The sequence below is a fragment of the Schistocerca cancellata genome, chromosome 4 (assembly GCF_023864275.1).
Source record: "Schistocerca cancellata isolate TAMUIC-IGC-003103 chromosome 4, iqSchCanc2.1, whole genome shotgun sequence".
NCBI classification, from domain to species: domain Eukaryota; kingdom Metazoa; phylum Arthropoda; class Insecta; order Orthoptera; family Acrididae; genus Schistocerca; species Schistocerca cancellata.
Window position 1 is genome coordinate 239,376,230 of NC_064629.1, and position 859,447 is coordinate 240,235,676.

General features: G+C 43.2%; 2 protein-coding genes, 3 non-coding genes and 2 pseudogenes across 6 annotated transcripts; 4 read left to right on the forward strand and 3 right to left on the reverse strand.

The window, feature by feature from the left end:
• Positions 1 to 11,580: 11,580 nt before the first annotated feature.
• On the forward strand, positions 11,581 to 473,717 carry LOC126184040 (diacylglycerol kinase 1-like). The gene is made up of 5 exons (XM_049926397.1): positions 11,581 to 11,626; positions 108,621 to 108,727; positions 225,272 to 225,348; positions 321,870 to 322,004; positions 473,394 to 473,717. The coding sequence occupies exons 2-5, from the start codon at positions 108,649 to 108,651 to the stop codon at positions 473,715 to 473,717; spliced, it is 615 nt and encodes a 204-aa protein (XP_049782354.1). The 5' UTR covers positions 11,581 to 11,626; positions 108,621 to 108,648.
• Trnat-ugu (transfer RNA threonine (anticodon UGU)) lies at positions 167,115 to 167,188 on the reverse strand. The gene has a single exon. It is a non-coding gene; the product is annotated as a tRNA-Thr (tRNA).
• Trnap-ugg (transfer RNA proline (anticodon UGG)) lies at positions 241,318 to 241,401 on the reverse strand. The gene has a single exon. It is a non-coding gene; the product is annotated as a tRNA-Pro (tRNA).
• On the forward strand, positions 416,927 to 417,000 carry Trnat-ugu (transfer RNA threonine (anticodon UGU)). The gene has a single exon. It is a non-coding gene; the product is annotated as a tRNA-Thr (tRNA).
• LOC126184749 (diacylglycerol kinase 1-like) lies at positions 473,524 to 829,764 on the forward strand. 2 transcript variants are annotated; one of them, XM_049927288.1, is made up of 17 exons: positions 473,524 to 473,571; positions 504,155 to 504,322; positions 514,139 to 514,345; positions 514,480 to 514,529; positions 514,613 to 514,687; positions 516,326 to 516,445; positions 541,384 to 541,501; positions 549,162 to 549,367; positions 576,497 to 576,664; positions 626,735 to 627,016; positions 629,842 to 629,962; positions 633,784 to 633,908; positions 638,675 to 638,809; positions 638,946 to 639,101; positions 656,428 to 656,602; positions 797,793 to 797,974; positions 825,330 to 829,764. In XM_049927288.1, exons 2-17 carry the CDS (start codon positions 504,184 to 504,186, stop codon positions 825,417 to 825,419), a joined length of 2,349 nt encoding a protein of 782 aa, XP_049783245.1. In that variant the 5' UTR covers positions 473,524 to 473,571; positions 504,155 to 504,183; the 3' UTR covers positions 825,420 to 829,764. The 2 variants fall into 2 exon arrangements, with proteins under 2 accessions (XP_049783245.1, XP_049783246.1); XM_049927289.1 differs by lacking the exons at positions 797,793 to 797,974; positions 825,330 to 829,764 and adding an exon at positions 656,675 to 656,830.
• LOC126185842 (5S ribosomal RNA) lies at positions 680,520 to 680,637 on the forward strand (annotated as a pseudogene).
• LOC126186054 (5S ribosomal RNA) lies at positions 793,709 to 793,826 on the reverse strand (annotated as a pseudogene).
• Positions 829,765 to 859,447: the final 29,683 nt, after the last annotated feature.

Below are 859,447 nucleotides of genomic sequence, written 5' to 3' on the forward strand. Positions count from 1 at the left end.
TGTTGAACTATCACTTACTTCTGATACTATTCTAATGGTAAACAAAGCAGCATTTAATTTTTGAACAAGATCGTGAACATGGGCTTTTCATGACAGCTTATTATCTATCTCAACGTTAGGAACTTGAACTGTTCCGTCTCACTAATCATACGTCTATTCTTTGTAATCAAAATGTCAGTTTTTTGTCAATTGTGTGTTACAAATTATAAAAACTGACTTTTGCTGTGATTTAGCATGAACTTATTTCCTAAAAACCGTAGTAGCTAAGAGCGCAGTTTCGAATTTTTGCGCTTCAGGTTCAAATCCAGTTGTATACTCTTCTTGGCATTTCAAATCTTATTAAAAAAAAAAACAGATTTTAACATCGCAAGTATTATATAATATTGTACTGTTAACAGAAACTGGAAAAGAAAATCATATTAATTCTAGTATTTCTAATGTTGCTTTCATGTTTTACTTTTATACTGTAACAGAACCACTGCATTGCCTTGCGTGGCATATACCATACAATCATTCAAAGTGTAAGAACTTACAGCACCTCCAGCAAAGTGCGACGTCATACATGCCACAGTCACATTTTTAGTGTGCGTATCGTTAAGCAATGCAGCATCGTTAAGGTTACTAAACACCTCGCCATTGGGCGATAATTTCGCGGCAAACCAAACATATCAAAGCATTTTCTCGAAAGCTGGAGCCTGGCATCACTTCTAGTTGTGACTTCCCATTGCTGTGCGATGGGATCAGGGGCTTCTATAATGGAAGGATGTAATTCTTCACCTGTCAATAAAAGTATACGTCGTAGGTTTGACAGAATGTCATACACATTTTACTTTTAATGGCCACGCCAGTACTCCGATTTCATCGACAATCAGTCCATTGTGTAAGGAGGGCTATTTATACCCGTTCCAGGAGTCAGTAATGTACAGGGGTGGCTTCAGTTTTACGTAAGGTCACAAAACTTTGTCCAGAAACTGGTGATAGGTGTCTTTTGTGAGCTTTCCACATCTTGCAGCTGTTGCGTACACATTATGTTGCCGCTCCACTAACAGGTTTGCGACTTGTTGCATGCGAGGATCATTGCTACTAACTTCGTGGAAACAAACAAAAACTGTTGGTAACAGTTTTCCGGAAACTGGGCAGAGAAGGAGTGCACAAGCTCACAAGTACAAAACAGCTAACGCGATGGACGACCTAAATGGCAAGCGGGGCATCGACTCGAGATAAATATAGAATGATCGATTTGTGGGTGTTTGATCATATTATAGAGGCTAGAAACAGTGAATATGTAGTTGCTGCACGCACGTTGCGGCAGTGAGCGATCGCTGCAACAGCCTCATTGCTGTCAGAAAGTTTCGAATACAAACTCTTAAACACCTGGGGTGGAATCAGTCAAGGGGAAACGCAGAATTCCGCAGCGTCGTCAAATACGTTAGCACCAAAGACAAGCGTATGTTTTATGGATTTTGTGGGAACAGCAAATTTGTTTCAACATCAAACCTCCACTAAATTAATGAATTCAGTCCTGATTTCGTTATAAGTATGGATCAAATGGTTCAAATTGCTCTGAGCACTATGGGACTTAACTTCTAAGGTCATCAGCCCCCTAGAACTTAGAACTACTTAAACCTAACTAACCTAAGGACATCACACACATCCATGTCCGAGGCAGGATTCGAACCTGCGACCGTAGCGGTCGCGCGGTTCCAGACTGTAGCGCCTTTAACCGCTTGGCCACCCCGGCCGGCCAAGTATGGATCAAACACAATGTAAGTATCACATTTCTAGTAACAGAGCGTGATTATTTTGATGTGAGAACGTTACAGAAAAAGCTGTCGGCCAACTGAAACAAAGAAACCTATCACCAGTAAAGACTTACATTCACCCGTTGCAGAAGTGCCCTATTCTGACCGCGCAGCAAATAAACCCACAAGTAGAAGCCATGCAATTAATAGAATACACGCGGGTTTGAATTGTCGTCCTTCCGAATGCGGATCCAGTGTAGTTACCACTGTGCCACCTCTCTCGGTCCCCGCTTTCGAAAAATCACTTTGACGTGCTTGATTTACAGCGAGCATATCGCCAGATCTCGAGGTATTTGACAACATTTACGAGGTTGCTTTTCCTAGTAACACTCACACTAAAATTTTGTGAGTGTGGCGTATGTGCCTTCAGACGTTGCTTGTTGTGATATCAATTTTTCTACTTTGTATGCTTTAATGATATATATTACGCAGAGGAGATCATTGCTCTCTTGAAGTATAAAAGCAAAAGATCAATGCAAGAATTAAAATAATATATTTCATATTTTTTTCATTTTCAGTTACTGTTAATTACATACGGTTATATAAGATTTATGATGTTAAAATTTGTTTTAATAGGATTTAAAATGCTTACTTCTTTTGTCAATAATCCCATATATCTTGATGTCACAAGAAAGAAATATTGATATCTTTGATGTCACAACATAGCTGTTGTTGCACGACAACTAAAGAAAAAAATAAAGGTTTGATTTGAACATGGATCACAGAAATTCGAAACTCTGCGCTTAGCCACTATACTACCGATTAGCTTGGTTTAACACTGCCCACGCGAACTGATGGAGTAGCATAGGAAATTCGTCATTTTCTTGAAAACTATTGAGTATTGGCACCTAAAACTAAATAAGTGTGCCTTTATTTTTACCTTTCTTTCACCAAGCGAAGTTTCGAATGTGTCAGAGAGGGATCTACGGCGGGTTTCCGCTGCTAGCCGCCCTTTCCGATGAAACTGCTGAGAGTTCTGTGAAGACTGGAAGCGGTGTATGTTTCTGGTTCAGTAGTACGAATTCGGAACTTGTGACTAGGTAACTCACTGTTACAGACATGGAACTGATGATCTGTCTATCCTCGCATCGTGGGTGACGGCGAGAGTGGTGACGCTTATGAAAATTATTTCGTAGTACCAAGGAAAAGGGAGTTTGTCTGTGTCTGACTACAACTTTTTCCGATGCTGGTATAATGGCATTATGCTGTGAGATCGCATGATTATCGCCTTTTGACTGTGATGACTACAGCATAACCTCGAATTATCAAGTAAGTGCCTAAAACGATTCGACGAGATTTTCAGTGACACGTATTTGACATTTGTTAGCTGTGTAGGGGCGATTTCATAAACGGGAATACTTACGGAAGCAATTATGTAATTAATTTCATCAACCTCATTTCATTTAAACTGAAAAGCAAAACGTTATGACCACTGTCCACCGCAAAGCTGGATGTCACCTGGAGGCGTTGCGGGGACGTGACACGGCAACAAGAGCAAGTAAGTGGGGCAGACACGGACGGGGGATCGCCATAGCTAAAATATTGGCTGCAAATAGGGAAATGCATTGAGATAAGCCACTTTGACAGAGGGCAGATTATTGTTACGCAGAGCCTGTGAACGGTATCTCGAAAACTGCAAAGATGGTCGAATATTCACGTGCTACTGTCGTGAAGATCAACGGAAAGAGACAGTACAGTGAGACTACCACTAGACGCTAAGTGGTTGGACGTCCACGACTCTTCACAGAACGTGAGTTTCGGTGCCTTGTCTGCTCTGTAAAGGAGGCACAATGCTGGGGCAAGGGAGCTTCGCAGCAAACAACGTTACGTGTTCCCATGTTTACACAACGACACTGTCAACTACGATTTCAGTGGGCACGGGACCATCGGATTTCGACCGTCGATCAATGGAAACATGTGGGTCTCCGGTTGACTCCCTTTTTTTGCTACACTAGGTCAATGGTCGTCTCTACAAACGTCGAAATTCAGGTGAACGGCGCCGGCCGGAGTGGCCGTTCGGTTCTAGGCGCTGGAGCCGCGCGACCGCTACGGTCGCAGGTTAGAATCCTGCCTCGGGCATGGATGCGTGTGATGTCCTTAGGTTAGTTAGGTTTAGGTAGTTCTAAGTTCTAGGGGACTGATGACCTCAGATGTTAAGTCCCATAGCGCTTAGAGCCCTTTGAATCATTTGTTCCACAGTCAATTTTTTTTACACAGTTCAATCTAGCCACTGTCACAAATGATGATGATGAAATGATGAGGACGACACAAACACACAGTCCCCGGGCAGAGAAAAATCCCGAACCCGGGACCCCGTGATCCAGAGGCAGCAAAGCTAGGCACTAGACCACGAGCTGTGGACCCTGCCCAAGAGAAGTTTACTGGTGTCAAACATAGTCTTAATCTGAGGAAGAAATTCTGAGAATCTACATTTGTAGCACAGCTTTGTAGGCTCATGGAACAAAAAAAATTGTCACCTCAGTCGGCATGCACAGATGAAACATTAAGCCTTTCCAGAAGGCGCAGCGAACGAGTCACATGCTGAACTGACTCTATGTGCGCATAAGAAAGTAGCAATCACTGAGATATTTATGTTTCAAGCGGACATTGTACGTAAGAATGGGTAACTGTAAGGTCGTGACAGAGTCACAAAAATGACGTGACGACGTAGAGAAAAGGGGTAATCGTGTTTGGCCGTGTCCATTGCCATACAGTGTGTGAAGTTGCTGCATTTGTTGGTGTTTCGAAGCTGACTGTTAAACGTGTCTACAAGCAGTGATGTAACACACGTGGCCACGAAACACGACGTCAGAAGTGTGGTCCGAAAAAGATCCTGACTGAAAGGAAAGGGAGACACGTTTCATAGCTTATGAGTCAAAATCGCCTCCAAATCCCTAGAAACTGCTGCAGACAGTGAATGAAGCTCCATTCCCACCTGTTATGGAGAGAACATTACGACGAGAACTGCATGCACTGAACATTTGAAGTCGGTCACATCGAAAAAGGCCATCGCTCACACAGTCACATAAAGCTGTGCGTCTTTAATAAACTAGAAATCACTAGGTTCAAACAGAAGGTGAGTCTGTGATGTTTTGGGGGCTGTTTACCTTGCCATGAGTTGGGTCCACTTGCTGACTTGACCACTTATATAAACCAGCATGTTTATTTGAACTTTCTGAATGACCAGGTGCTGCCTTTCAGTCAACATATACATGATCAGTATGCTGTTGATACCCGTATTTTTCAAGGCGACAATAGCGAAGTTCATTGGGCTGAATGAATATGTGAGTGATTTTCTGAACACTCCCTCACCTTATTTAATATCGAGTGGCCTGCAAAATCACCTGACTTGAACCTCGTAGAAAACCTGTGGCACATGTTGAAACAACGGGTAAAACACCATCAGCACCCCGCAATTTGCTGGAAATGCGCAATATAATCCTCAGCGCCTTGCTTAACATGGATGCGACATACCTGCACAACCTCGTGGACACACTTCCTAACCGCATCCAAGCGGTTATTAAGCCCAGGGGTAGAAGAACAGGGTGTTAAACGATGCTTGTAATTATTTCAATGGGTGTGGCTAAAGTTTTGTCCGATGAGCTTATGGTAGTGTATCAAGGACAGTGGGAAAACCGGAACACAGGAGAATCGAAGTGTTTGAGATGTGGTGCAACAGAAGAATGTTGAAGGACAAGTGGACTAATAAGATAAGGAATGAGGAGGTTCTCCGCAGAATCGGCGAAGAAAGAACTTCTAGAAGACACTGACAGGAAGAAGGAACTGGGTAGCAAGGCATGTGTTAAAGCACCAAGGAATACCCTTCTTGGTACAAGAGGGATCCATAGAGACTAAAACTGTAGGGGAACACAGAGCTTGGAATACATCGAGGGAATAATTATGGACGTAGGGGCAAGTGCAGTTCTGAAATGAAAAGGATGGCACGAGAGAGGAATTCGTGACGGGTCGCATCAAACCAGTTAGTAGACTTATGATTCAGAATGAGTAAATAAATAAATAGACGGGCGTGATGCCACACTCGTGTCACGGGCTGCGGAGTCAATGAAAGCCACGACAGAAGTCACCATGCTGACAGTTTGTGGCGCCCCACATACTTTCTGTGTGGATATTTGTCTTGCTGCAAACAAGCTCATCTAGCAAGTTGTTTCGCATATCAGGAATAAAAACATTACACATCTGTGAGTGTGATTACTGTGAGCAGTTATGAAGTGCAAAGCTGTGTTTTATATGATAAGTTATCTAGAGGAAATCTTGTGTAAATCAGAGTACATTGTACAATGTAGACAACAGAATGAGGCAGTGCAGTTAAGACACTTACCTCAATTTCGAGGGGGGGGGGGGGGGAGGGGGGATGAAGTTTACTCTGTCCAGACATCCTGATTTAATTTTTCCATGTTTTCCTAAATTATTTCAGGCAAATGCCAGCGTGGTTCCTTCATCAAAGCCACGGAAAGCCACCTTGTAAGTAGGCTGTTTAGGTTTTTATGTTGGTAACGTCACGTAGCGCTGTGTATGAAAACCAGTGGCTGTGCTGTGTGCAGTCTGTAGCTGGTTGGCATTGTTGGAATATTCGCTATTGTAGTGTTGAGCAGTTGGATGTGAAGAGCGCGTAGCGTTGCACAGTTGGAGGTGAGCCGCCAGCAGTGATGGATGTGGGGAGAGAGATGGCAGAGTTTTCAGAGCGGACGATCTGGACGTGTGTCCGTCAGAAAAAGGAAATTTGTAAGACTGGATGTCATGAACTGATATATATATTATGACTTTTGAACACTATTAAGGTAAATACAATGATTGTTGTCTATCAAAATCTTTCATTTGCTAACTATGCCTATCAGTAGTTAGTGCCTTCAGTAGTTAGAATCCTTTATTTAGCTGGCAGTATTGGCGCTCGCTGTATTGCAGTAGTTAGAGTAACGAAGATTTTTGTGAGGTGATTCGTGAAAGGTATAGGTTATTGTTAGTCAGGGCCATTCTTTTGTAGGGATTATTGAAAGTCAGACTGCGTTGCACTAAAAATATTGTGTCAGTTTAGTGTTGATCAGAATAAGTAAAGAGAGAAATGTCTGAGTACGTTCAGTTCTGCTCAGCTGTTTGAAAATTAAATAACGTAAGGGGTTTACCAGCACAGTAATTCACTAATTTTTCTAGGGGGAAGTTTTAAGCTGCCTTATCCTCATAAATGCATACTTACATATTCTGTGCGTATGTGTATTTTCAGCTCTTTATTTTCAGTGTATTATGGTGACATTGTGAGATTATCCCTGGATGCATAGGTAAATTAATTAATTAATTAATTTTCTTTCTCAATTTTGAGTGACGGCCTAGTCAAAAATGCCTGTCCTCTCGGGCACATTCCATATGGAGCTATTGACTTCCTGCATGACTTTGAAAGTGACCCTCCTAAAACAATCGATTTCTTATTCGGATAACAGTCGTGGCATCCTGGCAAACGGGTGCAACAGTATCGTGGAGCGATAAACTGTGATATTGGCAACCCAAGTTGCAGCAGCTGTCGAATTCCGACACGTGTTGGTAGAAGTTTCTCCTTCTTATATGTACATCTACATCATAGTGCGCAAGCCACCTGACTGTGTGGTTGAAGGTGCATCTGGTACCACTAACCGATCCTTCTCTTCCCTATTCGACTTGTGAATGGAGCGGGGGAATAATGATTGTCGGTAAGCCACTGTATAAGCTCTAATTTCTCAAATTTTCTTGGTTCAAGTTCAAATGGCTCTGAGCACTATGGGACTTAACATCTGACGTCATCAGTCCCCTAGTTTTAGACCTACTTAAACCTAACTAACCTAAGGACATCACACACATCCATGCCCGAGGTAGGATTCGAACCTGCGACCGTAGCAGCAGCGCGGTTCCGGACTGAAGCGCCTAGAATCGCTCGGCTACAACGGCCGGCGAATTTTCTTGCCGCGGTCTTTACGCGAGATGTATGTGGGACGAAGTAACATGTTGTCTGACTCTTCTCGTAAGGCTCTCTCCCGAAATTCCTTTCCCCGTGTCGCACAGCGCCTCTCCTGTAACGTCTACCTCTAGAGTTTGTTGAGCATCTCTGTAACACTGTCGCGCCGACCAAACTATACCGTGACGTAAAACCGTGCTCTCCGGTGGGTTGTCTCTATCCCTTGTATCAGTCGTACCTGGTAAGGATCCCAGACTGACGAACAATACACACGAATCGGTCGAACAAACGCCTTGTAAGCCGCTTACTTCAAGGATGAGTTACATTTCCTTCAGACTATTCCTATGAATGTAAGTGATCATTCCACTTAAGGTCCCTCTGGATAGTTACTCCTGGATATTTCGTGGTAGATACTGTTTTCTGCAATTTTTCATCAACAGTACTGTTGTGAAGTGGTGGGTTTATTTTCCTATGTATGCACAATATGTTGCATTCATTCGTGTTCAGGGTCGACTGTCAGAGCCTGCACTATTCATTAATCCTCTGCAGGTCACTTTCTTTTCTTTCTTTTTTCTTTGGCTCTTAGCATTATCGGACTTAACATCTGTGGTCATCAGTCCCCTAGAACTTAGAACTACTTAAACCTAACTAACCTAAGGACATCACACGCATCAATGCCCGAGGCAGGATTCGAACCTGCGACAGTAGCGGTCGTGCGGTTCCAGACTGAAGCGCCTAGATCCGTTCGGCCACCTCGGCCGGCGCAGGCCACTCAGCAAATCGATACTGTCTTCAAAAAATGGTTCAAAAGGCTCTGAGCACTATGCGACTTAACTTCTGAGGTCATCAGTCGTCTAGAACTTAGAACTAATTAAACCTAACTAACCTAAGGACATCACACACATCCATGCCCGAGGCAGGATTCGAACCTGCGACCGTAGCGGTTGCTCGGCTCCGGACTGTATCGCCCAGAACCGCACGGCCACTCCGGCCGGCGATACTGTCTTCGGTGTGCTGATTTCTTATAGACAAATGCATCACCTGCGAGTAATCTTCAAGAGCTTTCATTGATTTCTGCTAACTCATTTATATACCCTGCATACCCTGGAAATTACTATAACAACTGTCGATTTTCTTCCTTTAATACCGAAATATTGAGTTCTATCTGCAAGGAGGTCTTGAATGTAGTCTCTAGTCGCAAATCTGGTCTCATATTGGTTAAGCTCGTAATTTTTCAATAAACATCAGTGCGGGACGATGTCAGATGCCTCCTGACGTCAAGGACACGGCATCAACCTGAGCACCGTTATCTACAATACTATGGAACTTATGGAGGAACTAAGAGTGTTGAGTTAAGCAAGATATCTGTTTGCGGAAGACGTATTGATTGTTATAAAGGAGATTTTTGTTCTCCAAAACCGTCATAATTATTGAGCCTTATTCTACAACAAACTGACTTCAGCGATGTAGCCTTGTACCTGTCCTACAACCCTTCTCGAAAATCAAAATAGCCTGCGCTTTTTTTCACTCGCTACTAACGTTTCGTTGCTCCAGGAATCTACACTAGACTACTGCTAGGAAACGATCAAGTTCTTTCATATAATCTTTGTAGAATCTGATAGCATCTCATCTAGACCTGATGCCTTTCCACTACTGACTGAAGCATGAAGCATATGAACCTCACACAATCTTCTCACAAACAGCATTCAAATACGATTTCTGAATAATAAACTCGATGAGTAATCTTTCTATTTTAGGTAATGCAAATGGATTTAATCCTGTCTACTTTGTTTGGCCAGCTAAACCGCACTCCTCTGCATATGAAACCATAAGGCCATTGTAGAGGATGAGGCAGCAGTCCACCGACGAACTTCCCGATGGTGCTCAGCGACAACATTAAAAAAAAAAAATGTTGAAATGTGTGTGAATTCCTAAGGGACCAAACTGCTTAGGTTATCGGTCCCTAGACTTACACACTACTTAATCTAACTTAAACTAACTTATGCTAACAACAACACACACACCCATGCCCGAAGGAGGACTCGAACCTCCGGCGGGAGGAGCCGCGCAGTCTGCGAAATGATGCCTCAAACCGCGCCGCAGCTACACATTCTGAGTATTTTGGTATAAGGGACCACGCTCTCCGACGGCTTGTTATAGAGTCATTACATTTTAGAAAATGTATTCGAAGGAGCAAATATGAACCACCTTCGGCTGTATGTTGGAATAACAGTGAAAGTTTGAGGTGGAGCGGGACTCGAACCAGGATCTCCCGCTTTACGCGAGCGTTCGCCGTAACCGCTTCGTCCATCGGAGCACGAATCACAGCCATACTCAAACTACCATATGTCGTCGTCCATGTGTCGCAATCTGCACTCTTATGTAACGTATGACGGACGTACAATCCTGGAAATGGAAAAAAGAACACATTGACACCGGTGTGTCAGACCCACCATACTTGCTCCGGACACTGCGAGAGGGCTGTACAAGCAATGATCACACGCACGGCACAGCGGACACACCAGGAACCGCGGTGTTGGCCGTCGAATGGCGCTAGCTGCGCAGCATTTGTGCACCGCCGCCGTCAGTGTCAGCCAGTTTGCCGTGGCATACGGAGCTCCATCGCAGTCTTTAACACTGGTAGCATGCCGCGACAGCGTGGACGTGAACCGTATGTGCAGTTGACGGACTTTGAGCGAGGGCGTATAGTGGGCATGCGGGAGGCCGGGTGGACATACCGCCGAATTGCTCAACACGTGGGGCGTGAGGTCTCCACAGTACATCGATGTTGTCGCCAGTGGTCGGCGGAAGGTGCACGTGCCCGTCGACCTGGGACCGGACCGCAGCGACGCACGGATGCACGCCAAGACCGTAGGATCCTACGCAGTGCCGTAGGGGACCGCACTGTTTTTTAAAAATTTTCATGTGCACAACAGACCAATATACAATGTGACATCGCCTCATACTAGGTTATCCTTCTCTCTCTCCACTGGATGATCACAGCAGTCATGTAAGGAATTTTCGATAAAAAAGATTCAAATGGCTCTGAGCACTATGGGACTTAACTTCTGAGGTCATCAGTCCCCTAGAACTCAGAACTACTGAAACCTAACTAACCTAAGGACATCACACACATCCATGCCCGAGGCAGGATTCGAACCTACGACCGTAGCGGTCGCGCGGTTCCAGACTGTAGCGCCTAGAACCTCTTGTCCACCCCGGCCGGCGAAATTTTGATACCTGTATACCCTTACATTAAATGTTTTTGTAATACCAGTACAGCTTGTTGATGAGGTATCACTTCGAAATGTGACGCTAAATAAATAATTTAGTAGTTAACACATTTTGGTAGCGGTATCTGGAAACCTATAATATTTTTGAAAAAGAATGAATGGTGAACATGGCTCCAATTTATTCTAAAGATTTGTCGGTGGAGTTCTGATTCCTTCTGCGCTTCGTACCAATTCGGCGTTCGTCGCGTGTCGCCTTGCTGGTGCTGCAATCTTAATGGCTAGCCATGTGGTGGGGGTTCACACGACGACTGAGAACGGTTCTTTTTCGGACTCCCTATATGCCAGCCAATCACGTCTCAGGAGAGGGCGGACGCGGTGCGGTGAGGTGACGGCGGGAATCGAAGCGCGGCGGCGCACAGCGTCCCGACCGGCCGAAGGTGTTCGTGTAGCTTCGGCGCCGGCCGAAAGGCGCCGACGGCGACGCTATAAAAGTCGGCGCGGAGTGTCGTCGGCGGCAGTCGGGCTGTGGCTTCCGTCGACGCCGCAGCAGCCGCAGCCGCTGACGCCCGACCGCCCGCCCGCCCGCCCGCCTGCCCGCCCGCCAGCCTGCCCGCCCCGCAACAGCGACGGCGCCGCCGCCGGGATGGCAGGTCACTAAACAAGCTTTACCATTCATCCTCACTAAAATAACGAATTTCTTGTATCCCACAGCTCTTACAGGAGGAACGAGGACTGCGGGCTTAATTATTTTCCATTACCTGCTCACAGTAGCTTACCACAACTTTTGCAGTATCCTCGCTACCGATGTAAACTCCTCTGCACTTTTAACACATTTATGAAAAACCACTGCATATCTTCCTATGTTTCCAGCTACATTCCGGTTTTTCGGTGGCACACAGTTGCTCAGAACTCTTAAGATCATGTTAATTCATTCGCTAAACAAACTTGCCGGTATACGTGATTAGTCATAAATAATGTAATAGATGAGATACTGAGCCGCCGAAAAACCGGAACTCTGGGCCTAACTTGATATGGCCAGAACGAATATCATAAACAGCGCCTGAAGCGCAGCCAGGCAACGAGGTATCGGCAAGTGTCAGACTTTACGTCTTCTGGCAAGTCGCCATAACGAAGAGTGACGCTTTCCAAAACGAGACCCACATGCGCCGAGGTTACACGCTCGAAACTCGCTGAAATTTTCCTAGCACCAGTCAGTACTGCTCGAATCAGTCAGATTCCTAATAGCTTGAGATTCTTCTTTCTCTTTTATTTTTTTCCTTTTCTTTCTTCAATTTTGAACACTTGCCGTGTTACGGTAAGAGAGATAGGGACGTCGCGTAATTTGCGTGATACCGAGCCGATGGAATGCTGAATTTTGATTTCCTGCGCCCCTCTCAGGCGGTTTTTTTGTACTTTTTTTGGGGATTCTAATTGATATGAGATGTTAGTGAACGCTGTATCCCTACAAAGCGTCGCTGCTACATTCTTATGGCGGATTGCCAGAAGATTGTAAGACTGACAGTTTTCTCGACATGAACGCTTCGAATGAAGTCGCGACTTTGGAAGCCGAGAGGTATTTCGGATAGCCTTTCTACATGTGGTCTACACGTTTTGAGTATCGGTAGACGCAAAGATAACTTTTTGAGTTCATCTATGTTTTTCATCTAGATGTGTGCAGTACCTGAAATATAACATTTATGATTGTTCTTACTCAAAGCTTGAAAGAAGATGGACTAACAGCTACCGGTATCACTCCGCCAGACAATTAATAATACTTGCTACATTTTCAGGAGCTTGAAGCCGACAGCAAAGATTCCTGTTGCGGTTTACCAGATGCCTGCTGTCGTCAACTGCTCGTCAGTATTTGAGAAATGTCTCTTTTACTCTCGAGGACAGACAGATTGATATTTTGTAAGACATTACTTTGAGTTCCGTTTATTGATACAAATATAAATCACACTCAAAACAGTAATTTTATATTTTCATATTTCACTGTTATTAATTACCATAGTTTTGCCAAATTCAAGTAAGCAGTCATGTAAAGATTTATATCTGTACAAACTCACTAAAAGGGAACAGATATATTTGTTATAACATGAAGTATTCCCAAAGCTATAAGATGAAAAAAGGTACAAAACATAGAGAAACGAACATTTAATATAAGTCTTCGTAGTCGGCATAACAGTGAAGCATTTATTAAATGAAGGAGGCATTTTTCCATTCAGCTGTAATTACCTAGACCTAATACAAGTTCTGTAGCTGCCTATCAAACAATCAAGAAGAGTACACGTTTGTGAACTCTGCACTGGCATTTTCATACTGTTTGCACCAGTTTTAGATAAATACTCGATAAAAGCTAAAAGAGGCAAAACATGTTCGATAACGAAAAAGATGTCTAAATAAACACAGCCTAAATGAAGAAATGCCGCCTTTATTTAAATTTAATGAGCTCACTTCCTTATCTGGAGGTGCTGTATTTTCTCAGCAAATTCTCGACTACTCTGTATATCTGCATATCATTCGTCATCGACGTAGGAAGCTAATGTTTCACTTGAAGAATAGAACTTCTGTATTTTCCTAACGAATAAAAAATTTTAGTAACACTATAAAAAAAATTATAGAAACGGTAAGAGATATGCTTGTAGTTCATTCAGCGGCGATGGAAAAAAAATAGCAGTGATCAAATCTCAGATTTCAGATCACTGTCCTGAAACTAATTTTAGTTTTATGTAAGCAGTTTCTAGTTGGATGATAGCCTGATGCCTATCTTTCGTAATTTATTTTTATGTACATGATATTGGTCGACTTGCACAAGAACAATCCATTACATTTTTGTCTCCCTGGAATAAACTGTTAATTTTAAGGGCTGACCAGATCATAGAAATTATGAAAAACTTACTTAAACTTTCCTTCAAACCGTCAATCATCTTCTGCAGACTTTTAAGTGATATAGTCAAAACTTTCTTTAATTCACTGACTAACCAAAACCTGGATAAACAGTAATAACATGCCATTTCTCTTGTTAAGTATTTTTCTGTGGTATATTTTTGACTCCAACTTATTAAATGCTGCCTGTAAAATAGTGACTTGATAAAACGTGTAATTTTTCTTAACTTAACACAAAGTAGTACTACGCATATTTCAAAGTACTACACACGCTTGCCACTATTACATTCACGAGACTTTACGTACGCTAAAAAGTAGAACTTTTACACCAGAAATATTATGTGCTGACTGCTAGAAGAATAATAAAAAGAAAAATTAGGGTGGGTTAGTAACTGAAGAAATAAGGAGATGTAATACTGTATCAATTTTTTTCAGATATAAACCCATGTAAGATGCTTCCTAACGGTGGTACATGTTCCCGGGGAAGCTTATAGATGGGGTACTTATCGATATGAAAGCTGCATCTGATTTTGTCCTATGGGGGTGCAGTGCCTGCGAGGGAGAAGTCAGGTATGGATTCTTGAAAAAATAAACAGATAAAAAAATAAATAAAAAAAGAAAAAGCGGAGAAAAACTTTCTTTTAGTGGAGAAAAATGATTGACGGATTATGCACTGTTTTTTATTTCTTTTAGACACAATCACACAATACGCTAATACTCGTTACTGGCTTGAGCATGCATTAACCATGTCCAGAATCCATACGACACAGGTGACATATGGCGAACAAAGTACACACAACTTCGATTAAATATGAGAAAGCATATCGTTCCCCATATGCCGACTTCTGGCATATAGTTTCTGAACATGGCTAGTATGTGGTTGAAAGAGGCTACGAATGTTGCCAAACTGTCGTGATAGTGTCTAAAAGAGGTAAAAAAATGTGTATAAGGTAAACATTTAAACTTTACAACGTTGAAGGACCCGCAATAACGGAGTAGTACGATAGACTGAGAATATGACTCAATTTGCTTCAAACAGCAATTAAATTATTATCAATTTTATTTTAATATGACAAATTCCAAGGCTTCTAGCCACATCATCAAGTACATCAGTTCACATTAACAGATTCCAACAAGCCAGTGCGAACGTAACACAGTAGCACTACTTACTGATTATGTGTTAACAACTTCCTTGATCTCATCCATTCTTGAGATTAATTAATGTCCTGATATTCAGTTCAAAAATATACATAAAACTTTGTTTTGCCGGGCGCTGTGGCCGAGCGGTTCTAGGCGCTAGAGTCTGGAACCGCGCGACCGCTACGGTCGTAGGTTCGAATCCTGCCTCGGGAATGGATGTGTGTGTTGTCCTTAGGTTAGTTAGGTTTAAGTATTTCTAAGTTCTAGGGGACTGATGACCTCAGATGTTAAGTCCCATACTGCTCAGAGCCATTTGAACCTTTCTGTTTTACATAGTCATAGGTAAGAAATATGTATTGAGTGATACTGTCAAATTTACGTATGTCAAGTATCATCTGATGCTGTTGACAATTAGTTTGTACCTTAAATTAGTAAACATTTACAATGAGAGTGGGTGCATGACTCTAGCGTCGTCGTGCGTCTTTGCGTCAGAAAAAAAGTCAAATCATATGTTTAAACTGAGTAACAGATTATTCTAAAATCCACATGAATGTAAAAGATGTCCCCACTGAACCTCTAAAATAACATTGTGGAGTCCAACTATTAAAGTGTATAAGGTTAAAACTTCTCGTAGACGAATAATTTTTCAAGATATGTTTAATGTAGAGTTTTTATCATCAAAATAATGTCCAGCAATACGGAGTACTCAGGTCCGATTTACAGGCGGAGAACATAAACATATGCTTCTCCTATCCATGAGGCTCACAACGAGTCTTAGTTCGAGCAAGCTGCGATCTTCCAATCATCATTGGCGGTTAAGAAAGGTTAATTCATGCTTCAAAATAACCATATACTTGCAGGCAATTACAGTTGCAAATAAAGAATGCCAGAGCAATTCTTTTTGCGCTGTTAAGTGCAACTTGACATTACTTTTCACCTACGCATATGTGTCAAACACATTTTTATCAACAATTTTTTTAATTGAAAATCTCGGCAAGCACAGTTGTTTTAAAATGGTTTACTTATCTAATTTAGCTGCAGTCTTGTAGTTCAGCTCGAAATTTTTTTCAGTCTCCAGAACGTTCGAGATATTACCAAAATCGAAAAAAATCAGTTTCTCATTCCACTGTTAAAAATCAAGTTTCAACTGTGTATATTATATTTTCACTTTACCATCTAGCTTTTACCCAAAATTCGTTATGACCTCTGGCATTTGGAAGAGTTCACATTTTCAGTTCAAACCATTCTCTCCACGAGCTCTGCACAAGCAGAGAACTCCTACTATACAAACTACTGCTTTACAGAGATGCGGCTGGCAATACTGGCGCGAAAACAAAGAAAATGGAAACAAATATTTATGATTGTGTTTTCACGTATTATAACTCGACTACCTTCGTCATTACAACTGCCTGTCTTAAATTCTGAATTCCGGTATAATAACAGCAGCAGTTCTAATTAAGCGCAGGGTGATTCAGCTGAGGTTGCTTGACGCAACCTGACCTTCAAAAACCACGCGCGAGATTTACATAGTCTCCCGCTCTCTACGCGTGAATTATTAGTCCTACAGAAAAATTAACAGGACCTTTCCGTAGGGAATATAATGTAGTTAAATTTTGTACTAGGGCACTTTTTCGACGGAGGCTACGGTTTTCGAGTTGTTGAAGAAAAAATTTCAAAAGTGACCTTCAAACGCACCCCGACGCTGATCCCTCAGCAGTCAGGATTTCTAATACGTTGTTCGTGTCCCTCCCTCCTACAATGCACAAAACTTTCTGACTACTTTGTCTATTGACTGGTCAATTACGCCACCAGCATAGTCGGCTATTTCGTTAGCATTATTAATTTAAACATACCCGCGGGGGTAATGAAAGAAAGACGACGTTTGTAAATGTTGCACTAAAACTCGTATGTTGGCAGTCCTATACAAACTCAGCTCTTACAAGCACAGTAGTTTCTCAGTAGAAGACCTGACAAATAAAACAATGTAATTATTTATTTTTTGCTGTTAAAATTCACAAACCTGTTCGGGAAAATTTACACAAACGTCAATTTTATCATTATTAAGTGCTCCACTAAGCCAGTGTCGTAGTAAGACCAGTCAATGAAGACCGAAATAAGTCGAATACGGAAAACAATTCGTGCGATAGCAAATTTCTGTACAGTGGTAGGGGGGAGTTCCATGTACCACATACTAGAAATCCTGATCAGCGAGGGCTGTGTGTAGGAATGAACGAGCGTTTCAAGGTAATTTTTGTACGTTTTTCTCGAATAAATCGGAAACTGTGACCGCTAGCGGAATCGTATCCCAGTACAAAATTTAATTACATTAAATTTCCTGCAAAAAAGTCTGTTAATCTTTTCTATAGGGCTAATAGTTTACGCGTAGCGACCGAGAGAATATGAAAATCTCGCGCTTGGTTTTTGAAGACCTGGTATAACATTGCAGGTTGCGTAAAGCAACGTCAGTGGGGAAGACTGAATCACACGGTAATTGATGTTACCAAAACAGATTAGTTCATTACTGTTATTTAAAAAATAACGAAAATGTGAACATATCTCAGTCGTATTGCTTTAGACAATGTTATTTCATTTATAAAATAAACCTTTGTTCAGATTTTCATACAGGTGAGTTAATTTTATTAAACCATGGCTGAAATACAGTGCAGGATCTATATCTTACATGTAATTTACAATTCAGTCGATATAAATCTGTCGGCAGCGGTGGCCGAGCGGTTCAGTCCGGAACCGCGCGACTGCTACGATTGCAGGTTCGAATCCTGCCTCGGGGATGAATGTGTGTGATATCCTTAGGTTAGTTGGTTTAAGTAGACTGATGACCTCAGATGTTAAGTCCCATAGTGCTCAGAGCCATTTTGATATAAATCTGCTATCTACGGCGTTAGAACATCGACACCCTACCCGACATTTGCGATACCCTGTAATTTCGACACTCTTTAGTATGAAACTTCTTGGAAGATTAAATCTGTGTGCCGGAACGGTACTCGAGTTCGAGTCTCGGTCCGGCACACAGTTCTAATCTGCCAGGAAGTTTCATATCAGCGCACACTCCGAAGCAGAGTGAAAATCTCATTCTGGAAACTCTTTAGTATACTACTCGATAAACTTATCTGTGTTACACATCGCAGATGGCAGCTGGCAAGTATTTTCACCGGCCCACACGTTGCTAAGGTTGTTTCTGGTTCTCTGCAGAAGTTTCGCTGGGAACCCTTTACACATCCTCTGTACGGTTCCGATCTCTCCCCATGCGATTTCCATATTTTTAGAGCCTGAAGAATGATATTCGGGGCCGTCGATTTTCTTTGGACGAAGAGACGCACGCCTGTGTACAATCATGGTTCCCCAGGCAATCTCAAATGTTTTTCCACGACGGCATTGACCATCTTGTCTCACTGTGGGATAAATCTATTAACAGTTGCGATGATTACTTTTGAAATAATAAAGAGTTTAATTACTTTTTTGCATCTGTTTCGTTTTCCTTTGACTGCCGTTTATGCAATGAAAAAACTTCAGAGTTTTTGTTCCTTCTCACTTCAGTTCCCTTTGTATATTCTCTCTGGTATTCATTACTACTTGCTGAATGCAATATTGAATAACATCGGGGGAAGTTTACAATACTGTCTCATTTCATTCTTAAAAACTGCTTTCCTTTCAAGTTTTTTGACTCGTGTAATTTCAGTCTGGTTTCTGTACAAGTCCTAAATAACCCTTCACTCACTGTGTTTTGTCCCTGCTACCTTCATAATTTCAAAGACTATAATGCAGCTGTCATTTTCAAAAGTTTTCACTAAACATAAAAATGCTGTAAACTGGGCTTGTCTATGTCTAACGTAAGTCATCGATTCAGTATAGCCGTGGTGGTCGCGCGGTTCTAGGCGCTTCAGTCCGGAACCGCGCGACTGCTACGGTCGCAGGTTCGAATCCTGCCTCTAGCATGGACGTGTGTGATGTCCTTAGGTTAGTTAGGTTTAAGTACTTCTAAGTTCTAGTGAACTGATGACCTCAGATTTTAAGTCCCATAGTGCTCAGAGCCATTTGAACCATTTGATTCAGCATAGCATCGCGTGATCCCGCATTTCTCCGGAGATGAAACTCATATTCTCTGAGGTCGGCTTCCATCAATTCTTCATTTTTCTGTAAATAAGTGGTGACAGTATTTTGCAATCATGGCTTACCAAACTGGTGATCAGGTAACGTTCACTCCTGTCAATACCTGCCTCGTTTGGAGTTAAAAGTATTAAATTCTTATCGAAGTCAGAGGGTATAACGGCTGTCTCATATATCTTTCTAACCATCGCCTCCGCCACGCCTTCCAACCCCCCTCCCCACTTAGTTCTACGACATGGCGTCAAACATGGAACACTGGATTCCCCGATACGAGTTTGTGCTCCATTCGTAATATTCCCTTCGTGGACGCAACGTTGCAACTTAACCTTCAACTCCATGTACACATATAGTCCTCAAGTCATTGTATGGTGTATGTAAATGGATACTTCCATTGATCTCAACGCACAATATTTATTGACAGTTAATTTCCATCGATAGTAACGTCTTCGTCCCAAAATAATGTTTTTTTTCATTTACTTCTTTCGCGGTATCAGAATCACTTCGTCTAGTACGCGTAACTGTGATGATACGTCTGTCACTAATTCCCGCGGAGTTTCAATATTTTCGGCTTCCTTCACATTACTCGTAGTCCATACACTGTCCTCAGTGGGCTGCTCATTCCATTCAACAACTCTTGTAATTCTTCCTTGCACAGAGGACAACTCATCAGCGATTCTCATAATTGACATTCTTTCATCCTGAATGTTAAAGTCAGTCAGAATATCATCTACCAGTTCATATGATGTGTCTACAATCTCTACAAGCTCACGAATCATAAAGCGAAAAGCCGGCCGGTGTGGCCGAGCGGTTCTAGGCGCCTCAGTCTGGAACCGCGCGACCGTTACGGTCGCAAGTTCGAATCCTGCCTCGGGCATGGATGTGTGTGATGTCCTTAAGTTAGTTATGTTTAAGTAGTTCTAAGTTCTAGGGGACTGATTACCTCAGATGTTAAGCCCCATAGTGCTCAGAGCCATTTGAACCACAAAGCGAAAGTCATCTCTGACGATACAATCCATTTTATCTAATATCCTCCAAAAGAAACAATAAGCCGCTCGGGACGTACCAGCTCGTACGATCTTATTGAGAGTAATTTGTACGGTCATTATCAGTCATTATCTGCCTTGGCTAAAATCCACATGTTTTAAAGAACAATGGTTTGTCACTGCACGATACGCGTCGATCCGTTCCTAGGAAACCTATTTCTTTGGTAACTTAAAATCATTACCGACAAACAGCTGGAGCTTGCACCTGTTTGTTGGTTTCTTCATCTACATCCATACTCCGCACGCCACCTGACGGTGTGTGGCGGAGGGTACCTTGAGTACCTCTATCGGTTCTCACTTCTATTCCAGTCTCGAATTGTTCGTGGAAAGAAGGATTGTCGGTATGCCTCTGTGTGGGCTCTAATCTCTCCGATTTTATCCTCATGGTCTCTTCGCGAGATATACGTAGGAGGGAGCAATATACTGCTTGACTCTTCGGTGAAGGTATGTTCTCGAAACTTTGACAAAAGCCCGTACCGAGCTACTGAGCGTCTCTCCTGCAGAGTCTTCCACTGGAGTTTATCTATCATCTCCGTAACGCTTTCGCGATTACTAAATGATCCTGTAACGAAGCGCGCTGCTCTCCGTTGGATCTTCTCTATGTCTTGTATCAACCCTATATGGTACGGATCCCACACTGCTGAGCAGTATTCAAGCAGTGGGCGAACAAGCGTACTGTAACCTACTTCCTTTGTTTTCGAATTGCATTTCCTTAGGATTCTTCCAATGAATCTCAGTCTGGCATCTGCTTTACCGACGATCAACATTATACGATCATTCCATTTTAAATCACTCCTAATGCGTACTCCCAGATAATTTATGGTATTAACTGCTTCCAGTTGCTGACCTGCTATTTTGTAGCTAAATGATAAAGGATCTATCTTTCTGTGTATTCGCAGCACATTACACTTGTCTACATTGAGATTCAATTGCCATTCCCTGCACCATGCGTCAATTCGCTGCAGATCCTCCTGCACTTCAGTACAATTTTCCATTGTTACAACCTCTCGATACACCACAGCATCATCTGCAAAAAGCCTCAGTGAACTTCCGATGTCATCCACCAGGTCATTTATGTATATTGTGAATAGCAACGGTCCTATGACACTCCCCTGCGGCACACCTGAAATCAGTCTTACTTCGGAAGACTTCTCTCCAATGAGAATGACATGCTGCGTCCTGTTATCTAGGAACTCCTCAATCCAATCACACAAAGTCGCTTTCTGTCATTTCGCAGAAATTTACCATGAAGCCAACCCCGATCAGGATTTCCGTGAAATGGATACACACAAGTATCACCACAACAGAAATCCACTCAGTGTCTATTGATTGAGTACGAGAGGTGGGCACCTGGTCGGATCAATCACATTTCTTGCTACACCAGGTCGACCGTCGTGTCCGGATACGCCGTCATCCAGACGACCGGCTGTTCGAAACACTCACCGCACTAAGGACGCAGCCCTGTGGCACCAGTATCATGCTATGGGGGACACCCATCTATGCTCGTGTGAGACTGTGGCCGTAAACGAAGGCACGACCGACTGTGAACTACGTGAACATTAACGGGAACCACCTGCATCACTTTGTGTTTGATGACTTCCCCGACGGCATCTTCCAGCAGGACACTGTCCGAGTCACAATGTCAGAACCGCGCTACGGCTGTTTGAGGAGCATGATAGTGGACTCACAATGATGTTTTGCCCACCAAATTCGCCTGATCTGAATCCGATGGAACACATCTTGAACTCCATCGGTTGTCAGCTTCGCGCCCATTAACCAATGTACCCGTAATCTGCGGGAATTACGCGACCAGTGCATAGGCATCTGGTGCCACATGCCTCCGGTAACCTACACGGACTTGTCGAATCCATGCGACGCAGAATCGCTGCTGTGTTGGGTTCCAAATGTGGAGCAACACGATATTAAGATGGTTTCTATAATGTTGGAGCTCATCTCAACTATATCCATATCTACATAACTACTCTGCAATTCACAATTAAGAGCCTCGCAGAGGACTCATCGAACAATCTTCGAGCTAATTCTCTGCCGTTCCACTCTCGAATAGCGAGCGAGAAATACGAACATTTACAACGAGAGATCCCCAGCGGTGAGATCGACTTTTTGAAACTATCTATACGCTGATGTAGGTGATGATCCCCAGCCATAAGACACCGCAGCCACTCACCCTGGTAGGCCCTCATTTGCGAGTAATTGACGAAATTAAACTCGGAAATGTTTCTTATGTGTGTGAAATCTTATGGGACTTAACTGCTAAGGTCATCAGTCCCTAAGCTTACACTATTTAACCTAAATTGTCCTACGGACAAACACACACACACCCATCCCCGAGGGAGGACTCGAACCTAACCTCCGCCGGGATCAGCCGCACAGTCCGTGACTGCAGCGCCTCAGACCGTTCGGCTAATCCCGCGCGGATCGGAAATAAGTGAGACACCTAATAGCATTATGAAAGTTACGTTACCTCGCCTGGTTGCATGGTATAATGGATAGGATAACACTTTCACAAGCAGGAGGTTGTGGGTTTGAATCTCGTCAGTTACACTAACATTTTTTTATTATTAAATTTTTTATCGAAATGACTTTGATCATCATTTTTATTCAATTAATTGATATAAATATAATTTTTTGATTCCATTCCTTTGTTACAAAATTTTAATCATCATATGAACTTTTTCATTTGTTTCACTTTTTCTTTATATCATACTTTTTCAAGTCGGAATTATTTGAATATGTATTTAATTATATTTATGTGTCATAATATTCAAGTACTTAAAAATTTCTATCCATTCGCTGAAAAACAAAAGATGAAATACTCTATATATTTGTACAATGGCGTGAAAAATATATTTTTATTACCAGATGCGTAACTTTTTGTACGGTGATCGTCATACAAGCATTTAAAACGTAACCTAAATACCTGTTGCACTATGGAAAAAATAACGCAGATGAAAATTTATGTCAAAGACGGTTTTTAAGTAAAACGAAATACAAGCAAAATGGGAACTAGATATCATCAACGTAATACGCTGGACGAAACAACAGAGTGCTAAAACAAAAGAAATTAAATCGAAATTGATACATAAAATTAATTAAAAACACATAGACAATGATTTCAAGAGGAGAAAGACTGATAGAAATAAAATTGTTAGCAAATGAAGAAGTTAATATTACGATTAAAATCATGTGACAAAGGAATGGAATCGAAAAATTATGTTTAAATCAATTAATTGAATAAACAAGATGACGAAAGTCGTTTCGATAAAGATTTAAAAACAAAAATACAACTTTCCTGCAGGTGGAGAGATTGGAACCATCTCCTACAGGTGAAGCTTTTATCCTAATCATTACACCACGCCAACAACTTAATATACCTTTAGTAACGCTAGTGAGCGTTACACAAAATTCTCATTTTTTTTTTTTCGTCAGTTATTCGCAAACGAGTGCCCTCAGGGTAAATGGCTGCAGTGTGTGATATCTGGGATCTTAACCGACATAACCGTGTAGACGGCTTCAAAAATCGATCGCACAGCTGGGGACCTCTCCTTGTTAGATATTTCCGTGCGAGCTCTGATTTCTCTTATTCTATTGTGACGATAATCCGTCCATATGAAGACGGGCACCAACAAAACATTTTCGCCTACGGAGGAGGAAGGTAGTGATTGAAAAACCATAATAAGGTCCTGCCGCAACAAAAACACGTTTGCTTTAATGACTGCCACCAGAACTCGTGTATCATATACATGGCACTCTCTCCAGTGTTTTGCGACAATATCAAACGAACTGCCCTTCTTTGGACTTTTTCGATGTCCTCCGTCAATCTTATCTAATGTGGATCCCACACCGTTCAGCAATATTCCAGAATAGGATGGACAAGCGTAGTGTAGGCAGTCTCTTTATTAGACCAATTGCATTTTCTGAGTTTTCGGCGAATAAATCGGAATATTTGGTTTAATTTACCCACAACAATATCTATTTGATGCAATTTAAGTTATTCGTAACTGTAATCTCTAAGTACTCAGTTGAATATACAGACTTCAGGCTTGTGTAATTTATCGCGTAACCGAAATTTAGTGGTTGCATTTCAGTATTCGTGTAGATGACTTCACAATTTTCATAATTTAATGTCAACTGCCACACTATACAGATATCTTGCCTAAATCGTTTTGAAATTTTTTTATCGTCTGATGACTTTACAAGACGGTAAACGACAGAATCATCTACAAACAAATCTAAGTGTGCTGTTCAGATTCTCTCCTAAATCATTTAGGCCTGTAACACTTCCTTGGGAAACGCCAGAAATTGCTTCTGTTTCACTCGATGACGTTTTGTCAGTTACCACGAACTATGATCTGTCTGACAGGAAGTCACGAATCCAGTGATATAACTGAGACGATACTCTGTAGCTACGCTTTTTCATTAGAAGTCACAGTCAGGCACGGTATCAAAAGCCTTCTGGAAATCTATAAATATGAAATCAACTTGACATCCCCTGTCGGTAGCATTCATTGCTGCTCCAGAATAAAGAATTAGTTGTGTTTCAAAAGGACGATATTTTCTGGATCCGTGTTGGCTAGTTGTCAATAAATGTTTTCTTCGAGATAATTCATACTGTTAGTAGTTAGTAATATAGGTCTGTAATTCAGCGGATTGCTCCTATTTCCTTTCTCGAGTATTGGTGTGACCTGTGCAACTTTCCAGACGTTAGGTATGGATCTTTCTACGAGTGAGTGGTTGTTGTATCTCAGGAGGCTTGCCGCATTTCCTTTCACCAAATAACGATGGGAACTGACGTGCTTATATACTTTTTCGGTCGTTAGTGTTCAAGAAGACTACAGCCAATTGAGTAAACGCTTCGTTCTTAAATGCGAAGTTACTGGATCGAAATTCGCTGTCGGTCATAACGGATTTGTTATGACTGTACGAATTATCAACATTTAATAAGTCATTTATTGTTTTCATAATAATTATCCTGAAAAAAAAATTTCGTAAAGAAATTGGAAATAACAAAACGATATACGAGGACTTTCAATCAAATCGGCAGTCATTTCATTTATATTATTGTGTCTACATTTGTGAGAAGTATAACGAGTAACCTATGGATCACTACAGAAATCAGCATGATAGTGATCGCAGGAACATTGAAAATGCCGAATTTTTGCGTGAGATTGGTTTTTTCATTGTGTCTTTTGCAAAACAAACTTGATTTACTTCCATACACTTTTCGGCCTTTACACAATTTTGTGATGTACCATCCAGGTCGAAGCATATCACTGAATCTTGTGCAGACAACTGAAGTTGTACGATTAATTGAATTTTTATGCAAACTTCTCTAGAAGCTATCTCTGTATTCCGTTCGATGATGTACGCGCAATTTTTATTGTTTTACAAGGTTCTTCGTCTGCCTCTAGAAATAAATCTCGCTAGGCTGTCGTAGCCGAATACATTTAGAAGGAATTACCTTAATACTGCACGTTGGAAAACTCCCTCGATTCTGAAAACTTTCGTCATGCGTATCGGGTTTCGTTTGCGCTTTCCGTGAACGCTAGAATCAAAGAAAATTACTCCTTTCCCATGTATGACTTCAAGACGTCGTTTAGACAGTTCTTGTAAAATGCTGTTGAGATATTTCCCGGACTTTGATGACATAAAGTTTCCTGTATTTGATCACGTAGTGATCAGCTGATTTTTTTAACTCTTGGTCTAAATGAGCCAGAGGTGTCTTTCAAACCTTTTTGCAGGATAAAGAGTACTAAAAGGATAAATTAATCATTAAATATTGGTAATGTGAACAGTCATATTAAATCTATTGCTATAATTACATCGGAATAAAAAATGTACCGGCAGCGATAGTCGCTCCAGAGACCTCGTGCTTATGAAACTATGCGCTTGGCGACAATTATTGAACTATATGAAAGAAACGTAAATTAGTTACATACTGCGGCGCGCACACACTTTATTCGACATATAAACGTTACTACAGATATTCGGATTTAGATTATGACATGTTCGATATGCCTGCCATCATTGGCGATGATGCAGCGCAGACGAATAGCGAAATTCTGCATGATCGAGTAAAGTGTCGGAACATTGATGTTCTCGATGACCTTCTGAATGTCTGTTTTTCAGCTCAGCAATGGTTTTAGAGTTATTTCTGTGCACCTTGTCTTTAATTTAGTCCCACAAAAAGGAGTCGAATGTGTTCAGATCCGGAGAATATGGCGGCCAATCAAGGCCCATGCCAGTGGCGTATGGATACCCCAGAGCCAGAATGCGGTCCCCAAAGTGCTCCTCCAGGACATCAAACACTCTCCTGTTTCGATGCGGTCGAGCTCCGTCTTCCATTAACCACATCTTGTCAAAATCAGGATCACTTTGGATAATGGAGATGAAATCATCTTCCAAAACCCTCACGTACAGTTCAGTAGCCACCGTGCCATCAATGAATATCGCACCGATTTTTCTGTGACTGGGCATAGCGCACCATATAGCCACTCGTTGAGGGTGAAGAGGCTTCTGGATTGCGAAAACGGATTCTATATCCCCCAAATTCACCAGTTTTGCTTATTGACGAACTCATCCAAATAAAAGTGGGCTTCGTCGCTAAACCAAACCATACAGCGCATACTAGTTCCCATCATGCTCCGCAGCCAACTGTGCAGTTTGAACATTCTAAACCAAATCGTTCAGAAGTTATGCAGATTTTATTTCATATTGTTCAATAATTGACACCCTGTAACTGTCATTACATTACATATACTTGAATTGTATTGTATTGTATGTTAACCGGGGTCCTAGAAATGACGGAGAAGCTCCGTCCCCGCCGCAACCGTAGTGGTCCACAACCCCACGACGACTACCTCCGCCGCCCTACACCGAACCACTCTCTTAGGGTTATTGCGCGGTTCGATTCCCGGTGGACCCCCAGGGAACGTATCACACCAGACGACTGTAACCCCTATGTTTGCGTGGTAGAGTAATGGTGGTGTACGCGTACGCGGAGAACTTGTTTGCGCAGCAATCGCCGACATAGTGTAGCTGAGGCGGAATAAGGGAACCAGCCCGCATTCGCGAGGCAGATGGAAAACCGCCTAAAAACTATCCATATACTGGCCAGCTCACCGGACCTCGACACAATACCGCCGGGTGGATTCGTACCGGGGACCAGGCGTTCCTTCCCAATCCGAAAAGCCGTGCGTTAGAGCGCACGGCTAACCGGGCGGGCTTACATATACTTAGAAATGGATTCCGATTATCACATTATTATGAACTGAAAGTTGCACCTTCCTGTTTGGTAATGTCGAAGTCCTAATCGTGCCCTGCACCATCTGTCAATATGAATCGAAGGGTGAGGATAAGTTCTTATGGTTCCTTGTTCGTTACCTGCTCGACATAGCTGTTCTGTGAATGCCTGAAAACCAGTGAAAATGACTGTAACGCGGAATGTGAGACGTACCTTAAAAAAACTTTTACTTTTCCTCGGTACTGCACAAGCTTGTGGTCCTTTTGCCACTTGGTCCCCAAACGTGAAAACTGTCAACGGCCGCAGGTTCGAATCCTGCCTCGGGCATGGATGTGTGTGATGTCCTTAGATTTGTTATGTTTAATTAGTTCTAAGTTCTAGGCGACTGATGACCTCAGAAGTTAAGTCGCATAGTCCTCAGAGCGATTTGAACCATATTTTTTCTGAATAGCTCAGTCAGTGGAGCATTGCCCCCGAAAGTCGAGAGCCCAAGTTCGAGTCTCAATACAGGAAATAGCAACACATAACAGTTCGAAACTTCCCAACAGATTGAAAAAGTGTGCCGAACGCACACGGCATTAATAGGCCACGAAGTTTCAAATCGGCACACAGTCCGCCGCGGAATGAAAATTCTTTCAGAAAACAGAAGAAGCTTTTTTTAAACTAGCATGGCGATCACCATCATAACGACGGCATGAAAGCAAAGCGGCTAGATGACGTTCACCGGTTTTGTGCGCAGTGAGTAACGCAAGATAATTAAATGGATTCTTCACAAACATGATACGCATTTACGCTGCTGCGCAAGTGTGCATAGTGCATCACAGGTACAACGTATACCAACAGAATCAAGTTCAGTGAAACGAAATGAATGGAGATGGAATCAATGAAATGCTATTACGTAAAACGGATTTTGCTGATACAATTCCGCAAGACTGTATTGGTTTTCTCCTCATAAATTTTGCTTGATTGAACTTAATTCAGCTGAAATTATCCCATAGCGTAATTTGGGAAAGTAATGACCAACCAAGTGAGGATACAAAGTGGGGGATGTTAAGGGGCTATGAGCTTTTTGATCCTTCCCGCCCCAACTAATTCAACTAATAGTGTTTGTATTTTAACGTATAATAGTTCACAAATTTTAGGTAGTTTTTGGAAAATACAGTGTCGTGAGAACAAAGAGTCCTAAAAATGGCAAGAAATTATAAAAAGCTAGGGACCCGCCCCGACTTCGCACGGGTCGCATTAAGTGTCTATGGCTAGACGATTTTAAATAAAGTGTTTCCACATTTCTTCCTCGTGAATTAGTCTGTTTATTAGTTAAAAACAAAATCCGTAAAGTACTTCTTGCGATTAGCCTTCACATATAGAGAGAAAATGGCGGAGGGAGACTAATTTAGCATATTTCAACCAATGCGCATGAATCCGACCTTTATCAAAGTCGAAAAAGTGATGGTACGCATTTCTCCTCCTTACACGAGGCATCACAACAACGTTTCACCAGGCAACGCCGGTCAACTGCTGTTTGTGTATGAGAAATCGGTTGGAAACTTTCCTCATGCCAGAACGTTGTAGGTGTCGCCACCGGCGCCATCTTTGTGTGAATTCTCTGAAAATCAAATCATTTGCATATCACAGCATCTTCTTCCTGTCGGTTAAATTTCCCGTCTGTAGCACGTCATCTTCGTGGTGCAGCAGTTTTAATGGCCAGTAGTGTAAATTCAGTATCTCAAGATTCACAGTGTCAAGAGTGTGCCGAGAATATCAAATTTCAGGCATTACCTCACAGTATGCCAACCCAGTGGCCGACGGCATTCACTTAACGACCGAGAGCAGTGGCGTTTACTTAGAGTTGTCGTTGCTAACAGACAAGCAACACTGGCTCAAATAACAGCAGAAATCAAAGTGGGACGTACGACGAACGTTTCCGTTCGGGCAGAGCGGTGAAATTTGGCGCTAGTGGGCTATGACAGCAGACTGACGCTAGTGCCTTTGCTAACAGCACGACACCGCTTGCTGCGCCTCTCCTGGGCTCGTGACCATATTGGTTGGACCCTAGACGACTGGAAAACCCTGGCCTGGTCAAATGAGTCTCGATTTTAGTTGGTAAGAGCTGATGGTAGGGTAGGAGTGTGATGCAGACCCCACGAAGCCGTGCACCTAAGTTGTCAACAAGGCACTGTGCAAGATGGTGGTGGCTCCATAATGGTGTGGGCTGTGTTTATATGGAATAACTGGGTCCTTTGGTCCAACTGAACCTATCATTGACAGTAAATGGTTATGTTCGGTTACTTGGGGACCACTTATAACCACTGATGAACGTCACGATCCCAAACGAAGATGCAAGTTTTTCTGATGCCATTGCGCCATGTCACTTGGCTACAGCGGTTCGTGATTGGTTTGAAGAACATTCTGGACAATTCGGTCGAATGATGTGGTCACCCAGGACGCGCTACATGAATTACGTCGAAACTTTTTGGGACATAATCGACAGGTCTGTTCGTGTACAACATCCTCCACCGGCAACACTTTCGCAATTATGGACGGCTACAGAGGCAGCACTGCTGAGTATTTCTGCAGGGCAGTTCCAATGACTCGTTGAGTCCATGCCCCGTCGAGCTGCTGCACTATGCCATGCAGAAGATGGTCCTACTCGATATTAGGATGTATCCCATGACTTTTGTTATTTACATCTACATCGTGGTATTGCGAGGGTTAATGATGTACGTACTGGTTCGGCGAAGTGTTGGAACCAATCCTTTCCTCTGATACGTAATGGTGCCTCCTCCAGTAATACGGCAGCTACTCTTGCAAGTCGAGCACACTGGCTACCTGTGTCTAGGAGCCAACAGTTAGGGCCCAAGCAAGTAGTGCACAATATCGACACACATGTTTACTCCAAATTGTCCGTGATTATGTCATATATCTGGTTTACGTCGGTTTTCATGCGGCCTTTCATTCGAGTTTAATTAATTAATGTCGTGTGACTAGGGCCTCCCGTCGGGTAGACCGTTCGCCGGGTGCAAGACTTTCGATTTGACGCCACTTCGGCGACTTGCAAGTCGATGGAGATGAAATGATTATAATTAGGGCAACACAACATCGAGTCCCTGAGCGAAGAAAATCTCAGACCCACAGGGAATCGAACCCGGGCCCTTAGGATTGATATTCTGTCGCGCTGACCACTCAGCTACCGGGAGCGGACATACATTCGACTCATGAGACTTCCTGAATAAACAGAACCCCATCCATAAACATAACTATTTCAGGAAACCGAGGGTTTTCGTTACTCTCCTGCTGTAACCAGAGTAGAAACTCAAGCCGATGTGGGTACTCATCCGGTCACAGGGTACTCTGGTAGGACGGAAAGGATGAAACTGTTATCCACGCCCACGCAACACATTCCGTATTAAACTATGGTGAACACCGAACTGAGCGGCAGTCACTCGTGTACTTGCCTCGGCTCTGTTGTCTAATCGTAACAGCACATCTTGAAAGACAGATGTACGTTCGGTCCGTGGTCTCCCAATGTTGGGACTGGATACCACAAACTACAGGTATTGCACAGTCGAACGTGGATTGCAATAATAGCGCGGTAATGCGGACATCTTCGTGCAGGGGAACGTTCGCGGTACATTCGCAGAGCTCTTTGACCATTTTCTTCCAGTGCACCGTAAAAAAAGATCATGTCTTAGAGTTTTTTCAGTGTGTAGTGCGACAGTCAAGGAGCAACGCAACATGCTGTTTCCTGGCTCAATAAGTACTTCAGGGCCTCACAACATTAGTTTCTTCAAATGAACTTCGGTGTAGCGATGTTTGAAGAAGTTAATTTTTGATTATTTCATTTGTCACGGGAATACATACGTACCATTATTGTTCACTCACTATGCGTTTCTATATCTGGCTGCTTAACAAACTATTTCTGTTATTGACTCCGTCGTAGTACCTGTCAGTTTGGGCAGTGAGTTTTTGAACAGCCTTTATAACTAAAGAAAGAAAACGGTGTGTAAAGTTTAAGTAAGATAAAAGGAGCAGCACATTCATAACATTGCCCGTATTTAGCAATGTACACGAAGAACCTCGTAACTTCGATACTCCACGTATCCGACAGACAGTTCTAGGCATCGGAAAAACGATTCCGGTTCAAATGGCTCTAAGCACTATGGGACTTAACATCTGACGTCATCAGTCCCCTAGACTTAGAATTACTTAAACTTAACTAACCTAAGGACATCACACACGTCCATGCCCGAGGCAGGATTCGAACCTGCGACCGTAGCAGCAGCGCGGTTCCAGACTGAAGCGCCTAGAAGCGCTCGGCCACAGCGGCCGGCAACGATTCCGGAAAATAGTAGAACGCAAAAGGCAAGTTTCTGTGTTGGTAATACTTACACTTTTTATATCTACCAACATATTGGAGCCACTGGATAGCAAGATTATTAGAGAAACATAAAGTTAAATGAGTCTTTAGTCTGCCACCGAAACTGAAAGCTCTTTTACGCTCAGTCCGAGATGATCTTGGTTGAAGGAGGTCTGATGTCTATAAGATTCCCAGTAGCTGCGGGACTTCATGTACTGGACAAACTTGTCGCACTGTGGGGGGACAGATCTCTCGAACGCCGACGACACACACGTCTGGACCACAAGTGAAATCTCCAGTGGCCGAGCATTGTCGCAGCACTGGACACAGTATGGAGTACAAGAACACCGAAATTCTCTCGTCGACGTCTTCGTACTGAGTGTTATTAAAGAAGCAGTGGAAATTCGCAGCTCGACTAAGCTGCTTAACAGAGACACAGGATACCAACTCAGCACGGCACGGTAAAGTCACAGCGATCACAAAGAAGAGGTTCAAATGGTTCAAATGGCTCCCGAGCACTATGGGACTTACCAGCTGTGGTCATCAGTCCCATAGAACTTAGAACTACTTAAACCTAACTAACCTGAGGACATCACACACATCCATGCCCGAGGCAGGATTCGAACCTGCGACCGTAGCAGTCGCGCGGTTCCGGACTGCGCGCCTAGAACCGCGAGACCACCGCGGCCGGCTCACAAAGAAGAACTATTGCTCTTAAAAGAGATGACGCTGTGGTGACGACGTACACTGACCAGCCAGAACATTATGACCACCGACCTATTATCGATATAAACCCGTCCAGGTGACAGCAGCGTCACCTGCCGGTGAATGTCTGCTGATCAGACACAAGCACGGTGCACGTAGTACCAGTGAGCGCGTTATCCGTGTGTAGAATGGGGAAGGCGCGCGATCTACACGAGTTTGACCGAAGGCAGATTCTGATGGCCCGGAGGCTCGGCACGAGCAATTCGGAAACTGCTCGACTTGTCGAGTGTTCGTGGAGTGCTGTGGTGAGTGTCTTCAACACGCAGCGAAATCAGTTTGAAACCACGTCCAGACGTCGTGGGGTTAGGCGGCCATCCATCATTTCAGATGTCGGACGTCATAAGCTGGGGAGCGTGATAGATCAGGACAGGTGGCGAACTGTGGCGGAACTAGCATCAGACTTTAATGCTGGGTAGAGTTCAAGTATTTCTGAACACACAGTGTACCGAACACTCCTAACGATGGGCTTCCACACCCGACGACCCATGCGTGTGCCAATGTTAACACCACGACATCGGCAACTACGAGTGAAATGGGCACGTGACGATAGGCACCGGACGTTGGTGCAGTGGCGAAGTATTGCGTGGTCTGATGAATCCCGACACCTGCTTCATAACGCCAATGGAAGGGCGTGAATCCGCTGTCTTCCAAGAGAACAACTCCTTGACAACTGTACTGCGGAACCGACACAAGCTCGCGGCGGCTCCATTATGCTCTGGGGATCATTCACGTGGGCATCTATGGGTCCAGTGGAACTCGTGCAAAGCACCCTGATGGCCAAGGAGTACAGTATACTGGTTGCAGACCACGTATACCCCTTCATGATGATCATGTTTCGCCCGCATCTCGTGGTCGTGCGGTAGGGTTCTCGCTTCCCACGCCCGGGTTCCCGGGTTCGATTCCCGGCGGGGTCAGGGATTTTCTCTGCCTCGTGATGGCTGGGTGTTGTGTGCTGTCCTTAGGTTAGTTAGGTTTAAGTAGTTCTAAGTTCCAGGGGACTGATGACCATAGATGTTAAGTCCCATAGTGCTCAGAGCCATTTGAACCATTTAATCATGTTTCTCGATAGCAGTGCCATTTGTCAACAAGGTATTGCAACATGTTACAAGGCCAGGAGTATGACTGAGTGGTTCGAGAAACAGTGGCGAGTTCCAATCTATGTGCTGGCCCCCAACTGGCCAGATCTGAACGCGATCGAATACATCTGATACGCGATAGAACGTGGCCTCAGACCTCATCGCTCCCCTACCCGGAATTTATGGGAAAGAAGTAACTTATTTCTGCAGATGTTGTGCCAGTTCCATCCAACGACCTACCAAGGCTTCATTGCTTCCATGCCACGATGCGGCTTCGCTGTTATCCGTGCCAACGGTGGCCATTCCGGCTCGTAGGTAGGTGGTCATAATGTTATGGCTCATCAGTGCAGATATTCAGTCGTCACCGGTGAGGATGGACACACTCCAGACAGGATACGTATTTCGGCAGGCGGCTCCCGTCAGAGGGTGCTGCGTATCTGCGCTTTTGGCGACCGAATTTGGCGCGTTCAGACCTGCGCAGTTTTTTCTCAGACTGTCATAAATAGGAGGCTTCGGCCACAGCCTCAATAGTGTGTTCGCCCCACCTGAAGACGTCGGTCAGACGAAATATTGTAGAAGTTTCACAAGAATATCCGACGTCTCGACCGAGAACCATGTTTACAACTAGTCCGTCGGGAGAGCCTCAAGTACCACATCGAATATTTGTGCTTGGTGACAGGAAGTGCACATTCCACTGCTGAAGTCTCTTGACATCGAAAGCCATCAGTATACACGTGAAAAAGGTGAGTAAAGGTTAATGAAACAACCGAAACTCGAAATGACTGTGATGAAGAAATTTTTCATAAAACTCTGTTAGTGAATATGGATGTTTTCCAACTGTTATCTGGATGGAATCCACACTCGGACTATTTAGCTATCTGTTTGAACTATTGGTTCAAAATGGCTCTGAGCACTATGGGACTTAACTGCTGAGGTCATCAGTCCCCTAGAACTTAGAACTGCTTAAACCTATCTAACCTAAGGCCATCACACACATCCATGCCCGAGGCAGGATTCGAACCTGCGACCGTAGCGGTCGCGCGGTTCCAGACTGTAGCACCTAGAACCGCTCGGCCACATCAGCCGGCCAATAATTATTGGAACTGGATTGTGTACCTAGGGGAGGGGATGCCCTTAAGGGAACTGGTGACATGTGACGGGCACGTATACAGTTGGGATGTTTGTGTTGTGCTGGGAATTCCTACCTCAGGCTGTTGGATCGGTTCCTGTCTACAGCTCGATAAAGGCTGTACCAGGAAGCGACAAAGAAAAGACCGAGGACACTATTACGGCGATGTTCTGTACTGGTTATCCATTCTGACGGCCCAACAGCGGAAAACCGGCCTCACACCAAAAAATTGGCATGATTTCCCGAGAACAGCATGAAAAAAAGAAGATACATAGTGACTGTTAGGGCCACTGCAGTTCCCGTCGCTCTGAGTAATGTTTAGTAGAGTCATAGGTAATCGTTGTTGGAAATCACTAAGAATTCTGCAATGAACAAAGAAACAATTGTATCCTGCCCCTTCTTGTACCCCTTCACCCATTGTGGAAGCCTATGGTTGTATTCTATAACTCTCATCAGCAAAACACTGTATTTTCCCTGGAAGAAGTTGGTTCAAATTCAAATGGATCTGAGCACTATGGGACTTAACATCGTAGGTCATCAGTCCCCTAGAACTTAGAACTACTTAAACCTAACTAACCTACGGACATCACACACATCCATGCCCGAGGCAGGAATCTAACCTGCGACCGTAGCAGTCGCGCGGTTCCGGACTAAAGCGCCTACAACCGCTCGGCCACCGCGGCCGGCGAAGAAGTTGGTAGCTGGCTTATTTATCACTTATCTAACATCACCAAATTCTCAATTCTCATTCCTTCCATCTGAATTCGGAATCTCTACAGTGTAAAGCTTCAGTCCCTCTTACTCTACTGTGGAAAACTATATATTTAAACCATGTAATCTACGTTAATGCTAGGTATCATGAGTGAGAGTGCGTCACACCACTTTGTCCAGTATGGAAAAGGTCAAGTTCGCTATCGCTACTCTGTTACGACCGCCATTGACTGATAACATCCTTTTGGACAAAATAAAGTAACACAAAAGGGAACACCCGCGTTCTCTCTACCAATATTGCTGCTTTAATACCCTGTCCCATGAGAGCAATTTAAACATTTCGCTTTTTTGCAGATCACACATGTCAATATCGCCTGTTAATCAAGCTAATGGCTAATTTTCGCTATGCACTCAACACGCTGTGTCAAATGTACTACTGCTGCAAATGTTACTGTGAACGCCACATGTTAGCAAATGATTCGAGCGAATAAAAGATAGGAAGTACGCCTCACCTATCGGAAGAGCATTACGAAAATTTACTCCAAAATACAAAGAACATATAAACAAAAGCGAAAACAATCTCCCCACATTTAGTGCGTACTTCGAGAGAATTGACACTTTACAGTAAACATAATCACTAATGTCTGCATTTTTAATAAAAGCGAAAAAGAAGCTACATGAATATCTTGGCTGAAATAGAAATCTAGACATATTTGAAAAACTGCTTATGACATCTTAAACGAACAAACAGAGCTCAAAAGTAAAAAAATTCATTGAGAACTGCTACAAAATTCTTATCGGTGACAAATATTACTGAGCAAAAGACGGTCCTAAATGTTACATACGATATAAATCGATTGTCCTGAAAGATGTAAATTTCATAGCATGCTATATCTCTGACACAAAAATCGATAACGTAAGAACCATTCACAAATAGGACAAAACAAAAGGAGGTCATATTTGAAAAACAACATTTGAAACCTTAAGACGTAAGTAAAAATATACAGCACAACCGAAAATTATACATTTTCGTGTACATAGATGTATGAACTGATAATAGCTGGATTTTATGTAGGTACCGCTTGAGAATAAGCCATCACTCGAAACCGTTAGCAGTAAATAAAATATAAAAAAGCAGCTGTGGTGGATTATTATTAGAATAGTATGCATTTCATACAAGTAAAAACAGTTCGATTACTTTTTTTCATTTTATGACAGACTTACTTCTACGAATTATATTCTATATGGTGTCACGTGTTAGACAAATTGATTGAACAGGTTGTAGGGAACCACCAAACACTGATTATTACAGGAATATGAACTATATATCCAGTATTTACCAAAACACAAATCTGAGAGACAAGGCGGTGTTTAGGATTCAGGTTGATCCTGTGGTTTGATCTCCCTAGCGTAAATTTTCTAATAACTAAGCCACAAAAATAGTGTTTTATCGTAGATTTTTAATTAAAACTAGTGACACAGTATTTGTTCATTATTTATTATTAATACAATTTACAATTTAATGAAACGCGAAGAGTAAAAAATGACACGAATTTCAGTAAGGTATCCAACTCGATTCATTAACACCATTAAGGACAACAATCCTTTGTATGAGAAACAATAAAAGTGACATTAACGTCAGTGCAAAATTCAGTATTTCAGTTCAAATGCAATAACTAGAAGCAAACGTGTTTCTTAGGCAAATGCAAGACAACAAAAGTAATGTAACAACCATCTCGTTTTACATGCATTCAATTCAGATTTACTTCCCAAAACAATCTGACTTAAAATTAAAGTTCCAAATAATCTTATTGGCTAATTGGCTTGCACCTATCTTCATACTTCTGAAGTTGTCAATAGTATACAATATTTTCGTAACTTAGTTCTCTTCAAACATCAGTTTCAGTTCTGAGCGGTCCTAAACTTTCCTGCTAAAACACTTACGGGGATCGCTGCATCTTGCTATGTCGTTATAACTCAGTAAGCTATCAGTAAGATGATATTTGTCTTACGACATCTTGTGAGCAGTATCTCCTTAACTACTAAAGGGTAGAAGCGTGGGGGAAGGCAGGTCGCCGAATTGTGTTGCACACTTTTTCTCATTGGTTGGTCTGAAAACTGAAAAGCAGCCGGCTATCGTCCACTCTTTTGACCCCACTACTTCACAATAAGCAACTACAGAGTCATTCACAAAGTTATACCGACTCTTTGCAGCGTGCCTTATGCATCACTGGCGACGCGATCTCCAAAAATGACTGGGGGTGGTTTTTTTTTTTCAGGGAGTGCGTTAACACTACATGGAATACAAATATGAGTTACTAATAACACTAATGCAGGAAATGCTGATTTTACATAAATCTCTGCACATTGTTTTACACTGCTAGAGTGGAAGCTAATGCTTCGTCATCCAGTACAGCAGCTGTAGCGTTCTTCCACGAAAGGCAACTTCCCTCACTGCGACTGGTGCTCGATTTTCAGTTTTCAGACAGGGTACACCTCCCCAGCATTTTCTGTACATTTCTCCTATGTGAGTAAACAAAATAACTTCACTGAGCTTGTGTTTATATAGTGGTGCTACTTTCAGTTTATTTACAATTATTAAGTGAGTTTTTATTTATTTATTGCTTATTTAGACAGCCCAGATTAAAGCCTTTAGGCCCTCTGTTACATCTGACCAGAAACCACACATACAAAAGATGTTACTTCCAAATAATAATAATTTATGTAAAATAGATTCCTATAAACACTGACCCGCCAGGATAGCCGAGAGCGCTAACGCGCTGCTTCCTGGACTCGGGTAGGCGCGCCGGCCCCGGATCGAATCCGCCCGGCGGATTAACGACGACGGCCGGTGTGCTGGACAGCCTGCATGTGGTTTTTAGGCTGTTTTCCACATCCTACTAGGTGAATACAGGGCTGGTCCCCACGTCCCGCCTCAGTTACACGACTCGCAGACATTTGACACACATTCACACTCTTTCACTATTTACACCAGTCGCAGACAGCTGAGGTACACTCATCCCGCCCGGGGGGTATGCGGTGGCGGCAGGAAGGGCATCCGGCCACCCCTTAAACATTAACCTTGCCAAATCCGTCCTTAACCCTGCCGACCCTGCGCAATGCGGGATAAAGGCAGTAGCGAAAGAAAGAAGATTCCTATAAACAATGGCTGAGAAGTGTTTAATTTGTAATTATCCAAATATTTGCAACTACACGAACCTTTTCCCCTGTTCAGCCTCTTTCAGTCTTGACTTGACTAATAGGGTGTGGGCACTGCCGGGCTCCCCTCAGCTCGCTCGCAGGTGGGCACAGCCAGTATAGACGACTCTCCAGGCGGTCCTATTTACACATCCTGCTCATGCGACAACCATATGGGCGTGCTCTTTCAAGATGGTGTCTAAAAAAGGTTCAAATGGCTCTGAGCACTATGGGACTCAACTGCTGTGGTCATAAGTCCCCTAGAACTTAGAACTACTTAAACTTAACTAACCTAAGGACATCACACACATCCATGCCCGAGGCAGGATTCGAACCTGCGACCGTAGCGGTCGTGCGGTTCCAGACTGTAGCGAAGATGGTGTCTAATAATTTGTCCAGTGTCCATTTGTACCTTTGGCCACACAGTGCTCGATGGCTTGCGGAATACAGACGTAGCTAGACTGTTCCTGTAAGAAAGCACAGTTCGAACACCCAGCTATTTTCGTTCTCATTGATAGACAACGCTTGATATTGCTCAGTTGTCATCTAGAGACATTGTTGGCAGTGGTAATCGCCAAAACGTGTTACAAATAATGGGAAACAGTTCAGTTATTGCGTAAAATTTACGACTGACGCATAATACCCATTAATCAGCCAGTACGTTATTAGTTGAACCGTTTGAGGAAAGTGGTTCATCTGCTGATATTAAGACATCAAAGCGACGTCTTACCGGTCGGTGAGCTGAAAATATTGTCACAGCGAACCAGAAGGTAGTACAAAGACCCAGGGTCTTGATTCACCGTCGACCACAAGGTCTGAAAATTTGAAGTAGCACCATGTACCGTTAAAAGGTTCATCTGAAGTAGCAACTGCTGACAACCGACCAGCTGCGAAGGCACAAATTCGCCGATTGCGTGTTGGGTATCTAAGGCGTCGGTCTCGTAAACTGATATCCGGCCAGGTGAGCGGTGTGCTGGCAACATGCCCCTCCATATCTACATCCAGTGACGCCTGTGGGCGACACGGCGGTCGGTCGGTTCCGTTGGCCTATTCGGGCGGAATGCAAACAAAACGAGAACAATTCTACATCCACTTCTACATAAATACTCCACAAGCCACAGTAAAGTGAGTGTTGGTGGTACATCGTACCAGTAGTATCTGTTTTATTTCCAATTCCATTCCCTAATAGAGCGACGGGTAAATAATCTCTTCACTGTCTGAATGCTTCTATAGGCGTCCTGATCTCTCCTGTCTTGTTCTCATGATCCGTATGTGAGAGATACGTTGGTATCATCGCAATGATCACACATTCATTTTCGAATACAAGTTCTCTAAATTAATCGAACTGGGTTTTACGAGAACTAAGTCGCCTTTCTTCCAAGGGGTCCCACTCAAGTTTCAGACATTTCCGTTACGTTTCATACGAGACATACCAATCTGTTACGATCTCTGAATTCTTTTGCCGTCTGTTCTCATGCATACATGATGTTGACCTACAACACTGGAACAGTATTCTAGAAATGGTCGCACTCACGTCTTCTATGCAATTTAGTTTACGGATTGAAAATTACCAGCCCGTTATAATAAATAGCACGTATAATTAGCATATTTAGTGCTTGCAAAATTAGATGCTAAGTATGCAAAATGTTCCTATATTGGATGCAAAACGCAATTAACACTATCAGTGAAGCAGTTAACAGACCTGGAAGAGGTCCAAATAAAGCTCAATGGAACCAGCTACTCCTCCTATAAAAACCTGTGAGCGTTTGACACTTGTTATCCTCTCTGTATTTGTTATATCTTTAAAAAAAGTGTTTGGCCACTGCACGCAGCGGATACTCGTCGCAATGAGGCAAAAACCCAAGAAATGCTGCTGGTTATATTTATTATTTACCGGTCACCTGACCATAGGGAAGTTATAGGATCTATGGGATCTCAAAATTTAAGTCGAATGGAAAATACAGCCGGCCAGAGTGGCTGAGCGGTTCTAGGCACTACAGTCTGGAACCGCGCTACCGCTACTGTCGCAGGTTCGAATCCTGCCTCGGGCATGGATGTGTGTGATTTCCTTAGGTTAGTTAGGTTTAAGTAGTTCTAAGTTCTAGGGGACTGGTGACCTCAGAAGTTAAGTCCCATAGTGCTCAGGGAACAACTGATAACGAATATACATAGCAGTTTGCTGAAAACTGTAGCAAAATAAAATTACTCTAATCCGAGCACTTCGTTCTTGGTCTTCCACTCTTATTGTTCCCTCTTGGCTCTTGTACAATTTACACTCCTATAAATAAGCGTTCAAGCAAGGCAAAGCTACCGTTATTGCGTTTCTGAATAGCAAACAGCGGATGCATGCGCAGTACGGCGACTGCAAATTTAAAACGGCTGCATTCTGAAACGGTATTCTCTTCGAAAACGACACTCGTAAAAATATTTCAACTTTTCACGTAAGTAACGTGTTTTACTTGACAATTAAAGTGGTGCACTCCTATTAGGACATCCTTTAGATGTGGATTACAGTGATGTTACTTGACGTTTCTCGAGAAGTTACCACAGTCATTCTCGAGGGCTAGACGTCGGTTCGCTCACCGAATTCCTTAGACGCGCCTCGTATTACCGCGTATATCTCTCGAATACACAGTAGGAACTACAATTGTTAGGGCTCTAACTCCGTAATTACGTAAGGGAGTGGAGAGCGTTGTGGAAATGGAGTGCGAGATGTGCACGGACAGCACCTCATCTCATCACAATACTTAATTAGCGCCAGCGAGAGAGTGGAATACGATATCGACCGCGGCCCACAGAAAGGCTGAAAGCGCCCTCGCCGCGGCCGCCGGCCCTGGCCGTCCAATCACGGCCTTCCTGAAAGACACGCACATTCCTTTCCGCCGCCGCCTTCTGATGTTCAAAACCCGCCGCCTGTTACGGGGCGCTGCCGCAGCGCAGAATCAGCTGCCGCAGCACACCCCGACTCGATCAGCTTTTTTTCTCTATTGTTGTTTCATCTCCCACTTCCCACACACCTTTCTTCAGCCAGATCGATTTAAAGTAGTAGTAGGTTTTCTTTGTCCGTGAGACACGTTTACAATGGTCTATATCTAAAACTACAGGGTATTTCACAACTCATGTTACACCCTTCTGGAAGTAGTAGAGGTGACTTAGTACATCAAGTTTTACATAGGAACCCGTGTCTGCAAATGTTACCCAAAGAGGCTACACAGTGTCAAAGTTATAGGTGCTGGAGCCTGTTAATGTATGAGGTCTATTCGAAAAGTAAGGTGCGATCCATCGCAAAATGGAAAACACTATGAAAATAAAAAATGTTTTATTTGCAACACTTAGCTACATCTTCCAGCTACTTTCTACATAGTCGCCGCTCCGATTTAGACATTTGTCGGTAGCGTTGTACCAACTTTCCAATACCCACGTCATAGAAGCAAGCCGCCTGTGTCTCCTGCCAATTCTCTAAGCTTGTCTACAGTTCGTTGTCTGTGCCAGAACGTTGTTTTCATAGCTAGCGATCCATGTGAGCAGAGATGAAACTCAGGGAGAGTCAATTACGGGCTCTGTTGTGGGTGATCAAATGCTTCCCATCAAAAACGCTGCAGGAGCATTTTCATTGCCCCTTCAGAGTGCGGCCGAGAATTGTGATACAGAAGGAAACGTATGGCAGTTATGTTATGTGGGCTGCTTGACATCAGGCGAAATGTCTCACCAGGCCCTCGCACTTGGCGGGAGACACTATTGTTCTAAGTATCATTACGTGCTCACTGTGCGCTCAGAACTGAAAAGAGCGACGTCGACGGGCATACTAGAGACACTTCCCAACATCTCTGTGAAAAGTTTGATCGGACTTTCACTGTGGTTTCCATTTCGCACCCCATCGGACCTTACTTTCCGAATAACTCAAAACTGGTTCAAATGGCTCTGAGCACTATGGGACTTAAGATCTGAAGTCAATCAGTCCACTATAACTTATAGCTACTTAAACCTAACTAACCTAAGGACATCACACACATCCATGCCCGAGGCAGGATTCGAACCTGCGACCGTAGTAGTCGCGCGGTTCGGGACTGAAGCGCCTAGAACGGCTCTGCAACCGCGGCCGGCTTTCCGAATAGCCCTCGTGCGTATATACAGGATGATTCCGGGATGATGTTACAGGGTGTCTAGGATGATGTATAAGGACAAATGAGTCAATTTGAGGCTAGGGTCCCGGTACCGGGAAAGAACGAATCGAAAGTTATAACTGGCAAGCGTTCTGATAGCTCTCACAGTAGAAGACATGTAGCCTACTGGTACTGTGCTTGCTAAGACTGCAGGGCAGGCAACTTCCAGAGGTGGTAGTATGGACAAAAACAAGAAAAAATGTCCCGTAAATATGGGCTCTGAAATGCATACTTCCTATGAGTACTTGTTCAATAGAGGAGAAGTGTTTCACAGTAGCAAAGATGAACAAATGCTCATAGCTCCTCAGGTATGCATTTTAGAGCCTTTGTTTACTGGACATTTTTTCTTGCTTAGGTCCATACTACCACTTCTGCAAGTTGCCCACTCAGCAATTTTAACAACGACAGTACCAGTAAATGTATTCTATTGTAAGATGTATCAGAACGGTTTTCGATTGTGACTTCCGATTCGTTCATTTCCGGTACAGGAACCCTACCTCAAATTGATACATTTATCCTTCCCCATCATCTTAGAAAGTTTGTAACATTATCGCACAATCACCCTGTATACATGTGCAGACGACGGCACCTTTAACTTTGACGCTCTGTAGAGTCGTTGCATGACGATTCCGGACATGGTTTCTTATGTAAAACTTGATCTACAAAAGCCCCTCTACAACCTCTGCAAGTGTGTAAGTGAGTTGTGAAACACCCTGCACGTACCCCGCAAGCCAAAATACAGTATATGGCGGTTGGTACACTGTGTCGCTACTGGTCGTTTCCTCTCCCATTCCAATAACAAATGGAGCGATATAAAAACGACTATCTATACAGAATGTAACAAATAGGTCTTGACGTACATGTGATACACGTAGAAAGAGAAGGTACCAGCATTACACGAAACATTTTCTTACACGAAATACACTACTGGCCACTAAAATTGCTACACCAAAAAGAAATGCAGATGATAAACGGGTATTCATCGGACAAAGATATTATACTGGAACTAACATGTGATTACATTTTCACGCAATTTGGGTGCATAGATCCTGAGAAATCAGTACCCAGAACAATCACCTCTGGCCGTAATAACGGCCTTGATACGCCTGGGCATTGAGTCAAGCAGAGCTCGGATGGCGTGTACAGGTACAGCTGCCCATGCAGCTTCAGTACGATATCACAGTTAATCAAGAGTAGTGACTGGCGTATTGTGACGAGCCACCTGCTCAGCCACCATTGACCAGACGTTTTCAATTAGTGAGAGATGCGGAGAATGTGCTGGCCAGGGCAGCAGTCGAACATTTTCTATATCCAGAAAGGCCCGTACAGGACCTGCTACATGCGGTCGTGCATGTAGGGTTTCGCAGGGATCGAATAAAGGGTAGAGCCACGGGTCGTAACACATCTGAAATGTAACTTCCACTGTTCAAAGTGCCGTCAATGCGAACAAGAGGTGACCGAGAAGTGTAACCAATGGCACCCCATACCATCACGCCGCGTGATACGCCAGTATGGCGATGACGAATACGCGCTTCCAATGTGCGTTCACCGCGATGTCGCCAAACACGGATGCGACCATCATGATGCTGTAAACAGAACCTGGATTCGTCCGAAAAAATGACGTTTCGCCTTTCGCGCACCCAGGTTCGTCGTTGAGTACACCATCACAGGCGCTCCTGTCAGTGATGCAGCGTCAAGGGTAACCGCAGCCACGGTCTCCGAGCTGATATTACATGCTGCTGCAAACGTCGTCGAACTATTCGTGCAGATGGTTGTCTTCCAAATGTCCCCATCTGTTGACTCAGAGATCGAGACGTGGCTGCACGATCCGTTACAGCCATACGGATAAGATGCCTGTCATCTCGACTGCTAGTGATACGAGGCCGTTGGGATCCAGCACGGCGTTCCGTATTACCCTCTTGAAGCCACCGATTCCATATTCTGCTAACAGTCATTGGATCTCGACCAACGCGAGCAGCAATGTTACGATACGATAAACCTCAATCGCGATAGGCTACAATCCGACCTTTATCAAAGTCGGAAACCTGATGGCACGCATTTCTCCTCCTTACACGAGGCATCACAACAACGTTTCACCAAGTAACGCCGGTCAACCGCAGTTTGTGTATGAGAAATCAGTTAGAAACTTTCCTCACGTCAGCACGTTGTAGGTGTCGCCATCGGCGCCAACCTTGTGTGAATGCTCTGAAAAGCTAATCATTTGCATATCACAGCATCTTCTGCCTGTCAGTTAAATTTCGCGTCTGTAGCATGTCATCTTCGTGATGTAGCAATTTTAATGGCCAGTAGTGTATGAAGGGATGCAGGTGGTTCGTAGCTGTTAGCATGTCTTCAATTACAACGACAGATCCCATACAAGCGCAGGAGAATGTCTCCCATAGCATAATACTGCTCCCACCAGCATGCGTCCGTGGCGCGCTGCATGTTTCGAGCTGCCGTTAAAAGCGATGACGGCGTTTGTGGAGACGACCATGGCTCTAGTGTAGGAAAAATGTGACTCATCCGGAGACCCGCCACGTTTCCATTGATCGACAGTCGAATCCTGTCGGTGTTGTGTCCACTACATTCGTTACTGACGCGGTCGTTGTATCAACATGTGAACACGTAGAGGTGGTCTGCTGCGGAGATCTAAGGTCGACAATGTACGATGAACGGTGTGCTCTTAAAGACTTACGCGTGCACTGGCATTATGCTCTTTCGGCAGAGATGCCACAGATCACCATCTGTCCTACTTTTACATAACAGACAAGCTTCCGAATCCAACGTTCTCTTAAGAATCGTGGACTTCCAACCATTTAGCAATTAGTGGTAGTTTCACTGTTCTCCTACCTCTTTCCCTAGACGCTCACGACAGCAGCACGTGAACATTCGACCAGCTTCGGTGTTTTCGAGGTACTCGTTCACAGGCGCTGCGTAATAATAACCTGCCTTTTGTCAAAGTCGCTTATCTCAATGAATTTCTCCATTTGCAGCCCATAAGTTTGCTAGGATCTCCTGTCCGTGTCTGCTCGGCTGCTTTTGTTACGGCTTTACGTGCTCGGAACGGCAATAGGCGGTATCCAATATCGCAGTGGGCAGTGTCTAACAATACCACCACATGCAAAGTTGGTTAGAAATCAGATTAATAATGTTGCTCACGCAGCACATGTTCGCTTTATCGGGCAACAACAAAGTTATCGACTGTGGATGCTATCGTCAGAATGGAAATAATGGAGTCACTGTACAAAAGTCATTAATTTTGGCACTTATCTTGAATGGATTCCCACGTAGATTTCGTCGAAGTTGTTATGGCTCATTTTGTTGACTCTAGGGTGATTCCATTTTGACTGCAAGAAGGTCCAGATCTGTATTTTAGCAATATTTGAAGACCTAACAAATGCGTTTTTCAGGAAATTCTTAATGATCAAACAATCCCAGATCAGAACAATGGTATGGTAGAAATAATTTTTGACTTGCTGTTCACGACCAAATGGTCCAAATGGTTCAAATGGCTCTGAGTGCTATGAGGCTTAACTTCTGAGGTCATCAGTCCCCTAGAACTTAGAACTACTTAAACCTAACTAACCTAAGGACATCACACACATCCATGCCCGAGGCAGGATTCGAACGTGCGACCGTAGCTGTCGCGCAGTTCCAGATTGTAGCACCTAGAACCGCTCGGCCACCTCGGCCGGCTGTTCACGATCCACATTTTTATTAAACTTCTTGTAAATTCACATATACTTCTTCTTAATTGTCACATCATCAAGATAATAGTTTTGTATCAGTCTTCATATATTTAATTTCCACTTCAACCAAACACAAGACTTGACAGTTCTTTTACAAAGCGAAATAACAACTTAACTTCTGCAAAGTGAAACAAAGACTGCTCTGTGCGCATTCGCGCCAAAACGGTTACAAGTAAGCCAAAGAGTATGAGAGTCTCACAGAAATGAATACACACAAGAACCATATCACTGTAATATATCGATATATCGGAGTACCTATACATTAATAAAACCAAATGTGAATATTGTCACACAAATATGTCTGTTACTTCGCAGAAAAGTAGCACGATATTACTGGTATCGAGAACTGGGGTTGGAATACCGTAATGGTCACGTAAATAAATAACTATTACAAGTGGTCATAATGTTTCGGCTCATCAGTGTATGTGCATCAAGCAACGGTCTTACCGCCGTGGATACACCGGTTCCCGTGAGATCACCGAAGTTAAGCGCTGTCGGGCGTGGCCGGCACTTGGAAGGGTGACCATCCAGCCGCCATGCGCTGTGGCCATTTTTCGGGGTGCACTTAGCCTCGTGATGCCAATTGAGGAGCTACTCGACCAAATAGTAGCGGCTTCGGTCAAAAAAAAACTATCATAACGACCGGGAGAGCAGTGTGCTGACCAAACGCCCCTCCTATCCGCATCCACAATGAGGATGACACGGCGGTCGGATGGTCCCGATGGGCCACTTGTGGCCTGAAGACGGAGTGCTAGTGTATGTGCATCTAATGTATGGCTCATCTTGAAACGGAAATGACCTGCGCTCTTCTCCAGTCGCTAAGTACCTACCGTTCCTCCAGCTATCAATGATAAACCACTGCTGGAAAGGGAGCAAGATCTATCGCGTCATTTCTGTACGGTTTTACAGGTATCTCAACTGACCCAGATGCCTTTCTACAGTTGAGCTACTTTAGATTCCGTACAGCCACGGATAACAGAAATCAGAATGGCGTGATCGGGATTTTGACGGTGAAGCAGTGGGGGTTAACGTTAATGGAGGCGGACTACCTGCACCGTGGCTGTCAATGGGAAGTGAAACACGAAACGGGCGCAACCGGATGCGTTGTTTCGCGGCGTGAGGCCCTGGCAGCTAGCCAGCCGCAGCCGGCAGCCGGACGGCTTGTTGACTTCACTGCTAAGGCGCCGCAAACAGAAACACTCCCTCCCCACGGTCCGCCGCATCCACAACTATTCCCGGACTCCGCAATATAGCCCGTTTGTGACTACTGCATTTTAATGTCAGAGCCGTACGCGGCATTTTCGATGGCTGGAACTGGGAAAAGCTCTAGCATCGTTTTTACCGAGTGTGCTAGAAAGACGATGTGCTTGCTGGAAATGAGGTAACTGTTTCATACTCCCCGCACTGCATTACGTCCTTCCTCCGCTCTGTCCCCTCCCATATTTCTTGCGCATAAGATTCACCAGCTATTGCATTTTTGTCGGTATACCATAGCAGTCTGCGTCTATACTCAATATACCGGGTGATCAAAAAGTCAGTATAAATTTGAAAACTGAATAAATCCCGGAAAAATGTAGATAGAGAGGTACAAATTGACACACATGCTTGGGATGACTTGGGGTTTTATTAGAACCAAAACAATACAAAAGTTCAAAAAACTTCCGACAGATGGCGCTTCATCTGATCAGAATAGCAATAATTAGCATAACAAAGTAAAACAAAGCAAAGATGATGTTCTTTACAGGAAATGGTCAATATGTCCACCATCAGTCCTCAACAATAGCTGTAGTCGAGGAATAATGTTGTGAACAACACTGTAAAGCATGTCCGGAGTTATGGTGAGGCATTGGCGTCGGATATTGTCTTTCAGCATCCCTAGAGATGTCGGTCGATCGCGATACACTTGCGACTTAAGGTAACCCCAAAGCCAATAATCGCAGGGTCTGGGGACCTGGGAGGCCAAGAATGACGAAAGTGGCGGCTGAGCACACGATCATCACCAAACGACGCGCGCAAGAGATCTTTCACGCGGCTAGCAATATGGGGTGGAGCGCCATCCTGCATTTTGGTTGTAATAAAATCCCATGTCATTCCAAGCATGTGTATCAATTTTTACCTCTCTATCTACATTATTCCGTGGTTTATTAAGTTTTCAAATTTATACTGACTTTTTGATCACCCAGTATGTTCTGCTTTGGTCTTTATATCAATGCGCTTCTAATCTTTGATTAGATAGTAATACAGGTGACTCTCGGTAATGCGAACTTCAGGTGACCTAACAAAATGTTAGAATGATTCAGAGTTACATTTAACGGAAGTTTGACTGATGAAGGCAGAATTAGGAAAAACTCAGCCTGAGAGTACATGTCTTAAATTCGAAAGCAGCGGCCAAACGTTTTCTGAAACGATATGTCTCAAAGTGAGAAATGGTCGTATAATTCTCTACCGTAATGCGACCTTACAGAGTAACCTTGGGATCCATGGAATACTACGGCATGGCTGTCCAAATCATCACCCAACCCCCGCAATGTTTCACTCTTGGCTGAAAGCAGTCTTTTTCGTAGGCTTGGAGCGTCGCACGACAGACGTAAGGGCGCTGTGTCCTTTTAGTTTTCGTCACAGTGCTCTTCAGCGACTACATGTCACGGTCACTTTCGTCTGCGTTGTGACGTAGCGGATGATGTTCCTCCACTTCCCCTCTATGCTGTATTGATCTTCAGTACGGCTCCTCTTGGGCCACCAAACACCTCTACTACCTAGGTTATGGAAGAACTCACCATCCGAGCACCAACAACTGGTCCACGTTCGGATTAGGTTAACATTGACACAATAAACTCACAAATAGAGAGAACACTGTTGTGGCAATGACTGACACTTGTAGTCTATTGAGGGCATTGCATAGGTGCGTTCGTGGTCAAATACAACAGCGCCATATGCACGTTTGCCTAGCATCTGCTGGGTCCGATGACCTCAGCAGTTTGGTCACCTAGGATCTTTCCACCACCTAGCATCTGCATTTATATTCGAGCATGCATTTCTCCTTGTGTTTAGACATTTTTGTGCACTCCTTCCACATAATACAACGTGTATAAATGTCAGAATATACATATAGACACCCAAAATATACATATAGACGTCCGCATCTACGTGGATGTCTATATGGTACGGTGTACAGCTCACAGCGTAGCGCTACCATTTGCCCCCCATTCATATTCAGTTTTCAGATGGTGTGGTCTTCAGTCGGAAGACTGGTTTGATACAGCTCTCCACATCAGACTATCCAATGCCAACCCTTTCTACATAGCTACAGCAACCTACTTACTGTGGTCAAGCTTTGGTCTCACTTTACATCCCCACTCCCCACCCTCGTCCTCCCTGTCCCCACCCTTCGTCTCATTCATAACCGCACATCCCTCCATTACCAAACCGACGATTCCTTTATGCTTAATGCCTCAGTTTACGTTCCGCCAACCGATCCCTTCTTTTAGTCAAGGTTTACCTTAACTTTATTTAGTCCTAATTAGATTTTCATTAATTACCCTACACATCCATCTAGTGCTCAACATTCCTCTGCAGCACCAAATTTCAAAGCTTGTATTCTCTTCCTGCCTGAACTTTTTATTGTTCTCATTTCACTTCCATACCAAACTAAACTCCAGATAAATACCTTCAGAAAAGACTTCGGAACACTAAAATTTATATTCAGGTTTAGAAGATTACTATTTTTTTTAGAAAAGCTTTTTATTATACTGTAGTGTGCATTTTATATTCTTTGTACTTCGCCCATCGTCAGTTACTTTCATACCCAGTTGATAAAACTCATCTACAACTTCTAGCGTTTTATTTCGTAATCTAATTCCCTTAACATCATCTGCTTTAGTTCTATTAATACTGTTTTACTGTGTTCCAAAACACTGCTCTTTGCTTTGCTTCACTTTGCTTTACATGTCGCAAGGGCCTTATGGATCAAACACCTGTTCTAGGAGCCCCTTCCATTTCTTTTTGTCCAGTGCACTCTTCGCACTCTTCGTACAGCTGGTGTTGATGTTCATCCTAGCCGTGTCTTTCTGGATGTTACTTACTTCTGGATCTTGTTCTTCCTCTTGATCCATGTGCTATTTTGCAGAATTCTATTTTAGGTAGTCTACTCTCCGTCGTTCTTGCTATATGGCCTGCTCAGTTGAACCTCTTCTTTAACGATTCGACGACGTTATCGTGCTTTTACAGCTCTCTTAATTCTTTATTTTCTTCTTATTTCATCATCCCATGTTATTTTCATCGTGTACAGGTCCAAATATTTTCCTTTGTACTTTTCTTTCGAATATTACCAATTTTTTCATCGTTAATGCTTCACATCAGTATAATGTTATCGGTATAATATTCCACTGATACAAGCTGATTTTGAAGATAGTGCTAAGTAACCTCCTCTTTAGACTTTAGATGAAACTAAATAGTGCTTTTCTTTTTTTTGCTATACGTGCATCTGTTTTTGAATCCATTTTACTGTTATTACCAAAACGGCTCCCTAAGTACTTGAAGCGGTGAATCCATCTCCAGCCAAAGGTGCATGAATCCTCATTTTCTTTCTCATGGCCGGCCGGTGTGACCGTGCGGTTATAGGCGCTTCAGTCTGGAACCGCGTGACCGCTACGGTCGAAGGTTCGAATCCTGCCTCGGGCATGGATGTGTGTGAGGTCCTTAGGTTAGTTGGGTTTAAGTGGTTCTAAGTTCTAGGGGACTGATGACCACAGATGTTACGTCCCATAGTGCTCAGAGCCATTTTTCTTTCTCATGTGCAGGTATTCTGTCTTTTCTTCATTTACACATAACCCTATTTACTAAACGGTTTTGTAATAGTTTTACGTCTTTCTGTTTTGGAACTGCTTGATATCGCTACATCATCTCCCTAGGCAAGTGCCGGTCGGTGTGGCCGAGCGGTTCAAGGCGCTTCAGTCTGGAACCAGGTGACTGCTACGGTCGCAGGTTCGAATCCTGCCTCGGGCATGGATGTGTGTGATGTCCTTAGGTTAGTTAGATTTAAGTAGTTCTAAGTTCTAGGGGACTGATGACCTCAGATGTTAAGTCCCATAGTTCTCAGAGCCATTTGAACCTTAGGCAAGTACAGTAATGTTTACTTCCTGCAGTTGGATTCCTTGTGGATTAGTTTTAGTAAATTATCTATTGATCTTCTCTAAGACGAGGTTAAATAAAATAGGTCTTCTTCGGATCAGAGCATTGTACACCTTAAACTTCTCAGTTTCTCCCAACGATGTCTTCACAAGCCATAAAGTTTCGTCTATACACGTTTTGGCTAACTTTGAGAGTACTTCTAATCCCTGAACTATATTTACGAATGTCTGTCGGTGTTTACTATCATAGGTCTTTTTGAAATCCAGAAATAAAATGCTGACATCTACACTGAACTCCCATGCTGTCTCAGTTATTTGTCTTAGAGCGAATAAATGTTCTAATATGGATCTGTTTCTGCGGAAACTGCATTAGTAGTCCGCAGTTAGTTCTTCAGTTATTAGCGTCAGCCTGTTTAATAGGTATATCGATAGGATTTTGTAAATGACATCCAATAAAGCAATTCCTCTGCAGTTAGTGTACACAAGTGGATCATTCTCCTTAAATATTACTTTCGCAAGTCCTTTGCCGTCTCTGACAGAATTACAATGTCGTCGGCAGTCCTGCTTAAGTAGTAATGAGATTTTCCTTCTTTGCTACTGAATTCATTAGTTCCTCGTGTTTCGGAAGAAATTTCCCATCTTCAGATAGCTGTTCTCAGAAATAGCGAATAAATAACAGTTGGGCACTCAAGAAAGACGCAATTACGATCTAGAAAACGCTCGCTTACCGTTAGGTGAAATATTTAGATTATTCACATGAATGTCTTGCCGGCATACGTCACCACTGACAATATTGGGAACCTATAATATAAGTATGTCCTTTGAAGAAACAATAATGTTCAAACTTTTAAGGAACTGCACTTTAAATTATTCATTTATGTAACGAAAAGCTAATAAAATAGAAATAGTTCTCATAATCATCGATGCATAAATCTGTAAATGTCCATATGAGCACGTTATGAGAATAATGTTTCCCTAAGTAGTACATATTTCTGGATCAAGAAAAGCACTCCGTTGACAAACGGCACACAGGATACATCTGACAGAGAGGTTAAAAAAATCTGTAGAGAATTGGCCGCAGCATATAACTTATCTAGTAGGCCTTCCTAAGCCCACTTTCTCCTAAACTGAAGACACAAACCAAGATTAAAGCCGTCCCTTCTTCATAACATACTGTAGCAGCAACCATCTCTGCATAATTAAACCAAAAAGTAAGTTCCGTTCGATTACACGAAATACGGAGACTAAAGATATGTCTTCCATTATAAGGAAGTTGTGAACCACTGCAGCCAACAATCAAGTGTTGGGTAATAATGAAATGTCACCTTCCATAATCAGACAAGATAACGCCTCCCGCTCCACGTAACTCATAACCTATTCACGGTAATAACCTATTTCATTTCCAAACACCTAGCATTCTGCTTCAATTGTTTCTACTACGTGTATTATCTCGCATAATAAGGCTGGCAGTAGCGATCCAAACAGATTGCTGGATGACTGGAAATGAAATAGGTGATCCCATCAAACACATCACAGTTTCAACCCTGGTGGGCTGCAGATGTCATAATACCCGGTCCAGTTTTCACCTCTCGTGAATTTTGTTACTCCTGAATGGTCTTTCGTAGTGTCTAAAATAAAATGTTTTCGGGTTTTGGACTAGTTTGCTAACAACAGGATAGTTCATCTGGAAGTATTGAACACTGTTCATCGATGCCAGGAAGTAGGTCGTCTCCTTCGGCCTTACATAACGACTTTACGTAAGTCCACTCGCAAAATAGCTCCCTATACCTTTTAACAGACAACTCACATTCAGACAATCAAGACTTTCTCAATCAAACGTCTTCACTTTTAGCAATATAGAGAAGAAAGTATCACTATTCGAGGAAATGACACTTGCCACCTTAGACGGAGAAGAAACTGGTAACTGCTGATGCCGTGTTCTTTCACTTCGGGAAGGTATTCGATACAGTTGTTCACTCTGAAGTATTGGACAAATGGTTCAAATGGCTCTGAGCACTATGGGACTTAACATTTATGGTCATCAGTCCCCGCCGTGAATCGAACCCGGGAACCCGGGCGTGGGAAGCGAGAACGCTACCGCACGACCACGATCTGCGGACAAGTATTGGACATGTTACGACCTTAGGAGTATCAGAATAGCTTTGTTGATTAATACAGGGCTTATTAGCAGATAGAACTCAACGAATCGTGCTTAGCCAGATAGGGTCTCATAAGAAAAACTAACTTGAGGGGTACACCAAGGGAAAGTTATAGGGCTGTTTGATATTGTGGATAAGGTTTGGAACTCTGTTGCGTATGGAAAACTAGCAGCGCTGGAAATGCAGCAAGACCAGCAGATGGCGGACGCTTGATGGAAGGACTAGCCTTTGAACATCAGCGTAAATAATATAAAGTATTCTGGATAAATATGTAGAAAGACCAATTCTTGTTCGAAGTTAATATTGGTAAAAAGTATCTTCAAACATTATTAACCGTAATGTAATTAGGATTATCCGTCAGGAGAAACCTTAAGTTCGTAGCACGTCTAAGTATAACTAACCTCTGTATCTGTACATTATAAAATATCTTCTCCTAAACTACAGTATCAGTTTCAGCCAAACCTAGTACACGTTTCACTTTCTATCTAAGAAGGAACAATGTGTGGGGAAGAACCACCTAACTTTCGAAGGGGTGGGGTTGAGAGTGGAAAACGAGCGTAACGCACAGCACAGAGTACATTCATCTGGTATTTAAAAATGAGAGCACTTAGCGGCTTTCAATAAACTTTACACATAATTTCAAACCACATCGAAGCTTTTCCCGCTGACGGGCCCCACGAAATGATGAAAGGAAAAAACGTTTATCGTATACCACATTTTCGCTGTTCCTGCATGGCGTTTGAATTTGTTGATTATTTACTACTAACTCTGTTCGCAACAAGTTTTGTAGTCAGTATCCACATATAGCACTGAAAGTGTCTGCAAAATTATATCACTGTACGACCCATTGTTCAGGAAAAAATGAAATGATCGTACGGCATTGTTGGCCGGGAGACCCGATGCGCGGTGTTCGGCCGCCGAAATTGCAAGTCCTTTTTAACTGACGCCACTTCGGCGACTTGCGAGTCAGTGAAGATGAAAGACACACAACACCCATACATCTCGAGGCAGAGAAAATCCCTGACCCCGCTGGGAATCGAACCCCGGACCCCATGCGCGGGAAACGAAAACGCTACCACAAGACCACGAGGAGATTTGACGTAATAAACACTCCACACCATGCATGACGTTTTGACTTATTATTTCTTCTAAATCTATTCGCGATATATTTTGTAGTCCATATCCACATATATGTACCACTGAATGCACCTGCGAAATTTTATTTCTGTACGATACATAGTTCAGGAGATATGACGTCATAAACACTGGGATGCGTCGGAAACAACGTTTTCTTAAAACGGAGCGCAAATTACCGACACTGTACTCATCCAGTGTTTGATAATGAATTCACTTAGTGACTTCCGAAAGACTTTAAACATAATTTCAAACCCTTTCAAAGCTCCGTCACTTACTCGCTCAATTTCAAATACTAACTCATTTGTTATGTAGTCACAGGTTCGAAACTGTTTTATACAGGGGAGTTCAATTCTTTACTGAACCTGGGATTTATTACTGGTTACTTACTGTCTGGAGAGAAGCACTGTGGGATTAAGAAATACTTACAGCCCACAAGGGTGGGAATGAAAAATAGGTGACGTTGAAGCATGACACAGAAACACATTTCAACCCAATTTGTTATGTATATGACTTACTATGAGAACAAAAATGACTGCAGTATTTGAGCAACTATATAGTTTCATCCAGAGATTCGGCGGAAAACAGACTTTGTTTACATTTAAAACTATTTCTTTTCCGAAAATTAACTTTAAAGCATACCACGCATGCAGTAACATCGCCTGAAAAATCGATGCTGACAGTTGATCACGATTTATGCTGTAAATCGTTATTGCGTCCGTGCCATTGCGCTAAGTCCGCACCGTTTCTAGAAGTTGATTGCAATTTTGAAGCCTCGAAATACAGTTTTCAATACGGCGATAAAAAATTTACATTTGATGGCTAGCGCATTGGTGTTCAGTTTGGCAGTAATACAGTACTTCAACCGTGCATGTCGGTTGACCCTCGTCATCTATAAACATCCTATCATACATAACAGTATTAGTATGTCCACGTCAGGAATTCACAGCCAGAGAAACCTTGCTATCAGCAGCTTATGGGTTTATAATAGTCTCAACATATGCTTTGTAAATTGAATCTGTCAATTTCCCACATTTGGAAAAAGTGAGGTGAACATTATTTAACTAGTGGGTTATATAGCTGACCTCTTATATACGGTGAGAACCAAATTATTCATTAGTATCTTACAAGCACAGGAAAAAACGGGGCAACAATTTTTCAGATGTTTTGCTCGAATATTCCGCCGTATACGTATGTGTTATTTTATATATGCTACCAACTGCGACAAGGGTTCGTTTTTCTCCCTTATGCGATAACGTGCATAGAGTGCTCGTCTTTGCAGCTGTCTTACTCATAATTATTTTTATACAACGAACCTAAAAATTTAAATTTTTCTCTAATCCAAGTAGTTTGAGAAATTTCCATAGTTTGTTATTAGTCCTTATTGATTTGTTTAGTTTATTTACCCTCCTATTACTACGAATTTCGATGAGGAATCACTAATAAAAACAGCTACCCAGCCAGGCATCTTGATCGCTTGCCACTGGCGCTTTAGTTGAGCAGCGCCTACCTTATGGGTACATAAGTGACAGTCGTATTAGTTTCTTTTATCCATTTACAGGAAAGTGCGCATTGATGGACCCAATTATCCATCGATGCCGTCAATTATGAGTCGATTGCGTGCCATGAACTTTAGGGACGATTTTCTCAAAAACGGAGGATTGTTGAGCCACGGCTCAAGCTACCTGTACACAAGATACCTACCAAATATGAGCCGAATCGGTTATCTGTGTCTCACGTTCTCACCTGGTAAGTATCAATGGCCGAAAGACGTGTCTGACGTAGCGGTAATAACCGTATACACAAACCTTCCTCGTGAAACAATCTATTAGCGAAAACCATGTCACTGTTTCTACAATAGTGGCTGAGATAAGCCTTCACATAAAGACAAAAATGCAACGGAGGACTTCAACTTATAATGTTTATTGATATGTATAGATTCCAGTCAAGTTTCGCTGCTCTGTGGAGCTGCAGCCGCTATATACTTCACTACTTTTCCTGCCACATACCGCATCATCTGTACCTTACCAGCTCATAGCTATCATCATTGCCACGAGACGTGGCCAAATGAAATATATAGAACATATAACGATACGTATACTACACGCTCCTCGTTACTGTACTTATGAACTAACTGAGTACCCGGCGTTGCCCATATGTTTATTTAATCGAATCTTCTATTAGTCCATCTCCTGCTTTGCCACTCTCTGAGCGGCTCCTCCATCCCCTCTCTGTGTCCATCCACTCTGCCCCCCTCTCTCTGTCCATCTCCTCCTGCACCTCTCTCTGTCATCTCCTCCTCACCCCTTCTGCTGTTCATTTCCTTCTTCATCCTCTCTGTGTCCATATCTTCCTTTTCCCATTCCCTGCCCATTTCCTCCTTATCCTCTCTCAGTCCACCTTTACCAACCCCCACTCCTTGTCCATCTCCTCCTCTTTCCTTTCTCTGTAGATTTCCCCTACCTTCTCTCTCTCTCCATCTTCTCCTCCCTCTATCTATGTCCATCCCCTCCTTCCCCATCTTGGACTACCCATCTCCTCCTTTCCCCTTCTCAGACCAGGTTATCACCCCCAACACGACAGGAAATTTCTGGTGCTTACCCCCACTGCATTTCTTTCCATATAGTAAGTAACATGTGTACTAAATGTGGTTGAACTCAATCGATGGGTTTAGGAACAGCATTTTGTGCATAGCTTTGCCCTTGCATGAACATGTCACATAAATTTCACATATATTTGACATGTTTCACATGTATTGACACCTGTATCTGTGTCGGATTTCGTCCTACTGCTTCGTTTCCAGGCAGCTGATGTTTATGACGTCATGTCTCCTGAACTGTCTGTCCTACAATGGTATAATTCTCAGGTACATACAGTGGGATATGTAGATACGGTCTGCGAAATGTGTTGTGAATAGAACTAGTAGTAATAAATTAAAAAGTCATGCATTTTGCTGCAGTTTTCTCACACATCTCAGTGTTTATGACGTCATATCTCCTAAACTATGTGTCGCACAATGATATAATTTTGCTGCTACATTCAGTGGTTAAGCGAGTGCTGGCTCCAAAATTTGTCACGAATGCTACAAGTAGTAGTAAAGAAGTAATAAATTACAACGGCATGCTTGATGCGACAGTTTTACTGCATAAACACCGAAAATAGAGTAAACGATAAACGTATTTCCTTTCATCATTTTGTGGGGGCTGTCAGCGAGAAAAACTTTCGTAAAGGTTTGAAATTACGTGAAAAGTTTGTTGTTAGTCTCAAATTTTTCTCATTCTCAAATACTGGGTGATTATATTCTGGCTATATGTGCGTCATGAGCTATGATATTTTTCACCGCCCCCCACCCCTTTTATAGGTAAGTAATTCTTATCTCCATAGCGATTCTTTCTAGACAGGAAGTGATATGTGTACTAAAGTTGGTTGAAGTAGTCCAGTGATTTAGGAGGAGATGTGGAACATACTTATATTTTTATAATATGTATGGATTATATGCACAAACTTATGTCGTGAATCAGTCTCCCTATTAGTATAAAACTTACCAAAATCCCTACAGTAGTTCCTCAGATTAGCTTTCACATAAAAACAGAAAAACGCTGCTCGGGAATTTAATTTAAGAATACAGCACCACTCTTTGCATTACGGTGATAGGCTTTCGATTTAATGCTGTTGAAATAAGGCTTGCTTTCGCATACTCGAATAAGCTTGTGCAGCAGTTTGTTTGTGCAAGCCTGCACACCCTCAAGCATATGAACTTTGCTATGCTTGCGCAAGCATGCCTGATTCAAAACCGATCGAGTGCCGCTTGGCAGTCCAAATGCTTATGTAAAATAAAGTTGTAGACAGCCAAGCACGCTTTCACCAAGGGCTTGACCATGCATACTTGTTAATCTTGCAGTTAAATGTGCGACCGCCTCAAGGCAGAGTTTTTCGTTGCGTGTCCGTCACGCTAGCTATAACCTTCCGATGACCGAGCCCTAAGCCGTACTTACCTGCAAGCCGCTGTATTTATTGAGCGTGTTGTCAGATATTTTTATCTGCTGTGTATCGCTTCTTTTATTACGCTATCCAAGAAACCTTTTGTCTGTTTCACGATCGATGTCTCGTCGATTGCAATTCGGTGTCCTTTTTCCACGACACGTTCTACTGTCGCTGACCTCTCAGGATACCAGAGGCAGAAACGTTTCACTTTTTCATTACGCGCTGTTCAATAGTGCGAACAGTATGTTTGACATAAAACTGTTGACATGAATTCAATATTTTGTATATTAGAGGCGTTCGTCTTTCACTAGCTTCATTAATCGAATTACTTAAATGACTTTGGAAGCAGAAAGCGTATTTGAGCAGTGTGTTGGGGTATTGGCTATTTTGTGATAATATTTGTGCACTAAAGGGGAACGCAATTTTGAACACGCTGAGAAGCAAACTTTTATAAAATACAGGTAGTGCTGCGATTGTTTTTACAATATGGTACATATTTTTTATGAAAGGAAAGCCAGATAAAAATAAAAAAATTGATTCAGTTCTGAAGATCGAGATTTTGCTCTGAAAGACATATACCTCCAATAAAAAGCAAAATGTGATTGATGGAGTTTTATTAACAAAAAATAAATCTACCATTCATGTTAACCTTGTGGAATCAAAATGAATTTGAAAATATTTTGAGACTTTAAATTTGTTTCTGCTTGTTTGTTACGAGGGTCGTCCAGAAAATAAATAACGTTTTGGCATAACTAAAAATGAGAAAGATGTCAACACTAAACTTTATTTACAAAGTTACGGTACCTTACTCTACTGTCAAGCCACTTATTGTAACATGGAATCAATTTTTGGACTCCCATGTTGTTTTCCTTTTCCGACAAAGTTCTGAGCCAGGATGTCACTGCTTGGTTGAGGTCTGAATCGTTTACGGAATGTTTTCCATACAAAAATTTCTTTAATTTCCGGAATAAGTGAGAATCACTTAGTGTCAAATCAGGGCTGTAAAGAGGAAGTCCAAAAATTTCCCGCTTAAGACGTTGACGTTCTTTCTGTGTTCGAGCTGATGCACGCATCAAAAACCCCTTTGGCGACAGTATTCCACGTCAATGAAATCTCGTTCATTTCACTATCACCCTAAACATTACTTATTTGCCTATAAATTTTGATAGGCATTTGTGCACTCACAAAACAAATCATTTTGCATTTGGCGGGATTTTTTAATGGGCGCCACTATTTCGAAAGGTTACAGGACAAAGAGGGGCGGTGGCTCGGCAACAAAATTCGGCTCACACTGAAATGGGGGAAGGTGCTAACTGGCAGGCTTGTCATCGCAGTGATGAAGTATCGGTGCTGTGTGTGGTACACAATCGCTCTTTACTTTCTGGATGAGCATATGTACCTTTCATAAGAAAGTGCTAATCAAAATAAACTGTAGACAACCATATGCACATAGGACAGGCGTTACAATCTGATTTAACAGTTGATGGACATAGATTTTTTTAAAAATGAAAGCGACTGGCCTGAACAGACGTAGCAGCAATATGTACATTTTGACTATGGAGTCCAAATTCAAAAAGTGAGAAACTCTAATATGTATTCCGCTCAAGAATTTGTGTGTGGAGTTCCTGTGAACATACCATGGATTATAGGCTACTATGCCCAACGTTAGTCCACTCTGTTCCCTGGAAATCAAGCGCCAGTCTGTTTCCCACATTGCGACTTCATCAGTGTGATTGGTGTTATTGGCGGCTTTCCAGGCGAATACAGGATTACAAGTGGAGCCAATGTTTCCTGAAATCACTTGCAGAATACAAAATATGATCACAACGAAAACAGTTGAGCGGAAGGTAGCTGAACATAAAACGATTTCATAGTTTGTGAAATCAGAACTACATCATTTTTCAAATCAAATTCGTCTGCCCTTTTCACTTTTATCTAATTTAATCTATAGGCTACCTGCTTTTTCAGTCAAGTTTCTCCACGTCTCTATTGTTTGCTTGCCAATATCGGTGAGCACGCACAGTAAATCTCTTTCCGTGCTCATCTGCGACTGTTCTGTATACAGGGTGTTACAAAAACGTACGGCCAAACTTTCAGGAAACATTCCTCACACACAAAGAAAGAAAATATGTTACGTGGACATGTGTAGGGAAACGCTTACTTTCCATGTTAGAGCTCATTTTATTACTTCTCTTCAAATCACATTAATCGTGGAATGGAAACACACAGCAACAGAACGTACCAGCGTGACTTCAAACACTTTGTTACAGGAAATATTCAAAATGTCCTCCGTTAGCGAGGATACATGCATCGACCCTCCATCGCCTGGAATCCCTGATGCGCTGATGCAGCCCTGGAGAATGGTGTATTTTATCACAGCCGTCCACAATACGAGCACGAAGAGTCTCTACATTTGGTATCGGGGTTGCGTAGACAAGAGCTTTCAAATGCCCCCATAAATGAAAGTCAAGAGGGTTGAGGACAGGAGAGCGTGGAGGCCATGGAATTGGTCCGCCTCTACCAATCCATCGGTCACCGAATCTGTTGTTGAGAAGCGTACGAACACTTCGACTGAAATGTGCAGGAGCTCCATCGTGCATGAACCACATGTTGTGTCGTACTTGTAAAGGCACATGTTCTAGCGGCACAGGTAGAGTATCCCGTATGAAATCATGATAACGTGGTCCATTGAGCGTAGGTGGAAGAACATGGGGCCCAATCAAGACATCACCAACAATGCCTGCCCAAACGTTCACAGAAAATCTGTGTTGATGACGTGATTGCACAATTGCGTGCGGATTCACGTCAGCCCACACATGTCGATTGTAAAAATTTACAATTTGATCACGTTGTAATGAAGTCTCATCTGAAAGAGAACATTTGCACTGAAATGAGGATTGACACATTGTTGGATGAACCATTCGCAGAAGTGTACCCGTGGAGGCCAGTCAGCTGCTGATAGTGCCTGCACACGCTGTACATGGTACGGAAACAACTGGTTCTCCCGTAGCACTCTCCATACAGTGACGTGGTCAACGTTACCTTGTACAGCAGCAATTTCTCTGACGCTGACATTAGGGTTATCGTCAACTGCACGACGAATTGCCTCGTCCATTGCAGGCGTCCTCGTCGTTCTAGGTCTTCCCCAGTCGCGAGTCATAGGCTGGAATGTACCGTGCTCCGTAAGACGCTGATCAATTGCTTCGAACGTCTTCCTGTCGGGACACCTTCGTTCTGGAAATCTGTCTCGATACAAACGTACCGCGCCACGGCTATTGCCCCATGCTAATCCATACATCAAATGGGCATCTGCCAACTCCGCATTTGTAAACATTGCACTGACTGCAAAACCACGTTCGTGATGAACACTAACCTGTTGATACTACGTACTGATGTGCTTGATGCTAGTACTGTAGAGCAATGAGTCGCATGTCAACACAAGCACCGAAGTCAACATTACCTTCCTTCAATTGGGCCAGCTGGCGGTGAATCGAAGTACAGCACATACTGCCGAAACTAAAATGAGCTCTAACAGGGAAATTAAGCGTTTCCGGACACATGTCCACATAACATCTTTTCTTTATTTGTGTGTGAGGAATGTTTCCTGAAAGTTTGGCCGTACCTTTTTGTAACACCCTGTATACACAGAAAAGACGCAGATGAGCACGGAAAGATAATATATATATATATATATATATATATATATATAGATGCCCATATGATATATATATATTATCTTTCCGTGCTCATCTGCGTCTTTTCTGTGTATACAGGGTGTTACAAAAAGGTACGGCCAAACTTTCAGGAAACATTCCTCACACACAAATAAAGAAAAGATGTTATGTGGACATGTGTCCGGAAACGCTTATATATATTGTGTGTGTGTGCGCGCGCGCGTGTGCAAGGGCGCGTTTTCGTTCTTGGACATCTAGGCCCCTTCCACTAATCTACCCCCTTCCTCAAATTCGTACGGACGTGCAGTCCCTAATTCATAGTTATCTCGCAAACGCAGAACACCCTTGATTAGCGCATTGTAGTAAGAAGCCGTATGGAGGTGACCTTGGCAGCGCTGCTGCGGACAGGCCAATTAGCTCGCTTTAACGATGGAATTGTGTATGCGCCATCCACGGTTGTTAAGGTACCGCTTCACAACCTCAGGCTAATCTTCGTACCGCGACCCTTCTACATCCTCATCGTCCAAAGCGCACAAATTAGGCTCGCATTCATAAGTGCATGATTCTTCTACCTGCTAAGAATATCGAATGCAGCCGTCTAGATTGTCAGAGATCTTTACAATATGACGTACTTAAATTATCCTGAGAACTTAAGATTTTTATAACTTTGTAACTACACCAGGTAATAACCGCTAGTTTTCGACATCTGACAAGATGTTTTCTTTTCTCATTCATACATTGAATGTGACCAACCCTATTGTCACGAAGAATGCCCAGTCGGTATTCAGTCTCCCTCCATTTAAAGTATTAGGTCTACGAGAGTAGCGTAGTTTTGTGCCGTAGTTATTTTGTATTTGAGACCCAAAATAAAATTGCCTGGTTACATAAAATCAGCACTATACTTTCTTTCGAAGGATGTTATTGCAGATTCGTCCGAAAGTTTCGAGAAAGTGAGGGCACAGTTTAGTTTATCTTTATCTAGTGAAAGTTCCGGTTAAAGTCTTTCCTAATATTAATTTGTTGTTTGGCGCGTTGCTATTAGAACCAGAAATATTATATCACTGCCCAGTACAGCAACTTAATTTCTCAAAATTCAAATTAATTTTTACTTTTGATTGTTTCCTGTCCCTGGTCACTTTTAGATAATCAAACGGCGCACTTTTCCCTAATACACTACCGGATCAAAAGTACCCAGACGCCTATTAGTGAACATTAATATGGGGTGTGTCCTCCATTCGTCTGTATGAGGCCTTTAACTCTGATGGGGACAATTCCACTTACGTGTGGAATTTAAATTTAAACACTGCGATGCAATGCTGGTGATATTGGTGATTCACATGTCGGATGCGGTATCAGAACTGTCAGAATTTTTGAGTTGCCAGCCGGCCGGAGTGGCCGTGTGGTTCTAGGCGCTACAGTGTGGAGCCGAGCGACCGCTCCGGTCGCAGGTTCGAATCCTGCCTCGGGCATGGATGTGTGTGATGTCCTTCGGTTAGTTAGGTTTAATTAGTTCTAAGTTCTAGGCGACTGATGACCTCAGAAGTTAAGTCGCATAGTGCTCAGAGCCATTTGAGTTGCCTGCGGAGGAATGGCAGCCTATTCTTCCTCAAGAGCCGAAACCAGCGTTTTCTCCGATACCATAACACCACCTCCTCTGCATTTCATTGTTGGCAGTACCCATATGGCAGATAACGTTCTCCGAGCATTCGTAAAACTCGAATCTTTCCATCGAATTGTCACAGGGTATAGCATGATTCATTACCCTAAACACTCGTTTCCCGTCATTCACTGTCCTGTAACGTCACTCTTTACATCACCTCAAGCGTCGCTTAGCACTGACTTGTGTAGCTAATGGGGAGCTACTCGACTTTCGAACCGCACTGTTTTAAACTCCCTACGCACAATCCTCGTACTAGCTGGATTTCTGGCAGTGCTTAGGAACTCTCGAGTAATTTTTTTCCCCTGATTTTATGCAATTTTTTTTTACAACCAACCTCCGCTATTCTTTATGGTCTCTTTGTACATGGGGCCTGCCATGGTTTAGATGTGGTTTTTCCTTGGCGTTTCCACTTCAGGATCACATCACCAACGGTCAACTTGGGTAGCTTCGGAAGGGTTGAAATGTTCCTGGTGCATCGGTTACTTATGTGACATCTGATGACTAGTGCACTTCGAAGTCACTGCGTTACCCATTCTGCTGTCACTACTTATCTACTGACAACACGACACTCCCCGCCTCCTTTAATAAAGGCGGGTATGTCTCTCGCGACATCTAGAGGATAATTTCGTATTACATAGGGGTGTCCTGATACTTTTCATCAGATAGTGTACACTGATGTTAGTTTATTCCGTTCAAGAATGATTACAGTACTGTTCCATAATTTCATTTCATCGAGGTCATGGAGAAAAGGAAGACTGTATACTGTGATAGTTTTTCGTATAATTTGCATTTCACTAACTTTTTTATACCCTGTATATTAAACTTCTGTTACAGGGCTGGCTAGAGGCGAAACTCAACATTATTGATGTACGGATGACCCCGTTTTACTGTAAGATGAGCCGAGTGCTAGATTGTTTCTGAACAATGTAGCAACAGCGGTTGACTGATGGTTTATCCATTCTCCTTTCGGACTGACCAGGTTTCGATTTGTCAGCGACAGAAAGAATTTCGCGGAATTTAACGAGAAATGTCGCCACTGCACTGTGGGCAATGGGTGGGCTGCTATAACACGGTTATCCTCTCTCATGACATCAAGACCACTTCATTGCGTTCGGTTTGTGTTGACGCCATCAGCTTTCATGTCATCTGTAAGGAAGAAACAACAGTCACAACTGGACCACCAATAAAACTATGCGCAAATGAACGGCACCATCGTTTTTCTCGAGCAATTCTCTGTCTGTGGGATAAGTTACCTGTCCCCCTTTCGTATTTGGAAGTTCCCAGTGGAATCAAGATAGCGTCTTCTAAAATGGCGGCCTTGTTGGTAACATAGCCTCACACCTTTCCCCCTCTCCTATCTCATACCACTTGATTTTAAATTGCTCCCTACAAATCTGACCTAAAACCATCGTCCCACTACTTTCCTTCCTTAATACTTACCCATCTCATGCCTTGCTGTAGAGAAAGACTTAACGGTATTTGTCGCCCTTTTGCACTGCTTTCCATGTTAGCACATATTAGGACACGAGATGCTATGGCCTGCATTTGATCCCAGCCCACGTATGTTGTAAAACAACAGCATCGAGAAAAGTGGCACTGGACTCACATTCGGGAGGACGACGGTTTGAATTCCTGTCGGGTCACCCACGTTTAGGTTTTACATGTTGTCCCTCAATCACATAAGACAAGTGCCGCGAGAAGGGCACGGCTGATCTCTTTCCCGTTTACTCCCCAGTCTGAGTTTGTGTTCCGTCTCTAATGCTCTCGTTGTAACACGATGTTAAACTCTCATCTTCCTTTCATTTGTAGAACAGCATACACGACGATTGGAAATAGGTGAAAAAGACCGAGTTTTGTTTCTCAGACGTTCAGGGCCTATCTGATGAACTGTGGGGATAGGAAAGAATTACGTAAATGCTGGAAGTAAGATGTCGGAAGATCAGTAACAGCTTCCGCCATTACTTCTCACCAATGACACAGAACTGGTGGAAACTGGAGTCGCAGAACGTACAGATATGGGTTTAATATCCCTCCAGTTGACGTTAGCAGTAGAGACGGAAGCCACAACAGTTAAGGCATCATCACACGAACCGTGTTTCTAATCGCCAAGCAAGCCATACGTGGTGTCTGTCGTGGATGCCGTGCACTCGTAGACGACATGATAAATCACACGGAACGTGCCCCCCATCGTGATTTGCAACCTGTGCGCTCTTCGGCGGCAGTCTGCGACATCTGGCACGTAAGTGCGCATTTTCTTTACGAACATGGACGCGCGTAAAATAGCTGACAATCTGTCTGCGATTGTCGAAGAAAAGTGCAGGAAATCATGAAGAAGTTCCTGGACTCGTCGATGGCCTGAATAATGAATAATGCTGTGCAACAATCTGGCATACATACTAGTAGAAGCTGATCATTAATTCAGTTGAAACTTCATATCATCTTCGGTTTTAAATCGAATACAGTATAGTGTCTAATATCAGTTTGCACGTTTATAATATCAATATTGTTGATGTTGCATTGACTATCTACACTCTGAAGCAGCGTACCTTACCACATGTAGTTCAAGATCGAAAATCATTTCGTAATTTCATTTGAATGGAAAAGGACACATATTTCGAAGCTACTTGCCATCATTGAAAAATATATTTACCAACATGATACAAATATGAGGCAGTCCATAAAATCAAGAATTTGTAATAAACATTTTACACGAAGTTTCTAAATAGCAAAAACTTTACTTAAATGTCGCGATTTCGAGAATCCTCAGTTTTCTGATGCTTTGAAACAGCTTATATTCATACCAAGAACTTGTGACGTAAGAATGGTATCGTATCTCACTGGCCATGTTCCTCTCCACGAGGCAAAAATCTGGTGTGACAGGTTCTTCACTAGTGAAATGTGGAATTCGCGCTATGGCGTCACCCGCTCCTATTGGTCCATGTCCCTCTACACGACGGCTTTAGAATGGGCTAGGGACCACCAGGGGGCGCGGCCACCGAGTCACGTGGTCTGTTCCACTGCTGGCAGCTGGTCAAGCGATCCGTCGTGGCACAGTCCAGAAAGCACACTGCGTGAGTAAACACGTGTTACGCCTAGCTGTTACTGGGATTTCGACCCTACTTTGAACATTGACTTTCTGGTTCATGTTTTTGGTGCTTCTGGCGTGGTCGACTCACAATCTTGGCTTTGTTCATCGACATGAATGTGTATCCGATGCGAATTCTTTAGTGACGACGAGTTCTTACCGTGCTGTGTTCACGGCATTGTGTTCGCCTTCGGTTCCTGCGTTATGGGCCCTAAGTCTACGGAACTGTGGCAGCAATAGCTGACACTCCAGCACACACAGTGGCAGCTCCAACAGCAACATCAGTCTGCTCTCATGAAGCTTGTGTCAAGGCAACAACCAGCACGTAAGTCCGAGGTCTCAGCTGTGTCAGCACTGACGTTCGCTCCCTTAGAAGAGGCTGCAGAGTGCTGGGACGTCTACCTCCGACGATCTGATTTGCACTGTCGGGTGTACGATATTTCTAGTGGAAGGAAACGTGATTGCCTCATTCCGGGAACGCGCTACTGCTACGGTCGCAGGCTCGAATCCTGGCTCGGACATGGATGTGTGTGCTGTCCTTAGGTTAGTTAGGTTTAAGTAGTTCTAAGTCTAGGGGACTGATGATCTCCGATGTTAAGTCACATAGTGCTTAGAGCTTTTTTTTTTTTGTAACGTGATTCACTTTTCTCTTCCAGTAGTCGTTTACACGAAGCGGTGCGGAAGTTGAAGCCACATTCGGGACCTAGTGACCTCTTTTTTGGTGCTCTCTGTGGTCTGTTAACTAACTATGGGCAGCAGACCCCCTTTTTTCCTGCCAGGCTGCCATTTGATCACTGTCATAAACAACATCGAAAATCCTACGCCAATTTTGCGACCGAATTGCAGGGTCTCGCACAAAAGTGCAGTTTTACGTGCCAGAACTTTTTTTTCAGTGTTTTATGAAACATACATAACGCACTGTCTAACACTTTTAAGTGGGTGTATTAAGACTGAACTCTGCCTTTAGTTCTACAGAAGTGGTTTATTAACGCGAGCACACTACCTAACAATTAAACAAAATTATACTATATGTGAATGATCGGCCTCTTAGCCTCTCTGGAATCCTCCCAGAGAGCTGCCCGTCGCTAGCCACGTGGAGGCGGGCCGCTACTACTAGAAGAAACCACTCCATTTATACCTCTCTTTTATTCCCTCCACCACCATACTGAGCTAACTACAACTACTAGCTACTACGAGTCAGAGACTTAAACAAACATTGTATTTACATATTTACAATTGCGCATTAGATCTGAAGCGCTTTTACCTTCTCCCAAGGCAGGCTCACTGGGCTTGAGATTTTGTTTACCAATTTTGCGAAGTTGCTGAACAATTCGCCATTCGTCAATATTTCACAGACATTCCTTGTTTGTAGAAGCTGTCTCTCAACTGAGACAGCCTGTTCGTATATTGGACACTCGAACACTGTGTGTTCCGACGATACTTCGTGGGCACCACAGTCACATTCCGGTGTTGGCCTTTTTCCTATTTTATGCAGGTACGTGGGATAGGGACCATGACCTGTAAGGAAGTGAACTAGGTCCTGTGCGGGCGTCATTATCTTGTTCTTTAGTCTTTCCCTTCCCGTGGTTAGAAACCTGTGGACTCTACGGCACGTTCTGGACCCATCCCATTCGTCCTGCCAAATGTCAAGCATTTTTTCTCTAATAGCTGTAACACTTATCCGACGACTGCCCATTATATTTTGCACCTTGTCGATGTTCTGTTTATGCAGCCAGTAGAAGGCTGCGTGCTGCCTTATTATCAGGTCCAGGTGCCAGAACTATAAAAAGTTTTGTATGCGGAATCGTTAATTAGAGATTTGATAGAGTGTCTTGCCTCTGATAGGGAGGTCACTGCTAAAGCTTTGGCCAAGTCCGAACCTAGTCTTCGTGAAGCGCTTAAAATTACTAAATCTTTCGAGGTTGCGTCAACACCTCAGCATGATTTTACAAGTTACATACATATTTCTCAGATCATTAGTCGCCGTCGTAACCAATGGTCATCGTCCTTTTGATTCTGCTTCCAATTCTCACCCCAAATGGTTCAAATGGCTCTGAGCACTATGGGACTCAACATCTGAGGTCATCAGTCTCCTAGACCTTATAACTAGTTAAACCTAACTAACATAAAGACATCACACACATCCATGCCCGAGGCAGGATTCGAACCTGCGACCGTAGCAATTCTCACCCCAGTTCACGGGCGTCCGGATCTCCGGCATCTCGTGAGAATTGAAGTACGTCACTCACTTTGCTCCCTGCTTAGCGTCGGGTGAAATTTCGCGTAATTCCAACAGGGCTGGTCAGAAACTCCCTCCTTAGCGTTGCATCGTTAGTTACGCTCGGCACAGGCACTACGGTCTTGTCCTGAGTGCGGCAAGAGGCATTCCAGAGGCCGCTGCCCGCATGGCGCTGCGGTGTGCTGCGCTTGCAGCAAGGGCTGTCGTGTGTCAACTGGAATACCGCCGGTCGCGTCCCCCGCTGCGGCAGCAGGACAACATTGCCGTCCACTCCATCACGGTTTCGGCGGCCGCAATTTCCCTGCCGCTACAGCCGCTCACTGTAGACTTTCCGCTATGCGGCCAGGCCATGGAATTCCAGATGGACACGGGCGCTATCGTATCCTTATGGTGAGATTCTCGTTGAGAGGCATGAGAAAGGGATGAACTTCAGAATTTTGTTAAATATAAGTGTTTTTTTGCAATGGTCGTTTTACTACTTTATTAGACATACATTCGTAAATGAATTTTTTCATTTCGTACCAATTTAAAAATGGCGGCTGCAGCCCTTGTCATCGTATGCATCTACTCCTGAAACCCACAAAAAAAAGGTAATTCTTAAATTAGAATGAATTTGGTGGACCATAACCATGGGGTATTGTAAAACACCTCAAAAAATGGTAGCTATTTTGAAAGACATGTTACTTTCTTGGCATATTTTGCTAATTTCAGAGGTTAAAAAGGAATTTAAAAATTCGAATGAAAAAGAAGCTCTCGCTAAGACGCCCTTAATTTAATTAACTTTTACTTTAAAAAAGTCAAATGAATCGGTTAATCTATCGAGTATCCAGAGCGCTTGCAGCGCTGAAAAATGTAAAAATGTTGTTTTGAGAAAACGCGTTTAAAGTTTGGAGTAACAAAGAAAAAAATATTTTAAATCTGACGGTTCGTCTGAGATCTCATGACCATAGAGGCATTCTTCTTCGCCCTCAGACATGATCGGGTTCACAATTCAGTGCTATTTTTTTCATTTCTGGCTCTTTTAACAAACTGAGACATTCCTTGCTCAGCAGAGGCCACGGGTTTGCTGTTACATTATCCTGCGCAGTTTTTGCTGTTCGTGTTTCTGTCAATTCCTAACACGTTGATGGCCTTAAGAATAAATGAATAATCTTCGTTAAATATGCTTGCAGGTATATGTGCTGCTATTTCAACAGTTTCCGCCCCACGAAGAAGATGTTTCAATGACCGTTTCCAAATGCACAGGTTGTAGCTCTTGTTGTTCAAAAAAATGGTTCAAATGGCTCTGAGCACTATGGGACTCAACTGCTGAGGTCATTAGTCCCCTAGAACTTAGAACTAGTTAAACCTAACTAACCTAAGGACATCACAAACATCCATGCCCGAGGCAGGATTCGAACCTGCGACCGTAGCGGTCTTGCGGTTCCAGACTGCAGCGCCTTTAACCGCACGGCCACTTCGGCCGGCAGCTCTTGTTGTCATCTTGCGTATTGGCACCGATGTATCTTTTAAGCAAATCATCATTGGACAGGAATTCGTATACTGCTAGAAACTTGCCTTGAGCTATTTAATCGAGCGCCTGCAGCTGACTATATTTCGGTCGGTGCACGGTTCCATTCAACACGCTGTAACTTCTCCAGTACTTTCAAAATCAAAAATTCTTTTGCAGAAATAATCTATATGCTTCAGGGATGCAAATTATGTAACAAGATCCATTTTTCCGGTCGGTCTGGACCAGGACATCCACTTAATGAACAACGAAACGTATTGCCGCCTCAGTTCGATTCCGCTTCAACGGGCTCGGCGCCGAGTCCTGTATTAACATTCATCTACAATTAAATCTACATGGATACTCTGCAAATCACACTTAACCGCCTGGCAGGGGATTCATCGAACTACTTTCTCAATAATTCTCTTCTATTCCACTCTCGAACAGCGCGTGGAAGAAACGAACACCTACATCTTTGCGTGCGAACTCTGATTTCCCCTATTTTATTGAAATGGCTTTAAGCACTATCAGACTTAACATCCGAGGTCATCAGTCCCCTGGACTCAGAACTACTTAAACCTAATTAAGCTAAGGACATCACAACATCCATGACCGAGGCAGGATTCGAACCTGCGACAGTAGCAGCAGCGCGGTTCCAGACTGAAGCGCCTAAAACAGCTCGGCCACAGCAGCCAGCCCTTATTTTATTATGACGATAGTTTCTCCCTGTGTACTTCGACGTCAACAAAATATTTCGCATTCGAAGGAGGAAGTTCGTGATTGAAATTTCGTGAGAAGATTCCGCCACAACGACAAACGCCTTTGTTTCAATGACATCTACCCCAAATCCTGTATCATGTCCGTAAAACTCTTTCCCCTATTTCTCGATAATACAAAACGTTCTGCTCTTATTTGAACTTTCTCGATTTACTCCGTTAATACTATCTGGTAAGGATCCCACACCGCGCAGCAGTACTCCAAACTAGGGCGGACAAGCGTAGTGTAGGCAGCGTCTTTAGTAGATCTTTTCGATCTTTTATGTGTTCTGCCGATAAATCGCAGTCTTTGATTCGCCTTCCCAAAAACATTATCTGTGTTCTTTTTAGTTTAAGTTGTTCGTAATTGTAATTCCTAGGTATTTACTAATAGTTGAATTTACGGGCTTTAGATTTGACTGATTTATCGTGTAACCTCAGTTTAACGAATTCGTTTTAGTACTCACGTGGATGACCTCACACTTTTCATTATTTAGGGTCAATTGCCAATTTTCGCACCATGCAAGTATCTTTTCTAAATAGTTTTGCAATCCGTTTTGATCTTCCAATGACTTTACTAGACGATAAACGTCATCATCATCTACAGACAACCTAAGACGGCTGCTCAAATTGTCTCCTAAATCATTTATATAGATAAGGGACATCAGAGGGCCTATAACACTACCGTGGGGAATGCCAGAAATCACTTCTGTTTTAGTCGACGACTTTTCGTCAATTACTACTAACTGCGACTTCTCTCACAGGAAATCACAGATCCAGTCGCATAACTGAGACGATATTCCATAAGCACGCAATTTGATTACTTGTGAGGTGTAGTGTTAAAGGCTTTCTGGAAATCTAGAAATACAAAATCAGTTTGAAATCTCTTGTCAATAGCACTCAACGCTTCGTGTGAGTAAAGGGCTAGTTGTGTTTCACAAGAACGATGTTTCCTAAATCCGTATTGGCTGTGTGTCAATAGACTGTTCTCTTCACAATGTTCAAACACAATATACGTTACAAAATCCTGTTGCATATCGACGTTAATGATATGGGCCTGTAATTTAGTTTATTACTCCTATTGCCTTTCTTGAATATTGATGTGGCCTGTGCCACTTACAAGCCTTTGTGTACGGATCTTTCGTTGGGCGAGCAATTGTATATGGCTTTTAAGTATGGAAGCCTTTATTAGTATTTGGTTTCACAGTAGAGGCCCAAGTTAATTTAGTGGCCGCCACAGTACCTTTTTTATTATCTTGACGCATTGTGCACGAAGTATAAGAAGATTTTTTAACTAATGTTCGGATGTGCCTGTTAGTTTACGGCTCATATTTCTCTCAAGCCTTCTGTAGTGCCTAAATTTTGCCGAGATCACCCACTTCTGTTTGCGGTTCGTGACACTTTTCAGGCTGAAATCGCACGGCTCCAGGACCAAGACGTTATTTCCCCAATTTCCGGCAGTCAATGGGCGACGCCTATTGCTATTTCCGCAAGTATCCGGATATCGGCACTCGCGTCAGAACCCGAGACAGAACAAATGAAGCCGCAAGGCGGAAGGATGGCCTGCGGAAGAGAACACATCATGCGGTAGTCGAACTAAACACGGCTGACTGTCGTGGACGGCGCACAGACGAGGAGTAGCCCAAAGCAAACTGTGCAACAGCGAGGTGGAAAGCGGGAACCTTCGCCATATCGATGTCAACAGGCGAAGAGAAAGAGAGAGAGACAATCCGAATCGTCATTAGAGAGAAACACAAAGTGCCAAGCGAGTTTGTTATCGAATATTCCGTAGCACAGCGATCATAGTAACCGACAATATCAGACGTGAGTGCAGACTGACTGACCGTTCGCTTGGGAGGGTGGGGGCGTATTTATACCGGCAGCTAGGAACGATATTAGCATATTATCCAGCGTATTCACGTGGTTCAAATGGCTCTGAGCACTATGGGACTCAACATCGTAGGTCATAAGTCCCCTAGAACTTAGAACTACTTAAACCTAACTAACCTAAGGACATCACACACACCCATGCCCGATGCAGGATTCGAACCTGCGACCGTAGCAGTCCCGCGGTTCCGGACTGCAGCGCCAGAACCGCACGGCCACCGCGGCCGGCGTATTCACGTGGCGAGACGGATGGTATGCTCACAATGCGAGCGCAGTAGGGATGTCGGTTGTCACTAAAACAACCAGTTGTCGGTTATATCAGATTTTTTTCAGCACCAGTTTGAATATGAAAACTGCAAAAAAATATCGGTTTTTGAAATAACCGGTTTCCCGTTTTTTATTCCTGGTATTTTCTGTAGTAGAAATCTAACGAAGAGTGAAAAAGCTCACTCTTTAAGTTTCAAGATACATAAAATCAAAATACTAAATTAAATAGGTAAAAAAAACTTTGACCGCCCACCATTCGTAACTTTTCATGAAAAGTGATGAGCGGCTGAATACTAATAAGAAGCACCAGTATTTTCGTATGATTCTAATTTTATAAAACTCTGTTCTAAATCATGTTGTAATCGAAAATGGTTCAAATGGCTCTGAGCACTATGGGACTTAACATCTGAGGTCATCAGTCCCCTAGACTTAGAACTAGTTAAACCTAACTAACCTAAGGACATCACACACATACATGCCAGGAACAGGATTCGAACCTGCTACCGTAGCAGCAGCGCGGTTCCGGACTGAAACGCCTAGTACCGCTCGACCACAGCTACCGGCTTGTAATCGAGGAATAGTGAATGGTAAATGGTGAAAACTGAAACTGGAGAACTCTGTTTTTCGTGTTAATTTGTCCGTTCTCAAGGGCTACAAGCAGATATTGGCATATTATGCACACACAGGAAATACATCAAATACTTCCAATCTTTATTGTAAACTACACTATGAATGAATTGTTAAGTTGTAAGTTTTCTGTAAATATTTTTAAATTACTGCTACCAGTCACAAACTTCGTTAACTATTGTATTACTCATTTATTTAGCGATATGTTTCGAGAGAATACCTCATCTCCAGGCCAAATGGCATTACAAAAACAATTTTACAATAAGGTCATACTGATGTTACATAGTCTTTTCATTATTGCTGTGATTATCCTGTGGAAGAACAGAAAACTTAGTAAGAGGCGATGTCACTTTGGAAGCTGGACTGATGTTTCCATGAAAATGTGTTGTAACGGTCACTCACTTTGTTCTTCTGTCGCGGCAGTCTCGTTGTGATGCGCTGAGGTGTTTCAATTTCCGTGGCTCCCTTGGCTTGGGGAGGGACTGTAGTTAAACCCTGTATATTCAGTAAAATTTCGTTATCTCTTATCATATCTTGGCGTTGTAATTTTAGTAGTCATCAGTGTAGATGATTTACCTCAGCTTCCTTTTTTACAGACTGGTGTGTGCTGTATTTTTTACCACGTACTGCCAAATGGAAGCTTGGAGCCGAAGCACGAGCTTCCTAGGAAAGCTCAGAGTGTTAGAGAGCTGCCAAAGTATCGTTAAGGTCGGGGTTTGATTCCCTTTCCGGAACAGAGACTGATTCACCCACTCCCACTCTCAGTAGGGTTACGTTTGCCCGGGCTGTTGAACATAAACCAGCACGAGGTCACAAGATCCGCCTGGCCAGTTGCGTTGTTTGCATGTATTGTGGGACGCAGCAACGAATTTCCAGTTTACAAATCCTTCACGTTCGCCTTGTAAAATTAGACTTAAAGGTTCTCCCTTGCGTCAGGGCGATGCTAATGCGCAAGCGCCACCGAGGCTTTCCCACTCTTATTTTAGAATAGTCGCTACTTGCTTCTGTCAGAGTTTTACGGGACAATTTGTCTGGAGCGATTCTAAAAGCCAGACGAAAAATGTATTACCTCTTCTTCCGCACCTATCCTACACAAAACCACCTCGTTCACTGTGATACACGTGACGCGGTAAGGAAAGTATCTAAGCAGAACCGGGACGAATAGGCTACAAGAGTTGAACGTCCATATCTTAGCAAAAAACGTGGTGGTCGATGGCTTGCCCGCGCGATAAAGCACTGTAGGCGATGATCTGTGGCGAATTTGATGAGAGAGTACAGTAATGGTTCAAAAAATGGTTCAAATGCCTCTAAGCACTATGGGACTCAACATCGGAGGTCATCAGTCTCTTAGACTTAGAACTACTTAAACCTAACTAACCTAAGGACATCACACACATCCATGCCCGAGGCAGGATTCGAACCTGCGACCGTAGTAGCAGCGCGGTTTAGGACTGAAGCGCCTAGAACCGCTCGCCTACAGCGACCGGCTACAGTAATGGTACAGTGTTTCGGAACAAGGAGCAGTTGGCACAGGATTGGATGAAAGCCGATTTTTATTACTCCGTTCGATGCTTGTGTCCGGATATATCATCATCCAGGCCGACGGCTGATCCAAATACACTGCGGTGATAAAAGTCATGGGACACCTTCTAATATCGTGACGGACCCTCTTTTGCCCCGCGTAGTGCAGCAGCTCGACGTGGCACGGACAAAGCAAGTCATTTGAAGTCCCCTGCAAAAATATTGAGCCATGCTGCCTCTATAGCCGTCCATAATTGCGAAAGTGTTGCCGGTGCGGGATTTCGTGACTGAACTGACCTCTCGATTATGGTCGATAAATGTTCGATGGTATTCAAATCGAGTGATCTGATTGGCCTAATCATTCTTTCAAACTGTCCAAAATGTTCTACCAACCAATCGCAAACATTTGTGGCCCGGTGAAAATTCCATTGTTGTTTGGGAATATGAAGTCCATGAATTGCTGCAAGTGGTCTGCAAGTAACCGAGCATAACTATTTTCTGTCAATGATCGATTCAGTTGGACCCTAGGACCCAGTCCACTGCATGTACACACAGCCCACAATATTATGGAGTCACCACCAGCATGAACAGTGTGTTGTTGACAACTTGTGTCCCCGGCTTTGTGGCGCATGCGCCAGACTCGGACCATACCATCAGCTCTTAAAAAGTGAAATCGGGACTCACCTGACCAGACCACAGTTTTCCACTTGTGTAGGGTCCAACCAAATGGTGTCCGCCTCCGGTAGCTGAGTGGTCATGCCCGGGTTCGATTCCCGGCGGGGTCAGGGATTTTCTCTGCCTCGTGATGACTGGGTGTTGTGTGCTGTCGTTAGGTTTAAGTAGTTCTAAGTTCTAGGGGCTCATGACCATAGATGTTAAGTCCCATAGTGCTCAGAGCCATTTGAGCCAGCTGAGTGGTCAGCGCGACAGACTGTCAATCGTAAGGGCCCAGGTTCGATTCCCGGCTGCGTCGGAGATTTTCTCCGCTGAGGGACTGGGTGTTGTGTTATCCTAATAATCATCATCATCATTTCATCCTCATCGACGCGCAAGTCACCGAAGTGGCGTCAAATGGGAAGACTTGCACCCGGCGAACGGTCTACCCGCCGGGTAGGCGCTACAGTCTGGAACCGTTCGACCGCTACGGTCGCAGGTTCGAATCCTGCCTCGGGCATGGATATGTGTGATGTCCTTAGGTTAGTTAGGTTCAAGTAGTTCTAAGTTCTAGAGGACTGATTACCTCTGAAGTTAAGTCCCATAGTGCTCAGAGCCATTTGAACCATTTTGAACGGTCTACCCGACGGGAGGCCTTAGTCACACGACGACCAAATGGTCACGAGCCCATGAGAGGCGCTGTAGGCGATGTATTGCTATTAGCAAAGACACTCGCGTCGGTCGTCTGCTACCAGAATCCATTAACGCCAGTTTTTGCCGTAGTGTCCTAACGGATACGTTCGTCGTATGCCCCACGTTGATTTCTGCGGTTATTCCAAGCAGCACTGCTTGTCTGCTAGCACTGACAATTCTACGTAAACGCCTGTGCTGTTGGTCGTTAGGTGAAGGCTATCGGCCACTGCGTTGGTCGTGGTGAGAGGTAATGCCTGAAATGTCGTATTGTCATCATCATCTCGACACTGTGGGTCTCGGAATATTGAATTCCCTAACGATTTCTGAAATGGAATGTCCTAGGCGTCTAGCTCCAACTACCTTTTCGTGTTGAAAGTCTGTTAATTCCCGTCGTGCGGCCATAATCACGTCGCAAACCGTTTCAACTGTATACAAATGACAGATCCACCAATGCACTGCTCTTTTATTCCCTGTATCCGTGATATCGCCATCTGTGTATGGCGTATCGCTATCTCATGACTTGTCCGCCGCTCGTGGTCTCGCGGTAGCGTTCTCGCTTCCCGAGCACGGGGTCCCGGGTTCGATTCCCGGCGGGGTCAGGGATTTTCACCTGCCTCGAGATGACTGGGTGTTTGTGTTGTCCTCATCATTTCATCATCATCCAGGACAGTGGCGAAATTGGACTGAGCAAAGATTGGGTACTTGTACGGGCGCTGATAACCACGCAGTTGAGCGCCCCACAAACCAAACATCATCATCTCTATCTCATGACTTTAGTCACTTCATTGCATGCATCACACCAGGGACGCAGGCTGGTAGGAACAGTATTATGCAATCACCTGGGCTTCCGCATAACCTATGATGGTTACTGAATGCCCCACGAGAGCTGTGGAATCGTGAAAATTATTGCGGATATCCTGCATCTCTTCATCTTTGATAACTTTCCCGGCGGCGATGGTATCTTCCAGTAGGTTAACTGTCCGTGTCACTAGAGCATAATCGGGTGATTTGAGTAGCATGATAATATTCTCACGTTGATACCTTGGCCACCAAAGACACCTGATTTGATCTCAACGGAAGACATCTGATACTCTTTCGGGCCCCAGCTATGCACTTACAAACTATCGGCCCGTAATTTACTAAAACTGTGTGACCTGTACGGGGATATATGGTGCCACACTTCTCCAGAAACCGACCAAAGACTTTCTGAATCAATGCTTCGCCAAACCGCAGACGTATTTGGATTCCGAGGATAGACCAACACACTCTTAAGTTGTCGGTTATATTGTTTTCGCTCATCATTGTGCTTGGTCTTTGTATTATCTGTTATTACTGTTGGTTTCGTATTTACTATTACTTTGAGTATTATATTATAGGTCATTTATTTTGATGAGAGTGCTGTGTGTAACCGTGCACGGCATGTGACTTAAGTTTTATACAACTTACGAGTATGATGTATCTACACTGCAGTTTAAAGTACTTCTACAAATTTATGGCTCGCAATTACAGTTTCGTGTTTACTTCTGTCCTGTATAACCTGATCTGGTTAAGTCTCTTTTTCACGGTAGTCTCTTTGAAAGTTAACCAACTTGTTCTTCTTAGCTCTCATTGACAAGGAAGATAAAAATTCTCTTGTTAACTTTATGATTGTATTCTGAGAATATTCCCATAAAATGGCAGTCGCCTCTTCATTAAGATATCGCGGATTTTCACAGAATTTTGGTTTTCCATTTTGCAGAATCCCAGCGTAGATGCTAGACCACTTTTTTCCTTACGAGTTTTATCCTGCTTTTTGCATAATTAATTTGCTCCCTGTCTCCACTGGTACGGGTTTCAGATGTACGTAATTCTTCAGGCTAAATTAGACTGTCGTATCTCTGTACCCTAGGATATTGATTTTTGGTTGCGTCTGTTCACAGTGATTCTATTGGCTTTCTGTCATTTTGAATTATATCTGTTACCTTAATCTGATTGTTTGGGTGATTCTTCCTGGCCGTATCATGTACGATGCTTCAGGTAAATTGCCGAGCTATCAAAACTTGACCAGAAACATATCTCGAAAATCTCACAGGAGTAAAGATCACGATGGGTGAATTGTAAATTTTCTTTTACTGTTTCGAAAAAGTCTGTAATTTATGTACCAAAAAATGCGTAGGAATGCGTCTACATGAAGCGCTATGATTTGAATTCGGGTGTATTTTAAAATAAGAAAAAATCTAGAATCCACCCGAGGCGGTCTATAATATTTTACATGTTCATTCCATTTACTTTTTCTTCATCCTGTTATTCGTCTTTCCAGGGCCTTACTTCCTTAACCAACACAAGACCGAAATGGGAAAAAGTGTTGCTCCTCGCATTTCCTCTTTCGCAATCATGCATTCAGAAATTTATATAGAAACGTAGATTTAGATCTGGTGTCACAAAATGTTCTTCTGATCAATTCTTTTATCTTTCTCCCTGTTGTTATATATCGGTGTAACTTTCGAATCTCTTTTCTTGTCTTCAGTACATACAATTTGAAATACAGGGTGTACATAAAGTGCGGGAACACTTTCAATTATTTATTGCATAAGAACCAAACATTGTACAGATATCATACATACGTTATTTTGAAGAGAAGCCCTGAAAGTTTTTTTTACAAACATTCGATATGCGAACCATGAGTGACCCGGCAGACGTCAATACGATAATCGAATTCTTGCCATACCCGTCCCAGCGTGGCACAGCGAATGTCTGTTTCAATTTCATTACAAGGTAAACTACTTCCAACAGTAACAAAGACGCCACCACAAACTGGAGATTAGATGGATAGATCTGTTAACTAAGGTGGAGGTGCTAAATCAATTTGGAGGGAAAAGAAATTTATGACACAACTTGACTAAAAGAAGGGACTGGGGGATGGGACAAATCTTGAGGCATCACAGAATCGTCATTTTGGTAGGAAGGGAAGTGTGGTGAGGTAAAAATTGTAGAGAGAGTCCAAGGTTTGACTACAATACGCAGGTTCAAGTGGATGTAGGTTACAGTAGTAGATCGCAGAGACGAAGACGCTTCCACGGATATAAAATAACGTAGAGAGCTAGATCAAAGCAGTATTCGGATTGACTACCACAATAACAGGAAAATAGTCACTCTCTTCATTGCTGATGTGACTGGCATGTACGTGGAAACATAGGATTTAATTTTTTGAACGAGCAAGGCAACCAGTCTGGAATCTGACCTCCCGAATCGCAATTGTTTTTATAGGTGATACGAAGTTAGTAATGTCCTTCGCTGGCACGTCCCCGGGAGGGAATTACTGTGCCTCGGGTTGCAGAACTTGCCTTCATTAGCGCCCAGCCAGTGACAGAAGTTCCTTACGCCGAGAACAGACTCTCACTCCGCGGCCTCGTCGGGAAAACAAACAAAATTGTTCCGATGGAGGGCCCAGCCTTCCGCCATCACACTCGCACCCCGAATGAAGCGGTGTGCATAAAAAGTTTCTCCATTCTGCGCCTCTGGGAAACTGGGGCAACTGGTGTTACGGTCGTTACGTGTTACTGGCCTGCCACTCTGTCGCGAGGATACCCACCGCTTGGCCCACTTTCAGCGAATCTGTAATGTTCTACCGGGGAATCGGGGAACTTTTGCGTGGGGAGTACCATCGTCGAAAGTTAAACTAAGGATCAACATTCCTCTTGTAACACTGCCGGTACTATTCTGTCCCTGTTTACTGGATGCCACGTCTAAAGTTTCTAGTAGCTAGCAAGGTCACGTGATGCTTCTCTAATTAATCCTCGCCGCTTAGCGCCATAAACCACTTATCGCCATCTCTCATTCCTTAATACAATGTTTACCGCTGAAGTCGCGGTGTCGTATATTTTCTTGTCACCTAAAGCGCGATATCCGTATCGTGGTTCTGTGACTTTTTGCGATTTTCAAACTATATACAAGAATAACTTTGGCTGAATAAGCGGCCATTCTACCATACTTAATAGAGAACAATTTTTATGTGTCATACATTTATTCAACCTTGCGTCTAGTCCTGAAGGTAGTTCAATAACTGGCATTACAAAATACACGTTATCTCCAAAATAACATACATATTTCTTCGAATTGATTTCACATGGAACTGTCTAATGTTGAGCAACTTAATTTATACTTTCAATACTTGTGGAGGCCCAAATAAGACCACATGATATTGTACGTGTCATACCTCCTTGGATCATTTCTCCATTATCATAAAACTGATATCCTTATAACTCTGAGCCGAACTTCTTGAATTTTCGTAAACTCTCGTGGGACGAGTGGTCTTACAATACGGCCACCACTTACACTGAAGAACCAAAGAAACCGGTAAACCTGCCTACTATTGTGTAGGGCCCCCACGAGCACGCAGAAGTGCCGCAACACGTCTGAAGTAGTGCTGGAGGGAATTGACACCATGAGTCCGTAAGAGTACGAGGGGGTGGAGATCTCTTCTCAACAGCACATTGCAAGGCATCCCAGATTGTTGTTGTTGTTGTTGTTGTTGTTGTTGTTGTTATTGTTGTGGACTTCAGTCCTGAGACCGGTTTGATGCAGCTCTCCATGCTACTCTATCCTGTGCAAGCTTCTTCATCTCCCAGTACCTACTGCAGCCTACATCCTTTTGAATCTGCTTAGTATATTCATCTCTTGGTCTCCCTCTGCGATTTTTACCCTCCACGCCGCCCTCCAGTACTAAATTGGTGATCCCTTAATGCCTCAGAACATGTCCTACCAACTGATCCCTTCTTCTAGTCAAGTTGTGCCACAAACTCCTCCCCAATTCTATTCAATACCTCCTCATTAGTTATGTGATCTACCCATCTAATCTTCAGAGTTCTTCTGTAGCACCACATTTCGAAAGCTTCTATTCTCTTCTTGTCTAAACTATTTATCGTCCACGTTTCACTTCCATACACGGCTACACTCCATACAAATCCCAGATATGCTCAATAATGTTCATGTCTGGGACGTTTGGTGGCCAGCGGAAGCGGTTAAAGTCACAGGAATGTTGCTGGAGCCACTCTGTAGGAATTCTGGACGTGTGGAGTGTCGCATTGTCCTGCTGGAATTGCCCAAGTCGGAATGCACAATGGACACGAATGGATTCAGGTGATCAGACGGGACGCTTACGTACGTGTCACCTGTCAGTCATATCTAGACGTATCAGGTGTCTCATATCACTCAAACTGCACACGGCCCACACCATTACAGAGCCTACACCAGCTTCAACAGTCCCCTGCTTACATGCAGGGTCTGTGGATTCATGAGGTTGTCTCCATTCCCTTACACGTCCATCGCACGATGCGATTTGAAACGAGACTCGTCCGACCAGGCAACATTTTTCCAGGCATGAACAATCCAATGTCGGTGTCGACGGGTCCAGGCGAGGCGTAAGGCTTTGTGTCGTGCAGTCATCAAGGGTACACGGCTGGGCCTTGAGCTGCGAAAGCACATATCGATGATGTTTCGTTGAATAGTTCGCACTCTAACACTTGTTGATGGCCCAGCATTGAAATGTGCAGCAATTTGCGGAAGGGTTTCATTTCTGTCACGTTGAACGATTCTCTTCTGTAGTCGTTGGTACCGTTCTTGCAGGAACTTTTCCTCACCGTGTCGATATCGGAGATTTTATGTTTTGCCGGATTCCTGATATTCATGGTACACTCGTGAAATGGTCATACGGGAAAATCCCCACTTCATCGCTACGTCGTAGATGCAGTTTCCCATCGCTCGTGCGCCGACTATAACACCACGTTCAAACTCGCTTAAATCTTGATAACGTGCCATTGTAGCAGCAGTAACCGATCTAACAACTGCACCATACACTTGTCTTATATAGGCGTTGCCGACCGCAGCGCCGTATTCTGAATGTTTACATATGTCTGTATTTGAATACGCATACCTATACCAGTTTCTTCCGCGCTTCAGCGTATTACAAACTGAATATTATTATGGGTTTATATAACACTGTCGAGTCTTTTTATGATTACTGAGACTTTTCCTGAGTGTTTGCTTTCTGAATTGATCGCCCGTTTAATGATGGCTATATTCATTTATGAGGTCAGCTGTTCGTAGGCTGAGGCTATTACAATGTGTGCAGTCTCACACGGGCTGTTCGTTACCCCAGCCATTGCTGCCTACTGCTACACAAGCAACGAAAGCTCGCCCTGCGCCCGACGTTTAAGTGACTCGTTTACTGGTGCTTAAGGCGCAATAATTTCGCAGTTGACGACATGTCTCAGTATCCATAATTTTTGTCATAATAAATGAAGAAACGCCGTCTGGATCAAAATTTCTTTTATTTGCGACCACAGTTTCCGATCTGCTCTACAGAACAGGTGGCGCAAGGTGTTGCTTGTCATTGTTATGAATGAATAACATAAAACCATGTTATTCATATTACTGCTGACAAACTGCTCCTCGCAGCGGCAGATCTGAGGATAATATTCAGGGCGGATCGAAACCGGTAGTTGTTTATAAAAGAAACTGTGATCCAGGCGTTGTTTTCTCATTCATCAGTGCAATAAATTTTAATGAAAATTTTTCTAAGGGACGTGTCGTCTCACATCCTTGTTCGTTTTACGAAAATAGTGAATTTTCTCGATTCTGATAAGTTTTGCCTGCCATTTACACACTGTTGCTGGTAGTTCTCTGAGAAGTGCTCTGCAGGAATTGGCTACATCTACATATGCTAAGGTGTTTGGCGGAGGGTACAACTAAATCTATCATTTCCCCTCTTCCCAGTTCCATTCGATAGTAGTATTTCTGAGCAACGATAGCTGACAAGCTTCCATAAGAGCTCTAATTTATTTTGTTTCCTCGTCATGGTCACTTCGCGACATACGTCTCTAAGAAAGTAGTATACTGGCCGACTGTTCTCCGAACGTACGCTCACTGGATTACAGCGGTGAACCTCCCCGTGATAAACAACCCCGGCCTTCCAGTGTCTGTATCTGCAGATCTTTGAGAACTTCTTAAACGCTCTCGCGTGTACTAATGATTCCGAGATGTAACTTACAGCTCTTCATTCGATATTCTCTCTCTCTCTCTTACGTACTACATGATCAATATAATGCAGACACCTATCAGCGGATATGGGATGTCTCCACCCTTCCCTTTTCTGACGGTGTGAACTCTGCTGAGGACACTTTCAGTGAGGTTTCTGGGTATCTGTGGATGAATGTCAGCCCGTCCTATAAGAGCCGAAACCAAAGAAGGCAGTAATGTTCGACTCTAGGGTCTGCAGCGAAGTCCGCGTTCTAACTTACTCCTTAGGTGTACCATTAGGTTCAGTTCAGGATTCTGGACAGATCAGTCCATTTCAGGAATGTTGTTTTCCACAAACCATTGCCTCACAGATGTTGCCTTACGACAGGGTCCATTGCCATGCTGTAAACTGTTCCTCTACTGCACTCTGTACACAATACAGAAAGTTTTATCCATATCCTTCCACATTTAGCGTTTTCTAAAGTGCAATGGGGGAACCAACCCCAGCCACTAATAACACCGAAACCATAATACCACCTCCTCAGTATTTCACCGGTGACACGAAACATAATGGGGCGTGGCGTACTCCATTGGACATCCACAGGGTACAGCTTGATTCACCACCCCATATCAGCCACCCACTGTCCAGTGGTGTCGTTTTTACACCACCTCGAGCGTCGCTAAGCGCTGACTAGAGATATTTGCGGTTTGTCAGAAGCTGCTCGAACACTATACCCCATTCATTTACAGTCACTACATACAGCCATTGTGCTGGCTGGAGTGCTGGTAGCAAATTTCAAACTTGCTACGGATCCCTTATATTGGTCACATGCGATTTTTAACACCCTTCTCAATGCTCTGCGGTCCCTGTCCGTAAGTACACGAGGTCTGCCTCGTCTTAAAATGGTTCAAATGGCACTGAGCACTATGGGACTTAACTTCTGAGGTCAGCAGTCCCCTAGAACTTAGAACTACTTAAACCTAACTAACCTAAGGACATCACACACATCTATGCCCGAGGCAAGATTCGACCCGCGGCCGTAGTGATCGCGCGGTTCCAGACTGTAGCGCCTAGAACCGCTCGGCCACTCCGGACGGCTGCCTGGTCTTAGTTTAACTGTGGTTGTTCCTTCGATTTTCCGCATCACAATGACATCAACAGTCCACAAGAGCAGTTTCAGAAGGGTTGAAATGTCCCTGATGGATTTATTACTTAGGTGACATTCAATAACTATCTCAGATTCAGAGTCGACGAAGTCTCCTGGCAGACCAAATCCGTTGTTACTGCTTCTCTACCCCCAAAACAATACTCCTCACTTCCTTTTATACTGGCGGATTCGCCTATTGTGACATCTAGTCATCAATTCCGCATTACACAGAGCTGTCCGGATACTTCTGAACAGGTAGCGTGTTAATCCCATCAGGTAATGGGCCCAGATAGATGAGCGATACTCAAGAATCGTTGAATGAGCTTTCTCAAAGCTACTTTTTTCGTGGATGAATTATATTTCTTTAAGATTCTTCTAATAAATCTCAGCCTGGGACCTACTTTTAGCCGAGCGGTCTAAGGGGCTGCAGTCATGGACAGTGCGGCTGTTTCCGGCGGAGGTTCGAGTTCTCCCTCGGGCGTGTGTGTGTGTGTGTGTGTGTGTGTGTGTGTGTGTGTGTGTGTGTGTGTGTGTGTGTTTGACCTTAGGCTAATTTAGGGTAGGTAGTGTGTAAGCTTAAGGACTGATGACCTTAGCAGTTAAGTCCCATAATATTTCACACACATTTGAACATTTTTTGACCTACTCTTCACACAATTAGCTTTATATGCCTTAGACTTGTCACGGTTTATACTGATTTTGGGCTATATCATAAGCAAAAGGTAAGGGATCACTTCGCTTACTTACTCGCAATACGTTCGATGATATTTACGTCCAGAGTCCACTGTAAGTCCCTGTGCCCTTCGTCGATCTTCCGTAGATCGTTCTACAATTCGCCACAGTCTGCTGGCGTCGATAGCTTTCAGACAACAGCATCGATTGCGAATACAGTCATGCAACTTCCGGCGTATCTACTCGATCTTTTATACATATTGTAAACAATAGCGATCCTGTAACACTCCTTTAGGTGCACTCCAGGATTTTCTTTTACATCTTTCGAATGCCGGCCACTGTGGCCGAGCGGCTCTAGGCGCTTCATTCCGGAACCGCGCTGCTGCTACGGTCGCAGGTTCGAATCCTGCCTCGGGCATGGATGTGTGTGATGTCCTTAAGTTAGATTTACGTAGTTCTAAGTCTAAGGGACTGATGACCGCAGATGGTAAGACCCATAGTACTCAGAGCCATTTGAACCATTTGAATATCTTTCGATTTCGTGCCATTAAGACTGCCGTACTGGGTTCAAAATGGTTCAGATGGCTCTGAGCACTATGCGAATTAACTTCTGAGGTCATCAGTCGCCTAGAACTTAGAACTAATTAAACCTAATTAACCTAAGGACATCACACACATCCATGCCCGAGGCAGGATTCGAACCTGCTACCGTAGCGGTCGCTCGGTTCCAGACTGTAGCGCCCAGAACCGCACGGCCACTCCGGCTGGCTGATAACGAAAGAGCAAGATGGATGGCGGTGATTCCTGTATGTCTTGTGTGAAGTACTGGCACGAAATGGGCCGGCCGAAGTGGCCGTGCGGTTAAAGGCGCTGCAGTCTGGAACCGCAAGACCGCTACGGTCGCAGGTTCGAATCCTGCCTCGGGCATGGATGTTTGTGATGTCCTTAGGTTAGTTAGGTTTAACTAGTTCTAAGTTCTAGGGGACTAATGACCTCAGCAGTTGAGTCCCATAGTGCTCAGAGCCATTTGAACCATTTTTTGGCACGAAATGAACTGAGGCGTTGTCGTGCAGATACAATATTTATTTATTTACTGCGTACACTGAGGTGTGAGGTGAGCTGCGTCGGATAGCCGCGTGGTCTGAGGCAGCTTGCCATGTTCGCGGAGCTACCCCCCTCGGAAGATCGAGTCCTCAATCGGGCATGAGTGTGTGTGTGTGTGTGTGTGTGTGTGTGTGTGTGTGTGTGTGTGTTGGCCTTTGCGTAAGTTAGTTTATGGTAGATTAAGCAGATGACCTCAGCAGTCTGGTCCCATAGGAATTTACCACAGCCGCGCGGGATTAGCCGAGCGGTCGGGGGCGCTGCAAAAATGGTTCAAATGGCTCTGAGCACTATGGGACTTAACATCTGAGGTCATCAGTCCCCTAGAACTTAGAACTACCTAAACCTAACTAACCTAAGGACATCACACACATCCATGCCCGAGGCAGGATTCGAACCTACGACCGTAGCAGTCGCGCGGCTGAGACGCTGCAGTCATGGACTGTGCGGCTGGTCCCGGCGGAGGTTCGAGTCCTCCCTCGGGCATGGGTGTGTGTGTTTGTCCTTAGGATAATTTAGGTTAAGTAATTATGATGAGCGTATGGCATTGGTGGCCGGGAGACCCCTCGCGGGGCGGTTCGGCCGCCGCTCCACAAGTTCTATAACGCCACTTGGGCGACTTGCGAGTGAATGAGGATGAAATGATGATGAAAGACACACAACACCCAGTCATCTAGAGGTAGAGAAAATCCCTGACCCTGCCGGGAATCGAATCCGGGACCCCGTGAGCGGGAAGCGACAACGCTACCGCAAGGCTACGAGCCGCGGACTTAGGTTAAGTAGTGTGTAAGCTTAGCGACTGATGACCTTAGCTGTTAAGTCCCATAAGATTCCACACACATTTGAACCTTTTGAATTTATCACAAATTTCCAAAAAAGTGGCAGGACACCACAAATATCGTGTTGCAACTCCTTTTGCACGGCGTAGTGCAGCATCTCGACGGGACATGGACTCAACAAGTCGTTGGAAGTCCCCTGCAGAAATACTGACCCATGCTACCTCTACAGCCGTCCATAATTGCGAAAGTGTTGCCGATGCAGGATTTTGTTCACGAAGAGACTCCTTCATTATATCCCATAAATGTTCGTTGCAATTCGCGTCGGGCGATGCGGGTGGCCATATCGTTCGTTCGAATTGTCCAGAATATTATTCAAACTAATTCCGAACAACTGTGGCCAGGTGGCATGGCGCATTGTCATCCAAAAAAAGTCATCTTTCTTTGGGATCATGAAGTCCATGAAAAGTTATAAATGGTGTCCAAGTAGCCGAACATAACCATTTCCAGTGAATGATCGGTTCAATTTGACCAGAGGATCCAGTCTGTTCCATGTATACACAGCCCACATAATTACGGAGCCACCGCCAGCTTGCACCGTGCCCAGTTGACAGCTTGGGTCTATGGCTTCGTGGGGTCTGCGCCACGCTCGAACACTACCATTACTTCTCAGCAACTGAAATCGGGACTCATTTAACCAGGCCACAGTTTTCCAGCCGTCTGGGGTCCAACCGATATGGTCACGAGCCCAAGAGAAAAACGTTGCAAGCGATGTCTCGTTGTTCGCAAAACCACTCAATTCGGTAGTCTGCTGCCATAGCCCATTAACGCAAAATTTCGCCGCACTGCGCTAACAGATACACTCGTCGTACATCCCACGTTGATTCCGCGATTACTTCACGCTATGTTGTTTGTCTTTTAGCAGTGGCAATTCTACGCAAACTCCGATGCTCTCGGTCGTTAACTGAAGGCCGACGGCCAGTGTATTGTCTGTGGTGAGAGGTAATGCCTGAAGTTTGGTATTCGTGGCATCCTCTTGACACTGTTTGGGTCGGAATATTGAATTCTCTAAATATTTAATGAATATTTCAATTTTATAGTGAATATAGAATGCAAATAAAAGGGAAAAACGATGTACAACATCGTACAAATGTTGATGCAAAGCTAACCACTGCCAAGACATCCTTCTTATTAGTTATATTCAGTAAAGAATTAAAAATATAAGAAGTGACAATGCCATTGTACGTTTCGTATTCACTAAATTAATTTTTAGACAGAAAATGGCTCTGAGCACTATGGGACTTAACATCTATGGTCGTCAGTCCCCTAGAACTTAGAACTACTTTAACCTAACTGACCTAAGGACATCACACAACACCCAGTCATCACGAGGCAGAGAAAATCCCTGACCCCGCCGGGAATCGAACCCGGGAACCCGGGCGTGGGAAGCGAGAACGCTACCGCACGACCACGAGATGCGGACGGGACTTAACTTCTAAGGTCATCAGTCCCCTAGAACTAGAACTACTTAAACCTAACTAACCTAAGGACATCACACACATCCATGCCCGAGGCAGGATTCGAACCTGCGACTGTAGAGGTCGCGGGGTTCCAGACTGTAGCTCCGGGAACCGCTCGGCCACCCCGGCCGGCAATTTTTAGACAACATAAATGGATTCTGTTATTGCAGAACATTCTATCTGTGTTATATGCATACATTGTTTCAACTGGTTTTAGATCTAAAAAAGAAATTAAGCAGCAGTATTGGAACAATTGTCTCAGAATATGTATTATCAGTTAAGTCAGTTTTGTCAGCAATTGTATAGTTTACATGAGGCCTTTTTTTGTGTTTACGAAAGCGCGTCTGCTGCTTTAGAAAGCTGATGTCATGGCGTTGACCTTCAGATGTCATAACTATGAAGGAAGTGAGAGAGGCCAGTCTGTAAATTTCGTTTGTCAGTGGCAGCACGCACAGTTCAGAGGCAGGCAAGCAGGCGGCCAATACCTGAGCGAGCGCTGGTGCGTGCGGTGCTCCTACGCAAAATGGTACTCAGTGACCTTTGCTAATGAAAGTGCATTGCCGGAAAAGTCTCACGGCAGGATCGTAATCGGAACTCCGCTGATTGGCGATGCGTGCCCTTCTCGATGAGTCAGTTACGTAGCGTGCCAGGGGACGGACCATGAAACAGATAGCTGGGCGCGTAACTGCCCACCTCTCTCAACGGCCGAACTTTTTGATTAATTTCTGAAATGTCGGATACTTGAAAATCCTTTAAAATTATCAGTACCGAATCTACTGCAACAATACGATGCTTTATTGAACTTCTCTATAGTAAATGAAAACCATAAAATTGCGAATTTTCTACCGTATTAAATCATTTAAATAACCTGTTTATGGCTTACAAAGCCATCACTAGCATATAACTAACTACCTTCATGAAAGAAGATACAGAACTGTTGAAAAGTTTCGTGTAAGTTATGACTGAGGAACGTAAGATGCAAACACAGAGTAAATGTCATCTTTGACAGTGCAGTAGTAAGTTAAAAAGTAAATAAAATAAATTTACAGGGATCAAATCGAAAAACACTGAAACTAAACGTAAAAAAAAAAAAGAAAACGGTGTGTGTGTGTGTGTGTGTGTGTGTGTGTGTGTGTGACGAGGGCGGTGGGGAGTCTCTCGGCCGGGGGGGGGTTTGGGGGGGATGAGGTCAACGTGAACAAAGAATTATATTTAACATAAGAAAAGATGTACATTTCGTAACACCATCAAAAGGTATAGCGTATGAAAGGGATCGTTTGATAGAACATAACCTGAGGCATCAAGGAATAGTCAGTCTGGTAATGGCAGGGAGTGTCCAGATGGTGGAAAAGGGGCGGGAGGGGATATACCTTGCCATGTATACAGTAAGCAGGTACAAATGGAAGTAGGATGCACTAGTTATTCAGAGATGAAAAGGATTCAACAGAGTAGCCTACTTCTACATGTATACTCTGCACTAGGCGCTCAGTCCGGAACCGCGCGACTGCTACGGTCGCAGGTTCGAATCCTGCCTCGGGCATGGATGTGTGTGATGTCCTTAGGTTAGTTAGGTTTAAGTAGTTCTAAGTTCTAGGGGACTGATGACCACAGATGTTAAGTCCCATAGTGCTCAGAGCCATTTGAACCATTTTATACTCTGCAAATCACTGTGAAGTGCATGGAAGACGATACGTCCCATTGCACAAGTTATTAGGGCTTTCTTGCATTCCATTCACGTGTGGATCGCATAAAGAATGATTGCTTGAATGCCTCTGCGCATGATGTCCTCGATTCCTGACTTAAAGTTGGTTCTCGAAACTTTCTAAACAGGTTTTCACTGGGTAGCTTGCCAGTTCAGTTCTTTCAGCACCTTCGTGACACTTCCCTGTGGGTGGAACATACCTGTGAACAATCGTGCACCTCTTTTTCATCTGTCGAATATCGCCTGTTAGTCTCATTTGGTATGGGTCTCTCACACTCCAGCAATATTCTAGAATGAATCGTGCAAGTGTTTTGTATGCAGTCTCATTTGTAGACTGAAGACATTTCCTTGGTATTCTACCAGTGAACCGCAGTCTACCATATGGTTTCCCTAGGACTGAGCCTATGTGATCATTCCACTTCATATCCCCACAAACAGCTACGTCTAGTTATTTGTATGAGTTAATTGATTCCAACTGTGACTCACTGATCTTATAGTCATAGGATGCTACGTGTTTCCGTTTTGAAAGCTGCAGAATTTTACATATCTGATCATTCAAAGCAAGTTTCCAATCATTTCTCTACTTTGAAATCTTAACGTATGATGGAATATTTGCGCAAATTCTTTCAGCAACACTTCGTTACGGATGACTATATCGTCTGCGACAAGTCTAAGATTAGCATTAATGTTGTCTGCGCGGAAAGTTACATCAAACCAGTATTCGTACTGAAGACCTCAACAAACGACAAACGTATTATAAGCGATCTCCTTTACAGATGCACCACCCTTTCCTAGAACGCTTCCAATGCTTCTAGGTCTTCCGTACGCCGTCACTAACACTGATTTTACGTATCTTCCCATTTCATATCGCTTCTTAGTGTTGCCTCACACTTAACGATTTGATGAGCTCAAGATTTTCGCCACATTTCTGATAACCAGATACTCTACATTATTTGTCTTTTTTATACGCAGTATCTTACATTTCTCCACATTTAGAGAGCTACCATTCATTACATCAAGTAGAAATTTAGTCCTAGCCTTTCTGCAATTCCTTACGCTTCTTCAAGGACAATTCTTTTTCTTGTAGTCAGCAGCATATCAGCGAATAATCTTATAGTTCCACTGTACCTGTCTGTTAAATCGTTTATATATGCTGAAAACACTAGAGGTTTCTGTAGAACTAGTGATCCATGCACAGCCTGCCATTAACATCAAAACCCAAAACACAAACTGCTGAATTGACAATAAAATCAATACAATGAAATGTATGCAGCTAAGGGTATTCATTTCATTGTATTGATTTAATTGTAAATTCATTCTAACGAGCTGCACGGTCACCGACGGTATCTGTTCTTTCGGACATGTCCAAAAGAACAGATATCATCTTCATATACAAACGGCTGAGTCTGAAATGGTGGCATGACCGGGAAGCATGGATTGCTCACGAATATCGTCGCATTCTGTTCAGCGAAAAACCATAGTTCAGTACTACCCTGGATGATTTGGCTGCTACGGTGGCGACCTGGTTAGACGTCCTATTCTCCAAATGCTCTTGAGGGCACAGTGGTTTCACCCCATGTTTCATGGCATGGGTGGCTATAGGGCATGACTCCAGGTGAGGGCTAGTAGAGATTCAGGGAATTCTGACCTCTCATGCGACACTATAGACTGATATTTTTCAAGTCGGCAATGCTCGTCCACACGTGGCACGTGTGTCGATGAACAGCATGCGTGTTGTCGAGATATTCCTGTAATCATCAAGATACCCAGATCTGTCTCCGACAGAACATATGTAAGATCAGCTCGGATGTCTCCTCCTTCCCAGTGCCAGTAGTCAGAATATGAATGACCCGTTACAACATTGACGGGCCAGCTCGCCACAGAAGAGGATACAACGGCATTATGACACCCTTCCCATCCGAACCAGTGTATGCAAGCAGGCTAACGGAGATACATTATCACACTGATAAGTGCGCTCATATTGCCAAGTTCTTTGCTAATAAAATTGCCTCTAATTTGTAATGAGTGTGATAAGACATTCTCTATTAATCCGTGAAGTTTCATTTCGCCTTTCTCTCTACTTATGCGTGCTTTTTTTCAAGCAGTGTATAGCCTATTGTCGCACTTGCGGTACGTGTCTGTGTGACATTTTAATGCTAGTAGCCAATGCTTCACTTGAGATCTCAAGTACGAGGGGCGTTTGAAAAGTCCGTGCAAAGTCCGAGAGATGGCACCACCGGCGCGTATCGAGGTCATGTTTGGAAAGAACGCACACCAAATTTCAGCCATATTGGTCTATTTCTTAGTGTTTGTCATTCGTGTCAATCAAGGAAGTCGAGTGATTGTCAAAAAATGGACGAAAAATAATTTCTTGTGGTGACGAAACATTACTTCATGAAAGGCAAAACGCCTCAGGAGACTAAAGAGAAGCTTGATAAACATTACGGTGACTCTGCACCTTCGATTAGAACAGTTTGTAAGTGGTTTCAAAATGTCGTATGTAAAGAGTATTTTATTTTAGATTGAAATGTAGGTGTCATTCCACAATTTAATATCATTTTATAGTTAGTAACTTCAAGGTCTGTCCGTTAGTTATTACTAGTGGCACTGACAACTGATGTCAACTTTCTCCAAGAGGAGTCTGCTGTGTTAACAACACATTATTTGACGAACTGCGCATATTTAAAGGTTTGGGTAATATAGTATGTATTTTATTGATTTATCTTGGATATCATGGCGTCTTATTACGTCAATGGCATGTTTGAGTAAAATGTAAGTGAAATAAAGTGAAGCCATTTTTGATCAGCCTGCCAATGTTCGAATTACAGGAGCTTTTTTGCGATGATAAAGCAGTATTATCACCGTTTCTTGCACTAGTCCTGAAACAGTCAATCTTGTTCTTCTCCATTCAGTGTAATAGGCTCATGTTGACGCAAAATCGGAAAGTATTTTCTTTTATAGTCTAGAATCACCTCGTGGAGGGTACGGGGTAGTTGGACAAGATACGAAGTACGACGATGTTTGGGAGGTAGGCTTAGACATCTGCCCCAATTCGACGTCCACTCTAGACGGAGATCACAGTTCATCCTGCATACTGTATACGCAAGAATTCTTGACGGGCTGCATCAAACCAGTTATGACAGACGACTGAAAAAAAAAAAGCTGCATACTGAGCACATGCTGCGTACCCCAAGCAGTCAAAGGCCGCGCGGAATGCTACCTACTTTCGGAGACGAATTAACTGTTACTTGTTTTGAGATAAAAATAATAGCACAGCTCAGGATTTTGTGCCACGACTGAGCATCATTTTTAAAGTATACATTTTGCCTCTTTGTTTTTGAGGTCTCTTTCCCGGAGACGAGTTTGTTACAAACAATATGGTGGTTGGGCCATCTTTTGTGTTTTTGTAAAGCAGTATTCGTACCCAACGCGTTTCGTTTAATTTAAAAGCATCATCAGTGGTCTGTATAACAATTGCGGTTTTGCTTACATGCAACGAGACCATGAACAGTTTTCACCATTAAAATAGCCTTTTAGTACTCTCATTTTTTTGTCTCCTTAAATTATTCCCCTGTGTTTTCCGCTACACGAGCAACAGTTTTTCAACACATTGTATTGCACTAGTCACGATATTTTCTCGTTTGCTTATTTTAGCGATATATGCACATTCACCTCGTTGCTACGTGTTGTGTCTGTTTCGATCGTGAGCAATGCGAACTTCTGTTTCGTTTTTGTGGCCGTGGAAGCATGTCCCTAGCAGGGGCGGCAGCGGGAGCTATGGGGAGGGGGGTTGGGAATGTGAAATGTGAAGGTAGGTGATGAGGGAGGCTCGAGGTGATATATGACCTAAGTTGTGCGTGTGTCTGGGGATGAGAGTGAGTACGTGTGTGCGTGTGTCCGTGTTAAATTATTTTACAGTACTCGAGTAGATCACTTCCATAAAATTGTATATATCTTTAACGTTTGAAGAACACATCCGGCGTAATTCTGCTTTTTACCGCATAGAGTTAAAATTGGCTTATTTACACGTTCTTACATCTAACCAGGCATTCTACTTATTTTACATTTATGTGTTTTAGTAGGCATGTTAAACTACATGTAGTACAAAAAGTGAAATAAACAATTAGAAAGGTACACTTGGAAAAATGCATACATATAGAGTTTATATTCGTAGATCATAAGCACTGTTATAATTATACATTAATGAAGAGACAGATTTTAGATAGGAGTGCTGGCAGCAGGGAGTATGAGGGAGACTCATGGTGAAGGAGGAGAAGAATAGAGAGACATGATGAAACATGATTAAGGAAATATAAAGGAAAAGAAGATTGCGTAGCTAATAGAGATAGATGAAGAGGAAGGCATCTCAGGAGCAAGATAGGAGACGCTAGCTTTGCTATTTGACAGATGAGAGGATTGGCCTTGTACATTAATTTTGTGGAGAACTTTATGAGGATGATAGTAGGAAATGCTTCAACTTCTTCTTAAAAGCAGCAGGAGATTGAATTTTGCGCAAGGTAAGGGGCAGTTTGTTCCAGAGGCGGACAGCGGCAACTGAGAAGGAGTTTGCAAAAGTTTTTGTTTTGTGAGTGGGCACAGTTCGGATACCAAATAAGAGTGACCTCGTGTTTCGATTATGATGGCATGACAGGTTTTTAATCTCTGAAGCAGGGTACTGGGGTGCTTGCGCGACGAGGAGTCGGTGAAGTAGACATAGAGTGTGGTAGTCACGCAATTTGTCCGGCCGCAGCCACCCTAGCTCGGAGTATGAAGCACTAACATGATCATATCGGCGAATGTTGCAGGTGAACGCACACAGGCATTCATGGTTAGCTCTAACCGTCTTTTGTTTTCACTACTCATGCCTTGTTGAATCACATCACAATAGTGGAGGTTCGGTAGAACGAGTGCTTGCACGAGCTGGCGTTTCAAGTCCTGTGGAAATATGTTCCGAAACTTTTTGAGAGCATAGAGACAAGCAGACGTCTTTCGGCACACTGCGACTGTATTCTCCGCCCAGTTGAGATGCTCATCCAAAGTTACACCCAAGTTCTTCACTGTTTTCTGATATGGTATTGGAGTACCGTCAAGCAGAATAGGAGGTAGCCGTTCGCGGAAATCTGAACTTATTAATTTCTGATGGGCTATTAAGATTACTTGCGCCTTTTTTGCATTTAGTTTAAGCTCCAGGTTTTTCGCCCATGTCACTACTGAAGACAGATCATCATTCATCTGAGCGATTGCAGTGTTTACATTTTCAGGTCTGACGCTTAGGTAGAGCTGGAGGTCGTCGGCATAGAAATGATATTTACAGGAGGACAGAACCGACGAAATATCGTTGACGTATAAAGAAAACAAAAGTGGTCCTAAGACTGATCCTTGTGGCACTCCCGAGGAAACATGTTTCCAGGAAGACTTTTCATTTACACAGAGAACACATTGCTGTCTGTCTTTTAAGAAGCTTTCAAACCATCTCATTGCACTATCAGAGAAATTAAGCTGTTGCATTTTTCTGAGCAATATGTCAAAGTTAACAGTGTCAAAAGCTTTGCTGAAGTCCAGTAGCGTCAATATTGTTGCCTTTCGATTGTCGATGGCATATTTCAGGTCATCAGTTACTTTAATTAGAGCAGTGTTTGTGCTGTGATGTTTACGGAAACCGGATTGAAATTTGTCATATAGGCTGAATTCATGCAAGTGTTCAGTGATTTGGTCATGAACATTATAGCTCTCTAACGCCACATCGAATAAACATCAACATCTCCAAAAGTATTTGGTTAATTTTGAAGAAACTTCGACACATGCTTTATGCACTGAAAACACTATATTTACCGAGCAAGCTTTTTTTAGCAACTCTGTAATGAGTGCACATCAGGCTCTGACTTTGCTGCTAAGCTCTCGGCGCAGACGGTGAACAAAGTGGTTGGCTGTGTATCTGAACACTAATGGCTGCTGGGAGAAAGCATTACTTGCTTCTCCACTAACTACTCATCTGTGTTTACCGGCAAATACATAGGAAAAGTAATTTACTTTGACCGTATCTCAAGGTCCATACAAAGGAAGGCACAAGTTTTACCATTGTAATACACGGTCCATCCACATTAATGTGACCAACGCCTATGTTCAGTTTCAACGTGCGATAACCGCCCATAGACGGCAGGTAGCAGCACTATCATTGGAGGGTATATAAAACAGGTCGGTGGGGCGCTGAAATCAAATGGTTCAAATGGCTCTGAGCACTATGGGAATTAACCTCTGAGGTCATCAGTCCCCTAGAACTTAGAACTACTTAAACCTAACTAACATAAGGACATGACACACATCCATGCCCGAGTCAGGATTCGAACGTGCGACCGTAGCGGTCGCGCGGTTCCAGACTGAAGCGCCTAGAACCGCTCGGCCACACCAGCCGGCTCGTGGCATTTCCTGGTCGATCTCGTCATTACTGAAGTCACAATAGATCAACACAAAGTTGCATCTATCCTTGAGGACCAGTCCACTCCTACACGCAGATTGTTTTTCCTCGGTATGAAGGCGTCTACAACTAGTACAATACAACGTGTCATACAGCTCCAGTGCACATGCGAAGAGCACCAGGACGAGTTTACCGTACTCCCCTGGCCACCAAACTCCCCGAATTTAAATAAATTCTAGAATCTGTTGGACCACCTCGATCGGGCTAATCATGCCATGGATCCACAATCGAGAAACCTTGCGCAGCTGACCACTGCACCATAGTCAACACGACTCCACATCCCTGTGGGTACCTCTCAGAACCTCACTGTTCTCTTCCTGCACGTCTCTGAGCTGTCCGCACTGGAAAGGTGGTTAATCAGGCTTTTCACAAGTGATCACATTCATGTGACTGTGCAGTGTACAACACACACACACACACACACACACACACACACACACACACACACACACACACAAAATTAACATTATGAAAGCTAATGAAAGCAACTACAGTTAATAATTTGTACTCGAGAAAAACAATTATCTGTTTGCCCAACAGAACTCAATCTAAAATTTGCCGTAAAGACGCTGAAAAATAGACAACATACAAAGAACAGATTTACAGAGGCATACCCAACATAGGTGGAGCGACATTTAAATCTGTGTACTTATCTATGGAAATGTTGGCAAAACAGTCCTTCCTGGAAGCTATAAATCTGATTACCACCTGCCTCACACAATAAACACAAACACCCCCTAGCAGAACATAATGAAGTATACGAATTGAAATGAAATGTAAGAGTTTTCCTCTTTTCATCATACGGAAATTAAGAAGTGCTCTGCAGACACTCTACAATAAGCACAACAAAACTTTTACCCTTTAACACGACGACAAATTCATAGCAGCTAATCATACTTACCAGACGAGATGCACACTAAACAACACCCAGGACAGCCTCACAGTTCCTCATACAAAACTAAAAGGAAGCAAATAGGCCTCTTAGGACAACTTTAAGTATTGTTTAAGCACGTGTACACAATTGCTCTGTCGTTGAGACACGTTATGGGTGGGCGTCAAAGCAAGAGTATGACGAATTCAGACACTCGCTTGTATATTCGTACTAGGTCAGGCTAGCCGAAACGAAAGTATAACAGACACAATATTAAACAGCAAACAGTTTACTTATGTTCTGTTATTTTATCACGAACTGGCTTTTGGCTTCTTATTACATCGTCAGTTTTCAACTGCAGGTCGTAAACGGAGATTACATGATGTGCGATTACGCGGATAATCCTTATACAGAAGACACGAAAACTAACAAAAACTGGTGACACGAAAGGCGTTTATAAAGGAATGTATTACTATTTCATCCCACTCAGAAATTGTTACATTTATCTAAAAATGAAAAATAAAGTTTTTTGTCGATATCCTCACATTTAACGGAAGATAAAAAATAAATCGCAGTTTATAATTGTAATCTAATAGTTGTATAACTGAAACTTAATTTAAGGTAGGGGTAACAGGAAACTGAGTTTGTTCATGTAATGGTAAACTTTTTCTGCGCCATGTGTTTGTTGACTTCACTTACCTCCAATAGGGTGATCTGTCTGCTTTTATCAACAGTTTTTAAAACTTCACAACCTGCGTGAAGTAGGTGGTTTCTTTTAAGAGATGTTTTGTAAAAGTTGAATCTCTCTCTCTCTCTCTCTCTCTCTCTCTCTCTCTCTCTAGCTTCCCTCACGTTCGGATAACTACCTGCCACACTTCTGAGTCTCTGACCAATATATACGTATCCAGAGAGCTTACATATGACTTTGTACACATCACAACGTGCCAAACATTGCAGTTTGCCTTTGCTGTTGAATAAAGTTTTTGACTAATTGATAATATTCTACTGAAAAAGATGCGTAAAATCATACTGATCTGGCCAGCAGGAAACAGTCTGTATTTAAAAACTTGATGAATCATACCATACGTTGACAAAATTTCAGAGAACATCGCAAAAAGTGAAGGTCTTGTAACTACAACCTTCTTTTTACAAACTCTCTCTGCCGTGTGGCGGCCTCGCTTTTGCGTGATACCTTAACGGGCCGACGTTATGTTGATGATATTCTTCAACCCAATGTCGGACCTTTCCCACATGGTCAACCATGGGCAATTTTCTAGCAAGATAATGCTCGTCCGCATAATGCTCAAGTTTCTCCAAACTTACTATGTTATCTTCAGACTCTTCATGGGCGAACTGCTCCTTACACTTGTCCCATATAGAGCATGCGTGGTATCAACCGAAACGCCAGATGCCGCCGTGTCACACTGTACATGATTTGGAGATGGTTGTTCAATGTGTGACTCACTCTGCGTCAGGACATCATCAGATGTCTAATCAACTTGAGGCCGGAATAGATTGCGGCATGTATTGCACCAAAAGGTGGGCCAACGCGTTACTGATGTTGCACTGTATTTGTCTACTTGTCCTCGCTCTATTTATTTGTCTTGATTTTGGGATGGTATCAAGTGAATCTCTCATCTGTATCATTATATATCAACTGCGTTTCGATCCGATGCTCCCCTATTGTTGTGCTATTTTCAGTGTTCCTGAGTGTTTTCCACCAACACTGATGAAAATGCGCTGCATTGTGTGGCGTTAAAAATAGGTGGCAAATAGAAACTCAGGAACGCACAAACTGCTTTCATTCCAAATCAAGTTCGTAGTTTCACTAGGAGGCGGCTATGGTGCTTCCTTTACAAGTAAAGCGAGACCATTGAGGCGCTTGGCTATAAGATGGTAGTGAGCTCATTAGGGGCGAATTAGCCTTGCGTGTCAGGGAGTAAGACTCGGAGATAGTGGCTTTGCGTGCCTCTCTGATAAGAAATAGCTCCTTTTCATGGCAACTGGTTTATGACTATCTTCCGCGTTCTTAAGTGAGCATAAAAGCAGTGGCTACCAAGTAATATAATGCTCAATTTCTTAAGCTACTCCCTTTTTAATGTTCGCATAAAATAATAGTTACAATTTAATGCAGCTGCAGACCTCCACATTTTCCATTTCATTATCTATCCAGTTATATCATACACTGATGAGCCAAAACATTACGGCCACCTGCTTAATAGCTTGTTTGTCCGTCTTTGGAACGAAATACATCACGATTCTGCGTGTCATGAATACCGCAGCGTGTTGCTAGGTTTCTGAAGGCATGTGGCATTAGATGTCTACACACAGGTCATTGTAATTCACGTAAATAACGGGCCGCTGATTTACGTACACGGTGATGGCACCCGATAGCGAACCAGATGGGATCCGAAGGATTTACATCAGGCGAATTTTGTCACCGAGACATTAACGTGAGTTCACTATAACGCTTCACAAACCACTGTAGCACGGTTCTGGCTCCGAGACACGGACAATTATACTGCTGAAAGACGACATCGGCGTCGGGGAAGACATCAAGCATGAACGGATGCAGGTGGTTCGCAGCTGCCAGCGTGACTTCGATTACCACCACAGGTCCCACGCAAGCGCAGGCGAATGCCTCCCATATCATAATACTGCTCCCACCAGCCGGCGTCCATGGCGCGCTGCATGTTTCAAGCCACCGTTCACCTTGATAAGAGAGTTCGTCGTGACGACCAGCGACCTAGCGTAGCAAAAATGTGGTACACCCGAAGGTCGAAGGTCAAATCCCGATGGTCCTGTGCCTACTGAAATCGTAACTCAGGATGTCGCTGGCTTAACATGTGAACACATGGGGGTGGTCTGCTGTGGAGCACCATATAATGTTGATTGTCGGTAAAGCAGATGCCAGACTGAGATTCATTGGAAGAATCCTAAGGAAATGCAATCCGAAAACAAAGGAAGTAGGTTACAGTACGCTTGTTCGCCCACTGCTTGAATACTGCTCAGCAGTGTGGGATCCGTACCAGATAGGGTTGATAGAAGATATAGAGAAGATCCAACGGAGAGCAGCGCGCTTCGTGACAGGATCATTTAGTAATCGCGAAAGCGTTACGGAGATGATAGATAAACTCCAGTGGAAGACTCTGCAGGAGAGACGCTCAGTAGCTCGGTACGGGCTTTTGTCAAAGTTTCGAGAACATACCTTCACCGAAGAGTCAAGCAGTATATTGCTCCCTATTACGTATATCTCGCGAAGAGACCATGAGGATAAAATCAGAGAGATTAGAGCCCACACAGAGGCATACCGACAATCCTTCTTTCCACGAACAATACGAGACTGGAATAGAAGGGAGAACCGATAGAGGTACTGAAGGTACCCTCCGCCACACACCGTCAGGTGGCTTGCGGAGTATGGATGTAGATGTAGATGTTCAATGATGTACGACGAACGTTGTGCTCCGAGACACTTGAGTGTGCACCACCATTTTGCTCTTTCGGCAGAGATGCCGCAGATCACCGTGTACCCTACTTTACAGACTAGACAAGCTTCCGAATCCCACGTCCTCTGAATAATCATGGACTTCCAACCATTTAGCGCCTAGTGGTAGTTTCACTGTCCTACTTATTTCTGTAGATGCTCACGACAGTAGCACGTGAAATTCGACCAGCTTCGCCGTTTCCGAGGTACTCGTTCACAGGCTCGTCGTAATAATAATAATAATAATAATAATCTGCCCATTGTCAAAGTCGCTTATCTCAATGGATTTCCCCATTTGCAGCCCATATCGAAATACCCTCAGACTTCAAGAAGAATATAATAATTCCAATCCCAAAGAAAGAGCCGGCCGGTGTGGCCGTGCGGTTAAAGGCGCTTCAGTCTGGAACCGCGTGACCGCTACGGTCGCAGGTTCGAATCCTGCCTCGGGCATGGATGTCTGTGATGTCCTTAGGTTAGTTAGGTTTAATTAGTTCTAAGTTCTAGGCGACTGATGACCTCAGAAGTTGAGTCGCATAGTGCTCAGAGCCAACCCAAAGAAAGGAGGTGTTGACAGATGTGAAAATTACCGAACAATCAGTTTAATAAGCCACAGCTGCAAAATACTAACACGAATTCTTTACAGACGAATGGAAAAACTGATAGAAGCCGACTTCGGGGAAGATCAGTTTGGATTCCGTAGAAATACTGGAACACGTGAGGCAATACTGACCTTACGACTTATTTTAGAAGAAAGATTAAGGAAAGGCAAACCTACGTTTCTAGCATTTGTAGACTTAGAGAAAGCTTTTGACAATGTTGATTGGAATACTCTATTTCAAATTCTAAAGGTGGCAGGGGGAAAATACAGGGAGCGAAAGGCTATTTACAATTTGTACAGAAACCAGATGGCAGTTATAAGAGTCGAGGGACATGAAAGGGAAGCAGTGGCTGGGAAGGGAGTAAGACAGGGTTGTAGCCTCTCCCCGATGGTATTCAATCTGTATATTGAGCAAGCAGTAAAGGAAACAAAAGAAAAATTCGGAGTAGGTATTAAAATCCATGGAGAAGAAATAAAAACTTTGAGGTTCGCCGATGACATTGTAATTCTGTCAGAGACAGCAAAGGACTTGGAAGAGCAGTTGAACGGAATGGATGGTGTCTTGAAGGGAGGATATAAGATGAACATCAACAAAAGCAAAACGAGGATAATGGAATGTAGTCGAATTAAGTCGGGTGCTGTTGAGGGTATTAGATTAGGAAATGAGACACTTAAAGTAGTAAAGGAGTTTTGCTATTTGGGGAGCAAAATAACTGATGATGGTCGAAGTAGAGAGGATATAAAATGTAGACTGGCAATGGCAAGGAAAGCGTTTCTGAAGAAGAGAAATTTGTTAACATCGAGTATAGATTTAAGTGTCAGGAAGTCGTTTCTGAAAGTATTTGTATGGAGTGTAGCCATGTATGGAAGTGAAACATGGACGGTAAATAGTTTGGACAAGAAGAGAATAGAAGCTTTCGAAATGTGGTGCTACAGAAGACTGCTGAAGATAAGATGGGTGGACCACATAACTAATGAGGAAGTATTGAATAGGATTGGGGAGAAGAGAGGTTTGTGGCACAACTTGACCAGAAGAAGGGATCGGTTGGTAGGACATGTTCTGAGGCATCAAGGGATCACCAATTTAGTATTGGAGGGCAGCGTGGAGGGTAAAAATCGTAGGGGGAGACCAAGAGATGAATACACTAAGCAGATTCAGAAGGATGTAGGTTGCAGTAGGTACTGGGAGATGAAGAAGCTTGCACAGGATAGAGTAGCATGGAGAGCTGCATCAAACCAGTCTCAGGACTGAAGACCACAACAACAACAACAACATCTTCGCTAGGGTGATACCCCGTCGCTGCCTGTTCCTCTTACACGCTTCTGTTGCCGCATCTTGTGGGTGAGCATAATGTTTTGGCTTATCAGTGTATAACACGATGGTTCTTCAAAATGAAAGTTACTCGTTATTCTGGCAGGTCAAGTAACTTTTACTGAATGCTGCACTATACTTCAAAGTGACACGGGGGCCCGAGGCAGTCAACTGGTGAGTAGCAAGGTGCCATAACGACAAGGTTCCACGAGGCAAAGAACTTGTGCGCAGTCACAACGAATACTGTGAAGCGCTGCCCTCGGAGTGGTTCAGACAAGGGCGCACCTTTTTTGGTGGGCAGTGAAGTGGCAGCAGTAGACCGCTGTTAGCTGTTGGGAGCTCGGGACATAAATGGCTCTCCGCGGGCAGAATGCCGACATACATACACGTCTGCGGAAGGGTACAACTGAGGCATCACTAGATGACGGACCGTGCAGACGTAAATTAGTGCCTCGGACTTGCGGGCATTCAAACAATGATGCATGAAATGGTGTTGGTGTGGCCCTCAACTACAAACCCTCAGACTCAGAGTTGAAATATTAAAAGTTTTGGCTGGTTTCGTTGCCTAGGGGCGGGGATATGTAGTTGCCGCATTACAAGCCAAATACTGCTGCGTCTGCAATATACAATAAGAATATACACATGAATCGAATGGTCGAAGGTTCCTATCACTCGGCAATCGCGAATGTAACATAGAAAGTTATAAATAAACGATTGCAATAAATAAAATCTGCAGGTACTATCTTAACGACTTTAAATGATGAGTACGATAGTAGAAGTACTTTTGAGAATGAGGTATATTTCTGTAAAACACTTAATGGTGTCGATGGTCCAGCAATTAAATAAAATATAAGTTGAATAACAAGAATACAAGAGATTCCTACTGCACGTAATTAGTTATGAATGACAACATAGCTCGCGAGATATTCACTTCTAAACGCATACTACGTTTTCACTGTAGAAACCTTGAAACCTCAGAAGTTCACAAGTCTGCACTCCGAAGTATTTCTATCTCTAGCAAGCACGTGCAAACCGTTCGACACTCGCAGTCTCTCTCGCGACTGTGCGTCCCTCGCGCTGTACTGTCCCAGCCTCCCCCGTGTTCAAATGGTTCAAATGGCTCTGAGCACTATGGGACTCAACTGCTGAGGTCATTAGTCCCCTAGAACTTAGAACTAGTTAAACCTAACTAACCTAAGGACTTCACAAACATCCATGCCCGAGGCAGGATTCGAACCTGCGACCGTAGCGGTCTTGCGGTTCCAGACTGCAGCGCCTTTAACCGCACGGCCACTTCGGCCGGCCCTCCCCCGTGTCCTCTCCCGTACTCTTCTCCCACTTCCATCCAGTCCCCCCACTCACGAGGGCTATGATTGGATAGAGCGCTCCCATCACGTCTTCAAGACAACGCACATTCACAAACATAATGAAACACATTCGAAATACTGGATTTACATTTAAATAACTTGAAATTAAATAAATATTCCTACGGCTGGACCATAAACATGCTCTAACATGCAGTATTAAATACATAAACATATTAAATAAACATATATCAAAGGAATAGCAAGGAAAAGCTGGCCAGTAGCCTAATGTCTCTGTGCTTTCTAAAACACAGTAAATATTTGACCAATTTCTTCATGAATAGTATATATCGGATATAAACAAAGCCATAGGTGACTAAATACAGGGTGGCGCACGAAATGTGTTACCATTTTGTTTTTGAATATAAACTTTACTGTCAATAAAATCTGAAAGGAACATATACTACAATGAAGAGCCGTCCATGGAGATCTGTTCTAACTCAGCACATGCTCAATATGTCCACCATTTCGTTTCCTAACTTCCTTCAAACGAACACTGAAGTTAGTGATTACCCTACGGCACATGTCTTCCGTAACTTCACTGCAAGCTTGAGGAATAAGTCTTCTGAGCTCCATTAAATCACGTGCACGTTTCGGGAAAATTTTTTCCTTTAGGTACCCCCAAAGAAAAAAGTCACATGGATTGAGGTCTGGACTATTGGGGGGGGGGGGGGGCAATTTTGTCCGTCATTGAAGCGACCTGGAAACCTGAGTGAAATGATCCGCATGTCGAAATGCTCGTGTAGAAACTCGAACACAGTGTTTGCAGTATGTGGCCTTGCTCCATCATGCATGAACCACTGCGTGTTGAAGGGCAAGGCAGTAGCAAGAAGCTGTGGAATGAAGCTATTGCGAAGCATGCTCCAATAACGCTCGCTGTTCACAGTTTCTTCAAACAAAAAGGATCCAAAAAGTCCGTAACTGGAAATTGCTGCCCACACTGTAATCCTCGGAGCATAATGTTGTCGTTCATGAAGCACTTGTGGGTTTTCAGTGGCCCAAAAGAGTATATTTTGTTTGTTAACCACACTGTCTAAATGAAAATGCGCCTCGTCTGAAAACCCAACGTTGTTGAGAGTTTCTTCCCTATCCTCCGCCCACTGAGCAAACAGTGGTCTCTGCTGCTTGTGTTGTTCAGTAAGCTTCTGTGCACAGGTCATCTTGTATTGGTACATATGGAGGTCAGTTTTAAGAATGCGTTGTACGGAGCGTCTGGATATTCCCAATTGCACTGCTGCCTTTCTACACGATTTCCCGGGACTTCTCTGTACAGCAACTCGTACCGCTTCAATATTCTCCGGCGAACAAACAGGCTTAGGCCGAGGTCGCTTCGCTTCCAACACTGTTCCTTCCTGTACAAATTCATCGTACAACCTGTGGATGATCTTCTTGCAAGGGACCTATCGTGTGTTAAACTGTTGTCGAAAACGCCTCTGAGTCACAACAAGGCTTCTCGTCTCATGAAAAAGTAACACAACTGCCGATCGTTGCTGTGTCGTCAGTCTTCCATTGTCAGCCATTGCTGCTTACTAGTTCAAATGGTTCAAATGGCTCTGCCCGCATCTCGTGGTAGTGCGGTAGCGTTCTCGCTTCCCACGCCCAGGTTCCCGGGTTCGATTCCCGGCGGGGTCAGGGATTTTCTCTGCCTCGTGATGGCTGGGTGTTGTGTGCTGTCCTTAGGTTAGTTAGGTTTAAGTAGTTCTAAGTTCTAGGGGACTGATGACCATAGATGTTAAGTCCCATAGTGCTCAGAGCCATTTGAACCATTTTAAATGGCTCTGAGCACTATGGGACTTAACATCTATGGTCATCAGTCCCCTAGAACTTAGAACTACTTAAACGTAACTAACCTAAGGACATCACACAAAGCCATGCCCGAGGCAGGATTCGCACCTGCGACCGTAGCAGACGCGCGGTTCCGGACTGAGCGCCTAGAACCGCTAGACCACCGCGGCCGGCCTGCTAGTCTCCTAGCGGCAGTACCATGAATTACACGTCATTTTCCAACTCATTTGTCTTTCCAAGCTCTGCTGGTACTGCTGTAGAGATCCCAGCGGGATATCTAATGTGCGTCGCAAATTGTGGAAGAACAATTGGTAACACATTTCGTGCGCCACCCTGTATATTTATAAACATGCTGCTACCGTTTTTTCGTGTAACTGTGGAGTACTTATGGCCTGACGTGATCGATAGTAATCGGTCACTTTGACCTCAAATAACTCGTGTACTATTCAAGTTACATGCCTGTAATTTATACCAGTTTAAGTTTACACTAATAGCTTTCTAAAGACACGACGATCGACGCAATCGCATGAAACGTTTAGATTTTGGAAATTCGTTGCTGGGTCTTAATTGTATAATTTAAAGTCAGATACTAGACTTTAAAGTAATAAAGATATTGAAAATCTGATTACACCATCAGAATCTTCATGCAAATAATGGCAACGCTTATGTTTCTTTTTAAGGTATCATGATTCCTCTGGCTATTATTATTTTCTACATGAGCTGTGAAATGTCTGCCACCATGGTTTCACAAAGTGCGCCATCTTTGGCACTCTCGGCATACAAGTCTCTTTCATCGACACTGCGTCACTATGGAATTCGCAGCCATGTGCTCGGGCTGGACCCCTCTTGCTTCCGCCAACGTCCGGCACCACGTGGTCGGCCTGCCGAGCGGTCCGCGCCCACCGAGCGGCCCATACGGCCACGCCAACTCCGAACATGGAACATTTCCAGGGCGCCACAACTCGTCCCTTACCTCACAGACTGCAGCGTCGATTGCTGTGACTTGTGACACTGGCACTCCTGGACGCTGTGGGGACTGCTGGCGGCTTGACTGTACACAGCACCTTGCCTCTTCTGTTTACAAATAACCTGTGTGAAGTAGGAGCCGTACCTGGTCTGCGAAACATACAAGTAAATGGGCTGGCCGAAACACAGAGGGGGCAGCACTACATACTCAACACCTGCAATTCCGTAACTTTATTTTCTTCCAGGCTATAATTAACATTTTATGAACGCCTGTGAGGGAGGCAAACGCTAATAATTTTTGTTATTTGTTTCAGAGCGGTCGCGTGGCGTTGAAGGCTCTATATGAGTCGGAAGGAGAAGGACCTGCAGTGGGAGAAACTCTCCCCTGCAGAGTTCCAGCAACTTCAAGATCTCCAGTCATGTAAGTACTTCGAAATTTTCAAGTTATCGGGATATAATTTACAGGCTGTCTATAAATTGTACTGATGCCAGGGTGCTGCTATATGAGTCGGACCTGAAAGAACTAAAATAACTTGAGACAGGGTTGCAGCCTGTCCTCTATGTTCTTTACTTTGCACACGGAAAAAGCAGTAATGGAAAAGAATAAGAAATTTGGAAAATGAATTAGTTTTCAGGAAGAAGAAACAAAATTTTCGAGGTTTACTGATAATCGAATTCTTTCGATTCCGCTACACAAAGAACTGTATCTACCAGGTTGGTGTGAGCCATTGGAGGCGGGCCGGTGTGGCCGTGCGGTTAAAGGCGCTTCAGTCTGGAACCGCGTGACCGCTACGGTCGCAGGTTCGAATCCTGCCTCGGGCATGGATGTGTGTGATGTCCTTAGGTTAGTTAGGTTTAATTAGTTCTAAGTTCTAGGCGACTGATGACCTCAGATGTTAAGTCGCATAGTGCTCAGAGCCATTTGAGCCATTGGAGTGTTAGATTCGAGTAAAATTTAGTTTCGTGTGACATGTGAGAATAGGAATCGCGCTCTGAGGGTTCCGTATAAACGCAATTATGTACAGGGTGATCATAATTAAACTTTCAAACCACTGGTCAGATTTTCGCCGAATTGCAACGGTATATTATCGGAGAAGGGGGAAAACGTATGGCAGACAAACAAATACTTACAAAGTGTAGCAACAGATAGTGGTCGACTACACTTGACAATGCCTAAGGTAGGCGTTTGACGTTAAACAATTCTGCTACTCAGTGTGAATGGGTGTACAGGTTGAAACGTCCCCTTTGAACAAATTATGCATATGAAATGTCCACTTAGAACAATTGTACAAGACTGTGCTTAACCTGACACACAATGTTTTTAGCGCAACGCAATCTGACTATCAAAAATCCCTGCAAAAGAATGGCCCTGACAAACATTAAACTATACCTTTCACAAATCACTTACCTCACAAAAATCTTCGTTGCTCGAACTACTGCAATACGGCGAGCGCCACTACTGCCAGCTAAATAAAAGATACAAACTACGGAAGGCACTAACTACTGATAGTCTTAGCAAATGAAAGATTCTAATAGAGAACAAACAATGTATTTACCTCAAGATTCATAATATATACAGCAGTTCATGACATTTTTCAAAACTCCGCCATCTCTCTCCCCACATCCACCACTGCTGGCGGCTCACCTCCAACTGCCCAACGCTATCTGCTGTTCACATCCAGCTATAGCAGTTCATGACAACAATGGCAGGCAACAATGCAAACTAGCCACATACTGCACACAGCACAGCCAGTGATTTTCATATAGAGTGCTATGTAACGTTGCCAATAAAAAACATAAACAGCAAACTTACATAAAGAAAACATAAACAGCCTACTTACATAGCCCCCATGCTCCCCACAAAAAATTTTACAAATGGTGTTGGGCACTGGCCAATACAGATTTGAAAAATTTTTTCATAATTACAATAACAAAGATATGTGTGTATTTAGTGTAGCTTTTGTTTATTGCTAGCGCGTAATTGTAGAGGGAATCTCCTTTGTAGTTGCAGTCTTTCATTGTTGTAATGTAAAACAGTTGTGGCATGCATGTAGATTTGCAACAAGTATTTCGCAGCTGCGCTTGTAATTAACTACATATTATTTTCAGTGCTATGTTAATGTGTTCTCTTGTTTTTGCTATTCAAGTTGTGCTTTTCTGTGTTGTCGTGTGAAATATTGTGACAATAATGGCGTGTGAAAAACGTAACACTAGGCTCCAAACTAAATTGAGAAATAATAGTGACGACGGACGTAGCTTATCAGCACCACTGGGTAGTGAATTAACTAATATTCAAAGTAGTAATTTGGTAACTGTGCATAGGGAAATGGAGCGGGCGTCAGACAATGGCGTAGGCAGTGAAACAGGTAGTGAACAGGGAAGCATTATCGATCGATCGGTCGGCAACAGCTCGCCTCAGGAATCCGAAATGACAGGACACAATTTTGCAAATACTGTAGATTCAGGTTTTGCGTCCTCACCGCTTTCTCAAATGAGTCAAGACACATTTCCTGCTTGTCAAAATGTGAATGTTGCTGGTGCAAATGCACTGCCGAAAAGCGTAGAGGAACAGATTCCAGACACTAATGCATTGTTATTACAATTAATGCAACAAATGGGACAAAATCTTCAAAAGTTAGACACAATGGAACAACACCAGAAACAAACACAGCAACAGTTACACACAATGGAACAAAATCAGAGACAAACACAGCAAAAGCTTCAAAAGTTAGACACCACACTTGAACAAACACGCGAAGATTTAACTACTGAATTACATAACATTGAATCAAAATGTCAAAAAGTCTGTAATGACGTAAAAACACAAATTTGTGAGCATTTTCAGCCTATTTTTTCGCGGCATGAAAATGCATTACAGAATCACGAAGCAGCCATAAAAGAGCTGCAAACTATTGTTCATGAAAATCACGACACTTTGCAAGCTAAAATTGACTCAGTTGCATCTACCGATTCGGTTACGCAACTGGCAAAAACTCAGGAAAACTTAAAGAACACAGTAGATTCGATTTCAACACAAATGGACACTCTGAAACTTGGTTCAGAAAAACACACTGAGGAAATGTGTTCACTATCGGAGAAAGTAGCTGAACTTTCGGATCAGGTCACTAACTTATCTACAAAGGTAGATGATGATCTGAATGACACAAGACCCGTAGCCTTCACTGACACAGAAGAGTATGAACAAATAAGAAAATTCAAACAAAATCAGAATCAAATTAATACGCAATACAAAAGAGAAATGCGGGAAGTACAAGATCAGCTGACACAGGTAATACAAGAATTACGTATTTCAGAGGACACTCGCGCCCCAATAAGGGAAGAGGGACATATAAATACGGAAAAGCCACAAAATAATAACACAGGGCATTTCGGTAATTATGAAAGGAATTGGCAAGGTGCACCGAATTTTGAGATGGAACCGCCGACACGACGTAACAATGAGCGATATGTGACTCGCCGACATGATGACTTTGACTATAAGCTGTTCATTACTACACGTAAATTCAAAACATTCAAGAATTCTGCCAACGACATTCATCCACAAGCGTGGCTCCATCAATTCTCTCATTGTTTTCCTCCCAACTGGTCATTAGAACACAGATTAGAATTTATGTGTGGCTACTTGGAGAATGAACCAGCTGTAAGAATGCGATCGGTCATTCACGATTGCCACAGTGAAGGAGAATTTTACCATGCCTTCCTCTCAGCATATTGGTCTCAAGCCACACAAGACCGCGTAAAACATAGCATCATAATGATGAAACACTTCGAGCAATCTGAATTTTCCAGTCTTGTGAAATATTTTGAAGACATGTTGCACAAGAATCAATACCTGTCAAACCCATACAGCCCCTCAGAACTCATCCGCATTTGCTTAATCAAATTACCTGAACACTTACGGCATATTATTTTAGCAGGACGTTGCAAAGACGACATTGAAGCTTTTCAGGGACTGTTACAAGAACTGGAAATTGACACAGACAGTCGCGGGATGCGAAAACCGGAAAACAATCACTACAGGGCACATCCGTCACAATTCCGTGACGACAGAAATAATAACTGGACACGACAAGTCTATTCTTACAACGCAAATCGTGACCAAAACAGACACCACCCGTATGACAACCGTTGGCAGAGTAGTAATAATTACAGGGAAAGATCACCTCTCCGCAGTAATGACTATCACAGAGACAATCAGAGAAACAGACAATATGGGAACCAAAATAATGATTATCAAGGGAGACAGAATAACTTTAGACGCAACGGTCCAGCGCGTAGTTACGATTCAGGCAGAAATTCTCCACCACGTGACCGACAAGAAAGAAACTATCGAACCTACCGACATGACGACAGACGATATGATCGTAACGACAGACCTGAATTGCATCAGAACTGGCGAGATTTAAATAGAGCAGAGCACTCTCGTCACGATGAATTTGTAGAAGTTAGGTCTCCAAATCCCAATAACGACGCGCGCCAACAAAGAGACAATAGGCGATGACTCACACCACTGGCAGCCACAAGACGTACTTATGAAACTGATGACGCAGCTGCCGTAGCTAGTAATTACGTAAAAATGGAAGACATTAGGGACATCTTACTCCAGGAACACGACGTAAAACATAACAACATTGCATATCCTGTGATTCATATTACTGTAAATGACGTAAAATTTACGGCAGTACTTGACTCTGGCAGTCCTATTTCAGTAATTAGTGAAACAGCTTTTAGCAAATGCAACAAAGCGAACGATTGCCCCACACTTCCGTTACGTAAGATTAAATTACAAGGTGCAATCTTTGGAAAAAGTGTAGATGTACGCCAACAAACCAACTTAGAATTCTTTTGTCAAAGCCACAGCTTCTCTATGAACTTCCTTATTGTTCCATTATTGTCGACGGAAATTATACTGGGAGTAGACTTTTTGAATGAATACAAAGCAATCTTAAGCTTTCACGATGCTGAAATAAGTTTAGAGAAAGAAGGTAAGTCAATAGCTTTGAAATTTGAAGACTGGCTCTCAAACCATGATGAGGAAATTAATCGGCTTTACCTTCTGTTAGATAACAGTTCGGAATTTTCTACGGAACTAGACACCAACAATCACTCTGCAAGTACTGAAAGGGATGATATCGACGGCATATTTGAAATTAATGAGTTAATTCAGACTAAAATTCAAACAATTGAGAATTGTAATGACACTGATAGGCAGGACCTTTTTGAGATTTTACAAGCACATTCCACAGTTTTTACTCACAAAACAGGAACAATCAAGGGATTTCAATACCAATTTCGTGTTCGTGAGCATACTAAATTTTGTGTTAGACCATACGTAATTCCGGCGCATTATAGGGACCGTGTTAGAACAGAAATACAATCTATGCTTGTCGAGGGCATTATTGAGCCTGCAGTAAGCTCATACAACAATCCATTACATGTTGTTGAGAAGAAAAATGGATCGATCAGGCTTGTTTTAGATTCGAGACAAGTCAATACTATCATTATTCCTGAAACAGACAGGCCGCAGACGATGGAAGAACTTCTTCAAAATTTTAATGGTGTAAAAGTGTTGTCTTCCATTGATCTCAGATCCAGCTTTTATCAGATCGAACTTCATCCAGAATGCAGAAAATACACAGCTTTCCTTTGTTTCGGCGTTTGTTATCAGTTTCGGAAACTTCCTTTTGGTTTGAACATTTCTTCGGCAGCATTCATTCGTGGGTTAAATTCCATATTACCTGAGTTCTTAAAACGTCACATCACTTTATATGTGGACGATATTCTAATAGCAGAAGCTTCATGGGAACAACATAACGGCATCCTCAACAGTTTGTTACGTATTTTTGCAGAATATGGAATCACAGTTAACTTGGAAAAGTCTGAATTCGGTAGGTCAAAGGTGAAGTTTTTGGGACATATTATTTCTTCTGAAGGCATTCAGCCGGATCCAGAAAAGTTAGAAGCAATCAGAGCCATTCCTGTTCCATCCACAAAAAGACAAGTCCGCAGTTTTCTAGGTCTCGTAAATTTTTACCGTCGTTTTCTGAATATGCAAATTCTAGTTACACCAAAACTTTGTTCTCTCACTGGAAAAAATACTATTTGGAACTGGGACGAACAAGCACAGTTGGAATTCAATTCTTTGAAAGAAGCGTTACTTCACGCGCCAATACTAGCTCATCCAGATCTGTCACAAGATTTCTGCCTTAGCACTGATTCTTCCAAAGTTGGTCTTGGTGCCCATTTATTTCAAGAAGCCATAGAAGATGACATTACTGTTCAGAAAACCATTGCTTTTGCTAGCCGAGTGCTAACAAAATCTGAAAAAAATTATTCCGTTACTGAATTAGAAGCTTTAGCTATCGTTTGGGCATTTAACAAATTCCGTTTCTTTCTTTCTGGTAAGCACGTAAAAGTATACAGTGATCATCGTGCATTACAATTTCTTATGTCTTCAAAATTAAATCATGATAGGTTAAAACGTTGGGCATTGTTTCTGCAAGAATTCCGCTTCACAATAGTCTACATTCCCGGCAAGGAGAACATTGTTGCGGACGCGCTGTCACGCGCACCGGCTGGGCTTGAGAAAAGTAACACAGAAGGCAACCTCGAGAAAAATTTCAGTATTCTTTACATTCAGAAAGTCGCCTTTGAAAACTTCATCACCACATCTTTAAAGGACATTGCTCATGAACAAGATAAAGATCCGATTTGGAAAGATATCAAAAGTAAATGGCATGAAAAGACACACACTCAGATTCGGCATTATTACCTGGTTAGAAACAACATACTCTTCAAACGCTGCACTGTTGATGACAAGCTATGGGTACTTTGCATTCCAGACGATTTTGTTAATAAGCTCATTTGGTACATTCATTTCAGCTACGCACATTTTGGCCCACGAAAATGTTATCATATTCTTCGAGCGACTTGTTATTTTAACAATATGGAAAAGAGAATTCGAAGAGTCTTGTCTATTTGTAAACTTTGTCAAAAGGCGAAACCATCTACTATCTCACATCGTGCTCCGTTATTTCCTATTATTCCTTCTAAATTAAAAGAATTTGCTGCTGTTGATCTCTTGGGACCCCTTGTCAGAACATCGAATGGATTTTCGTACGTTCTAGTCGCTGTTGAACTTACTTCAAAATTTGTTTCTTTCACTCCGTTACGTAAAGCCACTGGACGGTCTGTATCCAACGCCTTTGTTAAAAATTTTTTACGTGAAGTTGGACACGTTAGTAAAGTCATTTCAGATAACGGACCGCAATTCAGATCTGCTGTTTGGTCACGCATGCTTCGTAATCATAAAATCAAACCTGTTTTTATTTCATTGTATTCACCACATTGTAACCCGTCTGAACGGATTATGAAAGAAATCAATAAGCTTTGCAGACTTTATTGTCACAGAAAGCATCAGCATTGGGACAGATATTTACACTTATTTCAAAATGTGCTGAATGAAATGCCTCATGATTCCACTGCTTTACCACCTACTCTTGTACTGAAGAATGAAGAACCTCCGAACAGAATCAGAGAGCTTGTACCTTTCCCGAATACACGTAAACTTCGACACAAAGACATAATTGATTTGGCTCTAAAAAATATAAAATCTGCAGCAGACAAAAGGAGAAAACTACACGGTAAAGCAAATGCAAAGAAATTATATATTGGTCAGAAAGTTCTCATTAAAGCTCATTCATTGTCACATAAGAAGAAACACTTGAGTCACAAATTCTTTCTAGTTTACAATGGACCTTACAGAATCCGACGTATACCACATGATAATTGCGTTGAAGTTGAAACTCTGCGTACTAGGAAGAGTAAAGGTTTACACCACATTTCTCATGTAAAACCATTTATTGACAGATAATCTGCTTTTTAACTTAGTCTTTGCAATTTTCACTTCACGCTACTTGTACAATTTGTCACACTGAGAAACTGTTAACATGCAACATTTTGGTTTGCTTGAGAGTGGATTCAGGATTTGAAGTACTTTCTGTGAGATTCAAGATGACTTAGTATTTGGTTTCTTTGACAGCTACACGATTATATCACGATGTTACTAATGAGTGACAATTTACAATGTTGCTTTTGCGGTGTATCTGTTTTATATCTGCACAGTTTTTTCTGAATTCTTCTATAAAGTGAGACATGTTTTAGTGGTGACTTTTGTGCTATTGCTACAAGGAGACAGCCTTTTCCGTAGGACAACAATACGTTACAGCACAGTACTTTCCTCATCACGGCAATAAGCGTAATAACTAAGTTATCTATGCGCAAAGCATTTCACTTTGTTTATCATGAGGTAAATACATTGACTTCTGCAGAACTTAGCTTTCGGAGGACAATGACTACGACACTTCCCAGAGATTATCTTACAGCAAGACGCACATTTAGCGCTACAGGACACGTATTTAAGTGATTAATTTTGTACTTAAAACATTTATTTTTAAAGATTTTTGAATTACAAAGAAAGTTTTTCGTGATACATTTCATTCCATTGCTGTAATCTGTAACACCTGAGGGTATAATTACAATAAACCTCAGGGGGGTACACGCCTACTTTGTGTACCATGTGTTTGGCAAGCACAAGGAGCCCTAGCTAATATGGTATTTGCTTATACAACTTAACACATCGGTACCATATTTCTCTAACACATAAATTATACAGCTATCTGATCATTTAACAGAGAAACAAACATCCTTTTACTACGTCAGTGACACATGTTTACGCAATTACAGAGTTGGATTACTTCACACTTAAGAAATTGTACTTTGTCTGTACTTTGTGCACTGTTCATATTTTTTTGGTACCATTGTGATACTATGAGAGCTTTGAATGATGTATTTGGTAAGGGAGAATGATTTTAAAGTACGTTTGAGGCAGATGACACTACTGAAATAAGCAGAGAATATTTTTTATGGTTTGAAATTATTGCAGAAAGCTACGACTTTTTTGAGATTTGACTGAGGTGTTATGATGTTATTTTTACGACGACGATGTGTATTATGCTGTTGAGGTATGTTTATGTCAATAAGATGATGCTACCATATATGAGGAATGTGATTACGTGTTTATATGTATATGAATAATGAATAGAAGTTAGGGACTCTTGACTTGTGAAAAAGGATGTTGGAAACCAAGAATCGTACTTTAAGAGTTATGAAATGTGTGTGTAAATGCGTGAATGTATCACAATGCAAGCGAAAATATTTTGGACACTGTCATATCAATAGCATTTTGTTTCTACAGATTTGCAACGCTAATTCTTGACCTGTGAAATTTTGTATATGAGACTGTCACTGTAGCGAAAACTGCTGTCGTAAATGTTTCCGTAAGAAAGTTAAGTGACCACCTGCACATAATGCGACGTGGGCACCCAGGTGTGTCAGACACCTGGAGAACAAGCCTTTTCAGACGCTCAGGTAGAAAAGAAAGCCATTAGGGTGTGCCAGAGGCACAGGTGGAAGAGAAGGACAAAGAGAGGCCTATACACCTGTTTATGACATTCCTTTGTAGAGGGCATCGCTAATGTGACACGCTCGTTACTTGAAAACATATGATTTTTGTAATGCGTTGTGGGCACACAGCTGTGTCAAACACCTGGAGAATAAGCCATTAGGATGTGCCTTTCATCGCTAATGCGACACCCTCGTTACTTAAAAACATATGATTACTCGCACTTTGTGCTAATTACTGAAATGCTTATGAATTGATGGGAAATATTCGTACATCTGCACACCTGATTATGACAAGTGTCTTTTTACGAGAGTTGAGAGCAATTAACTTATGAAACGTCCCCTTTGAACAAATTATGCATATGAAATGTCCACTTAGAACAATTGTACAAGACTGTGCTTAACCTGACACACAATGTTTTTAGCGCAACGCAATCTGACTATCAAAAATCCCTGCAAAAGAATGGCCCTGACAAACATTAAACTATACCTTTCACAAATCACTTACCTCACAAAAATCTTCGTTGCTCGAACTACTGCAATACGGCGAGCGCCACTACTGCCAGCTAAATAAAAGATACAAACTACGGAAGGCACTAACTACTGATAGTCTTAGCAAATGAAAGATTCTAATAGAGAACAAACAATGTATTTACCTCAAGATTCATAATATATACAGCAGTTCATGACATTTTTCAAAACTCCGCCATCTCTCTCCCCACATCCACCACTGCTGGCGGCTCACCTCCAACTGCCCAACGCTATCTGCTGTTCACATCCAGCTATAGCAGTTCATGACAACAATGGCAGGCAACAATGCAAACTAGCCACATACTGCACACAGCACAGCCAGTGATTTTCATATAGAGTGCTATGTAACGTTGCCAATAAAAAACATAAACAGCAAACTTACATAAAGAAAACATAAACAGCCTACTTACAAGGTGTCATACTGTTAGTTACATAAGCCCATCCACCACGGCAATGTCATATCACTTCGGATGGGAAAAATCGGTTTTTAACTGTCCTGAGGCCAAAAAACGCATACATTCACCACTCACGTCTGTTTTTAATTGTCCTGAGGCAAAAAACAGCAATAAAACCATCATCATATCGGTTTTCAATTTTCCTGAATCCAAAAACCCCATGAAAAGCATCAATCACATCGGTTTTCCATTGTCCTTAGGCCAAAAACCGCATAAAAAGCACAATCAAAATCAAATCGGATTATTAATTTCAGTGTGACTGGCGCCAAACATATTCAATATTCTGTCCCACGTTTTCTACAACAAGTTGAAATCGAGAAACAGCATGATCTACAACTGATCGAAGTGTTTCCGGGGACAAGTTCAGAATGTGTTGCGCAATGTGTGCCTTGAGTGCAGCTAAGTTTGGAAGCGGAACACTGAGCACAACGTCTTTCAGATAGCCCCACAGCCAGAAGTCACACGGGTTAAGATCAGGTGATCGCGACGACCAGGCTGTAGGGAAATGGCGGCTGATAATTCTAGCATTTCCGAAATGGTGCTTCAGCAGCTGCTTAACTGGATTTTCAATGCGCGGAGTTGCGCCATATTGCACAAAAATGATCCCGTCCACGCATCCACGCTGTTGGAGAGCTGGAATGACGTGGTTGCGCAAAAGACACTCATAGCCCTTACCAGCGACGGTATAGGACCGGAAGCACCTGTCTCTTCCAAAAAATATTGCCCTATGATAAACGATGCCGTAAACCCGCACCATACAGTGATCTTTTGAGGATGAAGTGGTACTGGTTGATTTTCGTGTGGATTTTCCGTTGCCCATATTCGAAAATTCTTTGTATTGACATATCCTGTCAGATGGAAGTGGGCTTCGTCTGACCACAAACATCTTCCGCGGCTAATCATTGTCCACTTCCATGCGAGCAAGAAATTCTAAAGCAAAGGTCTCTCTTGCTGGCAGGTCAACAGGAAGCAACTCGTGCACATGGGTAATTTTGAATGGACAGCAAAGAAGGATGTTTCGTAAGATTTTACGCACCTTGATAACGGGTATGTCCCATGTTCGGGCAATTCTCCGCCCACTATACGTTTGCACACCCCCTCTCGTCTTCTCCTGCATTGCTGTGGCCACTGCTTTCACTGACGTCTTATCAATTCGTTTCCTCCCTCTACCAGGTTGCACACCAAAAGAACCTGTCTTTTCAAATTTGCGAATCATTCTCTCCAGACCAACGGCAGTCATCGAACCAACGCCTTTTTTAAACCCTTCAGTGTTCGGAACTTCTGCAGAGCGACGTGTGCACAGTCAACATTTCTGTAATACAGCTTTACAAGCAGAGCGCGATCTTGCATTGAGACAGTCATGGCGAACGTCGCAGACGCGAAAGGAGGAAAAGCCGTGTACCCGGCGTGTTTGTACCAACTTCAGTGGGTCGTGTGCATGACAGGTGTTTTCATTTACGTATTATGGAACATACAGCGCCATCTATTGATCAATTGTCACACTATTTTTTTCTTCTGCCATACATTTTCCCATTCCGCCGATAACATTCCGTTTCAATTTGATATCATTCTGACCAGTGGTGTTATTTCAACAGCGTTTTGAAAGTTGAACTTTAATTAGAATCACCCTGTATATAGATATTAGGGGCAGTCAAATGAAAGCCGGGTACAGACACGCATTAAGACATTTATCCCATTGGGAGACGAGACGAGACGATCAATTCCTATTGTGTGGAATGCAGTCGACCGTTGACGGATCCACAACCACATCCACTCTTGCACTTCCTTGGAGCGAAACCTACGTCCACGCATGTCTGTCTTCAGACCGCCAGAGATACGAAAATCGCATGGAGAAATTTGCGAGCTGTACGGAGGATATTGCAGTGTTTCCCACCCAAACTGCTGAAGCTTAGCCTTCGTCCGATTGGCACTGTGGGATCGGGCATTATTGTGCAACAGGGTGATTACGTCCTACAACATTCCCACAGCCAGAGGGCAAAAGGCAAAGCCAAGAGGAGAAACATCCCACATCTGTCTCACTCTAAACACCCAAAGCTTCTTCAGCTTCTCGCGGCGTAATGAATAGTCCATTAAATTTCGGGCATACAGTCGTTCAAATAAAATTTCCTCCATTGGTACTTCGGCCGCGTATCGTCCGGACATCCTCAGAGTGAGTCACAAGACTGACGACAAGATTTTTTTTTCATATTGTGTCCAAAGAGTGATCGCCTTTGGCGATTTTTTCTTCTGGAGTGGCAAGGTGCGAAAAATGGTTTCACTTTATTCTGTATTCGCTTGCAAAGGGGCTTGGGCTCTATGTGGATCCTTGAGTCCTTTATGGGTGTTGGTTCGGTAGTCGTACGAGTGATGGACAGTAATTACACAGAATAACTGAAGATAGCATCATCTTTGATGGTCCTGTGGGGGTGCAATAATGGCTCGAGGCACCTTGTATCTGTACCAATGTTGTGGTAGGCTGACGACAAGATGCCAATAGCGGCCTTATATGCACTTGATCTGAAGGAATCAGTTTGATACAGTTCCCCACAGTCGTTTAATGAACAAAGTAAGAGCATATGGACTATCAGACCAGTTGTGTGATTGCATTGAAGAGTTCCTAGATAACAGAACGTAGCATGTCATTCTCAATGGAGAGAAGTCTTCCGAAGTAAGAGTGATTTCAGGTGTGCCGCAAGGGAGTGTCGTAGGACCGTTGCTATTCAAAATATATATAAATGACCTGGTGGATGACATCGGAAGTTCACTGAGGCTTTTTGCGGATGATGCTGTATTATATCGAGAGGTTGTAACAATGGAAAATTGTACTGAAATACAGGAGGATCTGCAACGAATTGACGCATGGTGCAAGGAATGGCAACTGAATCTCAATGTAGACAAGTGTAATGTACTCCGAATACATAGAAAGAAAGATCCTTTATCATTTAGCTACAATATAGCAGGTCAGCAACTGGAAGCAGTTAATTCCATAAATTATTTGGGAGTAGGCATTAGGAGTGATTTAAAATGGAATGACCGTATAAAATTAATCGTCGGTAAAGCAGATGCCAGGCTGAGATTCATTGGAAGAATCCTAAGGAAATGCAATCCGAAAACAAAGGAAGTAGCTTACAGTACACTTGTTCGCCCACTGCTTGAATACTGCTCACCGGTGTGGGATCCGTACCAGGTAGGGTTGATAGAAGAGACAGAGAAGATCCAACGGAGAGCAGCGCGCTTAGTTACAAGATCATTTAGTAATCGCGAAAGCACTACGGAGATGATAAACTCCAATGGAAGACTCTGCAAGAGAGACGCTCAGTAGCTAGGTACGGGCTTTTGTTCAAGTTTCGAGAACATACCTTCACCGAGGAGTCAAGCAGTATATTGCTCCCACATACGTATATCTCGCGAAGAGACCATGAGGATAAAATCGAAGAGATTAGAGCCCACACAGAGGCATACCGAAAATCTTTCTTTCCACGAACAATACGAGACTGGAATAGAAGAGAGAACCGATAGAGGTACTCAAGGTACCATCCCCCACGCACCGTCAGGTGGCTTGCGGAGTATGGATGTAGATGTAGATCTAGAATTACTATCTTCTTCCCCATCACATACCTGCAGTCTACGTTTTACATTGAATGCTCTACGAATAGGTTGCGGAAAAAATCCATTCGCTTTAAAAATGCTCTTGAGGTCTGTGAGCTCTTCTTGCACATTATCTTTATCAGATATACGAGTACAATGCCCCCTATGCACTAAGGTCTTAAGGTCACCTATGGTCTGTGAAGGGTGATGCCAGCTACTGGCATGTAGATATAGATCTGTATGTGTTGGTTTCCTATATACAGCAATGTCCTAATGTGCCATCAACTTTACGACCAACGACAACATCCAAAAAGGGGAGGCAGCCGTCTTTTTCTATAGCCGCGCTTGGCATCTTGTCGTCAGTCTTGTGACTCACTCTGAGGATGGCCGGACGATACGCGGCCGAAATACCAGTGTAGTAAATTTTATTTGCGCGGCTGCATGCCCGAAATTTGATGAAATACCATAACTGTTCACACAAGTTTTAGGAAGGTCAAATCAAGACCTTATTCTTCGATCGTAGGGGCCCTCTGCTCGAGCGTGGTACCACAATCAGTGCGCAGCGCTACGAAAAAACTTTGCACGAACTGCGAAGTGCCATTAAGTCAAATCTCCCGGAGATGCTGTCTTAGGGAAGCATCCTGAGGCCCGATAAAGCCCGCCTTACACTGCTAATCGGAAGAAGACTACACTTCAGCGATTTGGTTGGGAAACACTGCAGCATCATCGGTACCGCAAATATCTATCACTCTGTAGTTTTCACATCGTTGGCGACCTGAAGAAAGACATCCGTGGACGTCGGTTTCAGTCGGACGTGGAAGTGCAAGACTGGATGCGGTTGTGGATCCGTCAGCTGTTCTAAGAAACAGAAAAAGTTCACCTCGTCTCCCAGTGGAATAAAAGCATTAACGCATGTGGCGATTATTTTTGAATGGAACCATTCCATGGTCCCGTTGTAGGTGTTCGGTTTTCATTTGACTGTCCCTCGTAATTCATCTATATATACAGGGTGTTACAAAAAGGTACGGCCAAACTTTCAGGAAACATTCCTCACACACAAAGAAAGAAAATATGTTATGTGGACATGTGTCCGGAAATGCTTAATTTCCATGTTAGAGCTCATTTTAGTTTCGTCACCTACGCTTCCACCTACGCTCAATGGAGCACGTTATCATGATTTCATATGGGATACTCTACCTGTGCTGCTAGAACATGTGCCTTTACAAGTACGACACGACATGTGGTTCATGCACGATGGATCTCCCGCACATTTCAGTCGAAGTGTTCGTACGCTTCTCAACAACAGATTCGGTGCCGATGGATTGGTAGAGGCGGACCAATTCCATGGCCTCCAAGCTCTTCTGACCTCAACGCTCTTGACTTTCATTTATGGGTTCATTTGAAAGCTCTTGTCTACGCAACCCCGGTACCAAATGTAGAGACTCTTCGTGCTCGTATTGTGGACGGCTGTGATACAATACGCCATTCTCCAGGGCTGCATCAGCGCATCAGGGATTCCATGCGACGGAGGGTGGATGCATGTATCCTCGCTGACAGAGGACATTTTGAACACTTCCTGTAACAAAGTGTTTGAAGTCACGCTGGTACGTTCTGTTGCTGTGTGTTTCCATTCCATGATTAATGTGGTTAGAAGATAAGTAATAAAATGAGCTCTAACATGGAAAGTAAGCGTTTGCGGACACATGTCGACATAACACATTTTCTTTCTTTGTGTGTGAGGAATGTTTCCTGAAAGTTTGGCCGTACCTTTTTGTAACACCCTGTATATTTTAATGAGTGAGTTTGGGAATATAAAAATATGTGATATAAATCTTTTGATTTCACTGACTTACAAGGCTAAGTTTTTGACTTTCAAGGGTCCATAGACCCTAGTATTTTAAATAAATTACAACTTGACACCTCTACCCGTTCCTGAGAAGAAAGGGTCTTAATACACAGAGGTGACGTAAGTCATGGGACACCTACTAATATCGTTCAAATGGTTCAAATGGCTCTGAGCACTATGGGACTCAACATCTTAGGTCATAAGTCCCCTAGAACTTAGAACTACTTAAACCTAACTAACCTAAGGACATCACACACACCCATGCCCGAGGCAGGATTCGAACCTGCGACCGTAGCAGTCCCGCGGTTCCGGACTGCAGCGCCAGAATCGCTAGACCACCGCGGCCGGCCGCTAATATCGTCTCGGACCTCTTTTTACCCAGAAACTCGACGTGGCATGACCTCAATAAGTCGTTGGTAGTCCCCTGCAGAAGTACTGAGCCACGCTGCCTCTATAGCGGACCATAATCGCGTAGATGTTGCCGGTGCAGGACGTGGCGTAAAAACTGACCTTTCGATTATGTCCCATAAATGTTCGACGGGTTTCATGACGAGCAATCTGAGTGGAATAGTCCAGAATGTTCTTTAAAAAGCAATGTCTGCACAGTAGATAGAATTGATAAAAAACGTGAGAGTGCTAAAAATTCAATTATTCACTCTGACGAAGGCCACGTGGTTCTCTGAAGGAAAACTGTGTTCGTAGTTTTACTGCTCGAAGATCAGTTTAAACCAATGAGCCATAGTAAAACAGATTTTCAGTTGAAAACTATAGGAAACAAAATGTGAAACTTCTCTCTGGTACTGCTAAGTGGTACTGGAGCGATCTCACCAAACCGTGATCTGCAGTCGCTGCTTACCAACAGTACAGCGTCCACGAACAAACGTACTCTGCCACTGCTTACCAAAAGGCCGTAAACCGTAGTGAACCGAATACGTTGGTGCAGAACTGACACAACACTGCGTGGATAACACGACACTCTAGCGCGAGCATTACAGAAAGTTGGGCTCTCTGCGGCCAAAGCTGGCTAACTTTGGCAAGCGCCTAGAAATGGAGCGAATACAAACTGAATTACCCGCGAATAGTAAACTAGTGCGCACAAGCTTTAAGCTCTGATTTAATCCTCTATTTACAGTGACCGAGTGCTCATCTTTTATGTACTTTTGAACCGAATAAATCAGCTATAGCGAAACATATAAATGAAACAGGACACAGTGTAACAACAGAGAACGATCTCAAAGTACTACATAATTTAGAAAAGAGCTGGAAAATGGACATCTTGGAAGATCCAAGGCCACATGCGGATTAACGAGATCCTGAATGAAATGACAGACTTCAAAAATTCACGTTTCTTTTCCAATTTCACTACAGTACTCCTAGAATAAAAGATACTTAACATAACAGTCGTTTGACTCTAGCCCCGCCAATAGCTTAAAAATATGTAAAATTAAATAGTTTATATCATGATGAGTTCAATAATATTGTAACAGGTGCTCAACTTGTAATATATTTCGTCAACCTACATCTGTAATACGATAACAAGACGTGCAGACGACACGTAAACATCTGACACCACATAGATCGACAAATCGATAGTATAATCGAAACCAGCTGTATTTCGACCGCCATCTTGTCCACTGCACTACAGAACTGTTTGTGATTGTGTTTCCAAGTTACTGCTATATTAGTGACAATTTGTGAACAGTGACCAAGAGAGCCACGGAAATGGATACACCGCAACACATCACAACGAGACTGCCACGCCAGAGGAACAAAGATGAACACAGCATTTACGAAAAGACTATGTAATTTCAGTACGACCTTATTGTAAAGTTGTTTTTGTAATGCCATTTAGCCTGAAGATGAGGTTCAACACTCGAAACATGTCACCAAATAATTAAGTAATACAATAGTTGACAAAGTTTGTGACTGGTAGCGGTAATTTAGAAAAAACCCTTTACATATTTTATGTACTTGTCAATCAGACATACGATTTCGATTAAATGACTGAGAGGTTGTTGATTACCCATGTGTGGAACTCTTTCACGTCGAAGCTAATTGACTACTTGCATACTACGTCATGAGCATCTGTCGAAACTAGCTGAAAGACGATGAAACATCCTGTAGATGGAAAGATGTTGGACGTCTACTCCTCATCACTGAAGACAAATGTCGAAGGCTTTCTCAGTCTGTAAAGTAGGAAAGATGTTGGACGTCTACTCCTCATCACTGAAGACAGATTTCGAAGGCTTTCTCAGTCTGTAAAGTTGGATAGGTGGCGATGTATGGCAGATCTGAGGACAGTGTACCGTTGTTGGTGGCACAAACGTTTCAGAACGCACTGTTGAGCGCACGTTGTTGAACATGGGATCGTGAAGCAGACTAACTCTACGTGTTCCATTGCTAACTCAACGACACTGTCAATTAAGATTTCAGTAGCGATGGCATCATCGAGACTGGACCGTTTATCAATGCAAATGTAATTACAGTAGAGCGTCGATTATCCGAAGTAATTGGGGAACATGGATGTTCGGAAAACTGGTTTGTTCGGATAACCGAACCAGCCGGTGCTCGCTTTAAAGTTCTAAGGCCCTCCAAGTTTTTCGTTGAACTGCATTGCCTTCTCACACAGAATGGGACCTGAGATAGGTTCTCCTTCCGATCTCTCTTGTGTAAACCACTTGCAAACAGCATCATCTATATCTGTGTTAGTGACGAGCTTCATAGTTTTACGGCTTGTTGATCCATCAGTAGAATCAAGCATAGCTATAAAATTTGCTATGCTCGTCTTTTGTTTTTTTATATCCGTAATTGTCGACTTCCCCACCTTGTACTCATTGGATAAAGTGGTTGCAAATTCACCTTCTTCTAACCTTCTTTAATAATCTCGTACTTGTCCCTCATAGAAAGGACAAAACGTTTACGTTTAAGCATTTTGTATCGTCAAGTTCACTTCTTCACGCAGCAGCACACAAGTGGTGGTAACAGAGAACAGAAGGTGACTGTTTGCACCGTGAGAAGCTCTTCGTGTGGGCGCCCAATCCTTCAAACTGCGCGGAGCGGCACGCCTCAACTCTTAACTGACGCAGCTGTTGCTGTGAACAGCTTTGATACCGCCGCTACTTCTACTGCCAGTGCCAAGCCGACAGAGGTGTGCCGATTGTTGAGACACAGCGACTGGCTGCTTGGCCGGTTAGCAGCGCCTTGTGAAGGCCCCATTAGAAGCAAAGTTTCGCCAGCGGTGGCCCAATGCGGCGACTAGTGTGGGAAACTTGGTTTGGGAGTAAGGGGTGTGATGGACGGCAGGGTGGGAGAGTAACAGGTGCGAGCGAGTACACAGTTCGGTTAAGCGGTCGTTCGGTTGACCGACGTTCGGATTATCGACGCTCTACTGTACCTAACAGACTGACTGATGGTTCTGTCCTGATACACACTCGAGTAGGCGAATGGCTGATCGAAACATACATCGTGCTCTGGATACGACTTTTAGGGGCAGTATCATGCTATTTTGGACACTCACCTCGGCTTCTAAAGGACCTGCGGTAGTAATCGAAAGTATCATGACAGCTGTGGACTACGTTATTGTTGATCGCCTGCATGTCTTAATGCTTGATGTCCTCCTCGACGGCCATGGCATCTTGCAGCAGGGTACCTGTCCGTCACAAGGTCAGAATGGTGCAACTTCTCTACACTAAAGATTGAGGTCGAAGGACCATCCAGTCTCTAAAGCAGGATAGGCGGCGATGTGAGGCAGATGTGATGATTGTGAAGTCACGTTTAAGTCTTGACAACCGAATTCGCCTGATCTGAAGCGGATGGAACACATCTGGGATGCTATCCACCAAATCATAATTTACTGGAATTGCGTAACCGGTGTGTAGACGTCTGGTGCGACATACTTCCAGAAATCTGCCTTGGACTCAGTAAAATCATGCACGTGGAACCGCTTATGTACTGCGATCAGGCAAAGAACTGATATGCTATTAAGCAGTTGGTGATAACGTTGGGCTCTCTTTTTTTCTGTAGCTGCCATCGTCTCTTTGAAATGACATAGTTTGATATGAAAGTTAAGACGTTATTGCCAAGTGGAGGAGTGAACCGGTGCTATGTAGCAAATACATTCATTTGAAGTAAGTAATTAATTAAAAGTGGCATATCCTTGTAGGGCCAATCCTTAATCGGCAGGTTAAAAATTGTAAATTTCCGAAGCAGGTAGTCATCTCAATAAACAGTCCCCCACTTCCACTTCCGTTCCATGAAGTGCAAATAGTTCAAATGGCACTGAGCACTATGGGACTTAACATCTGAGGTAAAATGGAAATGAGCGTTTGGCATCATTGGCCGGGAGGCCCCTTGAGGGGCAGGACCGGCCGCCCTGGTGGATGTCTTATTACATTCGACGCAACATTGAGCGACCTGCGAGCAGGATGGGGATGAAATGTTGATGAAGACAGCACAACACCCAGTCCCTGAGCGGAGAAAATCCCCGACCCAGCCGGGAATCGAACCCGGGCTCGTCGGACTGCAGTCCGTCACGCTAACCACTCAGCTAACGGGGCAGACAACATTTGAGGTCATCAGTCCCCTAGAACTTAGAACTACTTAAACCTAACTAACCTAAGGACATCACACACATCTATGCCCGAGGTAGGATTGGAGCATGCGACCATAGCGGTGTGGCGGTTCCAGAGTGAAGCGCCTAGAACCACTCGGCCACTGCGCCGGCTCTCATGAAGTGCAACATCGATAGAACTTTCAATTCAGTAAATCGTAACATGTATAACAGCAGGAAAACTGCCTTAAAAGTGTTGGAGTGGTAAAAATGGCGCCAGTTTTGGCCGTTAAGCGACGGGATACTCAAGAGTCCCGACAGCCTGGCACCAAGAGTTCCCATACACAATTCCGCTGCGTTCGGTACTAGTTGGCCACATATTGCCGAATATGGATGACGCTGGCTCTTGGCTTGGGCTATGGAACAGTCTACTGGGGCTCATTTGAGATTATCCCAGTTTGAGTTGGTAGTCGGTATTAGTTTCAATACACCCTTTGCCCACAGACAAATGACTACAATTTGATAAAAATTTGATGATTTATTCAAGAGGAAGAGCTTTACAAATTGAGCAACTCAGTAGCTCGTTCGTCCACCTCTGGCCGTTATGCAAACAATTATTCGGCTTGGAATTAATTTATACATCTACATCTACATCTACATCGTTACTCTGCAGTTCACACTTAAGTGCCTGGCAGAGGATTCATCAAACCATTTTCATACTACCTCTCTACCATTCCACTCTCGAATGGCGCGTGGGAAAAAGGAACACCTAAATCTTTCCGTTCGAGCTCTGATTTCTCTTATTTTATTATGATGACCATTTCTCCCTACGTAGGTGGGTGTCAACAAAAGAGAAAGTTGGTGACTGAAATTTCGTAAATAGATCTCGCTGTATAGAAAACCGCCTTTGTTTCAGTGACTGCCATCCCAACTCGCGTATCAAATCAGTGATACTCTCACCCCTATTGCGCGATAAAACGAAACGAGCTGCCCTTCTTTGCACGTTTTCGATGTCCTCCGTCAATCCTACCTGGTAAGGATCCCACACCGCGCAGCAATATTCCAGCAGAGAATGGACAAGTGTAATGTAGGCTGTCTCCTTAGTGGGTTTGTCACATTTTCTAAGTGTTCTGCCAACAAAGCGCAGTCTTTGTTTCGCCTTCCCCACAATATTATCTATGTGGTCTGTCTAATTTAAGTTGCTCGTAATTGTAATTCCTATGTATTTAGTCGAATTCACAGCCCTTAGATTTGTGCGATTTATCGTATACCCAAAATTTATCGGATTTCTTTTAGTACCCATGTGGATGACCTCACACTTTTCTTTGTTTAGTGCCAATTGCCACTTTTCGCACCATACAGAAATTCTCTCTAGATCATTTTGTAATTGGAATTGATCGTCTGATGATTTTAGTAGACGATAAATGACAACGTCGTCTGGAAACAATCTAAGGGGCTGCTCACATTATCACCCAGATCATTTATGTAAACCAGTAACAGCATGGTGCCTGTGATACTACCTTGCGGAACGACAGATATCACTTCTGTTCTACTCGATGATTTACCGTCTGTCACTACGAACTGTGACCTCTATGAGAGGAAATCACGAATCTAGTTGCTGGATGTCAACCTGAGGCCAAATTATGTCCAATTGGCACGTTACATCGTCAAAATCCCGAGCTGGTCGGAGGGCCCTGCCCATAATGTTCCGAACGTTCTAAATTGGGGGGATATCTGCCGACTCTCGCAGTGTGAGGGTGGGCATCATCGTGCTGAAATGTAAGCCCAGGATTGGTTGCCATGAACAGTAACAAAGCGGGACGTAGAATACTGCCAACGTACCGCTGTGCTTTAAGGGCGCCGCGGACGACAATCAAAGCGGTCTGGCTATGAAATGAAGTGGCACTCCAGAACATCACTCGTGGTTGTCCGACCGTGTGGCGGGAGACAGTCAGGTTGGTATCCCACCGCTCTCTGGTACATCTTCAGACACGTCTTCGCCAGTCATCGAGGCTCAATATCAAAGCATAACTCATCACTGAAGATAATTCTTCTCCACTCGATGAGGTTTCAGACGGAATGTGCCCGAGACCACTGCAAACGGGCTTGTTGGTGTACAGAGGTTTATGTTAATCGGAGCAAGATCACGGTGAGCTCAGCCACCTTTCTGTGAACCGCTTATTAATGTTTCCTGTGGTCACTGAAGCATCTGTTGCACTTCGAACCGATGATAATGATGGATGCGAGGCTCCATCCCCTCTTTGACGATTGCTCGGTAATCACGTTCTGTCATTTCTCTAGGTCGACTGTTTCTTGTCGCTGTTTTTGACCATGGTTCAGTTCCTGCCAACAGGGTCGAATAGTGGTTTCGCCCCTATTGAAATGCCTAGAGATTCACCGATTTCCCGAACAGGCTCCTTTGAGCCGAACTACACGTCCTGTCTCAAAAGGTGTCATTTTCGTATACTGTTCACGGGCCTGTCTGGTAGCCAGAGTTACTGTACAACTGAGTACATGGAATGAAATTCGCAGACTTTATGCATGGTATCGATGTGGGCGTGTCTACTATCCTTGCCGGCTGCGCGGTAAAATTGCGCAGCAGCGTCACACATTCTTTCACTGGCCGCCAAAGTTTACAGTTTTTCCGTCGATATTGAACAGGGTTCTGGCGGTTCAACGATGTACTTACTGCTAAACGCATAAATAAATTCCTTGTACTTTTATTTTCACTGGTGAATATATACTCTTGTGTGCGTTAAATCTTATAGGACCTAACTGCTAAGGTAATCAGTCCCTAAGCTTACACACTCCTTAACCTAAATTATCCTACGGAAAAAGACACACGCCCATGCCTGAGGGAGGACTCGAACCTCCGCCGGGACCAGCCATACAGTCCATGACTGCAGCGCCCTAGACCGCTCGGCTAATCCTGCGCGGCGAGTATATACTCTTATTGTGTTGAGTAATGACGGCAGGAAGGAGATCCCTTGTTCGTTGAAAGACACAGTAACAAGGAAATTTTCTATCAACAAAAAATCAAATGTTTCAAATGGCTCTGAGCACTATGGGACTTAACATCTGAGGACATCAGTCCCCTAGAACTTAGAACTACTTAAATCTAACTAACCTAAGGAAATCGCACACATCCATGCCCGAGGCAGGATTCGAACCTGCGACCGTTGCAGTCGCGCGGTTCCGGACTGAAATTTTGCCCTGTATGACCCACGTGTAGGGGGAATACAGCAGTTACGTAGCAGTATGCCACTCTTTCCGCGTGTGAGGTAAACTCAAGACTAACCTTACCAACGTAATGTACACAGAAGGATTGGTAGCGCCCCTACTCAGATATTTTTTCGTAGTTACTTACTTGTCCTCTGGCAATATCGCACACTCACGAGAAAGGCAGTAGTTTATATCGTGTTGTGGTAGGTTAGATGCCATTTCACACTTTGCCTGTGAGTTGTAGCTGACCGAGATTGACGCCATCCTCGCATAAGCGTTAGTTTTGAAAGCAAGATGGATGGGGGAGCTCGATTGTGATTGGTCCTGAGTGAAAGGGAAGGAAGTGATGACGCTGATCTGCAAAGCCAGCCAGAGAATTCTTCATGGGCGCCGGCATGTTATGACTGGTTTGCCATTATTACTGTGTGCATGAGGTCTGTCGCTGAATGTTTGATATAGTAGCAGTGTTTCTTCAGCCAGCAACCAGGTCAGTGGCATAAGAAATGATTAAATCTAAAAATAAGCCATAATTGCTGGATTTGCACAGTGCTCATGGTCACGGTCATACTCCACGATCTGGCGATGCAGGCGACTAACTTTTCGCTCTGGGTGGCTGGAGATACTGGTCAACTCTCTTAGAGTGTATTTTGCAGCGCTGTACTAAATAGGTAAATCTCAGAATTTTGCTATGACTTCATATATTTACTGTGACATCATTATTTCCAACAACTTGCTCGTTTTAAAATACACTCCTGGAAATTGAAATAAGAACACCGTGAATTCATTGTCCCAGGAAGGGGAAACTTTATTGACACATTCCTGGGGTCAGATACATCACATGATCACACTGACAGAACCACAGGCACATAGACACAGGCAACAGAGCATGCACAATGTCGGCACTAGTACAGTGTATATCTACCTTTCGCAGAAATGCAGGCTGCTATTCTCCCATGGAGACGATCGTAGAGATGCTGGATGTAGTCCTGTGGAACGGCTTGCCATGCCATTTCCACCTGGCGCCTCAGTTGGACCAGCGTTCGTGCTGGACGTGCAGACCGCGTGAGACGACGCTTCATCCAGTCCCAAACATGCTCAATGGGGGACAGATCCGGAGATCTTGCTGGCCAGGGTAGTTGACTTACACCTTCTAGAGCACGTTGGGTGGCACGGGATACATGCGGACGTGCATTGTCCTGTTGGAACAGCAAGTTCCCTTGCCGGTCTAGGAATGGTAGAACGATGGGTTCGATGACGGTTTGGATGTACCGTGCACTATTCAGTGTCCCCTCGACGATCACCAGTGGTGTACGGCCAGTGTAGGAGATCGCTCCCCACACCATGATGCCGGGTGTTGGCCCTGTGTGCCTCGGTCGTATGCAGTCCTGATTGTGGCGCTCACCTGCACGGCGCCAAACACGCATACGACCATCATTGGCACCAAGGCAGAAGCGACTCTCATCGCTGAAGACGACACGTCTCCATTCGTCCCTCCATTCACGCCTGTCGCGACACCACTGGAGGCGGGCTGGACGATGTTGGGGCGTGAGCGGAAGACGGCCTAACGGTGTGCGGGACCGTAGCCCAGCTTCATGGAGACGGTTGCGAATGGTCCTTGCCGATACCCCAGGAGCAACAGTGTCCCTAATTTGCTGGAAAGTGGCGGTGCGGTCCCCTACGGCACTGCGTAGGATCCTACTAGAGTCCTGCATGACCGAGTAAGCGAGCACAAAATACGAGATGGGGCGAGCACACCCTAACTGGATAGGCTGCCCGCACTAGTTCTAGTGACCGAGCATAGAAGCCGTGACCGAATACGCAGCATGCAACTTCAAACACGTTACACGTGTCATTATCCGTGTGAGACTGCAGCCAGTACGGGATTCTAATTTGTGGTCTCTCTCTCTCTCTCTCTCTCTCTCTCTCTCTCTCTCTCTCTCTGCAATCATGCAGTGCGAGGAAACCAGTGCAGTAAGACGTAAGATTGAAATCAATGTTTACACATTGAAGAGACGGGAAGGTCTAAAATGCCAAGTACGGAGCATATTTTTGGTGGTTGTAGACGAAAACAGTGCGTCTACTGGATACGTATCGTGCATAAACTGCTCCACATTATTGTGTTTCCAATCGTGAACCACTCTTTTAAGGAAACACAGTTGGAAGAAACCTCACAAAGATACAGCTCCTTCAGGAATACCGGCAGTAATAAAAAATAGTATTACAGCAAAGTGTGTCGCAATGTGTGCTAAAGATATGAGACCATTTAATGCTGTTTGCGGTGAAGGTTTCAGAGAACTAGGCCAAGAATTAATACATCTAGGTGCGCATTATGGAAAAGTTAACGTGGCAGATGTCATGCCACATCCCTCTACTATAAGCAGACATAAAAGAACAAGATGATGCAATACGAAACAGTATAATGCCTTCTGTTATTGCGGAAGTTATTAATAAAACATATGCTGCGATAGTTGATATCTACATCTACATCCATACTCCGCAAGCCACCAGACGGTGTGTGGCGGAGGGTACCTTTAGTACCTCTATCGGTTCTCCCTTCTATTCCAGTCTCGTATTGTTCGTGGAAAGAAGGATTGTCGGTATGTCTCTGTGTGGGCTCTAATATCTCTGATTTTATCCTCATGGTCTCTTCGCGAGATATACGTAGGAGGGAGCAATATACTGCTTGACTCTTCGGTGAAGGTATGTTCTCGAAACTTCAAGAAAAGCCCGTACCGAGCTACTGAGCGTCTCTCCTGCAGAGTCTTCCACTGGAGTTTATCTATCATCTCCGTAACGCTTTCGCGATTACTAAATGATCCTGTAACGAAGCGCGCTGCTCTCCGTTGGATCTTCTCTATCTCTTCTGTCAACCCTATCTGGTACGGATCCCACACTGCTGAGCAGTATTCAAGCAGTGGGCGAACAAGCGTACTGTAACCTACTTCCTTTGTTTTCGGATTGCTTTTCCTTAGGATTCTTCCAATGAATCTCAGTCTGGCATCTGCTTTACCGACGATTAATTTTATACGGTCATTCCATTTTAAATCACTCCTAATGCGTACTCCCAGATAATTTATGGTATTAACTGCTTCCAGTTGCTGACCTCCTATTTTGTAGCTAAATGATAAAGGATCTATCTTTCTGTATATTCGCAGCACATTACACTTGTCTACATTGAGATTCAATTGCCATTCCCTGCACCATGCGTCAATTCGCTGCAGATCCTCCTGCATTTCAGTACAATTTTCCATTGTTACAACCTCTCGGTACACCACAGCATCATCTGCAAAAAGCCTCAGTGAACTTCCGATGTCATCCACAAGGTCATTTATGTATATTGTGAATAGCAACGGTCCTATGACACTCCCCTGCGGCACACCTGAAATCACTCTTACTTCGGAAGACTTCTCTCCATTGAGAATAACATGCTGCGTCCTGTTATCTAGGAACTCCTCAATCCAATCACACAATTGGTCTGATAGTCCATATGCTCTTACTTTGTTCATTAAACGACTGTGGGGAACTGTATCGAACGCCTTGCGGAAGTCAAGAAACACGGCATCTACCTGTGAACCCGTGTCTATGGCCCTCTGAGTCTCGTGGACGAATAGCGCGAGCTGGGTTTCACATGACCGTCTTTTTCGAAACCCATGCTGGTTCCTACAGAGTAGATTTCTAGTCTCCAGAAAAGTCATTATACTCGAACACAATACGTGTTCCAAAATTCTGCAACTGATCGACGTTAGAGATATGTGGATTGATTCGCATAATCAGGTGCACTATTTGACGCTTACATCTCATTACATTAACACAGATTGGTCTCTTCTGATCAATGTTTTATTTACAACAAAATTCCCGGACGTTAGGAAGACGGGAGTCAATATTATAAAATAAAGTGCTCTATGAATTTAGCTGTGCAACGTACCCGTTCTTGGAAACGTTACTTTTGTATTAAAAGAAAGAGAGAGAGAGAGAGAGAGAGAGAGAGAGAGAGAGAAATAGAGAGAGAGACAGAGAGAGAGAGGGGCGTTGGATTTGTACAGTACAGAGCAGCGAGCCGTGGCGAGGCGATGTGAGACGTCAGCGGAGACCGGTCATGCTCGGTTATCCGCGTGTCCGGAATCCGGACAACAGACATGGCGCGAGTACGTGACCGAGCCGAGTCGTATGGGGCCGGACACGAGCGGCTCGGTCCCCCCGTCAACAGGCGAGCCGTGACCGGTCAATGCATCCGTGCGTCGCTGCGGTCCGGTCCCAGGTCGACGGGCACGTGCACCTTCCGCCGACCACTGGCGACAACATCGATGTACTGTGGAGACTAGAGATGGGGGATCCGCTCTTGAACTAATTCATAGAGTTCAATCTTTCAAAGGAGTGAACAATCAGTGATTCAGAAAAAAAGAACGGTAGCTCCAAACGTTTCCCACGGCAGAGAGAGAGAGAGAGAGAGAGAGAGAGAGAGAGACGGAGCATATCAGCAGCGCCTCTGCTGGTCACAGCACAGTGCACGCCACACAACACAGCCAGCGCCGGCCTCTGCCCTGCTTCTACCTTGGCTGCCTGCATTGTGCAGTGCCCCATTGGATTTTGTGTTCTGGCGCAGCGTAACTTCGCATCGCACTCTGTCGGCGATCGTTTCAGTCGCACGTCCTGCCCTCTGGGCAGTTGATGCGAGCAACAGGACAGAGAGCCACCTAGCGGATAACATAGGAACTACTTGCAAAAACCCGCTCGCAAGGGAACGAACTATTTGTCTCGGAGCGGGTGAGTTCACCGCTACCCCCTCCCTCGGAACTCGCCCGCTCAACGCTCGCCCCACCGTCTCGACTCTAGCCAGAGCGTCGAGCAAAGCGACTCAGGTGTCACTGTGGTCTCTGCGGTCTCAGCTCACGCAGTAAAACAGCTCGCGGCTCGACCTGCTCGACTCAGCGCCTCTGCATCGGAGTTCGTCCCCACTGGATATTGTTCTTCGTAGTAATGCCGCTATGTATATTACATTATTATGTTATGTATACATCAATTGTTTTTATTTTATTTTTATTTGTTTAAACTGATTAGATTAGGTTCCTGATGACTCCTCTTACTATAGGATTTTTATTATAGACACTCGAATTTACGCTTTAATTACGAGCGAACCGATAAACGTATCGCAAAATGTGATACACCAATATTTTCCTTGTTTTATTCTGCGTAAGGCTATATGCAGCACTTTCGTTTTACAGTCAAATTTATATTTTTTTTTTCTTATTCTGGTACGGATTTTGCGATTTTAGGCGTCTTCGAAAGGAAACGTTCACTTTAAAAATATATGGCTTGCGATGTATTTGTATGAGGTTAATGAAATTTTAATACGTTATAGCCAAATATATTGTTAATGTAAATCTCAAGTTACAACATTTTCCGATCACCCAAAAAACCACGATAGTGCAAAATAAATCAATAATCAAAAACTGTCATATCGTGGAAATTTCAATAAACAATACAAAATTCTTACTCATTATCTGTGTTACTTCAAAATAGGATCAAATAAGATCAAAATACAGGTATAGTACTGGAATAAACCAAGTTTAAAGGGCAATGTGCCTTCCATTTATTTTATATTGTAAATGAGTGGTGAGTCATGAAAAAGAGCTAATTCATTTCAGGGAGTGAACAGTTCTGATCCAATCTCTGAAAAGAACAGTTTTGCCCATCTCTAGTGGAGACCTCACGCCCCACGTGTTGAGCAATTCGGCGGTACGTCCACCCGGCCTCCCGCATGCCCACTATACGCCCTCGCTCAAAGTCCGTCAACTGCACATACGGTTCACGTCCACGCTGTCGCGGCATGCTACCAGTGTTAAAGACTGCGATGGAGCTCCGTATGCCACGGCAAACTGGCTGACACTGACGGCGGCGGTGCACAAATGCTGCGCAGCTAGCGCCATTCGACGGCCAACACCGCGGTTCCTGGTGTGTCCGCTGTGCCGTGCGTGTGATCATTGCTTGTGCAGCCCTCTCGCAGTGTCCGGAGCAAGTATGGTGGGTCTGACACACCGGTGTCAATGTGTTCTTTTTTCCATTTCCAGGAGTGTATAAACTGTAACATTACAGAAGAGTCATGTAATAGTGGCTTAATAATGTTTTATCTTTCGCAGTGTGGTATTTCTTATACATACAGTGTCTTAGGTTGGAAACCAGTAATACTGCAGCGCTTACTAAATTTGCTATGATGTCATTAATTTTGCGGAATATGGTGTGACGTCACTATTTCCACCAATAGGCGAATGTGTTCTTTTCTATCAATGCACTATGACATCACACACAGAGACTAGTAATGTATTACTGGCTTAGCAATAAATACTTTGGATACTTTTGAGCACATGCTGCATACCGATTGACTGAGAGCATCACGATGTCGATGTGGTGCGAGCAGTATGACGAAACTCACATAATTGGATAATTGAGGAAAATATGACAAATTTTGTGATTGGCTGAGAGCATCATGACAAGCACATCATGTGACACGGCGCGGTGTGATGTAACACTGACATACGACGCCGATGTGATGCCGAGAACAGTTGGGCGAAACTCAAGTAATCAGATAATGGTGAAAAATACGGATAATACTTAAACTTGTAGAAAATGTGGAAAAGTACTTTAAATGGTGTAAAATATGGAAAAATGTGAAAAAATGAGATTATTTACATATCTGCCCTGGTGGTCTCTGCTGGTGCCTTGAATGACGAAAAGCGGGTAATATCAAACTGAATATGTTGTTAACAAATTCCCTCACCCGAGTCCTCGAGTGACATGACGTAACGTAATTACGATTACGTTAATTTGTTATTTACAAATAGCCAGCCACTGATCTTTTCACAATGGTGCATAGCCCCAGAATGAAGCCATGAAGCCACTCATTCAAGCGCTCCAGTTATAGGAACAGAAGCTTGAAGGGGAAGCTTGAATCTTGTTCGTCCGTGAGGAAGGACAGGGATGGGTGAAAATGGGTTGGGTGACCCTGATGAAATACAGATAATTCCCTCGTGGGAAATGAGTAGTAGATGAAATGTGACAAAAATTGAACGTCGGCATTACAAGTGTTGGGTATTTGTCTCGTCTTATTCTTACAGTAGTGACAGTGACTCAAAGCGACAATGAGGTGCAAAATGAAGATAAACAGCTGATCAATAATACTGCATCAAAAGGGAGGATTGAAAATAAAGCATTTTACTTACGGTAAACTACAGTTGGAAGAATAGAAGATTAAATTTGTAGTATTCGAAGTGAGCTTAGATGACAGATACAGGTACGTCGTTCCACGCTTCTCCAAGTCTATGCTAAATTTCGTCAGTTGTGGCATGCGAGTCTCTTGGCAACCCATGACCAGATGTTTCCAGTGTATGTGAGATTTCGTGAAAGTGCTGGGAAGGGATAAAGTTCAACACATTGTATATTGAGATATGTCAGGACAGCACTTCAAACATACAGTTTGCACTGTCGTATTGAAAGATGTCGACACGGAGGCCTGAAATAAGGAACACAAGCGCCGAACTTAACACATCAAAAATGCAACAATGATAGGTGGTCGTGGTACCAAATGACGTTCAGTTCCATAACGCCAGATACAGAGCCTGTATGACAATGACGAATGCAATCTGGCAACGTTCGTTCCCCAGGAACCAGCATCCTGACTCAAGGTACTTAACGTGGCCGTACGATCCTATGCAGCCGAGCGAATAGTGCGTCAGTCCTCTCGGGCGCTAGTTGTCAGGGGCTGTTGACATTCTGCCAGCCGTTGTGACCGAGCGGTTCTAGGCGCTTCAGTCCTGAACCGCGCTGCTGCTACGGTCGCAGGTTCGAATCTTGCCTCGGGCATGGATGTGTGTGATGTCCTTAGGTTAGTTAGGTTTAAATAGTTCTAAGTCAAGGGGACTGATGACCTCAGATGTTAAGTCCCATAGTGCTCAGAGCTATTTGAACCATTTTTTCTAGACATTCTCCATTGCGTTAAAGTTGAAACGTCCCCTTAGAAAAATTTATACACGACTGTGCTTAAACTGACACACAATGGTTTTAGCGTAACGCAATCTGACTATCAAAGATCCCTGCAAAAGAATGACCCTGACTAACTTTAACCTATACCCTTCAGAAATCACTTACCTCACAAAAATCTTCGTTACTGGAACTACTGCAATACAGCGAGCGCCACTACTGCCAGCTAAATAAAAGATTCAAACTACTGAAGGCACTAACTACTGATAGGGATAGTTATCAAATGAAAGATTTTAGTAGAGAACAAACAATATATTTACCTTAATAGTCATAATATATATAGCAGTTCATGACAAATTACAAAACTTCGCCATCTCTCTCCCCACATCCACCACTGCTGGCGGCTCACCTCCAACTGCACAACGCTACGCGCTGTTCACATCCAGCTGCCGCTGCCCAACACTACAATGGCAGACAACAATGCAAACTAGCCACAGACTGCACACAGCACAGCCAGTGATTTTCATACAGAGCGCTACGTAACGTTGCCAATAAGAAAATATAAACAGCCTTCTTACATAGAGGAAACATAAACAGCCTACTTACAAAGTATGGTCCTCCTCAACCCACCGACACCCCGTTCACTTGAAGTCATGGGATCCCAGTTAACGCGAGCAACATTGCACGGAAAGAACAACTGCAGTCTCGATAGGAGATGCCTTGCCGTTGTCGATTTCTTGCTGGTAAATGTTTCTCCTTCCCAGACGAAGCACAATAAGATCTTCTTACAAAAAGCGACATTCAAACGCAATTTTTGAATGAGGAATCCGCTGCATAATCTTTCTTGTATACACAATGTAGGCGGTGTTACATCTACCTCCTTTGTGAGGTGCACTGAAAATTCAGGGTGTCTCAAAAGAAAGTTTGTATTTGAAGACCTCTCTGCGCATGCACAACACAACGTAAGGGAGTGGGGGGTTCGTTCATCGCTTGCTTGGCCTTTCTGGAATTCACTCGCCATGGAGCGCTTCTAGGTAGCAAACTGCGCTTTCTGTGTGCGAGTATTTTACAAAATCGGTGATTCGCCGACTGTAGCACGGAGGAAATTTTGTGGTGATTGTGCATAGTGCAATGAAAATTATGCTCCAAGTGTTCCCCTTTTCCGGAAAGGGATAAAAGCGTTTGAGGAGACCAGTTCAGCATTACCCAAACAGAAATCCCGGCCACAAAGGTCATCAAGAACGGACAAATATGTGCAAAGTGTAAATCGTTCTGCTTGTGTCTATCCTAACCTCTCAATTCGTAAGCGTGCAGGTTCTTTAAATATGCATAGATCATCACTGCACCTAATTCTGCAAAAAGATAACTGCACCCTTACAAAATCCGATTGGAGGGAGAATTAAAGCCTCAGGATGCCAGACATACTCTGCAGTTCGTTAATGATATGACTGACTGCCCTTCATTTAACAGCCGGCCGAAGTGGCCGAGCGGTTCTAGGCGCTACAGTTTGGAACCGCGCGACCGCTACGGTCGCAGGTTCGAATCCTGCCTCGGGCATGGATATGTGTGATGTCCTTAGGTTAGTTAGGTTTCAGTAGTTCTAAGTTCTAGGGGACTGATGACCTCAGAAGTTAAATCCCATAGTGCTCAGAGCCATTTGAACCATTTTTTTCATTTAACATCTTATTTTCTGGCAAGGCTCATTTTCACCAAAACGGTCATGTCAATAAGCAAAATTTACGCTACTGGAGTGTAGCGTATCCTAAACAGAAATATCAGAAACCCTTCCATTCGCCAAAAGTTACTGTAAAGGGTATGATGTCGGCTCGAAGAATAATTGGTCTGTACTTTTTCGTGGACGAGAGCGATCGTGTAGTTACAGCGAATTCGAAACGTTATGTGACGATGTTAAATGACTTTTGGTGCCTGAATTCCAAAACCTTCCTGGTTATAACCAAAGAACATTGTTTCAGCAAGACGGAGCCGCAGCACACACGTCCAGTGCGTCTATAAGGCGAGTTTGTCAAAATTTCCCTGACAGACTGATCTCCAGGAGCGGTGACATAAATTGGCACCCACGCAGTCCACGTTTGAGCCCCATGGATTTTTTGTTATGGGAATATGTAAAATCTAAAGTTTATGTCAATAATCCGACCTTCCTGGAGCGATTGAAAGAAAATATCCATAGCGAAGCGGCAGCCATCCGAGTGCCTATATACCGAACCGTCATGTAAAATTTTGTTGATTGTGTAAATGAGTGCCGCAAGTGTGCTGGATTGCATTTAAATTACAGTACTTTTAAAAAATAATTTCTTCACCTTTTTATTTCAATAATAAATAAAGATTTTGTCTAAAGACTTCAACCTCCATTTTATTTTGACACGTCAAATGCAAACTTTCTTTTGAGGCACTAATCATTTGTATATGCGAGCATGTCGTACACATCACACCTAGTTAACGTTTGGTTCACGCCGTATTCGTAATGCAGTAACATTAATGACCAGCATTGTACTAAGAAATGGGACGAAAATGTTAAATTGTAGCTGGGAAGGTGAATGGAAGAATCTGTTTTGTTGGGTTTGTTCTACGAAAGTGCTGCGTGTCTGTCAAGGACTACGCAAACAAGACGCTGTGGTGACAAATTCTGGAGCATTGCTCCAGCATTTGGTGTTCGTAAGGTTAGGTATCATTGCATTAAGCGGACGAAGACAAAGACGCTCTACTAGAATCGTAGAAGATCGATGTAGCCTCTAACAAAGTGTGACAGCGATGTTCCAGGATCTTAAATGGGAATCTTTGCACGAAATCACACGCTTTTCTAGTGATATCCGATTGGGTAAATTTAGAGAACTGGTATTCGAAGAAGTCTCTGCGACATTTCTCCTGTCGCCAACGTACGCTATATGATCAAGCGTATCCAGATACCTGTTAGTGTGCATTAATATGGGATGTGTCCACCCTTCGCTTATGACGGATAGAACTCGGCTGTAAACACTTTCAATGAAGTGTACTAATATCTGTGAAGGAATGGCAGCCGATACCTGAAAAGCTACTGATGTTGGAGACTCTGGTCGGGAACAAAGGCGACTTCCAAATCATCTCAGAGCTGTTCCATTGGGCATGAAAGTCCATTTCAGGTATATTATTCTCCACAAACCATTGCGTCAAAAAAATGTTCAAATGTGTACTCGAATTCCTACGGGACCAAGCTGCTGAGGTCATCGGTACCTAGACTTACGCAGTACTTAAACTAACTTATGTTGAGAACAAAAAACACACACACACACACACACACACACACACACACACACGGGAGGACTCGAACTTCTGGTGGGAGGGGCCGCGCAATCCGTGGCATGGCGCCTCAAACCATGCGGCCACTCCGCGCACCATTGCCTCTCCGACGCTGCCTTATGACGGGTGCTTTGTCATGCTGATACAGCTCCTACGCTGTCCACAGTACTCAACGCTGAAAATTTTGTTGATATCCTTCCACATTTAGCCCTACAACATGGGGCCCACACGCTAACCACAAAAAAACACCGCTATACCGCAACATCAACCTCTCTGTACTTCATTTGTTGTCACTATACATCATGGCATGGATGTTCTCCTGGAATTTGCCCAACTCCAACCCATCCATCATATTGCCACAGAGTACAGAGTTACTCATCACACCAAATCACTTATTTCTAGTCATCCAATGGACTGTGTGGTCGCTCTTTACACCACCTCAAGCGTCACTTGAGCGAGGGAGATGGCGCAGTGGTTAGCACAATGGACTTGCATTCGGGAGGACGGCGGTTCAAACCTGCATCCGGCCTTCATGATTTAGGTTTTCCGTGATTTCCGTAAATCGCTTCAGGTAAATGCCGGGGTGGCTCCTGTGGAAGGGCACGGCCGACTTCCTTCCCAAATCCGACGGGATCGATGACATTGCTGTTTGGTTCGCTCCCCGGAATCAGCCAACCAACCAATAAAGCGTCACTTACCACTGACCACAAAACGTGTGGCTTCAGAGGAGCTCCGTAACGTACCGCATTCATTTTGACTCTCTATGCAGTCTAGCTGGACTGTCGTATCACTTTCGGAATTTCAGAGTGAGTCCTTACCCTGATTTCACTCGATTTTGAACAACCACTCTCCGCAATGTTGTTTGACGGCCCCTGTCCGTAACTACATAAAGTTTGCATGGTCTCGGTTTAACTGTGGGTGTTTCTTCCCCTTTGACACTTCCCACTCATATCTCCAACAGCTGACTTGCACAACTTTAGGAGGCTTTCAATGTCTCTGACGGACATCTAGTGGCCCACGGTTTATACTGAGGGGGGGGGGGCTCCCACCTCTCGTGTCAACTAGTGGTCGATGCCGTGTTTCATAGGAGCGTTCATTACTTTTGGTGATTATGTGTGTTTCACGTACACACCATTTGAATAAGATTACAGAGTACAGGGCTCATCCAGAGGCTTACTTGCCGTCTTTTTAAACTCGTTCTGCACAGGAATGTGCGGCGTCGCAGTTCCTTCGGTCCCTTTATAACGAACCTGCACCTACCTGTGAACATTGTCTCAGTAGATCATCAGTAGGGAAGCCGAGCGAAACCTACTGTACTTCGACGTGAACCAGGCTGCAATTAAAGTCACTAATCTACGTTTCGGGAGAAAGTTGTCACACGAAATGAAAGGTTGGAAATTTTGTCCTTAATTAATATATTCTGAAACTTAGGTGAACAAGTATCACTGCCAAGCCCGTGCTAGTCTTAACACAGTCACTCACAATCCCTTTCACTCACGTTAGCAAGTTTATGGTTTTGCATTTCCCGAAAACGTAATAGCTACAAAAATACGAATTTTTGATGTTGAGAATGCTCGGCAAATATTAAGTCTGTCGGTACCTAATGCAGTCAGTCTTTTCTCGTCACAAAATTCACTTAAAAATTCCGAAATTTCTACACACCCATCGGAATAATTATGCCGTCACTTTACAACACTTATGATGTATGAAACACTGCTAGATCCGGCAACTTACCATTTCCATCTGAACTACTACTACTACACACGTCCGAACTGTTTCATGGCTAGGCTCCGACTCCTCTCTTCTCTACTAGCAGAGAAAGGCGCGCGAAGAATATTGCTTTACCCTTGGTCAGTTTACTCAACAGCCAATAGCAAAATAACATTCTCCTGCGTCAGTCCGCGCTTTTCATTCAGTAACCAATCGCAAAATAGTAAACCTAGCGACTACTGTTTTTACCGACCTAATTATCTAATATGCTGAAGTTTCGTTTATGCATAAAGTTATTTATACCTGAATTAACTTTCCTTTTACCATAAACTTACTTTACAAATCTATTCTACAAAAATCCCTTTGTCCACATCCATACTTCTTCGAAATGTTCCCGCACTAAATCCCACTACATAACTCGTTAAACAATTATCTTCATATTAACCTTAAACCACACTCACGCATCATTCATACTGCTAAAACACATTTATAACATTTTACATACACAAAAAGACATAATAACACTTTATGAAAATGCTAGAACAGTTTATGAAAAACATTCTATTACTTTAGTGCACTCTAGTGGGCACAATCGAAACTAAATCACAGTCCCCTATCCAATACTGTCCTCTGTCGGCTGATACATAAACTATGTGCGCGTTCAGTCTCGCGTCACCATCTGTCACTATCCAGCTCTGAGACACATCTCCCACTTATCCGCCTCCAAGGCAGGATCGGTATACGGCGCTACGCCCCAAATGGAACGGGATAGAATTTCGTTAATGTTGGTGCAAAGTATACACTCCTTCATGTGCTGTGCAGTGACTTGCAGATCACATATGTAACTTTATATGAGAAAATGTTTCATTTTGTTTCTATCGCACTTCCCTCAGTGACTTTCGGGGAAGTGTGCTCTTATTGTCAACAGATCAGTTCCTCTTCCACTGCCTTGATACGTAATCTGTTGCTACGTCGAAGAAAACTGCTTCTCAACTGACAACGGAATACCCACCGCCCTCTTTTACACTAGTGGGGACGCCTCTCGTGGCATCTAGTAACCACTTCCGCCTAAGACTGTTATTTCAGATACAGCAAGTTATTTTCGGTAAAAATGGACACTGCTTGTAGCGTACAGATTCTATCTGAACTGTACCGGCGGGTTCCCGGGTTCGATTCCCGGCGGGGTCAGGGGTTTTCTCTGCCTCGTGATGACTGAGTGTTGTGTGATGTCCTTAGGTTAGTTAGGTTTAAGTAGTTCTAAGTTATAGGGGACTGATGACCATAGATGTTAGGTCCCATAGTGCTCAGAGCCATTTGAACCATTTTCGAACTATACCGGCCGTGGCAAAAACACTGTCCCTTCCAACACAGTCTTACTTCACACACAAGTATGCGCCATCTCGTCACCCCAGGGAAAATGTGCCCTTAATTCGTCCTCGAGGTCTAGCGAAATATTGTCTATCGATCGGTCGCTAATGGGTCGTCCGTCCACGGGGCATTGAACACTACTCAGAATAGAAGTCTCCAAACACTGCTGACGACTCGCCTTCAGATATTTTCGTAACAGAGAATCAACGTGCTGCCTCAAGCGGAAGATAATGACCAGTTTCACATCTCATACAGTTTCGGGCCACGATCTTCCTGGATTCACGAGAATTAATACTTTTACTAAGTTCCTGTGTTACATGAAAAAAAGGTATTAAATAAAATGTGATCCTCTCTCCTTCGTCAATCGAGTGGAGAAACCGCAGTAATTTACTGTAAGTTGAGTAATAATTGTATTTTAGGCAAACAATTGTGACTACTAGAGACTTTATAGGGAAGTAATTGGATGCAAACAGTCAGCAAAAGAAATCTAAAGAGACACGCGAATATATTCCTTTTCTGCCTGAAAATTAAGGACTGTTGACATGCAAACTGTTTGTAAACAGAATAATGGCTACAATCACTGTAAATTATTATCTCTCTTTCAAAGAGTAGACGCATGAAAGTGAAACGTGTAGTATACCACATTTGTTCTTGAGGGACCGAAACGTCACATTTCTGACATGAAGTGCTATTCAAAATGCTGCCTGCCCGCTGTCCGCTACAATGTGTCTAATTGCCAGTCAAAAATGTAATTTCATGGCTCCTAAGCCACTGTCTTTTCTGATTAAAATGATGTAACACCCTGTTATGAAACAGGGGAAAACAAAAAGGAGATCATATCTTATTATTTTATCCCAAAGTATAGTTTAGCGATATTATGAAACGCTATTTAATATTCACTTTACAAGTGGTAGTATAATTCTTGCAATGGCCGGCCGGTGTGGCCGAGCGGTTGTAGGCGCTGCAGTCTGGAACCACGCGGCCGCTACGGTCGCAGGTTCGAATCCTGCCTCGGGCATGGATGTGTGTGATGTCATTAGGGTAGTTAGGTTTAAGTAGTTCTAAGTTCTGATGACCTCAGATGTTAAGTCCCATTGTGCTCAGAGCCATTTTTTGAATTCTTGAAATGGATGATGATGATGATGATGATGTTGGTTTGTGGGGCGCTCATCATCGTGGTCGTCAGCGCCCGGCAATGGGGGATAAACACATGTAGTCACTCACTGTTTTCGAACATAGTAAAATGTTTTTCTTGCAGCGACAAGGTAACACAAAAAAATTGAAACTGGGTTTACAAATAATTTTGGAATTTTTTCCTTGCGTCACAGGAGGGGTCTCTTCAGAGCTGAAAATGTTCCAAGCCGAGGTTTGCGCATAGGCTACAACCCACCGTAGCAACCACAGGGTTCTCGGATCAATCGAATTTACCCATCGCCCTTCCATCTGTGGGATAGTGCATCGTGCAATGGTGGCAGCCGCCTGTGCTCCCTACACTTCCTATCTCCTCCAAGCTCCAGTCAAATGGGGCAGGCTCCACAATCTATAAATTATATGTTTTTGGTATACAGCAACATCCCCTCCATAGCTTTCGTAGCCTATGCATAACCAAGTGCGGCGACGAGTGCCATTGCAAAGGTTCTGTATTCTTCAGTGAAGAATGTTCCATCTCCTATAATGAAAGAATACCTGAAGTAATTTAGCGTGTAAGTGGATTCTTATTGGTGGAGGAATTATTGTGATGCTTTCAAGTACAAAATATTGTGAAGATTATCCTTGGGATAATGAATTTTATGGTTGTGAATTTTACCTTGCTGTTGATTGATATTGTGTGTACTGTGAAAAAAAAAATCGCCGTGAGTACAGCAAAAAAACTATTAGTTTCTACATTAACATTTTGCCATCAACAAGACAGAACAAATTGTAAAATAAAGGCCGTATGGAATACGGTTTGTACATTTGCCCCTGATGTAAAACATTTAATTTGTTGTACCCAGCCGGCCGGGGTGGCCGAGCGGTTCTAGGCGCTACAGTCTGGAACCGCGCGACCGCTACGGTTGTAGGTTCGAATCCTGCCTCGAGCATGGATGTTTGTGATATCCTTAGGTTAGTTAGGTTTCAGTAGTTGTATTTTATTTTATTTTTTTTTTTTTGTACCCAACTTAACAGCAACGAGATCTGATGCCATCACCACGATTTTATTTTGAAAACACATGAAACACAGATATCTACACAGTCAAATTAACTCCATTTTTGCTTATACATTAAGAAAACATTTAATGACAGTACTGGAATGTTAAATGAACCTTAAATGAGCACAGGATTTGTTTCGTTCCGTGTAATACAAAAAAGGAAAAAAAAATTTTCTTGAGTAACCTATCATACGTTCGTTAACGGTTCATCTAAATATCACACGAAAGTCATAAACACGTGCTGTGAAGGTTACTTACTGTCGATAGTAAAATACAGTCGCAATAAGCACTCATGTTGCATATGATGAAATTTATCATGCAATAGTTTGGTAACATCAAGGAAAAGAAACAGGAAAAGGTATTGAAACATTTCAGTGTGTAGTAAGTAACAAGCACCATTGTAAATTGAATAAATTTCGCTGCAGATCTCTATGTATTTCGCGTGTTACTTTTTTCAGAGAGAAAACCCAATTTTGATGAAGTTCCGCTGGAACTGGTTTGAGTATAACCAGACATTTAGCATCTAGGCAGACTAGTAAACGTCATATTGTTTCATGCAGATGTGGACGAATAACGAACTGAGATTGATGTGTTGGCAATTGTGCCAACACCTTGTAGATAAAGGGGGCCGAAATGCACGCTATCTAACGCAGACGGGCGTGAAGTCTGGAACATGATACGTATGAATGCACTAAAGAAAAGTACGTAGCGTCTGTTTACTTAACTTTAATTCATCCTTGTGGTACATCGCTCTTGACTATACAAATGAGACTCTCTCCAGATATGGTCAATGTCGCCTTGCTAGGTCGTAGCCATGGACTTAGCTGAAGGCTATTCTAACTGTCTCTCGGCAAATGAGAGAAAGGCTTCGTCAGTGTATTCGCTGGCAAAGTCGTCGTACAACTGGGGCGAGTGCTAGTCCGTCTTTCTAGACCTGCCATGTGGTGGCGCTAGGTCTGCGATTACTGACAGTGGCGACACGCGGGTCCGACATGTACTAATGGACCGCGGCCGATTTAAAGCTACCACATAGCAAGTGTGGTGTCTGGCGGTGACACCACAGTGTATATGTGCCAGTCTGTTGTATGGAATCAGCGTAAACGTGGTCTCGGAATACCAGAAAGAAACCGTCGTGTTTGAACTTACCTATGACTGCACCGTGAATGAAGTTGCCCAGTATGGCGATGACGAATACACGGTTCCAATGTGCGTTCACCGCGATGTCACCAAACACGGATGTTACCATCATGATGCTACAAACAGAACCTGGATTCATCCGGAAAAAAAAAAACACGTTTTGCCATTCGTGCACCCAGGTTCGTCGTGGAGTACACCATCGCATGCGCTCCTGTCTGTGATGCAGCCATGGTCTCCGAGCTGATCGTCCATGTTGCCGCAAACGTCGTCGAACTGTCCGTGCAGATAGTTGTCTTGCAAACGTCCCTATCTGTTGACTCAGTGATGGAGACGTGCCTGCACGATCCGTTACAGTCATGCGGATAAGATGCCTGTCATCTCGACTGCTAGTGATACGAGGCCGTTGGGATCCAGCACGGCGTTCCGTATTACCCTGCTGAACCCACCGTTTCCATATTCTGTTAACAGTCATTGGATCTCGACCAACGCGAGCAGCAATGCCGCGATACGATATACCGCAATCGCGATATGCTAAAATCCGACCTTTATCAAAGTCGGAAACGTGATGGTACATATTTCTCCTCCTTACACAATGCATCGCAACAACGTTTCACCAGGCATCTTATCCGCATCGCATGGCTGTAACGGATCGTGCAGCCACGTCTCTATCCCTGAGTCAACAGATGGGGACGTTTCCAAGACAACAACAATCTGCACGAACAGTTCGACGACGTTTGCAGGAGCATGGACTATCGGCTCGGAGACCACGGCTGCGGATACCCTTGACGCTGCATCTCAGACAGGAGCGCTTGCGATGGTGTACTCCACGACGAACCTGGGTGCACGAATGGCAAAACGAGTTTTTTTCGGATGAATCCAGGTTCTGTTAACAGAATCATGATTGTCGCATCCGTGTTTGGCGACATCGCGGTGAACGTACATTGGAAGCGTGTATTCGTCAACGCCATACTGGCGTATCACCCGGCGTGATGGTATGGGGTGTCATTGGTTACACGTCTCGGTCACCTCTTGTTCGCACTGACCTCTCTTTGAACAGTCGACGTTACATTTCAGATGTGTTAGGACCCGTGGCTCTACCCTTCATTCGATCACGGTGAAACCCTACATTTCAGCAGGATAATTCACCACCGCATGTAGCAGGTCCTGTACGGGCCTTTCTGGATACAGAAAATATTAGACTGCTGCCCTGGCCAGCACATTCTCCAGATCTCTCACCAATTGAAAACTTCTGGTCAATGGTGGCCGAGCAACTGGCTAGTCACAATACGCCACCTGTACACGCCATCCAAGCTCTGTTTCACTCAATGCCCAGGCGTATCACTGCCGTTATTACGGCCAGAGGTGGTTGTTATGGGTACTGATTTCTCAGGATCTATGCGTCCAAATTGCGTGAAAATGTAATCACATGTCAGTCCTAGTATAATATATTTGTCCAATGAATACCCGTTTATCATCTGCATTTCTTCTTAGTGTAGCAGTTTTAATGGCCAGTAGTGTATTTTGGGTGGGCGAATGTTAGGATAATGTTACGTGCCATCGTGTGTAGTGCCAAGAGTGAGGTACGGAAGAGGTGTGTGACCCTATGGGAGTTTTTTCGTGGTTGTGGTGTGGATCCTTTATTGCACTTAGGTAAACGCTATATGCGGAAGGGTATGAACACACTTTAGAACATTGTGTATTGTATACAATAGAGGAACAGTTCGGAGAAGATAGCTGCTTGTATCTGCATCACAATGCACTCTATCATAAAGCGGAATCTGTGAAGCAATGGTTTGTGGACAATAACATTGCTGAAATGGACTGACCTTCCTAGAATCCCAACACGAACGTCGTGGAACGCCTTTCGGATGGGTTAGAGTGGCGACTTCACTCTCGACCCCAGCGTCAAACATCACTGTCTCCTCTCGTCTCGGCTTTTGAGGAAGAATGGGCTGTAATTCCCTCACAGACATTCAGAAACGTCACTGAAAGTTTCACGGAAGCTCGAAATTTAGTGCGGACGTCATTCGACAATGAAACATTGTCTCAAAATATGGTAGAAAACCTAAAGAGAGTCTGGTCGTATGTAAAGTACATCAGTGGCAAAAACTGTCAATACCGTCACTGCACAATAGCGACGGAAATGTTACCGATGATGGTGCCACTAAAGCGGAGTTACTAAATACTGTTTTCCGTAGTTCCTTCATGAAAGAAGACGAAGTAAATATTCCAGAATATGAAACCAGATCAGCTGTTAGCATCAGTGACATAAAAGTATATATGTTAGGTGTTGCGAAACAACTCAAATCACTTAAGAAAGGCAAGTCTTCCGGTCGAGATAGTATAGCAGTCAGGTTCCTTTCAGAGTATACAGACACAATAGTGCCTTTCTTAGCAATCATATACAACCGCTCACGTTCCTAAAGACTGGAAAGTAGCACAGGTCACACCAACATTCAAGAAAGGAAATAGGAGTAACCCATTGAATTACAGACCCATATCAAAATGGTTCAAATGGCTCTGAGCACTACGGGACTTAACTTCTGTGGTCATCAGTCCCCTAGAACGTAGAACTACTTAAACCTAACTAACCTAAGGACATCACACACATCCATGTCCGAGGCAGGATTCGAACCTGCGACCGTAGCAGTCCCGCGGTTCCAGACTGCGCGCCTAGAACCACTAGACCGCCGCGGCCGGCTAGACCCATATCACTAACCTCAATTTGCAGTAGGATTTTGGGGCATATACTGTACTCGAACAGTATAAATCACCTTGAAGAAAATGACTTATTGATACATAACATACATGGATTCAGAAAATATCGTTCTTGTGCTACTCTTTATTCTATGAAGTAATGCGTGCTGTCGACAACGGGTCTCAGATCGATTCCATATTCCTAGATTTCCAGAAGGCTTTTGATACCGTTCCTCACAAGCGACTATTAATCAAATTACGTGCATGTGGAGTATCGTCTCAGTTGTATGACTGGATTCGTGATTTCCTCTCAGAGAGGTCATGGTTCGTAGTGATAGACGGTAAATTATCGAGTAGAACAGAAGTGATATCAGCCGTTCCGCAAGGTAGTATATAGGCCGTCTGCTGTTCCTGATTTACATAAATGATCTAGGTGATAATCTGAGCAGCCCCCTTGGATTGTTTGCAGATGAAGCTGTAATTTTCCGTCTAGTAAAATCATCAGACGATCAATTACAATTACAAAATGATCTATAGAAAATATCTGTATGGTGCGAAAAGTGGCAATTGTCACTAAACAAAGAAAAGTGCGAGGTCATCCACATGGGTACTGAAATAAATCCGATAAATTTTGGGTTTACGATAAATCGCACAAATCTAAGGGTTGTCAATTCGATTAAATACGTGGGAATTACAATTACGAGCAACTTAAATTGGAAATACCACATGGATAATATTGTAGGGCTAAACAAAGACTGCACTTTGCTGGCAGAACACTTAGAAGATGCGACAAACCGACTAAGGAGACAGCCTACATTACACTTGTCCGTCCTCTGCTGGAATATTGCTGCGCAGTGTGGGATCCTTACCACGTAGGATTGACGGAGAGCATCGAAAACGTGCAAAGAAGGGCAGCTCGTTTCGTGTTATCGCGCAATAGGGGTGAGAGTGTCACTGATATGATACGCGAATTGGGGTGACAGTCACTGAAACAAAGGGGGTTTTCTTTGCGGCGAGATCTATTTACAAAATTTGAATCACCAACTTTCTCTTCCGAATGCGAAAATATTTTATTGACACCTACCTACGTAGAGAGAAATGATCATCATAATAAAATAAGAGAAATTAGAGCTCCAACGGAAAGATTTAGGTGTTCCTTTTTCCCACGTGCCATTCGAGAGTGGAATGGTAGATAAGTAGTATGAAAATGGTTTGATGAACCCTCGGCCAGGCACTTAAATGTGAACTGGAGAGTTACCATGTAGATGTAGATGTAGATGAAAGTGTACGCAGCAGAATTAAAGCCGTCATAGAGGCGACGGATGGGTACACCGCATTTAGGTGTCTGAATACTTCAGTCATGTGGTGTATCGACGACCGAGCGATTTTTCTGGTCTAGCGGTACCAAATTATATACACATACATTCCTCTCGAATCAGAATCAGTGGAAACCGTATCAAAATTCCTACAGTAGTTCCGTGGATTAGCATTCATTACAGACAGGAAAATGCAACAAGGGACTTTAATTTATAGGCTAATATGTATGGATAGTTTACATCTCTGGTGCGTATCTACATATGTGTCCATACTCCCTGCGTAACGTTATGATGTGTGGCGGAGGGAGCCCGCATCTCGTGGTCGTGCGGTAGCGTTCTCGCTTCCCACGCCCGGGTTCCCGGGTTCGATTCCCGGCGGGGTCAGGGATTTTCTCTGCCTCGTGATGGCTGGGTGTTGTGTGCTGTCCTTAGGTTAGTTAGGTTTAAGTAGTTCTAAGTTCTAGGGGACTTATGACCACAGCAGTTGAGTCCCATAGTGCTCAGAGCCATTTGAACCATTTTGTGGCGGAGGAAACTTCTGGCGCAACTGTCATGAATCCTTAACCCTGTTACATTAGAGATTGCCGCGACAGAATAGCGACTGTCAGGGAGCCTCCGTACCAGCTTTAATATCGCTGCTTTTCCCTTCATCATCTTTTCCTGAGTTGTATTTGCAGAGTAATATGTCGACGGACTCGTCTTGGAAAATATCCTCTTGGAATTTCAACAGTAAACTTCTCCGTGATACACAACACCGTCCTTGCAGCGTCTGACAATGTAGTTTGACGAATAACTCCGTAACGCTTTCGTGCATACTAGGCGACCCTGTGTCGGTACACGCCTGTATTCTTAGTAACCACCCTGTCTCATCTATTATTCGTACCTGCTAAGGGGCCACGAGTAGCTACTAATACTCATGAATCGCTCAAACAACAGGTTTTTAGGTCACTTGTATCTTGTATGAATTAATATAAGTGCGTCTGAGTCTTCATACGCCATTAATCCAAATTTCACCTCTTAAAGTTCATAGCGAAATATGTGGTTGGGAGAACTTGACATTCTACCACTAACTTGAGCTAAGCCAGGAACTTTCGTTTGGCAGCTGTGAGGAGGATGGGGTTAATATTCCCTTCCGTGTCGCAATACGAACTACATTAAGGATGTTGGGGTTCTTTTATTATAAATGGAATTATGCATCTCATTTGGTACGTCTAGATATCACAATAAATGCTACAGAATTCTTCTGTAACAGCTCATTTCTACAGCTTCAGTTCTCTTCTTGTCTGCACTGTTTATATGTCCACGTTTCACTTCGGTACAAGGCTACGCTTTAGACACCTGCCTTCGGAAAAGTCTTCCTAACATTTCAGTTTTTATTTGATGGTAACAAATTTCCCTTCTTCGGAAATTCCTGCCTTACTATTACCAGTATGCATTTTTTATCCACTGTACATAGACCACCATAACATATTTTGCTGCCCAAATAGTAGTGTTCAGCTACTACTTTTACAATCTCATTTCCCAATCTATTTGTCTCAAGATCACTTGATTTAATTCGACTACATTTCTTTAACCTTGTTTTACTTTTGTTGAAGTTTATCTTATTATCTGTTTTCAAGACACTACAACCTCGTTCAATTATTCTTCTATGTCCTTTGCCGTTTCTGACAGAATTACGACGGACGTTCAGAAAGTAAGTTTGGTCATTGATTTTGAAAGAGAAGATGGTACACCAGGTGACACAAACAAATGCCATATGATTCCACACTCATTTCTGGTTCAACGATGGCAGGAACTTCAGAGGAGGAGAAATGACGGAAGCACAGAGCGCTGAAGAAGAGAGAGTAGCAGCAGACCGGCTTGCCGAAGGTTGTTAAAGTACACATCACACTGGCAGACGTACGTCGTCGCCAATGGAACTACATGCTGTTACCCGGTTTGAATGGGCACGTGGGACAGGTGTGTTTGTTATCCGTGAACGCCTGCAGACCATGTATGGTGAAGAGGTCATGTCTTATGAAATGGCTGGTTGTTGATAGAACATGTTCAAAAAAGGATGGCAGTGTACGTAGGATGCAGTTCAAAGCGGGCGTCCGTCTACATCCACGAATGGAAAAACATTACTAGAGCAGGCTGTGCAACAATTCATTGCATTGTTGGGCATCGAGTTTTACCAGAGTGGTTTTTTCAAATTGACTGCACACTACGGCAAATTAAAGTTTCCGCGTTGAAAACAATAATGAAACTTACTTTCGAAACGTCCTTTGTACAATAACAGTGACAAACCTCAAAACTTTTATTTCTCCTTCCTGAACTTTAGTTCACTTTCCAGATTTCTCCTTTGTATTTACAGCTTGCTCAATGTATAGATTTAGAAAGTCTCATACAGAACTTAAGGCAATCAATAAACATACATCACTTGTATGGATACGTTTAATGTTCTCTTTAACCATAATTCTCTTTTAGTTATTTCGCGCGATTGTACAGCATTTCGGGTTATGGCACTATGTGTACCATGAGTATGTTCTTCACAGAAAAGCTAGTAAGTTTCAGTACCCCTGAAGCAAATGTACTCTTCTTCTTCAGGTGGGCGGCGACGTAATATGGTAATATGGTATAACCACACGCTGCTACTTCGTGGTATACAAATGCTACTTACCACATCTACATCTGCATGACTACTCTGCAGTTTGCACTGAAGTGTCTGGCAGGGGGTTCATCGAAGCACCTTCAGACTACTTCTACAACATTCCACTCTCGAAAAGTGAGCGGGAAGAACGAATACTTTCGTGCGAGATATGATTTCTCCTATGTTTTTAAACGATTATTTCTCCCTACGTAGGTGGACGACAGAAAAATACTATCGGATTCAGAAGAGGAAGTTGGCCTAATCTGTTATTGCTGCTTGTGGAGTTTCTAGATGTAATCAAGCACAGAAGCGCACTGCTGTATTGTAATTTTTTTTACTGTGTTAAATTTAAAACTACACGGAGATCCGATCTTACGAAGCAGAAAGTGGGAAGTTGAGTAGCTTCATTTAAAAACCGTTATGCCTTATGCAGTACTATCAACAAGCAAAAACTTCTTATATTCGGTGAAATAAAACAAGACAAAGGAGTTTATAACATGAAACTTCCTGGCAGATTAAAACTGTGCCGGACCGAGACTCGAACTCGGGTCCCGAGTTCGAGTCTCGGTCCGGCACACAGTTTTAATCTGCCAGGAAGTTTCATATCAGCGCACACTCCGCTGCAGAGTGAAAATCTCGTTCTGGAGAGTTTCAAAACATATAATCGTCTCCGACAATGATATTGTTTTCCGCGGTTTGTTCTTAAACTACGACGTTACTTTTCGGAAAATCTAAACTCTCGTGGAACAGTTTGTTTTACCGTTAATATTACTTGTGGGATAGTTCAGTAGAGTGGCTCCAGGTTCGATGTTCCCTATGATAGTTTTTACCAACGGTAACAATAGCTGACGTACGACCACTACAATTGAAGAAATCCAGATTTGTTAAAATTAATTTGTTTTCCATGCCTATTAAGTGTCAACTCTTAGTTTTATTTCTTGTAACTACCTTCATTCCTTAAAATAACGATGTATTTATGTGCGGGTGTCAGTTACAGAGGAACGCACTGCTGATCCTAAGGATTTGTTGCTGAGCAGTGTATCAGCACGTTTTTGAAACCGAAAATAGCGGAGCTTGCTAGGACGACAATAGGAAATTCAGGATCTTCTAAATTTTCAACAGGGTAGAGATCCCGAATTTTAGGATTCGTAACTATTTAAGTTCAGAAACCGATCGCATCTACAAAATCGGGCAATACAATTTCATTTTAAACAAATTTAGATTAGGTCGTTGGAAAGACTCTTTTAATCTGTACCGGACTGCAAATATTCGATTGCACTACATTAAGGTGACAAATGTCATGGGATAGCGATATGCATATATACAGATTCCGCTGTAAAAATCCATTGGTGGAGCTCTCATTTGTACTTATGTGATTCGTGTGAACAGGCTTACGACGTGATTATCTCCGCACGACTAGAATTAACAGGCTTTGAACGCGGAATAGTAATTCGAACTGGACGCATGGGACATTCCAGTTCGGAAGTGGTTAGGGAATCCAATATTCAGAGATCCACAATGTCATGAGTGTGTCGAGAATATCAAATTTCAGGCATTACCTCTCACCATGGACAACGAAGTAACCGATAGCTTCACTTAACGACCGAGATCAGTGGCGTTTGCGTAATTGTCAGCGCTAACATACAGGTAACAGTGCGTGAAATAACCGCTCAATGCGGGTCGTATGACTAACGTACCCGTTAGGACAATACGGCGAAACTTGGCGTCAGTGGGCTCTGGCAGCAGACGAATGACGCGAGTGCCTTTGCTAACACCACGACGTCGCCTGCAGCGCCTCTCCTGGGCTCGCAAACATATCGGTTGGACTTTAGACAATTGGAAAACTATGGCCTGGTCAGATTAGCCCGGATTTCTGTTGGTAGTATTTGATGACAGGTTACCAGTGTGGCACCCCACGACCCCATGGATCCAAATTGTCAACAAGGCACTGTGCAAGCTAGTGGTGGCTCCATAATGGTGTGGGTCCTCTGGTCCAACTGAACCGATCATTGACTATAAATGGTTATGTTTGGTTACTTGGAGACCATTTGCGGCCAGTCACGGACTTCATGTTCCCAAGCATCGATGGAATTTTCATAGACGGAATTTTCATGGATGACAATCGCCATGTCACTGGGCCACAGTTGTTCGAGACTGGTTTGAAGAACATTCTGGACCGTTCGGGAAAATAACCTGGCGACCTAGCGAACATTTGTGGGTGATAATGTAGAGGTCAGTTCGTGCATAATATTCTCCGCTGGCAACATTTTCGTAATTAAGGACGTCTATAGAGGCAGCAAGGCTTTGTATTTCTACAGAGAACTTCCAGCGACTCGTTGAGTTCACACCACGTCGAGCTGCAGCACTGTAGCAGGCAAAAGGAGGTCCGACAGGACATTAGGACTATCCCATTACTTGCGTCACCTCATTGTAAGTCTTCGATTGACAATAAATAAATAAGTAAATAAATATATTAGGTCGCTATGTGTGTAAGTTCCTCATGTTCGTCCTGTTCTTTTTGAACAGGAGTCTGCTTAAATACGCAGAGCCGTACATTCCGTAACTATAGAGAGATAAATTTCGACGATAGTACGAAGAATGTTGCATTTATCTTTCGCGTTAAGTGAAGAAGAAGTAGAATATTGTTCATCGGTAGACGTCTCTAGAGATCAAATCTGAATCTTACAGTTGTGGCCTAAAGCAATTTGCTGTCCGCTGTTGGATGAAGTCCTGCTACAGGTATCTCCCAACATTATCGTCTTCCGCTGCATTCTTCCATGGCGATCCTCAATTCTCTCCAATGGCGTCCACAGATATGACATAAAGTTCTCTTCATGGTGATTTCTTATCCTTGAAATTCAGCGAAGACTTGGTCCATATATCATGCAATTGGCTACAGGTTTCAAAAACCTGCATTGAATTTTCACGAGTGTCGTTATAACACTACTTCCCACTGTTGAATCGTAATTTACTGAACGACTTCCGGGTTAAAAGTCTGCTTGTCATACGTCTGTACTGGTAACACTACCTGACTATAACCTTTCATTTCTGACACTTTGGAATCTTCGTTTTGAAAACCCCTTTTCGTTTACGAAAAGCGCTCAAAGCCATTTTTACTCTTGTTCTTATTTCTTTTTTCCGTCTATCGAGTAATTGTCTCCAGATGTTCTAGTAATAAAAAAAAGTCATCAAATGCTTTTACCACTTCATGGTAATTTGTACAGTTTCCTTGTTCCGGAATAACGTAGAAACATTCTAGGCAATACCGACACTATGACTTAACTTAGAAGATGTGTTAAAGGAAGGCAGATCTATACTACATGAAATGTACTCGCAGTTGCGAATATGGACTACCATCAGCTGTATAATGGAATGACAACGAAAATGTGTGCCGAACAGGGACTCGAACCTGGATTTCTCGATTATTGCGATTGGTCGCATTATCATTTGGCTATCCGAGCACGACTCACGGCCAGGCCCAAACTTCCTGGAGTCGTCAACCATGGTCGCATGTCCGAAGGGACAGGCACCGCGGCGACTACAGCGGTCATGAAATACATGAAATGTATTCGCAGTTGCGAATATGGACTACCATCAGCTGTATAATGGAATGACGACACTGAAAATTTGTGTCTGACTGGGACTCGAAACCGGACGTCCCACTTATTGCGCTCGGTTCACTTACAATTTGGCTATTCAAGCACGACTCACGGCTAACCCCAGACTTTCACATGTTTTCAGCCATGTGTCTACACCATGTACTCGTACATCCACTATATAAATTGCCGCACAGAGGAGACTTTTTTTTTTTAATGTCGCTTGCTCGGTGTCGGCGGATAAGCATTACATTGTAATTCCGAATAACACAGGCACTGCAATATCGTATTCATCCGCCCCTGTACGGGTATATACATAATGGACGTACGAGTACAGGTTGCAGACACATGGTTGACGAAATACGGAACGTTGGGACTGGCCGTGAGTCGTGCCTGAATAGCAAAATAGTAAGGCGACCGCTCGCTATAAGCGGGAAATTCGTGAACGAGGTCCACTCCGCCGCAAATTTCCTTTGTTGTCATTCCATTATACAACTGACGGTAGTCCATATCCGCAACCACGAATACATTTAATGTATTCGCAGTTGCGAATACCTTCACGAAAAGAAATGCATGGTTTCCTTCCCTTCGAAGTGAAATTGAATAGCCCGAATGCGAGACTGTCATCAGGCGTTATTGTGGAAGCAGCGCACGTATGCGCTAAACAGCCAATGCCTCTGGTAGTGAGTGAGGTGTGAGGGGTACGTGAAAGCAGGCTTCGAACACGAGACCTCTTAGAGACGTCCAAAGACGTGATGAAGTCACCCTGGATGTGACCCCCTCGTGGTGGCTCCAGCTCTAGACCCGAAGTCATCACGTCTAGCAGCGGCACATACACCAATAGCTAGCGCATCGTAGACGTAGACAAAGTTAGTTGCCGGACTGTCTGTTGGCGTGGAGTATGTCTTGGCATCTTTGCATCGGTAGCAGTCGAAGACAGGATACACCAGTTACGAGTAGCGAGTGTTTGTAGTAGACTTGCTGAGTACCCAGCGTTGCCCCGGAATGTATTTATTCCAACTCTTTTACGCCATCTCCTCCTTCGCCCTCTCTCTGTCCATCTCCTCTGCTCCCTTCTCTGTCCGTTTTCTATCTCCTTCTGTCGCCTCTCTCTGTCCTCTTCCTGCACGCCCCACTGTCTTTCCACCTCCTCCAACCACGACTCTCAGTCCATCTCCTCTACCCCTATGTGTCTGCCCATCTTCGATCGCTTTTCTCTGTCCATTTCCTCTTCCCCATCTCTCTGTCCACCTCCTCCACCCCCACTCCCGGTCCATCTCCCCCTGCCCCACACTCTGTCCATCCACTACTCCGCCCTCTGTCTTTCCATCTGCTACTCAACCCTCTGTTCATCACCTTCTCCCCACTCTTTCTCTCTAGCTGCCGTTTCCCTCTCTGTCCATCTATTCCCCTCTATCCCTCTCATCTTCCTCCCTGGAAGCCCATCATCAAATACCTGCTGTATGACCAAAATCTCTACAAACTTTGTCAAATATCGAATTTGGCATTATTGTAAGCATAGCAGTGGCCATTCCTAATATCAAAGTTTAACTCCCTTGGAGTAGTAAAGAAAGAGTTCGGTTTAATGACTCGTACCTTCCCGGCATTCAGCTTAATTGATTTAAGGAAACTATGGAGAACCTAAAGCTGTATGACGTCATTTGAACCATGATTCTCCCAAATCTTAATACGAATCCAGTGCTCCAACCACTGCCCAACTTCACCCAGTTTAAGTGAGAAAGTATTTGCATAGTTGCGTACATCAAATTACGATCATTCACAACAATAAAATCATTTCGGATGTAAACTGATCGGACATAATATTAGACTCACCCTTCAAAAGAGCACACCAGTCGCTTCAGAGCGCTGTATGTGGTATAAAACTAGTACCATGCGATCATATGACCCGCCAGCGAGGGCAGAGCTAATAGTAGTGAAATGGTGTATGTTGTGTCTAGACAAGACAGTCTAGACACAAGGCGAGGAAGCCGAAAGGGCACGCTCTTAACTCACGCAGGCTTGCTCAGGTCTGAAACAGGATACGTAATGAATGCTATAAAGAAAAGTACGTAGCTGCTGGAATACTTAACTTTAATCCATCATTTGTATACAGCATTCTTGATGATACAAGTGAGACTCTCTCTAGAAATGGTTAATGGCGCCTTGCTAGGTCGTAGCCATGGACTTAGCTGAAGGCTATTCTAACTATCTCTTGGCAAATGAGAGAAAGGCTTCGTCAGTGTAGCCGCTAGCAAAATCGTCGTACAACTGGGGCGAGTGCTAGTACGTCTCTCTAGACCTGCCGTGTGGTGGCGCTCGGTCTGCGATCACTGACAGTGGCGACACGCGGGTCCGACATGTACTAATGGACCGCGGCCGATTTAAAGCTACCACCTAGCAAGTGTGGTGTCTGGCGGTGACACCACTGTGTATATGTTCCAGTCTGTTGTATGGAATCAGCGTAAACGTGGTCTCGGAATACCAGAAAGAAACCGTCGTGTTTGAACTTACCTATGACTGCACCGTGAATGAAGTTGCCCAATTTCTTGGTGCACCGACGAGGACTGTTGTGTCTACAAAGAATGGTGTACCACTCGTAGACATTTAACACGGAGTAAGAACTGTGGGCGTGAAAATATCCTACCTAACAGGGACCGCAGAAAAGTGTCACATCTTGTCAATGGCACCCGGTTTCAAACTAGTTAGAAATTGCTGCTGATAGTGAATACAAGACAATATCATCCAGTCTCAGAGCGAATATCGCGTAAGGAGTTGCGTCAAATGACATTTGATGTCATATAACCGGCTAAGGGGTATTGCTATCAGCAGCACATAAAGCTGCAAGCATAGCGTGCACGACACAACACAGAAACTGGATGGTAGCTTACAGGAGGACAATTGTGTTGTCTTCCCTGTCGCGACTGTCCATCTTTTTAAGCGATGGAATGAGTCGAGTGCCTATGCTACGTACAAATCCCTGGGTGTAGGAATCTTCGCGGTAACCAATAGAAGATACACTCCTGGAAATTGAAATAAGAACACCGTGAATTCATTGTCCCAGGAAGGGGAAACTTTATTGACACATTCCTGGGGGTCAGATACATCACATGATCACACTGACAGAACCACAGGCACATAGACACAGGCAACAGAGCATGCACAATGTCGGCACTAGTACAGTGTATATCCACCTTTCGCAGCAATGCAGGCTGCTATTCTCCCATGGAGACGATCGTAGAGATGCTGGATGTAGTCCTGTGGAGCGGCTTGCCATGCCATTTCCACCTGGCGCCTCAGTTGGACCAGCGTTCGTGCTGGACGTGCAGACCGCGTGAGACGACGCTTCATCCAGTCACAAACATGCTCAATGGGGGACAGATCCGGAGATCTTGCTGGCCAGGGTAATTGACTTACACCTTCTAGAGAACGTTGGGTGGCACGGGATACATGCGGACGTGCATTGTCCTGTTGGAACAGCAAGTTCCCTTACCGGTCTAGGAATGGTAGAACGATGGGTTCGATGACGGTATGGATGTACCGTGCACTATTCAGTGTCCCCTCGACGATCACCAGTGGTGTACGGCCAGTGTAGGAGATCGCTCCCCACACCATGATGCCGGGTGTTGGCCCTGTGTGCCTCGGTCGTATGCAGTCCTGATCGTGGCGCTCACCTGCACGGCGCCAAACACGCATACGACCATCATTGGCACCAAGGCAGAAGCGACTCTCATCGCTGAAGACGACACGTCTCCATTCGTCCCTCCATTCACGCCTGCGCGACACCACTAGAGGCGGGCTGCACGATGTTGGGGCGTGAGCGGAAGACGGCCTAACGGTGAGCGGGACCGTAGCCCAGCTTCATGGAGACGGTTGCGAATGGTCCTCGCCGATACCCCAGGAGCAACAGTGTCCCTAATTTGCTGGGAAGTGGCGGTGCGGTCCCCTACGGCACTGCGTAGGATCCTACGGTCTTGGCGTGCATCCGTGCGTCGCTGCGGTCCGGTCCCAGGTCGACGGGCACGTGCACCTTCCGCCGACCACTGGCGACAACATCGATGTACTGTGGAGACCTCACGCCCCACGTGTTGAGCAATTCGGCGGTACGTCCACCCGGCCTCCCGCATGCCCACTATACGCCCTCGCTCAACGTCCGTCAACTGCACATACGGTTCACGTCCACGCTGTCGCGGCATGCTACCAGTGTTAAAGACTGCGATGGAGCTCCGTATGCCACGGCAAACTGGCTGACACTGACGGCGGCGGTGCACAAATGCTGCGCAGCTAGCGCCATTCGACGGCCAACACCGCGGTTCCTGGTGTGTCCGCTGTGCCGTGCGTGTGATCATTGCTTGTACAGCCCTCTCGCAGTGTCCGGAGCAAGTATGGTGGGTCTGACACACCGGTGTCAATGTGTTCTTTTTTCCATTTCCAGGAGTGTACAAGCAAATCGGTGTCGTTCCTAGGTTTCGCAGGAAGCATGTCCTCAAAACCAGGAAGAATTTTGAACAGATTTGATACTAAAAGTGTATTCGATACGTCAGCTAAGGCCAGAGCGCTGATGATTTCAGTGATAGATGATTTGGGTTTGTGGAAGCATCTACAAAATTCTCTGCCGTTGTGCGAATGCCTATATCGGACAAACGATTCTTATTGTCCAGGATCGATGAGTGCAGCAGCATGGCCACACACGTTTATTTCAGCCAGAAAAATCTGCAGATACAGAACATTGTCGTACTGAAAGACATAAAATGTTGTACGATGAGACACAAGTTGTTGGCCCTGGGTCGCGCTTTTCGGACTTTGTAGTGACAGAAGCTATTTAAATCCGGCTTTCTGACTGTTTTTTTCATCCAACGAGGCGATCCATTTCCATTGATCCACGGCCCAACCCCGATGATCCCGGGCCCACTGCAATCATAATTGACGATTCCTTTGGACAAACATGGGAACACACATGGGTTGCCATCTGCGATGCCCCATTTTCAACAATGTGTACTGAAGATTGTGGCCCAAAACACTTGTGACTGCGCCGTCATTGCACTGTGGCGTCAGATCTGCCACAGATAGCCGCCTAGTCTGCTTCACCACGCGACATTCAATCTTACAATGGGCAGTGGTTATAATGTTCTAGCTAATCAGTGTAAAACGCCTGGCAGAACGTTGAAAGGTTCTAGGATTCCATAGCGTAATTTTGTTCAAAATGGTTCAAATGGTTCTGAGCACTATGGGACTTAACATTTGATGTCATCAGTCCCCTAGACTTAGAATTACTTAAACCTAACTAACCTAAGGACATCATACAGATCCATGCCCGAGGCAGGATTCGAACCTGCGACCGTAGCAGCAGCGCGGTTTTGGACTGAAGCGCCTAGAACCGCTCGGCCAAACCGGCCGGCTGAGTTGTTCAATTTGCAATTTACTTACCGTGTCAGTAATGTTAATAATTTACATTAGTGCCTATTTTCTGACATACAGACAACTGACTTCGGATATATGGCGGTGTTTTATATGTACTCAGTCAGGAATTATCGATTTCGTCTTGTGCGTGTAGTGCACTGCAGCTTGTAGAAATTGTAAATAAGTAAAATTAATCATTAACTGTTTGACATAAGCTGCTTCTTGGTAGTAGTTTCTTTTACCGGACTAGAAATGGTTCAAATGGCTCTGAGCACTATGGGACTAAACATCTATGGTCATCAGTCCCCTAGAACTTAGAACTACTTAAACCTAGCTAACCTAAGGACAGCACACAACACCCAGTGATCACGAGGCAGAGAAAATCCCTGACCCCGCCAGGAAGCGAGAACACTACCGCACGACCACGAGCTGCGGACTTTACCGGACTAGATTCGGAGGTTGTTCATCATCGCCGGTATATGCTTATAACCAAAGAGAGATATTCCTTATATTATGTTACTTATAGTGTATGTAGCAGTGTTTTATATATATGTGATTTTTCAATTAATTGTAATTTGTCTTGCCCTGTAGTGATGTTCTCTAGCGTGTGCCAAAGACAATATATCCTAACATGCATGTAATAATACAATTGTAAAAAGCTTTGTAATGATTGGCACATTCGTGGAACAGTCTATGTAAAGACTGAGTTGTTCTAGTCGTAACGAATCGTTACTATTTTTAACACCAGAATTCAAAGACATTACGTCGAAGTAGAGCTCCTCGCCCTATCCCTCGCCTTCCATCGACTCCCCCTACAACTACTGACCTCGTCCGTAGAAGCGACGCCTACATTCTACACCTGTAATTAAATTTATAAGTGATGTCATAACGGTCTCATTGTAAAGGTCCTACAAAATTGCGAGACTGATCGCTGCATTGAGAGCAGTCTCTGTTTGCGCGATTTAGTTGGTTACCACACTCTCTAACGGGGTGAGAAGATTATAATTATCTGTAGCAGCTGTGCAAAATCAATGCGTGAGACTCTCCTTCCTCTACCTTCTCATTTTATACGTAGATTGAATTCCTTGCCTAGACAGTGCATGAGCAGCTCTTGTTAATTTTACTATTGAATTTATAGTTTATAAACTCCGTAGATGTTTTCTTCTAGCCCCAGCTCTGAGACAGGCCGCGGCTGGGCGAGTTATTGGGAAGGAAGGACGTATCAGTTACGGGGGACACGACCCCACGACACAGAAGCGGCGCTGGCTGCGGCCATCCATGGGAAGCCCTCCGTGACAATAGCCACGAGTTGCTCATTAGGTGTAGGTGGCCCTACCCCACGTCGAAAACGGAAATCCTTTGGCGGCGCTTTGATGAGCTGCCAGACTACAATTAAGCATTCTGCGTATCCCCCAACAATGGCAGTATTCCATACAGCGTCGTCCGCTGGCTCCGGGAGAGCGCGTGGCAAAATACTTCTTTTTTGACCAGATAGGCAGTCCGACACATCTCGACTCAAATAATGGAAGGAGAAACTGTCTTTGAAGTTCCGAAGCTGGGTATTCTCTAGGAAAAGACTGAATTCCTGTGTCAAGCTGGTGCCCGTCTTTGGGCGTTGCAAACAAGCACTCTCGATCATTCATTATCGTTCTTCTCTCTCTGGTCTTACCTGGTAATTTTCCATTCGGGTTTTCTGGGTGTTGAGGTAAGACTTTCTGCTTCTCTCCACCCAATTGGACGGACAATATAAATTAAATTACAATGAAATGAACACCCTTAGCTGCTTACAGGCGTTGACAAACGTCAACGGGGACAGATGAAAATGTGTACCCCGACCGGGACTCGAACCCGGGCTCTCCTGCTTACATGGCAGACGCTCTATCCATCTGAGCCACCGAGGACACAAAGGATAGCGCGACTGCAGGGATTTATCTCTGGCACGCCTCCCGCGAAACCCACATTCTCAACATATTGTCCCACACTACATTTGTAGTGCCCCAGCCCATTATACTTATTACTCGCGGCGCGTTGCCGATTCCCGTAAGAGTTCGGGCACTGTTTGTGCATTCGCACAGAAGAAGAAGATGGTCAAGTGGCCGGTGAGCCTTAACTATATATGGTATCTGTTCTTTCGGACATGTCCGAAAGAACAAACACCATCTTAGTATATATACAATATAAATTAACATGGATGGGAGATCGATGACAGACTCTGTCATCAAATTTCCGCAGCATTTGTTCTTGCTACACCACTGGCCAGCGAATGAACATATACGTTTCTTAGGGAGAGCCAAATTGAAACTCAGACAGTACGTGGTAAAGGCCATTCGGTTTTTAGTTTCAGAAAAGGATGAACTTCGGGAAACTTTCTCTATTATTCAACATGATTTAGATATTAAAATTACTGACGCTGTTGAGTATTTTGGTAATATTAAACCTCTCAAAGTGGTTTTCCTGAAAATATTTTTATTGTTTTAAAAAATGAACCATAGTGTTATGTTTTAATGCTGTACGTCTGAGGACAAGCAAATATGGTACAAAATATGTTTTTGTGTTAATGAAATTAATATCCCCATCATTATTTTAAAAGTTTGGGGCTGGATTAACTAATCAAGTAAAAGACGACATCAGCTGTGGCTAATAAGGTAGTGCTCGGATCCCAGCGTCGGATTGGCTAAACATAACATTAATATATCAGAGCATGCATGATACGTATCTGAAACTTTTTCTTTTATACGTAATAGTTAAAGAAACTTGTGCCATCTAGTGTCTAGCTAGATAGACGCCGTCCTCAGAGCTTATAATCTCTGAGTCTGCCAGGAACAATGGAGGGTAAACCTCTCTGTAAAAAGTGCCCCAGTCGAATGCCTCAGATGTTCTCTGGCTGTGGTGTGCTCAAGACATGCTAAAAGAGCAGTCACTGTGTGAATAGGTTACATGTCTTCGACGTTTTCGTATATTATTTTTGTTTCAAGTGTAATGTATTTTATCTATTTTTATGTTTAAAAATTGTGTTCGTGCACACTCAGATAACCCGGAACATTGTAACCGCCCGCTTAATGACGAATTGGTTCAACTTGAGAATGCAGTAGCGATTCTTCGTGACATGGAGTCGACAAGTTCTTGGTATGTTTCCAGAGGTACTAGATGTATATGCACAGGTGACGCAATTCTTGTAAATTACAGGCTGGCTTTTTGTGGGCACACAGCCAGATGTGTTCCATCGAGTTCATATCAGGCGAATTCGATAGACAACACACGGAAATCAGTTCGTTATATGCTCCTCAAAGCAATGTATAATGATTCTGGGCTTGTGACACTGATAGGTATCATGTTGGAAGATGCCAAAGCCGTTGGAGAAAACGTCGAGCATGAAGTGATGAAGGCGGTCCGCAAAGGTCTTCACGTAGTCCTCGGCGGTCGTAGCAACTTCAATCACTATCTACAGATGAATAATTCTGTAGAACATTACTGCTTACAGCGACCTGCATTGGTAGGCGGTGCATGTTTATTCATCCAACGAAGCGACACATTTCCACTGATCCACGTCACAACGTCAATGATCCCGTGACCCCTGCAATCGTTAATGACGATGTCATTGGGCCAACATGGGAATACGTATGCACTGCCAGCTGCAGTCCCCATTTTCAACAATGTGTACTGAATGGTGTAATCCGAAACCATTGTGTCTGCGCTAGCACTGTACATTGGTGTCATATTTGCCACAGACTGTAACCTATCCTCCTTCACCAGACGGTATTCAATCTCGCAATGGACAGTGATCATAATGTTTCTGATTATTAGTGTAAAATGCCTGGAAGAGTGCAGCCGGCCGGTGTGGCCGTGCGGTTCTAGGCGCTTCAGTCTGGAACCGCGTGACCGCTACGGTCGCAGGTTCGAATCCTACCTCGGGCATGGATGTGTGTGATGTCCTTAGGTTAGTTAGGTTTAAAGTAGTTCTAAGTTCTAGGGGACTGATAACCTCAGAAGTTAAGACCCATAGTGCTCAGAGCCATTTGAACCATTTTGAACCTGGAAGAGTGCTGAAAGTTTTGGAACTGAAAGAACTAGGGTTCTACAGCTTGTTGCTATGAAATGATTGTCACATACCTGGAACATTCTTAATTCCCATGTGAGGCCTCAGTTGTATTGTTTATTACGAGCCATTCCAGTTTCTAACACCGAGATTCAGACTCCTTATATCGGGGTCGAGCTTCTGACCCCCCCCCCCCATTCTCGACACCCCCTCCATCCACTCCCCGTACGATCATAGAAGCGGAGTCTGTATTCTATCCCGACAATGAAATTCATATTGATCTCATGATGGTCTCATTGCAAGGGTCCTACTAAATTGCCAGATGGATTGCTGTATTGAGAGCAATCTCTATTTACGCGATTTAGTTGATTACCACACTCTCTAACTGTGCGAGAAGATTATAACTATCAGGAGCAGTTGCGCTGGATAAGTGCAAGAGTGTCTCTTTTTTTCCTACCCACTGATTTTGTGTATATGGCTACGAAGTCTTTCGCGACGTATTTCTTGAATAAAAATCTCTCGGTGTATAGATTATGTATAGATTGAGTTCCTTCCCTAGATAGAGTATGAGCAGCACTTGTTAATTTACAGCTTATAAACTCCGTAAATTTTGGCTCCTAGCCTCAACTCTGAGACTGATAAACGTTGGCGTAGATTCGAAGCAGCACGGAATATCTTGCCCGCATCGAACATCCGAGCTCAGTTTCACTCGATACACAACTGGGACACACGCTTTGACGCTGTCAGAGATGGAAGTTTTATGCACTAAATTTCGTGCCCTAAGAGCTCTAAAGCTCCGTCTAGTGGCCCTGTCGGGCCATTCAGTACCGACCGGCCGACGTGTCATCAACTAGAATGAGATTTTCACTCTGCAGCGGAGTGTGCGCTTCTGTAAAGTTTTGAAGGTAGGAGACGAGGTACTGGCAGAAGTGAAGCTGTGAGGACGGGGCGTGAGTCGTGCTTGGGTAGCTCAGTTGGTAGAGCACTTGCCCGCGAAAGGCAAAGGTCCGGAGTTCGAGTCTCGGTCGGGCACACAGTTTTAATCTGTTAGGAAGTTTCGTGTCATCCTCTGTCAGCGTCGTCATTCAGAAGCGTACAGAGAGTCGTGGGGTCAGCACAGAGCTTTTCCGGCGTTGATAGCTTCCCGGACACTGGAGTTCATACTTCACACTGAAGTAGCTCCTCAGTTGGCATCATAAGCCCGTTCCAGTCCTTCCACCAAGGAAGGATCCGTAACAGCGCATGGAATCGAACCTGGCATCCACGTTGACGACAGGAATAAGGTGGTAGACCATTTCGCAAGCTCCAAAATCACCTACAAATTTAAAACAGGGTCTTTTATCATACCTTATACGTTCAATAACTGAAATTTCGTTGTTGGCGGTGTTGCAGTTTCAGGTGTCAACAGTGTATATTTTCCTCCTCGTGGTATTCAATTATAGGAATAAAAACAATCCTGCCATATCTCTCCAGTAGTGGAGACAGATTTCTTGATTGCTTCTTGAGCTCCGACATAAAATGCCCTTCCACGATGTGTCTGAAAAAAAAAGCAATCCAGTCAAGGAACAAAGGAGGGAGGGCTTCTGTTCAGCGAGGTGGAGTGCGCAATATCAGGCTTCTACTCGGAAGCAGATTTGTTGGTAATACTATACCGCAGCCCTAAAAGCGATGGCTGCGCTCTTTGGTTCCCTAAAATTGCCTTCTCGTCTTACTTTGATGTAGAGGTTTATTCAGCTTACAGGGCGGAACTAATTTCTCTGTGTGTCGACAGTGCTTCCTGCCAACTACGTTCTTTTCTCGTAGTCTCCTAATGCTGTTTTCCTCAAACCCACCGGTTTCCTGTTACAGCAGATAATTGTTAACTAACTCGAATGTGTAAGCGAGTGCTAACTATTGTCTGCGCCATCGGGCTCTTACGATAGTCTGTTACGTGAGTAAAGCGGGAGTTCGCCTGGCTTCCCGTGTCCTGTGAGCATGCGTCCTTGACATTTCCGTTAGAGGTTAACTCGGCCGAACTGTCACCACGCAGAGTCAAATGAAGGTGCTATCTAGAATACATACTGCATATTTGACATTGATCCATGTCACAGATAGATTATTGCTATTGTTCCTGATTTGGTTTCCTTTTCTGTACTAATTAAATGTGTGTTACATTTTTAGACGTTGCTCCACAGTTGCAGCAGATTTCATGAAGTCATATTTAAAATCGCACCGAAAAATCCTTAGTGAATTTCTCTATTCCGGAACCCTATGGCTACTTTACATGGTCGCATTACTTCCAAGGCTTCGACATCTACATGATTACTCTGCAGTTCACATTTAAGTGCTTAGAAGAGGGTTCATCGAACCACAATAATACTATCTCGCTACCATTCCACTCCCGAACAGCGCGCGGGAAAAACGAACACCTAAACCTTTCTGTTCGAGCTCTGATTTCTCTTATTTTATTTTGATGATCATTCCTACCTATGTAGGTTGGGCTCAACAAAATATTTTCGCATTCGGAAGAGAAAGTTGGTTGGTTGGTTTTGGGGAAGGAGACCAGACAGCGTGGTCATCGGTCTCATCGGAGTAGGGAAGGATTGGGAAGGAAGTCGGCCGTGCCCTTTCAGAGGAACCATCCTGGCATTTGCCTGGAGTGATTTAGGGAAATCACGGAAAACCTAAATCAGGATGGCCGGACGCGGGATTGAACCGTCGTCCTCCCGAATGCGAGTCCAGTGTCTAACCACTGCGCCACCCCGCTCGGTAAAGAGAAAGTTGGTGACTGAAATTTCGTAAATAGATCTCGCCGTGACGAAAAACGTCTTTGCTTTAATGACTTCCATCTCAACTCGCGTATCATATCTGCCACACTCTCTCCCCTATTACGCGATAAAACAAAACGAGCTGCCCTTTTTTTTTGCACCCTTTCGATGTCCTCCGTCAATCCCACCTGGTAAAGATCCTACACCGCGCAGCAGTATTCTAACAGAGGACGAACGAGTGTAGTGTAAGCTGTCTCTTTAGTGGACTTGTTGCATCTTCTAAGTGTCCTGCCAATGAAACGCAACCTTTGGCTCGCCTTCCCCACAATATTATCTATGTGGTCTTTCCAACTGAAGTTGTTCGTAATTTTTACACCCAGGTACTTAGTTTAATTGACAGCCTTGAGAATTTTACTATTTATCGAGTAATCAAATTCCAACGGATTTCTTTTGGAACTCATGTGGATCACCTCACACTTTTCGTTATTTAGCGTCAACTGCCACCTGCCACACGATACAGGAATCTTTTCTAAATCGCTTTGCAACTGATACTGGTCTTCGGATGACCTTACTAGACGGTAAATTACAGCATCATCTGCGAACAACCTAAGAGAACTGCTCAGATTGTCACCCAGGTCATTTATATAGATCAGGAACAGCAGAGGTCCCAGGGCGCTTCCCTGGGGAACACCTGATATCACTTCAGTTTTACTCGATGATTTGCCGTCTATTACTACGAACTGCGACCTTCCTGACAGGAAATCACGAACCCAGTCGCACAACTGAGACGATACCCCATAGGCCCGCAGCTTGATTAGAAGTCGCTTGTGAGGAACGGTGTCAAAAGCTTTCCGGAAATCTAGAAATACGGAATCAACTTGAGATCCCCTGTCGATAGCGGCCATTACTTCGTGCGAATAAAGAGCTTGCTGCGTTGTACAAGAACGATGTTTTCTGAAACCATGCTGATTACGTATCAATCGATCGTTCCCTTCGAGGTGATTCATAATGTTTGAATACAGTATATGCTCCAAAACCCTACTGCAAACCGACGTCAATGATATAGGTCTGTAGTTCTATGGATTACTCCTACTACCCCTCTTAAACACTGGTGCGACCTGCGCAATTTTCCAATCTGTAGGCACAGATCTATCAGTGAGCGAGCGGTTGTATATGATTGCTAAGTAGGGAGCTATTGTATGAGCGTAATCTGAAAGGAAGCTAATCGGTATACAATCTGGACCTGAAGACTTGCCCGTATCAAGCGATTTGAGTTTCTTCGCAACCCCTAAGGTATCTACTTCTAAGAAACTCGTGCCGGCCGCGGTGGTCTAGCGGTTCTGGCACTGCAGTCGGGAACCGCGGGACTGCTGCGGTCGCAGGTTCGAATCCTGCCTCGGGCATGGGTGTGTGTGATGTCCTTAGGTTAGTTAGGTTTAAGTAGTTCTAAGTTCTAGGGGACTTATGACCTAAGATGTTGAGTCCCATAGTGCTCAGAGCCATTTGAACCATTTTCTTAAGAAACTCATGCTAGCAGCTGTTCGTGTTTCAAATTCTGGAATATTCCATTCGTCTTCCCTGGTGAAGGAATTTCGTGACCATTCTGGCTGATCAGGTCCATCTCATGGTACAATGTTTGCTCCCCAGTGGTGATGCTGTGTTCCAAGACGGCAGGACGCTTGTTCACACATCTAGCATCGTCTAGAACTGGTTTCCGAGCACAAGGATGAACCGTCACCTCTCCCCATGCCGCCACAGTCGCTAAATCTCAATATTATAGAACCTTTGTAGTCTAGTTTGGAAAGTTGCGTGTTTCTATCCACCTCTATGATCGGTACCTGAAATCGCTACTATTTTGCAGGAAGAATGATATAATATTTTGTTGTAAACCATAAAGGATCTGTATTTATTCATTTCAGACGAGTGGAAGCTGTTTTGAACGCCAGCAGGTTTTCTGCACCGTATTACGCATTGTAGTGTGTTGTGTTTTTTTAGAATGAAGAATGCCAGGTTAAATGCTAAGAAGTAAGTTATAGTTCTAATTTTCCAAGAATACATGAATAAATACGAGTAACGTTCACATTATCAGTCGACCGCAACGTGTACTACGCCTTATAAAAAATGTTCAAATGTGTGTGAAATCTTATGGGACTTAACCGCTAAGGTCGTCAGTCCCTAAGCTTACACACTACTTAACTTAAATTATCCTAAGGACAAACACACAAGCCGGCCAGAGTGGCCGAGCGGTTCTAGGCGCTACAGTCTGGAGCCGCGCGACAGCTACGGTCGCGGGTTCGAATCCTGCCTCGGGCATGGATGTGTGTGATGTCCTTAGGTTAGTTAGGTTTAAGTAGTTCTAAGTTCTAGGGGACTGATGACCACAGTAGTTAAGTCCCATAGTGCTCAGAGCCATTTGAACCATTATTTGATGATGATTGGTTTGTGGGGCGCTCAACTGCGCGGTTATTAGCGCCCGTACAAATTCCGAACCTTTGCTCAGCCCAATCTCGTCACTTTCATTATGATGATGAAATGATGAGGACAACACAAACACACAGTCATCTCGAGGCAGGTGAAAATGCCTGACCGCGCCGGGAATAGAACCCAGGACCGCGTGCTCGAGAAGCGAGAACGCAACCGCGAGACCACGGGCTGCGGACTTGACCGCACGGCTAATCCCGCGTGGCAACGCTTTATAAAAACATTAACGTATATCATGTAAAACAGACAAAGAGGAAAGTATAAACAAGTAATTTATGACTTACGCAACTATACGGTACAAAACCTTTTTAAAAACTGCTGCGAGCTGCTGTACGTTCGTGATGATATCCCGTTAGAGAAGCGTAGTTAGTATCAGCTTATCCATTGACACCTCCCCCCCCCCCCCCTCGCCGTTCCCTCCTCTCTAAAGGCTCGTAGTTGCTGCAATTCGACGCGACCAAGTATATGGAGCACTTAATGTGGGGTGCCTAACATATATGTAGCAATTGCGGTAATCCGAGTTAAAGTGGGGCTATTATGAAATACGTCCCATTATCTGTATTCATATGGCTGTGTCTACGCTATCTGCTGCCGCGCAAACTATACTGTCTGCGCCTGTGATCACGTGGGATGCGTTGTTAGCAAGTACGACCGCGACTGCAGATAATTACTTTCAACAGCAGCCACTAATACGAGGAAACTACAGAGACCAAATTACTTCTCCTGATTCTGCGCACTGCAGCGTTTCAATCCCCTTCTTAGCTATAGTGTCTGTTTCGACCTGGTCTGCGATTTCGGTAATTCACAAACTGCGGATAAAAGAGACCTCTTTCGTTTCATTATTCCGCCTGTTTCTACTGTAACTGTGGATTATGATGTGAAAGTTATCCTCGCATCGATATTTCCACACAATGGTAGTTGCAGGGGGAAGCCATATACGAGGGAGTGCTGAAAAGTAATGGACCCGAATTTTTTTTGTTAAAACTCTTAAAGGTTTTAAATAAAATAATCGGTTATTAACATTCTACAGCTTTATTCTTCATGTCTACATACACTCCTGGAAATTGAAATAAGGACACCGTGAATTCATTGTCCCAGGAAGGGGAAACTTTATTGACATATTCCTGGGGTCAGATACATCACATGATCACACTGACAGAACCACAGGCACATAGACACAGGCAACAGAGCATGCACAATGTCGGCACTAGTACAGTGTATATCCACCTTTCGCAGCAATGCTGGCTGCTATTCTCCCATGGAGACGATCGTAGAGATGCTGGATGTAGTCCTGTGGAACGGCTTGCCATGCCATTTCCACCTGGCGCCTCAGTTGGACCAGCGTTCGTGCTGGACGTGCAGACCGCGTGAGACGACGCTTCATCCAGTCCCAAACATGCTCAATGGGGGACAGATCCGGAGATCTTGCTGGCCAGGGTAGTTGACTTACACCTTCTAGAGCACGTTGGGTGTCACGGGATACATGCGGACGTGCATTGTCCTGTTGGAACAGCAAGTTCCCTTGCCGGTCTAGGAATGGTAGAACGATTGGTTCGATGACGGTTTGGATGTACCGTGCAATATTCAGTGTCCCCTCGACGATCACCAGTGGTGTACGGCCAGTTTAGGAGATCGCTCCCCACACCATGATGCCGGGTGTTGGCCCTGTGTGCCTCGGTCGTATGCAGTCCTGATTGTGGCGCTCACCTGCACGGCGCCAAACACGCATACGACCATCATTGGCACCAAGGCAGAAGCGACTCTCATCGCTGAAGACGACACGTCTCCATTCGTCCCTCCATTCACGCCTGTCGCGACACCACTGGAGGCGGGCTGCACGATGTTGGGGCGTGAGCGGAAGACCGCCTAACGGTATGCGGGACCGTAGCCCAGCTTCATGGAGACGGTTGCGAATGGTCCTCGCCGATACCCCAGGAGCAACAGTGTCCCTAATTTGCTGGGAAGTGGCGGTGCGGTCCCCTACGGCACTGCGTAGGATCCTACGGTCTTGGCGTGCATCCGTGCGTCGCTGCGGTCCGGTCCCAGGTCGACGGGCACGTGCACCTTCCGCCGACCACTGGCGACAACATCGATGTACTGTGGAGACCTCACGCCCCACGTGTTGAGCAATTCGGCGGTACGTCCACCCGGCCTCCCGCATGCCCACTATACGCCCTCGCTCAACGTCCGTCAACTGCACATACGGTTCACGTCCACGCTGTCGCGGCATGCTACCAGTGTTAAAGACTGCGATGGAGCTCCGTATGCCACGGCAAACTGGCTGACACTGACGGCGGCGGTGCACAAATGCTGCGCAGCTAGCGCCATTCGACGTCCAACACCGCGGTTCCTGGTGTGTCCGCTGTGCCGTGCGTGTGATCATTGCTTGTACAGCCCTCTCGCAGTGTCCGGAGCAAGTATGGTGGGTCTGACACACCGGTGTCAATGTGTTCTTTTTTCCATTTCCAGGAGTGTATTTATGTCTCAACATAGTCACCCTGTTGGCGAACGCATTTCTCCCAACGAGACACCAGTTTGGTGATATCGTCACTGTAGAATATTTGACGTTGTTGACCGAGCCACATCAGCTATACTTGGACTGCTTTGTCTCTATCAAAGTGAAGTCCTCGGAGGTGTTCTTCAAGTTTTGGACGCACGTGAAAATCAGCGTCGGAATGTCTCAGACGTCGCAGTGTTCGTGTGTGGTAGGGAACTGTTATGCAGAACGTGAGAGTACTCCATGTGTGGACAAAGTTTTCTGCACTCTCAAACTCGATTACAGCACTCTGTTTCTCACGCATCGAAGTAGTTACGTTGCACACCGCCATATGACATGCTACATGATAATAGGGTTTGTTTTGTTTAAAAATCATTAAGAGTTTTCACATTAAAATTTCGGAGACATTTTCAGCACGCACTCGTATAACCAGTTACAAATCTTGAATTTATTCTGAAGCCCCTTCCACGTGATCAGGCACTGCCTGGAGAAGTTAGGAAAACCGGCGTGGGCTCGAAACTGCATTAAGTTGAGGTTCGCGTCCTCCGCTCGCCACGACGGCAGGCTTTGAGCGACACTGGAGCGGAAATCTGTTATTATTCTGGCGTGCTGGATATCTTCGGAGCCCGATGAATAATTGAGAAGGCTGACTATGTCGGCCTTAAGAACTGAATAACAGCCGCTGAATAAGTCGGCAGAGCGGCCGGGGGCGCTGGCGAGCTGCTTCCGGCGGCGGTTCGTTTGTGCGTCAAGAGGAAGAGCGCACACGCGGAGAATAGAGACGGCCCGCCAGCCTACACAGAGGCAGCTCGCTTCTCAGAAGCGTGCTAACACAGCTGCGTTCAGGAGGTTGCGGGAAGGAGCCGAGGCTAAATGGCGACGTCTGTCATTTCTGGAAACGCAAGGCAGTCACACCCGCAGCGTGCGAAGCTCCATTCATTGAGAAATGTACAGAACGGAGCTGAGACTTGCCCATGTGATTTTGTGCCTCTGGCAGCAATGACATAATTGCGGCCACGTCCCCCTTTCCTGTCCCCATCCACCCGTAAAAAAATCCCGTCTGTATTTTTTTTTCGTCGCAGATTTAGAAATTTTATAATTTTCAAAGCACTGCACGCGTTGAAATTTGAACCTGTTCTTGTCTTCAGTCCGAAGACTGATATGATACAAGCTATCCATGCTACTCTATTCTATGCAATCCTCTTCATCTCCGAATAACTACTGTAACCTACACTCTTCTGAATCCGCTTACTATATTCATCTCCTGGTCTAGCTCTACTACACTACTGGCCATTAAAATTGCTACACCACGAAGATGAAGTGCTACAGACGCGAAATTTAACCGACAGGAAGAAGATGCTGTAATATGCAAATGATTACCTTTCCAGAGCATTCACACGAGGTTGGCGCCGATGGCGACGCCTACAACGTGCTGACATGAGGAAAGTTTCCAACCGATTTCTCATACACAAACAGCAGTTGACCGGCGTTGCCTGGTGAAACGTTGTTGTGATGCCTCGTGTAAGGAGGAGAAATGCGTAACATCACGGTTCCGATTTTGATAAAGGTCGGATTGTAGCCTATCGCGATTGCGGTTTATCGTATCGTGACATTGCTGCTCGCGTTGGTCGAGACCCAATGACTGTTAGCAGAATTTGCAATAGGTGGGTTCAGGAGGGTAATACGGAACGCCGTGCTGGATCTCAACGGCCTCGTATCACTAGCAGTCGAGATGACCGGCATCTTATCCGCATGGCTGTAACGGATCGTGCAGCCACGTCTCTATCCCTGAGTCAACAGATGGGGACGTTTGCAAGATAACAACCATCTGCACGAACTGTTCGATAACGTTTGCAGCAGCAGGGACTGTCAGCTCGGAGACAATGGCTGCGATTACCCTTGACGCTGCATCATAGACAGGAGCGCCTGCGATGGTGTACTCAACGACGAACCTGGGTGCACGAATGGCAAAACGTCATGTTTTCGTATGAATACAGGTTCTGTTTACAGCATCATGATGGTCACATCCGTGTTTGGCGACATGACAGTGAACGCACATTGGAAGCTAAGTCCCATAGTGCTCAGAGCCATTTGAACCAATCAATCCCTGCGAAACCCTACATTTCAGCAGGATAATGCACGACCGCATGTTGCAGGGCCTGTACGGACCTTTCTGGATACAGAAAATGTTCGACAGCTGCCCTGGCCAGCACATTCCCCAGATCTCTCACCAATTGAAAACGTCTGGTCAATGGTGGCCGAGCAACTGACTCGTCACAATACGCCAGTCACTACTCTTGATGAATTGTGGTATCGTGTTGAAGCTGCATGGGCAGCTGTACCTGTACACGCCATCCAAGCTCTGTTAGACTCAATGCCCAGGCGTATCAAGGCTGTTATTACGGCCAGAGGTGGTTGTTCTGGGTATTGATTTCTCAGGATCTATGCATCCAAATTGCGTGAAAATGTAATCACATGTCAGTTCTAGTATAATATATTTGTCCAATGAATACCCGTTTATCATGTGAATTTCTTCTTGGTGTAGCAATTTTAATGGCCAGTAGTGTACTTATACCCCCCCTTTTCCCTCCAATACTAAATTGATGACCTCTTGATGTCTCAGAGTGTGTCCTGTTAGCCTATCCTTCTTTTAGTCAAGATGTGCCGCAAATTTCTTTTCTACCGAATTCCATCCAGTGCCTCCTCAATAGTTACGTGATCTGTTCATCTAATTTTTAGCATTCTTCTGTAGCATCATATCTAAAAACCTTCTATTGTCTTTTGTCTAAACTGTTTATCGTCCATGTTTCCCTTCTGTACATGCCTACACTCTATATGAATACCTTCAGTTCCTAACACTGAAGTCTATATTTGATGTTCAGAAATTTTTCTTCTTCACAATAGTTTTCCTAGCCATTACCATTCTATATTATACATCCTCCCTACATCGGTCGTCAACAGCTACTTTACTGTCTAAATAGCAAAACACATCTACTACTTTAAGGTGTCGTTTCCTATGCAAATTTCCCCACCATCACCTGATGTAATACGACTACACTCAATTATCCATCTTTTTCTTTTGTTGATGTTCACCTTACATCCTCCTTTCAGCACACTGTCTATTCCGTTCAACTACTCTTCCATCTCATTTGCTGTCTCTGACGGAATTACAATGTCATCTGGAAACCTCAAACTTTTTAATTCTTCCCCTTGGACTTTAATTCCTACACCACATTTTTCTTTGGTTTCCTTTACTGCTTGCTCAATGTAGAGAATTTTGCATCTAGTGGGAATAAAATACGGGAAACGAAAGGTATTTGCAACTTTTACAGATACCAGACAACCGTTATTAGTAGTCCCGAAGGACACGGAAGAAGACGGTGGTTGAGAAGCGAGTAAGACAGGGTTGTAGCGAATCCTTGACGTTATTCAGTCTATATATTGGTCAAACAGTATCGGAATCAAAAAGAAATTTTCGGAGATTATTAAAGTTCATGGAGAATAAATAAACGTCTGTGACAGAATTACAATGTAATTGGAGAACCTCACAGTTTTTAAGGCTTTGAAATTTCATCTGAACTGACTGGATTGCCGTGGGCCACAGGATAAACATCAACAAAAGTAAAATAATGTTAATGGAATGTAATTTAACTAAACCAAACAAAGCAAACGGAGTTATAATATTACGAAAGAGAGACTGAAAGTAGGACTTGAATTTTGTTATTCTAGCAGAAAAATAAGATGCAATAGACGAAGTGCAGAGGATATAAATGATGATTAGTAATTGCAAGGAAAGTATATCTGAGAAAGAGTGGTTAGTTGAAATCTAATTTAAATGTCAGTAAGTCGTTTCTGAGGGCAATAGTCTTGTGTGCAGCCTTGTATAGATGTGGAACGTGGACGACTGGTAGTTCAGGTAAGAAGAGGAAAGAAGCTTTTGAAATGTGATGTTACAGAAGAATGCAAAGATTAAATGAGGAGTCGAATAGCTAATGAGGAGACACTTAATCGAACTGGAGAAAACAGAAATTTATGTCGTCACTGGAGTAAAAGAAGGAATCAATTGTTGGTACTTTAATAGTGGCAACTATTTATTTACAGCTCGTACAAAATAGATATGTGTTCCAAAGTTTTACTGACCTTCAAAGTAGCCACCAGCATTGTGTACAAACCGTTGCCAATGATGTGGAAGTCGTAGGATACTCTTAGCAGTGCCATTTGTGTTGACAGTTCGAGCGGCGCGGTCTTTTGCCCGCCGAATTTGTAGCAGATCTTAAGCGAATGCCGTGAAGTGTTTCCTTCAGTATAGAAATCGAATTGAACTCACGAGGGCTTAAAGCCAGGGAAGTGCAGTAGGTTGTATAGCACTTAGCAGCCCCATCAATCAAACAAATCAGTAACAGCTTGCACTGTACGTCCTTGAGCATTGTCCTGCAAAATGGTCAGGTCCTGCAGAAAGTGTCATCACTTCTGTCTCTAAGCTGATCGTAGGTTGTGTTCCAAAAATGAACAGCATAGAGACAGAAGTGATGACACTTTCTGCAGGACCTGACCGTCATTTTGCATGACAATGCTCAAGCACGTACAGTGCAAGCTGTTACTCATTTGTTTAACTGGTGAGGCTACTAAGTGCTATACCACCCACGGCACTCCTCTGACTTAAGCCCTCGTAAGTTCAACTCGATTTCTAAACTGAAAGAAACACTTCACGGCATTCGCTTCAGAACTGCTATAAATTCTTCAGGCAATAGACCGCACCTTTCGAACTGTCAACACAACTGGCACTGCTAAGAGTATCCTACGACTTCCACATCGTTGGCAACGGTTTGTACACAATGCTGGTGGCTACTTTGAAGGTCAGTAAAACTTTGGAACACATATCTATTTTGTACGAGCTGTAAATAAATAGTTGCCACTATTAAAGTTCCAACAATTGATTCCTTCTTTTAGTCCAGTGACGACATAAATTTCTGTTTTCTCCAGTTCGATTCAGTGTCTCCTCATTAGCTATTCGACTCCTCATTTAATCTTTGCATTCTTCTGTAACATCTCATTTCAAAATCTTCTATCCTCTTCTTACCTGAACTACCAGTCGTCCACGGTCCACATCTATACAAGGCTGCACACAAGACTATTGCCCTCAGAAACGACTTACTGACATTTAAATTAGATTTCAACTAACCACTCTTTCTCAGATATACTTTCCTTGCAATTACTAATCATCATTTATATTCTCTGCACTTCGTCTATTGCATCATATTTTTCTGCTAGAATAACAAAATTCAAGTCCTTCCATATCGCTGGCTGGCAACGGGTTATACACAATGCTGGTGACTACTTTAAGGTCATTAAAACCTTGTAATACGTACCTATTTTGTATGAGCTGTAAATAAATAGTTGCCATCGTACAATCAGTTAAAATGATTTGTAATTACCTGAAGGTCTGACGATGTGGCAGTATGCTACCGAAATGCGTCGCACTAAGCCAAACCTTGATATAAAAACGTAGCTGAAAACGTAAATTGCATTCTTTATGAAGTTACAACTGTAGTTCTCGCTTACTCACGCTTTTCACACAATGTTGAAATGATTTTCACAATGGTAATGCTCACTGTCATAACGTGAGAACCGTAACGGCGGGGTCTGGCAAAATGGGAGCGTATAAAATCGTCTACCAAAGAGGCGGCAATTCAACAAAATGTTTCGCAACCGCACTAATGGACCATAAAAGGCTTCGCAGCAGAGTATCGGAAATACAGCCACGAAGCACTTAAAATTAACTGCGTATTGGCTTTCTGAGGCAGCCGACAGATAAACCTACAACCAAAGCTAGTCAAGCAGCACGGACACTAACGTTAGTGCAAACTGCATCACCAAGGAGTATACGTATCCCTGAAATGAGCTCCATAACAAGTTTTAGGTGCATCACAATGCGCAATTGGTCAGCATTACAGAACTGTAAAAGGTCTCTGTCGTTGAGAAATAAGAATTTTTGAACCTACTGATATTACCCTTCTGCTTTGAGCCATGATGTTATCAAATTGACGGGCTATAACGGTAATCTAAATGCAATGTGCTAAAAAACGAGTCACAACGAGAATTATAGCTATTTGGTTGGGTTGTTTTGGGGAAGGAGTCCAGACAGCGAGGTCATCGGTCTCATCAGATTAGGGAAGGACGGGGAAGGAAGTCGGCCGTGCCCTTTGAAAGGAACCATCCCGGCATTTGCCTGGAGCGATTTAGGGAAACCACGGAAAACCTAAATCAGGATGGCCGGACGCGGGATTGAACCGTCCTCCTTCCGAATGCGAGTCCAGTGTCTAACCACTGCGCTACCTCCCTCGGTAATTATAGCTATTCTCATGGGATCATATTTCTTGGCTACGGCAGTTCACAACCAAACTGTCACATTTAAACCTCATCTAGACCTCGAGCTATAGCGCAGTATGTTACCAGAACTGAGATTTCTTCTTCAGCTGCCGGCCACTGTGGTTGCGGTTCTAGGCGCTTCAGTCCACAACCACGCTGCTGCTACGGTCGCAGGTTCGAATCCTGCCTCGGGCATGGATGTGTGTGATGTTCTTAGGTTAGTTAAGTTTAAGTAGTTCTAAGTCTAGGGGACTGATGACCTCAGATGTTTAGTCCCATAGTGCTTGGAGCCATTTGAATCTTCTTCAGATAATCACAACAAAACTGTCAACTCCAGTCACATTTAAACCTAATCTAGACCCCGAGCTAGATGGCAGTATATCATCACAACTAAGATGTCTTATTCACCTTCCTGCGCTCAGCTAACTCTCAGCCAAACTGTCAATTTCCAGCTCAGGCTACAACTGGAGCTATGCCACAGATCACTCTGTTATCACAACTACGATTTCCTTGGTATCTGCCACCGATGTTTCTTCGTCCATCGATGTCGCATCTCTTGCCTTAAGTTTGTACGCTTTCGGGCAACAAGCTAGGAAGCGGCTCACTAACCGCTCAGGGCAAGAACTAGCGTTGTATTCTGTGAACCACGTTACTTCGAGTGCACAGGCACTTGCGAGCACGGGAGAGCTAGAGCACAGAAAATACGTGCCCGATTGCGTAGCATTCACACGGTTGTGTTGTGTGAAGGAGAGCGAGTTTAAAATTCGTACAACACTAAGGAAGTTGCCGAAGGGTACCGACATTTCCTCTTCTAATGGCACAGTATCTTGTGCGGCTTGCATAGCTACGGGGTTGCACAAAGGCTGCAAGATGGCAGTGTGTGTAGGCTCGATGCTCCACCCTAGGACTTACACAGCGTTCTAAAGTGACTACCCGTCATGTTTCTTTAAGCCGTCCTCACGCGGAATGTGTTTCTCATCGCGAAGCACGCCAGACGTTTGACCGTCGTGGTTGCTGCACGCTCTGAAACGGAACGGGCTGCTCATCGTGATTTGCGACCCTAGCACTCCCCTGCGGCTGATCTTGGCTGCATCTGGCGCACAAATCACATAGTTTCTTTACGAAAATGGCCGCGCGTAAAATGTCTGCGTTAACTTTGTTAGTGATTGTTCCAGAAGAGTGGAGAAAATCGCGAAGAAGATTCTGGATTCGTCCATGACCTGAACAACAAATTTCTAGTATAGGAAAACAACATTACGTTGTACAGCGCTCTGACGTACGTACTACTTGAAGTTATTCTTTAACTCAGTTTAATCTCCATCTCGTTTTCGGTTTTAAATTTAACATTGTTAAAGTATAGCGTCTAACGTCAATCTCTCCATGTGTAATATCCATATTCTCGATGTTGTATTGACTCTAGAGTACCGTAGATCACATAGATCTCAAGATCGGGATTCGTTTTGTAATTTCAACTACAATACTTCTTCAACGTGTTTGCAGCGCCTCAGTTATATGGTATACACCCTTTAACGGCTGTATCCACAAATGTCATTATTTGATATTTAACTATGACAAATTGTATCCGAGAAGATGCGCTTTTAATGGATCATCATTGTGCATAGCACTGAAACGGTATACTATCATAAAACACAAGTAATATCACTAAAAGCATCAAATACGGTAAGTCTTCATCTGTTGGTAAGCACTTTCTTGGCATTTTATTATAACAAATCACATTTAAAGCAGCGCGTTTTCGAGAGATTCTCAAGGTGCTGGTGCTCTGACGGCTTACATTCACTCCGACTCTATAATAAAGAAACGCCAAACATGGAACTTAACGCCGCGCAATGTGACGGCTCTTAAGTTCTGCTTGCAATGTATAAACGATGCCGCACCTTATTGGCCACGTTCCTCTCCACGAGGAAAACATCTGACATGCCGGATTTTTCATTTCATTCTTCGCAGTGTAGTGGAACGTGGTATTCCACGCAGTGACGTCAGCAGCTCGTCGAGCACGGGCGTTTTTACGTTCCGTAAGAGGACAGCTTTAGCCGCGTGGAGGGGATCACACCTGTGTTAGGTCGCACTCGCAGAGTGCTCGCCCAGAAGCGAGTGAGACCGAACAGCGTGGATAGGGTGCGATGGCGAACGACTGCCGCCGACTCCGTTCGTCACACGGATGCAGTGCCATAGCCAGTGTGCCTCTTTGTGCTCGCCGGAAAAATCTAAAACAAGTGGTCACTCAGCACTCAAGTGTGCGCATAACTTTACTACCTGCCTCACTCATGAGATTTTCTACAGCATGAAGAGGTTTGGTACAGAACAGAACAGAACATCCCTTAGCGAATTCTACCGCACCGTCGAATGCCGGACATTTGCCACGCCGGACATTTGCCACGCCGAACATTTGCCACACTTGCCCCTTCGCCAGGTAGCTATCCCTCAGGTAAGGGACGCCCTTCCTCGTACTTCTTCTGTCCGCTTTCAAACCGCTGTCTCCACGTCTTACTCGATACAACCAGTACGTAAGGGACCTTCTTCTTCGACATCTTGACCAATTACAGAGTTTCTTTTCCGAAATCGAAATATTTATAACTTTTGGGAAACGAAAGCAATACCGACGATTATGTCAGTATGTAATTAGTTCTGGTAAGTATAAATATCGATTCCTCTGTCTGAACGGTAGCTTTCTTTCACGCTTACTGATTGCAATAGAAACAGTCCATCGCCATGAGAGCAACCAGAAAGGAACGATGTAAAGAGAATACGTATGTACGCTAATGATTTTGTTTCTAATCACTGCATTTGGGCCTACTTTAATTGCTACAACTGCATGCCCAAAAAACAATAAGGAAAGAAGAAATCGGTATGTGGATGTTCGAAAAGAAGAACGACATACTCAATATTAATTTACTCTCTAAAATGCGATATCCCTTGCGGCGAAACATTAGTTAATAAAGTGTACCGGGACAATGTTCAAAACATGACTGAAAATACGTTCTCTAAATAGAGATAAGGAAATGAAGTAATACAGAATGCTATGCTTGTAACGTACGTTGTTATTCGGCATTGTTTAGCTCTGGTTCAAAAAATGGTTCAAATGGCTCTGAGCACTATGGGACTTAACATCTATGGTCATCAGTCCCATAGAACTTAGAACTACTTAAACCTAACTAACCTAAGGACATCACACAACACCCAGCCATCACGAGGCAGAGAAAATCCCTGACCCCGCCGGGAATCGAACCCGGGAACCCGGGCGTGGGAAGCGAGAACGCTACCGCACGACCACGAGCTGCGGGCGTTTAGCTCTGGTATTTACTGGGTTACAGACAAAGCATCCTAGGTTTTGGAGGGAAAAGCCGTAATTGTAATGATCTGCGCTACAACAGAAACAAGAAGCACAACTTACGGAAAAGTAATGTAATGTGTGTTCCAACTCACAAGCGACATTGAAGCAGATAGTTCCTGTGACTTAGTATGGGCAGAGGTTATATTCGACAACCGGAATAAATTAATAACTGGCTCCTTTTACTGACCCCCGGTCTCAGATGAAATAGTTGCTGAACAGTTCAAAGAAAACTTGAGTCTCATCACAAATTGGTACCCCACTAATACAATTATAGTTTGCAGTGACTTCAGTCTACCCTACGTATGTTGACAAAAATACATTTTCAGACCCAATTGTAGATAGAAAACAACTTTCGTAATTGTTCTAAATACTTTTTTTTAAAATTATTTTGAACAATTAGTTCACGAGGACATTCAAATTGTAAATGGTTACGAAAACACACTTGACCTCTAAGCCACAAATAATCCTGAGCATCACGACAGATACAGGGATTAGTGAACACACAGTCGTGGCGAGGCTCAATTCCGTAACAAAGAAATTCACCAAAACTAAACGCGAAATATATTTATTTATAAAAGCAACTAAAAATTCGGTTGACGTCTTTTTAAGAAACAGTCTCCAATCCTTCCAAACTATGTAAGTGAAGACGATGTGTGGCTTAAGTTCAAAGAAATAGTATCAACAGCAGTCGAGAGATTCATACCAAAATTAATAAGAGACGGAACTGATCCCCCACGGTACACAAAACATGACAGAAAGCTGCTGCAGGAGCACCGAAAAAGGCAAGTAAAATTTAGACGAACGCAAAATCTCGGGGTTGGTGAAGTTTTACTGAGGCTCGAAATTTGGTGCGGTTTTCAATGCGTGATGCATTTTATAGTTTCCGCAACGAAACTCTCTCTAGAAATGTGGCGGAAAATCCAGAGAGATTCTGGTTCTATGTTAAGTTAACCAGCGGAAAGGCTCAGTAAGCGATGGGGAGGAGGAGGGGGAGACAAGGGACCCAACCCTTCGGAGCAGGTAAAATCGTGGCAAATGTCCAGGGTGGCAAATGTCCGCACACCGCACCGTCGATGCCAAAGTGCGCTCTATGTTGAACATGGGGCGTTAGCAATTTGGAGCACCACAAGGTCAGAACCATACTACAGTCGTTTGAGGAGCATGATAGTGAACTCGCATTGATCGCTTGGCCAACAAATTCGCTTGACCTTATCCATGAAGAAAAGATCTAGGTCGCTATCGGGAGACACGACCGCGACCACCGATCATCGGTCCTTAATCTACGGAAACTGCTAGACGTATACGTAGACATCTGGTGTCACGTACCTCCGGTAACCTACAAAGGGTTTCTCGAATCCATGCCTCGCAGAATCGCTCTTGCATTGAGTTCTGAAGGTGGAGCAACACGTTGTTAAGCAGGTGATCATAATAGTTTGGTTCATAAATGTGACATATAAGGCAGGATGGCTAAGATATATTGTCATCATGAAGCTCCAGTGATATGCGGCATTTCTTGTTTGATGACATACAATATGACATTCCATTAGAAATACCGACAGTTACAGAAGGGATGGAGGGATGTGGGCTGCAGAATAAAAACCATCATTTGGCTAGAGTGCTCCTCTCCCTGATTGACACAGGTTGCTTCCAGAAGAAGAAGAAGAAAAAAAAAAAGACAGCTTCCCAGTTAGTGGTCAGTCTTTCCTTCCTTGCGACAGAATCTTTTTTCCTGTGAAACATTTGCTGTGAACGTATGACCGAATCTTCACTATATTACAGACGTGACTGCAAATAAGCAGTAGAACCAACAAGTAAAACTGAAATGAAATGATCGTGTGGCATTGAGCGAGAGGCCCCATCCGGAGAAGTTCGGCTACCGTATTGAAATCCTTATTTCAGATGACGCCACATTGGGCGATTTGTGTGTCGGTAATGGTGAGATAATGATAAGGACAACACAACACCCAGTCCCCGAGCGGAGAAAATATCCAACACGGCCGGGAATCGAACCCGGGCCGCCGGCCGCGGTGGCCGAGCGGTTGTAGGCGCTTCAGTCCGGAACTGCGCGGCTGCTACGGTCGCAGGTTCGAATCCTGCCTCGGGCATGGATGTGTGTGATGTCCTTAGGTTAGTTAGGTTTAAGTAGTTCTACGTTTAGGGGACTGATGACCTCAGATGTTAAGTCCCATAGTGCTTAGAGCCATTTGAACCCGGGTCCGCTGCATGGCAGGCAAACGCCTTACCGCTCAGCTAAGCAAGCGGAAACCAATACTTTTATCGCTACGGAAGAGCGGAAAAAGAGGCGTCTGATTTTAAAACAGTGTGACAAATTGTCGCAGTATCACATCTGCAGCTTCAAGGATTCCATCTACAGAGTGCTCGAAAATTCCAGTTACAAAGTTCTAGGACTTAGAGTGGAGTAAGAAGATGATATTTTGAATGAGAATGCATGTCCGGACACGTACCATTTCTGTGCTACAACCATTTCAAAACATGTTGATAACGCGCGGCCACTTTGCAAATAATTGATTGGGCGTGATCTAGTACATCACTTGTTTTACAATTCCACTCATTAGTAGCCAAAGGAATTTCTCGTGTACTCGTTGACGGCTTCTCTTCAACGTAATGCAGTAAAGCCTCTTCCAATTCGGGTGTGTGACGTCTCCTTAGAGTACCAGTCACGCCTGTTGACGATGAAGGTACCCTTACTCAAAGGCGCTGTGTAATAGTGGCGAAACGGATGTGCAGTGGAGTCGGACGTTTTGGAGAACGATCTTGATAACTGTGACGAACAGCTCTTCCCTTAACGTGAGCTTCGCCATTCAGAAGGATCATGTCGGTGTATTCTGCAAACGTGTACTCAGCCATGTTGCTCTAAAACTCACAGACACGTGAATCAGGCTCGAACCAGGTCAGAGGTGTCAGATGACAGCCGATCCGACGTAACCACCAGCCTCCCCCTCCCACCATGACTGCCCTGTTGCATAGCTAACTAGCATACATGTTTTCAAACGGCTGTAGCACGGAAACGGTAAGTTTCCGGACAAGGGTTCCTACTCAAAATACACTCCTGGAAATTTAAATAAGAACACCGTGAATTCATTGTCCCAGGAAGGGGAAACTTTATTGACACATTCCTGGGGTCAGATACATCACATGATCACACTGACAGAACCACAGGCACATAGACACAGGCAACAGAGCATGCACAATGTCGGCACTAGTACAGTGTATATCCACCTTTCGCAGCAATGCAGGCTGCTATTCTCCCATGGAGACGATCGTAGAGATGCTGGATGTAGTCCTGTGGAACGGCTTGCCATGCCATTTCCACCTGGCGCCTCAGTTGGACCAGCGTTCGTGCTGGACGTGCAGACCGCGTGAGACGACGCTTCATCCAGTCCCAAACATGCTCAATGGGGGACAGATCCGGAGATCTTGCTGGCCAGGGTAGTTGACTTACACCTTCTAGAGCACGTTGGGTGGCACGGGATACATGCGGACGTGCATTGTCCTGTTGGAACAGCAAGTTCCCTTGCCGGTCTAGGAATGGTAGAACGATGGGTTCGATGACGGTTTGGATGTACCGTGCACTATTCAGTGTCCCCTCGACGATCACCAGTGGTGTACGGCCAGTGTAGGAGATCGCTCCCCACACCATGATGCCGGGTGTTGGCCCTGTGTGCCTCGGTCATATGCAGTCCTGATTGTGGCGCTCACCTGCACGGCGCCAAACACGCATACGACCATCATTGGCACCAAGGCAGAAGCGACTCTCATCGCTGAAGACGACACGTCTCCATTCGTCCCTCCATTCACGCCTGTCGCGACACCACTGGAGGCGGGCTGCACGATGTTGGGGCGTGAGCGGAAGACTGCCTAACGGTGTGCGGGACCGTAGCCCAGCTTCATGGAGACGGTTGCGAATGGTCCTCGCCGATACCCCAGGAGCAACAGTGTCCCTAATTTGCTGGGAAGTGGCGGTGCGGTCCCCTACGGCACTGCGTAGGATCCTACGGTCTTGGCGTGCATCCTTGCGTCGCTGCGGTCCGGTCCCAGGTCGACGGGCACGTGCACCTTCCGCCGACCACTGGCGACAACATCGATGTACTGTGGAGACCTCACGCCCCACGTGTTGAGCAATTCGGCGGTACGTCCACCCGGCCTCCCGCATGCCCACTATACGCCCTCGCTCAAAGTCCGTCAACTGCACATACGGTTCACGTCCACGCTGTCGCGGCATGCTACCAGTGTTAAAGACTGCGATGCAGCTCCGTATGCCACGGCAAACTGGCTGACACTGACGGCGGCGGTGCACAAATGCTGCGCAGCTAGCGCCATTCGACGGCCAACACCGCGGTTCCTGGTGTGTCCGCTGTGCCGTGCGTGTGATCATTGCTTGTACAGCCCTCTCGCAGTGTCCGGAGCAAGTATGGTGGGTCTGACACACCGGTGTCAATGTGTTCTTTTTTCCATTTCCAGGAGTGTATTATATTCTCACCCTTGCCTACAAGTCCCAGAAGTTTGTAACATGAATTTACGAACATCCTGTATAATATCAAGTTAAAAGATGTCAACATTCGTGATATGATGAAATATATACGTTCCGACTGGCTCAACCGCAGCTACCTTCGGCCAGTTTACCCAACAGCCTTGCGTACAAATGGTTCAAATGGATCTAATCACTATGGGACTTAACGTCTGAGGTCATCAGTCCCCTAGACGTAGAACTACTTAAACCTAACTAACTTAAGCACGTCACACACATCCATGCCCGAGACGGGATTCGAACCTGCGAACGTAGCAGCCGCGTGGTTTCGGACTGAAGCGCCTAGAACCGCTCGACCGCCAGGTGTACATAGCAGAGTGTATTCCAATACAATCTGCCAATTTGAGTGATACGAGGTACCTACTGTCACGAACTTGAAGAGGGTAAACAAGTTTGTAGTTACCTTTGTTGGATGTCAGTAGCTGAAAATGAAACGACCAGTGATTTTCCTCAGAAACACAAAATGATACCATTTGATAACTTGGCAACTAGGGATTTTAAAGGCCACATAATTATAGGAAAGCGTATATGATAATGTTATATGATGATGTCTTTACTGAATTACAACAACCGAAAGTACACAGCACTGTAAATCATTTCGTGTTAATTGTCAATGTCTGTTGTCCACCAATAAATGATCTCGGCGTTTTTCTGTGTACTCTGGCAAAGTATAATAAACTACATCAAATTGGTACGAAATAATGTCACGAAATAATATCAAGTATATTGGTGGCTATAGTCGTTGTTTGTTATTAAAACTCAGTATATATTATTTGGGAATTAAACATAATCTTTCATTTCACTTGAAAAGCATTCATCTGAATTGAGGCCCTTACAGTACGGACCACTTCACATGATGTCGCCCCGACTGTCTCAAACAAAATTCTGATGAACCAGATCACATAACACCGATGTTGTGCGAGAAATCTCAGAAGTAGGGATAAATCACGTGGGATCACGTTATCTTATTCTACTAGCAGTGTTATCCACCAACGCGTTTAGCTTGGTAACTTTGGTGGGGGGGGGGGGGGGGGGGGAGCTGTTCCAGTGCTGTACCCCACCTTGCGAGAAAGGTACATCTACATTTATACTCCACAAGCCACCAAACGGTGTGTGGCGGAGGGCACTTTTCGTGCCACTGTTATTACCTACCTTTCCTGTTCCAGTCGCGTATGGTTCGCGGGTAGAACGACTGCCGGAAAGCCTCCGTGCGCGCTCGAATCTCTCTAATTTTACATTCCTGTTCTCCCCGGGAGGTATAAGTAGGTGGAAGCAATATATCCGATACCTCATCCAGAAACGCACCCTCTCGAAACCTGGACAGCAAGCTACACCGCGATGCAGAACGCCTCTCTTGCAGAGTCTGACACTTGAGTTTGTTAAACATCTCCCTAACGCTATCACGCTTACCAAATAACCCTGTGACGAAACGCGCCGCTCTCCTTTGGATCTTCTCTATCTCCTGTGTCAACCCGACCTGGTAAGGATCCCACACTGATGAGCTATAGTCAAGTATAGGTCGAACGAGTGTTTTGTAAGCCACCTCCTTTGTTGATGGACTACATTTTCTAAGGACTCTCCCAATGAATCTCAACCTGGTACCCGCCTTACCAACAATTAATGTTATACGATCTTTCCACTTCAAATCGTTCCACACGCATAATCCCAGATATTTTACAGAAGTAACTGCTACCAGTGTTTGTTCGCTATCATATAATCATACAGTAAAGGATCCTTCTTTCTATGCACCATTATTGCAAGTTGCATGAAAATGCTATGAGGCGACGCGGCCATTTGAATGCACTTTTAATAACATTTCTTATAACTTGACCATTGTTTCTGCTTGGCTCAACAAAATCTTATTTATAGTATTTACTTCGCGGCTGGCAGCTACAGCTAGCTGATATGAAGTAAACACTGTGTTCTTGCGCTCTATGTATTGCTTGGAAATGAAGAACAATCGAATCCAGTAGTCATGTAAATATAACGACGACGATATTTTTTCTATTAATATTTTGTTTGACACTTTAAAGAGCGTGTAGAAATATGAGTTAGCCTTAGTCTTCTTGTTCTTCTTATCTTTCCAAAACTATTTCGCCCTGTCACTACGATTCTGTCTTCTGACTTCTTTCTTGCAGTTGTTTGGATGCGAACTTACAAAAGTCGATCTTCTGCCTATACAGGGTGGAGAAAAACAACCTGACAGTGTCACAACCGGATAGGGGACGTCCAATCGAGAAAAATTTTTCGAATAACTAAAGATCGGAAGTTCACTGTTGTGGAACTATTGCCGTGAAACGACAGCCAATCAGCGACGAACGCTCGGAAGTTTCTCCGGTAAGCGAACGTTTTTGCGTGTGTCTGGCAGTGCGGCTTCGTCCGACTAAGCTGCTGCTGTGTTATGCTTGCTACCCTAACAAATTAATAGCAGTACGGTACTTTTAACGTAATTAACTTATTAGTCCAGCTTTAACCAGTAAACGTAACAGTAAAATCGCGTCTAACTTAGGAATTTAAGGTCTGCCTAGCTACGACTATTTAGCTGAAACCATTATCTTCAGGTAGTTTAATTAACAACTGCACTCTTTAGCATACCAGCTGTTAGTTGTGGCAATTAACTTTAAATGAGACACTTTCACAGTCTCTTCGCTGATTGGCTGCCGTTTTATGGTCGTAGCTATCCGATCTATGGTTATTTAGAAAATTTTACTCGATTTGATTTCCGCTACCCTGGTCTGACACTATTCGTGGAGGTGACAGCAATTTCTTGCAGATCCATTTGGTTACCGACTAGCCATCTTACTTTCGCTTTCAAGTCCCATTTATGATGTAAAAAATTGTTCTGATTAACAGTGTGTCGTCCATTCACAATGTATGTCCATGAAATTTCAAACATCTTTTGCGTGCTGTGGAAATAAATTCCACCACTATATGAAAATATACTGAAGTTTTGCACATACAAATACTGCCTTGGATCCAAGGTGTGTGTGCTCTCTACAATATTTATTGCAACGTTTTTACTTCTATTATTTTATATCTTCAACCATGTTAGTTGTCACTATTATGACAAACATTTCTATTCTAATAGCCCGCATCTCGTTGTCGTGCGGTAGCGTTCTCGCTTCCCACGCCCGGGTTCCCGGGAACGATTCCCGGCGGGGTCTGGGTTTTCTCTGCCTCGTGATGGCTGGGTGTTGTGTGCTGTCCTTAGGTTAGTTAGGTTTAATTAGTTCTAAGTTCTAGGGGACTGATGACCGTAGATGTTAAGTCCCATAGTGCTCATAGCCATTTGAGCCATCTATTCTAATATACTGCTAGACTTAAGAAAAGTTTTAGGAAGTGCAAATGGAAGACATTAAGATTTTCCGAAGTTTCTGGAAAAGTGCTGTGCATGTGTAAAAGACAGCATGCGAGACAGTAGTGCGACCAATTCTAGAGCGATGATCCCGCATTTGGACTCGTTATTAGAGTTGCAAAACTACTATAGGCTATCGCAGACTATCTTAAGTAGGCGTAGACTACGGTAGTTTTCCTATTACCTAGGTCAGTTATTTGCACTTTATATGTGTTATGTACCTACCTGGCATTACCACATTTCTATCGCTTTGCTCTCATATGCGATAAATGTCTTACTATGAAACTTCCTGGCAGATTAAAACTGTGTGCCCGACCGAGACTCGAACTCGGGACCTTTGCCTTTCGCGGGCAAGTGCTCTACCATCTGAGCTACCGAAGCACGACTCACACCCGGTCCTCACAGCTGTACTTCTGCCAGTATCTCGTCTCCTACCTTCTACTGGAATGTCTTACTAGATTCCCCTAGGAACCGGGCGTGGTGAAATCCGTAGAAGCTTAGTGAGGATATATAAACGACAACTTAACCTACTGAACATTCTGGATCTACATAGTTATCCTCCTGTCTTTTACTTAAAAATTAACAGTATTTATATCAGTGTTGAAACCGTCAGTGTTTCATTCAGGTTTTATTCGAAAATTGTTGATTCATAACGTCATACAGAGGGATGTAAAAATTTAAATTTAGATATTTGTTACGAACCTAATAATTCGCCTCTGAGTTCTTTCGATTTTTGCTGCCATGCCTACGCGATAAGGACTCCGAAGACTAGTTTATTGCTTTGTAATTCATGTCTTATGAAGAAATCTAAGTATTCAATTCGCCTTCCCTACAACTGATTTTAAGTGTTCGTCCCGTTTCCTATCCGCAAACATTTATTCAAAGTTACGTGCTCCATTTATTCGCCACTAATCTTGATTTCGGATACTAACAAGTACTTCCTTTTTGTTATGGGCATTATTACGAACGTCAAAAGACAACTGTCCTGTAGACAAAAACGTAGTCAATGAACAGTCATAGTGCTGCTATCACTACTTGACTACTTGTTAAATTTGTAATATGTGTCGATAACATCAGAGGTTGTATTAGGCCTCCTAGGGGAATGCACGGTGTTTTTTTTTCTGAACATTTGCTAACGTGCTGAGTCCTTTTAGTTAAAGTTTTACCTAGCTTATGACATTCACGATCTAATCAAAATTAATCGGACACGCTTGTGTAATGCGGAATTAACTGCTATATGTCACAAGGGGCAGACTCACCGGTCTAAATAGCAGAATGGGTCCGTTAGGAGAGCTAAGTGACATCAGACGTGGTCTGTTCATTGGGTTTTATCTGAGTGACTGACGGCAGGGATTCTCCGGATGCGGTGCCAATTTGAAACACCCGTAGCCCATTAAGTTAGCCAGCTGCCAGAAGTGAGAACACGTTCAGGCTGGACCAATGCGGCGTCTACGGCAAAGCCAGCGCGCACGCACCCCACCGACTGCCGAGCGAGAAAGACGCACGGAAAACGGAAAACACTTGCTCTGCAACAGATATCTGAACAAGCAGCCAGGTCTCATTCCAAGCGACAACAAACTGTCCTGTGACATTCACAACCACACAACAAAAAACACGAGCTTTTTCATATCATTATCAGGAAAATTTTAATAAGGTTCTGACCTCAAAAAATATCAAACATGAAAACAAGCACTACGGGTAGGAAGTGAGCATCCACCGGTAATTAGTGACGTAGTTAACACCTTTCCATGTAACCCGTCACTACCAAAATTACCAGACCTTAATAGACACAGTAGCGGCCGCACTAACTGCACTCAAGCTACTTAAACCTGAGCGCTCACAATTAGTTAACCTTAACAAGCTAGACGCCCGTAGGTCCTTATGATGATGAACTATGACTACGCTAATGAGCACTAGCCGTAACCTAAACCAGGTGTTCGGTCTAAGGCGGGGACCGAACCTCTTTATAACAAAACGAGCACTACCCTGACTAGCAGTGGAAGCCGCCATGGGACAATTAATCACTGCAGAATGAGAACAATTCTTGGTACAGCACCATTCAGATGAAACATTAAAACCGCCGCTAAGAAAAGTGAACCCTATATGGGTCAACTTAACAAATATGGACACGTCCGTAAAGTAAGCAACACTGATATATATATATATATATATATATATATATATATATATATATATATATATATATGGTTCAGATGGCTCTGAGCACTATGGGACTTAACATCTAAGGTCATCAGTCCCCTAGACTTAGAACTACTTAAATATAACTAACCTAAGGACATCACACACATCCATGCCCGATGAGGGATTCGAACCTACGACCGTTGCAGCAGCAGCGCAGTTCCGCACTGAAACGCCTAGAACCGCTCGGCCACAGCGTCTGGAAAGTTAATAATACACCTTCAGTCAAACTTAATACTCTGTGAAACACGGCTTTCGCAAACCGCAAGTTTTTGAGCAACGCAAAAAAAAAAAAGGTTCAAATGGCTCTGAGCACTATGGGACTTAACATCTGTGGTCAGCAGTCCCCTACAACTTAGAACTACTTAAACCTAACTAACCTAAGGACATTACACACATCTATGCCCGAGGCAGGATTCGAACCTGCGACCGTGGCAGCCTCGCGGTTCCGGACAACGCAACGGAGTAATCATCCAATGCACAGTGGTGCCTCCACTCTTAACTCAGTCGCTTCAGATTCGACCCAAAAAACCTCGCTGGACTTTCGGGTCGTAGTCTCGTATGACACGCTAAATTTATATCCTCGTCAATAAACACTACTCGTATCACACCATCGAGATACGGAATCACATTTCAAACAGAAGTTATGAGGTATCAACACAACAGCTAAGATAAGACACCAGACCTACTGTAAACCACTAATCTTTCACATTGTCTGATTGAAAAACCACACTATACATGTATCCCAAAGCACGGATCACACGTCACAGTGTAAACAGTCCCAGTGAAGTATTACCGATTCCCGAACACGCGATACATGATATAGCAGGAACACGTACGCCGTTCAAACACTACAAAAACCACACTGTGACCGCTGCATGTCGATGCTTGCCGCAGGGAACTGACCTGGTGATAACAGAACATGATCGAATTAGTCATTACTTTCACTTTTTAGAATCAGTTACCAAGCCATATGACAGTGGAAAGTAACAAATCCAAAGCACCTCTCTTTCCAGGCGCATAATGCATAGCAACAAACCCAGTGCCAGTTTCGTTGGGCAGAACCAAACTCACAACACGAATAGAGCAAACACCTTTACAGCAACCGAACACAGGATATCAGTCTGACTGGACAAGCCAGAGCTCAATGTACAGGTGGAAAATGCCAAGCATCGAGAACAAACCTTCGCGGACTTAACCTCAAGCACTTCCCACAGCTCAGGCGATGTTGGTGGAATTTCATACAGAAATCTGAAAAGTAGTTCCAACTTAATAAGTAATGTCGTTCGTGATATAACCAATGCATCAATAGCACATGGAATTTTTCCAGACAGCTTAAAATATGTATCTGTTAAACCACTGCATAAGGAAGGTGACAAGCCAGACCTAAAGAATTATCTCGCAGCTTTTTTTTCCAGAATATTCGAAAAAGTAGTGTACTCAAGAGTAGTAGCATAATTAAGTGGAAGCAAATTATTTAGCATATCACAGTTTGGATTCCAGAAGGATTGCTCGACTTAAAATGCTATTCATACATTCACTAATCAAACAGTACAAGTCTTAAATAGTATTATATCGCCCGTTGTTCTTTTTACCTTTGCAAGGCGTTTGATCGTGTAGATCATATTACTCTCTTTAAAAAATTCGAGTTTTATAGAATTGATGGCTTTAGCGGAACTGGTTTGAATCATACTTAAACACAGCGGGAAAGGTTGAGCTGAATTATTCATACAATGTCGGAAAGGTCGAACATTTTAGTCGCCGGGGAGAAATCGTAGATGGAGTCCCACAGGGTTTAATTTTGTGTCCACTCCTATTACCTGTATATGTGAACGACATTCCACTTAACATTCAACAACCAAAATTGGTGTTTTTGCAGACGATACTAGTGTTAAGGTAAATTCCATTAGCCAGAAAAAACGGAAGAATTGGTAAATGATACTTTCCAAAGAATTATCAAGTGTTTAGCTGAAAATGAACCCTATCCAAATCTTGAAGAAAAAAAACCACTACATTCCATTCTGCACAACAAATATTCATACCAATAATTGATGCAGCACATGAGCAGGAGTCAATAAATGACGCAGAATTCTACAAACTTTTGGGTGTGCGTATTGAAGAAAACTTTAACTGGAAGAAGCATATTAGTCTGCTTTTCAAACAGTTAAATTCAGCTACTTCTGTTCTCCGTATCATTTCTAATCTTGGAAACAAATATATCAACTCCTCTTATATTTTGAATATTTCCACTCCATAATGTCTTACAGAATAATTTTCTATGGTAACTCATCACTTGTAAGGAAAGTACTTAGCGCGCAAAAGCGAGCAGTAATAATAATGTATTGTTTACCACAGATATCTTGTAGGTACCTCTTCAAGGAGCTAGGCATTTAACTGTGTCGTCACAATGCATATATTCGCTAATGAAATTCGTTATAAATAATCCACCACAATTTGAGAAGAAAGGTGATGTCTGTACCTACGACACTAGAGGGCAAAATGGCCTTTATTTCCCATTGTTAATACTGTCAGTGACTCAGAAAGGTATTGAAAAACTAAAGCTGACGAAGTTGATTATTGGTGATATGACTGGTAAGTGGCAACGGGAGGGAACAACCGAAGCTGACCCAGGACCAGGCAGACCTAAACTACGGAAGGACAGGGATCCTCGAACACTGCAGAGACTGGTTGTAAAAAGTCGCACGAAATGAGCTGAAGATATCACTCGTGAGTTCCAGATTGCTACCAGCTATGCAAATGTCCAATGACTGTGCGCAGAGACTTTAAAAAATGGATATACACTTCTGGAAATTGAAATAAGAACACCGTGAATTCATTGTCCCAGGAAGGGGAAACTTTATTGACACATTCCTGGGGTCAGATACATCACATGATCACAGGCACATAGACACAGGCAACAGAGCATGCACAATGTCGGCACTAGTACAGTGTATATCCACCTTTCGCACCAATGCAGGCTGCTATTCTCCCATGGAGACGATCGTAGAGATGCTGGATGTAGTCCTGTGGAACGGCTTGACATGCCATTTCCACCTGGCGCCTCAGTTGGACCAGCGTTCGTGCTGGACGTGCAGACCGTGTGAGACGACGCTTCATCCAGTCCAAAACATGCTCAATGGGGGACAGATCCGGAGATCTTGCTGGCCAGGGTAGTTGACTTACACCTTCTAGAGCACGTTGGGTGGCACGGGATACATGCGGACGTGCATTGTCCTGTTGGAACAGCACGTTCCCTTGCCGGTCTAGGAATGGTAGAACGATGGGTTCGATGACGGTTTGGATGTACCGTGCACTATTCAGTGTCCCCTCGACGATCACCAGTGGTGTACGGCCAGTGTAGGAGATCGCTCCCCACACCATGATGCCGGGTGTTGGCCCTGTGTGCCTCGGTCGTATGCAGTCCTGATTGTGGCGCTCACCTGCACGGCGCCAAACACGCATACGACCATCATTGGCACCAAGGCAGAAGCAACTCTCAACGCTGAAGACGACACGTCTCCATTCGTCCCTCCATTCACGCCTGTCGCGACACCACTGGAGGCGGGCTGCACGATGTTGGGGCGTGAGCGGAAGACGGCCTAACGGTGTGCGGGACCGTAGCCCAGCTTCATGGAGACGGTTGCGAATGGTCCTCGCCGATACCCCAGGAGCAACAGTGTCCCTAATTTGCTGGGAAGTGGCGGTGCGGTCCCCTACGGCTCTGCGTAGGATCCTACGGTCTTGGCGTGCATCCGTGCGTCGCTGCGGTCCGGTCCCATGTCGACGGGCACGTGCACCTTCCGCCGACCACTGGCGACAACATCGATGTACTGTGGAGACCTCACGCCCCACGTGTTGAGCAATTCGGCGGTACGTCCACCCGGCCTCCCGCATGCCCACTATACGCCCTCGCTCAAAGTCCGTCAACTGCACATACGGTTCACGTCCACGCTGTCGTGGCATGCTACCAGTGTTAAAGACTGCGATGGAGCTCCGTATGCCACGGCAAACTGGCTGACACTGACGGCGGCGGTGCACAAATGCTGCGCAGCTAGCGCCATTCGACGGCCAACACCGCGGTTCCTGGTGTGTCCGCTGTGCCGTGCGTGTGATCATTGCTTGTACAGCCCTCTCGCAGTGTCCGGAGCAAGTATGGTGGGTCTGACACACCGGTGTCAATGTGTTCTTTTTTCCATTTCCAGGAGTGTACAATGGGCGAGCAGCTCCTCATAAGCCACAAATTTCTGTAATCAACGCTAAGCGACGTTTGAGGTGGAGTGGTGACGTCGCTGGACTTGTGGATGACTGGAAACGAGTGATTTGGAATGGTGAATTACACTATACCTTGTGGAAATCTAAAGGAATCGTTTGGGTCTAGCGGATGCCTGGAGAACATTACCTGTCATCATGTGTGGTGCCAACAGTGAAGTATGAAGGAGGTGGTGTGACTGAATTGGTGTGTTTTTCGTCGATAGGGTGTAGTCCCCATTTTGCGCATAAGAAAATGCTGAGTGCGGAGCGATGAGAACACACCTTACACAATAGTATACTGCGAACAGTAGAGGAACAGTTAAGAGCTGGTTTGTATCGGTATGAAAATGTAGCCTGTCAGCAGCATCTGGAGGCAATGGTTTGTGGACAATAACATTTCTCAAATGTACTGGGCTGCACAAGGATCTCGACCCGAAACCAAGAGAACACTTTTGCGATACGTCACAACTTCGATTTCGCTCTTCACTCTAGTGTCTGAGATCACAACCTTCTGTGGGTTCAGGTGTTGATCAAGAATTGTCTGCCATTCCTCTACACACATTCAGACGCCTCATTGTGAGTGTCCCCACCAAAGTTCAAGCCGTCATAAAACTGAATGGTGGACACACTTCATATTAATTACCATTAATGGATGTCTCGATGCTGCTGGTCTGATAGTGTACCTGTCCAACTGAACCATTAGCAAGATATCGTATGTGAATGAAACGTGTTAAGTTTCGCACTAGTTGTCTTCCATGAATTCGTAAAAATTTTTTGAAAGAAACTTCTTTCCCTCCAGGAAGTCATAATATTTTTATCTTACAGTATGCCTACGATATTTACCTGCAGCTCTGTGCTTTCGATGTTGTCACCCTTTTTGTAGAAACGAGTGACTTTCGCTGTTTTTCGACTCACACGAGACTCTTCGTTGCGATAGAATGTCTTCGCTATATGTTAAGAAAGCAAGACTATGTCTTTAACAGATGGAAAGAGCTGTCGAAAATGAAACCTGCTATCGTGAAGGACGGTAGCCTAGGGTTATCATAGATGGCGCACGAGGTCAAACTGGACTAGCAGGAGGAAGCCATTCGGCCAGTTGATTTTCAAAATAATCAACCTGTCTGTTGTGAATAGCAATTTAAGAAAATTGATTACGTTTCTTGGGTAATGATTCTCAATGAAAACTACATATAATGAAAGGCACGACATCCATAGAGTTAGGAAATATTGCTTCAAATAATCACAAGATCCAGTTTTATTCATTAACAAACTGAGGCCACACTGAAAACTAGAAACTGAAACGGAAAAAAATGAGTGACACAGGTAATATAGTTGGGTATTGAGAAAAAACGGGCACAATATATCGTTAATACCGCTTAAAGAAGGAAAAATTGAAATATTCTTTAAAAATGCATTTTCAACTTTGTCCATTTTTTTGCTCACAAATAACCGCATCTGATGATCATGTCAACGAATTTTTGGCATACTTCCCATGCCTTCTTTTTTTAAAATCAACAAATGTGTTTTGAAAGCTATATCGTCTGTGTAAAGTGCATCGGAGCCCTCAACATTAAATTCTAATTTACTTCGTATGATTACTAATTAAAAATAAAATATGTCATTTTTATTAAAAAAATTATGATTCAGTATTTGATAATTAGCATTTCCGTTTTCAATAATTATAGAATGTAATAAAAAGTAAAACGGTTTGGTTCAAATGGCTCTGAGCACTATGGGACTTAACATCTGTGGTCATCAGTCCCCTAGAACTTAGAACTACTTAAACCTAACTAACCTAAGGACATCACACACATCCATGCCCGAGGCAGGATTCGAACCTGCGACCGTAGCAGTCGCGCGGTGCCGGACTGCGCGCCTAGAACCGCGAGACCACCGCGGCCGGCGTAAAACGGTTTCCTAGCGAGACTTGAACCAAGAAAACGTATGATTACAAACCTATTATGCCACATACACACTCTAATACTGAAGAACATTTTGATGAAATATAAATTATTTGGTACTTAATATCTCTCGTTAATCTTCTGATCTTGAAAGGCGCTTTTTTAAGTTGTTTTGAGAACTGTGTCCTATTGCTTTAGGAAACTGGTGTCCAAGCAGTGAGATTCAAATCTTCTGAGTCTGAAGAAAATGGAAAATCTTCAGTCCGTAAAGCCTCCTGGCAAGGTAAAAAATTATCTTAACGATGGAAACATTCATCTGACGAAATGAAACGAACATGTTTGTTTATTACTGTAATCAGGAAGGGTAGAGAACAAAACGCGAAAGAAACAAGTATTAATAAGAACATAATTGTTAAAGATACTCAATAATTTTGCCTGGAATGGGGTGTAGAATGAAAATCTAGAATTCAGTGGAAAATGTCTCGGTGTAGCAGCGACGGTTTGCGATGTGGAGGGGGGTTTGTTGTGTTGTTGTTCCTTTCAGTTCGATACTTGCGACAACGACATGTGGATGGTGCAGCTCAGCCCTTGTTAGCCTAGAGAGGCAAGCAGAATCTCTCCTATAAGCTCTTGTGCGCCATAAGAAGCCCGTAACAACCGTCCTCTTCAAGCGCACTACATCACAATGGGCAGAAGATATCAGAAAATCAGTTCTGCTGCTTACTAGAGACACTTCTCAGAATGCACACTACAAACTGTGTCAGGACGATTTATACACACCACTACCACTAATGACATACGTGGTGTCTTCTAAAAATAACGGAATCTTATGTTTTTGTAACGAATATTATTTATCTGCATCAGTGTTATCCCCTTCATAACACCCTTCTTTGATGTTAAAAACGTATGTCAACTTTTTTCCCAAAAGCCGAACTCAGCTCCCTTAACGATGCGTTTTTAATCTTGTCTCTGCTTGTAAAACGACGCTCTTTTAAGGTTTTATTTATTTTTGGGGTACAGAAAAGGCATCTGGGGCCGCGAGTGGCGAACATTGAGGCCACAGAGGCTAAAATGGCTCTGAGCACTATGGGACTTAACATCTGTGGTCATCAGTCCCCTAGAACTTAGAACTACTTAAACCTAACTAACCTAAGGACATCACACACATCCATGCCCGAGGCAGGATTCGAACCTGCGACCGTAGCAGTCGCGTGGTTCCGGACTGCGCGCCTAGAACCGCTAGACCACCACGGCCGGCGCCACAGAGGCCATGAAGTCTTTATAGTGTAGTATTTGAACCAGAATTCCCGATCAAGCTTCAAAGAGTGAGCAGGTACGTCATCGTGGTGCATAAGCCATGACTTGTTTTGCTACACTTCCGGGCGTTATTTTTTTCATTTAATTTTTTTATTGTTTCACGCAAACGATGTTGAACTTGTAAGTAGAAGTCGTTATTCATCTCACGACGTTGTGGTAAAACCTCGTGCTGTACTGTGCCGTTAAAACCGAACAACATAGCGTAACCTTCACACTTGTCGGCACTCGTTGAGGTTTAACTTCCTGTCTTGAGGATTCAGAATGCTGTAGCTGACGTAACTGAACGATTGAGCCATAGTGACCAAGACATACACTTAAACACGTGTTTCGTCACCTGTTCTGATACGTTTTAGCAATTCTGCATGCTTTTTTGCTTCACATAGCAACTGGCATTCGCCGCTGTTTTGTTAGCAATTCAACCGTTTTAAAACAAATTTCGCGGTCACACGTTTCATACTCACAATATCCGAAATAAAGTCATGTCATGAATCAGCTGATACGCCAGCAACATCAGCGTCTTCTCGGATTGTAATTCGGAGGTCATTCATAGTCATTTTTCCACTTTTTTCTACGTTTTCGAAAATTTCAGCGCGTGGTGAGCTGCAGCTCGTCATCCTCAACGTCTTGCCGGCTTGCCTTGTCTTTTTACTCATAATAGACTCATCAAAAGCAATGTTTAACATTTCTAAATCTATTCTGCATTTCGCCCCATTCGTATATTCAGTACAACTAGTATGATCCATTTTTATATAGAACAAAAAATTGCCGTTACCACCAAAAAACATGCAAACTCTTCGAAAGATCATTACAGATAAAACATTCGAAGTGGCTAACACTGTACAGATATTTTTCAGTCATGTTTACCAACACAACAACGAAAATAACATTTGTTTTGGACTAATGCACCACGCGTATTTCCTGTTCCTTTTTGAACATACCTCTTACATGGATTCCAAAGACCTCCATCCCTTCACAAAAGTATGTTGCAACAGAATTCCCAATTGCAAAGTCAGGCTGTTCGTTCCCTCCCCTCACACACAGCTCTCCGTCAACCAGCAGGGTCTCAACCACGTCGTTCGCAGGCTGGCGCAGCTAGTATAGGCTACCCGTCAGACGTTCTAATTGCACGCGTTCTGCGCATGCGCGAACTGCTTGACCGCCACTGCCCTTGAACGTTCGGTCTTTGCAGTACGGTCGCGGACTCGACGGCCCGACTTCAATACTGTACGCACACTTGATTCTTGTCCACACCTGCCCACCTTCGCCCATGCGGTCTGGAACAGCCTGTTCCAAGTGTTGGAAAGCTGAAAGGGAAAAACAGAGAACACAGTGAGGAATGGGTTGCTAGTAATTTCATCACTTGTCTGGAAAGCCAACAAAACTTTCACCATGATATCCCGCTTTGCTGGTGCTTATCCTGTTACAGAAGTTTCTCACTATAACAGGAAAATAAAGCAATATCAAAATGTTTCTTGGCCAAATGTGATAAGGATTTCCAATTTCAGTATGGGCGGTATTGTCTTAAGCGACAACCTAATAGGACGAAGTAAAATAACTGTGCTAACCATGAAATTGTACGCTCTTATTTTTTCTGCTGCTCGACGTGAATGCCATTAACTCATAGTTAACGTAAAAATAAGCTATGATTTTATCACTGAGTAAAACTAGAGGGACAATAAATCTCAATGAATGCAGAGTTGTATTACCTGAACCTACATGTAACACTGATCATAAAGGAACTCCAATAAGAGGCCCACTAAGTGGTAACACACCACTACTCCATAAAAAAAAAGGAAGGAGCAAGATGCAATTCTCCAACAAATGCGAAAACCCATCACTTACAAGTACTCGAATCCAACAAACAACGATGTAAATCACTTCTTTCCTATAGATTTCCAGGAGTGATGTGCATCAATTGTGATGCATTCCTTTTTCCTTTTTTTTCAAAAAGTGAACCAGTGTTGTTTTCAAAGGCGGACATAACGTCACGCTGAGAGCCCGTGATCAAGGTGGCAGTGGCAATCCTAACACAATTACTTTGTCACTGATCGCATATGCTTGTCATTATGATTTACCGGCTTTTGCGTTAGCCACCTTCATATCTGATACAACAAATATAAAAGAAAAACTATAGTTAACAACCACATTGCAACAAACAGAAAAAACAACAATTCGCGTTCGTATAGCCTCTGCGAGGAATGTAGATTTCACGTATAAACATATAATGTTTTCCTACAGCTCGATACAAAATGTATAAAGTCATAAAACTTTGTGTACAACATGTCCGCTTTGTAATTTATAAGTGCTACAATTGTATGACACATGCAATTCATGTACACACATATACGAAAATAGATGTCATGCTTCATAATGACTGGCATACTGAATAATTTATTTTCAGAATTAACAGTTGTTTAAAAAATACATGAATTTACATTAAACATTGAAATGCATATTCATTTAGGTCTTACAACTACAAACTCGATGACAATCAAATAAAAGTAACATTGTGACAAGTATGGATATTAATTTGTTCTTATTAAGTTGAAACAAGCAATGTTTGCATATGCATTTAATGAATGAAAACAGTTTTAGTACAACTGCTTTTTGTCAATTATGTCAATAAGAGAATTTAGTAAGAAACTGTAAAACGCAAAGAAACTGAAATATTCTTTAAAAACGTAAGACATAATAATTCTTAGCTATGTAAACATTTATGGAGTGGAACAATAGTTATTAAGCCAAATAAAGATACTCGAATACTTAAGTCCCTCAGCAGAAAATTCAAACCTTGACACAGTGACAAATCTTTAATTTTACTGACAAATTTAAGTAAATAGTATTTCGCATATTTTGGGATCTTTTCCCGCAAGGAGCTACGATAATTTTAATAAAAGTTTAATACAAAATTTTTTGTTAAATTCATTTTGTTAGTTTGAAATTTGGTCTAGTTGTCGTTTCTTGATGTTGAAACTTTGTAGTTAATCTAGCGCATCGAGAAAACTTCTTTTTGGCGCAGTGTACTGCATGAACTTCTTTGGCGTCTCTATTTCGTATGTACTGACTTGGCAGAAAATCCTAAGAAATTTTGTTCCTATGTCAAAGCGGTAGGTGGATCAAAACAAAATGTCCAGACACTCTGTGATCAAAATGGTACTGAAACAGAGGATGACAGACTAAAGGCCGAAATACTAAATGTCTTTTTCCAAAGCTGTTTCACATAGGAAGACTGCACTGTAGTTCAAAAATGGTTCAAATGGCTCTGAGCACTATGGGACTTAACTGCTGTGGCCATCAGTCCCCTAGAACTTAGAACTACTTAAACCTAACCAACCTAAGGACAGCACACACATCCATGCCCGAGGCAGGATTCGAACCTGCGACCGCAGCGGTCACGCGGTTCCAGTCTGTAGCGCCTAGAACCGCACGGCCACTCCGGCCGGCGCACTGTAGTTCCTTCTCTAGATTGTTGCACAGATGAAAAAAGTGGTAGATATCGAATTAGACGACAGAGGGATAGAGAAACAATTAAAATAGCTCAAAAGAGGAAAGGCCGCTGGACCTGATGGGATACCAGTTCGATTTTACACAGAGTACGCGAAGGCACTTGCCTCCTTCTTGCAGCGGTGTACCCTAGGTCTCAAGAGCGTAGCGTTGCAAAGGTTTGGAAAAGGGTACAGGTCATCCCCGTTTTCAAGAAGGGACGTCGAACAGATGTGCAGAAATATAGACCTATATCTCTAACGTCGATCAGTTGTAGAATTTTGGAACACGTATTATGTTCGACTATAATGACTTTTCTGGAGACTAGAAATCTACTCTGTAGCAATCAGCGTGGATTTCGAAAAAGACGATCGTGTGAAACCCAGCTCGCGCTATTCGTCCACGAGACTCAGAGGGCCATAGACACGCGTTCCCAGGTAGATGCCGTGTTTCTTGACTTCCGCAAGGCGTTCGATACAGTTCCCCACAGTCGTTTAATGAACAAAGTAAGAGCATATGAACTATCAGACCAATTGTGTGAATGGATTGAAGAGTTCCTAGATAACAGAACGCAGCATCTCAGTCTCAATGGAGAGAAGTCTTCCGAAGTAAGAGTGATTCCAGGTGTGCCGCAGTGGAGTGTCGTAGGACAGTTGCTGTTCACAATATACATAAATGACCTTGCGGATAACATCGGAAGTTCACGGAGGCTTTTTGCGGATGATGCTGTTGTATATCGAGAGGTTGCAACAATGGAAAATTGGACTGAAATGCGGGAGGATCTGCAGCGAATTGACGCATGGTGCAGGGAATGGCAATTGAATCTCAATGTACACAAGTGTCTAAATGGAATGATCATATAAATGGAATGATCATATAAAGTTTATAAAGTTGATCGTCGGTAAAGCAGACGCCAGACTGAGATTCATTGGAAGAATCCTAAGGAAATGCAATCCGAAAACGAAGGAAGTAGGTTACAGTACACTTGTTCGCCCGCTGCTTGAATACTGCTCACCAGTGTGGGATCTATACCAGATAGGGTTGATAGAAGAGATATAGAAGCGCACTTCGTTACAGGATCATTTAGTAATCGCGAAAGCGTTACGGAGATGACAGATAAACTCCAGTGGAAGGCTCTGCAGGAGAGACGCTCAGTAGCTCGGTACGGGCTTTTGTTGAAATTTCGAGAACATACCTTCACCGACGAGTCAAGCAGTATATTGCTCCCACCTAAGTATATCTCGCGAAGAGACCATGAGGATAAAATCAGAGAGATTAGAGCCCACACAGAGGCATACCGACAATCCTTCTTTCCATGAACAATACGAGACTGGAATAGAAGGGAGAACCGATAGAGGTACTCAAGGTACCCTCCACCACACACCGTCAGGTGGCTTCCGGAGTATGGATGTAAATGTAGATGTAGATGTCTTCACGAGTTGTTTACAGAGGACCTGCATCTTGACCTGCCCGGTCCCCGGATTTGCCGACTGCAGACGTTTATCTGTGGGGAAAATTGAAAGACGCTGTGTACGGGCACATACCAATTACACTTGGCGATATGCAACGGCGTATTACTGCAAATTTCTCCGGTATCTCCGCTGAAATGCTAGCATGTGTGCCGCAGTCATTCCATACCAGACTGGAAGCGTGTATTGCCGCTGCCGGTGGTCATTTTGAACACAACTTGTGATGGTCATTTGTCTCGTTACTTGTCAGAATACACATAACTAGTGAATGCACTTAGGTTGTTCTCTAGTGTGTGCTATCACAGGTACTGTAGAAGTGTCGGTATGGGGATTTTTCAAACTACGATACCTCGTAAACAACTCGCAATATAATCTTCCAACATACACCAGTGACTCTAATTTTTAACATTTTAGTTCGTTACTGTCAACAGGCATTATTCCGTTGAAAAGGAGTATGTTTGCACAAAAAATACACTTTTTAAGTATTATTACAATGTCTTTATCGGCTAACGATACCAGCCCCTGACTACCAGTGCATTCTGTACAAACCGCACATCAACAGCACTTTCCATTTCCGCAATATCTCCGGTGCAAGTTTTAGGTGAGTCATTCTGTATGAAAGAAGAACTGAGCAGGGTCAGAGGAGGACAGCGGCTGTTTCACCGTTTTGTCCTAACACAAGCTCAAAAGTGTGTGCATACACTAATCTAGAAGCCCGAGCGGTTCTAGGCGCTACAGTCTGGAACCGCGCGACCGCTACGGTCGCAGGTTCGAATCCTGCCTCGGGCATGGACGTGGGTGATGGTTAGTTAGGTTTAAGTAGTTCTAAGTTCTAGGGGACTGATGACCTCAGAAGTTAAGTCCCATAGTGTTCAGAACCATTTGAACCAATCTAGAAGTATTTCACATAATTATCGATGTGAGGAGATTAGCATTAGTCATAATTAATTTTAATTATAATTGATCGTCAGTATACTTTACAGAGACTGCCTGTAGCCTGCACTCTGCATGTTGGTGTAAGGTCTGACACGTTCCCCGCTTTACGAAGTGTCAATTAATAGCACCCGCAGTTTTATTTATTTTTAACACGCGCTTGGGACTGCTTCGCTCGTCGTTAACGCTCAGATATGTGCACATCAGCGGAATCTGTCTTTCTTTCGCGTCGTTCTCTGGGGAAGTCAACAACTCGACTTTTATTGCCCTGAGGGTAGTAAAAGCGCAGACCAATAAAACACAAAGTTTGTCTAGAGTGGTACTGGAGCGCCGTTACGAGGTTTCGGTTTCGATTGTCAAGCCCTTTCATTCTTTAGTCAGCCTTATACAGATGAGTGAGCAGCGAAATTACAGCTGCTCTTCATTCCGCACCCTTCATGACGCGAGAGTAGCTGACAACGGAACTTGGCAACTTGGCAACTTCACGAATCCATCGTCCCAGTGCATAATTATAAAAAGCAACAAAAACTTTTATTGTAAAGTGTAAACAGAAGCTGACAAAAATAAGTCTAAAACCTGAAGATTTTTTTTTCAGATACTTCCTCTTGCTTGTAGAACCACCGACTCAAGTAACACTAGTTTGTATGTCTCCGTAAGGAATGGAAATAGTTAACCGAAAGTTGCACTTACATCTTCTATTCTACTTTTACAGCGAAGAGTGGAAACGACCTATACCGCTCTAGATTACCGTTCATAATTATATAAACCAAATTAGTTATAATCAATGAATCATATTCAATCAAAACTTTACTTTAAAAAACTTCTGTGAAAATGGAATTCGGTTACCATCATCACATAATCGACTTGCTGTACGATTGTTTATTGATGTTGACTAACGTAAAATGAAACGCCGAAACGTATTACGATATACAAATGTTGTACAACAGAATCAGTATTCAGAACGTTCAAATGTTTTGCGTCAGTTCCTCTTGCTTTACTCCAGAATGGTAAAATACAATGCAGGGGAAACAAATGGCGTTCTGAAACTCGTGGTCAATGAGGAACGATCTCGCCATTTGTCACTCTCTGTCGTTGGGCCACCAAGGCCTGTCAGTATAGCAACTGAAAGAGACACAATGTTAATACGCGGGTTTACGCGAAAGAGCAGTGGACACAAAAGAGACCGTCTCGTATTGACATCCATGACTTTATTCGTGAAAAAGGTTAACAGGGCAAAAGTAATATGATAAAGTTTGAAACTAGATTTCATTCAAAATCAGCTGCTTTTGTAAGCTACCTGATGAGGAAGGCGCGAGAATTTCCTGGCTGTTGACGTAAGCGTCATGTGGCATCAAAATGAGTGTAGGAAAGTTAGCGGCATTATATTGGCCATGTTGGATACAGCGTGAGTATATAATACATCGTGTTGGTCAAACGCGCTGATCTCTTCGAATTTGCTTCACGGATATCCTGTTTGGATAAGTTCTTCAAAATGGTTCAAATGGCTCTGAGCACTATGGGACTTACCATCTATGGTCATCAGTCCCCTAGAACTTAGAACTACATAAACCTAACTAACCTAAGGACATCACACATCCATGCCCGAGGCAGGATTCGAACCTGCGACAGTAGGAGTCGCGCGGCTCCGGACTGAGCGCCTAGAACCGCTAGACCACCGCGGCCGGCGATCAGTTCTTCCCTGACCTTCACACCACCGGATTCATCGAACCCTAATTTCTTGCTGTGGTGAACCATGAGATCTCTCATTTATCGCTGTCCTGCGGATTTTGAAATATATCTCGTAGCAAGAATCGTCTGAGCAGCTGCTACAATCCGGCAGTCAATGCCCAGTCGGCGGCAGGCACACGTGACGTCTGATAGTACAAACGGCGGACATCTGTTTTAACATTAGAGCTGTATTCATATCATACACCATGTGTTCTCGTTATGTCCAATAAATATTCCAAATGAATGACTGTCTTGTTTCCTTTCCGATATTCGATCTGTCACCACTTACCCTTGACGTTTGCGTCAATGAGTTGCTATGCAAGTCTCAATTCTTATGGTGTGCTCCAATTCCCCTAGAAGTTTGTCGCAACATTTCTCGGCTCCCCTGTATTTCGTTTTCAAAACACACTATAACCAGTAAAGAAAGTAATTCGGATAAAAAGTTTGTTTGATCAGAGAAAATAAGGTAAAATTAAGGACTGCAGTCCACCTGGGCTACACATTTTAGTGAGTAAGTAAATGAGATTAATTAAACCCTAAATTTCAATAATTAAGTAAAACTTTTCATTGACTGTCCCACGATAAAACTATTGAATCATCTTTTCACTATAATATTCATTGTGCACTTTACTGTGAGACGTTAATTACCCAAAAAATCACTGGTTTGTAATAACGGCTACAAAAAAATCCAGATGGTTATAACTAAAGGATTATCTAAAGTAATCATGGGAGTTATCTAAAGAGCTTCTTTACATACTCGTAGAACTGCCATAACCACAAATACACAGATGAACATATACACTGAAGTGACAGAAGGTACTCCTATTATCGCATCGGACCTCCTTTTGCCTGGCGTAGTTCAAAATAATTGAAATGGCTCTGAGCAGTATTGGACTTAACATCTGAGGTCATCAGTCCCCTAGAACTTAGAACTGCTTAAACCTAACCAAACTAAGGACATCACACACATCCATGCCGGAGGCAGGATTCGAACCTGCGACCGTAGCCTGGCGTAGTGCACCAAATCGACGCGTCATGGACTGAACAAGTCGTTGGAGGTCCCCTGCAGAAATATTGAACCATGCTGGCTCTATAGCCATCCATAATTTCGAAAGCGCTGCCGGTGCAGGATTTTGTGGATGAACTGATCTCTCCATTACATCCCATAAATGTTCGATGGGATTTATGTCGAGCGATCTTGGTGGCCAAATCATTCGCTCCAACTGTCGAGAATGTTCTTCAAACCAATCGCGAACAATTGTGGCCTGGTAACACGTTTGGAATCATAAAGACCACGAATGGCTGCATATGCTCTCCACGTGAACTAACATAACCATATCCAATACACGATCGGTTTAGCTGGACCAGAAGACCCAGTCAATTTCATTTAAACACATCCCAAACCTTCACGGAGCCACCACCAGCTTGCACACTGCCTTGTTGGGTCCATGGCTTCATGGGATCTGCGCCACACTCGGACCCTGCCATCAGCTCTTATCAACTGAAATTGTTACTCATTTGATCCGGCTACGGTTTTCCAGTCGTCTAGGGTCCATCCGATATCGTCACCAGCCCAGGAGAGGTGCTGCAGGAGATGTAGTGCTGTTAGCAAAGGCATTCACGTCGGTCGTCTGCTCCATAGCCCATTAACGTCAAATTTGGCTGCGCTGTCCTAACGGATACGCTTGTCGGACGTCCGACAATGTATTCTGCGTTTCTTTCACTCAGTGTTACTTGTCAGTTAGCACTGACAACTCTACGCAATGGCCGCTGCTTTCTGTCGTTAAGTGAAGGCTATCAGCCACTGCGTTGTCCGTGGTGAGAGGTAATACTTGAAATTTGTTATTCTCGGCACACTATTGAGACTATAGATCTCGGAATATTGAATTCCCTAACGATTTCAGAAACCGAATGTTCCATCCGTCTATCTCCAATTACCACTCTGCGTTCAGAGTCTGTTCATTCCCATCGTGAGGTCATAATCACATTGGAAACCTTGTCACATGAGGACAAATGACAACTCTGCCAATGCAATGCACTTTTATACCTTGTGGACGCGATAATACTGCCATATATATATATATATATATATATCTGTGCATTTAGCTGTACCATAACTTTTTACACTTCAGTGCACTTGCCACACCTCGCAAACACGATAGCTGCTTTCTGACACTGTCATATCTCCTCGTCGACTTACCTCACTGCACTGAATACATACAATCGACTGACACGTACACACCACTTACGTCAGCGGTGGAGAATCACATGATCTGCAGTCATTTATAATGAAAGTTTTTTTTTAAATAATACTGACAGAATCAATTTTTTTACTTAAATTAGATCTCTCACAGTCTTTGTTTGGAAAGTATGACAGTTATCGTTATAGCAGGGAGTCCCTGTTCTGCGCTCAAAGACAGCACACCGTGCCTGATACACGCGGCGCTCGGGGACCACAGCACAGCTACGACACCTGAGGATGGGCTAATAACAGTCCGAAACCGGTCGTGTGAAAATAAAGTAATTTACAACTGAAGCGCTATTTTCAACCTCTGCTATAACAATAACTGTCATACTTTCCTAACAAAGACTGTCAGAGATCTAATTTAAGAAAGAAAGAGTCCTGAGCTGAATCCTAAAGAACACCTTTGGGATGTTTTGGAACGCCGACATCGTGCCAGGTCTCACCGACACACATCGATACCTCTCCTCAGTGCAGCAGTCCGTGAAGAATTGGCTGCCATTCCCCAAGAAACATTCCAGCAGCTAATTGAACGTATGCCTGCGAGATCGAGATTGAAGGTTGTCATAAAGGCTAAGGATGGGCCAACACCATACTGAATTCCAACATTACCGATGGAAGGCGCCACGAACTTGTAAGTCATTTTCAGCCAGGTGTCCGGATACTTTTGATAACGTAGTGTATCTGGTTTTTTTTTTCATACTCCGCAAGTCACCTGACGGTGTGTGGCGGAGGGTACCTTGAGTACCTCTATCGGTTCTCCCTTCTATTCCAGTCTCGTATTGTTCGTGGAAAGAAGGACTGTCGGTATGCCCCTGTGTGGTCTCTTCGCGAGATATACGTAGGAGGGAGCAATATACTGCTTGACTCTTCGGTGAAGGTATGTTCTCGAAACTTTAACAAAAGCCCGTACCGAGCTACTGAGTGTCTCTCCTGCAGAGTCTTCCGCTGGAGTTTACCTATTATCTCCGATTTCGATTTCTAGTCTCCAGAAAAGTCATTATACTCGAACACAATACGTGTTCCAAAATTCTACAACTGATCGACGTTAGAGGTATAGGTCTATAGTTCTGCACATCTGTTCGACGTCCCTTCTTGAAAACTGGGATGACCTGCGCCCTTTTCCAATCCTTTGGAACGCTACGCTCTTCTAGAGACCTACGGTAAATGCAGCGTAGGATGGCCGGCCGCGGTGGCCGACCGTGGTGGCCGTGCGGTTCTAGGCGCTGCAGTCCGGAACCGCGGGACAGCTACAGTCGCAGGTTCGAATCCTGCCTCGGGCATGGATGTGTGTGCTGTCCTTAGGTTAGTTAGGTTTAAGTGGTTCTAAGTTCTAGGGGACTGATGACCTAAGATGTTAAGTCCCATAGTGCTCAGAGCCATTTGAACCACTTGTGAAAGGATGCTGGAGAATAAAGCCTGACAGGTTATAGCCTCCTCACGTGAACAGCAATACTGAATGGAAAGGTAAACAGTGACTCCCACCCGAGAAGCCAGTAGTACCGACAAAGGATAAAAAATTATATGAACTGGGGTAATTTTTTACTCCGCCTTGCTATGCCAGGGTTAAGAAGGGGTAAACGGTCTCTAAGTGTGAATTGAAGTTTGTGTTAGGGAGAGCGTTGGACTAGAGTAGTGGGTGCACCCGCGGTAGCCATAATAGCTCTGAGCACCATGGGACTTAACATCTAAGGTCATCAGTCCCCTAGAGCTTAGAACTACTTAAACCTAACTAACCTAAGGACATCACTCATATCCATGCCCAAGGCAGGATTCGAACCTGCGACCGTAGCGGTTGCGCGGTTCCAGACTGAAGCGTCTAGAACCGCTCGGCCACACCGGTCAGTGGTAGCCATAATGCTACAGTGTTGTAGTGGTTAGCATATCTGCCTAGATAGCAGGAGACCTAGGTTCAAGTCATGGGCGCGGCACAAATTTTAATTCATTGCTGCAGCTTCTATACTTATCAAAGAATTCCCGTTGGATTTGAAGCCTATTGTTGTTGACAGGACGTGACACTCGCGTCGATTAGTATCTTACTACGACCACCGTTCTTACGTTGCATTACATGGCTGCCAGAGGTGCACCATTCCTTGTAGACGGTATAGTCCGCCTCGATTCGCCATCATATCGGCCATATTGTTTCACGGTGTGTACATGGGGACGTCCAAACACGATAGCTGCTTTCTGACATTGTCACATCTCCTCGTCGCCCTACCTCACTGCACTGAATCCATACAATCGACTGACACGTACACACCACTTACGTCAGCGATGGAGAATCACATGATCCGCTGGTACCAGTTCTACACCGTCTGCAAAGCTCCAAAGCGACCTGTGTAGTCTTTCAAAGGGAACTAATATTTTATCTGGTGAGCTTATAATGGCTGAAACTGACTTGGAATTTACCAGTTTCGTATTTCGAATACGAATCGTGCTTTATATGATTCTAAATTGTGTTGTGCATTTTACAAGCTAACCTGATTGGAGTGGCGTGTTATCGTTTCCACGCGCCAACAGTTCCTAGAGCGCTGAGCGAGTTTATTTCCTCTCGGTACGGGATAGAGCCAACATTTCTATTTGTAGGTTGACGGTCTAAAGAAGCAAATATCGGTTTTTCCTGCTTACGAAGCTGTCGGTTTATAAACGATATTAATTTGTGATTGCTTTTCCGAGAGAACTGTCACAGAAGCGGACTGAAAGGCGAATGTCAAAATTCTAAATAAACGCGAGGTTTTTTTCCCGCCCGTCAAAGGAAGAAACGACGCAGTAAAAATGAAATTAATCGGGTATTGTTTTACGACAGACTTGTCACAGCGCCTGTGAGTTAGGTGTTCAAAATCAGACTGAATGTACTGCGTTTTCTCTTTGCGTATAAACAAAGAACGACTGTCTGCGCAATTCATTTCCAAGAGGCAATCGATAAAACAACGTTTCAGGGGAGGACACAATAGTATCAAGCAGTAACAGACTTAAAAATACTTTCGGCCATTGCAACATTTTCATAAAGCAGACATCGAAGAACATAAGATGTGTTCTCGTACCAGCCTATTACAGATCAAGTTCTGTATGAACCTCAGCTACAGACTGTTAGAAGAAATATGAAACAGAGAAAACTTCCGAACCATGAGAGTAAACAGTAACTTCGGAATAGGGTCATCTGTAATTTAGTTGTATGCGAAATGTATTTAGTACGACAGAGAATGAAGGAATGCAAAACAATGTAAATTTTTCTATCTGACTATTTTATAAGTACATCAGTTTTAGGTTTACATTAATTGTGGGTCCTAGTTGAATTATTTCCGCCTTCAGAGCTAGTTCAGCCCCAGCTGATATCGCACAGGTTGCCCCCAATCATTTGCTGACAGATTGGTCCAAATTCAGTCTACACTGGCTATGCAGTTCATAATCTCGCGTGATTTCACTAAAAATACCCAATTTCTGTGGATTATTGGTCAGCACACTTATGTCACCTGCATAAACATGGGTCACAATCTTTAATCGTCTGTAAATTAGCCCCAACCAACTCACGTGTATCCTACGAAGAAGAGACTCAGCGGCAGTGGGGTATAATTTTCCAGAGAACGGGCATCGCCGTCTCAAAGCTCTTGTTTTATCTGTGAAGTTAAAGTTTGGTTAAACGTTATTTTAGTACAATTGCCACTTATGCCATTTTCCGGTCTATGTACAAAGTTATTATCGAAACCACCACAGTCATTGTCTCTGTCGCATACTGTTCTATTGTATCATAGGCACTTACGAAGTCTGGAAACGTTAAATGTAATGCCAAATATGACTACCACTTTAAATAGACTAGATCAATGTATGCTGGCAGGATGTTTGTCATTGCACAGTTCTGATGTTCTCTTAAGATACGCCCCGTGATTTCTTTTAATGGGGTAATTAAAAGTCTTGTATAAAACTTGAAATCCACTAATAATCAAGTTATTGGACGATATTCCGCTCCTGACTTTGAGTTTGAATTCCTCGGTGAAACAAGGTTCTGCCCTCCGTATAATTGTTCGGGAGACTTGCCCAGTTACTACTTAATTAAAAATTTCTCTTAGTTTGTCTCCTATTGCGGCCCAATATGTGTCGTATATTCCCACAGATGTGCTACTCTTAGCTGGTGCTTCATGATTTGGTTTATAAGGTTTTTCACTGCATATCTGGTGAAATGATCTTTTAGTTTTTGGTCCCGATGTGCGATAAGGTATTCAGTTCTCCCGCTCTCTTAATTCAACTGATTACTTTCTCTGCGAAGCAGATCGTGGTGCTGTATAATTTTTGGAGGTGCTTCAGTACGTAGAGTCCGATCTCTAAATGTGTCATATGCAGACCCTTTGTGATCATGTCTATAAACCTCTCTTTTGCTTGCAACGAGCGAAGTTATCACACCGGATCTCATTCGGGAGTGCAGTGGTTCAAACCTGCGTTCAGCCATCCTGATTTCGGTTTTCCATGAGTTCCCTTAATCGCTTCAGACAAATTCCTGGATGGTTTCTTTGAAAGGGCACGGCCGATTTCCTTCCCCATCGTTCTCTAGTCCTAGCCTGTGCTCCATCTCCAATGATCTTGTTGTCGACAGGACGTTAAACAGTTATCTCCTCTTCCTCTTTTTTGCTTGCCAAGATTGTAAAATGAAATGCGAAATTGGTATTGGCTTCTGAAGTTGTTGCTGTGCTGTCTCGGATTTTACACTCCCTTTCACTCCATCTATTAATTCTAAATTTTGTCTTTCAGTATTAGATAATTTTTGCTATTGGGCCAGCAGTTTAACTGATGATGCTCGAAGTACAGAGGATTAAAAAATGCAGATCGGCAATAGTAACTAAAACATCTGTAAAAACATAGACTTCTTAACAACGAATGTAAATTAAAGCGGTGCCAAATCTTTTCGAGGGTATTGTACGGAGTGTAGCCTTGTACGAAAGTGGATCTTTGACGATAAACAGTTCAGAGAAGAGGAGACTACAGTATCTTCAAATATTCACTGCCGATTTTTCATCATGACAACACAACTCTCTATGACAAGTATTTCATGCCTGATTACTGTCCTCATCATACACATTCATTTTATGTACTCTCCAAAGTCCATTAATACTTACCCCTCCTCTAAATATAATTTAAATTTTCACTAGCTAACTTTAGCACAACAACACCTCCTAATCCCTCTACTCTGCTCTAGATAGCGAAGAAGATTAAAGAGGGTAGAAATAGTTCACAATCGAAGAAGAGGAAGACTGACAATAAGAAAGGAAAATTAAATATTTTCTACTAATGACAGATCAAAACATTTTTTTTTCAAATCACCTCCTTTCTTTTGACAGTAATCAGATTACTCAGCAACTGCCCAAATTCACTGTCGTCTTCATCCTCTTCTAAATTCTCACTAACTGCCTGACCACGTTCTGGCCATTGCCTGGTTGTACTTCTCCGATTACCGCACGTAAGTATTTTTCAGCTGCCTCCAATGTTTCATTCACACTTTTGTCATCTAGCACCTTCAGTCCTTCACTATCAGTGTCCTCTCCTTCTTCCATGCAAGATTCGTCATCACTTTCACTGTACACGTTATCCTGCGTGAGATGTTTCGTTATTTTCCTTTAAACTATCTACCAGATTGTCTGTACTGCAGTGTTTACTTCGTTCTTTCCTATAAAAAAACTCTTCCAAACCACCGTCAAACATGAATATTCTAACCTCAAAAATCCCATTAGCCTCAGTTGTACCATTCCTATCATTATTTTGAACTTCCGATACTCTTTGTTATAGTATAAAAAGGGCATAGCTAGCAAAATCAAATTACTGTTACCAGTTCTGCAAATCTAGCCACTTCACAGACGGTATCAGTAATCTGAGATTCTATTTCGTTTCCCACTCGTAACTCCACCTCTTGTCTATTCTGAAAATTATCGTCACGGACTGGAGAACGCGATCTATACACTGGTCCTTGCCCTCTGTCAATTGGTCTGATTGCTGTAGCATGACGCCAGATCTTTGCACGTCTTCCATTATTGTTTCAGAAAACATCCATTCTTTAAACTTACATTTTGGTGGTTTTACACATTTCCATGGGGCCTAAAATTTGGTTACTCCTCGTCCTATAATTACTTTTCAACTATCTCCAAGTAAATAATAAACTTATTTACATTATCACTAGCAGCAGCAATTATTTTGTTACGCCAATTAATGGCCAGCTTTCTATCCAAACCCACGACAATCTGGTCAGGCTCGATTTTATTTGTTAAATATGACAAACTACTAACCCACTTCAGGGAAAACTTCTTTACACTTTCTTGTCTAGGATTAAACTTCTCACCGGTCCAGAAACTATTTTTCATTCCCATTTCTTTCTGTTTGCCCCAATATTCTTTAAAAATGCTTTGTTAAACTGTCACAACGTTTAATATTTCTCAGTAGCAGTCACACCCCATGTTCTAGGTTCTCCTAAGAATTTCGACGTAATAAAATCTATCTCTGTTAATTGGCTTTTGAGATTTTCTGAGTATTGCCTACATTTCTTCTCAACTTGGCAAAGACTTTCATCAACTTAGTTTCAAACAAATACAGATCTTGGTCTCACATTTTCTTTGGATCAGCAGCGTGGTTTTTCAGTTTCACATTAATTTCAGATTTAAATTTCTTAAGCTCACCAGCCAATTATTAATACTACTAGGCTTCTGCTCAATTTTCTTATCATGATTAACAGTATGTTCATCACTTTTCTTGTTTAGGTTACCAGTGTGCTGCTTTACCTTACTAACATTTCGTTTATTTAATTACAATCTTTTTCTTAGTACCCGTCAATGCAGCAAACACTTCCGGCATTCTTTCTATCCTGCTTCCTTCAGACTTATTCCCTATTTTCCATTGTCGATAGGCGCCAGATCAAATTTGGTACCTACTTCCACATTTTCCTATTCCTTTACGTTAAATGGAGTAACACTAAACAAATGAGTATAATTAAAATCGTTCACCTGATTGCTGTCAAAATTTGAACTATGTCCCATAGTTTCATCTGTTGAAGCATTTTGTTCCAGTTTTATCCCTATAATTGGAGATAACTGAGGTACATCATTATTTACTAAGCCACCTGCTTGTCTTTGTTCAGGAGTGCTTGTTTCACTGGTAATCGTACTGAACTGAACCTCAGCCCCTTATCTCACAATTACAGAACTGTCACTCTCTTCCATCCTTTTAAGTCTTTTAAATACAAGCACTAAACAGACAAAATAAATCTTCTGCTGTCTGCTGTGGTCGCTGCGTGCCTTCTCTGTAGGTCTGCACTCGTCCTTCAGTTATACCAGTTTCAGGGCCCCTGTCCGTTCTGTACGATGCCAGCGCTGATCTGCCGTGCCGGCTGTTAACTGCATCTGTCGCTAACTTGTTCAATTCTGCGCTACGCCCCCCGTCGTCTGGATGATGTTTGACATCCCTTTCCTGTCGTAAAGTCCCAGTCCTCTTGGCATCCCTGTTCTTTTTCACTCTCTCGTGCGCTGTCTCATGCTATCTTTCGTTCACTGTGTTACACTGTCCTCTATCAGAATTATTCTCAAACCTGGTTTCTACCTACCACAGCTTCTTACTTCGTGACGCTATTTCACCATGTGGGACGGCGCGGTTAATTGTTCTGGTTATCGACAAATGTTCTCCTTGTGGTTATTTCTTCTTCTGCCGTCCAATCCCCACGTCTGCTGTGTTGGAAAACGAATGTTTCTCTCCTGGAGAAGCTGTAGTAGAACCACAAGCACGACACGTATCTACATCTTGCAATAAAAATTTTAGTTTCATAACTCCTGAGCCAGTCAGTGAAAGTACTGTTTTCGAAAAAAAATATACTCACTCTTTTGCTACAAAATAACCTCCAAGTCCTTGCTAATCAGAAGTTACAGTTTCGTCAGTCACTTCCCTTCACAGTCACTTTTATTTTAACCAGCTTATGGTATCTAACCGAATCTGTTACCGGAAAGATTACAAAACGAATTGTCTATGACAGAATGATCGCTCAAATGCACAACAACTGGATCCTTCTGAACATTCAGTTCTCGGTCCCGACTTGCACAATACGCCACATGTATTTTTGTTAATTCAAAATTCATAGTTCACAGAGAACAACCGAAATTTCGCGTGTTCGACATCATCACTCCCGCAATCTCTTTGCAGCCTACCGTGTTCAAATTTAATTGTTAGTTATATAGGATGAAGGCTGCCCTCTGATCGCACTTAGACTCCACAAAGCGATTCTTCTAGGAAACCAAATATGCGTAAACGTACTCTCTTCTCATTGGCTGAGATACTGGTAGCTAATGATATGTCAGTGTAAACCCGTTCTCTGCCGCGCCTTTTTCATTGGACCAGCTATTTATAAAACGGGCAAATTTAAAAAAATCCACAAATATCGAAATAACTCCATCTTTAAGCACACTACTGGCCATTAAAATTGCTACACCAAGAAGAAATGCAGATGATAAACGGGTATTCGATGGACAAATATATTATACTAGAACAGATATGGGATTATATTTTCACGGAATTTGGGTGCATAGATCCTGAGAAATCAGTACCCAGAACAACCACCTCTGGCCGTAATAACGGCCTTGATACACCTGGGCATTGAGTCAAACAGAGCTTGGATGGCGTGTACAGGTACAGCTGCCCATGCAGCTTCAACACGATACCACAGTTCACCAACAGTAGTGACTGGCGTATTGTGACGAGCCACTTGCTCGGCCACCATTGACAAGACGTCTTCAATTGGTGAGAAATCTGGAGAATGTGCTGTCGAGGGCAAACAGTCGAACATTTTCTGTATCCAGAAAGGCCCGTACAGGACCTGCAACATGCGGTCGTGCATTATCCTGCTGAAATGTAGGGTTTCGCAGGGATCGAATGAAGGTTGGTTGGTTGGGTTGTTTCGTGGAAGAGACCAAACTGCGAGGTCATCGGTTACATTGGATCAGGGAAGGATGGGAAAGGAAGTCGGCCGTGCCTTTTCAAAGGAACCATCCAGGCATTTGCCTGGAGCGATTTAGGGAAATCACAGAAAACCTAAATCAGGATCCTCCCGAATGCGATCGAATGAAGGGTAGAGCCACGGGTCATAACACATCTGAAATGTAACGTCCACTGTTCAAAGTGCCGTCAATGCGAACAAGAGGTGACCGAGACGTGTAACCAATGGCACCCCATACCATCACACCCGGTGATACGCCAGTTTGGCGATGACGAATACACGCTTCCAATGTTCGTTCACCACGATGTCGCCAAACACGGATGCGACCATCATGATGCTATAAACAGAACCTGGATTCTTCCGAAAAAATAACGTTTTGCCATTCGCGCACCCAGGTTCGTCGTTGAGTACACCATCGCAGGCGCTCCTGTCTGTGATGCAGCGCCAAGGGTAACCGCAACCATGGTCTCCGTGCTGATAGTCCATGCTGCTGCAAACGTCGTCGAACTGTTCGTGCAGATGGTTGTTGTCTTGCAAGGGTCCCCATCTGTTGACTCAGGGAAGACGTGGCTGCACGATCCGTTACAGCCATGCGGATAAGATGCCTGGCATCTCGACTGCTAGTGATACGAGGCCGTTGGGATCCAGCACGGCGTTCCGTATTACCCTCCTGAACCCAACGATTCCATATTCTGCTAACAGTCATTGGATCTCGACCAACGCGAGCAGCAATGTCGCGATACGATAAACCGCAATCGCGATAGGCTACAATCCGACTTTTATCAATGTCGGAAACGTGATGGTACGCATTTCTCCTCCTTACACGAGGCATCACAACAACGTTTCACCAGGCAACGCCGGTCAACTGCTGTTTGAGTATGAGAAATCTGTTGGAAACTTTCCGCACGTCAGCACGTTGTAGGTGTCGCCACTGGCACCAACCTTGTGTGAATGCTCTGAAAAGCTAATCATTTGCATATCACAGCATCTTTTTCCTGTCGGTTAAATTTCGCGTCTGTAGCACGTCATCTTCGTGGTTTATCAATTTTAATGGCCACTAGTGTAAATGTGTTACTATAATACAGCGAGGTGACAAAAGGCGGGGGATAGTGATATGAACATATACAGATGGGGGTAGTATCGTGTACACAAGCTGACATTTGTGCTCAGATGATTAATGTGAAAAGATTTCCGACGTCACTATGGCCGCACGACGGGAATTAAGACATTGAACGCGGAATGGTAGATTCAGCTAGAAGCATGGGACATTCCGTTTCGGAAATCGTCTGCGAATTCAACATTCCGAGATCCAGAGTGACTAGAGTGTGCCGAGAATAACAAATTTCAGTCACTACCTCTCACTACGGACAACGCAGCACCCGGGGGCCTTCACCTAACGACCGAGAGCAGCGCCGTTTACATAGAGATGTCAGTGCGAACATACAAGCACCACTGCGTTATACAACTACAGAAATCAACCTGGGAAGTACGACGAACTTATCCGTTGGCACTCTGCGGCAAAGTTTGGCTTTAATGGCCTGTGGCAGCACACAATTGACGTGAGTGCCTTTGCTGATAGCACGACATCGCCTGCAGCGCCTCTCCTAGCCTCGTAACCGTATGTTGGACACCAGTGTTCCGTCTTAATTTATTTGCTAATGCAGTAAGAGTGCGTGCAGTTTTGGAGCTAACTTTAACTAACTCATTGTTTACCTCTAAGAAAATTCACCAATTTGCAAATCGTTTTTCCTGTCTTATTTTTAACTCTCTTCCAAACACACCTTACCTTGTTGCTGTAGGAACTTATTTTTTCAGTCAAAATTTGTAACTTAGATGCTCTGAGAACTTCGCTTAGAATTGAAGTTTGTAATGTGATTGACCCTGTCATCACCTGCGTCCGTTGATGATACGCAGATTTCTGTTGTTTTTACATGGTACTCGATGTCCATTTCTCATCCAGGATTTGGAACAGTCAAATTTCTTAAACAAGTTAATTTGCTACGACAACTATTTTTTAAATAAACTATGATTGTGTCACTGAATACATTAAATTTTTCTTAGACAGTTTATACTCGATTAATATTACAAATATGCTTGAACTGAAACTGTTCTGTTACAGATTCATCAAAGAAACTACAAGATGTGCTGGACGAGTGTAGCGGCACTGGACCCCTGTCGCGCTACTGCCTCGAAGATGTAAGTACCTTTTCGCACAATTTTTATTTTCTTTCATCTAGTTTATTTATTTGTTTACTTTCTGTGTCCGTTCAAACACGTTTCACGTTCAACCACGGCCGAAATGACCTTGTTGTCCTTTTCGTCGTCTTCGTCATTGTTATCTTGTCCGAAGTCTGATCTGATGCAGCTCTCCACAGTAGTCTATCTTGTATAAGCTTCTTCATCTCTGCATAACTACTGAAACCTACATCCGTTTGAACCTGGATATAGTATTCAAGCCTTGGACTCCCTTTAAAATTTTACCCTCCACATCACCTTTGGTTACCAAATTATTCCTCGATGTCCCTCGATGTTCTACTAGCTGATATCTGCTGGAAGTCCTCTGCCACAAATTTCTATTTTCCCATTTCGATTTAGTACCTCTTCATTATTTCAGCATTATTCTCTACCGCAACCTTTCAAAAGCTTCTGTTCTCTTCTTCTTCTTCAATCTGTTTATCGAACACGTTTCAGTTCCGTATAAGGCTACACTCTGTAAAAATACCTTCAGAAAATATTCCTAACCATTAATTTCATATTCGACGTTAATAAATTTCTCTTTCCCGAAACCCTTTTCTTGTTATTGATGTTTTGCATTTTTTACCTTCTCTACTTTGGCCGTCGTCAGTCATACAGCTGCCCAAATAGCAAAAGTCATCGACTGCTTTTAGTGTCTACTTTCCTAATCTAATTCTGTTAGCACAACCTGATTTAATTCGACTGCATTCCATTATCCTTGTTTTACTTTTGCTGGTTTCTATCTTATATAATACCTTTTCAAGACGGTATTGACTTCACTCATCTTCCAAGCCCCTTTCCATTCCAGAGAGAATCAGATCATCGGCAAACCCCAAAGGTAGTCTGATATTTTTATTGCAGTCTGTTATTGCACTGACACAATAACGATTGCCGGTTCCGTTCAAATATCGAACAACTGCAGATCTGATAAAACAAATAAAATACGTGTTAAATCTTACATAACTGATATGAAACGAACGTATAATACTTTTTTAAATTTCTTCTCCCTGATTTTTAATTCACGTAACAAAATTTTTCTTGGTTTCGCTTACTGTTTCGTTAATATACAGGTTTAATTAAATCGGGGAGAGGCTGCAGACCTACCCTACTCAACGACTGCTTCCCTTTCATATCCTTCGACGCTTGTAAGTGGAGTCCGGCTACTTTACACGTTGTAGATAATTTTGCGCTCCCCGTTTTTTATCACTACTCCCTTCAGAATTTCTATGAATGTATTCCTGTCAACATGGTCAAAAACGTTTTCTAAATCTTCAAATGCTATAAATGTACATTAGCCTTTCCTCGGTCTATCCTCAGAGATTAGCTGTTGGGCCAATATTGCCTCTCGTGTTTCTACATTTCTCCGGAACCGAAACCAGTATTCCCCGAGGTATGTTTCTACCAGCTTTTCCTTTCTTAAGTAAATGACTCGTCTCAATATTTTGCAGCTATGTACCGTTAAACTGATGGTTCCACAATATTCAGACCAATCAGTACCTACCGGCATTGTGATAGGAATTATTACATTCTTCTAGAAGTCTGAGATTGTTTCCACTGTTTCATGTACACTCCTGGAAATTGAAATAAGAACACCGTGAATTCATTGTCCCAGGAAGGGGAAACTTTATTGACACATTCCTGGGGTCAGATACATCACATGATCACACTGACAGAACCACAGGCACATAGACACAGGCAACAGAGCATGCACAATGTCGGCACTAGTACAGTGTATATCCACCTTTCGCAGCAATGCAGGCTGCTATTCTCCCATGGAGACGATCGTAGAGATGCTGGATGTAGTCCTGTGGAATGGCTTGCCATGCCATTTCCACCTGGCGCCTCAGTTGGACCAGCGTTCGTGCTGGACGTGCAGACCGCGTGAGACGACGCTTCATCCAGTCCCAAACATGCTCAATGGGGGACAGATCCGGAGATCTTGCTGGCCAGGGTAGTTGACTTACACCTTCTAGAGCACGTTGGGTGGCACGGGATACATGCGGACGTGCATTGTCCTGTTGGAACAGCAAGTTCCCTTGCCGATCTAGGAATAGTAGAACGATAGGTTCGATGACGGTTTGGATGTACCGTGCACTATTCAGTGTCCCCTCGACGATCACCAGTGGTGTACGGCCAGTGTAGGAGATCGCTCCCCACACCATGATGCCGGGTGTTGGCCCTGTGTGCCTCGGTCGTATGCAGTCCTGATTGTGGCGCTCACCTGCACGGCGCCAAACACGCATACGACCATCATTGGCACCAAGGCAGAAGCGACTCTCATCGCTGAAGACGACACGTCTCCATTCGTCCCTCCATTCACGCCAGTCGCGACACCACTGGAGGCGGGCTGCACGATGTTGGGGCGTGAGCGGAAGACGGCCTAACGGTGTGCGGGACCGTAGCCCAGCTTCATGGAGACGGTTGCGAATGGTCCTCGCCGATACCCCAGGAGCAACAGTGTCCCTAATTTGCTGGGAAGTGGCGGTGCGGTCCCCTACGGCACTGCGTAGGATCCTACGGTCTTGGCGTGCATCCGTGCGTCGCTGCGGTCCGGTCCCAGGTCGACGGGCACGTGCACCTTCCGCCGACCACTGGCGACAACATCGATGTACTGTGGAGACCTCACGCCCCACGTGTTGAGCAATTCGGCGGTACGTCCACCCGGCCTCCCGCATGCCCACTATACGCCCTCGCTCAAAGTCCGTCAACTGCACATACGGTTCACGTCCACGCTGTCGCGGCATGCTACCAGTGTTAAAGACTGCGATGGAGCTCCGTATGCCACGGCAAACTGGCTGACACTGACGGCGGCGGTGCACAAATGCTGCGCAGCTAGCGCCATTCGACGGCCAACACCGCGGTTCCTGGTGTGTCCGCTGTGCCGTGCGTGTGATCATTGCTTGTACAGCCCTCTCGCAGTGTCCGGAGCAAGTATGGTGGGTCTGACACACCGGTGTCAATGTGTTCTTTTTTCGATTTCCAGGAGTGTATCTTGCACACATGGTGTAGTAGTTTTTTCATGAATGGCTCTCCCAAGTATTTCAATAATTCTAAGGGAATGTCGTCTATTCCAGGGGACTTGGCTTGGCTTAGGTCTTCCAGAATTGTTAAATTATTCTCCCATATCTCCCAGCTCATCATCTACTTAATCTATCCATTCTATAATATTGTGATCAATTATTTCTCCTACTATATTCCTTCTGTATATTCCTTCCATATTTCAGCCTACACTTCATTGTTCAGTACGGACTTGCCGTTTGAGCTCTTGCTGTGGATCAGCTGCATGTTATTAGCATCGTAATACAGGTAGAGCGCGTTCTAAGTTTATACTGTATCCGCGGGTAGCCAGATATCGGTGTCCATTTCGAAGCTCCTGAAGAATTGGAGTCATGGAGGAACCCGCCAGGTGTGAGAGTCGCTGGCGGAGGGTTAACCCAAACTAACGGCAGGCGAGAGAAACGTGACAGACAGGATCTGAAATAGATAACGGGCCATGACAAGAACAAACAATCTGGACGCTAAGGAGGCGGTAAGTGTAGGCTTTACCACAATAACAACCAGACCAAGAACAGTGGAAAGTTAAATCCAAGACGTGACCAAAGAGAGTAACCGGCCACGCAAGGCAATTATCAAGAAGTCCTAGAACAGTGAAGATAGTTTTGACCATATCAAGCACGAGCACCGAACTGACCAGCTGTGAACGAACGTGGAATTGATTGGGTTCAACCCTTAGCGCTGTTATAAGAACAAGGGTCTAGTGACGCTCTGCCTTCTGCTCAGTTACTTCGGTTTATGGATTGGCTGCTTCTGCTTGTATGTGGCCTGAGGGTCTTCCTCAGTGTACGACGTTTTTGTGACTTCTGTAAGAAGATTATTTCAACAGTTTTGGAGCTATAAAGAAAATAAATAATGTCGGTTTGGAACAATGGTCTAGAGAACTGATGAGATGGAATGATAAGTTGGATGCTGTTTAATAAGCTGATATGCGGTTTGATGCCCTAACTGTGTTCTTATATCTTCACTGTTTATGTATCTTGATGCATCCGTCATGAGGCGAAGAGTTTTGTTATGCAGAGTTTCACCTTTTGTTACATTACTATCTGCTGTCATGCTCCAGACTTCCGAGCCGGAGAGGACAACAGACAGAATAATGGTTCTCCAGAGTTTGATTCTGGCTACAGTTGTGAGACCCTTTCCCTTCAGTAGGGGCTAAAGTTGGAAAAGACGTGCCGAAGGTTTGTGGTATGTCACAATTAAATGTTGTTTGAATGTTAACTTTTTGTTAATTTTAAGTCCTAGGTATAAAACGGAGTTTTCCCGGGAGGGTCTCTCTCATTAACCTTGATTTTGATGACTGGTTGTTTCCTCTTTGTAGTAAACAGAACTGCTTGGTACTTGAAAGCGTTAACTTCTGTCTTCCAAATGTTACACCACATAATAATTTTATCTAAATGGCGTATCAACCTAATTGTCACGATTATATAGTTGATGTTACTGCCGCTGTGATACTGCGCAATACCATCAGTACATAGGGCTATTTGTCCCCTGGGCTCATTTTGCAAGTCATTTGTGTAATAAATTATAGGAGAGGGCCAAGCACAGGCCCTTGTGGCACTAATGCTTCTGTTCTTTTTGTTGTGCTGTCTGCTCCATCTATTGAGGAGCAGAATTTTCTATTTGTCAGAAGGGATCTGACAATCTTCAGCATGTGGAGTGGGCAGTTGTACTGCGGCAGCTTGTAAATCAGGTCGCCTTGCAAAACACAGTCGAGTGCTTTCTTAATGACTATAGAGATTGTTGCAGTGCTGTTTCCTTAGCGCTTTTCTTGGCAAATATGCTATACCAGACAACGGATTGCTGTGTGGTGCTATGTCCAGCATGAAATCCAAATTGTTCTGGGGAGAGGATATTGTATGTCATTAGGGACTGTTGCAGGGGTTAGCTATTCTAGGAATTTGGACACGTGATTTAACAGGGAGATGGGCGTTTAACTTTATGGATATATATGGTTACGTTTGGGAAATTATATGACTTTTGGAATCTTCTAGGCTGAAGGGAAATTGTTTAACTTTAGGAAGTCGTTGAGGATGGCCGTGAGGTGTGATATGGGAAGGTTCTTTAGAAAGAGTGCCTTGATATGGTCGGGACCAGGGTATTTTTTCCAGCTGATTCGCCTGATGAGAGTACCAACAAGTCTTTCGCTTACCACCTTGAAGGAGATTTCAGGTCTGATTTGTAGTTTCCGTGCTAGATGTTGCCGTACTCTTCGCTCATTTCGTTCTACCTCCACCTCGTCGGCTTCAACGATAGTTTCTTAAAATTGCAGTTCTAGTGTGTTTGATATGGCGTCTGCCTTTTTCTCTATGCCATGCTCACCGACGGCTTTCTGGAGTTGCTGACGGGGTTTGGCTATTCTCCAGAAATGGTCAGGTTTGTTTTATGCCTCTTCTAGTCTCCACTGTCACCTGACATTTCTTAGGATCTATAGCCATTCGCGTATCTCTCTGGCAGTCCTGAAAATATTGCTTCTGTTTTGTGGGTTGCGGTATCGCTGCCACAATTTTAACGTCCTTTTCTTGCCAGCAAGCAACAGTGTACGGTCAGGAAGTTAATCGTGGCGCCCTGCCTCATGAGTGATTTTTATGGTAGCTGTCTCACTAAAGGTGGTCACTATTTTCGTGAAGTCTTCATGGCCTGGTCGATGTCTCGCTTATTTGGCAATTCCGATGCGAATCAGATATATGCTTGGCTGTTATCTGAATGTAGCGGCCCTAGGTAGAGTGGAACTTAACCACCGTCCTTCTGGTAAGGGCACCCTGATCGTCCACAAAACTCAGTACGACTAGGTTGTGGTCCCTCTTTCATATTTTATCTTTACGTTGCAGTGTAGTACATGTATATCTGCAACATGTTTCAGAGATTGTCAACTTTAATTAGATTTCTGGATTGATTTTATGCTGTAAATGGTCGGAAAATTGAATGAAAATCGTTGTATCCTCATCTTTCAAGAAGTTATCATCTTCGGCTCACAGTATGTGGCAGAATGACCGCTACAAACGACGCTGTGTTTGGGTAATATCTGTTATTCCCTGCACGCAGTCTACAGTCTTATGTTTAGATATTATGGACGCGAGTGAAGATATGTTAAAGGAGTTTACATTTCTTAGTTGGTTGGGTTGGTTTTGGGGAAGGAGACCAGACAGCGAGGTCATCGGTCTCATCGGATTAGGGAAGGACGGGGAAGGAAGTCGGCCGTGCCCTTTGAAAGGAACCATCCCGGCATTTGCCTGGAGCGATTTAGGGAAATCACGGAAAACCTGCCGGCCAGAGTGGCCGAGCGGTTCTAGGCGCTACAGTCAGGAACCGCGCTACCGCTACGGTCGCAGGTTCGAATCCTGCCTCGGGCATGGATGTGTGTGATGTCCTTAGGTTAGTTAGGTTTAAAGTAGTTCTAAATTCTAGGGGACTGATGACCTAAGAAGTTAAGTCCCATAGTGCTCAGAGCCATTTGAACCATTTGAACGGAAAACTTAAATCAGGGTGGCCGGACGCGGGATTGAACCGTCGTCCTCCCGAGTGCGAGTCCAGTGTCTAACCACTGCGCTACCTCGCTCGGCCATTTCTTAGTAGCATTATTCGCGATTCTCTCATTTAAATAGCTAAAGCACACCGGACAAAAGATTAGTCACCTCCGCGAGACATAAAGCTAATATCGCATAACATAGTCTCTAGACTCGATAACGGCCATAGTTCGGCGACGAAGATAATCCAAACGTTTTTTGGGTATTCCACAACCACTTGGAGTCACTCATTGATAATAAAATCTCCTGGAGCTAGCAAATTGTATGGATGTTGAGTAGTACGTTTCAGTCGTTATTCCAACTAGTTCCAGTCATTTCCTACGGGATTAAGATCGGCGATTTGCAGGGCCGGTCGAGGTAAGATAATGTGGCAGAGTGTACGTCAAACCAGAGACCCGCCAGGATAGCCGGGAGCGCATCTGACAAAAATTTTAAGTTTGCCGGCACGGTAGCTCAGCGTGTTCGGTCAGAGAAATGGTTGGCCTCCGTAATAAAAAAAACTGAGTGGAAGGATCAACAAACGAACTTGAACGGATGTCATGTGACGTCCGGAACGACCAAACACAACGATAAAAAAAAAGCGAAAACGCGCTGCTTCCTGGACTCGGGTAGGCGCGCTGGTCCCGGATCGAATCCGCCCGGCGGATTAACGACGACGGCCGGTGTGCCGGCCAGCCTGGATGTCGTTTTTAGGCGGTTTCCCACATCCTACTAGGTGAATGCCGGGCTGGTCCCCAAGTCCCGCCTCAGTTCCACGACTCGCAGACATTTGGAACACATTCACACAATTTCAAGATTTACACTAGACGCAGACAGCTGGGGTCCATTACTCCGTCCCGGGGGGGTATGGGGTTGCGGCAGGAAGGGCATCCGGCCACCCCTTAACTTAACCGTGCCATATCCGTACTTAACCCTGCCGACCCTGCGCACAATGCGGGATAAAGGCAGTAGCAAAAGAAAGAAAAGAAAGAGTTCGTCAAACCGGGAATGTAAGCATGAAACTCTATGAACACATCTGTCTTTATTCTGGAACATGGAGACGTCCATAGCATACTCATCATGAGATCGCAGAAGAAAGAGCAACGCTTGATCACCGATAAAAATGGGAATGAATATCCTTGTTAACCTTAACAGTAACTCAGGCATACCGGCCCGACGATTCTGAAAGCCCACCAAAATGCTTGGACGTAGACGACAACCGCTAGGCGGTAATCCTACAATTTGCGAGCGTGCTGGACGCCACGTCAGCGCTATGTGCGCGCCGCGTCCTCTGCGCCAGCCTATCGGGCCTGACGGCAGCGCAGGGGCCGCACGTCGATGCCACCTGCCGCAATAAGCCGACGATATGGCGCTCTATACGACACCAACCAGCTGATTCCTCGTCTCCAGAGGCGGCTGTCGTTCAAACAAGATTGCCCTCAATGCCGCCAAGTCTACTGCACCAGACGGCGCGCTGTCCTCCACCACAACATCAGTATTGCAACCGTCCAGGTGTCGTGGTCCCCGGATAACAAATATCTTGGAGTTTGGAAAGATAAAAAACTGCTTTTCCACCAACGTGCGTAGTTCGTCACCCAGAATGGGCTGAAGCTAATAAAAGCATTGCACCTGCTCTCCACCAGCAGGGACCTGATCTTAGGCAACAAGCTCCAACTGGACCGAACGGTTTTCCACCCTTCCCTCACCTATGGTTCCAGCGTGTGGACCATGATTAGTGCCTCCAGGATGCAGACCCTAACGCGCCTGCAGAATAAAGTGATTTGGTGGAACCTGCATGCCCTTCAAATCATAAGGTCTGCGACAAAGTGAACACCCTGCACGACATTGTCAATGGCTTGCAACACATTGGAACTATGACTCCCAAGCACTGGCACCGTCACCTTGTTCCTCTTACCACCGTCGAGGACTCAGATTGGCACACAGGCTGAGAATAGCCCTGGTATGGCCACCAATAATGTGTCACTTTCGATATGGCCACTCATTATGTGAAATCCATGGTACGGCCACCACCGTAACTACCGACGTAGTTGTCTCACTTCTTATCGACTACCTTGAACCCATCATTGGAGGGTGGTATGGGACTTCAGGTCCCACTGACACACCTTCAACGTGCAATACAATGATGTCATTGTAAGATAGGAAGATTTTACTCCTACACCAAGACTATTAGACCTCTGTATACCAGCGACGTGGCATACGCGGATGATATAATCCTAATCAGCCGCAGTAGAGAAGAAATGTTCAAATGTGTGTGGAATCTTATGGAACTTAACTGCTAGGGTCATATGTCCGCCCCCGGTAGCTGAGTGGTCAGCGCGACAGACTGTCAATCCTAAGGGCCCGGGTTCGATTCCCGGCTGGGTCGGAGATTTTCTCCGCTCAGGGACTGGGTGTTGTGCTGTCCTAATCATCATCATTTCATCCCGATCGACGCGCAAGTCGCCGAAGTGGCGTCAAATCGAAACACTTGCACCAGGCGAGCGATCTACCCGACGGGAGGCCCTCGTCACACGACATCATCTTCATCATCAGTCCCTTACAAACTACTTAACCTAAATTATCCAAAGGACAAACACACACACACACACACACACACACACACACACAAACACACACACACACACATGCCCGAGGGAGGACTCGAACTTCCGCCGGGACCAGCCACACAGTCCATGACTGAAGCGCCCCAGACCGCTCGGCTAATCCCGCGCGGCCGTAGTAGAGAAGAGCTGAGAAGAATGGCAGGCTCGTAGTGAAAGATTGCCAGTAGCGCAGTCAGTGAAGATAAGAAAAATACACGATTCTGAGCAAGTCAGTGAGAGATGGGGACCCGCTCACGGTGGACAGACTCCGATTCAAAAAGTCAAATACGTTCGAATACCTTGGTAGTCTCTGCAATGATCAGAACCACTGTGAAATTGAAATAAATGCGAGAATTGTCGAAGGCAACAGAACATACTTTAGCCTTCAGGATGTGCTGAAGAAAAGATCCCTATCAAGAAGTTTTGAGATCAGGCTGTACCAAAGTATGATTGTGCCAGTGGTTATGTACGGCTGTGAAAGCCTCACCTTCAGGAGAACAGATGAAGAGAAACTACTTGTTTTCGAACGAAAAATCCTCCGGAAAATATATGGTCCTGTGATAGATTCACAAACAGGGGAATGGAGAATTCGAAAAAAAACAAGAATTAAGAGCTTTACGCGCAGCCTGACATCATGAAAAGAATAAGAAGAAGAAGGTTGACCTGGGCTGGACATGTAGTAAGAATGAATGAAGGGAGGATACCCCATGGTGTGTTTCTGGGAGCTGTAGTTGGGAGGAGGGGACGTCCGTGAACAAGATGGAAGGACAATATTGACAAGGACACCGAGGACATGGGACTAGGAGCCCGCAGGAGGCTCGCAATCCGGAACGACGGAGGAGGAGTGTGGAGCAAGCATATGGGCACTAAGGCCCAAGCCACGGATAAGTAAAAGTATACCAGAGACGCTTAAAAAGAAAAGGGCCCTCAGTCGTGTTTGGTTCTTGGTACTGCTAAGTCTAGGCTCTCGTATGGTTCATTTACCGCTCCGAACATATTCTGCCATGATGTCTTCGTTATCCGTCCATCGCTGTTGTTGTCTTTCCGTGGTTTTCGGCGACTCGCGCCCTCGGCCGGTCTGCCAGTGTCTTCTGGTCGCGTCCGACCCCGGTTACTATAGTAACCAGATTGAGTGGCCTAGAGACAAAACACGTCCAAAACAACACAAAAGGACACTGGATTAAATGCCTCATTGTGTCACCGTAGCAGTCGACGATTTGCATTATTTAAAACAGAGACTTCCTGCGAGGGCGCCTCTTAGACTGTCTAGTTGCGTATAAACCACACATGCATTCCTCTTCAGAACCATCCATGGTCAGTAGAGTGGGATAATTACTGTCTAAGATATGATCGCCGTTCATTGACAGGCATCAATCACATGAAGGTAAAGAGTGTGCGTTCATTTTGTACGTGCGAAGCTGAAGATGCGTGGCTGGCATAATAATCCCACCATGCTGTGTGTAGAAGAAATGTCCATTGAGTGAGCATTAAGATGCGCAGAACGGAAGTTTGGCGCCAACATAAATCGTTTGCAAAATTCATGAGAATACGGTGTGGCTTAAGGCTTGTCTCGAAACGATATTCAGATTTTGAATGTTGTTAGTTAATCAGTACACACACATCTCTTTCAAAAATACCGTGGATTCTGTAAATATGTTTCGTAAGCGTATTAATAATTTATATTTGAAACTTGGAATGAACTTAGCTTAACACTTTGATGAGAAAACTTAAACGGCGCTTCAATTGTTTGTCACAACTTCTTTTTAAAAGAACATAAGGGATAGTTGCCACATTGCTTTTAGATTTTACACCACATTTTATAATATTGCTTAGACTTTTTTTCGACAAATTAATTTTCGGCGGCATTGTAGAAGGGCTCTCCAGTATGGCAAAGTGGAAGTATTCCAAGAAACATCGAATTTGGAACCATGTTATGCAAAAAAAAAAAAAAAAAAAAAAAAAAAAACAGGCGATTTATTGGGCTCTGAAATATTTCAGAGAGGAAAATTTTCGGTTTTTGATTTCAAGTACCATATATTTAATCTCCCTTCATCTTTAAATGAAACTGAAGTATTGATCACACGCACTGAATCTCCACGTGACTACTTTTAAAAAAGCATAAATATTTGAGGATCTACAGGTATAGAAGTTGTAAGTAATGACTCCGACAGTCATTTACAAATCTTACTTGCAGGAGAAAATGACTCTAAATCTGTATTAATTCAAAGGATTCATCCAAAGCACACTCCCACACTACTGAATTTATGTAGCATTTGCTTCGTAAACACATATCCAAGCCATCACATGAATTAGTCCTTTGGTATTCGTTACACTATGTTTCGATATTAACCAACAAATTAAGGACCTCTTACCAGTATAATAACCGCAATTAGACGTATGTGGTACCTTCTTATGAAAGGCAACTTTTCCTGCTTTGCATCACCATTTCAGCATCATCACTGTTGTTGTTGTGGCCATGGTCATCGTCAGACCGAGGACTGGTTTGATACAGCTCTCCGCACTACTCTAACTTGGGCAAGCGTCTTCATGTCTCAATAACTACTGCAGTCTACATCCATCTGAACCTTCTTATTATATTAACACATTACTCTCCCTCTACAACTATTAAAGCCCAGACGTCCTTCCGTTATCAAGCAGATGATGCCTGGACGCTTCAAGTTGTGTCTTATCAATCGATCCCTCCTTTTAGTCAAGTTGTGCCATAAATTTCTTTCATTTCTAGTTCGAATCAGCATTAGTCACCCGATCTACTGATATAATCTGTGGCATTCCTCTATTGCAGGAGCGTCTATTCTCTCCTTGTCTGTACCGCTTATCGCCCATGTCTCCCGTCCGTACAAGGCTGCACTAAAACATAGTACCTTGTCTTATAAATGTTAACAAATTCCTCTTTTTAAGAAACGCTTTTATTGCTTTACCAATTTTACATATTATATCGTCTGTACTTCGGCCATCAGAAGTTATTTTGTTGCCCGAATAGCAAAACTCGTCTTCTAGGTCTAGTCTCTCGTTCACTACTCTAATTCTGTCAGCATAATCTGATTTAATTCAGTTATCCTTGATTTACTTTTGCTGATGATCATCCTATAAACTCTTTTCAAGGTATTATTCATTCCGTTAAACTTCTGTTCGAAGTCCTTCGCTGTTTCTGACAGAATTACGGTATCACCGGAAAACCTCAAAGTTTATATTTCTTATTCCAGAACTTTAACTCCTTTCAAAATTTCTGATTGGTTTCCCTCACTGCTTGCTCAATGTACAGGCATAACATCTGGGATACACTATAATCCTGTCTCTGTCCCTTCTCATCCTTTGCTTCCCTTTCACGCCTTTTTATCTTGTAACTGAAGTCTGGTTTCTGCCGAAGTTGTAGATAACTTTTCTCTCTCTCTCTGTTTTACCATAGTTATTTTTGCATTCCATCGTCAGCAGTTTGGTACCATCGCTGTTACTAATAAATAAATGTGTAAAAACAGGACAAATTCGTGTAGTGTTAAGGATTCGATTGTTTGATCAGAATGTAAAATACAGTAAATAGCAAATGTCACGTGAAATTTGCTGCTTGATGTTGCGACAGGCGCAGTACGCTATGCCGTCATCATAGGAATTTTTACTTAATGCATATGGTTGAAAATACGTATCTTCCACTTTAAAGTGAGATCAAGGTGGCAACGACATGTCTATTTTTAGTCTAGTTATTAAAATATGAAATTATATCGACAGTGACTGTCACCCGACTGGAAGTGGTTGCCGGCACATAATAAGGGTCTCCTTTAAAGTCGCAGCACCCTCATCCGGTGTTTACGCCACAAAATACAGTAACAACCTGTTTTTCCGAACTTACACTACACTGCATACCGTATCAAGCGTCGTATTACTATATTCACATTTTTGAGGACTCTCACAGGCGATTAGAAAGTACAACGTATATTTAAAGACCGTTATTGCCCCTCTTGATGGTAAAGCTACTGTCATATTCGTGTAAAAAATGGTTCAAATGGCTCTGAGCACTATGGGACTTAACATCTGAGGTCATCAGTCCCCTAGAACTTAGAACTGCTTAAACCTAACTAACCTAAGGACATCACACACATCCATGCCCGAGGAGGATTCGAACCTGTGATCGTAGCGGTCGCGCGGTCCAGACTGAAGCGCTTAGATCCATATAGCGAATGATGAAATGTTAGTGGAAAATTATGTGGAACTCAATGTGTCACTGCTAGTGTTTGAGAGTTCGGCGCATGTCATACAAAAAGTACGTTTTTTCTTGTTACTCAAATATTTTCGCCATTGGGTACACTATTTATTCTGACGTTAACGTTAACACAAGCTCCAAATAATACCACATTCGTCGGTATTTCGTAATTTCCAAATTATTTTTACAAATTGAAACAGTGTATGGTGTCGATGGCACATTACGAGGTTGTAACGTAGTACAATATCATCACAAAAAAATCATCTACAGTAAAATACATGGTTCAAATGGCTCTGAGCACTATGGGACTTAACATCTGAGGTCATCAGTCCCCTAGAACTTAGAACTAATTAAACCTAACTAACCTAAGGACATCACACACATCCATGCAAGAGGCAGGATTCGAACCTGCGACCGTAGCGGTCGCGCAGTTCCAGACTGTAGCGCCTAGAACCGCTCTGCCACCCCGGCCGGCTAGTAAAATATATGAAATATTTTCACACAACCTATGTTCCAAAGCGTAACATTTTTCTGGGTACACTAAACAGCATGACAAAAGAGGAAGCACATAGAACACACGGTCGGATGTTATTCAAAAAATGGCTCTGAGCACTATGGGACTCAACTGCTGTGGTCATAAGTCCCCTAGAACTTAGAACTACTTAAACCTAACTAACCTAAGGACAGCACACAACACCCAGCCATCACGAGGCAGAGAAAATCCCTGACCCCGCCGGGAATCGAACCCGGGAACCCGGGCGTGAGAAGCGAGAACGCTACCGCACGACCACGAGACGCGGGCTCGGATGTTATTGTAGCTTCGTCACGTACACAACATAGGCGTGTATTTAAATGATTAAGATTTGCAATTATCTTTGACATACAGAACGGCCATCAAGTTGCGTTAGCGTTAGCGCTGTTCGTGTTTAGTGTTATTACAAAGCCTGGTAGGGTATATAAGGGTGATTAACAACGTCAGAATTTTAGTCATCAGTGTGCAGTACACGGATATACTGCGTACTTGTACGAGACAATGTTACCTGCACGCAACAGAGCTTGAAAGGAGCCTCATTGTGGCTCTCCATTTAGCGTGCAGTGTCCACATTCGGAGGCACACTCCTCGTCAAATTCCTGTCGATCACATCTGAACACGAAGTGAGAGGTCGCCCTATTGAGCAGCGAGCACATCGTAAACCCAATACACCTGCACGTGCCACGTTATTGAGTCCCTGCAATATTCTGTGTCAGCCCGCACCATTGGTCGGAGGCGAGCAGCCGCAGGGCTAGCTAATTACCGCCCCCATGCATAGGCAGCGGTTTAACACAACACGAGCAGCAGCGTTTGAACTGGTTCCGTGACCGGGAATGGTGGTCTGCTAATGAATGACGTCGCAATGTGTTCAGCCACGAATTGCGGTTCTGCACTATCCCGTATGACAATCGTCGGCGACCTGGGGACAAACTTCCAATATTTTGTAGAGGCTGGTACTCCTCGTGTCATACTGTCGGAGCCATAGGGTACGATTTCACGTCACGGCTGATAGTGACTGAACTCTGATGGGATGGCACAAAGGTATGTCAAGGACACCGTGTGTCCTCATGTGTTACCTATCGTGCGAAAATGCCGTGGCCCCATTTTTCAGGGATTTTCTCTGCCTCGTGATGACTGGGTGTTGTGTGCTGTCCTTAGGTTAGTTAGGTTTAAGTAGTTCTAAGTTCTAGGGGACTGATGACGATGGCTGTTAAGTCCCATAGTGCTCAGAGCCATTTGAACCATCTGAACCCATTTTTCAAATAGGGCACTGATCATCTGCTGGTTAACGTGTGTCTATGAACCGTCTGCGTGATGTGAATGTTCTCCCGTGGCCAGCAAGACCCCTAAACCTGTCCCCAGTACAACATATATGGGACCAGCTCAGCGTCATCTCCTTCCCAGAGCCACTATCCAAAATATCAAGGGCCATTCATAACTGTTGTGCGCCAGCTTGCCTCAGCAGAGGATTCACTGGCCTTATGTATCAAACCATCTCCAATCGAATAATTACATGCATCCATGGCAAACGCGATGCAACGTCATACTGATATGTGGGCTGAAACTGCCAAGTTCTTTGTCAGTTTGAGTCCATTTAGAAATCACTGAAATGACATTAAATACCCTCTCAACTCATGATTTTCATTTTTATTCCTCTTTCCCTTCTGGGTGCTTAATTTCTTTTTGTCAGTATTGGGTATATAGGAACCATAATACTGCTAACCTTTCATATTTTCCTTGGCCGTAAGCTGCATTCAAGTTTGGAGAAAGTTTGTATAGCATCCCTTATTTATCGAAAGTTTAGCTCAAAATCAAAATGAATTCCATTTACATGCCCTGGCAAAACGTATACAATCAGGTGTCTCATATCAGAATGACCTAAAATAGGAGCGGCCTGAGTTGTTAAAAAAATGGTTCAAATGGCTCTGAGCACTATGGGACTTAACATCTGAGGTCATCAGTCCCCTAGAACTTAGAACTACTTAAACCTAACTAACCTAAGGACTTCACACACATCCATGCCGGAGGCAGGATTCGAACCTGCGACCGTAGCGGTCACGCGGTTCCAAACTGAAGCGCCTAGAACCACTCGGCCACACCGGCCGGCTGAGTTGTTCAATTTCCAATTTACTTACCATGTCAGTAATGTTAATAATTTACATTAGTGCCTATTTTCTGACATACAGACAACTGACTTCGGATATATGGCGGTGTTTTATATGTACTCAGTGGGGGACACATCGTACCAATATTATCGATTTCGTCTTTTGCGTGTAGTGCACTACAGCTTGTAGAAATTGTAAATAAGTAAAATTAATCATTAACTGTTTGACATAAGCTGCTTCTTGGTAGTAGTTTCTTTTACTGGACTAGATTCGGACATTGTCCATCATCAGCGGTATATGCTTATCACAAAAGTGAGATATTTCTTATATTACGTTACTTACAGTGTATGTAGTAGTGTTTTATACATATGTGATTTTTCAATTAATTGAAATTTGTCTTGCCCTGTAGTGATGTTCTCTAGCGCATGATAAAGACAGTATATCTTAACATTCATGTAATAGTACAATTATATGTTTTGTATATGCAGTTTCTAAGTACCTGGCGTTGCCTGGGTAGGTATTTATTCCAATCTTCTATTAGTCCACCTCCTCCACTGCCCTCTGTCCGTCCATCTACTCCCTTCTCCTCTCTCTACCCATCTGCTTATCTTCCCTTTCTCTGTCTACCTGTTCCTGCCCCCTCTGCCCATCTGTTTCTTCCCTCCTCTGGACATCTCCTCCTCGTCCTCTAACTCAGTCACCACGTCCCCCTCTATCTCCTCCTTCCCCTCTATTTGTCCATGTCCTCCTCCCCCTCTCTCTGCACATCTCCTGCTGACCTCTCTCTGTCGGTCAATCTCGTCATCCATCCTTCTCTCTCCACGTCATCACCCCTCTCCCAATAGCAGTGGGGAGACAAAAAACCTTTTATAAATGTTCAGCATGCAGTCATATTTACAAATTAATTTGTGGTGTAAATGTAAGAAGACTTGTTCCACATCATTGCCGTGTATATGATCCATGGAACATGAAACTAACTAACTAACTAACTAATTAACTAATGGTTCTTACCCAACCCCACCACCCTGTTTCTTTCCGTATAGTAAGAAGTAAGTAGTATGTGTAGGCACTCGCTTCGGTCGTCTGCTTCTAGACCGCATTAAAACCAAATTTCGCCGCATTGCCCTTACAGATACGTTCGTAATACGTCCCACATTGATTTCTACGGTTATTTCGCGCAGTGTTGCTTGTCTGTTAGCACTGAAGACTCCACGCAAACGTCACTGCGCTCGGTCGTTAAGTGAAGACCATCGGCCACTGCGTTTTCCGACGTAGGAGGTAATGCCTGAAATGTGGTATTCTCGGCACACTTTTGACACTTTGGATTTCAGAATATTGAATTCTCTAACGATTTCCGAAAAGGAGCGTCCCAAGCTTTTAGCTCCACTACCATTCCGCATTCAAAGTCTCTTATTTCCCGTCGTGCGGTCATAATCACGTCGGAAACTTTTTCACATGAATCATCTGAGTACAGACGACATTTCCTCCTCTGCACGGTTCTTTTATACTTGGTGTACGCAATACTGCTGCCATCTGTATATGTGTACATCGCTGTTCCATGATTTACGTCACCTCAGTGTAGAGTTGTTGGTATGAGTGTTTTGTATGCGATTCCCATTACAGATGCACCGGACTTTCCTAGAATGCTTCTGACAAATTTTACTCTTCCAATTTCGCCTTCCGTAATAACGATTTAACGTCAGTTACTTCTTATATATTGTCTTCCCATTTCGCCTTCCGTAATAACGATTTAACGTCAGTTACTTCTTATATATTGTTAGTATTACCCCTAAATACTTACAGTATATGACAACCCAAGAAGTTCGCCACAAATCTTGTAATCGTGCACTTTGTCACAGACGTTACCTTAAATTTATCCACATTTAAAGAGAGCTGCCAGTCATTACACTATTCGTTTCATTACACCGTTTTTGGAGAAAAACTCGTCTTCCCCCAGGAATGTCACAATTTTTTGGGCTAGAATATACTCCAACATCCTGCAAGAGATGTCACGAAATAGCGTGTAAATTTAGATTCTCCCAGAGATGGAAACACAACAGCAGGCACTGTTATCCAGTTTGGTCTAAAGATAAGCGCACGAGATGACACAGTCGGTGTTGTGCGCCGTAGGTGCGCCGTGACTTTGCGGGTTGGCTTGGGCGTCGTTTTAATTCCAGACACGTGCGCTGAGCCTGTTGCAACGCGTCATTTGACGTCTTGTTACGCTTGACGGCAAATCGATGTTCGCCCAGCGCCCATCTCATGCACCACTGCTCCGTCACGCGTCGCCCACTGCAGCATTCTGTTTATTCACCACAGCCTACGCAGGGTACTAAATAATACGCACAGCTTTTGAAGCCCAGCAGTACCGGGGCGTAGTCCGAATTGAGTATTATAAGTAGACATCAAATAATAAATTCGAGTCGCAAAGAGGACGAATTGCGACAGTTGGTGTGGGCTGCTCTTAGACATATAAAGAATGTTATTTTCATCATCACAATCATCAGTCTCATGGGAGAGGCACTTCGGCGAGATTCGATTCAACAATCTACTACGACTGGGTGAGAGCGCGTATGTAAGCTCGCTGGACGAAATATTGCTCTTATAATGAAATGGATATATTAGATAGCGTTCATAATATTTAACCATTAACTTACGAGATGTGTTATCTGAGGCCGCGCGAAAATTTTCTGCCTGGCACTCGAGAGTCAGTTCTGGTGAACTGCCACTATACTCTTTCTACCCTCCTTAAATCTCTAACCCTGCAACGTTTTATTGTCGGTTGCGTTGTTGTTGACATGTGTTACCGAGACATTTAGGGATACCCTAAATCACGCCTCGTGAACTACGAAACAGTTTTCTTCAGTATAGTACAAAATTTGTTCGCAGGAATGTGTCAGTTTTATCGATCCCAAGTTTCCTGAAATTGTTCGTCCGTAGATGGAGGAAGCTGTGAGAGTATAGATCAAGAAACAGAAGAAAATCACCGATTTTGCAATGCCCAGCGATCACACTTCGGCTAGTAGAGGATCATTTAGAGGAAGAACTTCAGCGCAATTGTGATGGAGACCTTTTTGTTTCTCCAATAAAATATTTCAAGCGATAGTTAAAATCAAATGTGTTCTGGATGGTGATAAAGGAAAATGCAGATCCCTGGAATGAATGTCAGTTTTGTGGACTTTCTGTTTGTACCTATCAATGGAAAGTGGAAGTTTAGATCGTAGAATTTAGGCTTGTATGAAGATTTAAATGTTACAAAGTTGCTTTATTTTTTCAGGGCGTGAAATTCAGTTATAACATTTCGTTTATGAGTACTGTTTATAAAATCGCACTAGTGATTTTGTGTGATTAAAAGTAAAATACAGCAGGCTTTATTTAGAGCAATAAAATCAACAACGAATGTTTAAAAACACTTAAATAATAGTAGAAATAAATGTTATATGAGTTAAATAAAACATTTCATATGATTTGCGATTTAAAACTTGGTTTTAAACATGAAGGTCTCAGAGACCCCACCTAGTAGTACACATTGCAGGAACGTTACCTTGTGAGTTAAGGGTTAATCTTGCTTTTGTGTTGTTACTGCCTCTCACTTCTTGTTTGTGATAGTATCTGACCTCGAAAAAAAAAAAAGAATTTTTGTTTCTTTACTTGACCTGTGTCTAAAGAGTAGCAGTATTATTCCTGTCTTTGCGAATCATATCTGTGAATCTGAACGTATGACAGAATGAGTGGAACGCATTTTCTTGTCCGTGATGGAATGCATGTTCTGTTAACTCACTCTTACCATTCTTTGGACACAAGTTCATGGACAGAGATGTAGGCTGTACCGACACAACAGGTATAGCAGTGGTCAAGGATTGTCCCGCTATGTTGGTGAAGGTGCTGCGAGCCTACTTGGAGCAGTCGTTTAACCCTCCACGGCCTTGTGTGGGTAGGTAACGGCAGACACTTTGAACCGATACCCTTCCAGCGGACTCCAGGTAAGACACTAGAAACAGTCGTAGATTGCACAGTGTTTTTTATTAAGTCAAGAACGAACCGCACGGATATTGCATCATCAGGTTATCTGAAAGTATAAGGGAAGGATGACATTTCAATTAATCTGGCGCTGCCCTGTCCAGCACTACTATAAAAACAAAATTAGTTTCCAACACCGGCCGAATAAAATTGCATTACTCTAGTCCAGTGACCTACCTAACACAACCGTCAGTTCACACCTTCATCCCATTTCCCCTTCTTCAAGTTTTTAGTATTGCCGAGGCTCTCCAACATTGGAATAGCACCTCAGCTTTGTAGGTAATGGGGAAATGAAGTTGAGCTTCATATGTCCTCAGGAAAATTTAATTCGATTAGATAAATACACTCCTGGAAATGGAAAAAAGAACACATTGACACCGGTGTGTCAGACCCACCATACTTGCTCCGGACACTGCGAGAGGGCTGTACAAGCAATGATCACACGCACGGCACAGCGGACACACCAGGAACCGCGGTGTTGGCCGTCGAATGCCGCGACAGCGTGGACGTGAACCGTATGTGCAGTTGACGGAGTTTGAGCGAGGGCGTATAGTGGGCATGCGGGAGGCCGGGTGGACGTACCGCCGAATTGCTCAACACGTGGGGCGTGAGGTCTCCACAGTACATCGATGTTGTCGCCAGTGGTCGGCGGAAGGTGCACGTGCCCGTCGACCTGGGACCGGACCGCAGCGACGCACGGATGCACGCCAAGACCGTAGGATCCTACGCAGTGCCGTAGGGGACCGCACCGCCACTTCCCGGCAAATTAGGGACACTGTTGCTCCTGGGGTATCGGCGAGGACCATTCGCAACCGTCTCCATGAAGCTGGGCTACGGTCCCGCTCACCGTTAGGCCGTCTTCCGCTCACGCCCCAACATCGTGCAGCCCGCCTCCAGTGGTGTCGCGACAGGCGTGAATGGAGGGACGAATGGAGACGTGTCGTCTTCAGCGATGAGAGTCGCTTCTGCCTTGGTGCCAATGATGGTCGTATGCGTGTTTGGCGCCGTGCAGGTGAGCGCCACAATCAGGACTGCATACGACCGAGGCACACAGGGCCAACACCCGGCATCATGGTGTGGGGAGCGATCTCCTACACTGGCCGTACACCACTGGTGATCGTCGAGGGGACACTGAATAGTGCACGGTACATCCAAACCGTCATCGAATCCATCGTTCTACCATTCCTAGACCGGCAAGGGAACTTGCTGTTCCAACAGGACAATGCACGTCCGCATGTTTCCCGTGCCACCCAACGTGCTCTAGAAGGTGTAAGTCAACTACCCTGGCCAGCAAGATCTCCGGATCTGTCCCCCATTGAGCATGTTTGGGCCTGGATGAAGCGTCGTCTCACGCGGTCTGCACGTCCAGCACGAACGCTGGTCCAACTGAGGCGCCAGGTGGAAATGGCATGGCAAGCCGTTCCACAGGACTACATCCAGCATCTCTACGATCGTCTCCATGGGAGAATAGCAGCCTGCATTGCTGCGAAAGGTGGATATACACTGTACTAGTGCCGACATTGTGCATGCTCTGTTGCCTGTGTCTATGTGCCTGTGGTTCTGTCAGTGTGATCATGTGATGTATCTGACCCCAGGAATGTGTCAATAAAGTTTCCCCTTCCTGGGACAATGAATTCACGGTGTTCTTATTTCAATTTCCAGGAGTGTATATCACCTACGCCAGAGGTACAGGCTGAATTTCCCCATTATATTCAAAGCTGGGATACTATTCCATTGTCTAACCTTATTGAAGAAAATATAACAGTTACTCCATTAAAAGAAGATACTTACCACTTTAGAGTGCTGTAGATGCTGTGGCAGTGGTAATTGACGGTCAGGTGCCCCTAAGCCCCTGAAGCAAGTCATCTACATCTACATGTCTGCTCTGCAATTCATATTTAGTTGTTTGGCAGTTAAGTGGTACGTACGGGTCAGTTGATTGTGTGGAATTAGCGTAGTGTGATCGGTCGACATAGAGACGTGACAAAATGGCAGGACTGAGCTATCGCGTTGGACGTATACATGACCACATAGGTGAGGAAACTGTCGATTTGTTGGTATACCAGCGCGGACTGTCCAGTGGCGTACCACTCGCAGCTACGTAACGAGGTAATAAAATGATTCTAACCAAAGTGGACCGGAAACAAGAATTACACTTTGTAAATTATGGTCGGTTTCAGACTTAAGAGAAAACGCTTCTGTAAGTCAATGTAGCTCCATCTCAACCACTTATCGAGAGAACACTGAGAAGGGAACTGTGTCCAATGGGCGTCTGAAGTCGGGTACCTTGCCAAAGGCCATTGCTGACAGCGCCATATAAAGCTGCACGTCTTCGGTGCGCCAAACAATACAGACACTGGAGGCGTATTGTGTGGCCCGACGACTCGCGAAGTTGCAGCTTTGCCAGTGATGAAAGGCGTCAAGTGTACCGATGATCTAGTGAAGCGTTTAAATCGCAGTGTCGCGAGTGTACAGGCTGGAGGTTGTTTTCTGGCGTTTTAGTGTGCTTTTGGTACCATGACTTAATCTGGCTCATACAGAGCACCATGAATAGGACCCAGGATATTTATTTCAATATTATCGGCGACTTTGTGTTGCCCTTTCTACTATATATTCACAGTGAGAACGCTGTGGACGCTCCAGTCTTTGAAGAGGTCAAAACGCGAGCGATTGCAAAATTCCCGGTTCTGCAGAATCTCAGGTGTCCCTTCACACCTCGGTTGGCTGAATTCCTCATATTCCTCCCGAACAAAATGTTTTTAACTCTTTAGAACAGCGCATGGAACATATTAATCAACACCTCCACAGTTGGTCATCAGTGAGCTTCAGTTACATATGGCTTACCCGAAGAAAGTTGTGGACACTCATCCCCGCCAAATTGAGGACGTTGTCACATTGTTAGCCGTATGCCTTTCGGAGGTGAATAATTTTATGTTCTCTGTGCTTACATAGACACTTTTCGAGCACATAGTAAGGGAAGCAGTAGCTGATACGTTTGAAAATTACCGAACTAAACTCATGGTTGCAATATGCTAACAGGAATTCCTTACACAAGAATGGAAAAGCAGGTAGAAACTGACTTCGGAGAACATCAGTTTGGATTCCGGAGGCATGTAGGGACAAAATGGTTCAAATGGCTCTGAGCACTATGGGACTTAACTGCTGTGGTCATCAGTCCCCTAGAACTTAGAACTATTTAAACCTAACTAACCTAAGGACATCACACACATCCATGCCCGAGGCAGGATTCGAACCTGCGACGGTAGCGGTCACGCGGCTCCAGACTGTAGCGCCTAGAACCGCACGGCCACTCCGGCCGGCTGTAGGGACAAGCGAGTCAATACTGACCCTACGATTTGTCTTAGAAGATATGTTAAGGAAAGGCAAACCTACGTTCATGGCATTTGTAGACTTAGGGAAAGCTTTTGACAATGTTGATTGTAATACTCTCTTTGAAATTCTGAAGGTAGCTGGGGTAAAATATATGGAGCGAAAGGCTATTTACAACTTGTACAGAAACCAGACGGCAGTTGGTAAGAGTCGAGGGGCATAAAAGGGAGTAAGATTTAAAGAAAATCAAATACAGAAAAACTGGAGTGGGAATTAAAGGTCGGGGAGAAGAAATGAAAACTTTTAGGTTTGCCGCTGACATTGCAATTCTGTCAGGGACCACAGAGGACGTGGAAGAGCAGTTGAACAGAATGAAGAGTGCCTTGAAAGGAGGATACGAGATGGAACCGCGCGACCGCTACGGTCGCAGGTTCGAATCCTGTCTCGGACATGGATGTGTGTAATGTCCTTAGGTTAGTTAGGCTTAAGTAGTTCTAAGATTTAGGGGACTGATGACCTCAGAAGTAAAGTACCATAGTGCTCAGAGCCATTTGAACCATTTTGAGGATACGAGATGAACATCAACAAAAGCAAAACAAGAATAATGAGACGTAGTCGAATTAAATCAGGTGATGCTTAGGAAGTGAAACATAGACGATAAACAGTTTAGATAGAAAGAGGATAGAAGTTTTCGAAATGTGGTGTTACAGATGAATGTTGAACATTAGATGGATTGTGGCACAACTTGACAAATGAAGGGATCGGTTGACAGAAGGCATCCTGAGACATCAAGGCATCACCCAGTTAGTATTGGAGGGAAGTACGGCGGGTAAAAAACGTAGAGGGAGACCAAGAGATGAATACAGTAAGCAGATGCAGAAGGATGTAGGTTACAGTAGTTATTCTGAGATGAAGAGGCTCGTACAGGATAGAGTAGCATGGAGATCTGGATCAAACCAGTCTTCGGACTGAAGACCCCAACAACAACAACAGTACGCGAAATGAAAGGGACAAAAATTCGCTAATATTATATTAAGTCTCCTGTGCCACACACCGATAAGTGTGAGAATACTTTAGTTTTAGATCAAATGATGAAGTGCGCAGCATTGTCATAATGTGCCCGACAAACTTACGACAGACACTTTTAAAGATGAGTTACTAATTCTGGATACAAATGTCTCAGTCACCGACTTAGCAAGATGGCGGAGCGTACTAGTGATCGGGAGGGGCAGTTTTAAGTCCCCAAATGGATCAAATGGCTCTGAGCACTATGGGACTTAACCGCTGAGGTCATCAGTCCCCTGGAACTTAGAACTACTTAAGCCTAACTAACCTAAGGACATTACACACATCCATGCCCGAGGCAGGATTCGAACCTGCGACCGTAGCGGTCGCGCGGTTCCAGACTCAAGCGCGTAGAACCGCTCGGCCACAACGACCGGCTTTAAGTACCCATTCAGATTTCCAAATTTATGTTTTATGTGGATTACCAAAACAGCTTAAGGCAAATGCCAGAAAGATTCCTTCGGAAAGGACACGGTAATATCTTTCGCCAGTCCGAACATGCGCACCATCTGTAATCACCTCGTCGTCGATGGGACGTTGACACTTAACCTTTCTTTCCCTCACTGAACTTCATTTTCATATCATTGAAGGACAATCAGTACTTGTTTTACACTTGTTTTAGAAGAAGTTGCTCCTCTTGTAACACCAGTTGTCTGTAGTTCGTTGGAAGAACGAAGAATTCCAAATAATTTGGAAAACGCGCATATCATGCCTCTTTCCACGCAGAAACAATAAGCCAGTACGGCTGACGTCAGTCTGTTGCAAAATTTTGGAACAATTTTTCGATAGGGAACACAGTTCTGCAAAAGTTCCAAATGGGGCTGGCCCCACAAAACGAAGCAGTTGAAAGAATGAGGAAAGACAGTCTTCGTGTGTCACCGACCAGTTACCGTGCCCTGAGATGATGATGTTTGGTTTGTGGGGCGCTCAACTGCGTGGTTATCAGCGCCCGTACAAGTATCCAATCTTTGCTCAGTCCAATTTCGCCACTTTCCTGGATGATGATGAAATGATGAGGACAACATAAACACCCAGACATCTCGAGGCAGGTGAAAATCCCTGACTCCGCCGGGAATCGAACCCGGGACCCCGTGCTCGGGAAGCGAGAACGCTACCGCGAGACCACGAGCGGCGGACTGTTAGTTACCGTGCCCTGTGGTGGTACTCCTCAATATAACGTGGCCTGGAGACAACATTTGGACGACTTCACAATCGAAATATCATCGGGAAATCGGAAGAAGGACGAAATGTGCGAATTGTAGCCCAGTATATCGGTATTGCTCAAGATACTGTTTCATGTCCATGGGGAACGTTCCGAACCACAGGCACTGCTTGCCGAAAGAAAGGAGGCGGCCTACCACATGGGTTCCACTAACAATAGTGGCTGTCGATAGGGGCGCGCAGGTAAGAAACGAGCGTAGGAAACATCATTTCACACTTCCGAGTGGATTGACGAGTTCCTAGCAAATATAAGATAACGTGTCAATCGTAAGCCAGAGAAATCTTCAGACGTAAAGGTTACTTCGAGTGTATCCCAGTGGAGTGTTATACGACCATAACTGTTAATACTACGAGAGTGAGTCAAATGAAAACCTTAAATATTTTTTAAAATATTATTTATTGTGCAGAAGTGGTACAAAGCTGTATCACTTTTCAATATAATCTCCCCACGCTCAATGAAAGTCCTCCAGCGCTTACAAAGTGCATAAATTCCTTTACAAAAAATTCTTTTGGTAGTCCGCGCAACCACTCATGGACCGCGTGGCGTACCTCTTCATCAGAACGGAACTTCTTTCCTCTCATTGCGTCTTGGGCAAGGTCTGGTGAGTATGGTGCATGAGGAAGACACTCAAAATGCAGGTCTGTGATTGTTGCAACTGTTGTACGGGCAGTGTGGGGCCTTGCATTGTCATGTTGCAAAAGGACACCTGCTGACAGCAATCCACGTCGCTTTGATTTGATTGCAGGCTGCAGACTATTTTTTAGGAGATCTGTGTATGATGCACTGGTGACAGTGGTCCCTCTAGGCTTGTAATGCTCCAAAATGACGCCTTTTTCGTCCCAAAAGAGAGTGAGCATAACTTTTCCTGCTGGTGGTTCTGTTCGAAACTTCTTTGGTTTTGGTGATGAGGAATGGCGTCATTCCTTGCACGCTCTCTTCGTTTCTGATTGGTGAAGGTGAACCCAGGTTTCGTCTCCAGTAACGTTTCTTGCATGGAAGCCATCACCTTGTCGTTCAAAGCGCTGAAGTAGTTCTTCACAAGCATCAACACGTCGTTCTCTCATTTCAGGAGTCAGCTGCCGTGGCACTCATCTTGCAGACACTTTGTGAAACTGGAGCACATCATGCAGAATGAGGTGTGCTGACCCATGATTAATCTGTAAACATGCTGCAGTGTCATTCAGAGTCACTCGGCGGTTTTCCTTCACTATGGATTCAACTACTGCAATGTTCTGTGGAGTCATAATTCGTTGTGCCTGACCTGGACGAGGAGCATCTTCCACTGAAGTCGCACCATTTGCGAACTTCCTACTCCATTCGTAGACTTACTGCTGTGACAAACATACATGACCGTACTGAACCGTCATTCGTCGATGAATTTCGATAGGTTTCACACCTTCACTTCGCAAAAACCGAATAACAGAACGCTGTCCTTTCCTGGTGCAAGTCGCAAGTGGGGCGGTCATCTTTATACTGACACTGCGACGGTGTGTGTGCATCTGCACTATGCTGCCCCTACTGGCCATTCTGAACGCTGTTTGTAGCACGCTTACCAACTTACGGGATAACGGCGCGAAATTTCGATATGTTATTACCAATTTAAGGTTTTCATTTGACTTACCCTCGTACCTATAAATTACCTAGTGGATAACACCGGAAGCTATATGAAGCTGATCGCCGATGAAGCTGTTGTATGTAGACAAGTCGCAACATTGATAAATTTATAGCAAAATGCAAGAAGACCAGCTGATCTTCGACGCTTGGGACTGACAGGGATTGGCAGTTGGTCCACAGCATAAACAAATGTAACCAGTTCTACATCTACATCCATACTCCGCAATCCACCTGACGGTGTGTGGCAGAGGGTACCTTGAGTACCTCTATCGGTTCTCCCTTCTATTCCAGTCTCGTATTGTTCGTGGAAAGAAGGATTGTCGGTATGCTTCTGTGTGGGCTCTAATCTCTCTGATTTTATCCTCGTTGTCTCTTCGCGAGATATACGTAGGAGGTAGCAATATACTGCTTGACTCTTCGGTGAAGGTATGTTCTCGAAACTTCAACAAAAGCCCGTACCGAGCTACTGAGCGTCTCTCCTGCAGAGTCTTCCACTGGAGTTTATCTATCATCTCCGTAACGCTTTCGTGATTACTATATGATCCTGTAACGAAGCGCGCTGCTCTCCGTTGGATCTTCTCTATCTCTTCTATCAACCCTATCTGGTACGGACCCCACACTGCTGAGCAGTATTCAAGTAGTGGGTGAACAAGCGTACTGTAACCTACTTCCTTTGTTTTCGGATTGCATTTCCTTAGGATTCTTCCAATGAATCTCAGTCTGGCATCTGCTTTACCAACGATCAACTTTATATGATCATTCCATTTTAAATCACTCCTAATGCGTACTCCCAGATAATTTATGGAATTAACTTCTTCCAGTTGCTGACCTGCTATTTTGTAGCTAAATGATAAGGGATCTATCTTTCTATGTATTCGCAACACATTACACTTGTCTACTTTGAGATTCAATTGCCATTCCCTGCACCATGCGTCAATTCGCTGCAGATCCTCCTGCATTTCAGTACAATTTTCCATTGTTACAACCTCTCGATATACCACAGCATCATCCGCAAAAAGCCTCAGTGAACTTCCGATGTCATCCACAAGGTCATTTATGTATATTGTGAATAGCAACGGTCCTACGACACTCCCCTGCGGCACACCTGAAATCACTCTTACTTCGGAAGACTTCTCTCCATTGAGAATGACATGCTGCGTTCTGTTATCTAGGAACTCTTCAATCCAATCACACAATTGGTCTGATTGTCCATATGCTCTTACTTTGTTCATTAAACGACTGTGGGGAACTGTATCGAACGTCTTGCGGAAGTCAAGAAACACGGCATCTACCTGGGAACGCGTGTCTGTGACCCTCTGAATCTCGTGGACGAATAGTGCGAGCTGGGTTTCACACGAACGTCTTTTTCAAAACCCATGTTGATTCCTACAGAGTAGATTCCTAGTCTCCAGAAAAAGTCATTATACTCGAACATAAAACGTGTTCCAAAATTCTACAACTGATGGACGTTACAGATATAGGTCTATAGTTCTGCACATCTGTTCGACGTCCCTTCTTGAAAACGGGGATGACCTGTGTCCTTTTCCAAACCTTTGGAACGCAACGCTCTTAAGACCGACGGTACACCGCTGCAAGAAGGGGGCAAGTTCCTTCGCGTACTCTGTGTAAAATCGAACTGGTATCCCATCAGGTCCAGCGGCCTTTCCTCTTTTGAGCTATTTTAATTGTTTCTCTATCCCTCTGTCGTCTATTTCGATATCTTCCATTTCGTCATCTGTGCGACAATCTAGAGAAGGAACTACAGTGCAGTCTTCCTCTGTGAAACAGCTTTGGAAAAAGACATTTAGTATTTCGGCCTTTAGTCTGTCATCCTCTGTTTCAGTACCATTTTGGTCACAGAGTGTCTGGACATTTTGTTTTGATCCACCTACCGCTTTGACATAATACCAAAATTTCTTAGGATTTTCTCCCAAGTCAGTACATAGAACTTTACTTTCGAATTCATTGAACGCCTCTCGCATAGCCCTCCTCACACTACATTTCGCTTCGCGTAATTTTTGTTTGTCTGCAAGGCTTTGGCTGTGTTTATGTTTGCTGTGAAGTCCCCTTTGCTTCCGCAGCATTTTTCTAACTCGGTTGTTGTACCACGGTGGCTCTTTTCCATCTCTTACGATCTTGCTTGGCACCTACTCATCTAACGCATATTGTACGATGGTTTTGAACTTTGTCCACTGATCCTCAACATTATCTGTACTTGAGACAAAACTTTTGTGTTGAGCCATCAGGTACTCTGAAATCTGCTTTTTGTCACTTTTGCTAAACAGAAAAATCTTCCTACCTTTCTTCATATCTATAATTACGGCTGAAATCATCGATGCAGTAACCACTTTATGATCGCTGATTCCCTGTTCTGCGTTAACTGTTTCAAATAGTTCGGGTCTGTTTGTCACCAGGAGCTCTAATATGTTATCGCCACGAGTCGGTTCTCTGTTTAACTGCTCAAGATAGTTTTCAGATAAAGCACTTAAAAAATTTTCACTGGATTCTTTGTCCCTGCCACCCGTTATGACCGTTTGATTCTCCCAGTCTATATCCGGCAAATTAAAATCTCTACCCAGAACTATAACATGGTGGGGAAATCTACTCGAAATATTTTCCAAATTATCCTTCAGGTGCTCAGCCACAACAGCTGCTGAGCCTGGGGGCCTATAGAGACATCCAATTACCATGTCTGAGCCTGCTTTAGCCGTGACCGTAACCCAAATTATTTCCCATTTCGGATCTCCGTCAATTTCCTTCGATACTATTGCACTTCTTATCGCTATAAACACGCCTCCCCCTTCACTGTCCAACCTGTCTCTGCGGTATACATTCCAATCTGAGTTTAGGATTTCATTACTGTTTACGTCTGGCTTCAGCCAACTCTCTGTCCCTAGTACTATATGGGCATTGTGACCGTTTATTAATGAGAACAGTTCTGGGATCTTTCTGTAGACGCCCCTGCAGTTTACTATTAGAACATTAATATTGTTATTCCCAGTTGTATTTTGCCTACTTCTACCTTGCCACGTCTCAGGAGGCGTCTTGTCGAGCCTAGGGAGGGAATTCTCTAGCTTAAAAAACCCACCTGTGCACTCCACACGTACTCCGCCACCCTTGTAGCCGCTTCCGGCGTGTAGTGCACGCCTGACCTATTCAGGGGGACCCTACATTTCTTCACCCGATAGCGAAAGTCGAGAAATTTGGACCCCAGATCTCCGCAGAATCGTCTGAGCCTCTGGTTTAAGCCTTCTACTCGGCTCCAAACCAGAGGACCGCTATCGGTTCTGGGAACGATACTGCAAATATTTAGCTCAGATTCCACCCGGCGAGCGAGACTTTCCGCCTTCACCAATTCCGCCAACCGCTGTACCAACTGAGGATGACTTCTGAACCCAGACGGCAGGAGTCATTGGTGCCGACATGAGCAACAATATGCAGTCGGGTGCACGCAATGCTCTCTATCTCCGCCTGCAGGGCCTCCTCCACATCTCGTATGAGACTCCCCAGCAAGCAGACAGAGTGAACACTGGCCTTCTTCCCCGACCTTTCCGCTATTTCCCTAAGGGGCTCCATCACCCGCCTAACGTTGGAGCTCTCAATAACTAATAAACCCCTCCCCCCATGTGCCTGTTCGGACCTTGCTGAAGAAGCAGCCACATGTCCACTCACAGGCAGAGCGGGCGCTGCCACACGGCCAGCGTCCACATTGACCCTCCGCCTCGTGCGCCACGAACGCCGCTGAACCCGCCACTCCCCTTGGGGAGAGGGTGGCCCAACCGCGCCCGGTACCCGCGAAGATGTCTCGACAGCAGGGACAGTGGGTGAAGCATGTAACACCTGGGGTGTACCATGCGACGCACCAGACTCCCCACTGCCGCTACACTCCGAGGCAGCAGCCTGAAGACGGCTGACCGCAGCCATCAACACGTTCAGCTGTTCGCGAACAGTGGCCAGCTCCTCCTGCGTCCGTACACAGCAGTCACACATCCTATCCATCCTAAGAAATCAGTTTACTGTAGAGAGTTAATCAACTATTAACTAGACTCCTAATAGCTGACTTAACTGTCGTTACTAGACACTTCTTGTTGAAAACAATGAAAATAAGCACTACCTGTCTCTGGACTGTATTCAAAACAAACGCTAGCACTACTGGCACTACAGCTGACTAAAGGGACACTCTGATTGTATTCAAAACAAACACGGAATCTATGGAACACTGTTAATAGCACTCGACAATTAAAGCTTCCTAAAAGCAAAAACACACGGAAGAAGAAGTGACAAGTAAGAAAAATACAGTTAATACTTAAATTAACGTAGCTCGCTGCACAGCAGACGTGAGGCAGACGGCAGTTACGCATAAACAGCCTTAAAGACCCAATTTCGTATGATCACGGTCACTGGAACCAGTCACATCCATTATACATGTCGAAATATTCACACTGGAATGTGGTCCCGGCGGAGGTTCGAGTCCTCCCTCGGGCATGGGTGTGTGTGTTTGTCCTTAGGATAATTTAGGTTAAGTAGTGTGTAAGCTTAGAGACTGATGACCTTAGCAGTTAACTCCCATAAGATTTCACACACATTTGAACATTTTTTGAACACACTGGGATGCCCACAAGAAACTAATCGTAGCCAAGGCAGATATCAGACGAGGAACCATCTCAAGATCCCTCAGGAAATGTAGTGCAGGCACGACGAAAGCAGCTTACAAAACCATTGTTCGCCTGATACTTGAATAGTCCTTGTCAGCCTGGGACCCTTATTAGAAAGGGTTAACAGAAGCAACAGAGGATTCCTAAAGAGAACAGCGCTTTTCGCCAAGTGGCAGACGCTACAAGAGAGGCGTTGCGCATCGCCATGTGGTATACTCTTGAAATTTAGAGGGGTACGTTTCTAGAAGAGTCAGCTAATATATTGCTTCCTCCTACGTTTGTCTCACGAAAAGGCCATGGACGGAAAATCAGGGAAAATAGAGATCACCCCGATTTTGCTTCCTCCTACATATTCTCGTGAAAAGATCATGAAAGCAAAATTAGAAAAAATCAAGCTTACACGGAAACGTACCAACGATCGTTCTTCCCCCGAACCATTCGAGACTGGAACGGAGAGAAGGAAATGGCAGTGGTACACGTGGTACCTTCCTCCACACACCGTAAGGTGGCTTCCGGAATGCAGACGTAAAGGTAGAATTTACGGCCTTATTTTTAGCTGTATAAGAAGGAATCGTCGTATTCGGGTTGTGCGCTAGTAATATGGAGAACGACTCAAAATTATGATCAAATTATGTTACTACTCAAACGGGACGGAAAATATATCTATTACCCATGCACCAGATATGTACGATATTCAGCTCTGACATAGCATACTTTCCGTGTGCTACGTATGAGCAAGTTGACACCACTATGTAAATTACTAATTATGACAATTTTCATATAAAGTAATTTATATTCACATTTCATGACCACCAACATATACAATGTTTGAGTGGTACGTAATTTCGTATCGTCCTGCAAGTAGCAAACTTGTGATCTGTTAACCCTGTCTCAATGCGAACAATCGCCACCGCCCATCTATAACATTACATGCAGCCAAGAAGTAGTTTGCCGCTTCGTCTTCGGCGCTGAAAACGTGCGATTTGTAGCACTATCGAATCCAGCAGCGCTAGCGCGTGGGCGGAGTTGGGTGGCCGCGCGTAGGTCGTGAGATCCCAGTGGATTACCAGGAGCTGCTTTATGAGCCCCGCGCCTGCACTCGGTGACGTCACAGATGTGTTCGATGCCGGCGGCGGTATTCGGCCAAGCTGGACGACGCGAGTCGAAACGGACTTCATCGTCACTCTTCCCAAACTCCGGGAGCACACTTCGAATAGAATGAAAATAAATATCCTTGATATTGAAAGGCAGTTCATTTCCTCAGTTACCTGTGACAGAGGCGACCAGTTGTAAAATATATTAAATCTACGATGAATAATATACAGATATAAGTTCTTAATATACATATACATACAGTATTGGAAATCAGTATAAAGGAGTGGATACTTGCAGGGAACTTAACATTATCGGTTGTATAGCTGCGCACAATTTTTATGCAATAGTACGAAATCCAGTATGCCTACAAATGCAATTAGATGGTAGCGCATTTGGTGTCAGGAGTATAGACATCAACGAAACAGGTGGTACAGGGTGGAATCCGGTATAAATGCAGTAGGCTCTGTGCGGTGATAGTGTACGTACTTATGTACGTGACTTCACTACAGATAGGAAACAGACACCACTAGTGACAGTGAATGCTGTGTACATAAATCACGATTGCGACAATGCCACGCGGACAACAGTTATCATGTGATGAAAAAGCAAAACTCGGTATGTATAAAGAAATGGGACTCTCTAATAGTCTAATAGGCAAAACATGAACTGGTCAGGTGCAGTTATCAACAATTTCCTCAGAATGGGTGTACGATGTGGACAGATCGGAAAATATGGGCAAAGTACATAGTTGTTTGGGCACAGAAGTGGTTACTGTTGCACAAAGGAAGGGCCACAAATCGTTATCCTTCTCAACGTGTTGCTCATTTACAGTTGCTAGTAACTGCCGGACGTGTATGACAAATTTTGTCACATGGCAAACATCTTACATTCAAGAAATGACTGCAGAAACCCGCATTAACACCCAAACATAAACAGGCTAGATTGGAGTTTGCTGAAAAACATGTGCCCTGCACTTCAGAATGGGATAAAGTGGTCTTCTATGATGAGAAGAAGTTTAATTTAGATAGCAGGTTGGATTTTAAAATTACTGGCATGATCGGAGAACAGAGAAGCAGGTAAGGAAGAGGAAAAATAAGGGATGTGAAAATGTTATGATTTGGCAGCCTTTTGTGCTAAATGTAAATCACGCACTGCTTGGTTGAACACGAGAATCAACTCTAATACGTAAATGAGATGCTAGAAACAGAACTGATTAGAATGTATTAGACCTTAGGGGATGAAAGTCTAATGTTTCAACAGGATGTATAGTTCTGCTAGAACCAAAAAGAGATTTGAAGATAAAGGCATCGTTGTCTTGCCCTGGCATGCACGTAACCTGGATTCGAACCCCGTGGCAAACCTTTGTAGAATACTTTGGAGGGTCGTTTATTGGAATGGAAGGCAATCTGAGGCCGCATGTGAGCTGAAAAAGAGCGATACGAGAAGAGTGTCCAACAATTTCAGCGCGAACTAAAAACCCTAATAAAATCAATGTCGAAGAGAATTTTTGAGGTAATAGGAAGAACGGAAGTGAAGAAGTACTAACAGTGCAGTAACACAACAGTACAGTGAGTGCCTTTTATACCAGTTTACATTCAGAAAATGCAAAAAATTATAAAAGTGACTAACTATTTCGTGGGCATCAGTTCCAAGACAGGATTGATGCCTAAAGGGAAGCTTTAGCCAATGCATGTGAATCTGGATGCACAGTGATATCTTGCCGCAACATGTTGGTTGCAGCGAGATAACTAACGTAAGGCACAAGAAAATATAGGTTCCTTAATAAATGATAAGTCGGATTTTTGAAACTGTGGCGGGATTGGAGCAATGGAAAGACAGGACGCAGTAAATACAGTGTCCTTTTGTATATCACAGCGAGATTGCAGATTAATCATATCATCCACGGTAGAGATATGGTTGATATTATGACAAGGCACGGCCCATAATCCCAATACTTAAACCCCCTCAGGACTAAACGCAACTTTTGATTATCAGTATAGATATATTTAAGTTTCTGAACATTGTAACACGCGAAATATCCCGAACAAGTCTCGAGAAATATTAGCGGCAGAAAGACGGTTCTGAGAGGTGTTAAAAGAGAAGGGTGAACGACACTGAAGGTCCCAAAGATGGGAAATCAGTAGTAGCAGAGGTAGAAGAATAGGTGTCGTGATGTGATACTCTCCCTATTTATTTAATTTACTTGTAGGAAGTGCGATACAGACAATAAAAAGCAACACCAAGGAGTTCAAGATTAATCATAAATAAATATTTATCAACAATGCGTTGTCTTTAGTGTCTGATAATGAGATGCAGTTTACGACTGACGAAAATCTACTTACAATAAATAACGAAAAGTGAAAAAAAATTAGAGAAATGTTGAAATACAGTACGCCAAGAGAACGAGTGGAATTTAAAATGATGGGTGTTATTAGGACTCCACATACTTTGCAGCAGTCACGTTGAAGCTCGCGGCTCGTGTATTCGTCCAAGGGCGGCGGTCTGTCTACACATGTAATGTGTAATGTCGGCCCGTTTGATATGTCAGTGTCCTTCCATTAGAATGGAACACCTGGGTGCGGCATATCTCTGCAGCGCTCATCTATTATTTTGCCACAATCTGGCTGGAGCCGCATGAAACTTTGAGGCTGCATTGCACCAGCTGCGTGCTGCATTATTTACCCACCCTCGTGCTTCCTACTGCTTGCTCCTCACCTGCAGCGCTCGTTTCATCACTGTTTTATTTCTCTTCTCTGTCAAAGCTCTCCGCTCCACTGCCTCGCTCCGCCTTCTCTCTCTCTCTCTCTCTCTCTCTCTCTCTCTCTCTCTCTCTAAAACAAGCTATTGTCTGCTACTCTTGCGGCCCGCTGTAGTCGTGTTCTTAATTGAGCTGACTTGATGTTTAATCAGTCAACGGTCGAAACAGGCCTTTCCTTCTCTGTTCCTACAACTTCGCAGTTGTTGTTGCGGTCTTCAGTCCGAAGACTGGCTTGATACTGTTCTGCACGTTAGTCTACCCTGTGCAAGTCTCTTCACCTCCGCGGAACTGCTACAACTGACATACATTTTAACCTGCCTCTGTAGGCAAGCCTTGGTCTTCCTTTACAAATTTTACCTCCCACACTTCCTTCCACTACCAAACTGACTATCCTTACACTGTTGTCCAAAATTAAAGCAACAAACCGCTTTTTCCTCGTCCTGTGATTAATTCACAATATAATCATACATACCGTCAACAGACGTCCGTACGACCGTGTTCTGCACGGGAGATGGCATTCGGTCGACGGACAACCAGGCCAAAGATGACGTCAGGGCACCTATCAAACCAGGTAGTCCCCATCCCCAATCGCTGTGTGCACAGTCACAGACGGTGCACTATGGCACAGAGAAGACACCTACCAGACTCTCTGCGGTGGAGTACCATAGGAGAAATGAAAGCAAATGGTTCAAATGACTCTGAGCACTATGGGACTCAACTTCTAAGGCCATAAGTCCCCTACAACTTAGAACTACTTAAACCTAACTAACCTAAGGACATCACACACATCCATGCCCGAGGCAGGCCGACGAAATGAAAGTAGGACAGAGCAAAGTGGTGAAGCCAGATGGCTTATTGTGAATCGTTCTGTTGTTTCTCCGATGTGGGGATAGTTTAGAGAGACCAAAAATGTATCCCGAAGACCACGGCAGGGCCGACCTCTTGTGTCATCAGAAGGGAGGACCGCTATTTCCCTCTAAGGGCACAACGGTACCGCCTTAGTACTGCACAGGAACTGGTATCTGACCTCGCAGCATCCGCTGGACGTGTCGTACGAAGCAAACCGTGTACAGAAGGCTTTGGCCTTTACTGTCGGAGACTTGCTGTATGTGTACCTCTGACGCGTCTTTACAGAAGGGAACGTCTAGATTGGAGTCGTCAACGTGCCACCTGCACGCTCGAACAGTGGGCCAGTTTTCTTTTTACAAATGGGTCCCGGTTTGCTTTGGAGAGTGATTCTCGGCGAATTCACATCTGGAGGGGACTTGGAGCACGATTTCGGGACCCAAACATTGTAAAGACCGATATCGAGGAGGATCCTTAATAGTGTAGGCAGGAATTATGTTGACTACTCTCAAACCTCTTCATGAAATTGTACGGGTGAATCGGCAACGTTTAACTGATGTCAGGTATCGTGACGAGATCTTGGGAACTCACGTGCGGTTGTTGCGAGGTACCCAGGCTTCGTACTGATGGACTATAATGCTCGACCTCAGAGAGCATGGATTATTTATGTTTTCTTGGAAACGGAAGATATTGTACGCATAGCATAGCCTGCTCCCTCTCCCGGCTTGGATCCCATGGAGCAAGTATGGGATGCAGTAGGGCGAGGGGTTGCATCAAGTCAGCATCCACCAGCCACTCTCCAGGAACTTGTGAGTAGCTCTGCAGGAAGAATGGGCGTTATTGCCTAAACGTGAAGTTGATGACGTCATTCACAGCGTACCCCGTCGTTGCAAGGTCTGCATTGCTGCCTGACGTGGTCACACCCCATACTGAGCGCTTTAGCCAGTTGTCGGAATGTGTGTGCTAATCTATTAAGTTGGAAAAAAAACGAACAGCATTTTTGTCTACCATTATGCATGTTGCAGTCGCTTCGCAATTCTAAAACGTGTTTATACCGTTTTGTGGCAAGATAATCGCAACATTGTAAAATTCTTTACTTAAGGACACCAGTGTAGATGTGTCCTTACCAAGAGACCCCTTGTTTTTATTAAGTGGTGTCATATATTCTCGTTTAAATAAGAAAACATTATTACAGTTACCGTCCTCGTAACTTACATTCTGCATAGATGAGTATAAAAATTGGAAATTTGTGGTAATTTCCTATGGGAGCAAACGGCTGAGGTCATCGGACCCTGGGCTTACACATTACTCAATCTAACGTAAACGAACGTACGCTATGGACGACACACACATCATCCCCGAGGAAGGACTGTAACCTCCGTCGGGGGGAGGGGGAGGGAAGCCGCGCGAACCGTGGCAAGGCACCCTAAACCGCGCGGCCACTTACCTCGAAAGCCATTCACGCACTCAGGTGGACGTCCCGCCAATTGTGTATACGTGTGAGAAATTACATTGATTCCGACCATGTCTTCTGGGTGCTTTACTGTATTTGACAGGAAGTGTGTATAAAATATGAATAGCTATTAAAATATACTATATAGTCTCTCGATTATGTTGCAATACGCAACTCTGCGGTACTTCAGACACATTTACATTCATGGTTGTCTTTGAGACGTAGCTGCAACTGTTCTTTTATTCAGCGGCAGTTGAGAAAGCTTGGTCGATCGTTAGACGTCCAGACCACGCTCTGAGAACGCGATAAGGAAACTGTCTCTCGCCCCGATTGCTTCCCATAACGGTACTGTTATGGGAGCTCCGAATCTGTACAGTGCCGTTCGGCGCCTCCCTCCAGCCGCGCCCACTGCATCGGCCATAAATGTTGAGTTCGCTATATCCCAGGGAAAGGGCGCGAGTCGCCGCAGTGGATAGCCATATTCCGACTTCGGCATTCATCTGGTTGAATGTTCGCTAGTCTCCTTATTTAGTTTGTGCTATGTCCTATATTTCTACTGAACTATCCGCTCTTTTCGTAAACTGTAATTGCGGCTGCTTGATCTATACTCATTCGACTGATACAGAAGGGAGGCCCTCTCATCATCATGACTTGAACTTTTGTTTTAATGAAAATTGTTTCTGATATGTTCTAAATCCTCTTCCACTGCATAAAAATTGCATAAATTTGTCCGTCTCTTTCCACATCTACCTTTCTAATTACGCAAGAAGCGCATTTTTTTTTCTCTCGGCCACTTTAGCTTGAAAAAATGCAGAAATTGTCGTAAGACATGTTGGAATATTCTCGAGTCAGTCCCTGTAGTTTCATGAAGTTCCGATAGGTGGCAGCGCTTTACGTAGCCTTCAAAATGGCGTCCGTAACAGAGGTGCGTTGCAAGGAGAGAGCTGTCATTGAGTTTCATTTGGCGAAAAACCAGAGCACCGCAGATATTCATAAGCGCTTGCAGCATGTTAACAGATACCTGGCAGTGAACTGAAGTACGATGAGTCGTCCGATGTCCAGCGTGCCGTTCGGACGCTCACAGCTATGGCTGCTACTATGTTCGAACACGTAGATACTCTCATGGGAGGTGATAAGAAATTATGCCCAGCGTTACTAAAACTTACTAGAAGTCAGAACCACCTTTCATTTGCAGTGGCATAATAGGTTTTGTGGGGTATAACTTCCATGAACTAGTCCCACGAAGCTGAGCTTACCTTCCGCACTTTCCTTAAAACGCATTCCTAAGCATTTCAAGTATCACTGTATATGTATAATGCTGTACAAGACGCAGCCAGGGCAAAAGAACCACAGGCGCAAAAATGCGAGTTGTTGTCGGTACCATAGAGACTCGCCACTTGTACGAGTTCCACCAGCACCATCAGTGGCACTGAGGATGAAGATATCGACTTCGCTTCGGCCAACTGCAGGCCGAATACAATCCTCCAATGACTGGACGACAATGAACAGAAGCCTACTCGGAAGTTAGAAGTGCAGCTCTCGCCCACTTATTTATAGATCATATACAGCTGACTTAGGGAGGGAACGTCGTTTATGAACTCTTAAAAGTGAACAGACAGTTGTTGTAAACTGCATTTGCTATGTACTGTGAAGTTTACCTAAAATTGTTTGCATTTAGACATTGAGGGCCTTTTTTGTGTTATATTACCTGCAGTGTTGCATACTTAATTACTGGACCAGTCACAAAGATAAGTAAACCTTTTTAACTCATTTGTGCAGCTTTGTTACTAATTTGTTGGAATGTTTTAGAATCCTCATTCCCCTATCCTCTTACCTGGCAGTTGCGCATAGCTGTGTGATAGTGGCAGAGAGAAATTGTCTTAGCGGTGTACTGCGCCAGAAGCCGTTTCACGAACTCGGCCTACCGTAACAACAGTGGCAACTCTGCCTCAACAGCAATTGTGACGAAGCCTTTACAAAACTGGCGACGAGGGTTTACAAAATATTACGTTGAAATACCTTGATCCAGATAATTTTTTCATGTAAAACAACATGTTTTAATTAATATCATTTAATTAAAACATCGATACATCTGCAACGATAACCTACAATACACTTTGTTCGATCAGAAGTGTCTTGACATATATTGGTTTACATGAATATTGGACATGTCCACGTTTTTTTTTTTTTTTTTACGATGGCTTGAAATCTACTGGGTACACTTTCAATGAGATGTCTGAGTGTCTGAAGGAATGGCAGCTCATTCTTTCTTAAAATCCGAAACCAATAAGGTAGTGATGATGGACGCTGGGGTCTGGAGTGAGTGACGTTCTGACGCATTCCAGTGGCGTCCCAATGGGGCTTCGACTGGGACTCTGTGTGGGCTAGTCCACTTCAGGAACGTTATTGTCCACAAACCACTGCCTTACAGATGCTGCTTTATGACAGGGTGCATTTTCACGCAAATGTTAACAACGGTCTCCGAACTGATCCTCTAGAGTACGCAGTACACACTGCTGTAAGATCCATTCATGTACTTCCACATTTAGCGTTTTCTTGAGTGCAATATGAGGACTACACCCTGTCCTCGAATAACAGCCCCATACTTTAATACTACCTCCTCTGTACGCATTCCCAAAATCCAAACCTTCCCACCGTATTGCCACAGGGTGTAGCGTGATTCACCATTCCAAATGACTCGTTTTGAGTCAGCCACTGTTCAGTGGCGTCACTCTTTACATCACCTCAAACGTCGCATAGCATTGTCTATGTAAATGTATGGCTTATGAATAGCTGGTCGACAACTATATCTCATTATTTTTAAGTTCCTGTTCAGTCAGTGTGCTAGCTGGATTGTTGGTCACACTCTGGAACTCGCGAATGATTTCTTTCGCTGATTTCATACGATTTTTTACAACTGTTGTTGGCAATACATGACGGTCCTGTCCATCAGTACATGAGGTCTGCCTAGACATGGTTTAGCGGTAGTTCCTTCTCGTTCACACTTGACATTCACATCACCAACAGTGCACTTGGCCAGCATCAGGAGGACTGAAATGTCTACGATGGATGTGTTACTCAGGTGACATCCAGTAGCTAGTCCACATTAGAACATGTCCTGACCGACCCACTCCACTGTTACTGTGTCTCTACTGACAACAGAATACACACTTGTGAGGCCACCTCTCGTCACATCTGGCGGTCAGTGCGCTTTACATAGGGGTGTCCGGATACTTCTAAACAAATAATGTATAGAATGAACCGCATTCGGTTTTTTTAAATTTTGAAGTATTTTTTTTTTCATTTCGTATGTTTTAGCAGTTCTAACACCATGTCTTCTGTGTTCCATTAACACGTTATGTACGTGATTTGCATACACACAGGAACTTTTGAGGATCCCTGAGCTACACTACTGGCCATTAAAATTGCTACACCAAGAAGAAATGCAGATGATAAACGGGTATTCATTGGACAAATATATTATGCTAGAACTGACATGTGATTACATTTTCACGCAATTTGGGTGCATAGATCCTGAGAAATCAGTACCCAGAACAACCACCTCTGGCCATAATAACGCCCTTGATACGCCTGGGCATTGAGTCAGACACAGCTTGGATGGCGTGTACAGGTAGAGCTGCCCATGCAGCTTCAACACGGTACCACAGTTCATCAAGAGTAGTGACTGGCGTATTGTGAAGAGACAGTTGCTCGGTAACCATTGACCAGACGTTTTCAGTTGGTCAGAGATCTGGAGAATATGCTGGCCAGGGCAGCAGTCGAACATTTTCTGTATCCAGAAAGGCCCGTACAGGACCTGCAACATGCGGTCGTCCATTATCCTGCTGAAATGTAGGGTTTCGCAGGGATCGAATGAAGGGTAGAGCCTCGGGTCGTAACACAGCTGAAATGTAACGTCCACTGTTCAAAGTGCCGTCAATGCGAACAAGAGGTGACCGACACGTGTAACCAATGGCACACCATACCATCACGCAGGGTGATACGCCAGTATGGCGATGATGAATACATGCTTCCAATGTGCGTTCACCGCGATGTCGCCTAACACGGATGCGACCATCATGATGCTGTAAACAGAACCTGGATTTATCCGAAAAAATGACGTTTTGCCATTCGTGCACCCAGGTTAGTCGTTGAGTACACCATCGCAGGCGCTCCTGTCTGTGATGCAGCGTCAAGGGTAACCGCAGCCATGGTCTCCGAGCTGATAGTCCATGCTGCTGCAAACGTCGTCGAACTGTTCGTGCAGATGGTTGTTGTCTTGCAAACGTCCCCATGTGTTGACTCAGGGATCTAGACGTGGCTGCACGATCCGGTACTGCCATGCGGATAAGATGTCTGTCATCTCAACTGCTAGTGATACGAGGCCGTTGGGATCCAGCGCGGCATTCCGTATTACCCTCCCGAACCCACCGATTCCATATTCTGCTAACAGTCATTGGATGTAGACCAACGCGAGCAGCAATGTCGCGATACGATAAACCGCAATCGCGATAGGCTACAGTCCGACCTTTATCAAAGTCGGAAACGTGATGGTACTTATTTCTCCTCCTTACACGAGGCATCACAACAACGTTTCACCAGGCAACGCCGGTCAACTACTGTTTGTGTATGAGAAATCTGTTGGAAACTTTCCTCATGTCAGCACGTTGTAGGTGTCGCCACCGGGGCCAACCTTGTGTGAATGCTCTGAAAAGCTAATCATTTGCATATCACAGCATCTTCTCCCTGTCGGTTAAATATCGCGTCTGTAGCACGTAATCTTCGTGGTGTAGCAATTTTAATGGGCAGTAGTGTACATTTTCGTCCACCGAATCGTAATGAAATTTGGCGTTCAGAGTTACTGAAAATTGTACAAGTATTCACTTGATTCATTGCAGTTTCAGATGATTTGAGTCTAATAAATTGTGTGATAGCAACACTGACGGAATCATGATGAAGTCGAGAAATATGTTTCTGTTTTGTGCTCAGTCACAACAAACGTTACGCAATGTTTTTGTTACTTTGCCAATCATTTCCAATCCTCTAGACATATGAATCCGTGAACCTGCAAACCTGAACAAAACAAATCAAGAGAATTTTAAATAAATTCACGGGCATTGTGGATTTGAGAATCTAGCTATGGGGGATGGCTTTTTCTGTCAGCTCAACGAAAGACAGGTAGATCATAGCCACCTGTGACGACTGCCTCTCACCGTCTTCAAGTGACTCTGGGAGGTATTTTGGAACCTGATTGCAGCTGCGCCTCTCTGGGCAGTTGCCTGCTCCGGATGCCGGGGTGCTCTGTCATGCGGATTTAGTCAGTAGAGATGGCTCTGAGCACTATGGGACTCAACTGCTGAGGTCATTAGTCCCCTAGAACTTAGAACTAGTTAAACCTAACTAAGCTAAGGACATCACAAACATCCATGCCCGAGGCAGGATTCGAACCTGCGACCGTAGCGGTCTTGCGGTTCCAGACTGCAGCGCCTTTAACCGCACGGCCACTTCGGCCGGCAGTCAGTAGAGATGATGATCCAAATAACTCAGGAGAGCTGCAGGTAAGGAGTTCATGAATGTGTGGCCGGCTGATTGCTAGTAAAGAATGATTGCATCGACCGCTGTATAGCGCTCATAGTCCTCCTCGCTACTAGTTTAATTTTAAAATATTCGTCATTCCTATGTCTTAGACAGGCAGTTAAGAAGATCTATAATAATACAATAATCCAAATAATTGGAGATAATGGGAAAATAACATACGATATTAACCTAGGTGTTCTAGAAGCAGCCCTTCGCCAGTGTTCTTTAATATATACGAGGGCGTGCAGAAAAGTAATGCCTCCGAATTTTTTTTATGTGAAAACTCTTAGAGCATTCTAAGTTAAACAAACGTTATGGACATTCTACACCTTCATTCTTCACGTCTACATATTTGTAGCCCTCTGCCGCTAGAGGGCTCCCAATTGTTGCGTACAACATGGCAGTAACTGACGTAACTATGTGGGTGCGTGAGAAACAGCGTGCTGTAATGGAGATTCGAATTCGAAGAGTTCGTCCACACCAGGAGAACGCTATCCTTCAGCATTACAATGCAAGACCACACACGAGCGCTGCAACGTCTGCAACAGTCCGACGTATTGGGTTCACTGCCATCGACAATCCCCCTTGGCCCCGTCCAACTTTCATCTGTTTCTAAAACTTAAAGAACAGCTTCGAGGACATCACTGTGGTAGTGATTCCGCTCACGCCCCAACAAGGTCAAACATTCTTCCTGACGGTATCACCTAACTCAGGGGCGGGCAAACGTTGCACGCGGCTCATGAGCGCACAGCGCTGCACGTGTGCTGCTCGCGTGCAGGCGTCGACCGGGGCTGTGGAGACAGCCGGCAGGTTGCGGCAGTGTAGTGCCAGGCTAAGCTGCGGACGTTGATGCGAAGCGAGCACTATGTAGTGAACGTTGTATTTCAAGAAACGGAGAAGTGGAGATTTGCTATCTTTTAAAAAGTAATGGGAGAATCATTTTTTCTTTGTGCAAAAACGTGAAAATTCGAAATGTTTAATATGTGGCAGTATTCTCGCTGGTCAACGGAAGTTTAGTATTGAAGGCCATTATAATAAATTTCACAAGGACGAGTACAATTTATTGTCGGATTCTGAGCGGATGGGGAATTGACTGAGCTTAAGAAGAGCGATCTGACGATACCAGATGAATCTGTCGTAGTGGGCCGGCCGGTGTGGCCGAGCGGTTCTAGGCACTACAGTCTTGAACCGCGCGACAGCTACGGTCGCAGGTTCGAATCCTGCCTCAGACATGGATGTGTGTGATGCCCTTAGGTTCGTTAGGTTTAAGTAGTTCTAAGTTCTAGGGGACTGATGACCACAGCAGTTAAGCCCCATAGTGCTCAGAGCCATTTGAATTTGTCGTAGTTGCTGTTGTCACGAGAGATCTGCGACTTTCTCTCGTCATGTCTCTCATCTACTGATTTAACATTTTATGGAGCACTGTTTTCAAATTTTCAGGACGACAACAATAATAGCCCAGCGGTATGTTCAAGTTATAAGACTGCGCTTAATATAGCGAGAGCTGGAAAACCGTTTACTGAATTAATAAGTCTCGGTTAAGAGCAAACATCACTGATGAAAATTTACGTAACTGTTTGTGTTTGTCTGTATGTAGAATTTTGTTCCAGATATTAAACGTATTGTAAACTCCACCTGTGATAATTAAATAAAACGTATCGTAGGTCATAGGTACTCTTTCAAACCATGATTTCTTTCAAGCACTCCTACTAACCTTATTCATTCACTCAATAAAGCAAGCTAGGAAACAAAACGCATTACAGAGGAAGGAGCGGACAGAAGGTATGGTGGGGATGGGAGATAAGCGGGTGGCCAGCTTGCCCCTGTGTGCACGCGGAACATCTGTTAACTGCACGCGTGCAAGTGCAACGCACATGTGCAGGATTCCTGCCCGCCCCTGTCCTAACTTGTCTCTCGTTTCAGGAGATGGGTTCGTCGCCAGGGCTACTATGTTGAGAAATAAATATGTAGGCACGAAGAATAAAGATGTATAATGTTAATGACGTTTGTTTTATTTAAAAAGATTTGAAGGTTTCACACAAAAATTTGCAGAGGCATTACTTTTTAGCACTGGCCTCGTACACTGACGAAATTGTACCAGAGGTGGGTTGGAGTGGGTCAGAAGGCACTCGGAAGCTGTGTAATCCCTTCATTACACGCAGCACTTGGTAATATAACTCAGGCTCACGTCAGGCAGTGCTGAAAGCTGGGTCTCGACCGACTCACTCCTGCCGCAGCAATGCTTAGCACAGCCCAAGCGTGTTGGAGCCTTGTGTAATCAACGCTTGCTGGTGGTTTCACTGGAAAATGGTTCAAATGGCTCTAAGCACTATGGGACTTAACATTTGAGGTCATCAGTCCCCTAGGCTTAGAACTACTTAAACCTAATTAACCTAAGAACATCACAAACAGCCGGCCGGTGTGGCCGAGCTGTTCTAGGCGCTACAGTCTGGAAACCGTGCGACCGCTACGGTCGCAGGTTCGAATCCTGACTTGGGCATGGATGTGTGTGATGTCCTTAGGTTAGTTAGGTTTAAGTAGTTCTAAGTTCCAGGGGACTGATGACCTCACATGTTAAGTCCCATGGTGCTCAGAGCACCCCACACATCCATGCCCGAGGCAGGATTCGAACCTGCGACCGTAGCAGAGACGAAGAGGTCTCGGAACGTTGTTCACAGAGACGTATTACACTATATTTCTGCTTCCCCGTACACACCAAGACAACTGCTATCTTTCAGTGCTAGGCATGTCTCAAACAGTCGTGAAATTACACTCCTGGAAATGGAAAAAAGAACACATTGACACCGGTGTGTCAGACCCACCATACTTGCTCCGGACACTGCGAGAGGGCTGTACAAGCAATGATCACACGCACGGCACAGCGGACACACCAGGAACCGCGGTGTTGGCCGTCGAATGGCGCTAGCTGCGCAGCATTTGTGCACCGCCGCCGTCAGTGTCAGCCAGTTTGCCGTGGCATACGGAGCTCCATTGCAGTCTTTAACACTGGTAGCATGCCGCGACAGCGTGGACGTGAACCGTATGTGCAGTTGACGGACTTTGAGCGAGGGCGTATAGTGGGCATGCGGGAGGCCGGGTGGACGTACCGCCGAATTGCTCAACACGTGGGGCGTGAGGTCTCCACAGTACATCGATGTTGTCGCCAGTGGTCGGCGGAAGGTGCACGTGCCCGTCGACCTGGGACCGGACCGCAGCGACGCACGGATGCACGCCAAGACCGTAGGATCCTACGCAGTGCCGTAGGGGACCGCACCGCCACTTCCCAGCAAATTAGGGACTCTGTTGCTCCTGGGGTATTGGCGAGGACCATTCGCAACCGTCTCCATGAAGCTGGGCTACGTTCCCGCACACCGTTAGGCCGTCTTCCGCTCACGCCCCAACATCGTGCAGCCCACCTCCAGTGGTGTCGCGACAGGCGTGAATGGAGGAACGAATGGAGACGTGTCGTCTTCAGAGATGAGAGTCGCTTCTGCCTTGATGCCAATGATGGTCGTATGCGTGTTTGGCGCCGTGCAGGTGAGCGCCACAATCAGGACTGCATACGACCGAGGCACACAGGGCCAACACCCGGCATCATGGTGTGGGGAGCGATCTCCTACACTGGCCGTACACCACTGGTGATCGTCGAGGGGACACTGAATAGTGCACGGTACATCCAAACCGTCATCGAACCCATCGTTCTACCATTCCTAGACCGGCAAGGGAACTTGCTGTTCCAACAGGACAATGCACGTCCGCATGCATCCCGTGCCACCCAACGTGCTCTAGAAGGTGTAAGTCAACTACCCTGGCCAGCAAGATCTCCGGATCTGTCCCCCATTGAGCATGTTTGGGACTGGATGAAGCGTCGTCTCACGCGGTCTGCGCGTCCAGCACGAACGCTGGTCCAACTGAGGCGCCAGGTGGAAATGGCATGGCAAGCCGTTCCACAGGACTACATCCAACATCTCTACGATCGTCTCCATGGGAGAATAGCAGCCTGCATTGCTGCGAAAGGTGGATATACACTGTACTAGTGCCGACATTGTGCATGCTCTGTTGCCTGTGTCTATGTGCCTGTGGTTCTGTCAGTGTGATCATGTGATGTATCTGACCCCAGGAATGTGTCAATAAAGTTTCCCCTTCCTGGGACAATGAATTCACGGTGTTCTTATTTCAATTTCCAGGAGTGTATTTACCCCCTTTCCCGGCACATTTTGTAATTTGCTACTCGGTAGCGTAAATTTTTTTCCGTAAGTGAATGAGTGGGCTGTGAGCGACATGCATTCTGTCAGTTTTTACCATCGTCTCAAAATTCGGCGTTTTCTTCCGATGTCGCACGCTTTGCTGGGCCACTAGCGTCTCAGCACCTCCAAGAGATAAGTTTCGTGATGGCGCATACGCGTGGATACCGGATTTCGACATTAAATTTCTTTATAAATAACTATTGAACTTCTGATAACACCACGGGGCAGAGCTAGTCTAGAATTTAAAAAAATGTTTATTGAACTTCAAAATTGTTCCATATAGCCTAACGCAGAGTGGAACAAGTGATAGGCCTATTGGTTCACTTGTAATTCAGGATTAAATTCAAGTCTCCATAATAAAAGAATCCGATAGTAATAAAGGCTGTCGGCCCGTGATCTGCCAAAAGATGTACAGAAATTCAGCTGGAAAGGCCCTGTCACACAGCAGATATTGCACGAGTTTCAGCAGATAACTCGTATTACTGGAATGAGGAACTGGCCACGGGTGACTAGCTTCCCGGACATTCGGTCGTCGACCTTCCGAGAAACCGATCCAACTAAATGGGCTTATTCGAGAGAAGCAGTTGCACGGGACTGGCTCATTTCCTATTTAGCCGGCGTTCCTCAAAAGACTTCCGGCAGAATTAGTGCGTGCGACCTGGCCATTGTCCACTTTCCTGGAACGGTAGCGGGAGGGTTGCCGGTAGCGCGCATCAGCGCACCTCTAGCCGTAATACTCCCGCGCGATACTATTCAGCCGGCGAGTCAAAATGTTGCGTGAGACAACGGCGCGGCAGCGGCAGCGGCAGCGGCGGTATTTCAATTTGGCCGGCGCGGCGTCTCGGCGGGGGCGCGCCAGGCGCGCGGTATTAGCGCCGGAGCGGGCAGTTTTAATATCGCGCCGCTTCTGCAGCTGCCGGCGACAGATTAAGCGCGCCCACATGTCTCGCCGCCGGGATTACTCTTTGTTAATAGCTGCATTTCCGCATACGGGATAGTCATAAGGTTTTAATTATCACCTCGAAATAAAAATGGGGCTGCGACCATGACCCTTCGTGATGCTGTAACTCCTTACCTACGTATATATTATTTGAAATGGCATTAATAAGAGTCCTCTCCACCCCACCCCATCCCACTAATAATTTAGAATCCAAAATCAACAACTCCAGTAGCTTCTCGTGTTATCGTCAGTTGTCCAGCCTTCCAAGTCGGTGTGCGGACATTTGCCACGCCGGACATTTGCCACGACTTTACCTGCTCCGTACGGTTGGGTCTCTTGTCTCCCCCTCCTCCTGCATCTCCTCCTCCTCACCCGCCGCCCGACCCGCAATAAAGGTACTTACTGAGCCTTTCCGCTGCTTTTTTTAACATAGAACCAGAATCTCTATGGATTTTACGCCACATTACTAGAGAGAGTTTCGTTGTGGAAACTATTAAATGCATCTCGCATTGAAATCCGCACCAAATTTCGAGCCACAGTAAAACTTCGCCAATCTTGGAGATTTTGCGCTCGTCTAAATTATACGTGCCTTTTTCGGTGCTCCTACAGCAGCTTTCTGTCGTGTTTTGTGTACCATGGGGGATCAGTTCCGTCTGATATTAATTTATTTGGATGAATCTCTCGAGTACTTTTGATACTATTTCTTTGAACTTGAGCCACATATGGTCTTCACTTACATAGTTTGGAAGGATTGGAGACTGTCTCTTAGAAAGACGTCAACTGAATTTTTAGTTGCTTTTATAAATATGTATATTTCGCGTTTAGTTTTGGTGAATTTCTTTGTTACGGAATTTAGCCTCGCTACGACTGTGTGTTCACTGATTCCTGTACCCGTCGTGATGCTCAGGATTATTTGTGGCTAAGAGGTCAAGTGTGTTTTCGTAACCATTTACAATTTGAATGGCCTCGTGAACTAATTGTTCAAAATAATTTTATAAAAAACATTTAGAACAATTATGGAGTTGTTTTCTATCTACAGTAGGGTCTGAATGTATATTTTTGTCAACATACGGAAGGTAGATTGAAGTCACTGCCAACTATAATTGTATGAGTAGGGTACCTATTTGCGATGAGACTCGAGTTTTCTTTGAAATGTTCAGCAACTGTTTCATCTGAGACCGGGGGTCGGTAAAAGGAGCCAGTTATTCATTGATTCCGGTTGTCGAATATAACCTCTGTCCATACTAAGTCACAGGAACTACCTGCTTCAATGTCGCTTGTGAGCTGGAACACACATTACATTATTTTTCCTTAAGTTGTGCTTCTTGTTTCTGTTGTAGTGGAGATCATTACAATTACGGCTTTTCCCTCCAAAACCTAGGATGCTTTGTGTGTGACCCTGTAAATGCCAGAGCTAAACTATGTAAAACAACAACGTATGGTACAAGCATAGCATTCTGTATTTAACATTTTAAAATTGTACGTCGACTTTACATGACATGTCAATCATAGGTGTTCTTATCTCTGTTTATTAACGTACTTTGTCATGTTTTGAACATTGTCCCGCTACAATTTATTGACTAATGTTTCACCGCAAGAGAGAGCGGATTTTAGAGAGTAAATTAATATCGAGTATGTCGTTCTTCTTTCCAAACATTCACATACCCATTTCTTCTTTCCTTATTGTTTTTTGGTCATGCTGTTGTAATTAAAGTAGGCACAAATGCAGCGATCAAAAAGAAATGATTAGCGTACATTCGCATTCTGTTTACAGCGTTCCTCTCTTGTTGCTCCCATGGCAATGGACTGTTCCTATCGCAATCAGTAAGCGTGAAAGGAAGCTACCGTACAGACAGAGGAATCTATATTTATACTTGGCAGAACTAATTATACTGACGTAATCGTCGGAATTGTTTTCGTTTCCCAAAAGATATAAATATTTTGATTTCGGAAAAGAAGTTCTATATTTCGCCAAGATATCGAAGAAGAAGGTCCCTTACGTACTGGTTGTATCGAGTAAGATGTGGAGACGGCGGTTTGAAAGCGGACAGAGGTAGTGCGGGGAAGGGCGTCCCTTACCTGAGGGATAGCTACCTGGCGAAGGGGCAAGTGTGGCAAATGTCCGGCATTCTGCCAAGTCCGTTACACACTGAGCTGACAAAAGTCATAAGATACCTCCTAACACTGTGTCGGACCACCTTTTCCCTGCGCAGTGCACCAGCTCGACGTTACATGGCCACAACAAGTCGTTGGAAGTTCACTGCAGAAACATTGAGCCATGCTGGCTATATAGCTGTTCATAACTGCGAAAGTGTTGCCGGAGCAGGATTTTGTGCACGTTTGACCTCTGGATTACGTCCCATAAACTTTCCATGGGATTCAAGTCGCGCGATCTTGGTGGACGAATCATTCGTTGGAATTGTCCAGAATGTTCTTCAAATCAGTCGCGAACAATAGTGGTTCTGTGACATGGCGCATTATCACCCACAAAAATTCCATCGTTGAATGGCTGCAAATGGTTTGCAAGTAGACGAACATAGCCATTTCCAGTCAATGATCTATTCAATTGGACCAGAGGACCCAGTCTATTCCATATAAACACAGCTTACACCATTGTGGAGCCAGCACCAGCTAGCATAGTGCCTTGTTGACAACAATCAGCTCTTACCACCTGAAATCCGGATGCATCTGACCAGGCTACGGTTATCTAGTCGTCTACGGTACAACCGATACGGTCACGAGCCCTGGAGAGCCACAGCAGGCGACGTCGTGCTATTAGCAAAGGCTTTCACGTCGATCATCCGCATCCATAGCCCATTAACGCAAATTTCGCCGCATTATCCTATGGGATACGTCCGTCGTACGTCCCATATTGATTCCTGCGGTTATTTCGCGCCGTGCTGCTTGTATGCCGGCCATTGTTGCCGAGCGGTTCTAGGCGCTTCAGTCTGGAACCGCGCGACCGCTACGGTCGCAGGTTCGAATCCTGCCTCGGGAATGGCTGTGTGTGATGTCCTTAGGGTAGTTAGGTTTAAGTAGTTCTAAGTTCTAGGGGACTGATGACCTCAGATGTTAAGTCCCATAGTTCTCAGTCATTTGAACCATTTGTTGCTTGTCTGTTAGCACTGACAACTCTACTTAAACGCCGCTGCTCTCGGTCGTTAAGTGAAGGCCGTCGGTTGCTGCGTTGTCCGTGGTGATGGTTAATGGCTGAAATTTGGTTTTCTCGGCATATTCTTGACTCTGTGGATCCCGGAATATAGAATTCCGTAACTATTTCCTAAATGGAATGTCCCATAGGTCTATCTACAACTACCATTCCGCTTTCAAAATCTATTAATTCCCTTCGTGTGGCCATATTCACGTCAGAAACATTTGCACTTGAATCACCTGAGTACAAAAGACAGTTCCGCCAACGCACTGTCCTTTTATACCTTGTGTACGCTGCACTTTTGCCACTTGTATATGTGCATATCGCTATCGCATGACCTCTCTTACCACAGTGTATTGTATACGGGATGGTCAGAAGCAGTGTGAAAAACAAGTAAGAGAGTGGAAGGACTGTTAAGAAAAAAAATTCTATACGTTGCGCCGCTTCCGATTTAATTAGCATCGAAGCTAGCCAGTCAGGCTCGTTACGCACACAACTTCAAGCAGCCCGCCAGAAACAGTGTCTCAAACAGTTATTCGTTTCATTTCATCATGCCGAACAATTGGAGGTTTTGCTGTCCTTGCTTAAATTTATCAGTCCCAAAAAAATCTTTACTGGTAATTAGCATCTAAATAAGTGGTAACTCCCAGATGTCTGTGCATTACCGCATTTTAGAGGGTGGAATTGCCGGAATTGATTAACGCAACCACTAGATTGGCTAAAGTCAGTGCTAGTTAAATCGGAAACGGCGCAACATATCGCCTTATTCCTTCACAATTATTTCTCAGCGTAACCTACTCTACAACACTCTTATAAGATTTTCAGGCTGTTTCTTATCACCCTCCATGCTGTAACCACACTCCGGCCACTGCCATTAGAAACCAAGGGCGCGTTGTGATTTCGCTAACAGTCGGCGTTAAGTATCTCAGAGTACATTTTTCCTGACTGTTACTTCACGATGCATCATTTCCGATCACTGACGGCTTGGAGTCAGTTGTTCGCTCTTTTAGTACTTCGGAGGGCCACTAAATGGATGTACTTGCTTAAACAAAATGCTACGAGTCTTGAAAAATGTATTGCAGGCTTAATCAGTTCGCGCACATTCGTTGCTGCAGTGAGCTTCTGTAGCTCGTCATTATAACAGCAGTTTGTCGTGAAATGGGGGACAGTTTGGCTAATGAACATATTCTCAGGCTGCTTCAAGGATCTCGTTCCGAAATTGACGATAGTGATTTTGAAATCGATGACAGTATTTCTGAAGCGTACGGTAATCTACTTGAATCCTTCATCTTATAATCAGGAACCACACTAATACTCACTTTATGGCGGAGAACTGTAACATTCACTGCGGCCCGACTGGAATGTATTGTAGAAGAATAACAGAGACAGTTCAGACGTGGAAATAATCTTGTGATATTTAATTTGAGGCTCCATTTTGCCTTCCACCAAGTGGGGTACGAAAATCGAGCTGTAGTCGTATTTGTATACCAAGTAACACAGAGATAACAAGATGGCCGATTCTGGGATTGCGTACTGACTGACTGTTTTGATTCACTAACAAGCAAAATACTATGTTATGACTGGAAGAACGAAATATTTGTATTTTGGCGTAGAAGCCCTCTTATGGGTCTATCTCCAATAAACTTGTGTGCATAACAAGGAGTAGGACCATGTGATTGGACAGTAAAATAGCGGGGTGCGATTGGGAGCTCTAAATATATATTTGTGGACTTAGAAGTTGCCTGGTTGCCCATTTCCAAGAAAGGGGCTTTGTTTAGGAGAGGGAAGGTGTGAGGAGGGGGAGCGGGGTGGGGTATGACGTCATTCCGCTGCCGCCGCCGCCGTTCTCACCGCAGCCCTACCCTAGCCTCGAACTGCCACAGTCAAAGGAATTGCTGTTGTGCATATTTCGCACCGAAACCTCACAGCACTCCTACTCTGAAGTGAATTTAAGTTTATAAATAAAAAACAAAAGCTTTGAGCAGTGTATGTTCATGCAATATCCTGTCTTCCAGGAGTGCTAGTCCTAAACGTTTTGCAGGAATACTTCTGGAAAGTTTGCAGTGTAGGAGGTGAGGTACTGGCGGAAGTAAAGCTTTGAAGACCGGTCGTGGGTAGTGCTTGGATATCACAGGTGTTTGAGCACTTTCTCGAGAAAGACAATGATCCTGAGCTCGAGCCTCAGTCCGGCACTCAGTTTTGATCTGCCAGGAAGTTTGATTCAGTACCAGATTGCAAGTGTTCACAGCGTATTTCAAGACGTAAAGGTGAAAGATGGATGCACCCCACACACTTTTGATCAAATAGTGTATTTCTAGGAAGCAATCGGCTGACACGAACTTATTTGAGAGTGCTTGGGACTAGATGAAATTGCTAACGTGTCATTGGAGAAACCCTTGTCACACTTGTAAAAGCCGCAGGAGGGTTTGACTTCTAGACGCAACGTTGAAAATCAGTATTAAATGAAACGAGCACGTCAGGACGTTACTGGGTAAGGCGAATGGTCGTGTTCGGTTTATGGGGGAATTTTAGTAAAGTGTGACTGATCTAAGAAGGAGACCGCGTATAAAACATTAGTGTGACCCATTCTTGAGCACTGCTCGACTGTTTGGTTGGATTAAAGGAAGGCATGGAACCAATTCAGAGGCGTGTTGCTGGATTTGTTACCGGTAGGATCGAGTATTACAGATACGCTTCGTGTATTGAAATGGGAATGCCTGGATGGAAGACGCCGTTCTTTTTGAGAAACACTATGGAGAAAATTTAGAGAACTGGCATTTGAAGCTACGAGCAGAACAATTCTACTGCTTCCAACACACATTTCACGTAAGAACCCCAAAGATAAAATAAGATAGAATTGGGGCTCACACGGAGGCATAGAGACAGTCATTTTCCGCTCGCTCTACTTGCGAGTGGAACAGGAAAGGAGATGGTTAGTAATGGTGCGTGGTACCCTCCACCATGCACCATACGGTGGCTTGTGGAGTAGATACGTCCGCACATGTAGATGCAGACGAGTGGGACCGGCTTGGACTGCAACGTGTCGTCCATCTTATGGGCGGCAAGTTAAGGAGGATCTGAGGATTATACAATGCTCGCGGATGAGCAACACGGTGTGGAAAGTTACCCAGCAACAGGTTTTGGGCTCATAAATTTTCTCTGTCTGTTCATTGCAAGACACTTCATCTCTCCATATCTATTGCAACTTACATATGTTTGGACATGTTTATTGTATTCAAGACTTGTTGTCATGTCATTCTACAACTTTTACTTCTAACACCTACCTTCATTAATTATCTATTCTTTGATGCGATAGGATGTGTTGTAACAACCGATCTCTTCTTGTACTCGGGTTCCTCCATTAACATGTATTGCCTGGGAATAATAATTCCTCAAACGCCTCTCTACGTGCCGTAATTATTCAATTGTCGTCTTTTCAATCCCTACGGGCAGTTTGGTATATATCTAGATTCCTCACTCAAAGCACCTGTCACTTCTGTTCTTTGTATGTGTTCAGTATTCCATGTTAGTCCTGTTTAAAAGCCGTCCTAGAATCGAAGTGTACCACCGACTCAGTTTATATAATCGTTCCATTTCATATCGCTATAAATTATTAAAACCAGGTATTTATACGAAGAGATTGATTACAGTTGGGCTTTACTCATATTGTGATCTTACGATACTACGTTCTTCCTTTTTTGAAGCGCATACTTCAACATATAAGAACATTTAACGCCAGTTTTCTATTTTCACCACTTTCAAGTCTTACCGAGATCTGACAGTACCTGAGCTACAACACACTTCGATGACTCTTCAACCAAGATAACATCCTGCGCCCTCCCTAACAAGTAATAATAAGTTCAGTCACAAATTTTGGTTGATATCCCTTACGATCGTACGTTCGACAATCAGCCTAGGTTTGGTAATTAGTCAAATCCTTTTCGGAAGTCGAGAAATACTGCATTTACCTAATTGCCTTGATCCATGCCTATAAAGGTGTCATGTTATAAAAGCGCGATTTGTATACTGTGAGAGCGATATTTTTGGAATCCATGGTGGTTGTCATGCAGAAGATCATTGCGTCCAAGGTACCTCATCATGTTTTAGCTCAGAATACGTTCTATGATTCTACATCGGAAGGATGTCAATGATAGTGGACGGTCGCTAGGTAGATCTTCTAGACAGGTGTGATCTATAATTTATTCCGATTATAGGGCACAGTTATTAGTTCGAGGCATCTACGGTACATTATGATTAAAAGAGAGCTATCTCAGCCGCAAATTCTGCTGAGTCGGTTTCATTTGGCGTTGGTACTTTGTTCAGTTTCAACCATTTTAGCTGTTTATCAACGCCTCTAACGTTAACATCAATATCAGTCTTCTCTGCAGTGGTACGGAGTTGTACTGCGACAGCAACCTCGGATTTCTCATTGTAAAGTAGCGTTTGAAAAAGAAAAGTGACGAAGAAAGAGAGGAAGAAGATCTGTGTTTATACTGCACAAGCCACATTACAGTGTACAATCAAGGATACTTCTGCTACGACTGTCTGCTCCCGCCTTTCCTGTTCCACGGCATGAGGCTAATAGAATTGTTAAAACTTCGTATGAACTCTGATTTCTCTGATTTCCTCTTTGTAGATGTTTCGCGTGACGTGTATGTATGAGGAGGTAATATGCTTCCCGTCTCTTCCCAGAATGTATTCTGTCGGAGTGTCGATAAAAAATATCCCCGAGATTCACAACACTTCTATTGTAGCGTCTGCCACAGAATTTTGTTGAGCATATCTGTAATGCTCTGGCGCCGACGAAATGGTCCCGTAACGAAACAAGCCCCTCTTCCATAGCTCTTCTTTCTCTCTTCTATTAATCAAACTAGGAAGGTCTCACAGACTGCTGAGCAGCCCTCAAGAATCGGTCGAAGAAGATTTTATAGGCCACTTCTGTCGTCAATGGAAAGCATTTCCTTCAGAATCTTGTCTTGAATCTCAGCTTGGAATCTGCTTTTCCTATAGTCTGTTTTGGCATGATTCCAATATAGGTCACCACGGTAGGAATAGTGCATTTGTATAATAGTGGATTTCATCTCCAATTCTTGTGCATACGTTATTTACTTTCAGGGTCTACTGCTATTTCCCACAACAATCACCGAATCTCGACAGGTCTCCCTGCAATTCGATTTCTGACGTTGCTACCTTCTTATCGACAATCGCATCATCTGCGCACAGTCTCAGGGGTATAGCCTGTGCGTGGCAAATAGTAACGGTCCTAACGCGCTGCCTTGGTTGACTCTTGAAATAACCTTTAAATACACTCCTGGAAATGGAAAAAAGAACACATTGATACCGGTGTCTCAGACCCACCATACTTGCTCCCGACACTGCGAGAGGGCTGTACAAGCAATGATCACACGCACGGCACAGCGGGCACACCAGGAACCGCGGTGTTGGCCGTCGAATGGCGCTAGCTGCGCAGCATTTGTGCACCGCCGCCGTCAGTGTCAGCCAGTTTGCCGTGGCATACGGAGCTCCATCGCAGTCTTTAACACTGGTAGCATGCCGCGACAGCGTGGACGTGAACCGTATGTGCAGTTGACGGACTTTGAGCGAGGGCGTATAGTGGGCATGCGGGAGGCCGAGTGGACGTACCGCCGAATTGCTCAACACGTGGGGCGTGAGGTCTCCACAGTACATCGATGTTGTCGCCAGTAGTCGGCGGAAGGTGCACGTGCCCGTCGACCTGGGACCGGACCGCAGCGACGCACGGATGCACGCCAAGACCGTAGGATCCTACGCAGTGCCGTAGGGGACCGCACCGCCACTTCCCAGCAAATTAGGGACACTGTTGCTCCTGGGGTATCGGCGAGGACCATTCGCAACCGTCTCCATGAAGCTGGGCTACGGTCCCGCACACCGTTAGGCCGTCTTCCGCTCACGCCCCAACATCGTGCAGCCCGCCTCCAGTGGTGTCGCGACAGGCGTTAATGGAGGGACGAATGGAGACGTGTCGTCTTCAGCGATGAGAGTCGCTTCTGCCTTGGTGCCAATGATGGTCGTATGCGTGTTTGGCGCCGTGCAGGTGAGCGCCACAATCAGGACTGCATACGACCGAGGCACACAGGGCCGACACCCGGCATCATGGTGTGGGGAGCGATCTCCTACACTGGCCGTACACCACTGGTGATCGTCGAGGGGACACTGAATAGTGCACGGTACATCCAAACCGTCATCGAACCCATCGTTCTACCATTCCTAGACCGGCAAGGGAACTTGCTGTTCCAACAGGACAATGCACGTCCGCATGTATCCCGTGCCACCCAACGTGCTCTAGAAGGTGTAAGTCAACTACCCTGGCCAGCAAGATCTCCGGATCTGTCCCCCATTGAGCATGTTTGGGACTGGATGAAGCGTCGTCTCACGCGGTCTGCACGTCCAGCACGAACGCTGGTCCAACTGAGGCGCCAGGTGGAAATGGCATGGCAAGCCGTTCCACAGGACCACATCCAGCATCTCTACGATCGTCTCCATGGGAGAATAGCAGCCTGCATTGCTGCGAAAGGTGGATATACACTGTACTAGTGCCGACATTGTGCATGCTCTGTTGCCTGTGTCTATGTGCCTGTGGTTCTGTCAGTGTGATCATGTGATGTATCTGACCCCAGGAATGTGTCAATAAAGTTTCCCCTTCCTGGGACAATGAATTCACGGTGTTCTTATTTCAATTTCCAGGAGTGTAGATCGATCTTACCACACTTCTCTGGGGCATTCCTTATGATACCCTTGTCTGTGATGAACCCTGGTCGTCGAGAAAAACATACTGGTTTCTATTGCGAAGTCTTCGAGTCGCCCACGTATCTAGAAACCTATTCCGTACGTTCCTACCTTCGTTAAACATCTGCAGGGGGTGCACCGTGTCAAATGCTTTCCGGAAATCTAGAAATATGGAATCTTCCTGTTGCTCTTAGTCATAGTTCGCAGGCTATCATATGAGATAAGGGCTAACTGAGATTCACAGGAGCAGTGCTGTCTAAATCTGTGAAGACTTGTTGACTGAATCTTTCCGTCTCAAGGCAATTTATTACATTTGAATTGAGAATATATTCAATAATCCTGCAGCTAACAGTGTATAAGGATATTGGTCTGTAATTCTGCGGGGCCGGTCTTTTACCATTCTTATATGCAGGAGTCCAGTCACCTGCCCATTTTTCCAGTCGCTTGGAACTTTGCACTTGGTGAGAGATTCCCGATGAATGCAAACTAAGTAAGGAGCCAATGCCGAAGTGTACACTCCGTAAAATGGAATTGGAATCCCGTCCGGACAGGACAACTCATTTATTTTCAACTCTGTATTGCTTTCCGACATCTATTTGGTTCCGATAACTTCCCTACTTCTCACCACGCACGTCCCGCACCAGGCCGGCGATTAAAACATTAGACATGTGGAAACACAGATGGGTCCTAGTAGGTGCTCCACGTGCGTAGCGACCGCAAATGGAACAGGGAGTGGGACATCGAATGCTCGTAGCAGCCACTTTCTATCGTACACTGCGGGAAGGCTTCAGTGGTATAAATGTAGATAAAAGAGGAGAATAATAAACGCAACAATAAACGACTACAGAGGTTTATTTCCGTGAGACAATCTGTGTAGCGTGATGTGAAGCTACCGGATGTTTAAGAGAACCTTCCTGCCCGTACCACCGGCGTTTTAAGACCGCGCGGAGTCCTTTAGCACTGATGCACAACTGGATCCCTTTTCTGCATCAGATAGTATACTCACGTTTTTCTGTATTTATTATTTTACCTCCACATAATACGTAAAGGTAGCCTCTAATAAAATTTGATGTGACCAATTTAAACAGTAACAGATGCTAAGCAGGCCGATTTTTCAATCATTATGTGAGCAATACAATCAACATTACCAGAGACATCAATTCCATACAGATAACAAGAAAAAAATCACTGTTCACGAATCGTAAATGTTTCGATAAAAAAAAAAAAAACTGAAACTGACCAAGTGGCCATACTCTTGTTTTCACTAACAAGATGCCTAGCGAACTGGTCCTCTTCGACGTTCTTCATACATACAGAATTTGAATGTGTATAACGAATTTCTCAAAGCCGGCCGGGGTGGCCGAGCGGTTCTAGGCGCTACAGTCTGGAACCGCGTGACCACTACGGTCGCAGGTTCGAATCCTGCCTCGGGCATGGATGTGTGTGATATCCTTAGGTTTAAGTAGTTCTAAGTTATATCAAGAGAAGTAAGTAGCATACCTACAGACATGGACATGGAAAAACACGATTGCTCCTTTTTGCCTTTCTGCCACGTACTTAAATTTCCCCTGCTTACGTACAGTGTCCGACTGAAAAATAAATGTCTCACTGATTGCTAGCATCTTGTGCTCACGTAGAGGCAGTGCGCGCACGGTTGAGCACATGACTCAACCGCAGCCCCATCTGTAAATGCTGAGCCATTCACCTGAGCGTGCGAATTGGGGTGACAAATTTTTTATTTGCCGAGCTTACTTTGAGTGCTCTGAGACTGTGGAGTGATGTTATTCATACTTGTAATTTCAGCACCAGAGGCATTCTTCGTAATTTCTATTCAAAAGCTCGAAAATACACAAATTCTTGTCGATAGTAAACTCCTCGATCATGCACATATAATCTTAACAAGTGTAATACACTACTGGCCATTAAAATTGCTACACCACGATGATGACGTACTGCACACGCAAAAATTTAATCGACAAGAAGAAGATGCTATGACATACAAATGATTAGCTTTTCAGAGCATTCACACGAGGTTGGCGCCGCTGGCGACACCCACTACGTGCTAACATGAGGAACGTTTCCAACCGATTTCCAACACACAAACAGCAGTTGACCGGCATTGCCTGCTGAAACGTTGTTGTGATGCCTCGCGTACGGAGGAGAAATACGTACCATTACGTTTCCGACTTTGATGAAGGTCGGATTGTAGCCTATCGCGATTGCGGTTTATCTTATCGCGACATTGCTGCTCGCGTTGGTCGAGATCCAATGATTGTTAGCAGAGTATGGAATCGGTGGTTTCGGGAGGGTAATACGGAACGCCGTGCTGGATCCCAACGGCCTCGTATCACTAGCAGTCGAGATGACAGGCATCTTCTCCGCATGGCTGTAACGGATCGTTCAGCCACATCTCGATCCCTGAGTCAACAGATGGGGATGTTTGCAAGACAACAACCATCTGCACCAACTATTGGACGACGTTTGCAGCAGCATAGACTATCAGCTCGGAGACCACGGCTGTGGTTACCCTTGACGCTGCATCACAGACAGGAGCGCCTGCGATGGTGTACTCAACGACGAACCTGGGTGCACCAATAGCAAAACGTCATTTTTTCGGATGAATCCAGGTTCTGTTTACAGCATCATGATGGTCGCATCCGTATTTGGTGACATCGCGGTGAACGCACATTGGAATCGTGTATTCGTCATCGCCATACTGGCGTATCACCCGGCGTGATGGTATGGGGTGCCATTGGTTACACGTCTCGGTCACCTCTTGTTCGCACTAACGGCACTTTGAACAGTGGACGTTACATTTCAGATGTGTTACGACCCGTGGCTCTACCCTTCATTCGATCCCTGCGAAACCCTACATTTCAGCTGGATAATACACGACCGCATGTAGCAGGTCCTGTACGGGCCTTTCTTTATACAGCACTCACTAATTGAAAACGTCTGGTTAATGGTGGCTGAGCAACTGGCTCGTCATAATACGCCAGTCATTACTCTTGATGAACTGTGGTATCGTGTTGAAGCTGCATGGGCAGCTGTACCTGTACACGCCATCCAAGCTCTGTTTGACGCAATGCCCAGGCGTATCAAGGCCGTTATTACGGCTAGAGGTGGTTGTTCTGGGTACTGATTTCTCAGGATCTATGCGTCCAAATTGCGTGAAAATGTAATCACATGTCAGTTCTAGTATAGTATATTTGTCCAATGAATATCCGTTTATCATCTGCATTTCTTCTTGGTGTAGCAATTTTAATGGCCAGCAGTGTAGTTTTCAGATTAAAAGCGTTTGCGTTTATTTTTTCTCCCGATAAAAAGGTCGGCAGTGCATCTGCGGTGACCTCATCACCGTGGGGCACGCTTTTGCCATGTGTGCTCTAAGAGGGGTCGTGGCAAAGAAATGTCAGCCACAGACGGTGCGTCTCCGCTACTTGTGGTCTAGTTTCTATTCGGGATGTGCACCATCCAATTACATTAACTGCAAAGGTGCTTCAAGAAACAGGTGCTCTCAATCTTCAAATTGATTGGATAGTTCACTGTAAAGACGTGAGCGGGCAGCACGATGCCGATTCCGAGTAACTGGTTGAGGAGCCGCAGGTACTCAAGATAGGCGCCCACCCGCGACATGGGACGCCAATCCAATGAGGAAATCCATCCGCCTCTTTACATCAGCCTTTATCAGTCGAGGGGCTTATCCGCGCCGTTGGAAGAGCGGAGGAAGCAATCTACGAGGGTCCCTAAGGGGCTACGGGCTTCTATGATCTATATGTGCATCTGACGCTACGTTATTAGTCTGCAGTTCAATCTGCTCGCCACATAGTGAAAGACACGACTTTCAACCTATATACGGTCGGGATAAACAACCTTTGATATCAAAGCGGGATATGAGACTTCAAATAGAGCAAAATTTTGCGAATAAGTGTACGTCTGAAATGGAATTCTGCGGAGCTACGTTCAGAAAACGATAGGCAGCCAGCGACAAGTGACTGAAGGTGTGTGTATTTAAATTAACTGACCTTAGCTAATACCTATTATACTAAAAAGCGCCATTTCTAATTAAATTAGCTGAACGTAATGGTTTCTACCGAACTGTCAAAGTTAGCCAAAATTAAAATTCCCATCCATTGCAAATTTTCTAAGATGTTTACTAGATGAATATTTGGTACGAAATCAGCTTCGCTGAAAGTACCGTAATACCATTAATATTTTAATGCACCGTAATGTAAGTACACCACTACAGGAACATAGTCCGCATGTGGTACTGTAAAGAGCAACTTTATTACGAGGCTGTGCTGAAAGTAGCGACTTCGAATTTTTGCGTGAAAGCTCTTAAGACTTTTTAAATAAAAAAAACGTTATTTACATTATAAATCTTTGGTCTTAATGTCTACATAATTATTTCTCAACATACTCATCCTTGCGATGAACACATTTCTCCAATGAGAGCTCAAACCGTCACTGTAGAATCTTTTACTCTGTTGACCTCACCTTTGCTTGCACCGCTTCATCACTCTCTAAGTGAAGTCCTCGAAGGTGTTCTTTAAGTTTCGGAAACAGATGAAAAACGCTGGGTTCAAGTCGGGACTGTTTGAAGGATGGCCGATGACAGTGAAAACAAGGCGCGCCATTGTTGCAGATGTTTCAGCACTCGTGTGTGTGGTCTGGCATTGTCATGCTGAAGGAGAGGGCTCTCTATGTGTGAATGAAGTCTTCGAATTTGGAAGACGATTTCAGCACGCTATTTTGCAAGCACGGACATACTTACGCGCTACAGTTCGGAGCTCTCTACGGCAGAGGACTGTAAACATATAGTAGCCGGCCGAAGTGGCCGAGCGATTCTAGGCGCTTCAGTCTGGAACGGTCGCAGGTTAAAATCCTGCCTCGGTCATGGATGTGTGTGATGCCCTTAGGTTAGTTAGGTTAAAGTACACTACTGGCCATTAAAATTGCTACACCGACAAGAAATGCAGATGATAAACGGGTATTCATTGGACAAATATATTATACTAGAACTGACATGTGATTACATTTTCACGCAATTTCGGTACGTAGATCCCGAGAGATCAGTACCCAGAACAACCACCTCTGTCTGTAATAACGGCCTCGATACGCCTGGGCATTGAGTCAAACAGAGCTTGGATGGCGTGTACAGGTACAGTCGCCCATGCAGCTTCAACACGATACCACAGTTCATCAAGAGTAGTGGCTGGCGTATTGTGACGAGCCAATTGCTCGGCCACCATTGACCAGACGTTTTCAATTGGTGATAGATCAGGAGAATGTGCTGGAAAGGACAGCAGTCAAAGCATATTCTGTATCCAGAAAGGCCCGTACAGGACCTGCAACATGCGGTCGTGCATTATCCTGCTGAAATGTAGGGTTTCGCAGGGATCGAATGAAGGGTGGAGCCACGGTTCGTAACACATCTGAAATGTAACGTCCACTGTTCAAAGTGCCGTGAATGCGATTAAGAGGTGACCGAGACGTGTAACCAATGGTACCCCATACAATCACGCTAGGTGACACTCCAGTATGGCGATGACGAATACACGCTTCCAATGTGCGTTCACCGCGATGTCGCCAAACGCGGATGCTACCATCATGATACTGTAAACAGAATCTGGATTTATCCGAAAAAATGACGTTTTGCCATTCGTGCACCCAGGTTCGTCGTTGAGTACACCATCGCAGGCGCTCCTGTCTGCGATGCAGCGTCAAGGATAGCATCAGCCATGGTCTCCGAGCTGATAGTCCATGCTGCTGCAAACGTCGTCGAACTGTTGGTGCAGATGGTTGTTGTCTTGCAAACGTCCCCATCTGTTGACTCAGGGATCGAGACGTGTCTGGACGAACCGTTACAGCCATGCGGATAAGATGCCTGTCATCTCGATTGCTAGTGATACGAGGCCGCTGAGATCCAGCACAACGTTCCGTGTTGCCCTACTGAACTCACTGATTCCATATCCTGCTAACAGTCTTCAGATCTCGATCAACGCGAGCAGCAATGTCGCGATACGATAAACCGCAATCGCGATAGGCTACAATCCGACCTTTATCAAAAGTGATGGTATGCATTTCTCCTCCTTACACGAGGCATCACAACAACGTTTCACCAGGCAACGCCGGTCAACTGCTGTTTATGTATGAGAAATCGGTTGGAAACGTCCCTCCTGTCAGCACGTTGTAGGTGTCGCCACCGCCGCCAACCTTGTGTGAATGCTCTGAAAAGCTAATCATTTGCATATCACAGTATCTTCGTTCTGTCGGTTAAATTTCACGTGTGTAGCAGCTCATCTTCGTGGTGTAGCAATTTTAATGGCCATGAGTGTAGTTCTAAGTTCTAGGGGACTGATGACCTCAGATGTTAAGTCCCATAGTGCTCAGAGCCATATTTTTTTTTGTAAACATGTAGATGTGAAGAATAAGGCTGTAGAATGTTAATAGCGTTTGTTTTTAAATTAAAAAGCTTTAAGCGTTTTCATCAAAACATTTGGAGGCATTATTTTTCAGCCGCTTTTTACACTTTCTTTCTCAAATCGTATTTTTTTAATTTTTTTTACAGTAAACGCACAAAATTCCTGCCTCCAGCTTCAACTATGAATTTGACGTCGTCGAAGAAGTGATTGGCGCATCTTTCCGAATATTCCTGACATAGTGTGATTGGTGGTCGCGGCCACAACCGCATACCGCTTCAATTTCTGCACTCTCTTCGCTAATTGGTTGTCGATTTATAGCCGTAGCTCCACAAAGGTACATTATGGACCTGTGATTATTTGGAAAATTTCTTGGATCCAGCGTCCCGTACCCTGCTGTCTCAAAGTTATCAGATTGTTTTTCTCCACCCTGTGTCTCTGATAAATAGCATTTGGGAAAAAAAGAACTCTTACACTCTCCGCGTTAATTCCAATGTCTCTTCTTTTATTTGAATGGTATGTTAGAGGCAACAAAACATGTTGGTATCAGGAGGGAACAATATTGACTGGGATTTCGTTGAAGATTTTGTTTTAATGATAATGTTGTTTGATTCTGGCGGCATGTATCTCTAACGAGCCGTATCTCGTGTTCTTCTCAACTACTGCCCTTTCACGTCTTTCGAAGCTTGTAACTGCAGTTTTGTTTCTATAGAATTTGTAAATAACCTTTAGGTACCTATATTTTCTCCGTGCTACGTTCAAAATTTCAAAGAGTGCAGCCGAGTCACAGTTTTCAAAAGCTTTCTCTAAATTTACAAATGCTATAAACGTAGGTTGATTTTCCGGCAACATAGCTTGTAAGATAAGTCGTAGGGATAGTACTGCCTCGTGTGTTCCTGCATTTCCCCGGAACCCAAATTGATCTTTCCTCCAATAGCTTTTTCATTCTTCTGTAAATAATTCCTGTTAATATTCCGCTACCATGATTTATTAAAGTGATGGTTCTTTAGAATTCATATCTGTCAGCAAGTACCTTCTTTTTGAACTTGAATTATTGCATTGTCGCTGTAGTCTAAGGGTATTTCACTGTCTCATATATCTTGCACACGCGGCGGAATAATTTTGTTATGGCTCGCTTTCCTAAGGAGCTCAATAAGTCTGAGGGAATGTCGTCTACTCCAGGGACCTTGCTTCTACTTAGGTCTTACAATGTCTAAGATATTTCCATTGCATGTGGGTTGTCGAACTAGTTGCTAAAGAGAGATTTCGTAGAAAGCGTTCGAAACTACTTCACAAGACTGTCTGTCCGTACCATCTACAATCAATCAATAAGCCTCCTAGTCTGTACTCGGTAGGTTAAAGTCGCTTGCAGCTAATACCGCATGATGCGGTTACTTCTGCTCTACAGAGGGTAGATTTTCTTTGAATGATTCTGCAAGTGCCACAGTAGAATCGGGTGGCCTGTACAAACACCTCAAGCTACTGGCATATCAAGCGGAAACCTACAGTTCTCCAACTCATAATGCAGTTCCCAATATCTTTAGCCAACACCGTCCCATGATCGAGGGAGCCTCCAGTAGGAATGGAGGAGTGCCTCAGAACCCAAGCGGCAGGGCTCATTGATGCTGAGATGAGCCACAATTAGGAAATGACTGCGCCCTGCACCATCCATAGTAGCAAGAAGGTGCTTCCTGGAAGACATACCGAGTGCTCATTAGGCTTCTTTCCTGCATTGGACGTCATTTCCCTTATGGGGCTCCATAACGCACCTAACATTGGAGTTCCCGACTAGTACCAGCCGCCATTCTCCCGCTCTCCTCATGCCTGCTCGGTCCCTGTTGAAGGAGAGAGTACTTGGCCAATCGCAGGGTGAATGTGTGAAGCCAGACGGCCGGTCAGCCACGTTTACCCTCGACCTCGAGTGATGCGAAAGGGGATACAGCCTACCACTGCACCAGAGGTGAGTGCGGTTCTGCCGATTTGGATACGCTGGAAGGTGCCTCAGCAGGGGAGCTCATGGGCGAAACGAGCTACAAATTAGGTGCCCCATGCAAAACGTCAGTTTCCAAGCTGTGAGTGAGGAGTGTTGTCAAACAAAAGCTCCGTGTTTAATTGTTGTGTGTGCAGTTGTCGACATGGGATTCGTTCCTAAATACTAAACTTCGAACTATCATTCTGAAATAGACAGCAGACATTTTATAAAACACAGAGAGGTCCACCTTATCCCATAATTACCCCCTAGAAGCCTAGTGTCGTTTGTGATAATGCTTCATATGACATCAGAATGGAGAAAATCTGAATACCATATTATTGTGTCATGACAATGGGAGGGGAGATGCATTTTTAGCCGAGGAGAGTAGAAACAGATAACAGTCGTCATGGATTAGAGCGAAAAGTCGTCACCATCAGTGACTGAAACGGCAGACGATGAATCGTAAGTTGGGAGTTAAGGAAGATAGCGATATAACCGTGGAATGTAGTAAGGATACTGAGAGTAAAGTGTCGGGAGCAACGAAGGAAAGATAAAAATAGTGTATATCCTGTTTCTGTTCGTGTTCTAAACAGGCATCAAATTTAGTGGCGTGTATAGCAGAGCTGGGAAGCGGTAAGTGGCTTTCGCAGTAACTGGGCCAACTCTATGAAGGGCGCAGGCGTATAGACGCTATTACTACATCTGTACTTCTGGGGCGTAAAATGACAGTGCTGTCACGCTAGCCAAGTCTTTAGTTCGCTTGGCTGGGTGACGGGCGTAATTCGTTATCGGGCCGTGTTCGTGTCCAGTTTGACCGTCATCGGCAGCAACGAGCTAATAGAGGCGAAGGGCAACCCGAACCGAGGGGCAGTTGACGGTTGTGGAAAATGGCAAACATCAACCGGGCTCGTGTCCACACGAGCGTCAAAAGGTCACTTTGCCGGCGCTACTGTGTGTTGATCCGAATCCAGGTCATAAGTGCATTTATTGTTCGAAAGGTGAAATCAGCGAGGTGTAGGGGAAGGACACCCACGCCACCCGATACCTCGCGTTCCAATTCGTCACACAGGCACACTCCTTAATTCAATATTTGCTTTAAGAAATCCAGAACACAATACGGATATTGATTTGTAGCAACTGTATGCAGTCAAATATGTCGCGAAATCTCAAAACTACTTCGCTTTTTTCCGTTATTCTCCTTGCTAAAGAAGCTGTGCCATTGATTTAGGTTCTAAAAGCTACGGACAAAGTGCTTTACCTAATTCTTGGTATTTTTCTCCTATTACCAGCTATTGCCAAAGGCTACTAAAAATGTGTATTTAGAAACTACCCGCGCGTATTTTATCGTTACCTGCCAGGCATCAAAACTATATTTATGATTTTTATACGACTATCCTCATATTACTTATCTTGTAAGTTGTACATTCCCATTCCAAAGTGGTTCAAAAATGGCTCTGAGCACTATGGGACTTAACATCTATGGTCATCAGTCCCCTAGAACTTAGAACTACTTAAACCTAACTAACCTAAGGACAGCACACAACACCCAGTCATCACGAGGCAGAGAAAATCCCTGACCCCGCCGGGAATCGAACCCTGGAACTCGGGCGCGGGAAGCGAGAACGCTACCGCACGACCACGAGCTGCGGACTCCAAAGTGGTTGCAGTTGTACATTTAGGGAGTAACATACACAGTTTTTCAACAGCTTTGAGTTTCATTTTGTTCGACGTGATACTCCGTTCCCTCCAACTCCCTCTTCAACGAAACTAATTTTAGTTCCCACACCCCTTGCCTTACTTCCCACCTCCCAACCCTTTGTAGATCATCAGCATACTATTGATTCGTTGAATGATGATCACCACCCACGGTGTTACATAAGAGCATGTAGTCTGCAGATTCCGTTCCACAGTGTAAATAACCTATACTGAAGTGACTACCCTACCACTGTATACCAACATTACAGGAGACAATTAAAATGAACAATTAAGAACAAAATTATCTATTTAAATATTAATCCGACTCTCTAGGTGACCTGCACAACACATTCAACCATTATTTTCACACAAGTATTACGATATACGAATATGTGTTTTTGCGATAATAAATTCCCAATAAAGGGTCACACTATATTTGCGTTTGAACAGACATTCACCTCCCCTAACGACAAGAAGCAAAATTGGTTTCCTGTTTCTAGAAGAGACTTGACATTGTAAATATGAAAATCTCGTTATGTAAACACTGTAAAAACTTTGACCTCTCAGTTATAGTTCTAATAGATTCTCTTCTATAGGACCCAACATCAACGTATAGAAATTCGTGCCATGGAATGGGCTGTAGAATGTTCGATGATGCTGTTAGCGACAAATCACTGGAGCAGTAACTACCAAACAATACCTAGGCATAACCTTCAGGAGCGACTAATGTGGAATGCCTACATCAGGTTATTTGTAGGGAAATCAGATGCCACAATGATTTACACGAAAGATCTTAAGGAAACGTATTTTAACCACGAAAAAAATAGTTTACAAAACACTTCTGAGACAGATGCTTGTGTGTTACTAATCAGTGTGGGGTCCTTGCGAGGCTTGGTTCACAGTGGAGATAAAAAAGATCCAGCGATGACCGGTACATTTCCTCACTGGATCGTTAGTCAGCGCGAGACAGTTACGGAAATTTTCAACAAGCTGCAGTGGCAGACGTTACAAGAGAGATGCTGTACATCATACAGAGTTGTCTGTTGTAAGTTCGAGAGCGTTCGTAGCTAGAATTGTCGGACAAAATATAACTTCCTTCCACATGTCTCGAGAGATGATGACGACAAAATCGTAGAGTCTAGAGCTCATACGAACATTTACCACTCATGAAACGAACAGTCCAGAAGCGGTTGATGCCATAGTCAGCTGTTCGAGATGTTTCTTTCAATATTGTGACGTCATGGGCTGTCACTATCATCTACTCCAATCCAATTTGCGCTTCCCCCTCCAACTATACCCGCACGGCGGTGTCGCGGGGAATGGGGTAGCGTCTGTGAGAATGGTTCATCAAAGCATAAGGTCTTGCTCATTCATCCCCTGTCCGACGTCGACTGTGCATTTCTGTTCCGTTGGTCCGCTTGCTCTCCATGATTTATTCGGCTCTGCTAAACTTAATTTGCGCTATAGCTCAGGTTATCATTTCAGTTAATATTGTGGCTATTATTCTAGTTTTGATTCTGGTAATTACTGTGGATATGTTTCTATCCCGGTTCATGAGAATGTCGAAAACAAAGATTGAATACCATATTTTCAATGAGTAGTGGAAGATTAAGCTTTTTATACACAATTACTCCCCCCCCCCCCCCAAGGACCATTGACCTTGCCGTTGGTGGGGAGACTTGCGTGCCTCACCGATACAGATGGCCGTACCGTAGGTGCAACCACAACGGAGGGGTATCTGTTGAGAGGCCAGACAAACGTGTGGTTACTGAAGAGGGGCAGCAGCCTTTTCAGTAGCTGCAGGGGCAACAGTCTGGATGATTGACTGATGTGGCCTTGTAACACTAACCAAAACGGCCTTGCTGTTCTGGTACTGCGAACGGCTGAAAGCAAGGGGAAACTAAAGCCGTAATTTTTCCCGAGGGCATGCAGCTTTACTGTATGGTTAAATGATGATGGCGTCCTCTTGGGTAAAATATTCCGGAGGTAAAATAGTCCCCCATTCGGATCTCCGGGCGGGGACTACTCAGGAGGACGTCGTTATCAGGAGAAAGAAAACTGGCGTTCTACGGATCGGAGCGTGGAATGTCAGATCGCTTAATCGAGCAGGTAGGTTAGAAAATTTAAAAAGGGAAATGGATAGGTTAAAGTTAGATATAGTAGGAATTAGTGAAGTTCGATGGCAGGAGGAACAAGACTTTTTGTCAGGCGAATACAAGGTTATAAATACAAAATCAAATAGGGGTAATGCAGGAGTAGGTTTAATAATGAATAAAAAAAATAGGAGTGCAAGTAAGCTACTACAAACAGCATAGTGAACGCATTATTGTGGCCAAGATAGACACGAAGCCCACGCCTACTACAGTAGTACAAGTTTAAATGCCAACTAGCTCTCATGGGTGACTGGAATTCGACAGTAGGAAAAGGAAGAGAAGGAAACGTAGTAGGTGAATATGGATTGGGGCTAAGAAATGAAAGAGGAAGCCACCTGGTAGAATTTTGCACAGAGCATAACTTAATCATAGCTAACACTTGGTTCAAGAATCATGAAAGAAGGTTGTACACATGGAAGAACCCTGGAGATACTAAAAGGTTTCATATAGATTATATAATGGTAAGACAGAGATTTAGGAACCAGATTTTAAATTGTAAGACATTTCCAGGGTCAGATGTGGACTCTGACCACAATCTATTGGTTATGAACTGTAGTTTGAAACTGAAGAAACTGCAAAAAGGTGGGAATTTAAGGAGATGGGACCTGGATAAACTGAAAGAACCAGAGGTTGTACAGAGTTTCAGGGAGAGCATAAGGGAACAATTGACAGGAATGGGGGAAAGAAATACAGTAGAAGAAGAATGGGTAGCTTTGAGGAATGAAGTAGTGAAGGCAGCAGAGGATCAAGTAGGTAAAAAGACGAGGGCTAGTAGAAATCCTTGGGTAACAGAAGAGATACTGAATTTAATTGATGGAAGGAGAAAATACAAAAATGCAGTAAGTGAAGCAGGCAAAAAGGAATACAAACGTCTCAAAAATGAGATCGACAGGAAGTACAAAATCGCTAAGCAGGGATGGCTAGAGGACAAATGTAAGGATGTAGAGGCTTATCTCACTAGGGGTAAGATAGATACTGCCTACAGGAAAATTAAAGAGACCTTCGGAGAAACGAGAACAACTTGTATGAATATCAACAGCTCAGATGGAAACCCAGTTGTAAGCAAAGAAGGGAGAGCGGAAAGATGGAAGGAGTATATAGAGGGTCTATACAAGGGCGATGTACTTGAGGACAATATTATGGAAATGGAAGAGGATGTAGATGAAGATGAAATGGGAGATACGATACTGCGTGAAGAGTTTGATAGAGCACTGAAAGGCCTGAGTCGAAACAAGGCCCCGGGAGTAGACAACATTCCATCAGAACTACTGACGGTCTTGGGAGAGCCATTCCTGACAAAACTCTACCATCTGGTGAGCAAGATGTATGAGATAGGCGAAATACCCTCAATCTTCAAGAAGAATATAATAATTCCAATCCCAAAGAAAGCAGGTGCTGACAGATGTGAAAATTACCGAACAATCAGTTTAATAAGTGACAGCTGCAAAATACTAACGCGAATTCTTTACAGACGAATGGAAAAACCTGGTAGAAGCCGACCTCGGGGAAGATCAGTTTGGATTCCGTAGAAATATTGGAACACGTGAGGCAATACTGACCCTACGACTTATCTTAGAAGCTAGATTAAGGAAAGGCAAACCTACGTTTCTAGCATTTGTAGACTTAGAGAAAGCTTTTGACAGTGTTGCCTGGAGTACTCTCTTTCAAATTCTGAAGGTGGCAGGGGTAAAATATAGGGAGCGAAAGGCTATTTACAATTTGTACAGAAACCAGATGGCAGTTATAAGAGTCGAGGGACATGAAAGGGAAGCAGTGGTTGGGAAGGGAGTGAGACAGGGTTGTAGCCTCTCCCCTATGTTATTCAATCTGTATATTGAGGAGGTAGTGAAAGAAACAAAAGAAAAATTTGGAGTAGGTATTAAAATCCATGGAGAAGAAATAAAAAGTTTGAGGTTCACCGATGACATTGTAATTCTGTCAGAGACAGCGAAGGACCTGGAAGAGCAGCTGAACGGAATGGATAGTGTCTTGAAAGGAGGATATAAGATGAACATCAACAAAAGCAAAACTAGGATAATGAAATGTAGTCAAGTTGGGTGATGCTGAGGGAATTAGATTAGGAAATGAGACACTTAAAGTAGTAACGGAGTTTTGCTATTTGGGGAGCAAAATAACTGATGATGGTCGAAGTAGAGAGGATGTAAAATGTAGACTGACAATGGCAAGGAAAGCGTTTCTGAGCAAGAGATATTTGTTAACATCGAGTATAGATTTAAGTGTCAGGAAGTCGTTTCTGAAAGTATTTGTATGGAGTGTAGCCATGTATGGAAGTGAAACATAGACGATAACTAGTTTGGACAAGAAGAGAATAGAAGCTTTCGAAATGTGGTGCTACAGAAGAATGCTGAAGATTAGATGGGTAGATCGTATAACTAATGAGGAGGTATTGAATAGGATTGGGGAGAAGAGAAGTTTATGGCACAACTTGACTAGAAGAAGGGATCGGTTGGTAGGACATGTTCTGAGGCATCAAGGGATCACCAATTTGGTATTGGATGGCCGCGTGGAGGGCAAAAATCGTAGATGGAGACCAAGAGATGAATACACTAAACAGATACAGAAGGATGTAGGATGCAGTAGGTACCGGGAGATGAAGAAGCTTGCACAGGATAGAGTAGCATGGAGAGCTGCATCAAACCAGTCTCAGGACTGAAGACCACAACTTAACTATACACAATTACTATGCAAGCTTCCAATGTTTAATATGCAAAAAAAATATTTAATTAAGAAAAAGTTAGCAACTCGCTCGACAATTCTGTTCGCAACATGAAGCACCAGCCGGCCTGCTTGGCCGAGCGGTTCTAGGCGCTTCAGTCTGGAACCGCGCGACCGCTACGGTCGCAGGTTCGAATCCTGCCAAGGGCATGGATGTGTGTGATGTCCTTAGGTTAGTTAGGTTTACGTAGTTCTAAGTTCCAGGGGACTGATGACCTCAGATGTTACGTCCCATAGTGCTCAGAGCCATTTGAACCATTTGAATGAAGCACCACACTACCATTAATCTCTTATCTCTTTGTCTATAAATTAAGAGAAAGGAATACAAAAGTTGCCTGAACCATCACGTATTAAAGAAAAGAGCGTAACTTAAACGTACTGCAAAAATTATGAAAAACAACTGAATTTCACACTTCAAATATTTATAATGGTAACTATGTAAACATGTAATATCGCTGATCCACTGTTATCCAAGTTGTCAGAAAAGTAGCATACATGGAAACCAACTAAAATCCGATATACCTCTCCAGTGTACACCTTGGAGAAAGTAATACTTCTAAAAAAGACAGGACATGATAGCAACGATCTTACATGTAAGGTAAAAACACTTTAATGATGTATTATAGCTTTTCAGATAATAGATACTGACAGTTATATTAAGACAATCGGTTACTTATGTATTTACGGAGCACTTGATGGTGGCAATATGCCGAAATGATCTCATCGTCAATGATATAAAATATAAACGTTTTACATAGCAGTGTAGCTGGCTATTGTTCATAACAATCATGTCATTAAATGACATATTTTGCACTGCCGGCCCCAAAAATCTAAAGGACGATGGTTGATTAAGAATTAAATCCCTAATAAACGAAATAAATCATATTAAACTAATAGAGATTGGGTTCTCAAGAATAAATTACAGTGGCAAGGCCCAACGTGGAGAAAGTACCAACAGATGTCACTAGATCGCGGGACGAACGAAAGCTAGAGAATTGATCTGAAACGTGATTGCATCCTTTTATTTATTTACTAGCGGAAAAACCCGGCGTGTCCTGCTAATTTGTTGATAGCCAAGCTATATCTGGCCTTGTGCTTATTGTTTATGTTGTCATATCTCCGGAGCTAGGTCTCGTACAGTGATATAGTATTGTAGGTACATTCAGCGGCATATGTGGATACTGTCCGTGAAATTTATTGCGAACAGAGTTAGTAGCAAAGAAATAATATATTTAAACGTCATGCATGAAGCGGCAGTTTTTCAAGCAACTCATTGTTTACGACGTCGTACCTCCTTAACTACATGTCATGGAATTATTTTATTTTGCCCTTAAATTCAGTGGCATTTGTGCATATTGTCTGTAAAATGTGTCACGGATACAGTTAGTAGTAAAAAAAGTAATAAATTACAGCGTCATGCCTCATGCGGTACTTTTACTTTACGAACAGCGGAAAACTAGTAAGCAATAAAAATTTTTTCTTTCATCATTTTGTGGGGATGCAGCGAGAAAAAATTTCGTAAGTGTTTGAAATTACGTGGAAAGTTTCTAACAAGTCGCTGACTGCTCTCATTCATAAATACTAGCTGGATAGAGTCTGGGAATTCATGCGTCGCGGGCTACAATACTTTTTCACCCCCACCCGTTTGATAGGTGTGTGGATCTTAACCCCATAGCGATTGTCGCCTAGCAGTAAGGTATTTTTGTATCACGTTTGGTTGAAATCGGTCCAGTGGTATGTGGAACGTACATACACACACCACACATACACATACATACATACATACATACATTTTTATAATATGTATGGATTAGTTACTGTGTTTACGTATGACCTCCACCCTGGAAGATATTGCACAGTACGTTAATAACTCTATGACGCCTCGCAGCAATAGTACCGACAGCAGTCACCAGATACCGAGGCAATCGAAACTCGAATAGAACCCCAGATATCTAGAGTTGTGAGGTAAACGGCTCGAGGCGTTCTATCTTCTATTCCCTTCTTGTCTAAACTGTTTATCGTCCATGTTTCACTTCCATACATGGCTACACTCCACACACGTACTTTCAGAAAGGAATTCTCGACATTTAAATCTATGGTCGATGTTAACAAATTTCTCTTCTTCAAAAGTGCTTTTCTTGCCATCGCCAGTCTACATTTTATATCCTCCTTACCTCGACCATCATCAGTTATTTTGCTTCCCAAAGAGCAAAACTGATTTACGACTGAAAGTGTCTCATTTGCTGATCTAATCTCCTGTGACATAGCCCAGACATAATTAATTTGCGGCAAGATACTTTTTTTTTAACAAGGGTGGTATACCTAAATAGCACTGATTGTATTCTAAAGCAAATGACGCTCGGAATACCGTTACATGACTGGCAAAGCAAATTGGTTTCACCCTTACATGAAAACTAAATTGTGATGATCTGTTTCTGAAATTAGGTTTTAGTTTTTCGTAAATTTTGTTGCATGTTAACGTGGTTTGCATCTGGCTGCATGAATTCCGTGGTGGAAGGATAAGTACAAAATTAGATAACCTCACCGGTCAGCCCCCTAAGCCTGGTCACTTTAGAGCGCTGAACTTGGTGGGTAGCCGGCCGCGGTGGTCTAGCGGTTCTGGCGCTGCAGTCCGGAACCGCAGGACTGCTACGGTCGCAGGTTCGAATCCTGCCTCGGGCATGGGTGTGTGTGATGTCCTTAGGTTAGTTAGGTTTAGGTAGTTCTAAGTTCTAGGGGACTTATGACCTAAGATGTTGAGTCCCATAGTGCTCAGAGCCATTTTTGAACTTGGTGGGTAATTGATACGAGGCGGTCGTATGATCCTCCATCCTTCACGGCAGTGAAGTAATGTCTATGAGACAGTCGGTTGTGCGGGAACAGCACAGTAAGGTATGTTGACATGGAGATGAGTTGGTGTACAAACACGTGTCTAAGTGGATTGGTGTACAACTCAGCGATGTAAGATGGCGTAAGACTAGTGACGGAAAAAAGATTCTAACCAACAAGGACCGGAGATGAGTGTAACTCCCTGCCAATGACAATCGGCTTCAAACCCGACAGCAGTTACTGCTTTTAGTGAACCTAGGGCATTCGGAAAGGGGTAGTCTCAAAGGCCATTGCTCACATCGGCACATAAGGCTTCGCGTCTTCCATGGGACGACTATAGACGTGTAGTGTCGACTGATGAGTCGCGATTTCGTTTCTTTTCAAATGATTCATGGCGTCGAATATACGAATGGCCAATAAGGCGTTTGACTCGCAGTGTGTGGAGGGTGTGTTTCAGGCAGGAGGTGGTTCTGTGATGTTTTCTGGGTGTTTATCGCACCACGACTTCAGCCCGCTCTTTCAGGTTACCGTGAAAACGAACCAGCATATTTCATTCAAACCTTCTCGAAGAATTGTGAAACTTCATTGTAGATTATCATCAGCTATTTATTTTTACGCTCAGTGCTACAAGTTTCGATTAGCAGACCATTATGAAGCCGAAGCAAAGCGTAACCAACTTGTCACTATAGAACTTGAAGTGAACAACTTCGATGTAGGTAGAAAAACATAGCTTCCATTACAGTAAATAATCTCCAAAAGACATAGATATCTAGGAGACACAACACAAGATGATCATGCTTTTAATGTTTTCTTTTTTTTTACATGTATGATCGGCTTTTGTGCGTCTCCTGCATATCTGTGTCTTTCGGAGATTATTTATTGTATCAGAAACTGTGTTTTTCTACCTACAGCGAAGTTGTACACTCAAATGTTCAAATATGTGTGAAATCTTACGGGACTTAACTGCTAAGGTCATCAGTCCCTAAGCTTAACACTACTTAACCTAAATTATCCTAAGGACAAACACACACACCCACGCCCGAGGGAGGACTCGAACCTCCGCCGGGACCAGCCGCACAGTCCATGACTGCAGCGCCTGAGACCGCTCGGCTAATCCCGCGCGGCAGTTGTACACTTCATATGTTGTAGTGACAAGCTGATTGTGCTTTTCTTCGCCTTGATAATGCCCTTCTGATTGAAACCAGTAGCACCGAACATAAAAACAAAAAGCTGAGGGTCATCTACAATGAAGTTTCACAATTATTTGACAGCTGTAAAGCCGCACCTTGTCACAAATCTAACTTATCGGAGAAGTTTTGCCCTTTGTTCTACAAATTCATGATAAGTATGCTGTGGACACTCGCTTCTTCCAGTATGACAAAAACCGAGCGAGGTGGCGCAGTGGTTAGCACACTGGACTCGCATTCGGGAGGACGACGGTTCAATCCCGTCTCCGGCCACCCTGATTTAGGTTTTCCGTGATTTCCCTAAATCGTTTCAGGCAAATGCCGGGATGGTTCCTTTGAAAGGGCACGGCCGATTTCCTTCCCAATCCTTCCATAACCCGAGCTTGCGCTCCGTCTCTAATGACCTCGTTGTCGACGGGACGTTAAACACTAACAACCAACCAGTATGACAAATGCCGTATCCACAACCTTAAACGCATACTTTGTGCTGGTCGAACACTCAAACACCTGATAGTACTTCCACTGGCCCGCTAAATAACTGCAGCTTGGTCACATGCGTTTTCAGACCATGGGCAACAACAATCAAGAACTGCAACTGACAATCAATACCTACGCAATTTGGTAGCTCTGCTACATCTAATAATCAATGAGTGGCTTCAGCTTCTAACAACCCTACCACAACAAAGTTCAGCATTTAACAACGATTGTGGTGTTGTTCACGCTGCTAAATACTGCATTTTCGGGCAACAACAGTCATATTATGTGGCAGGTGTCATTAGAGCACAGTTAATAAAGTCATTTCATGTAATAATCAAAAAATTAGGCACTCATCTTTTTGTGTTTCCCAGCTTCGTAAAATCATGGCTCAATCGTTGAAAATCTAGGTGGTTATGATTGCAAGCTCGGATGCAAAGAGGCCTAGGTTTTATTCTGCTATATTCAAAAGTTTCGTAGATGCGCTTCTCAAACCGTTCTTGGAGATTAAACCTTTCAAAGTTAGCACAATAGTGATGTAAAAAAAAAAAAAAAGATCAGTACTCCGAATTTAAGTTACACTTCCTTTTAATTGCTTTTATTGCAATATCACGTGACACACAAACATCACTTCACAATACAAAACATACTTGAAAACATCTCTCTCACAGTCACTGTTAAAGTTCACATTTTATAAGCGGACTAAGTTATGCGTCTTTCCAACATGACGTCCAACGCCTGACTTTTTCAAGGTCCGACTCTCTAACAAGTTAACAACTAACTAACAATCGCTTACGCGCCCAAATATCAGAGTTACAAGTACGTCAAAGATCATAGTGACAAAAGAAAGAATACACATAAGAATAATATCATTGCAATATAAACATATCGATGTATCACAAATGAAATCAAATGTGAATGTTGTCTCAGAAATATGTAAACTACTTTACAGAAACAGTAGCATATTACTGGTATCGAGAGGTTCAGGTGAGGTACCATAATGGTTACGTAATTCAAGTACCATTACAAGCTGGGTATGACATACCAAAACAAAACTTGTGGACTCTTTTTGTCGTCGATCTGAGACCATTATCAAAGTTAGAGGCAGTGTTACGTTGTATTTACGTCATGTCTCCCGGAGACGACAAATTATTTTCCCTCTGTACTTACCCAAGTCACACAGAATCCTTTTGAGTGTATGAATTTTTGTGACTTGCAAGAATGTAGCGCAATGACTTTAGCAGCTGGTTAGGGCCCGCGATCGTAATAAATAAAATGTTAGCTGGTGGTGTGGCGAGCGTTCATAAAACGAAGAAGCGACCCGGTGCGCTGCAGCTGGTCGTCGGCTAGACGGGAGCACGCCACGAAAAATAAACTAGCCGCCGACCCTCTCCTCACGTCGCATCGCAGCTACCAACTACAACGCTGTGTACAACAACTCGAAATACAGCAGACCAGCACCAATGGCGCTTAAAATAGACGTCGGCCGACCGCGCCTGCAATAGTGACAGTCCGCCGTACGTGCCGTATTCTTCTGTACGGGAGAAGGATACAGTACTTCGAAGTTAAAGTCGGACACCGGCATCTGGAGGCGAATAAAGGACAAAAATTACCAACAATCCGTAATGAAGAAATACAAGGGATTGTTGTTGTTGATATTTTGGTCCGAAAATTGGTCTGATGCAGCTGTTCTCGATAGTGTATCTTGCGCAAATCCCATCATCTCTGCTAAATTGTTACACGCTACATCCATTTGAACCTGCTTGCCACTGACTCCCGCACTTCACTTTAGTACAACATTTAGTAATACTTGATGCCTCGACATATCTACTACTAACAGATTTCTTCCTTTAGACAAGTTGTGCCATAAATTTATTTTCTCAGCAATTCGAATCAGTACTTCCTCGTTATCTGACATATCTATGCGGCTCATATTTATCGTAATTTTATAGCATCAAATATAATAATATTGTCTTCTATTTTTGTCTATACTATCTCCTGTCCGCGTTTCCCTTCGGTTCGAGGCTACACTATACTCATACTGTTTCCGAAAAGACGTCATAGCACGTACATGTATATTACATAACAAAATACTATATTTTTTAAAAAAAATTCTTGTTATTTAAAGTCTGTGTTTTGTATCCTGTTCCCCCATTGTCAGTTATTTTGCTCCTCAAATAGCAAAACTCGTCTACTCCTTCAGTGTCTTATTTTGTAATATAATTCCCTCAGTGTCGTGTTGTTTAATTCGACAAGATTCCGTTATCCTTGTTTCACTGTCGTTGATGTCCCCCTTATAAACGTTTTCAAGACACTATCTACCACTTCTGCTGAACTATTTTCCGAAGTCCTTTACTTCCTCTGGGACAGTTATGTTACCGATAAACCACCATATTTCATTTCTTCTTCCTAAACTTTAATTCAGTTTCCAAATTTCTCCTTGTTTCTTTCACAGCTTGCTCAACGTACAAACTGAATAACATCTGGGATAGGTTACAGCACTGTCTCACTCCCTTCTCAGCTATGGCTTCCATTTCACGTCCTTCGGCTCATATTGCAGTCTTGTTTCTGCACAAATTGCAAATAACTTTTCGATCCCTGTATTTTATCTCTTCTACTTCAGTAATTCAGTATGTAGTCCAGCCAACACTGTCAAAGGCTATTCAAAAATGCCATAAACGTAGGTTTGCCTTTCGTCAACCTATGTCCTAACATAAATTGTAGTGCCAGTAGTGCCTCGCGATTTTCCTTTTCATTATTCTGTAAATAAATCATTTTAGAATTTTGCAGCCATGATTTATTAAACCGATGGTTTGATAATGTTCACACCTGTCAGAATCTGCCTTCTTTGGAATTGTAATTATTATATTTTTCCTGAAGTTCAAATGGTTCAAATGGCTCTGAGCACTATGCGACTTAACTTCTGAGGTCATCAGTCGCCTAGAACGTAGAACTAATTAAACCTAACTAACCTAAGGACATCACACACATCCATGCCCGAGGCAGGATTCGAACCTGCGACCGTAGCGGTCGCTCGGCTCCAGACTGCAACGCCTAGAACCGCACGGCCATTCTTTCCTGAAGTCTGAAATAATTTTGCCTCTCTACTATATCTTGCACACTGGGTGGAATAATCTTCTCATGACAGGCTTTCTCAAGGATTTCGGCAATTCTGAGGAAGTTTTGTCTACTCCAGAGGCCTTTTTATCCACTTAGGTCTTACGATGTATAAAATATTTCCATTGCATGTGGGTTGCCGAACTAGTTGCTAAATCCACATTTCTCAGCTTCGGGTCACATAAGTACTGCCATGACAGATTTTCACTTCTTAGTAATCAACATCATCAGTTTTGAATCCGTTGCATAGAAAATCACTATTAACAAAGTCCCCGAGCATAAGTAATAAGTTCTCATATAGGTGAATGTTTCCAAGACTTTTGAAGCAATAGAGATCAACACGTTGTCTTGGGCAGCGAATGTCCGTCAGATACAACGATATAGCCAGGATTATCCCAAGGCAGTGTAATAGGATCGTTCTTGTTCTCTGTATACATACAGACTCTGACAAATAGGGTTAGCTGCAGTCTGTGTGATGAAAGGTAACTTGCCCTGAATGTGGGCAAATGGTGTACAGCCTGTACTATCTAGAGGTACGCAGAAGCAAATACTTATAACGAAAGAACTCTACATTTTATGTTGATGCGTAAATACGCAATCGATGTATACACTATCCAAGATTTCATCCTCACCATTTCATGAACGGCGCTGAATCGCATGTCACATGCGCGCCAGTGAAAGCTAACACCTATCACAACATGCTGGCGAACTTTGCAGTTCCACAGATGCCTCCCGACTCATTTTCCAGCAGGATGGTGCCTCCTCCCCTCCCCCCACTATCATGGAGATGTTACCAAATTTCTCTGTCAGACGTTCCTGAGCGTTGGATCGAAAGGGAGAGGGTGGTGGAGGAGTCCCATTGTCATGGCCCCTCGGTCTCCCGATCTGACTTACTGTATTTCAGTGCATGGGAGCTTATCACGGACTTTCTTTACACAACAAGGATTCGGAATCTGGTAGATAACACCTGTCATGCTTATGAACATGTTGCAAGAACTGGAGTACCGTTTCCATATCTGTTTAGCTGCAAACAGCGCGCTTATTGAATTGTACCATCATGCGAAAAAATATTTGAGCTCCTGTGTACATCGTTGAACAAATAAAGTCACATTACTTAACAGATAGTGAAATATAAACAAATGTTTGCCGCGCGGGATTAGCCGAGCGGTCTAAGGCGCTGCAGTCATGGACTGTGCGGCTGGTCCCGGCGGAGGTTTGAGTCCCTTCACGGGCATGGGTGTGTGTGTTTGTCCTTAGGATAATTTAGGGTAAGTAGTGTGTAAGCTTATGACCTTAGCAGTTAAGTCCCATAAGATTTCACCCACATTTGAACATAAACAAATGTTTCTTCTAATCCGTACATCCTGTCCATGAATGAAGGTGGGTAAGAAAAGCAATATTGCAACGTTCAAATACAGTAGTAGTGGCGTATTGCTTGACAGTTACGTTAATTAAATATTTAAGCGTAATGTTGGAAAGCGATTGAGATGGAACGAGCACATAAGATTGGCTGGAGAGAAGGCGAATGATCGACTTCTGTTTATTGAGAGGCTTCCAGGAAAGTGTAGCTTATCTGTAAGGAGACCGCATGCAGAACACTTGTACGACGAATTCTTGAATAATGCGTGGGAGTATGGGATCCATACCAGGTCAGATTCAAGGAAGACATCGAAGCAGTTCAGAGGTGTGCTGCTAGATTTGTTACAGGTAGGTTTGATCAACACGAGATTATTACAGAAATGTTCCGTGAACTCAGTGGGGGAACCGAGAAGGAGAGAAGACGTCCTTTTCGAGAAACACGACTGAGATAGTTAAGAGACCGCCATTTGTGACAGATTGTAAAACGACACCAATGTGCATCATGCTAAGGGCCGCGAAGAAAAGATAAGAGAAATCAGTCCTCCTAAGGAAACATACAGATAGTAGTTTTCCATTTGCGACCAGAACAGGAAATGGAACGACTAACAGTGGTAGAAGGTACCCTCCGCCATGCACTGTATGATGGCTTTCGAAGTATGAGGAGCAGTCAAATGAAAATCGAACACCCACCACAACACAACCATAGATTGGTTACATTCAAAACTAATCACCACAAGCGTTAAGATATTTATCTCACTGGGAGACGAGACGATCAATTTCTGTTTCTTAGAATGCTGTCAGCCGCTGACGGACTCACAACAACACCATCTCTTGCACTTCCTCGTACAACTGAAGCCGACGTCGAAACATGTATTTCTTCAGGTCACCATACGTGTGAAAATCACACGGTGAAAGAGGCGGGCTGCACAGAGGAAGTTGTAATGTTTCCCAGCGAAATCGCTGAAGCGTGGCCTTCGTCCATTTTCACAGTTGGGGAGAGTGGAGGCGTGCATTACCGTGCAACAAGATGTTGCCATCCGACAACATTCCTGGGCGTTTTGAATTTATGACGCGTCGCACTTTCTACAAAATGTCTTCATAGCGCTGGGCATTGATTGTAGTTTCACGCTTGAGGAACTCGAAAAAAGGACCCCTGCAGTCGAGGAAGGAGGTCATCATGACCTACCGGAACTTACATAAGCAACTGTGGATTTATTTGGTGGGGGAGATGTGGGATGGTTCAACCGTTGGCTTTGCCGTTTGCTCTCGGACTTGAAATGGCGACGCCATGTACTCCACAATATAAATTCACTCCATTAAGTCTGTGCAAAATAAGTTTATACAATGACTGAAATGAGGGATTCTAGGATCAGAAAGTAAATTGGAGAACAGATTGATATTTAAAATCAACTTACCCATCTGTAAGTACTGATCACGCAATCTTTAGCTTACGAGCTTAGAGACTTAGCCACTATGCTACGGGGCTACTGGGTGAACTAATATTATTTTAATGATTTAGTGTTTCTCGAGAAATTGTTTTCGTTACATTTTCACAAACCAGGGTCCACCGGGGTGAATGGTGGCACTGTGTAAGACCTGGCACCCAGTAACCCACCACTGTATGGGTGGTTTCAAAATGTGAAATTCACATCTGGTATACCAGCGGCAAAAAAATCTTTAGTGTATTCGGAAGTTGTTGAATTATTCAAATGGTTCAAGTGGCTCTGAGCACTATGGGACTTAACATCTGAGGTCATCAGTCCCCTAGAACTTAGAACTACTTAAACCTAACTAACCTAAGGACATCACACACATCCATGCCCTTGGCAGGATTCGAACCTGCGGCTGTAGCGGTCGCGCGGTTCCAGACTGAAGCTCCTAGAACCGCTCCGCCACAGCGGCCGGCAATGAATTATAACGATAACATTTTATCAGGTCAAAAACCGATAACTGATACCTACATTGTTTTATACGTTGCACATAGAAGCTTTTCTAAAATTTCGCAGCGTATATAAACAAAACAAACAAATTTACCTTATTCTTCAATGCGTCTCGTTTCCCTGTCGGCAAATTTCGCCGTCACTAGATAAAATAACGTGTATGTGGTTGCACTAAGGTAGCGTTTATATTTTCTTATGGTGCGAAAAGGATTTATGTTTTAGATGTTTATATGACAATAACCATCCAAGAAAATGTACATATCGTTCTGGGACTAAAGTAAAGTGCTTTATTATTTTTGGTCGTATACTTTGATACCTAAGGCAGAGAAAGGGCCTTTTCTTAGCATTTGCTACGGGTCCCGCGCTGCTCGCAATATAAGTGATGCCGATCGTGGGATTTCAAATGTCCATGAAGACAACTGTTGCCTCTGTTGTCTGTCGTCTGGTGCCATAGCAAACTTCCTACTAGTAGAGGATGCACGGTTTTCCAGGAAGGTTCGCTAGCGGACAGCTCTCCGAAGTTTGTATTCCTTCTCCTCGCTGCCCTTGCCGTCCACAGTGTCTGGACACCGGAGACGAGATGTGCTGGGGAGACACGCCACTCCTTTGTTTCGCGCTTTGCGCGAAGTGCTCTCGTGAGAGAAGGGTAGCGCCGCTGCTCGGCTTGTTATAGGTTTTCCCCTCTCGACTGAAGTGTCGTGCGCACCGCTGGCCTCTCCAACCACCCCCACCACCCCCTCCCCCTCTTCACTCCCACCTCGTCTGCTATCGCTTGCTCCGGGAGTCTCTCACGAGCCGGTTCCTTGTTTGCAGTGCGATTACTGCTCTGACGTTTGACGGCTATACCATCTCAAGAGAAACTTCGTATCATACTGTATACTGGGTGTTTCAGAAATAAGTGCAGAATTGTTGTGGGATGTCAGGTTGGATATAGGCAACCATTTGAAGAATTACGAACGTTGGGTGCGTGAATCATAGTTGGAGCGCTAGACAATGCCAAAGCGCATTTACCTTGCCTGGAGGAAACATCACTGTCCAGTGTGATTACTGCGGTAAATATTTGAAGAGTGCGCCCTTGACTTGATGGCATAACTCAAGTCGTCGGAAGGGTGGACATCGGGTAATGTTTCATTGGCATGTCTCCTGACTGAGAGTCAGTAGCGAGCCAGTGGGTGTGTTGGACCTTCCATCGACCTACGGACCCCCTTGAAGATGTCTCCCGCAGTCGGAGACGAAACGTTGGGAATTGAGACAAAATTCATCAACCGACCACGGCATAACAGCCCGGATAATTATCATGGAGCCGGCCGAAGTGGCCGCGCGGTTCTGGCGCTGCAGTCTGGAACCGCGAGACCGCTACGGTCGCAGGTTCGAATCCTGCCTCGGGCATGGATGTGTGTGATGTCCTTAGGTTAGTTAGGTTTAACTAGTTCTAAGTTCTAGGGGACTAATGACCTCAGCAGTTGAGTCCCATAGTGCTCAGAGCCATTTGAACCATTTATCATGGACATGATATTTCCGGCCGTGAAAGTCTACATTTTAGTATCAGGAAAAAAGTAATCATCAAATTCAATAAGAAAAATAATAATTAGAATAAAGAAAGGACAGTAGACTCTAATCTCAACAAAACCATCACTAATGTTTATGTTTATAAGAAAAAACATAAACACCAGCAAAATAAACCAATAAAGAAGTAAGAACCGAGAATATAAAAATTAGTTTTAATAGTTTAAGAAAACGCCGGTCTTGTAAACTGGAAATAAATGTATCCCCCACTTTTAAAACTTCAAGGGTGGGAAAAGTTTTCAATCATCGGTCCTAAACACCTATATTTTAATAAACTTACACTTTAAATGATTAAAATAATAATTGTATCACTCTCAAATGTAATAAATATTAATTTTATTAAGTTAAGACATTGGCATGTTCACAAAGAGCTGAATGAGTGGGTCCACGTCATGGTACGGAGAATACACCCAAAACACCACAGAACCAACTCCAGTCTGAATTAAATCCTCAACATTCTAGGGGTTAAAAGCCTCATTTACCGTCATTTGAAAAAAGACAAAATGACGACCCCTACCATCAAGCTACACGCCTTCAGTCAGCTTGTGTTGTTTGGTCCACTGAGGACATGCGTCTTAATGTGCCTCTTTTACGAGATATTTGATTCCAAATCTCCATTGCGTGCAGTAGCCATCACCAATATTCGCACGGAAACTGGTTGACATGGAACTTCATTCACTGACAGCAGCAATACGTGTCTGGTCTAAGACTAGTGGTCATTTACAAGGGTGCCACTCGTCCCCTATCCCTGTGGGTCAGGAACCATTTACGGTCACCGTTCTTACACTGAGTTACATGGCTGTGAGTGAAACACCATTCCTCGTAGACACGTTGGACATTCGACATTGGCAACCGACAAATGGAGCAGCATCGTTCACGTTGAGGTCATGGGCACTCCTTTCTGCCATTCCAATTCATCTCCACGTCGACTCATCTTGCTCTGCTGATGCCATGCAACCGGCTATCACATACACGTCACTTGGCTGTCGTGACTTGGGTTAGCGGTGGTGGGACATTTGACAGTCTGGTGGCAGTCCTATACCACTTATAGCGCCTAAAAGCGACCAGTGTTTTCCTTTAAAGGGATGAAAGTATTTTGTTCATTTTGCTTATCTTTCCTGAATAATTTAGTCATTCTTTTCAATCCATGTTATATTCACTGAATGATAAACAACTGCGTCATTTGCAAACGATCTAAAACGGCTGCCCATATTGTGTCCTAAAAGAATTTATACACACAATCTGATCGAAACTGTCCGGGCACTCCCATGTAGCGTGGAATTTATCACTAGGTTTCACGAGAGGTGGATCTGCCAGTGTAAAAGGAGGCGAAGAGTACTGTGTTGTCAGTAGCGAAGCAGTAACAGCAGAAAGCGTCGATCAGGAGAGCTCAGTGACACCCAATGTGGAGTAGTCATTGGATATCACCCAAGTAACAAATTCATAAGGGACATTTCAACCTTTCTAAGGCTGCCGAATTCGACTGTTGATGTGATTGAGAACTTGAAAAGCGAAGGAACAGCCACTGATAAACGAAGCTCATGTACTACCGGGCAGGAATCGTTGAACACTGCTGAGGGTGGTTCTAAAGACTCTCATGAAATCAGCGGAAGGAATCACTCTTGAATTCCGAAGTGCCACTGCACTGAATCCCGAAGTCCATCTAGCACAATGACTGTGTTCAAGAAGTTAGAAAGAATGTGGTACAATGGTCTAGCGCCAGCCGTTGTGGCCGAGCGGTTCTAGGCGCTTCAGTCTGGAAAAGCGCGACCGCTACGGACGCAGGTTCGAATCCTGCCTCTGGCATGGATGTGTGTGTTGTCCTTGGGTTAGTTAGGTTCAAGTAGTTCTAAGTTGTAGGGGACTGATGACCTCCGATGTTAAGTCCCATAGGGCCATTTGAACCATTTTTTGAATGGTCTAGCATCTCCTGGCCTTAGCGACGCTTCAACAGGTATAAAGAGGAACGCTGCTGGACAGTTAAATATTGGAAAAGAGTGATTTGGAGTCATGAATCACGCTATGCCCTGTGGCAGTCCGATTGAATGGTTTAGATCTGGTGAACGTTTTTCATGCTTAGATTGCGGTCCTCTTACTGAGCGTAAGAAAACGCTAAACGAGGAAGTAAATGAACACCTTTTAGAACATTGTGTGCTGCGTACAGTAAAGGAACAGTTCGGAAACAACGACCGTTTGAGTATGACTATGCAGGTTGTCATAAAGCGGCATCAGTGAGCCAATGGTTTATGGTCAATAACATTGAAAATTTGGAAATTTGTGGTAAGGTCTTATGGGACCAAACTGCTAAAGTCATCGGTCCCTAGCCTTAAGCACTACTTAAACTAACTTACGCTAAGGACAACGAACACACCCATGCCCGAGGGAGGACTCGAACCTCCGACGGGGGAGCCGCGCGGACCGTGACAAGGCGCCTCAGACCTCGTGACTATCAATAACATTCCTGAAATGGATTGGCCTGCTCGGAGTCCCAAATTGTACCCATTGGAAATCCTTTAGATCGTCCACTTTGTCGCAGGATCCAGCATCACTACTTTCTCTGCTTTCAGCTCTTGAGTAACACAGACAGTCAGGCACGTCATTGAAAGAGTCCCCAACGAAGTTCAAGACGTTATAAAGGTGAAGGGTGGACATACCCCACATTAACATCCACTAGTAGGTGTCCTGATACTTTTGATAATATTGTGTACAAGGAGATGGGCAAAGGCCTATCACATTCCTTAGGGAATGTAGTACAAAATATCGCTGTCACTACTTGAGTTCACGTTAGTTATTACGCGTTGTGTGGTTTCTAACAAAACATCCGAATCTAGACGTTTACCCGTAGTTCAGAGCATATTCCATCGGCACACAATCTGATTAAGCACACTTTTGAGGATTGGCAGCTGGCTGCTGTGGCCGAGCTCTTCTAGACGCTTCAGTCTGGAACCGCGCGACTGCTACGGTCGCAGGTTCGAATCCTGCCTCGGGCATGGATGTGTGTGATGTCCTTAGGTTAGTTAGGTTTAAATAGTTCTAAGTCTAGGGGACTGATGACCTCACATGTTAGTCCCATAGTGGTTAGAGCCATTTGAAATATTTTTTTAGGGACTGGCGTTAATAACATCTAGAAATATAACGATACGGAATCGATTAGGCCCGTAGACGATATCTTCCCGTATCTATGATTCTTTCATAAAATCAAAACAATTTTCGTAGACTCATCTTCGCAATTTCATGTGGAATGTGTGGAGCAGAGTGTTATTAATAATGCCCTCTTTCATTGCATCGCGCGATAGTTGTAACTATAGAAAGACACGAAGTAGATGAGAAGGGACTGAGACGCAATTGAAGCCTGCCTATCCTAGACGTTATTCAATCTGTATTTTGAGCAAGTAGTAAAGGAAACAAAGAAGAAATTGGTTATGGAATTAAAATTCGAGGAGAAGAAATAAAAACTTTGAGGTTTGTCGATGACATTGTAATTCTGTCGGAGAGACAGGAAAGGTCTTACGAAGAGCAGTTTAACGGAACGGATAGTGTCTTGAAAAGAGGGTAGAACATAAAGGTAAACAAGAGTAAAGTAGGCGAGTTTAATTGGGCACTACTGAAAGCATTAGATAAGGAAATGAAGCACCAAAAGTAGTAGATGTGTTCTAATATTTGGGTACCAAAATAGCTGACGTTGGGTGAAGCAGAAAGGGTATAAAAACAGAATGCGAACAGATAGAAATGTATTGCTGAAAAAGAGTAATGGGAAATATTCTCTGAGGCTGTATATCTAGTGTGTAGTTTTATATAGAAGATAATAGAAGCTTTAGAAATTTTTTTCTAGTAAAAAATGTTGAGGATTGGATCGGTTAATTGGATAACTGAGGAAGAGGTACTGATGCGAATTGGGGAGAAAAGAAATAGGTGTCACAACTTGACTAAAAGAAGGGACCGGTTAATAGGACACATCCGTGAGACAACTAGGTGTCATCAGTTTGCTACTGAAGTGTAGTGCGAGATAAATATGTAGAGTAACACTGAGACTTGAATAACGAAAGCAGTTTCAACTGAATGAAGATAGCAGTAGCCATGCAGATATGAAGGAGTGTTTATTGCTCACCCTGTCTGCCATATCATTAACATATATAGAAAATAACAGCGGCCCCATCATATTTCCCTGGGTCACGCCTGACGATACCCTTGTCTGTGATGAACACTCGTCGTGGAGGAAAACATTCACCCACCACATAAAGAAAAGTATTGCTCGCACATCACTGGGGGTCGAACCGCACAATAACCCTGGGTTCTGTGTGGGGCGGCGGTGGGGTGGATGCACTACTGTAGCCTGTTGTGGGGTTGTGAACTACTGAGGGCTACGGCGGGACGAAGCCTCTCCGTCGTTTCTAGGTCCCCAGTTTCATACAGAATATAATACACAATCTGATTACAAGATTAGTGGTGAACATCTTCAGAACATCTTCAGTCGTTATATCATATCAATATGTAGGGTTAATACTGAGAAACCATATGAAATGGGACGATCACGTCAAATCGTCAAATAAGTAATAGGAAAGGCGAATGGGAAACTTAGCTTTGTTGGAATGGTTCTGGGAGTGTTCCGTGCATCAGTAAAAAAAAAAGATGCTTACAAGACGGTTGTGCGATCACTTGTAGAGTAGTGTTTCAGTGTATGGAGTCCTCACCAAGTGCACATGACAACAAACATCGAACGAATTCAGAAATGCGTTGCCAGGATCGTAACAGGTCGGTATAGGCATACGTTAGTGTAACAGAAATTCTCGGGGAATTTATATGAGAATCCTTGGAAGAAAGACTTAGTTCTCGCGAAACCATGTTTCGTAAATTTAGAGAACCTATATTGGAAAAACGTTGTGCGACCATTATCCTGCAACAACCAGGTCTGTGTCGCGTAGGGGTTCTGACTTATGAGAAAGAAATAGCAGAATTCGGGTGCGTAGAGAGGCTATTAGATAGTCGCTAAATACACGAATGGAATAGGGATGAAAACTGATAATGGTGGAACGACGTACACTTCCCTCCCCCCGTCATGCGCAGTAGTTACGTTATGTATAAACCAGACATTAGACTGAACAACAATAACACCATCATTGTACCGAGTGAGAATGATGCTGCGTGTCGCCTGTATATCTGTTGCTGTCTCCCCATTCCTCAGCAGTCGCCAGGAGGCTGGCGCGGGCGGACGCGCGTCTGTGACGTCACGGGCTGTGATACGGCGATGCCGCAGCGGACGCCGCAGGAAGTATTGAGCACGGCAGCCGGCGGGTGCAGACGTGTCCCGCAGTACAAATGGCCTGCAATAATGCTGACACTCTCACTTCTGTCCTCTGAGGCTCCATAAGGTTGACGTCGGTCCCTCTTTGTTCCACAGCTACACCACGTTATAGGTTTCTGTACACTTCTCAAACCAGTTTACACTCACTTCGGTCGACGTACTCCATTGCTTGATACTTTCGTTAAGTCTGCTACTCTTCCCCTTTCCCTTGTGCACTTAACTAACCCAGAATTATTTCTATTCCTTTAGGCGCAATGAAGTCCACAGCCGAAATAAGACTTTTGAAAGACAGTAGTCTTCCGAACTGTCCGAAATTGTCTTTTGTCTTTTTCACTAATGCACAGGTTCAGCTGTGCAACTATTTTAATTTGTGATCTTAAGCTTTCCTTGCTCTCAGGTGTCCAGCCGGATGTACGAAACACGATGTAACACATATGGCCACTCTTCAGGTATCAGTTAAAGATGACGGAGAGGTACGTGTCGTCCCGGCGGAGGTTCGAGTCCTCCCTCGGTCATGGGTGTGTGTGTGTTGTCCTTATGATAATTTAGGTTAAGTAGTGTGTAAGCTTAGGGACTGATGACCTTACCAGTTACGTCCCATAAGATTTCACACACATTTGGATTTGGTACGTTGTCGAAATATCGCGTTTCGTATGCGGCTGCAACCGGCTGGACAACCCACAGCAATACAAATATTTTCAAGCGTATAGTATAACCTATCAAACGGACATAGACCTACTTGGAATACAGTCAAAACTTAATGTTGGTCATAAATTTTAAAATGTAGTTGGGTGCTCAAACTTAAAAAACATGCCTTGAGCAGTGGTGATGTAATATACCACCTGCATGTACAATAGCATACTGGGTTATGTACATGCAAACCTTCACTTAGCTCATTAATTGCGTCAGCTCTGCGTAGCAACTCGATGACTCAGAACGGCGTTAGGACTCTGAGCGCTTCTACAATGGCTACAGAATTGTTAGCGATGTTACTGTGGCGTCGAAAATTAACGCGAGCGCTATATGAGGCATCGTTCTGGCGACTAAAAAAGATTAACTGATAGGTTCCGTCGAAAACTAAATTTCAGTATAAGCACCAATGACAATCTACGACAGCAATTGCAAGGATCTTCGTCGGAACGAAGACACACCTCGGAATTAAGCAAGGCCATTTAGATGGATTTCTTGCGGAAACATTTTAAAGTGGCTCACAGACGAAACTGTGCGTTAGAGGAAACAAAGTACATGGATGAAACTTTATGGCAGGTCAGAACCGTGTACCGGACCGGACCCGAACCTGGGACCTTTGCCTTTCGCGAGCAAGAGCTCTACGGCCTTTTTTTTATCTCATTTTGATCGTTGCATTTATTCAGGGCCTACGTCCCAATGGCGTCCGTTCAAGTTCATCATTGATCTGTTCACTCGATTTTTCTTTTGTAGGAGGGCAACTAATCCGTTGAGCTATCCTCACTACCAGCACTCACTGCTTTACTTCCGCCAGCATCTCATCTCTTACCTTCCAAACTTCCAGTCCCCTGTTTCAAGTCCCGGTGGGGCACACAGTTTTGATCTACCAGTAAGATCAAAATTGAAAATCAGCACACACACCGACGCAGAGCGGAAATTCATGCTGGAAATTAAAGTGATATTCTAATCCACCCAATCACGCCTATATACGGTGCTTGGCAGGGGTACGTCATGCACGTCAGTTTTCCTACGCCTCCCTCCTTCCGCCCTCTCCTCCACTGCTGCTGTTCACTTCTCGAATTGTTCGTTGGAAGGACGACTGTTTTTCTGATTTGACCATCACGGTTGTTAATTCGTCATATATATTGCGAAGAAGTAACACAAACCTAGATTCTTCATCTACATCTACATGCTTACTCTGCAATTCACATTTAAGTGCTTGGCAGAGGGTTCATCGAACCACAATCATACTATCTCTCTACCATTCCACTCCCGAACAGCGCGCGGGAAAAACGAACACCTAAACCTTTCTGTTCGAGCTCTGATTTCTCTTATTTTATTTTCATGATCATTCCTACCTATGTAGGTTGGGCTCAACAAAATATTTTCGCATTCGGAAGAGAAAGTTGGTGACTGAAATTTCGTAAATAGATCTCGCCGTGACGAAAAACGTCTTTGCTTTAATGACTTCCATCCCAACTCGCGTATCATATCTGCCACACTCTCTCCCCTATTACGTGATAATACAAAACGAGCTGCCGTTTTTTTGCGCCCTTTCTGTGTCCTCCGTCAATCCCACCTGGTAAGGATCCCACACCGCTCAGCAATATTCTAACAGAGGACGAACGAGTGTAGTGTAAGCTGCCTCTTTAGTGGACTTGCATCTTCTAAGTGTCCTGCCAATGAAACGCAACCTGTGGCTCGCCTTCCCCTCAGTATTATCTAGATGGTTTTTCCAACTGAAGTTGTTCGTAATTTTAACACTCAGGTACTTAGTTGATTTACAGCCTTGAGAATTGTACTATTTATAGAGTAATCGAATTCCAACGGATTTCTTTTGGAACTCTTGTGGATCACCTCACACTTTTCGTTATTTAGCGTCAACTGCCACCTGCCACACCATACAGCAGTCTTCTCTAAATCGCTTTGCAACTGATACTGGTCTTCGGATGACCTTACTAGACGGTAAATTACATCATCATCTGCGAACAACCTAAGAGAGCTGCTCAGATTGTCACCCAGGTTATTTATATAGATGAGGAACAGCAGAGGTCCCAGGACGCTTCCCTGGGGAACACCTGATATCACTTCAGTTTTACACGATGATTTGCCGTCTATTACTACGAACTGCGACCTTCCTGACAGGAAATCACGAATCCAGTCGCACAGCTGAGACGATACCCCATAGGCCCGCAGCTTGATTAGAAGTCGCTTGTGAGGAACGGTGTCAAAAGCTTTACGGAAATCTAGAAATACGGAATCAACTTGAGATCCCCTGTCGATAGCGGCCATTACTACGTGCGAATAAAGAGCTAGCTGCTTTGCACAAGAACGATGTTTTTTAAAACCATGCTGATTACGTATCAATAGATCGTTGCACTATGGGACTTAACATCTATGGTCATCAGTCCACTAGAACTTAGAACTACTTAAACCTACCTAACCTAAGGACATCACACAACACCCAGTCATCACGAGGCAGAGAAAATCCCTGACCCCGCCGGGAATCGAACCCGGGAACCCGGGCGTGGGAAGCGAGAACGCTACCGCACGACCACGAGCTGCGGACCCCAGCTGATGGATCTCCATTCGTGTTGTTTTGGTATTGACGGGGTTCGAGTGCGACATTTAGTCCGCTAGCGACGTTTGCTGCTGTCGTCTTATTTTTCGTCACAGTCCTCTTCAATGAGCGTCTGTCACGATCACTCAACACACACTTTCGTTCTCGTTGTGACATAGTCGATGATTTTTTTGGACTTTCCCTATATGCTGTATAAATCTTCGATAGTACGCCTCTAGAAACACCAGACCCTACCGCTCCCTTGGTTGCGGGAACACCTACCATACGAAAACATATATTTTTCCCACGTTCGAATTCAGTTAACTCCGACGTAATGCGCTCACTGAACACAGAACGTAGCACACTGAAGGCACGCGGAGTCAGAGGAGTATCAAGGGGGTACCTGTCTGCAAGCGCGTAGGACTCCATCACAGTTTGTCTCTATACAGGTACGTTTTTAATGTGCTCAAAAAAATGTGGGCGGGTGGCACGGAGAGTGTGTCAGTGTTGCACCCTCCCCCCCCCCCCCCCAGTTATAACGTCACAGGAGGTCACGAAAGAAGAGGGCTGCAAAAGCAAAAGCACCCTTTCTTGCTATGGATCGCGTTCAAATTTCGTCGAATGGTTTTGAGCGGTCGCTAATGATTCCACCCTGAACGTTACAGCAAAAACTGCAGTCGTATTGCCCTCCAAGGGGATACGATCTCGTCCACTGAGGCTGCTGCCCTACGATATCTTTACGGAAGCGTTGAATCGTCCGGAGGGTCAGCAACGTCAAAGGTTGTCAAGATCGTCATGCTGTTGCTCATTACTCTGCGTAATGTCGTTTTCGACCGATAAATGTGAGGGAATCAACCCCACGTGGGAAGGGGTGGTTTCACTGACGCCTTTGTGTGTGAAATCTGATGGGACTTAACTGCTTAGGTCATCAGTCGCTAAGCTTACACACTACTTAACCTAAATGATCCTAAGGACAAACACACACACCCAAGTCCGAGGGAGGACTCGAACCTCCGCCGGGACCAGCCGCACAGTCCATGACTGCAGCGCCTCAGACCGCTCGGCTAATCCCGACTGACGCCTTTTCAACCTGTGGAAGCTCTTACACATGTTGCAAAGGATGTTTCGACTACGTTGCACAAGTTTCGCTGGGAAGTTCTTACACATCCTCCATTCAGTCCCTGTCTCTCCACATACGATTTCGATATTTTTGGAGCCCTAAAGGAAGATATTCGTGGCCGTCGATTTGTTTCGGACGAAGAGGTGCATACCTGGGCACAATAACTATTTCGTAGACAACGGCAAACAAATCAAATGGTTCAAATGGCTCTAAGCACTATGGGACTTAACAGCTGAGGTTATCAGTCCCCTAGACTTAGAATTACTTAAACCTAACTAACCTAAGAACATCACACACATCCATGCCCGAGGCAAGATTCGAACCTGCGACCGTAGCACAGCGTGGTTCCGGACTGAAGCTCCCAGAACTGCTCGGCCACAGCGGACGGCAACCGCAGAATTTTTTCATGGAGGCATTGACTTCTTGATGTCACACTGAAATAAACGTATTAGTACTTACGGCGATTATTTTTTAAATAATAAACAGTTTATTTACTTTTCTCTGTCTATCTCGTTTTCATCTGACAACACTTACAAATCCGATGCTTCAGTTGAGACATGATGTTCTATCACGGAGGTTTCCCACATGTGTTAATTTTTATTGTTACAGGATATCGACTTCGAGGGCTTCAGGCTGTTTATGGACACATACCTGGAAGCAGAAACCCCCGAGGAGCTGTGCAAACATCTCTTCCTGTCTTTCGTCAAGACACCACATGCCAAAGAGCCGGGTGGGAGCGATGAGGTAAGTGGATATACATCATCACAGTTGTGGGAGACATCTCAGTCAGACTGAATGCTGACGTAAATCAGAAAAGACCTGGATTTACGACCAAGTCAAATTGTCTTGAAGTGATAGTCACATCATAGTAATATGTCCGCTGAGTAGGCACAAAAAATTCATATTCTTCCCAAGGGATACAAAACGAAGTCTTCCGCTGAGTCTGGGTACGGGGGTAAGTCAAAAATTACTCGGAATTTACTAGTAACTATACTTTTTATTGCAGTACAAATAGGACAACACTTTAACATCATTTTTCAATACAGTTCATGTTGACGGACGTTGTCGTGCGGCAACGCAACACCCTTAGACAGTAGTCCTCGACGTTTGCTTCGAATTGCAGGCTTCATCCTGTCAGTAACCATCTCACTGTAACGCGCACTGTTTATTGTTGGACCATTCTCCTTATAATGTTTCAGTACTGGGCCTTGTATGTCCCAGAAAACGGTAAGCATCAGTTTTCCTGCAGATAGTTGGGCATTGAACTTTTTTCTGCTGTGTGATTGTGGATGTTTCTATTCCATACTATGCCGTTTTCTCTCCGGCTCGTAATGGTGCATCCATGTTCCGTCACTAAAGGTGATTCTGTTACCATAGCGATCCAAATGTGCCCGCATCTCGTGGTCGTGCGGTAGCGTTCTCGCTTCCCACGCCCGGGTTCCCGGGTTCGATTCCCGGCGGGGTCAGGGATTTTCTCTGCCTCGTGATGGCTGGGTGTTGTGTGCTGTCCTTAGGTTAGTTAGGTTTAAGTAGTTCTAAGTTCTAGGGGACTGATGACCATAGATGTTGAGTCCCATAGTGCTCAGAGCCATTTGAACCATTTTTTGATCCAAATGTTTTCGGCAGATGTCCAAGCGCGTTTGTTGGTGCAACACTGTGAGTTGTTTGGGGACCCATGTTGCACATACTTTATGACAGCCGACTCTGTTTTGAATGATTTCGTAGGCAGAAAGATGGCTAATCTGCAGACGATGTGGCATTTCATCAGTAGTCACTCGTCTGTCTACCAGAACCAAGTTACGTGCACACTCAATGTCGTCATCCAGCTCCTTCCTCACGCGTAACACGTGCTCGACCATTTTTCAATTTTGGAATCCATTCATCAATACTCCGTTGCGGCAAGACACTGTTCCCTTATTGTGCTGAAAGTCTTCGAAGGAACGCGCTCCACGATACACCTTCCGACCACAAAAACAGGATCACCGCTCGCTATTCCTCTTTGGTGTGAACTTCTAATTGAGCGGTAATGCTCTGTCTCCGACAAAAGAAAGAGAAATGGAGCAATTAGGATCAAAATTTCGTTACAGGACCACAATTTAACCTCGTGTGAAACACCCGATGGCCAGTTTCTGATTGGGCTGATCCAGCTACACGTCACAAAAACCAAATTATAAATACACTCCTGGAAATTGAAATAAGAACACCGTGAATTCATTGTCCCAGGAAGGGGAAACTTTATTGACACATTCCTGGGGTCAGATACATCACATGATCACACTGACAGAACCACAGGCACATAGACACAGGCAACAGAGCATGCACAATGTCGGCACTAGTACAGTGTATATCCACCTTTCGCAGCAATGCAGGCTGCTATTCTCCCATGGAGACGATCGTAGAGATGCTGGATGTAGTCCTGTGGAACGGCTTGCCGTGCCATTTCCACCTGGCACCTCAGTTGGACCAGCGTTCGTGCTGGACGTGCAGACCGCGTGAGACGACGCTTCATCCAGTCCCAAACATGCTCAATGGGGGACAGATCCGGAGATCTTGCTGGCCAGGGTAGTTGACTTACACCTTCTAGAGCACGTTGGGTGGCACGGGATACATGCGGACGTGCATTGTCCTGTTGGAACAGCAAGTTCCCTTTCCGGTCTAGGAATGGTGGAACGATGGGTTCGATGACGGTTTGGATGTACCGTGCACTATTCAGTGTCCCCTCGACGATCACCAGTGGTGTACGGCCAGTGTAGGAGATCGCTCCCCACACCATGATGCCGGGTGTTGGCCCTGTGTGCCTCGGTCGTATGCAGTCCTGATTGTGGCGCTCACCTGCACGGCGCCAAACACGCATACGACCATCATTGGCACCAAGGCAGAAGCGACTCTCATCGCTGAAGACGACACGTCTCCATTCGTCCCTCCATTCACGCCTGTCGCGACACCACTGGAGGCGGGCTGCACGATGTCGGGGCGTGAGCGGAAGACGGCCTAACGGTGTGCGAGACCGTAGCCCAGCTTCATGGAGACGGTTGCGAATGGTCCTCGCCGATACCCCAGGAGCAACAGTGTCCCTAATTTGCTGGGAAGTGGCGGTGCGGTCCCCTACGGCACTGCGTAGGATCCTACGGTCTTGGCGTGCATCCGTGCGTCGCTGCGGTCCGGTCCCAGGTCGACGGGCACGTGCACCTTCCGCCGACCACTGGCGACAACATCGATGTACTGTGGAGACCTCACGCCCCACGTGTTGAGCAATTCGGCGGTACGTCCACCCGGCCTCCCGCATGCCCACTATACGCCCTCGCTCAAAGTCCGTCACCTGCACATACGGTTCACGTCCACGCTGTCGCGGCATGCTACCAGTGTTAAAGACTGCGATGGAGCTCCGTATGCCACGGCAAACTGGCTGACACTGACGGCGGCGGTGCACAAATGCTGCGCAGCTAGCGCCATTCGACGGCCAACACCGCGGTTCCTGGTGTGTCCGCTGTGCCGTGCGTGTGATCATTGCTTGTACAGCCCTCTCGCAGTGTCCGGAGCAAGTATGGTGGGTCTGACACACCGGTGTCAATGTGTTCTTTTTCCATTTCCAGGAGTGTATTTTCCGAAGCTTCAAAAATCACCCGGTTGCTCTTAGGAAGGGCAAAAAGTACACAGAACGGCACCTTGAGGATCGAAAAGTTTCCACGTCGCGGAGAAGACTGTTGACGACTCCTGTGCTGTGTAATGCCCTGTGGCGTTTATGGCACATCGCTGCCCGTTTTTATTATATTTTACTGCTGTGTTTTAACGCACAGTATAAGAAGGTTATGCTACTGGAGGCTAGCGAGTAGGTAGGATCACAAAGGAGACTCCTCGAAAGACGCCGCAGATGGTCACATAGAGTGAGAACGGCCGGGCGAGCAAGAGCCGTATTTTAATGGAGCAGACAGACAGTGATTATTTACCTACCACGCTGGGCACCAATAAGCGAATCGGTTATTATTTATCTTTAATGTTTAAATATTGATGTACAACTCCATCCGCGCTGATACTGCTACTTGCACTGAGAACTTGTTAATAATAATTTCAATATCACTCAATTAATTAGGAAATGATAATCATAAATTTTAATTAATGTCAGTGCTAATTAATGGAAATGATGGATCAATCACAAGTGGGCCCTGAGAGGGCCAGTCGGTGATTGGTTTCCGAAGAGGTAATACATGAATCCGTGTATGGTATCTGATCTCATGTAAAGACGGAACTGTTCGTTGAGAATTTACCTCTGAAGACATGCTTGTGCGATGTTGTGTTAATTCAAAGCAGTCTACGAACGGTTTTCGAGGTGGCAACACGCGAACTAGTGCGTTAAATGCAGCTCCGCATAAAGACAGAATTAATTGTTAAAGTTGCCTCAGAAAACATAACTGTGCGATCTCATGTTGATTCTAAGATCGTGTAAAGCAGTTCTGTGACTTTCGCGGTCAGACCAATGGTTATTGACCTGGAATCTTGTAACGAATATTAACGATAGAATGTCTCTTGAAATCGTTTTAATAATCTTGTGATTAATGAATTAAAACAAAATTGTTTGGCACCCTAACATTTTACGATTATTATTATGAGTAGCATCTAAACCTACCCACTTACGTATTTCGTTATTACGCACTGTTTATGGGACAAGCGTTGGTTCGCGACTTACGGAGAAGAAACCAAGCTGGACAACGGCTACGGGCTATTTTTAGAAGACGTGAGGTAAGCAGGTTGCCTCCAGTTGTGCTAGGGAATGTGATCGCAGACATTTGTTGCTAAAATCCACAGTGCTTGTTAATCGCGGGATATCTTTAAGCTGGGATGTTCCATTTACTGTAACCCACTGTGTCAAATCCGTGTTTACTCTGAGACTACACTATATCAGTAACCCTAATAATCGCTACAACCCCGACACATAATGTTTTGCACGATTCCTGCCCCCCCCCCCCCCCCCCCGGAAGGATAACATCCTGGCTAATGATGAGGGTAACCTGAGTTAGTAGGCTCAGGTCGTAGTATGAAACATACCTTCGAAACATCACATAAGCACCGCAGGCCACCCGCTGGGGAGGGGGAGGAGGGGGTTAAGTGCCTCACTGGACCGTCTGTGCATTCGACGGCCTGGAACATTTCAAAACTGGCCAAACTGTGGCTCTCCAGGCCCCACTGTACGCCTACTATCAGTTAAGCGTCACTAGATGTGAAGATGGAGGGGGGGTGTGGTCAGCGCACCGCTATCCTGGTCGTTGTCCGTTTTCGTGACCGAAGACGCTACTTCTCAGTCATGTAGCTCCTCCTACCTATGTCCGATCATCGTAAAGAACACTGATTCAATAAAAAAATCTACCAAATATAGCGGGAGGTAAGTTACAAACTTCCCACAGAAACCATGAATAAACATAAAATTATTAGTAATTCTTGAGTTTCTCCCGGCGTATTTGATAATCAAAATATCCACGGGTGTGCTGCCGGTCTATAGTGTCCAACGGGCACAATATTTCGGCGATCATACATGTCGCCATCATCAGATGAACTGACGTACTGAGCTCCTGTGAACGTGCCGGCACGGAGATCCGTACGCTATGGCTGCTCAGAGGGAACTGGGTTCGGTCGCGGCGGCGGCCGATTTAAATGCCCTCCGCCCGCGGCGCGCTTCCTCCGCCGTCCGCGCCCCGCGCCACGGTCGCGCGGTGGAACAGATTGCGATGGCGTCTGAGATGACGTCGGTGTGATGGCTCTGTCCGCCGTGGTCGTCACAACTATATGTTTACTCTTGATTAACCCAATCGCTGATTCCCAAGCCTTGCTAAGATTATAGCCACAGTCACGGTTTATGAGGTCGTCATTGGTGCGAATTTCGATGGCCTCTCTAACAACGCTGTCCCAGTATCTCGACGTCTGTACCAGAATCCTCGTGCGGTCATACTCCATGGCGTGATTTTCCGACAAACAATGTTCAGCGACCGCCGAGTTGCTCGGATACATCAGTCGAGTGTGCCTCTGGTGTTCACGGCATCGATCCTCGACGGTACGCATCGTCTGACCAATATACGACTTGCCACATTGACACAGAGCTTCCTGAAAAGTATAACCTCCTTAAACCTGAGATGTCCTAGTGGATAAGATCAGGAACTGCCTGTTTCCCTCGTGATGACTGGGTGTTGTGTGATGTCCTTAGGTTAGTTAGGTTTAAGTAGTTATAAGTTCTAGGGGACTGATGACCATAGATGTTAAGTCCCATACTGCTCAGAGCCATTTGAACCTTTTTTTTTTGCCTGTTTCCTGCAATGGTAGTGCAGATGATCGAAATATGTAATACCTTGCTTTTTAACAGTTTTGGGTGGATTTTCCCTTTTTATTTTATATTTAATTTCACCAGTTATCGTGAATGCTCAACTGCATTACAAACCAGGAACCGAAATTTTCGTCATAGTTGTGTGCAACTTTCTGTAGTTATGTGGAAATACGAGCCCCATTTGATTCTAGGCGGTGGGTGTCGAGACTGTAAGTGACAATAAATAGGTACAAAGTTTTAGCGTGTTTTCTCCTAGTAGTGATTAAGTGTTTATCCGGTATTGTAACATTATCCTGATAAGGGGGCAGAACAAAACATAGAACTGCAATCTGATCCCGAATAAACACGTTCAATAAGTGAAACGAAAGGTAAATTTAATAGATGATCGCCGGGTGGGCTGCAGAGCTTGACACGTACACGCATGGCTAGCAGGCTGTGCTCCGTGACCTTTGGAGAGCGCTGCCTCGGACCTGTGACCTTCGGGCTGTGCTAATGATCGATGGATGTGCTTGCGGACTGCAGCCATTTCCTCCGTGCATGCGCTTAACTGATTGCACTCAGGAATTTTGCTTTTCGCTTCTCGACACTCGTTTTATCTAAGGTCAGCGAATAATCAACTTGGCTTCTTTCACTACCTTTCACCCTAATCATTCAAGCCACTTTAGCTATTTCGTGATAACGATTCAACATGCTGTTGTCTTAAATCTGAGGGCTGGTTTGATGTAGCTCTCCACGTTACTCAATCCTGTACACGTCTCTTCATCTTCATCTCTCCAAAATTACATCCGCCGCTCGTGGTCTCGCGGTAGCGTTCTCGCTTCCCGAGCCCGGGGTCCGGGTTCGATTCCCGGCGGGGTCAGGGATTTTCACCTGCCTCGAGATGACTGGGTGTTTGTGTTGTCTTCATCATTTCATCATCATCCAGGAAAGTGGCGAAATTGGACTGAGCAAAGGTTGGGACATTGTACGGGCGCTGATAACTACGCAGTTGAGCGCCCCGCAAACCAAACATCATCATCATCCAAAATTACTGAAACCTTACTGTATTTGAACCCGCTTACTGTATTCAAACGATGGTCTCCTTCAAAATTTTAATTTCAACCCCCCCTCTCTCTTCCGCCAACCCTATACACTCCCCACCATTAACAAACTGACTATTTTTTGATATCTCAGGATATGTTCTAAGAACCGAATCTTTCTTTTAGTCAAGTTGTGCCATAAGATTCTTTCCTGCCCAATTTGATTAAGTACCTTCTCATTAGTTATCCGATCTACTCATCCAACTTTCAGTATTCGTCTTCAGCATTACATTTCAAAACCTTCTCTTGTTGTCTGAATTATCGTCCACGTTTCACTTTCATAAATTCTACACAAATATCGTCAGAAATGATTTACTAACATTTAGATTTATTCGATTTTAGCCAGTTTCTTTTTTCAGGTAAGCTATTCTTGTTATTGCCAGTCAGCATTTTATACCCTGTACAGTTCGGTCACCATCAGTTATTTTCTTGCCCAAGTAGCAAAACTCTTCCATTACTTTTAGTTTCTTACTTCTTAGGCCGGCCGGAGTGGCCGAGAGGTTCTAGGCGCTACAGTCTGGAACCGCGCGACCGCTACGGTCGCAGGTTCGAATCCTATCTCGGGCTTGGATGTGTGTGATGTCCTTAGGTTAGTTCGGTTTAAGTATTTCTAAGTTGTAGGGGAGTGATGACCTCAGAAGTTAAGTCCCATAGTGCTCAGAGCCATTTGAACCATTTACTTCTTAATCTAATTCCTTCAACATCGCCTGATTTAATTCGCCTGCATTCCGTTATCTTGGTTTTATAAGGGGGCGATCAAAATCGATAGGCCAGTCAGGCAAAACCGCCGGGAGCATTTAGGCAATCATCTCATCAACTCACTAGGTTGAAGATACTCTTTTGATAAAACATCGTGTGCTGCTACTTGAAGACGTCCGTAAGTGCGTGCTGTACATCATCATTGGACAGGAATTGTCTATCATCCAAGGCATTTTTTAAGTAACCGAAGGTGTGATTATCGCATTGAGAGAGATCAGGACTATAGAGCAGGTGCTAGAATGTCTTCCACTTGAGTTGGCATAACTTCTACGTCACAACATTTGTGGTATGTGGACGTGCGTTATCATGAAGTAGTAGCACACCTGGTCGCAGTTTTCCCAGTTTTCGGCAGCCTCGTTGTCCCATACACATTCTACATTCTCCGATGGATGTCTGCTGGTGTTTATCCTTAGGCAGCCAAGGTCCGAATTATCAGCAAATCGGTCCTGTCTGGACGCATTTAGTAATAAGGTCGCGACAGTTCACGTTTCAACGTTTACCACCCGCACGTCGCAGAGGTACGAATGCCACACTAATCTCTTCCTACATGTCGGTGCTTATATACCCACATACGAATCGCGCTCGTTGCATATACCCTGCAGCAACACCCTCAAAAGGAAACTTTTTGATTGCCGCTTTTACTGTTATTGGTGTTCATCTTATAACCTCTTGTCAAGAGTCTGTCCATTCCATTCAGCTGCACTTCCAAGTCCTTTGCAGTATCTGACAGAATTACAATGCCTTCGGCAAACATCAAAATTCATATTTCTTCTCCTTGAACCTTAGTTCCTTTCCCTAATTTCACCTTCTTTTTCTTCACAGCTTGGTTCATACAGAGATTAAATAACACGAGAGATAGGCTGCAACCCTGTCTCATTCCGTTTTCAACTACTGCTCCCCTTTCATGGGCTTCTACTCTTATAACTGAGGACTTGTTTCTGTACCTTCTTCATTTTCATGGCTTTATCCCTTATATGTGCGGGGTCCGCACGTTAATCTGGATTTGGCAATGTTAGTGGTAGAGGGTGGCCTAACTCCAGATGGTTTTGTGTAAAAAGGCGTGTTTGCGACTCGGGAGATTTTCAGTTATCGTCTCTAATTGTTCTTTCATGCTGCCGAAGAAACTGTATGCATCAGTACTTCACATTTTTGTAACAGTTGAATACAATAAAATTAATGTTGATGTATGGGAAACCATGTATTTACGTGTCTATAGTTAATAAAAACTTGGAAGGAAAGTTATAGATAACATATAAGATTAATTCCTCCTGGAATATTTAATTATCTTACGATTCTTTCAGTCGGCGAATCAACGATCACCACGGAAGCCATTGGGAGCGATGATACAAGAGCGTCGCGCAGTGGTGGAATTCAGAGCTGTACATTTCCTTTGTTAGATTTACAAATAAAAACTCATAGCTCACAGTGAACACAGAGAAAACAGTTTAAAATATTGAGTAATCTCTGTGAAAGACGTAAAGACGCCGCATACTCGTAAGTGAGAGCGTTACTAGCACCTAACAGAGTTTGAAAGAATCCTCATTGTGGGTCTCCACTTCTATTTCTGGTAGAATCGTGCAATATCCAAATTTGTGGGCATTCTGTTTTGAAAGTGGTCCGATGTTGGACTGCACAGGAACGTGACGGCGCGTATTCCCGTATTCAACGTTCCGGTCGACGTAGGTAACCGATTCCCTGCAACATTGTGTCTTCGCACCCCATTGGTCGGAGACTAGCAGTAGCCGCATCAGGGAATAACCGTCCCATTCGTAAGCTCCCGCTGACATCACGACACAAACGGCTGTGTCTGGAGTGGTGCAGTGACCAGGAAGTATGGATTGTTGATGAACGCCGTAGCATTGTGTTCAACGATGAATCGCTGTTCTGGACTGCCCTAGATGAACATCGTCGGCGAGTATGGCGGTGAACTGGTGAGAGATCCCATTCTTCCAATGATCTGTAATCCGCCCCTCGGTAGCTGAGTGGTCAGCGTGACAGAATGTCAGTCCTAAGGGCCCGGGTTCGATTTCCGGCCGGGTCGGAGATTTTCTCCGCACAGGGACTGGGTGTTGTGTTGTCCTAATCATTATCATTTCATCCCCACCGACGCGCAAGTCTCCGAAGTGGCGTCAAATTGAAAGACTCAGACCAGGCGAACGGTCTACCCGACGGGAGGCCCTAGCCACACGACGTTAATGATCTGTAGAGGCACAGGCCTCAGACGGTATGGTATGAAGAGCCAGTGAGTAAGACTTCCTATCACGGCTGGTAGTGATTAACAGAACTCTGATGGCACAACAGTATATCATCGAGATGGGTGGGGGTTGGGTGGTTTGGGGAAGGACACCAGACAGCGTGGTCATCGGTCTCATCGGATTAGGGAAGGATTGGGAAGGAAGTCGGCCGTGCCCTTTCAGAGGAACCATATCGGCATTTGCCTGGAGTGAATTAGGGAAATCACGGAAAACCTAAATCAGGATGGCCGGACGCGGGATTGAGCCGTCGTCCTCCCGAATGTATCACGGAGATGCATAACTCTCATAGGAAAGTATAGTGGTGCATTTTCTCAACACGACGATGCTCGTCTGTACATGGGACTTGTCTTTATGAACTTCCTACGTGATGCTAAGGTGCTCACGTGGCCAGCAAGATACCGATATCTGTGCCCGATAGAACATGTATGGGACCATCTCGGACTTCAGCTTCGCCCTAGTACCAGTATCCAGGAGATCAAAGACAAGTTAAAACATTTTGCGGCCAGTTTTCCTGAGGGGAGGCTACAAAGGCTTTATGACACCCTTACCAGCCGAATAAGTGCATGCATCTAGGACAGAGGGAGCGCAACATCATACTGATAAATGAGATCATAAGGCCATGTGCTGTAAATTTCACTAGAATTTGTAAACACTGACATAACATCACATATCCTCACAGCACTCTAAATTTCATTTAGTTTCCCCCTCCTCTTCTGGGTGCTTCACTTTTTATCAGGCAATGTATCTAAAATATTTATTTAAACTCCTACCGTACCTTGCGTTCAAAAATAGTTCGAACGGCTCTAAGCACTATGGGACTTAACATCTGAGGTCATCAGTCCCCTAGACTTAGACTGCTTAAACGTAACTAACCTAAGGACATCATACACATCCATGCCCGAGGCAGGATTCGAACCTGCGACCGTAGCAGCAGCGCGGTTCCGGACTGGAGCGCCTAGAACCGCTCGGCCAGAACAGCCGGCTGCCTTGAGTTCAATAAATAATCGACTTGTTCAAGTAATTATGTTTACAATAAATTTTGTTACAATATTTGTTTTAGGGTTATGCTCCATAGACAGTGGGCGCACTGGAACAGTGGTAGTGCTGACGTAGTAATCCCAGTATGTACCACAAGTAATTGAGGGAAACTTTGGAGCTATGTCTCCTGGAGCCGGGAAAAAAATGTGAGGGATTTAACATCCATATCGTAGAGGAGGGAGTTGCATGTCATCGACCGTTCTTGTATCGTATTCATGACACCAGTCTTGAAGGGTAAAGGGTAACAGCTCAAATGAAGTCTGGATATTCTGATTCAATTTTCATAGCTCCACAAAATAGATTATGCAAGTTACGATCGACCTTTGAACAAAACAACAAATGATTTCATCTGACGGTATTGTCCAGATAAGACTACATCTCTAATGACGCATGTCAGCAGAATCTTAATATTCGTGAGAGAGAACCTAGCTGGTCCTAAATACGGGTTCCGATTTTGTGCTGCTTTTATCTATCTACATATATATTTTGCGTTTCGCTGTCACTTCTTCCTTTTCCTCTTCCAGTAGCGTAAGTTGTTTGGGAAGGATGATTGATGGTAAGCCTCCTTGTGAGGAGTTTCATAGCCTTTTCGCGAGGTATACGTATGAGAAGAAATCTACATCTACATCTACATGGATACCTTACAAATCACATTTAAGTGCCTGACAGCGAACCACCTTCACAATTCTCTATTATTCCAATCTCGTATGGCACGCGGAAAGAATGAACACATATATCTTTCCATACGAGCTATGATTTCCCTTATTTTATCGTGGTGATCGTTCCTTCCTACGTAGGTCGGCGTCAACAAAATATTTTCGCATTCGGAGGAGAATGTTGGTGATTGGAATTCCGTGAGAAGACTTTCTTTTAATGATGTCCAGCCCAAAACCTGCATCATTTCTGTGACACTCATCCCCATATTTCGCGATAATACAAAACGTGCTGCTCTTCTTTGAACTTTTTCGGTGTACTCCGTCAGTCCTGTCTGGTAAGGATCCCACACGGCGCAGCAGTATTCTAAAAGAGAACGGACAAGCGTAGTGTAGGCAGTCTCCTTAGTAGATCTGTTACATTTTCTAAGTGTCCTGCCAATAAAACGCATTCTTTGGTCAGCCTTCCCCACAACACTTTCTATGTGTTCCTTCCAATTTAAGATTTTCATAATTGTAATACCTAGCTATTTAGTTGAATTTACGACTTTTAGACTACACTGATTTATCGTGTATCCGAAGTTTAAAGAATTCCTATTAGGACTCATGTGGATGACCTCACACTTTTCGTTATTTAGGGTCAACTGCCAATTTTCGCATCAATATACCGGTTGACACTTCTAAGAACTTATACTCTCGTAATTTTAACAGTAAACCACATCGTGATACACCGCGCATCTCTTGTGGCCTCTGCTTATGAAGTTCTATGATCATCTTGGTGACGCAGTTTTGCTTAATAAACGAATATGTGAGGAGACGTGCTGCTCTCCTTTCGATTTTCTCTATTTTTTCTATCTGTCCTTTCAAGTACAGATCACGGACTGGCGAGCAATAATGAAGCGTCCGCCGAAAAATGTTTTTGTGGGTGACCTGCTCTTCCTCAAGATTCTTTCAGTACGTTTCACTCTGGTATCTTACTTTACCAAGATTAGTTTTATGTGGTCGTTCTTGTTTTAATAATTCCAAACTGATTTTTTTGTGTGGGAACATTTGAAAGTTTTGGTATATTCCAGCTCTGTTGATATTTTGATGAACTTCGACGTTTTGTGGGTGATTGTCAGTGTATTAGTAACACGCCAGGTATTTCTGAGCGGACATCGATGAGGAGACGCGATAAAACTTTCCTTCAGATGAACGATAGCCACGTGAAACACTTTTCATAATATGTTTATCTTCAATAGCGCATATCGGCGATTGGATCCTCGGGGACACCGTTACGTGGTGCTCATGTACTCAATCGTAATATGTCGTATCGGGGCCGACCGCTGTGGCAGAGCGGTTCTACGCGCTCCAGTCCGGAACCGCGCGGCTGCTACGGTCGCAGGTTCGAATCCTGCCTCGGGCATGGATGTGTGTGATGTCGCTAGGTTTAAGTAGTTTCAAGTCTAGGGGACTGACGACCTCAGATGTTGCGTCCCATAGTGCTCAGAGCCATTTGAACCATTTTGTCGTATCGGGGAAACCAATGATTTCCGTGCCTATGTTGATTAGAATTATTTGCTTATTTTATTGCCCTCTATTCGCCCATGTAGTGGCCAAACAGAATGCATATGTAATGAATAGTAATGACTATATAACACTCTCTGGGGTAAGCCGGAAGTTACTTTCACGTCTGTAGATTTCTCTATGTTAATGATGGCTTGACGTGTCCTAGTTGCTAGAAATTCTTCAATCCAATGGCAAAACTGATCCGATATTCCGTACGTTCCTATTTTTTTTTCATTACGTGACATTACGGAAATACAATGAAGGCCTTTCGGAAGTTAAGGAACACGTCATCCACGCGGGCACCGGTACCTTCTGCCTTCTGAGACTCGTGGACGCACAGGGCGAGCTCCACATCTGCCTCTACAGATAATAGCGTAAGCGCACACAAAGCAGAGGTTATCTCCCACGTCTTGCGTGCACCGCTGAGAGGAGCAAACCGCCGCTTTATATTATGCTCAAAAAACCAGTTCTCGCAGAAGAATTTTCCATCCACAGCAACGACATGATTTATGTTTGCACTCAAGTACGCAGCGTAACACAACATGACGCCAGACATTGTGCCCTGTTCTTCGGTGGAGCAAGACGGCGTGCCTCGTACTTTTCGGTCCAGTCTCTCGTTCAGCGCTCATACCATACGCGATAACGCCTGCAAGTAACGTCATCATATTGATACTTATATACCGATCAGCTGATGGGTGAAATGCGTGTGCAGGCAGTTTATTGAATAAATTTTAGTTTTTATTGTAATATTTTTAGTATAGATTTGTTCTTACAATACTGAAGCCTTTTGTAACGTTTGGTTTCTCAAAAAGTGAGTTAAAGGAAGTATTATGTCATTGCACAGGCAAGGTTGTTTCGAAATTCTAAAAATTTTACGAAGATTTTCCCGAGATCAAGTCCATGATTTAGAGGCTGAAGCACAGCGGTAATACCATTACTGAGTTGGTTCGAGTGGTCTTCTACCTGAGTGTGTTCACTTGTGTATAGATATTACGAATTTAACGGTATCTGTCTCAAAAACTTATGTGGAAATTTATGTAATATTAATTACGTTGTTTTCCTTCTATGCTCATTACAAATACTTCGAAACCTCTTTTTACATAATCTAAGGAATGGTAACATTTTCATCAGTGATCAAGTATGAATAAATGTTCGTACCCTTGCCTTAAAAAGAGTAATTTTAAGGCAAACGACCACACAAAGCTTGAATGTTTCCTCACTTTAGGCTTATGGTATCTCAAGGAAACTGAAGCCGTATGCAGTTCCCTTTGCGGGAAAAGTGTCATCTGCATCGGAAAATAAAAGCATTTATTAGTACATTTATCGGTAGGACGTGATAAAATCTGCTACCATTTCTAGTAACAGCAAAGAGTACATTTATTTTTTCCTCCAGTCTTGTGGAAGGGGTAAACTAAATGACGCACATTATAGTGGAATGGGGAATTGACACAAGAAAATGCAATTCTAGTGCTTGCACACAACAGATATAAACAGGAAGAATTTATAAATACGTGGTTTCAGTCTTTGTTTGTTAGGCTTTTCGCTAGTGGGAAAATTACAATAATATCAGTTATTTCACAGATATTACGCAGTTGCTAAAATCAGCATTTGCTTTCAGCTACTAATGATAAAAATTGCAAGTGTCAGATCGACTTCGCACAGCGTGTGATGATAGTGACTACGCTTTATTCCATCCGTCATATTACTTAAATGTCGCTTTAAAACTTCAATACGACATAGGTAGGTGCGTAAGCAGTCTATATATGCATCTGTAATATAAGTATTAGACAACGTAAACGTGAGTGTTAATTGCTTCTCCCATGCACATTTGTGGTTATAGCTTATTAATTCCTAACGATAGTAACTGGAGGAGGATTGTAAGCTGACACTATGTCAGTATGTTAAACTATTTAAAGAAGGGAGCAGGATCCATTTCTTCATGACCTGGGATGTGTTCGGGTACATCTGACCAGTTCTTAGACAAAGTTGTGGCCTAAGAAAGCCATTCCGTTTTCCATAGCTTCGGAAGCATCATATTCAATCCTACTTCAAATTCATTAACAAGTGTTAATAACGTAGATTCAGGTGAACAGGAAGGGGTATATTATAATCGTAGGAACGGGAAGAGCCCAAATCAGACTCGACAGATGAAATATATTGTCACGAAAGATTTATATGTGCACTAGCCTTCACTCTGTGGCATTGCTTGTGTGTCTTAAACACACCTCTTCATCCCCCCTCTGTTACCACATCTTTCTCCCTCTGTCTCTTCATCTTAACCTCCCACCTCTATATATCTCCTCCTCCCCACTTTCTTTATCTATTCATCTCCTTCTCCCACTCTAATTTGTCCATTTCCTCAACCCCGTCTCTCTGACCATATCTTCCTCCTCCTCCATCTGAACATCTCCTCCTATTTCTGTCTCTTTCCATCTCCACCTGTCCGCTGTCCTTCTACACCCTCCACCTGCCTCATGCATCTCCTCTTCTCACCTCTCTTTGCCCATTTCGTCGTTTCCCTCATTCCGTCCAAACCCCCTGTAATGTCCTGTGGTCGTCAGAAAAGAACTAACGGTCAAATTTGAACTCACTTTAACTAAAACGCCTTCTTGGTGTATACTAATTTCCAAATGCAAGAACAACAAGAAGCACAACAATTCTTGTGGTGGCAAAATCCAGATAAGAATATAGGACAAAGAAAAGAAATAATAACCGAAATACTACTCTATACAATTGCAAAGTGCGTTACACCCAACAAAATACAACTTTCTACTGAAAGCTACGACGAGTGTGTACTAGGCTACAGCCGGCGTAGGTAATGGCCAGAGCTGTCCTAGCTCTTGGTACACACTGCTGGTCCGACTCTGCTGGCGTGCTTATAACACCAATGCGTCAGATCGCTACACGTAGTCACATTAGTTCCAATTGGTGGATCGCTTTCACATGGCTTTTCACGAAGTTGTGCCGCGTTTATGCAGAAAGTCTGTTGGTGTTTACATCCACTGGCGATGTTTTGATCTGAGCTCTTGAAAAGAGGTCGGCAGCCCACCTTGCTTGTCTGTTGTGCAGGCACTCTAACGGATAAGGGGCTGCTACAACACCCTCTTCTACACTCCTGGAAATTGAAATAAGAACACCGTGAATTCATTGTCCCAGGAAGGGGAAACTTTATTGACACATTCCTGGGGTCAGATACATCACATGATCACACTGACAGAACCACAGGCACATAGACACAGGCAACAGAGCATGCACAATGTCGGCACTAGTACAGTGTATATCCACCTTTCACAGCAATGCAGGCTGCTATTCTCCCATGGAGACGATCGTAGAGATGCTGGATGTAGTCCTGTGGAACGGCTTGCCATGCCATTTCCACCTGGCGCCTCAGTTGGACCAGCGTTCGTGCTGGACGTGCAGACCGCGTGAGACGACGCTTCATCCAGTCCCAAACATGCTCAATGGGGGACAGATCCGGAGATCTTGCTGGCCAGGGTAGTTGACGTACACCTTCTAGAGCACGTTGGGTGGCACGGGATACATGCGGACGTGCATTGTCCTGTTGGAACAGCCAAGTTCCCTTGCCGGTCTAGGAATGGTAGAACGATGGGTTCGATGACGGTTTGGATGTACCGTGCACTATTCAGTGTCCCCTCGACGATCACCAGTGGTGTACGGCCAGTGTAGGAGATCGCTCCCCACACCATGATGCCGGGTGTTGGCCCTGTGTGCCTCGGTCATATGCAGTCCTGATTGTGGCGCTCACCTGCACGGCGTCAAACACGCATACGACCATCATTGGCACCAAGGCAGAAGCGACTCTCATCGCTGAAGACGACACGTCTCCATTCGTCCCTCCATTCACGCCTGTCGCGACACCACTGGAGGCGGGCTGCACGATGTTGGGGCGTGAGCGGAAGACGGCCTAACGGTGTGCGGGACCGTAGCCCAGCTTCATGGAGACGGTTGCGAATGGTCCTCGCCGATACCCCAGGAGCAATAGTGTCCCTAATTTGCTGGGAAGTGGCGGTGCGGTCCCCTACGGCACTGCGTAGGATCCTACGGTCTTGGCGTGCATCCGTGCGTCGCTGCGGTCCGGTCCCAGGTCGACGGGCACGTGCACCTTCCGCCGACCACTGGCGACAACATCGATGTACTGTGGAGACCTCACGCCCCACGTGTTGAGCAATTCGGCGGTACGTCCACCCGGCCTCCCGCATGCCCACTATACGCCCTCGCTCAAAGTCCGTCAACTGCACATACGGTTCACGTCCACGCTGTCGCGGCATGCTACCAGTGTTAAAGACTGCGATGGAGCTCCGTATGCCACGGCAAACTGGCTGACACTGACGGCGGCGGTGCACAAATGCTGCGCAGCTAGCGCCATTCGACGGCCAACACCGCGGTTCCTGGTGTGTCCGCTGTGCCGTGCGTGTGATCATTGCTTGTACAGGCCTCTCGCAGTGTCCGGAGCAAGTATGGTGGGTCTGACACACCGGTGTCAATGTGTTCTTTTTTCCATTTCCAGGAGTGTATCTATCTCAAATTGTCCCCAGCAATCCCCATCGTCGCACGTAGCCCGTGCAACACAGTTCAATAAAGCAGGCTGATATTACTCCCACAACACACCTGTCATGCAATGCAGGCCATTTGGCAGGCTGCTACTGCTCCCACACAAATTGCCTGTAGTGCAGAGTAGCCTATACACCAGAGGCTGGGAGAGACACATTTTTAGCTGTATCTCCACTCCTATTGGAGCTAGGAGATTATAAACCCCACAGTGCTGATTTGATTGAAATCGATCCACTTATATATATATATATATATATATATATATATATATATATATATATATATATGTGTGTGTGTGTGTGTGTGTGTGTGTGTGTGTGTGTGTGTGTGTATTATACTGTTTGCCTATGATGCCCTAGTGTATGGGAGAGTGTGATCTTAGAGTTACTTTAGGGGGATACAGACTGACTTGGATACGATTTCTATATGGTGTGGTGAATAGCAGCGTTACTCTAAAGGTATAAAAATTGAAACTGAAGCAGATGAGTGGGAAAAACAATACTATAATCTTCGACTACAGTAACCTGCTTGACACAACCACTTTGAGTAAATATATAGGCGTAACTATGCAAAGTATCATGGAATGAAACGGACACTCAAGTAGGTTGTAGGGAAGGTGAACAGCCAACCTCGGTTTCTGGGAGAGTTCTAGGAAAGTGTTGCTCATTTATGAAGGATACCGCGTACAGAATATTTGTACGACCAATTCTTGAGTACTGCCAGAGTGTTTGGGACCTTCACAACGTCAGGTTAAAGAAATACATCGAAGCAATACAGAAGCATGCTGCTAGATTTGTCACCGGTATGTTTGATCAAACACGCGAGTGTTAGCGAAATGCCCCTGTACCTACATGGGAATCCCTGGAGAGAAGAAGACGTTCCCTTCGCGAAACGCTGTTGAGAAAGCTTAGAGAATTGGCAGTTGCGAAAGGACGCAGAACGTCTCTACTGCCACCAACACACATCTCACGCAAGCACTGTTAGATACGATAAGAGAAACCAGATGATGTGGTTTGTCGGGTTATCAGCACCCGGACAAATTGCAAATCTTTGCACTTTCTAGCTCCACCACTTTCCTGAATGACGATGAAATGATGACAATAACACAAACACCCAGTCCCCAGGCGTAGAAAATCCCCGATCCGGTCGGGAATTGTACTCAGCATCCCATATCCAAGGGCAGCAACGCTAGCCACTAGACCACGTGCTGCGGCCAAGAGAAACTAGAGGTCGTATAAAACCATCTCCTCTTCTTCTTCTCGTTCTTCGCCTTCTTATTCTTCTTCCGTTAAGTCCTCTGTAGGACCAAGCGCAGCCCTTCATCCTCTCTCCTCTTCTCTCCCGCTTTTCTTCCCAGATTTTTAGTATTCTCTTCTGTTTTCTGCTCCACTGGTGACTATTTGCTTTTTTACTGTATCCTTCTCTGTCGTCGATCTCCAACTTTTCCTTTTTTACTTTCCTTCCACCCTGATCCCCAGTTCCGTCCATTCCTTCATTCGTTCAACGACCCACTTGTTTCCTGTCTTTCCTCTCGTCTTTCTTGTTGTTTCCCGTACTATTTTCGTCATTATATCCGCATTTATACCGACTACATGTCCGACAAAAGTTACACTTCTCAATCTGATGTCTCCCAATATTGTCCTCAAGCCGTTGTTCAGATCTTCCCTACGTCTTCGCGTCCATCTCTCACCACCGCTTTTAGGAAATAGTTTTTCCGTCAATATCTTTCTCTCTGTTTTCTTTAATTTTTCTGCACAGTTTCTTCTTAACGTATAGTCTCAATCTCATACATGCGCCGTACGGTGCCTTGCGGAATATGATGTAAACGTAGATTCTGATGAAGGCACTCCTGTTAGTGTCAAAACCAGGTTAATTAAGTTTAAAAATAGTGACCGAGGGCTTATTTCTTGCAATTGTAACCTAGAAACGGTCTCTGAACTTGCAGCCATGTATAAAATTTTGATAACCATTTCTAGTCAATGATCGGTGTAAACAGAGTCCACACCATTATGCAACCACCGCCACCTTGCACGGTGCATTGTTGCATGGTTTCGTGAGGTCTGCGCCACTCTCGAACCCTACCATCAAATCTTACCAACTGAAATAGGGGCTCATCCCTCCAAACCGCGGTTTTCCCGGCGTCTTGGGTCCAGCCGATATGACCAGCCCATGAGAGGCGCTGCAGGCGATGTAGCAAATGCACTCGCGTCGGTCTCTGCTGTCATAGCCTATTACCGCCAAGTGTCGCCACACAATCCTAACGGATACGTTCGTCGTACGCCCCACATTGATTTCTGCGGTTAATTCAAGCATTGCTGCTTGTCTATTAGCACTGACCACTCGGCGCAGACGCCTGTACTCTCAAGTGTTTAATGAATACCGTGGGCCACTGCGTAGTTCGTGGCGAAAGGTAATACCTGAAATTTGGTATTCTCGACACACTCTTGACACTGTGGATCTCAGAATATCAAATTTCAAAAATGGAATGTCCCATGCCTCTAGCTCCAACTACCATTCCATGATTAAAGTCTTGATATCCGCCGTGCTGCCATAATCACGTCGGGAACCTTTTCACATGAATCACCTGAGTGCAAATGACAGCTCCGCCAACGCACTAACCTTTTATACCTTGTGTACCCGATACTACTGCCACCTATAAATGTGCATATCGCTATTCCACGACTTCCGTCACCTTATTGTAAATGCAGGATATGGGTAGCTGTACGATAACCAGAGTGAAACATGAGCTGTTCTCATGTTCCAAATCTTCCTGTGGGCGTGGTCACGTCCGTCAGACAGACCAGCGGTGGGCAAATACACAGTTCTTTATTCAGTCACCCAAACCGATTCTTCCACGAACTTGAACAAGTCTTTTATTATTCCATCCGGCTAGTAAACTCATTCAAGTGTATTTCATTCTTCACGTTAATATTCCATACTGAGCGTCATGCGTAGTCACTGCGAGTGGCAAAGAAAGGTGAGCTTCTTAGTCAGTGGAGCGTCTAAGTGGTGCGCTGAATAAACGACAGTGACGCAGACGCTGCACGGGGCTTCATACGGATGCGGTGCGGAACAAGGACAGTCGGCAACGGTTTCCGTCTGTACGGCAGACCGCGGCGTTCCCGGTGCGCGGCTATGGCGTTCCCCGGCGTCGATCTGTGGACCGACGATTGGAGGGAAGGGTTGGTATCTGCCCATGCTGGGCAGACTAGAAGAAAGCCCTCGTTCGAGTCTCTGTTCCGGCGACGGCGCCGACGGACGCGAACCGGCTCTCACTTAATGTCAGCTTGCCAGCATGAAATCAGCGGAAGAAATCACTCCTGAGTTCTAAATTGCTGCCAGCAATCCGGCTAGCGCAGTGACTCTGCGTATGGGTGTAAAAATAATGGGATACAATGGTCGAGGAGTAGAGGAACAGTTCGGAGACGATAATGTTATGTATCATCATGACAACGCACACGATCATAAAGCAGCGTCTGTGAGTCAACGGTATGTGTACAATAACTTTCCTGAAGTGGACTAGCCTGTTCAGAGTCCCGACCTGAACCCAACTGAACAGAACTGACACGAGTTAGAACATCAGTTTCGCTCCAGACCACAGCGTCCAACATCATTAACTTTTCTAGTTTCGGATCTTCAGGAAGAATGCCATTCCTCCACAGACAGTTAGACACCTCATTGAAAGGATCCCAGTAGAGTTAAAGTCGTCATAAAGGTGAAGGGTTAACACACATATTGATGTCTACTAACAGGAATCATATTAGTTTCACTAATAGGTTTCCGGACACTTTTGATCAAATAGTGCACAGGCAATGACACCAGAGGTCTGAAGATTCTATTGGCGGACGTCGTTAAACACGTCACATCAAATCACGAGCCACGCACTCGAGTAGGGACTCTCACAGCTGTGCGGGCCTGGCTGGATGCCAGCCAGCGCCTGACACAAAGAGCTACGCACGCCCACGCAGGACGCTCTTGTGGCTGACCTCCTGCACTCGGCTTTGTTGTGGCGGGGCCTGTGACGTTAGACGTCCTTTGGGAATTGATCTAGGTGGCACACTTTTTAAGCCGGTGAACTTCCTTTTCAGAGTATAGGGATCACATTTCCACCCGGATATCCGATTTTCCTTTTTTAGTGAGTTCTCTAAATCGCATTAGGCAAAAGACGACATGAATGACTTGAAGAGTTCACGGCAGAATTTATTCCAGCTATTTCTCTACACAGTCGCCGATCAGTCTTGGACACCTGTCATAGCGTTGTGGCCGGCCGAAGTGGCCGTGCGGTTAAAGGCGCTGCAGTCTGGAACCGCAAGACCGCTACGGTCGCAGGTTCGAATCCTGCCTCGGGCATGGTTGTTTGTGATGTCCTTAGGTTAGTTACATTTAACTAGTTCTAACTTCTAGGGGACTAATGACCTCAGCAGTTGAGTCCCATAGTGCTCAGAGCCATTTGAACCATTTGAACCATAGCGTTGTACCAACTTTTCGATTCCCTCGTTACAGAAGACAGCCCCCCCCCCCCCCCGTGCTTGTCGACAATTTTCTACTCTGGACTGCAGCTCATTGTCTGTTTCAAAACATTGTCTTCATAGCCAGCGGTTCATTTGAGCAGAGATGAACCTCAGGGGTAGACAATCGCAGGCTGTAATGTGGGAGATCAAACACTTTCCATTGACAACGCTGCGGGAGCGTGTTGATTGCCCCTGCAGAGTGCGGCTGAGAAATGTCGTGTAGAACGAACTGCATGACAGTTATGTTATGTGGATTGCATAGCTTCAGGCGAAATCTTTCGCCAGGCCCTCATACTTGGCGGCAGACGCTAATTTGTAGCCATCTTTACGTTCTCACTGTGGGCTCAGAACTGAAAAGAGGGACATGATGCGATCGACGGGCGTATTAGACACAGTGCCCAACGCATCTGTGCAAAGTTTCATCAGATTTTCACTCTACTTTCCGAATAATCCTCGTAAAATACAGTGTGAGTGTGGACAGTTTTTTTGTTGGACATAGTGTAGTAACGAACAGCGCCGTGCAGAACACGAGAGATGTTTTAACCTATGGTATCCTGAGCAATCAGTGGTAGCAGAATCTCTCTCTCTTTCCAGGTATTAATCCCGACTTGTGGGGTCTACTGTTATGGTTAACCAGACGTGGCATGTTAACTGTAAGGGCTGGCCATATGCCCTTCCTGTCACCACCCCGTACTCCCGGGATGGAATGTGTGTACCCCAACTGTCTGCATCTGGTGTAATCCATGGAAGAGTGCGAACATGTTTCAAATGTCTGCGAGTCGTGTAACTGAGCTGGAACGTGGGGACCAGCCTGGTATTCACCTAGTGGGATGTGGAAAATCGCCTAAAAACCACATCCAGGCTGGCTGGCACACCGGCCCTCGTCGTAGTCTGCCACGTGGATTCGATCCGGGGCCGGCGGTCCTACTTCAGTCCTGGAAGCAGCGCGTTAGCGCTCTCGGCTACCCTGGCGGGTCTAGCGGTAGCAGAATATCCAGCAAATAAACAATTTTTCCAGCCTTCAGTTGCAAGGTAATTTTACTCGTTTACCTAGGTTTCGATTCCAGTAATGGAATCTTCTTCAGAACAAAAAATGAAATTATTTTGTGAGCCAAACACTGGCCATGTCACAGATTAAAAATTAAAACATTAAAGACGCATAATCATAAGATTATGCCTAGTTTTCGAGCCGCTTACGTGTGGTCCTGATTTATGGCCGGCGCAGCTCCGTCTACGTTCGCCCTAATGGTTTTAATTTTGACTGACATAATCTTATGATTATGCGTCTTTAATGTTTTAATTTTTAAGCTGTGACATGGCCAGTGTTTGGCTCACAAAATAATTTCATTTTTTGTTCTGAAGAAGATTCCATTACTGGAATCGAAACCTAGGTAAACGAGTAAAATTACCTTGCAACTGAAGGCTGGAAAAAATGTTTATTGGCTGTACATTTCACAGTTGCTGACACGCTGCAATATGTTAAAGATTTGTAGCAGAATATGCTCTAGAAAATGGACACTGTATTCCACGCGCCGAGACATCTGTTATTACACGGACTAATGGTTTCTGGGCCAGTGTCATAAAAGATCGGGATAAAGATTTCTGACAACACCGTCAATAAAGACAGCCGCCTGCAGCTGATCACAGCTTGGAACCCGGCCATTGGAAGGTGGAAGCGGGCGCGGCAAGCGTGCAACGAAAACATTACCGTATATGGCGCTGGAGCGAGTACCAGTGACGTAACTGAAGGCAGCGCGGCTATATAAGGACGGCAGCAATCATTTTGCGGTCACCACTCGACAATGGCCGAGGAGCGATCGAATGAAAGCTCTTGGATATTAAACCACTCGACGCGGGTGGAAGGCCGAGAAAATTTTATCTGAAGTGAGACTCACTGTTGAACATTATAGAAGGTACGTAATGTTCCAGTTGACTCTGGCTCTACACAATGCACGTCTCTGTTGACTGTGGTATGGTGTTAGCGTTAAATAAAGTATGCAGCCTCTGGATCTCGACCCAGCCTCTGTTAATCTGTTCCCGATGGTTTGTGATGACACACTGCCTGTAACCCCTGCCGGCATTTCAGCTATTGCCATCTGTCTATTCGTCAGAACCAGTCGAACAATACTACGATCGTGTCATGGTCTGGTCCTTTTGGTAGGACCAGTGCCTGCTATTCTTTCCACACTGTTGTTCTGATTCCATCTTGTCACCGCGAGTTCTTCAGCCATTTCACTACAGCCAACTGTCTGTGCCATCTAACGGTATGGTGGTCCAAAGTCCCTCATGCCAGTGATTCGACCTTTCTTAAGGCCCGAAACATGTGATAAGCTGCATTTGCGGGTCCTATGAGCATTCTGTGTGGCGACGTTTATCTGAAAAATTCCAGTAACAGTAGACATGCCCAATAGCCACTACGTACTCACATCATTCTTCATCTGCAGGTGTGCTAGTGAGCCTTCGTATGCAAACCACCCACTTTTGTATCCATGTTAGCAGTAAAATTTTATAACCACCCACCCGTTCCACAGTAATGGTGATTTATTAAGCAGGGAAGTAACCTTTCTTTCCCAAATTTATAAAGCAAAGTTACAGCAAGTTGAAGCATATAATAAATATTTCTTACCAAATATTTTATGTCCAACTTTCGCTAAGATTGCCACAATAAATGTTTATAAAACAACTTACTGTAGTTAACTCTATCTTTTTATTTATACTTTGCATACATAGAAGCATGGAGGCTGCTGAAATTACGTTTAGGTAATTAAATTGGACACTGAGCGAAAGCGAAAGCGTAGGCTTGACGCTTGTAGAGATTCTGGAGCGGCAGGTTCAAACGTGGTGCCAGCCGCCCGCGCCATGTGACGTCACTCGGCCACGCTGCGCTATGGAGCCGCTAGGAGCTGCCCAACGTGCCTTCCGTGCTTTCGCCACTCCGCCCCTTTCTGGAAGATTCCAGTCGCTGCCATTACATCAGTATAAGGCGAACACCGTCACAGCCCTGGCAGTCAATGATTTCAACCCCTGATGGCGAGGGCGGAGGCATCTGTTGAAAGCTCGATTGTTTTATTCGAAATGACGAGGCTTGTGAACGGAGAAGATCATATTGAATTAAATTATTAATCAGATCCCTAAGCCCGATGCTACGAAACTAAATACTGGACACTGGCTCAGTTTTTGTAAGAAACAAACACAGGTCTCCACTTTCACAAATATTCAGGCTAGTTCTATCGTTGGTGGTAATATGATTAACAGCACTAAAGCCTAATTCCAGAAGATATAACTCAGTGAAAAGTGACAATAATTGAATATCATTTTCGATATGTTTGGAAATAAGACACATTATTTTATTTTGCCATAGGTATTCATGTCCACCACTATCGCATTTATGTTTACTTTCTAACAGTTCATCTCAGCAAGTTGTATCAGTCTCTTCTGTAATTATGGTAACAGGATTTTCCATCCAGCCAGACACCTCCAAATCGATTTCCAGTTCAAATATAATTTCGTTGAGGTGTCTACTGAATGTACCAGTATCGTATGGTGTTCCATCATCTTTTATATAGATGAAAGTTCGTGAATGTGATAAAATTTTCTCTTTCATAGATTTTAATGAAGTAGTTCGAGTTTGTCAATAAATATAATACTTTGCAGCGGCAAACTGTCACCATTAAACCTCTTGAAAATATTTGCCACATAAAATGTATCGTTCTTTATTGCTTTTGTCTGTTGACTCAGAATGGTCTCATTATTACTTCAGATGTGTGCAGGGCACTATCATATAATATTACTGGACGAATAAAAATTGTGCCCTTTGAACAGTCTCCGAACTTGTGTGTGTATAAGTAACTGTTCCGGCAAAGGTGTCGAAATATTCTATCATTCTTTGAATTGGATTTTTACAGCTCTAATTATTATATTTAATGAACAAAAGAGACTTTTGCTTAGATGTTTTCCTACACGATGTTGCCTGTACACCACACAATGAATACATAAAATTACAATGAAAGGAACACCCATGGCTGCATACAGGCGTTGATGTAAGTCAAAGGGGAGAGTTGAAAATGTGTGCCTCCATCGAGACTCGAACCGGGATCTCCTGCTTACATGGCAGACGCTTTGTTCATCTGAGCCACCGAGGACACAGAGGATAGGGCGACTGCAGGGACTTTTCTCTGGCACGCCTCCCGTGATACCCACATTCACAACTTATTGTCCCGCACTATATTCATAGTAACCCTGCCCATTATGCTCATTACTCGCGACTTTTTGCCGGTTCCTGTAAGAGTTCGGGAACTGTTTGTGCATCCGCACAGAAGAAGATGTTCAAATAGCGGATGAGCTTTAAAGAACAGATACCATCTTCATATATATGAATACACAAAACATTTGACACTTCATTCTTCAAATAAGCAACAAATCCACGACAGTGACTTACTATTCATGGTGATCCTTCAGTAGTGGATGCAACAATGTTTTTTAAATGCTGCAATGAAACCCACGAAAGTATTTCTCTTTTTCAGATATAGTCTTAGAATATTTCACAATATTATTGGAGGCAGTAGCCACATGTTCATACCACAAATCTAACTGTGTACTGACCTATGCGACGGCTAGCAAAAGAGGCTGTGCCATATATAGTCGTCTGCGCATGCCTTTCACGTATCGTAGATTGTGTTCGAGGTGTCTGTCTTGTCTTTTACAACTGAGTGGTGTTGGGGAGATACGCTAGTTATTCTTTGACGACGCTCTTCGGTCCCATTTGGTAGTACCAACGTAACATGAACAAAACTTATGGGAGAACGACAGAAATAGTGTATTTACGGAAATTTATCTTGTCACGGGGAATTTGATGGAAACTAATAAAAATTGCTACAGCCCATCACGAGATTTACAACGTCCACTAGTGGGAGGTAGGAACCAGTTTCGCTACCACTGATCTATAGGAATGGTTTCTCCAATGTACTGAAAATATTGAATAAAGGCGCGTGTGAGAATCAAATTATAATAGGAATGTCCCATAGCCATGGAAATACTGGAATGTCGGTTAGACACCGTTCGGTCAAGGTATTCACAGTGTAACATTTTTTTCATTTCCATTTCCACCCCTTTGTGTATTACAACTTTTCTTCGTGTCACGAAACGATGACACATTTGTTCGATGCGAACGTACGCCACTGGTGTGCCAGCTCTGTCGAGTAAACCTGCATCATTTGCGTCAGAGTGTGTTACAGCAGTAATGTCGACGGTGTAGTATGGCGTACCATTTGTCAGGTGGCCGAGTTTGCCGAGAGTGCGTCGTTCGGTGCAGGGCAGAGCCGGGCTCATTGAGAAGGCTTCTTTGTGGCCGTAATGTCAACAGGGGTGCCCGTTTTCTGCTCTCCCCTACTCTGCACCAGTCGGCTACATCTTCTCCCGAAAGCCACACTCCCCTCGCAGTGCCTGCTATGGAGCCGAAGAGATCATACGCCGCATTTCACCTTTTACGGTCACTTTTCCGAAAACACACGAGTGTTATAGTAACTGCTTATGGACGCTTCACAGATGTCAACTAAAGACGAAAACGTAATATTGCCTTATCTGAACAGTACCTTGAAGTACTAGCATATTCAAATATTGCCACCAAATTACAGGGGAATGCTGAAAAGTAGCACCTCCGAATTTTTTATGTGAAAATTCTTACAGCTTTGTAAATAAAACAAACGTTATGAACATTCTACATCTTTATTCTTCGTGTCATGTATACATGTATTTCTCAACACAGTCACCCTGTCAACGAACACATTTCGCTCAACGAGAGACCGGTTTGTTGTACCGTCACTTTAGAACGTGTGATTTTATTAGATAAAAAATTTTAAAAATTATTGCCTAGCCACAATTCTCCTATCACAATTAAAGTTCGATAACTAGCATCGGGTGCTTTCTCCAACCATCATCAGATAGTTCAAAATATGAAAAGGCGGTGAATAAGCATTGGAAAGCATCGTTAGCTGTAGTCATGCGAAATCATGCATTCGTAAGTACCAAAACAGTAACCGTACATAGTTGAAAACGTCACCGTGAGCAAGCCAGGTTGTAGACGGTAATTTCACAGGTTGACGTTCATATAGAAAGTTGTCCAAGTGCATGAGCAGAAGTTGGATCAAAAGCTCATTTCTGCACTTGCGATAGTAAACAGGTATTATCGTGAGAGCAGTGTATGCAAGGTTTCCAGAAACTGTCAGCTGTTTCGCAGCCTGGCCTGCACAAGAATTATCCTGCGTGGCGTATAACGTAGTCATCCATATAAAATATGTACAAATTGAAGGATATTATGAGAACGCTGCACGCCACCAGTCTGACAATACACGTCAAAACGAACTGAATTATTCCTGATTACGCACAATTCAGTTCGTTTTAATAATACTGCTCGCAGCCGCCTGTTTGTGGCGCTGCGCACGTTTCGACCAGCAGTTCGTCTGGTTGACAGCGTATTCAGGTCACGATTTGGTGTTACAAGAAACGTGATTCGCCGACCAGGCAGCACATTTCCATTGATCCTCGGTCCTACATGAATGATGATGCAACCAATGAAACCATAGATATTAGATTAGATTAGTACTTGTTCCATAGATGATGAATACGACACTTCGTAATGATGTGGAACGTGTCAGGTTAATAAAAGGTGTCTATACAAGATATTACATTACACTAAATATTACACGACACTTAATATTTTTAATTTTCTTTTTTGTGGTGGGGAACTTACCCACTTACTATATCCAAAAATTCATCTAATGAATAGAAGGAGTTGCCATTCAGAAATTCTTTCAATTTCCTTTTAAATGCTATATGGCTATCTGTCAGACTTTTGATGGTATTAGGTAAGTGACCAAAGACTTTTGTAGCAGCATAATTTACCCCCTTCTGAGTCAAAGTTAGGTTTAACCTTGAGTAGTGAAGATCATCCTTTCTCCTAGTGTTGTAGCCATGTACACTGCTATTACTTTTGAATTCGTTCGGATTGTTAATAACAAATTTCATAGGTGAATATATATATATATATATATATATATATATATATATATATATATAGTGAGGCTACAGTGAAGATCCCTAGCTCTTTAAATAAGTGTCTGCAGGATGATCTTGGATGAGCTCCAGCAATTATTTTGATTACACGCTTTTGTGCAATGAACACTCTTTTACTCAATGATGAGTTACCCCAGAATATGATGCCATATGAAAGCAGAGAATGAAAATAGGCGTGGTAAGCTAATTTACTGAGATGTATATCGCCAAAATTTGCAATGACCCTAATAGCATAAGTAGCTGAACTCAAACGTTTCAGCAGATCTTCAGTGTGTTTTTGACAGTTCAACCCCTCATCAATGCATACACCTAGAAATTTAGAATATTCTACCTTAGCTACCGATTTCTGATCGAAATCTATATTTATTAATGGTGTCATTCCATTTACTGTGTGGAACTGTATATACTGTGTTTTGACAAAGTTTAATGAGAGCCCATTTGCAGAGAACCACTTAATGATTTTCTGAAGAACATCGTTTACAATTTCATCAGTTAATTCTTGTCTTTTTGGTGTGACAGCTATACTTGTATCATCGGCAAAAAGTACCCGTTTTGCATCTTCGTTAATATAGAATGGCAGGTCATTAATATATACTAAGAACAGCAGAGGACCCAAGACCGATCCTTGCGGCAGCCCATTCACCCTATAATTGATGGTGTTTGGTTCAGTATGAAATACGTAACGGTTGAATGTTGTTAGATTGTAATTAGGTTGATCGCTTCCGCTACCCTTCTTGTAGACAGGTGTGATCTGTGCTTTCCGCTAACTACTACCCATGAGTCATCTTGGATGAGGTTTGAAGTTTCTGTCTTCGTGAAACAGTGCGCCTTTAGATGAATCACATTTTTTACTTTATTATTCAGCTGGTTACATGTTGGGAAACTATGCGACGGTGACTAAATTTTTCCAAAAACTATCTGTTCCATGCACCTACAGGATGTTTCACAATTAATGTTACACACTTCTATAGGTAGTAAAGGGGATTTAGTAGATCAAGTCTTACATAGGAATTCATGTCCGGAAACGTCATACAACGACGCCACAGAGCGTCAAAGTAGTAGGCGCTGGAGTCTGTAAATGTATCTATACACACGGTACTTCAGTGATGATATTACAAACTTTAAAGGATGATGGAGACGGATAAGCGTATCAGTCTGAGGTAAAGTCATTGTTTAGGAAACGAACGAGTCGAAAGTTATAAGCGAAAATCATTCTGATACCTCTGACAGTGGAATTTATCTACCGGTACTGTTACTGCTAAGAATGTATGGTATGCAACTTACAGAGGTGGTAGTACGGACTAAGTCAAGAAAAAATGTCTAGTAAACATGGGCCTAAAATGCATACCTTAAGACCTATGAGCAATAGTCCAGCAGAGGAGCTCATAGCTCCTCAGGTATGCATTTTAAAAAATGGTTCAAATGGCTCTGAGCACTATGGGACTTAACTGCTAAGGTCATCAGTCCTCTAGAACTTAGAACTACTTAAACCTAACTAACCTAAGGACATCACACACATCCATGCCCAAGGCAGGATTCGAACCTGCGACCGTAGCGGTCGCGCGGTTCCAGACTGTAGCGCCTAGAACCGCTCGGCCACTCCGGCCGGCTATGCATTTTAGAGTCAATGTTTACTAGAGATTGGTTCTTGTCTTGGTTCATACTACACCTTGAGAAAGTTGCTCACCCTACATTCCTAGCAACGACAGTACCGGTACAAAATGGGGTCAGAAGTATGAGAATGATTTTCGCTTCTAAGTTTCGACTCCTTCGTTTTCGATCCAGGGAATCTTAACTCACATTGATACATTTCTCCGTCTCCATTATCCTTGAAATTTTGTAACATGGTCACGGAATCCCCATGTATTGGATTACGTTTCCGGATATGGATTCCTGTGTAAAACTTGATCTAGTAGGTTCCCTATACAGCCTCTACAAGTGTAACGTGAATTGCGAAACACCATGTATAACTGATCAACTGACGAAAATATTATCTGTAAACATTTCAGAAACACAAGTTGTTGTCTTAGTTTTCAGATATTCAGCTCAGTTTGCGTTTCCTACATCAGATGGCATTATTGGTGAAAGCGGTACTTCATTTCTTCATTTTGGATGAACCAGAACATTATGATCACTGCCAGCAGTGACACTGAATGCTTCTGGCTGGCGCTGTGGGCACGTGAAGCAGTAGAGAAGGCATATAAGATGAGAGGGCGCGAATGGGGTCTCGTTCTATCGACGTTAAGGATCGCAAATGATGCAATATACTAACATAAAGACTTAAAGGACTAATTGATATGATTCGGCGACTAGGAAAGAACATCTCGGAAACGGTGAAGTTGGGTAACTGTTCGTGTGTTACAGTCGTGATTGACTATGAAAAGTGGTTGAAGAATGGTGGAACTACGGACAGGAGACAAGGTGTAAGACATACACACCCTATCACTGAACGTGGAGGTCAGAAACGTGCCCTCTCTGCAGAGCAGAATAGGCAGCGGTCTGCGGCAGATCTGAGGACACAGTACAAAGTTGGCGCAGGCACCAGTGTCTCGTGGCACACTGTTCAGCGCACATTGTTCATCTAAAAGAAAGTGAATAAAAGGGAAGACAGCAACGTGCCCTACACCAGCACCTCCTCTTGGCTAGCACCGGCATCTTTGTAAATGTTTTGAGCTGGGTTGACATCGGTAATCCGCTTACCGATTTTTTTTCTAGCCGGCCGGTGTGGCCGTGCGGTTCTAGGCGCTACGGTCGCAGATTCGAATCCTGCCTCGGGCATGGATGTGTGTGATGTCCTTAGGTTAGTTAGGTTTAAGTAGTTCTAAGTTCTAGGGGACTGATGAGCACAGATGTTAAGTCCCATAGTGCTCAGAGCCAACCATTTTTTACTGATATTGGTACTGAACGTTACTTGAACAGTTTTAATTTTGGCGAGTGAACGTTTAAATTTTTTAAACTTTTAAGTTTTCTAGCTTTGTAGCTCGAAAAAATAGCAAACACCTCTCGTTATAATGTTCGTTTACTCTTCATTGTAGACCTAGTGACAGCAGTAAAAAATGGCTCTAAGCACTATGGGACTTAACATCTGAGATCATCAGTCCCCTAGACTTAGAACTACTTAAATCTAACTAACCTAAGGACATCACACACATCCATGCCCGAGACAGGATTCGATCCTGCGGCCGTGGCAGCAGGGCGGTTCTGGACTGAAGCGCCTAGAACCGCTCGGTCAAAGCGGCCGGCTCTCAGCAGTAGCTGGAACAAAGATTTAAGTGTCAAGAAGTCTTTTCTGAAAGTATTTGTATGGATTGTAGCCGTGTATGGAAGTAAATTTTGGTTTTCTTAAAGTCCGCTTCATGCAACACACCATTTCTCTTTATTCATCCAGATATGTTTCGACATTTAAGTGTCAAGTTCTGTGAGTCAAATTTATTTCTGTAAAGTACAATACAAAATTTATGATCGTTCATCTGCTATAGGCCTAAACATGTGCGTTTTGTTTGGTTTGTTTCCATTGCTCACCTGAAAATTACATTGCTATTGATAAAGCATTATTACAGATCGGTTTTTATGCGCTTTTTCGTCGTTTTGACACAATATCATCCACAAAGTAGTCATGAAGAAAATTTGTGCCTTTTTTAAGTACTTTACCTTGGGAAGGGATATAAAATGTAGACTGGCGATGGCAAGGAAAGTGTTTCTGAAGAAGAGGAATTTGTTAATACCCAGTATAGATTTAAGTGTCTAGAAGTCTTTTCTGAAAGTATTTGTATGGAGTGTAGCCGTGTATGGAAGTAAAACATGAAAGATAAAAAGTTTAGACAAGATGAGAATTGAAGCTTTTAAATTGTGGTGCTACAGAAGAATGCTGAAAACTAGGTGGGTAGATCACGTAATTAATGGGGAGGTATTGAATAGAATTGAGAAGAGGCATTTGTGGCACAACTTGGCTAGAAGAAGGGATCGGTTGGTAGGACACGTTCTGAGACATCAAGGTTCAAATGGCTCTGAGCACTATGGGACTCAACTGCTGTGGTCACAAGTCCCCTAGAACTTAGAACTACTTAAACCTAACTAACCTAAGGACAGCACAAAACACCCAGCCATCACGAGGCAGAGAAAATCCCTGACCCCGCCGGGAATCGAACCCGGGAACCCAGGCGTGGGAAGCGAGAACGCTACCGCACGACCACGAGATGCGGGCAGACATCAAGGGATCACGAATTTAGTGCTGGAGGAAAGCGTGGAGGATAAAAATCGCAGAGGGAGGCCAAGATGCGAATACACTAATCGGATTCAGAACGATGTAGGTTGCAGTAGTTATTCGGAGATGAAGAGGCTTGCACAGGATAGAGTGGCACGGAGAGCTGCATCAAACCAGTCTCTGGACTGAAGACCACAACATCATCATCTTGGGTAGTGATGGTTCAAATGGCTTTGAGCACTATGGGACTTAACATCTGAGGTCATCAGTCCCCTAGAACTTAGAACTACTTAAACCTAACTAACCTAAGGACATCGCACACATCCATGCCCGAGGCAGGATTCGAACCTGCGACAGTAGCGGTCGCGTGGTTCCAGACTGTAGCGCCTAGAACCGCTCGGCCACTTCGGCCTGCGTGGGTAGTGAATATATATGTTACTGCATTTACGTTTTCCGTCCTGTTGTGTATCTGTGGTGGATATTCCTTTCCACTGTTGTCCTGTACACTGTTTTCACACGTTTTTTTCTGTAATTTCACACTCACTTTCACTTTATACGTACAGTATTTTCCACACAGCGTGATTTGACCAGACACTTTTGTCTCCAAATTCATTCAGACGTGCTGCGGTACAGTGGCTGCTCACTTGTTCATCATTTGTTTTGTGTTTAGTGTGGCGCTAATTTAGAATGTGTGTGTGTGTGTGTGTGTGTGTGTGTGTGTGTGTGTGTGTGTGTGTGTGTAATATGAGAGAGAGAGAAAAATAGAGAGAGAGAAATATACTAAGCAATATAGACGGCTTTATTCACATATTCCCTACACTGATGCAGACTCACGCAAAACATTATTTCCTTCATTGATTACTACAAGTAAGGAGTCAATCGAGAGAGTGACGTTTGAAGTTAATTTCGTTTTCATTTATTGATCGAACAAACCATGATATAAATTTAAATGTGTTCTGCGGTATGCGACTGGATGGTCTGAAAGTCTCCGGGCACTGGGAGAACGTGTAATGCTACTCTCGGCCTTGGCGGGTCGTCACCCTGAAAGTGAGGCGTTTTTCTCTTTTAGGGGAGGTTAAGTGCCGCCTCCGGCGTCCTCAGCTGCGGGTTCGACGCCCCCAGCCGTGTTTGTAGTCGCCTCCATGCCGTTAACGACCCCTCCCTCCCCCCATGCTCCCTCAAGCGAGCTATTATATCAGACTCTGCGCGCCTTCTGCCCCGTGTGAGTATAAACATCAAATCGTTACCGTCAGCACTGCCAAAGCGAGCTGAAAGATGGCAAACATGTTGACGCAGGAAAAGAACTTCAGTCTCACAACCGTAGAGCAGTAACGTCAATGTTGTAAGCTTAGGATACTGCACGTGTCGCCAACAACACACACAAATTATCACGTCACTTTTGGACGAGTGTTGAATGAATGGTAACGCTCCTATCAACAAAATATGAGTTTCAGAGGAAAGCTCTTTAATTACCAATATTCATTTTTCCCACACAAGCACCAGACACGTGAACAATTTCTAGCAACTATGTGTGCGTATGAAGTATCGTCTCAGCTGTGTGACTATATTCGTGATTTACCGTCGTAAAGCCGGCCGTTGTGGCCGAGCGGTTCTAGGGGCTTCAGTCCGGAACCGCGCTGCTGCTACGGTCGCAGGTTCGAATCCTGCCTCGGGCATGGATGTGTGTGATGACCTTAGGTTAGTTAGGTTTAAGTAGTTCTAAGAGTAGTGGACTGATGACCTTATATGTTAAGTCCCGTAGTGCTTAGAGCCATCTGAGCCATTTTTACCGTCGTGAATGCCACAATTGGTAGCAATTGACAGGTAGTCATCTACTGAAACCGAAGTTGTACGAGAAGTGCTGAAATGCAATGCCTCCGAATTTTTTTATGTGAAAACACTTAAAGCTTTTTAAGTAAAAGAAACGTCATTAACATTCTACACTTTATTCTTCATGTCTACATATTTATTCCTCATCATTGTCACCCTGGAAATGAACAGAATTCTCCCTACAAGAGACCAGTTTGTTGATAGCGCTACTGTAGAATGTTCTATTCGTTATTCTTTGACAAAGCAACCGTACACTGGTGTAGTTTTCCCCCCAACTGGAGATGTGGAGGAGTGTCTACCGTACAGTTTAGTAGCTGCCACATTCCGGTGTGGAAATCTGCTGAGGAGTTATGAAGGTGGAGGCATCACTTTTCATTGAATCCTCGTATAACGCTGTTTGTTTACATTTTGTGCTTAATGCTAAGTTATAATATCATACATACTTGCTCTGTTTTACACAATTACTTATTGGCAACGGTAATGGTCAACATTTGTATTTTTTTCGGATACAAATAGAAATACGTCAAAGGAAGAGAAATTACTTTTCTTTCCTTTAGCACAAAGGTCTAACTATGGTTCTCTTATTACTAAGAAACGTTTTATGTGATGAAAAATATCGAGACAGACTAATACTGTCGGTCTAATTTATGTGAGTGTATGTTCATATATTTATAAATTCGCACTAGATAAATAGCGTGCTAGAGGCGTGAGGTGCCAGTCGGTCCTTTGAATTTATGTACATTTCGAGAAGTTTCACTTTCATACAAGATTTATATATAACAGTCTGGGTCTTTTCCTCTGCAGTCTAAAAATCTCCAACAATAATGCTTATTTTAAAGTAGTTACAAAAGGAGTCTGCATTATTGACACCTCTGAGATGGAGAATAATTATATGATTAGTGTTTTAGCTTCCTTAACAGTGAACAACAGCAAAAAATTGTACCAGATGTAAAACCGGAATGATTTCCTCCCTGAAAAAACGTTGCACCAGATGTAGAAACGCAATACGTTCCTCCCTGAAAAACATACCGGTGGGATAAATCACTAACTTGCTGTATGTCATAGCTCCAAATACGAAGATTTTCAGGACACTGTCAATTCGTCTACTAGGGAGCTATTTTACAATTCTGCCACAGTATGACTTACTATAACAGAGGCTTGACTGTCAGATAAGGTGCGGTACAAAACCTAAATATGGTGATAGCTATCTTTTTCGAATAACAAAGAAATAGCGCCATCTGAGCTACGCTACTTGTGTGAAAGGAATTAAATGCCCCATATTAACTACACTCCTGGAAATTGAAATAAGAACACCGTGAATTCATTGTCCCAGGAAGGGGAAACTTTATTGACACATTCCTGGGGTCAGATACATCACATGATCACACTGACAGAACCACAGGCACATAGACACAGGCAACAGAGCATGCACAATGTCGGCACTAGTACAGTGTATATCCACCTTTCGCAGCAATGCAGGCTGCTATTCTCCCATGGAGACGATCGTAGAGATGCTGGATGTAGTCCTGTAGAACGGCTTGCCATGCCATTTCCACCTGGCGCCTCAGCTTGACCAGCGTTCGTGCTGGACGTGCAGACCGCGTCAGACGACGCTTCATCCAGTCCCAAACATGCTCAATGGGGGACAGATCCGGAGATCTTGCTGGCCAGGGTAGTTGACGTACACCTTCTAGAGCACGTTGGGTGGCACGGGATACATGCGGACGTGCATTGTCCTGTTGGAACAGCACGTTCCCTTGCCGGTCTAGGAATGGTAGAACGATGGGTTCGATGACGGTTTGGATGTACCGTGCACTATTCAGTGTCCCCTCGACGATCACCAGTGGTGTACGGCCAGTGTAGGAGATCGCTCCCCACACCATGATGCCGGGTGTTGGCCCTGTGTGCCTCGGTCGTATGCAGTCCTGATTGTGGCGCTCACCTGCACGGCGCCAAACACGCATACGACCATCATTGGCACCAAGGCAGAAGCGACTCTCATCGCTGAAGACGACACGTCTCCATTCGTCCCTCCATTCACGCCTGTCGCGACACCACTGGAGGCGGGCTGCACGATATTGGGGCGTGAGCGGAAGACGGCCTAACGGTGTGCGGGACCGTAGCCCAGCTTCATGGAGACGGTTGCGAATGGTCCTCGCCGATACCCCAGGAGCAACAGTGTCCCTAATTTGCTGGGAAGTGGCGGTGCGGTCCCCTACGGCACTGCGTAGGATCCTACGGTCTTGGCGTGCATCCGTGCGTCGCTGCGGTCCGGTCCCAGGTCGACGGGCACGTGCACCTTCCGCCGACCACTAGCGACAACATCGATGTACTGTGGAGACCTCACGCCCCACGTGTTGAGCAATTCGGCGGTACGTCCACCCGGCCTCCCGCATGCCCACTATACGCCCTCGCTCAAAGTCCGTCAACTGCACATACGGTTCACGTCCACGCTGTCGCGGCATGCTACCAGTGTTAAAGACTGCGATGGAGCTCCGTATGCCACGGCAAACTGGCTGACACTGACGGCGGCGGTGCACAAATGCTGCGCAGCTAGCGCCATTCGACGGCCAACACCGCGGTTCCTGGTGTGTCCGCTGTGCCGTGCGTGTGATCATTGCTTGTACAGCCCTCTCGCAGTGTCCGGAGCAAGTATGGTGGGTCTGACACACCGGTGTCAATGTGTTCTTTTTTCCATTTCCAGGAGTGTATTCAAAGCCTTACCCTAAATTCATTCAATATATCGAATGCAAATTATTAAGATGTGTATGAATCGTTTGTACAAAACCCACGATACTTATCAACAGGATCTGTCTGTACTATAATGTAATACGTACCATAATATGTACTGTAATATACACTGATGCGCGAAAGAAACTGGTAACCTGCCTAATATCGCATAGGGCCAACGCGAGCACGCAGAAGTGCATAGCACGACGTGGCATGGACTCAACTTATGTCTGAAATAGTGCTGAAGGGAATTGACACTATGAATCCTCCAGGGCTGTCCATAAATCCTTAAGAGCACGAGGGGGTGGAGATCTCTTCTGTCCAGGGCTTTGCAAGGCTTCACAGATATGCTCAATAATGTTCATGTCTGGGCAGTTTGGTGGCCAGCGGAAGTGTTTAAACTCAGAGGATGTTCTACATGGTCCATTAGTATTTAGTGTTGGACGTGTTGATTTTGCTTTAACTAATGTTGCTGTTTGGAGAATTTCACACCTCGTGATATTATCACATACAGGACATTTATGTTAACTCAATGTTACGCTGCTAATAGAAGTGATACGTCTGCTAATTTTTTTATTGACAAGCTTCTGTGTGCAAGGACTCGACGTCTGTAAACTGTCGAAATTGGAGACATAAAATGTTGAGTAACGCATCCTTCGGACGCAGTACGAAAATAAAGCAGTGAGTAGGTATTGCGGATCAGGTGCTCCGCAGTTCAACGCTGCGATCTAAAACGGCCTCCGTCTCTCCGAACTGCGCTTGCCTAAGACGGGAGCAGCGCCGAGGCGCGGTGCGCACGCGCACTGCAGCGCCTTGGGCCGCCAGTGGACTCGCTTAATTAGCGACCATATTGGCCCTCGGCAGCGGCTCACCACCGCCGCGGCAGCTGCGGCCCAAATAATTAGCCTGTCACACGGTGGTTCTCTCACAGCCCTCGCTACGGCATCCTATGCAAGGCCGTTACCCCTCAACTACGCTGCTGGCCATTAAAATTGTAACGCCGTCAAATGCGGATGCAACTAACCTCAGATTGCCATAAAGTGTCTTGTATCTCAAAGTGATTCAGGTTCCCTGCCAGTCTGCACTATCTACACTACTGGCCATTAAAATTGCTACACCAAGAAGAACTGCAGATGATAATCGGGTATACATTGCACAAATATATTATACTGGAACTGACATGTGATTACATTTTCGCGTAATTTGGGTGCATAGATCCTGAGAAATCAGTACCCAGAACGATACCACAATTCATCAAGAGTAGTGACTGGCGTATTGTGACGAGCCAGTTGCTCGGCCACCATTGACCAGACGTTTTCAATTGGTGAGAGATACGGAGAATGTGCTGGCCAGGGCAGCAGTCGTACATTTTCTGTATCCAGAAAGGCCCGTACAGGACCCGCAACACGCGATCGTGCATTATCCTGCTGAAATGTAGGGTTTCGCAGGGATCGAATAAAGGGTAGAGCCACGGGTCGAAACACATCTGAAATGTAACGTCCACTCTTCAAAGTGCCATCAGTGAGAACAAGAAGTGACTCAGACGTGTAACCAATGGCACCGCGTACCATCATGCCGGGTGATACGCCAGTATGGCGATGACGAATACACGCTTCCAATGTGCGTTCACCGCGATGTCGCCAAACACGGATGCGACCATCGTGATGCTGTAAACAGAACCTGGATTCATCCAAGAGAATGACGTTTTGCCATTCGTGCACCCAGGTTAGTCGTTGAGTACACCATCGCAGGCGCTCCTGTCTGTGATGCAGCGTCAAGGGTAACCGCAGCCATGGTCTCCGAGCTGATAGTCCATGCTCCTGCAAACGTCGTCGAACTGTTGGTGCAGATGGTTGTTGTCTTGCAAACGTCCCCATGTGTTGACTCAGGGATCGAGACGTGGCTGCACGATCGGTTACAGCCATGCGGATAAGATGCCTGTCATCTAGACTGCTAGTTATACGAGGCTGTTGGGATCCAGCACGACGTTCCGTCTTACCCTCCTGAACCCACCGATTCCATATTCTGCTAACAGTCATTGGATCTAGACCAACGCGAGCAGCAATGTCGTGATACGATAAACCGCAATCGCGATAGGCTACAGTCCGACCTTTATCAAAGTCGGAAACTTGATGGTACGCATTTCTCCTCCTTACACGAGGCATCACAACAACATTTCACCAGGCAACGCCGGTCAACTGCTGATAGTTTATGAGTAATTGTTTGGATACTTTCCTCATGTCAGCACGTTGTAGGTGTCGCCACCAGCGCAAACCTTGTGTGAATGCTCTGAAAAGCTAATCATTTGCATATCACAGCATCTTCTTTCTGTCTGTTTAATTTACCGTCTGTAGCACGCCATCTTCGTGGTGTAGCAATTTTAACGGCCAGTAGAGTAGTTGGAGCGAGACACATCGGACATTCCATTTAGGTAATCGTTAGGGAATTCCATATTACGAATGAACAGTGTGAAGAATGTGCCGAGGATACCAAATTTCTATCATTAACTTTCACCACAGGCAACGCAGTGCCCGACTGCCTTCACTTAACGACCGAGAGCAGCGGCGTTTGAGCAGAGCTGTCACTGCTAACAGACAAGCAACACTGCATGAAATAAGCGCAGAAATCAATGAGGGACAAACGTATCAGTTACGACAGCATGGCGAGAACTGGCGTTAATGGGCTATGGCAGCAGACGACCGACGCGAGTGCCTTTTGTTACAACACGACATCGCCTGCAGAGCCTATCCTGAGCTTATGACCATATCGGTTGGACCCTAGACGACTGGAAAATCCTGACCTGCTCAGATGAGTCCCGATTTCAGTTGGTAACACCAGATGGTAGGATTCGAGTCTGACGCAGACCCCACGAAGTCATGGACCCAAGTTGTCAGAAACGTACTGTGCAAGTTGGTGGTGGCTGCATAATAGAGTGGGCTGGGTTTACAAATTGAACCGATCATTGACTGAAAATGGATATGATCGGATACCTGGAAGTAATTTTCAACCATTTATGGACTTCCTGTTCCCAAACAACCATGCGAGTTTTATGGACGACAATGCCCCATGTCACCAGGCCACAATTGTTTGCGATTGGTTTTGAAGAACATTCTGGACAGTTTGAGGGGACGATTTGACCACCCAGATCGTCCGACATAAATCCCATCGAACAGTTATGACACATTATCGAGAGATCAGTTCATGCACAAAATCCTACACCGGCAACACTTTCGTAATTATGGGCGGCTATAGTGGCAGCATGACACATTATTTCTGTCGGGGACTTTCAGTCACTTGTTGAATCCACGCCATGCCGAGTTGCTGCATTGTGCCGGGCGAAAAGAGATCCGATGTGACATTAAGAGGTATGCCATGACTTTTGTCACCTCAGTGTACATACTCCACTGGCCACTATACCGTACATCGCGGAACGTACGTTGTACCACTACTAGCAGTTCGCTTAACTGTTCCACTTGCAAACAGAGCGCGGTAAAGCGACCATCGGTATGCTTGCGTGCGAGCTCTAGTTTCTACATATTATGTTGTGTTCGCATTCCACACGCGAAATGAAAGTTGGCGGCAGGAGTATCGTTCTCCTTGTCAGCCGCAGTTGCCGGTTCTCCAAAGTTTATCAGTAGTGTTTCACGAAAAGAAAGTCCTCTTTCTTTCTGGGGTTCGCATTTGAGTTCATGAAGCATCTCCGTAAGATTTGTGGGTTGATCAGACCTACCTTTAACGAATCTAGCGGCTCGCCTCTGAATTGCTTCGATGTTTCACGTAATCCGACCTGCTTGGTATCCCACACATTCTAGCACTATTCAAGAATAGGTCAGCGCTAGGGTTCTGTATGCGGTCTCCTTATAGATGAGCCACCTTTTACTAGAAATCTCCCAATAAACAGAAGTCGACCATTCGTCTTTCCTTCTTCTTCTTCTTCTTCTTCTTCTTCTTCACGCGATCAGGCCCAGAGGACCGCGCGCCACCACAGTTAGAGCTCTCCATCCGTCTCTGTCTTCTGCTATCTGTCTCCAGTTTTCCGTGACTCCCAGCTGCAACAGGTCTTCTCTCACTCCATCGATCCACCTCTTTCTAGGTCTTCCCACTGGTCTGCTGCCTGACGGGATCCAGTCCATTGTGATTTTGGGCCATCTTGTTGCCTCCATTCTGACAACATGTCCAGCTCATTGCAGTCTTTTGCTTCTCATCACTCCCAAGGTGTTAGGCTCCTTGTACAGCTCTTCTAATTCAGTGTTATGGCGTCTTCTCCATTCTCCAGTAGTCTGATCTCTAACTGGTCCAAATATTTTCCTGAGGACTTTCCTTTCAAATGTTAGCAGTCGCTTAAGGTCTTGTTTTCGAGTGCTCCAGGTTTGAGAACCATAAAGTACTACTGGCATTATTAATGTCTTATACAACCGTAGCTTTAGTTGTTGCGAGACACTTCTACATTTTAATATAGGGCCTAGAGAGTGATAGTATCTATTTCCCGCCTGCAGTCGTGCTTTTATCTCTGCTTCAGTTGATGTTACTTCTGTAAAAAATGATCCAAGGTATTTGAACTCTTTCACATGTTTATACCTGGTGTTGTTCACAATTAAATCTTGAGAGTTCTGGATCTTTCTTCCTATGCTCATATACTCTGTCTTTTCAGAGCTAATTTGTAGGCCGATCCTAGCTGCCAATAACTCCAAGGTCTGGATACTTCTCTTCAGATCTTCTTGTGTGCATGCTAATAGTGCAATGTCGTCTGCATAGGCCAGATATGTAATGTGTTCATTACCAATTTGAATGCCCTTGATGTTTTCTTTGTTGAAATCCAGCATTACCTTCTCAAGTTCAAAAATGGTTCAAATGGCTCTGAGCACTATGGGACTCAACTGCTGTGGTCATAAGTCCCCTAGAACTTAGAACTACTTAAACCTAACTAACCTAAGGACAGCACACAACACCCAGCCATCACGAGGCAGAGAAAATCCCTGACCCCGCCGGGAATCGAACCCGGGAACCCGGGCGTGGGAAGCGAGAATGCTACCGCACGACCACGAGATGCGGGCCCTTCTCAAGTGCCAGGTTGAAGAGGACAGGTGATAGCCCATCTCCTTGGCGTAATCCTTTTACAACTTGGAAGCTTTCTGTCATTTGATTGCCTACCTTAACCTTAAGTTTTGTGTCATTTAGGCATACCTCTACCAGTTTGACCAACTTCTTTGGTATACCAAACTCTGTCATAGTTCTAATCAGGCTAGGTCTATGTATACTGTCGTAAGCCTTCTTGAAGTCTACAAACAGGAGATGTATCTCTCGTCCGTATTCGTACATTTTTTCACAGACCTGTTTTAGGACAAAAATCGGGTCCGTGGTTGATCGCCCTGCCTGGAAACCTCCTTGGTATTCTCCAATTATGTCTGTTGCTATAGGTTTTATTCGTTCTAATACGCAGTTGGAGAAGATCTTATAACAGGTGTTGAGTAGCGCTATGCCCATGTAGTTGTCACATACGGATTTGTCTTTCTTTTTATATATGGGTCATATCACAGCTACCTTCCATTCCTTGTACCGTATCACATAAGGGTATTCGATTCGATCTGTGCCTGTCGTGGAACCAAGCACTTTCACCCGACGAAGTTCAGCTAAACTTATCACAGGCCCACCGCTCAAAAACATTGTTGTGGAGTCACATAAAAGGAAATATGACCGTGAGGAATCAGCTTCAAGAAAGAAGACAGGTTACGCAAACCGAAGAGGGAAAAGAAAAGTTTCTTCCTCTGAATCCCCTGAAGAATCTTTTGCTGAAGAAGATTTCGATTCAAATTTTGGTGAAGTAGATGTTAGTGATGAAAGTGACGGCAGTGAAGATGCATAATGCCCTGTGTGCAACAAAGTATATTCGCAGGGGTTTTTGTGGAACCATGAAAAATGCAATGGACGAATTTCAGGTAAAACTTTACTTAAAAAAAAGTCAAATGTGTGTGAAATCTTATGGGACTTAACTGCTAAGGTTATCAGTCCCTAAGCTTACACACTACTTAACCTAAATTATCCTAAGGACAAACACACACACCCATGCCCGAGGGAGGACTCCAACCTCCGCCGGGACCAGCAGCAAAAACTTTACTTATATGCACTCTTTACCTGAAACTTAAATGTCAATACTCGAGAGTTTTCTAGTATTAACTAATTTTTGTAAGTTCTTATGTGTTTTGAGATTTTATTACCAACTGTCAAAGTTTTGTGTGCCGTTAATACATAGGGGGAATCTTTGGATCACCTTTTTCGTAAGTAAAGGAATGGCAACTTTTTGTATTATCATTATTTCTTACGTTCGTCATAAAGTTATTACGGAAGTTGACCTTGGAATTTATGATAAACATACTTGAGTGTATAATGACATATTCACTTGCCTTTCTTCTAGCAGTTTGAAGGATTTACAAGTGATAATGAAAAAGGGGGCCATATTTGGGGACGTTACCTTAGTAATGGGGACTATCGACTACTGGAATGAAATAAGGATTCATAAACGTTATAAATTTATTGATTAGAGATCAAGGATAATGTGCTAGAACGAACTGTTCCACAAATATTTTACTTGGAGAAATGAGTACGGAAAGTTATACAAACCTCAGTTACAGTACAACATAAGAAAAGGAATGAGTGGAGTTGCTCTAGAAGGATAATGACTCAGTTGGCAACGAACGTGACGATCTGTCCTAAATGAATTTAAACATGGTGCTCAATTAATTGTGATGATTGCATCGTTAGGTTAGTGCGAGAGATAAAAAGAATGAGAACACTCAATAACAAAGTCAAGACCAAGAGGTCACCCCAAAACTGAATGATTACCTAGTCTGCAAAATAAGCGCCCATCATTTGCAAGCATTCACCTCATCGCAGCAAGACGTACACAAAGCAAGTGATCCGACGTGATACGAAATTGCAGGTGATATAAAACTCTAGCGTGCTGCATCACATCTGTTCTACTGTGTCAATCCGCTCTCAAGGAGTCTCTCACCAGAATATATATGGCAGTGCGGTTCTAGGCGCTTCAGTCTGAACCGCGTGACCGCTACGGTCGCAGGTTCGAATCCTGCCTCGGGCATGGATGTGTGTGATGTCCTTAGGTTAGTTAGGTTCAAGTAGTTCTAAGTTCTGGGGGACTGATGACCTCAGATGTTAACTCCCATAATGCTTCGAGCCATTTGAACCAGAATATGTAACAAGATCTAGGCTCGAATGAGTGAAAACTAGTGCCCTACGCTCCTTCGTGGTGTAGGCCTGCCAAAAACTGCATTTCAAGCCTATCGGCGACTGTGTCTCTAATTCCCCAATCCGAAATCTTGTTACGACATTATCACTCCCGTATTCCAGAATGTTCTGCGCAATTTAGAGAGCTCCTGTGTGTTACCCAATAGCAGGTCTCCATTCTCAAACCTAAATGTTTTGATCACATTGGTTGCAGGGCGGCGATACCCAACAAAGCCAAGCGCAACGGAGGAGTTCTATTCATTCTACACTACAGTGAGATCTTACCTGTCCTAGGCCCTCAGAACGGAGAACGGTAAACCCTCTAATCCCGGTCGCCTGATATCTGCACCCGCCACGAAGGTGGTCAAGGGTCTTTAGGACAACCTCCATATTCACACCTGCTGCCATAGTGAGATCAGAGGATGTCAAACGAGCCGGCCGCGGTGGTCTAGCGGTTCTGGCGCTGCACTCCGGAACCGCGGGACTGCTACGGTCGCAGGTTCGAATCCTCGGGCATGGGTGTGTGTGACGTCCTTAGGTTAGTTAGGTTTAAGTAGTTCTAAGTTCTAGGGGACTTATGACCTAAGATGTTGAGTCCCATAGTGCTCAGAGCCATTTGAACCATTTTGATGTCAAACGAACCCTCAGCCTCCCGTGTGCCGTTTGCCCACAGAGCTATTAATGCGGTCTAAGACTGTGCCTCACTCGGCCGGTTGCCAGTGAATCGATGGACGACCCCAGATTCTGCGTTGCCTAAGGGTTTCAGGACCAGCTGGTGTACACCGGAGTCCTGTGAGCTCATTTTACCTGTCTCCGGGCCAACGAGAGTCTCTGAGTGATGATAACGCTATACTACCAGCTAGTTACTCGAGAAATGAAGAAAGGGTAACGTCAGCAGTCATCACTCGCTGCTACGAAAATTACTCTCAGTTTTGATCATATCTTGCTTTTATAAATAATAGCGCCCTATCATTCTATGAATTAAGTTAATGCGCGTAATGAAAATGAAACAGAGGTTGGCTACAGCCCGATGCGTTTCAATATCACAAGGTTTTCTTATGGGCCGGCCGCTGTGGCCGAGCGGTTCTAGGCGCTTCAGTGCGGAACCGCGCTGCTGGTACGGTCTCAGGTTCGAATCCTGCCTCGGGCATGGATGTGTGTGATGTCGTTAGGTCTAAGCAGTTCCAAGTCTAGGGGACTGATGACCTAAGATATTAAGTCCCATAGTGCTTAGTGCCATTTGAACCATTTTTCTTATGGGTGGTTAAGGAAAACATTTCAGACACACCTATGTTCAGAATCGACGTGAAAAGGCCTCCGGAAGTGGCATAAAGGGCGTCATTGAAACGATCCCGTCCCTTTTACATGTTTATTTACACAAATTTTGCGGCCCAGAACAACATTTTGCAGGGTGATGTGCAACAGAACGACGTTCTTGTGACAACTTTTGACACTGCCGACACCTCCCTCCCCTCTCCCCCGTTCCCACACTAGGACGAGTCTTCGCTTCTCTAAAGACATTGTGGGGCTGCAGTGTTACTGAATGTAATCTCACAGCTTTGGAGTGCAGTGCAGTAATATACAGGGTGAAGTCACTAGGGACTGTTCAGAACCATTCGATTAAATCTGAACATCATATGAAGCAGCAAATTGTGTTTACGCTTTTTCAGCCATGTGGCGTAAATATGGGGAGGGAGAGGAGGATTCGATACTGATATTTGCTTGAATAAAACGGCAAAGGGTCCGTGTTTGACACCCCAGTTTCGCAACACCCTCAGTCCCACCTGTGCACCTTTCTTGAGTGCACCTGGAGGCAGGCAACCTCTTCGACATCCCTCAGATTCCACATGCCCACAAACAAGTGCCAGTGTGGCGTTGCAGCTCCACTCAGTTGTATGTTTTTGAAAAGAAAGTGATTCCGAGATGTGATAAATGAATATTATGTGATAAGGTCACAAATTACATGATCATTTGATAAGACCCAAAATGAATGCTATAAAATATTTCCCCTTAATTTTAAGAGAGAGATGGGTTTCAAGCCATAGATTGTCACAAATGGATGATTTATAAATGGATGTTTTTCTTGACCGAAGCGAGTTTCTTTCTAGGTTAACAGTATGTTGATGGATAGAGAGTTGTGGGTTGCCTTTTATGCATTTAAACTCGTGGAGAAGAGCTGCCTCGCGTCTTTGGCCAGGGACACACGTCTCAGTTGTACTTAACTCAGTCATGGGAATGAGACTGAACAGGCGCTTGCCTGCAACATCGCCAGAAGTAGACCAGTGTAAGAAAGAAACCGTGACTTCGACTAGTCACACAGAGCACGAACAACGGTTAACAGAATATGCACCAATCATGACGGACTCTCTTCATAGATGCGGTAGAGCTCCATCTTCAAAATGCTATTCTGGAGCAGCCAGGCAAACCATTCTCCACACTGTTACAGATGTCCCAATATGGCATATTGTGGAACTTTAGATAACTTCCTGACAGCAACGAACGACACTATTAATTGAGTAAAAAATTACATGTGATATTGTTGGGATTTTATTTCATATTGTTGTTAAACACACAAATAAATTCGTTCTAAATTGATACTGCCACCAATATGAGCATGTTGATTCGAATGGATCACAAAAGAATACTGAATTGCCACTGCAAACAAAATAAGCACGCGTGAAAAGTTACTCTAAGTACTAGTCGAAAATATACGTGGAATGGAAGGAACGTCGTGTAACACGAAAGAAATACACAGACAAAGCCTACTGCATGCAGGTAACGATCTAACCCAGTTATACCAAGCAGCATGATGAGACTGCAGAATGGCCACAAGAGACAGCGCCAGAAAGACGACATCACATGGAAGCCGGACCATGAATGTCTGCTTCCTGTTCCCCAGCATGCTGCTTCTACTGAATTTTGGCGGTCCGTGCTGTAATTGGCTCCTACAGGTCAAGGTCCCTGGAGCAATCGAGACATTTCACGCTAGACGCCACAAAGACAACACGTTCTGGCCGGTCAGACGTGATAGCTGCACGGTGCTTTGAAAAGCAAACGATGCGTGTGGGAAGTGCTTGCTCGCAATATGAAAAATATCGGTGCGTGTTGTGCCGTTGTGTTTCAAGTTTTTACGGTCGTTGAATAAAGTGCGTGCACGCCGTAGTTTGTAACTAATTTACGTTTTTTCATGTAGTTCAGTAATTGCCACCCTGTGTCTTCTCTTACTTGGTCTTCCAGTTCTTGAAGGAATATCACTTTTTCATCCTCACTGCACCCTTGCTGAGGCGCTTACCTTTGGAGTATTGTGAAACTACTCTTTCCCATGATCGTTCTGGCCCTAATTATCGTTTCACTTACAAAGCTTACATCCGTAAAACGGTCAATGTCTCTGTCAAACAAAAGGCCCACTCAGTCCTTTTCCCATTTATTATGCCCGTGCCACTTTTGAGTTTTTTCCCCATCCATTTGGTTTCACTCATTCCAAGGATATTAATCTTTCCCCTCTCCATAATTCTAACAACCTCTCCCCTCTTTACTGTCATTTCATGTTCCCACTCTTAAATGTTTTCTACTTTTTGTTAAGTTCTAGTTATCGTCCTTTATCAGTGGATCTTCTTGCATTCCTTGGATTTTCTTCAGTCTGTAAAGCGCCGTCATTCATTCCATGGTTACAAAGGTGCTACCATTAGGTATTTTCAATACGAGTCTCGTTATTTCATTAAAAGCGGGGAAATCTCTCATTCTTCATCTGACCTGCTTAGCCAAATGCATCTGAAGATTTTCTTTCAGAGTTTACTACCTCAGCCTTTGAAGATCCCTCTTCATCATAAGACAGTAGTCCTTTTTTCATTAGCCCTCAGAAAGTAGAGGGTGCCTCCTCCGACAACAGCTGCTTACTAAAGGTGTTATTCTCCGCCGAAGTTGCCGTTAAGGACTTCACGATAACCCTGGCAAGTGACCTGTTTCTGATCCGTGAGAGGTATTTTATTTCCCTCAAATTCTGCGGATTAGTCGGACAAGCTTCCCTATTCGCCGCCTGGGGCGCGCCCGTTAGGGGAACAAGGAAACTCCCACGGCTAGAAAATATCTGTGAACAAATCCACAATTTTCTGGTATCAGGAGCCCGTGGTCTCCAGTAGCTCGTTACGGAGTAACTGAATGTCTTCTGCTTTCTCACCTCAGTTCATTTTTGTATCTGTATTCCCCTGTAAATATCTACATTGTGTTATTTCCCAAATTTTATAGGTGGAGTTCGGATTGACTCTGTGTGTGTGTCCTCGGCCCGCCACTGGGAGGAGAGATTCTCGTCCACTATCTCCCTCCCGTCACATATAATTAACCCTCGCAGAACCAATCTACTTTCAATAACGCATATTGCCACGGAGGAGGGGATTTACTTTGTACCCAGCCTAAAAAAAATACAAAAAATGCTAATTGTTGTTGACTTATGCTAACAACAGACTTTTTAAAGAGGTGCTGATATGTAAGAGGGGTCCTGAACATGAAATTATATTTTAGCACACTCTTAGAAATATCAGCGTACTTCCAGTAACGCGAACTACCAAGGGGGAGAGTTATTTGTGACCATCACAAAAATAATATTTCAACAGCCGTTATTTTTATACCTTTTTATTTAGGCTATCTGTTTCCAGTCTAAATAAAAATCTGTAAAAATAACTGCTGTTAGAATATTATTTTCACAATTCACCGACCAGCCGCTGTCCTACGCTCCATAATTGCAAGATAGAGCTACATTTACCACAAAAAATTACAAGTTTCGATAATTATTGTTGACTTTCGCTCACAACACCCATTTTAAAGAGGTATTGATGTGTAAGTACTTTCCTGAGCTTAAAAATATCGAAGACGACATTTATTGTGGAAAGTGACGTCTGCTACTGAGACTTGAATTCATAAATTAACTTGACTGAAAAATTTTAAACTTCTGTGGAATCTGGTAGAAGATTTCTTTAAAAAAATTTTTTTCAGAATTTTAAAATATAAAGTACCTGACTTGATTTTAGTATTTCCGAAATGTGGGCCCGGAGTACGCGTCTCAGTCCAGGGTATTGTGAGGCCTAATACTAACATTTAGCTCAATCTGAAAGTATAACCTGTATTAACCCACAGATACATGAATAAACTCGTAAGTATCTTAGTAATATGTACAGTTATGAAGATTGTAGGGTAGTACTTGCAACAACTTTGACTGTGTCTTAAATTGCTTTAGTCCTTTGTATGCCTTTGTCGCCTTGAGTTTCCTTACGAAATCTCCCGCCTAAACCTTGCTTTAGATCTAATGAGAAATGCCGCAATTGTTGCGTTTAAAGTGATTTATGCGAGGGTCGTTACTGGTAGTAAAGCGGCAGTGAATAATTTATACCGGAAAAGCTTGCTTCCGTCCATGTTTACCCCGTCTTATACTGGAACGCTGTTCATAAATTCTAAAAGAGTTGCTGCAAGTAAATTGCAAGGGGAAAATAAATATGATTAGCTGCGAGCAGAAACTGTTTTAGCATGCGGAAGCCGCCCATCCTGCCTGCTCATCCATCACCAACTTCGGTGTGGGTATAAATAGCATGCCACTTGCGAGGCCGGCTATGTGTTCATCCAATCTTGTTTCCCACTTAATAATTACTTCAGCGAAGGACTCTCTCGGCACAGAACAGGACAAGTTCATAAGGCTTCGAACTTAATTGTTCTTAGCTGTTCGTTATACAAGCAATTAAAAAAAAGTATTCCACATTTTCAGAGGTGCTGGTATAGACCAAAACAAGAAAAAAATAGCCAATAAATATGAGCTCTAAACTGCGTATCTTAAAAACTATGAGTATTTCTCCACCTTCGCAACTGTAAAACACATCTCTTCTACTGAAAAAGTGCGCATAGCTCTTAAGGTATGCATTTTAGAGCTCATGTTTACTGAAAAATTGTTTGCTGTTTTGGTCCATGGAATTTACGTGATCAGGTCAGAACGGCTGAGGTTACCAGCGATTATTTTGGGATATCCATATCGTTTCATATATCTTATTACCCCTTACCGATTTGATCTCTAAGACTCCCTCTAGTACAATGGAAGTTTTCCTTGCTGTCTTAACGCATGTGCTATCATTGTGTCTCTTCTAGTCAGTATTCACATACCTCCTTCCTCACCGACACTGCGGAGGTCAACCTCATTTCTTACTTCAGCAGTCCACTTCGTTTTCAGCAACTGTTTGTATCACCGTACCTACAACGCTGCGTTTCTCTACTTTTTCGGTTTCCTCGCACTCCACAATTCCCCTCTACACAGTGCTGCGTTCCAGATGAACATTCTCAGAAATTTCTTCCTAAAATCAAGGCCTACGTTTGATACTAGTAGCCTTTTTGTTTTTAGCGAGGAATGCTCCCTCGGCCGCACTAGTCCGCTTCTTATAGCCTAGTTGCTTCCAAAGTAGCAGAACTCTTTCACTTCGTCTACCCACGTGGCTTCCAATTTTAATGTTAACGTTATCGATAAACTACTCATTACTCGCTACTCGTTGTCGCTTTCGTCTTTTTTGGTTAACTCTCAATCTACATTCTATGCTCATTAGACCGTTCATTCGATCCAACAGGTCCAGTAGTTCTTCCTCTCTTTCACTACGTATAGCTGTGTAATTAGTGAATCTAATGATCGACATCCGTTCAGCCTGAGTTAATCCCCACCCATGCATCTTTCTTTTGTTTCTGTTACTACTTCTGCGATGCGCAGATTGAACAGTAAAGGAGAAAGGCTGCACCCCAACCTTAAGGCCTTTTGTTAATCACTGCATTTCTCTTTTGGTCTTCCATTCTTACTGTTTGCTCTTTCCTTTTCTACATTTGTATATTACATATATTTCCCTATAGTCTGAAAGTTGCCTGTTCATTTGCACATACAGTTCATCTCATTATGTTTTGTTTAAAGTAGATTGCGATGTTTCTGTTTGCAGTACCTAACGCTAGCATGCTGTAATCGGTTCCAGTTAATCGATACATTCACTGTAGCAACATCTTATTCTGGTCACTGAAACAATTTTACGTCTTTGGGAGCGAGTTTGTTTTCGACCAATGGGACTTGTTTGCAGGTGGCAGCCCATGGCTCCAAAAATGGCTCTAAGCACTATGGGACTTAACATCTTAGGTCGTCAGTCCCCTAGACTTAGAACTACTTAAACCTAACTAACCTAAGAACATCACAAACATCCATGCCCGAGGCAGGATTCGAACCTGCGACCGTAGCAGCAGCGCGGTTCCGGACTGAAGCGCCTAGAACCGCTCGACCACAGCGGCCGGACCTATGGGTCCTTTTAGGTTGAGAGGGAATTCGCCATTGCATTACGATTCGAGTGGTGTCTACGTTTTATTTTGGGTTCGGTTGGACGCTATCTGACAGAACTGTGTTTGGAGAAAAGACTGCCTTTGTCTGGAGGAGGTCCATGCTGTTATGGAGATTCTACAATGAATGAAGAATTGGGTGGCATCATTTGAGTTTACTTTCCGTGGTGAAGCATAGTTACTGCGGCGAGATTAGATTCGCAATGACTGGTTGCGACCTCTCCCCATCTAAGAATCGGGCCATGTGCTTGCGCGCAGTAAAATGGAAACTCACTGGTTGCTTATACGAGGGCGTGCTGAAAGGTAATCGAATTTTTTATTCTGTTCTGAACATCGGTTGAGGTATTATATGTCATGCAAATTACTCAGTCAACTTTTCCGCTCTCTGTCGTAAGTTTCAACCCTTTGTCGCTAGAGGGCTCCGAACTGTAGTGCAACGAAATTATGTCTGTGCTTGAGAAACAGCATACCGTAATGGAGTTTCTAACCACAGAGAACGTGCCTCCAATTGGAATCCATGGAAGTATGAAAGCTGTGTACGATGGTGATTGTACCTACATCAGTGATGTCCGAAGATGAGTCGTTCGAGCTCGTAATGAAGGAATCGGTGGTGCCAGCCGTGACAGAGCACGTATGGCAACCGACGAGACTCATCGGAATCGGGTTGGTGGTCTCATCAGGGAAAATCGAGGTACGCGCAGTACACACAGTTTTCTGTACCACAGTTCAACAATGATGGCTTGTACACGCTCTCGCCAAATGCTACACTTGCTTGAGGGCTGTTTCTGCATTATCCGACGATTTTCTTTGATGACTTCATCAACCTCATTCAGATGAATCTCGTCGATCGCCGTAGGCGGTCAACCACGCCGAGCTCTGTCACACACGTTGAGGTTAGAACCACCGTTTCCTTCATTAAGAGCACGAACAACCCAACGTTGCACGTTACTGAGTCGTTCAGCTAAGATATAATAATTATCAGTCCATTTCTTTCGGATTAATTGCAACATGTAACTTACCATTCTTTGTATTAAAGCACTAGAGTGTACCACGTTGCATGGGCGCCATCTTTTTGAACCTTGTGGCATCTCTTTACGATCAAAAATCACTCCGGGTATGTCAGAAATCAGTCACTGAATTCCGATCTCATAAGAGATTCATAATAAGCGACTTTTCTTTGCGTACTACACTCCTGGAAATGGAAAAAAGAACACATTGACACCGGTGTGTCAGACCCACCATACTTGCTCCGGACACTGCGAGAGGGCTGTACAAGCAATGATCACACGCACGGCACAGCGGACACACCAAAGAACCGCGGTGTTGGCCGTCGAATGGCGCTAGCTGCGCAGCATTTGTGCACCGCCGCCGTCAGTGTCAGCCAGTTTGCCGTGGCATACGGAGCTCCATCGCAGTCTTTAACACTGGTAGCATGCCGCGACAGCGTGGACGTGAACCGTATGTGCAGTTGACGGACTTTGAGCGAGGGCGTATAGTGGGCATGCGGGAGGCCGGGTGGACGTACCGCCGAATTGCTCAACACGTGGGGCGTGAGGTCTCCACAGTACATCGATGTTGTCGCCAGTGGTCGGCGGAAGGTGCACGTGCCCGTCGACCTGGGACCGGACCGCAGTGACGCACGGATGCGCGCCAAGACCGTAGGATCTTACGCAGTGTTGTAGGGGACCGCACCGCCACTTCCCAGCAAAGTAGGGACACTGTTGCTCCTGGGGTATCGGCGAGGACCATTCGCAACCGTCTCCATGAAGCTGGGCTACGGTCCCGCACACCGTTAGGCCGTCTTCCGCTCACGCCCCAACATCGTGCAGCCCGTCTCCAGTGGTGTCGCGACAGGCGTGAATGGAGGGACGAATGGAGACGTGTCGTCTTCAGCGATGAGAGTCGCTTCTGCCTTGGTGCCAATGATGGCCGTATGCGTGTTTGGCGCCGTGCAGGTGAGCGCCACAATCAGGACTGCATACGACCGAGGCACACAGGGCCAACACCCGGCATCATGGTGTGGGGAGCGATCTCCTACACTGGCCGTACACCACTGGTGATCGTCGAGGGGACACTGAATAGTGCACGGTACATCCAAACCGTCATCGAACCCATCGTTCTACCATTCCTAGACCGGCAAGGGAACTTGCTGTTCCAACAGGACAATGCACGTCCGCATGTATCCCGTGCCACCCAACGTGCTCTAGAAGGTGTAAGTCAACTACCCTGGCCAGCAAGATCTCCGGATCTGTCCCCCATTGAGCATGTTTGGGACTGGATGAAGCGTCGTCTCACGCGGTCTGCACGTCCAGCACGAACGCTGGTCCAACTGAGGCGCCAGGTGGAAATGGCATGGCAAGCCGTTCCACAGGACTACATCCATCATCTCTACGATCGTCTCCATGGGAGAATAGCAGCCTGCATTGCTGCGAAAGGTGGATATACACTGTACTAGTGCCGACATTGTGCATGCTCTGTTGCCTGTGTCTATGTGCCAGTGCTTCTGTCAGTGTGATCATGTGATGTATCTGACCCCAGGAATGTGTCAATAAAGTTTCCCCATCCTGGGACAATGAATTCACGGTGTTCTTATTTCAATTTCCAGGAGTGTATTAGGATGAGTTAAACGTCTGAATTGAAACTGTCGTAAACGGAAACGGCATGTTTCCGGACACGGGTTCCTATTTAACATAGTATGTACTCATCCCCTCTACAAGTTCTATAAGTCTTTAACGGGAATTTCAGAACTCCCTGTATTTTAAAACAGTTACGGGTATAAAACGTATTTTCTTAAACATTCAGCATTTACGATATTACGAGTACATGAGATTTGATCACTTCGCTATCGTAGATCTATAATAATTTGTCGCAGTTGTTAGGACTGCCATAAGGCAACTTAACACAGTAATTTATCTTGTATCCTCTGTGCCACTAACAGCAAGACGAAATTTCCGAGAAATTTTCTGTTAAGAAACTCTGTTCGTTCAGAATATATTCGGGCTGGTTCTTGAAGTTGCTGTTAATTTACGTACCCTCGACTATATTCATTGGTCTCTCCTTTTGTATTGTGTTATGTATTTCAAGCGCTGATCAAAGTATGTTACTTCGTGTTTGTTTCCTCTCACGTGAGTCACTAAGGGTAACGGTTTACTCATGTAGCCAATCTTCTCCGTGCGTTGTTGACTGCACTGATGAAACTTTGTAACATGGATGTTCTGTTTGGTGTACTGAGATAGCACACAAGAAGAGTTTGCGACAGTTGGTACTAGAAGTACCTTGGACATCCATCCGAAGCAGGAATATCACAGCGCGTAAACCAATCACACTGCCCGCGACAATCACGCGTCCTGGCTACACAAGCAGAAGTTTTCAGTTGCAGCTTGTCAGTCCGAGTCTTGCTAGGGAGCTCGTGCGGAACGATCGTCTTGTCTTCAAGTCATCGAGTGAGGTAGAAACAGACAGTCGATAGATAGACAGTAGTTATTCTTCAATAGAAACATAGCAGTTAGAATCATCGTGAATAGACAGAGACCGCCTGCCTAGAGATTTAAATGACTACTGTTAGTTTGGAACTGTTGTTTGAACAGTAGATCAAGACAGAAAATTAGTTTTCTTCCGACTTTAGTTACGAGAACATTACTTGGTTTCTGCTCGTGGAACTGTAGTCAATGAGGCTAAACCTGCATTCTACAATTTCTCTAACCACCATTATCAAAGTTGAATAATATATTTTACTATTCACTATTCTGTGTTATGCTCATTGTGTTTTTGCTGCCCTAAAAGCCATGCATCCATCCTATCTGAATACATTTATCAGTCTTTTTCAACGGCAACGAGATTTTCATCAAAGAGGGCGCACCCACCCCACAACATACTGGGCCTGTTTCTTGATTTTTTCCAGAATTTTCCTTCTAAGATGTTTTTTATGAAGCTGATATGTCGAAGTAGGTGTCCAATTAGTTTACTTTTTTCTCTGTGCGTCATGTTAATCAATGTCCTTTCCTGTTTAATTTCTTTAGTTTTTCTTCCAGCCCAGAATTTTTTTGTGGATCTTCTCCAAATTTACATCTCTGTTGCCTCAATTTTTTTTCCTACTCCCCCAGAGTCCACCCCTCACAACCATAGCTTAAAATATGTCAAGTAAATATCGTGGTGAATTACTTTCTCCTTTCTACATTAAGGTGATGGTTTGTTAACAAGTTGCTCTAATTTCTGAAGGATTTATTCGTCACTACAATAATTCTTTGAATATCCACTATATTACTGGTGGGAGAAATGTGGATAATAAATGAAAATAAAACATTGCAGTCAACGACAGAAAGATGAGTTCCTTAAAAAAATAATTTGTACCTTGGACCCCAAGCAACAGAAGTTACTCTAAGAAAAATTGTTAGGAGAAAAATCTCAGAATATTTTACGCCGTTGATAAATATGGATGCCTCTCCAATCATACGGAAGCGAGCTTCGCCGCGACAACACTGCACCGTGTAGTCACGTAAACATTCGGGAAACTCGTTCAGGTTTTATTTGAAGCTATACACGGGGGAACAGCGCGCGCGCGTAGAGGAGAAGAAGCGAGGCTTTCGCCATCGAGCTGTTCGGCAGAGGTCTTTCAACGGAGATTGAAAGGCCCTTCGGCTGGCGCGCCAAATCCGATAACGCGATAAGGGCGCGCGTTTGACGTCTCGTGGGGCATCATTATTCCTCACAACTCGGCTGATGTGCCGAAAGCCGATAGTGGCGCCCCGAGCGGAATTCGCACGTCACGGCGAAGGCTTTTGTTCCCTCCACTCCGGGTGCTGACGAATGACAGCGTCGGCCCCTCCCACCAGGCTGGTCTCGAACATCCAGGGCCGACGACTTCCATTCGAACACGGGTGCGCACCAGGTCAGCCACTAGGACTCTGGAAGTAACAGCGTCTTCCAGGAGGAATAGGAAGTACCTTACGAGGTACTAGTATATCATTTCAGTCAAAACGTTTCGAGACTGGATTAAAAAAAGGAGAGAAAAGTTAAAAGATTGGTTTTACTTCTTCAAGGATTCTACATGATCTGCCCCCACTTGAAAGCAACCCACAGAACGCTCATGCAACCACGTGAAACTGTCAGAAAAGCTCTTCTTTAAGAAGCTGTTGAGCTCGGGCGTCACATTCGCCCTTTCTTTGGTCTTGGCGAACCATTATAGACCCTTATAATTAAATGTTTCCCTGAGACATTTAAGTCTCGTTTTATTATCTGTGATAATGATCGAAGCAGACGAATTGAATTAAAATTGGTGCTGCGGCTAGGACTCGAACCCGAGTCTTTTTTTTCAGATCTCATTTTGTTCTATATTGTTTGTTGAATTTGTTCGTTGCAGACGCCCGAGGACACCCGTTCAGGTTCTTTGTTGATCTGTTCACTCAGTTTTTTTTTTTTATTACAGAGGGTAGCTAAACCCTCTGACCGAACAGGCTTAGCTACCGTGCCGGCGTCTTCTTGATTGGTAGGCGGAAATGCTAACCATTACACCACCGCATTACGATGGTCAACACTGCTGCACGAACTACCTAAGGTCAGTGCCCTCCCCAATGCAATGTTGACCATCGTACAGCGGTGGTGTAATGGTTAGCATTTCTGCCTAGGAAGCAAGAAGACCCGGGTTCGAGTCCAGCCGGCACGGTAACTCAGCGCGTTCGGTCATAGGGTTGGCTGCCCTCTGTAATAAAAAAAACTGAGTTAATGGGTCAACGAGGAACTGAAACGGGTGTCTTGCGACGTCCGCCCCGAGCAGATACAACGAACGAAAACGAACAAAATTAGATTTAAAAAAAAATGTCCCGACGGCAGTAAAAATTTCAATTCATTTAGTCTGCTTCGATCATTATCATTATAGAACTAGTGTACCGTTTTCGTTTCGTGGTAGGATCAGACTGACAGCACAAATCTCCTTACTCGAGATGATTTTTCTAGTGAAGGACTGTCAGCGTTTCGAATCTGTCTGCGTTTCGGATTTGCATCAAGTCGCTCCAGGCGTCCACGCATCGTTTTTTTGTTCGGGAATCAACGTACGCGGGACAAACTTTACACACACTTTTCTCTTCTTCAAAACGTTCTTGAAAATGATTTAAAGATGTTCAGTTCGTCTCTCCATTGCGATTTGTGACACAACAAGGCTGACACATTACAGCCGCACGTCAACTACTTAACACTACCTGCTAACAAATGACTGGTCGCCTGCATATCTGTTGTTTACAATTGTTCGTTCATGCTGCCACCATAGTTAAAGCGCTGGCGGCGCTTGTATGTAGAGAATAAAATCAGTTTCCTGACTTTTTGGACGGACGTTGTAGATTTGTCTAATTTGTATTGGTTACGAAGGTACAGCTGATTACAGAGACAAGCAAAAGCTTTTTTAATACTTACACTGAACATTTTTTTGCAATTTGACTCCCGAAACACCGTAATAAATACAGAAATGTATTAAGTAGAGTAGTAAAACTACCGTAGGCTACCGTAGACAGTCGTACGTTAGCGTAGAATACAGTAGTTTTTTTTAGGCTTTGGTCAGTTAAGATCATAACCGCTACCTGTAAGTTAGGTGTGTTGCACACCTAATGGGCGTTACTTCATTTCGACCGCTTTTATTGGTTCCCCTAGAAATCGGCAGTAGTGAACAGCTTAGAAAATGAGTGAGGATATGTTAAGGGTTGCATAACTTAAAGAACATTTTTGTTCTGCATAGCTATCCTCCTGCCTGTTACTTAAAAATAAATGGTATTTACAGCAAAATTGAAATTTTCAATATTCAGTTCTGGTTATATTCGAAAATTGTTGATTTGTAATTTGAAATAGAGGATGTTGTAGTAAAAATTAAAAAAAAACGGACAAATTTATCATATGACGCTAGAAAACGCACTATCCTATAAACGGTAAATAAAAAAAAGCCGCAAAACAAAATCTTATTGAACATCGCTTCAATACTTCGTCGAGCTTAAATAAAACATATTTCTGTTATTCATAAACAACTTTTGCACCTATCAGTAACAACAGGAAACTCTTGCCTTTGGTCATGATGAAGAATGGATTATTGAGTAAAAAATAACAACAATAATTACATAGATTCTTTAATGCATGTGCATGTAAAGTGTACTTGTATCAGAAGTAATTGCTTTCGTTAGATAAAAGTGTAGAAGTTACCCGGTCAACTAATTTTTATAGCTTATAAAACGCAATTTATATTTTTTAAGGATACAAAATACACATTGACTGAGTGTGGGCGCTATGCGGTCCTAATTATGTGCAAAACAATCAAACAAACAAACAAAAAGCGAGGATAATTCGTGGGCTCCCAGTTTCTCTCTCACAAGTTCATTTTTGTTTCTTTCACTACCAATGCGCAGGTAATCCCACCATTTACTGCGTTGTACCGAAACTATCGAACCGTAGTTTTGCTACAGCGCAACTCTAGTACTAATAGATCCAGACGATTTTATTCACGATAGGGAGATAAGTTTTCATTTCTCGTGTTGGTACTCCGGTTGCTATGGGTTTATTTAAAGACTGTCATTTATGTTTCAAAATTCAAGTTCTAAACTAGTTCTTGAAACTTGGTTTTGAGTCTATACATCATTGAATTTTTGCAACTGTGATTCTAGTTTGTTAATCAGTGCTGCAGTATAGGTTACGAATTGTATGTCGATATGATATTTTTGTACGGCTTTTGTAATGGAAACGCTGTTACTTCTTTTGGTGAATACGATAGACTATCTCCTGACCACCGAATACCAGATACAAGAGTGTTTACTCGTGTTTTCACTAAACTGCGTGAGACAGGTTCAGTGCCCAGCAGTCATCTCATCGAAAGGTGCAAATGAACACAGTGTGGATGATGTAGAATACATTGTTCAGTTGGTACAACGAGACCTTCTACAGACACACGCTAATTTCTAAACTTATCGTTTCACATATGAGACTAAGGCGGCCACAACGTATTCACGGCCTGTGTCCTTATCGTTTATAACTCATTTAACAACTTCTACAAGGAGATGAAGACAGACAGCTGGACGACTGGAATTCTGTCGGTCACAGAGAATTGCAACTCTAAATCATTTACATACCCACCTATGGTGTCAACGTATACGGAATTATGTTGACATCCGACCATGCGTTGTTGGTGCCTCACTTTTTTTGTAAGGGCAGTGTAAATCTCTCGCAATGACAACTACGCTAAAATTAGAGAAATTCGGTTTCATCCTGAAGGTTAGCCTCTATCGTTCTTGTCGCTTACCATACGCGACTAGAAATACAAAGTTATAAATTATAATTGTATTGCTGGCCGGTGTGGCCGAGCGGTTCTAGGCGCTTCACTCTGGAAACGCGCGACCGCTACGGTCGCAGGTTCGAATCCTGCCTCGGGCATGGATGTTTGTGATGTCCTTAGGTTATTTAGGTTTAAGTATTTCTAAGTTCTATGGGACTGATGACCTCAGATGTTAAGTCCCATAGTGCTCAGAGCTGCGTATTAACGCAGCCTGCGCCACGCGCCGTGCGGAGCTGAGATGTATATGTTTTCGCATAGTTTCAGTATGATTTGCAGCGACAACTTCAGTGTTTACATGATACGACAACGTGATGTTACATAGCGTCTCATATAGGCCTTGTAATGCACGGCGGTTTCATCGAATCAGACACTCTTCTGTACTGACTAATGGCTATCGATTTCTGTGCAAGAAGTATTGACGGAGTTTTCGGACCAAGTTCCACTGAACATTCTATGTACTGCCAAGATTACAGTTCGATCGTAGTATCGCTATTAAAATTCAATTACGGTGAAGAAAATGTATTGTAGTGGTGATGTACTGTACTTCCCAGCCACAGGATACGTGGAGGCGAAGTAGTAGTTAGTCCAGCTCTCTGACAAAGGGAGAGTGCCCTCATAAAATTTAATCAGTACTTTTGATAACAGATGTAGCTATGTTTTTAGATTACGAGCCAATTAATATAACTCACGGTGTGATCAGTCCAGTAGTTTACAACTCGAGTTCTTTAACTGCCGATTAAATCATTTCAAAGCAATTTTCCCCGATAATTAGGGACCTCCGTAGGCCTGCCTAACGACATGGCTCATGATTCGTGAAGCGATTATAATTTTCTCACCTTTGATATAATTAAAATAGAAATAGTATGGCACAGAATGACGTATTACTAGAAGGCTGAAGCAGCAGTTAGTTCGAATTTCAGCTTTTCTCCGGTGGGGGGAGAGGGACACACGCTTCGGCCGCCGTTTTCTGAGGAAGACTCGGTATTCCAGGTGTCCCAGCTGTGAGGGCGCCAACACTGGCTAAGGGGCCGGAACGAATGCGCGAGACACGCACCTGTTAGGGTGGTCACACAGTTCCTTTTTCCCTGTAGGCGGAGGTAGACAGTGTCGTTGGGTCTTGGGTCACAAAAGTGACGGGAGGCGCTATCGACACGCCAGTCGAAGTCAGTAAGTAGTAGGTTCAAGTTCGTGATCATCGTCCGCGAGTGAGTCGCCATCATTATGCCCAGTTGCGGATACTAGTTACATCAGTAGCGGTTACTGACCGCGAGACACAACCCCAGCATGGCCCGTTATCAGTTTCCGCGTAATGCTCGGAAATAATTCCCACGCGACGTGGTAACGTGTACCCCAAACGATTGGTGCGGGAATCGTTTCAAGCTTTCGTGAAACCAGTCTCAACCTCCCCTGCCTGAGTTTGTCTCGTCAATTCTTATGATTTCCAGTATTTCAGCTATCTTTCTGTTAGATGCATGGGATAGACCATTCGATATTGTGTCCGTAATCAGTACCCTTTGATTATTATTGTGTCTAGACCTGCAGCAAGACGAGTCAGCGTTATCCACGTGTAACAGTCTACCTCTCATTTAACGTGTTGTCTTGACTCAATATACGTAACATCATACCAGCTCTGTCTTGTTGTTTTCTTGGTCTGCTCTGTCTTTCTTTATCAATTAATCATTGATACCCAACTAGACGTGATGGAGCCCGAAGCCGGCTACAATCGGGGCAGCAACACAATCACAGTTGAGATTTAATATCGTTAGTTCTTAGGGAAACATGAAGAAAGGACAGCCAAATAATTATTCAATTACTCTTCATTGAGCTTCGTGAGCCCCCATACACCAGCCACAGTATCTCAAAGAACTCGCTAGGATCATGAGTTACACCTAGCTGTTCTCACTCACATCTGCTGACAATTTTATAGCGAACAGTCACGCAGCAAAAAAGAAGAAGAGCAGATTTGCAGGTTATGATGATGCATGACCACTACACTCGACAAACAGAAAATGAACGAAGTGCAATCGACACACAAAGCGTTTTCTGAGATTTTCCGTAAACTGTTACAAAATACCTCAGTCCAAGAAACAATATACGACTTTCAGAATCCGGCAGAACACTCGACTCGAGACGAAGCTGACACGCACGAGCAATTGCCAGCGGCACCATCTTGATCATCTTGATACGGCCTCTCTCACTAACATTCGCACTTACCGTATGCCATTCATGACTGGAACTGGAAAGAAAGGAAGCGACAGTGGTAGACATCGCCGCAAACCATTAGGTGGCTTGCGGATTATAGATCTAGATGTACACTGAAGAGCCAAAGAAACTGGTGCACCTGCCTAATATCTTGTAGGGCCCCCCGACCACGCATAAAAGCCGCAACACAACGTGGCATGGACTCGACTAATATCTGAAGTAGTGCTGCAGGGAATTAGCACCTTTAATCCTGCAGTGCTGTCCATAAATCCGTAAAAGAACGAGGGGGTGAAGATCTCTTATCAACAGCACGTGGCAAGGCGTCCTAGATATGGTTCAAATGGTTCAAATGGCTCTGAGCACTATGCGACTTAACTTCTGAGGTCATCAATCGCCTAGAACTTAGAACCAATTAAACCTAACTAACCTGAGGTAATCCCACACGTCCACGCCCGAGGCAGGATTCGAACCTGCTACCGTATCGGTCGCTCGGTTCCAGACTGTAGCGCCTAGAACCGCACGGCCACTCCGGCCGGCCGTCCCAGATATCTTCAATAATGTTTATGTCTGGGGAGTTTGATGGCCAGCGGAAGTGTTTAACTCAGAAGAGTGTTCCTGGTGCCACTCTGTAGCAATTCTGGGCGTTTGGCGTGTCGAATTGTCGTGCTGGAATTGACCAAGTCCGTCGGAATGCACAATGGACATGAATGGATGCAGGTATCAGACAGGATGATTACGTACGTGTCAACTGTCAGAGTCGTATCTAGACGTATCAGGGGTCACATATCACTCCAACTGCATACGCTCCACACCATTACAGTGCCTCTACCAGCTTAAACAGACCCCTGCTGGCATGCAGGGTCCATGGATTCATGAGGTTGTCTCCATACCCGTCCACGTCAATCCGCTCGGCACGATCTGAAAAGAGACACGTCCGACCAGGCAATGTGTTTCCAGTCATCAACAATCCAATGTCGGTGTTGACGGGCCCCAGCGAGGCGTAAAGCTTTGTGTCGTGTGGTCTTCAAGGGTACACGAGTGGGCCTTCGGCTCCGAAAGTACATATCGATGACGTTTAATAGAATGTTTCGCACGCTGACACTTGTTTATGGCCTAGCATTGAAATCTGCAGCAATTTGCGGAAGGGTTGCACTTCTGCCACGTTGAACGATTCTCTTCAGTCGTCGTTGGTCCCGTTCTTGCAGGATCTGTTTCCGGCCTCAGCGATGTCGGAGATTTGATGTTCTTGATATTCACGGTACACTCGTGAAATGGTCGTACGAAAAAATCCCCACTTCATCGCTACCTCGGAGATGCTGTGTCCCGTCTCTCGTGCGCCGACTATAACACCACTTTCAGACTCACTTAAATCTTGATAACTTGCCATCGTAGCAGCAGTAACCGATATAACAACTGCGCCAGACACTTGTTGTGTTATATAGGCGTTGCCGACCGCAGCGCCGTATTCTGCCACTTAACATATATCTCTGTATTTGAATATGCATGCCTATACCAGTTTCTTTGGCGCTTCAGAGTAGTTATTGTGTATAGCGTAACCTCTGTCAAACTGCCGACATTGATCGGAGCCAGACACGTGGATGTTGTTAGATTTGGCACTAACGGGAGTTATTGGTTGTGTGTGCGAGGGAACACTGCCTTGAGCAAGGACTCCCCAGCCGCGCAGCCGACACGCCCTGAGCCGACCGCAACATCGCCGATAATGGAGTCCCGCTGAGGCCCCGCAGCCACACGCAGCCGCTCTCCCTTACAGCTGATGGCCATGGAGGGTGGGTGCTCCGCAGAAATTTCCCAAGTCAGGCACAGGCAGGGGAACAAGTTCGTACTTGCTTCTGTGTCCTACCGAATTACTTTACGCTTCCAGAATGGAATATCAGCGCACACTCCCCTGCAGAGTGACAATTTAGTTCTGGAAACATCCCCCAGGCTGTGGCTAAGCCATGTTTCCGCAATATCCTTTCTTCCAGGGGTGCTAGTTCTGAAAAGTCTGCAGGAGAGCTTCTGCCAAGTTTGGAAGGCAGGAGACGAGGTGGTGGCCTAATTAAAGCTATGAGGACGGGTCGTTAGTCGTGTTATGGTAGCTCAGATGGTAGAGCACTTGCCCGCGAAAGACAAAGGTCCTGAGTTCGAGTCTCGGTCCGCATACAGCTTTAATTCGCCAGGAAGTTTCATTCTTTATTTCACTCTGACTGTAAATTACCGTGGCATGTGGTGCGGTAGTATCACGAAGCTATCTTCAACACCGCTGTGGGCTTCGCTGCCAGTGTCTGGGGACATCGGTTTTGACTAGGTAGCTGAGCGTACTTCTGGTGCTCACCGATACCTTTCGGACTACACCTATCGAGGGATTACTGGTGATTCTCGGGATATGTCCGACGGATTTCGTGGTACGTTACAGGGCATCGCTGTATTGGTTATCGCGTGCGTGGTACGTTACAGGGCACCGCTGTATTGGTTATCGCGTAGGACGATATGATCGTATGCACGAGATCACAGTAACTCATATTACTCGTAAAAGACATTTACAAGCATGAAAGTTAGATGAATGGCAACCAGACTGAAGCACTAGAAGCATTGCAAAGTGGATTAAAAATATATTCCCAAGCATCAGGGACAGGCTCAAACTGCACGACATTGCCACTACGCGAGGTATGGTGCACCTATTAACAGGTCACGGTCCATATCCAAAACATCTGCATCGAGTGGGACATAGTAACACACCAATCTTTGAATGTGGGGAGGAAGGCTCCGCTGATCACATCGCTTTCAGTTGTCCTCTTTTTCAAGTAGAGTGAGAGAGAGACAGGAGACAATTTGTCTGCCATCTGCAAACAGTTGCAAGCGAACAAAACTTCCCATACAGAATGTTAAGAAATTCCCGTTACAAACTTCTAGGACCTGTAGAGGGGAGTGAGTATGTAACATTTTGAACCGAAAGCCCAGTCCGGAAACGTATCGTTTCCGCGCTACAGCTATTTGAAAACATGTTGGTAATGCGACCACTTTTACAAGTATATCACTTGTATTCTAACGCCACTCAGTAATAGCCAAATAATTTGCTCATGTACTCACTGACGGGTTCTCTTTAACGTAATGCAGTATGACGTCCTCCAGTTCGGTTGTGCGGCGTGTCTTTTGAACACCACAGTCACTCCTACTGACGGTGAAGGTACCCTTTCTCGAAGCTTTCACGAAATTGTGGCGAAAAGGGTACGCGAGAACGATCTCGATAAAGGTCACGAGCAGTTCTTTCATTACCGTAAGCTTCGCCATCTATCGATGTATACTCAACGATGTTGCTCTAACATTCACTGACACGTGACTGAGGCTCGAACTCCGTTAGGGAGGTAGCACAGATGTCAAATGATATCTGCCGATCCGACTTAACCACCCCCTACCATGAATACCCTGTTGTATACCTACCTAGAAAACATGTTTTCTAACCGCTGTAACACGGCCAGTAAACGTACGTTTCCGGACATGGATTCCTATTCAAAGTATTATCTTCTCATTGCCCTCTACAAGTGCTAGAAGTTTGTAACGGGAATTTACGAACACCCTGTACATAAAAGTAGATAGTCTTACTATTTTGCAGTCGATGAGCTACACGTGCTAGGGTCATATTTACCGAAAAATCTGGGGTAGCAGTAAGTTTCTCGCTATGTTGCATTAGTTATAAACGTCGCTATTTTACATTTACATGGTTGTTTTATAGTTTGTATAATAAAACAGAGTTGGCTTCCATTCATAAAGTGTTCTCTCTCATCGCACAGTTTGGCAGCAAACCACACGTAATGCATCATGGCGCCAAATATTGGCGAGAATAGCTGGTCACGTACAGTGCAATGTATTTTGATGCAGCCTTCTCCGTATGTGATTTATTTTCGTCCCTCGATGAGATAACTGCAGTTATGAAGCTTTCTGCTCAAAGCGGAGTGCATTCGGGGGAGTCACTTCAATCACTTTAATACTTTAATCATTTTAATTACTTAATCGCTTTAATACTGCAGAATATCAATCCTTTCTTTTTCTCTCTCGATGAGACAATAACAGTTCTGAAAGATTCTGTCAAACTCTTTACCTGCCGATAAAACTAAATATCGCAGATTTGCACCAACGGAGTGCATTTCGGGGAATCACTTTAATACTGCACGATGGTAATCCTTCATCACCTAGAAAAATCTCGTCGTATGGTTATGGATTTGTTTACCCTTCCCAGGAGCGAATTAACAGAAAAACATTGTTCTACTTTATGTAGGGCTTCATCATATTCGTCAAAAAATTTTGTGTAAGGGTGTTACAAAATTTTGATGAAGTAATGACATTCCTATATTTTCCTTTGTCTCTCCTTTTCACGTCTTTTATTAGAATATTAATATACTGAGCATTATTTCGTTTATTTGCAGTGGAAGTAAAATACAAAATTTGAAATAAAAGAGATTAAATAGCTTCCGCATGGGGATTCGCCCCCACAACCCTCCTTCTATCGTTGTGTACTCTTTCCACAGTACCGACAGTTGTACAGAAACTATGCAGCCTTGCCCGACCTGCGCCAAAAACTCGATTTTTTTTCTTAACGCTTGGACATCTGGAGCTCCCAGTTTCTCGGTTATGTCACTTTCATTTTGGCCAAGGCCTGCATATGCTATGAATTTGGACGAAATCAATGATGACGAATTGGCGCGGTCCCCTTGTCAACCTGCTTTGAAACAAGTATCGGAGGATCTATCCCGGGGCTGAAGGGCAACCGCCACCTCTTTCCTTCCTAGCGCCGCGGTGAACAGAAAGACAGCGCTCTACTTGCAGTCAGACCGACACTCTTGTCACGTGATTCCACCAGAGACCGTGCCTATTATCACGTGTGACGACTTCCTCCCTTTCCATTCATGTATGAAGTGGGAGAAGATTGCATGCTTAAACGTCTCTGCACTCGCCGTAATTACACTGATGTCCAAAATTAAAGCAACAAACCGCTATTCCCTCGTCCTGTATCTAATTCACGATATAATCATACAAACTGTCAACAGGTGTCCGTAATCGTGTTCTGCACGGAATGACTCAATCGTCAAGCTTTAATGTGTTTATTGGTACCTTATGTAAGAAATTATTGACGAAACTTAGCGTTTTTCAGATATTTGACAATATGGCTGATAAAGATAAAAAAGACACACCGTTGAAAATAAATGTAGGTTTATTTCAGTTTTCTAACATAACATAATATCCTTTTCCTGCTACGAAGAGTACAGTATGGTTACATTTCGTCTCATCGCTGTTATTAGTGGAATAAAAAAAAGGTTAGCAAACATTCAAATTATAATAATTATAATAGATGCGATACTATAATATTTTATGAAATATACAACTCTATGAAAGAACGTCCTGCATTCTGAACACCTCACATTTGCCATATTGTGGTAATCCAGTTCTCTGCACATTGATCCTTTCTTTTTTTCGTTGTCCACTTGTGCTACGTGTAAATCACATTCTTATCTTTTTACCAATGTAAGTAGTGGTTGGACTGTTATTCTCTTCCTTCTACGCAGCTCTTCTCTGGCATCAGCTGCATGTTCCTAAGTTTCTGGATTTCTTGTGACAGGTTTTTTATCTTTCAGAAAGAAACAAATTATCGTTGACACCCCGAATGAACAAAGTAAAATACTATCGCCTGTCATGTGATAGTGCGTTTACGAAATGTCGTGATACAGACCCTACGTATTAAATAAGCGCCGGCCGGAGTGGCCGTGCGGTTCTAGGCGCTACAGTCTGGAACCGAGCGACCGCTGCGGTCGCAGGATCGAATCCTGCCTCGGGCATGGATGTGTGTGACGTCCTTAGGTTAGTTAGGTTAAATAGTTCTAAGTTCTAGGCGACTGATGACCTCAGAAGTTAAGTCGCGTAGTGCTCAGAGCCATTTGAACCATTAAATAAGACCGTGAGGTATTTGTGCCGTGGGGTAAGACTATGAGGGAGTATCCAGAATCTCGCACGCTGCGCGTGCACTTTAGCGTAGGAACTTTGGTAGGCCAATTTAAGGTTGTTCCGCGGCTTCATAGATCGCAAGTGTCCCATATCAAATTGTTCGTCTCCACTTCCCGAAACTCACTGTGGTACACTGTAAAGAGTTATCGTTAACACTCAGCAATTTTCCGTGTACGTGTGTGCGATAGGCTGTCCTTACCTGTCTATAAGGTGGACGGAAGATCTTTACCGTCAGTTCCTTATGTCATACCGTCGAGATGCTGAACAGTTTACTGCCGAAGTGTTAGGAGAAGTCAAAGTTTGGTTACGGCTGATTACTCTCAGTATTGTGGGTTTAGTCAGCCTGTTATTTTTGTTTAGAGCTCCGTTTGCTACGAAGACGAAGTGGCTGGGGAGCGCGCAGGGCGCGAGGAAACCTCGTTCTGAGCAGACTGCGGCATGGTGTTTACGCATCTGCGTGTGAGGTCTTGGTCGCCTGTTTCAGGACTGTCAGTGGAATTATTTGAGACTTACTCCGCGAGCGGCGCACAGTAGACCGAAATAGACGCGCATATCTGCGGCCGTTCCTGGCGCCACGGCCCGTTGTGTGCCCCCCGTCGCTCAGCTGCTGAGGCTTTACCTAGGTAACCTTGTGCCGATTTTTATGGCTGTTAATTCTGTTTCATAACAGAATTCGCTCGCCGCCAAAGAACGTAGCAAAAGAGATATGCAGGTTAGCCATTTCACTGAGACATACGGTCCGTACACGTAGACTCAAAGCGTGGGAAAGTTGCGCATCATCTACATATACATACATACTCCGCAAGCCACCGTATGGTGCATGGTGGAGGGTACCTTCTGCCACTAACAGTCGTTTTCTTTTCCTTTCCATTCGCAAGCAGAGGGAGGGAAAAACGACTGTTACGAGCTGTAGTTTCTCTTATCCTTTCTTCGTGCCCATTACGCGAAATGTGCGTTGACGGCTGCAGAATAGTACTCAAAATGGTTCAAATGGCTCTGAGCACTATTGGACTTAACGTCTGAGGTCATCAGTCACTTAGAACTACTTAAACCTAACTAACCTAAGGACATCACACACATCCATGCCCGAGGCAGGATTCGAACCTGCGACCATAGCGGTCGCGCGGTTCCAGACTGTAGTGCCTAGAACCGCTCGGCCATTCCGGCCGGCCAGAATAGTACTGCACTTACCTCCAAATGACGGATCTTCAACTCTATCAATAGCGTGCGATCTTTGTTTATGGAGCACTTTGAGGAACGTGCATTGGAGTCAGCGACCTTGAAACCTGCGTGGTTTTTTTTTTCAGATATGTAGGTGATACTTTTGTTGTTTGGCCTCATGTAGTGAGACTTTAAACCGGTTTTTGGAACACCTGAATTCAATCCACTCGAATATTCAGTTCACTATGGAGGTGGAAAAGAATGGATGCCTTCCCTTCCTTGATGTGTTGGTAACAAGGAAGACTGATGGTACGTTGGGACATTCTGTTTATAGCAAGCCTACTCACACTGACTTGTATCTGCGAGCTGATAGTTGTCACCATCCAGCTCAGCGTGAAGGAGTACTTCGTACCTTGGTTCACAGGGCCCACGTTATCTCAGACCCTGAAAGTGTGGCAGCTGAGCTATCACATCTCGAAGTCACCTTTCGTCAGAATGGTTATAGTGAGAGGCAGATCAAACGTGCGTTACGCTATCAGCCTTCTGTGCAACGGGTGAGTGTCGATAGTAACGAAGTGGCACCTAAATCTACGGCCTTTTTGCCTTACGCAGGAAGCATTTCCAACAAGATTGGTCGTATTTTGCGGAAATATGAGGTGAAATGTGTTTTCCGACCACCTTCTAAGATTAAGGCCCTGCTGGCGTCCTTAAACATGATCTTGGTTTGCGTAAGGCTGGTGTCTATCGTATTCCTTGCAGTTGTAGCATGTCATATATTGGTCAGTCAGGACTGTGGAAGACCGGTGTATTGAACATAAGCGTCACACACGATTACAACATCCGAGCAAATCCGCTATTGCAGAACATTGCCTTGACAGCGGTCAGCCGGCCGTAGTGGCCGTGCGGTTCTAGGCGCTGCAGTCTGGAACCGAGCGACCGCTACGGTCGCAGGTTCGAATCATGCCTCGGGCATGGATGTGTGTGATGTCCTTAGCTTAGTTAGGTTTAATTAGTTCTAAGTTCTAGGCGACTGATGACCTCAGAAGTTAAGTCGCATAGTGCTCAGAGCCATTTGAACCATTGAAACACCGGTCATCCTATGGAATACAACAACACGGAGATTCTGGCTTGCACGTCCAGCTATTGGGATAGTGTTATTAAGGAAGCTGTTGAAGTCAAACTATCAAGCAACCTTATAAACATCTGTCCGCCGCTCGTGGTCTCGCGGTAGCGTTCTCGCTTCCCGAGCACGGGGTCCCGGGTTCGATTCCCGGCGGGGTCAGGGATTTTCACCTGCCTCGAGATGACTGGGTGTTTGTGTTGTCCTCATCATTTCATCATCATCCAGGAAAGTGGCGAAATTGGACTGAGCAAAGATTGGGTAATTGTACGGGCGCTGATAACCACGCAGTTGAGCGCCCCACAAACCAAATATCATCATCATCAACCTTATAAACAGAGATGGTGAATTTTGTTTAAATGCTGTTTGGAATCCGGCTCTGTCTCTCATCAAGAAACAGAGGGACAGAGTTAGTGCTACCTCACCTGCTGATTAATAGTCACTATCGATATTTCTGATGTTGGTTATCTTTGTTTGTGTTGACACTTGTTCTGTGTATGGTATCTTCGTTGTTTCTCCTCTGTGAACCGAGGTATTAAATTCCCTTGCACATCTCTTCCTCCCTGCATTTGTGCCTTGAGAATGGCAAACTGTCCTCCTGTCGAAAGATCGGCGGTGGTCGACGACGTCACGCGGCAGCAAACCCGTAATTTATTTCAACAATCAATCAACAGTATTTCGCAGAAAGAAAGTCCCCTTTCCTCCAGGGATTCTCATTCGAGTTTACGAAACATCTCCGTAATACAACAGTGTTGCAATCTTCCATTTTCTATACTGCACGGCTATCTAAAGGAGGTCGACTATGAGACCCCAGAGGACTGTTCAGTCCCTTAATCGGGAAAGGTTTTCCCCCTCTGTGCGCAATGGCCCTTTTGCATGCAGTGTATGTGGGTGATGTGTTCAATGTATCTGTATATAGCGTGGAGTCACGTTTGTGTTGTTATGTCGTGAGAGAAGGGGGAAAGCCGGCAGCGGCACTGAGCGCATTCCCATCGAAGAGCACCAAGGGGACCGACGGGCCAAACCTCCCCTCCGACGGCAAGAGAAACCATCAGCATGCGGAGGCGCGATCTCGTCCATAGTTCTGCTTATATCGAACTTACTCACTTCGGTGAGCTCTTCAGAAGCACGGCCTACTCTGAAGCGACATGTAATGTTTCTTATCTTAGAAAAGCTATGAAGAAACTAACTCCACAACATGTACAACAGGGTGCGTGGAATTAATTCTCATCACTGTAAAGAGTGTTAATTTTACTAAACTACTAAATCAGGAAAACTTCTTCTGTACTACATTTATCCTCTATTATCAGTTTGAGGGCATAAATTTTGCACACAGTTCCATAAATAGAAGTACTATAATAATAATAATAATAATAATAATCACAAGTGGATGTACAATACTAGCTAATACAGAATACCCCAGAAGACATGACATTGTAGCAAAAATAATACATCAACAGCTTGCCTTACAACATAAACTTATAAAACAACACGTTACCACATACAAGTAGGCACCACAAAGTGTAGTGGAGAATGATGAATACAAATTATACTGGAACAGAACCATTATAACAGATAAAACAACACCACATAACAAACCTGACATCATACTCACCAATGAAAAGAAGAAATTAACACAACTAATCGAAATATCCATACCCAATACAACAAATATACAGAAGAAAACAGGAGAAAAAATTGAAAAATACATCCAACTGGCTGAGGAAGTCAAGGACATGTGGCATCAGGATAAAGTTGACATTATACCGATTATACTATCAACTACAGGAGTCATACCACACAATATCCACCAGTACATCAACGCAATACAGCTACATCCAAACGTATATATACAACTACAGAAATCCGTAATTATTGATACGTGTTCAATAACCCGAAAGTTCCTAAATACAATGTAACATGTACCGTACAGTTAAAAGGAAGTCACGCTTGATGAAGGTCCGCGTCACTTTCCATTTTTAACCAGACCTAAGGTCTGAGAAAAATAGAAATAATAATAATAAGTCTTTCGTTTTGGCCGTTTTAGGACCACGGTAATTCGCTTCAGCTTCGTTTCTTCTGATCTTTCTTCTTCCCCAATATTCTTTCATTCTCATATTTTGCAACATTCTTCGTTCTCCTGTCCAAGATGATTTTGTTCTGGGTCTCGTTCTGTCCTCAAAAGCTTTGAAGGCCTGAATTTTTTATTTAAAAATCGCCCTGTTGTATATCTCGTTTCTTCCAGATCTCTTGGATCCATCGTACCTTGGTTTTCTTGTTCATCAAAAATTGGGTGATTTGCCGTGTTAACCTCCCTTGGTCCATTCTGAGGATGTGTCCGAAGAACATGCTCCTCCTTTTCCTGATGACCTCAGAAATTGGCTGTGTTTCTAAATTGACCACCTTCTATTCTTCGCGGTCCTAGTATTCTCCTGAGAATCTTTCGTTCTATCAGTTCAAGCCTCTTGATCACTCCGGTTATTGCTAAGTTGAGAGTTTCAGGGCGGATCACTGTTTTGTAATGTGTCAATATTGCATTTATCGAAATATTCCTCTTTTTGTAGGTGTTGATAGTTTATATGCTAAGTTCATCTTGTTTATTCGTGCTTCTTCTTCGGCCAGTCCAATGTCTATCCATTCTCCAAAGTATTTGAATTCCTCCACCTTCTAAATTTTCTCTCCTTCTATTGTCATCCATCTAGGAGCTGTCGTGATGTTTGTCATATATTGCGTCTTCTCGACAGAGATCTGTAGGCCTGCTTTAGCTGCCTGTGTCTGCAATTCTGTGGTTTGGTTAACTGCCCCTTCTAGTGATTCGGACAAGATCACAATGTCATATGCGAATGCTAGACAATCTACCCGTACTTCTTTATTCTTACACCCGAGTCGTATTCCACCCAGTCCTTTCATTCCTTGTCGCCACTCTCTGATCACCTTATCGAGGACACAATTAAAGAGCAAAGGGGTGAGTCCGTCTCCCTGTCTCACCCCGGTTTTGATCTTAAAGACCTCCGACAGCTTTTCTCTGAACTTGACTTCGGATGTTGTGTTGCTTAGGGTCTGTTTAACCAGTTCACTGGATTTTCTATCCAAACACATCTCCCCTAAAATTTGGAACAGTGTGTATCTGTCTACAGAATCATAGCCTTTCGTGAAGTCTATGAATGTAAGCACGAACTTTTTGATCCTATGTTTTTGATAAGCGATTAGCAGTTTTAGATTCAGGATCTGTTCTGCTCATGATCTCTCCGTTTTGAAACGTCCTTGGTACTCATCAATTTGTGGATTTAGTTGTTCTTCCATTATATTTAGCAGTGCTTTTGAGAATACCTTACAGGTTATAGGTATTAAAGAAATTCCCCTGTAGTTCCCAGGTTCCATCTTATTGCCTTTCTTGTGTATAGAATGTATTAGCGCCGATGTCCAACCTTCTGGACACTACTCTTCTTCCCAGATTTTTCTTATAATTTGTGTTAGTTCTATGATCACATTATCGTTGCGTACTTTAAGAGTTCTGCGATGATCCCGTCTTCCCCAGGTGCTTTGTTATTTTTCAAAGTTTTTATAATATTCTTAACCTCTCCTATAGTTGGTGGTTCCGAGTCGGGTTTGGCTCCTTCTCATTGTAATTGAATGTCTCGGATGACGCTTTACAATTCAGGAGGTCTTCAGAGTATTCCGCCAACATCTGACTGTTTTCCATGTCTCCATACACTGTCTTTCCTTATTTATTCTTGAAGCGGAGGTTTGGAGGATCATATCTACTTAATTTGGTCGTGAATGTTTTATAGAAGTCTCTCGTTTTCTTCTTCCGGAAGTCTTCCTCTATTTGAGTTAAACGTTCTTACGAATATTTCCTCTTGAGATTTCCGATAGTTTTAGCAATGGTTTTCCTTACTTCTTGTAAGACCTTTAGATTTTCTGGTGTTTTATGAGAGCACCAATCAACCCATGCTTTCCGAAGCTTTTCTATTACTTTATCTCGTTCTACCGACCACCATGCATGTTTCTTCCTCTTCTTCAGGCGAACTGTTTCCTTTGCGCTGTCAATCAGTGCGTCTTTCAACTGTTCCCAAACTTGATAGTTTTTTTGATTCAAGCTCGCCTCAGAATCTTTGCTAGTTCTAAGTTTCTCTGTATCGTACTTCACAAAACGGGTAGTGTTTTTAGTCTGATGGGCTCTTGGTAGAATTTTGTTTTTTATTTTGGACAGAAAGTGATCTAAGTCTAAATTTTCATTTGGCATTTTGAATTTCCTTCTCTGCATGTCTTGATATCGCTACATGGTCAAGCTGAAACTCTCCTAGTAATGGATTGGGAGATACCCGCGTTTTTTTGTTTTCTTGATAAGTGTTTAAACGCCGTTGATTTCAATATCAGGTCAAAGGTCTTACAAATTTCTACTAGTCGTTCGCCATTCCGATTAGCCCTGTTATGGGCTAGATATCCTTGACCATGGTATAAATCTTATTTGCTGCCCTAAAGGTAAGTGGGGAAAGTCTATTGTTTCTGGACCTGAAGTCAGTGATGGCTCCCACGATTTGTTTATTGATTATAAAGCCTGTGCCCAGTTGAGGTACATTCTTCATTACTCCCTTGCCTGGTTTCCCCTTCGGAATGTGATATCCTTCCTATTCAAATGCTACTTCATCTGTATATCTTGTTTATTGTAATACAGTTACAATGATTTTTTGCTTGGGCAAAGTATCAGTAAGATGTTTCAGTCTTCCAGCTTTGAGGAATGAGCTAACATTGAAGGTAGTAAAGTATGACACTTTCTTACTTTTCAGTCTCTTGCATGCTCGTGTGAGCTACCCAGAATCCGTGGGCTCACTAATAATACTAATAACTAATAATAATAATAATAATAATAATAATAATAATAATAATAATACATTTATCTCAGCAAAATGTCTATACAAATACTTTTCTTCTTTTAGTTATCAGTCTTCTGACTGGTTTGATCCGGCCCGTCACGAGTTCATCTCCTGTGCCAGCCTCTTCATCTCAGAGTGTCACTTGCAACCTGCAACCAGCGTCCTCAATTATTTGCTGGATGTATTCTAATCTCTGTCTTCCTTTACAGTTTTTGCCCTCAAGAGCTCCCTCTAGTACCATGGAAGTCATTCCCTGATGTCTTAACAGATGTCCTATCATCCCGTCCCTTCTCCTTGTCAGTGTCTTCCACATATTCCTTTCCTCTCCGACTTTACTCAGAACCCCCTCATTCCTTACCTTATCAGTCTACCCAGTTTTCAACATTCGTCTGTAGCACCACATCTCGATTGCTTCTATTCTCTCCTGTTCCGGTTTTCCCACAGTGCGTGTTTCACTGCCATAGAACGCTGTGCTCCAAACGTACATCTCAGAAATTTCTTCCTCAAATTAAGGCCTATTTTTGATACCAGCAGACTTCTCTTGGCCAGGAATGCCCTTTTTGCCACTGCTAGTCTGCTTTTTATGCCCTCATTGCTCCGTCCTTCATTGGTTATTTGGCTGCCTATTCAGGGTGTTACAAAAAGGTGCGGCCAAACTTTCAGGAAACATTCCTCACACACAAATAAAGAAAAGATGTTATGTGGTCATGTGTCCGGAAACGCTTAATTTCCATGTTAGAGCTCATTTTAGTTTCGTCAGTATGTACTGTACTTCCTCGATTCACCGCCAGTTGGCCTAATTGAAGGAAGGTAATGTTGACTTCGGTGCTTGTGTTGACATGCGACTCATTGCTCTACAGTACTAGCATCAAGCACATCAGTACGTAGCATCAACAGGTTAGTGTTCATCACGAACGTGGTTTTGCAGTCAGTGCAATGTTTACAAATGCGGAGTTGGCAGATGCCCATTTGATGTATGGATTAGCACGAGGCAATAGCCGTGGTGAGGTACGTTTGTATCGAGACAGATTTCCAGAACGAAGGTGTCCCGACAGGAACACGTTCGAAGCAATTGATCGGCGTCTTAGGGAGCACGGAACATTCCAGCCTATGACTCGCGACTGGGGAAGACCTAGAACGACGAGGACACCTGCAATGGACGAGGCAATTCTTCGTGCAGTTGACGATAACCCTAATGTCAGCGTCAGAGAAGTTGCTGCTGTACAAGGTAACGTTGACCACGTCACTGTATGGAGAGTGCTACGGGAGAACCAGTTGTTTCCGTACCATGTACACCGTGTGCAGGTACTATCAGCAGCTGATTGGCCTCCACGGGTACGACTTTTCAGATGTACTTTGTATAATGTACTATTTTCTACACGACCGATTAAGACGGGCATGTAGCCCGATACTGGTGTGCACAAAATAAAAGAAATAATAAAACAAGCAGCCTTGTTTATGTAAATATACACTGAAGAGCCAAAGAAACTCGTGTATGCTTGCGTATTCAAATACAGAGATATGTAAACAGGCAGAATACGGAGCTGCGGTCGGCAACGCCTACGTAAGACAGAAAGCGCCTGGCGCAGTTGTTAGATCGGCTACTGCTGCTACAATGGCAGGTTATCTAAATTTAAGTGAGTTTGAAAATGGTGTTATAGTCGGCGCACGAGCGATGGGACACAGAATCCCCGAGATAGCGATGATGTGGGGATTTTCCCGTACATGATGTGGGGATTTTCCCGTACAACAATTTCACAACTGTGCCGTGTTTATCTGGAATCCGGTAAAACATCAAATCTCCAGCATCGCTGCGGCCGGAAAAAGATCCTGCAAGAACGGGATAAACGACGACTGAAGAGAATCGTTCAACGTGACATAAGTGCAACCCTTCCGCAAATTGCTGCATATTTCAGTGGTGGGCCATCAACTAGTGTCAGCGTGCGAACCATTCAACGAAACATCATCGATATGGGCTTTCGGAGCCGAAGGCCCACTCGTGTACTATTGCTGTCTGCACGACACAAGCTTTGCGCCTCGCCTGGGCCCGTCAGCACTGACATTGGGTCGTTGATGACTGGAAAATGTTGCCTAGACAATCGAGTCTCATTTCAAATTGTATAGAGCGAATTGACGTGTTATGGTATAGAGACAACCTCATAAATCCATGAAACCTGCATGTCAGCAGGGGACTGTTCAAGCTGGTGGAGGCTCTGTAATGGTGTAGAGGGTGTGCAGTTGGAGTAATATGAGACCTCTGATACGTCTAGATACGACTCTGACAGGTGAAACGAACGTACGCATCCTGTCTGATCACCTGCATCCATTCATGTCCATTGTACATTCCGACGGACTTGGCCAATACCAGCACGACAGTGCGACACCCCACACGTACAGAACTGCCACAGAGTGACTCCAGGAACACACTTCTGAGCTTAACATTTCCGATCACCGCCAAACTCCCCAGACATGAACATTACTTAGCATATCCGGGATGCGTTACAACGTGCTGTTCAGAACAGGTCTCCATCCCCTCATATTCTTGTGGATTTATGGACAGCCCAGCAGGATTCATGGTGTCAATTCCATCCAGCACTAGTTCATACATTAGTCTTGTAGCGGCACTTCTGCGTGCTCGCGGGGGTCCTACACGATATCAGGCAGGTATACCAGTTTCTTCGGCTCTTCGGTGCATAAAATGTCATTCATCAACTACCTACAAGCTGCATAATACCATTGAGCACAAAAAGTTTTTAAATGAAATTCAAACTGTCATTAACAATTATCATAGTAATTCATTTGCTGGAAATGTCTTTAATAATTCACAGGAAGTTACATAATATTTGCTAGTTGCGAAGTACACGTGCGGACTTGGCTTGACGCCCGGCCGACTCACAGGTAGCAAACATATGGTGCTCCCAGTAAGTGTGAAAGCGTTTTCTAGGGCACTGTGTGTGACAAAAAAGATTCCCCCAGATTCCCTGACACGATGTTCTTTGCTATGACTCAAACATAGTCACATGCCCGCACTTGACGAGACACCGCCAAAAGGTTTGGAATTTAAGCCATTACTTCGGCACAAAGACTGTGAACCAGGCAGTGTGTGTCACAACCTCTCCTCCTCTTGCATGCCAGATGTTGGCAGTAGCAATTTATTCCATCATCAAGATTCGAACTGGTACCTCAAAGTCTAACGCCACTACAAAGTCTTGCGTTAGTGACCTCGTCTACGGCGGAACCTTGCCCACAGGAAATCGCTGCAAAAAAAAATGGTTCAAATGGCTCTGAGCACTATGGGACTTAACATCTGTGGTCATAAGTCCCCTAGAACTGAGAACTACTTAAACCTAACTAACCTAAGGACATCACACACATCCGTGCCCGAGGCAAGATTCGAACCTGCGACCGTAGCAGTCGCGCGGTATCGGACTGCGCGCCTAGAACCGCTAGACCACCGCGGCCGGCGAAATCGCTGCAGACAGAATTCTGTGTAACGAGGTAATCTGCCTTGTAATGGTCACCCACTGCCAAAAACAACAGCCGATAGCTGCAAACCACAAATTACAGATAGTAAGGTAAGGAGAATGCAAACAAACAGTGCCCTGCCTTTTTGGAGGCAACGGGAAAGGCTGTGCTGACCTAGATTGTACACAATCGTTTCCATGCAATCGATTTCGCCCCTAAGTGTCCATTACGAAACACAGTACAAAGCACGCCCCTCTCCCTTCCCTTATACCCTCGTATCGCGACACGCAAATAAGATGGGAGTGGATCACGTGGAATGGAAACTTGACCACTGGTGCTTCCCCGACGAGTGCAGGATTTGTTCAACTAATTATGACCGTTTTAGTAGTGTGAGAAGGCGGACAGGTACCAACGCCCATGATAGGCTTACGAGTCCTACCGGTTCCACAGAGAGTTTGGTCAGTTATACGAGGGTTCGGGCAAAAGTCACTGCTACTAATTTTTTTTCTCTTGCTGATACCAGCCCGGTTGGAAAATATGACGTATATGGATAAAACGATGGGATGGGATGTAAAAACATATATGGACGTTGAAGAACGTGCGAATATGGTGCCCCACATACTTATTACGGTAGTATGTAGGACAATACAGGTTTCTTGGTACAAAATGATTACTGTAGAGCACACACACTGTTGACGAAACTGGTTCTACAGGCCTCCAGTTTAGTCCTCTGCAACGTTCACCAGATGCTGCCAAATATGTGAGACACACTGACAATGGACAATGCAGTCGTACTGCACAACATGAAACCACATAAAGCACGGCGGCAACTGCGATCGTGGCAATGGAAAGAATTGGAGAACCCGCCGACTCTCCTGACCTTCCACCCTGACACTTTGATCTCATACGAAAGGTGAAGAAACATCTGTGTGGTAGGCGGTTGCGACACGGAAGGGCCGCACGGGATTAGCCGAGCGGCCTAGGGCGCTGCGGTCATGGACTGTGCGGCTGATACCGGCGGAGGTTCGAGTCCTCCCTAGTGCATGGGTGTATGTGTTTGTCCTTAGGATAATTTAGGTTAAGTAGTGTGTAAGCTTAGGGACTGATGACCTTAGTCCCATACGATTTCACACACATTTGAACATTTGACACGGAAGGCCATTTCCAGTGCTGTGCAACAACAAATGACCCGATTCAGACATGGTGTGGCAAATGGTGAATCAGATGATATTCAGTGCCTAGCACATTGTTGGCAGCATGTGACGAATTTTGCTCTTGACTACTTCGAGGTCCTTCAGACTCAGTTTTGCATGGCAACTGTATACATGCTGTGCTGTAATCTTCTTGCACCACGATGCCAGTATTATCCTGTACGCCACCGTAATACCTGTAAATATGTGAAGTGGAACTTACATCTATTCTTCATTGTCCACACATGTAGTGCCGCCGGCCACTGTGACCGAGCGGTTCTAGGCGCTACAGTCTGGAACCACGCGACCGCTACGCTCGCAGGTTTCAATCCTGTCTCGGGCATGGATGTATGTGATGTCCTTCGGTTAGTTAGGTTTAAGTAGTTCTAAGTTCAACGGGACTGATGACCTCAGAAGTTAAGTCACATTGTGCTCAGAGCCATTTGAACCATTTTTTGTAGTGCCCACCTACTCCTTTCATTTGTTTACGTCGCATTTTCCACCCATGCTGGTATCTGTAAAAAAGGATTATCGTCCGTGTATGAGGACGTGTCAAATTCATTACCGTGGCACCCCATTACTTTATATGGGCCAGTTCTTCACCCAATAGATGAAGCTATCTGTATCCACATAAAGTAATTTAGGATCTGCGAAAGGAGTTCTCAGAAACTCATAACTAAAGCCGTACATATGGAGTTTGGATAGGTGTAGCATGCACATCCCGACATAAATAGGTTTCGTAAACTCTACTGCAGTCTTCGCCATCTCCACAGCAAAAATGTACCCACTCAAAATTTGGTCTAGCAATTCATTTTCTTACGCCATAACGCCCATCCCATTCGGCACTAGTCAAAATTTCACGTCATTCCCTCAGATTCTGCATTGTTTCGCCGAAAACTGAATTATTCATTATCTATAAAAATCTTTCTCAAAGTCGCATGTCGCAGAAGCTCTCTATCTCGTATTCAAATCAATATACTCCTTCAACTCGGGGGCCTGCTTGAAGGAGATAGTCCGGATGATACTAACCAGCTCCATTCCCAACCTCTGGAGATTACGATTAAGAACAATGTATCTCCGCTTATTCCCCAGCGTTGTCATGTTTTCGGATGGAGCCTCCTCGCGGAACTAGTTGCTCCGGACACAGCGGTAAATCTGCGTGTGCATAATGCAAACTAATAGGATATATGAGTCCTGTCTCCACCACATACCCTACATCAGAATCAGATGTCATATCCCCATGATTTTTCGATCTAATACCTTGCATTTGTCTTTGGGCACCCATCGAAACTCACCAACCAGCAGTGATTGCTGCATGGCGTGCCCATAAAAGTTATTTACATTCAAGCACATTATGTGACTCGAACCAAGGGATGCGATGAGCCTGTCACCCATCCACGAGTCATTTGCCTTCGCATGCCTATACCGCCGGATTCCCGCTCAAAGAAAAGAAGCATGTCAAAATCGGTCAATATTTCGATGCTACACTTCCTTTTCTTGATCATTGCATCACAAAACAACCAAGGTTCAAAATGGTTCAAATGGCTCTGAGCACTATGGGACTTAACATCTGTGGGCATCAGTCCCCTAGAACTTAGAACTACTTAAACCTAACTAACCTAAGGACATAACACACATCCATGCTCGAGGCAGGATTCGAACCTGCGACCGTAGCGGTCACGCGGTTCCAGACTGAAGCGCCTAGAACCGCACGGCCACACCGGCCGGCAAAACAACCAAGGATGCGGTGTAATAAAAGGAGGGCTCCAGAGAATATGCGGTCTGGAAGATATCCGGAAGCAACCATACGTCTTGGTCCATGTAAGGCTTTGTGTACTCTCCTAAAGTGGAGGTGTTGAATTCTCGCCAGACATCCATGACATGCTGATACTCTGTATCCGTTATGGCATTGCCTGTGAGGTTGCTGGAGAATGCAGTTATGTGGGTTAGCCTAGTTCGTTGAGTCTTGCCATACTATCCACACAGTCGTACGAGAAAACCCCTTTCCTGGTCACAAGTTGAAACTTTTCTTCGTCGGGAAATGCAGTTCGAGTGATATGCATATCCCCCTGAGGCAGAGTTTCAGCGAGGTTCTGGAGTGCCGCCTGCATGAAACACGTAGCGTGTCAAGAAAGCAGAACGTAATTCTTGGCGTCATTCGTTTGTAGAATGAAATATATTTCTCGATGCTCTCAGGTAGGACACTGACCTGATTTTTCTCCCAACCGAAATCATCCAAGCACACAACTAGAAAGTGAGCGTCATACCCACTTAAATTATGAAAGAAAATGGGTATGTGCCTTGGTAGCTGTTACTTCAGATTGCATGTATTGTGAGCTGCGCCACTGAACTTCCCCGCAAGATGACAGTGGTCCCTATGAGGTGTTTCTGGCTTGCTATCTAACAGCAGCCCACAAATATGACAGTCAACCGCGGTATTGTACGAATCTTCATTCTCCTACGATTTGGTCATGGGGACGTTGTTGCTGTAGAGCTTATCAACTTCCTATGGACGTTTTTGGCGCTCAGTGAGAAGATAAATCGCAGGATTATCCCTGACATAAGATTTGTAGCGGTTAAGACTTGAATCATAGGACGATGCAATTTGGTATGACGCTGCTGCTTTCCTGGGGCTTGCCAATCATGAGTGAAGCGCTGGAACAAATGTGTAGATGCTAACGGTAACTCCTTTCAAGAATTTTAAATATTTGTACATATATCGCCAATAAATACACTCCTGGAAATGGAAAAAAGAACACATTGACACCGGTGTGTCAGACCCACCATACTTGCTCCGGACACTGCGAGAGGGCTGTACAAGCAATGATCACACGCACGGCACAGCGGACACACCAGGAACCGCGGTGTTGGCCGTCGAATGGCGCTAGCTGCGCAGTATTTGTGCACCGCCGCCGTCAGTGTCAGCCAGTTTGCCGTGGCATACGGAGCTCCATCGCAGTCTTTAACACTGGTAGCATGCCGCGACAGCGTGGACGTGAACCGTATGTGCAGTTGACGGACTTTGAGCGAGGGCGTATAGTGGGCATGCGGGAGGCCGGGTGGACGTACCGCCGAATTGCTCAACACGTGGGGCGTGAGGTCTCCACAGTACATCGATGTTGTCGCCAGTGGTCGGCGGAAGGTGCACGTGCCCGTCGACCTGGGACCGGACCGCAGCGACGCACGGATGCACGCCAAGACCGTAGGATCCTACGCAGTGCCGTAGGGGACCGCACCGCCATTTCCCAGCAAATTAGGGACACTGTTGCTCCTGGGGTATCGGCGAGGACCATTCGCAACCGTCTCCATGAAGCTGGGCTACGGTCCCGCACACCGTTAGGCCGTCTTCCGCTGACGCCCCAACATCGTGCAGCCCACCTCCAGTGGTGTCGCGACAGGCGTGAATGGAGGGACGAATGGAGACGTGTCGTCTTCAGCGATGAGAGTCGCTTCTGCCTTGGTGCCAATGATGGTCGTATGCGTGTTTGGCGCCGTGCAGGTGAGCGCCACAATCAGGACTGCATACGACCGAGGCACACAGGGCCAACACCCGGCATCATGGTGTGGGGAGCGATCTCCTACACTGGCCGTACACCACTGGTGATCGTCGAGGGGACACTGAATAGTGCACGGTACATCCAAACCGTCATCGAACCCATCGTTCTACCATTCCTAGACCGGCAAGGGAACTTGCTGTTCCAACAGGACAATGCACGTCCGCATGTATCCCGTGCCACCCAACGTGCTCTAGAAGGTGTAAGTCAACTACCCTGGCCAGCAAGATCTCCGGATCTGTCCCCCATTGAGCATGTTTGGGACTGGATGAAGCGTCGTCTCACGCGGTCTGCACGTCCAGCACGAACGCTGGTCCAACTGAGGCGCCAGGTGGAAATGGCATGGCAAGCCGTTCCACAGGACTACATCCAGCATCTCTACGATCGTCTCCATGGGAGAATAGCAGCCTGCATTGCTGCGAAAGGTGGATATACACTGTACTAGTGCCGACATTGTGCATGCTCTGTTGCCTGTGTTTATGTGCCTGTGGTTCTGTCAGTGTGATCATGTGATGTATCTGACCCCAGGAATGTGTCAATAAAGTTTCCCCTTCCTGGGACAATGAATTCACGGTGTTCTTATTTCAATTTCCAGGAGTGTATGTTCTAAAAAATTTCATGAGTTTTTGGACGTAACTTGCATTTTCTCCTGAGGCAAGTTGGTCTACAAGGGACAGAATTCATGTCCGAGTTGGTCACACACATCTGTTGTTGGAGCAGATATGGGATCTTATTGGCGAAGGGAGTATATCAACATCATGCAGTCAGTTCATAAACACACGCGGACGAGCATTTTCCTGCTGAAAAATGGCACCACAATGCTGTCACGTGACAGTTAACACATGAGAACGCTGTATGTTCGTGACTTACCTTTGTGCCATCAGAGTTCACGCACTGACTACCAGCCCCGACTTAAAGTCATATCCGATAGCTTCACACAACATGAAGCCGGGAGTAACATCGCTGTGCCTCTCCAAGACATTAGAAGAAAGCGACATCTATCAGGTCGCGACCATACTCGCCAACGATGGTTATCCAGGTTAGTGCAGAGCCGCGATTCTTCGCTGAACACCATGCGACGCCCTTCGTCAGCCGCCTCTGCTTGCCAGTCATAGCACCACTTCAGATGCATCAGTTTGTGTTGTTGCGTTAACGGCAGGCTACGTGTGGGACGGTAATTCCCTAGTCCGGCTATGCTAGTTTCCGACCAATGGTGGTGGATGGCACAGATTGTTGCAGGGAGCCCATTAGTTGTTCGTAGGTGTCAGGCGCAGATGTGAAGGGGCTACAGTGTGCTTGGTGCACAATACGGCGCCCCTCCTTCATGGTGACCAGACGTATTCGACGAGAACCTCGACTACGAGTATATCTGTACATGCGTTCCACGCAGTCTAACATCAGGCCACTGTCACATCCGAATGCTCCTCAAGTCTGGATTCTGCACGATTCGACAAGTCGACCAAATGGAGATGCACACTGAGGCCGCTTTCAAACTCTGTCATATGCTGATAATGCTGATACACACGAGTGCATGTCATAGTCATATCCTTCATAATGTTTGCTCAACATCTGACGCTGTTCACAAACCTTATATAGCGTACCAGACCTGGTAACATCACTAAACATGAGCAACACTAATGCAGTTTGGTGGACGTTCTATCTTACACAGAGAATTGTATCTCTAATCATTTACATATCCGCTCATAGGGTGTATGTGTACGAAGCTGTATTGACTGACATCCGACCATCTCTTTGTCACGCAGCGTAAATGCAAATGTAGATGTAGATTCGTTTACGAGTGACGGCAGTATTTCCTCGCTCGCTTCATTTACGAGTGGATGGTTCAAATGGCTCTGAGCACTATGGGACTCAACATCTTAGGTCATAAGTCCCCTAGAACTTAGAACTACTTAAACCTAACTAACGTAAGGACATCACACACACCCATGCCCGAGGCAGGATTCGAACCTGCGACCGTAGCAGTCCCGCGGTTCCGGACTGCAATTTACGAGTGGAACAAGAGTGGATCGATAAGGCTCAATTTTAGACGCCTCCGCCATGAGATAAACTGTTTTTCAATTTTAGACATGAAATTGGCTCCGCCTGCAGGTACGAACCTCCGTTAAGTTATTTAAGCACTGATATATGCAGGAAGAGCTTTATTGCGAAAAAGATACGCGAAACTGTGATTATATTTTGGAATACGTATATCAGCAGCTACACCAAAGGTATATCAGCGCTGACTAATCCAATAGAAATGTCCGACGGGCCGTGATAGAGTTCCGGTGACATATACATTAATGCAGCGCCAAGCGAAACTGGATTTGCGATTTAATTCTGGGCCTTAATCGCGTTGACCCAGATTCAGTGGTAACGTGTTTATTGTAACGCACTTTTGCATCGAGCATATAACCGTAAAAACTGCTGCTGCAAATTCATTTTAAACGGAATCATGGGTGCTGCGAAATTTATTTCGCTTTTCGGTCCCCGGCCCTCTGCGGACGGTATATATATAGAAACTCAGCGTCTCTCGACCTATCGTTTTCGGTCGAATGTGATTTTCTTTACGTTTTCGTTCAAGATTAGCCCACGCCCAAATAAAACTTCGGAAATCAATAGACACTCCACACAGAGCAACAGGAGGTTCTCGCTACGACATACACTTCGTGAGGAACCACTGACTTTCGTTATAGCTGCTGGTACGGCTTTATGATCAACACTGACATTGGCTCGTTGATGACTGGAAACATGTTGCCTAGTCAGTCGAGTCTCATTACAAATTGTATCCAGCGGATGGACGTGTTCTGGTATAGAGACAACCTCATAAATACATGGACCCTGCATGTCAGCAGGGGACTGTTCAAACTGGTGGAGGCTCTGTAATGATGTGAAGCATGTGCAGCTGGAGTAATATGGGACCCCTGATACGTCTAGATACGACTTGGACAGGTGAAACGAACGTAAGCATCCTGTCTGATCACCGGCATCCATTCATGTTCCGTATTCGCGAACTTCGATTATTTTTCCATATTTCTCCTTAGCTTCCTTTACTAATGCCAGTCAATAAACTGTACCGTTTCCGATCGTCCTTAACGCAACGAAACGAAAACACTGAGGCTTGCCAATTATTGTAATTCGCAGATGGCAAAGGACTTAGATGATCAGTTTACGGGAATCGAGAATGCTTTGACAGTAAGTTATAAAATGGTTACCAACAAGTGTAGAACAAAGGTCAGGGAATACACAGAGTGGTTGTAATTACTCCTTCGCTACTTGAGATGGCCCCCATGAGAAACGAATGATCTTAGGAGAATGAAACTTCGTGGAAACATTTGTAAGGACATGTGGAAGGGGACTGAAGAATAAACTATTGAAAGAAGCAGATTTTAATATCCACATGAAGGCGAGGACTTCGAACCTGACTACGCTAGCCAGCTGTTCCTCTCCAGAGTAGAGACAGTTTATTCGAATAGCACATGCTATGGGCCTCCTTTCCAGTTTCTTATAACTTTAACGCGGCCTGCCGCTGAAGGATTCACAACCGCATTCGTCCTTGTCCTAACGTGCTTCGGCAGCAGGAGAGCAATCTACACTACTGGCCATTAAAATTACTAAACCACGAAGATGATGTGCCATAGGCGCGAAATTTACCCGACAGGAAGAAGATGCTCTGATACGCAAATGATTAGCTTTTCAGAGCATCCACACAAGGTTGGCGCCGGTGGCGACGCCTACAACGTGCTGACATGAGGAAAGTTTCCAACCGATTTCTCATACACAAACAGCAGTTGACCGGCGTTGCCTGGTGAAACGTTGTTGTGATGCCTCGTGTAAGGAGGTGAAATGCGTACCATCACGTTTCCGACTTTGATAAAGATCGGATCGTAGCCTATCGCGATTGCGGTTTATCAAATGGCTCTGAGCACTATGGGACTCAACATCTGAGGTCATCAGTCCCCTAGAACTTAGAACTACTTAAACCTAACTAACCTAAGGGCATCACACACATCCATGCCCGAGCCAGGATTCGAACCTGCGACCGTAGCGATCGCGCGGTTCCAGACTGAAGCGCCTAGAACCGCTTGGCCACTCCGGCCGGCTGAGGTTTATCGTATCGCGAAATTGCTGCTCGCGTTGGTCGAGATCCAATAACTCTTAGCAGAATATGTAATCGGTGGATTCAGGAGGGTAATACGGAACGCCGTGCTGGATCCCAATGGCCTCGTATCACTAGCAGGCGAGATGACAGGCATCTTATCCACATGGCTGTAACGGATCGTGCAGCCACGTGTCGATCCCTGAGTCAACAGATGGGGACGTTTGCAATACAACAACCATCTGCACGAACAGTTCGACTAAGTTTGCAGCAGCATGGACTATCAGCTCGGAGACCATGGCTGCGGTTACCCTTGACGCTGCATCACAGACAGCAGTGCCTGCGATGGTGTACTCAACGACGAACCTGGGTGCACGAATGGCAAAACGTCATTTTTCGGATAAATCCAGGTTCTGTTTACAGCATCATGATGGTCGCATCCGTGTTTGGCGACATCGCAGTGAATGCACATTGGAAGCGTGTATTCGTCATCGCCATACTGGCGTATCACCCGGCGTGATGGTATGGGGTGCCATTGGTTAAACTTCTCGGTCACCTCTTGTTCGCATTGACGGCACTTTGAACAGTGGACGTTACATTTCAGATGTGTTACGACCCGTGGCTCTACCCTTCATTCGATCCCTGCGAAACCCTACATTTCAGCAGGATAATGTACGACCGCATGTTGCAGGTCCTGTACGGGCCTTTCTGGATATAGAAAATGTTCGACTGCTGCTCTGGCCAGCACATTCTCCCGATCTCTCACCAATTGAAAACGTCTGGTCAGTGGTGGCCGAGCAACTGGCTCGTCACAATACGCCAAATCACTACTCTTGATGAACTGTGGTATCGTGTTGAAGCTGCATGTGCAGCTGTACCTGTACACGCCATCCAAGCTTTGTTTGACTCAATGCCCAGGCGTATCAAGGCCGTTATTACGGCCAGATATGGTTGTTCTGGGTACTGATTTCTCAGGATCTATGCACCCAAATTGCGTGAAAATGTAAACACATGTCAGTTCTAGTAGTATAATATATTTGTCCAATGAATACCTGTTTATCAACTGCATTTCTTCTTGGTGTAGTAATTTTAATGGCCATTAGTGTATTGTGCGTATCCAGGCTGCCGTGTATGTAGATGATCGTCAGACTGAACAACGTTCGTAACCTATGACGTAAATATGGTACGCAATTAGCAAATGTTACCCTCTCATGTGGAGGACCTTAAGCCTTCGTCCGATTGGTGGTGTGGGGGCGGAAATTATCGTGCAACAGGATGATTCCGTCCAACTGCATCACAGTTTCTGTAAAGATTCTTCATACCGCTACACATCGATTGTGGTTCCACGTTCGACGAATTCGACGAGCAGAGGGTAGCTGCAGCTGAAGAAGGACGTCGTCATGACCTCTCCGGAAATTGCGCGAATAACTTTAGAGTTCTTAGGCGGTGGAGGTGTAGATGTTTCCACTGCTGACTTTGCCGTTTACCGTCAGACTGCCGAAATGCTGTCGGTCGGAATCGTACTGTTGCACGGCAATGTCCCCCCCCCCCCCCCCAAAGTACCAATCGGACGACAGCTATGCTTCAGCGATCTGGTTGGGAAAGACTGCAGCATCTTCTGTACAGCCTGCGTCTTTCACCGTGTGATTTTCACATCTCTGGCAATCTAAGGAAAGACATGCGTGGACGTCGCTTTCAGTCGGAAAAGGAAGTGCAAGAATGGGTGCGGTTGTGGGTCCGTCACCTCCCGACCGCGTTTACGAAACGTAATTAGTCGTATCGTCTCCCAGTCGGATAAATGTCTCCCATGGAAACGTCTGAATGGAACCATTCCATGATCCTGTTGCGGTGGGTGTTCGATTTTCAGTTCACTGTCCCTTATAAAAAGCAGTGAGGCTTGTTAGTGACAACAGCATCGAGTGTTTTAAGAATAAGTTAAAAGAGGTTGTATTGGAAGATATGCATGTAGAAATATATGCTAATCTCAAATTCATTTTATTCCATTGTACAGTTTTCCTAAATAGTCATCTAGAAATTCCACTATAACAACAGATACAGTAAGTCATGGAAATTGGTTCAAATGGCTCTGAGAGCTATGGGACTTAACTTCTGAGGTCATCAGTCCCCTAGAACTTAGAACTACTTAAACCTAACTAACCTAAGGACATCACACACATCCATGCCCGAGGCAGGATTCGAACCTGCGACCGTAGCGGTCGCGCGTTTCCAGACTGAAGCACCTAGAACCGCTCGGCCTCACCGGCCGGCTATTCCTCTCTCTCCTTTTAGGATTTTATCGATGCCGGTTTTCTGGGTGACTTTGCAAAGAGTTTCACTTTTGTATGTCACCTCTGGTTGGACCACCGCCTTGTAATACTTCAATTTATATTTGATTGACAGACATTTTTATTGTATATAGACCATTGTAATTTTTGAGATTTTATCATTTTGTTAGTTCTTACTATACTGTAATATTTTAAGGAAATTCATTGAAACGTCCAGAAGTATGCAGTTGGCGACATTCGTTCTCCTCGGAGCCTCCATTCACGTATCTATCGTGACACAGTACACACAACCGGGACTCGCTGAAAAGGCGAGGTAGAACCAATCCTGCGTCGAGTGTTGACATTGGGAGCAGCAGTGTCGTCGCGCCTCTCTCTGCTGCCGTGTCAGGCGAAGCCCCAACAGTGCCCGCCGGACCGGCAATCTGTGGCGTTTCAGGCGTTGTCGCACTGTCCGTATGTTTACTTCTGTCTTTGCAAAGAATCCCTTTCGTAAAAGACGTTCCGAGACTTAGCTAAACGATCCTGCAGGACAAATGAATAATACGTGTGTCCCTGCCGCCGTTACACTGATATTCTGCATTCTGAGACGATCAACAAGTGCATGCTTCTGGAATTTTAATGAATTCCCTTAAAATACTGCATTATTTCTTTTAGTATGCAGGTGACGTCGGATCTTGGCTTACTGTGCCCTTTACCCTGAGGTGGGAAAAGTCATGGGATAGCGATATGCATATACAGGGTGAAAATTATTTAAAGTGACAAACTCTGGGAGGTTGTAGGGGACATCAAAACAAATATTTCCCCTAATGTCATTTTTTTCCTATGAGGAGTATTTAAACCGGTAGAGGAAGATTTCTCTGGTCACAAATTAATTAAACCAACAAACGCTTTTCCATTTTTTTATGACCAAGAGACAACACATTAACACAACCCAATTTACATTAGATTTTCAAAAATGCATCCATTGACACGTAAACAAAGGTTACACCGTCGGATCATGCTCTGTCTGACACGGGCAAAAACCCCAGAAGTATCCTGAATTGTTCCTGCTGCTGCTAGTATCCGGGCAACCAGATCCTCTTCTGATGCAACAGGAGTTGCGTAAACAGGATTGCGCATCTAGCCCCGCACAAAAAAGCCCAGAGGGGACATATCTGGGGATCGAGCAGGCCACGGTACAGGACCACCTTTGCCAGTCCACGTTTCTGGGAACCGTCGGTCCAGGAATCGACGCACACGACGACCGAAATGTACCGGCGCCCCGTCATATTGGAACCACATGCGTTGTCTTGTAGGAAAGTCGGACGTCTTCCAGCAATTCTGGCAAGGATCTGGCGAGAAAATTGTAATAGTGCCTGCCACTTAATGGCCTAGGTAGCAGATACGGCCCAATTAAACAGTCCCCAACAACACCGACCCACACATTAACGAAGAACTGCACTGATTGAAGTATCCCGTTCCACATGCTGCAAGACAGCTTCCTCAAATTGCAGCGTTCTTACCGTGCGACGGCGTCCCTGTCCAGGTAGTCTGCTAAATGACAAGGTCTCACGCAGACGTTGGTACACAGCAGCAAAGATCGTATGATGCGGGATACGGCGATTAGGATATTGTTGTTGATAAACCCGCGGTGCAGCTTGTCCGTTGTGGTGCGCTACATAGTACACACCAACCATATCAGTGTACTCACTCCAGGTGTATCGCTCCAGTAGTAAACAGAGACAGTGCACTACTACACTGGTGGACAGCAGTTGCCTACAACTGAAGAGCGTAATACGCCCTCTAACAACTGAAGATCGTAATACGGCCTCCACCGGTTTAAATAATCCTCATAGGAAAAAAAAAAGACATTAGGGAAAAATATTTGTTTTGATGTCCCCTACAACCTCCCAGAGTTTGTCGGTTTAAATACCTTTCACCCTGTATACAGATGCCAGTAGTATTGTGTACACAAGGTATAAAACGGCGGTGCGTTGGCAGAGCTGCGATTTGTACTCAGGTCATTGACCTACACCTGGCGTTATAGTCTGGTGTATGATATCGTATGACAACAGGAGCGCTTTCGTAGTTATCCTATGCACACTGACTGCAAATGTGTACGTAAGTCTGGTGATTCGACTTGTTGTGCTGCCATTCATGAACAGCATTCCAGGAGGTGTTTCCAACAGGATAACTGTCACCCACATACCACTGTTGTAACCCAACATGCTCTACCGAGAGTCAACATGTTGCATGGGCCAACTCGATCACCAGATCTGTCACCAATCGAGCATATATAGGCCATTATCAGATAGCTCCAGCGCCATCCAAAAACAGTATTAACCGTCCCTGTATTGACCGACCAAGTGCAACAGGTATGGAACTCCATCCCACAAACTGGCATCCGGTTCAAATGGCTCTAATCACTATGGGACTCAACATCTGAGGTCATCAGTCCCCTAAATGTAGAACTACTTAAACCTAACTAACCTCAGGACACCACACACATCCATCCCCGAGGCAGGATTCGAACCTGCGACAGTAGCAGCAGCGCGGTTCCGGTCTGAAGCGTCTAGAACCGCTCGGCCACAGCTGCCGGCTGGAATCCCGCACATGTGCAACACAGTGCATGCACATTTGCACGCTTGCATTCAACCTTCTGGCGGATACGCCGGTTATTAATGTACCAGCATTTCACATCTGTAACGGCTTAGGCCAGCCGTTGTGGCAGAGCGGTTCTAGGAGCTTCAGTCCGGAACCACGCTGCTGCTGCGGTCGCAGGTTCGAATCCTGCCTCGGGCATGGGTGTGTGTGATGTCCTTAGGTTAGTTAGGTTTAAGTAGTTGTAAGCCTAGTGAACTGATGACCGCAGATATTAAGTCCCGTAGTTATAAGAGCAATTTTTTTGTAACGGCTTATCTCGCCCTTACATTAACCTGTGGTCTTGCAATTCTAGTCTATTAAATATGGTACCTAGACAAAAGTATTCCCGAAATTTCATTGTTCTACGTTAACTGTTTTTGGGTGTTGCGATTTTTTTCCGTCAGTGTATCTCGATACCGCCCAGCCCAAAAATTGCCCTTGATATGGATACATCCGTACATGATACCGAGCCAAAATATAGCTTACTCACCCCCGTGTTGCACCGAAAGGATTGCATACCTGACACGTGTTTTGGTAACTAGCTGCCTCTACAGAGGAGTGCTGGATAATTCAAACCGTACTGGAACGATAGAGAATTCTAGTGACTGGTTTCAACTCCTGTTCCTTATATTGTGAATGACCTTTCACGTAACATTAGACAAGCAGAATTGTTAGTTTTCGCGGACGATATTAGTACTGTAATAAATCCTGTTAGAGACAAAGCAACGAGGTCGATTTTTAATGATGTTTTCGAAATATTACTAGGTGGTTCTCGGAAAATGGGATGTCCCTGAAGTCTGAGAAAACACAGTACTTTTTTCAATCCTGTACAACAAATACTTATAGCAACAACTGACGCAGCACCTGAACAGGTGTCCGTAAACTGGGTAGAAACCGCGATGTTGGTGGGGAGCGCTAGGCTGCGCGCCGGGGAACGAAATACCCGCGACCATAACGCAGCGTGCAAAGGGGGGCGCCACTGGTCAGCAGGGCATCGCTATTTTTAGGACGGCAGAGAATCACGCCGTGAAATAATGCGAGGGGCGGCCAAGTTTAGCCGCTTCCGTTTACGCTGGTCGCACTCCGAAGAGTGGGCGCCAAGTTTTACGGTGTCATGTGTTTACGGAGCGGCGAATGAATCAGACGGGCGTGATGGGCCTGCCAGCTCCCTCGCCGGTACCCCCGAGTCATTTCGTAACAACTGCCTCCGAGACTTCATTGCTTTCAACGCATAGTGTCACACCTAAAGGTACATTGATGCTCTCTTCAGCTCAGTACTCTTCCGAAAAAGTTGATAACAAATCGCCGATTACCAAATCGAACTTAGTACCCCTATATTCCGTATAGGAACGCTTAATTCGGTTAAGGAAATTTGTATATACTAAGGTGATATATGTTGTTTCGGACATGTCCGAAAGAACAGATATCATCTTAGTATATATATAGTTAAGGCTCACCGGCAACTTGACCATCTTCTTCTTCTGTGCGAATGCACAAACAGTGCCCGAACTCTTACGGGAATCGACAACGTGCCGCGAGTAATGAGTACAATGGGCGAGGGCACAACGAATGTAGTGCGGGGTAATACGTTGAGAATGTGGGTTTCGCGGGAGGCGTACCAGAGATAAATCCCTCCGGTCGCGCTATCCTCTGTGTCCTCGGTGGCTCAGATGGATAGAGCGTCTGCCATGTGAGCAGGAGATCCCGGGTTCGAGTCCCGGTCGGGGCACACATTTTCATCTGTCCCCGTTGGCGTATGTAAACGCCTGTAAGCAGCTAAGGGTATTCATTTCAAGGAAATTTGTCTCATTTAATGATGAGACAAATTTCCTTGACCCAATTAAGCGTTCCTGTACAGAATATAGAAGTACCAAGTTCGGTCTGTATGGAACGGAGACCTGGAAAATTAACTTGAAACTCATTTAAAAAATTACAAGCTGTAGAGATGGACCTCTGGAGAAGATAGGCAAAAATCTCCAGGAAAGAGAAGATAAGGAACACCGCAATAATAAGGAGAATGGAAATGAAAGAAAGAATATATGACGTAATGGATAGGAAGAAAAATACGGGCATGTACGACGAAAGGAGGAAGCCAGAATACCAAAATTGATACTGGAGTTGGAACAGGTGGGGAGAAGAAGAAGACGACGACCTATGACCACCTGGCTGCAAAATGTACAGCACACAATGAGGAGGATGGCCGCAAGGGGAACAGGACACACAAGATCGCGCTACGGTCGCAGGTTCGAATCCTGCCTCGGACATGGATGTGTGTGATGTCCTTAGGTTAGTTAGGTTTAAGTAGTTCTAGGGGACTGATGACCTTAGAAGTTAAGTCCCATAGTGCTCAGAGCCATTTTAACACAAGATCGAAACACCAGGAGAAATATTTTGAAATTATCGTTTAAGAACGTTTATTCTTTTTATAGTAATTTCCGAATAAATTATTATGTTGGAGATAAGCCTCTGTAATGAGGAAAAGCTCAAAATAAAAAAATATTGTCTCACTCAAATAGACAGAATAGTCGCCAGAAATCAGTTTAATTGAGTAATTTAGATTCACTTTATTCCTTCCTCCAGTGCTCTTTCTGTGACTCCACACTATCTAGAGCTGGTGGAATTTGATAAACCAAAAACATGGAAGTAAATACAGCGTAGGAAGCCTTTGAGGCCTGAAATAGCATTGATATTTGAATTAATTACTGAGCACTAGATTTTTATTATTAATTATTTTTAGACCGGACACGCAGCGTAGAATACCTTATAATACGATATTTTATTGTGAATTATTCCGGGAAAGGTGCATATAGTTTAATTAGTAGTGCTTTTGCCTACTACAATTTTGTTTCGGCAGTAGCGCCTTTCTCAAGCAAACTTGTAGAGGTTGCAGTTGGTTAGTCTGCTTACGTTAGTAAAAGTTGTACATAAAGATCAGTTTACGTATATACTTACGTCTAGTTGCAATAGACTCCCGTATAGCATCAGTGAGTAAACTGTCGACTGTCTATTTATTGCTAGACTATTATAAGTAACGTAATTTCTATTTTCATTGAATATTTTTGTAAAATCCTTTTGTCAGCGGAGATTACACTGTAAACAACGAGAATAAACTGTAAGTCTAGCTGCCAAATGTATTTCACGACTTCTACACAAATAGAAATTATGTGACGTACAACAGTCTAGCAATATACTGACAGTTGGCAGTTCACTCACTGCTGCAATATGGGCATCTATTCTAAATAGACGTAAGTATGTATGTAAACTGATCTTATATTCAACTTGCATAAACGTAAGTAGACTCACCAACTGTTACATATTCACGGTTATAGACGCTTCAGTCTGGAACCGCCCGACCGCTACGGTCGCAGGTTCGAATCCTGCCTCGGGCATGGATGTCTGTGATATCATTAGGTTCATTAGGTTTAAGTAGTTCTGTGTTCTGTGGGACTGACGACCTCAGATGTTAACTCCCATAGTGCTCAGAGCCATTTGAACCATTTGTTACATATACAGGTTTGCTTGAGAATGGCGCTATAGCAGAAACAAGCTTGTAATAAGGAAGAAGCATACTAACTGAACCATTTGCAGCTTGCCTGGAATAATTCATTATAAAATGTTCTATTATTAATTTTATGTGTGAACCGAAGGCAGATGACAGACAACTAAATAATGGATTTTTTGTTATAAATTAATTTTTGCTGTTGCATTTAGGATTTTCTTTTGATGAGAATAATTCTATTCTCTCGTCGGTCAAACTTTCTCATGTAACAGAACACTGTCAGATTTGAATCACTGATAACTCCGGGACTAGTAAAACGTAATCAGTGGTTGAGTCCACAACAGTTATATCTTGTTTGTACCTGTTTTCCGCGCAGCATTTGTTAAAGCTGTGATGTCGTCGTGCCAGTGTAGTTACAAGCGCGTGATTGTTACGGATTATCTTTGCATAAAGTTCTAAATTGTTGCAACGTGGAAACGCGCTTATCTATGAGATGGATTGGGGTGGCATTGTGAAGAGGTTGCGGAGCGTTACTAGGATCCAAAGTGAGACAATAAAAATACTGTCCGGAATATAAGCGAAAATCGTTATTAAATGGAAAATTACAAAACAATGGTAGATGTCGTCTCATATGACTCGTAAATGTGCTTGGAATTATAGAAAACTTAGGTAAGAAGAAATGTAGCCTTGAAAAGTATCCAGAAGGTCTGAAAGTAGGCTGACCATACGTCACGCTTTCGTCGGGACAGTCCTGCTTTTCACGTAAAAGTCCTGTTGTCCCTAGAAAATCATTCGAGACACATCAATGTCACGGTTTTTAATTAAGATTCAAAATGCATGCAATAATATTTCTCATTTAATTAAATATTTGTGAAAAACAAGTTTCCTTGAATTAGAACGTTAAAGAAATATATATTTTCACAATACTCCTTATAAGCTTCCCTCTTTTGCTTGTCTTATGCCTAAAGAAAGAGTTAACAGCAGATACTACCTATCCCTGCCTCTAACCTGCTAACCTCCCACTTTATGGCTCTTGACACAAGTAAAACCAAAACCAAAGGAAATGTAAGCGAGCATCACTTACACCAAATGTCCTAACGGGACTTCAGCCATATGGAAGTCAATTTTGCGAAAAATGTGAGCTATGCGGCGTGTGTTAGCAGTGCTTATGTATGCACGCTTGCTGTAACAGTCTGCGGTAAAATGAAATGTTAAATTTTAGTATGAAATGTATAATTTGCGTCTGATTACTGATCAGTAATATAAAACAGCTTTTAGGATTAACAGATTGTATCTAAGTACATAGTAAGTAGCTAAACATTGCAGTGGGTATATCAAGGCCATTTCAATAAAAAGCATATATTAATCTTTTTTTTTTATTTTTGAAGAAAATGTACCTACATGTCCCTTTCCAATTCACAAAATGAATATACATCTTTGTTGCTGCATCGGCATAGGCCTGTTAACGATTTCAAAATACCATGATAACTGACAAGAAAGCCAAACGTAAGTGTAGTAATGGAGTTAGGTATAAACACATGTGTCCTGGTTTTTCTCTTTGAAATCTGGTCAACCTACCTAAAAGCGCTGTGACGAGCGAATCCGAGAGCTATGGCATAATCGAAAATGAAACGAAAAAATGGCGCAAAGCGATTACGTAGCTGGCCTCTCGGACATACAGCCGTAAGTGGCAATCCAAATTTTTTATTTATCTACTCTGCGCACTAATTGTATTAAAGAGATTGCCAGTTAAATTATTCATTAATACGAAACACTTGTAGTGATTTCATCCCGGCGTTTTCACGGAAGATCTACGGCACGGACCCGAACTACTGTACACAGGAATATTTTATTTACGTCTCGTACGAAGCATTCCTGCAAATAATTACTATTTCCAACTACATTTTTGGTGTATTACGACATTTATGCATCACTATTGCGGTGTGTGGGCGGCCACATTGTTCTGTGGCCTTTACTGTTATACTTGAACACGCGCAATTTGCGTCTAATGATGGATCGTACTGTATAGCTAATGGCGCATTTGGAGAAAAAGCTTTTACTTACAGATTGCTTGTAGTCCACTTATCCAGAAATTCGTATTTGCATCTCCATAAGCGGATTACAAGAAAACCGTAAAGACATTTTTCCCCAAGTTCTCCAGCAACTAAAAGGAGAGATCCATTATAATTTGCAAAAATTGCGCCGTTCCTGTTTTAGACAACAACAGAACAGCAACTGCAACAGGATAATGCGGCAGTGCTGATATCGCAGCCGTCATACATAAATACCATAATACACGAATAACGCTCTCGAAAGTGGGAGTTACTTCCAGAAACGCGTAGTACAGGAAACAAAATGAAAGAAAATCGTGGATAGCGGCAGAAAAAGTTATTTTACAACCAAATAAAACCACTGTTTTTCAGTCGCAGAATTTCACTTTAATGGATAAAATGATAATATTACCAATAATAATAATTATTATTATTATGATAATATAAGGTTAAACGGGTAGTGATGATAAGTAAATGTGTTATTTTTCCATAATTTATAAGTATCCCCATTCAATTTCATTGAGAAGTTTGTGCTTTCACCAAGAGGATGATTTTCTTTAAATGTAAGCCCTAGAGGGAAGCTGAACGGTGACTGTCGCATGGGTACACCAGAGGCAGACGTCAGTGCATACCAACCTAACCTGTCTCAGCAGCCTTCTCAAAGCTCTGAAAATCAACACAGGTTGGCTGTAGAAAGTAGCACCTCCTCGGATAGTTCGCCGTTTTCGTCGAGTGCTGAGCATTTAAACAACACCCAAATCTAGCGGCCATTCTGACTCTGCTGGTTGATCTGCAGGCAACACGCGTCTTCTACGGTTAGCACCACATGGAGCTAAGTGCCTAACGCCTCAGCAGTTTGGGAAAGGCTGCCGGTTTTGTCGTAAAACAGTCTACATTTTTGTTGCTCGCTAGTTGCGACAAGTATATACATCGTGATTACGACGGTAGTTCACAGGTACGACCGCATCCGAACCGTGGACGCATCTATGCTGTGCACTATCATCAGACACAACTTACCCCGCTCGCCTTCATTTTTCTTTTATTTTCGTGTACGATCAATGATTTCTTATTTGTTGTTTTACCTTACTGACCAAGCGCTGTCGGCTGGTCCTTCAACACATGCTTCTCTCTAGTAGAAGCGATTTCTTATATCTTAAATGCGTGAGCCTTCTTACAAATGGATGTGTGGGTGTGTATGAAACTATAGATAGTTGTGCTGTGCACTCCTGTCTTTAGTTGTAATCATGCTCGGCCACTACCACTGTGATAAGGCGTGATGTCAAGACGAATTAAACCTGTAGTGGGAAAGGAACCAAGTGGTTCAAGCAACAGCCAGGACAGCGACATAGGGTATTGGGGTGCCAATACTAAGCCACACCACTGGTCATACACCCCGTTTCCACAAGTCCGAGAACTGGTTGATAGCAGTATCGATAGCAACATGTTTCAAGTCTTCACATTTCTCTACCTTCTCAGTCGATTCTGTGTAGAAGCTACAGCCGATATCTTGTACAAATTGGTCTATGTACATCAGTCGTGGCCTCCATTTAACTTTTTCCATTGACGCAGCCTTTTATTATTGTTTTCAGCAGCACCTTGTGTATCACTCGATGACCAATAATTTCTCTATTCTCTAATTTCTATAGTGTTCAATAAACTACACACTCTATTAATCACTTCCTCTTTCGGGTGTGAATCATTCATTGGGTTTCAGGAAGCGCCTGGAACACGACATCTCAAAAGAATTCAGTGCCTTATTTCTCTCAGTCGCCTGTGTCAGTATCTCACGTTCATACAGTACCACTCCTCAAACACAGGCTTTTAGAAACCTTTTCCTGATTTGTAGTTCTTAACTTTCTAATTCAGTGTAAATGACGTGGCCGTACGGTCCTGAACTGTTGACCAAACAGTGTGTCTGGCCTCTCGCTCGCTGTACGCATTAGGCTGGTCAGCTCCTACTGATCCCTCTTGAACCCGACGATTGCATATTCGCATGACAATCGTGGGCTCTCCCCAAGCAGCATCATCGCGGAACTGTAAGGTAATTTAAAAAAGTACGAGCTGAAGGTTGTAAAATGAAAACTGCTGAATGGGTCATACGGAAGAAGCTGCGGTAACTTCCCATAACAGCACTGATGCCTAAGACGTCGCTAGAGGGACATGGGTCCACTCCCACGTGACGGCAGCGCGAACGCGTGCATGCGTCCGCCGTCCTATGTACTCAGTCGTGCTGAAAACAGAGAACTGGGGGCTTAAAAACAAGAGCGAAGGCGTGCACTGCCTTTCCTGACAGCGCGGAAAGTGCGGGGAGCTGTAATTCATCAAACTGTGACACATATATACAGAGAATACTGCACATCCTGTCGCATCCCAGCACAGCCTCACTATACCAGAATGAAGTAAGTGCGAACGGCGTAGCGCAATCGGGACGTTAACGACAATGGGTTGGTTATAAATTGCTGTCAACCTTTATATCGGAGATGAGAGGGAGAGAATCTCCTTGGTTTGAAGCAAATAAGTTTCCTGACAATAGGTTACAGAATTGCAATAAGCAGAAAAGATTAGTTAGTTTCTATCAAGTTTATTCTCACATATACTTATGTGAGGTGTTGGACCATAAACCCCTTAGTAAGATTCAGTCTATTTATTCGGACTTGCTACTTCAGAGCTAATTGCCGGTACATATAAGAAACAAGTACGAATCAATCACTTGTTCTTGGTTAGCACTGAAATCGCTCTAAGTAATTGAGACAAAGACTGACAGCCTCGTTCAACACTATTCCAATGAAACTCTAAAAATCCTACTTGATCTGCAGTTCCTGAGTGTCCAATGAAACTCTAAAAATCCTACTTGGCCGGCCGCGGTGGTCTAGCGGTTCTGGCGCTGCAGTCCGGAACCGCGGGACTGCTACGGTCGCAGGTTCGAATCTTGCCTCAGGCATGGGTGTGTGTGATGTCCTTAGGTTAGTTAGGTTTAAGTAGTTCTAAGTTCTAGGGGACTTATGACCTAAGATGTTGAGTCCCATAGTGCTCAGAGCCATTTGAACCATTAGCCAAATCCTACTTGACCTGCAGTTCCTGAGTGTCCACCAGAGTCTATCACCGTCTTCTCGTAGTTGAAGTCTTTATCAGCTGTATCGGCTGCTATGGGCCTACTCGGCCCCGCTGGCATCTCGCTGCGGAATCTCCAAATTGCCGGCACTGGCTCTGAATCTGCATCCGAATCTCTGCATCTAGCTATTCCGCTGCCTGGCCTTTTATTTCCTTTCTCATGTACTTGGGTGCATACGAGTTAATTTGTTTCACACGACCCTTTCATTTCTAAGTGTTCGAATTGAACAAGAATGCCTATGGTTCCACACGACACTCTCGTTTCTAATTGGTCGGCTTCCGCAAGAATGCCTTCGGTTCCACGCGACACTTTGGTTTCTAGCTGCACACAACTTAATTTGGTTCCACACGAGTCTTTTCCCCACGTGACTGAACTCTCTCTTGCTGTATTATCGCCCTGATGTTTGCGTCTTCCACTGCGCAAGTTTTATTCATGCTGCTTCCTCTGCCAGGAAGTCAAACACTAAGTTATTTGATCAATAAGCCATATTTGGCAACCTCCGCCGCTTATCTTGTCCCTACTTCCTGGTGGACTATTTCTTAATGTCGGCTGGATGTTTGCCTATGGAGCCTGGAACTTATTATGGTCACAAAAGCAAGAATAAAAATTAAAATTTTCTACCATCGCAACAATCCGTTGTAAAGATCACGGTGTGACACGAGCGATTCAAGGATGTCATTTGTCGATGACGCACGACCTGGAACACTACACCGCAGTACCGGTAACATTTTTCAGCAGGTGGATGCTCTCATTATTGAAGACGGCGAGTTACGGTGGCAGCCATTGAACCAGAGATCGGACTTGAGCATCGGAATTGCAACGCACATGCAGCCCTCTCCGTGCACTTGTGCCATTCTCCGATGAATTTCCGTTCCCCACAATCCTTCCGCTGTAAGGAAACGCACTACACCCTTTCCCTCTTCTTCTGAAGTCTCCATTTCTTTGTTTTCGGAACCACTGGGTGACGTGCGGTAAACCCGTGACAGTGGTCCCTCTGTCACCACATGTGTGTGCGCCCAGTGCATCTAGCGGTGGATTTGGGATCTTAGCGATCTTATAGAAACAACAACTTCTTTTCCCGTAGGCAGTGGTATTACGAGCCCTTCAGTCGTTTTCATTTTCACAGCTTCCGATTCCTTTCTTTCCGAACGCACCTTTCGTAAAGCACAGTCTCGACTGGCCACAATACAACCGCTGTCAAATTCCGACACAAGCGGGTACGCATTTCTTTTTCTACACGAGATTTAACACAATCTTCTCACGGGCAACTAACATTCAAAATCAATTCTAGAGTGAGACACTCACTGCGTAACTTTTCCTTATAGAGCATTTCGTCTTCAGGCAACGAGTGGCCTACCGGGACCATCCGACCGCCGTGTCATCCTCAATGGAGGATGCGGATAGGAGGGGCTGGGGTCAGCACACCGCTCTCCCGGTTGTTATTGTTGTGAATTGGCAGGAGCCAATTCACGGAGTTTGGAGGAAGCCGAAAGGCACGCGATTAAGCTCACGCAGGCTGGCGTGAGGTCTGGAACAGGTCAGAGAATTCAGACTAGCAAAACAAGAGTAACTGGTAGAATACTTAACTTTAATCCCTAATTGCAGAACATCGCTCTTGTTGATACATTATATAATCTCAATATAAACTGGTCATGGCGCCTTGCTAGGTCGTAGCAAATGACGTAGCTGAAGGCTATGCTAACTATCGTCTCGGCAAATGAGAGCGTATTTGCCAATGTAGCTTCGCTAGCAAAGTCGGCTGTACAACTGGGGTGAGTGCTAGGACGTCTCTCTAGACCTGCCGTGTGGCGGCGCTCGGTCTGCAATCACTGACAGTGGCGACACGCGGGTCCGTCGTATACTAGCGGACCGCGGCCGATTTAAAGGCTACCACCTAGCAAGTGTGGTGTCTGGCGGTGACACCACAGTTATGATGGTATTCTTGACCGAAGCCGCTACTATTCGGTCGAGTAGCTCCTCAATTGGCATCACGAGGCTGAGTGCACCCCGAAAAATGGCAACAGCGCAAGGCGGCCTGGATGGTCACCCATCCAAGGGCCGACCACGCCGGACAGCGCTTAACTTCGGTGATCTCACGGGAACCGGTGTATCCACTGCGGCAAGGCCGTTGCCTTTCCTTAGAGAGAGTGAACGAAAAGTTGCGCATCTGGATGTGACAGAGCGATTCATTGCTAACTACCACTACAAAAATATCTCTCACTATTTACTGAATGAAGATTCTTGTCGTAGATGCGATTACATTGTTGCCAAATTGCCTTTCCTATACGTCCATTTTATACCGGAATCATTCACGGGATGAAATTTTGTAAGGGACGTTTTTGTACTGTTAGCATGCCAGAAACCGTGCTGTGCCGTCCGCCTGCGCAAATCTTGGTTTACTCTGTATACAGAAGGTAGATTACGTTAGTGGCACGTACTTTGTGCTGTTGCGCTGAAATGCTTATCACTTTCATATCCGAGCGTACGCTGAACTTCATGGAAACTAGACGTTTGTTGTATACCAAACCCACGGCGTAGCAGTACTAACGACTAGCAGTGTACCACAAATTAAACGTGCGGCTACAACAACACTCTTCTAGGCTAAAGGATCCTTCTCCGGTTAGAAAGAAAGATCTAATAAAAAGTCGCGTGTCCAAACATTTCGCGGAGCGCGATTTGAGCTATAATTTTAGCGTAGTTTGGAATGCTGCCCTGGCGGCTACGGAGCCCGAACGGCTCAATTCAACATCTGGCCGCCCTCCGTGATAGCAGACAGCTGACTGACGCGCGGCTCAACAACAGTTCCGTCTCGTGTAGCTGCCCCCAATCGAGAAGCGGCGCGCTGCCGGCCAATCATTGTTCGCGAATCACTCCAAGATGGGCGGGGAAATACACAGCGCGGTTATATAAGAGCTCGCCTCGCCTATGGTTTGCCGGCAAAGTGCCAAGAGGCGGCCTAAGACCTGCCTGGCGAGTGCTTTGCTGTAATAAGCAGCTCGCGAGCTCACGAGGTGACGAGTTCGAACCCGACTACGCTAGCCAGCCGCCCCTCTTCAGAGTAGAGACAGTTTATTCGAGTAGCACATGATATGGGCCTCCTTTCCAGTTCGAATCAGGCGATGCTGATGCAACTAGTTTACCGATTGGATACACGACTTCCATGCAGATAGAGCTCAACGAATCGTCCTTAACCCATCGAAGTCGACAAACGTAATGGTAATACCGTGAGTGCTCCAAGGGAGTGCAAAACGGCCGCCACTCTCGAAAGGTTAAATTACTGATCTACTTGATAACGCTGGAATTTGCATGAAGCTACTCGCAGACAATGCTGTCGCCCAAAGGAAGATTGCTACGTCATGAGACGGTAGTGAAATTGTGGGAGATCTGCAGATGATCGACGATTGGCACAGGGACTGGCAGTTGGCCCTGAACTTAAATAAATGTAGGAAAGGTCTTCAATAAATAATGCAATACTTTTTTTCTGAAAGCAGGTTGGTTTTATTCAGCATTGTCCAATGGTTAGAATACAAAACCCTATTTTTCAATATAGCCTCTGTTGAATGCGACGGTCTTACTTCCCCTTACTGGGACGGCCTGTATGCCTTCATGGTACTACTCTATTGATTGATGTCGGAAGCAACGTCTTGCTGCGTCAGTAACCCCCTATCATCCACGTACTGCTTCACGCGGAGTGCATCCTTCATTGGGCCAAACAGATGGAAATTGGAATGTGCGAAAACGGGCATTACGACTATATGCATTCAGCTTTTTCAGTGGTTTCACTAACTCGCCTGAGGTAAAAGCGGGTTGGCTCCTTGGAAGAGAAGGTAGCCGAATTTCTATCGCCATTCGTGCTTGTGCTCCGTTTCTAGTGCTTTCATCATCCACATCCTTCCTCCATCTTTGTCCGCGAGTACTCTAATGTGGGACTGTAATGCGCGTCTCCCAACAGTTGAGTACGGGAGCTGATAACCTGAGCGCCACATACATAACACCAACGCCACCACCACCACCACCACCACCACCACCACCACGACGCACTGAAATGCGGCAGCTGACACGACTACTGTTGCGCTTTCTGTGACTTACAATTGGCATTTACCGAGCGGGGTGGCGCAGTGGTTAGACACTGGACTCGCATTCGGGAGGACGACGGTTCAATCCCGCGTCCGGCCATCCTGATTTAGGTTTTCCGTGATTTCCCTAAATCACTTCAGGCAAATGCCGGGATGGCTCCTCTGAAAGGGCACGGCCGACTTCCTTCCCAATCCTTCCCTAATCCGATGAGACCGATGACCACGCTGTCTGGTCTCCTTCCCCAAAACCAACCAACCAACCAATTGGCATTATGCATCCCGAGCCGCTGTTCCACTTCCAGTTTCGCGAATCCAATTCACTCCAACGACGTAATGGCTGCGTTCTGCCTCAGAAAACGAGCCGCAGGGCGCCAGCATTTGAAGCATGTCCAAGTCAAAATAAAACAGATCGTTTGTTGAAAATACTGTGCAGTATGGTGTCACATCGCGTTTATCATTTTTATGAGCAAAATGAAGTATTGATGCTAAGTGTTTTGTAATAGTCTCCCGTCGTCAGAGGTTTCAGTTACCGTGGGGACGTAAGTATTATTTCCATAATTTTGATGTTTCCCTCTCCTATCACTGGACATGCCACTAACAATGTTTGTTAGCCTAATGACTAACTTATAATGTGAATTTGTGTGAAAGGTGATTTAGGTTTTATGACGGAACTTCGTGTTTGTACTGTTCTCCGTGGGCCAACGGCCTTGCTGCAGTGGTAACACCGGCTCGCGTCGGATCACAGATGATAAGCGCTGTCAGTCTTGGCTACGACTGGGATGGGTGACGCCTATCTCCTGAGGATGACACGGCGGTCGGTCGGTACTGTTGAGCGTTCCAAGACCTGTTCTGACGGAGTTGTCTGTGGCAGAGTATGAAGCTAGACGACCAAGTATTGTCTTATGACTGCAGATAAGGATCGAAGACAAGTAAGAGACCTTTTCACGGATTACCTTAGAAGTAGCAGTCGCTCAGTACCGTGGAAAATGATACCAAGTACACAGAAAGTGGTAACAAGAATGAAAGTAAATTGTGATTATTCTTGGTGGAGTCATATTACTAATTTATCAAAATAAGTGTAGTATTCTAATGACATGTTAGCTTCAGAAATCTTGCCATTCAGGCAGGAAAAAAAAGACTAATGGCCGAAATAGAGAGGATACGAAATGCAGACTGGTTACAGCAAGAAAATCATTCCTGGAAAAAAGAAATTTGTTAACAGGGAATACAAATTTAAGTCTTAGGAAGTCTTTTCTGATGGTATTTGTCTGGAGTTTATGTTTGTACAGCAGGAAACGTGGTCGATGAGCACTTCAGACAAGAAGAGGGTGGAAGCTTTGGAAGCTTCAGAAGAAGGCTAAAGGTTAGATGGGTAGATCAAGTAAGTAATGACGAGGTACTGAATCGAAATGGGTAAAAGGAAATTTGCGGCACAACTTGACTAAAAGAAGAAATCGGTCGGTAGGACACATCCTGAGTCATGAATAAATGGTCAGTTTAGTAGTGGAGGGAAGTGCGGCGGCTGAAAATTTTATTGGGACACCTAGCTACTAGTACAGTAAGCAGATTCAAATGGATGTTGGTTGCACTAGTTATTCATATATGAAGAGTACTGCACAGGACAGACCAGCAAGGAGAGTTGCATCAAACCTACCTTTGGATTGAAGACCACAACAATACCACTGATTTTAGTATCTTTGTATTGACGGCATTTAGGATTTTACGTCTTGAATGTTGACGCACAGTACAGGTCAGCCGTGAATAATCCATTCAGAGCTGAAAAAGTACTAAAGAATAAGATAAACTGCAGTGACAATGCTTCCAGTCGCGCGCGACTATCTCAGCTGGACTGGTAGGCAGAGGGCTGTTCTGCCTGCCTCCTTGGTGTAGCAGCCTGCCAGATGGCTTCGGATGCGCCATTGAAAGGGTTGTATTCAGTCGTATTGAAGGAGTCCCATAAGACAGTCGCGCGACTACAGCTTTGCGCCTGTATTTGCCTCAACCGTCGCACTAGAACTGCATCTCAAGCAACAATAGCAGCTGCTAGAAGTCCGTTAAAACATGGTACCATCCGGTCGCATGAGATGCGTGACAGGAGCACTCTGTGGAAGCAGCCCTTCTTGTCACTCAGACAAGAAACTTGACTTACCCTTCACCATAGTGGTGACAGCGAGATTACATTTTGGAGGACCGTCCATCGACGCTGTTGGGGAAGGTAGAGCCACCCGAGGTAAACAAAGCGAGGTGACCAACAGCAAAGAGCAAAGAAACTCGTCGCCCGCCAGCCCCAGTTAACTGAGTTGTGCGTTGAGAGTAGTGGTGTCCTTGAAAGGTTTATTAACCGCGACGTCTTTACTTACCGTACATTTAGTGCTTGTGAAGTTTTTAATAAGGATATTGGTACTTCTTATTTATGGTTTTTACTGAAATTTTACTGCTAAACATTCTGTAATTCATTGTTTATTTATTCGTTAAAAATCATTCCAGAATGTGGGATACGTCGTTCCGTTATAAACGTTGTGCATGAATGCATTATAATATTTATAAAGGAACGATGTACTGTATTCAACAATCTGGAATTTTTTTGGTTAATAAATAAATAAACGTCCAATTGCGAGCCAAGCAGGTAGTACTGTAGATAATAATATTGCAATTCACTGTCCTTTACTCACTGGAACATTTAGACAGTATTACAGTCTCATTCCCGAGCGGAGAGCGCACTTAATGTATACATAACATCGAATATTGCAGAACATACATAAATTTCATTGGGGAAATCCAATAATCTTTAAGGAAACACGAAGGTGAATGAAAATAAGTACGAGGGAGCAGGATGCGAAAGTGCATCGTTTCGCAGCTCAGTATGTAATTCTGTCCACTTGAGTACATTTAATAGATGTCGGCTTAAAACTGTGTCTTTGATACAATTATGTCCTCAAGGCTTTAACCACTTTTATGTCATTAACTGATGTTTAATTATAGCAAATGGTACCAAAAAGCACCCGGTTTGGTACATCTTCGACACGTTGGTGCGTATCAAATCGCATACTTTCACGGAACGAAAGTTATAATGTTCAAAGCACCAAATACGAAAAGCCTTAAACCACCACTACACCGTTTCCAATTATTTATCGTTATAGCTAATACTATCACACACGACGCGTTTTAGACAGATCCTCATTGTGTCGGTGCTTTGAAACAGGAACGAGATGCACGCCAGGCGTAATTTCCAACGTGGTTGGTGCATGCTCAGGAAAGAGCTGGTACATCGCACGGAATGTGCTTCTCAATAGGATTTGCGACCACAGCGCCAGTTGTTCGCTATATCTGGCGCACAAACGACACAGTTTACTTTTTCCAAATACGCGGCAAAAGCACTCCGGCTCGGCAATGTTTATTATGGCAATCGTTGCTTTTAACATTATACAAACACTGATCCTCTTTCACTGCCTCTATTAAAACGCGTTTCGTTCCCTTGTACACATGCTACCCATATCGTCCTGCCTTTAGTACACAGAGTAATGAAACGCGAGTGAATCACTCGGTGACAGAGACAGCAGTCTCGGAGTTCATTGATCTATGTCCTCCAGCACATTCACAAAATTAATCGAACTCACGTCTGAACGGAGAGCGCTCTCATTTATGCGTAACTTCCGATATTCCAGAACATGCTTGTATTAAATTAATATTCAACCTTATAGTCTTTTAAAACATTTTGTTATACGTAAGACACGAACTAGTGATTTCGTTTCACAGCTGGGATCTATATCCACTACACCACAGTTGGTCGATATCGAGAACCGAGGCCGTCAGGACCTTTGTATAAGCTTAGATTATACACGGTGGGCAGAAACAGAGAAATAATTGTTAAGAAAAGAATTGGATATGTTGCGCCGTTTCCGAGTTAATCAGCACTGAAGTTAACCAATCGGGTCGTTGCGCGCGCAAATTCAAGCAGCCCGCCAGAGACAGTGTCCCCAAACGTGTTCTTCGTCTGGTTTCCTAAAAGCAAACAAGGGAACGATTCAAAATTGGACATGGGGCGGTAGTAAGGATGAAACCAAAGCCAAAGGCTGAGCAGTCTCGTGCACTACCATCCACGCTATGAGGACTACTGAAACGTCCCCTTAGGAAAATTTATATTTTACTGTGCTGCAAAACCTCTACGTTATTTGATTTTCCAACAGCTGAGCAGAACTGTACGTACTCAGACATTTCGCTCTTTACTTATTCTCATCAACACACAATATTTTTAGCGCAACGCAATCTGACTTTCAATAATCCCTACAAAAGAATGGCCCTGACTAACAATAACCTATACCTTTCATGAATCACTTACCTCACAAAAATCTTCGTTACTTGGACTACTGCAATACAGCGAGCGCCAGTACTACCAGCTAAATAAAAGATTTTAAGTACTGAAGGCACTAACTACTGATTGGCATACTTAGCAAATGAAAGATTTTGATAGAGAACAAATAATGTATTCACCTTAATAGTGTTCAAAAGTCATAATATACATATATCAGTTCATGACATCCAGTCTTACAAATTTACTCTTTCTGATGGACACACGTCCAAATCATCCGCTCTCAAAACTTCGCCGTCTCTCTCCCCACATCCACCACTGCTGGCGGCTCTCCTCCAACTGCGCAACGCTACGCGCTGTTCACATCCATCTGCCCAACACTACAATAGCGAATATTCCAACAACGCCAACCAGCCACAGACTGCACACAGCACAGCCAGTGATTTTCATACAGAGCGCCACGTGACATCACCAACATAAAAACCTAAACAGCTTACTTACAGATACTAATCGTATCTGGCGGGCCGCTTGAATTTGCGCACGCAACGGCCTGATCCGTTAACTTCAATACTAATTAACTCGGAAACGGTGCAACGTACAGAATTTTTTCTCAACAATTCTTTCTCAGCGCAACGTACTCTGCAACACCCTTCCAAGCCTTTTTATTAGTCTTACCTGACCACCCTCAATAAGTCAGTGTCTTGGTTATATGCTAACTTATTAAAACTATTTGTCGATTTAGGCTATCCAGCCATTATCAGATCTAATGACTACAACAGTGTCACGTAGGTGCGTAGTCATAAATATTTTAGCTGTGTGGATAGACGATATCACCAACATTCACACAACTCCTGCTAATAAATATGCAATGGAACTGAAACCGTCAACTCTACGCGAAAAGTATAGTTTTGCAGCTCACGTATACGGGGGTTAGACAGACATATGGATACACAGCAAGAAATGTAGATGCTTGCCGAGTCTGCAGGTTGCACTGTTCTATTTGACCCGAACGGCACATTGGTCAGAACGGTGTTCCGTGAGTTTGTTCAAATGGTTCAAATGGCTCTGAGCACTATAGGACTTAACATCAGAGGTCATCAGTCCCCTAGTACTTAGAACTACTTAAACCTAACTAACCTAAGGACATCACACGCATCCATGCCCGAGGCAGGATTCGAACCTGCGACCGTAGCAGTCGCGCGGTTCCGGACTGAAGCGCCTAGAGCCGCTCAGCCACCGCGGTCGGCCGTTCCGTGAGTTGTGAGTGCATTATGTCGGAGCTGAGTGACTTTGAACGAGGACAAATTGTTAATGGTCGAAAGTGTGTGCTGAGTAATAATGACAGGTGGTTATTGAAGAAGATTATCACGAAAAATAAGCGGTCAACAACCACAAGAGTCACTTCGAGCCGGCCGGTGTGGCCGTGCGGTTAAAGGCGCTTCAGTCTGGAACCGCGTGACCGCTACGGTCGCAGGTTCGAATCCTGCCTCGGGCATGGATGTGTGTGATGTCCTTAGGTTAGTTAGGTTTAATTACTTCTAAGTTCTAGGCGACTGATGGCCTCAGACGTTAAGTCGCATAGTGCTCAGAGCCATTTGAACCATTTGAAGTCACTTCGAACTGAATGTCGCGAAACTTGTCAGCATCAAAACACGAAAGGAGTTCGATAAGCACAGAATCGCAGATCCAACTGGAATTTCGGAACGACACATTAGTGATGCAAATGCCTGTAACAGGAAAATGTGGTGCCGAAACCATAAAACCTGGATTACGGAACAATGGAAAAAAGTCATTTTGTCGAAGGAGTCTGTTGCACACTGCTTCAAACCTCTGGCCGCGTTTACGTCCCAAGTGGGAAACATGACTGAGGTTCTGTGATGGTTTGGGCAGCCACATCCTGGTATTCCATAGGCCATATGGTTGTTCAGCAAGATCACGTTGCTGCCAAGGGTTATGTGATCACCATGACCGATCCGCCACATGGTATAATATTTTTTCCCCAATGGTGATGCTGTGTTCAAGTACGTCAGGGCCCTGTTCAGAGAACTCTCGTAGTAAAGACGGGTTTTGTGAGCACGAGGATGAATTGGCGCGTCTCCCCTGTCCATCTAAGGCACCAGATCCCAGTATTATTTAACCTTTGTGGTCTACTTTGGGGAGATATGTGCTTCCTTGAAAACCATACAGGTTGTGTATTAGTCCACTTCGGGACGACCGGAAACTGTTCTGAATGCCTACGGGTTCCCTACACCGTATTAGGCTTCATAATGTGTTGTGTATTTGGTGTTTCCATATATCTGTCCATTCCCCGTACGTAGGGATTTTAGAAAGTAAGTTAAACATATTGCCCACGCTAAGATCATTGCATAACAAGCGCGTCGCCTTGTCAGAGGAGAGTATATATTCCGGGTTTCCCACAAGGGACAGTTCTGCTGCAGTACGGGTAACATAACATCCTATACGACTGAAATGGCGCGGCAACCGGTAAAATACTCCAAAGTTGAAGTACGTGGGGCATTACTATTCACTGTGCAATTCTAGCGTATATGGACCAAATGCAATGTTGCATCCAGCCGTAGTGAAATGGCACCAACAATTTCACGAAGGCCGCACTGACGTGGCTGACGGTGAGCGGAAAGTACAGATCTTATACCACATGATTTCCATGTTTACGGCAAGCTAAAACAACATTTGAAGTGACAGAGATTTCCCAGCGATGAGGAAGTTCACACATCGTTTGTCGAATGGCTCCGTGACTAAAGATCGGATTTATGTCTTGGAGGAACTGAACGACTGGTAGAACGAGACTTGGGGACAATATTGTAAAATAGTGTCATATACCTGCGTCAGTTTGAAGTGTAGTGCTGCATTTAATGAAAGCTTGGCCTACCAGAATAATATGTAAGTTACGTTTTTAATTCCCCTCGCATTTACGCAAGAAAGGGTTTGCCACTTGGTACTGGGTGCGACAAAAACTCTCCATTATCACGAGGCCAGCCACAAATATAATAAAATTCGACCAACTCTTACGAATAGATTCGAAATTTTTCCCTGACGCTAATCAGTCTTTTTACCTAGCTTTCTGGACTTTTGACATTTTTTTCTCGCCAAAATTGGGAGCACTGATGTAGAGAAATTTGTCGACTGTTTGTCATTGTAACATCAGTCTTATCTCTCACCTAGTTGCCAGATATGGACCGTCAGTGTACAATTATCTGAATGTGATTCTCGAGACAAGTTAAGAACCGAACATGATGACGAAGAGTTCACATCCAAGCGATGAAACAGTCACGTGATGTAACATGACAGTTGGGAAAATTCATGTAAGGTTACAAAGAAAGTAGACTTAAAATGCTGGCAGTTTCGAGACTACACATGAGAGTGCAAGAGAGACAAAGTGTTGTTTGGGGTAATTTGGTGTTCTTTTTCTTTATGTAAACAAAATAGAATCGTATGTTTAGCTTCTTACAACTAATTTTATTATGTATACAGTTTAATGAACAAAAAATTGGACAAATCACTTTAATGTGCAACAAATTTTTCCAAATAATTAACATAAGTATCACGTGTCCACTTTCTTGTAATACGCATTTAATTCTTATTTTAGGAAAAAATCTTATATCCTGGATAAGTTAGTGAAATTCTGCTGTCTGATTTCTGTAATTTACAATAAAAAAGGTTCAAATGGCTCTAAGCACTATGGGACTTAACATCTGAGGTCATCAGTCCCCAAGAGTTAGAACTACTGAAACCTAACAAACCTAAGGACATCACGCACATCCATGCCCGAGGCAGGATTCGAACCTGCGACCGTAGCGGTCGCGCGGGTCGAGACTGTAGCGCCTAAAACCGCTCGGCCACCCCGGACGGCTGTAATTTACATCTAAAATCAGTTCAAAAAAATATACCTACATAGAATAAAGGTAACGTTCCGCAAGGAGAACTAAATCAATTTATGTTGTTAAAAATATACATAATTTTCTGTGGATACAAAATATACGCTTTTGTTGTTACATTTCTTTTGTTATTATTAATATTAATTGCTTTCTTAGTGTGAACAATTTGAAGGATATATTGATAATCGTTAACCTATGCACCAACATCTCTTAAGCATTGAAGCTTATAGTTTTTCAGCTGACTGAAAAATTTATAGTTTACAAAAGTTAACAGGTTCGATACCTAGTCGGTCCTACATATTTTATTAGTTACTCTGCCCACTAGTAATGCTTGCTGTTGTGTACAATGCCGAACCATGCTGTTTCGAATCCTTATGAAACTGTAGTTTCACCAATAGCTTGCTTGGTAATGTCGGCAAGTAAGGCAACGACATATCATCTCAAATACGATCATGGCTAGTAAAACACTGTGGTGGGCAGACCAACCTTCAGGTTTATGACTACAGATGTCAACTGACAGTATTATTCCCACTCACCACGCGCGGATAGAAGAAAGGGGCCACACTCAGTGAGCTGATTTACAGAGTGTGGACGTAGATGTAGATGCCAATATTAGAGAGAGAAATCTTCAGACTTACAATTAGCTTTGAGGGTATAGTTGGCGAGATGTAGCGTACGCTGTGACATCAGCATGTGCAGTAGCCATGTGCCGGCTGTATGTGATCGGTGGAGCAGCTGCCTCACACCTGAGATGGCTGCCGCCATTGCATTCACTTCGCATGTCAGACTCCGTTCGGAGACAATCACGTACGAGGATGATGCACACTTTCCTTCTCATTTAGATATACACTCCTGGAAATTGAAATAAGAACACCGTGAATTCATTGTCCCAGGAAGGGGAAACTTTATTGACACATTCCTGGGGTCAGATACATCACATGATCACACTGACAGAACCACAGGCACATAGACACAGGCAACAGAGCATGCACAATGTCGGCACTAGTACAGTGTATATCCACCTTTCGCAGCAATGCAGGCTGCTATTCTCCCATGAAGACGATCGTAGAGATGCTGGATGTAGTCCTGTGGAACGGCTTGCCATGCCATTTCCACCTGGCGCCTCAGTTGGACCAGCGTTCGTGCTGGACGTGCAGACCGCGTGAGACGACGCTTCATCCAGTCCCAAACATGCTCAATGGGGGACAGATCCGGAGATCTTGCTGGCCAGGGTAGTTGACTTACACCTTCTAGAGCACGTTGGGTGGCACGGGATACATGCGGACGTGCATTGTCCTGTTGGAACAGCAATTTCCCTTGCCGGTCTAGGAATGGTAGAACGATGGGTTCGATGACGGTTTGGATGTACCGCGCACTATTCAGTGTCCCCTCGACGATCACCAGTGGTGTACGGCTAGTGTAGGAGATCGCTCCCCACACCATGCTTCATGGAGACGGTTGCGAATGGTCCTCGCCGATACCCCAGGAGCAACAGTGTCCCTAATTTGCTGGGAAGTGGCGGTGCGGTCCCCTGTGTGCCTCGGTCGTATGCAGTCCTGATTGTGGCGCTCACCTGTACGGCGCCAAACACGCATACGACCATCATTGGCACCAAGGCAGAAGCGACTCTCATCGCTGAAGACGACACGTCTCCATTCGTCCCTCCATTCACGCCTGTCGCGACACCACTGGAGGCGGGCTGCACGATGTTGGGGCGTGAGCGGAAGACGGCCTAACGGTGTGCGGGACCGTAGCCCAGCTTCATGGAGACGGTTGCGAATGGTCCTCGCCGATACCCCAGGAGCAACAGTGTCCCTAATTTGCTGGGAAGTGGCGGTGCGGACCCTACGGCACTGCGCAGGATCCTACGGTCTTGGCGTGCATCCGTGCGTCGCTGCGGTCCGGTCCCAGGTCGACGGGCACGTGCACCTTCCGCCGACCACTGGCGACAACATCGATGTACTGTGGAGACCTCACGCCCCACGTGTTGAGCAATTCGGCGGTACGTCCACCCGGCCTCCCGCATGCCCACTATACGCCCTCGCTCAAAGTCCGTCAACTGCACATACGGTTCACGTCCACGCTGTCACGGCATGCTACCAGTGTTAAAGACTGCGATGGAGCTCCGTATGCCACGGCAAACTGGCTGACACTGACGGCGGCGGTGCACAAATGCTGCGCAGCTAGCGCCATTCGACGGCCAACACCGCGGTTCCTGGTGTGTCCGCTGTGCCGTGCGTGTGATCATTGCTTGTACAGCCCTCTCGCAGTGTCCGGAGCAAGTATGGTGGGTCTGACACACCGGTGTCAATGTGTTCTTTTTTCCATTTCCAGGAGTGTAGTTGAATCAGTAATTGCTGATATTATGGGTACATATGTGAGCTCCTTAAGACGTAGTATGAGGGCGGGCTATAGAGATGGAAGTAAGCTGAATCATTTACAGAAACGAAATGTTCCAAGAAGAAGTCGTAACGGAAATCAACGATTCCACCAGATGTGTCACTCGTTGGACAATATGTTGTTCGCACAATATGAATCGTGAACAGCCAATCTTGAGAAAAATACTTCCAATTCAGAAAAAATTATGTCTCGGATAGACAGCTGTGTTTCACAGAATATTAGCAATGATTTAAGATATTCTAATTAAGGTGCCATCTCTATTCGAAAGTTGTTGATCGTTATGATTAATGTTGTTTTTCACTTTGCGGATATAAACAGCTGTAGGGAAGTGCATCTAAACCAATCTCTCAGATTCTGTAGCCATGATGTTAGTCTTCTTCCTGCTGAACTTTTCCCTATAACTTCTCCTTCCATTATGAGTTTCAGAATATTATGTCTTTCTCCTCTCATTTGTGGCAAAAATATTCTAGTTTTTTGGTTGTATTTTCCCCAAATTCCTTAAACCTTACTGAGTGGCATTAGAACATCTTCATTGGTAATTCTTTGTGTCCAGGACGTTTTTTTAGCATTCGGCAATACAGCCACATTTCCAATGCATCAATCTTCTTTGCTGCTTCCTTATTAATTTTCCATGCTTCCATTCCACACAAGAGTAATGGGACGTGCATGAGCACTTGGATTACATAACAGCATTTGAAGTCTTAGCTAAAAATTTAAATTACGGTTGTTAAAAAATAGTATGACCTCAAAAACGGCAGCTTTATTTGGTTCAATTCCGTCATTGATTTCGTGTGTCTGATCGAGTTTGTCATTGATTCAAATTGGAGGAGTTTATATTTTCATATCCTTTTATGGGAATGGGAATTAACTTAATAATCATGAAACTGATTTTGCAAAAATTCGTTTTGAGATCAAAATCGTTGCTGATTAGTTCTTGAAATAGTGTGTCATCAGCATAGAGTATACTATTAACCACTTTTTAGTTGACTTGTACACCTAATTCTGTGTTTGATATATCTTGCCTGAAGGTTGCCTTCTAACGATAGTTAAATAGGAGTTTTTACAGAGCACAGCCTTGTCTTTCTTCTCACATTATTCTCAAGTATTCTGATGTTCCTCCATTGCAGTTGATAACAGAGGTCTGTTGCTGGTATAAGCTTTCAATCATCCTAAAATCTTGCTGGCCAGTTTCACTTTCTTCCAATAGGATTACCGGTTTATCATGTCGCACTTCGTCAGAACCGTTCTGGTAATCAGTGGACTCCACCATTACATCCTGATTCATATCCAGGCATTTTTGCAGCAAAAAGTAGCAAAATATTTAAAACATAGACAGAGAAAAATTGCACTGACAGTGACTGGCTACAACATTTCCCAGCAACTGAGAAATACACTGATAGTGGAAGGTCTATTTAATACATTAAATAGATTTTTATGGACATACTATATATAGAAGACATTTTTGGATAAGTGATAAGAACAAAGTCGTCTTACAATGGTTTCTAAGTGAAAGCAAACTATTATTGTTAATGTTGGTGGTAGAAATGGATTCACACTAAATGCCGAAAATATAGGACGAAATGTTGTGCTAATGAATATTGCAACGTTAGATTTAATCCATCATAAACCTTTTATCAGGCCATTTCAATAATTAACTGGCTTTCACAAAAATGTTTTTTTTTCATGAACCTACGAAAGAAAAGAACTGTACTCTCTTAATAAAATCAAAAAGGTAAGATTCGAAAAATTTCAAACTGACGCTGTCGTCGCCGTGTATAAGAAATCTGTTGCCAGATTACCTCCTTATTTAAGTCTTATTTAAATATAGGGTACCTAATTTGACCTGGATTGAAACAAGATGTACGAAAGAAAAATGTTGCATTACATTACACGGTGCACTTCGAAAAATCGCAGAAGAATAACTGTTGACACGAAAATAGTAAATATGTAAGCAGCAGACATGTCACAGAAGCAGACATCTCATAGCAGCGCCACTTGCACCATTGGCCTTGGTCCTACGTTTCCCTTCAGGCGCTGATGTTTTCAAGGTGGGTAGTAGCAGGTGGAAGCCCCCTCGCTGCCCCACTCTCAGTCCCATTCTACCCCTCACGCGCAGCTCACAGCTGATTCTACACCTCGCCGACTACAGGCCTACCCCAACGGACTTTTATCGGACCATTACTGTCCCCAATACACGGAAGAAACATAGCGGATGACATCGGAAGCTCCCTGAGGCAGTTCGTGGATGACGCTGTTGCATACAGAGAACTCGCAACGGTAGAAAACTGTAGCGAAATGCAGGTACATTTGCAAAGAATCGAAGTTGGTACAGCAGTTGATCCTCAACATACATGTAAAATATTGCATATAAAGATGCGTTAACACCTGTTGTTGTTTGATTACATGATTGCCGAACAGTCGTTGTAAACTGTGACTTGAAGTAAATATCTGGTAGTATGCATACCCAATGATTTGATGTAGATATTATATATACCATATATTAAGTTCTGGGCGGGAACTATGTCAGGCATACCAGGAAGTGTTACGAAAACTATGTTCGCTGGCACTTCATCACTGAGTCACCAAACCACACAGCCCGTATAAGCTCCGAATTCTCTAACGAGCGGAATCGATGATCCTCTAGGTGTGTGCCTCCCTTGTGAGCAGCAGAACATTGTCACGTTTGCGAGAAAGCGCCATTGAACGCAGTTCAGTGACGACTGCGGCGTCAGTACTTTAGAGCGGCAAATAAGTGAAGAGAAAGCGAGAGTGGCGACTGGTCTCTCCCGCTATATCGACCGCGTTCGCCGCAGCCCAGGCTCTCCGCTCGCCCGTGACGTCACAGGCGGCTGGCCGCAGCGCTGCTCCGTGCTGCCAAGAATAGGACAAAGGCAGGCCTGTCACTAGTGCGGGCGTAACCAGCTCATAACGCGTGCTCTCTTCTTCCTTTGTTTACTAGCAATAAAACTTTTGTTACAATTATAAATTTTCTTAACATAGCTACAGTCCTTGACTCCGTGGAAGACGTTCGGTACAGTTCCACATTGTCACCTGATGAACAAAATACGAGCTTACGGCATGTCAGGCCAGAATTGTGATAGCACTGAATCGCTCGTACCAAAAATAGCGAGTCATTCTTTGTGGAGAAAAAAACCTTAGACGTAAAAGTATCTTCGAGCATACCCCAAAGGAGAACCATTACTTTACACAATGTATCAAATCTTATCAGGACACCTATTAGTGGACATTAATTAACTTTTCTAGGGACACTTTCAGTGAGGTGTCTGAATGGAAGAATGGCAGCCCATTCTTACGTTGGACGCTGGGATCTGGAGCGAGGCCGGCCTTCTAACTCACATCAAACGTATTGCATTGGGTTCGACATCTACATCTACATGTACGTGATTACTCTACTATTCTCAATAAAGTGCCTGGCAGAGGGGTCAATGAACCACCTTCAATCTGTCTCTCTACTGTTCCACTCTCGAACGGCACGCGGGAAAAGCGAGCACTTAAATTTTTCTGTGCGAGCCAAGATTTCTTATTTTATCGTGACGATCATTTCTCTCTATGTAGATGGGTGCCAACAGAATGTTTTCACAATCGGAGGAGAAAACTGGTGATTGAAATTTCATGAGGAGATCCCGTCGCAACGAAAAATGCCTTTGCTTTAATGATTGCCACTCCAATTCACGTATCATGTCTGTGACACTATCTCCCCTACTTCGCCATAATACAAAACGAGGTGCCCTTCTTTGTACTTTCTCGATGTCATGCGTCAGTCACATCTGATGCGGATCCCACACCGCACAGCAATACTATAGAATAGGGCGGACAAGCGTGGTGTAAGCAGTCTCTCCAGTAGACCTGTTGCACCTCGTAAGTGTTCTGCCAATGAATCGCAGTCTTTGGTTGTCTCTACCCACAACATTATCTATGTGAGTTTTCCAATTTAGGGTATTTTTAATTGTAATCCCTAAGTATTTAGTTGAATTTACAGCCTTCAGATTTCTGTAACTTATCGCGTAGTCGAAATTTATCGGATTTCTTTTAGTACTCATGTGAATAACTTCACACTTTTGTTTATTCAGGGTCAATTGTCACTTTTCGCACCATACAGATATCATATCTAAATCATTTTGCAATTCGTTTTGGTCATCTGATGACTTTACAAGACGGTAAATGACAGCATCATCTGCAAACAATCTAAGACGGCTACTGAGATTGTCTCCTATGTCGTTAATATAGATCAGGAACAATAGAGGGCCTATAACACTAGCTTGGGGAACGCCGGATATTACTTCTGTTTCAATCGATGACTTTCCATCTACTACTACGAAGTGTGACCTTTCTGACAGGAAATCACGAATCCAGTGGCACAACTGAGGCGATATTCCATAGGTACGCAGTTTGGTTAGAAGACAAGTTATGAGGAATGGTGTCGAAAGCCTTCTGGAAATCTAAAAATATGGAATCAATTTCACATCCCCGGTCGATAGTATTCATTACTTCATGAGTATAAAGAGCTAGTTGTGTTTCGCAAGAACGATATTTTCTGAATCCGTGCTGACTACGTGTCAATAATTCGTTTTCTTCGAGGTACATCATAATGTTCTAATACAGTATATGTTCCAAACCCCTACTGCAAATCGACACGTTAGTGATATGGGCCTGTAATTCAACGGATTACTCCTACTTCTCTTTTTGGGTATAGGTGTGACTTGAGCAATTTTCCAGTCTTTAGGTACGGATCTTTCTGTGGGCGAGCGATTGTATACAGGGTGTTACAAAAAGGTACGGCCAAACTTTCAGGAAACATTCCTCACACACAAAGAAAGAAAATATGTTATGTGGACATGTGTCCGAAAACGCTTACTTTCCATGTTGGAGCTCATTTTATTACTTCTCTTCAAATCACATTAATCATGGAATGGAAACACACAGCAACAGAACGTACCAGCGTGACTTCAAACACTTTGTTACAGGAAATGTTCAAAATGTCCTCCGTTAGCGAGGATACATGCATCCACCCTCCGTCGCATGGAATCCCTGATGCGCTGATGCAGCCCTGGAGAATGGCGTATTGTATCACAGCCATCCACAATACGAGCACGAAGAGTCTCTGCATTTGGTACCGGGGTTGCGTAGACAAGAGCTTTCAAATGCCCCCATAAATGAAAGTCAAGAGGGTTGAGGTCAGGAGAGCGTGGAGGCCATGGAATTGGTCCGCCTCTACCAATCCATCGGTCACCGAATCTGTTGTTGAGAAGCGTACGAACACTTCGACTGAAATGTGCAGGAGCTCCATCGTGCATGAACCACATGTTGTGTCGTACTTGTAAAGGCACATGTTCTAGCAGCAGAAATAGAGTATCCCGTATGAAGTCATGATAACGTGCTCCATTGAGCGTAGGTGGAAGAACATGGGGCCCAATCAAGACATCACCAACAATGCCTACTCAAACGTTCACAAAAAATCTGTGTTGATGACGTGATTACACAATTGCGTGCAGATTCTCGTCAGCCCACATATGTTGATTGTGAAAATTTACAATTTGATCACGTTGGAATGAAGCCTCATCCGTAAAGAGAACATTTGCACTGAAATGAGGATTGGCACATTGTTGGATGAACCATTCGCAGAAGTGTACCCGTGGAAGCCAATCAGCTGCTGATAGTGCCTGCACATGCTGTACATGGTTCGGAAACAACTGGTTCTCCCGTAGCACTCTCCACACAATGACGTGGTCAACGTTACCTTGTACAGCAGCAATTTCTCTGACGCTGACATTAGGGTTATCGTCAACTGCACGAAAAATTTCCTAGTCCATTGCAGGTGTCCCCGTCGTTCTAGGTCTTCCCCAGTCGCGAGTCAGGCTGGAATGTTCCGTGCTCCCTAAGACGCCGATCAATCGCTCCGAACGTCTTCCTGACGGGACACCTTCGTTCTGGAAATCTGTCTCGATACAAACGTACCGCGCCACTGCTATTGCCCCGTGCTAATCCATACATCAAATGGGCATGTGCCAACTCCGCATTTGTAAACATTGCACTAACCTGTTGATGCTACGTACTGACGTGCTTCATGCTAGTACTGTAGAGCAATGAGTCGCATGTCAACACAAGCACCGAAGTCAACATTACCTTCCTTCAATTGGGCCAACTGGCGGTGAATCGTGGAAGTACAGTACATGCTGACGAAACTAAAATGAGCTCTAACAAAGAAATTAAGCGTTTCCGGACACATGTCTACATAACATCTTTTCTTTATTTGTGTGTGAGGAATGTTTCCTGAAAGTTTGCCAGTACCTTTTTGTAACACCGTGTATAATTGCTAAATATGGAGCTATTGTATCAGCGCAGTCTGAGAGGAACCTGACTGGTATACAATCTGGACCGGAAGCCTTGCTTTTATTAAGTAATTTAAGCTGATTTGCGACACCGAGGATAACTATTTCTATGTTTCTCTGATCTTTGCAGTTGTTCTTGATTGGAATTCAGGAATATTTACTTCGTCGAATCCTACCTCGGGCATGGCTGTGTGTGATGGCCTTAGGTTAGTTAAGTTTAAGTAATTCTAAGTCTAGGAGACTGATGACCTCAGATGTTAAGTCCCATAGTGCTTAGAGCCATTGGAACCATTTTGCCTTAGTTTCCTCCAACATCTTTAGGTTGGTGTAAACTGCCTAGTGTCTGAGTACATCGCACACTGTCCACCTCTATGAAATATTTAGGGGCCGATAGATTTCACTCTTACAGCTTGTAACTAAACGCTTCCGGAGCACGGGATCCCGGGTACGATTCCCGGAGGAGTCAGGGATTTTCACTTGCTTCGAGATGACTGGGTGTTTGTGTTGTCCTTCTCATTTCATCATCATATTGAAAGTGGTGAGATTGGACTGAGCAATGGTAGGGAATTTGTAAGGGCGCTGATAACTACGCAGGTGAGCGCCCCACAAACCAAACATCATCATCATCATCTAGACTCTAACTGGTGGACAGAGGCTTGGATGAGGCCTCTGGCATGCAGTTCCTTTACCACTTCTTTGGCTGTAATCTCCGCTAGTAGATACTTGATCACCCCTTTTAGAGGTTTTTCCGTGGGCCGCTGGTGAGTGAAAAACGGGATTTTCCTCTGCTGAAAGAAGCGGACCTCTTTAAATTGATCTCCATAGTCTCAAAATGGTATTTAATCGTTTCTCCTTTATATATGGCTTTTATCGAGCGCAGACCTGTTTATTTACCTTCGCATTCAAGGAAAGGTATTTGAAACGTCACTGGTGGTCTCTTACTTGCCAACTGTGGAATTCTTTCATCTCGCGTCAGTCGCGCCCGCTTGAACCTCACGATCGCCGGTCCCAAGCTGTGCTGAGCTGCAGACCGCCGTACTTGTTGATGATGTTTTCGGCTATTTTTGTTTCTTCCACTTCTTTTATGACACTATCCAAAAATTCCGTCGTCCTAATACTGACAAATGTGTCGTCGAACAGAATTCGGTGTCGATTTTCTAAAGCGTGTTCTGGCACGGCTGAGAATTCTTAGAACACCTGAACGTCATTCACGGCCACATTAGGTTTAGGACTGAAATAGAGGCAGTTGGCGCATTGCCCTTGCTTGACGTCCTGTTTGCCCCAAAACCAGTGTACATCTCAGCCATAGTGTCTACAGGAAACCTAGACTCACGGATTGGTATCTGTACACTCTTAGCCACCACCATCCGACACAAAAACGTGGCGTTCTGAACACGCTCGTCCACAGTGCTAAAGTCATTGCAGACGCTGAAAATCTGTCACTAGAACTAAGATACACAAGCTATTACTGGTGGGACACGCAGGAAGAAACACCAAAAAAGAAACTCACTTGCCTGCCTTTCTGTGGCACAGTGTCGGGAAAGATTAACCGGATCCTGAAGAGACACAACATCTCATTAGTGTTCAGGACCCCAGCACAAATACGATGGTTTATGAGGCTTGTGAAGGACGATCTAGGACTTAGAAAGCCTGGAGTGTACAAAATGCCATGTCAGTGTGGCTGCTACTACCTTGGCCAAACAATGCGCAATGTGGAGCAACGCCTTACGGAAAGCAATCCTGAAAAATCAGCAGTGGCAAAACACGCTTTAGACGATGGATACCGAATTCGTTTCGACAAACATTTCATTATGAGGACGGAGGGATTTTGGGATAGCGTCACAAAAGAAGCAGTAGAAATAAAAATATAAAAAAAAGTATCAAAAAGGCCGGTGGTCTGTAACTCAGCCCAGCCTGGGACCCGCCCATCGTGATGTTGAAGCGCGCGCGACGAATGCGGGACGGAAACATTACCACAACTGGCGAGGAAGAGAGCACCAGTGACGTCACAGCCAGCAGCACGACTATGTAACGGCGAGGCCACGGCAACACGGCAGTTATTTACCACTTGGCAATGACAGAGGAGGGCTCGATCGAAAGCTCTGGGGACCACTTGACGCGGCCGGAAGGCGCGAGACCATACACGCAACATCATTTCTTTTTTTTTTAATTTTCTGAGCTTATAGCATCCGCAAATTGTGGTTTTCTAGAACCAGATCACTTAATATTTATGCAGGCGGAGAACTAATTAATAGAAAGTTGCTGACGGTCCTGAATTTTCCTAAATTTTCTGAGTAGTACTTATTGTCTTCGCAGTTAAGGTGGAGGGATATGACAGAACTACAGCCAGAAGGTGTGAATATTCCCAATCGTACCCGAAATCATGCACATTGTGTGATTTAGTTCCATGTCTAATTTCTTGATGTAGGGGTTGTCAGTACACATGGGGAAGCAGTATTCTGCTACTTAATAAACCAAAACCAAAGCTGTTGTTCTTAGGCTCTAAGCACTATGGGACTTAAGAAATATCTGAGGTCATCAGTCCCCTAGACTTAGAACAAATCTATCTAACCTAACACAAAGCCATGCCCTAGGTAGGATTCGAACCTGCGACCGTAGTAGCAGCGCGGTTTCAGACTGAAGCGCCTAGAATCGCTCGGCCAAAAGCGGCCGGCATTCTTAACGTAGATGCCGAAGAACCCCATGTGGTGCAACATACCTTCTGCATGATGCTATTCCTTGTATGGAGTTTTGCAGTTGTCTCTATCAAATGTTGCTTATAGGTTAACGTTGTTTCTGAAGTAACACCTGCATACTTGGGAGTTTCATTGTGAGTTGCGGTGCCATTTTCGATAGTAATTCTAAGTTTCACTTTTGCAAGTTTGTTGTTCAGGTGACAGTATGTAACCTCTGTCCTAAGTGTAATGTGCTGCGAGTACACAGAAAGAAAGATCCTTTATCATTTAGTTACAATATAGCAGGTCAGCAACTGGAAGCAGTTAATTCCATAAATTATCTGGGAGTAGGCATCAGGAGTGATTTAAAATGGAATGACCATATAAAATTAATCGTCAGTAAAGCAGATGCCAGACTGAGATTCATTGGAAGAATCCTAAATAGTGGGTTACAGTACACTTGTTCGCCCACTGCTTGAATATTGCTCACCGGTGTGGGATCCGTACCAGATAGGGTTGATACAAGAGATAGAGAAGATCCAACGGAGAGCAGCGCGCTTCGTTACAGGATCATTTAGTAATCGCGAAAACGATACGGAGATAATAGATAAACTCCAGTGGAAGACTCTGCTGGAGAGACGCTCAGTAGCTCGGCACGGGCTTTTGTTGAAGTTTCGAGAACATACCTTCACCGAGGAGTCAAGCAGTATATTGCTGCCACCTACGTATATCTCCCGAAGAGACCATGAGGATAAAATCAAAGAGATTAGAACCCACACAGAGACGTACCGACAATCTTTCTTTCCACGAACAATACGAGACTGGAATAGAAGAGAGAACCGATAGCGGTATTCAAGGTACCCTCCGCCACACACCGTCAGGTGGCTTGCGGAGTATGGATGTAGAAGTAGAAGTGTGAAGTACGGCGGTGAAGACCAACTGGCGCTCTGTTTGCTAATGAAACAGCATTAGCAAGAGTCGTATTTATTCGAGTGTAGTGTTATAGTTGAATCACCTTCTGAGCAACAGCCGCGAGGAAGGCCGTGTACACAACACGCAGAGTAGATTGTACTGACGCTGACGCTCCGAAGTCACTCGTGGTCGTCGTTTCAGCTGTGGCACCTCAAGTCATACCGCGCAGTGGCGCAGGGTAGCGGTCGGCAGGAGCAGATGTCAGTGCAGTTACAGCGTGCAGACGTAGGCCGCGGTCGCCGGTGTCTGCTCACACGTGCAAGTGTGGGGCAGCAGTCTTTATCGCGCCTCGCAGATAGACACAGGTTGACGGTACGTCAAACACTGTCATTTCGGCACTCAGAAAGACGGAGGTGGAAGTCCCGAAGACTTCACGTCAGCTCACAGCGACCAGGACCGGTAGATCAGGCATGCATCCGTCCCGAAGGTAGAAGCCATCTGGCACAAGAAGCACCTCACATGGTCTGCATCATAGCTGGTTCACTGTAACTGAATAACATGTGGGCTTGGAAGCCTGATTACTGTTCTTCTGTGGCAATGACGTTAAGTCTGGCCGAGGGTGACCGCACCATCATCGCTGTTCGCCGCATCTCGGTGTCACAACCGTGGCTTCCAGAGCTTCAGCTTGGAGCTTTTCCGCTATACAAGCGAGCTGTCGACGCTCTTACGGAACATCTACTCGTTCTTGTGGCATCGGTCTGTGCTGTCAGAATGACGTTATGATCCTTCCTCTGTGAGGCCATATTGTCGAATTAGCGATTCAGATTAGTCTCCCGAGCGAGGCGAAGAGATAGCTTCCAGGGCGTACTATATTATTTACAGTATTGGCCCTCTGCCTGCTTATCCTTCTGATTGCTACAAGGCTTGATGGCCTAGATTAACTTGGCTCGGCGCTGGCTGGAGAAAACTTTAAGAAATTTTTCTTTTTCTCATGATATCTTTCTTTGGCGCAACAAATACGAGGCGTCTCCACCCTTTGCCTTTATGACGGCTTGACTTCTACATCTACAGCCATACTCCGCGAGCCACCCGACGGTGTGTGGCGGAGGGTACCTTGAGTACCTCTATCAGTTCTCCCTTCTATTCCAGTCTCGTATTGTTCGTGGAAATAAAGATTGTCGGTATGCCTCTGTGTGGGCTCTAATCTCTCTGATTTTATCCTCATGGTCTCTTCGCGAGATATACGTAGGAGGGAGCAATATACTGCGTGACTCCTCGGTGAAGGTATGTTCTCGAAACTTCAACAAAAGCCCGTACCGAGCTACTGAGCGTCTCTCTTGCAGAGTCTTCCACTGGAGTTTATCTATCATCTCCGTAACGCTTTCGCGATTACTAAATGATCGTGTAACGAAGCGCGCTGCTCTCCGTTGGATCTTCTCTATCTCTTGTATCAACCCTATCTGGTACGGACCCCACATTGCTGAGCAGTATTCAAGCAGTGGGCGAACAAGTGTATTGTAACCTACTTCCTTTGTTTTAGGGCTGCATTTCCTTAGGATCCTTCCAATGAATCTGTCTGGCATCTGCTTTACCGACGATTAATTTTATATGGTCATTCCATTTTAAATCACTCCTGATGCCTACTCCCAGATAATTTATGGAATTAACTGCTTCTAGTTGCTAACCTGTTATACTGTAGCTAAATGATAAAGGATCTTTCTTTTTGTGTATTCGCAGCACATTACACTTGTCTACATTGAGATTCAATTGCCATTCCCTACACCATGCGTCAATTCGTTGCAGATCCTCCGGCATTTCAGTACAATTTTCCGTTGTTACAACCTCTCGATATACTACAGCATCATCCGCAAAAAACCTCAGTGAACTTCTGATGTTATCCACAAGGTCATTTATATATATTGTGAATAGCAACAGTCCTACGACACTCCTTTGCGGCACACCTGAAATCACTCTTACTTCGGAAGACTTCTCTCCATTGAGAATGACATGCTGCGTTCTGTTATGTAGGAACTCTTCAATCCAATAACACAGTTAGTCTGATAGTCCATATGCTCTTACTTTGTTCGTTAAACAACTGTGGGGAACTGTATAAAACGCCTTGTGGAAGTCAAGAAACACGGCATCTACTAGGGAACACTTGTCTATGGCCCTCTGAGTCTCTTGGACTTCTGCTGGAATCACTTCTAATGCGGAGTCTAAATGTCTTCCTCAAGAGTCGAAACTGGAGAAGTTATTGATGCAGGACACTGCGGTCTGGAGTTAATTCGACGTTATACCTCATTCTAAAGGTACTCCACTAGGTTCAGCTCGGGACTCAACAGACCAGTCCGTTTCAAAATTATGCAGCGTCATACTGCTTCAAAGAATCATCGTCTACTAACTCTTCCTGCACTGTGTGCAGTACACAATGATGCTAACTGTTTTCATATCCTTCCGCATTTATTGTTTTCTTAAAATCAATAATGAAACGACACAGTAACCACGAAAAACAACCCCATACCGTAACACCCCCGCTTGAGTACTTCACAGTCGGCACTACAAATGATGGCAGGTAACGTTCTCTAGGCATTCGCGTATCAAACAGTTCCGTGGGATGGCCACCGGGTGTAGCGTGATTCATCAGTCCAGACCATTCGTTTCCTGTTAACCACTGTCCATTGACGTCGCTCTTTACATCAACTCGAGCGTCACTTATCACTAACCACAGAAATGTATAGCTTACAAGGAGCTGCTCGACCATTGTACCCCATTCTTTTTCAAATGGTCAGATGTGTGTGAATTCCTAAGGGACCAAACTACTGGAGTCATCTGTTGCTAGACTTACACACTACTTAAACTAACTTATGCTAAGAACAACACACACACCCATGCTTGAGGGAGGACTCGAACCTCCGACAGGAGGGGCCGCGCAGTTAGTGACATGGCGCCTCTAACCGCTCGGCCACTCCGCACGGCATTCTTTCTCTCTCTTCACGCACCGTCCTTGTGCTAGCTGGAATGGTGGTAGCACTTTGCAACTCACGAATTATTCCTTCCACTGATTTTATACGATTTTTTTAAACCACCGGCAATGCTCGACGGTCCCTGCCCATCAGGACACGAAGTATGCGTGGTCTTGGTTTAACTGTGGTTGTGTCTTCGGGCTTCCACCTCCCTTTCACATCACCAACAATCGACTTGCCACCTCTGGAAGTGTTGACATGTCCCTGATGGATTTACACTACTGGCCATTAAAATTGCTACACCACGAAGATGACGTGCTACAGACGCGAAATTTAACCGACAAGAAGAAGATGCTGTGATATGCAAATGATTAGCTATTCGGGGCATTCTCAGAAGGTTAGCGCCGGTGACGACACCCACAACGTGCTGGCATGAGGAAAGTTTCCAACCGATTTCTGATACACAAACAGCACTTGACCGGCGTTGCCTGGTGAAACGTTGTTGTGATGCCTCGTGTAAGGAGGAGAAATGCGTTCCATCACGTTTCCGACTTTGATAGAGGTCGGATTGTAGCCTATCGAGATTGCGGTTTATCGTATCGCGACATTGCTGCTCGCGTTGGTCGAGATCCAATGACTGTTACCAGAATATGGAATCGGTAGGTTCAGTAGGGTTATAGGAACGCCGTGCTGGATCCCAACAGCCTCGTATCACTAGCAGTCGAGATGACAGGCATCTTATCCGCATGACTGTAACGGAACGTGCAGCCAAGTCTCGATCCCTGAGTCAGGAGATGGGGACGTTTGCAAGACAACAACCATCTGCACGAACAGGTCGACATCGTTTGCAGCAGCATGGACTATCAGCTCGGAGACCATGGCTGCGATTACCCTTGACGCTGCATCATAGACAGGAGCGTTTGCGATGGTGTACTCAACGACGAACCTGGATGCACGAATGGCAAAACGCCATTTTTTTCGGATTCATCCATGTTCTGTTTACAGCATCATGATGGTCGCATCCGTGTTTGGCGACATCGCTATGAACGCACATTGGAGCCGTGTATTCGTCATCGTCATACTGGCGTAACACCCGACGTGGTGCCATTGGTTCACGTCTCGGTCACTTCATGTTCGCATTGACGGCACTTTGAACAGTGGACGTTACATTTCAGATGTGTTACGTCCCGTGGCTCTACCCTTCATTCGATCCCTGCGAAACCCTGAATTTCAGCAGGATAATGCACGACCGCATGTCGAAGGTCCTGTACGGGCCTTTCTGGATACAGAAAATGTTCGACTGCTGCCCTGGCCAGCACATTCTCCCGATCTCTCACCAATTGAAAACGTCTGGTCCATGGTGGCCGAGCAACTGGCTCGTCACAACACGCCAGTCACTACTCTTGATGAACTGTGGTATCGTGCTGAAGCTGCATGGGCAGCTGTACCTGTACACGCCATCCAAGCTCTGTTTGACTCAATGCCCAGGCGTATAAAGGCCGTTATTGTTGCCAGAGGTGGTTGTTCTGGGTACTGATTTCTAAGGTTTATGTACCCAAACTGCGTGAAAATGTAATCACACGTCAGTTCTAGTATAATATATTTGTCCAATGAATACCCGTTTATCATCTGCATTTCTTCTTGGTGTAGCAATTTTAATGGCCAGTAGTGTATTACTCAGGTGACATTCAATGGCTAGTTCATGTTCGAAAGCACTGAACTCTCTTGTCCGGCCCCTTCTGCTGTTACTGCGTTTACTACTGGGCTACTGGCGACTGACTGCTAACCGCCTCATTTAATACTGGCGGGTCGGCTTCTCGTGACATCTAGTGATCAATGCTGCATCGTATAGGAAATATCTTTGATAGTACAAAAATGGACGACCAGTTTATTTTTTTAAGACGTTAAAGGTAGTCAGTACGTACAAAATAAGTCAGTAATATTCACTAAAGCATCATTTACTATTTCTCTGTTCATGATTCTACTGACCCTTAGAACAATGGCTGTATCGTGTGCAAAAACGATTAATTCTTCCTCCTGATTCAAATAAAACGGCAGAGCGTTAACATAAAGCGAGAACAGTATTGGGCCAATGATGGTTCCTGCATGCCGTTTCTCAAATAAGAAATAAACCAGGATTGTGCTGAATTACGTTTCCCATAGCAACTTAATGTCTGTAATAGAATATTATGATTGACACAACCAAATACCCTCGATAAATTAAGAACGAGCTTTACCGAGTTTGAGTCTCGGTCCGGCACACAGTTTTAATCTGCCAGGAAGTTTCACATCAGCGCACACTCCGCTGCAAGAGTGAAAATCTCATTCTGAAAAGGAAAGCAGTCTGCACCATGTCGTTCTGTTACAAAAGTTATAAATCTGTTGTGATTATTACTTTTCTATGCCTAAAATATGGGTTGTAGACAGTGCAACACTTTTTCCAGTATTTCTGTCAAATAGAAGCGAAATAACAAAAAGCTTTTATCCGTTACTATTCCTCATAGTACCAAGTAAGTTAGAAGACAGTTAAGCTGAAGTAAGCGTGACCCCCACGCTAGCGCTGCTGCATTTACCATCAAATTTGTAGTGAAAGATTTTGTTAAACTTTTTTTGTCATCTGTTGTGTCAAAATATTCGTGTAACTCAACTAACTCGCCATTTTCATAAAAAAAATACATTGTTCAGGGTGGAACGAGCTATAGGCAGAGTGGGTCAATATTTACTCATGCTCGTGTCGGCCCTGGGAAACAGTAATGGCTTGCATGAAACAAATGTGACTCACGTACTGTGAGTGTGTGTGTAATTGTGTGTGTGTGCGCGCGCGTGTTTGTGTGTGTGTGTGTGTGTGTGTGTGTGTCTAGTACTAGTAGTAGCACTAGTAACAGTAGACGCCTCTTCACGACCGACAGTCAGTTGTTTGCCCTCACGCTTCATTTCATCGAGGGAGTGTAGTTGAAAGGCTAATGACGCTACCACCGAGTGCCCTTGCCCGCACAGAAAGCTGTGATTTACGGGAAACAGACGCAGATTTAGCCGTCAGAAGCAACTGAAATTACCGCGTGAACTTTGCACGGCTTTAGGCCAGATTTAGTTATTCATTATAACAGAGAGCTCCTTCCGCCGTGTTGGTCAAATTATGTAGGTGTCTGGCCCCACAATGCAATGCGACTGCGTCACGGCGCCCCTCCACCCTCTCAATTCCCTAGTCCCCTCTCCGCTGGTCTCGCATTAGCGGGTGCATTTGTCACGCAGCAGGGACCTTAACCCGCTCATTTACATTCTGTGTACCTTTGTCTCTCGCGCCGCGGCAATTACTTGCTTCTTTTTTTTCCCACTTCCTCGCCAGACTTAAGCGAGTGCCTTTTATTTTATCAGCCACAACTGCTTATGAGCTGTAAGTTGAATTAGAAGAGATAAAAATCTTGAGATGACGATCAAACTTTCTGTAGGGTAAGGAGCAGGTTCAATGGCTGTATTAGCTTTTTGCAATTGGATCTTTCTTTGCTGTAATATGAAAATTTAGCCAATATTTAAATTTATTCCCTCCACATGCTGCTCTCTGAGGTCTCATTATTTGAGTTCATTTTAACTGTGTTCGTTGGAAAATAAATGGACTTTTGCACAAAGACAGTACTGAATTAACTTCTGCAGATGCCGTGCTTTAACATAGATTTCTAATGCATCCAAAACATAGCGACGCAGAAACGTTGTAGCTGCCAATGAAACAGCAGTAAATTGAGATCATAGTGACTACATAGCGACTTAGAAACGTTGTAACTGCCAATGAAACACTATCAATTAAGAGCACAGTGACAACAAAGATAACTGGCTGGTGCTAATCTAGCAAATGTGAATAATTGAACAATGGAACTAGTTAATTCGGGCTCCCAGAAACTGTTTCAAGAAGGAATGTTTTAATAGGGTTATCGTTTCGACAGTTCCACTGAGGCTGATGTGGCAGATACTATGAAAAGCGATCGCGGAATAGAGAAACTACAACCGCTTAATAGCAAAAAAGCATCTGGACCAGAGGCTTAAGAGTTAACTGTTGTCTTTTTCTTTAATTACGAAAACCATATACATCATTACTCTGCAGTTCGTAATTAAGTGCCTGCCAGAGGCTTCGCCGAACCACCTTCAAGCGATTTCTCCACCGTTGCACTGTCGAACGGCCCGTGGGGAAAACGAGCACATCAATCTTTCTGTGCGAGCTATTATTTCTCTTATTTTATCATGACGATCATTTCTCCATATGTAGGTGGGCGGCAACAGAATATTTTCGCAATCGGAGGAGAAAGTTGGTGATTGAAATGTAGTAAGAAGATCTTGCCGCAACAACACGAAAAAGTGTTTGTTTTAATTACTGCCACCCCCCCCCCCCTCCCCCACGTTTCATTTCTGTAGCATTCTCTCCTCCATTTTGCGGAAGTACAAAATGAGCTGCTGTTCTTTGAACTTTTCTGAAGTCCTCCGTCAGTGTCATCAGATACGGATCCTAAACGACACGACAGTATTCCAGAAGCCGGCCGCGGTGGCCGTGCGGTTCTAGGCGCTCCAGTCCGGAGCTGCGCTGCTGCTACGGTCGCAGGTTCGAATCCTGCCTCGGGCATGGGTGTGTGTGATGTCCTTAGGTTAGTTAGGTTTAAGTAGTTCTAAGTTCTAGGGGACTAATGACCACAGCAGTTGAGTCCCATAGTGCTCAGAGCCATTTTAGCCAGTATTCCAGAAGAGGGCGAACAAGTGTGATTTAAGTAGTGTCTTTAGTAGACTTGTTGCAATTTCTAAGCGTACTGCCAATAATTGGCAGTCTTTGGTTTGATTTCCCCACAGCATTGTCTATGTGATCGTTCCAATTGAAATTATACGTAATTGTAATCTCTAACCATTTACTTGAATTTACAGCCTTTAGATTTGTGTGATTTATCGTGTAAGCGAAATTTAACGGATTTCTTTAGTGTTCATGTGGATGAGTACAGCCGTTTTTCCAACAGGCCCTTTCGAAAACGCATCAGACTAATTTTTGTGACGCCAGCAACTGACCTTCGCTGAAGCAACGGAGAAGAGATTCAAGAATCTTAAAAAGAAATGATCAGTTAGTACTACAATCGGATAGGTGAAACTAATGGGGTACAAAGATTATGCAACATTTAGTGTAATGGAAATCATCTTATAAATTATCTTCCCTGTAATTCCCATGCTTATGCAATTTGTGCAGAGTGAAACATCTCTGAACCATACTTGAAATGAAAAAACCCTGACCTCTGAACACAAAACCAGCTTTTCCCTGAATACTTGATGAGAGCTGAACTGAAGCGTTTGCTGGCTGCTCTCCAGCGTTTAAAGTCAGTCTGCTGTGGCGTTACTTACGCAAAAATACCTAAAAATCACATAATATGTAATATAATAGTGGAAGATATTTCTGGATGGTGGCGCAGTTAAGCAGGGCATCGAAATATTGTGTGGCCTCTTGCAGACCGTAGGCTCACATAAGAAAGTGGCTACCAAAAACACAAGGAAAATTTCAGAAAGAAGCTTGCACATCGGCTCCAGACTGGTTTGTAAGTTTCTGTATTAGATAACCACTCCGTCTACACAGTATTCACATGTACATTGAACCACTTTATTCAATAACGGAATTCCAATTCAGCACAAAAGAAATAAATCACTTTGCGAGGTACACAATAATAATGAGCTCAAAGAATCTAACTGATTTGTTACTGAAGGACAGGGGGTTTTAGTATCTAGCACGGCCGCACATAGCAGTAGCACGTCTGAATATTCCATCCAATGTGATCACATGACTCGAAACCGTTCACAAAGAACAAAGTTACTTCTAATGTCAAGAGATTTACTTAGTCGAACCACAACGTTGGGCTGGCAGCTGTGACCGAGCGGTTCTAGGCGCTTCAGTCCGGAACCGCACGACCGCTGCCGTCGCAGGTTCGAATCCTGCCTCGGGCATGGATGTGTGTGATGTCCTTAGGTTAGTTAGGTTTAAGTAGTTCGAAGTTCTAGGGGTCTGATGACCTCAGATGTTAAGTCCCATAGTGCTCAGAGCTATTTGAACCACAACGTTGGAAAATCTAACTTGCCTATATGAGAGCAGCCGATCACATTTGCAATGCGTTGATTAATCCAACAGCATTTGGTAGTTTCATCAACATATCTGCAGCAGCATGATGTGACACAACAACGTGGGACAACGCAAAGGAATAGAACCAACACTGTAAAACTGACAAGCAGCTAGGGCCCATGCCACCTGAGTTCAGAGCGAATTCTCGCGGAAAGCAGTTTGACTGGATGCCACAAAGCAAAGAGCTTCATGTAAGACATGTCACACCTCTAGATAGATCACAGAGCTATGCATGACAATACATCATGGACGTCAGAGTGTCTACGTGCAAGCCTCCTTGGATAAGACAGGATAGCACCATGTTAATGTATCAGTGATAACAGTCGAGGCTAAAGGCACACTGGTTTCGAGTTCATTATAGGTCACTGGAGCAACGGAGGGTACCTAGCGACTGGAAAAATGCTCACGTCATTCTTGTTTTAAAGAAGGGGCAGTAGGACACATGCACATGATGATATACACTATGTGATCAAAAGAATACGCACACCTGGCTGAAAATAACTTAAAAGTTCGTGGCGCCCCCATCAGTAATGCTGGAATTAAGTAAGTATGGTGTTGGCCCACCCTTAGCCTTGATGACAGCTTCCGCTCTCGGAGGCATACGTTCAGTCAGGCACTGGAAGGTGTCTTGGGGAATGGCAGTCCACTCTTCACAGAGTGCAGCACTGAGGAAAGGTATCGATGTCGGTCGGTGAGACCTGGCACGAAGTCGACGTTCCAAAGCAAGAAGTTGCCTAAAGCGTCAGTGTAGGCCTGTGCTGTGATAGTGCCACGCAAAACAACAAGGGGTGCAAGTCCACTCCATCAAAAACAAGACCGCACCATAACACCACCGCCTCCGAATTTAACTGTTGGCACTACACACACTGTTCAATCGTCCACTATTTACGCTCCTTACACCAAGCGAGTCGTCGTTTGGCATTTACCGGCTTCATGTGTGGCTTACGAGCTGCCGCTTGACCATGAAAAATGGTTCAAATGGCTCTGAGAACTATGGGACTTAACATCTGAGGTCATCAGTCGCCTAGAACTTAGAACTACTTAAACCTAACTAACCTAAGGACATCACACACATCCATGCCCGAGGCAGGATTCGAACCTGCGACCGTAGCAGTCCCGCGCTTGACCATGAAATCCAAGTTTTCTCACCTGCCGCCTAAGTGTCATAGTACCTGCAGTGGATCCTGATGCAGTTTTGAATTCCTGTGCGATGGTCTGGATAGATGTCTGTCTGTTGCAAATTACGACCCTATTTAACTGGCGGCGGTCTCTGTCAGCCATCAGACGAGGTCGGCCTGTACGCTTTTGTGCTGTACATGTCCATTCACATTTCCACTTCACTATCACATTGGAAACAGTGGAGCTAGCGATGATTAGGAGTGTGGAAATCTCGCGTACAAACCTATGACACAAGTGACACCCAATCACCTGACCACGTTCGAAGTCTGTGTGTTCCGCGGAGCGCCCCAATCTGCTCTCTCACGATATCTAATGACTACTGAGGTCGCTGATATGGAGTACCTGGCAGTAGGTGGTAGCACAATGCACCTAATATGAAAAAGTATGTTTTTGGGGGTGTCCGCATACTTTTGATCACATAGTTTTCGTATATACTATCATCTGTCTGTTGTAGAATTATGGAACATGTTTTATGCTCATGCACCATGAAAGTTTTTGAGTACGAAATTTTGCCATATAAAAATAATATGGACTCCCGACTCTGCAAAGAGACTTCTTGCGAAACTTAGTTCGTTCTGTTTGTGCATGAGATCCAGAGAGCCGCAGACAACGGAGTACATGTTGATTCCGTGTTCCCTGATTTCAGGAAGGCATTCGATGCCGTTCCGCACTGTAGTTTCGTGAACAAAATACTGTCTTACCGAGTATTCGACCAATTTTGTGACTGAAAAATTTTGGAAATTTGTGGTAAGTTCCTACGGGGTCAAACTGCTAAGGTCATCGGTCCCTAGGCTCACACACTACTTCATCTAACTTAAACTAACTTAAACTAACTTACACTAACGACAACACACACATCCATGCCCCAGGGAGGACTCGAACCTCCGACGTGGGGAGCCGCGCGAACCGTGGCAAGGCGCCCTACACCTCACGGCTAACCCACGCGAATTTGTGACTGGTATCACGACTTTCCTGCAGATAGAACTCAACCAGTCGCGCTTAACAGAAAAATATCGATAACAATGTTTACAATATACCGGGCGATCAAAAAGTCAGTATAAATTTGAAAACTTAATAAACCGCGCAATAATGTAGATAGATAGGTAAAAATTGACACACATGCTTGGAATGACATAGAGTTTTATTAGGACCCAAAAAAGTTCACAAAATGTTCGACAGATGACGCTGGACAGCAAAACGTCAGTAACTGCTACTGTGACGGGTGAGAGGAACGCCGGTATGTTACAGAATCGTATCATCCCCAGCCTGGCTGATGAACACCTGCTGGAACGTACGATGTTTATGCAGGATGGTGCTCCACTCCATATTGCAAGACGCGTAAAACATCTCTTGCGCGTGTCGTTTGGTGATGATCATGTGCTCAGCCGCCACTTTCGTCATGCTTGGCCCCCACGTCCCCAGACCTCAGACCGTGCGATTATTGGCTTTGGGGTCATGCTTCACAGTGCTGTCCACAACATTATTCCTCGACTACAGCTATTGTTGAGGAATGATGGTTGACGTATTGAGCATTTCCTGTAAAGAACATCATCTTTGCTTTGTCTTACTTTGTTATGCTAATTATTGCTATTCTGATCAGATGAAGCGCCATCTGTCGGACATTTTTGAACTTTTGTATTTTTTTGGTTCTAATAAAACCCCATGTCATTGCAAGCATGTGTGTCAATTTGTACCTTTCTATCTACATTATTCCGTGATTTATTCAGTTTTCAAATTTATACTGACTTTTTGATCACCCGGTATATAAATGAGCGGTGACATAGTAATGAGGTGAAAGGGACCCAGCGTAATGAAATTTTGTAAACACTACAACAGTAACTGATCGTAAATATTTGTTTATTCAATTACCGGTTACAATAATTACGATTATCTTCAAATTGATCTAAAAAGAGAGAACTTGCGTATTTATGGAAAAATTATACATGGTAGTAGACTATCAGCTATTACAAGCAGTATCGTAATGTACATAGAATGGAAGGTTAGTAAACATAGCTGTCTTCATGAAGTTAACAGAGTAAGCAAATAAAATATGTAGCCATAAACGGTATCGTCACACAGGATAAAATCATGATAAAACGGTAAACACAAATGTCCTCTAATGTATATTCGTCGCTGGCGTACTGCGCTTGTAACTGCCGTGCAAACAGCTGAGTATGAGTGACCGCTAGTGCGTTGGCCGAAGGCGGTTTGCAATGGTCCGATATAGTCAGAAATACGTCTTCAGGCGTTCTACAGAGTACTAAATCAGGTACATTAACATGCACTATCAGGAAGGGCTAGAACCTTAACAAATATTAGTATAAATTAGAAAACGTAGCTGCAAATAAGTGTTTGTGAATGTGTAGTAGAATAAAGTTAATTGACAGTAGCATGCCAAAAGATATAAAAAGGTTCCTGACACAGCGATCATATCAAGACCGAGACTAAGGAATCGCGGGCGGAGCAGAGCCAAGACATAATGCAACTGGATAGAATCAGAAATATAGTTAATTAAAGATCTAAAGCTTAAACAAGGTATCATAATGAAATGTCGTTTAAAATTGTAAAAGTGAGTTCCTAGCGTTTGTGCGTGACGTATTCAGTGCACAAGTACGCGAACTGAAAGCTGTGTATCAAAACACGATAAAATGGCTGTGGGCACAGCAGGCTCGCTGAATCCAAAATAAGGAAACCTGGGCAGTACATGGCCAGGGGGGAAACAGAGCTCCACCAGTACATAAGACCTACAACAGCCTGTCATACAACGAGTAGTAGGTGTTGGCTGCAGACTCATTCTGTTGATTAAGAAATTTAAAAGGGTGGCATTTCCTATTTCCAGAAATCTCTATTGCTCCCAAAAGATTCAGCCGACGTGCCTTGGGCGCTGTGTACAATATTGTAGTCTACGTTAGTTACGGTGTGCTTGTGGGCAGTCAAGTGGATGTGTGTGCTCCTTGAACCTAATGTTAAAATTCCTGCCCGTCTGTCCAAGATAACACTTCTCACAATCACTGCACTGTGTTCTATATAAGCCTGAATTCAAATATTTATTACGTTTGTCATCTTTCTTTTGTCTAAGCTGTACTTTTAGAGCAATTATTTGAAAACCGCATCTAACGGCCGTGTTATTCAGTTGCTTCTCTGACTGCTGAGAATGTGTCATCCGCACTAATTTCTTCTAGCTGTTTACTGTATTTTGTGGTCCTGAGTCTTTGTATTACTCATTTTCCTATATTTTTTTGTAGGGATGTGTGACAAAGCTTTTTGTGTACCCTTTTGCTACCGCTATTTGTTTTAGTATATTTAGGTCCTTACATATTTCTTGATTACCTAATGACAGGCAGATAAAATATGGAAGTAGTATAAATGATCTAATGGATAATGTCAGAAGCCCCTTGACGAACTTCGCATAAGATATGGTCGTCTATAAGAAGACAGCATAGCCATAAAACTATATAGAATTACGATAAAACGTGCAGAGGATAGATTATTGGTGCTGGTGCAGGCAGTCGATCCTGATCGTAAAGAAATGTAACGCAGTGCGCATGTATAACCGAAAAAAAAACCGTTACTGTATGATTACAGTGTTGGTGACAAAACAGAAAAAGTAACTACGGTAAAATAATTAGGATTAACCATTCGCAGCGACGTCAAGTGGAATTACCACATAAAACAAGTTGTAGGAAAAGTAGGCGTCAGGCCGAGATTCAGTGGAAGGATTTTCAGCAAATGTAATTCATCTACAAAATAAGTGGCTTACAAAACGTTTGTTACCAGTTCTTGAGTATTGCTCGTCACTCTGGGATCCTATCAGACTGAGTCCATAGAAGAGAGAGACAAGGTCGAACAAAGCGTTGCGCGTTTCTTCACGGGGTTGTTCAGTCGGCTCGAGAGTACTACAGAGATGCTCAATAAACTCCAGCTGCAAACGCTGGAAGAGAGACGTTGTGCGTCACGGAGAGATTTACTGTAGAAATTCCGACAGAGAACGTTCCGAGAAGAGTCGGGCAACATATTACTTCCTCCCACATACGTTTCGCGAAATGACTACAAGAACATCCGAGAAATGAGGCTAATGCGGGGGTTCGCCGACAATTATTCTTCCCACGCTCCGTTCGCGAAAGTAACGGGGAAGGGGGAAAAATATAGCCATACCAAAATTACCACTCGCCACGCACCGTAAACGGTCTACCACTCCCGTTTTTTGGAACTTCGTTCGAAGTTCATCAACATGACTTTCATTTATACAGATGGCTCTAAGACCAATGACGGGGTCGGGTGTTCCTTTATTGTCGGGGCACAAAGTTTCAAATACCGGCTCCATGGCCATTGTTCGGTCTTCACAGCTGAGCTCTTTGCCCTCTACCAGGCTGTTCTTTACATCTGCCGCCACCGACATTCTGCTTATGTCATCTGCTCCGACTCCCTGAGCGCCATCCAGAGCCTCAGTGATCCGTACCCGGTTCACCCTTTCATACACCGGATCCAACGCTCTCTTCAGCAGCTGGTGGACGTCGGTTCTCCGGTTAGCTTTATGTGGTTTCCTGGCCATGTCGGTATCCCTGGGAATGAAGCTGCAGATGCCGCGGCCAAGGCTGCGGTCCTCCAGCCTCGGACAGCTTCTTGTTGTGTCCCTTCGTCCGATTTTAGCAGGGTCATTTGTCAGCGCATTCTATCGCTGTGGCATGCCGATTGGGCTGCACTTACAGACAACAAGCTTCGGGCCTTAAAACCTCTTCCCGTGGCTTGGACGTCCTCCTCACGCCCTTCTCGGCGGGAGGAGGTAGTTTTGGCCCGGTTAAGAATTGGACACTGCCGGTTCAGCCATCGCCATCTGCTGACGGCTGCGCCGGCGCCGTTCTGCCCATGTGGGCACTTGCTGACGGTTCGACACATTTTAATTTCCTGTCCAGATTTTAACACACTGCGTCTAGATCTTAACCTGCCAAGTACTTTCGATGCCATTTTAGCGGATGACCCACGAGCAGCTGCTCGTGTTCTTCGTTTTATCAATTTGACAGACCTCTCAAAGGACATTTGATGATGCTGTTTTTTAATCCTATGCCTGTCAGTCTGTCTTTTATCGTGTTTTCCCTTTTAGTTGTTGTTGTCAACTTGTGCCTCGCGGTGCATTCTTAACGTAGTCAGGGCGCTAATGACCATTGAAGTTGTGCGCCCTAAAACCACAAAAAAAAAAAAAAAAAAAAAAACGCACCGTAAAATGGCTTGCGTTGCATAACCGAAGACGTCGATTTGATGCTGCTGAGACAATGGTTTGCAAAATCATTTTGCATAAATCTGCCAGTGCTTTAATCAGTAAAATAAGGTTTTATTGCACGTTAGCATCACATATTACACTGAAGTAAAATAATACATAAAAATACGATATGGGGCCTAGTTCTATCTGTGTTTTCCCGTTCCACATTCCTGAAGAAGGCAATCATTTTTTCTGCAAAAAGGATTTTTTATGGAGCGTTAACGCGACAAAAGTAGTGAGAACAAGTTATACAACGAATCCATCGACAATGACTTCGTGGCTGCATATAAACTACTTGAGGTAAATAGCATGGTGGTTAACAAAAACATGGAAGATTTTCAATCCTTTAGCACCCTTTTATGTATCATTCACGCTACAACAGCGAAAGAAAAAAAAGTGTAATACGTAAGTGTGGATCGTTTGCACTGGCGTTAAAAGACTCCATTGGACGTAGAAAGCGCCAGACCACCAAACATGGAGCGCGCATTTCTACCCTAGCGCTGAAGCTATGGCGAAGAAATTATTCATCAGATGCAGCACGAAAACTAACAGACAAATAGCTTAAGCCGCATCAAACCGAGTGATTTGTGCAGGAGCTTGCTGAGACCTGGGTGGTGGCCAGCGGCATTAACAGCTTCCAGTGCGCGTGACCGGTCGCTCCTTCGGGGGATCAGTGGAGCTCGCCGCTTGCCGAGGCCTCAGAATTTCCATGCCTGGCTTACCTCCGGAGCACTCACTGCTACTGCTCAGAATAGACAAGCTAAGAGGAAATATCTTCTTCTTTCTACGAATAGTTGATAAGGGAAGATAGTGCTGTCGCAGGGGTTTCTTTTTTCTCTGTTAGTGCTGTTTCTGTTCGTGATGATGGTGGTGGTGGTGGTGGTGATGAGGACAGCTTTGATGCAGCTCTCCGTGCTTGTCTGTCCTGTGCTAGTATCTTTATCTCTGCATAGCTACTTCAAGATACATCCATTTGAGCTTGCTTACTGTATTCATGCTTTGGTCTCCCTCTGCAGTTTTTACCCAATACGCTTCGCTCCATTATCAAACTGACAACTCCTTGATGCCTCAGGATTTGTCCTATCAATACGAGTATGTGTCTTTTTTTAGTAAAGTTGTGCCATGAATTTCTTTTCCTCTCTAATTCGTCTCAGTACTTCCTCATTAGTTATTCGATCTATATATCTAATCGTCTGCAGTCTGCTGCTGCACATTTCAAAGTGGTTTTGATATGAAACAACTGGGCAGTATGTACTTTAGATAGAAATTTATTAAAATTTAGGCCCATTTTGCTTTGTAATTCGGATTATAATTTGTTTTAGGCGTTATGGGTTCATGGAAGTTTCGAGAAGTGGCATGTGTAAAGAAAAAGTGCGAAATTTCTTTCAGATATATCTCATGAAATCATGAGTAGTTGAGAACGTTATCTCCCAGTGTTTCAAAAGTGAAACCATCTCCTTAAAATAATTGATTGTCTACTTTTTGCCTATTTCTTTTTGTATTCATTGCTTACTGTGAAAATAAAGGTCAGTTTTGTGAAAAATATTAAAATTATTTTTTTTAATTGTTGGGGCTCAGAGGATTAACCAATGCGTTATGGTTCTCCATTAGCAGGAGGAAGAAGCAGATCATCTCCCCCACTATGTAACAGATTTCAGGTTATGGTCAGTGCGAGTATGTCCCTGTATATATGCGTAGGAACTCTTCCCCGCTACCAAAATAATTACTATGAGCAACCACAGAACCCCTTACTACATTTTGAATAAAAATTCAAGATAGCCTTGTCTTGGCTTAATGGCTGCTCCCACACCTCATAGGATTGTCTTCTCTCATGTCTTTCAAATTTTATTTCTGCTAAAAATCATTTTTTTGCTTCGAACCAATGACGTTTTATGGCATGCAAGCCATCCTCACTCCATGCTTCTGTTGGGCTCGGCTGGTAGACTGTACTCTTCTGCACTCTACATGTTCGGAGATTGGCTATCAGCAGAAAATACCTTTACGACTAGTGCCGTTCCCTCTAGTGAATCTTCCCTTTCCCCAGCCAGCTAAAAGCCGCAAAGCTGCCGTAATAACAAGACTTGTTCACTGTACCAGGCCGGCCGCTGTGACCGAGTGGTTCTAGGCGCTTCAGTCTGGAATCGCGCGACCACTACGGTCGCAGGTTCGAATCCTGCCTCGGGCATGGATGTGTGTGATGTCCTTAGGTTAGTTAGGTTTAAGTAGTTCTAAGTTATAGGGGACTGATGGCCTTAAATGTTAATTCCCGTAAGGCTCAGAGACATTTGAACCATCACTGTAATAAAAGCAAAAGAGATACAGAAACAACTAAAAATGCAGTTGTTAGCAGTTGTTATTGTTGGTTGCAGTTCTCATGCAGCGTTAGGAAATTGACTTCATTTATTGGTCGGATATGCCCGAGCGGTGTAAGGCGCTACAGTCATGGACTGTGCGGCTGGTCCCGGCGGAGGTTCGAGTCCTCCCTCGGGGTGTGTGTGTGTGTTTGTTCTTAGGATAATTTAAGTTAAGTAGTGTGTAAGCTTAGGGACTGATGACCTTAGCAGTTAAGTCCATAAGATTTCACACACATTTGAACATTGTTTTTGGTCGGATATGCACATTTGATTAATAAAGAAGTTATATGACGGTTTTTGGAAAAAGCTGCCAGGTAGCAAAGTGGTGACTGATGAACACTCTATGGGTTTATATCAGTCCAGAAATGTGTATTACAATGAGTAAAAATATCTTCTCGTGTGAACCACACTACTATGGTAAATAAACTAGTATTTAAAAGCTGATGTTTGATTGCAGCTTGTTGTTGCATCCACTGATAAAAATTCACTCAAGACTCTCACTATAGGATCGTAGTTCCTTTAACTGATACGCTGAACTCATTGGAGATGATACGGTTACAGTGAAATGCAGTGCAATACTCTAGGTGCAGTAGTGTGGCTTAGTACAAGGGATAGTTCTGCTCTTCTTCTCATTGAGAGTTTCACAGTCTCCAAAGCCATATTCTACACTTGGGTTCTAATGTGGGCAGGCCTTTCTGATTTCCTACAACATGTGCGACTTCCCTGACAGAAATGCTGATGGATCCTCGTATATGTACGACTTTCTGGTATTTTATGTGGTACAAACTTGCAACTTCTGATGCACTGCCAACAGCACTGTATACATGAAATGTGTGTCTGCACACACTTCACTGCTGTAAGGTTCCATTGTGATTCCACCTGACAACGCTCAGACAAGTGACATCACTGCTACTGCAGTGCACTGTGTATGCAAAATTATGTGGAGCAACAAAATAGGCCTATGCTAATAAAATAAAAAGTAGTTTCTCTGGGATATTTTTTGCGAAAATTTTAAATGGCGAGTATTATGTCACAAGTGTTTTAACAGCGACCTAATGTTGTTAAAACTTTCTTAGTTCTATCAAAAAGCATACTTGCATTCATATCTCTGAGTATACAAGCGTTGAGAGTATTACCCACGCAAAAAAATTACTTACCCCCTATGACTATTATAAGCCAACGGCCTTGCCTCACCGAAGTTAAGCGCTGTCAGGCTGGGCTAGCACTTGGATGGGTGACCATTCGGTATGACGAGCGCTGTTGGCAAGCGGGCTATACTCAGCCCTTGTGAGGCAAACTGAGGAGCTACTTGATCGACAGGTAGCGGCTCCGGTCGCATAAACTGACATACGTCCTGACAAGCGGTGAGCTGACCACATGCCCCTCCATATCTGCATCCAGAGATGCCTGTGGTCTGAGGATAACACGGCGGCCGGTTGGTACCGTTGGGTCTTCATGACCTGTTCGGGCGGAGTTTAGTTTTATGACTGTTATAATATGCTAGGAATCTAATTCCGATATCTTGAATTTCACAAAGCAAAAGGAGGTTTTCCACTATGTATACTACACGTAACACAGATAACATAGCCAGAGTATCGCGTATACAATCTTTGGTAAGGGAGGTAGGTGGAGTACAAACGACTTGATGAACCAGGATAGTTGTGTTCAATTAAGAGAGGCTAGCGAACCGACTACTGATGTTTACCTCATGCAGGCCGTAAAAATAGCCTAGTTTGCGTCGGCAGTGGGAGGCGCCTGTATGGAGAGGCTACCCGCTTAACACTTACCTGCCAAACGCAGTATCAGAAAGGTGTAGCACCCAGAAGCGGAGCGGGTAACGACATGAAATATAATGTGAGAGAGCAAGTGATGTCATTCCAGTGATTAAAAAAATCTAGTGAAATTTATAAAGAACTTAGCAGTATGGAGCCCACTTATCAGTGTGACGCTGCAATTCCTCTGGCCTAGATGCATGCAGTGATTCGCTTGGGAAGAGTATCATAACGTCTCTCTATCGTCTCCTGAGGCTTGCTCTCCCACAGCTGCTGTAATTGGTCGTTGATATGCTGGATACTGAAGCTGGGATGGAGTTCCGAGCTGGTCCCACACCTGTTCTATTGATGACACATCTTGCATTCCTGCTTGACATGGGAGTATCTAAACGTCACGCATAGCGTTTATAGAGACACAACCATGTGCGGACGTGCATTGTCGTGTTGAAAAAGGCACTAGATGCGAGACATGACGATGCAGAATGTCCGTGATGTAAGACGGTGCCATAAGAGTTCGTTTAATCACTACCAGCTGTGACCTGAAGTGATATCCAGTGGCTCCCCACGCCATGACACCAGGAATAACACTGCTGTGCCTCTCCAAAACATATGAAGAATTGGACCGCCCCCAGGTGCCACCATACCCGCCAGTGTTGGTCGTGTGGGGTAGTGCAGAACTGCAGTTCGGCAGCAGTCAATGCTTACCACTCATGACTCCACTCAAACCCATCCGTTTGTCTTGCAGTGTTAACGTTAGCCTACACAAGGGACGGTAATCCATAATCCGGCTGCTGCTAACTTCCGATCACTGGAACTGGATAATACAGATTGTTGCAGGGAGTCCATTACCTGTACTCGGATGGCAGGCGCCGGTGTGATGGCGCTACGCTGTGTGTGTGTGTGGGGGGGGGGGGGGGGGGGAGGATTCCTAACGGACCAAACTGCTGAGGTCATCGGCCCCTAGACTTACACACTACTTAAACTAAATTATACTAAGAACAACACACACACCAACTCCCGAGGGAGGACTCGAACCTCGGCGGGAGAGGCCGCGCAATCCGTGACATGGCGCCTCAAACCGCGCGGCCACTCCGCGCGGCGCGTTACATTGTGCCTGGTGCACAATACGGCGATCTTCCCTGCTGATGGTCAATTGTGATCGACCGGAAGCTTGACGACGAGTATTTCTGCCCTCACACTCCCGTGCAGTCTAATATCTGGCCACTGTCATATCTGCATGTATCACAAATATGCATACTGCACGATTCAGGTAGCCGGCCAAATGGAGACCCACAATGAGGTCAGTTTCAAACGCTGTCCAGTACTTGATAACGCTGCCTCATATGATCACGTGTCATCTCCGTGTCCTTCACAGTGATTCCTCAACATGTAACGCTGTTCGCGTCTCTTAGATACCGTATGAGACATGGTTATAGCACTAAACACGGACAATTTTAATGGTGCTGTGGTGACGATTCTGCCTGTCACACAGAATTGCAACTCGAATCGTTTCCATACCCATTGATGGTATGTATTCACTGACATCCAGCCTTGCCTTGAGGATGGTTCACTTTCTTGGTCTGGCAGTGTAGATTACACTGTTCGACACACAAAAAGTTTCAAGAAATGAAATGAGCCACTGTGCCACTGATTTATAAACTAATGTTAAATTTCCTGTATTAGCAATTAACTGTTCTAAGGATATTGTTAATTCTTTAGCTACAGAGTTTTATGTAAAATTCTGTATATTTTTAAAACTAATTACATAACACGTGGATGGTTAAGCCATACTTCATTAGTCACGCACTATGTTTTACCTTGAAGCACAAGGTCAGCTACCATGAAACACCTGATACTTGCAAATGAAATGGGTTTCTTTAATATCTTAACAGTTATCGCTGTCTTGAAAATGGAAGTTTGTGGTAGTTGCCAACACTTTCTGTTTCATAATATTTCCAACTTGTAACTGGTTTTTGATAATAATTCTTGTTAATCTGAATTCACTTACATATTGGTGTACTAGAGTAAGAATGTAGCACCCTGACTTTTAAATACAGTGTTGACAATATTTTCTCGATTTCAGCCATTTCAAATTTAAATAGAATATTTGTTCCTGGGTATCTTGGAACAGAATTTCACTTTTGCAAAAACCTTACTTCTCCGGAATAATTTTCAGAAAAGGACTGCAGAGCACATAGTGTGAATGCTACCATTTCAGAATGGAATAATAAAATCTATGATACTTCTACTATATGGCCGGCAAGAGGTAGAATCCTGAGAAGTGTTGCAAGGCATACAGCTCTCCCCTACTGATTAAGAATTAACAGCGTTAATAGTGGCTATTCTGCTGCTGCTGCTAATAATAATAATAATAATAATAATAATAATAATAATAATTAGTAGTAGTAGCAGTAACAGCACTAATCACACTAATGATGTCAATAATAGTGGTATTATCAGATACAAAATGTTTTTACAGATCTTCAAAAATGATATTTCATTACATAACGAGTTCTGAGGGAAGGAAATTTTGATATATTGCACCAGCTAAGGTATTCGATAAAGGAAGGAGGTCTGATTCGTGAGAACTTCATGTATTTGTAATGGGGTAAGGGATGCGTACAGCGCAAAGGCGGACATTCTTGTTGGTTCAATAGATATTTTATTCTCTGTCTTTGGCTGTAAATTAGGGGACCATGACCAAAAACCAGTCTCACACGTGTACTGTGCTACGGAACTCATACGTCCGCCATTCAGGGATGAATTAGAAGCTCTGTTGTATACCACTTGGTCTGTATATGATTTGGAATAAAGCCACCAACCATAGTAATGGCTGTTAGTACTGTATAGTTCCCGTATAAACTAAGCAGTATCTACGAAGAAGGAAACCATACGCTGGGTACTCAAATAATCACTCAACAGGTCATATAAAGTATGTAAAATTCTGCTTACGAAGAATTTTTGTCGGAGACTGTAAAATGAAAATCGCTGAATGGATCTTAATCCCACTCCTGCGTAGAAGGTGTGGTCGGTATTAGGGCACCGATACCCCAAACTCGCCGCTAGAGGGACGTGGGAGTTAAACGGGGCCCACGAGAAATACGCCTATGCAACGAACGTGTTACATCACACTAGTCGTGTAGTCTGCCACACTTGCGAGCGCTCGGCTACACACTGGACTCGCATTCGGGAGGACGACGGTTCAATCCCGCGTCCGACCATCCTAATTTAGGTTTTCCGTGATTTCCCTAAATCGCTCCAGGCAAATGCCGGGATGGTTCGTTTCAAAGGGCACGGCCGACTTCCTTCCCCGTCCTTCCCTAATCCGACGAGATCGATGACCTCGCTGTCTGGTCTCCTTCCCCAAAAAAACTAAACCAAACCAACCGCTCGGCTACGTGCAGGGCCTATGGGAAATCAATATGTAATTATAAGGTACTCATTAAAGGTTTAACCTTTGTCGTGTAATGTACGCTTCAAAAGAAGAACAAAGAGGTGTAGTGTGTTTCTTACAGCGGAAGTAATGAGGGGAACGGAAATTCATCGAAGAATGGCACAAGTCTACGGAGAGCCCTTCACGTGCGTTGCAATTCGGACACACCATCCGGTCCTGGGGCGATGGCTGCCACCTTAACTCACCAGTCTTCAGTAATGAGGGCCTACACTTGCCGGATAATGGGTTCGGTAATGACCGTCCGTCATCAGCCAACGACATTCGTCCTTCCGCAAATAGCTTGTGCCATACTAAACCAACAATTTCAAATAATTAAATCTGAAAATGTTACAGCTTGAAACAAAAAATTACACCAAATGTTAAAATAAAACTCAAATACAACACAATATATTTGATAGTTCACAGAATTAAAAGAAAATGCAGATATAGAACAATATATCGAGAATATATATCTAGAATATATTTCTGTATGGAATACTTATTCCAGCATGTCGACGGGCATTGAAGCCGACACATACTGGGGACGCGTACAGAGGCAAAGAGATATTTCTAGCTTATTTATGACAAATGTGTCTTTGGAATACCAATTCATGTTACATGATTGAATTTGGTAACAACGATGCTACACGTTTTGTTATTAGCGAAATGTCAAAATGAAAAACAAAATAGCGGCGGTGAGGGATTCAAAGAAACTTTTCCGTCAACGTCGAAATGAAAAACAAAACAGTTGCAGTGAGAGATTTCGAAAAAAATTACCTTTTCGACGAATCTGGAAGCACCATTGTAACGTGCATTAAAAAAGTGTTCAAATGTGTGTGAAATCTTATGGTACTTAACTGCTAAGGTCATCAGTCCCTAAGCTTACACACTATTTAACCTAAATTATACTAAGGACAAACACACCTACTCATGCCCCAGGGAGGACTCGAACCTCCGCCGGGACCAGCCACACAGTCCATGACTGCAGCACGTAAGACCGCTCGGCTAATCCCGCGTGGCGTGCATTAAAAACCATTAACTTTTAATTGAAGTTATTAAGAAATATTAAACTCAGTTCTTTTTTTTTCATGGGGGTATTTCACCTCCTTAACGGCCGAATGGGCACGTATAAGAAATTTTGTGTCTCTTATTTTTCCCTATACTAAAACATATTCGAAATCTGTCAAAACCGAAGGATATCCCTTGGGTAGGTTTACTCGTAAGTTAATAGGTTTCCTTGTGGCACACTCCTCCTAATCCCTACAGGAGTTTCTCGCAGCATTTGAGAAATTATCTTTGTAATGTGTCATTTCATCGTAGAATCTCATAATTTTTTCATGTATTATTAATTCCTTAATTCTCTTTAATAAATTTTCTTAATGCCATAGAATTTTTTGTGATCAGCATTGTAAGCCATGTTCAGGCACGTGCCCAGACCAAGTAGCACTGGTTCAAATGGTCTATGGAACCTGATAGATAAGTAAAGAAAGGAAATGTCAAACGTTCGAAGTGTTAAATCGTTTTACTAACGAATGTCTGGCCAATTTTCAGCACGATTTGGCACTTGGAAGGAAGTCTAGTGACATGCAAAAGAGACCCGAGAACACAACATCGCTGAAAACGCGTTCTTTGAAACAATGGCACTTAGAACGTTTGTCATTTCCGCTCTTCAGATAAATAAATAAATAAATGTGACGCTCGGAGAGTGTGTGGGAGAGTTGTGTGAGGGGAAGGCGCTGTGCTGTCTGCAGGAGGAAGAGGGGGCGGCGGCGGCGGCGGCGGTGTCGTCGCCCACGTCTGTGCGCCACGTGGGAGCCACGTGGGCGTCGGCGAGCAGCCTGGCGCCCAGCAGGCTGGCGGAGCGCCTCGGGCTGGCAGACCGCGAGCGACAGGCCCGCGCCTCAGACGCCGGCGCGCGGCCCCGCACAGGTACGCCGTCAAAAGTCCACCATTCTGCTTCCCAACTTTCCAGAACATTCTATGCAAGACTGTACGATATTTCCCTCAGACAAAAAAGCTTCTACGAAAGAAAATCTAAAACCAAGTCGTACTTTCAAGCTAGGGCCATTCATTAAACTACAACTACATCTACATTTATACGCCGCAAGCCACCCAACGGTGTGTGGCGGAGGGCGCTTTGCGTGCCACTGTCATTACCTCCCTTTCCTGTTCCAGTCGCGTATGGTTCGCGGGAGGAACGACATCTACATCTACATCCATACTCCGCAAGCCACCTAACGGTGTGTGGCGGAGGGTACCTTGAGTACCTCTATCGGTTCTCCCTTCTATTCCAGTCTCGTATTGTTCGTGGAAAGGAGTATTGTCGGTATGCCTATGTGTGGGCTCTAATCTCTCTGATTTTATCCTCACGGTCTCCTTGCGAGATATACGTAGGAGGCAGCAATATACTGCTTGACTCCTCGGTGAAGGTATGTTCTCGAAACTTCAACAAATGCCCGTACCGAGCTGCTGAGCGTCTCTCCTCCAGAGTCTTCCACTGGAGTTTATCTATCATCTCCGTAACGCTTTCGCGATTGCTAAATGATCCTGCAACGAAGCGCGCTGCTCTCCGTTGGATCTTCTCTATCTCTTCTATCAACCCTATCTGGTACGGATCCCACACTGCTGAGCAGTATTCAAGCAGTGGGCGAACAAGTGTACTGTAACCTACTTCCTTTGTTTTCGGATTGCATTTACTTAGGATTCTTCCAATGAATCTCAGCCTGGCATCTGCTTTACCGACGATCAACTTTATACACTCCTGGAAATGGAAAAAAGAACACATTGACACCGGTGTGTCAGACCCACCATACTTGCTCCGGACACTGCGAGAGGGCTGTACAAGCAATGATCACACGCACGGCACAGCGGACACACCAGGAACCGCGGTGTTCGCCGTCGAATGGCGCTAGCTGCGCAACATTTGTCCACCGCCGCCGTCAGTGTCAGCCAGTTTGCCGTGGCATACGGAGCTCCATCGCAGTCTTTAACACTGGTAGCATGCCGCGACAGCGTGGACGTGACCGTATGTGCATTTGACGGACTTTGAGCGAGGGCTTGTAGTGGGCATGCGGGAGGCCGGGTGGACGTACCGCCGAATTGCTCAACACGTGGGGCGTGAGGTCTCCACAGTACATCGATGTTGTCGCCAGTGGTCAGCGGAAGGTGCACGTGCCCGTCGACCTGGGACCGGACCGCAGCGACGCATGGATGCACGCTAAGACCGTAGGATCCTACGCAGTGCCGTAGGGGACCGCACCGCCACTTCCCAGCAAATTAGGGACACTGTTGCTCCTGGGGTATCGGCGAGGACCATTCGCAACCGTCTCCATGAAGCTGGACTACGGTCCCGCACACCGTTAGGCCGTCTTCCGCTCACGCCCCAACATCGTGCAGACCGCCTCCAGTGGTGTCGCGACAGGCGTGAATGGAGGGACGAATGGAGACGTGTCGTCTTCAGCGATGAGAGTCGCTTCTGCCTTGGTGCCAATGACAGTCGTATGCGTGTTTGCCGCCGTGCAGGTGAGCGCCACAATCAGGACTGCATACGACCGAGGCACACAGGGCCAACACCCGGCATCATGGTGTGGGGAGCGATCTCCTACACTGGCCGTACACCACTGGTGATCGTCGAGGGGACACTGAATAGTGCACGGTACATCCAAACCGTCATCGAACCCATCGTTCTACCATTCCTAGACCGACAAGGGAACTTGCTGTTCCAACAGGACAATGCACGTCCGCATGTATCCCGTGCCACCCAACGTGCTCTAGAAGCTGTAAGTCAACTACCCTGGCCAGCAAGATCTCCGGATCTGTCCCCCATTGAGCATGTTTGGGACTGGATGAAGCGTCGTCTCACGCGGTCTGCACGTCCAGCACGAACGCTGGTCCAACTGAGGCGCCAGTTGGAAATGGCATGGCAAGCCGTTCCACAGGACTACATCCAGCATCTCTACGATCGTCTCCATGGGAGAATAGCAGCCTGCATTGCTGCGAAAGGTGGATATACACTGTACTAGTGCCGACATTGTGCATGCTCTGTTACCTGTGTCTACGTGCCTGTGGTTCTGTCAGTGTGATCATGTGATGTGTCTGACCCCAGGAATGTGTCAATAAAGTTTCCCCTTCCTGGGACGATGAATTCACGGTGTTCTTATTTCAATTTCCAGGAGTGTATGATCATTCCATTTTAAATCACTCCTAATGCGTACTCCCAGATAATTTATGGAATTAACTGCTTCCAGTTGCTGACCTATTTTGTAGCTAAATGATAAGGGATCTATCTTTCTATGTATTCGCAGCACATAACACTTGTCTACTTTGAGATTCAATTGCCATTCCCTGCACCATGCGTCAATTCGCTGCAGATCCTCCTGCATTTCAGTACAATTTTCCATTGTTACAACCTCTCGATATACCACAGCATCATCCGAAAAAAGCCTCAGTGGACTTCCGATGTCATCCACAAGGTCATTTATGTATATTGTGAATAGCAACGATCCTACGACACTCCCCTGCGGCACACCTGAAATCACTCTTACTTCGGAATACTTCTCTCCATTGAGAACGACATGCTGCGTTCTGTTATCTAGGAACTCTTCAATCCGATCACACAATTGGTCTGACAGTCCATATGTTCTTACTTTGTTCATTAAACGACTGTGGGAAACTGTATCAAACGCCTTGCGGAAGTCAAGAAACACCCGTGTCTATGGCCCTCTGAGTCTCATGGACGAATAGCGCGAGCTGGGTTTCACACGATCGTCTTTTTCGAAACCCACGCCGATTCCTACAGAGTAGATTTCTAGTCTCTAGAAAAGTCATTATACTCGAACATAATACGTGTTCCAAAATTCTACAACTGATCGACGTTAGAGATATAGGTCTATAGTTCTGCACATTTGTTCGACGTCTCTTCTTGAAAACGGGGATGACCTGTGCCCTTTTCCAATCCTTTGGAACGCTACGCTCTTCTAGAGACCTACGGTACACCGCTGCAAGAAGGGCGGCAAGTTCCTTCGCGTACCCTGTGTAAAATCGAACTGGTATCCCATCAGGTCCAGCGGCCTTTCCTCTTTTGAGCGATTTTAATTGTTTCTCTATCCCTCTGTCGTCTATTTCGATATCTACCATTTTGTCATCTGTGCGACATTCTAGAGAAGGAACTACAGTGCAGTCTTCCTCTGTGAAACAGCTTTGGAAAAAGACATTCAGTATTTCGGCCTTTAGTCTGTCATCCTCTGTTTCAGTACCATTTTGGTCACAGAGTGTCTGGACATTTTGTTTTGATCCACATACCACTTTGACATAAGACCAAAATTTCTTAGGGTTTTCTACTAAGTCAGTACACAGACTGCCGGCAAGCCTCCGTGCGCGCTCGAATCTCTCTAATTTTACATTCGTGATCTCTTCGGGAGGTATAAGTAGGGGGAAGCAATATATTCGATACCTCATCCAGAAACGCACCGTCTCGAAACCTGGACAGCAAGCTACACCGCGATGCAGTGCGCCTCTATTGCAGAGACTGCCACTTGAGTTTTTTAAACATCTCCGTAACGCTATCACGCTTACGAAATAACCCTGTGACGAAACGCGCCGCTCTTCTTTGGATCTTCTCTATCTCCTCCGTCTACCCGACCTGGTACGGATCCCACACTGATGAGCAATACTCAAGTATAGGTCGAACGAGTGTTTTGTAAGCCACCTCCTTTGTTGATGGACTACATTTTCTAAGGACTCTCTCAATGAATCTCAACCAGGCACTCGCCTTACCAACAACTAATTTTATATGATCATTCCACTTCAGATGGTTCCGTACACATACTCCCAGATATTTTACTGCTACCAGTGTTTGTTCTGTTATCATATACTCTTGCAATAAAGGATCCTTCTTTCTATGTATTCGCAGTACATTACATTTGTCTATGTTAAGGGTCAGTTGCCACTCCCTGCACCAAGTGCCTATCGGCTGCAGATATTCCTGCATTTCGGTGCAATTTTCTAATGCTGCAACTTCTCTGTATGCTACAGCATCATCCGCGAAAAGCCGCATGGAACTTCCGACACTATCTACTAGGTCATTTATATACATTGTGAAAAGCAATGGTCGCATAACACTCCCCTGTGGCACGCCAGAGGCTACTTTAACGTCTGTAGACGTCTCTCCATTGAGAACAACATGCTGTGTTCTGTTTCTTAAAAACTCTTCAATCCAGCCACACAGCTGGTCTGATATTCCGTAGGCTCTTACTTTGTTTATCAGACGACAGTGCGGAACTGTATCGAACGGTTCCGGAAGTCAAGGAAAATGGTATCTACTTGGGAGCCTGTATCTAATATTTTCTGGGCCTCATGAACAAATAAAGCGAGTTGGGTCTCACATGATCGCTGTTTCCGGAATCCATGTCGATTCCTAAAATGGTTCAAATGGCTCTGAGCACTATGGGACTTAACAGCTATGGTCATCAGTCCCCTAGAACTTAGAACTACTTAAACCTAACTAACCTAAGGACATCACACAGCACCCAGTCATCACGAGGCAGAGAAAATCCCTAACCCCGCCGGGAATCGAACCCGGGAACCCGGGAGTGGGAAGCGAGAACGCTACCGCACGACCTCGAGCTGCGGACTGTCGATTCTTACAGAGTAGATTCTGGGCAATGGCAACTCGGCTATGACAACATGCAATCTAAGTTCACTTTTCCACATAGTCCTCCTGGGTTCGATTCCCGGCGGGGTCAGGGATTTTCTCTGCCTCGTGATGACTGGGTGTTGTGTGATGTCCTTAGGTTAGTTAGGTTTAAGTAGTTCTAAGTTCTAGGGGACTGTTGACCATAGGTGTTAAGTCCCATAGTGCTCAGAGCCATTTTGAACCACATAGTCCTCGAGAGACTGTAAACATTTCTCTGAACGGTAATGCGTAAATATCACCTCCAGCTCTATGTAACCACCTGGATACAGTTGCTTTCGTCTCCACATCGTTTCGGAATCTTCGTCCATCGAGATCCTCTTTCACCGTGTCAGACACATGATAGCTGCTTGGTTCTAGTTCGGGACTGTATGGAGGATGTTGCCATAACTCCCACTAGAATCGTTTGAGCAGTACTGACTTCTGGCGGGCCAACTACGGTATGTGTTCTCGTGCAACAAAATAAAAAGAACATCAAATGTGTGTGAAATCTTATGGGACCTTGCTGCTAAGGTCATCAGCCCTTAAGCTTACACACTACTTAACCTAAATTATCCTAAGGACAAACACACACACACCCATGGCCGAGGGAGGACTCGGACCTCCGCCGGAACCAGCCGCACAGTCACAACAAAATCACACTGGCGCTCAATTTTCCCCGCCGCTTTTCTTTAACTGGCTTCCGCAACCGGTGCAATGTTTGACAGTGCAAAGCAGAGTTGATTTTTGTGCCTTTCGGCATAAATTCCAGGTGCACAGTACCCTCCATGTCAAAGAACAGTGTCACCATTACCTTTCCTGCTGAAGATTGGACTTTGGGCTTATTTCGCTGAGGTAATGTGGCGTGCACCCATACCATAGATTTTCTCTTTGCTTCGGGCTGAAGTGGTGGACCCACGTTTGATCCCTTGTGATGATTCACGACAGAAACTTGTCGGCCTCCACAGAACACCGTTCTAAAAATGCCAGTGACGACTGAAAACATTGTATCTTGTGAACATCGGTGAGCAGCCGTGGGACCCATCGTACACACAGTTTACGATATCCAAGATGCTGATGAACCCTGGAGAACACACAGCCATACGAATTGTTCACCATGCTGGCAATTTCTTGCAGTGTTATGCGCCGCCTATCGTCTGTAATGATCACATCCACACTGTCGACATTTGCAACGATGCTAGGCGTTGTGGGCCTGCCTTGGCGATATTCGTCAGTGAGATCCGCGCGCCAGCTACCTAATTGCTTACACCACTTTACAATATGTGGGTAAGAGATTGCACGCTCACCATACACTACAGTGATACCGCGATTAATGTTCGTGCAATGCCGTTTAGCCCATAGTAATCTGATCGTTGCACGCACCTCCAATTAGAAGTGAACATCCAGTTGAGACTAGCCCGCTCTGCACATACAACACGACGGGACACCACACAAATCCATCCTATCGGCAGTGTCAGCAGTTATTGTCATGTACTATACATTTGACACGGTCGCGACACACAGCGTGCTCTCGCGGTGAGCTAGTGTAATTTACTTTTCGATTCCCCCTCGTATAAACAAATCAATGGAGACTTGGAAAGCATCGCTTGTCCGAAACTCAGCTTCCAGAAACAGTGGTGTGTTTCGCTCCAAAGGCGGACAAACAAGCTATTAAGCAGGTGGTCACAATGTTTCGGCCCATCAATGTACAGGCGCCAGACGTAAACGAGAGAGCAAAATAGGTCAACGAATCAAAATGACAGTTGACACATTCAGTTATGTAGACCCAAGCACAACTTAATACACTCCTGGAAATGGAAAAAAGAACACATTGACACCGGTGTGTCAGACCCACCATACTTGCTCCGGACACTGCGAGAGGGCTGTACAAGCAATGATCGATCACACGCACGGCACAGCGGACACACCAGGAACCGCGGTGTTGGCCGTCGAATGGCGCTAGCTGCGCAGCATTTGTGCACCGCCGCCGTCAGTGTCAGCCAGTTTGCCGTGGCATACGGAGCTCCATCGCAGTCTTTAACACTGGTAGCATGCCGCGACAGCGTGGACGTGAACCGTATGTGCAGTTGACGGACTTTGAGCGAGGGCGTATAGTGGGCATGCGGGAGGCCGGGTGGACGTACCGCCGAATTGCTCAACACGTGGGGCGTGAGGTCTCCACAGTACATCGATGTTGTCGCCAGTGGTCGGCGGAAGGTGCACGTGCCCGTCGACCTGGGACCGGACCGCAGCGACGCACGGATGCACGCCAAGACCGTAGGATCCTACGTATTGCCGTAGGGGACCGCACCGCCACTTCCCAGCAAATTAGGGACACTGTTGCTCCTGGGGTATCGGCGAGGACCATTCGCAACCGCCTCCATGAAGCTGGGCTACGGTCTCGCACACCGTTAGGCCGTCTTCCGCTCACGCCCCAACATCGTGCAGCCCGCCTCCAGTGGTGTCGCGACAGGCGTGAATGGAGGGACGAATGGAGACGTGTCGTCTTCAGCGATGAGAGTCGCTTCTGCCTTGGTGCCAATGCTGGTCGTATGCGTGTTTGGCGCCGTGCAGGTGAGCGCCACAATCAGGACTGCATACGACCGAGGCACACAGGGCCAACACCCGGCACATGGTGTGGGGAGCGACCTCCTACACTGGCCGTACACCACTGGTGATCGTCGAGGGGACACTGAATAGTGCACGGTACATCCAAACCGTCATCGAACCCATCGTTCTACCATTCCTAGACCGGCAAGGGAACTTGCTGTTCCAACAGAACAATGCACGTCCGCATGTATCCCGTGCCACCCAACGTGCTCTAGAAGGTGTAAGTCAACTACCCTGGCCAGCAAGATCTCCGGATCTGTCCCCCATTGAGCATGTTTGGGACTGGATGAAGCGTCGTCTCACGCGGTCTGCACGTCCAGCACGAACGCTGGTCCAACTGAGGCGCCAGGTGGAAATGGCATGGCAAGCCGTTCCACAGGACTACATCCAGCATCTCTACGATCGTCTCCATGGGAGAATAGCAGCCTGCATTGCTGCGAAAGGTGGATATACACTGTACTAGTGCCGACATTGTGCATGCTCTGTTGCCTGTGTCTATGTGCCTGTGGTTCTGTCAGTGTGATCATGTGATGTATCTGACCCCAGGAATGTGTCAATAAAGTTTCCCCTTCCTGGGACAATGAATTCACGGTGTTCTTATTTCAATTTCCAGGAGTGTAACTTTAACCTGAAAACAAAAATGGCTTCGATAAACAAACCCTTAGCAACTTGAGTTCCAAAACGGGAAATAAAATTTTATTTCTATAATCAGTTGTATACCTACAACAAATAAAAACTGGACACATGTTATGTGAAATGTTTTACTCGAATTAGTCTAGACTACCATTTTCTAAGATATAATGCGCAACACAGTTAAAGGGTCACTTTTACGAAACCTCGTAATTGTCTCCCACTGCGACGCAGACGCTGGAAATTTGGCTCAACGGTGCCTACAGTCTTCCTCTATAATGGTGCAACAGAGTGACGACCTTCGACGCCATCCTCTGGTTGCCCGATACTTCAAACAGCAAACACGTCGACACATGCGAAAATGGGCCAGAACTCAGAAGTTCATGTGAGGTGTACAGTGGGTTGGCACCAAATTTCACCACAATGCTGGCAGCGCCACCGTAGACATGTCAAACGATGAGAAGGTCGTCACACACCCTCTTATCCTCATTACACCCCTCGACTTTCCGTAGATTTCGCCTGCGGCCAGCAAGTGCTAGTTCATCCACATAGCGCCATTCAGCTTATTGATGTAGAAATGGTTGCCTGTCAGACCGGCACCTAGTAATCGATGGCTGGCTTTCTCTGTATAGAAACATTTTTCAAATGCTCAACAGGGGTGGATAGGTGACACCGAGGATGTTACCGAACTGTGGGTTCTCAGAAGAGCCCTTTGCCGTTTAATTCACGCAAGTGTCAATCTCGCAGTCCCCACCCCCCACCCCTTGTAACGCGCCCGGGGGTACAATTGGGTGGGGTGCCTTAAACTGCTTCCACTTCTGCTTTTCTTGACCGTGCGCCCTCTCCACGCCACGTACCTTATAATCCCGCGGCGGTCCTACTGTTCTGCTCCACACTGCTGTTGGCTTGCCTGAAATTATCTATCGAATTATGCAAACGGGGTTGTTGAGCCACTCAACGTTAAAACACAAGACTGTTCGATGTCGGGTATGAACAACTACACTCCTGGAAATGGAAAAAAGAACACATTGACACCGGTGTGTCAGATCCACCATACTTGCTCCGGACACTGCGAGAGGGCTGTACAAGCAATGATCACACGCACGGCACAGCGGACACACCAGGAACCGCGGTATTGGCCGTCGAATGGCGCTAGCTGCGCAGCATTTGTGCACCGCCGCCGTCAGTGTCAGCCAGTTTGCCGTGGCATACGGAGCTCCATCGCAGTCTTTAACACTGGTAGCATGCCGCGACAGCGTGGACGTGAACCGTATGTGCAGTTGACGGACTTTGAGCGAGGGCGTATAGTGGGCATGCGGGAGGCCGGGTGGACGTACCGCCGAATTGCTCAACACGTGGGGCGTGAGGTCTCCACAGTACATCGATGTTGTCGCCATTGGTCGGCGGAAGGTGCACGTGCCCGTCGACCTGGGACCGGACCGCAGCGACGCACGGATGCACGCCAAGACCGTAGGATCCTACGCAGTGCCGTAGGGGACCGCACCGCCACTTCCCAGCAAATTAGGGACACTGTTGCTCCTGGGGTATCGGCGAGGACCATTCGCAACCGTCTCCATGAAGCTGGGCTACGGTCCCGCACACCGTTAGGCCGTCTTCCGCTCACGCCCCAACATCGCGCAGCCCGCCTCCAGTGGTGTCGCGACAGGCGTGAATGGAGGGACGAATGGAGACGTGTCGTCTTCAGCGATGAGAGTCGCTTCTGCCTTGGTGCCAATGATGGTCGTATGCGTGTTTGGCGCCGTGCAGGTGAGCGCCACAATCAGGACTGCATACGACCGAGGCACACAGGGCCAACACCCGGCATCATGGTGTGGGGAGCGATCTCCTACACTGGCCGTACACCACTGGTGATCGTCGAGGGGACACTGAATAGTGCACGGTACATCCAAACCGTCATCGAACCCATCGTTCTACCATTCCTAGACCGGCAAGGGAACTTGCTGTTCCAACAGGACAATGCACGTCCGCATGTATCCCGTGCCACCCAAAGTGCTCTAGAAGGTGTAAGTCAACTACCCTGGCCAGCAAGATCTCCGGATCTGTCCCCCATTGAGCATGTTTGGGACTGGATGAAGCGTCGTCTCACGCGGTCTGCACGTCCAGCACGAACGCTGGTCCAACTGAGGCGCCAGGTGGAAATGGCATGGCAAGCCGTTCCACAGGACTACATCCAGCATCTCTACGATCGTCTCCATGGGAGAATAGCAGCCTGCATTGCTGCGAAAGGTGGATATACACTGTACTAGTGCCGACATTGTGCATGCTCTGTTGCCTGTGTCTATGTGCCTGTGGTTCTGTCAGTGTGATCATGTGATGTATCTGACCCCAGGAATGTGTCAATAAAGTTTCCCCTTCCTGGGACAATGAATTCACGGTGTTCTTATTTCAATTTCCAGGAGTGTATATTCTGAAACGATTAAAGGAAATCGCAGGTTGCACTTTTTACATTCTAATTCAGAAGTGTTATCCCAATTAATGGATGATTAACAGTCCACAATATCATTCGGACGAGCGTACGCGTAACCGACACGACGCGGGTGATTGTTGATGGTGCGGAAGTCGAATGATCGCACAAAAGTTCTTACGCTCGTCACGCATACACAGATATTTGGTACCAGTCCTCCTTGACACTAATAATGATATGGCACTGTTCGTAAAGTTAATTTTTCAGTTCTCACTTGTCGAGCGTGCGCGTAACCGTCGCGGCGCGGCTACTTGTTGATAATGCGGAAACGCGATGATCGAACGCACGTCCTCACGCTCGCTACAAGACACTGGCACTTGACTGCACTCTTTCATGGTAACTAATTTCTACTGATTCACATCAGTTCATTCTGGGAGACCGAACACGGCGCGGATGATTGATACAGTACGGTACGACTCGCAACGAGAGGATACACAAATACGTTATCAGCAGCACTGCTCATTTTTAAATTACTCCTTGACGCACTTTCCTCTGAATCATTTACTTATTTTATCACTTTACTGTAATAGCACTTGTAGCAACACTTAAACTTCCATACTAACAATGCTTCTCACATACAGAGCTACACACTACACAACATAACAGTTCTGTGCCCCGCACTCGACTCTCTAGACGTGGCTGCCCGCAAAGATACTCCTCAACTAAACCAGCGATATGACAGTACACTTACACCCTCCTCCATTATTACGCCACAGGAAGGCGCAAAACAGGAGGGCTGAAAAAGCATAAACACCCTTCGCTGATTCGGATCACGTTCAAATTTCGTCGTACGGTTTGTAACAGTTCATGGCGGTTCCACCCTGTACGCTAGAATGAAAATTGTATCTCTCTGCACTCCGAAAGGATGCGAACATGTTCAACGAGTCTTTACCCCCAGGACAGAGACGGGTTGAATCGACCAGTGGTGTCAACAGTGTCAATTTTCCCAAGAACATCTTCCTCCTGCTCATCGCACTTAAAACTGTCGTTTTTGACAGCGAAATTTATGGGAATCAACGCCCCAAGGGATGGGGTAGTTTCATTGACGCCCTTTGTGCCAATTCCTGTGGCCTTTTCGTATGTATTCCGAGAGGAAGTGTATCTAAAATGTTTTCTTCAGCCATTTATAAGAAAATCACGTGGGTCGCGGTTCTGACCTCCATAGTAGAGACATTCAGATAAGGGGTAAAATTTGAATAATACGGGGTGTGACAACCTTTCCGTCGTGTGTCACGTCAACGATGGCGTTGGGCAGAATTGCGACGGAAATTGTTGCCCATGTGTCATCATTAACCACTTTGCACCTGACATGAACTTCTGAACTTTGGTCTTTTTTCATATGTGTCATGACCTTGTTTGAAGCGTTGCCGACCCCCAGGGTGACGTCGCAGGACATCACGCTTTTGCATCTATACAAAGGAAGGTTGTAGGAACTTTTGAGCCAAATTTGGAAATTTGTGGTAAGTTCCTTTGGGACTAATCTGCTGAGGTCATCGGTCCCTAGGCTTGCACACATGCTCGAGGGAGGACTCGAACCCCGCGCGGCTGCAAAAATTCGAACTTCTGCAGCGCAATGGGAACTAATTACTACCTTTCAAAAAAGTGACATTTTAATTGTGTTGCGCGGTGTATTTACAATTCCTCCTGAAACATCCTGAATGGAACAGTAGTAATTTTACTGACGGCTCAAGACACCGAAACGAGGGTTCGGCAAAGGGGTTCGTAATTTTATTGTACATGGAATACACATAAGACTTGTATTAACCGAGATACTGAAGACGTGTTCTTCTTAAATGGAACGTTATGCTAGCTTAACGGGATTTCTAAAGGCATTGAAAAGATGAGTACAGTGATGTAATTATCGTTAATGATTGCGTTGAAACTTTTCGCAAAAGTGTCCTAGAAATGTGCTGAAGTTGGAAGGCAAAGCGGCCGGAATCGATACTTGTGGAATAAACTCATTCAAGCTAGGCCCTTTTGCCAGGCTTCGACGTCATATGCATCGGGAAGAGAGGCCTGCGGTACTGAGTTTAAACGTATACCTTCTTGACCCTGCCGCATGCGACGTAGATGCATGGTAAGCTATTACTGTTGTACATCGGACTGTATACAAACTTCTTTATATAATAGACAAAACTAAAATTATCACACAGGGTCAATGGATTACAGCATTATCCAGGAAACGGTATAAAAAACGTACAATCGTTACAGAAGCCACTCGCCAGCCACAACTATTCACAATTTGCCATACTGAACGCTGCGTAAAGATCCGAGTCACATGGTGGCGCGTGCGTTTTAGCATCTTACAGTCGCGCTGAAATATACGTATGTCGTAAGCTAAGTTGCTCGTAACTGTAACAGGTTCTTGCAGCGTCTCTTCATCTTTAGGTCTGTGCTCGTGTATTAGCTTAGGAAGTCTTCTCTCGTCCATTTTGTTCGTATGACCTTGCAATTTGTTATTACTAATTTTTTCAGTTGTTCCAATTTTAAGAGCATTTAATTCAGTTCGTATCTAATGCTCACTTAACCTATCCACCCAAGGGCAACTTTGGACTTATTTCACTTCCACTGTTTGGGTATTGTTCATGACTCTTCATTAGGGGACCTATTCCATATGTCACAATCAACACTTCCGATGTTTTTAAACTTTTTGTTCATGTATCCTTCCACTTCTAGTTATTCGACGTTCTACTGATTATTCCACATACACTTTCGATGCATTATATCCTTATTTCTAAGCTTCTGTCCTTGTCATAATGTTTGTCAACCAGGCAACAAAAGTATACCATCCGTTTCATCGAATTGACGCGAATAACTATCTTTGTTTTGATATATCGTTTACTAGCGCTGTCTCTGCTAAATATTCAGGATGAGTCATAAATGACCACAGAAAAAATTCCAAGGACCACACGCTATGCACAAGAAGCCAATAGTCATTGTTTCTTCTTCCTGGACTTGTTTTTCACAAAATAAGGGAAAAGTAATGACCATTTAATGAGACACGGAAGAACCTCTCGATCAGGATATATTATTCCCACACAGATGTATCACATGACATACCCAAGTCCTGATTAGCCAGTAATGGGAAGGTAAGAGTGATAGTGCATCAAGGCTAGGGGCGGTGCTACACTTCATTAGAGTGATGTCTCCTGGGGGAAATAAACTAATTGTTTGTCCGTTGTGCTTATGAGCTCCTCATCATGAGACACTAAAAGCAATAACTTGTTTATGTAGCCATCTTGCCCTGTCATTCGCAATCTTTAGGATTGGGCTATAGTTGCTGCAGTCCATTCCAGTGATGATAATTTCTAATGCGGATGCTCTGCGCCTGCGTCTTGATTTGTTCCCAGGTTTTTTCCTTCTAAGCAGTTTTTTATGAATCTTATGTTGTAAATTAGATGTCTTATTAATTTAAGTTTTCTTCTTTATACAACTTTAATAAATGTATTTCTCCTTAATTTCTTTTGGTGTTCTTTCATTAGATTTCCTTTCCGCCATCGATTTTTTGTATCTCGTCTCCCTATCTACATTCTGTTACTTCTAATTTTTTTCTTTTTTCCCCAGAGTGAACACTTTACAACCACAGCTTAAATTTCTCTAAATGAATATCTCGATGAATTTATTTCTTGTTTTTATATTAAGGTGCTTGTTGTTAAGAAATTACTCTTATTCATGAACACTTGTTTAGGCATTTCAGTCCTCCTCATAATGTTCATCATACTTCTGACGATATCTGTTATTGTACTTTGTGAATTATTTGACTCAATCTAGTCACAAAATTTAACCATAAATGAAGAAAACGTTTCTAAGAGATCTACTCTGCGTAATTTTGACCGTGAATTTTCATTATTTAGACTCAAAGGAACCCATTTTCTTCCAAAGTTAATTAAAGAAATCATACCAAAATTTGGTAACAAATGTCAAGTTCAAAATAATTCTGTAACTAAGGCACGACTTACGCAAGTTACTATAAATCACAACAAAACAGGTAAGTGCGCCTTATAAAGACACTGCACGCATATATAAAAGCACACAACTCCTAAAGATACGTAAAGACACATGCAATAACAAACACAATAAAATAAAAGATAAAGACAGACATGGCAAATAGTAATGACAACTGTTAATGGAGGTTCAACAACATAGATTACGAACGCTCTTGGCAGAAACTAAATTTATTTTAAAGGTAGCAAATATTAGGAAAATTTCTCCCAGAAAAAAGATGTTAAATTTTAATTGTTTAAAATACTCTGAGGCTTTACTTAGCTACAGAAAGAGCGACAGTTCTACGTTGCAGCTTACCTGTTCGTAGTCGGTGCTTTGTGACGCTAACAGTAACTCGTTGGTGCTGGTGGCGTAATTACAAAGGCTTCATCGGTCGCATAATAGCAGCAAATGTCTCTCTTCCTTGGTATATGTTTCTCCTGGCAGTTATTTGATCCTTTATTCATACCCTTTATCACTGTCCAGTAGGACATAATCGTCACTCTATAGATCCAAGTTCGTATGTGCACGACAATAACGTCTCTTACACACATGGAGATGTTATTAACTTGAATACAAGATTTTGAAACAGAGGATAATTCAGTTTTAACTCTCCAGTCGCGAAGCTACAGTCCATGCGCTTTTAGAATGAATATCATGATTACGAATGCACAGCTATTTTGAAAACAGTACCACACGTAATAAAAAGTTTATTTGTTCCCACAGCTAATATCCCAACGCGCACGGACGTTCACTAAATTTGCGAAAAAGATAAGACCTTTAAAGCATGTTAGTTTATACAACTCAGTTAGATCAAACAGTTCGGTTCTAGTAACGACAAAAAATACTTTCGATTCGCGTGTACATTGTTGCAGCTGGTCATAGCAATCCACGAAAGTCGCAGTATTCAAACAATTTAACCTTTTGTTTCATAACGTTCACTCTATCATTTAATCAAAACCGTGTACAAAACGCAAGACTGCGGCCGTATAACTTGCGTGCGTTTGTGTCCTACGCGGTAATAGCACGATTCAGAGCACACACGGGTACACGCCTCGCCAGTTCACGCGCACTATCACTGTTCTACTGCAACTATCGATATAACTTCCACATCACAGTTTATTTACCAGTAATGCAAATTACATTTTGTTTTACATGATGCATTTAACAAAAGTACTACACGGAAGATCAAACATATTCTGAAACTTTTGCGTATGCAGTTAATAGAAGATTCATATAGCAACATAAAAAAGCAAAAGACAGTCACATTTTATACTATAGAACAAAACAATAAATATTCTATACCATCAAAGATATATGTCCAGAGTAAATGAAGCAAAAGAAAACAAAGAAAAAAATTTCTCACTCAAAATTAACCATATATTCACAATTTCCAAGTAACAAAATTAATTTACTTACATTAGTATTTTACTTCCTACCTTAATGTTGGATTTACTTGTTTATACGATTTCTCTATCACCATCACTTTAGGTTTTTTGTGTTTATTTTCAGTTTATGGTTGTCCAACGCGTCAGGGAGAATTTTTAACAGGCAGTCATGTCCTTATCAGAATCTCCTAATACTACTACATCATCAGCAAATCAGTACAGTGTATTTGTTTTTAATCTTGATCCCTTTGGCACCACTTTTCAGTTTTTCTACTACAGTTTCTAGAAATAAATTAAATAAATATGGAGAGACAAATGACATCTTTGTTTGACGCTTCTTATCCTAGCCTCTTTCTTAGTGCAATTCATATCTATTCCGGTACCCTGGTTTTTGTATAGACTGAGAATCAATCCTTTATCTTTACAGTCTGTTTCAGTTTTATCCAGCTTTTCAAACAGCAGTTTCCAATCTACTCTTTCAAGACCCTTCTCTACGTCAATGAATGCAGCTTACGTTTTCCTGTTCCTCTCAATTCTTCTGTCTAAGATCATTCGTAGTGACGTTATAGCTTCATTGGTTGCTTTTCTTTCCTAAATACAAATCGTCCTTCCCCTAAACGTTAGTTAATGTTAGCTTTTAGTCTTTCATTAACAATAATGAATAGAATTCTGAAAGCACTGCTTGGTTATGACTAGGTTCTCTTGTTTGAAATAAATACGTTCAATTAGTTACGGTCACCTTTAAAGAAGGATTCGAACTCGTCCGCTTTTTTCCTTACTCTGCTCAAAAGATTCCTACTTATTTTTTGCCCTAGGAACTGTTTTTCGGCTTCCAGCGGAGGATCAGAACGTGTCTATAGTCTATTATTGCGAAACAAGTAGCTCCGAAATCCGAGATCTGTCGATCATTTTCTCGTCAGTCCAGACCCGCGAGGTACAGTTTTGAGCGCAAATAGCAATGACTCCAGAGAGCTATTTTTTTCTTTTTCTCTTTTTTCAAGTGCGACCACAGCAAAGGTATACGTCAGCGATCTTCTGCGACCCTGTTTGTTTCCATGTTGTCACACCTCACCTCCTGCCATTCTGCTGACAGATACACTTCGTGGCTCCACAGTTCCCAACACCGGAAAGGCTCCAGGTGGTGTTGACATCACTGTTTGGCGTGCAGGACACTAGATTTATCACATTTCGAATGCGGCACGACAGCGTCTTCCCCAGCACCAGACACCTGAACCAACACTGGATAACGCGTGTGCTTTTCCAGGAAGTTGTGGCTCTGTACACGGTTCGAAACCGCCATGGCTTAGTTCGTCCTGTGTGGTTTCCTATGCCGTCGTGAGAGAACACCAAAACTCTCGTGGGATATCAACATCTACATCCACACTTCGCAAATCACTGTGAAGTGCATGGCACAGGGTACATCCCATTGTACCAGTTATTACTGCTTCTACACATTCCATTCACGTATGGAACACGGGAATAATAATTGAAAATAATTGCTTAACGCTTCTGCGTGCTGTAATTAGTCTAATCGTGTCTTCGCGTTCCATACGGGGGCGAAAGGTAGGGGGTAGTAGTATATTCCTTGATTTACTGTGTCATCTGCAAAAAGCCTGAGATTGCAACTAATTCTATCCGCTAGGTCATTAGTATATGACATGAACAAAACGCTCCCATTACACTCCCTTGGGGAAATACAGGTATAACTTCAGCGTATGTTGATGACTCCATCCAGAATAACATGCTGCTCCCTATTTGTCATTCAGTCTGGAACCGAGCGACCGCTACGGTCGCAGGTTCGAATCCTGCCTCGGGCATGGATGTGTGTGTTGTCCTTAGGTTGGTTAGGTTTAAGTAGTTCTAAGTTCTAGGGGACTGATGACCTCAGATGTTAAGTCCCATAGTGCTCAGAGTCATTTGAACCATTTGAACCTATTTGTCAGTAATTCTCCATCCTTTCACAAACGTGGTTAGAAATCTGCGTCTACATCTACAGCTACATGTACAGTTCTTTTTGTGAAACACTATTGAAAATGTTTTGAGAATCGGCAAGTGGGACAGATTGCAGAACGATCCTACTGCCACCAACATACGTCTCACGGAAAGACCGCGAAGCCAACGAAAGAGAAATCAGGGCTCGTACGAAAGCGTAAAGACAGTCTCTTTTGCCTCGTTCCCTTTGCGACTGGAACAGGAAAAGGGAACAGCCATCCTCAGAACAAGGCACCCTCTGCCATTCACTATGTGTGGCAGTAGAATCGTTCTGCAGTCTTCCAAAAATGTCGATTCTCTAAACTTTTTCAATTGCGTTCCGCAAAAAGAACGTCTTCTTCCCTCGTAGGATTTTCATTTGACTACACGGAGCATTTTTGTAATACAGGCGTGTATTCCTGTGACAAATTTTGCAACAAACTTCTGAATTGCCCTTGTCTTTCTTGGATCCGACAAGGTGAGGATCCGGAACACAAGTGTTCTGTTCGTGGTCTCCTTTATACATGGGCACCACCTTCCTAGAATCCTCCCTATAAACTGAAGCCGACCACTAGCCATCTTGTCACACGTGTGTACAGTGTCGATGGGCGCACCACTATCTCCGACTCTTTTTCTGCTGTCACATCCACAGAACCTGCAACAATGGTCGCTTGCTGACAGTCCGTGGAGCTACAGGCATCGTCGCACTGTTCGTGTGGATATGTCCATTTCCTGGCCCAAAGTTCATGGGGTTGCTGTACTACGTTCCACAGCTGAGAGAGCAACATGTCCTTGCTTCGGGCACAACGCTACTCCTGTGGGGCAGTGAGATCCTTCATGACAATGACCAACGCGGACAGACGTATCCTGTAACGATAATTTGCTCTGTCGATAGGCGACGATTCTGCCAATGGTAGACGTTTTTCCTTCTTACACTAGTCATAAAAATATCTTATTACACACAACAAAACATTCAAATGAGATTTTTGAATGAGAAAGCTGCTGAGTAATCTTTCCTTATATACGGAATGTAGACGGCGTTACTCTCGTACACTTTGTCCAAGGTGCTGAAACGCAAATTATTTGCATATGGAAGCATGTGGCACACTTCATGGTAATCTGATGTTTGTTGTATGCCGCCATCATGGCGTTGCTATTTTAAAGGCCAGCAGGGCAAGCTGAAAACTAGTATCTCCGAATTTCTTATTCCGTTCTCAGTATCGGTTGAGGCATTACTTGTCATGCATATTATTCGGTCGACTTTCCTGCTTCGCTGACACAGTTTGCAACACTGCCATTAGAGAGCTCCCAATTGTAGTTTGAAACATGGTGGTGTGTAACGGTATTTTGTCGGTGCGTGAAGAACAATACACTTTACGATGATGATTGTATTGACATCAGTAATGTGCGACTTTGGGTTGTTCGTACTCGTAACGAAGGAAACGGTGGTATTAACAGCAACGCGTCTGACAGAGGTCGGAGTGGACGACCACCTAAGGAAACCAATGAAACTCATCAGCGTTGGGTTGATGTACTCAGACACAGTCCTCAGGTAAGAGTGGCGTATCACGAGAGCGTGTACAGACCGTCATTGCAGAACTCTGATATTGCAAATGTGTGCACTGTGGGTGCCTCGAATGCTCACTCCTTACATGAAACAGAGGAGATTGGACATCTCTCAACCATTTCTTCTGCGTTTGTAACGTGAGGATGATGGGTACCTTGACAACACTGTAACAGATGATAAAAGCTGGATTTACCATTTTGATCTCGAAAACAAGAGGGCATTAGTGGAGATCCACCACAAAGAATCACAAATGCCATAAACGTTCAAGACCACGCCTCCAGCAGGCAAATTCATGATCAGTGTTCAGGAATGTTCTAGGTGTCACTATCTTAAACTCTACAAGGTACTGTGACCTCCTCAGAAAACTGAACGCACGAATTCAAAGAGTCCGTGCCCATATGAATCATCATCTCCTTCAGAATAACAATGCCAAACCACACACGAGTACTGCGACATGTGCAACAATCCGACCCCTTTGGTTCACTGTCATCGACCATCTTTCATTCAGTCCGGATTTGGCCCCGTCTGACTTTCATCTGTTCCCATATCTTTAAGAACACCTTTGTGCTGTGCTGTAAAAGAGTGGTTTTAGATTTCAGCAATGTGCTCCTGTAGCCAAAATATGAAGGCGTGCTGAAAAGTAATTAGTAGTGTAGCGGTTGACACAGTCACGTCGATTAAATATTTGGGCGTAACATTGCAGAGCGATATGAAGAGGGACAAGCATGTAATGGCAGTTGTGGGAAAGGCGGATAGCCGTCTTCGGTTCATTGGTAGAATTTTGGGGAGATGTGGTTCATCTGTAAAGGAGACCGCTTATAAGATACTAATACGACCTATTCTTGGGTACTGCTCGAGCGTTTGGGATCCCTATCAGGTCGGATTGAGGGAGGACATAGAAGCAATTCAGAGGCGGGCTGCTAGAGTTGTTACTGGTAGGTTTGATCATCACGCGAGTGTTACGGAAATGCTTCAGGAACTCGGGTGGGAGTCTCTGGAAGAAAGGAGGCGTTCTTTTCGTGAATCGCTACTGAGGAAATTTAGAGAACCAGTATTTGAGGCTGACTGCAGTAAATTTTACTGCCGCCAACTTACATTTCGCGGAAAGACCACAAAGATAAGATAAGAGAGGTTAGGGCCCGTACAAACGCATATAGGCAGTCATTTTTCCCTCGTTCTGTTTGGGAGTGGAACAGGGAGAGAAGATGCTAGTTGTGGTACGAGGTACCCTCCGCCACGCACCGTATGGTAGATTGCGGAGTATGTATGTAGATGTAGATGTAGATGACTTCACTCTGCTAGTGATGAAGCGACGGAAGCAGAGATGAGGTTATGGCTCCATCAAAATGTTCAAGAATTCTATAGCGACGATATCGCCAAACTGGTTCAAAATGGTTCAAATGGCTCTGAGCACTATGCGACTTAACTTCTGAGGTCATCAGTCGCCTAGAACTTAGAACTAATTAAACCTAAGGACATCACACACATCCATGCCCGAGGCAGGATTCGAACCTGCGACCGTAGCGGTCGCTCGGTTCCAGACTGTAGCGCCTAGAACCGCACGGCAACTCGAGCAGTCCTCGACAAACTGGTCTCTCGTTGGAAGAAATGTGTTCGTCGCCAGGGGGACTACGCTGAGAATTAAATATGTATTCATAAGAATAAAGATATAGCATGTTAATAAAGTTTTTTTATTTAAAAAGCTTTAAGAGTCTTCACATGAAAGATTCGGAGGCATTACTTTTCAGCACGTCCTCATATTTTGGTTAGAGGAGCACATTGCTGAAATCTAAAACCACTCTTTTACAGCACAGCACAAAGATAACGATAAGTCGACATGTGAGACGACCGTAATAAATTACCCAGTGCCCCGAAGGAGCCTAGGTCCGAATACGGCAGCCCGCCCACGCACTCACCTGTAATTACATCAAGTGCTGCGGCACGCATTGCAAGTCGTGCACGCACCCTTACGCAATGCTGCAGTCGATAGCTTTCGTGCCGTCTGCCATATGGCTGAGGTCAGCACGCTCCTTCCACATAAATTAACTAAAGCACTGCTACTACACTGTGCAACAAAGGAAATTGGAAATTTGTGGTAAATTCTATGGGACCAAAATGCTGAGGTCATCGGTTCCTAGCCTTACACACTACTTACTCTAACTTAAACTGACTTATGCTAAGGACAACACACACACACCCATGCCACAATTAAAGGATCATTCTTTCTAAACCCTATAATAGCCTCCCATTACGACCCATTAGTTTTAAACCTGGCGTAATCTTCGACTGTAGTTGCGCACAAGCGCGGCACCCAACGACCTCATCCTCGGGTTCGGCGACACTTCAAACAATAAGGTGTCAACACATGCAAAAAAGAGGCCACAGCAGTTCATGTAAGCTGCCAGGTGGCTTAATGATGTCCTATTGGTACCAAATTTCACCACAATTCTGGTCAACGCCACCCTGGACGTGCTACATGTTGAGAAGTTCGTCACAGTCCCTCTTACCCACATTTCACCCCATCTTTTGACGGCTCTGTGATGGAGGTCAGAAGCGCGACACTTGGTTTTCTTGTGGACGACCGAAGAACACATTTCAGAGGGACCGCCACACAGAACCGACACGAAAAGGTCTCAGGAGGTGGCATAAAAGGCGTTAATGAAACCGCCCCTTTCATTGGGACGTTGATTCCCACACACTTCACGGTTGAAAAACGATAGTTCGCTGTAGTGTAAGCAACAGGAAGATGTTCTTGACAGCCTTTGACACTGCTGGCACCCCCGGTTGCTTCAACCATTCTCTAAGGGCATTGTGGGTCTGCATCCCCAGTGAACGAGATCGTACCCGTTTGGAGTGCAGCGCGACCGCAATTTTGGTTGTCCTGTAACCACTAGTTTGAAAACACTTCAACGAAATTTGAACGTGATCTGAAGCAACAAGAAGTATTTATGCTTTCTCAGCAAACTTGTTTTCCACCCTCTTGTGGCATGATCCCGCAGGGGTGCAACATTAACATAGTGTAAATAAAACTACAAAGGGTCCCTGTAAGACTCTCCCCTCCCCTATCTCCCCCCCCCACCCCGCCTCCACACATCCTCACCCCAGTTTGGCAATTCCCTCGGTGCCACATACGCAACGTTGTTGAGAACGTTACAAACGTACCTGCCAGGAACTTCGACACCAAATCAGCTTGGCGGCTGATTGAAGGAAGGCAAGCCGTTCTCAGTGGGTTGCCTAACCCACGTCGCAGGGCACCACGAATTTTCTCTATTACGGAGGAAGGTTGTAGGCATCATTGAGCCGAATTTCAAACTTATGCGTCGCAGTGGAAGGCAATTACGGGTTTTAAAAAAAAGCGAGCCGTTAATTGTGCTGCGCAGTGTATATTAATTGAATAGCCAAGTAAATTGATACACCTGCCTAACATCGTGTAGGGCCTTCGCGAGCACGCGGAAGTGCCGCAACACGACGTGTCATGGAGTCGAATAATGACTGAAGTAGTGCTGGAGGGAACTGACAATGAATCCTGCAGGGCTGTCCATAAATACGTAAGAGGACGAAGGGGTGGAGAACAGCACGTAGCAACGTATCAAAGGAATGCTCAATAATATTCATGTCTGGGGCGTTTGGTTGCCAACAAAAGTGTTTGAACTCAGTTCTGGTCGTGTGGGGTGTCGCATTGTCCTGCTGGAATTTGCCAGGTCCGTCGGAATGCACAATGGTCATGAATAGATGCAGATCATCAGACAGGATGCTTACGTACGTGATATCTGTCAGAGTCGTATCTAGACGTATCAGAGGTCCCATATCACTCCACCTGCACACGCCCCATACTATTCCAGAGCCTCCACCAGCCTCAACAGCCCCTGCTGACATGCAGGGTCCATGGATTCATGAGGTTGTCTCCATACCCGTACACATCCATCTGCTCGGTACATTTTGAAACGAGACACCTCCGACCAGGCAACATGTTTCCAGTCATCAACAGTCCAATGTCGATGTTGACGAGCCCAGGAGAGGTGTAAAGCTTTGTGTCGTGCAGTCATGAAGGGTACACGAGTTGGCCTTCGGCTCCGAAAGGCCGTATCGATGATGTTTCGTCAAATGGTTTTACACGCTGACGCTTGTTAATGGCCCGGCACTGAAGTCTGCAACAATTTGCGGAACGGTTGCTGTTCTGTCACGTTGTACGATTCTCTTCAGTCGTCTTTGGTCCTGTTCTTGCAGGATCCTTTTCCGGCCGCCGCGATGTCGGATATTTGACGTTTTCCGGATTCCTGATATTCACGGTACACTAGTGAAATGGTCGTACGGGAAAATTCCCACATCATCGCTACGTCGGAGTTGCTGTTTCCCATCGCTCGTGCACCGACTATAACACCACGTTAAAGCTCAATCAAATCTTGATGATCTTCCATTGTAGCAGCAGCAACCGATCTAACAACTGCGCCACTCACTTGCTGTCTTACACAGGCGTTGCCAACCGCAGTGCCGTACGTTTACATATCTCTGTACTTAAATACGCATGCCTATACCAGTTTCTTATGCGCTTCAGTGTACACTGGGTGTCCTTCCTAAGGTTCGTCAGGCGTTTTTTCTCTCGTGTTTCACCAGGTGTTTACAATTCCATTTCGCAATGTGGAACTTGGGTCAACCCAAACAAATACTGTTCATCACACATTTCATGCCACGCCCACTGTCGGCAGATTGCTGCTGTTTGTTTCTCGCTACAAACAAAATTACTTTTAAAGTGGAATTTTACGTGCCCATTCGATAGAACGGTCCCATATAAATCTAAATTGATATTTGTTTTATCGATATGTATTATCAAGGATATTGTCGTGTGACTAGGGCCTCCCGTCGGGTAGACCGTTCGCCAGGTGCAAGTCTTTCGATTTGACGCCACTTCGGCAACTTGCGCGTCGATGGGAATGAAATGATGACAACACAACTCTCAGTCACTGGGCGGAGAAAATCTGCGACCCAGCCGGGAATCGAACCCGGGCCTTTAGGAATGACCACTCAGCTACCGGGGGCGGACAACAAGGATATTAAAACGCAAGGAATAACCAAGACTCCAGCGGTTACTGAGCAGCACTGCTGCAAGAATACGGAAACACTAGGGATAGATGACATGGAGAACTCGGCCGACGATTAATAGAATGGAGACAAGAGGAGTGGGAAGAGAGAATGATTAGTTTTGTACTAAAAACAAAGGTAGCATTGCTGTTAGTCAAACAACTACGGTCGCAGAATCCACATAGGAAACCACCTCGCTTTCGGCAGTGACATGTAGCAGGTCCATTGTCGAAGGTAGAAACTTTTGCAGCTGTATGTCAGGGGAAAAATACACTTATCGAGGATGATCTCACCATAAAAGCACGTGAACGGGAGATTGCAGTCATCCAGATGGCCGAGAGAACAGTAATTACAGACATAAACGAAAAACCCAAAGTTTCTAGGTGTTAAGGTGTGGCACTGGAGTACAGTTATTCACATTGTCATTAGCTGCATTCATATCTTGTTTCGAATCACTTTCAATTCTATTTATATAATTTTACTACCATTTCTTGTGTTAAAAATACTGTTATTTCTTAAATGAATGAAATTTACAAGATACTGTATGAGTAAAACCCTGGTCCGTAACAAGCGAGTGCCCCGAGGCCAAAATCTGACCATATTTAATAAATAACTAAATAAATAGATTCACTGTTTCACTATAAATATCACGTTAAAGGAAAAACTTACGCTGTGACAGGAGACACGAGCGTAAGATAATGGAACAGTTATTAATGTAGTTAAACGTAAGGAATAAACAGTAATTGATTAACTAATAAACTATTCACAGCGTTTCAAAAGAGTGTTTTCAGTAGGCAAAAATCTACATTTAAGGATTTTTTGAATAAATAAATACACTGCTATCACCGAATCTAAAAATGGTTAAAAGGGTTCTGAGCACTATGGGACTTAACCTCTGAGGTCATCAGTCCCCTAGACTTAGAACTACTTAAACCTAACTAACGTAAAGACATCACACACATCCATGCCCGAGGCAGAATTCGAACCTGCGACCGCAGCAGCAGCAGCGCGATTCCGGACTGAAGCGCCTAGAATCGCTCTGCCACAACGGCCGGCCCACCGAATCTAGTTTTTTGATAACTACAGGGTGGCACACGAAATGTGCCAACGGAGAGCAGCGCGCTTCGTTACAGGATCATTTAGTAATCGCGAAAGCGTTACGGAGATGATAGATAAACTCCAGTGGAAGACTCTGCAGGAGAGACGCTCAGTAGCTCGGTACGGGCTTTTGTCAAAGTTTCGAGAACATACCTTCACCGAAGAGTCAAGCAGTATATTGCTCCCTCCTACGTATATCTCGCGAAGAGACCATGAGGATAAAATCAGAGAGGTTAGAGCCCACACAGAGGCATACCGACAATCCTTCTTTCCACGAACAATACGAGACTGGAATAGAAGGGAGAACCGATAGAGGTACTGAAGGTACCCTCCGCCACACACCGTCAGGTGGCTTGCGGAGTATGGATGTAGATGTAGATGTAGATGTGTTACCATTTTGTTTTTTAATATAAACTTTATTGTCAATACAATCTGAAAGGAACATATACCACAGTGAAGAGCCGTCCATGGAGATCTGTTCTAACTCAGCACATGCTCAATATGTCCACCATTTCGTTTCCTAACTTCCTTCAAACGAACACTGAAGTTAGTGATTACCCTACGGCACATGTCTTCCGTAATTTCACTGCAAGCTTGAAGAATAAGTCTTCTGAGCTCCATTAAATCACGTGGACGTTTCGGGAAAATTTTTCTTTTAGATACCCCCAAAGAAAAAAGATACATTTATTGAGGTCTGGATTACTAGGGGGCCAATTTTGTCCGTCATTGAAGCGACCTGGAAACCTGAGTGAAATGATCCGCATGTCGAAATGCTCGTATAAAAACTGCAACACAGTGTTTGCAGTATGTGGCCTTGCTCATCTTGCAAGAACCACTGCGGGTTGAAGGGCAAGGCAGTAGCAAGAAGCTGTGGAATGAAGCTACTGCGAAGCATGCTCAAATAACGCTCGCTGTTCACAGTTTCTTAAAAGAAAAAGGGTCCAATAAGTCCGTGACTGGAAATTGCTGCCCACGCTGTAATCCTCGGAGCATAATGTTGTCGTTTATGAAGCACTTGTGGGTTTCCAGTGGCCCAAAAGAGTACATTTTGTTTGTTAACCACACCGTCAAAATTAAAATGCGCCTCGTCTGAAAACCAAACGTTGTTGAGGGTTTCTTCCCTATCCTCCGCCCACTGAGCAAACAGTAATCTCTGCTGCTTGTGTTCTTCAGTGAGCTTCTGTGCACAGGTCATCTTGTATGGGTACATACAGAGGTCACTTTTAAGAATGCGTTCAACGGAGCGTCTGGATATTCCCAGTTACACTGCTGCCTTTCTACACGATTTCCCGGGACTTCTCTGTACAGCAACTCGTACCGCTTCAATATTCTCCGGCGAACAAACAGGCTTAGGCCGAGGTCGCTTCGCTTCCAATACTGTTCCTTCCTGTACAAATTTATCGTACAACCTGTGGATGGTCTTCTTGCAAGGGACCCATCGTGTGTTGAACTGTTGTCGAAAACGCCTCTGAGTCACAACAAGGCTTCTCGTTTCATGAGAAAGTAACACAATTGCCGATCGTTGCTCTGTCGTCAGTCTTCCGTTGTCAGCCATTGCTGCTTACTAGTCTCCTAGCCGCAGTATCGTGAATTACACGTCATTTCGTAACTCATTTGTTTTTCCAAGCTCTGCTGGTACTGCTGTAGAGATCCCAGCGGTATATCTAATGTGCGTCGTAAATTGTGAAAGAAACAATTGGTAACACATTTCGTGCGCCATCCTGTAAGTGTCTGAATGAAGGCGGACCCACAAATCCCATAATAGCATCGCGTTACATGCATCAGTGACAACAGACGGTGCTGTTGTTGTGGTCTAGACTGATTCGATGCAGATGTCCACGCTAGTCTACCCTGTGCAAGCATCTTCATCACTTCCTAATTGCTGCTTTTAGTGTCTCATTTCCTAATCTAATCCCCTTAGCTCCGCGTGACTTCTTTTACTTCTTTTCAAGAAACTATTTCTTTCGTTCAGTTATTCTCTCGTTCTCCCAACCTCTTATAACATCTTGTCAAGACACTGTCCTTTCGGTTTCCTTTAATGCTTGCTCAAGGCACAGACTGAATAGCATCTCAACTACTGTTCCCTTTACATCTCCTTAGATTCTCATAACAATCTTGTTCTTGTAAAATCTATCATTCTTTGTGTTTTGTCCTTGAAATTAAAAGAGAAACATACTCAACACTTTTCTATAAATCCACAATTCCCTTTCTTCAACCCATCTTCTAACACAGCGGTTCTAACCTTTTTCGACTCATTCCAAATAAAAGTTTAATAACCTCAAATTAACTTCATCCGTAACCATTAAAACCTAAAGTTACTGTAGTTACGGCTTAAAATTTACAAAACGTGTAGGCCTAGTGTAGCCTGTTTTCCATGGCACAGAGCTTTGAAGTAAGGAACCACAAAACGTAAATGAAGTCTAAAGTCACATTCAGCATAAAACTCTGTTTTTGTATTTATTTTTTAAATAGTCATATAAAAGTGACTTATCCTACAAATATGTGGATGAAAAGGATAACAAAGTGGTTATGGCATTATTCGCTAACTCTGGGCTTTCCGTTAAGCTTAACCAAAAAGTAATTAATGACAAAGATTTTTAACTTTCCTGACACTGAAATTCAGTGGAAATTTCAAGAAGCTGCTTTGTTACATTTACAGTTAATGTGGATTCTAGAATGGTTGACTCTTCGGAGGGAATGCGAATCCAGTTGTAATTATTGGACATAGTAGGGAAATAGTCTCTGAAGGTTTTTCCACGTCTTTTCAAATGTTCTTTAACCATGTTCTTGACATTTTCATCCAAAGGAGGATGATTTTCTACCAGGAAGTCGTGATGGGCGTCAAAGCACTCGGTTTGACTCCTATTGAAATACGCTTCCCAAAAATTAAATTTTTTTAATGGATGATTCGATACGGTATTACACAATATAAACGTTTATGTTTGACCACTGGAGAAATAAGCTTAAACTGTTAGTTTTTGAGAAAATGTCTGCCAAAAAAGCTACAGTCTGAAACCAGATTTCGTCTTCCATGCACTTTCCTTTGCGGAAGATGTGGCTCATGAGAAAAACATGAACTTCATCTAGTCTGGAAATAGTTCTACCTTGAGATAGTCACCTAACTTCAGTGTGAGACAATAAACTCTTATAAATGCTTTCCCATTTCGTCACAAAGCCTGCAAAGATGCAGAAATTTGTAGGGCAAACCTTAGCAAAGTTAATTATTTTCACTGCATCCTTCAGCACAGATTTCAATCCATAGGGCACGTGTTTAGAAATAAGGGCCCGTTTATGAATGCAACAATGTGTCCTAGAAGCATTCGGCGCTACCGATTTCTCTTTGGCAACAAACCCTGCATAACACCCCATCATATATTTCGCACTATCTGAACAAGTGCCTACACAGCGAGACCAGTCTATTGAATTTTCGCGAAAATATGCGTCGGTTAACTTAAATATATCTCCTCCCGTAGTTCTCTGTTTTAAGCGTCTGTAGAATAGTAGCTTCTCTTCTACAGACTCCCCATTAATATAGTGGACGAAAAGTAAAAACTGCTAAATTGGCAACATCAGTCGATTCGTCAAGTTGAATCGCAAAAGAAGGACTAACACGAACTCTTTCCAAAATTTCGTTTTCGACGTAGTTTGACAGCTCTTTAATACTGCGGTTGACTGTATTCGCGGATGGTACCACATTGACTTCTTTTGTGAAAGATTCTCCAAGCGTGCGTCGTACTACATCATTTATTGGCTGCACTGAATCTTCAGTTATTGAATGAGGTTTTGCAGTTTTAGCAATTCTGTAGCTTATGCGAGAAGAGGCTTCAAGAGCATTCTCATTGTCACTGTTTGCAACGGATACAAAAGTAGGTAAACCATTTTTCCTCTCTTTAGGTTTTCGCGTAAAAAATGAAGAAAAAATCAGCAAATTTGTTTATGTAGGTGCGCTGGAGAAGGTTTCAGAGTACTGTTAACAAGAATGTCGCCACAAACAACACACTGTGGTCTTGTTCAGTAGTCCTTGTCACCTACATATGAAAATCCAAACCCTGTGTAGTTACCAGCGCACTTTCTTTTCGTTACACAAGTTTCAGTTTTGTGTAATTGACGCACATCACTAGAAGCTGAATAACCTGTTCACACAAAACTAACTTGCGATTTGCTTAAACCCTGTTGCCCTTTGAAACTTCCACTTTTCAACCAGTTATCCATTTTAATCTGAACAGTAACGATTCTAATACACAACTGACAACTCACTACATTTCCCACGAGGAAAGGAGACGTGAGCTATTGCTGAAAATCAAACGCGTGACCTCTACATAACCGTTCCTAGTCGGGTCGTGGTACTACTGTTAGTATTGCTAGAACACACAGAAGCTGGCAGACTAAATTTCGATGAATTCCTAACATTATTACATGACTGTAAATCAGATATTCACGGTAAATATTAATTTATTGTGGAAGTAATGTGATAAATTCCAGAATTTACATATATGTAAGAAGGGGCATATTAGGGTTAATTTAATTTTAAAATAATAATAAGAGTTGTTGTTATTATTGTTATTATTACGACAATTTCGCAGGTAATAATGAAACGCCCGCATCTCGTGGTCGGTCGGTAGCGTTCTCGCTTCCCACGCCCGGGTTCCCGGGTTCGATTCCCGGCGTGGTCAGGGATTTTCTCTGCCTCGTGATGGCTGGGTGTTGTGTGCTGTCCTTAGTTTGGTTAGGTTTAAGTAGTTCTAAGTTCTAGGGGACTGATGACCATAGATGTTAAGTCCCATAGTGCTCAGAGCCATTTGAACCAATAATGAAACAGTAATAGCCCTAGCCTCGAAACTTGCTATTATGGAAAAAGAGTTTTGGCGAACCACTTGACCACAGGATGGGAAACTATGTTATAAGACAAGTTGCAGCGTGCGCTAGAATAACAGCTGCTGCTATCGACATGTCCTGCCAAGCTGAGGTCTACTTCTTTTCCATGCTGACATACAGTGCGTGAGTGGTAAGTTGTAATTCTCGTTCCGCAGGAAGCGTCGGCGCAGCCGTTCACCCTCTGATGAAGGTGACGCAGGCGTCTCAGTCGTGTTACGACGTACACGAGCGAAAGGGACCAGAGGTATCTCCCACCCACGAGGCGTCTAGGTCATCATCTAAGAAATCCAGCACATCTGCCTTCACCAATGGCAGACTAGAAGGTAAATATAAGGTTACCTGCAAATTTTCTCACTAATTATAGTGAATTAGCAAGAGTAGAGTTTTCGTTTTTGCCTGTGCTTTAGTTTATCACAAGTAATAGCCTTGACACAAATCTCAAGCACTCAATCCGATGTTTTCTGTACAAAAAGAGCATTCTTGCCAGTTGGTTTCGAAATAAATGGATGGCTGGAAACGAGCGATTTGCAATGATGAATCACGTAGTCCGATGGAAGGGTTTGGGTTTGGCGAATGCCTGGAGAGTGTTACCTGCCATCATGTGTAGTGCCAACAGCCAATTAAGGAGGAGGTAAGGGTGGTGGTTTTAGTGGTTCGGCTGTGGTCCCATTATGCCGCCTAAGAAAATTTTAAATGCGGAAGGATATTTACTGCATTGTGTACTGCATATAGTAAGGGAACAATTCGGAGACGACGAGGCAATAGTTTGTGGACAACAACATTCCTGTAATAAGCTGGTCTATCCAGAATCCCGACCTAAACCCAATGGAGCACCTATGTGTGGAGTTAGGACGTAGACTTTGCTACAGGCCCCAGCATCCAACATCACTACCTTCTTTGTTTCGGTTATTGACGAAGAACGGGCAGCCATTCCTTCACAGACCTTCAGACATCGCATGAAAATATCCCCATTAAAGTTCAAGCTGTCATAAAGCTGAAGATTGGACACACCCCATGTTAATGGTCACTAATAGGTCTCGGGATACTTTTGATCAGATACTGTCTGTTTCCCGCCTTTCCTGACCTTAAGATTACTTGCATAGCTCATACTTCATATGTGCTCCGCTGTCTGTAAACTGTTTATTGTGTGTAATTATACAGATCAGAGATCTTCAGTTCACGTTAAATGTTACTGTGTCTTTAAAATGACGGTTTGTGTGCCTCATTTAGTCGTTATGAATCAGCTATCGTAATAAACAAATTTAGTTTGTCTGTAAGCATTAGTAAATCTGGTTCGAGTCATTTCATCATCTCACCACTTCTGAAAACTTGTGAGACTCTTTTTTTTTTGTCATCTCACAACCCAACAAAAAGTGTAGGCGGTTGACGAATCCATAAATCCAAGTAACACTCTGGCACCGTTTTCCAGTTTCAAATAATACATCGAAGATTGGCAACAGTGCTGAGATGTGTCTTGGCGAAGGAGGCGTAGCGTATGCAGTCCTATTGCACCGGTGAAGTGACATGCAATCAACGGTGGTCAATTGGCTAGCGGATATGCTGGCCTCGTGCAATAGGACCGGCTCGTGAATAGCTTGTATTAGCCGTGGCTGCCCGTGAGGAAGCAATGTAGCTGCCTGATTCAGAGGGTGTGCTTTGTCGTGTAGCAAAGTGGGTCACGCCAGATACCAAATGGATGTTTCAGAATTATGATGTTGGACTCTGCATGACTAATAATAAGAACTGTTTAACAAATTACAACAAAAACTTATCAATTCCCCGTTTATCAGTGGTTTCACTGTAAAATCGAATGCAGCCCAGATTCTGTAGGTCTACAACATTCTTGCTGAAAATACTAGAATTTATATGTACCGAGCGAGGTGGCGCAGTGGTTAGACACTGGACTCGCATTCGGGAGGACGACGGTTCAATCCCGCGGCCGGCCATCCTGATTTAGGTTTTCCGTGATTTCCCTAAATCACTCCAGGCAAATGCCGGGATGATTCCTTTGAAAGGGCACGGCCGACTTCCTTCCCCGTCCTTCCCTAATCCAATGAGACCGATGACCTCGATGTCTGGTCTCCTTCCTCAAAGAACCCAAGAACTAGAATTTATTTCAATTTCTTATATACTTGGTTTTACCTGAGTTAAGAAAATGACAAGTCGAAGAAAGATTTTTTTTTGTTGGCAGACAAAGGGTTAAATGCATGTCTTTCAAATTCTGTAAAGTGTAATGTTACATCTTCGATAAAATGTTGTGAACTGTAATTAGAAGTGAACTCCACTGTTGATTCACCACAGAAGATCGTGTGTTGTTTTTCAAGGTAGAGCCCCAGACATCGATGAGGCTGAAAGTTGTTTATGAAGAGACGCAAACTGTTTTCAGGATCTCGTATCACCTTTCATTTCCCACAAATAACGCCTTACCTCAAAATATGCATTTTACCAACACCTACCGTGTATATAATACTGAACTTAAAGTTTCGGAAGACGCTGTGAAGAGTACGTTTGGCCTCTGAAACTTTGCTTGGGTCTCTACTGGGCTCGCTATACGTACTCCTTTCACAGGTAATTGTGACAGTGCTTCAACTTTTTTTAAGTTTTTGTTAAAGAGCTCCATTACCACGCATTTAGAACTGACACGATCAGTAATTGCTCTCGTCCTGACACTGAAATTTCCAGCAATGACTCATAGGTTTCCTCCTCCACTCTATATATGGGGAAAACAGACCGTTTAAAACAGATACCGGTATTTTAGATTTGAATACCCGGTATTTTTCAGTATTTGTTTGGTCTCGGTTATAACAGGTGTTTTTTGTTTTTGATTAATAACCAAGTAAAAAAACTGAAATATTAATTAGTCATACCAACAATGTTAAAATTTTTCGTTTTTAAATAAACTTTTTTCTTAAAAAAAGGAGTAATTTTTACTCGTAAAAATTGCATTGGTTTGAAATTTGAAAATGGAAAAAGCGATCAGTGCTATTTTAATAGCAATCACATGACATAAGAAGTCGTACAGCATTGCTAAGACAATAGTGTCCCTGTTGCCGTGTGTCGTGGCTTAAGATACGCGTGTACATTCAGTGTACGAGCCTTGCCACCGTATGTACGGTGGTAGTTTCTTGCTGTCGTCGTCGGACATCCGTTGTATTGCAGAATGTCACCAATTCTAGTCTGAAAATATTTTTATGAAGTGACGTTGCAGTGAAGTACAATGCTTCATCTGTTTTAAAAGATTGAATATTTGTCTACCTTTTCTATGAAATAATAAAAGAGGAGGGCAATTATGGTAACAATAATAAATAAAAAACATAAAAAAATTAATTCACTGTTTACAATAAAAATAGAAAGTAGCTGATTTGCTGCCTGTGTCTACATAAAGTGCCTTTATTTGCTTTTAGCCCTTGAAAAACAGAGTGCTCCAACCCCAGTTTTCACCAGCACGCCATCGTAATGCTCAAATAGTGGTATGCTGCCCAATTACATCATTTTTAGCAGAATTTCGTAAAATTAGAATCAATAGGAGAATACTGCTGAGATTTGGAGTGTTCAGCCACTTACCACCTTTCGAGGAAAGCAGCGAATGGTGGACGGACTTAGTTTTGTTTTATTTTCCTATGTAATTTAATATTTTGCTTCTATGTATCTTGAAACTGAGAGAGTAAAAATGTTTCAATCTTCTTTCGATTTCTGCGTTTATTACAGGAAGTGATAGGAATAAAAACCGAAAATTAGCTATTTCATAGACCGGTTATTTTGAGCAGATTTAACACTTACGTTAAGAAACCGAAAATTAGTTATTTCATAAACCGATTATTTTGAGCAGATTGGACACTTGTGTTAAAATGGCGTGAAAAAACGATATAACTGAAAAACTGTTGTTTCAGCGACAACCGGCATCCCTACTCCACTCCGTTCCTCGTTCAGTAAAACTGCACGAAAACTTCCGTTGTTCTCACATGTATATATTGGTCAGCCAGAACATTTTGACTACCTACCTAATAGCTGGTATGTCCACCTTTGACACAGGTAACAAAGGCCTTGGTAGGACACTGGAGAGAGTTGGTACGACGTCTGCACACACAAAGTCACATAATTCCCGTAAGTTCTGGGGTAAAGGGGGGGGGGGGGCATGATCTCTGACGCCAAGTTCAATCACATCCCAGATGTCTTCGATCGGACTCAGATCTGGTGAATTGGGGGGCCAGTACATCTATTGCAGCTCTCCACTGTGACTGTGTTCCTCGAACCATTCCATCACACTCCTGGCCTTGTGACATGGTGCATTATCTTACTGAAAAATGCCACTTCCGTCGGGAAACATGATTGTCATGAAGGGGTATACGTTGTCTACGACCAATGCACGATACTCCTTGGCCGTCATGGTGCCTTGCATTAGCTGCACTCGGCAATGAATGCCCGCAAGAATGTTCCCCAGAGCATAATGGAGTCACCACCATTCCGCAGAACAGGTGTCAACGAGCTATTTCCACGGAAGACGACAGATTCGCGCCCTTCCGTCGGCATGATGAAGAAGGTATTGGGATTCATCAGACCATGAACGCTATGCCACTGCGTCCAGTGCCAATCGTCACGTGCCCATTTCAGTCGTAGTTGCCGAAGTCGTGGTGTTAACATTGGCACATGCATGGGTCATCGGCTGCGGATGCCCATCGTTAGGACTGTTCGCTGCACTTTGTATTCAGACACACTTGTACTCTGCGCAGCATTAAAGTCTGATGTTAGTTCCAACACAGTCCGCTGCCTGTCCTGTATAAGCAGTCTGCCCAGCCTACGACATCCGACATCTGTAATGCGGGGTGGCCGCCCAACCCCACCATATCCGAACATGGTTTCACCTTGCTTTTGCCACGTTTGAAGACATTCACCATAGCACTCCTCGAACACTCGACGAGTCGTGCAGTTTTCGAGTTTCCGAAATACTCCTGCTGAACCTCCGGGCCATCACAATCTGACCAACTCAAATAGATCGCGCGCCTTCCCCATTCTACACTCGGACAGCAAGCTCACAGATAGTACATGCACCGTGCTTGTGTCTTGACTAGTAGTCATTCTTCGCCAGGTGACGCTGCTATCACCTGAACTGGTTTGTATCTTTAGTAGGTTGGTGGTCATAATGTTGTGGCTGATCAGTGCATAATCTTCTGTACGTATGGTTAGTAAGTTGCGTATATTTCGGCTCAGACCTTACATGAAATGAAACTCATATTCTGTCAGTTACAGTATCACGCTAGTGTCGTTGTGTGAACTTGACCCCCTTGTGTCCTCCGACGTGAAATGCACGCTGCCCAAACGCCTCATTGGGCTGTCGGTACACCCGAAGCCTCCTGTCATTTAAAAAGTGGCAAAATCGTGACTCGTTGGACCACACTACGCGCTTCCACTCAGTTACTATCCAGTTTCTGGGCCGTCTCACCTTCTCAAGACGTGTAGTTTTATGTGATGCTGCGAGAAATGGCTTTTTGCTAGGTACCAGACTGAAAATGCCTATCGTATGCAGATTCCTTCACTAATTTTGCCCCGAAACAATTTGAGATGGACCTGAATTCACTGAAAAAAGCATTTCCCGTCTTGCTTGAAACCTTTTGTCATTGAAAAGGCGTGACACTTGTCTGCGGTTCTTGTCTGTGAGGATCTCTTTACAAAAATGGTTCAAATAGCTCTGAGCACTATGGGACTTAACATCTGACGTCATCAGTCCCCTAGATTTTTTTTTTATCAGTTTACTGACTGGTTTGATGCGGCCCGCCACGAATTGCTTTCCTGTGCTAACCTCTTCATTTCAGAGTAGCACTTGCAACCTACGTCCTCAATTATTTACTTGACGTATTCCAATCTCTGTCTTCCTCTACAGTTTTTGCCCTCTACAGCTCCCTCTAGTACCATGGAAGTCATTCCCTCATGTCTTAGCAGATGTCCTGTCCCTTCTCCTTATCAGTGTTTTCCACATATTCCTTTCCTATCCGATTCTGCGTAGAACCTCCTCATTCCTTACCTTATCAGTCCACCTAATTTTCAACATTCGTCTATAGCACCACATCTCAAATGCTTCGATTCTCTTCTGTTCCAATTTTCCCACAGTCCATGTTTCACTACCATAAAATGCTGTACTCCAGACGTACATCCTCAGAAATTTCTTCCTCAAATTAAGGCCGGTATTTGATATTAGTAGACTTCTCTTGGCCAGAAATGCCTTTTTTGCCATAGCGAGTCTGCTTTTGATGTCCTCCTTGCTCCGTCCGTCATTGGTTACTTTACTGCCTAGGTAGCAGAATTCCTTAACTTCATTGATTTCGTGGCCATCAATCCTGATGTTAAGTTTCTCGCTGTTCTCATTTCTACTACTTCTCATTACCTTCGTCTTTCTCCGATTTACTCTCAAACCATACTGTGTACTCATTAGACTGTTCATTCCGTTCAGCAGATCATTTAATTCTTCTTCACTTTCACTCAGGATAGCAATGTCATCAGCGAATCGTATCATTGATATCCTTTCACCTTGTATTTTAATTCCACTCATGAACATTTCTTTTATTTCCATCATTGCTTCCTCGATGTACAGATTGAAGAGTAGGAGCGAAAGGCTACAGCCTTGTCTTACACCCTTCTTAATACGAGCACTTCGTTCTTGATCGTCCACTCTTATTATTCCCTCTTGGTTGTTGTACATATTGTATATGACCCGTCTCTCCCTATAGCTTATCCCCTACTTTTTTCAGAATCTCGAACAGCTTGCACCTTTTTATATTGTCGAACGCTTTTTCCAGGTCGACAGATCCTATGAAAGTGTCTTGATTTTTCTTTAGCCTTGCTTCCATTATTAGCCGTAACGTCAGAATTGCCTCTCTCGTCCCTTTACTTTTCCTAAAGCCAAACTGATCGTCACCTAGCGCATTCTCAATTTTCTTTTCCATTCTTCTGTATATTATTCTTGTAAGCAGCTTCGATGCATGAGCTGTTAAGCTGATTGTGCGATAATTCTCGCACTTGTCAGCCCTTGCCGTCTTCGGAATTGTGTGGATGAAAGTCAGATGGTATATCGCCAGACTCATATATTCTACACACCAACGTGAATATTCGTTTTGTTGCCACTTCCCCCAATGATTTTAGAAATTCTGATGGAATGTTATCTATCCCTTCTGCCTTATTTGACCGTAAGTCCTCCAAAGCTCTTTTAAATTCCGATTCTAATACTGGATCCCCTATCTCTTCTAAATCGACTCCTGTTTCTTCTTCTATCACATCAGACAAATCTTCACCCTCATAGAGGCTTTCAATGTATTCTTTCCACCTATCTGCTCTCTCCTCTGCATTTAACAGTGGAATTCCCGTTGCACTCTTAATGTTACCACCGCTGCTTTTAATGTCACCAAAGGTTGTTTTGACTTTCCTGTATGCTGAGTCTGTCCTTCCGACAATCATATCTTTTTCGATGTCTTCACATTTTTCCTGCAGCCATTTCGTCTTAGCTTCCCTGCACTTCCTATTTATTTCATTCCTCAGCGACTTGTATTTCTGTATTCCTGATTTTCCCGGAACATGTTTGTACTTCCTCCTTTCATCAATCAACTGAAGTATTTCTTCTGTTACCCGTGGTTTCTTCGCAGCTACCTTCTTTGTACCTATGTTTTCCTTCCCAACTTCTGTGATGGCCCTTTTTAGAGATGTCCATTCCTCTTCAACTGTACTGCCTACTGCGCTATTCCTTATTGCTGTATCTATAGCGTTAGAGAACTTCAAACGTACCTCGTCATTCCTTAGTACTTCCGTATCCCACTTCTTTGCGTATTGATTCTTCCCGACTAATGTCTTGAACTTCAGCCTACTCTTCATCACTACTATATTGTGATCTGAGTCTATATCTGCTCCTGGGTACGCCTTACAATCCAGTATCTGATTTCGGAATCTCTGTCTGACCATGATGTAATCTAATTGAAATCTTCCCGTATCTCCCGGCCTTTCCCAAGTATACCTCCTCCTCTTGTGATTCTTGAACAGGGTATTCGCTATTACTAGCTGAAACTTGTTACAGAACTCAATTAGTCTTTCTCCTCTTTCATTCCTTGTCCCAAGCCCATATTCTCCTGTAACCTTTTGTTCTACTCCTTCCCCTACAACTGCATTCCAGTCGCCCATGACTGTTAGATTTTCGTCCCCCTTTACATACTGCATTACCCTTTCAATATCCCCTAGACTTAGAACTACTTAAACCTAACTAACCTAAGGACATCACACACATCCATGCCCGAGGCAGGATTCGAACCTGCGACGTTAGCAGCAGCGCGGTTAAGAACTGAAGCGCCTAGAACCGCTCGGCCACAACGGCCGGCTATCTGTTTACGGGCACAGTTCTTAGGCTGTGTTACCCGGCTACAGTATTCCTTGTAGATTCGCTGGACAGTCCACGTTGCTGCACCAACAAATCCGGCAAGTTCATTCATTGTCTGACCAGGCACGTCCAAAGACGACAGCGCCTGAATACAATTCGGTCACGTCTCCTCGGCGACCGATCTTACTACGCTGATCCTATGCAACCAACGTGCTTTCCTAAGAGGGTGATTAATATCTTGACCCTGGCTATGGAGGCATATCTTCGACAGTTTGAGTAGGTTGTGCCTTTTCTCTTCATTAACACTAGCAATACGACGCAAGGTGTACTACCATGGGGTGAGGGTACCCTGTGCCCACCATAAAAAAAGATTAAATAAAAATTTGTTAATTGTTGTTAACTTTTATTAAAAAGCTCCTTTCTAAATAGTTACTGATGTTTAAGTAGAGTCCAGAAACTGAAAATATCTTTTAGCACAATCTTAACAATACCAATGAATTTTCAATAGTGTGTACAGACAGAGGATGGGAACTTCGTGACCACGACAAAAAAGTTTAAAAAAATTGAGATTTCATTTATTGTCGTTGACTTTTCGGAAATTCCCATTACAAATTTCTAGGGCTTGCAGATGGAGGTGAATATATAATATTTCGAATAGGAAGTCATGTCCTGAGGCGTACCGTTTACGTGCTACAGCCGTTTGAAAACATGTTCGCTAGGTAGGTACGCGATAGGGTGGTCATGATGAGGGGCGGGGTTACGTCGGATCGGATAATTTCATTTGATGTTTACCCTACCTGTCTGACCTGGTTCGCGACTGATTCACGTGTCTGTGAGTGTTAGAACAGCATGGTTGTTTACACGTTTGCATAACACACCGACATGATCCTTTTGAATGGCGAAGCTCACAGCTGCTCGTCGCTTTCATCAAGCTCGCTCTCCTCAACGTCCGACTCCACTACATACTCTTTTCGCCATAATTATGCAACGCCTCCGAGAAAGAGTACGTTCACTGTCAGCAGGCGTGACTGTGGTGCTCCAAGGGGACACCGCACACCCGAATTGCATCACGTTGAAGACAATCCGTCCATGAGTACACGAGCAATTTCTTTTACTATTAATGAGTGGAATTGTAAAATAAGTGATGTAGTGGGTCATGCCTAATCAACTGCTTGTAAAATTTACCAACATATTTCCAAACGGTTGTAGCACGGAAACAGTAAGTTTCCAAACACATGTTCCAATTTAAAATTTTATATACTGACTCCCCACTACATGCCCTAGGTGTCTGTAACGGGAATTCCCGAACACATTGTAGAGGTGTTACAACGGTTCTGAACTAAAAAATGTGAATTTGACATTTTTTACGTACGATACTGCATCGTCCGAAGGAACATTGCAACGTACTTTTGAACAACAAGGGCACTGGCCAGAGACTTTCAGTTAAAATGTCTCCCATGTACGGGAATATACACAGTAAATGTACGAGTGCAGGTTGTAGACACATGGTTGATGACATACGGAAGTTTGGGTCTGGCTTTCGTTTCGCTGCAAAATATAAAACAATTACGGAATCTGGTACGAGTAATAATTAAAAACATAAATACTTTTTCAAAATTTTGAAATATAAAGTATATTTGCGAAAGGTGGACATTAAGTACCATCCCCTCCCCCTTGGTACTCCAAGGGTTTATCATGTAATTTCACTCTGCTTTAAGCATTTGTTTGAACAGGCTACCTATGTACTGTTTAGTATTATCACTTGTATAATTCACAATTCTTACAGTTTCGCTTCCAGAGTCGAAAGGTGCTATACCAAAAAGAAGAATCAAAGACAAAGACAAAGACAGACACAAAGAAAGAGAAAAAGAGAAAGTAAAAGTGAAATACAAACGAGAGGAGCTTGACGTCCGGTCGGTGACTGTTCCTCTCAAAGACATCATCTGTTACTTGTCCCTCATAGAAGGAGGACGGCCGGAAGACAAATTAGAGTGTGAGTACTGTCTACGTGCCTCAGTTAGTCGGTAGACCTGTTAGTTGAATGCAGTTGTTCAATAATAGTAAACGTGTAACCAATTATAATTTAATTACACTGTTTTATTATTGAAATGTTATGCTCATTTCCAGTTATGTTCCGTCTATACGACACGGATGGAAATGGCGTACTGGACACTGATGTAAGTTGCAACGATTGTTAATACAGTAAAATTATCTACATGCCCCGAAAAAGCTTCCGTTAACAAACAGTTTTTTTTTGCAGGAAATCGACTGTATCGTAAACCAAATGATGAATGTAGCAGAGTACCTAGGATGGGATGCTTCCGAGTTGAAGCCGGTGAGTGAACCTATCATCCATAGTCAAGCTGACAGTTAATTACATGTTTCAAAAAGATCAACAATATTTCACTGGACTATACCTTCTTCATGAATGAAGATACGAACTTGAGGTGCGTTTTAATTTATGCATAGGATGTTTTAAGGATGAAATTTTTCGGTAATCATTCTTCTGTATGGTGTGATGCAGCTCGCCACGACTTCTTATTCTGTGCCAGCGTCTTCAGGTCATAGTAGATCTCGCAGCCAAAGTCCTCAGCTATTTATTGGATATATGTCAATTTCCGTCTTTCGTATGGTTTTCACCCTCGACAGCTCCCTTGGTAATTAAGCCATGATACCTTAACACATGTTCTATCATCATGACCAGCCCCTCCTCCCATTCTTATCCACGTTTTCCACATGTTTACCGAGAACCGACTCATTTCTTACCTTACCAGTCTTCCTGATTATCAAAAGTCCTCTGTAGCACCCCGTTTCAAAGGCTTCGATTCTCTTCTTTTCCAGTTTTCCCACTTCCGTACAAAACTATGCTCCATACGTACCTTCTCAGACATTTCATACTCAAATTAAGACCAATATTTGACATTGGCAGACTTCTTTGGCTTGAAAGCCCCCATTCTTATGTCTTCCTTTCTTTGTCCGTAATGCGTTATTTTGCTTCCAACGTCAAAGAATTCCTGCAGGTCGTCTACTTCGTAGTCCCCAAATTCGATGTTCAGTTTATCCGTAATATCATTTCTGCTACTCCATATTACTTTTGTCTTCCGATTTACATAGGACAACAAAGTCTTTATTTTCAAATAAGCCATCAGGTTTTAGAATGGTAAATCTTTTACATGCATGCTCATAAGTCCTTCAACTACGAGGATCAGTCAGAAAATAACGCTTCCTATTTTTGGGCGAGCAGATGGAAATCTGATGGTGCAGGTTCTCTTTATTCTGCTCCGTCAATATTTTCGGTACCCAGTGTGCACAAGTCTTGGTGTAACCCAGATTTTTAATAAAAGCTACAACACCGCCTTTTCCGATGGGTAACTGGCGAGACAATTCATTTGTTGTTACCTGTTGGTCGTCGTGAATGATTTGGTGGACACGATGGATGTTGTGTCTGCTGTCTGGCTGCTCCGCGTTGCATCAGATACTGCGTTCGCCTTCCAGCTTCTCTACAGTGACGAGACGATTGACTAAATCTGTGCTGTCGTCCGTCGTATCATCTCTATTCACTTTCTTCAGTCTTTCATGAATACGATTGAGTGTTGCAGCGTCTGCTGCAAGGAATTCAATTCCAGAACGATGTCTTACACGTGCTTCAGTGTCAATCATTTTCTAAAGTAACACAATGTTGCCACCTGTTGATGGAGGACACTGTTAATCGAGTCGACTGCGGATGAAGCCTTGCGGTTGTGTTCAAAAACCATTATTTCTACTTTACCAACTTAATGAAGTACGAAAGCAATAGGAGGCTTTACTTTCATAAATCGCCAAGATAAAATTTTATTTTTGGTGCTCAAGTTATAATGCACGTCAATTTGTGATCTTCAGTCATGTAGAAGACATAGTCTTGTGAAATCGAACGCATATTTTTAGAAAAGCCCTGTACATGAAGAATAACTGTCAATCCTCGTGGCGGTTTCAGATCCTGAAGGACATGATGGTGGAGATAGACTACGACGCCGATGGCACGGTGTCCCTGGAGGAGTGGAAGAGGGGTGGCATGACCACCATCCCACTGCTAGTTCTCCTGGGCTTCGAATCGGTAAGTAGCACTGTAAACTGTACTACCCACAAGAAATACGTAACGTGAAATAATGTTATTGTGGAACTTCCTTTACCCTAATTGTACATTTTAAACTTGCATTGCACTAAGGTGATAAAAGTCATGGGATAGCGACATGCACGTATACACATGGCGGCAGTGTCGCGTACGCAATGTATAAAACGGTATTATATTGGCGAAGCTGTCGTTTGTACTCAGGTGCTTCATGTGAAAAGGTTCCCGGTGTGATTATGGTCGCATAACGGGAATTATCTGACTTTTAACACGGAATAGTAGTTGGAACTTGAAGAATACTCAGTATTGTAGAACACTCAGTATAATGTCGTTTATTGAAACTGAACTACACTCTTCGAACAATAACTATATACACACAAAGAAAACAAATAACATGTAGACGACTATTCATCAAGAGCGTTGGTGAGGTCCGTCGGAGGTGGTCCTAGCGCGGCGAGGAACTGGCTGTACTGCTGCTGCGCTAGCCTTACAAAGCAGGCGGAGGTCGGCGGAGTACCCCAACTTTCCCTGTGTCTGTGAGGCGAGCTGTGCAGAAAAAGGTTCGCATTAGTGTCTAGCAAGTTCTGTTTATTTTGAAGAATTGTTTTCCTCTTGGTTGCGCCTGCAAGTGCTTGTGTATGTTATATGGTACACAGGGGTGTTTTGAGTGTAGTCTGCCTGGCAGGGGCCGTCTGTGGCAGACGTAACAGAACTGGACGCATGGGACATTATATTTAGGAGGAGGAGGAGGATATTAGTGTTTAACGTCCCGTCGACAACGAGGTCATTAGAGACGGAACGCAAGCTCGGGTGAGGGAAGGATGGGGAAGGAAATCGGCCGTGCCCTTTCAAAGGAACCATCCCGGCATTTGCCTGAAGCGATTTAGGAAAATCACGGAAAACCTAAATCAGGATGGCCGGAGACGGGATTGAACCGTCGTCCTCCCGAATGCGAGTCCAGTGTGCTAACCACTGCGCCACCTCGCTCGGTATATTTAGGAATTCGTTAGGGAACTCAACATTTCGAGATCCACAGTGTCAAGAGAATGACAAACAAAACTGCGTGAAATAATGCAGAAATCAGTATGGGACGTACGGCGACCGTTTACGTTAGGACAGTGTGGCGAAATTTGGCGTTATTGGAGTATGGCAGCAGACGACCGACGCGAGTACCTTTGCTAACAGCACGCCATCGGCTGCTTCGCCTCTCTTAGGCTCGTGACTCGGTTGGACCCTAGACGACAGGGAAACCGTGTACCGGTCAGGTGAGTTCAGATTTCCATTGGTAAGAGCTGACGATGTGGTTCGAGGGTGGCGTAGATCCTACGAAACCGAGGACCTAAGTTGTCAACAAGACACTCTACTCCAAAATGATGGGGGCTGTGTTGACATGGCGAGCTGGGTCCTCTGGTCCAACTGAACCGATCATTGATTGGAAATGGTTATCTTCGGCTACTTGGAGACAATGTGCAGCCATTCATGGACTTCATTTTTCCAACAAAAGATGGAAATTTTATGGATGGCAATGCGCCATGTCACCAGGCCTCAAGTTTTGATGACTGGCTTGAAGAACATTCGGGACAAAATGGTTCAAATGGCTCTTAGTACTATGGGACTTAACTTCTGAGGTCATCAGTCCCCTAGAACTTAGAACTACTTAAACCTAACTAACCTAAGGACATCACACACATCCATGCCCGAGATAGGATTCGAACCTGCTACCGTAGCGGTCGCCACCTCGCGCGGTTCCAGACTGTAGCGCCTAGAACCGCTCGGCCACTCCGGCCGGCCATTCGGGACAATTCGAGCGAATGATGTGGCCACTAAGATCGTTTGACATGAATCCCATTGAACATATATCGGGAGGTCAGTTCATGCACACAATCCTGCACAGGCAACACTTTCGCAGTTTGTCCTCGGAGTCTTTCGCGACAGTATACATGAGTAAAACGTTCTCTTTTAAACAAAAACAACAACAATTTCAACAGAGACCAGGGATACGCACCCAGCAGGGCATGAGGACGGGCATTGGTCATCGAAAGAAAGCAAAGACTGATGCGCGACGCGGGAGCGGCAGTTTCAAACGTGGCGCCTGCCCCTGGCGCCACCTGACGTCACCGGTGCTGCCAAGGGCAACTGCTCCGCTAGCTGCCCGATTCGACTTACGCGCGCGCCACATTGGATCGATATGATTGGCTGCTGCTGATATTATGATGCCTATATAAGTGAGAAACCATAGCAGCCCCGTCAATCAGTGAACTCCTGACGACGATGGCGGAGATGGCCATCGAAAGCTCGAGGATTTTATTCGAATTGACGCTGCCGGAAAACCGAGAACGTTTTATTCACTGTCGCAGTTACGGTATGCCATAGAGGCAGCATGGCTCAATATTTCTACAGGGGACTTTCAGCGACTTATTGAGTCCATGTCATTTAGAGTTGCTGCACTACACCGGGCAAAAGAAGGTCCGACGCTATATTAGGAGGTATCCCATAACTTTTGTCACCTCCGTGTAAACATTATTGATGGTCATAATGTAGCTATATAAATGGAACGTTTTTGCAACACATGTTTTTACAAGTTGTACAAAAGACATATTTCTTGCATCTTAGTATTTACTTATGATTTTACAATTAAATAAAACATTAAAAAACGATGGATTGAGGAAGTAGAAGAATTTAACTGGAGAGTATTTGATTAAGAAGGCATGAAAGAACACAATATATAATATCCGACCACCAGTGGCACTCTACATGCAAGGTCCTTGGTAGTACCCATCGAACCACTCGCCTCTGCGTGGCATACTGCTTCCTAATCCTAGCGACTGATTAACTGTGTGGCTGCATCTCCGAGTAAACGTGGAGTCGCTGCCTTAAGAGTGCCTCCTGTGCTATTCTGTTCTAATTTAATCTAAGTTCTTGTATCGTCCTGTGTGTGTGTAGTCAGCGTATATCATTTATGCATGATTGGTTGGTTGATTTGGTGATTTTGGGGGGGGGGGGGGGGGAGGAGACCAAACTGCGAGGTCATCGGTCTCATCGGATTAGGGAAGGATGGGGAAGGAAGTCGGCGGTGCCCTTTCAGAGGAACCATCCCGGCATGCGCCTGAAGCGATGTAGGGAAATCACGGAAAACCTAAATCAGGATGGCCGGACGCGGGGTTTATGCATGATCTAGTGATATGGTGGTGCTACTTCTACATTGTAGCTACACTGCTTGACAAGTGCTAAGGACAGGAATAATCACAGGCATGGATGACGTGAAACACAGTACATAAGTAGTAGAGGAGGAGAGGTATATTTATAGCGAAAAATGGCACAGATTTCACGACATGGGAAAACAGAGTAACAGATGGAAATAACGTTTGTATTTGACAGAAATCAGACTCGTAACCTAAAGATCGATATCGAACTCTCGATAAGGAATATACCCTCCTCGGTCATAAATGCATATTTTGCACGTGTTATTCATGCTGACTACCAAATCTGTCGAGGAGCCTTTGGGAGATATTGACCCACTCCTCTCTCAAGGCAGTTTTCAGTTCTTGTACGATGCGGGGAGGGGATGTTCGTTGAGAAACATGTCTGCTTACAGAATCTCAAGCATACTCAGTGGGAGTGGTCGTCAAACTGCGGCCCGCGGTCCGCATGCGGCCAGAATTAAGCATTTGTGCGGCCCGCGGTTCTCAGTCGTATTTTATACCAATATGCAATTAACAACTAACGGCCGAATCCAAAAAACATCAACTAACGTAAAGAACTTCGTAAGATTGTAGTTTTCCTGCTCATTAAAAAAAACAAAAATTCTTAGAGAGACAGTAATATTTTAAGATGTGCTTAATTTTAACTGGTGCTAGTGAACTGGCCCGTGAGCTAAGAAATTTGGCCACCTGCCTCAGGGGCAGAGAGGTAACTGGCACTGCCACTGTGGGGTTACGGGATGTGAAAGAGGGAATGTCGTATTGTTTGTCTTCCATTACTGACAGCTCATGGGCGTGAGCGACTCGTACAGACCAGCTACTAGTCTATAAATTTTGACACGCACATGTCATGGATTCGTGAATGTACATTACAAAGAGGTTCATTTTCAAATGCGGTACGTATTTGAAGCAAAGAACATTAAATTAATTACGGCTGTTGTAATACAATACAGTGAGAAGAAGAAAACTGATATTTGATTTATCAAACTTTATAAGGACACATACTACTATTAGTCCAAGTCATTCACACACATGGTGAAACCATCAACACTTCACCACGTAACTATAGCACCACAACTGATAGAGTGCTCAGGTTGGCAGCATTATTCCGAAATAGATCACAATCAACACGAAGTGTTCCAATTAATCCCGCCATGTAGAGATCAGTACTGCTGGCAAACTTCTCGCGTGTCTAATGCAGAATAAAATTATCAGTAACAAAACTGACCAATAATTATAGAAGCGCAGTTTCCGACCGCCATTAAAATTACAGAGATAGGTGAGGTCGAGGTTTTATTCAAAATTTTCTAGATGTACTTAACACCCGATAAATGGCTTAGCACGGACAGAGAAGTTTATCCAATGTGTTGTAGATGTTAATTACAACTACAGTACGGTTAATATTATATTGCACTTGACAATTGACACTTGTTGCGTGTTGCGTGTTGCGTTTATCTGGCTGGCCAATCATATCTTGCAGTCTATTGTACGAAGTCTGCACAGCTACCATCTGCCCGACATGCGCTCTGTGACAACTGTCGGTACGCCGCTACAGTTGGAAATTAGCCTGCCCCTTTCGTCGGTTGGCAGGTGCAAAGTAGTTTTCATCGTACTATAATGAGAATACTGTTTCACATAATAGTCAGAGATTTCACATTTAGAAGGCGCAACATGAATTTATACATCTAAATAGGTGGAAGTATGGATGAGAAAGCCAGAAAACTACATCAAAATACACATTAATTAAATATTTTTATACCAGGTGATCAAAAAGTCAGTATAAATTTGAAAACTGAATAAATCACGGAATAATGTAGATAGAGAGTTACAAATTGACACACATGCTTGAAATGACATGGGGCTTTATTAGAACCAAAAAATACAAAAGTTCAAAAATGTCCGACAGATGGCGCGTCATCTGATCAGAATAGCAATAATTAGCATAACAAAGTAAGACAAAGCAAAGATGATGTTCTTTACAGGAAATGCTCAGTATGTCCACCATCATTCCTCAACAATAGCTGTAGTCGAGGAATAATGTTGTGAACAGCACTGTAAAGCACGTCCGGAGTTATGGTGAGGCATTGGCGTCGGATGTTGTCTTTCAGCATCCCTAGAGCTGTCGGTCGATCACGATACACTTGCGACTTCAGGTAACCCCAAAGCCAATAATCGCACGGACTGAGGTCTGGGAACCTGGGAGGCCAAGCATGACGAAAGTGGCGGCTGAGCACACGATCATCACCAAACGACGCGCGCAAGAGATCTTTCACGCTTCTAGCAATACGGGGTGGAGCGCCATGCTGCATAAGCATCGTACGTTCCAGCAGGTGTTTAGCAGCCAGGCTGGGGATGATCGATTCTGTAACATATTGGCGTACCTCTCACCCGTCACGGTAGCAGTTACTGACGTTTTGCTGTCCAGCGCCATCTGTCGGACATTTTGTGAACTTTTTTTTTTTGTTCTAATAAAATCCCATGGCATTCCAAGCATGTGTGTCAATTTTTACCTCTCTATCTACATTATTCCGTAGTTTATTAAGTTTTCAAGTTTATACTGACTTTTTGATCACCCGGTACTTAAATTTACGGGTAAAGAATAAATACATGCTTGCCATTTGCAATTGTTGGTCGACCTGACTCCGTCGTCAAATCAAAAATATACTGGAATAATTGTTGTAGGCTTTCGAAAAATTGGCCACACACCTCAGTAACGGAGCTGGGTACAGGGGCAGATAGAGTTGCCGTTGTAGGGTCAGAAGGCTTGATAGGGGAAGGTTTTCTTATTTCTCTTACAGAGCTGACAACTCATGGGCATGTGTGTCTCGCATCGATCCGCTGCCGTAGTACGTGTTCCAGACGAAAGTAACTTGGATCCTCACGTGTGCGTCATAGAGACGGTCATCTTCCAAAGCGGCACATATTTGTAGCAACGAATATGAAATTAAAGCTGTCGTAATACAAGAATAGAAGAAAAATGACATTCAAAACATTCAGTAAATAATAGTGATCGCGTCTCCTATTGAATAATGAATTTAAATATAAGTGCAGTTACTGTTATTAATCAGTTAATCATACTATCAAACACACAACGCAAAACACACCGTCAGGCAGTTACATGGCCACAGCGTTAGGGTCGCTGAGGGTGGCAGGAGTCTGAAGGAGAGAACAGCCGACACGAAGTGTTCCGAATGGCGCCAGTTTCTAACGATGCGTTCTTGGGGGCCAGCAACCAACTTACCGTGCTTCTACTATGGTTAGTTTATTTGGGGCTCATAACATATTAATTTAGATAGGTTACCAAGTAATAATAAAATTGAAACAATTGTGATCCGATGTGCGACTCTACAATGACAGTATTGGCTCTTCAGTAAAATAGTTTGCTGATCTACGACGGCATCAAACTTGCCAGATCGGCCCGAGATGCATAGGTCAAGCAGAAAATATACTTCGGCTGCCAGTTTCGTCACACGATCTTAAATCTGCCAAAAAGTTTAAATTAGCGCACAATCTGCTGCAGAGTGAAAATTTATCAATATAAAAAAAAAAACACAAGCGCAGTATGTCGTGCGGTTCAGTCTGAAGAGGGCTCGACAATTCGCAGCCTAGATACCACACGAGAAGAAGTGGTTTGGTTGAATTCTCAGAACTTCATGGATTAATAAAATTGTACACAATTTACATTTTAAGATAAACGAATTTGAGTAAGCTCAAAACAGGTCTGCCGCCTTCCATGAGTATCATTACAGGCACAGTGACTGTTTCAGTAGAGCACGGAAAGACTATAATACATGTGGTGAATCAAATTGCTAATTCGCGCAAGCACCTCAGGTCTGGTAGCAACAGGAATAATATTAGTGGCAATAGGTCTAACAATGAATTAGGGAGTAGGATTGCACTTGGGCTTCTATGAACAGTATAGTGAACATATTATCGCAGCCAAAACAGACACGAATCCAATACTCACCACAGTGTGAGAAGCGTGATGTCTTACCGCCAAGAGCTGCTGATAAATATTCTTTGTTTAACAACCAGTTTCGGTCCAAGATCATCATCAGGTTCGTAAAATATTTACATCATACTAAGTGATATAAAATGAAATGCGTTAAATAATAAAATCCATGAAGTCATCACTGCTGTCAAGTAGTACTATAAATTGCATCGTCAGTCATAAAAATGTACCACACAGTGCACTGATTTATATAAACAGTCATCACTAACGTTAAGGAGGCATTCTAAGTACTGCAATATTGGCGAATTCATAGATTTTATTCTTTGACCCAACTTGAGAGTACGGTACGAACCGGTATGAATATAATCCAACTAGTAACTGCAAACACAGTGTATACACTTGGTTTCTACGTTCTATCAAAATGTCCGTTAATTATATCTGGCAACTTTTCGCACTTTGAACATCAGTACACTCACGCAGTTAAGAACAGACTTATATTGTAACCTTTACTCGAAAGTGGTGTAAGTCCATAGTTGCGCCGCCGCTAACATGATTCTCCGCGGACGGCAAATGAGACCGAGCGGCAGGTCGCTCAGCCTGAAGTGAAGTGCCTTGTATTACTTGTAGCAGGCGCAACGAACAGCGAATACATTTTTCTGTGACCCTTCAACGAGAGAGCTTTCTAAACAAATGAGATATGACATAATTTGTGACTATTTTACTAAAGGTCAATGTATTAAAAGAGTAGTCTTGGGCGTTTGAATACGGCCGCCGCCTCACGACGGGGAACACGAAAAGCAGTGCCGTCATATAAACTAAAGTAAGAATAGTGTGTCGCCCACGGCGAGAAAAAACATTTACCATCGCCGGCGTGAAGTACATTCACTGTTTTCCATCAGTTAATCTGCCAGGTATGTGAGAGACAAGATGAACGATGCATCGGCAAGTCAAGGTTAAAACCGCAATACAGAGAGTAATTCGCCAAATGCTCGTGAACCATACCACACACTATTAGGTACGTCATTGCAGCCAGAGCACCACTGGTGTCACAGATGGTGGCCGGTACTGGCCGCAATTGACAATTGGCACCGACAGCTTTCGCTAGTGTATTCATGTTCTTCCTACTTAAAATTATTAATGCAATTTAACTATCGTATGTTTCCAGTCACGTGGCCGCAAAAGATTCCTAAGCACCTTTCTTAAAATTATTGTAAGATAATTATTAAAACAGAAGCTAAAAATTATCCTTATTTCGTTCACTTACACAAGTGCGCCTCTGTAGAAGCTGTTTTACAACTTCATGCAGTTTGCACAAATTAATATACAATAAATTTCTGTATGACAATATTTTGCTATGTATAAAAATCTGCAAACATAACTGTAAAATTATTACGATTACAAAAATATGCAGAAGTTAAGTTAGAAGGCTGGCTCCTGTGTACCATTTGGATAGCAATCTACGCTGGTTATGACAACCTACGTAATTACCATGTATGCAAATAATAAAATAATTGAAAATTCCTGGCAGTTTAAAACTGTGTGCCGGACCGAGACTCGACCACGGGACCTTTGCCTTTCGCGGGCAAGTGCTGGTACTGGCGGAATTACAGCTGTGAGGACGGGTCGTGAGCCGTGCTTGGGTAGCTCAGTTGGTAGAGCCCTTGCCCGCAAAGGCAAAGGTCCCGAGTTCGGGTCTCGGTCCGGCACACAGTTTTAATCCGACAGGAAGTTTCAAATCACCGCACACTCCGCTGCAGAGTGAAAATCTCATTCTGAAATAAAATTATTACAGTGATCGTGGATAACACACATAATTCACGTAAAAACAACAGTTATACGATGTGACCGCCCATATCTGAGTCACGATCGGTGGCCGTCTTCCAAGGAGCTACTACTTAAAAAGTATAAACTCACCACAGTGATATTAATAGAGAGGCTAAAGTCAACGAGTAACAACACGTGAAACACATATGGAAAGAAGACTCTAGATAATGAACAAATTAAATTCACGCATAAGATGCATGGCAGCCCAAGATACGCTCGTTTTCTATATTATGTCAAGGATATCGTCCAGTGAGCTATATTTATCTTCATTACCTAGGTAATTACTTAGTCATCCGCAACGTAGATTACTATTCAAATAATACATCAGAAGCCCACCTTATAACTTTGATTATATGTATTTTTTATAACTAGTAATTTTACAAATATGTTTGCAGATTTTTATAAATTATAAAATATTGTCACACAGCAAATATCCGACACAAGTTTGTAGAATTATGTGTGTTACCCATTATCAATGTAATTACTTTATTCTTTTCATATGTGGTAATTACTTAGGTCGACATCCGCGGCGTAGATACCTATCCAAATAATACCGCGGAAGCCAGATTTCTAACTTCTGCATATTTTTATAATTTTACAGTTATGTTTGCAGATTCTTATACATTATAAAATATTGTCATCCAGCAATTTGTGAAAATTGCACCTATTTATAAAGCAGCTTCTATATTGGGGCACTTGAGCAAGTGAACGAAATAAGAATAATTTTTAGCTTTTGTTCTAATAAGTGTTTTACAATATTTTTAAAACAAGTGTTTAGGAAACTTTTATCGAAAAGTAACAGGAGTCATGTTGTAATTTAAACGCATAAATAACTTTACGTTAGAAGAACACGAACACGCTAGAAACACCTGCCGGGGCCAACTGTCAATTTTCCGGCCAGTACCGCCCACCGCCTGCCAATCTAGCGGTGCCCAGGCTACAGTGAAGTACACAGTACTGTGTGGTATGGGATAGCAGCATTTGCAGAATTACTCTGTGTATTGTGGACCTTGCCTGGTACGGCGGTGCGAGTCTCCCGCATCGTTCCCCTACGCTCCGTCACGGAGTATGGAACTTCATCATCATCATTGTGGTTTTAACCATGACTTGTCGATCCATCGTTCATCTCGTCAATCACATAACTCGGCAATCTTTCAGAATGGTTCAAAAGGCTCTGAGCACAATGGGACTTAACTTCTGAGGTAATCAGTTCCCTAGAACTTAGAACTACTTAAACCTAACTAACCTAAGGACATCACACACACATACATGCCCGGGGCAGGATTCGAACCTGCGACCGTAGCGGTCGCGCGGTTCCAAACTGTAGCGCCTATAAACGCTCGGCCATCCCGGGCGGCAATGTTTCAGAAGGAATACTTATACTGCTGGTACAGGAGACATGCAATAACCTTTTCTCGAGGCATGTTGTAACACAGTTTTACTATTAAAATGCTCCTTCTATTGCATACTTAATTTTATCTCTGTATATTTTCGCACTGTGTGAATGTATTCACAAATGTGAAGATTGCAATCGACAATAAAGGTTGTATACCTTCTCTAAAGTAATGGTTGGAAAACTTCAAAGCCGATTTCCTCTAGAGTTCTTGATAGTGGCATCTAACAGCTTTGGAAGAGGTATATTTGAATCCTGAACTTCATGGACTATAAACATAAAAAAATGCACAAAAATCCGATTGCCGTGTGGCCCCCTTGTAAATACAATAATTTCTACCAGTTCGTTGATAAAAAGAAACCGCTTGTTTGTTTCTTGTGTCTTGTGTTACATAATCTCACTACTGTAGCGTCCCCGTACATCTATTCGTTATGAGTGCCGCAGTGTTGAATAGGCGTTGTTATCTACAGCGATGATAAATTTTTTATGTCGTGCATGTTGTGCAATTCCCTAAATCCATTCTCCTTCTGGACGGATCTCGTCGTAGAACAGCGCCTAAGTTGATGAAATTACCTACGCACTAGTCCCTTTACATATTTCTAACCTAACAAAGTGGTGAGAGAATAGTTGTGACATCTTTGTCACAGTCCAGTGCCTGCTGTCTGATAAGATCGCATTTTTTGGATCGATCCTCCCTCTGATCACAGTTGCGTTGTTTGCGAGACCAGTCAGCCGTCCGTTTTTTGTGTATGGCTCCTGCAGGAACACCACATCTATTCATTCATCGTGCGCGACATAACCCAGCTCCGTATTTACGACAATACTCCGAATAGCGTTTAGTTCGAACAGCTTCACAGGTGCTTGCATTGTGCTCCCTTTCTGGTGAGTTTTACTTGTTATGAAACACTTGGTGGTTTGAAAGATGTCCGGCTGTCACAGTCTGTTAATTTGCATGTTCTCCTTTCGGGTCCAATAGTCACAGAAGCAGGTTTTAGACATAATTCTATAACGGGGCAACTACAGCTAAAATGGTTATATATAATTGACAGGCAATTCGTACAGTACAACAGGTGTTTAAATACATGTGTTGAAACTATTAAAATACAAAACTGAATGAAAAGTCCAATAGTCCTCTGCAGCTGTATTTATTGAAATCGATTTTGCAAGTACTGAGTTGCATCTTCTGGTGTATATAAATGTTACGTCATATGGTCATCGGTTGTTACGGAATATTGCAGAGTAACAGTTGGCGTGGCTAGGCAAAGTTCTCAGCCCTTCTCAATTGATAAAAACTGTCATCAACGATGAATGTCCAGTCTGTGTTAAAACTGTCGGTTCGTTGTCTGACTGTTCGGTACAGATTTTGCAACCGGTTTTAAACTAACTTCCCAACAAGCTATAGACGTGGTATTTTATACGTAGCTCGGAACTGGATAAAAATGCAGTATTAACTTGCTGTCTTGGTCTGTCTAATACACCTACTCCCATTGGAGCGGTGGTGTTGTCGGTAACTCCTGACATCTCGCTTGCCTCGCAAAACCGGCTTGTCGTGTGTGGGTAGTTTCGGAGTGCATTCCTGGCAGTATGCGTGAAACTCGATGACGGCCGCTAGACGGCACTGGTACATCTGCAAGGGATAGTATTGCCTCTGCAGCACCGACCTCGCTACACCGCAGTGCTACGTCTACCTCGCCAGCCAATTAGTGCTCGTGGCCGCACTATAAACCTAGCTGCACAATAGCTCTGCCTTTAGTTCTGTGTCCGCTACGCTCTTGTATTGTTCTCATTATAGACTGTCGGTTTGGTCTATGATGTCACCGTGCCTCTGGTTTTCACTTTCGGATTACACGTCTGAACTTGCTACCCTCCCGTGTCATGTCCATTGTCTGTTTTCCTCTTGCTGTCGTCTTCCTTTTCACTCTTGGCTAACGACTGTTCTCAGCGCCTGGCTGGTTCTCTGAGTAATTCCCGATTCTTGTCAGATTCCAGTCACAATAGTTTGCAAGAATAAAGATAGAAATAGTACAAAATTAAATTTACTTGCTTCTTTACTTTATGTTTTAGGAAAATAACACTTAAACAGATTGATATTTTATTAGTAGGTGGTATAACACTGTTCTAAGAGTATTTCGGATATAATCAGGTAAAAAATACACTGAAATGAACCTAAAATTTAACATGTGTCTTATAACCTCATCGAAATGTTTAAAATCCATTGAGAAATTTCACACGCACAAGACTAAAACGGAGAACTTAACTATTTAAGGTAAATAAATTTTTATTATAACACGTTTTTAAATCGGGCTACAAGGTATAAAATATTTTCTCCTAGCCCCATATAGATTCCTAACCCAACACAAGTAGTTCAGAAAATTTGTGATTGTGAATTTTTAATAGGTATGAAAATACCTATTAAAAATTTGGGGTGCATATAATAAACAGCCGGCCGGAGTGGCCAAGCGGTTCTAGGCGCTACAGTCTGGAACCGCGCGACCGCTACGGTCGCAGGTTTGAATCCTGCCTCGGGCATGGATGAGTGTGATGTCCTTAGGTTAGTTAGGTTTAAGTAGTTCTAAGTTATAGGGGACTGATGATCTGAGAAGTTAAGTCCCATAGTGCTGAGAGCCATTTTTTTTTTTTTACAACACACAATTTATGCATGAACAGTTTACCTCCTATTATCTGTTACACACGCTCCCAAGTTTTTTGTTATAATTCCTACTGTTATTTACACAGTTTTAAAAATTCATTTTCAGCACTATCTGTATGGGGTTAGGGATCTGCAGGGGGCACGGAGAAATTAATTTGTGTCTTTTAGTCCGAATTCAAAACGCGTTATATGAAAAGTGTGTCTGTCGTTATTTTTGCTGTCTGACTGTTCCCTCTCTACACCGGTCTTGTGATGTGTGGTGTGTTGTTTCTTTACGTATTCATTTCTGTCTGGTCATAGTCTTGATCTAAACGATTTGACCGAGATGTGTCTCCAACAGAAGGGGCTGTTTTGTTTTAATTTATTGGTGCTCTCCTGGATCTGTTGTAGGTAGGAGTTGCTAGGTGGTGAATTTTTTGTTCGCCGTTTGCCTAAGATACTCGCGCTCACTTCCTTTTCACTTATACATTCATTGTCGTGATTCCATTATACAGCTGATGGTAGTCCATATTCGCAGCTGCGAATATATTTCATGTAATAATTGGTATGTTCAGAGCCAAAAAGCTGTAGCTGTAGGATATGTATCGTTTAAGAAACGAAGTGTATTACAGCATTATTGAGGAGATAAAAATTATGAAATAAACAAAGGTTTCCCCTGCTATCGAATTCTCGGTTTCGAGTATTCTAAGACAAAAAAGTATTTTCTGCACTAATATGTCAGCACAGATGAACAGTACTGAATCAAGATACATGTCAAACACGTGAGTACATGACTGCCAAGTTGCTCTTTCTTACTTCCATTTTCTTCCGAAAATGTGTAACCCGTCCATCCAAAAAGTGCCGAGATTGATTCCACTCCTGGCGTATAAGCGTAGAAACTATGGTAGCTTCTTGAAGCAACAACTATTAACAGTAAATGTGCAATCAGTTGCGAGCAGGCAGTGTTCAGTAGCGAACGTGCTGCAGTGTTGTGTCAACGTTGTTGTATCACAAATCGCAGTGAAACAATATCACTAAGTCAAGTGTCGAAGACATGCTCCACAATTTTGTGAAAAAGCGAAAAGTGTGTGCGGAGTTTGTCCCGCACACTTTGAGTCCCGAACGAAAACAGCGCCGCATGGACTCCTGCCGCGATTCGGTTGAAATGCGAGATGCGGACAATTCAATTGTTTTCTGGAAAAAAATTATCACAGGTGATGAGACTTGGTGTTATGAATATTAACCTACAAGGGAATGACATGGTACAGAAATTCACATGAAGGGTCACCGCTTTGACGACGTGTGCGAGATTCAAGCCAATATGATTCCCGTGGTGAACAACATCCCAAGGAAGGACTAGTCTGACAGTTTCACTGGCTTGCATGAACTTCCATGATTTGTACTCAACTGTGGGAAGACTGTGTAGAACACGTGAAGCATTAACCGCACAATCTTAACTTTCGTCTATGTTTTTATTAACCCAGTCTCGTAACTTTTTCGAATGGTGGAATACGGGACGAAATTCTCTGAGAGAAGTTTTTGTACTGTTGGATGCAAGAAATCGTACTGTAGCGTCATAGTGCGCGAATTTTTGTTCAGCTAATATTTACTCGTCTTTAAGGGGGGGGGGGGACTTTAATAAAATTGACCAAAAACGTCAATTTTCGATTAATTTTTATTTGTTAGTACAACTCATGGACAATAAGTTCCCAAAGTTTCACCCACTTACAGGTTTCTGGTCGATCCTGCACTTCTTAAAAAGTGTGTTCATGGCAAAATCCAAATGAGTCTTTAAATTCACGATGCCCTAAAAACACATTTGCATCTGCTACAGTTGTCAGAATTGCAAATTATGATACAGTTATTGTATTTAATGATGGGAACGTCGGGAAGATTAAGGTATTAGAAAGATGGACTTCAAGATAGGAAATTTTACTCAAGACAATCCTGAGGAAAATAGATTTACAGCGCGTCCCTGCAGCTGAAAAGTTAGTTGAAGACCTGGTAAAGAAAAGAAGACAGACAACAACAAAAAATAGACGAGAAGACTTTAAGGGAAAGACGATCCACAGTACAAATGTGGTGCCTTCTGAAGAAGTGACATAAGGAAAAACGTTAGGTTGAACTTTAAATTGCGTTTCCTGAAAAGTTTGTTTTTTAAAGTTTATGTACCTATTCCTCAGATTCTATGAAATTTTGTACACATATTTCTGTAAACCTAATAAACGTTGTCTCAAGAGCAAATTTTGAAATTGTGATTGGAAGCTGAGATATGTGGCAAAGTGCTTGGAATTTTGCATGAATTTAAGATTGTACTTGTGGAATTATAATTAAAAATTATGAAAATTCTCCTATTTGGCCTATTCCAAAAACCTCAAGAGAGCTTACAACATATAAAGAGATGAAACAGAGAAATTTTTGTAGAAATTTCTTGAATACTTTCTGAGAAAAAGGAACATATCTTATTTTTTGAAAATAAAACTTCAAATGTCATTTAAAAAAAACGTTGAATATATATAATCAAAGGATTTTATATGTAAATGTGTTACTTTCATGTAAAGCTTGGTACAAAATTTCATTGTCATATCTCCAAAACTGTGGATTTGGTGCATTTTTGAAATAGTGTGTGTTTTTCATCAACGTCCCCCATTAATGTATTTGGCGTGGACTTTGCCAGCTACCTCACCCTGCTTCTTACCATGTCTCTCCACGCGCCCCTATTTGGCACACATTGACATTTACATGTAGGTCCAGTCACCGGGCTTCCAAGTTCCGCCATTTTACATGGGCCGGGCACGGCACTGCAGTGCGTCGGATGCCCAACAGGACGCAAAACCTGTCGATAGAATTTGGATCCGGTGGATCGAGAAAGGCAATTTGCAACGTCGTAGACGGGCGGGCCACGCATGCAATTACTGTCATGCCGTGGCTGACCGCAATGAAGCGAGCTTACGGGCAGCTGCCAATGTTACGACGTCGATACAGACCGATGGGCAGGCGCAGCGCATCTGCTGTAGAATCGTCCTCGGCGAATTCGACTCGTGTCGAGGAAACATCGCTGTTTCCAAAAGTAATACTATACTAGTAACTGAAAACTAATATTTTGTCAATGATGGTATGAAAACTAATTTGAGTCTGCCACAGCACCCCCACCCCCCTCAGTAACATAGACATAAAACAAAGGATATTTCAATAAGTTGCATCGGATATCACATGTGTGTCGGATGCCCAACGGGACGCATTCCTCTCAGGTGTGAAGATAGAAAAATCGGGGTGTATTTTTACTTACAGATAAAACTATCAAGTTTTTATTTTCAAAAGATTAGTCTTTTACCTCCGGACACATGCAGTTATGTGGTACACCACGTCCCGAATGAATTAACAAGTTACTTCGGACGTACCTACGGAAATGTGTTGGAACCCTCGCTGTTCATGTTGTATACTTATGACCTTGGAGATAATATTGATAGTAACGTCAGAATTTTCGGACATGGATCAGTTATTTCTTAATGAAGCACTGATTAATAGAAGCTGCACAAATAGTCAGATCTTGATAAGATTTCAACGGGCTGCAGAGATCGACAACTTGCTTTAAATGAATGATCTGACGCACAGGGTGAGCAGCATTATGCGGGTTTTTGCTGGTGACGTTCTGGTGTACGCTAAGGTGTCTTCTTTGAGTAACTGCAGGAGGATACAAGGTGACTTAGACAAAATTTCTAGTTGGTGTAATGAACGGCAGTTTGCTCTGAATGTAAAAATTCGAATACAGCAGTAATAGAGTGCTGCTTGACGGAATCACACCGATTAAATATTTCAAAAAAATGTTCAAATGTGGGTGAAATCTTATGGGACTTCACTGCTAAGGTCATCAGTCCCTAAGCTTACACTCTACTTAACCTAAATTATCCTAAGGGCAAACACACACACACACACACACACACACACACACACACACACACACACACACACACACGCCTGAGGGAGGACTCGAACCTCCGCCGGGACCAGCCGCACAGTCCAGGGCTGCAGCGACTTAGACCGATCGGCTAATCTCGCGCGGCGATTAAATATTTAGGAGCAACGTTAAAAAGCGATATGAAATGGAACGAGCACTTGTGGACGGCAGTAGGGAATGGGTATGGTCGACTTCGATTAATAGAGAGAATCATAGGAAAGTGTAGGTCACCTGTAAAAGAGATTACGTACAGTGCGACCCGCTCTTGAGTACTGCTCGGGTGTTTGGAATCCCAACCAGCTCGGATTAAAGAAAGACATCCTAGAAATTCTCAGACGTGCTGCTACATTTGTTATCTGTATCTTCGATCAACAAGTGAGCATTACGGAGGTGCTTCGTGAAGTCAAAGGGGACTTCCTGGAGTGATGACGATGGTTGGGTTGGGTTCTTTGGGGGAGGAGACCAAACAGCGAGGTCATCGGTCTCATCGGATTATGGAAGGACGGGGAAGGAAGTCGGCCGTGCCCTTTCAAAGGAACCATCCTGGCATTTGCCTGGAGCGATTTAGGGAAATCACGGAAAACCTAAATCAGGATGGCCGGACGCGGGATCGAACCGTTGTCCTCCCGAATGCGAGTCCAGTGTGCTAGCCACTGCGCCACCTCGCTCGGTAAATGACGATGATCGTTTCGGAGAAAACTGTTCAGAAAATTTAGTGAAAAGGCATTTGAAGCTGACTGCAGCAGGATTCCACTGCTGCCAACGTGCATTTCGCGTAGGAACCCCGAGCTAAGACGAGGGAAATTAAGGATCGTGCGAAGCTATATAGATAGTCGTCTTTCCCATGCTGCGAGTGGAACAGGAAAGAAAATGACTGCTAATACTTTTTTATTTTACACGCCTAGTCCCGTAGGACCAAGGTCATGGAACGTGTCATTACATGAAATTACAACATAGAAGTAATAGTAAATAAAATAAAATATTTATGAACCCAAAAAAGACAAGCTTTAAGTTAATGTATACGCAATCAACAATATAACACAGGAATCAGCTTAAATTTTCAAGGAACTTCTCGACAGAATGGAGTGAGCCATGAGGAAGCTCTTCAGTTTTGACTTGAAAGCGCGTGGATTACTGCTAAGATTTTTAAATTATTGTGGTAGTTTACTGGATATGGATGCAGCTGTATATTGCATACCTTTCTGCACAAGAGACAAGGAAGTGCGATCCAAATTCAGATTGGATTTTTGCCTAGTATTAACTGAGAGAAAGCTGCTAATTCTTGGGAATAAGCTGATCTTGTTAACAAGAAACGATAGTAAAGAATATATATAATGAGGTCAGTGTCAGGATACCCAGAGCAGCGAACAGGGTTCTAAAAGAGGTTTGCTATAAGGTAACATCCACCATGCACCATACGATGGCTTGCGAAGTATACGTGTAGATGTAGAATACTCAGAAATATGAAATCTCTGCACTTACTAAAATGGAAAAACCTGATAGTGTTGACTACAGTATCAGTCGCTCACAAATGGAATCAGTTAAATCATACTTCGGTTCATTGCTAGAATATCGGAAAACTTTGATCAGTCTACAAAGGAGACCGCTTATGCAGCTGTAAGTGGAACTCGTACCGGATACGGCTAACATCGGATGTTGTGCCTTTGCAAAGAAGGGTAGTACGAATGGTCACAGGTTTGTTTGACCCACGAGAGGTCGTCATGCAGATATTGAAGAAACTGAACTGGCAGACACTTCAGGATAGCCGCAAATTATCCCGTGAAATCCAACACACAAAGTGTCAAGAACCAGATCTAAGTGAGGAAAAGTAGGAATATAGCCTATTACAAGCCCCTACGCATCGTTCCAGTATTGATCCCGAAGGCAAAATAGACTACTTACTGCGCGCATGGAATAGTCATTGTTTCCGCTCTCCATACGCGAATGGAACTAGAAGTCCTAAAAGCTCGTAAATGGAAAGTACTCATTTCCATGGACTTCACAGTTGCCTGCAGATTACATATGTAGATGTAAAACTTTACACTTTATTGCTTACCACCATCATGAAGGACTTGTAGTAACTGAATTTTCGACAGCTTGAAACACGAATGTCGCCGCAAAACACGCCAAACTGATACATGAAGAACGGCTGACTCTTTGCTGACATCACAACTTGAATTTTATCACAACTAGAATCTCTGTTGAATGCGCTCAACTTCTTGAATGAGCACAAACAAGCGACCTGTGAGTTTTCTCTTATATAAACAACTAGTTTCTTGAAATTGCTGGTGCTGTCGTCGAATGTTTTAAACTGTCGTAGATGCAGTGCCATAATATCGATGAAAATAGGCCACACATTTGTAAGTGAACTGTACTAGTTAAAACGGAGAACTCTAAACGGCTTTTACAGCTGTGATACCGGCTTCTCGACTAGACGCACTTTGGGTAATGAACGAGCGAACTAGCTAGCTCCACTAGGGAGTCCCTACTAGCAACTTACAACTTTCGCCATTTCTATCAGCATTCATGTGGAAGACACAGTTTCGTGAAATAGGATGGGTCTTTCTGAAATACTTTGTACTACTGTATGGACACTGAGCATGAAACAGACGAACGATCTAATCATTTGAGACATAGTGCACATAATACTAGGATGTCCATTCGTCCCATTTTTCCCGAGGCTGAACCCTTTTTTTCCAGTGTCCCGCCGTCTCTAAAATTTTTCTGGGGACTCTCAAATGTCCCTTTTTTGTGATTCCTCTTGGCTAAAGATTTTACTCTATCAGATGTCTGATTTGCAATTAACTGCGCAATTATATACGCCAGGGAGAACTTGTAGAACTTCTTTCCAAACTTAATTTACTTACTTTTCTCGATATTACGTTCCAAAATTAATTAAAGTTGTGATGTCTTTTATCACTTTACTTCCTCGTTAACTCGAAATGAGTCAGAGAGAACAATACAGCAAGCAAAGCAATTACATAAAACTAGGTTACGAATAACAACAAATATTATCCTTTTCTAGTCCCTCTTTTCCGGTCCAGGGATTCTTTACACCACTTCTAGTTGCTCTCGTCGCCAAACTGTTAACGTTTCGCATTGTTGGTTGTACCGATCCGTGTTGTATTTACCAGTGGTTGTTAAAAGCGCTGTGAAGACGTTATAGCGGGCACGTGATAATTTTAACTCTACGAAGTCACTTTTGTATCATCATATCAAAACGGAAGTGCAATTTTAACATCAATTTAAAAAATGAATTTCCTTCTAGTTCTTGTTGTGAAGAAACTGTAGAAACTGTGCAAATCAAAATTTGCTATTGGACATGGTGGAAGGTCTGGCATAGTGAATCACAATAAGACGAAGAAACTTCGCATGACTGTCCGAACGAAGGGTGCAAATATAAGTGTGACTGACTACTACGTGAAGTTAAAAACAATAACTGAAACGACAGGCAGTTGGCAGCACAAGAAGCTATGTTTGCCTACCACAGTGCAATGCATAACGACAGCTTTGTCAATGGATTGTACCACAGCACTTGTTAAAAAACTTTTCAGTGCGAAAATCCCATGTAGCCACACGTAATCTAATGCAATCATTTCAAATGTTATTGCACCGCATGAAGCTCAACAGGTTTTAAATAACTGAAAAGTTCTCGCTTCATTTCTATAATGATTGAAACTCGTACATTGAATCATCTTGATATGAGGTTATTTCCTCTCCTTGTCAGGCATTTTCATCCTGAAAATGGAATCACGGTAAAAGTGCTCGAATTGATTAATTTGTCTGGAGAAACTTCAGATTTATTTCAAAATAATGTGCTCGAGATTTTAAAGAAATGTGAATTTGAGGGAGAAGTAGTTGCAGTTTCTGCAGACATAATGTGCTAGAGATTTTAAAGAAATGTGAATTTGAGGGAGAAGTAGTTGCAGTTTCTGCAGACAACACTAACACAAATTTTGGTGGTAAACAAAGATAAGGGAAAACAATATATGCTATAAACTGCAACAGATGACAGTGAATAATGTTACAGATGTTGGCTGCCCAGCACATGTGGTACGTAATTCTATACAAACTGGCTCGGATTGCTTACCCATTGACTGCCAACTAATTGTGAACAAAATCTACCAAACTTTCCACACACATATACAGTAAGAGTAGAACTTTTGTAATTATTCTGTAAGTTTACTCAAACGGAATGAAAATTCTGTACTCGGGCACAGTAAGACAAAGTGGCTATCTCTGAGCATTGGAAAGGATTGTAGAGATTTCCTACATTAAAATCCCATATCATTTCCCTTGATAAGTGTCCTGTCATCCTTAAACAATTATTTGAAATCCCTCTCTCTATTGTTCTTCTACATTTTTTTGTTGACCAGCTAATACATTTCTCTACAACAATCAAATGTATTGAGAAACAAGAAATCACAGTAGTGGAAGTGTAACAAGAAATAAACAAATTATTGTGCAAATTTCAGTGTAGAAGGTCTGAAAGATTTCTCACATCCTTTGTACATGAGCAGCTAAGAAAGTTGGAAGAAGACGGTGAAGTTACTGCTGAAGGGTTTCATATTCATGCTGACATCTTCTATGACTATTGCACTGAGTACAGTAAGAAATAGTGTTTATCATTTCTCACACCTTTTAAAGCACTTCATTCGGTGATCACTGAAAAGGAGTAGATAGAGTGGAAGGATATTCACGGCTGTCGTGCTTTTGTGAAAAATATTGAACTAAATTTTCATTTTGACGAGAACGAACTCTTCGATGACTTTACATTTATACAGAACTTAATGAAAAGTGATGGACGAGACAATGAAAGTATTATTGCAAATGAAAGTTGAAACAGCGAAGGCTTTGTTCATTGTCAAAACACTTTTTATGAGTGTATCATGTGCTGACTTTTATGACACAATGTCAAAGAAAATGCACTTCTCGATAAAATACATAAATGTGAAAATTACGGTAACCTTGCAGCTGAATAAATGTAAAAATTTATTCGGGTCGTCCGACTGTATGATGGTGAAGGTAAACTAAACCCATTAAGTTTTGTCACCACAGTCTGTGACCCATTTTTTCCTTATTTGTTCAAGGTTTCTTCTATTTTTTAAAATGTCCCCTTTTATAATAAAAATGAAATGGACATTCCAATAATACTGAATTTTTAAGTTAAACACTTTAGTCAAATGATTTATTTTAATGGATAAATACACCGAGCTAAGAGCATTATTACTTGCAAAAGATAAAGTAGTATTACAGGAAAGTGAAGGTGAATTGCAGCTAGTAATGCCTCAGCTGAACCAAATATGGATAGAATTGAGTCTTAGAATCTCATTACCCAGGTCCAAAGTTGTGGCTATTCAAGAAAAATATCCAGTAATGTCGAAGTTAGTGGTTAAAAACAAAATAATCGAGCTGATATTATAACAAAGCTGCGGCACGCGTTATCACTGTGATAAAAGCAGAGTTGCGCTCTAACAAAACTACGGAACAGTAGTTTCAGTATAGTACATAAATGACGTAGTAAATGGTAGGATTACAGGTAGTAATTCTGGGGAAAGAAACGTAAAAGAATGTCGAAGAGAGAAACTGGAAGCTAACGACTTCTCTTTGTTCTTTGTCTGCTAGTTTTGCTCGTAATTAGAACCGCAAACCATTCAATCCACTGTGTACTGTATGTCCTCACAAAATATAAACAGCATTTACAAGTGGCAAAATTAGTTGATTGCGAAGCGTCTGCTCTTCTATGTAATTACTTTGGATGCAAGTGCCGTTTACATACACAAACATAAAATACCTATGTAATTATTATAGTTATTTAGTTCTCAATAGAACATTCTTCATCATGATCAAAGGCAAGCGTTTCCTGTTATTATTAGTAAATGAGACAGTTTTTTATGAATAACAGCAGCATGTTTTCTATAAGCTCGCACGAAGTATTGACCCAATGTTTGATATGTTTTTGTTTTGCATTTTCTCTTAAACTTTTCGTTAGATAATTGCGTTTTGTAGCGTTATATGATGAATATGTATTTTTCTTTATTTTTGTCTTTATCTTCTATTATTACCTTTCACAAAGATGGTTTGGTGATTATTTGAAGACGTAAAACTGAGTCAAAAGAAAAATAAATATTGTAGAGATCAACAGTAGTAGTTTTCATTGATAAATAGGAAATTAAGGTTTATTCAGTTCTCAACATGTAGCACAGAGATATATTTTATCAAGAGCCAAACTTGTATTCAACGCAAAAAATTGTGCGAATTTAAAATGTTTATGGAGTACAAAAAAGTATGGCACGTCTTATCAAACCGCCAATTGATGAAATGTTTTCACCCAACGCCGTTTGAAGTTTGGTAACTCATACTCATTTATATGTCATCTACTCTTCTGTTTGATGTTTTTGTGAGCACTTCTAGCTTTCACGTTTTGGCTAGAAGCTCTCAAATTCAAAAAATGCACGTAAGTGAAAACGATCACAGCAGACATTTTAAAATTTCACTCATGCAGATACCTGTTTTGTAACAAAATTTGACATTCTGTGTAGGTTTGCTTGCATTTCTCTCTAATACTACTCTCCTCCTATAATAATTAGGGTTTTCCACGCTTCGACATGTATTAGGTCTGGACCATTTGCTTTATCGTATTTTCTTTTTATTTTGGTATAGATTTGCTAACTACTTCTGTCGTAATTTCATTTGCAGGATCTTGGACATTACGTTCTTCACCAACTTTTCTTTTTGTCGATTCTTCATTGAGCATTTGTAATCATAGTCGTCTTCGTCGTCGTCGTCGTCGCCTTAAATACAGTAGTTAGGCATCTTTATGTACTTGTCAATCGTTTCCTTAGTCAACCTACCCCCCTCCAACATTTCGGAATTTAGTTCACTTTTTTTAATGTAACCTTCCATTTATCATAATATTCACGTATTATTTCCACCCATCTCTGTATCAGCTTTCTGCACGGTAATGGCAACTACATTCAACTAAGTTCGTATGTTTTCTTTTTTCATTAAATCTCTTCTTGTACATCCCTTCACTCTCCTCAAGAATCTCGTCTCTAGTGCCTGTCTTTTGTAGTCATCTTTCTTTCTGCTTATCCAGCTCTTGCTTCCATACATCAGTAATGGTATCGTCATAGTTTTATAAAATATAATATTGTACCTTGCGTGTTTTGTACTTTAGTGTTGTGTTTATTGTCCCACATATCGTTCGAAAATTGTGCAACTTGTCCTCTACATCATTATTACGATCGTATCTACCATCGCAGCCCAGCTATTTAAAATGTCACGCCTGTTTGATTATTTCGTTGTTAATTACTATAATCGGTAGTATTGGATATTTACATTGGAATACCATAACCTCCGTCGTGTGTCATGATATTTTAAGTTTATCTTCTGCACATATTTGTTTTAGTCAACGTTCTGCTGCTAGCTGGAGCTTATTTTCACTATTTTGTATTATTACTTTATCGTCTGCCCATAAAAATTCATTTTGATTATTATTTTTATTTAAATTAATCTGGTTAATTACCTTATTTTCAATTTCGAAACACATTGTCAAAGTAATTAAAAAAAGTATGCGAAAGAGAACGCCCTTATCTTACCCTTCGATTGATTTGTATCTCATTTGTTCTTCTTTCTTCCATACTTATTACTAATTTTGTTTCATTATTGATGGCTGTTATGAGATGTGGTTGGTTGACACTGATGCGGGTTATTGCCCATAATATATCTCGATCAACTGTAATATTTATACCATCACGTAAACATAGCTCTAGCCGATGTTAAGAGCGCACCCTGCTTATTTGTTTATAGCACTCTCTCTTACGCGTTTGCATTTAACTGTTTTAAAATCTTTGATATTGTAATTTCTGAATTTAGTGATTTCGTATGTTTTTTGTCATTTGCTTGTTCTAGACATAGGCATAAATCTTGTTCAGCTTTTTTCTGTACGCATATTTCTGTTGCAGAGCGTGAAGGAGGATGGCCAGCACGTCTGGAGACTGAAGCATTTCAACAGACCTGCGTACTGCAACTTGTGCCTTAACATGCTCGTTGGCCTCGGGAAGAAAGGCCTGTGCTGCGTATGTAAGTACGCCCAAGTTCATTAGATTCACCGCAAGTTTATGAGTAATAACAGCATCGCAATGAAGCGAAGCAGCTACACAAGAAATGTCGATTTTGATTCTCCTTAACCATAGAACGCTAAAGGGGAGTAAACGTTATATTGCTATTAAACAGTCGTAAAGCTTACTACTTCATGTTTTATTCAAAGAAAGCTATAAGTTATAGGTTATTCGTTAGATAATTTCTATAACTAGACCTCCAGTTGTAAGTTTCATTCCAAATTAACTATAAAATATTATGTAACTCTTCAGGCTTTCCCGGCGAGATCTTGACGTGTGAAATAATCGGGTCTACTGCCGGATGTTTGTGTCGCTCTGGCACAATATTTCTGGACAAGATCCTCCAATACGCCAGTCTCAGGTAGCACCTGATGAAGGCAACGAGTTACGTGACCGAAATATTGTGCCAGAGCGACACAAACATCCGGCAATAGACCCGATTATTCTACATATAAAATATCCTGTTTTATGCCCTACTTAGGTAGTAAATTTTACGAGGGTTTAGTAACCTATGGTTAAGTCCAGCACTTCATCGCTAACATACTTCAGTTTTCTAATAATGTGGGTCTGTGATGAGCAGCTTCACATCTCTTGTTTGATGGAAAATTAAACTAAACAAATGTACAATGTAAACTATAAAAGGTGACATTATAACAGACAGTGCTGCCATATGTGCATAGATATTAAACACATCCGTAGGTATAGTAAAGATACTTGAACATCAATCGGTAAGAAAAGTCGATGTGATAAAAAAAAGTGCGTCAGCACGGCGACGTCAATAGAAACAAATGCGAAATATGTCTAGCATGTCCATAAATAAAAAACACTTAATCATATTTATGGATTCTTCCGTAACTGCTTGGTAGAACAATTCCATATTTAAGGTTAAGTGACCAGTATATTGTTTTTTTCTCCTGATTTTTGTTTATCTCAAACTAGTTTTTGGCTTATTGGACCATCTTCAGGAAACAACGGACCAGCGTCTGGAAGGGAGACTAGTTCTTAGATAACCAAAAATTATAAGCAACGATACAGTTCAATTACATAGTTGTGCTTCAAACTTGTTTCTTAACGTTGCAATTACACTTCACACAATTGGCAATATTAAGCACAATTAATAATTAAATTACACAATATTACAGGATAAATGGTTATAATGATTAAGTTTGTGAGGCCGTGACATTGACTAAGAAATTGTTAAACTGAGCACTCTTCATTTACATTGCGCAACAAATATGTTTTTACCATTGTAAATTAAACTTTAGACAATGGATAATAATTAAAATACACGATATTACAGTATTACAGGTTATAAGCCGAAAACTAGTTTGAAATTAACAAAAATCAGTAGAACAAAAACTGGTCCTCCCGCAATCACTCTCGATGCTTCGCAGACGCGCCTACAAGCCCCAGTAGCATATCCGGGACCTCTTTCATTCTGTGTCGCGTCTTCTACACGCGTTGATTGCAGCACAAGGTTGCTTCACATGTTACTGAAATCTCATGGTCAGAGGGCATGAACAGTTCTGTAATTCTAATCATTTACGTATAATCGAGACACTAACCTGTGAAATAAATTTCATTGTTATCAGATATACATACACAGGGTGATTCACGAATATATACAAATATTTTAATATGTTATTCTACAAGTAAAACTAAAGAAAAAAGTTCATATAAACATAGGTCCACAAATGTTTAGTTACGGAGTTACGGCTAGTAAAATATTTTGCCTGAAATTTAGCAACTTCGCTGATATGAAGCCATCGCAAAACCGTACGAAGTTAAAGTAAAGCACGATTTCCATTTATTTTGTTGTTATTGATCTGGTGAATCGAATAAAACATGTCCTAGACGGCTACCTGCAGTAGTAGTCCAGAATATCCAGAGAAGCAAAGAAGTAATTTCGTAAAAATTTTATTTTATTAACTACCTGGCCTAATTTGTTTTTTAAATTCCAGACAGTTGCACAAAGTTTTCAACAGAAGTTGTAGAGAATTTAATTTCGGAAAATTGATGGTAAAAACGTTAGCTGAAACTATATGAATGTGTCAGATAATCTGCTTTTATTCATACCATAGCACACTTGAATTCATGTTAAACCGGAAAAAACATAGCTGAGTGTTAAGGAACTTGTACAGTTTACATACAGTTTCCCTGAACAATACAGGAAACTAAATCGTTTTAAGGTTAGGAAACGACTGAAACAACTCACTAACGATTGATCAACAATGACATAAACGTTTCTACATCCTTAATGGAAAGTAAACAAATTTACATGTATAAGAATCTTTGCTTCTCTGGATGTTCAGGAAAACTACTGCAGATACAAGATACACGTCTGGCACATGTTTTATTAGTTTCACCAGACCAATAACAGCAAAATAAATGGAAATCGTGCTTTCTTTAATATCGTATAGTTTTACGATGGTTTCATGGAGAGATAAAGAAGCTTGCACAGGATAAACTAGCGTGGAGTGCTGCATCAAACCAGAATTTAGAATCAAGAATACGACAACAACAGGGCGGCCGGTGTGGCCGTGAGGTTCTAAGCGCGTCAGTTTGGAACCGCTACGGTCGCAGGTTCGAATCCTGCCTCGGGCATGGATGTGTGTGATCTCCTTAGGTTAGTTAGGTTTAAGTAGTTCTAAGTTCTAGGGGACTGATGACCTCAGTAGTTAAGTCCCATAGTGCTCAGAGCCATTTGAACCAACCATTTTGAACGACAACAACATGTAAGGTTAGTCTGGGAAGTACATAAGTCTGTCAGCACCTTTATAATAAGATGCGCAACTTATCAGTTTACAATGTAATTACTCAGGAAGCTCTTGATCAACTGGGTGCATATTACCATCTTTACGGATCACCCGTGCATATTAAGGCGAGTCTGGTAAAAAAGAAAACCGATACATTTTGTTATTAGAACTAATAATTTCGTTTAGCATATAATACGATGCCCGCGATTCACGAAGACGACATCGGTTCCATTCTCATCATCGGTATCCCTGAAACATGTTTCCTTTGTTTCCCATTTCAGCTGCAGGTACATGCGTGGACTCTGCCCTAATAAGGCATTCGCGTTCGATTTCTAGTTTATTTGTTTGTCTGTACGTTTCCCTATGAGCTAAAGGTCGATGTTCCCAACTACTTCCTTGCGACGAATAACGTGGAAATATTACAGTGGCCTTCAAAAATAATTTGCAGCATGTTTCGTAAATACTGTTTCTGGTAAAAACATGTATATTTAGATTATCTGTGTTTTTCAGTTATTCGTGCAGTATCAGATCAGCATTAATCCGATGATTGGGAGCTTGCTAAAAAGTGCTCGATTTTTAGTGGTTAAAGAGATAAGATTATATTTCGTGTATTGGTACTCCTGCTGCTATGGGTTTATTTATCGATTGTCATTTTTGTTTTGAAGTTCAAGTTGTGTAGTTTAGCTTGAGTTTTCGTAATTCAAAATTTTCAATTGTGATTGCGATTGTGACCTGTTGGTCAGTTATGCTATATTGGTTAAGTAAGTTGCATATACTTCTGAACGTGTTCTGTACTGTAAACGCTGCTGTTGCTAGTAGAGAATGCGGTAGACGATTTTCTTACCACAGGGTACCAGAATAAAGACTACTTACTCGAATTTTCATTAAATCGTGTGGGTGGTGCATCGATTTACAGGGACATGTTACGTAGAATTCCTCGAAAACGAGCGTCCAGCATTATTAGAAGAGCTACCTTTGGCTAAAAGCTAGCATGACGAGGGCACTGCACGTTCTAATTATCTGGAGACACGTCACGTGAATGTAATATTCCACATTGGTCAGTAAGATCCGCGGAACATACTTCTTTAGATTTTTGCCTATAGTGGCGACTGAAAGGCGAAGTCTACAAAGAAAATGTAAACACAAGAGGATGCATGATGGTTCGGATTATGAACAGTGCACAACTTTGACATAATTGAATCTCAGTTCCACTACTTAACCCAGCTTGCGGACAACTAACTTGTCGAATGAACGTCAGTTATTTATAGTTCTTAATTCAAAGTTGAATGAGTCCTTCTTACCTTTAAATTTCCTTTTTGCAGAGGCGCATCAAATGGCAAATGCATTTTTAATGCAGCTGTTCACTGAACTGAGACCTACGTCTAGAGATATATCATTAATTTTTAAAGTATTGCACAGTGCAGTTTTGTACACTGAGCCGTGGAAGAGCGATATGCGCATATGCAGATGGCAGTAGTATTGTGTACGCAAGGTATAAAAGCAATGCATTGGCGGAACTGTCATTCATACTCAGGTGAGTTATGTGAGAAGGTGTCCGACGTGATTATGGCCACACACCTGGAATAAACAAACTTTAAACGCGGAATAGTAGCTGGAGCTAGACGCTTGGGACATTCAGTTTCCGAAATCGTTAGGGAACTCAATACTCCAAAATCCTCAGTATCAAGAGAGTCCCGAGAATACCAAATTTTAGGCATTAGTTCTCACCACGGACAACGCAGTGGACAACGACCACTTAACGACCGAAAGCCGAAGTTTGCGTAGAAGTTGGCACTGCTAACACACAAGCAACACTGCGTGAAACAGACGTAGAAATCGATGTGGGAGGTACGATGAATGTACCCTTTAAGACACTACAGCGAAATCTGGTGTTAATGGGCTACGACAGCACACGACCGACGCGAGAGCCTTTGCTAATAGCACGACATCGCCGGCAGCACCTTTCCTGGGCTCATGACCATACTGGTTGGACTCTAGATGACTGGAAAACTGTGGCCTGGTCGGATGAGCCCCAATTTCAGCTGTTGAGAGCTGATGGTTGAGTTCGACTTTGGTGCAGACCCCACGAAGCAGTGGACCCATCCCGTCAACAAGGCACTGTGCAAGCTGGTGGTGGCTCCATAATGTTGCGTGCTGTGTTTGCATGAAACGGACTGGCTGTTCTGGTCATACCGAACAGAACATTGACTGAAGATGGCTATGCTCGGCTACTTGGAGACCATTTTCAGTCAATCATGGACTTCATGTCCCCAAACAACGATGGAATTTTTATGGATGACAATGTGGCATGTCATCGGGCCACAGTTATTTGCGATTGGTCTGAAGGACATTCTGGACAATTCGCGCGATTTACCTGGCCACCCAGATCGCCCTTCATGAATACTATCGAATATTTATGGGACATAATCGAGACGTCAGTTCGTACACAAAATACTGCATCGGCGACATTTTCGCAATTACGGATGGCTATAGAGGCAGCAATGCTGAATATTTCTACAGGGGACTTCCAACGACTTGTGTCCATGCCAAGTTGAGTTTCCGCACTACGCCGGTGAAAAGGAGGCCCGACACGATATTCGGAGGTATCTCATTACTTTTGTCACCTCAGTGCGTTTTTCACATACTGCTAAGATGTGTTCCATGCCGTCTTCACCGAGGTAAAGTACAGTTTGGAAAGGGTTTTAATTGAAACAGATGTCTCTTGTTATATTAATACTTACATGTTTTACTTCTGAATGTGTTTATAACAACAGTTTCTTTCCTCACGAGCGATAAGTTGGAAAACTACAAGTAGTGTGGTTCAAATGGCTCTGAGCACTATGGGACTTAACATCTATGGTCATCAGTCCCCTAGAACTTAGAACTACTTAAACCTAACTAACCTAAGGACATCACACAACACCCAGTCATCACGAGGCAGTAGTGTGGGAACTGTTGCTTATACAGTATGTGATCAAAAGTATCCGAACACCTGGGTGAAAATGACTTACAAGTTCGGGGCGCCCTCCATCGCTAATGCTGGAATTCAATATGGTGTTGGCGCATCTTTAGCCTTGATGACAGCTTCCATTCTCGCAGGAATACGTTCAATCAGTTGCTGGAAGGTTTATTGGGGAATGGCAGCCAATTCTTCACGGAGTGCTGCACTGAGGAGAGGTATCGCTGTCGGTCTGTGAGGCCTGTCCCAAAGTAGGCGTTCCAAAATATCCCAAAGGTGTCTATAGGCTCCAGGTCAGGACTCTGTGCAGGCAAGTCCATTACAGTAATGTTACTGAAGTGTAACCACTCCGCCACAGGCCGTACATTATAAACAGGTGTTCGATCGTGTTGAAAGATTCAGTCACCATCCCGGAATTGCTCTTGAACAGTGGGAAGCAAGAAGGTGCTTAAAACACCAATGTAGGCCTGTTCTGTGATAGTGCCACGCAAAACAAGGTGTGCAAGCCTCCTCCATGAAAAACACGACCACATCATAGCACCACTGCCTCCGAAAGCCGGCACGGTAGCTCAGCGTGTTCGGTCAGAAGGTTAGCTGCCCTCTGTAATAAAAAAAATTAGTTAACCGATCAACGACGAACTTAAACGGGTGTCTTATGAGTACCACTCCGCGCAGATGCAACGAACGAAATCGAACAAAACCGGCACGCTAGCTCGGCGTGCTCGGTCAGAGGGTTAGCTACCCTCTGTAATAAAAAACTGAGTGAATGGATCAACGAAGAATCAGAACGGGTGTCATCGGACGTCCGCCCCGAAGAAATTCAACGAACAATATAGAACAACGGTCAGAGGGATCCGCGCTCTCTGTAACCAAAAAAAAAAAAAAACTGAGTCAAGGAATCAACGATCAACTTGACCGGATGTCTTGTGACGTCCGCCCAGACCAGACGCAACGAACTATATCGGAAAAAAAAGTTGGGTGGTAACGTACTTGCTTCCCACTGGGCCCGGGTTCGATTCCCGGACAGGTTGAAGATTTTATCCGCTCAAAGAATGGATGTTTTGCTGCCATCATCGGCTACAAGTCGCAAAATGTGGCGCCGACTGAAATAAGACTTGCACTTGGCTGCCGAACCTGAATGGGACCTCCAAGCCAACAATGCCACACGATCATTTCATTTTTTCACCAGGCATTCGCCATACCCACACCCTGCCATCGGATCGTCACATTGTGTACCGTGATTCGTCACTCCACACAACGTTTTTCCACTGTTCAGTAGTCCAATGTTTACGCTCCTTACACCATCGATGCGTCGTTTGGCATATACCGGCGTGATGTGTTGCTTATTGAGTAGCCGCTAGAACATGAAATCAAAGTTTTCTCACCTCCCGCCTAATTGTCATAGTACTTGCAGTGGATCTTGATGCAGTTTGGAATTCCTGTGTGATGATCTGGATAGATCCTCTTCAACTGTCGGCGGTCTCGGTCAGTCAGCAGACGAGGACGGCATGTACGCTTTTGTGCTGGGCGTGTCCCTTCACGTGTCCACTTCGCTACCACATCGGAAACAGTGAACCTAGGGATGTTTGGAAGTGTGGAAATCTTGCGTACAGACGACATGTGACACAAGTGACACGAAATCACCTGAGAACGTTCGAAGCCCGTAAGTTCCTCGGAGCGCCCCATTTTGCTCTCTCAGGTTGTCTAATGACTACTGAGGTCACTGATATGGAGTACCTGGCAGTAGATGGCAGCACAATGCACTTAATATTTTTTGGGGGTGTCTGGATACTTTTGATCACATAGTGTATACCAATACAATGTGACTTTATTATAGATCTATGTCCGTTAACATTATTTGTTTGGTTGGCAGTAATGCGAAATAATCATTTTGTTTGGTGCCGCAGTGTGCAAGTACACGGTGCACGAGCGCTGCGTTCAGCGAGCACCTGCGTCTTGCATCGCAACCTACGCGAAGTCCAAGAAGATGTCACAGACCATGATGCACCACTGGGTAGAAGGCAACTGCCACGGCAAGTGCGACAAGTGTCGGAAGACCGTCAAGAGCTACAACGGCATCAATGGCTTGCACTGCCGCTGGTGTCATCTAACGGTAAGTACTTCCACCCGTGTTTCCACGATAAATTTGAGCTTTCACGTGCATTCGTTACAAGGCTTGCTGCAGAAATGCGGCATATTTCCGAAAGATGGCGCTAACTCTCCTTTACAGTGGTGCAGTGGCTGAGCAAGCTTCGAATCGCTCCAGCAGTTTACGTCACAGCTCGAGAAGTATCGGTGTCTGCGCAACATTTCGATCGGCCTGCGATCTAGTGATCTCTGTTTGTACTCCCACCGCAACAGGTTTTACCAGGAACCCTACCGACTCGACATGTTAGATTTTCTTTGCGCTTATGGTTATCTCTCTGCGTCCGAACGAGCCGCGGAAGACCTAACTGTGGCGCCCGATCGCCATGTCAACCTCTGCCGCTATAGACGTCACTGGATGCGGATTTGTAGGGGCATGTAGTCAGCACACCGCTCTCCTGGCCATTTTCAGTTTTCGTGATCGGAGCCGCTACTTCTCAAAAACCGAGCGAGGTGCCGCAGTGGACTCGCATTCGGGATGACGACCGTTCAATCCCGCGTCTGGCCAGCCTGATTTATGTTTTCCGTGATTTCCCTCAACCGCTTCAGGCAAATGCCGGGATGGTTCCATTGAAAGGGCACGGCCGATTTCCTTCCCCATCCTTCCCTAATCCGATGAGACCGATAACCTCGCAGTTTGGTCTCTTCCCCGAAATCAACCCAACCAACCCAACTTCTCAAACAAGGAGCTCCTCAATTCCGCTCACAAGGGCTAAGTGCACCCTGCTTGCCAACAGCGCTCGGTAGACCTGGACGGTCACCAATTCAAGTGTTGGCCAAGCTCGACAGCGCTTAACTTCGGTGATCTGACGGGAACCGGTGTTACCACTGCGAAAAGGCTGTTGCTTCATGCTTCCAGAACATGAAATTCAATACCCGGACGTAAATTTCCTGAAGCAGTACGATCCAAATCCCGAAAATAATCGGCTTTGAAGTTACTCTAGTTGACACATAAAGAAACACACTGAGTACAAACCGTCCGTTAATCAGAAGTTTTATTTTGAGGCCAGTGTAGTTTAGCGAAAAGACTTGAGGCAGTTTTCAATCTTATTTCGTTTCTTCGCCTCAGTGGGCAACGTGTCTGGTTGCTACGCGGAGGACCCGGATCCAATTCCCGGTACTGCCAGAGATTTTTCATTGGTGGGTGAAATCGAAAGGGGTGAACTCACTTTCCTGATACCACCTGAGGAACTACTTGGGTGAGAAGCAGTGGCTCCAAGGTCAAGAAAACCGGAAATGACCAGGAGAGCAGTGTGCTAGCCCCATGCTTCTCTATACCGCATTTACCTACACCAGTACCTGATGGTCCGTCGGTCCCTCGTGGCCCATTAGCTCCAGAACACGGAGTTTTGACTTCTCTTATTTCGTTTCCTATCTACCCACTATTGTCCTACAATGCGTTACATAAAAAAAACTACGAAAGATCACAGTTCGTAATAACTGATGGAAAGTCATCGAGGAAAACAGAAGTAATAAATGGCGTTCCGCAGGAAGTGTTATAGGCCGTCTGTTGTTTCTGATCTACCGGGTGATCAAAAAGTCAGTATAAATTTGAAAACTGAATAAATCACGGAATAATGTAGATAGAGAGGTATAAATTGACACACATGCTTGGTATGACGTGGGGTTTCATTAGAACCAAAAAAATACAAAAGTTTACAAAATGTCCGACACATGGCGCGTCATCTGATCAGAATAGCAATAATTAGCATAACAAAGTAAGACAAAGCAAAGACGATCTTCTCTACAGGAAATGCACAGTATGTCCACCATCATTCCTCAGCAATAGCTCTAGTCGAGGAATAATGTTGTGAACAGGAGTCTAAAGCATGTCCGGAGTAATGGTGAGGCATTGGCGTCGGATGTTGTCTTTCAGCATCCCTAGAGAAGTCGGTCGATCACGATACACTTGCGACTTCAAGTTACCCCAAAGCCAATAATCGCACGGACTGAGGTCTGGGGACCTGGGAGGCCAAGCATGACGAAAGTGTCGGCTAAACACACGATCATCACGAAACGACGCGCGCAAAGAGATCTTTTGCACGCGTCTAGCATTTTTTTTTTTGTTCTAATAAAACCCCATGTCATTCCAAGCATGTGTGTCAATTTTTACCTCTCTATCTACATTATTCCGTGGTTTATTAAGTTTTCAAATTTATACTGACTTTTGATCACCCGGTATATAAACGATTTAGGAGTCTATATGAAGAGCCCTCTTAGATTTTTTGCAGATGATGCTCTCGTTTACCGTCATGGAAAGTCATCAGATGATGAAAATCAATTGCAAGAGAACATATTTACATGGTGCAAAAAGTTGCAATCGACTCTAAATCAAAGAATGTGTGAACTCATCCACATGAGCACTAAAAAAATTCCGCTAAATTTCAGTTACACACAAATCGAAAGGCTGTAAACTCAGCTAAATACTTACGGATTGTAATTACGAATAACTTCAGTTGGAACGATCACATAGATAACGATGTGGGGAAAGCAAACCGAAGACTGCGTTTTACTGGCAGAGCGTTTAGAAAATACAACAGGTCTACTAAAGAGACTGCATACAGATAGATTGCACGGAGGACACTGAAAAAGTTCAAAGAATGGCAGCTCGTTTTGTATTATCGCGAAATAAGAGAGAGAGTGGCACGGATATGCTCCAAGAGTTGGGGTGGCGGTCATTAGAGCAAAGACGTTTTTAGCTGCGGCAGGACCTTCTCATGAAATTTCGATTACCAACTTTCTCCTCAGAGTGTGAACATATTTTGTTGGTACCCTCCTACATACGGTGAAATGCCTATACAGTTTCGTGTTATGTTGATCTCATATGGATGTCACGCTTGTCTTTCCGCCCAGCGCCAACAACTTCTTACAACTTCTCCATAAAAATTCTCCTTTCTTTATTGTTAACATTTGTGTCTCCTTAGTAATTTAAAAAGGCAGGTGGGGAAGAAGTACCATTGATCAGGAAACAAAATACATCCCTTCTTTAGAACTGATTTTGCAAATTCTATGAAAACATTCTCTGATGCTCTATTATTCCCATTATTTTTGTCCTGGTCAGTATATATTTTAAAACCGAAACAAAATCCGCAACTTGCCTCACATAGCACGTAAATTTTTAATCCAAACCCCCACTCATTTCAATTTGTTCAATTGTTTATACGCCAATCGTCATCAATCGTCGTTTTTTTCACTAAGTATTCGTCTATACTGACATTTTCATCAGGTGTGCAAATTTCTTTAAATTTCACTTTCATAAGTTTGACGACGGGCCTTATCTTCCAAAGCCAGACAGTACTGCCAGCAGTTTCATTATTGCAAAAAGTAAGAACGTTGAAATTTGTTTGAATCTTTTAAAAAGCATTACTTTTTGGTGCTATACCACCTCGCTTCCTTCTCGCTGTAGTTCCACGAATACGGCCAGTCTGAGAACGGAGGCACTGCGGTCGCTTCATATTCGTCGATTCGTTCTCTCTTACTGAAGTATGCAGAAAGTGTGAGGTTAGTGGTGACTTACAAGGAGACAACACGGCAGTTTAATTTTCGTAATTTTTTAAATTTATGGTGTGTGAAGTTCAGAATTCAGATATCGATCCCACAATTCAATTCGATGCAATTCTCAAAAATTCTCGAGAAAATCGACTTTGAAGTTTTCCGAGCACCCTTAATACCCTTCGGAAAGATCGAATTACCCACACGCAGCGTGGCTTCACGGTAGAATGGTTGCTTCTGTGTGAGTGACCCAGGTTCGATACTTCGCTGCATTAAATTTTTAAACAAAGTTGTGGGTTCCACGAGCATTCCTGTGAAGTGTAAAATGCGTGAAGATGAAAGATATTTAATCTGTAACATTTTTAAATTTAAACGAGCTTTATTAACAATATTTTATAAAAATCTATAAGCAAGAATTTATATTTGCAATGAGAACTCGATTTTTGTGTGTGACATGTAGTTAGGGATAAGAAGACGTGCTTTCTCCATAAAAATGACAGATAAGTGTTAATTAGCGTAAATATGATGAGTCTTAGTTGGGTTGTTTGTGGGAAGAGACCAAACTGCGAGGTCATCGGTCTCGTCGGATCATGGAAGGAAGTCGGCCGTGCCCTTTCAGAGGAACCATCGCGGCATTTTCCTGGAGCGATTTAGGGAAATCACGGAAAACCTAAATCAGGATGGCCGGACGCAGGGTTGAAAAGTCGTCCTCCCGAATGCGAGTCCAGTGTGCTAACCACTGTGCCACCTTCCGTAAAATATAACTCTGTCCATAGATAAACTGCTTGTATGTGAACAAAAACTGTCAGTCGGCAACATGGCGGATAACGCAGTGCGCCTGTGTAAAATACGTGACAAAAAGTGTTTGTGCTGTTACGAAAAAGAAGAAAAGCCAAGAAAAAACAAGGAGAGGAGAATGTAAGTAAAATGAACAACTGATAGTGCGTAACTTTAAACTCGCGAAATTGAAGTAAAGATGGGTGCAAACCCGAAATGCATATTGGCATAAATAAAACGCATTAAAAGAAATTTTTAAAAAAGTTGCTGGGCGCTATATTTTTATAGTAAAATATATTTTTCATTCAGTATTGCAAGAGTTAAGATGCGAGTCTTGTGTTCAAGTAATAAAGAAAGACTTGGCATAAATGGGTATGAATGACGACACGGTACGCATTAGAACCAAGTTCAAATTTTTTTACAAAATTTAAAAGCGTTTCGAGGAGAAGGAAAAGAAAAATTTCTGAGTTACGGAAAGATTAATAAAACGACGTGAGCGAATGAAGAGCTATTCGAAGAGATAAAGACAGTGAAGAGCAGCGTGAATGCTTTTGTTTTGTAAGTCGGTTTCTTAAAGGGCGAAAACTGGAGTAAAAATAAAGAAGGCAGTAATGTTGCAGCACTGATCCAGCACTTTGTTACTTCACACTTACGAAGATCTTTGCAGTCGAAGCATTGGTCTCTGCTAGAATCTGTAGACGTAAGTGAATAGCAAGAAGAGGTAAGAGAATGAATTTAAAGCGGAGCCTTTATGGTGTCCTAAATCACTCGGTGAATATTGAAAAGGGTAGGGATGGGAGGTACGGCCGCTGCACTCTTAATCGGGATCGATGGCCGCGACCCTTGTGGAGGTGGGTAAAGAGCTCCCTGTAATTGGTCTCCAAATAAAGAAGGGGACCTTCCCTCCACTGCCTCACAATCAGATCTTGTGTTTGTCTCGCGACGCTAATATTAGTCCCTTTACTTTCAGGCCAAAGTCGGCAAAGAAACGAGCTCCTGCAGCACTAAGTTTCCTAGTGGGATTACCGAGGGCGTGCACTAAAACTACAATTCGTGGATTGTATAACCTTACCACTACTATTGTAATTTAGTATGCTGATCTATATAAATGACCTGGGTGACAATCTGAGCAGTTCTCTTAGGTTGTTCGCAGATGATGCTGTAATTTACCGTCTTGTAAGGTCATCCGAAGACCAGTATCAGTTGCAAAGCGATTTAATCAAGATTGCTGTATGGTGTGGCAGGTGGCAGTTGACGCTAAATAACGAAAAGTGTGACGTGATCCACATGAGTTCCAAAAGAAATCCGTTGGAATTCGATTACTCGATAAATAGTACAATTCTCAAGGCTGTCAATTCAACTAAGTACCTGGGTGTTAAAATTACGAACAACTTCAGTTGGAAAGACCCCATAGATAATATTGTGGGGAAGGCGAGACAAAGGTTGCGTTTCATTGGCAGGACACTTAGAAGATGCAACAAGTCCACTAAAGAGACAGCTTACACTACACTCGTTCGTCCTCTGTTAGAATATTGCTGCGCGGTGTGGGATCCTTACCAGGTGGGATTGATGGAGGACATCGAAAGGGTGCAAAAAAGGACAGCTCGTTTTGTATTATCACGTAATAGGGGAGAGAGTGTGGCAGATATGATACGCGAGTTGGGATGGAAGTCATCAAAGCAAAGACGTTTTTCGTCGCGGCGAGATCTATCTACGAAATTTCAGCCACCAACTTTCTCTTCCGAATGCGAAAATATTTTGTTGAGCCCAACCTACATAGGTAGGAATGATCATCAAAATAAAATAAGAGAAATCAGAGCTCGAACAGAAAGGTTTAGGTGTTCGTTTTTCCCGCGCGCTGTTCGGGAGTGGATTGATAGAGAGATAGTATGATTGTGGTTCGATGAACCCTCTATCAAGCAATTAAATGTGAATTGCAGAGTAATCATGTAGATGTACCTAAATAACAGAAAACCCTGTCTCTATGTTGCCACGTACAACCCACTAACTAAATTTGTTAGTTTCCGAATAAAGTACACTATGGGAGGATACTCCTGTTAATAGGAAAAGCTAACCAACAGAGCTACCCTTTTTCCGAATTTGACCGTGTGTTGTGTCTAATGGATAAGTAAATCAGACTATTCAGTTCTTTTCCTAAAATCTTACCCAGCGGTTAGAAAAAAACGCAATATGAATAGTATTGTATTGAAGCTAGGAAAATTGTGTTAGAAGTTGCTTTAGTGGTTTAAAACATGTACTAACGATCACCAGCCTATCGCGGCAATGAAACAATGAAGTATTGGAAAAGCAGAAGTATGAATTTTGCCCACTTTCTTGCTACTGTTTAAGTTGCTTCTTTAAATAAATATTACTCCACGTAAACAATGATGGCACAGGCACTGTAATTTCTTTTTGACTACTACACTGTTATACATTATGTTTTTAAAAGAGAAAAAGTCCAGTAGATAAATTCGAGGAAGCTAAAAAATTGGCCAGGGTGGAACTTTAGAAAAACACTTTTCATAACAAAAAAACTTAAATACTAAAATACTTATGTACTAAAGCACACACTTTTTATACCGAACATTGCACTTCAAGAAAAACTCTTTCTTACTGGAATTTACTTTCAAAAGCTATCACCCTTTGAACTAACTCTGTAGTCATTTAACAATTTCTAATAACTTTGCTTCACTCTGACTGAATTTTATGTAAGCAAACTTTTACTATAACACTTTGCGATAGTTAAGAAAACTTTCTCTTTATTTACGTAAAAACAATTTAAACGATGCCTCTTTATATTAAGTTGACACTTCATAAGTCTGTAAAATAGGATACTCGGATTAATCATACACCAGGAAGGAACCCTATATAGGTGTATGATTAGGATGAAATAACAGGGTGAACCAGTATCTTTAAAGTTCAAGAATGATTATTAAGACACAGTTTAAATTAATCGTTCACGCTGTACAAAAGTAAAATACAAAAAATTTCGTCTCTGGTGGCTGTAGGCTTGGGTGTGGCGAACAATTATAGCGGCTACACTACCCACAGGACGGCCTGCAAGTATCTTGCAGTATGGACTCAATTTCTCTTCTTGGCTTTGTTCAGTTTTACATACAGCAGCCAAACAAGTCGCAGCTATTCCGTATGCCGCTTGCAGTCTTCATCCGAGGCATTTTTATGAAAATTTGCAGGCAAAGCTTTTCCTGCTCCACCTCATCCCCGCAGCCTACAGACTGTGTGACTTACTTACCGCGCTTGCTCTAGGCAGCGCGCCATTTACCCTTGCCATATTTTCCACCTCCCAGACCCACTTGAGTCTCAAACAAAAGCACACTGGCTTTTACATAACACCATTCTCTTACATTGTTCCTAAGCGTGACCATTTCTTACAATTACGAAATTTACATCAACATAGACAGTTTATACACAAATATTTCTAAATACAAAACGTCATCAGAAAATTATTTAACGTAATAAACAGTTTACATAGTATTTTACATACGTTACTCACATATAATGCAAAGAACTTCAACTTCAGTATAGCACACTTTACATATGCAGAAAATATAGTACCAATACGGGAAAATTTTAAAGCAAAAAATTATGAAAATTTTGATGAACCATAAACAAATAGTGTTATAATTGGTACTTAATATTTATACGTAGAATTTTCTTTTTCGTTCTACTTGAGATTAATTTCGAAGCCTCCTCGACCACAGTCTTAACATCAGACAATAACCGACGGTTGATTGTGTGGGATATTCGATGCAGCTAGGGCTGTTAGCTCTTCATAAATCCGCAAAAGGTGAAAGTTCCTCCTCCCTCATTCTAAAACAAAATATAGGAGCTTCAAGGTAGTTTTAAAACAGCATCTTTGTTTACCCCTACTGTCCTGTTTCAATTTACATACAGCTATGCTGGAATTATTGCAAGAACCGGAAATTTAAAGCTGTATGATCAATTGTGAAAGATGTATTAGGAAATAATGTAGATACTCAACATACTATACCTCTGTTGTGTGAGAACAAAACTGTTAGTGATTCACCAGAGTTGTGCAAAATATTTAATAATCACTTATTTTCTATACTTTGCAAGTTAAAACGAAATCTTATTGATATGGTAAACCAGGTATAACTATTGAAAACTAGTGTTCCGAGACAATTTCATCACTTGAAGCTACAGGAAACAAGCTAATGTGAAAATGAAGCAATAATTATGCAATTAAACAATAAAGGTATCCACGGTTATGATGAAATTGGAAGTAGAATAATGAAGATTAGTGCACCGTCAGTCTTTCTGGTCTCAGTCACATGTGCATTGCGTCTTTCAGATGTGGCCTATTTGCGGATAGACTCAAATACCCGTCAGTGAAACAACTTCATGATAAGTGTGAAAGAGATAACGTAGACAATTACCGAGCAGTTTCTTTGCTACCAGTGTTTTCAAAAGTTTTTGAGAAAGTAATATGTAAGAGAGTAGTGTCACATCTTGCAGACACGTAATTTTCTCTCGGACTCTCCGTTTTTCTTCAGGCTGGGAATATCCACAGAAAATGCTATTTATTTATTTTTGTGTGGAGCAGGGCTAAACTTAGGTTGAGGACAGTGCGTATTTTCCTTGACTTACCTAAACCATTTGATCGTGTTGATCACACATTATATGTCTGCATTAGTTGGAATACTATCGGATTAAGGAAAAGCTCAAGAATGTTTCCCTTCATATCTGCAAAGTGAGAAGTAGAAAGTACCGAGGGGGATGGCGCAGTGGTTAGTACACTGGACTCGCATTCGGGAGGACGACGGTTCAAACCCGCGTCCGGCCATCCAGATTTAGGTTTTCCATAATTTCCCTAAATCACTCCAGGCGAATACCAGGATGGTTCCTTTGACAGGGCACGGTCGATTTCCTTCCCCGTCCTTTACACAATCCGAGTTTACGTTCCGCCTCTAGTGACCTCGATGTCGACGGAACGTTAAATCCAATCTTCCTTCCTTAGAAGTAGAAAGTTGTCTTCGAGTGTCAAGAAACAGAGAAGATACTCGAATCTGACTGGGGTCATGTGGAATGAGGAGTCAAACTGTTATTGATATATATCAATGATCTGGCACTAAACATGACAGATACCACAAAAGTTTTTCTCTTTGCAGATCACGTAAGTGTTATTGTGAATAAAGTGGTCCGTAATATAAATGACGAAGCTATAAAACTCTAATTAATAATTTTAAAAACTCCAAAAAGTAAAAAAAAATTTGTTGCCTACGTAAGTGCAAAATAAGTAGCTATTTTTTTATTCAAGCGTGGTCGCATCGCAGGACCGATAAGTAAATGAAATAAAAACGGAATACATCTAAAAACTATAAAGTATGAAGTTGAAATACAAGTCAGCTACCTAGGCAACGTAGGTAAATATCAAAACAACAATATAAAATCGTCGAGTATAAGTCTTAATTAATTAACACCTAAAAATTCGCAATATAGACACAACCGTCGACGACGCCGGCAGTCACGCGACTGCCTGTTTTGGTGGTCGCACTTGGTCGGGCCCCGCTTGCCGCATACCGCGCCACTCTCGCTCGCGGTTTAATGAAGCGTCAGTTAGTACGCTGTCATCAAACCACTGCGGGACGTAGGCCTTCTAAGAAACAATAATGCATTAAACTGATTTCGAATGTAATTATGTAAAAATATAATAAAAATGATTAGATAACTCTGTTCTTTAACAACGGTAAGCTAATTAAAGACGGATTGGTTTCCATATTTTATATAACAAGTAATTATGACTTCACTAGCTATTCTGAGGCATGGATGCGCGATGCGCAGGCCTGGAAGAGATGACGCTGAACATAAGATGCTTATACTCAGCAGTAATGAAAGTATACTGTTCTAGAAGGGATTGCTGCTGTTAACTTCTTTTTTTAATTTATTTATCAGTCTTTAGACTTGACGACGCGTGGATCAAAATATTACTACTTATATTAAACTTAAAGGGTCAACATATATTTTTTTTATTTTTTAAGGATTTTTAGCGTTGGAGAGTTTTAAAATTTTTAATTTAAGTTTCCTGCTTAATTTGGCTTCTGAAATTTAAACGGCTTAACAGACTCTCATGGAATATAGCTAAAAACCATCTCGATTAGACAAGTTTAAAATAAAAAACACTGTATTAAAACCGGACTTTTTGTTTGGAAGCTACGATGCCACACATAGATATGAAGACACGCTTCAAAGATAAAAATCATCACTGTTGGTCAACCGGAAAGGATAATCATATGTCCTCGCGGACTTTTATTTAAATCTTTTTGAGTTCTATGATCTGGTACTCTGTAACTCGATTCAGCTATTATGTATTACATAGCGTGTATCAAGAGAGTGCGCTGACGGAAAACATTTTTACGTAATGTAGCTCATGAAAATTAAACGATTGAACAAATTTTCCAGGAACATAGCTAAACAAAGAGCTCTTCATCTCAGATTCAACAGAAGTAAAAACCTAGCTTACAAACAAAAGCTGAACGAAGCGAAAATGACCGTAAGGAGAGCAATGAGAGAAGCGTTAAATACATTTGAAATTAAGACTTTCTCAACCGATCTGAGTAATCACCCTAAGAGATTTTGGTTGTATGTAAAATCAGTAAGTGGGTCAAAAATCGTGTATTCATTCTCTAAGCGACCACACCGGCACCGAAACGGAAGATAACAGAGAGAAGGCCAAAATAATGAATTCGGTCTTCCGAAGTTGTTTCACCGCGGAAGATCGTAACACTGTCCCTCTTTTCAGTCGTCGTACGGGCGTCGAAATGGAAAATATTGAGATAACCGATCGCGGAATTGAAAAGCAGCTACAGTCACTTAGTTGTGGAAAGGCGTAAGGACCAGATGAGATACCTACAAGATTCTATAAAGATTATGCGAAAGAACGTGCTCCCCTTCCGGCTGTAATTTATCATAGATCGATTGCGCAACGAAAGATACCTAACTACTGGAAAAAAGCGCAGGTCATTCCCGTTTTTAGGAAAGGCCGTGAGACAGATATTGCCGTCAATATGTTGTAGAATTATGGATCATGTTTTATGCTCAAGAACTATGACGTTTTCGGAACATGAACACCTCTTCTATAAAAATCAACATGGATTCCGCAGACAGAGATCCTGTGAAACTCAGTTCGCTCTGTTCCTCCATGAGATCCACAGCGCAGTGGACAACGGTGCTCAGGTTGATGCCGTGTTCCTTGATTTCAGTAAGGTATTTGACAAAGTCCCGTATTGCCGTTTAATGTAAAAAATACGAGCTTATGGAGTATCGAAGCAGACTTGCGATTGGACTCAAGACTTTCTTGCTGATAGAACTCAACACGTCGCTCTTAACGGAACTAAATCGACAGGTGTAAAGGTAATATCCGGAGTACCACAGGGAAGTGCGATAGGACCATTGCTGTTTACAGTGTATATAAATGATCTAGTAGGAAGCGTTGGATGTTCTTTAAGTCTATTCGCAGATGATGCAGTTGTCTATACCAAAGTAGCAACGCCAGAAGATAGTAAGAATCTGCAGAACGACCTGCAGAGAACTGATGAATGGTGCAGGCTCTGTCAGTTGACCCTGAATGTAAGTAAATGTTACATATTGCGCATACATACGAAAAGAAATCCACTACTGTACAATTACACTTTTGATGACAAACAGCTGGAGACAGCGTCTGCCGTAAAGTATCTAGGCTCAATTATCCAGAACGACCTTAAGTGGAATGACCACATAAAACAGATAGTGGCAAAAGTAGACACCAGATTCAAATTCATCGGAAGAATCTTAAGGAAATGTAACTCATCCACGAAAGAAGTAACTTGTAAGGCGCTTGTCGCTTCAGTTTGGAACCGCGTGACCGCTACGGTCGCAGGTTCGAATCCTGCCTAGGGCATGGATGTGTGTGATGTCCTTAGGTTAGTTAGGTTTAAGTAGTTCTAAGTTCTAGGGGACTGATGACCACAGATGTTAAGTCCCATAGTGCTCAGAACCATTTGAACCATTTGTAAGGCGCTTGTTCGCCCGATTCTTGACTATTGTTCATCTGTCTGAGATCCCTATCTGGTAGGACTGATGGAGGAGATAGAGAAGATCCAACGAAGAGCCGCGCGTTTCGACACGGGATCGTTTAACTGACGAGAGAGCGTTATAGAGATGCTAAACAAACTCCACTGGCAGACGGTACAAGAGAGGCGCTTGCATCACGGAGTGATTTACTACTGAAATTTCGGGACAGCACTTTTCAGGAGGAGTCAGACAACATATTACTTTCCCCCACATACATTTCGTGTATTGACCACGAGGAAAAAATTTGAGAAATTAGAGCCAATACAGAGGCTTACCGACAATCATTCTTCCCACCCACTATTCGCGTGTGGAACGGGGTTGAAGGGATCAGAAAGTGGTACCGAAAGTACCCTCCTTCATACACCATTAGGTGGCTTGCGGAGTATGATGCAGATGTAGGTGTAGGGTAGCTAAGAACCATCCCGATTAAACAAGCTTTCAAACGAAAAAACTGTATTAAAGTCGCACCTTTCGTTCGGGAGCTACGGTGCTACAGACAGATACACAGATATACACGTTAAACACATAATCCCCTCTGTTTGGGTGGCGGGTTAAAAACTTATAACATCCCCCTGTTTACGCCGGGGGCTAGAGAGGCTAGCCAGTAACATCAGAACGTGGATTTCATAGACTAGCTAACGCTTAACTTTAATAAAACTCAGTGCATAGTTTCTGACAAGGAATTCTTTTAAATGCCAATTTTCACTCTCGCAAGGTGGTCAAGCGGTCAGTGAAGTCGATCATTTTAAATTCTTAGGACTGAGGGTAGAATGCTTACTTAGAAGTACAACGTTCAAGATCTTGTGCGGAAATTTAATACTGCTGTCTCGATTATAAGAATGACCTACATTGCCTCTGACACTGAAACACGAAGGACTGTATACTTTGCTCACTGTCAGTCCACTATGTAGTAAGGTGTTATATTTTGAGGTAGCTCTGTCCAGTCACCAAGACTATTCTTAACTCAGAAACGGTCGGTCACGCTGATATGCAGTGTCAGTTCGCGAACTTCGTGTAGGACATTACTCAAGTGTCTTGGAATTCTCTATCCCTGTACATATTTTCCAATACAGGATTTGCAGTTGACAGTACTGAATCACTCAGAAGAAACTGGAATATTCACTCAGTGAACAATACACGGAAAAACTGAGACACGCTTGGATAACGCTTTATTAAGCATCGTACGGAAAGATGTGTACTGGTCAGCAGATTTCATTTCCAATAGCACTCCAGCAGAACGGAAAAAATTAGTGATCAATCCTATATAATCAAATCCCAGTTGAAAAGTTTGCTTGTGACACACAATTTCAATTTTGTACAGTAGCTCCTCGTAGTGGTTCAGACCTTTTCTCTGTACTGTGACATTTATTCGTGTACGATATTTTAAAAATTCTGTTTACAAATTTCCTAATTAGCTTTCTGTAAACAATTTACTGATTCATTTCTTTTTTGCATCACACGGTCCCACTGAACATGATAAACAAATACCTGAACAAAAAATCGTTTTTTCACTCACCAAATTCGATTGTGTGGTTCGTTGCTGAACAAACGGGTTAATGAAAGAATTCACGTGGGAGGCCCAGAAAACTTAAGGTAGACACGGTGTTAAGAAAACTTAGTCTTTATTTTAAAAGGTGTTGGTATGGACCAAAACAAAAAAAAAAGTTCTGTAAATATAGGCTCTTAAAAGAGCGCCTTAAGAATTACGAGCACTTATTCATCTTCGTATTGTGAAACACATCCCTCCTGCTGCAAGCTTTCTGTTAATAGGAACTACCTACAGAATGCAGTAAATAAGTGAGTGAACAAATGAGAACACGTTATTATGTTACTTGAAGCTTCTTTTGTAATCTGCTTGCTATTACAAACGACTACATTTCTGAGCCGTCGATGGAGGAGTTATTCAATATGGTGTTCACTCATAATAAGGCATGATTCTGTCCGACGTCTTAGACAGTCACGCACCCTCTGAAAAACTCCAGACTCGTCGTGAATGCTCTGGTAGACACTGATGACGTGTTTCTGTAGTGTTTGTACATCATTAATGGGCTTGAATACACCACTCAAAAATCCACGTGATTAAGATCAGGGAACTAGCTGGCCAACGTACTGGACCTCACCGACCAATCTATTGCCTATTAAATATCTGTGTTCTCACGCAGTAATCAAACAACATCGATCCTCTTCAACTGGAGTATGAACGTGCGAGCTCTTCCGCGATCTCCCTTGTTGGAGCTACGGAGCCAGAGTCTGATAGCCTCAGGAAAAAACAGATGAATAATTATGTACACTCCTGGAAATGGAAAAAAGAACACATTGACACCGGTGTGTCAGACCCACGATACTTGCTCCGGACACTGCAAGAGGGCTGTACAAGCAATGATCACATGCACGGCACAGCAGACACACCAGGAACCGCGGTGTTGTCCGTCGAATGGCGCTAGCTGCGCAGCATTTGTGCACCGCCGCCGTCAGTGTCAGCCAGTTTGCCATGACATACGGAGCTCCATCGCAGTCTTTAACACTGGTAGCATGCCGCGACAGCGTGGACGTGAACCGTATGTGCAGTTGACGGACTTTGAGCGAGGACGTATAGTGGGCATGCGGGAGGTCGGGTGGATGTATCGCCGAATTGCTCAACACGTGGGGCGTGAGGTCTCCACAGTACATCGATGTTGTCGCCAGTGGTCGGCAGAAGGTGCACATGCCTGTCGACCTGGGACCGGACCGCAGCGACGCATGGATGCACACCAAGACCGTAGGATCCTACGCAGTGCCGTAGGGGACCGCACCGCCACTTCCCAGCAAATTAGGGACACTGTTGCTCCTGGGGTATCGGCGGGGACCATTCGGAACCGTCTCCATGAAGCTGGGCTACAGTCCCGCACACCAATTGGCCATCTTCCGCTCACGCCCCAACATCGTGCAGCCCGCCTCCAGTGGTGTCGCGTCAGGCGTGAATGAAGGGACGAATGGAGACGTGTCGTCTTCAGCGATGAGAGTCGCTTCTGCCTTGGTGCCAAAGATGGTCGTATGCGTGTTTGGCGCCGTGCAGGTGAGCGCCACAATCAGGACTGCATACGACCGAGGCACACAGGGCCAACACCCGGCATCATGGTGTGGGGAGCGATCTCCTACACTGGCCGTACACCACTGGTGATCGTCGAGGGGACACTGAATAGTGCATGGTACATCCAAACCGTCATCGAACCCATCATTCTACCATTCCTAGACCGGCAAGGGAACTTGCTGTTCCAACTGGACAATGCACGTCCGCATGTATCCCGTGCCACCCAACGTGCTCTAGAAGGTGTAAGTCAACTACCCTGGCCAGCAAGATCTCCGGATCTGTCCCCCATTGAGCATGTTTGGGACTGGATGAAGCGTCGTCTCACGCGGTCTGCACGTCCAGCACGAACGCTGGTCCAACTGAGGCGCCAGGTGGAAATGGCATGGCAAGCCGTTCCACAGGAGTACATCCAGCATCTCTACGATCGTCTCCATGGGAGAATAGCAGCCTGCATTGCTGCGAAAAGTGGATATACACTGTACTAGTGCCGACATTGTGCATGCTCTGTTGCCTGTGTCTATGTGCCTGTGGTTCTGTCAGTGTGATCATATGATGTATCTGACCCCAGGAATGTGTCAATAAAGTTTCCCCTTCCTGGGACAATGAATTCACGGTGTTCTTATTTCAATTTCCAGGAGTGTAGATGTTTTCCTGTGTTGTGGATAGTTTTCAGCGTACGATACACAGAGTCCGCCGTAGCTTGCATTTACCAGACCATGGCAGAAGATAATGTCTCTTATTTTCCGTGTTGAATAAAAGGCTTCCATTATGTGAAAAAATAAAACTATAATTTAAAGCATTCCGTAGATGTATTTAAACACAGACTGCTTTCATTATAATTAATGTATGCGTTGCAATTATCCAGAAAGTGAGTACTGTTTACAGGAACACTAACAGATGTTTATTGCATGCTTTATCTGAAGAATCCGCCTAGGCGACATTTGCATGTCAAAGATTCCACAAAAAACTTGTTAACTGAACCGAGAAACACTGTTCGTCTACTCCGGCGAATAATAACATATACTGGCAAATGAACGTCACTGACTGAAGGCAGTAGTTCTAAACTAAGAAGCTGAACACACAAAATGAAATTGTTAGGTCTCGTCTTGAAGCAAAGTACAACTAAATTCTCAGTTCTTCCGTCAATGCATAGATTTCAAGTTCCACAAAAGGTTTTAAGTTCATCCTATAGACACGGAGTTAAAGTTCGTTTGGAACAGTCTACTGTCAGTATATTACAACAATAACTTTAGACAAGTTTTACTACATCCACAACCACGAAGACAGATCGGTCAGAGGAGCCGCGGAATGGGACGGAAGTCGGTAAATGTTATGTACATGTCCAGACAAACAAATGATTACAGTTTCGCTGGCCGCAGTGGCCGAGCCGTTCTAGGCGCTTCAGTCCGGAACTGCGTGGCTGCTACGGTCGCAGATTCGAATCCTGCCGCGGGCATGGATGTGTGTGATGTCCTTCGGTTAGTCATGTTTAAGTAGTTCTAAGTTCTAAGTCCCATAGTGCTCAGAGGCATTGGATTACTGTTTCATAAAATTGAATGATTTATTTAGGAGAAAGAGCTTCACAAATTGAGCAAGTCCATAGCGCGTTGATCCACTTTTGGCCAAAAAATAGTTCAAATGGCTCCAAGCACTATGGGACTTAACGTCTGAGGTCATCAGTCCCCTAGACTTAGAATTACTTAAACCTAACTAACCTAAGGACATCGCACACGTCCATGCCCGACGCAGGATTCGAACCTGCGACCGTAGCAGCAGCACGGTTCCGTACTGAAGCGCCTAGAAGCGCACGGCCACAGCGGCCAGCCCACTTTTGGTCGTTATGCAAGCAATTATTCGGCTTGAAATTTATCGATAGAGTTGTTGACGTCCTCCTGAGGAATATCGTGCCAAATTCTGTCCCAAACTGGTTGGAGGGCCCTGCCCATAATGTTCCAAACATTCTCCAGTGGCGAAAGGTCCGGCGACCTTACTGGAAAGGTAGGGATGGCAAGCACGTTGACAAACAGTAGAAACTCTCGACGCTGGTGGGCGGGCATTATCTTGCTGAAATGTGAGTACAGGATGACTTGCCATGAAGTACAACAAAACGGGACGTATAATATCGTCGACTTACTGCTGTGCTGTAGGAGTGTCGCGGATGACCACCAAAGGTGTCCTGCTATGAAATAAAATAGCACCACAGACCATCACTCCTGGTTGTCGGGGCTCATTGAGAGTGGCTGTCATGCTAGTATCCCACCGCTGTGTAGGGCGTCTCCAGACGCTCCTTCGCTTGTCATCAGAGCTCAGTTCGAAGCGGACTCATCACTGACGACAATTCTACTCCAGTTAATGAGATTCCAGGTAGAATGTGCCCGACACCACAGCAGACGAGCCTGTTGGCGTACAGAGATCAGTGGTGAGCTCAGCCCTCTTTCTGTGAGCCGTTGTTGTTACTAAAGCATCAGCTGCACGTCGGATCGATGATAATGATGAATCCGGGACTCCGAGTCTGACGGTTGCTCCATTCTCACGTTCTGTCGTCTCTCTAGGTTGACCGCTTCCTTCTTGTCGCTTCACCCATTCCTGCCAGCATCGTCGAATGGTGGCATCGATCATATTCAGATGTCGATCGATTCGCTGGTTACTCCAACCGGCTTCTTCGAGCCCAGCCACTCGTGCTGTCTCAAATGTTGACATCTGTATAAATTGTTCACGCGACTGTTGCAAGACATTGTTACTGTCCGATTGAGTACACGGAATGAAATTTACGAAGATTTTATACCGTGATACCGACAAGTCCCCTGTTTAGTATCCTTTCCAACTACGTGGTGAAACTGCGCTGCAGCGTTACATGTTAGCCATCGGCAGCCAAAGTTTACACTGTTCATTTCCGTCGATACCTGTATGAATATCAATTTGAAGTATACGAGGTGCATTCAAGTTCTAAGGCCTCCGATTTTTTTTCTCCGGACTGGAAAGAGATAGAAACATTCGCATTGTTTTAAAATGAGGCCGCGTTCATTGTCAATACGCCCCAGAGTTGGCACCACCGTACGGCAAATGGAATTTTACCGCCAGTGGCGAGAATGAGAACTGTTTTAAATACTTAAAATGGCGACGTCTGCCTTACTTCAACAGCGTACAATCATTCGTTTTCTGAATTAGCGTGGTGTAAAACCAATTGAAATTCATCGACAGTTGAAGGAGACATGTGGTGATGGAGTTATGGATGTGTCGAAAGTGCATTCGTGGGTGCGACAGTTTAATGAAGGCAGAACATCGTGTGACAACAAACCGAAACAACCTCAGGCTCGTACAAGCCGGTCTGACGACACGATCGAGAAAGTGGAGAGAATTGTTTTGGGGGATCGCCGAATGACTGTTGAACAGATCGCCTCCAGAGTTGGCATTTCTGTGGGTTCTGTGCACACAATCCTGCATGACGACCTGAAAATGCGAAAAGTGTCATCCAGGTGGGTGCCACGAATGCTGACGGACGACCACACGGCTGCCCGTGTGGCATGTTGCCAAGCAATGTTGACGCGCAACGACAGCATGAATTGGACTTTCTTTTCGTCGGTTGTGACAATGGATGAGACTGCGATGGAGCTCCGTATGCCACGGCAAACTGGCTGACACTGACGGCGGCGGTGCACAAATGCTGCGCAGCTAGCGCCATTCGACGGCCAACACCGCGGTTCCTGGTGTGTCCGCTGTGCCGTGCGTGTGATCATTGCTTGTACAGCCCTCTCGCAGTGTCTGGAGCAAGTATGGTGGGTCTGACACACCGGTGTCAATGTGTTCTTTTTTCCATTTCCAGGAGTGTATATCTTCTTCAGCCCTTGAAAATAAATACTCTTCCATTTTTTAAATTTTAACACCAACCCTCTCGGACCGATAACAGATCCTGCGAGGGCAGCTTTAATTCTCCTTTCCGGTCCCGGTCTTATGTCTCTATCTCTGAGATTTTCCATGCTTGCCTCATATTCATACCCAGTTCCATACTATTCTACAAGCCGCACAGCTTCACTGTCTTCTTATTTTATCATCAGACCCGTTGCCAACAGCGGACGCAAACTCACGACTGTAGATCCAACGGATCTGATTTGAGAGACGAGACCTAACGCTTACTAGTGACGTCATAGATATCCCACGACGTTTCGTTCACATGGGTCGTAGTCCACCCTTGAAGTAACACTTGTAAATAAAGATGCCACAGGTTTAAATTCCGTTTATTGCTTTATTTGATGCAAACAATTTTATTGGTGTTGATACACTCACAGTAGCTTCTCTGACAAGTTTCAATACCATTTTTATGTTTCGAAGTAGGTAGGCTTGAAATATCAGGAACAAGTAAGTAATGGTATGAATATTTACAGGTGATCTTTGAGCCAGTCGTCTCGTCACTCGTTTTGTTTTTAACTATCATTTGTCACCTGAGGATTGACTCTTCTGATATACTCGACGGTAATTTCAATCACAATAACAGTTCCTACATTATAAGGTATAAAATGCATACTGGAGTCGTTTGTAAGCATATTTACATCTAGGTTTCTGCCGTACCGTAAACGCAAGCAAATAGATTGCTGATTATACGAGTGTTGTTTGGAAAATAAGAAACAATCGGTCGGAAACGGAAAATACAGTGAAAATCTGATGAAACTTTGCACAGATGCGTTGGGCACTGTCTAGTATGCCTGTAGATCGCATCTTGTCGCTCTTTTCAGTTCTGAGCTCACAGTGAGAACGTAAAGATGGCTATAAATTAGCGTCTGCCGCCAAGTATGAGGGCCTGGAGCAAGATTTCGCCTGAAGCTATGCAATCCACATAACATGACTGCCATGCGGTTCGTTCTACTCGACAATTCTCGTCCGCACTCTGCAGGGGCAATGAAGATGCTCCTGCAGCGTTTTCGATGGGAAGTGTTTGATCACCCACAATACAGCCCTTAATTGGCTACCCCTGAGGTTCATCTCCACTCTAATGAACCGCTGGCTTTGAAGACAATATTTTGACGCAGACAATGAGCTGCAGTCCAGAGTAGAAAATTGCCGAAAAGCACTGCCGGCTGTCTTCTATAACGAGGGAATTGAAAAGTTGGTACAACACTACGATAGATGTCTAACTCTGAGCGGCGACTGTGTACAGAAGTAGCTGGAAGGTGTAGCTAACCGTTGCAAATAAAAGTTTTGATTTTCGCTGTGGTTTCCATTTCACGACCTATCGTTCCTTACTTTCCGAATAGCCCTCGTATGCTGCGAAATGCTAAACATTGCATCTGATATTGTTTCACAAATTATTTCTAAAATGTTAACCAGTGACAGTGAACATGTAGCAAGATTACTTAAAATATTCAGCATGAAGAAAACAGGTTACTCACGCACTTGAATTTTGCTCACTTTTGGTTGGTTTTTATAGCTAAAGGGAACACAGTGACATCGACATTCGTGAATGTTTGTTTTAGATCTACGAGAATGACTTAATGGAGCCAGAATAGTTCCATGGTAGATGAAGTAGTTCATCACATAATGAACTGATCTGAAGTGGTATCAAAGAGCTCATGGGAGATTCAGAATTTGGAGGAGACGTGATGCAGATAATGTAGCCACTATTTCTACAGTTTCAAGCACAACTACTGTAACTGATGGTAGTCTGGGTAACACAGTTTCAAGTGGAGCAGTGGATGAAACGTCTTGCACATTTGCAGCAGGTGGGACAGACTGTTCACCTGTACTTGAAGACGCACTTCATGAAAGTTGCGAAACTGGCTGTGCTACTGAGTGGCTACAAAAGTGAATTTATATCCGTGGTCTGAAGCTGGTTGTGAACCCCCGTCATTTTGCAAATGAATTCCTTCTGAGGGCACATATTTGCTAACAGAAGTTGAGATGTCTAATTTCATGCAGATTTTTAAGACTTTTTCAGCACAGATTTTGGTATGAAATAAGCCTACACCTTAACTCATGGTGGACTTAAAAATGCATAATAAATTGAGCAGTTTTATTGATTGTTATTCCTAAAGAGTAAATACTGACGTGTATTTCATTGTTATACTGGATATAACATAGTGTCGCTTAAAGGTTTAACTTTTTCACAAGGCGAGCTACGATGGCGTCTCTTTTTAAAAGGCAATCGGCAATTTTTGCTTTCTGCAGATGTAGAATTAGGAGTTGATGCATCTTTGCCACTTAGCCCCGCAGTGCTGCTTATATAGACACTAAAATGCCTTACGTACCTCCACGAATTATAGACGACGTTGATGCCTGAAAACACGTTTATCAGCAGTAGTCCAGGGGAGACGCGGGGTACAGCCCAAGCAAATTGGCGGAATGGAGCGCGCTTAGCGTGCACACAGCTGCTGAGTGAACGCAGTAATCCTGTTAGGGAGCATTTGACCGTGGACGCATCCTGTATGCTAACTCGATCTGTTAGTGAGCGCTAACCACGTTTGCCGTCACGGATCCCTAATAAGCCCTTCCGGAGACAGTAATTGGATTTTTCAACGTTTGTGGAGACATTTTGCTAGACAGCCAGCGACCAGATAATGTCACGAGAGGACGTGATCCACACTGATCGACAGAGAAAAGCTTTCTGTGGGAGTCCGTGCACACTTTAATGCTTCTGTCGTTCGAGTAATGACAGCTTATAAATGAACACTGAACAGGAAACTAGTGAACTATACTCCAATTAAAACTTTGTGGCCGATATTCTGGGGACAGTCGATGGCCATTGAGTTCGACTTACTCTGCTTTGTAGTTGGTACATACGCAGGGTATGATCAAGCGTGGCTCGTTGGATTGGTGAAGGGGAGAGGCTCAGTACGAAATATTTTGTGTCAACCGTTGCGAGTCACCAAATATGTCTATATTTTTCTAGGAAAAGAAATCCACTACAGTATAACGACACTATTAACGATAAATTGCTGGAAACAGACGCTTCTGTAATAATAGAGAAATATCTATCCGGAATGACATTAAGTAGAATGGCCTCTTAAAATAAGCAGTAGGGAAAGCAGATGCCAGACTAAGGTTCATAGGAAGACTCTTAAGGAAAAGTAATTGATCCACTAAAGAAATGGCTTACAAGGCGCTTGTTCAACCGATTCTCGAGTATTGTTCATGAGCCTAGGACCCTTACCAGGTTGGAGTGATAGAAGGGGCACAGGAGATCCAACGAAGAGCGGCGCGTTTCGTACGGGATCGTATAGCCAGCGCGAGAGTGTTACAGAGATGCTTAACAAACTTCAATGACAGATGCTACAACAGAGCCGTTGAGCATCACGAAGAGGTTTACTATTGTAATTTCGAGATAGTGCTTTCCTGGAAGAGTCAAACAACAAATTAATTCCCCCTACATAAGTCTCGCGAAATGACCACAGTGGGAAAATTCGAGAAACTAGAGCTAATACAGAGACTTACCGACAATTAGGCTGCGTTCACACTGCCGGCCGGGCCGGGCCGGGATGACGCGTACTGGCTCGGCTCGTGCTCAGGCCGACGTGTAGTGCATTCACACTGCGCGCCGCGCCGAGCCGGGACGGCGAAACGGGGGAAAATCCACTTCTCCGACTTTCATGTTTTAAAAATTCTTAGCGGTATATAAGACTTCGCCACATCGTTTTATGAACTTTTTTTTACTTAAAAGCGTTACTTACGTCGTGAAAAAAGAAAAAGTCTACTTTTAGTTTCGCGTGATTTCTTAGTTTCGTAACGCTTCCCAACCGATTTTGAAGAAAGTATGCGGCTAAAAAATCTGATTTTTGTACACGTGGTAGTGCAACATCTTAGCTTCGTATTGAATCATTTATCTTTCCATATTTATTAACAGTCATTGTGAAATGATGCTATTTGTCAACGTTGTGCACTTTTTTACAAATCTTGTAGTGAAAAAGTTATGTAGCGGGTAGCTTACTGTTAGATCCGCTTTAGACCATACATTGTTGGGAATGAAATGTAGCTAAAAATACCAAAAAGTTTTTTAAATGATAATGATACTGATATCTGCCTCTGGTCACAAGTAATGCGAGCTATTCAGTGGCGTCAGTGCCGCGTCCGCAAGCCACGGAGTTCGCGCGGTTACTTCTTGGTTTAGTGTAGTCATATAATGCAGGACATTCTGGCCGCCTGACAGAAGACCATAAAGAGCAACGAATAACCGTCTGTCCGGAATTGCTTGCACGTTAGGAGGCTGACTGTGTAAATTTATTGTCGAAAATCGTCACAGGCACTGAAACACTGCTTCATCACTTTGAACCGGACACAAAACGAAAATTCATGTAGTATCGCCTCACCACCTTTCCTCTGAAAAAAAAAAATGTTGGCAGCCGCACCCTCAGCCGTTAATTTCATGGCGGCGGTCTTCTGGAACTCTGAAGGGGTTATTCTGCTTGATGACCGCAAGGTGCAACGATCTACTCTGCAGTGCACTGTGCTACCCCAAGGAAATTGAAGAGACGACTTCTGTGGGTTCGTGGCCGCAAAGATGCAAACGAAGCTCTCCATGACAATGCAAAGGCTGACAGAAGTCTGAGTACCTGAGAGGATCTCACAAAATTTCATTGGACTGTTCTTCCTCATCCATCCAGGATCTTTTACCATTCGACTTACATCTTTTCGGCCTAACGAGGGGTGCCCGCCGCGGGGAACAGTACGTGGTTGATGGGGAGGTTATTGATGCTGCAACACGCTGGATCCGCTAACGTCCAGTGGAGTGGTACCATGCTGGCATACAGGCCCTACCAGTAAGGCGGTGCAAGACCGTGGCATTGAACGGAGATTATGTAGAAAAATAGTGTTTTGTAGCCAAAAGAGTTGGGAATAATATGGTATATTGGAGTCCTGAATCAAACCAGCCTACTTTCAAAAAAAAAAAAGTGTTGCAATACATACTGAAAGCCCCTGGTACTGCTTAGTACTGCAAGGTGTCTTGATATTTGCCCTCTTCTCAACTACATTAAAATAAACATAGTCAGTCTTATATAAATCTTATCTACAAATGAAAATTGCTTGAAATGTGCATACACTATCTGACCAATAGATCTGGACACCTCTATGCAGTCCCGAATTGACCACTACATGTCACGAGAAGCAGACCCTTCGATATGAAAGAAGCCGGGGAGCATTGTGTTGTCGAAAGACGAGTAGTAACAACAGAATGGATCCGTCAGGAGATCTCAGTGACTACGTAAGTCGAATAGCCATTCGATGCCACATGAGTAATAGATCTATCAGGGACATTTGAACCCTTCTAAAGCTACCCAAGTCGATTGTTGATGACGTGACTGTAATGGGGAAACGCGAAGGAACAACCAAAGCTAAATCAAGACCAGGCAGATCTCATCTGTTGCCTGACAGTGACCATCGACCATTGTGAAGAATAGGTGCAAAACACAGCATGAAAGCGAAGGAAGGAACCACACTCGAGTTCAGAAGTGCAACCAGCAGTAGACGTACCACTCTGACTGCGTAGGGAGGTAAAAAGAATGTGATAGTGTGGTAGAGTCGTTCCCCATGAGCAACATATTTCTGTACTCAATGCTAAGCGACAGTTCAGACGGTGTAAAGGGCGATTCCACTAGACTGTGCATGACTGGAATCGGGTAATCTGGAGTGATGAATCACGCTATACCCTGTGGCAGTCCTGTGGAAGGTTTTGGGTTTGGCAAATGCCTGGAGGACTTTACCTGCTACCATATGTAGTACCAACAGTGAGCTAGAGAGGAGATGGTGTTACGGTAAGATGATGTTTTTCGTGGTTAGGGTGTGGTCTACTTATTGCGCTTGAGAAAATGCTCAATTCGGAAGGAAATGAATACATTTCATAGCACTTTGTACTGAGTACGGTAGACGAACAGTTCGGAGACACTGATTGCTTGTATCGGCATGACAATGCACCCTGTCACAAAGGAGCTTCTATGAGACAATGATTTTGGACAATAACATTTCTGAAATGTGCTGGCCTGCACAGAGTCCCGACATTAACGCAAGGGAGCCGCTTTAGCCTGAATTAAAACGTCGACTTTGCTCGAAACTCCAGGGTTCACGTCATTACCTTCTCCGGTTTAGGCTTTTGAGTAAAGATGGGCTTCCGTTCTTTCACAAGCATTCAGTCACCTCACTGAATGTGCCTGTAGCAGATTAAAGGCCTTTGTAAAAGCGAAAGGTGGACACAGCGCATACTAATGTCGACTTTGACTGGCAGCACACTCTCACACAACCAAATTTATCTATTAGTTGTTTCGTATATATATCTCCATACTTTCATATAATCACCCCTGTAATATTAATTTACTGTGTCTCCATTTTTCACACACAATGCGCCTCGTACGACTACTGCAATGATTATTTTCCCTTTATGGTACTTACCTATGAAGAGTATCTCTTTCTCCTTTCATGTATTTCTGTTTTCAGCTCTAGGAGATATGAAGTGTACATTTGTTGTATCTAGAACAGCAAATTGGTTAGCATTCTTGGTGTTTGGAAATTAAAGTAAAGTAACCAAACAACACCTAAATTTAATTTGGGAAAACTTCCGATTTCGACAGTTGTAACTGTCTTCTCCTGGTGTTAAAAATTTTGAGTTGGGACCGTACACAATGCTGTCATTATGTTGGTTATAATGCAGCACATCATACATACATTCGTCAAAAATAAAACCATTTACAGTTAAAAAGCACCTTGTGCATATGGGCATGTTCGCAGACGTAGGATTCACACAGGCTTGTTAATTTTTAATTCTGTTAGTGCCACGTTTGCGAACATTCCCATGGCCACAAGTGGCTTTTTAACTGTAAATGGTTTCGTTATTGACAAACCTATGTCTAATATGCTGCGTTTTATCCAGCATGATGACAACATGACTTGAGGTACTGGCTCACAATGAAACATATTTTACAGCAAAAAATTTTTGTAAGATCAGTAGATAACAGCTACAACTTTCGAAACCAGTTGTCAACAATAAAGACTAATTTATGCGATCGTGGGGCTACTGAAAGTTTTTCCCAGGTAAAACATAGATCGCTTCATCTGAGTTCTAAGAATGAGAAAACGCAGTCATTTAAATTTCAACGTCGGAAAAGTAAATACTACATGTAGTTTTAAGTTAAGAATTTTAAATAGTGACACATTTAATTTCAAATATGTTTTCTTCATCCCACTGCGTTTTTTTCTGGGTTCTGTGTTTATTCCTTGGTATTCCGTAAAGGGAGAATTCCATAAAAGGGTGACTGAATAATAGACAGAGAGACTGTTGTTCGAATAGTTATGTTATGATTTCATCAAGATGACGCTATACTCTAAACGGCGAGAGAAGATCCCTGACAGCTGTTAGCACTGTTGACAGCTTCACGCCGTGAAGTGCAAAAACCGACAACCCTCAGTACTGACCATAGCCGCCTAGAAAATTCGGATGTTGCCGTAGACACGTAAAGAAAAGTATGTTGCGTGGGTGTTCGTGGTAGGTGCGCGAAGCAGCCACGCATTGTCCAGTTTTACCATCACGGATCGCCTCTGGTCGTTAAGAGATGTCCTTTGCGTTACAGTAAGCTGCGCGTAAAAGACTCCCCTGCATTATGTATATGATTGAATATGAGTGTGTCTGTGTGCACATGGGAGGGAGAGACAAGCGCCGAGAATTTATAGGTGTTGTGTTGTGTGTTGTTGCAGCTACACAACAAGTGCGCGTCACAAGTGAAGCCGGAATGCAATCTGGGAGAGTTCCGCGTGCACGTGCTGCCGCCAACTGCCATCTGCCCCATTGTACTGGACAGACAAAGATCTATCTGCAGGCCTGGGAGGCGTGAACAGCGCCCCGCCGAAGCCGCAGCCGCAGCCGTGAGTATACTTTCTTACGTATTCGTCCCTCCTTGGTTTTCAATCTCTTCACCTTACAACTATTTTCCATGTACACTTTTATAGGTAATACGCACTCACAAGGGAATCTCCCCATCGCACCCCCCTCAGATTTAGTTATAAGTTGGCACAGTGGATTGGCCTTGAAAAACTGAACACAGATCAGTCGATAAAACAGGAAGAAGTTATGTGGAACTATGAAAAAAATAAGCAAAATATACAAACTGATTAGTCCATGGCAAGATAGGCAACATCAAGGAGGGTGTGATCTCAGGAGCGCCGTGGTCCGGTGGTTAGCGTGAGCAGCTATGGCACGAGAGGTCCTTAGTTCAAGTATTCCCTCGAGTGAAAAATTTAATTTTTTTTATTTTCAGACAATTATTATCTGTCCGTCCGAAGCGAGATAACTGCGCCGTAGTATGGGGACGTTACACCTAAACAAACATAGAAACACACGACGTCAGTAGACTACAGCGCACGGAAGAGAGAGTATTCCTGCTAACGAGGCTCCCTGGCTGGCAGTTGACTGTTTGCTACTTTGAACGAGAGTGCATTAAACACGTGAGTTGTATTCCGTGGGCAATATGAATCCAGCAAATATACACTCCTGGAAATTGAAATAAGAACACCGTGAATTCATTGTCCCAGGAAGGGGAAACTTTATTGACACATTCCTGGGGTCAGATACATCACATGATCACACTGACAGAACCACAGGCACATAGACACAGGCAACAGAGCATGCACAATGTCGGCACTAGTACAGTGTATATCCACCTTTCGCAGCAATGCAGGCTGCTATTCTCCCATGGAGACGATCGTAGAGATGCTGGATGTAGTCCTGTGGAACGGCTTCCCATGCCATTTCCACCTGGCGTCTCAGTTGGACCAGCGTTCGTGCTGGACGTGCAGACCGCGTGAGACGACGCTTCATCCAGTCCCAAACATGCTCAATGGGGGACAGATCCGGAGATCTTGCTGGCCAGGGTAGTTGACTTACACCTTCTAGAGCACGTTGGGTGGCACGGGATACATGCGGACGTGCATTGTCCTGTTGGAACAGCAAGTTCCCTTGCCGGTCTAGGAATGGTAGAACGATGGGTTCGATGACGGTTTGGATGTACCGTGCACTATTAAGTGTCCCCTCGACGATCACCAGTGGTGTACGGCCAGTGTAGGAGATCGCTCCCCACACCATGATGCCGGGTGTTGGCCCTGTGTGCCTCGGTCGTATGCAGTCCTGATTGTGGCGCTCACCTGCACGGCGCCAAACACGCATACGACCATCATTGGCACCAAGGCAGAAGCGACTCTCATCGCTGAAGACGACACGTCTCCATTCGTCCCTCCATTCACGCCTGTCGCGACACCACTGGAGGCGGGCTGCACGATGTTGGGGCGTGAGCGGAAGACGGCCTAATGGTGTGCGGGACCGTAGCCCAGCTTCATGGAGACGGTTGCGAATGGTCCTCGCCGATACCCCAGGAGCAACAGTGTCCCTAATTTGCTGGGAAGTGGCGGTGCGGTCCCCTACGGCACTGCGTAGGATCCTACGGTCTTGGCGTGCATCCGTGCGTCGCTGCGGTCCGGTCCCAGGTCGACGGGCACGTGCACCTTCCGCCGACCACTGGCGACAACATCGAAGTACTGTGGAGACCTCACGCCCCACGTGTTGAGCAATTCGGCGGTACGTCCACCCGGCCTCCCGCATGCCCACTATACGCCCTCGCTCAAAGTCCGTCAACTGCACATACGGTTCACGTCCACGCTGTCGCGGCATGCTACCAGTGTTAAAGACTGCGATGGAGCTCCGTATGCCACGGCAAACTGGCTGACACTGACGGCGGCGGTGCACGAATGCTGCGCAGCTAGCGCCATTCGACGGCCAACACCGCGGTTCCTGGTGTGTCCGCTGTGCCGTGCGTGTGATCATTGCTTGTACAGCCCTCTCGCAGTGTCAGGAGCAAGTATGGTGGGTCTGACACACCGGTGTCAATGTGTTCTTTTTTCCATTTCCAGGAGTGTAGCTCGCACGGTTTTGCGGTGCGGTCGAAAAACACAGACACTAAACTTATTACAGTGAACGGAGACGTCAATGAACGAACGGACAGATCATAACTTTGCGAAAATAAAGAAAGTAAACTTTTCACTCGTTTTGAGATTTGAACCAAGGACCTCTCGTTCAGCAGCTGCTCACTCTAACCAGAGGACCACGGCGCTCCTGAGCTCAGTTACTCTTTAATGTTGCATATCTTACGCATGGACTACTCAGTTTGTATATTTTACTTATTTTTTTCATAGTTCCACACAACTTCTTTCTGTTTTCCCGATTGATCTGTGTTCAGTTTTTCAAGGCCAATCCACTGTGCCAACTTATAACTAAACCTGAGGGGGGTGCGATGGAGAGGTTCCCTTGTCAGGCAATTAATTAGTCATAATTATGGTTGTGCACAGATGATGCGTTTAATGATATTTAGACTGAGCTTCTACAAAATCTGCCTACATCGACTAACTTTTAATACTTTGCTTGCACATTCCATAACATTTTCCACCTTCACTATCACTTCTTTCACCTTCTCGTCGTCAACAAGCTTTAAAAAGTTAACTAATTGGTTGCGGCTGTCCGCGAATGCATTTTCTGCTATCGCTTTTCGCGTGTAGACTTCGAGGTAACAAACACGCATTACTTTTAGCTGGAATGAGGCTGTGTATAGTCACGCGACCACACTAAAGCGCATGTGGGTGGGTCAGGGCTCCGTTTTGTCGAGTAATAACACTGGCTGTGTTTTCTAACACCACAAACAACGAGATGCAGCACCTAGGATTTTCGTAACAACAACAAAAACAAAATCTGATACCGCTTTTAGTGAAAGAATGGAAAATTTATATTTATTGTTAGCATTCCGAAACCAATAATACAAAGATAATTTAAGGGCCGATTTGAGTGGACAATTACGTGACTCAGTAGTTGGGAAAGTAGGGGTGGGGGGGGGGGGGAGGGGATAACCGCTCCATCTCATTGCAGGAAAGACTAGCTGTTACGTGAAAGCGTGGGTGGCTGATGTGATGTCGCCACGACCTTTTCATCAGATGGTGTCGTGGACCTGCTTTGAGGCAACGCTGTTGGTGGCCTAGTTCCATGCTTCCTGAATAATCCATCTCTAGGAAGGAAGCTGACTGTCGGCCGACGCGATGTTGCTATCCTCGCGCACGATGCCTATTATCTGTAGTGATCAGCTTGTACAGGCGGTGTCATTTTTGTATTTGGAAGCTGAGGTCAGACGACGGTAACACAGTCGGATGCTTAAGGATTCAAGCATCGTACCAAAGAAAGACCGTCTGACATGAAATGGAAAATGCGTATGTTACAAAGTGACAGCAGCCATTGGAATAAATGCAGGGAGCCGGTTCTGAGAACTGTATCCACAATACTCTGACAAGCCTTCAGAGAGTAAATTCATAACGATTTGCACGAAACAGGATGAAAATCGATTATAATGATGCATTATTAATCCATCCAAGTGACTGCTGGCACTGAGCTATCTTCATTCCTGTCTACTCTCCAAATTATCGTTCATTAATCAACTGATTTGTCTCCCTGAGTCATCATCGATTATTCACATTCCTCACTCACTGATCCCACAGCTGCCCTTACCCAGCAGTTTCGTTCGTTTCTCCCCACTCTGTCGTCCGCAGTTCGTGGTCGTACGGTAGCGTTCTCGCTTCCCACGCCCGGGTTCCCGGGTTCGATTCCCGGCGGGGTCAGGGATTTTCTCTGCCTCGTGATGACTGGGTGTTGTGTGCTGTCCTTAGGTTAGTTAGGTTTAAGTAGTTCTAACTTCTAGGGGACTGATGACCATAGCTGTTAAGTCCCATACTGCTCAGAACCATTTGAACCCACTCTGTCTTTCAGGGCATCGACTTTCCCGTAGTATTGTCTTTTTCACTGGATGACTCAGTTTGCAATCTCACCAAATGAACGGTCAACACCAGGTAACCACACATGCTGTTTTCGTGCAACGTCCCAAAAGTTTCCGACTGGTGGTGACTGGCGTGTATCTTGGGACCACCTGCACTTTCTCACGCAGTTTCATGTAGCGACAGTTTCTACGATTACTGCTGGTTACACTAGCGGCTTACATGTCAGATTTTCTTGTGAAAAAGAATTCCTCTGATTTTTTACTGCATTCCTGACTGATCAAGAAGGCTGCAATTGAATAACGAGCCAAATTGTTTGTAATGGGAATGTCTGTACGTCTTAGATAATGTGCCTCTGGCTCTAATGGTTCAGTGGCATCATGCTGCTTGTTAAATGGGCAACCTTTTCAGAGTGAAGCACACAGTTAAGTGGAACCATACCCATCCATCTTCTGTGGCCTTCGGGGAAGTATAACCACGCTAAGGTGCACTAAGGTGCAATTCAAGTGGAGCACTTTTGTCGCCCCAGCATATCTCACCCCTCTCCCCGTAAACAGCCACGTTATTATCATAACAATCCGCTTAAAAGTAATTTCATCTAGATAATTTTATTAATACTATATTAACTGTGAAAATCTTATCCTTAAACAAAAATTATTCAGTATGCATTGTGAGAACCAGCAAGACAGGCTTGAAATATGTTGCAGTTTGTTAAATTAAACATAAAATACATATCAAGTGACTGGTCTAAAATTAACACATTGACTCTGATCTGTTGCTTTTCCTTTGCATGTGATGTTCTTTTTGATCACAAGGGCAACTGAAAACGTGGACATTTCCATATGGGAAACAGTTATGTTGCTGACTATTAAAATTGCACTGTTGTAAACAAAAGCAAATTTAATTTACTGTATGTATACAGTACAGTACAAAGAACACATAATTATATTTGTAGGTGATTTTGAGGTATGCAGAGTGCGAAACTCAGTACATAGAGCTGCCACTGTTGGCGTCAAGAATTTCTGTAAGCCAACTCACAAAAAGTCAAAATATGCTTGGATGACAGACATGTGTATATCATGCTGCCTTAATTCTATGTCAGAGTTTAACACTTCCAGACACTGGTCACCACAACTCATGACCAAATGTCCCCAGTGGGTGCGAGGACGCTGGCTATGCCAACAGTCGAATAGCCTCCGTATCGAGGTATGTCAGGGAAGTATGGGAAACATGCGGTCTTCCGTTATCTTGTTGAAAAATCTCTAAGACAGAGGATAGCCGCTGGCCTTAACATGTAAGGGATGTAGCGCCTACTGGACAAATTATTCTTGGGCTAAGCTGACGTGCTGCTGCTAAAGTGTTAAGTGTTGTCGTTAGGCACACCACGGTCAGAGCGCTTCTCTTTGCTCCAGTGTCAAGGAAACCGCTGTAGAGGTCGCCGGGCCAAACGTCTAGTCTCGCAAAAGTCGTCGCACTGTCCTTGTGGATACTTACTTGCTGCAAACAAGTCCATTTCCTTACTCAAGGTACGTGACGTGGTTGTGCTATGCTGCACAACCGAGCGAACAGTATGTCTGACCTCTCGGGCGCTGTTCGCCTGAGGGTATTGGATGTGGCCCTGATGAACTAACTTATTCAAAATTCGCATGACAGTAATAGGATCCGGGCCAACGCTACCAGCAGTATCGAGAAAAGGGCGTTTCTCCTTCTTACACAAGGCATAACACGATCGCCTTACAAAGAAGCAACATTCATAAAGATCTACGTATATGCGTAGCTGCGGGGTGGGGTCGGTCGTCTGCGTCCACCTACCTCTATAGGATTCTTGCCGACGTCCCTTCACTCTGTGCCGGCCGAAGTGGCCGTGCGGTTAAAGGCGCTGCAGTCTGGAACCGCAAGACCGCTACGGTCGCAGGTTCGAATCCTGCTTCGGGCATGGATGTTTGTGATGTACTTAGGTTTGTTAGGTTTAACTAGTTCTAAGTTCTAGGGGACTAATGACCTCAGAAGTTGAGTCCCATAGTGCTCAGAACCATTTGAATCCTTCACTCTGTGGTAGCAGATACGTGCTAGGCAGTGTAAATCTGCGTTGATGAAACCACCACCTAATACCTACCACACAGAGGCCGCATAACTCTAGTTGAAAGTCAGTTCCTGAAAGTTCATGATAAAAATCTCGGGCTTTCGGGATCTTGTCTACTTACAGAAAAGCGTTTTTAAATTATATTAATTCTGCTTTTTATTCATATTGAAGCACATGAAATCGCTGTCAAGTCCGTATTGAATATGGTACAACGTTATCATTCAAAGTTCACTGTCCGTATAACAAATATTCACTCGAAAAACAGCCAGAATTTTAATATGTGCGACCGGACTAGTTATCATTTTATACCAGTTACAGACCAACAACTATTCGCGAGTTAAACATTTCGTTGTTTCAATGGGCTTCTTCATAAGAGGTGCTCGCCAAAATCTTCCGTACAGAGCACGGAACACGCCACGCGGTGTTGTTGTTATAACCAGAAAGCTCACAAGTTCATATCTCTCAAATTGTTTCATTGAGAAACACCAAACTTTCATTAAAATGTTCATATCTCCAGTCGCTTCAGTCACGATATGTTCGAACCGAAATTAGCTCCCTGTTTCCTCATCTTACAGAGTCTTTTTCAGGAGCGAGCTGACATCGTGTTATCCGTAGACCGGCTAGCAAGCGACTCCTCTTGAGTACTTTCCTATATGCCCACTCCTCTTTTCGCGCGAAAACAGCTTCATTCTGATTTATGAATGGTGCGCTCCATGTGGTTCCCAAGTCGTGCAGCGACCGTAAACCATAAAATTACCAAATATGCAGCTACCAGTCGCAAAATCATGTTTTATTTATTCACTTCTGCAGATCGATTTCAACTGATTAACAGCTATCATCGGCGCTTTATGTTAGACCTCTGCTTAAGACAGTATTACTACTGAGGGCACATATTGGTTGAAAGCACCGATGATGGCTGTTAATCAGTTGAAATCGATCTGCAGAAGTGAATAAATAAAACATGATTTGGCGACTGGTTGCTGCATATTTGGTAACTTTAATTCTGATTGGCTGTTGATCTAAAAAAAAATGGCTCTGGGCACTATGGGACTTAACTGCTGTGGGCATCAGCCCCCTAGAACGTAGAACTACTTAAACCTAACTAACCTAAGGACATCACACACATCCATACCAGAGGCAGGATTCGAACCTGCGACCGTAGTGGTCGCGCGGTTCCGGACTGTAGCGCCTAGAACCGCTCGGCCACTCCAGCCGGCTGTTGATCTAAATCAGGGCTTCACAACATACGTGCTCGCGGAGCAAGCTGTGATCAGCAAGGCGCGAGCACGGAGCAGCGCGAGCACGCTACCCCCACTACCGGACCAGAGCGGAGAGTGGGGAGAGTCACGTGGGGCACACAACAGCTGCCGCCACTCAATGTAAATCCGCGGCATCCTGCAGGGATATCACTCACGAATTATTACTGCGACAAATGAAACAAATACAGGAGAATGTACACGTGCCATATAATTTTATTAGCTTAGTGTATGCCTCTACATTCGTATTAATTTGTGAACTGTTACGCAAGAAAAGGTGTCACTGAAGTGCGGGGTTCTCGGTTATCTTGTACTTTTTGCCCTTTACAATTGCGTCTATGTTCGGAGTAATTGTTCTTGTGCATTGTAGGCGCAGCGTGCAGTTTAAATTTCGATTAGACAATGCGTTTCTCAGGCGCGTCTTGTTACATTTCATTGTAGAGAACAGTTGTTCACAAACATACGTGGCACCGATCATTGATATTATTGTAACCACCAGTTTGTGCAAACGAGGAAATCTATCCTGAGGGAAGCCTCTGTAGAATTCCAAAATGTTTTTCTTGTTCTGAAATTTGTCTCTGTATTCTCTGTCAAACTACAGGTCAATAATTTCTAGTTGCAGCTCAGGACGAATCTCTTCAATATTCGCTGAATATAGAGAGGAGAACAGATCAAAATCACTGTCTAATGCTGCCAGATCTTGAAAGTGTTGATCAAATTCTTCCTTAAGGGCATGTGAATAACGTTCACAGTCTTTGTGAACATCTTGCATGGATGATAATGTAGGAAAATGAGCTAGATTTCCTGTTTCCAGCTGACTCACCCAAAGTGTCAATTTCATTTTAAAAGCTCGTATTCGATCTATGAAATGAGTAATTAGCAGATCTTTACCTTGTAGTGAAATGTTCAAAGCATTCAGATGGCTAGTTAAATCTGCTAAGAACGCGAGATCACATTTCCATGAAGGCTCTTTCAATTCAGGAACACACATGTTATTTATTTCCATGGACATATTTATCTCATCTAATAGGCAAAAAAATCGATTTAATAATTCGCCGCGACTAAGCCAGCGGACCTCGCTGTAATAAGGCAGGCTACCATACTGGCTTTCTACATACTCAAGAAACCTTTTAAATTGTCTGTGTTGTAGCCCATGCTTCCTTATATAATTGGTTGTTCGAAAAACAACACTCATCACATTTTTTAGAGTGATACTCTTTGCACATAAGTTTTCCTGGTGGATCAGCCAGTGAACTCCCCTTGTTTCATTCGGCACGGTCAGTTTTTGCATTTTCTCCTTCAACAGCGCGACGAAACCTGATTTTTTCCCTGTCTTCGCTGGTGCACCGTCTGTAGACACTGAAACTAAAGAATTCCACGACAATCCTATATTTTCAACACTTTCTTCAACACTACTTAAAATATCACCTCCGGTTGTAGTGTTCTTCATGGCTACTACATCGAGGAGCTCCTCCCTCACCTGAAGATCTCTATTAAAACCTCTAATAAATATGGTAAGCTGCGCTGTTCCTGTGATATCAACACTTTCGTCCAGAGATAGAGAATACGCCATAAAATCTTTAAGGATATTTGCAAGTTGGCTCTGGACGTCGTCTGCCATGTCCTGTATGCGACGCATAATGGTCATGTTAGATAATGGCACAATCCGAAACTGTTCAACTTGAGATGGACACGAATGTTCCGCGGCAACTACCAAACATTCTTTTATTAAATCGCCATCAGTGATGGGGAGCAGGGATTTTGCTAAAATCAAAGCAATTTTGAAACTCACTCTGAGAGCTGCCTCAGTTGATTTTTCTTCGTCGTCCAGATCTTCTTCGGATAGCTTCCTTTTGAGTTTAATAACTTCCTGTGCACGATCTGGTCCATCACATTTTCCATTTCTGTAGTCTTTCGCGTGGTACGACATATAATGTCGCTGCAAATTAAATTTCCTAAAAGAATTCAGCGTTTTGTGACATACTAAACATTTTGCAACACCATCTTTTTCTGTTAACAGATACAATTCCTCCCAATGGGGGTTGAATTGCGAAAGCATGGTTGGGGTTACACAATGGCGACTTGACATAATTCTTAACCAGCGAAGTGACTGTTAGAGCTGATCGTAATACTTTAAACGTTACACAGTCGGCGCGACCTTGCACCTGCTCGCGAGCATTTGCCTGAGCAGACGCGAGTACTCACGCTCAAAGCCGGCCAGTTGTTAAGCCCTGATCTAAACGATCAATTATAACGTTCCTTCCAGATCAGTCTCGCGGCAAATCTTGTCTTATCCAATCACTAATTTGATAGTAATCAATGTCAGCAAAATTTCAAATTCTTGTGGTTTGTTTAATCAAAATAAACGAAGCGCGAAATATTCTTCAAATTGATAAATAAATTTATTCCGCCTCTAACTTCAATTCTGGCTACTTTTGTACAAAAGCAAGCACACACCAACGTACGTCACCTGAATCGTGGTTGCAACATAACTTTCCCACGGTTCGTTTGTATTAGGTTTTACGAAAAATGAAATATTAAAGTTTAACGTATGTCCCACATGCACTCTCTCAATCATTCTCACGCACTCACATGGCAAAATATAATCAAAAAATAATTTTGACCGATTTTTGTATTACGTAATGCACAGTGACTAAAGTTTTAAACAGAAAATTCTAATTAATTGATTTTTTTACACTGATAACTTTGGAATGGCTTCAAATAATAATGAAACTCAATCTGTTATTGTTTAAAAAAACAAGCATAGGTTTTAGGAGTTTTAGGTAATTCTTTTTATCTCCAAAACTGTAATAAATAAAAATCTGAAATTTTTACAGTATCATTCTATTAATAACAAAAGGCTGTGTACCCAATTTGAACAAAATCTGGTAATAACTAATATGGATTATTTAAACTAGTAGAGGATATGAATCTTTTATCGACTGAATGTTATATGCAGTTTTCACGGCAGGCAGCATCAGCTGTGCTGTGAGCAAGGCGAAAAAAAAAAAAAAAAAAACATGGTCATCCATCAGCCACTATACTAGACGGTTGCGTACCGTACTGCAACGAATGTCATCTCATAATAACTTACTGCGTTACAGCGTGGTGTCTCTTCAGTCGGACGTGCCCGACAGAACACACACATTCGAGCTTTTAAACAAATCCAATGATGACAGGGGAAAATTTGTGCCGGAACTGGTTTTGAACCCGGATTTCCCGCTTAACGCGAGCGTTTACTTTGAGCGCCTTGGCTATCGTGGCACGCTCCACATACGACCCTAAATTTCTATCCCGTCGTACGCAAGTAACGTGGGAATTTGAGTCAAATGGGGAGCGAGCCGGGATAATCAAGGCGGTCGGGGCGACGCTGGCGTTAAGCGGGAAATCTGGGTTCGAGTCCCGGCCTGGTAAAATTTTCACGTGTTGTTTTTGGATTTATTTCAACGCCCGAATGCGGCTGATGTCGGTGGGGTTTCTCTTAATTCGAGCAACTTTCAGATGTGATTTCCGGATGAGAAGCCTGTTTCACAATATTTTTGTATACACAGAATATAGAAAACGTACTCCTATCAGCGTTGTGCGGTTGCGATAAAACGCTAATCATTTTCATATACGAGCACGTCATACACTTCACAGTAGTTTTTTTTCACTTCGCCTTCATTGTGTTCCAGTTTAAATGGCCGGCGGTGTACGCGACACAGCTGCCACGTGCTTGCTGCCCGATCACTTTGCGCTCTAATTGAAGGCGATGTGCGCCGCTGCACTCCGATCTTCGGCGAACCGTGTCGCAATTCGACGGCTGCAGTATTCAGCTCACTGCCAGTGCCGCCTGATCACGTCGCTGCCCCATTTTCGCTTTCAGGCCGAGTGATCGATATAAACCCATTTACGCCATTCATGGACTACTCTCGAATAATTAATTCGTCTCACATCACGTGATGAAATTTGGATGGAGCTCGGAAATAGCTTCATCTAAGCCTTTCTGCCGTTGCCCCAAATAATCCTATTTGTGATTCCTCCGCCAGCTGTCAGCATTCGAACGTCTGTAGATAACAGCGTTAGTCTATTTTCAACTACTGAAACGGGCACACGAGTTCCATCTGTATTATTTAAACAGATCTACGCAGTGGCTACCTTGTCGCATTCAGCATGAATTTCAAGAAAAGTTAATACTCGTAGTCATTTTTCAGAACTATTTGACTACGTCGATAATTAACGGCAGTGGCAACATAGAAAGGCGAGTACTGTTCGCAGGATCAGGACATTGCGTAAAAGCATTTCGTTAACGTCACTGAAAATCATGGCTTCCACGCGCCCGTAGATAGGGGGAAGTAAATAATGCAGTAACAATAATTACACAATGAAGTGTAAAACTAATAATCTGAAAATACGATCAGTTTTATTCAGTCTAAAAAATACAAAAATCATTTGTTTTACAGTTTCTCAGATACGATGGAAAAACATTGAATGCCGGCCGGTGTGGCCAAGCGGTTAAAGGCGCTACAGTCTGGAACCGCGCGACCGCTACGGTCGCAGGTTCGAATCCTGCCTCGGGCATGGATGTGTGTGATGTCCTTAGGTTAGTTAGGTTTAAGTAGTTCTAAGTTCTAGGGGACTGATGACCACAGATGTTAAGTCCCATAGTGCTCAGAGCCATTTGAACCAAAACATCGAATGATCCACTATAAAGTGATGTCTGCCGGAAAAGCTATTCGACCAAACGATAGACTGAAACTTCCCGACTGATTAAAAGTGTTTGCCGGACAGGGACTCGAACCCAGAACCCTTGCGGGCAAATACCCTAATGACTTCTTTCAAACAAAGATAGCCGAATGTTATTTGTATATTTACAATTTGTACGTATACCTTCAGGTATGCAAAGTGAAGATAGCGTCCCGGGCACTGCTGGTTAGCGTTCACAGTGCTACAGAGTGCAGTCACCACTACAGGGAAGCAACATAGCAATATATGCGACACTTATCTAACTATTGCTGCTAACTATCCCTGAAACAAGATCCAGAGCAAATACTAGTTCATTTCAAATTCGAAATAGGGAAATATTCACAAAACATGATAGAAATGAAAAATAAATTTAAATAAACCCTTGTATTGCGAATGATTTAGTATATTTTAAAATCCTCCATATAAAATTATTAAATTTATATTCTACTTCGAAAGCTGGAGATAAGGGGAGAGCCTGCACATCAGTGTTAAAGTTTTGCCATTCTTTCAACACTGTCTCAGCGTAATGCGAGATATAAAACACGTGGCGCGCTCTACAGGCAAAGATGAACAACGTATATCTCTTTGCTGCTATATCGTGACACGAAACCTCATACGGTATACAATCAAAAATATCCTAACCTATTAGTGGAGATTAATAAGCGGTGCGCCCACCCTTCGCCTTAATGACAGGTTCAACGTCCCCTGTTAGTCCTATTTGGTACGGGCCCCGAGTACTTTAGTAATATTCGAGGATAACTTGTACGAGTGATTAGAAAACACTGTCCCTTTTAGACTGATTGATTTTCCTTGTTATTCTACTAACTCGAGTCTCACACCTGCTTAACCTACTACTGAGCTTATTTTTTTCATCTCTACAAAGTCTTACACCCGTGATCTGACCGATTCCAACTGTGACCCGTTCACACTGCAGTCACAGTATACTATATTTTCTCGTATTGTGAGGTGCACAATTTTACATTTTTGAACATTTAAAGCTAATTTCCAACTATTTGAGCCCCTCTGAAGTCTTATCAGGGTCCGACTGAATATAATGAGGTCGACACCTGGCATATAATTAAACACATTTACATCGACTTTCGGGATCGGAATATTTTCATCTGTTACATCAAGAGTCTCTGCATGATGTGAATACTGGAGTGTGTTGTGCAGTCAGTGCAACAGGAATTATTGGAGTGTTATTTTTCACCAAAACTATAAATCATTATACATATATTCCAACAACATTTCCGGACCGCGTTCGTTTGCTAGTTTCTGTGGCTATTGCGTACGTTAAGGAACTAGTTTTCTGTAGCCTGGAGATACGGGGCAGGTCTTTCCCTAACCCCCTAAATAGGTAATGATCTGGCTTTACGAAGGCGGGTCAAGATAAGTGATTTCCCTATGATTACCAGCGTGTTCCAACACACATTGCACACAAGTTTGTAAAATCCTCGCTGAAATAAGCACCTTACGGAAACCCTATTATCAGGAGCGGTAAATGGTCAACGGAAATGCCTATATTCTGCTCCTGCTTCTGGGTGGCTCGAAGTTGTAAATATTATTTTATTTATCGTACGATGACAGGGAAATATAGACAACTGTTTACGACTCATATCTGCGTTTCTACACAGATACGCACAATTTCAAGTTCTTAAAGAGTTCATAGCTCTTAAGTTCAGGCTAGAAACCCAGTTACAAGCTTTTGCAGACAAATTATGAAAGTCGGCCATTGTCCCCCTTAGTGCTCTGAGTGAACATTCCAATGTTATTTAGTGTACTCTTCTCTGCTCTTCACCGCAGTCACATTCTGGGGATGACTTCAATTCCCATTGGTTCAGCAACGCTCCACATCTGTCCCAGTCAGTTCTGATCCGATTCAGTCTGCACCATTGTCGCATGGAAAAACATGCTGGTCCCTCCCAGCGAGTTTTGATTAGTTGGTGATACTTGACGGAAGACTGCTCCTGCCATTGATTGTTCCAGAATTCCTGTACGTTGAAGTTGCTGTCCAGCAAACTGACCACTGTGCGGCACGATGGTTTTCTAGACCTCCGTCGCTGGAGTTCTGATAATGAAATCTAGGAATTAATTGGTAATTATGAGTTGCTTTCTAGTCTTCTCCAGACTTTCAGCAATGACTGTGATTTTGTTATGGATGGTGGTGCAGTATTACCATTAAGGGAAACTCTCCATAGCAACCCCTCATATTTAGTGGCAAAATAGCACAGTGGACAGTTCATCTACATCTACATCTACATGACTACTCTGCAATTCACATTTAAGTGCTTGGCAGAGGGTTCGTCGAACCACAATCATACTATCTCTCTACCATTCCACTCCCGAACAGCGCGCGAGAAAAACGAACACCTAAACTTTTCTGTTCGAGCTCTAATTTCTCTTATTTTATTTTGATGATCATTCCTACCTATGTAGGTTGGGCTCAACAAAATATTTTCGCATTCGGAAGAGAAAGTTGGTGACTGAAATTTCGTAAATAGATCTCGCCGCGGCGAAAAACGTCTTTGTTGTAATGACTTCCATCCCAATTCGCGTATCACATCTGCCACACTCTCTCCCCTACTACGTGATAATACAAAACGAGCTACCCTTTTTTGCACCCTTTCGATGTCCTCCGTCAGTCCCACCTGGTAAGGATCCCACACCGCGCAGCAGTATTCTAACAGAGGACGAACGAGTGTAGTGTAAGCTGTCTCTTTAGTGGACTTGTTGTATCTTCTAAGTGTCCTGCCAATGAAACGCAACCTTTGGCTCGCCTTCCCCACAATATTATCTATGTGGTCTTTCCAACTGAAGTTGTTCGTAATTTTTACACCCAGATACTTCGTTGAATTAACAGCCTTGAGAATTGTACTATTTATCGAGTAATCGAATTCCATCGGATTTCTTTTGGAACTCATGTGGATCACCTCACACTTTTCGTTATTTAGCGTCAACTGCCACCTGCCACACCATACAGGAATCTTTTCTAAATCGCTTTGCAACTGATACTGGTCTTCGGATGACCTTACTAGACGGTAAATTACAGCATCATCTACGAACAACCTAAGAGAACTGCTCAGATTGCCACCCAGGTCATTTATATAGATCAGGAACAGCAGAGGTCCCAGGACGCTTCCCTGAGGAACACCTGATATCACTTCAGTTTTACTCGATGATTTGCCGTCTATTACTACGAACTGCGACCTTCCTGACAGGAAATCTCGAATCCAGTTGCACAACTGATACGATACCCCATAGGCCCGCAGCTTGATTAGAAGTCGCTTGTGAGGAACGGTGTCAAAAGCTTTCCGGAAATCTAGAAATACGGAATCAACTTGAGATCCCCTGTCGATAGCGGCCATTACTTCGTGCGAATAAAGAGGTAGCTGCGTTGCACAAGAGAACTGAACACAGATCAAACATGGAAACAGGAAGAAGGTGTAATAAAATGTGAAAAAAGAAGCAAAATGGAACCAGTGGACGGGTGCAACACTGAGCGCATTGGAAGAACCATTATTTCGTGTTTGTTCAAATGTGTGTGAAATCTTATGGGACTTAACTGCTAAGGTCATCAGTCCCTAAGCTTACACACTACTCTTAACCTAAATTATCCTAAGGACAAACACACACACCCATCCCGGCGGGGTCAGGGATTTTTACCTGCCTCGAGATGACTGGGTGTTTGTGTTGTCCTCATCATTTCATCATCATCCAGGAAAGTGGCGAAATTGGACTGAACAAAGATTGGGTAATTGTACGGGCGCTGATAACCACGCAGTTGAGCGCCCCACAAACCAAACATCATCATCATCACACACACCCATGCCCGAGGGAGGACTCGAACCTCCGCCGGGACCAGCCGCACAGTCCATGACTACAGCGCCTTATACCGCTCGGCTAATCACGCGCGGCTGACATCGTGTTTGTGTGCTTGGGGAGTTACACTGCAAAGGAGTAGATCGGTGTACAAACATCTCTCGCGCCCCTTTTTTTTCATAAAATTATGAATATTCCGTCAGGTCATTGACGTGTTTGTTCTCCTTTGTAGTCTTGCAGATTGCCATACTATACAATGGCTATAAAATATGAGTCATGTGGTAAGAATATATTACCGTCGCAAGGAAATAATATGAACAGTGAGAGCAGGCGAGATGCTGCATAGCCCTCTCATAGAAATGAAAACAACGAATAAAAAGATGTGAACTATCGTACAACAAAGGAATTGAAGAGTTAAAACTTCCAAAACAGAACGCAAGATTCATAACATGTGGAACTTGAGTAGAATATATTGGAGGTACGTACCGGTAAGTCTGGAGGTCGCATCTTTACACCTCGCTGTTGCAAACGGACGTTACATCATCACACAGACATACACTCCTGGAAATGGAAAAAAGAACACATTGACACCGGTGTGTCAGACCCACCATACTTGCTCCGGACATTGCGAGAGGGCTGTACCAGCAATGATCACACGCACGGCACAGCGGACACACCAGGAACCGCGGTGTTGGCCGTCGAATGGCGCTAGCTGCGCAGCATTTGTGCACCGCCGCCGTCAGTGTCAGCCAGTTTGCCGTGGCATACGGAGCTCCATCGCAGTCTTTAACACTGGTAGCATGCCGCGACAGCGTGGACGTGAACCGTATGTGCAGTTGACGGACTTTGAGCGAGGGCGTATAGTGGGCATGCGGGAGGCCGGGTGGACGTACCGCCGAATTGCTCAACACGTGGAGCGTGAGGTCTCCACAGTACATCGATGTTGTCGCCAGCGGTCGGCGGAAGGTGCACGTGCCCGTCGACCTGGGACCGGACCGCAGCGACGCACGGATGCACGCCAAGACCGTAGGATCCTACACAGTGCCGTAGGGGACCGCACCGCCACTTCCCAGCAAATTAGGGACACTGTTGCTCCTGGGGTATCGGCGAGGACCATTCGCAACCGTCTCCATGAAGCTGGGCTACGGTCCCGCACACCGTTAGGCCGTCTTCCGCTCACGCCCCAACATCGAGCAGCCCGCCTCCAGTGGTGTCGCGACAGGCGGGAATGGAGGGACGAATGGAGACGTGTCGTCTTCAGCGATGAGAGTCGCTTCTTCCTTGGTGCCAATGATGGTCGTATGCGTGTTTGGCGCCGTGCAGGTGAGCGCCACAATCAGGACTGCATACGACCGAGGCACACAGGGCCAACACCCGGCATCATGGTGTGGGGAGCGATCTCCTACACTGGCCGTACACCACTGGTGATCGTCGAGGGGACACTGAATAGTGCACGGTACATCCAAACCGTCATCGAACCCATCGTTCTACCATTCCTAGACCGGCAAGGGAACTTACTGTTCCAACAGGACAATGCACGTCCGCATGTATCCCGTGCCACCCAACGTGCTCTAGAAGGTGTAAGTCAACTACCCTGGCCAGCAAGATCTCCGGATCTGTCCCCCATTGAGCATGTTTGGGACTGGATGAAGCGTCGTCTCACGCGGTCTGCACGTCCAGCACGAACGCTGGTCCAACTGAGGCGCCAGGTGGAAATGGCATGGCAAGCCGTTCCACAGGACTACATCCAGAATCTCTACGATCGTCTCCATGGGAGAATAGCAGCCTGCATTGCTGCGAAAGGTGGATATACACTGTACTAGAGCCGATATTGTGCATGCTCTGTTGCCTGTGTCTATGTGCCTGTGGTTCTGTCAGTGTGATCATGTGATGTATCTGACCCCAGGAATGTGTCAATAAAGTTTCCCCTTCCTGGGACAATGAATTCACGGTGTTCTTATTTCAATTTCCAGGAGTGTAGATGTGAATACGGGGAACTGACACGTCAATCACCGGACGGACAGTTCCCAATTTTGTGAAGAAACAAATATAAAAAGAAACAGACACGCGGGAGGTTCGAACACGTATTTTCCCGTCCGGAATCCAACACCGTGACCACATCACTATTACGCGATGGCTACTCAGAATCGATCTATGTTGCACATCGTGAGCTTGGACCGTTCACTGTTTTATTTTCCTTCTTTTTTCACAGTTCAGTACATCGTCTTCCAGTTTTGATGCTTGATATGTGTTCAGTTTTTGACGGGCTGTCCACACTGCCATCTTACCACAGAATTTGAGGGGGGTGTGATTCCCTTGTAAGTACGGGTAACCAGTCCGTGTTTCTGGGACGAATACACCCTGTGATGAGGAGAATTGCTTGACTGAGCTTTGTGTCAATTATTTTAGTGCGAGCATTGTTTAGCCAGGTCGAACAGCAGTATTCTGCGACTGAGTATGAAATAGCTAGAGCTGATGATCTGAGGACTGTTGCAGTGGCATCCCAGGTGCTTTCTGTTAACCTCTGGAGTAGTTTGTTCTGAGTTTTGATTTTCGCTACTCATTTTCGGGTATCTATTGTGTATATCAAAGAACTGTAAATAATAAATAATGTCATGAAGAGTTGTGGGAGTCGGCAGGCACCCCACCTGGAACGAACAAGTGGGGTACCCTCAGTGGCGGAGTAGGTATTTTCGTAGTGTATTTACGAGGTTAATCCCGAAAGTAAGGTCTCCTATTTTTTTCATAAGTACAGAACTCTGTGTGGCAGTTGGTCACACTGTTATGAAGAGTGCTTCACGCGCTGTGTGTAAACATGAGCACGCCGCGCTGAGGCGCTGTCTTGGCTTGGCAGCCGTTGAGAATGGAGCTCCCGTTGTAGTTCGGCGAATGCCTGGAGAACGTTACCTTCCATCATTTGTAGCGTCTTCATTGAGGTACAGAGTAGGTGGGACTACGGCATGGGAGTGATTTTCGAGGTTAGTATGTAGTTCCTTTACTGCGCTTGAGAAGACACTAAATGCAGAAGAATATGAACTTTTTTACAGCGTTGTGTAATGCGTACAGCAGGGGAACAGGCTGGAGACAATGAGTGTATGGAAATTACAATTTACCCTGTGATGAAGCAGCATCTACACTGAAGAGCCAAAGACACTGGTATAGGCATGCGTATTCAAATACAGAGGTATGTAAGCTGGCAGATTATGGGGCTGCGAACGGCAACGCCTATGTAAGACACCAAGTGTCTGGCACAGTTGTTAGATCGGTTGCTGCTGCTGCAATGACAAGTTATCAAGATTTAAGTGAGTTTGAACGTGGTATTATAGTCGGCGCACGAGCGATGGGCCGAGCACGGGGTCCCGGGTTCGATTCTCGGCGGGGTCAGGAATTTTCACCTGCCTCGAGATGACTGGGTGTTTGTGTTGTCCTCATCATTTCATCATCATCCAGGAAAGTGGCGAAATTGGACTGAGCAAAGATTTGATAATTGTACGGGAGCTGATGACCACGCAGTTGAGCGCCCCACAAACCAAACATCATCATCATCATCATCATCATGAGCGGTGGGACGCAGCATCTCCGAGGAGTGATGAAGTGGGGACTTTCTCGTACGACCATTTCACAAGTGTACCGTGAATGTCAGGAATCCGGTAAAACATCAGATATCCGACATCGCTGCGGCCGGAAAAGGATCCTCCAAGAACTACATGACCCGAAGCTTCACGCCTCACCTTGGGACTTCAACAGCGACATTGGACTATTGATGACTGGAAACATGTTGCCGGTCGGACGAGTCTCGTTTCAAATTGTATCGAGCGGATGGGCTTGTACGGGTATAGAGACAACCTCATGAATCCATGGACCCTGCATGTCAGCAGGGGACTGTTCAAGCTTGTGGATGCTCTGTAATGCTGTGGGTCGTGTGCAGTTGGAGTGATGCAGGATCTCTGACACGTCTAGATACGAATCTGATGGGTGACACGTACGTAAGCATGCCTTCTGATCACCTGCATCCATTCATGTCCATTGTGCATTCCGATGGACTTGGACGATGCCATCAGGAAAATGTGACACCTCACACGTCCAGAATTGCTACAAAGTTGCTTCGGGAACACTCTTCTGAGTTTAAAAACTTCCGCTGGCCACCAAACTTCCCAGGCATGAACATTATTGAGCATATCTGGGATGACTTGCAGCGTGCTGCTCAGAAGACATCTCTATCTCCTCGTACACTTACGGATTTATGGACAGCTCTGCAGTGTTCATCGCGTCATTTCCCTCCAGCACTACTTAAGACATTAGTCGAGTCCATGCCACGTCGTGTTGCGGCACTTCTGCGTGCTCGCTGGGGCCCTACAGGATATTAGGCAGGTGTACCAGTTTCTTTGGCTCTTCAGTGTATAAGGAAATGGTCTGTGGACAATAAAATTCGTGAAACGGACAATCCTGTCAATGGGACACCTTTGGTATCAGTTACAACGACAAATTCGGTCCAGACACCAGCGTCCAACATCTCTACCTTCTTTGGTTTCGGCTGTTGAGGAACATAGGTCTGCTATTGCTCCTCTGACATTCAGACGCCTTATTGAAGACGTCTCCAGTAGAGTTCAATCCGTCATGAAGGTGAAGGATGGACACGTCATACATTAATTTCCACTAACAGGTTTCCATCGAAAATGAGTGCTTTGTTTTGTGAGACTTTAGTCCAAAGGGTATCAGAGTTAGAAGTAGCCCGCCTCCCTTTTGAATGCGAATGCAATATTTCAACTTCTGAAATAGTGTAAACAGCTACAACAATGGACAGTATTATACAATAACTGATTGTTAGCGTTCTCCAGTGAGCATTTTCGTTTTTCCGTCAGTTAAGTTAGACGTTTCTCTTTGGGGTCTGCAAAATAATTTTGTCGATAGAAGTATTAATTGAAATTTTGGAAGCATATAAGAGAACAGGTTCGATTAAGGAAACTCGCGAAATACTCGGTGTCAAGTATCCAGATAGAGGACTACAAGCAAAGAGAGCAATACAGAGTCTGTATAAAAACGGGCTCACCTACGGATCTGTGCAAAATGTAATACGAGAAAGAATTCCTTCAGTTCGCAGACCAGAAGTTACTGCAGGCATTCGCCGAAGAATTATTCAAAGCCCAAAGAAGTCTACACGTAAACTGGCCCATCAGGCGCATGTGAGTAGGAGGAGTTGCCAACGGATACTGAAAAGTCTTAATTTGAGGCAATTTTGCAGCAATTACGGCACAATGGCGATCAGAAAATTGTAGATTACTGCACGTGGCTTTTGAATAACATCGAGGACGTTTTGTTAGACACTTTCCATTACATCATAAGTAATGAAGCATGGTTTCATCTTTGCGGTCATGTGAATTCACGCGAGAGCCCTAACACTGTGTGTCAGCATCCACTCCATGATGAAAAAGTCTGCGTTTGGTGCGGTGTAAGAGGATGGTCCGTCACTGGACCGATATTTTTTGACACTGTCCTCAACACGGTCGCATATATGGAAATTTCAGACGCATTTTGTGCTCAACTCACTGAATATGAAAGAGAATACAGCTTCTTCCATCGAGATGGGGCAACATGCCACACTTCGATGGTATCCCTGAAATAAATCCGTGATGACTTCAAAGAAAAACTAACTGTCAGCAAACATTTATGGCCAACAATTTCGCCGGATCTAACAACATGTGATTTTTCCTGTGGGGACTTTTGAAGATCAAGATCTATGAAACAAATCCACACACAATACAGGATCTGAAAGACAAAATCAGTCGTATCCGAACTTTACGCCTAGTATATCTGAACATGCTCAGACGTGCACAGCTGTGTATTGATGTTGCAGGGGGTAATATTCACAATCTTCTATAAATGTATTCTTCACTGCAATTTTCATTGTAAATTAATGGTATGTCCTGTTCAGCTCTTCGTTTCCGTAATTTCAATGCATTTCCTTTATATTCACTCTGTCTACTTTTATCTGTGCCGCACTGTATTTTGACACTGAACTGTATTACTGTTTTGTTGTCTGAAGAATATCTATGTGAGTTGTTAGCGACAAGTTATAGGTGGAGTATGAACTATTAGCGGTGAACATATTCGAGTCTAGTGGTGGGATCTCGGAATCTTTATGAAAGTGGTTGAATTGCTACAGAGTTTTTACTGATTGGCTTTGGAACAGCGGAAGTTTAACCCTGCCCCCTCGGTCAAAGCGAGGCTGGCGACCCTTACTTAGATTGATTTTAGATGTGCAACAGGGCAGAGAATTGGCTCGGGTCCGCCAATAAACGTTTCTGATTAAATCTACGGAGCAGGGCGTCACGTAATCTGTCTCGCTTGCCGCACACCGCCGGGATTGCATGCATTCTGGTCGCCGCCTCCACTTTGATTTCGCACGACGCCATGGAAGCTCCGGGGGATCTACGAAATGTACATTTCAATATGAGGATTATACTGCAATCTTTTTTTCTGAGAACTGTCAATTACGAAAATACTTGCAGTTACCTTACGCAGGACAAAGTGAGAACACACGCCGGATATGCGTCTACTTCCTACCGTCAAAAATGCTGCGTATGTACTAAGGAAAAGTTCGGAGTAGGTATTAAAATCCATGGAGAAGAAATAAAAACTTTGAGGTTCATAGACAGGGACTGAGGATAGGAGACGATGGATGGGATGTGGGTCGGCCGAAAGGCGTGCCGAGATAGTCGCGCGGACACGATAAACACTATTTCCAGGTAGCCCTGTGGTTTGTGCAACTGCCTAGAAAGCAGGAGTTTCAGGGTTCAAATCAAATGGCTCTGAGCACTATGGAACTTAACATCTATGGTCATCAGTCCCCTAGAACTTAGAACTACTTAAACCTAACTAACCTAAGGACATCACACAACACCCAGTCATCACAAGGCAGAGAAAATCCCTGACCCCGCCGGGAATTTTCAGGGTTCGAACACCTGTTCAACACACATTTTCACTCGTCGCCTCTGATCGGCGTGAAGTACCGATGTAGCTGACAACAGTTGTCCCTATCCTTTCCTTCCCCCCCCCCCCCCCCTCCACCTACAGTTTGCATAAAACGAACAAGTATCTCAGATTATCAGTAGATGACGGTTTCTGAGAAAACGAAGGCCAAAGTTTTTAACATACTTCATATGCCTTTTAGAGCGCGATAGATTCAGCTGAAATGATGAGATGGTGGCTAATGTTGCTGTTCCTCACAATAGTCGCCCGTTATCGAAACTTAACTATTGACTTTATTTTATTTCCCTTTATCTACGCATGTTCGTAGAAGATTACTTACACGAATGTTTCTCTTTAAGTTAGTGGATGGGAGGGCGTTATATTAACACTTTGTCGTCCGCACGTCTCGTACAAATTTATTGACTTGGCGCCGGCAGCGCTAATTCGGATTACTTGGCTTGTTGCCGGCCGCTTGTCACATTTCCACTGATGACAAACGTCAAACACATTGACTTTTATGCGCTTTAATTTTCCGGAAATCCTCTATTTTGCCGTATCGTTCCACAAACTCGAATTTTCTTTTCAGTGACTTCTCTGCAAGTTCTACACTGCGATAATAATTATCCATGCAGAGGTGATGTCACTTTCCATCAGAAAGTATCAATAGTCCTATTACTGTCTTTGCTAAAGGCTGTCCAGGTCCCGAATATATCTTGAATCAGGAAACGTATCTCGTACTCGAATCACATAGCATCCGAATGAGTATGCCGTATTTCGTAATTTTCGACGGATTGTAAACTTTAAAATTTAACCGTCATCGCCACGGTATCATTCCTTCTTCAACTTAGATGTTTTGTCTTAGATTCAACGTTTCTTTAAACTTTTTGGAAAAATAATCAGTTACGAATTGCACTTTGACAAGCCGGTCGGCATTATCCGGTTTATTCTTCCTGTCGGAAAAATGTAAAAATGATAATATTTGTCTAAATCGGTTGCGGGACATCATTATGCGAAAATCAGCCTCCGTAGCGTAGCGGTACGCTACCGCCTACCACGCAGGGGGCCCGGGCTCGATTCCTGGCAGGGGACTAGGTGTTGTGTGTTCTTCATGATCGTTTCATCATCATTCACTCGCAAGTCGCCGAAGTGGCGTCAACTAAAAAGGACTTGCAATACGGCGGCCGAGCTCCCCCGAATGGGGCCTCCCGGCCAACAATGCCATACGATCATTTCATTTCACTTTGCGAAATATCGGTGTGTCTGTCAACGGATTCGTTGATCAATAATCATCGATCCTTACTTTTCTTACATTTCCAATAAGGATAGCAAGCCCAAACCATTTTCTAATTTCAGATCCCGTAACGTCGACAAATTTGGCATTTTTTAAATCCAGTTTCCTTCTATTGCACTTTTAACTGTAGTACCTGGTACTAGTTGGTTTCGTTGCTAATATATTAAAATAGTTCGTTCTTAATATATAATTTTACGATATCCTCGACGCTCTGCGTATCTTTGGGAAATATGTTTGGACCCAGGGATCCTTCAAATTTGTTATTGGTCCTCGGTAGATCAAAGTCTGGCCACTGTGCACTGTCTTCTTCGTTTGATCCAGCTGAATCAGTTGGCAACCGTAGCGTTCGCCGAATTCTTCTTGGACGTATTTCACTATATTCCTACGATTTTGCTTCAATTTCATTTTTATTATGTCCAATGTCTTCTTCCCAATCGGCCAAGTCGTCCGGAACGTCAGACAAGACGTCCGCGCATTCTTCGTAAATAATGCTATTGTCTCTTTCGTCCGCCATGATGAAAGGGCACAGGTACTTATAAAAACAAAAAAACTTGTTGACGTATGTAACTTATTGTTACCTACGCAGAACACCAACAGAGTGCAAAAGATACTGAAGTGCTGTCGCCGGCCATTGCGTGATACTATGCTCACGACACCGCTGTGGTGTCGCCGGACGGCATAGTGTTAATTTTAAAATTACAAATGGGTCTCGCAACAAGTGTCATACCTTTACTAAACCGGGTGAACATTAATAAAACTGACAAACAGCAGGGACGGATTTCTGCATGGAAATCGAGGAAAAAAGGTCCTGTGAACATGTGTGCGGAAATGCATTGTTGCCACGGTAGACGGAGCAGACGAATAAAAGTTCCTCTGACAAGGGAACCTCCCCATCGCACCCCACTTAGATTTAGTTATAAGTTGGCACAGTGAATAGGCCTTGAAGAACCTAACACACATCAATCGAGAAAACAGGAAGAAGTTGTGTGGAACTATGAAAAAAATAAGCAAAATATACAAACTGAGTAGTCCATGCGCAAGATATACAACATCAAGGATAGTACGAGCTGAGGGGCGCCGTGGTCCCGTGGTTAGCGTGAGGAACTGCGGAATGAGAGGTCCTTGGTTTAAGTACCCCATCGAGTAAAAAGTTTACTTTTTTATTTTCAGACAATTATCAAAGTTCAAGCACTCACACATAATCAACTTCGCTCTCCAAAATTCCAGGATATGTTCAGATTTGCTTGGACATATACAGGATTTGACCGTCTACACACGGAAAAATTTGAAAACGTTAAAAACATGTTTTGACAGGGCACAGAGAAAACTGTGCGACAGTGAAACTGTTGCATTCATTTGTTGCAGTTTATGTGACAATCTCTTATGTTTTCATCACTTTTTTGGGAGTGATGATCACATACACGAGAAAACCTAAATCGGGCAAGGTAGAAGAATCTTTTTACCCAATCGCCAAGTGTACAAGTTAGGTGAGTCGACAACATATTCCTGTCATGTGACGGACATGCCGTCACCAGTGTCGTATAGAATATATCAGACGTGTTTTCCTGTGGAGGAATCGGTTGACCTATGACCTTGCGATCAAATGTTTTCGGTTCCAATTGGAGAGGCACGTCCTTTTGTCTACTAATCGCACGGTTTTGCAGTGCGGTCGCAAAACACAGACACTAAACTTATTACAGCGAACAGAGGCGTCAATGAACGAACGACAGATCATAACTTTGCGAAAATAAACAAACTAAAATTTACACTCGAGGGGAGATTTGAACCCAGGACCTCTCATTCCGCAGGTGCTCGCGCTAACCACGGGACCACGGCACTCATCAGTTCATTTTATCCTTGATGTTACCTATTTTGCACATACACTACTCAGTTTGTATATTTTGCTTATTTTTTTCATAGTTCCACACAACTTCTTCCTGTTTTATCGATTGATGTGTGTTCAGTTTATCAAGGCCTATCCACTGTGCCAAATTATAACTAAATCTGAGGGGAGTGCGATGGGGAGGTTCCCTTGTGAGCACGTGCCGAGCGTTACTTGTGTGTCGCATGTGATAGGGATGGTAGCCATAGTTATGTACGATACACGTAATCGTACTTTAGCTAACACCATGTTGGCGGACCACTTGCCTGGAGCTTGTACTAGGCATGGCTTCAACACCTTCTCAGATATTGGTGCACGCACAGTCCGCCGCCTCCATGCACGTTCGTCTGTCTGAGAGGACTCATGATCATCACATAAACGCCCAAAACGAACTTGAAATATCGTGAGATGTGGTTGGTGTCTGTGAGGGTACTTGTTTCGGGATAGCCGTACTGCCTCTCGACCGTTTCCATCTGCTTGGACGTACATAATCACGATCTTGGCTTGTTCCCGACATACCGGACCATTCTGCTGCTTACAGTACGCTACATCAATTACATAGCCTGCGACACACAAGGAACACACTGCACGTGGTGAGAGGAACTGTCATTCGTCATCGCAGTCTACCGTGGCAACACATGTTCAAAGGACCTTTTTTCTTCCATTTCCAGTCGGGAATCCATCTCCATAGTTTGTCGGTTTTATTAATGTTCCTCCTGTAAAAAATGTGTATTGTATTTTCAGGAGTTACGAGCTTTTTAAATTTTCATGTTCTTGTACTTAATTTTTATACCAATTTATATATTTATTCTTATAATTGATTCTTATGTTTATTCTTCATGAAGATTTGACGCATTAACTTGCATGGTTACAGATCGTAGAAACATCCGAAATACAGAAATTTCGAATACCACCAGCATCGCGTAAAGGCACGTTTGCCACAGTGACATTTCTTCGCACGAATATCACTCGGGAAAGAAATGTCGTTAAAATTGTTTAAGATTTCACGCGTTGGCAATAATTTCGCGCAAACCACGCGTGACGGCATACTTTTCCGAAAACTGGATCTTGCAACTGAAAAATGGTTCTCTCTGCCTCGCGATGACTGGGTGTTGTGTGCTGTCCTTAGGTTAGTTAGGTTTAAGTAGTCCTAAGTTCTAGGGGACTGATGACCATACATGTTAAGTCCCATAGTGCTCAGAGCCATTTTTTTGAAAAATGGTGTGGAACTTAACATCTGAGGTCATCAGTCCCCTAGAACTTAGAACTACTTAAACCTAACTAACCTAAGGACATCACACACATCAATGACCAAGGCAGGATTCGAACCTGCGACCGTAGCGGCCTCTAGCAACTGATTATGCATCAAGATACACTACAGAAATTTTACCGAAAACTATTTCAAATAAAGAATGAAGTTGCACTAGCCTAATTTAATGGCCCTTATGTAAACAAACTGTCCAATTGGTCGCATGCTTTTTTTAAATTTAGGTTACAATTAATGGGCAGTAACTGTCATGATAAGGCCATTTAATGGTCGATAATTGTTATGTTAATTACCCTAATTTTTATAGGCGAAATGGCCAACTAGTGAGAGATTATTTGGCTTCATGTGTACTCAGGTGTTCAGTGCTTTTAGCTTAAAATGACAACTGCCATTTTTCATGATGGCAATTTATGATAAAAAAAAAAGATGCCCCAATGTGCTGGTATTAGTTATTACCCCACCAGCGTCCCCACCCCTCCTTAGTGTCCTCCTAGCATCCTAAGACTGTCATTCATAACCTGTAAGTCGTTAGAGCAACAGCAGTAGCAAGTTCAGGTGATGTTGCAGATTTCTAGCATGGCAAAGCATCGAGCGATAAAGGCCTAGTTTCCATGAAATTTCGGCACCCATGCTATTTTCTGCAACATATGACGATATTTATGGGTTCGAGGCTGATGTTGCTGCCTTCGTAAGAAGACGCATATTTCACTGCTTTTCTACATTTTTAAGCAGACACATATAAATATAAGTTTCGTTGCTACTTTCCCCACACGTTTTAGGAAGATATAAGTAAATACAGATTTCGTGATTAATGTCTCCAGTTTCTTACGCCGAGAAGCATACATATCAGTGTCGCTGCTAGTTTATCTATTTTAGTAACAAATGAAATACGTGGTTTTAATGTGTTATAGCTATCACGTTACACAGTTTTTATTCAACACAAAATAAGCATCAGACCTACGTTGCGCTTAAACTAACTTATCTCCAGCACTTTTTTGTGTACAAAGTAACTATCAGGTCCCCTAACACTATATGATTGTAGCAGACTTTTAAAGAAAAGAAAGTAAAATAAAATAAAAAAAAGGTTGAAATGCTTGTACAGAGAAATGTATATGCACTCGAAAATCTTGCAGTAGGCCGGGAGACCACACCTGTGCGTGATAGACGTGCCTGATAGACGTGACTTCTAGTTCAGGGGCGCTAAGTACCAGAATAGTATGCGAATAATTTCCACGTCTATGTTTAAACAAATACCACAATGAGTATTGCCTCCCAAGCGCACCGACAGGCTACTGTCGTCATGTTCTCGTTAAAAATTCTGCCGCACGTGTGAATATCATGGAGCCTCAGGCAATGCTCACGTCTGTAATAAGAGAGAGCTAAAAAATCCTCCCCTCCATCGCTGGACGCAGGTGCAGGCCAGCACCTGCGACAGCAGGCTTCTGTACTCTTTATGCAGCCACCTTCCTCTCCGTCCACCACCATCCACCCACAGACAGGCGCCTACAGGCTGGCTGCACAATCGAGCGGGAACGTTTCTTTAAATCAATCGCAGAAAGAATTATGAAACCAGATCATGTCGGGCTTATCCAGACACTTACAAGCGGTCATTAATACGAGATCAGTACACTGGTAAAATCCCAAGCTCCACTGAAAACGAGAAAAAAAAATCGTAGTAGGCAAGTCTGAGACGTGTGCGCTGAAGTTGCGATGCACTGTAAGGTTTTTTTTTTTTCCCAGTCGCCTCCGTTCCACTTGCCCCGCGTACTCGAACGGATCCCATACACGAATTTTCATCCCTCCTACTAGCTTACAGTCTGACCTGCTTTTCCGTTGATGCTTACTGCAACCGTGGTTTCAACTATTTCTGTTTGATGAATGTTCTGTCTGATGGTTCAGATGGCTCTGAGCACTATGGGACTTAACATCTGAGGTTATCAGTCCCCTAGAACTTGGAACTATTTAAACCTAACTAACCTAAGGACATCACACACATCCATGCCCGAGGCAGGATTCGAACCTGCGACCGTAGCGGTCGCGCGGTTCCAGACTGAAGCGCCTAGAACCGCTCGGCCACACCGGCCGGCAATGTTCTGTCTCTCGTCAGCTGTACTTCCCTACGCTCATCTCCGTCGTCTTACCTGCTGTCACATGTATCGTTTCTTTTCTGATCAATTGATCATCATTATTAAAGCCACGCATTTCCTGCTGAAGGTCTTCACATAGTGCTCAGCTGTTTTCTGAAAATTCATCACTTTGCTCCCTGTACACTAGTGATACATTGATATATTTCCCACAGAAGTGTCACTATCCATTGGTAATCAGAATAGACAAACACAAGTTTGCGCTGCAAATTAAGTGGCTAACATTGAATCTGCTTTCGAAGTGTGGTCCACCAGTCGTGCGCGGCGCATATGTCCTCTGCCGATAGGGGCCGCTGTTGTTGCGTTGTCGTCCTGGAGGGAGGTCGACCAGCATGCGAATGGCTGATCTCTTCTCACAGCCTTCTCTTCTCTGTCGTTCCCGACTAGCGTGCCGTCACTGACTTTACACCATAACACTACGTAGCCTTTGCTACAGCAGTATCATTGATATGGAGTAGTTGTGTTTCCTCATCTGCTACATATGAGTAGCATAATGATGATACAGTATGTGACGTGTGAAGGAAATGCGAAAATCTTCCGTAGTAGTGTATAGAAACCAGGAAACTAACGCACTGCACTGCAGGAGCCGAATAAAAAGAGATGTGATTACCAATGGATCGTGACACTTCTGTGAGAAATATGTCATTGTATCATTAGTGTAGAGGGTCGTGAAGAGTTTTCTGCAAACAGTTGAGCATTTTGTGGAGATCTAGAGCAGGAAAGGTGTTTCTTTGATGATGATGATGATCAACTGATCAGCAGAGGAATACCACATGTTAAAGTGAGATAGGACGACGGAAATGAGCGTAGGAAAGTACAAGTGACGAGGGAACAAACTATGAAGCATACAGAAATAGTGAAAATCATGACTTTTAGTAGGCAGCAACGGAAAAGCAGTTCACACAACACTATACTAGGAGGAATACAAATTCGTGTCTGGAGACCGTTCGAATACGTAGGCTGGTGGGATGGAGGGGTCTTGAAAAAAACGGAGCACTTACAGCGCATCGTAGATCCCACGCACACGTCTGACTTGTCTGCCACTATTTTTTTGATGTCAATACGACGTGCGATTTTACCAATAGACGTATGTCGTATTAATGTCCGCTAGTAATTCCTTCCACAGTTCGTTTAAAGAAACATTCCTGCTGGATTCTGCAGCTGGCCTGTAGGCGGCCGTCTGTGTGTGGTGGACGCGGGAGGGGGAAGGGGAGCTGCTGAAAAAGTACAGAGACCCACTGTCGCAGGTGCTGGCCCGCCTTGCGTCCAGTGATGTGGGCTGGTTTAGGAACTCTCTGTCACTACAAAGGTGAACGCTGTCTGAGGCACCGAGATATTCAGACGTACGGCAGAAGCGTTAAGGAGCACATCACGATAGTACCCTTTCGGTGTGCTTGGGAGACACTGCACTGTGTGGTGTTTATGTAACCATAGAACTAGCCGGCCGTGGTGGCCAAGCGGTTAAAGGCGCTACAGTCTGGAACCACGCGACCGCTACGGTCGCAGGTTCGAATCCCGCCTCGGGCATGGATGTGTGTGATGTCCTTAGGTTAGTTAGGTTTAATTAGTTATAAGTTCTAGGCGACTGATGACCTTAGAAGTTAAGTCGCATAGTGCTCAGAGCCATTTGAACCATAGAACTAGCAGTTATTCGCATTCTATCCCTGTTGTCTGCGTCCCTAAAATGCAAAGTATCGTGTGAGCTGAAAGTGACGTCATCAACGTGATAGCATGTGAACACGTATATGTGTGCTCGCCTTGCCTACTGCAGGCTTCGCGAGTGCGTATACGTTTCTCTGTAGAAGCGCTTCGGCGTTTTTTTTCTCCTTTCTTTTTACAGATCATCTATAATCATATAGTGTTAAAGGACCTGAAAATCACGCAGGACTCAAAAAAGTGCGGGAGATAAGTTCGTTTAAGCGGAAAGTAGGCCTGGTGCGTATTTTGTTGTTCAATAATAAATTTTTAACGTTGAACAGTCGTGTAATTTGTTAGACTACCGCAATATTTTTACGTCTGTCTTCTTAAAAAATTGGTAAATTTATAGGTATTTGCGAAATACTGGCGGAAATCGATAAAATTTGCATAGGAAAATTGGAAATTTGTGGTAAGCTCCTATGGGACCAAACTGCTGAGGTCATCCGTCCCTAGGCTTACACACTACATAATCTAACTTAAACTAACTTACGCTAAGGACAACACACACACCCATGCCCGAGGGAGGACTCGAACCTCCGACGGAGGGAACCGCGCAAACCGTGGCAAGGCGCCCAAGACCACCCGGCTACCGCGCGCGGCCAAAATTTGCCTAAAGACTGTCAATAGTGTCATATGTTGGGGTGAGTTAAACATCTATGACTTTTACGTTTGTTTCCAGAAGATTCGTAAAATAGCAGTGAGACCCATAGTTATGTGTGCTGTCTTAAAAAATCGGTAGAATTAGTCACGGAACCAGTATTTGCGTGTATCTTTCTAAAACGTAGGGGGGGGGGGGGGGTGTAAACAGCAACGAAGCCCATGCTTATGTGTATCTTCTCAAAAAGTGTGCGGAGATCAATCAATTTGCAATGAAATGTGCATTTTCTTAAAAAATTGGCAAAAATTAGGCCCAAAACAGTAAATAGCGCCACATGTTGCAGGACATAGCGTATGGTGCCGAACATTCGCTAAAACTAGATCAATACTGCTGGGTGCTACGCTGTGCTGGAAATTTACTGCTGTAGCTGTTGCTGTAGCTCCAACGAGGTCCAGAGTAGAAATGACGGCCTCGGTCTGGCGCTAAGGAGCCAGGCTGGAGACAGTGGTGGTGGGCGCGGTGGGGAACGACCAATAGAAGCATAGTGGGGGCGTCATCATTTTTTTGGGGTCATAAATCACTAGCAATAAATATGACTGTTATCACGTTACGCTAAAACCAGTGAACACGTGAGAAACATGAAGCCATCTTGTCAATGAATTACGATAATTATCACGACAGTACTTGACCATTAATTCCCATTGTCATTACAGTTATTGACCTTAATTATGGCCTAACCAAACAAAACATGCGCCCAAGTGAAAAGTTTGTTTACATAAGGACCATTAAATTAAGCTAGTTCAAGTGGCTTGTTTGTTTACTTAAGGAGGACAATGGGACCTTTGTCTCAGAATTGGATTTCATATACTACTGGTAGTATGGACTAAAACAAGAAAAACTGTTGAGTAAACATGGGCTCTAAAACACTTTCAATAAGAGGTTTGAATACGTGTTCGTCTTCGATACTATGAATCACATCTCTGCTACTGCAAGCTCTTTACTTTCCGTAGTTCTGGAGGTAGTAGTATTAAGCCAACAAACATGCGCTTTAAAATGCATGCCTTAATAGCTACGGGCAATTGTTCAGTAGAAAAGACGTGATTCGCAGTATCTAAGATGAATAAGTGCTCATAGCTCTTAAGCTATAGAGCCCATATTTATTAGAGTGTTTTTCTGTTTTTTATCCGCACTACCACTTCTTAAAGTTGACTACACAACAACCTTTGCAGGTACATATATGCAACTGTCGGATATATCAGAACGATTTTCACTTGTAACTTTCGACTCGATCGTTTCCGGACTAGGATCCCTTACCTCAAATTGATATATTTACCATTCTCCACCATCCATGAGAGTTTTCAGTATCATCACGCAATCACCCTGTACATATGATCCATTAAGTTATCGTAAGATGAAGCAGAATGTTTTAAAAAGTGTTTTCATGCTAAGTTCATTTCAGTACATCTAATTATATCACTTAATGTAAGAAACAGGATATTTTGTCCGACTTCATTACAAAATATGAAGCGCAGTGTATTACGTAAACAAATAGCATGAAGCTAAACGAATAATAAAACAAGGGGCAAGTTCCTCAAATTTTGAAATTCCCTTTTACAAAGACGGAGGAAATGTGAAATTCTCGCCACATCAGCAGTGAAGTGTTTCACAGTTTCTAGCTTAAAAAAACCTACCACGAGAACGACTAAACTAAAAGATCTCGTCGCGGATTTGCGTCGATTTTTCGTAAAATTTTGGCTAGAAATCCTATTTTTCAAGATAATCTCCGTTCAATGTGATGGTCTTACAGAACCTTACTTGGGGGGCCTGTGAACCCGCACGGTATCTGTCTACTGGTAGACGTCGGAGCCAAAGTCTTGCTGCACCAGTAAACTCCCCATCACCCACACACTTCTTCCTACGCAGTACATCCTTCATTGGGCCAGACAGGTGGAAGTCGGGAGGTGCGAGATTCGTGCTGTAGGGTGGATGAGGAAGAACAGTCCCATGACGTTTTGTGAGCTCCTCTCTGGAGCGTAGACTTGTGTGAGGATTTGCGTTGTCATGGAGGAGGACAAGTTCGTTTGCATTTTTGTGGCGACGAACAAGCTGAAATCGTTTTTCCAATTTCCCAAGGGTAGAGCAACACACTTCTGAGTTCATCGTTGCCACACGAGGGACGACCTCAAACAGAATAACCGCTTCAGAGTACCAGGAGACCATTGCCGTGACTTTCCCGGCCGAGGGTGCGGGAGAGGTGGTGTAGCACCACTGCACGGATGGCCAGTTTTGTTACCGCTTCAAAGAGATGAACTCATATTTCATTGACTGAGTCGATGTTCCACAAAAAATTGTCACGGTCAGCCTTATAACTCGCAAGCAACACCGCACAGATGGTCTTTCGGTGCTGTTTATGGTCTTCTGTTAAGCTGCAGGAAACCCATCGGGCACCTTTGAGTACCCCAACTGGTGACTGAGTGTGTCAGCACGACCGACAGACACGGCTAGTTGTGTGGCGAGGTGTTTGATTGTGATCACCTCAAATGAGATTGTCCGCACATTCCCACACTGCAAGAGTCACAGCTGTGTATCGGCCGGCACACAGGAGATCGGACTGGTCTATGCGGTCTTGTTGCGGTGATGACAGACGGTGCGCCCAACGACTTACCGTGCTGCTATTCACTGTCATGCCTACGTAGACATTCTGTAACGTCTGTGAATATCTGCGATGATCTGGTATTCCGGCAAAAGAAACTAAATTACAGCTCTGCTTGGAGCGCTAAGCCCCACCACCTATCGGAACTTCATTGTAGGGGCGCAAGCGAGAATATTCGATGACGTTCCACAACAAATTCTTCATTTGTTTCTACCGATATTGGCCGTGAAAAAAAGGTGTGGTATTGCTTACTCAACGTCCTGTTAGTTCACCATTGAAAGTGAACTCTGGCGATAGACTCGCATACAACTGCTGAAAGCGCGGTACTGGTAGAGCGCAGCCTTGAGAACAGCTGGCGCACACCGAGAATCCAGACAGAGGGAGAGGAAACATGTGCTGCTCGGGCAAAGTGACAGAGGCCTGCCCCACTTGACTGCCTTGTGCCACTGTTTGAGCCTTATGAGGTGCCTCATTGCAATGCTTGTTTCACAAACGCCAGTTCCCCTCTGCTCTGCCTCTGCTGTTCGGTGTATCCCGGGACTGAGTGTGTGTGCCCACTCTCTGCCTCCTTATGTAAGCAAACCTCATCCCCTCGACACTACGTACCACTGCGCGTAAGCTGCTTCCGATGTGCTGTGTACTATAGTGCATCGGCTCCCATTGTAAACGCTCCAGGAAATGCGACAGTAAATTTCACGCAACTCTCGAACTCGCTCTTGTAAAAAGCATGAAACAGTCTACGTGTTGCAGCCAGAGATCATGTCCTTACATTGTTATCAACCAACCAACTCGTGCACGCGCGCCCTGACCGTGGCATCGCTGGCCACAGTTCCTGTTGCGGCCATCGGCGTCTCAGGGCGTTACCGCCGACGGAAGAGGTCGCGCCATGGCTGAGCTCGGATCCGCAGCGCCCTCTGCCTTTTGCATATAAGGAGGAGCAGTCTATTGTCTATTGTCGATTGTCTATTGCTAGCCTTTCGTGGAGTTTATAGCGGAGCCATTGCAGTGTGATATTTGCTATTCTATTCGACTAGGCTCAGTACACGGATTATTCTTGGATATTACTTGGACTTGTACTGCTGGTGCACGTTTCGTCAGAAATAAAGATAAGTTATCACTTCTTTCTCGCTGGCGCAATTCTTGTCATTAATTATTTTTCGGCCAACAGACATAGCTACATCCTGGTCAGTACCCACGTTTTATACAATTTGTGGGGGCTGCCCCAAAAGTACCGCCGAGGACCTTGGGTTTGGGAGCCGTCACAAAAGTTCCAGCCCTGCAAGTCCTGCAAACAGCGTGTGTATACGAAACATTATAACTTGCAACTAACATTCCCTGCAAGGAACGAAAGGAAGATTAGACTATCCCAGCGTTTGCCTCATGTAATTTAGGAAAATCAAGGTAAAACTAAATCAAGACTGCCAGGCGGGGATTTTAACTGACGTCCTTCCGAATGCGAGTTCACTGTGCTAACCAGTGCACTACCTCACTCGGCCCTTACCTTAAAGGTCGCCAGGCGAATTATTCTAAGCAAAGTACGGATTCGTGACAAAAATACACTTCTAAATTGAAACAAGTCGGAAGAATTTCTCGAAATTGGCGTCTCTTATTCTATAATTACGAATTACGGATACGAAGTTTAAGTAAATATGAACAAAGGAAAACTGCCACTGAAAATATGCGGATTAATTAGTTTGTGTTGCTTATCTTAAGGTATTCAAATACTTTCTGGGGCAGTTTACAAGGGCGAGCTGAAAAGTAATGCCTCCGAATTTTTTATTTAAAACTTCTTAAAACTTTTTAAGTACACTTTACCTTATATGCACATGTGGTATCCGGACATGTCTTAGAATGTATATACACTGTAAGAGTAAAAAAGGCAACCGGCGGGCCGACAATGAGTTATGCAAATTGGTCACAAACTGATATTCATCCAGAAATCGACGCAAAATGTAAAATTGTAAACTTTGGAAAATGATGGATAAATGTGTAATGCTGCAGCGCAAATTCACCTCGCCGCTGACAAGGATAGTAAATATGGGACATGTCGATACCAGAACATAAAGTCTTTGCCAATTTCACTCATTCGGATAGTAACTATGCTTTGCAGGCAGGCGCATTAACGGCATACGCAGATGTTAGCATTTTAGAGAGGGCGTGTAGTTTGGCTCAAAGAAGCCTGTTGGTGTAATCGGTGAATCGCTCGACATCTGAAAGAGGAGCGATGCCACTACCCGACGATGTTGGCAGGAATGAGTGAACCACAGCCGAACTCAGTATCAAGAAGGAAACGCCCGCATCTCGTGGTCGTGCGGTAGCGTTCTCGCTTCCCACGCCCGGGTTCCCGGGTTCGATTCCCAACGGGGTCAGGGATTTTCTCTGCCTCGTGATGGCTGGGTGTTGTGTGATGTCCTTAGGTTAGTTAGGTTTAAGTAGTTCTAAGTTCTAGGGGACTGATGATCATAGATGTTAAGTCCCATAGTACTCAGAGCCATTTGAACCAAGAAGGAAACGGTCGACCTAGAGAGACATTAGAACGTGAGGAAGGAGCAATAGTCAGAGGAGCACTCAGAGCCCCGGATTCATGTTCCTCATCAATCCGATGTGCAGCTGGTGCTTCACTGGCGACAGGGACCATTAAAAGGTGGATCGCAGGCTCACAGAAAAGGGACAGAGCTCACGGCGCCCCTCACACCGACTACCATTGACCTTTGTACACCAACAATCCCGTTTGCAGTGGTCTCACGCACATTCGGCCTGGAATGTTATTGACTGGAGTAAAATTGTCTTCAGTGATGAGTCCCGACGATATTCTACGCCCCATTTGGTTGCCCTTCATGGCAACCCATCCTGGGCTTACATTTCAGCAAGATATTGCCAGCCCGCACACGACAACAGTTTATTCTGCTTGTCTTCATGCTTGTCAATCCCTGCCTTGGCCAGAAAGCTCGCCGGGTCTCTTCCCATTTGAGAACAATTGGAGCATTGTGGGCAGGGCCCTGCAACCATCTTGAGATTCTGCCGATTTAACGCGCCAAATGTATATCATTAGCCTCAGGAGGACATCCAGCAACACTAACCATTCAATGGCACGCCCAATAAACATCTACATCTGCATCGATACTCCGCAATCCACATTACGGCACGTGGCGTAGTGTACCCCGTACCATTTCCTGTTCCACCAGCAAACAGAACCAGGGAAAATCGACTGTCCATATGCCTCCGTGGCAGCCCTAATTTCTCGTATCTTATATTCGGCGTTTACCCGTAGTGTATCGTGGAGGCAACAGAATCGTTCTGCAGTCAGCTTCAAATACCGGTTCTCTAAATATTCTGAATTGTGTTCTTCGAAAAGAATGTCGCCTTCCCTCCAGGGATTCCCATTTGAATTCCCGAAGCATCGGCGTAACACTTGCGTGTTGTTCGAAGTTACCGCTAACAAATCTAACAGCCCGCCTCTGAATTGCTTCGATGTCTTCCTTTAATCCGATCTGGTACAGTTCCCGAATACTCGAGCGGTACTCAAGAATACGTCGTACTAGCGTCCTATATGCGGTCTCCTTTGCAGACAGATGACCACACTTTCCTAAAATTCTCACAATACACCAAAGTCGATCATTCTGCTTTTGTAGTACATGCTCGTTCCATTTCATATCGCTTTGCCGAACGGAGCGGCCGCCCAGTTACAGGCGCCATGTCACTGACCGAACGGCCCCTCCCGCCGGAGGTTCGAGTCCTCCCTCGGGCATGGGTGTGTGTGTGTTGTTGTTAGCATAGGTTAGTTTAAGTTAGTTTAAGTAGTGTTTAAGTCTAGGGACCGGTGACCTCTGCAGTTTGGTCCTTTAAGAACTCACACACATTTGAACATTTTTTTCATATCGCTTTGCAACGATACGCCCAGATATTTAAACGACGAGACTGGACATTGTCAAGCAAGACACTATTAATATCGTGTCAGAAAAGGCAATCTAAGTTTCGCATGAGCGATGCTTTCTAAAACCATGCAGATTCGAGGACATAAGCTACTAGGTCTCAGGAAAATTTATTACATTCGACCTGGAAATATGTTCAAGGATTCTGTAGCAAACCGATATTAGGGAACAACTGCTCGCATGAGGTCTAGAGGTGGACCAACGCGTTATTGTATCGTTCAATTTGTGAAGCTCTTTCTCTTGACAAAATCATAAATTTTTTCTGAAATTGTAATCATTTGTTTGTCTATACATGTACATCACATCTACCGATTTCCGACCCTTACGGATATTCCTTCGTGGTGTGTGTCTTTATTTCAGGCTGTATTTGTACGTTTCGGTATCAAACATTCGACAAATCAGAAGGTTCCAACCACACACACAATCAGCGGCGGCGTTTGCGATGGGGATCGGTAAAGTGAAATTGAGGGGCTTCTTTTAATTTCTATTCTAGAGTCATATTTACATTTCTCAGAACTATCCTCTGCGTTTTACTCGCCATAACTACACTATCTTCTCGCAGTGTTCCGTAATCATCGCACAGTTTATCCTCATTTATTGACCCTTTCAAAGAAACACTCAGATCCTACTGTTCTTTGCAGTCAATTTCTTTACATTTTACATTGTTAACAAATTGAGGTCAAAAAGTCGCAATCGGCTAAATGAAGACAATTCAAATTTGAAATACAGATGTCCACTACGAAATTTTGAGATTTTATTGTTGCTAATCCATATACATTCCTGGAAATTGAAATAAGAACACCGTGAATTCATTGTCCCAGGAAGGGGAAACTTTATTGACACATTCCTGGGGTCAGATACATCACATGGTCACACTGACAGAACCACAGGCACATAGACACAGGCAACAGAGCATGCACAATGTCGGCACTAGTACAGTGTATATCCACCTTTCGCAGCAATGCAGGCTGCTATTCTCCCATGGAGACGATCGTAGAGATGCTGGATGTAGTCCTGTGGAACGGCTTGCCATGCCATTTCCACCTGGCGCCTCAGTTGGACCAGCGTTCGTGCTGGACGTGCAGACCGCGTGAGACGACGCTTCATCCAGTCCCAAACATGCTCAATGGGGGACAGATCCGGAGATCTTGCTGGCCAGGGTAGTTGACTTACACCTTCTAGAGCACGTTGGGTGGCACGGGATACATGCGGACGTGCATTGTCCTGTTGGAACAGCAAGTTCCCTTGCCGGTCTAGGAATGGTAGAACGATGGGTTCGATGACGGTTTGGATGTACCGTGCACTATTCAGTGTCCCCTCGACGATCACCAGTGGTGTACGGCCAGTGTAGGAGATCGCTCCCCACACCATGATGCCGGGTGTTGGCCCTGTGTGCCTCGGTCGTATGCAGTCCTGATTGTGGCGCTCACCTGCACGGCGCCAAACACGCATACGACCATCATTGGCACCAAGGCAGAAGCGACTCTCATCGCTGAAGACGACACGTCTACATTCGTCCCTCCATTCACGCCTGTCGCGACACCACTGGAGGCGGGCTGCACGATGTTGGGGCGTGAGCGGAAGACGGCCTAACGGTGTGCGGGACCGTAGCCCAGCTTCATGGAGACGGTTGCGAATGGTCCTCGCCGATACCCCAGGAGCAACAGTGTCCCTAATTTGCTGGGAAGTGGCGGTGCGGTCCCCTACGGCACTGCGTAGGATCCTACGGTCTTGGCGTGCATCCGTGCGTCGCTGCGGTCCGGTCCCAGGTCGACGGGCACGTGCACCTTCCGCCGACCACTGGCGACAACATCGATGTACTGTGGAGACCTCACGCCCCATGTGTTGAGCAATTCGGCGGTACGTCCACCCGGCCTCCCGCATGCCCACTATACGCCCTCGCTCAAAGTCCGTCAACTGCACATATGGTTCACGTCCACGCTGTCGCGGCATGCTACCAGTGTTAAAGACTGCGATGGAGCTCCGTATGCCACGGCAAACTGGCTGACACTGACGGCGGCGGTGCACAAATGCTGCGCAGCTAGCGCCATTCGACGGCCAACACCGCGGTTCCTGGTGTGTCCGCTGTGCCGTGCGTGTGATCGTTGCTTGTACAGCCCTCTCGCAGTGTCCGGAGCAAGTATGGTGGGTCTGACACACCGGTGTCAATGTGTTCTTTTTTCCATTTCCAGGAGTGTATTTTTAAATAAACAGTATTTGAATTTCTTTGATTTGTTATTTCACATCCAGATTTTTTTAAGACTTAGTTGGCAACCCTAGTCGAAGCCGTTGCCACGTGCCTGCAAACGAGTTTGAGCTCATCCCCTTCTCGCTGAAGTAACATGACTGCGCCTGTCCCACCAGTTCCAGCCCTGTGGCGCTGACGATATTTCACGCGACGATCGCAAACATCATCTGTCATTCCCGCTTCAGTTCAAGTCCCTATCTTCATATGGGCGCTGTAGTTCGCGACCTCGGGGCGGCAACTCGTGTTGCTGCCACAGCATTTCATGCAGACTTTTAGTTCTTTCGAAGAAATCACATGCCGTGAACCGTTTTATCGTCGAAGAAATGTCAATATTCATCGATCATTCGAAAGAGCTCGGGGCACTCCTGTTTTTTAAAGGACATTCAAAAAACTAATGCGCCGAACTATAGACCAATATCGCTAACAGTAGTCTGGTGCTACTCCATATTTTGCACATTGATGGGGATCGAGTACCTTCTCGCAGACAGTCGACACGTATTCAGGGAAATACCATTCGAGTGAAACACAGTTTTCAGATGCAGGTGAACAGGTAAATACCGTATTCTCATATTTATTAAAAGTGTTCGACACTGCATGACAATGTCGACTTAAGTTGCCTTCACAGTCTCACCGACAACGATCGTCAGATGCCGTCGCCAAAGATCGCCCCGTAACATCAGCTGACAGCTTGATCACAGTGCAACCGATCTTCTTCGTCAGTTTTTGGTGGGGTTGATGAGGTATGGTTACGTTAGGTTAGGTTAGCATCTATTCTATGTATCAAGTACGTAGGTTAGAATTAAACTCCCAGGATGGACTGGACACTACGACGCTTCTATGCTTGGACGCGAGTGTTGCCTTGCGGCTTTTGCTATTAAAAAGACGCCGAATGCACGTGAATGAGCTGTATCTATCTCGAATGACCGTGGCGAGTATTCTGCACTCTTTCCTCTGTTACTGGAATAACCAGGCATGTTTTACAAACGTATTAGCTGAAGGGAGAAAGGTTCTATTATACATACAAACTTAAGATGATTCGTGATGACATTGAAAAACGGTATTATAAACATTCTGCACAACTTCAAATAAGTTCAGCAAAACAGACATATAAGTCAATTAGCCTTCAATGACAGTCATCCAGCGTACGTTTGAAGGACAAACTACTAGCATAAAAACTCCAGTAACCGGGAATAATAATTCGTAGTGAGCTAATGGCCACGTACCATAACCCAAAAAAGACTCCCTACAGTAACCTTTAACATAAAGTACGCCACATATCACACTTGTAAAAGCTATTTTTTAGGGTTGTAATTAGGCCTACAATTTCCGGTGGCAGCAGTGACAATTCGTGGATAGCTAAACTGGCCTCCAACCATAATCCAAATAGGATTGATTTTTCTAGCTTTAAGCATAAGATACACTACCCTTGTCACTTCAAAAAATTATTTTTTGAGGCTATATTTTAAGTTTAAAATTTCCGATAAAATTTTACCTGCTTGTGGTTTCCAATAAAGCTGCGATATCAATCCATAGATTTCGAACAGTATCCCGAGTATGAAATCTTTCATCCTCAGGATTCCACAAAATGCTTTGCCTTGAATTAAACTTATCAGTTTCTCACAGTCCATATTTCGTATGTGAGAACGTCAGCCGATTCTACCGAAGGCAACAGACTGTTATCAATTTGACCGATTGTCGTCCGAGATCTGCACGTTCTCATTATGACATCTACTGCACTGTGACCGCTCACGGGATGCCATACTGATTTCAAACGCTCGGCCGTCATCGGAATCTACCGATGTCGGTGCCAGTGTGACCGTAGTCTAATAACTACGATACGATAACGTCTCGAATAATTTACGTATATAGTACTTTATACTGGACAACGAACGTAGTTCAGATGTGCTCCAAGTAAGCGTAATACTACCAGTACTGTTCTCAGCAAGATTTATCCGGTAGGGTCGACAGCACTATAATAACCTTCCCGCCGATGTTTTTGTCTACAGGAAAATGTCGCCGTTGGACCAACGTAAGGAACTGCAGAAAGATGTGAACAAAATTCTCCTTCGTATAATGAATGACAGTTCTTTTAATGTGGATCACTGTAACAAAATGAAAGGACCTTGTACCATCCCCTCCTTGTTAATCGGTTAATACGATAATAGGACCCAGATAGAGTATGCCTAATGAATTTTATTATGGAAAAGGCTATCATTTTCAAAAAAACTTTGACCGTTTAGTGAAGAGAAGTATACAGCAGGTTATTCTAATGAGCGACCAATTCTACTCCTACACTTTCTACTTATTTGGGCGTGGTTTAATATTTAAACAGTGACATCACTCACGTAAAACACGATTACAAAGAATACACAACAAATCTAGTTGAAAAATGCAGAAATTAATTAATACCGTCACCAGCCCAACTCGGCACTGCCTTTCCAATATCTGATCAATAATGTGGACAGCAATGAATACGTAACCGCGTGGCTGCACGTGTGGCAACAGACATTTCTGACTACACAATACGTTACGAAATAATAACGAACAAAGAAAGCTATGGTAAACACTCAGATCTGTTAATCTGGAAAATATGGTTATTGACTGGAGGTAGCTCCTTTGTTACGATAGTAATGTACGTAACATCAAACCAACGTTTACTAACGTGCATTAGAGTCCTGGACATGGAAGCTACGTGCTTTGAATAGACTGTAATTACTTTGAACATTCATGGAATAAATGGGCAGCTATTGGCTTCCAACAGATTAACTACGCCAAAATACGAACTATGTCAGCACACAATGGCATTATTACAGCACACACAAATATGAAATATTTAAACTTAATTTTTCTTTTGTTTAACTGTAGATTACCAAAATTACTTTAATTTTAATTATTTTACTTTACTTTGTATTTAGTCAATGAGTAAGAATGACTTTGTCTCTAAATATTATTAAACAACACTGATAACTTTTTGAGGCTTCATTATTAATTACTGTCATTATCTTTTTAACAGTCAAACAAAACTAGCAATGACAGTCTTTTAATACTTTTCTTTTAGCTATCTGAACATTGACACTCGGGTACTCAATAACTGGAAAGGAATGGGACTCCAAGTAGGTGACAATGTCTGAGGATGAAAGATCAGGTACCTACAGTTTTTACAAACAGCCCGTATTATTGAAACAAAATTCACTGAAAATTTCAATGGGTAACTAGTCACTAAGTTTCTAGTATGAACGAAAGAAAACACTCCTACAGTTCGTTACAGACGTTGAGCATCTACAATGCTCCCATTACTCCTTGTAACATTGCGGCCACGCCTTGATTCGCAATGACGAATTATAAGGCAAGATCTTGATGTTGTTGGAGCCTCTTACATCTGTCGACACTGGTCATGCCCTTCTATTGGTGCCTCTCTAGTAAAAACTGCTTCTCACATAGGCCCGAAAGTGCACGCTACTTGCGTGCGTTCACTCTTGCGCCTCCTGCTCACTCTACTCTGACGTCACACTTGCGTCCAGAAACAGTGTTCCTATCCAGGTCTGTACTCTCTTCCAATGATATTGTTTTTCTTAAATTTCCCTAACGGCATTTTAGATTTCCTGAAGGCTTTCGACACCATTCATCACAAGCGTCTTCTAATCAAACTGCGTGCCTATGGAATATCACCTAAGTTGTGCGACTGGATTCATGATTTCCTGCCAGAAAGGTCACAGTTCGCAGTAACAGACGGAAAGTCATCGAGTAAAACAGAAATAATATCCGGCGTTTCTCAGGCTAGTATTCTAAGCCCTCTATTGTTCCTGATTTACATTAACGACATAGGAGACAATCTCAGTAGCCATCTTAGATTGTTTACAGATGATGCTGTCATTTGCCGTCTTGTAAAGTCATCAGATGACCAAAACGAATTGCAAAATGATTTAAATAAGATATCTGTACGGTGCGAAAAGTGGAAATTGACCCTCAATAAAGAAAAGTGTGAAGTTATTCACATGAGTACTAAAAGAAATCCGCTAAATTTCGATTACTCGGTAAGTCACACAAATCTTGAAGGCCGTAAATCCAACTAAATACTTAGGGATTACAATTATAAATACCTTAAATTGGAACGATCGCATAGATAATGTTGTGGGTAGAGCCAGCCAAAGACTGCGATTCATTGGCAGAACACTTAGAAGGTGCAACAGGTCTACTAAAGAGACTGCTTACGCCACGCTTGTCCGCCATATCCTGGTGTATTGCTGTGCGGTGTGGGATCCGCATCAGATGGGACTGACGGATGACATCGAAAAAGTACAAAGAAGGGCAGCTAGTTTTATATTATCTCGAAGTAGGGTGGATAGTGTCACAGACGTGATACATGAATTGGACTGGCAATCATTAAAACAAAGGCGTTTTTCGTTGCGACGGGATCTTCACGTGAAATTTCAATCACCAGTTTTCTCCTCCAATTGCGTAAACATTATGTTGGCACCCACCCGCATAGGGAGAAATGATCATCACGATAAAATAAGAGAAATCAGTGCTCGCACAGAAAAATTTAAGTGTTCGTTTTTCCCGCGCGCCATTCGAGAGTGGAACGGTAGAGAGACAGCTTAAAGGTGGTTCATTGAACCCTCTGCCAGGCACTTTAGTGTGAATAGAAGAGTAATCACATAGTTGAGATGTAGATGTAGAACCCAGAATAAATACATCATAATACAAAATAATTTATGCAGGTTACAACACATATCATGACCGCTGTGCATTCTCCTTCTGTTTCCATTTGTTTACTCTCAACTAGCAAGTGGAAGAGGTTGCGAGCTCTACCTGCAAGAGTGGAAAGCGGAGAGACGCGGGGTTCATAATGAAAGGTAAAGAGCCGAATGGTATTTCACTGTGGTTTATATACGAGTGGGAGAAATAAATTCAGCTCAGTATAAAACTATTTCACTGTGGTTTATATACGAGTAGGAGAAATAAATTCAGCTCAGTATAAAACTGGAGGAAACGCAGTTTTCTGTTCTAGGAGGGATTCGACTTTTGTAAGGATGTCAGTGACGCCAAGCTAAAACTTAAGTTTCAAAGTGTACGAAAGTATGGAGACGATAATTACGGAAGATAATTAACGAAGCTTCACTTTCAATTCAAATGGACGTGTCGTCCTTAGTAGCTTGTCTCTACCTCTTTGAAAATTTCACAGATATTTAGCATTATCGCTGTATTTACAGTGTGCACCATAACGCCTTTATGTGGTAGATATAATTGAACAGTAGAGATTTTCATCTAACTTTATTTATTACTACCGACCATCCCCTGCTTCGCCCAGGTGGCTCTAAATATGTACAGCCGCACAACTAGTCTGGCGTAGTGGAAATAAATTTTAGAGACGGATTCAGCTGCTCCTACTGCTGCCTTTTGATGCTACTCGCAATGTCATAGCTGGACTTCATAAAGCACGTGTGACATTTTCATATTCTCTCGCACGCCATAGGCAAACTATTAGTCCTACATAAAAAAATAAGCAGTACGTTTTTGTAGAAAATTTAATGTAGTTAAATTTTATACAGGGTATGTTTTCGCTGCAGGCCACGGTTTTCGAGTTATTCAGTCAGGATTTCTAGTCTGTTATTCATGGCACTCCCTCCTACCACTGTACAAAAATTTCTGACAACAGGAACTATTTCCGATATTCGATCTTTTTTGGTCTCTATTGACTGGGCAATTACGCCATCCAGTATAGTCGGCTACTTCGTTAACGTTAGTAATTTAAACGTGCCCGTGAGGGTAATGAACGAAAACGGCTTTTGTAAACTTTACGCTAGGGTTGCGTTTGAACGGCACTTTCTCCGTTATATTACGGCCTCCAGCGGAAACTTATCCCAGAACAAAATTTCACTATGTTAAATTTCCTACAAAAGGGTCTCACTCTGTAAGTTTTCTGTAGCACTAATAGTTCGCGCATACCGAGCAAGAGAATATGAAAATCTCGCGCGTGGTTTATGAAGGCCAGCTACTGCAATGCGGACTGCATAGAAAGACAGCAGTAGGGGCACCTGAATTACCCTATATACAGTACCTCATCGTTAGTCAGTCTATGTATTAATGAAAACCCTATCAGAATATATGCAGTATTTTCTGTGATTAGCCTACACATACAGACAGAAAAACGGGGCGGGGAATTTAGTTTATAATATGCAGCAACTGCCAATCTTCTAGCGTTGACATCCCTACTGTTAGTCGATCTTACGAACGGATGCTGAGCCTTCCAAGCAGTCAGGGAGGACTGACGTTCCAGGCGTAGAAAATTACTCTTCTCTCACGGAACATTTTTATAGTGACGCTAGCGACCAAATTAAATTCTGTAAGAGGCAGTTCTGGGTGGTGCTGGAGGAAGCTAAAGTGAATATCGTCATTTAGGTGTGCAAGTAAAGGGGTGGTACGTCACAGAGTGTTCACGATGCGGAAGGAGCACAGTGCTGGGGGTACTATAAATCGTTCTCCCCGGGGAAATCAGTGGACTGACAGGGACGGCACGTTTTCTTTTTAAGTTTCTCGACGCTGCTCCGTTCCACGCGCCAAAACTTCGTTCAGAAATATATTCAGCCGCGGAAAACTGACAATCTTGCCTTTTTGAAAAGAAATAACCATTGTTACGTCCATCAGCGATATGGATTAAACTGTAGACTAACAAACGGTGACGGCTACCCATCTGGAAATAGGTCCCCTACAACAACAGGACCTAGTGATACTAGGGTTGGGATTTTAATATCTAAAAATTAGGAAATTATTCCTTTTTTATTTTTTAAAACAACTTCAAATAAGGGAAAGAATAGTAAAGTATTTTATTATATTTCAACATATTTTATGTGAATGTGAACAATATGCAGTACTCATGAATGGAATTCATGCTTTTCCACACTGATTGCTGAAGAATTAAAATGCACATTGAGAATGAACCTCGAGATGTCCATCACAAATGGCTGACGATTACCCCGAAACACTGCCTTATACTGACGAAATGAGCATCTTCCAAATTTATAGCAGGACACGCCGCTCACACTCACATCGATACCTTCTTCTCAAGGGCCATCTAATACATTTTAAATTTTGCACAAAGTTTGAAGGCCACTTTTGTTTTCAGACATACGTCTGAATTTATTTTGGCATGTTTGTGATGTAAATCCACTAAGATTGGTAAGTTTTCGTTCGAAGTCGTGAACATGCTGATCTGTTCCTACAGCAGGATCCCTTCCTTTTCAAGTATTCAATTGTGCTGTTAGGGAAACACAAGTTAGCAGATATAAACACCAAGTCGCTTTGTAATACTGTCTCTTCAACATTTCCTGAAGGATGCTAACTGAAGTTGCATCTCTGTCCAGTACTGTAACTACTGAGGCAAAACCATCAAAGGTTTCTGCCTAATACAGGACTGCAGCGAGCCAAGTTCCCCTCCACGTTATTATTTAGGTGGATGGCATTACTTCACGATTTTTAGTCTTGAATACGGGCATTCTTCTCGGCAACTTAATTAATACTCTTTTCCCATCAGAAATTAGTTTATCCACATTATGATATACTGCTCTAATGTCTTCACATTGTCCGTGTAAACCATGCCTAACCCATGTAACATGGATAATTTTACGATAACCCACAACAAAACTTCGAGCTGCGTTCTCCATATATGATACATCATCTGTTTTTAACAGAAAAACGTTGTCAAACTTCTCAACAATATTCAACAAAATTTGTTTTGCTTCAGTAAATACTTTTGCAACTCTACTGGAGTAATCATTTCTTGGCTAGTCAACAGAAAAACTTCTCGAAGTCTTTCATCATTGTGTAATACCCCAACAATGACATTTCCAACTTTCCTGCTAGTAGGATCTTAAGTTTCGTCTAACATAAACCAGATTTTGTGATTTTCACAATCGGAACGAATTTGTTGTTAATTTTTTTTTGGTAACACCTTGGAAATTACGTTTTCCTAACGTTCTCTTTTCAGGACTGTCAAGATTTGAATATCTGGGGAAAAACTTTCTTAACACTGGATTATTTACTTTATAAAGAGGCGTCAGTTGTCATAAATGGCCTACATAAATCTTCACAATAAACTGAAAGTCTATCAGGTCCTAGAAAGAGCCCGGAACTGCATCAGTAATTAGAGTTGTCTTATCCTCAGGCGTGTCTTCCCCTTCCGAGGGGTAGTGTAACTTTAAATCGCTGTTCAGCCGTATTACCTTCCCACATGATTATCAGAACAGGATATGTCCATATGAACTAAAATTGTCCTTAAATTGTGCAACATACTGCTGCAAATGATAACTTGTTGCTTTTACTTTAAGTGCCTTGCATTTCACAGCACGAGAAATGAACTAGATGAAAGAAAATTTTTCGGATCTCAGCTGCACACGAGAATTATATTAAATGCAACGAAGACATGTGAAAAGTCATGCTGGACTGGGATTCGAACCCGGATGATTCACTTCTCTAGAACGGTTGCCTTAACCAGCACACCTCCGGTCGAGCACAAATCTCCACATTCCGCACACTTGAGATGTATTATCGTCCGTCCATTATCCCCTATTTCCTAGCAGCTGTTCAGATGAGTCCCGCAAGGATTCGGGCGAGTGAGTGCATCTGCACAGAGGACATCATTTTGTTATCAAGGTGCATATATGCACTTATTTTATATGTATCGTGTCCGTTTTTTCAGACATATCCGAGAGGCACTAGAGATAAAGGTTTTCCTGCTCCGAAGAAGTTGAACATCAGGTTCATGCCTACAAAGTGGATGTTGGTTGGTTGGTTTAAGGATTAAAGGGACCAAACTGCAAAGGTCATCGGTTCCACAAAGTGGAGGTCTGTCAGCAGGTCTGACATTGCTTCTTTCGGGTTTGGCTGCCATTATCCTGGGTCGATCTTAGCTGGTATCAAACGTCTTGTCACCTGGCTGCAAGTTTGACGAAGAGCAATGTCAACACTTCTCGTGTGGCAAGATTGGTGCCATACAGGGCGAGCAATTCCCCTGCTGAGTAACACAAGGCTAAAGCGGACGTTCGAAGCACATCTGAGCTTGCTCCCCAACTTATGCCGTAGAATTTACCTAAGATATTGTGTCGTGCTGCGACCTTGATTTCTCCGGGAATTTCAGACTGCTATCAAGAATCGCCGAGGAATTTAGGGACGTATTTGGGGATAGAGGTGTGACTGAGACGAGTTCTCAGCCATAGGACTTTTAACTTGTAGTTGGGATCTTTGTCGCGGAGATGTACAATACTGACTGCTGGTTTCCAAGGATTTGGTTCAGGCTCTTGCCTTTATAATACTTTCTCAGATCGAAAAATTTTAAAGTGGATATTTTTAAAGACATAAACACCTACAGTAAAGTGTTTTTTTGGGGTGAGGGGGGATTGAAGGTCATGAACCCCATGACACTTCCTCCCCTCTTCGATCAAAACTGTTCATATGAGGCCACAAATAAATTTTAAATAGGCCAAGAAACCATCCTGATGTCTTTTGTCATCTTTATTGTACTAGGGCTACGGGTGATCCGTGCGCTGTGATTGGAAACGTTCTTGTTACAGGTCCAGTCGGTGTCAGCCGAACCAGTACCACACCCAGCAACAATAATGACTGCGACGACCACCATGACCACCACGACCACCATGACCACCACGACCACCATGACCACCACGACCGCAATGGGCCACTACCAACATGCAGAAGGAGCGTACCCGCCAATGTCCTTCCAGATAATGCCGCCAACGAACACGTGTCCGTTGGTGGTCTTTGTAAATCCCAAATCTGGAGGACGACAAGGCGAACGAATGCTCCATAAATTTCAGTACCTGCTTAACCCCCGCCAGGTAAGTGCCTACTACAATACAGCCTTCAATTGAAAATGATACCAATAAGATCTTTGGAAAAGTCATTAACTGTTTTTTTGCAAATGGGCTTGGTCTAATCTTTGAAAAAACACAGTACATCCAAATTTCTGCTTCAAAAAGTACAGTCCCTTCAATAAATATAGCAGCACATCAACAGAAGTCAGTAGACAGGGTAGAGCATACAAAGTTTTTGGGTGTACACATAGATGAGAATCTTAATTAGAAAATTCATATTTTGGATCTTCTAAAGTGACTAGGTTCAGCAACTTCTGCAATCAGAATAATTGCCCATTTTTAGGGTATAGAAATTAGTAAGCTAACATACTTTGCATACTTTCACTCTCTGATGTCATACGGAATAATATTTTGGAATAACTCAACAAGTAGACAAAAATTATTCACTGCTCAAAAGAAAGTGATTAAAATAATGTGTGGGGTTCATAGTCGCACATCTTGTAGGCATCTTTTTAAAAGATTGGGGATTCTTACAACAGCCTCACGGTACATTTACTCGCAAATGAAATTTGTTCTCAACAACATGGACCAGTTTAAAAACAACAGTGACATTCATGATTATAATATCAGAAAAAAGAAAGACTTACACTATCCCTTACTCAACCTATCTTTGGCACAGAAAGGGATAAAATATGCTGCTATAAAAATTTTCGACACATTACCAGATTAAATAAAATGTCTGACAGACAGCAGTAATAGCTTCAAAAATAAATTGAAATCATATCTCCTTGACAACTCCTTCTATACCATAGATGAATTCTTGAATAGGTATAGATAAATCTATAAATATAGTATATGTATTTTGTGCCATTTAATGATATGGGGTAAATAACAGAAATATTAATCTTTAACTCTGTATTGTAATATATATATATATATATATATATATATATATATATATATATATATATATAAATCTTGTTTCATATGTGCATTTCTTGTGCACTTTACACGTTCCACGCCATAACGGCTACCGTACCGTGCGATTGATCAGTGGAACCCGCAACCAACTAACTAACTAACTTTTTCCCTGAGACATGTTAAATGACTGAAACATAACGCAGAAGCAAGCCCCACATAAAAGCAAGTATTTGATAAAAGGAAATCAAAGTACTATGCCCGGTTGCATTGAATCTTTATGTGGACTGGAAGATTCTGACTGGAGAACTGAATAAAACTTAAATACAGTGGAGAGATAACAGGGATGATTCTCAACCATATAAAAGTAAGAGTACATAAGTAGATACCAATTTAATTAAGAAAGAGACTAGATTAAAGGCAGACTGAAATGTTCCGTTGTCCGACTGCGACTAGATCCCATGACCTTTCTGTTTCGAGACATGCGCTGTGTCACTAGACCACTGAGTCCGACAATATACTTTTGTACTGTTGCAAGAGGGCTCTTGTGTTGTATTTTCTCAATATGTCGTTTAATATACAGGCCTAGGTACCGCGATCAGAGTGGTTGAGCCAGGATAAGAACATCATAGACATTGTTTGACAATTCGAGCAACTGCACTAAGCGCAGACACCTTTGACTGCGCTCAAGAATTCTATTGACTCCAGAAAAAAATGCTGTCGTGAACTTGTTATTAACTAATCATTGTTTTCTTAGATTCACTGTTTGCGGGGATAAGCATGTAACTTCTAAGTTACATTCTCCTTGTCTTAATGTACGTACATAGGAGTGTTCATTCAACTAAGGGGCTTCAAAAGTAAGTTAAACATTATAATATCAAATCAAGTAACCGTTATTTGAAGATGTACTACACTTCAAACCGACGTAGATACGTGGCACTATTTTTCGTCATAGTCACGAAGTCTTTGTAAACAACGGTGGGGACTTTCTGCGAATCGTTCAGTTTCTCGACGGTGGAAATCCCTCCCTTGGTCACGAAGCCATTCGAAAAACGCTGTGTCAACATCTTCATCGGTGACAGATCTGGAACTGGTGCGAACCACTTCCTCGGCTGCCTGCAATGGGCTGTTTGTAATCTATGTCGATGGCCTTCCTTCCTGATCAGCATCATCTACATCTACATGGATAATCTGCAAATCACATTTATGTGCATGGCAGACAGTTCATCGAACCACCTTCACAATTCTCTATTATTCCAATCTCGTATAGCGAGCGGAAAAAGCGAACATCTATAGCTTTCCGTACGATCTCTGACTTCCCTTATTTCATCGTGGTGATCGTTTCTCCCGATGTAGGTCGGTGTCAACAAAATATTTTCGCATTCCGAGGAGAAAGTTGGTGATTGGAATTTCGTGAGAAGATTCCGTCGCAACGAAAAACGCCTTTCTTTTAATTACGTCCAGCCCAAATCCTGTATCATTTCAGTGATACTCTCTCCCATATTTCGCGATAATACAAAACGTGCTGCCCTTCTTTGAACTTTTTCATCCACCTTTCTGTCGCCACGGCCAAATTGTTGGCACCATTTCACTACAGCTGGGCGCTGCATTACATTTGCTCCATATACTGCCAGAATTTCACGGTGAATCTGTGTGTAATTTAGACGTTTTGCCCACAAGAATCGTACAGTCCCGAGTGCTTCGACTATGGAGTACATTTCCAGTTGCCACGCCATTTTATTCCCACAGTGTGAGGCACTTGTCACACGTACCACAGCAGCGCTGTGTCAGCAGGAAACGTAGAACTCTCTTCTGACAATGCACCACTGTTGTTGTTCAATAACCTTATACATGTATAACTTACTTTTGAAGCCCCCTTGTATGTCAGAGAATTTGTTTACCTTAACTTTACAGTCTTTCTATCCCGACAGGTGTACAATCTTGCAAAAGGTGGTCCCATGGTGGGCTTGACCCTTTTCAAAGACGTATGCAACGTCAGGGTCATCTGCTGTGGAGGCGACGGAACTGTCGGATGGGTTCTCGAATCCATGGGTAAGTTTCTGCACACACTGCAATTTTTGTTCTGTTACTTCGATTAATAATTATATGTGTGTGATCAAAAATACTAAGTGAAAATACCGTTTAATTCTTACCCCATTAAAAACAGCAACCAGCCACTGCTGATGTTGCTACTTATTAACAAGTAATAGCACCGTTACCGGTTTCGAAATGACAGGTTCATCGTGTGACGGCTGTGAACGTGTATCATTTCATTTGGTTTATGCTGAATACGAGGTGTTGATTGTTTTGGGTGAGCAGAAAGTTTCTTAAACATACCTATGAACTGAAACAACGTACCCATGTCACATGTACCTCACAAAACATACCGGTGCAGCATTATGTTCACATGATGATAACGACTTACGGCATAAATCAGTTTACATTCTGCTACATCCATGCTCAGTATCCATTTTGCAGCAAACTGCATCCGCTTTTTTGTGCCTGTTTGTAACGGTGTTTCCGTTTTCTTCATTTTATCGAAATCACTCGTTTCAAAGTCGGAGCAGATAAAGAGAACGACACAGAACACTAACTTATGGCTGTCTGCGTTTACGAAAAGAATGAACGGTACTAAGTATTGGTTGCCTGTGGATGAAACCCAAGTCCGCCGTATTCCTATGAAAAATCCAGCCAGAGTCAAACACCAAACATAGTCCCGTCTAGCAGCGTAACTCGTCAACAGGAAGGTAGCTGGCAAGAGCAGTGACACAACTCAGAAATTCAGTACTTGAATAAAATCGACTTGAAAAATTTAATAGTATCCTTTAAATTCCAAGTAATTCCAGCAATAAATTCCATTACAAATGGTTCAAATGGTTCTGAGCACTATGCGACTTAACAGCTGTGGTCATCAGTCCCCTAGAACTTAGAACTACTTAAACCTAACTAACCTAAGGACATCACACACATCCATGCTCGAGGCAGGATTCGAACCTGCGACTGTAGCAGTCGCGCGGTTCCGGACTGCGCGCCTAGAACCGCGAGACCACCGCGGCCGGCAAATTCCATTACATTCTATACAACAGTAATATGGACATGTACGTCTATACTCGTCGCATGTGAGGCGTTCTCAGGTAGTTATTAATTAATTCTTTGAGTTGTATCACTTTTCTGGATAATCTAAGAACTTTTCTATTTTTGTTCTGGCCCTTCCTGTAATACTTTTGCCACTTTGACAACACACACACACATTGAGGAATATCACCCCAGCACGTGTACGGCATCAGTTGTAAAATAAAAAAGTACCAGTTTTAATATGAAGTTCCCGTGTATGCCTTACAATCCGTCCCTGGAAATATATTTGTGATCCCAAATTCTCCTTTGCCTTTCCTTCTCACTCCTTTTATGAAAATGTTAATAAACACAACATATTGAGTTGTGCTACACTTTATGCTTGTCTTTCACTCGTGTGCTAAATGACAGTCATTAAAGTTTAACTGACGTACGCCTGCGCACCTTTAAATAAATATAGCGAAACAGAGCGTTTATAGATTGCTTTTCAAGGTCATCACGAATTATCTCGAGTATGTAACAGAACGTTTCTCACGTCATCTCTTATATTCGTAAAACTTATCTGGTTATTGTCGGCCGGTGTGACCGTGCGGTTCTAGGCGCGTCAGTCTGGAACCGCGTGACCGCTACGGTCGCAGGTTCGAATCCTGCCTCGGGCATGGATGTGTGTGATGTCCTTAGGTTAGTTAGGTTTAAGTAGTTCTAAGTTCTAGGGGACTGATGACCACAGATGTTGAGTCCCATAGTGCTCAGAGCCATTTGAACCATTTTAGCTGGTTATTCCGATAACTGAGGACAGAGTCCCGATGTTATTCAATCTGTATATTGAGCAAGCAGTAAAGGAAACAAAAGAAAAATTCGGAGTAGGAATCAAAATCCATGGAGAAGAAATAAAAACTTCGAGGTTCGCCGATGACATTGTAATTCTGTCAGAGACGACAAAGGACCTGGAAGAGCAGCTGAACGGAATGGACAGGATCTCGAAAGGAGGATATAAGATGAACATCAACAAAATCAAAACGAGGATAATGGAATGTAGTCGAATTAAATCGGGTGATGTTGCCGGAATTAGATTAGGAAATAAGACACTTAAGGTAGTAAATGAGTTTTGCTATTTGTGGAGCAAAAACGATGGTCTACGTAGAGAGGATATAAAATGTAGACTGGCAATGGCAAGGAATGCGTTTCTGAAGACGAAAAATTTGTTAACATCGAGTATAGATTTAAGTGTCAGGAAGTCGTTTCTGAAAGTATTTGTATGGAATGTAGCCATGTATGGAAGTGAAACGTGGACGATAAATACATTAGACAAAAAGAGACTACAATTTTCGAAATGTGGTTCTACAGATGAATGCTGAAGATTAGATGGGTATATCACATAACTAATGAGGAGGTATTGAACAGAATTGGGGAGAAGAGATACAGTCGCAGGTTCGAATCCTGCCCTCGGGCATGGATGTGTGTGATGTCCTTAGGTTAGTTATGTTTAAGTAGTTCTAAGTTCTAGGGGACTGATGACCTCCGAAGTTTAGTCCCATAGCGCTCAGAGCCATTTGAACCATTTGGGGTGAAGAGAAATTTGTGGCATAACTTGACTAGAAGAAGGGATCGGTTGGTAGGACATATTCTGAGGCAATAAGGGATCGCCAATTTAGTATTGGAGGGCAGCGTGGAGCGTAAAAATCGTAGAGGGAGACCAAGAGATGAATACACTAAACAGATTCAAAAGGATGTAGGTTCAGTAGGCACTGGGAGATGAAGAAGCTTGCACAGGATAGAGTAGCATGGAGAGCTGCATCAAACCAGTCTCTGGACTGAAGACCACAACAACAACAACAACAACAACAACGGGGACAGAGTATATAGTATGTTCAAATTGTGTGACATCTTATGGAACTTAGCTGCTAAGGTCATCAGTCCCTAAGCTTACACGCTACTTAACCTAAATTATCCTAAGGACAAGCACTCACACCCATGCCCGAGGGAGGACTCGAACCTCCGCCGCACAGTCGATGACTGCAGCGCCCTAGACCGCTCGGGTAATCCCGCGCGGCAGTATATAGTACTCGCCACGTTCTTTAGGAGACAGGAAAGCTCATTCGCTTGCACTGGGTGTCTCTTTAATAGCACAAGCCACTATGCAGCACTCGTATTCAAGCACAGAGACGTCGTGATACCCACCCTACCCCGAGAGATTTAAATCGAACTTACTTCATTCATAGAATAGATTCTAACGTAATGTGGCCTAACCTAACCTTGACTCTGCCAAAAACTGTCGGCCAATGTTATCGGGCGATTTCTGTCGACGGTATCTGACGACCGTTGTCGGTACCTCTGTAACGCAGCCTAAGAGGCATGTAATGTGCCACGCGCGTCTTACATCGCACTCGCTGAGTACTCGGCCGATCGGAGGGGTGTTAGGCCGGACCGCGTAGATAGCGAGTGATGGACAACGACTGCCGCTTACTCAGTTCACCATGCGGCTGCAGACTAAGAAGGGGACAGTCTAATGGTCATCATTGGTTTCGTCCAAATTTATGATATATGTAGGACTTGTTCAGAAATGAAAGTGACACAAACCGAGGGTTTAGGAAAATTGCACTTTCGGCGCGGATCGAGCCAGGCACGATCCATTTACATTAGTGTGGTTTATAGGCAGCGGCTGGCGCAGTGTAAACTGTACAGAGTCGCAATACGAGAGTAGTGCCGTCGAATTTATACGTAAAACATTTTGCTTTCAATTTTTACGTTACTTCCACTGCAAAACTCCAACCAAAGCTGACGATTTTTCTCATTTGCAGATCGCATCCAATACGAACAACAACCAGCAGTTGGGGTCATACCACTTGGGACCGGAAACGACTTAGCAAGATGCCTACGCTGGGGCGGAGGCTATGAAGGAGAGAACATCGGCAAAATACTTAAGGTAGGCATCCAGTCATGTGAGAAAGCTCTTCATTTAACACTTTACAGCACTGAATTCCTTCCGTCCACCTTCGTAGCTAAGCCGACTGCGAGTCTGACTGCCACGGGGAGGAGCCGGGTTCTATTCTGGAGTGCACTAAGCCTCTTGAGAACAATTGAGAGGCTACATGAACGCGGCGTATCGAGTCCTGTTTGTGGAAAGCTAGGACAGCGGCGTGCTGACCCCATGACACGCAATAACGCATCCAAATGATACTGCAAGGTGAAGGACGGCGCGGTGGTCGGTCAGCTTCGTGGCGACCAGTGGGTTTCAACGCGGAGTTATATTTTTTCTTTTGCTTTTTCTTTCCATCATGCAATATCTCCGTGTTGTGTTCTTTTTCCGTGACATTTGTCTTTATTTGCCTTTTAGACGCGCGCGCGCGCGCGCGCGCGCACACACACACACACACACACACACACACACACACACACACACACTCACTCGCAATAGGGTTGCCACCCCCTTGAAGTGGAGATAAGGGACAATAGTGTATAACAGAGGTGAAAATAAGGGATAAATGCAGAAAATAAGGGACCTAAAGTGGACTCTTCGTACAGAATAACAAACAGTAAATAATCGTATCATATGATTATTCTCCATAAAAATTTATATCATTACATTAACAACACAAATTACATACATTCCTGCAAATACTAAAAAGAAAGAAAAAACACATCATCAGACAGGTTCAGTACTTGACAGATTACCCTTATTGTGATTTAAAACCTTATCTTTTAACTATTGATGGCATTCTGGTATTAAGAAACAGATCTGCCTCTTTCTGTAAAAGTGTGTCGCTTTTCATGAAAGGGACAAAATCCTAACAACTGTGTTCAAAATTTACGCTAACCAGAAGTTCTGCTCTTATTTGATTTGCAGTCTATACTACCTCCTTTCGTGTGTCACTCCATTTTTTATTCATTAACGGAAGAAATTCTTTCTGTGCCTGCATTTGTCCCATGCACACGGAAAACAACGGCAATTGCCTTTAAAAGATTAGGCAAATTGACATTTCCTTTTTTTAACGACGTGAAAACATCAGCCCATCTTTAACAAACTTTCCCTTGCTGAGAGTTGGTATTTTTTAAAACATGATAGGATTGGTAAATGTTGAATACAGTCCGTGTGTCCACCATGTGCAATACCAAAATGCTTCTTGCAGAAATAATATGCTTTGTGACGATTCTTCTTTACATGCCAGTGTACGTTTACTGCCAATTTGTGCGTTACACACATAACATTTTTAGTTTCTTCCTTGGTGAATTTTCTTCTCGAGTATACTCACAAGCATCACTCATCTTAACTTTATACGAAATATTTCAATACCTAACTGCTACACGTTGTCCTCTCAGAACACAACTACTACGGTTGAGCGATAGTGAAAGAGGAACACCTCGTCACACATCGAGTGGTATCGGCCCGACGCAACAACGAACGGAAGTCATATTGCCGTGCCTAAATTCATCGATGGGAGGGGGTGGGAAAACAAAGGAAAGTAAGTGACAAAGAGTATCAAAGCAGTCATCTACTATAAAAGAATAAATGGTTGGATTTCTGAAAATACGGGCTATATCTTGAAAAATACAGGACCCGGGATTTCGTCCAAATTAAATCAAAATACAGGATTTGCCGGGATTTACAGGGTAGTTGGCAACCGTAACATATACACACACGTTACATACTTGAAGCTGAAAATAATGGATAGAGCTCTCACTCATTATAGATTAAGATGCTGCGACGTGCGGTAGTCATTGCCAAAATTTTAGCTCAACAGAACAATGACGCCTCATGAAAATCAGGCTGAGATTTAATCGATCTAAGGAGAGGATGGCAACGAGGAAGTCTCGTTATATGAAAATCCTGACATCCTTCCTCTTAGGTTAGAACTAGTTCGAGTCCCAGTCTGACACACAGTTTTAATCGTGTAGGAAGTTTCAAAACGGCACACTTCTCATTGCAGCACGAAAGGTTAATTGTTATTAAAACGAACATTTCACACTGTTTTCCTTCTTTTTTCTGTTTTGGTAAACCTTGAGTCCAACGTTATGTAGTGGATAATAATAATATTTTACCCTCTTTCTGAGCTCAACATCTCACTAATTCTATAGGAATGCTGACTCAATTTTTCAGCCTGCCAAACGGGAGATTTCGATACACAAAATGGTCCTGACGTCAACTGATGGTGTGTGTCGTGTTACATTGTGGAATAATGTGTGTATAGAGCGTGCAGTAACTGAGGGTGGGAAATGAATGGACACTCAGGGACCATCATTTACTCATTTCAGTAACTTCTTTCCAAAACAGTGTGATACACAAGGGATAAACCGAATGATGAAGTGTCGTTTTAAACGGACTGGTCTTGAATTCGGGAGAATGAAGGTTCCATTTTCCATCTTGCCATCCTAATTTAGGCTTTCCGTGGTTTCCATAAATTACTTGAAAGAAATGTAGGTGTGTTTCTACTACAGGGTCACATTCGACTACCTGTACTATTCTTGTCTAACTTGAACTGTATACAGGGTGGTTCATTGATCGTGACCGGGCCAAATATCTCACGAAATAAGCGTCAAACGAAAAAACTACAAAGAACAAAATTTGTCTAGCTGGAAGGGGTAAACCAGATGGCGCTATGGTTGGCCCGCTAGATAGTGTTGCCATAGGTCAAACTGATATCAACTGCGTTTATTTAAAATAGGAACCCCCATTTTTATTACATATTCGTGTAGTATGCAAAGAAATATGAATGTTTTAGTTGGACCACTTTTTTCGCTTTGTGATAGATGACGCTGTAATAGTCACAAACATATGGCTCACAATTTTAGACGAACAATTGGTAACAGGTAGGTTTCTTAAATTAAAATACAGAACGTAGGTACGTTTGAACGTTTTATTTCGGTTGTTCCAATGTGATACATGTCCTTTGTGAGCTTATTATTTCTGAGAACGCATGCTGTTACAGCGTGATTACCTGTAAATACCACATTAATGCAATAAATGCTCAAAATGATGTCCGTCAACCTCAATGCATTTGACAATACGTGTAACGACATTTCTCTCAACAGCGAGTAGTTCGCCTTCCGTAATGTTCGCACATGCATTGACAATGCGCTGATACATGTTGTCAGGCGTTGTCGGTGGGTCACGGTAGCAAATATCCTTCAACTTTCCCGACAGAAAGAAAGCCGGGGACGTCTGATCCGGTGAACGTGCTTCGACGACCAATCCACCTGTCATGAAATATGCTATTCAACACTGCTTCAACCGCACGCGGGCTATGTGCCGGACATCCATCATGTTGGAAGTACATCGCCATTCTTTCACGCAGTGAAACATCTTGTAGTAACATCGGTAGAACATTACGCAGGAAATCAGCATACATTGCACCATTTAGATTGCCATCGATAAACCGGGGGCCAATTATCCTTCCTCCCATAATGCCGCACAGTAGATTAACCCACCAAGGTCGCTGATGTTCCACTTGTCGCAGCCATCGTGGATATTCCGTTGCCCAATAGTGCATATTATGCCTGTTTACGTTATCGCTTTTGGTGAATGACGCTTCGTGCTAAATAGAACGCGTGCAAAATATCTGTCATCATCCCAGAATTTCTCTTCTGGCCAGTGGCAGAACTGTACACGACGTTCAAAGTCGTCGCCATGCAATTCATGGTGCATAGAAATATGGTACGGGTGCAATCGATGTTGTAGCATTCTCAACACCGACGTTTTTGAGATTCTCGCGCAATTTGTCTGCTACTGATGTGCGGATTAGCCGCGACAGCAGCTAAAACACCTACTTGGGCATCATTATTTGTTGCTGGTCGTGGTTGACGTTTCACATGTGGCTGAACACTTACTGTTTCCTTAAATAACGTAACTATCCGGCGAACGGTCCGGACACTTTGATGATGTCGTCCAGGATACCGGGCAGCATACATAGCACACGCCCGTTGGGCATTCTGATCACAAAGCAGCCAAGACGATATCGACCTTTTCCGCAATTGGTAAACGGTCTATTTTGACACGGGTAATGTATCACGAATCAAATTGCCGTCCGCACTGTCGGAATGTTACGTGATACCACGTACTTATACGTTTGTGACTATTACAGCGCCATCTATTACAAAGCGAAAAAAGTGGTCCAACTAAAACATTCATATTTCTTTACGTACTACAACGAATATGCAATAAAATGGGGGTCCCTATTTTTAAAAAAACGCAGTTGATATCCGTTTGACCTATGGCAGCGTCTTCTAGCGGGCCAACCATAGCGCCATCTGGTTTCCCCCTTCCAGCTAGACGAGTTTCGTTCTTTGTAGTTTTTTCGTTTGACGCTTATTTCTTGAGATATTTGGCCCGGTCACAATCAATGGACCACCCTGTACATATGGTTTATAATATTTTGTTTTTCTTTAATTTTAGTATCTTAACATGTCCAATACCTTTGAAAAAATGAGACACACATGGATAAAGCTACTAGTACTATAACTACTGCCCCGACTATCCTCCCCTGGCTGCTAAACACCTGCGAGGAAAAAAAACAAAAAACAAAAACGAGCACTAAGATTTGAACCAGGAGCCTCCAACCCGTATCTAAAACAGCTTTATGCGTTAACAGGTCCGGCTACAGGAGTGGATGTATGACTTCGCAATGGGCACACCACAGTTGTTTTAAGAAACAGAATCGTTCCACAACTGAATGATCTCAACTTTTTGTGTTCCAGAAAATAGAACGTGCTTCCCAGGTAATGATGGATCGATGGCAGATCGAAGTTATTCCAGAGTGCACGAGCGGAGACGAATTACCGGGAGACCCAGTGCCTTACACAATCATCAACAACTACTTTTCTGTGGGTGTGGTGAGTATAGCCACGCAATACTCATTATAGAATCCACAGTGCTTATCCGCAAACTATTAGCAGATGTCGTAGAGTCTGTATTTACAACGGTGCATCAAACTGTTGACTACATCCGTCTTCACTTATATTTCACCAGGACGCTGCCATATGCGTGAAGTTCCATCTGGAGAGAGAGAAGAATCCAGAGAAGTTTAACAGCCGCATGAGAAACAAGCTTTGGTATTTTGAATTCGCAACATCGGAACAGTTTGCAGCGTCCTGCAAAAACCTCCATGAAGATATAGACATCACGGTAAGTGGAATTATTTCTTTGCACTTTCATTCAGTTCCCACTCATGAGAGCCACGATTGGGTTATTTAGTAATTATTCTCTTAAGCTGGACCAGTAGCTCTGTTTCGATGTGCACAACATATTGCGAGGCCGTGCTGAAAAGTAATATCTCGAAATTACTTAGGGAAAGCTCTTAAAGGTTTAAATAAAACGAACATTATTGACATTCTAGATCTTTGTTCTTCATGTCTAAATATTTGCATCCCTCTTTCGCTACAGGGCTCCGAAATACAGCGTGTAACTGGCGGCGTGTAACCTACAGTATGGCGGAGCGTGAAAAACAGCGTGAGCAATCGAGTTTCGAATTGGAAGAGTTCGGTCACACATGAAAACCACACAAAGTACACACAATACCAGACCACATACGAGCACGGCGACATCTGCCACAATCCCATCGATTATTCTCCATACAGTCCCGACATGGTCCCACCCGATTTTCATGTGATTCCGAAACCTAAAGAACTCCTTTGACGACTTCACTTTGATAGTGATGAAGTGGTGCAAGCAGAGGTCACGTTGTGGCTCCGTGAACAAAATCAAACATTCTACCGTGACGATGTCAACAAACTGGTCGCTCGTCGAGAGGGTGACTATGTTGAGGAATAAATCGATGATAGGCAATGAAAACCTCGTAACTCCATTCTGTTAAATTCTGCATGTGAAGCAAAAACGGTTTTTTAAAAACTAATATTAAATGATATAGAAAGTTGCTTCATGTGTAACAGTATTACTGAGAGATTAGAGAAATCCATGCAAAAAAAATTGGTTCAAATGGTTCTGAGCACTATGGGACATAACAGCTGTGGTCATCAGTCCCCTAGGACTTAGAACTACTTAAACCTAATTAACCTAAGGACATCACACACATCCATGCCCGAGGCAGGATTCGAACCTGCGACCGTAGCAGTCGCGCGGTTCCGGACTGCGCGCCTAGAACCGCGAGACCACCGCGGCCGGCAAATCCATGCACTTTCAAATATCTCTTTGATTGTGGAGTTACTGTGCTCTGGAAATACGAGCTTGCACAAACAGATATAGTTACGAGGTTTTCATTGCCTACCATTGAAATATGTAGACATGTAGAACAAAGATGTAGAATGTTTATAAAGTTTGTTTTAGTTAAAAAGCTGGAAGAGTTTTCACATAAAAAATTCGGAGACATTGCTTTTCAGTACGCCCTGGGACAAGGTAGGTAACTCGTCTTCAAACCAAACTAGCATGCACTACAGCATTGTCACTCAGTATGGCGGGTGTGCTTAGCGGAATAACGCTCTGGGCGTTCGATCTGTAAATTATTTGCCGCACCTATTTGTTTAATTTTATTAGGAATTTGCGTCATTTATGTCAGATAAACGAGGTGCCCAAGCAAATGTTGTCTAATTTATCTGAAGTTTTCCTAATTCACTCTTACCACAATTTGCAATGAGAGTGCCTCAGTTTATTTTCCGACCTCTTATTGTGTCTGAAAAGTGGCGTGCTGAAATTATAAAAACCGATGCATTTATTTCGCTGATTGTCTTAATTAAATTATCTCAGTTCCATAAAAAGATAAACAGCTCAGTTACGAACGAAGCTTTGGGAATATAGCTACATATCGCGTTAGTTATAACAGAATATGAAATGTTAAATAAATTTTGGTAAGAGATTTAGGAAACGCTTTCCTTCGATCACATCAAGAATTTCAGTACTGTTTCTTCTTTACCGAAATTAAGTGTATGCCAGATCTAAGTTTGTCATTATGCCGGGAATAATCTGCGCAATATTTTCATCATTTTTCTCGTCTAGTTTCGAAACAAATTGCTTCATTATTTGAATCGGAAAAGAATGAGATAGGCTGCATTCGGCAGAACGAATGTTTATTAATACTGTCTCTAATTTCAGATATTGGCTCAAAACAATACTTATAATCCTATGCATTACGTTCAATGACAATTCGTATGTCACGTCTTACAAAAAATAGTTTCTTTCACTTAACAGTCACGAAATAACTTCATTGCGTATGACTATAGGAGACAAAATGTTAGCTTCTAGGCACATGATTGTATTTTCTGATAGTACGATAGTGTAAGCAAGAAACTGCAAAGATGAATATACTGTGGTGATAAAGTAATGTATTCAGTAAACAAGTATGTATCAGGCAAGCATGGACCCACTACCGAATAAAAGTGAAGTCACGAGTTATGAGCGAGCTAGACAAACGTGCTACCCGCAGCTACTGGATTTCTTCCTAGAAAATTGTGAAGAGCATGGTCAAATTTTTTTCAGGATATTTTAAATACGAAGGGAATATCTGTGCTGCTATGTTAACTGATTATTACTGGCTTATGAAAAGGAACGCTCCTCCCACACGGTACGTGAGTCTGGTAAAAAAAGAGACGCTCTTAAAAGTATTTGATGCTTTACATTCTTGGAATGGCTCTGAGCACTATGCGACTTAACTTCTGAGGTCATCAGTCGCCTAGAACTTAGAACTAATTAAACCTAACTAACCTAAGGACATCACACACATCCAGGCCCGAGGCAGGATTCGAACCTGCGACCGTAGCGGTCACGCGGTTCCAGACTGAAGCGCCTTTAACCGCACGGCCACACCGGCCGGCAACTTTACATTCTTATGTCATCTTGTAAGATACATATAAAAATATCATTATCTCAAAAATGAGAGGCAGTCAGTAAATTTCACCGAAAATACACAACGAAATCGAATTCTAACCTCCATTACACCCAACTTTTCAAAATTCGTAGCGCGGTTTCGTACGAGTAAAGGATGCTGATGTTAAAGTATTTTAATCTGTTTTTGCATTAACTACTAAAATCGTATTTGCTTTATGGTATGCGTTTAGTTTTATTCATTTAAAATATTGTCAGTGGTCTGGAATGAAAAAAAAAATACAATTTTGGTTGGTTATCTAGGATTAATACCTTTTCCTAACGAAAGATATTGAAACCAAAAAGTAAATTTACAAAGTTTTGAAAAAAAATTACAACGAAACTTGTACAGTACGGTAAAATAAATACGCATTTTACAAACATTAATAACTGTGAATCAACTGTGAACAATACGGCTGCACAAACAAATTTAAACGGAGCTGTGTTCGACATGAACGGTTTTTCCTGAAACCGTACTTGACTGAGAGAAGCTTGTTTTACTCTATGAACTTCATAGTGTTAGAACTTGAAATATAAACTTCGATCCTAGAACAGAAGAACGTTAGAATTATTGGTCTCTTTTACTTTTTTATGAGAACGCTAAAAGGGCTCTGACGGAACTGAGAGGCAGATATTTCCACGTGGTACTCGCGTGCGCCACTTGACAGTCAAATAGCACGCTGGGAGGAAGAGAAGCGAACAACAGGAGCCTGGGAGGGGCGCAAAGGACACGCACACGTCGCAGCTGCAGAACCATTATCTGTATTCGCTGGAGGCAGCGGCGCATTCACTGCGATAGCGTCCCTTTAATTAGGCGCTATTTTTAAAGTCAGGCATTTCCGGGTAAAGTGACATTCATCTCCTAAATGAGAGTTTGCTGCTCTGCCCGCTGGCGTCGATAAGTTCTCCGACGCCTCTTCCTAACGCACAAGGACGTGTAAATGATATAATTTCGACAAGGGCTTCTTAAACTCCACATAAATTAAATAAAAGTTTTTCGTTTCTTCTAAAATGAGACTACGCCCAGCTTGATTATCCACGTGTGTTGCGATAAGACTTCCATATATCACTCTGAGTGTTTCCCGTGGACTAATGTGATGAATGTTACGACCATCTAGTAGCTTTTTTATGCCCATATACGAGATGAGTCGAAACTCTACTACCGACTTTTAGACGTAGTCTGCGGAACCGAAGGTATCAGACAGAGAGCAGAAATATGAAATTCTCCGTTTCAAAATATATTCGCTAATGAAGACAGTATTATAATACCACCGTTTGACAGCTGAACACGCAAATGAAACGCCTAGAAATAAGCATCTTCGATACTGAAAAACAATCGAGACAATTCAAATCAAGATTATGTATACAGATTTTACATTGATCACGCTGCACACTTTACCTCTATTCTAGCTTATTTTATGAAGAATCTCTTGCGCGTGTCTGTTTACAGAAAAGGTAAACCACCGGATGTACAGAATTACAGACCAACATCGCTGACGTCCAACTGTTCAAGGATCTTAGAGCATACTCTAAGTTCAAGCATTATGACGTTCTTAGAGGAAAAGAGGATTCTCTTGGAGAAGCGGTAGATATTCAACAGTAATTACTCGTGCAAGACACAGCTTGCTCTGTTCACACACGGTATCTTACATATAGCCTTGTGGAGAAGTAAAACGTAAACGATAAAAAGTGAAAACATAAAGCAAATAGAGACTTTTGAAATTTGGTGCAACTTTTATGCCCTCGCTCTTCCTTTCTTTACTATACCGATGACACCTTGAGACCTCAGGTTCTGTCCCAATAACCGAATCCTTCTTTTAGTCATGTTGCTCCACAATTTTTTCCCTTGTTCGATTCAGGACTTCTCTATTAGTTATTCGATTTACCCATCTAGTTTTCAACATTTTACTGTACCACCAAATTTCAAAAGGTTGTATTCTCTTCTTGTCTAGACCGGTTGTCATCCACATTTCACCTCCATACAAGGCTACACTTCATGCAAATACCTTTAGAAAAGAACTAGCACATAAGTATACATTCGATGCTAAGAAATTCCCCTTTTTCAGATATACATTCCTTGCTATTGCGAGTCTGTATTTTATATTCTCTACTTCGACCATCATCGGTTTTTTCTGCTCAAATACCACAAGTCATCTACTACTGTTACTGTCCATGAGCACTATCTGTTTCAATTTGACTACATTCCATTACCCTTGTTCTAATTTGGTTGATGATCGATTTATAACAGCTTTTCAAGGCACTGTTCATACCGTTCAACTGCTCTTTAATATACTTTGTTGTGTCTGACGGAGGATTACAGTGTCATCGGCAAACCTGCTTGCTCAATGTACAGATTGAATAACACCGTGGACAGGCTACAACCCTGTCTTATTCCCTTCTCAACTACTTTTTCGCTTTCATGGTCATCGACTCCTGTCACTGCAAAAAATTGTTCAAATGGCTCTGAGCACTATGGGACTCAACTGCTGTGGTCATAAGTCCCCTAGAACTTAGAACTACTTAAACCTAACTAACCTAAGGACATCACACACATCCATGCCCGAGGCAGGATTCGAACCTGCGACCGTAGTGGTCGTGCGGTTCCAGACTGTAGCGCCTTTAACCGCGCGGCCACTCCGGCCGGCCCTGTCACTGCAGTCTCGTTTCAGTACAAGATGCATATAACTTTTCATCCCATGCATTTTATCCGTGCTTTCTACAGAATTTCAAAGAGTGCATTCAAGCTAACACGGTCAGAAGCTTTCTCTAAGTCTACAGATGCTATAAACGCAGGTTTACTTTTCTTTCCCCCATCTTGCAAGAGAAGTCAGTAATGATCGCACGTTCCTACATTTCTATGCAACCCAAACTGATCTTATACGAGGTCACCTTCTACCAGTGACTCAACTAAATTATTCGTGTTACTATTTTGCAGCTATGACTTAATAAAACTGGCATTTCTATAATATTCTCAACTGTCAGCACTTGCTTTCTTTAGAACTGGAATTATTACATTCTTCCTGAAGTCTGAGAATATTTTTCTTGTCTCATATATCTTACTCAGCAGGTGGGCTAATTATGTCACGGCTGACTCTCCAAAGGATCTCAACAACTTTAATAATATGTCGTCTACTTCATGGGCATTATTTCGGGTTAGGTCTTTCAGTGCTCTGTTAAATTGTTCTCTCAGTATCATATTTTCCATGTACTTCCTGTTCTATTTCTATAACATTTTCTTCAAGTTCATTTCCCTTGTACGATCCCTCTATATACTCATTCCTATTTTCGGCATTACTTTGTTTAGCGATGCCCTACTACCTCAGCTGTAGATATTTATACAGTTGCTTCTCTTACTTTCAAAGGTCCCTTTCATCATTTTACAGGTGGTGCCTATCTTCACCCTAGCTACAGTCGTACAGCCTTCCATCTGTCCGCTAGCTATTCCTGCTCAGCCATTTTACAATTTCTGCCAATGTCATTTTTAGACATCTGTATTCCCTTTCGCCTGCTTCATTTGCTGTATATTATATTTTTCCTTTCATCAGTTAAATTCAGTATCTCATATGCTATTCAAAGATTTACGCTGGCCCTTGTGTTTTTATCTATTTGTTCATCGGCTGTCCTCACTATTTCTTCACTCAAAGCTACACATTAGTCTTTACTGTATTTCCTTCCCCTGTTTCAGCAAAACATTGGCGAATGCTCCCACTGAAACTCCAAATAACCTCTCGCTCTTTCAACTTATCCAGGACCCATCTTCTTAATTTTCTACCTCTCCGCAATTTCTTGCGTTTTACGATTCATAATCGGTAAATTATTGTCAGAGTTCACAGTGCCCTTGAAAAAGCCTTAGAGCGTAAAATCCCGTTTCTGATTCTCTGCTTTACCATTACATAAAGAATCTGAAAGCCTCCAGTCTCTCTAGGTCATAAAGTATACAACTTTCTTTCATGGGTCTTAAATCCAGTGTTATCAATGATTAAATTATGAACTTTGCGAAATTCTACCAGGCGTCTTCCTCTTCCTTCCCTTTCACAAAGTCCACATTTTGCTACTATTTTTCCATCTCTTCATTTTCCTACTATCGAATTATAGTCCTCCATCACAAGGCAGTAAATAGAAAGGAATAGTGAACTAACAGACGGAAAACGCAATGAGGATTAAATACACTGTTGGTCCAAAACAATATGATCACTGCCCAAGCGAGATTGAATGTCGCCTGCTAGCTTTGCGGGTATGTGACAAGGTAAGAAAAGTATACAGTGTTCCATAATTCATGTTACACACCTTTAGAGGTTGTAGAAGAGAGTTAGTAGATCAAGTTTTACGTAGGAACCCATGTTCCAACACGCCATCTAACGAAACTACAAAGCGTCGAAGTTTCTGGCGCTCGTGCCTGTAAATGAACACTGATCAGCCAGAACATTATGACCACCTACCTAATACCCGGTATGTCCACCTTTGGCACAGATAACAGTGGCGACGCGCCGTGGCATGGAACCAATGAGGCCTTGGTGACCTCTGGAGGGAGTGGGCACCACATCTGCACACAAAAGTCACCTAATTCTCGTAAATTCTGGGGAGGGGGCGATGAGCTCTGAAGCTATGGTCAATCACATCCCAGATTTATTCGATCGGGTTTAGACCCGGTGAGTTGGGGGGCCAGCATGTCAATTGGAAATCGACACTGTTTTCCTCGAACCATTTCATCACTTTCCTGGTCTTGTGACATGGGAAATGGTCTTGTTGAAAAATGCCACGGCCGTCGGGAAACGGAGTGTTTTTGAATGAATGGAATTTGTGTATGGCAACGTTTTGAATCTTGGGTCGGGCACGGTAACAGCTACATGTACTCTGTTTCTATTAACCCTAGACTCCCTATTAATGAGTTGTGCAGTTCTTGCTGTAACTCTTATACTGTCGTCGTAGCCCACTTTACTTTGCAGGATTAGATGTCTGATTATTGGAATAGCTTTCAAAAGAGTAGTATAGTTTTCAGTTGATGTTTCACCTGTTACCAATTCATATGGCTCCAGTACACGTAAACATTCGTCCAAAATTCGCCACTCGTCAGATGTGAAACTCTGGACATCTGAATACAAAGCTAATAAAGAGGCTGCAACGCATTCCTTTTGCTTCAGTAGGCATTATAGCATATGAAACGTCTTATCCCATCGGGTTTCAGTTTCCTGAATTAATATATCTACAGGTTTTCTCATTATGTCCTGGATCTCATGCAGTTTTTCGTAAACATTCCAATTTGTTTTAAAATAACTGACCATTTTTCTGGTCTTTTCCCACAAAATGCAGAGCATACCGTTGCTGCCCAAAGAAATTTTCGTAACTAAATTGATGGCTTGTGCCAAATAAGACGTACGTTGCATATCTATGTAGCCAATGTGAAGAAGCTGTATGGCAACCGTCATGTTACTGGCATTGTCAGTTGTGATGTCTCATTTTGGAACCACGTTATCCTACGCCTCACTAATATTTAGCGGTGTGTGCCTTTCTGGCAAACGGAATGTATAGAGGATGAAAGCTTTCAAGCATCAATTACTGTTCAGGAAATGACCAGCTTCAGCCATATATGCCTCGCGATTCAACGAGGTCCAAATATTGCCATTCAAGAAACACATGCAGAGTCTTTCACTTCAAAATTTACAATCTCCTTCTCTTTATGGTAATTTTCTTCCGTTATGTGGCGCAATTTTTTTCGATTTGGTATCGAACATTTTGGGTCCAGCAGTGCAAGAAAACATCGAAAAGGAGTGTCCTGAACGACTAAGAGAGGGTGCAAATCGTCTGTTATCGTGGACTCTAGTGCTACATCTAGTTCTTGCTGCCGTTTACCTCCCTCTTTGAAGTGAAACGTGAGATTTACATCACTGCCTCTCCAAGGAGACACAACTGGTCCAAAAAATTACATATCGTGCCGCGAAAAAGCTTGGATAGTTTTGATTTTGGGATATGCTGTATGTTACTGTTATCCGATTTAAAAATCAAGATCTTCCTACCTTGGCTTCGGGCGCTATCCTACCTATTGCAAGTAGTTCCCATTTTGTATGATCTGAATGGATGACATACATACCTGGATATTTTGCCTGACTCGCATTATTTGAAGAATCAGCCTCTGTATCCGTGGACGTCGGTGTTTCATTGCTCGATAAATTGTGTAATTTGAGGTGTCTAAACATGCCCGTCATACTTTCTTAAACATAGCGGAGCCTTTTAGAACAACTCATGTAACTAACGGTATCTCCATCCTCCGCCTGCTCTGTGACTTTCGTTTTCCTGTACCCATATTGATATGAATCACAACTTCATCCAGATGAAACCAGAGACATTCGAGTTGCGAGCACAGTGAGTCGAGAGAGTGTTTGTGTGAGCGTTCCGAGTCAAGTAATAGCCCCGGTGCGTGATGTCGCAGCCAACTATTGCATACTGACGCACTCCACCGCTCTGTCTCTCGTCAGCTTCTCGAGAACTGCTCGAGAACTAGAAACTCCAGCAAATCTCAGTACGCTCGAGTCGCCATACCTCGCCGTCTCATCCCTACTATACATTTAGTGCTATTCTTATATTATGCGTTTGCAAACGAATTTGTAAAAGATCAACACCATTATCTGATGTAAGATGATAACCGTGCAACCTTAATGCATTGTAGAGGTCTGCAAACGTATTATTAAAAGGTCAATAAAGTAACATGGCAATGCACTTAAGATAACAAAGTTGACTCGTGTCTCATCCACCAGATTCTAAGAGCGTCGACTACGGTAGCTTTCCTAGCAGTCTTGTCAGTTGAAGTCGTAACCGCGCTAGCTGTAAGTTAGGTGTATTGCATACCTGTCGGGCGTTATCTTATTTAAATCGCTTATTTTGCGTATGCGATTAGTGTCTCACGAGATTTTCCTAGAAAATGGAAGTGGTGTTGCGTAACTTAAGGAACGTATTTGTTCTACATAGCTATCCTCCTGCTGTTACTATAAAGCCGCGCAGGGTTAGCCGAGCGGTCTCAGGCGCTGCAGTCGTGGACTGTGCGACTGATCCCGGCGGAGGTTCGAGCCCTCCCTCGGGCATGGGTGTGTGTGTTTGTCCTCAGGATAATTTAGGTTAAGTAGTGTGTAAGCTTAAGGGTTGATGACCATAGCAGTTAAGTCCCTTTAGATTTCACACACATTTGAACATACTTTTTATTTTATAGTAAAAAAAAATCTATAGCAAAATTGAAATTGTCAATGATTGATTGAATTTTTGTTGGAAAATTATTGATGTGTAACGTGAAACAAAGGGATGTTGTTGTAAAAATTAAAAAATTTACTTTATGATATAGCGCTATTAAAATAATTTTCTCAAAACAACATAATTAAAAAACTCAAAACAAAAGCATATCATGTAGTAATTCCGTGGAAACGTCCTGATCGCTAAAAACTTTCTTTATGGAATTACTACATGTCGAATTTGGATGGCCGCATACCTTTCAAATAGAAGACTTTGTCAGTCAAATGGAAGAAAAAACGTATCAAATATCGCTTCAAAATTTGGCCGAGCTTATATGAAACATGGTTGTGTTCTTGATAAGCAATTTTCGATTTATCAGCAATAACAGAAAATTCTAACCTTTGACCATGATGAAGAGCGTTCTATTGAGTACAAAATAACAACAATAACTGTACGGATCCTCGTACGTTTGTGCATGTAAACGGTACTTACATCAAAAGTAATTGCTTTGGTTGCATAAAAGCGCAAAAGTTACGCGATCAACTCATTTTTATTATTTATAAACTGCATTTTATATTTTGTAAGAATATAAAATGCAAACTGTAAAAACATTGAACGATTTGTAGTTCTAATTACGTGCAAAACAAACAAAGAAACGGACAAAAATCAAAAAAAGTTCATCGGATCGTATTTTATCTGACACGTATTCATTTACGTTCTTTCCCTACCGATGCTACCAATGCTGCTGGTAATCGTAACATTTGCTACGTCGTTTGTATACTGTATCAAAACTAACTAACAGCAGTTTTATTAGAGCGCAATTCTGTCCTCTAACCTTCCACATACGTCAAAATTATGAACATCACAGTATGTCCCCCATCAAGCTAAGAAACTTTTCAAAAATGGTTCAAATGGCTCTGAGCACTATGGGACTTAACATCTATGGTCATCAGTCCCCTACTTAAACCTAACTAACCTAAGGACATCACACAACACCCAGCCATCACGAGGCAGAGAAAATCCCTGACCCCGCCGGGAATCGAACCCGGGAACCCGAGCGTGGGAAACGAGAACGCTACCGCACGACCACGAGATTCGGGCTAAGAAACTTTTGTTTGAAAGATTTTCTCCTGTCACTAAAAGCGGCTGATGGCTGATTTATTCAGGTGTCTGTCTTAGGTGCTTCACCCAGTAGGCAGCTAATGTTTTGCGCTCCACAAGCTAATGGAGCGCCGCATAAAATAAATAATATTGGTAAGAAGACCCTGTATGTCACGTGGAATGCGCGATTGTGAAGGCGCACGCTAAAAGATATGAAGTCAGATACCCAGAGCAACAGAAGTTTATTAAGTCAATGATCTAACAGAGCAACAGTCTCTTGAAGTTAAAATGGAAGCACAATGAATAACAAAACAATAGTTCTTAGGTACGTGGCTTGGTACCAGCTAGAGTCTTTCACCGTTCACAAAATGTTCTTGGAGTGGTTGGAGATGATGTCCCGCGATGCGGAGAGCTTATCGAAGTTGTCGGGCGCTGGTCCATCGTGACTTGGGTCTTGGTGGTAACTGCGATGCCAGCTGAAGCATCGAGTCCGGGGATGATTAGCGTCGAACGGGCGAGTGCATCGTACTGAGGGATCGTGGACGGTCCGCGCTTACACACTACTTACACTAACCTAAAGTAATTTACGCTATGTGTGTGTACCACACACATAGCTGGAACGTCCAGGGTATAAGAAGTTAAATTATCGATGCGAAGAAAGAATGAAAGGAAGATAAGAGTCGGTGGATACCATACACTTATGAGAAGACATATCCGGAAGACAGAACAGCGGAACAGCGGGAGGGGTTAGAAATATGGTTCTCCATTGTAATGTGCGTTTCTTTCTTTATGTAATGCGAAAATAATGTTCAGTTTACTAGCTTTCAAGCAACACAGAAACATTATTTGTGGTATGACAATGAAGTGGTTGTTTCCGAAATTTAACTTCACTTAAATGTTATATGTGAACCAGGATTTGCTTTAATATGTGAAAGCTATTCATTGAAACTTAAAGCATAAAGGGAGAACTATTTATTTTTAACGTAATTTTATTGTTTTTCATTTCTGACGTATGTTTAACTTTCCAAAGTTTACTACTTATTACAATGTTAATTTTACGTCAGTGTGGTTTATAGTTATCCTGTTCAGCTTTATATATATATATATATATATATATATATATATATATATATATATATATATATATATATATATATATATATATAAAGAAATTGTTAATCTCATTTTATAATTCCAACAAAAAAGTAGCTTTTTTGTTCTCTATTGTTCCTGTTTAAATGTAAAAAAAGGCGATAGAGCACTTGCCTGCAAAAAACATAAACAAAAAATTTAAAAAATAAAATGAAACCAAAAAGTCGTATTCTTCCCTATAGAAAAAGAAGAAATCAGCAAAAAATGGTAAAGGGATTGCTTGCGATAAGAAGAAAATCGGGGTTAGAGTCCCAGTCAGGTACAAATTTTGATTGTCGTCATTCCATTCTACAGCTGATAGTTGTCCAGATCCGCAATTGCGAATACATTTAATGTATTAAAAATTGTTAAGAGTCTTTCCTTGCAATGACAAGAATTTGACTGATGTATTTTACTTAGATATATGAAGACTGTATCAGGAATACTGTCAACAGTATTGTGCTGCCGCTATAACCAGCATTTTGCTGCGCGGAGTGCGACAGTGGAGGAAGGAGGACCAAAGCGGTCACAGCTGTTGTGTGTGTTGAAGGTGACGTATTCACACTGTGCTGACAACACAGTTTTGCCATACAGATCAATTGGATTTCGTGAAAGTGCATTACAGAGCCACTTTTGTTGAAATGTAATGCTTGTTTGTAATAATGATCATGAAATGAGTTATATGGAGTCTTATGTAACTCAGTTAGTAGAAGAGGGATGACATTTTGAACTCTGTTTAACATGTAGGCAGGCAGGCAGCCTGTAACCGCATTGTAAGATCATATTGGTTGGCAGTTGCTCCGACAATGTCGATTTCCAACCTCTACCGACCATTATTAATAAGAGGACAGGACCAAGTTAATGGCGGCACCACATGTGAGCTATGTTCATAAAGAATATATACAGGAAGAAATGCCTGTTGTCACAGATAATTACGCGCATATGACGTTTTGTCGCACCAACAGCGGTCGGTTATGAAATTTGCATCCGTTATTATCATTAAAAGACAATAATATTACAGTTTTTAAATACAAGAGACAAAATTGGATCATTTGAGGGAAAATTGAAATTTAGGATTTCTGCAGTTCAGGAAAACAATTTTAATTGCTTTCCCCGTTTTATATGACTGTTTGACTGAAAATAATGTTGATTAAATTTCAAAGTTTTTTTAGAGCATTTACATAATTTGGAAAAAATTCTTCTGCAATATTTTCAGAAACAATAAACTGGTAGCTTAGATCGCAGGAATTCTTTTTATTCCATGATTACCGGTTTCGGCGAAACTAAAGCCGCCATCATCGGATCTTACAACATCAAGGCAACGTGTATGTGTCCTAAGATCCGATGATGGCGGCTTTAGTTTCGCCGAAACCGTCAATCATGGAATAAAAAGAATTCCTGCGATCTTGGTTACCAGTTTATTGTTTTACAAGCATTTAAATCGCTCCCACATGACCACAATGTGCTCCCTAAAAAGTATTTTCAGAAGATTACTGAGTATAATTTCTGCTTGCGAAATCCATTTTCCGCAACATCTTAGCTAGCAGGCTTAAGTGCATCATACTATGAAAAATTAATTAACCTAATAACTGACTCTGATTTGAAGCAAAACACAACGATCAGGCATTACAAAATTTCTGGACGAATTTATCAGAAGCATAATTGAGTTATATCAAACCAAGCTATTACTGTTTTACTTCCGTTTACCACTACATAGTTATGTGAAGCAAGATTTTATTATTATGCTGCAACGGAAACAAAGTTCAGCCTTGAAGCTGCACCAGACATTAGAAAACCTTCCGGTATTGTACTTGATATCGGCAAGATATGTAATTTTAGGACACAAAATCATCGAAGGGATTTAAAACTTTATTCTACTTTGAATGTGTTGTGGAAAAAAATAAAATAATTACTAAATACATCTGAAATAAGTAATTATTTTTTCTTGAATGAGATTTTTCTCTCTGCAGCGGAATGTGCGCTGATATGAAACTTCCTGGCATATTAAAACTCTGTGCCGGACCTAGAGTCGAACTCGGGACCTTTGCCTTTCGCGGGCAAGTGCTCTACCAACTGAGCTACCCAAGCACGACTCACGCCCCGTCCTCACAGCTTTACTTCTGCCAGTACCTCGTCTTCTACTTTCCAAACTTTACAGAAGCTCTCCTGCGAAAATTGCAGAACTAGCACTCCTGAAAGAAAGGATATTTCGGAGACATGGCTTAGCCACAGCCTGGGGGATGTTTCCAGAATGAGATTTTCACTCTGCAGCGGAGTGTGCGCTGATATGAAACTTCCTGGCGTGAGTCGTGCTTGGGTAGCTCAGATGGTAGAGCACCTGCCGCCGAAAGGCAAAGGTCCTGAGTTTGAGTCTCGGTCGGGCACACAGTTTTAATCTGCCAGGAAGTTTCGTATCAGCGCACACTCCGCTGCAGAGTGAAAATCTCATTCTGGAAACATCCCCCAAGCTGTGGCTAAGCCATGTCTCCGCAATATCCTTTCTTTCAGGAGTGCTAGTTCTGCAAGGTTCGCAGGAGAGCTTCTGTAAAGTTTGGAAGGTAGGAGACGAGGTATTGGCAGAAGTAGAGCTGTGAGGAAGGGGCGTGAGTCTTGCTTGGGTAGCCACACGGTACACCACCCTCACCTGCCTAGAACAGTCAGATCAACATGGTATATTGTAGTGAACCGAAAATACCCTACGAATGATAAAAAGTACGCAATACATTTGGCGGATTCGCCCATGTGTCAGCAATGCGGCGTGCTGGTTACGGACGACCATCGGCTGGTCTGCGGCGAGGCATTGGCTGTCTGGACTCTCGCAAGAAAGATAATAGCGTTCATGCGGCGCAATGTCTATACATAGTATTTTTTCCAGAGGAAACTATTTTCGCGTCATAAGACAAACGCAGTGGCGTGGATCACAGGTATGACAGTCCATTGCATCTATAGAGACACACGTCTGAACGTACTGGATTACTGGCAAGATGGACACACAAAACTGTTACGGCTAGAAAAGTACAAGGATTGGTATGCCAATTTCCTAGTAACGGTTTTTGCGGACCCGCCATATACTTGGGGTGTGTCGGGTGCGCAAAGATGAGCGGCGGTGCTGTCGTTGTGAAACCGACCAAGTGAAGTGATCAGCTCAGGTCACTATACGAGTATGCGACCTAGGAAAAAGTAACGCTTGCCCAGTTAGCAAATGGATGTACTTTAAATTTTGTTCTCATATCTATAAATACTTTTCTTTAGGGTGCCGGAGGTGGCTCCACTTTGATTTTGTTATTTCACGCTGCATGGTAGGACGGCAGCGAGGTTCCTTCCAGGACAGTTATAATGTGTAAGGACGTACTATGTTTATTTTGTGAATAATAAAGGTATCTGTTTCTCCTATAAAAAAAAATTGTAGAGCACTTGTCTGCGAAAGGCAAAGGTCCCGAGTTCGAGTCTCGGTCCGGCACACAGTTTCAATTATTTTTTCTTATTTCTTTAAAACTTTATTATGATTTCTGTGTTATTACACTCCTGGAAATTGAAATAAGAACACCGTGAATTCATTGTCCCAGGAAGGGGAAACTTTATTGACAAATTCCTGGGGTCAGATACATCACATGATCACACTGACAGAACCACAGGCACATAGACACAGGCAACAGAGCATGCACAATGTCGGCACTAGTACAGTGTATATCCACCTTTCGCAGCAATGCAGGCTGCTATTCTCCCATGGAGACGATAGTAGAGATGCTGGATGTAGTCCTGTGGAACGGCTTGCCATGCCATTTCCACCTGGCGCCTCAGTTGGACCAGCGTTCGTGCTGGACGTGCAGACCGCGTGAGACGACGCTTCATCCAGTCCCAAACATGCTCAATGGGGGACAGATCCGGAGATCTTGCTGGCCAGGGTAGTTGACTTACACCTTCTAGAGCACGTTGGGTGGCACGGGATACATGCGGACATGCATTGTCCTGTTGGAACAGCAAGTTCCTTTGCCGGTCTAGGAATGGTAGAACGATGGGTTCGATGACGGTTTGGATGTACCGTGCACTATTCAGTGTCCCCTCGACGATCACCAGTGGTGTACGGCCAGTGTAGGAGATCGCTCCCCACACCATGATGCCGGGTGTTGGCCCTGTGTGCCTCGGTCGTATGCAGTCCTGATTGTGGCGCTCACCTGCACGGCGCCAAACACGCATACGACCATCATTGGCACCAAGGCAGAAGCGACTCTCATCGCTGAAGACGACACGTCTCCATTCGTCCCTCCATTCACGCCTGTCGCGACACCACTGGAGGCGGGCTGCACGATGTTGGGGCGTGAGCGGAAGACGGCCTAACGGTGTGCGGGACCGTAGCCCAGCTTCATGGAGACGGTTGCGAATGGTCCTCGCCGATACCCCAGGAGCAACAGTGTCCCTAATTTGCTGGGAAGTGGCGGTGCGGTCCCCTACGGCACTGCGTAGGATCCTACGGTCTTGGCGTGCATCCGTGCGTCGCTGCGGTCCGGTCCCAGGTCGACGGGCACGTGCACCATCCGACGACCACTGGCGACAACATCGATGTACTGTGGAGACCTCACGCCCCACGTGTTGAGCAATTCGGCGGTACGTCCACCCGGCCTCCCGCATGCCCACTATACGCCCTCGCTCAAAGTCCGTCAACTGCACATACGGTTCACGTCCACGCTGTCGCGGCATGCTACCAGTGTTAAAGACTGCGATGGAGCTCCGTATGCCACGGCAAACTGGCTGACACTGACGGTGGCGGTGCACAAATGCTGCGCAGCTAGCGCCATTCGACGGCCAACACCGCGGTTCCTGGTGTGTCCGCTGTGCCGTGCGTGTGATCATTGCTTGTACAGCCCTCTCGCAGTGTCCGGAGCAAGTATGGTGGGTCTGACACACCGGTGTCAATGTGTTCTTTTTTCCATTTCCAGGAGTGTAGTTATGATTTCAGACTGATTTAATCAAAACATAAAGCAACTTTTTCTCGTTTTTAAGATTTTGTTAATTTTATTAATCATCAAAATAAGCAAGGAGTTCCATCGAAGTACCAGGATTCCCAAAGCGTCCTGTCAGAGGGACAGTTTGCGAACCTCTGGTTTAGACATCCATTTGTGGAAATGCGTGAGAATTGCGTAATGAATAAGAAGTGTGTGCCTGGTGCTGACAGCCGTGTCTGTGGCAGTGTGACGGCGTCGCGCTGGAGCTGGCGGGCGGCCAGTCGCTGCAGGGCGTGGCGCTGCTCAACATCCCGTACACCCACGGCGGCTCCAACCTGTGGGGCGACCACGGCAGCCGGCGCATCTTCCGCCGCCGCCGCAAGCGCGCCGGGCCCGCCGACACCGGCAGTGCCATTCAAGGTACAACCCTACCACCTGCGATTTCTAGCCTCGGCCTCCAAACACACTAACGCTCTGCTTTGTTTCCTCCAGCCTTCAAGGCGCAGGGTAGGTAGCGCTAGCGTACGCCGAGCCTAGCATGTAGCCGATAACCCCCTTTGTCGCCTCTCGCTCACCACAGACGGGACCCGCTGCAGCCGAACATCCACCGCTGGTCGGACTATCACCTGGAAACCGTACACTATACGTATCAATAAAACCTGTTGTATAAAGAAACTCGAGTCATTTTTACTTCACAACTCCTCTCACCCGTATGCTAATGTGTGTATGCCTCTGTAGCTAACAGATATAAGCCGCTCAAAAAAAGTTTTGCGCAACCTGCGTATCAACCACCTTGTGTCGGTTCAGTTACGAGATGTCTGCACGGTGTGAAAAGTGACAGTTTACCCTGAGCAATAAAAAGTGTAAGGTCCTCCACACAAGTGCTAAAATAATTTCGTTAAATTTCGGTGACATGACGGATCACTCAAATTTAAAGGTTGTCGATTCAAATAGATACCCAAGGATTACAATTATTAGCAACTAAATTTGCTAAAGAGACCGCCTACATTTGTGCGTCGTCTTCTCAATTATTTCTGCGCGGTATGGCATCCTTACCAACGCAGAGCGCTGAAAAAATTCAGCGAAGGGCCACTCGTTTTGTATTAATGCCAAATTCGGCAGATAGTACCCTAGTTGTGATAAACAATTTCGGGTATCAGTTATTTAAAATGGTGGTATTCGTTACGGCCAGGTCTTTTTATGAAATTTCAGTCCGCAACCTTCTCCTTCCAATGCCGAAATATCATGTTGACTCCAACCTACATAAGAAGAAATGATCATCGTGATCAAATAAGATAAATTAAACCGCATATTTAAAGATTTGAGTCCTCATTTTCCCCACGTAATACTCGAGAATTGAGTAGCACATACTGAGCGTGGCGGCGCAGTGATTAGCACACTGAACTCGCATTCGGGAGGAAGACCGTTCAAATTCGCGTCCGGTCATCCTGATTTACGTTTTACGTGATTTCCTTAAATCGCTTCAGGCAAATGCCGAGATGGTTCATTTGAAAGGACACGACGAACTTCCCTCCCCATCCTTCCCTAATCCGATCGAACCGATGACCTCGCTGTTTTGTCCCCTCCCCCAACTTAACCAACTAACCAGCCAATGGTGGATATTCTGTAAATAGTTCTATGAACCCTCTGCTGAAAACGTTAGTGTGAATTGCACTGTAAACATCTATGTGTAGGTGTAAATAAAGGACGATACCTCAGTTATTACCGAACAATCGCAGGAAGCAGCGGCATCCATTAAATGTATGGGAGTATGATTACAGAATGCTTTATAGTGGAACGACCACATAAAACTAATCGCAGTAAAGGCAGATGCCAGGCTAATTCGAAGAATCTTTAGGAAGCATAGTCCACCCATAAATAAGGTAGCTTATAAAATCCTCTTTCGGCCGATACGTAAATATTGCTTCTAAGTCTGGAACTTTTACCAGATAAAATTGATGGGAGAAATAGAGGAGATCCAACGGACAGTAATATGTATCGTCACTGGTCTTTTAGTAGGCTCTAAATTTTCGCTGAGATGCTCGTCCATTTCGAATGGCAGACGCTACAAGAGAGGCGTTGTGTATCATGGTGTGGTTTACTGTTGAAATTTCGAGAACTTAGGTTCCTATAACAGCCAACCAATATAATGCTTCCTTTATACAGCGAAAACACCATGAAGGTAAAAACAGAAAGGCCTACCCTCAAACGTTCTACCGCGCACCATTCACTATTCAAACATGAAAGGGAAATTGTGACTGGTGCACAAAGTAACGCCTGGCAAACACACTAAGGTAGCTTGTAGAGTATAGATGTAGATGTAACACGGAATAAAAGAATTACCCTTTCGTAAGTAAAAAGAATACTAACAGAATCTTCCGTCGGTTCATTTGTTAAAAAGAATACTGAACAGTAAACAAAACAACAATAACGCAAATAAAGTCAGTGAGAAAGTACACTTCCTTGCATGCTTGTAACTTCAAAATCTGCTGCTGGATAACATTCAGTACTGTGTTGCTCTCCCCCACGCATTGTAAGACGTTTGTATCTTCCTTGATATGCTCTTTACTAGTTGAAGCTTTGCTACTTAAGCCTGATTCATACTTCGGCAACGGACTTCCGCGCCAATTACATCTGATTCAGAGAATGCCTGATCGTCTTCGTGTCGGTATATGCGGTCAACCACTCAGTGAGAGGGGAGTTAGGGCACGGGGGTGGAGGAGGGGGAGGGGGACGATCGTGCATCATCACGTTGAAACCTGACCCCATCGCTGAAATGTTGACTGTAGGTCTAGACAATATGTTGGACGATTCTGTCCTTTAACGCACATCCCTCAAATTATCCTCGAATGCGATGAGAGACGTCTGTAGATTACAGCCGGAAACATGTATGATCCACCTCCCCGTTAAACTCTACGTGCTCCATACCTAACATTTGCATTGCATCTAGGCACTGCTACACCCCTCTACCACGATCATCAGGCATCAAATACAGTGCTCGTCGGTGAAGGGAATCCGACGTAATTAATCCAGGATGCGTTCTAGATGATGGCGGGTTAGTATTGTCGTTCGGTATGGACGCTTAGAGGCCAAACTGATCTACATTTACATTTACATCTACATCTACATAGTTATTCTGCAATTCACACTTAAGTGCCTGGCAAAGGTTTCATCGAACCATTTTCATACTACTTCTCTACCATTCAACTCTCGAATGGCGTGTGCGAAAAAGCAACACCTAAATCTTTCCGTTCGAGCTCTGATTTCTCTTATTTTGTTACGATGAACATTTCTCCCTACGTAGGTGGGTGTCAACAAAATATAGGGCTATTACAAATGATTGAAGCAATTTCGTAAATTCACTGTAGCTCCATTCATTGACATATGTTCACGACACACTACAGATACGTAGAAAAACTCATAAAGTTTTGTTCGGCTGAAGCCGCACTTCAGGTTTCTGCAGCCAGACCGCTCGAGAACGCAGTGAGACAAAATGGCGACAGGAGCAGAGAAATCGTATGTCGTGCTTGAAATGCACTCACATCAGTCAGTCATAACAGTGCAACGACACTTCAGGACGAAGTTCAACAAAGATCCACCAACTGCTAACTCCATTCGGCGATGGTATGCGCAGTTTAAAGCTTCTGGATGCCTCTGTAAGGGGAAATCAACCGGTCGGCCTGCAGTTAGCGAGGAAACAGTTGAACGCGTGCGGGCAAGTTTCATGCGTGTATCTGGACATGCTGGAAAATTGGCTCATGCCACAACAGGAGACCGACAGCGCCGACTTCATCTTTCAACAGGATGGTGCTCCACCGCACTTCCATCATGATGTTCAGCATTTCTTAAACAGGAGATTGGAAAACCGATGGATCGGTCGTGGTGGAGATCATGATCAGCAATTCATGTCATAGCCTCCACGCTCTCCCGACTTAACCCCATGCGATTTCTTTCTGTGGGGTTATGTGAAAGATTCAGTGTTTGAACCTCCTCTACCAAGAAACGTGCCAGAACTGCGAGCTCGCATCAACGATGCTTTCGAACTCATTGATGGGGACATGCTGCGCCGAGTGTGGGAGGAACTTGATTATCGGCTTGATGTCTGCCGAATCACTAAAGGGACACATATCGAACATTTGTGAATGCCTTAAAAAACTTTTTGAGTTTTTGTATGTGTGTGCAAAGCATTGTGAAAATATCTCAAATAATAAAGTTATTGGAGAGCTGTGAAATAGCTTCAATCATTTGTAATAACCCTGTATTTTCGCATTCGGAAGAGAAAGTTTGTGATTCAAATTTTGTAAATAGATCTCGCCGCAAAGAAAACCGCCTTTGTTTCAGTGACTGCCACCCCAACTCGCGTATCATGTCAGTGACACTCTCACCCGTATTGCGCGATAACACGAAACGAGCTGCCCTTCTTTGCACTTTTTCGATGTCCTCCGTCAATCCTACCTGGTAAGGTTCCACACCGCGCAGCAATATTCCAGCAGAGGACGGACGAGTGTAATGTAGGCTGTCTCTTTAGTGGGTTTGTCGCATCTTCTAAGTGTTCTGCCAACAAAGCGCAGTCTTTGATTCGCCTTCCCCACTATACTATCTATGTGGTCTTTCCGATTTAAGTTGCTCGTCATTGTAATTCCTAGGTATTTAGTCGAATTGACAGCCCTCAGATTTGTTCCATTTATCGTATACCCAAAATTTATCGGATTTCTTTTAGTACCCATGTGGATGACCTCGCACTTTTCTTTGTTTAGTGCCCATTGCCACTTTTCGCACCACACAGAAATCATTTTGTAATTGGAATTGATCGCCTGATGATTTTACTAGATGGTAAATTACATCGCCATCTGCAAACAATCAGAGGGGGCTTCTCAGATTCTCACCTAGATCAGTTATGTAAATCAGGAACAGCAGAGGGCCTATGACACTACCTTGTGGAACGCCAGATATCACATCTGTTCTACTCGATGATTTACCGTCTATCACTACGAACTGTGACCTCTCTGAGAGTAAATCACTAATCCAGTCACACAACTGAGACGATACTCCATATGTACGCAATTTGATTAATAGTCGCTTGTGAGGAACGGTATCAAAAGCCTTCTGGAAATCTAGGAATATGGAATGGATCTGAGATCCCTTGTCGACAGCACTCATTACTTCATGGGAATAAAGAGCTAGCTGTGTAGCCCGAGAACGATATTTTCTGAATCCGTGTTAGTTATGTATCAATCGTGTGGAGGGAGTTGCGTACTGTCTGCCTGTGCAGAGTTGCCTCCAAATGTGAGCGTGCGCTTTTCTTGCCTCCTATGAGTACCTATGAGCAGTAATTTGTTGGTAGCAGTCAACGGCTGGTGCTATGCTAGTGGACGACCACTACGAGACACACCTTCAATCTTTTGAGTGGTGCACTCCATTCGATAGGCGGCTTCCATTTCAGCTGAGCCTTCTTGCCGTTAAGTGTCAGTACGCTTGTTGTCGAAGCTTGAAGTGGCCCATCGGGGCATGTTGGCACAACGAACAATGTAAATGAGCTGCGCTGTCCCGTTTACGACTGGACACACACTACGGTCTGTTTCACTGCGCTGGGCATTCAGGTTAAATTTTACTACCATTACACAGAAGGCGATTCCCTGTGATCAAAACTGTATTCAGAATGAAGTCTATGATAGGAAGACACGCAAATTAATCAAGTCATGAGGATGGTGCAAAACTTTTTCGGAGCGGTTTAGACTAAGTAAAATTTTAATGTAAATACTGAGTCAGAAAGTTATATGGATGGACCGTTTTCTAAAAGGTAAGGTTCTGCGAATAAAGCTGTCTAGATCGCTTACTAGGGCAGACACTCGTTCCACCGAACCTCCACTAGTGTGGTGTAATCCAATATCGAATATGTTGTGAAAACTATGGAACTAACCACAAATACATATGTGCGTCACGTCTGGTTCAAACGTTTGTTTCACTACGTCGATGCCTTGTTTGAATGTTCGTAGCCGGAAAAGTTACTTGAATACCATACGTTACACCTACTTCATCCGTCCTCAAGGTTTATGCACCCCAATATCACGTATCACAGTTACAAGTACTTGTCCTGCCATCGTAACAGCAACACAAGGTTTCATTTGTCTAATATCCTAAATGTCCCCAGGCGTAAAACAAAAAATTCTCCAACACTTTCTCCAGTGCTGCGATCCTTTGAAAGGGTATAGTGGATTTCCTTCCCCATCTTTGAGTGATTCCGGGCTTGTGCTCCGTCTCTAATAACCTCGATGTCGACGGGACGTTAAACCCTAATCTTCCTTCCTGCCTCCCTGTGCTGCTGTCCGCCTATGGAACATGCAAACTGCGCCCTGTGAGCAATTCGCCACCCTATCGCATTGACGAAGAAGTGGAAGCCCTTCCTTTCTTTCAACCTCATAACGTTTCCTCTAAATACTAACTTAGGGCTGTATGGCCACATTTTTCCGTCAGGTAGTGAAGCAGACTTTCACATTTTCTCCCACTAACGATTCTTTCTTCTTTCGTGCTCACTGTCAGCCGCGACACAGTCTGTCTTCCTTCTTCATTACTTATGTTCTATCACGTACCTCTTTCTCTCCGTGTCCCCTCCATTTCTCGTCCATTGCCGCCTAGTCCATTGAAACTATAAGAGTGAAATCCGTTGTTCATTCTTTGAATGGACATTTCAATTATAATTACTGCATGTGTCTGGGCTGGTTTAGCTCATGATGTATGTAACATGATTTAATTCAGTGTAACCAAGTAACATCAGTGACTTCTGAAGAAGATACTTATAGTAGTATCGAAACCTAGGTCAAGTTTAAATAGATTTCCGGTAACTGTTTGGCTGTTTACTTTAACAATAGTACTTTAATAATCTTTCTGCTATATCGATTACTGACTGTCGCTGATTATATCCTTACCTCATTATCCTATCTATTTGTAAGCGCTCTTCCCACATTAGATGTTGATGCTGTGATTTTCTGTCCGAAGAGTGGTTTGGCACAACATGCCAGTCCATCCTGTGCATGTCTCTTCGTACCTGTAAACTTCTGCAACTTACACCAATTTCAAACCGCTTACTCTATTCAAGCCTTGGTCTCCCAGCACTCCCCCCCCCCTTCCCCCCACACTTCTTTCCTTAATCAATATCAAGTGCCCCGTTCTGTCCGTCAAACTGTGCCATAAATTTGTTTTCTTCCAAATTTCATTCAGTACCTTGCCGTTACTCATATTCAGCACTGTTCTGTTGCATCACATTTCAAAACCTTCTATTCACTCCTTGTCTGAACTGCTTATGGTCACCGTTTCACTTCCTCACGAGGCTCCGTTCCACACAACTACCTTCAGAAAACTACCTACTACTATAATTTATGTTCCATGGTAACAAATTTCTCTTTTTCAGAAAGACTTTTCTATGTATTGTCAGTCTGCGGTCTATATCCTCTCTACTTCGACAATCATCAGCTCAAATCCCTCCCAAATAGCAAAACTCAGCTACTGCTGTTAATGTCTCATTTCCTAAAGCAACTCCATCAATTTCACCTGATTTAATTAAAATATATACCATTATTCTTTAACTTTTTTTGGTTTTTCAACTTATAACCTCTTTTCAAGACACCATCCATTGCGTTCATCTGCTCTTTAACGTTCTTTGCCGATTCTGACATATTATAGTATAATCAATAAACCTCAGTCTTTCATTTTCTCTCTTCTGAAATTTGATTCCCTTCCAAAACATCTGTTTTTTCCTTAGTATTCTTAATGTAATATAGTCTACAGCTCTGTCTCACTCCCTTCTCAATCACCGCCTCCCATTCATGTCCTTCGACTCTTACACTGCTTTCTGTACAAATTGTAATCTTTTGGCCCCTTTATTTTATTTCCGCTACATTCAGATTTTCAAAGAATATATTCCAGCCAACATTTTGAAAAGTTTTTCCCTATAAGAGTAGGTTTACATTTGGTTAAGATACCTTCTAATGTAAGTCGTAGGGTCAATGTTTCTTGCGTGTTCCTTCTTTTCTCCGGAATCCAAACTGATCTTCTCGAGATCTGTTTCTACTCGTTTATCCAGTCTTCTGTAAAAATTTTTTTTCAATATTTTGAAAGCAGTCTTATTAGACTGATAGTTTCGTAGTATTAACACTTGTTAGCACCTACCTTCTTTGGAAATGGAATTGTTACATTATTCTTGAAATCTGAGGATATTTCACCTTCGTCGTGCATCTTGTACATCGGTGGAATACTTTTGTCATGGCTGGCTCTCTCAAGAATCTTAATAATTCTGAGGGAACGTCGTCTATGTCAGGAGCCTTGTTTCGACTTATATCTTCAGTCATATTCTTCTGGGAATATTATATTTCCCATCTCATATTCATCTCCTCCCTGTCCTCTTCCTATAATATTGTCTTGAAGCTAATGTTTTTGTATAGCCTTTCTGTATATTAGGTTCAGATTTCAGCTTTCCTTTCTTCGCTTACTACTATCTTATTATCTGAGCTCTTGATGGTCATACAGCTGATTACCTTTCCTCCAAAGGTCTGTTTAATTTTCCTACAGGTGGAATCCCACTTCACTCGAGTGATACATGCTTCTACAGTTTTTCATTTGTTATCTAGCCATTCCTGCTCACCGATTTGACCTTCTGTCAGTCTCATTTGTTATATTCTGTATGCCGTTTTGCACACTTCATTGGCAACATTTTTTTATTTTACTCTTTCGTCAGTTACATTCTTTATCTTTGGTCGTGTTCAAGGATTCCTATAGGACCTTGTCTTTTGCCTATTTGATCCCCTGCTGCCATCAGTATTTCATCTCTCAAAGCTACAAATTCGTCTTCTGTTGTATTCTCTTCGAGTGTTTCAGTTACTCGTTGCCTAATTCTCCCTTTGAAACCATACAACCACTTACGGTTCTTCAGTTGCTCCAGATCTCATCTCCTTAATTTCCAACTTTTCTCCAGTTGCTCCAGGTCTCATCTCCTTAACTTCCAATTTTTCTGAAATTTCTTGACTTTTAATCTGCAGTTGACAACTGATAAATTATATGGTTAGAGTCCATATGTGCTCCTTGATATGTTTTATTATTAGATGTAAGACTTCCTATAACACGCATCTTAATTAATATCGTTCATACGAAAACAATGTCCGTTATGGGCTGTACAGTATTCAAAGTTATTTGCTATTGGCCAGTTTCGTATTTTTAGTTACTACCAAGCAATGTGTAAGTACATCTAAAACTGTGGACCCACACGCAAACAAAATTATTAATTTATATCATTTAAAGAAAGATTTCCCGGTGAGATGAAAGCAGAGTCTAATCGCCCTAATCATTTCAGAGCAAATAAATAAATTAACCAAAATAATGGTGTGTACATTATTAAATTATTTTGCAACATGTTTCAGCTACTGCAAGTATCAGATACTATAATTAAGAAAAAATAGTATAAAAATTTAAAAGTATAACGAATACGCTATCTGACAACAATCATAATATCCAACCCACCAAGTACAGAACTTCTGAAACAAAGTCCAGTGTCGTTTTATGGGAAAAAAACCTATACTGAGGCGGGATTTCGATAGTCAATTCTACGCTTGTGTTGAATGCTTTTATTTTTATGGCCATAAACGTGTAAAATGACAGAGTGCGGTAAAATAAGAATTCCTTATTTTAAATTACAAAATATGACCTCAGTAGGTACGATTTCACAATATGAAAGTTGGTATTTCAAATGAAAGCAACACATAAGTGTGGAGTCTACAAAAGTAAAATACCGAGAATTCATCATATTTTATTTATAAGCACGTATCATTTATCTGCGTTACTCTTCTGTTTATATATATATATATATATATATATATATATATATATAACATGCTGTAGTTATTATGTAAGTTTTTCGTGAAGGTATAATTGGTATCCCACAAGATTGAGGAAATATTGGCTTAAGAACAGAATGGCTTTACAGATATTCACGAAATTAAATTTCAGAATTTATTAAATCGGTATTGTGGAACGCCAAAAGTCATACAGACCAATGAAAATCAGTTATACAATAACGTAGTGAACCTTACAGACGTAAACTTGACAAGTGTTCAGTCGCCGTTAGTAGATAAAGCATTGAAATTTAATATCGCCTGCCAAAATTAAAATTAAAATGTTTCAAAACGTCTAAGCTTCGTGGGTGACGTCTTACTGTTCTTGACTGGTAGTTTATACATAGTATCACATTTTTTTGTATTACTTTTCTTCTTAGTTACAGGGTCTGATGAGGGCCTCAGAGGAAAAATATTATAAATAATGTAAGAAAGAAATCATTAAGCCTTCTGGACAGCATTATTCACAGAAGTTCATAATTGTCTCAAACTAATTTCAGAAAACTATTCGCTTTATTAATAAACTTTTTTTTATAACTACATGTATGCGTCTCGAAAGAAATGTTATGAATTGGCACGTACCGTCAAACGCACTAAACTGAAAAATACGTTTCTGCTGCGGTCATTTCGCTGCAGTGAGTATGAAAACTTGTGTTGTGGAGCAGTGGAGCAACACGTCAGCAAGGAGCTTCATCAAAAACTTTAAGAAATATCAGCGAAGAGACGTTTGACAAACGTTCAAATCTACAAAGCGTAGTTATAGGTAAAAAATTGTACCAATGTTTGAATACGAAAATGAACTATCAAATATTCGTCTTGCCTGGAGTGATAGCCTGGAGACGTAGCGACAAGTAGCTAACAAGTGCGACAGTTGGCAAAACTTCTGTAACTATTCCTCTCGTTGTTACTGGAGCCACTGGATATTCTGTCGACTGAATAAACGGAAAATATGTTTCCGATTTGACAACAAGAGAGTGACGGACGAGTAAACGACAACACACATGGAAATTCGTCGTGCAAGAAATAAATATAGGAAAATCGAGTCTGTCAGCAGAAAAAGTAATTTTATAAAATAACCCATTGTTTTTCCACTCGCATCTTTCAACGACAATTTCTATCGGAAAAAAATAAATTACTAGATATTTCATTGCTATGTTTGTGTGAGATACAACTTTTCTGCAAACAGTCCTTACAGAATATGAGACCGTGTGCTACCAGTTGTTCTGTAATGGGACATGTATTCGGTAAGAAAGCGTATTCTTTTTACTAGACGTTTTCGAATGTCAGTCACCCCACCGGACAAAATATTAGTCACCTCTTTAAAATATAACACTCGCCGCTTTGGATAGCTGTAGATGTTGTAGAATCGATGGAATTGGTGTGTCTGTGATAGTCTATTGTATGAAATCAGCACAGTAATGGCTGTTCACGTGGAGACATGACACAAAAGGGATATCGTTTGTTCGCTTGCATATGATCAAGCCGTGAATGAAGTTACTCACTTTGGTGGTCTACTGCGAAAACTGCCCATCGTGTTTACGGGGAATGCTGCACGAACAAGGTCTAGAGATGTCTATCACGTTTTGTCAATTGTAATCGGATTCAAACGCGATATAAATTGCTGGTTCAGCGAATGGAGACTCACCTCAAATAGTTTCCGAACGAGCACTGGGAGAGGAGCTGCGTGCAATGGACATCTGAGTCGGGTACCTCGCAAAAGACGTTTTCCTCAAAGCGGCTTATAAGCTAGTTGCACGACTTTGGTGTGCTGAACAACACAGAAACTGACCAATAACTGACTGTAGGCGTGTAATGTGGTGTGATGAGTCGCAATTATGCCGTTTTTCAAGTGATGCTAGGCACAGTCTGCAATTAGGCGCTTAGCCCACAGCGTGTGGAGGGTGCAGTTCACACCCTAGGTGTTCTTTAATTTTTTTATAGATTCGTACCACGACTAGGTCTCTTTCAGTCAGGTTACCATGAATTTGAACCAGATGTTTATTCAACATTCTCTTCACCATGTGTTGCCCTTTCTTCTACATCTTCATGATGAGCATATTGTGGACACTTCTGTCTTCCAAAATGAGAACAACCGTCTTCATAGGCCTTTACGCATACATTCCTGGTTTGATGAACACTCAGGCACTCAGTCACACCTCCACCTACCCGCTAAATCAGGCAGTCTTACTTACATAGAAAACATAAGACTCTGTTTACAGGAGTGTGTGAAACGCAGCAATCAACGTACCACCAATTTGTTACGTCTGTGAGAGCTAATGTTCAATGAATGGCTTCTGCTTGATGTAACAATCCAGAAGAAACTTGTGAGCTCTCTTTCTCGTCGAAATAAGGCCATTACCAAAGCCAGAGGCGGTATTAGAAGGTAGTAGAATCACGAGGGCTGATAGAACAGGGCATTGTTTTCGTCGTAATTTATCTTCTCTGTTCTTGCATTGGTCATAATTTAATCATACTCTTGTTCTCTCATTTTTGGGGTGTTAGGGGTGTAGGTGAAGATATTTCTGTTTATGATTGAGGACAATGTACTCTACAGTATTACATCAGTATTCACTTCATTTGCAGATTAATAATTACAGATATAACGAGTATCATGCTTTTAGGTTTGTTAGTACCTCCAGGTATGCATGGCACAAGCAAGCCATTAATGTTAATTTTCCCCAAGCAGCGGGGACATGTGGACGCAATAAGAATAGACTCTTCTGACAAGCGTAGTCCACTTCGTGGCGTAGGTACGACGGTGCAGAAAACATCATACTATAAACTATGTGATGGGTTTACAGGAAGACTGTTAGATGCAGAAAAAAGCAACTAATACTCTGAAGCGTGTGCATATTACGGTACCAATTATCTCAATATCGTATCAATACCCCTAACACACTCTACACAATTTGAAAGAAGCACGATATAAAAGCCTCAAACTTAAAATAAAATGATAGTGCAACTACAAAAAAATTTCCGTCAGCACTTTTGAATGCTATCTTCACAGTACTGTGTAATTTACCTCTACATGTATAGTGCACAGGACACTACATTGCCTGTCAGGAGATATATGGTAACAGTATTAGTGAATTTCCATCCTACTCTATTCGCCTATTGAACAGGCGAAGGTGACACTCTGCATGACTCCGCACGTGCCCCAATCTGTCTTATCTTACTCTAATGGTCCCTACATGAGAAAGACAATGGTGACATCGAATAATGGTATTTAACGAGCTCCTCGTCCAGGCCATGAATGCCAAAGGCATGCCTATCGGCTGCCGTGTCATACGCTGCCTTGCCGCGTCAAGCGCGTATGGTATGGAGGCGCAAGTGACAAACACACCACTCAACTAGCCCATTTGCAGACATCCTAGATCGTGGAGTGTTACTATTCGACCTAGTAGCTCCTCAGTTGTCTTCACGAGTCTAAGTGCAACCCATAATAGTCCTCTCAATAAGGAAAAATCTGTGGCAGTACCGGGAATCGAACGCGGATCTTCCCCATGGCAGCTAATTACGCTGGCCATTCATAGGACTCGAATTATCGTCTAGCCTTCTCAAATATCGGTTCTTTAAATGTATGCAGTAGGATTTCCCAAGAAACACAACATCTTTATTCCAGACCACCCATTTAAGTTCCCCGAATGTCTCTGTTAGTCTTTCAAGTAGTCGACTGTATTGGTGTCTTCTATGAGACCTTCTTTGCAGATCCACCATAATTCCCAGTAACCTTTTCAAAAAATGGTATATTTGCGTATACCTCCCGTACTACGATTTTGGGTGTCTGTCATATTTCACACAGCCCCATAGTATTGTATCTACATATTTAAACAAAGTGACATGCTCCCTATCTTCGCACTACCTTTTTATCAGATACCACAGAGTTCCCTCCCTTTTTATGGACATTATCTTGAAATTGACAGTTTTTAAGAAAGTTTCAGCTCATTACAACAAGTGTATATTATGTCCAAATAGTTATACATTTCCTTACGATCATCCAATGATGATATTTTCCTGTAGAGAACAACATCGACAACGAACAATGTGACTGTACTGCTGATGCTACCGAATCCATCGTCTATGTGTACTGAGCACATTTTCTACCACATTTCATTGAAGGTACTTGATGTTACTTTTGTTTCTGTTAAACATTCGCTGTCCAATACAACTTACTGGACTCTGTTAGTCAAATATTCATCTTTGCACTCACATAAACGATAAGATTCCCGTATGATTGTGTCATTGCTATTAGTCGACAATTTCTTGAAATACCAAATGACTATGGCTATGAGAAGATGAAATCTTCATGCTCAACGACACATACCATTAGCACTCTATCGTGTGGGTATATAGCAAGCTGTGTTTAATCTTCTTTTTTTTTCTCTTGTACCTTTGGCGTGGAGTCAGACGACGGAATGGGTGTAACCCCACCGTCTGCGTTCAGTGTTATTCACGTTAAAGTGAGCGAAAGTTTTCTAAATGTTTGTGAATCGTGTAACTGAGGCGGAGTTTTGGTTCCAGCCCGGTATTCATCTAGTGGGGAGCGGGAAACCACCTAAAATCCTCATCCAGGTTGGCCGACGCACTGACTCTCGTCCTTAATGTGCCAGGCAGACTCGATCCAGTGCCGCTGGTTTAACATGAGCAGCTATCTGTACAGGTTACAGCAAGTCGTTAATACGAATAGTTTTTTGTTCCCCTGAAACAGTGCTGATTCTATAAAGAAAAAAATTATGTTTAGTTTCACCTATTCAATTACAATATACCCTTGTAGAGACAGTTCAGTGTTCAGTCAAAATATCCTGATACAATATTAATGAAAACGTAATGCCTGAACGTAATGGAGACAGGCTGTTCACAGTTGTTGCTGGAGGATGAGAATGCTATTCCACGTATCTATACACATGAAAAATACACATTGTACAATACTATCCTTACATTGGTAATTGCAGTACTACCCGCGGAATCTATTTGTAATAAACCGACCATACACGTGAGAGTTAGGTTTAGAGATCTGTAGATCCGTCACACCTCGCCAAAAGTATCTATGGAGGTCTCCTAACTGGTGTCTTCTGCAGATTATGTCCCTTTCGCAGCAGTTGATAGCACCAAGTCGTGGACTCGTGGGCTTATTGACATGTGGAGTATTGTTAAGTGAAAACCATAGGAGTATCAGAAACTTTATTTCAGTAATGAAAACTTCAGGTCAATTTTAAGGATGTCAGCTTGAATTACTGTCTGCAGTACCTCCCGCGGCAGAGTACTGAAACATTTTACGATCACCAATATCTCACAGTTCAATAACCCAATAGTGCATAACAGCACTTTATAATATGCAACGTCCATCAGTCATCACACTTCGCGTCCAATTTAATAGTCAGCTCTCTCCCACCATTTCCTGTTGCCTTTTAACTTCAAATGACACTGATTAACACAATGTGCAACGCTTCTTGTGGTCCGTGACTGACACGTGACTGCTTGCGTGGGTCAAATGCCACGATACTCTCTGAACAGTGACAAAGGCGTTTCTGGCCTCAAACTCTTCGGCCAATCGGGGGCCTGGGTATTTACTATGCTCATATATGTTTGGAGTGCTGTCAATCAACAGCTAGAGAGGACTTTGTTCCGTTCACCTTCTGCAAAGACAGAAGTTCTTGGACAGGATTGTACCACTTTACAAAACCCATTTAACATAAGCGTTACATTTCTCACCGCTTGCTTCGTTCGCAAAATCGGAAACTCCCAAAGGCAACAAAAATTTGGAAATTTAAATGAACCCATTCTTTCGATACACAACTACAATCTTTCCTATCTGGTAATGATATTAATTCTTATTCCTCAACTTAAGTCTTTTTACTGCTGAAGATACTGTTGTTTCACTAATTCTACTCTTTCAAATCACTTGAATTGATATTTATGTTACTACCTCGTCGCAAATTTTGTCCATGGGGTTTGTTTCAACACATTTATCTTTTTGCTGCAAATCATTTCACCAGCTTAATACTATACACAAAACAGAATACATCTTTTAGTTGAGGCATGCTGCCATCTAATGAAGTGTCTTAAGATATTAACATTAGTTTTGATGGTAGGCATCTGGAGAGTTGTTAGAGTTAAGGTCTAGTTGTCGTTGTGCTGACGTGTGCATTCAGTGATGCTGTGCAGTTCTACCATTTCCCTTCAGGCCTCATCTGATGACTCAGCTACAGTTTTACATGTAACAGATAATATTAAAATTTATTAGATACAAGTTACGTTTATGTACCCAAAAGTAAATTCACCTTGATTAATCATTTATTTTATTTTCGCCACCTTAAAATTAATTTCATCTCTCTTGCTCACAGCTTTATACTTCGATACTCTGAACCTCATTGTATCTGAGTCACTGAAAGTGAATACTTTCATTGCCAGGTGTCGGTGACCAACGTTTGGTCTTTCTGCTGTACTTTTTGTGCGACTGGGGTCTTCCACATTTTCCGACCTCACGTCGGATCACTTCGTCGCCCATCAACAAGCCATTAGCGTTCCCAGTTCGCATCTGCCTTCTGCGCTCTGCACGATGCTTTCCTTCTTCCCTGTACAAAATTCCTTACAGTTACGCTGCGTCTTTTACCATACATTTTAAATGCAATTGTTGTTATAATACAGAGAGTGGTTTATTGTTTCCTTCTAGAATGCGACGTGGCACACTTAATCTAACAGATCTGTAATAAGACCATTGTTCATTGGATACTCGTTTCATTTTTTGTACAATTATAGCTACCGCCATTCAGATCAGTACACGCTGTGTGCGTTCATGTCCATAGCATCTCTGCAAAAGTAATAAATCCTTTGGTGGTTCTTTATGATATTATCTGTAAACCAAGTGCTTACCTCTTTCTATTCATACCCTTTTGATCTTCAAACAATTTTTACATTTGATGAATACCAGGGGACCAACAGTTAAACATCTTTCTATGTTGTACCTTCGTTAACCAGTAATCTGTGTTCATTATTCTTCTTTCACATATACGTACAATCCGCCTATGCTATTTACGTAATTACTGTGCAGTTACTCTCCACGTAATGCTGTCAATACCTATTAGTAGAAGGTTTACGTATCCCATACTATTGTAACCTTAATATCTCTTAGTGACTGATTTACCTATCCTTCACTTAATAACGTCTAAATTCTAATACCCTTAATATCCTTCTATTGGCAAAATATTCGTCACCCACCAAATATCTTTGGTATCAGTAACAACTATTACATAGCATACAGATTGCTGCTTATATTCTTCCTTACTTTATACCTTCATTCTTTACTGCATGTTCTAAACCGTTCTTTGACACTCATCAGTTTGCTAAATAAGGTATTTGACAACTGATTTATAGAGATTGCCTCTATACCTCTTCTTGTTTGTCTCTATACCTGTTACTTCTCTGAAATTGTAATCATTTGTTTCTCTGTACATGTACACCAAATTTGCTGCCTTCCATCCCATTTGGATAATTCCTTCATGGTGCATCATTTTTTATGTCTTAGATTGTATTTAATGCTACAAATATATGTATACATATCCCCCTTGTGGTTTTGGGAGGGGGCCATACATGTCAATAGGAGCTTTATCCATAACTCAATCCAGGTTGATGGGATAGATGTTTCCTTTTCGATACAGCGCTGATACCTTGGTTTTTTGACATTTTTCATATTCTTCTAATAATCTTCTCACTCTTTCTTCCATGATGTTAAAGATGCAAGACTCCCTGAATTTCTCAGTACATTTCTTTACCCCAAAAAGTCCGTAGCTTAAATGAATGTGTATGATTAATTTCTCTGTCTCATTTCGTGACCAGAAAAACTTCCATTTACTTGACTCAGGAAAATTTTCTTATTTTTACTTTCTTCCTGTACTCTCAATATCGTATCACCATTCTTAGCGTTTTGTCGGCATTTTGCTACCTTCGCATAGTTTGACTTAATTTTATTCTGTGGTCCTCAAACTTAACTCCACTCATGTACAAAATTTTCATTTCTTGCAATTTTGTATCATTCACATTAATTTCACTCAACTCAACTGACACCTGGGACAAGGCATCTGGCCGGCCGATGTGGCCGTGCGGCTCTAGGCGCTTCAGTCTGGAACCGCGTGACCGCTACGGTCGCAGGTTCGAATCCTGCCTCGGGCACGGATATGTATGATGTTCTTAGGTTAGTTAGGATTAAGTAGTTCTAAGTTCTAGGGGACTGATGACCACAGATGTTAAGTCCCATAGTGCTCAGAGCCATTTGAACCATTTTGAACAAGGCATCTGGTACCATTTTTCCACCTTCTGGTATATAAACACCTTTCAAATTGTATTCTTGCAGAACTAATGCCCTTCTTGACAGTTTACGAAGTGTTAGCTTGTAGTCTGACAAGACGGATAATGCTGTATAGTGAATGTACACGTACAGTTTTCGCCCCACAGGGTAAAAATTAATTTTTTGAAAATGGCCAATGCTTCTTTCTCTCTCACCGAGTACTTTGTTTCAATTTGTTTACGATTCTACTGGCAAATGTGATGGTTTTTCCTCCTGTTACATATAAATTGAAAATGGCCAATGCTTCTATCTCTCTCACCGAGTACTTTGTTTCAATTTGTTTACGATTCTACTGGCAAATGTGATGGTTTTTCCTCCTGTTACATATAAATTTGTAAAAAAAAAATGGTACCAATCCCATATTCTGAAGCATCTGTCCCTAACCAAAAGTTCTATGGTAAATCAGTGTGTGATCAGATTCCTTAAATTCCTTCCTACATTCATCAGTCCCCACACAAATAGAATTCCCTTCAGTTAACTGATTCAGTGCTTTAGCATTCAGCATGGATTTGTCACAAATTATCGATAGGACCCACAGAGGCCAAGAAACCATTTTATTTGTTTCCTGTTCCTGGACATAGGAAAATAACTGATAGGGTCTAGCATGAATTTTTCGAAGGTCAGGTGTAATTCCTGAAGCTGAAATAATGTGTCCAAAGAAATTAATTACTTTTTTACCACACTTTGATTTCTCTAAATTCACTCTAATGTCCTTGTTTTCAAATGCTACTAATTCTTCTCTTAAAATCTGATAGTGTTCACTCCACCTTTTAGTGGCAATCAGTACATTGTCTCCAACAGTTTCTCACCTAACACTGTGTCTAGCACGCAAATTAAGGCTGCAGTCGATATCTTCAGGTAAAATGGTAATACCTTGAACTGGTTTCCTCACCCTCGATACACAAAAGTTGTTTATTTCCTCCATTCCACAGTTATAGTCACTCGTCAGAAAAAAATGGTTCAAATGGCTCTGAGCACTATGGGACTTAACTGCTGTGGTCATCAGTCCCCTAGAACTTAGAACTACTTAAACCTAACTAACCTAAGGACAGCACACAACACCCAGTCATCACGAGGCAGAGAAAATCCCTGACCCCGCCGGGAATCGAACCCGGGAACCCGGGCGTGGGAAGCGAGAACGCTACCGCACGACCGCGAGCTGCGGACTCACTCGTCAGAAGCTCTCGGTTTGATTGATACTAGATTTACCCGTGCGTCACTGACTTTCTGGACCAGTTAGTTTAGTATCTCTGGATGATCTACTTGGGGCACTACAATTTTGTTAATTGCCCTTACATACAGTGTGATTCATACTGATCCTTTCTTTTCCGAAATCACAGCAAGGGGAGTTACGCAACTGCATTGGGCTCTCTTAGCAGCTTCCCAATCTTGATTGATACTAGATTTACCCGTGTGTCACTGACTTTCTGGACCAGTTCTTTAGTATCTCTGGATGATCTACTTGGGGCACTACAATTTTGTTAATTGCCCTTACATACAGTGTGATTCATACTGATCCTTTCTTTTCCGAAATCACAGCAAGGGGAGTTACGCAACTGCGTTGGGCTCTCTTAGTAGCTTCCCAGTCTATCATTCTTTTGATCTCTTTGTAAACCACCTTCGTTTTGGTAATTAGGATAAGATGTGATGTCATTCTAAAAGCATCATGTGGCATTACTTTCAGTTTACACAAATAATGTCTCATCAAACCTGGTTCTGATGTAAATGCCTGATTGCGATTGCATAAAATATTCTTTTTAGTTTCATCGCCTCTATAGCACTCAACCCTTCTACTTTAGCCAACCTTGGGCATTTCTTGTTGCTAATCTCAGCCTTTGTCCCATTACCTGTATGTTGATATGCAGTCATTGATCATGATTGTTTATTTTATACATACCAGCAAGAAAATGGTCGTCATTATCTTTACTTGGTTCCTACTTTCCTTTCTGCCGGAATGTCCTTCCTTTTTAGTCTCTCAGTTACTTAGTCTCTGTTAACATTAATTAGAACAGTGGCAAAATCTATTACAACGCAACACTGATGTTTGGTACCAACATTGCATTGCATTATTGCATATATTTCCTCCTATTGATCATGAAGTCTAACAGGATCTGCCTTCTTACTTGCTTGTTTTTAGCTCCACACATTGTAATTATTCTCAGTCCCTACACTGGTCTTACTGGCATCTCATTATTTACATTAAGCTTATCACACAGGTTTTGTGCTATGGCACTCGTCTCCGAGCCGCAAACCACTACGGCTATCGCATTCAAATCATACATCTGAATACTAATTATTTGTTCAAGTGCTTCAGGTCTGTGAGCTACTTCCATCAATGCCAGTGTAATGCTATCCCTGGTATCATATCCTGTAAACTTGATATTTCGTGCTTCAGCAATTACAGTTCTAGATCAGACTTCATCCGAACATCCTAAGAGTTTCCCTGAGGTGAAGCATCCTGTTCATACTTTTCATTCCCTCTTCTGGGAGGATTGATATAACAATTACACAGACCCTGGGCATCATATTGTGCCCTTTTTTCTCGTTCTCGTCGTGCGTCTGTTTCCACCGTCTTCATTTAAGTTTTGGTGACGGTACTTCATGACAACTTTGTACATCTATCTGTTCCCTCTCCATATATTCCGACGCGAACCTTCTAAATTTTCGTTAGTACCCACCAGTGAGTCTAGCTGATCCTGTGCCTGCACAGTTATATTGGCGTCAGATTTTGGGGTTCCAAATAACTTTTCCTGGATTGTCACAGTTAACTTAATCATTATTATCGATACTAGGTAGAACTCCTTAAACGGTTCGACCAAATATGAATTCTTCTCTAGACAGGTTACATCGACAACTATAAAGTTGCGACCATCAAAAAGATCTCTTCTCAAGGAACTTTGAGCGCTGCTAAATACTTTTATGAATTGATCGTATGTGGTGTATTACAATTCAGTTCGCTATCCCCAAGATAATGCTTCACCTTCTAGACTACTAATTACGGACTCTCTCTCCTTCTTATTATCCTACTGTTCTGGAAATATTACTTCAGATTGTTGCTTGAATGACACTGGAAGGATGCTCCCCCTAACGGAGAAACTGTGAAATGTACACACCCTCAAGTGCTGTCCGTCAGACATAACGTAAATGTTGTTTTTGTCTTTCGATCTTTCGTCGTCGTAGACGCCTCAAGTCTCTGCTTTTTTTCAGGTTCCACCTTATCAACATACTAAGCTACTACCTCCAATTCTGCCTCAGATCTGCTTTCAACTTTTTCGCGAATTCCTTGCAGTTCTCAGAGAGGTACATCTGTACAGACGTTACATGACTTTTTAACTACTGCTACTCTCTTGCATAAATGAACCTTTGCTATGCTGCTGTCCTGCTACTTATGAGAGATTTCATAAATCTCATTAGTTCCTTTTAAATCATTCACTACTTGTACTACATTATATTCTAAGCATGTTATCGTAGGCCCCTGTGCTACAAGCAACTCTTTGCCTCTTCAAACTTCTTCTGATAGTGTCTCTATTACTAGCTTTCGCCTCTATCACATTTCTTAAATAAGGTTAAGATTTCTGAGCGAATCTCGTCTTTGCTGTGGTCAGTTTTAATATTTACATATTTAACTTCGTCTTTAATTGCTTGGTTACTCTTTTTTGTAGTGTTTTTGATCGTCCCTATCAGTAGCAATTATTCCAGGATTTTAACCATCCCTGTCAGCTGGTACATTGCCTGCTGATACAGTGCGCTGAATTGCACTTGCTGGCTCCATTTCAGACCTATGGTCTTCTGAGTGTACTTGAACAGAGCACACGAGAAAGGGCTCCCGTTACCTCTGAATTATTTTGCATTTCTGAAACATTTGGCATAGCTTAACTATGAACTACGAACACGTGAAATTCCGACGCTTCGTCATGTGAATCTGACCCAATACCGTTTTCGACCTGTTTCACCTGAGATAGACGATTAGGATTCAAAACTCTTCGATGCCATTTATTTTTATTTTATTTTTTTCACAAAATTATGAACTGTCCTTCCGGTCACTGTTAAGTTTGTTCTCTTTCTGTAGTTTTGACAGAAGTCATTGTATACATTGGCTAAAGAATATGAGTCGTACGGTAAGAATTCATTACCGTCGCAAGTAAAGTCTATGTGGTATCTCGTTTGCTCTCATTAATCATCGCAGTCTCACAGAAATGAAAACAACAAATAAATGGGTATGAACTACGTTACAACTAAGGAGTCGAAACGTCCAAAACGGAACGCAACTTCAAAAACGTTAAAAACATATGTTTGGACAGAGCAAAAGGAAAACTGTGTGATTGTGAAACTGTTGCGTTCATTTGTTGCAGCTTATGTGACAAACTAGTTCGTTTTTATCATTTCCTCTGGAGAGATCACATTCAAATTCATACGAACACCTACATCTGTCACCAGACGTACAAGTTAGGTGCGTCGATAAGAGAATCAGTATCATGTAACACACGTACTGTTACTAATGACTCACCAGACATGTTTTCTGGTGGAGGATTCGGGTGACTTGTCGCCTTGTCATCAAACAATTGCGGTTTCCATTCGAAAGCCACTTCCGTTCGGCTGCTAATAGAGGAGTTGTGCAGAATCGACTTTCATTATGGGCCCCTCCCTTACACCTCGCTTTTGCAAACGGACATTACACCACAACACAGACACAGACTTGAATACAGCGGCTAGCGAAAAAAAATGCTGGGATGAACTTTGAACACAGCTCTCCCGCTTAATGGTCAAGTACCGATACCATTGAAGCATGACTCCATGGCTCTGCCATTCTACTCGGTGTTGCACTTGTTCTCCTCAGACCGTGCACTGCTTTTATTTTGCTTTTTTTTACAATTCAGTAAATCTTTTTCCTGTTTTCATGCTTGATCTGTGATCAGTTTTTGACGGGCTGTCATGTGGGTCCTCTTACGATTAAATCTGAGGGGAGTCCAATGGGGAGTTCTCTTGTGTACACTGTTTACCAGATTTTGTCCCAAGTTAGTACTATGTCAACTGCACTGTTCACTTTCCCTACTTTTCCACACTGTTACAGTAACGAAAATCTCTAAAAATCATTAATATTATTCCCACCAGGATCCTATGTAGAAGACTCCTCTTACATTGGTATGTACGTGCCCCAGTGTGGTACTAAACCGACCATACACGAGATAGTTGTGTTTAGAGATGTGGAGATTCATCACACCTCGCCAAAAGTTTCTACAGAGGTCTCCTACCTCGATTCTGCTACAGTTTATGTCATTTTTCACTGCAGCCGGTAACACCGAGTCCTGGACACGTTGACTTGTTGAGATGTCGGAGAACTGCTAAGTGACAATCACTGGAGAGCTAGGAACTTGACTTCAGTAATGAAAACGTCAAGTCAAATTTAAGAATGACTGCTTAAATTACTGTCTGGAATTCCTGCTGCAGCACAGTATTGAAACATTTTACAATCACTGATGTCACACGGCACAATAACCCAATGGTGTCTAACCACACTTTATGCCATGCATTGATTCTTGATCATCACATACACATCCAGTTTGATAATTACGATTGTCAACACTTTTTGACCAAGATATTGATTTTAATTGACAATAATTAAGACAACTTGCAGCACACGGCTGCTTGCTTGGGCCGACACCGCAAGACTCCATGAGCAGTGACAGTGGCGTCCCTGGCCTCAAACTCGATGATGGTCGGGAGACTGGGTTTTTGTTATGCTCATATTTTCGGGTTCTGTCAGCCAACAGGTAGCGAGGACATTGTGCCCACGCCATTCCGTGCCAAGTCAACATATTGCCACGCTGGAAGCTACAGGTCACCAAAACGTGAAAATGGCTCTGAGCACTATGGGACTCAACATCTTAGGTCATAAGTCCCCTAGAACTTAGAACTACTTAAACCTAACTAACCTAAGGACATCACACACATCCATGCCCGAGGCAGGATTCCAACCTGCGACCGTAGCAGTCCTGCGGTTCCAGACTGCAGCGCCAGAACCGCTAGACCACCGCGGCCGGCACCAAAACGTGACATTTAACTTCTGCCCAGGTTCTGGACAGTATTGTAGCACCTTACGAAACCCATTTATGGCAACGGCCTTGCCGCAGTGGATATACCGGTTCCCGTGAGATCACCGAAGTTAAGCGCTGTCGGGCGTGGTCGGCACTTGGATAGGTGACCATACGGGCCGCCATGCGCTGTTGCCATTTTTCGGCGTGCACTCAGCCTCGTGATGCCAACTGAGGAGCTACTCGACCGAACAGTAGCGGCTCCTGTCAAGAATACCATCATAACGACCGGGAGAGCGGTGTGCTGACCCCACGCCTCTCAGCGTCCTCCACTGAGGATGACCCGGCGGTCGGATGGTCCCGGTAGGCCATTCGTGGCCTGAAGACAGAGTGCTTTTTACGAAAACCATTTAACATAAGAGTTACAATAGCCTTGTTCAGGTGTAGGAACTCGATGAATTGGAAATGCCCGGCAGTAGCGCTAATAAAACCTGAGGACGTGATTTGTCAGAACCTGTGGCACGGTGACAATTCGTGAGCAGAAATTAGGACACTATGATTTATTAAATTGCACAGTACACATACTATAATGTGATCATCGAGCAATCTGATAGTTTTAAAAAAATCTTATGTAATACAAAATAGTAGGCATATTTGCTGTAGACTATAATTGACCGACGACAAGGATATATGAAAATTGGATGTATGTCGAGGAATGCCAGATCCACAGAAGCATCTAATTTAGTAAACAGAAGTAGCAGTAGGAATAGAGATACAACGCCATCAACACTTTAACAAGTTAGGCGGGCACCACACATGGGAAGCGGTTACTAGCATAGAAGAGGACGTGTGAGATCGACGTTATGATAACTCGGGTGGAAGAAAAGGTCAACAACATCAGCTCCAGAGAGAACCATTCGTCCTTTCAGGACAGGAAAAGAAAATGCAGGTATATATTACATTTACTGTTGGCCTGGTCATTAAAGCTGCAACACCAGGAAGGGCAGCAAAGGACAAAATTTTCAAATGGTTCATATGGCTCTGAGCACTATGGGACTTAACTGTTGTGGTCATCAGTCCCCCAGAACTTAGAACTATTTAAACCTAACTAACATAAGGACATCACACACATCCATGCCCGAGGCAGGATTCGAACCTGCGACCGTAGCGGTCGCGCGGTTCCAGACTGTGGTGCCTAGAACCGCTCGGCCACCCCGACCGGCAAAATTTTACTTATTGTTACAGTATAGTAGGAAAAACACATGATTAAATCTGGAGGTGTTGTGGAGGTACACTCCTGGAAATTGAAATAAGAACATCGTGAATTCATTGTCCCAGGAAGGGGAAACTTTATTGACACATTCCTGGGGTCAGATACATCACATGATCACACTGACAGAACCACAGGCACATAGACACAGGCAACAGAGCATGCACAATGTCGGCACTAGTACAGTGTATATCCACCTTTCGCAGCAATGCAGGCTGCTATTCTCCCATGGAGACGATCGTAGAGATGCTGGATGTAGTCCTGTGGAACGGCTTGCCATGCCATTTCCACCTGGCGCCTCAGTTGGACCAGCGTTCGTGCTGGACGTGCAGACAGCGTGAGACGACGCTTCATCCAGTCCCAAACATGCTCAATGGGGGACAGATCCGGAGATCTTGCTGGCCAGGGTAGTTGACTTACACCTTCTAGAGCACGTTGGGTGGCACGGGATACATGCGGACGTGCATTGTCCTGTTGGAACAGCAAGTTCCCTTGCCGGTCTAGGAATGGTAGAACGATGGGTTCGATGACGGTTTGGATGTACCGTGCACTATTCAGTGTCCCCTCGACGATCACCAGTGGTGTACGGCCAGTGTAGGAGATCGCTCCCCACACCATGATGCCGGGTGTTGGCCCTGTGTGCCTCGGTCGTATGCAGTCCTGATTGTGGCGCTCACCTGCACGGCGCCAAACACGCATACGACCATCATTGGCACCAAGGCAGAAGCGACTCTCATCGCTGAAGACGACACGTCTCCATTCGTCCCTCCATTCACGCCTGTCGCGACACCACTGGAGGCGGGCTGCACGATGTTGGGGCGTGAGCGGAAGACGGCCTAACGGTGTGCGGGACCGTAGCCCAGCTTCATGGAGACGGTTGCGAATGGTCCTCGCCGATACCCCAGGAGCAACAGTGTCCCTAATTTGCTGGGAAGTGGCGGTGCGGTCCCCTACGGCACTGCGTAGGATCCTACGGTCTTGGCGTGCATCCGTGCGTCGCTGCGGTCCGGTCCCAGGTCGACGGGCACGTGCACCTTCCGCCGACCACTGGCGACAACATCGATGTACTGTGGAGACCTCACGCCCCACGTGTTGAGCAATTCGGCGGAACGTCCACCCGGCCTCCCGCATGCCCACTATACGCCCTCGCTCAAAGTCCGTCAACTGCACATACGGTTCACGTCCACGCTGTCGCGGCATGCTACCAGTGTTAAAGACTGCGATGGAGCTCCGTATGCCACGGCAAACTGGCTGACACTGACGGCGGCGGTGCACAAATGCTGCGCAGCTAGCGCCATTCGACGGCCAACACCGCGGTTCCTGGTGTGCCCGCTGTGCCGTACAGCCCTCTCGCAGTGTCCGGAGCAAGTATGGTGGGTCTGACACACCGGTGTCAATGTGTTCTTTTGTCAATTTCCAGGAGTGTATACTAAAACTTTGGTGATATGAAGGGCACTGATGTCACCACTGCAGCGAGTCCGTTGGCTTTCGTGTTTTTAGGGTGAGAATTTTTGCACACAGAGCTGCCACCTCTGCTAACAACAACAGCTCTAACCCGGCTGCGGAGCGAGTCGAACTGAGCTCGTACGACAGATACCGTGACGTCATTCCATCCTACTTCAGCTCTTTGTCAGAGTTCACCAATCCTATTGCCTGACGAATGGTTGCGTACTATCAGCAACCGACAACTAAATGTTTTCACTGCGTGTGAGATCCGTGGAAGGAGCTGGGTAGGGCAACATTCGAGCCAACTCTCTATCGAGGTAGGGCTGGAAAGCACGGCCAACCTGGAAAGCACGGCCAACGTCTGTTCTTCCGTTTCTTGTTGAAAGATAGTGCCACGAATACTTTGACGGTAGGGCACAGGCACTGGTCTTAACACGTCGGAAGTGTAACGCCTGCAGCCAGATTACCGGCTATCCGAATCAGGGGTGATCGTGTTATGTACTCAGTGGCTCCCCATACCATAATGTCGGGCACCATGTTGCTCAGACAAAAAATTCGACTAGGTGAGCGACGTGGGTGGACGATCCTACACTGTAGAGGGAAGAATATGTCTGTCCTGTCAGTGGGCTAGTTGCAACCGGCAGTTGAGATCTTGCATGGCGCTGAGTACCACCCTTCTGAAACCAAAGCTTTTATACACGCATGCCAGACGTGGTATTATGACCAATCCAAGTAGCAGTATCGTGGAACGTGAAACCGCAGTCTCAATTGGTCACACTCCTGCTGCTTCCGGCATTTCAAAAGCTCTGGTAGACGTTTCTCTTCTTACATGAGGCATAAGACGATTTTATCACAAACAGCCAGCATTCAAATAAGATTCCTGAATGTGGAAACTACTGCCTAATCTTACCAAATATAGGCTGGTCAGAAACAGTCTGAAAAATTTGTAGCTGTGCTGCAGGTTAGGTTGTGCTGAGAAATAAGTGTTAAGAAGAAACTCGATACGTTGCAGCGGTTCCGATTTAATTAGCGCTGAAGTAAGCCTATCAGGTCGTTGCGACCGCAAATTTGACCAGCCTGCCAGAGATGGTGCTGCCAGGCGTGTTCTTCGATTGTTTTCCTCGAACTGAGCACGAGAGCGATGCAACAATTGGACATTGGCAATTCAGCAGACAAGCTCATACCATGAATATCTGTTGTAGTCGTTGCACAAGTGGTACCGCATGAGACAGCTGAGCCATTGGTTGAGTTCGATCGTTGCTACCGTGCAATGCCCAATTTTTGTATCGCTCTCCTGTTCGGTTCGAGGAAACCAAAGGAAGAACACGTTTGGGAACACTGTCTCTGGCAGGCTGCTTGAAATTGCGCATTTAACCACCTTTTTGTTTGCCTGTTTTCTAATTTATCTTAAATGTAGGCTTTTTTGTTCACGTGTTCTAAAAACTTAATCTTATATATATATACTCTCGCTTGTGAGAGAACAATTATAGGAAAAATGTCAACTCCTGGTGCAATCTCTGCAGTCTGAGAAAATAAAGCAAACAATAAAACAACGCTTAAAAAGTATTCAGATAAAATAGCCATAGGTTGCACACAATTTATTTCACTATTATCGGTTTCAGTCGTCAGATGCGAGAATCATCAGGTCTGTGGAAAATACAGCACTTAATCTCTCTAAGTCAGCTTACAACGTCGTAACTTAAATCACTGGCCTAGTAATAATACGTTGCTTTGTGAAAAGTGGCTCTCCGTACCACAGTCAAAGATCCGTAACGTTTATTCTGAGCTCATTGGCCTGGTGCATGATGAAAGCACAACTGAGAAAGTTTTATCTGATAATCAGTTACAACGATCGCCATGTTCCGGGGGGGTGGGGATCAATGCGTGTGTTTGCAGAAGTTTAAGGAAACGCAAAACCATAACTTGTCAACATTAATATTATTCATACTGAGAATCCTCGACGCTAGCGTGCCGTTCCGTTGACACAGTGTGTGAATGTCACCGTTTGAAATGCATTGTGGAATGTTTTGACATTGCTGTACGTGACGTCCATTCTAAATCGAGCTCATTACAGTGAAATTTATTCACGCCACCCGCGTAGGTAGCATTCTAGCAAACAAACAAATAGCACGTTTTATGCGAGCGCAGACACCGTACAGCAATCAAAGCTCTAAAACATGTTCGACAGTCTAAATGTAATACGAGAAAATGGAATAATAATGTAGTTTATAGCCACTAAAAGTATTTTATTCAAATCAAGATGATTTCTGCAAAATGATGTCCAGTTGTGGAGGGAATGCTAGCTCTGTCAAGAATTTAGTAGTAATTAAGGGAAAATAGATTTATTTTCTGTCTGTTGATCACTGTTTCTATTGTTTCAAACGACTGGTTTTGGGCAGTGTCTTCCAGCTTCAGATATGTTAAATAATATAGAAATAAATGACAGCTTGGCTCTAATACTGTGTTTATAGTATTACAGAGCTATATTTTGTCTGCTTGTGATACAACCGTTGTATAATATACGAATTCTCACACCTGCAGAGTAATTAGTCTTAACAGATCTTTCAGTTTCACTGTCGGATACTAAAAAAAAAAAAAAGCAGTATACTGTAAACTTTATATGAAATTCTAAAAGAAACCTGATTGATGTAGGAAGCTTTTAATATAAATCGGTGCTCCCTGCACGTGCTAAGGGATATAATGATTGCTTCTTTCTTTTTCCTAGCGTTTATACCTCCTAGTTCAGCGTGTGCATTTTCAGGATTTGACAAATTTTATTTAGTTATCTGAGTGCCAGAAAACAATTCCCGACGCTGCAGTTGGCAAGGAGACTTGAGGACTGAGACTCGTATACACCCTTTGAATGCGAATTGTGTAAACCTTGTTCTGTGAGTGATCGTATTTTTATCTGTTTGTATATCGTGTTCACTGAGGCAGAATTTGGGGACCAGAACAGGATTTGCTGAAACGAGCGTGGGAAACCGACAAAAACCCACATTCATTCTGGCCGGTGTACCAGCCCACCGTCATTAACCCATTGACTTCCTAATATTTTTCCCCATAGTCAACCCCATATTTACTATTTAAATTTACGAGAATCAGAATATGTTGTCTTACACATCGTTTTCAAAATTATATAAATTTTTGATAGGAATTCTTTATAAATTTTTCCTTACTAGGGGACTAATGACCTCAGCAGTTGAGTCCCATAGTGCTCAGAGCCATTTATTCTTACTATTTACTGAAATGATGAGGAGTGAAAATAATGCTGTTGTACAAGTATTTGTTGAAGTGGACGGAGTTTGATTGATGGGACTGCGAGGGATAAACTTAACAAAACCTGAATATGATTGCTTATAACTCGGAAAATATCGGAAGAAATCCAGTGTATTATACAGCACTAATTAGATAGAGTTCTCTGTTTTCCAAAGGTATATAACATGTCATGCTACCTATTGATAGAAAAGATGAAACACTAAGAAGGAGCTCTATCTACTCGGCCTGTCTCACAGCCGGCAATGTAATAACGTACTTGAAACCTGCTACCTGCTATGAGCCGCTTGTATAAGTCAATGGGTTAATCCGCAGCGCAGTTTCTGTCCTGGCCTGTCTCATCTCCCACTCTTGCATGCTAACACGTTGCGTGTTACACCATATGGGCGCCTCAACGGATTATTAAAAAAATCGTGAAATGATTTATACATAAAACAGTCCAGAGCATTAATCAAAAAACATTAGTAAGGATTCTGCAGATTGACAAATATACACTGAAGAGCCAAAGAAACTGGTACACCTGCCTGATGTCGTGTAGGGCCCCTGCGAGCATGCAGAAGTGTTGCAGCACGACGTGACAAGGACTCGACCAATGTCTGCAGTAGTGCTGGAGGGAACTGACACCATGAATCCTGCAGGGCTCTCCACAAATCCGTAAGATTACGAGCGGTTGGAGATCTCTTCTGAACAGCAGGTTGCAAGGCATCCCAGATATGCTCAATAATGTTCATGTCTGGGGTGTTTTATAACCAGCGGATGTGTTTAGACTCATAAGAGTGTTCCTGGAGCCACTCTGGAGCAATTCTGATAATGTGGGGTGTCGCATTGTCCTGTTGGAATTTCCCAAGTCCGTCGGAATTCACATTGAACACGAATGGACGCAGGTGCTCAGACAGGATGCTTAGGTATGTGTCACCTGTCAGTGTAGTATCAAGACATCTCAGGGGTCCCACATCACTGCAACTGCACACGCCCCACACCATTACAGAGCCTCCGCCAGATGCTGACACGCAGGGTCCATGGATTCGTGAGGTAGTCTCCGTACCCGTATTCGACCATCCACTCGATATCGATACAATATGAAACGAAACTCGTCCGACCAGGCAACTCGTTTCCAGTCTTCAACAGTCCATCGTCGGTGCTGACGGGCCCAGTCGAGGAGCAAAGCTTAGCGTCGTGCAGTCATCGAGGATACACCAGTGGGCCTTCGGCTGCGAAAGCCCATACCGATGATTTTTCGTTGAAAGGTCCGATCGCTGACACTAGTTGATGGCCCAGCGTTGAAATCTACAGAAATTTGTGGAAGTGTTGCACTTCTATCACGTTCAACGATTCTCTTCAGTCGTCGTTTGTCGCGTTCTTGCAGGATCTTCTTCCGGCCGCAGCGATGTCGTAGATTTGTTTTACCGGATTCCTGATATTCACAGTGAAATGGAAATGAAGTCCCGTGCTTCTTTACAGAGCGTAGGGGAACGATGCGGGAGACCCGCACCGCCTTACTAGGCAAGGTCCTAATGGAGGTGGTTTGCCGTTGCCTTCCTCCGACCGTAATGGGGATGAATGATGATGAAGACGACACAACAACACCCAGTCATCTCGAGGCAGGAAAAATCCCTGACCCCGCCGGGAATCGAACCCGGGACCCCGTGCTCGGGAAGCGAGAACGCTACCGCGAGACCATGAGGGGTGGACGATATTCACAGTACACTCGTGAAATGGTCGTTTGGGAAAATCCCCACTTCATCGCTACCTCTGAGATGCTGTGTACTATCGCTCGCGCGCTGACTATAACACCACGTTCAAACTCACTTAAATCTTGACGACCTGCCATTGTAGCAGCAGTAAGCAGTCTAACAATTGCGCCAGTGACTTGTCTCATATAGACGTTGCCGAACGCAGCACCGTATTCTGCGTGTTCACATAGCTCTGTATTTGAACACGCATGCCTATATCAGTTTCTTTGGCGCTTCAGTGTCTTTTATTAAAAGGAACACGGTTAAAAACATTAAAAAGTGTCTCCCGTCTACTTTTCCAGTAAAACATAGCAGAGGGAGCTGCGTAAGTGCCAGACCGAAAGTAGCGCCACACTGCGATATCCTCCGTCGTGTCAAACTCAACACTAGCAGGGCTCGTCTCGCCGCATTCCATGCACTAGTAGAGACTAAGAATTTAGAGATAATTAGTGTGAAAAATTACTCTGTTCGTTCAACAGTCCCCCACGGGTTTTTAGCTGTTGGGTATAAATCTGAAGTTGTGGTAGCAGATTCGAAGAAAATTATTTGGAGCTATACGCAGTATTTCCGTCTGGTCTCCTAGTTGCTTCTTTTAATGTGCCTCCCAAATGTATAAGATGCTGGCGCGTTCCAGTGTACGCTACATGTTGATGGGTACCCCTCAGGGCTCTGTGCTGTCCCCTCTTCTGTTTATTGTCTATGTCAATGACATGCCCGTCATCAGTCACTTCCATTTGGCGCAATACGCCGATGACACGGCGCTTTATACGACCGGCCGCAATCCTGATCAACTCACTGCTCGCCTCCAAAGGCAAGTGGAGGCAACAGTCACCTGGTGTCGCTCCAACAAGATGGCCCTCAATGCCGCCAAAACTACAGCAGTGTATTTCACTAAACGGCGCCCTATATTCCGCCACTACATCGCAATCGGCGGCGTCCGGGTCCCGTGAGCCCAAGCTATCAAGTATCTCGGGGTCTGGTTGGATAATAACTTTTCTTCCACTGCCTCGCAGAATACATCACTCATAAAGGGTTCAAGTTGATAAAGGCCTTGTACCCGCTCTTCTCCAGCCGAGAGCTGAATTTAGACAAGAGGCTCCGGCTGTATCACTCCGTTGTACTAACCTCACTAACATATGGTTCCTCTGCGTGGGCCACGATTAGTGAGTCCCGGATGCTGACTCTCCAGCGTCTTCAGAATAAAGTTCTCTGGTGGAGTGTTCACGCCCTCTCCACTCACCAGGATTGTCACTCTGCATGAGGGTCTCGACCCTTTTCAAGACGACTATTCGCCTTAAGGCTCGCCAACTATACAGTAAAGTGGACACCCTCCGTGAGACGGTCGCTGAACTACAAACCATCGGCACCACAGTTCCACGGCGCTGGCACCGCCCCCCCCCCCCCCCTTCCGCTTACTATCCCGGAGGACTCGGATCGGGCTATGACTGACGATAGGCCCAATATGACCACGTTTTTCTGTCCGTTTCGTACAATCACTAGCAGTGGCCTGTTCTCGTCGAGCCACCTGAAAGTTCACCGTAGAGTTGGCGCATTACTGCATCCCTCCTCTGTACTTCCACCGTTGGAGGGTGGCACGGAACTTAAAGTTCCACCGGCACATCTTCAAAGTGCTATGCTCGGCTGTTATTTAGCCGTTGCCCACCGAGACAGTTGGACCGGATCTGAACCGGTGACGCTGTGTAATAGTACACTTCCAGGAAAAAAAAGCCTCCCAAATGCCATTCTGTTATATGCCCGCAGTGCTATTTGTATCAAATCTCACAGTTTCACCCAATTTGTCCCATATGATATTTATTTTATTCTGTACATCTGGCTTCATACCCAGCGGAGTTCTAACATTGGCTCTTTGCTGCTGAGCTTAGGCCTTAATCTGCGTGCAGTTTGTCCTTCATTTCGATATGCTACGGCTACGTTGTCTGGGAAAAAACTAGCAATTATGTCTGACACTTACCCTTGTCAAAAATTTTCTTCATATCTCTTACCTTCTTAGTTTCATTACTTTTGTTGGTAATTTTGTTTTTGATTTTTTATTAACGGACACACAATATATTGTGTCCTATATCCATTTTCTGTTACTACTTGTTCAATAACCTCTAATTCTCTTCGCAGATCGTCTTCCGCGAGGGGTTAGTCTGAGGACTCTGTTACACATTAAATAAAAGTACGCTCTTTTAAGTTGGAGAGCGTTGCACGAGGTCTCTCCTGTAATACTGTCTGACCATTTGTCATTCCTGAAGACGTTGAAGGTTTGGTCTCTTCCTTTTGACGGTCAAACCTAAACAGTTAATTGCTCTGTTCCTTTCCAACTTTAACGTTAATCACCGTTATGGATGTCATTCGCTTAAAATTTCCATCAGTTCTATTACCTCATTTGCCTTCCTTTAAACAACAAAATGTAACCGACAACGTGCTGCTTGTAATAAATCGTCTCGTCTGCACGTCTCCGTTGCCGCAGTAGCTAACGCATGCTTGTGCGATGTTGCTCGACGTGCGCGTAGGACGGTTCGAATCCTGATGGTAGAAAAAAATTTTTACTGGCAGTATTTGGTCGGAAAGGGGAGGAAAGGTGGTAGCCTAAGGTTCCTGATCACCAAAGTTGGCGCCGAAGTCCTGGTTTAAATGTCAAACCTCTCCGCTGTGTCTCATGAAGTGAGGGCATGTGGCTGTTGAAGATGATCCGTCTGTTGCATGGAGACGTTAAGCTTGACGACCCCCTTGGTGTTATTCTCGAGGAGTAGGCTATATGGCGGCACTGGGTTTCACCATCTCCCTTCTCTCAACATCATACAACACAATCGCACTTCACTCCACACACACGCAATACATAAATGTAGTATTACAAAATGTTGTAATAGAGCATGTTGTAAATAAACGAACAAAAATCATGTTTCTTTTATTTCTGGGAAAGATGCAAAAAATTGTTCTCTAACTTGTTCAAAAAAAATTCTGCCAATATGCCTCATATGATGCTGCCGTGACTAAACTTTCATCATGCATAATAACTATTTCGTCAAAAGATGAAAAAATTAAAAACCATCGTGAAATCTGCGAAACCCAGAAGCTCAAAAATTTCACCCATACTCATTGACATTTCATTTTTCTTACCATAAACCGAGCGGGGTGGCGCAGTGGTTAGACACTGGACTCGAATTCGGGAGGACGACGGTTCAATCCCGCGTCCGGCCATCCTGATTTAGGTTTTCCGTGATTTCCCTAAATCACTCCAGGCAAATGCCGGGATGGTTCCTCTGAAAGGGCACGGCCGGCTTCCTTCCCAATCCTTCCCTAATCCGATGAGACCGATGACCACGCTGTCTGGTCTCCTTCCCCAAACCAACCAACCAATCTTACCATAATATCCTTAATAATTGCTAAAGTTTCTGAGATAAGTATATTCGGTAGAGGTTCACAAGTATAAAAGAGACCAGCACTGCATCCTGTTCAGTTTATGGTTTTCACTTTGCACGCAAAGCAGACACTATTTTTGACATTATTAGCAACCTGTAAGCCGACTTCAACTTATGCATTAGGCTCTATTCCAAATAACTCGCATAAACGTATTACCTTTGTAGAGCTTTTTTGCGCTCTTGTATTCGGTGTTTCCGGATTCACCCAAATTTAAACTTTTGGCTCGGAGTAAACGAAAATATGTATGCTCGGGAATGTTTTATGTTCAAATTATTTCAAGATAGTATTTCTGAATCCGTTAGTACACGTAAAGGGCACTCACTAACACAAAAATATTTTTTTCTGATCAGATTTCTTTTAAAATTTTAATATAAAGCCTTTAACATAAAGTTTGGTTTTAGTTCCGTTAAGATAGGTTATTCCGTAACTGCAAGAAATCGTATGTTACATGAAGGTTGTGGTGTAATTAGATACATAACATTTTCACGTGTGTAATATTGTAAACACGAATTTCGAATCCAATCGTCGTATTTTTTAAAGTATTTTGTTTAAGAGATCTGAAGATGGTTGAAACTGCCCGAATCTGGTCAGCTTGAAATAAATTAAAACAGCGATCAACAGATGGAAAAGAAATCTATTTTCTACAAATAAGGATGCAGGTCAGTCAATTCAGTTCAATGTTAACCAGTTTCCAAGCGAACATTGCGAAGGGATCTGCATGCAGTGGATACTTGAAGCCGGCAGTAGGATATTAAGACGGGTGCTAGGACGAAACTCAGTGTCACTGATGATATGAGAAGACACCAAGGGTCAAAGTCAAGCCAACACGCCAAATTAGCGGGAAGATGGTCACCCATCCACTGTAACAGTTCTAGCCCAGATATGTATCTAGGGCAGTTGCATGTTCTAAAAATGGCTGGAAGCTCCTCCCCCCCCCCCCCGTACCCCCCGTAGACCAAATGCAATCAAGTTCCCAATCCCCCTTTTCAGTTGCACGAGCCTCGTCATTGTTGTTCTATATGCAGTAGTGAGAGGTTCACTATGAAACGCCAGCAGCAGATATTTGCGTCTATCCAGAATAGAAAGAAGAAAGCTGTTACATTTGAAAGCAAGTATTTGTGCATCTACACAATATTATAATTATTTATTAACTGATAATCTATGAGGTGTTTAACCTTCAGCATGTGGACGTTGTAGTTCAGAACTGAGCTGGTTCTGTGATGTCTTGAGATTGCTTTTCGTATTAAAATGACCGTGAACCAATTGTTGGCCTTTCTTCTACATGTTCATGCTGAGTATGCTGTGGAGTCTCCCATCTTCCAAGATCAAAAGAGCTATGTTCACAGGGCTGCGCACATGTGATCCAGATCTGGTGGACGCTCAGATATCCTATCGCATCTTGACTGACCCATAAAATCTCATACGAAATATTTGGGTCTGACTGGGTCAGCGGGTGAAACGTAGCAGTCATCATCCTTGCGCATTGGTAACTCTACAGGATCTAATCATCGGTGAGTGGCCGACCTGAAAAAAAGGCAAAGAAAAGGTCTTGAGGACCCTTTTCGTCGACGAACTGAGGCCGTTATCAAGGCTAGGAAGGGAGTGACACTGTGCTACCAGCATGATGCCTCCTTGGGGTGATTAATTTTTGTAGGGTCTTCTTAGTTTATGCATTAATATCTATTTGTTTACGAGGTATTTTAGAAGTAAGAGGATATGAAAATTCCAAACGACGTTATCGAGAACAAAAAATAATTGCTAATCAACAACTGCAGAAGTCTCCGTTCTAAATAAATTTATCGGTGAAAGTGCTCATAAATTAGCGCGTCCTGAAATTATCATAAACACATAACTAGAAAGGCCAAAACTGACCAAGGAGGAGAAGGTAAACGCAAATGTAACGTGGTTGTGAGAGAAAATCCATTAGTTACAAGCAACAGTTTGAGAAATACTCAGCAAGGCAAGCTGTGAAGTGCTGCCGAAGATGATGGCAGCTGTAATGAAAGTAAATGGAACAACAGACAACACTAAGCATGATGTAAAACTAAGCGGTGATCTCAAAGCTTTGTTGATAAAGAGACGAGAGAACAAGAAACAAATCGTTAAAAATTAAAATGGAACACTAAACATACCGAAGCTTAGTAATAAAGGCATTTGTGATGAATTCAAGGCGACTTTGTGGACTGAAACAATCTATTCTATATCCTGAATGAAATCGGTTTAGACAACGAAACAAGAGCGATTCTACAACAGATGTTGATTGGTACCACCTTGAAAGTGAAATGCAGATGAGAAATTCTAACACTTTCAATATCAGGGCAGGAAACGCTTCACTATTAAAATGTGTGCTGGAAAGAGACATCATTAAATGGCGCAAAGAATTGCACAGTGAAGGGGTCAAAAATTAGGTCAAACTTGGCTGCAGGAGCATAGAGCTGACTATAGACTGCCAAATTCCACCGACGATCTTGCGATCTTTTCTGATTCAATGAGCATAGCCCCAAAATAAATCAATCAACTCACAAAACGACGTTGCCAAGGCCACTCGTCAGGTCTCCTTTGATAAAAGGGAATTTATAACTATGCATCAAGCCAACGCTTGGAGAGCTAGATGTGCAGCGTGTTTCGCAATTCATGTTACACACCTCTAGAGGTTGTGGAGGGGACTTAATTGATTAAGTTTTACGTAGGAATCCATGTCCGCTGGCGCTTATAAATTTGACGCTCTGTAGCATCGTTGGATGACGTTTCTAGACATGGGTTCTTATGTAAAACTTGATGTACTAAGTCCCCTCTACAACCTCTAGAAGTGTGTAAAATGACTTATGAAACACCCTGTAGGTCAAGGAACAATCAGAAAAGTTCAAGTAGCTGGGAATAACACAGAATTGAACATCGCTGAGAAAGAAACTTCCATATCTAGGATCAAGAAGGTGGAAGTAACATACTGCTGTTTGTTGTGGTCTTCAGTCCTGAGACTAGTTTGATGCAGCTCTCCATGCTACTCTATCCTGTGCAAGCTTCATCATCTCCCAGTACTTACTGCGACCTACATCCTTCTTAATCTGCTTAGTGTATTCATCTCTTGGTCTCCCTCTACGATTTTTACCCTCCACGCTGCCCTCCAGTACTAAATTGGTGATCCCTTGATGCCTCAGAACATGTCCTACCAACCGATCCCTTCTTCTAGTCAAGTTGTGCCACAAACTCCTCTTCTCCCCAATTCTATTCAATACCTTCTCATTAGTTATGTGATCTACCCATCTAATCTTCAGCATTCTTCTGTAGCACCACATTTCGAAAGCTTCTATTCTCTTCTTGTCTAAACTATTTATCGTGCACGTTTCACTTCCATACATGGCTCAATCCATACAAATACTTTCAGAAACGACTTCCTAACACTTAAATCAATACTCGATGTTAACAAATTTCTCTTCTTCAGAAACGCTTTCCTTGCCATTGTCATTCTACATTTCATATCCTCTCTTCTTCGACCATCATCAGTTATTTTGCTCCGCAAATATCAGAACTCCTTTACTACTTTAAGTGTCTCATTTCCTAATCTAATTCCCTCAGTATCACCCGACTTAATTCGACTACATTCCATTATCCTTGTTTTGCTTTTGTTGATGTTCATCTTATACCCTCCTTCCAAGACACTGTCCATTCCGTTCAACTGCTCTTCCAAGTCCTTTGCTGTTTCTGACAGAATTACAATGTCATCGGCGAACCTCAAAGTTTTTATTTCTTCTCCATGGATTTTAATACCTACTCTGAACTTTTCTTTTGTTTCCTTCACTGCTTGCTCAATATACAGATTGAATAGCATCGGGGAGAGGCTACAACCCTGTCTCACTCCCTTCCCAACCACTGCTTCCCTTTCATACTCCTCGACTCTTATAACTGCCATCTGGTTTCTGTACAAATTGTAAATAGCCATTCGCTCCCTGTATTTTACCCCTGCCACCTTCAGAATTTGAAAGAGAATATTCCAGTCAACATTGTCAAAAGCTATCTCTAAGTCTACAAATGCTAGAAACGTAGGTTTGCCTTTCGTTAATCTTTCTTCTAAGATAAGTCGTTGGGTCAGTATTGCCTCACGTGTTCCAACATTTCTACGGAATCCAAACTGATCTTCCCCGAGGTCGGCTTCTACCAGTTTTTGCATTCGTCGGTAAAGAATTCGCGTTAGTATTTTGCAGCTGTGACTTATTAAACTGATAGTTCGGTAATTTTCACATCTGTCAACACCTGATTTCTTTGGGATTAGAATTATTATATTCTTCTTGAAGTCTGAGGGAATTTCGTCTGTGTCATACATCCTGCTCACCAGATGGTAGAGTTTTGTCGGGACTGGTTCTCCCATAGCTGTCAGTACTATCTAACTAGAAACCCTGACATGTGGTACCACACTAACAAGGGAAATTCCCCACCGCAGTCCCCTCAGATTTTGTGCTAAGATGGCTCAGTGGATAGCTCTTCAAACACTGAACGTAAATCAAGCATGAAAACAGGAAGAACGTGTACTGAACTGTACATAAATAAATAAATAAATAAATAAATAAAAAGAACGAAATAGGAACAGTGAACTGTTGAAGGAAAAGAGGTGCAGTACAATGCAGCGTGAAACAGCAACGGCGTTGTGGTTAACTCCTGGCATGGTGGCTCACTGTGTTCGGTCAGAGGAGAGAGGGAGAGATTGAGCTGTAAATTACTTCCATCTTTTTCTAAAGGTGAAGAAGTGGCTGCCCGGCAAACTTTTGCGTCTAATGCGGAACTTCAGAATGCCACGGTGACATGGCTCTGCAGATAGGTGGTAGTCTTTTTCAAAGGAAATAAGAAATCTTGTAACCATTATGAGAAATGTCTAAATTGCCAAGATTACAACAATGAAAAATAGTCAATACATATATTTAGTATTTGTACAAAACCATTTCTGGTATTCGCACATCTTTTAATGTCTGATCATATGGTAGATGAAAGAAAACGCCCTTCATAAATCGACTTACTGGCAATTTTACACATTCTTTAGTTTTGTAACAGGTCCTTTTTATAGCTCGTACAAAAACATAATAGTATTCAGAATCATAAATGAAGAAGCAAAAAGAAAGTAGTGCAGTGTGTTCCAGGAGAAAATTTCAATACTTCAGTCCGTGAATGATATGGTTATTTGAACGAATCAGATTCCTGTATTTGTGCACTTTATTTTAAATATTTCGCAAGAGTGTTTCAGCTGTTATATTTTCCTTAAAATGGAGGCAGTTTTGTTTGTCAGTCGATCCTATGAGTATATTACCAATAATGCAGTATTTCATACTAACAGAGAAACTAGCTGTAGCATATGGCTTATCCTAAGACCTTTCGTTGGTATTACGTGTTACTACATGTGATGGTATTAATCTTCTAACTGACAATGTTGCTTTCAAGCAACACATGCTTCTAACAGCTATGGTAGAGCAGTAAAAGCACTAACACATTTTAACTAGCAGCGCCGCTATCAGTTATCCATTGCCTACGCACAAATGGTAGTGCCTTGCTTTGGAGTGCAGTATTTTGTCACCAGATGGCATACACATGGCGGGTTGCACGAGTAAGGTGAGCTCCCTGATGGTATCTCAGTTCACTTTCATAACTTATATACAGGTAGGTGTACACCGGTTTACTTAAAAATCGATTAATATTTAGGTCCTAGAAGGACTTTATTGCTTGTGTATTAAATCCAATATATTTTTCATTGGTACAAATAAATTTGTATATTGCAAAATTACATTCAGGTAACATCATTTATTTGCACAAATGAACACTGAAATAATTTTCTTGCAGTCCCAAAAATAGGTCGACTGCCAATACACCACGATGGTAATTTTGTGTGGTATTCATTCCATCAAGTGTTAAAGTGACTTCATAAATAAACAGCATTGATGGAAGCACATCATGATTGGTATGTGATTTTAATGAAGTATTTGTTTACGAACAGCTTGCTTCAAATGACCATTTCATTATGTAAAGGAATATTGATTTTTCTTCCAGGTGCACAGATATATGACTCAAATGTGTCGTATTAAGTTAAAAAATTGACTGTAGATTACGTTTAGGGAAAATAATTGATTTACAAAGATTCTATAACATTAACAAAACTCACACATTTCTCTACAGAGGGCAAACTTTATCAATTAGAAGGATATAACATTGAAAAATTAAGAAATTGTTGTGGATGTTTAATTCTTATTTAGCTGGCTATTATGTGTTTATTATGGCGATGTGTTATGGTGAAAATGTCCATTTCCATGTATGCGATAGAGGCATCAATTAATGGCTGCCTCGTATGTCATGCTGTTATGCTTCATTAGCGAAGACTTATTAATTTGTCCGGTCGTAATTTAACATCTACTTATCCAAGTTATAATCCAGCATTGAACTTCCAAACACGCCAGATTAATCCTCAAAATCGATTACGTGCAGTGAAGTATTTCAATAGCGCAACTGAGTACTGAATTTATTTTTCAAAAATACAATTGAGGTTGGTGGAAAAATGACAACTGTGAACAAAACAGTAAAAATTATTATTTCAATGTTAGAACTCAGTTTGCGCAACTCTTTAGAGTACATTAATTTTGGGACACGCACTGGAAATAATGTACCAGCATAGCCCCGTAAACCACTTTCTTACATGAAATGAATAGAATTTCCTCTTTCTTAAGTCTTGTCAAGTTTGCACGATCCCCTCGCGGGACCAAACCTCAATGAAAGTTTCTCAGTTTACTCACGAGTTTGTTGGACGTGGTGTAGGTGAAGTACAACATAACTGGTAATGCCTTCCCACCCGAGACTGCGCTAGTTCAGCTAACCCTTTCCTGGATTATTTTAATGACTCGGCGCATAAGATTTCTTCCTACCCATTTTCGGTGGTCTCATTGATATACTTCTTCGAAGCGTTCTTGTAGCGCACTGGATTCCTCAGAAGATGTAAGCAGGTGATCTGTCGACGTTCGAGTAAGTAACTGGCTCGAAATAAGTCCCAGGATGCAATTATGTTGCTTTTATTAGCGAACACCGTAAAACAGTTACCATTAAATCGTCTGAAACGATTCATCTCTAAAAGCTGGTAAAATTCGAGGGCATGGTGAAATCGACTATCGGAGAAGGACACGCTCTGAGTACGTCCAATCACCAACTGGCGAGATTGTCGTGCAGCCAAAATCTCTTGCATACGTCTTAAAACTTCGTAGTCTTCGTAGGTCTTCGGTAATTTAGCAATATTCATTTGTTACTGAATTAACTGGTTTACTACATAGTGATATTATTGTATTAAAGGTATGATATACTGTATTAAAGCCTGTAGGCTTCACCTGGTATTTACTATCCCAAAAGTGGACTTTTACAACTAATATTTAATAAAGGAAATTCTGAATTTCGCATCAGAGCACTTGTGGTTACCCTACGTATCGATTACCAAGCAAGATGCGTTGTCGAGGCTCACGTATTTCTCGCTACTCCAATAATTTACCACCACGCCATATGGTCCATTCATCACCACTGCCTTTGTGGAAACTAGTTTCCTAGTCGGTGCTATAGCATTCTACAGACCTGCTTATCTGTCTGGCAAGTTTGGGCATACCTTTTTGTTACATCCTGTATTCATTTATAATGATTTTATGGTTATGAAACAGGAATGAAATGTCTTTGACACTTCCCTGAAAATATGTTGGTGCATACATGTGTTCAGATTTCTTTGGATTTTAAAATTATTTATTGTGCAGATGAGTAATGTTAGTTTTAATTTTAATGTTGTTAGCTTTTCTAATAACTGTTAGTTATTTTCCCTGGTAACCAGTTTTATATTCTTAATTTATTAAAATTCAGAAGTGGCTGAAAGGTTCTGGTGCAGAGGAGGCAGGAGTGACGAAAGTTATTTCGTTTTGGTATGGGATACACTTTATTAATAATATCAGTACTTTTTGGCTTTCTGTAGTTTTATAAATTGTGTGTCTGGTTGCCTCTAATGACTCTGAGGTAAAGACATTTAATGTGTCCTTTTCTTTCACACTTGAGGGCAAATGCAATATATCTATCTCTTAGCACTTTATATAAGCAGACCCGCATTAATAATGCCCACTGGCAGCTCATCACTGTTTTAAGCGCTGTAGATGAAAGGCTTAAGTAAAAGGAATTGGGAAACTACTTCCATTGATATGCAATTCTGCTATACATATTCTCTTGTTTCTTACTCGATGAAACTGTTTATGATAACCTTAATTTTATCTTTGTTGTCTGTATTTAAGTTAATAATATTTGTTGATGCGTTTCCGACAAGTGTTGCAAAAATGGTGTCGTTTAATCTTGTATGTATTTTGAGTGTACTTCATTTGGAATGTGAAAGTTTGATTGAGCAACTCAGTTAACTCCTTTGACAATCTAGATATCAAGCTTTTCTTAGCTGTGCTATTATGCTATATGGTGCAATATGCTTCATGCGTCGTACGCTGCTTTCTACGTATGGATGATACTAGATTCATTACAGTCTTGTTTAGACATGTAGTGTGGAAAACAAAGTCACATCCACTGAATAGTATTTTCAGACCATTATGAAATCTTTTTATGGGGTCATTCTTCAACTCTTCCATTTTTGCTGCTGAAGTATGTCACCGTTTTGTTCTTTTGGTATATAAGTTTAGTACTATGGAATTACTGTAATGTGAGGGATTTCTAGTTTCACATTAAATGTTATAATGGTTTTCAGTGTATAATTTTTATTTTATAATATTTTATATTCTTTCTTTCTTTCTTATATTGCTTCAGTTTTGGGGCATTAGTTATGGCGAATTATTATTGTATTTCATGTCTGTTCCATTTTGACTAAAGTTTTACCGACTATTCTCAAGATTAAAACAAAGTTTTTAATGTTCACGGAGGAAAAAAAAATGCCTTATCTTATTTTTTTTTGTTCCACTCATCTTTGTTTATTAATGTCAAATTCACACGCTATCGATTTCAGAGCCGAATGGCTCCACTGTCATCCACCTTACAATGATGCAGGATCGATCTAAGGCCGCAGTAAGTCATCTACTGATAATGGGAATGGGCGTGTATCATAGTTTCTCATGCGTCAGCACTAGGCCAAAGACACCTCAATTACCATTTTAGACTACTGTAACCATTATCCACACTACACCCTCAGGTGCATGTTGCACTTGAGACCTATTGTTTAGCGGCTAGAATTTTCCGCCATTTAAAGAACCAGCGGAAGGTTACATGGCGTTTCAAGGAAAGCTGGTGGTCGGTCAGAGAAACTATAATTGACCGTTTCTAGGTGGCGTTTTAATTTCGCTAGCTTCAAGGAATCGTTTTCGAGAACGGTTACATATGTAACGCACTGTGGTTTTATTTTTCCATTACTTTCTGTTGAAGTAAATCCGAATTTAATGTAACTGCTATCGTGTATTCTCGTACATTCTATTTTCTGAAAATACAATAGAAATGCTATCAACATAAACTTAACAAGCAAAAGAGTAAAAAAAAGTATTTTTCGCAGTAAAAGGAGTATTATAACAAATAAATACATATACATAAATAAGTTTACTTTTACTATATCATTAAATGCTTATCGATATGTAATGTGATATCCTGATTAGGTAGTCAACGAAATGTACCTCGCTGTTGTGAACTTTTTGTTGTAAACACACACACACACACACACACACACGTAGGTCAACTCACGCTTATATTGCCTTCTGTAATCCCGATTTTTGATTAAAAGAGTTTAACGTAGAAAAATGTGTAGTTACCCCTTTTACATAAATCATAAATTGATGTCAGTTAAACTACTGATGCCATAGAGCCACTAAACAGCCAAACAGAATCACTGACAGTGCAACGCAAGATAAAAGAAAGTATACAATTGACAGACCGGATCGTGGCATGCTGTGACGCCAGTCACTGGCACTCCCTTCGGCCACTCGCCCTCGCCACTGCTCCACTGAGCATGAGGCGCCGCGCGCCCCACGTGGCGCTGGAAAATTTTGAAATTTTAAATCTTTTGCGGACCATATTTTAACTCTTGTGGACTGCTGGAGGCCCGCAGACCGCTGGATTGGAACCAATATTCTACAGAGTCAGGTGCAATCCACTAAGAGGTACACTTACAAAACAAACAGTTACTGATACGAAAGATCACACACACAAGCAAATCTTGCGACATTAGATCCATGTATACCAACATCCTCACTACAGAAACTTCAGGGAAGAGCTGCGGCCGATCACAGAAATAGCTGGTGGAAACTGATAGAAATCAAACACGATGGACGAAAAGAAAAGCACAAAATTAAAACGAAGGAGACAATCAACATCCAAGAACAAACTGATCAGCACTGACAGACAGACAGAAACACGTAGATCATAGCCGGCCGGGGTGGCCGAGCGGTTCTAGGCGCTACAGTCTGGAACCGCGCGACCGCTACGGTCGCAGGTTCAAATCCTGCTTCGGACATGGATGTGTGTGATGTCCTTAGGTTAGTTAGGTTTAAGTAGTTCTAAGTTCTAGGGGACTGATGACCTCAGAAGTTGAGCCCCGTAGTGCTCAGAGCCATTTGAACCATCTGAACGTAGATCACAAACTCAGGGAACACAAATATACAGGGTTTTACAAAAAGGTACGGCCAAACTTTCAGGAAACATTCCTCACACACAAAGAAAGAAAATATGTTATGTGGACATTTGTCCGGAAACGCTTACTTTCCGTATTAGAGCTCATTTTATTACTTCTCTTCAAATCACATTAATCATGGAATGGAAACACACAGCAACAGAACGTACCAGCGCGACTTCAAACACTTTGTTACACGAAATGTTCAAAATGTCCTCCGTTAGCGTGGATACATGCATCCATCCTCCGTCACATGGAATCCCTGACGCGCTGATGCAGCCCTGGAGAATGGGGTATTGTATCACAGCCGTCCACGTCTCTACATTTGGTACCGGGGTTGCGTAGACAAGAGCTTTCAAATGCCCCCATAAATGAAAGTCAAGAAGGTGGAGGTCAGGAGAGCGTGGAGGCCATGGAATTGGTCCGCCTCTACCAATCCATCGGTCACCGAATCTGTTGTTGAGAAGCGTACGAGCACTTCGACTGAAATGTGCAGGAGCTCCATCGTGCATGAACCACATGTTGTACTTCTAAAGGCACATGTTCTAGCAGCACAGGTAGAGTATCCCGGTATCCCATATGAAATCATGATACCGTGCTCCATTGAGCTTAGGTGGAAGAACATGGGGCCCAATCAAGACATCACCAACAATGCCTGCCCAAACGTACACAGAAAATCTGTGTTGATGACGTGATTGCGTGCGGATTCTCGTCAGTCCACACATGTTGATTGTGAAAATTTACAATTTGATCACGTTGGAATGAAGCCTCATCCGTAAAGAGAACATTTGCACTGAAATGAGGATTAACACATTGTTGGATGAACCATGCGTAAAAGTGTACCTGTGGAGGCCAATCAGATGCTGATAGTGCCAGCACACGCTGTACATGGTACGGAAACAACTGGTTCTCCCTTAGCACTCTCCATACAGTGACGTGGTCAACGTTACCTTGTACAGCAGCAACTTCTCTGATGCTGACATTAGGGTTATCGTCAACTGCACGAAGGATTGCCTCGTCCATTGCAGGTGTCCTCGTCGTTCTAGGTCTTCCCCAGTCGCGAGTCATAGGCTGGAATGTTCCGTGCTCCCTAAGACGCCGATCAATTGCTTCGAACGTCTTCCTGTCGGGACACCTTCGTTCTGGAAATCTGTCTCGATACAAACGCACCGCGCCACGGCTATTGCCCCGTGCTAATCCATACATCAAATGGGCATCTGCCAACTCCGCATTTGTAAACATTGCACTGACTGCAAAACCACGTTCGTGATGAACACTAACCTGTTGATGCTACGTACTGATGTGCTTGATGCTAGTACTGTAGAGCAATGAGTCGCATGTCAACACAAGCACCGAAGTCAACATTACCTTCCTTCAATTGGGCCAACTGGCGGTGAATCAAGGAAGTACAATACATACTGACGAAACTAGAATGAGCTCTAACATGGAAATTAAGCATTTCCGGACACATGTCCACATAACATCTTTTCTTTATTTGTGTGTGAGGAATGTTTCCTGAAAGTTTGGCCGTACCTTTTTGTAACACCCTGCGTAAAACACACCTGAACAAATAAATCCACACAAACAAAAAGATCACATTCACGTACAACAACAAAGCAACTCACAGGCTAGGCAATATATTCAAAAAACAAGGATCATCAAGAGCCTACAGAACAGACAACTTTATACAAAAGAAAGTGGAGACAGCCAACAGTAACACAGACAAACATAACACATCTGGAGTTTATCAACTCACATAGAAACGCTGCAACTCAGTTCACATTGCACAGACAGGTAGAAACTTCATCATTAGATGCACTGAAATGAGAATGTCACTTAAAAATAACAGCAGTCAATCCACATTTGCAGAGTTCCTTATGGAAATGAAGCACTGACCAATAGATATAAACACTGACCTAAAAATTCTTAAAGATAGCTACAGCCTTCGACAGAAAATTGTAACACAGGAAAATTATCGTATACAAAAAAACATATTGGCGCGCGCGCACACACACACACACACACACACACACACACACACACACACACACACACACACACACACACAACCACAGAGCCTGCTGTGATGATTAAGGTTGAAATTCCCTCCCATAGGGCGTGAAACTAGATGGTGGGAAAAGAGAATATCTGATAAACAGAGACATAGTGAAAGTTTAGAAATCACAGTTTACTTAGAGACATGAAAATATGGAATCAACAGAAAGTAAGTACATATAAATTGTATTCACTTCTAGCCACATCCCCAAACCTTCCGCACTTCCCCCCTCACCAAATTATAAAGCCTATTCACAAATAACAGAACCCACAGCATTTTCGGGAACTGTTACTTTAACGTAACAAACAATAGTTAAAGAATAAAATAACCTATCAATGTTGACAGTGCAACATGAGATAATGATATTACTGTAATCTAATGTTATCAAGGTGTAAAAATTTAAAATTAATGGCTACATTTTAGGCCTAACATTTAGATAAATACGTAAATGCGATATAATACTGAGAAATTCTCATTAATTGCGGATAAACTGGAACAAAATATCAGCTATTCTACAGAAGTCAGACAGCCATGTAAATTCTAGTATCAGCATGTTATGCTAAGGTATATGCTTTATGCTAATGATGTTATGAATGTAATATCATAATCTCAACGTTGTATGTATTATCACGCAAAATTTCTTTACATTTTGTCTGACGGAAAATAAATGAAGCCACTTACTGTGGTGAAGATTCAGCGAAACATGTTCGGATCTTAAACAAGAAGAATTTGTGTTTTACAAAAACACATTTCCATAATCATAAAATTTTGGAATTTTGAAGTAACGTTATTCATTAACAATACATTTACGGAAGCGGACGAGATATATTTAGATCCATAGTGTCTAAGAAGATAGCATACTGTCTCGTAACATCTCTGACCACTGTGAGATTTTTAGTGAGATAAACGTAAGTCTAATAAACAATTACATTTTTTTAATTGTAAAATGTGACCTACAAATGTATTCTTACAAAAATATTTTTATTGCATTAATTATATTACCACGAACTGGAATCTACTCCAGAAACATATCAGCGTTGGTGTAACAGTATTATTATAGCTATGCCAAACATTGTAATACAATACATAGAATTGCTGGAGGCGACTATACTCATCACTAGGGGACCTCCAGTGTTTTCAAGACGGACAAAAGATATCGCCCCTCCCCCTTCCTCCCATCTCGCCTTCGAGGTCATCACTCCCTCCCCCAGAGTCCTGGACCGAATGGGGACAGACAATAGATTTCCTCTACTCCTCCCTCTACACCTATGACGTCACAATCCAAGCTGGATCAAATATGTTGAGTTAAAATGTCGAATAGTTCAAAAAATGCTTTATTAGCCCACTAAACGTAAGTTATAACGACGAGAAATTCTAAGAAATGCCAAGATGACTTAACTGTGTTTGTAGCGCAATTGTGCTACTATGTTCTATTATTATAAACGATCACCACCACCGTAAGGCATGCGTTTAGTTTTTTAAACATGAAGCAGGAAAGTTTTTATTTATTACTGAAGCGTCGACATCTTTTCTAGACAATCTGACATTTAAACAAAGTTGCGCCGCGCAGGATAGTCAGCAGTTAGTGCAGAAAATTGTCACACACCAGCCACCTGAAACCATATCAGATATGTGTTTACAATATTATCAGGACTAGGAGAGGTATTTTATTTATTTAAACAATTAGAGATGCTTTAGTTACGTTTTAACAACTACACGATAAAGTCGCTAGCGGGTCGCACGTTCACTGACTATTGACAGCGTTATACAGCGCTGGCAGGTAGTACAAGGCCCAGCCAACGCTCTCCTAGGCTACCTTAAACTAGCACCCTGTGGGACCGCTCGTATGCCGCTCCACCACAGCAGGAGATGGTGCTGCGAGTTTTCCCCGCCCTACTGCGGTGACGCTTGTGGTCTTAAGCAGTTTTTTCTTTTGCCTACAGAGGGAATTCTCACTTTAGACAGGGCGAAGGGTAAGCAGAGTGCTACAGCCATTTTCTGGCAAAGACATTAGTTCAGCACACACGGCAACATCCGCCTCTCAATGTAGTGCCACATCGACACCAAAAATGTCACAGAACTTCTGCATCTACAGGTTATCGCACGGCTATATGTTTTGCGTTGCACATATTACTGCCTGTATTACTGTGACATAGATGACTGCGCTATTATACTGAATAAATGAAAATTACATTATTGCTAAATACATGATGAAGACTGTCGTTATTGTTCTATAAGCATTAGGAGTTTAACGCGGTTTCCCATTTTGTTGCTAAAGAATCACTTTGCATGAAGGCGTACATTCTGTTACTTCGAAATCATCATCAGGTAATACGAGTCTGGCAACATATAACTTTTTTGAGGGAGAATATAGGACCCTCTCGACCAGCTGTCATGACATATTTAAGGAAACGAACAATAAGCAAGGGTTCACGAGCTGCGTCATTATCTACGAGACTAACATCCCAATTTTACATTTTTCTTCCGATAAGTGATTCTCAAAAAAACCTCGAAATTTAAATTTCCCCTTTGCCAGTGACGAGAAGATAATGCAAATCTGATACCCCATAGTAAAAAGTTACCAAAGTTCTGTAGGTATTTACTAAAAGGGAAATGAAATAAGTATTTTGGAACACATAAATTTCACTAGGGAGGAAATAGTATCTTTTACCGTTTACAGTTCTTCTGTGATGGTACGAAGCTAGATTCGCTTCTTGACTGCCAAAATACGAAATGCATTTTTGATTAATCAGCATGGCCGAGACAGATAATAATTTAAAAAATATTATGGGAAGTTAGTGCGCCTTGTCACCGGTATGGCTGCATGGTAATAGGCGTCAGAAGAAAATGTTCTTCTGCCCAAAATATGTACGACGTCATCTGCAGAACACGGCATTACCATAGTTCGCCATCGTCCGTTCCTACACAGTTTCAGAACTGCCAGTGTATTCTAAAGTCATCGACGATACGTAATTAGTTATCGGTTGTTGCTGTACGAGTACCGCTGTGCAGTGCCATATACCGTTGAGCTCGGTTACCTTTGCTTCACAATCCACTGGCGCATCTGTTACTGTGACTAACATGTTGCCATATTGATGGCTTCCGAATCACAGCTGTTAACACAATGCTCTATGACGGTTTGCATGCTGTTTCTCCTTACTTCTACTAAAGACGTATAGTTTTCTGTCCAAAGACTGGGTCATGGCGCTACACTGCCCTCCCCTGCAGCCTCTTGGGTCTTACTTTGACCAGCCTTTCCCTACGCTAACTCGATCCCTTAATCTACAGACGATTATTCTTGTTACTAGTCAGGTTCTGAACTTAACGAAGTCCCCTTCATCCCTTGGTTGGGGAGTAACATAGCCTATTGGAACTCGAATTGTCCCTGGATCAGACCTTTGAATGTCTCGTTGTCTCAGATACATTAAGGCTAAGCCAAGCAAAATCAGAACCATTATGGCGCTAGGAATTACGACACTTAAAGTCATAGTTACTTGACGTCTGTCATCTCGATACTGACTCACATGCTGCAGGCAGCAATTGTTCTGCTGTGATTTTCCCTTCCTCTGCGACTATTAACTGACGTAACGAATGGTCCCAGCTGAATTCCCAGATGACGTTCAAGAAGGTAACATTCTGCTTGGACAACATCTCTAGGGGTTCGTCTTGTCAATACAGCTGTGATTGTGTTACATTTAATCGAGTCACTCCCGTCATAGCGGCTGGCAAACGATACATAGATCCCGTAATATCGTACTTAATCCATTTTTCAACAATCCACTACCCTGTAACACTAAACATATTGCTCCCATGAGCATCCCTTGTTCGTAGCAACCGGATACCACTACCATGTTGTCATACACTGAGTATACCCAGTGTAAACTTGAACTCTGAAAATACAGTTTTGGCTCGATCACCTGTTTCCGACATCGGCTACTCTCTGCTCTACCTATGACTCACTGAGTGACACTTGCTCTCCACGTGTGGCGAACTCGTGTGCCGGGCATATGGTAACCACCCCGCTCCTGAACTATCGAAGCTCACCCTCGGTCATCACCACTTCCCTATCCCCATCTTCTGCTGCTAGCATCACCCATCTCTTCTCTCAATCGGACAAACTTAGCCACTACCACCAACTTCACGTTACTCTAGCGTGTACTGCATAACATTTAAATATCGATTGCTTGCTGGCTACCGGTATCTGAAAAATACCGCCGCGCATTACCTGTCATCACCTCCACTACTGCACTATGGCAATAGAACGGGAAGTTTTGACTACCCTGCTCCACCACTAGCTAAAATTCCGGTGGTAGCTCTCCGTGAACCTTCCTCATTCCTTACAAATACTACTCAGCTGACAGCAACACTGGATTCAACTGCCCGTGGAGTGCCTGATGCACAGCTTCCTATAAGTTTGACATCTCCTCTTTAGCATCCCAAATAAGATCACCTAAGAATTGCAACAATCTTGTCAATGTCATTCTTACACCCAGCCGGCCAGTCTGGCCGAGCGGTTCTAGGCGCTTCAGTCTGGAACCGCGCGACCGCCACGGTAGCAGGTTCGAATCCTGCCTCGGGCAAGGATGTGTGTAATGTCCTTAGGTTAGTTAGGTTTAAGTAGTTCTAACTTCTAGGGGACTGACGACCTTAGAAGTTAAGTCCCATAGTGCTCAGAGCCATTTGAACCAATCTTACACCCAGTACATACATTCGTACTTGTATGGCTTCCAAATCTTGATCCAGAACTCTATCCGACACCCTAGCGTACTCCATAACCTCTTTGGTAAGCTGCTGGAGTGTGCGTGTACTGTTTATCATGACACTCTCCTTATTCATGATGTGCGTAGAATGCCATTCCACTATTGGTCTGGCCGGCCGCGGTGGTCGAGCGGTTCTAGGCACTTCAGTTCGAAACCGCGCGACTGCTACGGTCGCAGGTTCGAATCCTGCCTCGGGCATGGACGTGTGTGATGTCCTTACGTTTAAGTAGTTCTAAGTCTAGGGGACTGATGACCTCAGATGTTAAGTCCCATAGTGCTCAGAACCATTTGAACCACTATTGGTCTATTCGCCTCGGCCAACACTTTCGAGGCTCCCGAAGTTTCGTTTAATCTGTTCATGTCACTTGCGTCTGCTGTCCTGAACAAGGTTTTCAGTATCCTACCCCTTGCATCTATCCGTCCTCTTTAGACCCTTGTGGCTTCGCCCGACATGCCGACTGCTGGCACTGCTGATTGCCTCCTGCAACTTCCGTTTCAAACGTGCATATGCTCTTAGTAAATTCCTGTGCACCTTGGCAACTTTTATAAGCACCAAATTACTACTCACTAACTGTTGTACTTCTGAGAACATAACTCACTACGTCTTGTTGCCAGGAAAGTACAACTCCTCCGTCTAGGTTATGTTCCTGTAGCACCCTCACTCCATCTCTTGCGAAGAAGTACAGCACAGCCAACACTAGCATTCTTCTCCTCTAGCCCTCTAACATACAGCAACCCGAGAACAGAGACCATTGTCACCTCCACTCCACTGACGCATAATCTTAACTAAATCAGTGTCAACCATTCATACTACACACAAAAGGACACGAAAATGTAATCACAACACGTAATACGTAACAATTACTTCCTAGGCCTTAATGCATATCACACATGAGGTATCTGCACCTCCTCTTCTCGTTGTCCATCCCTTGATTTCTTCTTCCCCGGCTCTCTCTTTCTTTTCGTCCCAGTTCCTGTACAATCGCTCCTGGCTCACCGTTAAATGGCCGTAAACGCCGAACATGTACAGTTGTTGAACTCGTAGGCAAAAGTAGCGTGACGTTTACCGCTGAAGCAGTATCGATCGTTTAGTACAGGCCTTTGTACCGTGTTACAAACTTCTTCCTTTTTCCCTTCACAGTATAAGGACTGGATGATATCACCCACTGTCCTAATCTGTACGGCATTTTCTTGTTTTTTCAGCGCCTTTGTATTTGCTCACTGGACCCTTCTCCACAATTCTCTCACTTTTCTTGTGAATTCTCGGACTGATTCACCATTCCTACATCTCTCTTGTGTAGTCAAGTCGAATGGTAATGTCATCTTCTTCCACTTCAAATGGCGACAACCCTGTGGTAATGTGTACCTTGTAGTTATACGCAATCACTACAAAGCTTAAAAGCTGGAATATGTGTCCGAATCTGAATAGTATGCATTCACGTAATAATCCAGCATCTCTCCAGTCGTCTGATGAACCAATTCTGTCCTTGCGTTAGCCTGAGGATGAAGTGGATTTGTTCTTAATTTTTTCACTCCAGTTAACCAACACATCTCTTTCAACAGGTTTCACATGAGGTTTGTCCCCTGGTCCATAATTATCGTTTCCAGTACCCCAGATTTCAGTACCCAGCTGTTTACCAATTCCTGTTGATGCAGCACTGACATGATCTCTACATAACGAGAAAAACTATCTATCATTTTCCAAACACGTCCACCCCACTGATACTGGACTGTTGTGTTGCTCCTGGCAACGTTTGCAGTAGCGTCTGTCTCCGGTTAAAATCCGCCTAGTGCGCCCTCTCTATACAACTTCTAACATATAGATCCACATCACTCTTCCTATCCCTCCACCAGTATTTCTTTGCCACTCTCCGATTCGTAGCTCTACAACCCCCATGACCTGACAGGACATGATCTTATATCTCATGTAATACCTGATCTTTCAGCACCGTTGGCAAAATCCCCCATGGACCTAATTTTGTGTCTCTGCACAGCAGACTATCATGCACATTGGACTGCTACTGTTTGCTTACATTCCTCATCGTCGTTCTGTGCAGCCTACCATTCCTCGAAGTCCTGACCAAGTGATTGCATCACCGTTATCTTTCTGCTCAATCTGCCGCATTTCCATATTTTTTCCAGGTTTGTGGACTACATCGTACTCAAATTTGCTGAAGTTCAATGCCCACCTCGTCAATCTACTGGGTGGCTCCTCCAAACCTAGTAACCACTTCAAAGCAGTATGGTCCGTTACGACATTGAATTTTCTACCATACATATAATACCGGAAATATGTTACTCTGGACACAAATCTTGGCATCTCTCTCTCTCCATTGTGGAGTAATTCCCTTCTGCTTAGTTCAACTGGTCGATGCAAAAGCAACAGGATGTTCCTGACTTGAAACAGTCCCAAGATCATGAACACACATCACATGACAATAGTAACTCCTTTTGAAAATCTGGAAACACCAAACCAGATTGGACGTCAATACTTTCTTCAGTCCGACAAACGCTTCCTGACATTCTCCCGACGATACAAAACTAACACCCTTGCTTAACAACTTCATAAGAGGTTGTGCTATTCTGAAAATCGCCTCCCAAATTTTCTGTCACAATTTGTGGGTCTGAGAATGGATTACAATTCCTTAGTTGTTCTTGGTATCGGAAAAATCTTATATTCCTTGCACTAACCTCAGACCTGTGTCCACACTATCCTTACTAATCATATGGCCCAAATACTACACTTCTTCCATGGCAAAGTGACATTTTTCTGTGCTGAGTGTCAAACGGGCTTCTCGCAGCCTCTTGATTACTTCCCTCAGACACTGTCTTATTCTTGCATATCCCTTGAAAAGATAATTACGTCGTCAAGATACAACACACACAGCCATGGTTTACAACCTATCAGCACGCCGTCCAATAATCGCTGGAACGTTGCCACCGCATTCTTCAAGCCAAAAGGCATCCCCCCATATTGGTAATGAACGCATGGTACAGAAAACGTTGTTATCGGTTTACCATCTGGAGCAGCTTATAATTGATGGTATCCACTCTTTAAGTCCATTGTCGAGAATTATTGGCGTTGCCCTAGGTTACCTATCGTCTCTGTGATGTACGGAATCAGGTAAGCATCTTTCACAATCTTACCATTTAAATGGCAGTAATCACGACAAAAGTGATACTTCCTAGAGCCATCCACAAACTTTTTGAGCACATTTGCAATTCCCACTCTCAGGGGCTATTACGGTCCTCTGTTACCCTGTTGGACAACTGTTTATTTATAAATTTATCTAACATTGGTTGCAATGACCGCGGTATGGTGGCTAGTAAACCTGTGTTTCGTTCACCATCGGAATCCTGTACTGTGTGATTGGTGTAGAATTCAACAGTCCTTGTGAAAAAATAGATCTTGAAACTTGAGTAGCAGGTCTTCCATCCATGTCCTCTCTGTCCACTTCAAATGCTTCAAGTTTTCATGAAATTCAGTTCTAGCAGCATCCTCTGCTCTTCCATGGCCTATACTCTCTGTACGAAAATTTTCCTCATTCAGAATTTCCATTGTAACCAACAACGTTTCTTGCAATAACTTCAGTTCCTCAGCGTCGCTATTCTGTCTGTGTGCAATACTTCGCTTTACTAAAAAAACATGCTGTACCAAATACATCATTATCCTTCATGGTTTCTGCTATACATAACACATTAACTGGTAATTCAGGTTCCACGTTCACTCACAGCGACTTTCTGGTGCCTCCTGACTCAGTCATACGAATCAAGCCTTAATGTCATTGTTCGCTGTTTAAATGGACTGCCTCGTCTATCAGATACTCCTCGTGGCCGATCAACATTGACAGCAGTTTTCCCCAACCTGAATGCCTTCTCACTAAGTTCCACTATAAGTTATCGAGGGTCAATTATGGCTTTATGTTGATTCAGAACGTCTAAACCCAGTATCATGCTGTAGCCCTCGCTTAGATGAGACACCACTGTCTACACTCGGTAGTCTCCAACAAAAAATTCATCAGTACTGATCCAAATGATCCTACTGCACGCAACTTGTAACATAGTGGGTGCCACCTCATCCTATACATTAATTCTCACAAGGCGACTGATACATACTCCCTGTGTCCAACACAACTTTATACTCTCTACCATTCATTACACCCTTTATGGCATATTCCGCCTCTGCATTCGTTATCATTGAATTTACTTGCACTGGGAAACCCTGTTGTCGGCCGTGAGGTTCCCTCTTAAGTTTAACGGATCGTTCCTACCCCCTGGATCACTTCCCTGTATTTCTGCCGATGACCTACACTTCCTCTACTACTATTACCATTAAATTTCTGGTAGCATCTGTTATCCCCATTACTTCTTTGTGGCTAGTGGCAGTGCCTTTACACATGCCCTGTTCAGCCACAGTTAAAACTCTTTAAATTTCACACGAAAACGTGTTTTCGATGCCTCACCGCTGTCAATCTATCGATTTTTCGTGCTCCAACTCCAGTTTAACCACTGAGTGGAGATCTTTAGGTACCTTTCAGTGCGCCCTGCTCGACGTTCCTGGTACTAAACTGTCCAGAAAAGCATGAAGTGCCCATTGCTTGGCCTCTTGCAGTACCACTTTGTTCACCTCCTCATTCTGTCACACTCCATAAGTGAGCATATCTATTGTCCTAATTCTGTCCGTGAAGTCTTCCATCACGTCACTGTGCGTTCTCGACACTATACCCAACTGATCACGAAAATCTCCGACCTGAGTTGATCAAAAGATTCCTCATTGTGTAATACTTCTGTGCACCTGACGAACAAGTCTGCCTCTCCAGTTAAATGTAACTTTACAATCTGCAGTAATTGTTTATTCAACCTACCACCTATGTCAGACAACGACTGAAGATCCCCTAAAAACTCTAACATATCCTCAGACGCCCTGCCAGAGAAGGGAGAAACAAGGTTATCAACAGTTAGTTCCACTCCTAAATTCTTCGATTTGAACATATCTACTTCATCACATTTCTCTGACAAACTATTACGTTAAGTTACCTCATCGGTCTTCAGTTCACCTACCTGATTTACTAATGATTTTATGACCTCATCCCTGGTGCCACCTTGTGACTCAGATGTTGTCAATCCCTCGCATTTACTCATTTCATGACGCAGAAAAACAAAGGGAAATGACAAACATTAATATAGATAGAACAGGTAGCCGCATAGTTCTGTATCAACCTACTTCTGTCTAATCACGAGCCACCTGGTATCTCGGCATTGCCTAGCTTTGTGTCCAAAACGGTTACAAGAAAACATTCACCGCTACTGATTCAGCACAAGGGGCAGAATGACCAAATAAATTACACTAAGCACAATGAACAGGTACCAACCAGTCATCCCTAGCAATAACTTAAACTGCGACAAATCTACTGCTTCCTCCAGTTTCATAAAGGTAGCCCTCGTGTAATCACGCCACTTACACTTCGACCCCATGACAGTCAGCATGTAAGGACAGAAATAGTCTCACTCACCCTCGCACTGTGGGCTTGATACCTCCTCCGCTGCTGAATGCAGCTACGTCAGCACCCGTGACACCACTGAGAAGCACCAGGGTGATGCGTGGTAGACCGTGGAGTTCTGGACTAATATTGTCAACAGTTAGAAATGAATTTTGTTGACTACAGTACATGGCGTAGTGAAGTAAGCTCGCCTCTCTTCGTGGGCTTTTGGTGGGACTGATGAATGGGTGGTGGATTCTGCCTGGAGCTGCTGAGTCAGAGCGCTGCACTACTAAGGCCAGCAGCCTTGAGGGGAGGTTTACTACATTTGGCCCGACAAATGCATGTTCTTTGAGAATTTTTTTTTTCGGGATGTGTTATAGATATCAAATATGGTCAAAATGTTTATTGATATTTCGACCGGAAATGTTTAAGAGCAAAGGCGGAAGTACCGTCAGAACGAAACAAAATTTCGATGTAGACCTCCACGCGCGGCATGTAACAGGTCATCCGGCTCGTCTGAAATCAAAATTGAATTGACGTTAGCGAATTATATAAGATTCTTTAGGATTTGTACCCCGCTTAAGTTATTTGGACCATAGGAAACAAAATGGCGGCCATTTAAAAAAAATAGGGTTTTTTCATCGATTTTTCGATTTCATCGGCCAAGTAAAAATATTTATAGTTGATGGATCGGAATAAAAGCGGTACAACTCCTAGACACTTTAGTTAGCTTCGTCAGAAACAAAGGATCATGCCATTCGGTTAAGTAGATTTGGAGTTACCATAGCGCGCGCGATAAAAAAAAAGGTCACTTCGAGAAAAACGCGTTTGAAGTTTTGAGTACATATAAATGCAATATTATGCAACTTTCGTTCAATCTGCCATTCCGGGTCCATAAACTAGTCTTTCCTCATCCTCATAGAGGGCGTTCTGCTCGATCTGGGCCATCCTGCGCTGCTCCAGAGCCGCTCGTACGGCCGGTGACATGCGGTTTTCGGGCGCTTGAATCCGGTGATCGGATTGGCGAACTGCGTCGAATAGAGTCCCATGGTGACGTCCATCGTTGTCATGGTCTTCAGAGTTGCTGAATACCCTTCGTTGAAGCTGCTCACTGCCAGGAAAGTCGCAATCTCCACAGTCTTCGCACCAGAATGCAAATGCGTGGGGGCTAACTTTCAAACACACGCGTTCAAACTTTCATTTGAATTTTGAGTGTTTCCCCCCAAGAACCGGTACAATAACTTGTCCTCCGAAAGAAAAAAAAACTGGTGCGTGAAAAAGGCCGATTTCAGGCAGGTGAATTTTTTTGTTCAACCGCGAATAACAAACATTTCCGTTCCGTATTCGGAACAACCGTTTCAGGGTGGATTCTAAACAATTTTATGGATCCAAAAATGCAATTTAAAAAATCGATTTTTTGAACCAAAAGATAGTAAACCTCCCCTTTAGAGACCACGCCCGTTGAAGTCAGCAGCACTACGGGTTGTGCTGTAGCAGCGTTCCACTCGGGATGTGGCTTCTCGGCTCCACACTCAAACGGGGCGACGACTTACGAAAACAATCCCTAGAAGGAACAACTTACTGCTGGAACGCTATTATGTGTAGTGGAAAAGACAAACTTGGTCAAGATAAATCTGTATCCGCCTATAGAAGGGGGAACAAATAACTTTAAGAGATAACTGGCGAACGAGATACAAGTGAAGTCTAGTTACACAGATCAAAAAAGGCGTTGACTAAATGTGTGGAACCAATTTTAAGCATGATAAGGAAGAGCAGATTGATCTATTCTGGACGTATCGTGGAGATGGATGAGAACATGTTGACAAGGAAAATATGGAACGTAACTTGAGGAATAGGCAGCTCTTTAGTGTTAGAAGTCAGGGATAGCCGCTGGTTTATGGGTCCACTGCTGGTACCCGATGGCACCCCAGGTATTTTCCATTGGTTCAGATCGGGCAAATTTGACGGCCAAGACATCAGTGGGGATTCATTATCATGCCCCTCAAACCAGTGAAGTCTAATTTGGTCTTGTAACACCAAGAGTTATTCTGCCAGAAGGTGAATATATCAAACATTAAGGAATGAAGATGGTCCACAGTAATGTTCTCATAGTCCAAAGCTGTCACTTTACCCTCGATTACTATCACAGGTCCCATGGAAGCCCAGGTGAAAGTCCCCCATAGGATAATACTTCCCCTGCTGGCGAGCATCCATGGTGGAATGTTAGTTTTCAGGTAGCGTGTGCGTAGATAATGGCGTATCTCCATACAACAAATGATTTGGTGTTACCAAAACCGTGATTCACCTGAATAGTTGATCCACGGCCCAATATCGATGATGTTATACCATCTATAGACATAACTAACGATTCCATTGGAACAATATGGGAACACCGGCTGAGGTGGCGCATTGGGCTCGCATTTGGCAGAATGGTTCAAATGGTGCTCCAAGGAGATGCCGCACACTGGAATTGCTAGAGGCCGTACTGCATCACGTTGAAGAGAACCCACCAACGAGTACGCGAGCCATTTATTTGGCTGTTAATAAGCGGGATTGTAAAACAAGTGATGTACTGGATCACGCCTAATTATTACTTGTAAAAGTGGTCGCGTTAGAAAAATATTTTCAAATGATTGTAGCAGGGATATAGTACGTTTGCAGCCTTGGTTCCAATTCAAAATGTTATCTACTCACTACCGTCTACAAGCCCTACGAGTCTGTAACGAGAATTTCATGACACCTTGTATATCTGAGGGCATCAAAGCCTACAAACCCATAATAACATGAAATGAAGAGTGTGAAATATCTACAAGCATACTGTGTGAGCTACTTTCACCTTCTCTTCTGCGAAGACGTAGTCTCTGGAGTGTTCCTTCAGACTACCTTGTTGGTCCATTCTCCGGCATTTCTTCCACTTTTTATCTCTGATGTCGATCTGGAACACAATGAAAAGAGTTACATTGGTACGCTGGAAGAAATAGTCTGAGCTCACCAGAATGTACGGTTCCCTGCTGGTGTTTCGGCACAGCATCCCACAGTACAACTTGAGAATGAGTCACTTATGTGAGATTCTAGATTTTAGAAATAATTCAAAAGCCAAGATAGCTTAAATACTGTTTACTGGATAATCGGTTTCAACACACTAAAGGTGCCATCATCGGATTTGAATGTAGATTAACATTTATAAACCATTTGGATATAACGATACATGAGGCAGACCAGCTGATATCAAATCATTGTTACAAAAAATCACACTCAGTGTGATGCCGACCGCTGCTAGTCGAGCAGTGGTCATGTACCAAATAGTTTTATCTTGTGACTGCTGTTTTACATACCTTATGGAAAAGAATGACCATGAGAGCAGTAGTTTTTTATTTTTTGTGACAATGATTTGTTCTCAGTGTTCTCGATTCGAATTCTGGAATATTTACTTCGTCTTCTTTTGTAAAGGCATTTCTGAAGGCTGTGTTTAGTAACTCTGCTTTGGCAGTACTGTCTCCATTGCTATCGCGCAGAGATGGCATTGATTGTCTTTTGCCGCTAACATACTTCACATATGACCGGAATCGCTTGGGATTCTATGCCAGGTTTCGAGACAAAGTTTCGTTGTGGAAACTGTTATAAGCATCTCGCATTGAAGTCCGCGCTAAATTTCGAGCTTCTGTAAAAGGCCGACAATCTTGGGGATTTTGCGTCTGTTTAAATTTGGCATGTTTGTTTCGTTGTTTCTGCAACAGTGTTCTAACCCATATTGTGTACCAAGGAGGATCAGCTCCGTCGTTGGTTAATTTATTTGGTATAAATCTCTCAATTGCTGCAGATACTATTTCTTTGAATTTAAGCCACATCTGGTCTACACTTATATTATTAATTTTGAATGAGTGGAGATTGTCTCTCAGGAAGGAGTCAAGTGAATTTTTATCTGCTTTTTTGAATAGGTATATTTTTCGGTTATTTTTCGAGGATTTTGGGATTAAAATATTCAATCTTGCTACGACAGCCCTGTGTTCACTAATCCCTGAATCGGTTTTGATGCTCGTCATTAACTCAGGATTATTTGTTGGTAAGAGGTCAAGTGTGTTTTCACAACCGTTTACTATTCGAGTGGGCTCATGAACTAACTGCTCGAGATAATTTTCAGAGAATGCGTTTAGCACAATTTCGGATGATATTTTATGCGTACCTCCGGAATTAAACATGTATTTTCGCCAATATTTCGAGGGTAAATTAAAGTCACCACCAACTATTATCGTATGATTCGTGTACGTGTTTGAAATCAAACTCAAGTTTTCTTTGAACCTTTCAGCAACTGTATCATCTGAATTGGGAGATCGGTAAAAGGATCCAATCATTGTTTTATTCTGGTTGCCAACAATGACCTCTGCCCATACTAACTCACAGGAAGTATCTACTTCAATTTCGCGACAAGTTAAACTACTTCTGACAGCAACAAATACGTCTCCGCCAACCGTGTTTAGCCTATCCTTTCGGGACACCGTTAGGTTCTTCGCAAAAATTTCGGCTGAGCTTATATGCGGCTTTAGCCAGCTTTCAGTGCCCATAATGATTTGAGCATCAGTGCTTTATATTAGCGCTTGGAGCTCTGGTACTTTCCCAACACAGCTACGACAATTTACGACTGTTATACCAATGGTTCCTGTTCCTCCTGTGTTCAGCCTGCACCCTTTGTGACTGAAGCCCTTCTTGTGTTTTCCCGAGACCCTCTAACCTAAAAAAAAAAAAAAACCGCCCAGTCCACGCCACACAGCCCCTGCTACCCGTGTAGCCGCCTCCTACATATTGTGGACACCTGACCTATTCTACAACAGTGTGATCACCCCACTACGCAATATATGTTCACTGCAATTCTAGACTTTGTGCAGAATTTCCAGACTGATCACTTGAATCCTTACCGGAGGTATGGTATTGTGACTACCTGGTAAAGATCCGCTATCGGAAAATCAGAATAGAGGTGCAAACCTAGTCTGACAAATCAGTTTGAAAACCGATGTGCAATGTGGCCATTTAAATTGCTACATCATGAAGGCAGCATGCAACGAATGTTAAATGTTACTTTATCTATGCTAGATCTTGTTGAGCTCTGTAACTATTATTCAACTGAAGATTGTTAATGGAGAACACAACCAGCCATGAATACTTTTGGAAGGGTTTTATTTTATTGCTATTACCGGTTTTGGGCTATTATGCTCATCTGCACACTACCACACTTTTTTTATTACATTCAGTGTAGCCTTGCACAGAAGTGAAACGTAGACAATAAGCGGTTCAGAAGAAGAGAACAGAAGATTTGCAATTTGGCGCAACAGCAAAAAGTCGGAAAATAAATGGGCAGTGCGAATAAGTAATGAGTAAGTGCTGAATCAGAGCGGGAAGAGAAGGCATTTGGGACACAACTTGACTAAGAGGCTGGAGGTGTAGGGAGGTTAAAATCCGAGAAGGAGAGTAACACAGAGAACTGCATCAAACCAGTCCTCGGAAAGAAGACCACGACAGCAACAACCACAACAAAAAATGTTTCCAAATTTCGGGAAGAAAGGAAGATTAGTGCATAATGTCCCATCAACAATGAGGCCATTAGCAATGGATCACAAGCTCAAGTTAAGGAACGAAGGGTAAGGAAATCGATCCACCATGGTAAAGGATCTGCAGCATTGCAGGACCAATCAAAACTGTGAAAAGTCAAGGTCACTTCCTTATCGCCAAGTACAGGAGTCTAAGACCAATGACTTCTGTTCTGAGGCAGCCGTGTGACTTATTTTCAAGGTCACAATTCAATGTCCTCCCTGAGACAAGGGGTCCATTGTTCTCTACAAGTCAGCCACATGGCTTTATCACATGTATTAACGCCCTGTAATAATTTATTGTCCATAATTTAAAACCCAATTACATGCAATTACATGATCTATTGCCCAAAAATAAGCATTTTTCCCCACCATTCCTGTAGATTTACTAACCGATAGACATTCTGTTGAGAGCGTCGTGAGCATTACAAGCGATCACCGATTACTTCTATGCAGTATAAAAAGAATGAGAAGACTGTCACATTCGAATGTAAGTATTAATCCATTCCTTCCTCTCATTATTCATTGCATGTATGTGTAATTTCGCAAATACTTACTATTTTTTCTGCTTTCGACAGCATAACAAGCCCCCGATGCAGCATTGATTGATATGTTCAAGCAGTACATACACTTGTTCATCACACCGTCACTCATTGAGCCAAAGCACGTGGACCGATTACCTTATATTTCTGAGCAGCAGATGCTGTTGTTTCCAAAGAGACCTGCCATCACTGCATCCAGCCAGAAGAAGAAAAAACTAACATGTAGATATTATTAACCCATTACTCTCTCTCTCATTATTATTATTCTATGTGGTTTTGAAAATAATTATGATTTTCCGACTTTTCCACAGCACAACAACCTCCTAATGCTTCACTAGGTGAGGAAATACACCTCTTCCTTGCACTGTCACTCATGGAGCCGCAGTAGTATCCAGATGTATTACCTGGTATTTCGTATCAGAACACACAACCGTTTCCTGCACAACCACCAATCTTTGGTTCTCAGCTAAGTGGTCCCAGTGTTCTAATGTTTCTCAATAGCTGTAATTTGACCGCCAGTGGATCCAAACATATACAAGCAGTGACTGGAATGTAAGAAAGGAAATCAAAAGTGTTAAGTAAGGTATTAACGAGCAGCTTATGGAGACAGTGCGGGATGAGTTATGTGGCGCAATGTTGTACATTAGCGCTCATATGAAAAATGAGTATTACGCATCCCGTTGTCCTCAAGATATTTGGCTGTTTGATGTGACGTTGTCGTTCATCGAAATGCATGAGGATGTACCACTCGAGGTAACTTCTGGAGTTCCTTCTACTTATTTACGTTATTCAAATGTTATGAACTTGGGTGATCATTGTAGTAAATCATTGTGTTATACAGTCTGACTTGTTGACAGTTTTATGTAAAATCTGTATTCAATATTGATGTGTGTTATCTCTGTGAGTATAGTGTACACGTGAATGACTTAGAACAGTGTATTAATTCAAGTGTCCATGCAGAGCCAACGTCTTCTACCATCACCCTGGTAAGTATAAGGGCAATCACATGTAAACTATACAAATATAAAAAGTAAGTAAACTCTTTAGTATTTCAAAAGAAATCGCTATAGCTCTTAATACATTATATCATTGTGAAACAGGATAGTCAATGACTTCCTGGAAAAATGTTGGTGGTTGCATATGGAACTATGAAGAGCCTAAATGTTGCCAAGATTGTTTCGAGTGCACTGTTGAAGTTTCTTCGGGAAGCCCTTACACATCCCCCGAACAGTACTGATCCCTTCCCAAGCGATTTTTATATTTTTGGAGGCCTGAAGAAAGACATTTATGGCCATAGATCTGCGTTGGATAAAGAGGTGCACGTATGGTGTACAATTATGGTTTCGTAGGCAACTGCAAATATTTTTTTATGGAGGCACTGACCATCGTATCTCACAGTTGGATGGCGATTACTTTACAAATATTAAGCAGTTTACTCACTTCTTTTCCTTCTGCCTCATTTTCATTTGAGCACACCTTATATTTTTTACAATGTGATGAATTAGTGCATCCAATGTACAATGACTCACACATCAAAACCTATTAAATGTGTAAAGCAGCATGTATTTACTTATGTACGTCCAGGATCTCCTCCTAAATCCTCAAATCGATTTCAGGCAAATTGGGCACACAACCAGAAAACATCATGAGTATAGGACTCTGGGGTTTATAGCCTCCTAGCTCCAAAAGGAGCATAGACACAGTCAAAAAACGTGTTATACAGCCCCTGCGATATAGGCTGCAGTATGCCATAAGTATTGGGTGTGGGAATAGTAATGTCCTGCCATATTGACCTGCTTTGCAGGGCAGGCTACACGTCAACAGCAAAATACAATTTTTAAGCCCCTGATGTGTAGGCTGCCTGCCATGACAGTTGTGTTTTGCAGTGACTACACCTGCAGAGAGGCACGACTGTGGGAGGGCTGTGATGGATAGAGGAGGGGATGGGCCATGATGGATAGAGGAGGGGATGGGCAGAGAGAGGGGAGGATGGGATGGTTGGAAGATGGTTGGGGGGAGGGCGGGATTGGCTGAGAGAAGGGGCCATACAGAGCCAGAGGGAAGGAGGGAATGGACAGAGAGAGAGGGTGAATGAGATGGATAAAGGAATGGCTCTGAGCACTATGGGACTTAACATCTATGGTCATCAGTCCTCTAGAACTTAGAACTACTTAAACCTAACTAACCTAAGGACAGCACACAACACCCAGTCATCACGAGGCAGAGAAAATCCCTGACCCCGCCGGGAATCGAACCCGGGAACCCGGGCGCAGGAAGCGAGAACGCTACCGCACGAGGATAGGGGAAGTTTAAGAGGAGACTGACAGGGAGAATTGGTGAGAGGAAATGACAAGGGAGAGAGGGCAGGAGGAGATGGATAGGGAGAAGGGGCTGCAGGAGATGGTCAGAGATATGTATGCAGGAGGAGATGGAGAGAGGGAGATGGGGGATAAGAAGAAGGCCAGGGAGATGGGGTAGGAGGAAAAGAGCTAATACAGACTGGGAAGAGGAGATGAGGTGAGAGGTGATGAGGAAGAGATGGGCAGAGACAAAGGGAGGAGGAGATGGTCAGAGAGTGACCAAGGATGAGATGGACAGAGAAGGGGTGAGGAGTTCATCGACATATAGAAGGGGGAGAAGAATATGGACTGAGAGGGAGAAGCAGGAGATAGGCAGATATGTGAGAAGATGGACTGAGAGGTATGAGAAAGGGAAAGAAGTAAACAAGTAGAGAGGGGAGAAGAAGACATGGATAGAGAGATGGGAGAGGAGGAGGGTAACAGAGAGAGAGGGTGGAGGAGGCGAACGGAAAGGGGGGAAGGATGGTGAGATGAAGGTGGAAGATGGAAGGTGTAGAGGGACACTTGACAGGTGGGAAAGGAAGAGGGGAGAAGTGGGTAATGGGATTGGGAGAAAAAAATGGTCAGCGTGAGGACGTTCAGGAAATGAACAACAGAAAAGGGGAGGAACGTATGGAAGGTCAGAGACAATGGGGAGAGAGAGATGGACAGATAGAGGTGGAAGGACGAGGTAGAAAGAGAGAGAGAGGGAGGAAGAGGTTGACACAGAGAGGTGGGAGGAGAAGATGGGTGCAATATATATGACACATACATACACTTCCAAATCCATGGGGAAAATACTAGTATATAATAAAAGAATATTTTCTTACAAAACTGTCTTATTATCTAAATGTGATTCATGAGCGTATGAAGACATGCAGTAAGGTATTTGTTTCTTAAACTAAGGCTAATACAGAAGTAAGAGTATGCCTATTTCCACTTTCTCCATACAGTGCAGTACTCAAAACAGTTTAGATCAGTAACCTAAGTTTAAGCAATTGACAGCCCACTATGGTCTTGGAAGATAATATTTAACATACGCTGGGGCTCTGACACTATGATATCACTATTGGCTTGTAAAGAACGGTTGGAGTTAGGAACCTTTTCTACAGCCATATCATACACACTGCAGGTCACAAACACAACACATCAGTAAATTATATTGCTGCTACCACTAGGACAGGTATGGGGAAGAGGTGGGCAGATGCTGTACCCTGCCGCCTTATGCCTGAGCTGGTGGTGATGTGACAAGAGGCGCATCCTAGCTGCTTACAGTATAAGATAGATTTGCTATCATGAGAATCATGCCGTCCGCTAACCCTCACAACTAGATAGTACGAATGCTAGCAAACGAGCTGCAGCACAGGAGCAACAGTATCTGATTCCTTATTGTTCTTAACGCTGATTACGAAACTTATTATTTTAGGGAATTTGCCATACTCCTAATGATGTGCAGTCTATATTCTGATCCAAGCTATCCGGATACCTCATAACAATAATACCATTACTGTGGTGACTGGAGATACATGCTCTTCCTTGACAGAGCCGTCATGTGCATTTTCCCTGGTGTTTCGCCTGATTTTTGCCATTTGTAACTGTAGTCGGTTCAAACAAAGACTGATAACCATGTCTTTAATATGTCACTTTACTTCTTGATATGAACAGAATTATTTAACGTGGTCGTCCGATAGAACAGCCTCAAATTAGCTTAGTGTGATACTCGTTTAGTCGATTTGTATTAACAGAGACATAATAAACACGAATAATGGTTAGTAATCTAGCGGAGAAAAGCTCAGCACAGAAATGATCTGTCTATGTCAGCTAAGAACCAAATTAGTTCGAATGCAATATCCGGCTTTCCGTAACAGTATATCAGCTATCTGATCGAAAGTATCTAGCCACTCACCTACTAGTGGACATTAATATTGGGTGTGCAACCCAGATGAATCACACACAATATTTAAAAAAGTTGTATATTTTGCTTCCTCCCACTTTTTGCAACAGTAAACCACTTCTTGATGCACAACGTTTCTCTTGTAGCATCTACAACTGGAGTTCGCTTAACATCTTGCACCAGTTAAACGCTCTGCTGTACATTTTCTGCTAATCCGACCTATTAAGCGTCCCAGACCGATAAACAAGTCTTAAAATTAGATCGAATAAGTGTTTCGTAGGAACCACCCATTTCATGGTTATCATCCCCTCCCCGATATGTAGACAGCAGTATAATAGACCAGAAGCGGGTCTGTCGACTCCGTGATCTTTATTAATGTTTATTTCTGGGTAGAGTCAAACGCTGTAATTATAAATCGAAGCTCAATACTATCCTGCTTTTTTCGCGTATAAGATCCCATCACACTGGTATCATATTTGTCTTGTGTGGTCATTACACTCTAGGTCAGTCTAGACTCTTATTCCCCGATATTTTATTTCCGTCAGTGATTCGTCACCAATTTTGCAATACAGCGGTAGTGGGTCTCGTCGCCTATTTATGTGCAGTTGTCAAATTTACCTGTGTCCAGTTTCCTGTGACAATCATCCATCCTCAGAAATTTATTACTGCCTTATGACGTTACTGTCTTCTTCTTATAGACGGCCACGTCGTCTATGACCCTCTGCAGTAAAGTGCTACATAAAAAAAAGCTTCCAATGTACATGCAACGCTTTTGGTGTGTGTGAGGGGAGGGGGCAGAGAGAGGGAGGGGGTAAAGGGAAGAATGGCGGGCTAACCTAAGAATACCATGCAGATCACTCATTTTCCGAAATTCACCTGTGATCATATGTAAAAGGATGGTTTATGGAAAACCAGTTACTAAGTAATTTCAACAATCTATCTGTAATCGTATATAAAATGACGATGTACGGAAAATTTGTTACAAAGTATAGCAACGTAGCAGCATACCAATGTCACGTCCAGTTCCTAATTTTGTATTTTTCAATGTGATTTAATCATGAAAAATTATAAAAGGGAAACAAACACAGACAGAGCACGAAAGAGGCGTAGTACTAGGGATAGAAAGCTGGATGAAACCCAATGTTAATAGCAATGAAATTCTAAAATCAGAGTTGAATGTATATCACAGAGATAGGTAAACGCCAGCAGTGGAGGCATGTTTATAGCTATAAAAAATAAAAATAATAATACCTACTGAGATTAGTGCAGATGCAGAATGCGAAATAATTTGAGGGAAGATGGATCAAACATGATCATCAGATGCTGCCTCAAGAATAGTAGTGGCAGAACACTTGAGGGGAGACTTGAAGAATATTTAACTTAAATTTTCTGGTCATGTCAATACCTGTGACCACCACCTATTTCCGATTTCTTGTGTAAAACAACTCACACACGGTAGGTGGCAGCACTAGCAGTGGAGGGTGTGTAAAGCATGTTGGGGGACTTAGAGAACAGTGTAGTCAGTGTTCTAATGCGAAAATGGAGCGATTCATGTGACGTCCAAAAGTTAATGACTGTTAGATTTCGGGCCAAGGGTGGAAGCATTTCCAAAATGGCAATGACTTTAATATGTTCTCATGCCACCTTGGTTGTAGTGTATTGTGCTCCACAAAATGGAACTATCCAATACCGGTGCAAAGACAACTATGGTGCACTACGGGCCATATATGACAGGGGTGAACGCCGGCTGTGGAACTGTGTACAGCTGAATAGACGCGCAACTGTTGTGCAACTGACTGCCCAGATACACCAAGGGCTCCCGACAACTGCAAGCGCCTTGTTCATGCACCCATACTGATTGCTGTTAATCGACGACGAAGCCTGGAATTTGCACACCAGTATCGCAACTGGATCTCCACTGACAGGCTACAGGTGGCCTTTTCAGATGAATCACGTTTTATGCTCTATCGGACAGATGGCCATTGTCGTGTATGACCCTGTAACAATTGGGTTCAAGGCTGGAGGTGATTGCATCATACTCTGGGAAATGTTTTCGTGGTGTTTCCTGTGTGGTCTCGTCGTTCTGGAAGAAACACTCAGTCAACACAAGCAGGCATCTATCTTTGGGGACCATGTCCACACGTACACGCAGTTTGTTTTTCCTCGGCACGATGACATTTACTAGCATGACAATGAAATGTGTCACACACCTTGCAGTGTACATGCGTCGTCCTAAAAGCACCAGGATTAGTATACCGTACCCCCTGGCCACCAGACTCCCTGGATTTAAACCCAATCGAAAACCTGTGCGACCACCTCGATCGGAATATTCAAAAGAGAAACCTAGGTCAGCTGACCATCGTACTGGGGTCGGCATACCTTGTTATCCCTGTCGGCACCTTCTTGCATGTCTCGTAGTAGTCCGTGGTGCTAACGGTGGTTATTCAGGATTTTGGCAAGTGGTGACAATAATGTGACCCCACTCTGTAGTATTAGGTGCAGTTATCAACTTGCCAGACTGGAGTGCTTAGGGCGACTGAGACTCACTCGATTAACGCAGGTGGTACGGACAGAGTGTCGTGTGAAATTGTTGTAAATGACTTATCCTAAAAGTGCCTTGAGCAGTTAATCAATAACGGAACTTGTTCGTGAACGTAACATTTTAGATCTGCTGCTAACAAACCCAAACTTTCCTATTCAGGGTACAAAATGGGATCAAAGATCATTAGGCTACACAGCATCAGTGAATATGAAGAAAGAGCTACAAGAAATAGATTTCACTCTACCTGAACGGTCAACATGAAAACTTTTTTCTCCAGCAGTAACAATGTTGAGTACCAGTGGACAAAGTTCAAGGGTATTGTACAATACGCTGTAGATATGTTCATGCTGAGCAAAGTTGTGAGGGATGAAAAAGCCCCATCATGGCTCGACAGGCGTGATAGGAAGGTGATACGAAAGCAAAGAGAGCTTCACTGCATATCGAAACGTAGCCGCCGGCCGGAGTGGCCGAGCGGTTCTAAGCGCTTCAGTCTGCAACCGCGCGACAGCTACGGTCGCAGGTTCGAATCCAGCCTCGGACATGGATGTGTGTGATGTCCTTAGGTTAGTTATGTTTAAGTAGTTGTAAGTTCTAGGGGACTGATGACCTCAGATGTTAAGTCCCATAGTGCTCAGAGCCATATGAACCATATATATGAAACGTAGCCAAAACATCGTAAACAAAGAAAAACTGAGCAAGACGGAAATTAGCGTAAGGAAAGTCATGTGTGAAGCGTTCAAGGAATTCGGAAGTAAAATACTGTCTACCGACCTGATAAAACCTCTAACAAGTTGTGATCTTATATTCAGTCAGTATATGGACACTCTGCCACCAGACACTCTGCGACCAGAATGGTATCGAAACTGAGGATAACACACAAAAGGTAGACAAACTAAACATCTTTTCCCAAAACACTTTTACTGACGAAGATTGCACTGTAGTTCCTCCTTTAAATAGTCGCACCAGTGTCAAATCGAATTAAGTGGCCATTGAACGGAAAAGCAACTGAATCACCCAACATATGAAAGGCCAGTGTACCTGACAGGATACCATTGCAGTTCTACATAAGTATGTGAAATAACTTGCTCCTCTTCTGTATAATGAGTATGTGAAAAAACTTTCTCCTCTTCTGTATAGACGCAATGTCCATAGGTAGTTGAAGAAGCGGAGCGTTCTTAATTATTGGAAAAAAAGCGCAGGCCAATCCCGTTTTCAGGAAGGGTAGTCCAACAGACGCCCAAGACAGTAACCTTATAGATCTGATGTCAGCCTGTTGTAGAATTTTAGAACATGTTTCATACTCCTGTAGTAAGAAATTTCTAGAAACCGAAAATCTCTTGTGTAGGGATCAACGTGGGTTCCTAAAATGACGATCGTGTGAAGCCCAGCTTGCTGCTCTCTACGTCCAGGAGATCCACAAAGCAGTAGACACCTACATCCAAACTGATACCGTGTTCCTTGACTTCCGGAAGGCGTTCGATTCAGTTCCACCCAGCAGCCTAGTGGAAAAAATCAAAATACGAGCTTACGGAATACCAGACGAGCTGTTTGATTAGATTGAACAGTTTCTAGCAAACAGAACCCAGAATGTTATTCTCACCGGAGATAAACCTTCAGGACTAAATGCATCTTCGAACTTACCCAATGGGTTGTTATAGGATCATTAATTTTCACAATGTATTCAAATGACCTAGGAGATAACGACGGAAGTTTCATAAAGCTTTTCAATGCTGTAGTATACAGAGAAGCAGCAACGCTGGAAAATTGTAGCTAAATGAGAGAAGACCTGCAGAGGACAGACGCTTGGTACAAGGACTAAGGACTGGTAATTAACACTCAACATAAGCAAATGAATTAGCAGAAACATAAATAATTGCATGAACGCAGGATTGCTGAAGAATCATTGGATGAGTGTTCATCCATAAAATATCTGTGAGTACGGGTGTGAAGCGATTTAAAGTGGAACGACAACATACAATCAATCACAGGTGAGGCAGATGGATATTCGTTAGAAGAATCCCCAATAAATGTAGTCTACACATGAAAGAGGTAGCTTACAAAATCCTCGTTCAACCAATACTTGAATATTATTCGTCAATCTGGATCCGTACCAGACGGATTGATAAGGGAAATAGGAAAGACCCAAAGAAGAGCAGTGCGTTTCGTTGCTGGATCATGCAGTAAGCACGAAAGCTTCACGGAAATGCTCATCCAACTCCATTGGCAGACGCTGCAGGACAGTCGTTCCACATCAAGGCGTGGTTTACTGTTGAAGTTCTGAGTGCATACGTTCTAGAGAAGTCGATCAGTATGTTGCTTCATCCTATGTACATCTCTCAAAACGTTCGCCAAGGTAAAACGAGAGAGATTCGAACCATTAAGGAGTTGAGTCTACGCTCAGTAGCGTTGAAATACCCACCTCATGTAGTATTTGTTGGAGGCGACTTTAACCTACCGAGTGTTCACTGAGATGCCTATGGATTCATTGCAGGTCATGCAGACAGGCGGTTTTGTGAAGTACTTTTGAAACCGTTTTTTCGGAAACCGTCTTGAGCAGCTAGTTCGACAGCCAACACTCACTGGAAATTTTTAGACCTTGTAGCCACAAACAGGCCTGACCTTATCGATGGTGTCAGTATAGAGACAGGGGTTGGTGATCACGACGTGTGATAGGCTCAATCTTATTCTGTATACACATAACCTAACGGATAGGATGAGCAACAATCTGCGGCTGTTTGGTGATGACGCTGTGGTTTATAGGAAGGTGTCGTCGTTGAGTGAACAAGATGACTTACACAATATTTCTAGTTGGTGTGATGAAGGGCATGTTGCTCTAAATGTAGAAAAATGTAAGTTAATGCATATAAGTAGCAAAAACAATTCCTTTGTGTTTGAATACAGCATTAGTAATGTTCTGCATGACGAAGCCACTTCGATTAAATACCTATTGGTAACGCTGCAAAGCCATATGAAATGGATCGATGACGTAAGGATGGTAGTGGGAAAAGCGAATAGTCGACTTCGTTTTATTGGAGAAATTTTAGGTAAGTGTAGCTCATCTATAAAGGAGACAGCATAAAGAACACTAGAGCGACCCACACTTGAGTATTGCTAGAGTGTTCTGGTTCCCCACCAGGTCGGATTCGAAAGAATTCAGAAGTGAACTGCATGATATGTTACCGGTACGTTCGATCAAAAGGCGAGTATTATGGAAATGCTTAGGGACATGCGGTGGGAATCCCTGGATGGAAGACGACGTTCTCTTCACGGAACACTGATGAGAGAATTTAGAGAAACAGCTTTTGAAACTGCAGAACGATTTTACTGCCACCAACGTAGATTTCGCGAAACAAAAGGTAATTAGGATTATACGTGAGGTTCACTCTCGTACATCTTGCAAGCATCTAGGAATATTAAACATAGTCTCATAGTACATTTATTCACTTACGAAACTTATTATCAACAATTTATTTGTATTTGAGAATAACAGGGACTTTCACAAGTACAACTCTAGAAGAAAAAATACTCTAGATTATCCTTTAATGAATTTAATTTTGGCACGGAAATGAGTGAAATATGCACTACAAAACTGTTTGACAGTCTACTCATGAGAATAACATGTCTTACAGAAAGCAAACGTGTTTCCAAATGTAGATTTAGTATGGTTCTCCTTAATATAAATAGTTAGTAAATTATATAGGAAAAAATCTGTAAATCGCCAGCACAAGCCCTTACAAATAATTTTCCATTTTTTAAAAATACGTGTTCAATAATTTTTTTTGGTTAAACAGGTTTCACGTCATACCTTTGATCGTGGTTATCATCTATGGAACAGGCAACTAACCAACTAACTGTCTTTATGCCCTCACAGATCATATCGATGACAACTCTTCTAATGACTCCCAATGGAAGCTAAACAATAAGGCGAGTTATTCTGTGATATCTAAAAATAGAGGGACTGCTTCTATGCTCACCTAAAATTATGGTCCCTGTCCCTGTTAAAGCTATTGTTACACATTCGTAATTTTGCGTCTTCTTGGTTACGAATGACGCGTGGGACAACCGCTGATTTTTCTAAACCGACACTTTTACTGTACCACCGACATTCTGTACAACTTTCGGAAACTGTGCGGATTGGCTGGCCAAGATATTTGTTTCTGCACTAGCATGGACTGCTGTAAAAGTCATATCAACAGAGTCGATGCCCATTCCTAACCAGGCACAGCATCTCTTTAACTTTGCTGTGCGGTCGGAAAATATTTATTATGATTTGCTTGCCCAGGTACCTAATTATTTTTCCGGATGTATCCCCAAAGAAACTAATGAGTGCTGTACCTGCAGGATGGTCGCCTTGTGATTTTTCAATGACTTCGCGTTTCAGTTTGTTGGTAGCGATAACTTAAAATTTTCATCACAATAGCCGTTTCTTTGGAGCAAGGGATTCAGTTGTTTATCTCGGAATCCAACTGTCAGAAACAGATGTAGTACAGTGTGCCTAGGTATTTAAAATCACTCTCTTCTGGTCTAACTGCAGCAACCTACACTGATGAACCAAAACATTATGACCACATGCTCAATAGTAAGTTGATCCAGATTTGAAATTCAGTAAAGCAGCAGTTCTGTGAGTCATCGATTCGAGAAGTCCTTGGTAGTTTTCCGCAGATACACTATGTGATCGAAAGTCCGGACACCTGGCGAAAAATGACTTAGAAGTTCGTGGCGCCCTCCATCGGTAATGTTGGAATTCAATATGGTGTTGGCGCACCCTTAGCCTTGATGATAGCTTCCGCTCTCGCAGTCATACGTTCAATCAGATGCTGGAATGTTTCTTGGAGAATGGCAGCCCATTCTTCACGGAGTGCTGCACTGAGGAGAGGTCTCGATGTCGGTCGGTGAGGTCTGGCTCGAAGTCGGCGTTCCAAAACATGTGAAAGGTGTTCTATAGGATTCAGGTCAGGACTCTGTGCAAGGCCAGTCCATTGCAGGGATGTTATTGTCATGTAACCACTCCGCCACAGGCCATGCGTTATGAAAAAGTGTTCGATCGTGTTGAAAGATGCAATAGCCATCCCCGAATTGCTCTTCAACAATGGGAAGCAAGAAAATGCTTAAAATATCCGTGTAGGCCTGTCCTGTGATAGTGCCACGCAGAACAACAAGGAGTGCAAGCTCCCTACATGAAAACCACCACCATACCACAACACAACTGCATCCGAATTTTACTGTTGGCAGTACACACGCTGGCAGATGACATTCACCGGGAATTCGTCATACCCACACCCTGCCATGGGATCGCCACATTGTGTACCGTGATTGGTCACTCCACATAATGTTTTTCCACTCTTCATTCGTCCAATGTTTACTCTCCTTATACTAAGCGGGGCGTCGTTTGGCATTTACCGGAGTGATGTGTGGCTTATGAGCAGCCGCTCGACCATGAAAACCAAGTTTTCTCACCTCCCACCTAACTGCCGTAGTACTTGCAGTGGATCCTGATGCAGTTTGGAATTCCTGTGTGATGGTCTGGATAGATGTCTGTCTATTACACATTACGACCCTCTTCAACTGTCGGCGGCCTCTGTCAGTCAACAGACGAGGTCGGCCTGTACGCCTTTTTGCTGCACGTGTCCCTTCGCGTTTCCATTTCACTATCATATCGGGAACAAAGGACCTAGGGATGTTTAGGAGTGTCGAAAGCTCGCGTACAGACGTATGACACAAGTGACACCCAATCACCTGACCACTTTCGAAGTCCGTGAGTTCCGTGGAGCGCCCCATTCTGCTCTCTCACGATGTCTAATGAGTACTGACGTCACTGATATGAAGTACCTGGCAGTAGGTGGCAGGACAACGAACCTAATATGAAAATCAAATGTCTTAGGGCGTGTCCGGATACTTTTGATGACATAGTATATGTGACACCAGATGCCTACTCATAAATCAACCAGTTCTAAATTACGAGCTGGTAGTTTGTGGGCGCCGAGTTGGTGCTCGATAGCATCCCAGATATGTTGCATGCGTTCAGATCACGCGAGTCTGGTGGCCAGTGTATCAAAGTGATTTTGGCATCATCCTGTTTAAACCATTGTAGCTCGATTGTGGCCTTGTTACAAGAGCAGTTACCCTGCTGGAAGAAGTCACCGCTGTCGTGGAAGAAATCAAGCATGAGGCTATGAAAGTGGTCCGCAGTTATGGTCGCATAGTGCATAGCAGTCTTGTTGTCTTCGTTTACTATCACAGGGCTCAGGGAAGCCCACGTGAACGTCCCTCATAGAATAACACTGCCGCAGCGGCTTACGTATGTGGTGCGGCGCATGTTTAAAGTAACCGTTCGCCTGGATGATGGTGTATACGGAAAGGGCTCTACCTAGTGTAATAAGAAACGTGACTCATCCGCCAAAATGACGCGTTCGCATTGCTCCAAGGTCCAATCTCGATGATGCTATGCCCACTGCAGTCGTAATCCTCAACGTCGTTGGGTCGAAATGGAGGCACGTTGGAGTGGTCTGCAGCGGAGGCCACCGACGAGACAGATGTGTAGTCAGTTATGTAAAAAATATTGAGCTAATTATGTTAGTCGCCGACGACAACATGGACGGCAGCTCCAAACTCGTGTTAGCAGTGAAATTGTTTGCTCATGGAATATCGTCTCAGTCATGTGACTGGATTCTTGATTTCCTATCAGAGAGGTCACAGTTTGTGGTAACTGACGGAAAGTCATCGAGTAAAACAGAATTGTTTTCTGGCTCTCCCCAAGGCAGTGTTATGGGCCCTTTCCTGTTCCTTATCTATACAAACGATCTGAACAGCCGTCTTATGTTGTTTGCAGATGGCGCTGTCATTTATCGACTAATAAAGTCATCAGAAAAACAAAACAAAATGCAGAACGATTTAGAAAAGAAATGTATATGGTGCGAAAATTGACAGTTGACCATAAATAACGAAAAGCGTGAGGTCATCCACATCAGTGCTAAAAACAATCCGTTAAACTTCGGTTACACGATAAATCAGTCAAATATAAAAGTCGTAGCTTCAAATAAATACCTAGGAATTACAATTAGCACTACTTAAATTAGAAAGAAAGAAAACGTTGTGGGGAAGACTAACCAAAGACTGCGTTTTATTGGCAGGAAACTTAGATAATGTAACAGATCCACTAAAGAGACTACCTACAATACGCTAGTCTGTCCTCTTTTAGAATACTATTGCGCGGTGTGGGACCCTTACCAGATAGGATTGTTGGAGTACGTAGAAAAAGTTCAAAGAAGTGCGGCACTTTTGTATTATCGTGGAATAGGGGAAAGAGTGTCACTGAAATGATACAGGAACTGTGACGGACATCATTAAAACAAAGGCGTTTTTCGCTGCGGCGGAATCTTCTCACGAAATTTCAATCACCAACTTTGTCCTCGGAAAGCGAAAATATGTTGTTGACGCCGACCTACGTAGGAAGAAATGATCATCATAATAAAATAAGCAAAAGATGTAGGTGTTCGCTATACTAGTTTTCAATAATAGAGAATTGTGAAGGTGGTTTCGATGAACCCTCTGCTAGGTACTTAAATGTGATTTGCAGAGTATCTATGTAGATGTAGATGTAGTTCTCGCACTAACAGAACGTAACGATAGACTGCTGTCGATCTTCATGTGACCTCCAAACCACACCGCCATCACCGTATGACTTAGGTAGTTTTGCTTGTCTAGCCTGAATAGCCCGTCAGTCCAGGAAGTTTCGAGACAGGATTAATAAAAAATAGAAAAACGGTCAGATGGTTGTGTTAATACTCCGAGTACAAAACGCAGAATGTTCATACAGCCATGTGACATTTCCCAAAAGTCCTGCTTGGGGATGATGTTCAACTCGCGTGTCACATTGGCTTGAATGTCGATTATGTCGTCAAAGCGTTGATCCTTCGAGTGAATTTCTGAAATTTTTCGCTTTGTAGCAGGTTCGTATTTATATCACCAACTTTCATCTCCTGTGATGATTTTGCCCAGGAAATTATTGTCCGCGTTTCGCATTTCAATCAAGCTGCGGCTAGCGTCATCGCGGCGTTGCTTTTGTTCGACAGAAACTTTGCATGCACTTTGTTCTTCTCCAGACATCCTGGAGAATGTTTTGAAGAGTTGATTGAGAGATGTTGCTCTATTTTGGTTCGTAGCACAACAATTTGACACACTACAGCCGTAAGTCGACTACTTAACAGTGATGCTCACAACTCACTGGTCGAATATGCGTCTGTTGTTTACAGTCGTTAGTTTAAGCTGCCACTGTAGCTACTGCACTGAATCGCATGTACGCCAGAAATAAAATCAGTCTCGGAACGTTTTGGGTGGACGATCTATAATGACGGCCAGAATCAGCTACAGGCTATCTATTTCACCTTCAACAGCCGACGATCGACGGGGGCTCCCCAAAATGGTCATCCAGACAAATGAGCGAAGACGGAGAAATATCTGGGGGTGACATACGACGCAGGCCTTATCTTTAAGGACCACGTCCGAGGCAAAAAGACGATGGACCACGGACGTGGCGAAGACGCCACTGCCCTTCTTCCTAAGTCATGAACTCGAAACGAGCATGAAAGTACGACTGTACAAGGCCACGGTCCTATCTGCAGTTCGCTATGGTAACTTCTCTTGGGTCGTGTAAAGTTGTCCGATTGGTCGCCATTGCAGCCAGGTTTACAAGAAATGTCGATGATTATACACACGTGAACAGTGAATGAACTAAAATTACATACCACACTAATTAATCTGGACGTTATTGCTTACACTTGGTGTTGACGCACTGGAATTAACAACCCCTTATCAATCTGAATAACTGGCTATCCCCTCACGGTAACTTTGTTCACTTTTCTTGGTACAACTAAAAAATTTATGTCTAGCAGCCACTATATGTCTTTGCAAATAAAAGTTAACTACTGACTTGTCTTTAATCTGAAGGTTTATGGTTTCACTAAGATCTAATTCTGGGTAAATTGTTGAATAAGTCTGCACACATCAGCACCGCATTATGCAAGCAATAAGGCTTCCTGAAGTGTTTCATCTGTAATATCATTCGGGCCACGAAATGCAGTTCAAACAATGGTAATCTAGTTCAGTCACGGCTCCAACTTCGACTCAAAACCTGGAAACGGAGATGGCGGAAATCTCACTGCCTTTAGCATGGTGTCCATTTTCAAGAGGCGATATGCAAGTCTTGTTAATGCTGTGTTTAGGCTGGACAGTTTCTCCGACGGAAGCTCCTGTGTTACATTTTCTGTAACGAGAGGAACGCTTACGCTGACATAGCCAATTTTCGAACTGCCATAATAAAACGTAACAGCGTCCGATTAAAAGAGAGGCAAAGAAGTGACTGGAACACCAAAATTCACTGTCAGAAGTTCAAAAAGATGCATTACATTTAGTAGCCACAACAGAAAATTTAAATTACCATTCATATTCAAACTTCCTTGTAGCCACATTGTTGTGTTGACAGTCGTCAGATGCTGTAACGCACGCTCTAAATTGCCAGTTTCTCCATAGGTAGCTACATAACTATCAGTGTCATTCTCATTAAAATCAACAGATTTATTAAAGCCACGAAGCATAGAGTTAACTTGTTTGGAGAGTCTGACTTATACAAGCCCATTAATCATCTCATGGACGCCACCCAAATAATAAAGTCGTATGTGTACTTTTGGTACAAAGTCCAAACTAAGAGAGTTAAATGATCACTTAGATCCAAAATCTAAACACAGCTAATTAAATGATAACTTACAAGCGAAACACGCCTACCCGTCATCCCCGATTTCGTCCAAATTTATGGTGCATGTAGGACTTGGTCAGAAGTGAAAGTGACAGAAAAGAGAACTCTAGATGGCCAAGTGTTTAGAAAAAAGTAGCATTTTTGGCGTGGGTCAGGTGAGGCATGATTCAATTATATCAGTGTAATTTCCAGGCAGTGGTTGTCACAATAGAAAGAGTAGAAAACGGTAATTCGAGGGTAGTGGGGGACGACTCGGTACGCGGAATTTCTTTATTTCCAATTTTTACATTACCTTCAATGCAAATAAAGCGAAACAATGCTTAGTATATTGTGTTTATCAGTATTTTCCTAAAAGGAATGAAAAAGATAGGCAAAGGAAAATTTTGCATTTTGCAAACCTTTTTCTCGGCATTTTGCACCCTTTATAAATGCCGCACTTATACAATTACATGGTTGTTTGTTTGGCAGCAAACCATGCGTAACGAATCATTTGGATAAATTTTGGCGAGGATAACTATTGATGCACAGTGGACTGTATTTTGATATAGTTTTCTCGGGATGTGATTTCATTCTCTCCCTCTCGATGAGGTAAGGGCAGTTTAGAAGCTTTTTGATAAAATTCTTCATCTGACGATAAAGATAGTCATTGTAGGGTTTGCGTTACCTGCGGAGGGCTGCTCGAAGGTGAGAATCAGATTAACAGAATTTAAAGTCCTTTACACTTTAATTTAATCCCTTCTTGAAAGTTATTAGCAGATTCCTCGTGAACGCTCTAAGTGCAATCCTTTCATGGAAATTTATTTGCAATCTCATCCTTTGCCTTTCATTTTCATGAAAATATTAATAAGTACAATATATTTACCAAATTTTCGCTTTAATGGCAGCCTAAGTAAAGTAAAAAAAAGTTAAAAAGTTAGGACATACGGTCTCGACATCACGACCCACGGATTACTATACTGTACTCTTTCTGCGCCACAAGCCGCTGCCTAACATAAATGGCGCATACCTCGTCTAACCCGTACCGCGAAAGCTATTTTTTTCTAAATGTTTGGCAATCTGGAGTTCTCATTTCTGTCACTTTCATTTCTGGGCAAGCTCTGCATATAGCGTAAATTTGGAGGAAATCGGTGATGACGAGTAGCTGCGGTCCCCTTAGACGCAAAGTCCGAACTAAGAGAATTACACAACTGGCCATTAAAATTGCTACACCAAGAAGAAATGCAGATGATAAACGGGTATTCATTGGACAAATATATTATACTAGAACTGACATGTGATCACATTTTCACGCAATCTGGGTGCATACATCCTGAGAAATCAGTACCCAGAACAACCACCTCTGGCCGTAATAACGGCCTTGATACGCCCGGGCATTGAGTCAAACAGAGCTTGGATGGCGTGTGCAGGTACAGTTGCCCATGCAGCTTCAACACGATACCACAGTTAATCAAGAGTAGTGACTGGCGTATTGTGACGAGCCAGCTGCTCGGCCACCATTGACCAGACGTTTTCAATTAGTGAGAGATGTGGAGAATGTGCTGGCCTGGGCAGCAGTCGAACATTTTCTATATCCAGAAAGGCCCGTAAAGGACCTTCAACATGCGGTCGTGCATTATCCTGCTGAAATGTACGGTTTCGCAGGGACCGAATGAAGGGTACAGACACGGGTCGTAACACATCTGAAATGTAACGTCCACTGTTCAAAATGCCGTCAATGCGGACAAGAGGTGACCGAGACGTGTAACCAATGGCACCCCATACCATCACGCCGGGTGATACGCCAGTATGGCGATGACGAATACACGCTTCCAATGTGCTTTCACCGCGATGTCAGAACACGGATGGACCATCATGATGCTCTAAACAGAACCTGGATTCATCCGAAAAAATGACGTTTTACCATTCCTGCACCCAGTGTCGTCGTTGAGTACACCATCGGAGGCGTTCCTGTCTGTGATGCAGCGTCAAGGGTAACCGCAGCCACGGTCTCCGAGCTGATAGTCCATGCTGCTGCAAACTTCATCGAACTGTTCGTGCAGATGGTTGTCGTCTTGCAAACGTCCCCATCTGTTGACTCAGGAATCGAGACGTGGCTGCACGATCAGTTACAGCCATGCTGATAAGATGCCTGTCATCTCGACTGCTAGTGATGCGAGTCCGTTGGGATCCTGTACGGCGTTCCGCATTACCCTCCTGAACCCACCGATTCCATATTCTGCTAACAGTCATTAGATCTCGACCAACGCGAGTAGCAATGTCGCGATACGATAAACCGCAATCGCGATAGGCTACAATCCGACCTTTATCAAAGTCGGAAATGTGATGGTACGCATTTCTCCTCCTTACACGAGGCATCACAACAACGTTTCACCAGAACGCCGGTCAACTGCTGTTTGTGTATGAGAAATCTGTTGGAAACTTTCCTCATGTCAGCACGTTGTAGGTGTCGCAACCGGCGCCAACCTTGTGTGAGCCGGCCGCGGTGGCCGTGCGGTTCTGGCGCTGCAGTCCGGAACCGCGGGACTGCTACGGTCGCAGGTTCGAATCCTGCCTCGGGCATGGGTCTGTGTGATGTCCTTAGGTTAGTTAGGTTTAAGTAGTTCTAAGTTCTAGGGGACTTATGACCTAAGATGTTGAGTCCCATAGTGCTCAGAGCCATTTGAACCATTTGAACCTTGTGTGAATGCTCTGAAAAGCTAAACATTTGCATATCACAGCATCTTCTTCCTGTCGGTTAAATTTCGCGTCTGTAGCACGTCATCTTCGTGGCGTAGCAATTTTAATGGCCAGTAGTGTAAATGTTCACTTTGATTGAAATTCCAAACTGACAGTGTTAAAGGAGCACTTATACACATAACTCAAAAGAAACACTTGGTAATAGAACTACTTGGTGGATCGATGGCTTCGTGGTGACAATGGTTTCGCTGCTCGCTCCTCAAGCGAGACCGTAAAAGTGTTTTTCCTTAGCTACTGTTGACGTCTGCCGGCTAGGCAACCCGGCAGGACATGGGTCGCGTCGGCAACCCAGCAGCTCATCTGTCCAGTGGATCTGGCTGTACTATGGTAAGCCCTAAGCCCTAGTACACAGCACTGACACACTGTGTAACAAATAAGTACTGCCCGTGGTCTCTGCTCCGGATCACCACCGGAATCTGCATGTAATGTATGCAACGGTAATAGAGAGCAACTAGTTAGAAGCATTTCAATATGTTGTATTTTCCTTATGCTTATACCTTGTGTAACAATGTGGGTAGATTCCATACCAATAAGTTGCGATAAGATGGGAATTGGGGTTTCATGCCACAGTTGCTGTGGAGAATGCTCACTCCACTGTTTTAGTGCTAGTCACTGGCTCCTAGGCTCATGCTAGTTTATTTTCGTAGCCCTCTTTATTTTTATGCTATTAACAAATATCCTTAGCACAACTGTTTTTCGTTCTTCTGCTTTTGGTGTTTTTTGTTCGTTAGATTGATCCATAGTGAGAATGAAGTATGAAAGTGGAATGCGGAGAAAGTAGTGAGAGCGAAGTGAATGTTATAATTTGGAAGTGGGATGGTGATAATTTAATTGTGTAAAAACATAAAGTTCTTTCATTATCATGAACTGATACGTGCAGTTCAATCTTTATTTAAAAATCACTTGTAAAATTCTCTTCGTATGTATCATGTAAGATGTACGTAGCTTGCTTATTGTTTAGGATCAGGCAGGGGTACAATTAGTAGGGACACCCTGGTGAAAGTTGTGGATTTAAATATGTGTGGCTGTAAAAATATTAACCGATTACCTAGAGCAAATAAAAGTAACAGGTGAGTAGTTTCGTTAATGATGCGGAGGCAACAAAAAGACAGTGGCCAGGGGTCGGTGAAGCATAGTGTAAGATTCACAGTGAGAAGGAGTGTTGAGCGGGTGATAATGTCGATGATAAACTTGATGACTGAAAGAGCTGAAATGTGAAGCGAAGAGTGTGATCTCAGTGAACACTTAACAGTAGTTAAGCAACTGTTCTGAAAGATAAAAGGATGGACCAGAAGTCTGATGGTGGAAACCAGGAAACAAAGACGAGGTGATAGTAATAACTTTATTTTGTTTCTTTCCTAAACACATACGACTCTTCGTTTTTATATATTACACATGTATGAATACAACAACAAGACGAAAAGTTAATTCTAGTATTTGCTGGTGCTAATATGTAAAGAGGAAATGCCAGAAATGAAAAGCAATGCTTCACTGAAATATTTTACCTTAATAGAAATATGATTAGATGATAGTGATTTTCTGTGCGTTTCATTCCAGGGAGTAGTTCTGAGGAATATTAATTTAACAAATACTTGAAATTTGTATTATATTATGTGAGATGAGAGTTCATAAGGGCTGTATGTAAAGGGTGCCTGTGAAGTCCAGCTATCGTTTCACGAAATCAGGACTTGGAAGCCGTTATGCGTAGACCTTCGCAGTCTCTTGTGAAACGTTTAGCAAGTCTCAATGGTGCACGAAGGGTAGCGGTGTGACAGACTGGTGTTGCGTACACGCGAGATCTGACCTGACGTAACCTCAAAAAAAGGTCTAATTATGTGACATTGGGCTGGGCATGCGAGGACCATCACGATCTATCCACCTCTCTGGGTATGTGTTATTCAGAATATCCTGCACGTCCAAACTCCAATGTAGGAGTACACCATCATTCCGGTAAACATTTCCCATTATGATATTCTCTGCAAAGAAAACTGCATCTACCAGCCTATTGCGCACTGGGCTACACCAGACAGAAAGCTTGAGGCTATCTCGAATGTGTTCACGTGTGTTGTGTTTGGTTTCGGATCCCCAAATCATAATGTGGTTATTCACATGCCCAGAAACATGGAACGTTGTTCCATCTGACAACAAGCACTTTTTCAGGTTATCATTCTCAGAGTCTATGGAAACCAATACTGAACACTAGAATATATACTGCAGATGACGGTTGTTTGGCTGCACTGCTTCGACAATTTGCCCTTTGCATACAAAAGAAGTTACTGCTTATGTATTGGCAATTGACGGTGCTTCCCTCAATTCGCGTGATTCGTGACTTCTGCGGTTTGCGTTCAAATTCAGCTTGCACTCTGTCAACTCATGCTTATGACACAGGAGAACAACCACTCCGAGGAAGATCTTTACTACACTCTGTCCCTTTAAATTTTAAACTTTTTAAACCCCTTCGTTATGCTCTTATTTGATGGTGGTGCCGTCCTATGCTGGCGTCGATAATTCCACAGTCTCTCTCATATATTTGGATTCTACATACCAGATGACACATTGCACCTTCTGTCATGATCGAGGAATATTTTAGTTGAATGTTACAAAATAAGGGGAACACTTCTAATGGAGCTTCTTGGCAGAAACCCATGGGTGTTGGCTGAAAGGCACCACAAGAGTATTCGTAAACGATAACGCCTCGGAATCAGGTGACTTCCAGTTATCACTTGAAGTCGTGGTAAGGCTACAGTGTGTTGATAACACTTGCGAACCTACCAAATGAGTTGAAGGCTTTGGCCAAACTCGTCACAGGAGAAAGACAGCTCTGGGTTGTAGCTGCCAGACCGGAATTAAGACGATCATGTGAAGATGGAATGGTCCAAAAAGATAAGGGTGAGGGTCAAGTGCAACCGGATCTCTGTTGAAAAAGTCATTTAAGAAACATATTAAGTGTCAGCCATGGGTAGTAGTAAAGATCCGTAGGACCACCGAGTAATCACTAGTAATGGGGTAAGCAGAGTATCAACGAAAGAGCCAGTAACTTGGACGACAGCAGCTACTGATGGAACAGTAGTACTTCATCTACGAGAAGACATTACTAGACATGAGTCGTTCGCGAACGAATGGGTCCAAAGGAACAGTTCACTAAAGTGAACGGAAGGACCGAGGAATGATTTCTAAGGAACGATAGTTCACCGTCCAGAGCAGTAGGAATGGTGACGGTGACTTCTCGTTCCAGAAATTGTCTCTGCTCGTTCAAGGGACATCAGTTCTCGTTCCCAGAACTGTCACGATCAGTCCTCGTTCCAGGAACGGTCGCAACCTGTCTCGTTCCCACCTCCATCGCATTCTGTTTCGGGTAGTCAAACGTTCCATGCTCCATTTCAACTTCTTCACAATTACATAACTTATATAAACATTAACTTGTATGTGACATATATGTTTTTAAATGCATAAAACAAAGAAATCTACTGATATCTTCGTCGTTTTTACCAACTGTGGAACACATATTTATACAGGGCAAGTTGTTGTTTTTTTTTATATCTGTCAACTTTTTAAGTTTCATTTGTTTGATTTGATAACTAGTTTTTAAAATAACTTCAGTCATTTCTTTATGGTAGTTAAGAAAATTTACGTAAAACTAGCGCTTTTCAAATTTCTTCCACAAATAAAACATGACACTTAGGGAGCCTCTTACTTTTTAAGTTTTGTCATTTCCTTGTGCTGGCTCCTAGTTCGATTCCGTGTGAAAAGGGGAAGGGGTGTCAGTCCATTTGAAATACCGTTGAATTATATAAAATCTTATTTACATTTCACCTCAAAAAGTATTGTTCAGAAGTACCTCTTTAGCGAAAAACTTTATTACTTTTAACTTAATTGTTAATAATGTATTGCTGCATTAAATTTAGTAATACAACCACTAGATCTACTATTTACTAGGCGTGTTAGGCAAATATGATGAGAAAATCACATTTACCTTTAAAAATACTTATACTTCAATGAAGTGTCTTTTTGCCCTGGAACCTTAAGGGGATACTCAGACACATATTGAAGTATTCTGCCCCCGGTTTTTTAAATTTATTTCTAACTCTACTCCATGAACTAGACGGCTATCTCAATCGCATAATTTATAACGTTTAGTTTGGTAACTAGGTGTCTTCATTTACATGTCACTGTGAAGAATCTGTCTTAATGGACTTGATACTAAAATCAAATTCTTAATATTCGCTCTTATTATATTAGAAACGAGTAGTTCAACCCGATTAATCATTGAAGTTTTGAAATAATTTCGAAATCCGAATTCTGAATTTTGGCTTTCGAAGCGGCACAGGATCATGCTTCGACATATATAGCGCTAAATAAAATACAATTAAAAAAAATTGCAGTTTGTTCTTGTGGTCAGAATTCAGCTTCGTCAAAGAACATAAACTTTTGCAATACGTAAATGCTTTTTACCACCCACTTGCACCATCCACCTTGCACCTTTGGAACATAGAAATATACTCCATGGAATGGTTCTTCTAGAAGTTAATTAAAAAAGTATCCATATAATGGTCAAATTGATCTTATGTCTTCAAAGTAAATACAAGAAATCTTCTTCCAAAATGTTTTCAGTCAAAACACATGCGCGTCTAAAAGATATATTTTATGCCGTTGTGACAGAGTCTAATGATTTAATAGAAAACTCATTCACTGCCCGTTTCACAGACACCTTTTTCCTGCCCTTTTCCATAGTAAGTTAAACGACTGAAATACGCGTAAAATTAGCAGCTTTGAATTAGTAGTGGATTTTTCTTCCATTTTATATTCAAATACATTTGTGTTTAAAATTTATCTTTTAAGTACATTAAAACGTAATTTACTGATTTGTTGATTCTCATTTTCGTTTCGCTCTCGTCTCCCTGTGCCCGCTTAGAACATCTGTCTCTCAAGTAACTTATGATTGATTCCATGCATGTATTTGGGGTGCTGTTCGGCTGCTGACTGATAAAAATCTGGTTGTTTTATTTTGATTGTGAAGATCTCAAAGCAGTGACGTGTGCTAATTCGATAAGATAGTAAAAGAAAGTTTTGTTTCTTTTCTCTTGTTAAGTTCCGACGATCTCACAGCATACTTACGAACTTTCTGCTGTTGTTGATATAAATCTTCTAATTTTAGTCTGCAGTTTGTCAGCTCCTATGTCGGAAGGCGTTAATTTTTCAAGTAAATCATCACTTCCTGCACAATATGACACTTTGATGCGTAATTAATTTACACAAGCGCAAATACTGAAAGAAAACTATCAAGTTTGGTTTGACAGAGGATAGTTTAGTTCAGTTATTTCATGCTAGTTATGCCCATACAAAACACATAATTTTATGTAAATGAACCGAAAACAAAGAAGTTATACTTCCTATGACCACAAGCTTCCCTCGAAAGTGGATGACAATTGGGGTTGTCCACGCTGTGGTGTAAACAGGTCCTGTAATTTGTACGTCCGTTCATGTTGTTTTGAGCTCACTTTTTCCTAGCTTGCGGTCACTGTCGTCACATCACCTGACCAATGTGATCCGTTCTGAGAACACATTCAGCTAACGAAAGCGAAGTAAACAACCTGTACATTTGGTAATCAATGAATTTATCATGCAGAAGTAATACTTGTGTGTACTTGATATTTTTGTCAGGAAATTCATCTAAAATACATATAGCACACAATTAGATAAAAAAATGAACGGTTCTCAAGAAGGAACAATCACCAGTGAACTAGTTGCCAAAGGTGGAGGAGTTTATCAATCTCTCGACAGTATCTCCAGTCGACGCAACAACAAGTGATAGATGAGTAGCAATTTTACATACTGCCTTACATATGTTCCATTGAATAGTACTGAACAGAGACAGTCTGTCTTTGTCTCAGTTAACAGTGTAGTGGATCCCATTTGCTAGTAGAAACAAGTAGGTGAATAGTAGTTGCCGCCTGTCAGTTAGGCCAAGGGGCCAGTTATGTAATAATTAGGCCAAGTGGCCATTTGTTCAATAGATGACACATCATATAGCAACAGTTGTCCTTGTCTCTGATTCAGGCACCCCAGTCCTATTTTGTTTACAACAAGAAGCCAGGTGGCTCTTGTCCATTGATAGTGGGAAGCCCCTGAATAGTCAGACAGAATCATAGTGAACATGCTTTAGACAGTAAACATTTAGTACCAGGTGTAGCTCATGTAGAAATGTTAGTTGGTCAGACACATCGGATATAAATATTTCCAATGGTGAATAAATTTATTTAACGAGTTCATATCATCTTGCTACTTCAGCAGATCAACATCCCTGTCAAAGATACTTCTCTGTGACCCAGCACCAACCCTAATACAACCAAGGAAGTTCTACTCTCTTTTGACTCCGCTATAAAGGTTGATTAGTGCCAAACACAACAGATTTCGTCGACGTCATGACTGTGCCACGCAGACCTCAACACATCTGCATTTGTAGCTTGGATCTGTGCCAGTATGTGACACAAAATTTTGGTGTCAGGTGTGTAGGGTGCGTGTGTTGCTACAGGCGGGGGAACATAAGAGAAAATCGATCAGTTGTATCTGCGGGTAGTACAGCAAGAAGAAGAAGACGAAGCCCATACGAGTAGCAGCATCCAAGAAACGGAAGACCAGAAGAGCCCAGCAGATTGAGGCCCATAAAAGCTGCTGTCACGCAGAAGGTGATTGAATGAGCCGCATCGTGCCACGTAAGATGACGTCCACCAGTAGTAATAAAAATTGTATGAGCGCTAGGGAAGCGTTAGTACTAGTTTCGAAAACATTTGGTGGTAACAAAAGGGAACTGCAGGAGTCCATTCGGGACGTGGATGCCGCATCTCAGATAGTTAAAAGTGAAGACAAAGAAATTTTATTTCGTTGCATGAAGTCAAAAACTACGAGAGACGCAAGGGCTGAGTTGATAGTCAGAGATAATACGAGTAGCTAGCGGCATGTGTGAAGTGTTTTAGAAGAAAACTATTTTGATAAATTTACGATTGATTTTTATGTATGTAGAATGTTTCAAGCCAGACAACACTGAGCAGAATTAATTGCCTTACGAGAAAAATAGAACAGATGAGCTGGCCAGATCGTTAAGGGCTACCGCAATGAGGGTGACTGGAAAGCGCTATTAAAAGGCGCGATTGAATTGGTTAACATTCCAGGACGAGCAGGTTTCGTTCAGAGACTGGCAAATGATAGGATACAGACGACCGTCTGTAGCAGAGGTGAGAAAATTTGTTTAAGTGACATAACTGAGATAGCTATACGAGAGAAAAGTGCGATAATGTCGATGAAAGAGAAAAATCAGCTGACTATGAGAACATGCAGGCAGGGTAACAATAAACAAAAGCGATACAAAATGTCACAGTTGTGAGAAAATGGGCATGCATCCAGACACTGTGATAAGCACCGAAAGAATGCCAAAATAAGGTGGGTGCAGACACTCACTACGTAATTTCAATATTTCTGACATTGTTCTGATGAGTCAGGGTATTCAGATGTGAAGTGTAACAAATGCGAAGCGTGAAAAATGTCAGAGATGTGGGCATAAGGCATAGATCTGTCGGAATCCCAGATGCTTTATATGTACTATACAGGGCATACAGTGCACCAGTGTAGAGAGTAACTTGGGAAACTAAACAGCTGGTAAGCGTATCAGGCATGTGTGATCACCGTTAAATGGCCCATGGTTAGGGTAATGGACTGAAAATCAGGAAATGACATAATGACGGCCGGTTGTAAGGAATTCGGTAAGGCACTGGTTTTTTTTAATAGGTATGGGTCACATATTATTTTAATTGAAGAATTTACGACAAACCAGTTAATGAGCATCAGGTGTGAAGACTGCAAGGAGCAGCATATGGCACAGTGAGCAGGTTTGGGTTGGTGATGCTGGCACTAAGGATAGCTGAAAGTGAGTCAGGAGAGCACAAATTTTACATTTTGAAGAAGAGAACAGACATTCCTTTTAATGGTTTAGTAGGAAAGGCTTTCCTCAGAAGACAGAGAGCTGTCATTAGCTATAAGAATAGATGATTAGAAGTGAACTGGTTGGACACTCCACTGATGTGATACATGAAGATGAGATACCTAAAAAACCAACGAAACCCCATAAGGATATTTGGCATACATATGAACGAAAAGGCCATCAGGACTATAAGGGTTCTATAACTGAGGCGAAACATTAGGACGAGTTTGGCCAAAGGAATTTAAAATGGCAGAAAATGGTCAGCGAGAATAACCAATCGGAGCAGTGGTCAGCTGGAAGAGAATTATCCTGTATGACGTGCAGAAGGAAAATCTAACTTTACAGCCAAAAGGGAACGAGCAGATAAAGCGAAGAGAAGGTCATGTGGGTCTAAATAAAAGAACTTGGGATATTCCAGAAGTGAAGAAATGATAGTGTCGAAATAATAGGTACTGAACGGCCTATACATTCCAGAAGCCATAATATGAAACATAGTTGGAGACTGTATTATTACTGTTTTGTATTCAAATGAGGAAGAATGTGATGTCAGCTCTATATATTTAATTACTGAAGCACTAAGCAGGGAAGCGAAAGTAAGGAGGGTACGAGAAACGCCGGAACAAGCATAATAATATAATCTCGAGTCACTCAGGTCAGAGATGCGTTGCAAACAGAGCACCTAAATTCAGAAGAAGATGAATTAGAAAAATTATGTAGTGCAGTTTGCGACGTTTTCCATTTAAATGGTGACAGACTGTCATTTACCGAAACTGTGAAGCATACACTTCCAATACAGCCATAACATAGAGGCAAAGTAGCAAATGCCAGGCACTATATGATGTCAAAATTACAGAAGAAGGTATTACATGAGCATAGAGAACAAATTCTATCCAACGATATCATAGTAGAGAACAAAGTCTGTGGATCACACCATTATTAATAGTCCCTAAGAAGGTAGATGCCAGTGGGCAAATGAACTATAGACTGGTAACAGATTACCGTAAAGTAAGCGAAAACGAGATATCAGTACGAGAAGCATTTCCAATACTGAACATAGCACAAATATTGGACCAGTTAGGAACGGCAATGTATTTTTCCACTTGGACTTAGCAGGGGGGTAACATCACATACTAATGGACCCCCACGTCAGGGAGAAAACCGCTCGCTTTTAGTGCTAACTACAAGCACTATGGCTATAAGAGGTGCCACTGGGATTATAAAACGTACCAAGTACGTTGCAATGGTTGATGAATATAGCACTAACAGGGTTGCATGGAACAAAGTATTTGATATTCTTAGATCATATTATTTGTTATGGAAGTGCTCTGAGAGAACGTAATGAGAAATTGTGAGAGATTTTTGACAGGCTAAGGGAAAACAGGCTGAAGTTGCATCCAGACATGTGTCAATTTTTGTGGAAGGAAGTCATATTTATTGGACATAAAATAACAGATACTGGAGTACAACCAGACGAGCAAAATGTAGAGAAAGTGAAAAATCTCCCAGTGGCATGAACAAGTAAAGAATTAAAGTAATACTTGGGTTTAGTGCCATACTACTGCAGAATCATAAAGAATTTTAGTAAAATTCCGTTCTGTTGCATGAGTTACTAAGGGCTGACGAAAAGTATGATTGGGGAAGGCAGCAGCAGAACGCATTGAAAGACTCAGAGGACAACTTAATAAATCCTCCCATATTACAGTACCCTGATTTTGAGAAACGTCTCACGATTACTACAGTGGTGAATCGGTGGGGATAGCTTTATCCCAGGGAAAAATTGCAAGCGACCCACCAATAACGGACACTTCGAAATAAAGCAGAAAAAAATTACTCAGAAACTGAAATGAAATGTTTGGCATGAATATGGGAAATGAAGCAATTTAGACCATAAGTGTACGGCAGGAATTTCATTATTGTAACAGGTCATAAGCAAGTAACATGGATATTTAGTGTAAAAGATCCCCATCACGTTTACTAAAATGTAGACTGAAACTGTAAAAACATTCGTATCAAACTGTGAGCATAAACCAGGCCGACTGAATGCTAATGTAGATGCATTAAGTAGAATACGGCAGATGCCAGGAACAGGAAGAGAACCAGAACAGGAATTAAGACTAGTGACTGAGCATGAGGGCTTGTATGAGGACACGAAGGAAATGAGCGACGAGCAGAAAGCAGTAATTATGAAAGAAATAGATGACAATCGAGTGGGTGGTCACCAAGGAATGCATAGAATACTGTATCTACTAAGAAATATTGCACATGGAAAAGAATGAAAAGGTGTGCAGCGGAATGCATTAAACATGTGATAAGTGCCAATGGAGTAAGTTTGCACAAAGTAAGATAAAGACGCCATTAGCTATTACAGACAAAGTAGAAACAGTTTTTGACAAATGTAATCTAGACATAGTCCGTCCGTTAGATGGAGCATTGAACGTAAAATGATATATTTTGACATATAAGGATGATTTAGGAAATTTTACAGTAGATATTACACTATAACTTCAAGATGGCAATACAATAGCGGAAAAATTTATAGGAGAAACGATATTAAAATTGGTGTTTCGTCACTGGTGTTAACAGATCGATGATTTAATTTTGTATGTAAAGTATTTAAGTGAATGTGTAAATTATTAAAGATAAAGAAAATACAGACAATAGCTTTACATCCCCTGACAGACCAAGTGTTGGAAAGTGCCCGCAGTACGTTAGTAGAATATTTTACACACGTCATAAATGAAGATAATAGTAATCGGGATTTGTGGATGCCATGCAGTACGTTTGTTTTCAACACAACAACACAAAGTAGCATTGTAAATACGCTGTTTGAGTTGATGTTCAGTAGCGTGGTAAATCTACCAAGAATATTACATGAGAATACCACTACAATAGGATGCAATTATAATGATCATGTACATCACTTCAGAACTGGGATGCAGAACGCACACCAATGGCAAGAGAAAAAAAAGGAGAGTCCAAATATTCCAGCAAAGCACATTACGATAAGACAGAGCACGCAAGGCTATTTCAGATCAGTGATTGATTATTGCTGCATGATGAGACAGTAACGTGAGTGAAATCAAAGAAACTTAATTCCATATGACGTATACTCTGTTCATAGTATGATTGATCCTAATGTGGATAAACCCATGTGTGGTGATTGGTCAGTGGTCGTAGAACACATTCACAGGTGTTGTTACACCATAGGAAGTAGATTCCAATTATGTATTAGGTATGTTGTGTTATACTACCGCTAATGAAAGTTTAAGAAGTTCTAAACCATTAACAGACAGCGATGGTTTTGTTGATCAGGATACTAAACGCTTACGCCATATACTTCTCATTTGAGATCTCAGTGTACAGTCGCTTTCTCTGTATGATTTTGTGCATGACGTTATGGTTAGTTCTGATCGGTACATGTTAGCTTGTTTTGTATATACTCTCTCATTTTTCTCCTTTGAACATGAAATATCGAAACATTTAAGTTTTAAGCTTCTTTTTAATAAATTTGAGAAACATAGTACAGTATCATTATAAAAATACAACCAAATCTAGACAGTTGTGGTAGCATTGTGGACATAGTAACTGGTTTGTATACGTAAGGTTGTGCGTTCGATTCCACTTCAAGTTAATTTTTTAATGTTTATCAAAACTACATCTTGTGTTGTACACTTGAGAGTAACTGGAGTGTGCGGGAGCAAATAAAAATTTTGATGTGACAATGCACTGCTCACCATTTCTCATTTTGTAAGCAGTGATCTTCCTTTACAAAATCGTTCCTTTATATACGTCATTCTGAAGAAACATCCGGAGGATAGGAGAGGGCAAAGAACCTCGCCCACTGCAAATACTGAAGAAAATGGTGGGAAGTCAAACCCTACCCCCCCACCCCTCACCCCCCACCATCTAACCGATTCTTAACAATCATGTGAGCAGTCATTGTGGTACTTCTCAATGGTTCGTGTTTCTCATGTGTACGATGAACGTGGCTGAAACTGCGTCGTGCTTTTTTTTAATGAAATATACAAGAATAACACCATCAAAAAGCGATGAAAAATTGATAGGTCTCAGTGTGTTTCAGAAGTTATCGGAAAAACATCCATCGCTGTCGGTAATGGAACTTGCAACATTGACATCCGAGTTTATCGGTTTTTCAGTGACAACTGTAATGTGTGGGTGTAAAGAAAAACATTAAACGGGTAAGCTAAAACGTCAATCGTCTGTATTAGGAAAATGTGACGATTCCGTTAAAAACGTTGTGTGGTCAAAGGTGCACAAATTTTTCTTCAGGAACGAAGCGCCTACAATGAACAAGGTAAATAATGACGATGAGTTGCCTACTTTTAACAGAACAGCATTTTATAAACTGATGAAAGATACAGGTTTTCATTTCGAAAGTACGAAACGGAATAACGTAATTACAGATGGAGAGGATATTGCTTTGTGGAGAAGGCGTTACCTCCGCAAATTCATCAGTTCAGACGTGAGAAACGGAAGATTTGTCATCTTGACGAAACATGGGTTAACGCATGACACGTGGCACAAAGAGTGTGAACTGAAAAAACATTGAGTCATAAGAGACTAGCTGTTGTTGCAGGTCTGTCACAGGGATTAAACAAATTTCTCAACCAAAAGAAAGAGGGTAATCAGAGCGCATACTAGAAGTAAGTGTGATTTTGTGGAAGGTGATGAATTGATTTTTCAATCAAAAAAGACGAGATTATCTTGAAGACATGAATGATGAAATATTGCCAAAATGGTTCAATGCAGTTCTACCCGAATTAGAGTCCGACAATCATAATTATGGACAGTGTTTCATATCATTGTGTTAAGGTTGAGCGTAGCCCACAAATATCTTCGAGGAAGGAAGACACTGTAAACCAACTGATGGGAAGGGAAGCGCATATCGATCTTACTGCGATTAAGCATAAATTACTTAGAAAGGTTGAAGCTTATGTAGTAGATCAGTGCATTATTGATTAAACGGCGCAGTCTGTGAGTCACATTGTCGTTAGGTTATCGCCGTACCACTGAAATTTGAACCCTATTAAACTTATACGCAGCCAAGTTAAAGGATATGTCGGAAGAAATAATGCGACATTTGAGCTACCAGATGTGCTTAAATTAATGCATGAAGCTCTGTCGCGCGTCACAGTCGAATGCCGGTGGAATGCAGAACACGTAATGAAAGAAGACAAAATGTGGCACTTGGATGGATTCATAGATTTCGTTGATCGGCCACTCATCAGTGTTGAAGATGGCAGTTCCAGTGATGAAATGTCTTCTTCAGATTCATATTCAGAGATGGAAGGAGTTCAGAGGTTACCACACAATTGAGGTGAGTAATACCTTAAGTGGCTTCAGTATTTCATTGTACAGCAAAACCCGTACAACACACTCTTAAGATCACACACTGCTCTCACGATAAATTATACTGTGTTTATTCAAGTATTTTTGGGTGTTCTTTTCTTAGCTTAGATATGGTCTTGGCCTGGCCCCTTAAGAGGTGCAGTATCGGAGTACCACTGTATATTAATTTATACCTTTTAAAATTTAAATAGCATTTCAAGTTTTATTATTTGCCCACTGTTTGTCGATTTTATTGGTTATCTGCAGGTGTAATGTTTGGTCTAATCTGCTTCCAAATGTTTTAATTTAATATTTTTGACACCAATTATTTCAGTGTTCCAGCATTTTCAAATACCTATCTGCGAGGAGTGTTAAAATAAAACAATGGGAAACAGAGTAAATGAAACATTATTAACATTAATTTGTGGATTGTCGAACAGAAAGAAATAAGTTTCTATATGATTATCTGCAGTTGTTCACATCACTGCGGAATTGATGGATCAGTTTCCCTGTTTAAATGAGCCGGTAAGGAGTTGCCCATTGGTTTATCTTCGCTGAGTAGTGTGGGCAAGCTACGATGCAGCATAAAACGTAAGGTTATTATTGCACCCGACTATGCATAGCTGAAGGTCTGCAGGAAATAAAATCCAGTGAGGTAATAGGAAATGCAGAAAATAGGCAGCAAAATGTTTACATCAGGATTGTTCTTACGATGAACAGACCATAATAACGGTACCAGTGCATAATGTAGTAATCAAGACAAATACGTGGCCAGAATTAAATGGACTCCCCAATAGATTGATGCCATTTGTTAAGACCTTAGCATGAAGCACAAACTTCCAAGGAAAGTAAGATAAGGATTTCGCTTTCAGTATACCAGCCCTCATGGTGCCATGGCCAGTAGTGAATTGACTCTTGGTTATTATTTAATTTTAAAGTGTACGGAGCAGCGGACAAGGTCGTGGAGGTACCCATGATAAAGACATCCTCAGGCTTTCGATGGGCGTTCAATAAGTACGAGGGGCGTTTGAAAAGTCCGTGCAAAAATAAAAATTACTTATGTGTTTGGGGTAAACCTTTTTTATTTTTCTACATAGTCTAAAAAGAGACTTATACACTTCGTCCATCGCTGTTCTAATTTGTTGATCCCTTCCGAATAATAGGAATTGTCCAAGTCTGCAGAATAGCTATTAGTTGCTGCAATCACCTCCTCGTATGAATAAAATCTTTGTCCCGCCAGCCATTTCTTCAAATTGGGGAACAAATAGTTGTCCGAGAGAGCCAAGTCTGGAGAATAGGGGGCTGTGAAACGAGTTGGAATCCTATTTCCATTAATTTTGCGACCACAACTGCTGAGGTGTGTGCTCGTGCATTGTCGTGATGGAAAAGGACTTTTTGCGGTCCAATAACGATGAATAATATTCAGCTATAATAATTTTACCCTTTTCCAGATAGTCGATGAGGATTAACCCTTGCGAATCCCAAAAGACACTCGCCATAACGTTTCCGTCTGAAGGAATGATCTTCGCCTTTTTTGGTGCAGATTCTCCCTTGGTAGCCCATTGTCTAGATTGTTGTTTGGTCGCAGGCGTATAGTAATGTATCCATGTTTCATCCACAGTGACGAAATGACGGTTAAAGTCCTGCGGATTCTTCCTGAACATCTGCAAACCATCCTTGCAACACTTCACACGATTCGGTTTTTGGTCAAGCGTGAGCAATCGCGGAACCCATCTTGCGGATAGCTTTCTCATGTCCAAATGTTTATGCAAAATATTATGTAACCATTCATTCGAGATTCTCATAGCACTAGCAATCTCACGCACCTTAACTCTTCTCTCATCCATCACCATATCATGGATTTTATCAAAGATTTCTGGAGTCGTAACCTCCACAGGACGTCCAGAACTTTCAGCATCACTTGTCCCCATATGGCCACTCCGAAAGTTTTGAAACCACTTATAAACTGTTCTAATCGAAGGTGCAGATTCACCGTAATGTTTATCAACCTTCTGTTTAGTCTCCTGACGCGTTTTGCCTTTCATAAAGTAATGTTTAATCACCACACAACATTCTTTTTCGTACATTTTTTGACAATCACTCGACTTCCTTGATTCACACGAATGCCAAACTCAAAGAAATAGAACAATATGGCTGAAACTTGGTGTGCGTTCTTTCCAAAGATGCTAATAACTAAGCATGACCTCGATACGCGCCAGTAGTGCCATCTCTCGGACTTTGCACGGACTTTTCAAACGCCCCTTGTAATACAACACTTCTTTTCTCGGCCAGTTTCGGTTTAAAAAATGCTGTATTTGTTGTGGGACATCGTGAAACATTCCCGCTTCAGGCCCTACAGTTTTATGAAGTTCCAGTAGGTGGCAGCGTTGCACATAGCCTTCAAAACGGCGTCTGTAATGGAGGAACGTTCCAAACAAAGAGCTTTCATTGAGTTTCTTTTTTATGAAAACTAGAACATCGTGGATACTCATTGGCGCTTGCTGGATGTCTACTGAGACCTGGCAGTGAAAACAAGCACGGTGAGTCGCTGGGTGACGTGCCTGTCATCATCGCAACAAGGTCACGCAAACCAGTCCGATCTCTCGCGTAGCAGCCGGCCACACACAGCTGCCACTCCTATACTGTAGGAAAGTGCGGACACTCTCATTCGTGGAGACCGAAAAATCAGTCAGACACCTTGCTGCTTAACTGGACGTCGTCTTGATAGCGCTGACACACTCGTCCACCAGTTGGGTTAGTCAAAGGTATGTGCCCGCTGGATTCCTAGCCGTTTTAGCACATGATCATAAAGAGCATCTAAGGACCATTTGAGCAGAGTTCATACTATGATAAAAGACTGATGGTGACAATTTTTTGACAAACATCACAGGGGTTCAGCACTTCGAACCGGAAACAAAACGGCAATCCTTGGAGTGTCGCCACACCATCTCCTCCAAAGAAAAAGTTCATAGCAGCACCTCCAGCCGGTAAAATCATGGCGACGGTCTTTTGGGATTCTGAAGGGTGTAGTCTATTTGATGTCCTCCCTCATCGTGCTACGTTCAACTCTGATGTGTACTGTGCTACCCTCAGGAAAATGAAGAAACGGCTTCAGCGTGTCCGTCGCCTGAAAAATGCAAACGCACTCTCCTTCTCCATGGCAACACAAGGCCTCACACAAGTTTCCGCACCCGAGAGGAGCTCACAAACCTTCATTGGACTATTCTCCCTCCTCCATCCTGCAGCGTGGGTCTCGCACCTACCGCCTCGTTCCAACGAAGGATGCACTCCGTGGGAAGTAGTGAGTGGATGACGGGGAGTTTATTGATACTCAAGATATTGGCTCCGACGTCTACCAATAGAGTGGTACCATTCGGGTATACAGACCCTCCCAGTAAGGCGGCGTAAGACCATCACATTGAACGGAGATTATGTTGAAAAATAGTGTTTTGTAGGCAAAAGAGTGGGGAGTAATATAGAGTATTGGAATCTTTAAATACAACCAATCTGCTCTCAGAAAAAAATGTGATACATTACTTACTGAACGCCCCTCGTACACTACCATCACAAAGGAGAAGTCGAAGTTACAGTTTGTTAGGGTAACGACAGCAAAATTGCAGGCTGTTCACCACTGTAAAGATAAACTAGAGCATCTAAATATTGGTAAAACCGCATGTAATATGTTTATTGATTGGGTCACACACTATGTACAAAGGCTAATTCAAGCTGAAAAAATAAAGTTTCCAATACCTTCAATGGAAGAATTTTGGTATATACCAGGGTATCCCAAATTGTGTTTCACGGAACACTGATGTTCCAGGGGAAGTGAATAAGTGCTCCGTGAAAAACTGTTAATAACATGTCGGGTTTTTTTCGACAGTTGAAGATATTAATTATTTCTTTAATATTTTATTATGATTCTCGTGTTATTAGCTTTGATTCAAAATTGAAGTAATCACTGAAAAAATTTTTCTCATCTTTTTAAAATTTTACTAACCTTCAAAATAAACAAGGTGTTCATCAGACACACCTAAACTGCCGATGCGAGAAGAAGAGAGACAGAGAGATAGAGGCAACACAGTAATGATGAAAGACTTCCTAGCGGAACAGGCGATCGAGTAGTGATATCAAATAGACAAGTCTGTATAAAATGTAATTGTTTCCTTTCAGGGTAATAAAAGCAAACAATGTAAAAATTTTATTTTGGTATTAACGGCACTTTGTGTAGTCCACATTAATGCATTTTTAGGGACCGGTGCCATGATCGGGTAGTATTTTAGTTTTATAAAACAAAATAAGTGGAACATTTACAACCGAGCTTCTCAGCAAATGCCAGTGGGTGTGCGTTGACAGGTGTCACAAGGGCGAGGCAAACCCGAGTAGTTGTAAAGGATAACATCTTCGTGAGCAACTAACTCCCAGTTATCACTTGAAGACCCGCCGAGGCTACAGTTCGGGGTCTAGTCTGTTTGATGTCCTACCTCATAGTGCTACGATCAACTCTGATGTGTATTGTGCTGTCCTCTTGAAAATGAAGAAACGGCTTCAGCGTCTCCGTCGCCTGAAAAATGCAAACGAACTCTCCTTCTCCGCCCTTGTTAGTTTCTCAATGTTAGGACGATGCTGGTTCCGCTGTTGTTCAGTTAATGAAAAGCCGTTCCACTTGCTTAATTAGAACTTTATTCAGTTCACAATTCCGGTTTTGATCCTTATATTAGACCATTATCAAGTGTATCTGAAACTGTCAAATGTTAATACATAATAAAATGGGTATTTGAATATTTTTTTATAATAGAAGACGAGAGACAATGCTTATACATGTACAGTACAAATGCAGAAAGAATATACAACTTATTTATGTTGTAGAGAAGCAACAGCAAATGATAAAAGCATTAAGAGTCAAGCGCATTTTTAAATCCAGTTGCCTTTTACTGATGTATCATGTAGTATCAGCGTTTTACGTGAAAAGCATGTGAGGCAGTGTCCGTCCCCAGTAGCTGAGTGGTCAGCGCGACAGAATGCCAATCCTAAGGGCCATCCATGTTAACAGTTTTAATGTATCAGACTGTACAGTGTTTGTAATTATGACACGCTCATTTTTCTCGTGACATCATTGAGCGCGAAGCTTTTTTGCATTACACGTGACTTTTACTGTTTTTATCATTTTACGTTGTTTCGCTAGAGCATAATGTAAGATGCATATTCTTTCCGCACTTGTACTGCACATATACACGTATAAACAATGTCCCTTATCTCCTATTTAAAAAAAATGTTTATATTCCACCATATTATCTATTAACATGTGACAGTTATATATACATTTGTTAATAGTCTAATATAAAGGCTAAAACCGGTTCTTTGGACTCAATAAATTTCTAGTTAAGCAAATGGAGCGACTTTTCATTACTTATTTTTCAACCAGCAAAAATGATTCGGGGGTCTAGGCCAAAAAGAAAAGACAGGAAAAAGCCAGCTCTGGGTTTTGGCTACTTGACGGGACTTAAGATGATCACGTGCACATGGGATGTTCCAGAAGGCAATGAAGAAGGTCACGTGCAACCAGATCCAAGTGGAAAAAGTCACTTAGGAAACAAATAAAGCGTCAGCCATGGGCAGTAGTGAAGAGTCATAGAATCAGTGAGTAGTCAGGAGTAATGGAGTAAGTAGAATATCAGTGAGCGACAGCAACTTGAATGACAGCAGCTACTGATGTAATAGTAATATTTCAACCACGAAAAGACAGCATTACGGCGGTCGATGCGACAACAAGTGACAGATGAGCGGCAATTTAACAGATGTCGTTTACATGTTCAGTTGAATAGTATTGAACACAGGCAGTCTGTCTTTGTCTCAATTAATAGTGTAGTGGGTTTCGTTTGATAATAGGCAGAAGCAGCTGAATAATACTTGTCTCTTGTGAGTTAGACAAATGGGCTAGTGATATAATAATTAGGCCGAGTAGCCATTGAATTAGTAATGAGGCCAAGTGGCCACTGAATCAGTAGATGGCAGAACAAGTGGCAACAACTGCCCTCGTCTCTGAGCTAAACACCCCAGGTAGTACATTTTATACTGATTAAAACAAGAAGCGAGGTGGATCCTGTCTGATCATGGTGGGAAGGCTATGCGTAGTAGCAGAGAATCATAGTGGAAAGAGTTTCGACGGCAAAAAGTTAGTAACAGATGTAACTCATGTAGATGTGTCAGTTGATCAGACACCTTGTCCATAAATCTTCCCAACTACAGATGAATTTATTTAATGTGTTCACATCACCTTGCTACCTCGGCAGCTCACCATCCCAGTTAAAGATCCTTCTTTGTTCTCTAGCACCAGTCTTAAACAATCAAGGAAGCTCTACTCCCTCTCGCGTCCAATTATGGGCAAACGAAAAATGTTGTCGTCAACATCTTGATTACCCCACACATTTTGATGCACTCCATGTCAAATCTGCAGCAAAGGACAAAGGCAATGACTTTGAGAACAGCTAAATGTTTTACAATAAACTGCGAGTCTTTATCTCTAATAGTTTACAAGTTATGTTTTTTTTTAAATGATAGTAGGACTACCCTGTATTCTTTGGTGAAGGTTCAAAGTATAGAATGAAAGAGTAGTGAATGAAGAGAGTTACTTTTACAATTAAGAGTACTTAGGTAGAAACACAAATCCTTCTTTTTGTTATAGCAGGTGTGAAATTTTGTCATTCCATATAAGTGCACTTGTCAGAAAATACAAGTATTTTCTTGCTAAAATGAGCTTAAAGTACTGAAACGCAAAACGTTGTTACAATATGGAAATTTTATATGATTAACAATAAAAACTTTTTGAATGAATTAGTTGAAATAATATTGAAACTGAATATATTTACAGTGAACTTCAATGTTTTTATTCAAGATTTAAGGATAACAAGTCTTGTTTAAAATATTAGCAATTAACAACGAAAGCAGGCACCTGTTTGTAGGGGTGCCAACAACGCGCTAACCATGAACCAGTAAATCTTATATCATGTTTTCTTCATCAAGAAAACTCATTACTAATTCGCTCCAAGCAACTAAGAGTCGAACGGCAGGCACCAAGCAGAACGGTATGCTTGTGCTGAAAGAGGTATTGTCGTAGTAGTCGTTGCTAGCCACGTTGAAACTCTGCGCCCACAGTATGCATTTTAGGGCATATTAAATTTCTCATTGTTCTAAGGTCGAGGTTCAGTCTGATGGTGAATGAGGTGTTCAGGGGAGGAAGAACATTCATAACAGACTGACTGACAGCGTGAACCTCGATTCCATCTCTCTAATGTTCCGCTAACGCGGCGATTTCGACTGGTTACAGGGTGGCGATTACATTTTCACCACTTAATCATGCATATCATTCATATTGAAATTCGAATAAGATATGAATGGTTAAATTAAAAAAAACTAACATATGTGATTTATTGAATGAAATGATTGAGCCATTTGACTGTAAATTTCATTTATTTCACTACCGCAATTTCGGCAAAGGTGAAAACTGAGACCAGTAAAACGTATGAGTAACAGATAAAGATATACAACTTTCCTAATGATTTATTGATTGATCTCATAGAACTGAATAATATTACAGTCTTCGACAACTTTTTGAAGACTTTAAGTAGTGCACAACTAAACCTATCAATCTATGGCCCGATTTAGCACAGCCATATATTTCATACCAGTATTAATTTACCTCCCCCCATACTGTTAGCCAATATCAGAGAGGGCATTTAATTAATTAAATGTTGAGAATGTATTGGTATATTGCTTTTAAAAATGTATGTATTTCACGTTTTCGTATCGTGTAATTTTATCCAGATCTTAACTCTTTTGATACGTAGTGTTGTGGTCCCTTGTCGTTAGCATATTCGCAGTGCTCCAGCCTGTATGTGTGTGTTGGAGCCGGCGTTGATACTGTGTGGAGGTGATGTGGCATCACTGTGTATTTTTCTGTTTTTGCCACATGTGTCAGTTTCCTGTTTTGCATAAGTTAACCGGGGTATCGTGGATTAGGATTTTATACCATGACATGCATGCATACTGTTTGAGAACTTCGAATTGTGTATTCCAGAAAGATTATATTTAAAGATCAAGGATACCTTTGATGGGATGAGTTTCTTTGGGATCCTGGTATAATTATGAATTTAAGAGGATGTGTCGAACGCCAGGCGATGTGAACAGCCTGTTCCCCTTCCTTATAATGACTATGGCACTTTGTAGATTACGAAGCTAACACAGTGTCTGTTACCTGGACAATAATTTATGAAGTGGTATAGACGAATATCAACGTTAGTTCATGTTTGGGCATGGTTCGTGATTGCCACAACACTGTGTTGGCCGTCATTAACACATCACAGTAAATAAACGTGTCTCCACCATACCTGATTTTAGCTGCAATTACGATTTTTAGTTCGCCCTCAGATCTTACGAGGTGGCCGCTGGTATACATACTGTAAGACAGAAGAAAACGACTCACCACGAAGGAATTATTGGAGTGGGACGAAAGTAGATTTGATGCACATGTACAGACAAATGATCACAATTTCAGAAAAACTGGATGATTTATTCAGGAGAAAGGGGTTCACCAATTGAGCAAGCCAGTAGTACCTTTGACCCACATGCAAGCAGTTTTAGGCTTTGCATTGATTGATATAGTTGTTGGATGTCCTCCTGGGGGATGTAGTGCCATACTCTGTCCAACTGACCAGAATCCGAGCTGGTTGTGGTTAGCACATTGGACTCGCATTCGTGAGGACGACCGTTCAAATCCGCGTCCCGTGATCCAGAATTAGGTTTTCCGTGATTTCCCTAAATCACTCGAGACAAATGCCGGGATGATTTCTTTGAGAGAAAAAAATGTCCAAATGTGTGTGAAATCTTATGGGACTTAACTGCCAAGGTCATCAGTCCCTAAGCTTACACACTACTTAACCTAAACTATCCTAAGGACAAACACACACACCCATGCCCGAGGGAGGACTCGAACCTCCGCCGGGACCAGCCGCACAGTCCATGACAGTCCATGACTCTTTGAGAGAGCACGGCCGATCTCCTTCCCTATCTTTGACACCATCCAAGCTTGTGCTCCGTCTCTAATGACCTCAGTGTGGACGAAAGGTGGAACCCAATCTTCCTACTTCGTTCCGAGCTGGTTGGAGGTCTCTGCTCATAGTATTCCAAGCGTTCTAAACTGGGGAGAGATAAAGCGACTTATCTGGCCAGTAAGTCATTCTGACATGTTGGATACAAGTATTTACTGACTTTGTAAGTAGCGCTCCTTACATTTGTGCTGACTTAGTGTTATCTCGTCCGCAGCTCGTGGTCGTGCGGTAGCGTTCTCGCTTCCCACGCCCGGGTTCCCGGGTTCGATTCCCGGCGGGGTCAGGGATTTTCTCTCCCTCGTGATGACTGGGTGTTGTGTGACGTCCTTAGGTTAGTTAGGTTTAAGTAGTTCTAAGTTCCAGGGGACTGATGACCATAGATGTTAAGTCCCATAGTGCTCAGAGCCATTTGAACCATTGTTATCTCGTTATACCTTGCATTTTGTTATCCTTCCGTTTTATTAGTTTCAGTTTTCATCTTTGCATTTAGAAATGGCTCTGCAGAAGTAACCTCAATAGTGAAATAAGTGAATAACAAAAACCTACAGCTACATGATGGCAATAATTTTATTAAAACGTATGTTATATGTGTGTTCCCTGCCCAATTATTAAAATATGAGATTTTGCCTAGTGCAACATAGCTCTCCTGTGCTAAACAATAACTAAATTCAATAACTGATGAAAAGAGAATCCGACACAATTTTTGTATAGGAAATAACTTTTTTCAAAGTTAAATTTATAAAACCTATAAAAATATTTTGTGCTACATTATACCGTGCACCAACTGAGATGGGAAATGAAACAACAGAATCGCACTATCGCTGCTAACCACCAGTGTTTAACGTTTTTGGTGTGTGTGTGTGTGTGTGTGTGTGTGTGTGTGTGTGTGCGTGAGTGAGTGAGTGAGAGAGAGAGTGTGTGTGTTACATTTTTATTTTGGTTGTTGGTGTTTCAGTTCTATTCCATAGAATTGATCATTTAAATCTCAACGTTTTCGACAGCGTTGTTTGAATATACAGCATGGTAGTCGGTACTGTTACTTGAAAGAAGCATATCATACGTGCTTGTCGGTTTTTTTTCTTTGTTAGCCCAGTTGTTTTGATGTTATTTTGCTGGGAGACTAAATTGAAATATACTCGTATATTGCCTCCGGTGACTAATGTTGACTGTAACGCAGTTGGTTAACGCTATCTGCGACCAATACGATAACAATTTATATCGAATGGTACAGTTAACGATGAAGTGTGTCACTGGTTCCGTACAAATATTTTATGTGGACACGAAAACAGACGAAGGCTCCCCATAGGCCTACTTCAGTACTGTTTCTAGTAATTACACTTTCGTTTTTCTAGTAATTTTACTATCGTTTTTTCAGTTACGGTGAATGTACCCGTGTCATAGTTGCCAAGAACTTTATACAACTGCAAGTGTCGTTACACTTAATTAGAAAAGATCCGTTCCGTTGTGTAACAGTTAATATCTACTTTACACCTATGGTTACATACGTTTTTTAGAAATAAATTTCAGTCAACTTCGAATGTTAAGAAAGCCACTACAGTTGCTATTTTACGAGCATCTATTAATTTTCTATTGGTTTCACTCCGTACAAAAGTCATCAGGTTACCTGCAGTTCAAGTAGACACAGATTAGGCTAAGAGCTTCTAAAACATACACATAATATATCATTTGTAACTGTAACAGCTAATTTCTCAACAGTCTTCCTAAACTATGCTCACAAAATGGCATAAATGTGCTGGTGTTATGATTTTAAATGCTTAATCGCCCAATGAAACGATGAAACGTGTATATTGAAATACGACCAATACAATGTTTCTCTTAGTTGAATTTGCTTGGTATAAGTTGTGTACCGCTAAAAAAACTTGTTTGGTACAATGCGTGATGTCGTAGCCTTATGACGATACAAGTATGTTACATTATAAAGCACAATGTTTACGATGTTTCGGTGTTGATTAAGCATGTGCACATGATTCACTGACATAAAACCACATGTAGCCCCGTTAATAAAAACCGAAAAGTATCGACTGGGGGAAAAATTCGTGAAGTCGCAAATTTTTGTACAATAGTAAGGAGAAATGTCACAAATAGTATACCAAAAATACTGACCACTGGGGCGTGAACATGGGGACTGGGGTGAGTGGGCGTGTAAAGATAACTTTTTTAGGTTTTTCATGAATATCTCGAAAACAACGGCATCTAGGGAAAATGTTTCTCAGCACAAAAATCAAACTACGTTACATTTCCTACAAAAGTACCTTACTCATTTTGTCTCTAGGACTAATAGTTTCTGCGTTGCATGGGATGGAAAATTTGCATATTATTAAATATACTGTTTTGATGGCATAAAATTGAAGTTTATTGTTAAATTAAGTCCCTTAAGAGTAGATATTAAATCTGTGTACAATTTATAAATGCATTAAAGCTGTTTTAAGGAATAAATCGTGTTCTGGGGGTGTAAAGGGCTGGAAAGGCAGAGATGGAGATTAGAAGCGTGAGGAAATATAGGTCGCCGGATTGCGGTCATGCACTTCTCTTCTTCATACGTCTGCAAAACGAAGAGCGAGCTAGCAGTTCCCCAGTCTCTCTACCGAATTACGTCACAAAAAGTAACTCCAGGGTATATCACAAAGTTATACCGACCCTTCCGCAGCTGGTCTTGTGAAACACTGGTGACACAGTACACAGACACTTCCGACTGGTGGTGTTTACTTTACACGAAGTGCGTTAACACTACACCGAATACAGATATGAGCTGCTAATTCTACAAACGCAAGGAAAGCATATGGACAGGTTACATGCAAATCTCTGCACATCGTTCTACACTGCTACGGCGGAAACTGATTCTTAGTCATCATGTATGGCAGTTGTAGAGTTCTTCAGTGTAACACGACTTCCTCCACCACGAACGCTTCTCGCTTTTCAGTTCACAAATAGACCATATCTGTCCAGTTATCTTATGTAAGTAACAAAATACACTACTGGCCATTAAAATTGCTTCACGAACAAGAAATGCAGATGATAAACGGGTATTCATTGGACAAATATATTATACGAGAACCGACATATGATTACATTTTCACGCAATTTGGGTGCATACATCCTGAGAAATCAGTACCCAAAACAACCACCTCTGGCCGTAATAACGGCCTTGATACGCCTGGGCATTGAGTCAAACAGATCTTGGATGGCGTGTGCAGGTACAGCTACCTATGCAGCCTCAACACGATACCACAGTTCATCAACAGTAGAGACTAGCGTATTGTGACGAGCCAGTTGCTCGGCCACCATTGACCAGACGTTTTCAGTTGGTGATAGATCTGGAGAATGTGCTGACCAGGACTGCATTCGAACATTTTCTGTATCCAGAAAGGCCCGTACAGGACCTCCAACATGCGGTCGTGCATTATCCTGCTGATATGTAGGGTTTCGCAGGGATCGAATGAAGGGTACAGCCACGGGTCATAACAAATCTGAGATGTAACGTCCACTGTTCAAAGTGCCGTCAATGCAAACAAGAGGTGACCGAGACGTGTAACCAATGGCACCCCGTACCATCACGCCGGGTAAGACGCGAGTATGGCGATGACGAATACACGCTTCCAATGTGCGTTCACCGCGATGTCGCCAAACACGGATGCGACTATCATGATGCTGTAAACAGAACCTGGATTCATCCGAAAAAATGACGTTTTGCCATTCGTGCACCCAGGTTCGTCGCTGAGTACACCATCGCAGGCGCTCCTGTCTGTGATGCAGCGTCAAGGGTAACCGCAGCCATGGTCTCCGATCTGATAGTCCATGCTACTGCAAACGTCGTCGAACTGTTCGTGCAGATGGTTGTTGTCTTACAAACGTCTCCGTTTGTTGACTCAGGAATCGAGACGTGGCTGCACGATCCGTTACAGCCATGCGGATAAGATGCCTGTCATCTCGACTACTAGTGATACGAAGCCGTTGGGATCCAGCACAGTGTTCCGTATTACCCTCCTGAACCAATCGATTCCATATTCTGCTAACAGTCACTGGATCTCGACCAACGCGAGCAGCAATGTCGCGATACGATAAACGCAATCGCGATAGGCTACAATCCGACCTTTATCAAAGTCGGAAGCGTGATGGTACGCATTTCTCCTCCTTTCACGAGGCATCACAACAACGTTTCACTAGGCAACACCGGTCAACTGCTGTTTGTGTATGAGAAATCGCTTGGAAACTTTCCTCATGTCATCACGTTGTAGGTGTCGCCGCCGGCGCCAACCTTGTGTGAATGCTCTGAAAAGCTAATCATTTGCATATCACAGCATCTTCTTCCTGTTGGTTAAATTTCGCGTCTGTAGCACGTCATCTTCGTGGTGTAGCAATTTTAACGGCCAGTAGTGTAACTTCAGTGAACTAGTCGTTATATAGCGGAGTTACTTTCAGTTTATTAAGTGAGTACGTATTTGCAATTGTTAAGGAAGCTTTTATGTAAAATACTTTTCCTTAGTTAATTGGATTAACGTCAGTGCTGACCACTATACGTCATATGTATTTCGCAGCATACATAGTCACGGCTAAATGAAGCTAATGCTCTCATACACTTTTTTCCGTGAAGATTTTAGTCAGATAAGAACTAAATGCGTGTTTCTGTTTCCTTATCAGTCTCAGGTTACACAAATTGTATTATGACCAGTTTCGACTTCTTAGAAAATCATCCTCGAATGATTTTTCATCATTTTGAGACTCAAAAGGAAATAAAAGAATTTCATTCACAAGTCGTCCGTGAGCTTGCCTCAGGAGGTAGGCCTTGTTTGTTATGAACGCGTTTTTTGAAGGGCGCTGACATCGTGTGCCGTGGGGCCCCACGCATGAGCAATACGAATATATCGGTGGCAATCTGGGCTTCGTCAGCAGTCGGTCCCTCATTAAAAAACCCGCCACACACGAGCGATTTAACAAGCATTTCAGTCAGTATTTCTGACACCACTTTGTAGTGAACCTCTATTATGGAAAATAAACTGCTAAACTCAGCAGCAGTGGCTGTTGATCTAAAAGTATGGACTAGTACTTAAAAAAAAATTATGCGTTGGCATTTATTGAATTTTTCTTGGCTATGTGCAAAGGAAGGATTCAGATCTAAATTATCTGCTGCTTACTATAAAAACCTGTTGGAGTGTCTGCAGTTTTGGGGCTGTCTGTTCGTTATTTCACTCTGAAGAAATTTTCCCGGGTCCATTTTTTGTCTTATATTTTATTATGTTTCAAAGAGTTCAAATCTCGTTGTACCTTGTACTAAAAGTTTTGTATAGTCGAACGAGTGTACTGGAAAGAGATTAGAGGACCTGCATGAAAGCTACGTTATGTAGTCTGGATGCAAATCAGGCGGAACGCAACTGAAGTCGTACGCGTGCTTTTGATCATCATAGTACCTGCAAAGGAACAAAAAATTAATAACGCAAGTTAACTTTTTTAGATGATAACTGAAAGTTTATCACAGATTCTCATACTTTTTTTTCCAGCTGGTATTTCGCAAATACACTTTGAAGTCCGATTAATAGCAGAGATGTTGTTCCCCACAACTCTTGTTGTAAAATTATAAGGGAGAGATAGATTAAAAGAAATAGCAAAGAACGTAAAGCTCTCGAATATCCACGAAGTAAAAAATTAAATATCTGCAGTTAAAGTTAACTCATTCTATTTAAAGTTAAAATTGTTAATAACGTGTCCAGTTGTTTAATGAATAACAAAAACGCCAGTTAAAGCCAAAAATTTTATTCGTATTGCTATTAACTTCCCTGGAATGTCTTCCTCTGCGCAATATGAGCAAACGCGTCGGATCTACACACACATCGTGCGACCTGACGATAGACTGCTGCGGTCTGCCGCTACGATTTGGGCCGCTTTAGATTGCAGTGTGTCGTTACGGTGTGCCGCAAAACGCTGATCCCGGGCTGGGCAAACGAGGCTCACGTCCGAACATCTCTGAAAATTGCCGATACACACCACATCTCGACACGGTATGGAGCGCTGATCGAACAATCACTGGCATTTGATTCGTGCGGTGTGAGTGCGAACGACACTCGCGAAACCATGAACTAACCACAGCAAGCCACAGCTCTGATTAAAATTTGACCATTTCGCTAAACACAGGCAGAAATAGCATTAAATTCTACCACCGTAAAAACTACTGTTGTATTTGAACAAATTTGCAATACCACTTCTCGTACAACAAGTACCGATATACAAGGAGTTTCACAGTTCCTATTACAAGCTTCTAGGAGTTGTAGAGGGGACTCAGTAGATTTCTTTCTTTCTTAGGGCCTCTGTTCCGCTTCACGCGGGGTCGGCCATGTTACTATTGATTTGGCAGTGTTAGATGCAGAGGATGGCCGTATGCCCTTACTGCCGCCCCCCCCCCCCTCCCCAGGACTGAATTAGTGTACCTCAGTTGTCTGCATCTAGTGTAAGCCATGGAATAGTGTGAACGTTTTCAAATGTCTGCTAGTCGTGTAACTGAGGCGGAACGTGGGGACCAGCCCGGCATTCATCTATCGGGATGTGGAAAACCGCCGAAAAACAACATCCAGGCTGGCCCTCGTCGGTTATCCCCCAGGCGGATTCGATCCGGGGCCGGCGCACCTACCTGAGTCCAGGGAGCAGTTAGCTCTCTCGGCTACCCTGGCGGACGTTGGGGGGGGGGGGGGGGGGAGATCAGTCAGTAGACAAAGTTTTAATAAGAAATTCCAGTTCGGAAATGTATTGTTTGGATTAAAATAAGTCTGAATGTCGGATCACTTTCAAATGTCTCCCTAACACGTACGCACATAACGGATACAATGAGCTCTGACCTGAGTGCCCTGTGGGAACCCATAGCATGGACAGTTATATACAGAGTTATCTATATGCTCTGTAACTTTCATCTGCACTTTATATTTGTTCGGATGGTTCTTACATTTTTGGAGATATCATTTTGACTATCTAGATAATCTGAACATAGGTCCCGACCCGAAACTAGTCAACAAGTAAACAAAAGTGAAATTAGGAATTCGGCTGTTTCACCGTTGTATTGAAAAAAGAAATATATTTTTCCTTTTATATAATTACTAATTAACGATTCTCAGAATATTTTCTTTACTTCTATCGTGAAACCGTACTTCTTGCCAAATTTCACGAATCTAGGTCAAAGGGAAGCACTCCGTAAGTTTTAATGAGTGAGTTTTCAAGCATCAAAAGTGTGTGACGTAAATGGCCGTATCTTTTGATTATATTGACTTAGAACCTCAACTACTTTTCAGGACTGAGAGACCATAGACCTCAGTATGTGACACAAATTACTATTTGATATATCTATCTGTTCCTGAAAAAAAAAAAAAAAAACGTGAAGGACGGACAGAGAGACAGTCGAATAATAAATGACAAAAGGAACTCTTTTCGTGTGAGATAATTACAAATTAACAATTTTCGGTTTTGTCCATTACGTGTACTGCGAAACCTTGCTTCTTGCCAAATTTCGTGATTCTAGCTCAACAGGAAGGACCCTACAGATTTCGATGAGTGACTTTCCGTATTTCAAATTATGCGATATAGATATCCGTTATCGTTTGATTGCGTTGGTTTAGAAACCTAAATACTTTAAACCGGCAGGGGAGCGTAGACCTTAGTATGTGACATAAATTTCAATTTGATACATCTTCCCGTTCCTGAGGAAATTGGTTTTTGATAGTGGGACAGACAGGTAGGCAGACAGACAACAAAGTAATCCTGTAAGGGTTCCGTTTTTATCAGTTGAGGTACAGAACGCAGAAAAAGGTTACATTCATTAGACAATCTCTACCACCACACGATACAGCTCGCTGCCGTTGTAAATAGACAAACAAATTCCGGGGCAGTGGTTTTAAAAGAATGTGTAGAGATTCGGCTACGTGATGGGCTGATGGAGAAAGGCAGCGGTTTTCCAGATGAGAAAGGCTTGTGTTCAAAGTGCAACGACAGAAGTTCACGGCACGCTTAATTAACAACACGTAGACTGCCTCCTCCATACCACCGGCGTCTCGACCACGCAGTGGCAGTGCAGAGTCTGAGAACTGCGACTAGTGAACGGCAGCGCACTTTCTCCTCCATCTCGCCAGCACAGCTGCGCCGGGGTAGTCTGGACCCAAGCTCGACAGCGGAAGGGAGGGTTATAGCTATACGATCAAAAGTATCCGGACACCTATTAGTGGACATGAACGTGGGCTGTGTACATCCTTCCCTTTCATAATCGCTTGAACCATTGTGGGGAAGCTCGCCGTTGTGGCCGAGCGGTTCTAGGCGCTTCAGTCCGGAACCGCGCTGCTGCTACTGTCGCAGGTTCGAATCCTGCCTCGGAAATGGATGTGTGTGATGTCCTGAGGTTAGTTAGGTTTAAGTAGTTCTAAGTCAAGGGGACTGATGACCTCAGATGTTAAGTCCCATAGTGCTCAGAGCCATTTGAACCTTCTGGGGAAATTTTCCGTGCGGTATCTAATGCCTATGCAGATCTGACAGTCCATTCTTCCTCAGGAGCCAAAACAAGTGAACATAGTGATGTTGGACGCTGGGGCTGGAGCAAAGTCGGCTTTCAAACGCATCCCAAAGGCGTTCCATTGGGTTCAGGTCGAGACTCTGGACAGATGGACAGAGTAGTAAATTTCTGGTGTTTTATTGTCCACAAATCATTCTCTCAAAGATGCTGCTTATGATAGGGTGCATTGCCATGTTGAAACAATCATAGTTTCCGAACTGTTCCTCTACTGTACGCACTACACAATGGTGTAAAATGTGTTCATGTCCTTCCGCATTTCGCATTTTCTTGATCTTAATAAGTAAACCACAGCGTAATCACGGAAAACACGCCCATACCGTAACACCACCTCCTCCGTACTTCACTGTAGGCACTACACATGATACACTCATGCTCATAAATTAAGGATAATTGTAGGATGTAGTACCACACAACGTGGCAGTACACAAAACTGGCGCTAATAGCATAGGCACACGGGGAACACACACGACACAGATCTGCAAGTCCACGGTATTAGTGATAAGTTGAGAAAACCGTCCCGAAACACATTTGCTACAAAACTCCACTGTTTCCTGCGCATGTACCCTGACATCAATATGGGATATGATCACCATCCACACGTACGCAGGCCGCACAACGGGTTGCCATTCTATGAATCAGGCGGCTGAGCAGCTGCTGGAGTATAGCCTCCCATTCTTGCACCAGTGCCTGTCGTAGCTCCTCAAGTGTTGTAGGGGGTTTGAAGACATGCAGCGATACATCGGCCGAGAGCATCCCAGACGTGTTCGATGGGGTTTAGGTCTGGAGAATAGGCAGGCCACTCCATTCGCCTGATATCTTCTGTTTCAAGGTGCTCCTTCACGATGGCAGCTCGGTGGGGCCGTGCGTTATCATCCATCAGCAAGAAGGTGGGACCCACTGCACCCCTGAAAAGGCGGACATACTGGAGCAAAATGACGTCCCAATACACCTGACCTGTTATAGTTCCTCTGTCAAAGACATGCAGGGGTGTACGTGCACCAATCATAATCCCACCCCACACCATCAAACCACGACCTCCATACAGGTCTCTTTCAAGGACATTAAGGGGTTGGTATCTGGTTCCTGGTTCACGCCAGATGAAAACCCAGTGAGAATCACTGTTCAGACTATACCTGGACTCATCCGTAAACATAACATGGGACCACTATTCCAATGACCGTGTGCCGTGTTGTTGACACCAGGCTTTACGGGCTCTCCTGTGACCAGGGGTCAGTGGAATGCACCTTGCAGGTCTCCGGGCGAATAAACCATGTCTGTTCAGTCGTCTGTAGACTGTGTGTCTGGAGATAACTGTTCCAGTGGCTGCGGTAAGGTCCCGAGCAAGGCTACCTGCAGCACTCCGTGGCCGTCTGCGGGCACTGATGGTAAGATATCGGTCTTCTTGTGGTGTTGTACACTGTGGACGTCCCGTACTGTAGCGCCTGGACACGTTTCCTGTCTGCTGGAATCGTTGCCATAATCTTGAGATCACACTCTGTGGCACACGGAGGTCCGTGCTACGACCTGTTGTGTTTGACCAGCCTCCAGTCGTCCTAGTATTCAACCCCTCATTACGTCATTAATATGTGTTCTTTGAGCCATTAGCACGCCTGAAAACGTCTGCACACTTACTCACTGCACCGTACTCTGACATGCACCAACACACCTCTGCGTATGTGGACTGCTGCCAGCGCCACCGTGCAACGACCGCAGGTCAAATGCACCGCATGGTCATACCCCGAGGTGATTTAAACCCGCAAAACGCCCACAAGAGCGTTGTTTCATCATGTATCAGCATTATCCTTAATTTATGAGCATGAGTGTAGATGGCAACGTTCTCCTGCCATTCGCCAACCGCGAGCTCTTCCATTGGATTGCCACACTGTATATTGTGAGTCAGCATTCGAAATCAATCATTTGCAGGCATCAACTGTATAGTGGCGTCTCTCTTTACACCACCTCAGACACTGTTTAGGATTTACTACAGAAATGTACGGCTTACGTGAAAAGCTCGACCATTCTATACCATTCTTTTTCACTCCCTGTGCATAATCATTGTGCTGTCTGGACTACTGGTATATCATTGGAAGTCACTAGATATTCCATCTGTTGATTTTAAGCGATTTTTACAGCCACCGTCCGCAGTTCTCTGTCAGTCAGTACACTAGGTCTGTTTGGTCTCGGCTTAGCTGCAGTAGTTCGTCCGCGTTTGCATTTCACAATCACATCACCAACAGTCGAGGCTTGGGAGGCTATAGAAGGTTTGAAATGTCCATGAGGGATTTGTTACTCAGATGACATCCAACGGCGAAACCATGTTCGAAGTGACTGAGCTCTCCTGACCCACTCATACTGCCTTTCCTGCTTCTCTACTGACAACGCAGTATTCTCTGACTCCTTCTACACTGGTGGGTCCGACTCTCTACAAACGGGTCATCTGTTGCAAGACGCTCAGTGTCCAGTCTGATACATTTAGATAGAACGTAACCATAAGTTTTAAGCTGATTCGAATGGGAGTGGAGCTTTATAAATAGATTTTTTCGTGCTTCCTTTAACATAGCAAACGAGTTCGATTCATCATTTTTGGCCAACACTCCAACGTATGACGACTTATCATTGCTATCAAAAGTAAAGGGTGTTATGTTATACACCCCACATTTATCCAGATTTTCCCTTGCACAGTATTTAAAATAATATGTAACCTTTGACTGCACATCTGCAAGAGCTCCTTCTTTCCGCAATTCCGGTTTTTAGTCTTCTGCTTCGTTTCTCCATATACTACGGTTTTGGATTTTTTTTTTAATTCACCTTCTTCCATATCCAGTTTTCTTTTCTGTACAAATAAAACATTAACTACACTTAAAGGGCTATTTTTCCTAATAGGTAATGGTTTAAGTCTGTATGATACGTTTACTCTTTATCCAAAGACCTTCGGAATATCGTTATTTGTTGGAATCAGTCCCAACTCGGTAATATCTATATTATACGGTATTGTGGAGAACAGTGTTCTGGATTGAAAAACATATGTATCTCCTGCTTTAGTGTAACACTTGTGTGTAATATTTACGTCGTCTTTGTTGAAGTCTGTGCTAATAATCTCCACGGGGTTTATGGGTAGATAATTTAAACTGTAGCAGACAGAACATAGTTCACAAGCTTTTCTCGGTCTTGAGTGCCTGAAAAACTTAATTGCGCATCAGTCAATTTTCGGGTACTCTTATTACCTCAATAGGCAAACTGCAGAACAATGTTAAACACAACACAGCAACTGTTCTGTAAGTTATTTGTTAGTTGGCAACGCACAGAAGCGATTCGGACAGTATACAGATGTGCACATTATAAATATTGTTTGTTAGTGTTTGATACACTTACACAGTTTTACACGATCTATTCCATAGTCGTATATCATAGCCTCAAGTCCAGTAATACTATGTTCTTTAGCCAAGAAGTGAAAAAGTTTCTTGCAGGTACATATCAGAGCACTAGATAAAATCGATGTGGTGGTTACTGAGAACTTTGTTCACTCCTAGGCTCGTAATTTGACATATAAATGTATAATACACGTCTTTACTTTACAACTGCAGCTAATCCGTCTTAGTCTATCTCACCTGTCTTATCTTTTTTTACAATCACACTGGTGTTTCCCTGGCTGTCTGCTTGTATATAAGTCGCGATTTGATGCTAGGGGTTATCACATCTCCATTTTGTTAAAAAAATACCAGAACAATCTTGTTTTAGACCCTGGTCTGTAAGATAATAGTCATCTACTTGAAACTGCTGCAATATCACAAGCGACTCTTCCATTAGTACTCCATTTTCGTGTCCGCCAATCCTACTTTAAATGTTATAGCCACCGGACGTTTATACACTATGTGAACAAAAGTATCCGGACACTTGGCTGAAAATTACTTAAAAGTGCGTGGCGCCCTCCATCGGTAAGGCTGGAATTCAATATGGTGTTGGCCCACTCTTAGCCATGATTACAGCTTCCACTTTTGCAGGCACACGTTCAGTCAGGTGCTTGAAGGTTTCTAGGGGAATTACAGCCCATTCTTCACAGAGTGGTGCACTGAGGAGAGGTATTGATGTCAGTAGGTGAGACCTGGCACGAAGCCGGTGTTCCAAAACATCCCAAAGGTGTTCTATAGGATTCAGGTCAGGACGCTGTGCAGGCCAGTCCACTACAGGGATGTTATTGTCATGTAACCACTCCGCCACAGGCCGTGTGTTATTAACAAGTACTCGACCGTGTTGAAAGATGCAGTCGCCATCCCCGAATTGCTCTTTGATAGTGGGAAGCAAGAAGGCGCTTAAAACATCAATTTAGGCCTGTGCTGTGATAGTGCGCGGCAAAAAATGAAGCGGTGCAAGCTGTCTCCATCAGATACACGACCACACCGTAACACCACCACCTCCGAATTTTACTTTTGGCACTTCACACGTTGGCAGATGACGTTCACTGGGCATTCGCCATACCCACACCTTGCCGTCGGATCGTCACGTTGTGTACCGTGGTTCGTCAGTACACAAAATGTTTTTCCACTCTTCAATCGTCCAATGTTTACGCTCCTTACACCAAGCGAGGCGTCGTTTGGTATTTATCGGCGTGAAGTGGCTTATGAGCAGCCGCTGGACCATTAAATCCAAGTCTTCTCACCTCCCGCCTAACTGTCATAGTACTTGCAGGCGATCCTGATGCAGTTTGGAATTCCTGTGCGAGGGTCTGGATAGATGTCTACCTATTACACATTACGACACTCTTCAATTGTCGGCGGTATGTCAGTCAACAGACGAGGTCGGCCTGTACGCTCTTGTGCTGTACGTGTCCCTTCACGTTTCCACTACACTATCACATCAGAAACAGTGGACCTAGGGATGTTTAGGAGTGTGGTAATCTCGCGTACAGACGTATGACACTAGTGACATCCAATCATCTGACCACGTTCGAAGTCCCTGAGTTCCGTGGAGCGCTCCATTCTGCTCATTCACGATGTCTAATGACTACTGAGGTCGCTGATATGGAGTATCTGGCAGTATGTGGCAGCACAATGTACCTAAAATGAAAAACGATTGTTTTTGGGGGTATCCGGATACTTTTGATCACATAGTGTATTTCCTCAAAATGGCTATCAGTCTTTTCTCGGCGATTTTTCCAGTATACCGCTTGCTGTCATAATGTCACTCCCGTGTGGTAGAAATTGTATTTTAGTATTGCCGCCAGGACTCGCAGAGACGAACCTGGAGAACTTACCATGTAGATAATCGTTAAATGCAACACACGTTTCCTTCTTTAACATTATAGACCAGCCATTCGCTAATTGTTCTTGGCACTCCACTTGATCACAGATTTAAACCGTCGGAATGTTGTCACAAAACAATAATGTAGTAGGCATAAGTACATTGAAATTTAAAGGCCACATTCTTATGTTTTTCTTATCTAACTGGAAAACCTGTACTTCTGACTAAAATGTGCAAAATTCAACAACATTAAATTTCTTAAAAAAAAAAAGTCCCATTCATTTTTTTATCTAAGACTAACAGTTTCCAAGTTGCGGCGGATATAATAAATTGCAAACTATTTAGATTAGTGTTTTAATGGTATAAGATATGAAACTTCCTGGCAGATTAAAACTGTGTGCCCGACCGGGACTCGAACTCGGGACCTTTGCCTTTCGCGGGCAAGTGCTCTACCAACTGAGCTACCGAAGCACGACTCACGCCCGGTACTCACAGCTTTACTTCTGCCAGTACCTCGTCTCCTACCTTCCAAACTTTACAGAAGCTCTCCTGCGAACCTTGCAGAACTAGCACTCCTGAAAGAAAGGATATTGCGGAGACATGGCTTAGCCACAGCCTGGGGGATGTTTCCAGAATGAGATTTTCACTCTGCAGCGGAGTGTGCGCTGATATGAAACTTCCTGGCAGATTAAAACTGTGTGCCCGACCGGGACTCGAACTCGGGACCTTTGCCTTTCGCGGGCAAGTGCTCTACCAACTGAGCTACCGAAGCATGACTCACGCCCGGTACTCACAGCTTTACTTCTGCCAGTACCTCGTCTCCTACCTTCCAAACTTTACAGAAGCTCTCCTGCGAACCTTGCAGAACTAGCACTCCTGAAAGAAAGGATATTGCGGAGACATGGCTTAGCCACAGCCTGGGGGATGTTTCCAGAATGAGATTTTCACTCTGCAGCGGAGTGTGCGCTGATATGAAACTTCCTGGCAGATTAAAACTGTGTGCCCGACCGGGACTCGAACTCGGGACCTTTGCCTTTCGCGGGCAAGTGCTCTACCAACTGAGCTACCGAAGCACGACTCACGCCCGGTACTCACAGCTTTACTTCTGCCAGTACCTCGTCTCCTACCTTCCAAACTTTACAGAAGCTCTCCTGCGAACCTTGCAGAACTAGCACTCCTGAAAGAAAGGATATTGCGGAGACATGGCTTAGCCACAGCCTGGGGGATGTTTCCAGAATGAGATTTTCACTCTGCAGCGGAGTGTGCGCTGATATGAAACTTCCTGGCAGATTAAAACTGTGTGCCCGACCGGGACTCGAACTCGGGACCTTTGCCTTTCGCGGGCAAGTGCTCTACCAACTGAGCTACCGAAGCACGACTCACGCCCGGTACTCACAGCTTTACTTCTGCCAGTACCTCGTCTCCTACCTTCCAAACTTTACAGAAGCTCTCCTGCGAACCTTGCAGAACTAGCACTCCTGAAAGAAAGGATATTGCGGAGACATGGCTTAGCCACAGCCTGGGGGATGTTTCCAGAATGAGATTTTCACTCTGCAGCGGAGTGTGCGCTGATATGAAACTTCCTGGCAGATTAAAACTGTGTGCCCGACCGGGACTCGAACTCGGGACCTTTGCCTTTCGCGGGCAAGTGCTCTACCAACTGAGCTACCGAAGCACGACTCACGCCCGGTACTCACAGCTTTACTTCTGCCAGTACCTCGTCTCCTACCTTCCAAACTTTACAGAAGCTCTCCTGCGAACCTTGCAGAACTAGCACTCCTGAAAGAAAGGATATTGCGGAGACATGGCTTAGCCACAGCCACAGCCACAGTTTTAATCTGCCAGGAAGTTTCATATCAGCGCACACTCCGCTGCAGAGTGAAAATCTCATTCTGGAAACATTCCCCAGGCTGTGGCTAAGCCATGTCTCCGCAATATCCTTTCTTTCAGGAGTGCTAGTTCTGCAAGGTTCGCAGGAGAGCTTCTGTAAAGTTTGGAAGGTAGGAGACGAGGTACTGGCAGAAGTAAAGCTGTGAGTACCGGGCGTGAGTCGTGCTTCGGTAGCTCAGTTGGTAGAGCACTTGCCCGCGAAAGGCAAAGGTCCCGAGTTCGAGTCCCGGTCGGGCACACAGTTTTAATCTGCCAGGAAGTTTCATATCAGCGCACACTCCGCTGCAGAGTGAAAATCTCATTCTGGAAACATCCCCCAGGCTGTGGCTAAGCCATGTCTCCGCAATATCCTTTCTTTCAGGAGTGCTAGTTCTGCAAGGTTCGCAGGAGAGCTTCTGTAAAGTTTGGAAGGTAGGAGACGAGGTACTGGCAGAAGTAAAGCTGTGAGTACCGGGCGTGAGTCGTGCTTCGGTAGCTCAGTTGGTAGAGCACTTGCCCGCGAAAGGCAAAGGTCCCGAGTTCGAGTCCCGGTCGGGCACACAGTTTTAATCTGCCAGGAAGTTTCATATCAGCGCACACTCCGCTGCAGAGTGAAAATCTCATTCTGGAAACATCCCCCAGGCTGTGGCTAAGCCATGTCTCCGCAATATCCTTTCTTTCAGGAGTGCTAGTTCTGCAAGGTTCGCAGGAGAGCTTCTGTAAAGTTTGGAAGGTAGGAGACGAGGTACTGGCAGAAGTAAAGCTGTGAGTACCGGGCGTGAGTCGTGCTTCGGTAGCTCAGTTGGTAGAGCACTTGCCCGCGAAAGGCAAAGGTCCCGAGTTCGAGTCCCGGTCGGGCACACAGTTTTAATCTGCCAGGAAGTTTCATATCAGCGCACACTCCGCTGCAGAGTGAAAATCTCATTCTGGAAACATCCCCCAGGCTGTGGCTAAGCCATGTCTCCGCAATATCCTTTCTTTCAGGAGTGCTAGTTCTGCAAGGTTCGCAGGAGAGCTTCTGTAAAGTTTGGAAGGTAGGAGACGAGGTACTGGCAGAAGTAAAGCTGTGAGTACCGGGCGTGAGTCGTGCTTCGGTAGCTCAGTTGGTAGAGCACTTGCCCGCGAAAGGCAAAGGTCCCGAGTTCGAGTCCCGGTCGGGCACACAGTTTTAATCTGCCAGGAAGTTTCATATCAGCGCACACTCCGCTGCAGAGTGAAAATCTCATTCTGGTATAAGATATGTTTACTGCTAAATAATGTGGGCTAGGAACAAATATTAAACACGTGTACAACGTCTAAGTGCATCAGAGTCGCATTAAGAGATTAATTGTGTTCTTGGGGTGTAAGAGTGTGGAAATGTGGGGGTAGAGGGTAGAAACACAAGGAAAGGTAAATCGCCGGGTTGCAGCCATGAAAGTCCCTCCTTTAAAGTTCTGCAATCTAATGAGCGAGCAGGTGATTCCCCACCATACCTACACCACTACGTCACAAGAAGCTGCTACGGGAGTATACCATCCCTCCCCTCCACAGCGCACCTTATGTATCACTGTCAGTGCTGTGGAGGGGGGGGGGGGGGGGAGAGAAAGGTGTTTTGTTTTCCATAAAGTGTGTTGACACTACACGGAATACAGATATGAGCTGCTGATAATACCAGCGCATGAAAAGCGTAAGGATGGAAATTACATAAACATCTGCTCTCTGTTCTACACTGATAAAAGTCAAACTGATTCTCAATCATCCTCAACGTCAACTGTAGCGTTCTTCCATGAAGGGCAATTTTTCCCAACGCCAGGGCTGCTGGGCTTTCAGTTTACAAACAGGCTATACCTCCCCAGTTTCCCAGTATCTCATCCCCAGTTCTCTTATCTGAAAATTAAAAATTAACTTCACTAATCTCGTGTGTTTATATAGTGGAGTTATTTTTAGATTATTAAATGAGTACCTATCTGCAGCTATTACTTAAAACAAGTGCAACAGATGGAGCTATTAACTGTCTACCACACTGAATAGCCTGTACTAATTCTAAAATAGTGTCAAGACATTCGACAGAGTCGTTTTTAATTGCCTCCACTATCACGGTCATGCAGGATATCAAATGCATGACCCCAGCCTCAGTGATCCCAGCATGTGAGGAGGCTCAACGCTTAAATTATCTTCCTCTGCAACAGGACTAGGTCACCTATGTGTTATGGAACTACAGATTTCTTAACGTAAGTCAGACAGTGTATTACAGGAGATTAGTTTTCTAGACTTGAATATGATCAGTCCCATTCCATCACACATATTCGCACCACATTGCAAGATATACTGTAGATCTGTGGCAAATGGCTCCACTCACTGCAGCTTGCTTTACAATTGCCAGCAATGCCTGAATGGAAGACATTTACGCTTTATACCAGTAGCAAAATTAATGGTGAGAGAAGTGCAGTAACTTTGTGGTCATAATTAATCACCACCATGTGACTACAGCACGATTAGACAGCTGAACAATACGCTGTCAACGATAGACAGCAGCAGGGTGCAACATTTACCAGTCTAACCCCTTTCCCAACAAGGCTATAAAGATCACTGACAACATTTTACTTACAAATTATACACTCACTTCGCAGCCATTTCTTGTGGGGACGTGCTTTACATAAAAGCTCGCTTAGTAACTGCGAATAAGTATTCACTTAATAAATTGAAAATAATTTTACTATATGACCACGAACTGAGCGATGTTACTTTGTCTGCTCACATGACAGAACTGGATAGGTAATGCCGCAGAGATATAGTCTGTCTGTTGACTGAAAAGCGAGCAGCTGATGGTGTGGAAGTTGCCTTTCCTGGAAGAACGCTACAGCTAATGACTAATTGTAAGAATCAATTTCTTCTCTAGCAGTGTAGAACGGTGTGCAGAAATTTATGTAATTTTCAACCATACGCTTTTCTTGCATTAGTATTATTAGTAGCTCACATTTTTATTGCGTGTAGTGTCAACACACCTTGTGGGAAAGAAACACCCCTCTCCTCCCTACCTCCAAACATTCTGTATACTGCCGGCCGGTGTGGCCGTGCGGTTCTAAGCGCGTCAGTTTGGAACCGCGTGACCGCTACGGTCGCAGGTTCGAATCCTGCCTCGGGCATGGATGTGTGTGTGATGTCCTTAGATTAGTTAGGTTTAAGTAGTTCTAAGTTCTAGGGGACTGATGACCTCAGTAGTTAAGTCCCATAGTGCTCAGAGCCATTCTGTATACTGCGCTGCTGGTGATACGTAAGGTGCGCTGTGGAGGAATGGTATAGTTCTGTGATAAATCGTGTAGTTGCTTCTTGTGACGTAGTGGTGTAAACATTATGGCGAATCACCTGCACGCTCTTCAGACTGTAGACCTATGAATGAAGCAATTTCATGGCCACAGCCCTGCGAACAATTTCCCCTGTAGCAGTGTGGAACAGTGTGCAGAGATTCGTGCGTGTTCTGCCCATATACACTGCTTGCGTTAGTATTGTTAGTAACCCATACCTGTATTCCACGTAGTGTTAACGTACTTTGTGGGAAGTAGCCCCCTCCGAGCATGTCTGCGCACTGCACTGCAAATAATTCATAAGGCGTGCTGTGTGTATGTCGGTATAACAGTGTGGTCGGTATAACTTTGTAAAAGCCCTGTAGTTGCTTCTTGTGACATAGTGAGGTAGGCAGAGTGGGGAATCACCTGCTCGCTCTTCAGTCTGTAAACCTATGAAGGAGAGAAGTGCATGAGCACGATCTGGCGACCTGCCTTCCCCCGCGTTTTGAACCTGCAACCCTGTCTCTCCACACTGCCACACCTACAGAAGAAAATTTGTCCCTTAATACTGCTCTGCTGTACTCAGAAGTGCTACACACATTAAATTTTTGTTCTTAACCCACTTTATTTAACAATAAACATTAATTTTATACAATTAAAATACCATTTTTAATAATCTACAATTTTTTCGGCCTGTGCAAACCAGAAGCTATTAGTCCTAAATAAAATTAATAGGACCTTTCTTTGTAGGAAATTTAATTCAGTTCAATTTTGTACTGGGAAAAATTTTTGTTAGACGCAGCTGTTTCCGAGCTATTCAAGAAAAACATACGAAAACATTTAAACACCTCCCCTCCCACCGCACCCCTACGCTCACACCCCATATGTGGAGTTTTTCAGTACTTTATTCATGACATTTCCTTCTTCTGCGGTACTAAAATATGCAGGTACACGTTTTTCCCCTAATTTTCGTTCGTTGACTCAACTAATGTCGGTGCTGGCCACTATCCGTCATATGCAGCTAATGGAGTCATACAGTTTTCAGTCTGGACCCTTCTTCATTGGAGTAGAAGTGTCTTCAGTAATGAGACCGGCTTCGAACTTAGTCCCGATGTCCTACGAAGGCGTGTCTGGAGACGCCACACACAGTAGTGGGATATCAATTTGATTGTCGCCTGGAATACGTCCAGACAACCAGGAATAATGGTCTGGGGTGCCATTTCTTTTCATAGCAGGACCTCTTTGGTTGTCACTCGCGGCGCGTCCGTACGCTGACGACATTCTACGCCCCGTTTTGTTGCCCTTCATGGCAAGCCATACTGGGCTTACATTTCAAAATGATAATGCCCGCCAGCACACGGCGAGTGTTTCTACTGCTGACCTTCGTTCTTGGCCAGCAAGGTCGCTGCATCTGGCCCAATTTAGAACCTATGGAGCACTATGGACAGGGTCCTCCAACCATTTTGGGATTTTGACGATCTAACGCGCCCTCAGGGGAACATTCAAGAACTCTATCAACCATTGTCAAGCCAATAACTGTTTGCATGAGGGCCAAAGATGGACCAGCGTATTATTGACTTGATCAACTTGAGAAGCTCTCTCTCTTGAGTAAATCATCCAATTTTTTTCTGAAATTGTAATAGTTTGTTTGTCTGTGCATGTACATCACATCTCCCGATTTCCACCGACAGGGATAGTGCTGTGGTTAGCACACTGGACTCACATTCTGGAGGACGACGGTTCAATCCTTCGAAAGGGCACGGCCGTTTTCGTTCTTCATCCTTCCCTAATCCGAGATCGTGCTCCGTCTCTAGTGGCCTCGTTGTCATGGGATGTTAAACACTTATCCCGACATCCTCCTCTACGGGGTTAGCACACGGGACTCGCGTTCTGGAGGACGTAGGTTCAAATCCGCTTCCGGTCATAGCGATTTAGATTCCCCCTGATTTCCTTAAATCGCTCCAGGCAGATGCGGTGATGGTTCCTGTGGGAGATCACGGTCGATTTCCTTTCCCATCCTTGACACCACCCCAGCTTATGCTCCGTCTCTAATACCCTCGAAGTGGACGGGACGATAAACGCAGTCTTCCTTCCTTCCTTCCTTCCTTCCTCCTCTACCGAGTTGCTTCTTGTTCGGATGCTTCCTTCGTGATGCGTGTTTTTTGTCTTAGAGTGTATATTCTGTCTTTGATTTGTTGCAATTCCTTACGATTGTCCAACGATGTACTCTACACAACAAAAACGCATGTGAACCATATTATAATCCTGCTGCTCCTATGTGCTAAATCGTCTGTGCATATTGAGATATGGGATATCCACTATCCAGCATAGCCCACTGTTTTTATTAGTTAAATATTCCTCTGCTAAAAACTTAAAATGTTTCAAGTAGGATTGGTTTAGAACGTCTAAAACGCATTATGCACGCTGCACACAGAAAAAGAAACTGAAATTTGAGTGTTTCAGACCACACCATAAGATTTTTTCAACCTTATATAAAGATTATCCACTCAAGATTCCATTCTGCAGATGTATATGACATTTGCTCTCACATCTATAATGGTGGTAAAATTCCGGAGACATAAGAGGTTTCCATCAACCATTTTTGTCCACATCCCATCCATTTGGCGAAAGCTACAGAACAGTTGCTGTGTTGCGTCCACCGAGACTATAAAAGCATAACATTCTGCACCTACCAGCCATTTGTGGAAGCTTTAACACTTTAATTCATCTTAATGAATTTATAAAGTGGAGCCACGTGCGTGTTCTCTGACTAAAGAACATGTGAACTACGTCGTTTCTGTGGCATACTTGTAAGCAATTTGGGTAGATAAGCTACTTGTTCATTACAGTTTATATGTGGAATCGCGTAAAAATGCAAAGCAAGCCGTAACACTTGAGCACTTTCTGCTTATAAGAAGGACGAGTGGAGTTTAACATGCCGCCTACATCGATATCATTAGAGACACAGCGCTAGCTCACAGTGACAATGGTATAAGGTGGTATTGACCTGTATCTTGATCTTCACACCGTGTTAATCAGCTTCGCCATCAGATTCCTCAACTGCTTCCCAAGTCATGTTTTTTGTCTAAAAACGCAGGATAAATCTCTGATCATGAATGACACAATACGATCCTGTGCTCATTATAAAATGTACCGGGTGATCAAAAAGTCAGTATAAATTTGAAAACTGAATAAATCTAGGAATAATGTAGATAGAGGGGTACAAATTCACACACATCCTTGGAATGACATGGGGTTTTATTAGAACAAAAAAAAAATTACAAAAGTTCAAAAATGTCCGACAGATGGCGCTTCATCTGATCAGAATACCAATAATTGGCATAACAAAGTAAGACAAAGCAAATATGATGTTCTTTACAAAAAAAAAAAAATGGCTCTGAGCACTGTGGGACTTAACATCTGTGGTCATCAGTCCCCTAGAACTTAGAACTATTTAAACCTTACTAACCTAAGGAGATCACACACATCCATGCCCGAGGCAGGACTCGAACCTGCGACCGTAGCAGTCGTGCGGCTCCGGACTGAGCGCCGAGAACCACTAGACCACCGCGGCCGGCCGTTCTTTACAGGAAATGCTCAATACGTCCGCCAACATTCCTCAACAACAGCTGTAGTCGAGGAATAATGTTGTGAACAGCACTGTAAAGCATGTCCAGAGTTATGGTGAGGCATTGGCGCCGGATGTTGTCTTTCAGCATCCCTAGAGAAGTCGGTAGATCACGATATACTTGCGACTTAAGGTAACCCCAAAGCCAATAATCGCACGGACTGAGGTTTGGGGACCTGGGAGGCCAAGCATGACGAAAGTGGCGGCTGAGCACACGATCATCACCAAACGATGCGCGCGAGAGATCTTTCACGCGTCCTGCAATATGGGGTGGAGCGCCATCCTGCATAAACATCGTACGTTCCAGCAGGTGTTTATCAGCCAGGCTGGGGATGATGCGATTCTGTAACATATCGGCGTACCTCTCACCCGTCACGTAGCAGTTCTGCTGTCCAGCGCCATCTGTCGGACATTTTGTGAACTCTGTTTTTCTTTGTTCTAATAAAACCCCATGTCATTCCAAGCATGTGTGTCAATTTTTACCTCCCTATCTACATTATTCCGTGGTTTATTAAGTTTTCAAATTTATTTATCAAAACACACAATATCTATAGTACTAAGTACACGTTGTGCTACTGTCGCAACTTAATTGTTCTATAGCAGTAAAAAAATTCACATGATTCGCACGCATACTGGTAGTACAGATAATCAAAGCACGTAAAGATTTTTTGTATCACATTACAAAACACAAATAGCGCTACCGATGATTTAATTTACAGCTTAAAGTGCAATTGTCGATGGGAATAGTTTGATCTTTGTACCAAAGTGAACAATACATTCCCACGTCTAAAAAATCTGAGAAAACCTCGTCTAAGTTCATCTTAAACCGATGTCAAAGTAATCCACACATTATAGCATTCCCCATGCTAGGCTAAACATATTTATCTTGCAAGCTTCGTATCAACGATAGAATCGTCTGGTAGAAGCGTCATGGAACTTCCAGTGCTGTCTGTTGTAGACGGTAACAACCGTAAAACGTCCCTTTAACTCAAAATTCTGTGTGTTTATTATACTGTATTGGGAACAGAATGAGAAGAAGTGTGGATTACGTCCGTGCTAGCGTCAGTACAATTCTTTCGCTGTCGCTCTATTTGTTTAAACGGTGGTGGTTGTCCTGCATTTCGATAGTATTTTAGCGTTGCAATCTTCATATAGGCATAGACCGTACCATCGCCTGAAAAAAGCCTTACGGAGCTTCCACTGTTATCTGTTCTAAATAGTACCGACTCGTAACTGCGGTTACATCAGCCGATTTTGTCCCGTAATATTCTGTTACGATGCTCATTCCAAAATATTCCAAAATGTTTTTACACAGAGGGAGCAGCAGTGCCGATCGGGTAAGCATGAGGAAGCAAATTGCGCGTGTCCTTCTCTAAGGAACCATCAATCCTATGTGATGAGATCGCCATACAACACAGCAGTAGTCCAGAAGGCGACTGAAAAGTGTGGTGTACGTAGTCTCTTTAACAGATTTACTGCATCATATAAGCTCTTTAAAACATCACGTATAATTATTACTAACATAACAAACAAACTGGAAAGTTATTATACAATGCACAAATGACTGTTACTTTTAGCGAAATAGATGACATCTGTGTCCAGTTGTTTAATACGTTCCACGTATTAGGTACGTCTAAATTCGTGACGAAAATTAAACATGAATGTGCAACTGTGCTATTAAACATAGCACACATATTCTTTATGTGAAAGAACATTGTAACAAGCGAAGGCGACTTCTGGAACAACGCAGCAAGACTGTCGGTGGTCAGTCCCTGCATACAGTGTCTGAGACAGACGTTGCCTCAGGCCGGTGATACAATGGTTCACAGACATTAATATGCTGTCGAAAATTTCCAGCATGTTTACCGCATCCTGCACATATCAGTGCATGATCTAAAAATACATCGAACATGAACTGAGCCCCAGTTTTAATGACGAACAGGAAAATTGGATTTTTACAAGCATTTATCGAACGATAAACGTATTTAATATTCTGTGGCTGTGTGCTGCAGGGGTAATTCGCGTGTGAAAGTAAAAAACGCACCCCTGGCACGAGGGTGTGGGTTGGGATGGAAATCGCATCTTGCCGCCAAGGCTACGTGGGGAAGGGAGAGGGGGGGGGGGAGGCAGACAAGAACCCTAAAAAGTTTTGGTCATATGTAAAATCGGTAAGCGGATCTAAATCCCCTATTCAGTCACTCGTTGACCACGATGGCACCGAAACAGAGGACGACCGAAGAAAGGCAGAAATACTGAATTCAGTGTTCCGAAACTGTTTCACTGCGGAAAATCGTAACACGGTCCCTGACTTCAGCCGTCGCACGGACGCCAAAATGGAAAATATTGAAATAAACGATATCGGAATTGAAAAACAACTGCTATCACTTAGTAGCGGAAAAGCATCCGGACCAGACGAGATACCCTTAAGATTCTACAGTGATTATGCTAAAGAACTTGCCCCCTTTCTATCAGCAATTTATCGTAGATCGCTGGAAGAACGTAAAGTACCTAGCGACTGGAAGAAAGCGCAGGTCGTTCCCATTTTCAAGAAGGGTCATAAATCAGATGCGAATAATTATAGGCCTATTTCGCTTACGTCAATCTGTTGTAGAATAATGGAACATGTTTTGTGTTCTCGTATTATGACGTTCTTAGATAATACAAATCTCCTTCATCATAACCAACATGGATTCCGCAAACAGAGATCATGTGAAACTCAGCTCGCCCTATTTGCCCAAGAAATTCACAGTGCCGTAGACACTGGCGAGCAGATTGATGCCGTATTCCTGGACTTCAGGAAGGCATTTGATACGGTTCCGCACTTACGTTTAGTGAAACAAATACGAGCTTACGGAATATCGGACCAGGTTTGTGATTGGATTCAGGATTTCCTAGAAGAAAGAACACAACATGTCATTCTTAACGGTTCAAAATCTGCAGATGTAGAGGTAATTTCGGGAGTACCGCAAGGAAGCGTGATAGGACCTTTATTGTTTACAATATACATAAATGACTTAGTTGACAACATCGGTAGCTCCGTGAGGCTATTTGCAGATGACACGGTTGTCTACAAGAAAGTAGCAACATCAGAAGACTCGTACGTACTCCAGGAAGACCTGCAGAGGATTAATGCATGGTGCGACAGCTGGCAGCTTTCCCTAAACGTAGATAAATGTAATATAATGCGCATACATAGGGGCAGAAATCCATTCCAGTACGATTATGCCATAGGTGGTAAATCATTGGAAGCGGTAACGGCCGTAAAATACTTAGGAGTTACTATCCGGAGCGATCTGAAGTGGAATGATCACATAAAACAAATAGTGGGAAAAGCAGGCGCCAGGTTGAGATTCATAGGAAGAATTCTAAGAAAATGTGACTCATCGACGAAAGAAGTAGCTTACAAAACGCTTGTTCGTCCGATTCTTGAGTATTGCTCATCAGTATGGGACCCTTACCAGGTTGGATTAATAGAAGAGATAGACATGATCCAGCGAAAAGCAGCGCGATTCGTCATGGGGACATTTAGTCAGCGCGAGAGCGTTACGGAGATGCTGAACAAGCTCCAGTGGCGGACACTTCAAGAAAGGCGTTACGCAATACGGAGAGGTTTATTATCGAAATTACGAGAGAGCACATTCCGGGAAGAGATGGGCAACATATTACTACCGCCCACATATATCTCGCGTAATGATCACAACGAAAATATCCGAGAAATTAGAGCAAATACGGAGACTTACAAGCAGTCGTTCTTCCCACGCACAATTCGTGAATGGAACAGGGAAGGGAGGATCAGATAGTGGTACAATAAGTACCCTCCGCCACACACCGTAAGGTGGCTCGCGGAGTATAGATGTAGATGTAGATGTAGACCTCGTGCGAGTGTCATCGGGATTCTTTCACTCGCAATCCAGACCTGTAGCTGAACTTGTAGAGCCCAGTGAACTGCGGTGGCCGGTTGACCTCTGAGCGTGCGCTGCCCCGTGCAGGGGTAGCAATGTCTAGCGCGACCGAGACACCACTTGTAGAGTGTTCGTTTAAGTAGATATGACTCTGACACGCTGCTACACACATGTATGGGGGGGGGGGGGGCAGTGTAACGGATAAACATAACAGCCCAATGCCTTAAAACATGAGGTCTATCAGTATAATTTGTTTAATAAATCAATCCAACAACTCCACAGTGTAATTGTTACAAATCAAAAGTGTGATTGCTTTCAATACATTGTAATTTGTTTAAAAATAAGCAATTACGGACTTACACAGTGTAATTATAAACGTCTACATCTTCCTCGAATATAGACCAAGTGTGTTACAGCACTCTCTACATTTTTCACAATTATTTAAATATTAAGTGCGTCGAAATTAGAGATAGACGAAATTTAAGCAGTAGCTTGTTCCCTGAAACTTCTGGCTCCACTGTCAGGTGGTGTAGCCCAGTTGCGCTACATTTTTTTTAATCATATAAGCTAGCCGTTACTGATGTGGAAGGGACCTTCACCCCAGTGGTCTCAGAGCGTAAGGGGATGGGGATTCGTTCAGGGGCGTGGAGGAGGGGGAAGATATCCTTTGTCACTGTGAGAACTGGCCTGTAGATGGGCGAATCCTTTCTCTGTGCCATAAACTGTGAAAGACAATTTAGCCTGTTGCACTGTCTAGGATCTGCCATTTTGGATTGTGATGTCATAGGGGCCACCATCTTGGATTGGCCTTGACCTTGGGGAAAGTGGTAGGGATGCCTAAAATACTCAGGTTAGATAGGATCTTGGCTATCAATTGACTCAGACACGCTTACAGCAAGTGCGGGTCGTTTAACACACAAGAACTCCTCTCGGGCTACAGTTAATTCTGCTGTCAGCCAGAGGGCTGGGGACTGGGTGACAGCAAGGTAATAAATCAACCTGGACATAGGGTGCAGTCCTAATGTGTCTTGGAAAAAATCTGGCTACCATGCAGACTTTCTAGTATCCCAACCAACAGAACAATGACTAATCTCCGATTTTTTAATGTACCACCATTTTCCATAAGCGGCTTAGGGGTGTGGGAGAGGGGGAGAGGTGCGTGCGAGAGAGAAGGGGAGGGGCGGTGGAGATCTGGCTACAATACAGCCTATCCTAGTATGCCCAAAACCACCCCACTACAGCGAAGTTCCACCATGTCACAACCAGCACTCCCAACATAACACTACACACATGTGACCCATAGCATGTAGCTTATAGCGTTAGTAAACATGTAGCACATTAACAAAAAAACTTATGGAATTCAATTTTTATTTCGATGTATTTGTATGTAAATATGATACACCTATGTAGTAACTATAAATGCTAGTCAGTAAGACTACAATAAGCAAAAAATGCAAACGAAACTTATAGCAATTAATATAGCCACTGAAACCTTAAAAATCCCACAGCTGCTAATAACATCATGCTCACTAACTTTAACAACCTCATCTTTCAAACTCCACAATTGTTTTATACCGTTATATTCCTTTTTTCATTTATTAATTTTACTAATTTTATTGATCTATTACTTTTGCCCACAATTAGAACTAAGAATGTATTGTAAAAACAAAACTGAAATAAATTATGAATGGGTAGCGCTATTCTGATAATACAACTTTTTTTTCATGAAATGAGGAATGGTGGCACCCTAAGTACTTACATATACAATAAGAACTAAAGTCACAAAGTGACTTCTCGTCTCAGGAGCACAAACTGGTAAAAGTATTTTAAAACAGTTCCTTATTAGGAGCACCTGAAGGTGGCAACAAGTGAGCTTGCCGAAATAGTGCGACATTTGGACGATAAACTCCTTCATTCTGCTCATTAGAAAATATTGTGGATGACGAAGAGAAAACACACAGATGTAAATAAGCTATAGATGCATATAAATTTATTTGTTGGTGTTAGTCGTCACATTGGTAACGTACATTGCTTTTGCACCATGTGAATCGCATGAAGATATGGTACCAAACTAACATTTAGTCTTCAATAAATTTATGGGGAAATTTATTTCATTGGATTTCTGAAGTATTGGTTCTTCATCTTTTAATTTTGATCCATATCAGTGTCAGAAAAGGCAGGTCAACTTTATAATTCAGTGAATACGTGAGTGGGTTTTAATTGCATCCTTGCATTTAGAAATTGAGCGATTGTTCATGCGTACTTCGAATTAGCACCCGAATTTATTGTTGAATGCAGCCTTCGACGCTGACAAAAATCGAAAAATTAAAATGGAACACGTCTTGTATCGAACCCAACAGCCCAAAGGTTGCTAGTCGAGCAGCATACACGGTTTTATTTACAATTTTCATTTCATGAATATAAAATTTCACACAGTGAAATTAAAATAACAGCAAATAAAATCGCTTTCTAAATAATTTTGAACATTGTAACACATTGACACTGTTCAGTATCGATATATTGACGGTACATCTACTTGATACGCACCTTCATTATATTCTTTAGGAAGGGAGTCTATAAATGTTGTGAATTGGCAGGAGCCAATTCACGGAGATTGGAGGAAGCCGAAAGGCACGCGAGTAAGCTCACGCAGGCTGGCATGAGGTCTGGAACAGGTCAGAGAAATAAGACTAGCAAAACAAGAGTAACTGGTAGAATACTTAACTTTAATCCACAATTGTAGAACATCTCTCTTGATGATACATAATTTGAATCTCAATATAAACGGGTAAGGGCGCCTTGCTAGGTCGTAGCAAATGACGTAGCTGAAGGCTATGCTAACTATCGTCTCGGCAAATGAGAGCGTATTTGTCAATGTACACTCCTGGAAATTGAAATAAGAACACCGTGAATTCATTGTCCCAGGAAGGGGAAACTTTATTGACACATTCCTGGGGTCAGATACATCACATGATCACACTGACAGAACCACAGGCACATAGACACAGGCAACAGAGCATGCACAATGTCGGCACTAGTACAGTGTATATCCACCTTTCGCAGCAATGCAGGCTGCTATTCTCCCATGGAGACGATCGTAGAGATGCTGGATGTAGTCCTGTGGAACGGCTTGCCATGCCATTTCCACCTGGCGCCTCAGTTGGACCAGCGTTCGTGCTGGACGTGCAGACCGCGTGAGACGACGCTTCATCCAGTCCCAAACATGCTCAATGGGGGACAGATCCGGAGATCTTGCTGGCCAGGGTAGTTGACTTACACCTTCTAGAGCACGTTGGGTGGCACGGGATACATGCGGACGTGCATTGTCCTGTTGGAGCAGCAAGTTCCCTTGCCGGTCTAGGAATGGTAGAACGATGGGTTCGATGACGGTTTGGATGTACCGTGCACTATTGAGTGTCCCCTCGACGATCACCAGTGGTGTACGGCCAGTGTAGGAGATCGCTCCCCACACCATGATGCCGGGTGTTGGCCCTGTGTGCCTCGGTCGTATGCAGTCCTGATTGTGGCGCTCACCTGCACGGCGCCAAACACGCATACGACCATCATTGGCACCAAGGCAGAAGCGACTCTCATCGCTGAAGACGACACGTCTCCATTCGTCCCTCCATTCACGCCTGTCGCGACACCTACTGGAGGCGGGCTGCACGATTTTGGGGCGTGAGCGGAAGACGGCCTAACGGTGTGCGGGACCGTAGCCCAGCTTCATGGAGACGGTTGCGAATGGTCCTCGCCGATACCCCAGGAGCAACAGTGTCCCTAATTTGCTGGGAAGTGGCGGTGCGGTCCCCTACGGCACTGCGTAGGATCCTACGGTCTTGGCGTGCATCCGTGCGTCGCTGCGGTCCGGTCCCAGGTCGACGGGCACGTGCACCTTCCGCCGACCACTGGCGACAACATCGATGTACTGTGGAGACCTCACGCCCCACGTATTGAGCAATTCTTCGGTACGTCCACCCGGCCTCCCGCATGCCCACTATACGCCCTCGCTCAAAGTCCGTCAACTGCACATACGGTTCACGTCCACGCTGTCGCGGCATGCTACCAGTGTTAAAGACTGCGATGGAGCTCCGTATGCCACGGCAAAATGGCTGACACTGACGGCGGCGGTGCACAAATGCTGCGCAGCTAGCGCCATTCGACGGCCAACACCGCGGTTCCTGGTGTGTCCGCTGTGCCGTGCGTGTGATCATTGCTTGTACAGCCCTCTCGCAGTGTCCGGAGCAAGTATGGTGGGTCTGACACACCGGTGTCAATGTGTTCTTTTTTCCATTTCCAGGAGTGTAGCTTCGCTAGCAAAGTCTGCTGTACAACTGGGGCGAGTGCTAAGACGTCTCACTAGACCTGCCGTGTGGCGGCGCTCGGTCTGCAATTACTGACAGTGGCGACACGCGGGTCCGACGTATACTAGCGGACCGCGGCCGATTTAAAAGCTACCACCTAGCAAGTGTGGTGTCTGGCTGTGACACCACTATAAACACTTTTCCTTTGTAGCACCTGTATGTTGTTGCTGTCGCCACGTTTCGGCTGTAACTGTACTTTTTCTTTTTGTGGTGAATTTGTTCTTGAGTTCGATAATTTAGTATTGCATAATTCCTCTGAAGAATCTTGCGAAATTTTTCCTAATGGTTCTGTATTTTGTTATGCTCCAAAGTAAAAAAACAAAAACTAAACTCCCTTCGAACAGGCCTTGAAAGACCCTAACGGCACTGACCGACCGCCGTGACATCCTCAGTCTATAGGCGTCACTGGATGCGGAAATGGAGGGGCGTGTGGTCAGCACACCACTCTCCCGGCCGTTGTCAGTTTTCGTGATCGGAGTCGCTACTGCTCAGTCAAGTAGCTCGTCAATTTGCCTCACAAGGGCTGAGTGCACCCCGCTTGCCAACAGCGCTGGACAGATCGTGTGGTCATCCATCCAAGTGCTAGCCCAGCCCGACAGCGCTTAACTTCGGTGATCTGACAAGAACCGGTGTTACCACTGCGGCAAGGCCGTTAGCTATGTTCCGAAGTTATGTAGTACCAAAAGTCCTTCAAGTTTGTATCGTTTCACCTCGATATCATGCAGTACGTACAGTTGTTGAGTAACCAGTAGTACGTCTTCTTTTTCATTTTCACGTGCAGTGTCTTGTAGGCAACCAGTACGTCTTCGTGGTTATAGTGCTAGACGGTCTCCTCATTATAACAGCCAGGTTTTCCTTCGTTCATTTCTATACCATCGGTACTACACAACTTAACAATCTGTGCCGTATTGTGTCTTGAATCTTGCATAGCAGACACATGAGTGAAAAACTAAGCCCTACTTTGAAGAATTTGTTATTTTTGGTTATCATTCTGTATAGCACAAAAGAATTAAAACCATTAGATGCCAATGGGCATTCATTTAAAACAATGGGGAAAGTTTAAAATTGGTACCAGACCGGAATTCGAACCCAGGTTTCCTGCTTACTAGACAGATTCACCAACCAGTACGCCATCTGGACACAGTGGTCATGGCTACTGCACTGACTGCCCCAGCATGCCTCCCGTCAGACCCAAAGTCTCAACCTATCCACACACTACTGATATGTCCGCCCCAGTAGCTGAGTGGTCAGCGTGACGGATTGCCGTCCTCCGGGCCCGGGTTCGATTCCCGGCTGGGTCGGAGATTTTCTCCGCTCAGGGACTGGGTGTTGTGTTGTGTTCATCATCATTTCATCCCCATCCGGCGTGCAGGTCGCCCAATGTGGCGCCGAATGTAATAAGACCTGCGCCGAGGCGGCCGGACCTGCCCCGCGAGGGGCCTCCCGGCCAATGACGCCAAACGCTCATCATCATCACTACTGATATAGTGCCCCTTGCCCAGTATCCTCATTACTCGCGACATTTCGCCGAGTCCCTCAAGAGTTCGACCTTGGTGAATTTGCACTGAAGAGATCAAAGGCCGTTCTCGCCATAATTATATGTGTGGTGTCAGACATGTCCTATCTATACAGCACTCTGTACTACATCGAGCGACCATTCCAACTGATTAAAATATTGTGTTTGTTAAGAGAGATTTACTTTCAGTTCCTGTTTTTGTGTGAATTTTGAATTTTGTATGGGATCGGTAGTAGAATTTCACTATACAATTTGAAAACTGTTACGTTCCGGATTATGGTGGTATGGAAATAGCTGTGTTCTGTAAAGAAGGTTCAGAAGTGTTGCAGGTGACAGTCGATAGCTCGTACATTATCTGGCGCTTCTTTGGCGTACAGTGCTGTTTGTTTGATTAAATAGAGTCTACGGGTTTCTGTAGCGCTATTCCGTAAATACAACAAATTTTTCATGAAATGTACAATGGTGGTGCCCTAATATCCACTAATCCTAAATTTCAATTTCCATATGCCATTCGTAGGACTTTTTGTGTCATTTTCATTATTTCGGGTTTTTGTGCAAACAAAGCGTCAGCCAATAGAAGCAGTCACTTTTACAAGGATAATGGTCGTGTCATGGTATTACTGTTGATGAACAAATACAAAGCGTAACTCATATTTAGAGACATATACAGAACTAGAGGTCTCGTTTGACAAAGATGGACATGTAGACGACAGTGGCTTTACAATAGGAACAAGCAAGGAATTTGCGTGAAGTAATTTATGGAAACAACGAAAAACCTAAACCAGAATGTCTGGATTGAGCGTGGACACTCTATCCCCACAAATACAGAGCCAGTCTGTTTGAAACAGCGCAATCTCATTCGGTTTATCGCTAGTGTGCAATACTGTTTCACAAAGATGTTATTTAATAATGAAAAAAATAGTGCTTCACTGGTCTTTCACTTCTCAGTCCCTGTCACCGCACACACTACACAAACTACTTACACATGAGAATGTTTCGTTCACATTTTGTACACCGCAACTTTCTGTTTTCTTGCCTGAAACTCTGAGTCAGCGTGATGAGTGAGATAGTGAGATGGATAAATTTAACATGTTAGCCTCATCCACTGCAGAGCTTTGGAATAATATTTCAAGGGGAAGAGAAGCACTGTAGCGAGAAAGAGAGGTGTGAAACGACAGAGATATTTTATTCTAATGCCATTTACCTGTGTTTCATTTTTTAACAAGCCTCTAGTCTGTCTTAGCTACGTAATCCTTCACCGTGTCGAATGTATTGCTTAACAGGTACGTTTAACTGCCATTTTAAATAACTTCATTTTAGTAACCTAAAATTTTAGTGTTATTCAGTGCAGCGCTTTAGATTAAAGTTTTCAGAAAAGAAATAAAAAAAAATATACTGCGAAGGGAAGTGTCAAACGATAGAAATGTCTTATTACTATTATTGTTATTTTTATTTCTGTTATAATTTATTTACATTACATTTTTACCAAACCCCTATTCTACGCTATCTAAGTTATCCTTCACTGTTTAGACTCTTTGATTAGCAGGTACTTTTTAATTTTCTTTTTCACTAAGTTTCTTTGAGTAAACTGAGATGCTGGTGTTATCCATTGCAGGAGATTTTCAGTAAAAGAGAAATGAACCTTTCAGTGTGAAACTGTGATGTAAAATGAAATATATTTTATTATTGTTATTTACGTCTGTCACATTTTTTTCCAAACCCCTAGTCTGTGGCATCTAAGTAACATTTCACTGTGTGGAATGTATTGCTAAACTTATAATTTTTTACTGTCTGTTCAGATAAATTCGTTTTAGAAATGTCTTTAACGTACCTGATATTTTTATTGGGGCGGGGAATATGTGGGGTATCTCAACACTACGAAAACCGATGTCATTTTAATGGCCGATAGACTTATCTCCTCTAGTTTCTGAGAACGGTATATCCTGACCGGAGGCCCTCCAGGTGAACGGCTTTAGAGTGAGATACCTGGCAGGTAGCAGGGGTAAAATACAGGGATCGAAAGGTTATTTACAATTTGTTCAGAAACCAGACGGCATTTATAACAGTCGATGGGCACGAAATGGGAACTATGATTGAGAAGGGGGTGAGACAGGGATGTCGCCTATCTTGGATGTTATTCAATTGGCACATAGGTCTAACAGTAAAGAAAACCAAAGAAAAATTTGGGAAAGAAATTAAAGTTCAGGGGAAAGAATAAGAAAAATATTGAGGTTTGCCAGTAAAATTGTAATTCTATCAGAGACGGCTAAGGACTTGGAGGTGCAGTCGAACGAATGGACAGTATCTTGAAAAGAGGATATGAGATGAACGTCAACAAAAGCAAAACAAGGAAAATAGACTTTAGTCGAATTAAATCAGGAGATGAAGAGGGAATTAGATTAGGAAACGAGACACTAAGGCTAGTAGATGTGTTTTGCTATTTAGGCAGTAGAATCACTGACGAGGGTCAAAGCAGAGAGTATATAAAATGTAGACTGACAGTTTCAAGAAAAGTGTTTCTGAAGAAGAGAAATTTGTTAACATTGAATATCGATTTAAGTGTTAGGAAGTCTTTTCTGAATGTATTTGTCTAGAATGTATCTTTGTATGAAAGTGAGACGTGGGCGATAAATAGTTCGACAAGAAGAGAATAGAAGGTTTTTTCAAAGGGGGTGTTACAGAAGAACACTGAAGATTAGATGAGGAGAGCATGTAACCAATGAGAAGGTACTGTACAGAATAGGGGAGAAGAGAAATTCGTGGCATAATTTGACTAAAAGAAGAGACCGGTTCTTAGGACTCATTCTGAGATATCATGGGATCACCATTTTAGTATCGGATATCAGAGGGGAGTGGTCAGTGGGGAGGGAGGGAGGGGGGGGGGAAGTGTAGAGGGAGATTAAGAGATGAACACAGTAGGCTGGTTCAAAAGGAAATAAAAAGGTTGGCACAGAATACAGTACCGTGTAGAGCTGCATCAATTCAATCATCGGACTGAAGGCCACGACAAAACAGCAACAAATAGTAGCATCTTTCCGTTCTCCGATCCCCAACCCCCAGGACAGACCTAGTGCATCTCTGCATGACGTGCGCGCTGTGTGTTGCAGACATCGGCGACCGGATGATTGAGGTGATCGGGCTGGAGAACTGCCTCCACATGGGACAGGTGCGCACGGGGTTGCGAGCGTCTGGTCGCAGGCTGGCGCAGTGCTCATCCGTCATCATCCGCACTCGCAAGCGCTTCCCCATGCAAGTAGATGGAGAACCGTGGATGCAGCCGCCCTGCACGGTACGTATAACAAAAACGAACACTTCCTACACAGAGTAGCAGGCCACACCAACTACTGGGTGTTTATAATGTAAGTGCAACTACTCGCAGAGTTCCAGTGTGGGCTGTAAGTATCGTGTGGCAGCGATACATGGCAGATATTTCAATGCGTTAATGTAGAACCTACTTACGCTGCAAATAAATTAGTTCCAATTGTGGCCGTATGGTGCAAATCTGCGCTGTGAATGCAAGAAAGACGTATGGAAATGAGTCCATAAGTAGGAACGGTATGTGGGCAGAAAAGGTCAAACAAGTAAGAAATGCATAGTATGATTGTCCGGCCATCCTGATTTAGGTTTTCCGTGATTTCCCAAAATCGCATCAGGCAAATGCCGGATGGTTCCTTTCAAAGGGCATGGCCGACTTTCTTCCCCGTCCTTCCCTAATCCAATGAGACCGATGACCTCGCTGTTTGGTCTCTTCCCCCCAAACAACCCAACCCAACCACAGTGTGATTTTATTATTAACGGCCACTTACGCAATTTGTTCAGTATGAGCACCGGATATGTCGACGAGATGCTGTACAGCGCAGGATTTGCACATGTGTTCAAAACTGAAATTAATTTTTTCCCAGCGTAATTCGAATGCATGTTAACGCATTAGCGTAACTGCCAAGTTTCGATGCCATGTGGTAATTCCAGCGAGCACTGGACCTCAGTGAGTAGGTGCACTTTAATTTTCAACGAAACGAAAAACATAAATCTGCAATTGGCTCGAAAGTAACTAAGAAGAGTCGACCAAGTTCCCAGGTAGATGCCGTGTTTCTTGACTTCCGCAAGGCGTTCGATACAGTTCCTCACAGTCGTTTAATGAACAAAGTAAGAGTATATGGACTATCAGACCAATTGTGTGATTGGATTGAAGAGTTCCTAGATAACAGAACGCAGCATGTCGTTCTCAATGGAGAGAAGTCTTCCGAAGTAAGAGTGATTTAAGGCGTGCCGCAGGGGAGTGTCGTAGGACCGTTGCTATTCACAATATACATAAATGACCTTGTGGATGACATCGGAGGTTCACTGAGGCTTTTTGCGGATGATGATGTGGTATATCGAGAGGTTGTAACAATGGAAAATTGTACTGAAATGCAGGAGGATCTGCAGCGAATTGACGCATGGTGCAGGGAATGGCAATTGAGTCTCAATGTAGACTAGTGTCATGTGCTGCGAATACATAGAAAGAAAGATCCCTTATCATTTAGCTACAATATAGCAGGTCAGCAGCTGGAAGCAGTTAATTCCATAAATTCCTGGGAGTACGCATTAGGAGTGATTTAAAATGGAATGATCATATAAAGCTGATCGTCAGTAAAGCAGATGCCAGACTGAGATTCATTGGAAGAATCCTAAGGAAATGCAATCCAAAAACAAAGGAAGTAGGTTACAGTACACTTGTTCGCCCAATGCTTGAATACTGCTCAGCAGTGTGGGATCCGTACCAGATAGGGTTGATAGAAGAGATAGAGAAAATCCAACGGAGAGCAGCGCGCTTCGTTACAGGATCATTTAGTAATCGCGAAATCGTTACGGAGATGATAGATAAACTCCAGTGGAAGACTGCAGGAGAGACGCTCAGTAGCTGCGTACGGGCTTTTGTTGAAGTTTCGAGAACATATTTTCACCGAGGAGTTTAGTAGTATATTGCTCCCTCCTACGTATGTTTCGCGAAGAGACCAAGAGAATAAAATCAGAGAGATTAGAGCCCACACAGAGGCATACCGACAGTCCTTCTTTCCGCGAACAATACGAGACTGGAATAGAAGGGAGAACCGATAGAGGTACTCAAGGCACCCTCCGCCACACACCGTCAGGTGGCTTGCGGAGTATGGATGTAGATGTAGATGTAGAAACACCTAGATCCATATCTATAATCCGCAAATTACTGTGAACTGTATGGCAGAGGGTACGTCCAGTTGTGTCAGTTATTAGGATTTCTTCCCATTCCATTCACGTATGTAGCTCACGATGAAATATTGTTTGAATTCCTCTCTGCGTGCTGTAATTATTCTGATCATATCCTCACGATCCCAATGAGAACGATAAGTAGAGTGTTGTAGTATACTACCAGAGTCATCAGTTAAAGCCGATTTTGTTAGTAGATTTTCTCGGGAAGTTTACGTCTATCTTCAAGACACTGCCAGTTCAGTTTCTTCAGTATCTCTGTGGCACTTACCCACAGATCAAACAAACCTTTAACCATTCGTGCTGCCCTTCTCTGTATACGTTCTTTATCCCCTGTTAGTCCTATTTGGTACGGGTCCCACACACTTGAGCCATATTTTAGAACTGGTCTCACGAGTAATTTGTAAGCAATCTCCTTTGTAGACTGACTGCACTTCCTCCGTATTCTACCAATAAACCGAAGTCTCCCACATGCTTTACCCGCGACTGAGCCTATGTGATCATTCCATTTCATATGCCTACGAGGTGTTATATCCAGGTTTTTGTACGAGTTGGCCGATTCCAACAGTGACTCACTGATAGTACAGTCATGGGATACAACGTTTTATCGTTTTGCGAAGTGCACAATTTTACGATTTTAAAGCGAGTTGCCAATCTTTTCCCACTTTGAAATCTTATCAATATCGGACTCAATAGTTATGCAGCTTTTTCAGATACTACTTCATTATGGATAACTGCATCACCCGCAAAAAGCCTGAGGTTACTATTAATATTGTCCGCAAGGTCATTAATATCAACGTGAACAGCAAAGTTCGCAACACCCATCCCTGGGGCAGACCAGAAGTTGCTTCTACATCTGACAATGACTCTCCAACCAAGATAACATGCCTCGTCCTTCCTACCATAAAGCTCACAGTCCAGTCATAAATTTCACTAATACCCCATACGATTGTGCTTCTGACAATAAGCGTAGATGGGGTACTGAGTCAAATGATTTTCGGAAATCAAGAAATACTCCATCTACCTGACTACCTTGATCCATAGCTTTCATTATGTCATGTGAGAAAAGTGCCAGTTGGGTTTCACATGATCGATGTTTTCGGATTCTATGCTGGTTAACACGTCAAAACTGATGCAGCCGAATCCGGCCAATGATAGTGGTTAATTAGAAGAAACCACTGAATGCTTTCACCATTCTCGACTGCTCACAAGAAGGTTGGATCAGATGTAGCGTGTGCCTCAAGTAGATTCACAATTCGTGTCCAGGGGTTGACAGTGAGGACGAGGTTATCCTGTATGTGCACTCTACGTGAAGCATAAACATTTAATCTTTGTTTACCATTTATAACTAATTTTTGTATGTGAAAAGTATACAAGATATTAAGATTTTTTATTTATGACTAATCTTTGCATGTGGAAATAAATGACAAGGCGGAAAAAATTTTTGTCATGGCAGGCCGTCAACCAGCCACTTAGCTGCTTTATTTCTTAACTCCATGCTTGTTACCATTAAACTGCCTTTGTGTTGCAACTTCGAGCTCATGAAGGCTTTAACCACCAATATGTCGTTATGTGACGTTTAAATATAACAAATAGTACCAAGAACGACGTGTTTCGATAAATATTCAATGTGCCGTTGCATTGCAATGGCATACCTCCACAATACGCAAGCTACGATACGAAAAATATCAACTTCAGAATCCGATACGGTGTCTCCTACGTACCCCACATCGAACGTTGACTTCCGCCGCCATGCGGCCCGTTGTATTGTCATCTTGGCAATTCCTCAGGTGGCCGACCGTAAAGTTGAGTACTAACCACCGCCTTGTGACAGAGTTGTTAAACCTATAATAGCTATATAAGATTTTGATAAATTCAGCAGAAACTGTCCTGAAATCAACCAGTGTTAAAATGTTTGTTCCATGCCTGTCCATGGCATGTTTCATGTCTGGACTCTCTTTGAGTAATGCAGTTGCACTATCATGCGTTTTAGAAGGCCTGATTGGAATTTGTTGTGGATGTAATAAGTTCTAAGGAAATACGTCAGCTTTTCAGGAACAATATACTCAAAGTAAAGGTAATACGCTGATCGACTATTAATCACCTAGTGGTTTTGGGTCACCATTCCCGAATATTCGTGAAATACACTCCAAGACAAACAAAATGGCGCTCTGCGAAGGAATTATCCGAATAGAACGAAAATAGGTAGATGTGATGTACATGTACAGACAGATAAACGAATTGGATGATATATTCAAGAGAAACATCTTCATAGATCGAGCAAGTCAAAAAGTCGTTGGTCGGCCTCTGGCCGTTATGCAAGCAGTTATTGGGCTTGGCATGTGTCTGGAGGCGCCCTGGACGGCGCTGGAATACCAACATGAATGTCGCTCGCCGTACGGTCCGACAACCAGGAATGGTGGTATTGGGTGCCATTTCTATTTATAGCAGGGCCTTTTTGCTTAGGAGAGTCAACGAAAAACCCAAATTTGAATTACCGGACAGGGATTTGAAACACCGTTCACACGAATACGAGTCCAGTGACTCACCACTTCGATTTCACTATTATCTTAATTTTCTTAACTGAACACGCTACATAAATTTAAACTGTGGTACTCCTATTAAACTGCAGTTTAACGTATCAGTCCAATTTTCTCAAAAGATCCGTTAGTCCAGCCAACGAAGGAAGAATTACAGGAAAAAAAATCGTGCGGACGCGAATATTTGTACAGTGGTAGGGCGAGCGTAATAAATAATGTACTGAATCATACTAAATCTCCTGAGCGGTGGGATATGAGCCTGGGGTGGGGGAGGGGGAGGGAAGGGGGAGAAGCATCTAGTGGAAATGTTTCCCGTTACAAAATTAAACTACATTGAATTTCTTACAAAAATGGTCCCACTCATTTTTGACTAGGACACTGTCCAGTTACATCAATGTGAATAACTATCGAAAGACTAAATAACCATGTTTTGCAGCACGAGACGTGTAGGAAGGCAGTAAAGAGAGTCAATGAGGATCTGGAAGGTACCGATAGGGATGTCTAGCCATGCACTAGGTTCCTCGCTTGAGGAGCCATGGCACGAACAGGCCGATCGAGGCAGCCCCGCGGATTCTCGATTGGGTTTAAATCCGGCGAGTTTTGTGGCCTGGGGAGTACGATAAAGTCATGCTTGTGTTCTTAGAACCATTCACCTACGCTGCGGGCTGTGTGACAGGTTGCATTGTCCCGTTGGTAGACACCACCGTGCGGAGGAAAAACCAACTCTACGTAGGGGTGGGCATGGTCCCCAACAAAAGATGCGTATTGATGTTGACCCAGTGTGTGTTCCAGAAGAACGAGACCACCCAAGGGGTGCCAAGAAAACATATACCAGACCATAACGCTTCCTCCTGGTTGCACGGTGTCAGCTTCCAGACGTCTCACGCCGTACATGGCAACGGTCATCTGTCCGATGGAGCATAAAACGTGATTCATCTGAAAAGGCCACCTCCCGCCCTCTCAGTGGGCGTCCAGTTGCGCTACTGGCATGCAAATTCACTGAACAGTCATTGAGGAGACACTGTTGGTAGCCCCTTCGTTCATCAGAGTGGTCAACTGCTCGAAGGTTCCATATCTGCTCGCCTTTACACATTTCCGCAGTCGTCATTCAACCCTGTCATCTGTGGTCTGTGGTGCACCACAGTTGTCTTCGCACCAGTTTCGGGAAGCGCCATTTTGACATGCGAAACGTGAACAATTCACAAACGTAGTCGTTTCAGAAATCCTTCCACCCTTGCCGATAGCCAATGATCATGTTCTTTCGGACGCCAGATAAATCGCTCAATTTCCACATTACGACAACGGCTGCACTGTTTTCCGCGTACCCCCAACACGGTTTATGTACCCTCCACTGCCAGTGCTGCCACCTGCCGTCTCTGTGTGGCTATTGCACGTTGACGTCGAACATAGGCGGTGGTCACATATACTATGTGATCAAAAGTAACCGGTCACTTGACTGAAAATTACTTAAAAGTGCGTGGCGCCCTCCATCGGTAATGCCGGAATTCAGTATGATGTTGGCCCACCCTTAGGCTTGATTACAGCTTCCACTCTTGCAGGCACACGTTCAGTCAGATGCTGGAAGTTTTCTTGGGGAATGGCAGCCCATTCTTCACGGAGTGGTGCACTGAGGAGAGGTATCGTTGTCAGTCGGTGAAACCTGGCACGAAGTCGGCGTTCCAAATCGTCCCAAAGGTGTTCTATAGGATTCACGTCAGGACTCTGTACAGGCCAGTTCATTGCAGGCATGTTATTGTCGTGTAACCACTCCGCCACAGACCGTTCATTATGAACAGGTGCTCGATCGTGTTGAAAGATACAATCGCCATCCCCAAATTGCTCTTCAACAGTGGGAAGCAAGAAGGTGCTTAAAACATGAATTTAGGCCTGTGCTATGATAGTGAGCGCAAAACAACAAGGGGTGCAAGCCCCCTCCATGAAAAACACGACCACACCACAACACCACTACCTCCGAATTTTGCTGTTGGCACTACACACGCAGGCCGACGACGTTCACTGGGCATTCGCCATACCCACACCCTGCCATCGGATCGCCACATTGTGTACCGTGATTCGTCACTCCACACAACGTTTTTTACACTCTTCAATCGTACAATGTTTACGCTCCTTACACCAAGCGAGGCGTCGTTTGGCATTTACCGGCGAGATGTGTGGCTTATGAGCAGCCGCTCGACCATGAAATCCAGGTTTTCTCACCTCCCGCGTAACTGTCATAGTACTTCCAGGGGGTCCTGATGCAGTTTGGAATTCCTGTGTGATTATCTGGATAGATGTCTGCCTATTACACATTACGACCCTCTTCAACTGTCAGTGGTCTCTGTCAGTCGACAGAGTAAGTCGGTCTGTACGCTTTTGTGCTAAATGTGTCCCTTCACGTTCCCACTTCACTATCACATCGTAAACAGTGGACCTAGGGATGTTTAGGAGTGTGAAAATCTCGCGTACAGACGTATGACACAAATGACACCCAATCACCTGATCACGTTCGAAGTCCGTGAGTTCCGGGAGCGCCCATTCTGCTCTGTCATGATACTTAATGACTACTGAGGTCGCTGGTATGGAGTACCTGGCAGTAGGTGGCAGCAAAATGCACCTAATATAAAAAACGTATGTTTTTAGGGGTTTCCGAATACTTTTGATCACATAGTGTACCTGCGGGTGTTTTTCACAAAGTATGTTAACACTACGTGGAATACAAATATGAATTACTAATAGTACTAATGTATGAAACTCGTATGGCTAGAATCTACGGAAATCTCTGCACATTGTTCTAAAATTCTAGAGGGAAGCTGATTCTTAGTCATTCTGTATGGCAGTTGTAGCGTTCTTCTACGAAAGGCGACTTTTCCCACGAAGAGTGCCGCTCGCTTTTCAGTTTACCGACAGACTATATGTCCCCGGCATTTCCTGTCCATTTCTTTATGTAGGTAGACGAAACAACTTCAATTAGCTCGTTTTTATGCAACTGAGCTATTGTCAGTTACCAAGTGAGTATTTATTTGCAGTTGTTAAATGAGCTAAATTGTAAAAAAGTTCAACAGCTTGAAGTTGTCGTCTCCCATCCACACTGAAAAGCCTGGCGCAAGTGTAATATGCTGTCAATCTGTATTCAGCAGTTTTGATTTCCTTGTCTTCACTAACAGTGGCTGGAACAGTTTTCGCAACTTGAGGGAATCAAATGCATCACGCCAGCCTTAGCTGTCCTAAAATATGGAGAGACGTAAATTGGCTCCCTCTGGAACAGACGTAAGTCACCTAGGTGTTACGGAATGGCTCTGAGCACTATGGGACTTAACTTCTGAGGTCATCAGTCCCCTAGAACTTATAACTACTTAAACCTAACTAACCTAAGGACATCACACACATCCATGCTCGAGGCAGGATTCGAACCTGCGACCGTAGCAGTCGTGCGGTTCCGGACTGAGCGCCTAGAACCGCTCGGCCACCACAGCCGGCAGGTGTTACGGAACTTGAGTTATTTCACCGTAAGTGAAACAACCCATCACAGCAGATTAATGTTCTAGGCTTGAACATATTCAGTCCTGTTCCACAGATATACAGGGTGTTACAAAAAGGTATGGCCAAACTTTCAGGAAACATTTCTCACACACAAATAAAGAAAAGATGTTATGTGGACATGTGTCCGGAAACGCTTAATTTTCATGTTAGAGCTCATTTTAGTTTCGTCAGTATGTACTGTACTTCCTCGATTCACCGCCAGTTGGCCCAATTGAAGGAAGGTAATGTTGACCTCGGTGCTTGTGTTGACATGCGACTCATTGCTCTACAGTACTAGCATCAAGCACATCAGTACGTAGCATCAACAGGTTAGTGTTCATCACGAACGTGGTTTTGCAGTCAGTGCAATGTTTACAAATGCGGAGTTGACAGATGCCCATTTGATGTATGGATTAGCGGGGCAATAGCCGTGGCGCGGTACGTTTGTATCGAGACAGATTTCCAGAACGAAGGTGTACCGACAGGAAGACGTTCGAAGCGATTGATCGGCGTCTTAGGGAGCACGGAACATTCCAGTCTGACTCGCGCTGGGGAAGACCTAGAACGACGGGGACACCTGCAATGGACGAGGCAATTCTTCGTGCATTTGACGATAACCCTCATGTCAGCGTCAGAGAAGTTGCTGCTGTACAAGGTAACGTTGGCCACGTCACTGTATGGAGAGTGCTACGGGAGAACCAGTTCTTTCGGTACCATGTACAGCGTGTGCAGGCACTGTCAGCAGCTGATTGGCCTCCACGGGTACACTTCTGCGAATGGTTCATCCGACAATGTGTCAATCCTCATTTCAGTGCAAATGTTCTCTTTACAGATGAGGCTTCATTCCAGCGTGATCAAATTGTAAATTTTCACAATCAACATGTGTGGGCTGACGAGAATCCGCACGCAATCACGTCATCAACACAGATTTTCTGTGTACGTTTGGGCAGGCATTGTTCGTGATGTCTTGATTGGTCCCCATGTTCTTCCACCTACGCTCAATGGAGCACGTTATCATGATTTCGTGCGGGATACTCTACCTGAGCTGCTAGAACATGTGCCTTTACAAGTACGACACATCATGTGGTTCATGCACGATGGAGCTCCTGCACATTTCAGTCGAAGTGTTCGTATGCTTCTCAACAACAGATATTGTGGACGGCTGTGATACAATACGCCATTCTCCAGGGCTGCATCAGCGCATCAGGGATTCCATGCGACGGAGGGTGGATGCATGTATCCTCGCTAACGGAGGACATTTTGAACATTTCCTGTAACAAAGTGTTTGAAGTCACGCTGGTACGTTCTGTTGCTGTGTGTTTCCATTCCATGATTAATGTGATTTGAATAGAAGTAATAAAATGAGCTCTAACATGGAAAGTAAGCGTTTGCGGACACATGTCCACATAACATATTTTCTTTCTTTGTGCGTGAGGAATGTTTCCTGAAAGTTTGGCCGTACCTTTTTGAAACACCCTGTGTTTAAAACCACCTTGCAAGATATGCTTTGCATATGTGGTAAGAGGCTTCACTCAGTGCAGCCCACTCTACAATTCCTGAATGGAAGGCGTTTATGCAGCCTACCAGTACCACAATTAAACGTGAGGGAAATGCAGTAACTTTCTGCTCATTGACTGATTCACCACCAGGTCACTGTGACATTGTGTATTGTGTGTATTGAACAGGGGACCTAGAAACGACGGAGAGGCTTCGTCCCGCCGTGGCCCTCAGTAGTTCACAACCCTACAACAGGCCACAGCACTCCACCAGCCCCACCGCCGACCCACACCGAACCCAGGGTTATTGCGCGGTTCGGCCCCCAGTGGGCTCCCCCCCCCCCCCCCTCCCCCGGGAACGTCTCATACCAGACGAGTGTAACCCCAAATGTTTGCGTGGTAGAGTAAAGCCGTCGGCACACGGACCGTGCATCCGAACGTTGAGCGTTGTGTGTGCCGAGTTTCTGACGTCATAGCGTGGAATAGCACGTTCAGGAGCCTTTCCGAACGTGCAGAGCAATATCTGGAATGTCAGATATTCTGAGCGTGCGTGTGAGCGTTGACCAATGAGATGGCACAACGCCACTACGTCACACACACGCCGTTCCCCTTCAGTACAGAGTTGTGAGGCGCCATATTGGCATTCATTTCAAGCCTATATGTATATATGCCGTTTCTGAGAACCAGCAAATTGAGAATCAGTAGAAAACACGTTGTTAGTTGTGTGATTCGATCCAAAAAAATAATGAGAAACATCATATTCATGGCAAAAGAACTATTGTAACTTGCGTATTATGAGAGTAGGCTATTTGAAGGCAGCGACACACTGAAGATCCACCCAAAACGCATTGTTCTTGGTACCATTTGTTATTATTAAATTTCAATTAGTAAAATAACTATGTACGATTAACGATTTTAGTAAAGGTAATATAATATGGACCCCAACCATATTGTTGGTTTAGCGTAATGAGTAGCGTCTCTGTTTGAAAATCAGTTTTTGTTGGGGTGGTGGATAGCGTCGTAACACTCCCAAATTTTTTTCCTAACATTCGCCTTTTTATTAGGTTATGATACTTTATTATTAGTTTAATATAAGTATATGCTGTAATATTTAATGTTATGTAAATATAAGTTCATCTGTTTTTGAGGGGTGTCTTTGTTCGATTGGCTTACTCTATAGGACAGCTTGCGCTACTTGTATAAAGATATTTTGCTCCTTTTTCTTTCACGCTTCGTAATTCATATGTTGCAAAGATTCTGCTACTGGGTAGGAACAGTGATCAAGTAAGACTAACCTTGGGGTTTTACTAAAATGTGGGAATGATGAAATAATGTTTATCTTATGCGGAGAAGTATTCCAAATTTGTACCGCACTGTTTGTAATGGAACTTTTGTAAGCCTGTGTTCTTATTTATTGGACATGGTACTTTCCATTACGTGGACGATGGAGGAAATGTGCGTTTTAATAGAGCTAACGTGGGAATTTTACGCGCGCCCGTTGAGTAAACGGTGTGATTTACGAACTAGAAACATCCCTCAACTGCCGCTGGAGTGCGTTGCGATCGCTTATACCACGTTGGGACCCACGTACCGTATGCGCAAGTCGCATCGTTCCTGAGCGTTCAGCAGCACGTTGAACTTGGCACGCTCAACGTTAACGTTCGACAGCACGGTCCGTGTGCCGACGGCTTAAGTATAGTGTACGCGAACGTGGAGGCAGTGTTTGCGCAGCAGTCGCCGACATAGCGGAACTCAGGCGGAATAAGGGGAACCAGCCCACATCCGCCGAGGCAGATGGAAAACCGCCTTAAAAACCATCCATAGGCTGGTCGGCACACCAGGCCTCGACACTAAACCGGCGGGCGGATTCGGGCTGGGGACCTGCACGCCTTTCCGCTCGGGAGGCAGAGCGTTAAGTCGGTGGCACACGGACCGTGCTGTCGAACGTTAACATTGAGCGTGCCAAGTTGAACGTGCTGCTCAACGCTCAGGAACGATGCGACTTGTGCATACGGTGCGTGAGCCCCAACATGGTATACGCGATCGCAATGCACTCCAGCGGCAGTTGAGGGATGTTTCTAGTTCGCGAACAACACTGTTTACTCAACGGGCGTGCGTAAAATTCCCACGTTAGCTCTATTAAAACACACATTTCCTCCATCGTCCACGAAAGGAAAGTACCATGTCCAATCAATAAGGACACAGGCTTATAACAGTTCCATTATAACCAGTGCGGTAAAGATTTGGAATACTTCTCCTCATAGGATAAACATTATTTCATCATTCCCACATTTCAGTAAAACCCCAAGGTCAGTCTTACTTGATCACTGTTCCTACCCAGTAGCAGAATCTTTGCAACATGTGAATTACGAAGCCTAAAAGAAAAAGGAGCAAAATATCTTTATACAAGTAGCGCAAACTGTCCTGTAGATTAAGCCAATCGAACAGTCACCCCTCAAAAAAAAAAAAAAAAGTGCGCTTATATTTACATAACATCAAATATTATAGTATATACTTATATTAAACTAATAAAAAAGTATGAGGACCTAATCAAAACGTGAATGCTAGGAAAAAAAATTTGGAACTGTCAAGCCGCGAACCACCGCCCTAACAAGCAAATCTATATAGGATAGTGACGCTACCCATTACGCTTTTATTTATTTATTTATTTATTTATTTTTTTGTAATCTCATTTTGTTCGTTTTCGTTTGTTGTACCTGCTCGGGGCGGGCGTCGAAAGACAGCCGTTTCAGTTCGTTGTTGATCCATTAACTCAGTTTTTTTTTATTACAGAGGGTAGGTAGCCCTCTGACTGAACACACTTTTATTTTTTAAATTGTTCTCATTTTGTTCTATTTTGTTCGTTGCATTTGTTCGGTGCGGATGTCCCATGACATCCGTTCAGGTTCAGTGTCGAGCCGTTGACTCACTTTTATTTATTACAGAGGGCAGTTAACCCTCTGACCGAACATGCTGAGCTACCGTGCCGGCTATGCTAAACCAACAACACAATTCTTATATCTAATCATACACTCTTACCGACTGCTGAAAACTTTAATCGTAGATATGTTACTAATTGCAATTTAATTATAACAAATTGTACCAAGAACAATGCGTTTTGGGTGGATCTTCAGTGTGTCGCTGCCTTCAAATAGCCTACTCTCATAATACGCAAGTTACAATAATTCTTTTACCACGAATATGATGTTTCTCATTATTTTATTGGAACGAATCACAAAGTTTACAACGGGTTTTGCCGGCCGCGGTGGTCTAGCTGTTCTGGCGCTGCAGTCCGGAACCGCGGGACTGCTACGGTCGCAGGTTTGAATCCTGCCTCGGGCATGGGTGTGTGTGATGTCCTTAGGTTAGTTAGGTTTAAGTAGTTCTAAGTTCTAGGGGACTTATGACCTAAGATGTTGAGTCCCATAGTGCTCAGAGCCATTTGAACAACGGGTTTTCCAGTGATTTTCAATTTACTGGTGCTCAGAAACGGCATACATACATATAGCTTGAAATGAATGCCAATATGGCGCCTCACAACACTGTACTGAAGGGAGACGGCGTGTGTGTGAGGTAGGTGGCATTGTGTTATCTCATTGGTCAACGCTCAGACGCACGCTCAGAATATCTGACATGCCAGATATTGCTCTGCACGTTCGGAAAGACTCCCGAACGTGCTATTCCACGCTATGACGTCAGAAACTCGGCACGCTCAACGCTCAACGTTCGGATGCACGGTCCGTGTGCCGACGGCTTTAGACCGCGTGGCTAGCCGGACGGGCTCACTATGACACAGCTTTACAAATCGCTCTCAACGACAGACTGCAGCCAGATGCCATATTTACCAACCGAAACACTTTCTCACCAACAGTACATAGGTCACTGACAAGATCACACGTACAATTGAAGCACTTCTCAGCCATTGTTTGTAGGAAGTTATATTACACAAAAGCTTACTTAGCAACTGCAGATTAGTATTCAATGAACTGAAAATAACTCATCTATACAATAACGGGCTCAGTGATGTTATTTTGTATACTTGCATAAAAGAAATGGAGAGGAAATGCGTGAGAGGTGTAGTCCGTCAGTAAACTGAAACGCGAGCAGCACTCGAGGTGGAGGAAATAAAGTTCCTAGAAGAACGCTACAACTGCCAAACAGGATGACCGTGTGCAGAGATTTACGAAGAATCTGTCCACAAGCTTTTCCAGCGTCTGCAACTCACCTCTGTATCGGTTATAGTCTTAACGCACCTTGTGGAAATTTAACACCCCCTCCCCCACCCTCCCACGAGTGTCAGCACACGACGCTGCCAGTGATTCATGAGACGAGTCGCGGGAAGGGTTGCTATGGCTTTGTGAACCACTCAGTCGTAAATTTTTGCGACGTAGTGCGGCAAATAAAATGAGGAATTGCCGGTTCGTTCTTTATTTTGCAGGCCTACGAAGAAGGGAAGCGCATGATCACGATACGGCGATCTACCTTCCCTCTCGTCTCTAACTTCCTTCCCCCCCCTTCCAATGTGTTACACTCCCAGACCATAATTTATCCATTAATACAGTTCTACTGCACTTAGATGTGGTACACACATTTAATATTTGTTCTCATCCCACGTTAATTTAGCAATTAACATATATTTTACAGCGTTAAAACACTATCTTTTTAATAATCCGCTATTTTTCCATCCTCTGCTGTGTGTAAACTCACTAACTGAAAACTAACGTTACCTGTTTTGCAGGAAATTTAATATAATTTAATTTTATACTCGGAAACATTTTTTCTAGATGGAGCAGTTTTTGAGACATGCAAGAAAATCATAAAAAAGTTATCTTTAACACGCCTTCTCTACCCTTACGCTCACACCCCACAGGTCAATATCACTAATGAACAATGAATTTTCTATTCGGTGAAAATAACGTGAGTGTTATGTAATAGGGTGCGCTGATTCCGATTTTGCATTCAGGAATGTGGTAGTTTTGCAATCAGGAATGTTGTAGGACGTCTGGATTTAAAGTTACAGCTGAAAGTCGTATGATATTAAAAGCTTGTACACGGGTTAAAAGGTAGCTACATCAATGAGCCGTGTTTGATATGCAACATGTGGGTGTGTGTGTATTCTCAAGGTTACTCTGTCTTATGCGTCTGTGGAACCAAGTGTGCAGAAGTAAAAAGAAACAGGCCGACTTGGACAAGTTCTAGCTAGTCGGCGAAAAGTTCTAACTAGACCGCGAGCTACAGCATGCAGACAGGTTTCTGCAATTTCTTCTGTTCGTCCATCAGTCTGATTTGAAGATGACTAAAAAATAGTTCGTGCTAGTGTGGTTCTGTGTTTTATTAATCAACAGTCGCAGTAACATGCATTTAAGTGATTTCGTGTAAGACGATTTGATAATTCGGTATATGGTGATTCGGTAAACGAAAGACGAATAGATGAAGTTCTGTGAATTGTCTCTGCCTTTGTTACATTTGTGGCGAGTATACGACGTCCGATTAGCTCAAGAACATAACCAGAAAGCTACGTGTAGCTTGGAAAGTATTACTTCGGATGTGAAATCCGAGATCAAACAAAATCTTGCGCTCCTCATCTCTGTTGCACCGTCTGTTACACAGGCCTAACCCAGTGGTTAAATGGTAAACGAAATCGAATGCCTTTTGCTGTTCCCATGATTTGGCAGCAGCAGAGAGTTCACCACTCCAAATGCTATTTCTGCTTGACCAACATATCCGGCTATGGCCAGAAGAACAAGTCAAAAATTGTGTATCCAGATTGTCAGTCTGCTCTAAAGCCTGTGGCCAGTGGTACAGATTAGCCATTACCAATACCTCCTTCATCCGATGCAATGAACAACGAACAAAGTGATACTGAAGGTAATGACAGTGACGCTATGGAATACACGAATTATCCCGACAATAATATTAATATGCCATATTTGATCAGCCAAGCCGATCTGGTTCGCGATTTTTCCCTGTCGAAAGCAAAGTCTGAACTGTTGGGTTCCAGGCTGAAGGAGTGGAACTTACTCAAGAGAGTTGCTACAGCTATGCAACCGACGTGACAGGACTCATAAGGGAGCTAGGTAACAAATACGTAGCAGAAGCGTGGATACTTTTCGTTGACTCTAGCTTACGCAGTCTCAAAACTACACTACTACACAATGGCAACCAGAAACCATCAGTTCCTATTACTCATGCCTTTGGAATGAAGGAAACCTACGAAACAATGAACACTTTCTTGACGCTGATTAAACACTCTGAGCATAACAGGAATATTCGCGTCGATGTAAAGGCTGTAGCCCTTCTGTTAAGAATGCAAGCTGGGTATACAAAGCATACGTGCTTTCTTTGCCCATGGAATAGTCGCGATGACAAGAATCGATACATAGTGAAAAATTGGCCACCGAGAAATTTACCTGTAGTCGGGCAGCACAACCTTCAACATGTACCTCTTGTGGATCGTAATAAGATTTACCGATCTCCAATCCATATCAAACTAGATCTTATGAACCAGTTTGTTGCAGCGATGAATAAAACAAATCGTGATTTACAATACCTAAAAGGCAAGTTTGGAAAGATGAAAACTGACGCAAAATTGAAAACAGGAGTCTTCGTTGGACCATAAATACAAAAGTTGATTCGACATCCTCAATTCAATAGGAGCTCATGGAACGAGAACTAGCAGTTTGGGACGGATTTTGTGCTTGTCGTGCTCAACTTTCTTGGGAGCCACAGAGCAGACAACTCTGCACCAACTGTGCACAACTTGCTAACAGCTTTCCATCACTTCGGTTGCTTTATGTCACTAAACATGCGTTTCTTGCATTCGCATCTCACCTTCTTTCCGTCATATATGGGAGCGGTGAGTGGAAAGCAAGAATCTCTACACAGTTTTAAACCAAGCCATTGTCAATCTTAGTGCAACTAAGGATCTCTGACTCACTTCAGAGTTAAATAAGCATTTATAATTCACTTCTTAATTGTAATATTCAGTACTTTCATCCCAAAGTACCCATATTAATTTCCCTAAAATTTCTCACATTCGCAAATTAGCGTAATTAATAGCATTATCCTTCATAACTTTTACACGTGTATAACTTTTTTTCCTGACGTGCAGGAGTAAAACCGACTGCGGTTCTGTATTTAGCGCATGTGAATTAGTATAAGGAACGTATTTTCAACCCAGTAGCAGCGAAAAATTTCTTTTTGTTGCGTCGTGCATTTTGTAGTATGCTGTTCACAGCCCCTCTAACATTTCACTGCCCCCCATAGACATCTTTTAGTCTTTGCTGACTGGGCTTCATCTCGAAGCATCTTTTTACTTGTGGGAAAGAAAGTTGTTTGTCGAGCTTACAGGGTGTGCAGCGAAGAAGATCCTGTCTTCAAAATTAAATATCTCGAAAACTTACCGTAAGACTGATAGACGAGTGTAACAAAAGGTATGTTTATTGTGAAAGCTGTAAGAATTTCGTACAGAACTTACACAGAAGCATCGAAAATGTTCAAAAATGTGTAAATGGACGGCGTTGTACGTTGTTCAGCTCGTAAAATATCAGCGAGCATAATTAAACACGCCCTCTGCAAGCAATCTTTCCAATCACTTCACAATCTTTTCGAAATGTCCACCAGTCACAGTACGGTGAAGGCGCTAATGGACAATGAAATTTGCCACCGCATTCAATAGTGTATCAACGGAAATGGAGTCAGGTACTACACAATTCGTCGATACAAGCTCGTCCAGCGTGGTGGGATGGTTCCGATAGACAATGTCTTTCAAAATGCCCAACAAAAAGTATATGGGGCGTATATGGGCCAATCCAACCCTGTGCCAGTAAATGTGCACTAAGCCAGGGCAATTATTTTATTCCCGAACTATTCATCAAGAAAGCGAAACACCTGTTCGGAGTGATGTGGTCTGACCGCATCTTGCATGAAGCCCTCGGTGCCTCGTCCGTCATCCACCTCTAGCTGTATGGCGACAAATTGTTCAAAAATTGCAGTTTAACATTCACTAGCTATAGATTCTCATATGAAAAAGGGCAAATAATGACTCTTCTGCATACCGCAGCCCAAATAGTAACTTTGGAACTTTGGAGAGTATGGTGGCTTCGCTTCATACAATGGCGATTGTCGTAACCCCAGAATCGTCTGCTTTATTTATTCACAACTCCGTTAGAGTGAAAGGGTGTCTCATTCGTGAACCAGATTCAGGCAACTTCAAATCCTTCATTATCAATCATTACGAGGAGCTGGTTAGCAAATTAAGCCCTCTGTCGCACAGCCAGTACAGGTATGGTGAAGTGGTTTTGGATTCTGGATGGAAACATATGTAGGCTGTGTCTCGGTGTTTTCTGGGTGCTGGAACGTTTCAAACCGGTCTCTGCTACAATTCCTCTGACGGATTTGCTTGGATTTTGATGAATAATTCCAAAAAAGCTGTAGCAACATTTTCAGGAATTTCTACAGTTTGCCTTTGGTCAATAGTCACCGCTGGACCCAACTCATCACACGCCACACAGCCATACACTCATAGATATAATAGCAACAAAGCGACCAGATAAAATAATTCGCGCCGATCAGACATCCGCTCCAGGACTCTCTGCTCATGACGTGATATTCTTAAATTACTCAGTACATACTACCAAAGAAAAATCTCACCTGGTAACCTACAGAAACTTAAAAAATGTTAACCATGACGCTCTTCAAAAGGATTGCTCAGACATCCCTTGGCATGATATAAGCAATGTACCGACTTTAGACGGAAAAATTCGGGAATTATGTCGCAAAATTATTGCACTGTATGATAAACATGCTCCTCAACGCACTGTCAAGGTAAAGAGAGCTCCCGCTCCGTGGCTCACCACTGCATTACGCCAGTTAATGAATAAACGTGATGCTGCACGTAGGGCCTTCAAGCGTAACCCAACTCCCGAGGCGTACGAAGCTTGTAGGAAACTCCGAAATAGAACCAAGCAAAGCGTGAGGAATGCCAAAATCAGACATGCCCGCTCTGTCGTATGCGGCATATCAAAACCTGCTGCACTGTGGAAAAAGCTGCGCAGTTTCGGTATAGGGAAGCGAAGATCTGACGCTGTTTATCAAGCGTCTGCAGAAGAATTAAACGATTTCTTCTCAACAGCTGTAAACTGCCACGCAGCGACAAATTACCAGCCCCAAGATATCAATCTCTCGAGAGATAAGTTTTTCCTAAAACTTGTCACTACCGGCACAGTACACAAGGCAATTATGAGAATCTCTTCCGAGGCAGTAGGAAATGATGGAGTGAGCATTGGCATGATTAAGAACGTCGCAAACACTATTACTCCAGTTATCACAGACATATTCAACCTGTCTCTTGCCAGTAGTACATATCCTACTGAGTGGAAGCAAAATTTAATTCAACCTATACCCAAGACTGACAACCCTAAGTCGCCAGGTGACTACAGGCCGATCAGCATACTACCTGCAATATCTAAAACCCTAGAATACATCGTCCATGAACAGCTGACGGATTACCTCAAAACTCATAACATCCACGACAAATATCAGTCAGGCTTTCGAAAGCACCATAGTACAGCAACTGCATTAATCAAAGTAACTGATGACATTAAACATGCTATGGACAGACGTGAAGCTACCATCCTAACACTGCTTGACTTTAGCAAGGCTTTTGATACAGTTGACTTTGATATATTACTAATTAAAATGAAGCAGCTGAATTTCTCAAACAGCACAATACACTGGTTCGACAGCTACCTCAAAAACAGAAGTCAACAAGTCATTTGTGGGTCGGAAAAGTCATCATGGAAAAACGTGCGCTCTGGAGTTCCCCAAGGCTCCGTCCTTGGTCCATTACTCTTCTCACTGCACATTAATGATATTTCTTCAGTGATTCACTTCTGCAACTACCATCTATATGCCGACGACATCTAACTGTACATAAGTGCAAGCCCCAAGAACATTGCTGACGCAGTAGCGAGTATGAACGCAGATCTTTGCTCTGTTTCTCGATGGGCACAGAACCTAGGTCTGAAACTAAACCCCAAGAAATCCCAGGTCATACTTATATCTCATCCAAAGTTAATCAGTCGGTACTTTCGCGAAACAGTCCCTCAAATACTCCTCAATGGTACCCAACTACCATACCAAAAAACAGTAAAAGACCTTGGAATAATCTTGGATGAACACCTAAACTGGGAAGAACAAACAGTCACAGCTTGCCGGAAATCGCTCTCCTCCCTACATGCAATTCAAAAATTTAGAAAAATATTTCCAACCCATGTTAAACAAAAATTAGTCCAAACACTAGTCTTGCCTAATCTTTACTACTGTGATGTAGTTCAACACGGTACAAATAGTGAAAATTCGAGATGCCTCGAGCTAGTGATGAATGCTTGCGTTAGATACGTATGCAATATACGGTTGTATGATCATATCAGTCCTTTATACTCCCAGCTAGGTTGGATACGCCCACATAAGGCACGCGATCTCCACACGATGTGCTTACTTCATCGATTTCTTAGCCACTGGTGCCCCCAATACTTATCTTCTCACATTAAACACCTATCATCATTCCACAACCGCAATACCAGATCGGATACGTCTAGCATCTTGGCTGTACCTTTACATAACACAATATCTTTCTCCGTGTCATTCTCCATCTCAGCCATACGACTATGGAACGCGCTCCCCTGTGGTCTGCGTCTTATCCAGAACCACTCAACATTCAAGAGGGAACTCAAGCCTTACATATTAGGGACGGTATAGCCACCATTGTTGTGCCCCTCTCATCTTTTTCTTTCTCCTCTCCATCATAGCTTCAAATTTTACCATTCTATTTCTCTTCCTCTAACCTATCTACCTCTTCTATATCTCTTTCACCCCATTCTATCGTTTTATGTCTCTGCTTGATGAGAATAACTCACAAGCTGCAAGAATATAACGAGAAAATTCCCAACTAGCAATAGGACTGACATTCATAAAAGAAAAATATGTTTACTTTCATATACATAGTCATTATTATTATTACTATTATTATTATTATTATTATTATTATTATTATTATTCTTGATTGTTATAATTATTTTTTGATTGTTATAATTATCATTGTACTACTTTTATAATCTCTATTTTTTTCTTTAACATTAATACTGTATAACATGTTATATGCCCTTAATGTTCTGTAGAAACTGAAATTTGTTGAATCTGAGTGTGCCTGGTTAGGTGTAAGAGAGGGCCTGAAGACCCTAATCTTGCCAGGTAAAATAAATGCATAAATAAATAAATATAAATAAATAAATAAATAAATATTCTCAAAGCTTTGCATCAAGGCATTCAGTAGATGCGGTATTTCTCGATTTCCAAAAAGCACTGGACTCGCAAAGGAACATTTTCAGATGTGAATAAAGATCTTAATGAAATTTGGCGGAAGTGTAGGGGGGGGGACAAAGTAATGTATTGATTTCTTTTGTTTGTGCCCAATTTCATTTTAAGGGGTAAAACACACCCAAGAAGGTAATTTGGCATATTAGTTTCAGAGTGAATAACTTAGAAACGTTGATATGTAAAAATATTTTTCATATAAACGTTGATATGTAGTTAACGTTCTTGAAAACTGTATAATGAACTTCTGTAATAATTTGAAATTTTCCAAAATACGCTACCATCAGTGATTAATTTTGAAAAATGAAAACATTTGTTAGAACATAAATTAAAGAAGCTTTCAAGCCACATTCATCCAGTTGTAATGAAGGTGATTTCTGAACTACCATTTTTAAAGTGTATTTAGAGAGTACCATTGTTGTAATTACTTTGTCTCATAATAAGGAGTTACTTACTATTTTCAATTAACAATATACACATATGTGAAATGGAAAATTAAAAAACAAAAAGAAACATGATTGTAAAACGTGAAATAAAAATCTAAAGTGTAAAATAGATAATTATAATAATAATGAATGTTTAGATATTTTATTTAGGTACGTTGAAAATGCTTTGACAGCACATCGAGTACAGTTTATTTTCCAAAAATTGTATTTGAAAACACCTTTTTTCTCAAATGAATGTATTTGGTTTGAAATCTTCTTTAGTTTATTTTGTAATAAAAGTTTTCATATGTCAGAATTAATTAATGATGGTGGCGTATTTTGCAAACCTTCAAATTATTGCAGAAGTTGATTATACGATTTTCAAGAACGTTAATTATATTTCGACTTTTATATGAAAAACATTTCTGTATATCATCATTTCTAAGCTATTCCCTCTGAACCTAATACGCCAATTCACATTCCGCAATGTGTTTCACCCATAAAAAGTGAAACTGGTCACAAATAAAAAAATACGTATTGCATTATACCACCAAGACTCATCACGATCGTCAATTTACATTTGGAAATGTTCCCTTGTCAGTACCACATTTATGCTCACCAAAAGTACGATCGTGTGGGCTATCAACCGAAATATGGGATTCGATTGCTGAGGTTTTGATAGGGAAGGTGCGGCATATATCTTGGATCGATAGTCATCGACAGATATAGAAGTACCTTCAAGTGTGCTCCAAGGAAGTCTGTTGCGATCCTTGCTGTACATGTATATTAATAACCCTGCAGGCAATATTAAAAGTAATCTCAGACTATTTGCAGATGATGTAGTTATCTAAAATGAACTCCTATCAAAAAAAGGTTGCACAAATATTCAATATGAGTGGTGCAAAAACAGGAAACTTGCTTTAAATTCAAAAATGCAAAATTTTGCACCTCAGAAATAGAAAAAACGGTATTGACTACAGTATCAACGAGTCACAGTTGGAATCCTTCATCTCATAAAAATATCTGGGTGTAACATTTTGTATACCATTGGAAATCAAATAGGCTCAGTCGTAGAGAAAGCAGATGGCAGATTTCGCTTTATCGCTAGAATACTAGGAAAATCAATTATTGCACATGGGAGATTGATTACAAATCACTCATGCGACCCATCCTACAATATTGATCAAGTCTGCGGGACCTGTACCAGACAGGACTAACAGGGGATCTACATCTACATAGATACACCGTAAGCCACCATATGGTGGGTGGCGGAGAGTACCCCCTACCACTGCTTATCATTTCCCTTCCACTCGCAGATAGAGCGAGGGAAAAACGACTGTCTGTATATCTTCGTGGTCCTTGGCGGCAGTACAATCGTTCGTCAGTCAGCTTGAAATGCCAGTTCTCCAAATTTTCTCAATGGTGTTTTTCGAAAAGAACGTCACCTTCCCTCCAGGGAATCCCATTTGAGTTCGTGAAGTATCTCCTTAACACTTACATGTTGTTCGAGCCTACCGCTAACAACTGTAGCAGTCCGCCTCTGAAATGCTTCGATGTCTTCCTTCAGTCCGACTTGATACGGGCCCCGAACACTCGAGCAGTACTCAAGAATAAGTCGAATCAGCATCCTATATGTGATCTCCTTTACAGGTGAACCGCTCTATCCTAAAATACTCCTAATAATAAATCGAACAGTCGCCTTCCCTACACAGTTATCATATGCTCGTTCTAGTTCATGTCGCTTTGTAGCGTTATTCCCAGATATTTGAACGACTTGACTATGTAAAGCAGAAAACTAGTAATACTGTATCCGAATATTACAGATTTGATCTTCCTACTTATCCGCATTAACTTACATTTTTTCACATTTAGGGCTAGCTGCCATTCACCATCCAACTGGATATTTTGTCTAAGTCATCTTGCATCTTCCTACACCCATTCAACTTCGACATCTTACTGTACACCACGACACCATCAGCAAACAACCGCAGATTTCTGCCCACCCTGTCAGCTAAAGCATTTGCGTATATAGAGAACAACGGCTGTCGTATCACACTTCCAAGTTGCACTCCTGATGATACCCTTGTCTCTGATGAACACTCGCTGTCGAGAACAGCATACTGGGTTCTATTATTTAAGAAGTTTTCGAGCCTCTAACATGTCTGTGAACTTATTCCAAACGCTCGTACCTTCGTTAACAGCCTGCAATGGGCACCGTGTCAAATGCTTTCCGGAAATCTAGCAATGTGGCATCTGCCTGTTGCCCTTCATCCATAGTTCTCAGTATATCATGTGAGAAAAGATCAAGTTGAGTTTCGCACGAGCGATGATTTCTAAAACCATGTTGATTCGTGCGCATAAACTTCTCAGTCTCAAGGAAGTTTGTTACATTCGAACTGAGAATATTTTCAAGGATTCTGGAGCAAACAGAAGTTAAGGATATTGGCCTGTCATTTTGAGAGTCAATTCTTTTACCTTTCTTATATACTGGAGTCAGCTGCGCCTTTCTCCAGTCTCTTGGGACTTTGCGCTGGGCCAGAGATTCACGATAAATTCGAGCTAGGTAAGGGGATGTTTATTACTAAGTCTTCCATACGGGAGTCTATCCGATGCTCAAATGGCGGTATGTATGTGTATTCTCATGTGTGAACGATTTCTTGAACGTGAAATTTAAAACTTCAGTTTTCGTTTTGCTGTCTTCAACTGACACACCGGACTGTTCAATACGGGATAGAATGGAAGCCTTAGACCCACATAGCGATTTTAAAGACGACCAGATTTTTCTCAAGCTCTCTGCCAATCTCCTGCTAAGATGTGACGGTGGTAGCAGTTGTACAACTGGCGCATAGATCTTTTCATAGACGCACGAATCTCTACTAACCTTCAGTTGTCGTCATTTATGCATTCCCTTTTGAACCGAGAGTCCAACAGCGTCTGATTCCTCAGAATTCTCCAAATTTCGTTATTAAACCATGGTGGATCTTTTCTATCCTTTATCCATTTACTAGGCTCATAACTCTCCAGACCACGATTTACAGTCTGCTTAAACTTTGCCCGCAATTCCTCTACGTCCATCTTACTGGAACTAACCGTTGCCAATTCATTGTTTAAGTGAGATGTTATTAACTGCTTATCTGTTCTATCTAGCAGATACACTCTCTAGCATTCTCGACTGATTTATTAACTTTCGTAATCATAGCTGGTATAATATCATGATCGCTAATTCCCGTTTCCATACTAACATTGTCGATAAGGTCCGACCTATTTGTACCTACAAGTTATATTTCCATGGCGTGTGGACTGCAGAGCTAGTTGCTCAAGACAATCTTCAGTATTTAGCGTTACTGTTTGTCTGTCCCCCCATAATGAATCCATAGATATTCCAGTCTATACTGGGCTGGTTAAATCGCCTCCAACCAGTATTGCATGATCTGTGTATTTACGAGCCATTGATCGTAGACTTTCTTTGAATGATTCTAGAACTGTCTCAGCAGAATCGGGTGGCCGGCGAAAACATCCAACAATTAACTTGGTTTCAGATACACCTGTTTTACGTGAAAAGATGACTTCGCTGTCACACTCAACTTCGACCTCAATACAGACAATATTTTTGTCAACTGCAATGCACACTCCCCCTTCTATAGCCTTTAATCTGTCTTGCCGATCTAAGCTCCACAATTCACTAAATATCTCAAAGTTTTCCACTTCGGTTTCAGCCAGCTTTCTGTCCCAAGAATAATTTGAGCTCAAGAACTTTCCTGGAGCGCAGTAAATTCGGGAACTTTATTACGAAAACGTCGAAAGTTTACTGATAAAATTGTGACAGTCGAGGTTTCTTTACTCTGAACGCTGTTTGACTTCCCTTGCTGCATATCGACTGGCGTGTGTTCATCAGAGCATCTCATACTACTGCCTAGCCTAAAAAACCTTCATGTGCACTCCACAAGTACTCTGCTATCCGAGTAACTACTCCTTTTGTGTAGTGCACGCTAGACCTATCAAGGGGAACCCTACAAATCCCCGCACGATAACGGAGGTCTAGAAATCTGCAGCCAAGACGATCACAGAGTCGACGAAGCCTTTGATTGAGACCCTCCACTCGGATCCAAACCAAAGGACATCGATCAACTCTGGGAACGATGCTGCAAATTATGAGCTCTGCTTGCACCCCGCGCCGAAGGCAAGCAGTCTTCACCACCGCCTGTACGAACTGAGGATCGCCTTAGAACCCATGCGACAGGCGTCGTTGGTGCCGAAGTCAGCCACAACATGCAGATGACTGCACCCTGCACGCTCGATAGCCACAGGCAAGGCCGCCTCCAGATCTCGGATGAGGCCCTCTGGCAGAGATACCGAGGATACACTGGCTTTCTTTCGAGCCCTGAACGCTATTTGCCTAAGGGGCTCCATAACGCGCCTAAATTTGGAGCACCCAATAAGTAGTGAACCCCTCCTCCGACGTTCCTGCTCGGACCCTGCTGAAGGAGCTCCCACCTGTCCCCTCACATGGCGAATGGACGAGGCCAGGACACCAGTCTCTAGCCCTCCGCCTCGAGCGACGCGAACGCGTGACCAACCGTCGCTAATTATACTGTGAGAGCGGATCCACCGCGTCGGATGACAGCAGATCAATCGCGTCAGGTGCACTAGGGGATGGATCGGAAGCAGATCCCGTGGGTAAAACAAGTGACACCTGAGGTGTCCCATGCGACGGGCCTGCGTCCGTACATAGCATGCACACATCATAGCCATCCTTGCGAGACTAACTGAAGAAGTGAACTATGAAAAGCAAAGAGTCCTAGATATGCTACTTCCTACCATCCTGATGTGTCACCGATGAACGCTGATACGTTAATGAGCTACGTAGCTGGCTGTTCAGTGAGCAACTATTGCACTACGGACTGAATGAACATACACTTTCAAAAATGCGAGATTAAGTTATTTAAACAGGGAAACACACACGAAATTTAATAAATAGTAGAGAGAAGGGCAACATGAATGATACCAGGTTTGTTTGACCTGTGGGAGAGTGTCGGAGAGACGCTGATGATACTCTCGTCTTGCCTGGACTAGACAGTTCATTTGTGTTCGGTTTTTCTTGCCAGGCGCTTAATATACTCGACACAGAAGTTCCTCTAGACTCACATATTGTTTCTGAAATCTACCGTATTGGTAGCTAAGGACTTTTTCTAAAACCCTCTCGAAAACACTAAGCAGAAACTACTTTTCCCTGCTTTTAAACGGTTTTCCCCGACTGTGTTTCAGTGCAGCACACAGAGCAACTCATACTTTTATGAACGGCGCAGGACCACGTGAACACAACTAGCGGGAAAGAGAAATGACGTTGACGCAAAACTAACAACATAATAGCTAGTACACAACAACTACATCGTATCTCCAGAGACGCCGCACGAGGAATGGATTTAAGCGCACGACGACCGTTCGCTGGAAGTGCTCGGCTTGCGCTTGTTTCCATTACGGTTGAATTTATCGTGAACTAAGTATGGCTCTTGTATACTGTACTTGAGCACTCAAGAGCAAACGTTGCCCCAAAGAATACTCAGCTATATCTCCGACAGAATTTAGAGAAAAGAAATGCTACAATCACCTTTTTTCAGTTAATTATAAAATTTATCAAGAAAAAGATTATACCTGGAAGCAAAATTAAGCCGGCCGTGGTGGCCGTGCGGTTCTAGACACTGCAGTCCGGAACCGCGGAACTACTACGGTCACAGGTTCGAATCCTGCCTCGGGCATGGATGTGTGTGATGTCTTTAGGTTAGTTACGTTTAAGTAGTTCTAAGCTCTAGGGGCCTGATGACCTAAGATGTTACGTCCCATAGTGCTCAGAGCCATTTGAACCATTTTTTGCAAAATTAAATTAAGGATTCAGCCATTGACATATACTTATGAAAATTATCAGACAACATATAAATTCTTGGAAACATTAATACAAATATCAGCAGTTACATTGTATAGAGAGACATGTACTATAACTGTTATAATTTGTATTTTTATAGTCTTGAAACACGCTATGTAAGTGAGCTCTTTATTTTTTACAGATTAAAATTACACACAAGAACCAAGTTCCAATGTTGATGGCTCCACAGCCGGAAAGAGGAAGAGGAATCTTCCGTTACTTAAGGAGGTGAACCATTTACCTCGTGGTGAATGGTAACAATAAAATATGGATACCTGTAAATTTTATTGTATTTTTGATGTTACACATATCATTTTTCATTTAAGTAATGTTGTAACACAAAAAGTAATTGTTGATACCTTCAATTCTGCCACTTTATCCTTTTTATTTAATGTTTTGAATATTCTTTTAAAGTGCAATATGTAGATTCTTTCCTGACTATAACTTCCCATGTTTCTTTAAGGGATATGTGCTTTTTATTGAGTGTAGCACGATATATGCATAAAAAAGGAAAACTATTTATTTTGCCTCACGAAATGCCTCATAAAAGGCTGCAAATTGCTCTGTGACAACATATAAATATATAAACACAACATTTCTGGTGTAATTTGCTTGCAATACTATAGTTTGAAATGTCATTGTGAAAAATGATGTACTGTACAAACAACTGAGTATACTGGAATAACTTTTCATTCACATAATGTTCTGTCAGGAGAATTTTCTGCAGTATATTTTAAGCACCATCTTTGTCAGTTGCCATTTATTGGTTAGTATGGATGTTACTCAGATGGATGCAGTACTTGTTCACCAGAAACTGTGTAACTGTAACATTGCTATATGCTGTTACCAGTGGTAAGATTTACTGCTTCTGGTAGGGTATATAAATTGTGTTACAAAATTATATATTACTACTATTATAAGAGTATCATTATTATTGTTGATATCATATCACCATTATCATTTCTACCATCTTCAGTGACACTGTTAAAACTCCATTTCATGCACTGTGCAAGGTTAAGGCATCTGTATTTCAGTTTGAAAGTAAGAGATATCATCCCACTTACCTGTAGGAAAACCTGATAGCACTTGTGGAGACAAGAACACTCAGAATAAAGGAGCGCTCTTTTTTAGTGAAGTTAACGGAAAACAACAGAAAAGTGTTACGACTAGCAACATTTATTTGTTACTGTGTTTCCCAATTGTACATGTAGTCTGCTGGAGTGAGGTATGTTCAGTGTGACAGCAAATACTTATCCGAATTAACGGTTTATTCTCTTATCTCTGAGAGTTTTAGAGGCATATTTTCATGTCATTTCGACATTCGAATCCACTAACGTCCACATTCTGTAAATTAGAAGCTAGTTGTGCGGTCTTCTTTTCTGAATATATAGTGCAGTCACTGTAAAAGCTGACAGACAACCATTGGTTGTTTTTCTTTCTGGTATATTTCTAAAATATTTTTATGTGTTTAGAGATGCATATGGTCTGTTGTCAATCATTTTAACCACATAATACTTAATGACATCAGGATTTAGTAATCATTTGTGTTTCCTGTGAACCAAACTAACCGAGGTTTTAGAAACGAATAAATTTCATGATTGAAGCATTATATACTTATATCTATTTATTTACTCAACATGAGTTGTGGTGCCTTTCTGTCTGTAGGTGAGGATGTTCTCACACTGGAGGTTGATTTGAACTCAACAATGTTTTAGAGGTTGTTGTCACAATAGAATTTGTTTGGCCATGTTTTGATACACCTTGCGAACCAGCTCATACAGTCATTTATTGGAGCACTTACATTTTCATCCCAAATTCGAAACATTGAACCACCTGAATTTTTCACACACACTGATAATTTTCAGAAAAGATGGTCACATTAAGTGCAAGAAAACAAAGATCTACACTAACTGTGAATTAAAACCTAGATCTTAGAATCTACAGGGGGAGACAATTTTAATGCCATAGAGCCACACTTCGTAATTATCATTAAGAAGTATTGTTATCGAATTCTCAAAGGTCTCTCCATAATATGAAAACAACAGTACAAAATATTGGATGGAGTTATGCAAAAAGAACAATATCCACCAATCGTAACAATGAACCAGTGTACAGTGGATGTTTCCCAAAAGTTAAAAAATGTACAAGAATTGCATACAAGCTTGTATTATTTTAACATATTTCATGGTGATTTAGAGAGAACAGCCAGGAGGATAGGACTATATATGCAGTTGAAGAACGTTAGAAAAAGGGCTGTGACGGACAGGACAACTCCATTCCTTTTCGCAATACAATTGGTCTTGGAATGAGCAAAAACGAAAAGAGAAACAGATATTTGCTGTAGTGCCAAATGAGAACTGAAATAATGGAATGAATAACTAACTAACCAAGAGTTCATAGCATTATGTAACTGAACAAATAAAAATAAAATATTAAAAAAGAAATAAGTCAGATGAGGCAGTTGAGGCATGAGCTCCAGATGGTTTGAAGTTTAGGAAAAAGCTGAACATAGAAAATGTGATGTTGCTTCAACTTAGAACTGAAGAGGAAACTCATGTTTCAGAAAGCAGTGGTGAGGCTGCAGTTCAATAATAAATACTGCAGTCGAGGCTTGTTTAACAATAGTATTGTTTAATTTAGTCTCAAATACTTTTGCAAAGGAGTCATGTACCTTTACAATACAATTCAATGCCAGCACTGCATATGTGAATTAAAAAATGTAGTTATATGTTGCTAAAGCATGATACTGCTTCTTTGAAGACTCATTTTTCTTTGAAGGGATGGATGATTTTCTTTGTCAGTCCTCCAGTTAGTGCAATGGAAATGAGGATATGATAAAAAGGAGGCACTAAATATCATTGAATTAGGGTTGTTCACAGTTACATCACTGCCAGAGAAAAATTGCGTTATGGGATTACTGTCAGACCTCCCACTGGCATTGTGCACAAAATTGCTACCATAGTCGATAGTGACCATAGCAGCTTACATTAAAAACTGTGACCATCTTGAAATCTTTAGTTATGTGTTATACTGCTACCAGCGTTTTTCAACAAAAATAACACGAATTCATTTTGTCTGGTAGCAGGACAAATAAATAACGATTCTTATTATAAGTTTCGAGATGGTATTCTGGTGTTAATTAGATTTGGTCTTCATCGAGCTAGTGCATATGGTATCCACATGCCCTGTAACTTGTCATTCTGTTTATTAGTCACATATAAAACTCTTACAACTCTCAAATTTTCAGGGATTTTGGGAAAATTAGAAGGATTTCAGTTAAGCTTTCTATAACCAGAAATACAGAACGAATTTGACATGTCTACTGTGTCTTCTCCATCGTGAAAAACTGCATTCAGTAAAGCTCTGCTGAGGAATTACCAATCCTCAACACACCATTTCTACAATACGATTGCAGGAATGATGTATTATTACTTATATGTTTACAACTTTAGATTGTATCTGAGATATGTGATAGTAAACCAAAAATTGTAATATCGCTGTTTGTTAAGCATAACTACATATCTTACACATAGAACAGTCCAACTAGCAATGCAGCCAACCTCAGTTTCGGTGTCCATGTATTGCACCATTTTCAGTACAATAATGCAACATCTGTTACATTCATTGTTGCATTATTTACTCAATTAAAACTGCAATAGGAGCCATTTTTCCAATAAAAGTATAAACAGGAAAGAATCTACTTCAGCTAAAATGTATAAAAGGAAGTCACACAAACTGTAACTTTTTGAATCAGAGGTTTATTCATCTGGGAAAGAAAAGAGAAGACTGGGAATTAATTAGAATCCTAAGTAAGGAAAGAAACCACAGGCCATTTTGTTGCAAAAATCGACAATGGAAGGCAAAGGAACATGTGAGAAGGGATATGTATTATTGTTTCTTACACCTGTGTAAACATTTCTAATAAAACACAATCAAAGTGATCATCTCTGACACCAGTTCCTCCAAGATGTGTTATTATATATTAACTCTCCCTTCCATTTCACACTTGAGACGTTTCTCTCTTGTTTCCCTCCTCCTTGTGGTCTTCTCTTGACATGTTGTCAAGCACCATTTCTTGTACCAGATTACAGCAGTTATTCTGCTGTCACAGAAAGGTGTCTTTGTTAGATACTTCATGTTACCAAAGCACTGTTAAATAAAATTTTTACACTAAGCTGCAAAGACTGTAGCATCGTTCACTGTGGTCTGTTCATAGTTTGTAGCATCATTGTTTCCTGAAGTTAGTAATAAGCGGCCTTCCCCTGTACATATCTTTTTATATAGTCAGTTATACAAAATATTTTTCAGAGATGATAAACATATTTCAGTAGCATATGCAGCCTATATTTTTTATTTATTTTTCTGCTAGAAGATTAGTCATCACTTACTTCAACTGTACACGTGGTATCACTTTCTTTCCTTTACTTTAGTGATACCTACACCTACTTTCACTACTCATGTAATACAACCAGTAATACTGTGAATTAAGTACGACTTCCACGTTAATTTTGTAAGAATTACTTCTAAGATTATTCATTACACAACGTTATGAGCTGTATAACAATTTCTATATTAAATTATATGTGTCATGCACTTCCCATTTCTTATTTCTTATTAACACAGATGAAAACATAATTTTCATACCCATTTATATGCTTCAATTTTACTTTTTTTTGCTAAAATGAATCCATATAAATTTGTACACCAAAGATTAATATAGATGATAGTGTATATATTACGGTAAAAAAGTATTTATTAAATACATTCAGCATTTTGCATATTTTTTTTGCTTTGTATTCAAATTAATTTCCTAATATAGTATGTTAAGTTATCTAAGAATTTTAATGTGTATGAAATTGTGATAAAAAGTAAAGAAATATCAATTTTTATGTAATACCACATGAGGTTGCTGTTATTGTAATACTATCATTCATGCATAATGAACTACATAATGAATCAGTAGCTGAGTATATATATTGCAATTTAGGACTTCATTGATCATATATAATAATCTCTGTTTTAATTGAGGTTACAAAATCTACATATAAAAGCATTTACATTACTCCATAAATATATACAGAATAAATAAATACACAGTATTGCCTCTACATCATATGATCCATTTTGCAGAAACAGCCATAATTTCTGATAATGCTTTTAGACAAGAAATCAATTTCTCTTGGTTTATGTGTGAGAATAACTCTTGTCATAAAAGGAAGTAGTTTTTCTATCATTTAAAAATATTTGCCTTCAATTTAAAGCAAACAGTTTTTAGTATGTTGTTCTTAAGTAAGACAATAATCCTTTTGAAGATCATATGAGTTCTTTGCTATTGTGAGATTAAAACAAATTGCTGCTTTTGCTGGTCTTACATGCGATCAGTGCATGGAGACACTGTTGCCACCTTGAACTGAAGGAAGCACACTTATTTTCACAGTCTAGTATTTAACAGGCCCTCATTGAAACTATATTAATTAATAAATAAAGAACAGTCTTGGCAGTTCACTAAGTCAATGAATACTTTATAAATATAATTATGATATAAATAGCTCTAGTAAAGGTATAACCGTTGCTGTCCTCTTTCTTTGACACAGAAGTAGTCCTGGGGCTGATATATCATCTCTTTAACTTTTTCTTCCAGCAGTTCTTCATGGATCCTCGTTTTTCCAAATACCTTGTTGTATAGCTAACAGCTCAAGACTACTCCTGTGGGTAACGTTCACAATAACTTTTTTTAGTCTGCATCTTCACCTCACTGGACCTGGTAGCATTGCCTTTTGGGCTTACACAGTATTTATTACTTCTGAATTATTCATTCTTGGTGCAACTTTCTCTGATAGTATATTTCTCTGTAACCAGGAAAAAAATCTGCTTTCTTCCACTGCACTGTTGGAGCTATGTGTAACACAACACAGTGGTATGACACATCATCAGTCACTATTGTTGATTTCTTGGGGAATTCTTTAACAGCAAACTGGAAAATATTTGCAAGAAAATTGTAGTGCTCATCACCTCATGATAGTCCCTTTGCTTTCGAGGAATAATCAGCAATTAACTGTTCTGTCCACCACTCCTGAAACATTTATAATACGACCCCCAATATTACAACACAGTTCAAAGTACTGATAATCAGAGCATACAAATTTGTGACCTTGTCCATTGATTGGAATTTTCCTTCCTGCCTTTAATACCTTTGAAGCCAGCGAACGTGTTCTTGGGGCACATATTGTATGATAAACCTCGCCTTGATGTATATCACACTGCTGCTAAATCGATTCTGATACTATAATACTAGTTCACAGTAACAGCTGAATAATGCAGAACAGTACAATGCTTGTAAAAATACTACATTTCACAAAGAGAACAGAGGAACACAGGAGCAACAGATGCTCGCTAGTATGTAGTGTCATACTACATTTTACTGACGAGGTAGTGACAGGGTGAGCTACAGCTGCCGACTAGTTTGAGACTAGTTATGTGGACAACAGCGTCATGTTCTACCAGTGTGCCGAAGTGTCAAATGTCACAGTTTATTTTAAATGCACAACAGGGAAGGTGCCATTTGATATGATACGATTTTTGTCTTTTTCCACCCAGAGCTCCAGACACAAGGTTGGTAGGTTACCATAGCATGGCGTGAAAACCATTGTAAACTTGGTACTTTTCATTCATTCAAAGCTATTATGAAGTTAGTCATATGAGGCACAAAAAAAAAAATACTGGATCCAAGTGAGATCTGATCGTCATACACATTCTGAGATTTAATCTTTATAGATTTTTCATGTTTATTCTGGGAAGTCTTTTGCATTACTTAATTTTAGACATAAGATATGCTGTACATAACAGAAAAAAATAAATTTTCTCTTTCTGTTTGGACGGTCAGTAAACTGGACCTGTGAAACTGTGAGCCCCTCCAGAGTAAGGGCAGTATGCCCTACCAGTCAGAAATACGAAACGTCAGTCAGTCACAAATGATATGAAATTAATATGTACTGTCTGTGGCAAATTAGTTATTTTTTTGGCAAAAATAAATGTACTCAGGCAATAATTTTCGGATAAAATCTTTGAAATAACAAAACTAATTACAATGAAATCAGCTACAGTATGGGAAGAAACTGTACAGCGAACACTAGACAGATTGATATAGTTAAATCGCTGAATCTAAAGTCAACTGTAGCGTCATAAGCATTTTAATCAATAAGAAAACAAGTAGCGTGAAGGAACGCACCATCAAGGGAAACCTTAAAGTGAATTAGCTACATAATTCTGTGATGACGACATAATCTAGTTTGAAATGTTCTACACTAGATAATTAGAGTTTATTGCAACCAGTCTTGCGTAACAATATGACTATGTCTGATGTTTTTCCATTCATTTCTGAGTCTTGTTAACAGCAGTAATATGCAGTTAACTGGCTCTTCTTAGGCATCCTGAACACTCAATGTGTTCAAAATCTGAACTCAGATATCTCTTTTTTTTGTCTCAAGTTCTTCCATAGTTTTTCTGCATACCCTAGCAGGTGCATTTTATTTTGTCAGTTTTTTCTTAATCTTTCTCTTCTTTCTTTTCCTTCCTCCCTTGCATTCTTATGGGACTACTAACTCCCATATCCTTTAGTGCTATTATTCTAGCCACAAATGTGCAGGAAATTTTACATGCTCACGATTTAATTTTCTTTTCTCTACGTACTGTCCATAACTTTAAATGAAGAATATCAATATTAATTGTAGTCAATGATCAATCATCACTTTTTTGGTGATTCTGATAATGTTTCTGTTACAAAAGGACTGCGTATTTACCATAAGTTGAAACTGCAGCGGAGCTGACTAGTACTCAGTTTATGCTTCAAAATGTAATTTTTTTCACACTTCCTCTAGGGGTTGTGATTTGGTTACAGACTACCACACACTCATCTTCTGTCATAAATACTGCCCATGTACTCATCTGTGCCCTGTCCTTTCTCTTGAGAATGATTATAGATTTCTTCAAGTAATGTCCTACTGTACGTGCAAGTATCCTTTTCTCCTTGTCTAGTTTGACACAACACATGCCTGAAGGCTCCAGAAGCATGTAAAATGAAAATATCATTTCACTGTGCAATTTGTCTGTCAGTAGGTCGCTGCCTTAGCTGTCTATGGTGTTCGTTGTGTTTTTCTGTAGGGATTTTCATATTGAGTGCAATAGTCGTAAATAACAGTATAGTGTGACTTGATTAGCAGTTACAGCTATAACAAAAGTTTTAATACATAGTCAAATAAAGTCTAGTTTCTCTCTGACACTAGTATGTACTTTTCACAGTCAAGTGTTTCAAGTGCACTTTTGTGACTAAGATGTTTTTTTTTATAAGTATGGTTATTTACAGAATCGGTTATAGAATATGTTATAAAACTCATAGAGACATTATAACATCGTGATGAAGTAACTAGATAATGCAAAAATGAAACTTGTAACATAGAATGACCTGTACATTGGTTTCCCAGTACATAAGATGATGAGAGGATAATTTAAAATGTATGAAATATTCATTAAAATTTATTCTTGATTACTTACATAACCTTCAACAGTGCGTTTAAGATTAACACCCCAAACATAAGGGTAAGTGTTCTAGCACATTGATTTTTCACATAGTTGCAGTAATGCTATCAACTCTTCAAACCACACATACAAAGCTGCATGGATATTCATCTTGTGAGAGTAGCCTTCAAGGTCAGACATGCAATCTATACCTGTACAAAAAATAAGTAAGCTGTACATAGATGGTTTTAAAGTGTTGTCACTGACAAGCAAATTTATCAAAAAATGATGATTGTGGAGCGAAATACAACTAGTGACTGTGTATGTAATCCAGAAATTCTCGAACTAAAGCATTTGATGGAATTAATAGGATAATGTGTACCTGTTGGTGTGACATCATTAACAGTATAACTAGTCTGGCCTTGCATGGAACTATGTTTTTGGCCAAGATTCTGGAATGCCTACATCACATCCTTCTGCTGATGTGATCTTACTTTTTAGATGACTTTTCATCTTTAATTTCTGTTAGCACTTAAAAACTACAGGTGATGATAAATATCTTCTCTGTTCTTTAGCACAGATTTTAGTCATTTCTTTCTTTGTTGGAATACACATTGTAATGATACTCTTTATAACTCTTTTACTGGGGTACTTGAAAACATTTTAAGACCAACACTTTCACAGTGAGTTAAGTTTCCTGTCTCACGATTATACTGCAAAATCTGTTAACAATAGTAGTATAAATAGAGATACACTTTTTAAAAATTTTTAATAAACAAATATCCACCCATTGCACAAAGTTTCTAAACAATGACATTTTATTCAAACATTTTCAGTAAATAAAGATTACAATGGTGATAGCCCCAAATTTTTCATGGTAATATCACTGCTGCAGATTTTCAAAACTCTGTTAATATGTACTATCATTGCTTCATTATGTACATCTTCTGAATGGTGATGCTCATCTTGTCATCAGGTACATGGTGAGGAATATTGTTGAAAGGAGACTAATTTCAGAACCCTCTTACTGGAATTTTTCAAATCATGTTTCTCTCTTCTGAACAAACATCTACAGCTATAAGATATCTAAAAAGATAAATACATGTTTCTAATTTTATATTTTCCATCTTTAAGAAAATCTTCACAGATGTATACATAAGCCATAATTTAATCAGAATCATATACCACTCACATTTACTCATTATTTCATGTTTGCCTTTATTCCTAAAATCAATAGGTTCATACACCTGTATGCTGTGCAAAGTTTGATGAAACTATCTCCATTTTTTCTTTCCATTTCATAACATCATTTAGGAATGAATTTGATATAAATGAGTCACGGCCAAGTTAATCTTGGTGAACCTAAGTCCTGTCAGTATCAAAAATTCAATGACAGTTGCTTTCGCAGAATCACTTATACCAACCCACATGTGTTCACTAATCTCATCTATAATTCTTAGCGTTTTATGATAATATTTAGAACACTTTACATCATATTCATTACCAATAGTATCAACCCATAATTCATTGTACCTTAAATTGAACCAAGTTAGCAATATATATGTTATATTGCTATACTAAATAACAAACCTATCAAATTAAGAAACAGCTATGTCCTACAAACGATCACAATTTTTAGATGATCTTTATTACCATCTTTATAACAGAGAGAACCGTTTTGGAACAAATTAACAATGCTAATGCATCAACTACCATTTCACATACTGGTAGTGATTAACAAATTATAAATCTTTTAATTCTTGTCTAAAATTGTTCAGCATCACAAAACTTAATGCCTCACATGGCATAATTACTGGAAAAAAGTAGATTATAAATGTTACATAGATATTACACCATTCCCAAAGCTTTCTTCCACGTCATGAATTTAGCCTTGTTTCTGCATTGTCTGCATAAATGAAATATTGTTGGCACACTAGTGTCAACAATAAACTCTTGTACAGAAATATGTATTTTAAAACTCTAGTATGAAATTATGTTGTCACTAAATACTGGCTCATCTCCACTTTACCATTTAATTATCTGTCACAAAGACAGATTACTCTGTTGTCAACCAGTATTTAGTTGTAGCTTGGTTAACCCCATATCTCTGATTTGTGAATGCCATCCATATCATTCAGCCTGACAACTCATTTCTTAATGCCAGTTTGTGAATGTAAAGAAATCTGAATCATTACTTATTTGTTTATCCATCATATAAGCAACTGTGTTAATCAATACTTTGCTCTTACAAAATATCTAAAACCGTTTTTCTCCTCTTTACATCAGATATTTTCTGTATCACAGTGCTTTAAGAAAATAGAAATTTGTGCCGTGAAACAGTGTTCTGATTACTGAAAAAACTTCAAAATATTCATACATGTGTGAAGTCTCTTTTAGGAAGCCTTGTCTGGTAGATCCCTAATATATGATTACTATGTGCTTGTTCAACGTATGTTGAACACCTTAAGTCAAATAAAATTATTTTTCTACATCTTTATGGCAAGTACTAATGAAAGACTTGGGATGCTGTTTTCCACAGTACAGTTACAAACAGGCTTACCTCAAATATGAAGAGAAAGTAGGGTTACTGCACTCTGTCTGATTCATTTTAAATATTTGAGAAAGAACTTAGCCACATGGAGGCTGAAAAAGTACTGACTGTATTTATGTGCTCTAGCATCCACTTGTAATTACTATTTTAGAGCAAGACATGATCTATTTTTCCTAAACATCCATACTATTTTTATGTACTTACGAATAACAGCCACCTCATAAGACCAGAATCATTAAAGAAAAACCATATGTTTAAGCCATAGCATTTAAATTTAACATGTCAAATGATGTTGGGTCATTATACATTTATTTTGAATTAATCTGCAGTAGGTTATGGAACTTATTGTGACCATAATGTATATATTCAACAAAATTATAACTAAGGCACCAGAACATGCCACTTGTGTGTATATAATATTTTAAATTTTGAATAAACTGTAAATTAATCAGTACGTTTTAGTACCTGTAAAAAGGTTACTACATAGCTACTAAAATACCTGTTATAGTGCTATATTAACTCTGTGCATTACAGATACAGTGAACTGCTCTGAACTGAATGACAGTGAGCTTCATTTATACTCTTTGAACTTCAAGCAGTGTACAACAGCGTCTGAAAAAAAAAACAATTACTCCTATCTCATGACATTACTTTTGGATACAAGAATCACTACTGAGTACATAACTGAAAGAAGATATGTTCACCATATGACACAGTTGCTTGACTGGGGTCATAACTGAGACTGTAGCCCAGACCTACCATTTTACTGACCAGTGTCAGTGAGTGTATTGTGTTTAATATTGTGAAACCATGATTATCAGACACTGCTTAGGAAAGTGCAATTTTTCTTAACAAGGACATCACTAGCTGCTTAGTGTTATACTGTTGAATTTTATGTGTACATTCTTGAATAGTGGAACAGTGTGACCCACAGTGTACATTATTGTAAATAAAAGTAGAAACATATTGCTCAACAGGCAGTGTGCTAAAGTGGAAATAAGCATAAATATTCTAAACATATAGTAGCACTGCATGATGGGAAAACAAATATTTTTGTCAGTTTCAACTGGTAACATGTGTGAAATGAATAGCCTGTAAATAGTTCTCTCTATAGTTCTCAGTCATAGCAATATAATTGTCATAAGTGCAAATAATGTATAAATTTAAAAGCCTTTTTTCTGACATCCATGTTTCTTGTACATAGCTATTTAAACAGAGTGGAGAATAAATGAGCAAACACAAATTTGATATCTATATACATCAGTATTGCGTGTGAAAGAGGGAGAGAGAGAGAGAGAGAGAGAGAGAGAGAGAGAGAGAGAGAGAGAGAGAGATTCTTTTGTGAGGAACATTGTATGTCACAGATGCACATTTCCAAACATATATCCTATTTGTTATGTGACATGCTATGGTTTCATTATGTTAGCCTCTAAAACAAATGTATTTATAGTAGCAAATATTTATATGTGTAACATGTTCCTTGACCTCATTCATTTGTACATTTACAAAATGTATGATGTGATACATATGAGTAATGTAACCTTACTTTTACTCTTATCTTTTTTAAGTACACACTCAGGCTCACATGGGGCTTAAGAAATTCTAATGTTATATGCTCATAAATAAAGATATGAAAAAGTCAGAGTAAAATTACATACACAAGTTAAACTACAATACTCATTTCTTTCTTAAGTAAACGGTTTTACTGAAAACTGTTTAAATGCAATTTCTATAAATACACTGGAGACACCAAATAAATAAATTTTTGTATATTATATCTATTTTAAAAGTTTGGAATACTTATTGTAGTCAAATTACTATGTGAAAATAGTTATTCTCATTCATTATGTCAAATAGTATTAAGGTGTTCATATTCAGTAACTTACATGCTTGAATAAGCCAAAATTTTTAAAATAAAGTTGCTTACAACTTGTTTTTCAGAATTACTTTAGTGTTTTATCAACAACAATATCAAAATAAAATCCTATTTCCATCTCCTCAAAATAAACTTCATAATTTTTTATCAGCACTAACAGGAAGACATACATGTATCTAGAAAATGCAATAACTCAGAAAGCTTTTGCAAAATTCACATTTTAAGCAGTATCTACAGGCATAGAGAAATGAAACCTGGCCACCAGTCGTCCACTGTAGAGACTAAGTCTGAATGTTCCCTTACTGGGGCCAATAAGTCTGGGTGCCCCTCAGAATTAAATGTGACCATATGCATAATGTGTCAAAAATGTGTCAAAAATGTAGGGTGCAGAAATGTGTGGAGGCAATGTTCTGTTCTTCTCGAACAATTATCGTGCTGTATATCAGCTTGTTGTCTAGTACTAATGTCGCACAGTTTAGGCACAAAACTGCAATTTCGAGTCCACTCCTTCTTCTACTTTTTGAACCGCATTTCGGCTATCTGCTATAATTATGCCTGACGAAACTTCAATGGTAATTCTCCTCACTTTCTAACTCAACAGTAATACCTAAAACTTCCAGAAACAATTCCGCATGACAACTCGCAGCTGCGTTAAGAACAGAAAAGAATGAAACTCGTACTCAGAAACGGAGTGTTCACTGATATGAAACTTCCTGATAGATTGAAACTTTGTGCTGGACCGAGCCTCGAAGTTGGAAGCTTTGGCTACTGTGGGCAACTGCTCTACTAACTGAGCTACCCAAACACGAGTCACGATACTTCCTCACAGCTTTACTTCCGCCAATACCTCGTCTCCCACCTCAAATTTCACACAAGCGCTATTGGGAATCTTGCAAAACTAGCAATTCTGGAAGAATATCCTTTCTTCCAGACTTATTCTTAAGATCTTATGAACTTAGATATTTACCTTTCTCACTCCTTAGACAACACTCACCAAGAAAATCTCTTCCTGCACGAAAATGCACTTCAAATCTAACTTGACGACGTCCTTAATTCAGAATTGGTAGATTACAACAGGCTAGGAATCGGAAAACCACTTAAACATTGTCAGATTATTTCAGATAATTTGAGGTAACTGCTGTGTTCAGTGAACAAATGGAAAACATTATGAACATATTCTATGTGCTAATAAAATGAAATAGAAGTTAACACGGTAACCTTACAACGAAAAACAATTTCAACAAGACACAAAATACCTTTAAAGCAGTGTGCCTAGTCGGCACGAATTGGTAAAATATTACTCACTTTGGACTTCGAAAGGGGCTGCATTTACTTTCCGTCCTATGTCATACTGAAACAGTACGAAAATGTGCATTTCATAAATATATTTATGTATTCACACAAAACAAACATTATACCAGCAGAAGTGGCAAGAGGCATTGTGCAGTAACATACGGTTTTCACTCTTACAATATGAGATGCTGGAAGTAGCAAGACTACTTATATGAAGTTTTCTTAAGATATCCTTATTGATTTTCGATATGGCTGCTTGTTGCTCTGTGACAGAATGACTAAAAATATGGCTGTCAGTAAGACTGGAGTTTAAATCATAAATTGATAACTTGACACCACACCTCAAGTGACAATCACAAAGATTATTCACTGGAAATGACACAAAATTCAAGAGAATTTAGCAGGATGATTCTGAGCCACCCAGGAAGTAGGTCGTCCGCCATAGAGCTACCATACCTACTCTGTTTTGTTGTCAAGATTGATTTATACTGTCAGCATGAAGAATAACAACCGATGTGTGCCTTGAGTGGACTGAGTAGTGACTAGTGACTATAGCTTGGGTATCAAAGATGCAGCTGCTGAGGGTTGGAATACCAAAAACTTGTGTCATTGACTCTTATTCCAGTTTGTAGAACTAGTTTTAGGGACTGGAACATAGTTATTAATAGCATTCAAATGCACCGACTGCAAAATAAATACTATAAAACAATAACTGTAACTATTACTTTTGTTTTTCTATTTCCAGAATACTGAAAAATTAAATTCTCATTCACCATATGGTACTCACATTTTTAGGACTTTTCAGCTATCATACTGTAAACAGTATGGGTATGCAGTTATAATTTTGATCATTACAGGATTTGAAAATACTTTTGCTAAGAAGGCTGTCATTGTCACTATCTCCAAAACAGAGAAATACAAATGAATACGTAACGACACAGCATTGATTGCAAAACGAATAACACAAAGTTCTAAATCAACAAAGTCTACTGTGCACAGAAACCATACGCCATGACCCAAAAAAACGGGTTCAAAGAGGAGTGGAGTGTACCAAACCAGTGAACACGAAAGGAGACGCAGTTTAATCAGAACATGGAACAAGGAACACACTCGCTGACAGTAAGATGTAGAATAAGTAATCCTCAAACAAAATTGTCTTTCAGTATATAAGTTCTGAAAGAACATCAAAAATTATCTACTTGTAATGTTACCTTACTACCACTTCTCATGCTCTGTCAATAACAGCGGAAAACGTCTATGTTAAAGAAATAGTCAATTTACAGAACGCTTAAGACAGAGAATCAAGCTGAACGTGTTGCTAATTTTCTATGCAGCACTTCACAACCGGCGCAGAGTTTGATTAATTTAGTTCCTGACAGTTTCATACCAACGATGTCTCGAAGTTATCATTATATTCACATGAGAATCATTCAGGTGTAACGTGACTGCTGTGGTAGTAGGTGGTTCTCTCTCATGATCCTGGTGGGAGCAGGATCATCTCAGGAAATAAGGACCCTACCCTGTATGAGCAGTTGTTCTGCCTCATGTTCAAATCCGAGGGGTACATGCACTAAAATATTATCTGTACAAATCTCTACTAATGCCTATACAACCCTCGGCCTCTTCGGAACTCACACTGGACAAGCATGAGAAGATCTGGTCTATACTTTCCCTGCACGAAAATGTTGAACTTGAAAATTGTACTGAAATGCAGGAGGATCTGCAGCGAATTGACGCATGGTGCAGGGGATGGCAATTGAATCTCAATGTAGACAAAGATCCCATATCAGTTAGCTACAATATAGCAGGTCAGCAACTGGAAGCAGTTAATTCCATAAATTATTTGGGAGTACGCATTAGGAGTGATTTAAAATGGAGTGATCATATAAAGTTGATCGTCTTTAAAGCAGATGCCAGACTGAGACTCATTGGAAGAATCCTAAGGAAATGCAATCCGAAAACAAAGGAAGTAGGTTACAGTACGCTTGTTCGCCCACTGCTTGAACGCTGTTCGGCAGTGTGGGATCTGTACCAGATAGGGTTGATAGAAGAGATAGAGAAGATCCAACGGAGAGCAGCGCGCTTCGTTACAGGATCATTTAGTAATCGCGAAAGCGTTACGGAGACGATAGATAAACTCCAATGGAAGACTCTGGAGGAGAGACGCTCAGTAGCTCGGTACGGGCTTTTGTTGAAGTTTCGAGGACATACCTTCACCGAGGAGTCAAGCTCAAGCAGTATATTGCTCCCTCCTACGTATATCTCGCAAAGAGACCATGAGGATAAAATCAGAGAGATTAGAGCCCACACAGAGGCATACCGACAATCCTCCTTTCCACGAACGATACGAGACTGGAATAGAAGGGAGAACCGATAGAGGTATTCAAGGTACCCTCCGCCACACACCGTCAGGTGGCTTCCGGAGTATGAAAAAAAATACAAGCACACCCCAGGAATATTGAGCTGGAGGCATGGAATCTCACACTCAAGTGTCAGCCTGAGCTATGAATTTTTTAGGTGGAGAAATGGGAGAATGGAAAATTCAGTATCAAATTAGGCAACAAAATAAACATAAAATAAATAGGAATAAGTTAAACAAAACTCTCCATGCTGTAGCATGTAAATCGCACAATGAGACCTCAAGAAAATTTCGGATGTTTAGAACATAACTTGCACAACATCAAACGGGACACACTCGGAAGCAGTTAGGCGATGCTCATGTCTGGGCACCTGCTGTTCCACAATAATTCGAACGTAAAGAAGCACATTGGCGATGTAACTCTGTTAATTCACAACAGGAGGGAACCACTTATGACCAAAACCGTGTCCACTTCAGACAGTGTGTTTTATTAGATGATTTAGCTGAATGACTAGAGTAGCATCCTCATCATATGTGATTGCGCACCTACATGAACCTCAAATGATCAAGAAACAGAAATAGTTGTGTGAAGATCCGACAAGAGCAAAAAAAATTCAGACACAACCACATTTTCCTCAGTACTTGGCGATTTTAATACCAAGATAGGAGTAAAGTCCACAAAGACCATCCTTTCATTGGGAATATTGGATTGCAACTAAAAACCAGGGAGGATAAATGATGATGAGTGTTTTTAACAAAGAACGCTTATACTGCATGAACACATTTTACAAGAAAAATCCGAAAATGAAGTAGAGCTAGAGAAGCAATGATGGTACATGTAAGAATGAAATAGATTACATACAGTACTCATATAGAACAATCGATTGTTAGACTTAACTTGTTTCAGTACAGGTACCGACCACGGGCTAGTTAAAGCCAAGATGCATACATTGCCACCAGTACACTGACAGCAGTAACAGAAATCAGAACTCTCCTAAAAGAGAAGAATCCGAGACTCAGCTTCGAATCAGGAAAACAAATAGAAGAAAGTTAAAAAACTGACAGGGACACATTGAAATATAAAAACCTCCACAAAACATAAAACAGGCGATCAGAAGGGATCGTGGCCGCAAAACAAAAGACTGATCGAGGAGACCATTAAAATTAATGTGAATATGCATGTCCATCATTCCCGTCAGTCAAAAGAGAACCTTGTCATCTAGAACTTTCGGAATGGTCGAGGAGAAATTGTTACTAAAAGAGGTAAAATTATTATAACTGTCGCGGACTTTCATTAAAATTATTAAAACTGTCGAGGACTTTCATCACAAGCTCTACAGTCAGTCACTGATAACCCAAAGATTACATGAAGAACCACGAAAATTAATTATGAACGTGATGCCCGAAGAAAGTGAATCGATCGATAACAATAAACTGGAAAAAGTTCTGAAACAACTCAAGAATTGTAAGGCGCAAAGAGAAGATTAGATCACAAGTGAGAGACAAAGGACTCCTAGTTCAATTAAATAAATGTCTCGAGGAAGGATAAATTCCAGGGTCGTAAAAAAAATCATCTTCTCCTCTTCAAGAAAGGTGACAATATGAATATCCAGAATTACAGGCTTATCAGTCTTTTATCTATATTTTACAAGCTCCTATCAAAAATCGTTAAGAACCGCCAAAGTCAGAATTTTTAATTTTGTCGGCCATCGTAACAGGTAGGATTTAGAAAAGGATTCAGTACTACTGCCGATGTCCAAGCAATAAGGACACTGACAGAGAAATATAAAGAGTAGAATGTAGCACGTCAGGTCTTCATAGACTACCAGAAGGCCTCTGATACGTCGAAATCTGGGCATTATTGAGGATGATGAACTGAGCCAACATTGACTGACCTGGATGGCTTCCGGTAAACGCAGTTACGTTCTCTGTAAACCGACTACACCCACAAATTTACAATGGAATGTTTATGACAAAAGCATCCTGCCAGTAACAACATATGGACTCGAAACTGTGACACAATAAGCAGCGCAAATCGTCTCTGAGTCTGTAAAAGGGCAATACTTGGAGTGAGTCCGAGAGACTTGATCAAGAACGAGGAGTTAATGAAACGAACAAGGATCTGTCTTGCAGACAACGCTACTGGAACGGCGTTGCACAGGAAATGTGGCCAGAAACATATTCAAATGGAACAAAACGCTGATGCAGAAACGTTCGAGGAATCCCAAGAGACGTTTGCCAAAATTCAGTAATTATTCCTTTATTATTATTTATTCACAAAGTAAACTTTCGGACACAAAGATGAATCAAAGGACTCCTACTGTATGCCAACAGTTGTGAAAAAACCTATCTACATCCATTCATGGAAGTATACATCGAAAAAATTCCGTTTTCGTGGTGGTAAACACAAACTAGCAGAACAGAAGCAGGAATCTATGTACCGGATGAAAGTGTGTGATGACAAATGGAATGAGTTCTTATCAACCCTGTTGAGACATTTTTACAACTGCAACCCAGTCACAGAACAAAGAAGCTATTTACACATTGTCGAAATGGAAGTAATCTTAGAATGGATCTCCCACCAAGTCTGATTAGTCTTAAGTTGAATACACATGATATAAACCTACTCTACAAATATTTAAGGAAACATACAATCTTGTGAAGGAAACTTTTAAAAATGAAATTGCTAACCTTCGGAACTGGTATTAACAACAAAGCAGTAGAGCAGTCTGATAATATAAATAAAGCTTAGTGGGAGTTCTCCATTAAATTTCGGCCATGCAGCAACGCAAATAAATTTTATTTGTGCGGCAGCATACCCGAAATTTAATGGACTAGTCATTAGCCCTCGAGAAGTTGAAAATTAACTTCCTGGGAGTTAACTGACAAATACCGTTAGGGTCGCAGTATGGTCATGGAAGCATTCAGCGTAAGACATTATGGTAACATAGTGAAAAGTCTAAACACTAAACGCAATATTTTAATAACTATTTTACTATTCCTACTGACTAACCAACACAGATTTTAGATGCACAGGATGAGACCCCACACCACTTCAATCAATGTACCGAGTGTGAAAATACGCAGGTGAATAAGCAGGAAGTATGCGGGTTAATATGCATACTGACGAAAAAATTTTCATCAGGATGGGATGCCATATCCAGCGAATCTGTTAAGATGTCCTTAAAAGAAATCTCTTAAATACATGACTGACAGCAGCTTTAGAGAAAACAAGTACCCAGCTGCTCCAAAAACGAGTATTATGAAGCCAGTGTTTAAAAATGGAATGAAGGAAGCATTCTATAACTACACATTGATATCACTAACTCCTACCTTAATAACATATACGAAAGTATTATTCTGTCCTAGCTTAGAGCGTTGTTCACAAAACACAAACTGCTTATAGCTTCGAAGCATGGCTTTAGGAAAGGTCTAAACACAATCACAGTTGTTATTGTTTCATTTATCTAACAACAGTTTTTAGTATTTTCAGTGGTATCTTGTGTTTATTTTCTTTGAGATTATTTATTTTTTCAAGACTTCGAACTCACGTTGTTTTGTCTTCCCAATCTTTGTTGACACCACCCCACATAATGTAAATGTTCACTATAAGTCTCCTTGATACATCCCTCTATAGTAATGAAACCCATATTGCTGCTGCTTTGACTCAGACTGTGTTTGGTGCGCTCCCTGTGCACTAATGCTTCCTCCAGGTTTCAAGCCAGTCCTTTCCATTCCAGCCATTGCTGACTTTTGTTGTATTCCCCTCAGAACCTCCCTGATGATCTTCCATCATATTTAACTCATGAAATATTTGTAAACCTAGTACACAGTATGAAATTTCTGAGTCATGAAATTATTACATTTCTGAGTAGATTAAATCTGACAGTTCTGCCTCACCTGCCCAAGCAGGTGGGCCTATTGGCGGATTTCGTCTACTACTGCCGATTTTTATGCACCCTCCAAACCAATATACTACATTTATATAACCATGTATAACAAAACTGAAAACATCAGATGGATTTATATATTTTAACTAATCCAAAACATCTCATGCATGGAAAGTTTTTCTAGAAATTAGAAAACTGTAAAAGGTTAAAATTTTTTTAAATGTATTGCTAAAATAAATTACACATTTAAAAAATTAAAAAACACTTAAATTAAAACAATAAATATAAAAAACTGAAATTATAAAACTGAAAGAATTTTAGAAATATAAAAATTCAAAATTATTAAAATTTAAAAAGCTTGAGAAATTAAAAAGATAAAACATTTAAAAAATTTTAAAAAATACAAATTAAAAATTAAACGTTTTAAAGATTTACATAGGAAAAAATAAAAATGAAAAAATAAGAAAATTTAAAAATTAAAAGAATAATTTTCCCCATAAATGGATACAAATAGCTTAAAAAACTTGTATTTTTTCTTATATTTCTTAGAAGCAGATTCATCATAAACGATCTTTGAGCATATTGCAAAAGGGAAAATCTGAGATGATATTATAAAATTAATAGAAAATATCTAATTTATTTTATTGTTAGACACTTAACCTTAAGAAGAAGAAAAATGGGAAACAATTACCTTTTTATGAAATTGAATATAGTGATAAAATCTTTAAAAATAATGAAGGTAAGCCATTGGAAAAAATATTTCCTGTTTCTACTAACGTATTTGTGAAACAAGAGGAAAAGCCATTAAAAGAAATATTACCATTTTCTACTAATATGTTTGCGAAACTAAAAAATTATGAAGATATTCCATTTCACAAATATTTCCATTTTCTACCAATGTCACTGGGTAACAAACAATTAGGAATAATGTTAATAAATATGTAGTTGGAAAAGTATTTAAAAAAGATAACAAACTATAAATTTCGAAACCAATATAAACTTGACTTATCCTATTCATTTCTTGAATGTGGTATGAGCAAAAAATGTGAAATTAGTTAAAGAAAATATTAAATTATTTAATGGATTAAAAATAAATTTTAATTTTTTTGCAAGAAAGCACTGAAAACAAACAAAAGTGAAGTATTGAGATCATACTCAAAATTATAGTACTTTTACAGAAAGAGACATAATAAAAAATTTTGTAAGGCAAAAAATAAAATTTGGCAAAAATCATGGATTTTCAAACATGGGGAACTGGATGGACATTAAATAGAATTATTGGATAACAATTATAAAGTAGTAGATATATTCATTTAAGGGATTAATCTTACATGGAATTACCAGAGAAAACTTAAAAAACGGATGTATTTATATAAAAAATTACGATCAAAAATGTTTTCTATGGTCTGTGGATTCAGTACGAAATTCAGTAGATAGAAAAAAACGTAAGTAATTATAAAGAATTAGATAGCTATCATGAGGAAAACATTTCTGAATATTTTTCTGATCTAGTTGAAGATATTCCAAAACTTGAGACTAAAATAAATGATATTTTTCAAAATAAGCCTAAAAATTATGACATTCTAAAAATTGAGCATAAAATTAATGTATTTACTACCGTTTATTTCTGTTGTTGTTGTTGTTGTGGTCTTCAGTCCTGAGACTGGCTTGATGCAGCTCTCCATGCTACTCTATCCTGTGCAAGCTTCTTCATCTCCCAGTACCTACTGCAAACTACATCCTTCTGAATCTGCTTAGTGTATTCATCTCTTGGTCTCCCTCTACGATTTTTACGCTCCACGCTGCCCTCCAATACTAAATTGGTGATCCCTTGATGCCTCAGAACATGTCCTACCAACCGATCCCTTGTTCTGGTCAAGTTGTGCCACAAACGTCTCTTCTTCCCAATCCTATTCAACACTTCCCCATTAGTTATGTGATCTATCCATCCAATCTTCAGCATTCTTCTGTAGCACCACATTTCGAAAGCTTCTATTCTCTTCTTGTCCAAACTATTTATCGTCCATGTTTCACTTCCATACATGGCTACACTCCATACAAATACTTTCAGAAATGACTTCCTGACACTTAAATCTATACTCGATGTTAACAAATTTCTCTTCTTCAGAAACGTTTTCCTTGCCATTGCCAGTCTACATTTTATATCCTCTCTACTTCGACCATCATCAGTTATTTTGCTCCCCAAATAGCAAAACTCCTTTACTACTTTAAGTGTCTCATTTCCTAATCTAATTCCCTCAGCATCACCCGACTTAATTCGACTACATTCCATTATCCTCATTTTGCTTTTGTTGATGTTCATCTTATATCCTCCTTTCAAGACTCTGTCCAATCCATTCAACTGCCCTTCCAAGTCCTTGGCTGTCTGTGACAGAATTACAATGTCATCGGCGAACCTCAAAGTTTTAATTTCTTCCCCATGGATTTTAATACCTACTCCAAATTTTTCTTTTGTTTCCTTTACTGCTTGCTCAATATACAGATTGAATAACATCGGGGAGAGGCTACAGCCCTTTCTTACTCCCTTCCCAACCACTGCTTCCCTTTCATGTCCCTTGACTCTTATAACTGCCATCTGGTTTCTGTACAAATTGTAAATAGCCTTTCACTCCCTGTATTTTACCCCTGCCACCTTTAAAATTTGAAAGCGAGTATTCCAGTCAACATTGTCAAACGCTTTCTCTAAGTCTACAAATGCTAGAAACGTAGGTTTGCCTTTCCTTAATCTTTCTTTTAAGATAAGTCGTAAGGTCAGTATTGCCTCACCTGTTCCAGTGTTTCTACGGAATCCAAACTGATCTTCCCCGAGGTCGGCTTATACTAGTTTTTCCATTTGTCTGTAAAGAATTCGTGTTAGTATTTTGCAGCTGTGGCTTATTAAACTGATTGTTCGGTAATTTTCACATCTGTCAACACCTGCTTTCTTTGGGATTGGAATTATTACATTCTTCTTGAAGTCTGAAGGTATTTCACCTGTTTCATACATCTTGCTCGCCAGATGTCATTTCTATGTAGAAAGAAATTCTAAATGTCATAAATTAATTGCAAAATCAAATTTTAAAAATAGGTCAATATGAATATTAACTAGCACCTATCCATAAGAATAACACTACAATTTCATTAAACAAACCAAATTATGCTCACATAGCCATGCTTGATATATCAAGGGAAATAATGTATAACTTTTCTTACAGCGTTATGAAACCAAAATATGGAGAAAATATCGAACTTTGTTATCAAGATACTGCAACATATAACATAAAAATTGAATATTATTGTGAAAATGGAAGAAAATTGAAAATTTGATAATAGTGACTATCCAGAAAAAATATTTGCAGTATTCCTGTAGATAATAAATAGTAGACGAAATATAATGGAAGAATTTTTGGCTTAATACCAAATAACGTTGCAAAGTTGATGATGAGGATACTTAAAAATCAAAAGAAGTAAATAAGTCTGTTGTTAAAAATAAAAAAGGTTTAGAAGATTATAAAGATTATTTGTTTAACAGTAAAGATTAACATAAAAGCATGAATTTAATATGAGGTGAGTGCATATTGTTGTGGCGAACAAAAATGTATTAAGTCCCCATGATAATAAAAGGAATATTTCAGGTAATTAAATAGATATCTCACCATAGGGACAATTTTTAATTAAGAAAGCAGATGAAAAATGATTAAATAATTATGTATAATTAAATAATTTTTATTATTGATTTTTAATTTTTCTAATAATTTTTAAATAAATTTAAGTTAAAGTTAGTAATAGGTTTGTGATCGAGAAATCAGCTGGTTAATTTACTTCATACAATTTTTCAACTCATGGTTATACAACAATGAGTAGACCTTGTTTCAAAGAATATCAAGAAAAATACATAATAATAAATACAACTAAATGTTATTTTAAAGGGCATTTGAAACACATTACAAGTGAAGAAGATACAAAAATTTTACTATTGATTAAAATTCACGGAAAAATAAGTAATAATGATGATGAAAATACATTTTAAAGAAATGTTCAAATTACCAAGACTTTAAAGACATAAACTCTTTTCATAAGAAATGTACATCTAGGGTTAAATATTCAAATAAATGTTAAAAATATGCAAATAAACAAAAATTAAGAAATAATTCTATATAGATAGGTCTTTTGAAAGTGTTAAAAGAGATTGAAAATTATAACAGAAAATATATTTCAAAGGAAATATCAAATGTGTTATTTAATAAATCTATGAAAATGTTAGTTATAACATTCCCAATCAACACTGAGAATTATGAAAAAAATATTTTTCAAATGATGGTCATGATGGTGGGGCATACAGTTTAGGAAAACATAAATATATGTAATGTGGGTTTTATAACTTTGGTCTTATAAACAAAAATCATACAACTAATGAAAGTAAAGTTTTTGATGACTGTGATGAAAAAAGAATCCATGATTAAAGGCAAAAAATGATTCTGGCATTTTAGAATTTAATCAACTATAAAAGGCACTGAAACATATTGATGATGAAGATATAGAGATTTTAGAAAGTCTTGAGCCCTCGAATTAGTTTGGATGAAAAGAAATAAAAAATCATCTATATTTAGTAAAGGATTGGAATTATATTCTTTAATTTTATTGTCTTAAATAGAAGATGTAATTAATTTAAGATGTGAGTATCGTAAGCAGTTTTGGTGTTCATAAGAATATATGTACAATATAAAATTGGAAATAAAATGATTAATCAAATAGAACTCAAAAATTATTGTACAATACAACTTCAAATTAAATTTCAAAAGAGAAGAAGTAATACATTTGGAAAAGAAAAAAATATAAAAATGTAAAAGCGTTTATACATGAAAAATGAATACAGTATTACCACATTCCCTATCTCAAACAAATAATGAGGATTTAAGATTAATATTTAACATTTTAAGACTATTTGATGACAGTTTTAAATATAATTGTTATGTGATTAGAACAGAAAGAAAAAGTTTACTGAAGAAAATAAATTAAATTAGAAATACACAACTAAATTGTAAAGAAATGTTAAGACTTCATCAACATCCAAATTCAATATATTTATATCAAAGAATTAATAAAAAATAATAACTGAATACCATTGTAATTATTTTAATATATTTGATATGTGAGAACACTTTGTTAAAGATATAATATATACAGTTTCATTTCTATAATATATACAGTTTCATTTCTATAGGAACTCTTACATTAGCACCATCAAAATGAATTAAATTATTATTATCATCAACAATATTTTAGTCGAAATCCTGAATTCTTTTTTCATAGATAAGAAACATTAAAGGATATTTCAGTTAACTAATTATTGAAGTACCAAATTATTAATTAGGTTTAAAATAAGCAATAATATTAGTTTCCTGATGAAAACATTTATCTTTTTCTTCAGACATTCCACAAGTTAAATAAATTTTTTTTATTTGTTAGTTGAAAAGCAATAATTTTCGGTAAACTGGTAATAATAAATTTTTCTTTAGATGAATTAATTTGATTATTAAAACCTTACACTTTTCCAGTACTATGGTCTCTATGCTGATACACTTTAATATCACTCTTAATAATAACACTGTTTAAGATTATATCTTCTGCAATGTCAATATTTTACGTGTGAACAACTTTTCCTACATTTTTAAAATTATGTTGACAAACAGGAATTACTACTGGTTTCCCATTGCACATAATTTATTATTTTTTGAGGAAATAGATGGAGCTAAAGAATCTATATAAAAATCTACTTCTGTGAAATTTTTATCAGCATCACTTCGAAGAACAGATAACCTATTTTTGGAAGTGATGAAATACCACTTGAAAAGGTGAGTAATTTCTTATTAATAAAATTCTATGTACTATAATGATAGATACAGATCAAAAACAAGAACTTCAGAGAATAAAATAAAAAAAACATCCTATTCATTTATGACCCACAATATACAAGTGCAATGCAATGTGACTGCAAATAACTAACAAAAAAGAATGGGCCTGAATTAGAAGAAATCTTAACAATAACCTACACTTTTTCATGACTCACTTACCTCACAGAAAAGCTTCATGACACAAACTACAGCAAATTCAGCAAGCATACAGCCAGCTAAATAAAAAGATTCTAACCACTATAGGCTCTAATTACTAATAGGCATGTGGTTAGCAAAGGAAAGATTTTGTTGCAGAGCAAACAATGTATTTAGCAGATTTTACCTTAATCGTGTGACATCCAGTTCCAAAAATTATATAATCGTCAATAATTCCATTATCCAAGCATTATTAAATACATCAATCGTCATTTTACAATCTATATTCAATCAGTACTAAATTTCCAAGACGGACACACGTTCATACTGTCCACTCGCCCTAACACTTCTAACCTTCAACACTGCTAGTTATTAACTTCTGACTCCAAGTCCATCCTGCCACAGAGTCTCTTAAAGAGGGCACAGAGCGCTGGCAGCGATATTAATGTAGTCTATAGGCCAACATACAAATATATAAATCGGCTACTTACAAGTATAACTTCAGATCTCAAGAGACCCCGCTATTTCCCTGAAAAACTAACTGCCATTGATCTCCCAAGAAAATCGTGGGTAATTCTAAACCAAGTTAGAACGAAAGACGGCAATCGTGCAGACACATTGTACGAATAGGAACTAACCATGTATATGGAGTACAGCTGTGGAGCATAAATCTGGTCAATTCAGCATATCGTGCAGACATGTTCGTTAGAGTCTACTTGGGACAATTTAAAAACTTCCTGAGTAAATCTGATAGTTCAGTTAGCTGTATCTGCTTGAAACTTCCTGGCAGATTAAAACTGTGTGCCCGACCGAGACTCGAAATCGGGACCTTTGCCTTTCGCGGGCAAGTGCCCTACCATCTGAGCTACCGAAGCATGACTCACGCCCGGCCCTCACAGCTTTACTTCTGCCAGTATCTCGTCTCCTACCTTCCAAACTTTACAGAAGCTCTCCTGCGAACCTTGCAGAACTAGCACAACTGAAAGAAAGGATACTGCGGAGACATGGCTTAGCCACAGCCTGGGGGATGTTTCCAGAATGAGATTTTCACTCTGCAGCGGAGTGTGCGCTGATATGAAACTTCCTGGCAGGAAGGCAAAGGTCCCGAGTTCGAGTCTCGGTCGGGCACGCAGTTTTAATCTGCCAGGAAGTTTCGTATCAGCGCACACTCCACTGCAGAGTGAAAATCTCATACTGGGAACAAGATGCTTGTTTATGAATGGTATTCTCAGACTATGTTTATTAATGCGACTTATGATAATGGTATGCAATGGATGGACATAGTGATGTGCTTTTAGTGGAATATTGCAGACTTTCTAGCACAGAAACATACACATGCAAATGGCGAAAAACTTCTAAAATTGTTCCATTCGTTGCAACTGGAACTGATGCCCAAAAGTCTTAAGAGATTTCCCCACAAACAGGAATCCTGGAAAACCCCAAACAGACTTCTCGAAGAATTCCAAATAGACCATCTAGTGGTGTCCATGAAAATCAGAAGGAAACCATGTATGTGAAGGTTAAGAGAGGGATAAACCTCGAAACAGACCACTGTCAAACATTTATCAAGATGAAGTTCATCTAACAAAGTTGGTTCAATGATCAGCAGAAAATGACAGCTAGATTTCATTTAGAGTATGTAACAAAAATGAAGAACTAAATTTAAAACTCTGAGACACTGGTGCCAAAACACTGGAAGAGAAAATGAACAATATGAACAAGACTGCTGAGAAAACCGCTTTGACAAAGAGAACTGTTGAGACCCATAGATCTAGACTCACATTGTGAGCAGCTGACTGGGTACAGAGTGTGGTTGACTGCTGCAAGTTATCCCCACAGTCATCGGTGACACAGTGGTATCTGCTGTAACACTTATTTCTTGTGTTTAGTTGACAGCGTTATAAAGTATATTCAGGGTGTTGGTCGGCGGTTGGGTGTAAACACTTGCTGCCAAGAGAGTACTGATGCCCCATCAGTGAGTCCTAACGTCACCGATACAGGTCAGAGAGCGAGAACCCCGTGCTGTGCTGGCAGCAGCGTGGGAACGAGAAAGTGTCACCTGCCCAGATGTTCTGTGGTATAGTGGGTCTCCCACCTCTGCACACCCTAACGGAGCATGTCACACTCTCAGGTGAAGACAGCCAGCTGTGGTACAGGATGTCGGTTGTCACGAAGACCAGACCCTGGCCATCCACCATGAATCGACCAAGCTGTTGTTTACGAGTCGGCGAAGGGGTTACGTGAACGCGCCATGCCCAGTCGGCGTGGAGATTACAGCTTGCAGATCATCCACAATTATCTATAGTGGACGAGGACTGGCCACATACCAGTCTTCTCCTCATTCGAAATGTCTCAGTATCAAAACAGCAGACCACAGCTGTAGTATACATCAGGTTGGTTGTATTTCGGTATTGAAGTCTGCAAGCAGGCAGCAGGCACACCGTCATCGAACAGCTTGTTGTGGTTTCACTGGATGTGGCCGTCACTTTGTCTGGTTATTGTGGCACAGACAGAATGGGAGCACGAGTGAGTGTGTTTTTGGAATCTGAACGCCTCACTGTTTTAAGAGACGAGGCCCACTTGTAAGGTGCCAGCTCTGGGTGTATAATTGCTTTTACCCTCGTTTATTGGTCTTGTCGGCGCTCCTTTCCTCACTGTGGTAATTCAATAATTATTCTGGGTCGCTGAGCTCGGATCTTTCTGGAACGTTTGAGCATTACAGTGGCCTCTGGCGCTGAAGTTAACGAAATGTTACTCCACCCTGCCTTGTTATGTAGCACTGTCACAACTGCGTTTCTGCTTTCCTCGCGCGGAGACTGCGTGGCAGTGCTCGCCTGGTGCCTTGACGCCCGTTACATCGGCGATACGTATTTTTGACATTCCATTTGGTACGCTGGTCCAGATCTAGCCTTCTGTGTACAGAGCTCACCTGGTAGAGCATTAGAAAGCGGTGTACCGTAGGTCTCTAGAAGAGCGTAGCGTTCCAAAGTATTGGAAAAGGGCACAAGTCATCCCCGTTTTCAAGAAGGGACGTTCGTACAGATGTGCAGAACTATAGACCTATATCTCTAGCGTCGATCAGTTGTAGAATTTTGGAACACGTATTACGTTCGAGTATAATGACTTGTCTGGAGACTAGAAATCTACTCTGTAGGAATCAGCATGGGTTTCGAAAAAGATGGTCGTGTGAAACCCAGCTCGCGCTATTCGTCCACGAGACTCAGAGGGCCATAGACACGGGTTCACAGGTAGGCAGGTAGATGCCGTGTTTCTTGACTTCCGCAAGGCGTTTGATACAGTTCCCCACAGTCGTTTAATGAACAAAGTAAGAGCATATGGACTATCAGACCAATTGGGTGATTGGATTGAAGAGTTCCTAGATAACAGAACGCAGCATGCCATTCTCAATGGAGAGAAGTCTTCCGCAGTAGAGTGATTTCAGGTGTGCCGCAGGGGAGTGTCATAGGACCGTTGCTATTCACAATATACATAAATAACCTTGTGGATGACATCGGAAGTTCACTGAGGCTTTTTGCAGATGATGCTGTGGTGTATCGAGAGGTTGTAACAATGAAAAATTGTACTGAAATGCAGGAGGATCTGCAGCTATTTGATGCATGGTGCAGGGAATGGCAATTGAATCACAATGTAGACAAGTGTAATGTGCTGCAAATACATAGAAAGATAGATCCCTTATCATTTAGCTACAAAATAGCAGGTAGCAACTGGAAGCAGTTAATTCCATAAATTATCTGGGAGTACGCATTAGGAGTAATTTAAAATGGAATGATCATATAAAGTTGATCGTCGGTAAAGCAGATGCCAGACTGAGATTCATTGGAAGAATCCTAAGGAAATACAATCCGAAAACTAAGGAAGTAGGTTACAGTACGCTTGTTCGCTCACTGCTTGAATACTGCTCAGCAGTGTGGGATCCGTACCAGATAGGGTTGATAGAAGAGATAGAGAAGATCCAACGGAGAGCAGCGCGCTTCGTTACAGGATCATTTAGTAATCGCGAAAGCGTTACGGAGATGATAGATAAACTCCAGTGGAAGACTCTGGCGGAGAGACGCTCAGTAGCTCGGTACGGGCTTTTGTTAAAGTTTCGAGAACATACTTTCACCGAAGAGTCAAGCAGTATATTGCTCCCTCCTACGTATATCTCGCGAAGAGACCATGAGGATAAAATCAGATAGATTAGAGCCCATACAGAAGCATACCGACAATCCTTCTTTCCACGAACAATACGAGACTGGAATAGAAGGCAGAACCGATAGAGGTACTCAAGGTACCCTCCGCCACACACCGTCAGGTGGCTTGCGGAGTATGGATGTAGATGTAGATGTAGATAAAATATTGTGCTGCACAACTCTCCTCCAGTGGTCCAAAAATTTCCTTTGATTAACTTCTGCAACAGTTTTACATATTTACTTAGATCATTGTACGTCGTGCCCATTGCACTGCCGTTTTTACTCGTGAGAACTGACTCACAGGGGTTTTCTGTTTGTTTCCTAATTGTATACCATTATTCTTATCTTTTGGTTTGCTGGACCCTTTTCACACTTATGCTACATATCCTTATTTTCGTCCCTACAAGTTATAATAATTTTACGGTTATCTTAGTCCAGATTTCTCATGATAGGTTAGTTTAGCTCTCGACAGATATCTGATGTGTCGGTGGGTCTGGAGAATAAATACATCTGTCTGAGACAAAAGTAAAGTACACAAACTGCTATCAGAGACATGGCAAGACTAGTGGTCGTAATGTTTATGGCCGCCACAGTTCACCATTGGATCTCTTGAAGTTGCAGAATACGTTGCAATACTTGCCCCAAGGAAGTTTTGCCTTGTTGAGATGCTATTAGAGTGTGTAAAAAGAATATGATATGAAGATTCAGGGTGTTGTTGAGGTAGGTTAGATTTTGCGATGGTAGTTGTAGTGAACCCGTGATACTGTTCGTAACATCGTATAACATGAAAACTACCAACGAGATCGCCCCACATTGGGACCAACAATTAGTTGATATCAGTAATAAAATGGAACCAAACACAAAAGTTAATGGGATTAAGGGGTTAATGTATGAATGGAACAGATTGCTTAGATGATTAAAATACAAAAAAATGTGTTTATTTTAGTACCGATTGCACAAACCAAAACAAAATTACAAATATCAGGGACGATTTCACTGGGTATGGACACGACTCAGATATTAGGGAGACGAAGGGAGGACGAATCGTCTCACCATCGTTCGTGATTATTCATCGTAAAGTGCCATCGGCGACAGGTGCTGCGACGGTACGACACGTCACCTCGCAGAGCTGCAGAGCAAGTCGGCTGCTCTCATCGGCAATCGCGGCTTTGCGGAGAGGTCCAGGTACGATCTCCGTGTTGTCTGTCCGTTGTGGGGGCTCCGTGGCCAAAGCCGCCATATCACCGTGTCAGAAGGCGGATGTTGGCCATCGATGGAAGAGCCCCAATGCCCTCTTACTTCCGCGCTGACTCGCCGACTGCCCGCTTAATTCCTCATCCACATCTCAGCCCAACGATTTCTTGCAATTTTCTCTTCTCGATGGTGCTATTTTCATTGCAGCCCAATGACTATCCCCCTTTCATGAACACGCCTCCCAGTGCAGGGTGGAAACGCTTAGTCTAGCGGGTGTGTGACTCGGTAATTGGCCTCTTTCTCACGATTTCACATTCTTCTGATGTTTTTCGGCAGTCTGCAGTTGTTGTGGGAGCAGCCACACAACACTTCTTCGTAACAACTACCTCTGCGTGAGGTCTGGACAGATTCTTGTTTGGGCTTTGTCTCAGAATTTGTTGGTATCTGTGATTTATAAGGAATGTTCTTACTCTCCAGAAAGCATCTTTTTAAGAAGACTGACTTCTTTCAGACGTCTCCTTGAGCGAATTCTTCGCGCTTTGTCTACGCCCTCCCCCCCCCCCCCCCCCCCCGCCACAGTGTCTGTGCAGTGCTGGAATTGTCGACGCGTTCTTGCTTTCTAGGACAGCTAAAACGACTGCTACCAGGCCATAACAGTTCACATGTTTCCGCATGATGCATTCTTGACATTCCATCCTAATGGCTGCAGGAGTCCATCAGTTTTCAGCATGCATCTCATTGTCCACCGGGCTCTTCGCCACGTGTCCATTCTTAAGCGAGGTGAGGGCGTCCGTTGACTACTCCCTCTCTCCTCTGCGGCGGTTGAAGAATGCCTCGGGTGCCGTTTCTCGGCGCTCGTCGCATAGGATCCAGCCTACCTTCTCCTGGGCCGCTGGCGGTGTGGGTCGACGGAGACCCAGGAGGAGGTACCACATAGTACTTCCAGCGGTTTCTCTGGTCAGTGTAAAGCAATGAGTTAGCTGCCCTTGAGTCGTAGTAAAGTTAGCTTCGAAAAGCGCGCCGCAGCGCGTAGCGTGAAGCAGTCGCCCTCCGTTTTCTGCCAGTGGCGCCATTGTCGCAATTGAAGGTTTCGATGACTCCCTCTAGCGGGAAAGGGGAAAAGTGGGCTGTTCGCGTGGGTTTAAGAAGTGGCTGTATGGGCTGAGTTGACAGTCGGGGCATGAAGAAGCGACTTCTCTGCCGGTGCTAGAGGGACAGCACGCAGACGGCGGCATCAGCTTAAGCGATCCGAGCAGCGCCTCCGTGGTATGGTTGGGGTGTTAAATGTTCGTCGCGCGCCTTCCTGCGTCCGTTGAAACGGCTGGCAGCGGGCGGCTCGGCAGAGCATTGGGAGGTGCTGCGTTGGTTCAGTCCTGGGAGTCGTAAAGCACCAGAAGTTGAGTATTGATTGTTAACAGATTTTATGAAGTTTAATTGAATTCAATTTACTTTTTCTTGTGAATTACACCAGCCGTATTTTTTTGGGGTTTCCCGCCGTTCATTCTCGTCTGCCCAGTGGCGGGAAGGTGGTAATATTAGAAAGGGTGGTCCGTTTGTCCCCTTTTGAGGACGAAAGGGGGGGAGTCAGAGTTAATCTGTGATTCGGATTGCTTCTTTCCCCTCCCAGCTTACCTACGGGTTTATTCGACTGTCTGTGAAAGTCTAAGGCACCAATGACTGTACTGTTTAAAATGCAAGGCACTAAGACCTGATCCATTCTCTCGCCTGCCATAACTAATATTACTAGACTCACGTGTAAATGCTACTCTAAGAAAGAAGAAAAATTCCTTTTGCCTCGTGGTAAGAACTAGTCAATTGGATAACGAATTGCTGCTCATGTCGAAGCTATAACTTTCGTAAATGTGTGTTTATGTATATTTGGCTATAATAAGCAAGGTTGTTAATGTACGCCGTAGTGGATTTTTTATATTGTTTCTAGTCAGTAAAAACTGTTGTGTGTTTTTCTAATTCAATACCTTTTAAGGCTTTTACTCAACGTGCTTATGTGCTCTATACAGGTAGTTGGAAAATTTTGAAGTGGAAAGACACAATCCAAGCAGAAGTTATCAGGGCATACCTAGGAAATGTTTTCGATGTGGTGCTATTACGCATTTAGTTAAGGGTTGTCCGGTTTCACGTGTCGTAAGAAATACTGAATGACGTAAGGGCAGACGGCACGTTTCCGGTAGTAGCTTATTGTTTAGTGAGGGTCGTGCCGTAGTTGCCGATTCCCGGTTACGCCTACCTTATACTCGTCTTACTTTGAATCAGGAACCTCTGTGCGCTTTATTAGATACGGGTAGCACATATTCCTTGCTTAATGAGGCTTGGTTTCTGGAA

What these genes read in the sequence shown, in the direction of transcription:
- LOC126184040 (XM_049926397.1), top strand. Translation starts at nt 108,649, where the DNA reads ATGAGTCGGAAGGAGAAGGACCTGCAGTGGGAGAAACTCTCCCCTGCA. An exon ending in ACTTCAAGATCTCCAGTCAT is followed by an intron (nt 108,728 to 225,271) that starts GTAAGTACTTCG and finishes GTTCTGTTACAG; the next exon opens with ATTCATCAAAGAAACTACAA. An exon ending in AGCCGGGTGGGAGCGATGAG is followed by an intron (nt 322,005 to 473,393) that starts GTAAGTGGATAT and finishes TGCTGTCTGCAG; the next exon opens with GAGGAAGAGGGGGCGGCGGC.
- LOC126184749 (XM_049927288.1), top strand. Translation starts at nt 504,184, where the DNA reads ATGAAGGTGACGCAGGCGTCTCAGTCGTGTTACGACGTACACGAGCGA. An exon ending in ACCTGCTTAACCCCCGCCAG is followed by an intron (nt 627,017 to 629,841) that starts GTAAGTGCCTAC and finishes CTATCCCGACAG; the next exon opens with GTGTACAATCTTGCAAAAGG. An exon ending in GGATGCAGCCGCCCTGCACG is followed by an intron (nt 797,975 to 825,329) that starts GTACGTATAACA and finishes TATTTTTTACAG; the next exon opens with ATTAAAATTACACACAAGAA.